This window comes from Colletotrichum higginsianum, chromosome 3 (genome assembly GCF_001672515.1).
Source record: "Colletotrichum higginsianum IMI 349063 chromosome 3, whole genome shotgun sequence".
Taxonomy (NCBI): Eukaryota; Fungi; Ascomycota; class Sordariomycetes; order Glomerellales; family Glomerellaceae; genus Colletotrichum; species Colletotrichum higginsianum.
The window spans coordinates 534,034-1,523,271 of record NC_030956.1 but is presented as its reverse complement, the minus strand read 5'-3'; the positions used below and the strand labels follow the sequence as shown (position 1 = coordinate 1,523,271).

Genomic DNA, 989,238 nt, shown 5'->3' with positions numbered 1-989,238 from the left:
TGTGTTTCCCCCGTTGCAGGCCAGTTAAAGCGCCCCACTTGATGACCAGATGACCTTACCTGTTCCGCACCAATGTTGTTCCGTTCAGACACCAGCCAAGTGGTGGCGGGAGTCAGTGGTGGCTGCGGCGTCATTCTCCCAAGAGCTTCCATTTCTTCCAGGGGTAGATAGGTAGGATGAAGCAGGCTCTCTGTAAGTAATGGCCAAGTAGGAAGCAAATTAGGTAGATTGGGAGAAGGTTGGATTATTCTGTATATTCCCATTCCAATATCGTAAATGTCTTTAACCAATTTGTGCCAGCTACAACTCCACATGTAATCAGTCGATTATAATATAAAACACAAAAAGAAGTGAGGATGGGAGACTTGTACCCTGGAAAGGAAATCCTAAGTAACCTGGAGTGACAGGGCTGTCTATGTCTCTTACTCTCATTGTTCATCATGTAGTCCTGGAAGTTTGGTAAGTCATTTTCTTCGGCAACTGAAGTTGTCGCTACTCTCTTTCATCTGCACCAAGCCAGGCGTCACTTTGCTGTACTTCATTGTTCTTAGCTCAGGCACTCAAAAGTTTACCCAAACACCTCCGATGCACCAACCATTTTCATCCCCCGGCAGTTTTTCCGACTGCCCCTCACCGGGATAGGCGCTTGTACAAGTCGTAGGCGTCTTGTCAGTCGCCAGCCAATAACAGCAAGCGCCCCACATCACCTTCCATGTCTTTTCCATCAGCTCAGGTACAGATACAAGGCAGCATCGTCCCCCACAGCAACACATCCATCCCAAAAAGTTCGGTGCAGAAAAAGAGTCCATCAACAGATACTCTTCACCACTCCTGCTTCAGCATTACCATCTACACGACGCTGCGAACTCTGACAAGATGGCCTCCCAAGTGGGCTCCATTGCCCAGTTGCTGGATGCAACTTTAGATCCCAGCACCCACAAGAAAGGTACGCCATCCTTCCCGCCGTCTTCTACCCCGCCAACTTTGTTTGTATGCTAATAAACAAATGTGCAAAACAGCCGAGCAAGCCCTTAAGATCGAACAGGGCAAACCGCAATACTCCCTCAGCCTTCTCAACATCGTCGCCTCAGAACCTCTTCCTCTCAAGACCCGTCTAGCCGCCGCCCTGGCCTTCAAGAACTTCATCCGCTCCAACTGGGTCGATGCTGACGGCAACTACAAGCTCCCTGGCGATGAAGTGCAAACGATCAAGTCTCAGCTTATTGGCCTGATGATTTCTTGCCCGCCCACCATCCAGACCCAACTCGGCGATGCCATCAGCATCATCGCCGACTCCGACTTCTGGGAGCGCTGGCAGACACTGACCCAGGAGCTCGTCGAGCGCTTCTCCCCCGTCGACCCCAAGGTCAACATCGGCGTCCTCGAGGTCGCCCACTCCATTTTCGTCCGCTGGCGCCCTCTCTTCAGAACTGACGAGCTTTACACCGAGATCAACCACGTCATCAGCACCTTCGCCCAGCCCTTCGTGCAGCTTCTAGTGCAGACCGACGAGCAGATTACCAAGAACACTCAGAACAAGGACGTCCTCAAGAGCTGGTTTGAGGCCCTGAGCCTCATGATCAAGATTTTCTACGATCTCTCCTCCCACGACATGCCCCCGATCTTCGAAGAACACCTGGCCTCCATTTCCGAGCTGCTCCACAAGTACCTGACGTACACGAACCCGATTCTCGAAACCGACGACGACAGCGAGGTTAGTGTCATTGACACTGTCAAGGCGGATATCTGCGAGGCTTTGGAACTGTACACGCTCAAGTACGACGAGGATTTTGGAAAGTACACTGAGCCCTTTATCACCAACGCCTGGAACCTGCTCTCCAGCACTGGTGCCGAGACCAAGTACGACTTGTTGGTCAGCAAGGCTCTGCACTTCTTGACAGCTGTCGCTGGCACCTCGCAGCACTCGGGCGTCTTCGCTGACGAGAACGTTCTGGGCCAAGTGGTCGAGAAGGTCATTCTGCCCAACGTTGCTCTGCGCGAGTCCGACCTGGAGCTGTTCGAGGATGAGCCTATTGAGTACATCCGCCGGGATCTGGAGGGCTCAGACACCGATTCTAGACGCCGCTCCGCCACGGATTTCTTGAGGAGGCTTCAGGAGAAGTACGAACAGCTGGTCACTGGCGTTGTCTATAAGTACATCAACCACTACCTGGAGCAGGGCAAGTCCGACTGGAAGGCCAAGGACACCGCCGTCTACCTGTTCATCTCCATTGCGGCCAAGGGCTCTGTTACAGCCACGCAGGGTGTCAAGACGGTCAACTCGTTGGTCAACGTTGTCGACTTTTTCGAACAGCACATCGCGTCCGACCTGATGGCGAGTGGAGGCGTGGAGCCTATCTCCAAGGTCGATGCCATCAAGTATCTGCACACGTTCCGCAGTCAACTGACAAAGGAGCAATGGAAGCTGGCATTCCCCCCTCTTATCCAGAATCTGGCATCCGACAACTACGTAGTATATTCATATGCTGCGATCGCGGTCGAGCGTCTGCTCTTCCTGACAGATGACTCGGGTAAAGCGATGTTTCCCCGTGAGGACATCCAGCCCTTCGCTAAGGACCTGCTTGATCATCTTTTCAAGCTCATCGAGAAAGAGAGGACGCCTGCCAAGCTCCAGGAGAACGAATTCCTGATGAGATGCGTTATGAGAATCCTCATCGTTCTCAAGGAAGGAGCTGCACATCTCGTTGAGGGTGTCCTGACTCACCTGGTTGCTATCACAAACATGATCAAGCAGAACCCCAGCAACCCACGCTTCTACTACTACCACTTCGAGGCTCTTGGTGCCCTCATCAGATACTGCTCTTCGACGCACGCGTCCCTTTTCAACCAGCGCCTCTGGGAACCGTTCAATCAGATTCTGGTTGAGGACGTTACTGGTGCGTTACGTTTTGGCTTTTCACTCTGTCCTGTGGTCAACTGCATGGCTAACAATCAGATAGAGTTCCTCCAGTACATCTTCCAGATCCTCGCACAGCTTTTGGAGTCGAGCCCGGCAGATGCCATCTCGGAAAATTACAAGGCTTTCTTGTCCCCTCTTCTGGAGCCGGCGCTGTGGGACACCAAAGGGAACGTTCCGGCTTGCACCCGGCTTCTCTCGTCAATCATCCCAGCGACCTCGGTCTACATTGTCTCAGACAACAAGCTTGAGCAGATCCTGGGTATTTTCCAACGACTCCTTGCTGTCAAGAAATACCAGTTGTATGCTTTTGACGTCCTGGAGGCAGTTGTGAAATCTCTTGAACCGTATATTATCCCAGCACCGTGAGAATTTCATACAGAATGCTAACCGGACTTAGTGGCGTCGTCGACCAGTACTTTGGTACAATCCTCAGCTTGATCTTCACCAAGCTGCAAGGCAACCCTCCCGACTCGTTGAAGCTCCGCTTCGCTCGGTTCTTCCATCTCGTCTCGGCCCGCGTCGAGGCTGGTTACGGAGCCGACTACTTCATGAAGCACTCTGAGAAGATCCAAGAGGGAATATTTGCCAAGGTTTACCCGCCGTTCGTCTTGGCCGAGACGGAGAAGCTGGCGCGCCCTGTCGACCGCAAGCTTGCAGTAGTCAGTCTTACTAAGACTCTCTGCGACTCGCAGGCTTTTGCGCAGAAGTTCGCCAAGGGCTGGGCCAACACGTGCAGGATCCTCCTCGCCCTACTGGTAAACCCGCCTGTGGTGTCGGCTGGGCTTGGTGACGAGCTGATCGCCGAGGCCGACGTTGACGACATTGGCTTTGGCCTCTCGTATACGGCACTCAACACCTGCAAACCGATTGCGCGCGACGATTACCCAGAGGTCACCGCTGTGGCTCCCTGGGTCAGCGCGTACATCAGCTCCGCCAACCAGCGCCACAACGGCGCCATTGTCAACTTTGTCAACACGCGTCTTACGCCCGAACAGCAGCAAGCACTCCAGCAGTACTTGCAATAGGAAGCGCTACCGAGCGGCGGAATGGGTTTACCAGACAATTGTGCATTCTCCACGGCCTATGGCGGATGGAAGAGGCTCCAGTAGGAGCCACAATACGAGGTCGTAGATGAGACGAGCAGCGCCGAATAGCGTCGCCGGATGGGTTATTGGGATGGATAGAAAAGAGTCTCCCAGCAGGACTGATTCAGTTCAGGCGTCTGCGGCGGAAGATATCATGAGCAACTCGACTATGGCCCTTGGACAGGTGGTACAAATCGGCACCGAAGCTATTGCTAGCCGTTTATGCTTTACTGTTCAAATTTTTCTTTATAATTCTCCAGCGTGAGCTTGCTGCATTGAGCCGATAGTGGGGCTGATGACAACCACCTTCTCCTCTTGATATCTAGCGTAGGAAAAGGCAAAAAGTACTTCGTTTCCAAAGAAAAACAACCAAAAGAAGGAAGAGAGTTATAAGAGAAAGTAGAAGTATAAAAAAAAAACGAGGGTGTCTTTTCCGTGATTGACTGGCTTGGAAAGCTGGCCACCCACTTGAGCCGGGATCAGAAGGTATGTCGTCCGTAGCACCCGGCGGCCGCCGCCGCCGCTCGGTCCACACTCCGGGCTGACAAAGCTGGGGAGGGTACCTCCATTCGTAGCTCTTCCCTAAGTGTTGGTACCCTGGGCCCCTTCCGGACCCTCTCCGGTGTTCGGGTGGGGTTGTCGTGAGCCCGAAGGAGTCCGGTGCACCTTTTTATCCAGAAGCGCTCTTGTGCGCAGACTGGCCGGCCGGTCATGTCAAGATGGCATCCTCGTGAGTGTTTTTGGTCGCGTATTAAGAGAAAGCCCAGGCCAGCGCGTGCCCAAGCCAAGAACAATTCACCCCCCCCCCCCCCCCCTCCTGTCTCTTTTCCCGGGTCTTTGCAATCATCGGCGCCGCCGATTCGCTTACTGTAAGGTTTGTGATGTCTCCCTTCCCGCCCCGCCTGTCTCCCTTCTAGAAGGCGAGAGGAGAACGTGGGAAAAGGGAAGGATGATGTCGCGAGAGAAAAAGGGAAAAAACTCTTCACCGACTTTGAACCCCTGGTCCCTGGAAATCGTCTACGGTGTCACGGGCCATGGTGGCGAACCCTGACATTCTGGGCCTTGATCCCGGATAGTTGGCGGTTCGCGGTTCGCGTTGGGCGGTCTTAGTGTTCAGGACCAGAGAGGGGGGGGGGGGCGTGCTCTCGATATTTTCTGTTCCATCGAGGTTCGTGAATGTACATACCTATCGACATGATGCTGTGAAGCGGGGCTTTGCCCAGCCTGTCGGGGGAGAGGGGTGAGAGACCCTCTTTATACTTGCTAGGGTTCATTGGGAGAAGATGCCTACTGTATCCGTACGATGATGATGCAGAGTGCCCGCCGACCCCTGGCATAGGAGGACTTTGCTGTGGGAACCGCAAGCACCGTCTTCTGCCGATCCCGCGGCTATCGGCCATGGGCTCTGGGAATGGGGGCAAAACAAGATGAACGGTGCCACATGAGCGGAGACGCCTTGGGCGCCAGCGAGGCTGTTGACCGCCGCTTTGGTTTTCCCTCAATGGGTGAGATTTGACTCGTTGAGCAGGACTTTCCGAAAGAACACCAAGTGTTTGCAATGGAGACGGGTACCCATATTGTTTCATTGATTTCTCATTGAAGTGTGAATCGTACACAACTATTTGCTACAACGTTTCTATGTATGTTCATCTGAACGTCAAGTGGTTCCAGGTCCGAAAACGGCAACGTCATCAAAACGTCCCGCTGACCGACATTTCACTTCGTGACGGGATCGCCGACCACAACACCAGTGTATGCGTACGAACGAAGGGAGCATGACGGGCCAAGGCCGCCTTGTGCAGCATGAGCCTGTCGACTCTCCCTCGGGTCCTTCAGACCTTTTTGTCTGACAACGATGCTTCCTCCAAACAGGCAAACAAACAAACCCCTCCCCACCCATCCGAAAAGGTGTAAATGTAATCCAACTGCGAAGACAACGTGCAATGAATAAAGACGAAATCAAACGCCAGGTCCCAAGTCTGTGAGCCTCGATCATAAGTCGTTATTAAATGCAAACACAATGGTATCGTAAGATCGAAAAATCGTACAGCATGTACATCAACCATGTTGTGGTGTGGGTTGGGTATAGGTAGTGTCGAGTGTGGATGGTAACAATGAAAGAGATTGTGTCAGGTCTGGCCAAAGATGATAGTGAGGAGAAGAAGGCTTGATAGAGGCCGGCCGGTCCAGTCAGATCAAGCCGCCCTCAGAGAATCCTACGCTGTTTCGCCAACCACAGTGTCGCTCTTGTTCCTCTCGCTCGAGATCGCGAGGCCGGGGGGGGACGCCCCTAGCGTTCAAAGTACCTTTGGGTACCTGTGATGGACTTAGGTCGAACTCGCTGCTGCCGCAACTGCTCCCGCTGTTGGTGCTGGTCTGGACGAGAAGTAAGCTGCTGGTGCTCGAGAGACGCTTGGTGAACTCGGTGAAGCTGAGTCGTTTGGCGCTGGAGCCGGACGCCCGCTTTTCCCCATAGGGTCGGGAACTGGCATCTTCGGATGTCTTACCGGATGAAGAGGTCGGCACATCAAGCTTTACCTGCCCCGTGGGCTGAGTCTGGCCGTTTGTCCTTTGCGTCACGCTAGGCCGCATCCTGGAATGAGCCGTGTGTGGTCGCGCAGGCGCCTGCAGGGGGACACTGAAGTTGGCGGGCGTGCTCCTCATCACGGGTGAACGAGGTGACGTTGCGTCGGCTTGGTGGTTGGCAAGGAAGTCGAGAGCGCGCTGAGCATTGGGCGGTATCAAGGTATGGCGATTGCCGTTGACATCCGCCTCATGCGCGTACTCCTCCTGATCTTCGTCGTCGTCGTCGTCGTCGTCTTCATCCTCGTCTTCCTCTGCCTCGTCTTCGGATGAATCCTCATCCACGTCAAACGCGCTGAGCATCGCAACCTTTTCTGCGTGCGCCTCCTTCACCCGGTGGCGAACCTTCTCGTCCGCTTCGCGCATCAGGGCATCGAACCGGGCCAGAGACGTTAGTTTCTCCTCGCCTGGCGTCTCGCGTTCTGAACCAGGGATGCAGCGCAACTGGAAAGCCCTGTCAAGAATCGTCTCTCGCGTATTTGGGGGTGAACTGGAATCGGCTCCGGGAAAGGGTTGTGCGGCGCCAGAGCTGATACTGCCGCGTCCACGAATGGGGGAGCTGAGTGTAGATGACCTCCCTTGCGCGGCAGTCCAACCCTCAATCAACTCGCTCCTTTGGCCGTCGCTCATAGTGGTCACTGGCGAGGGAATATCAGAGGGGAGCACAGTGGTGTACTTGTTGGGATCGGGCATGGTGAATCCCACGTGGGCTGGGTGGTTGGTGCTTGTTGGCGAGGAGACATCGCTGCGCTTGGACCGTAGGCTGGGGGAATCGGAGCTGAAGGTGACAGGGCGGTCTCGACTCGAATACGTCTGCGCAGAGTTCTTGTGTTGCAAAGTGCCGCGGGGATTTGGGTTGCCGCTAGGAGGTCGCGGGAAATAATCAACATCCCGTGACCGTTGCTGTGTGAATGGGTTGGTGAAAGATGGCGAGGCCGGGCTCTCGGGACTCATGGGAAGTTTCCTCGAAATGATGAAACGGGCCCACTCATGAAGACTGATGTGGTGATCATCGGGAGGTGTGCGGAACCACAAGGTAGTGGCGGTGGATTCTTTGCTGGAGATCAGACCGGCGGCCCTACTCGAACGTCTCTTCTTCTCCTTGTCGTTGATGGTAATGACGAGAGTCGGCAGAACAGGACCCTGCTTGCGATGGGCGAGCATTTGGACCTGACAGTCTGTGACAGAGCTGACGGGGTACTGGTACGAAGGCTCCCAGTCGTCCTGCAGGTTCAGGAGGCTTAGGTTCGGGCCAGAGAACTCCGTCATGTTGAGCCTTACCTTGGACTTGAATATGGAGATGTAATAGTCATCGTTGGCGGGAGTCCTCGGTTGGATCTTTGGAGGAGCGCCGTTGCGGTGTGTGTTTGTGTTTGGCGGAAAAGTCGGGCTAGTCAGGCCTTCTCTGTGGTGGATGTTGCGACCCCCGACAACTACATAACGTGGCTGGAAAGACGTGTCAGAAGCACGCTCTCGAGAAAGATAGGCGGATATAAATTGCATTGAGAACTGCGTAGATTCGTACCTTCCAGATGGCGCGGCCCAGAATCTGGCCGCGGTCAGGGGGAATAAGGAGAACTCCCTCACAAGTTTCCATGACTGGTTATTGCGCCTCGATGGCGGTGTAACAGCAGTGACGGAGCAGACACCGTTGTCGCGTTTGAGAAACGAGCGGGCGAGCTGTGGAAAGTATAAGATGGCGGATTAATGAGGCATCCTGGAGCAAAGGTGTCGATGATGGTGAACAAGACACGGCGCGGGTCTAACGAGGGGACGGCGATTGCGCATGCGGCAGAAGGAAAATGGTTGCCGATATGATTGATGGTCGAAATCGGGATTCGGTATATCGGTTCTGTACAAAGGGGCCAGCAGTCGTCGCTCTAAGATCTTGTCTACGCAGCGCCCCTGGCTTGCGCGTCGGAAACACAACGTTGTGTTTAAAACAGAAAGTGGGCGACGCAGAGGAAAATGAAGAAGGAAAGAGGCAGGCTGGCGGAGGAGAGAGAAGAGAGAGATAGATAGACAGACAGTGTGGTGGTCAGAGGTGGTGGTGGTGGGAGACCGCCGTCAATAGTGGAGGGGAGGGGGTGGGAGACAGAGACGGAAGGGGGGGGGATGTGTTTCTAGACAGGTACACTGCGCGCGAGTGAGGTACGATGCAAGAGAGAGAATGTAGGGAAGACGACACGCGTGCATATGAAGAGAGGCGTTTTTCTTTTTTCTTTTCTTTCCTTCCACTCCTCTCCTTCTTGTCTCTGACGGGCTCTAGAATCTTTTTGTCTAAAAAGTGTTGACATTAACGGCGAATGGGGTGGATGGATGGATGCTGGGGGATTGCTCTTGTTCGAGGGCAGAGGGTCATTCCATTCGACAACCCATAGTAACATGGAGCCAGAGAGGAGACGACGGGGGAGGGAGCTAAAGCGTCAGATGGAGTAGGAGTCAATTAGAAGGTGAAGAGTAAGGGCGCGCCGTCCAGGAGCGGTCCGTACTATGCGGTAGGCGAGATTAAGACCTGTCGAGTCCTCGACTACCCTACCTCGGGTGCCTACCTACTTACCTACTACTGTTTGCTGTACGTACCGACATACCTAACATTGGTCTTCTTTCTCTCCTTCACTCACTCGCTCACTTACTCCCTACCACCTTCTCTCTATGTCTGTCAGTCTGTTTCCATTATGGATACAGTAGGTGTGTCCCCCCAACTTACATCTCTCTTCTCTTTCTCGTGCTACAGTACGGATACATGCAGTCTATCCGTACACCATCTAAAGCCAAGCCCCGGTGGTGGGTCGTCGCCGCCGCAGTGAGCTCGGGATATCAAGGATAGGGTCAGTGCTACAGAGCTAGGGTCAGGGGGCAAGGAGAAGGGGAAAGAAGAAGAAGAAAATTAAAACAAATTGGGCATCCTTGAAAACGGGACAGCAGGAACGAACGGTACCTGCGCAAAGCTACGACGGCAGGTGCTACATGCAAGTACCGAATCAAGCCAGGACCAATAAGAAGAACCCCCTCTGCATCTGGTTTCTGATGGGTACGGATACTTCAACTGGCATTTCACAGCATCCAATGAGAAGGGTTTTTGTGATGGAATGGATCGCGGGGTGGATACTGCGGAAGAAACAAGACGGGCACGGACACCTATGGCACGGTACGTACCTCTCTTGTGGAAGTACCTGCCTGTCTACCTACTGCGCCCAACTACCTACCTACCTACCTTAGGTACGAACTCCTCTACCGCAGGCAAGCAGGTAAGCAGAAGCGACCTGCCTTCTTGCCATTCTTTGAAGTCGAGAATACCTAATGGCAGTCAGCATTCTCAACCAATTTGCCCCGTCCTTCTCCTTCAATATCCCACTAGCAGTCCTGTCTCAATGTACCTGGTGTAGGATTCCATCCGCAACGGCCCTCAACGCAGCCGAGACTCGAACGCAGGAAATCGACTCCTGTCGAATTTCAGCACCGCTCCACCAGGGCCGCGTTGTGACGCTTCCGCTGGGAGGGGCGGAAACAGTCGAAGGCTTCCATCGCTAAAAGAGAAACACATTAACACCCATCCAGCCACGCTAGCCTGGGCTTGGGGCTCGGGCTCTCTGCCATCCTGGTCTTGCAGCCTGCCCTTGCCTGGTCGCGCACCTCCTCTGGTACCAGTCGTCTCAGCGGTCTGTCAGACAGTCCACTACTCATACGAAGTATTCTCAGACTGTTGACTAGACTTGTTCTCACGGCCGTCAAGCACTTACCCGCCGCCAGCGCGCTGTTTTCAGACGACACTGTGACTGGCTCCATTCCTACACCATGGCCGTTTGCAGACATGCAGATTGCTTCAGTGCGATCCGTCCGAAGCCTTGTCTCTACCACACACGACCGTCTTGACTCTGTCGTTTTCTTTCAACTCGTTGCCGCCTTTCGCTGTCTGTGGGCCAATCCCCTTCGACCCAGGTTGAGCTGGCCGTCGGCTTCAGTACCATCCATGATCCATCACATCGTCACCATCTCAACTGCCGCGTTGACTTTGTTACAGCCTCACCACTCAGCCCCTTCCTTGAGTCGAGCTTCGGATTACGAAATTCCGGCTGACGACGGCCTTGTTTCTCATGCCCTGCCGCCGGCACTGTCACACACTCCGAGCCCGCATTTGCTTGACATGCAAAGCAGCAGGAATGATGAAGAGCACCATCTCAGGTACCGGATGGATCGCAATCGGCGCTGGTACGAAACACATGACCGCAGTTGGGACGGCATGGGACCTTGCTTGACATTGCCTCCTGGTCTCACACTCCGACAACCACCACCACGCCGGCACTGCTTGTCTTTGCATTGTTATCTGCAATCGGCACTCTGGACGGTACCTTACCGTACCTACGTAAACACCTAGTACTCGAGGTATTATCCATCTTGTCGTCGACCAATTTACTACTTGGCAGAGGCAAAATACCTACACCTCTACCCCCCCCCCCCCCCCCCACGCGCTGCTGCCTCAATGGGTTTTCGAGGACAATCACTCATCTATGGAGGAAAACACACGCCATCCCTCTCGACGCCCGCGCTACACAAGCCCCAGCCCGTTGCAATCTGGCTCACTCGTGAGTCGCTTCGCACCAGCCAGGAACGGCCACTATCGTTCCTGAGTGAGTACTGGCTTTTGTTATCTGCATTAGGCTAGTTGTTCTCGTATGTGACCTCGAGCCTCCAATGTAACTAAACATCATCCGCGGATCATCCTCTTGTGACTGCTCCTGCCACCGCCACGGCCGACTACGACGACAATGACGATGACGATGGCGACAAGGGAGGTGTAAGAGGGACCGAGGGCAAACAATGGGGCCACCGGAGACTTATACGGATGCGAATAATCGTACTGCCACTTCACTTCACTTTAAGACGGTTGTCCGAGAGGCCGATATCTCTTCGCATCGTTCGATAAGATCCCCCATGTCATTTCCCCCACCGCTACTTGGAAAGACATTAGTATCGAACCATGCCTCTCAATGCATTCCCCCGTCCGTCCCTCGAGTGAGTCTTCAGTGCTGGGACCTGGTGGGTCTCAGGGACCGAACCGTCCCTTCTCACTCCCCACTACCCTTCTTCATCCACACAGGTCTCCTTGCCCCTCGCCTCCCCATCCACCACATCCCATCACCGGTTCGGGTCTCGCTGTGTTTGTGTTTGCCCACCTCGGGCTGGTCCCGAGCATGTTCGGGCTCGAAGCTGCAGTTAGTTGGGCGGGCGCCCTCAGATATGCAACACATGCAGGCAGTACAACGCATGGCATCGCGTTGCATCGCATTCCACATCGACGCTAAATCCCATGTGGCCTCTCTGGCTCTAGCCTCTAGGCCGCGCCGTCCTGCACCGCGCCTGACTGGTTAGTCGCCGTCATAGGCTAGTGCTAGGACGGTTGGCCGGAATTTGGTCGTAGCCGGTCCTGCCTGTGTCAACCTCTCCGCCATGATGCTGTACCATTGCGGGGCCTCAATGCATGCAGAGCGGACGAAATAAATACATGCTGAATTCGTACCAAGGGCTCCGTGGACCCATATGTGTGCGTGCCTTGCCTCAAAATGCGCGCCTCCTGAACTAAACCAGCCCGCGCCGCTCATCCCTGGCACAAACTGGCCTGTCGGGCAAAAAGTCTTTGGTCATGTGCGGGAACTGAGCAAGGGGCCGTTGGTGCTCGGCTGCCAAAGAGGTGTCGGCTTGTTTGCTCTACTGCACAAGTCCCGGCAATCGGCCACGGACGACGTCCTACCTTGGATTAGGCTCACGCAGCCGACAACCCGCTTCAACTGTCTTCTCCTCCTGATCACTTTTGATCTACCTATAGTATCCGTACTCTACGACATTAGGCGGGCGCAGCTCCCTCCATCCTCTTCTTCCTGGAGGCCCCGAGCCCTCGGCAGTCGACCCAATCCCGATAAAAGTGTTTATCGGTTCGAGAGCGGCGTCAAGAAAGAATCGGGTTCCTCCGATGGTCTGCTACCCATATTCCCGTCGCCCCGGCTTATTCTTCTTGACAGGACCGAAACGCATGCCGCCGCACGCCACGGCCTTGTGTCGCCCACCCACCGTCTGTCTCTCTTGGGAATGTCGATTACTGGAGCAATAGACCGGAAGCCTCTCCTTCGCCCAGCACAACGTTTGTGATAAATCAGACGCAAGCAACATGTCTGGTTCACCTAACGTATGTGCCCCTGGCTCAGCGTCGCCAATCTAGCAAGGCTCGCAGGAGCGGAAGCAGCCAGGATCAGGGTTGGCATACAACGGATTTAAGGAGCGGACAAAGCACCCCAATCCGGGGGCCGAAAAACGGGTCTGTTATCAACTGACAACGGTCTCCTTTCTCGCCGACGCAGGAGAGACGATATCGTCATCAGTGGTTTAGTTCAATATTGCCTGACGTCTGCACCTGGACCAGATCCGTGCGCCCGACACCCGCCTCGTCTACCAGCAAGTCGTTATCTCGGTTTGTCATCGCGGAACCACCGTCTTTTCAGAAGCAACCTTACTCGCCGGCCCAGGGATAAAAGCCCGCCGCCGAATCCCGGCGAGTTCGCCGTGATGGCCCACGCATCCTCCGCTGCTACATGTGTCAGTGTTGTGGATGAAGAGTGAACGCTTCCAAGATCACTGAATCCGCGTCGACAGTGGTGCGAGGGCCTTGTGGCCGTCGCCTCCATAACTCTATTGGCTACCACCTTGTAGGTGAATTACCTGATGGGCGGGTTTTGAAGGCGGTTTTCGGTTGGCGATGGGCAAAGACGGTAGTAGTACCCCTGATCCGCCTCTTGTGAAAGGATCCGGATCAGGCTCCCCCACACTTTAAAGCTGCTCGCTTTCTTTTTCCTCTCGCGGCTAAGCACATCGGGTCGCCTTGGTCAGTTGCCAGTCGCGTGGCGACGTGGGTGTGGCAGCAACACGCGCCTTCTTTTTTCTTCTTCTCTCCCCCCCCCTTCTTGCAATTTTTCTCGTTTTGAAAATGTCACAACTACAGATGTAGAGGGAACAGTTCGCACCCGCGCATACCCAAACCCGCACAAACACACATACACACATGGTCATGGGGGGCTTCCACTCCGCCAAGCTTCAGGCTAACACAGGACTTATCGTGTGGCTTAAGGACGAATGGCGCATTCGTTTTACTGGAAGGCGTTTCTTGCGTCAGAGAGATGAATTCGATCAGCTCGTTCGGAAACAGCAGCGGCCATCCGTCTTACTAGCCAATGGATGTCTCAAAAACAAAGCCCACACATGCCATTGCGTGGGACGTATTCCAACGGTCTCGTCTTGTCCTCTCTGCAGCGGGATTGCACCCCTGCCGATGAGCACAAACCGTCTCAGCACTAGCCAGCCTGTGGTAACATTGGGGGCATCGTCATGTTATTTCGAATCGTGGAGAGACGGGGATGTTGACTCGCACCTTGCGCAGAGGCTAGAGCATCGCGGATGGCTGGGGGCCATTTCACCTTTTGTCCATCACACACGAGCGGTCCGTCGATGCGTCCACGCCCTCCAAGACGCCTTATGGGGATGTCGCTCATGATGATTCCACAGCAGCTCGTCGCACTAGATGGCCATGTCTGAGACATGAACTAGGGTATTGCACATCATCGGGCACCGCCCCGAGCGAGGTCTCTTCCAATATCCCAGCCATTCGGTCTGTGTTCCCTCAAAGCTCCAGCATGTCGTCCAAAGTTTGGCCGCAGCACAGAGGTTCAGGTGCGAGGAATCTAAGAATACACTGCCTAATTGACAGGGTTGTGTCACGCAAAGGCTCGTCTCCCGCTTCCTACGTGCACATTGACGATCCTCGCGGAAGAGGAGGGCAACATGTGTTGCGGGTCGACGACGACGGCCATGCCCACCCCCTCCCAAGCGAGGACGATCGCGAGGTCTTGGGGGTTGCACTTCCTCCAACAAGTTGATTACTGTATATAGGGTACTATGCGTATGGCCCCCCTTGCTCCACAGCAACCCATCGAGCGTGGAGCGCACCCTGCGCGTAAGCTTACTCTTGTCAGTTCCTCCGAACCCAGAAACCCGGAGTTGGCAGTATTTTTGTTTCTTGGTCGCTTGGGAGTTGGCAACACCTGAATCGCTTTGCAAATGAGGGCCAGGCAGGCCCGGCCCGATGGCGAGTCAGGTGGGCGATTTCGGAGTTTGCCCACTAGCCCTGACTCTTTGAGCTGAGCGGTGACACCTTGGCAGCTTGGGAAAGCTCGGGAATGGTCGTTCGGCGGCCTGGGCTTGAGAGACTCGTGATTGCCTGCCGTGAATAATGAGAGTTGCCTGCCGTTGAGCGTAGTGCAGCGCGAGAAAGGTACAGCTGGCTTTGGATCCGAGGGCCATCTATCTCAGCAACTGGATAAGGGTTTCAATCTGGACATGCAGGTCTTGGCAGTACTGATACTACTCATACCGTTTGCTAAAATGGCAAGGGACGACACTGAATATTTGCGAGGGCTTTGTTTAGGTTGATGTCGAAGATACCACCTCGGGCGCTGAGATATCCCCGTGTCAAGGCACAATTGACTACGAATCGCCCGGCACCTCGCTTTGCATCTTTCCACTTGCCCACGGGTGATGTCTTGTCAACGTAAGTCGACGCGTTTTTACTACACACAGGGATAGAAAGTTAAGGCTGGGCAACATATGTTCTATACCCCAATATTTGGCGCGTAATACTATGCAAAGCACAAGCATCTTCCAGGCCATCTAGCCTTCAATAGCGGCAAGCACCTGATGGAGTAAGAAACAGTCGGTCAGCTTCCTGTCGCTCTCTGCGAAGAAAGGATTTAAGCTGCATGCAAACTTGACATGCCCCTTTGAAAGTGGTTGGCCGCCTTGGCTCCTGTATTGTTTGGTGGCTTCGGGCATCACTCTATGTGTAACAAGCATTGACGGAATTGTTTCCGTTGAGTAGACAAGCTCGTAGACAGAAAGTCGGACAAAATAACTGTATAGTAAATAGTTAGCTACTAGGTCCTTCACGGCACATCCGGGGTCTACATTGAAGTCATGCTGGTACAGTGCCTCTCAACCATCTGGTCAAGTGCAGGACGAGAAGAGTCCAAGCGGCTGAGAAGCTGCTCTCTCCAGGTTTGTGCCAGTTCTCCATCCAACGAAACCTGAGTTAAACAAAATGACAACGTCTCCCTCCCCTAACGGTCTTGGAAACTTGGATATTTGAAAGCAATCCCTGGTATCCGGATGTAGACAGAGTTGATGGCTTGCCAACATCCCTCACTTTCTCCAGGAAGCGCGTCTCTCGACAGGAAGCGCATCGTTTCCTTAGTCCAGGACCCTCTACCTTGCATCGACCCACATTGTGCTTCTGCTAGCAGCGACTCCCACCTGGTCCGGACGCAGCCGTTGCCGCCCTTTTCGTTGGCGCGCTGGTCTCGTTCGAATAATGAAACGCTCCCGCTTACCGGTGGGCAATAGGTGCAATAAATATTCATGGACAGCATTGGCGTTGTCGCGATAAGCGGTGGTCCGGGGCACGGCGCTGCACCGGATCGGCGCGCTTCCGGCACGTGGGTTTCGGGTGGGTGGACTTGGGCTCCGGCGGGTACGGCGGTGGGCACGAAACGGGGTTGGGTCCCATTGAATCGTCCTTGGTATTAAGGGCTTCTTTGCGCAGACGAGACAGAAAAGATTGGTGGTTGCTGTCCTTTAATCATCCTCTCTTGATGAGGGAGCGAGAGGCGAGTCGCGGGCTTTGGTGTTGCTTCGTTCATTGTGACTTTGAGGTTGCACTTCAGCTTTATGAGAGGGTTTCGAAACTCTGGTTTGTGTCAGACTAGCCTTGAGCGGTTGAAGAGGCTCTGATGTGATTATTGGAGGCGTTCCGGCAACTGAGGGTGTTTGCTAGGTGATATTGTCCGGCTCCCAGCTTGTGAGACGTTCCTCCTCGGTAAAGCAATATACCACTAGAGAAACGAACATTGGGCCGTCATGACCGCTACTCTGTCGTCTTCAGCCCTGAGGCAAAGGCTTCAGACAGTCATCGACGGCGATTATTCATTATTCCGGTAGGCAAGCTGTGTATTTTGGGGGACGCTAGTCAGGCTGAAAAGGAGGCGGGAAGAGCGGTTTTCTTGCTCTCGTGGGAGGAACTTCGTAAGAACCCCGATGCAGCTGGCTGAAGTATCAGAGGTCTCGGTCGCGGCGCTTGCGTATGCCGAGGCTGTTATTGTCGCCTTCGATCGTAGGCACGAGCGGGATGTAATACGTTGAGGCCCAATTTGATCTCTTAGGGTGGTTTCGTTGGCTTCTCAAGAATATTCAATTTCCTTTGTTAGAAGAAAAAAAGTATAGCACTAGAAGGATGGTATTGAAAAGGACAAATGGCGTACTGTTACCACCCAAAGAGAGGCGGCTCACGACCCCATGAGCAGTGCTCGAGTGCATCGGAGAGACAAATGCTGTGATAAGTTGAAAAATCTAGACAACCCATTACGCCAAAACAAGGTGATTAAACTGGTTACAAGACATAGCTTCCCAGCGAGGTTATGCCACAGCAAGGCAGAAAAAAAAACATTCACTCACCATTAACCTTGACGACGACCTTACCCCTCGCCCTCCCGCTCCCGACGATCTCGTACCCATCCACAACCTCCTCGAATCCGAACTCCCTCTCAAAGACGGCCTTGATCCTCCCGTCCGCCAACATACCCATAACCTCCTCCATCAGCGCCTTGCCAGGGTCCATCATGGTCGTCGCCGCCCACCGTCTGCCTGTGCCGCCCAACCAAGTCGCAAGAGGCCAGAGGGCGTTCATCTGCATGTGCCAGACCGCCTTCAAAAATCCAACATACGAGTTCGTCGCCGGCTTGATCCCGACTGCGGCATAAATCCCCTGGGGTACGAGGTACTCTGCGCAGTTCGCGTAGATGTCCTGCACGCCGATGCAATCCGCAACCGCATCGAACTGCTTCCCCTCCTTACCAAACCTCTGCCGCAGAGTCTTGGACACGGGGGACGAAGAAGAGGTGTAATCCACGACCTCGTCGGCGCCCAGGCCCCGAACCATCTCGGCATTACGTCCCGAACACACGCCGACGACGTACCCCTCGGGCCCGACGGCTGCGCGGGCCATCTGCACCGCGAGAGACCCGATGCCGCCGCTAGCCCCGTTGACAAGGACTCTATCCCCCTTCTTCAGTGCCGCAGCGCGCAGAGTCACTGCGGCGGTGCACCCGGCCGTCAGCACGCTGCTGGCGTCCCGGAGAGGGACGTGGGAAGGCACGGGCACGGCGTAGCGCGCGGGGAGGACGACGTGTTCGGCTAGGGCTCCGGTGCCGGTCGGCCAGCCGTAAGACACGGGGATAAAGGCTGCGATGCGGTCGCCCTTGGCGAACCGGCTGTTGTGTGTTGTCATTGCGCTGTTTGGGCCGGAAGCGGAGCCAGGCCCGGTCCCGGGGCCCCACACACCGGCAACGGTCCCGCTCAGGTCGAGCTCCGGGACGGCCGTCTTCGCGCGGGCGATGGCGGGGAGCATGGTGATGTAGAGTCGACTACCCGGATTCAGCGCCGCATAGGCGACTTTGACGAGGAGCCATTCGTTACCGTCGTCGGCGTCAGGTACGGGCCTCGCTTTGGCGAGGAGGGAAGACGCCGGCGGGAGGGTGGGTGCCGGAAGCGAGACGAGGGAGAGGACGGAGCGGGGGCTGCCGCGGGCTGTGAAGGTCCAGGCGCGGGATGTCGCCATGATTTCTGGTGGCAGAGTAGTAACGTACGGAAACTGAAGTATTATTGTCTTTGGAAGAAGGGGTTTTTTTTTTTTGGGTGGGGGGGTGGTTGTTAACGAGAACGATGTGGACTTGGTGCGAGTATTTCGATTTCCTTTAGATATGCGGCTGATGGGACTGTCAAAATAAGAGATACACTCAGAGACTGATACTGGAAACTGGATTGAAGCAGACAAGAAAGTGAGCACGTCGAGGCATCTTTTTAAAGAAGGCTGCCTTGCGACAGCATAACGGTTGATGGTCAAAAAGACCCGTTCTGAGCCGTGTTAGTGGATGCAGCATAACGCGCAAGCATAACGGCACCTCCACCCACAGCAAGCGGTGGCTTGCATAGCGCCCAACGACGACGACAGGCTCGGCGCCACGAGGATGGAATCGTGTTCATCTGTCCTTTTCAAATGATGGGAATGCTGCGGGGGGTTCAGCTCTTGGCGGCAGCGTTCCCAATACGGCCAGCTGAAGAAGAGTCGTTCCCCTGCAGGTCTCGCCTGGTCTTGTTGGCTTAGCGGCGCTCTGCTTCGGTTGAGCAGGTGGCCATAACGTGCGGATTATGTAAGGTAGCATTGACTGAGCCGGCTCACATGGTCGGATCCGAATGCATCCATTCTCGGGTCATCGTTCCATTCGACACAACTTTTACCCAGCTATCTCGTGGAGGGGTCACTACGGTTGTAACCAGGCTTGACTCAAGGCCACAACACAAATACGGGAAGGATGAAGAACATATCATCCAAAGTAGTCACCAGTTTGAATCGTGTGACAGAGAGAGATGATTCAGGGCGAAAGAGTGAGGCGAAGGTGCGATATTTGACTTTGCATTCAATTCGCAAAGCGAAGAGAGAGCGTATAAGGACAGAGAGCAGCCCCTCCCCCCGCTAGTGCGCATTCGAATCTCACTTCGAAGAAGAAGAAACTTGCAACTTGCAAGGAACGGAGGCGCGGTCGCTGGTATCACTGCTTCAGAGGACGAGAGCCGACGAAGCTGGCCGGTTGTTGGTTGTCGGTCGGATGCTGTGCAGGTTGGCGGAGGCCGAAACTCGTCGTCTGAAGCACAAAATTTTTCCGGGGACCGCATTCGTATCAGAACACATCGTACAGGTGGAAGGGCGAGACGTTAACTAAGCGAGGCCAAGGCGGACGTTTGAATTCTGAGTCGTGCCAAAATAGGACTTGGTCTCGCAACTTGTTTCTGGTTGTAGAAGCAGCGACTAGCGGTCGGCGACACACGGATACTTGTTTCTGCGCATCGCCCATGATGATGGATTGTTCGGCTGCTAATAGCCCAGCACCATGATGGAGAGAGGATTGATTACTGACTTGCTTAAGCCGTGGAAGACTGCAAGTGGTCGCACCGCCCAACGTACCGGGACGCGCAATACCAAACTCTGATTTTCCAGGTTCATCGCATTGAGTGGGTGGCACAAGCGACGTCTCAACGGTGGGACGACATACCCACGGACGGGGGCACATTCGGTCACTCACTGAGTGATATCGTGGCTGTGGAAGATGGAAAGTGTGGAGATGAAGATGTAGAAAAGACCAGACAGAAGCCGGGTAAGATACCTAAGGTACCTTAGGTAGGTACCTAGTTGTGCCCTCCCAATGACCGTCCTCTCTCACTCGAGTGGCCACTGGCGACTGTTCCAGCCCCATACCCTCTCTCTCATTGGGTGGATGACGCCAAGGACCTCTCCGGCGACCCCCCCGCTCGACGACCCTGAATAGCTCCTACTGCTGGCTGGCTGGTGATGGTTCTGCCTAAAGAACCTTTTCGCAGGTTAGGACGACGGGCTGTGACTGGCTGGATCGTGAGAGGAATGAGGAGGGAGTGGCTGCAAGCCAAGGGTCCTCAGGGTATTGGAAGGCAGAATTCCGAGGCCTGGAACCTGGTCTCGCTCTATTCGTACGGATGCTCTCTGGACATTAACCCAAAATACCTACCTACCCTCCCATGCTCCCCTTCCCTTGGGGCATCACACGCCACTGTCACTGTTGTTCCCATCCCCATCTCCATCCCCATCCCCATCCCCATCCCCCACGATCGTCGTCGTTCATTTATTGTATATTTTCCCGACTGGGGTTTTCTTTATTAACGTTTGTGCTGTTGCGGCCTGTTGGAACTTCGCGCACTCCCCGCAATCTCCATTTTCATCTCCATCTTCGATCCTACCTTGCGTCCATCAACAGTTCTTCCTGTCTGTAAACATCCTCCTCCGCCTTGCACTCCCTCACCTCTGCAACCAAAACATCAACGTCCACAAGGGAACAAAAAAAAAAAAAACATGTCGATGCCAGGCGCCTTTTCCCCGGATCTCCCACCCTTCGAACCCGACTCCAAGAAGGACGAATCTGCCTCTGTCCAACCTCCAGCCCTGCGTCTCGACCAGCCCTCCGACGCCTATTCTCTCCACACAAACGACCCCTACTTCGACGACGTCGCCGCCGCCGCCTCCTCTTCTTCAGCAGCAGCCCACGACCTTCCGCCCTCCTATACAGACGAATCTCAAGATACCTCCTCGCCGAGTGCCAAACACCACTCCGTTACCGTGTCCACAAACGCTCTGCTTGCAGACGAAGCCGGTCCCTCGCCCCTTCTCTTCCGCAAGGACGCCGTCACCGGTGCCGAGATCCACACCTCGCGCCGTCTCGACACTGACCCGACCTATCTCGAAGCTCACATCACCGCCCTCGCCGAGCTGCCACCTCGGCCCTACGTCCGCATCCGCGGTACCCACACCGAGAGTGTGCGCAAGCGCGACGACAAGACTGAGAGCAAGACGGTCGTCGACTTTGACATCCGCCTCGACCTCACCCCCTTCCTCTACCGCGACATCGCCGCACGCCGCTCTTGGCGCGAGCTGCGAACCGCCGACAACTTCCAAAAGGTTCGCCGCGGCACTGTCTTCCCCACCCGCGCCCCGGGCTTCGGCGGCTCGTCCTCGTCCTCCTCGACCGACGCCGACGTCCACGGTGCCAGACAGCCCACCCTGCGCGAGTGGTGCCACCGCTACTGCGCCTCCCACGCCGGCCTCAAGACCTTCACCCTTCTCCGCACCGTCACGGGCTTCGACGAGGACGAGAAGCTCAAGGCCCGCCTCGAGGACCTCGTCCGCGCCACCCACTACCGCGGCCGTGTCGACGTCCTCTTCCCCGTCCAGGACGCCCGCATTGATGTCTACAACACCTGCCGCGTCAACCGCTGGCGCTCGACCACCTGGGTGCGCTGGCTCTTCTACTTGACCTTCCTTTGGGTCTTTGCCTGGCCCTACCTCTTCTTCCGCACCAAGCGCTTCGAGGTTGTCGAGGCCGAATGGCCCTTTTCCCGCCGCCGGAGGGACCCGCAGACGGGCAGAGTCACGGGCCGCGAGTACGTCACCATCTCGGAACTCGACTGGTATAACATGTGGGGCCGGGCCATCTCTAAGGCCGTCCTGGAGAGGCGCCAGGGCGAGCTGGACCAGCGCGACCTCAGGGATGCCGACGGGAGGCAGGGCACCAGCTTCGAGGAGGCTCTTGCGGGCATCGACGGCGAGACGACGAGGGGCCTCGTGAGGGCCGGTGTCAGCGCCATGAATGTCGTCAACCGCCACTTTGGATGGGGAGGTGATTGCTGAGCATGACCTGCTGGTGTGCTCCGGGCGTGTCTTTGATTTTCCCGTCTTTCGTCGTTTGGTCTCTTCTTTTGCGTCGCGAGGGGGGGATACTTGATGGCACTTTGCCTGCTGCTCGGTTTACTCACCACAATGACCGAAATCGCATTATGCTTGTTTACTTGTTTGTTTAGTCGTCTACTTGCATTGCTTCTTTTCGAAACGATTCCCAGACTGACGCATTACGAATCCCCTTTTCTTACCTCTTTCTGTTTCGCCCTTTTCCTCTGTCATTTGGTTGGAGCACCAGTGTTTTGCATAGGTAGCGAGGGTTAGGAGTACTCACGAAAAGCGCAATTTTATTACACCAACACGAGACCCCTTGTGCAGAAACGACACTCTTCATATGAAGACGACGAACTGGATGTGTATGTATGTATGTATGAGAGAGATGTGTAAAGGTGGAAAGCAAAGAGAAGGGGGGGGGGAATTGATTTCGTCCCGTCCATCTTGCAGCCGGAGCTTTCATCTTATGTCCTACCATCAACTATCGCGCTGTACGCACGAGGGGGGACCGTGACCTAAGCTCTCCCAGCCGACACTGTTTAGGTAATCCACTATCAGGACCCTGCGTTTACGTCTGGGCCCCGCCATTCCTCTCCGGCCCTCTTCAAACCCGCAAAGCTACCCAGCCATACCTACATTTCGTGTCGTTACACCCGTTGTCCTGTGAGACACCCCCCAGCTAATTTCACATTCTCTCACGGGTGAAGAAGGAGGAGCCAAAGATCTAAGGGGAAAAAACAACAACAATGCAGGTCAAGAACCCGCGCCGGGTCCTGGCGGTCTCGCTCGCCGACTCGACGCAGCATCTGAGCAGAGTCATCAAAGGTAACTTGTCCCGTCAAGTCTCCTTATCTTATCGGCCACAATCTCCCTGCCATGAGCGTGGGTGAGAGTGAGGATGAGGGTGAGAGTAAGAGGGACAGCTCCACGAGCCTACTCAACCCCAACACAGACCCAACAGGATGCGGGAATCACATGTCTTGTATGACGGCTCTCGCAAGAACATCATCTGACTCTGAGAAACAGACCTGACGGGTAGCCACCCGGAACCCGCATCGACAACTCTTGCCGGCACTACGCACCTCCTGTCTCTCAAGACGAGCTACTACACCGCCGACGTGCCCATCTGGCTGGACCTCATCTCCTCACCCGCGGAATGGTCTGCCTCGTTCCTCTCGCCCGAGGCCAAGGAGGTTCTCACCGTGCTCGGCGGACTGGCTGTCGTCTTTTCCCTACCTTCGGCATCATCATCGTCATCGTCTTCCGGCATGGCGGCGTCCATCGCTGATGCTCCGCCAGCCGTCCCTACGACAACGACAGCGACACCTGCCGCATCGCCCTCCACAGACGAGACCCGTGCGCTCATCACCGAAGTCGGCAGAGTCGTCCGCGAAGGGCTCGGCGGCTGGGGATGGGACGGCGTCGGGCTGGGCATAGGCGTTGGTGAGGGCGAAGCCGAGGAGTGGGAGGAGCTTTGCGCCGAGTGGGGACTCGAGTTCGTGCAGATCAGGGGAGGGAAGAAGGATGACGGCAAGAATGAGTTTGGAGGTTCGTGACATAACCACTCCCTGCTACCCATTTCTTGCTTCGACGTCTCCGTCACGCCGGTAGTGCTACCAGAGTGAAGGCGTTTGCTGACACACTGCTGCAGAGAAGATGGGCATTGCTCGGGTCCTCGAGGCCCTGGAATCCAACGACTGGGACGCCGCGGACGACCTCGACGGCGGGCTCTCCGACAGCGACTCCGACGCCGACTCCGCGTCGGGCCTGCCCAGGAAACGCAAACCACTCGCGGACGGCGGCGGCGACGGCGACGACTTCGATCTGGACCCCGAGAGCCTGGACTTTGGCTTCGACAAGTCCGACTTTGAAGGCCTAAAGAAGGCCATCTGGGACCAGGAGCAGGATGAGGAGCGTGATGCGGATGCACACGGCGAGGAGGGTGGGAGGAAGGCGACAGAGGGCGGGGCTCCAGGCGACAGGAAGACCGCCGAGGGCGCTGGCAAGGACACAAGCGGAGACAAAGTCGAAGATGAAGGGGACGAGGAGCTGGACGGCGACGAGGTGGAGAAGATTGAGCGGATGATGCGCAAGCTGCAGGCTGTGAGGGACATGAGCGCGGGCTTGCCCGAGGAGCAGAGGCGGAGGATGGCCAAGAAGGCCGTTGGGGAGGTGATGAAAGAGTTGTGAAATGTCCGGTCCATGTCGGGACAGTCATGCTCTCGGAGGCATAAGGGTAGAAATAAACCTCGGTTGAGAGCAACTGGCGTATGATGTCGTCCCCAACTCCCGGGCGGACGAACAAGCTGCTTGCGCTCTGGTGAAAGCCATCCCATGAGACTAGATGAGCGATACTTGTCACTGCACTGGTATACATCCACGTGTTTACCCTCCCACAGGCTTCCACAACTGGACTATGTGTTCTTCAGTTGAACATTTGTCGTCGAGCGAGGGCACGGTTGAGAGTCTTGGAGCTTTCATGGGTATCTATCTCAGTGCGTTTTGGTACAGGTCAATGTTCACCCCAAACCTCGAGCAAGAGTGGCCTTGAAGGGGGTTTCAAGCTCGCCCGCTCCTGACGTATTAGATGAAGTGAATTACACGCCGCGGCCATTTGGCGGCCGTATTCCAAGGCAGAGAGGGCCGCACTCCCCATTTCTTACCCATGGCCGAGGAGGGCGTCATCGAGACTTGGCTTCCAGACATCGTCGTGCTCTCGGTAGCCCTTCCTCACTTCCCTCTCACGGCGACCGTACCCGACAAACTAAACGGACCGTTACTCGACCGCGCAAAGCAAACAAGACGTCTCGTTCGCACCCTCGACATCGGCATGTTCCGAGCGGCGCCATGCCCTCGTCCCCACCTGAAGCATCAACCCAATGTGAGACTTGCGCAGGATGTTGCTCAAGAACGAGAACGAACTCGACCCCCTGCCTTTTTCCCGATCGATCTCCCGTCCTCATGTCGAAGAAAGAATCACTCTAGAGCCGAGACGACGGAGGAGTAGGGCAGATGCGGTAATCCCGGCCGGCCTTAATATGTCAGGCGGACCCCCCCACACGAATCAAGCCAAAAAGTTCGGACGGCCGACCACCGAGGCGTAGGAAGGTCGGGACTTTCAAGCATCAAAGATTGTCGGTAGTCCAGCGGCATCGTCGTTCTTCCTTGAGGGTATTCTTTCGGGAGGGAAGGGGGAGCACTTCCCACTCGTTAGGATGGCCGAGTCATGCACGTCTGCCGCTTCCGACTGGGCCTAGTCGTACTCCGTACCAGAAGCTGGGCCAAACCCGGAGGCCATGAGGTCGGGCGGTCAAGCTCCGTCTCAGTCGAGCAGCTGTCAACGGCAAGCCGGCCAGGGGGGGGGGGTTGGTTCCGGGGAGCCTGAGAAGAAAACCAGACGAACGCTAGTGTCGATCTTTGGCAGCCCGTAGTCGCGCGATCTCTCGCACAGATGCACAACGTCGACGTCGCAGACAGAGGGACGACAAGGACCACATCTCTCGCTCTCCATGGAGGCCCACAGCGTTCATGCCGATGGAGGTGGTCTTCCCCCTCCTCTTTGAAGGCCCGAGAAGACAAGGGGGGGGGGAGGATAGTCCAGACAAGACATGTTCTGCAAAACAATGCGGCGGAGCTGCATCGAAGCTAGTAAGGCAGCATGACTGGTGGTTTCCCCCCTCCCAAAATCTCCTGCACTGTCCGGCGGGGCACAGGCTCAATTAAGATATTCTTGGTGATGCCTGCAATGCTTGTGGATGAAGCGAGAGACTGGCCAGTTTCAGCAACCTTGATTGGGGTCGCTTGGCCCGGTGTCACGGCAGTTTTGGGTTCCCTGGCGAAGCTCGCCAGATTGACGAATGCGTGTCTCTGGACGAGTGACAACGTCCACGTCCATGTCCACGGCCCCAGGATCGTGTATCGAAGTCGTCAGTTCGAATAGTCCAAGGCAGGGTCCGAGAGGACCCAGTTGACAGGTGTTATGCTATGGTGATCCGGGCTATTTCGGGCAAGAGATTGTAGCGGCAAATAGACGTAGACGAGTCAATCTCTCTGTGCGACCAACATCTGGTACCATGGGCGCGGGGCACATAACCACAGCGAGTACCCGGTATATCGGCGACAGATCGTCCTCGTAGCAGGATGCCATCAAGTCTGAGGCGTCAGGCGCGTCTCTCGAAGGCGTCGGAGCGGCGCGGTGATATTTCGTGCCTTGACGGGGGGAGGTCCGGGTTATGGCGGCGGTCAGGCAGGCTACTGGGTCCTAGCCGCGAGCGGTGAGCGACACACTAGAGCCGACTGCACTCTGGGCAGACAGACGGAGGTCTTTGAAAGTTGACATGTCGAACGTTTATCTGGTCGGAAGGATGGTAAACCCGCAGCAACGAACACGGATGGGTTTCCCCCCCCCCCCCCCGCAAAATAGAGAGCCACGAACAAAGAATAGAGGGCGGTTGACGGTCGCGCTCTGCCATCGTCAAGCCAACTGCCGGCCTAGAGGCGCCGATGGTGTGTTGTGTCCAATTGCTTTTTTGTCCCCCCCCTTGGGCTCGAGCCTCCTGCTTGTCCGTCAGTAGGTGATTGGTTGTAAGACAGCTTGCCGGTGGCCGGCTGACAGGCGCACATCTGATAGCCATACCCTGTCTGCAACGCCTCATGATGTTTCGTGATGGTCGCCTGTCAATGGCCGATCCCCATGTCACACCGTTTGGATTATTTGTGGGCTGGTTGCGACAGACAATGCCAGAGGTCGATCTCGCCAGTTGCCTCACCTCGTTTACATCTTGCGGCAATCTTGCGCATTATCCATCCAGGGTCCAGCGACGAGAGCCGGTCGTCGTTCATGGGCTCCCGGCAAGCGAGGTTCAACATAGCAGGGCTCTCGAGATAGGGGGAGGGGCAGGGCAGGGCCAGGGCAGGTCAAGGGAGACCAGCCAGGGATGATCAGGCTGGCCAATGTTCGACGGTTCTTCTGGAACGAATCTCAACAGAACAGGGCGATTCTAGTCCGGTGATGCTGAAGCATGGACCCCTGGGCAGTTTTTCTTTGGAAAGACGAGCAGGTCGTCCGTGTCATGAAATTCGACCATAAGAGCAGCGGGTCGACAATCATATGGTAATCAAGCAGACGGTGGGTGCCGCTAGAGAGAAGCAAGCTGGCGCGCCGTAATGCTGATGACCAGAAAAAAGGGCTTGAGACTTGAGAGGGGCCGAGTCAGTGAAGACAAAAAGTGTTTAGATTGTTGGAGACTTGGAGGGGCGGGCTATTGCTCTGTTGTACCTGCGGATAGAGATGTGTAAGTGGACTTTGCACAACCGGCGATCTTCCACCAACGGCGCACGGAACTATGCGACTGCCGCCTGTCAGCGCCCCCAGCTTTTTTATTGCCCCATTCTCCTTCATGCGGCGGCAGTTTTGCTCAAGAGTCATCGGTGCGTGCCGCCTTCCCCAGGACTCGTCCAAGTAAGCCAAGTAAGTAGAGTGTATCCGCAGCGTAAGTAGGTAGATTTCGAGCTGACGAGTCGGCGTTGGGACGGGGGAAAAGGGACGGAGGCGGACCAGGGCCAGGACTGGAGGCGAGGGAGCCAGAAGCGGGAAGACAGAAAAGATCGGACGAAGGACAGGGAGGGAGGCCGTGGAAGGCAAGGGAAGCAAATGATTCTGCGTGGGCTTCGTGAGCCTCTCGAGCGAGAGTCTTTTGAGCCCTGAGCCTTCCTACGAATGCACGTACCGTGACACAGTCACAGGACGGAGCACTCTGTACGGGTACAGAGCACACTAATAGAGCTCTTCGTCTCCGACTAACCCGACCGGGCAATTTATCGATGATCTTTCGCCTGACTCAATCCGGACAAGCTCCAACCGCCACGTCCAATGACGACGTTGCGTCCCTCAAGACCCCTGTTGCATGTCTCGAAAGTGGTTGGCTTAGCCGCAACGCCTGCAAGGTACCGACGCCAACACTCAGGGGTAAAAGCGGGTCTTGCTGAAGACAGGTAACCTGGAACCCTGACGCTCACTACCTTGGGTACTGTGTAGATGCCTAGGGCGCGAGGGCAGTTTCGTGCAAGACCCAACACTGTGCCGTGGTTCCCACCATTTTATCGGTGTCATGGGTCCCCGTCAACGCGGCTCCTTCTGGGAAACGGAGCCGATCCGTCATGCGTACTATGACCGACTCAATGCCCCCGTCTTCTCCTATTCTTTTCTCTCAAGGGAATTTGCTCCGGCATCCGTATCTGTACATTCGTACGGTTTCGCTATTGTGGCGCCGACCGAGGCGCCTTCTCGTTCTGGCACAGAAGCCTCGCCCCTTCAAAGTGCAAACTCCCGCTCATCCGCAACTGCATGCAACGTGAGCAATGACTCTTGCGTTGTCGTCCGGATGATTGGTAGCATCATCCGTCTTTGCGTGCGTCTTGACTTGAGACAGAATATGAGTTTCGCTTGACGAACTGCCCACTGGCTTGGTTGCCGGCGAAGCCATTCGGCCTGCTGAAGAACAGCGTCTGAGACCAGTTGGGCTTCGCAAAGATTCGTGCCCTTCGTGGCTTTCGTCCTTTCGTCCTAGGCAGGCAGGCGATATCGATCTCCCAGTGTTGTTGGATTGCACTACAGCGGCCACCTTTGCAAAGCTCGCCGGGCTAAAGTAGTGGCGCAGGAAAACCTAAGACCTCCTGGGTCGTCTATCGAGTCATCGGCGGCATCACGCCTCGCAAAACCATGCCGGCGGCAGGGTTAGCCAACCAACGTCACCGAAGAAGGGTTAATCCGACTCTTTCGTCCCTTGGTTGGCAGATTGCGTCCATCATCGTCGGATGCGATCGGACCAAAAACTATTTTCTTACGGGACTGCATGGTAGAGATGTCATAGCTTCGGCACTCGTTGTGCATGAGATAATATGGAAACCAAAAGGCCGACAGTCCCATTTATTGATACGTCGTCGCATTGCCCGCCAGAGTCTGGTCCCGGGCTGGGCTGCCGACGGAGCAAACCCATCTGTCTCGAACGGGGTCTCTGTCCAGTGTGGCATGCTTTGTATGGAGCCGGTTGAACGGTCAAAGGCAGTTAGCGTCCGTGGTATAGGCGGTGTCTCAAGCGCATGTGGGACGCTGGCGGGTGGTACTGTCAAGCTGCATGACGCCTCTGCAGGTACGAGGCAAAACAAGACAGGACTGGCTGCACCTCCATCTTGAGAGTCAAGGCCGAAGGGCAATGCAATGCTTCCTGAGAGACGAGAGGCCGGCAACCCACAAGTCACTACCTACTTGGGTAGAACCCATCAGCCGGCCATGGGTGTGTGTGGAGGATGCGGGAGTAGCGGAGGGAGGAGCGGTGCGGATTCCACACTTCGTCTCGAGACTTATGCGGGAACGGCGACACGACAGGCCGTGGGCGTTGTAGCGGATGGCATTGGCTCCTGGGATGTTTGTTGGAACGCTTCGACGTGCATACAAGGCCCTCTGCGTCCAAGGCCGTCTTTGTGACGCCCTGTCTAAGACATCCCTTTGGTTCCCGGCACTCCAAGAGGAATGGTCGACCGATCGCCTCGACGCGTTGTTGTCCGATTCCCGCTTTCCAGCCTTGTCCCAGGCGCGAGACGGACGTCGCCAGATCACCCAAGGGAGATGTCGAGCATGCATTTGTGATGTTGTCAAAACCGAGGAATCAAAGCCAAACCTCATAGGTCGAACGAGCCGTTTCCCTTGATCGCGGGTCCAGGGACCGTGGCGTGTGCTGAGCTGTTCGGTAGACTGTAGCGCCGAACAGTACCTATAAAGGTTTGTACGGGTACGGATACAGAGGACACAACGCATTACGCTGAGTCTGAAGGTAAAGCCGGTGGCCAGAGCTGGACTTGGCGTGGCCCCCTTTCCCCGACATGCCGTTCGTGGAAGTCGAGGAGAGCCTATTGGTTCCATAACGCGCTGCCAACAAGGCCATCGACCACGGTGGACTCCATCAAGCGCGATGCCTACTGCATTACCGAGGTGGTGGCCGAGAGATGGCGGCCCAGCTCAGGCGAGGAGCGTCGTCGCAGTGGACATGATTCTCCCACGAGCACCGACGGTGTCAGGGAGCGGTCACTCATGATCCAATCAGTCGTAAGAAGAAAGGCGCGAGTGCAAGGATCAAGTAAGACGGCGTTGAAGCCTGCTCCATCGACAGCGAGGCTCCGTGCTTGCTTGAATGAGTCGCCGTTTCTCATCGTCGACTCAGTCCAAGTCGACGTCGCGGCTTTGACCAGCAAGACCTTGCCAGCAGTCAGTTGGCTGTAGCGCAAGATTTGCAACTTGATTGAAGCTCTCCTCTGGTCCGGTCCCAAGTTGAATGGGTCCATGGCGGGCAACGTGGAGGCTCACGAGGCCGGGATGGATCAAGGCGGACATCTGAGCGGGTCATCTGAGCGGGCGCCTGCGCGAGCGGCTTCATTCACCCAACAGCTCGATTATCCGTCATCGGATGACAGCTGTCTCCATGAGATGAGGTACATGTTGTTTTACATGCTGTTTACCGCCGCAGCACCGGACAACGAGACAGACACTTTCTGGGGGCGTTCCCCCATTTTTTGCCACTACTAGTATCTGCACGGCGTACCCCTCTTTCTCGGACGTCGGAAAACCGACTCTGGCAGGCCCAAAGCTCGAAGAGACGAAGCGTGAGACGGGGGATCGGCCAGAGTAACGGTACACGGCAGCAGCTTCGAGGTGACTAACTGGCGATAAGGACTGAATGCGGCGAGACGCACCGTATTATTACGAGAGGAACCCGGGCAACAACTGACACGCCGTGTGCAGTTTGTTTGGAATCGGCTGTAACACAGCACATGAGGATGCCAACGACTGTCGAGATCTAGCGGGCTTGTCGCGTTGCGACGGCCCAAGGGGGCGCGGCGCGCATTAGGGTCTGGGGATACTGGAGAGGATAGCCCAGACATGGATCGCCAGGGACAGGGGAGCGAAGGGAAGATAGCGCAGCTGCACTGTGCGAGCTGCAAACCAGGTATATATAGATATGTATCTTGGAAAGTATCTACCTATGATGCTGAACATAGAACTTGTAAGCAATAAATAGGATCCAATTGCAAGTGCAGAGAAGCCAAAAAAAAAAAAAAAAAGCCCCACCCGAAAGAAAGAAAAGCGATCGACCGGCGCCAACAGAAGACCGCTGTCGAGAGATGAGACTTGGGGGTTGAACAGATGGACAGATGGCAAAAAGTCAGAAAGACTGGACGAACGACACCGACAGGGAGCAGGGATCGGAGAACACCATGACTGAACGGCTCTGGCTACAATGAACCCGCTTTCAGTCAGCCGATGTCTCTCTTCCAGTGCGTACCTGGGTTTTTTGTATCTTTTTTATTTATTTATTCGCGAGTGCGAGTGCAACGCGGAGTGGTTTAGCCGCGCACCGTAGACAAGCCTTTGCGAGTCCGTCTCTCCGTCCCGGCTGGCTTCCTACGACTTAAGATTCGGCCTTGGAGCTGCGAGGGAAAGCCTTGAGGAAAGATGGGTGGATGGATGGATGTGCGGGACGGAATGGAGTAGGAAGAAAGAAATGGATTGGCGGGATAAGGTGTCATGACGATGCAGAGGCTGGCAAAGCAAACTGCATTATAGTGCCCTCCCTACCTTTCCTCCGGGACCAGATAACGGTCGGGATCTTGGGGGAAAGGGGGGCGGCCTGGAGAGTTTAGGCCTGAGAAGACCCGACGAGGGAGGACTTTGCAGAAGCAAGCCTATTGACCAAACAGCCCCGACAGTGTAGACAAGACGCTTGTGGCTTCGCAAGAATTTTGGCGTCGTTTGCGTCAACTTTTGCTTGGCAAAAGGCCAGCACTTTCTCTGTCGCGCCCTCCTCCCCCTTTCTGGTTCCCGGCTGCTGGTGCAGCGCCAGTACGTACCTTAGTAGTCCCCTACCCCAGTCTGAGAGCCCGCGGGTCCGTTACAGACCCACACAGTCTCTCCAGCCACATTTGGCCCATAAAGTTCCGGTCACGAGCTGCCCTGGACCTTCCGTTTCTCATCCCACCGTCATCGTCTCGTCTTTCTCCCGTTCCCCTACGCCTCTCCCTCTCCTCTCTTTCTCTCTCCCTCTCTCTCTCGGCCTCTTTCTCTCCCTGCCCAGGCTGCAAGCAACCATACGGACCATACCGGGTATGCATATGTACAAGCACCAGGCACGCAGCCTACCCCATCTTCTATCTGGCCGTTGATAATGGTGCGAATATGGGGGATGTAGAGTGAGAGTGGTGACTGGTGATTCGTGAAGCGAGGGTGACCCGCACGATAGATGTTGATGCAGCGCTATGTCAAGTTACTTCTCAGACGGCCCCCAAAAAGGATGGAGACATGCCCAAAGTTCCTGACTCTGAGGGTACGACCGCTCGCGCGGACACAGTTTGCGCGTTTCTTCTTGGCCATGATCCACGGCGTCTCGCGCTCGACGAGACGGTGAGCCTAATAAGGGTAGGGCAAAACCCGAGACGATGGCCACTGTCGGAGCATCAAGCAGACAGGCCTTGAGATATAGACACAATCGAGCATCTGACCCCTGAGACATTGCACTGTCTATACACTGGGTTGACTGAACTCTGTACAGAGGCCACGAACAGATCTAACGTTGCTGCGCATCGCTGTTCCCAACTTCGTCGTCGCCTTTGGTAACCTTGTTGAACCTTGTTGCATCAGCAGTGCAAGCAGCACGTCTACTTCGCAATGGAAGCGGATCGGAACTCAGACCAACACAAGCTGACGGATGCGGCGCTTCGAACCGGACACAACACACACACTCTCATTCTCACCCTCTCACACTCTCTCGCTGGTCTCTCTCCCTGTTTGCCCTCCCGCTTGCTGGGATAGGCCTCCCTTTTGCGATGTGCGGTCTCTCCGTCGGCTGCATGTTTCTGCCTCCCCACCTTTTCATCGGCGGTCACTGGGCACAAGGAGCAGCCCAGCATCGAAACGGCAGGGAGCTGCAGCAGCCGGTGCAGGTTGGGCAGGTCGGCAGGGCCATGGATTATGGACAATGTGTGGGATGCGGTGATGCATCTCCTATCAGCAGCCCCGAGTAACCAACGGGCGGCGGTGTGGGAGCTGGGATCGAAATCGAGAGACTGGCCTGGATTGAAGATCTAGAGGCGCAGAAAGTTAGGACACACCACAGGAGTCAGCAGTCACACGCACACATTGACGCATAAGCGGCATAGTATCACAGAGAGGAGAGAGGTAGGAGAAAAGGATCCATATCTGCCCCGAGCAGGTACGGAGAGAAGGAGGAACGGTGTGAGCGCAATCTGCAAGAAGCTCAAGAAAAGGCTAAACCGGGGCACGCCGCTAAAAAGCCACTTGAAGCAAGGTTTCCAGCTGGATGTGGCCAGGATACGTACCGTTCATCGGCCGCAGGCACAAACGGCGGAATGGCTTCTTCCGACCAATGAACGACAATGTGTACCTGCCATTACCCCTGTCTATCCTGCTCTATGTGTCGTAGCTTATGTACCGTTCAGTGTCGTCCACACCCACACGTCCCCGGTCCACGCCCGTCCGTCTCTCTGTCTTTTTCCTCACCCCTTTCCCCTTCTCTCTTTTGCTTGCCCCGTTTGGAACCCACACCCTTCCACGTCTCGCACCCACCACAGGAAAGACGTCGTTATGGATCTTGTCTGGAAGAAAATCAAATACTGAGGAGACAGACGGCGAGGGAGAAAGGTGCTCAACCCTGTCCCCCTCCCCTCAAGAAAAAAAAAGGGGGGGGGGGGGGGGGGGACGAGGAAGAGGGATACGGGAGACATGCGTAGCCTTGGCCGATGTGGGTGGTCTCGAGGTACAGATACCTTGCTCCTTGCTCCGTGTCTGACTGGCGACGGCGCAAGTCGCATCCCCATCCCGCACACGCCACTGGCTGCTGAGCCGCCGCTGCAGTCGACACACCTCACGTCCCACGTCTTTCTTCCCCCCCTGTCTCCAAATCCCACATCCACACGCCCTCATCCCTCTCCTCACCCACGCGCGTCCACACTCTCTCTCACCTCACACACGCCTCACTCCTGAGGCTCATCGCCGCTGGCAATTGACTGGGCTGGACTGGGCTGGACTGGACTGAACTGCACTGGGTTGGATAGTGGGCTGCCCTAGACTACGAAGAGAGGAGTGTAGGAGGATGAAGAGGAAGATGGGGAGGATGAGGACGAGGGAGTGTGAGAGAGAGAGAGAGAGAGAGAGAGATAGAGAGCGAGGGACTAGCAAGCCCAGCTCACTCACACCACCCACCTAGGTAGACAGGCAGGACAGAACAGACAGGGTGGATTGACACTGGTTCGTTCGTTCGTTCGTCCGTTCGTCTGTTCCCTTTTTTGCCCTCCTCCACTGGACCCGCCCGCCGCCTCGCGCGCCCATCCATTCCTTTTCCTTTTCCTCCTCTCTTGCCCCCATCCCTCCTTCTTCCTCATCCCATCTATCTCCTCATCGTCATCCTCGTCGTTCACTTCTTCCTCTTCCCCCACTCCCTTTTTTTTTTTCCCTTTCCTTTCCACAGTCACTCTCTTGAAATAATTCAACCACAAACTCACCTTCCGAATCCCGTCACTCCTTTCCGGGCATTCCCATTACGTTCCTTCCTGTCTGGTTGAATTTTACACAGTCGTTCCTCGCGAACCCACGACACTATTCACATCTCAACTCCCTGATCCACCTGTTGGATCTTGGACCACGCTCCTTAGCATATTTGGCCTCACGAGGCTCCTTCTATACTTTCCCTAGCCCTACGGCATCCTCTTTCCCCCTTTACACCCTACTTGTTGTCGCTTTCGAGCGTCTTCGAGATCCACCGAGTCCTCCCTCTCGAAATCCCCGATCACCTTGCCGACGCGACTTACACCGAGACAACTCGACTGGCAAACCATCCGTCCCGCGATTTGATTACCATCGCACCACGTAAAATAAAGGAAAAGCTCCGCGATCAACCACCTCGATTTTATCCTACCGAACGAAGGATACGAGAAGCATACCAGCCATGGCTACTGAGGTCGAACACCAGATGGCTCTCGCCCCCAACGCCTCGACCCCCGGTTCTTCCACTCCTCTGGACACCTCTCCCACGTCCGCCGGCAAGATGAACCAAACTCCTTCCCCCTCGGCCTCCACCCACAACGGCCAGGCCCCGTCATCGCAATCTAGGCGCCCGCCTCGCAAGAGCACCCTGACCCAGCAGCAAAAGAACCAAAAGAGACAACGCGCCACTCAGGACCAGCTGACGACTCTGGAGATGGAATTCAACAAGAACCCGACCCCTACTGCCACCGTTCGTGAGCGGATAGCGGAAGAAATCAACATGACCGAAAGGTCCGTCCAGATTTGGTTCCAGAACAGGTACACCATCTTTACCCCCCCTTTTCCCCCCTAAACGCTATCGTATTCCCTCTGAATGTTGTTGACCATCCCCATTGCAGACGCGCCAAGATTAAGCTTTTGGCGAAGAAAAGTCTTGAGACCGGAGAAGACATTGATTCCATCCCCGAATCCATGCGAGCCTACCTCGCTATGCAGGCAATGGAGTCTGGCAAGGGTCTGGGCGGCCCCTTCCTCGGCCGAACCGGGCTTCTCCCATATGGCCACAGCAACATGCTCATCGGTGGTGATCAGAGCGGCCAGGGCAAAGTTTGTAAGTGATATGATCCGTGAGCTTCGACATCTTCACAAAGACATTTTGCTTACCTGCCGCCAGTGATTCATCACCTCACCTGCCGCTCTCTGAGCATCGGCAAGTGGACTCGCGTCGGACAGAACACGATGGACCTCATCATCTTTTACTCCCCCGACAAGTGTACCATGACATACTACATCAACAACGAACAAGCGGGCTACAAGATTGAGTATCCATTTGCCTACATCAAGAACATTTTCCTCGAGAACCAGGAAGGTGACCCTAACAAGCCCGGCGGCATCGTCATCGAGCTGAACCGCCCTCCCAACTTCTTCATGGACTCGTCCCCTCAGGCGAACGGGTTTTTCCAGTGCGGCGACTTCACCGAGGACCAACAGGCTTCTCAGTGCCTCGTCCATCACCTCGGCGGAAACCCCAAGGTCCTCAGCGGCCAGCTGGCCAAGCTCGTGTCCCTTGAGGCCTTCATGAACCGCAACAACCCTCACCCCTTCATCGACCAGCAGCACGCCCTTTCTGTTTCGGCGCCCGTGTCGCCCACTGGACGTCCTTCGTCCCAGCCCAATTTCGCTCAGCCGCACATCGGCATGTTCCAGGAGTCTTGGGGCATCAACAGCATGCACCCTGGCATGCGTGGTCCCGGTCACAAGCGCCAGCGAAGTCGCTCCGTGCCCATGGCCGTCGACTTCTCCATGCTGCAGACACCCATGCCCTCCTTCTACATCCAGCAGCCGGGCGAGATGGCTGCTCCCCAGACCCCCGGCCCCAACATCTACGCTCCGATTCCCCAGCAGCCGGGTGGTCTTGGCCCAAACTTGAGAATCGACACGCAGGCTGGATTCGGCTTGGACATGAGACAGTACCCCATGTCGGCAACAACCGCTTCACCCTCTGAGTTCCCGACGAGCCCCAACTTCTTTTCCCAGGGACCAGAGCCGAGCCCACTGCCGGCGTCAAGCTACAACACGCCGTATGGCAGCGCTTTCCTCTCTCCGATGGCGAACCCTTCACCAAACATGATCCCGCCATCCGTGTCTCCTCTTTCATTTGGAAGCCACCACGGGGAGCCGTCCATCGTTGAGCAGTCGCCTCCGTTCTCCATGCCTGGCAGATCAGCCTCGGCCGACATTTACCACCAAGGCGACAATGGATCGTGCGCCGTATCCGACGATGGCACTGGCCTGAACGAAATGTACTCGAAGCACACCATCAACCTGCCGATGCACCCCCACTCACCAGCATATGGCGACCAGGGCCAGAACGACCTCGACATGAACCAATTGGTTCAGTTTGACCATGTCGACCCCAACTCAATGTCCCCCGAGTCGATGCACCAGACGCCTCACTGAGTCGTTCTGACGGTGGCCTGCAGGGCCCTGAGCGTACCAGTACTACCGACTGGGGAGCTCCTCGGGATGGGATTTGGCGTACATACAAACTTTTGGGGCGTGCTCCCAATGCTTTCTACGGGAGGAAGGGGGAGTTGACTTGCCTTTGGTCATTCACAGCTGGCGTTTAGGCGCTTGATATATACCAGATGGGTTGCGATTGGTCTACTTTCAACACCGATGACTACGATGCTTGATCCAGTTCTTGCTCCTCATTCATCCATCGGCCACGACGACTCTGCATGACGATACCTATCTTCGGAATCTCGATCATGCATGTCCGGCACACGCGATCGTACACTTTGCACTTTCTTGGATTTACTTCAACACTTTTGAGTCATTTATTGTCGCGAACAAACTCATTGTGCTGCGACGGTGGCAACTTGGATGTGTTCTACCTCGCCATCATCATCCTTTTTTTTTTTTTTTTTTGCCGCGTCGATGTAGGCGGAGACGCCGACGTGGCCCCTAATAACCTTTCCTTCATTCTTGGTTGGCTTGCGCTGCACATCGTTATATCGTTGATGCTTTTTTTATTCATTTTATTTCATCTGTCATCGTTCATGAATCTCAGACGTCTTGGCTGCGGGTTTTGGGGGGTGATGAAAATGGGGAAAAGCCCAGGTGGCTTGGGATTTTTCCTGGTTCTTAATCAGTCACACACATTTCCGAGGATACACAACTCTCCGACACATCTTTTGTCTATCTATCACTGTTGGGTATTTTTCTTGGGTTTTGATTGTGTGGATGGGGGCAGAAGGGGCTTTGTAGCTTTTGCTTGTGTGTTACAAGCCGGCATCGCGGCGGCGGTAGTGGAAAGCTGCCTGCATTGGTGACCGAGCAGCGAAGAGGCTGAGCCGGCCGTTGCTCGAAAGAGACGGCCGACTTGTAAGTACTGACGATAGAGTTGAGAGAGAGACGGGCATCGAAAATCCTGTTTTTCCGCTTCATACATGCTGGTCCTTCATTTTGGTGTTTTGAACGTGCATAACAGAATCCACTCGTCGTGAGTTGCGTGTCGGGCGACGAAGAGTATCTAGTCACAGTGTGTTGAGACATCAGAACTGGCATCAACCGGGTGCACAAGGCTCACGTCACTTGTGAGGTTCCTGACCGGAGTATATGTCACTGACTAGGCGGCATATGATGTAACATAAGATTCGGAGACGTGCGGGAGAAAGACGGCGGACGCGTTTGTTACGCAACGGCAAGGGCGCAGCTTCTGCCGAAACCAATATTCGTCTTATTTGGTGGCGAGAGGGTTTCGGGGGTGCGGGCTGTGAGTGAGATGCGTCGTGTGTAGTGAGTGTTGCATCCATACACTGAGGCGCAAAAATCGTCGATCGACGTCGACGTCGGCACCACTCGGCGCCGTGGCAATATGCAGCAGCAGTAAACTGCCATTATCGTCAATGGAGTTGTGAGACAGATGGACGAACCGAAGATGCACTGTGGATAGGCAGTGAGTGGGGAGGGTTGCGTATGCGGGTGGTTCATCTCACCGTGAGGTCGTCGGCATCGGGTCGAGGAAGGTCGTTCGGTACACCGCGGCGCGCGGGTCCCACACTAACACGAGGCCCCAAGGGTCTCTCGCGATTGTACTTTGTTAGTGGACATGCCGGGAAAGCACGCGTCAATACAATGGCAATGTCAAAGGAGGGGGGGCGTCCGTTTGTCGAAGATTCCTGGGAATGGGGGGGGGGGGGGGGCAAGCTGGCAAGGTAATGGTGGGTGGGTGAGTGGCCCGAGGCGGATCCAACGGGAGCTGCAGAGAACGGAATGTCGAAGCTCCAGTCTTCCAGAATCCAGATGCCGGTCAACGAGACGGGACGCGTGCTTGCCTACCTGTATGCGTGCCTTGCCCCGGGCGCGACGGAAAGTCATGAGCAGGCGTCGAGTCGTCGTCGTCGACGGATGGAAATGGGGTGTTGGTGGACGAGCATGTTCCATCAGACCAGTAATACCCCATGTAGTACCTTATTGTTCGGCAGGCGAGCGGTCGGTGCAATGCGTCCCGGATACGAGCGACCTCGACTCTGAACAGAGCACACTCTACGTATTCAGGTAGTGACCGTGTTTTCCTCGATGGGCTTCCGACGACAACAGGCATTTTTTTTAAAGTTTCCAGCCCATCTCCATACTCTCTCTTCCTGCTGGGGGATCCCCTGTGGCCGGCCGGACATTGCACCTGTGCGGCCACGTTCGTCTCAACGTTCTGGACGCTGCTGTCAGCGGAATGCATGTGGAGAGAAAGGGTGCCCACCCCCCCCCCTCTCTTATGTCGGAAGCCAACAGAGGCAGGAACAAAACGATAGGCTGTCTGTGTGCGTACGGTATGTGTGGTGCGAAGACGTTTCCGCTCTTTTTCATCATGACGGCGGCTGTTGTTAATGTTTGCCATGCGCATCGGTCGGGGGAGGGTGGGTGTGTTTCGGGGGCGCACGGAAACAAAAACCAAGAGTGTGTGATGAAATCTGTGACGGCCGCCAAGATGTCATGGCCTCTTTTCTTTTCGTCCATTGGGGGGGGGAGAGGGGATCTTGGTGGTGATGAGGATTACACTGAAGGTAGAGAGTGGAGAGAATCGAGTATCCTTCCCGCAGCTTCCGTAGAATTGTACCCCAGTCGGGGGGGACGGGGTCTGAGTGCACCAGCAGTGTCGGGATACGTACCACGCACTGGCTCTTGCTTTTCATCCCTGCACATCTCGCATTTTGGCTTTCGTCTCGTCCAATGACGTCCCCTATGCGGGGCACGCCATGGGTAATTTGGCTACCAGCATCTCTCGCAAGGTCGGAGAGCAAGGCTTCCCCGTCCGAGGTGTCTCTGTCCCACGCCCGCCCGCCCGATTCCCGATATGCACCTCGTGATGGACCCCAACGACCCAAAGACACCGGGCACAAGAGGGCGATAGTGGCAGTGGCAGTGCTGAAGACGCGCCAAGCCTCGCTATACACCTCGATCTTACGTCCACCTTAATTGCCAAGCGCCTCAGCGGCCATTCTCTTGCGTATTGATGGCGGCGCAGCCTCTGTGTGTACACGGTTACGCTGCAACCTTTTCGCTTCCTTCCGGCTAGCCAGTACTTCATCTTCCTGATGGATCATTTCTACCTGTCTAGTAATCTAGATCGATAGCAAGTGTTTGTGGTCTCTGGCTCTCTGCTGTGTTCGTAAGCCGGCCCCATTTACCGGGACCCTACGCCGGCGCTTCTTTCGGCTTTCCGCCCTTTTACGGGGATACAGCACCGCCCTACCTGGCGTGTCCTTTTTCTCGCCTTACCTACTTTGCTTTGCGTATGTCCCTTCATGACCTTGCTTCGCCTTGCCTTGCTCTCCCACAGGCAAAACACCCGGCCTTTTCCTACATCACAACGGCCTAATCTCAACTCATCTCTGCACTCTCTGATTCCTGTTGTTACAATAGTGACGCTGTCTTCGTCGATCCCACCAACTCTATACGACGGTTTCAGTCCCTGCCCAAGACAGCCTTCATTGTCTGCAGCTCTTAGCCACATACGAATTCTTGTGCTTGCACTCACCCGGCTCTCGAAATCCGCACGCTCCCGCCAGCCACGACAGATCCAGCAGGAAACGCGCCACCACAACCACATCTAGATTCGAGGGGCCAATGAAAACCTCTATGGCCGAGCCGCTGTGGTGAATCCGGGCCGCCATTTAGGGGAACCGTCTGGGATCAGCCCAATCTTGTCTGCCTCTTTTAGTTGCGAAACTAGCCTCGACAACCATTCACGAGCGCACCCCCCTCTGCATTTGTGCGCTTGCGGGGGGTACGGTACACACTGAGACTGCCACGGCCTAGACAGAAAGCGACCAAGCCTCGCCCTCTCAAGAATGGACAGACGGCACCCGGGCGACGCCCCATCACGCCAGCATCATGAAGACGAAGACCCCGCCCCGAGTCCCCTGCCGAGCTCCCTCTCCTTCGACGATCATGGCCGCGACGATTCTCATGACCTCCCCGACCCGTCAGTGAACCTGGCGCACCGTCCAGCCCAGCGAATACAGCCGAGACGAGCCGTCACCGAACCCATGGGTAGCAAAGGCGCCCTCGACGGCGGCCACGTCCGCTTCTCGGACGAGCTGCCTCGCGACGCCGTGCGCGGCTTCGATCCGGCCTCGTCCCATCCAAATCTGAGCAACCCCGGACTTTACACGATTCCTTCAAGGGGCGACCTGGAATCCCACATCACGCCCGAGCCATCATCCTCGCGCCCCCGCCCCAACAGCGACCAGAGCTCTGCCCAGCCTTCGGATGCCGACCTCAAGTACCCCGTATACCGGCCAGAGCCGACCAAAAGGACGAAGTGGCGTGTCGCGAAGGAGTCGATGAGCGAACGGTTCAAGAAGGCCTATGAGCTCTACTTCCTCCAGGGCTTATTGCGCCAGAAGCCGCTGCCCCCGAGTGCCGATGGCCGACATATCCCACTCGATATGTCGAGAAGCCGAAGCGATGCTCTCATCGATGAGCGCACCAAGAAGCCCTACCGCAGCAATTTCATCCGATCCAGCCGATACACCATATGGAGCTTCTTGCCGAAGCAGCTCTTGTTCCAGTTCAGCAAGATGGGCAATTTCTACTTCCTGGTCGTTGGTATCATCCAGGCCATACCGGGACTCAGCACTACGGGACAGTGGACCACAATCGCGCCTCTCGCCGTCTTCGTATCGCTGTCGATGGCGAAGGAAGGCTATGACGACTACCGCCGCTATCTCCTGGCCAAGACCGAGAATCTGAGCCGTACCTGGGTTCTGGGCGAACGATCGAAGAAGGCGACGGCGAGGATGAAGAGTCGCAAGGGAGTCGAGCTGTCCGAGCCTTCGGATGAGGGGTGGACCGAGATTGAATGGCAAGACCTTAAGGTTGGCGACGTGGTCAAGCTTCGCCGCGACGAGGACATTCCCGCCGATATTGTCCTGCTGCACGCAACCGGGCCCAATGGCACGGCCTACATCGAGACGATGGCTTTGGATGGGGAGACGAATCTCAAAGCGAAGAGGGCCGCCACGATTCTGGCCGAGAGATGCCAAACCGTCGAGGGAATCAAGTCTTGCCAGGCGACTATCGTTTCCGAGGACCCCAATCTGGACCTCTATAGATACGACGGCCGCGTGACCGTCAAGGAGGAGACCCTACCGCTGTCGCTCGACAACGTCATCTATCGCGGTTCCACAGTCCGCAACACAACAGAAGCGATTGGCATTGTAGTCAACACGGGCGAGGAGTGCAAGATCAGGATGAACGCGCACAAACACGTGCGCACCAAGGCGCCCGCCATGCAGCGAGTGCTCAACCGGATCGTCATCTGGCTTATCTTTGTGCTCCTTGCGCTGAGCAGTGGCTTGACCTTGGGCCACTATCTTTGGAGAGACCCCGTTGAGGAGGGGGCGTGGTATCTCATGGGTGACAACATCAGCCTGAGGAACATCTTCATTGCCTTCATCCTAATGTTCAACACCCTCATCCCGCTCTCGCTGTATATCAGCTTGGAAATCATCAAGATCATCCAGTTCTACATGATGGGAGACGTCGAAATGTACGACCCGGTCACGAACACGCCAATGGTTGCCAACACCACAACAATTTTGGAGGATCTTGGCCAGGTCAACTACGTCTTCTCGGACAAGACAGGCACCCTGACCGAAAACGTCATGCGCTTCCGGAAGATGAGCGTCGCAGGTACCGCTTGGCTACACGACATGGATATCGAACGGGACGAGCAGGCCAAGCAGAAGCTCATTGAAATGGCCCGAAAGAAGCGCAAGGGGAAGGGAAAGGACAAGAACCGTGACAGGGCTGCAGGCGATAACGACGCCAATCCGTTTCAGCTGCAGCCGGCCCAAAGGCGCCAGTCCCTTAGTTCCTACGGGCGAGGACGATCCGCCAGCAGGGCTCCTCAAGATGAACCCGAGCTCAAGACGGAGGATCTTCTTGACTATCTGCGGCGCAAGCCCGATAGTGCATTCTCAAAAAAGGCCAAACAGTTCCTGCTCTGCATCGCTCTCTGCCATACTTGCTTGCCAGAAGTCAAAGAAGATGGCGGAATCGAATACCAAGCTGCCTCTCCTGACGAGCTGGCCCTGGTCGAAGCAGCACGCGATCTGGGATACCTCCTCATCGATCGGCCCGCACAGTCGGTCATTTTGCAACTCCCCGGAGCCGATGGGACCGTGGAGAAGGAAACGTACCAGGTCCTTGATGTGATCGAGTTCAGTAGTCAGAGAAAGAGGATGTCCATCATCATCCGTATGCCTGACGGCAAGGTCTGCGTGTTTTGCAAAGGCGCCGACAACGTCATTTTGCCTCGTCTCAAGCTCAGTGGCTTGGCCTTACAAAAGGCAAACGACGTGAATCGGAGAGCCTCGGTCCGTAGGAGTATCGAGAGGGAAAAGGCCCAGCAGCGTCTGAGTACTAGCGGCACGCCTCGTAGTAGTTTCATGCTTGGAAGAACGTCAATGTCGGATCGACGCAACATGATGAACCAGAGAATCTCTGGCGACATGTACAGGCGGTCGAGTGTTGTCCATGACGGTCCTGAAGAGTGGTCCCCGCGCAGAGGGTCGGCGGATGTTGTCTCCTCTGCCAGCGTTCACGACATGTGGGCGTCCCCCCGTCACAGCATGGCGATGTCCGCGACCGAGGCCGAGGTCGACGAGTTTGTTGACGAGACGATTGCGCTGAACGAGGGCACGGTGCTCGAGCGATGTTTCCAGCATATCAACGATTTCGCCTCCGAGGGCCTGCGAACCTTGCTCTACGGCTACAGGTACATCAGCGAAGACGACTACAACTCCTGGAGGAAAATTTACCAGGCCGCCACCACCAGTCTTGATAACCGACAGGAGAAGATCGAAGCCGCCGGCGAGCTGATTGAGGACAAGTTCGATCTAGCTGGGGCTACGGCCATTGAGGATCGCCTGCAAGAGGGAGTGCCGGACACCATTGACAAGCTACGCCGCGCCGGGATCAAGGTCTGGATGTTGACGGGAGACAAACGTGAGACTGCTATCAACATCGGCCACTCGGCCGGCTTGTGCAAGCCATTTTCAGAAGTCTTCATCCTGGACGCCACGATGGGCAACCTACGAGAGTCGATCCTGTCGACCCTCGGCGAGGTTGCACGAGGTATGGCTCCTCACTCGGTAGTGGTGGTCGATGGCCAGACTTTGGGCGTCATCGAAGGAGACGAGGACCTCAGCTTTCTCTTCTTCGATCTCGTGGTCAGAGTCGACTCGGTCATCTGTTGCCGTGCCTCTCCTTCGCAAAAGGCTTCTCTTGTGAAGCGCATCCGCCGGCAAGTGCCGCACTCGCTGACCTTGGCCATTGGAGACGGAGCCAACGACATCGGCATGATCCAAGCGTCCCATGTTGGCATTGGCATCTCGGGTCGGGAGGGCCTCCAGGCCGCTCGTATTTCCGACTACGCCATTGCGCAGTTCCGCTTCTTGCAGCGTCTGCTGTTTGTCCACGGCCGCTGGAACTACCTGCGAACCGGGAAGTACATCCTCGCCACGTTCTGGAAAGAGGTCGTCTTCTTCCTGCCGCAAGCGTACTTCCAGCGCTACACGGGATACACCGGAACCTCTCTGTATGAGAACTGGAGTTTGACCGTATTCAACACCTTCTTCACTTCACTGGCGGTGATCCTGCTGGGCGGGTTGGAGAAGGACCTGCAGGCCAAGACGCTCCTCGAATTCCCCGAATTGTACACGTACGGCCACAAGAACAGGGCATTCAATGTCAAGCTTTATATCGGCTGGACGTTTCTGGGCTTGATTGAGTCATTAGTCATTTTCTGGGTGACGTGGGCCGTTTACAACTCCCTGCCGTTCGACCAGGACACATCCCTCTACGCCATGGGCACCGTTCCCTTTACCGTATGCGTGGTGTTCATCAACATAAAGCTGATGTAAGTTGGCCTCGCGTGAAGCCAGATGGAATTTCTCACTAACGACCATAGGGTTCTTGAGATGGAGAACAAAAACATCATCATCTTGATTGGGTTTCTTCTCTCCGTCGGTGGCTGGTTCCTCTGGAATATCATTCTCTCAGCCGCCTTCCAGAACGTGATGCGCATTTACCAAATTCGCCATGCTTTCCTGCAGAACTTTGGCAGGACGTTAAGTTTCTGGACCACGATCCTCCTTGCGCTGGCGGCCGTTATCTGCCTCGAGCTTGTTGTCGACGCCATACGCCGTGTCTACTGGCCCCGTGATGTGGACCTGATGCAGCGTCTGGAAAGGAAGGGACTCAATGAGAACGATAGGGAAACCGGACAGGGAGACGCTTCAGGAACGGTACTGGAAGTCGTTGGGGGTAAGACGAAATCAGCAGTTGGTCACGATGAGGAGGTACAGCCATTCACCTTAGATGGTGCGCCCAGGCCGAGCCATGCCACAAGCCGTCCATCATTCCACCAGACAAGACATTCAAGGATGTCGAGGGAGGAGTATGGCCCCAGGTCTTTCACACCCCCGGCTGGAAAGGGTAATGGGACGTTGGAGGCGGAGCAAGATGCGCCAAAGCCGTCTAGGAAACCACAGTTCTCTCTTACGACAAGGTGGCTAGGTAACGCAAAGGGTTCCCGTGTGGACGGGTCCATTGAGCTGCAGTCCACCAAGAGATAAGGGGGGCTAGAGGCGCCTGCGTGTGACCCGAAGTCTCCCATAACACCTCACTCAAAGGAGTTGTTGTAACCCTGACAGAAGTAGGACGATTGTGTTCTGCACATACAGCCAGTTTCATGTGGGAACATTTCCAGCTTTTGTGGCAAATCTGGAAAAGCTTCTTTTGTTCTTTGTTTTGTTCTCAATCTTCTTGATACCACACAGCGGATGGGGGTAGGGCCCTGCCACTGGCGTTTGTATATGGGCCGACAGGGGTAACGATGAAAGAGTATGGTTAGGAAGTAGGTAGTAGTGTATAGTGTACATGATACAGTATGATTGATGCAAGAACCAGAAGACTATTAACTTCACTTTTGTGCTCTAGACACGACACTTGAGGCATAGTCAAGATGCTATTATGCATCAGCACTCGGTTCAATCAGAGTTTTGTTTATGTACATGTTGTTTGATGGAACGTGCTCCCTCGCACAGGCAAGCTGCAGCCCCTGTGGCTGTGTTGGTCCGTTTTGGCACAAGATATATATATATTTGGGCGCGTGATTATGAAGATTAAGGGAATTTCGTCTAGAGATCATGACAATCGAACTTCTATGTTGAGGGAATAGGGGGAAGGGATCAGTTGTCCTTCTTCTCGTCAGACTTGGACTCAGCCTTGGGTTCTTCCTTCTTCTCGTCGGATTTCTCATCAGACTTCTCCTCCTTCTCCTCCTTCTTGTCTTCCGACTCGGTCTCCTCTTTCTTGGAATCGTCGTCTGACTTTTTGTCCTCCTTGGACTCGGGCTGGTCCTCGGACTTTTCGTCCTTCTCAGCCTTGGAGTCGTTCTTGGGTTCCTCCTTTGACTCCTCAGGTTTCTCTTCAGATTCGGACTTTTCGGACTTTTCGGACTCCTCGTCCTTGGACTCTTCCTTCTCCTCGGGCTTCTCCTCAGGCTTGTCGTCCTTTTTCTCCTCTTCCTTGGACTCCTCGGCCTGCTCGGGCTCCTCGTGCTTCTCCTCCTTGTGCTCGGCGTGGGCGCCGTGACCATTGGAAGACGGGCTGTTCCAGGGCTGAATGACAGCAAGACCGGCAAGGAAGAAGGTTAGAGAACCAATGGCGCTGTTTGACGGAACGCCGGTCAGCACGACATCATCAGCAGGTTGGGGGTTATGTCACGTTCGCGCAAGTAGACTTGTATAGAGACCAAAACGACATTTCCCAAAGGATAATGAGATGGGACATCGACTTACAGAGGAAGCTCGCTCTGGGGCTTCGCGCCATGTTGGCTGGCGTAGGTCCTTTGGGCGACCTGAGGGCGGAACTGGGGACGAATGGTTCGGCGCGCCGAAACTCGGAGGGCGGAGCGAATGGAAGCAGCTCTGGCGAAGGGCATTTTGAAGTTAAGGGCTGGATGGACACTGGGGACGAGTTGGTATGTCTTGATGAGTGAAAACCCAAGCAGAACGATTTAGCGACAAGTCAATTGAGTGATTGGAAACGTGTTCTCATGAGAATTACGAAGGAAAAGGGGACAAGAATTCAACAGATCCGCTTGGAAGCAAAGTTAACGCTGACTGAAATGAAAGAAAGAAAGAAAGCCGGGGGTGAGAGGGATTTCGGGCGCTTGGCTAGGCCTGCGACCTGCCATCCGAAGTCTGGAGCTCGGAGCTGCGAGCTGCACAGCACCAGCCAGAAAAAGCTGGGGTGGAAACTGGGACGGGGACGAGCTTCGAGAGCATCGAGCACCGGCCAATGGAAGCGAAGAGGCTGGATGGTTCCAGATGTCGGGGTGGCTGGTTCCCCATCAATCGTGGTGACGACATCACCGGGGTGGGATGCTCCAGCTCATGCAACACAACACACACAAGAGCACAGACGGTGGAATCCCGAGATGTGGAGCTTCGTGTGCGATTGATTATATAATATTCCGGGCTGGATATACCGAATTTCCGAGACGTGCTCTTGTTGACCGAGAGCCGCACGGTGCTCCCGGCGGCGGTGCTTTAGCCAGCAGCGGAGGTCATTGCGGATAGGTTGGGTCCACTTTCGCGGGGCAGGAACGTCCCGTAGCAGCAGACAGTGAGAGAGGGACCTACCTACCTGCCTGAGCTTACCTGATCCTCGCCCGACGACGCTGCACCTGCCCGCCTGCAGCTTACCTCTCTGAGGAAACCCCACCACCACCAAACAACGCCTCTTTCACGAGGGTCTCGATTGTTGAATTTCACAACATAACATAACGAACCACACCCAATCCTAACGCACCGTCTCCCTCTTCAGCCGAACTTCAATCTCGCGGGACGGTCGATTTAAGCATCCTTCTCTGCATGGTCAGAGCTACCGAGTCCCGTTAACACGCCACCTGCTGCGACTCTCCTCCTCCCCCTCCTCTTCCTTCTTCCCCGCCTCGTCTCCGCCTACCACAGTCGATAGATACCCCGTCAAACCACATCGAGCGACCGCCAAGATGTCTTCGTCGAGCGTGACCCAGAACCCGACGCCCCAGACGGTGATTCAGCTCGTCCAGAAGCTGGGCGATGCCGACCCGGACTTCCGCTTCATGTCCCTCAACGACCTGCTTCAGGTCCTGGCAAACGGCAAGCCCGACTTCCTGCACCATGACTACAACGTCGCCGCGCGTACTGTAGACAGTATCATCAAGACGCTCGACGATCAAAATGGGGAGGTGCAGAACCTGGCCATCAAATGGTGCGAGCAGCGACCCTTCCAATCCCACCCAGCCAACACAAATTGGGCAAGAGCTAACCCGTTCGCCTTTGCAGTCTTGGCCCGTTGGTCATGAAGGTCCCGACGCCCATTATAGCGCCGATGATTGAGAAGCTTTCCTCCATAAAGCTGAAGAACTCTGTTGACAATGCAGTTCCCTCGTTGGCTCTGCGTGCCGTCATCATGGCCCTGCCGAAACCCACACCCGGCCTGCCGTCTACGAAGGAGGTACAAGAGTCCTACCAGGCTGTCAGCCGGGTCCTGATCCCGCGCCTCCTAGGCCCGGGAGGCAAGTCCCAACCGCAAAACCCTCCCAACAATATCCAGTTGCCTCCCGTCCCGCAAGGCCTTCTCAAGGTGGACAAGGACCTCAGCGCAGAGTCGGTTGACATCCTCATTGAGGTTGTCAGGTGCTTCGGCACGATGTTGTCTGCCCTCGAGGTCGAGGCGATGCAGGACGCCGTCATCAGCCTGCTGGAGAACGACAAAACGTCCTCGGTCGTTAAGAAACGGGCCGTGGTGGCGATTTCGATTCTCGCTGTTCATCTGTCAGATGACCTGCTGGGCCAGTTGGTTCAACGGATGGCCAGCAACCTTGGCAAGTCCGAAATATCCGCAGTAACGCGCCGCCTGTACATCTCCATCACCGGATCTCTGGCAAGGTCGATTCCCGCCCGATTCGGTACATACCTCAACACCCTGGTGCCCTTCATTCTCCAGGCCCTTAGCGAGGGCGAGCTCGAGAAGCACCTGGAGGAGATTAGCGACGGAGACGATGTCGGTCAAGACTTCAACGAGTTGCGGGAGTCTGCCCTCGTGGCGCTGGAGTCGTTCCTTGCGGCGTGCCCGACGGAAATGCGCCCCTTTACCGACGACACGATTAAGGCGACGCTCCGATATCTCAAGTACGACCCCAACTACGCCACAGGCGACGACGACGATGATGAAGATATGGAGGTCGACAATGATGAAGACGAGGAGGATGCCGACGACGAGTTTGATGACGATGCTGGTTTCGATGACGATGACGACGCGAGCTGGAAGGTCCGTCGTTGCGCCGCTAAGGCTCTCTACACACTCATCTCTACCCGCGGAAGCGGCGACTTGCTGGAGAACGGCGTCCTTTACAGCCAGGCCGGTCCGACGTTGGTCAGGAGATTTGATGAGAGAGAAGAGAACGTTCGCCTGGAGGTTATCTCCTGTTTGTCCCTCCTTGTCCGCAAGACTGGCGAGGGCATGTACCCCACCGACCTGTCGCTCGATGACCAAGAGCCAGAGGCCCCCAGCTTGATTCCTGTCAGTCGGAAGCGCAGACGGCAGAGCAGCGGCGGAGGGTCTATGAACACGCCCCACACTGCCACCGGTCTGACTTCGCCGACCCTCGAGAGGATTCCCTCTACCGGGCCTCGTGCCGACCTGGCCCGCTTCACGCCGACAATCGTCAAGGCCTCAACGAAGCTTCTCAAGGGCAAGGTTATCCCTACGAAGCAGGCCATCATCAACCTCCTAGACGACATCATCACGGTTCAGCGCGGCGGCCTGTCCGACTACTTCAACGACGCCATCGGCCCCATCATTGAGTCGATCAAACCTACTGGAGCCTCTGCGCTCGCCTCGTCCCTGGCAGCCTCCGGTGGCAATGCTTCCGCCACACCCAGCACTTTGCGCGTCGCGGCTCTGAAGCTCACCAGTGACATTGCCAAGACCCATTCTTCGAGTCTCCTGCAGCCGTATCTGACCAAGATCGTGGCCGGTGTGATAGCGGCAGCCAACGATCGGTTCTACAAGATCTCAAGTGAAGCCATTGGCACGATTGAGGAACTTGTCAAAGCGATCACCCCGCCTCGTTCAAAGATGACGGCACAGAAGTTCAAGGGCGAGCTGCAGAAGCTGTTCGACACAATCATGGACAGAATAACTGCAACCGATGCCGACGCTGAGGTCAAGCAGCGAGGTATCCACGCTCTGGGCGTGTTGCTGTCAAGAACGTCTGGTGCTGACGGCGCTGGCTTGGTCCAGGCGGACAAGCGCCAGGCAGCCTTGGCTGCTCTGCTCGATCGACTGAAGAACGAGACGACCCGTCTTGCTGCCGTCAGAGCCGTCGACAACGTTGCCGCTTTCAGCACCAGCAGCGGACAGCTGGAAACGTCGTGGATCCGGGAGGTCGCCTTGGAGCTGGCCGGACAGCTGCGCAAGGCCAACCGGTCTCTCCGTGGCTCCAGCGTCCTAGCCCTTAAGCATCTTATCGTATCGCCCACGGCCAGGGGCGAGCTGGACGCAAACACCATACAGGGCCTTGTCTCGGCGTTGGTGCCAGTTATTAGCAACAACGACACCCACCTGCTGGCGCCTGCGCTGCTCATTCTTGCGAGCCTTGTCGAGGAGAATGCGGATCTCGTTGTCACAGAATCGATGACGGCAACCATCTGCACCCTCCTTAAGTCCAGCTACGCCAGTATTGTCCTGGACCAAATCCTCATTCTTGTCACGAAGGTTGGTGAGAGCGGCGCCGGCCAGCCTCTTATGCAAGGGCTTCTCAAGGACGTCAGCATCGAAGGCGACCCCGTTGTGGTTGGCAAGGTCATTGGCGCGCTCCTCGTGGCCAGCGGAAGCTCTGCTGGTGTAACAGTTGAGAGCTTCATCTCGGAGCTGCAGACCAGTTCGAACAACAAGGATGACGCTCGCCTGAGCTTGGCACTGGCGGTGCTTGGCGAGGCCGGTCTGCGTCTTGGGGCCAACTCGCCGCTGAAGCCGGATCTATTCTTGCAGCAGTTCCACGACGAGCCCGACAAAGTCTCGATTTCGGCCGCTGTGGCTCTCGGCCGCGCGGGCTCGGGCAACGTTTCCGGATACCTCCCCGTGATACTGGCAAACATGCAGAAGGGTGGCAACACACAGTACTTGCTGATTCAATCGATCAAGGAGATCTTGCAGCAGGTCACCGTTCTGTCTCCGGACGTTGCCAAGTTTGCCGGCGACATCTGGCAGCATCTCCTCTCCGCCTCGACCATTCCCGACAACCGTGTCGTTTGCGCAGAGTGTGTGGGCCGGCTGACCATCATCGACTCTCAGAGGTTTATGCCCCAGCTGCAGGTATGTCGAAAAATCCCTGACGGGAGACAGTTCCAGCTAACATCCAGCAGTCCCTTCTGAGAGACCAGAGCCCTGATATCCGTGGCATGACAGTGCAGGCCGTCCGCTACACGCTGCCTGACAGCGACGAAGCCTTTGACGCCATGCTCAAGAACGTCCTTGTTGACATGCTTCTCATCATGCTTCAGGACTCGGAGATGGACAACCGTCGCTTGGCCATGTCGACACTGAACTCGGCAGCCCACAACAAGCCCGATCTGATTCTGCCCCACCTCGGCGAGCTGATGCCATTCGTGTTGGCAGAGTCGGTCATCAAGCCGCAGCTGATCCGCGAGGTCATGATGGGCCCTTTCAAACATATGGTGGATGATGGCCTTGAAGTCCGCAAGGTATGTGTTGTCTCTTGCCCTGATTAAAACTGGACTAACAACGACTACAGAGCGCATACGAGACTTTGTACGCTCTAATGGAGACGGCTTTCTCACGGATCAACAACATCGACTTCTACGACCGCGTGGTCGCGGGTCTGAAGGACGACAACGATATTCGCAGTCTCTGCAACCTGATGGTTTCCAAGCTGATCGTTCTCGACCCCGACGAGACGAGCCGCCGCTTGGACTCCATCGCCGAGGCGTACCGCGCCATTCTGTCAACCAAGTTGAAGGACGGTGCCGTAAAGCAGGACGTAGAGAAGCAGGAGGAGGCAAATAAGAGCGTCTTAAGAGTAACTCTCCTGCTTGGCGATAGACTCAAGGGCGCCAAGGGGGCGGCGCCCGGCAAGGCTGCCGCAAACGCCAATGCAGGCGGTGCCAGCCAGGCCTGGAATGCTTACTGGGAGTGGGTCAACAAAGAGTTTCAGACGCAGCTAAGATCTCTGCGTGAGGAGAACAAGGAGAACCGCGGCGCGTAGGGTGAGTTATGCAAGGTGAGAGGGGGTTGAGGTTGGCCTGTGAATTAGCCAGGCATCACTTGAAGCGACATGAACAGCAGAGGAAGAAAAAGATCTCGGCATTGACTCGACGGTTTTGACGAGGAGACTTTGACAAGCAATCGAATTTGATAAAGGCTTTTGTTGTTACCCCTTGATTTCTCTGTGATGCCGGGATGGCTGTGGACCTGGTCAAAGGGGCCAGTCCACACATATGAAGCCCAAGATCGTGACAGTTACAGTCACAGTCACGTCACACGGGAAATGGAAGAAATGCATATTTTATAGAACAAGAACACTGTGAGCAAAACACTTGTTGCAAGGCGAACGCTATCGTCGAACGGCATTTTATAAATTAGGCAGAACAGACACAATCCATTGGAGGAGAGATTGGTTTGCACTTCAGCATCATCTACAACTACTTATCTGTTTTACAAACTAAATCAACAGTTATACTGTATTGCGTTTTCTTGCAGTGACGGGGGTATCATGTGCTCTGCATTGCGAAATGTCAAATCTTGTGACTTACCTTTTCCATCTTCTCATCATTCCGCTTGCCATCCCATTTTTAGTTGTTCTTTGTTGCTCCAAGCTCCGACCTGGCAGTGGTCACCTCGTCCTCCTGACGAGAGACGGTACTGTTGTCCGACTCCTTTTCCATACTGACGGGAATGGCATGGCCATCCGCGACGCGTTCCCGAATCTTCTCATCATCTAGCTCCTTCTCACTCTCATCGTCGGCTTCCTTCTCTTCCCTCTGACCTCCGGCAACAGCAGCAGCCGCTACGACACCGGAAACTCCACCAGCAAGCGCCGTCTCCGCCATCTCCGCGTCCGCCATCGCCTTAGCCTTGGCCTGCTGCTCCTTTTTCACACTCTTCCACTCCATTCCGCCCGCGCCGATCAGAACAGAACAGGCCAGTACCAGGCCGACGACAAAGACGACCTGTAACGCGTCGTTGTATGTCTCCAGCACAGGATCCCTCACCTCGGCCGGCAGCTTCGTCAGCGTCGTGGCGCCCGAGCCCTTGAGGTCGATGCCGTCGAGTCCCGGGATGCCCCTGATGCGCTTCACGAGCTCGTTGTTGAGCACGTTTTGCCCGACCGAGATGAAGATGGCGCCGCCCAGCGTCTGGGAGAAAAACATGATGCTCGTACCCACGGGCACGTCCTTGATCTTCAGGACCGTCTGTGCGGCGAGATTGGGCGCCTGGAAAGACATGCCCATGCCGATGCCGTAGATGACCTGGTAGCCCGCCCACTTCGCGGCGCCCGTGTGGACCTGGAGGGTAGTGAGCAAGCCAGCGCCGACGGCCAGGATGCAGGTTCCCAGGAGCATGACCGGGGTGTAGTAACCGAGGCGGGTGATGACACCGCCCGAGACTATAGCGAAGACGGTCATGGAAAGGACGAGCGGGAGGGTGCGGATGCCGGAATCGACGGCAGAGACTCCCTGGATGGCCTGGAAGTAGATGGGGAGGAAGTAGGCGAAAATCATCATGTGTCCGCCGTTGAAAAAAGCGGCCCAGGAGGCGAAGGCGATGGAGCGGTTGCGCATGATGCGGGGGGGCACAGTGGCGGTTTCTGGGAGGAGGATCTGGACGGCGATGAAGGAGACAAGGAGGACGGCGGCGAGGACGAGGAGAGCGATCATACGCGGGTTGTTCCACTGGATGGCGTTAGCATTCAACTTTGTCGTCTGATGAACGAAGGGGACGGGGGGGCTTCCGTGAAGAATGGGGAAAGAAAAGGGGGCATGGATGAAGACTCACTGCGTACTCGACGCCTCCCCACTGCAACGCTAAGAGAAGACAAACGACGCCTGGCACAAGCACTGTCGTCCCGGCAAAATCCAGCTGCCTTAACTTTTCCCAAAGCGAGGCGTCCCCAAGATCCTGGTCGGGCGGCCTCAGCACGAGGACGATGACCAGCAGGGCGACGCCGCCGAGGGGCAAGTTGATGTAGAAGCACCAACGCCAGGTAGCCTTGCTTGTAAAGGCGCCGCCCAGCAGGGGGCCGACAACGGAGGCAATGCCGAAGACGGCGCCAAAGGCGCCTTGGTACTTGGGGCGGCGGTGGAGCGGGACGGAATGGATCATGACGACGATGGTGCCGGCGAAGATGCCGCCGCCGCCGATGCCAGCAAGAGCGCGGCCGACGATGAAGGCGACGCTGGAGGGGGCGGCGCCGCAGACGGCGGAGCCGAGCTCGAAGAGCCCAATGGAAGCGAGGAAGACGGTCTTGATAGGGAAGAAGGCGTAGAGCTTGCCGAAAAGGAGCTGGAAGGCGCAGGTGGTAAGGAGGTATGCAGAGCCGTACCAGCCTATATCGGTGACGGAGTGAAAGTCGTCAGTGATCTGGGGCACTGCAGTGGCGATGATGAGGCGATCCTGGAGAGCGGGTGCGTGGTGTTAGTCGGGTTTTGTTTGTGTCCTTGGCATGATGATGAATTAAGAACGCCATGAGAGAGAGAGAGAGAGAGAGAGAGAGTGAGAGAAGAAGAAGGACGATTTGTTACCAATGCGACGAGGAACATGGACACCAAGATGGAGAGCATGATGAGAAAGAGCTTGAGGCCGGACGGGTACTGGATCTCGGAGCGGGTTGTCGAGGTGTGCGCGAGGGCGTGCTGAGCAGGCTGGTGATGCCGCCGCTGCTGGTCATCGTCATCATCGGGGGTCTTGCTCGTACGCGATGAGGCGGGCCGGTCTGTCGTCGGCGTCATTGTGTCAACGGCGGCGCCCTCGTTGCGCTTTTTGAAGAACATGGTGATCGTGACCGCTCTAGGGGTGGTCGTGTTGATCGAAAGAGGGGGGGGGTATGCTGCGCTCCGAGGCCTCTTCCTTGGGGTGACCCGTACTATCGTTCGTCTGTCTGAAGCTGAAGATGGACGGCCAACCCTTTGCCCAGGGATGAACTCGATATCGATATCTCGTTGATTCACATGCAGTCTCTGGCTTGAACCAGAGGGGACGAGAGGGGAACAATGAAGTCGAACGAGTCAAAGCAACAGCAAGCCCCCTCTCTCTGAAGGCGTCATGTCTGGGTATTATATGCTGTCCTCTTGTTGTTCCTTCATTCCTCCCGTCTGACAGTAGGCAAAACCGCGCTTATTCGATATAAGAAAACAAATACTAGCCCCTCGGACATCGAAGCCGTCAGCCATCCGGTCACGAAGAAAAAGGACAAGATCGATGACGCACACGACGCCGCGTTTGACGAGTCTCGCGTCCTTCCCCCCCTCCCCTTTCTTCTTCTTCTTCTTCTTCTTCCTCTTTGGGAGAAACAGCCCCTTCACCCTTCACCTCCTCCTCCACGCTAGGAAGAGCCTCCAATCTTGGCTCCCGCACGCCCTGCATGCTCCGGGCTGAACCAATCTCATGGCGCGACGACCTACCGATGCAATTCCGCATCTCTCCTAGCACGGCGGCAAGTCGGGTAAGCGGCAGCTTATCTGCCGAATCATTCTGCAACTCTTCCACTTGGTTGGTCTCTCCACCGGGCAGCAGCGAGACAACGACGGCGGCGCAACAAAAGTCCAGTTCATCTGTCGACGCGCTGCTGAAAGAGGAAAGGCAATGTCGGCGTCGCGCTATCAGACGGGACCGAGCGGGCGAGAACGCGTGCGTGCGTGTGTGCGTAGGTGCGTGACCAGGCTAGCGGCTGCCAGCAGGCTGGTAGGTACTAGGTAGAGAAAGCATCCGTAGGTGATGGTAGACTGACTGATGGTGCCGAATCAGATTAGGGAAGTTCGGTCCCGAGCTGAGAGAATGGGGCAAGGGATCGGCCATCTCGCACCCCGAGCACCGACGGGTCCGAGGCGTACCGGCAACTCGCGGGAAATGTCGTGCTCCGCCCCGTACACCCACCCGTCTTCACGCGCTCCCTACGTTAATCTTAGCTCAAGTCCTTGAATTTTTTTTTCTTCTTATTTTTCTTTGGTACGGCTTATCCACTCCAGTATGACTCTTACTTCTGGAATAGGACACGGCCCTCCCCGCTCCCTTCCTAGCTCTTCCGACCCCGACGAATTGCGACCCGGCATCTCGGAGCAAGTCGATGTCATTGTTTCCAAGCTTCCAATCCCCTCCCCTTCCCCTCCTCGCAAAACCTTGGACGACAGGATAGACCCCACGCTCGCTAGAACCCTTGTCCTTTCCGTCAGATTCTAGGAAACACGTGGAGATTGGATTGCGGGATTGTCCTGCGATTCGGAGCCCGGGCGAGGCCGCGTCGGTCGCATGTCACACACGGTAAGACGGGCAGATGTTGAGAACCACCCCGTGACACAAGGCACAAGGGGGTGAGTGAGGGCTTTTGTCATGGGTCATTGGAAGGGAACTTTGGCCCCCCCATTGGACCTGGAATCGAGTCGAATGCGGTGAGCCAAAAGAAAACTGACGGATCGCTTCTGTGCCTGCTGCCTGCTGTCTGCGCCGTACCCGTCCATAATGAGCCCAGCGGAACGAAGTGCATATGCGAGTCTCGTAACTCCCAAGCTGCTAGGCACCAACAGTGAGTGTGTCGCGAGAAAGTCGCTGCAACTCGCCCAGGCGTTTGCCGTTGCATGGATCGACTCGCCAAGAGAGCCCAGTTTACACATTTTTTTATGTTGGAATGCGTCTCGCAAGGGGTACGTCTCTAGACTAGAGACACCCGTCTATTTTACCATTAGGGATTTTCGTCATCTCATGGTACTATCGTTACAATGTGGGAGATTGTTGTCACTTTACAACCTAACACCGTAGATAAAAAAAATAAAGGCAAGATCCAAAGCCATACCAAAAAAACAAACAATAAGAGTTCCCATCTCTTATGTAAGTAACGAGAGATGTCCAATCCCAGTCCCCCGTCCGACCCTTTCTTTTTCCTCAAGTTTTCCCCCCAAAGCACCAGGATGCAAAAATCCCATCCATGCCGTTACCAGCCTCTATTTGTTGGTGGCGCACCAAAGTTCCCAAACTGTCCAAACATATTTGCGGCGGATTGCTGGTTCATGTTGCCGTTGGGGACGCCCAAGTCGGCCCACATGTCCAGGTCGTAGAAATTCGTCGTGTCGAGGAAGTTGCCCAGGAACTGGTCCATCGGCTGGTTGTGCCTCTGCGGGATTTCCATCTTCAGTGTCTGCGCCGGCGAGGGGCCGCACGACGATGCCTCCGAGCTCGACTGGGGCACCGTGTCCTGGAGTCGAGGGATGGCGATGGGGGTTTCGTAGGGCAGGCCCAGTTGGACCAGCGCTCGCTCTCGTGCCCTCCACGCCTTCAGCATGTAGACGCCCAGCTGGGTGTTCTCCTTCTTGGACATGTCCCACAGCTCCTCATGGTACTGATATATCCTGTCCACCACCTTCCAGGCGCGGTCCGCCAGCCGGCCGGTTGGTCTCTTGTATAGCTGTCCGGCCATGACAATGAAGACGTCGATCTGGAAGTGCAGTTTGAAGAACCACACGAACCCCGTGTTTTCCATGAAGTCGTACAGCTCGGCGTTGTGCTCGTGGTGCATCAGAGATATCCGAAACATGTTGTCCTGCACGTTGAAAATCTCGGTCCCCCACTCTGGCAGTTCGCGCATCGGTATCATCATGGTCCGCATCTTGTCGATGATCATGGAGCGGATCTTGGTCGCGACAATGTGGATGTTGCCGGCTAGGGGGTCGCAGTATCGCTTCTCGAGGGCGACGAGCTTCGCGTCGAGGTTGTCGACCAGGTTCTGGTACCTCGCCAGTGACGTCTGCGTCGCCAGTTGCGAGTCCTCGCTGTCGTTTTCCATAGCGCCGAGGACAACAGCCTCGAAGTCGGGGATCCGGTTCTCGACGATGAAGCGGCCAACTTCGTACAGGAGCAGACAGAAGGCCATCTCCGTTGGCCCTTCTCGGGGTTGAACGGGTTCGGTCGAGCCGGGGAACAAATCGGCGTCATTCACGTTCTGCGGCGTCTGCGTGTCCCAGTTCCACGGCAGCAGCGTGTCGCAGAAACCCGACACCATGGCGTACTTTGTGTCCAGCATGATAATCTGCCACCAGAGTCTCCGCCGCATTTCCGTATCGTACGGTGTGAGGCCGAGAAGCTCTCCGTCCCTGTGGAGACCCATCTTTTGGGCGATTCGAATGAGGATACCACTGAGGACCCAAGCGGCATGGCGGTTGTAACGGCCCTGGAGAGAGACCTGTTCTCGTTTAGCAACGACGGACCTTGGAGGGGGGGTGGATCCTATGCGATCGTGAAGACGAACCAGATACAGGATCAAGGCTTGCAGCGTCATCAGGTCATGGTTCTTGAGAAAGTTGACCTTGGTCAAGGCCGCCTTGACACCGGCGGTAAACTTCTTGAGCGCATCCTCCTTCGACGTATCCAACATTTGCCTCGCTTCCGACTCGGTCATGGTGAGAGATGCGACGAGGTAGATGGAAAAGAGCAACGCTTGCGCATTGTTGGCGACGCTGGAGTGATTTGCGGCGGCCTCTACAACCAGCGGTTGCAGACTAGGCACATGTATCAATTTGGTGATGGGGTTGACCCGCTCCAGGAAGACCTGCCAGAGTCTGAATATTTGGACAGGCGATGGCGTGACGTCTTCGAGGTCGATGGCGGTCATGTCGTTCAGGAGAAGATCTACGTTGTCGTCGGGAGTCAAGGCGTCGGAACCGAGAACGCTCTGTTCCTCTTCCTCGGCCTCGATGATTTGTCGCATAGCTGTCAACTACGACGAGGGTTAGTCGGGTTCGCCGGCGCGGGGTGTGCGAGTTGTGGGCACACGCGACAAACGGCGCATGCAGCAGCAACAACAATAGTAACCGGGACCGGGACTACGCACCTGATCATGAACAGTTGCCCAGAGGTAGCTGTCCATGAACCTGACACTGCCATCCTCGACTACGACTTTGCCGGCAGGCTTCCAGGACGTCGTCGGCGGGGAGGTATCCTCAGCGACTGAAGCCGAGCCCGAGGGCAGGGGCAGTTGGGGTATGCTCGGTGACGGGCCAGCCGATGAGGGCGTGGCGAAGGCGGAAGGTGACAGGGTTGCTTGGGTCGCTGGCGGGGTTGTCGAGGTGGTGGCATATTGCTTTAGCAGAGCCTCACATCTTGCCAACCTCTCTTGCAGGTCCTGATTTGGTCGTCTCCTCTTGCGCGCGGGAGCTGGTGTGGATGGGGTACATGTGACATTTGCCTAAAGACGAGTCAGCGGGGATTTCGGAGGCGCACGACAAAGGCAGCAGCAGCAGCGGCGGCAGTAGCGGCGGACCTTGATGCAGTTGGAGCACGGGGTGTTCCGGTCGCACTTGATCTTGCGATGCTGGCAAAGGACACAAGCCAGAACCCTCTGGCTCTTGTGGTGGTTCTGGTTGGTATTCATTGGTACTTAGGTAGGACCGGGGCTGAAGATACGTATGGGTATGGGGTGGGAGGGGACGCGGTGGTTGGTTGCCACGATAGAATAACTGATTAGACCGACGTCGTCCATGAACGGGGGGGGGGTTTTACAGCCCAAGACTCGGGATCGGGTGGGCGCGCGGCCCTTATGGATGATTCCCTGGCGGGAGGAGTTATCGGTCGGTGAGTCGGTCGGCGGGATTGTTGCAAGGGGGCTCCGACTCCGCTCCACAGTTCCAGTTCCAGGCGGGAAAGATGAGAAAACAAAGCTGTGGCGAAACGCTGAGGCCCGATGGGGGTTAAATAAATGCAACCGGATCTGGACGCGACCTTAAAGTGGGATGAAGAGAGAGAGAGAGAGGGAGAGGGAGAGAGAAAGAAAGAGAGCGAGAGTGGGTGTGTGGGTTTGGGTATGGGTGTGTGTGTGAGAGACAGAGAGCCGCCCCTCCACTTTGGCGAGCTTTAGACAAGGCGCGTGAGATCCGCCGCAGCAGAGTACGGATACACCTGAAAGCTAAAGTGGTTGGCTTAGAAATTGGCAGATGTGGGATGTGTGGGATCCCAGGTCTTCGCGGGATCCAGACTGTGTCGATGACCAACCAAAGAGCCAGGGATTAAGTAGTGTTGGGACCCTGTTTGGCGCAAGGTTGGAGAGGAAAAGAGAGGGAGAGAAAGAGAAAGAGAAAGAGAGAGACAAAGACGAAGAGACGACTTTGAACCGTTATGCTTCCCCCCAGTTGTGCGGTGCGGCGGACGAAGGCGGAGGGAGGAGAAGGAGGGGGATGCCTGTGCGAGAGTCTCTGAAAGCGACACACCACGGAACGACAAGGGTTGATCGTGGACTGGTCCGGGACGAGCGGACGGGAGTGACTGCCTAAGTGTATTCGTAGTGGTCCAGGATGGATCGAGGGAGTCTAGGCTCCTTGGTTGGGCGAGGGCAGATTGAGATTGGGCTGAGGGGACCGACTGTCGACCAGGGCAGGGCGCCTTGTTTGAGAAAACGCGCGTGCAGCAGCTGCAGCAGCGACAGCAGAGGCAGGCGGTAATAATGCAAGTGTGCGAAGCGGGTTTGCCTGGCGGAGGCGGTAGATATGGATGGATCAATGAATGAATGATGGTTCCTTGAGGCCCCCCCTGGGCTGCCTTGCTTACCCGTGGCGTACCGTAGTAGCGGACTAGGTATGTATGTATCTTGGGGAAGTGCAGCTTTTGGTGGGATGGAGATGGAGGGCGCTGAGTTGGGGACGCAGGCGGTGCAACGCGAATGCCTGCGTGCCGGCAATAGGGCTTACCGGATGGATGACTTGCTGGTGATGGATGGATGGAGGGATGGGACGGCAACCAATCAATTCAGGGTAGGTAATGGATGAAGGAAGGGAGGAGGCGTAAGTAGAATTAGAGCAAGATGAAGTAAAAGGAACTACTGCGATAATGGTCTGTCTGCCGGTTTGTATGTAGGACTAGTCCTGTCCAGCGAAAGCGGGTGGGCGCGGGTCAAGACTCTCACGCAGCTCTCACCGGGCCTGACTCGCCCAGGCTTCCAGGAAACCCGATGCAGCCAAAGTCACACAGCACATACAGCTAAGAAAGATTAAGTGACAACTGTGCGTGGTGCGTGGTGTTGTCTTGTGTCGTGTGCGTCTTACGGAGCTTCTCGGGACTAATACTGTTAGGTAGCGTGGGCTTGGTGGAGGAGGGGGGAAAAGAGACAGGACAGCAGCGCAAGAGGGGGTGAGGTCAAGCGTCCTCGGAGCGGACGGACGAAACGGTGGAGGAATGACGCAAGTACACAGCTACCTAGGTAGGTAGGTACCTTACCCACCTACCTAGGTAGGTAAGTAGGCAGCCCCAATAACTTTATACTTGTGTCCGTCCAACGAGTCCAAAGCGCCCGCTCGCTAGAAACTCGCACCCTGAGACACCATCCACCTAGGTAGTGAGTGAGTAGGAGTGAGATCCGGAAGCAATGGGCTTTTGTTTGGCGCAGAGTGGTAATTAAGCGGATGCGTTGATGGGGCAGATCATCGTCAGGGTTCAGTCGGTCAGCCAAAGTGGGATGAAAATTGCATGGTTGTAGGTAGGCGGGTTGGCCTGGTTGGTTGGCGTCCGGACGTCGAGGGCAAACGACGGACGAGCATTGGATGGTTGGCAAGCGGGTTGAACATCACAAGCATGAGCCGTCATCATGAGCCATGCCACTTCACCTCACCTCAGTTGAGTAAGGCCCATGGTGAGGAGGAAGTCTTGGAAGATGGACTGCAGCTGATAACCACCATCAGCTAGCTATGAGATGCTACCCACTCGAGAAGTACACCAAAGATACAGTCGTTCAGTAACAGCGCTTGTCCATATGGCCCTGATCAAAAGCACTGCCACACCTCAGCTTGCACCCAAGTGCTTAATCAGATGCCTGTCACGGGTCTTCTGCCGTGCGTGCGCGCGCGCGCTGCTGCGCAATGACAGAATCGAGGCAACTGAGCATCCCGCAATGCCAATGGGCCAAGAAGGCAAATCCTCACCCGCCTTTCTGCGACGACTTCGACGCGCCGAATAGACACAGGGTCTCTTACCTTAACGGGATCGTGGTGGTGGGCAGCGTGGCACAGGCAGTAAACACACGTCGACCAGAAACCTAGCACAAGGCCCAAGGAAGCGGACTTTCAGAGCGGCTAATTTACGGCGGCTGCAGGTTGTGCGCATCACATCCGCCGTTCCATTGCATGCGGCTTACACCATTTGTGCACGGAAGCCGACCTCAGTTGACAACGTACAATTTGCATAAACCTAAAGACGTCCCATCCGCCCCAAGTACAAGGCACATGCTGTTTGCACAATTTATGAGACAAACTCCGGATGCGATGGCAGGGGGGGGGAGGGCGAGCGAGCTGCGTATATTTTCCTTGGGATGCAGCGGAGTTTTCCCACCAGGCTTTTCCATCACTGTGTCCCGGCTTGCCGCCAGCTGCTAAACTCCGTCGTATTCGGCTTCTTCGATTTTCGCTTCTCGGGTAGTAGTGGGGTCGAGGCGGGAATACCTGTATGTATGGACAACATTGATATGGGGAGGATATCCACTGCTTGTCTGCCCATGCTTACATAAACGAATGCGATATCTTATCGATTAGATCAGTCGGCGCAATACAAGTTGAGTAGGCCAAACAATTTCTCTAGCCAGTAAGAAAGCTTCTAAAGTGATTTTACGATACCAGCAGCCCGGCTCTTCTGCGGGTACCCCACACCGGAACCAATCGGCCCCCCACACTGACTCCAATTTTTGGCCCGTTCGTTTTGACAGCGCCAACCAGCACGACACTGGCCGACATCGCGACAAGCCGCGAAAAACACATCCGCCCGCCACTTCTTCCACCAGCGCACATTCAGCAGCTTTCAGTACCCGAATTCCAGACCGCCGCACGAAGCGACTACTAGCAGGAACGTCATTGCTACCATTGGCCTTGGGCCTGCCCGGATAACACCGCGATGCTTCCCATCGTGAGTCTACAACATCGCCTCCCTTCACGTCACTGTTACCAAACTCTCCTCTCTCGCAGAGAATGTCCGCCATGTCGCTGTTACTAATGTTTCCCCTCTCGCAGAGAAGAAGCGTGGCTCTCCACGCCAAGAGAGGCTGCCGTAGCATTCTCCAGCGACAGCTCGTCTCCTCGTCGCGAACGTTCCGTCCCAGCTTGTACACGACCTCGGCTCGCCTCCGTCAGGATGCCCTCCGTTCCCAAATCGAGACCGGCCCTACCGCGACTGACTTCCTCGTTTCCAAGCCCGTCTCCAGAATCGACAACCCGCAGACCATGACCGAGAAGATTGTTCAGCGATACGCAGTCGGCCTCGCCGACGGCAAGAAGGTGCGGGCGGGCGACTATGTCACAATCAAGCCTGCGGCTTGCATGTCTCACGACAACAGCTTTCCCATATCGAAGAAGTTTATGGGGCTCGGCGCTGACAAGGTCTATGACCCGCGCCAAATCGTCATGACTATGGACCACGACGTCCAAAACCGCAGCGAGGCCAATCTGAAAAAGTACAGACTCATTCAGGAGTTTGCCAAGAAGCATGACGTGGACGTTTATCCCCCAGGCCACGGCATCGGCCATCAAATTATGATCGAGGAGGGCTACGCTTGGCCAGGTACCATGGTTGTGGCGAGCGATTCTCATAGCAATACCATGGGCGGCGTGAGCGCAGTCGCAACGCAAGTTTTCTCGGCCATTACAGTCTACAAGATTTAGATGCTGATGTCATTTGCATATAGTCCAGTGGTAAGGACAGATGCAGCCTCTATCTGGGCCACGGGAAGGACTTGGTGGCAAGTCCCTCCCGTTGCGCGCATCCATTTCCGCGGTACCCTGCCTCCTGGAGTCACTGCCAAGGATGTCATCGTTGCTCTGTGTGGCCTATTCAACAAGGACGAGGTGTTGAACCATGCCATTGAATTCACCGGTTCCGAAGAGACCATGCGAAGCCTCTCTATTGACGAGAGACTGACCATCTCCAACATGTCTACCGAGCATGGCGCTTTGTCGGCGATTTTCGTAAGCAACCGTTTCCGCGGCGAAGAGTTGCGACGGCTGACATCATAGTTAGCCCATCGATTCGACACTCAAAGCCTGGCTGAGGTCCAAGGCAACATTCGCGGCCATGATGAGCCCGGACGGCAAGGCGCACAGCCGCTGGAGTCACGAACGCATCGACAGCCTCTTCGAGAATCCTCTCACCTCTGACCCCGGCGCGACGTACGCCAAGACGCTGTACATGGACCTTTCTACATTGTCCCCCTTTGTCGCCGGACCCAACTCGGTCAAGGTTGCGACGCCTCTCAAGGACCTCGAGGCCCAGGACATCAAGGTTGACAGGGCCTATCTCGTTTCGTGTACGAACTCTCGCGCTTCCGACATCGCAGCTGCGGCCCGCGTCTTTCGCGAGGCCGCCAAGGACGGCAACCCCCCCAAAATTGCGCCTGGTGTCAACTTCTACTTGGCTGCCGCGTCTATGGTCGAGCAGCGAACTGCCGAGGAAGCCGGTGACTGGCAGGTGCTCCTCGAGGCTGGCGCAGAGCCTCTCCCCTCCGGATGTGGACCCTGTATCGGCCTCGGCAAAGGTCTTTTGGAGCCTGGTGAAGTTGGGATTTCGGCAAGTAACAGGAATTTCAAGGGCCGTATGGGCTCCACGGAAGCCAAAGCTTATCTGGCCAGCCCCGAGGTGGTTGCCGCTAGCGCCATGCAAGGCAAGATTGCGGGCCCCGGCTGGTACCAGAAGCCGGACGGGGTTGATAAGGTTATCATCGGCGAAGGCGTGGGCGATATGACAGCCGATATCGCCACGTCCATTGAGGATGCTCTTGAGAAACTCATTTCTCAGGCCGACGGCATCATTGCCGAGTCAGAGAAGGACTTCTTGGGTGCGTCCGCCGGAGAGGTCGCAGTCGCCGAGAGCGAAGAGAAGCTCACGGACGTCCTTCCCGGCTTCCCTGAGAAGATTGAGGGTGAGATTGTCTTCTGCGATGCTGACAACCTCAACACTGACGGCATCTACCCCGGTATGTTCCGATTTCCGAGATATCCTGACGCTTCCACCCCTAACAACGCTACAGGCAAATACACGTACCAGGATGACGTGTCAGTCGAGAAGATGGCCGAGGTATGCATGGAGAACTATGACACCGCCTTCCGCGACATCGCCAAGGCTGGCGACATTCTCGTTTCCGGCTTCAACTTTGGTACGGGCAGCTCGCGTGAGCAAGCGGCGACGGCGATCCTGGCCAAGAAGATCCCGCTCGTGGTGGCGGGCAGCTTCGGCAACATCTTCAGCCGCAACAGCATCAACAACGCTCTCATGGGCGTCGAGGTGCCCAAGCTCGTTCAACGCCTGCGCGAGACGTTCAAGGAGGAGGGCGACAAGAAGGTGCTGACGCGTCGCACCGGCTGGAAGCTGCTGTGGGACGTGCGGAGGAGCAAGGTCACGGTCACGGAGAAGGACGGCGAGACGTGGAACGTCAAGGTGGGCGAGCTGCCGCCCAATGTGCAGGAGATCATCGCGCGCGGAGGCCTGGAGGAGTGGGTCAAGGCAGAGATCAAGAAGTAAGAAAGAGGAGAGAGAAGTTGACGAGTGATGAGGGGGGGAAGTGTGTCTGCGAAAGTTGGGGATGTCGGGAGCCGGGCATGAGCTTATGCCAACAATACTGCGTGTTTTGCGTACTCCAGATGGGATACCATGTTTGGATGGGGTTTTTCTGTAGAAATGGGCTCTAAAAGTACGTGATATAACGGATAGATTTTGCTGCCATGATGTAGGACGTCTGTTTGGTTGCTTCATCATCAGGTGTCAATGGTCTGCCAGTGTGCGGCCCTTCCATGAGGTAGTGTGAGCATGCAAAAGAATCTTGGTAGTTCGTTCGTGTCGCATTTTCAATTGCCCTTGCTCGACTCGAGAGCTAGGCCGTGACGGGCAGGCAGGGAGAGATGGCCTTGTCGGGAAGTGCTTCTTGCAGTCATCTGATCGCCTTACACGTTGGGTTCAGGCTAGTTATTAGCTTCAGCAAGCTTCTTTGCGGGGGGGGGGGCAGAGGTGTGGAAGGGTAGTAGAGAAGACTGTATGCCACGAGAGCGAGAGCGAGGGTGACTAGCAGAAAATGCCGTCATCCTGTAGACGTAACCAAGAGGGATCATTCGTCGGCTTGTCTGTCGGACCACTCATATGAGTCCGACGGAAACCGATCTGTCGTCTTTTCAGCTCCCTCGACTCTCTCCCCCTCGGGATGGGTTCAGAATGCAGCGCAGTTGCCTCAGCCGCGAGTGTATTGTCCTCATGCAACTGATTGGCCGCCCCGTCATCACCATAATGTGTAGCAGTGTGGGGGTGAGAAGCTGTCCGTCCCCTCGGGCTGGGTTAAGACTGCAGTGAAATTAGCGTCCTTCAAAGAGACATTTGAACAATTTGCATGTAGGGCTGAACAAGCATCCTCCTTTTGTGATACTTCCCCAGGGGTCGGTCGTCCTCTCTTCCATGCAGCTACATTACTACGCCAAAGCCAGTGTCAGTGAGGCACTGTGAGAATACCAATTCTGTCCTGTCAATAACACCAGGGGGGGCCAGCCGCCAGAACGGTCCCGAGGCAGGTTCAAGAAGCATAATGGATACGTAGAGGTGTGGGGTGAGGGGGGAAACAGTCGAGCTCGTCGCTCGTTTTCTGAAGAATACGAAACCGAGAGGATGCGAGATACGAGACGCGGGATACGAGATGCGAGCTACTACTGTCCGAATATGCGAACTCGAGTGGGAACTCGCGTGGCCTTGGCATTACAATTGGAAGGCCTGTGTCTTGTCCCGTCCGCGGATCTTCTGACCAAGATGGTTCTATCCGAGGGGTGAAGCTGCGACAATACGCGGGCAACCGCTGTATGAGAGGAAGAATTTCCCCGGCTCGGGCTGTTGACTGATCAGCTGGGCGATGACCGAGGTGGAAACGTGGATTGAGATCCAGGACGAGCCGGGCCCCAAGGCGGTACACGGCCTCCGCGACGGCACTAGACTTAACAGATGGACGGTAAGGAAACATGCACATCTGTAGGGTTTCCAGTGCCCCCCCCCCCCTTCATTCCTTTGGTTCATAGTAGTTTTCCCACCCCCTTTTTTTTTTCTCTTTCTCATTGGTGTTTTTACTAGTTTTTTTTACGATTTTGCAAACCTTTTGTTCTACGAGGGTACATCGAACATGCCCAGCCCGTCGACCTCGGGACTTGAACCTCTGTCCGCAGCCCTGCTTTCTTTTTCTCCCGGGGCGTCGACCGGAACGACGGCCAGCGGCCTCTCGGCGGCGCTCAGCGCTCTCCTCTTCGTCTTTTTCAGTATCACGTTGTGCCGCCTGCTCTTGACGTGCTTTGCCCAGTCCTGCTCCGTGACGCACGTCGTCTTGCAAATGTCGCACGTGCGGCGGCACAGCGTGCGCTCCGTCTGCACCGTCGCCTCCCTCAGCACCTCCCGCGCCGTCGCCGACAGGTCCGCGGGCGCCGGCAGCGCCTCTCCCCGGAGGAACCGCCCCGCGACGTCGATGGCCGGGTCAGCGACGTTGACTGACCACCGCGCGACATCAGTGCTGTCCATGACGAAGAAATGGTCCAGCGCGCCGGGCCGCTCCTGGAGGAGGGGCACGGTCTTTGTGCGGATCCAGCGAGTTTGGTATTTCGCGTACTGCCGCGTCGACGTCTTCATCTCCTCGAGGCCAGAGGCCTTAAGGGCATCGAGGGCGCTAGGGTCCGTGGAGGATGGGCCGCTGGTGTTGAGGGCCTCGAGGTAGGCCGAGAACTCCTTGAAGCCTATCGACTGCCAGATGCCGCGGGTGTAGTCCACCTGCTGGCCAGCGGCCTCCTTGGCGCGTACGTAGTCATACATGGACTGTGTCTCGTCATTGAGGCCGGCGGTGAGCATTTTGTCAACGCGCCGGTCTAGACGCTTCTTCAGGACATCCGGGTCCGAGTAGACCCAGAAGAGCAGCGTCTGCCAGGGACTGACGGGGCTTCCGCCGTCCGGGCTGGTCTCTGCGGTCTTGCGCTCGCGCTGCTCGGCGTAGATCTCCGAGGCCGGACGGCCGTGCTGCAGGTAGATGTGCAGCGATCGCGAGATCTTGCGCCTGTCGTTAGGGTGCCATCGGTCGGCCATGACGGGGTCGACCTCGCGCAGCTTGGCCAGTATGACGTCGGTGGGCTCGTCGAGGATAGGGAACGAGGCGGCGCCATCGTCCGCGTCGTCGCCTTTGACGTCCCCGTCTTTCGGCTTCCCGTCGTCGGCCCCGACAAGGGTGTCCTCGAAGAGCAGGGCGTTGGTGTAGTAGTGGGTGCCGCCGACGACGATGGGCAAGTTACCCCGGCGGCGGATGTCGCAGATGACCCTATTCGCCTCACGCTTGAAGTCCTCGACGATCCATGTGGGCTGGTCCAGACTGACGTGGTCGAGTAGGTGGTGGGGGACACCGCGGCGCTCTTCGGGGGAGATCTTGTTGGTTATGATGGGCAAGCCCTTGTACATCTGCATGGCGTCGGCGTTGATGATTTCGCCATTGAAGCGAGTGGCGAGCTCTACGGCGAGCTGTGCCTGTCTGTCAGCGGCGGCGACCGTATGCGCGCAGGCGATGCGATGCGGCGAGACTCACTTCTGATTTTCCAGTTCCGGTCGAGCCCAGGATGACGACCAAAGGGTCCGAGGGCGGGTGACGGGCTGTCATGTTGCCAACAACATCGTGTATGAACCTTCGGCCGATGACAGACCGAAGTGTCATACCCAAGCGAGTCACCGAGAAAGGACAGCGACTCTCGCCAGTGTGACTCGATTTCGTCAGTGACTCGTTCTTTTGGGAGGGGGGGTTGCAGCTCCGGCTTTCGCGATTCTTCAAAAATGTGGCATCAGAACGTCTCGGAACGCGCCAGAATAAAAAGAAAATGGTGCATGGCGTAGCGGGCAGACATCGGATTGGGCGGCCGTAGTGGCTCATGGATCCCCGGAGACCCCTGGAATTTAAGCACTGGCTGGCAGTCAAGGAGCTGAGGAGGAGGAGCTCCTATCTGAAATGTGGAGAGGCAAGAGGCAAGCACGCCGCATCCCACCTACTTACTCACCAAGGTACGTACCCGGCCTACCTAGGTGGGTAAGTACCAACTTACCAAGGTAAGGTAGGTAGGTAAGCGTAAAAAGGGAGTGTAATTGCATCGATTAGCAATGGTCACGTGTTGTTGGCTCCACCCAATTTTTGGACACATCGACAATTTGGCGTTTTTGAAGCCAGATCGCAGCCGACCCTCTTTTTTCGCTGTGTACTGGTCCCCTCAGCCTCTCAGGTCAGTTTCCCCCAAACGCTGGAAGCTGTCCTTTTGCCCTTTGGCCTCCTTCTCCCCTTAATAACCTAAACCTTCCTCTCTCTCCATCTCCCCCCATCACCAACCATCACCTCCGCCCCCCTCGCCACAATCCGGAGCCATTGTCGCTCTCTACTACCTCTCTCTTCTTCTCTCTCCCCCCCTTCATCTGGATGAATTGAACCCCTTTGTTTGTTGTTTTCTTCCAGTGTAACAGCCCATCATGAGTTCCCGTAAGTTGCTTCCTCCCAAGCGCCCATTTTACCCTCAACCTCCAAAAAATCGCGTGTTCCAGGCGCAAAGCTCCAAAAAGGACACGCGCACCAGAACTGTCGCCAAACTTGCCCAGCGCAGCATCTCCCTCTTTTACTTCCCACGCAAAAAGGAGCATCCTCAATGGCTAACGCGCGCGCTTCTTCGTCACAGTCCGGTTTCTCGATCTGGTCAAGCCGTTCGTGCCGTTCCTCCCCGAGGTTCAGCAGCCGGAGACCAAGATCCCCTTCAACCAGAAGCTGATGTGGACGGCCCTGACCCTCCTCATTTTCCTGGTCATGAGCCAGATGCCCCTCTACGGCATTGTCTCGTCCGACAACTCGGATCCCCTATACTGGCTGCGTATGGTCATGGCGAGTAACCGCGGAACCCTGATGGAGTTGGGTATCACTCCCATCATCTCCTCGGGCATGGTTTTCCAGCTCCTTGCTGGCACCCACATGATCGACGTCAACCTCGACCTCAAGAGCGACCGCGAGCTGTACCAGACCGCCCAGAAACTCTTTGCCTTCATTCTTTCGGCCGGTACCGCCACCGTCTACGTCTTCACCGGCCTCTACGGCCGACCTTCGGACCTCGGCGCCGGCATCGTCTTCCTGCTCGTCCTCCAGCTCTTCGTTGCCGGCATGATCGTCATTCTCCTCGACGAGCTCCTGCAGAAGGGTTACGGCCTGGGCTCGGGTATCTCCCTGTTCATCGCCACCAACATCTGCGAGTCCATCATGTGGAAGGCCTTCTCCCCGACCACCATCAACACTGGTCGTGGCCCCGAGTTTGAGGGTGCCGTCATCGCCCTCTTCCACCTGCTCCTCACCTGGCCCAACAAGCAGCGCGCTCTCCAGGAGGCCTTCTACCGCCAGAACCTCCCCAACATCATGAACCTCCTGGCCACCATTCTCGTCTTCGCCGCCGTCATCTACCTCCAGGGCTTCCGCGTCGAGATCCCCGTCAAGTCTTCCCGCCAGCGTGGTGCTCGTGGCTCCTACCCCGTCCGCCTCTTCTACACCTCCAACATGCCCATCATGCTGCAGTCCGCCCTGTCCTCCAACGTCTTCCTCATCAGCCAGATGTTGTACTCCCGCTTCTCCGACAACCTCCTCGTCCGTCTTTTCGGTGTCTGGGAGGCCAAGGACGGCTCCGCTCAGCTCTCGGCTATCTCCGGCTTGGCCTACTACATGTCTCCTCCCTTGAACTTCAAGGACGCCCTGCTCGACCCTATCCACACTGCTGTTTACATCGTCTACATGCTGGGCGCCTGCGCCATCTTCTCCAAGACTTGGATTGAGGTTTCCGGCTCCAGCCCCCGCGATGTCGCCAAGCAGCTCAAGGACCAGGGTCTTGTCATGGCCGGTCACCGCGACCAGAGCATGTACAAGGAGCTCAAGCGCATCATCCCCACCGCCGCTGCCTTTGGCGGTGCCTGCATCGGTGCCCTCTCCGTCGCCAGCGACCTCATGGGCGCCCTCGGCTCCGGCACCGGTACCCTTTTGGCTGTCACGTAAGTTCAGAGCCATTCCGGCCCTTGATGTGAGGCAATTTTAACTAACATAAATCTAGCATTATCTACGGCTACTTCGAGATTGCTGCCAAGGAGGGTGATCTGGCCGGTATGAAGGGCATGATTATGGGTTAAATGTTACAAAGTCAACGAGAACGACATACCCTTTTCAGAATTATCTAAGCTTCTTCATTTGTCCAAGCGAGGCTTCCAGCGGTCATCATTACCAATGATGGCTCTGTGTAATATCACGGCATACATTTATTGAAAAAAGTCTCAAAGAGACCTTGTTTCTTGGTTAGAAAACAAAAGCAGGGGGGGCTGCATGGTGACGGGCCAAGGTAGCATTTGGGACGACGGGGCGAGTTTGCTCCAGACAGCCTCGGCATGGCAAGGTGGGCTAGATAGGATGCTACGGGTTCTGACAGGATACGTCATGAGCCAGTGACCCTGGCCTGCTTGTCGTGGAGAGCTGCTCCTGGAGTATTGTATCTAACACCATGAAATGCAAACAAATCCTTTTCACGCAACCCAGTCTACTCTCCGCCTGATTTCATTTGACAGTAAAGCCAAGCCTTCACTGCTGGGCGTAAGCCGTCGATATTTCGGCTGAACGGGCATAGTCAGCGCAGACCGACGCAAAGTCTGTTCAAGCCAGTAGCAGGGAAAGGATAGAAATGCATGACAACCTACCTCCTATCACGTTCGTTCCTATGAAGGCTACAAGTCTCAAAACAAGTCGACATTTGTAGTCCCAATCACCGCCAAGCTCTCTACGTCCTTATAGCTGCAAGGGATCGCATGACCGTGCAACCAGGATGGGAATTGGGCGTTCCTCGCTCAGCAATGGTAACAGCCCCACGGTACTCCAAGAGAGTAGAGGAGGTACAGCTGCCGACGGTTATAAGGTAGCAAACCCAGTTTAACCCACCCAGGTGTGTCTTTGATCCCAGGGAAGCCGAGGCTCATAAGTCTGTTGCCCCAGGGTTCAAAGCCGTTATCGTGCGTCATCGCCAACGAGAGATAACAAGCTTTAGAGAACTTCCCATAGGACCAGTTGGTTTCCAGGGGATAGTTTGGCAGGGACCAGAGTTTCCAAGGAGACATGCCGGACGACTGGTTCAACAGCCGTTACCATATTCTCATAGGAGGCCAGTGGCAGGGCTCTCAGCATCTTGATGCCGAGAAGAACGAGCCACCCGGCTATCACCATGATATGTCGCCCGCGGGTTCATCTTGAATCCGTGCTTGCGGAACGATACGAAGAGGAAGTGGTCGAGATATCAAGACATGTAACCTCCATCCACTCAGAATTGGGCAAACCCCGACGACGCGCAACGATCGCCCTGCTTTTGGCCCTCTAAGCCAACATGAGTGACGTTGTGCAGATGGATGGACGATCAGGCCACGAAACATGATCCAAAGGCTAGTGATTGAGTGTCGTTGTCCTTGTCGACGAACCCTATGAGTCAGGCAGACGGTATGGCGCTGTTTTTCTCCAAAAGCCATGGTTTCTTGGAGTCTACGCTGTGTATGGTAGTAAGGAGATGTTCTGTAGCTGCCCAGCGAATCCCGCATCCCACGTGCTGGCGAAGCACTGGCTGGCATTTTTGGAGGCAGGGAGATGATACACGAACCCCTCACAACCTCTAGAGGGCGGCTCTAGGCTCCCGATCTTGGCCAAGGGCAAGCCAGAGCCGGCTGACCTCATACGGCACAAGCCCGACATGATTCTCGCTACCTACAGGCACAAAACATGCCAGCTACCAGCCCTTTCTGAACACAGGAGACTCCGAGGGTACCATGTTCGGAGTTTCCTACACGCCCTCGTCTTTCTCATGTTCCATAATAAGCGGCAGGCTCCAAAACAAGACTAAATCACCCTCCCTCTCTGGACCACAACCTCACGCACATTGAGGGCGTGTACCTCTTGCTCTGTCCGTCTGATGCGTACACACCGCATAGACCCAGGGGAGGATGACATAGATTGTAACGCTGGAAGTGTGTGCTCTTGTGAGACACCAGGCATGACAACATATGCGGTATGTTTAGAAAAGGAAGGGGGGGGGAAGAGTCAGCACCAAGAGCTCATCTCACAGCGATGACAGTACCGCCGACATCACCTGGGTCCATCATAGGCATCCGTGATCCATGGCACCCAGCAACAACTGCTGCCTGAACAGCCGTTCAAGGATCAATCAAAAATTCCTCCGGGAGCTGCAGGCCGTCAACGTTTGGCCACGTCCCGCCTCTCACCCGCATTGTCCCCTCGCTTGGGAGATAGCAGACCGAAAACCCTTGTTGGTGGTCAGCTAAGCCGTTGATGGCAAACCAGTAGATGCGCCGAAACGGGCTTCAATTGTCCAATCATGAACCCCGTACCATGGGTAAGGTGAGGGTAGTAAGTGTCTTGGGGGTGGGTGGGGGCTGAATGAGCCTGGCTGGCCCAGGGGAGGCGGCCACCCTCGATGTGAGTTGGTGCTAGAGGCGTTGGCCGGCGGTTATTTGGCGTCGGCACAAGTCGGTCTTGAGACACATGTATGCATGGTTACTTGTAGGCAAACGGGCTTGTTTTGTCGGCGGTTAGGGCGCAACGGGCTCAAAATCTTGCACAGCGTGGTGAGATGGCTTTTTAGCTTCTTGACTGGGCAAGCTTTCATCCGCAGTCGCTCTTTACAATGCCGATCAACATCAGAAGGAGATAGGCAGCAACCTAAACATCGAGAGTCCCATCCTGAACCCTCTGGAGTCATCCATGCACTTCGTGTGGCCCCCGTTGACTGCATCTGATGGATGCTGCAGACTGCATGACCACAACGGGCAGCTGAATACGGCAAGAGACTTTGTGGACATTCATAATGCAAGCGTGGAGGCTGAACCAGCTCCGGTTGAGCTTCCAATGCCCGACTGAATGGATTGCTGCTAGTAAGTGGTAGTCGAGTGACATCTTCTGATGCCTAAAGGGCTGCCTGTATGTTGTGAGTTATGTGACCGGGTACGTCTATATGTGTACCCAGGCATTGAAATATGAAGAGTGCCACTACCCCTACCTAGTATTGTACCAGCACAACGCACACCAAAGACTTCAGAAACACATGTGTTATGGCCGAGTCGCAATGACTTCATAGAACGAACGGTGGTGGCTCGACCAGGCCATGCAAGGGGGTTGTCGAGTCCCGACGCGCGGTGTCTTGGAGATTGTCTGTCTCAGATTTCATTCCTTGTCTATTTCTGCAGCTTGGTTCACACGTAAAGCCCACGAGCGAGGCATGTCTTGTGAAAGAACACACATGTCCATCTTGTTATGAAGCAACAAGGACGCAGTGGGCGATTCCGTTCCTAGACCTAGACTAAGGATCAGGATCGAGATCGAGATCGATTGTTCATACCAATGGAAGAGGGACTGGATATTTCGAGCCTGAAGGCACACGTGTTGCTTCGCACCGCGTTCTTGGCACCTGGAGACAATGGGGACGCTTGGCGACCACCAACCCACCACTTTGGGAGAGAGATTATCTGATTGATTACATGCATCTGGCGACAAGAGCTGGGTCACCAGTAGAAGGCTGGTAGACCAGGTGGGCACGGACAATATTGCCAAGACAACCACTGCTGATTCATGAGGGATCATTGAGATGAGGAGAGCCTCATTCGAGCCAGGCATTGAGTCGTTTGTGAAGTACGCATTGAAATCGCTGCGACTACAGAGTACCGATCACTTTGGAGACGGCAGGGTAAGAGAATGGTTGGTGCCGAGTCTTGAGAGAAGATAGCCGACAATGACCTGGATGATGTGACATGATTGCGACTTTCCCAGATTACTACTTGGAGATACAGTCTGCCTGCGCTGCAACAATACAATAGAGCCCCATCATTAGCACTGGGCTTGCAGACGGAACAGTTCCCCGGGCCAGAGGCAGTCCGAAGTGATGGTGGTGGATGCGTGGATGCATCCATGTCACTGCGGACTCGGGCGCTGCAAGCCGAGGAAGACGTGAGGCTGGCCGGCCGGCCGCCGCCTGTCGACTACGTGGGCAATGCAATGGGGTGCATGGCCGACCAACAACGTTGGGGATGTTGGCGGATGGCTGCAGCGGTCGGATAGTCGACTAGCGCCTGCAGCCCGTTGTAAACTATGACCGACCCCGGCGACCCGACAGGTTCGCAGCCTGGAAAGACCCTGAAATCGAATGGCGGTGAAGGTGAGTCATTGGCCGGGCGGCTATCATCGTATTCCGCACGCCGACTGCCGTTTTTTCAAGACGGACACGATAGGGATGGACAACCAATGGGGCTCATGCATTAAGGATCAGCTTCCCTAGCAGTACCTTGCCTCAATGGGAAGGTCGGCCAGTAGTGGACGTGCCAGTTCAGGTAGGTCTGGCTTCGGCAGCATGTTGCGTGATAAAGTGCTCGATAAGCTGAGATAGCAAGAAGAATCGTAGGTGATTGAGGGTTCTGTGGCGCGGGGTCCAACCCAGCAATGTGATTGACGAGTACAGAGTACCTAGGTAGATGGACCGACGCGATTGGAGCTCATTCGGGTTGGTCAGGGGGACGGCGTCCGTCGCGGTTGGCCTGGCTGGACAATGGGAGCCCATGCCGGTCACTCGTGATGCAGAGAGCACGCAATGGAGCACGCCAGCAACCCAGGCGGATTCAACCGTCCGGGGCTTTTGCAAAAGAATGGAGAACACTCCGTACACTCCGTGCATCCTGTGTGTGTAATCTTGCGGGTGCTGACCAGCGGGTGGAATACCCGATGTGTTTGACACGACTCGGCTGGTGTACGACGCATTGTTGGGGCATTGAGTGTGTTGGACAGGGAGCGGCCGGCGCCTTGCATATGCCGCCGGAGGGGGCATTTGCTTTCCGAGGTTGCGGACGGCGGAAGCTGAGAACCTTGGACCTCGTGGCAGGCAGGCAGGTCACGTCAAGGCATGAATAATCATTGATGGTTGGTTGCAGTATCGAGGCACAGGGTACCCAATTGCGCTTTTTTGCTCGGATTCATGGCATTGGTGGACGGACGAAGCGTGCTCAAGACGGGGTGCAGACGAGAGGCGTGAGCGCGGAGCAGGAAGTGGTGGATGGTGGTGGCTGGCGGGTCAAGTGGATGAATGATGTGAAGGTCGAGGGACCCAAGAGTCTGGAGTTTGGCCAAGTTGCTCGAGACATACGGCGGAACTTGGATGCTGCTGCCGTTAGAACCACAGTCCTGACTCTCGTCGCCGTGGTGGTTTATCTGTACAGGCCGGATAGATAAGTGACCGCGGGCGGGCGTTGCCTGTGCCGACGTCTCTTGCAACAACAAACACGGCCAAATCGAGGGTTGAAGGCAGGCATCTGCTTGCGAGAGGGCCAGCAAGGTCCTGAGCAGCGTCGGGAGGTCGAGGGAGCCTTGCTGAAGGATGTGTGGGCGGCGGCGGCGGGTTGTGTCGAGGTAAGATACGGATTCTCGTGATGACTTCCTTCCCTAAACGGGTTGCCCCTGCGTGAGTATCTGCAAGCACAAGAAGTACGCGGGTAAGAGCGAGTACAAGGACAAGAGCGTGCGGGCCTGTGTTGCTCGTTGCTCCTGCCATTACTCTTCCTGCTCGGAATCGGAACGGAGGTCGCTCGGTACGTACCGTAGAGTTTGGTGTTTCCAAGACCCAAGCCAAAGCACAGGGAAGGAAGGGAAATAATTTCCATCCATTTCTTAGCTCGAATTGCAAGCGGTACGTACCGGAAACAAGTGGAGAAAAACACATGGAAGCTCAGCATTGAGTTAGAAAAGGCATCTATCTAGGTACCTACAAATACCTAGGTATTTGTAGGTACCTACCTAAGGTACGATGTAGGTAGGAAAGAAGGAGAAAAAGAAAGATTAAAAGGAAAGGGAACAATACCATGGTCAGAAAAGAGAAAACAATATAGCAACGAGGGGAGGATCCCAAGCGGGTTTCTCCAGAGAGGCTCATTTCATCGAAATATGAACCTTGTCGGCGAGTGGACTCGGACGCCGCTATGGCGGGCAGCTCGCATGCATGCTTATCGCCGCTGGGGGAAGTAGTCCAACTGGCCGAAGTGGACGACCACAGCACTGCTAAACTGCTACCATAGGCAGGTCAAGCGTGGATGAGCATCTGTAAAGTACTTGAGTAAGCAAGGTGTGTGTGCTGATGCTGATGCTGATGCTGATGCTGATGCTGATGCTGATGCTGATGCTGAAGCTGGTGCAGATGGCGCAACAGCATTGTATTGGTAGATAGGTAGGTAGGTAGGAAGATAGGTATGTATGTATTCGTACAGATGAAGAACGAGGACGGGCCCTGTTCCTTGGTAACTTGCTATGCATTCGCATTCTGGGAATTCCTCCCCTGCCACAGCCGCCATCCGCACCCATGCTTGCATATCCTTTTTCTTGCCTTCTTTTCTTTTGCTTCCTCGGATCTGACAGCCTGGAATCTGGGCCGATGTTGCTCGTGGCGGACTGTCCTTGTGCTGCTTCCTGGGCTCAAGTACAGATACCTTACACTACGGAATCACGGATTCCTGACGTAGACTTACGTGCCGTTTGTGTGAGTGAGTGTGTCACTGTGGGTTCTTCCAGCTTGCTTGCATTGCAGGCTGCAGCAGCTGCAGCAGCTCCATCCATCCATCCACCTACCCACTCACCCACCCACCTATTCATCCGTGCCATCCATCCACCAAGCAAAGCATCTCCACCGGCCGTCCAGTCTACCAGCAGTCGCTCACTACCTACCTACCTACCTACCTACCTACCTACCTACCTACCTACCTGCCTGCCTTAACTCACTCAGTCCATGCTAAGTAATCTGACGCCAGCGAGAAAAGGAAAGAAAGAAGAGAAAAAAGCACAGCAGCTTCAGACACGACTCTCCCCCCTCTCCCCTCCTCCTTCTCTGCACCAGGGTACGGCCACAGCAAGACATAGACAAGGCTTGTCATCGTCCTCCTTCTCCCCACTCACCCCAAAAGCTTTTTGTGTTCTGCAACAGACGCCCGCCCTTCATTCTTCCTCCTTCCCGTTTCTTTTCCTCCTTTTTTGTTTTCCTTCCTCCTCCTCTTCCTCCTCTTCCTCCCCCCTCCCCCCGGCGCCACATCTCCGGCCTCGCATTACTCTCCACCGGATCTCGTTCACTGGGACCTTGGAATCCCGGCCTGCCGTTTCGGTGCCCTCGTCCCAAACAAACGAGCAAGCGCCGTAGCACACTGTCCGTCTCCCTGTCAAGTGTTTCTCTCGCCTTTCACAGGCCCGGCGTCGCCCATCGCTCTCTCTCGACCACTGCGAACCGAAGCGAAACGCCGTTGCAAAAACACCCTTCGTACTACCCCAAACTCCTCCAACCCGCCGCCGTCAGAGCTCGACCGTTGATCGCTTTCTTTTCCGGCGCTTCTCCCCGCCACCCGGGAGTGGGGTACTGCCAAACATGAGCAACTTTGCTCAGTGCAGCTGGCCGATGTGGGATATCGATGATCTCACGCCGTGCTTCCAGCAAGAGTGAGTCGCCTGCATCCCAATTGTGAACACCTCCGTTCCGCCCATCGCCGACTCCGTCAATCTGTCACCCCCCGCCGCCGCAACCCCGTCTGCCACTCTCGTCGCACCGCATACGTACATTTGCCGCCCTGTTTGCTGACCGTTCACCTCCAGCTACCTCAAGATCCTCTTCCCTCTAATCGTCATAGCCTTCTCCTTCCTCCATCTCGCCCTGCAGGCCATCCGAACCGCCGCCAAGAACCGCAAGCACGGCTACGAACAAGTCCCCGAAGATCACCACCACGGCCACACCGACATCCCCCCCGACGAAACTGCCGGACAAGTTGAAGATGACGACGACGACGAGGCATTGACCATGAATGGTGGCGGCCGCCTGGCCCTCGTCAAGACCACCACCAAGGGCTCCATCGTTCAGGCCGACAGCCCCCCGGCACAGAACTTGACCATCGTAGTCGAGGAGATTGCTATCGCCGGTCTGATTGCCCTCCATGTCATTGCATTGGTCACGGGCACTGCCCCTGGCCACCACGGCCTGCTCGTCACCGTTGTTGGCCTTGTCACCTGGGTCTACGTCGCCATTCTCGTCACTCTGCGTCTCATCCTCGGTAACACAAAGTGGCGCGTGCCTCGCATTTGGAACCACACGGCTGTCATCTACCTCTTTCAATGGCTCTTCACCGTCGCCATCTTCCGCTCCGTCATTATCCACCCCAGCAGCCGCCTGTCGCAGATCCTTACCGTGGTCGAGTTCGCCCTGACCACTCTGCTTTTTGGCCTGGCCATCACCACCAGGAAGGGAAACAAGACGGTGCTGCTAGAATGGGAGGATGGTATCGAGCCCTCGCGCGAGCCCCTTGCCTCTCTCTTCTCTCTCGCCACCTTCGCCTGGGTCGACCCCGTCATCTACCGCGGCTACAAGGAGACTCTTGAAATGAAGAGCGTGTGGAACCTGGTCCCCAAAGAGAAGGCCGCTGCCGTCCTCGCCGACTACCGCACCCTGAAGCGGACATCCAGTCTGGCATGGCACTTGATCAAGTACTTCAAGGGTGAGCTCCTGGTCCAATTCGCCCTCGCGTCTTTTGCTGGCATCTTCACTTTCGCCCCGACCCTACTGCTCAAGGCCATCCTCGAGTATGTCGAGAGGCCCGAAGGCGCTCCCATCAACGTTTTGTGGCTGTACGTCATTCTCTTGCCTGTTCTCGACATCGTCAGGTCGTTCGCCGACAACTACGCCTTGTGGATCGGCCGCAAGATTTGCATCCGCATCCGTGCCATCATGGTTGGTGAAATCTATGCCAAGGCCCTCCGACGCAAGGCTTCCGCCGGCAAGGATAAGGAACTCGGCATGAACAAGCCCTCCGGAAAGCAGGGCTGGTTCGGCAAGCTCAAGGCAAAGCTGGGCTTCAAGAAGGCAAAGGCTGATGCCGAGGCGGCTGCCAACGGCGCCGCCAAGGACCCCGCCAAGGACGACGAGCAGGCCAACCTGGGCACCATCATCAACCTCATGTCCGTCGACAGCTTCAAGATCGCCGAGGTCACGGCTTACCTGCACTTCATCTGCGCCTCCGCTCCGACGCAGCTCATCATTGCAATCATCCTGCTCTGGGATGTCATGGGCCTCAGCGCCATCCCCGGCCTGGTCGTCATGGCCCTGCTGTTGCCCATCAACTACAGCTTTGCTCGAGGCTTCGCCAACACGTCCAAGAAGATTCTCGGCGCCACCGACAAGCGCATCAACGTGACCAACGAGGTTTTGCAAAACATCCGCATCATCAAGTACTTTGCCTGGGAAGCCAAGTTTGGCCGCATCGTCGACGAGAAGCGTGCCGCTGAGCTGAAGGCGCTGCGATCCCGTTACATCATCTGGTCTTTTGCCGTCGCCGTGTGGAACTCGGTCCCTGTGCTCATCACCTTCTTCTCCTTCCTCATGTATACTCTCGTGGAGCACAAGCCTCTCTACCCGTCGGTTGCCTTTACCGCCATCTCTCTCTTCATGCTCCTCCGCGTCCCTCTAGACCAGATGGGAGACATGTTTGCTCACGTTCAGGAGACCAAGGTTTCCCTCGACCGTGTCGAGGAGTTCCTCACAGAGGAGGAGACCGAGAAGTACGTTCAGCTTGGGGAGGACAACGTCGACGAGAATGGCAACAAGGTCATCGGGTTCCGTAAAGGTAACTTTATCTGGGGTGCCAAGGATGTCGTTGCCGAAGATGGCTCAATGGCGTTCCGTCTTATGGATATGGATATCGACTTCCGCATTGGCAAGCTCAACATCATCTCCGGACCTACTGGCTCCGGAAAGACGTCCATGCTGATGGCTCTACTCGGTGAAATGACTCTCGTTGACGGCAAGGTCTACTGCCCTGGTGGCCGAAGCCGAGAGGACGTCCGCGCCGATCCCGAGACCGGCCTGGCTGACACGGTTGCCTATGTCGCTCAGGCCGCATGGCTTGTGAATGCCAACATCAAGGAGAACATCCTTTTCGCTGCACCGTACGACGAGAAGAGATACAGGGACGTCATTGTCGCCTGTGCCCTGGAGCGCGATCTCGAGATCCTCGACAACGGTGACGAGACCTTGGTTGGCGAGAAGGGCATCACACTGTCCGGCGGCCAAAAGCAGCGCATCTCGCTCGCCCGTGCCGTCTACTCCAATTCTCAGCACATCTTCTTGGACGACTGCCTGAGTGCCGTCGACTCTCACACGGCGCAGTGGATCTTCAACAACGCCATCAAGGGCCCTCTGATGGCTGGCCGCACCTGCATTCTCGTCACGCACAACCTTCAGCTCTGCGCTCCCTCCTCTCACTACATCGTCACCCTGGAAAACGGCAGAATCACTGCGCAGGGTCCCTCGGCCGAGCTCATCGCCTCCGGCAAGCTTGGCGAGGAGATTCAAAAGGCCGCCGTCAACTCTGCCTCGGTGTCCCGAATCCCGTCCCGAGTCCCGTCTAGTGTCGGCGAGGATGGTTCAGAAACCGTCGTCAACCCCGGCGACGAGGGCACCACTGATGCGCGGTCCAAGAAGAACGACAAGAAGAAGGAGCAGAAGGACGCAATGGAGGAGAAGAAGGCCGAGGGCTCCGTCAAGTGGCCTGTCATCCAACTCTACCTCTCCTCCATGGGTTCCTGGTGGTTCTGGGTTGTGGCTCTCACTGTCTTCGGTCTCCAACAGATGTCCGGCGTTGCCACCAACTTCTGGGTGCGTGAGTGGGCCAACCAATACGTCGACGAGGAGGTGGAGCGCATCGCCTTCTCGACCTCGTCCCACACCTACAGCCAGCAGTCTTTCTCTCCGACCTACCTTGCCTCCATCGCTAACTACGGCAACCGCATCGGCTCCACCTTCTCTACCACAGTCGCTGCGGATGTAGACGTCAAGTACTACCTTACCGTTCTTGCCGCCATCGGCATTGGTGGCTCCGTGGCCGCATTCATCAGAGATGTCTGGGTCTTTTATGGTTCTTTGACGGCGTCCAAGAAGATCCATAACGACCTGATTTCCCGCGTATCCCGAGCCAAGTTTAAGTTCTTCGACGTCACTCCTCTTGGTCAGTTGATGAACCGTTTTAGCAAGGATCTTGAGGCGGTGGATCAAGAAGTTGCCCCGATCGCCATTGGGGTTTTCGGCTGCGCTCTCGGAATTCTCGTCACCGTCATCCTCATCACTTGGGTGACTCCCGGCTTCCTCGTCGCGGGTGTCTTCATCACTGCAGCCTACTGGTTCGTCGGCGCCTTCTACCTGCGCGCTTCCAGAGACTTGAAGCGCCTCGAATCCGTCCAGAGGAGCCCCTTGTTCCAGCAGTTTGGCGAGACCCTTTCGGGCATGACCACCATTCGAGCCTACGGCGACGAGCGCCGCTTCATCCGGGAGAACCTGTCCAAGATCAACGTTCAGGCCCGTCCTTTCATCTATCTCTGGGCTGCGAACCGTTGGCTTGCCTTCCGAACCGATGTACTCGGTGACATGGTTTCCTTCTTTGCCGGTGTTTTCATCATCATCAGCTTGGGTACGGGCACAGTTGATCCCGGTTCTGCCGGTATTTCTCTCAGCTACGCCATTGGTTTCACCGAGAACGTTCTGTGGCTCATTCGCCTGTACGCCATCAACGAGCAAAACATGAATTCGGTGGAGCGCATCAAAGAATACCTCGACGTCGAGCAAGAGGCCGAGCCGATCATCGAGAAGAACCGACCCCCCCAGAATTGGCCCAGCCAAGGATCCGTCGAGTTCATCAACTACTCGACTCGCTACCGCGCCGACCTCGACCCTGTCCTGCGGAACCTCAGCTTCCGAATCGATCCCAAGGACAAGGTCGGTATTGTCGGCAGAACGGGCGCCGGCAAGAGTTCGTTGGCCCTGGCCATATTCCGCGCTCTCGAGGCCGATGAGGGCAAGATTCTCATTGACGACATCGACATCGGCCTGATTGGCCTCCGTGACTTACGTGAGGCCATCACTATCGTGCCCCAGGACCCTACGCTCTTCATGGGCACCATCCGCTCCAACCTGGACCCCTTTGACGCGTACACGGATGAGCAGATTTTCGAGGCCCTCCGTAAGGTGCAGCTCATCGGTCCCAACGAGTCGACTTCCAGGCCGGCGACCAGACCGACTACGCCATCGGCCGGCTCGATGCTGCCGGCCACACCCAATCTCGGACTTAGCCGGGGAGAGTCCACCTCGAGCCCCGGGTCCTCGATCGCGCCGACCAACAAGAACGTCTTCCTCAACCTTTCTTCGACCGTCTCGGAGTCCGGCTCCAACCTGTCACAGGGTCAGCGCCAGCTGCTCTGTCTCGCTCGTGCTCTCCTGAAGCGGCCCAACGTGCTCGTCATGGACGAGGCGACGGCTTCGATTGACTATGCGACTGACACCAAGATCCAAGAAACGATCCGCGAGCTCACCAGTACCATCATCACCATTGCCCATCGTCTGCAGACCATTGTGGACTACGACAAGGTGCTCGTCCTCGACAAGGGCGCTGTCGTCGAGTACGGCCACCCGTACGAGTTGATTCGCAAGGAGAACGGCAGCTTCCGAAGCATGTGCGACATGAGCGGAGAGTACTCGGTGCTGCTCAAGGCGGCCAAGAAGAAGTGGGACTCTGGAAGGCTTGTCGACATTGACGACGACGAGGAGGCCGCCAAGGACGACAATAAGGCCAAGGGTGTCGTCGCAGACGAGGCCCAAAAGGATACCGAGGAGGCAAAGCAGAAGGCTGAGGCTGAAGCCAAGAAGAAGGCCGAAGCCGAGGCTGAAGCACGGAAGAGGGCAGAGCAAGATGCCAAGAAGGCCAGACAAGCCGAAGAGGAGGCTAAGAAGGCCGAGGAGGAAGCCAAGAAGAGGGCCGCCGAAGATGAGGCGAAAAGGCGAGCCGAAGAAGAAGAAGCAAAGAAGGCTGAAGAAGAAGCCAAGAAGGCGGGCGGTGGATAGATTAGGAGCAAGGAAAGGCCGCGCCCTCCTGGTCCTCCATAAAGGGCCCAGGCCCCTTTCTTCGTGTACTATTTTGTCTTTAGAGCGGCCATGCCTCAAAGTTTTGGCCAGCCGTTTGCTGTGTTTTAATACGGGTAGGGTAGTTACAGACTTCGTAGATACTGGAGGTTGAAAAAAAAAAGCTTTTCTTTGTTTGCCTGCGTTACGGTCCTGCTGCAATGTTTCCATGTGCTGGCCGGCGGTGGTGTTTGGCGATAACAGACTTCCTGACCACACATGCCATCTATATAACTTGCATCAAGAGAGAGAACAAATCCATATATGACGCGTCATTGTCAGCAGCAATAGTCATGCCGTGAGGGAAGGGACAGAAGAACACAGACACACTACACATGCTGGGACACTTGTGTGTTGCAAAAAAAAATCAAAAGGTAGGTCAAAGGAGAACCAGTTGACTGTTGCTTGTTACGAGACTGCCTCGTGGCGGAATCGAACCGCCGATCTTCTCATTACTAGTGAGACGCTTTACCACTGAGCCAACAAGGCCGTATTTGATGGAAGACTTCGCCGACGAAAAAATAATAGAGGGCAGACAGGGTGTTGTGGGACTGGTGGATGGGGATCTGTGGATGTCGAGGATGGGGCTGGGTTTGTAGTTGGGGTTGACAGTCGGGTTGGCGACGAGGTTGACTTGGTGGGCGATCATGCTGCTGGTTGGTTGAAGACCTAGGACGGCAAAGCTTGCGTGTTGTATGTGCTGTCCAAGAACAGACAATAGACTCTGTGGTTGAACAGGCGGATATTGCCTTAAACGGAGGTTGAACACCTGTTTAGCCGGCCGACGGACGCTCTCTGCGGCCCGGAAAAAGATACCGAAACACCCCGGTTGTGGACAAGTTCGGCAGTCTCGTAACGGAAAGTAATTCCAATGTAAGTTGCCTTAGTTCCAAGTATGAGTTTAGGGTTGACAGGAATATATTATCAAAATCGTGGTCCGATGCAGCTATCGACCACGGTTCCCGACCCTGGACTCCGACGCTCACTTTTGCCTGCTGCCGGCTGAAGCAAAGCCCTGGGACTTTGGAAGAAGAAAAGTGTGGTGTTAACACCGTTGATGACACGGTGCGCGCGGAAGGCTTCGTTGAAAATGCCACGTTTTCCGCCCGCGTGTGGCCCGCCGAGCCATCGTCCACCGTCCTGGAAAGTAATGCAGGAGGTCCAGACCAGGCTCAGAAGACTCGTCAACTGTCCAGCACCCTTGACCTTTATGGGCCTCAACTAGCGGCCTGGGTCATCGGCGGAAAAAAAAAACACCCTTTTATCCACGAACTTAACCAGCAGTTACTGTCTGCTGTAACACCCTGAGTTAACTGTTCAGCACGCCTTGCTTGTTACGTAGGCGGACAAGTCGGAGATTGACCATCGTGCGAGTCATATTTAAAGTGTCGGAAATGCAATGCCAAGAGACCCAAACGTACGAAGATAATATCTGGCGGAGATAACCAGCTTCCACCTCCTGCTATCCTGCTGCTAGCAGGAGGTGGAAGCTGGGCATCTCCGCCCATATATTACGGCCCGTCACAGATTGAGCACTAACGCACCAGGTAATGAAAGGATGCCGGCTCGAGATGGTGCCTAGTGAGTAGCTATCCGAAAGCCAGGGGGTTGCAATTTGGTATATATGCACGATCGACAACCCGCCTACTTCGGTATTGGCAGTATGTCTAGACGTGTCTCTACAGCCCAGTCTCTGTTTCCCTAGTCAATCTTTCTCTAGCTCGACGAATCCAGCGCAGCAACCATGGTCTCCATCAAGATCCTTGCCCTCACAGTTATGTAAGTGGTCTACCAGCTATATTTTCCCGCCCCGGGCCCGCGGGCCCGGCGGCTCCCCCCGTATACCGGGTGTCCTTTGACATGCAGAAGCTGACCTGCCGCTCCCAGGGCCTCTTCTGTCTCCGCCCAGCAACTGTTCTCCTGCTGGTGTGGCCCCAATCAGGGGACAACACGCACCGCTTGCAACGCCTTACACGACAGTGCATGGATGGAAGGTGGCCGCGTATGTGACTTGACGAAGCTTCCACTCCTTTTCCAGGTTTACTTCCGCACAACTAACGTATTTGTGTTCATAAAAAGTGCATCGTTATGGAGTCCCCTGCCAGAGACTACTTCATCAACACTGCTTGCACCTACGGTCCCGGCAGCGAGTGGTGCGATACCCGTTGAGGTTGCAAAATGAGCCCCAATAATCTAGGCGATACCGGGGTGCAGGAAAGTAAACGTGGAAAGGAATGGATGTTTTCAAGTGTATGTATCCTACTGCAGAGTTGAAGTAGAGCAGTTGAGAAGAATGGGTGCCAATTCAATGAAGACATAGGCACAGCCTGCCACACCTCGTTTCCGTTCTCGTTCTCGTTCTCGTTCTCGTTCTCGTGTTCATTTTCATTTTCGTTGTTGTTTACTCTCTAGTTTCTATTCTGGTGTGCGTCTTAACCTATGCGATTCCTAAAAAAACATGTTAAGGAACTAGTTTATGTTCTGGCATGAATTGAAACAATACGAGGTCCAGCCTGCTAATCCACCACTCCATTATTATCCATCTATTAATCTTCTCTCGCATGCACGTTTACGTGTCACTACATAGTTATAGTAGCTGCCGTATCATCTTACTTCTAGTGGAACCCACTCATCAAGGGCATGCTACAACAGACTTGTTGTCTGATAAACTGGAACTAATCCCGCCATAACGCTTTTTCAACGTCTATTCATTCTATTCTTAGCGACTGCCATTAGCGCTCAGTTCACCTGCGCGCCTAGCGCATTCCAGTCCAACGAAACAGCCTCAGACTAAGATTCCGTTCATCAAACAGCCAGATGGCGATTACCGAGCCTTTTGGGGCCTAGGTCCTGTTGGAATCATGCCCCGGTCTCGAGATACGATAGAGTAGGGCTACGTACGAACTGGTAGCAACAGTCCCAGTTGATGGAGCGTCGTCATGGTTTCAAATACAGCCCAGCAACCAACCCGCCACTAGATGAACAGAGAGTATACTTGTGATATGGATACTACTGTCAATCTTGGTTGAGGCGTGATCGTAAGCTGTTCTTCCTATATACTCATTATTTGATGCCTAGGTTGCTCATAGTGATATAGGTTTCTTGAGGCTTGAACCTCAGCAACAGAATCTCAGTAGTAGAACCCCGTGAAGTCCGATATGTAGAACATTGCCGAGTCGATCCATCGTTGCTTAAAATCACAGACAACTGAAAGTCCAAATCATGGGTTAGGAGCTTTATGAGTACCAGTATAGCACCGGTATTCTCTTTTCAAAGTCCACTTATTTCCCTAAAAGGAAGACAGAGGACAGAGATGAACGCATTTATCTATTCATGCCTATCATGTAGTGGACCCTTTTCTCTTCGTACTACGCACCCTGGCACAACGGAATAAACAGCAATTCGAGCATTGGCGCCGGGGTGACGGTAACATCTGTGGTATGTATCAACCGGCACTCACATGAACTCTGAAGTGATATGTTTAGTGACTCACGCCAGTCCCTAAGCCTGTCCACTTCGTTTTATAACACCGTGGACAGCATAAGACGCCTTCTTGAAGCCCTCTTCTGGCTCCTGTTGCAGCTCCCGTTCTGGAACCCCGTTTTAGACATTTGATCTGGAAATTTGCTCTGGACTTCTCTCTTTCTCTTCGCCTTCCCTGATCCCCCATTTGCTGTCCTATCCCCTTGGATCACGTCGTTAAAGCGTATTGCAATAGAGGATAAGTAGGCACTAGTTTACCCTTTGCGGGCGAACAATCGTCAGTGGTCAGTCCGGGGCAAGAGAATGATGCCTCAATGTCGGAAAGTGATGGAGTGGATGTGGTCCGCCGTGGCCAAGCTTTGTGACGTCTGCGAACACACATCCCCCCATTTTCGTCGAATTGGCGCAACGAGTCACCGCCGCTACTAAGTTGAACCAAGTCTGGGGCCTCCGTTGCAGAAGAAGCAGTCATGTTGTCATCTGCGCCTTCAACTGGTTGATGTGTATCTCAGGGGAAGTAGTCTTTTACGGGACAACCGAGGAGGAAATAGGTTGCAGCCTTGGATTCTGTTCGCTTTTGGACACTACCAACGCCTTGAATTCGAAGAAGCGGAGATGTTCTGAGTTGGCTCTCTTTCAGTTCCATCACTGGGAGTTAATTACACTGTAACACATTCTCAAGATACAGTGGGTTCTGTAAGACAAGGCTTAGCCGCAATTGTAGATGCAACTAGGCTTGGCATCGACCACAAATAGTGTAAGTGTTTATACAAATCCCTTCGTGAAGGAGGATGTAACATCCTTTGGGCAGTGTGCTCTCAAATTCGTCTCCGGACTGCATCTAGGGGGGTCCGACCTCCAATTCCTCTGCTGATACTAGAACCAGATGTTTAAACGAGTTGGTTGGGGACTTGCATTAAAACTAAAAGCTATAGGAGACTGGAGACAGAGGAACGGTTATCTTACGCCTGGTCTGGCTTCTGGCTATAGCTTAGGACCTCCCTCGCCCTGGAGTTCTTCGCGTCGAGACTGAAGACTGGGGCAAGCCGGCAATCGCCGTCTCTTCACCTTCCAACGCAGCCTACATCGACCTCACTTGACATGAAGCCAAAAAAAAAAAAAAAAAATCTTAGGAGGAGGAGGGCCCGGCAGACATTTTCAAGCTCAAGACATATGAAGTACTCATATTCACAAGCCTCTCCGCTCCAGCTGACGGTACGGCCTTTTGGAGTTTCGTGGTCGACACTTACAGCACAGTCAACCAAACGATCAGCGAAGGAGACACAGTCGCAGCCTACCACATCATAACAGAGGTACAGCCGGGCACGCAGTTACGCCCAGGCCGAATCCAACCAGCTGTTTTCATACATTCCAGCGTATTCTCTGATCCAACTGGACACCAGCCGCCAAAGCCACATGAATAGCCGTTCGAATACGGCGAACACTGCAGACTTTCGGTCGTGCTTCGCCGGCTCCGCTAAAGGCACGATCTCAGCCCGAGGTACAGCCCCTTGTCGAACAAGGAGGAAACTTTGAAAGGAGGCACAACGGACTGCCGAGGCCTTAGGAAACGACGCCCGACGACCGCGGTGTCCCTTTGCCAAGCTGACCCTTCCCACCGCACTCTCAGCCGCATGGTGGTGGTCCCGGCGAGACTCAACAGCAACGGCGGTTGTTCATTCCTTTGTCGGCCCCAGATATCTGATGAAGCCTGTCAGTGGTAGACAGGTGGCTGCCCCCCGCCCCCGGTCGTTCGGAGCGTCTTTCGCGACACGACGGGACTTTGGCTGATACGGACGAACGCTGTGGGCAACAGCTGGACCGTACTTGTCATGGCATGGGAGAGGAGGGTGGTGGTGGTGGCACGTCCTCCCTCGGATGACCAGCCTCATGGCATGGGATGGGATATCCGGCTGCCGCGAGCCGGTGGGCTTTGAGAGCCACTACATCCACGTTGATCTGGACCCCAAATAAACCTTGAAGAAGCACCGACCAAGGCTCGCGGTACCGGTCGTCTGGCAATGCCACCTACAGAAGCGACGGCGTTCAGAGGCAGCCGAAGTCTCAAGCCCGGGCCCGGGGGCGGCACCGGTCCGTCCCTCAAACGCCGCGTCCTCCGCTGGCAAACCCCTCGGCAGAGGCTCAAAACCTCCTCCCTCCCCCTTCAAAATCCAACCCCATCGGGAACTTCTTGACGCGGCTGCCGACTCAGGAAGAGTTGGAGACGTGGCAGATTTGGTTTCGGCATCGCACATAGGGGGTTCGCGGGGGAGGGAAGACGGGAAGAGGGGGCAAGTTCGACGACCCGGTCTCCTCTCTCTCAACGACGACGTCGGTCCCTCTCAACGATTTTGATTTTTTTCTCTTCTCTCTCTCTCTTCTCCCACCTGGGGGGCGTGGAGCCTTTGCTTGTCATTGTGCCGTGGAGAAGCATGGCACCGGCAGTTAAAGACTTCAAGGAGAGAGGGGGGAGAGAGAGCCCATACCGCCCCGCGGATGGAAAGCTCCGTGGGAGGGGGGAAACGGGAGGTCCCCCTGAATGACAATGACTCGCAAATGGGCAGGCATCTCTCAAACCAACAGCAGCACAGCGAGCCCACCAACACGCGGGAAAATAATTTCACCACTGTATCGCATGGCGCAACGGGCCCAAGATAAAACGCCAGCGATGGTGGAGTGTGAAGCGATAAGCGCGGACGAGATAGGGAGATGGACAGAGATAGGCAGAGAGAGAGCGAGACGGATGGAGAAAGATCTCGCGATATCATCCCCGCGAAACGAGCTGGTGTGGGAGGCAGGGTTTCGAAGATGGGAGATATGCCTTTCCCGCGGCCGGTAGGTACCGCAGACACGCGCCATCCGAGGTTCGTCGTTCGTGATATTGATGCGTGGGGCAGATGGTCTCTTTCCCTCACGGCATGTGTTTCCAAGACGAGACTTCTCCTCCCATTGTTGCGCGCCACCCGCGTCCGGTATCAGCCGCTGCAGCGTCTACCCCTCATTGCGCAGACGCCGCGGAAGAGTCAAAGGACCCAAGTAGCAGGCAGAGACTACAGATACAGAGCACATACAATCAGGACATCCCAAGCCGGTCACGGCACGTGGGGGTGGGGTAGTGGCCGCACGTCGACTCCCAGTGTCCAGTGAAGCTTCTTTGTTGCTGTTGCTGTTGCTGCTGTTGTTGCTGCTGCTGCTTCTGCCGCCGCCACTGGTCTCTCGAGTTACCCTCTTATCGTCGGTTACAGCTCTAGTAAGTAGGGCCAAGTTGCCATCGTGAACAGAGCACGAGCGAGACAAACGATCAACCGACGTACGTCGGCAGGCCCCCAGTCCAGTCCAATCCTGTCAATCCTGTCCAGTCCAGCCCAATCCAAGTCCAACGAACGGACAAACACCCACCTCCTTCCGAACGCAACCTGGTTCGCGGGTTTTCCGTCCCTGGCTAGACCCTCCATCTGGGTTACAACGCCCAAAAACCCGTCCAGACCTGTGTACGCTCTCGAGACCTCTTTATCCCGGCCAGGGTATCCGTTCGTTCAAGAGAGCAATGAAGACATTTCAAAACACAAGTGCCAATATCACTACGAAATAAGTCAAGGGGCAACGAGCGAGCACCCTTGCTCCCTGTGTGAACACTTGCAGGGCCTGGTGTAGCCCGTTTGCGTCTCCCGAAGCTACACGCAGTACACTAGAATCGTCAGTTCAAGCACGATGGCGGCATCCAATGACGTTTTTGAATCGGCGTCGACGCCGAAAGTGAAGAAGGGGGGTGTTCGCCACGAAGAACCAAGGATGCCACCCCCTTCCATTAAGCCACAACCGTGCAGCTTGGCATAGGTTTGGCTCTTTTTAGTCTTCCACCCTAAGCTGCAAGCTTGGCTTTTCACGCAGCAGCGCGCAAAGAAGTCCAACCTGCTAGTCTTGCGCGTCGCTTCATTCTTTTGGGACCCTGACCTACCTTGGAAACCACGCTGCATTCCTGCTCTGCTCCTCATGTCATGGGACGTCATTTAAGACAAATACACCGCCGTCTACATACTCACTCTTTGGATTCTCGTCATAAAAGCTTCGTGGTATCTCATGCAACATCGAGTATGTGCACCGTCCTTGGTTCAGATGAAAAGAACCGAAAAAACATCAACAACAAAAAACCCCCCCGAAAAAACCTACACTCGAAAAAAGCGCAGATCGGTAGGATGACACCGTGACACCCCGCCATGGCGGCCCCGTGCATGAGTCGCCGACGGTCTCTGGGAGTAGCTGAGCGGCACAGGTCCCTCGTTGTCATGAGTCCCGCTTTGGGAAGCGGTTTTAACAGCTGCCCACTCGGTGCCATGGGCTCAACGACGATACCTGGAGATAAAGCCGGTGATGATAGACGACAGGTGACCTCTGCTCGCCTGCCACAGGTGGAATGTGGATTGTGAAATGTGTGAGTCCGCATCAGGTGCGTGCCCTCGGCAAAGGCGATATGGCGGCGAAGTGCGGGACATTTGACCGCCGAAGGGGGGCACAGTAGAGGGATACGTTCCCAACGAGGACAACGACGATGAAGTTTGTTGCCTGCCCTACCTGCGAGCCTGCTCAGCCAAGTGTCCCTCCCACCTCCCACTGACCATGGCTGCTTGTTTGCTTGCTTGCTTGGATTGTATGCAGGCCGCTTCAGACAGCCGAGTGATGCGGGAGGGGTGGTGGCCAGCCGGGTGAAATAGGCTTGCGGTTGTAGTCGCGGACGTGGTGCGTTGGCCACGAGAGCCAAGTAGCGGAAAAGGGTCCCAAGAGACGCAAGTCTATCTCTTGGTCTTCCGGCTCGGCATCATGACACTATCCTTACGAGGCGCCTATTGGTCGACTCGGAGCTGGGCAGAGCCTGGGCAGCGGGCAAGGCAACGAGAGGGCAAAGTCGCAGGACTGCAACACCAGGTAGAGCCACAGACCACACCACATTGGTGACAGCGCCGCCCCCCCCCGGACCACAGGCTCGGTTGTGCTTCTCTCGCGCGATGGGGTCGTTCTGGAAAAAAGACCGAAAGGCCAAAAGGCAAAAGGTGTGAGTTCGGTGGGCTGTGGTTGGATGTGCCTTGCATTAGTGGCGAGACTGTGGCTCTAGATTGTCGGCGAGGACGACAGAGGGTGCCCACACTGGGTGACCATGTCGTTGAATATCCTTCTCTCAGCTCTCTATACGAGTGTGTGTATCGGCGCGCAGAAGAAGGGCCCTTTGTTACATAGTTGAGGGTGGACGGGCGGCGGGCAGATAGCGCCGCCCCTTGCGACCACCAGGACAAGTCGGATCGTGCCGACTAATGATTGGCTATTCCCTGTCCGTACATTGAAGTGACTGCTTTTTGACAAGTCGGGTGGCGTTGATCGTCACAGCAAGAGGGAGAGACTGACAGACAGCCGACGCGGCGGCATCGCACGCGAGCTGAGTAGGTACTACTTCAACGACGCCATAAGGCCCCGTCCGAGATGGGGAGACTACAGTGGCAGACAAGCTTTGCAACTTGATTGTGCCTTGGCACGGAAGAGCCCTTAGCTGCGTCTTGGCGGCTACCCTGCCGGTGAGGAACAGGAAGACGGAGAATGGGCGGTGGGTGAGGCTGGAAACGATGTAGGCGGTACTTGAATGTCTGGTCAAGCCAATACAGCGGGTGCGCGATGCGATGACGGTACGAACACAGCCGGCCAAGATTCCAGGACGAGGGGGGTCATGTTATGTTGGCGATAGTACATGATCCGCTGCGCGCACGAAACGGTGAGAAATGCGGAGGCTTGATTCAGCACCGCCCGGCGCCTAAGCAAGGATGAACGGATACGCGGATCAAGGAACCAAGAGCTCGCGTCTCCGTACTCTTTACGCCGTACGAGAGCAGAGAGACCGAGCGAGAGCGAGAGCGAAAAGAGGGTTTAAGTTCTTGTTCCAAGTCAAGCCATTTGATAGGTAAGAAAGGTACGCGACATAATGCGACATTGACAGCGGCACCGCAACGGTCGACAGCCAACGGCGCAACCCAACTTGTCTCGCTCCTAGTGTACGAACAGTGTCCGGAGGAGGGAGACTCGCTCGACATGGTCGCAAAAGAAACAACGTGCTGCGGTGCAGATACTATGGATCTATGGTATCCGCCGCGACGCAGGGAGAAGCAGTCTGTCTCTCCAGGAGTCTCTCCGGAGGAACCAAGGTTAGGTGGTTACGTAGCAAGCGAGACAAGCGGCCAGGGCACACTAGGAGCGGTAAAGCCAAGACCGGATACTGTCTGCCTCATCCAGAGACCTGACCTAACATGATTTCCAGGGTTGTCTCGCAAACATGATGAATTTGTTCTCAAAGAGATGGAGTCTGGCGACTCACGCACAAGTGAGGAACAGCGAATCCATGGAGGGTAAACGCGCTCAGGGAATGGGGAAGAGGATAACATGGGTACTTATGGATGTATACAGAGAGTACTCTGTAGATGGATATGGGTCCTGCAACAAGCGACAAGGGGTCGGTCCCCTCCCCACCCCAGCACTTTGCAAGTTGCCAGTTGGAGCGTGGAAAAATAGAAACCGGGGAACGCGCATTTTTCTTTGGCTGCATTGTCGCTCATGATTTCAAAATGAGGACATATGCCGCGGGGAAAGCGATATCAGGGCCTTGGAGCCTTGCAAGTCCTCGTAGCATGAGCCTTCATGGACCACGGTGGGACGCTGCATAGTGTACGTCTGCATAAGAGCCAGTGATGGATGCGCGGTTGTTTTGGGATCAAAGGCCCGGCGAGGACGACAGCCGAGAGCCAGAGCAGAGACAAATGCCGCCATGGGGGAGGCCGACGAACAGACGCCGGACGGCCACTCGGCCGGAGGGCCTAAAAGACCCAATCTGGAAGCCGAGCGTGCATCTCAACGAATGAGCACAAGAGGAGGTCCGGCGGCAGAAATGGGAAGCAGGATGGAACTAACTCCCAATGCACCGGGACGGGATGCACACACTCCAGAGGGAGCAGCATGCCCCTGCCCTGTCCAGGGGGGTTACGAGCGAGAGAGGAAGAGGGAGGCAGCCAGGATGGCCCTCCTTTCTCGCCCAGGAGGAGAAATGGAGCATTGATTCTGCTCGATAGGACCAGGGTTCTGATGTGGTAGGCGAGCCTAGCGACGTGCAGGGCAGGGCAAGACAGGCCAGAGGCAAGCCGCAGGAGACGAATGACAGTGAAAGAGGGGTCCAGTTGAAGATGTTTTCCTCATCTCCTCGGGTTGACGTTCGAGGGACGCACTTGCGTCTAGTGTAGATGGGGGCAGCCGCAGCCAGTAATGGAATGATGGACAGGCTGGGGCCGAGAGAGAAACAAACAACCGGCCTCATTGTGGATTGAAGAACGACTGAGTTTGCAATGCGTTGCTCGGCAGGACAAGGCGAAAACGAGCATTTGACGGTGGGTGGCGCATATTAACCAGTCTTCTTCGTCACAGGCGGTGGGTGGCTTGGAGGCGGGCGTGTCTTGCTTGTCCTGGCATGACAGAGTTGAGCTACAAGGGCGTGTCTGGTAGATGGACCAAGCCTCGCGTACGCAGCGCGCTGTGGCTTTGTTGAAAGATTCTGAACGGACACCTTGGCAGCCGACGACGGCCTCGGCGCGAGCCTGTTCGGAATGCCGTCGGGATGCTGTCGGGACTGTATTCTCGAGTCTTCATGGAGTGTCGACTCTACGGGTGAGAGTGTCTGTGTCTGTCGGTGTCGGCGCCCAGTGCCAGCGATGCCTCATTGAGACGACTCGAGATGCGTAACGAATACCGACTAGCTGAAGAGAGCTGGGTGGGGGCCATTAGTGAGGGTAGACGCGATAGAGAATGACGACGATTCATGTGAAGAAGAGGGGACGGCAGCAAAATACAGGGGGAGGAATCTATTCTGCGGTGTCTGGTTTGAGATTGAAGGAGAGCGACAGCTGCTGCAGAGGATGAATAGAGTGCGGTACGTACTTGTGCAAAAACGGGCACTGACTGGACATCTAGGTATCTGTGAACGGCACAAGTGGGCCTTCCACCCGCACGACAACAGGAGCACGGAGCAAGATGGGCCAATTAGAACTGGCAAGACCTAGAGACGCATAGAGATATCCACAAGTGGCTTTCATAAAAAATAACAAAAAAGAAGAAGGAGGAAGCCAGGCCCAAAACCGGCAATGCAAAATGGCGCCATGACCCGGTTTTCTCTTCTCCCAGCGAAGGGAAGGAGGCCAGGGCAAGGTCGAGGGCAGCGGGGCGGGCCTGCCAGAGCAGCTGGACAGGGAATGGGTACGCTTGCTATCCAAGGTAAGGGAAGGTAGCTCAGGTCTTCAGCTAAAGGTACCTATCCACCAGCACCAGTCCAATGCTTGGGGGGCGCAAACCTACCCGACCCACCGCAACCGCTACTGCAACCTTCTTCCCAAGTGCGAGGGAAGGGGCGAATGTGAAAAGGTGTGGGTGGAAGGAGGGTGAGAGAGCGCTCTGGATATCGTTTCTCTTTGCAGCAAGACATTGACTACGAGGACAACGCCAGCGAAGTCGAAGACGAAGACGACGACCTGGTTGGGGCAGGGCAGAGACAGACGAAGATGGAGCAAGAATAAGGTAAGTAGATAAACATTCGATACCACAGACCGATACTACCACCACATACCAGTCGTTTGACCTGGCGGTGGTCCGATTCAGCCGTTCGTTTGTACGGATACAAATGGTACAGGTTGCTCCAGCACCCGCCATCGACAACCAACACACCTGGACGACCCAAGTCTGGGGACCGAGATTGAGAGCAAGAGCAGGAGCAGAACCAGGAGCAGAACCAGGAGCAGAACCAGGAGCAGAGCCGAGGAAGTCTTTCCCCCGCAAGCAATCAGTGGAGAGTAACCTCTTTTGGTGCTAGCGACCGCGCATGGCGGGGTTGAGGTCGAACGCCCTGGTGCTCGACGCTCGTGGTGGCCGGCTGCCACCACCGCTGACTGACACGGACATGTGCCAACATAACATGATACGCGGTCGTGCTGGTCGCCGGTCACTGGTCACTACCCTAGTGCCGGTCAGACCTGTCAACCACTGGTTCCCTTCTTTCATCCCGTCTACGGCCGACGGGCCTGTTCTGGCCTGGTCTCGCCTGGTCTGGTCTGGTGTGGCATGTACTACGGAGGCTGGATACCTACCTACCTACACAGCAATTGACTACTTGGGGGTCGATATCGGCGAGATGCGGCTGGTCTCGTGAGCCTCGTGTTTCCACAGGCGGTCTGGACTGGTCGTCCCTCGCGCCGCTCAGATAACGTGTCGTACTGTTGTGCGTATCCCCAAGGTTGCAACAATGGAAAGCCGCCCGCGGACGACCAAATAGCCCATACCGACAAACAAACAAACAAACGAACCATTGGCGGCCCCGGTCCAGCTGGCTTTGAAAAGCACTGAACGGGTGGGCAAGGGGAATGCACGCCTCCACCGATAGAGGAGAAGAACGGTACGTCTCGAATCCGATTTACGGGGGTTGCAGTCGGTGTAGTGTATCCGTACGGATAGTACATAGTAGAGTATTAGGTAAATGGCGGACCCACAGCTTCTGGCTTCTCGAACGGGGGGAGGGGGATAATGAAGCAAAGCACTGCACAAACTCTTCAGAAATACACGCTGTCGACAAGTGACAACCGTGGCTTTGACGTTGTGCACCAGTGCGCGGCTTCTCGACGTATTCGCCGTCGTCCCCTAAACCCCAATAGTCCTAGGCGCCAGCTTTGGGCCTGTGCTAAGAAAAACAACAACTATGAACAAAAAAAAATAAAAAATTGAGAAGAAAAAGGTATCAACTTCGAATCGACAATTGGCCTGTCTGTCTGATGGTGTGAGCTGGTGTTGTTGGTGGTGTTGGTGTTGGTGTTGGTGCCGCAGCTAGACTCGACAATAGCAGGACAGTGATAGCCCTCGTTTGGCTGGTGGGCCTTTAGTCACGGCCATTCTAATTCTAGCCTGTCTGGCCAGCCAGTCAGTGGCAGCACTCACAAAGAAAAGTGGCGGAGAGAACGAAAGAGAGAAGACAGAGAGATAGAGAGAGAGAGACGGGAGGGGAAATCGAGGGAAAATATGCCTGCGTAGGTATCCATACAGAGAGAGAGAGAGAGAGAGCGAGAGAAAGACAGAGGAGAGAAAAACGGGACCGCGCCCCTCCCCCTGGTCCACGCCTCCACGAGATTCCCTGTACGGCGCAATCTGGGCCCCATTCAACTTTTCCCACTCCCACTGGCACCCCATTACCCCCGTATGGGCTCACCCCAGCCAGACCTACCTGGCGTCTCCTTCTCTGTCAGACGCAGAAAGTACGTACTAGAGATCGCAGGAAGGGCCGCAGATACGTACTTCTCGGTACGTACCTCGAGTCCCCTGCCCGGTGCACATCCACAATCTCGCCTGTCCAATGTCTGTCTGTCTGTCACTCACCAAATCGCCCTTTCCCTCTCTCTCTCTCTCTCTCTCACTCACTCCCAGACTCGATCTCTCACACCACACCACACACCACCTTACCACACACCACACAACAAACACAATACGCTCACACTCTCTGTCTATCCCCTACTTCGCGTGTCTCCCATCTGTCTCTGTTGGACCACCACCCATATCCACCACAATTGCCATGCCTTGCCTTACCATGCCATGCCCTGCCTAATAAAACCATCGTGACACCCCCGTGCACGTACGCTTTCCCTCTCGTCGTCCGTCCCAGTCTTCTCTTCTCCTGGCCGTGTCGTCTCGTCGAGGGTGCAACTTTGCAACACGTCTGCCACGTACAACAACCCCGTCCACCAATGCGCTGTTAAACGGGACTGCAGTTTCTGGTTTCAACGTCCCTTCAACTCGCCATCTTCGTCCCGTCTTCGCTCCTTCGCCCTCTACACTGTCCTCCGCCTCCGTCATCCTCACTCTCACTTTCACTCTCGCTAGTCCCTACCCAAAACAAAGTTGGATCGAGCTTCCGACAGCTGCTGTGGTCCTCCGACTACTTCTCTCGGACCCTTCATCTACGCCTCACCCCCCCCTTCCTCCTCCAACTCCTCCCTTTGCTCGCCTTCTTCAACCTCTGCTCTCGCAATCTCAGTCCATCTCTCCCTTCCGTCGCCCGCCTCCCCGTGTCTCGCTTCCTTCGACTCGCCAACCACTGCATCATCGCACCATCTACCGCCTTCGAGTGGAAAGACAATCCGGCCCGGTGCTCCCCAACAATCCCGCCCGCCTGCTCTCTTGTCACCTTGCCTGCTGGCGGTGTTCCCTTTGGAGTGGGTTGATATCAGGACTGCCCGGCTGCAAAACTACCACTTGACCGCCGGCTCTCGCTGTCACTCTTCATTCCTTCCATACCAGGCCGCCTCTTTGGCTACTCTACCCCCTGATGTACGTCACACCTCCCCAATTGCATCCTGTTGATCTTAATTCCCACTCTGTGCCTGATTCACCTCCCTATCCACCACCACCACCACCACCACCACTAGCCGCTACGGCTTCATACTTTAACCTCGCCCGTGTCCGTGACTAACCCGGCTCTGTTCTCTATAGTCTTGGCGATTGTCTGTTCTCCTTTTCTTGGGACAGACACCTCGAATCGGCTTGGATCATTCTTGAATCCTGGACACGACCCAGCAACCACACATCATCATTTAGCCACGTTCGTAGGCTTCGCCTTTTCGCAAAGATGGCTGTTTCTCAGGAAACGGCGGCTCCCATCGCCCTCCCTGAAAAGGCGGCGTACGCACCGCTCTCCGACAATATGACGTCGGGCAACCTCACTCCCGTCGCCTCGACTCCCGAGAAGAGCTTGGAGATGCCCCGCGAAAGCAACCTTTCTACCCCGCGGTCCTACCGCAACGAGAACCCCTTCGACACGGATATCGAGGCCATGATCACTACGACATCCTCCTCTGACCCTTACGCCATGAAGAGCATCACAACCACAAAGGACTGCCCAACGATATGGCCGGGTAAGCAGGATTGGAAGGCTAAGGCCAAGGCTGCAAAGAGGGACCGTGGCTCCTGCGCCTGCATGGCTCGCATGAGCAAGAAGAACCGCATCATCATGAAGGTTGCCATCGGCCTTCTCATTATTGGTGCCGGCGTCGGTGTCGGATTCGGCGTCAGCAAGCCCTTGGGCGCACCCATCTGGGGCGACAACGACAAGAACCATTGAAGACGGGACCACTCTTCCTGGCAACACGATTTTCTCGACAACGGGCTTTTGTAATAGACGTGTGTATGGGGCCTGGAACTCGACTACTGTCGCCATCCATTCGACGCTGCTTTACACGCTATGCTCGCATGGGCAACTCGACCACTACTACCGCATCCGACGCTGGCACACTCGAGCCGCTTCCCCTTCAGCTTGTATCATATGCAACGACTTATTCGCACCAGGACCACCCGAAGGCCACACCGGGTGGTTTCCAAACCCATTTGTTTCTTTTTGTCAAGCCGTATCACCAATCTCTGGGAAGGGGCCACCATAATTACGACCAGGCGTTTTTTGGAGTCATTGCAGGGACATTCAATCAATAGCGAGCGAGCAGCGGCACTTTTCGATTCAGTACCTCCTGCAAAAGGGAACATTCCCTAGGCCATAACACGCTCGAGGGCATTGGGGCTTCTAGACGCGGAACACGGGTCTGGCGTCTGTGTCTACGTAGAGAGCAGGGGGTTTTCCTACTTTTTCCATTCTTCATTGGGGAGAACAGCACCAGCATTTTCTCGGCACAAGGGTATTGGCCGAGGGAGGCACGCCTACAGCGTTTGGGAAGAAGGCATGCGGTTTCGTCACCACTTGCGGCTTGTGAGAGGATAAAAGGATATTTGGGAACGGGAAAGGGGGGCTTACTGTCCTGTCCGGCTTGTGTTAGACGGCCACTCTATGCATTAGGGTACTTGGCAAGAGCAATCAAAGAGTTTATGGGGATCTTCCGCAGTCGAGAAGTGCTCTGGCTGGCGGGTGGAGATCCCTCATTATTTCTGGCTACATGCACCATCTCAGTCCTCTCTCGATCTGCTTCCCGATTTGGGTCTTTCTGTCGACATGTGGCATGGGTCATCCCTTCTACCTATGTTTTGGCCAAAGTGACGGACATGAAACGACGCACGTTTGTTGGGGAAGACCCTTCTTCTCCCTCCTACGAGGGACGATAATGACGGACGATGTGTTGGCCAAGGCTACATCGTACACGTGCACAGGGCTACAACAGAGATTCACCATAGATAAAGTCACCACCTCGGCAGCCATGTTCAAGCTGGGGCCATCAACGAAAACGAAAAGGTAGAGTTACGTGCCGGCCCCCGATCTATTCCAACAGAGTTTGAAGCAGCATTCTGCCTCGTCCTACAGACAAATAGAGTTTCTGGGTCTCTCCCCCCTCCCCCAAGACTTCTCGTCCAAGATCCAAGAGGGGAACTATAACGGAAAGCCACACACGCGCATGTTAGAGAAATGTCTTGTTACCCGGGGACGGGGCCAATGGGGGAGGGTATGTCACCTGTCTCAGCCAAAGAGGGCGGTATCAAGTTGAACCCTGATGAGGGAAAATGGAATGATGGAAATTTTCCGTCCGCACGGGGACCGGTGGTGACGTCGATCTCGTTCAAGATAGGTTTTTGCGAGGGTGCGTATAATCCAAGGGATTGAGAGTTCCGCCTCATTGTGGGGAGATATTTTCCCACGCATTCCAACCTTGTTTTCCTTGTAGGTACTGCCCAGCTCTTACCCCCCCCCCCCCCCCCCCCCCCCTTCTCACTCTCCTCAGAAAGCATCGAGGCAGGGCGCCCGCTGTCCTAACCCACCTGACCGCAATCGGAGCAGACGCGAGGCCACTCGTTGGGGGAGGAGGATGGGGACGACGCGCGACGACGGTTCTGACGCCGGACCTCCGTCGTTGAGGCGGTGAATGCGCGTGGCCGGGATGCCCCGGAGGAGGAGGAAGGGCCGCCTTCGCCAGGCTTCGGGTGCCGAGAGGAGGACGCGGCGGTGGCGGTGGTGGTGGTGGATGATTCAGCACGGCCTCTAGGGGGTTTGCTTGCTTTGGCTTTGGCTTTAGCTTTGGCTCCAGCGCCAGCAGCTCCAGCTCCAGCTGCAGATCCAGATTCAGATCTGGGCTTGGCTCCTCCGGACTTGGCCTTGGCGCCCGTGGCAGTGCTGGCGTTGCTCTTGTTGGTTGGGGTAGGGGTCACTGCCGCCGCGGCCGCGGGGCCGTCGGTTCGGTCTCGTCCGTCGTCGCAGTTCTAGGGCTTGACGGGTTGCTTCCCGGCTCGGGTGCGGGGGTCGGCGTAGTAGGAGTGTTGCTTCTGGGGCTCGGCGGGCTGGCCGGCGGCGGCGTCGTCCTCGTCGGAGGAGGAAGAAGGGAAGTCGAAACGGTTGCGGACGCGTTCGGTGCGGCGCCGGATAGGGGCTTGGGCCTTCGTCTGAGGCCGAGGCTGGGGCTTGGGCTGGGACACGGTCGAAGACTTGGCCTGGGCCTGGGCCTGGGCCTGAGCCTGAGCCTGAATCTTAGCCTCGGCCTTCGTCTCGCTGGTGCTGTTGGAACTGGGGCCGGCCACGGTGTCTTTGGAGGGAGAAGACACGGAGACGGGGGACACGGGGAAGGGGAAGTCGCCGTAGTAGGAGGGGATATGGGTGTTCCAAGGGTTCGGGCTCGTGTTGTTGGTGTTGTCACCGTTGCGGACGTCGTCGATTCGGCCGTTGTTGCGGTTCTTGGGGGCCTCAATGTCTGGGGAGAAGCGGCCGGTGTTGGCGGTGGTGGAGTCGTTGTCCGAGTCTGAGCCGTCGGCGCTGGCGAGGTCGTTCTCCGGGCCGGCGTTGCGGCGGGATCCGGTTCGGCCGTAGATCTGGTCGTTGCGACGATGGCGGTCAGCGGCTGCGGCTGCTGCTTGTCTCTGGCGTTCGGGCATCAGGGGGGCTGGGCGAGACGGGTAGGCGACAACGTCCCACCACGAGTGGCGACGGCCCCAGGAGGGAGGGTTCTCGTAGAGGGTCACAGGAGGCATGGGGTCCTTCCTGGAGGGTTGCCACGCGTGTCTGTCTCCCTTGCGAGAGAGGCGGCGGCGTTCGGGGTCGGGGTTGGGAACGGGGGGATTGGATGAACTCACCTCGTTGGGCACCTCACCCGGGTCGAGCTCGCGCCAGGGGAACCAGTACTTCTTGTAGGGCTGCATCTCGATGTCCTCGTCGGCGACGCGGCGGCGGCGGTCGCGGTGGTTCGTGTACAGGGCGAGGCCCAGGAAGACGAAGGGGACGCAGAGAATGACGATGTAGGACCAGGTGAGGTCGCCGTAGACGGGGTCGCGGAGCCTGGGCTTCTCGGGCGCGCTGGAGGCCGAGGGGCTCGTGGCGACGTAGATCGCGGTGTAGGAGGCTACTCTGGGTCCCAGGCCGACGTTGGTCGTCATCGAGGGGGCTCGGGGGGCTCTGATGAGGGTTGATCTGACCTGAGAGATTGCGGCATCGGTCTGGGCGTGAGCGAGGATGGTGAAGGTCGGGCCCAGTGTCGGGTTCGGAGTTGAGGACAAGGGGAGGATAGGGAGGTACGTGAATCTCGACGGGGCCAACGGGACCGCCATCGTGGTGGTCACAAAGCTGTTTGTCGCAGACTGGATAGAGATGCTGGATAGGGGATGAACAGGGCGAGTTGAAGTAAGTGCGGTTTGGGTTGTTGGGTTCTTGCGAGTGTTTTGTCGCAAGTGTGATTTTGCAAAGTCTTAAAGGGAGTTGCCAGAGTTGTCGGTCGCCAGACCAAAGTCAAGTAATCAACTAGCGATATTTGATCTTCTACTGTGATCTTTTCAGGCTAGACGTTGGTAAGAATAAAGGCTACAGCCCCCTGAAAGTTCTCAAGTGAGTGGCCGGCAGAAAATGGTTTACTTACTGGTAAAACTGCTTGTGAGTTGTTGCTGGGTGTGTGAGGAAGAGTTGTTGCTTAGCAGGTAAAGAGGATGGAGAACGACAAAGCAGTCTCCCTTCTCTTAGAAAGAAGTGCTTCTTGAACTTGACATATATCTTTGCGACTCCAAGTATTAAGATGTAATGTGAACAGGTCGGTCGGTGTTTGCCATCAGTTGAGGGAAGGCGCAGGTGAGGCGAGGCAAAGTGAGGTAAACAATGGCTTTGTGTGTGTATGTGTGTGTGCTGAGTGGGCAACAGAAGAGACGCGTGGAATATTGGTCTTGTTGGGTCAAGATCAACAACAAAACAAGAGCGCGGTAGACCACCCGACCTTGGCGTGAAATAGCAGATGAGCTAAAAAGACAAAACAGGCGACTAGATAGACAAGGCAAACACAGGTTGGAACAGGTCGTGTATTGCGCCTATGATAGAAAGACAGAGGCCTGATACAGAACAGCCAGAATACTGACCAGTTGTGCAGAGAGTATGGGGATTTGATGGAACAGAGTGGAAGTAAAAAGAGAGAGGGAGGGATTTTTCTTTGTGGACGTTGTTTTGTGTGCAGGTGTCTGTTTGGGCATGAGGGCTGCTTTGTTTGTGAGGATGTTTATATGAGTGGGATGTCTTGATGACTGAAGAGAGAGAAGAGAGGAGAGCTCCCTGACCATCAGCCAAGTGAACGCACTAGGAATACGCAGACGGTACAAAGTGAAAGATTATACCGAGAGGAAATCTTTGTGAGTAGGAGCCTCTGAGTAGACCACAACATTCCATTTTTGCCCTCATAGCCCTATTCCTCTCACACCAAAAGAAACCATTGAGAAGACCACGCTCACAACAACCGCCAATGTTCTCAGGCCTCGCAGGACTCAAATCCGAAGGACACATCACGCTCAGCAAGACGACCACCGAGGCCGAGGTCGCCAGAAGCACGAGGCAGACCACCGCGGCCAAGGTTCCGGGGCGCGCTAAGCAGGGCCACGACGTCGACGTCGAGGTTGCGGGCAGCATCAACAAAAGGCGGACGGCCGAGTCATGGACCAACGGGTCGTCGGTGCCGCTGTTGCTGTTGCTGTCGCCGTCGTCCTTGTTGCTTGTGGGGCTGGGGCGGCGCTTCAAATTAGGAAAGAGAATCGGAGACTGGATGAGGAGGACCGGAAGAGGAGGGAAATGATTCCGTAAGGCGAGGCGAGGCGAGAGGTCTGTACAAGAACGGGGTTGGCTGATTGTGATGGGGCAAGTCTGTCGTAGCTAGTTGGTGGGCCTGTGCTTGGAATGTGATGGCTGGGAGGATAGTCTTATTATATTTCCTAGAATGTGCCTCTGTAGACGGTTTAGAAGTAGACACAACTGTCCCTATGTTTGCCTGTTTCAAGCCTTGGCATCCAACGATGACAACGCTCTCTGTCGCCCTTGTAATGAAACCAGAGGAGAAGGAAGGCCCATGACAAATAAGATGGAGACAAAGGGATCTCTAAATGTAGCCGAACCAATTAGAATCTGAAGATTTGAAGTATCAAAGTATAAAGCATTTAGTCATAGTGTTGCTTGTTGTTTAAAAGCTTCACGACGATTGTAGCTGTCCCCGTACAAAGTTTAAAGCTTGATGTTGTCTGAAAAGAAATCGACCAGAAAAGAGATATACAATGTTGAAGTAAGACGGATTCCTAGATGACTAGAGTTTAAGGAAGATTAGGGCAGCGCAGTATATTTAGCATTGCCCTCGAGACTACAACAATCAGGCATGGTGGACGATGGCATTGCTTAACCGAATGTCTGGGCAGCTGGAAGGCTGAGAGCGGCCTACAGGAGCAGGCTTGAAAGATGGAAAGCAGGTAAGGCCAGGCTCAAGCTCGCTCAGAAGGGCATGCTTTCCGAGACTTCTTGGGAAGAGAGAAAGCGTTGGCTGACCTGGGCTGATCGTCAGCCTCTGTTTGCCGTGACATCGAGACTAGATACACAGTCAGAAGCCCCACACCAGGAGAGTTCTGGTGGGTCACCAGAATCAGACAAGCAACGCCTTTCTAGAAGGGTATTGGGATGGTGGTCACATGAAGTTTGTTTGCCGATGGTCCTGGTATCGTGGCCCACGAAGAGACTTGACCGCCGGCTTTCGAAATGAAATTGTTTCATGAGGTATACCTGACTTGTGCTCTTGACCACTGCAGGGCTTCGCACCGCAGCAGTGTGTGTAGCCATCGGTCTATGGAAAAGGGGGCGTACACAGTTTCCCTACCTTATCTACGGTTTACCCTACGGCTCTTCACAGGACTCGGGCGAACAGACGGTTGAGGCTGCCGACGTGCGGCCACGCGGTTGCTTCTCTCGCAGTCCAAACATAGGGCATCAGCAATGTTCACGAATAGTTGTTGGATGTTGCCTCGGGCACCTACCTACCCACCTGTACTTGACTTTGATACGAGCACGAAAGAAACACGCGGCAACTAATACTGCAGTGCGAGGCCCTTCAGCTGGTATGGGAAGGTGAGGTGGTACGCCGTGCGCAGATGACACGATGGCATGATCGTGTCCTTGGGGTATGGCCAATGGGTAAGGCACTTAGACCAGGTATAGATAGGTACCTAAGGTAGGTAATTACAGGAGGAACCTCGAGACTGTTACTCAGATCGCTCAGTCCGATGACTGTCGCGTCCAGAAGCACCGCTTGAAGACGTCCATCACGTGCGTCTGCCTTCGTTGGGAGGAAGATAACGGCCGCCACTGCGGTGGAAGCCAAACAAAGAGTGGCAGGTGGCAAGTGGAAGCCTCAGAAGCCAGACGGTGTGACGTGACGGAACGACGTCGGGACACTTGCAAAGGAAGGAGCGAGGAAGATGGCGGACGACCTGCTGCGCCGTACCTTCCGATGCCAATGATGGTGGTTCTTGCCCGGCGAAGACGAGGACGAGGGCCTACTGTCCATTTCCTTGCTTTCCATCTTCCAAGAACGAGGGATCTTCCGCTTTCCACGAGAATCTTCACGGGGCAGTGACCTCCTTCCCACTGCCAGATACCCCGAATGATCTGTCGCCTCGTCGCCCGTCTTCCTCTCCCATATAAACCCCTCCTCCAGACCTCTCCGACCTCTCCATCTTCGATCTTCCATCTCCCATCTCCCATCTCCCAACAACATCCGCATTTTGCCCTGTCCCTCTCTTTGTTTTTTTGGAACCACGACAGACTCTCATTGCATCCCTTACCAGCAAGACGTCCTCGATCCAGATCTCTATCCAGCAACTGACGCCGAGCTCCCGCCAGCATGGTTTACCACTTCCTCCCTCTTGTCACCGCGTCGCTCGCAGCTTTCGCTGCCGCCTCACCCATCGGCGTCAAACCTCGACAGTCCAATCATCAAGGCATTCAGGCCGTAGACCATGACTACGGGATGTCCGCGGCCTCCAAGATGATTCCGGGCGTTGGCACCAACTGGAAGTGCATCACCGTGAGTTTCTCTCCCTCTCTTGTTCTCCCTACTTCTCTTTCTCTCTCCCTCTCCCTCTCCATCTTCCTCTATCACGTAGTGTCCACCCCTGTCGACTATTTCTCATTGCCGTTGTGGCAACAACCCTGCGGGAATAGAGGATTGACGACAAGTGGTTAGCCTGGCGGTTCGGGTTCCGCCCCAAACCCTCTTGATTGCCAAAGTGCCCTCAGCCAATGGAACACCATGAGCAAGTTCAAACTCGAGAAGAAGGGCGATTGCAGCACCAAGCATCACCAGTCCTGTTTTACGTCTGTCTGCGCCATGAGGGACATGGTTGAGATCGACCCTTGGGTGGCTGCCGCCCGCATGATGAATCCTCTGCAAACCAATTGCGTAGTCAATGCCATGAACGGAATCTGGAACCAGGACGAACAACTTTTCAGTGTAGTCGTTCGTGGCGCCACTGGTAGCGGAAGCTAGGATCTCCAGCAGCACCAACCAAGACAGGTCGACGAGGACCCAGAGGACGAGAACAACGGCGGTGATGACGTTGACGTTGAGGACCCCGTTGAGGAAGACAATGACGGAGACTCCGGCGACTCTGATGACGGCGATTCTGAAGATGGCGATTCGGATGATGAGTCTGAAGACGCTGGCGACGACGACTCTGAAGGTGGTGACTCGGATGATGACTCTGACGAAGACGCCGGCGATGACTCTGTCGAAGAGGACTCCGACGATGATGACACTGACAATGATTCCGATGAGAATACTCAAGATGAGGACAGCGATAACGAGGAGGAGCCCCAGGACGAGGAGGGGGATGAAAATGACGGCGATGGACAGGAAGATCCCCAGGACGAGGACGTCGATGACAGTGACGACGGTGACACCGGCGACGAGGACTCGGATGACAACGACGCGGGTGACGAGAACGCTGACGACGAGGATGACGGCAACAACCAGGGTTCTGAGGACCAAGAGGAGCCTGATGGTGGGTATCCCGGCTTTTGGTTCTGAGAAGAGCCACACTGGTGATCACTTCAACGCATTGATGCATGCACTTGGGGAGAGGATGCGATTACCTGACAATTCCCAATACGGTATACCAGTAGTCTTAATTCAAATTTTCTGAGGAAATTCGGAGTCCCGCTACCTTGCTTGTACTTGTGTTGTCTCCACGCTGTGATTTTGAAGCATGGCACAGTCCTCCGTGCCCAAGGTTCGCTGAACCTTCACTCCAGTGTAATAATGTTTATCCACTGGCCGGAAAGCCCGAAAATGCTACCAGGACTACCTTAAAGGTGTAGATGCATGAGGGTGAAAGAGGTGACAGTTCAAGGTTTGCTGACGCCTCTGGTCGAGAGGACGAGGACAAGATGCGGACCGGAGCGCAAGCTGGAAGTCGTCGGTGAGGGGAGGAAGTGGAGACTTATTTCGGTGAGGCGTGTAAGGCCCAGATCGGATCCTAAGTACTCCGTACTGAATACTGATGCAAGGTGGCCCCTGCTCGGAACAAGCCGAGCGGTGGGGGTTTGAAGGCTGCAGCTAGGAACCAGACATCCATCGTCAACATCAACACGTCAAGTCTGTCCTGTATCCTACGAATATCAAGATCGCGGAAATCACCTACACCAAGAAGTCCCATACAAGGAATCTCTGGAAAGGAGCTCGAACAAGCAGAAACATGGGACTGGTGCGTGGCCAACCTGTCAAAACAACATCCATCCTTCCATCCTACACTTTTCAGAAAGCTAACGCCATTGCTTCCTTCCAAACAGAACAAAGACGCAAGCCACACGTACGTGCACATGCACCGCGCCCGCGACGCCGACCTATTCGAGGACTTTTGCAAGGAGAGACTGCCGGACGACGAGGTGTACGTGCCACCCCAGCACCAGCCCATCAACCCAGAGGACGAGGACGACGTCGTGCCGGACCAGCACGCGGCGTTTGGTATCACCCAGGCGACGCAGAGGCAGCGCGAACCGGCATGGAAGGACCTCGGGCTCGCGGGCCTGATGAACCGCGGACCACCGCCGCCGGGCGGGTGGGCGCAGGCCCAGAGGGCGGGCGGCGGTGCTGGTGCTTCTGGCGGGTTGAGGTTGCCGCGGTAGAGAGGGGGATGGCGATAATCCCGGCGGTGCTCTACCGGGGCAGGTGATGTTCATTGGCGTTATGGGATACCCTGGTATTGATTTTGAGGGACGGGAAAACGCGTCGGCTCTGGGAAAGGCCTGATGCGTATATCCGAGGCTTTTCACGAGGGACAAAGTCAAGGAACTGTAGAATTGAAAGGCCGGTAGCGAAAACGGCGTGCACGGCGCCAATTTAACACATATTGGTCTCAAGAAACAGCTCTACTCTGGTGCCTCGGGTTTCTCGACTATAAGAAACCCCAAAAAGTTGACTCAAAATGACTCGCGAGCCTCGCCCAAGCACAATAACAAAAGGGGGCATCGTGAAGACCGATTGCCCCCAATATATCACCCAAACGCCGCCCATGCACCTCCCCCTCTGAACGCCATTGAATTACTCGTCGCATTATTTAAGCCTACTCAGCTCTTGCCCAGGTAACTCTCCCTCTCGAGCACCTCGGGCCGGAACTTGACGAGGAAGACGGTCTTGCCGGGCCACATCTCGTGCTCGTCCCGGGCGGCGATGTTATGGGCGCTCACGCGGGCGGGGAACCCGGCGCCGTCGCAAACGCCCTCGACGATGCCGGCGACGTAGGCGGCGCAGTTGAGCTGGGACATCTCGCGGGGCACGCTGATGTAGGCGTTGACGAGGGGCTCGTTGTCGATGATCATGTACTCGTCGGGCTTGGCGGGGTCGGCCGACTTCTCGAGGCGGTCGGCCTGGCGGCCAAAGAGGTGCTGCCAGCAGGACTGCTTGATGAAGTGCAGCAGGGTGATGATTGTCAGGGGGCGGACCTGGGTGCGCGGGGGTTCGCGGAAGAGGAGGAGGTCGAGGAGCTTGAGACCTATCGAGTGGCCCTGGACGTTGAGGCTGGGCGAACAAAGTCAGCTGGATAGTTCGCGGGAAGCGAGCCGGGGACGGGATGAGAGGAGGTTTCCACCAAGGGACGAGTAGGAGACGCACCGCTGCTCGAGCTCGGAAATGTCCTTGACGTTGCGCTGGGCGTACGAGACCATCTCGCTGAAGAGGTAGGCGAAGCTGGACTGGCTGAGCTCGGCCGTCTTTGTGCGGTTCAGGGGCCGGTGGTAGATGGTCTTGCCGTTGGAGGGGTAGCGCAGCCCCGGCGTCTCCTTGCCGGGGATGGTCTTGGTCGTCGGGAGATTCGCCATTGCGAAGGGGGGGGCGTGTGTTTTGTGCGTTGCGGTTTTTGCGTCGCCCGTTGTGTTTGGTGATTTGGGTCGGCCGGCGGTCGAGGATCTGATGTGATGGATTGGATAACTGAGCGCGATTGGAGGGGGGGTGGTTCAGGCAGCCTTATCGGCGATAACGATAAGAGCTCTGCGACGGTGTTCTCTCGCGAATCGTCGTCTTTGGATTGTTCAACGTCCTCGAGAACGGGAGAAAACAACAACATGTGGGTAATCTCAGAAAGAGCATAGCAATGGGGAAAATGTTGAAATAGGCAACACTTAACGACACTTGAAAAATAAAAGAACAAAAACCCGAAAAGGGATACATCAAACCCCAATGCCATGGATCGTGGCCTAACGGAGGGGGGGGCAGGAGCACACACCCGCCTAGTCTATCTTGTTGCTCTTTTGTCTTCCCAAATAACCCGAGCGCCTGAACTGAAGCTTTGTCTAAAGATACCGTGACGAAAAACGCAAGTCATCTTCCCCTCTACAGACCCCAGTCAAGTCATCATTGCACAACAGGCGTTGACTCAGCCTCGGCATCAACAGCAGCAGCAGCAGCAGCAGCAGCAGCAGCAGGAGGAGGAGTAGCGGCACCCGGGCCGACACCCTTTGCGGCGGCGCCGGCAAGGTAGGTCTCCAACTCGCCCACCTGCTTGCCGCCGGCGACCCAGCGGGCGGCGTAGAAATCGCGCTTCTCCTTGCATACGTCGTTCATGACGGGCCAGTAGACGGCGTGGTCGTACTCGAACTCGAGCTTGCCGCCGCCGAACTCGGTCCACAGCTGGTCCTCGTGGACGTACTGGCGCATGTCCTCGTTGAACTTGAGCTTGTCCCGCGTCATGGGGTCGATGAAGGGGGTGATGAGCTTGAAGAAGCCAGTGACCACCCAGGGGACTATTTTCAAAAACACCGTTAGTTATTTCCAAAGTCTCGAGGAGAGAGAGAGAGAGAGAGAGAGAGAGAGAGAGAAAGAGAGAAAGAGAGAAAAAGAGAGAGTAAATTGCCGGTCACGAACCATTGATAATAAGGGCTCTGCCCAGACGCTCCGGGTAGTGCGTCTGGAGAATGTGCAGGACCTCGCGGGCGAGGCCGAGGCTGGGCGCCGAGTTGGAGCGGCGCTTGGAAGACTTGAAGTTGATGAGCAGGGCGACCTTTTCCTGGCCGGCGGGCATGAGCTCGATGACGCGCTCGAGCATGAAGACAAGGTGCTGGACCTGGCGGGGGGAAGGGTCGGTGTTCTGGTGGCCGGGGCTGAGATAGAGGCACGGGCGGGCCTCGTTGTCGAAGCCGAGGACGACCTGCTTCCCCGTCTCGTTCTCGACCGAGATGTGGTCGGGCGTGAGAGCCTCGACGCCGTACTCGCGGCGCCAGGCGAGGGTCTCGAGCAGACGCTTCTCGGCGGCCTTGGGGTTCCACGACGTCGCGCGGAGGTAGCGGAGAAGGCACTCACGCGTGAGCCACTGGCGGTCGGCGTCGGTCAGGGGGCCCGACTTTTCGGCGTGGCCGGCGGAGGTGCACTTGACCTCGGTCCAGGCGCGGGCCTGGGCGAGGAGGCCATCGTACTTGGACTGCTGATCCGGTGTCAGGACGGGAGCGGGAGGGATGGAGGACGCCGGGGGCGGCGAGGCGATGAGCTTCTTGATGCGGTCCGATGACGGAGAGGCGGCGGCGGCGGCGGCCTTCTCGTCCTGCAAGCCGGTGGAGGCGGCGGTCGGATCGGCGACGGAGGCCATGGCGGGCGGAGAGGTGATTGGTCTCGGGAGGAAAGAGTTCCGAGCAGCAGCTACGGCTTGCTTGAAGAAGGCGGCCTGATCTGGTTCGTGGCCGTAAAAGGGGGGTGGGGGGTGGTGTGTGTGAAGGGCGTATGATACTATGGGATGAGTTTACAAAAGGGATATGCGGGTGGTGGTGGTGGTGGGGGGGCGTGAGCCTTGCAAATGTCACACAGTAGCAGCAATAACTTTTGGGTGGTGTCTGTAGACCGGGGGAAAAGAGAGAACCTGTCGGCTTTGGAGGAGGTTGGGCGTGTTTGTGATGGTGAGCTCAGAGCAGGAGAATCCAACACGCGCGGTATGGATTGACGTGAAAATGGAGACGGAAATAATGAGATGAGATGAGTGAGATGAGCGCATGCCGGGAAGCTCCAGTTCCGGCCGTTAGTGGCCGGTCCAAGACCTTGTCAGAAGCCCAAAAGGGTACAAAAAAGGCCCCGGTAGAGGTTTGGGCCGGCGGTCACCTGGGTTGGATGCAGATGTTGCCAAATGTTCGGGAATAAAGTGTATTCTTGCACTAGAATATTGCAGTGCCCGTATACATACGGCTTTGGACTATCTTTGTGAGTTTATCATCATCATGAAGAAGAAAGTCTGGAGACTGGGTGACTTGAGGATGTTGTTACAGTAAGTACACTCACTGGTAGAGTCTGACTCGCTATTTCTCAAGGTGCAGAGCTGAGTTGATCAGTAAACCGTGCGCTAGACCGGATCGGGCCAAGTCCGGTTCCACCGTCGGGCTTTCCTACCCCATAATATAGGTACGTACCGTGGCTACATCTCTTCCCGGTGCGTCACATTCCAGAATCCCAGCATCCACATATCGTCCACTTCTCTCCAGCAACACACACGCCACGCCGTGCCACGCCACACCACATTCCAGACACATTAGACTCTGTCCCCTCACACGAACTCGTCGGATCTCTCACTACGGTTACGTGAAACCCCGGATCTTCATCAACCTTCACAACTCCTACCCGCCGCAAATTCCTTCCGAGTTCTGACGACCCGGAGCAGACCTCTTCCTGTCTCCACCGAGTCATGTCGGTCGTGTATCTTGTCGGCGGATACGCCCCAAGGGTCCAACTGACCGCAGGACAGGATGCCGGGTGTCATTGAGCGCAATCCGTGATTTGCACCTTTGCCATCCCATCCTCGCCATCGGTTGATGCAGGAGGTGTCAGGATTGACGAACGCATCACGGCTGGAAGGAGACCTGCCACCCTCCCCACTGCATCGTTCATGATGGCCAAAGGACGAGAGTACTCCCCGATAAGCCTCTCTCACCGATCTCTTGAAACCAACACGCCTTCGATCGCTTCTGAGTGAAGGATCGCCCGCTAACCACACCGTCGCGTGGCCAGCGTTTGTCTAAACGAGCGACGCTCACATGGGCAGACGGACACTTCCCAAGTTCCAACCGACGCGCCGCCGCTCCCTCCTCTGCCGGCCCCCCGGCCTTCCGTTTCCGTGGCTGATCACGCTGGGTCTCGTTGGAGCCCACGTCCTTCCCAACTGCCCGGAACTGCACCCATCCGAGCTGTGGCTGCAGCCGAGCGCCTGGCTTCTCTCCCTCCCGAACGCACCAAGAACCGGCCGCGCCCTGTCAACGTTGGGTGTTGGATGCCACTCTCCACCCCGTGCGTCCGTCCCACTTGACCCATACGACTCGGCTCTTCGTTTCCAAGCCATGGTCTATCCCTCTGCCTCTCTCACTCGTCCACGCCGCCTCGAACTGTAATCCACCGCCCGTTCTACGGATAGTGTACAGGTACGTTGGATGCTCGACAAAACCCATGTACACTACGCATCCCTCCCATGCGGGCACGCGCCGTCGTCCCAGATATCTCGTCGATGCAGCCCACCGTTCACACCGTCCCCTCCCCTTCCCATTATCGCACCTCTATCCGCTCCAACCCCGGTTGCTGCCCGTCCCAGAAAACCTGGACATCTCGGGAGAACCCTGCCAGATCACACCGGCTGCTGAACGGAACGTCGGCACGCCCAAAGCCCTGGCCACTCCACTCAGCATAGTTTCGTCGGCACCTTGGCCGTCTACAGGTATTACTGGTCGCTACGGCTCCCGGCATTGAAAAAGGTTGGGCCTTAACTCTCCAAAGGAACCTCCAGGATCGACCGCTGGGATACGACCTAATCGCAGCCTGATGTTTCACTCTCCCCTTCCCTTTGGCAGCTCTCCCTCGAGAGCTCTTATATCATGGTCACTCTGCCCCCTTCGTCCTGGCCATGTCCAGATCTGAGGGAGGTTGCTCTTCTGTCGTCCGAGAGCCTTTCGTCCTGGTACACCATGCCGCTCTCAACCTACCTCGTTCAAGCGTTCATTGCGGCCTTTGTGGTCCTCTTCGGAGTCCAGATGCAGACGGCCGCCGCCCAGGCAACGCCGTCCACATGCGTCACCGTCGACCAGCCGAATCCCATCTTCAGTCAGTACCCGAATAACGCGACGGGTCTCTTGAACGTCACCATGGCCATCATTCCGATTTCCATGACGACGGCGCGCCAAATCATTCCTCAGCAGTACGGAATCCTCGAAGGCGCCTTCCGAGCCCTCATGCCCGACTTCCCCGCCGGAATGTACCCTGTTATCGTCCAGGCCGGCCATGACCACGACATCCGGTTCCAGGACTTTCAGATCCCCGACTTCAGTGTAAGATGCATATACCACATGCGCGCGCGTGCCGGAAGAAGGCGGCTGACACTTTGGACGGCAGAGAGCTGGCTTCGAGTTCCCTTTCTTGGACCTTCTGGGCGACGGCGCATCCTCTTTCCGATGGGCGCCCGAGCAATTGATCTCGGCCACCAACGCCGCGGCGATCACCGGCTCTGAGGCGTACGGAACGAAAGTCCACGCTGCTACCTTTGGTCCAGAATGCGACGCTTACAGGGCGCTTCCCCAAGGCGGCGGCACCTACTTCAACGGCTCGGCCGGCGACAAGTACGTCTCGCTCGAGATGAAGAGGTCGTGCGAGGGACAGGCCTCCCCGTACTCGCTTGGCATGTTCGACAGCATCATCAACCAGCCGATCTTCGCCAACGGCTCGGCCTGTGACCAGCAAATCCGCTTCTTCAACACCACCGTGACGAAGGGTGCCTTCGAGCCGGTCGCCGTGCGTGGAACGGTCAAGACTAGCATAGGACCATTCGGGACCGAGGCATCCTTTACCGACGTGGCGGGCTTCCAGGCGGCCACAGCCTTTATTGAAAACAACTACCTTCCATGCGAAATGTTTAGAGGCTACGTCCCCGTCAAGACGACATGATACCCCGACTGTTTGCTCAGTCATTGATATTTTTCTTCTCAGCGTCTATAGACCGGCCTGAGCCGATGAGAGGCTCTCTCACGATCTGATGACGGCATAATGTACATATTTAACAATGGAACGGGCTCGCATGCACGGCTCCGATAATATACACACAAGGCGTGCCGGTTGGCAACGCTATCCACATTCGCCTCAAGGCTGTGATTCGCATTAAACTCACGTGAGGCTATGAAGTGTACTTGGTGGGATAAGCGGTTGAGGGCAGCTTGGGATTCCAAGGATTTTGGGCGGCATGCTCTGCATATCATTTGAGATGCCATATTCTCAACCGAGCTGACCCAATCCAGCTGGTGGCCAGCGTTTTGGGCAATTCCTTGGCGATTCGACTCTCGTCCACGAGTAGATACGCAAGTAAACATGCATCCACAGACGTCATTGGCAGGTGGTTGTCTGCAAAGATGACTGCAAGTCCCCCCCCCGGTGTGTGGACCGGCATCCGCTCCGATTGTGGATCTACAGTGCGGCCCCATCTTTCCGGTACTCAGCCGTTTCGGGAATTGCTCCGTCATGTGCGCCCAATGGTAGAACCAGCTCTAAGTCAAACGCGATCTGAAGAGTACGAAAAGGAAGAGAGGAAAACTATAATCAAACGACACGGGCAACATATCGACTGGAGGACAAAGATGCTTGGCTTCGTTCCATCACTTGAACGCTAGGGGGGGGGGGAATTACCACGTGCGTGATGAAGGGTTGCCGGGGGCTGTCGCTTCGGCATGTGCGTTTGGGGAAGATGTGCAGCTTGGCGATGCTTGAATACATGGCCCGGTTCCATTTTTCTACTTCCCCCTTTTTCTCTTTTCTCCTTTTTTTCCCCTCTTGGACCTCTACTGCATCCAAGGCCCCGAGACTTGGAGCAAAAAATGGATGAAGACCCGGCAAGTGACTTACAAGTCCCAGTCCAACATTGACATTAGCGATGCTTATGACTTAGACCCCACAGGCAATCACGGTTCTGCAATTCACACAAAATAGGCATGTGATGTTTCTGCCTTTCGGGCAGAGGGCAATTGGGCCCGGGAGGGGGGGGGGGGGGGAGGCCCTAATTATGACGACGCTTGTGAGTGTGAGTCGTGACTCGAGAGTGAATCCGAACTTTGGGGCCCGATTGAATTCAACTAAGCCTCTGTCAAATGAGCTAAGTTTGTCGTGGACACGGGATAGGTTCATGCACAGCCGCATGCAACGCTGCACGAGACGAGATTGGCTGTCGTGGATGGTAAAATATCAAGAGTTGTCTTGGGTTTCTTGATTTTTTTTTCATATCTGTTGCATCATGATGCGGGAGTCGTCGCCTCATGAGAAGAGCGTTGACGCGTTGATGAGTTTGTACGGATACGCCGTGATGCACAGCGATGGGAGTGAGACGGGCGGGGGGGGGAGGGGGATAAGACGGCAACTAGAGACGAAGGATCGACCGAATGGATGCGCCCCGGAGTTGCGACTTTGGACGGGTTGTAAAACACGACTGGAAACGCACGACGTGAGCTGCAACATGGGCGAGGCCGCTTGACGCTTTTCGGACCGGGTGAAACGCTGCCTTGCTCATCCCTGATTCCCTCTCTTCCCCAACTGCTCAGTACTGTACGCTGGAACTGGGAGAAATTCTGATGCCCACATCCCCCTCGGCTACCCTCCCCCCTTGTCCTGAAACTCAGCCTCAGACTCTCTGTCTCTCCATCTGTCTCTCTCTCTCTCTCGCGTGTCTCTTTTCCCTTCCGCTGCTCTAGAGATGAGACGAGGAGTGGATGGTAGGAGGGGCGGGCTGGCACAGGAGGACGTTGTGACGAATGAGGGATTGGACATTGAACAAAAGAACATGCCGTCCGCCCAGGTATACACGAATCTGACTGAGTCTGTGTTGTTGCTCTGCCCTTTTCTCCGTTCCTCTGTTTCTCCGTCACTCTCTCACTCTTATCTTCTCTCTTCCTCTCCTTAGCGCTGGCGCATTGTCTATCTGGTCCTCTCCAGCACCTTCATTCGGCTCTTGATCTGTTTTATTGTTCTATTTCCCGTTACGTTGACTGGACGTTCTTGTTCCCCACGTCCCTTCGCGTACTAATAACAGACGGTCGATCCGCATCCACTCCGAGGCGAGACGCTCATTAAACCACGATGGACATGTCCGAGGCCAAGTACGAGAACCTGGGGATCGGGGACCACGATCACGATGACCGCAGCAGCACCGAGGTCGAGGAGTCGCTCATTGGCGCGGAGGACAAGGCGTGCCGGAGCTGCCTGGCCCAGGAGTACCATAGACCCACGGCGGCAGCGAGGACAAGGAGAAAGAACCGGTGCCTGGCCATGCTCAGCTCGTCGCGGTGGTTCGTCGACACCATCTTGCTGCTCGTCATCCTGGGCCTGCTCGTGAGGCAGCAGACGCAGACGCCGCCCGTGAACACGTTGGACTTTGGGGGGGATCTGACGGGCGTCAGCGGAAAGTGTAAGTTGTTCGCGATGTCTGCCGGGACATACGAGAAGGGGGGGGGGGGGGGGCGATGGCAGGGCTGACACTGAAGGGTGACGACGCAGTCTCGCAGCAGATCAAGACGTTCGCACCGGATTACGAGGGCAAGTATGCGCCCAACGACACGTCAAAGTTCTTCACGGATGAAGTGTTGAATAACTGGAACGAGCTAATGCCGAGTGAGTCTGCACCTGCGTTGGGTATTCAGGTATACATGGTGAGAACAAGAACATACTAACAGGACAACAAGTCGGCATGGGATTCCAATGGGTCAACGACACGCACAAGTACCACGACCTGCCAACCCCCATCATCTGGCCCGAGAAGACCGTCTTCACGACGTCCATCACGCACCAGCTGCACTGCTTGGTAAGGATTGGAACCCATTCGCCCTCCCTCCCCCGTCCGGCCTTCATCTGACTTTCCTCCCCCCTCCCCCAGTTCGCCGTCGTCCAGACCTACTCGGGCCTCACGTCGGGCCACGAGATCCCCGACGACCACCACTGGCACATGATCCACTGCTTCTCGTATCTGAGGCAGACCATCATGTGCAGCGCCGACATGGCCCTCGAGGGCCTCGAGACGACGTTCCCTGACCACAACGGCGGCTCCGACGGCTGGGACTCGAAGCATGGTGAGTGACACACTGACCGCGGTGGCCGACAAGAAGGAAGTCAAACAAAGAGCGCGATGGCTAACCTCTCTGTCACCGACAGTGTGCAAGGATTACAACCAGGTCAAGAACTACCTGGAGAGCGTGAGGGCCTACGACGATAGAGAGATCTTCTAATCATCCAGCGTTGGGCATCTTACCTTTTTTTTCTTCTTTTTTTGCGTTTCGAGAACATATACTCTATTTGACGATTCCAATGCCTCCAAAGACTCAGGTGCATCCCCAATGAGACCCAACTATGTTGAACTTACCAGTGTGCCCTTCATCGTCGCGGCTGGCTCGGATCTAGTAAAGAACCGCTTTGTGAGTCTTGCGGTATTCCCTGATGGACATGGCCAGCCCGGGATGCCTCTTGCGCAGCCGGAACGGTCGCATGTCCTCCCTCTCATCTCTCTTCTCCTCCTCCCACTCCTCCTTCGTGAAGAGGTCCCGCTCAGGATGCTTCACGTCCGGAAGCGGGAGACACAGGGCACAACGGTCCCCGAGCCGGCAGTAGCACTCGTCCGGGTCCCGACGCCCGGCTGCGGCGCGGCGGTACCCCTCCCAGCGCTCCGTCTCGGCCTTGGGCCCCGTCCACAGCTGCCGCTCCAACTCCCGGTCCGATCTCCACACCGCCGCCCAGCTCTCCGGGCTCATGCGGAAGACGCCGTCGATATCGAAGTCCTCGAAGCGCATCTCGGACCGGAGGCGCTCCCAGAGGACGGGCGCCATGCGCTCGCCGGTCCAACGCCAGCGCCAGCCGCAACCGCCGCCGCCGCCGCCGTCGTCGTCCTGGCTGTCGGCAAGGACCCGGAACCCCATGGACGGGTGCTCCTGGAACACGTAAACGTCGCAGACGCATGCGATGGCGGCGGCGCGCACCGAGAGCGCAGGGAACAGGCGGGCGTCATGCGCCGCCCCGAGGTCCCGGTCGGGCCCGTCGACGCCGCCGGGGGGCCGGCTCGACCACGCGGACATCTCGCCCGAGAGGAACAGCGGCGTGTGCGAGGCCTTGACGCGCGAGAGGGCCCAGTAGCTGGCCTTGAGGAAGTCGCGCTGGCGCGACGTCGGCATGACCATGAACTCGCCCAGGAACGCGAGCGGCAGGCTGCACAGGACGTGGAGGAACCGCGACATGGCCTCGTCGGGGCTCGTCTCCCGCAAGGATGGCCTCAGAGACGGGTGTTCCCTCTGGCGTTTGTGCCGCGACGTCGCGCGGCATCTCTCGGACCGGAAGATGGTGCTGCGCAGGTCGTCGAACTCGAAGCGGTCGAAGGGGACCATCAGGGAGGCCGTGAAGATGTCCAGCTCTTCCTTGTCGTCTAGGAGCTCCGCGCGGGTGGCATACAGCTCCTCGTCCGGCTCGGCATGGTCGTGCATGACGCCGAGCGACTGGGCGTCGTCCGGCTCCTCATCCGACTCGGTAGGGCCGTCCACGATGCAGAGCGACTCTTCGCCCGTCGACGGGTCCTTCACCCACCGCAGGCCGGCGGCGCGCTCGGTGACCTCCCGGAAGTCCGTCTTGATGTCCTCGCAGACCCGATCGACGCGCAGCTGCTCGGGGGTCTCGAAGGTCTCGTCGACGGCGACCATGAAGTCCTCCATCATCTCGCTCACGGGCACGGCGTACTCGTTCAGCGTGGCCTTGAAGGCGCACACGGCCTCGAGGAAGTCGTCGGCCGCCCAGCCGCGGAAAAAGGCCGCGGCGCGGGCCCGGCGGGTCCCGTACGTCTCGCCGGCGACGCCGAAGACGCCCTCGCGGACCGTCCGGGTGCGGCTCGCGAACCTGGCGCCCCTCGGGAGCAGGGGCCGCTGGTAGTGCGCCCGTCGGAGGAGCTCGAGGCGGAAGAGGGCGCGCTGCAGCCTCGGGCCGGTCGTCGAGTTCACCGTGACGCCCTCGTAGGGGACGCCGTCCTGGTCGAGGTTTGTGTGCCGCTGGAAGGCGTAGTCGAAGTTCTCGGGGTCCTCCGTGCAGTGGTCTCGGCAGAGCTCCTCGTAGTGGTGCTCCCGGCCGTCGTGGTCCCGGACGGTCCAGTCCGCGCCTTGGCGGCTGGAGACCGGGCGGTAGGCGTGAACGTCCCTCCGGGGCCACGGGGACTTCCAGGAGGCTTCCCATTCCGCGAACGACGGGTACGTGTTGTGGCGCTCTCTTCTGAGGAGCCTTTCGATGATCCGGACCAGGTTGCAGAGGTCGTCGAGGTCCCACTGTCCGCGGTCTGTCGGCCTGGGGTGTCGTCGGCCTTCTTTCGTCGGGGTGGCTGGGCTTGTGTTAGCTGACCTGCCGTCCTTGACACCTCCCTTACCAGAGTTGTCTCCGCCAGAACCAGAACCGCCCTCGCTGAGGGGATCGTCAGAGGGGAAGGATGAGACGGTGCCGTTCTCGTAATCCTCGTCGAACGCCCTTCTCGCCGCCTTGCCCATGCGCAGACGGCGGTCGACGCAGGCGATGGCGTCGTCCCAGGCCTCGGGCGCGATCAGGTTCCGGAGGATCTCCAGCTTGTTTCTCTGGAAGATGGCCCTGACGGACGCGCTCTCCGCCGTGAGACTGTCGACGTCCCGCATCGAGGTCTGGGAGAGCAGCTGTTTCATGATCACGGCGATCCCGTCTGCCGAAGTCGCCTCGACGTCGACCGTCGCGGGGAGTACATGGGTCAGCTTGTTGTCGAGAAGCCTGGACGTGGTGTTCCCCATGTTGGTGAGTGTCTATCGTTTTCAGTTTAAGACCGGACTGTCGAGTTGAGTCTTCTTGGTGAGCTTGCTGGGCCACCAGTGGAAGGTAGCCCGCGCGTTGACGTATAAGTATACAGTTGGGGGACCAACGCTGGCCATTGCCAGATGGGATGGATTTGTTCTCGGGCAAATGAGCTGGCTCTTATCAATGCTGTTCAAAGACTCATAGTGTATGTGCACAAAGCCGACATCAAGTCTCGACAAGGCCCTTGTTCCTGTCAATTGTCTTTGTCACGATATGTCAGCAACTCTTTAAGTCTTCAGAAGACAGAACATAGTTTCCTCTGTTGCCGTTGGGGCCAATCTCCAAGTTTGGTGTACTCGGGCTTCACAAAATCACAACTGTTCCAAAATTTCGTATGTCTTGGTTATACGCACCCTTCCAAATAGGCATCTGACGGGGTTGCACTGTCATACCAGGGGTATGCATGGGCCAGGAAGTTGATGACTGGCTCGTATTCGATCTAGACTTGGTGACTGGCAACGTCAATGTGGCATCAGGAGATAGAAATGGGAGAGATAGAACAGAAAATTGCTGAGTTTAGGTGGAATAGTTGGAAGACTCAATCACTGCCATATCTGTCACAAGCCCAGTAGGGTACCACCGGTGGCCCAGACCTTGAAGGATTCGAATATCCGAGTAGAGGACTCCTGTGGCGGACTACCTCAACAGACCCCTATAATAGTCCCCCAGGACACCAATAGCCCCCCGGAGCTCTGTCTAGGGGGCCTTTAAAGGTATGCATAGGCCCCCAGATTGACTGCCCTGCACGGCGTGTCATGCTGGACAGCGACTGGAGACCAAGTTGGATCGATTCGAGGGCGGAGTCCTGTTTCATGGGGTCCTTCTTGTCTTTGATGTTCTTGGCAGACACTAGTCCTTGCAACTTCATGGTGGAGTCGTAAACAAGTCGAACGTACGCCCGCCAGACCCTTCCGGTGATGGGCTTGTCTCGAACGGATCCCTTGAGATCCATCAAGACGAGAAGACCCAGGAAGGTCTTGAGGACCTTGTACTCCATCACGACGGTGTCTCTCATGCTGTCATCTCCGAGGACGTGGCTCCTTTGCAAGTTCACAGAGGCCGTTCTCGTCTGGGTTGACGAGGGCAAACGCGTCCCTGCCCTTTCCAGACACACCCATCTTGTACCCAACAACGTAGATGTCGTTGACATCAAAGTCACTGAGCCTGTAGGACGCGTGCCTGGTATTGGCGATCGAGCCCTTTGGGCCGTTCTTGGCACCCGTTTCAATGATATAGTGGCCAACGAGTAGAATGAGTTACTCGCCGTTCTTGACTGCATCGCACACTTCAGGGGGGAGGGTCGGATGCTTGCCGATCTTGACGTTGATGTGATGCATGGGAACGCCGAAGCTTCCCTGCTGCTCTCTGAAACGCTCGATGAGCTGTCCGTTCGTCTCCTTGCATTTTTCGGTCATCTGCATGTTTCCGGCCTCGCCGTGGTAATGGGCAATCTGGAAGTATTCTTGTCGGTCGTGTTCGTCATCGAAAGCCTTGTTCTCGAGCGTGTAGTAGCCGGACTGTCCGACGGCGTCGTTAGCCGAGCCGGAGGCTCTGCTGGAAAAAGCCATGATGAAGTTCCATGCCTTTCTGAGGAGGGAGCGCCGACCTGTTAGTATTGATTTCGACCAACGCAGGTGTCCGACTTGTCTGGAAAGCGAGGGAACAAGAAACGAAAGGGCGTGGTGTTTTGAGGTAAGTTGAAGTCGCACCAGGCATCGTACTCGGGTAAAAAGCCGCGAAAGTGTGAGAATTGTATCGTGGGTATGCGGCGTAGTACGACAAAGAGGAAGGGGGGGGAAAGCAAGGCGGCAAGTCCAGAGTTGGGAGTTAACCCAACACTCGACAGCAGTTTACCTTACTTACATGGATGCGAATACGATTGCTCTTTGCAACCAAGATGGAATTGTGGCAGAGTGGATAGGGCCGTCCAGCTAGCGGGACAGGATCCGGGTCCGAATCCTGTAGACATACCAAATGGGAAAATGCCAATGAACTCGTATTCGTATCCGTAGGCTTCAGGCCTCCGAAGTGACACCTCATTTTTATAACAAACAATGTCTCTCTTCTGCTACAAAAAGAGAACGGTATCTCTGCAAATCTGGCCACAAAAGCTGACAACTTATGAGTTATTACATCTTCTCCTAAGACCAAGCAAGAGTTGAGTCTTGATTCCCCACCACCATGGCGTCCTTTAACCCGTTTTCCGTAACGGTACATGCTGTTCCCGCTCACACCCCCAACCTCATTGCCTACGAACGAGGAACAACAACTTCCAAAGATGCACTGATCTTCGTCGGAGGTCTGACCGAGGGCCCTCACACAAACGCTGCGGTTGGCGCCGTGGCAGGGAAGCTAGGAGGCACGGGTTTCGGGGTGTGGGAGCTGCGGATGCGAAGCTCTTACACCGGATTCGGATACTCGAGTCTTTCCAACGACGTCCAAGACGTTGCTGCGCTGGTTCAGTACCTTCGAGAAATCGGCAAGGAGAAAATTGTGCTCTTCGGGGCGTCTACTGGTATGTGGTGGGTTTGAGGGTGACCTCGCTGACCTTTTCTTCCCCCATGGACATCAAGCTGATGAGCCGCGCAGGTTGCCAGGGCTGTCTCGAATACACCGATCACGAAAAACATGCAAATGAGCCAGTCGACGGCTACATACTCCTCAGCCCAGTGTCGGATCGCCAGGCTGCTGGTTTGATTATGCCACCGGAAGCCTTGAGAAAGAGCATCGAATACGCACAAGATATGATTGCGCAAGGCAAAGAGAACGAGGCAATGCCAACACCGCTGATTCCGGCCATTTTCTCGTCCCCGATAACGGCATATCGCTGGAACTCGTTGGGTGCTCAAGGGTGTGTGAGAACATCTTTTGATCGATCTCGCTGTACACGGCCTGCTGCTAACCACTGTGCCGTGCGATAGGGGTGACGACGACTACTTCTCCTCGGACCTCGACGACGTCGCACTCAAAGGGAAATTCGGAAGAATCGACAAGCCGGTTTTGTTTCTCCCGGGCGAGCAAGATGAACTGGTACTGCCTTCCGTCGATAAGAAGAAGCTTCTCGAACGGTGGTGCCAGGCTTGCCCATCAGGGACCGTCAGCGAATTGTCTGGGCACATTCCCGGAGCCGATCACGCAGTGTCTCAACCAGAAGCTCGCGAGTGGGTTGGGGCTACTATCAAGAATTTCCTCGAGTCACTGGAAAGGGCTGAGATGTAAACACTCGGTACGAACCATGGTCAATAATCCTACGCTGCCTTGGAGAACAATTTTTTTTTAAAAAAGGGGGGGGATGTACTCGGTCCGAGAACGTAAATCGAAGCATACCAACTCCAGTTGCCCTGGAAGACGAGAGTGCTCAACTAGTTTCCCGCCGAACCGGTGGCTATCAACGACCGTCCAATGGATTTGAAGCGGTTTGAAGTAACAATCGTGACGTTGTAGTGAACAGACTCATTCGCTTCCACAGCATGCTTATCAGTCAAGTCAGGCAGGTAAAGTGGTATGGAGGGAACGCAAAGTTCATTGCGACAAGGCGTGTCTGATGCAAGCAGCTAGTGGGCATGCTGATGTGTCTGTCGATATGGTGAAGGTGGCCTATTTCAGTCTTTCTGGGACTGTTGACGCTGCAGCTTTTGCACAAGTTACCATTACTTAGAATGCCCTAAATAAGGTGCTATTGATGTGTTTGTTTAATCGGCACCGGGGTTTGTTACTGAAAGGGAGTTGCGTTTCAATAAAGCCAGCTTTATTGGGAGTAACGGCTACATACGTCTAAGTCTCCGATTAGATAGTTAACCACAGTGCTGTTGGTGGTACTGTAGATAGAGAAACGAGAGTTGAATGTGTCTGCATCCCGGAATAGTGCCCCTGGTCAAATGAAGAAGATGGATGAAGCAGTCTGCTGTGGGCTGACTCCAGCAACATTGATCCCCCGACGACAACAACACAACTAATTTTAGGGAAATATCACTGTTTCACACAACAAAAACTCACGTCGTCTTTTCGTTTCTGGGATGCCAGTGTCACGCCTGCCATAGCGCATTTGCCAACGTCTAAAGAAGGCTGGACTAATAAGCAGCATCCAAATCCATCCCCCTTTTGAATGCGGTTGCAGCACCCAACTCTGGCACGACCTATTTTGGTCTGGTGATCGGCAGGCAGAACTTGCCTACTTCTACGTCATTCGCGGGTATGTATGTATGTATGTATGTATGTATGTATGTGGTGCTGCCGGTTCCCTGGTGGTGCTGGTATGCACAAACCCGCTCATCACTGACCAGGATTGTCTTCCTACAGGAAGCCTTTTTGCGCAGCTGCGCAGCCAACACCACGAGTTCAAGACATCAGCCCCTGTCGACATTGATGGCTTATTTGGCCGGTGGCGGTCGCCTCCTCTTGTTGTGTTTTCTTTTTTTTTCCTACGTGGCATAATTACTTTTTAAATACCGTGACCCGTCCGCCACATTCCCCTGCCGCTCTCTAGAGATTCAGATATCGCTCAGTCTAGCTTCAGTCACGCGTGCACCATGCCTTGATCGCAGCACTTCTCAGCGTCTCGCAACCGATATCGAAATCGAGTACACCACGATTGGGACGGCAGTCATGGATTCGCCAAAGTCGACGGGGGTGGAGACGTCATCCACCAAATCCTTTGCGCCGCTCCTTTTTGACGAGAGGCGCCCTCACCAAAGGGACCTGAATGTGCGGTTCAGACTCGCCAAGTTTCGGCAGCGGCTATGGGATAAGAGGCAGTGGAAGCATGCTTCCGTCTCTTTGTTGAGAGATGCCAGATCCTTCCACTGGTCTGCAGCCTTTGCCTGGCTTTTCACCTCGGGTTGGGTCGTCTCGCTGGGGCTTCTGTTGTTCTACCTCGGCTCCGACTACCTTCAATGGAACACCGCTGCCTGCCAGCCGGATGGCAACTTTGACGTCTCCAAAAGAAGCTTCAGTCGCTGGTCGGGGTCCGGGTTCTTCCAGATCACGCTTGCCTGGGGCAGATTCTCCTTTGCCGACGCCAAGGCCATTGACGTCGCATGGGATGTTGTAAGTCCTGGAACAACAACGAATGCCTCTATTGTTGATGGCTTGGGATCGTCTCTGATGCATTGATCAGGTGTTTGGCCGTGGCGGCCAAGCCTTGCTTGCCTTGATCTCGTGGAGAGCTTTTGCGGACTACACAGCAACCTCGATGCAAGTCAAGCCCGTGACCTACGACACATTCTACGCCATATTTCTCCAGGATCAACCGGGGATCTACTCGACGCTCCACCTGATTCGTGATTTCACCCGCTCTGGCGGGCTGCAATCCCGAGTGACCATGGTGGTGATGATCTTCGTCGCCATCTTTGTTCTGCTGTTTCCCACGCTTGGAGGCGCAATGTCGGGATACTCAGCAAACAACGACGCGTATGTGAAGGGATACGAGGGCACACTGATACCACTGGACGAGTTTACCATCGTCGGATACATAATTCATGATGCCTGGCGGATTAACATGACTGGTGACCTTATGCTCACCTATCCCCTGTTGACGAGTGAGTGCCGCAGTCTCATGGGCCACAAGCAATGGCGCATGGGCGAATCCAAGAAATTCTTTCGGACAAAACTGACGATGCAAAGATTTGGCGACGGAGCCTTTGTTTTACAGAGAACCATCCTTGGGGTGCATAGAGGATGATCCGGATCGGACTGATTACTGGTCGTCCAAGACCTATCGCGACATGTCGGCGGGAGAGAGGTGCTCAACGCATCGCAACGTATCCGACTGTGAGTAGATGCATAACCTTCCCCCCCCCCCCCCCCCCCCAGCCTTGAAAATTAGTGAGCATCTCAGAACTGACACGTGATATGATAGACGCTCAGAAATACGGTTTCTACGGGTTGGAAGACAAAGAATCTACTTGGATGGGCCAGACTCTCCCAGCACCGACGCTCAACATCTCGGCATCCTGGCTGCCCCGATCCGATTTCACATTCGGTTGGAACTGGACCGACCCTCGCACAGGCCAGCGGCCCTTTGCAAACTTCTCGCGAGCGGCCTACGCGGCCGGCAACGAAACCTACCGTATGGAGTACCTGAAGGCGAACGGGAGCTGCCAGCCCATGAGCGACCCGGATTTCAGCGCGGACTCGGCGCGCGAAAGCTACGAGTGGGGCTTTTCCTTCCTTCAGCTGTACATCCTCGTGGTCCTGCTGCTGGTCTGGACGCTCTGCATCGCCTCCGTGTGGCTCAAGGCGAGGATGACGATGCGAATGAGGCGCAGACACGACGTGCCGAGGGGATACAAGGGCGTGCTGGAGCTCGCCGGCGCGATACGAAAAGAACTCCAGGAGTGCAACCCCGACGACCTCTCCCACGATCAGCTGCACGAGGAAATCATGAAACGGCTGAGGGGCGGGAGGATCGAGCTCGAAAAGGCAGATTCGCCAGAGCCCTGGGGTCTCTGGCGGGGGGCCTGGGCGTACTGCAAGGACGAAAAGCGGTGGGTGGTCGCGATTCTGGTCATGATACCCCCCTTCGCAGGGCTTGCCTCTGTCGACAGCTCGTTTGGATGGTGGTTGCTTGTTCCCATACTCTCGACGATGCTAGCCATGACAGTAGCCCGGTCGAGGGAGAGCAGGTTTGTCCTCCTTCTCGCCGGCTCCGTTCTGGGGACTGTCGTATTCTTGGGGGCTTGGTATGGAACTAGACAAAACACTAGATACTGGTGGTACTAGATTTCTTTTGGTGTTGCCACTGCCAGGGAGGAATTGGATATTTGTTGCTTCGGACCTTCGTTCGTCTATCACAAAAAGCCAGAAGAATGGCGCGATCCATGCGTCCCACGCCAGTTGTGCTCGGGAACCAACCAAGCTTAAACCAGTCTCACAGTTTTAATCATAGGCGCACTTTCAAACTGTGCAGAGCCAGAGCCAGGAAACCATCGTTTTCGTGCCCAAAGAAGTGAATTATCATTACTCATCTATCAACAAAAAAAAAATACGCTAAATAGGAGAAGGGTGGGTGTTGTTGACCCTCGTGCTGTTTGCCCGTGTACTGGTTGGCGATATGGCATCGTTGAAGCCCGATACCTGCTTTCGCAACGTCGCTGGGCTGGGGACCCAGTTGTCGCTCAGAGCGGTGTCTTTCCGCTGGACGGGGGGTGGGTGTGTCGGCGGGGTGACGGACTGGGAATATGGAGACGTGTCTGCGAGCTCGTAGCTCTCGCCCGGCTCCTCGAACTGTCTGTAGTAAGTGTCGTTCTCCCCCTGAATCGAGTTCTGCCGGGGCCACTCCGACTTGTACGCCGGGACGGGCTCGGCGAGCTCCGCGCGCTGCCGGGGATTCAGATTCAGGCCCATGGACCGGCGCGCCAGGTCGCCCTCGAGCTCCATGTGGGCGTCCGGGTTCGCGTGGGTGGCGTTGTGGTAGCCGGCGGCGTTGTGGTAGCCGGCGAAGTTGGTGGTGGAGGACTTGGAGTCGGGCGCGTCGCGCTTCTCGTTGCGCGGGATGGACCTCGGGGCGTCGGCGAACTGGGCCTGCGGGTTCCGCTTGCGGTTCTTCAGCCAGAACCAGAGGCCGATGAAGACGACGACGGCGACGCCGATGGCGACGGGCACGCCGACCTTGACGCCCAGCGCCGACTTGGCGGCCGTGGCGCTCGAGGTGCCGTTGCAGGAGGCCGTGATGTGGTCGGGCAGGGTGCCGTTGGCGACCTGGGGGCTCAGCCAGAAGCTGCCGGCGTCGTAGTCGACGTGGAGGTAGTTCTGCGAGAGGAAGACGCCGCCGAGGATGGGGATGTTGTCGCCCAGGTCGCTGAGCCCGGAGGCGACGGTGGTGCTGATGCGCGAGTTGTTCAGGACGGCGTACCGGCCGCGGGCGTCGGTGCCGCGGACATGGTTGACGAGCTCGTAGTGCGGGATGACGCTCGTGTAGCCGTTGGACAGCTTGATGGTCAGCGAGCCGAGCAGCGGCTCGCGGTCGGCCGGGAAGTCGGACTCGGCGAAGGCCTGGCCGTCGGACTCGGTGCGGTTGCCGAGCTTCTGGAACTTGGAGAACATGGACGGCGTCAAGGTGAAGCTGTTCTGGACCGTGTCGATGCACGCGGCCACCCTGACGCCCGGGTCGAAGAGGGAATGGTCCCCGTCCTTGTTGGTGAGGAGGATGTCGGACACGACGACCTGCAGCGGGCAGGGCACCGGGGCGTTGGCTCCCCACATGGGGAACCGGGTGACCTTGGAGTCGTTGAACCGGGCCTCGTTGTAGCCGCCGACGACGAGCTGGCCGTCGCGGGGGTACCGTTCAGACGTCGAGCCGTAGTCCATGCTGAAACTCCCGGCGGGCGCAAGCCCGTTTCTCACAAAGCTTTCGAGGGTTGACGAGTTGGGACCCAACGCCACTGCGCTCTTGTTCATGGAGTCGTAGTCGGCCCAGACCTCGAATGGGTAGCCGAATGCCACGGCCGGGGCGTCGGTGAAGTTGGCGACGTCGTATCCATGAAGCACCGTCGTGCGGCCCTCGTCGGGTTGGGCATCGATGGTGCTGTACAAGAAAATCAGTACAAAAAACAACAACAACAACAACAACAACAAAAACGCAAAAGAGAAAAGACAAGATCAGAACACCGACGGCGGGGAGAGCCAGCCTCCCCCCCCCTCTCGCCCATCTGTTTGTTGTACATACGTCACATTCCAGTCGTGTATGTTGATGACTTGGTCGAAAGAGCCTCTCGTGGTGTCATATACGCTGCCCGAAGAGCCCTGGCAGCCGACGAATGCGTACGTGGTGTTGTCCGGGCAGTCCAGGCTGTTCCTCACGCGCGTGTTGTTCAGGATGGTTGACATGCGCATGCCTTGCAGCTGGCCACCAAGCGTGAGCTTGAGACCGCGGTTGGCACCGATGCCATTCGGAAAGGTAACGTTCTGTGAGAGGGGGAGACCACCACAAGGTGGAAGAGTCAATAAACGTCCATCATCATCATACACGGCAACCAGGCGCGAAGAGAAATCAAAACAGAAGACGCAACACACGTGAGAGAGTGGGTGAGAGAGTAAGTGAGAGAGTAGGTGAGAGACAAAACAGAGTAAGTGAGCGAGTGAGAGAGTGAGAGAGTGAGATGAAAAGACGGCCCCGTGACTCGTTAGATGCTTACTTTTATGGGTAATACTAATGGTTCGACAGAATTGGAACAAGTGTCGACCGCGAGCGCGGCCGGAGAAAAGACGCTGGCCAGCAGGAGCGCCGTCCAGGGCGATGGAGGCAACATCACGAGACTTCGCGATAGAGTAGAGAGCGGTTGTGTCGAGGCATGACGGGCGAGGCGGCCAAAGCGACCTCTTTCGTCTTCTCCCACGAGAAGACGTCGGCAGGGCGGCCCCCTTTTGAAAGCGATTGTCTGCCCACACCGGGGGGGGGGGCTCGTTTTTTGCAATCTTGACAAGATGTTGACACCCTGCAGAAGGTGCTGGGTTACCTAGCCGGAAAAGGGAGACGAAACCCACCCGGCGAAGGCCCTGGATATTGAAAGGGGCTCACGACTGTCCACTTTTGCAACAACTCTATCCCCGCTGGAACAAGTTTTGGGGAGGGGGGCGGTTGCGAGTTGCGCTGGGAGACAACTTCGTTTGTCGTTGTGATGCGATGTGTCTTTCTTTCGTTGATGAAGACGTCAAGAGTTGGCGTAACCGGACGTTCAAGCACGATGGAACGGCATGTCAGAAAAACAAAATAAATAGACATGGTGGTACGGCTCACCGCGATAATCTCATTGTACTGAAGTCAAGTGATTCCAGATGGCCAAAACACAGTCCCCCCACCATGGTTCTCGTTGTGAAAGGGTACACTAGTCATGAACCATGTTGCGAGCACCACAACTCCTGCAGTCGGGATTCCTTGGCGCACGGGGACTCTTGGGTAAGATTAATGTCGTATTTTGCAAGCATCGGAACAAGCATCGGAACAATCCACGAGGATGCCTGGCAAGGCGAACGTTGCCATTCATGTTTGAAGGGCTCTCTCTCTCTCTCTCTCTCTCCTTCCCCAACTCTCGATAAGGGGGGGAGGGGAGGCTAATAACTCTCCCGCGATCCGGCGCTTCCCAGCGAATCGCTCACGCCGAAGCTGGAAAAGATTGGGCAAGCCCGGGCAAACCCTGACAAGATCTGCGCAGCGCCTTCGCAAATGCCGCGATCTGCGCGCTGTTAATGAACCGCGTCTCAGTTATGTTGGACGAAGCCGGCTCAACCCCCTGGGGACGAATGTTCATAGGGCTACCGGTCACCCGCGCCAAGGCATCGTCGTTGACGGGGTTGATATTGAAGCCATGGGGGGGGGAACAAACGCAACTTACATGAACTTCCGTATCCGGGCTTCGTAAGCACCGCGCAACCCGGGCGCAGAAGCGAGCAGGCAATGGGAGGAAAGGTGCTCTAGATTCGTGCCGCTCTCGTGTTCCCTTGTCCGCCAGGGATGTGGGGGGGAGGTAAATACAATCACAGGCCGTTCCCGCGCCTCTCCAGTGCTTCGGGGGAGGGCCCCCAATCTGAGTTGTTGCTCCGTACGATATTCGACCAGGCATGCTCGCCGTTCCCACCGGCCACCGTCCGTGGGTGGTACTGCGCTGCGGTTATGACCCAAAGAGGGAGCTTGGGCAGTCCGACTAATGTTGATTAGGCGCGACCTGCCAATTTGCCACCCGCCAATATCGCAAAGTAAGCGCCTGGACCGTTTGCGCCGGCCGGGGTGAAAGACGGCGAGGTGAGTCTTCGCCCAGGCAAGAAGAAAGACTCTTGGTACAGAGTATATCCCTCGGGTCGTTCCGTGACGTACAGAGCACGGAGAATCGAGACGAGATTGATTTCGTTTGCCAACCCGTCTGTGTCCGTTTTTTGTAATTGACGGCCCGAAGGTGCGCAGAGGGAGCCGAATCTATCGCTGAAATCGTCGCGCAAAAACCAGCTATGCTGTTTTTGAGTCGAGCCAACGTCGTCGGCCGGTTTACGACGTCCGCTTTCGGTTCTGATTTATTTCATCCGCTTTACTGATACTAGACCCCCCCCCCCCCCCCCAATCCCTTCTCTCACCGTGTCACCGAGCAGCCGATTTCTACAAGAGGAACGAATGGACAAGCAGCGAGCGTTGGCGACCCATCTTCCCATCCCGCCGGGAATCTGAATCTGGTAATCTGGTACGTAACACGCTTGGTCCATAGCCTATCTCCCCCCCTCATGTGGAAACGCTGGGGAAGGAAAACACATGGAGCGAACGTGCGCTTCGGAGGGCCCAGTCTTTGCTGCCGAAAGGAGTGAGTCTGGTGTGTCAAGTTGAGCGTTAAACCAACCTGAAGGGAATAAGCGAGCGACCTTGGTTGCCTGCCCCGTCGACGAATATCGGTTGCCCAAAGCTTGAATGCCGTCTTGTGCTGGCAGGTCCCTACTAGTGCTGTCTTTAGGTTTCTGCAGCTCTGACAGCAGAATTTGCGGCGCTGTGCCACGCTTGCAGAGAGCATCCGTTCCAATCAAGGGTACTGTCTTACTGGACACGAACCCTTTTTTTATTCCTTCTTTTCCCCCCCCCCCTTTTCCCCGCTTGTAAGATTGCAACAGGCCACACACACCTGAAAGCTCGGACGCTCTGTGACACTGGAAATACTCTATAAGCCCCAGTTTTCGAAACCTGGACATCAATCCGGCTCCGATCACGGAAGCCTCTACACGGCCCAATGGTCTAGTGGTATGATTCGCCCTTCGGGTCTAACAACCCTTGTGCTCAGCGCAAATCTGATTGGGCGAGGCCCCGCGTTCGAATCGCGGTTGGGCCCCTAGATATTCTTTTGCTTTTTTCTTCCTGTATTAATCAAGGTTTTTATTTCGTTCGACTTTTACTAACTTTCTTTCTATCGTCCGTTTTCTTTGTATGTATGTAGTATAAGTCGATTTGCAGGCAACTTAATAGACAATACAAATGTTTCTTTTTTTTTTACTTTTCTTACTATTATAAGATGGAGAGAACTAAGTGACTGACTTAATAAGAATTGCAGTTTGCAGTTGCTATTGTGATGGCCTCACGCAAACGAATTAATCGCCTTTGATCCGGAGTGCCTGGCGACGGGATAACAGTTGCGGAAGCCTCACACAAAACGGACCCACCCCGCGCCGAGCCCCGCCGAGCGACGGCCGTTCCGCGTGCACCTCCGTGGGACCACTGTAGTCCACCACTTTTTTGCTAGAATCAAGCCGCTTTTAACTCATAATCGCTATACATACATATTGTATATATACATTTGTTGGAATGCCGGCCGGATTTTCAACAGAGAGTGGAGACAACGGCCTGGCTGCGCCAATCAGATCACGCGGATCCATCTCTGTCCGATCGGCCACATCGCGGCCGCCGTCTCAAGCTCCCCTTCACACAAGAAAGATCCTCCCTTCCACACACCATAAATCTATGAATGACCTCATCTTTTGAGACTCTCGTTCACTCGATCGACCCTGCGAGACAACCAATTTGTTACATCAGAAGCTATCTAAGTGACTAACAGGCAAGAGTTGCTAGTCTAGCAATGTTAGCTTCTTTGCTTCTTTCAACCTCTGCGTCTGCGTCTGCTGCTGCGTCTTCAAATGCTTCATCCACCTCTCGACCTCGCCGATCGCCTTGGCCAACGCCTCTTGGTCACTACTCAAGTCGCTAGAGTCCGTATTGCTCGAGATCTTGTTACCAGCATGTTCGGTTGTCAAAAGCTGAATAGCAACGTTGAAGCACCGCCTTGTTCGCATGCCAGAGGCAAAGCAAAACTTCTTGTACTCGAACGGGCGACGAATGGCAATATTTCCCATCATGTCGCTAACCATCCACACATACCACAGATTTCTCGTCTACAGTGGTGTGTCGAGACGTGCAAGGCGTTGGTCCACTGCCACACCACAAATTGCATTGCGATGTCCGTCATCGTAACATTTTGCTCGACGATAAACTCAAGGTCAAGCTTGCCGACTTACAAGGTCGTCTAGCATCGACTGGAGGAGAGACTATCCCTGACAGTGTCCTGTTCTCGTTGTGACGAAGAACTACTGCTCTCCAAGAATCGAGCATCCCACTAAAAAGACCACGTACATACATCAATCTTGATCCATTATCCGCAACGTCACATTGTATGCGTCTAGGCAGGTAGAAAAGATATCATACGACGATTCCCTTGGCGAAAGCGCCCTGGATGCTCAAAACGGCAGGTTCTCTGAGCTTTCGAACCGAAGGATTGATGCCAAGAAGCGGTTAAGTGGGAAGCAAGCCCCCCGAGTGGTTGCTACCCCTCACGGAGATCGGGAAGGCCCGAGGCGCCAGCCACGATGCGATCCTGCGCGATCCTGCGCCAAGGGCCGCGCCCACGATAGCGTTGTGTTGTCTTCTTCCGCCAAGAGACGATGGAAGCAAGCGACCTTTGGAATCATTTGCAAAGGAACGCATTGCAACATCGTGTTTATAGTATTGCAACATCGTGTGTCATCTGACATATCCAAAGGAGGCTGGTACACACATCCACTCTCGCTTTCAACCCCTGAAGCCTCGGAAACAATGTAGTACACGAGAAGCATGCAGAGGGAGTCAGAGGAGAGCAGCAGCAGACGAGACTAAGCGAGATGACTAGATACAACGACAAGATGTCCAAGACTCTGTGATAGAAAGTGTTCCCAGAAATGCATAAAAGGCTCGCTCCTGCCTCTGTCTGTGGAAGCTCTTGAACCTATTCCCCATCCACCTTAATACCTTCGGCCTCCCAGCAAAGAAACCAATCCAGCATCAAGCATCCTTCACAGCTTCACTCTTGAGATCAGTTTCTCCATCTTTATCAAGCAAAATGAAGTTCTTCGCCGCTACCAGCCTTGTCTCAGGCCTCTTCGCAACCGCCGCCTCGGCCATCGACCTGCACCTCGAGTTTGCGGGCGGCTGTAGCACCAGCGGCGGTGGTGCTATCTGCTGGAACTGGAACCCCAACACTTGCTGCAGCGTCAACGCGGGCACCTATTTCGCCAGCGGCTCGTTCAGAGCCATCCCGCGCAACTGGAACATCCAGGCCCGTGGCCACGCCGGGCCTAACTGCGGCTCCGTTCGCGATCAGCAGGACAGCGCCGCCCGCGATTACGTCTGCCTGGGCAACGGGCCCTTTGGTGGGCTGGGCTACGGTTTCAACAACAGAAAGATGGTCCGCGGTGCGACACTGGACGCTCGCGATGTCGAGGAGACCGAAGGGTGCGCCCAGCCGGACGTCCTGTACCTCGCCGACGGCACCCAGTACAACTACACCGCCATTGCCGAGACTGGCCAGTCCACCGAGGAGCTTCTCTCGCTCATCCAGGCAGGCGCATCGGCCGACGACATCACCAGCTTTGACGCATTCAAGCTCGACGACAAGCTCGTTCTGTGAACATCAGACGTGACTTCAGGACGCATCCCACCATCACGCCCTCCCCAAGCCTTGCCTAGATATTTCTTGCGAGTGCTTCAGTTGTTTATGCAGGCTACGATGCGGCCTAGTGCTTGGTATTGAACCGGTTTATACGGCTCTTCTCCTGTAACCTGTCCAGTTTTTGTTGGGGGGGCAGTGGGTGGTTTTTTCTCCTTCTTTGTGTGCTCAGCTTATCTGAGTATACTTGAACACTACTTTTGAAAATTGCAGTAGATAAAGCTTGGGTACCTGGATAATAAAAGACAAGACCTTGATTGCTGTAAGCTACCTGATAACCAGCCGCTGCGCCCTATAACTACTTTCCTGTGTCTCTTTATTGAGCTGAGTGTGACTGCTGTAGCTATAAGATGCACTATGTGTCTGTACCGCCACAGAGAAAGCTATAGCTTCCTGCGACTATGGGTTAAAGAAGTAGCGCATAGTTACTATTGAATATGTTCTACAACATAAGCTGCGTATATTAAGCACTGAATGGGGTGAAAGTGAGCTGTTGTAGGTAGTCTTTAATTTTTCTGTAAGGTCTTAAGTGTGTTTGTACCGTGTGTAGATATGCAAACAATTGATCACGTGTTGAAGATCGTCACGCCTATCAACTCTTGGCTGTTGCCATTTGCAATTGGTCTATCCATACTCTCGACTTGGTTCCTATGCACCAATAAGAAGAGGCACCAAGTTAGTGATCCAACTTCTCGACGTCTTACCTGTCTTGTCATACCGTTTGTGCCAGCTTCTTTTCCTGACTCGCTTCTTCGATTCCACTGCCTCACCGACTTTTTTTGTCATGTGGTTAGACACCCTTTGTGGATTTAACACCCCCCCAATCGGGCAATGTTTGGTTTACTCTCCCGCGCGAGATCTGATGCAGCCTCCATTCTCCCGAGTCACGACTACAAACCGCACCCCTGTTCGGCCAGTGTTTCGACTACGTCGCCATCTTCCAAAGCAGTCGTCCTAAAGCTTCTTTCAAAACAGCTTACGCCAGCATTCGTGCGCCTTTCGATTCGCAAACTGCAACTGGGCTGCTGGTGATCGGGTTCCTAGGGCCCAGGGGCAATCTTGAACCTTGATTCCAGCCGAGACGGTCTATTAGGGTCTATTCTACCAGAGAAACAATTTGGTGAAACAGACCAGACAACGGCAGAACCCGAAAGACATCACTTGAGGAAACCCCGGCCGGGCTGAGTAAACCGTTGCAACAAATCTGCCGTCTCTGTTTTGGCATCACAGGAGTACGCGCAGCTGGCTGTACTCGTTGCTGACAGCTGAGTACTGCCAGCTAACCACGGAGCGATCCTTCGTATCTTCTGTGCAACTATACGAGAGTCCGTTCGAATTGAATAGCAGCCACAGATCTCCTAGTACAATATATTTCCCCCTCAACTCTGACCAATGCCGGGGCCAAGTTGTGAGCCTGGCTGCCCCTCTGCCCCTGGATTATATAGAGTTTATGCAAGGGGTTTTGCCGGGATCTAATGCATCAGGCATTTCAAAATTGAGCCTCACCTTACGAAATTCAGACGAAGGTGGCGAAAAGGAGAAAGGGGAGCCGCTACAGAACGCAGGGTTTCTCTTTGCTAACGAGCCCATGTCGTATCGGCCTGACTCGGGGTCATCTTCCCAGATTCGTAAACTCTAGCAACGCGGGTGCGGCGAGCCATCAGCCAGTGATCGCCTTCACATGATCTACAACCAGGCACTGGTAGTCGCTGCTGTCGTGGTAGATTGTGAACCCGTCATTGTGCGTCTGGCCGGAACTCAGCCGATCGCCCCATTGCCAGAACAAATCAGCCCCCAGCCCAGGCGCGGTGCGAGAAACTTCCTGCCATGCTTTCTCGACAGCGCAGTGGTCCGTCAGAGAACCGTCTCCTGGGGCGTCAGTCCCCTTTTCATTGGATCAGGGCAATCGGATCGTGGGACGACAACTTACACTCTTCAAAGAGACAGGGCTTGCCTGCCTTGGCGCATGCCTCGCCGTGCGATTTGATCCAGCCGGGGGCCCAGGTCTTGAGATCGACGTTCCCTATCGGGGATCCAAGATTCGTTAGCCTAACCCCGCCTTTTCTCCAGATATACCCAGTTGTGCAAGTCATGCAATAGGGAGACCAGGGAAGAGAACTCACAGTGATCCGGGTACATGTGGAAAGTGCCAAAGTCGAGCGTCTCAATGCCGAGATTCTTCACAAAGTCCGTCCCTTCGCCGTACTGGTATGGGTAGCTCCCGTCGCCGGGGAGGCCCATCCCCTCGTCGCCCAGGGTGACCATGTGATTCGCATCGAGCGACTTGACAAACTTGGAGCTCGATTCCGCCCACTTGAAGATCACGTCCGTGTCGCAGCCCTTGCAGCGGGGCTCGTTGGCCAGCTCCCACGCGAAGATGGCGGCCGAGTCCTTGTACCGGCCCACGACCGCCCGGATGAAGGCCTGGTACTGGCTCTGGGCCTGGGCGTTGGTGTACCACGACTCTTTGGAGCCGCCAAAGGCCTTGACGTAGGCGTTCATGCCACCGTAGTCGTCCCAGTGGTTGACGAAGGGGATGACCAGCTTGACACCCTTCCTCTCGGCGGCGGCGACGACGGCATCGAGGCGCTGGAGCCCGTTGGCGCCCGTGTTGATCCGGGACCCGGTGGACGAGAGGTGCTGGTACCAGACCTGGTTCCCGTCGGGGATGGCGTTGACGTCGTTGAAGCCCCATACGCGGAAGATCTTGAGCCCGGACTTTGCGACGTTGTCCATGACGAGGTCGACGTCGGCGTCGTTGGTCAGGAACGAGATCCAGTACGAGTTGCTGCCGGCGAAGTACCCGGCCTGGCCGTCGATGGTGAACTTTGTCCCACTCGCCGACGGAAAAGCCGAAGCTTGTCTGGGCTCCGGGACTGCCAGGCAGCGGATGGCGACCAGGTTGGCCAATATTGACAGGAGAGGAAGCTTCATGGGGTCGGTCAGTGTCGCTTCTGGTGACGCTGTTGCAGGAAGGAAAGATGAGACGAAAAATCTAAAAATCTAAAAAAAAATCACAAGATTTCTCTTCTCGCCCGGCCCCCTTTTAAACGGTCATTACGTTGGTTGGACTCTGCGGGACGTTGGAGAGCCATCAACAAGAAAGAGTCGTCTTGTGACCGGGAACACAGGCCCCCCTGCCTGAGAAAGCGAGTTCAATGGAGTCAAGCCGAGACTGTCGGCACTTCACATTGAATGGCCAAGAGTCGTAGCGCCATGGAAGCGACATGCGTTCCGGGGAATGATCGGCTCGTCAACTGGGGATTTCCCCATGTTCCGAGGGCGCCGAGGCGGTGGGAAGACGGGCTTTGGGGGGGCGGAGGGAGGACCGCCGCTGGACCTTTTTCGGAAATGATGTGGAGTCAGGGGCCGGCCGCTTCGTCTCGAAGAGAGTGCCGAGACCCCCTGGCGGATGCTACGGTCACTTTTGGAGCGAGTCCTCGGCCGGTGGGAGCCGGGGCCGGGGCCGATGTGACCCCCAGCCGAGCGATGAGGTAGGTCACGGAAGATGAACAGCACTCGTGGAGGACATGGCCATTGGCAGGAAGATCAAAGCTTGAGTGGTAACACCGGGTACGGGGCACGCACGTCGGTTGCTTTCGATTTTCTAACAAGTGACGTCTGCGAAGTGTCACTGGCGGCAGACCTAGTCACATGCCTCCTGGTACAGCTGGGGGGGGGGGGGGGGAGGTCCGGGAGTCTCGAGTTACTGGGATGGGCAGAAGGGCGTCGATGTATTCGAAATAGCTTTGGCTCTCTCTTTGTAGGAGTGGCGTAGCAAGGTAGGATATTCCAGCAATTATACGGGCTGGAACCAGGTCTTGCAGAGTGGAACCTGTCGGGGGGGGGGTGAAGATGAGAGAGGTATTGAACTGATTAGAGTTCCCTTTCTCTGCGAAAAGCCTGCCCAGCACGGCGGATGAATACCTACGACAATCACTAGCTTGCATGGGCACTTGTTGCGGACACAACTCTTCCTTACTGAAAAGAAGGAGGCATGTTGTCAACTTCTGGCTCGAAATTGAAGCCCAGGGCACTTCGAGATGGTTCAAAGCCAGACTAGCTTCAAAATTAACTGTGTCATGTCTGAGAGTCTGAAAAGCATATTTTGGCGCCCTCTTTCCCAACCATGTCGCCAGAACCTCAACCATGCCCGCACCAGTATCTACCATGTAATACTGACTATGTAGGTGGCGAAAGTTTCGCTGATCCGCTGCACAGAAACAAACTACGCAGTAGTGGGATCGTCTTCTTAATCACCCGATCACTTTAACCTCACCTATCATGGTCCGTATGCGATAAAGCTTGCTTTGCCTGCGGGTCAGGTGTTGAGCAAGGCTGACCTGACTAGCCCAGCCCTTGTCAGATCAAACTGGCGTCACGTCTGGAAAGCGAACAGAGTACATACAGTACGTATGTGAGTAGCCAGATGTACGTCGTACTGATGCTAAACTAAGTGTGGCTGCACCTTCACAGTCTACCTGCCCCATGGGAAAAAGACTTTTGCCTGCAACCATGGTGCAGTTTTCTGTTCATCGGGAACTGCTCGTTCCCGTATTTGAAGCTTAGTTTAGGGGCCAAAGAGGCTTTGGCGCTTCCAAACAGGAATAATCCTCACCACGTAGTCTGATTCATAGATTGGCATCCCCCCTCCCCGTATCCCTGCCTTTGGCTGCCCGTGTGAGTTCTCTTCGGGCTCTTCGGATCCGGACATGTCCATCCAGTGGCTTGTGAGACAGAAAGTCGGAAGTTTAAAGAACCTTTTTAGCCACTAGCATGATTACGTTGTGGGAAGCGGAAAGCTAAACCAATCGACTGGATATTGATCACCACCTCCACAAGATAAGCTCCCCATGTTCGTAAGCGACGTAGTATGTGAACATGACCGATACTGCCTCAAAACATAGTTTAGGTATACGATGGACGCCGTTCTTCCAAATAGTTGTACAAGTGTGTCTATCGGTGTTCGGTCATAACTTGGTTTCAAGAGTCTATCTGGTCGAAGAGCAGGCCTGCCTGATGCTTCTGTATAAAGGATAACGTGATGTCACGGTTATTGCAACGGTCCCATCGTCCAGGTTAAGTTTTAAGTCAGACTACCCACTTTTCGGCACCCCCCCCATTTCGGCACCCCAAAAATGAAGCTATTCCCATCATACTCGTCGACTTCAATTAATCATTGACTTCTTCTAGATGCAACAACAATACAGCTTTCAGCTTCACTAGGGTATTCAGAGTCGCTGGATTCGGCTGCATCATCCTCTTTTTCCCCAGCCTTAAGTTGCGCCTGCTGGATGTCTTTGATGTTGGCGAACTTAGTGTTAGGATCCAGCTGGACTGCCCTTCTTTTCCTTACTGCAGTATTGGTGACTTGGGCCTGCAGAAGCTCCAGTTTCTGCTGGGTATTTGCCAGCTCATATGCCTGCTCGCTGAAGCCTTTTTTTACCTTCCTGAATAGAAGGCGTTGAGTAAAGGCATCATTCTCCAGCTCTGTGAATAGCTTCAACTGCCCAGCTAGATCCTTCATCTTCCTTGGCGTCGACCATGCCACTGCAGATGACGCAGATACCCATCCTTCAGCTTCCTTGCCTCCAGACTGCCCTTTGCTGACCTGATCAGATGATCCTGATGCTGCTGGTGTTGATGGGAGCAGTAGGGAGCTCATCAGAGGCTTCGCCATAGAGACAGGCCACAACCCTGTCCATTTCCAACCACTTCTAATGTTCTGCATCGTCATACCTGCAGTACGAGCCTTCTGATAACAGCCTATAAAGTTCCTCTTGCCTACAACAGTTGAATCATTCCACTGACCAAGGTATCCAAGCTCCTTCCTATAGGCTGCCTTGACAGGGCTGAAGACTGACTGATCAAGTGGCTGGAGGACATGGGAGGTATGTGGCGGTAAGAACAATAGATGGATGTTGTTTATATAGCATAACCACATAAAGTCAGTCGTTGTATGACTCCCATGTCCATCCATGATCAGCAGCCTGACCTCCTTGCCCTGAGGAAGAGTCTGAGGGATGAAGACCTTCTGCAGCCATTCAACTGCAGTGGCATCTGAAGTCCATCCATTCTCCGTTGCAGTGAATTGCCATCCTTCATAAGGGCCAAGGTCTAGAGGAAACCACTGCTGCTGGACTGCCTTGCCCTTATAGATAACGAGGGGATTCAGAACATGGCCCAGGGCAGAGATGCATTCGATGATGGATACCCATGCCCTTGATCCAGGCTGTTTCTTACGTACAGACTTCGTCTCAGACATGCCCAGCACCAGCCCATTAGATCCCTGGCCCTCAAGGATACCAGTCTCATCCATGTTGTATCTATTAGCTGGTTTGATGCTGGTGATCTCTGGTATGGCGAGTAGTTTGAACCAGTCCCTGATGACCTCAGTAGATGCCCCATTAACACGCCTAGAATCGATAGGGCGACTTCTCTGGACCTTGACTGATGGATTCCTCTTCAAGAAGGCTTGGATCCAGCCTTTTCCTATAGGCTCTGTATCCCCCATGGCATGGAGGATCCTTTCTGCGAATAGCCTCACTTGCAGATGGGTTGGGGCAACACCAAGGGCATGCTGAATGCGAACCCATTCAGCCAGTTTAGCCTCCTGACTAACAGAAAGTCTCTGCAGGTCAGAAAAGGCAATTGACCTTGGTTGAGTGCCCTTAATCCGATACTGAAGTGTTGATCTTGGGATGCCATACACCTGACCAGCCCTCTTAATGGGCATGCCGTTGGTTATTGCGTCAAGGGCCTGATTGACTTCATCTTCGGTATACTGGCCCATAAGGTCGAAAAGAAGCTCTGAGGAAAAAATGAGGTTATTCGCATAAGTATAGAAAATGTTGTTGATGTTGAAAGTTGAGGGGTATGTTCTGGTGATGAGGCATTTGAGGCATTTTTGGGGTGCCGAAATGGGGGGGGTGCCGAAAAGTGGGTAGTCTGACTTACTGAGAATCCTGAACTGTCTAAAAACGTCAAAAACATGACACTGAACAGATTTCAAGTCCCCTTTGCCGAAGCATAGAGCTAAGACACTGGATGGTTCTAGATTCTTCTCTTCTTGAGTAACTGACTTGCGTATCTTGGGTAAGAAGGACTACGGAAGCTCAGGCTGACTTGACTAGATACCTGCTCATCGAGAATTCCAAATCAGGACCGGCTAGATTCACGGAGGGAAGCAACAATAGCCTCGAGAAGCAGCCAGCATTACGCGGCATACTTTTTCGCGCTTGGAAAGTTTTACGCCAGGCAACCGAAGCCTGTTTTCTCCCCCGGCCCAGTCATGTAGACGCGTCAGGCTGGCTGCTTGCTGCGAGTCCATTCTGTCATCCCACGGGTTCGGGGACGGACGTGGCTGAGCTCGTGAACGTCCGGGCCACCAGGACCCTGACGGAGAACGGTGCAGAGCGCACACAGAATGAAAACCTTGTCCGTTTGCCGAAAGTCATGCGTTGCGCATCCCACCCGACCCGGCTTTGGGTGGTGTGACTTGACTGGATGGCCTCGAAATAGTACAGGTACAGTACACGTACATTGGCTGAAGAGGGGATTCATAAATACTGGCAAAATCCGGAACCCACGGAGGTGTGGCCTGCCTGTCCACACACCCATCACGCGCGCGGTGTTGGGCCAAGGGCGTGATTCCGCCTCACCCAACATGCTTTTTGGGCTGTTGGGCATGAGCCGCGGAGACTGGTGTGGCTCGGAACTTAGGTTTGGAGGGGTAACGGTCCAGAGGTTCTTGGCGAGGGAAGCTCAACTGGCCCGTTTGCGACGACTTGCGTGTTCTCTCCGTCTTGATTGGGCGCTTATCGACACCATCTCGGGCGGGAGATGTGCGTGGCCCGTGAAGATCGGACCTCGCCCTGCCCTGGTTGCCACAGATGTTTCCAGCACGGCGGTCTCCCCTCCACACCCCACGCGCCGATTCAACCTTGAGGTCTGCCGGTCGAGCATCTGAATCATGTGGCAGTCCGCCCGATGGGGCTCTGCGGGAAAGAGTAAACGCTGTCACCACACGTGCTGTGTTGAACGACGTACGGCGGACGGACATCTCGGTCTCGTTCCCGACGGCCCACCGGTCGACGACGTCGTTTCGCTTTTCCGCATGAACCCCAAGCGAATTCGTCCCATCTACTTCCCTGTGAAAACACAAAACGGGCGCGCGTGTGTGCGGGCACACGCACACACGCACATACACACGGGCCTAGGCGGCCTACAGATCGCCGCCGCAGTCAAGTCTAGAGTCAGTCAACACCACGCCTGCAGACTTTTTTCTTTGGCCCGGTCTCTGCAGCCTCGCATTCGGCCATCAGCCAGTATCTAGTGCGGATCGAGGGGGGCAGAAGGACGATGTGCCGAGATGAGGGCGGAGAGGTGAGCCCTGTCTCAGACCGCCAACTTAACCTTATCGACGACGCCGACGCCGACGACAACGATCTTAGGGGTTCCTTTGCTTGCCGGCGCGGCAGACAGTGGCCTGATCGGTTAAGGGATGTCTTTGTCGGCGATGAGGTTGACCTCTGCCGTCAAAGTTCGAGTATTAAAGGCGGGGAGAATTTCCGGATCCTGTCAGTTAGCCATTCCGTCTGTCTCGTTCTGGCACGACGGGTTGTGGGATTAGTACCACAAGACACAAAGAGACTTCTATTTCCCCTACAAGAAGTTGATCTCAGTCACCAGTCAGTCACCATGCCATCCTTGAAACTTCTCTTGATCTCCATGCTCGTCTCGGGCAGCTTGGCCGCCCCTCTCGCCGCTCGCTTCGAAACCAACAAGACTGCCGCCGGCCTCTTTGATGAGAACCACCGAACCTCCCTAGAGACCCGGGAAGAGGATGAGGCGAAGGACTCTGCCGACATCCAGGCCCGCAAGATCGAGGTCAGCCAGGACTTTGCTGATTTGGAGACCCGCGAGGAACAAGAGGTTGGCCGGGACTTCAGCAACGGACTCTACTCCCGCGATATCGAAACCCCCGAAGACGCCCCTGTTCTCGATACGCGGGACCTGAAGGAAGTCAGCGAGGTCTACTCCACATACCAGTCTCGCGACGTCGAGGCCGATGAGGAGGCCGACCACCTCGAGGCTCGCAGCTTGGACATGGACGAGGAGTTAGCCAATGTTGAAACAAGGAACGAAAACCAGAGCAAGAAGCCAGGCTCCACGACGAGAAAAGCCACTTCTTCGACCAAGACCCGCGCCAATGACAAGAAGAGAGTGGTAGATGCAAAGCCGCCGCAACGGCCCGGCCAAGCCGCAAACGTCAATGGCCCGGTTACCTACACCACTTTTGTCGTTCCCAAGGTAAATCCCGACCAAATCGGCGGGTTCCTCGATTTCAAGACGACCAAGGTGCAGTCCAGGGACAACGTCGACATCCACGCAAGGATCCAGGAGATGCAGGAGACGATTCGTCAGCTCCAGCAGGCGAGGGACGAGGCGGTCAGTCGCATCCAGGGCGGCTACTACGCCAAGGACACGAGTGGCGACCGGATCCAGGACCTGCAGACGGAGCGGCAGCGGCTGCTCGACGTCATCAGCCAGGCCGAGGCCGACAAGCAGCAGGCTGGGGACCGGATCGCGGAGCTGCAGCAGATGAAGAACCTCGGGACTTACGACAACAACGCCATCGACGACGAGATCCGCGACCAGCAGGCGCGGCGGGACTTGGCGGACCAGATCATCAACGAGGCGCAGGCCGACAAGGCGGTCCGCGACCAGCTGATCCAAGAGCAGGAGCTGCTGCGGAAGCAGGACGACGCGACGATCCGCGGCGCGCAGGGCTACAAAGACCAGTACGAAGCGCAGATCCGCGAGGAGGAGAGACAACGCGAGCTCTTGAGGCAGAAGCTGCAGCCCCTGAGCGATACGGACAGGCGCAACGAGCTCCGCAGACTGTGGTTGCAGGACCTGAACGAGGCGGATAGAAAGAGGGTGCTGGCCCTGAACGATGTGGATAGGCAGATTGAGATCGACAGGCTGCGGTATTTGGCCTGTCCTGAGACGGAGAGGCAGCGTCTGCTGCGCTTGGATGCGAATCAGAGGCTGGTTGAGCTTGACAGACTGCAGCTGCAGGGCTTGAGCAAGACGGAGAAACAGTATCAGCGCGGGCTCGAAATAGAGAGGCTACGGTTGCAGAGCCTGAACGACAATGACCGCCTCAACGAGATCAGGAAGAAACAGGACCAGCTTCTCCGTGATCAGAAGCTGAGGGACCAGCTTTTCCGCGACGAGAAGCTGAAGACAAGCAATGCAGAGGCGGCGCGCAAGCTAAGGGAGCAACAGCTCCGCGACGAGAAGCTGAAGACAAGCAATGAGGAGGCGGCGCGCAAGCTAAGGGAGCAACAGCTCCGCGACCAGAAGCTGAAGACAAGCAACGAGGAGGCGGCGCGCAAGCTAAGGGAGCAACAGCTCCGCGACCAGAAGCTGAAGACAAGCAACGAGGAGGCGGCACGCAAGCTACGAGAGCAACAGCTCCGCGACCAGAAGCTGAAGACTGCCAAGGAGGATGCAACGCGCAAGGCGAATGGCGCAAAGGATGAGTTGGCGCGCAAGGCAAAGGAGTCCCAGCGTCTCCAGGAGCTGAAGGAAAGCAAGGAGGATGCGACGCGCAAGGCGAATAACGCGAAGGATGAGGCGGCACGCAAGCTAAGGGAAACCAAGGTGAATCGTCCGAACCCAGTTTCGAACCCAGTTCCGAAGCAGCCTCCAAGGCAGCCTTCGAGGCAGACTTCGAAGCCGTCGAAGAAGAAGCCCGGCAAATGAGGGGTGTGTTGTGGCCGTTGATAAGCAATGACATGATCTCATGATGGGGGTTGACTTCTTGGTGTTTGGCGCGTGAGATACTCTCGTTAACGGATGGGAGACAAATCGATTGGGACGAGTGACTTGGACTCGCGGCAGAATAAAAGTGATATTCATAGGTACTAATAATACACAAATCTTCCAGTTGTTGATCCATCTATCGCCGTCAGTGAGCCTAATATGTTGCTGGGTTAAGAAAGAGAGTTGTGAGTGTCTTCAACTACAGTAGTGACCGAGCAGAGTTATGCTACGGAGTGTAGCAGTAAGTCCGTTGTAAAGAAACATATTCTAACAATGTGAGATGTCATTCACTGTATCATGAGTCAATCAGGCACTCATAAAAACAACATCAACTGAGATATTAAGTGAAGATGGAGATTTTACTCACTGAAGTAATGTGAGATATCGCTAACTGTAATACTAAGCGAGCGAAAAATGTCGCTGACTGTGGCGATGAGTGAGCAAAATACATTAATGACTTACATAGTCTAACAAGGTAGCGGGCAGACCCTTCAAATAACGGGCGGCCATGCGTTCAAGACACGCGTCACAACTGCTGATCAGGAGACGAGATGCGTCCTTTTTCCCGCTTCAGAAGGTCAGAAAGCAACCCCTTGGGCACGTCATCGCGGTCCATGAAGACCTCGACCATGCTCAGCCCCTTGCCACGCACAAATCTCTTCTCTTGAAACACCGCTTCCAACTCTCCCCAAGTCCTCGCCGACGCGGTATACGTCTCCGCCGCGTCGGCCCCGAAGAAGCCGGGCGCCTGCAGATACCTCCAGGCGGCGACGTCGTTGTAGGGCTGCGCCAGGCCGTGGATGCACCGCTCGATCGTGTACCCGTCGTTGTTGACGAGGAAGACGACGACGTCGAGGCTGTGGCGGATGATGGTCGACATCTCCTGGGCCGTCATCTGGAAGCTGCCGTCGCCGATGAAGAGGATCGTGCGCGCGTCCGCGATGCCGTGGTACCGACCCGACCGGACGAGCTCCCGCTGCGCGAGGGCGGCGCCCTGGGCGGCCGGGAGCATGTATCCGATGGACAGCCAGGTGGCCGGTGTGAACAGCCTCGTATGGGGCGGCAGGGCCAGCACGCGACAGCCGTGGCCGGATGTGCCCGTCTCCCCGAGGATGATGTCCCCCGGGCGGAGGATGTTTGCCGCGAGACGCCAAAACTTGGAGTGGTTGATCTTCTCCTCGGCAGAAACGTCCGAGAAGGCGATGGTATAGTCTCGCGGGAGGGATGGATAAGGAGCGTACCGGTGTGTTTTCGACGTGTCCAGGGTTTGAAGAAGTGAAGCGAGCAGGCCCTTGGCAGACACGTCCCGGAAGAGCTCGCCGGCCACCTTTACCTGGTTGTCGTAGAAGAGCACCGAGACGTCCGTCCTCGGGATGGTGGTGAAAAGGGAGGTGTTTGTCGAGCTGAAGTGAGGCCCGAAGCACAGGACGAGATCCGCGCTCTCGAAGAACGCCCTCGCGGTCTCTGCGGCAAACTTGCCCGAGTAGATGCCGTGGACGTTCGGCAGCGTCTCGTCGACGAAGGACTTTCCGAAGCCGCTCGTCCAGGTAGGCCACCCGGTCGATGCGACCAGTCGATGGACCTCATCGATAATGCCCAGCGGTCTCACCTCCCCGTCGACGAGAATGAGCGGCTGCTTCGCCTTGTAGATCTTGTCCAACACCGCTGCCAGGGCGTTCTCGGTCGCCGGAGTCGCCGCATGGCCCGGAACTCGGATGGGCGACTGCAACCTGTCGGCCGAGACGGCGGCATCCACCAGGTCCTGGGGCAGTTGGATGTAGACGGGCCGGCTCTGGACGAGGCACTCCCTCAGCACGCGGTCGACCTGCTCCGGGGCCGACGGCGCGTGGCGCAGGTCCGCCTGGGCGACGGTGACGTGGGCGTGCATCTCGGCGAACCGGCCGTACTCGCCGTCGTTGAAGCCGTGGTGGAACAGGAGCCGGCCGTCCTGGACGGCGCGGGAGGGAGTGCCGACGATGTGAACGACGGCGGCACGCTCGGCGTAGGCGCCGGCGATGGCGTTGATGGCCGAGAGCTCGCCGACCCCGGAGGTCGTGATGAGGGCGCCGAGGCCCTTGATGCGGGCGTACCCGTCCGCGGCGTAGCCGGCGTTGAGCTCGTTGGTGTTGCCGACCCATTGGAGCCCCGCGGGCTCGACGAAGTCGAGGAGGCGCAGGTTGAAGTCGCCGGGGACGCCGTGGATGGCGCCCACGCCGAGCTGGTGTAAGCGGGCGAAAAGGTACTCGGCCAGGGTGACTACTGTTGGCTTGTCGTGAGATTGAGACATGATGGATGAGATGGATGACATCGAGGGCCTGTCAAAATCAAAAGAAGCCCGGGCGTCAAAGATTAATTAAACACAGGTGATAACTGAACCTTGAGTTCTCGACAAGTGTTGAGTAGCTCTACTCTCAACTTCCCCTCATCTTGTACCGAAAGCGAGCCACGGTTACAGAAGCTATCTCACCCCCGAGATTTGTGGAGCATCCGAGCCTGGGGAACAGTTTGGTGTTCACTCCGATTCGTACTCCGACGGCATGCGTCGGTAATGCTTGCTGTTCCTATCCATCTCTGCGGTTGTGCCGATGCGGACGCTTGTTGACGGACACTGGTTGAAGGATATGGAAATGCCGCGGCATCTGCATCACACTAAGACTAGAGAGAATTTTATAGTCGGAAATTCCTAATTTCTTCCTCAATCTTCACATTAAAAAACACACTGACCGAAAGAAACACCACTCCGAACACTCGCAGCAGATGGGGGATATCCTCGAGGTGTTGTCCGAATCTATGGTAGATATCAAAAGCAGGCCGCAACCAAAAGCCATGAAGTCACCGGTGCAGCTGGAACTGTGCCGACTCATGGAATGTTTCTCCTCGTATGGGTGGGTATGCCGAGACATGTCCTTTCGAGGCCGAAGCAGATGATGGACTCGGAGCCAGGGAGAAAACGACGATGGGAGACGCTGGGAAAATGGGTAACTAGGCTCTCCAACCGAGATATTAGACGAGGGTGGTCTGTGGATTGGAAAAGGGCTACTCGTGTAGAGAGAAGAAGAAGACGCATCTCAAGTCAAGATCGGAAAGCGACGCGACGGTTGAAATGGCCGACAGGCGACATATCCAACTGCCTCCTCTTGCGCTTCTCGAAGAGCCCCCCGGTCTCGGTAGAGGCAGCCCGCCGCCCGACTCTCGTCCGGACACCGCGGGCATACGGACGGGTTGACTTGACCCCGGGCTTCAGGCACAATGTTCGATCGTTCCATCGGCGGGGTTCAGATTAAGACGACGCGCCAATCAAGTCGGGTGAAGTCATGGTTGAGGCTATCGTTTTTATCAGGTTGATCTGGTCCCATGTCTGTTGTCTACACCATCAGCAATTGCATCCATCTGCGGCAACTCAACAGCGTGAAGACGTGTCAAAGGGTTGATATGATGGCTGATGCATCCTTCGTTTGGTCATATTTCTTCAAGTCGTGTAATCTCACGACGGACTTGCAGTTCATTTACTGGTTGGCCACGGAGGAATTGGCTCTTTTAACACGAGTCGGCATTTAGTTGAGGACTGGGGGGGAGCAATCTCGATTGACCGAACATCACAATGTCCCGTCAAGAACCAACTCGATCCTGGGCCTGACGAAGACCAGAAAGGGCGCACGCACACATTGACAGGAAGGGCAGCAGCTAATTGGAAATAAAACTAAAAAAAAATCGGTCAGAGGGGCACTGAGAGCCCGATGGCAGCGTCGGAAAAGGGTTGCCGCGGTTGACTCAGTCAAGGCCCATCTACTATGTATATCTTGAAAACCTGACTTGGTGCGCACCCGACAGACACGTGGATCTCGACTCCCATCCCGTGTCTATCCCTATCTCGGCATCCGCCCGCCTTGAATGCACGCTGGGTTCTCGGTCGAGCGGTGCCTCCACTCCGAGGGATCATCGCCTAGTGCGCGAATTTGGTTGACCCGCAAACCTCCAAGATCGTCACAAGGTGCCCTCAAGGTCGGGTTGCCTCTGGGTGGCATCGAGGACAGTGGTCGGTCGCAAAACAATGATGTTAGTTGGTCCAGACAAGAGAGTCCAGAACATGGTAACATGCCACTTCTGGAGAAGATGGAGAGGGGGGAGGGGGGACAACCATCCGGACTCTTCTGCAACCTTGTCGGCCATAGAGACAATGCCGTGCCGATCGCAGCCGGTCCGCTTCGGGGTTTCTGGGGCGCCGAAGAAGAAATAAAAATAAACATCAAGGTTATTGGGTTGGACTGGAGGAGGAGGGGGAGGGTGAGTCTCCATAGCCCATAGACTGTCCATGTGCGCCACAAGTACGGAATCTCAGGGGCGGCAGATTCATCCGAACACGACCCCCCCCTCGGGCTTGAGCAGGGCATAGCATAATGATGTGCGTGCATCAGGCCACAGGACGGGGCGGCAAATATGATTAGGGGACCGATATCTTGATCAGCGGCACCGCTAGGGGGGGGAGAGAGTTGTGCCGACAGGACCCTACGCCATCCATCCATCGATCTCCTGCCGGCGTGCTTCTTCACGGAGCCGGCCATGGCAACGGACCCTTAGAAAAGAGGAATGCGATGACGATGGCGCGTGGTCCCGCGGCACCAAGCGCATGAGTTGGTGGTGGGCGATTCGCCTCCGAGCGCTAAACGTCAGCCGAGCGCGCTTCCAACAGTGAGGGAGTGCGTGCATGGAAGCACTAAAAGGTTCCTCGGAGAAGTAAGCCCAGGCGGATGTGCCGTCACGGCGGCATGGCCCCCCTTGACTCGTGTATTAATAGCTTGAAGTTGGCCGGCGTTGTCGAAAGCGGCGCTGCTGGGCGGTGTCAGTTTCGGGTAGAAAGCCTCTCGACGACTGACTGGGACTAGAGAAAGGCGACCAACCAACTTTTCTCCTAGCGTTTGACGGCTTTGTTTATGTAAAAATAAATTAAAAACTAAAAATTGAAAAAGGCTCCGAAAGCAAGCCTGCTGTGTCTGTCTATAGTGGCATGCAACGTTGCCCCCTCCCTTCCTCTCCCTCCTTGACCTACGATGTACCTAGCGTCTGCTTGTTTGCCTCGCAGGGATCACCCCTCGGAGAACCAAAGAAGAACGAGGTTAACCGAGGAGAGACGGGGTCGAAAAGGACTTTCCCCCGTAGCCCGCATAGCACTCCGAAAATAGAAGAAAATATAGGGGACGTGGAGCCTCGGGCCGTCTTGTCGTCTTGTGACATCACCGCCCACTTCTTCCCTGCTGTCTCTCTCGTGTTGGCTGCTAGGACAGCCGGCTGCTTAAGGCTGAATTGCGTTGAACGATTCAGTACCCCGTGGGACCGTACGATGTACTGTACGATGTAATCGTAGGCAGTGTGTGCGTGTACATCGAGTTGTTGCCAGCCACCTGGGCCCCAGCCTCTCTTTTCCCCATGCCCATTTTTCAAATTTCTTTTTTAATTTTTTTAATTTTTTTATCTGAATTTTTAATCTTTTTACAGTGTCCTATTTTCATCCCATGCTACATAGTCACTGCCGTTCATCCAGCCTCCATGATGGTCCCACGGTGCTGGATTCGAAGGACGGGCCAATCGGCGGCCTCGCGGGCTGGCCGCTCCCACCCGAGGCCGCCGGTGGGGTTGCATGACCCTCTTCTCTTCCTCTTGTCTCCCTGGCGTTCCCATCTTTCCTCCATCACGAGCTTGGCTTCCTCGTACCAACACAGTACATTGACTTAGCGGGCTTCGCGGGAGGCGCAGACGGTAGACGGCAACGCCAAGGGGACAACGGGATGCCCCATCGCCAAGCGTGCCCAAGCCATCCAACTCAGCCCAATGAACCGACGCACCTCCTCCTCCTCCTCCCTCACCCCGGTTGCGGTTCCTCTCGTATTTTGTCCGTTCTCCATAGGTGCTTGTAGGAGGGGAAACCACAGAAAGCAGGGGCTCTGTGATGTCAATGGGACCCCCCCCCCCCCCGCTGCACCCTGCCACCTGCATCCCTGGCCGGCATTGTGATAGCGTCTGTACAGGTACAGAACAGAGTACGAGAAGATCTACGGCTCGGCAGTGCAAACACGCGCTCTCGTTGGGAGGACTGACTACCGAGAGAGTTTACTCCGCACACCCCGTGATTACGAGATGATCTTCAACGGGTCCTCGAGAAGCTCTGGTGGCACCGCGGCAACCGGCACGCCATGGCATGACATGACATGGCATGGTCATGACCATGATCGTTTGTGAACCTGGGATATATAATGGGACGGACAGGACCTCCTGTTCGAGCCCATATCTAAAGGTTCTCATCACCACCATCGACTCTTAATACTCCCAAGTAATCTCATCTACCGAACTACATCAGTCTTTACGACAACCCAACAGACAAGCAAAACCACTCAAGACAACCCAGAAAAAGACAGACACAATGCAGTTCGCCAACACCCTCGCCGTCGCGGCCTCCTTCATCGCCGCCGTCTCGGGCGCCTCCATCCCCTCGGTCTACGGCCGCCAGACCAGCTGCACGACCGACGGCGCGACCAACGGCACGACCAACGGCACCGCCCCGGCCGCGCCCCCGGCCTACTTCCAGCTCATGGCCCTCCGCTCCGCCAGCCCCGTGCACTTCTCCCGCTTCCAGGCCGCCCGCAGCAGCATCTTCCTGCAGCTGCCCAGCCAGAACGCCACCTGCGACAACGGCAAGGCCCCCGTCACCGAGGAGGAGGCCACCTTCTACCTCTCCGACGACGGCGGCCTCTACCTCTACGCCGCCTCCGCCACCCCGCAGCAGCTCTACGCCGACCGCTCCGGCATGGGCCAGGGCAAGCTCGGCTACACCACCGGCGCCCAGCCCGCGCCCCGCAACGGCGAGCGCACCGGCTGGACCATCGACCAGTACGGCGACCTGACCCTCGACGGCGCCGGCTTCCTCGCCTGCCCCGGCAGCATCGAGAACTCGTGGGCCGTCTGGGTCTCCTCCGGCGTCGCCAACCCTGCTGGTTACACCGGCTGCCTCGGCGTCTCGGTCCGCGCCGTCGAGGTCAAGGAGCCCAGCAGCTGCGTCTACACCTCCTAAGCCCGGTCGACAGGACTGTCTCTGGAGCTGAATTTTCTCTCGTATCGAACTGAATCTGGTCATATAAAGGCATTGGGGTGGGAATACCCATAGAACAGCGAACTGTTATTTTTCTTCTTCTTCCATAGTGTGCCTCTGACATGGTCATCGCCATCGATACCTGTACATCACTCATCACATCACATCTGCATGGAGAGAATTTTATCCTGCATGCGAATTAATTGTTATTTTATTACGCCATCATCTGTAGTAACGATGCTTAAATGTGGATAGCCTTGATCTGTTGGTCCTTATTGAATCTACACTCATTTCCGTTACGATTCGTCTCGTTTTGACTGAAGACCACTTTCGAACAATACCTTGGATGTGATGGGAGTTTGTATATGTTAAGGCTCAGCTCGGCTCGGCGAAAAGTTATCAACTGTGGACCATGCAGGTTATCTTTTGTATTCTCTCTCTCTCTCTCTCTCTCTCCCGTTCCACTTCAACGCTCGTCTCTACCCCTCAACAGCTGCGATACCCTCCTTGTCCCCCTCCAGCGGCGCCCTGCTGAACTCCGGGTCGTTGGTCGGCAGCTCCAGGTGCCACTTTGAGATCTGCGCCGCGCCGATGTCCACCTCGCCGTCCGTCCCGAACGACAGGATGTGGCCCCCCTGCGTGCGGTCCTCGGTGATGAAGTGCAGGTGGTCGCCGGCGACGCTGATGCCCATGGTGTACTCGGGCGACCGGAACCCGATGACGGTGCCGCGCACCGGCTCCTCGAAGGTGTGCGACGCCTGGTTCCGGCCGACCTCGACGAGGCCCTCGCCCGGCCTGCTCTGCCCGCCCGCCGTGCGCACCGTGATGCCCTTGAAGACGCCCTCGATGCGGATGGCGAGGAAGAAGTTCTTCGAGTCCGGGAACTCCCGCGACAGGTGCTCGAAGAGCTGCTTCTTGTCGGCGAAGGCGGCGCGGACGGTGGCCGTCGGCCGCAGGCGGGTGACCATGGCGAAGGGGGCGACGGCGTCCGAGGCCGGGCTCGTGTCGACGGGATGGACGGTGTTGTCCGACTTCATCTGGTAGAGCTTCCCGTCGAGGATGATCATCTCGCCGACCATGTGGCGGAACGTGCCGAGGCCGTGGTCGCCGTGGGCGATGAGCTGGGACACGGGCAGGCCGGTGGAGGCGACGCCGTCCATGAGGGCCGAGATGATGGAGTACTGGAAGATTTCGTTGACGGCCATCGTTAGACGGTGAGGGGAGTTAATGGTGAAAGATTAATGAGGGGGAATGAGAGAATGCGATGAGCAAAGAAGGGGGGGAGAGAGTCGAGATGAGATGAGGCTCGATGAGACTAAATGAGATGAGACTAAATGAGATGATATGAGATGGGAATAGTGTAGACTGCGTGTGAGTGTCCCTGTTGGTGTGGTTGGTGTGGTTGGTTGGTGTTGAGAAGTAAAGCCTCACTGAGGTGCATCTCCGGATTCAACGGGACGAGACTCCGGAACTGCATCGGCCCTCTGCGGGGCTGGCCACCGGCCGTCCATTCTCTGGCCAAACTCACCTGTCATTTACACTTTGTTGAGTCATCAAAACATGCGCTTTGGTCCCACAAGTGTCGCTTCTCACTGACGTCAGTCGCACCGCATCAACGCCTCACTCAGCAGCAGTCCACTTCAATCGTCACTTGTCACTCATCTCTCATTACTCACTCGTCAGCCTGTGTGTATGTGAGCGAGAGAGTGTGTGAGAGAGAGTGAGAGAGAGAGAAAGAGTAAGAGTGAGTGAGTGAATTAGTTTGTCAGTCTAAAGCAGGTCATGACCATCGACATCACCCAACTCTTCGGCATTTACGGCACATCCATCTTCCATCTCTCGCAAAGAGTATGTCACTTTGACACCAAAATCCCCTCCCTGTCCCCGACTTTTCTCACGTAGTCTGACCTTTTGCTCGGCGAAAACGGCAGACCCTACCCCTACATTCCAGTTTCAGCGTGTGACGGTTCAGCTTATGTGTGAATAAATCAAAAGCTCTTCACCACATTGAGCCAGACCCTCCTCATCTCACCAGTTGCAACGACAACCCTCCCTCGATTCACCCACCATGTCGGAAACGGTAGACGTCGTCATCGACTCCCTCATCAACGCCGGCGTCACGCACATCTTCGGCGTGCCGGGCGCCAAGATCGACTCCGTCTTCAACGCCCTCATCGACCGGCCCGAGATCAAGCTCGTCGTCTGCCGCCATGAGCAGAACGCCGCCTTCATCGCCGGCGCCATCGGCCGCATCACGGGGCGTCCCGGCGTCTGCATAGCCACGTCGGGCCCCGGCACGAGCAACCTCGCCACGGGCCTCGTGACGGCCAACGACGAGGGCGCCCCCGTCGTCGCCATCGTCGGCGACGTCAAGCGCGTCCAGGCCGCCAAGAAGACGCACCAGAGCCTGCGCGGCGTGCAGCTGCTCGGGCCCGTCACCAAGAAGGCCACCGGCGCCGTCCACCCGGACCAGGTCGCCGAGATCATGCTCGACGCCTTCCGCACCGCCACCGCCTACCCGCAGGGCGCCACCGCCGTCAGCCTGCCCATCGACATCATGACGCTCGGCTCCAAGACGTCCATCCCGGCGCTGCCGGCCGCCGCCTTCACGCCGCCCGAGTACGGCACGTCGCCGTCGGCGTCCCTGAGCCGGGCCGCGTCCATGATCCAGGACGCCAAGTTCCCCGTGCTGTTCCTCGGCGCGAGGGCCGCCACGCCCGAGGCCGTCGAGGCCGTCCACCGGTTCCTCCGGAAGCACCCGATCCCCGTCGTCGAGACCTTCCAGGCGGCCGGCTCCATCAGCCGCGAGCTCGCCCACCTCTTCTACGGCCGCATCGGCCTCTTCCGCAACCAGCCGGGCGACAAGCTCCTCGCCCAGGCCGACCTCGTCGTCGTCGCCGGCTACGACCAGTCCGAGTACGACGCCGACGCGTGGCACAAGAGCCCGAGCCTCGAGATCCTCCACCTCGACTGGGTCCCCGCCGACTACGGCGCCTTCTACAACCCCAAGCTCGAGCTCGTCGGGTCCATTGCCGCCAACGTCAAGGCCCTCGGCGACATCCTCGCGACTGTCTCGCGGCCGCAGGAGTCCGAGGCGGCCAGGGCCATCTTTGCCGAGTTCCACGCCTGGGAGCAGAGCCCGGAAGCCCTGGGTCGGACAGCAGAAAGTGGCGGCGACGGGCCCGTCCACCCGCTCCACTTCATCAAGCTGATGCAGGGCCTGCTGCCGCCGTCGCCGACCGTCGCGTCGGACGTCGGCAGCATGTACATCTGGCTCTCGCGCTTCTACTTCGCCTACAGCCCCAAGTCGTTCCTCGTGTCCAACGTGCAGCAGACGCTCGGCGTCGCGCTGCCGTGGGCCATCGGCGCGTCGCTCGCGCAGCGGCCGCCGTGCTCGCAAAAGGTCGTCAGCGTCAGCGGCGACGGCGGCTTCCTGTACAGCGGCCAGGAGCTGGTGACGGCGGTGCAGCAGGGGTGCAACATCACGCACTTCATCTGGAACGACGGCAAGTACAACATGGTCGAGTTCCAGGAGGTCGACAAGTACGGCCGCAGCTCCGGCGTCGACCTGGGCGGCGTCGACTTTGTCAAGTACGCCGAGGCTTTTGGGGCCAAGGGGTTGCGCGTGAGCCGCTCGTCCGAGCTCGAGGCCGTCATGAAGGAGGCCTTGAGCCACGAGGGCGTGTGCGTGGTCGATGTCGACATCGACTACTCGCACAACTACGAGCTCATGAAGAACGTTATCCAAGACAGCATTAGCTGAAGTTAATATGTATAATACGATGATAAATGCCAGGGTTCGCCTCGAAGTGAGGCACCAATAGTCAAGAACCGTGTTCTGATAATTCATCTATGGAACAACAGTAACAACCACGTTCATGGGTTATGATCGTGTGCTTCGTGATCCCTCAACCCATCCCTGTTTTTTGAGAGCCAAGACCCCCGAGACCCTAGCTCCCCCGAACGGACGTGTTCTTGAGCAAACCCTCTACTCTAAAAACCGGATGTCTAGAACGTCACAGCTTAACCAGACCGCGTCTGAACCCAAAGGCGCAGGTGTTGCATGCCAAGCAACTCAGTCTATTCCGCGGTTCGGAATTGTGCTTCCCAGATAGGCTGGGATTCCACATCGACCGTCACATCGGCAGGACAGATTCTAGACAGATGGGCCCCCTCAGCCCTACGAAAACTTCCCCATGGGTCCTTGTTTCTTCTGACCAGGGCCTCACCTCACGGGTGCGGAATCTTGGCCATGCACCCCTGGGCCCTGGACAAGACGGATTCCACCAGCGGGCCGGCTTGCGGGGAAGAGGGGAAGACGAGGGAGGGATTATCGCTAGATAGTACAGGCATTTCGCCACATACGGGTGCTTTTCCATGGCCTCCGGGATTACTTACTGCCTAGGCCTTTCCTGTACAGTATGTGATCCCTCATGAAGATAGAAAATTGACCATCCCAACCCAACCCAACCCAACCAGTCCCAACGCAAGCCAGCCCCTCTGAGGGGAAGAGTCGGCTCAGATCTTGGAGCAAACGCCGGCATCCCACTTGATTTATAAGCCAGGAAACCCCTCAGCTTCTAAATCCGCCGGCGGGCCGGGCGGAGTTGAGGGTGAGGGGAGGGGGGAGAGCCGCGCGGGTGCATTTCCCCTCACTCACGGGCGGCATGGCGGATGAGGTACACCTTGCATCACGACATTGATTGTCCAATGATGCAACTGGCCAACCGGCGGCGTGTCGTGGGGAACATTGGTAATCAGCCGTTGGGTCCTGATCCATTCAAATATCAAGTCCTTTTCGCAGCCAACATTGTCCCGAGATAACTCAACTTTCCAGACATCAACACCGACTCTCCTCCTCCTCACAGCTTAGTCAGGGTACTTCTTCAGCAATCTCTTATCCGTCTTCGTAACCAAATCGTCGCCATGTCCGCCGCCGCCGCCGCCCCCAAGATTATACTGTACACGAACCACAACTGCCCTTGTATGTGAATATGTGAACCCCATCACCTCCCATATCACTACCAGCTCATTCGTCTCTCTCTGTTCACTTTCACATACACTCACTCATACACAACACACTCACTCTCACACAATCGTACTCTCACACAATTACTCTCATACACACACTCCCTCTAAAACACTCCCTTCTCACGCGCAAAGAAACAAGCCAAGAGACATACTGACACCCGGGCCTAGGGGCTCACCGCGCCCACATCGCCCTCGCCGAGCTCGGCCTGCCGTTCGAGGAGGAGATCATCGACCTCTCGGTGCCGCGCACGCCCGAGTACCTCCGCATCAACCCGCGCGGCCTGGTGCCGTCCATCTCGTACGACGGCGAGATCGTCACCGAGTCCGCCATCGTCGCCCAGTTCCTCGCCGACGCCCACCCGTCCCACCTCGTGCCCGTCGCGGGCTCCAAGGACGCCGCCCTGCGCCGCGCGCGCATCGCCTTCTTCGTCGACACCTACTTCAGCAAGGCCAACTCACTGCTCTTCAAGCTGCAGCTCTCAAAGTCCGACGCCGAGGTCGCCGAGGTTGCCGCGACCTTCGTCGACATCATCGCCAAGGAGATCGAGCCGTTGTTGAAGGACGCGGCGCCGTATTTCGACGGCAGCGACAAGGTTACTTTGGCCGAGGTGAGTTTGTGGACCCCCCGTCACACGAGCCCGGTGACATATATTTTGTTTATTCAAATTCTTTTTGATAATCATTTGAGTTGGGTTGAACTTTTTGTTTTGATGTTTAGAATTATTCGTTGAATTTCCTCGTTTCCACTTTCGTCCGAGCAACGCCGCGATGAATGGAAATGAGTCCTTCCCCTTACTGACCGCACACTAGGTCCTCACCGGCTCCTTCACGCTGAGGCTCTTCTCCTTCGCCAAGCACGGCCTCGTCCCCAAAACCATCCTGAGCTCCCTCGAGGAGAGGGCGCCGGCCTTTTACAAGTGGGCGCAGGTCGTCAACGCCACGCCCAGTGTCAACGGCATCTACAACGAGGAGGTCGTCGTCGAAAGGACGCGGGAAAGAATCTCCAGCATGAAGGCCGCCCAGGCCTAAACGACCTCCTCGTGGGACGATGGTCTTTCCCGCTGCAGGGCTTTCGGAAGCTTAATCAGTCTCATCCATAGCTGGCGTAAATAATTACTTTTCAACCCCCCCCCCCCTCACTCTCTCCTCGCCTACTGATAGAGTTCGTGGTCCCAAGTCTGACCGAATGCCCTCGCTGAGGTTTGCGATCTCATGGGCCGGATGCCGAAGCTTGCAAGCCAAAAACGGCCGTCGAACGTGAAAGGGTGGCATTCTTCGAGACTTTCATAATGTGTGTATGTACAAGGCTGCAACTGAGCGTTGGCAACTTTTGATTCTCGATTTTGCCACCAGACACTCACTCTCCTTCACTCACTTGATCGTAGAGACATGTATTGTGACATGAGATGGAAGAACAGCATGGCAAATGAGACGTTTTACTTTTGTCACTGAAGAAAAAAAGGTGCGGGAGGTCGCTTACCAGCATGTGAAAATAGCCAGGAGCTGTATCACAAGTGACGAAAGGAAAAACACCGACTCGTCTCCCGGGCCGCAGTCAAGGTGACAAACGTGGTACACGTGACGCCATAAAGCTTGTTACTTATCTCACCCACCATTTCGAGTTCCAGGATTCTTCTCTGAATCGTCAATGCAACCTTCAATTCCCTTCAAAAGGCATCATCAAAATTGGGGATCAGGAGGCGGTTCACCGTCATAGCCATTGCACAAGGCCACAGACACACACCGGAAGGCCACTCGTCCGACGGAGATATTGACCGATCAGTTCTGTCTCCGAGAAATCACATCGGCTGAGTGTCTGTGTCTCATGGCACGTTTGCTGGGCCCAGCCGCGCCCACATTCCGGAGTGAGGCAAACAGCGGCGAGAATCAGACTAACATGAAGCCCTTGCCAGTTTGGGTTTTCTCTCCCAGGGACAGATGAGGGGACTTCAAGGGACGAAGTCTAAAGGCCGTGTTCGTGGTGATGTTCGCTTGGCTACTGTTCCAGAGGGTGTGTGTGTGCGTGTGCTCTGGGGCCTGAGCTATGGAAGTCGAAGAACTACCGAGAAGCAGAAACGAACAATTCCAACTCTTCCAGGATGTAGTTGGGTCGAGAATGAGGGGGCAGCCAAGCCGTTACAGGCATGGAAGAACTGGGCAAAAGATGAATCCAGCTACCCTGCTGGGCAGGAACTGGGCTATCGCGCGGATACGTGACAGGTTTCGTCAGAGACGTCGGGTAATGGAGAGGGAGAGAAAGAAGGGTTTGGCCGTGTACAAACTGCGGTGAGCAGAGGGCGGAGGATGGCGGCATCTAAATAGAGTTTCTGCTTTAAACAACGGGACAGCTGCAGAAGGGGAGAGGGGGCGTCTGCCCACCCGTCTCTTCTTCGTCCTCGCTTCTTGAGTGGTTGAAGGGGAAGAGTGGACATGGCGGAGATGGGTGAGTGGGAAGCTTGGTGAGTGGAAGAACATGAAGGGGGCTTGAGCATACCCTTCTCGAAGCCGGCTTCGAAACACCGAGCGTGAAACATCACAGCGTACATCCCGGAGGGGTGTTGCCGGTCAGGGACAGGGATGCGGAAGCGGGGGAGAGGGGATCTGGGCCGGGCGCAACCTTGGCCGGCCTCACTCTCTCTCCTATGTACGATGTATGGCAGCGATAGACCAACACTGTAAACAGAATTTCCTTTCGAAAAAAAAAAGACACTAAATGAGTATACGGCCCTATTCCTGCTGGTGCGTGTGGAGGAGGAGGATGGACGATGACCGAAGTGCACGGCTCGCTTGGATGGCCACACCCGCTTGATCGACCCAATGATGGGAGACGGCGAGATCTCTCCTGGTCCCGTGAAACAACATGGCCAAATAAGTCCCCTGGTTGATTCTGTCGCCATAGATTAATTAGTGGCCGGTAGCTTCAATATGGCTACAGAAAACCTCCGAGACCTTTGTACTGATGACTATATCGATTTGCCTCAAAGCTCGTGCTCTCGGGCGTCAAAGACTTCACATTTTTGCCAACGGCGGGATTCCCCGATCAAAAGCATTGCCTAGACATTGTAGGCCGAATAAAATTGAGGAATTACGCCGGAGTGTCTTCGGACTTGAGAGAAGTGAGGCCCGTCCGCACCCAGTCAGAGAACATACCTGTCTGTCGATACTTGCAGTACTCTCGATGTAAGTATACTGACTGCCATGCTTTCAAAAGAGAACAAGGGAGGGGGGGGGCTGTCATGCGGTCATGCCTGTTGATGCTTGATGATTGCTGAAGAGTGAGAGCACCACACACACACACACACACACAGATGCAGATCCAATCACCGCGCAAGCGCACAGAACATGGCCACACACTCTTCTCCGTCTCATACACCACGCCGCCCTCTCCGTTGTCAACCTCCCATCCCAACCATCCCATCTCCCCCCTCCAAGACTTCGCAACACTTGGACAGCCCTGGAGATGTGTAGCAGTGTGAGGGGGGAGCTTTGTCCGCCCCGGAGCCCCCTTCGTGTTCTTTTCCGGGGGGTTTGAGGGACACCAGGCCTGCGGCGTCCGAAGCAGAAGACCAGTCATCCTGGATGTGTCAAGCTCAACGGACCAACCTCTTTTGCTGCTGCGAACGGGTCCCCTCGGTACGCAGTAAAGGAAACGGGAGGGTTGATAACGACTCTCTTGCCCCCCCCACACGGGATCCGAGTTGCGTCTTTGCCCATCCCAAGGTCCATGGACGACAATCCAGCAAAAGTATTCAACCTGTGAGGGACTACGCTTCCATTCACCTTACCAAAATCACATCCGGGAGTCTGATAAAACCTAACGTGCCCGCCCGGTGCGGCGACTTGGCGACCCTGGGCCCTGGCCGGTATCGAATGCAACATCGACCCCGTCCATCTAACACGGCTACCACGTCTCGAAAGCTGCATGGATCTGTGAACATCACTGGCGAACAAGCGGCACGATTCGTCAAGGGTACGAAAAAATGCGCACGCCAACCTCGTTGACGGCCTCCCTCGGCCTGCTGTGGATCCCCCTTATGTTGTCGGTGGCCGGCGTCGTCGCGGGAGCGGCGGACCAGCATGAGGTCTTCGTTGGGCGGGATGTGCACCTGTTCGCGAGACAGCAGCTGCCCGACCTCAGCAACATCTCGACATGCGGAGTGAGTAGTCGATAACTCTTTGGAGCGTTCTCCAGATCCACAACGACTAACACTCGGAAACCTAGTTGAACTGTCTCATTCAGGGCATCCAAGGAGTCGGGTGTGACCTCACCAACACGACATGTTCCTGCGCCAGCACTGGGCTCGGTCAGCTAGTTGCGCCCTGCCTGTTGGCAAACTGCACAATGCAAGATTCTTTAGGTATGTGATACGTGATGGTGGGAGGGGAAGGGGATGTCGCGCCTGGCCGTGTTATGGATGAATGGTAATGCTGACGGGCACGTATATCAGACCTTGCAAAGCTCCAAGCTACGCAGTGTAACCTACCGCACGAGTCCCAGACGGCCAAGGTGCTGGCCATTCTCATCGCGGTGTACACAGTCGCGGCTCTCGCTGTCGGACTGCGCCTGCTTGCAAAGAACCTTGCAAAGACGTGGAACCTGGACGACGTACTGATCATCTCGGCCTTGGTGAGTACAGAAAAGCCCGACGTGCCCGTCGTCATGCTTTCCAGGCATCTGCGAGCTAACACGTTGCGCTAGGTCATTGCCATTGCCCCCGTAACCTTTATCATCCTCAGTATGTTTGCCTTTCCTTTTCTTTTCTCTTGGAGTTCCGGCCAGGAAGAGGTACTAACGAGCCACAGTGGCAACCAAAGGGTTCGGCACGCACTTATACGACCTTGAGCCTGGCGGTCTGCTCGAGGTGTTACGGCTATGTGAGTAAAATAACTACCTTTCCAGGCAGCGGGGGGGGGGGGGGGGGGGGCTATACGAAACAGAACTCTAACCACATAAGCACAGTATACGCCGCCGAGATCGTATACGTCTTCGTGCTGCTCCTCGCGAAGCTCTCCCTCGTCGTCTTCTACCTGAGAATCTTTACCGTGCGCAAGTTCCGCATCGCCGCCTACATCCTCATCGGGTTCCTCGTCGTCGGCCAAGTCGTCATCGGCTTCCTCACCATCTTCTCGTGCCACCCCATCGAGCTCTTCTGGAACCGGGACATCCACACGGGCGGCTGCCTCGACGTCAACCAGCTGGCCTACGCCAACTCGGCGCTCGCCATCATCCAGGACCTCATCATCCTCGCGCTGCCCATCGCGATGCTCCCGGGCCTGCAGATGAGCCGCAACAAGAAGATCTCGGTCGCCATGGTCTTTTTGCTCGGCTCCGTCGGCTTCATCTCCACCATCATCCGGCTGCAGGTGCTCGCCGTCTTCGGCAGCTCCATCGACCCCACGTGGGACTACGCCCCGGTCGTGTGGTGGACGACGGTCGAGCTCGGCGTCGTCATCGTCTGCGCTTGCGCACCCATGATCCGCAACCTCGTCGACAAGGTGCTTCCGCGGTTCGTCCTGTTCACGAGGTGGACTTCGCCCAAGCCGTCCAAGGAGGGCAGCTCCCCATCCTCGAGCGGCGGCAGCAGCAAAGGCGGCGGCGGCGGCGAGAGCCCGCGCAAGATGGGGCGGTATCATAAGTTTGGGCGAACCCACAGCCCGCCCCAGTTCAGCGACAACTACGTCCGCGACCATCTCACAGGCCCGCGAGGCCCGCCGGTGCCGCCCAAGGACCACCGCACGGTACCGCCAACCTACCGCGACATGTACGCGTACCAGGGGGGTTCGAAGCAGCCCAAGGCGCTGGAGCCCCCGCCCTCGCCACCGCAGCCGTTCGACCTCTCCTGGAGATCGATGAACCCGTATGGAATCCCGAAAGAAAACCTCGAAGAAGGTGTTGGGAAGAAGAACTACAACATAGACATCGAGATGTTAGAACGGAAAGGACAAGGAGGGAGACGCGTGCTTGTGGAACAGAGGGAGCTCTGAAGGGCCGCTGCGGGGGGTGCAATCAGCGACGATGCCAAGAGGTGCCAACGGCGTTGTGTAATTGTTAGATCCGTTTAGATATCCATTTGGTTCAACACTCTGCTTGGTCTGAGAAAACACTGTTCCCCCCCCCGTTTGTTGCCGGAGTGAACTGAGCCGGTCCGATCGAGAAGCGCTCCGAGCCCTGATCGGGGCGGGGCCGATCTCCACTCGGAACAGACCGGGTTTTAAACGGCCCACGGTTCTGATCGCTTGCACGATAACATAGCATACCAAATGCAATACTGCCGAAGCCTTGATAACCATGTTGGTTATCCCTCGAGTGTAATCTGCCAAAGAGGAATCATGCCACCACCCCGAAGATGGAGGACAACGCACAGCCGGCTAGAGTATGTACACGCACCATGCAGCCGCATATCCTCCTGTATCCGCCTCTGCACCTCGTTTCCCACCCCGTGCCACAGAGCGGGTCGCTCCTCTTGAGGTGGCACGGGTACGCCATATGTCAGATCGTCGAGAACGTGGCCTGGTAAGAACTCCAACCGATATGAGCATCTCTTCAGGCCGGCCATCCGTCAAAGCGAGCTTGAACGGAGAATCCCGAAGACGATTGCAAGCCTCAGAGCCCAACCGACCTTGAAGCACGACTCACAACACCAGCTTGGACATCGACAAACACCAAAAGCCCGAGCAACAGCATTGACGTTGTCCGCTTCTGGTTGTTTTGCCACACCTCCCGCCTTTGCATCACCCGCTAACCCCAAAGGAGTCCTCCTCCGAGCGTTGATATGGCCGAATCCGGACAGAAGCCCGCGTTGCATCTTCGCCTCCTCACAGCCGCCGTGTTGTGAAAAAGTTGAAACAATGGGCGCACTCTCGGTCTCTTCAAGGCAGTTCGTTGCGCCGCTAGGCCTCGCCCTCACCCTCGCTCTTGGTCTCTTGGGGATCCCCTCGGCGGTTGGGTGCGGCGTCGAGAGCGGTCACCAGTGGCATGGCGAGCCCAAGCTGCCACAAAGTAATGCGTCAACTCTGGGATTCCCAACGCCCGTCATCCCGCCGCTGTCGATGATGGACGACGACGACGACGACGACGACGACGACGACGACGACAACGGGATTGATCTCGTCACGCGAGCTCGCTGGATGCGTCAGGCGAACCTGGCCCTACCCGACCCCTGCCCGTTCGGCGCCTTTGGGGCCGTCGTCGTGAACCACACGGTCGGGGGGCCAGGGGAGCTGGTCTGCACTGGCGCGAACGGCAATCGGGTCTCGGGCAACCCGACTCTCCATGGTGCGGTCCCCCCTCTTGTTCTTTTTCCCCTTCGTCCCAAGTCGATTAATCTGTCCTTTATTTTTTTTTTAAACTTTCTGGACGGCAGTTGACCGTGAAACCCAGGGGAGATGGCGGCCATCAATAACTGTTCCGCGCTCTTCGTCGACCCGCGGGGCTCGTACCGGATGACGCCGGCCGAGGCCCTGAATGCATTCGCCGACCTGACCATCTACTCAAACGCCGAGAGCTGCCCCATGTGCGCGTCGGCGATCCGCTGGGCCGGCTTCGGCGGGTACGTCTACGGCACGAGCATCGATGCCCTCGTCGACATGGGCTGGGGCCAGATCCGCATCGGCTCCCGCCGCGTCTTCGAGCTGTCCGCCGACCTGCCCTCCCGGACGAGACTGGTCGGTCCGGTCCTGTCCAATGAGACGGACGTCTTCTTCGGCTGGCAGTTCAATCCGGATGCACCCTGCCCGCGGGGCTGCTTTCGGGACCGGGATCAGGGCGTATGCCGTCCTACGTGAGGGGGCCACGACTCACGGGAGGGGGGATGGGCTTGGCTCGTTTGGGATTATGCAATGATGAGCCTCCCCTCCCCCCTTCAACTGAAGCAGTGCCACGGATGCTATGGAGGTCGAGATGTTCGGGGAGGGGGGGTTCTCTGTGGAAAACCTCCTTTAGTCTCAACCCATCGTCTATCGTCTACCCTCCTTGTCCTTGGCCGTTGCTTGAAGGTGGATTGAGTTTACTCGGCTTGAACTTGGAGGTGTTCGCCGGGGACTTTTGGCTGTCCCGCGACGACATCTTGCAGTTGCAGTAGAGGCAGGGATGAGAAAGCGGAATAAGCGTGAAACGCACAAGCCGGAGACGTTCTAGATGCAAAGGACCACGCGGCCGCAACATCATGTGAGACAAAATAAGGCAACACTATCGATCTGGACGCAGAAAGTCAAATAAGCGAGGAATAACTCTCGACCAGAGGGAACAGACCTCTCACATGGGCAGGTTCAATTAAGACGTCTCTTGTCTCTTTGATCTTGATGTGGACGAGCTACCGTTACATGTTCTGCAGCCATCCCATTTGAGTGACAATTGTGGACATCGTTCACTTGTTGAACCGTGGCAGCTAGTCTTGGCATATCGTGAAAGACAAAGTCTCGAGGGGGGGGGGGGGGGGGGGGGGACCTGGGGAGCATGAGCTTGGCTTTAATGCCGTGTTGCCGTAGAAGGGACACAAGACAGCGTGGTCCTGGCCTTGGGTTGTATGGCTCTCGAGCGTGGAGGTTTTCTATCGGACATCGGAATGACCGAATCAAACCGTCCGAGAGACCAGGACGAGAACTCCAACCATCCATTAACGGAAGCAAAGACGGTTCGAAAGGTCCAGAGATCGGATAAGGTCTCTTGATGCGGCCTATGTGACTTCACCCCCCCTCTATGATCTTGGATCCTTACTCCTGGAACCGATTCGGCAATTTTTAAGTCACTTATCCCTACTTATTACATAGCACAAGGTCAGAACCATGCAGTTACTAGCCGCAAGACGATCAAAACAAAGACGGACTTCTTAAAACACACGAAGACACCGGCATTCGTGACCTGTGCTACATAGTACCTGGTTTCGTAGGCCACAGGACGAAGCTTGCTTCACACGGTTTCGATAATACGGGCCGAAGACGGCCCGTTCGTGTACGAGTCACCAATTTACACTGCAGACGATACGAGATAGTGTCACCTACACGCGTCACACGGCTTAGCAAACAGTCGCAGAATGCATGACTTGAATCGGTTATGTATCGTGCCGTAGAGGTCGAGCGACTAACAGCGGTGTATTTGTGGGAATATTTTGCCAGTTCTGTAGCAGTCATTAAACGTGACAACTGAAGCAGTTTCAGCATATAAATAATACAAGAATTCAGAACAGCAGGCCTAACCCGTCGTCGCACCGTTCAAGCATTAAGCCAGGACGAGGACAGCAGTTGTCGAATGGCGGCTTAAGGAGCAGAATTAGGTGGACTTCGGAGTGCTTCAGTCAAGATCTCAGGTGACAGACAGACGGAGCGGCACTTGTCCAAGTCACTTTAGTATGTACTTAAAATTTCACATCAGCGTTCGATGTGGCTCGCTCAACAGACACTTACACGGAGGACTGTATGATGTGTTCGGCGTGATCAAGCGTAGCGCTGTGGCTCTGGAGTTATGATAGGCTTCTATGTGACAGTCAAATAGAGCGGGTACTGGAACTTTCGTCATTATTTTGCAATCTCTGGACTGCTCGTATGACGATACTGCTGGAGAAATAGAACATGCAATACGTACGGGTCACAAACGTTCTGTAAACATTTATGTTCCGCCAACAGACTGTTCGTAAAAGGCCTCCCTTGTCAAGTTGCCAAGCTGAACACAGGAAGACAACAGCACAACGACTGGAAACTTGCAAGTAAGCCATGGCTTGCGGAAGCATGCAATCGTTCTATCAAATCGCCCTAATTACGGTCCTTGGCCTGATTGAAGAGCAACAAGACCTCCTTACCAAGTGGCGTGGCAAACTAATAGCCGGTGCCCCTAATGCCCATAGCATTACAGGAGCTGGGGTTCTCACAAAAGGAAGGGTCTCATATCGGCGGCATGGATGCTGTGTAAGTAAGCTGCCAAGGGTTGTTAGTCTCAACGACCTGAACGTCTATAGGTGACGCCTTTTTTCTAGATTTCGAAGTTGTTCCTATGATGATAATACTTATAATTGGTCTCCCGCACTCGATTTTGTTAGGTTGTCTCACGCCGAGAAGCCCCGTCTCTATCCGGCCGCCTTCGTCTGCTGCATACTGCACACGCACGTGAGAATCCCAGAGATGGCGTGATTGGACAATTGATGCTCCGCATGCTGACTCGTGTCCAACACACACACATGTCTTTTCCCTCCATCACACCACTCTCCGTCAACGCCGAGTCGTCATCCCACTCTCCCACGTTGTCGCAGAGACGCGCAAACGTTGCTCAAGATGACCATGGTCACTCATTCCACACCGCCGACACCCCAGTCCGACCTGAAGACGGTCGTCGAGAGTCGGACCCGGGAGTGGCACTTCCACATCTACTTCTTGCTCCAGTCGCCCCAGGAGACGGCCGCCGCGCTCGCCCTCCGTGATGCCGTCCTAAGGCTGCGCCGTGATGGTAGGTGAAAAGCAGGCGGTATTGGGACTTGACGACGTGGAACGTCAGTTGACTGACGACTTCCCCCAGGCGCCTTCGTTGCCGTCCCGCTGTTCAGGGTGAATGAATATCCCATCGGCCCGCATCCCGCGGGATCATACGAGAGTACGTGAAAACAAAACCCCCGGGAGAAATCGGAGACCGAGATCGATGGGGGCGACTCTCGCAAACCGGATGTTTGCTTCTGTATAACTCATGACCAGAAAGCTGACGCGACGTAGTCTGGGTACCGGATTCCTCGTTTTCCGATGTTTTCTTCTACTTGGCAGCAAACCGAGGCAACCTAAGGTGAGATTGCATTTTTATCCCAATCTCAAGTGCCTTTCGCTTCACTCAACTCTGAAGTCACTTTTGAAGATTCAAGTTGGGCGGCTTTTTCGTTGTTGTCCCGCTTCTAACATGTAATACGTTCAAGTGTCCTCGTCCACCCCTTGACTGTAAGTCAACGGCGGGATCATGAAACCCGGAACGCTTGGATGGGTACCCCCTGGCCCATTTACTTGGACGCTTTGCCGGTGGATGGTGAGATTACGCTTCAATACCCCGAGCTGGGCCTGGGTTGGTCCACTTCTCCCGAGCAGGAGGTCTCCCTTGAAGAGAGACGCAAGAGAGGCGCGGAAGTCGAGGCTTTACTGGCCCATGATCCGGAAGCTGCCCCCGCTCCCGAGGATTGAGAGAGAGAGAGAGAGAGAGAGGGAAATAAAAAGAGCCTAATTTCAAACGTTTGTGGAGGTTAGAAACGACTGGTAGGTGGTTATGGTAATCAAGCCGAGAAGAAACGGCTCAATATGAAAACAGCGAGTGTTTTGGTGTGCTTTTATGACTTTGCGTAACCCATAAGGTATGCGACCGAAGAGGCTACGACGCACACATCCGCAAAAGATATGGGTGACGTCTTTTGACACACTGCAAGTTGTACCATCATGTCATGACAACGTTTCCAGGCCGGCTCGACAAAAGTTGCCCTAGCAAGTATGACATGGAGACCCGTTATCAGATCACCAGGTCCATACAGACTGTGCTCGCAGGCGGCCTGCAGAATCTGTATGAGGGATCACGGTGGCCCGGCCGTCGGGCATCCCGACCTGGTCATACAAGGGCAAGACAGTCGAAATGCATGGATCATTATAAGACAAACGTTGTGGTCCAAAAGAAGACTTTGAGTTCGTTCGTGGATTCGCCCCAAGGATAGTTGTGAACCCCCTGAAGGTATGTTCATAACTACCTGCAGACATTTGGAGTGCTGCTCGACCAGCAGGCCAGGAATCTGGACCAAAGCTGACATGGCATGTGACCCCAGGTGAACAGACCGCAGCGAAGCAACAATCAACCATGAAGCCGGCCATGCTCATCGCCGCCGCGGTGCTCCCCCGCGTATCGCTCGCGGTCTTCTGCGCCGCGTCCGCTTACCTCGGATCCGGCCGCCCCGGGAGCTGCACCGGGCAGAACCTGGGCCACGGGAACCTGTCCCGGCCCGGCGTCAGCGAGTGTTTCACGGCGATCAACGGCGCCTGCGCCCTGGTCGTCAACAAGCAGAGCGGGAGGGGGTGTAACTGCTCCGTCAACCTCTTTTCGGGAGGGGACTGCAACCGGACCTCGGTGGGCACGCTGGCGTGTAGCAGGATCGGCGCATCGTTGAAGATCAACTTTGATCACTTCAACATTCGTTGTTGAACTGCACTTGTAGGTTTCCAAGGTAACACTCACGGCTCTTGGAGATTCCTTTGCTGATACATCATACGGGCAAAGACGATACGCCGGTATGAAGTACATTCGTCAAAGTCATCAGTGTGGCAAGGTCAAACTGCCGATGGATTTACACTAGATAACATGCTGCTTGAATTGGGTACATTATGATTTTGATTCAGTCATATCCGTTTAAGAGGTGTTTCTCACAAGATACAAATTCATCATGCTCCATCCCGCTCACCAGGGATACCGACGGACCTCGTCCTCCTTCTCCAAGTCTAGCCCCCGGGCCACCTGCTTCTGATGCTCCCTGTCGAGATACTCCAAGAGGACCGTCTCGTACTTCTCCCGTCCCTTGTAATTGGCTACGGTCTCGTCCCAGCTGCGAATGGCGCTCGCCAGCCTGCCCGGGACATAGTCCTCGGCAACAAGCTCCGTGACGGGGTGGAAGTAGGTGCGGATGGTGAACACGATGGCCCCGGTCCGGGGGAGCCGGCGCAGGGACTGCCTCTCGGAGCGGAAGTAGTGGTGCTCGACGGCCCTGTCCTTCTCGGCCGTGCTCCAGCTGACGACGGGGCTGTCTTCGTGGCCGATGCTCCAGCTCCACGGCAGCGCGTCGTCGACCTGGATGAAGTAGTTGTTGCGCGAGTAGATCTGGTCGCGGCGGAGGCGCCGGAAGAAGCTGGCCATGCCGGTGTGCAGCTTCTCCCGGTAGTGGGGGACGTCGCCCGAGGTGTGAATCTCCTCGAGGGACATGCCGAACTTGTCGCCCAGCCGCCAGAAGCCCGCGAGCAGGATGGCGCCGGCGAGGAGGTAGTATTGGCCGTCCGGCCGCTCGATCATGATGGCGAGGTCGTCCTGCACGAGCCTGGCGGCGATGGCCATGGGGTCTTCTTTGAGAGGCGACTCGGTGATGTTGAAGGACTCCCCGGACCATAAGTTGTCGATCCCGACGGCGGTGCGTTTGAAGAGCGTCGGGTACCGAGCAGGCAGATACTGGACCAGCTCTTCCAGGAGCTCCATGGCTGCTGGGTAGGCCTCGGGGTCCGTCCCGACACACTTCTCGCCCCTTTCCTGGATCCGAGTTGCCTTGTCGGCGTGGAACTTGGGAAACTGGTTGTCGAGCTCGATCCATTCGTGCGGCTGGATGGAACGGAGACCCATCGTGACGTTGTACTTGGGCCCATATCGAAACGCGCGGTAGGGAAGTGGCTTGGTCTTGTCGATGGACCAGTCGGGGTAAGGGCTTGGGATAGGCATCTGCCACGAGTCGGATATCTTCTTGGGCTTTTCATGGCTTCTTCTTGATGGCTCGTTGCTGAAAGGAGCGCTTTTGCTCCGTCGCAAGGTGCTGAACGATCGTGAGAGAAGGGCTGCGGAAAAGAGGGCGAGAAGTCCGATGAGCAGCTTCCATGCCTCTGAACTGAGGAGAGATGTGACCGAGCGAATCATGGTTTAATGGGGGATTACAAGGTAAAACCTATCTACGCAAGGTTTGGAAAAGATAAAAACCTCGTTCTGGCAGGATAGGAAACATGCTTTTTTTGGAAGGGCGAGGGAAGTTGAAATTCATTATCACTCTTGACTGGATTCTTAGCAACGACTACTCATTAGGATAAGGCTTCTCGTAAAGCGGTACGCCCGACAGCCAGAGACCGTAAAACATCCGTATCTCTTCTCCAGACTTGTTCCCCGCATGATCGGCTGCCTTTTGGAAACGGATCCCCCCCTCGCCAGACCAGACGGTCCCGAGATGGACCGGAGCACTTGGCCGGATGAGGAAATTTTACCCTATCGACCATTGATACCCGTCCGTCAACGGTCCGATGTTCCAGTGAAACCGAACCTTGCAACCAGACGCATTGGATTTCATCATGAGGGGGAGGGGTTCAGGGAATTACTCAAAGTGGTAATTCGAGGCAGCTTATTGAGTCCAGGTTATTGTATATAACATGTTAGGCCACAACGAGCTTCATGTAATCGATGAACTATTGTATACCCACCATTACAGATCCAAATCTTACAGCAAAGTCTAACAGTACCAGCCAGACTAAATTCATTACATTTCAAGCCCCTAAAACATCATCAAAATGGCCGCCTTCCAACACTACGCCAAGGCCCAGTCGACCTTCCAAATCCCCCTTCTCGCGGGCGACAACGCCTACCTCGGCGACGTCTTCTCCAGCGACGAGACGAGCCCCGAGAAGCCCGTCTCCTCCGGCCTGTTCCGCCTCACCAAGGGCGAGCCCCTCACGTACACGTACAAGTACGACGAGATGAAGATCATCCTCGAGGGCGACTACACGATATCCGACGAGACGGGCCAGAAGGTCGAGGCCAAGCCCGGCGACGTCTTCTACTTCCCCAAGGGGTCGACCATCACCTTTACAACGACCGACTACGGCCTGGCATTCTACGTCGGCCAGCGGAAGAAGAGCGATTTTTGATGGCGTCGCGTTGCAGATGCTGGGAGAAGTGCATCATGAGGACTATCATACAGTCTCATACTCCTTGATTTTGTAACCCCATCAAGAAGAAGAGCAGAGACAATCAGATATCAATGAACAGTAACAATATAAAGCAACAATGATGAACACGTCATGTCAACGAATTTTATTGTTCATAAAGCCACGCTCAACCTTGAAGCCATCCTGAACGTCCCATTACCGCCCCAATTCGCCCGACCAACGCCCAAAACCTTTCCCGTTCAGACCAGCATTATGTGTAAACACCAGAAACCTTTGTAACTATCCAAACATTGATCGCAAGTCGTTATCTTCCATGACATCGATCCAGTGAACCGTCGGCGACCCGATGTCGCCGTCGTACGCCCTCCAGATGGACTGGACAAGCTCCTTGGCCACCACGACGGGCGTCGGGGGCAGGCTGCTCTCCAGGATGCTCAGGCGCCTCATGACGAAGTGCCGGGCGCTGCCGACGTCGAGGGTCATGTTCGACATGGGGCCCTCCCGCGCCGGCGCGTCCGCCATCTGGCTGATGTACAGCGAGAGGTTGTGCGAGTCGAACAGGGGCGGCGGGCTGACCATGTTGGAGCCGGTGCCGCCCATCAGGTCCTGCTGGAGGGAGCCGAAGGCGGCGAACATGTCCGAGGCCGCCGGCGCGTCGTGCCTCAGCCCCGTGCTCGCCGAGATGTACAGCAGCGGCTGGATGACGCGGGTGCCCGACGTGGCCGGGATGTGCTCGAGCACCTTGACCAGCCGAAGGGCCAGGGGGATGATCCACTCGTCCCACGGCACCGAGCCGCTCTCGGTCATGGGCGACTCGGCGGGGAGCCGGAGCGAGACCAGGTCGGGGAACGTCTGGTACAGGTGCAGCAGGGACGAGAGCCTGTACGCCTCGGCGACGCGGGCGAGGTGGGAGACGGGGGTCGAGCTGTCGCCCGTGTCGACCTCGGGGCTCTCCGAGGGGAAGTCGAGCTCCAGCAGCTGCTCCTCGAGACGCTGGGCGCCGATCAGGTCCTGCAACGCGTTGGAAAAGTACTTTTGGGGGTCCATGGCGGCCTGCCGCAGACGGTGGCGGGCCGTCCGGCAGAGGCGGATGCACTGGGCAAAGAGGCGCGTCGTGAGGGTCGACACCCCCGTCCACGGATGGGGCGAGCGCTCGTCCGTGACCTGGAGCTGGGACTCCGGGTGGTCGTCGGCCTGCTGGTCGAGGGGCTCGTCGTCGCGGACCACGGACAGGAGCATCTCGCAGTACGCCAGGCTCTTGTTGAAGAAGGACAGCATGTCCTGGTTGGCGGTCGAGAAGGCGGCGGCGGCGGCCGACTGGGCGTTGAGCCGGCGGATGAGGGACCGGGCCTCGCGGAGGAAGGGCAGGCCGTAGAGGCGCGAGTCGATCCAGCAGACGGTGGTGCCGAGGCAGAAGAGCGAGAAGAGGAGGCCGGTCGGGACGGCGCGGTGGTCGGGGCGGGCCTTGACGACCTGCAGCTCGGCCTGGATGAAGTCGGTCGCCCGCTGCATGAGCCGCAGGGCCGACTGCCGCATGCTGGGGAGGCGCGAGGCGAGGAACGCGGCCGACATGCTCTCGAGGGAGCTGCACACCGTCGCCGAGGTGCGCCACAGGTCGATGGCGATCTTGCGGTTGAGGTTCGTGTTGGAGTCGAAGCCGGACCACGCCGGGCAGACCTGTTCGAACCAGTTGATGACGAAGGCCGACGAGGTGTCGGCGAGGCCGGGCGTCAGAGAGTAGGGGGCGAGTTGGTTCTGGTTCTGGTTCTGGTGGTGGTGCTGGTGCTGTTGTTGGCGTTGGCGTTGGCGTTGTTGGCGTTGGCGTTGGCGTTGGTCGTTCGTTGTTGATGATGATGATGAGGGATCCGGTGGTCGCACCAATGTGTTTGCGGGTGTACGCCGAGGCGAGATGGGCGGCTCTTCGACTGTTATCCGTGACATGTCCTCGAGGCCGTCGTCGCTCCTCCGATCTACCGTGGTGTCGTTCCCATTGCCCTGTCTTTCTGCCTCTTCTCGGGCGGAGGTCCTGGAAGACGACGAGGACGACGAGATCGAGTACCGGTCTCTCGCAGAACTGGTATCGGACGAGCCGGAACTCCGTCTCTCGGCAGGAGACCGGCCCTCGGGCACATGTTCAGCGGCGGGCCGCTTCGATGAGCCCTGCGCGGCGTTGAAGTCTTCAAACGTCAGGTCTTGGAGGACGGGCTGGTGCTTGAACGACCACCTCAGGCCCTGCGCGAATCCTCCGCACTTGATTCCCTTGCGCGAGCACTGTTGGCACGCGGGCCGCGTCTCGTCACATTTCAACTGCGCCAACGACGAACGAACGGTCAGTTTAAACTCGCGGGTCCGCGGACCACCAGGGGGCCGACGTGGTTGTATGTGGGAAGATTTCCGACGTACGTGCTTGGCTTTGCAAGTGACGCACCCCGATCTCGACCGGGGGCTGAGGCCGGTTCTGGTTTTGGCGGAAGACCTGGGCTTCTTCGGCGGTACCATTGAACTCTGCTCGGTCGGATGGGAGAGCGTGGAAAAGTGGATGGTGGCGGTGTCTTGTCTCTGTTTTGAAGAGCGTGCGTAGGGCGCAACACAAATACACAAACCTGAAGAGGAGGTGGCTGTTTTTTGTGTGCAATCAAGGCTATCAGTCACCGGTCATCGGCCCTCATCGTGATCGGATGGGGAGGGGGGTTCATTCATATTGGCAGCGCGGCCAGTCTGCAGCGGTGCATAGAAACGCGGGGGGGGGGGGGGATATCTTATGACGCTGTTTGTAGCTTAGGACATATTTGGCTGGCAGATGATAAGCCGGGCAACATTCGTTGATTGGCCGCAGAGATGGGACGCGTTAAAGGGCCAGAGTGTGCTTCAAATGGACTCCGTGGATATCCTTGCCATGGGACAACGGCAGACCGATGCCGCATGGAGTCAGGTTGGGGTTCGGTTCGTATCAAGTCTGGATGATCCCGGGAGGAGTAGAGGAGCATGGGCGGCAACTCCTGTTTTACAAAGCACTCAAGTCACTCATTCATCGTCTTGACAGTTGACCTCTTGCTTGTCACCAGTATCAAAATGCACGCACATAACACCTATGTAGGCTATGCTGTGGTATCAAGCAGTTGATGTTGGTTAAACATTTGATCGTGTTCACAGCAACCCCCTCCGCCCCCCCCCCCTTGAGAAACACTAAGCAAGAGATAGGAATCCCGAAATCCCGTGGACTCCCCCCCTCGTCTTTCCCGGAGTCTCGGCGATAAGAAGGCCAGGCCGCTTGTGAGAGACGGGGGGATTTGAGGAGTTCCAGGCCAAGATAAAGCGGTGATCGCCCCGGTATACCCCGCATTATGCAGGCATCCGGTCCAATGATGGACTTCTTATTGTTCTTTTATCTATCCCCTGTGCGTGCCGGGAAGGGCGCTGCGGGAGCACCGCTGGGAAGATAAGACAGATGAAGTGGCGCGTTCGCTGGGTTTTGCAACAGGGGGCATTGGGGTGGTTCGGTTGATGCAGGCCACGACGGTCTCACCGGACGTTCTTCACAAAAGACTCATCGAAATCGATCAAGACTTGGGGCCACGGAAACTGATGATGCTTCAACGCTGAAACTTGTTATAGGAACTGAACTCCATTGCCTATGGAGACATATGAACGGAAGTCTCCCGTCGCCCAAACCACCATGTCCATGTCCATGTACCCCGCATTCTGCTATTCCTCTTCCGTCACACATGCCACGCTCCCCGTCGATTTACGTTGTTTCCATTAGTAAAGGAACATTTCCCCATTTTGCGTCAATCTGGGGGTGATGGTGGTGCGTGGTGTCTTGGGGGTCGAATCACCGGGACGAGGCGTTGCATCTCGGCAGCGTCAATCATCTAATCATCTCCAGGAAACACGGGGGAGGGGGCCGACGTGGCAAGCTCTTACTTACCCCGGTAACACGCTCGAAAGTAAGTACATGTTGAACAACACATTAGTCAATGGTGAGACTGACAAGTTACACCAGTTGGTGGATTGGCACGGTTTCCTTACAACAGTCTTCTCTTATTACGTTGTACAACTCAACTATACGCTGGATGACCTTTCCTCTTCACTCCACAGTCCACTTTCTCTCCCATCCCCTGAAAAAGGGAGCCTCGGGCAAGGTATGTACGTCCCAGTCCCTCTCGATAAGGTCGTTTTCGACCTGATACTCCTCGTACGCCCTCAACGTCGGCTTCGCCACGTGCTCCACATGCCATGTTCCCTTGTACTTGATGATGTTTTCTTTGCCTTCGTTGAGAACCTTGAGCAACAAAGAAGGAATGTACGGCTCGTCTTTGAAGTCCGTCAGCGGGGTAAACAGGGCCTTGAAGTTGAAGACGACGGCGCCGGACAGCGGGAGGCGGCGGAGGGTCTGCCAGTCGACCCGCAGGTAGACGTCCTCCGGCCTCAGATCGGGGTCCTGGCACTCGCGATGGGCGAACCCGGGGTGGTCCGACGGCAGAAACAGAGGCTGGCCCATCTCGAGGCCCCACGACCCCCTTTGAATCGGCTTGTTCGTCGTCATCTTGGTGAAGAACCTGCACACCCCCAGATCAGCAACGCGCGAGCTCTCCGACTTCTAGATGCACAATCAACCGTACCGGTCCATGCTGAACTCCATCTTCTCCTTGTAGTCCGGGACGGCCTTGTGTATGCCGGGAAGTCCCAGGCCCATCTTCTCGCTGATCTTCCAGCCGACGGACGAGCACACCACGCCGGCCCGCAGCACGTAGCGCCCGGTCTCGGGATCGCGGATCATGACGCCAAAGTCCTCGGGCACGTTGTCCAGCAGCGCAATCAGTGGCTCGGTCTCTGAGAGGTCGGTCGTGGTCCCCAGTATCCTGTTGACCAGCACGCTGCCGTCGCGCTGGAACTGCTTGGGGTACCGCGCGCAGATGAACTGGAAGACCATCTCCGCCAGCTCTTTGCAGGCGAGCTCGGAGCCCGGCAAGGCTGCGAGGACACCCTCGCCGTTCTTGGCGTACAGATCCCGGCGCTCGGCGATGCGGTCCCTGTACGTGTTTTCAAGCTCGATCCAAAAGTCCGTGTCCATCTTTGACAACGCTTATATATGTGACAACGGTGCGTGTGAGTTCGTCGCATTCGTGGCCCGCCGTGTGGAGGAGCATGGAGAAACTTGGACTTACACATGGTCTGGTGGTAAGCCCATCGGAACGGCCGATACGGACGCGGGACGGCTTTGTCAATGTCAAAGTTCTCTAGAGGCGATGGCAAAGGAACGCCAGAGAGCGTCGCGTAGTCGGGGAAGTCGCCGAGAGACTTGATGTCGGCGACGCTGAAGCCGCTGAAGTTGAATTCGTCGGGACCCGCGGTGCGGTAGTCGGCGTCCAGCTTCAGGATGGGCTTCCGAGATGCGGCGAGGTCTACCTCAGTGACGTCGGCATATTGGGGTCCCAGCTCGGCGAGTGTGGCTCGCTGGGATGGCGGGAACGAGTTCACATAACTCGGCCCCTTCTCGGTCTTCACGTCAGGTTTCTCGGCCTGCTGCTGGTGGCTGAACGAAGGGGCGCGGTTGAATCTCTGAAAGACCTTGCGGCTGTCGACAAGAGCACTGATGAGATAGACGAGACCACCTGTGAAGGCGACGATACCGAGGATGGTGGTGACGGCCTGGTAGCCTCCAGTAGTAATATTAATGGGTTGCAACATCACGAACTAGTAGTACGTGCTACACACAAAATGCAAATAATGACTTGGCAACGAACGCCTCTCTTGTTCTTGTCCCAGTCGGTGAAAGCGGTGGGATAAGTATCCACGACTCATGGAATTCAAACGCCGTCCACCAGATCGACCAAATCACCAAGTCATCCATCCTTCCTCCTCCCCCGCCCTGAGACATTACATCACGTTACCGTCTGAATACACTGCGAAAGTACAGACGGCCTACATCGTACACACACCCCCTCGGAAGCGGAAAGATTATACGGACCGAACTCTAATGACCCCGGCGTGGTCGAGCCTAACCCCTTTTGTTAAATCTACCCGGCCACGTCTCTGCTCGCCAATGATACCGCGATAAGAAGAGACACATGGACATCGGGCGCGGGATGTGACCCCGCTCGATGACGACCCCGTCCCCTCCTCCCCGGCTGTTTGTGTCCGCCGCCCCTTTTCGGCTCTTCAGGCGGAGGCCGCAGCCACCATATGCGGCCTGGACGCCGTCATGGTTTCCTTGCAGTAGTCCGTTGCTGAGCCCGAAACCCCAGCCGGTAGGATGGTTGGACGGGATATGACACCGTCTATTTACTCCTTTCACGTGAAGTGTATCTGATCTATTTGGGTTCGTTGATCTGGACGAAATGCCATTCAATGTTGCCCCCCACCCCTCATTGGATAGGGTTGAACGTCCGTTTGCAGCAGTCCGGCCCGGTGGTGACGGGTGAACAGGCGCGTGTACGAATACTGATGCTCCCTTGCATTCCTCCTCCAGCATATGCCCATGGTTTTGTGCCGGGGGACCTAGCTCGATGCCTCCCGGTCGATGTTGTAAGATAGTCCAATCCTGTTCTGTCTCAGTCTCATTGAGCCCGGGAGGCCAATCATTGACCTTGTTCTTATCTGGATATCAGAAGGTTGATGGGAGCCAAGACAACGCGCGAATGTTGAATACTGCAACAGCGACAACTCAGTATCAAACCTCCTTATCTCAGGCTCGTGCCGGAGCACTGGGGCCAAGTGATAAACTACGACTGGCCCGGTAGCACTGGGCCATGACTTGCGCTGAAGAATTTCAAGATTTAAGCATATGATTCCCGGGCGCCTCCCATGTGACTGTGTTCGGTTCCGCGGTTCTGGTTCTTTAGCAGTCGACAACCTGTAAAACCAATTCACCGTCCACTGTACCTTGCATGCATCATGGCGGAAGTCATCCCGGTGACGGAGTTTCCAGACTATGCCGTCGACCCGACGGGCGGCAACCCCATCACACATGATCTCAATGCACCATACGATAAGGTGAGCGATGTTGGATCGAGCCTCGACGACCCTGCTGCTACCGAGTGGTCTTCTCCCTAAGTCCTGGATATTTTTTACTAATCATGTAAACAACGTAACAGGGCGACCTCTGCTGGGTCCTCGTGTGTACCATCCTGTGCTGGCAGATCACGCCGGCCATCGGCTTCCTCTACGCCGGGATGCACCGGAGGAAGGCCGCGTTGACAATGGTCCTGCAATCCCTCTTTTGCGCTTCTGCCTGCGGCCTGCAGTATTGGATATACGGTGCCTCGCTCTACCAGTCCCGGACCACGAACCCGATCCTCGGCGACATGTCGCTTGCGGCATTCCACAACATCCTGGCCTCCCCTTCCTTTGCCAACAGCGATGTTCCGGATATCCTCTGTGAGACGAGACGATCCCCCCCCCTTTCCAACACGCTTCGAAACCCCCCTTCCCTGGCTGACAAGATGGATCGTCAGATGCTGCTTTCGGCTTCACTTTTGTGACGGCGACGGCCATGATCTTGGCCGGTGCCATGCTTGAGCGCGGCCGCCTTTGGCCGAGCATGTTCTTCCTTCTCTGCTGGACGACCTTCGTCTACTACGTGTAAGTCGCGAAGCCCGCACCACACGCTCCTTGGCAGAAAACACATAACGCAAATTATGCTGACCGCTCCTCACCCCCAGCCTGGCCTACTGGGAATGGAACCCCAGCGGCTGGCTCTACAAGCTGGGCCTCTACGACTTCGCCGGATCCGGCCCCGTGCACATCGCCAGCGGCTTCGGGGCTCTCGCCTGGTCCATGATGCTGGGCCCACGCATCGACGACGGCGACAGCGGCGGCACCGCGACGGAGAAGAGGAGGCGCGTCCCGCACTTCAAGGCGCACAACCCGCTCCTCATGACCCTCGGGACCGTCCTGATCTGGTTCGGATGGTTCGCCTTCAACGGCGCCAGCACGGCGAACCTCAGCCTGCGGTCCGTCTACGTTGTCGTGAACACCAACTTCGCCGCCTGCGGTGGCGGCGTCACCTGGGTCCTGCTGGACTACCTCTACATCAAGAAGTTTAGCCTGGTTGGCTTCTGCTCCGGCATCATCTCAGGCTTGGTCGGGATCACTCCGGCAGCCGGGTTCGGTACGTGAATGGCACACCACACAACTGTCAGTGGGGAAGGTATTTCTCCAAACTAACAAGGTCAATCTTGTTCATAGTTCTCGTTTACGTGTCACCGGTGGTCGGTATGATCACCGCCGTCTGCTGCTTCTACACGGTCCGCTACCAGCACCTCCTCCGCGTCGACGACGGCCTCGACATCTTCGCGATCCACGGCGTCGGCGGCTACGTCGGCGACGTCCTGACCGGCTTCTTCGCCCACAAGATGGTCCCGGCCCTCGACGGGGTCAGCGGCGACACGTACGCGGGCGGCTGGTGGAACGGCAACTTCAGGCAGATGGGCCTGCAGCTGGCCGGCGCGACGACCTGCGCCGCCTGGTCCTTTTTCGTCTCGTGCATCCTGCTGTTCGCCATCAACAGGATCCCCGGGATGCACCTGCGCGCGAGCGAGGAGGACGAGATGCGCGGCCTCGACTTTGCGTACATCGAGGAGGCCTTCTCGGACTACGACGACGGCAGCTTGCTGATCCACAACGGCCAGGTCGTGGACACGGGAGCTCCGGCGAGCTTTTCCAAGAGTTCGTAGGCCTATACCCTGGCCTTGAGATGTTTTTGTTGTTACCATAGGTGGCTCAACGACGTAATTTGTCAACGAATCAAAGAGATATTTTTTTAAATTAACGCAAACCAGATTTTCAATGGCAAAAACATTCATATCAAGGTGTTCTAGCGTTACAAGACCGTTGATCGGGGTTAGAGGTCATTTGAGAGACGGTTATTGGGTTGTTGATGCTTCTGATCCTTATCCAAGTACACTGCCAGTAGTCACTAGTTGCAAACACATGTGCATTGGACGCTTGTAGCCTCCCAGTCCACACGGCCGTTGAAACGTCCGTTTCCAATCAGAGTTGTCCACTTCTCGTATTGGTCCATACTGTGCGCCAAAACGTTTGCCCAAGCCTGTTGTTCGAGATCACAGCGATCAAGGTGGCAAGCCATGAGCTTCTCATCTTCCGAATCTTCTTCCTGGTTCTCGTCAAACTCTTGCTCCTTGTCGAATAGCACCACGAGATCCCCGAGACTTTTCAGACCTAGCTTCGGTGGCTTGAACTCCGGGAGCTCGGTGGTCGTCACGCAACCGGCCCCTCCAGCGCGGTGCCAGACGTCTACTAGACTTTTGGCGTACGCTTCGTCCATGCGCGGAATCGGATCCCCCTCGTTCACAAAGGCTAGGCAGATCCCAGGGAGAAAAGGACTGGGGTGAAAGAGCTCGGTGAGGCGGAGGCCGATATCCGTGTCGAGGAATGGGGGGCAACCAAAACTTATGCAGGAGAGTGTCGGCTTCTTAGTCAAGCGCACATCTGTTTGGTATTATTGATCAGCCTGACGCTGAACTGTTAATTGGAGTGGTCTCCAGTTCATCTGTTCCCTTACCCAAAACTTGACATGTTAGGAAGTGGCAAAACAGCAAACATGCTACAGCCCCTCCAGCAGAATGGCCCGCAAAGACGATTTCCACATCTCGATTCTGCTGTTCGAATTCATGCAAGGCTGCTTTTACCCGAGTTAGGAGATCTGGGGCGATAGTCCTGGCACATCGAGCGAATCCGCAATGCACTTTTGCCGCTGGTTTCGACTGGGCGTCGGGGAGGTTCTAAGGACTCGAGTTAATATCACCTAAAGATATCTCCCACGCAAGGAGCTGGAAGTCCTCGGAGGACACGATAACAACCGACAAGCCCGGACTCACCACCAAATCAGAGCAACTAGCTGGTTCGATATTCAAATTAACAAGCCAGTCGATGAGACTCGCGCTGCCTCGTACCGCAACGACTAGAATCCTGCGTCGAGATGACGGATCAGCTGGTGCGATTTCGAACAGGGCGGCGGCTTTCCCCGAGCCGTCCCTGGTGGGCTCTATCCAGTGTCTGGCTTTGTTGGTATAACCTGGGAGCTCAGGAATAATCTGAGACAAGTCCTTTCGGTAAACGGCCTTTGAGCACAGAGCAGCTACTTGAACGGTGCGGGCTGTTTGTTCGTTACTGGTGGAGTGAAACTGGTCGTCAGTACACTAATCAATCATTAGGATTCGGGAAATGTCTTTTAGTGTGACTAGTGTGAATGAACCTTTTCCACTTCGTCTTGGGCAATTTCGCCGGGTTCTTGTGGAGCTCCGAGACCAGCTTGCGCAAGTTTGTCGCGCGCTCTTTCATCGCGTTCCGATCTAGGGATTCCCTCGCGAGCCCTATTCGAAGCAGAATTCTATGAGCATCATGTAGGCTGTCGGTGACGACGAAACCGTTTTGTTAAGGCGAGGGAGAGCAAGAGTTACCCAAAAGATCTCCATCGCTGATATCGTCGAGACCGCTGAGCATTGTAGCGACAGTTGTCGAAGCACCCGCCAGCGTGGTAGAGCCCGAAGACCCCGCCACTGAGGCGGAGGTATTCAGAGAATGGCGTGAAGCAGACATCTTTTAGTTGCGCAAGATGTCTGAATAGTGAATTCTCGAGAGAATGCTCAAAACAACTCAAGCAGGAGGTATAGCTATTTCTGTATTCAGGTCGAATGTTGACGGAGATGGTGAAAGTATGTTTTTATCCCCTCTTTTTTCCTGGGGGGGGATGCGGTGAGGAAAACGTATATCGCCCCGACCAGGCTACTATTACGTATCTTGTAACACCATAGAGCGCCCGCAACCATTTCTTGCCCTATCAAGGGAGATTAAAAGAAGAACTGATTGGTATACTGCTTCAGTTATGGCTGACGTCCACAAGACGCATTACGTATCTTGTAATAACATAAAACGCCCGCAATCATTGCTTTGACCTATGAAGAGAAAGCAAAGGATGATCTGATTGGTATACTGCTTTGGTCTCATTCCGCCACACGTCACAGTAAGCATCTAGGCAGGTTGCTATCTTGAAGCGAATCAGGCCAAGGTTATGACGTCGAGTAGAAAAGGCGAGTGACAATTTTTTACCCTCCCGTCCTATACATATAGATGGTGTCCACTAGAAACATTTGATGTCTGCTGCTATTTCTGCTTTACGAATAGTACACTAACCTCTCGAAGGGCGTTGTAGCCAGTTCACACATATACGACTCAAATCACAATGGTAACCTCATTGGGCCCTTCAAAAAGAGACGATTCAAAGGGAAAGGTCGAGTGGACGAGTCTAGGTTCATGTGATCCGGAGACGTTCATCCAGAAACTATGCAAAATGTTTTGGCATGGCATCGACCGGGACCTGGACGAGATCCTGCGGACCCTCAACATGTGGGGGGATGATGCCGAACCGCCCACGGTCAGCTCAAAGTCGGACGATTGGCTTGGCTTCGAAGCGTTTGCTCGGAGAGCTACTGGTTCGGCTGCGACCGACTCGCTGTGAGTTCTAACGCTTGTCGCCACGCGCTCAATGCCTGACCGCTTGCTCACTCGTCTCTACATCCACTCTACTCAGTGCGTCCGATATTTGGGCCAATTTGGATACTAGCAACTCCGAGAAGTTTACCAAAAAGGAACGGATTGCTCAGATGCTCCTACAAGCAGCAGGTACGCACCAAAAACAAACCGCAAAACCCCCATGTGCTAGCGTCACTCACGCCAACATCAACGACGCAAATCTAACAATGGCCAATTGGGTTCAGGCATGCTTGACATAGACAAGAGTGGGTCGAATTCTAGCCACCCAGGTACCTACCGTGTCCGAGGTATAAACATCTAACCACTGCGCACAAGTGATCGAGTATCGAACGCCTGAGCATAGGCTCGAGCAGTTGCTTCGGCCACGAGCACCACAACGTAAGCATCCATCCCAGTCCATCAACCGGATAAGAAACCAGTTTTAGCTGAGCCGTCTTCGATCTCGATAGTGATGGTGGCACCGGCGGGGGATACCCAGAAGCCGATCAATTTCGTGTCCCTCGAATGTTCACAATGTCACCAAGCTATTCAGGGCACTCACTTCCGGTACGTTGCCGGGCCCACTCGTAATTCACTCGTCGACGAAGGATCATCATCTGCTTACTGTGAGACGTGTGTACGGGCGTCTGGGAATGAGCACAGCCTGGGGCCCCTGCGCAAGATTCACAAGAGTTGCATACTGTCCAACTGTATGTCCGACGAACAAACAGGGGAGTTATGCCAATGCCCTTGGAGCGATCCCGAGCCCAGAGTAGGGAAGCTGTTCCCTTTCAGCCAGAATGATCGCGCTCGTCACGATCCACGCTGCCATTTGGTAACGCTCAAGTCACAGCATTGCGACGCAAAGCTGAGTGAGCTCAAGATGTTGCAAGACGCAAAGGGTAGGAGCCTCGGCGACGATTTGATCAAGACTGCTGCCTTGGCAGTGAATATTGACAGCAATTACCCATACGGCAACGTCCATATGAGTCTCATGATGGGGCCGCTGATTATTGAGAACGGAGCCGAACAGTCCGTAGTACCCTTCTCACGTCTCCCCCCTCCCCTCTAAACTCATTTGAAGTGTTCTGACTTTGGTCTTCTTAGGTCCAAAGGTGGCGTGTTAATCACGGTTCGAGACCGCCTCCAGCTCCATCCAGTGGGCACTACTACGAATTCGGACTCAGTTAGCAGATGCTATGCTCTTAGTCAGGACAGACACTTGTTCACTGCGGATAAGCATCTGCCTACTAGTAGTAACCGTCGGGTCAAAGCCTTTATGAAACAGGTTGTAGGAAGCCCATTCTGGGGCTTAGGAAAAGATGATTGTGTCGGCGAGGACGAAATCATCAGGGATGTGGCCAAGGCAAGCCTGAACTACGCCGACAAGCCTATGAAAAGCATCGAGTTCAACGCAAAGAAGAGGTCCAACGCAAGAAATGGCATATACGAGAAACTCCATCAACTCCTTCATCTGCGTGTCAGGGCCTACATTCATGCCATTGTTGAGAAGCTCTTGGACAAAAGCATACCGCTTAGTCAGTACTCTTCTCTGCTTCTCCCCCCCCTATAAAAAAACGAAGAAGAAAAAACGAAAGAAAGTCGTTCGTTCGTCCACAGCTAAACCGAGGTCTTCTATTGCAGAGTTTCATTTCCTAAACAACAACTGTCAGAGGTTCTGCGACGCCATAATCGACCGCAACGTCTTCGGCAGCTTCATGATCTACGCCCGAAAGTGTCAGGAGAAGAAGCATTGCTCATCACCGGTTCTTTACCTGCTGAGCTTCGTCAGCCGGATCGGCTGTCATGATGGATTTCCCAGAAGGGTGGTTCCGTCATCGAGAGCGACAGCGGCGAATGGTCACACGGAGGAGTTTCTTCTCCGCTTTCGTCGATTCGACCACCACAACGAGACCGACATAATCGACAGCCTGGTAGAGTACTGGACCGACTGGGGAGGGTTTCCGGAGCCCGTATTTCGGCAGCAAAGCCTCTTCCCATGGGATTGCACCGAGGCACGAATACAAGAGGAGGAGGCGGAACGGCCCCAAGTGAAGTGCGGAAAATGCAGCCTGGCAAAGCACCTTTGGGCATTCCCATTTGACGCATGGTCCGTGGCCCAGCTTCATATCTTCCGGGAGCGTCGATACTATGCGCTCCCGTCAAGCATCCCTGGCGACGACAACATCGTCCGCACTCAGATTGGTTACAGGGAGTGGATGCACAACAGACTGAGCGTGCTGGAGGCAGTCCAGGTCCTGGGACGCGTGGCGGTCGCGATGCGTCAATCAGGCATTTTCCGCAACAGTTGTCAATGGAACTTTGAAGCTTGCGGCTTGGTGTTCCCCAACACGGCCCCTGCAAGGAGGTTATCCCGCCGTCGCAAGAAGCTCCAGAAGCTTGCAAAGGAGAGGCGAGGTAGGCTTGTCATCCAGCCAAGCAGCGCCAGCATCGTCCACGATCGCATCAAGCTTGCCGGCATCCACCGGGCCCAGCCCATGGGCTACCACTACGACCAGGACATGCTCCACGACTGCACACTGGCGGATTGGGCCGACCTGGCCCACGATGACCAGGTGGCGGCTTACACAGCGCTCCGCGACTATCAGGCCGAGCACGTGGACGAGATAATTGCGGCAGCGAAACGGAGATGGACGGAAACATCGCAATCCAGCGTCCAGAATCGAACCCCCGGGTCCGGTACACGCTACCTCGACTGGCAAGATCTGCTGGTCCCGGAAGGATGTGATGGGTCAGGGGCAGAAGTGAGCTTTCAAGCGGACGACAAATCTAAAGCAGACGGTAAATCAAAAGTGGACGACGCCAAGTGCGATTGCGTGTGCGACCCTACAGCCTTGTCTGGTTTTGGCGTGGGATGGGACTTCAGGGAGGGCCACAGCGGATTCTCTGCCGACATTGGCTATGGGGGATTCGATGGAGGGGGAGGGGGAGGGGGAATGGGCGGCGACAGCAGTCATGGAGGCGGCAGCATGAGCACCGGTGATGGCGGCGGCGGCGGCGGCGGCGGCGGTAGTAGTGCTGGCGCCAACTAAAAGCCTATACATGACACTTTCAGCTCATATATCTTCCAACCTCTGGTTCACTCAGAGTTCGGCTGTAAGCGCGCGCGGCTGGCAACTGCCCCCTGCGTTTCTAACGCCCGTCCTCTTTAGTAATGGAAGCTTCAGCAGTTAGGAGCTGGGCTAGTGTGCCCAAGGTAGGTAGGTAGGTAGGTAGGTGCCTAGGTGAGTATGCTGGTGATGACAGCCACTGTTTACTGGACTCAGACCGAATTCTAGCATTTCTAGAAATAGATAGTAGAGTTGGTGGATAACAACCAGAGAAAACAAAAACAAAAAGGAAAACAGGCCCTAATTATGAAGATCACTATTTTCCAAATTTTAATCAATGTTAACATGTAATTTTCACAATAGAACAATGGGTCCCTCTCCTCATCTTGAAGTACAAGCATGCGAAGATCACCATGAACACGGGAGTTGTTACTTTTCAAACAAAGCGTGCTATTTGTGATTTGACATGGGTCCAGTTCTGGACGTGCTCCTCGTCGGCTGTGTCCCCTACGACAACCGCCTCCTAGGGAAGTGGTCGCGGCAGGCCATCGGCCACACGGGTTGCAAACACAACCCTTTCCCGAGGACTTGTGTCTTCACAGCATGTCGTCTTCCCTGGATATTCACTGCCGGAGGTACTCGGGAGTCCGACTGCCATCTCGTCCGTGTCTAGGTTTCCGCAAAACTTTCCAAACAAGGCACCACGAGTTTCTTGCGAGGAAAACGTCGGCGCAGCCACACCAGGGTGGACCATGACCTGAAACCGTCAGTATCAACAAACGACACTGGCCAGGAACTCGCGGGGGCAGGAGAGGAGAGAACGTACATAGATGGTCCCCGTGCCGCTCCAGGTGAACTCGGTCTGGCCACATGGCTGCGGACTGCCGCAAAAGCTCCCACCGTGAGGGATGGCGTGACTAGGACCAGGCCATTCTAGAACATCGGATTGTTGTTTGCGCGCGTGTCAGGCCATTGGATCATTGCATCCCAGTGCTCGACCAATTTGTCGTTCTCGAGGCGGTAGATGTCGATAAATCTCCACTCGTGCCCTGCCATTTCGTAGCGTGTATGGAGAACGACAGTATCGCCCTCCGCGACCACATGCTTGAACTCGATCTTTTGTTTCTTGACTCCCTGCGAGACGAGCTTTTGTAAAAGCTCTTTTACTCCCGCAGGGCCATCGGCAATTGTTGGGTTGTGTTGAACGAAATCATCGCTCATGTAGTCGTCCACTGCCGAGGCATCCAAATCACCAAAGATTCGTTGGTAAGCGCCAGTGACGATCTCTTTGTTCTTTAGGCTCATTGCGAAGGTTGTTGAATGAAGACGAGCAGAATTGATATGGAGAGCGTTACGACTTGATTGGAACTTCGTCTTCCTTTAAATATGTTTGCGGCGAGTTCAGTCTCGCCCTGTTTTCGATTTTGAATTCTGCTTCGCTGTGGAATGATTGGGGCGGTGATTTGCCGCTTAGCTGAGCATGTCTGAGGGATTCCTCAGCGGCCTCTGGGGTATCTGACTTGATTCAACCCCAGCCCCCCGACCTAAACACTAAATCGCGCGAGACAAGATGGAAGGGGTCATCACGGAGGCTGCTTGTATCCGGATACGACGTAGATACATCATATTATCAATGATTAACAAACGCATTTCCTAGCTCCGTACTGTTTATTACACTTACTACCTTAGTCAGGGCAAGAAACTCTATTACAAAGCGCAACGGAAGCTGATTAGCTGGGAGGGGCTGCCTCACATCGTGCAGGTACAGAGTCCAAAGCAGTTCGTTCCAGTCTTATCCGCCAAGCATCAAACCCCTTTCAACGGTTCCAAGATGTCGACTCTTGACTCAACCAGCACTTCGATTTCCACCCACTAAAATTATTTGATTCCGGGATCGGCTATTGGACGGACTAGCTCCGATTGGAACCGGATGTTCAAATCTTCAGGCAGCTTCGCCCCCCGTCCCATGTGTCTCTAATGATCCACCCCGTTGTAGGTTTTCATTAGCCGCTCACAAGAATCGTGCTAAACTTGCGTTGCTATTTGCCAAGTAATGTCGGCCTGTGTAAAACTGTTAGATTAACGCCTTTGTCTGAATGAATGGCTGCTGAGAACTAGCACAAGTAGAACCGACCACCTTCGGAACTTATCCCATGAGAATTATGGAGCTATCAAACGACTGGCATATGTCCCTCATAAGACAATGCTGTACTGGTCTGAAGATATGTTTTACTAAGCAGGGAATGTACGATTGTATAGTTAGTTTCACTTAAGCGAGGTTGTCCCTGGTTCTGTCTTTTCAGGCGTCAAGGATCAGGATGCTAAGAAAGGGTTTGTGCTTGTGCTAGTTCGGAAATTTTACATCTAGAATTCCTTTAGATAAGAGGGCTATCGGATACGACGAAAAGATCATGATATATTCTCCAACACGCTGCTCGAATATGGATCAGACAGACGTCCTCCATCTACAAGCAGGTGGAGCCGCCTCCGCAGTGCTCCTCGCACTGCGCCCGCCACTCTCTGCCGCCGAGGCCGTGAAAGGTGAAGAACCCTTGCCCATTGTTGTAGACGGCGTAGCAATACTATCGAAAATTCGGGGTTAGTCAATGGAGACAGTGGAAAAGTGACTGCCGTCTAATACTCACACCCTCTTTAACCTGAGAAAAGACGGTGTCCTCGTGACCCCTTGGCTTCTTGAAGAAGACACCGGCTTCGGTGTAGCCGTTGCAGGCCCGGCTGAGGCATATTTCGTCGCCCGTATTGCACCTGCAGCCGTGGTGCTCGTCAGCGGCGGCGCTGGAATGCGGTTAGTCAACGGTGGTGGGCTTGGATGGGAAGTAAACACATACAGGAGGGGCAGGAGGACTGCGATGATAAGCTTGGTGAAATGCATCTTGTAAAGAGTGACTGTGTTGCTGTTTTTTTGCAAAAGAATGTGGGAGTCGTAAAGATCGTCGAGAGTACGTGATGATCTTCAAAACCCCCTTCCAAGACATTTGAACTCGCTCTACATATTTTATATATCTCCAAAATCGCAGTCCGGATCCCGCGGCCGCGACTCCGTTAGCTAGAAGTTGCCTCAATACTCCTAATAGGGTAATACTGTTTGAGGTCAAACTCTATGTCTACCCCGTCTTGTAGGAGCCAGGATGAAACACACTATACGGAGTGTTGCAGGTAGAGTATATGTTCTGCTAGCTGGCGGCCTAGAGTCCCTCTCGTGCTTCATCTGCTCGCGCCACGCGACAGGGCTGGGCGCAGAAAGACCCAGAATTTAGAGGCGCAGCCAGGCTGGATTGCAAATGCCAAGGCCGTTAGGTCACTTATATCAGTGCTGAGACAGGCTACCATTTGCCGCGGGATGTGGTTTGTGCAACACGTCTGAAAGATTGCCGACAAACCCTACTTTATCCCAGGCGGAGGCGTCACCGTGCAAGAATATGATCGTATTCCATCGATCTCGAGTGGTCTAATTCCACCGGGTACAAGTCTGGCTTGAGGTATATCAACGCCCAGCAAGGGTCTGTGTCTCCCATAGAGGGAGGGGAGGGGGTCGCCAGCCAAAGACAGTAACCCGATAAGCGTACGACTCAAAGACGATGTCCTCGCCCCTGAGCCTTCCAGCCAACCTTGGTTTCTATCTAGCACGAGATATTGGTTAAGACAGGGGTTTGGTCTATTTGTGCTCTCAGCACTACAACCCAGCCCAGATGGCTTTCATATCGACGGACTCTGAATTGTTCGAGAATTGCTACGCGTACTGAGTTAGCGAATGATTAATAAGGCGTATGCCTCTGGGAATATCCGGCTACACATGTTCAAGTTCCGAGTGCACATCACCGTGTGTTACTCAAGTAGCCTTGATGAGTACTCATGTCTCAGGACCACACTTTTTGATCACGCACATTACATATCATTCACATAAACTTTAAAGATTCAAGACATAACCACTGTTAATTCGAGCCAAGTTGACACATGATTTACGAGAAACATTTACATCTTCATCTTAATTGTGACGGGAGAGATGCTGGATGGAACTGGTAACACAATCTCAGACTGCTTAGTCAGCATCTTCGAAAGATCGATATTTCCAAGTCGCTCCATTGAATCGCATACTTATGCAAGTAAGCATATTGAGGACCCGATAGGTTGAATTAGGAACACAGGGACCACTTGGTGTGAATGCAAAAGCGAATCTCTCATCAACACCAACATCACCATCGCACACGTCACAACCCTCTCAGCCTTCTGCAACCCTTCATTATAATAAAAATGGGTTCCCAGGCCGAGATAAAGGCCAGGTCAAAGAGCTACCTGCCCATCATCAACAAGGTCGACAAGTATGTCAACGGGCACCTCAACTCAGGCAACTCGTTCGTCGTCACTGACTGAGTACTGACCGAGCCTCAGTGTCCCCCTGGACTTTGATTTTAACACGCTCTACAAGCTCATGCTTCCCAATGACACCAGGGCGCATGGCTTCATGCTCGAGCAGACTGTCGAGCGTCTCCCCTGGACCGCGGACTTCCAAGTCTACCACGACGAGCGCAGGGTGCGCCTCCTCGACACCGCGGCCGACGGCGAGGCGGACCCCGGCAGAGCCTACACGGCGGCGTTCCAGCGCGTCGTCGACGCCGCCATCGCCTCCGACGCGTTCCCGACGCTGAACAAGCTGCACAGCGAGCATTTCCGCATCCTCGGCGCCAACCACTTCGTCTCCATCGAGCGGTTCCCCGCGCCGCTGTTCGGCATCTCGTCCCGCGGCGCCCACATGACGGCCTACGTGAGGACGGCCGAGGGGGGTATCAAGATCTGGGTGCCGAGGCGGAGCGCCCACCTGTTCACGTTCCCCGGCCTGCTCGACACGACCGTCGCGGGCGGCGTCAAGGCCGAGGACTCGCCGTTCGACTGCATCGTCGCCGAGGCCGCCGAGGAAGCGTCGCTGCCGGCGGACTTTGTCCGGGACAAGGCCCTCGCCGTCGGCGCCGTGACGTACGTGAGCATGAACCGCCAGAAGGGCACCTTCTTCCCGACGGTCCTCTACGTCTACGACATCGAGCTGCCGGAGTCCATCAAGCCGGAGCCCGGCGACGACGAGGTCTCGGGCTTCGAGCTCATGACTGTCGATGAGGTCGTAGACGCCATGCTGGAGGAGCGGTTCAAGCCCAACTGCGTGCTCGTGATGCTCGACTTCTTCATCCGCCACAACATCATCACGCCGGATAACAACGACGAGTACTTGGACATCGTTACGAGGCTGCGGCGTCACCTGCCTGTACCCACGAGCAAGGGGCATTAACGATAGATGGTTTGAGGCCACGACAGGAGCCATGCATGAAATACCCGCGGGCATTGAGATACAAGGTCTCGATCTAGAGCCCGTCTTGTTTTGCAGCTCTATATATTACGTGGACCGTCTTGGTCGATCCCTCATGTCTATGCATGTAGAATAGCGCCTACCGAGGCATTCTAAAGCTTCTTTCAAACTCTCGTGTTGTACTCAATCTCCTCCCCGTCCTCCGGTGCCGGGGGTCGCAACGGCGTAGAAAACGCCCTCGGGATCCCACTTCTTGCGCAGGTCGAACAACGCCGGGTGGAGATGACGAAGTCGGTGGCGTTCCGGAAGACCGGGTGGGTAGCGCTGTTGGCCTCTGGCCATCCGTGTCCATCGTTCCAGCTGGCGACCATGATGTGTCAGTAATCTTTGTCTCGGACGAAGAGGACATGTAGAGATTCTGCTTGTGAGCAAGATTTAGAGAAGGGGGGGGGGGGGGGTGGGGACCTCCTGGGAATGCCGAGGGATTGCTGGAAGTAGACAATGTTTAGAAAGATGTGTGACCAAGGCAACTCTTCCTGAGATGCTACAGAGAGTTTTTATTCAAAAGAAGAACACCAAAATTATGAGACACAGAATACAAGAGTGCTACTAGGAGTGAGGGCGACCAGCGGGGCGTCTGGAAGTGACTGTCAGGCTGAATTCTGATGTTCAAGGATATTCCCAAAGACCTTAGGGCTAAGTTCAAAAGTCCATGTCAGTCGAATTTTGATTTCACTTTCCATCGTTCTGTTCGTGGAAATTCCAGGTCAGAATCGTCAAGTGACGCCGCGGACTGGCCAGCGAGCTTCGGAACCAGACGAGACTAGTTGAAGCAGGTTACAGCCATGGCCTGTCTTCGCGAACGTCATCAAACCGATGCCTACGACTAAACGTCTTGCTGAGTGAACAAATCGGCACAGTCACAAGGGCTGGCACACACCACAGCATCGTGTCTGTGGACTTGGCATGAATGATGATGTTGGGCACCACGAGTGGAGAAGACGCGGCCCTTTTGAAGATGCCGTTGGCTCTGGGTTTGAGTCGGATGTCGGTAACTAGGGGATGTCGAGCTAAAATCACGGATATCCATCCTCTCTTCCGTAACTCGTTCTAACAGGTGTGCCCTTCTACACGCACAATCTTATGGCTCAACTCGTGGTCTCTCATAGGTAACATGTTCAGCTGAGCAATGCGCATCGATGTCAGGAAGGAAACAATTTCCCATGATCTCGAAAGAAGCCACGGAAGACTGATTCCCAAACTCCTTGCTTCAAATGTTTTCTATCACGCAGCCACAGTCCTGTGGTACGCTCTATGCGTCAACAACGACCAGTCCGTAGTCAACAAGACCGGCCTGGCCAGAGAGCCATGAACCTCTTCTCACGACTCCGCCCTCCTAAAGACTTTCACCGGCATCCCCTCCTTGGGATGGGACGTGATCTGCGTGCCCGTCATCCACTGGAAGCCCTTCTCCCCCAGCACCTCGGGCGCGTCGGCGGCAAACTGCGGCACGATGTTCAGCTCCCTCGCCGTCAGCGCCAGGATGAGGCGCATCTCCACCATGGCGAGCTCCTGTCCGATGCAGTTCCTCGGCCCGAGCTCGAAGGGGCGGAACGCGCTCTTGGGCGGGTACAGGGGGTCCCCCTCCCGGGCGAGCCAGCGCTCGGGGACGGCCTCGTGCGGCCGCGGCCAGAAGGCGTCCCAGCGGTGCATCGTCTGGGACGCGGCAAAGAGCATCCAGCCGTCGGTCGGGAACCGCTCGCCCGTCTCGGGCTGCGTGAGGAAGACGTCGGCGGACCCCTGCCTCACGGTGCCGACGGGCGGGTAGAGGCGCAGCGTCTCCTTGAGGACGGCGTTGGTGTAGGTCAGCCGGTTCAGCAGCGCCGGGTTCTCGACGATGCGCGAGGCCGCGAGGGCGGCGTCCGTCCCGAGGACCTCGTCGTGCTCGGCGCGCGTCTTGGCGAGGATGGCCGGGTACCTGTGGAAGAGGTAGTACGCGAAGCACAGCGTGCTGGCCGTGGTGTCGTGGCCCGCGAGCAGGAAGATCTTGAGCTGAGAGATGGCCATGTCGGCGAACTGCGCGTCCAGCGTTCCCTTGGGCTCGGCGCTTCCGGAGCCTGCCGCCGCCGCCGCCGAGACCTCCTTGACGTACGAGGTGATGGCGAGGCTGTTGACGGTCTTGGGCCCGTCGCTGTTCTGCTCGTGCACGTTCTCGTGCAGCTGGCGCTCGACGTGAGGCAGGATCTCGCGCTTCATGACGTGGTTGTGATAGCGCATCACGAGGGGGCGGATGGGGTTGATGGACTTGAGGAAGTTGGCCGGCCCGTTGTCCGGGGTCAGGAGGGCTATCTGCTTCTGGAGGGCACCAAAGAGGCGAGAATCGGTCGTCTGGGCGTGGAGACGCGTGCCGCTGTGTGGTGGTGACGCAAACCAGTGATTAGTATCGAACGAGAAGCCCGGGAGCACCGGTTCACAGTTAAGAGCGACTTACAGTACGGCGCGTCCGATGATGTCCACCGTCGCCTTCATCATGCCGGCCTCCAACGGCACCGTCTCCCCCGAGTCGGCAAGGCGCTCGAGCGACTCCTTCATGACCAACGCCTCCTCGACCATGGCGGGCACCAGCGAGAGGATGTTGCGGGCCGAGAAGCCCGGGTTGAAGACGGCGCGCCACGTCTTCCAGGTCGGGCCCTCCATGTTGACGAGGTCGTTGTTGCCGGTCAGGGGCTCGAACTCCTCCTTCATCATCGGGTGCTTGGGCAGCGAGCGGGCCTGGGTGAACTGGTCGGCGATCTGCGGGTGGAAGACGGCGAGCATGGGCGGCCCGATCGGCCACGTGTCGAGGTAGACGACGCCCTTCTTGCACAGGTCCGGGTGCTGCTGCAGGAGGAGCAAGGGCATGACCTGACCCGAGAGGCCCGGGGGCTGCTTCGCCATCATGGTGCCGATGACGAGCAGGTGGCCGAAGAGAAAGGAGTGAGGGAGCATTTCCTGCCGGTTATCAGCGTCTTGTCTGGGATGATGATATGGGGTTGAGTGGCAAGTCAAGCCAGCCAGTGGTCACTCATAGTGCTCATATCAACGTACCACTCCATGTTCTTTCGAGACGGCGCGGACTTTGGTTCGGACTTGGTACAGACGGACGAAGAACTTGACAACGTAGCCAGCCGCGAGAACATCAAGCGCCCGGAGCAAGAGGCCCAGGGACAGCTCCATGGTTGAACACGGAGAGAGAGGGGGGGGGGGGGGGGGGTCTGACAACGCTCGCCACTCTCCTGGGCTATCGATTCCGTAGTCTACGTGATGCTCTCGATACCCTTCTTCTATCAACAAAGACGCACGTTGATATCGATGTCCGTCCTCGGGCGTCCGTCTTATAAATGAGAAGTCTGTGAATGGCCGGAGCGGGGTTGCGTGCGCTGTTGTCTTTGCGCGGGCAGGGATTCGGTCGTCAAGAGGACGAACTGTGTTTATGTTAGTGCGAAAGCCACAACAACCTAAGTATTGGCGCGGACAGGGATACGCGCTGGCGCCTCGGTTTCGGCAAATAAAGTTGTCCATTTCCGCTGCCGCTGGGGGTGGGACGGACGGCATCAGGGCGTTGGGTAGAGAATGACAGATACGGATACAGATCCTGATCCTGATTGCAGTATATGGTTTCATGGCGGTTCGTTATATACACAATACGTCTATCAACATTTCCCTACAAGTAGGCCATAACACGGCCGGGACACAATCGCTACAGGAGCTTTCACAAGAGCCCCTTGCCGTCTTCGACTGTATGATCTTATTGTTACTGCGAGATGAGTGAGACACAGCTGAGATGAAAATCTGTGCTACTCTTGGACAGGAAACCCAAGAGTCGTGCTGACGTGAGACTCGATCCCTCGTCACAATAGCACTGACGTAGGATTCGATTCCCTGCAACAATGTGAACGATGTGTGTTAACAGCGTGAGATTTTATTCTCTGCTTCACAGGGCGCGAAGAAAACAGAAAATGGCCATCTATCACAGATTCAAATAACCCCCTCCCGAGCGCTTCATACATGAATATCGACTCTTTGCGGCCCAATCTTCCCTCTCTCGTTTACCACCACATCCTCCTCCCCGTCTTTTTCACCCAGGAACTGCTTCATCTCCTCCTTGTCCTCGGAAATATCAAAGTATGCCGACTCCGAGTACAACGTGGCCGAACCGATGGAGGCAGCGTCGGCCCCGTCCAGCTCGAGCCCGTCAGTGGCCGCCGCTTCGTGACTCGCGCTGCCGTACTTGGCCAGGATACTCGTCATGCCGTCCCGGTATTCCGACACGCTCTTCTGCCGGTACGCGCCCATGGCCACCGACGCGCTCCTCTTGCGCAGCGCCTCCATGGCGACGCTCGACACCAGCGGGATGAGCTTGTTGACCTCCTGGTGCACGAGCCGCCGACGGGACCGGAGCACGCGCGCGCCTCCCACCGGCCCCGGGCCGCCCTCGCCGCCGCCCTCGGCCACCGGGATCCGGTTCTTGGTGTAGGCGGCCGTCGCGGCCTCGATCGCTGCCCGGCTCGCGCTCTTGCCGCCCGCGCGGAAGGCGTCGGCGAGGATGAGGATCATGTCGCACGCGCACTTGATGACCATGCGCGCCGCCGCCGGCGCCTCGAACAGCGGCGCGCCGACGATGAGCGGGATGCTGCCCACCACCGTCGTGGCCGTCAGGAACGCGATGCCGCCCCAGATGACGCTGAACTGGCCGAGCGTCTGCGCCATGAAGGACGACAGGTTCGCCCACACGAGCCGGCTCAGCACCGAGTTGACCTCGTCCACCTTGGCCGCCGGCATGCCGAAGCACCCGTGCGCGATCTCGTGGCAGAGGTGCCGCGAGATGGACGGCGTCGCCACGTACGACGTGAGCCCGAGGCCCGCGCCCAGCGACGCCGTGTTCACCGCCGTCCGCAGGAGCCGCAGCGTCTTCTCGACCGCCTGGTCTATCTTGGCGTCGACGTCGGGGATCTGCGCGGCGATCATGGCCTCGGACGTCACCGCGTCGCCAAAGGAGCCCGTCGTCTTGCGTATCAGCTCTTTGATGGACTGCTGGTCGTCTATAAGAAAGGGAGGGAGTTAGAGGGAGAGGTGTAAGTGAGCAGCGACTACAACAATATCGATTTAAGTCAAGTGGTTTGAGGGCGGGGCCGAACTTACAGCGGGACACAAAGGCGAATTTGGCGTTCAGTTGAGGCCATATATCGCATGTCTCGGCCTCCGTCTCGAACTTGCTCCTGAACAGGGCTTCTCGGACCGAAAGCAGGTCCTGTTCGACCTCCTCTTGTCCTTTCTTCCCAGCATCGTCCGCCGTCTTTTCGGAGTGATCGTCCAGCCGGCGCAGCTTGAGGAACTTGTCCTTCTTGGTTCCCACGATCACGAGCGGCGTCCCGGGCGCGCTCTTGGACACCTCCTGGAGGACGTTGGCGAGAGCTGACTGCACAGGACGATCGGTGTCCGTGTCGATGCAAAGCCTGGGATGAGAGAAAAAGAGTCAAGTGTCAGCCGAGGGTTACACACATCTCAGATGTTGATTCGGGAGGGGCCTTTGGCTTTCCTACCATATCGCGTGAAGCTGATCTCGTAGGTCCTTGCTCTCGGCCCGCTTCCTCAGGAACTTTTTGAACACGGCCAACTCCTTCTTGTTCCCGGCCTGGAACCCCTCCGAGTCGTGGATGATGATGCCCGGGTGCTGATCCGACTCGAAGCCGTCCTCGATGTTGTGCTCGCCTCTCTGGTCTGAGTTTTCCTGGGTCTGGGCACACACGATCTTAGTGTCCATTCTCTCTCTCTCTCTCTCTCTCTCTCTCTCTCTCTCTCTCTCTCTCTCCGAGGCGCATGGGAATAACAACTCACCATTGGCAAGCCAAACACCTTGTTCAGTAGAGTGGATTTGCCGACTCCGGTATTGCCACAGATGAGGATCCTGCAGGTCGAGTGTTCCGGGAGGATGTCTCTGACCCAAGGGTCGAAGGGCATGTCCTGCTCGCTCGAGACAAACGTCATCGAGTCCCTCTTGAATGACTTCAGCTGTTCGCCAAAACCCTGGAGAGCCTCCTTGATTCCGAGCATGGGGTACGTATCCAGTAGAAAGTAGACGGACGGGTGTATGATGGTTACGTCGCCGGCTATGTGCGAGATATAATAGTCAGCATTGTTCCCCGGCAGAGTTAAAATTAAAGAGACGCCCCCCCCGTCCCACTGACATGTCTTTTCGTATCCCTCGAGGCTTTGAGATGCCGTATCAAACACCTTCCTCTTGCCGAGAGTTGTCAAGGTCCCGAGCATGCTGCGGTTCAGCTGGACGTTGTGCGTGGCCCTTCGCGGCCCCTGCTTCTTCAGTTTGTTATGCAGTATCGCCTGCAGATTCCCGTGTCGATGGGACCGCCGGAGATCGTACATCGTGGCCTCGACCCCGTTGGAGTACCTGTACGTCCACGGCTGAGGCTCGTCGGGCTGCTTCGAATCGACGACCAGGTTGAGCGGCGGCGGGCTCGGGAACGCCAGCTTCAAAGGGTCCTGGATAAGATCTTTCAGCTGGGGGCGCGGGTTGTACTCGAGTACCAGGCCGAGGTCCCGGCTCTCGTTCAGCATCCACTGGAGGGGGTACAGGGAGAGGCCGTCGTCGACGCCGCCGCCGCCCATGTCTCCGTGGGCGCCCACGAACCAGGCCTGGAGGTACGACCCCTCTCGCTTTTCGAGACTCGTCTCATCGCGGGCTTCGTACATGACGGGTTGGAACGGCGGCCTTGCTTCGTTCATTGCCAAGGCGTGTCGAACATTCTTTATGGAGCTGACATGGGAGATGTCGAACTCGTCGTCGTCCTTGTACTGCTTGACCGTGTCGAACAGACCCAGCAGCTTGATCACCGGGGGTTCGCGGCCGTTCTCCTGGCTGATATCAAATGGTCAGCCAGGACAAGCTCGTGTCCGTTACGCTGGAAGGAGGAGTGTGACTGCGTCTCACCCAAGCAAGAACTTCTGCCCGTTCATGCCCTCGCCGGCGGGGTTCTTTTTCCGAGGACCCAGGCGTGTTATCCGTTTCCAGATCGACTTGTCTGCTGCGAGGGCGGCCTCTTCCTTGAGCGTGTTGTTGTGCAGCAGAGAAGCCACCGCTCGAACGACGTCTTTGGCGACCACAGTCAGCTGCGTGTTGCTCATGGGGAGGCAAAGCGTGGCCTACATGCTCCGCGGCTGAAGCCGTACAGCCATACCTCGTCCTCGCTCGACTTGATCTGAGTGCAGCAGTACTATGTCTCGTGAGCATATACAGCTGGATGAGGAAGATGCTTTGGGGCATATATACGTAAAAGACTTCCTCGATAAGGTCCTTGCAGGGACTCCCTGAGTAGCCGTCCTTGTATTTTGTCAACGTCGGCTTTTCGAGCCCGATTCCGGGGAAGTATTTCGGGATCTAGGACTCTCATCATACGCGGTCAGCTCAGCACCATCACAGAGAGTGAAGAGAGCCCTCCCTTACCTGCTCGACCTCGTTGCCGTTCTCATCGATAAACTTGCCGAACCTCACCGAGGCAAAGATGCGGAAGACATTGGTGTTGTTGCCGGCGCCCTTGCCTATGCGATTCGCGGTTAACACAGCTTGCGACGGGGGGATGTTCTCATAGCCGTGGTGGCGATTCTCACCTTCTTTTCCGTCCGGGTTGTAGAAGGTCCCGTCGACGCAGACCAGGATCCTCCTGATGCGCGACTTGCCGCTCATGGTTGTCGCGGCGAGGGGAGTCGGACACGGCGTCGATGATTGGAGACTCGAGGCGGATTATCGACGAGAGATGGCGTCGTTCAAACTCGAAACGAGGAGCCAAGATGCATGAAAAACGGCCATCCTCCCCCGCTGATGTATACCATGTCCCGCGTCCGTGGGATCGCGACCGAGGGGGGCCAGAAAGGGCTGGCTGTCGTGTCGTCAGCAGACATGAAGCTGAAAAGGCGGACAACCACTCCCCTCCCCCAGCGTCCAATGGCCGCGAGAGCTCGTCCTGCAAAACGAGATTATCACCCGTCTCTGATTCGCCCGAGTCCGAGTGAACCATGCTAGGCGTGGGTAGGTGAGCATGGCTGCATGTCGCCACGCAGGAGCGCGGTGGCCAGGCGACCAACCAACGGCCGCCGGTAGGATTCAAGATGTCTCGCAGTGGCGTGGAGGAGGATGCGTGGGATGGACGGGAGCCTGATGCACCGTGGTCCGTCGGCGTGCTTTGCCAAGTCAGGCCATCATCGAGGGATGCTCACCGAGTCCGTCTCGTTGCACTTTGCTACGGGCAGGGTCCAAGTCAGGTTCGGAGCAGGACAAACTAGCAAAGCCGATTTAAAGGTCGTTCAGTTAGCCAGGTAGGTTGGGTGAAACGGAGTGGCATGACCATTTGCATCTCAAGGATGCTGCAACAGGATAGGGCTGTTATTACCGTATGCAGCATTCTATTTCAATCACGTCCCATGTTGTCACTATCCAACACCCATCATACCAATACCCAGAGTGAGGCCATTCCGACAACACCGAACAGCATCGTCCCGGGGGCACACCTCACCCCGAGCGCCTCCTCCTGCACCTGTTCCACAAACTGGCCCTGGACGTTGCCCCTCGGCCAGTACTCGCATACGAGATACCACTGCCCGTCGCCGCACAGCCTGCGGCCGCAGCCGACGTCGGTGGTGGCCTTCCACACGAGCTGCGTGAAGTGGCCGGTGTCCTCGTCGAACTCGCCCTCGTCAAAGTCGTAGTCGTCGCGCTCGTCGCCCCAGGCCTCGACGCTGCGCGCCGCGTCCGGGTACCCCTTGGCCAGGTTCTCGCCGTAAGGGCCGCCCGAGTGCGCGAAGACGCAGCCGTCGTCGCCGGGCATGTCGTCGAGGTAGCCGGCGGCGAAGGCGGCGAGGGTGTCGTTCCAGGCGACGGCGGAGGCGTTGTGCTCGCCGCGGTAGTGGTTCGTGCTGTTGAGCACGGCGGAGGTGAAGGCCTCGTCCGACGTCCACTCGGGCTCGGCGGTCGGGCTCGGGGTGAGGAGGGCAAGGGCGACGATTGTCATGAGATGCATGGCGTGAGTGAAGCGTTCTGTTCTGACATGAACTATATGTACTGATGGTATTTGTGGACGTGTCACGGTCGTCTGATGAGATGAGATTGGTATATTAAGACTGAATATTCGGATGAACAGCATCAACAGTTACTGACAGTCGAGTCCCTGAAGTAGAACATCATGGCAATTATACGACGGCAAAGAGTGGTTGGCTCACAGTGCCTCAGCATCATACCTCTCTTGGGCGATTGGTCAATGAGGCCTCATAACCAGGTTTTGTCCCCATGACCACGGGATCCAACCAGCCAAGGGGGTCGTCGGTGTGTGCGATGACGCATTCTGTTCTTGGGTGTCGATTTCCATGGGGTCGCCAGGCCAATAAGATCTTGGTTCTTCCGGAGGGCTTCGGGGAATGAAGGGGGCTGTGGCAGAGCGTGAAGGCTCAAGGGGCCTCATCGATCATGGCCAGCTTGAATGTGCATATGCTGCATCTACCGTCTCCTTGCTTCATCTGTGATGACTTGTCGTAAGATGCGGCCAATGTGTGAAGGCGTGAGTGAGTGAGTGAGGTTGAAGGGACTCAGTGAGATTTCAGTCTGTATTGTCAGCCACTAAGCCAACCCGCCTGAGGGCCTGCAGTTCACATCTTATGGGCAATGATCTCGGTCGCTATAGAAGCCCCAGCGCATTCAGCCACTGGACAGCAGACAGCCATAAACGCCATAAAAACGCCATGAACGCCATGAACGCCATGGGTGCACATGCAATGGGCTCAGTAAGCACCCAGGCGCCCATTGGACATGAATCGATAACTGCCGGGAGCCTCAACAGTAGTATCAATTGACGACATGTCTAGAAATCACCTTGGATCTTTGAGGAGTATAGAGTCGTCTTCTTGGTTTTGTGAGGTGGCGGCAATGAGAGTTCATCGGGAGACATCTGCACTCACTCACATTACAAGAATCGGGTAATGATGACCACCACTCTCCATTTTATTTGGTGTGTCAGGGGATGAAATGAGAGGAAAATGTCTATCCAGCCATGCCATGCCATGCCATGCCATGCTATGCTATGCTATGCTCAACGAAACGAAACAGTTATTCAAACACACAAAAGAGAGGGGTTCTTCACGCAATCCGTTCCTTGGGGACGCTCTTGAGCAGCGGATGCAGCCACTTGTAGGTGCCCTCGAACGGCTCCGGCTTGGAGATGAAGTCGATGACGCCGGCCTTCTGCATCTTGGGCGTGACGAAGAAGGTGACGAAGAGCCGCTGGATGAACCCCCACGACAGGATGTACCGCGACATGATCCAGTCCCACGTCGACGCCCACGCGTGCATCCTCGTGACGCGCACCGACTCGTCGAGGTCGGCGTCCAGCAGCTCCCGCCTCTCCTTGCGGTACTCCTCGAACAGGCTCTCGAGCTCCGCGTAGTCCGTCGTCGATGTTGTCTTTGCCGTTGTCTTTGCCGTCGTCGTCGTCGTCGTCGTCGTCGTCGTCGTCGTAGTCGTCCTGTCGTCGGCAGCCCCCTCGTCGCCGCTACCGCTACCGCTACCACCGACGAACCTCCGCAGCCGGTTGCACAGCGCGACGACGTCCTGCACGCCGTTGTTGAAGCCGAGGCCCGCGTTGGGCGTGAACTTGTGCGCGGCGTCGCCGACGAGGACGACGCGGCCGCCCCAGCTCCAGTTGTTGCAGATGCCCTCCTCGAGGGCCGCGGCGCCGGCGCTGAGGCGCTCCGAGAAGACGTCGCGGACCTTGAGCGTCTCCGTGACGGGCCAGTCGGCGAACCGCCCGGCGTAGGCCTCGATGTCGTCCTCGGTGAAGGTGATGCGCTCCGTCGTCGTGGCCGGCAGCTTCTCGTAGAGGAAGATCCAGGCGCGCTCGGTGCCGCTGATGTACATGACGGAGCTGTCGGTCCCCTGGGTCTCGTTGCTCAGGCCGGGGGCCGTCGGGCGCGGGAACGAGGCCCACATGCACTGGTAGCTCGTCTTGTAGGGCGTCACGGCGTCCCAGGTCGCCTCGCGGGACGGGTCCTCGGCGAGGGCGAGGCGGCGCATCTCGCGGCGCGTGGCCGAGTGCACGCCGTCGGCGCCGAGGACGACGGAGCCCGCGTACGACGACCCGTCGTCGCACGTCACGACGACGCCCGTCTCGGTCGCCTCGATGCCCGCGAGCTTCTTCCCCGTGAAGTAGCGCGCCTTGGCCGCCTCGGGGAGGTTGTCGTACAGGGCCTGGATGAGGTGGGCTCTGTGGAACGCGAGAGGGCCTGATCCATGGCTGCAAGGGGAACAGATAGGGGTGTGGTCAGCAAATCATGCAAAAAAGCAGGCGATAATCTGCATTAGTGTATCCGTGTGTGCACTTCAGGGATGGGGGGGGGGGGGGGGGGGAGGGATATACAGAGTAGCATGAGGATGATCAGTGGGGAATGGGTAAGACGAGACAAGGAGAGAGGGGGGGGGAGGGGGAGAAGCGAGAACGAAAAGGATGCTAGAAAAGAGTAAGGGGGGGGAAACACGGGGGGGGGAAAAGAACTCACTTTTCCACCATCACGTCAAAGACCCTGGTAGACTTGAAAACCTGTCCGTCCGTGGTAAAGGCCCGGTTCTCGTACAGGTTGCCGCCGATCTCGGCGAGCTTGTCGAGGATGCCGAACTGGTGGAAGACGCGGAGGCTCGGGGGCCCCAGGACCAGACTGGCGCCGAGGTCTTCGGCCACGTTGGTGCGCCGCTCGAGCACGACGAAGTCGATGCCGGCGTGGTAGAGGGCGTAGGCGGCCGTGATGCCGCTGGGGCCGCCGCCGATGATGATGACTCGGAAGGGATCGCCGGCCATGTTGGGATGGATGGTTGGTTGTGCTTGACAAGTGTGTTTATGTTGTGCTTGACAAGTGTGGTTATGTTGTGCTTGACATGCGTGTTATATGTAGGTAGGAGGTGGGCTTCAAAACACGGGGGGGGGGGGGGACAGTTTTGTACAAACTTTTAATAGAAGCCACGGCCGGACATATTAATATTTATACCACGGACGAGCACTCTTCGCCATCGGCCCCGAATTGCCGTCTTATATCACGCACGCGTTCGATAATCCTTCCCCCCCACTACTTACACCAGAAAGGGCCTGTTCACCGGGAAAGGGTGGCGGGGGGGAGGCCAAGCGGTCTAAGGTGGTCAGCATGCGAGGTAACAAACCGGGCTTCAAATCCGCTCAGTGGCCGCCGATGAGTAGGGCTTGTGGTCGGTCTGGGCTTCTCATCCTTCCGATTCGCACTTTCGGCCGTTGCCTGGACTCCGTATGTGCATGGGATCGTCACACCAAGCTGGGGACACCTCGCATCCATCTCTGAAGCTTGAGGCGGGATGGTTCACGTCCGCAGAGCGGCTTTTGTTTTGAATTTCTTGACCAACGATCGATACCCGCCCAAGGGGAAAACCCATCCATCCCCTCCCACAGGGCACTTGGATCCCACCTCGAACCCACCTACTGCTCCGACCCATGCTCCGAGATATATCATTGACATGTCGACTACCACGTTTAGGAGGCTGGCTGTAGGGGCCCGCTGTCGATCGCCTGAGTCTTAACCTGACGTCCGTCATCCCGTCGGAAGTTAATCCAGATACTTGAGAATACACCCAACTTGTTCCTTGCCTTGGCAAAGTGCACCTTTGGCTCGGCCATGTCTCTCCGTTGGGGGAGGACGCATGGATCAGGAGGCAGCCGTCAGACTCTGCTCTGCTTACCCCGAGTCTCCGACGCATCCACGGCGGACCCATGGTAGACACTCACTTGTCAGGCTGGCGCGCTGCTGACGGACGGTCACTAGCGCTCGTCAGCAATGTCATCCATACTAATTGCCGCCATTCGCTTCGAGCTGGTATTGGGCGTGTACCCACCCATCACCGAACCGAGATCCATCGTTGCTCGAGTTTTTGGGGAGGGGTTTTCGAGCTCGATTTCTCACATTGAAAAGAGCTAAGCAGCAGTCAGTTGAAACTGGGCTTAACACGTGTCATAGCTGCCGAACTTGATCAGCAGCTCGACCAGGTCGACGTCTCAAGCTAGACTAAACAGCTAGGAAACATGAATGATTCGGAAGCAACACGTGCCGCCTCTGACACACGCTGGATTCAGACTGCAAAAAGACTTGGGTGAGGATGGATCCACCCACCTTGGTGATCTCAAGTAGCTCACATCAACTAGCCAACTGAATGCTGGCGTGCGTGTCGTATCCTGTGTGAACATGTTGACGTTTCCCGGGAACAATGGCAACTCTCTAGATAGATGCAATGCCTTGACTGTTACTGTTGATGGAACAACTCTTTAGCTTCTCAACTCTACAGAAAAACAATGCTAGATGCTGTCATCATCGCCCACGCTTTAATCCTGTTCACTCTCTCTAGCCAAAACGACGCAACTGAGAGTGGCTGTAGTAGAATAAATCCGCAGGCTCATATCAACAGCTTGTTGCAACACTCAACCTTGAACAGATTCTAAAGACAAATAGGCTGACTGGCCCATGTTCTTTTGCAGCAAACCGCCATCAGTGATAACTTGCCTGGCGCAGCAAATAGACCTACGTTGGTACTCGACGCGGTGCCAGGCTTGAATGGCCCGATTTCCAAGTATCTTGACCTCTTTTGCTGAGTTTTCCAAACGACATGACTGATCCACCAAAAAGTACCTGTATCTTTAACTATTCGAACACAAAGTCTTGCGGTCTTACTCTCTCTCTCTTTCTCTCTCTCTCCAATTGTCTCTTTCCCTCTCTAACGTCCAAAACGTCAAAACTCCCGTATATGTCGTAGACTCTGGTAGAAAGCTTCTACCATCGGAACGATTCGATTCCTAGAGGCTGTATATCGCGAGATGAGCAAAGAGGTAGCCGATGGGGGTTCAGGCAACAAAGGCCATGATCGATAACCGGACCTGAACCAGGTCCAGCGACTCCAGCCTACATAGTTCGTTGAGCAACTAATCATTTGGCTCGGGGGTAGACATAGGACCGGGCCAGCACTTCCCATTCTTTCAAGAGGCGCGGCTTGCCCGGTCAAGTAATAACTTTCATGGGACCCTCCCGTCGTGAGCCTCCGTCTAATCACTGAGACTGCGACAGGCCTTCGTAGCCACTACATCATCTTCCCTCGTGATATTGCCCAGCGTGGCACAATGACGATGAGAAAGCGAAAAGCAAGACATACCCTCGCTCTTCGCCCTGCAAAGCCGATCAGTCACCTGTCACCAAAGTTGTGGATCATCCCGTAAGCCGAGCCCTGGTCTCAGATGCACGAGCAAGGGGCTAGAACTCCATAATGGCGAACCGAAGTGATGCCCAAGAGCTGGCCTGGTCTGCCTTGTCTGGCCATCTTCAGAGTACAAAAAGGACCATCTGCTCCCGTTAAAGAAAAAACTGTGCGCCATTCATACCACAAGTCAGAGCATCCAACAAGTCAGACTCAGACACTGGCCTCGCTTCCCCTTCAAGACTCCCTGAATCCTACATTATCGTTCCAAGATGAAATCCCTCTTACCACTGGCAAGTCTCTTGGCCTCCACGGTTGCGGCCGTTGACATCTTGCTGCCGCTCTACGTCTACCCCATCAACAACCTGGAGAAGCCTTACGACGGCACCGCAGACTGGCGGGCGGCCATTGAAGCCATCGACGCGCACCCCGACCTTACCTTCAACGTTATCATCAACCCCAACAGCGGCCCGCCCTTCGCCAGCGAGGAAGGCATCAAGATCGACTGGGCCCAGTGGATCGGCCAGGTCAACAACCGCCCCAACGCCGTCACCCTCGGCTACATCTCCACCCTGGGGACCGTCCAGGCCCAGCCGCGCGACGTCGCCGTCGTCAAGCAGGGCATCGACACGTACGCGGCGTGGGACAGAACCAACGGCTGGGACGGCGCTTCGTGGGACATCCACATCGACGGCATCTTCTTCGACGAAGTCAACACCGCGCCGGCCCAGCTGCAGTACTACACCGACGTGTCCGCCTACGCCAAGTCCAAGACGGGCCTTGTGGTCCTGAACCCCGGCGTCGCCGTCAACCCCGCCAGCTCCGCGCTCTACGACGTGGCCGACGCCGTGCTCTCCCTGGAGACGTGCTACACGGCCGACCCGGACGCGCCGCAGGACCGGTGCCCGCGAAACACTTACACCCCGTTCACGCCCGCGTCGCTGGCCGCGTTGCCGTCGGACGCGGCACAGAGGGCCAAGTCGTCCGTGCTGGTCCACGACTTTTACGACGACTGGGAGCCATACCAGGCTGCCTCGCTGGCAACTCTGCAGACCCACGTCAACGCTATTGTTGCCGCGGGCGTGCACAGTTTGTACATCACGCAGTGGGGGTATAATGAGAGCTTCACGCGGGAGCCTGCCAGCGTGGGCACGGTTTCCAACTTGGTGGCGCTGGCACAGAGTCTGTCTTCAGGTAGACCACTGTGAACGGTGGACTGGGGTGGGGATAAACGTGCGAGAGTATCGAGGCATCATCTTGCTCTGCTCCGGCTGAGTGTACAGGCAGGGTAACTCGGACTCGAGTCGAAACATCCACGTGGCCTCTGACTGAATATGCATTCCGTACTGATGCCGTATATATCTAGGAGCTGACAACCCTATGCTTACTGCTCATCAATGTTTCAACTGTGTCCCCCCAGGTCTATCAATCAAGCTGCAATCACCATACACTTGATCGATTTGTCTCGTTCGATCCCCCCTTGTTGGCCGACCATACCGTTATAGTGAATTGCATCTCCCTGTGGCAACCCCGAGTAGTCATCTACTAAGTCGAGTATCCCCAAAAAGGGACCGCGAGTCTTCCCTTCCCTGGCCGGGCCCATCGTCATCGTCGTCGTCGTCTGAATCGACGTCGTTGATCCACTCGTGCTGGCGAAGTGCTCGCTCCGCCACCGGGTATCCATCGTCGCCCCGGAGCCAGCAGAAGATGTTTCTGGTGACCATTTCGGAAATCTCGTCGCCGTCCTCCCGGTCCAAGCCGCTGTAGTCGACGGCTATGGTGTCATCCACCTCGGCCACACGAGACAGCTCCGAAGTCTTGACTCGAATGAGAGCAGCGTCATCTGCGTCGCCGTCGCCGCCGGCCCCTTGCTTGACGTTCTGGCCCCCTCCTTGGCAATCCCAGACGAAACCGGCATAAACCAAACGGTGAAGGGCCGGACATTGCGTGTGTTGACGGACGTCGAGGTCTGCGTCCTGCAGAGCGGTGCGGCCGAAAGGGGCAAACGGGAAGAGGGGCGGGACGGCGTGTGTCGGTCCGTGTGCGAGGTACATCAGCCTGCACTCGTCAGCTCGCGAGATGTCGGCAGCGGCTGCTGGAGGAGGCTTGGTAACGGTCCCCTGGATGAAGGAGACATGCGTCCCGGTCCAGGCGGCGGAGCTGAGGTCGGTCTTCCACCAGCCTGACCGAGCGTCTTGGACGCAGCGCGCCTCGGCGCCCGTGATGAAGGCACCCAGCCAGAGGAACGCGAGGCCGGGATCACGCCGCACAAACGTCCACAGGCGGAGCTGCGGCTCCTGCGCGGCTTCCGAGTCGAGGGAGGCGAAGAAGCCCTGTAGCCAAGCTCCGCAGAGGTTGCAGTCGATGTCTGGCTGGAAGAATATGCTGCTCAGCAGGGCCTTGGCTCCTCTTGGATGGCAGCTGAGCGTCAGAAGCCGGTCTGGCGGTTGAGAGTGCTCCTTCTCGCCGACCTCCTCGTCCCACGGCAAATAAGCTTGGCCATCCTGGGAGGAGGCGGCGGCGGCGGCGGCGGCGGCTGCTGCCGGGGCACCATCGCGCCGGGGTTTCGGGCTCGGTAGTTCGATTCTTGCCCCGTCGAGCTTTGCGATTGGAATCATGAGTGCTGCGGCGAGAGCAGCTTCGCTTTGGCGTGAGATGGCGTGAAGACGGCAGTATTCTGATAGGTATCGAATAGCCATCCTGTATGGTGCAGGGGTATACAGGGAGGGCGTCGTCGTCGTCGTCGTCGTCATCGTCGTCTTTGTCATCCTCGTACTAGTCGTCCTCGCTGTTGCACAAGAGGGAGTTGGCTGTTGCTCGGCCGAAACGACGACGAATGGAGTGTTGCATGAGACTGCGATGGACCATGGCGAACAAAGAAGTGCGCCTTTGTCGTTGCGTATGGATGCTCGCCAGCCGTTGAGCGTTCCTGTTGTTCCCGTTTCTGTTGACAGAACAGCCGCCCACCATCGAGCAGCATCTTGGTCGACGTCACCGACCTCGACCATGACGGGTTCGGGGTTTTGCCGTCCTGGTTTTGGTCCTGGTCGCTCCCCTCCCCCATCAGGATAACCAGCGGAAGCAGGGGACGGCGCCCGGGTGTCTTGGTTTTACGTGGGCTCTTGTGCTCCAGGAATCAGCTCGGCCCACCTCGCGGACAGAATGTAGGCCCAAGCGAGGAACAAGACCGGGAAGTGGTGGCTGTCTTCTCTGGTGAAAAAGGCTGGAAGCTTCTTGTCGAGGAGGCCTTGGTCTTGTCTCAGGACGACTTCCGTCGGGAAATTCCACGCCACCTGCATGGTCATCTGTTCCTGGAAGGGCGGGAGTTCACAGCGAGGATCCGCCGGTGATGTGGTGGTGTTCCAAGTCGATCTGCCGCTCGCAACAACCACGTTGGAGAGTGACTTGTCGAGCAAAAGGCGGCTCGGGAAGTGAGGATGGCTGGGGAACGCGGAATAGATGCTGCTCTTTTCGAAAAGACTGTCGTTTACCGCCGCCTCCTCCTGCTGGCACAGTGCAGCCCAGGTGCGGTAACCTCTCTCGTAGACGCCTCGATAGGCGTCTTGGCTTGGTCTGACTGCATCTTCCATGGCGGGATGATGAGCGCGAGAAGGTTGGATGAATACTGGGTCGAGCGATAGTGGTAGGTCAGGCGAGATTGTTTCATGAGAGACTGGAATCCTGACGGGGGAGAAAAGGAGATGTATTGTGGTGACGGCACCACGGAGGAGAGAGAAGTGAATGGAACAAATCGTTGGACAACAAACATGCCGCCGCATCGCATTCACTTAGGTGGGTGCAAACAAATCATCCCCCACTGGTTGCATCTGTTCTCTGCAACTGCATTGCATATCGGAAAACCGCATAAAAATGTCACATCAGGCGAACCTGCATCGCCAAAGGCTGTAAGCAAAAGATCAAGATCTGTGGCTTCTCCTATCATCGACTCCTCGACTCCTCGACTTGGAAGGATGCGAACGTCAACAAGATGGTAATGTTGTTTGCAAAGAGTGTCCTCATCATGGAAGGGTTAGTAAGGCTCAGACCTTCGAACAGAACCCTGTTGTAGGCAAGGACAGCGAGGGAAACCTTTGGATTCTGAAGGAGGGGATATTCCGCAGTTACTAGGAAACGGTTAATCCTGCAGACGGCTGATGGGGCATGTCTTCTTTCTCCATACGAGACGCGCCATCCGAACTCTTTGTCTTTCGAGTTGTGTCAGTCAATCTAGATTGGGCTGGCCCTGTATGGCAACTGCCTGTACGCGTCTCTCTACCCCGTGCCAGTAACAGCCGCCTCTACTCATCTTCTTCGAGGTTGACAATGTTGCTCATGGCATGCGGAGTTGAGAGGGTTGACAAAATGCAACCAACCGTCGGGCGACACTCAATTCTCCGGCAAGGCGCACGCAATAAAGAAGCTGCTTGGAAACGATATGAAATAGACCTAGATCCTGAACATAGAGAACGAGGTAAGATTTCAATAAAAATTTGTAATAATCGTCCCATTACCATAGCTGGTTCTAATCAATGTGAGTCGCGTCACATGCAACGGCTTATGCAGGAGAAAAGTAAGACCGGTGACCCACTTCTCGGCCCGGCATCCGGAGATAGTGGCGGCCGCGGCCGGGGAAACGATTAGACCTACTCCGGGGCATGATTGTGGTAGTCGACGGGCTTGATATAGCCCTTGAATCACTCTCTATATGGGCCCGAACGGTGGATCATGATGTAGAATTACTCTCTTTTTGAGGAATCCGACATAAATCATCCGCCGTCCTTTTACACCGTCGCCGCGGTAAGCCTCGGCGTCGACTTACACACCCTCAGTCAGACTGCCACAGTTCCTAAACCTCACAGAATGGCGTCTTCCACTCCCCTAGACATCACACCGTTGATTCAGATCAACTCACCAGTGACCATTGGCATCTTGGCCGTCGTCCTCGCCTACGTCCTCTACCTGTGGGCGCTCCCCAAGCCGATTCCTGGACTTCCCTGTGACCCCGATGCGTCCAGCAGCCTCCTGGGGAGCGTCCCCAGCATGCTCCGCCTCCAGTCCGAGACGGGCGCGACCTTTGTCGACTACATGATCCACCAGTCCAAGAAGCTCGACTCGCCCATCTTCCAAGTCTTCCTCGGCCCGCTGACGCGGCCGCACGTCGTGGTGGCCGACTTCCGCGAGTCTCAGGACATCCTCCTGCGCCGCCGCGAGTTCGACCGCGCCGTCGAGTCGATGCGCAGCGTCTTCGCCGGCATGATCCCGCACCACCACATCCACATGAAGACCGACGCCACATGGAAGGCCCACCGCTACCTGCTGCAGGACATGCTGCTGCCCGCCGTCATGTCGAGCGTCGCCGGCCCCGCCATCTACGCGAACACGACGGAGCTGATCACGCTCTGGCGGCTCAAGGCCCAGATCGGCGGCGGCCGCCCCTTCGACGCGCACAAGGACGTCTTCCAGGGCGCCCTCGACGCCATCCTGGGCGTGGCCTTTGGCAAGAGCTTCGAGCACCACGCGATCCGGCCCAAGGTCGACCTGCTCCGCAGCCTCGACAAGGCCGAGATTGCGCGGCTGGGCCTGGTCGCCACCGCCGACAACCTCGACGAGCCGGTCGACTTCCCTGAGGGCCCCAAGGACAAGGTCATCGCCGCGATCCTCGACCTCGCCGACTCCCTCGACGGCATGCCGGCCGCGGCGTTCCCCACGCTGAAGTGGGCATGGCTGTCGCGGACGCCTCACCTCCGGCGCGCCATCAAGGACAAGAGGGACTTCATCGTGCGGGAGATCGAGACGGCCCTGGAGCGGCAGAAGACCGGCAAGGCCGACACTGACAAGCGGGCGCCGGTGCGGTCTGCGGTCGACCTGATGGTGCGCAAGGAAAAGGAGCTCGCCGAGAAAGGCAACCGACAGCCGCAGTATCTGTCGCCCGTGATGGTTGATGAGGTACGGAACTCATATGCAAGCCGCGACGTTCTGATTGAAGAATCCTGGTGGCACACTGATGGCTGACTGACGGAATAACTAACCTGCAGATCTTCGGCTTCATCGTCGCCGGCCACGACACGACGAGCACGACGGTGAACTGGGGCGTCAAGATCCTCGCCGACCACCCGGAAATCACACGACGCCTCCGCGCCGCCCTCCAGCAGTGCCACCACCGCGCCGTGGCCGAGAACCGGAACCCGACCGCAGACGAGATCCAGACGTCGCGCATCCCGTACCTCGAGGCCACCATGGAGGAGCTGCTGCGGTGCGCCGGCACAACGCCCAGCGTGGACCGCGTGGCCCTCGCCGACACCGAGGTCCTCGGGCACCCGATCTCCAAGGGGACCATGGTCATGATGCTCGGCACGGGGCCGAGCCTGCTGCGGCCCGGCTTCGAGATCCCGGAGGCCAAGCGGAGCCCGACGGCGCAGGCCGCCAAGAAGGAGGGCAAGGCGCGCGCCTGGGACCACGGCGACATTGCGGCTTTCAGGCCGGAGCGCTGGCTCGCCGCCGACGGGCACGAGTTCGACGCCACGGCGGGCCCGCAGCTCAGCTTCGGTCTGGGCGGGCGGTCGTGCTTCGGCAAGAAACTGGCGTACCTGGAGCTGAGGATCATCGTCACGCTCATCGTGTGGAACTTTGAGCTGCTGCCGTGCCCGGAGAAGCTTTCCGGCTACGCCTCGATCATCGGCATCACCAACAAGCCGCTGGAATGTTACGTGCGGTTGAAGGACGTCAAACTGGGCGAGGGCGTTTGAGGACCAGAGATGGCTTGGTTTCCTTTGTAGGAAGAAAGAGGGATCCGGACAATGTTGTGGCTGGGTTAGTTTGTACTTGGAATTTTAGACGCATCATAGAATCATAGAAAAACAGGGATACGGATAGCAATTGAGGCCTTATATCCTTTGCAAGCAACACGTTACGCGTCTGACATGGCTGTTGCATGGGGAATATCACTCAACTTCAGTAAGCCCTTTATACACAACGTAGGAAAACAAAGCGTTTTGCTTTGGTAATTGGTGTGTTGGAAAAGAGTTGGAATAGGCCTGATTTAGAGGAGAATGGTATAATTTATGGACATCAAGTTCTTTTCGACAAGTTTGAATTCTCAACGAGACTCATGTTTCATTCGACAATAAGTCTTACATCGGCCAGCTGCGATCACCACTCATATGCTAGTCCTCATGCTGCTTGGTTTCGAAGATTAGTCAACCTGGATTAGCCTAAATGCTTTCGTTCTTCATATGAGAGCTTGTGCCTTTGCTAAAAGCGTCTATGTCGTTGATCGAAGAGCTTGACCGCTGTGTCCAAGCAGCTTCCTTGCCGACAGAAAGGCGTTTTCTCAGGAACTTTACCACTCAGAAACCTCTTCAACTCATATGGTGTACATCATGCTTCAACTTGTAGAAACATCGCGCAAGGAAATTATGGCATTCCTCAACAACACCTTCAACATGTCTGCCATAGTCACTGTAAGTATGTCCTTGCTCTTACGGGCAAGCTGCTCAAGCCAGAACTGAACCACCATTTCAAGATCAAGTGACAGTCTATTGGGGGGCGCAATCTGTAAGAGTATAGAAGCTAATAACAAAATTCCAAACAAGCAAGTACCGGCGCCTGACAGGAAGACATAGGAAAGCAAGGAAAAAAATCCCATCCACTTTTTCCGTAGTGCAACAATCTACTTGGCCGCGGGCGGCTGCATGATCGTCTCCTCGACAAACTCGGCCAGCACCAACAGCGACTTCTGCGGGCTCATGATGTGCAGGAAAGGCACGTCGACGCGCAGGGCGGCCCAGAACCAGGAGCGGAACTCGGAGGCGATCATGCTGTCGACACCGAAGCCCGGCAGCGCCTTGCGCTCGTCGACCTGGTCGAGCGGCAGCAGGATCAGGCTGGAGAAGCGCTTCTTCATCAGGTTGAGGATGGCCTCCTGCATGGACTCGGCGGCGGCCTCGGGTGCGAGAGCGGCGGCGACGGTAGAGGGGACGTCCTTGAACCAGGGGGCGGCGGCCGTCGTGACGGCGGTGGAGTGGCCTCCCTCGGAGCTGGCGCGGGCGGCCTCGGCGGCCTCGCCCTCGGCCTGCAGCGAGGCGAGGAGCAGGGCGGCGCGGGCCTCGACGAGGACGCCGTGGGTGGTGACGTCGAAGCCGCGGGCCGTCAGGGCACGAAGGCCGTCGGCCTCGAGACCCGTGAGCAGGTGGGACTCTCTGACGGCACCCTCCTGCTCGCTGGCGAGGGCCAGGTCGACAACCTGCAGCAGCTCGTCCTCGTTGAGGGGCTGGATGCCCTTGCGGAGCAGCAGGGCCTCGATCTCCGGGTTCTCGTGGAGGTAGCCGACCTCGGAGATCATGCCGAGACCGACGGAGACGCAGGCCTGGCCGCGGGCGCGGCGCCAGCGGGCAAATGCGTCGAGGAAGCCGTTGGCGGCGCAGTAGTTGCTCTCGGTGGCGGTGCCGACGGTGCCGGAGATGGACGAGGTGAGCAGGAAGAAGTCGAGCTCCTGGCCGGGGGCGCCGCGCTCGATGGCGTTGTGCAGGTTCCAGGTGCCCTTCCACTTGGGCTCGATGCCCGTGTGCCAGGCCTCGTTGGTCATGCGGGTGAAGAGGGCCTCGTGCAGGCCCATGGCGGCCTGGACGACACCGCCGATCTTGCGACCGGTGGCGAGGCAGGCGGCCACGGCGGCGGTGACGTCGGCGGCGCTGCAGACGTCGCCGCGGACGACGTCGACGGTGGCGCCCGAGTGCCGCAGGCGGGTGACGAGCTGCTTGGCGTCGGGCCTGTCGGCGCCGGAGCGGCCGAGGAAGACGAAGTTGCGGGCGCCGCGGGTCACCATCCACCTGCTCAGACTGCGGCCGAGACCGCCGAGGCAGCCGACGAGGAGGTAGACCTTGTCGGCGTCGAAGCGGCTCAGGTAGGGGGACGGCGCGACGGGGACGCGGGCGTTGGGGTCCTCCATGGAGATGACGACCTTGCCGACGCGGTCCTTGTTGCCGAAGAAGCGGTAGGCCTGGGAGACCTGGGTGATGTCGAAGACGCGCGTAGGCAGGGGCTGGATCTCGCCGGCGCGGTAGAGCTGCAGGGTGTCGACCATGAGGCGGTCCCAGATGGCGCGGTTGTAGGGGTCCTTTGCGTAGAAGAGCTCCGAGAGGTCGAAGGCGGTGAAGGTGGCGCTCTTGAGGAACGCGCGCATGTCGAGGCGGCCGGCGTCGATGAGCTCGCGCTTGCCGACCTCGACGAAGCGGCCAAAGTCGGCGAGGCAGGCCTCCCAACTGCTGTGCATGAGGTCGCCGACGAGGGAGTTGAGGATGACGTCGACGCCGCGGCCGCCGGTGGCCTCGGCGATGCCGCGGACGAAGGAGTCGTCGCGCGAGCTGAAGATGTGCGAGGCCGGCACGCCGAGCTCGTTGACGAGGTAGTCGCGCTTGGACTGGGAGCCGCAGGTCGTGTAGACGACGGCGCCCATCTTCTGGGCCACGGTGATGGCGGCGATGCCGAAGCCGCCGGAGCCGGCGTGCACGAGGACGGACTCGCCCTTGCGGAGGTGGGCGCGGTCGTGAAGGGCGTAGAGCGCGGTGGCGTAGACGACGAGGAGCGTCGGCACCACGGTGAACTCCTCGTGGTCAAGGAGCGGGTGGACGCAGCCGACGGGCACGCGGGCCGTGGTGCCGATGTGGAAGGGCGCGTAGGCGACGACCCGGTCGCCGACCTTGAGCGGCGCCGGTGTGGGGCCGGTCTCGGAGCCGGACTCGGGAGTGGGGCCGACGGCCGTGACAACACCGGAGAAGTCAAAGGCCGTCGTCTTGTCGCGGGTCTCGACGCGGCCGCTCATGGCGTAGACGTCCTTGGCGTTGAGACTGACGGCCTTGACCTCGATGTCGACGAAGCCGGCCGCGGGGGCCTTGTCGTCGCCGGGCTCGCAGGTCTGCTGGAAGTACATGGTGTCGGTGACGCCGGGGCGGCCGATGGTGAGGCGGGCCGGGTTGGCGTCGGCGAGGGTCTGGGCGTCGGCCTTGACGGTCTGGGGGTCGAGGCGGCGGCGGAAGAGCGAGTTGACCTCGACGTCCGGGCCGTAGCGGCTGACGTGGAGGAGGCCGTCGACGGAGATGAACTCGGCGTCGTCCTGCTCGTAGAGGGCGACGAGGCCGGAGAGGATGTTGCTGCACACCTGGGCGGCGACCTCGGCGGCGTCCTTGTTGTTCTCCTTCTTCGTCTGCGTGAGGGCGTGGCCGACGTCGAGCACCGACCAGCGCAGCCTGGGCTGCTCGAGCATCATGGCGCGCGAGAGGCCGTTGGAGAGCGTGAGGTTGGGGTCCGGCTCGCTGCCGAGCATGTTGGCGCCCGTGACCCAGAGGAGATCGGCCACGACGTCGGTGACGGCGCGCAGACGGTCCATGGACTGCGGGCTCAGCGTGGCGAGGAACTCGGTCTCGGTCTCGAGCAGGGAGACGCAGACGTCGTCCTCCTTGATCTTGATCGAGTCGAGCTTGTCCAGGCTGACGATGCGGGCCTCGGACACGTCGGCGGCGGTCTCCAGGTAGGCGGCCAGCGTCTTGGCGAACTCGTCGACGACGGTCGAGGCACGCTCGGCCTTGACGATGACGGCGGTGCGCCCCTTCAGGACGCTGGTCGGAGCCGGGCGCACGGCAAGCAGGACCTGGGCTCCAATGTCCAAGACGTCGAAGCCAGCGGCCTTGAGACCGGCGGCGGCGGCCTCCGACTTGCGAATGACGACGATGCTGCGGGTCGACAGGAGCGGGGCGATGCCGCCCTCGGCGCTGTCCCAGACAGTGGCCTTCTTGGAGGTGCTCAGCTTGGGGATGACGACAACGTCAAAGGGGCCCTCGGCGCCGTCCTGGAGCGAGACGACGCCCTTGTCGCCGAGGTTGCCGGCGTGCCACGAGCGGCAGCGCGGGAAGGCCGTCTCCTTGTCGAGCATGCTAAGCCACTGGTCCGACTTGTAGCCCTGGCCGTCGCCGCCGATCTCGAGGACGCGCATGCGCGGCTGCTTGTGGCCGGCGAGCGTCAGGAGCGCGCCGATGACGGCGAGGCTCTCGTCGTCGCGGAGGTCCTCGCTGAGCTGGTCGACGATGCCGGCCACGTACTTGCGCAGCGCCGCGGCGGATCCCGGGCCGAGACGGAGCACGTCCGGCTTCCACTGGATGCGGAGGGTCGGCTGGCGCTGCGTGTAGAGGGCCAGGGGGTCGGCGCCGGCACCGGTGGAGGCGTCGGCGGCGTCGGCCTCGCCCGTGGCGGACTCCTGCTGCTGCGAGACGGCGACGGAGTTCTTGCCGGTGTAGCGGGACATGCGGCCGTCCTTGAAGTCGACGACGAGGGCGCCGCTCGCGTCACGGACGGTTCCGTCGATGCGGCCGCTCGAGAAGCCCATCTCCTCGGAGCGGACGTGGATCTCGCCCTCGGCATCGGCGGTGGGCGGCTGGATCTGCATCTCGGCGAAGAAGACGGGCAGCCAGGTCCGGAGCGAGGCGACGTGGCCCGAGGTGCCGCTGAGGCAGGCGGCCTGGAGCCCGGCGTCGATGGTGATGGGGTGGACCGGGTAGAACTCGTAGGCGCCCTCGACGGTGGGCTCCATCTTGGCCGTGGCGATGGCCTCGCGGCGCTTGCGGGCGCTGTCGGTCTGCAGGGTCGTCAGGGAGCGGAACTGGGGGCCGAAGCAGAGGCCCTCCTGCTGCCACTTGGTGTACCAGCGGCCGGTCGAGGCCCAGAGGTCGAAGCCCTCGGCGTCGGCCACGGTCGTGCAGGTGTGGTCGACCTCCTTGCGGTCGTGGGCGACGCGGATGCTGCCGGTGCAGTGGACGGTGGCCTGGTCCGAGGTCCAGAAGAAGGACGAGATGGAGAAGTCGTGCCAGTCGGCCGAGGCGTTGGCGCCCGAGATCTTGCGGAGGGACATGGTCGTATGCAGCTCGAGGTCCTTGGCCGCCTCGTCCGTGTCTTCGGGGACGACGAGGGCCGAGCTGATGTTTACGTTGCGCAGCTCGAAGCCGATGTTGTTGCTGTTGCCGCTGCCCTTCTTCTTGTTCTCCTTGAGCTGCTGCTTGACGCCCGTGATCTGGGACACGGCCTCGATGGCCATGGCCATGTACCCGGCCGCCGGGAAGACGACCTCATCCTCGAGCTTGTGGTCCTTGATCCACGGCATCTCGTTGGGCCGCAGGCAGTTGCGCCACGTGTAGTCGATGCCGTTGCCCGTGAGGGCCGCCGTGCCGAGCAGCTCGTGGCGGAGGTACTTCCGGTTGCGCAGCTCGATGCTCGTGCGGGGCTCGTTCCAGAGGAGGCCGGCCGAGTAGTCCCAGGGGTACGGGGCCAGCGCGTGGAGGGTGCGGAGGTTCTGCCTGGTGGCGGCGTCGACCTCGTTGACGTACTCCCAGTCGATGCTGTGGCCCTTGATGAAGAGGGCGCCGGCGAGCGTCTTGAGGCACGCGCTGGCGTCCTCCTTGCGGACGAGGGTGGACGAGTAGGGGACCGACTTCTCGTCGAGGCCGATGGACTTGCGGATCTGCTGGATGGGGCCCTTGAGAGCCGAGTGAGGGCCGATCTCGATGAGGTGGATCTTCTTGCCCTCGGCGCCCTTGGCGAGGGATGCCAGGGCGGTGCTGAACTGGACGGGCTGCTCGAGGTTCTGGCGCCAGTAGGCGGCGTCCGTCTCGGTGGCGGAGCTGCTCGAGGTCGAGTCGATGACGCGGAGGCGGTCCGGGTTGTGGCCGACGGACGAGTACATCTTGATCTTGGCCTCCTCGGACTCGCTCGACGAGGACGAGAAGCCCGAGTCGGAGCCGGGCACGTTAAAGACAGGGGCCAGCAGCTCCTCGTACAGGGGGCCGATCTCCTCCATCATGTGCGAGTGGTAGGCGCGCCCGTTGGTCTCGAGCTTGCGGGCGAACTTCTTCTGGCCCTGCAGCTCGGCCTCGAGCGCGTCGATGGCGGCCGGGGAGCCGCTGAGGGTGACGCTCTCGGGCGAGTTGACGCAGGCGACGCGGGCCTCGGCCTGGAGCCCCTTGCTCTCGAGGAGGTCCTTGGCCTCCTCCGGGCCGAGGCCGGCGGCCATCATGCGGCCCTGGGACGTCAGGTGGCCGACGGCGTAGCCGCGGAAGTAGGCGACGAGGATGGCCTGAGAGGAGCTGAGGAGGCCGGCGGCGTAGGCAGCGGCCATCTCGCCGGACGAGTGGCCGACGACGGCCGTGGGCTGGACGCCGTAGCTGCGGAGCAGGTCGACGAGGCCGATCTGGACGGCCGTGCAGATGGGCTGGCTGCGCGTGGCGTCGTTGATCTTGCTGGTCTCGGGCCCGTCGAGGAGCGTCTGCTCGAGCGTCCACGCCGGCGCCTGGTGGGCGGGCAGCGCCTGGAGGACCTTGTCGAGGCCGCGGATGGTGTCGAGGAAGTGCTTGCTCTGGGACAGCAGCTCCTTGGCCATGCCGGCGTGCTGGGCGCCCTGGCCCGTGAAGACGAAGCCGAAGGGCAGAGGCGACGCCCTGTTGTCCGCCGTCTCGGTGTTGGCGAGCTCGACGGCCTCGGCGGCGGCATCGATGGACGCCAGGAGGTAGCCGCGGAACGCCAGCTCGTCACGGCCCTTGGAGAGGGTGTGAGCCAGGCTCTGGAGGGTCTCGTAGTCGCTGCACTGCTTGGCCGCCTGGGAGATCTGCTCGACCTGCTTCTTCAGGGAGTTGGCGGACCCGGCCGAGACGGGGAGCACGACGTGCTTCGGCTCGTCGGAGACGCCGTTGGTCAGGGCCTTCTGGGGACGGGCCTGGGAGAGGAAGAAGTCTTGGCCGAGGAAGCTGTCGGCGGACTCGAGGATGACGTGGGCGTTGGCGCCGCCGTAGCCGAAGGAGTTGATACTGGCGCGGCGGAGGGCTCGCGGCCAGTTCTCCATCTGCGTGGCGACCTTGAGGTTGCGCTCCTCGAGGATCACTTAACACGGGTTGTTGGTCAGTTCATAGGGTTTCGTTGGTGTTTTTGCTTGCTTGGTGAAGAGAAAGGAACTTACGCTTGGGGTTCAGCTTCTTGACTCCGTATGAAGGGGCGATGCGGCCCTCCTCCATGGACTTGACGACCTTGATGATGGAAGTGAGACCGCTGGCTCCCTCGCTGTGACCGACGTTGGTTTTGACCTAGTTGCATGGTCCGTATTAGTCTCTTGCTCCCGGGGATTTATCCATGTAATCATCAGGCAAAAAAAAAAAAAAAGAAACACAACATTCTGCCTATATCAGGTGAATAGGGGGAGGGGGGGTGTGGATAGATGCTTACACTGCCGATGATGAGAGGAGGCCCCTGGCGAGGAGAGAAGCATCGGCCGATGGCGTCCACCTCGATCGGGTCGCCGACGGGGGTTCCGGTGCCGTGGCACTCGACGTAGTCGGTGTCGGCAAAGTCGAGGCCGGCGTCGCGGTAGGCCTTGCGGATGACGACCTCCTGCATGTTGCCGCTCGGCAGCGAGATTCCGGGCGTCCTGCCGCTCCTGCAAGCACAATATGAGGTTAGCTACATAGCACTCCTCGGAAACCAACTCATAACGCCGGAAGGGAGTATGCCAGCCGTTATGACCATGCTCGACGTACGCGTTCACGGCGCTGCCCTTGATGATGGCCCGGATCGGGTTGCCGTCACGGAGGGCCGCGGACAGGCGCTTGACGTAGATGGCGTTGACACCCTCGGCGCGGCCGTATCCGTCGGCCGACGAGTCAAAGGTGTGGCAGGTTCCCGTCGGCGAGAGAACACCGCTCTTGGCGGCTCCGATGTGCGGCTCGGGCGACATGATGAGGTTGGCGCTGGCGACGATGGCGCTCTCGCAGTCGCCGGCCTTGAGGGCGTTGACGGCCTGGTGAAGGGCGTAGATGGACGACGAGCACGCCGTGTCGACGGTGAAACTATGGAGCGAGAGAAGAGAGAGTCCATGTCAGCATGTCATGTTTTCCCACAGTCATCCTTGCTTGAGCATCATTGGGAAAAGGAGGGGCCGTAACGAGAAATCAAGGTCACATACCTAGGCCCCTGGAGGTTCAGCACGTGGCTGATTCTGTTGGACATGACGGTGGCACCGGAGCCGGAGGCCTGGTAGCGGTGGATGTAGTCCGGGTCGCGGGCCTGCATCGGCTGGAAGTCGACGGAGAAGTTGGCGACGAAGACGCCGGTGCTCGAGCCGGACAGGCTCTCCATGGTGGTGCCGGAGCTCTGCAGGCACTCGTAGACGACCTGCAGCAGCTTGCGCTGCTGGGGGTCCATGTAGGTGGCCTCGAGGTTGTTGACGCCGAAGAAGTTGTTGTCGAACTGCCGGACGTCCTCCTGGATGAAGTAGCCGCCCGGCACGTTCATGCTGCCGCTGCGGTTGGCCGCCGGGTGGTAGAAGCCCTCGATGTTGTACCGCTCGGCGGGAACCGTGCCCTGGGCCGACTTCTGGTCGACGAGGAACTGCCAGAGGTCCGAGGGGGAGCTGATGTCACCGGGGAGGCGGCAGGCTGTCAGGAGGGGGGGTAGCAAAGGGTCAGCAAGAATGGAACAATGGGTTTCAAGCAAGAGACCAGGGGAGGAGGAACGGTACCCATTCCGACGATGCAAAAGGCATCATCCTGGGGAGCCGGCACGTTGGGGTTGCTGCCGACGCTGTTCTCGTGCTCAGCGCGGAACCCGTTGACGACGACGACGCTCGACGACTCGCTGCCGGACGCGGCGTTGAGAGATTCGGTGTCGGACATTGTTGCTGATTTGTATGTGTGTGTGTGTTGTCTATACTCTATATGGAAGAGGAGAAGAAGAAGATACAAGGGGGTGATTGTATCGTGAGGTTAGAGTCGGTGTGTATAGGCGTTGTTGACGTGAGTCTCTATTATTGATCTTGAAAAACGGAAGAGTGGGAAAAGAAAGATTGCTTGACTGTCTAAAGTGATGATGGAGATGCTTTCGAAAACTTCTGAGAGTTTGATCACGATACTTGATGGTTAATATATCAGGGAAAAAAACCATCACTGCCATGGTCGATCAGGGTGAACTGAACCATCTCAGACGAGGATGCAAAGGACGCTTCATCCTCCATCGTGAACTCCGGCGCACTCACTTCGCCCGCGCGGACAAGGCCTGAATGCAGTCCGAATGGAGGCATTTCCGAACAAGCGTTTTTGCTCCTGAAGCCTCACTGACGAGTTCCCTTCCCACGCAGATACTCCGTGTAAGCAGCCGCCGCCGTGTTTTCTTGCGTCCAGCCCCCCTCCGCTTACGAGCCGATTGGAAACGGGAAACACGCGGAGATATTTCTCTCCGGTAGAATGGCGGACATACTGCAAAGAGGGTCCCCGTTGATAAGGATAAGGATGAGGATTACATGCTATGCAACATAGGGTACTGAGTTTAAGCGCGTGGGAGGCACAGTTGTATGGTGGCTCGATAGACCATTGGTTGCGTCGACTTACACATTGGGGTCCCTGCATGAATGATGTCTTTTTGGACCTTTGGTCAGTCTTGTCCCCTTTAGGAAAACAATCTGCAGGACCGAGTGTCATCTGTCCGTCACGTGTGCCCTGCCGAGTGGGTGAGTCGTGATTCCCCTCTCATTTACCCCGTTGTGCTGTAACAATATGCCTGGGACTCTCTGGTTGTTCCTGTGCATTGCTGACTACAGGCGACGCGGAGTTACAGGCAAGACAGCCAGGGAGATATACAATGGAGCTCCCGCTGCAGTGAGATGCTTGGTCTTCCGGCGTTTCTGGATTAGGAGGGGAAGACGGAGCTTTTAACGGAGGATAGGGTCTATTGCGGTCCGGTGGCGTTTGACGGGCATACACGACTAGACCACGTCTCCTCATTTCTTACACGTCTCACATCTCACGCCTTTGATTAACATGAGGCGCCTTGCTTACACTCCGTCCGCCCTTCTCACACATCAACTACCTCTCTCATACCCTGGCCGCCCTTCTCAAACATTGCACGCCTTTCTTAAACACAGGAGACTGCCCTTCTTGAAGCACCACTTGTAAGACGGGCGTTGACATATGCACACCTGTCATTACGCTGCCCCAACCGCAGCTTCTGTATCATGACCCACTACCAGAGGGCCGCAGCTCATTGGGAACCTCTCTCACGCCTCCCTGACGTAGCCTTGACACATGCCTGGAAGATTACAAGAAGGACGTTGGTGGGGACAAGTTGGCGGCAGCCAGTCGGCAGCCATTCAGTGAGTTCTATCTCGAGATAGACATGTTATGTCATGGACGACATATCTGTAACCTGTAGTCCCTAGCCTGTAGTCTGTAATCTGTAATCTGTAGCCTGTTGACCACGCCCTTGACTGATGAAGGTCCGCCCTGAGATGAGCTCACGACGAGTGGAAAGACGCATCAAACAGTTCATAAAATGATTCCATTCACTGCTTCTACGACGATCCATTCCGTTGTGTAAGCCACTGTACTCATCAGTCAGATAACCTACCATATCCAAATCACCCCAGCAAAACAAGGCACCATGCAAATCACTGGAAATGCTCTCGTTGTTGGCGGAGGTGAGTGAGCCCACTTGTTCCCCCCCAAAGAAAACTCCCCATTTGCCCTGATTCCCAAGACCCATGACGTATTTCCCCAACTCGTCGGGTCCGTCGACTACTGATAGTGACCCCCCCTTTCCTCCGTAGGAAGCGGCATCGGCAGGGCCTGCGCCGTGTTGCTCGCTAGGGAGGGCGCCTCCGCCGTCATGGTCGCCGACCTGATGGTCGACACGGCCCGCGACGCGGCCGAAGAGTGTGAGTCCGCCGCCACCAACGCGCAGTTCAACGGGTTTTCTTTCCAGGTCGACATCACCAGCGAAGAGTCCGTCGTCGCGCTCTTTGCCGAGGCGAGCAGCAAGATGGGCCGCATCGACTACTGCGTCAACTGTGCCGGCGTGAGTTAGAACCCAGCCTTCTTCCCCGTGTGGTATTATCGGGAGATTATCAGACCCATGCCCCCCCCCGGCTCTCACCCTTCCATTCGATGACTTCATGAGCCTGAACCTCGCTTACCTATTTCCCACTTGCAGATCGGTGCCCAAGAGGCCACCGATATCGCTGGCCTCTCGTTGTCCGAGTTCCAACGCTTCCTCAACGTCAACACCACCGGCCTCTTTCTGGTCACCAGGGAGGCGTCCATCGCCATGAGGGCCCAGAAGCCCGTGTCCGTTCTCCCGTCCGACGTAAAGCCGGACCGAGGCACGACTCGTGGCGCCATCGTGAACCTTGGCTCGGCCACTTCCATGGTTGCCACGGCGGGCGTCCTGGCATATACCACCTCCAAGCATGCAGCACTCGGCCTAACCAAGAATAGCGGTATGTACCACTCATGTCTTACTACATCTAACCATTTCATCACTCGCTTTTCCACGCTCTTCCACTCCTGTCATCGTCATGGGTGCCCCTGCGCCGCTGACACGAAGCGCTCTACCAGCTCTCGACAACGCCGCCTACGGGATCAGGGTCAACTGCGTGTGCCCTTCGTGGGTGGACACGCCCATGGTGCGCAAAGCAATCGACGGCGTCGAAGGGCTTGGGGACCTGATCAAGGGAGCGGTGCCCATGGGCCGCATCGCCTTCCCGGAGGAGGTGGCAGACACCGTCGTCTACCTGTGCAGCCCACGATCCAGCTACATCACGGGGTGCGGGCTTATTGTCGACGGCGGCACCACGTTGGGTGCGAATCGATAGATCGTGGGATGGGGTCTGAGACATTGTTTTGTTTTAATGGAGTTGGGGGACATTTGTCGAACTGGGAACCGGTTACTTTAGATACGCAGACTGAGAATGCATGAACAAGCATCACAATGATTTTACGTTGCCCGAACTGGACTTCATCTTTGTAGCCCTATTGTTGTGATTCCAGTGGTGTGAAAGCAGTCCTCAATTGTAATCTAGTAGTAGAGATAAACTTGCGATAATTTGTAACAAATGAGCTGCAACAAGTGATTATGACGCAGGTTACACATAACACTAAATGCTTTTTGTAAGTCTGCTTCATGGGAATCAGGCCTCTCCCAGGCAGTCCGCATATGTTCTATAAGAATCACTCTTGCAAGGCCTTTTCCCCTCTTGGTGATATTTAAACTCTTTTGATAGTTTTGGAGAGGGAGATTTGATCTCCGTGGATTTAAAGGCCGAGAATGGGACAGTTTACACGTTGTTGAATGCCCATGTTCATCTTTTTGCACTGCTCCATCTTCCCTCCCCACCCGTACACAGCTTCGTTCTCCTGTGTTGCCCACCTCAATTCTTTGGGGGAATCTTTTCTCATTCCAACGTATACGACTGAGAGAACACCTTGGGAATAGCTTTTATTATCTATGCTTTCATTCTGTATCGTAAAACACTACGCAAAAAGTCCATCTAAACGCCGCTACCAGTAACTCTAGCAAATGAACAGGTTCCCTCTAATAAGCAAGCTTCTTCGCGATAGTGGAATGGGCCTGCTTCAACTTGTCCAGGCTAAACATGTTCCACATCAGAGTGTCCTGATACACAGTCAGCCTGGTCACGCTTGTGTCGGATTTTAGTCGGTTCATACCCAAACCGTACGCCAGCAGAACATGTCGAGGAAACGGGTCACGCCCGTAAAGCTCCCGTACCAGAACCACGACGGGGGGGACGACTTCAGGCTCTGCGCCACGACGTTGGTGGCGTAGTCGAAGCGGTCGGTGGCACCCTCTGGAGATTTGGTGTTAGCAGGGCATATGGAGACCGAGAGGGCATCATGGGCTGCACTCACCCGGGGTCCGCAGGACGTGCCGCTGGAAGTTCTCGGAGAGAACGGAGTAATAGGACCCCTCAGGCAGCTTCCTGTGGGCGTCGTTCTTGAGGATGTTGGTGCTCACTTCTCCCGAGATGACCGTGATGACCTTGACGCTGGTTTTTGTGTTTCACGTCAGACACAACTACTTGGGGGGAGCAATGGGAACTCACCCAAGCGGGGCCATTTCGACGCGGAGCGTGTTGCCCCAGTGATGGAGTCCAGCCTTGCTCGCGTTGTATGATGCTTTTCTTTTGCGTTAGACTCCATGCCTGCTTGGTCTTTGAGCAGGGGACGTGAGAGGTAGACGACTTACAGCCATACATGAAGGGGATGATGCCACCAATCGAACCGATGTTGACGATGGTGCCCTTGGCCTGGATGATCATCTCGTGTAAGTGGTGCACCATGCGCATGGGGCCAAACAGGTTGATGTCGAACATGCGCTGCACGGCCCCGACGTCGGTGTCGATGGCCGTCATCGTGTATGCAATGCCACTAGGTTTTATCATCTCGCGTCAGTGATCTGTTTTTCGGTGGTTGAGGTCTAGGAAGAAGGGGAAGGGCAAGTTTATTGCATAACGCGATGTCATGTATGCGGCAGCACCTACGCGCAGTTGACGAGGATGTCGAGGTTCCCCGACGTGAGTTTCTGCAACGCTGCCTTCAGGTCAATGATGGACTGCTCGTTAGTGACATCGAGGGGGAAGAAGGTGATGCCGGCGTCCGAGAGGTGGTCGCTCGCCTCGTGGGGGAGCACAGTCGCGATGGCGTGGACGCCACGGCGGGTGTATTCGGTCACGAGGGCTTCGCCGATGCCACCGCGGCCACATCTACACAGATCATCAGAATGTGGATCTATTCGAGAAATATTGCAGTGAGGAGTTGGTCTACTCACCCAGTGACGAGCGCGAACTTCTGTTGTTGGGGCATGGCTGATTGTGGACTTTTGACTATCGAAGAGGTAAGATGTGGTCTTTGGGATGAGTTTACTGATTTCTGCTTGTTCAATGTCTTGGAAGCTTGCCTTGGTCTCAAAACTCCTGGCCAAGGTGTTGGAATGAGGCTATCTATAATCGCCGTCGACTCAGTGTGAAGGAAGAGAGCTAGGTATGTCGTAGGTGTAGATCAACATGAAAATACGGGTTACGAGTTCGTTCAACGCCCTTCAAGGACGGATTCTGATCTCTCTCTCACGCCCTATCACAGCTTCAACACCTATCTAGCAAGCCATGAGAAGTTCAGCATCTGTACCGCCCTATGGTCACTTTGACATCTACCGCATGGCCTTTGACAGCTTCATCAAGTAGGGTCCGGCCCTGTAAGGCGGCCGAGGTCCCCGACACTCATCCTACGCCCTGGTATAGCTTCAGCTTCATTCCCGCGCCCTTCTTCAAATTCGACGTCTCATATCAATCATGGTTCCACAGAATCATGCAGTCAGGGTGAAATTGGGGTATGGCGCTAAAAGACAGAATCGATGCTGTGCAGTTACCAAAGTAGAGCTCTGAAGATGTAGATACGTGGAGGTGGCCTGGTACACGGACACTGGCTGGAGCTACAAGTGCGCACCACGCCCTTTGTTAGTTTCGTCATCTCGTCCTTCATCAAGTCTAATGGGACCCAACAGCTCTGGCTATAGTAAGCCATGGTAAGCCACGGTGTGGATACCAGAGACTCTGTCACAGTTTGCGGCTCTGACCAAGGGAAGAGATGGAAACGCAGAGGCAGCCAATCATGCTGGGCACTGGCAACAGTATACAAGCCCTCTGCGCCCTTTCTTAGCCTCACATAGGTAGGTATTCCAATGTTTAGATACTGACTGTGGCGTACAAACCTGCCCGGCGCCCTCAGCCAGCTTGGTAGAGGCAGCCCGACATGCGGACACTGGCCCCAAGCCTGCAAGCCTGACTACGCACGCCCTTTGGTAGCTTTGCTTTATGAAAATACTCCGATGTCGAGGGACTTACATAGCCACGTGGCTGTTTTGTATGACTAGTGGGTGTGTGGTGTTCATGGTGTTAGGAGTTAGGTAACTCCGGGACGCTTTCGCAGTTTGCCTCTCCAAGATGTGCGATGAGAGGCCAATATAGAGGCCCCTCTCCCCCTTTTTCCGGCTCCATCAATTGCTAATTAATACGTCGTAGATTCAGATTATTGTTGCTCCCAGTCGACTACACCTACAACTGGGAAAATGAAATCAAAATGCCCAGGTACCTGTATCCCTTATAGACTGTTAGCTGCCGACATGCTCAATCAAGCCGAGCGAGTCGATCTCGGTGCCAGCCTCTCCGTATAAGCCCACAAAGTACCCGCCCTTCTCTGCCACATACTTCTGGCATTGGTTGGTTCTCTTCCCAACCTCCATCTTCTTCCCCTTGCTGCTTTCAGCTCGGAAGTATCCGATGCGGTCCTTGCCCTTCTTCTGGCCGTTGCACACCTCGGCCTTTGTCCAGAACTCGCCCTCGTCCAGCCGCATCTCCTTGTAGTCGCCGCCCTTGCCGCCGTGCTCCAACACGTCGGCCACGCCGTCCACCGCCACGCCTAGGAAGTCCACCCGCGCGCCGCCTCTGCCGTAGACGTTGACCAACCTGGGTTCTCTCAGCGAGCCGAGCTTCTCGGCGTCGTTGAACGCGTCCGAGGTGCCTTTGGATGCTCCGCGGAAGATGTCTCGGAAATTAAGCCCCATGGAGGCGAACTTTGACGGGTCGATGTCCGCGATGACAGGTACTGAGGGCCACGCCTTGGCAGCCGCTAGCTTCTTCACGAGGAATTCGGCCGCGGGCTTCGCCGACTTTCGGTAGTCTCGGTGCCCAGGCAACGCCGCTCCGAGCGGTATACCAGCTCGGCTTGAAGCATTTGATGTAAGCATCGATGTACATTTTTCAGATAGAAACGTCAGGGGGGGGGGAAGGGGGAGGACTCACCAGACCGGGTCGAGTTTGTTGCAAAACATCTGCACCAAGTCGGATGGAAAGTTTGGTATCGTGTTCTTGTTGTAAATTTGCATCGTACTGCCAAAGGTGACGACGGCAGTGATCCTGTCCTTGTACTTTTTCTCAAGTCGGTTCGCGTTCGAGATGACACTCGACAGCATTGCGGCGCCCTGACTATAACCAGCCGCTACGACGACGGCCTCGGGGCACTTGTCCATGTATTGTCGGATTTGCCGCTCTGCACTCGTGACCTCGCTCGGCCGGCACAGCTGGTTGTTGACGCAGGCGTTGTCCAGGAGAGCCGCTGCGTATTCTATCCCCTGCACGGCGATCCTCTCTGCTGTCAGAGTCTGGCGGAGATACTCGGCAAGCTGAGGCCCAGGCTGCTCCCCCTGTAACGGATGGATGACATCTTCATCAGCTCGGTCACGCATGTCAGGGATAATAGAAGCATCGAGGGCGTATTGCGTACCATGTTAGACTCCTGTGTGCTTCCGCGTAGATAAAAAAACATGATCTCCTTGCACTTGCCATCTCGGGCCTCGTTCTCGACCAAGACCGGGTTCTGTCTGACTTGTAGAGCGTGGGTGTGCTGGTCTCCTTCTCCAAAGTGGCTTTTAGGGACTATTACTGTCGGTAGGCTGAGTGCGAACGCACACTGCAGGACCGACATCACAACAATGAAGAACTTCATGATTGCTGAGAGTATTGAGCGTCCTTTCAGCAAGTGGATAGAATTATCATTTTACAAAACTGGTCAGGTAAGTGAAGCGTAGTATACAACAAGAAAGGCCTGACAGTCACTTCAAGCAGGACACTGGACTGTTATTTATACGGATCAATACACGTTCTTTAAGCGTAAATAATAGAATGCTATATTTAAAAGGGTTCGATGCTGGACATTTATGGCTCTCAACTAACGGGCCGAGTCGCTGCACTCACTACTAGGTTGTCATCTTACATTAATCACGAAGTTCATGCCCAATTCATTGGAACTCTATTGTGACCAAACCTTGAAACTACTGACCGAATCGCTTAGGAGACTTCAATGTTCCTATCAATAATACAGGTTAATGCCATGGGGGTTTAAATCGTTCCTTTCCAGCAGGGTACGATAGCAGGGTCTCCCTTAAGATGTCTGTGGCAGGCAGACGCTGAGAGAGAGAAGCGCGGAAGTACGGCAGTGTTGGTAAGGATCTAAGAAAGTTAGCTAATGAGTAGATGAGTACCATGCTTACTGCAAGGCCCTTAGTATAGGTCATACTTCTCTGTGAGGGTCTTAGCGGCCGGGATGCCCTTACGGATGGAGCAGCAACATTTCGGTCAGAATCCAATGCCCTCGGAATGGCTAGTCCCTCGGGTATCCGGATTCATGCGAATGTCGCTCATCCCACCGGCATGCAGGGACCTCGGAATGCGGTGCCGGCCAAGGCTAATACATATAACACTATGAAGGGGAAAGAAAAGATGAATGGAAAAACTTCTATTGTGAAAGGTTTATGGGTCAACTAATGTGTATTACCTGTTGTTTGTGCGGCCGGGGAAATCCTAGCAACTGTCGGCTTCCACGGTCCTTCATGGATCAAATCTTCATGGAAAATCCCCTACTTTCAGGTGGCCAGATCCATCCAAAAGAACGTTTTCTCTGCATGCTTCCGACACCGTCTGAAGGACGGACGCCTTAACATAAAGACGGACAAGTGTTGGTGTTACGATATCAAAATCCAAATCTATAGACGCTGTGAAACCAAACCACACCACGACATTATGTAGTGACACCCAGGCTTATAACACCACCAAATTCGACAATCAAAAAACCAGCAGCCAATTACATGGATCGTTATACGTCCCGGGACTCCCTCCATGCTTCTCTATCTAGTCTATGCCTTCTGGGGAAGCGAGGCGCCCACGGGGTTCAACTCCTTCATAGTCTCCTCCATCAGTCTGGCCTCAATCTTGCGGCCTTCTTCCGTGTACCAGATCGGCGGGAACCTGGCGGGCCGTCAGCATTGCATGTCGAAGAAGAATCACGGAATCACGATTGCACTCACGGCTTGATTTGCCAGTCACTGACGAAGCTCCCGTGGCTCTCGGCGCCCTTGGCCAGGGCCGCGTCGAGGTAGACGGAGGCGCCAACCTCGGCCGGGCGTGCCAGGAAGTACTGGGCGACGCCAAAGATCTTGCGGACGAGGGCCGGGCTGTCGTGGCCCAGGGCCGTGCCCTTGGTCATGCCCGGGTTGGACAGGTTGATGAGGACGTCGCTGGGGTCGACGAGCTCGGCGAGCTTGGCGACGAAGAACATGAGCAGCAGCTTCGCGTTGGAGTAGGACGGGATCTGGCCGTAGGTCTTGGCGTCGTCGAACTGCGGCAGGACGGGGTCCGTCGTCTTCAGGGATGCCGTGTAGGCCATGTCGGATCCGACGATGCTGAGCACCGGCGGCCGCGCGGAGGAGCCGCCGGCGACCTTCTTGGACTTGAGGACGGGGATGAGCAGCAGGGTGAGGTAGACGGTGGAGAGGTAGTCGACCTGCATGGTGAGCTCGTGCCCCGTGGCCTTGGCGACGCCGTAGGTGGCGGCCATCAGGCCGGCGTTGAGGATGGTGATGTCGAGGCGCGGCAGCGAGGAGGCGCAGCGCTCGACGAAGGCGCGGATGGAGTCGTACGACTCCATGTCGAGGATCCAGACGGAGACCTGGGCGCCGGGGAAGTCCTTGCGCAGCTGGGCGGCGGCGGCGTCGCCCTTGGCCTGGGAGCGGACGCCCATGACCAGGTGGGAGAGGCCGAGGTCCAGCAGCTGACGGGACGCCGCGAGGCCGATGCCCACATTGCTCCCCGTGACGACGGCGGTCTGGCCCGCGAGGCGGAGGCCGGCGGGCAAGGGCTTGGGCGCCGTGCGCTGCCGGGAGAGGAAACCCTTGAAGGTGGCCTCGGAGGAAGCGCCGGCTTGGAGACCCGACGACATGGTAGCTTTTTTTGTGTGGAGAAGGTGGGATGGATAGGTAAGGGGGTTATGAGCTGAGATGAACACAGCAAGGTTGGACCGGGAGAAAAGGCGGCAACGGGGAATGCAGATGGGTTTATAAACTTGGGTTTAAATCGATGGTGGCGGCGGCGGCGGTGGTGGTGGTGGTGTTGGTGGTGACGCCGGCCGGTGTTGATATGCCATTCTCAAGTCCGAGCCTCTTTCGTGCTTCCCAACGACCAGAAGAAACAATGACCAGAACTGAATGGAAGGATGGTGAGACCCTTGACAAACCCAGCGATGCCCATCATCACCTGGACCAACCACGCCGAGGTGGCGCGTTCGCAGCCTGGTCTGACAAGTTCGACATGTCGACAAGTTTGACACGCTGACGGCCTGGCTGGGCAGTTCAAGCCTCCCCCCCCAATGCGAAGCGGCAAACAATCCTCCCGCCTGTTCCCGCAGGTTGAGCCGTCCCCGTATGTTGACTCTTACGGATCAGGCGGACCAATCATACGACTTCAGAGCATTGCCCGTTTGTGGGCAATAATCACAGAGAGACAGTCACACAACACACCAATCCCGCCGCCACAGGGCAACAGGCCGGCTGTGCCGCGTTGCCTGTCCTCTCCCCGGCCCTCCCCGCCGCCCATTCCCCCGATCACGGGACGCCGAGAGCCAGTGACCAGTAGCCAGAACGGACAAATACAAGGCAGAATCCGGTGTAAAGTTGCTGCATGTGTGTTAGCCTGCGACACGCCCGTCCGCCCTTTGCAAGCGATTAAGGGGGGGGGGGGGGGGGGGGGGTTGAAACCGTGAACAGGGCGCGAAAGGGCGGGATAAAAGGGGTCTAGCAATCATATCAGGGCGTTCCAATGATAGGGAGAAGAGGACCTGGGCCGACCGGATAGACATTCGGGGTTTGGTTGGTAGCACAGCTACGACGGATTGGACAGGGTCTTTTCTGGGTAAAACATGGAGCAGCTGGCTCGTGTTCTGTTATGTTGAATTTACCCCTTCAAGATTCTGATATATTTGCATAGACAAGCTTCACAAGAGAGGTTACGGACGCATTGGAGGATTACATTTGTCGGTCCGGACCATTATGGCCAAAACAAACGCAAAAAGGCCTCCATGCCTACATCCACATGCATACGCACGCACGCACGCACGCACATGCAGCAGCACAAACCGGATAATGGCGTGGCCACCCTTTCCTTCTTCTCAGCGTGAGCGGCCGCGGCCCCTTTCCCACGTGTGAATCAACGTCCTAATAGAGACTAGCTAAAGGGACTGGCGTACTAAACAGAGGCGTCCGGGGGGGAGGAGGGGAGGGGGGTAGGGGGGTAGGGGTCGGCTCACCGTCCCGTGTCCCTCCCTCCCCCTCCTCCTCCACCAAGCCTCCCCACTTCCCCTTTCCCCCCGGGCCCATTCCCCATATCCTTAAAGCAATACTCCCGTGCTTCAAGACCCGCCTCACCAGCGGCAGTCTCGTGTCACCTGGGGGGGGGGGGGTTTAGTTCATGAGCCAAATTGTGTTAGGCTACTCGGACCAAGCACATGTTTTGGTTTCTTAGTGTGTTTGCTTGCTTGCCGGCCACCTGCGGGGCGCTTGACGCATGCAGTGTTGTTCATCCTATGCACTCCATGAGACCCTTCAGGATCCATGGAGAAGACCCTTGATCAATACTGAACCACCCTTGACGAAGGGGCCGTGATGCGGTGTGGTAGTGGCCTGAGTGGGGGGATGTTGCTTGACCTTTTATGGGCTTCGACTAACATGGGCGGGGGGGAATGTTGCATTGCAGTGTCTAGACTCGCTTAAGGCCTACTAATAATTACTGTATGTAAACAAAGATTCCCAAAGCAGGGTACCTCCAGAGAGACATGTACGCGTGTGCGGGCAGGAGACCAATGGTCGACGGGCCAGACTATCCGTCTCGTTCTCGTCGTCTTCCGCCTCTTCCTATTCCTCTTTCTCGTCCTCGTCCTCGTCCTCTTCCGCTTCTTCCTCTTCCTCTCTCTACTCCTTCTTGTTGGGCCCCTCGTCCTCGGCGTAGTCGGCGTACTCCTTCATCAGGTCGCCGACATCGAACTCGAGGGCCTTGCCGTTGACGATGATGGGCTTGACGTCGAGCATGACGAACAGGATGCGCGCAGGCTTCTCGTTGGACACGTTGCGCCACTTGTGCATGGCGCCGCGGTTGATGGAGACGTCGCCGGGCCGGAGGATGCGCGCCTCGCCGCTGCCCAGGCTGAGCTCGATCTCGCCCTCGCAGACGGTGGCAATGCCCAGCGTCAGCGCGCGGTGCATGCCGGACGCGGCGCCGGGGGTGAAGTCAATCATGCGGACAACGCACCCCTGCGGGATGTGGAGGGACGGCTGCAACGGGGTTGAACGGACGAGGGGCACAGATTAGCCGGCGAGTTGTTTACGGATGATTTTTGCCTGTCAAACAAGACAAGAACGTGACAAGAACGTGACAAGAACGTGACAAGAACATGACAAGAGCTTGACAAGAACTTGACAAGAACAAGACAGGACAGGACAGGACAGGACAGGACAGGAACAAAAGACACCCCAAAACTAACCTTTTGCTTGGCGAACTCGAGATCGACGTCTCCCGTCAGCTCGATGGGGTTGCCGCTGCTGCTGTAAAAGACGTTTTGGGCTCCGAGACCGCCCACCATGATGTCGCGGTGGTCGCCATGGTCCGTCTGACCAACCAGCACGTCAGCAATCATGAAACTAATCCTCTCCGCGGTCGGCAAGGAGGCGCATAAGAGTCCGGGGTTCTCCTCCCCCTCTCACTCCCCTCTTCCACTCTCTCGCGCTCTTACCTGCAAGAAGACGGCATCGCCGTTGCCGTTGTGTCCGGTGATGTAACGGAACGGGTTGCGGAGGCCCGGGGCCGGGAAGTCGGTGCACAGCTCAACCTTGTTGGCCATTTCGATGGTCTACGGCACGGGCTTTGACGGAGACGCACTGAGGAGAAGTAAATAAAAAAGATGGTGAAGACGGAAGGATTTCGAGGTCGGATGTAGGCAGAGGAAAAGATGGAGTGCAGGAGCTTGCTGTTCTCAACCAGAGCAGAGGATCGAGTTTGTTTCTTTTAAAGCCCAGAGCCCCAGGGCGGACGCTCTGCGAAAAACTCCGAGTCTGCACTTCGAATCTCAATCTCACGATGTCTCCTGTTTCCCAGCCGGTTCGACGACACAAGCACTCCAAGGGCGAAGCCATCATGGCACTCCGACCGACGCCCTTCTTTGACAGGTTTCGACGAAAGGAGTATCTGCAAAGACTACAGAAGAAGTTCTTCGGAGTAAAACTCCTACGAGCGAAGGGACATATCCCCAGACGGGGGATGGGGGGCGCATGTTGGGCTGATTATAGGAGTCGAATCCACTGTCGAAGACCGGGGGGGCGCTGTCATTGGGGTTACCCCGGAGAAACTGTCCATGTGTTATGCCAATGCAGTCAGCGTTTCGTGAACGGTTTACCCTGCCATATGGACTGTTATCCCTTTCGAGTAACCGTACTGATTTCTGCTTTTGGGCAACAATAGAAGACTATCAGGTGACAGTGGGATTGGTGAATATGCTTGGGATACAGGGAGGAGACATGCATGTATCGAAATATCGTTTTACCAGACAACCCCCCTCTATATGCATTAACCGTATCATCGATTAACCCACCCATGTTCCATCTTCTTAGTCACATGTCCAGGTCTCTCTCTCTCTCTCTCTCTCCCTCTATCTCTCTCATTTCCATGCTGTGAACACATACGCGCCGGGCTGTGACAAACAAAAATGCAGGCTAGGTCGCTACACCTACACCCGAGATGCGAGGTCCTCGCAGCGTGATAAACCGCGCACACACCGGACAGACGTAAGACACACAAGACACAGCGACGCGAGACGGCACGGCTGCACACCGAAGCGCAGGTCGGCCCAACTAAGCGAGATGAAGAACAGGGCTTCTTCAGAGAATCGCTTGGTCGACACTTGATCAAAAGGACATTCCTTCGGTGTTGCGTGGCCTGGCAACTTGACAAGCCAGACAAGTCACGACTTCACAATGAGACTGAGCGAGGACTCGGGGGGGGAAGGGAAGCAGAACACCAAACACCAGTACATGACAACGGACAGGGGGGTCGTCGACATGAGCCACACCGTTTCCCGCATCCTGGCGAATTATACGAGCTGCACAGTAGGCTTACCGACGGTTATTGGCCGAGTGTCACGGGGTCTAGACCAGACCGGGTAAAGAGACTCACGCAATTCAAAGTAACGAAGCCATCCAGGGGGGGGGGGGGGAGGGGGGGGTTCCGAATCATGGTGCCTCCTCAGTTTACAATGCTACCATGCAAAGGCAAGCAAGCAGAGCAATTGGGAAAAGGAAAATCCAAGTTGTTCAAAAAAGCATCTATATCCTCTTGTGGTCTTTGTGTACACCTTCGGCTGTTTCGAGAACACACACACACGCCCCCTAACCACCACCCTCTGCCGTCGCAGCTCTCTCCAAACCCCCCACGGTATGATGGAAGTGATGATCGGTTTTGATAGGTCAACAGGAAGCGAAGACGCGCTCGAAGCCGATTCCGGTAAGCAATCGGTGAACCACAACCACAGGTTTCTCCCCCCCCCCCCACGCCAAACCAGGCTAGTCGCTTCTCGGCCGAACGGTGTACTCAGGATACGCCGCCTTGTAACTGCGTGGGTTTCTGTCAGTTTTCAACCCAACGATGCATGTCAGCGGCACGGGTGCGGACGTTGGACAGCCGCAGATATGGAGGCAGACAGAGAGAAAGAGAGAGAGGGGGGGAGGGGAGAGAGAGGAAGGAAGGGAAAGACAAGGGAAGAAAAGAGAAAAGGGAGAGATTCGCAACCTCGCTTACCCCAACAGGCCTGCCGCAATCCAGTACGCCAGGACGTGGTTCACCGCGGTGAGGAGCCCGATGGGCACCCAGAAGGGCGGCGTCGCCAGCGTCGAGGCCTCGTAGGAGAACAGCACGAGCTGGAAGACGGACGGCTTCAGGCCCTCCCGGTGGCAGTCGGCCATGTAGCCCTGGAGGTTGCGCAGAAAGTTCTCGTCGAGGATGTGGTCCCTGTCCTGGGGGTGCGCCCAGCCGTGGAAAACGAGCGACTCGGTGGCGCTCTCGTGAGACCAGAACCGGTGCCTGTGCCCGACGGTCAGAGTTCTTCCGCGTTTCTCTCTCCGTTCCCCCGTTCCCCCGCCGGTCCGTTCCCTCCCCCTTCCCCCTCCCTCCGTCCCTCTTCGTCGCTGAAAGGCTCCACGGGCGAGGGCCGTTTGTTTACTCACCTGGTGCCGGCACGGATGCAGAGGACGCCGTCGTCTTTAGTGATGGCGTGCTCTTTGCCGTCCGTGATGGCTCCGAGGACACCCTGCTCAACCTTGAAGTACTCATCCTGCAACAAATGGATGTGTCTGACAGGGCACGAGAACAAGCGCTTGTCAGCTTAAGGACGGTTACACACACCAAAGATGTGCTATGTCACCCCACCGCATCCTTCTCCTTCTTCGTCAGCCTCCTGTCATGGGCGGAGTACTTACAGCGGCGGACCGGACTTGCCAGCCTTAACAAGCGGGTTGTTGATGAAGTGTGTCTCTCTGAGGCCCCAGCGGCCGTCATCCTCAGTGAGGATGTCGAACCGCGCTGCGTCTCCCGCCGTGACAAAGGAAGACTGGGTAGAGATGTTGGTGCGCTTCCGGGGGCGCGGCGAGAGCCAGAGTTGCCATGCCCTCGTCATCTTGGAGTGGAATTAGCGCAAAAAGCCTTGTCTCTGAGGAAGAATCTGAATGGCCGAAACAATGGCTGACAACTGTCTATGGAGCAATGATGTTTTGTGTGGTGATGAGGCTTGTATTGAGGATTCGAGGGCCTGGCATACCTCCATCGCTGTGCTGCGCTTTTATTCCCCACGGCCGACTTTGCAGCGCGAGGCCGTGTTGAACTCCGGGAACAGGCCCATGGTCAGAGCCATTCGATGCATGGTTCGATCCGGACTATTATTTCGGCAACCAGGCGCCTCTCATGATCCTTTCAGCCAGGACCGGAGGCTCCCATCGTCAGCGCCGTTGAAGATTCTAGACTTTGGTCGTCGGCTTCTCGTTTCCTTGTAGCGAGATGCCTGGATTGCTTGGCCTTTTTCGTTTTTGGTCTCGTGCCCAACTGCACACACCTCTCTTTCTCTCTTTCTTTCTCTCTCTGTCTCTCTGTCTCTTCCCCCTCCACTCTCACCGATGTCCCGGGGGTGAGTGGAGACCGACCGAACGCCGGTAGCTCGCTTCAGCCGTCCCGGGGTGCGTTTCCCGCACATCTTCGGCATTTAACCAATTCAGGACAGGGCATGACGAAGCGCTTTTGGTTGGCTGGGGAACCTCGTCTCACGGTACAAGACAACCCGAGCCAGGAAATGGGGGGTAGCGCGGGAAAAGATTGTCCGTTTTTCTTATATGCCAGCCACGCCTGTCCGTCTTGTAGCTTGCCGCTTACCTTTTGTAAAGACCGTGAGGACCAATCTGCATCCAGCATCAACTAGATTCAATGCAGGGGGGGGTGGAGAGAAGGAAGTGAATGTGACGAAGATGGGAGGGAGAGGGGGAGAGGGGAGAGGAAGAGACCAGAGACGAGAGACTAGAAGGGGGCCGCCGGGTATCTTACCCGCCAGCATCGGCCCGCCCCCGTCAGCGATCTAACCTTTCCCTATTTTACCAAAGTTCTTTAGATGGCGTGTCCTAGCCCTGCATTACCAGTTGATTAGGGCGGCTATGCCCGACCGTCCGACCCGTCCCCGGGCAGCTTGGCGGCGTCCTGCCGCCTGCATCTCGAAGAAAGGGTTATCCGCCCATCCCAGAAGCATCACAGCGAGAGCCTCTCTTACACTCACACATTTCTTCACTCACTTACTTTCTATTCACCTACTACTACTCACTTACTCATGCCCAGCCACCCACCTACCCGCATACGTACACGCACACATACACATACACACACACACAGCATCTCCCTATCAACCCCCATGTCCCCCCCACGCGAACGCACCTCTCTGCCTGCCGGCCCAAGAGACCCTGCAGAGAGAACCCTTTCCCCTTTTTGGAGATGATGAACGACAGCCCTGGAAGAACCCTGACTCCTCAAGCCCCCAGGACTAGCCCAACGAGACCGCGCCCCGTCGCTGTAACGTGGCGAAATGTAAGATTGAGACGAAGGAGCCTCAACCTTGCTTGAGCCCTGCCTGAGTGGGCGGTTACATTCGACAGCCGTTCTTCGAGCTCGTAATCTTTAGGGCACCCGGGACGTAGTCAGTATGCAGTCATCTGGGACCTTTTCGGGGCTTCAAAACCTGAGTTTGGGCATTTCGAAGATTCCGGCGTATACTAAGCCCAGCACACACACACACACACACACACACAAACACTCACACTCACACGCCCGTCCGGCCGGACGCCCCGATACTGCATTATTCTTTCTTCCTCCCCTCACACCCCCTAGCTCGTCATATTAGTATACTGCCGAGCGACGTGCGTCTCACCATGCATAAGGAATCCTGACCCGAGTTGCGATTACCATTTGTCTTTGGGTGCCCTGACATAAGTAGCGAACCGGGCCAGCGTCCAAGAGAGGGGCGCCGATCCCTCACCATGTTTGTGATCCAGAGTGGATAGAGAGAGCCTTTCCTGACCTTCGATCGACGATCTGTCTGTCTGTCTGTCTGAACTGCCTGAACTCTCGGCAGTCATCTCCAACACAAATGTCTACCGTTTTCGAAAGTGGGTTTGCCGTCGGCCAGGTCGTGGACGAGGGCGTCAACGACACGTTCAAGTCGGGCCAGCGGCTACGGCAACAACCAGGCAATGCGGTGAGTCCGGTCTCCTCTTCCTCTCCGTCTCTCTCTGTCTTCCAGCTTATCACGTCCCATGTCATTTTTCGACCAACATAATATAACATACTATATGTTTGCTGTCGAGAACCCCACAAGTAGAAAAAACCATGACATAAGAGCAACAACTTTCTGACACTGTCTTGGCAAACTCTAGTGTGAAGAATGTCGCCGGAAACGCATCCGCTGCGACAGAGGAACGCCGCAATGCGTGGCCTGCGCCAACGCCGGTGTCAAGTGTGTCGTGAGGAGTACCTGCGCTCCTCGAGGGCCCAAGAAGGGTCACCTCAGGACACTTCAGAAGCAAATAGGTAAGGAACCGACATTTCTCTGCAGGGACACCCAAGTCCCACAGACTTCCATTTGGGAGACTATCAAGTTCTAGCTTGGCTGACCAAAGACGACGGAGCAAAACAGAGGAGTTGCAAAACCGCTTCAAGGAACAGAGGGAAGAGCAGGCCGCGGCTGCGGACCAGCATCACGGCGAGCTGCCGTCGGAGAAGGCGCCCAACTCGGACAGGGACGGCGAGGACGTGGGCAGCGATTGTTATCCCAGCATCGAGTTCACCCCCATCGGCTCCGCCTCCGACATAATGGGACAGTTCGGTGACATGCCCTGCTGGTCTCCCGACGAAATCGGCATGGAGAACCTGCTGCCCAACTTCATGTTTTCCGGATTCCTCGTCGACAGCCAGCAGGCCGACGGCCCGGCCCAGGGGCCATCACAGATCCTGCAAGAGATTGGTGTCCATCCCAATTCCATGGCCTGCGCCGATCTGTAAGTAGTAGACTGAACCCGATAACCCAACGTGCTATGTTCGCAGTGATTCTCGTGAAGAAAAAAGAAGTGGAGAGGAAATGCAGAGGAATGAGGAAGCCAGGTCGACTAACCACCCTCACCCACAGGGATCAGCTCTACTTCGATCGGGTTCACCCTTTTGCCCCCATCCTGCAGGAGTCTCGCTATTCGTCCTGGTCTAAACGACCAGACAAGACGAAGCCCCAGATATGCCTGCAATACGCCATGTGGACGCTGGCCGCCTCCCTCTCGACGCAGTTCCAGTTGGAACGACGCAGCCTCTACAACGAGGCCCGCCAGCTGCTCGTCGCCCTCGAGGCCGAGAACCAGGCCAACCACATCAACCCGAGCTGCTTGTCCATCGAGCAGGTCCAGGCCTGGATCCTGCTGGTCATCTACGAGCTGACCAACACCGACTGCAACTACCAGCGCGGCATCCTGTCCGCCGGGAGAGCGTTCCGCCTCGTGCAGATGATGAGGCTGTACGAGGTCGACGGGCCCGGTTTCGAACACTCGGGCCAGTGGCACGATCAGAGTGACTGGGTCAACATCGAGTCCATGCGGCGTACGTTCTGGCTCGCATATACGGTCGACCGGTTCACCAGCGCCATTGACGGGTTGCCGCTGGCCTTCAACGAGAGACAGGTACATAGACTCACTCTCCTTTCTCTAGCCGCTCTCTCTCCTGGAGCTTCGAAAAAGTCTGGTAACCCAAGAATGAATCTGGTGTTTAACTGTCTCTTATAGATCCTCACCCGTCTGCCGGCGCCAGAGGTCAACTTCCTCAGCGGACGGCCCGCCACCATGTGCTTCCTCTCGGACGTCATGAACGGACTCGACGAGGACCGGACGCCGGACAACGTGTGGCCCTTCACCAAGTCCATCGTCATCGCCACCATCTGCGGCCGCGCCCTGGAGCACAAGTACTTCCTCCCGCACGCGGACCGCAACCAGGACGTCACCTACGACTACCGCCACCACTTCCAGTCGAGCCAGTCGCTGAACGCGCTTCTGACGCAGCACATCAAGCTGCTCTCCAAGCACGTCTCGCTCGCCTCCGAGAGGCCGGACCCCGTGCTCATCTTCGTCGCCCTCATCGCCCACATGGTCGTCTTCGTGCTCTCCGAGACGATGGAGTCGACGCCGCAGTTCTCCGAGTCGCAGGCGCCGTCTCAGGGGCAGGGGCAGGGCCAACAACAACAGCAACAGCAACAGCAGCAGCAGGGAGCGCAGGAGGCGGACGCCTTGGTTCTGGAACACAAGCGGCGCTCGCTCGAGTTGGTGCATAAGCTGAACGCGCTGACGGCCACGCTCGCCCAGCTCAACCACTTCAGGGTAAGCCCTCGTCATTTCCGGCCTTGTTGCTCGATTATTCCTATGAATTTATGTTTTCCTGGACGAAAGCTCACACTTGTGTGGTCCGCAGACGCATCCTCTCACGCCCATCCCGCTCCTGTTGAGTGCCAGATTCTGTCTGGCTCGTACCGGGCTGGATGACACCTACGGCACCTTTCTCCCGCTCGTCACCTCTGCGTTACAACGGCTCAAGAAGTCCAACGGGCTCGCGCAGATGTGTTTGCAGCGGTTAGGACTGGAACGTGAGGTGGCGGGTCTCCTTCAGTAAGAACGTAGAATTTCATAGCAACACTTTATTTAGCGAGCGGTACGAAAACCCAGTGAAGGGGGCGGGGGGCGGACACACGTCACACTTTGAATCTCACCAATGTGGAACACGATGCAAAACAACATGACGGATAAGCCTTGGAGAGTTGTCAAGAATAGGGACAATTCGAATTTACTCGGCCGGCAGCGGGATTTTGCTTGTTTGGGTTTCGGGCGCATTGGATACGCGCACTTGGACGGCTGGCTCTAAGAGCAATGAATACATGATCTCCCTTTCATTTACATATGTTTACGCTCTTTTATATGTAGACTGTCTTTCTTTACTGTCCATGGTTGACCATTTTCTGGTTTGGGTCAACTCGAGCACGTTAAATCGTGAGCGTTCATCCGCAAGCACAAGAGTTAATAGCGAGAATATTCAAGGGCCAGATAGCCAGTTTTATTCATCATGCTACTTGAAGATACTACTAGAGAAAACAAAATGAACCCACAGTTGATGTTTGTTATGCTTTAGAGCACATTTGGACAGATGGCCGGGTCTAGAGCACTGCCTTGGGAAACATAGCTGGTACTGAATCCCCTCCGGCGTGACTGTCTATGAGTAAAGTAGATAGGTGTTTCTCAAACCAGGAAGCTTATCGTTCACTTTGGATCTCGTGATGCAAAAGAGTATTGTAATAGTTGCTAAAATTGTGGCTTGTGTGTTAGTCGCAGTAGCCCTCTGACCTATAGTGACCCTTGTCGAGAAGCTAGCTAAATTGTGTTCGTACTTAATACTCGTATTCTTCAGTATAGGGGGACAATATGTAGCCACAGCGTCTGTGGCTTTCAATTTATGCACATCATTAACTTCTCGTTACACAGGCACGTAGCTGTCTCCAGGGGGATGCGTATGTATACATTGTGTACGCAGACGTGAAACAACACTGCAGTAACGGCTAGGGAATAAATGAACTCTAAATAATACTGTAGCTGATTGCTAGATACCAGATGCGACTCCTTCGCAACTATTTCTCCAGGGCTACTTTACTAGCCCACCCCAAGAGTACCAGGTATCGGTTGCGCTCACGGAAAGGGCACTTCTAAGTATAAAGGAAAAATGGCTGTCTGATCTTTAGAAGCCACTCTAGTTGCCGCCAAAGTAAAACTCGGGAAGCTTCGGGGTGTAGTACATCGTCATGTACAGACCGGTCTTCTCCGTCCAGGTGAGCGAGATCCAGGTGTGAGTTCCACTGTCCGCGCCGAGGTTGTGCTTGGGGCTGTTGGTCCCCGGGGTCAGCAAAAGTCAAAATGCCACGTTGGAAGGAAGAATGGCGAGCAACTTACAACGTGGAGGCCAAGTCGGCCCGGTACCTCGCGGCGAGGTCATCGTGTCCGTGGTCGGAGAACCACTTCTCGAGCAGCCCGTTGACTTCCTCGTCCGTCTTGCCGAGGCGCCATCCCGGGATGTGCAGCTTCACCTCGATGTCGGGCCCGGCCTGGCTCTCCTGGCCCTCCTGCGTCGGCCTCATCTCGTAGACGCAGAGGAACTTGCGGCCGTCGGGCAGGACAACCTTCTCCTCCGACGCGGGGTCCGCGCGGTCCAGGCCGAAGAGGAGACACCACAGGTCGCTGATGGCCTCCAGACCCTTGGTGGTGGCGGGGCCGGTGAGCCGGCCGCCGAGGTTGAACATGTCCTTGGCGGCAGCGAGGGAGCCCGGGACGGACGGGTGGACGTAGACCTTGGACCGGGACGCCGGGGAGTCGACGACGCAGTCGTTGGCCAGCAGCACTACCTGGGGCGCGTCTGCGGCGGGGAAGGACTCGAGGTAGGCGTCGAGGGCGGCGATGGGCGCGTCGTAGGAGCCGAGGGGCCCGTTGCACCGGCGGATGGCGTCGAAGACGATGGTCTTTGTGGGGATGCCGCTCCAGATGGCCTTGAGGTGCGGCAGGAAGTAGGCCTTGGCGACGATGGCGCCGCGCTCGAGGTCGAAGGCGACCCAGGTGCCGGTCAGGGGCGCGCCGGGCGGGTTCTTGGCGATAATCTCGTCGGCGGCGTCGTCGGGCACGCGGGTCTCGTCGTGGAAGATGTCGAAGCGCGTGAGGTCGACGCCGTCGAGGGCCTTGGCCATGTCCGTGAGGAGCTTCTTGGCCGCCTTCTGGTTCAGGGGGTCGGCGGGCGTGCCGGCCTCGCGCGAGGCCGGCTCGATGGTGAAGCGGATCGTCTGCTCGTGCTTCTTCTCCTTCCAGTTGAGGCTATACTCGAGGCGCGAGCCGTCGTGGGTGAGCCAGGCGCCGTAGTGAGGCTTGCCGTCGGCCGGGTTGGGCTGGGGGCCCAGGGCCGGCATGATCCACTGCCGGAACCAGCGGAGGTAGTACAGTTGTTGCTCTGCGGTGTAGTTGTTGGTCTGGAAGAGCGAGGCCATCGGCTGGGACAGGGCGTTCCACCAGAAGATGGCATCGTCTTGGGCGGCGGATGGGATCTCCTGGTTGACCTGACGCAGAGGCGACTCGACGTCGGCAGGGATGGCCATGATGTCGGTCATGGCTCTGGTTGTGATTATTGATGAATTGAGTCTTGAGTCTTGAGTTCTGAGTCTTGGTGTTGTTCTCGCCGAGTGTTTTGTAGGAAAGGAAAGTTTTGTGTGATGGTTTGTATTGTATTTGCTGGAGTGAGGTAATACGGGATGAAGATGTGCTTATGAGTGAGTGTAAGCTGGGTTCTCTTGGTTACCTTGCGGGAAGCTATCATGATATAAATCCTAGCATGCGATATCTTCACCGGCTGTAAGTGACCAAGACACCCCCACCAGATGAAGTTGCACACTTGCAGCATCAACTAAGTTCAGCCGAAGAGTGCGGGGTTCATCCGGTGTCCAGCGCTTACACGCACAGGATTCCGGCCCCGGTAGACTTAGAAACTCCGGTCCGCATCCTTCTCCGTGGTGGAGGCGACGCGGCGTGGTGAGGGGGCTTTCGCCCAAACGGAGCAGGTCTCGGCCGCCCATTAAGCTTTGTTGGGTTAGCCGGTATTGTCCGTCTTACACCCGGTTCCCAGTCACCGTCAGAACGCGTTGCCAACGTTGGTCTGGAGCAATGGTTTGAACGGTGGATGGAGTTGGACGTGAAGAAACTCCGCCATCTGGTTCCCCAACGCCAGTGGCCGTCCGTATGCACGTCAGCCCGTCCTCTTGTTATCCGTTGGCCACCCCAGGATCATATGCCTTCCACCCGCAGCCGGTGTTTTGACAGCGAATGAAGTGAAGGCGAGAATCTTGTGATTTAGATATATATCTGGGTCTCTAGACGGCGGTTTTCGTTCAATATCAATTCAATACATCACAAGTCCAAGCACGATTACATAGAATTTCCTCGACTGCATTAGACATCAAGCAACTCCAGTCAACCCTCAACACAACTCTTTTACGCACACACACACATATACACACACACACACAAACTCTCTCTCTCTCTCTCTCTCTCTCTCTCTCTCTCTCTCTCTCTCTCTCTCTCTCTCTCTCTCTCTCTCTACACTAATCATGGCTGTCGACGAGCTTGTCAACCCGGCCTCCGGCTCCGTCCGCACATCACACCCCGTCCAAGGGCTCCCCCGCGTCGTGCGCCACATCACCGGCCATAACGCCGAGGGCAAGTCCATCTTCCTGTCCACCGACGTGGGCGACCACCACCGCGACCTGGGCGACAAGTCGGCCATCTCCAACATTGTCTACTCGACCAACCAGGTTCCCGTGGAGCTCAACGGCGACGTGGACGTCAAGTACGCCCGCGAAAACGAGGTAGGTTTTTTGTTTGCCCTCTCCAACGAGCAAAGTACCTTTGTCAAACACCACCATCCCTCCTAACCATCCCCCCCCCGAACAGCCCGGCATCACCGTCAAGGGCGGCTCCGTCTGCCGCATGATCGACTTCGGCCCCGGCGCCGTCTCGCCCATGCACCGCGTCAACAGCATCGACTACGCAATCGTGCTCGAGGGCGTCTTCAAGATGATCCTCGACTCGGGCGAGGAGCGCATCATGCAGCGCGGCGACATCGCCATCCAGCGCGCCACCGCCCACCGCTGGATCAACGTCACCGGCAACGGCCTGCTGGCCGCCCGCATGCTCTTCGTCCTGCTCGACGTCAACGACGTCCACGTCGCCGGCGACAAGGTCGAGGGCTACCTCGGCGAGCTGGGCAAGGACTACGCCGGGCTCCCCGGCCACGAGAAGGCCGAGAACGACAAGGTCGAGGTCCAGGTCTCCGAGAAGCAGCCCGTCGTGCCTGTGGCCGTTGAGCTGAATGGGACATCTGGTGATTACTACGATAGCGAATTCTAGAGTGGGCGGGCAGGAACGTCGTCGCTGTGTTGTCGAATTTTTAGCGAGTAGATTTCATGACTTTCCAAGTGTAAATAGATCTTTCTTTCTCTTTTTTTCGTCCAAGCCTATTGACTGAGTTCAACTTGTGCCGAGGTCCTGCGAAAGGATCACCAAGCCGTCGAGGATGTTCTGTGTGTGCACTGGGAACGTATACAATGAAACGGTTGCAATAGTTGGAGATATATGTCGAGATATCGGCCACTCTTTGTGTTTTCTTTGTTTTTTGACTACGTATTGTTCTAATGTAACGAAACCACGGCAGAATCCCATCAAAGAGCAACTGTGTTTGCTTGAAGTCGCTGCCAAGTACTTTCTATTGTGGTCTTTAAGTATAAGTATGAGTGGTCTAATTGTGAATACAACAACGGTCATCCTTCCCAGAATCGAAAACGGCCCTCCCTCTCCGGAGATGGACATCCTCCAGTCCATATCGCTCACCTCTACGAAGCCGCTACAATCCCTCGATTTCCTGCTCGTCCTTCCAGATCAAACCCTCAGGGACCTCCTTCCACTGCGCCTTCTCGTCAAGAAGCCTCTCCATGTCGGCCCATTCCCGCCTCACGCACTCGGCCTTGGACGCGCTTCTCGGACCGAGCTTGGCCTCGAACGGCTTGGGGAGCATCATGACGCCCTCGGCCAGGTCGTCCATGTCCGGCACGATCTCCCGGCCGGTCTCCCGGTCGACGGCCCTCTGGAAGTCGAAGGCCCAGAGGAGACGCGAGATGGCCAGGAACAGCGACCGGTCCGCGATGTGCATGCCCTGGCACTTGCGCCGGCCCGCGCCAAAGACGAAGTGGTCCCGCCGGGTGGCGTCCGGGTTGTTGGACGCGTCGATGGACGTCTGCTTGTCGTCGATGTACCGCAGGGGATCAAACTGCCGCGGGTTCGGGTGTCTCTTGGGGTCGTTGTGGACAGCCCTATAAAGGCAGAGATGGGTTGAGCAAACGAACAATATCATCTTCTGCGTGCGCAGCAGAGACAGGCAGGCCGCTTTGGAACAAAACCCAGTTGGATCACGGTCACTTACCAGACATTCAAGATCACCATGGCACCCGCGGGTATGTGGTAGCCCAAGTACGTGTCATCCTGCGTAACGGCATGCGGGATGCCCAGCATGAACCCGGGCATCCACCGGAGGCTCTCCTTCGCGCACGCCCGGATGTAGGGGAGGCTGGGGACGTCGTTCAGATCCGGCATGCGGTCGCCGCAGACACGGTCCAGCTCTTCCTGCGCGGCCTTGGCCACGTCAGGGAAGATGACCATCGCCTGGACGAAGCCGACCAGGATGCTGGACGTCGTTTCGGACCCGGCCTGCAGCAGTGACCCCCCCAGATACGCGGCGAGCTCGTCGGACAGCCCCTCTTCCTTTTGCTCCTTGACGAGGTCGACGCAGACGCATGGCTAAGTTTTTGTTCATCCATCATTAGCATCATCTAGTGGCCTTTCGGGACATCACTTGTGTGTACCTTGGCCGAGCCGTCTCGCAGTCCCTGCTTGGCCTGGTTGAAGAGACGTCGAAAGAGGCTCATCTCTCGTTGATGAATCTCTTTTCCTTCCTTTTTGATGGGCAGAAGAAAGTCAGGCAAGCGCCTCAGTGTTGGCAGTAGGTCCAGAAGCCCGGCCATCTGAGTCGTGTCGTAAGTCAGTAATGGTTTTCGCCAGATTCGAATTTTATCAGGCTTGTCTACTCACCCGTGACCCGATCAACTCGGAGCTCCGGTCAAAAATCTCAAAGAAAGTGTCAGCACCTGCTGCATTCTGAGAAAAGGGTGTCGGTCCGATCATACGTCGAATGCTTCCTTGAAGTCCGGGTTGTGAATGCTCGTGGTCCGGAAGCCAAAGGTCATCTGCGTGGTCAGGGATGCCGAGTATCGACGGAGGTGATTGATGAAGTCACCAGGGCTCTCCAGGAACCCCAGAAGCATCGCCTTGTTTTCCAGGTCTTGATACGGGACGTAGGTCCGCGCAGCAGATACGTTCAGGACCCGGTGAGCCATCTTCCGGGCCATTTTCCACACATCGTGGTTCGGCTGGAGAAGGTTCGGTCAGTCAGTCAGTCAGTCAAATACGCGAGAGTGCTGGGTTTTTTTTTTCAAGAGCTCGTGTACCATGAAAAGAATCCGCAGACTGTTGCTCAGGATATCCTGGCCAATGTACATCTCAGGCCTGGAAGAGTAGATGGCGCCTCGCTTGTCCACCAGGTCCTTGATGGCCAAGTCCGAGCTCAGCACGATCATGACCTTGGTGCCCAGCATGAGCGAGTAAACCGGCCCATACTCCCTCGCCCATTTCTCGAACTGCAGGTGCCGCTTCTCCTGCGGGATCTGGTGCAGGTTGCCGATGAGAGGCAGAGTGGGCGGCCCTGGGGGATAGTTCTTGGGCCTGCTGCCAACCTTGCTCAGTTGCCAGAGGATGACGGATATCAAGATGAGAAAAGCCGGGAGCGTTAGACAGCTGCTGCCTGGGAATGACATGTTGGCAATTTCCATTATTAGACGGTTAACAATTTCGAAGCTTCAGTGTGCAGGAGGAGCAGCAATGGAATGATGTCTGATTGAGCTCTTCTTGGGACTTTTAGTGCGCCTAAAGTGCGATTTCCGTCCCTTGCCTTTTCGCCAACGACGCCTACGATGACTATGCTCAAACAGGGACCATGAACCGCACCCCATGACAACGGACCAAGTCAATTGTTTCTCCAGGAGGCGCGGCGGGCCGCGGTTATGTATGTACGCGTCCCTGCAGCCCCGGTCGCCACGCTGACAGGCGCATTTAAAGCTCCGGCCATCCCTGTCCGGAGTTTTTATACTCCTGAAAATGGGGGGGAGGGAGGAGAAGAGAGAATGCGGCTAAGCACCTCGGGGACGGCGGCTCTTGTCTCACACAAACGCCCTCACCGAGAAGCGGCTGGAGACGCCCCCCTCCCCCCCCCCCCCCCCCGGACAGGACGAAGGCAGACCGTGGGGGTTCCCAAGGGCCCAATCCCTTGGAAGCGCGGCCAAGTCCCTGCTCGCTTCTGCCTTGGGTCGTACGCAAGGCCAGAACTCGTGGACGATCCTGCAGGATCTTCATGCATACGATTACATGCCAGATTTGATACAACGCCTACAAGCAGGAACGAACCATCTTGCTGGCCTGGACTGATACGGCTGTGCACCCATGTAAACGGTGTGCCCACGAACACACCACTCACCAGGGCCGTCGTTGGGTGTACACTCAGCATCAGCCTTTCAGCTGAAGTGAGATGTGGTGATGGTCTATCGAAAGAAGGAGCCTTTCCAATAGTCGCGGGAATGTGGCGTATTTTTCGATGAGAGACCAGGCAGCCGGGGGTGCCTTATTTTTTCAAAGTGAGAATCAATATTCTTGGAAGAACTGTGCCGTTGGGTTTGGATGGGAGGGGGGGGAGGTTTCTGGGGGCCATCTGGGAAGGATAAAAAGACGAAGGTCGTCGCTCTTCTCCCAGACGGACTTTGTTATCCATCATCGCCTTAGCAATCTTTTCTTTACGATTTTCAAGCAAATATCCCAAAGACAAAAGCCCCATTTCGAAGATTTCTCAAAGAGTCTTACCATGTCTTTCAAGAAGTTGCTGTGGCTGCCGCTCTGGCTCTCACTCTGTGTGGCCGGGTCAGATGCGGCCGTCGTGAAACGGGTGGATGTCAAGTCCGTCCTGTCGGATCCAGCCAACAAATGGTCCAAGAAGACGACGTTGTCGTTCCCCGACTCTGCAGCTTTCATCGGCGCTACCGAGAGGTGGACCGTCTTCAACCCCCCAACCTACACGGCCGCCATCAGCCCCGCCACGGAGAAGGATGTCATCAAGATTGTGAGTGATGCAGGCGAGGAGGACGGAACATCCACCGAGCCCCGCAGGCGGAGAGAGGAAAGTCGTCGAAAGAGACTGGCTTGCTGACAACGGGAATGTTCAGGTGAACCTTGCGGCATCCAACAACATCCCTTTCCTTGCAACGGGAGGGCGTCATGGCTACACCACCACCGTCGGCGACCTCGACAACGGTCTTGCCATCGACCTGAGCCTTCTCAACGACATCAAGATCAACAAGGGCCAGAAGACCTTGACAGTCGGGCCCGGCGTTAGGGTGAACGAGATCTTGGACCTCGTCCACAAGGCAGGATTCTTCCTTCGTGAGTGTTCATTGGTGTTGCGCATACATTAACTTACCAACCGCCCCCCCTCCCCCCTCCCCCACGCCAAGAAGTCTGTCAGATTCTTGTTGCTGACCCTTCCAAATCCAGAAACCGGAACAGCCTACTGCCCAAGCGTCATCGGTGTGGCACTCGGCGGCGGCGTCGGCCGGTTCACGGGCCTGTACGGCCTGATGATCGACGACCTCGTCTCGGTGCGCATCGTCACGGCCAACGGGACGGTTCTCGAGGCCTCCAAGAAGACAAACGCGGACCTGTTCTGGGGCATCCGCGGGGCGGGCGCCAACTTTGGCATCATCACGTCGGCCACCTTCAACGTGCACCCGCTGCTCAACAAGGGCAACATCTTCACGACGGACCTCATCTTCCCGGCCAACATGACGTCGGCCTTCTTCAAGGCGGTCGAGACGTACAGCGGCCGCATGCCGGCCGAGATGGCCGGCATCGCCATCCAGGTCTACGACCCGGCCGTGGGCCAGTCGCAGGTCATGACCAACTGGATCTACGTCGGCCCCGAGGCCGACGCGCGCCGCGTGCTGGCGCCCATCCTCGACCTCCGCCCGCCGTACGCCGTGTCGTCCAACGTGCCGGCCAACAAGCTCATCAACTCGACCTTTAGCGGCTTCGGCGCCGCCGTGTGCCAGGAGGGCGTCATCCGCGACATCTACAGCGTCAACGTGCGCAACTACAGCGCCGCCACGTGGGACAAGACGTTCGACAAGATGGCGCGCTTCTTCGAGGACCACCCGGGCGGCCGCGGCAGCGCGCTGCAGTACGAGCTCTACCCGAACCAGGCCATGGCGTCCGTCTCCAAGGACGCGACGGCCTGGCCGTGGAGAGAGACCACTGGATACTTGTGAGTTTTGCACTTCTCATCCAAGAGGGCGGTGGGGGGGGGGGGGGGGGTTTCCGACCTTCGACCTCGATCCTTGGCTCCATATCCAATACTTTCCTTTTCTTATTCCTGCTGGAGACTTGGCTGACGTGTTCTCTCTCTTCTTTTCCACCCCTGCAGCCAAACATCCATGACATGGGAACAGGGAGACACCGCCACGGCCAACGCCGCGGGCGCCCTGTCGCGCGAGCTGCGGGACGTGGTGGTGGCCACGTCCGGGTACCCGGACGCGACCATCTTCGTCAACTACGCCCACGGGGACGAGAAGCTGGAGAACATCTACGGCAAGGACAAGCTGCCGCGGCTGGCGGGCCTGAAGAAGACGTGGGACCCGACTCACATGTTCAGCTTCAACAACCGGCTGCCCACGCAGTATCCTTAGGCCGTTTTTGATTTTGTTTGATTTTCATTCTTTTTTTTCCTTTTTTTCCACTCTTTTTTTCTCACCTTCACATTTGTTTTCAACTGCTTTCGTTTGTTAATTTTGTCAGTACCTACCTACCTAGATATACTTGATATGGGCAAGGCCAGATTGCGTAGGAAGCAGTCTGTGATGCGTTCCGCCACGGATGCTGTCCAGATTCGTCAACTTAGACTGTTCTTCTTCTCTTTTCCTGACTGTTTTCAACAACCATAGAATATATCAGTACCTTCTCTAAAATACATGCTTAATCTGTACACTTCTTCGTCATTATACGCTTCCTCGTCTTGAGGACACCTAATTGATAGTTATTGGTGGGAATACCTCTATCGACTGTCATGTAATTGATACCTCTCACCCTGTAAGTGCATGTGTTTGCTACCTGAAGTACCTTAGGTACAGAAACACAGCTCTTAAATAGCAACTACTGGAGGTAGGTACCTAGGTATGTTACGGTACATCCCCGGCCCGTAAGCTAGCCTGCCGCTGTGGGTCAACCAATCGATTAGATGCAGCAGGGTCAGGTAACCAATAGATTACCTAGCTAGTCTCGGTAGTGGAGTCAGCCGCCCAGGGGTGCGCATGTGCCGCCCCTGTCTGCATAGTACAGGTACTTGCACTTGTACACAAACACCGAAATCCTCCAGTTCGCGTGCCGGCGCGTCATCGCCAACTGCCTCCCCCCCTCCGCTGTCTCCGGTGCCTCCCTACGGCGGTCCTCCCATTCCCTCCCTCCGCTGTCTCTCTACGGTCCTCTCTCCCCTCCCTCCGGCACCCTCTCCGGTGCCTCCCTCCGGCTCCTCTGGACCCCCCCCCCCCCCACCCTCCTTCTATCCGCAGGTACTGTACGGAGTACAGCTATTTGATCCCACCGACCTTCCGATTTCCTTGTGGTGCCGACAACCGCAACCATGTTGGCCGCAAATATCCCAGGTAGGTTCCTCTCTGGCAGAAGCTGTGCCGCCCGACTCGAGAACATGGACTGACCTTGCTTCTCTTCTCCTCTGTAGTCACGCCCGACAAACGCGGCCACGCACGGAACGGATCGCTGCCGACACCGGATTCGAAGCGCCAACGACGCGCGCCTGAACCCGGGCCCGAATACATCAGCCTCGTATCTGGCGATGAAGAGGAGTACACCAGTCCCAATTACCGCGCGACGCCGCACAACGGGTCGTGTTCGGCGTACTTCCCACAAGAGGCCACCCCATCATCGTCTGCCGCCGACGCGGCGGATCGGGTCAGCGACCGGGTGGACAGGTTGATGGCGGATTACACGCGAAACATTCCTCGCCAACTATACGGCAAGAAGGCAAAGTACTACGTGGTCTGGAAAGGCCACCAGTGCGGCATCTTCCTAGACTGGAGCACGTGTCAGGCGCAGGTCACTGGCTTCAAGGGCAACAAATGTGGGTTTGTCGACGACGTCTCTGCTGAAAGCTTGTGGACAGCTGTTTCCCGGCTGACGTCCCTTGACTACATACAGACCAGTCCACCACGACCTACGAAGCTGCTGTGAGCGAGAGGAACCCCCCTTTGCACGACGAAGTGCAGACCATTGAACGAGGGCTGATGTTGGCTCCAGGTCGCCATTCTGCGCCAAGGGCTCTACGAACGGTTGGAGCAGTCGCACGAGGCTCTGCGTCACCACCTGCGCGACGAAACGCCCTACGAAACGCCCAAAGAACCGCTCTACGAAATGCGTAATGAAGTACGCAACGAGCCCTGCGAACCGCCCAAACAAATGCGCAACGAACCGTCCAACAAACCGCCCTACGAACCGCGTAATGGAATACCCAACGAACCGCGCAACGAACCGACCTATGAGCCGACCTACGGACCGACCTACGAACCGCCCAAAGGACCGTCTCAAGAGTCACCACTCTACGAACCGCCCAAAGAATTGCGCAACGAACCGCGTAACGAAACGAGGGTCGAGATACTCACGCCGGAGCCGTCCCGGCACGCGCAAGATCCTTCCCCCCCGCCACCGGAACTCACACCCCCCGCGACCAACGCCGCCGTCGCAGCGCCGCCGACGCCGACTACCAGCCCGGAGGCTGGGAAGGCGGAACTGCCCCGGGAACCCGTTCTCTGCAAGGAACAGCAAAACGCCCTGGATCTTGCCGTCCAAGGGCGCAACCTCTTCATCACTGGGTAAGCCCTCGCCGTACCGCACGGGGTCGAACCACTTGTTGTCTTTGGTGGTCGTTCGTCTGCGTCGGATACGCCACTAACGCTGCCTATCTGCAGGTCGGGCGGTTGCGGCAAATCGGTCCTCGTCAAGGCCATACACAAAAAGCTCTTGGCCATGGACAAGGTCGTCCACATCCTCGCACCCACCGGCCAGGCTGCTCTCAACATCGGAGGTAGAACGATCTTCAATTACGCCGCCTGGGTACCTGAATACATGCGAAAGTCACTCAACGATTTTATCAAAGCGTCGCGTCGTAAGCGCACCTGGGAGCGGCTCATAAAGACCCAGGTCCTCATCATTGACGAGATCAGCATGGTCGAAAATCAAGTCTTCGAACGCCTTAGCAGAATCATGGCCCACATTAGGTGTGAGGCAGATGAGGGCTCTTCGGCGCCTTTTGGAGGTGTGCAGATCATTGTTGTCGGCGATTTTTGTCAATTGCCCCCAGTGAAGCCGTTTAGGAACTGCTTGACTTGTGGCACACCGATGGTCTGCACAGGGACCGCACCGACGGGCATCTGGTACACTTGTCCTGGAGAAGACGACCACGGCGTCTTCCGGGAGGAGGACAAGTGGGCATTCAAGGCCCCGGAATGGAATCGGTGCAATTTCATATACGTCCAGCTGACCAAGATCCATCGGCAGCAGGATGAAGAGTTTGTCAGGATTCTTCAGAAGTGCCGGCTGGGCGAGGACCTTGAGGCGGCCGACAGGAGGCTTCTCCTCCAACACCCGAGCGAGGTCGAGAATGGGACTCGGCTGTACTGCCTTCGGGACGCTGTCAAAGATTACAACGAAGAGGAATTTGCAAGGCTCAAAGGCAGGGTGCGAGAGTACTGGGCTCTTGACCAGTTCCGCTACCGCTACCTCTACGGATCTGGCGAAGAAGCACGGGGCGAAATTGAGGATGTGAGCGACCCGCCTAGGGACATGATCACCGAAGACGAATTTGAAAAGCACACGGTGAGATGGCCCGAGACCTCTGCCGGAGCGTTTGGCCGAGCTACTGGTCTACTGCCACTCCAAAGAGCTGAACATGCGAGTGCTAATCAGATATGGCGCAGATATATAAAGATCCTACAGGTCGAGCGCCGACTTCACGGAAAGAGTTGAAGTCTCTTGAAGACCACCGCTACCATCACTGCTTGGCGCTCAAGCTTCACATGCCTGTCATCTTGCTCTCCAATGTAAGACTTCCCACGCCGCTGCCGGTCTGAAGAGTCCGTCCCAGGGACAAAAGGGGGAAGGGTTGCCAGATCCACCTTGTCTAACACCATTGCAGATCAACTTGGAGGCAGGACTCTGTAACGGTAGCCAGGGCGTCATTTGCGGATTTGTGCCGGCCTCCGGACCGAAAACTTTGACAGAGCCGCAGGAGAGCGACTACAAAAAAGATAAAAGGGCATACCAGGCCGCCTTGGAAAAATACAAAAGGTCCTTGATGGCACCCCGGTTAGACACTTTTGGAGAGCCACAGCAGAAAAACTACGGAGGCGACGAAGACGGCTTTCAATCCGCCAAGCAGAGATATGATCAGAATCGAGTCTACCTGCGTAACAACGGAGGCGAACTCCTTCGTAAGTGATGAACCCCCCTCCCCCCCACCCCCCACCGCCTTTTCGGTGTCGGCAATGCCCGATTTTGACTCGAGTGCGTGTAGTCCCCGAGGTCAGGTTCGCCAACGGCCTGCGCCGCGTCATCGGTCCGGACACCACAGTCAACTGGGTCGGCACGAAGTCCCCCTACAGTTTCCTGTCGCGGACGCAGATCCCTCTGGTTCCGGGCTGGGCCTTGACCATCCACAAGAGCCAGAGCCTATCTCTGGACCGCGTCATCGTCAAGCTAGCCTCCGTCTTCGAGAAGGGGCAGGCCTACGTGGCGCTGAGCCGAGCACGGTCTCTCCGGGGCCTCAGGATAGATGGAACCAGCGAGGCGGAGCTGGTGAAGGGTCTCCAACTCGATGCGGAGGTGAGGAGGTTCCTGCAGGCGTTCAACGATAGGATAGCGTGGCAAGAATCCGTCGCGAGCACAACGTCGATTGTCCGTGAACTCTCGCCGGACCTGCCGGGATCGCCGGACTTGCCGGAATTGCCGGGCTCGCCGGAGACGTTTGGATTGATTGATGAATGAAGCATGTGTTGAGTTCTGGATATGGGGGCGTAGGGGGTTGCACGGTTACGATGAGCGGATATTGCCTTGTGGGAGACTCATGAACGATTCAACATATACCTCGACCGAGATACCGTGGACAAGGGAACCTCTGTCCTAACCCTGTCGATATGATTTGGACTATATATATCTTTTACCAGTATAAACTAACCCTCGGGGCTACTTGAAATCGTAAAGAAGTCGCAAGGCAGTTGTTGGACACGTAAGCAATGTGCTTTGAATCATTGAGATTCATGTAACACAGCTGCGCGCCTGTGAGTTGCTTTTGTATATCCACGCTCAACTCAACTTTTGTACAGAGTGCATGCAACATGGTGGGGTTGTGCTTGTGCAAGTGGCGAGCCACATGAACCCGGGTTGCCATGTCGTGCATGTCTCGGGAGGCAATTCACACGATGCGGCCCGATGCATACGCCGGCCGGCACTCGACCTACTCCGACTTGCCCAGCCCGGTCACGACGCGCCCATAGTCGTCCGCGGCCCTGCCCTCCCTCAGCATGAACACCTGCGTCACGACCCCGCCACCCGGCGCCGCGACTTCCAGCCGATCGAGCGCGCGGAAGCCGTACCGCTCGTAGACGGGGCGGGCCGCCGGGACGGCCTCGAGGAAGGCCAGCAGGCCGTCCTCGTCGGCCCTCTCGCAGCCCCAGCGCAGCAAGGGGCTCGCGGCGCCCTTGCCCTGGTGCTCGGTCCGGCAGACGATGAGCTCGAGGTAGTAATGCGGGACGTCGGCCATGATCTCGGCGTGGCGCCGGTTGATGCCGCCGAAGAAGCGGTCGGCGAAGGCCGGGTCGCCCTCTTTCGGCCAGGCGTCGATGGCCGGGGGCGGGTGGACGTTGGGCTCGCCGGCGGCGGCGGCGGCGGGACGGACCCATTTCGCGCAGGCGATGGGCTGGTCGGGGGATTCCGGGGCGTCCGGGTCCGTCACGACGAGCCAGTGGGCGCGCGGGTCGGCCATCTCCTCCGTGAAGGAGGCGGCGATGAAGTCGCGGCACGCGGGCGAGGACGCCGGGAAGCAGGCCATCGCCACCGGGTTGTCGTGGAAGGCGGAGAAGTAGATGGCGGCGAGGTCCGGGACGTCGGCCGGGGTGGCCGGGCGCATCGTGAGCGGCATGGCGTGGTGTGTTGATGATGTAGAACTCGGGGTTTGTCATGTGGTTGTGGAATATAGATCGATAAACGGACTTGGTTCTACATCTGCGGTTGGAGAAGTGTACGAGGAGGCCGGCGGCGGCTCATTGCCGGAATCTTATGCGCTCGTTTGTCCGCGTTCTCGCGAATCGCCAGGTTGTTGGCGCAAAGTTCTGCCGGATCGAGGGAAAACGGCGCATACAGCTGCTTGTTTAGGCCTCGGGGCCTGGTGGATGGATGGATGCGCGGGAAGTTGAGTCGGGAAGGATAGTTTCAACTCGCTCACTATGAAGATGGATCGAACTTGTCAAGTCTCGAAGGGGTGTGTGTTACTGTCAAGGAACAGGCAAAAGAAGGCTACATGTTATGTATGCATGGTTTGGGTACACGAGACGGAACCCAGCGAGGGAGGGAGAGGACGAGAACCAGCAGACTTGTAGGAAAGCCGCGCAAACTCCCTCAAAAAAGCAAAAGATGAACCAGTTTACGACAGAGATGAGATTTGAACTCATGCGGCCGAAGCCATGTGATAGCGATTCGAAATTCGAGTCACACCCATTAACCACTCTGGCACTCTGCCATGATTGGATGAGGATGAAGCGGGGGAGTAGAGTCTATATTCCATGCCCGACAGTACCCGAGACCGGGTCGTGAGTCGATTGTGGGCTGTGGTGACGTTAGGCGGGGGTGGGCAAGTTAACGGTTCCTCGCATAGCTCATGTTTGCTTTTGAGATGTTGAAAATTGCAGGACATTCACTCTACTTGCATTCTTTTGTCTTGGTTTTGTCTTGTAAGTGTAGCTGTAGGAGCATTGCAGCTTGCACGGATTACCTGGGCAAATCTTGGGGTCTTCCATGAACTAATATTTTGATCGACAGTACAGGTAATTTCATCCTGACCCCAAACGTACAAACAGCTCATTGCTTTGAGCATCGTACTGTACCGGCAGTAACACGTACCGTAGGACTCAAGGTTCAGGGAGTACTCGTTCGTTAAAGTGGTGCACAGATCACACCACAGACTCTCGACCAGTAGAGAAAAGCAGGATGATCCCTCCCAGGACTTTTAATTACCAACCAACCATTCATCTTTTAGGTTACAGAAGGAAGACTCTGATCATCGTCAGAGTCCTAGATTCATTCTCTACTGTGCCCAATCCCATCTGTTTGTGTGGTGAATCAGCTGAATCGACTGGGTGTGCATCGAGCTATTACACGCTGGCGAGTATAGGTAGTGGGATGCTTCTCAGGTTCTTGATTTGTTCAACGGCTCGCTGGAGCAGAAAGCGGAACGAACACCATCTCTAAGAATGTAACCTTAAGAGGTTTGTTTTCCCCACTCGCCTCTCGCCCCCGTCTGTACTTCTGGGGTCCAGACCCTGGAACCGTTACCGACCTGTGGCGCAACCGGCGCCGGCTTGAACGCTCAAGTTCCAACTGCCACATCGAGACCAAAGGAAATGCAGCTCGAATGATACCTTCCATTAGCGGTAAGCACGTTGTGGGACGTTGGTTACGGATAGTTCGGAAGCATAAATGCAAGCTTAAAACCGGCTGGTTGGCTTTTTCAAAGCTTCCAAGCACGACATCAGCGGGCGGGTTCGTTCATTGGTGACTGCCGTGGGTAACGAACATTTGGACGAGAGAGGAAGAGATGCGATACTCATGTCCAACTAGCCAAGTGCCTCGTCTTCGGATTTGCGGCTACCGACACAAGGACCAGCTCGTAGAAGTAGGTCGGCGCCCCCGATCTGGTGAGACCCGCGGCAACCCAAGGAGTACGACGACTGAGATGGGGATCGAATGGTCGCGTAGGGAGAGGTCCTGGTCGTTCCACCTGTTGATTTGGAGATTACAACGCACACGACCGACCCTAGGGCACTAGGGAGGCCTTTGGAGAAACGACCCGATCATTCGGCTCAGCCGAGCACGAGGCGGACACGAGGAGATTGCCGCAGGCTTCGTTCAACCCAGGCAGTGAGTGAGTGGTCTAGGCGCCTAGAACAGGGGTGCGGGCTGGCTGCGTAGGCGCGGTCCAAGCCTACGAGAATGGTTACGCAGAGTTCTCGCTCCATGTACGCATGACTGAGCCTATTAACACTACCTTGTCACCGTCTGTAAGAATCGGCCAAGAGCCGGAGCTCACCGAAAACACTGTGCCTTCTAAAGGAAAATTGACCACCCAAACTTGAAATGACCAAGAACTCAATTATAGCACCTTCAGTAGAGAACTTTGTCTTTTAGCCTCTCCTTTTGCAAGTAGACTGCTACCTTGGTTCTTTAAAGAGTGTAAAGACCACCGTCAGCATTGCTAATGGCGGACTGTTCCAGCATCTAGATCCTGCAACCATCTCTGCAGTTGCAGCCATGCTCTTGGGCAACATCAACCGGAACTCAATTTTCTTGGCCCTGGTGTATCTGTGTGCCAGCGGCCAAGGAGCTCGCATCGTAATTGGCTATCGTGTAGTCGCAGAAGTAAGCCGGTTTTTGGTGCAAACTTCAACTCGACTGCGTTTGCTGACCGCATCATTGCAGGCGGAAGCCCGTATAATCAATGATAGAAACGCCCCGTTCAGAGATCCGGCCCGCGACAGCGAGTTTGGAAGCCAGATTGGCAATGGCGTTTACCTGGGTAAGGCCATCACCCGCGCGAGTTTGCCTGCGGTCACGCATGGTTGGATGACTACTGACCAGCACATGTCCGCAGTCGACAAACCAGGGGGATGGCGAGAGACTCGGGGGAGAACAAACTACCACTGCGTGTTCAAGGCAGACGAAGACAGATTCGACGATGCCGCCAAAGCCTGGGTTCCGTCAGACTACTGGGATAAGGGCGAGGCGTCCATTGCGCGGTATATCCGGGGGTTCGATGAACATCCAGACGAGACGGTACGCATCTCGTACATTGCTGGCTACGGGGAAGCTTTGCAGATGCTCCTGCCGACCAGAATGGTGAATGCGGACACGCTAGACTTCTACGCTAGGTGTTTCCCATCAAGGGCAGAACTGATGGCGTATGAAAACGAGAGTGTTGACTGGACGGATTGGAATCTTTATGGAGAACCTGGTGAGCCTGAATGGTAGAATATTGGGGAGTCAAGATGGGTATTGTATCAAAAAGTAACTGGAACAGTAATTGTTATGTTGTTTATAGCTCAGATGTAGATATGGGCAGCCTCTTTTCTTTTTTTGGATAAATAAATAAAACTCGGCCTTGAGCAGCACTTTTCTCATGCTCCCAAGGCCTCGACTCTAATTTGACAGATACCAACAGAAAGCTCCGAGTTGTAGGCTGGTTACCCCCTCACGACGTACATGTGCGACCAGGTACATGGCCTCGTATGCGGTGACATTGCCACCTGCAGCATCCTTGTCGTCTACTCCAGCCGATTGATACGGTGATACCCTGTTGACTGACGTACCCAAGTTCGCTTGTCAAGTAACATAAGGGACAGCAAGGCCAGTCCAGCGGGCTGGCTACCGAACATTATCAGCTTCCACTTTCAGTCATGAAAACTCCGCTTCGCAGTTTTCATTATGCGGGGTTCAATCTTTTTATTTTCCCTTCTTCTTTTTTTCCTGGTTGCTCTTGTCCAAAGACTCTGGCGATGATGGTAGACCAATAGTGCCAAGAGCTTGCGACATCTTTCCGACCTTCCTCTTTCATCCCCGGCCGGCCGGGTTCGCGATGCGTATGCCGGTCAGACGAGAGCCACCCACACCGCCGAGGAGGATGGGGGGGATGGGGGGGGAGGGGGGAACAAAGCCCGGCCGGTACTTGCTGGCAACACACTTACACCACTTTTGATGGCCTTATTCGAACGACGTTGTCGCCATCGCTTGGCCTTCTGCAGATCGTGCATGATGACGACGGGGGGTTTGCTGATGGGACGAGATGCGGGCGTGTTGCAACCCCCGCGGCGGCCGGCCGCTCGCTGCGTGCTGGGACTTTTGAAATGCGCGTTAAATATCGCACTTCTTGAGTCGAGGCGCGTTGAGGGCCGTTGCATGGTGGCCGTTGCGTGGGTATATAGCCATGACGAGTTCCCCCCTTCCGTTCGCCCTCAGTGACCAGGACTCTGCTCGTCACCTCTGTAAAATAGAGTCTTGACTTGCCTGGTAACCTCGGACTCTCTCCTGGCTGTTTTACCTGCGTTCGCCCAGCCGTCAAGATGAGAACGGCTCACTTGGCTCTCGCCGTCGGTGCCCTCTCGGGGGTCACCGTTGCCAAAGAGCTGGAGCCCAACGCCGAGCTCTCGGCTTGGTACAACACCGGCGCTGCCCATCAGGAGAACATGGAGTACAAGGCTGTAAGTCAGGGGTCATACAGTTGAAAAAAGGAAGAGCCTACTTTGTCCATGTTGCGACTAACACCGCGTAGGCTCAATGGGAACAGGCCGAGGCCGAGGGCAAGTTCGACTCGACTCAATGGACGGGGCGCGTCAAGGACTACCTCGCCTGCAAGGACGGCAAGGTCGAGATCGTCAAGGGAGATCCCCTCCAGACCTTCCGATGCAAGGATGTAAGTGATGCCCAGGACGGAACCAACGCGGCACGAATCATCCGCGCAACGTACTTGCGGCCAGGGAGCTCTGCTCACACACATATACCACCAGCTCGACCTCTACGACTTCCAGCCTCACGCGGCCTTTGGCAACTCCACCGGCAGGGGCTCCGGCTCCTGGGGCTGGACATCGCCGGACGGCAGGGAGTTCTTCGCCATCGGGCAGCGGGACGGCACGGCGTTCGCCGAGATCTCCAAGAAGGGCAAGCTGATCTACCTCGGCACGCTGCCGTACTACTCGGAGCCGAGCATCTGGCGCGAGATCAAGACGTACAAGAACTACCTCGTCGTCGGCAGCGAGGCCCCGGGCCACGGCATCCAGTTCTTTGACCTGCGCAAGGTAAGCGGCTCTCCACATACTTTGCCTTCAGTAGTACACTTGGCCTGGGCTTACACGGACACGATAGCTCCTCACCATCGACCCCAAGAACCCCGTCGTCTTCTCGAACCAGAAGGACCTGACGGCGCACTGGACCGAGGCGCTGCCTCTCGGCCGCAGCCACAACGTCGTCGTCAACGAGGAGAAGGGCTACGCCGTCGCCGTCGGCGCCCAGCCGCGCCGCAACCTGCCCTGCGACTCGGGACTGCAGTTCCTCGACCTCGCCGACATCACGAACCCCCTGTACCTGGGGTGCGCCGCCGGCGACGGCTACGTCCACGACGCCCAGTGCATCGTGTACCGCGGGCCCGACGTGAAGTACTGGGGCCGCGACATCTGCTACGGATACAACGAGGACACCTTGACGATGTGAGTCCAGTCATATTCATGCTTCTCTCGTTCCGATAACCACCACCACACTAGGGGGTGAATGGAAGATGGTTACTGACCAAAACCAGCTACGACGTCACGCACAAGAACTCGACCAACATCATCTCACGCACCAGCTACGAGGGCGCGACCTACACGCACCAGGGCTGGGTCTTCGACCCCAACTGGCAGGACTTCCTCATCCTCGACGACGAGATCGACGAGCGCAACAAGACGGGCCCGGCCGCCGACGGGTTCCCCGTGACGTACTTCTGGGACATCCGGTCGCTCGAGCGGCCCAAGCAGACGGGCATCTTCAAGGGCACCGTCCGCAGCGTCGACCACAACCAGTTCGTGCACCGCGGGCTCGCGTACCAGAGCAACTACGGCGCGGGGCTGCGCATGCTCGACGTCTCGTCCGTCCGCTGGGACCCGACGGCCAAGCACGTCCGGGAGGTCGCCTACTTTGACATCTTCCCCGAGGACGACGGCGAGCCGGGCGGCGGCGTGACCAACTACACGGGCACCTGGAGCCACTACCCGTACTTCAAGAGCGGCTTCGTCGTCATCAACACCATCGAGCGCGGCGTGTGGGTCGTCAAGAGGTCGAGCCCGTGGTGGTGGCCCTGGTAGAGCAGAGCGGTCGGTCGTGGCCAGACACGTTTGCGCATTGCGCGTGTAGTCGGCCGCTGTCGTGGACGAGGAGGGACGTGAACGGATGACGTCCGTAAAGAACCCCATTACTTCTCTGTAAATAGTACACCAAATGCAACAACCTTTTTTCCTCTTTTTCCTCTCAAATACATCGATTACTATGGCAACAGTAACTTGCATGCTGGAGTCGGGGCGTATCTTCAGAATAGAGGTAAGTCAACAAATAGCCCACACTCTGTCAGGCTGTACAAGCCATCAACGAGACCAAGAGTTCCAGTCAGACTCTCTGCGTTGTTGAAAGTCGTCATGTCGTCCAACATGCTATGAAGACTCGGCTACAGGAACTGGTTTGTTTTATTGCTGTGGCCGCCTGAGTTCCACATCCAACACGTCCATCCAGTATCTTTGACTCTCCGCCGTGAGGTATTGAGTATTCTGTTTATCAGATGACGATACTGGCGTGGAAACCAGCACGAATAATGCTCCTATGCATAACCTCTGTAGGGAAACTAGACATGGTCTTCTCCAGGCTCGGCTTGTATCGGCTGATCGTGAGTAAACGGCGCCCTTTGGCTGTCATTAGCATCAGTCATAGCTTGGCCATCTCGCCCCACAACGAGTCATCTTCGACCTGTTGTTGAACTGCAAGTGGTTTCGTCCTGTGGAACACATATCGAGCCCAAGAACTCGCAGAATACTCGCCAAAACCTCACTACACTCCCGCCACCATGAGCAACGATCTCGCCCAAGAGCTGAAGCGGCTTCACACGCCCGCGTCGCCCATCGTCTTCGCCAACGTCTGGGACCTAGCCTCCCTCAACGCCGTCCGGTCCCTCAACACGCCCGAGTCCGCGCCCGTCAAGGCCATCGCAACCGCGTCCTGGGCCATCGCGGCGGCCCTAGGCGTCCGGGATGAGGACCTCACCCTCGAGCAAAACATGGCCGCCATCGCCCAGATCGCGCCCGCCGCGACCGCCGCCGGCCTACCCCTGTCCGTCGACCTCCAGGACGGCTACGGCGAGCTGATTGAGGACGTGGTCGCGTCGGCGGTCGGGCTCGGGGCCGTCGGCGCCAACATCGAAGACAGCATCCCCTCGGCCGGGTTCGGCAGGGGCATCGACGGCTCGCTCTACGGACTCGAAGCGCAGGTCGTCCGGTTGAGGCGGGCGCTGGCGGCGGCGCGCGCGGCAGGGTGCGCCGACTTCGTGCTCAACGCGCGCTGCGACGTGTTCCGGCTCGAGCCGTACTGCGCTGGCGACGATGAGACGGCGCTGAGGGAAGCGGCGCGGCGCGGGCGGGCGTACTTGGAGGCCGGAGCGACGACGGTGTTCTTCTGGGGCGGCTCGGGGCGGGGACTCCGGACGTCGGAGGTCCAGGTGCTCGTCCGGGAGCTCGGGGGCCGCGTCGCGGTGAAGCTCGGGGACGGGCCAGGCGCGCTGTCGACGGCGCAGCTGGCCGAGATGGGAGTGGCGAGGATCAGCGTCGGGCCGAGCCTGTATCTCGTGGCGATGGAGGCCGTCAAGGATGCGGCGAGGAGGATTCTCTCGGGGGGGACGTTGGCAGCGTGAGCCATGTTCAGTTCGTATGGTCAGTTCGTGTGTCACGCAACGACTGCCGAGATTATTGTGAGGCTTTGGGAGTCTTTTCTTGTTCATGAAGAATGCATGCCGCTTGACGCACGCACCAATTTTGGTCAATTTTATATATACAGTTTTGTTTCGGTCAACCGATCCATATGTTTCTGGATCAGAGAAGAGAGAGAACATCAGACCACGCGCACTCGAAGGAGTACACTTCTCCTTCACCTCTGTGAGATATGTACAGTAGTGATAAACAACACAAAAGAACAAAGTGTGACCTCCAGAGGCCCGTGTGCCAACCTCCAGCTAGCAACAACAACAACATCATCATCATCACACAAACTTAGTTGACGGCAGCGGGCGGCTGCTGGCCCGGCAGGGGGATGCTCTGCGGGTGGGCGGTGAAGATGCCCTCCGGGTCGTAGACGGTCTTGAGCTGCTGCAGCTTGGCGTAGTTCTTGCCGTAGAGGCGCTCGCTCCACTGGTCGACGGCCAGGGCGGTGTCGCGGTAGTTGACGAAGCCGCGCAGGGGCACGCCCTCGGCGGCGAGCTGCTTCTTGAAGGGCTCGAAGCCGTCCTGCATGTACTGGATGCCGTCGGCCGGGAACTCGGTCAGGCCGGCGGCGAGGCGGCCCTCCCAGCGGATGAGCCAGAGGCTGTTGGCGTGGGCGAAGGAGGTGTCGTCGTCCGACAGGGTGCGGGTGGGCTCGCCGCCCCAGAGGTCGATGAAGCCGAACTTGGTCAGGTCGGTACGGTTGAAGGCGACGGTGGTGAAGTTGTAGAGGGCGGTGGCCGAGGCCTTGGTGAAGGGCTGGTCCTCGCGGAGGACGAGGGCCTGCAGGTAGAAGCTGCGCGGCGGGAACGTGTCGACGGGGATGTCGATGGAGGGCGTGGCGACGTTCTCGACGGCCCAGAAGTCCTGGACGGTGCGGTCGAGGCGCGTGCCGGCCGGCAGCTTGGCGACGAGGGGCGCGAGGATGTCGTCAAAGTCGTCCGGGTTGCCCCAGTAGAAGCCGGAGCCGGTGTAGGGCGGCGCCGTCAGGGACCAGCGCATCGTCAGCTCGTCGGGCCACTGGCCGGTGAGGTAGTGGTCCTGGATGGCGAGCAGCGCGTCGGCGCCGGCTTCGAGGGAGTTGTCGGTGAGGGTGATGGTGTAGTTGATGGCCTGCGGGTGCTCGGGCTTCCAGGTGCGGGTGGTGAGGCTCAGGATGATGCCGTAGGAGCTGCCGGCGCCCTGGAGGGCCCAGAAGAGGTCCGGGTTCTCGGTGCGCGAGGTCTTGACGACGGTGCCGTTGTAGAGCATATAGGTGGCGCCCTCGAGGAAGTCCATCGGCGTGCCGAGCATGCGGGACAGCGAGCCGAAGCCGCCGCCGATGGAGGAGCCGACGAGGCCGACCATGTTGGCGCGGACGTGGGGGAAGCGGGCGCCGTGCGTCTTCCAGAGCCAGCTGACGACGGGGCTGACGAGGCCGCCGCCGCCGTAGGTGAGCAGCCCGGAGGCCTCGTCGTAGCTGACCTCCTGGAAGTGCGTCATGTTGACGGTGAGGCCGGCCTCGGGCAAGCTGTAGGAGCCGTAGCAGTGGCCTCCGTCGCGGGCGGCGACGCGGACCTTGGCCTCCCGGGCGCAAGCGAGGGCGGCGGCGACCTCCTCCGTCGTGCGCGGCCAGGCGACGCCGGCCGGGGTCGGCGTGATGCGGCGCTGCCACGAGCGGACGTCGTTGGGGAACGAGGCGTTGGTCTCGGGGAACGACGTGATGAGGCCGGCCGTCTCGAGGCACGTCTCGAGGTTCCCCTGGACCTGCGCCTGGGCGCACGAGGCGAGCGTGGCCGCCGCGAAGGCGGCGAGACCGGAGAGGCGGACCATGGTGGGTTTAGCCGGTGTGTGTAGTGTGTGCAAGCAAAAGAGAAGATGGGTTTAATGAAAGACTAAAGTTAGAGAAGACGATGAGCTGGAAGGGTAGCTTATCGAGTACAGGAACGGCCCCCAACATGGATGACTGCGCAGCTTTCCTTTATATGTATGCTCACTGAGTTTATGAGTCTGGCTGTTCCTGTTCCTGCTCCTGCTCCTGCTCCTGCTCCTGTCTCCCCTTTCTTTACCCCTCCACCCTAATTCAACGCATTCTATCAAGATTTCTTGGCACCCTCTAGATGGACCACGCCTACCGGGGACATTTCGACAATAACGGAGCCGTCCGCATTCCAATGGATGGATGGATGAGCTCGACCGGAAGAACCGGACACTGGATGAACCGAGACCGATCGGAAAGGGGAGTGGGGTAGAGAGAGAGAGGAGAGAGAGGGAGAGAGAGAAACATATGATCATCGGCCGCCCGCAGCGAGTCCACCGCGCCGGCCTGTAATCAAGCTGCAGAAACCTTCTTAAATTGTTTCCCGGCTTGCTATTCAGATAGAGTTCGGCCCTCGACCAGGGATGTCCCAAGCCGGCGGGCTCGGTCGAGTCATTGATCCCTGCAGACTGAAGGAATCGGGGCTGTAGAAATGGGCATTTCTGCCCACGATGCGACCGTCTTGGAGGGGGCTAGAGAGAGAAACATGGGCTTGGAGAAGCTGTTCTTAGCTGGACCTTGCTTGTTTAGGGGGGAAACTAGCAAATAGCAGGGAACTCTACCAGTTGTTGGGATGGAACATTACCATCGGCGCAGTGCCATGATGCATCGCGACGCCAAGTCCGGCTACCCCTTTGGCCATATTACCGCATGGCATTACAGACTCTGCGCCTCGGAGGCATGGGATGGAAATTCGCACCATACAGATGTCTACGACGACGACGACGACGACGTGACCTACAAACGTGTTCCAGGGGTAGTCCGCTTTCTACCCAAGGCGAGTGAGTGTGTTACATCTCAATGAGATGGATGGCGCATGCTTGATGTTGGACGAGTGTGCGGGCAACGTAGCCAAATCATCCAACCTGCAAGCTTGCTAGCTGTTGTATAGGTAGTGGAAAAGTTGACAAGCTAGACGGGGTCACAGGCTCATCTCGTTGCTTCCAACAGCCCCGGAAGCTCTACGCGTCATCAAACCCCCCTGCCGACATGACATAGTAGGGGATAATGGCAAAGTGGTTCTACGGCGGGCAGACAGACTCTATAACAACTTTATGGATCTCCGCCAATCACAGCGACAGGACCCACCAGTTCTTCTGACTACGGGTTGTGTAGTGTAGTGGTTATCACTCCAGATTTTGATCGCATCAATAATTCTGGTAACCCCGGTTCGAGCCCGGGCACGACCTTTCGTTTTGTCTTTTGCAAAGTGTCTAGAACTCTTCCAAAGGACGACAGCTGGTTTGTCTTTTGTTTGGTCTTTTGATCTGACCCAAACTTGTCTTGGGGGAACTTGCTGCGACCTTTTTACTCCGTCTCCTCAGCTAGGTTAGTTAGCCCGCACTCGTCTCTTGAACCTGCACCCAACAAACTGTTCCACTTTGAATTTGGCTTCGAAATAGTTCCTGGGGCCCCAAGGATGCTTAAAAGTTTAAACCTCGCTTGTGTCCCCCAATATCATCCCTCGTGATATATCTGCGGGCTCGCGTAACTAAGCCTTCCATGCACCGTCCCTCTCATCACCCAAGGTTCAGTTAGTCTTGGCTCTATCCGTTCGTATATGTCTTCCCCCCCATCTTGGCATGGTCTTGTTGGCGATGGTGATGTTAAAGACCATTTGGGGTGTTTGTCCAGGTCAGTCACCCAAGCACTAACTCTCAGTCGCCTTGCGCCCCTTTCCTTCCGTGTTACCATGTTGTGTATCTGTGCTTGGCTGCACATCTCAGCATTCCAAGACACATCTAAGAGGCAGTCCCCAGACCAACACCTGCGATCGCCGCAAGCATTAATCCTCGCTTCCGTTCCTACAACACCGCCCGCCGGAGGATCCCTGCATTGGCCTCGTGCACAGTCCGCCCAAAAGCCCTCTCTTTTCACGGGATGGCTCCATGCCTTCCGCTTGACCTTCATACATCGCGCCCCGGTCGACGGTAAGACGATGGTTGGTGAGTGGGTTGCGGGCAGAAACAACTCAAATCCGTTCAGGTGTCGACACCGAGGACCTGAAGCAGACTCAAACAAGACCGGTGATTCGCAGTGAGGCAAGTCTGTCAGGAGAGGGGACACTGCAACTTCACGTGCGGGGAGGCGAAGATGCACCTGTCTTCACCCACAGGAAAAGGTGATGATCTGAGTGGAATGGTCTGAGGATCGTCCTGAAAACTGCTGGTATTATGTCAGGACTAATCTGACTTAGAAACCATTATATATGCTGGAGAGGTCGATCTATGTCCACAGTCGGGTAGCCAGGGACTGTGTCCATCCTGTCGCAGCCGACCTCTTGGCCACATGCAAACCTACTTTCGTTCACTTCCTCCATGATCTGGCACTCCACTCTCTCCTGGATTCGAGAATGACGGAGTTCAAGTCATCCAAGCCTAGATCCTACTCAGAAGTCGATCTCAAGAGCACCTGACCCCAGCTACTTTAAATGCCTCCAACATGGCCTCGGTGTCCTCGGGCCGGCAACCATCGGGGGCGACATGTTGCTGGTCCTCGCCGCCCTCGGCTTTCTCCTCTTCCGGTGGCTCGGCAAAGGCTCCACATACGGAGACGGTAATTCTGCTCTCCGGGATGGATCATGCTCGACCAGCACGTCATCCAGGCCGTCACCCTGCCCGCGGTCCTCCTGGGATTCACCATCAAGGCGGAGGCTTTCATCTACACCAGCCTCATCGCAGGCATTGTGCTCGACAGACACAACATTCCTCTGTCACGGGTCGCCGAGATACAAGTTATCCGTTTGACGAACGACAGGCCTCTGAGGCTGGCATGGCTTCTCGTCACGTCAGCCCGGAGTTCGGCTTTGCAAGTCGGACTTGCCATCCTTCTTCTGCTCACCACCCTCGTCGTCCACTTTTACTTTGGGGCTCTGTTGTCTGAACCTGGGCCTGACGTCTCTTGCTGAAGACATCAGGAGCATAACTCTGAGAAAACACATGAGCCCCGAGTTGTCTCGCTGAACGGCCACATGAACGAATGCATTCTCCGATCGACTGCCTACACGCCCTTTGGCAAAGCGTCTCCGCAGGCGGACCCGAGACCTAAAGAACTCGGACTCAGAGATATATGCATCGTTTAACGGACCTTTCCCCCCTCTTGAAAGCGCAGATAACCACGCTCTGACGATACACGAGGGCCGTGTATGGCTTCGAATCCCTCTTCTTGTGTATGCATTTCTCAGTCTCGGCGGCTCTCTCGGTCTTCATGCCACCCCCCTTTTCGGACACGGGACCTTTCTACCTATCCGCAACCAGCAACTTGTCATACGAAGCCACGTTCCGCGATGCGGGCTTGCCGTTGCCGGTGGACCGCAATAGAGGAAGTTTCTTCACCTCGAGCATCAGGTGCTCGTTGCAGCAGTTGCAGCTTACCCGGACGCAGACGAATCAGTCGGGCAAAATTGCGCTTGAAGGGGCTGGACTATTTGTTATTCATGGTCGTGTCTAGCGAGGTTTATGACTCCCCTCGGTGGCGCCGAAGACTGACGTGAAGCACAACACCAACATGTTGGATGAACCGCTCTGGTGGTTGCAAACGGTTCTGGGCTAGATCAGCGTTACTAGCCCACGCTTCTCACCGCCTAAAACCGACTCAATCATCAACAACAGCCATGAGTCCGGAGTTGCAGACCCGCCAGCAACTTGCCGCTAGGGTTGTTAGCGTCCACGAACCCACAACTCGACATCGCCAAAGACGGATCAAAGCGTACAACTCCACCACAGGAAAACTTTTCACATTGATAACACCTGATTCCACACTAATCAAGCATCCAATTCCGATCCACAGGTTCTCTGCTTAGGATCATCCTCCGGAAGGGTGGCCGAGTTGGTTATGGCGCCAGGTTAAGGTCAGCTTAACATCTGTTTCCTGGTGGGGCAACCCGCGCGAGTTCGAGTCTCGTCCCTTTCATTTTGTCTTTTTTGGCCGTTCGGAGTTGGCATGGGGTGCATGTAGAGAGAACCTGAGAGCAATTTTGCAAAGCCTCAGTCAGGTCCGAGAGGCGGAGGCAGGTTGTCGTCCGGCTGGCCCTGTTATCTTTTGTTGACGACACAGCTTTTAGTATGTGTATGCCCAGCACGTGTGGGACATACAAAACCCGTCATACCGTCTGCTGTTGTGAAGAGACCACAGGGAGCCGCCGTGTACTGCTACTCGCCGAATGCCATCATTAGAGCCGTCTCCGGTGGCGCCGCATATCCGTCCCGGGACGCCGCCGATGTGGATCGATGCCAGCCAGGCTCAGCTCAGAGGGGACATGTATTCGACGGAGTGAGGCAAAACATAATGGGGCGAGCACTTCTTCGATCCATTCATCGCATGCCAGCGACTTTGGTCCATTCGATGGCGGGATAGCGAGAAGAACCGGAACACATCACTTGTCAACCTGACCTTACATTTCCTCGCAACCAGGATCACCAAATACCACAGTTTTTCACACCGCCACAGTCTTCCAGTCACGCGACAGAGCATCGAGGGTTCCATGTTCCTTCAACCCCTGCGGCACGACCCATCTCTCATTCGACGGGTTATGGTCCCCTGCAGCTGAATAGAGAACTCCCCCGCCAATAGCCTCCCGTGGCGCAGTTTTTAACGAGATTGTCAACTCCTCAAAGAGGTTAACCCCGACGAGGTGAGAAAGAGAGGTCAAAAAGAAGCTCACGTTGGGGGCCGGCCACACGGGGCGAACATGCGGGAGGGCAAGACCATCCACGCCGGGCAAATTGACAGCCAGGGGAGTTGTGAGGGCTGACCGTCCCCCCCAGACATCTCTCCAATCAAGACCTTCGTCTCGTGTCTTTATGCTAGGCAGCAGGGGCGGAGCACGAGGCCTCCATGTCAGTCCGGCCGGATGAAGCCTCTGAAGACTGTGAGCCGGCGGCGGGCCCAAATGACTCTCTATCTCGGAGATCCAAACTGGTGGGAGTGATAAGCACTAGGCTCATCATAAAAGTGCGTGGGCGCCCGCTCTGCCCTATGCCACGAGGGGGACGCGGGTCAGTCTTATTCCCTGGAGCTTGTTCTAACGCCCTACAACAATCAAAGTAGCACGTAAGGGGGCAGAGTCCGCTTGCAAGTCTCGGCCCGGGCATGATGATCCCGGTCTTCCTCCTGGCCGCTGCTGCCGCGTGTCTCGCTCCGGCAGCGGCGCAGTCGCCGTCCACGACGACGGAGAAGTCGACCGTGTGGATGCCGCCGCGGGCCACCAGCGCCGGCGAGAACATCTACGCGTCCGTCATCACGGCGGCGCCATCATCAACCGAGTTCTTCCTCGCCTGCACGACGGCTTGGCAGTCGGCGTCGGCGTGCGCGCAGTTCAGCGGCGTCACGCTGACCTACGGCGACGGCACGATGAAGATTGGCTTCCGGTGAGTTTGTTCTTGTCCGGGGGCACCTCCTTGTTTCACCACGAACACCTCATGATGATACGAGTACATGTCTGTGGAGGAGTGCGAGACTAACACGCTACCAGGTCCGACTCGTACGACTGCAAGCGAGGTGCCTCGGCGACGTGCTCCGTCAGCACGGCCAACGCGGCCAACGCACAGTCGGTGCTCGCCGGCCCCGAGTCGTCGGCGTGGTTCACGGCCATCACCATCGTCGACGGGCACGACAAGCTCAAGAACGCCAAGAGTCAGACACGGTCGACGACGAGATCGACATCGGTGAGCCCAGCGGCGGCGGCAGCAACGACGACAGCTTCTGCGGGCAGCAACGGCAATTGCAAGCGTGCGATCAAGGGCAGCAGCAGTAGCGGCAGCGGCGACGACGGCAACTCTGGCGGCACCAGCGGCAAGAAGCACAAGGACAATAGCGATGGCAGCGGGTGTTCTGCTGCCAGTGGCGGGCCTGGCGAGTCGGCGTGGTCTCTGGTGATGGCGACCGCTGCGGCGGTTGTTGGGAGTCTGGTGACGGTGTTTCTATGAATGAAATGATGTCCTGTGGAATGAGAACATGTTTGAGTTGAAGAGGATTGTCCTGTAAATCTCTTGACTAAGTCGTCATGGATGAGAGAATGCAGATAGAGACTGAGGAGACGACGAGAATATGAGCAAACGACAGACAAATCCAAGAGACCATGACAATAGCCCCTCGCAGCTATCGACCATATTTTCCCTCTTATTTCTCTCCGTCCACGTGCACTCAGTCTCTTGGGACCACCAAAAAGGTTCATCGCTTCTTTTGAGGTCGTTGACCCGGGACAAGCGTGTCTCTGCCGCCCTTATTCGACGTCTCGCAACGGCTATTATTGGCATGGTTGACACACGGGGGGTGGACACGGCCAGACTGCAGACCATCGCTCAAAACTGGCCCCAAACCCGCCCAGAGATTTACAAGATTCAAACGGAAATGAGACACACGCGAACGACATGCGGACGATGGTCCCCGAAATAGGTGCCGTCGCCATTCCCCCCATTCGCAGCGCTTACAGAGACCCTCACTCGGTGGGGTGGAAGGGGGCAGCGATGAAGCCCGTTTCAGTCGCCCCCCTGCACAAGGTTGAGGTTGTCCAAGTTTAGGTGCCACCAAGTCCCACAGCCCAGGGATGTAACTGCGGCAACTCATGACCTAGCGCCCTCTGCCTTGTGCTTATTTCCTTAGCGTTGTGTGTCTTTCCCGGGGTCTGTTCCTGAGACGAGCGCAGTTCTGTCTATCTCTCTCTGTGCGTGTGTGTCTCTTTGTTTGTGTGTCTCTTTCTTTCGAACCCCAGGACTAAATTGTCTGTCACCCATCAACTCGATGACGGCGGGCGCAGGGAAGGACATCCTCGTTTCTGTTCCTCGGAGGAGCGTGTGACCGAAGGCCTTCGGGACGGCTTGTTTCCATCCAAACAGGCTGGGAAATGACAAGTTCATGCCCATCACATGGCCCATCACATGGCCCGACTAGGTTACCACTACTCACACATGAGAAACGTCAAACGAAGAAAAAAAGACAGAGAAAAAAAAAGACGGAAAAAAAAAGAGGGACGCTTGTCAGAGCTGACGTCGAAAAAAGTTTCACGTCGCAGGGGGGCGAGATGGGACGATTTCGTAACTGGGAGAACCTCGGGGGGAAGAAAGAGAGAGAGAGAGAGAGAGAGAGAGGAAGAGCGGAAGATAGCCAAGGCAAACGGAACCGAATGTTGGCGGTATTTTCCTCTTTTTTTCTGGTTGCGGTGTTTGGGATCTCCAAGAGGATCACCGAGCCAAGCGAACCAACGACCAAGAGAACCATCATCACCAACCAAGAGAATCGGCAACCAAGAAACCCCAGAATCGCATCATTTTCTCCATCGCCATCATTTTTGCACCAGTCCATCAGAACAGCCCGCTCCTCACTCACCATTGACATACATCTTCAACCATCTTGCAAGGCTCAAGCAGCCCAACAACGGGAACAAGGGCATGACGGAGGTGGGCACGGGCAAAGCTGATGCCGTTGTCAGATTCCCCTCTCCAACGTCTGGAGCTTAATCTTGGCAGTTAGGTACAGGGGGTCGTGAAACCCCCCTTGAGATGGTAGTGGTGGTGGTGGTAGTGGTGCAGGGGGGGGAACCGTCAATGATCCCGGATCACAGAGTATCCCCCTTCTCTCTCCACCCCCTTTCGGAGCTTTTCCGACCATGAATGGCACCAAAGTCCGCCTATTGAGTCTTGATCACTGATCCCGTATGACTGACAGTTACAGGACAATGCGAACTTGAGTTGAGCATGGAGGGACCCTGGTTCACTCACAACACCCGGCAAGATTTGTTCTTTTCCGTCTCTCTCTCTCATATCTCTCTCTCTCTCTCTCACTTGAACTTTCCCCTTGTCCCGCTCTGGCCAACACGCGACGACCTTCTCCGCGGTCCCATCCTCATCCGTCTCAACCCCGGCTCACCAGCCACATGCCACCCAGCCAGTCCCATTTCCATCTTCTGCCCCCCCCTCGCCAGTCGTGCACGTTCCCGCCTCCCTTGAACGCCTCCACGGAGCCTCCGGAGCCTCGCGGGCCTCGCAAGTCACAACAACCACATACCGTCCCCCCCCGCCCCCTAAGCCCATCCTTACCCGTCCCTCGTCCGATCCGGTCTCCAGTCATCTTCCCGATCGGGCCTAGCATCCGCAGCCGCAACGTCTTGGCAGCTTCATCCAACCCATGCGTCGCGAACCTCAGACTTGACCTACTCCTCCTTCCGCTCCTCCTGCTGCTGTTACTGCCCACTGGCGCATCATGACATCGGCCCTGTCGACGTCTCAACTGTTCGGCCCAAACCCGTGCCATCCCATGTTAGCGCCCACCGGCAGGTCTGGTCTGAAGTTCGTTCGGCCGATTGCGCATCTGTGACAACTTGGCAGTCGGGGGTCAAAGGGGGAAATGGGGACGAAGAGTGAAGCAGTATCACGATATGGAACTTGGGAAAGGATACGGAAGTGGGGAGCAGGAAAGTCTGGTACCGGCCGATCGCGAGCGGCAAACATCCAGGGCGGGCGATGCAATATCGCCCCTTCACCTATGGCCTGCCTGTTGTCAGATCGTCCGAAATAGTCTATAAAGATCAGCTCGATCTTCCTCTTGGTTCCGGTTCTTCTTTCCTCCCCATCACGCTTCACAATCATTTTCCAACCTTTTGCTTCTTCTTCTTTCTTCGCTTCTACAAACAGCTGTGCTGTCTTATTCCTATCTCTTCCAAAGCAACTTGATCACTCTTTCGATCCAGTCCGTCCAGTCTTTTCTCGTCTCTACATCGACTACTTATTTTTAAAAACAACATCAACACCCCCCTTTCCAATCATCAACATGAAGTTCTCCCTCATCGCCGTTGGCTTCGCCGCTCTCGCCGCCGCCGCCCCCCTCGGCGCCCGCCAGGCCAACGTCTTCTCCACCCAGACCTTCAACGACCTCTCCATCAGCGGCGGCACTGCCGGCAACGCCGAGCAGGAGGCCCTCGACAAGCTCTCCGGCCTGCCCACCGACCTGACCCAGGTCAGCGAGGCCGACCTCGACTTCCTCAACAGCGTCAACCAGATCGCCAACGGTGCCGAGAAGGAGGCCTTCAACCCCGCCATCGAGGGCGCCACCGGCGAGGAGGCCGCCGCTCTGGAGGTTCGTCATACCTCCCCTCTCTCACTCTCTTTCTCGCAGCAATTAGCTAACACTTCTCCCCCCCACAGCGCGGCAAGACCAAGAACAAGGTTCTCAAGCTCACCGCCACCATGCTGAAGCTGCAGGCTCAGCAGGCCCAGGGCAAGGACGTTGCCGCCAAGATGGCCGAGGAGCAGAAGAAGCTCGACAACAACATCGCCAAGGACGTCGCTGAGGCCGGCAACGAGTCGACCGCTCTCGACTTCGAGGCCTCCACCGCATAATTGCCCGTCGAGGCATAATCGAAAGCGGTGGTGGACAAGGGGAAGGGGGGTGGATGTGAGAACCGTTCCCTCCCCTCCCTTCCTCCCACAATCCCATGGGGAAAGGGTTGAAAAGGGGAAAAGGGAAAAAAAAGGGTCGATGATCATGAGAAACTCACGAGACGAACAGGCGCTGCGTGCCGGCTCGGATGATCCGATACAAGTGCTGGCCATTTCTTTAATTATTGGGATGTATGGATGGGTACGAGTTAGTACACTCTAATAACCTAAGAGATACAATTAAAAAAACCTTTTCAAAACACTTCCCGTGCTTTTACTGCTCGGTATAAGACGCACTGCAGTCACAAAAGTCTATGATGGGTAACTACGCCTTGCGTTTTGAAGCCTTGATTTTATTCACACTTGTAGTGGTGAAAGAAGCAATGGGCAGTCCCAAATAGGAGCCAGACCGGACCGCTGATCATTGTCGGTTGATTCAGTGTTCCTAGTCAAACTGAAAGTGCATTGCACCCATCAGTGCCCCCATTCTGAATTCAAGGATTTAAGATCACGGTGCCGCTACTGAATGTTACGAAGAGTGTTGTGATAGGAATTTTGCTAGTCAACGCAACGATGAAAAGCCTATTAACTGACTACAACGCAAGTCATAGTTCTCACTTTTTTTACAACTGAAATCTCGTCTTGATTTTATGCAAGATCCTCCTCCCACTTTTTAAGGGTTGAAATGGAGGATATAGTGTCGGGATGATCCTCTCCAAGACAGCGCTGCCGAAGCCGAACGCAGTCGCGCATCAACTGGATTGCCTCTTTCAGCCGGCCTTGGTTCCAGTATGTTAATGCTAGATTTACCATGCTGAGAAGCGTGCTAGGATGTTCATCCCCAAGCACCCTTTTCCTTGCCTCTAGGACCTGTACCTCTAGCTCTTCTGCCTCTTTCAGCCGGCCTTGGTTCCAGTATGTTAATGCTAGATTTACCATGCTGATAAGCGTACTAGGGTGTTCATCCCCAAGCACCCTTTTCATTGCCTCGAGCACCTGTACCTCTAGCTCTTCTGCCTCCTCCAGCCGGCCTTGGTATAAGTATGTTGATGCTAGATTTATCATGCTGATAAGCGTACTAGGGTGTTCATCCCCAAGCACCCTTTTCATTGCCTCTAGGACCTGTACCTCTAGCTCTTCTGCCTCCTCCAGCCGTCCTTGGTTCCAGTATGTTGATGCTAGGTTGTTCATGCTGCTAAGCGTGTTAGGATGTTCATCCCCAAGCACCCTTTTCCTTGCCTCTAGCACCTGTACCTCTAGCTCTTCTGCCTCCTCCAGCCGGCCTTGGTGTAAGTATGTTGATGCTAGATTTATCATGCTGAGAAGCGTGCCAGGATGTTCATCCCCAAGCACCCTTTTCCTTGCCTCTAGGACCTGTACCTCTAGCTCTTCTGCCTCCTTATGCCGTCCTTGGTGTGAGTATATTAATGCCAGGTTGTTCATGCTGGTTAAAGTTTCAGGATGTTGCTTTCCAAGGATTTCATCCCGCAGCTTTACAGATTGGGCTGCACCCTGTTCTGCCTGTGTCCACTGACCGCGATACAGAAAATAGCCAGCCATATGCAGCAAAAGGGTTGCCTTTGCAAGCCGCTCATCACAAGAACCAGTCCCCTTGTGTTGAAGAACGGCATTGGCATGAGGAAGGTAGTCCTGACAGACCTGCCGACTCTCATGATCACCATCGGGATATAGGTCTGACACTATGTCGAGCGCTTGTTCCACACAGCCAGCCAGTCTGCCATGAATTTCCAACCATTTTCGTGTGACTAGCTGTACTAGCCGATGCATATCGATGGTATTGTCTGTTGCCTCTGACACTAATGAAAACGCCTTCAGTGCTCCTAGGGCCTTGGCGATTTTGCTTGCGCTGATCTGCTGTACCTCCGTATTTCTCTGGTTACAGAAGCTGACGATGAACTCTTCGGGAATGCCTTGACGGTCTAGAAGACAGGCAAAAGATAGAAGTTCGCTAGCAAGAGCATCCTGTTGCTGGATCTGATTGAAAGAAACAATCCATGTAGCTGTGAGTGCGTGTGGTGTCTCCGAGTCTCTGCCAACTGCTTCGAATGGCTCGCTCAGTTGTTCAACCAGGTTCTCGTCGCTTTCCTCCAGAAGCTGGATGTATTTGGCGATTGAGATGCTGTTCTCTTGGATGAATGCGGCGGCTTGTGCAATGGCCAGCGGTAGATGTTCCAGCTGAGCTGACAGAACCGAAGCCTCCTCGGCGGAAAACTCGTCGTCGAGCATTGTGTGCAGTAGCTGACCCGTCTCGCTCTCGCTCATCGCTCTTACTTCGAGGAGTGAGTTCCCTCGCACAAACCTGGACGCAGTTTGCTTGTTTCTTGATGTGATGATGATGGATCCGTGTCCACACTCGGGGATGTAGCGTCCTAGTCCACCTTGTGTGTCGGTTGTCGGATTTGTGTTAATGCTGCCAGCCAGGGAATGCGGTGGGAAGAACGGATGCGTGTCGTCGGCGTTGTCGATGACCATGAGCCACCGCCCTCGAATACCTCTTTCTAGCCACGTTTTGACAAGCAACAGTATGTCAGCTTTGGGATCATCGTGTCCAGGAATGCTGCACTCTTGAGCTATGGAGGAGTACGCTTGGCGAAATCGTTCTGCGTTGCTGGCGTGAACCCAAAACACAGAAACATCGGGGTGCGCGTGGTGCAACCAGAACGTATAGGCGAGCGCGATCTGCGTTTTCCTGCATGATGTTAGACGGCGTCGAGGCTCAAGGGAAGCAGCCCACAGTACCCGATACCCCCAAGCCCATAGAGCGCAACTCTTGAGCGTGGTATTGCAGACTGGCTTGCGTGTTGCTCCGTGTGCCCAAAAAGCAGTTTGATCCGATTGAGGGCTTCGGATCGCCCAACGAAGTCCGGGTTTTCGTTGTACGGAACAAGAACTGACGCCTGTTAGCAAAGATCGCGTACTTGGATTATTTTACTTACACCATGAATTGGGAGCCGAATGTCTGTCCATGTGCGTGTAATGCTCGAGAAGTGCCTTTGTCGCCGAAGCCGCTGTTGCTGCAGCAAAATGCTGCCATTTCTTGTTTTTATGACTGTCCGCATAGTCACATACCGCCTTGACGACGACGCATGGAATCACGTCCCATATGCCGGCTCCCTCCATCTCAAAAGCAAGAAGGTCGTGCTCTTTAGCGATTCTGTCGCGGTCCAATCCGGCCTTCAACACAGTATCGGCGGATCCCAAACGCCCGACTAACACTCGAACCTCTTGCGTTGCTATGTCGTTTAGTGTCTGCTTCTCAAATGCCTGCGTCATGGGGCGCATCCTGGGCATGATGCGCGAGTGGTCGCATTGAAGCATCTCGCAGGAAGTAGTCAGGGCGTCTTCGCAAGCCTCCGACTCACTACAGCCACAGCTGGGAGAATTGCGATGACGGTGGAGATAGTCCGGCTCAAAAAGGCGATCTGCTTCGGCAGGACGTCTGTAGAGGTTCTGGTGTCCCTCGTCGGCTGCCCTTTGCTGAATCTGCTCTAGAACCTGGCTGGCTCGTCGCTGCAGGTCGCTGCGGCCATGGAGCGTCTGGAAAGTTGCGACAAGCGAACGGACACCCTGGCTGGGTCTTCCTAGGGTGTCTTCGACGGTGTCTTTTGGGGCGAAGCGGTTGGGATACTTCCGGCCCAGGTCGTATTGCACGATGCTCTTGCTGATGACCACGTCCCCTAGGAAAACCTCGTTGCTTGTCTTGACTCCAGGCACGCCGCCACAGATTCCACACAGGATGGCCAGCTTGATCTCGGTGTAGCTTGATCGGAGGCTGGCCGCCGCCGTCGCCGCGTTCACCTTTCCCATACCAGGGAGGAGAAGCAGAACGACGTTGTGGCCTCCTATCCGGCCGGTCTTGTATGTGTTGCAGTCCCCCGATGCGTTTCTCAGCTCGACTCTATCCTCCTCCCAAATCTCGTCGCAGGCGAAGACAACGGCGTCGTATTCGAGTGGCAGGGCGCATATGACCGCAATCTGGAAGTCTTCGCGGCGTCGCCGCCGACTGTGGCTAGCCATGGCGGGTCGTCAACAGTCGAAGTGGTCTGGATGTTGGGGCAATGATGCTGATGAGCATCAGGCGGCGACCAACGGTAGATCGATGGCTGTCGATGGTTGTCGATGGCATGGGAACGTGGTGTTGATCAAAAGGTAAGACTGCGAAATCAGGTAAAATCAGGCTGGCGCTTACTCCAGGGCGCCGATTGGTTCACGCGGTCTGACTCTGCGCCGAGAGTCTCGAGATTGTCCGGCCGGTCTGGTTGGTATTCATGACCTATGGAGAACGGCACAGTTTCTTCGGCATATTTGCATCTCACACCCGACTGAGATGTAACAAGACGCTACTTATGCATTAAACAGGAATGACAACTGATAGTTTTAAAGCAGGCATCGCATGGCTTGTTGTGAGTGGCCAAGTCAGAATGTCCGAGATGATGGGCTCGATGCCACGGAGTTAGCGGACCGTAACAAATCGCATTGGCCGTCAGTAGCATCGGACACGGTGGACGAGACATTCGCGTACCCGTTCTTCCTGCCGCCGCCAAACGCTCGGCCAGACCGGATTGTGGGTCTTCCGGAGGCCGAGGTCGAGGATATCCGGCGGCTGCTCGCGCTCTACGTGCAGGAGAAGGAGAAGGTCTGCCGTGGGACCACGAAACTACATGAAGGAATCTTGATGTCTTAGACTACAGAAGCTTCGAGTGACATAAACCGAATAGCGGTGGCGTGTATATGTGATTGAAAATAGTTAATCTCTTAGCTAAATCGTCGGGCGAAATGAAACAAGCGAATAAGTGCAATGGCCGGCAGAACACTTGCAGGAGATGGGGAAACACTTGACCAAGATAGCTATGAGTAACTAGTGTTCCTCCAAACTCACCTGATACTGAGTCTAATGCTTCTGTCGTTCCACGTTGCAGTCTCAGGGTCCCAAAGCCGCCTCTGAAGCACAACAGTGTTTCCATGGAAAACTATAAGTCAACATACCCACTTTTGGAACACCCCCTCATTTGGAACACCCAGAATGAAGCTATCCCCAACATCACCACCATCTTCAATTAATTATTGACTAGGCCTAGATGCCACCACAATACAGCTTTCAGCTTCACTAGGGGTATCAGAGTCGCTGGATTCATCTGTGATATCCTCTTTTTCGCCAGCCTCAATCTGAGCCTTCTGGATGTCCTCAATATTGGCGAACTTGGTGTTTGGGTCGATCTGGACTGTCCTTCTTTTCCTTGCTGCAGTATTGGTGACTTGGGCCTGCAGGAGCTCCAGCTTATGCTGGGCAGTAGCCAGCTCATAGGCCTGCTCGCTGAAGCCTTTTTTCACCTTCCGGAATAGAAGGCGTTGAGTGAAGGCATCATTCTCTAGCTCTGTGAATAGCTTCAACTGCCCAGCCAGATCCTTCATCTTCCTTGGCGTCGACCACACTACTGCAGACGACGCAGATGCCCATCCTTCAGCTTCCTTGCCTTCCTTGCCTCCAGACTGCCCTTTGCTGACCTGATCTGAAGATGCTGATGGCTTTGGTGTTGTTGGGAGTAGGAGGGAGCTCATCAGAGGCTTCGCCATAGAGACAGGCCATAACCCTGTCCATTTCCAACCACTTCTGATGTTCTGCATCGTCATACCTGCAGTACGAGCCTTCTGATAACAGCCTATAAAGTTCCTCTTGCCTACAATAGTAGAGTCATTCCACTGACTAAGGTATCCAAGCTCCTTCCTATAGGCTGCCTTTACAGGGCTGAAGACTGACTGGTCAAGTGGCTGGAGCACATGGGAGGTATGTGGTGGTAGGAACAATAGATGGATGTTATTAATATAGCAGAGCCACATAAAGTCCGTCGTTGTGTGACTCCCATGGCCATCAACAACCAGCAGTCTGGCCTCCTCCTTGCCCTCCTGGCCCTCCTTGCCCTGGGAGGCAGTCTGAGGGATAGTCTGAGGGATGAAGACCTTCTGCAGCCATTCAACTGCAGTGTCGTCTGTAGTCCATCCATTCTCTGTTGCAGTGAACTGCCATCCTTCATAAGGGCCAAGGTCTAGAGGAAACCACTGCTGCTGGACTGTCTTGCCCTTATATATAATGAGGGGATCAAGGGCATGGCCCAGGGCAGAGATGCATTCGATGATGGATACCCATGCCCTTGATCCAGGCTGTTTCTTGCGTACAGACTTCGTCTCAGACATGCCCAGCACCAGCCCATTAGATCCCTGGCCCTCAAGGATACCAGTCTCATCCATGTTGTATCTATTGGATGGTTTAATGCCCTTGACCTCTGGTATGGCGAGGAGTTTGAACCAGTCCCTGATAACCTCAGTAGATGCTCCATTAACACGTCTAGAGTCAATAAGGCGACTTCTCTGGACCTTGATAGATGGGTTTCTCTTTAGAAAGGCATGGATCCAGCCCTTTCCTATAGGCTCCTTGTCCCCCATAGCACAGAGGATTCGTTCTGCGAATGCCCTCACTTGTTGATGGGTTGGGGCAACACCAAGGGCATGCTGGATTCGCACCCATTCAGCCAACTTAGCCTCCTGGTCAGGGGAAAGCCTCTGAAGGTCTGAAAATGCTGCTGCCCTTGCCTGGGTGCCTGTGAGACGGTTGTGGAGGGTGGTAATTGGGATGCCATATTCGCGGGCTGCCTTCCTTAGGCTTTGGCCGTCTGAAACAGCCTGGATTGCCTGATTGACTTCATACTCGGTATACTGGGCCATAAGGCAGGAATAAAGGTCCTCTGAAAAAATGAGGTTATTTGCATAAGGTATGAAATTGTTGTGATAGTTCGAAGTTGGAGGAAGTAGGAGGCTGGTGGTGGGGTTGAGGCATTTTTAGGTGTTCCAAATGAGGGGGTGTTCCAAAAGTGGGTATGTTGACTTACAATCATCAACCGGACTCTGATCATTGACGATGACTCCAGAGGACGCCGTCTTCGCCATCCATTCTATCATGACTAAGAACGCATGGGTATCCAACAGGCCGTCACGCCGTGGATACTCCTTAAAGAGGCGAACGATCTCCGTTCGTACTTTCAGGTCGGTGCATACGCGATATGTGCAGGCCAGAGGCCAAGTTGGACTGTCTTCCAATGTGAAGACCTCTCTGGCTGGCATGGAGTGTTGCCGGGCTGCTTGGGCCGCAAGAAGCTGTCGACTAAGGGCAACAATGTCGCAAAAGGTTGGCAAGATCCGTTTTGCTTCCTCTGCATCGGTCCAGCCCACACTGCGCACTCCGGTCCAAAGGTATAGGTAGTGGATTCTCAAACTGAGTGCCTTGAGATAATCTGCCAAACAGACCCCTTTCCTAGTCTCTGCTGCTATGGCGAGGGGAAGAAATGCAGTATTCCACGCGTCAAGGTAACGAACGAAACTTCGAATGTGTCTTGAGGACGATTCTGACGAGCCGTACCCTTCTGGAGGTCTTTGAGCCACCCTCGGCGAAGAACCCTTGACTTGAAAGTTGGTATAAAAAGGTGCGTGATGCTCAACGTGATGCCGGACAATGTCCCACCAACAGCGGGCCATTTCCAGGGTATCAAAGATGATGGGCATTTCCTGAACGGCGTATCTCGTCCTCACCCCACGACAGCACCACGGTACTCTTTCACGAGTCTCTCGTGGGTGAATGCCATTGAGAGCCCAGGCTTGCTGGCCGAAGTGTTGGAAGCTGGTTATGACCTCGTTTAGTAGTAATGGGCTGAGTTTGTTGCTCTGAGAATGCTGGTACTGGTCCAGAATCTGGAAGCCGTGATTGATGTGGCTTAACCCAGCCATACTATTTCCTCGGAGACACTCGAATATGATGAACAAAAGGCACGCAAGCAAGGTCTTCTCAGGCGACATTGGCGATGTGTACAACAGGAATAAAGCCTTGCTGTAATGCTTCAGAGCGGCCGTATTAAGCTCTCCCATCCCGAGGATGCGTTGTTTCCGCGTGTTTCTGCCGAGGGCCGATGCACCGATCGCCAGCGCTGCATGCTTGATTGGAGGATCCCTCCAGAAGAGTTGCGGGATGACTTGCGTGAGCAGGTCGGAGCGGAACAGAACCGTGGTTTCTGTGAACGCCAGCCAGTAGTCGAAATGGTCTTTCTCAAGCTGACCGGAGAAAACGAGAGACGCGTAATTGGGCTCTAGCAGCATGCCGTCCTGGTTTCTTGCTGGCTTTGGGTGTATCGGCCGATTTCTGTCGAGAGTTTGCTCCTTGTTCGCCGCGTATCCTCCGCAGTAGCCTTGATACGTCAGACAAGTGGCACAAGCTGGTCTCCCTTCGTCGCATTTACGATGGCGGCGTCTGCACATACAACATTCTCAGCATTAAGATGGCCAATATTTCAGGTTTGGTTGACAGTGGGAGCTTACTTGCAGGTGATACAACCAGTACGGACCTTGGGCCTGCTGGCTCTGGTAAGTTGTGGCCGTTGACCGAGGGCAAGTCTCATTGTGAGAGAGCCACCATTAGTCATGTCAACCTGCCTCGGCATAAGTTCAATGCAAGACTGCGATCAATTTCTGCCCTGGTTGATAGCAGACGCTTGTCCTGGTCGTAGTCAAGCAGATTGTATTCTTGTAGAGAGGTGTGATATGCGATAAGTTATCGTTTCAAATCTACACAAGAAGTGGTATGGAGAAGATGGAAGGATGATTATCACAGCACTGTACCAGGTTGCTGATATCAGCGCATTTCGTTCAGGGTGGCCACGTGGATCTGGAGGAGGTGCTGCGTAAGCCCTTTTTAATCAATTTAAGCCCTTTTCAGGTTACATAAACAGGTGGTGTTAGGCGGCAGGGTATCAGTAGCTGTGCCACCCTGCCGCTTGTTGGGATTCGGACTCCCCTTGCCTGCATGATTCCACTCGGCAAGCACCAGTTTTATCTACCATTCTCTCCCTGTATTGGCTCGCCTCACACTACTTTCCGAGCAGCCGTTGCAATTTCTAGCTTGCTTCACGTGCGCGATCACCGGCCATTTCAATTTGCCGAGTGGCTTCGGTGAAAGGCCTCGTGTATGGGGATGTTATCTATCATTGGTTTATAAGCAAACGAGTGTTGGCGAGGGACTTTCGACATTTGGGATTGGGTCCTTATCTCCCACGCTGGTCCCAATCACGGTTGGCTTTGGATGCAGGTAGATAGATAGGGTAGATGACGTTTGAGTGGATAAGCATCCCCTCAGAAAGCACATGGGTAAGCAGCGCGAGCGGCGAGGCCATATTGAGATGGTGAAGTCAGTCGGTTCTGCGACAAAGGTCGTTTGGTTCCCACATCAACACGCATTACAAAGGAAAATCGGAGTATGGTAGCGAGGGGGATATTCAAGCGGAATTGGCCATGCATGGATGGGTGAGCGCTAATTTCATATCCAGCACGCCATATAAATGAAGCTCACCCCGTTGGTTTTCCCAACGTCCAAACTGTGCTTGCTTTGACGGATTGAGCCTTGAAGTCTTGAATTATGCAAAAGCAACTGCTATTTTTCGAAGGCCTGCAGTACAGTAGTGATCACTAGTTACAAATAAAATACCATGAAAGTTAGTGGCATGTTCGCTGTCACTTCTTTTGTTAATATGCACCGTGAGGGCCTCGCATCATGGTGTCCCTCAAGCAATCCTGCCTGGTTACCCGCTGGTTACCCAAAGCCTTGAATCTGATTTCAGTGAGTCCTTACCTTCATTCTGCCGTACGTGGGAATAACCCACCCATGGGCAAGGGACACAGTGGGAGTCTTGAGCTTGATCTCGGTGGGCTATTGTAACCAGTCCTGCGTGACCTGGTCTATCTTCTTCAGGCCTTTCCACAATTTCTCAGATCCAGTCGCTCGAAGGTCTAGATTGGAAAAACCAACTGTTTCGCAAGCCTTGAGCAAAGACTGCAGGGCGTCGTGGCCTTTGGCGAACAGGCTCTCGAACGTGATAGTTCGCAGGTCCGCTTTGGGAACATCCCTATACAATTCTGAGGTTGAAGAGGAACTCACTTTAGAAACGGTTTGAATGGATTGTGGAAAGAGAATCTTGAATGGCGTTATAATTTCTGACGATGAGTGTCTCCAACCTCAGGGGGACTCTTCATTTATGTGCTTGTGTTTGAAGTACGTAACATAATATGGCCTAGATGTCGTGGATATATCTAGGGACACCGATTACACCTGTTGACGCCGGCATCCAGGCAAGAAGTCGTCCAGCCACACCTCCAGCATGCGCAAACCTGAATTGCCGTGTTTCCTGAGAACGCGCAAAGGCTCTAGAGGCTGCTTGACAGATCCCAGACTGATTCTAGTTGCATTCACACCAAGGTCACGACCATCAAGTGACTCGATGTCAAGTTGCAACGCAACATCAAGTTGGCAAGATTACCAAGTCTCACTTCTTGAGATCGAGAGAAGAACGTCTAGGGGGGTCGCATCCTACGCTCGCATCCGGAAATCGTAATAACCCCCCCTGCGGATACCGCCAGACATGCGCATCTGGATCGGGCCGCCGGATGCAACCCCAATTTCGGGTAGTTCGCCCACCCTCCTCCGTAATTCACTCTTTAGCAGAGGGATTCGCTGTTCTCTGCCTTGGGTTCTCAGATTAGAGAGTGTCAATATGTCGCTGTTTGTGCGGATTCTGGTTGTAGGCACTAAATGTACTGACCAGACGACTGAGGGAAGATACCATGTGCACGGAGCCAGTGAAATAGCAACCACTGATGGAAGAGACGGCAAATCAGTCGCCAGTTGATCTTTCCAAGAGGTTATTACGTTTCAAAAGTTGCATTCAATCGTCGCAGCGTAGGTTGATCACCTCAGCGGCAACCGGCCGATGGCTTGCTAAACCGGCACAAAGTGGGGCCGGCCGGGACCGATCCTCAACTGTTCCCGTCCGGTGTGAGTCGTTCAGCACGCCTCTGATGTGAACCGGAACCAAGAGTAATGAGAAATGAGAAATGCTCCATATTACAAAGCAAGCGTGAACTACACCCTTTTCCCCTGCATGGCCGTCCACCTCGCCCTCAGCACGTGGACGGCGCTCTTCGGCCTCCGGTCCCGCGTGAAGACGCCCTTCTTGTTCCCGTCGACGCGGGTGATGCTCGACGTGGTCTGGAAGTCGGCAAAGTTCCACACGTGCTCCCCGACGACGCCGTCGACGCGGTCGAAGACGCGGTGGCACATCTCCAGGAACCGCGCCTGGTACTCCTCGCTCCACGGCACGTCGCCGACGGCGTGCAGCCCGGCCACCGCCTCGGCGCCGTACTCGGTCACGAACATGGGCTTGCCGTACCTCGCCTGCCACCCCAGCAGGTCCGTCTCCAGCGCCCGCTCGGCCTCCTCCAGGTCGCCCGTCTGCGAGTACCACCCGTAGTACCGGTTCAGGCAGACGACGTCGAACAGGTCCGTCACGCGGTCCGTCTCGCACGTCGCGAAGCCCATGTTGGCGAAGCACACCGGCCGCGTCGGGTCCAGCGCGCGCGTCAGCTCGACGAGGGGCGCGAGGTACTCCCGCGCGCCGGGCTCGGCCGACGCCGGCTCGTTCGCGACGGTCCACATGACGACGGACGGGTGGTTCCTGTCGCGCGCCACGAGCTCGCGGATCGCGCTCTCGTGCGCCGCTTGCGTCGCATCACAGCACGCGTCCGGGGCGAATGTCGGCGGCGCCTTGATCCCGAGCACGCCGGCGATGATGCCGAGGTTGAGTCCGACGGCGGGCGTCTCGTCAACGACGACGATGCCGTGGCGGTCGGCGTACTCGAGGAACTCCTCGGCATAGGGGTAGTGCGAAGTTCGGAACGAGTTGGCGCCCGTCCAGCCCATGAGATGGAAGTCGTGGACCATGTAGGCCGCATCGAACCCCTTGCCGCGGACGGGCGCGTCCTCGTGCTTGCCGAATCCCGTGAAGTAAAAGGGCTTGCCGTTGATGAGGAACCGGTTGCCCCGGACCTCTACCGTGCGTATGCCGAACGACAGCTCGTACGTGTCCACGATGGCGTTTGCGTCGGGGCCGTCGGAGAGGATCTCGGCGCGGAGCTGGTACAGGTAGGCCGCGCCGGGCTGCCACAAGTGAGGCGCGTTGATGGTGACCCGGTCCTTGTCCCCGTTTGCCTGGGCAACGGTTGCGTCTTCCTCGTCGAGAATCGATATCCTGAGCCTGTCGTCGCTCACGGGCTGAGACGTTTGGATCTCGTAGTCTACGTTGCCGGCTCCATCGTCGGATACTGTCGTCACAACCTTGATGTCGCTGATGTAGGTGTTAGGTTTCGCATACAGCCACACAGATCGCGCCAGCCCTGCGTAGTTGAAGAAGTCGTGCTGGTACGTCTGCTTCCGCCTACCGTTGGCCAGTGTCTCGACCTTGCCCGGCGGTATGGTCTCCCAGCTGAGCTCGTTGCTCACGGCCACGGTGAGCCTGAACCTCTCTCCCGGACGAACAACGTCGGTGATGTTGGCTTCAAACGGCGTGTAGCCGCCGGCGTGGTCGACGACGAGCTTGTCGTTGACGTAGACGCGGCCGCGATGCGTCGCCGCGTCGAACCGCAGGAAGTACCGCTGGCCCGTCGACCAGCTCGGCGGGACCGTGACTCGGCGCTGGTAGTAGACCCATCCGACGTGGCTGCGGATCTTGTCATCGGCAAATATGTCATTGTAGCTGGCGGGAACGGGCACTTGGAGTTTTGGCGGCAGCGGCTTAGCCCATGGCGCGTCTGCCTCGATGTCGGGAGAGGATGCGAGGGCAAAGTTCCAAATGCCGTCTAGGGAGACGAGCTCACGGGTAGAGTTGGCTTGCGGCTTGAGCATAACTGTAGTTGTTCTTTGTTTTCTTGGCAGAGAAAACATAACAGTCGAGCTTCATAGAGGTTGTACATAAATAGGAAAAGCCGCCACATACGGCGGTATTGATAGCCTCGGCCCCGTCCGGCTTCGGAATTCCCGAACTGTCGGTGTTGGAACACGTAACCCCGTCGTCTTGGGGTCTATCCCTCACCCATCGGCCACAAATCAAAGTCGGGGGTCGGCTTTTTGGGTACTTTCCATTCGGATCTCTCTTGCAGAGTTGCAGGACTTTCTTCGGCAGTGCCGCGCCCGGCAGCTCGAAGCTGTCCTCCGTTGTAGAAACCCGCCTCGGATGCACCGTCTACTTGTCCGGGTGCCCGGGCACCTTGGCTGTTACCTAGACTCTGGTGACGTCCATTTGAGTGTAGAAGGACGTCAATGGGGTTCTGCCCCGAGATGATCACGACGCCGATAGGGCCCGAGTGATCGGGGATGAGAAGAGGACCGCCAAGGCGCAGACCAACTCAAGAAGCCGGTGTTCGCTGCTGGGGTTTGCGGGGGAGAGTGGGGGTCAAGCAAACAGACAACGCGGGGAACGGCGCGGGGATCGAGGGAGGAGGCTCGAGAGTCTGAGCTTTCTCTGGTTCGATGTGTGAGTACGTCCAAGATGGGCACTTCTATCTTGGGTTGGCCTGGTCAAACGCCCCTAATAATCATCAAGAGTTCACTCGAAGGTCGTTCTCTACGTCATCCTGGCCCTCCGGGGCATCGGTCTGGGGGTTCCACGCCCTCGAACATCAGCCATTAGCTCATCCCGCGGCCGTGGCCATAGTCTTCGCCCGGTCAAACGGCCAGACGGCGGCTTCTTACCAGGTGCGGTTAGCCACGCTGTGGGCGTTCGGCGGCACGGCGGTCGTTGCGGCTTTCCTCCTCCGGGAGAGCCTCGTCTGGCTGATTGGCCGGGACCACGTCGAAAAGACCGAGGAGTCAGTCACTGCAAAGACTAGAGGTACTGGCGGCGGCGGTGGCGGTGGCGACAGTGGTGACCCTAACATGCTCTGGTGGATCTGGACGGTGTTGGTAGACGAGGAGGACGACTGCTGGTGCCGGTCATTGCATCTCGGTGCACCTCCGGTCCAAGGCCGGCGGCACCGGCACCACCGGTATCACCGCGCGGTCCGTCGGCAGCAGGCCACTCAACTTGTTCAGGCTGTGCGTGTATATAACACGGACGAGGCCGACTGGGGCGACAAAATCAACTTCATCGTCGCCGGGCTCGGCGTCGTCGCGTTTGTTACTATGTGACCGGCAATCCCGGGGACGACGGGCCGGACGCACGGCGATCTCGACCACCTGTTCGAGTCCGGGTCAAGTTGAGGGATTCAGGCAGGGCGTTCGGTGCCGGACGCGCAGACGACGGAGGACGGCTTGAAGGGGTGGGAGAGGAGATAACTTGACACTGATCATGTGCAAAGTTGAGCCTTGATCGGACTAGTTTCAACCATGTTGTGAATGTTAACCATGATTGCCTAGACGTTGTTCAGACATCAGATACAAGTCTCATTGCCGATGCTCTTGGACTAGGCTACGAGCAGTGGACTTTGTCATTTGATAAACATGTCTGAGATTGAAAAGCGAGGTAAGAAAAACGCGGTAGAAGTGACAAGGCCAACACCGAAACACATACCCAAGCCGTTGGACATCACGAGCAGTTCGACTTTGGTGTGCATTGCCAACTCGTCGGTCAGGAGCAAAGTCAACAGCAACAACAAAATCACAGGGAATCGGGGCACCAGTGTCGAGTCCCCCTTGCAGCAGCTCCACCAGCTCCAACTGCCGAATAGCTTTCCCCTTTGGGATGGACTCAACCTCGGCATCTGGCAGAGTATCCACAGACCGCGAGCTTGATCACAGACTCCCGGACGCCTCTGTGGCTCGCGAGTTGGGTGTGCACGGATAGCCACTTTGTGTGTAACACTCGTAAACGCGGCATATGCGGCCCGCATATTGGGGGTCTGTCTCCATCTCTATGTCTGTAAAGAGTTTTCTCCCCACCGTCACCACCCTCGGACAAAACCCACCGATAAACCCACCGCTCACCACAATGTCTTTCCGGAGATTAATAACACGTCCGGAAGTCTCCGGAACCCAACAAGTTCCTCTCGGCTCCAACAAGAGCTCATCCCCGATGGCACAATTGGCTAGCGCGTCAGACTGTTAATCTGGAGGTTGGTGGTTCGAGCCCACCTCGGGGAGAAGCAGTGGTTAAATCCCACCGAGGATTCTCTTTTGTCTTTCTTTTTGCGTCTTTTGGTGAGTTTTCTAAGCTAGTCAGTCAGTCACTCTGGTTTGTATGTATGTGTATAGCTTAGTCGACATGCTCCAAATGTTTCAGTCTCACTCAGCAAAAACCGTCATCATTCTTCTCTTCACCCCTCAACAATGGCCCCTCCTCTCCTTCATCTCTTTGTCTCTCACTCCATCCAAGCCGTGATCGTCAGTCATTGCAAGTAACCTAACCAGGTTACTCGACCGGTCGGTCCCGGCCCCTTGGGTCTCACTCACCTACCTCATTGCGACATTTTCGCTGACGAACACGTCCCTCACCGACGGCCACACGCATGGTCTCTATCATACATGGATAGTCTCTCGTCCAACCAAGAGCAGCCAACCTGACCGCCTCTTGGCTTATTATTAGAGCACTCGTACAGAGTTCACTCAAACTTTTCCAAGCCAACTCTCTCTCTCTCTTTCTCAACCCAATCGTCATCACAAAGCAGCATCTTCCAAGACACGAACGAGGCGGAGTTTTGGCTAGCGCCATCGCTAAAAATTCATCCCTCTCCCTCGCAATAATAACTCAAGGGATGACAGGAATATCCTCCCCCATCCCCCCCCCCCCCCCCCCCCCCCCAGTTCTTGGTGCTCGTTTTGTACTCGTCCTGGGGCTGATTGGTTGCGTTGCGTGCTCAAACATCCCATCTCTCACGGTCTTCCGAACCAGCTGGCCCATCTGTGAGCTGTCCCATCCGTGAGCTGTCTCTCGCACCTAGCTACCTACTACCTACACTAAGAGCACTACAATCTCACGTCATGGTGGAGGAGGCCGCATGCGTCTATCCGGAAGCTCGCGTGTCCAACCCTGCCCGCCACCACATCGTAAAGCTACTACTAAAGTTAGTTAGTGTCTTGCGGGAAAAAGCATCTCTCATACGCGAGCCACGTCAAGCCTAGCTACTGTTAGCTCTCTGCCCGGCGAGCAGGTAAGCAGACAGACTCCGCCTGGGCCTCGGCGGATACGTAGTAGATAACTCTGTGTACTTGTTCCAGCCCGGGCCTCTCGAAACGGGGTTCATCCTTACTCGCGTCCAATCTGCCTCACACGACCGGATTGCCGCGTATGGAAAGACTTTCGCCGGGGGGGGGGGGGGCATTCCATCACGCCTCCTTGCCATGCTTTTTCCAGCTTTCTGTGGGGGTTTATCGCGCGTCCGAGGACCACCGGAGGGCCCCACGGGTGTCCACAACATGGTTGTCTTTATTCCTTCATGCCGTTCCCGTAAGTGGACGAGAGAAGAGGAGAGCGAGAGAGGGAGAGAGAGGTCTTATTATCCGTAGGCCAACGGCATTTATGTGAAATGGAATGCCGGACCAAAAATTCCAACCCGATTCCGTCCCAGCTATCCATGTCGTCTTGAACCTTGGAGGGCCCCCTCACACGGTATAAGAGCAAGACACAGCCAGCCTTCCGCTACACTTCAGAGAAGTCTATTAGTTTGACTTACTGAATGAGTCGTACGTGTGGGATTTGACGTCATCCTCGTTCCTCCCGCCAGATCACCTATATACACAGAAGTAGCCAACGTCGACCGTAGACACCAAGGATGCTGGGCACCGTACTACCCGGCCGGACCCTGGACGAGCCAAAGGTCGTCGATGCCATCCTCCCCTCGCCATCCCACGCCCTCTGCTTCGCCGTAGCAGGCCTCTGCCTCTACCTCCTCTACAGATGGGCGCTCCCCAGACCGATCCCCGGCATCCCCCACAATGAGGTCGCCGCGAGGCACATACTCGGCGACATACCCTCCCTCAAGGAGGGCATCGACCGCACCGGCGAGTTCAACCTCTGGCTCCTCGAGCAGTCGGCCCGCCTCCGGTCCCCCATCTTCCAGGTCCTCATCCGGCCCCTCGGCCGACCCATCGTCGTCCTCACCGACTTCCGCGAGACCCAGGACATCCTCATGCGCCGCCGCGACTTCGACCGCTCCTCGCTGGTGGCCGACCTGCTCGAGGGCGCCGGCCGCCAGCACCACATCCACATGAAGACGGGCGCCGAGTGGAAGCGCCACCGCCGCCTGCTGCAGGACCTCATGTCCCCCGCCTTCCTCCACGAGGTCGCCGCGCCCACCGTCTACGCCGGCGTCCTGCGCCTCATCGCGCTGTGGGAGGACAAGGCGCGCATCGCCGACGGCAGGCCCTTCGAGGCCGAGACGGACATCTACTACGCCGCGCTCGACGCCGTGACATCCTTTGTCTTTGGCGGCGGGTTCCCCCACAGCGCCATCCGTCCGACCGTGGATCTCGTTGAGGCGCTGGCCGAGGACGATGTCGCCCGGCTCCGGGAACGGGCCGATGCGGCGGGCAGCCCCGGCGGCGGCGGAGGCGGCGGTAGTGCCGGACCCCTGGATTTCCCCCAGGGGAAGTGCGACGAGACGATCGAGGCGACGCTCAACGTGGCCGCGTCCATCGAGCAGCTGCAGGGCTCGCCCATACCGCGGATCAAGTGGTGGTTCGTCGAGAGGCAAGCCGCCATGCGCCGGACGTTCCGCACCAAGAAGGCCTACGTGAGCGCCGAGATCACCAAGGCGCTCGACAGGCTGCGCGAGGTCGGCGACGAGGAGTCCAAGGTCCTCTCGGCGGTCGAGCTGATGGTGCTGCGCGAGAAGAAGCTGGCCGAGAACGAGGGCCGCGAGCCCGATTTCTTCTGCGACACCATGGTCGACGAGGTAAAGCATATCCCCCACCCAGTACAAGCGATGATGATGATGATAGTGTAATGTGTATGTGTGCTTTTTTTTATTTTTGCTGACGGTTCAAAATCAAAAAGGTCTTTGGAGTCGTCGTCGCGGGCCACGACACGACGAGCACCACCATGTGCTGGGGCGTCAAGCTCCTCGCCGACAACCCCGACAAGCAGACGGCCCTGCGCGGCGCCCTCCGCGCCGCCTTCGCCGACGCCCTCGCCGAGAACCGGAGCCCGTCCGTCACGGAGATCTCGGGCGCCAGGATCCCCTACCTCGACGCCGCCATGGAGGAGATCCTCCGCTGCGGCGGCGCCACGCCCATGGTCGACCGCGAGGCCATCGCCGACACGCAGCTGCTGGGCCACCGTATCCCCAAGGGCACCGTCGTGCTGTGCCTGAGCCGCGGGCCGGGCATGCTGAAGCCCGCGCTCGAGGTCGACGAGGCGGCGCGCAGCGCGAGCAGCCGGGCCGCCAAGGCGCGCGCGTGGGACGACGCGGACATCGGGCTCTTCAGGCCGGAGCGCTGGCTCGTCGAGTCCGCTTCCGCCCAGGGGGGGGCCGAGTTCGACCAGCAGGCCGGCCCGCAGCTCGCGTTCGGTCTCGGCACGCGTGGCTGCTTCGGGAGGAGGCTGGCGTATCTCGAGCTGAGGATCATCCTGACCTTGATCGTGTGGAACTTTGAGCTGCTCCCGTGCCCGGAGAAGCTGTCCGGCTACGGGGCCCGGGAGGGCTTGACGTATAAGCCGAAGGATTGCTACGTGCGTCTGGCGGCTCTCGGCGGGAAGAAATAGAGCGAGGGGCTTGTTGTTTTCTTTCCGTCATCCGCGCAACTTATACCCTGACCGTTGTCGTCGTCTTCTTGTTGTTGTTCGGTTTCTTTTTCTTCACATCTCTTTTTGTTCAAGGAAAAGAAGTTGATAGCGTAAAGAAATCCTTCATGCGTATCACCACTAGGCTTGCCAGTCAAGTGTCGTAATGTAACCAAAAGGCACCGCCTCCGCATTCGACGTGGCCCTTGAAATCATCATCCTGTCAAGGATATATTCAGCTCACGGTGTGATGCCAGCGAGGAGACAACTAAGTCAGTGGGCTGATGTACTCGCTCGCCAGACGATCCAGGTCGACAACACGCCCGCCAACGCCACGAAGAAGGCTCCCGCGGTATATGCCACGCCCCAGTCTCCGTGAAGCACGCGAAGGGCGACGAGTATACCAATGAAACCCATCGCGCTGCCGACAATCAGAGCCCCTCGGCCTCCTCCAGCCCAGCTCTCGCCGGGACGCTGTGCGACGTGGAAGCCCACAAACTCGATCTGCGCGACGCTGTGAAGATGGGTGGTCTCCCGGGGCGGCATGACGATGCGCAGCTCCAGAGGCTCCCCGTCATTGTTGATTCGGGGCAACCCGGGCTATCTATAGTCCATAGGTGAGGGATGGATGGATCGCAAACACTTACAGTCACCGTCGTGAGCCGTGGCCAGGTCCGACCTGTCCAGAATGACCGTCCCCCTCTGGACGGCCCCCTGTAATGCCCTCCAGTGCGCGACCGGGTCTGCGTCGTCTCCTACGGGAACCGCCGTGATGGTCGCGTTATCTGGGCTCCCCGTACACAGCAGAAGGCAGGGAGCAGCGGCGAAGAGCGGCTCGAGTATCACTGCGGTGCTCTTCCAACGCTTGGTCATCTTCGAACCCTTTACAGCCGGCACGGTCTGGATCTTGACGATTCTCGGCTGGAATCTCTTGCGTCTTTGAGCTTGACCCTGAGAACCTGTGATCTTGCCAGTTATCGGCAAAGTGGTCGCAGCCGACGGGACCACTTGCAGGGGAACTGCTATGTCGCGGTGTCCGTCGCGCGCCATGGGATCTCGCAGCGCCTCTTCCTCATCCCGAATTCTGCTGCTTTCTCGGAGGTTGGAGAGGGCCGAGGGGGATACAGACGGCATGGAGGTGCTCGTGGATGGATGGCATTGGGCTGGCTGTCTGTATCAACGTCATGAAAGGTTGAGCTGACGAGAACGTCGCGCAGCCTGGCGGGCCTTTCAACGTCTTTTATCAAGTGGCTGCTGGCCACGGGCGGCTATTCTTTCGATGCACATCGACAATCAGCCCAGCAAAGTACCTACTTGTCTGTGTTGGAGCGGTTGCGCATCCGGGGCCGACATCGTGATTGGCACGCCTATCGCCGTGCCATGCAGTCAAGGCCGCCCAGCCTGCTTTCAAGCAGTTGATCCATGAGTAGATCACACCCCTCCGGTACCAGGGTGATTCTAAAGGATGTTCCGCCAGGGGGATGGGAGCATAGAGAGAACGTCATTGGTTCTGTGTTGCGTATGAATGCAGGCGTTTCTCGCGGGGTCTTTTACATTACGGCATTAGATATACAGTTACATACTAATTTACTCAAGCTTTTGTCACACTTGCTTGCATCGGCTCACTGACCCCAGTCGAGAATACACACACAACTCGCTCGATCTTGAGGTAAACAAAGCGGCGCACAAAATGGTTGACCCAGAGTCTCGACAATCTCATGCGCCGGCCGGCAGTCCTCTCTGGTATGGCGATGCAAAAAACTACAGTCCATCGACACGGACACACGAACGCCCGTCACTCGGTGTCATGCACACGTCGGTCTGTCCAGTCCTTTCGGTGTTGTGGCAGACCGAGGTATCGCGTCAAAACGCCCATGCTTGGACAGTCGAGTTCGTTTTTCGAGTGAAATCGTTAACAAGCCAGCTCCCTTATGCCCACGAGGCCTCGATGATGGCAACGGGACAAAGATGAATCGGAGAAACCGCCCGCACCGGCTTCGCCGGAGAGCGGCGGCGGAGTCGATAGCTCGTCCGGGTCTCCGATGATCGAAAAGGTGTCCGCCCAATCGGCGTGCGCGATGATGAGCAGTAACGAAAACATCAGGGTCGGCATGCTGCCGTGTTCCGGACTAAAGCAAGCAGCGGCGGCGCCAGGCCCATCGTACAAGTACACTAATGGTGGCCCATTAGGGTTTCGGATTCGTTCAAGCCGTTCTCGGCCATGGCCAAGTACGGCCGAGTCGGTATCCTCGGGCGACTTGGTCGCCCGCCTCGCAAGCCGGCACAGTCCGTTGTCGCCCTATAGTTGGACACCGTGACGGTGGCGGCCAAGGCAGAACGGCGGAGCTGAGATGCATGGATATCCCACCGACGTTGAACGCCTCGATCGAAGACGAGCAGAACAAAGAGTGGTCGAATCCCCGCCGGGATGGATGACTGACTGGCTGATCGGTCTCTTTTGACGGGTGGCATCGTCCGTCATCGGTGATCAAGCATTCGGAAGATGGACGTGTTTTTGACGAAGCACTCCTCGTCCTGGGCCCCGCATCCGAGAGCAATCTTGGCCTTTCGTTCGTCGCCATTCCCCCCTTGCATATCGGCAATGATTCGAGCTGCAGCGTTGCAAGACATTTCATGAGGCGACACGGCCGGTAGCTGTTGATGCTGTTGCTGCTGATGCTGCGGCGGCGGCGGCGGCGGCGCAGTGGGGCGTGGGGGCGTCTGGCTTGTGCGATCGTACGGGTGAGGGCTCCTTGACGGTTCCGACAAGGGCCTCCCAGGGTGTCCGGGCTGCGTGGAGGAACGGTTGAGACTAGCGTCGGCGAGCACGGCGAGTCGGTCGAGCGCCGAGCTCTGCTGGACGTCGGGCGTTGGGGTCAGGGTCAGCACGGGCGGCAGCAGGGCATCGCCAAACTTTCTCTTCTTCACGACGGGGTCGTCCTCCAGCGGCTCGGGCGGGAATGTTTGGCCAAAATGCTCCTGCAGGGGCGGCAGCTGTGTCGGCGACGGCTCGAGGACGATGGGGCCGTTGAGGATGGGGGCGAGGGTCGAGGTGATGGGCACGGCGGACGATGCGCCCTTGGGATCGTCGTCGAAGGAACGCAGGTATGCGTCGACCTGGTCGTTGGAGACGCCGCGGCTCGCGAGCAGGGCGCGCAGACGCGAGTTTTCAATGGCGACGTCGCGGGCGGCCTTTTGCATCTGGAGCGAGGCCTCGATCCCGCGCTTCTCGTACTCCTGCACCTTGCGCTGCAGCTCGTCGACGAACTCCTTGTGCCGCGCGCGTGACCGTCGCTGGTTGTCCCGGATGCGGATCGCGTTGGCCGATTTGTCGGTCTGGAGCTGTTGCTCGAGTAAGAAGTCAGTAAAAAAATGGTGCTCAATTGCGGCCGGGGACGGTGATGGTGGGTGGTAATGCGTTGATGATTGATGATTGCAATGATTGGCATGTCACTGCAACCAAGGAGGGGGAAGTAGAAGCAAACCAAGGAAATTGATAATAAAAAAATTGCTTAAAAACCAGACGACATTGAATAAGAAAATAACACCCCATCGACTTACCCGGCCTCGTTTAGCCTTCTTAGCTTGAGGGCCAAAAAGATCTTGATAATCTTGCTCCGACGACATTGTGTATACCGTTGATGGCCGCCTGTTCCATCCGAAGATCCCGGGAGGATTTGGACGCGGAAACAAACATTCGGTGGGCGGCGAGGCAGGTTTAGAAAGACCTGCGTGTGGGATGAGAAGAAAAGAGGAGGAGGAGGAGGAGTAGAGAGAGGGGGGGGGGGTGTGTGTGTGTGTGTTTTTTTTTTCTTTTTGTCTTCTTGGTGGTTGGTCACCGACTGGTGACAGACAAGGAAAAAAGAGGAAAATCAGACCGGGACCCGCTTCTGGGGGGCATTCGCTGGACCGGGCACCCGCGGATGACTAATCTCGTCAATCGCCCAATCCACTCTGTCCGGTCTGAATTTTTCACACTAAGTTTAAGCGAGCCAATGAGAACCTCCGGAGCTATATCCGCAGCGGGGAGGCTGCATGGGGCCATCTGGAAAGCAAAAAATGCAGTTACACTGACTGGCAGACTGACAGAAGGGGTGCGTGAGATTGAGGGCGTAATCGGTTAGGGGCTAGGTCAATACGAATCGAGGGTTAGAGCCGAAATCCAGCATACATAACTCTCGAATACACGAATTTAGGCGCACCTTACTTAATATAGTATAGGGAGCTTAAAAGTTAAAGTTATATATTATATCTTTCTAAAAGTATTATAGAAAGCTACTAAAAAGGGGAAAGTATTAATAAAAAGTATCTTTTCTACTATTTTTCTTAATACTATAAGACCCCTTAATTAAGAATTAAATTAAGAGTTAAGAATAAGGAGTAATAATAATATACTAATAGTAATACTCTATAAATAATTATTATAAAATTCTTATAGTAGCCTTATTTATAGTAGTAGTAATAGCTACTACTACTAACGTACACGCATAGCGAGTCGGCCAACATAGCGAGCCGGCCACTCCTTATCGCTAGAAAAAGCCCCTTTTCTAACTATTTATTAAAAAGTAGATTCTTAACTAATAAAGACCTAGTTTTTAGCATTAGATAACGATAAGAGTTAGATTTTAAGAAATAATAGTATTAAAATTATTATCTCTTTCTAGCCTATATTACTAAGCTTACCTCTTATCTAGGCCTCTAGATAAGAGGATTACTAAGAACCTAGGGTTAGGAAGAGACAATAATTTCTACAATATTATTTCTTAAAATCTAACTCTTATCGTTATCTAATACTAAAAACTAGGTCTTTATTAGTTAAGAATCTACTTTTTAATAAATAGTTAGAAAAGGGGCTTTTTCTAGCGATAAGGAGTGGCCGGCTCGCTATGTTGGCCGACTCGCTATGCGTGTACGTTATAAGTATTATTACTATATTTAATAAAGTTAAAAAAAGAAACTATTCTAATTAATAAATTACTTATTTTAGTAAAGTAAATTATATAGTAAAATTAGTAGAGTATTTTCTTAATAGCTCTAATATTTAATTTAAAAACCTCTTTTACTTAATAAAAGTAGACTTTTATTAACTTAAAGTATAATTTAATAATAGTAGCTTTATAAAGACTATTGCAAATTAATTAATTAATTAGAAATTCCTTATATTTCTATATATAATTAAATAAGAAGAGACTTAGTATAATACTACTTACCTCTTCTAAATTTTATAGAGTACTATCTCTATAATTATTTAATTACTCCTTATAATTATAATTATACTTTATTAAGAAGTTATTATTTAATTATAGCTTAAGTATATCTCTCTATTAATTAAGCTTTTAGTAAAGAATAGTTACTTTAATAAGTATATTAGAGTAGTTAATAGTATACTTATTTAAGCTTTTATCCCTCTTAAGTAGTAAAATTAATTCTTTAATTAGAAGTAATATATATTACAAAATGTATTTGCAGTAGTAAAATTTAATAAGTTATTTTTATATATATTAGTAGGAGCTAAGGGCTCTATATATAATGTAGCTCTACTAAAGTAAGTAATTAGTAAATTATTTAAAATACTATAGGGGAGGTATTATTTTAGTAATAGTAGCTTTACTAACTAAAGGAGGATAGTTACTCTATATTTAAGTAAAAAGTACTATTTAAAGGAGTTTACTAATAGAGAGTTATAACTAGAGATACTAGTAGAGCTATATAATTTATACTACTTAAGGCTTTATATTATTATTAAGAAGGTATTTAGCTGTATAAAAAGAATATAGAAAATACTATAAATAGTACCTCTAGAGTATTTATTTACTAATTAAATTTATTTTATATATATAATAATAGCCCTATATAACTTTATTAAATTAAGTAAAGGATTAATTAAAGTAGATAAGTAGGAGAGTAAAATACTGCAAGTAGTAGTAGTAAAAGTAAGTAATAACTTATAGAGGTAATAAGAGATTAAAATTTATAATAATTTAGTAGCTTAAGCTTAGAGTAATTAGGAGGCCTTTTTTAATTAGTAGGCCTTTTTTAATTAGTAAGAGTAAAAAAGTATAAAAAAGGGCGAAATTTTAATTAATTAGTAAGTGTAAAAAAGTATTATTTTAAATAGGAAAAAAAGAGTAAAAAAGAATATTATTTTAATTAGTTAGTAAGTATAAAAAAATTATTATTACTATAAGTATAAAAAAAAGTATTATTTTTGTAAAATAAGAGTAAAAAAAAGTAGTAGGAAAGTAAATAACTACAATTATTTTTATATATTAATTAAGTAATTACTTAAGTAATTAACTAAAGCTATTTTTAACTAGTTAATAATACTAATTTTATATAAAAACTCCTCCTTACTCTTAATTAACTTTACTACTAATTAAGTAACTACTATATAAGGTAACTTTAAGAAAAATATTATAATCTTTATTATAATACAATTATTTAACTTTTCCTTAAATAATTACTAGAAGTTAATTATTACTTTTAAAATATTATTAAATCTAGCCTCTTATAGCTCTATTATTACTATAGGCTTATAAAGTACTATAAGAGTAGTAATAGTATTACTTAAGTAATTTAGATTTTACTTAAGAGTATTACTAAAGGAAGTAAGAGCCTCCTACTTTTCTTTTCTACTTTTTATTATTTTTTATAATAGTTTTTTTAGTACTTCCTTTACTAATTTAAATATTATCTCTAATAATAAGTTTAAATTAGTATTTATATTAATTTCTACTACTCTCTTCCTTATTTAAAATTCTATTATTATAATTTTAATTAACTTATTATTTTTACTAGGGATTCTCTATATATTATTAACCTTATAAATCTTAATAATATACTAGTTTATTCCTATTTTATTAAGCTAAAGTTTACTTATCTCCTCTATATATAAAAAGCCCTTATACTTAACTAATTAGAAGTATAAGTACTAAACTTTAAATAATTACTAAACTTTATTAGTAGTAAATATAAGGCTACTTTTATTATTATATATTACTCCTAATTAGAGGAGGATTTTTATCTTATAGTATTTATTAAGTAGTACTTTATACTTATTTTGTAAAGTATTAAGATTTATAGCTATATTAGCTAATTTTATTTAAAGTAATATTTACTCTATTACTAGCCTTATAATAGTAGCTTAATTATTAATAAGAAAGCTAAAGTTAACTTACTCTTAGTAAAGCTTAAGAAAAAAGTATAGTAATTAATAATTCTATATAATGCAGGGGGGCAATTAATAAGCTTAAAATATATATTTTTAATAAAGTAACTATAATTGTAGTAGTAGTAGTAGAGGAGGGCTTATTAATAGTAAGCTTTTAGATAATTATAAGTAGAATTCTCTAGAGCTAATAATAATAATATTATTATTACTAATAGTCTAATAGGACTCTACTAGTAATAAAGTTATTATAAGTATTAATATTTATTATTTTTAAATAAGAATTTAATAGTAAAAAATGCAAGTAATAACTCTATTCTTAATTTTCCCCCTTACTTTTGCCTTTAATAATAAAACTATTATTATAAACTTTTACTAATTTAAGTAAGTAGTTAACTATTAATTAAATGCAAGAGTTATACCTAATTAGGTAGTACAATAAGCATAAGGTTAGAGTGCATAAGTTACTTAAACTGAATTTCTAGCCCCTTAGCCCTCAATTCGAATTGGGCACCAATCACGCCCTAAGTATTGTGAGAGTGAGAGTGAGAGTGAGAGTGAGTCTCAGAGTGGTGCGTGTCTTCAACACAGACCCAAGCTCCCGGCCGAGTCCAAAACAAAACATTCCCTAGGTCTCTGTCTTTTCCCTCCCTTCTTGTGAATGGAAATGATTTACACCACCCCAATCACCCCCTCATTGCCCTGCGCTGGTTGGACGAGCGCCCTCGGTGCTACTTCCATCCAACCAAGAGCATCAGCTGGCGCCACCAGCTCATAGTGCCCGTCGACTCTTTGACGTACATCTTATCTCGTAGAAGCTGCCGGACGGATGCAGGTTCGTTCGATGCTCAGTAGCCCCAGTGGCCCTTGACAGTTCAGGGTTTTCCACCTGTCACTACGGATACCGCACTCGCTAGGTGGTCGAGCCCAGTGGAGCTATCCCGTCATCCTGTGCCCTGCCAACTCGGCTGAATGTCACTGCCAGATGCTGGTCGACCGAGTCGATGCGCCAAGTTGCAAGGATTCGCCATTGGGGGGGGGGGGGTCTTCAGGGTCTCCCGTTCTTTTGGTGGAACCACGCTGCCACAGTACATGGAGATTGGTGGACTGATAGAGAGAGTGAGAGATACCACTCAGCATCGTAGAATGCCTCAAGCTTCCTCTTCCGCGACCCAATGTGGTTGAGCTCATTTGAATATCAACGAAAGACTTCCCATACCTCAAGGGCCGATCCAGCCCCCAATACCATAGAGACGCTACCGTTTCGAGGAGAGGTCGCATGGGGGCCGCACCTGGAACCACTTAGCCACCCTGACGTCGTGAGCTTCACAAGTCACGGCCAACTACACAGATCCGAAACAAACCCGGTAGCAAAAAGCAGGTCACTTCAGGAACGACTAAGCGACCCAGTAAATCTCCTGATTAACCGCGTCAAGACTCCAGGAAGTATGCCAAGCACTCTTTGCTCATCTCAATTTGGCCCCCTCGGCCTTTGGACGCATTGTAGATCGCCGATTTTAAGTGTTGTTTTTGGCTCCTTGCGAGTCGAGACGCCTTGGCCCCGGATTAGTGGCTGTATCGATAGTCCAGAAGTGCATTCCGCATGTAAAAGGCCATCCTCCAGAGGTAGTAGTATCGCAATTGCATGCCTTTGGTAGCTGATTCATCCGCCTGGGTGCGACGGTCGCGAGACGAACGACCAGAATCTAGATCCAATAGAACAAATTACTGTCCAGATGGCACAAAAGGGAAAAGAAAAGAAAGAAAGGAAGAAAGACACCCGACTGCATTCGAGTTTTGTTGATAATCAATCGTTCACAACGCCCCCAACTGCCTATGCATCTTCCTAGCCGCAGTAACTACCTTGAGCACTCACCATTGTTGGTATATGACTAGTCCACGACCTGTCTGTCCGAGACTATTTGATCTCTTCGGTAACATCAAAACAGCCTGAACCAGCCTTAGCGTCGTAGAAATTCAGGGTGATGAAGTTCCTTTATTGTGCCGCGATGCCCTCAACCTCATTGCCACGACTTACTGCAGCCCCACCTGTTACTGCATGCATTTGAGGATGATTGCCTCTAACCGCACCAACCATCGTTTCATGCCGTTTTCCAGACAGACATGCGGAAAAGACTTATATGGTGTGGATGTTACCGATGTGCTTGCCCTCTTGCTAATCGTGCTCTTTTGGTGAAATATCCCCCACAAGAGGTGTCACCGAAATCGAGGAGCACAAGCAACAGGTATCGTCAGCCATTCATTTGGTGCTATTCATAAAATGCTCATTTCAACCGGAAGGTCGAGCATCTTTATTTTTGCGGAAGCAGGTGTGAGTTGGCTCCGAGGGACAGTCGTCCAGCTGAAATGGCGGGATGCAACGGGATCGAGGAGCAGGATTCTTGGCCATATCTCACTGCAGTAGATGGAATGCCCTCAATAGATTGATTCAATTCTTCCAGAAGTCTGAAGCAGCTCACCACAATGCTATTGACGAGAAGACCTTCCGGGGAACGCATCCTTGAGGATCGCGCAAATGTGGCAGGTGAAAAGGTAAGAGAGCTCAACAAGCGAGGCTTGCATCTCGTAAAAGGCTGTGCTACAATGAAGCAGAGTGTGGAAAACGGATGTCAGATACCTCTTCCTCGAATAGCCGAAATCAACTCGCTTCGCTGCCAGGGATCATAGCAGGTTCCCAGCTCGCTATCTTCATCTCTGGGCCGCCGATGAGGGATCAAGTTGTAACGAAAGAATTGCGATAAGATCCAATGCAATGGTCAAAATTCCAAATGTTAATGATTCCAAGGCTCATGAACTAAAAGAGTAGAAGAACAGGCATTTACTATGTCAATCTGCTGCCCCTACTGATCACTTGATATGGTCAACCTAAGTGGTCACATGCTTTTTTCAAAGTCCATCAACCACATCGCCTTATCAGCAAATTTTCCCCCAGATTAATGGCGTGATCAAACCCGAACTCACAAGACGCAAAGGTTTCTTTCAGTTTCAAAACGGACGCATGTCTGGCGTCCAAAAAACAGTCAGGCGTATGTATAGAGGCAGGGAACAGAGGTTCAACAATACATTCCACAGCCATACCGGGAACATAAACAATCCATTGGTATTACTAGAATATCAGTTGATGTAGATTAAAAAGAACTAAATCCAAATTGTCTCTTTGACAGGCTGCCGAAGATAAAGATAGCTCGAAAGTGAGGCTCCCTATCCAAAAGTCGATTGCACTGAGAACCGCGATTTAAAACGGGTTTCAAACATCTGTAAAGGAGTTACTGCTTTTTCAGTAATACTCTTGGCAGAGAGGAAAACTCTCATAAAATGTCTCGGATCACGGAAAGGAGCACGTCGGGTGAGGGCATCCCCAAGAATGTACGTCATTAGAGAGCTAGACATCCTTAATTCCCCACGTAAGACATGGGCACTGCACCAACTCTAGGTCTGGACCATTCCGGTCGTATGGAAGGAGAATTCCCATCGTCAATTGTTGATGTTTTGGCTGAGGCATGGAGCTCCAAGTCGATGCCCTCCTCGATTTACGATTGATGCGAGCAAGCAATTGAAACTGACATTTACGCGCGGATTCAGGGGGATCACAGGGCACTTCAACAAGGTAATTGATACTGGATTAAATATTATGAATGAATTGGCGGTGCGGTGTTACCGCTCATCGCCAATCAAGTATTACACATGTTGGCCGCCGAACATGCAATCCATGCCCTGCAGCAGCGTCAGAAACAGAGAAAATTTCATAATCATCTCGCGGACCATGTACGATCGAAGCGCCTCTCCCCTTAGATCTTCTTCTTCTCCTCCTCCTCGCAGTCCTCGTCCTCGCTGTCGCTCAGCTGGCCGCGGACGGCGCCGGGGACGGCGAGACTGGAGTGGACGTCGGTGAAGAAGTCGGCGGGGTTCTCCTCGATCTGGCTGACGACGAAGCCCGCGCCGCTGTCGACGCCGGTGGTGTTGACGCCCGTGACGAAGGGGCCGTACAGGCAGCCGATGCTGCGGCGGATGTTGGAGGTGCCCTCGACGGGGTCCGGGTTAGGGAGGGCAATGCTGTCACAGAGGTCAGCGTCCCGTGTGTGGTCTGCCTGGCGCAATAGACGTGGCTTCGCTTGTGTTGGGGTTGACTTACCGAGGAGGTCCGGCGCGGCCCTTTTGTGCCTGGTGGATGTGGGTGGCCGTCAAGGCGGGGGACTGGTACTCGCCCTGGAAGTTGACGAGGGTGATGTTGTAGCAGATGACGTTCTCCCAGGAGTTAATGCCGTATCTGTAGTAGCCGATGGCGCCTTCCAGGCCGCCGGTGAAGGTGTTGTTGCTGTCGACGACCTGGCCCGGGGTGGCGATGACATTGTAGGTCGAGGTGAAGGTGAAGGGGCCCGAGGCGCCCCAGCTGCCCTTGCGGTCCTTGTCCTCGCCGCCCTTCTTGTGCCATCCGATGGACTGGGTGATCTCTTCGACGATCTTGATGGGGTTGGCGGCGGCGACGGTCGCCAGGACGAGGGGAACGAAAGTGGCCTTCATTGTGACTTGCGGTTTTGGAAGGGAATGGCAAGTGAGGGACTAAAAGGTATTGAATGTACAGGAAGAGTGTAGATACTTGTGTGAGCAGGTGAGATGAGCTGTTGCGATAGGGACCGAGACTCTCCTGCTAAACCAGGCGAATGCGCAGCTCTATATAGTCGGTATAATGCCCAGCATTGATTCCATCATCGACGTGCTCGGAGTGCAGTGCGTGCTGCCCCCCCAAGCCTGCGCGCTCATCTCCCGGCAATTCCACAACGCACCCCGTATTCCACTTACACTCAGACACGATGATGATGATGTGTCTTCACCAAGCCAAGGACCGGAGGGACGGTAAGTTTATGCTCCTCCACCAGCGCCATTGCCGTGAACTAGGGCTTCGTGACGAATGGGGCCAAGGAAATTAAGATTGCGGCGCCTGCTTTTCCGGCTGCGTAGATTCCTCAAGGGTTCGTGAGCCACTTGACATCGTCCTCCTCGTCCTCCTCTTCCACTCCCCCCCGATCCGGGTCACAGACGTCCGCCGATCACTCTGGTATCCGCAGCGGAAGCGCGAGTTGCCGGGACACAGGGCGGCAGAGTCTCTGTCTTATTTAGGTTTGCCTGGCAGCGTTGATTATCGAAGCAAGCCCCTTGGCATATGCTTGGCAGGCCTCTTTTCTCAGCATCCGCTCCCGCCGGCCCCCCCCCCCCCCCCCCCCCCCCCCCCCCCTCCCGCAACCGCGATGCGCCCCGGCTCGTTGGCCAATGTTGAGGATGGAAAGACAACAGAAGAGGGAACTGACGTGGGGAAAGCTTGGCTTTTGAAGCCTGAACGCCCGAATCTTGGGTGTTTCCTTGCCCGGCAGGGACGACGATCTTCGACAACTAACGGCGCCGGTCTCCAGCACACAGCCACCTCATTGACGCTCCATCGGGACTGGTGGTTGCTGGGCGTCTTCCGGAAAGCATCTCTTCCGACGGGTTTGTCAAGGGCCAAGAAGAAATTCACTGCTAGCTTTTTCTCTTCTTCTTTTTTTGCGGTTTTTTCTTTTCTTCTTTTGGCTTTCTCCTTTCTTTCTTTCCGGTGTTCGCGTACTCACCAGGTCCTTACCGGGTTGTAATCAAACACGAACTCACTCGGCATTCGTAGGAGAAACCCCCGCGCCTCCATTGGAAGAGCGTTGATCTTGGCGGCGAGGCAAAGACAAAAAACCTGAGACCGTGTCTGGCATTGCCGACAGCACGTTTCCCGTCAAGAATGCATTTGGATTTTTCTTCTTTGACGCGATCTGGAGAGTTGTTCTGGTCAAGTCAAGAGTTCCATGTTTCCTCCATGGCTCACCGAGAAAAGCCCCCCCCCCCCACCCCCCAAATCAAATCCGCTTGTCCAGCTCGAATGTCACATAGTCGCCTTGATTGGTCGCTTTTGTTTACTTATGCTCTCTCTGTTACCAAATGGCAACATCCACACTTGTCGCGGGCATCAGTGCCCGCGAGTTGATAGCTAGACCTTGCCCTCTTGGACGAACACGTCCATGTTGGGGATTGGTCTTTTTTGCGTCTTGACCGCTGTTGTGTGCGGAAGTTCTGGAGGCCCGAGGCCGGATACCCTGCGGCAAACAAGCTTTGGAAAGGGGCTGATTACGAGCCACTTAGCAAGGAACATCCAGGACCTGTGAGCAAATCAGTCCCGGCTTCAAGCTTTACAACCCCCACAACAGGAGGCTTACAATGATGAATTCAATCAAAATGCCGCTGATGTTCTGGGCTGTTCCCAGACGCGATATGAGGGCAATGGCTTGCTGAGTGGTCTTTCATGCTGTGAAAGAGCGGTGGCCGGATAACTCTAGGATATTAAACCAATATCAGATCGTTGAGGAAAATACCCCGAACCCCTCAAGCTGTGGCTCTAGCACCAATCTTGTTTGCCGTTCATCCGATGTTGATGAACAGCATTGATGTTCATTTCCACGAGTTCCGATAGGGGAAGGGGGTTTACCAGCATGGAAGAATGATATAAGTACCGGCCGCCAAGATAAGATCGCATACATGCACCATCTTGGTCATCGACCGCTCGCTCCCTCTATCTCATAGCCCGACCACGAAATCCCACAATGATCAGCATCGTCAAGCTGTCCATGGTGGCATTCGCAGGCGCCGCCGCCGCAAGCCCCCTGGCCGAGACCGCCACCCCGACACAGTCGGGCGAGTGCACCTTCACAGTCACCGAACTCGACGCCGGCTTCACAGGCGACTTCCAGCCGACGGCCACCATCACGCTCTACGGCAGCACGGTGACGGTGCCCAAGCCAGTCGACTGCCACGGCTGCAACCACGTCACCACGACGAGGGAGATCGCGCCGTGGTGGGGTGGCATCGGGCCGCAGATTGCCAAAGTCATCTACGTCTCCGCGACGACGCCGACGACAGTCAGCACCTGGGCGTGCGCCACGTCATCGCCCTCCCCGACGGATGTTCCCGGACTTGGGCCGTCGAAATGAACAAATACCATGGAAAATCTGGGGGGGGGGGGGGGGGGGGGGAAGTGTGCTTGGGGAAGCCGACCAGGGAACGATAATGGCGCAACGAGTCTGGCGTTAGGCATTTTATGTGTTGTTCAAGGGCAGGCAGGGAGCATGGAACTCCCACGACCCATGATAGGCATGGACGCATGGTTTTTGGTTTTGAATTCAGACTCAGGGTTCTTGACCCTCCCTCACTTATTTGCGTCGACAACTGAATGGTTTGCGAAATGAAAAGCATGTTTTACAAATCACGTTTGAAGAACTCGTCCAATACCGGGCTAGTCTAACCACAAGGCTCTGTATGGGTTGGCTGATTATGTTGCGACTTCTGAAATCCACAGCTCTAGGTCTACGCCATTTGAAGGTACATGGAGGCTTCTTGACCAGTGGTAGCCTAGAGGCAACTAGCTAATGATACAATCTAATGCACAGCCCTAAGAGGATTGCAAGCGTGGTGCAACACAACAGACAAATCCAGCAATAACCACGGCCCAAACGCCGATAACGCTGGCATAGGCCACAAGTTGAGGATCGAGCAAGGCGAGACATCCGGACTACGACGAGAGGAATTCCAGGCACTTGTTGGGTCCCGGACGACAACACAACATATAGTGACTCAACCTGTCACCTGCGACACATACCCAGACCATATTAGCCATGACAATATGGGCGTCTTGAATAACGATCTGGGAGGCAAAGGTTACAGAGATCGCAACTGCTGGATGATGGCCGTGAACAACCGGCTCCATCCGGGACGCCCTTCCCTACCTATATAGCAATAGAGGCTATCCGAGCTGCTGTCTAGCTTAACTAGCAGGGCCTGGCCTGTCGTGCCCAATGTAACACCCGATGATTCCCAACTTCGAAACCCATACGTACCTTTTCAGATTCCTTATGCAGCGGCGTACAAAATCTTGCAATTAGGTAACCTCCTCAATAGGATCAAGTAGTAAAGTCTTTGGTATTTATCAAGTATCACATGTTTTCAGACTAAATTCTGCCATCTTACACTGGCTGTCCGTAACATAATTACGAGTTTCAGTCCTTCCTCCCACGGCATGACGACTATCTTGCCATCGTAGTCCATCCCGACCATGTCGGCGAACATATCCTTTTGGTCATGTATAAGTAATACCACACAGCCCGCGGCGTCTCGCATGTCTACCACCACTGCAGCCGTATTCGGAGTTGGACTGTATGTCGCGTTCTTCAGCTGTTACCATCAAGGATTTGAGCACAGTATCTGCGTCTATAGACTTGATTAGCACGTATCGTGAGATACGTTATTAGCGACGCACCTCTTTTTTCGCATTCTTGCGCAAGCTCTTATTCTGTTGTAGCTGAGGACTCGATCTTTTTCATTCCATGTGACGGCTATTTTGCTGGCGAGGTACGAGATGTCGCATAAGCCTCTGGACCTGCGCAAAGTGAGGGAAGGGTCAAAAGTCGATACCTGAATATGACAAGCTGACATTTGTTTAGCGGCTTACCCAAGACGGGTGGCACCAAAGTTCCTTTTCCCTCTTCCGGGCTGTTTGCCGTTTTCTCTCCCTCGTTGTTCATCTTTTTTTTCATCCCTGTTTTTTCTATTCTTTTTTCAATCACAATTGTCTCAACTCTCGGTCAGCAAACACAACTCAACTCTATTCAACTCATTCCAAAGCCGAGGAAAGATTCCGGACACGCCGCTGAGGATCCGATCCCTGGACCACAACCCACAACCCACAACACGAAGTCGAGATGCCGACGCTTGAGCAAGTCGAGTACTCGCAGGGGGGCACGGTCGCCGCCGTGACCGACTTCTACGCCTTCCTGACCAAGATGTACCTTCCCGAGTCGGCCGTCGTGCACCCGCCGCCAGGAGGGTGGCCGACTTTAGCCTCTGATCTCGGTGACCTCGGCAAGTCGGACGAGGTGCTCAGCCTGCTCTCGCACCTGCCGTACGTCCGCCAAGACGATCTCGACGACACCGAGATACCGGAGGTCACCCCTGGCGGCCGCTGGATCGACTGGCGCCAGTCCGGCATCTGGGTGCGCGAGGGCGGCAGCGACATTGACGAGCTGCGCACCATCTCCGAGGGCCCCGCCGCCATGGAGAATGTGCCTGAGCACGTTATCGGGCTGACGATGAGCGAGCACCACGTCTTCCTACTGGACACGGAGCTCGGCGTCGTCTACTGGCCTGAGTGTCCCGGCCGGCTCCGCGACGGGCCCCGCTGCATCGAGGACGACCCGTACGACTACTGCGACGACGACGAAGACGCCGAGTGGCGTGCCGACGGCGCCGCCTGGTCCGTCGCTGACTTCTTCGAGGTGCTCAAGGCCCAGTACCGCTCGCTGCGCTGGGTGCCGTGCAGCGAGTATGAGGTCTTGGATTCGGAAACCGAGACGACGAGGAATCCGATCCCGGCGCTCCAGGGGGTTTACCGGCGCCACGGCTGGCCTGATTTGCAGCAGTATCGCAAGGAGGAGTGCCTCGAGGAGGCGAAGGCCGTCAGAGTTACAACGGAGCAGGGGGACGATGCTGAGGGCGCTTAGAGTGGATGTGAAATAGGTGTGTTCGGTTGCCTGCTTGGCATGCTGGTTAGCAGCTTTGGTATTCTTACCAAGAGAAGCGAGAGAATGAAACGGCTGAAGGCGAAATACAATCCATCATCCTGTGAGGGAAACGGATATGGGCACTTAGTTTGATACTGAGTTGCTCATTGTCGTCGCCGGAAGGCGGTTCCCATCAAGATCCCAGAAACCTTTAGCGGATATTAGCATAGATCATGGCATTCCGGCCTTCGTAGCTTCTGCATAGTATTAGCCACACACTCTGGCTTCCCAAGTCATCTACGTAGCCGTCAAGCCCCAGGAACACGCACAGCGGAAGCTGAAGTCTTGACAAATATATGATTGACGCTTGTTTCTTTTTTACGTCAGAAGGGTATCTAAAGCTACACGTAGTTAATCATGACTACCATAAGGATAACAGTTTTGAGGAACAGGCCTCGGCTCGCCGGGGAAGAGGCGCCGGGGTCGTCGGCCATCCATCATGCCGGACCCCAGACTACGGCCTGACCGCTTTACTGGTGATGATTCCAAAGGAAAAAAAGCATAAAAGGACCGTCCCCCTTCCTCGCCGTCCCGTAACCTGTTACTTGTACAGTGTTCCAATCTCTTCTTGTCTCGCCCCTGCTACTCACTCACTCACTCACCCCCGTTTGTCTCGAGAGCCTGCCTCTCATCCCGTCTTGGGCATCCAGCCGCGCCCGAAACCCTGCTGTACGGTATTCTGGCTCGTCCATCCCGCGGGCGTCGCCTCGGCGTGGCCGTCGGCGCCCGGCGAGCCCTCCGCCTCCGAGATGGTGGAGATGCCCAGCCCTTGACGCGACCGCGCGGCCTCCGAGTCGGGCGACACGGGCGAGACGACCGAGTAGAGCGTGCCGTTGGTCCCCGTGTCCGTCACGGGCGACACGTACGCGGGCGGCGGCGACGAGGTGGAAGACGAGTTCGCGTTGAGCGTCGGGTCGTAGTTGTCCGCCGGCAGCTCGCTGATCTGGGTCGGGTCGAGCTCGGCGAAGTGCCGGTGTACGCCGGTCGTCCTCGGCACCGCGACGGCCGCTCCCGGGTCGAGCTCCGATATCGAGCTCGGGTCCAGCTCGTACATGGGCCGCGACTGGCCGCCGAGCTCCGACTTGTATGCGTGTACCGAGTTGCCTTCGTCTCTTGACTTCGCCGCCGCCAACGCCGCCGCCGCCGCCGCCCCCCCGGACGCCGCTCCCATTGCCCCTGCGGCGGCCGCACCTCCCATCTCCGGCCCGACGTTCCCGTTTGTCGTGGCTGCCGCAGCGGCGGCGGCGGCGGCGTCCAGTCGTTTCTCGCGGTACTTCATGAACACCTTGTACCCCAAAAACATGAGTAGGAGGACGGCGATGATGATGCCTATGGCGAGGCCGGCCTTCGCCCCGTCGTCCAGCCCGCTGCCCCCGTCGGGGGTCGCCGTAGTCGTCACCGTCGCCGTCGAGACGCCCCCCCCAGTGCCCGTGCTGGTCGTCGTCCTAGTCACGGCCGTTGACGATGCCGTCGTGGAGGTGGCTACGGTCGGGACGGGCCCGGTCACGTAGCAGTACCTGATCTGGCTGAAGAGGGAGGCGTATTGGGTGCAGCTGGCCTCGAGCTTGGTGATGTCGTCGAGGTCATCGGTGTACCAGGAGGACATGCGGTTCCTGAAGGAGGCGTAGGTGGCCGTGAGCTCGGCGCCCGAGAGAGTCGAAGTGTAGTCGCAGGCGGTGGCGCCCCATGACATGGACGTCGTCGGCGCGTTGTCCAGGATGTCCTCCAGGTCCTCCAGGCAGTCTTGGGCGTTCTGTCGTCGTATCTGTTGTGACCGGGCATAGATATCCGGCCGGGCGGCGGCCGGACCGGCAGCTGCTAGCAGCATACCGGTAAGGAGCCCGAAGGCGGAAGCAGAGTGGGAGCGCATCGGGATCGGGAGGTTCAGATTCCAAAGTTGTGACCTCGTTTCGTCGACTTCTCTCTTTCTCTCTTTTCTTTTTCGCTTTCAGCAGCTCTCTAGCACTCACACACACGCATCAACAGCAATTGGGAGAAGCGAGAGGGATGGATGGCAGGACACTTCTTTCGAAGTATGGACAGGCCGGAGATGAGCCCAACTCGATCCAAGACAAGATAGACGAAGGATGAGTGACCACGCGGCCCCCCGTCCTCGGCAAGAGAGAGAGAGGGCACCGCATCTATCTAATTCAACGAAACAGCTACGTCAACAGCATCCGTCAAATTCCGTGATTGTCGTTTTCCCCTCCTGCAAAAAGTCTGCGCTATTGCAACTCCACAACTGCAGCCAAATCCGTTATCCACTCCAAGCCAGAGACCCCCGGAGACAGAGAGGGACGGTCACTGGCACACTGTCCGTCCGGTGCTAATTATATAAAAGTGCATCTGCCAAGCCAGAGCGGGCCAGGGAACGGACCAACAGCGGTGGTTCATCCCAATGGCCAAGGTCTCTCGGCCTGCTTCTCAGCCACGGTGATTGCGCTTGACAGGGCTGTGCTGGGGGTGATCGACACCCGACGTGGGTATGTTAGGATTCAGAAGAGAGACAGTGTGCGAATCGGCAAAGACCGGCGAAGACAAGGGCATCTTCCGATCTCGCCCCGTCAGTCGGCTGCGTGTTTCTACTTGAAACAACTGTGGTTAATCCGCTTCCGGGCCATGACCCATGGGTGTTGTCGTCGTTGTCGTTCTTGTTGTTGGGGAGAGCGAGAGGAGGGGGGAATTGGGCCTCGACTCGACAATACGCAGTAGAGTTTATGGAGAGATTGGGGGGAAGCATGGGAGGCATGTTCGCTAGACCCGACACCACTTTTGACTTTTCTAGTTTCATTGACGATTGGTCCCAGTTCCTGACTGGGTTGACGGGCTTGCTGGATTCTGGGCTCCAGAAGGCGGGGTTTCGAGCCACTACTTGAGTAAGGTTACGAAGCTTAACCCTGCCGAAGAGAGAGAGGGAGACGAGAGGAGAAGAAGAGGGGGGGGGGAGAGAGGAGATAGAGAGAAAGAGAGAGGGGAGCTGCTCGATCGGCTCGAACCGCGAGCTCGCCGGACGAAGGTTCCCCCGGGGATGAGTTGCGCGGAGACGCCACCGCCATCAAAGAACAACTGGGGCAATGTGGACCAAGGCAGAGCCTGAAGAAGCAATTGCACGCGTGCCTTGGCGTTCATGTATCCGTTCATCGAGCAAGGTGAGGAGGCTCCCCGGGGGGTCCGGCGCGACTCATGAACAAAACCTTTTATGAGGCGCTTTTTGTTCTTTCGGATCGAGCCTCAGACCCCGGTAACAGGGCAGAGGTGGGCGGCCATCAGAGAGGGGGAAAGAAACAGTCAGGTCAATTTCCGCCAGGCATGGTGGATCGGAGCTGTCACGAGGACGAAAGATAGACTGCGGTGTGTTCGGGTCTCGCAGACGCAGAGGGGATAAGCTCAAGTCATAACGTCGTGTCCAACGCAGCCGAACCGTTCGAGAACCAGGTCTTATTCTTGAACCCCCCCCCCCCCCCCCCCCCCAACCCAACCCAACACAAAGAAGTCTGTCTAGCTGGTATCAAACGCTGTAGTTGTTATTCGGAAAAAGGAAAATAAAGGGCGCCAATCCCTCTCCACCCCCCCCCCAGAAAGCCATATCTCACCCTGCCAGGCCATTTCTCGTCCTCACCAGGACCGATGTGTAATCCCCTCCTCGCCAAGGGCCTTGGCCACATGTCCTCGTTCCAAGAGCCCGCTGCCATCCAGCCCCCCCCCCCTCCCAGACAGAGCGACCAGGAAAAAATAGTAAAAGATGGGAAACAAACGTGCCCGTGCTGACGCCTTCCTACTCGTTGATGCGATGCTGCCAGACCTCCTGCTCCGCCCTCGCGCTGTACGTGCTCGCCCCGAGGATGGCCCTCATCTGCTCGACGCCCGTGAACAACTGCTGCCGCGCCACGAACCAGCGGATCCCCTCGGTGCACGGCGGGCTCGTCAAGCTGCCCTGGTACGTCCAGAACTCGTTGAACAGCTGCACGCTGTTGAGCGCCTTGCCGAGGTCCAAGGTGACGGGCACCTCGGTGCCGACGTCGTTGAAGCCGATCATGGGCGGGAGCTGGTCGAAGAAGGTGCTGTTGGCGTTGCCCGGGTTGAGCAGGATCGCCAGCACCGCCCTCTCGCGGCCCTGGTCGTCGCCGTGGACGAGGTGCAGCTCCGCCTTGGACCGGGCGCCGTTGACCGAGTGGTCCGCCGGCGAGTGGATGTGCCACCCCTTGAGGTAGAGCGTGGTGTTGTCGTACGTGAAGGACGGGTTGCCCGTGTAGACCCCCTCGGGATGCGTCAGGGTGAAGGCCGGGCCGTAGCCCCAGTTGAAAAAGTTGCCGGCCGTCTGGTTCGGGTAGTTGAACCGGAGGATGTGGTTCAGGGCCAGGCCGTTGTTGAGGCTCAGCGCGATGGGCGACTGCTGCGTTCCTGTTTGGCACAAAGTATAATCTAGAAGCGGACTGGGTCAGTTACACGGGGGACAGAAACAGTCGGAGAAGCCAATAGACAAGGGAGAAAAAAAAAAGGAAAAAACCTATGGACTTACTCGGGTTGATGCGACCCCAGTTGAAAGAAGCTTCGTACGCCCAGTCGGTCTTGGGCCCCGCCTCCTCAGCGTCGCGCTTCCTGTCGGCCAAGTTGTAATGGTTCTCATGACTGGCGCAAGCAAGGGCGTTTGTCGCCAATAGCAAGACTCCGAAAAATAGTTCCGCGATCATGATGACGGTTTAAGATTTAAGTGATGGTAGACCAGGTCGTCTTTGGAGAGAAGAAAGGAGACGGGCGTGTCGGGAGATTTTGGGCAAAGTTCGGCGCCGATTTCCCCTTCATCACGAAGGTGCCGCGAGGATCTCAGCGTCACTTTATAGTCCAGAACATCGGACCATGGTCTGGCCAGAAAGGGGGGACGTCGTCCAGCAGCCGCCCGAGAGCAATAACGCTCGAGTCGTTTACGTCTTCGCGAGCAGCTTCGTCCCGACGACTCATTCCCTACCATCGGCGAGCCCAAGATTGCATTCGAGATAGCACATCAGAGCCAGTGAGCCAAGCCCTGCTAGCAAAAACCCAAAAGAAAAGCAACGTGAGGATAACCCCCGCATATTCCATTCGTCTCTTTGAACCCTTGGGGGGGCTGCGGTCTCTTTTTGAGCCGCTTGACGCAGGGAGCTGGCCGGGAGGACGCGGGCGGCGAGCGCCTCACCTCGACCGGAGTGACCGCATGAACTCTGCTTATCTTATTCGTTCATTGCAATCTTTCTCTCTCTCTCTCTCTCTTTCTCTCTCCCTCGCTCTCTCTCTTATTTTCTCTCATTTTCTCAGCGAAAAACATCCGCCTTGTTATGATCTGCGCTCCCGCCGATTCGTACGCCGATTTGTCCGCTGGTCCCGAGAGCGGCTTGTAACTTTTGAAGAGGGTTTACCTGGGAGAGCTCGGAGCAGACATTGGACGAGTCGCGTCAGATGACTGGCAATTTTGGTATGCGGTGGTTGGTCCCCATGGGATGCTTCAGCAAATAACCCATGGTTCTTCTCGATGCCCTTCCCAGAATCCGCCTTGGCGGATTGCCCCGTCGTGCAGCGTCGCGTGGCTTGGCTGACGCCTCCTCGAACGGCTTTGTCTTTCTCCCAAGACTCTGGGGGGCGCGGGGAAGCTCGTGCAATTGGCCAAAGAATCCCAACCGAGGAGGAGTCGGAGCTCTGGCTCACCGGCCGATGGTGGGATGTTCTCTGATGTTGATTCTGAGTTTTTTTCCCTGTGTTTTTCTTCATGTTATACTTATTAGTGATCTGAAAAGAGACTGCCTTGACTACGTATCCCAGTGTGGCTCCCAGTGTGGCATTTCTCCGGAACAGATGAAGTCCAAGTTCAGAAACCACCACCCGTGGCATAGCTCGATCATCTGCCGTGGCCCTGATCCGTCCTCCTCCGGGCCAAGCCTGTCTAGACTCTTGAGTGCTCTACACCGCCGGGACTTTTGGAACATCCGTCGGGGTAGCAGGCGGCTGGATTAACGGCTGGTTGTGAATCGATTCGTGGAACCCTCGATGCCAAGAGCTGCAGCGATAAAAAGCAAACACATGGGAGTTTGAGAGTGAGACTAGCTTTCAAAAGCCTGGCAATTGATGAGTGCGTTGTTCTCAACCTGCATGGAGTACTATGCTTCCGTTAATTTCTGAGGACGCAACTCGCAGGACGGTGAAGTTGAATACCGATAGAAGACATGCTGACTGTCACTAAACGCGGGTTTTACCAACATCACGCCGAGTGGCAATCTCCGGATTGCTAATTAATGCTTTCTAGGTTGAGTACACTGTGTGCCTGGCATCTAAGCTTCAAGCCCATCGTTGCTCGCTGCCGGAGAGGAAAGACTGTCAATGTTGAAAAATAGTCAGCCGAGAGAATAAGACAGCGAGAGGGTAATGATGCAAAAGTGGTCAAAATCAGAGGACTAAACTACAATTTAGCTCTAGTTGCAAAGGTTCTTTCTAACCTGTGTAATCAGATGATTGGGACGCTAAGAGCCCTGGGACTGGGCATGGCCCCCGTCAACAGACATGTCAGGTTGTCTATTGCAGGATTCAACATGTTCCCTAAACCTGCGCCTACAACAATGCAAGCCGGCAAAACCAATTGGCAACAAAAAAAACACAGTATATATGGTCTTGATAGACATGATATAAACAGTTGTTGGCAAACGCTTGCCCTAGGAATCGCGTTTCCATGGATCCGGATGTTCAGTGACCCCTAGACCTCGGACATTGGGAAGCTGGCGCCGCACTTTCTCAGACTAGACGTATACCCTACAGTAGCTGCTTCAGAAAGGCTTCGAAAGCAAGTCGAAAAATACTGCTGGTAATGCAATTAAGAAGCTTGACGTTATGTTTGTCCTGTCCCTCACGCTACCCTCGCTGTTTCTGTGGCCGAAACTTGGCCACGCAACAATGTTGAGTGAACCGACGGCCACCCCTTGATGACATGTTGGCAGGCTTGATGTTTCTTCGAGATCAAAACACGCGTCAGGAGACACGTAAGTAACGCCCTTGGCGACGTCTATCAAACCACCTCTCCTCCAGCCTGAATAAAAACATGTTGTAGAGCGTCACCGAAAGGAATCACCCCTTCGTCAACCATCATCCAACACCGTCTTCCTTGTGCCAACCAGCCTGACTTCACCACATATACAAACCAATGGCCTTGGAGAACTTGCCTTCCTCCGCCTTTTCTCCGCCGCTTCTCCGCCAGACGTCCGTCAGCTGTTTGCATGACCGTCCCCTCGGGAGCATTTGGTCCCGGAAGTCCACGGCAACATGACCTAAGCAATACGTCCCTCCGCCCCCGTCCCCCAGGTTGATCTTTCATGGTTATTTCTGCTTGAGCCGTTCATCAGTCCGAAACCCACTTACTTTAACGAGCAGGTCGTATCATCACTTATAAACAGGCTATCCTCCGATAACGCCATTGGTAGATGGAAATTCGCCAACACCCGGGAGTATCAACCCCGGCGTTGTCCCTTGCCCCGTCTCCATGCCGAACCATGGAACCAGTCAATGTGTCCCCTGTGATGGATAGGGTGGCATCATGACTTTCGGGGCAACTAGCCATGAGGGGCCATCTTTCCATCCGTGTTAGTGGCCAAATCTCCCGCGCGGTTAAGCAGCTTGACGGGGATAATGTAGACCCTTTGGGGCGATTGTTCAGACATAGGAGAAGCAGCACAAGCGGCTGTTTGTGTATAACATCACCTCATTCCCCTCGTTGAGCGTCCATCTCCTCGCCTACCCTCATCATCACCGAGTCGTCTTTCCATTCCACCTTGTTTCCCTCCCACCGATCAACCTCAAAATGCGCGCCTCCGCCATCCTCGGCCTCCTCTCTCTGGTCGCCGCCGTCCCAACCTCCCTCTCCGGAGCCGACCAAACCGACGAGTCTCTCGTGATCCGCGGCGTCGAGTCCGACTCCGTCGCCGTCGGCGCCCGCGCCCCGGCCGACGACGTCGCCTCCTCCGTCCTCGTAGCCAGGGCCCTCTACGACCAGACCACGTCCTGGCCCGCCACGGCCGTCGACCTCGCCACCATCAGCTTCCAGGTCGCGGTTAACAACCTGAACAACGGCCGGTACCGGTTCAACTGGTACAACACCGACGCCGCCAACTCGAGGCGCAAGATCAAGCTCACGGTCAACTCGGGCAGCGGCGCCCGCCTGTACGACATCGTCACGGCGCCGCAGACGAGGGGCAGCGTCGAAATCGCCAAGGCCACCGACAGCTTCCGTGTCATTTTCGATGAACAGTAGTCGATGGAATGTTACGGCTGGAGGGGGGAACTGAACTAGAGTGGAGTGGTGCGGGAAGCCATCAAACGATACAACACATGACAGCTTTCAGAGCAGAGTTGCACCACAATCTATTAAATCAAACTCGAATGAGCTGAGGACCGTGGGAATGGCGCTTGCTTCATTAGTAACTCTATCACTGCAACAGAAAAACCGTCGCTTGGATCGACCTAATCTATTCATTCACGTCCACGGACAGCTCCAAGTCCATCAGCACAAGTGCCACGAAAGTCGCTCACAGCGACCTCAACATCCCCGTCCCCGGATGACAGCCAACGTACTCAAAGACCTGTTGCTCAGCTTCGAGCACCAGCACCTCGTGAAACAGCCTCAGGCCCATCCTGTCCCCGAGCCTCTTGGCATACCTTGCGAACTCGCCAAAGATGGCGAGATGCGTCCGGTGGCCCCGGCTCCAGCTCTCCAGAGACGCGAGGTTGTCAAAGTACGCCAGCCCGAACGTCCGGTCCGTCCCGCTGCCGCCGTCGCCGGCCGCCTCTGCCTCTGCCTCTGCCTCCGCCTCCATCGCCGGCGCGGGGCCGTCGACAATCTCCATGAACCGGCAGCTGAAGCAGCCGACCTCGTCGCCGTGGTCGCGGAGGTACTCCATCCCCTTGACCAGCGGCGGCTGCATCGAGTCGAGGTAGAGCTGGCGTTCCTCGGGCGGTGCGGCCGACCAGTCCTGCCCGGACCGGATCACGGCGAGGTTCTTCCTGCCGGGCACGCGGACCCGTTGCCTCGGGCCAGTGTCACCATTTGACGGTGCATCGTCGCGGGGCTTTTGTGTCTCCTCGCCAAGGAGCTCATCCGTTTGAGAAATGGGGAGCCGATCCCGCATGCTTCCCCAGTACACGTGCTCTCGGATCGGACCACTCGAACTCTCCCGCATATGCGCCGCACCTTCCGGGGTTGCCGTAGAGAACACCGTCTCGAAACGGTCGACGGTCGGGAGAAACACCTCGAGAAACCATCCGTTCCGCGGGCTCTCCTCTCCCGGCCCCAGCCCGGCCCACCACTGGCCGAAGCCGCTCTTCGCACGCCAGCCGTCGTAGGACGGCCTGCTGGGCCAGTACGCCAAGACGGCGACGTTGTGGAAGCCGCGGTTGTCCGTCACGGCGGCGACTTCGTGGAACGCGGGGCGCAAGCTCGGGCCGACGGCGTCCGCGGTGACGAAGGCGGATATCGTCGCGAGGGCTGTGCCGTCGTTTGCCTCCGCAGATGGGTACTGGGCGCCTATGACGGCCATGACGACGTCTTTGATGTGCTTCGGGAACCGCGACGTGTATAGCTCGAAGGGGGGCGAGAAGTTTGGGGGCGTCTTGGCTGGAACTGTGCGGTCCGTTTGAAGCCATTCGGGGATGGCGGATTCGAGCTCCATGATGGCATCTGGCGGCGACTTAATCAAGACGTTGTCGGCGACAAAATATGGCGTAGTGGAAGCCTCAGCTGCCTCGTGGTACCTCGCTCGCTTTTGTAGTGAACGACATCTTGGTTGCGGACGTTCCTATTCCGCACATTGTTGTCTGGATATCCTGGATGCGCTAGCTAACCAGATTGCTTCGTGCCCTGCATATGACGTTGGGTGTACTGAACGTTGGGACGAAGGACGTTGGCAGAGACGGCGGATCAGACGGATTTCGGTCTCGTGAGACTTGCTAGCTAAGCAACCTGAAACCTTCGTGTGCTGGGCCGACTTCACACTCGTAGACGGCAATGACGGACGATTACGAGGCGGTCATGGATGGCGAGATAGGATAATGCTCAGCCGGCCGGCAGTGACCCCGCCCGCCACGCGGATCCGCCCCCCCCTCCCCTCCCCTTTCACCGAGCTACCCCGGATTTGATGTTCCATCTTATCCCGGCCTTGATAGACAGGGGTGAAATGGGGTGAACGGACGATAGAGGATAGGGTAATGCTCAGCCGATGCTGTTTGGGAGTTGAGGGCGAGTTATGGAATGGCTATCAAGGGACGGTGGCGATTGCACGCCAGAGGAAGGTCTCCAGCGTGAAAGGGGGCAGGCAGTCGATAGGATAATGCTCGTCCGGATGATATGCAGTACGACATCGTCGTCACACATCTTCTGCAGCCAAGTTCGCTTAGAATGCGGAGAAATAAGCATCGTGCCGTACTTAAAACGAGGAAGCCGTCCTCGATGGAGGCTATTGAGACCTGTTCAGATGAAATCCCAACAAGACACCTAATAGACGTCAAGACCCATCATTCATCATCATCAACTACTAGAATTTGCTCCATTACAAAAGCGATCATGGCCTCCCAGCTCAAGATCGCAGCCATCCAAGCGGAGCCGGTCTGGCAAGACCTCGAGGGCGGCGTCACCAAGTCCATCACCCTTATCGAGGAGGCCGCCAAGCAGGGCGCCAACGTCGTTGGATTTCCCGAAGTCTTCATCCCCGGATACCCATGGTAAGTTGACTTCCATCTGAAAGTCTCTTGGACTCGTGCTTGTGCTTGAATTATCAGATTAGTGAGCTGATTCGCGCGGGGAAAGGAGCATCTGGGCCAAGTCCCCGACGGACAACGCCGCCTTCATGGACGAATACTTCCGCAACTCTCTCGTGAAGGACTCGGACGAGATGAAGCGCATCTGCGCCGCCGTCAAGGAGGCTGGGATCTTCGTCGTGCTCGGCTACAGTGAGCGCTTCAAGAATACCCTGTACATCGCCCAGGTAAGCAGTAGTAGCGTTCTCTCTTTCTTGACCCTGTCTCTGATTTCTGATTTCTGACCGGCTGATCCGTCAGTCCTTCATCGACGAGAACGGCGTCATCGTCCACCACCGCCGCAAGATCAAGCCTACGCACGTCGAGCGCGCATACTGGGGTGACGGTCAAGGCGAGTCCCTCCAGACCGTTGCGCCCAGCACCCTCCACCCGTCCGTCAAGATTGGCGGGCTCAACTGCTGGGAGCACACGCAGACGCTCCTCCGGTACTACGAGTACGAGCAGAACGTCGATTTGCACGTCTCCAGCTGGCCGGTCATTTGGCCGCACCCGACCAACAAGGACGGCGAGCGGGACCCGGACTGGCCGGGCCACATTTCGGACGAGATGAGCTTGCGATTCTCACAGATTGTCGCGCTCGAGGGTGCGTGTTTCGTCATGGTCTGCACGCAGGTCGTCAGCGAGGAATCCAAGAAGAGGTGCCGCATCGACGAGTTCGGGTACGCCAACAGCACGCCGGGCGACGGCGGCGGCTTCAGCATGATTTATTCCCCCTGGGGCGAGGAGCTCGTCAAACGTCCGCCGCCCGGGGAAGAGTGTATCCTGTATGCCGACGTTGACCTGGCCGAGAAGACCAAAGCCAAGCAGAACCTGGATATCGTCGGACACTATTGTCGACCTGACCAGCTGAGCTTGCGCGTGAACAAGTATCCTGCGCGTCCAGTCTTCTACGCGGCTGAGCCCTGAGCAGGTAGCCGATGATGGGGGTGCCGACGGCATGGATTGGGTGGAGGAAGGGACCAGGGATCCTTGATGATGCCGGGGGGATGAGGGTTGCGCTAGCTGGGTCGTGCATTGACTTTGAGTTTGTCCAAGCAGATCATCGAGAGCGTCTTCTGATCAGGGTTAATAGCTGAGCGCGGGTTCCATGATAGGGCGAGTGCGGGGTTGTTCCATAGTCACTTCCGCAGTAGTAGTGTGTAATGTCGAAACTCCAGCTTCCACATCACCAGGAGGTTATTATACCTAAGACATTGTCAGGAGAAAAACGCCCCTACCGCCCCTACCGGATCTTTGCTACTCTTATCTCTCGTCTTTGGTTTGTAACACGTCTCCCTAGTCCTCTTGAAGCTCTACTTGTCAAAGGAGTTAGTTGAATAGACAATGTCGAGCTCCGCCGCGCCGCGAGAGGGCGCAAAGAGACAGCGCGTCTCGATCGCTTGTCTTGCGTGCCGTCAGAGGCGCATGCGAGTAAGCCACCGGTTTCTTCTACCCAGAAATCTCTCGTTTGCTTGAAAAATGTGTTAACGGCGTGGCTGACTTGAGGGAATATTAGTGCGATGGCCAGCAGCCTGTCTGTGGCTCGTGTGTGAGGAAAGGGACCGAGTGTGAGTTTCAGCACGCGGACAATAAACGACGGTAACGTCCACCGGTAACCGGTCGAGAAGATGAGCGCTCAGTGCTAAACAATTCGTGTGATGCCAGACCGCCCAGCAAGAAATATGTCGAGTCCCTGCAGACCCGGATCCGACACCTGGAGGCTCAGGTAGTATCGCTAGGCTCTCAACCGGCATCGACTCAGAGCGACCCAAACGCTCAAGAGGCCGACCAGGCTGAAAGCACCGGCGAAGACGACGAACAAAGCCCTCTTTCGGACCTCACTGGCCTGGTCGGTCGCCTCAACGTCATAGACGATGGCCAACTGCACTACTTTGGATCGCAAAGCTCGTACAACCTCGTCCGGGAGCCCCTCTGTGACACCGATCCCCACGAGCCGTCGCTCAGAGTCCGAAGACAAGGTTTGGCCGCTGCGGCTCAACTCGGAAAAATCGTGAGCGTCTCCGATGATCTGCAGGAGCACCTGCTTGAGCTCTACTGGCGATGGCAGAACCCATGGAACTACGTGATCCACAAGAGCGCGTTCCTCAAAAGCTTCCGGGGCGAAGACGACGGGAAATACTGCTCACCGCTCTTGTTGTGCTCCATTTTCGCTATCGCAGCGCGGTACTCTGACCGTATTGAGCTGAGGTCTGTGGCTGATGAGCCAAGCACCGCCGGGGATGCGTTTTGCGAGCACGCCAAGATACTGCTGCTGTATGAAAGCGAGGCGCCTTCGATTACTACTGTTCAGTCTGCCTGCCTCTTGGCTTTGCGAATCATGTCGGACGGCAAGGAAGCGCTGGGATGGCTGTATTCAGGTAAGGATGATTTAGCTGATGTGGAGACCACGTTCCGCTGACCAAGAACCAGGAAACGCAACAAGAATGGCACACAACCTCGGCCTGCATCTCGACGGTTCAAAGTGGACAACTGCTGGCTTAGTGTCGGAGGAAGAGGCTGAAGCAAGAAAGGTGACGTGGTGGGGATGCTACGTCGTTGACAAGTAAGCAGACGCTTGTTCTGTTTGTCGACAAGACGCTGACGACTCGCAAAGACTGTTCGCCATCGGCCTGGGTCGGCCAAGCAGCACGCCAAAATCGACCATATCATGCCCGAAACCCAGCATCGACAACGTTGAAGAGTTCACTCCCTGGCTGCCAGGATCCGACTCGCTCGGCGGCGAGAAGTCGTTAGGCATTCATTCGCACATATCGTCGACAGCGTGCCATTTATCGGAGATCATGACGATTGCGTGCGAAGCGATGGACGACATGTATGAGACCCTTGGCCGCGACTGGCTGCTTTCAGGCTGACAAAAGGATAGTTACGCAGCAAACCGTAAACTGGCCATTCCAGAAATGGAAGACATTGTCAGCAAAACAGACGTTGAACTGCGCACACATTACAGGGAGCTGCCGAGCTACCTGCGGCTGCCGGCCTCGATCAAGACGCCAATGCTTCCTCACGTGTGTCTGTTTCAGTATGTTGGCGGCCGCACAAGCCGTAGACGGACTCTCATTTGTCGTAATTTGTCTGACTCGATTAATTTGTGCAGCATACAGTACCACGCGCATCTCATTCTCCTCCACAGACCGCTCGTACACAAGAGAAAGCGACGGTCGGTTGTTGGTGTCGATGTAGCACTAGAGAATGTAGGCGACGAAGGCGACGAATATGCGAACCGGCACATGGCAACCTGTCGCGACTCGGCGGCGGAGATTGCGAGGCTGCTAAGAGTGTACAAACAGCAATACACACTCGTGAGATCAGTTCCGAAGACAAGTTTGGTGTGGACACTGACAGTCTCTGCAGCGGCGCATCCCCATCGCGGCGGTTCACCTCTGCTTCTCGGCGACCGTCATCCACCTTATCGACGCGCGCCCGACGAACCCCAACAGACAGCAGGCGATCCGGCACTTGCAGACGTGCATCGACGCGCTGCGAGATCTCAGGACGGCATGGTGGGCGTGGAGCGAGCGGGCGTTGCGAGCGGTGCGGCTATTGGCTCGCGAGTGGTATCGGTGTGAAGATGTCTCACAACTGCAGGACCGGAGCGGCCTCAGAGCCGAGACAGCGGCTGGGGCACCGGCAGATTTCGACATACCCGATGGAGCGGTTGCAGGGGTGGCAGGGGTGTCGTTTGGTTCGTCAAGGGGTCAAGGGAACTGCAGCAGCAGTGGTGATGGTGGTAGTGGTGGTGGTGGTATGGGTGGTCGGGGGATTGTCGAGAGCGACACGCTGGCATTCCTATTCGATGTTGCAACGCCGGATCAGTACACGGATGGGCTCGTCAAGGAGTGGTTGGCGGAGAGCGGCTACGATGTTCTCAACAGCGTCGCAGAATAGGCGGCAATAGTGAAGTTTGAGATAACGAGGCGACGGCGGAAAGCAAAGAGAAAAGGCACGAAGGAGGAGAGAGAGCCGAGATGAAACTGCCACCAGCTGCCCCATAGTTACCTAGGTAGGTAGGTACTGTACCTCATTGAACGCAGGTACAAGGGACAAGGAACACAGAACACGGCACAAAGTATATACCTAGGCATTGGCGAGACAATACCTAGGTACCCCGGGCTCTTCCGGCGGTTGGTGTTGGTGGATGAGGGTAAAACGAACTGCCATCGCACCTCCCTGGGACGGTACAATGATTACACACGTTGTTTCCATCTACGAATGTTACACAGAAGAGGAAGGAAAAACCACACATTCTTCTCCCATCAATTCAAAGTACAAGCGCACACACACACTCACACATCCCGCTTTGCATTCAGTCACCAGTCTGGTTCTGATTATGTTATGTATGTGGAATCAATTTAGTTCCGATCATGTTGTGGCATGCAGGCAAACTGAGAGCCAGCCACTAGTAGGCCAGGGACGTGGTCGGATGAGGGCCCAGCCAGGCCTATCGGGTTTGGGTGGGAGAATGCAGCACACCTCTCCTCCGTCACTGTGCTGCACTCGGTTTTTTTCTTCCCCAGATGAGTTTTATCACTTTATTTTCCCTCCTGTGTTCTCGGGTCTATCTTTCTTTTCGTTTCCCCTCCCGTTTTCCCGTCTTGTTGTGTTTTTTTCCCCCAACGTCTGTTTCGCATGCAGCTCCACCGGCACTTTCCACTTTCCCATGCCCCTTTTCCCTCGCTATTCTGCTCTTTCCCATCCGTCGGCGGAGGGGTGGCCTGGACTCCACCCCGACTGTAGGAGCGAGCTCCGACATGCTCCCATTGGTCGGAATGTGCCGTGCGACCAATGATAGGAGCTCCCTCAACAGCCCCACGTGATGGGTTTCCGACTAGGGGACCCACCGATCGAGATCGAGGGTTCAGCGGTGGAGGAAAGAAGGAAGGAAGTAAGGAAGGAAGCCCCAGTGAAGCAGTGAAGAAAGCACCACACCACACCGCACCGCTTGTTTGCCCTCTTGTTCGCTGCCCTCCCCAGCACAGCAACAGCATCCGCACTCAACCTAGGCAGTCAGACACCCATACAGTCATCCAGCTTATGCCAATCCAATCAGTTACATCCCCTGACCCCATGCTTTTTTGAGGAGAGAGATACCGAGCAAGAAAGACACGGGGAAGGGAACTTGAAGCCTTCTTGTATGTGCCGTTAAGCCAACCAACACCACGCTCGTAAGAAACTCGACGGAACAAAGCCACACATACATATCCACACCCGTACCGTACATGGCCGAATAACGAAAACGAAAGCAAAAAAGAAAGGGTTTTCCCCCTTTCAAATCACAACACCACCACGCCCGGCGAATCCCCTCCTAACCTTCATGTCGCTCTCGTCGAAGCGTCGCCGAATTATTCTTCCCGCGCCCGGTGCCCAGCCCTCCGGTTCTCTCCCACCTACACCGGCGATCGCAGCAGCAGCGGCGGCGGCGGCCCATCAACCCTCCGCCTCTGGACGTGGAACGGGCGGACAGGCGATCAACAACGATGAGTCCTCGAGCAAGGCTTCGAACACCGAGGCCAGGAGTCAGAGTGTCGAGTCCTCAGATGATCCGAAGCCGCGTGCTGTTGCGTCAAAGCGACAGGTCATTGCCGTTGCTTGCGACAACTGTCGACGGAGAAAGGCCAAGGTGAGATAACAACCACGCGAGAGAGGGAGACAAAGGGACAGAAAGAAGGAGAGAGAGTTGCCATGTATTCCCATCCCACGCCCCCTATAGACTCCTGCATGCAAGTTACCCGCCTCCCAGGCTGACCTTTTTCGTCTCTCTCTTCCCCCCTATCCAGTGCGATGGCCAACGCCCGAAATGCCAGCACTGCTCCAAGCGAGGCGTCGACTGCCACTACGAGGCGAACCAGGGCGAGACGGTGAGTCTCGCCCTCAAACGCAAGGCCAACGTCTTGGAGGTAGAAAACGCCCAGTACAGAGACCTCTTCCGTATGGTCTGCACCAAGACCGAGGACGAGGCAAAGGAAATTTTCCGCCGCATCCGAGTCTCGGGCGATCCCCTCAGAGTTTTGGAGTCCATCCGCCAGGCAGAAATTCTGCTCCCCACGCCATCGACGAATGATCGGTTACACGACTCGAGACTGGCCAAGATCAACGAAAAAGCCCTCGAGAACAGCCCCATCCGCGTGCCCGCCAAACCATGGACCACTGTGGTAGACGATGGTCTAGTGTCGGAGCTCATCGCCGATTTCTTCACCTGGGACAACGTGAGCTGTTTCCCGGCCATCGAGCAAACTGTGTTTGTCGACGACATGCGAGCCGGCAGCATCAAGCAAGCCAAGTGGTGCTCGCCCGTCCTCGTCAATGCTATTTGTGCAGTTCGCGCAGTGAGTCCGCAATAGTCCTCATCTGTCCTGTGTTCGCCTTGGACACGCTGACCGCCTGTGTTCGTTCGCCAGCCATTCCTCGAGAGCGCCAAACAGTTCAGTGCCATCACTGGCAGAGACCTCTCTAGAATGTTCCGGGAGGAGGTTATGCAGCTGCTGGAAAAAAGTCATGGACGCGCCACAATACCCACCATCCTGGCACTCGTACTCGTCGACTGGTCGGCCAGCATCGCCGGAGACGAGTCCGGCGCCAAGATGTATCGCTTTATGGCCTGGGAGCGGTACAAGCGCTTCAAACCCGAGCGGCGGTTCGCCATGCTCAACAAAGACGACCCGGCCGATGCTGTCGAGATGTTGTGCATTTCAAGGGCAGTATGGGCCATCTTCTTCATGGAAAGGTGACACGCTCTTCAACACTTGATACCTCCCCGTCAAAGCTTCCTTCCTTTCACATCAGATGCTAATTCTTGCCCATAGTCGAATTTCGTATTTCTACAACTCAGTCGCCGATATCCCCCCACCTTCAATACCAAGATTATTCGACAACCACGGCAGAGACGCCATCGAGCCAAGAGGCAACGTTGATGTCCTCGGACGGCCGCACCTGGCATCAACGAATCAGATACCCATCGTGCCGGGCATGGCCACTGTCGTGTCAGACCTCGCCTGTTTACAATACGACATCATGCAGTACCTCACTTCCGGCAGCACCATAAAGGGCAGCATAGAAGACGTCAGGAGGAAGAAGCACTGGTATTGCAGGTTGCAGGAGTTCAGGGAGGCCTTGCCCAGCCGTTTCCACGCCGATATTAACTTCACTCCCGCGACCTGCTTCCTCAGGTAAGCAAACTTACTCCAAGACCGACAATGTTTTCTGACATTGTCCAGGATGCACGAGAACGAAATCGCATACGTTCTTCTGCAGTCCCTCCACCCATCAACAAAGTTCGATACCCCCTTTACGACACCTACCACTACCGTGAAATCTCTCTGCCTGCAGCACTGCATATCCGACACGACCATTGCAGAAGCATACTTACAACGATACATCACCCACTCCTACATTACCCGCCAAGTCTTTGTGGCTACGCAAAACCTGATGCCGTTTCTCAACGACAACCACGCCGCCACGAGTGACCTGTTCACGCGCCTCTGCATCATCGGCGGCCTCTCTGCCCGTGTTGTTCGCATGTCCATGTACCTTCTGCAGGCGCTTCAAGCCATGGCGTGGGCGATGAAGTTGGATATACCCGCCGAAGCGAAGCAGTATCTTGACCCATGGGTGAAGTTGGCGATCCAGGAGAGCGAGACGAGGCCCCCAAGCTACGCCGTGCCGGATCGCGAAGAAATCAAAGCGCTTCTGGCAGATGATGACCAGAGTGAAGGAGGGGCCAGGGAAAGCGGCGCCGAACTTTGGGCTCTGGTCGAGAAGTGGGCTGTCAGTGGCGGCAAAGTTCCTTGATATGAATCTCGTCGATTGGACGTCTATCCGGCCACGCCTTGGAATCGTCGTGTTTGAACATCATCGTTGCGTTTGTCCTTCTGGCTTTGCCAATGTCATGAGTTCGGGTCCCGAAATGGACTTCTACCGCGTATCTTCGCTCCTCATGGATTACCAGGCTGGATACAGAACCCCAAATGGCCAACCGTCATAGAGTTTCCCAGATTCACTGGACGAAGTCATCGATGTCAATGCTTTGATGTCAATATGCAACCACCGAAGAGAAGTCATGTACAAGAAGTATATACAATACACCGCGAACACTTGCGCACCCATCATCCATCCATCCGCCAGCTAAGCCGTCGCCCCAGACAGAGTGAAGGAGTAGTCAACGCCCGTGTTGACCTCGGCCGACAAGGCAAACGGATCAAACAGCACCAGGTTGGCCGGCGTGTTCGCGACAACAAGGCTTGCCTCCTCGTCGCCAGCAACACTCACGCTTCCAGCGCCGTTGACCAACTCAATATACCTCACGGCGCCGCTTCCAGTGTTCCGCGCGACCAGGTGCGATGTTAGCTGTCCGCTCGTCGTGATCTTGACACTCACCGTGCCGGAAGGGTTCTTGAGCGGGATCACGTTGGCACCCATGTACCGCGGTCTCCTGTCAGACTTGACGCGGTAGTTGCCGGTACCCGCTGAGTCGACGTTGGCGAAGTTGATGCGCCCCCGCTGGCTGAAGAAGACAGACTGTGCCTGCTGGTGGCCGATGTCGAGGTAGGCCATGCGCGCCCAGTACTTGCCAACGATTTTGGCAACCGAGGCGCCCGTGGAGACGCGCTGGAGGGTGTGCAGCGGCGTCTCGTTGGAGTTGGGACTGTACCGCACCATCAGCTGACCCATCACGTCGCGGCCGAGGCCGGCGAAACCGTCCGGGTTGTTGGTGATGTAAGTGAAGAACGGCCACGCCTGGTAGTAGTTGCCACTGCCGGCGGTGCCGTCGACTATGACCTGGAAGGAGTCGCCGATGGTCTTGACGACGTTAATCTCGCTTGTCGAGGGCGTGGCTTGCCCGTTGGCGCTTCGGGCGGCGGCGCACAGCGGCGAGGTCAGGAACGTGTCTGACACCCAGTTGGCCAGCGTCTCCCACCACGCGCCGGTCCGGCCCTGGTGCACCCACGTTTGCTGGTGGTAGTGCAGGCCGTGGCCGAACTCGTGGACCGTGACGGAGGTGACGAGGTGAGGGTTCGCGACCTCAAGCCAGGCCATTCCCGTGGCGGCGTCGGAGCGCATGACGCCGGCAGCGCCGGGAAGGCTGTCGACACTGTAGACGTTGAGCTTGGTCCAGGGACCATCGGCGTTGTAGTCGTCGTTGTAGGATAGACCTGTGGAGCGCCAGCCGAGGGCGTCGACGAAGCAAGCATATGCGCCTTCGAGTAGCGGCAGGGCGCGGTCGGCGGCGGAGAGGTCTGAGGCGTAGACGCGGAAGTGAGCCGAGTCCCGGAAGGAGGAGCCACCGTGGCCGATAGACGGATTTGCCGTGAAGGAGTCGGGTGGGGCGGGGGGGGATAAGGGCGTCGAGCGGTCGATAAGGTTGAGGGAAGGGTTCGGGGAGGTTGCTGTGATGTCTACGCCGCGGCAGATGGGCTGAGAAGGGGTTGGGATGGCGTAGGCGCCATGGAGAAAGAAAAGGGTGAAGGTCAGGGGCGTGAGTTTTGCCATGATGATGGAGTCACAGGGAGAAGCGTGAGGTGTTTTTTCGTGTATGTATGATGGAAGCGAATGGTTCACGGACAAGTTCAAGAAGTTGGGAAGAACATCCCAAGGGTATATAAGTCGGTTTAACGAGAGACCCCTTCCACCATGCCGACGGGCCAGGGGCAGACTCGAAGGTGTTGATGTCGCTTTCGGAAACCAAGGCTGAACTACTCGAGTGCCGTAGGAAGTCTCCGTGACTCTTCCCACTCATGATCCTGGTCATGTCCCTGAACAATTGCCTCTCCTGGCTCGACAATCCCATTGTATCCGAAGCTTGCCCCAGTCTCCTTGGCGTCGGTGGGATGCCTACGGACCACGACCGGTGGTGGTCGACCGCCTTGTCCTCCCCCCGCCCGCACGTATCTCGAATCCGCTGTCGAACAAGGGGAAATGGTGGTTCATGTTTCTCGTCTTCCGTAGGAATGACGGGCGCAAATCCGCCCTCTGTTCCCAACGAGTCCGGTCCGAGTCTGCTGTGTCAACATGAACACGGCGCCTGGCTTACGCCACTACCACCTCTCGGGGACATGTTTTCTGCCTGGTCAAAAAGCGCCAGCCTAGGGTTCAAGTTGTCATAGACAAGCATGTTTAAATAAGGTTGTGTTGACGGGATCCTCTTGTTAATTTGACGCGACTAGCCATTCTCAGCTGCTTCGCCACACAGCCACACCCTCGAAATACTATTTGCTGCAATAATTAGTTACTTTCACTGGCAGCGCTCGCATGATTCATTTTCCCATGTAAGACTCAGCACGAACTATAAGTGGGAATAAGCAAGTTGACTGTAAGAGTACATTCAAGTCATTGGCAGGTCTGTTATGTAGCTGTGACTGCAGGTCCTACTCATGAGAAGGGTCTAGTTGCTTCAAAAGAACAGAACGATCTGAAACCAACTAGTCTACATATTCTGCATCTAAAAGCCGTCACCCTGGAAAGGAAATGAGGGACGAGGGGGTTGTGTTTTCCCGCGAACGCCAAGGTCAACCGGCAGGATCAAGGGGTCACACGCAATTGGCCTCTTGTTAGTCCCGAGGCCGGGGGGAAAGTACAAAGATATGCCGACATGACACTCGTCGATGTCGCCACAACGCCGGTCTATAGTAGTTAATTACAAGGGGATCGTCCAAACATTCGGCTTCTCTCTTGTGAAGTTCCTCTGCAGGGACAAGGTTGCGTTCGGTCTGACTCGACAACTCTTGGCGTCTCGCCCCGTTTTACCCGCTACTACGCTATCGAGACGCGTGAGATATGTTGCGGAAAACTCGTTGGCCTCAGCTGAGTTTCCTCTGCGAGACAACTGCTTTCCACTGGATCTCCTACCGATGGTGTTCTTACAGAGCTGGTTGATCACTTGCACACAACGGCCATCTCAATATGTGCTACGCTCGACTTATCCCTGGTTCGCCCGCGGCGGTGAGATATGGGCGTCGAACAACATGCCCAATAAACGAGAAGAAATTGGAATTGACGGTTCGTCCTTCATGGGGCCTTGGCACTTTCTCTCTGCTTGGCCGTTGCAACTCGCGCCAGAGATTGCATGTTCCGCGTGCGAGTTGAATCCCACGAGATAGTTGCGTGCCAATCAATGCGGAACATTTCTTTCCCAGCTCAGGTGCTCGCTACCTTGGTCCTCGTTCGGGCACATGGCTCGTCGAGATTCCCTTCCAATGTCACCTTCCCGATTCGCCTCAGGTCCCAACTTGGCGAGGCCCGCACGAGACCCGCACGTGGTGAAAAGAAGATGAGGTCTCGTCACGCGTGAGCTCTTGAATGGCGCGGACTGTGGACGGGAAAGAAAGCCCAACCCGAAAAGCTACCTAAGCATGCAGTGCCGATCGGCAGTGGTCTCCTACCCCACGAGAATCTAGGATGACCCTCCCCCTCCTTCCCATTAGGCTGCTGGGTGTCGATAACTACTGCTAGAGTCTAATTTTGGGAGGCTGCATTTTCTCTAGAGTCCTTGGATCTTGTAGCGATGTGTGTTTGTTGTAGATGAAATCTCTATGTAAACTTTACTAAGGGTACATATATTCCTTTTAGATCGAACAAAGTCTTCTAATTAGTTAGGCCTTCACAGCTGGCAACACCTAGCAACCCTAAGGCTAGCCGCTACAAGGTCTAGGCGTTGTGCAGCAAAGCTTTAGTCCCAATTATATAAACTACAATGTAAAATAGAGCAGGCCGTCGTATTAACTCATAACTCAGCCTGCGTATCTGGCCTCTCTACTGTCACCCTGGCATGTTTGTCGCTTCTCTGACAAGAGTGCAACATAGCTGTAGCTAGAGGCACTAATATTATTGCTAGCCCGTCAACATATCACTCCCTCAGCAAAGCAGGGTTCCTGTCCACAACCAGAGGCTGCAAGACGTACCAGACCGACGCAGACAGTTACTGCAGGGGGGAATTCGTTAGAGCCTTCGTCTTGAAGCGCCTTGAGCATGCCGTCGCCGATTACGACAACGTTCTGTCTGTAATTTCCAGCCCGACACAAGCAGCCTTGTTGATTGGATTGCACCCGGCAAGTTGAGTGAGTTCAACCACCATATTCATTGTCGGCCTTGAGAGCATTCGGTCAAGCGATGAAGAATCAGTGGGGTAGAGTAGGCGGGTGGAAGGCGTGCTTCGCGTCCCGGCTTGCTTGTTCTTACCTTGTTAATTTATCTTACACTGCCAATACCATACGCAGCTAGAACAGAAGAGCCGCATTCCACTACCATTCTTCCATGGATATCACGCGCAGCAGCCAGCTGATGTATGGGACGCTTTACCGGATGCTTTACTTGAATGCATCACCCTGACCGCTTTTGTGCGCTTCCAAGTACACTCTCTTTCCATGACAGTGGCTATCGCAACGCTAGGGACATCAATGTAACTAACAATCCCCAGAAGCCAACACCGCCATCGGACTACCGACGCAGTTCGAGAATAGTGACCACTTTTTCCTCCTTAGACGAGTCAGTAAAGGCACCCAATCTGTCATGCGCGACAGAGGACGTCGCCTGCAGACTAGGAGGCAGGATAGCTTTCACTTTACTGCAAGAAGCCACGAAAAGGCTGTCGTGCATCCGCCACGCCCAACCCCGCCGCCGAAGTAGCCAGCCCCACTGCAATGTACTGCGGTACACTAAGGTACATAGTACACCATAGAGCAGATTGATCGACGCCAATCAGGAGCAAAGACGGCGAGCTCCTGGATTCCAAAGTGTCTGTTACTGCCAGGACAACTAGTCGACACTTAAACAAGAATGTCCTGGCTCTCTCAGTAAGCTTTGCCAACCGGAGCAAAATCTCGCTCTCGGTCTCGCAATCGCTGAAGAGAGATATCGCAACGCGAAAGAGGCGGTGGTTTATATTTAAACATGGCTTCATCGAACCTCGTAACCAACCGACCGGCGCATTCGAACCGCGCTTCCATTCATATCAATAGATTGATTCACCTTTTGTGACAAAACTTGACCCAATGGCTGCCTCGGTTCTTCACGCGGCGGGCCCCCCGCTAGCTCCAGGAATGGACTTCGGAAAACTTACATACAGCGATCCCAAGGAACAAGAATTCGACTCACTTGCCTCGAAAGTCCTTGAGACCATCAAAGGCAAATTCTCGGTCAGTTTGCCATAACTCGAAGGGTCTTCCTGTTAATCATTTCGTCAGGCTTTGGGCGAGGCCGATACATTGGCGGAACTCATCGTGACTGACAAGATGCCCCGTGGCGAGCTCACGAAGACCATCTACATTGATGCTCGGCCAACCGGCACTCGTCTGCTTGAGCTCCCACCTCCCGGAAAGAGCGTAGATGTGACAGTTTCTCTGCGTCCGGATATGATTTTCGGCTTGGCCAACGGCAACCTAGACGTGAACATGGTTGCCCGTATTGGCTTCAACGTGCAGGGCGCCAACCCTTCCAAGTCACACGATCTATTGGACCGCATATCTCCACGGCCGTCCAAAGTCATGACTCCGAAGGATTACACCTTCTCTCAGGAAGCCCTCCCTAAACCGACGACTGACATCGTGGAGGTCAAGCGCAATATCAAGCAATTCGGATATGGGTATGAATATAGCAACTTGCATCGACTGCTACTTCGTAAGATAACAGCAGTGACTAATGTGAGCCCTAAGCCTAGTCAAGGACGCCTTAGCGCCGGAGCAGGTTCAAATTTTGAGACGGGCCATTCTTGAACAAGCTGCCGGGGAGCGGAAGGCCGGCGTAGGTGACATCGAAGGCGGAACCAATCAACGGCTGTGGTGCGTCACAACGCCTCAATCAACCCTTTCACCGCATACGCTGATGGTCATCGCAAATCAAAGGAATGTTGTCAACAAGGGGGCTGAGTTTCTAGATCTCTTGAACCACCCACTGTTTGACGAATTGCTCGCCTGGTTTTTGGGAGATTACTCGTACCTGTCTCAGGCTTCAGTCAATATCTTGGGACCCAACAACGTGCCGATGCCCTTTCACCGCGACCAGGTTCCTATAAATCCTTTCACGGACGATCCAGTTGGACTTAGTTTCATGTTTTACATGGAGGACTCCAGCAAGATGAACGGGGCCACGCATGTAATTCCGGCTTCTCACATCGGTCATGTACGCCCACGCAATCCAAACAGTTTTGTAAGCCTCCCCCAAAACCTGAGTCTGAGCGAAACAGCCACTAGGATGCCATCTTCCTCAACCACGACTAACACCTGGCCATGCAAAGGATGGATCCATCCCAGCATCTGCCCCGGCCGGCACTTGCCTAGTCTTCAATACTACGGTTTGGCATTCAACTGGTGTTAATACTACAAATGCCGAAAGACCCGCTCTCATCTACGCCTTTAACAGGTACTTCATGGGTTCGGTTATTAACCCGTACTTGAGCTTGCGAGGAGATATCTTGGGCAAATTGACTGTGCGGCAAAAGCAATTGCTTGGTTTTGTTGTGCGTCCGGCGTTCAACTGGGTTGGTAAAGCGAGATCGGCGGGCGAGGCTGTGGAACAGACTGAGGACATTGGTGAGATGAGGGCAGCGTACGAACCGATTGGTGGTAAGGCTACTGGTATAGCCAGTATCTCGGAGAGATAGTATAATAGTTGCTGAGTTTGTTACGTACGGGGTGGTTGTATACTGTGCAATTCTCTCACAACTATCCTTGAAAACGATCTCATACTCCTTCCATGTGGTCCACGTGTGAGATGCCGACTTGTGCCAGTATTCGCGAAAAAGTCGAGGGAGTGCTCTGCACACAAACGCCCTGTGTCCTTTACTGGGCAACGAAGTGCCCACATTTGAGAGTGTGACATTCTCGACACATTGTCGTTGCTGGTGATTGCTCGCATGAAGCTGCAGAGCATCACGCTCACCTTTAAGCCAGGCTGCAAGATGCTAAGCATCGAGAGACGGAGCCCACTGAGCTGCGAAACTGTCGGAATGGTTATCAAACCTCGTCGCACACACCAGGGAGATAATCACATTTCACTCCTGCCTTCTCGTCGAACTGAGGCTTGAGATTCTTTTCCTCGATGATATCAAAGATCTCTTGCAAGATGAGCATGCCAGAAGCCTTGGAACACGGGCCTTCCTTGGCGCCGCCTGAGAACTGGCAAACGCCATTCAGCTTGTTGCAACTAGGGGTCATTCAGGGTAAACGAGCGGCCGTAATCTAATGTATAATGAGATTAATTTATCAAAGCCATCAATAATCAGAAATACATACACCCTTGAACCAGAACAACCTTCTCGGGTTGGAGGGCCGCGCGCCAGAGAAGGTCTAAGCCCATATCGATCTCCGTGAGATTAGTGTGCGGAACCTCGTTCACGCGTCTGACCAGTCGTACTCGTCGTCCAAGATGGCCGCGCGAGCAGGCAAGGCAGCCCTGAGAAACTCATCTTTCCTGAAGGCGTCTGGCCAACCGTACTCACGGTACAACCTCTTCATTGCCTGCAGATTATAAGTACCCGATGACTTTGGATGTCATACGCAGCAGGGTAGGTAGAGCTGTGTATTCGCGATCGGGGCTCACCTTGGCATCCGGGTCATTCACTTTTCGAATAGCAGCCCCAAAGTTTCCCGCCGCAGGTGCTGGGACCAGCTTCAGATTTGAGATGTCCTTGTTCATCTTGTCGAAGAAGGTCTTGAATGAAACCGCCTTTGCGGCGAGCCATGGCGCGTCTTTTTCGGTCTCATCATCATCATAATGGTAGTAATCGTCGCCCTGAGGATACACACATCCTGCGCGCGTTTCTGTAAGCATACTATACTGCAGAAACAAGATATGGAAAAAAAAGATCCAAACATTCAAAAAACCAAACCTTTTTCTGTATCGATGAGCCAAATCACTCCGATGGCTGCTTCGTCATATGTCAAGGATACCATATGCGGCGGCAAGGGCTTGTCAAAAGGCGCTAACCCAAGCATGGCAAACGGCCGTTTATGCCAATTTGGATCTGGGTCCTTTTCGGGCTGCCACTTGTTCCTGAGGTAGGACAGAACCTTCGTCTCATAGTAGACTGCCGCGTCGTCGCCCGCTTCGTCACTACCGGGGGGTCCCGCTCTCGGATACGGAAGATGTCGTAAAAGGTCAATGACCTTGTCGGAGCGTCCCAGGGTCCGCAGCGCGTCGACGTTAAGCTCCTCATCGGTCCATCCCGTCTCGGGTGGCGCCTGAAGGGCCTCCGGGTGCAGATGGCCCATGTCCACGAGCAGGCGGTAGTGGCCCTTCACGAGTGAGACGACGGCATCACGGTCGTAGCCAAAAGCTTGGCGAGGCTCTCTGGCAGGCGTCTTCTTGAGACGAAACATTGTCGCGGATATCGAAATGAGGACGAATGAACAAATTTGCTGTTCTTGAAGTCTTGAGAGGGGGGGAGGCAGTTCTTAAGATACGCTTACTCCTAGGGGGCAACAAGAAAGCGGGGTTTATGCAGGCACGCAGGGTGAGTTTTCCACAGTTGTAGCAATAGACGGGGTCGTTGAACGGCCCATCAAGAAACAGATAGAGCCACCTTCAAAGCCTTGTCGCCGCCCCGAATGATCCCCCCCTGTGCTCGGCGCCTCCGGGGATCCACACCAGCTTCCGCCCCGAAACGCGGTACCGGACGGCGCCAGTCTCCATCTCGCCATGCCACAGAGGAAGTGATTGTTTTCACAAAAAGAAAGATATCAAGGGGTCCCGAAATCAGCTGGGAAAACCAGCGTCTATGTTCCAATTTTCAATAATGTCCAACTATAGGGACGGACCCCTCATCCGCAGCGAAGTCGGCTCTGGGGTTCGCTCGCTCGTATCACCGAGGGGGAGATCAGGCCCCAGAGAGCCTTACACGCAAAGGACAGGACACTGCATCATGTTACTAGATGCTACCAAATGAATCAACGCCCCAGGAGTGTTCCAAATCTCCCCCCTCATCCCATACCAGTTGCCGCCCGTCTGTTTCATTTTTGGCGGCCCCAAAAGCACGGCGGTGCCCGTCTTTCTCGCACATTTCGTTTTCCGATGTTTTCCGTCAACGACCGCGCTTGAGCGTGACATCGAACGATTCCGTTCTGGAAATGTACGTCCGTTTCTGATGCCTTGGCTGGCATAGAGAGCATGACAAGGTCACGTCGCGGGCCTCATCTTTCGAGCCGGTCCAAAACTCCAGCCTCATTGATAAGCTCCCGGCCCCGCTCTATCCACGCCTCGAACCCTTTGATACTCTCGTCACCAGGAAAGTCGTCCCAGACCACCTTTTCTGCGCCCGGGTACTCTGTGTAGACGCCGGCCAGCATCTCGTTGTCCGACACTGGGAGCCGCCTGCGTACGGCGCAGTAGTAGAAGTATAGGATCCAGCACAGCGACCGGACCCGTGACTCAACTCGTTGCTGGTTCGCGTCGTCTGATTTGCTGCCGTGAGTGCCATCGCCAACAACGATACTCGGGACGGCGGCCCACCAGGACAGCCGCCAGCGTAACGTCAAGAGGATGCGACCCAGGCTCTGCAGGAACGTCAGTACCCTGCCGTCCTCCATCGTCCCCCAATCATAAAGGAGACACTGCAAATGATGGTACGCTTTAACCTCTAGCTTGCGGCACACAATCCGCGAGAGCTGGGCTGCAAGTATAAGGTCATCTGCGTCGTCTGGGTCCTCGACGTTGATAGGCCGCTCCACGACGGCTGCTGGTTCAGAGATATTGGGTCGAGACACGTATGAGAAGCTGGCGCGGCTGGGCATTCTGTTGACGTCGCAAAGCAGGGAAAGCCAATCCCTCGGCGGTGATGTCGTCTGCGTCATGCACTTTTCCCAATCGTCACCACTCGTGTCCGCCTGTAACAAAGCTATGTCAATAAAGGCGGGAAAGTCGTGCTCAGCAACATCCATCTGGTTCCGGAGGCCCTGAAGATAGTCGTGGCAGCTATCAAGATCAAGGACGTAAAGAGGCTGTCCACCTTGGTAGACTTCGAAGTTGAACTTCCGGCGGGCTTGGTCTACCCTTCCTACCAATTCATCAAGGTTGATTCGCTTGGGAAGCTCTCTGCGAATGCGTGTATCATTGTTGAGTGTAAGGTGGTAGATGGCATACGAGGCTAGAAGAACATTGGTTAGCATATTACAACATAGAGGCAGGTGGGTATCACTACTCACAGATGTAGTTGCATGAGCCTGACAGGACAAGGTCCCCAAAGTGAGCCTTCACGCATGGTCCCGGCCACCGTTGAGACCCGCCATGTTTTTCGCAACCAATACAAGGGCCGTTGAGGGTATCGTCATTCCGCCTACACTGAGGACAAGTTAGCCAGGCGTGCTCGTCATACGGATCTAAATGAAATCGCATACCTCTTGCTTGGAAAGTTTGCATCGAATACACTCCATCTTCCTGTCTCGTGTTTCCTTGGCCTTGTTGCGGGAGATCGGGTCCATCGGCCCCTGTCGCCGTCCGCGCACCAGCAATTGACTACCAGGGCTCATGATGAAGTGTAACGAAGGAGGTTGTCCAGGAACCAATGTATTCAAAGCTTGTTGAGTGAAACTTGAGTCAAGTTTGGAAGCTGAGATTGTTTTGTCCTGGGCACCATCGTCCCGAAAACGAGCTTTTTTTGTCGGCCGAGTACGGTAGTCATCGATCTCAAAATCGGTTCGGACTGAGTGTATTACCGGATGAAGGCTAAAAGAACTAAGGAAGGGGAAAGACGTCGAGATGTCCTGCAAGATGTCTTCCGCCGTGACGAACAAGGCCAGAGGCTCTCCGGGATATCTTGCAATGATCATCCCGCAAAGAGACATGTCTCTGACCAACCACGTCCCCGAGGTCCCAGGTGCTGTGAAAATCGTTAGAACCCTAGCACACTTTGCATGAGATGCCTGGTTTCTTGTTAAAGGTCAACTCACCAAGCGGAGCCGAAAGTTGAACTTTCCGCGTCGGCAGGAATTCTCCCGAGATTGACATCAGCTGTGTCTCCGCAAGGAGCCTCCCTTCATTCATGAAGTTGTCGCCGAATAATAACGAAACTGGTCCAGGCGATAGGTCTGCATTACTCGTGAAATATACGACTCGGTCAGTTCCGTCGTAATTCCCACTATATAATTGAAGACCAGGTTGTGAGAGATCTAGGAGTGCATAATCAACCATCTTAGAGGACCAAAAACTCTTGCTCCGATGGCTTATGATGTTCCCCATGAAGCTGGATCCTACGAATGGTAATGGGGTCCAATGCGCCACTGTCGAAGGATCTCTGAATCCCAGGAGATGTGTTTCGTTTTCGTCTGGGTCATGGAGATTGCTAGAGGTAGAATCAGAAGCAGGGTCCGCCTCGGATTCAAGGTCAGAGTCCGAATGAGGGCCCATGTCGGAAGGAGATATAGAGCCGCTCGATGTAGGAATTGAACATGCCGAGCCATTGTCTTCGACACCTGGAGGAATGCTATGTTCCTGATCTTGAAAAAGGCGATCGAGGATTCCATGGGCAGTCGTCATGGCTGTTCTGGGTAGGAAACCTCCAATGCGGGATGTTTGTTGGTCAATGATTTCGCCATCCCGAAGAAGCGTAGCACAACACAGAAGCCCGAAGGTAGATCTTACCCCAAACTCCACATGGTACAAGATTTTGTGTCCTGCAAAGTCTAGGCTATCCCTGCTGTACGCGTCGAGCTGTAGTTGCGAGAGCGGGATAGGAGATTGAGCGGCTGCATAAACGGGACCGCCTACGTGCACTTCGATGGGACTGTCGATGAAGCTCGCCGTCCAAGATAGATCTTTGAGGGCTTTGACGATGAACTTCTTGCACAAACTGCTTCCGCACAGTATCCAGATGCAAGGATACAACGTGACTGAACGAGGTGGGGAGCCGCTGGCATGTCCCGACATTCGAAGTTCCGTGACGAATTCTCGTTCCCGAGGAAGCATGCTTGCCCTCTTCTTCTTCATGTTATGCCGTACGGATTGCAGATCCAGCATGAGTCTGTCTCTGAGACCTCCTTCCTTGTCCCAGCGGGTTCGAAGTTCCTCTGGGACGGGGACCTGTGCAGGTTTTCCGCACCAGACATTCGTCTTGTGGTATTGATAAACTTTCCGCGATGGAATAACAAATGATCGGAGACTGCTCGCCTCGGTATGGAGCCGTGTTGAGCCAGCAGAGCACGGCTCCTCAACCGATGAACTTGGTGGATGCAGATCGAAGGTGCTGATAGCACCTATTGGATGCGGTTCGACTGGGCTTGGTTGGAGCTTATCCTCTGATCTTTCACCCTGCGAACTCGAAGAGCTTTTAGAGGGCAAGGAAGCGTTTGTTGACGTTGTTGTGACTGATGGACTTGTGGAGCTGCTTCCGCCCGTCGGAGTGCTGTTGCTTTCTGCCACTTGCGCCATGCAATCGGAGGTATCGACAGAGATGACGTCGTGCTTATCGGACCCATTGTCGAGAGATATGATGTTGTCTTGTGGAACAGCATCAGCAACGGCTTTGCCCTTGTCCTCTGCGGCGGTTCCATGGAGCTTTCGGAAGACAGTTTCTCGATATCTCAGCTTGTCCAAATATTTCATTGTTGAGCTGGTGGTGCCGAGGTAAATGAGATTGGTAGGATGCGTTGGTGGGATATGGGATCGGGGTATTGCCATCATCATTTGGGCAGTACGCTAGAGGGGTGGGGTGAGAGGAACTGGGAGAAAGGGAAATGGGACGAATTCAGCGTATGGCTTTCTATTGAGGGAGTCTGACGTGAAGGTGGCTTTGGTCGGATATTTCACTGTTGAACCCTCCTTTAGGTGTAAGCTGCATGGTGCTATGCCTTGACGTGGCAGAATGCAAACCAACCATCAAGAGTCTGCCTGGCTCAGAGGCTTTGCACAGCCCCCTGTGGCTGCATCTATTCCCAAGTAGACGAACCCAAGTACTTCGCAATATAATATTCCCATCCCTACGCCACTGGGCTGCTACAGAGCCTTACCAAAAGAGAGGCCTTCAACAGCGGTCGAATGTCCAACAGCTCACGATCGAAACAACTCCGATCTGAAGGACACCGGGAAGAAATCGGCTTGTTCCCGGAACTCAAATAAGATTCACCAATTTTAGTCTCGGCAGTATCTTTTCCAGCAGCCTAATGGAGCTAATGTCATGGCCTCGAAATGCCGAACATTCAAAGTACGACATCCGAATCTGCCATGCCGTCTGGCCTGCTTTGGCAGCCGACTTTTACGAGCCCAACCAGTATACCCGGCTCGCGACCTATGTGCGAGAGGTCCAGGGCCGGTTCAACTACCAACCCGACCTCTACTTGCTTGACGCGGCGGCCATGATACCCGAGATAACCGGAGCAGTCCGCCGGTCTAGCAACAAATCACGCGATGATGTCATGGATGACTTCAAGGCCGGCCACTGGCACGAGTGCAGCAGGGAATCAGTGCAGCTAACCGCATGTTTTGCGGCCTCATTGTGCGCAACGACAAATGTTGCCGTCGCCCGGGACCAGGCTTTGACAGATGCAGCGCTCATTGTGTGGGAAGATGGCGCCTCCTTGCGGGACGTCCTGAGGCAAAGGTTCAATGAACCGCGATCGCCACAAGATATCGAGATGAAATCCCACACAGTCGACTCAAAGCTGACCATGAGCTATCTGACGGTAAACTACGGGTTTCACGTTGACTGGACCAACCACCTGGACGAACACCTCGCGATCAACTGGAAGACAAAAGTGGTCTCCATCTACCAGCACAAACTCTGGCTAGCTTCGCATCTTCAATCACCTGAGGAATGTGTCTTGCCTATGGACCTGGTTGGCGAGGCCCTAGATACCCTCAACCTGCTATTCCCATACGACGACGCACCGACAAAATCCTTTCTGGCTAAGCAGGCTCAGCAGTTCTACAGCCTCGGCTTCTGCGGGCGGGAGCGAAGGCTAGACCTGTTGGCCTACCCGCGATGGAACAAACGGCTCGAAGAGCTGTCAAGTGTGTTACAAGGGCCGCGGGATGGGATCCGGCAGCTTTTTCCCGACAGAGACCGGCCCAACATGCTAGAATCCGTCAACTTTTGGATCGCCGTGTTCGTTGCGGGGTTAACGGTCAGCAGTTTCGTATTCGGGGTTATCACGGTAATCTATGCAAAATGGGCATTTGAGATTAGCAAGCAGTCTCTCGAGTTGACGAGGCAGCAATATCTTCTATCAGTTGCTCAGGCGTGTTCAAACCCCCAAGAAGCGCATTTGTTGCCAGAAATTTGTACTAGGAAGTAAAGTGCAAGGAGTAGTGTGGAACACGGATTAAGCCGTGTATGGAAGGCCGGTTCTCCTCGGCTTAGACTCACAGACGCATGAATATAGGTATTGTTGCGATTCCACTGCTCTCGTCATGCACAAGTGGTTGGAGGATAGCGAGCATAAGCGAGCGCCGCCACCGAAGCCGACGTGTTTGATCTAATTCACGGCAAGATCCCAGTCCAAGGCAAGCAGGATGGCCATGGGCAAACCGGTGCCCTTAAACGGCTACAGATGAAGTCTTTCTTTGTTGCTTGTCCGGTCCTTGAAGAGAGCCCTCCGGGTTCGTTGGACTAGCTTTGAAATGCTGCTGGGCCTTCTATTTCTACCGCCAGTCGTCTCGCTCAACGACTGTCACCTCGTCTGCGAGACGCTGGTGGCGAGTCAGATACCAGGGGAAAGTTTGCCGAGAATTGGTCTGGGAAAGGTAACTTGGAGATAGGTGGAACCGGGAAACAGATGTGTGATACCCAAACAGGGCCACGTTTGCGGCAACGCCATATGTCCAGTAGTACTGGCTGGTTAACAACTGGACAGCTTCTACCATTCACCTATCCATCTTCCGCTGCCCATCCTTGTGACCCCTACTGTAAATCACTAAGCTCCCTCCTAGGCCACGCCCTGTGAGTTGGAGTAGGGAACGATCTGTCCCACGACCACTTCTTGGCCAGCTTCTCCTCCAGAGACCCCTCGAGCATCTGCACCACATACTTGCCCAGGATGGGCAGAAACTTCCAGCCGTGGAAGGATCCGCAGGTGGCAACGTACAAATTCTTGCTCGCAGAGTGCGGGGAGATGATGAAGTCTTCGTCGGGCGTCACGGCCTCCCTATTTGCGATGTTAGTACCCATGTCTCACGTTTGAGCAACGTCTATCCATTCCGGGACGTACCAGCAGATACGGTAGTTCTCGTTCTTGAAATCGGCACTGTTCTTGCCGAAGAGACTCTTGCCGGCGTAGTCCACGTCGTCTCTCAGCGTCTTGGGCACATCGAGCTGCGCGTAGTCCGAGGCCGGCGGGGGGGCCGAGAACCGGCTGCCGTTCAGATGGGACTGCGTGTTCCTGAAGATGATCTGGCCCCAGAACTTGAGGGTCTTGTCTTTCGAGTGGGGGACGCTTCCGTTGCTCGCACCTAAGCTGATGTCAGTTTTTTGAGGTTTACAAACAACTTGCGTGTCCACAGCCGGTTCGTGACGTACCTCTCGACGGAGGTACAGTTGAGATACCAACCGGCCCGTCGTACAGATCTTTGGCGTTTTCTCCGGTGACAGGCGTGAAGCCCTCGGTCACGGCGGCGGCAACAAATCGGTCCCCGGCATGGAGCTCAGTCCGCTCAGGGGCGCTGTCAGCCAGCAACTTGGCCGTGTAAGCGCCCGTGGACAAGATAACGTGCGCCGCCTTGATGGACTCGCCCTCGACCGTCTGCACGCCTGTTGCAGCACCACCGCCATCGAACTCGAGTTTTGCAATCTCCGCCTCGACGTACTTGACGCCCAGCTTGACGGCCTCCTCAATCGTTCTCTGCAGTGCCTCCTTGGCCTCGCCCCACCCGCTGTTCTTGTTCACAAACACCTCCTTGACGCCGGTGAAGTCGGCGTCCGCGAAGATGCCGCCGTACTGCCTCTTGGCCTCGTCCACAGACAGGGAGAAGAGACCCGAGTCGACGCCGAGCTGCTTGTAGTTCTCCTGCATCCGCTCGGCAAAGTTGCTGGGCGAGACCCAGTAGACGCCACTCTCGTGGTAAAAGGGCTTCCAGAGGGGGTCCTCAGACCAGTGCTTCTTGGCCTCGAGCGTAAGCCGCATGTACTCGATGTCGAGGTAGTCGGCGCGCACGACCTTGTTCCAGTCCCACGAGGCGGCCACGCGAATGGGCGCGTCGTAGGCGTTGCGGTCGACGAGGGTCACACTGGCGTCCGGGTGCGCTCTGATGAGGTGCAACGCCGTGGAGGCGCCAAAGACGCCGGCGCCGACGATCAGGAAGGACTTGTTCGAGGGTTCGGCCATCGTGTCACTGTGTGTTTGCTTTGGTTAAGTGGTAGTTGAACCGCCAAGGTTTCTTTCATACAAGTTGTTCCTCCAAGTTTCTCCAAAGAGCTGTCAACTTGTTCTCAAAATGTTGAAGCCAGAAGAACGGCCGGGACCTTATCTCCGTTGTCGGATGCTGCCCGCACTCGTGTCTCCATCTCATATCCTGACGTCATGTGATCAATTCGGCACGCAATCGGAGTTGCCCGGACTCTACCGACACTTCACAACTTTTGTAAGTGAGGTTGCGACGATAGATTCAATCATGGTCCCGGAATAAATGATATGTTAGGTGAGGGGGTGTGTATGACATGTACCTAGTAGCCAGCCACCCGTTGAGCGACGACCCTTCAACTACGAAAGCTAACTTAAGGAAACGAACAAACCAAGTTTTCTCTCCTATGAACGAATGTGTTTTCGGCCAGAAGTGGTTCTTTTGTTTGTTCTGAATTGAAATTGCTGCTACCTTCTCTAGCCATATTGCTAACGTTACATACATAAGCTTGAGCACGATGTGTACGACGAGGGTGGTTACAGAAATACATGGTACTAAGATTACAGGCGTTGTACTAGGTAGTACACAAACTTCAGCAGACCGTCTTAAAAGAACGGTAGGCTTACTTTGGTGTCGAAAAATGACGGATGGCGCGAGTGGCGCAGCAACTTGTTTGACCAGAACCAGAAGTTCGAGTTCTTGGCCGCAGCCACGCCGGGCGAAGTACTGCGCCGATATTGAAGGACAGCCGGTTTGGTTTCTCCGCAACAGTCCCATGGCATCCAGACATCGTACATCATTACTTCGATCCAATTGCTTGGGCCATGATCTTTATGATCACTATGATCACGAACCATTTCCCACACCAAGTCCCATGATGCTAGAGGGCTTCCAGTTGTATTCCATTTTTTTGAAGCTTCTCACCTTTAACTTGAACGACGAGGAAACGATTCTACATGTGAAATGTTCTTCTGAGGGAAACAGCTGAGTTGGCCTGTTCACTTGGCCACGACACAAATAAGTGTGTCACAAGTCATGCACTCCAATGGCTGTTGTTGCACTTCTTATTTTTGACCGACTTAGACGGAATCAGGTATCGATCGGAGGATTGGTTGTACCCGCAGAGCCCGACGGCCGTCTTATCTGTCATCATCGTTTATTGTTGCTGTCTACGCAGTTGCAGACCTTGACATGGCCAACGATGAACCGTTGATGTTAGTGCATGACTACTGTCTACACGCTCCGTCTGACCTTCATGGGCTCTAACTAACGGGCTGGGTCATCGGGAAAATCAACCTTTTCAACACTCAACTTATCCAGCAGTTAACTACTGTCTACACGAAGTAAATTTTGGATGAGAGTAAAACACTCTAAACATGCTTCTGCACAGCTGAAATTAGCCATCGGTCACTCCCGAATACGTGCGAGCAAGGGATCGGCAGAGCTTGTTGATAGCTGAGATTAGGGGGAGGTGTTAGGAAGCTACCTTGACTCATGCTGATCACCGTGGAAAACATCACGATGATCAAAGTGTATCCTTAACATTATCCCAAGGCGTCCCCCACTACCAGAGGGGTAAGCTTCGGGGAGGTACGACCCCTAGGCCGCTGGCTCCAGCCAGCTGAAAAGGACCGGGCTTGGCAGGCGGAATCTGTTACATCTTTTTCCCCAGGGGCCTCGTCAGCACCGGGACCCTCCCTTTACGAGCCGGACGGGTCTTTCATCTCTTTCTTCGTGACTACTTGGACTTGGCTTCTTCCCTGAAATTGCAGATGGCACTTCCTTCAACTCTACACTCTGGGCCATCGCAAGTGAAACGAAGAAAAAGGGTCTGAAAGATGCCACGTATATCGGACGAGGGGGACGAAGACCTCCTCCTCAGCACATACTCGGAACACGAAGGTGTCCTCCCGACAGACGACGACGAGGACGCCCTTCTGTCCCCCGCCGGCTCCCGCGCCTTCACCTGGTCGCCGCCGCCGAAATGGAGACGCCGGCTCTCGGTGCCCGGATGGGAGGTCGGCGGCCGCCCCGTCCACGCCGTCGTCGCCTCGGGCCTCCGCGCGTGCTTCGCGCGCCTCGATGGCCTGCTGGCGCCGTTTCGGGTCCGGTCGCCGCGCGCCATCATCCTGATGCTCGCGCTGCTCAAGTTCGCCCTCACGTGCAAGGGCATGCTGCTCATGATGCCGCTGATGCGCCTCGTCGAGGACGACATCTGCCACAAGCACTACGGCCGGGACCCGTCCGAGCTGATCCCCGAGATGGAGTGCAAGGTCGATGAGGTGCAGAAGGACCTCGCGTGGCTAGGGGGATGGCAGTCGCTCATCGGGGCCGTCGTCAACATGCTCGTAGCGTTCCCTTATGGTGTCTTGTCGGATAGGTGAGTCTCACTCTTGTTTTCATTGTCACTCTCACTTTCACTATTGCTTTCAATCTCAACTCACCTTCTCTCTCGTACTCTTACTCACCCACCCACACCCACCTACACACACATCTTCCCTCTCTATCTCCATTCAACCATTAGAGTATGTCAATGAGCACACGAGACTAACGCATCCTTTAGAATCGGACGTAAGGCAGGCATGCTGCTCGCCTACGTCGGCACCGTCTTCGCCTTCAGCTGGTCTCCCTTCATCCTCGCCCGCTTCCCAGGGCTCAACATCTACGTCCTCTTCCTCGGCTCAACATTCTTCCTCATCGGCGGCGGCATCGTCGTCGTTTTCAACAACATCTACGCCATGGCCGCCGACGTCAGCACCGAGAAGGACCGCGCCTCCAACTTCGTCTTCCTCTCGGTCGGCGCCGTCGCCGGCGGCCTCCTCGGCCCCGTGACGTCCGGGTTCCTGATGGAGCGCCACGGGCCCTGGGTGCCGATCCGTCTCGTCTTCGTCTTCACGCCGTCCGTTTTTCTCATCATGCTGCTGCTGCCCGAGACGCTCCGCGGCGGCAAGGCGTCGTCGTCATTGTCGCCGCCGCCATCGCCGGACGGCCCGAACAAGCAGCAGCAGCAGCAGCAGGTCTCGTTCAGCGACGCGGTGAGGGAGGGGTTGGCCCACGGGCTGAGCGAGCTGCGGGAGTCGATCTCGATCCTTCGGAACCGCAACATCCTGCTCTGCCTGGTGCCGCCGCTCATCAGCAGCCCGCTCGCCGCCGCGCAGATGCACACGCTGCCGCAGTACATCAGCAAGAACTTTGGCTGGACGCTGGCGCAGACGAGCTTCCTGCTGTCGCCGCTCGGGCTCGGTCACCTCGGCATCCTGCTCGTGCTGCCGTGGATCTCCACGGTGATCGTCAACCCGGCGGGCCGCTTCCGCCGCACCGGCTTCGGCAAGGACGCGCTGCTCGCGAAAGCGTCGTACGTGATGATCGCCGGTGGCGCTCTGATCGAGGCACTCAGCCGCGACATCGTCGTCTTCCTGGTCGGGCTCGTGGTCGGCACGTTGGGATCCGCCAGCGGGCCTCTCACGCGTGCGATGATCACGGAGTTCGTCTCGACAGAGCACACGTCGCGGCTGTATGCGCTGACCAGCATGGTTGACACGCTTGGGTCACCGCTCGGTGGCCCGGTGCTCGCGTGGGCGTTCTCAGTCGGATTGGAGAAGAAGGGGGGCTGGAAAGGGCTGCCCTGGTTCTACGTCTCGTTCTTGGCCACGTTGGCGCTGGCAGCGTTGGCGCTCGTGAGGGAGCCGAGGGAGAAGGGACCGGTTCACTTGGAGAGCGGGAACGGCATGGAGGGGCTGGATTATGAGTCTGGCACAGAAGACGATGACCTGTAAGAGGTGACATGGTGCTGGAATGTTTCCAGCGAGCACTAAGATCGGCATTTTCTGTTGGTGTTTCTGGATAGATTTGGCGGGAATGGGCTTGATATTTCTGGATGGAGTTAATGATCTAGACGGATTTGCTTTGTAAAGTCATCATCAGTCCGCGGCGGCAACTCGGACGGATTGCGAGAAGGGAAAGGAACTTACTCAGGCGTTCGTCGGCCTCATAGACACATTGGCCGATATCACTGCGGAGGGCTTCCGGTTGCCATGCGAACACCTCTCTCTCTCTCCACAGGCGCCCAACGAAGTGCCCGAAACGTACTCATGTTTGACTGGTCCATGCAGCATGGCAGAAGCAACGAGGTTGACCCTGGGCGGAGACGACGAGTGTGGATTCGAGCAGCCTCGCTGGCGGAGGACGACGATGCCAGCAGCCATGCGACACGTGGCGGATAAGACGAAAAGAATGAAGAGCTTGAAGCGAGGCTTGCCTGAAGCGCATCAATATGGGATATCGTAAGACGAGCGAGGGGAGGAGAGGCCTCTCGATAATGCAAATGCAAATGAGGGGTCCGGTTCGTCCAACATGTTTCTGGCAATGAATGACACGAGTCAATGCGCATGAAATTAAGCACTTTAAGGTCGCTTTGTGTTGTTTCCCCCCCCACCGACTGGCTGTCGAGCATCACCATACGCCTTGAACTGGCCTGGCTTCGCTTGTCAAATGGAAAAGCTGCCTATGAAGAGATAAACAAGGACGAAGGATGGACAGCAACCGGAGAAGGAGAAGCTTGAAACCCCCATCGTATTGGCTGAGAAGAACCAGAGCAGATCACAGCGCATCAGCCACACCCACCGCCGCCCCCCCTCGGGGCTGCCTCCTCGGCACATGGGGTGTCATCATGGACAGCGGAGATGCCTGTTTGTGGCGGAGACGTGTTTGGTGCAAGAAAAGAAGAGGGACATGAGCATCATCCCAAGAGATTGAGAAGCGTTAGTTGGCCCCTTCGTGCCCTTCCAGAGACATGGCCGGATCCTTCGACTCTTGGCGGGTTGGGTTCACCATGGTTCCTCGCGACTCGCCACTGGCCAGCGGATGCCGTCTGCCTGGGGCGGGCTTCTAGAGTCATCTCCAGCCTCCTCTCATGGAGTGTCTCAAAGTGGACAAACAACACACAAGCAGTTAGTAGTATATCCACTAGGCACACAAGGCGAACTCGGCAGCAGGGGGGCCCAAGAGGAACAAGACCCGTGGCGCAGCCTTACAAGCACCGATGATCCTTGTCCCAAGCCGCCCCGATGCTGTGGATCCGCAAGCCGGAAGTGGTTGTCCAACACACCGTCCCGCAATGTCCGCTTCGCCCTATTAGTGTGTGTGTGTGTGTGACACGGCTATATTCCTAGCAGCACTTTTGTCGTACGGGTAAACAGACGGACAACGGACGGAGGTAACCCGGTCACAAGGGTCTGATGTCATTCATTGGCCACATGCGGCAGACCATCTTCCCCAATCATCATCATGCTATGACAGTCAAGGGCATAGTTGGGCTGGCTGTCTGTGTGGCTGTCTGTGCCTCTGCAGTCTGTACCATGGTCCATGGATAACATGGCTCTGTCAATAAGACTGCCAAGGATTGCTGGGCAATGATATAATGCCCAGGCGATCCACGATGAGGGCCTCCCCAATGTTTTAGTCTCTTGTTATGTCACGATTATAAGCATCATTTATACTCAAACTCTCCCCCCCTTGAATCATCCCTTTTTCTCCACCAAAGTCCTGCCGAGTTTAATATTGAATCCCGCGATACCCTCATCCTCGTCCAACCTTGGCAAACCTTTTAACGCACTGAACTTTACGAAATATCACTGCTAGATAGACGTAGTTCACACCTGTCACCCCCATCTTATCACATCACCATTGCCGCCATGTCCTCGGACCTCGAATCCAAAATCCGGCAGGCGGCCGTCCGCAACCGCGAGCTCCTCGCCGTGCTCGCGGACACGGACAACGCCATCCCCGACCTCACCCAGCAGCGCCGGCTCATCGCCGACCTGGACCACCAGCTCCAGCAGTCGGACAAGAACGTGCGCGCCCTCGACGCCCGGCGCAAGAAGGAGCTCAAGGACCACGAAAAGTACCGCGACAGCGTCATGCGCCGCTTCGTCCACAAGGCCGTCGGCAAGCGCGACAAGTTCGACGAGAAGGCCGCCCGCGAGGAGCGCGAGTACTTTGACGTGCTGCAGGAGGAGCACCGCGAGAAGGAGGTCAACGGCAACCTGCGCCGCCAGCTCGACGACGCCCGCGAGGCCTCCCGGTCGCTCGAGGCCGAGGCCACCCGCCACGACAAGGCCCAGTGCGCCCTCGACTCGCTCTACGACTCCATCTTCGCCGGCCCGACGCCGAACCACCCGGACGAGGACGCTCGCGAGCGCGAGGCCGAGGACGCCCGGCGCGAGTACCACGACGCCCGCGGCAAGGCCGAGGCCGAGCAGCACGCCATCCGCCTGCTCACCGACGCCGCGCGGCGCATGGCCGACTCCCTGCGCAGCATGGACGACGCGCTGAGCCACTCGCGCATGGACATGTTCGGCGGCGGCACCATGTCGGACATGATGGAGCGCAGCGCCCTGCAGCGCGCCGAGAGCGCCGCCCAGGAGGCCCGCATGCTCGTCATGCAGGCCCAGCGCATGACCCCCTACGTCGGCGACCTGCCCGCCGTGAGCATCAACCACGGCAGCCTCATGGGCGACGTGCTCTTCGACAACATCTTCTCCGACATGGCCTTCCACGACGAGATCAAGCGGTCGCGCGCCTCCGTCGACCGCTGCGCCCAGGTGCTGGGCCGCTTCCTGCAGGAGACGCGGGCCCGCCACCAGGAGCTGACGTGGCAGCTCAAGAGCCTCGGCGAGAGGCTGGAGAGCACGCGCACGGCGCTGCAGAAGGAGAGGGAGCGGTTGTTTGAGCAGATTGCCGGCGGCGGCGGCGGCGAGGTTGACGTCAAGGGCACCGCGGCGTCGAGTGCGACGCCGATCGACTTGAAGCAGTGAGTTAGCGGTTCGTCCCAGGAAGAAGGGGGAAAGATGGATAAGAGAAGATGGTAAGGGAGGTAATAAGAGACACACGCAGAGAGAGACAGTGTGTGAGCCATGAGAAACGGTGGCTTGTTGTAATTTCATAGCACTTGATACCTATTTGCGAATCACCAGTCTAACGAATCAAAAAGAAAACAATTTCATTTCATCATGCTATAAATCTGTGTGTGTGTTTACGTATCCGGCCGGTCGTTTGGTATACCATCATCGTCTCGTCTAGTAGTTCATGTGGTGGTGACGTCCACGGCGCTCACTTGCAAATCATCGTTAGCCGTCATCATCAACACCCCAACCATGACCAAAGACCACACTCACGGGTTGTACTCGTCCATGTCGCCGTACTGCTCCTCGTACAGGTGCTCGGCCTGCTTCTCGGCGTGCCGCTTAGCCTTCTCGCGGTCAATGTAGTCGAGACCCTTGGTCTCGAACAGCTTGTCGACCTCGGCGCCGGCGATGCCGACGAGCATCTCCTTGGCGAACGCGTGCTTGACGGGCTCTCCTGTGTCGGTGTCAGCCTGGGGCCTCGGACGCAGGATTCCGTCCGGTGAAGGAACGGGTCTCGGGGACGTACCGTTCTTGCGCTGGCGGTCCTCAAACAGCTTCATGGCCTCAAAGGCGGCGCCGCCTGCCACGATCTCATGGCTGAGCTTGCCCTCGTGACGGCCCTCGTAGACAGCGTCACGGTGCTCCTTGGCCTCCCCTGTCCTCTACGTCAGTGATGGTGCTGGGCAGAGGCGGAGTGTCATGACGCATACCGAATCCGAACATGTTGACGTCTAGAAGGTGATGAGGTGTAATAATTTAATAGGTCAGTGAGGTTATGTGTGAGGTTGAGGAACTTTGTCGTAGGTAGTCGTGTCTTGTCTTCCTTCAGCTCCAAGAGAGGGGCAGCTCGAGGGGTTCTTATCCTCCCCTCCCAGTCCCGGTCCAAGCTCTCATGTGATCGTCAAGAGGACGAGAAAAGACGCTCCATCTCCCTGCCCCTGATCTCCCCTCCCGATGACACATGATGGACCCTAGAACAGACCGACGGAACGCCCTAGGTTGAGGCCAGCAACCCTTGCGGAGAAAGGGGGCCGTCCCATCAAGCAACACTGCTAAGGACGGAGCTTCGCAGGCTCGAGAGGCGCGCCGGTCTGCCGAGTTATCCCTCGCCTCCCGACTGGGGGGAGTGTCACTGACGTAAAACCGTGGGTGTCTTTTGGCGGGGGTTTCTCGGATCGCCGGCAGCGCCGTCGGCGTAGACGGGACGACGACGCCTTTGGCATGGTGTGTGTTGTTAGTGGACCAACATGGGTATTTTTATCTGGCGACTCCAGCCTCGCAAATAGATGAGAGGAAACAAGCTTTCTGCACAGAAAGAGAGAGAGAGAGAGAGAGGAGGGAGTCAGCATGCCTGGCCAGTCATGTCATTCGCCCGTCCAGGAGGCCCTACTGACTGTATGAGTGTCATGACTGAGCAACAATGGACGAACACGAACGAACAAAGCATCCGGCCCAACACTCAACGCCACGCCTGTCAGTGATTCGGTCTCTCGGGGAGTTAAGTCGACATATGCGCTAGATTAATGCTGCGTCAGTCCACAACCCCCCTTGCCGGGCTGAAGAGAAAAGAAAACCATGGGCGGGGAGGGCGCTGCGGCAAGAAAGCTTGATTCATCGCGGCTAACCGGCAGTCAAAGCTCCATAGCCCCCTCATGAGCTGATTCTTATTAGTTGCTACACAAGCATGCGCGTACACACTAACCCCTTGACACCCCGGTATCTTCCATTCAGCTGTCACCCTTCAGGATCGATCGGTTTCGACGCGTGGTCCGGTCCATCGATGTCGGCAATTGAACCCACACAAAGCTCGGCATCTGGGAACGAGATAGGTCGCTTGAGATGCGTAGTCAAGGCGGTCGGTCCATCTTGAGGTCGTCGGCGACCCTGCATAAGCCGAGGCGCGGTCCGAGTCCTTATGCCCCCTTCCCCTTCCCCTTCCCCTTGGGCCCTCACCGACATCATGACGTGTAAGCAAGCTCCGTGTGGCGGGTGTCTCAGAGACTCATCTCGAAGCCGATAACCGCCGGGCCCCGTCATGAGTGATAGTGACCAGACAGATGCCCAGCACAGATGCCCAGCACAGATGCCCAGCACAGATGCTCAGCACAGATGCCTAGCATAGATGCCTAGCACAGATGATCGCCTTCCTTGGCCGTGGCGGGATCGCGCACCGTCCCGCGTCCCCCCCGGCTTGGCAAGGGTCCAGTCTGAGGGTCCAGTTGTCAGTTGAGGGTGTCATCGTGAACTTCTTCCATGTGTTCTCATCATGCCAGTCAAAAAAAAAAAGAGCGCCTTCGCAATGTCAATTGCCTTCCTAGAGGTGCTGCTCTGCTCCCTCGGCGCCACATGTATTCCACCCATCCACTAAACACAGTCTATGATTTACCCCCAAACTTGACCAGATACTCCTCGTGCGCCTTCTTCTGGCTCTGCCACTGCTTCTGCAGCTTCTTGAGCTGGCTCTTGGGCACGTCGCTGCCGTCCTTGAGCTTCGTCGGCAGGCCCTCGCCGTCCCACTCGCCGTACTTGTCGTCGCCCTTGAACATCTCCGTGTGCGGCAGCTTGGCCTTCTCCCACTTCTCCCGCTCCGCCTGCTCGCGCGCCCGTTTCGCCTCCTCCTTGGCCCGTGCCTTCTCGGCCTCCTTGGCCAACTTCTCGTTCCTCGCCGCGATCAGCTCGCTCGCCGGCACGAACTTGATCAGAGACGACTTGCCGTCCGGCCGGTCGTCGAGGTAGACACCCAGGTTCGTAAAGTCCTCGTCACGGATCCGGTCCGTGAGCGAGAGGATGGCCTTCTTCGTCTCGGGAGACACCGTCGACACGATGCGTCGGAGCTCGTCACGCAGCCTCGAGGCCGCCCTGAGATAGGGGAGCGCCAGCTGCTCGGGGTCGCGCACGCCCTTGTCGGCGAGAGACGAGAATTCGGCCTCGGGGGTTTGGCCCAGCAGTTGCGAAACAGACTCGGCGGCGATGTTGAGTGCTTCAACGTCCGACTTGACCGTCTGGAGCACGGCGGCGTACGGCTGCACGACAGTCTTGGGGTCCAGGCTCGCGTTCGACGCGGGTGCAGCCCAGCCGAGGCCGTCGTACGGCGCCGTGGCGTTTTCATCAAGGCCAAAGGTGCCGAGGATCTTGGTGATCCACCGCGCAACGGCGACGAGCGCCGGCAGGTTCGCCTCGGCCTCCTGCGACACGACCACCTTGTTCGCCTCGCTGACCAGCTCCTGGATCGCGCGCATCGCCTGGGGGGTATCAAAAGAGTTGCTGAGGGCGGTGTGCAGGTCCGTCTTGGCCTTGTCGAGCTCGGCCGCCAGGGCGCCAGTCGGCTTATCGGAAATCGACAGGGACTCAACACCGGGGGTCGATGAGTTGGCATCCGCGACGAGGGCCTTGACGTTGGTGAAGAAATTCTGCACGCTGTTAGCTACACTCTCGTTCAAAAAGGGGGGAAATTCTGGGGCCAGTGAGACACGCACGTTGATGGTGGCCTCCCAGCTGGACGCCTGGGCTCTCATGTCGGGGGAGATCTCGACGCCGTCGTTCCACTTGCCCATGAGGAACACGATGCGCATTCCCCTCGAGGTGTACGTCGTCGCGAGCGCGTCCTGGATGGTTTGGAAGTTCTTCAGGGACTTGGACATCTTGGATCCGGAGATGGACAAATGTCCCATGTGCAGGAAGTTGTTGACCCATGTGTGCTCTCCCTTGGTGTTGTCGACGTAGTAGGCCTCGCTCTGGGCCAACTCGTTGTCGTGGTGAGGGAAGGCCAGATCGACACCGCCCGAGTGGATGTCCATCTGCGCGCCGAGAACGTCCGAGGCCATGACGGAGCACTCAATGTGCCAGCCGGGGCGGCCCTGGCCCCATCTGCTGTCCCAGTAGGGCTCTCCCTTCTTGGACTTCTTCCACAGCGCAAAGTCGCCCTCGTTGCGCTTCTCGCCCAGGTTCTTGGACAAGGCGCCCTCTCCGTCCTCCTGCAGCGACTTGTCGTTGCGGTTGCCCGGGCGCAGGCGCGCGTATGTGTTGCCGGCCTTCTCGAAAGCCGTGATGTCGAAGTAGACGGAGCCATCAGACTCGTAGGCGAATCCCTTGTCTACGATGCGCGCCACGTAGTCGGCGATCTGGGGCACGTATTCGGTGACGCGTGTGATGACGTCGGGGCGCAGGCAGTTGAGGGCGTCCATGTCGTCGAAGAACTCGCGCTCCATGCTCTGCGTCAGGTCGGTGAAGATGGTCTGGTCGCTCGTGTCGATGGTCTCCTTGTAGAGGGAGTCGAGGTAGGGCAGGAGGATCTCGTCGATGCCGGGGTAGAACTTCTTGTCCTTGATCGCAAACACGGCGGCGTCCATGTTGGCGATGTGCATCTTCGTCTTGGCCTCGTCATCGCCGGGCTTGCCCTCTCCGGTGAGGGTGCCACCCGCGAGCACCTTGCCGTATGCGCCATCTCTTCGCTCGAGGTAGTTGTTCTCGTCGAGGTCGGAAGATTGGAGGAGAGGCAAGCTCTTTTCGGCGTAAGCGCGGAATGCTGTCAGCGCAAGCTTGGCAAGCTCGTCTTGGGCGTATTTCTTCTGCTTCTCGAGTTCGAGCAGACGTTGTCTCCGAGCCTTGATGATGATCTGCAACACGAAGGTGGTTAGATGCCGCAGCTAGTAAAGCGAGCATGCGAGGGAAGGGGGAAATAAATGGGTAGGGAAAGGAACCGACCTTGTCGTCAACATCAGTGATGTTCATGACAAACTTCACATCGGCCCCAAAGTAGTGGATCATGATGCGCCGGATAATGTCAGTTGAGACATAGTTGCGCGCATGGCCCAGATGGCTCTTGTCATATACGGTAGGCCCGCAGGCGTACCAAGAAACCTTTCCCGGGTTGATTGGCGAAAAGGGCACCGGCTGGCCGGGCTTCAACGAGTTGTGCAGCTTCAGCGACTCCATTGTCGCGATAGTGGCGCAGGACCTGGAGAATCCAAGGGTGGGAATCCGAGTGGAGAGAGTAAAAGAAAACCTGGTGAGTCTAAAGAGGCGATTCATCCAGCATAGAAGAAGAGGGGCTCAGAGAGGGGGGGCATGAGTAGGCGGAGGGAGGACGAACGAGGAGAAGCTTCGTCAGATCGCTCGAGACGGAGGGACGGAGGGACGGAGGGGGGGGTGGATGGGTGAGAGTGACTCAAAAGGGACCGCAGGGAGATGACTGCCCGCCAAAAATAAAGGGTGACTGACACCATATTCAGCCTTGCAGCCAGATGGGGCAGTGTGTCATCATTCTATTGGCTGAAGTCACCTAAGACAGACCACCAGCCACATGTGCCCCTCGCTAAGCCACACTAAACTTTTTCTCCAATCCTCAGCCTTGCGAAGTTTTTCCCCAAGTGCCCATGCTCACTGCTCGTCACGAATTGCTCGCCAATGCCGCTGCTGCATCCAAACAATTGCCTGTCTCTCGCTCGCACTTCATTCAAGTCGCTGCGCTCACCACCATGGCGAAACCCTCGCCTTTCCTCGAGCCCGGTCCCAGGACAACGGCCAATTCCCTTGCCATCGTCCAGCTCTCGCGCGACAACCTTGTTCCCTTGATCCTTCACGACTCGGCCAGCGCCGTCGATGGCTATGCCGAGGGAGCCGTCCTCAACACCCGCTTCGGATCGTTCCCGCATTCCACCCTGATCAATGTCCCCTGGGGCTCGCAAATCCGCGCTTCGGTCGTCGACACCGGCTCGCGAGGCCGCAAGCGCAAGAGAAAGGAGGACGAGACGGATGCCTCCACGCCCGCCGCCGCCGCCGCCGCCGATGACGCCGAAACCGAGTCGAGCGCCCCGGCCAAGAAGGCCACCGCCGCCGCCAGCGGCTTTATCCACATCCTCCAGCCCACCGCCGAGCTCTGGACCGCCGGCCTGCCGCATCGCACACAGGTCGTCTACACCCCCGACTACAGCTACATCCTGCAGCGTATCCGCGCCCGCCCCGGCACGCGGTTGATCGAGGCCGGCGCCGGCAGCGGCAGCTTCTCGCACGCATCGGCGCGCGCAGTCTACAACGGCTACCCCGAGAACGAGACCCAGCGCAGGGGCAAGGTCTACAGCTTCGAGTTCAACAAGGACCGGTACGAGAAGATGGAGGAGGAGATCCAGGCGCACGCGCTGGAGGGAATCGTAAAGCTGTCACACCGCGACGTGTACAACGGCGGCTTCCTCGTCGACGGCAAGAGCCCCGAGGCCGAGGCCGTCTTCCTCGACCTGCCCGCCCCCTGGGAGGCCCTTCAGCACCTAGCGCGACGAAAGCCCGCCGCGACGTCGAACAAGGACGGCCAAGCGACGACCGAAGAATGGGTGTCGCCGCTGAACCCCAAGAAGTCGGTCTACATCTGCACATTCTCGCCCTGCATCGAGCAGGTGCAAAAGACGATCAACACCATGAGGACCATGGGCTGGGTGGACATCGACATGGTCGAGATCTCCCACAAGAAGTTCAACGTCATCCGCGACCGCGCCGGCTACGGCCAGCCCGAGCGCGGCATTCCCCCGATCGCACGCGACGTGAACGAGGCCGTCGGCAAGCTGCGCGAGATTGAGCGCCGCACGAGAGAGTACCACAACACGGCGGACCCCAATTCGGCAGAGGACTCGCCCGCCGCCGGCAACGCTATGGACGTGGACCAGACGGCGGAGGCGTCGAACGGCAGCAGCAGCCGCGGCGGCGACGACGACCCCAGCGCCGGAAAGCCCTGGCTGCAGGGCCGCGTGATCCACCGCGCCGAGCCCGAGCTGAAGACTCACACGTCGTACCTCGTCTTCGCCGTGCTGCCGCGGGAGTGGAGCGAGGAGGACGAGGCCGCGGCGCTCGCCAAGTGGCCGTGCGGCGCCGAGACGGGCGTTATCGGGGCCAAGGACAAGGAGACGCGCAAGCAGGAGAAGCGCGAGCTGCTGCAGGCCAAGGGCAAGAGGAAGAAGAACAAGCGGGCGGAGGCTGCGTAGACGGCATACGAGAGCTGGCGGACGACGAGGCAGAGCAGATGGACGGAGGTAGCAAGATCTGAAAAGGGAATGATGGGAATGGCAGATACCCTAGCATCATTGTCGGGACTTGACTTGGGCTTTTTCCAGGAGTACGGGCGAATTCAAAATTCAAGCATCCGGGGACCGCGGCTTCTCCGCGGCCTACTCTTTTGACTCTTTTTTTGTTTGTCTTTTCGTCCTGTTTTACTTGATTGTGTAATGCTTCTCGTCACGTTGGACCATCGACTCCTTGCACGACGACTGTCATGAACGTGGCGACTTCCATCGAACGTAGTCGCAGTCCTCTTGGTCCCTCAGCCCCTGACCACCATGTCCTCCGCCTGTCTCCCCTTGCCCTCGACCAGCACGCCAGCCTTGCGCAGGATGGCGACGGTCTTGTCCACGACCTCGGGCTTCACGCCCTCGACGCCGTCGGTGAACTTGACCGTCTTGAGCCACTCCCGCGCGTCGGCCTCGGAGTAGTCCAGGTGCGTGCTGATGTACTTGACGGCCTCGTCCTGGTTCTTGTTGAAGTGCCGCACGCCCTTGTCGAGCTTCTCGAACAGGTCCCTCACGCGCGCGTCCAGCCCGGCCTCGCCGCCGGCCAGCGCCGTCGACGCGACGATCTTCCAGCTGCTCCAGGGCGTGTAGATCTCGCCGACGCGGCGGATCTCGCCCGAGTCGTAGTAGCGCTTCGAGGTGAAGTGCTCCCACATGAAGAAGTCGGCCGCGCCCGAGTTGACGGCGTTGCGCAGGTTCTCAAAGGTGTTGAGGATGACCGTCTCCGAGAAGGGCGCGCCCGCATCCGGGGCAAGCCAGCCGTGCTGGTCGGCGAGGACGAAGCCCATGATCTGGCTGCCGGAGCCGATGCGCGAGACGCCGATCTTGCCGCCCTTGAGGGAGGCGACGGAGGCGATCTCGGGGCGCTGAGCACCAGTCGAGATGGCCCAGCCTGGGGTGTGTTAGTGGTACGTCAGGATGATTGCCTATGATGAGGACGACCTACACAGCGGCGTGTCGACGTAAGTGCCGACGAGGCGGTAGCCGCCGTCGCCGGGGGCGTCCTCCTTGCCGAGGCCGGCGATCCAGCCCTCTGTCAGGCCGATGGCAACATCGATCTCGTCGCCGCGGATGGCGGTGATCATGTGGCCCGTCCCGGAGGGAAAGGGGATCAGGGTGGCGTCGAGGCCGAAGTACTGCTTGGCGAAGTGGAGGGGCGTCGAGAAGTGCTCCGGCACGTAGCCGATGCGGAGCGGGGTAGTGGCCATTGTGTGGATTTGAAGCTGTGGCCTGAGAAACGCAGCAGATGTTATTGGCCGTGTTGGTGAGTTGGTGAGGCGGCGATATGTTATGTGAAAATATCTCGGGGCGCCGGATGGGTGGGAGTGAGAATGAGGCGTCGATGAGTGAGTACCTATTATGTACTTATTATTGAGGTGCGGGGTCCGTCTACAGCGCATTGCGCTCTGCGCGTCAGTGCCAGTGCCAGCGCCCCCGTCCATCGGTGCGGCACTCCGCGGGGCCGATGTGGGGTTCCCGGTCCCGCACCCTCCCCCCCGATGGAATGGTTCCCGGCCAAATCCACGCTCTTACTTGAATTTGGCTTGCCTATCATTCAGCATCAATCACCCTGATAATCTGCATTTAGTGGTTTTTGCCAATCCCCCCGAACATCCCTCCATTAGATCCAAACGAAAGAACTGCTCCGAGAATCCTGTAGTCTTGGCTGGCTTAAGGAGCGAAAAAGCATGCCATGTGAAGCTTTCGAGGCAAATTAAAAGTCGCTGCGGCTCAAAACTCTATCCGTCCTCTTACGCGAGGACCCAATTCGAAGGTTTGACTGCGAAAGCCAGATTGCTGCTTGAATTGCCTGTAATTGTGGCTAGACATAGAACAGGTCTGCAGAAGCATGCCTCCATCAGTCTAGCGTTGCTGGTCACAAAGATGGAAGACAGCCTGAATCTTCAAGAATTAGTTTTGTAACTGTTGTGTTTGGTTCTCTTTCATTGCTTCTCACTGCCTTGGTCGAGAGTATCATGCACCAAGGTAGTTTTTGCTTCAGGAGTATTCAGGTGGGACCAGTTGCAGTCCAACTAAAAATGGCTGGAACTTTGCTTTACAAGTCTCATGTCTCATTTTTTGTACGAATCGAAACAAGCAAATACAAAGTGAATACGCAGGATTTCTAGAAACCGGACAGCACAGAATATTCTCTCTGTAGTGAGGAAGTGAGAAAAGACTCCCCAAGACCTTTCTGGCTCCCAACCGAATCCTGAGAGGTGAATACATAAATTCTGAGTTTCTTTTCTCACCTGCAACCCGCTCACCTTTCTTACTTTCTTCTTCATTCACTTTCTCTGGATGATTTGAACCTCCGACCGGAAGTCACCTCAACACCGAATTACATCACTTCAAAGACCCCATCACACACCGCACTAGGCAAACGCGATGAAAGGTCAGACCGCCGAGCTGAGCAAATACTTCGCGAGCTATCATCGCTGGGAGTGCCCAGAAGCTAGAACCTCGAGCACCCACTGTCAAATCTTCGGCACAAAAGACGGGCCACTGCTGAGAAAGGGACAGACGAACCGCGTCCTGTTCTATGCGGGATGCTTCAACCCTCCCCACATCGGCCACCTCAGCTTCCTCCAACGCGCCTTCGGGGGGACCCACGACATCAACGTCATCGCCGCCGTCATCCTGCCCCTCGACTCCCACAGCCTCCGGTCCAAGCGCAGGGTCAACGGCCAGGACCTGATCCTGTCCAAACCCGATCGCGTGCGGCTGTGGCGGTCGGACGCCAGGATGCTGCCCGAGTGGTGGGTCTACGACGGCACCGTCGACGAGTGGGATATCATGCGGGACAAGGTGGAGGAGGCCATCGAACGGGACGGGTTCGACTTCCAGTTCGTCGTCATGTCTGGACCCGACCACATCTCGAGGTTCAGGACATACTCAGGGTGGAGTTGGAGCTGCTTCGAGACCGTCACTAGCGACGCCGGGAGACACAGCGACCTCGTCAAGCCCGACGGGTCGCTCTACACCCTCTCAGGTGGCTTTTCACCCTAGGAGGATGTTTCTGTCACTTTGAGAGGCGTGGAATCTGTGTCCCCGGTTCATCTCGCTCCGAAAGCCCCAAGGCCTTTGACCACGAGGGATAAGAGGAGGTTGAGGAAGTTGAAGAGAACGACGAGGAAGAGCTCGAAGAATAAGGCTATATGGAAGACCAAGCGGAGCAAACTCTCCAGGAATTCAAAGGAGAAGTTGAAGAAGACGAAGAGCAAGCCAAGAACACAGAAGAAGAAGTCCCGAGGTAAGAAGACGGAAGCAATCCATGACCAGTGATTTGCTGAGACGCTACTAACAATGAGGTTAGATCGTAAGAATGCCAGAAGACTGGCCAAAAACCCTCTTCAGGTCCTGAAAGTCAAAGTTTGCCGCCTGAAGTGGTCGAAACTCTGGGTGCGGTTCGTCCCGGCTGACGGCGAACCTCTGGACATCAGCTCGACGCAGATTCGAGACATCATGGAGGGTGGCAAGCTGTCTTTGGATGAGCTTCATGAGAGGCTCAAGGGCATGGCCTTGAGTCCCGAGGTGTTGACCGAGATCCTCGCCCGCCAGTCATCGCGTGACGTATCTCGAAACTGGCTGTGAATGATATTTTGAAGGGGTGTTTGTGGATTTTGTTTATTTTCTGTTTTGGTAGGACCGGCAGGGAGATGGCTGCGAAGATGATAGAGGCTCGGTGTAACACAACACCGACGGTGTTGTGATCACGTAGGCATTTTATATAGAAATTCTCATAGACTTGTTTTTTTTCATGTTTCTGCATAGTCAAGAGTAAAACTGAACAAGAATCCCAAGGTCGGAATAACAACACAGATAAGACACTAGTCATACTGCTTTGGAGACAGCAGTCATGGAAGACGTATGAGTGCCTCTGACTGTTCGAGAGACGTAGAAGTAACAGAATTTCACTGTTCCACGCCAACTGCCCACTATCGAAACTTTAACACCGTCCTCAACAGCAACCACGTCGTCAACTAACAACACAACCATCCAGCACACACAGGCCTCCAACCTGATCCTCATCAACACTGTTGCCCATCACGGAGTCCAGTTCACGGAGAAGAAGGGCATGGCGGCCATCGGTACCTTCGTGCTCAGTCACTACAAAGAAAGAGAAAAACATACCCACAATAAGCATACAACACAGCCCGACATCCTCGTTATTCAAGTCGTAACAAGATCAGCACTCAAAACAGCAGTCGCCCACATTGACGCCGCGAAGCAACCCATTAGCACAATTACTGGCGGCAGAGCCGCTTAAAGTCAGTCAGACGTGCTTTCACTATGCGGTCAGTTAACAATGAATACTTGTCGTGCCCCCCCCCCCAATTTGTTTACACAATTGTGGTCCCTGTCCTTGCCTGTGAATATATACAGTGTCTAATTTCCTCTCACCCCACGCTATTCAGAGAAGAAGCTCTTGGTGCCGTTCCCACTTACAGTCTTAGTATTGTTTTAAAGTTTGTCAAATACTTCGACAGGGAATACGGTCCTCGCGTTGCGGGACAAACCCCTGCCTCATTCACTCGTGTGTCCAGGTCGAAAGAGGCAATTGAACATACTCTAGAGTTGTCAAGAAATCATTATGTTTTGTTCCAGCTGTTCTTGCCGCATCTCTCTTCGTCCCAGCTGATATCGTCTTAAACTCGAACTGAGTTGGCCTCTCTGCTCATACCCATGTCGCTGTTCTCTTTACTCGCGCATACTTGCGCAAGAGTTGGGTGTGGAAGCAAAGCAATAGCGCGGTGCGGCTGACAATCAACAACCCCCAACTGGGACACCATGGGAGGGAACAGCTGCAGGCTCTGCCGCACAATGTTCGCCTCTTGACCAGTCGGGTTAAAGACGACGAATGCCCCCGCGGCAGTCCCGTCGATAGTTCGATAGTGACACATCCAAAAGAGAAAAAAGACTTGTCAAGTCCCAGCCTTGGTCAACGAGGCAGAATGCTATGTTTGCTTCGTGAAGAAACATACATAAGGACGCAACCCCGCAGCTCAACACCATCGTCTCACTCGCGCATGGACTGCCCTTGCTTCGACCCGAACAGCCGCAGTGCCGCTCCTCGTCCGATCAACCCTACGGCAGCCATGGCTTCCGTGCCGCCATTGCCGGATCAACAAAGCACTATCTACTTCCGCTACGACGACCACGCACGCCTGTCTTCGGCATCAACGCACATCAGACTCATCGAACTCTACCCATCCAGACACGGAGGAGACACCGGACCAGGCTCTTCGGACGAAGACGATGCACGACGCTCTGCGGCAGACTACTCGAGCCCCCTGAGATGCAGCATCACAACCACCCCGATCGCCACGCCGCGGCCCTACGAGGCGCTATCGTACACCTGGGGTCCGCCGGAAAAATCCCACAGCATTGACATCGCGGGTGGCGGGCGCCTCGGCATCACAGCCTCCCTTGACGCGGCGCTGCGGCATCTCCGCCGGATAGACGGGCCCGTGACGATCTGGATCGACCAGATCTGCATCAACCAGGAGGATGCCCTCGAAAAGAACGACCAGGTGCCCCTCATGGCGCAGATCTACAGCAAGGCGGACCTCGTCCTCGTCTGGCTAGGCCCGGCGGCGGACGACTCCGACGCGCTGATGGACTGCTGGCAAGACGTCGGCCAGGCGGCTCGCGACCTGAAGGTCGAGAGCTACCTCACCAAGGAGCGTCTGCCGCTTCTTAACCGGGCCCTACTGAACCGTGATCCCGAAGACCCGGTGACGGTGCAGTTCCAGGCCCTGCTCAAGAGGGCGGTGCCCGTGTTCGACTCGCTGCTGAGGGCGATCATCGCCTGGAACGACAGGCCCTGGTTCGGCCGCGTCTGGACGATTCAGGAGCAGGCCCTGGGCGCCAGGACGTTCTTCGTGTGCGGGGCGAAGACGGTGGACGTCGATCTGGTGCCCCTGGCCACGATGATCTTCGACAAGTGCATCATCAGGCAAGACGCGGAGAATCGCGCCGACCCGGCGCACATTGAACTGATGCGCGCGGCCCAGAGCCACCGGTTCGGTTCCCTGATGGCTCTCCGACGCCGACGACGGACCTTCGTCAAGGGCGAGGGCCCCGGGGACGACCTGTACCAGATCATGAAGAAGACGTACGTCAACGGGGACGCCCAGGCGACCCTGCCCCGGGACCGGATCTACGGCCTGCTCAGCATCGCCGTGGCGTCGGAACAGCTAGGCATCACGCCGGACTACGCCTCCCCGGAGTGCGGTCCGACCTTCGTGGAGGCTGCCCGCGCCCTCATTCGCGCCGGCCACGTCCAGGTGCTCTCCTTTTCGCAGTTCCCCAAGGACGTCAACGGGTTGCCGTCCTGGGTCCCCGACTGGAGGTCGACGCTGACTCGCTCATACCTATTCACATTTGAAGACGTCGATGGGCTCCCCATTCGAGCCGCGGGCGACAGCTCGGTCGAGGTCGTGCCCGTAGGGGACCCGAGCGTGCTGGGGATACGCGGCCTGGTTGTCGACATCGTCGAGGAGACGGGCGACGTGTGGGACTCCGATGCGGGGAGTGAGTCTCGCTTTAGGAACCTCCAGACGATCAAAAGGCTCTGCGACAAGTCGTCGGGGAGAGGATACGAGATCTACGAGAGCAGCGAGAGGCGCGCCGAAGCAGCGTGGAGGGTGCCAGTGGGCGACCTGTTCTGGAGCAGGGAGGACGGCTACCGCCGGGCCATCTCGTCCGACGGGGCGTACTACGAGGACTGCCTGGCCGTCCTGAAGATCCTTGTCGAGGGCTTCGGCCCCGTCGAGCATCCAGAGGAGCGCCAGCGGCGGCTGGAGGCGTTCTACGAGCTGATCCCGCGGCAGTCGGTCTACAGCGAGAACATGGACAAGATGACGGGCAGGCGGCCGTACGTGACGCGGCAGGGTTACCTGGGCATGGCCCCCGGCGGCGCACGTCCTGGCGACGCGGTCGTGATACCGCTCGGCTCTCGGATCCCGTACGTCCTGAGACCGTCCGGAGACGGGACGACGTACGAGTTTGTGGGCGAGGCGTACTGCGACGGTGTCATGGACGGCGAGATGTTGACTAAGCGGCGGCGGGAGACCATCCTGATTGCTTGACCCGGATGTTTCTGTTCACGAGTTTGAGATGGTATTGGAAGAGGGACGAGAGAATGGGGAAAATGTGTGGCAGTCTGGGGAGAGAGAGAAGAGGAACACGTCTGAGAGCAAAGTTGGGCGGGGACAAAGTACGAATGAAGCGCTCTCAAGCAGTAAAGTGTTTTGTTTTATCTCGGGATGATTCACTTGTTGAGCATTTCCTGTTATAGGCGTGCCATGCTATTCGACCCGTCTGATGTCTAGATGTGAAGAAAGTCTATGTATAAAGTGTGACAGAACCAGGCCCAATGCCCTCGTGTTTTGGTCTGATGGCACATGTATGAGTTCGGGTTTCGTACATGAGAGAAAAAGAGTCCAATGTTGTTGATGGAAGACGGATGAAGAGCGGGCTAAAAAAGAAAGGGGGAAGGAAAAAGCCAGGTAGAGACCGTGGGAGGGTATTTGAAGGAAAAGAAAAAGGAAAGCTAGGAAATGAAAAACAGAATAATCCAATTTGGAATTCGCGCGCTTTTTCTCACGCTGATGATGATGATGATGACGATGGAAAGATATGCTGCTGATTCCCCCGAGCCCTCCCAAATAATGATAACGCCACTTCGCTCGGCCAGAGCGGAAATATTGCCATAACCATCTCCGTCTCTCTCTTGCTCTCTCCCTCTCTTATGTCTCCCAGGCCTGGAGTTCTCGGTTCCATGAACATTTGAAGCATGAACAGTGAAGCCCAACCTGGCCAAGGGGGGAGACTCTCTCTCCCACTCCACTCTTGCCCCTTTAGTGGTCGTTAAAGTCTTCGTCCCTCATGGTGTACATGATGTCCTGGACGATGACGGCCCTGACGTGGTTGTACAGGACGTAGAAGTAGGCGCCGAGCAGGCACAGGCTCATGCCCGTGGCGAACCACAGCACGCCCTCGTTGCCGAGCTGGTTGCCGATGGAGATGGTGGCCAGCGTGAAGCCCGTGTTGGGGAAGACCATGGCCCACCAGCCGAGGTGAAAGTAGACGGGCGGCGACGAGATGACGGCGATGGTGGCGATGCCGAACCACCAGGCGGCGAGGGCCCAGAGGAAGATGGCGCTCATGAGGGCGATGGTCCGGATGATGCCGGCGTCGATAACGATGCCGTCGCGGTCCGGGTCGAGGTTGTTGGGCAGGCCGTTGGCCATGCCGATGAGGGCCAGCGCCGTGAAGGCCGGCGGGCCGACGTTCATGTACAGACCCGGGCGGTGCTCGCGGTTCGGCAGGCCGGCGGACATGAGGCGGCCGACCATGTGGGCGTACATGAGGACAGCGACGGACAGGCCGAGCCCCTGACAGGTGAGGCCGGCGACGACGATGGGCACGGCGGCGATCTCGGGCTGGGTGTCGGCGATGACGGAGGCGATGGTGCCCGTGAGCATGATGGGGAAGATGGGCAGGATCCAGGTGGGCATCATGGTCTGCAGGCCGAAGTTGTGCTTGGCGAAGACGAAGCTGTACTGGCCGATGGCCAGCATGAGGGTGACGATGAGGTAGCCCCAGAAGGCCACCTGGATGGCCCAGACGAGCGTCTCGTCGTGCTCGGGGATGGCGTACCGGTTCGTGCTGGTGATGAGCGTGGCGATGGACAGGAAGAAGGTCGGGAAGAAGAAGCCCTCGCGCTCGTGCGTCAGCGACCTCTTCATGTCGCCCGGGTAGAGGAAGAACCTCGCGAGCATGGCGGAGCAGACGAGGACGAAGAGGATGATGTTGACGACGTAGACGACGGTACCGATCTGCCGCAGCCCGGGGAACTGGTGCGGCTGCGCGAAGATGAGGAGCGAGAGGCCCCCCGTGCTCATGGTGAGGGTGAACCACGCCCATGTGAAGTGGTGGAGGCGCGCCTTGAAGGCCATCCTCGGCCGGTTCGGGTCGTTGATGTCGACGTGGCCGGCTCCGTGGCCGTCGTGGCCATGTTCGGGCGCGGCGCCCTTCTCGACGATGGGCGTGATGGACGTGGCGTAACCGTGTGTCTCATTCGCCTTGCCCTTGTCGAACTGCATATCCAGCGGTGCCAGCTTGGGGGAGTTTGGCCTTGACGTCTGCCATTCCGCCGAGTTCTTGCGTGTCGACACCTCTGATTCGGTCCAGGCCGAGCTTGTTGGGTCTCTGCGATCCATCTTGGACACTGTGTTTGTGTGTGTGTGTGTAATTTTGTCGTCTTCTCGACGATGGAAGCCAGTTGCTCGTCACCGTAGTGTAGATGTCTAGTCGAAGCGAGAGGCCGGAGAAGCACGTTTGAATCTCGCAGAGAATCAGTCGTTCGCTCGTGGATGAGACTGTGGGCGGGTAAAGCGGCTTTGCGAGTGAGCGCTGGGTATGTTTGATAAAGCGAACGAAACGCGTGGAAACTGGGGAAGACAGGGACTGATATATGTTCTCAAAGTGAAGTGGCCCAGGAGGCTGAGGAGGAGTGGAAAAAACTGGGGAGTTGACGATGATGAAATTTGTGGGAAAAGACCAAACCAAAAAAAAAACCAACCAAAAAAGGACAAGATGCTTTTGCTGTACAAGGGGATTCCAGCTCCGGTGGGATGGATGTTAAGATCTGCGGTCTTGGGCAGGATGATATATCTATCTCCATTGACTGGAGCGGGCGTGCGAGCAAGAGCACAGCAGTCCGGATCTTCAGACCAAGCTTGGGTTTCTCAGAATAGACACAGGCTGAGAAAAACAGGGTATCAGTCCGGTGGAGACGGGAACGTGCAGTGTGTGTGTATGTGTGTGAGTGAGAAGCAGGGGGTGAAGTGCCGTAAGAGGCAGGGAACCAAAGTGCCCACAGCCAGAGATAATGTGTAGAGTGTGTTGAGAGTACGTGTATGAGACGGTCCGGTATCTAGAAGAGTGGATGCGTGTTGTGTCTATTTTCCCCTACCCTTGTCTCAATAGACTGGGAAACCGAGTGGATCATCCAAGGGGGAGGAAGAGAAGGGAGGGAGGGCGTCTACGTCTCTGTTATCTGTCTGTCTACCTGCCTGTCTGTCTATCTCCTTCAGGTGTTTCCGAGGCTCACACTGACCCTTCGACAACTGTGCGGTACGAGAAGTCCATACGTCTCTACGTCTCGATACCAAATTTGGGTGAAAGTTAAGACGGAGAGGTCCGCTCGAAAGCAGAAGCATAAGGATACATGCACGCCAGAGGGCCGAATGAACCAAGACCAACCATCCTTTGGGCTGTGGTTTGATGGATGCGCTTTGAACTGACGAAAGAAAAAAGGGCTCCACCGGCGTGAAGATCCAAGGCCCGGCGGCAATACCGCCACACGGTAACTAACGTATGGCCACGCTGGGCCTGGTGGTTGAGAGGTGAGGGCCTTGCGAGTACTAGAGATTAAAGCCAAGCCTTCAGCTGCGGCGTGCGTTGATGAGGCTCTGTGAGATGGATGTCGACGGGTGGCTGCCGGCTTCAAGGGGTGGGATTTCCAAGACATACCCCCCACGGCGCCATGCATACGGGGAGGGGGGGAGAGAGAAGGGACCCAGTTGGGCGACAACCGTTCGCCAGAAGAGGAAGGATGTCGAGGTCAGGGGTCGGCTGTCATGGGCCCTGCAGGCGTCGAGCGAGGGTTATGCATGGCCGGGGAGGGGAGGGGGGTGTGGTTGCTGAAGAATGCTGCTACAGGTACTACTCACTCACTCTTGGGACTGCACAGCGTACCATGGAGCAGAGAGCGTCCAAGTGCGGTATACCGTCTGGATGTCTCAGACGGGGGTGACGGATGCGGCAACTGATGTACATCAAGATGAGAAAAGAACATGCGGCCAGGGTCGAGGTATTTTGAGGCCCAGGGGGGGGGGGAGGGATTCACTCTGCTTCTCCTGGATCGTCAACGTCCTGAGGACAAATATATCTTACGGCAGTTCGGTTGTGGCCGTGCCAAGCGGGAGAGGAGGGAGGCAGACAGGCGGCGGGAGATGGATTGACTGGGAGAGGCGGCGCATCCGTAGTAGGCATGAAAACCTCAATGTAGAAAGGATGTACCTGACTGTATGTCATGGCCAATCGGGCCGCCGCCAGCCAGGGAACAAACACCAAGGCCGCGTCGTCCTCGCTGCGGTGCTGTGCTGTGCTGTGATGTGCTTTGCTGTGGTGTGGCGGCCGTGCTTCACACTCACATTGATGCCGGCTTGCTTCTCTGATCCGTTCCTCGACGTTTCCCTAATCTGAACAATGGCCAGTGGCCAATGGTTAATGGCCAGTGGCCAATGGTTAATGGCCAATGGCCCATGGGGGCCATCTCGACGTCGATCACCCACGCGTAAGATGCCAGTGGCATGCATGTCTGATTTGAAATGGGAGAGGATCATCGCTAGCCAACCGTCCCATTACAGGAGTTTCCCTCCCGCTTTCGATTCGAACTCATAGTACCTAGTCTCACTTGAACAGTGCTGTGCTGTTAACAACTAACCAACACGCTGTCTCTGCAAACTCTCGCTCTTATCTTCACTCTCACCCTCTGAATAGGTTCTGAGACGCATGGGTGCTGACGTATTGATAGCCCATGCATGAGCACCTTTCTTAATATGGGCCGCGATACGTCTTTGCAGGTCTACGGTATGACATGGAGTCAAGCGGGCATCCGACCAAGGGAATTGATTCGGGGGGCCCATCATCAGAGACACGCGCGCGCACGTCACAGTCCGAGTCGCCATGGCGCCTGGGACCGCCCGCCCATCCGCCCGCTTCTGTCGCCCACACGGCAAAGAAATGCAGCAAAGATGGGAAACAGACAGACAGAATCTCAAAAGGGGCGAGAACGAGTGGCCTTCAGTGTGGATGTGGCGGACGGGGGACACCCCCCGGCTGTCCGAGTCGGGACATTCGTTTCACGATCTGAGCTCTGGCCGCCAAGAGATGGGAGGACCCGCCTCTTGGACCTCGAAACACGTTCTGGGAGTGAGAAGGGGGATAGGGGAGGGGAGGGGTGGGGGCGTGGGCGATGACGGGATTCGCACCGCAAGATTTGCAAAACACCTTGCCTCTCTCAGTGCACTGCGGTGCGGACGGCGGAAGAGGGTGAAGGGAAGAGGGTGAAGGGAAGAGGGGTGTGATAGTAAGAGGAAGCCAAGCAAGCCCAAGCCGCTCTCGACAATATATCGGACTCCCGCCAGCTCGTGTTCAACTCGTCTTGGCCGCAGCAGCAGCAGTAAAAGAAGTGTTCGTGATAAGAGAGGCTGCGTATCTCTGCCAAGACAGTCTTGGGCTTGTCATTTGAAATTTCACCCCTGAAGACGTGAAAATGAGGTGCTCCATACGTTCGTCTGGGCTGTCTGGCGGTCTAAGTACGCGTGCGCACAAGCTCAATCTCATTCTTTCTCTCCCTTTGCGCCAAGGAGGCAGATGTCAGCGGTTACGCCTCACTTGGATGCTCTTGAGCCATCGGGCTTTTTGTGGATGGAAACCAAAAAAAAAAAACTCGGATGCCACCACAGACGCGCTCAACCTTTGACCAAAACAGGCAGACGGACAGATAGACAACAGACAAGACAGACATACAGACAGGTAGACACCTCTTGCCTTCTCCACTTGCACTGGACACGAAAATGTGTCGGGACCGGGAAAGAAAAGAAAGACAAGACACAGAACGCCGCCGGGGGTTTGTAGCAAAGGAGCCCTAGGCCAGATTATTTTGGTAAACTGGCACGGGTTTCGACGGGATTCAGGAGACGGAACCCACCTGGGCGAAACACGGCTCTGGCCGGCCAGACATGTGAAGAGGAACCGGCACAGGGGAGTTGTATCGGATTTCGATCTCAGATGCGCATTCAGAAGAGAGGGTGGTTGAGAGAGATACATCGTACAGACGGTCGTCCACCTCCCGACTCTCACTCTCCCACACCTTGGCTGCCAAATGCCGGACGATGTGTCAAAGGAGCATCACCCCTGGACCGCTAGGAAGCTTCTCCCGCTGTCGGGTCCGCAGCCGTCCCGCCCATCCAAATTGGAACAAAAGTCAAAACAGAGGGTCGCTCGTCCCGTCCAAGGATTGCCACCTTGGGCGGCTGCTCTCTTCCCCTGGGCTTTTTGGGGGGGGCCCTTTGTCCCTCGCGGATCAAGTACACTGATGGGCAGATGGGGACTTTGACAGCTTGGATATAGGCCAAGGCTTGAGCAGACGGCCTACCGCACACTACCGCGGAAGATTTCTGCTGATGTCGCTGATCGACTGCTTGGATTCTCAAAGAGCCGTGCCCCTACGAGTCTAAATCCCGTCAACCAAGTTGTCATGATTGCAAATCGTCAGGTCAGTCAACAGTGACCAAAGCACGAACATGCACACACACACACGGACGGCCGCCACATAACGTGGCCGGCATCCTCCCGCCGTCTTTTCAGACTATCACTGGGTATCAAGAAGACGACCTATTTGGCTTGTTGCACCATGTGTACGGCTACAAAACACAAGTAGTGCCTTGCTTGACCCCCACCACCCCCTCTCCCCTTGCAGAACCACTAGCACTGAGCCTCCTCTTTGACGAAGGCAGCATGAGGCTTGCTTGACGCAACTACAACCACACAATGGCTCGGTAGCCGCAGCTCAGAAAACACCCGAGTTGAGACAACCCGCAGCAGCAGAACAACTGCACGCTAGACTGGCGCGTCTAGGATGCAAAACGTACAAGAACCCACCTCCACAGCCCGCCCGTTTCTATTCTGGTGCTTTTTTTTTCATTCTTTCTTTTTCTTCTTTTGGCTCCTGTTTTCTTCCGGTGTCGAGTGGGATAACACCACCACCCGTGTTTCCAAACAGACCAACGGAAGAAACAGGCATTGATCAGCGTTTCTACTTGTCCGTCGACGCACCCACTGGAGCTTTCGGGAACGGGGAGCCAAGATGACGCATCACGAACTATCCACGGCCACCCGTTCGTTTGCAAGAGGCAGGGGTTGAGAGCACAACGGGCCTGCTGGCCTAGTGAGCCTCTAGCGAAGATTGGCAGGTAAAACCGCCAGCCAGCTAGTGTGACTTCACCGATGATGTCCCATTTCCCTATGCCCTTGGCTCGCTGCCGTAGCTTCCAGACTTTTCAATAGGGTACCGGTGAGAGCGCGCATCCGCAATCTCTCTGTCCGACGGACTATCTCCCATCTCTCTACCGATGTCTCTCTCCATCTCTCTCCTCTCTCTGTGTCTCTCTCTGCGTTTCTCTGCTTCTCTCTCTGCATCTCTTTCTCTCTGTCTTCTCTTCCCTTTCTCTCTCTCTCTCTCTCGCTCTTTTTCTCTCTCGCTATCTCGCTCTTCTAACCTCTTGGCGACATGATCGACCGCCGAGCCGCCAAGCAGGAAAGCCCTCATCAATCTCAACGGCGCAATGCAGAGCTAGCCTGCAGGGCCATGTCTATCACTTCTCTCTTGCGCCGCCACATCTGCCAAGGGCGTGTGCCTCGATGCGCGCAAGCGTCAACGATAAGCATTTGGCAAAGCCGCATCCACCGCCAAGAGATGCACCGCCCACTGCCACCTCACACCTCATCACTTCCTTCACTGCTCTCTCTCTCTCTCTCTCCGGGTCTTGATGAGGGTTGGAGGAGAAAAACAGAAGAGAGATTCACACCGGAGAGGCTGCATTGCCTTCCCCGTCGTGGCAGTGGATGGCCCGCAAGCCTCTTGGCAAGACCCTCAACCCGCTCGCTAGACTCGAGACTTGCGTAGCGACCAAGGAGAAACGAGAAGAAACACCATGTGGTAGCCGTTGCACGAGTCTCGGGCCCGCCTTCGTTGCGAACCACCATCAAGATGAGACCGTTGCCGCCCAAGTGACGACGTGAAGAGAGTGCCGCATGCGTCCCCCGATCCTATTTCCGACCCGGCCGGTTCATCAGCCCGATGTCTCTCTTGATTCATCGTACTCCATCCATAATCCCCCCCCCCTCCCCCAGGGGATGTGTACTCGCTGCGTCTACACCGTGCCATTCTCAGTGGACCTTGCCAAAGTTCTATTGATGGAGCCTCTTCTTCTTGGCAGATATCAACCCTGTATCGACCTGCCACAAGACAAGCACAGTTGCAAATCATCCCGCCGCCGCCGTAACAAGTTAGAACCTGCCTAAGCGTGTCTCCCTCCTGCTCTCTGTTCTGTCTTCTCTCGGCCCCTGGCTTCCACCGGCCAACGGACGCCGTGACACGAACCTGCCACCGCGGGATGCCGGATGCCCTACCGCTAGTCGGCGAGATTTTAATAAACTTACTCGTAGATCAAAGCGAATCCATGCATCATCATCATAGCAACAAATCAAAGAATTCCATCCCCCCCTCCCCCCCGGCTCATAACACCAGCATCACACGGCCGTGCTGGGTCCGTTGGCAAACATGAAGCACCCAACGAAGCAGCGTACCGCCGAACGTTGGGCCGAGATGGATGTCCTCCGAAAAGCCCCGAATCGATCGGGCAGGCAATCTTTCTTCTTTTTCTGTTCCTTGGTTCGCAAGTGTCCCAAGTTTGACGATGCAATCTCAAAAGATAAGATCCCTGAAGAAATAAGGAGAAATTCGGTTCCTTGGACCGGGTATTGAAAAAAGAAGAGAAGGAAAAAAAGGGATAAAAAAAGCCCAGCCAGGCTGACGGCTCTACCCACTCACTTGCTGCCCGATGGTGCCCCCCCACGAGTCAAGTTCGTCGACGCAATCGTTCCTCCCAGTCACCCAGCTTCCCATGCCAATCTTCCATCATCCTGGAAGCCATCATCCCTCCCTTGGTGCACGGAGCCTGACGCGGACCTGGCCCGGCGTGTCTTCCGACGGGCTTCCTCCGGCGGTTCCAGAAGCCAACGGGACCGCCTTCGAGTCATTGATCTAAGGTTCCGGGACAGCTGGCCGTTAGCCTAACGCTCCTCGCCCCCCCCCCCCCCCCCCTTGGAATCTTTCGAGGCAGCCGCTGTATAACGGGCCCCAATGGCCGCCGTGTCCGGTTTCTTCTCGGCCGGCCGGGCCCTTCATCAATCTATCCCGGTCGCCACCACGCCGAACATGGGCGTCTGGTCTCATCTTGATGCGACGCAGTCCCAACTGAAAAACGAGTGCTGGACGAGCCTCAATCCACCGGTAAGAAGAAACATGCCGCGATACCGGTGTAACTCTCGCCGGCATGGCCGTCAACGCGCCCCAGCCGACGCTTGGGGCGTGCTGTCATAGACTTCGAGATCACGCTCGACATTCCATCGATGCCTCCAATAGAAAATCCGGCACGGGGCACGAGAAACGCGAACATCGTCCATTGGTGCCATTCCAGCAAAGCTTAAGTTTCTTAACTCGCAGTCGTGGGACCTGCGTGGGCTGCTGTGCCACAATCGTGTATGCCGGGTGGCACCTAGTACGACTTACACCGAGGAGGGCTTGGCGATTGCCAGCTACCTGTATGGGAGAGGATCCGTCGATGACGAGGGCTCACTGGAGTCGAACCTTGTTCTAAAAGCCTTGGGGGCAATGTGAATGAATACTCATGACGTTTCCTTTTCCCAATTGTCGACTACCGAGTCTTGTGTCCATTACCGCGGCGGAGAAAGAGGCCCAAGAACGGTTTACAGAAAGGCAACACCTCCGACAACTAAACGCATCCCCCCCCTTGTTTTTTTTTTTTCCTTCTTCAAAATTTAGGAATTACTCAACCAACTGCTACAGTCCGGCGAAAGTCAAATTTAGAAACTTGAAGAGAGAGAGAGAGAGAGAGAGAGAGAGAGAGAGAGAGAGAAAAAATCCCGCCCCTCGACACTTTCGAAACAGGGACCCCCGGTCTGGGGCTTGTCTCAAGGAGAGGCTGGATAGAGAGCTCAACTCAGGTACCCGGAACTCCACAAGTCTGGATCTCTCTCTCACACAAATACCTGTACACCCCGATCCACACGGCGGCCCGCGAACCTGTCAAGTGCAAGTGTTTCACCTCCGGGTTATTATTGGCTCTGGCCGTTCTGACGGTAGATAAGCCCGCATGAGGGAATCACAGGGCGAGACCTGCCCGTGAACCATTGCGTCAACACCGGCATGCTTTGGTACCTTTCTCTGGTGGAGTGGTTGGAACACTCAACAGTCGCAGCTATTTCAAGACCACCGAGCATTACTGACTCACTCAATGATTGACAAGGCAGCAAAGATATCGCAACGAGAAGAAGAAAAAAGGAATCTACGACAATTTCTCGGGAGGCCACGGATCTGGGTGAGTTTATCCCCCGAGGCAATGGTATTGAAGAGTCACAAACCCACTCCGGTCGACGTTTCGAGCCAACAACTCTCTCTCTGGCTAGTAATATTAACCTAAACATAGGAGTCTCGAATAGATTGGATGAGAATATTGAAGCAACCTCTGGCAGTTTGGAAACCGATACAACCCTCACAAAAGGTGACACTCACTACTCTAAACTTGGGAGCAATATAGCCGTTCAACGTAGCTTTGGCCAGTTCTTACAGAACCAATTATGTGACTTCTGTAATCTCTCGAGCGGGCTGTTGAGGCGGTTGCGGATATCGCGGCTTGCCGCACAATTTGTCATCTTGCCCGTGTTTCCACATCTTCCTGCTCACTGGACTGCTAGTTGATTAATTGCATCCAGGGGAAGAAGCTATATCGGGCAACGGGGCTTGGTGTCTGACATCAAGACAGCGATGACGGCCTAAACCACAACTGGATACCCAGGGGCCAGATCTTCGTGGGCTCTGACGTAGGCCCGGTTTGCTAGCCGCCGAGGTTGGGCCTAGCCAGGAAGCGACCACGATGTCGATCGGTGTCTTTTTATGGAGGCTCGAATGACAGATGTCGAAGGATTAGTGGACGCAGTTGCTGAACCTGAATCTTGCGTCACTGATCAACAGACTTAGACCAGTAGACCTATACTTACGACGTACACACCTAATGTCTACCATCAACATGTCAAAAAACAGAATGGCACCTAGGTACAGGGTCAAACTGTGTCACTCTGAAAAGAAGGCTGTCTCAAGATCAACTGCCTCTGAATCATATCCAGTAGTGACTTCATTCTGAGATGTGCCGTACATACATACTATACATCCAACGCGCTTCACGCTCATACCGCCAACTCGACGGCCCACTTGAATACAATTACCAAAGCTCGCAGGTCGGCTTCTTGTCCTTGCACTGGAAGCTCTCCTTGAACTCCCGACTGTTGGCCATAGTGCCAAGGATGCGAGCCCACTTGGGCGCATGAGGATCAGTATAGATCCTGTTGATGGCAGTGTCCTTGCGCGACTTGCCACACCACCAGTTGGAGTAGGTAACGAAGAAGAGCTGATCCTGCGTGAAGTGTTCCAGGCCCGGGAGGTCCTTGTTAGGGTGCTTGTGTGCGCGGCGCTTCCAGGCTTGGTACGAGGCCGAGAGGCCGCCGGCGTCGGCAAGGTTCTCACCAAGAGTAAGGCGCCCATTCACGTGAAGGGGCTTGTCGTCCGGCCCCGGGACGGTGAAGTTGTGGTACTGATCGACAAAGCACTCGGCTTTCTCCTTGAAGGCCTTAACGGTGTCCTCGGACCACCAGTCTGTGTAGTTGCCGTTTTGATCAAAGTGGCGGCCGGTCGAGTCGAAGGCGTGGCTCAGCTCGTGTCCGGCAACAGAGCCAAAGGCACCGTATGACATATAGGCGGGGACTTCGACGTCGAAGACGGGGAACTGCATGATTCCGGCAGGGAAGACGATTTCGTTGCCCGGCGGGTTGTAGTAGGCATTCACAGTAGGGACGGTCATATCCCACTGCTCACGATCAACAGGCTTCCCGAGAGCCGACCATTCGTATCCGACGGCGAACTTGCGGACGGTGAGGGCGTTCTCGAAGAAGGTCTCGGAGCTGACGTTGACCGAGCTGTAGAAGTCGCTGAGGCTGGGAGGGTCCATGATATCGGGGCTCTTGGTCGGGTAGCCAATCTTCTGGACGATGTTATGAACTTTGTCAACCGCCTTTGCTGTGGTTTCTTTGTCCATCCACTTGGCGGCCTTGAGCTTCTTGGTGAACTCCGTCTTGATGTCGGTGATAATGGTGTCACCAAACTTCTTGGCTTCGGCAGAGAAGGCCTTCTCGACGAAGAAGCGGCTTAGAATCCAGCCTAAGCCGTCGTCGACGTGGCCGACACAGGTTCGCCATCTCTCGGGAGCGGATTCGGGGTCCTGCAATGATTAGCATCGAAATCCTTGAGAAGGGGAATCGAAGAGTCCAACCTTTCCAGCAAGCTCATTGACGAAGCGCCTGTAGGGCTTGACGGCGTCGGCATCGACGTAAGACGAGAAGGACTGGATGGCCTTCCAGAGAAAGTAGTTTTGGATGACCTCCTTGTCGGTTCCGGAGAGAATTGTGGACAACTCCGACATGTACTTTGGTGCCGTGACAATGACGCGCTCCACAATGAAGCCTTCGGGGGACAGCTCGTGAATCAGCGCCGTCAGCTCGATCTCAGGAGCGAGCGCAGAAGCCTCGTCGATCAGCATAGGGTTGTAGTATTTCTGTTTTTGTGTCAGTAGACATATCGACGAACGCTGCCATGCCTTGCTACTCACGGTGACGTCTTCACGCTCTTCGGTGCTCGGGGAAGCAGCCGCCAGCAGCTTCTCGAGATCGATGACCTTGGCAAAGTTGTCCTTGTTCTGGTCGGGGAAGATGTTGCCGAGTACTTCGACAGCAACGCCGCGGTATTTCTCTACGAGCTTGTCGTCCTCATATCGCTCCTTTGAGGGGAGCCCCAAGCTCCACGGGGGGGCAACAGACACCACGACCGTATCCGGATCTCTGTCGTCCGCGCCGGTGCCCGCCGCAACAAGGGCGTCGACACCGTATCTAGCGAGAAGAAGGATGGCATCCTTGGTCGGGGTGGCGTCGACAGCAGAGGCACCCTCGATGGGATAGACCTTTTTGATATCGTCAAGGATCTGGGCGAGAGGCTCAATGCCAACGCTCTTGATCTTGTCCTCGTCCACGCATGCATCGTATGCGGCCTTCATCTTGTCGAAGTTCTGCTCGTCGGCGGACTTATCGGTAGCTTCGAGCCGGAGTGGCGAAAAGAATGAATGCTAAAGAGGCAATTAGACGGTGTCTTCCCACATGTACAGAGCGAGTATGCGTTACCTGGGAGTCCTTGGGGTAAGGAGTCTCGAGAATGTGACGAAGTAGGAGCTCCGAGTTCTCCGACATAATGGTGCCGGTGAAGGCATCGCCCTGGTCGGCACGCAGGTCGTGTCTGTCCCTCCATCCACCGCACACCAGCTCCTCGAAGTCGGTGCATGGGTCGAGCTCCTTGTAGTCGGGCGACAAGTTATAAAGGATCTCGGAGGCGGCATGGACGCAGGCCGGAGTCATGCAAACGGGGGTCTTGCTCTCGTCCACGTCATTCTGGGCTACACAAGCATCAGTCAACGACCGGTGATGGAACTCCACGAGGGACCACAACCATTTGGGATGTTGTAAAACAGAAATCCGGCAGCAGCAGCAAGGACAAAGACCTTGACGACGGCTCTTCCGGCGGAGCACCGTTGGGCGTACGGGCATCGCGATGATGACCGGTCGTCGGCGACACGCTGCTCCGGGATGAGAGGCGCCTTCTCCGACATGGCGACGGTGGCGGCTATCTCTCTGCTGGAGTGAGTGAGTAACAAGACTAGGTAGACCCAGCCAGCTGAGTGTCGAGATATGGTGGTTCGGAAAGAGATGCAATGGCTGGATGGGTGGTGGTTTGGGAGATGGAGGAAGTGGAGAGGGATTGGTGATCTGACGGAGCTCTGGGAGCTTTGGGGAGCTTGGAGCTCCGCGCACCATGACGCTTTGATGCGGAGCGCTGGCGGGGTGACACAGCCGGCGGTACTTGCTCACTCGCCAAGACTGGGAGGGTTTCTTTGTACCTTTCGCTTAGAGCATGCATTTCTGGAACCGCCTGTGCTCTGGGGAAACTCCGCACTCTGTCACTGTCACTGAAGCCTAGATCCAACCTTGTTTTCCAGGCCTCTCTCACCTCTTCCTCACTCTCACTCTCATTCTCACCTAAGTCCTCACCTCAATCTTCTCCAATCTTACTTCATGCTGCAAGACTCCTCCTGCATCATCCCATTGCAACAAATTGAAGGACGTCTCTGTCAACACCTGTCGCCCGACTTTGAAGGTTTACTTTCTTTCTTAGTCCTGTCCGTAGCCCTGTGTCCGTCGATACTCGCGCGTGAATACCCCTGGGCCTTACCCCTGGGCCTTACAAATGCTGAACTGGTGTGCCTGCTCCAAATGCTTCTGTTCCTGCAGTAGCTCGTCTAGCTGTCTTCGAAGGGTCATTGGAGTCGACTTTAAGCTAAAAAACTTGCTCATAAATCTTTGTCTTGTGCCCAGAAGCTACTACACTTAGCCCTAATCCCCCTTGATAGTGGGTGCTGCTGTGGCGGTCTATCTTGAACCTCACCTGGAGCTAAGTGAGTTGGTGGGAACTTTGCTTTTTTAGAGACCATCATGCACTAGGCTTCGTGAGACTCTTTGTTGAGGTGTCGATTGCGACATCACGATTGTCGTCCTCACAATTGCCGAGTTTTCTGGCTGTTTTGTACTAAGTTCTTCACTTTCTTCCTGACGCTGCCTTACACTCAAAACAAGTTTTCTGGGTTTCCAAAAATGGCTATGCTGTGAATGCCTCCTTCCTCAACCCACCAACCACACCAAGAGCCGATGATGTGAGAGCATATGATCTCTTTTGAAAGACGAGCATGTGACGCCAACATGTACCAAATCCCACGCTCATAACTTATTACAGATTGAACTATCTCTTAATAGCAACAATCCCTTCAATGTCAAGGTGGATTTCAACCACCGAGAGACCAGGACCAGCCTGACTATCCGCTTGCTTATGTTGTATCGCTTAAGCGCTACTCCGGACAAGAAACTTCCAGCACGTCACGCATCTCTGATGAGACGTGTGGTTTAGTTGCCGTCAAGAGGCCGCGTCGGAAGAACGAAATCTCGGTGATGACGGGTGTTGTCGAATGATGTCTGCCCTAATATGTGCTCACATTTAGGACGTTTGAATTGCGGGTAAGGAGTCTACATACAAATACTAACGGCGGTTGAATGAATCTCTCTGCCGCTATCCCACGACCCCACAAACCCTACAAAACAAGGACCTCACTCCAGTGATGAACGATACGACAGACATCAGACTCCTGATCGTTGTCATCGCGGCTACCGGCTTCCACGCTTGTTGGCTTGATGGAAGACAGGCTTGATGAAAACCCGACAACAAGCTGCCCGAATCGCATCCCTGCCTGTTGTACAATGAGTCGAACAGGCAATGGCACTGGCAGTGCATGATATGATTGTGTTGGATAAGTATCAACTCGTTAAACTGGAAGCTGGTGACCAGGGACTGATGGCACCTGTCAACCGTGGTCAACAAGCAGTTATCCATGCTCTAAAGCATGCGGGCATTGAGCTGAAAGGGAGGATTACGACCTCCATCTACGGCGAAAATACACAGAGGCACCTAAGTCAGAAAATCCCCGATCACAGCTACGCTATCACACCAATTCCGGGCGTTTATTTGAACAAGCCTCTTAGGATACGAAACGATTGAGGCCTTTTTCCTTCCCCAACCCTCTCGATGACTGTGAAATTACAGTGGCCAACGGTCATCATGCGTATCCTATGTCAGAACCTGTCCCAGTGTTTGAGACCAACCCGTAGGCTTGGGACTCGACTAATCCTCGGACCGACCCTGAACCTGTCGATGATCCAGCGAGACAGCGTCCGCTTCTTTTAGGGGCAGGCGAGAGACTGGGTCGTGAACAGCGCAACGGCGGCCTCTCGCTCGATGGAGATTGTACAGGTCAGGATCAGAGACCGGCGCGGGTTTGAAATATATGAAATATTTGTAATTAGAGAGTTTAACCCTCAAAATGTTAGGAGAGGAGGTAGAGGAACAGATCAATCTGCCATAACACAATAAAAAAGGGGTATTCGTTCGACGCTTCTCGAAGTTCCTGCGCAGTCGTCCGCATCGCTGAATTCGCATTTTCCCTGCGCAATGCCTTAGTTTCAAATCACCAATCGTTGCTCTTGCTGCCCTTGTTGGACCCTTCAAACAAGGAGAAGTTCGGTTCGCTGGTCACCTCCAACAAGCTGTCGCTGGTCGTCAGCCGCCTCAAGGGCACCCGGTCCGGCGTCAGGGTGCCGACGGAATCTTTCTGTCTCGAATTCGCTATGGAGCTTTCTGGAAAGTCGTCGATGTGGATTGTGGCGATGTCCTGCGAGACGATCTTGACGTTGCCCGACGCCCTGGTCGACCCTCTCCTCGTCGACATGTTGGTGACGTAAAGCAGTTCGGGGAAGAGGCGTCTGGCCAGCGAGCGGGCTGCCGGCATACACGCAACGATCATGCCCACACACAGCTCGATGTGTGACCACAGCGCGAGGCCAAAGAAGTCATCTGGAGAAATCCCGTCAGTCAAACACGACATCCATGGGAAAGTTGAGGTTGGTGCTTACAAGTCGGGTTCCATGATTTGTTGAAGACAGATACGCTTCTTAAGCGTATTGCGCTGACAATCGTGATACTGGTACCTTTGTTAGACCCAAGCCCAACAGCTTGGAGAAATAGGGGGAATTGGACTCACAAGATACCAACGCCAAACATCATCATGATGCCTGCTTTTTGCCTTTTCTGCAGGTTGAGCTTGTAAATCTGCGTCGCCGGAAGAACCAGCATCCAAACGTCGATGGCGATGTTCAAGACGGCATGCGAGAGCGTCATGGCCGACAGGTTAATGCAGTACCCGGGATGTTTGCCGTCCCACCCGTGCCAGAAGTAGCTCAGAGGCTTACACTGGTTGAGGTTGACGACGATGAAGGTGACGCAGACGGCGATGTTGAAGATCTGCGTACCCCAGAGGACCTGGCGGAACGTCTCCGTGATGGCGCCGAAGATGCGCAGGTAGAGACACAGGATCGAGGCTTTGATGACGGCAAGCGTCACGAAGTACAAAATCTCGAAGGCGAAGAACCCCTGTGATGCTTGGTCAGCGATGTCGACCGCACCGTCGGGTGCTGTGAAGTCTTTTCTTACTTTGATGAATGCAGTGATTTGTTCCACGGTGAGCGTCCATATGTCTTTCCCGAACCCAAAACGTCTTCCCAACACAGTTGCAACCAAGAATGCAATCATCATAATCTGTTTGTCCGTTGTCAGCCATGCATACAGCCAATCGTCATCAGAAGATCACCAAACCGACGTACATATGCAAACACAATCGTCCAGTCATCCCATCCCCATGTCGAGAGCCCCATCCATTTCGTAGTCAGCCGTCCGACGAAGAAGAGTGTGACGACGCCGAAGAGGAAAATGGGAACCCAGGAGATCGTGGCGCTTTCGTCGTGGTAGTTGAATCCGCAGTCCTGCCAGGTTCGGTTCTTCGTGACTATCAACGGCGCTGTTAGTCCTTGCCACCACCTCAAAAATGACCGAAGGGTGAATATCCTACGCAACGCTTGTTCCACGCTACATTGAACTCGGACGCAGTGGACCACGGCCATGTTGTATTTCATGTCTTCGCATAGACACGTTGAATTGGAGAATTCGCATGGCGTGTAGTCGAGGGGCTCGAATAGACATGGTAGCTAGACGATGGCCGTTCGGGTCAGCCTACATGTTCGAACACGGTGATGACAGCAAGAGCATAAGGGCTTAGACTGACAGCACAGTCCGGGACATCGTCGTAGAGGCCGCACACCAGCGTTAGGCAGGATAAGAAGGAAAGGGCCCAGAGATAGGGCTTCATTGTGAATGAGTTCGCTGGGCGGGGATCGATAGTTCGCAATGATCAAACCATGACGGAATGTAAGGGCGGCTCGAAGGAGGGGGAAGGGAGAGAGAGAGAAAAACTACATGCAAGTGCGAGAGCCAGGGAAGGGGGTAAGGAAATAAAGGCATGGAAAAGGCCTTTCTCGGATCGGCCGTCGCCGACGGGGGCGATGTCGTGTAAGCCACCGCCGAAGAGGGCAAAGTGGCTTGCCGCGTGCGGTTGAGCCGGCTCAGACCACTGGAGCTGTAATGATCAGATCCGATCCATGGGCCCATGGACATACGGAAAAGCCCTCTTAGAGCTCTTCACGCCGGCTTGCCTCCGCCTGGTCTTCCAATCGCTCTTTTCACGGAACCCACGTTGCTCTTACTTGTCTGCATCCCTGGTTTGCCTGGGTGAAGCCTGGGTAAAGTATGTGACCAAGACAAGACCGTCCAAGACCAGAGGGCTCGCCCCGTATGGCGCCAGGCCACAGTCTCCCGGGGTGAAGCCGACTCGCGCGTGGCCTGCTTCGGCCATGGATTCTGCAGTGCTTGGCCATGTATGTACTGTACGCTTCCCAAGACCAAGTGGCTGTCGTGTTGTATGGCTGAAACTCCCTTGAGCCGGCGAAGGGGATCGGTGATGGAGCTTGCAGAATCCATTTTGGGAGTCGGTCGAGCCACCGAAATCGGCCAAGCAAACACGACAAGATCTCCGAGTGGCTCAGAAGGCGCTTTTTGGTGGGCAGCAGGTGATTCGGCTCCTATGGCCGCATGCGTCATAAGCATGCTTCGAGCTTCCCGAACCCCACGCTTGACTTTCGCCTTTTTATGCACCTAATGCACCGAGGGGTACAGCCGAGAAGCAGCCCTGGACTGTGAGTCTAGTCTCGGCCAAGGCGTTAGTGGCGCCAGAAACTAGCCCTAGGAATTCTGCTAACGATCATCTTTGAGATTGTGAAGTGAAAGGAATGCGTTGGGGTTGAGAAATCCCCGCGTTGCGAGACGTGGAATTTTGTATTAACTAACCATCACTGGGCCAGTCCTTCATTTCTCGCCATCATCGCCCTGGATCTTGGCCCGGTGACGACCGTGATATTACTTGGCGGAAAGGCGGCGTCCACGAGACGCCTAGAAGTGCCGTTGAACCAGAACCTCGGGATTCTGGGGTTTTCCTTCGCCTCCAAGTTGACGACATGCTCAAAGAATGCATGATGGCGGTGCTTTCGACAGCAGGATATAGACAGCCAGCCTCACTCGGCTTACAGTTTCTCTTCACGACAAGTTTCCTCCCTTCGTGACAGCGTAGACACGAGTCTCGTTCCCAGGCCCATGAGGTCGACCCCAGTGACAAAACGGCAAAAAGTCATGTTTCTCGCTTCGTTGCCAGAGAAAGTATGATGCTTTCTTGAGACCTGCCAGGTTGCCGTCACCGCGTCGCCAAGTATTCTTCGACCGCCAAGACGATGGCTATGTTGCCCGGATATGGACGAAACATGCCTGGATAGATGTAAATCCTCGACAGACCAGCTTTCATGTCTCATCTCGGATAAGAGACCGAGCAAATCACAGCGTACTTTGCTTGCTTTTTCTGGCACCCCTCCCAAAGCCGGCCGAAAACGTGTAGTGAGTCTTGGCGGATTCCGTTCAACATGATCCCACCAACAACCATGGCCCATCGTTACTGGAGATGGCCGGGGGCAGATACGGCGAGCATCGGTTTCGGGTACCTGAATGTGCCGAGGTAAGTCCAGGATGTCATCTAAGCCAAATTGGAGATAGTAAGGCGTGGTTGGGTCTTTTGAACTGAGGCTGGGCGCCTGCCATCGGAAACGCCCTACTTAATTTACCAGTAACGAAGATAGTGTATGTTTTCGGTAGTCCACACTACACGTATTGATCATGCAATTGGACTTACGCCCCAGATGCTGCCGCGTGATTTTGTCGACCGTTTGCCCAGAACCCTCCCTCCCCGTGCCACGAGTCTGGCGGGTAATCAACTGCCGGGCCTCCGTATTGCTTTTCAACTGTTCTTTCTGTTTCACGTCAGAAATCTTCGTACTTGTCTGTTCTTCTCTATAAAAGACACATGGCGTGGCATCGACATGCAACGCGTCTAGTCTCAGGACTGCGTATCTTTCACACTGAGACGAGGGACAAGAGTAACAACCAAGGGAATGTCGAATACAATTGCCTCGGTTCGACTTAACCTACAGCAGGATCACCCTAAAGCTCTAGACCAGACCGTTTGAGGCCTCGTTACCGTGATCCAGCTAGGGTTGTACCCGGCTCATGTAGCTCTCTATGATGAAGTACTGTCTGTGACCGAATGCAAGATCAAAATTTGCGAACCAATCAACGTATATGATTGTCCCTTCGATTAAATATTAATGTGGTGATGCTTTCCTGATCCGGTGAAAAGTGTGGGTGGTTCCTTTGACAGACTCGCGCGCTTGGCCGACGACGTCGAGCCTTAAATCTAGGCATTTCAGTCAAGCAGCGTCGTCTAGTTGGAAAGCGGCCAACCGGTAGGTCTGGGCTAAATGTACTTTGCTATTTCCAAGGTTCCTTATGGCTCATGACGAGAGACTGTATGTTGTTCTTTGTTAGATGGCCGTTCACCGTCGAAAGTTGCTCACGGTTGGTGTCGGCCACCAGCAGTCTCATGACATGTCATGGTCCAGGCCTTTCCACTCTGCGTGAGTTTGGGGCCTCAGATTCTGTTTTGACTGATTTCTGGAGTCGTTTGGGTGCTGGCTTTTGGCTAAAATTCAGGCAAAGTGTGTAAGAATGTCGAGGGAGGATGTCGAATCGAAATCTAGCAGCGTTCAACTTGAGATTTGCATCAACCGGGTCATGCGGACGACCGACGACCGGCTGCTTTACCGTCATCGTACATTATCCTCAATGTAGAAGGCATGTGTTTATGGTCTTTGGGCCTTGGTCTAAGAGTCCACATGTTGCCGTTCATGGGTATCTGGATCACAAGCTTTCGGCCTTCGGACGGGTGTTGTTCTGATGTTTAGAAGCGGTCGCGTAGGATTAGAAACAAGAACGAGCACCGCAAACACCCTCGTTGGCCGCTTGCTTCCTAGTTTGGGAATTCGGGGGCTTTGTCATCAAAGGTCCAAGTCGTCCTCCCTTTCGGCAATGTCTTCGTGCGGTGTTCACTCTCTACGCAGTCGGCAACGACTTTGCAGAGAGTACAGCTACCAGCGGCCATGGCGTTGAGTGCATCGAAGGAGAGAGCGGAAGCTATTGTTGGGGGATGGTGAGATGGAGCGGAGAAGGGTGGGAACAAGTAGCTTAGATATGGTCGAGGTTGCTTTCAGCGTTCTCTGGCTGATGTGGCTCAGCTGCTCTGCATTAACGAGCGCTCCATCAGGCACAGCAAGTCAGAGGTGAGAAGCAAATCGCAATAGAGTACATGATATTAGACTTCATGACCGTCACGAGCACAACAGATTGAAAAATGTTGGTTAAGCCGGTCTGGCTAAGGATTCGAAGCCATTCTCAAGAACATCATGCTGAAACATCGGCATGAGACAGCGGGCCACAACCTTGACCAGTAACAGTAACATAAGGGGATATTCACATGTCTTGATAAGTACGTGGACACTGATCACAGTGAACAGGCGTTTGACTCGAGAAGAGCGGCCATTTTACATAATGGTAACGAGAGGCCAAATTTGAAGGTATGGTGATGATGATACTACGCAAGGGAAAACCCCAAGAATTTGCTCATGACAATTTCATTCGCAACAAAGTCATTATCCACTTACAGCTATCAATACATCAACAGGGCGTGGCCGTTTCACAATCCCAACAAACCACCTCCCTTTCCTCCTCCGCCTCCGAGAAGGCCTCCACCACCGCCTCCTTCTTTCTCATCGCCACCGCCTCCTCCAAGAACTCCACCAAGGAGACCACCGCCGTTGTCTTTTCCTCCTCCGCCAACACCGCCGAGTACACCTCCAAGAAGGCCTCCGACTCTGCCATAAAGTTAGCCATACGGGTTCTTCCGATGCGAGGGGACGTTTGCACATTCGTGAAACATGTAAAAAAAGATATGCTTACCCGTCGCCAACGCCTCCGACAACATCACCGACGCCGCCGAGGACATCTCCCTTGCCGAGTTTGCCAACGCCCTTGCCTAGGCCACCTGTGATACCAGTGACAGCATCGCCGGCGCCCTTGCCGACGCCGCCGACAATGCCTCCGACGGGTCCACCGACCGTGTCACCAACACCTCCAAGAGTGCCGCCAACAGTGTCGCCCTACGCAACTTCATTAGTCGAGCATTCTCTGTGTATAGCCTCAGAGGGGCACTTACCAATCCCTTTCCAACACCTCCAACGGTGTTACCGACTCCAGCAGTGGCTCCGCCGACGGTGCCCATAACATCACCCCTTCCGAGCGCACCAGTGGTGTCACCAAGAGTCTTTCCAAGACCTCCAGTAGCAGCCCCGAGCGTGTTGCCGACGCCGCTGGTAGCACCGCCGACAGTCTTTCCGAGCCCGTCCGTAGCGCCACTAACGCCCTTGCCGAGCGGACCACCGACGGTGTCACCGACCTGCTTGCCGACACCTCCGGTAACACCACCGACAGTCTTACCCAGGTTGTTGACGGTGCCGCCGGCGGACTTGCCGACTCCATCGACAACTCCCCCGGCAGTCTTGCCAACACCACCGACAGTCTTGCCGGCCCCGCCAACAACGCCTCCGGCGGTCCGGGTGACGCCTCCAACGGTCTTGCCGACGGTGTCGGTAACCTGGCCAACAGGCCCGCCAGTCTGGCCCGACTTCTTCGCGGCGCGCTTGGCCTCGAGCTCATGCGTAGGCAAGAGGGCGCTCGGGTGGTAGTTCTTCTCCTTGGGACCCGCGTTCTTGGTAGCAGCGGCCTTTGCACGCTTCGCCTCAAGCTCCGCAGTCGGCACCAGGGCGCCAGGGGCGTACACCTTCTCTTTCTTAGGGGCCGGGGCAGAAGACGTCTTCGCCGGCGTAGGGTTGGCAGCTGGTACGCTTCTCAGAACCGGAGCCGGGATCACCGCGGGCTTGACCGGCTGCTTCGCGGGGGCCGGTGCCGACTTGGGGGCACTGGCTGAAGTTCTAGGTACGGATGCGGATTGTGTTGACGGCTTGGCTGTCGATGCCGTCTTCTTCACCGTGGTCTCGGCCTTGGACGGTGCAGCCTCCGCCTTGGCCGCCGCGGCCTTTCTTGCTTGGATCCTCTTGACAATGTCCGAGCCAGTCGTCTCGGAATATTGTGGGTTCTTCTTCTCCTGAAGTCTCTTGATGATGTCGGCACCGCTGCTCCCGCTCGTCGCCTTCTGTGCAGTGTGTGATGAGGACTTGACGGGCTTGGAAGCTTGCGAAGCTGTCTTGTGTGCACTGGATGTGGTAGGCTTGGCCTTCGACGAGGCCGTCTTCGAGGCAGACGTAGGTGTCTTGGTGGCGGAAGCGGCCGGCTTGGATGTTGACGAAGAGATCTTCTTCGTTACTGGCGTCGTCTTCTCTTTCGCAGCGGCCGAAGCCGATTCCTTCTTCGGGGTGGCATGTGCCTTACGTTCGTCGACCTTGGCTGGCGTCGCCGCCTTCTTGGTAGCGGACGACTTGTGTGGGGTTGAGGCTGGAGGAGACCGTATTAGTCGCTGATGCATACTTCTAGACTCGCCCCCAACGCAGGGCAGAACCACGACACAACAGATGGTGTCTTACCTTCCAACGGAGCACTGTGATGCTTTACCGATGATGACATATTGACAGCTGTAATGAAACTTTTTTGGTCTTCAGATTTTTGGTTACAATATACAACCGCGATGGGATCAAAAAGTTCGAAAATCCGAGTTGAATTGTCAAAATGGGAGACACGCTCAAGTGTGGCTTGTACTCTTGCGCTATATACATATCATACCTCCCGCACACCAACAAGCTCCGTAGCAGCTGGCGGCGATGACGTCGATCAGAGAATCGATGAGGAGGTGGTGTGAGGGCTGACGTGCGTCCTCGGTCTGTGACGTCGAGTCTGGGGTTGTCCCGGGGTCTGATAGGTTTAGACCGAAAGATGGGTTATGCGAGACACCAATCGACCCCAGAAACACCCGCCACACTTTGGGAGCCCGCATGCACGGCCGACGCACGATGATAGGGGGCGCCGGAGGGTGTTGCCCTTGCTTCTTCTATTCTTCTGCCCATCTATTGCCGGCTGCTGCTCTCCCTCGCGAAGCCACTAGCCTGTCTTCTCCGCCGCCCATGATGTCTGTTATGACATACCATGGCGGTGTTTCCTGTTCTCAACGATGTTGATCCCGGGGAGACGTTCTTTGAGACCACGGAATTAACCCAATCAAGAGTCTCGAAGGGCCCAAACTTCGGTTGGTCTGGACTGCGAAACATCGCTCCGGAGAGTGAGTCCGGGGCACGGTTCTCGAACTGTCTCGCAGTGACGCCGACCCAACCGACAGCCGTTGGGACGCAACGCGAGGAGTGTCCGAGAGAGAGAAAGGGATGGAGGGAGGAGGGGGTTTCGTTCTTCGTCCGATCGATCCTACGCCCCTCTTTCTGGTTGTGGCCTAGCCTCCGGGTGCTAGACCGGGATGTCGTCGCGAGTCGATACCCACAGACGACATCTGGCTCGACATCGTCACCGACGCGTCGGGATTGTGGAGAAGAGGAGGCGGCTGGCTGCTCAGTTGCGGAGCACAAGTCTTTTATTAAAGCGGAACGGTATGTCTGCGCGTCTCGGTTGAGCTCGGGGAATGATGAGATTCGCCTCCGCCTGCAGAGTACTCTGTAATTCCCTATCGAATCCGTTGGCTGCAGCCCAGCTAAGAACTCGTCTCGCACCACTGAGATCCTGGCAGTTTCGGTGGCGATAATTGGCAAAGGGATGAACGGCGCCAACCGCCACCTGCTGTAGTAAATAGGAGGGACTTGAACTCTTTAAATGGATCGTCCTTGGCGGCTGATTGGCTCAATAATTTCGATCATGATTACCTGTCTGTCATGTCAAGATAACCGAGGGCGTTTCGGCACGTATGCTCGTCTTCCATCCCAACATATTAGACTTACATTTCATTTCTGGCCGCCTTTCCATTCTTCGGTCTTGTGAATTATGAACATTTGGTTTATCTTGTTGAGATGGCCTGTTTGACTAGGCAAGCTATAGCATGTGTCACCTGATCAAGGACCTTTTGCCTCTGGGTTTCGCTTGGCCCAGCTGAGGCAACCTCATCAATACTCATGTAAAGAATAATCAAATGGAATGTTCTGCAGTTGCTACGCAGGCTAGGATTCAACCCAACCCCAGCTGGTTCACGTTGTTTCAGGTCACAACTGCAGGTAAATGAGATCATTAAGTATTGCTTTTGTTTGCAATTCTATCCTTTTCGACGAGTCAAGGCAGATTTTGCCCCATTTCCTTTGTCTTCTCAAGTTCAACTGTATAGGACGGTGTAAGACAGGAGTCCTGTTGTTGGAGTTTCAATAGATAAAACTCAGGTAGGTATTGAACAGCAATCTGATTCAGCCACAAGCTGTGAGTGTTGAGTGCCAAAGCCTGCTATCGAAAGCTTTGGTTTGTAGTTAAAAGCGAAATCAGAGACACAGACGTCAGTCAAGGGCTGGGTTGAGCTTGCACTATGAGTCTAGAAGCTCTTGTGTCAAATTGAATTATACAATTTTTCTTCATGTTTCCTTTCTTCGATTGTCCCAGAAGCGGACGTGACAACTGAAAGAAAGTTTCATACTTGATACATGTGTTAACATAGGGTAGAACATTCCGGACCAAGGCCGGGTTCATTCGAATCCCCTGGCATTCAGGCAAACCCGCCCACGGGTTATTATTCAAATCAAGATTTAAGACCAGAGGCCCATTCACACAAACCTCTCAGCTTCTGTGCTGCCTTAACAACTGCAGCAGCAGGAAACCATTCAACCATGCCCACTCTGACGCTCACGATCCGTCCCGATTTCCCACTGCCTCCACGGCCTCGGCGGCGCGGCATTCTTTTCATGCAACTTCCCCGCGAGGTGCGCGACCAAATCTACGAATACTCTCTCGTCGAGCCCCAAAGGCACGAAATTTCTCACGAATCCGGCTGCTTTTACAAGTCCACACAGTCCCTCCGGTGGGAGCCCCCTGCGTTCCTGCTGAAGAACGTCGTGATATGCGAGAATCCCTATCGTCTTGTCACCGAGTCGGCTTGCGACTGCGACAAACGGAAATGCATCAGCCTGCTCCTCGCCAACCGTCAAATCCACGCCGAGGCAGCTCCCGTCTTCTGGTCACAGAACACATTCTGCTTCTTGAGCGCCTTTGAGGTCATCGTGGCCCTCAGGCACAACCTGCGCCACCAGTACCGCAATCTTGTGACGGAAATCTGCGTCATGAGCCCCGCCGACAACGGCGCGCCTCTTCACGTCTCACTGGACAGGTCGAGTCCAAATGATGCTTGTCCAACGGACTGGCCGCTCTTCTGGCACACAATCTGCAATTGTGCCGGCTTGAGAACGCTTCAGATCTCCCCGGGGATGATGTGGGCAAACGCCGAGAGATTCGCCCGCATGTTTAGAAAGTGCCGCTTGTTGCACATCGTCCTCATCACCCTCTTTCCACTCTACAATAGAAGCCTAGAGCCAGTAGAGTATCCTTCCTGTGCATACTCGACGATGCACTATTGCACCATCTACGTCATGCTGAGTCACGGTAGGTATTCTCGTCAAGCCCCGGATTCGATGCCTGATTCCGACTACGATTTGGGCGCCGATGCCAAAGATTGGATGGATGTTGCCTACGAATGTTTCCTTGAAGTCGACGAGGTCAATCTTCACATCCGGCAAGAATATTTGGATGCAAGATACCAAAGACGTCCCGCTTCCTCGCATGCATCCAGCGAAGACGGCGAGTCCTGGTTCTACTCATTTACCCTTTCGCGTGGTGGATTGATCAGTCAAGAAAAGTACGAACTTTCGTGGGTATCGCAAACGGGGATCGATTACCACGTTCGGCTCTATGGCTTACCGCCTTCAAGCAGACAGGCAAGGCAGGCCACGAAAGAGAGGTTTATCCGCGAAAAGGAGCAGCGGGCGCTGAACGGCATGACCGATGCCGAAGCGGAGAGCAAGAAGGAATCTCTCCAGCTGAAGAAGGAAAAGAGGGAGGAGCTTGAAGAGAAAAGACAGGCCATCAGCGAACAGAATAGGCGTCAGCCTGATCCAAACGTCGGCTGGGTGGATCCCGAGGTAGCGAAGAGGCAGATGAAGAAGTCTGCCGAGAAGGAGGTGAGAAAGTCACAAAAGGAGAACGAAGAGATGAGGCGCATGGAAAGGAAGAGGGTTCAGAGTTGAGTTCACGACAATGCACTACATCTCAATCAGAGGAGACCTGCATTTTTGGGGGTGTGTTTTGTTCACGATGGGGGCGTTCTGAGGTTGAAGTTCGAGAACAAAAAGGAGTACGTCTTCATCAACAGTGCCAAGTTGCTGAACAGCTCTTCACATCAGTTCACGAAGTGGTCAGTCAGCCCTATGTGACCCAGAATTAGATGAGCGCAACCGCGGCGAGTGAATATTTTCGCTGCATTTGAGCCCGGATTCATCGTGTAACTGAAGTTTAACACAGCCCAAGGAACAATGTCTTGACGAGGGACTGTCGCGTAAGTACATAAATGTAAGCATACAATGCAATGCCACAAGGGGCATAGGCCTGGCGCAGTGAGGTTCGTATTAGCCTAAACCCGTTCGCAGCACGTGGCCAGGAATCAGGCGATTGAAGTAAGCCAACTTCTTCTCCGCGGTTTTCCCCATCCAACTTGCCTTCCCACGCTACGCCGGCGCTCCATCCCTACAACCTCGCTGAAAGACCGACAATTCTAGTTATCTCCCTACTCATGGCGCATATACTCCGGGCATGGTCAGCGGCAGTGCTGAGAGATATTGGGCTGCAAAGTACCAACACGCGCTTACGGGTCGTCGACCTTCTCGCTCGCTCCGGCGCCGTGTCGCCGGTGTGGTCAGAAAATACATCAGATGCCGCCCCAGACCAGCAGCCTCTACTCAGGCAACGGAACCTCTCCCACGTGGGCGACTCCGGTTCTGAAGAATTCGTCTTGTCCGACGGGCGCAAACTCGGGGTCGCATACTACGGCGCAAGGAACGGCCACCACGCGGTGTTTTACTTGCATGGCTACCCCGGCTGTCGACTCTCCGGCGGCGCATTCTTCGACGCGCCTGGCGTGAGGTTGGGCGCCAGGATCATCGCCGTGGAAAGGCCCGGCATCGGCAACAGCTCTCCTCAGCCCGGCCGCAGGATGCTGGATCACGCGGACGACATACGCGAACTGGCGGAGCATCTGAACCTCCAATCCTACGGCGTCATCGGCGTGTCGGGCGGCGGCCCGTACGCATTGGCGTGCGCCTATTCCCTCCCAGAAGAAAACCTGAAGGGTGTCTCTGTCATTGGCGGAATGGGCCCGATCGATGTCGGCACTAAGGGCATGAACTGGGGCAACTGGCTCACTTTCAAAGGGCTGATGTATTTCCCGGCTATAATTCGCTGGCTGCAGACCAAAGTGATGGCTGTGCTGAACAGCGTGTCTAACGAGAAGATGGTCGAGCTAGTTCGCGACGGACTTTCGAAGAAGTCGTACAGCTGGGCAAGTCCGGACCTACCAACTCTGAGGGATCCTGAGATTCTCACCATCATGCTCGATTCCTATCGGGAGCATTACAAGCAGGGCGTGGACGGGCACATGGAGGATGGCCGGGTTTTGACGAGCGACTGGGGGTTTCGCCTCGAGGATATGCGCTCCTCTATACCAATTCAGCTGTGGTATAGTAAAAAGGATACGAATGTCCCGTTCCGGATGGGCGAGGCGATCGCCTCGCGTCTCAGCTCTCCTCCGGACTTCTACGTCAAGGAAGACGAAACACACCTGAACCTTGTACTCAAGTACAGTGCCGACGCTCTAGAGCGGCTGCTTAAGAAGCTTTGAGACTCTGCGGGTGGATTAGCATCTTATTCTTGTTCAAAATTCCCTCCATTTATAGTTAGGTGGACGGCGCTGGAGTAGCCGAAACCGAGCTCCGGGTCTGACCCGGCCCCATATCCACTTTTACGGAACCAACGCCGGATGCCGTCCGCCCTGGGGAACAATCCAGTACTCATGACAGCTAGGACCGCAACAGCTCGTGAGGCAACTGTCAAGGTTCAAAGTGAACAAATTGGGAGATTTCGGGTGCTTCCTAACAGAAATACATCGATCTGTCCACGGCACGCGTGCACATTTGCTTGACCGTCGAGGCTCAACTCATGTAGTGGAGGTAAGCCACTGCCAAGTCGAACGCCTTCTTCACCGAGAAACAGATTGTAGTGCATGAACAGAGTTGGTACAAGCCAAAAATAAGGTCCTTTCCACCTCTGCAGCAAGGTAAATCGCTGGAACCAACACGTTGGAACGGGCAGGTCACAAGCTCGAGGCCCGGGTCGTGCAGGCGGAAGCGATGACGGCTCGCAGGAGGACCCTGAAAATGGCCAGATGCTTCACTTGCCGGGATACCACCGAACATGAAGAGCGAGTCAAAATGGGCTGACTGCCAAGACGAGTCAAAATGCTTCCCACCGATTGGCATTCACGATTCAGGCGTACGGGCTTTTTGTTACACACCTATCTCACACCCCGATTCTGCCAGAGTAAACCCATAAGAAGCCTGGAAAATGCTCGAATGAAATCAGACTGTTGACGTTCAGAGGTCTACGCAGACACGGCTCTCACTCACTGTGAGAGCCGGACTTGCGACGCAAAAGTGATTAAATCTGATACCCTTGAACCGATCACAAACAGGGGCCAACCAGCCATCTGGTGCTGCCGTGGTTGCGTTTCACTTCAGAGCAAGTTGAGCCGACGGCCCCGGCGCAAAGTGCTCCAACCCTACGGAGTCATTGGTCGCATGGCCGGCCGTCGTCCACCAGAGTTGTCGCCGTGGAGGCAAGGGGTCGGGACAGGGATTACAACCACTGTTTGATTCGACCACCGGAAGAACTTGCGTTTGAGAATCTAAGTTTAGCCTACGACACCTGTCATCTGAGACTCGCATAAGGGGACGGAGAACCCTCTCCCCTCCCCCCCCCCCCCCCCCCTCCCCCAAAATGTGAGGTCAGCCGAAATTCAGGGCTGGAGGAAGACGGCTTCAGAAATGACGGACAACACTTGCTTTTGTGCCTGAGAAAAGAGACTAGTGTTTGAGGACAGATGCAGGTATTGGGGATGATGAGACGAACTTTTGACTTGGGGCAATTAACTCAGCGACCTCCCAGCAAGACTCTTTTACCTTATTCCTAGTTTCGCTCCATAGCCATGTTAATGAAATCGATTCCTGGCCGCTAGGTCTCTTCACTGTGACCTCATCAAATGCCTTCCCCAATGTTTTGACGCAGCTGTGTTCTTCAGCATGAACCAAACATCCGGAATCGTCAAGAAGAGACGAGTTGCCACACCGCCAAGCACAGCTGACGCCGAACCTCGAGCAAAAGTGGCATGGCGAGCCGCCAGCGGTATGCATTACTACCCGTCGACTTACTGCACTGGTCCGTACGATGAGGCTCTTGAGGGGGCGGGGACAAGATGTCCCTTGGCGAGCTTGGCAGCACGGATGGTGGGAGGGAGGAGAGGCCGTCCATCCTTGTGGTCTTATGTGGGTTTCATGATGCCGCTGTGCTTGGCATGCGGTTCCCTCAGAGAGGCCAGCCACTTCCGGGGCCGTGTAAGATACGCCATGAGACCAGACTCAACCACACACGCGCGCCCGCGGTCTTTTTGACATATAACTTCGTACAACTCCGCATCCGTAGTTGGGATGGGTTGCACACTTTGTCCGTTTACTTCTGAGCTACCTAGCCAACTAATATCTACCCTCCCGCGGCTAGTCCGCCACCCACACGAGCCAACTGTGTTGGTCTCCTTCTGTTCTTACTATCATTCATCTCCCAACATGAAGTTCTCCACGCTTGCTCTGTTCTCTTCTCAGCTTCTGCTGGCCACCTCGCTGCCCCTCTCCGGCCACTCGACTGCTGGCATAGCCCCTCGAAACGACGGCGCTTCTCATAGCGCGGCGGAGGACGTAAGCATCACGAAACGGATACCCGCCGAAGGCGCCCCGACGAGCCCAGGGCCTGCCGCCGGTGAAGGTGCCGCCGGAGAAGCCAAAGAAGAAGCCGAAGGGGAGGGCGCGGCGAAGGAGCAAGAGATTGAGGGACAATTCACCGTGCCCGTACGGTTGGGAGGGGCGAATGTCAAACAGGACGTCCTCTTCCCCCCCGGAGTAAGCAGCGTCACCGCATAACCCCGCCACTGGTAACGAATGGCATGCCTAACATGGATTTTCTTCTTTTTCTGCGCAGAAAAACGGCCGCTTCGAAGTCGAGTTCCAGAACGCAGTCGGCCGCACCCTCACCGTGACCGAGAACAGGAACCCCGCGGCCCCTCCGCCGGGCTTCACGGCCGTGGAGCCCGTCTCCTACAAGATCAACCTAGCCGAAGGCGCACAGGGCGTGACTCTGTCGAAAGTCGACTATATCATCAACCCAGGCAGTGAGTTGTTATTCGGTCCCGAGCCCTTCGCTCCTTGGGAAAATCAGACAGCTGACGTAGCAGTAGACGCGTTGGATATCAGCAAGGGACAGATAGGCCGCCTCTTCCCCGAACTCAATGCCTTCATCATCGACCCGGCCCTCGGCGAGCTCGAGTTCGAGGCTGAAGAGAACGAGCTGACGCTGACGGTGGCCAACATGAACGGCGAGTTTGCCGTCTTTCTTCCACAGGCTGCGGGTGCTGGGAATGCCACTACGCCGCCCAGATAACGCTAAACCCCCCCGCCGTGTGGTGTTAGTGGTCCTCAGGCAGAGTGCGGCGCAGGCGGCGAGATTGCCTTTGAGTGACATCTTCGAGGTGATTTGACTCAGGGGGCTGGCTCCGTCGTGTGCGGATGGATGCTGTCGATTTATGCCGGAGAATATGGATCAGAAATACTCATGTCCCATAGTCCAGAATCGGCCAATATTTAAGAAATAATGATTTCCTTCTGATTCTGGGCCAACATGGCGCCCAGTTCACCGCTCATAAGTCTGTGAAACTGAATTTCTCCCATGATCCCACGGCCACATCCACGGCCACCACCGGCGGGACCTGCTGTTGCGGGACTTGTCGCCGGTGAAGAGCTCGCCATTGTCCTCACGATGCCGTCGTCTCAGAATGAACGGCCACTTTGAATCTTGCAAAGTCCGTATGTCTCGTCACCAACCTTCTCCTTGCTGGGCTCGAGGTCTGCAAGAGTAGTGCTACCTCCCTGGTGACTACAACCATGTCCAGCAGCGTGGAGATCTCTGGCAAGTCGTGACTCGAGCGTGGTGGAAGATACAGACCGACCTCTCGCCGAGTGGATTTTCCTGACAAGCGTGTTGCAAGCCGCGTCAAGTTCAACTGCTGTATCCTCATGCGTTAGAAATGCTGCGTATTTCCCCCGTGAGAAAGTGTCCTCGTCTACACCGGCCTCGTCCCCCTTTTCCCCATCCCTCCCTCCGACGTCCTCCACTTAGCAATCTGCGCCTTGAGGAAGTCGGCAGAGAGCCCAGGGATTTTGACAGCATACCACGCCACGTTCATCTCGTCCAGGGCCGCTTCCAAATCGATCTGCTCGCCAAGACGGCAACGCGACCCATAACGACGAAGATCAACTTGAACGATGGGCCGAAGGCGTAGTGTGCCGAGCATCAACTCGGCGATGAATGTTGCCTTGTACCGTTGACTAGTACTGGTGAGAAGCGCGCCAAGGTGTCAGGGTAATTGGATAATGGATAGATACCTACGGATCGATGTATAAGCAGAAACCTTATCCGTCTGTTAGATATCCATCGGCGGATGACTACTCCTGTGGCGCGCTCGTGAGGCTTCTCAATCACTCAATGTGGCCAGTGTTCCCCTCCCCCAAGCGATGCCGGCATGTGTCTAGACCGTCCCGTCTGCAGGACGGCTTTCATTTGAGGTCTGGGGAACCTTGGCCGAGGACCACATAAAGCAGTTCGTGTTTACGTAACAGTCGGCCTAGCTGGACCTCTTATTGAGTTTCCGTTACTAATGTTTAGAAAACCTTGACCACCCGCCCTTGTCTTTGAAAAGAAGAGAAAAGCTCGAGTCAAGACTCAATTCCTCTGGCTACCTCCTACAAGTACTCAAGAGGAAGAGGTAGAAAGAAGAACCGTCTGGATGACGGTCCTGTGATCTACATGCACTTCCAGTATTCCTAGTCTGTCCTGGACCACCACTTCCCACCGCTTCACATCATCGTCAACAGGCTTTCGGCCTGATCCCGAGAGGCGGGCAACTAACACCTCCAATAACTGCCGTGCCATTATAAACCCAAAAACAAAATAGCGTGTGGCGTCCCCGGGGCTTGTCCTCTTTCACGCAGCGCAGTCGACCGGAAATCCTTGCCAGCGGGTTCATCCCGTTTTCTCGAACCGGGATGGAAAGTTCCACTTCTAATTGACTACATACGTAATAATCATTGGGGACACGAAATTTTCTTTCCGGATGACTGGCCACCACCACCACCGCCGCCGCCTGGTACGGATTCGACCTTGGGAGAGAGAGGGTCGAGGTGGTGGATTTCTCTTGTTTTCCAACCCCTGGAGGATCTAATTCCACTTCATCGACTGACTCTTCTGATGACCGGATTCCCCCCCAGGGTCCCTGAAGCCCAAAGGTCCGAACTCGGGGCCGCTGGGGCGATTTAGGTTTCCCTTCAAAAGGGTCACCATCCCGAGGTCCTCGACAAACCTGCTCACGACCACCTTGTTCAACATCACGCCATACAGCAGACAACCAACCCCCCGCCGCCTCAACTACTGTTCCGAATCCCTCGAACAAAACGCGGTTGTGGATCCGAGAACCGTCTGTGTGACAATGTGGGACTAGTCGACGAGAACTACAATGATCCCCAACACAACTATTCCCCCCGCGGCGGAGCCCGCCGACGACCAGATCGCCGCGACCGCGAACCAGAAGAAGAACAGCAAGACCGGCAGAGACGGCAACGGCAACGGCAGCGGCCATGGCTCGGGTAGACTATTCGCCCAGGACGACGACGTTACCAGCGAGAAGCTGGTCGGCGAGATGACCGAGTTCGAGAAGCGCAAGATCATGGCTGGAAACGCCAAGTTCCACCGCCTCGGCTGGAAACGTCTCGTGGTCGTCCTGATCGTCCAGGCCGTCGCCCTGGGCTCGCTGTCCATCCCCGGCGCCTTCGCCACCCTCGGCATGGTCGCCGGCATCATCTGCTCCATCGGCATCGGCCTCATCGCCATCTACACGTCCTACATCGTCGGCAAGGTCAAGGTCAAGTTCCCGCACGTGGAACACTACCCCGCCGCGGGAGGGCTCATGTTTGGCCGCATCGGGTCCGAGGTCGTCGGTGTCATGCTGGTGCTGATGTTGGTGCTTCTCACCGCCTCGCACTGCCTGACGGGCACCATTGCCTTCCAGGTCATCACGGAGAGCCACATCTGCAGCGTCGTCTGGGGCGTCGTTTCCGCCGTGATCCTCATCCTGCTGGCGATCCCGCCCAGTTTTGCCGAGATGGCCATCCTGGGCTACATCGATTTTGCCTCCATCATCCTCGCCATTGGAATCACCATGATTGCGACGGGGGTCACCAACTCCGCGAGCGAGACCCCGGCTCAATGGTCAGCGTGGCCGAAGGAGGACATCAGTTTCTCCAGCGCCTTTCTGGCCATTTGCAACATCTTCTTTGCCTACAGCTTCTCGATATCGCAGTTCTCCTTCATGGACGAGATGCACACGCCGACCGACTACATGAAGTCCATCTGGTCCCTGGGAATACTCGAAATCATCATCTACACGCTCACTGGGGCGCTCATCTACTCCTTTGTCGGCCCGGACGTGCAGTCGCCGGCCATCTTATCCACTTCGTCAACCGTTGCCAAGGTGGCGTTTGGCGTCGCGCTCCCTGTCATCTTCATCAGCGGTTCAATCTGCACGACGGTTGCGGCACGATATATCCACGGAAGGGTGTACAAGGACAGCATCACACGCTACATCAACACCAAGGAGGGCTGGATAACATGGCTGGCCTTGATCACCGTGTTTACCTGGATCGGGTTTGTCGTCGCGGAAGCCATTCCCTTTTTCAGCGAGTTAATCGGCATGGTCTCGAGTCTGCTCAATTCCGGCTTCACGCTGTATATCCCAGCCATGATGTGGTTCATTCTCATCAAGGAGGGCAAGTGGTACAGCAAGAAGAACATCTTCTGGAGTATCTTGAACGGCTTGATTTTCATCATGGGACTGATTGTCTTGGTTGGTGGCACGTACTCATGCATCAAGAGCATTGTAAGTTGCATCATCTCGTTTTGAGGGAATCCGCACGTAACTAACATTCTCCAGATTGACCAGTACAGTGCCGGGACAATCAAGAACGCATTCTCATGTGCTCTGCTGATCTAATAGACCATCAGCTGTTTGTAATTCTTTTGGGCCGAGTCAAGGCGGAGCGTCGACGACTTGTGGCACAGTCCTTTCTTGTGGCGGTATTCTGAGATTTGACTGAAGGAATAAGCTGCGATTGTGTCAGTGGAATGTGTGCCACTGCTGCGTTGCAAATAACACAGCCACGCCATAGAACGACTCAGACAGACAGCTAAAAGATGGCGGCAGAGCAAGTAGACAAAAGACTACATATGTAAAACTATGGTGGTGTTTAATGGATGAACCTGAGTGGAGATTGACTTCATAGCTGCTGTACACTGGGCGGTAATCCATATGTCGACAGTTAAGTCTATGGAGCTCAATTTTGACGCGTGAAATGTTCTACTGAGACAGCAGTTTTCGAACAGCAATCCGGTCAACTACATCCCGCAAATTTACGCGTTTAACCATGTAAGATTTGTTCGGCTTCTGCTGTCCTGAATCGAGGTTGGTTGCATCCAGTTATAGCCATCTAGCCCCAGACTCAAATATCCCACCGTTTACCCCCAGTTGGTGGTGGGTGGACTTGTACCCAAGTTCTCCAAACCTATGCATGCTAGGGTCGTTGCTATTACCAAACTCGACTCACTTACACTGCAAGATCCTCCCAGTAGGATTACCTGCCTTGTCTTCTTTTGAGTCTTTTGAGGCCAATCTGAGATGGATAAGAAGACGACCTGTAAGCCCATGGATCCGAACGATTTGCAAAGAAATCACCAAAACAGGACGAATGAGGTCGATCGCACATGATAAAAGTCCATGGCACGGTGGCATCGCCAAGGCCTCTTGGGGCGGTCTGACGACTAGCATGTCGAAGCTTCATGAGACTGTGTACGAGTGTTCATTTCGGGGCGCAGCCAGCTGACTTTCATCGGTATCAAGCCCTTTGTTAGTCCCGGACACAACCCACGCGACAGCATTGTGGTGTCAGCAAAGGAGAGGGGAGGAGTGTCTTACCTCGAAACATATCTCGACAACCTTCCATGCCTTTGTCCCAACCCTCTTTTCTCCCTCTACATTTCGGGATTCTCCCTTATCTCGTTACCGTCCTGCTGGATCAACGTTTCGGTGACTAGGCCAGGCCCCTTGGAGCGATCATAGTCTGTCCCGGTTGCGCCCAACAGGGCCAGAACGCCCTCTTTCCGCCCCTTCAATCTGTTGGCACCAATCAGCCGCATAAGAAATTCGCAGACTCTGTGGATGACCAGCGAGCTGGGCTGGACGCTAAGTCAATAGCTCAAGCCAGGTCGTAGCTTGAACGCCACTAGCCCAAACAGGCAGAATCCGAAGGGTTTCGCTGCGGCTGAAGACAAAAGCAACACCACCAGCACTCTCTGCTTGCGATGGGAGAGCTCCGGTTTAAATGGGACGGCCGAGACGTCGCAGTCGGGGCATCGTCGTCGTCGTCGAGGTCTGCGTCCCGTAACCGTGGTAAATCCGAACCTCTTCTCTGCAAAAGCTCCACCTTCACCGAGGTGGCCAGCAAACACCATGACGCGTCCGGTATTGTTCACGACGGCCCTGGGCCTGCTGCTCCTGCTGCAGCTGCTGGGCTTCGCGACAGCGGCGTCCAAGCCGAAGCCGAAGTTCTGCACCAAGGACAAGGCCGTCGCCAAGTGCGTCTCGGCCGTCAACAAGCACGTCAAGACGACCATCGTGTCCAAGTACTGCTCCTCCGTCCTGCAGTGCCCGCCCGATAGCACGACGACGCTCAAAGGCACGGTCACAACGACGAGGACCAAGACGAAGAACGGCGGCGCCGTTCCATGGACTGAGATCGTAAGTTGCTAGCAAAACATTAGGCGAGTTGTTATCACACGCTCGCACAGAGTGACATAAATGACTGACGGGAGAAAACGCTGGGGCTTAGACCGTAGTTTCGACGACTACGTGGACGTTCGACTACACCGTGAGTAGCTGGCTCTAAATGCACCTGGGCCAAGGGTACTGACGGGCTGGGGGCACCAGGAAACCACCTACACGCCCGTCGCGACATCAACCGAGAGGCCGACGTGGACCGTAGAGTACGCAGTCCTGGCCTTCCATCGAGCCAGTCCTTGCTGACGAGCCCCGTAGGAAATTCGAAGTGACCACACTGGCACTCAACAAGAGGGAACCCAAAAAGCACCATGATCCCAACCCGAAGATCAAAATGTTCCCTCTCAGGGTCAGGGCGTCGTGCGACGAGGCGGTCCAGGAAAAGGCGTGCGCGTGTCTCCACACCTGCCCCCCCGTCGTCACGAAAGACGAACGGAAGACCGTCAAAACGGTGGAGAAGGAGTTTTACTATACTGTAAGGGATAGATGCCGCGGCGTGTTGTGGGAGGACTGGATAACGAAGGCTGACCGCATCATCCAGTACTCGACGGTATACGAACCATATACAGAGACAGAGTATGCGCCGATCTACCACACAGATGTCATATCTTATACTGAGACCGAAGTGGTACGTATCCTATCAAACAAAACGTGCGGATAGATAGACCGCATGCGCGGGCTTTGTGTGCATAAAACGGAACTAACCGGCGATGTAGGCCGAGATCCTCGCGACGAACACAAGGACGGCGACATGCACGCCTTCGGTGTCGAACCCCTCGTTCTACCTGTCGGCCACCATGACCTCGTACCCGTCCAACCTCCCGACACCGCTCCCGTACTACCAGAAGTACATGCGCATCGTGCCGAACTTTGAGTTTTTCAGAGAGGCGGGCGCGCTCTTCTGGCCGCGGTACGTCGCGCCCAAGGCCGAAGCCGGCAGCTTCAGCCTCGACAGCCAGGGCCGCCTCATGTCGGAGACGTCGTACGGCGTGCACTACTTGTCGACGGACCCCTATGGCGACTTCCAGCTCGTAGAGTTCCTGCCAGAGCCCTTCGTCGACCTGCGCAAGTGGTACTACATCTACTGCAACATGATCCCGCCGTCCGGGCAGTTCGCTGGGGGCTACAAGGAGCTCAACTGTAGCGGCGCCTTCTTCCAAGTCGACACGTTCCAGTACTGCCCCCTATACGACGAATACTTCGACACCGGCTCAGTGATCGGGTCCGAGATGTCCGACACGTCGCCGGACTGCTTCCCGATGACGTTCTTGGTCGTGCCGATGTGTACCTGAGAGATTGCTGAGACCTCTTGGCACGTTACTGGACGAATGGCACATAGTTGTCCGTAGGACTTTTGTAGATACCACACCAATCTAGTTTACTGTACTGTCAGTTCCTGACGCGAAACCGTTACTTCAAAGTGACAACCGTCGCAATTGCGGTTTACCTTCCGAAATGCTTAGCTCCACGTCAGATACGATGTGGCCTGTCCATACTTGGAACACGAAGCACAAATGTGACTGTTGTTCTCAGGCGCCTCCGGGTTTCATAACATCGTCTGGCAAGTCGTCGGCGTAAGCTTCAGACGAGTCGCAAACCGCTCAACATGACAGCATTGTTCTTTGGGTACGAGAAACCCTCTATGCGTTTGTGGGCTCAGAAGCAGGAGTCCCTCATGACCTCATCATGTCACAGCAACGCTTCAGCCTCTGGCTCGCTTCCCTCATGATCTCCGAATGGGACTGCTGCAGGCTGGTCCCCAGCAGATCCAGCAACTCTGGCAGTCTGTCGTTGAGGTCCCGGGCCGCCTCATCCGTGAGCTCATCCAAGGCCGCGAAATGCGCCAGGTAACGCGCGATCTCGCTGTACCTCCCCGGTGGCGCGTTCTTGCTCGGCATACCAAGCGCCTGGACAAAGGACCAGATCGTCAGGGCCGCGTAGAACATGACCCACGGCCGGTGAGGGTCCGGCTCGGTGCGGCAGGAGTAGAAGACCGAGACGGGCTCGGGAAGGGAGTCGAAGCTGCTCGTCCGCCGTTTGGGTCCTCGCTGGTCAACCAGCACGTGGTAGAGGAGTTTGAAGGCGTGGAGGACGGCGTGGCGGGTCGAAGGAGCGTTCGACCAGGTTCTCATTCGCGAGACTGCGTTGGCATAATCACGGGTGGAGACCTTGCGCCCGACCAGATACTTTGCCCCGGCGTATACCTGACAGTCGACGATGTCCACGCGGAGACTTATGTGTGCGAGATGATAAAGCACGGCGGCCGAGTGGATCGGGCCGTTCGAGGTGGACGGCTGGCCGGGGACCTCGGGTGTGTCGTTTGCACCAACCGCGTTGTCGAAGCTTTCTTTCCATTCATCAAAAGCCCTTAGAAGAATCTTCTTCCACCCGTCTCGTGACTCGGCGCTAGGAGTCCGCAGGTCAAGCCATTTGGTGTGAGACTCCCGATGGGACAGGTGCCAGCCAACGCTGAGCAATCCAGACATGATGATCATGCGCCCAAACGTGTGCGTCTTGACTTCCTGGCCGTGCAGGGCGCTCTTGAGTCCGTCAAGGAACGAGACTTGTTTGATGCCGTACATCCGGTAGTTGCTGTCGAGCTGGCGGAACACATCGGGCGTCGCGGCGGTCCAGAGCCCGTCGTCGCATGGCAGCGGAAGCCGGATCTCGTGAGGTGCCATGTCGGCAGAATGCCCGAACGTGAGCGCGTGGATGATATCCATCATGAAGGCAGCAAAAACGACGCGGTGCATCGATTCGCTTTCGGCCCATCGGATCCACCATGTCCTGGAGTCCGACGAGGAGCCATCGTTCACTGTCGGGGCTGCCTCTTCCGGCGGCGATTCGCTTCCTGCTCTACCGATCAGGGGGCTCCCTCTTCTCAGGAGGGTCAGAGTGGCGGAATGATAGATGTGCGCTCGTTCGTGCATGCGCCTGGAGGAGAACATCTTCTCGTAAAACTCAAGCAGCAACAGCGACTGGGCGACGTACAGGCCCACCGGCGGTGATGCTTCGTCGGCGGTGAGGATCTCCCAGCGGATGCTGGATATGACGACATCAGCGAACCCTCCATACTGTTCCAGGTTACCCGTCGAGTCTCTGCTACTCAAGGATGCGGCCCCGAGAGCAATCATCACCATGAGGAGCAAGATGGGGCAGCGATTGGACGAAAAGGTCGGCTGGTGGACTATCGGTAGTCTCGGCGAGATGTTCTTCCAGTACTCCTGCAAGCAGTCCCTCATCATGTCCAGGTTCAGGGCAGGCAGGTCTCCGCCGCTCTCTTGCACCAGGCTCACGATGCGCGGCTCATACTTGGGCTGTTTCTGCCGGAAAACCTGGAGCCAACGGAGGACCTCCTGCCGCCTGTGTTCGCTGATGAGTTCGTCGCTGACTTCGACCTGACGTGGCGGGGTAGGGTCCAGCTGCGAGCGGCTGGTGAGGGACTCGTAGTCATAGTGGATGTTGTTGTTAAAGGTTGATTCGAGACCGCCTTCCAGAAAAGGGATATTGGCGACCCCGTTGAACTCGCTGAAACTCGCTTGGGAATCAAACAACCACATGGCAAAGTTCTCCCTCGATAAGGCCTCGTCCGGCTGGAAGCTAACCGAGGTGTAAGACGGCATCAAAGGCGGTGCTTCGGGCAGGGAGACTTGTTCGCGGACGTAGAAGTTGGGCTTCGGACGCATCATGTCCGCGGCCATGTCGTCGATGGATGGCCACGTTGAGGGCTGGCCTAGCCTTGCGGCTTGCTGGGTCAGGGACGGGTTGGTTGCGGCTGTGGTCGGCGTCGGCGTCGCGTCGGAGCCGGGCGTGAGAAGAATCGCGGCGTCATGAGGCCCGCCTGACGAGGAGTGCTGAGGGTAAGTGGACCGCGAGAGGCCAGCTGATGTCGGCGACGAGACGGCGGCGGATGCGACAGAAGTGCTGAAGCTGGGGGCGCGATTCCTTGGGATATACGTGGACGAGTGCCGTTTTTGGTGTCTCGAAAGCAAGTCGGCGCGAACGAACTTCTGGTCGCAGCCCGGCACGTCGCAAACGAAGATCTCCTTCGGATCGTCTGCCGAAATCGGGTCAGTCGGCGTGGGCCACAGCACACACAGCCAGCGAGTGGTACGGTCTCACGGTTCAGTTGGTGTCTTTGTAGGTGCTCGGCCCTCGAATACAATTTATCACACCCGGGATGGTTGCAAACAAAGCGACGAGGTGCTCCTTTGCGGCTGGCGCGTTTGTAGTTGGGCCCAGCACCGCCATGCTGACCGGGAGATGGATGACTGGCCATCAAAGCCTGTTATGAGGGCATCGTCGACAGGCGTGTATGTGATTCGTAATGCAGATCTCCACGAGACCGCGCAGTCGATCAGCTAGCTTGAGCAGCTGTGGAACTCTGTGCCATAAGCGTGAATGAGATGCGCCAAGATGTAAGAAACGCCGTGAAGCCGTCGCGATGGATGGGGAGTGAGTGAGATTGGGGATGAGATGAGACGGAATTGGGGATTGGCAAAGGTGCGCCTCAGCCGCCCGGACCACCGCGGGGGGGACGAAGAAGAAGTAGAAGAAGAGGGCGCTCCTCCCCCCAAAACGCCCCTCTTCCCCATACATCCCTACACTCATGCATGCCAAAGGAAGTACTACGAGTGAGTACGTACCTCGAGTGTGGACCCCCACGCGCTCGTACACTCGCTATTCACTGTAAACACACTGGATGTGAGCACTGTATGGGTCTACAGCATGCCGTCTTCCGGGAATCATGTTTATCGGCCTCCCAGAACTTTCATCTCCCACAGACCAGGTGCCGTAGCCGATCCGTCGCACACAACATGCATCGCGTTGAGCCTGTCTGCTACTTCATGCCATGCATGTACTCATCCCAGGTTCTAATCAAACATGTCGGGCGGTCTATCACAGCGCTGGCACAGTCACCCACCAGTGTGACGCTCAGACAAGAGGCAATGCATCTAATATTGAGGAATAATTGCAGTACATCCAAGTTGAGTGTCCGCCTTTCTCGTGGACTTTTTAACCGTTCCGGATCCTGCTCGCAATTCTTTTCAACGCAGCGCTCCCTTTCTTGGTTCTCTTAAAGTCCGCGCGGTGTCCCGCGGCAGCCGGGCCGAGCACCTCCAGGAGTCGCACACTCGGCATCCCGAGCGGGCCTGTCGGCGTCCCGGGCCGGCGATCATACCGCCCGTTCCTCACCGCGATATTCTCGTTCGTGTACTCGCTCAGCTCCTCCGGGATACCCTCGTCCCGCGTCTGGTGTTCCAGAACCTTGACTAGGTCTACTAGCACTGCGCCCGCCGGCATCCTCACGCCGAACCCGTCCATCGCGCGCGTCGTCTCGCGCACGTCGTAGCTCACGATGCATACCGTCACGTACGCCGCGCCCAGCTCGTCAAACGTCTCCCGGGCCTTTTCCCGCGCGTCGAATGAGTACATCTCGAATACTTCGTGCGATCCCATCTTCGTGTGCCACGGCCTCGGCTGGGAGCTCTTGTTCTCTTTGGACCGTTCCAGGAAGCGAATTGTCGTCTGGTACAGTTGCCGGGACGGCTGTTGCTGCCGCTGTCGGGGCCTTCGGGATTGGCCCCACACGGGTTTCTCGGCCGGCGACATGACGTGTATTGCGACGGCTCGGGAGTTTCTCTCTCCTGCGTACTTGTAGGAGTCGGATGGCTCGCAGGCTATGATGACGACCTGATGACTTGCCCAGCACTCTGCGAGCTTGGCGTTCTCGTCGGCACAGTCTTTGTACCGGCGGAGCTCGGCCTCGGTGAGGGCCCGTGGCTCTTGATGCGCCATGAGTGAGTCTAATTCAGTCTTGACCCGGAAGGGTTTTCTGGTATGTTTGTAGGGCGAGGGAAACTAGGACTGTCAGGTGAGATCGAGATGAGACGCGGGGACAAGAAAAGTTAGAACTTGTAGTAGTTGTCCCGAGAAAACACAGCAGTCAATCGCATTTAATAGCACACCGACCGCTGAAGCCATGGGTGTGTTTTGGGGGCTCTCGAAGTGTCGAGTCACACCGAGACCCCGTTTGGCAAGATCCTAGCGCGGCGATGCCTCCGCCTTCGTCAAACACAACCATGGAAACGCCCAACATTCATGCAAAATATCTGTTTCTCCCATCAACGTGATCGTCGTCCTCTTGCCGGCTGACACACGCCCTGGTGGCCCTACAGGGCGAAGCGAATCCGCATGGATGCACCACCAGTCTCCTGACTCGGGAACCTATCACAGCGCTGCGACGTCTGCCTCCAGTGATATGAGGTAGCCAGGTCTCATGGCGAAACATGCTCGAGGATACATTCTCGCATCAACAGGATATGTTGCGTAGTGTGCGTCTCTCATCGGTAAACACTTCAAACCCTGCAAAACTGCTTGGAACCGTGCAACCCAAATTTGATGTAGTTAGCCGGGGGCCGCTCTCGTTCGTGAAAAGTTGCTCGACAAAGCGTACCAAGTCACTTATGTTTACCCATGACACCCTCTCGAGGTAATGTGCTTGGAGATTACCCAGACACCAGTAGAATCCAACTGCCAGAAGTGTTGCTTCACCTGTCAAGACCCGGAGGTCCCGACCTGCTCTGCTTTCTCTCTTTCACCTGGACCCCCCCCCCCCGTGTCTCAATTCGACATTACGACACTGAAGAAGGGGATCAGTTTGCGATGAAGAAGAGGAGGACGCAAGACTCATGAAAGGACAACAGGCTTGCTTACACACGACCCAATTGCCTGTACTCATTTTTCTCTTACTTCTCTCGCCCCTGATCTGCTCGTCATTTGGGTCACTCAAACCACAAAAAACAGTCGTCGTTCACTCATTTGATTTTAACTCATTAAAATAAAAAAAAGGCCCCCGTCTATGAAGCCTTGCTACCCTCGCCGGCCTCCTCCTTCGTCTTCTCACCCGCCTCCTCGCCGTCGTCCTCGATCTCGACACCCGCCGCGGCGCCGCTGAGGCCGTCCTCCCGGTTGCCGCCCTCCATCGTCTCCGACTGCGCGAGGAACCAGTCCGCCACCTCCCGCTTGCCGTTGAAGAGGGCCGAGTCGAGCGGGATCTGGTCCTTGTCGTTGGCCGCAGCCGGCGACGCACCGTGCGCCATGAGCACCTTGACGACCTCGAGGTGACCGCCCAGGCACGCCCAGTGCAGGCCCGTGTTGCCGAACTCGTTGGCCGCGTCAACGTAGGCCTTCTTCTCGTCAGCGGGGCGCGCGTCCAGGGCCGCGATCAGGGCCTTGACAATATCTGCCGGGGAAAGTTAGCCGATAACAAAAAACAAAAACAGGCAGAAATCGAGAGGTAACTGCGAGGGTTGGGCGTACCGATGTGGCCGTTGCCCGCGGCCATGTGCAGGCAGGTCGACTTGCCCTCATCCTTGGCGGCGGTGATGACCTCGCCGACGGAGGCGTTCTCGCGCTCCGACAGGGTCTTGAGCGTTTCTTGAAGCTCGGCGAGCTCGCCGGCTCGTGACAGGTAAATCAGATCATCGATCTCCTCTTCTGAGAGTTTGGGAGCCATTTTTGCTGAGATTTTAATGAGCGCTGTCTGAGGGTCTGAATGAGTCTTGAGACTGAGGTAGAAATTTTCGAGTGATGTGTGTGGAGGTACAGTGCCTTCAGCCATTTGGCGCACCCCGCACAGTCCTCCGCTGTTCGTTCTGGTGTATGAAGGCCATGCGCCAGTCCAAGTCAAATGCTCTCTCCTCTAGATTGCGCCCCCGCAAACATTTGAGATCCCGTGGGAGCTTTTTCCTATGAGGTGAATAAACGCTCCTTCATGTGACTGTCGAGCCAACTCGATGTGTCGCCCGCGTCGTCCACAGCCTGAATTTCCGCCTTGGCGCCCAAAAACAACATAACTTGTAACTCCCGCCTGCAATCAATGTCGTAATCAGTGCCGTCCTCATCAATTCCACTGATTAACCTGGCTGCCGATTTTCTGTCTTTCCTAGTGATGGAGCTTGAGTGCTCGAACAAGTTGGGCCCAAGCGGTCTCTGGCTGCCATCAGAGCCCTCCTCTTGACGGGGCGCGAGGTCGCCGCTCTTGATACCGAGCCATGCCATGCTGGGGACGACTGTGTTTCTTTCATGCGCATGCCCTCGCGAACCATGGCTGTAACATCGCATGATGGCGATGCCGTCATAGTCGTAATCCACAAGGGCCAAGATTGGCAGCTCCGGTTTTACGTCGTGGATGAGGTGAAGAAACTGCTTCGTGACGAGGTCCGGATAGCCTTTACCCTGTTGTGGGTGTCAGCAGAAGCTCGACTGTAACAGACCCATCATCAGCCACGTTTACGTACCGTGATTAGAATGCCACTTCCACAAGTAGATGTGTCGTAGTATCTCCTCGCAGCCAGTGTGCGGAAGGTGGCCTTTGGAAATCAGTAAAAGCTGCCGACCAAGGGTAAATATAGGGGTCGTACGTCTTTCTCGATGACCAGTACCCATCGCACGGGACCAAAATCAATCTGAGAGATTTCTCTCGCTGGAGGTATGAGCAAACCCTAAGATAGTCAGCCAGCCTCGCCAGAACGGTGCAATCCTCGACGACCGTACTGTAGCACTTGAAGACGCGTCGAGCTCGGACGGCGTTCCCCGGATTGGGTCGAGGTCAGATTGAGGCTTGGTGCGGATCAAGATGGGACCTGCCACCAAGCCTTTACTCGTGGCAACCTGGTTCATAGTTAGAAACGGCTACCTACCGACAACGCAGGGGTGGCGTACGATGCCCAGGTCCTCGCGGCCAAGTCCTAGAGTGTAGGCCAGGTCATCAACGAGGTTGTCGACAATGCTCTGCTGCTTGAACAGATGCTCATCTTGATAGTAGATGCTCCTGCGTTTCCTTGCCTTTAGCAAAGCCCGGTGTAAGCAGGCAGGAGCGTGGCTGCTACAGACCTCTTGGTGATGGTTCTGCCCGCTGTCAGGGCGCCGAGAGACATCTGCAAGATGCGCATCAAGCGAGCTGGATGACGGACATGTCAGAAGATTCCACCTGCACCAGCAGTGTGCACTCACGCACTGAATTTGGTGGCTTCATGGACCGTTCGGCCAGGGAAACGAACCGCAGATCGGGGTAGCCGGGAGCTGACAGAGCTGCTGGCGGATTGACTGGCCGACGATGGGCGGCACCTGTAGGGGATAGACATCTCTTCGTTCCGATTCAGAGACTCCTGGACCGAAACGAGAATGTCTTCCAACTTGGTGATGGCGGCGCCTGTGGCATTCCTACCAAGGTCTGCATCAGGGATGGTCACGACGTTGCTTGATTGACTCGGGTTAGAGAACTGGTGGGACGTTAGTCGGCCCTGCTGGCGGCCGTTGAGCAATGTGGATATAGCACAGTCCATTCGCACAGGAGATCGGCAAGACCGGCATCAGTGTAGAGTGCCGGAAGCGAAGCAAAGAACCAGACACTATGGCTCGTACGCTGATGCGATGGCAGATGTCACGAGCAGCATCAGTAGAAAGGGCAGACTGGCGGAAGGATGCATGAACGGACGGGAAGATAGTCTCCACATCGGAAAGGCCTATAGACCAATGAAAAGCCCGGACTTTGGCATTATTTATTGGTTGAGGTCCACCACTGGGGACAATCGTGGTTGGCTGCCCCGGGTGGGATCCCATTGGTGGTAAAAGGTGGCTCGTGCTACCACAGCTTTGTAGCTTATCTTATCCATGCTTTCTTGGTTCCCACCACCCGAGCCCCTGAAGCCAAATGCGATGGCGTGTTATTGCAAAATTGGCATCTGTCAGAAGGTAGGTTTAACCCTGTATAAGAAATCAGAGGGTGGGAGGACGATTCGCAAACCGAGCCAACCGAGTAAAAACCCAGAACTCAGCCGAAGACAAAACAACGGGACGTCAAACACCGGTCGGTGGCTTGTCATCGTTGTTGAGTCTGCGCTGCTGCACTGTCACTTGCAGTTATGGTGATGGGCTACCATCCCATGCGGGCCTGCCTCACTGCAGCACCCAAACCATATCTGTACACTACTCTGTATCTCTCCACTGGATCCTGATGGGAGCAGGGGTGTTGGACGAGGATGTGGTGGGTTTCCCCCGATTACAGCACTGTAGCACATGCATATTTTCGTCATTTTTTTCTGGACACCGCCTCTGGGAGGTACGCAAGTCCGCAGGGAAGGCGCCGCGTCCTGCGATTTGACTGGGCCAAACGTTCAATAAATGCATGCATCCCACTGGCCTTCACATTTGTCCTCTCTCTTCCTCCTTCGGTTTCGATCTCGACTTGGGCTTCTTTCTTAATAAGCTCCGTCCAGCTCCCGCGCCTTTCTCTCGTTTTCTCTCCTCTCTGCCTTCCTCCCTCAAAGCCCAATCCACATTGGCCAATTCGGGAGCACAATGGTCGCCGAGAAACCATCTTCGCTCGCCTCGAGCAATGGAACCGGCGTCGAAGCCAAGTCGATCCAGGTCCAGTCTCGCAAGCGCGTCGCAGAAGCCATTGCTGAACAAGAATGGCCCAAGAAGCCCCGCATCGACGCCAAAACCGATCGCACGAGATGGCGCATGAAGGATGAGGACGGCCGACACACCTGGAAGTACCTGGGCGCCGACGATGAAGCTGCAAAGAACTGGCCCCAGACCTACGCCGACAAGTACTACCTGGGCCTTCCCCTGGTCAGTCCACTCCGAGATGCCTCGCTCGCACCAGCAAAGCTTTGCCTTGGTTCGCTGACTGACCTCGCTTCCCCGCGCAGGACCTCCCGATTCTCCCTGAACCCGCGAACCCTCTCGATGCGACGCTCAATGGCCTGGAGTTTATGGAGAAGCTCCAACTCCCCTTCGGCGACTGGGGGTGCGAGTACGGCGGACCCATGTTCCTCCTCCCGAGTGCCGTCATCGCTTGGTATGTCACCAAGACGCCCATCTCGTCGGCTTTTGCTACCGAGATCAAGAACTACCTCTTTGCACGAGCCCACCCTGAGCTGGGCGGCTGGGGTCTCCATACCGAAGGTCTCAGCACCGTCTTCGGCACCTCCCTGAACTATACGACCCTGCGACTCGTCGGTGTCGACGCCGACGAGCCCGTCATGGTCAAGGCCAGAGCGAGACTCCACGAGCTCGGGGGCGCCACCCAGGGGCCTCACTGGTCCAAGTGGTGGCTCGCCGTCTTGGGCGTCGTAGACTGGGACATTGTCAACCCGGTCCCCCCTGAGATTTGGCTGCTGCCCAAATGGGTGCCGATTCACCCTGAGCGATGGTGGGTTCACATCCGTCAGGTGTTCTTGCCCATGTCCTACGTCTACTCGAGGCGCTGGACATGCGAGGAGACGGACGTGATCCGGTCGCTCAAAAAGGAGATGTTTCCTGAGAACTGGGCTTCCATCAACTGGAAGGCCCACCGCAACAGCATCGCGCCGGGCGACAACTACCACCCCAAATCATGGCTCCTCAACACGGCCAACTGGTTCCTCGTGAACATTTGGAACCCTTACCTGCGAACAGAGTCTATCAAGGAGAAGGCCGAGGCGTGGACCAGCGAGTTGGTGGACATGGAGGATGCCAACACGGACTATCTGGGGTTGGCGCCCGTCAACGGCCCCATGAACCACATCGTCTGCTACATCCGTGACGGGCCCGGTGCCTATACCGTCCGCCGGCACGCCGACAGGATCATGGATTCGCTGTGGGTCAATGCCGAGGGCATGCTTGGCAACGGCACGAACGGTGTCCAATGCTGGGATACCGCCTTCATGATTCAGTCCGTCGTTGCGGCTGGCCTTGAGACGGACGACCGATGGCGCCCAATGCTCGAAAAGGCGCTCGGGTTTCTCGACAGGCAGCAGATCCGCGAGGATTGCAAGGACTCGGAGAAGTGCTATCGCCAGCAGCGCCGAGGCGGTTGGCCATTCAGCAACCGAGAGCAGGGCTACGCCGTGAGTGACTGCATCTCCGAGGCTCTGAAGGCCGTCATCCTGCTGCAGAAGACGCAGGGATACCCCCAACTCCTCGAGGATCAGCGCATCTTCGACTCCATCGACTCCATCCTGCTGTACCAGAACGAGACCGGAGGTGTGGGCTCCTACGAGAAACGACGCGGCGGCGAGTACATGGAAATGCTCAACGCTGCCGAGGTCTTTGGCCGCATCATGATCGAGTACGACTACCCAGAGTGCACGACTGCCTGCGTCACGGCCCTGTCTCTCTTCCAGAAGCACTGGCCCGACTACCGGCAGGACGACATCCGCATCTTCATCAAGCGTGCCGTGAACTGGATCCGATCCCACCAGAACATAGATGGCTCGTGGTATGGCAGCTGGGGTATCTGCTTCACGTATGCCGGCATGTTTGCGCTCGAGAGCTTGGCGAGTGTGGGAGACTTCTACGATACCAGCAAGGTCTCCAAGAGAGGGTGCGAATTCTTCATCTCCAAGCAGAGAGAAGATGGCGGCTGGTCCGAAAGCTACAAGGTGAACCTCCCCACAGACCCTACCAAGCAAGCATGAGATGTACTGACAGAAGGGCATAGGCATGCGAGACGATGGAGTACCACGAGCACCCCCGAGGATCTTTGGTGGTGCAAACCGCGTGGGCCCTCATCGGCCTCATGGAGGCAAATTACCCCTACAAGGAACCTCTCCGCAAGGGCATCCAGTTTCTCATGGATCGCCAGCAGGCCAATGGCGAGTGGCTGCAGGAGACCATGGAAGGCGTCTTCAACAAGAGCTGCACCATTGCGTACCCCAACTACAAATTCTCCTTTCCCATCAAGGCGCTCGGCATGTTTGCCCGCAAGTACCCCGACGAGAAAATCACCCCTGGCATCAGCGAGAAGGGAGACATATGAGGCCTAGATCCTCCTGTTTCGTGGATTTCAACTCTATCATCTAAACGTAAACATAATTAGTTAATGAGAAATGATCAAGTTACTGAGGCTCTTGCTCATCTTGCATGGTTTCCAAGATGACATAGTATTGTGTTGTGGCACTCCCTTTCTCCGATTCAGGGGCATTGCTGTAGGGAGCTGCAGTGGAACAAGCGTCTAGAGCAACACGCAAAATAGAATGTTTGGTCTGTACAGAGTACCTTTCACCTGTTTCTCGCTACCTACCAACCAAGGAAGTAGTTAGTGGTCCCCTTCTCTCCTCCCCAAGAGGTCCTAGACCAGTCAATCCCTAGGATGGCAGCTGAAGGCGGTGAAGGCAGTGAAGCTGTGAAGTGGCCAGTGCGGGGTGCATGGAAGTTGGTGGCGGCAGAAAGTGTACGAAGACCCCAAGGTACCTGGCTGGCTGGGGAGGTAGTTGCCCCACTACAGCTTCCAGAACAGTCTGACCCCTCCCTCTGCGGCAACGGTAGTGAACCTTCAACCTGCAGCTGCATCATCACCGTTTTGTTTTCTCTCCCATCTCTGTTTGCCTATTCACAAAATCAAACTCTACACCACCTTTGTGATAGCACTTTCCTCAGCTGCACCAGCATTGAGGCAGCACACATACCAGTAACCCATACCAAAGAAAACTCCACATCAAATCCCATTACCGAAGCATTCATTGTCACAACCCGCCCATCATGTCCGAATACGCAGCCGGCCAGGCAGGCATGGATGCTGTCGAAGCCAAGAACTGGCCCCTCGCCATCGAAAAGCTTTCCGTGGCCCTCAAGTCGACAAAGTCGCCCAAGTGGTTCATCGGCCGCTCCAAGGCCTACATCGCCACCAAGGACTACAAGCGCGCCCTCCGTGACGCCGAGCTCGCACAAGTCGCCGCCGCCGCCCGCGGTAACCGCGCCTTTATCACCGACGCCCAGTACCGTCGCGCCGTCGCCCATTTCCGCCTCGGCGAGCTCGCCAACGCCGACGCTTGCGCCACATGGGCCCAGCGTTTGACCGAGGGCAAGAGCATGTCGCTCCCGGAGTGGAAAGAGCCCAAGGTTGATGGCCGCGGCTTCGCGACGGCGACCAAAAGTCAACTGACGGACGAAATAACGGCTGTGCGGGCGACGGAGGATCCAGCCACGAGTAAGTTTGGTGCGCTGTGGAATTCGACGTGCGCTCTGCGCTTGCAGATTCTCGGCGCGTTAGAGAAGCTCGCCGAGGATGACGAGAAGCGGAAGGTTACGGTGAAGTATGACCCGGGACTCTCGCTGGACGCCCCCGAGGACGAAGCGGAGGAGGAAGAGATCACCAAGGAGGAGGTTAAGGCTGCTGCGGCCGCCGCAGCTAAGAAGCCTGAGGTTCAGAAGGATGTGCGCGTCGACTTCTTCCAGAGCAACGCTACCATGTCGGTGTCCGTCTTCGCCAAGAACATTCCCAAGGACGAGTTTAAGGTTGAGTATGACGCTCAAGAGGTAGTCTTCCCCCATTTACCCAATGTCTCTGCTACAGGGAATCATTGTTCTGACCGTCCCTACTCGCAGATCCGCATGACGCACATCCCCGGCCACGAGCCCTTGTACACCATACCCCTCTGGGGCCAAATCGACCCTGCGGGCTCCAAGCACACCGTCACCGCGAACAAGATCGAGTTTTCCCTCAAGAAGCTCGAGGCAGGAAAGTGGCCCACACTTCAGCGCTCTCAAGATGCCGCACCCGCTGCTCCCAAGGCCGCTGCCCCCGCCGCGACACCCGCTACTCCCTCGGCATCAACAACCCAGAAACCCGCCGCCGCCGGCAGCAGCAATGCGCCCGCCTACCCGACTTCCTCCAAGTCGGGCCCCAAGAACTGGGACAAGCTCGAGGGTATTGACGACGATGATGAAAAGGACATTAACGCTTTCTTCAAGACTCTCTACAAGGGCGCCACCCCCGAGCAGCAGCGCGCCATGATGAAGAGCTTCACCGAGAGCAACGGCACGGCCCTCAGCACCGACTGGGACGACGTCAAGGCCCGCAAGGTGGACACAATGCCCCCCGAGGGCGTCGAGGCCAAGAAGTGGGAGTCTTAGAATGGGTGAAGAGCGGCAGCTTCGATCTCGCCGCAGCGATTGATTACAAAGGTTTCTGGCATGACCCTGACGGTTATGGAGTTGGGTTAGAGGGATTCGGGCATCGGTTTCTACGCACAACACGAGTGAACTTGAACTTCTTGAGGACCTCGTGATTTCATCGGACATGGCTTGGCGTGGCGTCAGGTTTATTTCAAAAACGAAAAAGGAAAAGGGCTTGCTAGTTGGTAGTCAACCGTCATTAAAAATATTCTATTGCGACATGCAGCCACACCAGCAAACGGCATTTTGTCTGCGCCGGATGCGCTTATCACGGTAAATGTGCTGTGTCTGGCCGATATCGACTTCCAAACTCGGCTGGTTGTGGCATCCAGTCCTCCATCCCTCGTCAAAACATCAAGCATGTAAACATCATGGTCATCATTATGTATGTACCCACTGAGGCTGGCTGCCTTGAAATGATATGCACCTCCCCTCCCCCAATCCTGGTATGCGCATTCGCAGATCTCTTATGAGTAGCTTGTTCTCCCCCCTATTCCACGCGGGAAATGCCCCGCAGGATGCTCTTGAAGTCCTCGTCCGCCACGTAGGTCCCCTTGAGCCAGCGGCGGCCGCTGCCTGTGTCGAAGGCGCGGCGCCCGTGCAGCACGCGGCGGTTGTCGAAGATGACGCACTCGCCCGGCCGCAGCTTGTACTGGAACACGTTGTCCGGGGCCTCGAGGACGTCCTGGAACGCGCGCGCGGCCGCGAGCCACCCGCTCCACGCGGCCGCCTGCTCCGGGGTGTCGTTGAGCGGGAAAGGGGCCTGGAAGGGCGGCGACCACCAGACCTCGCGCAGGTGGTGGTGCTCCGAGTGGCTGATGACTGGCCGCGCTTGGCGGTAGAAGAAGCCGTTCCGGTTGTAGTGGTATGGGACCTTGGTATCGCAAAGTTGCCTGTAGTGGTCGGGGGCGTGGCGCAGGAGGTAGCTGCTGGCGTGGAAGGCGTCGCTGAAGATGGACTCGCCGCCGGAGCAAGAGTTCTCGAGGCAGTGCAGCAGCTGGATGCGGGGCGGGGACTCAAGGTAGAGCATGTCGGAGTGCAGGCCGAGGTAGGCCGATGTGTAGGCGACGTTCTCGGCGTCCGGCTTGGAGATGACGTCCCAGGTGCGACCATAGAAGGTCTCCTTGACGGCGCCGAAGCGGAGGGCGATGTCGGCAACGGCCGTCTCGGACTTCGGCACGTTGGTGAGGAAGAGCAGCCCGATGCGGGACAGCGAGAGGGCAGCGTCGCGGAAAGAGGGGCCGCCGGCGAGGAAGTCGGCGTAGTCGACCCGCAAGAGCTCAGGGGCGAGGTTCGCGCTCGTCCAGGCGAGTTTTGGGGTGTGGTCGGCGGCCCAGGTGTGGCGGGCGAAGAGGACGGGCTTCTCGAGCGTCATGGCGCGGATGGAGTCCGCCCCGGCGGCGGGGAAGACGGAGACGTGCTCGGCGGCTGCGGCGCGTGGGATGTCGTTCGCCCAGCGGACCTGGAGGGCGCCGTCCGCCGACTGCTGGACGTGGTCGAAGGCGACGTCGCTGGGGATCTCGGTGGTGGCGAAGGCTTTGTTACCGGAGGAGGGGCTGACGCAGAGCGGGCAGGGGCAGCGGTCTCGGAGCCAGGCGGCGTCGAGGACGGCGCGAGGACGGTTTGTGGTCGCGTCAGTGACGTGGAGCAGATGGGGGGTGTCTTTCGGGGACTCGTAGCGCAGTGGGTGCCGCAGAGCGTCGAGCGACTCTTCTACCCGCCGGGTCAGGTCATTTGACGAGCTGGAGAGGAGGTCCAGGGAGCGGTTAAGGTCATCAACGGATGGTGCTGTAGACCGGGGGACGGCGGCCTGTCGTACGACGACGTCCGGATCCTCACGAAGGGCTGCAGCCTCTTGGGGCTTGGGGGAGGTCGTGTGGACTGGCGCAAAGGGTGCGATGAGGGGTCGTCGGCCGGGAAGGCGTGAGGACAGAGACGGCCTCGCGGCAGACTTTAGCATCCCCGTCGAGCGCAGCGCCGGGCGAAACACCGTTGCGAGAGCCATGGTGGAAGACGAGGTTGAAGTTCACGTCCATAAATCGGGGTCAAAAGGGAGGTCTAGACCGTGGAAGTGGTCGAGAGAGGGCACTTCGAAGAGAGAGAAGAAGATACGCAGTTGTGGCAGCTGCTGGGAAGCTGCTCTGGGGCAAGATGAGAAAGGAGGAGAAGAAAGAAAGATGGGTCGTTCAACTCGGCGGCGCCTTCATCGTATCGCATGAGCCGTAGAAGGGGGAAGTTGTCGTAAGGAAAACAGTACGAGGGGGCAGTAGCCCGATTAAAGAGGGCGGCGACAAGGGTTTTAGTCCGACGCCATCATGTCCCGAGAGAGCTTCGTTCCACCCCCGTTGGCGGATTGGCGGCGGGACGGGAGCTCCCACAGAGTTCAGGGCGGCAGGAGGGGGATGAACCTCGGTCGGATGGCATTTTGTGGGGACCGCGGGGTGTAGTGCGTACAGACAGCACTGTGCACACTGTTCCAACTGTGCTATGCCGTCATCCACCACTGTCCATTGGAGTTTGTGCAAATTATGCAAAGTATGCAGTTGTCTTCAATGATCACTGATCACTGATCAGTCATCTCAAGTCTTCCATGTCAGCCAAGAGAGCTTCTTTCATGGTCTATTAATCTCACTCACTCTAATCAGACGTCGCAATGTTTCCAGCAAGAGAAACCCTACCCCCGCCTTCGCGTTTGCATCCACAGTATGGCATCTCTCGGATATGTGCACATGGCAGCAAGTAAAGCTCCACCTTGACACGAGCTTCGAACCTTTTCACATGTTACCCGGCGCTCGCGGCTCGTGACCTCCTCCGCTGCTCCCCCCTCCATAAGTGGCCCACCCTCCGGACGACGGGAATCGAATGCGGCGCGGCTTAGCCTCCTTCACATGGATACTGAGACCTTTGGGTCCGTCAACGGTCCGCGGGCGGCATTCGGTTCCCGCTGCTTTGTTTCCTCGTGCGCATCTCACCAGACTTGCATCCGGGCAGATCAGCCCTATTTTCTGTCTGCGGCTACGGCGGTCGGGTCCGAATTTCGAGCGACTAGAGACCAAGATGTTTCGATAGATGTCACGAGAGGTGATAGCCCCGCATGCCTGTCGCCGTTAATATTCAAATCCTGGCCGTGGCCAATCTGGTCAGAGGCGCAACCGACCATCATAACTGCCGATGGTCAATCTGACACAGACAAACTCTCTCACTAAGACCCGATCACATCCTCGCTTCAGTCGCACTGGATCAAGAACGTTTTCTGGGAATACTGTTATTGACAATTGGATATCGGAATACATCATCTACGAAGCGGCGGACGACAGATCTTTCCCCCTCCGCCTGTACCCCACCCCGAGCCCTTTAAACGGACGAGCTGTTGATGGCCTTCCAGATCTCGTCGCTCAGAGACTTGTTGGGCGTGAACCACTGCGCCAGCTTCTTCTCCTTCTCCAGCAGCAGGTCCGCCACCAGCCGCCCGAAGACGACGCTGCCCTCGTCGTTGAGGTGCGTGTTGTCGTCCTCCTTGAGGTTGTACGAGTGCGCCTTGGTCTCGCCGATGGCCTGCACGAACTTGCGGCTGTAGAGGTTGAGGTCGATGTACGTCGTCTTGCCAGCCGCCGCCGCGGCGATCGTGCGCTCGCGCTCGTTGGAGAGGTTGTTGGTCACGACGCCCGCCGAGCTGAAGCTGCGCCGCGTCAGCGGCGTCACCAGGATCGGTGTCGCCCCGAGCGCCTTGATCTCCTTGGCGAGGTTGACGAGGTTGGCCTGGTACTGGTCGAGCGAGATGTTCTTCTCCGGCTTCTGGTCGTTGTGGCCGAACTGCGGACACGCATTTCGCCGTATCAGCCTCATGCAGCGGTGGGCGAAAGGGGCGGCAGGACAGAGAGGTGGGGAAGGGAAAAAGACTTTGGACGAGAAAGCCGACTCACCTGGATCGTCACGTAGACGTCAAAGTTGGCCGTGTTGGACTTGACGGCGCTCTTGACCGTGTCCCAGTGGCCCTGGCTGACGTAGTCCACCGTCGTCCGTCCGTTGCGGCCGTAGTTGGTGCCGAACGCCGGCTTCTTGAGGAACCCGAGGAACCCGTTGCCCCAGCCGCCGCCGCCCGTGGCCTGCACCGCCGTGGTCGAGTCGCCGGCGAGGAAGAAGGCAGGCGGCTTCGCGGCCGCCTTCTCGGCGGGCTCCGCGGGCGCCGCGGCGACGAGTGTGGGCAGCAGGACGGCCGCCGCAGCCGAGAGCAGGGACTGAGGCTTCATCGCGTTCTCGCTTCGGGGATCGTTGTGCGTTTTGGTTCGACTTTGGATGGCGGGTGATGCTCGCCGGGAAGTGCTTGCTTGCCGGGGATACTGGTGGTAAAGACTGTGAAGCTGGTGAAGAGAGACCTCGTTGAACGGGACATCCTTTCCCATCAACGACGGCCACTCGCGGACAACCACCCCCTTTTATATCTAGCTAGCGAGCAGAATCCCGTCTTTCTGTGTGAAGCCAGCTGGGCAAGTTATCCCGTTGCATTCCCCCTTCCCCCCTGCCACCCCGCAATCTAATCCAACTTCCTGTTTTGTCGTGACCCCCCCTTGAATGGCAGGAAATACTCTACATGAACTCGCAGGCACGAAGCTTCAGATGAATTGCACCACAGATTCAGGCGGGCGAGTCGGGCCAGGCCAGTCCGTGGCCTCACCCCTGGCGCGTTCCGGGGTTGATGCTGGGATGGACGGATCCGGCATTCCCCCTCCCCCCTCCTCCCCACCCTCGACGGTGAGCTTGATTTCTTCCGTCAATGGGAAATGTCCAAAAAGTTTGACAGAGCGATGGAGTGCTCTGTACCCTACACCCTCCCCGGCCTCCACCAGCCCCAAACTAGGCCGAGATTCTCTTGCGGGGGGGCGTCAATAGACTGAAAGATTGTCGGACGGATTGTCCGAACTGTCTAGCTGGCTAGCTACATACCTAGCTCCGTGAGCTGGCCTGCTTGACTGACGTCTTACCATGCAGCTCTTTGCTCATATACGTTGGCGTGCATTCCCCTCCCGCCCCCGCCCCAGATGCACATCGGGCGAGCGGACGGCACTCGGTCCAGTCAGATCTCTCAGGAAGGATCTCACCCGAGATCGCGGGGGGGGGGATTGCGGGAAACACACAAGTACCGCTCGCAGCTTTATCCCACCCGCATCGATTGTAGGTAGGTAGGCACGCCTGCGGGGTCCACGCCCTTGCTCGGTCCCTGGAATAAGATTCGCCGTCCCAGTTCGTCAGATTAGGACACGAGGATGCATTGGCGTCCAGGGGGGCAGGCTTCGAAAGTGCGTGTGTGTGTGCGACCTCGGGACGGCGGCACGGAGCTCTCCGTCTGGACCAGCGGGCGGCACATTCGCCAGCTGAGATGAGCCCGAGACCCGAAAACTTAACTCATGGGAGTGAGAACATGAGGTGAAATGAGGTTCACAGCACGCACGCAAGTTGCCTGTGAGGATGGATTGCTTCATCATCATCTTACAATTATAGTGGGGGTATACTATTGCGGACTCGAACCTATCGCGAGCGAGCCCGAGATGCCGTCTTCAGACTTTCTGGTTGTACTCATACAATGTTCATGTGTGTCCAATGCTTCCTTACGGGCATAAACCTGCCCATCTGTTTCACATACACCCCGTTCCACCCTTGCATGAACCGGAACCTAACCCACACATTCAAGCGTACTGCTTGTTTACTTTCGTCGTTCCCTGCAATCATCATCATGCCCTTGGAACAAACACCTTCCATAAGCTTTGGCCATGGACCCATCATCTGTTGCGGTTGCTCGACCATCGCTTAACCATCACCTCGCGGATCTTGTATAGCTTGAAAACCTCCGTCGGGCCCTTCTTCATCGCCTCGTCGAACTGGGGCGGCGCCGGGACGTCGACGTAGACCAGGACCAGACTCTTCTGGACGTGAGACAGCACACGCACGACGCCGTGGAGCCAGTGCCACGTCTTGCGCGGCAGCTGGCGGTCGCTGTCCTTCCACCATTGGTCCGAGTAGGACGGCAGAATGATGGCGCCGAACTCGGCATGGTCGAACACGGGGCCTCTGGCGTAGAGCATCCAGTCCACGCCGAATTTGATGCCTGCCCGGGGAACCCAGCCGAGCGAGCGGAAGTGGTGGTAGACAGCGTAGTTGACCAAGAAACCGTCGTCGGGCTGAAGCTCTTCCACCTTTCGGGAGGGGAAGTAAGAATACGATCGGAACAAGTTGAAGAGCTCAACAGTGGGAATCGGGGCCTTGGTCACATGGTCGACAACCCGAAGGGCGCCCATTCCAAAAGCGAGGAAAAATGCTTCCTCCGATGTGAGTTGAAGGTGCTCCTTGTTCACGATCTCGATAGTCTCGGTTGACTCCGCCTCGACTTCGGTCAACGTCTCAAGAGATTTGCTGTCGTCGGACTTGGTTATGTCCTTGGACTCTGCCTCAAGGACACTGGGCCCGAGCGCAGTACCGTTGGCAGGCACCATGCCCTTTCCGTTGGTTACGTTGAACAGAGCCAGACTGGGACTGGGAGGATCGGACAGCTCATAAGTAGCCGACTCGACCTTGGGCGAGAAGCGAACGCTCTTACGGCGCTTGGTAGACTTGGGCGTCGATGGGATGTCCGCCGAGGCAACTGCTGACTTGGCCACGCCATTCAACCCATTCAGATGGGCGGCCCTCTCGCCGTTCACACCGTTGACCAGATCATTGATCAGGTGTCCCGTCACTGTCCGGCTTTTGTTTTCAGAGTCGGCAAAGGCAGCGTTCTCGTGGATCGTCGAGAGCTTCTCCACCACCGTCGGGAAGTTTGCAGTCGAGCCACTGTCAACATCGTTGGCATCGTCAATAGATGTCCCGTTGACAAGAGGCGTGTTGGTGTTGGGTAACGAGAGAAGTTCCAACGGCCCCACGGGGAATATGGTGGCGACAACCGGCACAGAATGACCGTTGGTGAGAGAGTGTTGAGATGTATCGTTCGTGCTCTCGGGGTCGGAATCCGCCGGCTCAAGGTGCTGGACAACGACCTTTTGAGAGTCGCCATTCATAGACGCTTCAGCAATCTGCTCGGTCGTTGCTGCGACGAAGCCGTGGGAGTTGGGAAGAGAAAGAAGTTCGGTCGGCCCAACAGGGGCCAAGCTTAACGATAAAGGCGTGGGCAGTGCATCTTCTGACTTGACGACGGTCTTTGAATCGACAACAACCCCCGATGCTTCCTCTCTCGACTGTAGGAAATCGCTGGGCTTCGCGATCTTGCCAGAGTGAATGTGTGCTTCTGGCTTTAGCGGAAGTGACGGATGGGCGGCGGTGATAGTCGAAGCTACAGCTTGTGACGAGGTCCCGTTGGTCAGCTCAATGGCTGGCTCGTCGACGGTAGGTGCATCGTCTTCAAGAGAAAGCTCAAGCGCCTCAGGCTCGGTGAAGACAGCCACTTCGCTGTCTCGGGACACTTCAGGTACACCTGTCTTGGTGTCGTTGACCGCAACATCGGATTTAGACAGAGAAGATGTTGATTCAGGCAAGGGTTCCGTGTCCGTCGAGGCTTCTCGTGCAGGAACATGGGTGGATTGGGTTTTTGCTGGGGATTCTTCAGTCTCGACAGACGGGCTTGACGGTTTTACTGTATCATCGGCCGCGGTCTGATTGGCGGCTAGTTGTGCTTCTCGTATGCGTAACTGTCTGATGGCCTCTTGTTCGGATTTGGCTCTCTCCCACTTCATCTGCCTCCGCTCTTCACGTCTGCTGGCCGTCACCAACTCGCTGACCTGACCTGGCACCAGTCCGCGCCTGACATGCTCGCGCTTCAGCCAATTAGGCTCACTACGACTTAAGTTGCCCTTGCCGTAGAACCCTTGTTCCCACAGCGCGCGCATGGACTTCTCGTCGATGATGTTGATAGATTTGGATGTTGGGGACCAGACACCCTCGTGCACAATGGACGGCTCAGCAGGCGGTGGGAACAAGGATTGTTTCGCCCATGCGAATATGACATGGAAAAGAGAAATTGGATTATTCGGGTAGAAGCTAGGAAGCGGAAAGGTCCGTATGGGAGCAGGCAGCTCGTAGATCTTGTACAACGGCAAGCCTTTCGGCCGAGGCGTTGTCGAAACGCCCGAGGCGCTCTCCGAAGCAGCAGCAGCAGCAGCAGGCGCAGAAGCCTGCAGCGGCTGCGAAGCCGTATTCTTAGTCTGTGACATTGTACTAGTAAGTCATGTCTGTCTTTGAGCAATGGTTAGCTTGGAGTTCCATCACAAAGTCTTCGCGAGATCAATCCAAGACAAAATGCGCTTGTTGTTTACATCAGATACCGTTGTAGTCTATTTGTAGCATCATCGAGGTTCAATGAAGACGCCTCTTCGCACAAATGGGTAATTGTGTCATCATAGTAAACAAGCGGCGGGGGATGGCAGGGAAACAAGAGTTTTCAAGCGCGCAATCGAGAATCGCAACGAGAGAAAAGGCCTTGCCGAACCAGCCCTCACCCGCCATGGACGAAGGGAAGAAACCCGAAAGAAAAGTGCGCGTGGAGCAACTTACTTGTTGGAGGAGAATTCCACCCGTCTAGCCGACAGATCACCCGTCAATTGGGCCATTCAAGCCGAAAAAATTCACCTCACTATATCGTGAGAGCTTGATCCTGTGCGGGCAGACGCGTGTGGTTGGAGGAGAAGAAAAGAGCTTCCTGGTGCTCTGCGTAGAAAATTTCAGCGTAGAAAAGGGAAATCCACTGTATCCATCGCTCGCTTCCGCCAGGTCCCCGCCGTCTGACTCTTTCTGGTTCTGCGTGCCGACCGGAATAACTCGGGTGGGGACGGATGCGGCTGCAAATGCGGCCGGTCAAGGTGTGGACCCATCCACCAGCCACACATGGCCTGTGGCTTGGATACCATCCACATTCATCCTCAGTTCCCTGCCTCGTTCGCAAGGCGTCAATCTGCCAAGCTACCCAGTGTGGCACATGTGGCTAATGTCTGAGCAATTTCAAGCTCAGAGCTCCGTGCCGTCCGGCGGTGGGGCGCGTGGATTCCCATTTCGATGGCGACCGGCTTTCTGACGGAAGTTGGCGATCCTTCGCTCACCCCGCCCCCCAGACGACCGGCCTAATTTGCTTTTTCGGGCGGCTCTGCTTTCAAAGTTTTGACATGCTTGCAACTTGCTGACACGCCTTTCTCTTTGAACGGCGTTTGCTAGCAGTTGATAGCTTCCTCCTGGGTCACATCCACTATCCATACGCCCACCTCGTACCGAAGCCAGCATGGCACATTGGCCCTCAGCGGTGCAGGCTGTTGCGCTCGTCTGCGCCGGCTGGAGCACTTTTGTCTACATTGTCCAGTCCATGGGTATCATCAGAATGTCAGCATGACCTCCAACCCCCTCATCTACCACGCACGAGTGACTGACCTTGCCCAGCTTTCTCTCCTATTCCTCGCGCTTGAAACCGGCCGTCTCGTCCTCGCTGCAGAAACAAGATGTGCCGCACATCACCATTATCCGTCCTGTGAAAGGGATCGAGCACGGCCTCTACGACTGCATCGCGTCTTCGTTCCGACAAGACTACCCCCGCAACAGATTGACGATATACCTCTGCGTTGCTGAGAAGAGCGATCCGGCCTACCCCGTCCTTGTGAAGCTGGTTGAAGACTTCCCCGGGTTCGACGCCCGGGTGCTGGTCGAAGACGAAGACCCCCTGCTACATGGTCGCGACGGCCACATCGACAATCTCGGCCCCAACCCCAAGGTCAGGAACATCAGCCGCGCTTACCGGGAGGCCAAGGGAGACATCATCTGGGTCATGGACTGCAACATCTGGATTGCGAAGGGTGTCGCCGGGCGTATGGTGGACAAGCTGCTGGGATACGGACCCGACGGCAGCCGTGTGAAACCCTACAAATTTGTCCACCTCCTGCCGATTGTCGTCGACACCGTCTCTCCACGAGATATCTCGACCGAAACACAGACGCTGCTGTCTTCCTCCGAGGGCGGCTCTTCGCAGGTCGCCAGCTCAGGCCACAGTCCCTCCCTGCTCGATTATGTTGAGAAGCAGGGTGGGGGCCGCCTCGACGAGATGTTCATGGCCACGACCCACGCCAAGTTCTACAGCGCCATCAACACCGTCGGCGTCGCCCCCTGCGCCGTCGGCAAAAGCAACATGTTCCGCAAGTCTCACCTGGACACCGTGACGGACCCGTTGCAAAACCCGATCCTCCCTGCCGGCAAGAACCTGCCGAAGGGCATCGACTACTTCTCCGAGTACATCTGCGAGGACCACCTAATCGGCGATCTGCTGTGGCGGTCCAAGCTGCCGGGCATGAAGAACCACGGCCTTGTCATGGGAGACCTCGCCGTCCAGCCGATGGCTGGCATGTCTGTCCGGGCGTACTTCGCGCGTCGCGCTCGGTGGCTACGCGCACGCAAGTGGACAGTCCTTGCCGCCACGCTGATCGAGCCCGGCGTCGAGTCTCTGTTATGCTGCGCCTACTTCGCCTTTGCCGTCACTACCCTTCCCTGGTTCCATGATACCTTCGGCACCGCGCAGACGTGGGGTGCCATGGGCCTGTACTGGCTGGCCTTTGTGACCATCTGGATGGTGTGCGACTGGTTCACCTACAACCGCCTCCATGCCGGATACACCATGGAAGTTGACGAGAACACGCCCAAATTCGCCAGGGGCACCGCCACGCCTGGCGGGGCTCCTCCGAGATCATTTTTGGAATGGCTGCCCGCTTGGATAGGTAGAGAGCTTCTCGCCATGCCCATCTGGACCTGGGCCGTCTTCTGCGGATCGACTGTCAACTGGAGAGGCCGGACATTCAACGTTCGCTCGGACATGAGCGTCGTGGAAATTGGTTCGCAGCCCTCGACGGCGTCACACGGCGTGTTGAATGGCCTCACGAACGCAGAGGGCACACATCGATCGAGAAGCAAAGACCGCGTAGACTGACTAAGTCCGCACAACATAATTCAATACATAATTAATGATACATTTGCATAAGGATAACTTGCCTCCCGTGTTTTCTCGGTTTGGCTTGTCTGTGTGCTGTTCATTGCATGCAGTCGGAAAAGAGCCCCTGACCTGTCCAATTTCCCGATCCAAAGCACAGATAGCACATATTCTTGAGTCGGCCGACCGTCGCGTCGGCTTCCCCGCTGAATTTCATATCCTGACTACCTCAATTCTCATCACCGCCGCCCCCGCTGCGGGCCTACCTCAGGGAGCTACGCGGTGCCGTCCGCGCCCGTCTCGAAGCACTGCGATTTTGCGGGCAAAGGATCGAGGGGAATGGTGCCGCAAAAGACGACGAGGTACAGAGTAGTGTGTTGGGTAATAGCACGGCTCAGCCTGGAGGAACTCGGTCTTGGTCGCATTGGGGTTCCCCTCACAAGCGGCCGTTGACGTCAACGTTTCTTGATTACTTGCCCTCTTATCGACAAACTCTTTCTGGGCCAGGGACCCCCTATCACGGATGTCTCATGAGTTACTATCAAGCGTTTTGTTTTTGTTTCTTTGTAAGTCTTATTTTCTTTTTGGAAAGGTAATCTAAAGTCTGACGGCTTTGCCTCCCAATCAATAGCCATCTCGTCAGACGAGTCACTGAGTTTGCCAAGTCGGTGCTGCTGCAGGTGTCTTGATGCTGTGTAGACTGCACCATGAGGTTCGCGAAGCCTCGGAGCTTCAATGTGTTTGTAGAAGTTATTCCCAACTCTCGGCAAGACATGGCTCGCTTGAAGCTTAGAATTTCATAGTACTCATCAGGGTGCTCTAGCAGACAGTCTGGTTTAGTTCGCGGGAAAAAAAAAGGGTGAATTTCGCCGATGACTTGGCCTGTTAGTTGGTGCATATAAAGGTCAAGCGTAAAAGATCCCTACCAGGTATTTTCTACCCACCCCAACCTTCACACCCTTACTGTCAGTACTTCTGGCAACCTGCTGGCCTGATAGTGAACTTCTTTCTCCTCATAAGACGTACTGTAATTCTACAAGTCATAAGGTTATATGCGGGGATAGACAAAACAGTGTTTTTTTGTTTTTTTTGCAGGGTATCCGGTAAAATATCCCTGCCAGGTTTTTTCTGTATTTACCCCTATAACCTTGTAAATCCAACTACTTAAACAGAAAAGGTGAACATGGTTTTAGACTCTAAAGTTAACCCTACAAGCTTGGGATCTCCGCAAGTCTGTCTCGTCAGTGAAACACGCCGCACAACTCCGCCGCGCAACTCCGCTGAGCATCTGGACAGCACCACCATCTTCAATCCCTTTGCCTCGACTGGTTTCCAGGCACCCTTCTCTCATCCCCCTTGTACTTTCACAAATAGCATCACCAGGACTCCTTAGCAACGGCGATAATCAAACGGAAAGGGTGTACAAGAGCGGGCGAAATAAGGGTCGATATCTAGTCTAGGGTTTAATTGGACGTGCTCTAGACGAAGTTGGATCTGAGCCGGAGAGACCGATGAAAACGGCAGGTCCCAATACCATGAAAGATTGAGAACATCCACTGGTCTCTTCGTTAAACAAGGCCAGCTAGACGGATGAGTTCCAAGCAATCGTGGTCGGTCAGGGTAAGGTTGTTGTGGCGGGGGCGGCTTCGTCTGTTTGGGGATTAGCAGCGGGCAAGGACATGTTTTAAGTGTCAGCCACCTGCAGGTGGACGCTCCTATTGGTTTATCTGATCTTTTGAATCTGACCTTTACATAAGAGGGAGAGAATGGGTGGCACTGCGTTGCACTGTAATATCAGCAACGTACCATCGGATCGTCATGCCGTTATGCCACCTGAGTATTAGTAACCAGCAGAGTTTGTGTGCAACGACTCATTCGCATTCTGAGTGTTACCATCCTCTGTAGAAGATCAACTTGTAGAGACTAAGGTGGACTCTGGATAGTCTCGTGTGCTCATGTGACTAGACAGTGAGAGTTTAGAGATTCTAGATGAATCACGAACCTCTGGGGTCCGGATAAACGCCCTCTAGTCTTAGAAAGAAAGAACAGCGTGTGGCTGTTGAGCTCGTGTACTAAAGCTGTAAAGCAACCCACTGCCACTACTTCCCGCTAAGCATTACAGCGGGCCGACGCGGAAGTATATCGAGCCCGACCTTTGAACCCCCGACCGCCCAGTCTTTTAGGGGCTGATCTGATTGAGTCTGGGCTTGCGCGGACAACTGCCGCGCTTTCAGTTGTGCCGGGGGCTGTCTTAGCATCCACCAATTGTGGGCTGATCAGCACGAGCCCAGGGTTGTTGGGCCGAGATTTGACGCCATCTCGAGGGCAAGAATAGCCGTAGATAGGAGATGCCGTAGGGGGTTTCCCTACCAGCGTAAACATATGACAGATGTTTTACGTGGTCTGCCGTTTGCTCTTGTCGGGTGTGCAGTGGTCTCATCGTCATATGATTCAGGACATGAGTAGGTTCAGCTTATCCCCCTCACCCTGCCTCTTCATGTGCATGTGAAGACAGCTGAAGGCAAGTGGCCTTAGATTTGCAGTACTTACTCTACAGAGCCTGGGGTCTGTGGTCGTTGAACCTGGAGTGTCATGTACTATGTAGAGCAGTGCCTCATTTAGCGGGACTACGCCAACCACCCGCTTGGCAGGACTCAGTGATCGGACAAGGTTGCGATAGGTGACATTAGGGGCTCCCATGCCATTGCAACCACCTTATATAGAGTTGCCGGCTGTTTAACCTAAATAGTAAAGATAAACATGTCGTGTGATCAGTGCTCGGTGTCACCGTGACCCGTGAGCCCTGAGGCTCCGATTTAGGACATCGTGATCTGGGAGGACATGAATCGCTCACGTTTTCCTCACGCGTTAGACCAAGGGCCATTGATCGAACGAAGCTTCTTATAAGTTGACTTCTTTCGTCAGCCTGAAACCAAATGAGGATCATCAATCCTATTCGCGACCTCGACAAGTCAGTCTTTCGTTATGCTTCCCTTGTTGTTGTTGGGCGCTCTGGCGCCCAACGTCCAAGCCGTTGCCCTCTCCAACAGTAACACTACCTTTGAGCAGCAGTGTTCTTCCTTCGCGACCTCTTTGAAGATCTCCGGCGCCAACGCCACGGCCGTCGAGTACGTCCCGGCCGGAACCACTCTCCAGTTCCCCAACGCCGACCCCAGCTGCGGCCGTGCCTCGCAGACTGCCACGGCGAACCTCTGCCGCGTCACTGCGCGCATCGCCACATCGCCGCGGTCCGGGATCAAATTCGAGGCGTGGCTGCCCGAGGACTGGACAGGCCGCTTCCTGAGCACGGGTAACGGTGGCCTGGGAGGCTGTATTCAGTACGAAGACCTCGACTACGCAACCTCACTCGGGTTTGCCGCCGTGGCCACCAACAACGGCCACGATGGCATGAGCGGAGCCCCCTTCTTGAACAACCCGGATGTTATCGAAGACTTCTCGTACCGCGCGCTCACGACTGGTGTCGTGGTTGGCAAGGACGTCACCAAGTCCTTCTACAGCAAGCCGTACACAAAGAGTTACTACCTCGGCTGCTCCACCGGTGGACGCCAGGGGTTCAAGCAGGCACAGGCCTTCCCTGAGAACTTTGATGGCATCGTCGCCGGGGCCCCTGCGTTCTCCTTCAACAACCTCACTTCATGGAGCTGTCACTTCCTCCCCCTGACCGGCCAGCAGGGCGCCGATACCTTCATCCCCATGTCCATGTGGCCGGCCATCCACGACGACATCCTGGACCAGTGCGACGAGCTGGACGGCGCCAAGGACGGCTTCCTCGAGGCCCCCGACCTCTGCGACTACAAGCCCGAGAGCCTCCTCTGCGGCGTCGGCAGTAACCAGACAGACGGCTGTCTCACACAGAAGCAGGTTGAGACGCTACGCGCCATCTACTCCCCTCTGCTGGACGCCTCGGGCGACCTCGTCTACCCGCGGATGCAGCCGGGTGCCGAGCTCACGGGCGCACCGCAGACCTACTTTACCGGCCAGCCGTTCGGCGCCGCCGATTGGTTCAAGTACGCCATTTACAATGACTCCAACTGGGACCCGGCCACCGTCACGTCCGAGGACTATGTCAGGTCCTCGAGCCTCAACCTCTTCAACATCGAGACCTGGGACGGCGACTTGTCCCCGTTCGAGCAGCGCGGCGGCAAAATCCTGCACTACCACGGCCTCGTCGACGGGACCATCTCCAGCGACAACTCACCACGGTACTACGAGCACGTGGCCCAGACAATGGGCCGGAAGCCCGCCGAGCTGGACGAGTTCTATCGCTTCTTCCGCATTTCCGGGCTGGCCCATTGCAGTGGCGGCACGGGCGCCGTGTACATCGGCAACCAGGCCCGGAACGCGGCCGGCCTCGAGCCCGAGGAGAACGTGCTGATGGCCATGGTCCGCTGGGTCGAGGAGGGCGTCGCGCCCGAGCACGTCACCGGCACGGCGTTTGTCAACAACACGGTCAGCGCCGGCGTTGACTACAAGCGCAGGCACTGCCGCTGGCCCACGCGCAATGTCTTCAAGGGGCCCGGCGACTTCAGGGATGAGAACAACTGGGAGTGTGTCTCGGACTAAAGGACTGGGGGTTAATTGGCAGCATCGTCACCACTTTCGTGTACTTAGTTATCAAACCGTTGAAGCAGTACAAAGAAGAATGTTGTAGGAGGTCCTGCGCAGCCTCTGTGGCTGGTGCAACTGTGGCTGGTAGCTCCAGAGCGTGTAGCAAAGCCCTTAGTAAGCGCTCTCTGCTGCACTTATCTGCAAGCTGAGCAGCGATTCATAGCCTAATTGAAGCACTTCTTAATACAAGAGTCCCGTTCTAACGCTCCTGGCCTGCAACAAAGAATAAAAAGAAAGACAAAGAACCGCTGATACTCGGATCAATAAAGGGGACCCATCCATTCAAGGTGTTTGTTTCTCCGAATCAAACTCAGACTTCGGTCCCAACCTTTGAGGGCTCTAGACTGCTTTCACTATAGGATTTAACTGCAAGCAACAGTGGAAAATGAGAAGATGAAGAGTTAGACGAGCTTTAAATCTAATTGTGCCGCATACCTGTGATGATGTCAACACTCGAGATCGTCTGAACTTCACCCCTGTCGAGTCGAGATGTGGCTGAAGGATCGTTGTGGCTTGACCCAGAGTTGTCCAAGCTGGATTTCAAAGCACGCGATAACCCCCCGCATACACGCGATACCGAAACCCGTCGTCACATTACTAAGAAACTTGCCGCTGCCAACACTGGCTACTTGCCGGAACACATCTTCGAACCTCATCCAACTCATCCGGCAACTCTCTCTCTTGCTTGCTTCTGCGTTGAGACCATGGCGGAAGCTCAGAAGGATTTGGAAAGCCAGCGGAAGCCCTCGGACGAGAGGACGCCGCTCCTCGGCACCCCCGCCGAGTACGAGGCGAACCAGCAAGAGGCCCGGGATCGGAGCGGTCACGCCAACGACGACCAAGACCGCGAGGACGCCGAGCAGGTTCCTCTCATCGCGCCTCAGGATGGAGAGGAGACGAAGAAGCGCACGACCGGCTGGTGGCTGTGGAGAGCGTTCTGGGCCGTACTCGCCATCTTCTTCCTGGCCATCTTCATCAAGGGTTGGGTCGACGCCAAGGACACGAATGTGAGTCGCCGTAGCCGCTGTGGGGATCACGTCATGGTTTGAGTGACTGACTCTTGGATGCAGTTCGATCTCAAAGCAGCGCTGAAGAGGGCCCTCGGCGGCGGCTTGAGCGGCGCCGCCGCCATGGTTTTGCAGGTGTTGACTCTCATGGTACGTAAGCATCGTCAAGGGTCTTTCTTTATGTCTGACCTTGAATCTCACGCTGGAACTTCCGACGACTGACATGAGTATTGCATAGCCCATCAGAACCATCATGAACTATCAGTACCGTTTTGGGAGTGGCTTCAGGGAGGCCATTAGCGTACTCTATCAGGACGGCGGTGTGCGAAGATACTACCAGGGTATCGGGCCTGCACTCATTCAAGGTACGTCCCAACAAGTTGTCTTTCGACGAGGCGGTGTTGTTCCCGGATACGATTTCCAGAGTGTGATCAGACTGACCGACGAAACGATAGGCCCCGTATCTCGGTTTGGTGACACGGCTGCCAACGCCGGTATCCTCGCCCTTCTTGAGTCCAACTCCTTCTTGAACCAGCTCCCTACGCTCATCAAGACCATCTTTGCCTCCCTCTGGTAAGTCAGAGACGGTAAACCAAGTAGCTTTTTATGAGTCTATGACAAACCCACTAACTCAACTTCCCTCTGAAGTGCTGCCGCGTTCCGCATGATCCTGACGCCCATCGACACTCTCAAGACCACCCTGCAGGCCCAAGGCGCCAAGGGCACCGCCATCCTCCGCCAGCGCGTCAAGACGCACGGAGTTGGAAGCCTGTGGTGGGGTGCCTTCGCGACCGCCGCGGCGACGTTCGTCGGCCACTACCCCTGGTTCGCAACCGTAAGCAGAAGCCGATGACCCCTCCCCTCGTCCCGCCGCAAGCTGCCCGTGGCAACTGACATACTGACCGCGATAGTACAACTACCTCTCCGCCAACATTCCGGAGCCGGAAAAGGGCCAGATCTTCCTGTGGCTGCTCCGTCTCGCCTTCATCGGGTTCTGCGCCTCGGTCATCTCGGATTCGGTGTCCAACTCGCTGAGGGTCGTCAAGACCTACCGCCAGGTCAACGACACCCAGGTGTCCTACTGTCAGTTCCTCCGTCCCGCTTTGTCCCTCCGTTCTTCCGGTGAGATAGAAGGGTTGTTGTGCTAACCTCGCTTTGTTCCGCTCAACAGCCAAGGCCGCCAAGATCGTCATCCAGCGAGACGGGTTCCTCGGGTTCCTCGGCCGTGGTCTCAAGACCCGCATTCTCGCCAACGGCTTGCAGGGCATCCTGTTCTCCATCCTCTGGAAGCTTTTCCTCGACCTGTAAGTCTTGATTGCAACCGTTGCGCGAACCTGACTGATCCTTTGTTGCAGGTGGGAGAAGAAGACGCAGTCTTGAAGCTGCTTCGACTCGGCTTGACTTGGGTTTATGTCACCCACGACGGCTGCCGAACCGAACTAAGATCGGAGGCACACGGTCACTGGAATTTACGCTTGGATTAGGGACTATCGTTTGAACATCATGGTCTTGTCGATTCCTTCTTATGAAGGATAAATTTACGAATAGAAGTACGCACATTGGAAGTACAGGCCGCGCATTTGTCGGCAAAGGGCACATATAGACTTCCACCGGAATCAATCACAAAGGAAAACAATCCAACTTAAACAATCTGCTCTAAATGACGCGTAGAATGGATATGATTGCTCCAACCAGGACATAGCTCAAACATGAACGTTAATCGGAGGATATGCATCAAAAGCAACTTCGAGAAAACGATTAGAATCCAATTTGGCCCCGGAACTGTCAAGTCTTATCAATGTGATGCAAGTGCACCAATTTCTCATACAACTCATAGATTCGACTAGTGTTGCTATTAATCCATATTCACAAACAGGCTGGGATCAAAGCGACACCAGACCGAGAACTCCCCCAAGGACAAAGAGCATCCCGACACATGACAGCGCCTCGTATCGTGTCTCACGTATACCACGTGGCCTCGGGGACCTCACCCAGGAGTTGGTATTGCCCGAGCTCCCGGTTCTTGTACGCCACGGGATCGTGCAGGGTGTGCGTCCGGATATCCCTCCAGAACCTGTCGAGGCCGACCTTCGTCGCCGTGGCCTTGGCCCCCGTGACCTCGAAGACGCCGGACGTCACCCGCAAGCCCGTGTCCGTCGCGGCGACCTTGACGCTGGCGACCCACTCGGCCGCCTCCCCGCGGGCCCGCGCCGTGACCTTGGCGCGCTCCGACGGGTCCCCCGAGTTCCGGTACAGGTTGTCGATCTCGAGGCCCGCCCTGTCAGCCAGCGCGTCGGCGGCGCGCAGGTGGGCGAGGAAGTTGCCGTAGGTGGAGAGGATGTAGAACTCGTCTTCCGCCTTCTCCTTGTTCTGGGGCTCACCGTCAGTATGTTACCAGGGGGGAGCTCCTTGGGAGAATTACGTACATCACCGCCGAAAGGCCAGGCTCGAGTGTTCTTCCGGGTGTAAGCTGAGGCGAAATCCAAAGCGCCCCAGGCAATGCCGATGTAGAAGTTGCTGAAAACAAGTTGAATCCTGGACAGAGGTTAGCACTCCTTCGCGGATCGTTATCATACCCCCACCTGGGAATAAACGTACGTAGGCAGGAGCAAACTCGCAAACGGGATTTCGAGAATCGAGGGATCGGGCCTTTTCAGGCTCGCATCCCACCCCAACGCGTCGGCCCAGGGCGCCGTGACGTTCTCGATCTTGACGCTGCCGGACTCGCTGAGCCGCAGCCCGACGTTGTCCCAGTCGTGCGAGAAGACGATGCCGGGCTGGTCCGTCTTCACGACGGCGTACAGGTGGTCTTTGGTGCCTTCCAGGACGCCCTCCAGCACCGTAAGGTCCGAGATGACGCCGCCCGTGTTGAAGTGCTTGAAGCCGTTGAAGACGACCTTGTCGCCGTCCGAGGTGATCTTGTGGTCGCTATCGCGGGGGTTCACCGCGCCCCCGACGAAGTAGTTGTTGGAGATGACGAGGTTCTGGAACCGGTCCGCCTGCTGCGGGCTCCCGATGACATTGGCGGTCGTCGACCAGAGCAGGTGATAGCCGAGGAGCATTCCGATTGAGCTAGGGAAGTGAGTCATATGGTGGTCATACGGGGGGTTTTTCGCCATTTGGACGAGGCCTTACCCATCGCCTTTGGCAACTTCGCGGATGGCCTTGTAGCCGACGCTCCACGGCTGCTCGCCGCCGCCGTACTTCTTCCAGCCGAGGACCTTCAGAAGCCCCGAGTGTTTAAGGAGCGCCACCTCGGCCCGGGGCGCCTTGTTCTCCCTCTCGCGCAGCGCGGCGTCCTGTGCGAGGATGGAAGCGACATCTTTGGCCCGCTGTAACCAGCCGGCCTCGTCATGCGGAAGATCCGACCATTTCGACTTGTACTCATCGTAGACCTTGGGGTCCGTCGACGGCACGTCGCGGGCGTTGCTGGTCATCGTGGCAGGCTCGGCCTCACAATTATCTAAGTTTGATTGCACGTGGTGACCTGGACTGGAAAGGAAAGACGCTTCGATGTGGTGCTGGAGAGATCGAGGAACAAAACGGAGGACACCGCGGGTGTGTGGGTTGCTGATGATGATGATGATGATGTCTGGAATGCTCACCGGGGTTTATTTGACCCAAATCCAACACCACGATGCGCATCTAACGGAATTAATACATGGAATTCGAAGACCCCTCGCGATACACTTCAGACGAGTGATGGAGGATCGGCATCGCTTTCCGCTGCTGGCGCAAGGTTCCACCGGTATGTTGTGATGATGTCGCAATCGCCGCTGGCGAGGTGTAAATGCGGCATGCCACGGCTGCATCTACTCCCCACCCCGTCCCGGTGTCCAGAACCCCACGCCGACTGCGAACGCGTCATGCAGGGACAGAGTCACATTTTGGAACGAAACAGCCCACTGCGCGGGGTACGGTACGTGTCGTCCGTCACTCTCGGCTGAATCGAGGGATGGAGCAGACTTTCTATCTCGACTCCCCCAACTCTGAGACGCCTACGAGGTCGGTAGTTGGACCAAGGTAACATCCAACACCGAGCTCGCAATACACGCTATATTTCAGCAATCAAAGCTTAATGGGAAACTCTGCTGATTACCACTTGGCACTTGTGCGGTGCACTGCACCAATCGAATAGTTTGCGCAGCATTGGGCGGACGACATCGCCCGGGTCGCCCCTCTATGAACTCCATCACTCAGAGGTAAGATCATCGTGGTCCGTTTTGATATGAGCCTGCTCATTTTCCCCAGATGTTCTCACTTGAGGGTGGTTGAGTCCGGTTGAGCGCCGGGGTTACCGGACACCCGGCGGGCCCCGGCCGGTAGACTCCCGTGATCCCCGAGACCCGCGAGGCCCCCAGTCCTCCCGATTGCATGCCCCAAGGAGACGCTCTGCTACAGTAAACTTGCTGGTTCAACTTCACACTGCGTGCAATACACTGGAGTTCTTGACTCTTAAATGGTTTACCGATCAGGACCTGAAGGGATTTTTGGAGACCTTTGTGTACGTAGGTGCAGCAAAACCCCCATCCAGCACGAACTACGTGACTCTCCGCCAATGGTTCCCTCGAACAGAGCATCAATGGCACCAGCACACCAAAACAGGCAAACTGCCACTTGATGCTCCGTAGCCAGACCAAGTTCGGGCTGTCAATTCTTTCTTCTAAAAACTTGGTTGGACCAAAGAAAAAATCTCCCCAATCGGTACGTAGACTGTAGTTCCCGCTGAAACAATTCACCCAGTGGTATCCTTTCCCTATTTCTTCCTGTAAACATCCCCCGTCCTGGCGATCTCAAAGCTGGCATCCTTTCCTCGGCCCTCCTTTTCATACTGCCGAACCAGCGGCAGAACATTCCTTCCGAATAGTTCAATCTCCTCGTCATAGTGCAGAAAGGCCGTCAGCACAAGGTGGACGCCGAGGCTCTTGAGCAACACCAGACGCTCGGCAACCTGCTCCTTGGTTCCGATGAGTTTGGTCTTGAAGCCGTCGTTGTACTGGACCAGGTCGTCGAACTGGCTGTCGGCCCACATGCCCTTCTTGTTGGCCGTGCTGGCGCCCGCCTGTCGGACCGAGTCGCGGAACGCGTTGACGGCCTCTGCGTCGGCCTTGCCCTGGATCTCCTGCAGCACGCGGACGGCCTCCTCCTCGGTCTCGCGGACGATGACGAAGCCGTTGACGGCGAAGCGGACCTCGCCCTCGCGGCCGGCCTTGGCCGCGCGCGCCCGGACGTCCTCGATCTGGGCGCGAAACCCGTCGAGGTCGTTGCCGTTCATGAAGTACCAGTCGCTGACCTCGGCGCCGTTATTGCGCGCGTCGTCGCTGTTGCCGCCCTGGAAGATCTCCGGGTGCGGCTTCTGGACGGGCTTGGGGTTGAGGACGTAGTTCCGGTAGCGGTAGAAGTCGCCGCCGAACGTGAAGCCGGCGTCGTCGGGGGCCGTCCAGATGCCCTTGAGGCAGCGGATGAACTCGTTGCTGCGGCGGTAGCGCTCCGCGTGCTCGAGCCACCACTCGCCGATGGCGGTGAACTCGCCCTTGAACCAGCCGCTGACGATGTTGACGGCGATGCGGCCGTTGCTGTAGTGGTCGATGCTGGCGATCTGCTTGGCGACCGTCGTCGGGTTCCACGGCCCCGGGAGGATGGCGGCGATGACCTTGATGGTGTCGGTGGCCTGGAGGATCGCCTGGGAGAAGGACACGGACTCGTGCTGGTTGGCGGCGCCGTACCCGGACGTGAACCGGATCTGGGTCAGGCCGTACTCGATGCCGGCCTTCTCTGCTGCTTTTGCGTACTTGACGTTGCTTGCGAGGTCCCAGTTCGTCTTCTGTGGGATCTTGCTGATGATGAGGCCTCCCGAGACGTTCGGCACCCAGTAGCTGACAAGTCAGTGATCTATTTGTGATGAGTTGGAATATGTGAATCGTACGCGAAGAGCAACCGATCTGATTCAGTGTTCAGGGGGTGTGGTTGAGCCGCCATTCTGGCTGATGATGATGAGTGGACAGATGGGGAGGTGTGAGATTCCAATGACGCAGATAGGCGTGGAACGCGTGGTATGAATCCTCGAGTTCTGTTTAATCCAGAGGATAACCGTATTGATTTTGAAGAAACAGTCAATTTGGATGTCTGCCAAACGTGAAAAGAAGGATACCGAGGACTGATGGTTTGCTGCGCGGCTTCCGCGGTGTCTGAAATCCTGACAAGTGATGAGACGAGCAGTGCATAATATCGTGACGTTGCTTAACGGCAAACTAGCTCTGAGCTATTTCTACCACCATGGGGAACCATCACGATCGACAGGTCCACAGGAAGGTCCAGTCGGGGTAAAACTGCGTCACTGGCCTGATGCTGGGTATGGCGCCATCTTGGAGTGCAACGCTCGGGACGCATGTCAGAGTTCAGATAGATGCGCCTTCACCCCGGCCACGGCACGTCGCGGTGCACTACGGCAGATGCAACGCCGATGGGGACAGCTACTCCGCTCAACCGGCCCCCTTTCTGAGGCAATCACATCATTCCGGACTGAATGGCGAGCTTGAGCCATCCCAACTGACTGGGAAATGGGGGCCGTACAACAAGGAGCCGAGAGTTTGCCCCGCTCTCACACCTCTGGATAAGACTTTCTGGAGAGATGTTGGCAGAGAGAAGAGGAACCCGATGAAGCGGGAACGATGGATCCGTGACACACCCGCACGCGGGCCACCTCCACGGCCCCATCGTTTCGTTCTTCTCAGGATGGCGCGATGTAGGATTTCTTCGAGATCTGCGAACCTTATTCGGATGCAGTCATTACTTGGTTGATGGCGACATGGCCGAGCTCCAAGCTCTGAACTCTAGGGTGTAATTAATTGGGCTGAACATGGCAGCCGTGGAAGTTATCGAGCTTTGGCGGCAGCTCTGATGTCGTCCGCCTTCTAGGATTTCTTCGCGCTCCCGAGTCCCGTTTATCAGTTCTTGACTTATTCAACTGATTTTCCTGCCATCTCTTTGCTTCATTCACGGGGGCACTCATTCAAACCGGGTCTTTTTTTACATCGGAACCGCTTCCTTCTGCCCAAGATGTCTGCCTACTCCCCGGCCCGGAACGGGGCAAATGAGAAGGGAATCGAATCTGTGAGGCCCGAGACAACTCTAGAGAGATCCGAGACGGTTCAGATCAACGGCTCGCGATTCCCGGCACCGAGGCCACTTCCTACTGCCGCTGTGAGTTCTGGGTACCCCCCACGCCGATGAGCTTCGTCAAATTATTCCGAGAAAGAATCTCTTCCTAACACACACGTTGACAGACTTCGCTCCCCATCGGCGCGTTCGCCACGACGCTGACGACGCTCTCGCTCAGCTTGATGGAGTGGCGAGGGGTCACGACGACCAACGTCTACATTGCGAACTTCTTCTTCCTTGCCGCGTTCGGGCTCCTCATCTCCGCGCAGTGGGAGCTCACCGCCGGCAACGGCTTCGGGTACAGCGTCTTCAGCGCTTTTGGTATGTTTGCCCGCCGCCGTCACGGATCGAGCCTGGGGTTCACTTGGTTGATAGTTACTTACACGCGAACTCCAGGTCTGTTCTACGCGGGCTACGGGGCCATCTTGACGCCCTCCTTCGGGGTGGCTGCGGCCTACGGCGACGACATCCAGCAGTACAACAACGCCCTGGGACTTTTCATGATCAGTGAGTCTCGAAGTCCACGGTCGTCAAGTCCTTTTTTTTCGTTTTTGGAGGGGACTAACGCTGCGTCTTCTGCTACAGTCTGGAGCGTCTTCGTCCTCGCGTACTTGGTGGCATCTCTGCCCACGAACGTCGTTTACATCCTGATCTTCGTCTTCGTGGAGCTCGCCTTCGTCGCCGTTGCCGCTAGTTACTTCGCCGCGGCAGACGGCAAGCAGGCAGCCTCGACGGGGCTCAAGAAGGCCGGCGGTGCTTTTGCCTTTCTTGCGGGGCTTGTCGGGTGGTGAGTGGGCGAGATGTCCTTTTTATTTTTATTTTGAGGGAGGTTCTCTTACTGACGCTATCCAGGTACTTGACTTTCCACCTGCTGCTGAAGGACTCGGTTGTGGAGTTGCCTCTGGGAGACACGTCGCAGTACTTCCCCAAGACGAGGAAAAGGCAAGAATGATGCTGCATCGAAGGATGGAAAGGCTCCCTGAAAGGGCATTTGATAGGGTTGATATCGTAGACATATCACGTCGACAATCAGTCGACTTTATCTCGGGTTTGCCATGGTTCACACCGCATCTCACGATGGTAGATAAACTTTCCGCAAGCCACGGTGCTGTGTCCTCCCACTTGAAGAATTCGGAGAAAGACCATCCATATCACTGATAAGGGGCCGCCCTTTTTGCAATCTTGTTCCATCATCCATCCCGTCAATCTTCAGTGCGCTATCCCTCAGTTACTAGGAAAGACCGGCCCCAACCCAGTAACCATGAGCATCGTAACCTTCCACCGATTCCCACAGCTGCCGGGAGAGCTTCGTAATCTGGTCTGGGACCGCGCAGTCCGTCCTGTTGGTCTCCATGGTGTCCAATACTTTTCTTTCTGCTGCAACAACAAAGTCACTGAAAAGATGGATTCGAATTTGATGCCATCGTCGTACCCGCACCAGTTACATGTTCTCAGCGCCCCGCTATCTGACGACGACGCGTTGCCAGCAAGTTGGAACCACAACAAGTCCACTTACACCATCGACTGTGCTCTCTGGACTGCTTGCAAGGAGTCTCGCGCTGCTATGCATCGCCGGTACAATATCCACCATTGGACCAATCTTTGCGACCATGCACGCCGACCACTCCTCGATGACTCGAGCCATCTTCGCATTCGGCACCAGGACTACGAGGATCTGCCAGCTACATTTCCAGTCCGTGACAAGGACAACTGGCAATACATAACTGTGCTGCCGAGACGGGATCTCATCATAGTACAGGTGCTGGACGTTGCTGACTTCACAAGCCTGGAACACCATGACCTATTTTCGTCGATGCATCACGGCTTCGTCAGCTTTGCGGACATTGCGGTGGAATTTGACCCGTCGTGGAGCTGCGAAGAGCTCCATCAGTATAACCACGAGTGGATCAACGGCAGCCTCCGTTCCAACTGGGACGACTATGACAGAGCGAGATGGGCGACATATTACCAGCTGTTGCTGGCCATGAAAGAGATGCGGAATACAAGGCTGTGGATGATGGACCGTCGTCTCGGCCTGGAGTCCAAGGCCCTTGACAGATGGTCCACGAGGAGGATTGCTCAGAAGGAATGGGAGAGCTGTTTTGTTTTCCGCGGGGAGGGCTGCACATACTACCAGATGCCCGGGGGATGGGATTTCTGTCTTAACGAGACGGATAAAGACGACGACGCATGTTGTGACTTTGCCTCGCAGCTTGGAGCGGTGTGCATGGAGCAACTCGAGAAGGACTTTGATGAGGACGACCTGTACAACCAATTCTATCAGCCCTGGCGGGTATTGGTATGCGACAAAGTTTGAGCGAGGTTCAAAAATTCTGTTTGCTGCCTGCGCGGCATTGCACGGCCGGGGTCACTGGCTACGAGGTGGGCGAGATGGATAGAGGTAGACAGATGCTCGGATCCAAATGGCCCTGCGGGCTGGAGGTTTACGGAGATGTAAAGTAGGAAAAGGAGAGTGGAAGACCTAGCTGGATTCGAATATTAGACCCTGTGCCACAATCTTGTCCCCTTCACGTTCGAATACAGGGCCTTCTCTAGGGTTTCTATGACTGTATGGAATGGACTCGTCCGACACCTCGACAACGTCCGAGACCGAACCATCGTCTCACGTCACAGAGTGACGACTGAAAGTCTGTTGTTCGGCTTCCCCTGCCTCGACCTCACGCCTCGGTCTCAATCGGTGCCTTTCCAATCGTCGAGGAAACCACCCCGCTCCTTAAACCCCCATTGCCACATCGCGGGGAAGGAGTATCGCGTCCACGTTCTTGTCCGAGTTAAACCTACTCACCCGCCAAACATATCTGGAAAGCGAAGGCGACAGGGGAGTGATACTGGATGTCAAGGCAAGTGAGTCGTGTGCGTGTTTGCCGGGCTGTTCCTATGATACGGGAAGCAGCGGCTGCTCTGTACCTCCCTGGGGTTAGCTGTACAACATCTACCTCCCTCATCAAGGCAGGTATGTAGGTAGATGGAGGTGATTGCTTCTGATTGCTTCCTGTCCAGATGGGCAAGACATCCGGGTCATCAATCTGGTCAGCGGCGTGCCTGCCAGTTGGAAGAGTACCTAATACCTACCTACCTCCTGGCCTAGCTACCTTGGATAGATCACAGGCAGGGGGCCCTGAACGGGATGTCGCCTTGGGTGAAGCCCTTCTCTTGGCTTCGGATGATTTCTTCCATCCCTTTCCTCTTCATCTCTTCCCTTTCCATCTCTTCCCCTATTCATCCTCCATCATCATCATCCTCAATCATCATCATCTTTCATCATCTTTACCTGCAGCCAGCGCATTACTGCAAAATACAGTTATTCTACTGCCGCCGCTGCCGCCGCCATCACCACGACCACGCCGCCACCGCTGCCGCCGCCGCCGCTCCCACCACCACCACCACCACCACAGAAATGAACTACGTACGCTTTTCTACCCTCCCTTCTTGTCGCGAGCTCCATTCAAAGCGTCTTGCACACACTGCCTTTGACATGATGGAACTTATTAGCTATTCATGCAGCCCTCTCATTCTCCTGTGTCCGTTTCTTTAGCAAACTGACAAAATGTGTATAGCACTGGCACCCATATAGCCAGCCTGCCCCCCCCCGCAGCCCGTGGCTGGGGCCGTGGCTATGGCCGCGAATATGTAAGTGTCTTGCCTATCCTTTGCTCAACCTCTTAATAAGAGAATGGTGCTAACAGTTGGATTTCTAGGGGTCTGTTTCTGGTGTAAGTCGCCAAGCACTCATCCGAATGTCTTCGAGGGCTCACCCAGTATTCTCCGTTCGACCCTTAGACAACCACATTTGTTACACCGCATTATCATCGGCATCTTTACTATCATCATCATCATTACCATCGCCATTATTCATGCGAGTAAGCTCTATCAGCTCTGTTTTTCTGTTTGCTTTGCTAACCGAATTCTAGGCCCGCATGAAGAGCGACGTAAGGTTGTTTTCTCAGCCTCCCCTCGGTCCATCACCCCGATCCATCATCATCACCTCGATCTATCACCACAACCCCAGTCCATCTTGTCTTCTTTGTTTTCTTGTCCCCTACCATTCTGTCTGATGTTGTCCTTGGCTCACTGAAGCGTTTAGGAAAATGTGATCAATGGCATCGATCACAATGTAAGTACCCATATTGAATACTGTCTGGATCATTCAATGTCTGATTTCTGACTCCATTTTGCAGGCCAAGATCGACGCCGAGCTTGCCAAGCTCGGCGAGGTATGCGCTGACTGCCATTTCTTTTGCTTCTTCATCGACTGACTCTTCGGGTATAGCCTCCGAGAGGCCAAGACAACGACAGTGATGTCCAAGATGTGAGAGATCAGGAGGGGCAATTGAAGAGCATCTGAAGTTAGGAGGACAGGCAGACCTTGAGGGCAGCAGCCGGGCTCCACCACAGAGAGAGGCAAGGAGATTCGAATACCAGTCACCTACTACCGCCCTTGTTTCCCCCATGCATGACCAGCTACACACACGCACACTTGATCAGACTTTCAAAACGTCACGAACTTCCCTGTACCCCTCCAATAACTGTTGCGCCCTATCCGGGCTTCTAACTTTGAACTGCATGGGGAAAGGCAAGGGCTCGAGGATGACGTTGGAGTTCGTAGCCTGGGTGTCGAAGGTTATGTCGTCGCCTGTAGCAGGGCACTTTTTCAGCCCCATGTCGAACGCCCAACATACGCCCGCTCCCGCGACAAACATCTCATCATCGACGAGGTTCTGACCGAGGCAGGTTCGGCGGCCCCATCCGAAGGTGTGCATGCCGACACCCTCGCGGAAGTTCGGGTACCGAGTCAGCGGCTCTTGGTACGTAGGAAAGTTGGGGTCCAGGAAGCGATCCGGACGGTAGTGCTCCGGGTCGGGGTACTTTTCGGGGATACGGTTGATGTTCCTATTGATGCTGTAAGCAAGTGGTAGTCATGAGACAAAAGGGGTTATGACGGACCATTCGCAGGCAAGAATGATGGTTCCCTTTTCAATCTTGACGCCTTGGAATTCGGACTCGTTCTCGCATTGATGAGGGACTCCTGTAAAAGCTAATCAGCTCTTGCGCACCCGGCAACCCAGACATAGTTCGCTTGCACAATGACTTACCGAGCGGGACTCCGGACCTCCATCGGAGAGTCTCCTTCAGACAAGCCCTCACGGTCGGCAGCTCGGCAAAGTCGTCGCGGGTCGGCATCCTGTCCCCGCAGACCCTATCGATCTCGGTTTGGCACTTCTTCAGCCACTCTGGGTGAAGCGCCATGCACATGAGGAAGAACTGCAGAGGCCCGGAAATGGTAACGACACCTACGAGGCACTGGAACCCGAGCATACAGGCCGCAAAGTCTTCTGCCTTCTCATCCTGCTCCAGCGCCTCGTTCCCGGCCGCCCGTAGCTGTTCAAAGTATCGGTACGCCCACGTGTCTGCGGGCAGGTCGCCCTTGCGGTACCGCGCCTTCGCGAGCCGGAACGTCTGGAGCCACCACGCGCGCTGTCCTTTCTCCCGCCTGACCTCGTACTCGCGCCACGGGTTGTGGCGGACGAGGTCGGCAAGGTGCCAGAGCGGCGTCATGGTGTTGACGATGGGGCCCGAGATGGACATGCGCGTGAGCGTCTCGATGGCGCTGTCGCCGTAGGCCCTGCCCTGCGTCGGGTCATCCCACGCGAGGCGGCTGATGATGCGGCCCGTCAGCTCGCGGGTGTTGCCGTGGAACTTCTCGGGGTCCAGGAGCAAGGTGACCAGCCACCGCTTGACCTCGTTCTCGATGTGTCCATAGAAGTGGTGTTGGTGGGCGGCGGCCATGGCGGCGTGGACCCATTTCCGCTGGTATTTCCACGTGTCTACACGATGAGATACATGTTAGTGCCGAGAATTCTCTTAGCGACCCCTTGCTTCCTGGGGTTGTTGTGACGATGGCTTACCATGACGGTCCATCAGTGCAGAGTACGCCGGCCCGAGCTTGTGGTCGATGAGGGCCCGAATCTGAGGCCGGCCCGCAAAGTTGTTCCCATTCTTGATGAGAAGCTCCTGGGCCATCTCCTCGTTAGAGATGATGACGAACTTCTGGCCGAGCATGCTGGTCTGGTAGATGGGCCCGAACTCATCGGCCCACTCCTTTAGCTTGAGCCACATGGCAAACCTGGGCAAGTCATGGACGCGGCCAACGATGGGATACTGTTTGGGGCCGGGGAACCGGTTGGGTTTCTCGGAGGAGGTCTTCCTCTTCGCGCGGGCTAGGGCTGTCCATGCCGAGAAGCGCCCGTACGCAGAGAAGAGAACACCCGGCACTACCAGAATGCCCAGGTATAAGATGATTAAAGCAAAGCTATCCATTATTGAACGTGCTGATGATGTAGGAAGATGGAAAGGAAGCGGAATGTGTCGAACACAAATTACGGGGAGCGGGCTCAGAATCAAAGGGGGGAAGCAGTGCAGGGTATATATGTTGAGTTTGACTTAGACCCAACGACGCATGTGAGGCAAGCAAACTTCTTGGCGCCCAGTAACCGGATCCAACACATACGGATCAACACCCTGTATGGGATTTCGGTTCGACAACTTTGAGGGCGAGGCGAGTGTCGCGTCCACGCTAGCCTGTAATGGCATCATGAGATACGAAAGCAGAACGACGATAAGAGGCAGGCACTTTTCATGATTGATGACTGGCAGATGGAGCTATCAAGTGAGCGACCGGAAAGGCATTCGGCAAGCTGCCGCTGCCCTCCGGCTGCTCGATCCCAACCAAAAGATTACCTGAGCCCCTCGTGGCCATAAGTTTCGAGGCCCGGGTTACGAGATGGAGTAAGTCGGTGTGCCAACTCACCCCTACCCTCCTCCCCCTTCCCTGTCTTGTTTGCGTCGACAGGGGCTTATCAACCGAGTTGGAGCAAGTCGATTGAGTGAACGTGGGCCATGGAAAAGCCCTTCTCTGACCACCCCCGCAGGATTCCAGGTAGGAATGGCGCCAGAGCCTGCGCCGCTTTGCAAGGGAGAGACGGGCGTTGCGTCGCTACCTGGCCTGGCACCGAGACATCGCACTCCGCGTAAGTGGCCGGGTGCATGCCCGCACGAAAAGTAACGAAGTCATCGCTTCGAGGCAACGCAACGCCATGCATGTCCGAGGGGGAAAAAGTCTCGTGTTCTCGAGTCATCGGCAGTCCGTTTTATTTCTTTTATATAGACACATCCCTGTTCGGCGTCACCTCCCCCCGTGCGACATCAAAAACAAGCTTCTTCATCAATCATCCGAAGTTGGCAGCCCCCGAGCTGCTCTAGAGGCATGCTTAAATCACAATCACCACGTTGGGATGAAGCACGGGCGCGGGAGGACGTGCGACACCGGGACCGATGGATGGCTTGTGCAGTGTAGCCATCCAGCTGTGTGGCCAAGCCAGTGAGCTTCTCACTCCCAGCCGCGCTTGTCATGCGGTGAGATGCAACGCGGCGGCGTCAGCGGGGCTAGGCTTCCGACGCTACGGCAGTCAGACGTCCCCAGATAGTTCTCGTCGTGCAGGGGGCAGATGCCTTGGCTGGGATCCCAAGGGATTGGGGTCAAATCCCTCCGCATCACTTTTAAAAAGGTGAAAAAGTTCTTCAAGGTGGGCGGACGTCAGTGAAATCAAAAACAAGCTTCCGAGATCATCAGTCGATATGGATAGACTGAGTACTTGTCGATCCAGCAATTACCCCGCGAGACGGGACGAACAGGTTAGTTCGTAAGTGTAGGCTCCCTGTCTGGGGGGGCGGGAGCGCGTTAGGTCGCGCTGTCAGATCAACATGTCTCCGGAGCGAGGCGGGGGAGGTGAGGCGGGGGAGGTAAGGCGGGATAGCAGCTGCAAGGGGGACGAACCACGGCCGACGGCCCTGCATCTCGGCCCCGGGGTGGGTCGGTGGGGAACTCCGGACGACTTTGAGAGGCGGCGGGGGATTGGCCGGCATGCGCCACAGCGGGTGGACGCCCATGTTGTTGGTCCGCGAAAGGACTCGATTTCTATTTGATTGTTTCCCAAGGTTTTTATCTTTCATGCAGGACAGAAAGCGAGACCTGCAGATGAGAGGTTGGAAGACTTGATCCAACGAATGCTGGGGGGTTCGCGTCTTCGGGATTATCAGCCGTTGTCGCGAGGCGCGGCGGGCCCCGATCGCTGACATGCCGTCAACAGAGAGGAACTTGGCAGGCAGCTCATCGCTTGGGGCAAAGCCCAAAGCGGTCCTCCGCGCTGCCGCTGAGCAGCTGGCGAGCCGGCCGAGAAGTCCTATTTCCAAAACCTCCATGTGCTGTCACCTACCGATTCAATAGCCATAGAAGGTATCCCAGTCTGTGTACTTTAATTTGTTAATTATGCAAAAAAAAAAATTCTACATCTTGATCATCACGCGACTACAAAACCATTCTAGCCCTCTGGTGCCGGGCAACGAATAACTTAGTACTACGGGACCGGCCCATTTGCCCAACCGTTATCCCGTTCATGCTCGTCTAGGCAACCCTCCTATTAGAGGTTCAACCCTTCATGAGAGACACCCATCATCTGACAAACCCTTTGGAGATGACTTGGAGAGCGGGCTGGCTGGGTTTTCTGCGGCTGCCATATCAGACAGATTAGTTCAGGGGTGTATTAATCAGCAACAGATTACATTGGAGAAATGCAGTTTCTTCTTTTGTCCAAGGTTGGTGGAGTTTGACATAGGTCGAAGGGAGCTGGAGCATTAGACTTTTTCAGTGTGCCCTTTGCCAAGTCTTTCCTGCATGGGTGGGTGGATGGACAGCGCTTTTACCATGGTGTCCATGTCCTCGCCCCCGAAGATGCCGGTGAAGGGCTTGGTTTGGTAGAGAAGTTTGGCTATCTACAGTTAGGCAGACAGGTAGAAGGCCTGTTGCTTGTGTTGATTGCGTGGTTTGAGACTTGAGGCTGTGAAGATATCAGTAAAGAAGCACGAACCGGCGGTATTCCACACTTGTATCCGTACCTTGCTCCTAGATGTCGCGTGAAGTCCAGGGAAAAAGCCAGGGCACCACTTCTTACGGCGCAAGGCCCAGGTGACACTCCTCTGAAGAAGTATCCGCATCGCTGTACGTCGAATCTTGGGGTTGAAGCCTGACGTCTAGTTATCTCCGTGTGTGTGTTCCCGGAACTGACTTCTAAACTGTGTTTATCTCCGTGACCAAATTTCCGATTTGGGAACCCTCCACCGAAAGTGCTTTGCATCCACTCGGATTTCCTGGTCGGCCGGCCCGAGTTTCTCACCACCGTGGCCGACGGAAGCACCTAGATGACAGCCGCACCGTTGTCCAGCTTGGCTTCCGCGCTACCAACCGCTTGATGTAACCAACCAAGTACCGAAATGCACAGCATCGTTGCTCACTTGATCGCTTCCAATTTAAGCTTCTGTCAATCCTTGTTCTAGCCTAGTCGCCGGGGTCATGCGGAGCGGGTCTTCTAATTGTAGCTATGACGAATTAGGACAAACTGTCATCGAATCGGTCTCCGCGGTGATACATTGGGACAAAATGTCATCAAGTTGCTGTCGAACGACTGCTTACGAAAGTCGGAGCGTTGACGATGCGATGCCAAGTCTAAGATATTAAACTGAGCAACAGACCAAGTATATAAGGCCTGCCCCAATCACACAGTGAAGTAAACTTGAATGCTCTCCATTGCACTCGACAACTAAATCTAATCTCACGATAGAAATGGTCTCACTCACTTTGTCACTTGGCCTTCTTGCGGCGCTGGATTTGGTATCCGCCGTTACCCCATCCTCAATTTTGTTTACTGACGGCACCATCATCGCTTTCGACCAAGAAGCAAACGACTTGAACGTCATCCGCAATGGAAGCGTTCTCGTTCAGCAAGACCGTATAACCGGGATCTGGTCGAGTGGGGAAGCTCCTTCGGTGTCGATCCCTCCCAACACCACGGTCGTCGATGCGGCAGGCAAGATCATCGCCCCCGGTTTTGTCGATACGCACCGTCACGGCTGGCAGACCCTGTTCAAGACCATGTTCTCCAACATCACCCTTATCGAATATTTTCTCCATTTCGGAGAGGCGGCTTCAGCCGGACGCGTTGATGCTGAGCAGGTTTACATTGGCCAGCTTGCTGGCCTTTACGAGTCACTGAACGCGGGTACCACCACCTCGCTCGACCACGCCCATCACACCTGGTCGGATGAGACGTCCTGGGCTGGCCTGAATGCCAGTATTGACAGCGGCGCACGCGTGTTTTGGTCGTACGCCTTCCATGAGGTCGCCAACTACACCATCGCGCAACAGCTCGTTAACTTCCGGGATATTGTGAATGCTTCGCCACAGGCGGATACAGCTGTCGAACTGGGTATCGCTTTTGATAGCTTCGACAACGGCTCTGTGGACCAGGAAACGATTACCTCGGTCATTGACTTGGCGAAGTAAGTCCCCTTAGTACTCTACCTAGCCTAATGGCATAAGACGGTTTCCAAGGCGTCTAACAAGAGATTCACTTCAGGGAAGCCAATATCTCTGTTCTCACAACCCACAGTGGAGGAGGCGTGTATGGAAGTAAGATCCTTGGTCTCAATCTCGCCTGCATTGCCCCCCTCAGTTCTCAAGACGACTAACATCAGTGTGACTTGCAGACGACAATTCTCCCACCACTTTGCAATCTCTGAACATACTCAACACAAGCATCCCCGTCGTGTTTTCGCACGGGTCATACGTCACTTTGAAAGACACGCTGCTTTTGCGGAGCACGAATCAGTTCCTCTCCATCACGCCCGAGTCGGAGATGGGCTTCGGTCTCGGACGCCCGACCAGCAGCATGGCCATGGACCAGGCTGCCCTCGGCGTCGACACGCACGCCTTTTCGTCAAGCGATCTAGTCACCCAAGCTCGCATGTTCCTCCAGACAACGCGCTCCGCTGTCACCGACGAGCTCTTCCGGAAGTGGCAGGCTCCCGGCTCGAACCCCATGAGCGTCACCCAGGCTTTCCTCCTCGCCACCCGCAACGGGGGTCTCGCACTTCATCGTCCGGACCTCGGTGTTCTCAGTGTCGGTGCCAAGGCTGACATCGTGGTATGGGACGGCACCAGCCCCAGCTTGCTAGGCTGGGTTGACCCGGTGGCGGCGATCATTATGCACTCCAACGTCGGCGATGTGGAGCATGTTCTTGTTGACGGCAAGTTCGTGAAGCGGGATCGCAAGCTGGTCGTCGGGGACTATAGCAGCGTCAAGGCCCGATTTCTGGAGGCTTCGAACCGTATCCAGGAGGACTGGAAGCAGATTCCCCGCCCTCAGCTCGGGGACCTCACTCAAGCCGGTGCCCGAATCGTTGATCTCGAGCAGGTGGATGTCACGCCCGGAGATGGCAACGGTTATGGTCAGCTGCATGTTTAAGACTGGCTGTCCAGCGGTCTGAACACACACAGTTGCTGTTAACAGTCGAGGATGTGGCGGGTGGATACTGGTCTTTTGATTACTTGTCATTCAACCATAGACTTCGAGAAACCCTTTAAATAAAGTAATAGACTCGTACGAGCGTTCAAGTGAAGGAGTCTAATCTAATGAGTGGGACCGCGACGCCATTAGCGACGATGGTCCGAGCAATGACCCAGCGTCTCGATATTCTATGAGCGGCGAAACTCCGTACGACGGAGACCAAGGACGAAGATACATATCAAGACGGAGTGCTTTCAACGGATGGCCGTGCTTCCACTGCCGCTTTGTCTCTCTGGCAGAACTCTTAGTTGACGGAGGCAGACAGGCAGGCAAGGGAGCGGGTTAAGGAGCTGGCTTGAATGAAGATTGGGTGGCGCGTTACTGCAATGGGGGGCTTGAGATGTGTTTTCGGGGTAGATGATACTGTCAGGAGTGTTCTTGTCACGACGGGTGTTAGTTGGTCATCGTCATCATTAAGACAGTATTCACCGGAGCATCTATTGTCAACAGGCTCCACAATAGGCTCAACCTCAATCAGTGCTAAGCTGTTACTGTTAGTCAGCTATAATTTACCAAGAGATGCTGCATAAGGGTGCAACTTACAGAACTCTGTAATGTAGAGGTGCTTTGCTATTTGGTTCCTTGCTGTACAGGCCCATCTGGGTGCCGTAGCAGGTACTCGGCAGGGCAGTATCTAAACTCACAGGTGAATCGCAGAGCTCCTCAAAGGCCGTAGCGGTTGTACCTTGTTTGTAAAAATCCACTTGGTAGTGTTTGGGATCTTAGCAAGACGGGGTAACACATAGGACACCTTTGTTATCATATCTGCACTGATTCGACTACTTGACCTGTACGCAGATACTTCAGTTGGGATCATCCCTTGTTTCCCTGCACCTTTTTCATTGTTTATCCTTTTAGCTCACTGGCTCAGCGAATGAACAGACCTAGGCTATCTCATATCTTGTTTAGCTGTCCTTACTAATAATTGATCGCCTGCAGGCAGAAAGAATCTAAGATTAAACTGCAGAGCTGAAAAACCAGACATAGAGGTCAACAAAAGCGGTTTGTTTGATTGGCTTTCACCTTTGTCGTTTGTTACTCAAAAGGAAGGAGCGGTAGGTAAAGGCCCACGCATTTGGAACGGCTAGGCAACTTCCCATCTCAGGTTCACCTTTTCTTTTCCCATCACTACTTCACTCTCTTTTCTCAATTGCAAAGTCTTTGCTCAACTTCTTCTCTTACCTCCCAGATTGTCCCCCTAGATATCTTCCTCCACATCTCTTCCTCTCGATATTTGCCTCCGGGTTCCCCCCAGCACCACCGTCGTATCGCATTCGGCCTTTTTCGCCGGCCACCATGGCTCAAGCAGGACCAGCAGCTGCAAACATGCCGGCTCTCACTCCGCAACATCGCCTTCATCTTCGCCAGCTTTTGTCTTGGTATCAGGATCAGAACATTCCGGCGCCCGTCAAAAGCATCATGTCCCACGAGCAGTTCTTCGATGCTCACTGGCTCTTGGGCGATGGGGATTTTCGTGAGCACCGTCGCGAGACTTTTCCGCCAGCTTGGTCAACTCCTGCCGGCATCCAGGGCGCCCTAACTACGTTGGCTCAAATCACCCACAGACGGGTTCCAGATTGGGCGCCTTCCAGAGTTCTTGGCCTAGGTCCCCCACCCGGACTCCGAGTTCGGGCTAACAGGACCTGGAACATCCATGAACACAATCCAGCGTACGATCCCGATCACAACCAGGCCGTCCCACCATCCTTCGACATCACCGGAAGTCAACAGCAACAACATGTCTACAAGGGTTTCGTGTACAAGTGCGCCGACTTGGCACTTTGTCTCTTAATGACACCCAGAAGCCGCGGAGAGCTTGAATCTCTTATCAAGGACATCGTCGGTCACTGGAATCGGCTTGGACAGGCTCACATTTACCCTCATGACTTCCAGACTCCTCAGGATGACAGAAAGCATGCGGAGTTTGTCATTTCATTTCTTCAAAAGCTAAACCACCTCTTTCCACAAATTGTTGTTGACACCAACGAGAAGCTGGGTGGATCCGAAGCCGAGACAACTCGTCTGCAGTGGCTATTACAAGGGATGAATTGGCGAGACTACAACCCCCAGAACGCATGCACAATTGCAGTCAACGAAATGGTCAGATTCTAAACTTTCTCTTTCGGCCCAGAATCAAGCTAATTCTTTTTGCTAGATGATCTTTGCCGCGAGAGATGCCGGTCGAGCTGCAATGAACCCTCGGATTGCCCACTCCACGCGCCAGATTGCTTTGACGAATTGGGTCAACCTCATGTTCATCATGACCATTGGCATGGCACATGAGTACGTCCATTGCATCGTTGGTGCTATGAGAGCCGGAATATCGCCCAGTACGCCTCTGCGGGTTCACTTCGATTTGGATGAAATGAAGGCGAAAGACGAGGAAAACCTCTTGCCAGTTGAGGCGGCCTGGATGAACGCTCCGGACTTGGATCATATACCTCCAGGGTTTGAGCAGGAATTGACTGGCGAATCCGGCTTCGCATGGGAAGCACGTGTTCTTGGAGGAAGGGTCGTGAACTGCTCGGTAAAATCCCTGGAGCTCCCTGGCACGGATCCGAGAACCTCTTCCGGAGCGCCTCATCTTGTCTAGAGAACAAGCGATGGAAGCCGCAAAGGACAGAAGTTCAAGAGAAGCTACATCGAAAAATTTATCAACATCGGTAAGATTCGAGCTATCGTTCCCCTCTTGTGGGTCATGCTAACATTGCGCGCTGTTAAGCTTTCCTCAGACCCAACGAGGGAATGCTCCCAGTCACCCCTCAGCATCGAACCCAGACGATCATCGACGTCTCAATTATCAACACAAAGGACATGACTAAACTTAGATGTCCTCTAGACGAATCATTGTCTGAAGGCTAGTATTAGGTAGAACTGGTTTGGGGTTTTGGGGCCGGCAAGGATGGAGAGGCGTACTGTGTCTTGCATGAACAGGCAGTCTACGATGGCAAGCATCGATGAATAATAGTACCAGGCTTACTTTTTAGGCAGTAGTTTAGAAAGAAAGAGGCTCGTTGTTCATGAAACGTACTATTCGCCGCGAAAGGACTTGGCTGGCTTATTAGGTTTGCATGTGCGTTGGTACAACTCCACGGGCAAGGAGGCCTATTTGCGAGTGAGTCATACCTACTGCATCACGAACTCTTTTTACACACGTAACCTTGGTGTCTCTTATGAGTCCTGTACAAATACCAACCCATCCCCTCCGTTCTCCCTCCCGGATTCTTGATCTCTTATACTACATAGACATCAGTAACACCCGCTCAGTACACTCAATATTTTATATTCCCCCGACAACCAAGCGTCTCTAATGCAGCCACAAACTCCGATATTCAAAACCATTGAGCCAAAAACAAGGCCCAGATGGTTCTCATTAATACCACGCGAGGTGCTCCTCATGATTGCAGACCAGCTATGCACACCATCACAGGTGGCCTTTGCGTTAACCTGCAAGTACTTTTTTACAACACTCTGCCCAACTCACCAATTCCCACCACCAAACATGGACGATCTACTTGCTATTCTCCTACTATTAGGGAGAGATATGCCGAAATGGTTCCTATGCTTTGGGTGCAAACGGCTGCTGCCCTTGAAGCAAAATAACGAGGGTAATCTGCAAGGACAGCTTCACACAAACTGTGATTCCAAGCTTCAAATTGTCCGCGAGTTCCTTCATCAACGCCCAATAAGGCGGCGTCCTATTGGAAGCTGCCGCGGAGTTAATTCTCTTCATCGCTGGATCGAGAGCCTAAGTCTTGTGACTTGGAGACCAGCGGTTAATGGGCTGGAACGTGGTGTTCCTGAAATCACCTTCACCGAGGGCCATCTTATCATGAACCGGCATTTTTACGGAACAGCTCATGGATTACCTACTCAACATCTCGAAAGCATATTTGAGTTCGAAAGATCTATCCCCTTAGACAATGGAGAGATCAAAACACGCCACTTCCCGCTTGACGCCTATCTCCGTAGCAAGAGATACAACTTGCGGCCGCTACGTCAAAACACATTACAAGCTGCCACACGTTGGACATTTACCCACGAAACCTCTGCGAAGGTGCTAGATGACGAACTGTATATTTGCCGTCATCATGATATAAACGGGCCTCCGTGCTGCACGACCGACTTCTCTAGGGTTATTGATAGTCTCGAGCTCCCCGTGTGTCGACACATTCTTGGCTCCAGCAAGATGCCTAGTCTGCGTTTCTGGGAACAAGGCAACACTTGCATCCCCGAGCTCCAAAGCATACGGATATCTGCAACCGAGCCTCAATTGGATGTACATCCGGACAACGGAGTCGGCTCATGTAGGAGGTGCTTTACCGACTATGAAATCGCCATTGAAAGAGGCGGGGACCAGAGAAAATGGAGTTTGAAGCTCACCACCTATCACAAGCTTGGAAGTTTCCGCACGCTCAAAGATGACGCCTGGCTTGGGCTGATACAAACCACCCGTCCAAGAATTCTTCCGGAATTCCATGGAAAGGCTCCTGCAGGAGGAGTTCGCAAAAAATGGCTCCAAGACCGGGGGAAAACCTCAACAGCAGCAGGAGAGCGCAGCAATTCGGAAACCAGCACACATGCTGGCCCACTCCCAAGTTGGCTTTCTTCTTTTAGTTTTATGGTTAAACGGCGCTATTCTCGCTTTGATGGCCCGAGTTTTGATTCATGGCTGGCATATCGCAAAGCTGTCGTCATGTGCTATTCGGGTCAGGGTGAGGAGGGCAGACCAGGCTCAGTTACTTATCGTGGAACAAAATCCGTAGGGGAGATTTTAGACTAATGAACGTTTGAAGATTTCTGATTTGGGTAACGGGACAAGATCCATCTGTATGTTACTATGAACGAGACGAGGATTTTGATCCACTTGGATTAGCCTCAAGACTAGTGTATGTGTTTGCTTTAACAACGCTCAGTTGAGGCTTTGGAGTAGTCGTTAGAACTTGAAAAAGGCAGAAACATCTTGATTCGTATAACCTAATGCCTAAGACCTGGTTGAACGATCAAAGCCAAGCTACTAACACTTCAGCTTTTTGTGTAGGGGATGACAAAAGTGAAAAGGGGTTTCACTGAAAACAATGCTTCCGGATCAAGGAGTGGCTTCGAGGGCCTTCAGGAGTAGTAGGCTCGTGGAGATACGACCTTCAATTGTTAATTATTCTCGCCCAACAGTGATCATTAGTGCTTGACTGGTTTTAACAGAATGCCGTTTTGAAAGTGCTATATACTGGTTACAATGTAGCAAGAGCGTTCGATGTAATGTCTACGGTGATTGTCTTGGCATCTGTTTGGACAACGAAACCTTTATAATTACTAACCGTGAGTACTTGAGTACTCAAAAAACGCAAAAAGACATACAACACCAGGTATTCGCTGGTCGTCACCGACCCAACTACTAATCCGGCCCTCACTGGCTTATCTATGGGAGAGCGGACGGGATCCCGAGTTCTCCAGTGGGTATGGTCGTATGTGATGGAATCAATGGCAACACCAGCTTATATAAGTCAACATACCCACTTCCTGGCCCCCCCCCCTTCCTGGCCCCCCCAGCCCCACCAAGCTACACCAAAAGGTGCTACTTTTTACTACACCCTTAATTAATTACCTAAAAAGACTATAATAAAAAGAAAACTATATATAAGTAGATATTTAAGTATAGTTTATAGAAATATATAAATTAAGTAGTATAGTATACTTACTACTTAGAAATAGTAGTATTAGTAAAAGTATAAAGTTTTATATAGTATTTTCTACTAAAGTATTAACTACTATAACGTAGTTCACAAGTGAGTGAGCCACACAAGTGAGTGAGCCACTTTTCTACTACCCGTACAACAATGTGTAAGAGAAATCAACCACAACGCCTTAAATTAATTTAAACTATTTAGAATCCTCTTCTTCAGAGGTAGATTCAACTTTCTGACATGTGCGAGCATTATGTCCAGTCTCTCCGCAGATGCCACATCGTCGCGCGCGCGTTTCTGTCCTCCTCGCACGACCACTACTTTGACCTGTTTCTACCTGTAACTGCTCTGTTACATCAATTTGAGACTTTATATCTTTTGCCTGATTGATTGTAAGTGTTCCACCTTTCTGAAGCTGTTTTTTTTTCGTACGGCGACGGCGGCTCATACGCTCATTTGCCTCTTGATACTCAGTCATTTGTGCCTGCATCAAAACCTGGTTATGGGCTACCACCATAATTCCTTTCTTCAGCTGCTGCATATACCCAATAATTGACGTTGGGGAGCTATTCTGATGTCGTACGATGCGATTCGTAATAAAATCAGAATGTGAATCGAATTCAATTGGGTTGTTTGGCGTCTTTGGGACCCAAGCTGCTGGTAAGCCAGCAGAAGAACCTGGAGGTGATGGCGTACGAAGCTTCACATCTAGCTGTGAAATCACATGTTCCGGATCGTACGGGACAAGGCCAGTTGCTCTAAAGCCTGCTTGAATGTTTGATGTTGTCATTGCCTTGTCGTACGCCTTATAAAAGGCTGGGAGGAAGTCTTCCTTTGCAATATGCGTAATGTGCACCCGCATAAGGACCTCAATTTCTTGGCCGTACGCCCGTTTTAAGGGACTAAAGCACCCAACATCAAGCGGCTGGAGCTTGTGCGATGAATGAGGGGGCATACAGAGCGTAATAATGTTCTGCTCCTTGCAGTATAGCTCAAAATCGACAGAATGGTGGCTTTCGTGGCCATCAAGGATGAGGAGGCGGTAAGCACCCTTCGTACGACTCCTTGTATGGAAATCAAAGTGCTGTACCCATTCTAGGCCTTTCTCATTTGTCGTCCAACCATTTTCTGTAAGTGTAATTACCCAGTCGGGTGGGAGGGGGCTGTTGCACGTCCAGGAGTCAAGATGGACCTTGCCTGCAAAGATGATGTACGGCGGGATAGAATAGCCGCACGACCCAATGCCCTGGATTACTGTAACCCATTCCTGATTCCCTTGTTGTGCTCCTCTTGGCTTGCCACGTCGTTCAGAGGCTGTAACAACCATTTCAGAGGACATCTTGCCCATCGCAAACCCAGTCTCATCAAAGTTATAGATATCGGTATCGTCTATCCCGTACTTCGCAATTGTGTTTCGTACGAGGGAAAACCACGCGCGATACGCGTCCGGATCTTCGCAGAGGACTCTCTGATAGTCGATTCTTCGATTAAAACGCGTCTGGAGCTCAGGTCGTCGTCGTACGAAGTTTGAGGCCCAGTTTGTTCCGACGCGTCGCGCGCCGCGGTCGCGAAGCAGTCGATCGGCCATTTCTCGAACAGCACTAAGGCGTGGCGAAAATGCTCGCGAATCCAGGTCAACGATGTATCGTACAATGGTCTCCTCTTCGTACGAGGTTAAATTCTGGCAGGGTGGTCGGATATCGCGTCTGGCAGGTTGGCCATGGTATCGTCGTTGGAGGGTTGCACGAGATACTTTGTAGTGAGATGCAGCCTTTCGCACGCTTAATTTTGGGTCGGATCTGAGCGCATTTAGCGCTAGGACTAAATCGCTTTCATTTGAATGTTGTACCATAGTTGTAGGTGGAGAAAAATAAAGGGAAAAGTAGGTTGTACGAAATTCTAGAAAAGTGGCTCACTCACTTGTGTGGCTCACTCACTTGTGAACTACGTTATATACTATTATAAATTATATAGAATTTATATTATTTAAAATAATATTTATATAAACTATATATAGAAAGTAAGCTATCTTTATAGCTTTATAATAGTAGTAATAGTAAAGTTATTCTATAATAGAGATCTTACTAGTAAAAGTTTACTATTATAAAATACTTATTATAGACTAAAACTATTATTAATATATATAATAAGCTTTATTAAGTTAATATAGTAACTATAGTCTACCTTAAATCTATATAGTAAAGTAAAAGTAGAATTTATACTACTATACTAAAATAATAGTATAATAAGTAATAGTAGTAAATTATATAGAAAATCTAACTTTTATTTTTATAGTACTATTTCAAGCTTATCTTACTATTAATTTATTCTTTTTATTTTTTTATTTATAATTTAAGTTAAGATCTTTAAAATAATATTTTTTTTATTTTTGTAGCTCTTTTAGGCAATTAATTAAGGGTATACTAAAAAGTAGTACCTTTTGGTGTAGCTTGGTGGGGCTGGGGGGGCCAGGAAGGGGGGGGGGCCAGGAAGTGGGTATGTTGACTTACCAATTCAACTTCGGCTTGGTAGAAAGCGAATGGGAACATAAAGCCACTCCATGATGCCCTGTCAAGTTGAAGAACCACATGACGTCGACGGCGATCCTGCGAGTCTCTCGATCCACTATGTCTCCCGTCGCTTCTCGTAGTATCGTCCCTTGTGGACCTCTCGCCATCTCCACCTCCTTTGCTGCGGCTTCCTCGACGAGACGCCTTAACATCCAGTCTCTCCACCAGCCTCACTATCCGAAAAGACCATCGAGCCGCTGCAGTTTGACATTTTTTCAGTTCAAAAACGGGACTTGTTTCTCTTGCGTTGCTGTTTACCTCAACTTCGAAGCGATGGCCTGCTTGATTCATGCGCTACTGCAACCAGCTGACGCGGATGATTCAGCAATTGTAGAGGCATTTGCATGCTTTGTGACATCAGTGCATCTTTAAACTTGTCGGTTTGTTTAAGCCTTCTGAAACATAAACTCTAGGAGAGGTTTGGCCCAGAGTCCAGCTCTTTGAGATGCGGCGTGGGACTAAGAAGATCGGTTGCGGGAAAATATCAAACGTCACTATTTGGCCATAACCATTGTTGACCATAACTCAACTCGAAGATAAATTTTGGTTGGGAAACTTCCATAACACATCTCTCATGCTTTTACTGCAGGGACCTTGCGAAGAAATATGACTGTTACCTGTGGAAGAAATCAATGGAAGAAGAGGTCCGTCTGCTTTCCATTGGAAGTAGATTCACATTGAACGCTGAGCAACAGTGAGGCAATTGCTGATCGGTACACAAACGTGGAATGGTAACATAGTTGACTGGCTGAATTTATGTACCCTATGCTTTGTCTCAAGCAATTTTGCCATGCCGCAACTGGCTCATGTGCGGAAAGAAAAACGCTGCCTTCCAATATCAGTAGGTGAAGTGTAATCTACGGTACACATCTCTAAAAGAGAGACACAATGAACTTGTTCCAAATATGTGTAGGAATTTCAAACATAAGGTATCATGTAGCTAACTGTCAGGAAATAAAAGACCACCACGTCCTTATTTTAAGCCAACCCATTGCGTTGTCATTAAGTCCGACTCGTCTCATGCAGCACTCTCTAAGAGTAAGAGATGAACAGTCCATTCTCGGCATCGTCCTGCATGAACACCCGTCCGTCCTGTCCGCTGTTGAGGTTGACTGCCAGCTCCACGACGATCCTCTCCTCACACTTGACACTTGGTCCGGCGTGCGTGGCGGGCGCAGAGAAGTCGGGCTGGTCCCAGAAAGTGAAGTCCATGCCTGAAGAGAACTCGCTGCCCTCCTGGAACGGCGCAATGGTCGTGGGGTTGATCAGGACATCGCTGCCTTTCGTCCACGTTGGGAAGCCCTCGGCCTTGAGCTGGCGCGAGGAGACGAGGCCGCTACCATCGACGCGGAAGATGCGGGTTTCGACCGGACCCTGGCGCCAACCGAGCGAGCAAGTCTTGGCCGCCGCCGGAATGCCGGTGAATACGACGACCTGGCGGGTGATGTTGGAGTGGAGGTCGAGATGCGGGACGTTGTCCGTGGGGTGGTTGGGTTGAGAGTCCGACTGGTAGATGTTGAAGTGCTGGGGATGGGCGATCACACCCGGGGTCACAGTTTGAGAGCATTCCCGAGGTGTGTGGGGCAGAGACGCAGCAAGAGAAAGGATGCTGGCCAGGGCGAGGAAGATCTTGGAAGACATTTTGTAGCGGTGAAGGGTTAACCGAGAAAATGTACAAGGCAAATTGAAGGAAGATGAAATGCGATGGAACTCTGGAGGTTGTAGGCGGCGGTCTGGATGTTGAACGATGAGATGGTGATGGTTGCTGGTATGAAATTGATCTGGGAATCACTTTGGCCTTATATCATTTCCCCGGCGATGTGAAATGCTAGAGTCGTTCACGATGGCCTCAAAATTGCTATCCTCGGCGGGGCTGGAGTTGGAGATAGGCATCCCTCCAAGTGTTACGACAGGGCTCAGCTCAGGTGCCAGGCCTAGCTCGAACGGCTTTTGGCAGCACAGGGCCTGAACAGCCCCAATCCTCACGAGTCCGCCAAGGTGTCGGCAGCAACGAACTATAGGCCGAGCTTTCACCCAAATAAGCATAGTTATAGGCTTCCGTCAATGCTGTTTGACTTCGCCCCACAGAAGCTCCAGATGAACCGAAGAAGGATCCAACGACCTGCAGCTGATCCTGGACCTGCACGTGTTGGACATGAAGCCTGATGTGAGTGGGAGACTTGTGCACGGGTGGGAAATGCCATGAGGACCAGGGTCTAAATTTAGTCGTCAGCATTGGCGGGGGAAGAAGGATTTACAGGATGGCTTGGTGGGAGGCTGAGGCTTACACACTTCCGCCTAGAGTGGATGCGGCCTCGGCTCAAGTCCGATTGATTTGCATCGCGTCCGAGATCCGTAGGAAGAATATTCTTTTACAATCTTTATGAACCTGGTGTTATTCCGAAGACAATGTTTTGTCCAGCGTGACTGTGTTCATTCATGTAAACCATCAATCTGCCTATTCCCTAGGTATCGATGGTATCTGCATGTTTAGACGGGCAACATGAGTAGAAGCCGGTGTGACTTCGACAACGTCCTCTGCCTTGGTCATCCGCCCGAAGCATATGGAGCGATGCCTGTAAATCGACGAGGAATTCTTCGCCAATCATTTGGTTGTATCAGCTCAGCTAGAAACGTCGACGAATAAGAAACAGCCGATAAAGTGCATGATATGCAACAGAAAGGAGTCAATAAATATGCGTTCGTCATCGCAACATGCGGTTGATTCCTCTTTTTGTCCTCACCTGTACTCGGAACCATATATTCAGCTTAATCAATGACCTCAACGCAGGCGCCCGCTCAATTAGAGCATGTTCTCCAACAACTCGTCAACAATCTAGCCGACTTGCACAAGGTCTTGTCTGACCAGCAGAAGCCTTGCCACACTGAGAATGAGCAAGTGACTGCCCTAGATGCTCCGGAGCCTGGAAACGAGGCGGAAGGATTAACAACAACACCACCGCTCGAGACTGCAACAGCGTTTTGTGCAGCATCGCCAACCGATCCAAACCGCTCTGACGAGGACGCTCCTGTGGGGGACTTGACGGGCGCAAGATCAGATGTTGCCGAGGATGCTGTAGTGTCTGAACCGCCGCAGGCCGATGCTTTCGTCCGCTTGCCAAGAAATCTTGATGAGTGGATCGTCAGTCCTCTTCCCAACGGCATCCGCCTGAAGGTGTTCCAAGCTAGTGGTACAAAATGGCTCCAGGACCATCCTTTATTTGGTTTGATGACATTGAAACTAGACTTGAAGAAAGCCGGCGCTTCAAGGTCCATTCTTGAGGAATACACAGAAGACCCCATCCACATGGGCTTCTGGACACAGTACCTTGAGTCAGTATACGCAAACTACACGTACTACGTCAGAACCAAGTTTCAGTTGGTCGATATTCCAGCCCTTGAAGGGTTAGATGCGCGCGCACTCTACGTGTGCGTCAGATCTAGGATCCGCAGCTTCTGTCAGACCAACTTCAAAACCATCCATCACGGGAGTCGCCAGCTTTTTCTCCCAGATGTGGGACCATCAAGTTCCGGGGGCGTGTGCTACTCCGTAAACCCAACTGGGAGACACTTGCCCTTGAGCCCAATTGTTTGTTCAACACCCTCATAGTAAGCCACGGCGGGTCTTCCTTGGACTAACAGTACTGCAGGATCGTGGTGAAACATCTCTGGGAAAAGTCTGGTACGTTGAGATATTTGCTTTCCTCATTCACACTGTCACAATAGCGTGGTAGTAACAGTTGTCGACGGAACAGGATGGTGAAGTCACGAGTCCTCAGGAGATCGACACTGAGCATACCCGTGTTGGCCTCTCTATCAAGTTGGCTTTCACCTGCAAGCTCCGAACAAATCATTCAAATCATTTCGTCCTACATCCTTCCTCGCCACATTGCAATGCACCAACGGTCGCTTTATTCAACATTTCCACGGCCGTCCACTCCGGCAGAGTCAGCTCCCAAGTCTGCGAGATTCATCTTCAACATAAGCTATTGGGTTCCGATGATACATTTCCCGGATATAGAAGATCAACAATCACATGAAGAAGGTCTATTGATATGCAGGGAGCTCGGTAGTATTTTTGGGCCGCAACATCTCGCAGACGCTTCTGACACCGATTCCACTCAACAACAATTTCGACAAACCGGACCAATCGCATCAGTTGCAGATATCATAGGAGGGTTAGGGTATACAGTGACAGACCACCTCTTTTTCCTCTTGAGGCGGCTCAATTCTATCCCGCTAGCAAAGTATTCTACGTTGCAGCGCACACAAACCACGGTCAAGGAGAAGTGGAAAGATCTTATGTCGGACGGACGGAGATCTACAGTCCTTGAAAGAAGATCAACGGTGGTGACGACTTTGAATGAGATTTCACCGCACTCCAAATACACCATTGTCATATTATCCGACGACAAAGTGGAACAGAAGTCTTCTTCGGATGCACTTGACCGGCTGTTGAGCAGTTGCGATGGCATAGGAGAACCCGCAAGACCCTCTGGAATCAGCCACCATTTGCTCTTGGTGAATACAACAATGAGTACCTGGGAACAATACTGGCACGAGATTCTGGATGTCATCGAGGTTGAAACTTCCATACAGGTGAGTTCATTCTTTTCTCGTGAGAATCTTACGTTGATTTGATCTCGACCTGGCTATTTCCTAACTTCTTCTTGCACCATGCCTTGAAATATCAGAAAACATTTAATACTCATGTACTTGCAGATGCACGAAATCCAGGACACCCAACGATTGGATGAACTGATGTTCGATCGGTCATTCAAGCTTTCCAAGAAATACTTCTCACTGCTCCAGTTTCTCAAAATTGCTTCTAAGTCCGTGGAAGAACCTGCGTCCAATTTTGGAGCGAGTCACCGGCACTTTCTCGAAATAGTGGCATCTGCCGCTCAAAACATACACGACGAAGAATGGGACGGCGTGAAAGACAGGTGGAATCATGTCGCTACATCAGTCGGTGAAGCGACGAGAAGGATTCAGGACCGCATCGAGCATCTGATAGAAGAAGTCAAGACCCATCAAGAAAGTGTAAGAAATGTGCTTCTGGAGCGGTGGTATTGCCATCTTCAACAGCCCTCGCTGATACTTCTCTAGATGTTCAACGCAACATCGTTGCGAGAGACGAACAACGGCATGGCACTGAATAGATCTGTTTACGTGCTCACTGCCGTTACGATTTTGTATGCTCCAGTCGGATTCATGGCGGTACGTGTTGAAGATCTATACCCGACGGTTTGATTACAGCAAGACACTAAAGTCGTTCTCAAGACGTTTTGGGCCCTTCCATTTCTGAATAGCCCCGCCGAAGATGGGCAGACTAAGGTGCCCCATGGATTTCGGACAAGCTTCATCACAGTCCCTCTCCTGACCTACTTCTTTTCTGTGTTTGTATCCCTCTTCTTCGGATCTTCGCGATTCCGCAAGATTACAAGCCAGGTTGCCCAAGGCTACTGGGCGTATTACTCTGAATTTTTTGGACCTCTCAAGTATGGCCGAGACATCCTCTTAAAGTACACGGAACCTTTTCGACTTGCGGTACGAGAGATCCATCGGCAGAGGGCAACGGTCATATTTGCCCCAGCTCGAGCTCGGACTCAAGACATCACGAGGACGAGGGAAGCCGGAAACCGGACGCAGCTAGGTTCCGAAGGGGTTTGAATTGGAGGTTCTTACATCGTGTGATATGTTTGGTTTCACGGCTTTTCGCAGAGAGATCTTGGGACGCTCTCAGAATAGACCGTGTGCCTCGTTTGTTCGGTCAGCGTACTTATGGGTTGCCTTTCCTAGAGGCCGTCTATAGAATATCTCACAAGAAGATTGCGCGTCGCCAGATCGAGAACACCATGAACATCATGTACTCATTTGGTCATAGCATTGATTGCGTAACCAAAGAAGAAATTGTTAATATGCTGGACTGTTCAAGTTCTCAGGCACGAAACAGCCACTTACTCTGACGCTGTTGCCAAGACGCCTGGCTCATACTCCTTCAAATGAGTGACGGGGGCAGGACCATAAACAAGTTATAAGCCTCCGATAAAGGCAAGAGATTGCGATTAATTCATGCCACTTAAGATATAGTTGAAAGGATTTGCTGTTATAAATCGATTCGCTACTTTCAGACCGCGGCTGGATATCCCGAGACGAAATGGCCCCAAGTCCCCAAGCCCCAAACAAATACAAACGCCGGCGTAATATTTGCGAGCGGGAATCTTTTGCCCATCGTCCTATATCCAGCTTGAGATTCCAACAAGCCCTGCTCCAAGAACGAATCATGGGTCGTTGAACGGGGGGACCGGCTGATTCGGATGCTTGTCCTTGATGTGCTATCGACAAGAGTAAAATGTTAGCAACCAGGCCTCTCCGTCTCTTTTGTTCTTCCTCCTCCTTCTCTTGTTCGTTTTCAATTCGCAAAACATCATCACAGACGTGGGGCTGGGGAGGGGAGCGACTTACCCGGGTGCGAGTCCGCTTGGCCTGGTAAAATTTCCCGCAGCCAGGAAAAGAACAGTAATACCTAGGGCGACCATCGTCTTCGTTATCGTCGCCGCCTCTACCGCCTCCGCCGCCTCCGCCGCCTCCGCCGCCGCCGGAGCTGCTAGGCCTTGGTCCGGGGCCGTTGCCGTTGCCGTTGTCGTTGCCGTTGCCGTTGCCGCCATTTCCTCCATTTTCGCCGTTATCATCATCGTCGTCGTCGTCGTCGTCATTATTGTCATCCTCTTGTTCATCAATGTTACCATCGTTGTCATTGTTGTTGTCGTTGTCATCATCGATGTTGACGTTGATATTGCCCTGGTCATCATCCTCGTCGTCGTCATCGTCATTATTGTTGCTTTCACCGCCGTTGGCATCGCCTTGGCCGTCGATATCCATCGCGTCCTCTTCGTCCTTTCTCATCTGCGCCCCCCATGCCTGCGCGAACTCGTTGTTAAGCTCGGCGAGGGCGCCGAGCGTCGTGACCTCGAACTGGATCCAGGGGACCGAGGCGGTGTTGGAGAGAATGCAGAGGTCGTCCCGGATCTTCCGCTCGAGAGACCTGGTGTCGGGGTTGGACGGGCCGGATGAGGAGCCAGAGGGAGAGCCAGACAAGGGCATCGTTGGCTTTTTGGTTTGCTGCTGCTGCCGTGGGCCGTGGTGACCTGTTATATACGCGGTTGTGCGGTGAAGAAGACGAGCTGCTTTTAAAGTGATAAGACTCGTTGCTATAAAATAAAATATATGCTGTCGGGATGTCGTCGTGTTGTTGTTGCTATTGAGGGCGGGCGTTCTGATGACGAGGTGAAGTTAAGGGACCGAGTCGACTGGGCCGGTCATATAGTTTCCTTCAGTTCGCTCTGAACGATGATCTCTTTCGGAATCTTCTAGATAACTCAAAGACCAAGGTATAGATCCAAAAACCAAAGCTGTGGACAACACCCGGAGTTCACAAAGGCCATTGTGACCCGGAGCACATGGCGTCTCGAGAGGGCTGGGCAAGAACAATCCGCAGTAGAACAAAGACGAGATGAGAACAGCAAAAGTACATTGTGAGTTGGTAGAAGGAACACATATTCAAGGTCTGTATCTTTGATAACATCAAAGCAGAGCATCCTCGAGCACGTTGTCAACAAGAAAGGCCACAGCCCTCCTCGAACCGTCACGGCGGAACCTTGGCTAGACTTGCAGAAAAAGAAAGAAGATATCGCCTCGCCTGCTTTTCTTTCTCAACTTTTGAACCATGGTGAGACAATGATATTATTTGTCGCGTCAAGGCCGCCCCAAGCCGTAGAACACGGATGAATTGTGGAGCTTCCAAGTTCTCTTGTACATCTTTCACTTCGATCTCTAGCCTCACACAAACCGAATGATATCCCTCAGTAATGTTTTGACACGCCCAATTGCTCCGGATCAGTCATTATGCACAAAAAGCTGTTATCAGGGCCGCAATCGGCTGGTACAATTTGTATTTTGTAGTTAAAGCCCGTGCAAGCTGCTGGAGGCAAGCCGCTACCTCTCTCATTCACCCAAGGATCTCTGACTAGTTCAACATCAACGCGAAGCGGCTGGAGTTTCCAACGACTGTCACTGATAGTCCCACGGATCGTCACCCCAGTCATCTCCTGAATAGTCGACTACAGGCTTCTTAGCCCATTTGTCTTGTAGACCAGGCCCTTTAGTGGCCGGGGCGACATCAGGAGCATGTTTTGACTGTGCTTTCGAGAATAGAGGCGCTACAACAAGCTCTTCATTCACTGGAAGTGTACCCTCGTTGTGCCTCTGCACTGGGGATGGTGGCCGTTGAGGGGTCTGCGCTGGATTGACGGCCGCGCTTGACGGACCCTGCTGCTGCGTCCGGGAAGCGTTGAAATGTTTCTCAACAGTCACCAGTTGTGGTTTCAGTATTGGTTGTGCCTGTGCTTCCGATACATCCATAGTAGATACAGACGCTGAATCTGATTGGTTATCAACCGACTGCCCTACTTGCAGCAATGTCCCGACTGACGGAACATTCGCCGGTCGCTCTTCCACTTGCTCGCGGTTGGCCTGCTGTTGCTGAGCCGCAAAAGGTGGCTCGGGGTACGATACTGTAGTCAAAGATAGCGTTTCCTGGGCCGGTGGAACTTGGCCATTGTTCAAAGGGGGATGCGGATTGCCGTTGACTTGGTTTGGTGCCACGCTCTGATTGCTCATCGGTATCGAGAGATTTGGCGGAATGAAAGGCATTTTGTCAAAATTAGGGGTTGTTTTTGGATTGGCAACAGTTGTTGGACTTTGTGGCTTGTTGGCGACTTGAATCGAGAGACGGGGATCGGCACGACTGTTAAAGGCGAACAACTGTGGCGGCGGAGGGGCAACATCTGGTGAGTTCTGTGCTATTTGCAACTGATGCGGAGGGGGCGGCTTCTGAAGAACCGAATGCTTGTTGCCCTTCATGAGCTTGGAAAGCCAGCCCCCCTTTTCTTTATCCTTTGCGGCATGCTGCATGACTGGCGGCGTCGATCCTGGGCGCATGACACTTTGCATCGGCGCGCCGTTGGCGTTTATTGGCGAGTATTGCTGGAAAGGGTTGCCTGCAACTGGAGAGTAGCCAGGATGCGGCGGTAAACCAGCCGGGCTCATCGGCTGCGGACGTTTCGAGAAGTATGGTTGTGCAGTCGGCGGCTGCTGGGAAGCCTGGTTCATCATCTCCTCTACAATGTAACCTCGGGCGGATTCGGCAGACGAGGGGTAAGCAGATGCAGACGACAGGTTCAAACTAGAACCCTGAGAGGACCGGCGGGCATCTCGAGAACTCCGAGGAAACGAGGCAGTCGCAACTGTGTCCATAGGGTTCTCCGTGTGTTCTTTGATAGAATGTAAGTGATGGCCCGGGGATCTGATAGGGGTCGAGGGACTCATGGGACCACGTGTATTTTGCGACGGCGGTATCACAGTCGGACGTGCTGGGCGCAATGACAGAGGCCTGACTGCTGGAGAGTCGGTTTCAGTTGGATATGGTGGTTGCGGGTCGAGGGGGGATTTCGCGACCGGCGGCAACCCAAGTGACTTTCCTGTCTGCGTGGGGGGTGGATGCGCTGATTGCGGCCTTGGAACGTTCTGCGCAACCTCTGTGATATCATCAACGTGACCTGACCACTGTTGGCCCTGGCCTTGATCAGACACTTCATATGATCCGAGTGATGCTGGTTGTGAACTGCGCTGGGCCCCAGGCCCAGCCAAACTGTCGGAGGGCAAGGAGTGGCGGCGACTGGATGCTGGCGAGCTCGAGGTACTGGACAATTGCTGGCTGGACGCTTGCTGGAAATCGGTGGTCGACACGGGGATCGGATGTTTTTGCGGAACTGTGGGAAAGTAAGGCCCCTGGCTTGCCTGTTGCCTCAGACTTTCTACCAAGGTCGTTGGAGATGGACCAGAGAAGGATGCGGGTCTCGAGCCTGCAGGACGTGTGGGAACATGTTGGCCAGCAGAGCCTGGTGTGTCGTTTGATGACGAGGAATCGACATTGCCCCCACGAAAAAAGCCAGATGACGAGCGTCTTCCACCGCTCTCTAGAGGGGAAGGCGTTTGTAAAGGCATGGAAGACTGGCTTCCCGTCGGCGGGCCAAGGGACGAGACTTCGCTGGAGGCATACGATTGTTGACGTGCCATTTCACCGCCTGGCGGCGAACGCGGGATGGACGACTGCATGGCCCTAGTTTGGCTGGAGGAGCCTCGCTGTTGACGAACGTCGCTTTGCGCCCTGGGGCGCTGCATGAAATCGGGCAAAGGCGGTGCGGATCTAGCTGAAGGCCTATCCTGATGCGATGAAGACTGGGGCTGGACCGTCGAAGGCTTCTGTATAGGCGTCGTTTCGACTCGGTGAGCCTGGGGCCGAGATCCTAGAGACCACTCGGGGCCACGGGCTGAAGAAAGCGATTGTGGAATGCTGCCAGGCGGAGGAAACGCTGAGAATTGGGTTGCCTGGGGAGATTGAGGCTTTTGTTGATGCATGCGCCCCGGCTGAAAGGCCGTATAGTGCACTGCGTTCTCTACAACTCGGGCGGAAGGGGGCTTAGAAGTAGGTTGCGCCGGAAGAGAGGTGCCCGGAGCAGCATGTCTGGAAGTGCTTGGATCTAGACAAGGGGCGGATGGCGGAAGCGCGGATTGCTGAGGTCGACCTTGCGGTTGTCCTCGTGCCGGCTTCAACACGGACGGGACATGTTGCAAGACGCCCTGCGATCCCGGCTCCCCGTATGGAACAACGCCCATGGCAGTATTCGGGCCTTGGGCACCGTCTCGGAGCATCGACGGCAGTACCGAATTCGCAGTATAAGGATCCGAGGGTTGGCTAGGGTTGATTGGAACTTTCGGCGGCACTATAGGAGGCTGCAGGACGGATGGCATGCTTGTTTGATCGATCGTGGAACGGGGCCCCATCATCAACGACATTTCTCTTGATAGAGAGTTGCTATAGTTTCGGTGCTTGAAGTCGGGGGCTTCTCTGCCCATTTCGGCCGCGGTTACGCTGCTTGTTACCCCAGGGACGTAAGGCTGATACTTGCTTTGGCGTGCCGTTGAATTCGAAGGCTTCCGCTTGATCGCGAAAGGCACGTCTTGGGCGCTCGGCGGGGTGCTCCGTCTCTGTTGGGGAGCTGCTGGTTGAGGGGGCGGATTGTCGGGTCGGCGGTCGTCTCCGGTAGCCTCAGTGTTTCGCGCCGATGAGCCTTGCGGCGCGCGAGTTGGCGACCATGTTTGAGGTCTCGACCCAGTGCCAAAGGTTGCTCCGTACAGAGCTTTGTCGCTCATAGTTGTCTGATGAAGCAGGTCGTGAGTCGATTGCGTTGGCGGCTTGAGGTCCGAGGGACTCGTCCGTTCAGGCAATTCGGCAATGCCAAATTCGGCGACTCGCGTCTCTATAGGGGCCAGTACGGCATTGTCTGCCATCTCTACGGGATCAGGATGGGTTTCAATGTGAGCTGGGGCCGTATGCTCCGTTGCCATTTCGGCCATGATCCCTACGGGGTCCCACGGCGGCGGCTGGAACACAGACGAGGGCTCGGGTCCCTGGCGAGGCTTTTCGACAGAGTCTAACAGGGGAACATCAGGAGACGCCGCAACGGTATCGATGGCCACGGGGAGGCCTTGAGTATTGGTGAAGATGGGTGGTTCGGCGGGAGGGAGCGACGCTACGGGCTCCTGCACGACGGTTGGATCTTGCGCGGCCGGCACGCTGTTGATAACGGAAGGGGTGTTGGCCTCGCTCTGGAGAGGCGACACACCCGACCTCTCGCTAGTCGCGTCGAGTAATGAATTGTTCTTCGCGTTGCTTTCGGGGCCGTCGCCTCTATCTGCTCGCTTGGGAGATCCGTCCCGGTACTCTTCGTCTGCCTCGGGGCTGACATCGATGTAGGCACCGGGGCCCAGATACATGAAGTTTTCTGGCTGGAAAAAGAAGTCATCCTCGTCGTCGTCCTTGCCCAAAGGCCCTCCGAAGCCACTTCGATTCATGCCAAAGTCGTTTAGGGGCCCGCCGGTGGCGCGCATTTTGGATACTGGGTCAACTTCGAGGGTAGTGCGTCTCTTAAGCTGTTGCTGACTTTCCAGCTTCTCTTCGGGGGCGAGCTCGGGGGCCGGAGCGAAGTTGTCTACGAAGTCGGGAAACTCGTCGCCCTCTTTTGGGAAGTGGAACTGGACGTGGCCATTGGGCTTGTAGCGGTAGAACCAGCGAGCGCCATCATAGTCCCATTCCCAGCCGGGAGGGAGGCCCGACATGGTGATGATTCAACAGTGACTGGTAGACTGGGGAGTTACTTGGTGGTGTGCGATGTGCGATGTGACTGCGAGGCTCGTCAAGACTGATTTGTCGCTCCAGGATGTCGCAAGTCAAGCCGGCAAGTCTCGGCCAGGAATGATGGTCCTCAGAGCTTCGACCCAGGTGGTATCGTGGCACAGCAGCTGTCGCGCTGGGTGAGAAGAACGTCGGTTCAAGGTGCAAGTCTCAGGACGTGGTGGTGAGTACGAGGTGTCATATTCGCGCCCGAGGATCCTCGTAGCAGCAACAGGAGCAGCAACGGTCATGTCGCGAGGAGGAAGTGGAAGAGAAGGAGAAGAGAAGGAGAAGAGAAGAAGAGAAGGAGAAGAGAAGGGGGCCGGTGGAGGAAAACGTGGCGTTGGGCGTTTTTCTGCGACATGACTCCAATACTCCAATAGCGCAGGGCAGTCGATGGATGGATGCTAAGGGCGGAAACGGATGGGTTGCCAGTTGGACAGGGCGGAACGGCTAGACTGGATCGAGAGAAGCAGTGCGGCTGAGCTGAGTTGCATGCCGTGATGCAGATGAGTTTGGGAGGAGGAGGATGAATAAGACGAGAATCCAAGTCCCCAGCCAATCAATCGCTGCACGGGGCAATGGGGCGCGTGTTACTCCACTACCCAATGCGGGTTGGGCTTTATTTTTAGGGGTCTTGGGGCGTCTTGGGGCTCGTTCCTCGGCTGCTTCAGTGACGACCGTGCGATGAAGACGGCCGGATCCCGGGCGTTTGCCCCACTTCAGCTTGGTTGAGCGACTCTTACTGGACACTGAAGGCTGCTGCTGCTACTGCTGCTGCTACTGCTGCTGCTACTGCTACTGCTGACCCGACTCTGCATCTTCAGTTTTCCACAACGGACTTGGATGACCTTTGGACATCAAGTCGTCTAGTCCTCAGGTAAGGTGCGGTACGGGACGGATACATTACTCTATGAAGTTCATCATGGCGGAGCAGGCGAAACGGTAGGTAGCTGATTCATCATCCTATGACACTTGCATGCCGTGTGCTCCAAGCTCCTCTGATAGGCTGATTGAGTCAACAAACATTTTAAACCCTGTTCAAAGATCCGACGACACCTGCAATCACCACCTTTTGTACACTAAAAAAAGGACGAACCCGCCCTGCGCCAGGGCCAACCCCTGCTGAGGGCCATCCGGGAATAGCGTCATCCCACTCCACGCCTATCAATCACGCCTGTCAATCTGATGAGAAAAGGTTTTGTCTGCCTCCCCTCCCCTCACATGCCACGAGAGCATCGTGGCAAGCTCACCAAGTCACTCATTGACCAGACCCAGAGGAAGCCATTCAGCGTTACAGTATCCATAGTTGCCGCGTCCTCGATACTATGCTCCGTTTACCAACTGACACCCTGGGACAGGACGGAAAGATCGATGCAGCTCGGCCTCGCTCACGCCGCTTCCCGTTGTGATTCATGACAAATGATGCACATCGAGGCCTCGTCCTTCCGAGTACGTGCGACATGTTGCAGAATAAGCGTGGCTTCCCGAATGTGCTGTCGTCTAATACATCATACTACCCGCTTCGTCCGTCCCGAGACACCTCATCATCCGAGGAAAGAAAAAACACAAACCTCTCACTTTCTCCCGGCGAGGGATTAAACCATGAATTACAGCCACAGCCTTCGCCTGCCTTTCCCTGTACCTGCAATGAATGCAGTAGCAGTCACTTACTTGCCACTGCATTTGGGGTCCTCTTTCTAACCCCGTCACCCGTTCCAAGATACGAAAGACATGTCATGGCAGTGACCTAGCATCATCCGAAATGACCCCCCCTGGTAAGAGATGCAGTTTCACACGAGCTGCTTCTTTCCTTTCACGTCGTTGACGTCTCTCTGTGGCATCGCTGCCCTCTCCTGGTGTTTTAAGTCTTCTCTCGTCAGTCCCCATCCTTTGCCCTCCATCTCCTCAACAACACCACTTCATCACCGCACTTTTGGACCTCTCCTCATCACCTCGTTCTTCTATTTCCCTCTGCGTTTTTTTGGTTCTCGTCAGTCGCTCTTCTCTACCTCGGAACCTACCTCCACTCCCCACATCTCACCAAGATGACCATTTCCCGCGCCCTCAAGGCCTTAACCGCCATGACTTCACTGAACCTGCAGAAGCACGCTCACTTCAATCCGAACCAGAACTTGGTTCTGGCTGACTGCGGCATTGGTTCCAACCCAGAGAACCAGACTTGGTCCACCTCCCGCCAGATGAACTGGTACCAGGGTGCTATCTGGTCAACTCCCGCTGAGACCGATCCTGCCCCTCCTGACCTGACGGTTCAGATGCCATACGGCGACGGAACATACCCCTGGAACTTCCACGGTGCCTCCGCCACCTTTTCCAACGGCGAGACCTGGTCCGCCTGGATTGAAGATGGCACCCCGGAGCTCTTGCGTGCCGGAAAGGCCATGAGCACGAAGGACGGCGGTACCACTCTCTGGTGCTACACTTACCGAGGACACCCTGTCGGTTTGAGCGTCTCTGGCAACTCGACCTGCACCTCGGCCTTTGTCTGTAACCATCTCGAGACCGGCCCTACTCCATGGGCCCGGGTTCCCGGCGCAGGTGCTCCCGCAGACAACGGCACCGTCATCACCGATGGTCCAAGCAACTCATCCGTCACCGGGGACACCTTGGCTATCCAGATCGAGGTCAGCCCCCGTCCTGCTGTCTGGTATGGCACCATCAACCACTTCCTGAGCAGCATCCTTTTTACTATCGACGGCGTTTGCAGTCCCAACTCCTTTTCTAACCGTCTCAACTCGACTGTCACGGCCCGCTGCCAAGGAACCAACGACACACCCCTCAATTTCTTGCCTGTGCTCTTCAACGTCGTCAAGAACCTTGGATCGCTCCCCGGTCCCAATGGCTACTTCGTCCATAACCACGGACCAGCCCCCTTTGCCAACGATACCTCGGACGATACTCTCACTCTTCCTACCACCTTCAACCTTACCGCCTACGACATGGTGACAAGGGAGCTCAAAGGCTTCATTGGCTACGAAATGAAGTGGTCGGAGCCAAACATGGGCATCCATTGCAGCGAATGCAACACCACCCAGTTCGACACAGACTACAACACGGCCGTCGCTTCGGCTTTCGATGTGCTGTATCCCACTTATTCCCAGATTGTCATTGAGAGCAAGTGTACATTTGACACTCTTTGCTGGTAATGGATTTTCAGACGCAGATGATTTGATGGAGGGTAAAGGGGCTTCGGATGGTCTGTTTTGGTTGTGTATTGGTAAAGCGGATGGTTTCTGGGATGTGCTTGGCCTTTATTGATTACCTATGGTATATATAACCTTCCAGTCTGGCATGTTTACCAGGCCGAATCGAAGTTCTGTGTTTGGCATGATGTCTCAATAGCTTGTTCCAGTGTTTACTGGACGTTTTTTCTCAACTGCCATGTTCAATATCCAATCACATCAATCCGGTCTGGTTTCAATCGAAAAAAAGACACTCCGACTTCTAGATCAAAAACCCTAGGCATAGTATGGACCTAACGTGCTGGTTCCCGAAGTTCACTTTTTGTTCGATAGCAAGCCGATGGCCGACCGATGAAGCAGGTCGTGTCAAGTTAACATAACCTTTTGTCCATCAAAGTTCCACCCCAAGACGCTCAACCGTACATCTCAGACTACCAGCTAAGAAACGTCGCGCATCAGTTGCCGCCCTCGTTCCCCTGACCCCCCTCGAGCCGTCTTCTGCTCTGGTGTTTGCTTGGCGTGCGGAAGTGTTTGTTGCCATGCTGGTCACTTCGATCTGGTTTTCAAAAGCCCTGCTATGATAATACGCAACGCTTACGCAACGCCGCACTCCCGCACCTGAGGATCAAGACGTTATGTGACTGTAGAGGAACAGCCGGGGTGGGTTTCGAGCCTGCCCAACGGCTGGCTGATTGGGAAACCCCGATCTTTAGTCCTTCAGCCCATGTACGGGCTCATAGGTCGAGGGCTGTCGGCATCGGCTGGTCGCCTCATTTGAGTTGGCCCAACAAGAGATGGCTACATGCTGTAAACGTTGGTAATCAGGCAAAAGACAAATAAAGCGTTTTAAGATGCGCGCCGCAAAACGTTGGGCATCGAGGGCTCTTGCTTATGCCAGAGACGCCGGAGGCAGAGCCGGCCGAGGGCGAGGCCACGCGAAGACTACGGTGGTCGGTGTGATGTTGTGGCTTGCGAGCCTTATCATCGCATTCAGCGGCCAGTTTCTGGCAGTGGACTAGGAGCGTAGGAAATCGGCCCCACCCGGTCTTGGTGACCGCGATGCTCCCGGGCCAAGCTTCCGTCACAGACTGCAATCGAAAGGAGTGAATTTTGAATCGAGATCTCTATTGGGTATTTTACCCCGATTTCAGTCTAAGGAACGATTCGCTCTGAAAGCCTTCCCAGGCTTCTTTTTATCGTACACGCAAAGCCGATGCCAATTTCTCCGACTTGAACTCCGTCGACACCTGCAGGACTCGGGGGTCATGGATAGAACCCCCTGAGCATCCATTGCTGAGTGATCATGCACAACCCAATCCGTCATCTCCTCTTCTCATGCTTCTTTTCCTCCGACATTTCTTTCGCTTCGCTCGACAATTCGATTACAAATATCGCATTATGAAAGGAGTGTGTATGTGTCCCAAATATTGGTGACAATCTGGGAAAATGTGTGATCTGCAGAAAAAGAGCAGACCAAAGAGGGACGCCAGGCTAGACGATATCGCTGGTCTTCGTCCTACTGGAGCTCCGAGGGCGGCCGAAGAACCTACGACGCTGCGAGCCAGACTCGTGAGACTGCCTCGAAGCGGCGGCGCCAGAAGTAGAGCTCTGAGGGCGCTCAAGGTCGGATCGCTCGCGGATGCTCTGGAGGCGCGAGACGTGGGGCTGGTGAACTTCTCTACGAGCCTCGAAGACGTCTTGGAAATCGCTCCAGTTGTCGTCGATAAAAGGCACCACACCGGTGCGCGAGTCGGCGCGGGAGCGAGTAACAACAGCCGGGCCAACAGAGGTAGAGTGGGCGAGTGAGTGGTGCGACTGAGCATCGCCCACCGTAGCAGGCGTCGAGGGCTCGTTGCCACTGGGACCGGGCTTGGACGAGTCGTACGAAGGGGGGGCGCCGCCAGCCCAGTAGAAGGGGGTGTCGCGGGAACCACCGGGTTGCACCTGCCAAGGGCCCTGGAGACCGACGCTACGGACTTCGGCCATGAGCTGCGCGGCGAATTTGTTGTGCCTCTGAAGACGGAGCAGCTCGTTCTGGAAGTTGGACTTGTGGAAAAAGATCAAGTTCATGGTGAAGGACTGGACCTCGTTGAGCGTCTTGACCTCGCTGATGATGCGGGGTTGGTAGTCGCGCTTGTTTTCCAGGCAGAAGTTGAGCATGCGGGACTTGAGCTCGTCGATGAGTTCCGGGTCGGTTCCGAAACCAAGCTTGAGCTCGATGGGGTCGGCGAGGCCGGCAGAACGACGCTGGTTCAGAATAAAAAGGGTATTGAGAACGCTGTTGGGTGCCTGGACAATGTGACCCTCCATCTTCTTGAACTCGGTGTAAAGCAGGGAAATCTCGGTAACGTAGTAGTCATCGCCAGTTCCCAGGGTACCAGTGTTGCCATAAACCGTGACACGGTCACCAACGTCGAAGGGGTGCTTGACGAAGACGAAGATGATAGACTGCAGGAACTCCTGGGCAGTGGCCTGAAGCATCCAAGCGAGACCGAGAAAACTGGAGCCGGCAGAGGCCAGACCGGCGGCGGCAGAGCCCGAGATAATGGAGATGAAGACGATGATGGCGATGATAACGATGATGAAGAGGAACACCTTGTCAAGCTTCTTAATGACAGAGTCGAGATCCTTGAGCGAGGCAGCGATGGCCTTGCGCTCTAGATGAATTTCATTGCAGGTTCCCTCCATCTCTTGCATGGAGATGTCGCCGTTGAGATCCTTGTCGAAAATGCTGAAGGCGTGCTCTGCTTCTTCAGCCGTCTTGAAGGCAACCTGCATATCCTCGAGGAAGATGGTCTCTTGGCCTTCTTTGGCCAAGCTGCGGAAGATGAGACGAGCGAGAGAGTGGGCCGAGGCAGTATTGCGTAACATCTCGTAGGTGATCTTGCGGGCGTGGTTGAAAGCGACCTTTCGTCCTATGAAATCGTTTCCAACGCGAGCCGCCACACCGCCGGCCTTGTTGAATACGGAACGGACATTTTTGCCCATGACACCCATGGGAGTGCGGGCACCCGATCTGTTGCCGTTCTCCGTCGTGAGCCAGATGGAGTCCTCGCGGTTAATGCGCATCTTGGAGTGCTCGTACAGGTGCACGAGGTGGTCGATATCGCTCTTGTTGGTCTCGATTCGCTGAACGTAGGTGCGCTGATGGAAAGAAGTCGCGATCCACTGAATGCAGATCTTCTCGACCCAGTTGAGGGCTGCCAGGACGAAGAACGCGATGATGATTTTTTGGACAACATCGATCCACTGAACGTGAGGCAAATCATCTTCGTCCTCGTTGAAGTTGTCCGGCAAGACGCGATGACCGTTGAGAATGGGAGAGTATGAGCAGAGGACGGCGAGCATCCACATGAAGAGGGCAGTGTGCAGCTCAAGGCCCTGGCCAATATCCTTCCACTTCTTGTGGTTGCTAGAACCCATGACTATGGCGATGCCGCCAAAGATAAGCGGCATGAAGCTTGTGATCATGCGGGAGCCCCAAAGAGAGCACCAAACAACCTCAAGCCAAATGCCGAACCAGGTGAGGTACACACCGTTGGCGCCGCCGACGGCTGAGCTCTCAGGAACGACAGCAAAATGACCGAGGAGGACGGGAATGAGTAGAAGGGCGGCGCCGGGAATCATGTAGACGGAATAACGGAAGACACGAGGGAACTTTCTTAGCCACTTCCAGAGGGCGAAAGCAAAGGCGCCGGCCTTCTTTTCGGGGGGCGGCTTCACGGCTTCGACGGCCGTGGGGTTGGTCGCGAAGACGTCCTCGGGCTCTGGCTCTCGGGTCCTACCCTGACGGGAGCGCTGTTGTGATAACTCATGTTCCTGGTTGGAAACGAAGCGTTCAGCGCGCAGTAGTTCGAGGTCGTCGTTCAGACGCGAGGCCTGTTCGCGGGAGTCTTGGGGCGATATGGGGCCGGGGCCATGTGCGTCGGTCGGGAGGGGGAGAAGGTTGTCGGTATTGAGGCGGGTCATCTTCTCCTGCTGAGGCGGCACGGAGCTGGGATCCGTTGCCGTCTGGAGGCTATCATCTGTATGAGAAGAGCGCTTCTCATTTTCGTCCGAATTGGAGCGGTCACGATTCGTTGGAGTCGTCATGTTGGGCTGGGTGAAAGAGCCACGCTGGGCTAACGGGTGGGATGTGATGTATTATGGGTGTAAGTGGGCGAGAATAGAATGCGGACAGGAAAGTTGGATGAGTGTGCTGCGGCGAGCGGGAACGGTGATTTGTAAGATGCTTCCAATCGATATTGGCTCGTCCGTAAAGATGACGAAAGGGTGGGAAAGGGCCGACTTTGACAAACAGCAATGCCCGAATGAGGCGAATGGCGGCTTGTGTTGATGGCCGAGTACGCTTGAGCGCGGTCGGTTCGTTTTGACGCACACCGCTGTATTTCTCGGTGAAGGCCAAGTTCAACGACGCGACGCCGGGAACAACCGGTGAATAAAGGAATGATCCAAGTGCTTTGAGTAGTTGTCGTCTCGCTGGACTATAACTCAGCCGGCGACGTGGTGTAGGGCTGGCAAGTTGATTAAGAGAGAGAGTCTTCTTCAGTCAAGAAGAGACGAAGTGCCCGTTGTGTTGCGTGTTGGGAAGCTGCTCAGCGCTGGTGCCTTCCCTCTTGTTTCTTTGCTTCTGTTTTATCCCCGTGGGCAAGGTGTAGGGGCAGGAACTGCTGGGGAAAGAGAGCAGAAGAGCTGGGGAAAGAGCTTCTTTTGGGCAAGACGAGAGGGGGAGGAGAGTGAGGGAGACGTGGGTGAAATATCTCTTGGATGCAACAACACCAAGACAAGTGGAAAGTCAAAAGGTATTTCTGCGCATGCGGATACGCTTCACTACCCTGACAGGTGCAGCAGGGACCAGGCAAGGAACCGCGACCGAATAGGCAATGGGTACAGAGTACAGAGTACTCGGAACAAGTATCTACAGGTATTCCCCTGTGTGTGGATGGATCGATATGTGGACGAGTATGTACGGATATACCTGTGTTTGTCCCTCCGGGTCCAGGTTCAGAGATCGGATGATGGGTGATGGGTGATGGATGGGAAAGCGAGAGGACAAGCAGCAACCAGAGGGAGGAGAAGCTACTGGCGTCCAGATGCTTCGCCGATGCGTGGATGCTCCCCCCTCTCACCCTGGTATTGTCGGTCATTTAAGAAACAGGGACTCCTGTGAGGAAAAAAACTGGATCTTGATCCCGGTCGCGGATGTTTGAGCTCAATGAATCAATGGGGACCCAAGACCCCCCAAGCGACCAGAGAGAGCAAACCAAGAACCGGCGACGGGCGACATGTGCTGCTCCAGAAGGCCCAGCGCGGCCGGCCTGTCGACGGAGAACTTACAGTGGTTGACCGTGTTGTGTTATTGCGTTGTGCTGCGGCGCCACGTCGGTGCCCAGAAATAAAACTGGGGGTGCGAAATGCTGATCGGGCCCAGGGGGCGTCTTGCTCGTCATGAACATTTACGAAAAAGATTGGGTCCCCATATTTTCAAGCTGGAGTCACGGTCGTGGTGGTATCCTTTTTCGGGAAGACTGGATGGAGTAGAACTCTGGACGAAGTACGAAGTACTGCACGGATACACTAACACCGTACTCACTACTACTACCTAACCTACCTACCTAGGTACGGTACGTCAGGTGGGTGAGCGAGTGAGTGAAGAAAGCAGTGAGTCGAATTGGTGAGGAAACTGAGTGAATGAGTGACCATCCCATCAAGTCGAATTTTTGAGCTTGGACGGCCGTGGGCGGGATGCGGTCCGTGATTTATTTTGACAGAAAAGAGCCTCTGCATCTCCGGCCAAGGAAACCGGGTTAGACGATGCTCGCATCCCACGTCAAGCCAGCATGTTGCCTTCAGATACATAGAATATCCTCTGTGCTGCGCCGTGCCCGTGCCCGGCGTCACCACCGTCCTCCCAACCCGCTGCCACGGTCCACGGATGGTGGGTGACCCTCAGGGTGGGAGGGGAGACCCTGAATAACCCGCCCATCAGGTTAATTGCACAGAAGCGCCTCGGTGGGCGATAAGGCCATGGCTGCTTCTTCGCTGCAACATTGCAATTAACCCAAGGCCCCGTTTCCACTGACTGCTGGCTGAGACTCTGCCAATCTGCTCTTCTGCAGCACGGTATATTGCCTTGTCGTTTGCATTCTGCTGTGCAATGTCACCCAGGCACCACGACATCGCACCGCATGGTGCCTATCCCCTTGCTCCCTCCTCAGCAGCTCTAAGTCGAAAGACGGCTAGCGTCTCGCGAGCATCCACCCTTGGGGCGGACAACGTGCTAGCCTCCAAAAGCTGCACTCTCAGACTCCCATCATCGTCATATTCTCCATCAGCCTTCATCATCGCCGCATATGTGCTTTGAGGCGACGGACGCGAATGCAAATCCGATTCCCCCTCATTCGGGACACGAAGCGAACACTTAGTCGAGTCGGGAACCGAAATGCACACTAGTCCGTGAATCAAACAACGGAGTCTGAGTGTCAGCGAACCCCCACACTCCTCGAGATCGCCTGTCATCGCGATCCTCCCCCAACCCCTGTGGGAGCGCAACTGCAGCTACACACCGTCCGAGTGGGTGGCGTGGCGCCCTGTGAGACTGTGAGGCTCTCTCTCTCTGCTGCGTTGCACTGAACCGTCTCTCTCCCGTTCCGCGAACAGACGATCGCGGGTCATGCCCTGCCTATCCCACGCTGCCGCTCGAATCGCTGTGGCGGACAAGGGGACGGCGTGAAAAAAAGGGCTGATGGGTTGGTACACCATTCATCGCGCACATGGCCGCCACCTCCCATGTCCCCTACAAGTGTTGTGTTGCAAGCCACCCTCAACAGAAATAGCGTGTACTGCATTGGCGGTGGTGGTGAAGGTGGTGATGTGCCCCCATAGGCCGCACCAGTATACGGTGACAGTGGAAAGGGCCGAAGGGGCTAAACACCGGCGGTCGCCAACACCAGCGAGTGACGACAAGTCTGCATCCGAGGAGACGGAGATATCTGGCGTCAGATGGGCCAGACGGCGAGTCACAGGAGCCCGAGGCGCGGAAGCAGAACTTGCACCGGGGGCACTATCACACCAACGCTGGGCCACAACTGGCTGGTTCCGATACGAGCACCACCGCAAATCCATTCCATGAGCGGAACGCGTCGCAGAAGCGGTGTGTCTTGGCATCGGTACAGCAAATCTGCAATTTGGTTCGAAGCCTGTGTGCCTGCCCTGCCTGTCTATCTGTCGCGGCTAACCTGTCGCTTGATAGCTGCATGGTCAGCGTCGATGGATGATGGATGCCCTTTACCGGCCCATCAAATGGAACTAACTGCCTCGACGTTTCTGTATCACCTGTAGGCGGTAACGTCAAACCGACACGTGAATATGTCACATCCTCCGTCGATTCCTTCTTTCTCTAGGTATACCTTTGCTTCCTTTTACAGGTACGATCTTCGGGCGCTCCTTCCTCTTTCTCGAACGCTCCTCGGTCGGCAAGCAAGTAGGAAGGTGCGACTTGAAAACCCACTCCATAAGTCCCCCACTCTTGGCTTGGTCGTGGATCCACCCGGCCGCGTCTGACGTCATTCAGCTTCCAGCCAAAGTTCCGCATTCGCCATTCCACGACGGTAAAACCGGTCCCTCGCCCGTTTTTCCTCCCCCTGCCAAGACATCCAAGACCCGGCTTGAGCCCCTTCCCAAACCCTCAGCTCGGCCCACCGTCCACCGAACCTTGGACCTCACTGTTTCCAACCTCCGATGCCGTCACTGTCCGACGTCCCTGCTTTTGGCGCGCCCTCGACAGTGTCGACAGGCCGCGGCCTCTTACAGACACGGAGCCCGTTTGGTTGCTCACAAATTCCACCAAAAAACTCTGAGGATAATGGAAATTGGCTTTTCTGCTCTCGTCCCCAGATCCGCTGGGTCTGGACCACTGGACTCCGCGAGGCCATGGGCGAGAGCTATGGGTGCGTCCAGTCATGTCCTTGAAGAGGATAACTGATTCCTGATTCACCACTCGCAAACCGGGGGATCTGAGGAGCCTTGGTCTCGCATCCCAACCCTGCCGTGTGCTGCGTGTTTGTTGTCCTCGTTGCACGCTACTAGAGCCGTTTCAACCAGAATCATTTATTCTACCAGTAACACTACCAAACCAACAGGGCGCCTTCTAGCGCCCACAAAAACCCGACCGTCCTGAATCTTTGTCTTCTCGTGCGTCTCTAGCTGCCGTAGTGCAGGAAAGGTCTCCGAGACACCCCCTAATGATCACCACGTCACCCGCGCGCGGCTTGCCGTCTTGGGCCTCCCGCTCGTCCGCCGCCCCTGAAGACGTTTGCCACCACCGCCGCCATCGTCCATGCCATTGGTAGCGACTGGAACATATCCTGTCGCCGCAACGATGTTGGATGCAGGTACTGTACCGCGCTCGCCTTTCCCGCTTACTACAGGACTTGGATGCATCCAAAAGAGTTTTCTGCTTCCGCCGAGTTCCTAAAATAGCTTCTGAGAGCCGCTGGTACACGCTTTTCGGGCAACCTTAACATCAGAGATTCAAGTTCATCCGTTGAGTGAGCAAATCGCAGTTCATCGCAACCCAAGTGTGGCAATGCCCCTCTTCCGAGGCATGCATCAACAAACCAGACAAAAACCTAGCCTCGATCAATCCACGCCGTTCGAAACACTCGACTGCCGTTAGACCATTGAGAAACATGAAGAGACTGCAGAACCACCAAAACTCCAAAGAAATGGCGTCATGGCCCCAAAACCGGACCGACCCCCCAACAACACAGACATTGCCATCCCCGAATTATCGCAGCTTACAGCCGCAGTCAAGCTTTTCCAATCCCGACTTTGCCTGCGCGCATCACCCGAATAATCAGCTATGCCCCCAAAAATCAACCTTCCCCAGGAAGCCGTGATCGGCATCCGTCCGGGTTAGAGTCGACACAGGGAAACATGCGTCGGTCACCACCACATATCTGCCTGCTCTCTTTCGCCGCCAGCTCTGCAGGATTTGACCTGTTGTTTAATCCTTGTGTCAGGTCGATTAAGATTGAGAATACCAGACCGCCCCTTTGCCCAGCTAATTAATTGCCGGACACTCTATCCGTAGACGAATGACAACCAACGCTGACCTGATCTGACGGCGTGCCCTGGCCTTGCCCTGCGCTTTCCCTCAATGCCTCGCGTCTCTCTCGCTCCCCGGGCACCATCAGCCGCCCGCCTAGCGCGAGCAATAAGGAGACACCCGCCCGCCGGGCCCAATCTTGCTGGAGCGGAACGAGAGGGCGCCGCCAGCGACGCGACGTTTCTTCACATGCAAGGCTCCTGCACCATCATGCCAGTGCGGAGATAACGGGAATGAATGAATGGAAAGGGGCTTGCCAGTGCGGCCCAATGAAGAGAGTTTCCTTATCTACTCTACTGCACAGAGCACTCTGTCGTCTTCGACAAGAACGCGCCACGAATCATGCCTTCGCCGTGTCGGGTCCATGCTTTTCCTCCCCTGCGCCCCCTTTCCTTGGGTGTGATTCAAGCACTTTACATGGAGAGAGAGGAACAGCACTTTGTGATACTTTCCCATCCTTTTGCGTCACGTCCTTCAGGTTGCGTGTTCCTGAGCTATTGCAAAGAAGACGAAGGATATGCAGTGTAACTTTCCGCGCAGGTGGGTGTGCATAAGATAGCAGCACCTCATGACTCGAGAACATCCTCTTCACCAAGACCGTCTCAAGTGCCTCAGGAGAGATACCAAGAGCTACCAAGAGATACCCAAAACCACACCCCCAAGCTGTTCCTACAGGGGACCAGCTCGGATAATGTCCTTGGCCAAGCTGCGAGGCAGAGTTAAAAAAGCGAGATCTGGGAAGGGGGGGGGGGGGGGAAGAGCCCACCCGCCCGCGCGACGTCGCAGACGAGCGAGGCTGAGTTCCCGGTCGCGGGTCGTCGGGGGCGAGGAAAGGGGGGAGGAAGTGTCAGTGAGTGTGGGTGTCAACAAGTCCCCGGCGCGCGGAGACGCGAAGCTGGGTCGGGGACTGTCAGCCTGCCTGCCTTGTCACTGGGCAGTCTGGCGCCATCGTGGAGAATTTCAGCCCCTTGGGTGGAAGGTCGTCAAAGGAGAGAGATTTGGCGGAACTTCCGAGGCTCCACGGAGCCCACCCCGACGAACCCCCCGACCGCAAGAATCCCCTCTTTACCGACTGTCGAACTGGTTCTAGGCAGGTTAAACGAAATCACATGGAGCCAAGTCTTTTTATGAACTCTTTTCTTTCTGTTAACTCCCCTTGAACGGAGCCCTACCAAGTACCGGCCTGCTTCATCTCCTGCACCATCAATCCCGGCAGCGATCTGCGGAGCTCGCTGTCTCTAATCTTAGTATACACCTTGACCGCTCCGGTCTTATCCACCGCTCAGATAGATGGTACCTGTCCATGGTGATCTAGTTGTGCCAGATCCACCTAGGCGAAGAGGCTTCACATGGTGATGGTGCGAAGCCGGCCTGGAGCTCCGATACGCTTGAAGAAGATTGGCTTTTCCTATGCCAACTTGATGCTCCAGTCGTCTCCGGTGCGGGCTCCAACTCTACCCACGACGGCGTACGCGGCGCGGCCCTTCTCGGCGGCATGGTACTGCACGGGAACGGTCCAGGTCTTGCCCTCTGACTCGACAGTGACCTCCTTCTTGCTCAATGAGCCCGGCGCGCCAACAACGACGATCTTGTCAACGTAAACCTCCTTCATGGCCTTGAGCCAAGAACCAGCTTTGATGGATTTGGTGTCACGGCCCTCGGCGTCAGAGGAGGTGAGGGCGCCATCGGCAAGCTCGAATCTGCGGTAGATGTACTGGCCCTTCTCGTGTTCGTAAGAGTCTCCGTCGTCGACGTACAGCTCACCCTCGGCCTTGCCATCTTTGCTCACACTAACGACCAGCGTGTAGTCGTCAAAACGCATGAGCTTGCTAGAGCGACGAGGACGGTCACGGCGTGGGAAGATATGGCCACCTCGCATGAGCAGCGCGACCTGGTCGAGAGCGACGGCCTTGGTCAAGTACTGGCCCTTCTTAGTGGGGAGCTTCTCGTAAGTGAAGTAGTCGTAGTAAACCTCATCATCAGGGATGAAGATGTCGACGGACTCCTTGTCCTTCTCGACAACGGGTTTGTGAAGCAGACCGGTCGACCCAACGAACAGCTGGTCGTCGATGGCGAATCCAGACTCTTCCTCGGGATTGGTCCAGAACATCGGGCGCACGATCGGGCTGCCGTCTCTGTGGGCGTGGAAGAAAGCAGTGTACCACGAAGGCATGAGGCTGTATCGGAGACGGAGAGCGGCGGTAAGGATGCTTCGGAACGGCTCCGCAAGCATGTAGGGCTCGCGGCGGCGGGCGTCGATGTGGGCGTGGCCGCGGAAGAAGGGGTAAAAGGCACCGCCCTGGTACCAACGGGCCATCAGCTCCGGTTCGGGGTTACCGAAGAAGCCGCCAACGTCGGCGCCAGCAAAAGGGAAGCCGGAGATACCCTGGTTCAAGATCATGGGAACGGCAGCGCCAAGGTGCTCCCAGGAGGCCTGGTTGTCTCCAGTCCACATGGCGCCGAGACGCTGAGAGCCGGCGTAGAAGGAGCGGGTGAGGACAAAAGGCCTGCGGAGCTCGCCCTTCTTGCGTGAAAGGAGCGCCTGGAAGGTGGCGTTGTGGAAAGTCATGCCATTGATGTTGTGGACATCACGGTGCTCCCAGCCTCCGTGATGAATGTTGTCCTTGGGCATTGTGACCTCGGGACCGTTGAAGACGGACGGCTCGTTCATGTCGTTCCAGATAAAGGTATTCTCCATGGTGCCCTTGAAGGCGTCGTAGTTGAAAAGACCGCTCCACCACTCAATGGCCTTGGGGTTGAAGCAGTCGACCCAGTGTGACGAGCCAGGCCAGCACCAACCCTCGAAAGTCTTGGCCTCCTTGTTCAGGACAGCAAGGCCCTTCGAGTTCATCTGCTCCGTAATGTCGTATTTACCCTCGTTCTTAATATGGGGATCAATAATGACGACGAGGTTTCTTCCGTGCTCATCGAGGGCCTGGCCCATGCCGATAGGGTCCTTGAACATGTCGCCATCCCAAGTAAAGTACTTCTTGCCATCGGTGTACTCGATATCGAGCCAAATGACGTCGTAAGGAATCTTGAACTTATCAAACTTGCGGTCAACGTCCTTGACATCATCATCAGAGATGTAGTTCCAGCGGCACTGGTGGTAGCCGAGCGCGAACTCCTGAGGCATGGCGGTGGTGCCGGTGAGCTCTCCGTAGTTCTTGGAAATGTCTTTGGGAGAAGGACCCAGGAAGATGAAGACATCGAGAATGCCAGACTCAGAGATCCAGTGGGTCTGGGTGTTGGTCTTGGAGCCGACGCCGAGGGCCAAGGGGTTGGAAGAAGTCTTGTCCTTGGTGATGTCAATCCAGGTCTCGGCGCCGTTGAGCCAAAAGACACCGACGGTGGAGTCCTTGCGGTGCGCCTGCATCAAAGGGATGGAGCCGTACAAAGTCATTGGGCTATCGAGGATGTACTCGAAAACGTCGGCGTTGTAGAGTCTGTACGGCTCGCTGTACTTGCCATCACCGCCTCGGGTCTCCTTCAGGGACAGCGGGCCAGCATGCTCGGGGATACCGAAGACGTGCTCGTATCCGACGAAAGAGATGTCGAGGGCGACACTCTCGGGGCCACGGGGCTTGGTGTCGGTGTTACCACCGAATGTCTCATCCCACCAGGTGCTCTCGTCCTCCGTCTTGACTTCGGTGGACTCGACGGCGGCGGCGGCGGCGTCGTCTGTCTTCTCGGTGCTCTCGTCGCCCTCCTTCTTCTCCTCAGCAGGCTTATCCACCTTAGGGCGCCAGTGCTCCATGTTGAGCAGGCCACGGTCGTTGAGTTTGATGTGGGAAGCGCCATCGCGCTTGAAGTCGACGCTGAAGGGAGAGAACTTGATGACAGCCTCGAATTTGGAAGACGGGCCATACTGGACGGTGATCTGGTCCTTGTCCTGATAGGCAACCTTGGCGTTCTTGTCGAGATTGAGCCCGCCGACAATGGTGTGTTTCTCGGCCTCGTTGTAGCGCTCCTTGCGGGCAGGGCTGTCGTTACGCAGCTGGATTTCACCCTTCTGGCGCTTCTCCTCGTCGACGCTCACGCGGGCGGTGCCGGACTCGAGGAAGGAGACGGTAATGGGGAGGCGGACGGTTTCCTGGGCATCGTTGATCGTCTTGAGAATGACAGCTTGGAGCTGGCCGTCTTTGAGGGAGGCGGAGTCGGCGAGAATTCGGTAAGGGGCAGCCCAGGTCGAGGCCTGGGAGACGGCGTTGTCGGCGTAGTCGCGGTTGCGCTTGCAGAACCCGGACTGGTGGCACTTCTTGAAGTCATTTTCCTTAACCATGACTGCAATTGTTTGCGTCAGTACCGCGTTCCAGTTGGCGTATAACAGCGAACAAGGGGGAAACTCATGGCGTCTCGAGGCAAACCATACCTGCAGGCTGGATCATGCAGCTCAGTGCCGCCAGTACACCAAAGAAAGCCGTCCATTTGCTGGACGACCTGCCGAGGGACCGCATGGCGGAGGGGGGCTTTGTTGCTGTGCGTTTCGTTTCGTCTGAACAAGATGTAGAGTGTATTGGTAGAGAATTGCTAATGGAGCAGAGGATACGGGAGCAAGAAGAAGGCAATTCCTCTTTGTGGTGCTCCCCTATCGATCGTGCGGGTGGTTGTGCTTTTTTTGGTTGATGGGATGGCGGGCGAATGTCGTAGGTGGGAGCGACTTGCGGAACGTGAGACGGCTGAAGTTCAACAGCTGTCCCCTTGGTAGCTCCGACCTGGGACTAGTGCAAGCTGTTGCAGTGGAGGAGCTGCAGGAGGCAGGGGGCGGGATGGGGGAGGCACGTTTACCCGAATACTGACCGGCCCGATTGATGCATAACCTGGCCCCTGTGATTTACCCCGCCATCAACGGGGAGAGGGCGCAAGTCGCTCCAGTCAGGTAGGGGCCAACTGGCGAAACACGTGTAGTAATTATGGAGATGGACTTGTGCGCTTGGTTATATGCAACTTGGCATCAACCAGCTAAGTGACATCGAGGTGGGCGTCGGTTCAAGTGATGTATTTAAGCGGTGAGATGATGCTGCTCTATGTAAGGAGGACATATCGAGACTTTGGATAAATACATACACTTATGGGGGACTGAAATTTGTGTGCCTGGCACTGTGTTATCATCAGGTACTCACTCACCTTACGTCTGTCTGTCGCCTCATTTGTCATTTTGCGTGCACTGAATGCAAACAAAACAGCAACCGAACAAGCTTCTTGTCACGCAGTCATCCATCAATTGGCTGTGCAACATCTCGCCGTTGGGAATACAATAGATTCAGACCTTACGCATCCACCCATTCGAGAGCTACAGGTAAGTCACAATCCCTAGTGTCTGTCTTATGTCAAGCTGTTGCAAGCCAGACACGACACCATAGCTCTCTGGTGAGAAAAATGAACAAAAACAGACTTGGCCTAACCACAGTGCTAAACAGCCAGTATCAAGCCTCCTTCACTGTACACCCACACGTGTCCAAAGCGGTCACTGTTTAAGGACCCACGGCGGCCATGGCTGGAGGCGGACCCCACCACGACGGCGGCGACCCCGCCTCAAAGCACAAAAAGCAGCAGGAGAATAATAAGAATAATGCAGACGCAAGCTTCCCCGAGTACGCCCGCCGCACCGCCGAAAAGCTGCCCCCGCCCACCTTCATAATTCTCGCGCTTCTTTTCGGCTTGTACATAATTTTTTCCTCGAGCCAACAAAACCAGCGGTCAGCAGCAGACCTTTCTTCTTCTCCCGTCGTCCCCTCCGTTGTCACCACCACAATCTACCACGAACAACAACAACACACTCCTCCTCCTCAACACCTTGTCGTTGATCCCTCGCCCAAAATGTCTACCGAGCAGACGTAAGTTTTCTTTCCGTTGTCGTCGCCCTGACGTGTTTCCCCCTGCACTGCGGCATCATGCTGTCTCTCTCTTTGTCTTGCTGCCGCTACCCTGAATTTACCCCGCCATCATGGGAGGTTTCGGGCACAGGAACAAGAGAAGGAGAGAGAGGGGGGCACACACCACCACCACCTCGAGTCCAAGAGACAAAATCCGCTGACCTCGACACAGCTTCATTGCCATCAAGCCTGACGGCGTTCAGGTACGCTACATCAGCTCGCGGCCACGCTGCCAATTGCCTGCTGCAGCAAGCTGACTGACTTTCTCCCAGCGCGGCCTGATCGGCCCCATCGTCTCTCGCTTCGAGAGCCGTGGGTAAGTTTTCAACCCTCCGACGAACCATGTCTACAACGGCACGCTGATAATTCTCCCACAGCTTCAAGCTCGTCGCCATCAAGCTTGTCACCCCCGGCAAGGACCACCTCGAGGCTCACTGTTAGCACTACCCGATCTCTCGCGCCACATGGCATCGCTAACCCCCCTTCGCTAGACGCTGACCTCAAGGACAAGCCCTTCTTCGGTGGCCTCATCCAGTGTACGTTCTTCCCCTCCCCTCCTACACACCCGTGATGAAAATTCAGCTGACAGTCCTGCAGACATGCTTTCTGGCCCCATCTGCGCCATGGTCTGGGAGGGCCGTGACGCCGTCAAGACTGGCCGCAGTAAGTCACACACCACACGCATCCCAGCCCACCATGATCACCTGTTGACCTTGTTCTCCTCTAGCCATCCTCGGTGCCACCAACCCCCTTGCCTCTGCCCCCGGCACCATCCGTGGCGACTACGCCATCGATGTCGGCCGCAACGTCTGCCACGGCTCCGACTCCGTCGAGAACGCCAAGAAGGAGATTGCTCTCTGGTTCAAGGACGGTGAGGCTGTTCAGTACAAGTCTTCCCAGTTCGACTGGATCTACGAGAAGCCTTAAATTTCTTGTCCGCTAGTTGCACGAGCCATTTATGTCTCTAGTTCGTCTACTGGGCGAGTGGGATGCGTAATGGCATGTCGATAGGTTGATGCAGGAAAAGTCAGGGTCAATAAAAACAAAAAGCAGGCGTTCAAAAAGCCATCCATCAACTCGTTTTGCACCATCTTGATTTCTTTTTATGTGATTATCGACGTGATCTGAAGACGCTGCGTGCCCTTCCCATAACGCCGGCGAACCATGGCGTTCCCCAGACGCTGACGAGTATCCGCGCCGGTAGCAGCGCCTTGGTGATGGCCCAGGCCATAGCCACCTCCACCACGACCTTGTACTTCGCATCCTTCTGCCACCGCTCCATCAGATCCTGTGTGCTGTCCGCTGCGTCCCCTGTCGAGCCCGTCGCTTCGGACCCCTCGCTTCTGTCAAGCTCCCCCGTCATCGTCCCGCGGTCGCCGGCCTCGAACCCGAACCACCCCTTCCTGCTGAAGTACCTCTCCGCCATGCCCACGCCGTCGCGCACGTAGCCCGCCCAGTGACCCGTGACGTACCCGAGTGGCAGGAAGTCGGTGTAGTGGAAGAGGCCGAAGAGGCCGAGCAGGGGCACGACGGCCGTAATCTCGTGCAGGACGAGGAAGGCGACGACATGCGACAACGGCGCCTTGCGGAGGCCAGCGGTGTATTTTTGGAAGCGGAGGGGCACGCGGTCGAGGAGGCGCTGGGCGGCGCGGGAGGTGGACGGCGAGGAATTCGTCGATGTGGTGCGGAGCGTGGTGGTTCTGGTCGTGGCGGGCTTGCGTGGGCGGAGGAAAGGCCGCGCCCTGCCGATCGCGCGGCTAGGAAGCATCTCGTGGATCTTTTTTCGTAATAAGGGCGTGCCCCGGCCGTTCAATTATACGAAGGGAGATCGTGGGGAGCTGCGTGGCGGTGTTTTCACGGCGTCGGATGTCAAGGAGCGATTGTGTTGGGAAACGACGGACTGGGGGAGCTTTGGCACAGGATGACGGGAAAGAAGCTCTCGGTGGGGCCGCCGATCTCACCGAGGTGACGAGCTCCGGTAGGATTTGACCGAGCGTGCCGTCACGGGCCGAGGGGCCCTGAAGCCGGTATATTAGTGCCGAGACGATCTGACATCAACACCAAAGGCTGTCACAACATGTGGGTTTAGTGGTGAAGTTTAAGATGTGATCGGTCCCTTTTGCCTACCTGTTTTCGTTTTGATTTCGGCATTATCGCACGAGGTGATATAGGGCGTTAATTGCTGCCCGCAGTTAACGGCGTCGTTTTTGCGACAGGCAGAATGATGATGAGAACTCAAACGCGTGCAACTGTTATTCATCAACAACTTCTGCTTGGTCTCAGAACGGCATCCTGGACATTCCCGGTTAATCAAAAACGCAAAACGCAATGACAGAGAAGCCGCACGTAGCGTACATTTCACTGAAGTGCAACATGAACCAAACAATCATGGGCATCATACAACATTCGCTGATTCCATCCGGAGTGGATCCGGGATCGCCAGTTATTCGTTCATGGTGATAGTGGACTACGAATACCTGAATTTCGTTGCGAAATAAAGCTGTTACCTTGTCATTCTAGAGATTTCATGTTTCAATTACGCCAGAGACCGGGCCAAGTCAAGAATTGGGCCGTTGTTTCTCAGTCCAATGGCCCATACCGCGGAGGAAAGTCAAATTCAACATGGGGCTTGTCCTTCAAGTCCTGCGGCACTGGAGGCATTACCTCCATCCCCTCCAGCAGAATGACCTGTTGCCCACTCTGTGTTGTCAAGTATCAGCAGACCGAAGGTGCATCACAAGATACTGACAGCAAGACTTACCGCGAAATGGTGGATCATGTGACAATGCAGCATGCTGACAGCGGGGAAATAGATTTTGTACCGAACCACGACAAACTTGCCTTCTCCTGCCTCGAGAGTGAACCCGTCGCGGAAGGGCGGGTCAACCAGGTTGAAGTGTTTAGCCCCCCCGTTCCTCACGGCGTCGTTGACGTCCCTCCAGGGGAACCCACCGTCGCCCTGGGCAATGATCCACACCTTGTGGTTGTGTTTGTGGAAGGGGTGGCTGGAGTCGACCTGGGCGCCGTTCTCGATGATCAGATCGACGACGGAACCGTTCCTGAGGAATCCGTTTGAGTCCCCCCACGACGTTCTGCCGCGGGACTTCTCGTTCCACATGATGGGGGGGACGTTCTGCCGGAAGAACTCGTGCGGGGCGGAGTTCAGCACCCACGTCGACGGGCCCGTCTTGTTGACCATGAATCTAAGCGTGAAGTCGGCCTTGTCAGGTGGCGGACGATGCGGATACGGGGCCAGCTTGGTCTCGTCCATCGCCTTGTCGGCGGCGTTGATGACACTGCCATTGAGATGCAGCCATGGTTTCGTATTAGGGACAATTCGGTTGGAGTGCTCGGTCAGGGCCTGTGTTCAACATGTCAGTCTGATTGCAGGTTCACTTTCCACGCTCCAAAAGCCATACCTTGTTTGTAGCATACCGGAGAATACCGGCACCCTGGATCATCTGTTCGAACCGGAGAGAATGCAACCTGATGGCATAATCACCAGGCGGTTTGTCCAGTTTGACAAGAATACTGCGATGTAGGTCAGTCGGCCGGCCACCAATAGGGACTTGATGGGCATCCAGTACCTCGTCCTCTCGCCCAAATTAATGTGAGTTCGCACTACCTTTTGCGGATGGACGAACTCGCCATCGGCAGCAACGACCCAAAACTCGTGCTCGTCGATGCTGATGGCCAAAGAGTGGTGGGCCCCGGAGTGAATGAAGTTAATCCACACCCACTCCTCGCCCGGCTCGGCCTGCACGATCTCAAGCTCTGGACGCGTCTCGGTGCAGTATTCCACGTTGGTGTACTCATGTCCTGGGATCCGCCAGAGGCAGCCCCGCTCGTTGCGCCCGGGGCCCCCGGCATCTTCGATGTCCCGGGCGGACTCGCACCGGGTGCCGCCCCGCCCGTTGAGCGTAAGGCTGTTGGCACATGTCGGGATGTAGCCGGTGTCGCGGAAGCGGATCAGGTACATATCCATCGGCTGGTCATTCCAGTCGGCGACGATGATGTGACGGGGCGACTTCTCCGCCGACCGCATGGCGCGGATGTCATGCTCCTTTTTGGATATCAACTCGTACGGCCTCGGACGCCATTCGGCTGGAATGATCCATAGCGGACCACGTTGGCCCTTCCGCGGGGTTAGTACAGACTACTCATACCGCCTGAAGGAAGAGCGAGATGACCATACATCTGAGAAGGCTGGTCCAAAGTGCCCGTGGTAGAAGTAGCTTCCATACTGGCCCTGAGGAGTGAATCGATATGTGTAGTTGTCTCTGGGCTCAGTAGCCCACTGTCAATGGTCAGAACAACCGCATGTGATAAAACTTGCGGTGAAATGAGGTCCCAAACCTGGGTCACACCGGGCACGCCGTCATTCCAGGGCTCATTGATTTGGTAGATTCCATGCCTGGAAGAGCTTAGAACTCGGATACGAAGTGTTGGCCGTGATTGCTCCGAGCATAGTTACCAGTGAATCGTAGTCTCAATCGCGAGTTGGTTGTCCACAAACGCTTCCAGGGTCTCGCCCTCGTTGACGGTGAGGACAGGCCCGGGAGTATCGCCATTTATCAAATAAGCTGGACGGCCGTGGCCATCTGATCCCGAGTCAGACTCAGCGTTTCTCGTGTACTTGTCATTCATGTCATACCCTTCAGATTCCAGGCATAGCTCAAGGTGAGATTGTACCTCCTTGTTCCCTCGATAATTGCTACTGATGAGAGCAGCAGGGCTAGGTAGGTGTCTTTGGTTCTCATTGTTGCGTCCAAATGCCTTCAAAACCGCGGATAAGACAGCAAGGCTTCGCCGTTGTTGGGAATGCCACATACTGTACGGCTTGCGACTTGCTCTTCCCCTCCGGCTTCAACACAGGATCTATTTTAACACGTGCAATAAGGAAACGAGCCAGCTTGCCTGCCAAACTTACTCACTAGCGTTCCGATAACCGACGCGAATGCACCGGGCCTCCATCGCCCTCTTCCGACATGTACGATAGCCTCGTCAGTAGATTGAAGCTAGGTTCATGCCACAAGGTACCTTAGCAAGTCTTCAGGAAACTCTAGCTTGAAACCTGCAGTTTATGTGTTGCTTTGCGAGTCATGGAAACGGCAGACACGGAGTAACCCCGTCGGACTGTCGTGGTGGTTGCAAGGAGACCAGGTCTGGTGTTGGTGAGGTTTGTAAACCCATCACGTTCAAGTTTGTCAGGGTTCCGTGAACAAAAAGTCTTGGTTTTTTTTTTCCCTTTCTTTTTTTCTTTTTTTTACAAGAAACATACATTCCTTAACCCCAAGAAAAACAAACAGACAAGGATCAACTGGTCTGGCTTTTGAAAGCCCTACAATCTCGGTGACCATCCATGGCTGACTACAGTCTCGGTTCCGCAAACTTTTCCATATCACTCTCCAGGAACTCATTGACCTTCGCGGCGCAATTCTCGGCGTACTGCCAGATGGACGCGTGCCCGGCGCGGGGCCAGATGACCAGCATACAGTTGAGGATCCCATCCATCAGCTCGTAGCTCCGGGGCGTGGGAACCAGGTAGTCATCGTCGCCAGTCATGACAAGCACGGGCATGGTGAGCTCGGCCAGCCTGTAGAAAGAATGCTTGCTCCTGTCGCCCGGCGCGCACCAGTCCTTGATGCACTTCAGCTGAATCATGAAGCTCTCCACGTCGTTGAAGGCCGGCAACCCGCCCTCGGCTGCCCTTTCGTTGAACTCGCTCTCCCGCAGGCGCCGGAAGTAGGCCCCCGCGGCGGTTCTGCCCTGGTCGTCGTCCCGGAAGAATGTCAGCGTGTAAGCGGCCTGCCAGTCCTCCTCAGTGGCGCTCTGCTGCAGCGTCAGGAAACGATCGAGGTTGGGGTCGGTGCGAGGCCAGAAATGCTCGCCGGGAATGGGTCCCGAAGGATCGGCCCCGACCAGAACCAGACGTCTCACTCGCTCGGGTCTCGCGAGGGTGGCCATCTGGCAAGCCATGCTCCCGATCGAGAACCCCAGGAGATCAATCAGCTCGAGTGAGAGAGCATCGAGGAACGCATTCAGGTCATCACCCATGATGTTTACTGCAACGCACTGCTCAGCACGCGGGCTCTTACATCGATCGACACGAGGGCCACCCCTTACTGTTAGTCGGCGTGCGCTTGGTGTCACCGCTGCTCTGTCCAGCCGCGGGAGGGTCGAACATGATGACAGGGCGCTTTGCCATAAGCGGGCGTATGAAGACGGGATCCCAGTAGCCCATCGAGGCTCGCACCTAGGCACAGCATGAATCCTCCCACCGGGCAGCCCAGGGACGGATTACTCACATGCATATGCAACACAAGAGGGATGCCCCTCGCTGGACCCAACCGGCGGTAGGCGTAGACGATGCCATTCTTGGCCTTAACCTTTTGAACTGGGATGTAAGTGGGGAGCATTCTCTCGGCGTACTCGGGTAAGATGACAAGAAACTGGGACGAGGAGAGCAGCTTCGTTTGCTTGAAACGTCTGCTGTAGAAATCGATGGGAGTTGAACGGAGTTGAGAGGCCGGGAGCATACCCACCTGTGTGTTTTGTCTTTGACAGCAACTGAGAGAAGTCTGGTTGGTGAGGGGCTCCGAACGAAATGTTGTTCACAAACCATGTTTAGTTAGTCTAAACATACACACATACTGTGAGCCGGAAAGGTTAACGTCTCAAACCAACGGGTCCAAAAGCTGTCGGCCGAGTTGATGACCAGCATCCCGAACAAGCTCATTGATTACATTCGGACGCCGAGCAACGAAACTCAGTTTGTGTCGCTTAGCGATAGCGAAAATGCGTCGGCCAAACGAAGTTGGGGGCTGCGGGCGCAAAAAGCATCAGCTCCCCTCCCTACCGCCGTTTAGCTTCCAGAGCAACTGACTCGAGGCTGTAGCCATGTTAGTAATCATGTTAGTCGGGCAGGAGCGCTCCGGTTCGAAATAGGGGGTAAGTACATAAACCTACTGGCAGTAGTAGGCTGTGACGAAGAAGACAAACCGGTGTGCTCCTGGCCCTTGAAACGATTGTTTGAAGTACTGCATCGCAACTTTATTATATAGGCAGCTTCGGGCCGGCCGGTAGTGACCTCGGACGTTGCTGCGGCCCAGTTAGGACCTCATCACAAAGCACTTCAGCATTCACAAGACCCACACAACCTTCAGACGCGTAGTAGGATAGAGCAGGCATCCTGGTGAACGTTGATATTTGGAGGTGGCTTTTGGGAACATTACCGACCTCTGGGGTGGTCTAGACTTGTTGTATTAAGCTTCTGTCAGTGATACAAGGCACTGTCTGTCTGCCCAAAAGTATCCAGGGGCTAGGGGCACCTGCTGGGGCTGGCACTGGCATCTTCAGTGAGCTCTATACGCGTTTCCATTATCAAAGTGCTATTGTGCTGCGTACACGTGCGTTCATTTGGTCCGTGTCTTACCTTTATCATGCCAAAGTTTGTGCCGCGGAGGAAGCGGAATTGTTTTCCCCTTTCGGCCTGATGTTACGTCGCGAAGGTTCTTCATTATTACATCCAATCCTTGTGTTCCTCCATGGATTTTACTGCCCTAGATTTACCAGCAAAGGGAGCGTACTTTATTGGAAAGTACCATACGCCTTCCACCACAGACCTCTCCAAGAGAAACTGACCAGACTGTATTACACCAGGTACAGTAGCAAGTGAGAGTTTTACCGCGTGTCCTTCTCGATTCGTTCCAATCTTTTCATGGGTTTCTCGACCCCGGACAGACTAACCAAAGACTCCATCATTTTTGGGAGTAAACTCAACGTGTGGCATACTCTTCGCGTGCTCCGGGATTTCGTTCTGCATGTTACTATCCATGCCTTCGAGCAAAGGTGCTGACATCCCCATCTGTCATACCATCATCAGCCTGGATCGTGGGTAGGACTGATGGGTGATAAGAAACTCACCGCGTAGTACTTGAACTTATTAGAGTGCAACATGGTGGCACCCCGGACACGGATCTCCCACCGTACCACTGCCCAGCCCAGGGGCGGCACGTCGTGGACAAGTTGTAGGGCAGGGGTCTTTAAGTTGAGCCCCTCGACGCCGGCGGCGATAGCCTCCTTGACCGTGCCCCATTCCCAGGTAGCATTGGGTTTCGAGCCAAGGAGAAACATGGGGTCCCCGTGTTTGTAGAGCGGCATGGTGTCATCGACTGTGTTTTGAACGATCACGTCGACGGTAGTGCCCCAGGGCAGATCGCCCACAATAGGAGGCTCGACGGCCGACACGTTGTCGATGAACAAAAGAGGGGCCATTTGTGCGTGGTAGAGCTGCCATGGTCTCTGGTTCAGGAAGCACTCGGTGACGTGTTCCTCATACCTAGACGGCTGTTGGGCGATCCGGAAATGAAGGGTTTTGTTCGAAGAAGGGGGGGTTGATGGGGGATATGGCGCCAGAGATGCTGGCGTCGTCGTGTTGCACAAGGGATCGATGGATCCATTTGGATTGACGCAGGGCGGTGAGCCACTGCGAGGATTATGGACTTCCATAGGAGCTCCGTGCAGAGGGTAGCGTAGGGCCTTGATCGTCTTAGCTCAGTACCTGGAACATGGCAGTGAGGGAGAAGAGGGCAAGCCATACCGGGTATCTTAAGACGGAGTACCCGTGGAGATTCTGATGTGTGCTTGTCGACACCAAGCGCATTGCATAATCGTCACCCTCCTGGTCGAGCTTGACCAAGACGGTGTAGCGGGCCCCGTTGGTGATGTAAAGAACATCGACGAGCTGCGGCTTCACGAAGCCGCCGTCGTTTGCAACGATCCACAACTTGTGGTCATCGATGCTGAACTGGATTGCGTGCTCGAAGCCGATGTTCAAGACATTGAGCATGATCCACGGCCTCCCATGAGTTTCAATAACCTGCACATCTTGTCAGTAAAGACGAAAGAATCTCCTCCGAGATAAGAGTTCTCAATACCTCATAATCTGCCTCCGTAGGAGTGCATTCGACACCATCGTTCCCTTGCTCCAACACACACCCTGACTCATCTAGTCTCTTTCCGTTCAGTGTCGGATAGTCGGGATGACGGCAGTGCCGTCGGCCTTTTGAATTGACGAGTATGGAGTCGTAGCAATTGAGGTTGGTTCCTTCACTCTTCATCTCAAGGACACGCCAGTTGGCGTCGCGACCGTAGTAGTTCCAGACCAACATATGCTGGACATCACGCTCTGCCTCTTGAATCAAAGCCAATTCAGTGGGTGAAGAGGTGATGAGATGGTACGGTCGGGGGCGTGAGGGTGACGGCGCAATGTAGGACAGTCCATGGGCGCCGTCCATGATCCCGATCCCGGTGTGGTCGGCGTACCAGTTCAGACCCCAATGTCCCGTTGTATCATATCGAGATGTAAAATTGCCTCTTTGAAGAAGCCCATACTATTATCTTGTCAGCAAAGATAAGCCAGATAGGCAGAGGAAAGCCGGAGGCGTACTTGATTCAAACCTCCGGTACCGTCGTTCCAAAAACCGAATCTTTGCCAATATGTTAGCTGTCTCTATTCGGCGAGTGGTGATCCCGCACGTTTGCATGGTTTTACCTTCGGTGATTCATGCCAGACCAATGGATCGATACCTGGCCAAAAAGATCGTTGTGGACGTTCAGCTCCACGATGTCTCCTTCTTGTGCAAACAGAGTCGGACACGGCGTTTCCCCATTGCATACGAAGATACCTCTCCAAAACCCCCCATCTGTTTGCGTTGGTTAAAAGAATCGTTCGACTGCCCGTCAAAGCACGTAATAACGCACCTAGATTCATCCACCTGGCTCCCACGGTGATGTTGTAGCGTCTGACTGCCTGGACCGGAGGTGGACTATCGTGTCTGACTCCTTTACTCAAGAAATCTCCGAAATGGTGTGTCGTTGGGTAGTGAAGCCACCAGCTCAGAGAAACTATGGTTACAACCAACCCAGCAGCCCGCCACCGTGTTCGGCGTGAAGCTGTGCCTGTGGGAGGAAGACTGTATTGCAAGTTTTTGGGTTGCTGTTCATCACTGCTGACGCTACCTCGTCCTGTTGTCTTGATAATATTTATTGAAAGCTGCATGGTGAACTTGGAGTGGCAGAACGATGAGCTGTCGTGGACTCTCAAGATGTGGAACGAATTTTCATCACAAATCAAATTTCAATCACACACGAGCATTGTTTGCCAAGTGACAACACAAGATCTAATTGGTAACTACTCCTTCATTTCATTCAATTCTCGTTCATGTTCGATCCCTTATCCTAAGCCATTCTGTCGATCCAATGCTGTGTGCGATTGACGCCGCGCCATCGAGGCTAACCTTGTAAATGCAGAGTCTGATTGGGCTGGCGGGAGCGTTATGTTACTCGTTCACTGGGTTGTTGTTTTTCAAGGCTATCCTAGCCCTTTATGTTCTTCATATCACACGATAATTACGAACGTTCATCGTCCGCCTCCATGTATGGCTATGGTAATTACAGCATAGTTTTAAACCAAGCCTGCAGTAAACTCAATCTTCGTCGAGATTCAATGGTGGTAAGCTAGCAAACTTCCGAAAGCATGTGATGCCTTCAAGGATTTTGACACTGGGCAGACTTCATCTTCATGTTGCTTATGGGGTGACTAACGTGATTAGTTAGCCTCTGAACAAGTAAAAGATTTTCCCAGTTCGTTTGTTTCATGGGATGCATCTCGCACAACCCCGGCTCGGCAATGCGCACTCAATTTCGGTGCAGGTAGAAGCTCAAGATTTCTCGAAATTACTGTGCTTGCAAGCAACAGTCCTACCCCCCATGTCAAGTAGAATGCGGAGGTAAAGGCACACTTCCTCTCCAGCAGTACATCGGGTTACTTGTTATTCACGTATTCGGGTTTCACTTCAGCCAGTCAACGTTTTGACAAGGGCTAAGGTATTCCGTCTAGCTTTGCACAATACCCGGTTTGGAGATGGAACATGCCACATACCATGATACACACCATCCAGAAACGTATTAAGGAGAAAAAAACATCGATTCTTAGTACCTCCGCAGGTATTTAGAGGTACGAAGCACCTCAGGTCAAGGTTAAAAGTAACCTGGGTGGGAGAGGTCGCCAAGAGCCTCCCTGGGAAGTCTATGTCGAAACCACAGGGATTGTTTCTTGGTAGACCGGACGGTTCGGTTCACTTACTATTTTTCCTCATGGCGATTCATGAAGCGGCTGCCTCGCATTCGGGACCAAAAGCCGAGTGCCTGTGAACGAAGTGAGCGATGGCGTAAGACAAGCAACGGGACCGATGCATAACGTCGGGTGAGGGAACTTAATGACTATCCCTGTAAGACAGAGCACATGTAAGACAGAGTACATGCAACACAGAGTGAACCCAGGTACCATGCTCTCTTGAAAAGGGATCGCCTTGAAACTTTGACCACGGTGCCGTCTTCTAGAATAGTTCGAAGCTTGATTTCTCCAAAAAGTTTACTTTTTGGGAGACTCGTGGCGAGAATGGACGACGACAAACGCGGAAACTTTGAATGCGACCATTAAAGCTAATTTGCAACAAGCTCATCCATGGATCACCTTCATACATGCGCCATCCCGTCTCTGGGCTTCTCCTCAACCCGTCAAACCAGATAGTCCCTCGACATAAGAGAACGGATGGACTTTACATGGGTGAAGTGGAGAGGACCCACCTCCAAAGTTTGCGGGGTTGCCAACGGTGTTTGTCTCCTGCACAACTAAACTTTGATAACCGAGCATACTCGAGAAGATGTCATGACTAGCCACGAGGCGATAAGTAGAGTAGAAGCAGGAGGATCCTTACTCGGACAAGGTTTACAGTTTCCAGCCGCCGGTCTTTGAGACAAGTGGTAAGAAAGAAAGTTTTCAGTAATCAACAACAAATCTGGCATCAAAGTGTTGTCATTGGCATTTTTGGATCAGAGTTCAAGACCAGTGCTCTGAGAGTTACTGTAAAGATTATGCAACTTCTCGTAAAATCAACTTGTACAGCAGACTACACAGTTAGTGTTTTGTTGAGCCCGCCACAGCTATCTTCAAGTCCGAAAGCGTCACAGGAATGAAGATAACAATGTGAAGAGGAGTAGAGAGGCGGGCGGGGTCCAGCGAGACTTTGCACAAATCCTAGTCTAGGCTTCATCAGCCGAATGTTGGTTTAGGCACTCACATGTAGAGTGGAATTGTCTACAGTCGTGATGTCTTTGCCTCTGATCCTCGTTTCCTTCTGCCCATACAAGTGTGAGAGTGAATCGAGGACTTTACCATCAGACCTCATCTTTCTTCCCACTTTCAATATCTGCCAAGTACTGTATTCATTCATCTTCACACTTTGAGTAAAACCATGGGGCCTCCAAAAGAACAGAGTCTCTGGAGATTTCCATCTATGCTTGTGTTTGGACCTCAGGGGCGAATCTCGTCTGAAGATCTTACTGAGCTACGCTCCCGCCTTACCTCAGAAGAATGGCTTTCGAAGCTGTATGCTGCCGCTCAGGGCTTACACAAGTTCTGGTTTAATCTGGTCCGTTTCGACTCGGATCTGGCACAGGTTGCTGGAGAGTCATGTTTGCGTGACTTTGCGGAGTGGTTATCTCAAGCGCGTCCGTTTCCATGCCAGCCTTCAGAAATGCCGGCCACTCTTGCGTTTCCGATAAATTTTTTGTTTCAAATGTGTCATTATGGAGCTCTTCTACGGTTGATGAATGAAGACAATAAACAAGGAGCGGTTTTCGAGAGACTCGGGGATGGGGGGGTGCAGGGCTTCTGTGTTGGTTTCCTTTCTGCTATTACCGTCGCCTCTTCTTGGAGTGAGGAGGAACTTATCGAGACTGCCGTCCGCGCTCTACGCTTGGCTGTTTGCATCGGCGCCTATGTCGATAAAGACGCCCTCAATACCGAGCCGGCATGCATCTCCGTTCGTGGAAGACAGACAGAAACAAGAAGTGAAGAAAGGGTAGCAGAGGCCCTTCAGAATTTCCCTGAGGTATGTATGGTCACCCATCCCAGTATGACGATAAAGTCACAGTAAGCTAACATCTCTAGGCATACATTTCTGCCGTCACTGATGAGACATCTGTGACAATTACAGTCTCGCGCAACAAACTGGCGAAGTTGAAAAAATCCCTGACTGCTGCTGGGTTTTTTGTCCAAGATGTTCCAGTCAATGGCCGGTTCCACAACCCTGCCTTTGCCCCCGAGGTAGAAAAGCTCGTTTCCTTGTTTAAAGGCGCTGCCGGCCTCCGCTTCCCCGGCCCGGAGCGGTTGCGTGTCGCCGTTCGGTCCGCCACGGACGGAAAAGTGATCAACCAAGGAGATCTAGTCCGGCACATCCTGGACAATACCCTGCTTAAGCCTGTGTGGTGGTACAAGACCCTGGAACTCTCCACGGCCTCTTTATCGCCAGGTCCAAACTGCATTGCCCTGGCAGGCCTCTCGAACAGCTTCCCACAATCGCTATGCGCAAAGCCAGATTTACGGCTGCTGAGCCTGCACGGCCTCACAGAGGACCATGCCAAAACGATCCAAGATAGCAGCATCAACGGGCTGAGCGGCAGCCATACGCCTCCGCACACACCTCCAGGATACACCTTCGGAGGCCGCGTGTTGGACTGGGATAATGGTCACGGCAGATACTCAGGCACTCGGAGAAAACCCGCACTGCCCGAGTTTCCACCTCATTCTGTCGCCATTGTGGGCATGGCAGGAAGGTTTCCAGGCGCCAACTCAGTCGATGAACTCTGGGAGCTGATGTCTGCCGGACGCTCGACGGTGACAAGCCCCCCTGAAAGGGTTGGCCTGAATCAACTCGCAGAAGACAACTCACAAGTGAGATGGCGGGGAAACTTCATTGAAGATCATGATGCTTTCGATCACAAGTTCTTCAACAAATCCGCTCGCGAGGCTACGGCATGCGATCCGCAGCAGAGGAAGCTTCTCGAGGTCGTCTACGAGGCCCTCGAGTCTTCGGGATACCACAGCGCGGATTCTCGCGTCGACCCGACCGACTACGGCTGCTACATCGGCGCCGTCATGAACAACTACGCGTCCAACGTCAGCTGCCACCCCCCGACGGCTTATGCCACGATGGGGACTTCGCGAGCCTACTTCAGCGGCGCCATCAGCCACTATTTCGGCTGGACTGGGCCGGCGACGACAATCGACACGGCCTGCTCGTCCTCCCTCGTGGCCATTCACACTGCGTGCCGGGCCATTGCGGCAGGCGAGTGCAGCCGCGCTGTTGCGGGCGGTACGAATGTCATCACGTGCCCGCATGATTATCGAGACCTCAAGGCCGCGGGATTTCTCAGTCCTACGGGCCAGTGCAAGCCATTCGACGCCGACGCCGACGGTTACTGTCGTGGCGAGGCCGTGGGCGTGGTCGTCTTGAAGTCGCTGGACGCAGCGATCGAAGAGAACGACCATATTCTCGGCGTCGTTGTCGGCTCGGCCACCAACCAGAATCCCAAAGAGGGCCCTATCGTTGTGCCGAACTCGAAAGCCCAAGCTAGTCTCTTAAGGAAGGTCATGGACATGTCTGGCGTCTTGCCCGAGGATGTTACGTACGTCGAGGCTCATGGGACAGGCACCGGCGTAGGGGATCCGATTGAGGTTCAGAGTCTCCGAGATGCGTTTGGCGGACCATTGAGGACCTCGACACTTCACTTCAGCTCAATCAAGGGGAACATCGGCCATGCTGAAGCTGCGTCTGGGGCCGCCGGCCTGATCAAGACAATCCTCATGCTGCGCCATGAACAGATACCGCCTCAGGCGAGTTTTGGCACCTTGAACCCAAACATTCCAGCGCTGGAACCCGATGGGATGTCCATTCCTCGAGAACTGATGCCCTGGAACCCAAGAGACCGCGTTGCTTGTGTCAACAACTACGGAGCGGCTGGGAGCAATTCGGTTGTGCTTATCCGTCAAGCGCCATCAATCAAGCATGATGGAGCGATGACAGATATAGCCAAAACGCCGCCTTCGAAATGGCCCCTAATCCTGTCTGCAGCGACTAAGGCTTCGTTGTCAACGTATGCCCAAAGGCTACTTGATTGGGTTCGACACGTAAGGGCTGCGAAGTCCGCAGACATATATATCACGGACATCCTCTTTAACCTTGCTCATCGGGCTAACCATGCCCTGGAACACATTGTGGCGATACCCGTATCAGACATCTCTGACCTCGAGTCAACAGTCTCTGTGATTGCCTCTGCAGAAGGCGTCTTGACAACAAGTATATCGCCGCCACCGCCTGTCGTACTAGTCTTTGGAGGGCAAGAAGGCCGCTTCGTCGGGCTTTCGGAGTCAGTGTACCAATCGTCGCAAATCTTCCGTCAGCATCTCGACACCTGCCAACAAGTCTCTTTGAACTTGGGCCTTGATGGACTGTACCCTGCTATATTTCAGCAAGCTCCCGTCTCCGATCTCATCACCCTGCATACGGCTTTGTTTGCCGTCCAATATGCTTCTGCACGTGCGTGGATCGACTGCGGACTCACGGTGGAGGCGGTCATAGGGCATAGCTTCGGCCAACTTACCGCCCTCTGTGTTGCCGGCGTGTTGTCTCTTTCCGATGCGCTAAAGCTAGTTGCCGGCAGAGCTTCGCTCGTAGAGAAGCACTGGGGCGGTTCAGAAGCCGGCGCAATGATCGCTTTACATGCTGATCGAAAGCAAGTTGACGAGATTCTCCATGAGGTGGGGAGCAAGGCGGGTTGTGTCGAGATTGCTTGTTTCAATGGCCCCAAAAACCACGTTGTTGTCGGCTCTTCCGAGGCTGTTCAAGACGTGGAAGCCTTCGTTGCCAGCAGAGACCAACTGCGAGCTTCCATCCGCAGCCAAAGACTAGAGGTTACGCATGGTTTCCACTCAAGATTCACAGAAGCGTTACTGCCTCAACTATCAGAGCTTGCAAAGGGCTTGGAGTGGAAGGCTCCGACTATCCATCTCGAGATTTGCAGCGAAATGCAAACCACCCAGACGCCCGACCATCGACTAGTGACCGAACATACCAGACGTCCGGTATACTTTCAGCAGGCTGTGGAGAGACTCATGAAGAAGTATCCGCAGGCTACCTGGCTGGAAGCTGGACTTGGTCTTTCAATCACACACTTGGTTCAAGCATGTGCCCAGGATCCTGGCCGTCACTCATTCGTGGCTCCACGATTGACATCATTAAGTGCGCAGGATTCTCTTGTCGGCGCCACAGTCAGTCTCTGGAGAGAAGGTCACGCTGTGCAGTACTGGCCGTTCCATCGAAGCCAACGGATTCAGTACCGGCATCTAAGCCTGCCGCCGTACCAGTTCCAGAAGACCCGACATTGGCTCCCTTATATCAGACCAGCATCTGGCATTCAAGAGAACTCCCTTGGAACACAACCTGAAGAAGTGAAGAACCAAGAATTCCTGTCCCTTCTCAAAGGTGACAAGTCGGCAGAAGCACACTTTCGCATCTCGACTCGAAGTGACCGCTTTCTAGCTTTAACTGCAGGCCATGTCATGTGCGGCCAGGCTCTTATGCCGGCCTCAGCATACATCGAGGTCGCGTCAAGAGCCGCCCTCAAGCTTCAGGGGGACATAGAAGCCGCGACCTGGACTCCTTCCATTGAGAACCTTACAATGCGGGCGCCAATAGGGGTTGACTTGGATCAAGAGCCACCCGATGTCATCATGAAAATGAAACGTCTTGATAGCCCAGGGCCATCGTGGTCTTTCTCGATCACGGTGAAGTCAAACCCGGGTGATGATCGAGACTCTTTCCCAACTCACGAAACTACAACCGGATCTGTGCACCTACACCGGCGTACAGATTCCCAAGTTGCGCAAGAGTTAAGACGGGTTGACTCGTTGATCGGACACCGCCGCTGGGAGCAGATCACGGCCCATCAAGATGCCGAGGGAATGCGCGGAAAGCACATTTACCGGGCGTTCGGCCAGGTGGTGGAGTACTCGGATGCTTTCAAGGGTATCAAGACCATTGCCTGTTTGGGAGGTGAAGCCGCAGGAACAGTTAGCATCTTGCCCGGCCTTGACGACCCGCCAGATCAACGTCAGGCCGACACGCCCATGATCGACAGCTTCATGCAGTTTGGCGGGTTCTTGGTCAACTATTTCAACGAAGCGGCGTCACCGGACAGCCTCTTCGTCTGCCATCACGTTCAGCGCGTGCAGTTCGGACCGGCGTTCACCCCGGACGGCAAAGATTGGTTCGTTTGGGCAAACATGACCTCTGTCGACCAGGGCAACCTGTCGGCCGACGTGTACGTTTCAGACACGCACAGCAGAAAGACGGTGTTCACGGCGCTGGGTATGACCTTTGGAAAGATATCCCGCGCCTCGCTCACGCGAATGCTGGGTGGTTCTACTGCTCGCGACGTGGAGTCTTTGAGCGCGTTGAAGGCCAGGGACCGAGGACCAGCGGCGAGAGACGAGGTGATCACTCCGGCCGGCGAGAAATCCCCCGGTAACAACATAAGCAAACGAGCAGAGATTTTCCGCATCGCGGCTAGCATCACTGATATCCCCGAGAACGAACTATCTGGGGAGATGCCCTTAGTCGATATCGGGGTGGACTCGTTGGGGGCAACCGAGATGATTGGCGACATTACCTCGACCTTGGACGTGACCATCGACCTGGCCACGTTCCTGCTATTCCCAAACATCAATGCCATAGTTGCTCATGTGGACAGCCAGCTGGGGTTGCAACCGGGGATGGAGGATGAAGCCGTAGTCTCACTGCCCACCGAAGCCGCAAAATACCCTCAAGTCTCGATGTCTCATGGAAACATGAATGAGACCACCAAGGCAACAAAGCCAAAGAGAGACAATGCACTCAAGTCGGATCACTCTACCCTGCCGATCATCAGGTCCATTCAGGAATCCTTCGACGATGTCCGCCTCAGTTTTGACCGTCTCGGAGCAGGGGCCAAGGCCCTGGACTACTGGTCTGACATATACCCTGACGACGTCCGCCTTGTCCTAGCATACACCACAGAGGCGTTCCACAAACTGGGCTGTGAATTGCGGAATCTGAGACCAACAGAGCCTGTACCTGAAGTTGAGGGCGTTCTGCCTCGACATCGACAGCTTGTGCGGCGATTGTACCAGCTCCTGGAGGATGAAAATGTGATCGAAAGGTCTGCCAGCGGTGACTACGTCAGAACCAACAAGACTATAGAAACCACAGGCGATGAGCGGATTTTCCGCGAGATTATCGACAAACATCCGCTGAACGGTCCAATCCGTCATCTCTTGCAGGCCGTGGGGCCACATCTCGCAGCCTGTCTCGTGGGGGGCGAGGACGCGCGCCAAATCTTGTTTGGTAACCGACTGAACAAGAAATGGCTGGAGCAGCTATACATGGAGTGGCCGATGCTTGTCACGGCAACGAAGCTTCTCGGAGATTTTCTGCTCCACGCCTTCACGAAGACCAGCGGCCCAGGGCCCCCATCCGGCCCCTTTCGCATCTTGGAGGTTGGAGCGGGAACAGGGGGCACGACGCGCCATTTAGTCGATCTCCTCACCAGACACGGCATCCAGTTTGAGTACTGCTTCACCGACATTTCCGCGTCACTCGTACAAAAGGCCAAGACGTCGTTTGCAGACGTTGACGGTATGACCTTTGCCGTGCTGGACATCGAGCAGGAACCCGCGGCTGAGCTCGCCGCCGCGTTCCACGTCATCATATCGACAAACTGCATCCATGCCACCAGAAATATCACGCACAGCCTCTCCAACCTCAGCAGGATGCTCCGCGAGGACGGCGCGCTCGCGCTGATCGAGATGACGGCGCCGCGCCCGCTTTACGTGTTCGACGTGATCGTCGGTCTCTTGGAGGGTTGGTGGTTGTTCGAAGACGGCCGCTCGCACGCGCTGGCTGACGTAGACTTTTGGGCGCGTGCGTTCACAGACGCAGGGTTCCGGGAGGTTCTCTGGTCTGACGGGGCGACGCTCGAGGCCAACACCGTTCGGGTCTTGTGTGGGTTCCGGACGACGGGTGCTCCGCGGGTCTCACAGGAAATAAGGACAAAAAACGGTGGGAGCGGCTCGGGAGCGGGCGACGTCTGTATACAAGAGGTGGTCTACAAGACTGTGGGATCGCAGGAGATTCACGCGGACATATACTGTCCCTCAACCGCAGACTCAGTGAGGAAGATGCCAGTTGGTGGGTGATGAGCCACCCTTCGCCCCTAGAGCTGCCCATTAACCATGCCCAGCTCTGATGATACACGGCGGGAGCCACGTGATCTTTTCACGGAAGGATATCAGACCACCTCAGACGCGCATCATGCTGGACATGGGGCTTCTCCCAGTGAGTCTAGACCACCGGCTCTGTCCAGAGACACGGTTGGTCGATGGCCCCATGGTCGATGTCTGCGAAGCCGTTGAGTGGGCGAGGACAACGCTCCCGCACATCGATCTCACGAACCCCGACATCAAGCCTGACCCAGACAACGTTGTTGTCGTGGGGTGGTCCTCGGGAGGCCAGCTGGCGTTGTCGGCTGGGTGGACGACGGTGGAAAGGGGCCTTCGACCTCCCAACGCTATCCTGGCATTCTACTGTCCAACTGACTATGAAGATGATTGTAAGCTTGCCGTCCATACTACGTGCCTCTTTTTTCCCCCAACTTTTGTGTCTACATCATTTTTAACCTATCACTAACAAGGCCAGGGTGGCAAAAGCCCATCCAGCCTATTGGGGCCGAGGACAAGGGGGAAGACTATGATGTGCTGGAAGCAGTCCAAGATGAGCCTGTGAGTCCCGGCATTTGGGTTCAAGAAATTATGGATATAAAAAGTGTCATCTAACGTTGCATATTCACGCAGATCACAAACTACGGCATCATCGGTGCATGGGAGCCCCTTTCCGACCCTCGCATCCGCAGTGATCCTCGCGCTCGCATTGTATTGCACATGAACTGGAAAGCCCAAACGCTACCTGTCGTTATCGGAGGTCTACCTAGCAGGAGCCTGGCGTCTAGGGAGCGACCCGAAATCCAAGATTGGAATGCCTTGACGCAGCCTCCGATAGAGGAGGTCCGGCGATGCAGCCCCTTGGCCCAGGTCCGCAGCGGCAGCTATGCGACGCCGACATTCATGGTCCACGGCACGGCCGATGACCTGATTCCCTGGCAGCAGTCCGTCCGCACGGTTGAGGAGATGAAGACTCGTGGTTTCGATGCCCAGTTGGTCTTGGTGCCGGAGGGCCCGCACGTTTGTGACATGAGCCATGATCCGGAGTCGGCGGGCTGGAAAGCGGTGCTGGAGGCCTATCGGTGGCTTGAAGACCACGCCTTTTCCCACTCTCGTCACAGTTGAGCATTCGTACTCCCAGTGATCTTAGCGGTGGACAAGATCTTCAAGTCCAAAAGCGTCGAAAAAATTGAGTAATGGAGGGATGCAATCATTGGGGATGGCGAAGTCATTGCTTGTGCCAAGTTTTTATCAAGAACGCCAAGGAAGTCACTTGTAGGAGCATCATGAGGGATAACTACCTAACGTGTGTGCAATCGCCCCTTCTCTTTTGACTGCGGAGTTTCGTGTGCTGACGATACCATAGGCAGCAACGGCAGCGCTGGTGGCCGGGTGGATGTAGGGTGCTTGAGATGTGAGTTGTGTTACGGACTGGTGAGGGTCTTGTTATCTATGATGGCACTGATATTGAAGATTGGAGATGGGGAGCGAGAGCACTGGGTGACGAAGTAAGAGTACAGAGAGTGCGAATCGAATTCTCCTTGTTTGAAGTCATTTTACTCTACTAAACGATTCATAGAGTATGTAGAAAGACGCTGAGAGGTCAAATGAACGTTTTGTAGCACTTATGTTCATACCTCCTTTATAAAGACCTAATCAACTCCGTCATAACCGAGACGAGCTTTCCTGCATAAGTCATTTGTGTCAGTTGAGCCCGGGAAGAGAAGCGAACGTAAGTTAACATACATCGTGGGGCTGGGATGAGTCAGGGAGTCAAACGTGTCTCCCGGAGAAACCAGTGACAGGGATGGATGGAAGCTGTCTCCAGAACCTTACTTGTAGAGCCGGATGCCTGGTAGTCGTCAATGAGGTCAGAATAGCTGCAGACTGTGTTCTGCAGTTCACCACTGAGCCTCACGCTCTGAATCAAAATGCCGTGGCCTTGCTTGCAGAGATTTTCCGTGTTAGGCCCATGGTGTTGTTAACTCATGGCACCGGACATAACTCAGAGGCGTCGGCGCCAACCGAGAGCAGCGATTCTTTTTTTCTTCTTTTCCGTGTGTGCCCCCCCCCCCCCCTTATGCTTTAGCATAACCGGGCAGTTACCGTCGCCGGACGGGATACAGCGTCAATCGATAATTTCAGAAAGGTGTTTCATTTAGGAAAAATAGCGAAGAGAGACTGTAAGAAAATGCTGCTGTTTGTGCCAGCTGAATGAACATCGTGATACCTGTGAGACGGCCTGTGAGTCATGTGGTTTCGATTGGCTGTTTGAAATGGACATCATATAATTACCAGACGGAGTCCGCGTTAATGGTCCTCCCTCGGGGTTTCCAACATCAAGTCCGTCCGTCTGGTTCAGAAATCAGGGGATGTAATCTCGATGATAATGCCGGTGGGAGAAACGTTGCATGACGTGTCGCCGGTCATTGAGAAGAGAATAGAATCAAGTCCATAGCCACGATGAAAACGGAGTAAAGACAGTAATTGTCGTGTCGCGTTAGGTTCAGACGCCCTATATGAGCCACAATTGCTATATAAGCCACAATTGTGGCACCACTTCTGCGCCATCATCACATGTTGAAAATCCCAACCATCAGAGACAACTCAGCTGGGAATCGTATTTCATAGAGTAAGAGGTACGAATGACCTTGGGTGCTTACACATCAGAAGCCTGACAAGTTCGTTCGGTGGGTGTGGCTGCGACATTTGATCTGGTCCGGAAAACATGCCTTTTAGAATGCAAGTGCGGAAAGCCGTCAAATTGCTAGGGGACGGACGCACTGCATGAGACTCATGGACCATCAAGATATTTGCTCGTTATCACCGGGTGTATTGTGCAGCCATCGAGACTTAAGTGATACTGCACGGAATCTGTTAGCAATGCAGGCTCTGTCATTGTGCTCTCGCCGAGCCGTCAAGGGGTCCGGTCCAGCCGAGACCGGCAGTCAGGGTGCTCTTCCCAGTGAGACAGCTTGTGGAGCTCAGCTTCATCTCCCAAAGGGCTAGAAGGGGCCAAGGAACGGGCAGTGGCTTAGCGTTGGAGAGTCTTAGATTGACGTTCAAGACTCCTGGTGCAACGTAACAGCTCAAATGTCACCCCGTACGCAAGACGATGGGCCAGAGTCAGATGTTGTTTACCAACCCTTTGGCTGCGACTCAGGGGATGGCCCATTACGAACCACGGGCGATTACGAAAAAGAACACCTCCAGGTGAAGCCTCACTAGCGGATAAACGGGTAGTGGATGACGATGCCGGGGGCCCCCTAAGCAAGACCAAGGCCGATGGCCCAGGTGGAGAGGCGGGCTGAGCATGTCGATCACTAGCCATGTTGGCTGCTTTTTTCGCCGTGTTGACCTAACAGAAAACTGGAGAGTGACAACAAGGCGAAAAGGAGGTGGTGACATGGCCGCAGAGAATACGAGGTCCACCAGGGAAAAAAAACAACCCTGCCGACGTCATGCAAAGGAGATCGGTTCTATTTTTGTTGAACCGTCATGGGCTGCTCGTGTTTGCTGCGTTGCTTAAATACGTCGAGACAAGTCGTTTTCTGGAAAGGAATATTCGGGCTGTTCTTCAAACACGTCTTAATTTTAAACTTTTCTTAATCGGACGATCATGTATTTCAAGAGCGCCATCGCCGCCGGTCTGGCCACCACCACCCTGGCCCAGGTCCAGCAGGGGTTCAACTACGGCGCCACGAACGAAGACGGCTCCTGCAGAGGCTACGATGACTTCCGGAGCTACTTCGAGACCGCAAAGGGTCTTGCCGGCGCCGGCTCCTTCACTTCGGCACGCCTCTACACGTCCATCCAGTGCGGCACGGTCAACGACCCGATCTCGGCGTACCAGGCCGCCATCGACACCGACACGTCGATCCTCGTCGGCCTGTGGGCCAGCGCCGGCCGCGGCGTCTACGAGAACGAGCTGAACTCGCTCCTCCGCGCGGCGGAGCAGTACGGCACCGCCTTCACCGACCGCGTCGTCGGCATCTCCGTCGGTTCCGAGGACCTGTACCGGAGCAGCCCCGACGGCGTCGCCGCCAATGCCGGAGTCGGAGCCACGGGCGCCGAGATCGAGGGCTACATCGGATGGCTGCGGGATTGGATCCGCGGCACCGCCCTGGAGGGGAAGCCCATCGGCCACGTCGACACGTGGACCGCCTGGGTCCGCGGCGAGAACGCCGGCGTCGCCGCTTCTGTTGATTGGCTCGGCCACAACTCGTTCCCGTACTTCGAGTCCACCAAGCCCAACGCCATCGAGCAGGCGCCCGAGAACTTTTGGTCTGGAGTCGGCAGCACCGAGAGCGTTGCAGGTGGCAAGCCTGTGTTCATCACCGAGACTGGATGGCCGCACAGTAAGTTCAACTCTCACAAACCCTTCCCTTCCCCTCCTCCTCCTCCCCTCGTATTTTACCCCACTAGTACGTGTCGGTGGTCTTCCATGTTGACAAAATCCTTCCCAGTCGGTCCTCAGTCGGGCGCTGCAGTCGCTTCTGTCGAAAACGCTCGCCAGTACTGGTCTCAGGTTGGATGCGCTCTCTTCGGCCAGCGCAACGTCTGGTGGTACACCCTCCTCGATGCGAACACGGCTCAGACCAACATCGAATTTGGTGTGACCCCGGCTGGCAGCTCGCGGCCGGTCTTTGACCTGACTTGTTAAGCACCAGTCGGGTGTGATGAAGAGAGGTTAAAATCACGGACATGGAATATTCAAGTTTATAGAGGATGTCCAACCATGCCAAGACGTAAATAGTAATGTTAATCCATCGGTTTTTTACATACCTCTCTCTCCTGCGGCCAATGGAAAATTACTCCGCAGTACTTGGTCGTTGTCCTCAGCCACGCGAACGTCGTCACGTTAGTCTATTCAACAGCTTCTACCGACAGATGGCCAAATCTGGGACACGTATCTGTGGGAAAGGGAAAAGCAGGGAGACACGGGCCGACTAGCCTCCTCCAAAGCCTCCAAATTGTCGATCCTGTCCCCATAGCAACCGAGGATTACCCGTTTCAGCCCATGAGCTGGCATGAAGAACATGTCCGAGACTCCCCGGCGCGCCTTGCTTCACTTTCCGTACTCACCACCCCAACCAGCACCCAGACGCACACTGCAAGTCAAGTAGAGCGGATCGTCTCTCAATTGTCCGACGACAATTACCCCATAGCGAATGGGCAATCCTGTTTGATGACGTCATCTCCGCCCGATCCTCCGCCTGTTCACTCAAGACCTCCTCCTCCGCACCCCGTACCCCGTTGTCTGTCTGGGGAATGTTCCCCGGATTGGGATATCGGGAGATATTGTAGTCTCTAGATGGCCCAATGACGTTGTCTACACGGTCGGTATTTGTTTATTGGAGATTCGGCCCCATCCCGACCTTCTGGAGCCGACGCCGCTACCCGAGTACAAATTCTCTCCCACTGCAAGTTGGGCTTGGAATTGAGTTTAGTACCAAGTGCTACAGTGCAGTCGATGTAATGACATTCTCGGATGCCTATGAAGCGAGATATCATCGATGCGGTTAAAATCAGCACAATTGCACTCATGTAGTGGGATTATACCAAGTACTCCATTGACTGGTATAAATCTTCAACTGGGATAGTTAGCGGATATTCAAGATTTCCATCGAGATGCTCGTGAACAAGGGTAAACTGCCATACACCGATACTCCACGGAGTCCACAGAGAGACCCACCCAAGCCATTCCGGAGTCAGTCACCCCAGGTTTGTCCATCAAGCGTAGTCAGTGAGCGCTTGTAACTGCCCGAGGTTAACTTGTCCGAGCCAAGAAAGGTTGCTCGCTGAGTTGAAGGAAATACATAAGGATGCGGCAAAGAGACACCAACATGAGACTAGAACCACGTCTTTATCAGTCGACTATCTTTCCCCCTTTGCGCAATCACTCTCCCTAGTCGTTTTGTTCCCCCATCAGCCGAGCTTGAAGCCATGTTTGGGAAACCAAAGGCCGCCTCTGGCAAGAGTCAGAGCATCAGCCCGGAACTCGCAGCTGTCCTCCCCAGCAACGGCACCCCGTGGCACAAACAGAAACACCTCGTCTGGCTCAACTTCTACTGCATCTTCCTGGCCTTCCTCTGTGCCGCAAACGGATACGATGGCTCGATGATGAACGGCCTCTTGGCTCTCCCACAATGGCACAGCTTCATGGACCATCCCACTGGTTCTTGGCTGGGGTTTATCAACGCGGCCCATTCCCTCTCGACCATGCTTGCCTATCCCGCCGTCGCCTACTTCGCGAACCGCTGGGGCAGAAAGAAGGGTCTGTTTGTTGGTTACTTCTTCCTGACGCTGGGATCACTGCTCCAGGCATTTTCCCCAAACCACATTGGCTTCATCCTGGGCAGAGTCTTCATCGGTCAACCGAGTGCGTGGTGGGGTGGCCTTGCGCCCCTTCTCATCACCGAGCTGGCCTACCCCACACATCGAGGCATCCTGACGGCGTAGGTAATTTTGCCTCGATACCATCTCTATCCCTTGCTGATGATCTCTTTGGTACAGGCTTTACAACACTGGATGGTTTGTCGGAAGCTGCCTGGCTGCCTGGATCACATTCGGAACCCGCAACTACGGTACCTCGTGGGCCTGGCGCATCCCGTCATTGCTCCAGATCGGCATCCCTCTCGCCGTCCTTCCCGCCGCTCTTTTCGTCCCCGAATCCCCACGCTTCCTGGTCTCCAAGGGCCAGGTCGCCAAGGCGCGTAGCATCTTGACCAAGTTCCACGGCGGCGGAGACGAGAACTCGACCCTCGTCGAGTTCGAGATGACGGAGATCGAGCGGGCCATCGAAGATGACAAGTCGGCGGCGGCGAGCTCCTCCTGGATGGAGATGTTCAACACGCCCGGAAACAGGCGCAGGGCCTTCATCTCGGTGACGTTGGGGCTGCTGGCGCAGTGGTGCGGCGTGAACGTCGTCAGCTACTACCTCGCCATGGTGCTGGAGACGGTCGGCATCACCTCGGTCACCGACCAGACTCTCATCAGCGGTTGTCTCCAGATCTGGAACCTCATTTGGGCCGTCTCGGCCGCCGTCTCGGTCGACCGGCTCGGTCGGCGGCCGCTGTTCCTCATCAGCTCCGGCGGCATGCTGGCCAGCTTCATCGTCATATCCGGCCTGTCTGGCAGCTTCGACACCACCAAAACAGCATCCGTCGGAATAGCCGTGGTCCCGTTTTTGTACATCTATAACGCCTTCTACGACATTGCTTTGTAAGTTTGATGATGCACCACTGGACTCGACCTAGACTAACAGGCTACCAGCACTCCACTGATTGTCTCTTACCCTGCCGAAATCTGGCCGTACCAGCTTCGTGCCCGAGGCACTGCCCTGACGCAGATGGCCACGTACTTTGGCATCTTCTTCAACGTGTTCGTGAACCCGATTGCCCTGGAGGCGATTGGGTGGAAGTACTACCTCGTTTTCGTGGCGATCCTGGTCGTTGGTTGCTTTATTGTCTACTTCTTCTACCCCGAGACTCGGGGCCACACATTGGAGGAGATGGCCGTCATCTTCGACGGCGAGTCTGCAAGGGTAACGGATTCTGCGTTTGATGGGGACGTGAAGAGCGGTGCTATTTCTCACCATGAAAGCGCATGATGAATCGGAGAGGCACATTGAGGCTGTTAGCTATCGATTTGAAACAGGAGGCTTCTGAAACAAAGTTCATTGATTAATTTGGATGTTATAATAGCCAGTGAGGTTAGATTTGTCTGCACGGAACGGCTCTGTGATTATGAGAAGCACCGGTAGGCGATCGGACGTTGAACACATGTGATGGGGTGAAACAGAGCTCGTCTCTAAACCGCATTCCCCCACGTTTGGTGTGTATGATTTCAAATCCAACCCAATTCAAATGTCACTCCTTCAATGTGATAGGCCAACCCCGCGCCATAGCAACTAACACAACATAGGCCACACGGGGGTACTTATTGGCGAATGTCTTCGATTACGTCTTGGAGCATCTTCTGTACTGACACCTCAGATCTGTTGCCGAAGAACCTACCAGCAGCACTTCAACTTCGTTTCCCCGCTCGCAATGGAGTCCGACACTATTTATGAAAACGTCCACAAGCGATATGGCTCAGTCATCAGAAGCAGTACCGGCGAGTACGAGAAGGCGGTTGCCAAAGCTTTCGGATACACAGAAGACGAGCTTGCGGGTACGCCTGAAGGTGCTAATCTTGGACTGAGCTGTGGCAATCCAACAGCTATTGCGAACCTGAGAGAGGTGAGGCTCGGCGTCTGCGTCAAAGTCGGCTCGTCATGCCGCGTGCTAATTCCATGCAGGACGAAATTGTGGTTGATCTTGGCTCAGGTGCTGGATTCGATGTCTTCATGGCGGCGAAGAGGGTCGGGCCTGCTGGCAAGGCCATCGGAATCGACATGAACAATGTGAGCAACGCCGACGGCTGACAAGACAGAAACGCAAGGCATTACTGATTGAGCACGACCACGCAGAGCATGATTGCAAAAGCCGTCACGAACGCGGAGAGAGCAGGCTTCGAGAATGTGGAGTTTATCCAAAGTCAAATCACGTCACTCCCACTCCCCGACGAGTTCGCCGACTGCATCGTCAGCAACTGCGTCATCAACCTCGTCCCCGCGGCAGAGAAGCACCGCGTGTTCCATGAGATGTACCGCGTGCTCAAGCCTGGCGGCCGAGTCGCCATCAGCGATATCTTGGCGCGCAGGCCATTTTCGGAGGAAATCAAGAGAAACATGGCTCTCTATGTTGGCTGCGTAGCGGGAGCTAGCGAGGTGGCCACGTATGATGGGTTTCTCAAGGAAGCAGGTTTCAGCAGTAGGTTCAATCTCAAGCACCTCTCGCCGGCGCCCGAGCTGATCTTGGAATAGATCCCCTGCTTGTGGATAGCAACAGTGATTTGAATGTCTATTTCACAGCAGCAGAAAACGGCATGTCCTGTTGCGGGGCCGGCAACGCTCAGATGGTTCCGGCTCCCTCACCGGACAAGACTCAGCCGGGGTGTGGGGGAGTCTCGTCTACCTGTTGCAGTCAAGACGGTTACGACCTGACGCCTGGGGAAGCTCAAAAGCAGGCGGCCTCGCTGGGAGTCACTGACTTGAACGAATGGGCTGGTGAGTCACCGTCTAAACTTGACGAGATTGTAGTCAAAAATTAACTATCGTGCAGGTTCCTTCAAGATCTATGCCGTCAAGCCTGATAGGGGTCTGAAGTAGTAGTGTAAGCAGATCATTATGCTAAGAAGGGAGCACAGAAGCTGGAATCAAGGGGAATACAAGAATCACGGGACGGCCTATGTACAACTTCAAGGGGTCTGCCTGTTCACACTTCAGTGCTTCCTGAGAACGCTGATGATCCAATCCATACCCTCCCTTCCCTCCCTGAGGCCGTATCTGAAAGTCAATGGGAAACAATGCATTTGACCATTCCAACACAGCCATTCTCCCGATAAACCATGCTTCTCACACTTATCCCGGAACGCGACGGCCTCTGGAGCCAAAACGTCGCGGGACCCAATCACCCCATGCACGCTAACATTATACTGGCCAAATAGACCGAGGTCTGCTTGAATGGGGGAGACTCTTGGGTCATTGAAAGTCCAGTCTGTGGCCCCCTTTTCGTCAGAACTCAAGTTTCGGAGCTCAGGGCACCAAGCTTTTGCAGTCGATCTCACAGACTCGAGTGTGTGAAGGGGATCCAGCTTCTCAGCCTGTTGAATCTCTGGGTGGTCGTGACGAAGATCTGTAGTCGGACAGATCGCCAGGACCGCCACGGGCGCGTTGTAATCCTCGTTTCCCTGTGTCTTGAGCGTCCAGGCGACGAGGCTCAATGCAAGGTTCCCCCCAGAGCTATCGCCCGCAACGACCACCTTCTCGCCGGCCTTTGTCGACTCCGTCATGAGTTGTTTGTAGACCCTTTCAATGTGGGGGAAGGCGATCGAGACTGGATGCTCCGGCGCCAGCGGGCAAGAAATGACCGTGACCTTGGTGCCCTCCATCCGGCGGACCAACTCGGCGCAGAAAGCCCAGTGAGCCTTGCTCGGAGGCATCTGCCAGCTCCCGCCAGCGAAGTACAAGATTCGTCGGTGACAATGCGCCGGGGAGGGGTCTCGCGCTGGGTGCTGTGAGTTTTGTGTCATGTCGTACACCCAGATCCCATCGACTTTTCTCTCGGTAACACGGTAGTGCCTCTCGATCTTTTTCGGCATAGTCAACCGATCGGCCTTCGGAGGCGGCTTTCTGGGCGAGACGAGCAGGGGTCGGAAAGGCTTGACGGCGATTTGCAATAGTCGCATCCTCATGGATCTCCCATTCCTCTCCTGAACAGTCAAACTCGCCATCTTTCTTCGACGCGTGTCTTGGGCCGTGCTCCAAACGAAGTTGAGAGTGGGAGGTTTGGAGATTGCAGACTGTCGATGATTCTTTAAACTTTTTCGTAGGACGTAATACCAAAGGTCAAACTAATCTACAACAATCGAGGTTCCCTAACCTTATGAATGTTTCTCCAACGGTCTGTGCAATCAAACCATGGATCCCAAGGTGGTGCTTAGTGCCGGTTTAGTTACAAGACTACGACGTCATTGAAGCATCGTTAGTGTTCCGACGTCATAACGTTGGCCGCTTGACTACTCTCTAGTTTGAATTAGCCAGCGAAGCGTCCGAGACAGTCAGTATCTCTGGGTTTTGCGCAAGATTTCCATGTGAACCCCAATTGATGACATATGTACATGATAAACTCGACACTCTACAACTCAGCAACTGATTTAAAACTCCCAATTTATGGTGATGACAAGCAAGCCGAGTTTCTCTTCTCCTCAAATCCTATGCTCCAGGTATGAGGCGTATTAATCGTGACCATAATCTTTTATGCACTTTGTGACGAGCATATACATGAAAAAACCCAAGGTCATGCTCATGCCATGGGGACGTAAACACACCGCGGCTACCTTTCTACCGGCAGTGACCTTGCAATTGAGAATTCTATCAATGAAGCTAATTCTTTCATCATAAACGATCCTGATGTGTTTTTGACTTGAAGTCAGTTCTCATACTTCGAGATCACAGCCCATTTGGTGGCAAGCTTCCATCAAGCAGAGGGGATGACCTGCCAAGCGTTGATGGCGACGAAGCCGTCTCCGGGGGTTGACTCTCCCACCACAACAACATTGTTCAACCAGTAGTAGCCCTCGCTTACCGTCTCCAGAGTGATGCGTGTCACTGGGTGAGGGCCGTTCTGCACCCCGGGACCGTCAGCGTGTACCAAGATGTTAGCACCGTCGTCGGTCTGGAATTGGTAGTAGGCGTTCGCGAAGAAGGTGCCTTTGTCGTCAACCAGGCCCAAGTCGGCCCCCACGTTCAGAACCCTGCCTGTAGCTGCGTGTCAGTTCTCGATCTACCCGTGGTTGTGTAATAACCAAGTGTGTTGATGACCTACCAGACAGCCTCGGTCCGTTGAATTCGCCGCCGGTGATGGGAAATGACAAGCGGGTTCCTTTGGGGCCGGGGCCAAATGAGAGAGCATCTCCGAGGGTGAGGTTAAGTCGGTAAAGGAGTTGCAGCTTCGGGGCTTTGGGAGATGTCACTGTCAGGCTAGCGATGGCGTGGTCGACCAAGGAAAGAAGGAGGCCAGCAGAGGCAGAGGTTAAAGCTCGGGAGAACAACATGATGAGGAAGTTTTGAAATCTTATCGCTGCGTCAGACTTGGGGTCCTCTGTGCTGCCTCGGGCTGAAGATGGAGTGTGATCAAGTGTGCATCCGAGAAAACATCATAGGCGTCCTTGGACGTTCTTAAATACATTTTACCTCATGTTTCCTTCGATACCAAATACTCCATCGTCGATTGCATGGGAAAAAACAATGTCCTTGGCCAGCCTCCATCTCTAGCCGCTTCCTTTGCGATCTCCGTGACGGACAAGCCAGAACAGGCCGAGAGCTTAGAAATCAATCGACTGGTTCCAGGGCTTGCTGTAAGGCCAATTCTGAAGCCATCGCAATATTTGTTGTTTTCGAAGGATTGAACTCCACATGTCTGTGCAAGCTTCCCAATGATGTTTGTTGACCAGCTTGCCGACGCGCGCGGGTTGTTCCTTAGTCCTGGCTCGTCGAGTTCCGAGGATTATTACCGCGCGGGATGACGTGAGATTGCGACTCGACGAGCAATGCCAAAGACGATAGAGGGCACCCTCTTAGAGGTCCTCTTAGAGGTTGTCAAAATCCTACGTCCTAAAGAGGCAACAGGTCACGGTCGACGATGCACGAGTACGGGATTGGGCAACAAACATCTCCTGAGTGCTGCCCCCAATCTTCTTCCCGTCTTGTCTGTCCCATTTGAGCTACATCTTCACAATGACGAAATCCAAACTCTCTCTCGTCCTTAACACCAAGCATTAAGCTTCCACGTGCGTAACATTCCCGCGTCATTGGTCTGATTCGTGAACCCTGCATCCTTGGCTCACCCAACCCCCGCACCAACTCATCAACAGTGGCACCGCGGATCCTTGAACCGCAATGCGCAAATCTCCAAGAACGGGCCTATTTCGTCCAATGTCCATGTCAAATCCCGTCACGCTTAATTCCCATGCAAACCCGCCACATCTGCCCTGTTCCTTTCAAGTCCCCCTCCCTTTCCCTGGCGTTGGCCACGGCGTGTGTGTATTCGCCACAAAGGGGAGATACAAAATAAATCGACTGCGTGGCGCGTTTTCTTCAGTCTCGCATTTCACCCACCCAACAGCTTTTGTGCGTGACCAAAATGGCTATGTCTTTGAAGAGTCTTGTTGCGTTTGTGGTGCTGTCAGCTTTAGGCGAGTGCGCAGCCGTTGGTCCTCGGGGCTTCAATTACAGCGCGCTCAGCCTGAGAGAAGTAGGGGCCCGAAACACCAAGGTAAGCGAGCGACTGGTCCTGCTTTACTCGTTTCCTATCTCTTACTCACATTGTGGCTCTTAGGATTGGAGGATATGGCTCGAAAAGGACGGAGATCCCATTTCCTTCTGGCATGACGTCCCTGTCTGGCCAGACGAAGGCAACAAGCAAGTTGTGAACTTGGTGGTCGAGGTGCCTCGCTGGCAAGATGGCAAAATTGAGCTCAAGAGAGATGAGCCGCTGAGTAAGTCTAGTGTCGGCAGACAGGCGAAAAGCAGCACATTTGCCGTTGCTAACTGGTTCCCCCTCAGATCCTGTTGTTCACGATACGTTGAACGATGCCCCCAGGTTCGTCGAGAGCGTTTGGCCTCACAAGTCTTATCCGTTCATCTACGGATCGATCCCCCAAACCTGGGAGAGTCCCAACTACAAGCACGGCTTCACTGGCTTCATTGGGGACAACGACCCGGTGGATCTATTTGACATTGGTCAAGAGTGAGACCCGTCGAGACCTCTTCCGCTAGCATGGCTAATACTGTATCCAGCCGCGGCTACGTTGGCCAAGTCAAGCAAGTCAAGATCCTTGGGGGTCTTGCCCTGGCTGATGTAAGTGTCGCTCGTTGCAAATGGGCAAAACTGTTGCTGATGCTGGCCCATATCCAGGGCAACGAAACGGACTGGAAGATTATCGCAATTGATGTCAATGATACACTCGCGCCACTCATCAACTGTGAGCTCACGAAGAAATGTTTAACCTGGATTGTGACAGATGCTGACCCACTGCAGCGTACGAGGATGTGGAGAAATACCGTCCTGGAACGATCAAAACTTTCCGCGACTGGTGGACTGTGAGTCATACGTGAGAAAGCTTTCATCAACGAAGTCAGCTGAACAGAAGTAGCATTACAAAGTAGCCCGTGGAAGTGGCGTCATCGACATAGTCGGCGATTGGTACCAGAACGTGACGTACATTCAGAGCGTCATCGAGGAAAGCCACAGGACGTGGGCAGAATTGATCGACGGACAGGTGGACTCGAATGAGATCAACTACAACCAGACATCACGACCGGATGTCAAGAAGAGCTTCATCGAAAAGGGGTCGACCACGGCTAGGTTCAACATTCCCGCCGAGAGCAAGATCGAGCCGGCAGCACCGAAGCCAGAGAAGTACGACCGCTGGTATTATCTGGACAGCAACGACAGCCTCATCGTGGTTCCCGACGGCCAGCAGATGCCTCTCAACAGACAAGAGATCTGAGGTCCATGTGGGAATTATTCAAGTGTCTGCCGCTGCTGAACGAAAGAGACATGTCTGCTTTCGTGTTCTAGTAATAGTTGGAGCGGTTTACATGTCGACTTGTCCGACCAACCTTCATAGCATCATGAAATGAGCCTCACATGCTTTTCATATGCAGCTGATTCCATCTCATGTATGGATCATCGACCTTTGAAGCGTATTTCACATAGCGAATCTCGCTCTGACTCGCACCTTCCCTCCCGAGTCCCTAACTCCTTCCTGCTGCGTGGAGACTAACTGCCTGGTCGGTCCCCACTTATTTACCGCAGCCCTACCCGCAAGCTTAATTCTGACTTTTCCCCGAAGTTAAGTTCGCGCTTCTTCACCTTCGGAATCTACAGCTCGGCCGACACCCGCCGCCTTCGATAACGACTTTTGCCCTCTGCTTGGTGAGAGTCGTTTCGAAACATCATCATTCTCATCACATCTAGGTTTATTTGGGTGTAATAACTGTAAGGCCTGCGTCTCCAGGTGTACAGAGCATTCGAAACTGATGAGTTCTATCTAGATCGCGGCCAAGCTCTACTCTGGAGCCATCCTGACTCGATCGACAGGTCCTGCGGAGCAAAACTCTCGCCAAACTCAAGGGCCCTTGCCCAATCAAGGCAGTGTCGTACTCCAGCATGGATTCTTCTGTCGATCAGTCGGCACACGCCCAGATGCAAATTGAACTTGACTACATCCCCTTTAGCGACATCGACGACCAAGAGTTGTGTGGCTTACACCACGAACTCGCCGCACCTCAGCCAGAGCGGCCGAGTTTCACCACCCTCATCAACGCGCAACCCGTCCAAACATTTGTTCCGGATCAGCTCCACGAGCAAACGCAAGCGGGAAAGATGCATCAAGCCGCCCGCCAAGTCAAATGGCCTCCTCGCACCCGCGCGGCAACTCGGAATTCGCTACGAGGTGGCATAGAAAAGAGTACGGCCAAGAATCGAAAGGGCAAAGTCGCCGACTGGAAGCTCTCGGTCGAGCTGGATCGTCTTCTCGTCGGCGACGACACATCCGCTGCCTCGGCACCCCATTCCCGCGTCCTCTACTGCATACAGCACCCCTTGCGAGCGGTACTTCACGGAATTCCAGGCCTCACATATGACACCGAGCTCGACAGTGTCTCCTTTCGGAAGCATAGGCGCGTTCTGTTCGGCATCGAGAGACTCACGGAGGAAGGCGGACGGGGCGCCGCCAAGGAGTGGCTCGAGGGCTTCCTCCTGCTCATTTTCGAGACCATGGGCAAGGTCATGGACAACTATCCCATGTGCAAAGACTTGGACGATGTCCCCAACATGTTTGTGACTATGGCCCGGGAGATGGAGAGAGTCATCAGCAACCTTCCGTACAGCCCTACCTTAAGGGCTCGGCGTGCCATGGAGAGACGGCTTTGCCACAGCCATGACTTGCGAAAGCTGACGGAGTGGACCCTGGAAGCTCGTCAACGCTTCCTCGAGTCGGGACCCAAGGTCATGCCTGGCTTCGGCGTTTTTGGGCAGATCACGGCGCAGAAGGGAACCGAGTTGGAGGAGCAACTATGGGCGGCTATCGACACTCGTAACACCGGCTCATCGACCACGAGACTTTAATGAACCCCTGGAGAGGACTGGTATCTTGGTGAATAGGCTAGAACGGGGCTTATTCGGCCAATGATTTGATGACAGCAATACAACTAGCTACTTGCATGGCCCCCAAGTGTCTACTTCTGAACTGATTCGTTGCTGCGGACTCTCCTCTTCTCAACATCGCCGACGTCCCCGGAGACCTTCCTGGCGACGCATCTGCCAGGGTGCCAGACAGACAGCAGAATGACGGCCAGCACCACGGGCGCAAATTCGAGCACGCCGAAGTAGACCTCGTTCGAGTAAAGCTCCCCTCCGAGGCCCTCCGCGGTCTCGGCGAGACGGAAGCAAGTGCGCAGGTAGATGAGCAACGTGGCCGCCACGAACGCCGCGACAAAGGCCGTCAGCCTGTGTTCCTTGATCGCGTGCCTGGCCCTGAAGAGGAACACCGAGGTTGTGATGACGAAGCACCCGATGGAGAACACCTGGTACGCCAGCCCGGCGAGCAGGATGTTGTTCGCCGTCGTCGGGTCCTCGCGGCGCGACTGCTTGACGCCGATCAGCGCGGCGCCCGAGATCTGCGTGATGGTCGCGATGACGTCCGAGGTGACGAAGAACCAGAGCACGACCTTGGGCGGCAGCGGCGAGAACCCGCGCCCGAGGCGGTGGATGAGGGCCGAGAGGACGGTGTAGACGCCCGCGGCGAGGAAGACGGGCGCCGTGACGATGAAGAAGTAGTTGAGGATGAAGTAGATCAGGTTGTACGGGTTCGCGCGGGCCGAGAGGGAGCGCGCGACGTAGCCGACGATCTCGAAGAGGAGGCCGACGGGCACGGTGACGAAGTACCAGCTGCGGTGGCGGACGACCTGCCACGTGTGGACGACGAGGAGGAGGAAGAAGAGCACGTCGGCGAGGACGGCGAGCGCGAAGGACGGCGTGTAGCCGTAGATGATGACGGGCGTGTCCCATTTGCCGCCGGGGTTAGGGAAGTTCGGGTCGACGTAGCCGCCGCCGCCTGTCAACGGGACTTTAGTATGTGCCTGGCACGGGGTTTCCCAGACGAGCTGGACGGGTTTTGGCTTTACCTCTTTGTTCACTCATCTTGACTCTTGTCTTGTTTACTCTCGCCTAACAGCGGTATAGGGGCAACACCTTGGCGAGATTATTATCACCGGTTGAGTAGAAAGACGAAGATTCTGTACATTGGCGTGTTCTTTTCTGCGCGTACGGCATGGCATGCTGGTCGCTTATAATAAGGGGTGGACTTGGTTGCTGGACCTGGAGCAGAGAGTAGACACTAGGGGGTGGTTCTTGCAAGCCCAGATACGGGCATGTTAGAACGATCTGACCAAGGCGGGTACCAAACCGCAGATCGAAACAGACGTTCGGAACGGGTTGGGCAACCTACACTAGTTCCTCGTGGCTGTTCGTCCCTTTTGACGCTGCGTGTGGGTGGGCCCAGGTTCATCCAAAGGCCCGGCCCTTCACATGTGTTAATTTAACGTGCGCGTCTAACGATCGCAGAGGCTGATCTCCCCAGAACCAGGTCTGACCTCAATTTTGACTCGGCCGGCCGCCCTTGTGCTCTATGTTCACAGTCATACACCCGCATGTCCCAAAGACTCAAATCATGAAGCTGTCTCCGTTGACATCAGGACACACCAATGCTTGGACTCTCGAGCTGGGCTTTCTGGGCTGGAGTCTATGATTCATCATCCCACGTGTCTCCGTGCCATCATCAAGCCACACGCTTTTTTTGGACATGGCGGCAGCAGAAAGCCATGCCCTTTTGGGAACTGTACTGAGACTCCCCAGCCGACTCGGGTACGAGGTATGCGGCTGAATCTTTCGACATGGCCTTTCTCGGCCGACGGTTTGCCAACGGCAAGACCCTTATTGGATGGGCCTTCTCCCCACAAAGCTGATTGGTGTCCTCGCTAAGATCGGGTTATCGACAACAACAAGCAGGCTAAGCAACGTCCAGGTAGATGCCCGAATCGCTGAAAGAAAGACCGTACTGCAATTCCAGGGCATAGGGATAGTCGTAATCATGACGACATTTCCGAGCTGCTGTCGACGTAGCCTGTACTTTTTTGATTCTTATCCACGAGGCGTCCGCCGAATTACTTTCCTCTTCCGTACTGTCCTCCGGCCTCGACCTCGCACCTCGGCAATGCCAAGAAGTCCGAGGTCCGGGGTTTTTATGGGGCCAGTTGCCGTCTTTCCCACGGAGCGTCGATCCGTGGCACGGTCTCGATTCCGCTAAGTAGCCATCTCTACTCGCCTTTTCGACGATGTCAACGAATTATGTGTACCTTGTGACTTCTCTGATGCGGTGTGTTTTGTTTGTCTGCAGGACAGGGTCAAAACCTCTTCGATGGTTTCGTCCCCAATTCGTGGACTCACTGTCTTTCAGTTTCCCTCGCTCTTTGCAGCAAAGGGAGTTCTGTCTCGCCGCTGCCACGGGGCCTTTGCCCGTGTCGAACAAAACACTTGCATCAATCGTATCTCTCTCTTCTTAGAATAAATTCGACTTCTTTTCCCATTGAGCAGATGTTGCTTTACGGCAGGTCTCGGTTCTTAGAGCGTTGCTCAGCATTAAAACTTAGAAACCCTGCACGGTAGACAAGGTCATATTTATTCTCCCACATGGAATACTGGTCCGAGAAACGCGAGCGCAGTCCCTCATCCGAAATTTCTCGCTTTTCTTTTCCTTGTGAGCATTCGTCGTGCTCATCCCAAAACCTTTTCAATATGAGTTGGCCTGACCATGGTCGATAGAGTTGGTGTTGTGACCCCTGTTGAGGACTACACATTGGGTCAGCTGCAGCCTAAGTAATGATCCTCATAGGTTCGTTGGCAACATCTCCTCCCATTTGGTCTCTACTTCGGTGCCGTTGGCCGCGTTCCCATTTGAGCTTTATGCCTTCCTCCAGTCACCCACAAGAGGCTTCCGACCTTGCCCGAAAATAGCGGAGGGCATTGTCATCGCTATTCGTGCGTTTTCAGGGGTGCTTCTCTCACTCGTCGTGAGGGAATCAAGGACAAGCATCTAGACGCAGCATGAAAGGCAGCCCATGAGTGAGCCGAAATGTACACATCTTTCTCCAGGTTTGGGACTTCTTAGTCGTGTCACCGGGCTGTCAGCAAAGTTGTCTTAGGAGGCATATCTGCCGCCATCGCACAACGCTGATGTCCAGTCTGCAAGAAATGCTATGAACAATCATGTTGGTGCAATAACTGAGGCGTACTTCATAAAAGGGCATCAATTCTATCTTCTATCGTCTATTATGTCATTAATCTAAGTAGTTTGTCTCGTCATTTCAGTCCTTAATAGCGAAAGCCTCTCGCGCCGTCTTGCTACTCCTCGAGAGGCGATCCCCGAACCGGATGAAAATGAACGGAATCGTGCCCATCGCCAAGGCGACGAACCCCAGCAGCGAAGGCGCCCAGTGGACTCCCAAGTCGGCGTACATGCTGTCCGCAGCAAGAGGCAGTAGGATGGCACCGATGGAGCGCGTCATACTGGCGGCTGCGTGCGCCGACGCAGAGTACTGCCGGAAGACGTCTGTCAAGTAGTTGATCATGCCCATGAAGAGCATATTGAACCCCCATCCGAAGAGGATTCCACTCAGCATGGAGACGACGGGAGATGTCGACGGCCATACAGTCCATCCGAGCCAGAAAAGGGCGATTACCATTCTAGCACGACAAAGATTAGCAAAGATTATGTTTTTTATCTCTCATCTTGCGACCGATGGATGCTTACAGGGGAGCGGCCATGCATGCAAGAGGCAGCCTGCGGTTAATGGGGTTCTGAGTCCACTTTGCGCCGGCCTTGGTTTCGCGATCATGGTACCAGGTCCATGTCCAGAAGTTGACGAGAGCTAGGGCGACTCCGACGACCACTGACGGGGACGATGTCAGCACGAACTTCTCACTCATCACAAGTCAACGCAGTTCCGATTTCTTACCTGGCAGGAATGCAAGCCCGGCCATTCCCGGTGACAGGCCGTAGAACCCTTGAAAGATGACCGGGTACGCTTGGAACAGGAGGTAGAAGACAGCGTAGGCGAGCGTGAGGTACGCAGAAGTGAACAGGAGAATCGGTTCAGTGAACAGGAGCTTCATGGGCCGCAGGAAGATTTTGCGGACTTCGAAGGGCTTCAGTTCGAGTTGCTGCTGCTGCTCCTGCTCCTGCTGCTGTTGCTGTTGTTGCTTGCCCTCCGCACCTTTGTTCCTCTTCATCTGCCTCTTCGCAGCCTTGTTGTGAAGAACGGGGGCGTACGTCTCGGGCAACGTGAGAACGAGGGGCAAGCCGCAGGCGGCGATGATGCCGGCAATCCAGAAGGGCCAGCGCCAGGATACCGGCGACGAGAAACCAGACACGATTGGCCCGATGAGGGGTCCCACCGTGGTGACGGTCATGTATACGGCCATCGCGTTTCCCCTGACGGCCGGGTCGTCGAGGATGTCGGCGTAGAGGCCGCCGATAACGGTCGTCGGGGCAGCTGCGTTAATCCCAGAAAGCAGACGGAACACAAGCAGCGCTGGGTAGTTGGGTGCTCCGGAACAGGCGAGCATGAAGACAAAATAGCCCAGGTAGGTCCCGATCAGCACCGGTCGTCTGCCGATGTACTCGCTTAAGGGGCCGAACAGCAAAGGGCCAAGGACGTAGCCGCACATGAAGAGCGAGTTGAGCAGGATGAGGTGGACGCGGTTAGAGACGTCGAACTGCTCGCTGATGGCGTCAAGGGCGCCCGAAGGCATCGATGAACCGAGGTTGCCGTTGAAAGTGCATGTAAAACCGGCGACTACAATGTGCAGCTTGCGCATCTAGGCATTTGGAGGTCAGCATAGATATAGGGAGCCCAAGTCGTAACTCGTCCGTCACGTCGATTGGTCCTGAAGGGAGAATGACATACCGGTGAAAGCTTCGTGGCATCCACCAAGTCCTCCGTCGACTCAATGTAAGACGAAGCCTCTGACGTGTGGCCGCTCCTCTCCATGTCCGTCACTGTGGCATTGTTGATAGGGACTCCGGTGCCGCTCGTATCTCCATCGAAAGGCTTCTCCATCTTGTTCACTGTTCCCAATTGTGAATCGTGAACGAGTATCAAGTGAGGGTTCTGAAAGAGAAGATGAAGCTCAATCGAAGAGCCGCTTTCAACTAGGGCCACCTGTTATATGTCCAGACCACCGTATTTATCTATGATCCCCCCGGGCCACATGTCAGAGATTTTCTCTAGATAATACTCAAACATCTTACGTATTTGGTTCCATTCTGTTCTGCGTTCGATGTTTCGCACCATTTGCAGGGCCAACTCATCATAGTTCTCTTTCTTCTATTGGTTAGTTTGACCGAGGGCGCAGAGCCTACAGCAACTAGAGGAAATTGTAAAAGCTCCGAGAGGAAGATACCTCCTTATGTAAGCGGGGGCTCAATTTGCTTCTGTCTTTTTATTGGCTAGTTTTGCCGATATCGCACAGGTTTTTGCCAGCACAACTTCCGAACTCCATGTCTTTCGGTTTTTACGATCCACCCCCAACTTCCGACTTACACTCTTTGCACCACATCCACAGCCGTCACCCCGTCCATCTCCCCGTCGAAACTCACCGTGGTCGACCTAGCAAGCGGCCCTCTCGGAAAGTGTTCGCAGCCGTAACTCCTTATCAGACCATAGACATGTCAGCAGTAGGGCGCACTAGGGCGTCAACGACGGCGGACCTGACGTCGAGGAAAGGGAGAACCAGTATGGCGCCCCCTCCGATGCTCGGCCGTCCGTGCCATGCCCTCTTCTTTGCATGATTGACGAGGGGCCTTTCTGACCGACTTTCTCTTGCTTGTGTTTCTGCAGATGGGAGAGCCTGCGTGACCTGTCATCAGAGGAAAGTCCGTTGCGACATCCTGATAAGAGGCACGCCATGCTCCAAGTGCCAGGCAAACGACGTATCCGACTGTCGGATCTTTGAGAAGAAGAAGACCAGATCATCCTCGGCCAGGGCGTCCCAGAGCCCCCATGTCCCGCTGCAGCCCCGGACAACATCCGACTCTCGGCCTACGACTACGACGCCCACGGCCTCGAATGCAGCCAGCCCGTGGATAACCGTCGCCGGGGAGCCGGGTCCTCGAGCAACCAACGCAGCAACAACAGACTTCACGGCCCAGACTCACTACGCCACCGAGCTGGCAACGCGGAACTTGGCCGACTTTCTCGACGGAGAAGAGACGGGAGTTCAGGAGATCCTACCCAGCGGCCGCCTCTACTTCATTGGCACCGAGTTCTCCAACCTCAACTACCTCGTGCGCCAGCGGTCTCACCGGCCAGACCAGAATGTGTTGCATTTCGGAAGCCACCCTCTGGCACCAAGAATGTCATCGGTGCCCCCGGAGGCCCTCGAACTACCCACCAAGGCCTTGGCGGATGACCTTGTTCAGGCCTACTTCGTTCACGTGAACCGAGGCTTCCCCATCGTCGACGAAGACTACTTCATGAAGAAGTACAACAACGTCGAGATCAGTTCGGACACAGTGCGGCCCAGGCCGCTGTCTCTTCTCCTACTGAACTCCATCCTGCTCGTCGGGGCACACGTCCTCTCTCCTCAACGCGAAGACCTGAAAGCGCTGAAGCCGGTTTTCTTCAAGCGGGCGAAGGCCCTGTTCGACTGTCGCTTTGAGCAGCACCGTGAAACGTACCTGCAAGCTGCTCTCCTGCTTACATGGCAGTGCGATGATCTCGAAGACGTTGTTTCCAACTCGTGGCACTGGGTGGGGAGCGCCGCCCGGACGGCCTTTGGGATGGGCATGCACCGGGACGTTACGCCGTCCAGTCTGAACATCATGGACAAACGCCTGTGGATGAGGTTGTGGTGGACGCTCTATCAATTTGATGTGCTGGTTTCTATGGCCCACGGTCGACCCCAAGCAATGTCAGTTTACTGTTGTCAAGTTACCATATTGTGCCCCCATACCATACCATACACCCATGCAAGTTTGCTAACCTAGAAACTTGTAGCAACTTGGACGATTCCGACGTCCCATTGATCGAAGAACACCATCTGGAGGATACACCAGAGGCAGAAGCCACATTCATTGTCCAGCACACTCGCTTGTGCATCATATTCGCCAAGGCGATGAGGAAGCGCGTCGCTCTGCGGTCTTCAGCGGAAGACCGCGCCAAAGCCACCAGAGAAGCCGACACCGCCCTCGCCGAGCTGGTCACGAATCTGCCGGAGAGGCTCCAGTTGTCCCAGGGCGAGCCAGACATCTGGCAGTCGACATTCCACCTCACCTACAACAACTTCCTCATCCTGCTCCATCGGCCGTCACCCCGTCCGGTCCCGGACCAGTCTCGCTCCCCTGCCGACGCGGGCACCGACCTGAGCATCTGCTCCGACGCGGCGGCTACCATTAGCTCCATCTTCGAGTCCCTCCGCAAGAGGGACATGCTCTTCGGCCTGTGGCTGCCCAGCATCCACGTGCTCTTCACGTCCCTGGTCCACGCATCGACGCAGATGCACGCGGGCAACCCGATCGTGGCGGCCAAGTCCAGACGACATTGCGAATCCATGATCCAGACACTGCACTCGCTGAAGAGCCAGTGGCTATATGCGCAGAGCATCTTGAATCTGTTTGAGCCGCGGCGATTGCGGGGCCGCGGTCACTCTCAGGCAAATCGTCCGAACGAACCAGTTGGCGATGTCGGCACTGGTATGGACCATGCCGGTCGCCAAAACGCCAGCGCCAGGGTTTCGATGCCCCCGGACCTGCACCGATACGAAAATGGGAACCTCGCCGGCTCGTTGTCCTCGGCCGAGCACACGAGTCGTCCTCTCAGCTCCGGGCCGACGTATATGGCGCCCGAGGTGCCGGTCCAGGGGTTTCCGAGGAGCCAGGAAGGGCACCAGTACATGGGGATCCTCAACGGCGACGAGTCCCAGGCTGGCCAGTTTTACGGCGCGGACTTCTTGGGAGACGAATTAGACCTCGGTGACGCGGATGGGATGGACATGCTGCCGCTCCCGTCGGCTTTGGAGTTTTTGTTGGCGGGCGCCGGTAGTCACTTTGACTTTTGATGTCACATTCAACACGCAGCTTTTCGGGGGGGTTACAGACCCCAGCGCAGCGATGATTCTTTCTCATGCTTCTTGACTTCCAAAAGATCTTGAGCCTCGTCAATTCGGTTATATGTTTACCCCATTCTATTGTAGAGAGTGAAAGTATCCAATGCAACATGTGGTTCTACAGTCTAATTTTGCGCTAAAATCAATACAATGATCGCCAAATGCCCATAAGTATACAAAAGAAAGCAGTTCTGAAGGTCGATATGCTGTTACAAAGTGGATTGTTTAGTTGCCCAGGCTGGACATGACGTGTTCGCGCCAGTAGAAGAAGCCCGAGAGGGCTGCGCCGGGCCCAACGAGGAGGCTGCTGGCGACGGATCCCAGGCCTCCCAGGATCGCCTGCTTCGTCGTGACGAAGCCTTCGTAGCGCAAGGTCCAGGCCAGGTACAGCGTCTGCGCAACCGAGGCCAGGCCGAACAACGCGTTGCCTCCGGCCACCGGGCTGGATGCGGCACCGGGGCCGGACCACGCGTAGATGATGCTGACGACGTGGACGGTGGCGCAGACCCCGGCCGCGAACGCGTAGGTGAGCTTGAGAGGGGCCACGTCCTTCTTCTGGTACATGGCGATGAAGTCCTCCTGCTCGGTCAGCTTGACCTCGCCCTTCTCCCCCGCGGGCTTGGGGGGCCGAATCACGTCGCGGACCCTTTGGAAGACGGACGAGATGCCGTTCACTAGGGCGGCGCAGTATATGGGCGCCGTGGACGCCACAAGGGTGACGGCCTGCCGGAGCTGCGGGTCCCGGACCGGTAGGGCGGCGAGGATCGTGGGGATCGCGTAGCCGGCGATGACGGAGGGCAGGATCGACTTGGCGGAGTCGACGGGGACGTGACGCCCGTCCAGGGCGTTGGAGCCTCGAAGGACCAGGCCGAGGCCGAGGAGGGGCATGATGGCGTTGGCGCCAAAGGCCGTGAAGGCAGCGCCGGAAAGGGATGGCCTAGGAGAAAGTTAAAACTGGTGAGTCGACGGCATAGGGGGGTGTATGACTAGGTATTACTTACCAAAGAAGTACGGAGAGCCTGTTGCCGACCCGATGGCCCTCCGCGAGCCAGATGGCGAGGGCGGAGAACAGGTTCGAGCGGAACTGCACGTCCTGGATCAAGCTGCCCGCAGACACGATGCTGGGCAGGCCGGAGAACCCCTGGGCCAGACTCACGCCCGAGACTCCGGCAGATGCCAGTCTGGCCTGTGACCAGAAGCCGTCCAGGAGCGTGGAGAGATGAGCGAGGCCCCCGGACCTGGCGAGAAGCGCCGCCAGGGACCCAAATGCCAACAGCGTGACGACCTTGGAGGCCGTCTTGTTGTTGAGGGGCCGCGCGGGGAGCTCGTCGTCAAAGGGCACGAGGCGCGGCCTGTTGGGCATCGGCAGCCGGTGGACGTGGTGGCTCGCCTTGCAGATGGGCACCGCCGTGCCGAGGAACCCGTCCTCCTTCATGAGCGGGATCAGGTAGTTGATGACCGGCTTGGAGACGGGCGAGCGGCCGGTGAGGACCTGCTGGAGCTGGTGGCCGCTGGCGACGAGGTCCTTGGCACGAGCGTGGCGGTTGGCGTGGACCTGGGCCAGCGCCTCCTCGACGACGGCGGCGGACTGGCTCTTGGGGTTTCTTTCCAGCATGTCGGTCAGGGCGTTGGTGAGGATCGCGGCGGCCTCGATGGCGCCGTTGCCTCCCTGGCCGGAGATGGGATCGATCTGTATGGCACCCGACGTTGTTAGTATCGATTCCCGCAGCAAAAACAACAACAAAAAAACACGTCTACGGCGTGTTGCTTCATGATTATGGTGGTTAACCAACCTTGTGACTGGCATCTCCGATGCAGGCGATCCGCTTGTAGTGCCACTTCTCAAAGACGTACTCCTCGAGCGGCACCAGCGTGGCCATGATGCGGTTCTTGTAAATGTCCCCGAACGTCACGTTGTCGTAGATCGGGTCCTTCAGGTGCGCCATGGCCAGCGTCTCCGTGTCCTCCTTGGTGTACCGCGGGATGTCCTTGCCGTACTTGGTCTCGCCGACGCCTTCGAAGAGGAACCAGTAGGTCCGGTTGCCGGGCGCGCCGACAATGAGGTAGCTCCAGCCCATGTTGTGGACCATCTGCTGGGTGCCGGCCGGCAGGTTGGACGGGCGCTTGGAGATGCCGAAAATGCATCTTGTGGCGACGGGTACTCCTGGAAGGACGGTGTAAGTGAGAAAACAAGAAAACAGATCCGTGACCCGTCACAGCATAACTGGCTAAGCAACTTACTGGAGTGTTCGTCTTGGGGAAAGTAACCGGGGCTTTGCTGGTGGCCGATCCGCCACATCTCCTGTCTCACGGTGCTGTGGATACCGTCCGCTCCGACGACGATGTCTCCCTCGTAAACGGAGCCGTCCTTTGTGTGGACAAGCACGCCCCCGTCGATAAGCTCGATGCTATTCACCCTCTTCTCCGGAACTACCCTGTCCTTTTGCTTCAAGTTGTCGTAAAGGACTTGAAGGAGCATCTGTCTGTCGATGAAAATGGAAGCGTACCCGGTCCTGATCGCCAGTCAGCCATGTCGCCTTCTGGCCTTTTGTCCATCCCGAAGGCTTCCTGAACAACAAAAACCCCTCCTCGAAAGACCCTAGCCACGTACCGACGTTCCAAGTGGTGAGTAGCGGCGCTGCTGGGTGGGACGATGGCCTTGCCATCTGATTGACGAAAGGAGGACTTCAGGTGGAAGTCCCCGGCAATGTCCAGAATCGGCTCGTAGCATCCGAGCTGGTCTAGGATCCGGAAGCCGTTGGGCAGCAGGCCGATGCTGGCGCCGACCTGGGGCGCGATCTCGGGGTACGCCTCCAGGAGGGTGTAGTCGATGTTGAGCTGCTCGAGCATGTTGGCGAGCGACAGGCCGGCGACGCTGCCGCCGACGATGATGACTTTGAAACCCATCTTTGAATTTCGAAAAGTATTGTTTGTTGCGGTTTAGGTTGGTCCCAAGAGAGTCGAGGGGGACAACATCTCGAGGGCCGAAGCCTGGTTATTTAAAGCCGGGATGTCTCTCATCCCTTTGGCGTGTTACTGTTGTGCATTCGGTCTCTCGAAGGCTGCTCAGGGGGAGGCGCTTGGCACTGCCGCATTGGTGGACATCAACGTGGATGGCGTTTGTCCGTCGTTCGGGCCCTTGTTGGCTCCCGACCGAACATGGTCGGGCTGCGTGAGACGGCGCGGCAAGTGCATTCCGTTCACAAACGGCGGGTCTGCCCTCTTGTTGTGTGTGACGTTGGCCTGCGGTGCCTCGGACACGGCAATTTGCAGCTCGTCCCATCTTGGTAATGGTTCCCGAGGTGCCCACCATCCCCAAAACCCGAGGCTGTGCGCGACCAACACCAGTGATTTCTCTGCTCTGTCGATCGCTTGTAAACCAGGCCGCACAGAAATGGCGGCCCAGTCCTACAGCCCGCGTTCGTCCAGTCAAGATTCGGTCGAAGTTGAGGTGAGCTGTCATTCCGGCACTGGACGATTCGGTGGGGTGGGGGGATGGCAGTGGCAGATGGAATCCGCAGCCCGAGATGACGATACCGAGATTTACGGCGCCCACCTATGCCGTCTTCCCGTCCGTCCCTTCGTGCCGCTTACGCACCGCCCAAGATATCGAACAAGGTTGGACTGCGCATGCTCTCGTGTCTCGGCATTTGCAGACGGGCTACGAGACGGACAGCTTGCGTAGCCCCGCGTCCGTCGCAGCGCATCATACACGAAATGGCAAAATACTTGGCGCGCCGGTGGGATGAACCACCACAGTGATGTATTTATATTTATAAGGGAAGTTTTATTAATAGGAGACTATATAATAAAGACTTCTCACACTATAGTACTAACTACCCTATACAGATTTAACCTATACATATAGAAGAGGTAAACCCCCCTTTAAAGGGTTAAAGGTAAAACCCTCTTATATTCCTAGACTTATTAAGGAATCTTGTTTTTGTCTAACCCTTTCCTGTATACACTATGCTTTAACCCGATACGTGCACTGTTGTCAGAGCCCCATTGTGCATGTGGGGCTCAGGGCTCCGTTTTTCCTGCAGAGTGGGGTACCTGGCGACCAATCAGGTCTCTGAAAAACGGCGTTCCTGCGGTCGGAATCGAACCAACCGTCTGCGCGCAGAGCGTGCAGACGCTGCCAGACGCTTGCCATTGCGTCACGCAGGTCCAATACCACAGTGATGTATATCGTTGGGTTTTATTTCTGCGTTGGCTACCGAAGGGCTCAACTAGCAGAGGATAAAACATATAGAAAGTATTGTTCGAAAACTCTTGTCGTTGATCACTTGGCACGTCTTTGAACAACAGCTTCTCAGCTGGAATATAACGGTGCAGCCTAAACGTGAACAAAGCTCCTTGATTAGTGCGGTTGATCAATAACCCTGTAATGAAGCCCACGATGACCCTGCTCAACTCGACATACAACCCAAGTGTTGAGTAATTGACCGTGATCTCTTGAGGGATCCGAGCTCTGTTGAGGGCCGGTTGGCAAGCCGCCTGACTGGTGACCATAACAGATTGCCACTTACTTAAGGTATGTAGCCACCGCGGTTCATTTCGAAATCTCACAAGTACATCAAGAATGAGAAGTAGAGTACAGAACATACACGCTAGTGTAAGTGTCATACATGGAACTGAAAACAATGCATGCTATCTGTGATGCGATTTCAACGCCCGCGATGGACGCATATTCCACCTTGAGCAGTTTATACTTTGCGTGACATGGGGTACCCCATCCTCCGGGTTCTCGAAGCTCCCCAAGGTGGTGGTGGATGGTGTCAACCTGAAGTTCTAGAATTAGACGGCAACGCTCCCTAAACACCGGTCTCCACTTTCATCCCACTCCAACCCAAATCCCGGCCCCACTCATCCGATCCCTCGGCGAATCTTGCCCGGTGAGGCCAAATCAGACAGTTGCTAGGTACGTACCTTTTCGGCGCGGAAAAACGCCATGCTCCAGCTATCTGCGCCGTCTTGTCTCGCTGCCTTCACTTTTCACTGCACCCGCGATCGCGACAAGCTATCTGCCCCCCCCCACGACAGCTCACGATACAACCCACGACACAGCTCAACAACCCCGACACCGCAAAGATGACTTCCACCATTGGAATCCCCATTAAGCTCCTCAACGAGGCTCAGGTACTTCCAATGCCTGCCCTTCTTCAACTTGACAAGAGAACACCAGCTAACCCATTTGCGCGCGCAGGGCCACATCGTCACCCTCGAGATCACCTCCGGCCAGACATACCGCGGCAAGCTGCTCGAAGGTACTTTCCTCCCATACCCCTCCGTTGCTACACAATCAACCAAGAAGAACCATGAAGCTAATTACACCTCTCCCTTCCCCTCAAACAGCCGAAGACAACATGAACGTCCAGCTCAAGGACATCACCGTCACCGCCCGCGACGGCCGCGTCTCTCACCTCGACCAGGTCTACATCCGCGGCTCCCACGTGCGCTTCTTCATCGTCCCTGACATGCTCCGCAACGCCCCCATGTTCCGCTCCCGCAACGTCCGCGGCCGCGGTGTCGGTATGGCCCGAGGCCGCGCCACCGTCAGCAGGGCCCGCGCCAGCGGTCGCGGCGGTCGCTAAAGAGGGGGTGGGCTGTTTTTTGTCTTCGTCCTTTCGTCGCCGCCCCGCCTCGAGAATTCGCTTGTCCCATCCTCCGCCGTCGGCTTTCCGACCGCTTGAACGACAACATACCAACCACGCACAACTACACGACCAGAGGAGAAAAGAAGAGAGGAGAGACAAAAGGAGAGAAACCTGCACCGAAGAAGCGCGACGAGCTACAAAAACAACGTCCTTTCCCTCTCCTTGCCACGCTAAGAGACAAGAGCAGCGCGCATGTCTATTTTGCCTCCCACGACGGCAGAGGGGCAGAGAAGAGGTAGAAAGAAAGATGAAAATCATGTTGTCAAATGGGAAAGCGTACCGGAGAGCTCTCAGCATACCTCCCGGAAAGACGAAAAGTTCCTGGCGTTCACGGTTCACTGCGGAAAGTTCCTTTTTTTCGATTTTGTTTCCAAGGAGGGTTGAGGCCTGTTGTTGGCAGAATTCTGTGAGGCGGCCCCTGAGAATGATATACTGTGTAGAAGAGTGCGCGGCATGATACCACATTGGGCAGATTACCAGCGGTCGCCAAAGGGCGTACGTTCGTGGGCTTTCTCGGCAAGAACCGCAATAGGAATGCTAAAAAAAAACGCCCTCTCGGCGCCCCAAAAGGTTTCTCTTCTGTCTACTTCTTCGGTATCGAAGCGAAGCAGCGCGTGTACATGTCTATGGTGACATATGGCTCCCTTTTTTATTTATACATTATACAGATGATGGTACAGCTGTGGCAGATGAACCACCTTTTCTTCACTCTAAGCGCTTCAGCGCGTCTTGGGCTTTCTCGACGAGCTCCCTGGCCTTACGCAGCTCCTCGGCGCCTTCGACGGGGTTCCCCTCGCGAGACCCGTCCAGCGCATCGGCGACACTCTGCTCAACGCCCCGGACGGCCTTGCGGCCCTCCTCGCGCACCTCGCCCTCCCAGTAGGTCCGAGCCGTCTCCCACTTGGTCTGCAGGCGGCGCAGGCTCCACATGATACCCAGAGCGGCGACGGCGCCTGCCTCGTAGATAGACGAGGCGTACTGCGAGACGTACAGCAGGCCGCCCAGCGCCGTGGTCAGGGCCGAGGTGCTGGACGCCTGGAGGACCAGCTTCTGCGCGAGCGCCTGGAGCGCGGGCACCGTCTCCTCGTAGAGATAGCGGCGCGTAAAGGAGATGTGCGTCGGCCACTTGGGCTTCTGCGTCACGGCCTTGGCGACGGTGCTCGATTCCGGCAGCGACTTTTGCAGCTCCGACGTCGGCTGGGCGTACGTGGGCGGCTCCGCGGCAGTGGCGACGCCCGACTCGGCGATGCGGCCGGCGAGGTAGACGAGCTCCCTCTCGGCGCCGGGGAGGAAGCGCTGGCTGAGCATGTCGGTCGTAAGCACGCCGACGTCGTCCACCCTCCAGAACAGCTTCCACCAGCCCAGCTTGCGCCACCTCGTGCCCGCGAACGCGAGGTCGAGCTGCTGCTGCAGCTCCTCGTGCGCGAATTGGGACCACTGGGCGAGCCTCTCGTTCATCACCGCCAGGCCAGAGGACGCGGCCTCCGTCGACAGCCTCCCCGACAGCAGACGCGACTCCTCGGCCTCGATCTCCGCCAGGGTGTTGCGCAGCAGCGAGGCGATGAGAAGCCGCACCGCCGGCTTGGTGACATGGCCCTCGTCGCTCTGCACGCCCGATTTGAGCCACTGGATGACAGCCGGCACGTTGCTCTTGTACCACGAGCGCTCATACTCCATCGCGTTGCCAATATTCTGGCGAATGAGGTCGAGCCCCTTGCTTCCCACGGAGACGTCGATCGGCTGAAACGTCGTCTGCGCATCCTTGTTGACAGGGTATTCCGGCAGGTTAATGGCCGCAAGTATCGTATCGCGATATTCCGCCAGCGGCAGCGACGCCACAGACGCCGCGCCCATGACCCCTTCGGAAACAACCAGGGCCTTGTGCACCGGCGTAGTGATGGGCGTATACCGGCCCGTGTTGGACGGGATGTCCACCGTAGGCACCAATACAGACTCCTCGACATCCTGCGCGTAGGCTACCTCGCCCGGCGCCGCGGAGAAGGGGTTCACCTCCATCAACAGCAGCTCGATGCCGTGGCCGTTGAGCGCGGGTGACGACACGCCCAAATCATGCAGCAGGTTCGTCTTGGATATTGTTACCGTCGGCGCGGCCTCCTCACGCGGCCTAGCATGCTCCTGTCCGATGCGCACAACGAGCGGGTGCGTCGGGTCGTGCTGCGCCAGCTCCCTTTCCCACTCCGACTCATCGCCCAGCGGGTCTGCGAGGATGAGCCTCAGAAGGTCCTTCGCCGCCTTGCCCGGCTCCGAGACGTTGGCGAGGGCGAGGATGGCGACGCGGACGGCCTCCTGACCGGGGTCCTGCCGGAGGCCCTGAAGGGCGAGCTGCAGGCGGGAAAGATTCACATGGTTCACGGCGTGCTTCTGCAGGTCCAGTAGTGTGTCGATCAGCTCGGCGCGGGGGTTCTCGGGTGTTGCGGCCTCGAGCGGCGCGGAGTCGGTGGATTGAAACCGGCGCTGTCTCAGTGCCTTTCTTGCTTCGGTGGCGGCAGCGTACGGGCGGCTGGTAGTAGTGGTGGATCGTGAGGGAGTGGCAGTTGCCGCTGTCGACAGCGAGCAAAACAAGCAGACTGCGGCGCGCGACGGAGCGCTTGTTTGTTGCGGTAGAGACAGAGATGATGCCGCACGGCCGGCAATTGGCCTCAGTGGGAGTCGTGGAGGCATGGCGTCGATTGTACGCAGCGGGGTTCGCGTCCCCTCGATTGTGTGTCGAGCGGGAAGAGAAGTGCTGGTGAAGTTCACCCCGGGAGATCTGAGATCTGGGAGAGACTTGTGAGTGAGGTCGGCAGATGGACAGAGCTCCAAAAATGCAAAAGCTCCGATCCCAACGGCGGACAGGCGGCACCTGGCGGGCAAAACCTCGACGCGTGATTGACAGCTGGCCACAGCTGTATGGCAAGGTTCGTCCCCTGTGCACCCCTCCCCATACCCGCCAACCAACCTCGACCACCATGACCGCTGCACCGACAATCGCTCCACGTCCATCCCAACTCGCGCCGGTGTGTAAGTCAACGGTGTCAACAGCGGGTCATACACAACATCACCACTTTCGAACCGCCCCTTTCAATCTTCTTACCTTCCCCCAATCGAACCACATACATCTGCGTCCAATATACACTCCGTCCGAAACATCCGCGACTCGTCACATACCGCTCCCCCCCATCGAGCTCTAAAACAGCCCCGCGCCATGGCCCAGTCCACCGCCCACCGCCGCCTCCTCCAGGAGTACCGCGCCCTGACGAACAACCCGCCCGAGGGTATCACCGCCGGACCAGTCTCCGAGGATGATCTCCTGCACTGGGAGGCCTTGATCCAGGGCCCCGAGGGCACCCCTTTCGAGGGCGGCGTCTTCCCCGCCGAGCTCAAGTTCCCCAAGGACTACCCCCTCGCCCCGCCGACCATGAAGTTCCTCGTCGACATGTGGCACCCCAACAGTATGTCCTCCCTCGTGTTCCTCCCCTCCTCACCTCCTCCCTTTTCCCTTTGACCGCCCGATATCGATCACGCACGACATAAACTAACAGCATACACAATCCCAGTCTACCCAAGCGGCCTCGTCTGCATCTCCATCCTCCACCCGCCCGGCGACGACCCCAACCACTATGAGCACGCCTCGGAGCGCTGGTCGCCCATCCAGTCCGTCGAGAAGATCCTCATCTCCGTCATGAGCATGCTTGCCGAGCCCAACGACGAGAGCCCCGCCAACGTCGAGGCCGCCAAGATGTGGCGCGAGCGCCGCGCCGACTACGAGCAGAAAGTCCGCGACGGCGTGCGGCGGTCGCTGGGCCTGTAGAGGGAAGTGGAAGAGGTGTTTAGTCGTCAGGGATAGAGCGTACGGGCGGCCGCAGGCAGGCCGTTAGACGGCCACATGTCGACATTTTATACACGGAGACTGCGCCGAGTAGGTAGGCAGATGGCCTTGTGCGGAGTGCAAGTACAGAACAGATATGGTCAGGACGGGCTTGCATAGCATGGCGTTTGGGGAACCGAATATCGCTTCATTCATTTACTTTATCTTGACTTGCTTGCTTTTTCATAGCTTGCGTTCCATGGTGTCTCCCTATGATCATCGTGCTGGTCCTTGGGTCCATCCGTCCATCCGTCCGGTACAGTGTAGATCGCTCATAACCAATCCAGGCGACCTCATGCCCCATTAAAGTCCGTTCTCGGCCTTGAACTTGTCCCAACTCTCATTCAACGTCGCAAAAACCGTCGCGGCAATGAGCCTCACCTCCGTGCTGGCATCCTGGGGAAGCTGAACCGCGTGTTAGTACACCATCTATCAGCGTTGTGGCCGGCAGGGTGTTCCAGTAAACGTACCTTGTCGGGATGGCACTTGGCAATGGCCTTCATGTAGTGAATCTTCACCTTGTTGGCCATGACGAGCTCGTGCAACCCGACCTTCTTCCACCCACTGCCCTCCCAGAGGACCTGGTCCAGGCTGCCGATGAGCGCGCGCAGGTTCTCCCGCTTGCCGTCCCTCCAGGCGGCGATCTTGGCGTCGACCTTCTCCGACAGCGCAAACTTCTCGTCGTCCTCCTGCGCGGCAGCCTGGTTCTGCTTGCGCAGACGCTCCACGGCATCAGAGCTCTTCGCGGGCGCCGCGGCTGGCCGAGGCCGAGCAGCAGCGGGCCTGGGCTTCGGCTTCGGCTTCGGCGCCAGGGCAGACTGACAACGTTGGCGGCCCGAGATGGCGCTCGGCCCGCCGACACCGTCCTTCACGCACGTCGACCAGACGGCGTGTGCATCACCCCAGCGCTCCATCTGCTCGAGGGCCTCGGCCTTGCGGCTCAATGCCTTCCCGTACAGATCGCGCATCTCACGGCGCTCTTCACCGCCGTTGTCACTCAGGACGGCTACGTGCTCGCCTTGACCGCCTGCCGGACCAATGATCTTGAGCGCAGCGTCGGCGTCCTCGACCGCCTGCTTTGGCTCTCCAGTCTTGAGGGCTGTCAGTGCGCGGTTCGTGAGAATAACAATCGCAAGCGGGTGCGACGACGGCACGGCGGCCAGGGAAGCCGAGTAAGACGAGTGGGCTGCGCCGTAGTCTCCTCTCTTGAAGTGGGCTGTGCCGTCGAGTCGATGTTTGGTGGACTGTTGTATCGCCGCGGGCGAGATCGATGGAATTTGGCGAGCAGGCCGAGGTGCCGGTTTCGGTGCAGGTGGAGATGGACGCTGGGCAGACTGAGCAGGCCGAGAGGATGGTTGCGAGGGCTGGGCTGGACGCTGCGGGAGCGACTGGGCCTGCTTGGGGGCCTGTGTTTGAGAGCTGAAGAGCAGGTCGGGCTCGTCCTGCTGCGGCCGCGTCGACGCCTCCGGCTGAGGCGTACCCTTCTTCCTCCTGTGAGGGCTGACATAGGATGCCGCATTGTCATCTGCCATTGCCAACTTGCTCGCGCGGGTTCTCGAATCGGGCAACGCTGGGCCGCCCTGCTGTTGCCATCTTGGCACCGGAGTTCCTCTGCCACTTGAGGGGGCTGACACGGCGGGGGAGTGATCACGCGGGGATGCCGTCCTGCGCGGTGCGTCGGGTCGTGGTGATTGCGAGGACTGTCCGGCCTTCCTTGGAGGTCGACCACCCGATTCTAGCATCAGAGCCTCGTCCGTCGCCTTCGGCACCCTCTTCTCGGGTTGCGTGCGGTCGACCTGAGCCGAGCGCATCCATTTAGGCTGGTTGGGATCACTCTCAGGCTGGTTGAAGTCCGCAACCGCCTGCTGAACCTGCTTCTTACCCGTCTTCCACAGCGAGTTGGCCGTCTTGAAAAGACTGTTTCCCACAGCGGCAGCAGTCTTGGAGAGATCTGGGTCGCCGCCTGCCGGGGATCTTGTGTCGGTTCTCCGCTGGCCGTCTTGTCTGCTGCTGCCGTCCTCCCGTCCTCTCCTCTGTGCAACGGCGGGACTCTTGCCTTGCGCTTTTGCCTTGGCTTGTCGGTGCGCATCGTCCAGAAGCCAGTTGGCAGCCGCCTGCACATTGAGCCCCGCACCGCTCTCCGTCAACCCACGCCGGGCGTTTTCAGGGGTAAAGCCGTAGTCGACAAGCTGGGCAACGGCTCTGTCAAACTCGGCCATCTCGCCCCTGGGAGCCGGCCGTTCGTCTTCGGAGCTGGAGTCGGACGCCTCGATGGGCTTTCCAGGCTCGGAGTGCTGGGGCTGCGGCGGGGTAGGTTGTTTGCGCCGAACTTCTTCAACCGGGCGGGCCAGATCACCGAGGAAGTCGTCGTCGTCGTCTGTCGGGAGTGGCGGTGCCGGGGACGCAGCCTTGGGCTTCAGCTGGTTCAGACCAAACGGATCATCATCTTCTCCAAATACGCCATTGTTGGCAACGCTCGGGGCCTGGTTCCATGCGCTCGGGTTGCTCAGGTCGAGGCCCGGCGCATTAGCGGGCGAGGGGCTCTTCTGGGGCGGAGGCGGGTAAAAGCTCGCGTTATCGACCTTGGTCTCGGAGTTAAAGGCGGCAAAGAGGTCGTCGTCGTCGGTGGCCTTCTTGCCGGTGGAGGAACCGGGTGACAGGATGCCTGGAGACGCCGTCCGCGAGACGGAGCCCGATCCGAGCGTGTCCAGGAAACCCCCACCAAACTGCGCCTGCGCTTGTTTTCTCCTCTCCTCTTCCTTCTTCCTCTTCTCCGCCTCGAGTTGTTGCTGCTGCTCCAACAAGGTGAGCTTCGACGTGGGCTTCGCAGCTCCAGCAGCGCCGAAGCTGAGCAGGTTGCTGAAGCTATCAGCGGCCGGCTTCGCAGCCGCAGGTTTTGCGGCGACGGGACCAGAGCCTTGGGCGGAGAGTGGCGTGTTGCGGCCGGAGGGGAACGGGGATGGCGTCGAATTGGCCGGTCGCATCGAACCAAAGTAATTGGCACCCGAGGGGTTCATCGGCGGTGGCTTGTTGTTCGGCTGGTTGGCCGACGCCGACCAGTTCAGTCCCGAGAGATCATCCATCTTTGAGCACTGGGGAGAAATTCAGGGTGCAATAATCATTTCATCAGCTTCGTGAGGGTCGTGAGGGCTTCAAATATGGCTCAATGCATCGTTTTCGGCTTGTTCTGAATTCCACTTGTGCCTCTTGTCTCCTGGATCGGGTTGGCTGATTGCGGTGTTGTGTCGACGTAAGGTGGCATGTGGCACAGCTGTGGCTGAAGCTGGAGCTGTGGCTGGATGGTGCCTGAGGGAAATGTAGTCGGCGGGGCTTCCACTTGCAATCGGTGTTAGTCCCATCGGCTTTACGGATTGGGAAGGTACGTGTAGACTTTCGGCACGCACGACCCAGATGCTCACTGCTGCAGATTTCGCACGGATGGCGCCGAAAGCAAGAAGAAAAGGGGTTGGCACCTTAGGGCGTTCCGGGGGATGATCGCTGCTGTCACATCTCAATAGCCAAAATTGCCTCGCTCATTCCGATGAGCTTGCTGGCTTTGTTTCGCGGGGACCCTTTTGCCCACGATAGAGCCATGACTATACTCGCATAAACTGCGCACTGCGGTTCTGTAGTTTCGGACCCAAGCCACACACACTGGCGGGTCATTTCTGCTGGCGAGTTCCAGTCGACTATCGTCATCGCATTCCAGCCAGAAGCCCCACATACATCCAGACTCTTTCCAGAATTGACTCGGCTCTAGTCTCGTGTCATTCCGTCCCTCTCAGTCCATCGTTGACTTACGTGGAAATAGGAGGAATTCGGAGTCGATGGAGAAGGATAATCTCACTTGCTCGGTGCGGCAATTGGAAGACATGAGACATCGCATCGCATACAGCGGAAGTGTCTTGCCGTCCACCCGTGGGTCAACGACCGGACATCATTGCAAATGGAGTCGAGCGAGGGATGAGTGTGCATCCTAATTACTTCGAAACCCCTGCTTGCAGGCCAGTGTCTTCGGCCGAAGGCGTCTTTCTGAGGGGGCAAGCATCTCATCTCTTGGTTACTATGACTTGGGTGCTATATCGCCTGGCAGCGCCGAGGTGATTTACGGGTTGTTGAACACAACGCCGCCTGGCGGTGGGTGCGGCTTGACGTGTTCTGAATCAGTCGCTGTCTAACAAACCGTGAAGGCCACTAACACTACGCTGCAGTAAGGGGTTGTGACGATGCTGTGTGCGCGGCGTGTCGCGTCCTCTCGACAAGTCCATTGCATACGGGATCGAGAGTCTGGCGCATGTGGAGGGGTCAGGGTTATTTGGGGGGGGGGGGGGGGGGGGGGGGGGGATAGAACAGTGATAATGCAATGCTTGAGTGCGATGTGATCCTCAGGGACGACAGGCCCTGGCTGGGTTGTGTCGTCTGTGATAACTCAAGAGGTTCGGATGATTGGCGCACCGCCTCCATCAGCTAACCGCTGAAACCCATTTCGCATGTCAAATATCAAGGGTGCTCCCTGACAACGATGATCAGGGGAAAGAAGATCATGGGAAGGTTGAGCGAAGCATGCATACCATGAGTATGAAGCGCGGGCATTCCGAATGGCTACCGCCATGTTTCTTGATTTCTTTTCTTTTTCGGTTCCTTCGTGACCCATTGCAGCGCGAAACGAGAAAATACGAAGTGGAAGTGGCGTGAAGTGGGAATGATAAGAGCCGGTTTCCGGCGCTCTCATCTTAACCCACAGTCGAGTCTCGTGTCTGCGCCCATCGGAATTTCTAGACAGCATATCCTTGGTTTGGGTGATGACGATAATCTCGTACTTGACTCGCGGTTCGTTAGCGGACGCTGCGATACTCACGATAGTTGGAGCTTCAAATACAACATCTGCCACAGGCTCACATGTAAGACATGCGCTTCGTATAGGCAGTCGCATCGAACGATGTGGACAACGAGCCCGGTGTGTGGACTCTGGTGTGGTCTGGTATCAGTCTGGCGGTCACCCGAAACTGCCGACCGTTGGGGGGCGGAATCCGCAAGAACGAACGCCGATGTCGTCGTGGCATGGCCGGAATATTTGCTTCTTCTTCCTATTAGCCTTTCCTGCGACAGTCAAGTCGCACGAGGAATAGGCGTGAGCATAAAAATTGGCAACCTCGACGTCGGACGCCGCTGTTGTGCGAAGGAGGACCGAGTATATCGCGAGAGAAACGTCGTCAGCCTAGCACGCGCTGGCAAGAAGTGCATGCTGCCCTGCCCAGTCGCGGTGGTGAGCGCCTGTCGTGCGAAATTTTGTTTTGGCCGTTGTGTCTCCATGTTGCATTTCCCCAATCGTAACGGCAGGATGGCACTGAGACTCAGCCGCAACTCGAGTTATGGGCAGACACAAGGACGTCGCCACCTCGTCGTAGCACTCGCGGAGGGTTTCGTGAAGCCCTATGAATAATCTCCTTGGTTCGGCGACTGACCCCATGACCCCACGGGGATTGTCTCTCGTTCGTGGTCAGCGCACAGCACGACGGACGGACGGTCTATTGACAGTTGAGTGGAGTCCATACAAAGCCTGAATGGCTAGGCGAAGCATGCCGCGGGAGGACTCTTCTCTACATTGTTGCCGGGCTCGTACAACATCGTTGTCCAACATGGCGTCTTTCGTGCCGTGAGTGCCGTGAGTGCCGTGGAATGATTCCGAAGGCCGTGTTGAAGAGAGCCAGCAGATTGTACAAAGCACGTAGGGCGTCGAAATTCCGGGGTCGGCGACTCGGCAAGCCTGGTTGGTTGAAGGATGTGAGGAGGCTTGTCGGCTTGGCCCCATTGTCGTCGGAGCCAGCGCCTGCTGGGAATTAACTCGCAGTCTGCTCTCTGCTCTGCAGGTGAGGTTGCCTAGCATTAGCGCAGATCCCAGCCGCCGCCCACCAAGTTCCATATATCTGTCCCTGCGATTGGCGCCAGTGCCATTGGTTCAAATTACTAGGGCCACCCAAGGAAAGGGAGGTCTGCCCAATCACCGCTATAGCAGCCAGAGTACGTATCCTTTCAGTGAGATCGCCTCCTGCCTCTCTCCCCGGCCCGTTCTTTCCAAAGGGGAAGGGGCATCAAGCACAGCGGCAGCAACGACCAACGGTACGGCAGTATGAGGGTTCCATGGTACAAGAGGGGGGACACCTGAGAGGAGGAAGTTCGCAACTGGCCAATCAGGGTTGACAGCTTCGTTCTTCTAATCATCTATCTTCCCCTTTTCATGCCCCTCCCGTCCTAACTCCCACATCGGAACAGGGGAACCCCAGCTCGACAGCGTCATTGGTCGTAGATCTTCGGACGGAGAGAAAAAAGGGGGGCTTTCGGACTGGAGCCCTGGGGCCATTTGGGGGACCTTTGGAGACTGAGGAACTTGGCTTCCTATCCCCTCCTCTCGCTCCTCTTCCTCCTCCTCGTGCATTTTTACCATACCTCCAGCTGTCTCTGGCGTCACCAAATCTCCATCGTCATGTCATGTGTGTGTGGCCCCCAAACTGCCCGTTTTGTGGATCACGGGATGCAGCCTACGGTACCTGCATATCGCGCATGTGTCACCCTAAAGCCTGAAGCCACCCGCGGCACATTTCAGTGCTTCTTTGCTTCTTACGTGCGCCGGTACGCCCCGAGGTGCCACACCGTCCCCTCCCCCCTCCTTCGCATCTCCCGAGCCGTTGGTGCTAAACGCCTGGTGCCATGCGTGATGCGAATGAACGACGATGCAGCCGCAACGCGATTATGGAATCGTACGTTGATGGCGGTGGTCCAAACGGCTTGCCTCATCGTCCGACAGTCACTCCTTCATAAGCACAATGTGAAGCAGCCACACCGACGGTCGCAAACAGACCGCCACTGTCTGCATCGTATCACTAATGTCATTTCCTCTCGCGTTGGCATCGCCGGTCGGCCCTACACTAGCACATTGCTGCAATCTGCGATGCCCGCTTGCTGATGGGGTCGTTCCCCTCTCTCGTCTCTTTTTGCCTCACCTCTTCATGCTTGCATGCTTCTTTGCCTTTGTCCTTCTGTTTTTGCCTCTCGCTTGCTCCCTCTTGTATCCTCAAACCTGCCTGCCTGCGTGCCTCCTCCACAATTCGTTGGTTTCGCCCGCCGTCCCGCGTCCGCCGTCGTCTGGAGTACAGCAGCAAAGGTGTGTCCGTTTGGTCCGATGGTTTAGTGGCCAAGCAAACGAAGGAGGCGAGTGAGTAACACGCAAAAAGGCGACAGGGGGGTGGGGCAGTCCCCCAATTGCTCAAAGTACCCAAGTACAAAAAAGGCACGGAGCGTGGCTTGTGTCTTGTCGGCCCCGGTGATACAGCCAGCAGGATCCTGGCCCGACCCCTTGAAGCAGGACCTTAATCTATTCCAACCCACTTTGCAGAGCGATCCCTCCCACATTGTTCGCCCGACAGTCGGGGGTAGCGTCGTAGGGGCTCCAACTCGGAGACAGGAGGCGGCTGTCGCCCGCTGTCACTAACACGCCCACCGTTTCGAGTTTCAACCCCAAGACTTTCCCTATATCACGCACACTCACACTAACACTAACACACACACTCTCTCTCTGTGAGACGCCAGGGAAGCAACACCTCTCTGTGGCTGTAGTACGGACGCCATTTGTCATTCTCCTCTCCTTCTAGTGCCCATGCGGTGGTATTTTCCCCAGATGTACCGTGCACTCATGTGACCTAAGTATTCGCAGCAATGGACGGACGACAGGCAATACCAGACGAACGCTGGCAGAACAGATGGATGTTGGTAAGGTATTCATCCCGGACCCTTGGCTGGAAAGCGAGCCCTTCGTTCGGGTCGCCAATTCTGAGAGGAACAGCGAGAGTGTGCCATTTGTTCTTACCTCCTTCCGCCCCCATGTTCATGCTCTTGGGGTTTCTTGGCCGCCATGGTGTCGTCGTCGCCAATAAACCAAACGCAACACAGAGGAGGGGGAACAAAGCTCATCTCAACCGATCTCACCTCATCTCACTCCTCGTCTCCGTTGACTCGTCTTTCTTCCACCCAGTGGCCAAGGATGGAGATCAATGGACACGAGGCGCGAGTTATGCTTGGGCGACCGAGAGAGGGTACGATGTACCTTGGTGTTTCCCACAATTTCCCATCCTCGTCTCTCGAGGAAAAAGAGTGGCTTCTTACGGATACTCTTAGTGCAGAAGCGTGTTCGAGTAGTGTAAATGTCAGACTGGTGGAAGCGCACTTGTTGGAAGGCGCTTGCTTGACTTGCACAGCGAAATGGCTTCTCGGCGCGACCCATGCTTCTTCCCACCCCCCGTCACCCCCCTGTCATGCGCCCCTTGAGTTCCCGGCCCCCATGTCCACCACCAGAAATGCCATGACCTACCTCTCTTACTAGTAATAGCCAGTCTCTCCACCTGCCGCCCGTTTCCTTCTTGTCTTGATGCCCTTCTTTTCTGCATCACCTTCATTCCAACCGCCCGCCTTCTCCCCTCGTTCCTCCTTTCGTCACCTACAACGGGGTCTTTTGACTGTCACTCTCTCTATCAAATTCTGTGTTCACCACGCTCACTCTCTCGTGGCCTCGCCCTTTTCCAGGTCGTCGGCACTCAGCCATTCCTTTTTTCTGCTACTACAACAATCTCGACACAGGAATTCCAAACTTCCCGCTCCTTTCTTGGCTTCTAGTTCCTCGCAGGACATACACATTCATTTTCTCTTGGACTCCCCCGTCTCTCTGTGTGTTGATCGCATACGTTTCTCGACTCGACGTTTTTTTCCTTCCTTTTTGATAAAGACTCGACCGTTGGACGATCGAAACATCGCACAGATTTGACGCTGCCTTTTTTCGAGGGTGTGTGTCATTCTATCGCTTTTCCCGCCCACCCGTTCCCGTTCCCGTCGCCCCCCATCGTCTTACACCGGCCACGACCTCATCGCATCGCGGCGCAAAACAGCCCCGTCCCGCAAATCAACTCATTCGGACTCTCGGCCAGTCATCGACGACGCAACTCAGGCTCTATCGACCTGTCTTAGCGACAGCAAGCGTCTACCCTCGTCGCAGCCCCAACTGAACTTTGCGGTGGTGCTGGGCATCGACGTTGAAATCTACAGGGTTCTTGTGTTACTGCGAAACCAAAAGTCGTATCGAACAGGAAACGAATCCGAAATCCGGCAGTGGGCATTTTCGACAACTAAGATCAAATCCATCGCCAACCAGCCTCTCAACCAGGCACCACTTATTGGAAATCCCACACAAGTGAAGGATCTTCCTGCCACCAGAAACGGAAAAGGGAATAAGGAGATGCTCATCTAGAGACAATCAACTTCCGAAAGCAACGTTTCCAATCGGCTCAGAAATTACTCTGCACTCTACAACTCCGTTGTTGAAACACCCGAGAGAGAAGGTCCGGTAAGTGGGTTCGCACCTGCTCCTTCCATCACCAGTCTCACTGCCTGCCTTAACTTGAATCGGCACATGAGCGCCTCGCTTCTTCTCGCTTAGCCGTTGCTCCTGCCCTTTGCTGCACTGCACTTGCCTTCAAACCTTCCCTGGGAACCAAGACAGAGGCTGGCCTACCTTTTCAAACCTCATATTCTCACCTCCTTGCCCACCACCTCTTTACCGGTCGGTTTGAGAAGCTTCCTTTTAAACATACACACCTCAACGGAAACTTCGCAAACATTCTTTGTGCAACGATCACTGACTCCAAGATCCCCAGTTATTCAGCCTTTGGTTCAAATTCCCACTAGATTTAGGACTTTCTCTAGGACCCCCGGGCCCATTCTGAAACTCCAAACGGTCTTCTGGTCTCAGTCACTTACAGGTAGCGTTCTTTACCTCCAGCTCACTTGAGCCTTCACATTAACATACAATCTTTAGACCTTGACAGCCTCGTCTTTGAGTCACTCATACCTGATACCCAGTCTTTGTATCAGCCCTCACATCTCATACCCACCAACTTCGTCAACCACTAAGATGAAGTACTCTACTTCGACTCTCTTGGCCACAGTCGGCTTCTTTGCCGCTGGAGCTGATGCGTTCTGGCGCATGGAGTGCCCGGGCCGTGTTGGCTTGGCCAGAGTCGACCCCCTCATGTCCTTTGGAGGAGCCGCACCCCATGCCCATGCCATTCATGGTTCAAGCGGTTAGTACTCACTCACTGTTCTCACTGGCCCAAGTCGCGCTGTCACTAGATATCCTTATTCTTCTTGGTGCCTTGAGCTGCTCTTTCTCTCCCTGAACCCTTGGCTAACGTAATTAGCCATCTCTCCCATCTCGACATTTGGCGACCTGGTTGCTGGTGATTGCACCTCTTGCCGTGTCAAGCAGGACAAGTCGGCCTACTGGCACCCGGCCCTGTACTTCCAGGACTCGGCCACTGGTGAGTTCGAGCTTGTTGACCAAGTCGGCGGACTTCTTGCGTATGTTCTCCTTGCCCCCCTTATCGTTCGCCCTCTCGACTGGAGGCTGACTGTCTCAGGTACTACCTTCTTAATGGAAAGGATATCAAGGCATTCCCCCCCGGGTTCCGCATGATTGCTGGGGATACCGACCGCCGCAATTACACTGCAGGCGACCCGTCTAAGCCTGATCCCCAGAAGTCTTCGTGGTCGCTCCTCGGTCAGACCAAGCAGTCCATCCTCGAGCAGCGCGCCATCGGCTTCAACTGTCTCAACTACGGTCGTGACCCCGAGGGCACCCTGTACCGCCACTTCCTCCCTGACAAGGCCTTCCTCGATGCCAACTGCGCCAACGGTGTCCGCTTCGAGATGATGTTCCCGTCTTGCTGGAACGGCAAGGACGTTGACACGGACGACCACAAGTCCCACATGGCTTATCCCGACCTGGTCATCGACGGAACCTGCCCCGAAGGCTTCGAGACGTCTGTTCCTAATCTCCTGTACGAGGTCATTTGGAACACCAACGCCTTCAAGAACCGTAACGGTCGCTTCGTCATCGCCAACGGTGATACCCAGGGCTATGGATACCATGCCGACTTCATCTCGGGCTGGGACGAGGACTTCCTCCAGTCGGCCGTCAACACGTGCACCAACCTGTCTGGCCGGATTGAGGACTGCCCCATCTTCGACCTCCAGGACGAAGCCGCCACCAAGCAATGTGAGATGAAGATCCCCGCCCTCATCGAGGATGACAACGTCACTGGTCCGGCTGCGATCCTCCCCGGCAACGCCCGCATCACCTTTGGCGACGGCTCTTCTGAGGGTGATGATGCGCCCGTCAGCTCGTCTACTATTGCAGCTCCAACGGTCCCGACGCTCACCTATAAGCCCGGCAAGACGGCCACGGCCAACCCTCTCCCCGGCGAAGTTTTTCGCGAGACGGGCAAGATCCCCTATGGCTCAGTTTCCGCTGAGGCGGTCTCCGCCCCAGTCCCCGAGCCTGAGCCCGCTGCGGAACCTACCCCGACGCCGATCATCACGCCCATCATTACGCCTGCTCCTGTCAGCTCCTCTCAGCAGAGCCAGTCGTGCGTTTCCACCGATGTGATCAAGAACAAGAACACAGTTTCCGTCATCTGCTGGGTGGAGGAGATTGTGTACGTGACCGAGTACGAGGACATGACTACGACCATGTCAGTCACGCCGACTGAGGCGCCCCTGCTGCGCGCCAAGCGCCATCTTCACCAGCACCGTAACAATCACTTTTAGATGAGGCGTGCCTTTTCGATTTCTCCGAGTTGTTCACGCTCCATCTTTTTCATCTGCGTTGCGATCATGGGGGTTGTGGACGCTTGTAAAGGACGTCGCATCGGGATGTGGCGTCCTTTTTCTTTAACCCAATGGGATCCTGACACAGGAGACGATTTGGCTTCTCATTGGTTCTCTCGCATCTTGCTCAAGGACACTACTGATGTTGTCTGGACATTCTGAGAGCAGACACGCTTTTTTTTTCTGGAGGTAGCTAGCAAGGTCCGGGCAAGTTATGGCCCGTTTCATGAGTTTATGGTGACCATTGGCGGCAAAATCATCAAGTTGAGTTGGCTCTTCTTTCTCTGTTTTTCATGGTGGTTGTCGAGTGAGGCGTAGTCGGGATGGAACTGCATTTGCTTCGCATTGAATGCGTCGACATGTCTTTGGCGTTGTAGGTCTGAGTTTGAGATACCTTTTGTCGCAACGAGGTTATTATCGCCGGTTCCAGCCGTTGTCCCTCCATTGCCCACCGCACCGACTGCATGCTCGTCCGTATGTGAACTTGGAACATCGGGATATGGGCCTTGCTTGTATTCTTGTGTGTTGGTCGATGATTCCTCTAACCCCTGACATGTACTCTCTCTATGTTGTACCTATATCCTGCTGTTTCAACCACGATCCGTCTCACTTTCACAGGCAGCCATCCGAGTGTGGCTCTCGCCCAACTGCTTGTCTGTTCCCCGTTCCTCCGGCCAACTTGCAAGCGATGTCGTTGGGTCAAGCATCCGAGAGGATATTCCGCCACTTCTCCGCCAAACGGTCCCCCGCATTGTCGGCGTTGCTGGCCGCCAACTCCAGACCGCATGCGGATGAATCCACTTTTTTGCCAACGGCCACGCGGTTTGACACCTGCATATGCTGTTTGCGAGAGTGATCGAATCACACGGTGCCATTCCCGACGCCATGGAAGCAGGACGCCGACTCCGATCCCGACGGATTCGAGTCAGCCCCTCCAAGATTAAGAGAGGACCAGGGCCGTTGTGCCGTCCACCAAGGCAACAAGGCTATCTGTTTTACCCCATGTTGCGTGGGCTGATGGTGGCCGCGCCCGGAGTGGCCCGACCAAGGAGATCGGTCGGATGAGGAGGAGGAGGGAGACAGGCAGGGGGGCCCGGGAGACAAAGAAGGCGACGGTTGGAAAGCTCCAGGTTTTCCCCTCATCATGCAAGTGTTCTCCATCTTTCCTCGGACGGTGATCCTCCGCGCATCCGGGGCCTCGCCGTTCATGGCGTTGCATTTCTCCTGGATACGACACGCCTCGCCTCGCACGCAGCTTGCCCACCAACAATTGACGAGCATTCCGCCCTTTGCCCCTTGCGCGGGTTCTCCTCACGGAAAGAGACCGGCCACTCGACCCCTCACTTACGTTCTGCAGCCTAGCCCCCCTCCCCATGGTTGATGCTGAGCCTGTTAGTCGATCCTCTCTCTGTCTCTCTCTATCTTCATCTTCCAACTGTGAATAGCCGTCACTCGAACTAGTACTAACCGGCCTCCTTCCCTGTAACATCTGAGGGCCTACGTGAGCAACCATAGAGAGAGTGTAGGGTGTTCCTATCACGAAGACAAAGCTCGAGACCCTTGAACGTTGAACGAGCGAGAGAGCCTGATCTACGAGATGCGTCGTGAGGGGAACTTGAAGGCGAGCGCTGTCCTATTGTGCCTCGCCACCGCATGCGTGTCGGTCCACGCCCAGCAGTGGGACTGGGGTGAGCTTGGGGTAGGTTGCATTTCCATCTACTTTCGACTCGATACTACTGGGGGGCCGGCCGCCGGATGGGATGGGATCTTGGGCGGATGGAGATGATGTTGTAAATGCGCATGCATCCCCGATATGCGTTTGTCTATATGAACCCCTCCACCCGGCGTCTAACCCTCAAGATTCCCATCCCACCGGCTCAGCCTCTCTATCCAGCCGCCGGCCAAGTCCACTTCGGGAATCAAGAGTCCAGAGAACAGTGGTGATAACCAGGGACAACCCTCTCCCTTTAAGCAGACCTGCCATAGACCCCTCCCCGCCGACCTTTTCGCGATGCGCTCCGCGCACCTCCTGCCGGCCTCCCTAGCGGGCCTCGGCCTGTCGCGGACGGCGGCGGCGCTCGTGAGCCGCGACGGCGTGACGGGGCGCCTCCCAGCGCTGGGGTGGAACTCGTGGAACGAGTACGGCTGCGACATCAACGAGACGGTGTTCCTGACGGTGGCGCAGCACATGGTGGACTACGGGCTCAAGGACCTCGGGTACGAGTACGTCAACATCGACGACTGCTGGAGCGACAAGGTGCTGCGGCGCGACAACGCGACCAAGGAGATCGTGGTGGACGCGGTCAAGTTCCCGCGGGGCATCAAGTACGTGGCGGACCGGATCCACGCGATGGGGTTGAAGGTCGGGATCTACAGCGACGCGGGTGAGTTTGTCCGTTGCGTAACCGATACCATGATGAACGTGTGTGTGTGTGTGTGTGAAACAGAGAGAGAGAGAGAGAGAGAGAGAGAGAGAGAGAGAGAGAGAGAATGCTGTGTGGTCTAGTGTTTAGTCTTACGGCAAAGCTCTGACATGATCATCACAGGAACATCCACCTGCGGCGGATTCGAGGGATCGTTAGGTTACGAGGAGATTGACGCCGCGACGTTTGCGAAATGGGGTATCGACTGTAAGCTGGTCACCGCACGGTCACTCATCATATTCATCCCTTTCACATTTACCCCTTGCATCTCCCTGGGCTTCACCCAATTACCAGGACCCGTTACTGAACTTAACCCCCCTTGGCAGATCTCAAATACGACAACTGCAACGTGCCCAAGGAGTGGTTCGATGACTGGAAATACGTGCCCGAGCTCTGGCTCGGCGGGCCCCCCAACGAGAACCAGGACAACGGCGACCCGGTCAACTCCAAGACGGGCAAACCCGCGCCGGCGGGGTATGACTGGTCGACGTCGGTGACGGCGGAGCGGTACCGGCTCATGCGCGACGCGCTGCTCGCGCAGGAGCGCACAATCCAGTACTCCCTCTGCGCCTGGGGCCACGCGCACGTCGAGGCCTGGGGCAACGAGACGGGCCACAGCTGGCGCATGTGGGGGGACATCTACCCGGAGTGGTACGGCCAGCACCAGTGGTCGTGGGGCCTGATGCCTATCCTCAACCACGCCGCATTCTGGAGCGGGCCGGACGTCAACGGGTTCTGGGGCCACGGCGACTGGGACATGCTCGAGGTCGGCAACGGCAACCTGACGTACGAGGAGAGCCGGAGCCACTTCGCGTTCTGGGCGGCGCTCAAGAGCCCGCTGATCATCGGGACGAAGCTCGAGGGGATCCGGCCCGAGATCCTGGCGATCCTGGCGAACCGCGAGCTCGTGGCGTTCAACCAGGACCCGGTGTTCGCCGGGGCGGCGCAGCCGTATAAATGGGGCATCAACCCGGACGGGGCGTGGAACTTGACCCACCCGGCCGAGTTCTGGGCCGGCGAGTCGGTCAAGGGCACGCACGTGTTCGTGCTCAACACGCTGGCGGGCACGGAGGAGAAGGCGATCGCGTTCGCGGACGTGCCGGGGCTGGAGGCTGGGAAGAGGTACGCCGTGCACGACATGTGGACGGGCGAGGACCTGGGCGTGTTCGAGGGCGAGGTCAGGGTCGAGCTCAAGAGCCACGACACGGCGGCGTTGAGGATCAATGAGGTCAAGTGCGTACCCAGACCGGCGCGTGCGTGAGGGAGGTTTGGCTGTAGAGGGTTCGGGATAGGGGGGGGGGGGGGGGGAGGGGGGGATGGACTGAATGGTGAACCGGTTGTGGAGGACAGAGCTCGTGGAGATTCCAACCGCCCCCCTGGATGCAAGGGATGAAATACTTCAGCTGTCATTGTCAATAGTCTTGATGGACCGACCACACACCCCAACCCCTTCCCCGTTCGAGAAGACGAAGAAGAACCGGATTTTCCGAGTGGGATGTCAGTCAGTAGTAAAGTGACAACAATTAAAGTAACAATATTGTTCTGGTCTCTTCACTACCAGCACCCCGGCCCGGCCAGCAACGCAACTTGATCTCTCATTTTGATGAAAACAGCCCGTCCACATGCCAGAACAGTCCAACCCCCTTCCCCGGTGAGGCTATTCCCAAAATCCCTCGCCACGCGCCTCCCCCACCCCGCCGAGCTCGCAAATTCATATTACATCACGTTCCCTCGCCCCTTGGTACCATATTCCTTCCCGGCCTGTTTTCTGTGGTTCTCTATCCTCTGAAGAAATTGCGGAGGGGGGGGGGGGGGGACCCGGCCTGTGGACGCACGCGGTTCTCTCTCCCTTTTCTGGGCCTTCCATTGGAATGCATTCCCTGGGGTGACGGGGGGATGGCAACCCATTCCACGCAGCCAGATTAGCCTGAGACCACCCGCCATCGCCGGGGCTTTTCCTGCCAACTAAACAAACCCAGAACCATCGTCACGGGCGGCGGGTCGCGTGGGAAAGTAGATGATAGCAGGGCCATTCTGGGCAATGGAGCCAGCCATCCTTCCGCCTCGTACGCAGCCTAGGAGTCGCCTTCATCTCGCGTCTTGTGATATTACCACGACCGTGCTGTTGTTGTTGTTGTTCCTGCTGGTGCTGATGCTGCTGCTGGTGCTGCCTCTCTTCTCAACCTTCGCTTGACTCTGGTCCCACGTTTCCTGTATTGGCTTCCATTCTTCCCCGGCTTGTTTACATACACACACTACCAGTTGACCGAGCTGCCTTCCTGAGACGTCTTTCCTTTGCCATACTCTCGAGCCTCTCCTCTTACTCCGATCCCTACTCCATCACATACGTACACACACGCACACACACACACATTCACACCCAGCGACACACTTACACAGCAGTCTGGAGGAAGTAGGGAGAAGGCCGACTGCAAGTGACAACCATTATCGGCCCTCCTTTACACCATGAGAGATCCTGGCCGCGGTCTCATCGCCCCGAATACCGCCGTAGTCTCTTGGATACCGCCTCGATCGCCGCTTCGAACGTGAGGCAGCTAGCCGCCTGATCACGACCAACCCCGTTTTCCAGCCTACCCCGTCGTGTCATGTCGCGCCTGTTCCTGCTCGCCCGCGAAGATTCAGAGGGAGGAAGCGGCGGCGGTGGTGGCGGCGGCGTGATGACGTTGCCTATCCTCCTCGCCGTCGCCATCGGGGGCGGCGTGCTCCTCTTCATATGCCTCGCCTACCTCCTCATCGCCCTCGCCGGCCGTCGCCACCGCAGGGTAGCCCGCACCCGCTCCGCGACGCCGGGCGTCAGACTCGACCTCGAATCGGAAGGCGGCTCGATCCGCACGCCCAGCCCGCTGCCGCGCCCGCGCCGCCTGACGAAGCAGAAGCCCGGCGAGACGTACGCCGACATGGCCGAGATCCAGGGCAAGCCGTACCGCTCGCTCTCGTCCCTCATGTTGCCGCGGGGCAAAACTTTCGGCGGCGGCCACGACGAGGACGCTGGCGGGTACCAGCGCGGCGGACACATCCGGAGGAACAACAGCTGGATCGACGAGGACGCCATCCACGGGCCGCGGGTGCAGAACGACGGTAAGAGGCTGAGCATCCGGGACAGCTTCATTCTGCGCACGCCCACGCTGCCGGACCTGTTCGGCCATCACGGGCACAAGGAGGACGGCGACTTCCGACACGACCACACCAACTACCCGCTCCAGCAACCCCGTCCCGTCAGCCTGCCTGCGCAGCGCAGCCACGCCCCGCGGATGCCGTTGCCGCGGACGGCTTCGTACGAGCTCGCCGAGAAACTGGCCGCCGCCGCGAGAGGCGGCGTGCCCCCGAGCCCGCAGACCTTTCAGCAGGGGCCGCCGGGACCTCCGGGTCAGCGTCCGGTGCCGTTGCAGCGGCTGCGGCACAAGACGACCGAGTCGGACCTCGCCGAGATCCTGCGGTCGACGGAAGAGAGGCTGCAGAACGGAACGCCCAGCAACAGCAGGCCGGCAACCCGGCAGCGGGCAGCGTCGGCGTCGGCGGGATCGAGCATCAAGACCCAGCAGGCGTCGCCAACCAAGTCGCATTCACCAGCCAAGGCCCAGTCGTCCGTCAGGTCCCTCTCACCTGAGAAGAACCAGTCACCGGCCAGGTCGCAGTCTTCCCTGAAGAGCCAAATGATCACCCACGTCGGCCACGCGTTGGACGTGGATGCCCAACGCGTTACGACCTCCCGCACGCCCAGTCCGTCTAAGCGTATGGTCGCCGTCCCGATGCTCGCGGCGACCCCGGCGCACCAACACAGGCGAAATATCTCGCAGTGTTCGGCCAACTCCGACGCAGACAGCTTGTTTGGCGAGACGACCCCCGAGGTCGAGCACACCCAGCCTACGGGGCTGTCGAGCCCGAGCAGGCGGTCGGACAGCAACTCCCCGACGAAGCCCACCGAGAACGGCGAGTCGGTAGAGTCGCCCGGCAGCGACGCCTCGTCGTCGTTGTCGACCCTGTACAGCGTCAACGAACCGGAGGACGACAGCAAGACGGGCGGCACGAGAAAGCCGGAGGGCATCGTCCGCGGCCGGAAACCAAGGGGCCTCGTAATCGACACGCAAATATCCGACCCGTTCGTGACATCGGGACCGCCGGAAGTGCCCTTGAGGAGCCCGAAGCGCCAATCGTCTAGTCTGCCGCCGCTACGACGCCTCACGCCGCCCGAGCAGGACGTGGTGAAGGAGACGATCGTCTACGCGCCCTTCCACTCAAGGTCCGCCAGCAACTCGCCGGTGCCGAGGCCGCTGGACGTGGTGAAGCGCGGCAACGTCGCCGCCGGCCAGAGCCAGCCGCATGACGCGCTCACGATGTACCCGTCCGACATGGCCCCGTCTCCCGAGACTGTCCAGCCCAAGAGCGTCACGTCAATGAAGCCAGTGTTCCTCGTCTCAAGCACGAGCGTCGGCAGCATGCAGGCCACCCCGGGCACGTCTCCCGAGGACAACTGCCGACCGCCGAAGCCCGGCAACAACAACAACAACAACAACAACAACAACAACAACAACAACAACAACAACAACAACAACAACAACAACAACAACAGGCTGACTTTCGGCCAGAAGGGCACCGTCCTGCCGCCGCCTCTGGACTTGAGGCCAGGCCAGGGGTCGCCGAACCGCGAAGCCGTGGTGATGGGCAGTCCGGAATCGCTACTGCGCGGCCGCACCCCTCCGACAACACGCAGCGGTTCGGGATCCCGTACGCCGACCTCGCCGACACGGAGGCCTTTGCCCAGCCCCGACCTCTCGACCGGGTCTCCCACGCCCCGGCGACACAAGAGACGCGGCCTGGCCAGTCCGATCCGAGACCGCGCGCTTTCCCGACAGCCGCAGATCAAGGAAAATCGCGTGCTCTCCAGCTCCGAATACCCCTCTATCGTGCTGAAGCCGGCCGCCTCGCCTAAGCGGAACTCGTCTCACCGGGACTTCGCCGTCATGGGGCTCCAGTCGACCGTAGCGCAGCTCCGACGGATGAACAGTCAGATGAGCACCTTTAGCGCCGGCTCCTCTGTGTCGGACCCGGAGAGCCCGACGCTACCGAACCTGCGCGGTGGCGGCTTCAGCCCGGACAGGAGCAACAGCCGCGTGAGCAAGATGGGCCGTCAGAACTACCTCTCCCTGGGCGCGAGTCCGAAGTCGAGGAGGAGCACGCGCTTGTCCATCCGGTCGGCCAGGAACTCCATCGCCGTACTCAAGGGGCGACCGGGGGCGAACAAGCACCTCGATTCGCTGCGGGTAGCGGTCGAGGAGAAGGAGGCGGAGGCGAGAGAGGGCTCGCTGATCAGGGGGCCACGACCTCTCATCCTGACACCCAGGAGGGCCGGGAGAGGATCACCGGGGCAGACGGACGCGGCGACAGACAGTCCCACGCGGCGGAGAACGGCCCATATCGACGGGGGGGACCAAAAGCACTTGGAGAAGGCCAGCAAACGCAACGGTGTTTATGACAGCACGGCCGTGTTGGACATGTATCCCAAAGACGCTCGTCTACTGAGCTCTCCGAAGAGTTCTGCGGCTGCTGGAACCAAGAGGCGCAGCCCAAGCACGAGGATTTGAGTTTTCCTCATATACCATTGTTTTTTCTCCTTTGTCACCTGGCGACACTTTAACGATTCGAGATGCTGCAACTAGCGGGTAGTGTTTCTGGGCCGAGGGCTCTTCTTAAGTCGAGTACGGCGTCATTGTAATATCTAGTAGATCATTAGCCACCTGACAGATGTCACCATCACTCAAATCAAATGTATTCAGACAAGACGTGGAGCGGCTGGTCGAAAGCCTGTCGGCGCCTCGAAAGCCACAGTGGAATCGAAGGCCTCTTTAGAAACGAGTAGCTGAAAATGTGGTGTCCCTACCTCGGTTTTTTATTGAACCCGGGCCCTATCCATGGTATCAAGTCGTTCCTCGTCAGTTCCTTTCTTCTACGCCCACTGTCCCGTCCACACACGTCATGACTCGCCCACGCGCGGACGCTTGTTGTCGGGATCGTCATGACCGTTCACGCCGTCGTTGACCTCATCGTGTCCTCGAACACGCCCGGCGCCCTCGCCCAGCTCGCCTCCTTCCGCGTCCACCTCTCCATCCTCCTCAGCGCCGTTCTGGCCGATCCAGTTGCCGTCGGCATCAAAGTGCTCGTGCACGTTCTCCGCCGTGATCCAGCCGCCGCTGCCTGGGAACGCGGGGGGCAGGCCGCCGTCGTGGGCGCCGTACAGAACTCCGGTATAGCCTTCGACGGGCTCATGCTCGCGCTCGCCCTCGAAGACGATGCGGCCGTCCTCGTCGTCGTCCTCCTCGTCGACAGGGTCGGGGTGCAAGTCGGAGCAGGCCGAGATGGCGTCGTAGAACTTCTGGATATCGGCCTGGGGGCTGCCGGCCGTCAGGGCGGGGATGAGGGTCAGGTCGATCGTCTCAAAGTCGTCGTCGCCGTCGCCGCCGTCGCCGAGCTGCAGCTGCATCCAGATGGCCTGGAGAGGGGTTCCCTCGGCGGTGGTGCCGACTTGCTTTACCGCGTGGATGGAAATGGAGGGATAGGGGATCTCGACACCCGCGCCTTGTGCAGCGGAGAAGACGGTGAAGTTCCTGTGCGACGGGTGTCAGCGGGAGTCATCGAACGACGCTTCGGGGGGGGGTTGAACGACGGGACGGGGAGGACGGGCTTACTCTGACGTGACAAAGACGGAAACCAGCTGCTCGACCAGCTCCTCGGAGAGTTCTCTCAACGTGGTGCCCTCAGGGGCAGAGGCGGCGGTCGCGACGTCCGCAGGGAAGACAGCCAAGCTGCCCTTCTGCGAGGCCGGGATCCAAGCCTTTGCGCCGTCGAGGTGGAAGTGTAGGACGGGCTTTCCGCCGAAGAAGGTCTCGGGGGTTTGAGCCTGGTGCTCCTCGATGGGGATAAAGTCCCCGAGGGAAGGCGGAGAGCGGATTGTCGTGGGCAACATGGTGATGATGTGAAAGAGGTCCTGCAAAGGACTCTGCTTGTGTTGTGCTGTTAAGCCGCTCATGGTGGGGGAAGGGGGGGGAGATTTTGGGGTGTGTCTTGAAGCTGGAGAAAGGAAAGCTCTTATCGCTATCACCACGTGATATGAGCAAGCTGGACAACCCAGGCTGACATAACTCTATCTTATCGGAATAAGGAAGGCGGTCAAGGAATCATTGGTCAGATAGGAGGTCATTGTCCCCACTGATCGCGCTAAATGCACTAATTGCGCTCGGAGGCGTCTGAGCCCTGAACTAAGCACCGAGCTTCCCCGCCGATATTCCCCACGAGCACCACTAATGTCACCCTGCCGCATCTTGGATCTGCCAACGGGGGATTCTTACGTACTGCCGACTTCACTCACTCACTCACTCACTTACTCATCCACTGTGCGTCGCGGGGACGACGGGATCCTTCGCATCTCTGCCACTTCATTCTCTGCGCTTTCGGACCTTCCGAGCCTCAGGCAACTCTCAAGTTTGGGGAAGACTTCTGCTACACATTGAACCGAGCTTGTACGGCCTTCGAAGCGGCGTGTTTGGTCCCGTCCTCTCTTTTCTCTCTCTGATTCCGTCTCTCTGTCGTCTCTCTCCTTTGCCCACTGACGCTTACATACCAAGAAGGCGAGGCTCCTTGTTCCATCATGTATAACAACCGTACGTACTGCCTTTCTCCCAATATTCCACCCTCGTCGGCGATTGCCATGATACTGACCGACTCCGCCCAGGCTCCCATCCGCTCCTCGAGCAGGTCCCCCTGACCGTCTCCCCCTTCATCTCGCTCCCCGCCGCCACGACACTCTCATACAATTACAAGGCCATGCCCTCGGCCCTGCCACCCTCCGCGACGGGAGTCCCAGCAGCCGTGACGGATGACGCGGCAGCCGCGGCGGGGGGGAACAACGGCGGCGGCGGCGACGGATCTTCCAACAACAAGCCCAAGTACGTCATCTCGCAGTCCGGCCACGCCGCACACCCGGACGACATCATCGCCTCGTGCCGCGCGCTGCAGGCACACATCACCAAGATGCAGGAGGACGCCGAGCGCGACCTGCGCGCGCTCGAGACCAGGATACAGGAGCGCGAGCTCGCCGAGAAGAGGAGGGTCGCGCCCGGGTGGCTGGACAGCGAGGCGCGCATTCTGGAGCCTGAGAGGGCCGGCGGCGGAGGTTCCGAGGCCGAGGAGGCGGCGGCGGCAGCGGCGGCGGCGAGAGAGACATCGGCCGTGGCGGGGACGAGCGAGATGCCCTTGAACGACCAGGGGGCGGAGTTGGACCGCGTGTTTGGGGGTTTGAGCATGAAATAGAGCGAGCGCATGGGGGCGGGAGGGCTGTTTCTCTTTTTATTGACATTCTTCTACTACTGGCGTTGGGCAAACTGCGCTATTTTCCGTCCTGGGACTTACATATTATCCGCACTTCTGTTATGATAGATCGGACTCTACCAGAGCTCATGCTGAATGCATTTATTTCTTTTTTTCTTTCTTGGCTGTCCATGTTCAAGCCGAGGGCCAAAATGTCACTTCTCGGTTTCGATTCTGGGCCCCGGATGATGAACCGCTTTTGACAGCCACGCGGATGTCAATCTCCCAAGACATCAAGACATCTCACAGCATTGCAGGGTTCCGGCACTAACTGTCACGCGCACCTTCGATCGGCTCTCATTGGTTTGATAAATATTATTTTTCTAGCAATATATTCACGAACACTTCAACGGTGACGAGGGAAACACCCACTACCCTACGATGACTCAAAAGTCAAACACGTCGGCGGCGCTCTTCTTGCTCCACTGGTGCACCAGCTTGTCGCCCGAACGGTGCTTCTCCCGGAAGAGGGCCTCCGTCAGGTACTTGTACAGCCAGATGCTGGCGCCGTTGTAGACGATGCTGTGGTCGCTGTCGGTGAAGGTCAGCCAGTTCATCTTGGACTGCGGCACACCGGCGCCGACGAGCAAGTCGATGAGGGCGGCGGCGTTCTGGTAGTGGACGTTGTCGTCGCCGGTGCCGTGGAGGATGGTGAACTCGCCCGCCAGGTTCTTGAAGCCGTCGGGCTTGCGGACGGCCGTCTCGTTGTACCCCTCCTCGTTCGCCTCCAGCGTCTTCATGTAGCGCTCCGTGTAGAGCGAGTCGTAGAAGCGCCAGTCGCTGACGGGGGCGACGATGAGGCCCGACGTGAAGACGCCCGAGTCGGCCTCGAGGACCTTGGCGGCGAGGTAGCCGCCGTAGGACCAGCCAAAGATGCCGATCTTGCTGGCGTCGACAAAGGCGTTGCGCGCCGCCAGCTCCTTGGCGGCCCAGATCTGGTCGAGGGGCTCGAGGCGGCCGAGGTGGCCGGCGACGGTCGATCGGAAAGCGCGGCCCTTGAAGCCTGTGCCGCGGTTGTCGACGGTGTAGGTGATGTACTCGAGCTCCGGGTTGGAGGCGATGAAAGCGCGCCAGTTGATGGACTGGTAGCGCTTCGTCACCTCCTGGGCGCCGGGCCCGCCGTAGGGGGTGAAGAGGGCCGGGTACTTCTTGGAGGGGTCGAAGTTGGCGGGCAGGCGCTGCATGACGTTGAGGGTGTAACCGTCGGGGTGCTCGAGCTCGAAATACGTGATGTTGGGCAGCTTGTACTCCTGCAGGCGGGCGACGAGGGCGTCGTTGCTCGTTACGGTCCGGATGGGTTGGGTCGAGTTGACGGCGTAGAGCTCCTGGTAGGGGACGTTGGGGCCCTGGTAAGTCAGGATGTAGTAGCCGGCTGAGGAGGAGAAGGAGGCGCTCCAGAAGCCGGCGACGGTGTCGTCGACGAGGGCCTTCTTGCGGCCGGACGGGTACGAGACGGAGTAAAGGTGGCGCTCGGTGCTGTGGTGCTCAGTAGAGAGGTAGTAGATGAGTTGTCGCTTCGTGTCGACCTTGAGCACGGCCGAGACCTCCCAGTCACCGCTGGTCAGCGCGATGGGGCTGCCGCCGTTGACCGGGTAGAGGTACAGGTGGTTCCAGCCGGACTCGTCCGAGAAGTCGAGGAAGTAGGCGTCGGTGGAGTTCTGGAGGGGGCCGATGTACTGGATGGCCAAGTTGTTGTCGAGCCACCCGTCGGAGCCGTCACGCTCCCGGATGACCTTGGAAGCGTAGCCCTCGACGTCGACGCGGACCAGCTTCTCCCGGTCCTGGACGCGGTTGAAGGCGCGGTAGATAACGCTGGAATGGCCCGTGGTCAGCCACTTGACCTCGCCAACGACGAGGTCGTCGGCAGGGAACGCGTCGATGGCGACGGGGGTCGTCTCCTGGGTGGTGAGGTCAAGGAGCGTCAGCGCGACAGTCGGGTTCTTGCTGCCGACCTTGGGGTAGCGCAGGTCCAGCTCGACGGGGTAGGGCGGCGCGACCTTCTGATTGTCCATGAAGTAGGGGATGGTGAAGGTGTCGACGCCCGTCTCATTGAAGCTCAGATAGGCAAGATATTCGCCGTCAGGGGAAAACCACAGCGTGCTTCTGTCGCCGAAGATCTCTTCCTCGTAGACCCAGTCAGGCACGCCGTGGAACAGGTCGGGGCCGCCGTCTTTTGTGATCTGGGAGATGGAACCATTCCTGCTGAGGAACAGGTTGTTGTTGCGCACAAAGGCCTGGGCGAGTGTGAGTAGTGGTTCTGGGTTTGGTCCTGGGTCTGGAGTGGATTTGGACTGGTGCAGTGGAGGAAAGCTGGCAAGACTTACAATGGCATCGCCGACGGGGGCAAACTCGGCGTACTGAATATCACCCACCTGGTCCTTGACCAAGGGCTCAAGCAGGCCGGACTCGACGTCGAGGATGGAGTAGTCGGCAAAGTACGAGTGGCGGTACTGCTTCGTGGAGTTGGTGGCGAAGAGGACCTTTTTCAGATCAGGACGGATCCAGTACTCGGCGTAGTCGGGGATCTTGTCCGCGGCCACAAAGGTCTCGGTGGAGCCCGAAATGATGTTCTCGATGACGAGGCTTTTGTTGGAGACGGAGATGAAGCTCCCGTCTTGAGCGCCCGACAGCCAACTGACAGACCGGGAGCTGGCGCCGAATTGCGGGGAGACGACGGTCTCGTTCCACGTCACGATACGGTCGCCGCCGCCCACGGGCTGGTGTGGCGGGCGAGGCGGGTCGATGGCGGCAGTCGCGCGCAGCAGCAGGGCCGCGGTGACGGCTTGGAGGAGCTGGCGAGCCATCTCTGATGTCTGCGTGGGTTTGGGTCTGCTCACTGGTATTCGTCAGGGAATCCCTGGCGCAAGAGAGGACGGGGCGGGCGGACGGAGGCAGGAATCGGAAGAGACGCGGGCGAAGATGGTTGCGAGAGGAGCAGTCCATAACTTTATAGCTCTGTCTGTCTCTGCCTTTTCTCAAGAGGGGTCGAACGGGGACCATGCAATCCATGCAATCGACGACGCAATCAACCATGCGGGCTGGCGTTGCAGTGGGACGGTACGACGGCTCACTGGCCCAGTGCTTGTTGTTCAGTTGGAGTCGGTGATTGTATCTTGTGTTCGGATGCCAAGAGCGCATGATGGAGCTTCATCGGCCCTGGCTCATCTGTCCATGCCCTCTTGCCGTCCATCGGTCTCGGCGGCCGTTGTGAGTGGTTGAGGCTTAAATTGTTGGAGCAGACGAACTCCATGGGTCCGACAACGACCTGCCCGAGTTGGTCTGATGGCTGTCCATACCAAGACCCGGAATTGACGACATGGAGACCTCGGAGAGGGTCATCGGTTGGTAGTTGCTGTTGGGGAGTGAAGGGGAGAGGAAATAAAAAAAAAACACAAAGTGAGGAAGCGAAGCCAAGACTTCCTTTTCGGGAAGGTTACACTTGAATCGGAGTAAGTGTGACGGCTCGGTGGATCATCTCAGGCGTAGGACGCCGGGGGAGGATCGGTCAAGAGCCGTTCTGTGAGTCCGGCCTCCCCATCGCCGAGGACATGGCGTCGGTATTTGGCGACGGGAGGATTCGGAGCACGCGGCGGAGGATTTGCCGCCTGTCAAATACCGCTCAATTTCCCTTGCATCGTAGTGTTGTGCAGATGGAGTCGGCTCATCTTACTCCTTGTCTACTTATCTCACTCGCTGATTCTCACTCACTGATTCCCACTGGGGCTCACTCACTGAGCGGGGCTCACTCACCAACAAGCTCAGCACAACTCATGTGAGACAGACTTCATGGACTCTCTTGACAAATATGTCTTTAAATCACCATCACTCTCCCACCATGTCCGAGTAAAATCCCTTTGCGAGTTCAGCCAGTTCCATCGGCTCCGAGCTCATTTCAGACAAATATTTATGGAACATTATCCCAACCCGCAGCTATCAATTTGGCAGCACCACGAACACTTAGAAGGGTCCTGGACTCCTGCCCCCCTTCTCTTATCAACTCGATTTTCCACATTCTATACATACACTCCTGCACATTCGTACGGAGGTTTAATCCCTGACTCGGTTTTATGTCAGATTGACTCGGTATGTTGTAGGTTCTGTATTAAAAGGCAGGGTAGACCGTCTCGTCGAAGAAGAGCGGCTGCAGACTGCAAAATGGAGATAGTTCCAGAATCACCCCTTGTATTCTTAAATCTGTACCAACAGAGTTCTATTCTGATATATCCAACAACTGACAATAATCCTGCTGGAACTGCCTCGTCGCCAACGACTGGTTCTCCGGCGTGAGTGGCTGCCCTGGACCATTATGGACCTGTCAAGACTCTCAATGCGGTTGGCCTTTCTTTCGAAGAAACAATGTAACTCTGCGTGTAAGACCTGAAAAAGTGGAGGAGGTTGTTTGCTCCTGTTCCCTCGTTACCATTTCATCAAAGCCGGAGCACACAAAGCTGGTTGCGTCCTTCTATCCTGCTGTCAGATGGGCTCAATCGTCCTTTTGCGCAACTTGCTGGCATTTTTTGCCAATTCAGTACATTTTTCTAAGCTTCCTAATCACGTAACCAAAAATGATCCCACTGGAAATATGCCAATCTCGAATGAGAACTTGAGATTAGCAAGAAGATGTTGCAAACGAGGAAACGAAATGCTGCGAGAAAAAGAAAAGATCAAACCCCGAATAAGCACAAACCAAGACCCTTGCTGATTTCCTAGGTAGGAAAGGATTTCCCGGACCAAGCGCTGGGTACTTTCATAGCATTTCCACTTATGGAGCCCCGAAAGAAGATCTCTCTTCTCTCTCCCTTTTTCCAGCCTAGTAAGGTACGGCAGTGATAATGAGGCAACCAATATCTTCTAGCCTCATTATCTCGCGCTGCTTCGAAATTCAATACGCCATATGCAACGTTTGGGGAATGTGACACAGGGGTCCATAACCTCGCGTTAGTTTAAAGAACATGGAGCGACCTCCCTCGTTGTGACTTGCGCGCCGCTGGAAAACTCCCCACTCGTAGAACTGGAATGGTGGAATGGTGGAAGGGCTGAGAGAACAGGATGGTGCCATGGGCGCCCGTTCAAATGTTTTACACATTTGTCATGTTCCAGACATTGTGTTCAGCTTACCCCCAGAATGGAACATGCTTCGGAATCCGGCGAAGAAGCTTTGACGGCAGTTGAGATTGCTTTTCAGCCGTCTTGCTACCAGAACTTTCAACGCCATTGAAGAAACATGGGCTGAGGTTGAAGATTTATGGGAACCTTGCCTGAGTCCTCTTGGCCAGGGACGGGACCAGGACCAAGAAATATAGCCCCCCCACACTAGGTATGTCCCTTGGAGAGACATGTCTCTCGCCACAGTTGCCGTTTCTTACCTCCCATTTCGCTGTCGTACGCTTCTCAGGAACTAAAGGCATTAGACATGTGCGTCGCCGCCTCCCTCTTTAGAGACAACTTAGCAAGCAAACGGTCCCAGCAACACAGCCCATGCGCTCAGTCTTATTTTTTTCGATTCCGTGTAGCCTATGCGGTTGCTTGCGTACTGCTGGGGGATCTCTGTGAGACATCGTCGAGTACGAACCCGAGGCCAAGAATTCTCCCCCCCCCACCATCACGGAAGCCAGGGATGGTGCTTCCCCGGACCACACTTTGGTCGAGGGGCCTCCCTGCTGGGCCATCACATCGCTGCTTTGGGTGAAAGGATCGACGAGGGGGGGGGAACCCGGGTCATCTACGATTGGACATCGCCTATCGCCCCATGGGAGCACCTTGGTCCAAGCATCAATTTCGGATTTGACCTGCGTTGCAACTCCAATCATGTCAATCATATCATGAGCCGTTGGTCCTTCAAATCCGTCTCAATGATATCTCAAGTACACGCACTTCATTCCCTCACACTAGGACGCCCGCAGCCAAAAACAAAACATGAGACAGCGTTATTAGTCTCCTCCCTTTCCCCCTCCAAAAACGTTTGTGTGTTCAGCCGAAAGAATCCGGCCTGCCAACCGTCGTTCCGGAACGGCGAGAAAGAAAAAACACCAGACGCCAGCCATCCTTGTCGGCTGTCCAGGCACTCCTGCAGCACAGGTCAATAAATCCGAACCCTGGTCGTTGTCGAACCTCGGGGCCTCCCAATGACAGTTCGGATCTCGACCCCCATCAAGCATGATCGACAGCCTTTTCGCTCTCAGCTTTTCGCTCACCTGGATTCCCCTCGCCAAAGACCTACAGAAACCTAGCGTTGCTCTTGTCTCAATTCTCTGTCTTACGTCACGCGTCCATGGCTGCCACTCTGCAGAGAAGGGCACACATGGCTAAACCGCTCTGGGCGCCGTCTACAGCAGTTTACCCGATCTGCCGTCTGCATGGAACATGTCACCTTTCACCTGTCACCTTTTTTCCCTCTTCGTCAGGCCATGGCGTAGCGTTTGGCGTTCTGGGCCCTAGGGAATGTGTCTGTCTTCTCTCCCCCCTCCCCCCCCCATTTCGACGGAGTGCAGGCATTGAGTTCATGATATCTGATTCCCGCTAATGGGCCGTACCCTTCCCGCCAGACACCCATCCAGTAATGCCAGCTGGACTACGTGTCTGTCAGATATCGTATGTGAGCTCAGACGGCCCTGTCAACCTTGCGGGATGCCACCAATCACCGTCCGCCTGGTGGCATGCATCCTGCCCGCGTATACACCCGGGTCGACGCCCTTTGCGGATGACGGCGTTCGTGATATCATCTCACGCCCGCCTCACCTCTCACCCTCGGTCAGATGACCGGCAAGTAGCGCAAAGCCTGGTCCGGCGAGACATCGTTGACGGCTGTCCCACAGTCCAAGCCAGACTGAGACTCGACGCAGGGCTTGGGGATATTTGTTTTCCTGGCGCGGTTTCTCTGTTGGAAAGTCTCCGACGATGCAGTTTGAACTGCCCCCCCCTCCCCTAGAGTCTTCTCGCCATATTGGCATTCTCGATTCAGAGAAGCGTAATGTGCCCCGAGCGCACCCGCTGCAGACCTCCCGTCATCCACCGCACCCGCACGCTGGGCGCTTCTTCCTTGCGCCATTCTCGACAGGGACCTTTTCTCAATTCGGCAGAAGAAGAAAAGAAAGGCCTGACATGGTGTTGTTCTCTGATGGGACGGTACTCTCTTGGACGCTGCGGGCCTCTGCTTGACATCCAATCACAGTTGCTGATCATGGTTTGAAGGTAATTCACTGCCCGGGTAGCCACATGCCGCCGTTTGCTTCACGAACTCACTCAACGCCAGAGCTCTGCGGGTTGACTCACTGTCTCTCGAGCGAACTAGATAAGGGACGCCGTTTTTCTGGGTTCTCGACATTGTCTTGAAGCACACAGTTCCCGCGAGAAACTCCGACAACGACCAAATCGCAGAGGAAGCAATGGCGAGAGAAAACGTAACCCGGGCACCGAGGAGGTGGTCTGTTCTGGAGGACTACATCCATCAGCTCACTCCTTATGACAAGTTCGTCTCCAGCATCGGCAAGAATGGGCGACCTGCGAAATTCGAGACCGTGGACATGGCCGACCTCACAACCATCGGCTCGCTACCGGGAAAGACGGGCGCGAGGGTCGTCACGAGAAGGTCCTCCGGCATTTGCCCGACGTCGAGATTCGTCTTCAAAGGCATCGACTTTGAGAGCTACAAGAGAGACGGCAGAGACTTCAGAGAACATCAAGAGAAGACGCTCCTCCACGAGATCCGCACCCTGCACGCCCTCCCGCCCCACCCGAACATCATGCCCTGTCCCAGGACTCTCGTCGTCGTGCAGGACTGCGACAACAAGCACCGCATATGCGGCTTCCTGCAGCCCGCCATGGAGAAGGACTCGGTCGACGAGCAGATCATGCGCGCGAACAGGGCGGGCCGGCGCCTCCCGGCCAAGCTCAAGGCCAAGTGGTGCTACCAGATGGCCCTGGCGATCCAGCACACGCACCAGGTCGCCGAGAGCTTCCACATGGACCTCAAGCCCGGCAACATCCTTGTCGACGACGAGAACAATCTGCGCCTTATCGACTGGGAACAGAGCGGCTTCTCCATGTTCACACACCCGCCCGAGATCACCGTCGATCAGGAGGCCGAGGAGGAGTCGCGCCCCGGCACCGCTGTCGACGGCAGCGGCTGCGGCAGCGGCGGCGGCAGGCCGAGGATCATCTACACGCCGCACGTGGGCGGGCCGCGCAGGAACCAGAAGTGGGGGTTCCCGGACTGGAACGTCCTCCCGGAGTGGAAGACGACATGCCCGCGGGCTGCGGAGCTGGCCGAGGTCTTCAGTCTCGGCAGGACGATGTGGATGCTGCTGGAGCAGGTCGAGCAGTCCGCCGATCGGGCCCGGTGGACAGCGGCGGCGAGGGACGTGCCGGAGGAGTGGAAGAACATGGTGATGCGGTGCATTGAGAGGGACCCGAACAACAGACCCGAGTTGGACGAGGTCGTGGCTTTTTGGCGGAGACAAGTTTAGGTAACGGGGCTGTGGTGATGTATATTCTTAGACAAGTGTATAACAATCAGCGATTAATTCCAGCACAGAATTATAAGTACTAGTTGCGATCCCCGAGACATTCGAATAATGAATCTTCATCGTCGAAAGGTATTCTCTCTTGCATGGATAGTTCACAACTTGATGGGATGTGAACGTGCTGCCCAGTGAACTTCGACACTTGCCCTTGAGCTTTATTGGAATTCCAACGTGTGTAAATTACTAGCATTAGCTTCACCAGGTCCCTTGGTGATGCAAAATGCTTAAAACTCTGTCCTGAAGCACTAGCAACATCAACTTTACGACTTACAACAATGAGCAGCGGATGAAGTTCATCGTCAAGTAAATATTCATATAGCACTGTCTATCAGAGCTAACCAACTGCCATAAATCTTGCGATAGGTTTTGCTAAAGACTAATTGGTGTTTGCATAGTTGAGAGACAAGACGTATGGAACGGTAAAAGACGTCGACAGCTCCTCACGTGCAGATGTAATCTGCTAGTGGATGAATTTAAGTTGGCTCTTGTTTCAGTTGTTGATGCTTCTTTTCGGGTTTAAACCCAGAGGAAAGCGAACCAAGCTTTTCTTCGAAAACAGTGGTGACTGCATACACCGAGGCTGTCACCATGTCTACTCAGAAGAAGAAGAAGAAGCACCGGGCAGCCCTCGTTCCTCGCAAAAGGCGGCAAGAGCTTCCGACTCGGCCGGAAACGCTTCCTTCAAGTGAAAAACCCCGTCGCTCTGTCCCCATCCAACTTCCCACTTGAGGCCAAGTAAAGGATAAGCTGCCCGGATTTCGTCGACAGCCTCTCCCGTCTGCGCAAATCTGTAAGCCGCGACCAGATCTGTAAGCTCGTATGTCGCTCTGGACGGAGTTTCACCACGTTTAGTCGACAGAGTCCTTGCAAGACCGGCGTACCGATGGTCGGGATCCAGGACCTCTCCTTCCAACAGGTCGATAACGTCGTCAAGATCGACCTCGCCGTCCTCGGTCTTGACCAGAACCCTTCGACCCAGCCGAGCTTCGGCAAGAGTCCACATCCTTGTCACCCAGCGGCCGAGACAGAGGACGACGGCCACGTCGACCAAGCTACCGGTTTTGAGTTGCAGTGCCAGGCTGTCCAGCACGACAACTCTATCTGCTCTCCGGTATATGCCGTTGAGGTTGTTGATCACTCCGACACGCAAGAGTTCCGTCTCGCTTTGCTGCTGTGGGCTCATGTCCTCAAGGACCTCCGGCATGGCCAGCACATCGACCCAAAGCCACGTCGCGCCGCACCGGTCGAAGAACTTGTGGAAATGCGCCTTGTGGATTCCCTTTCTTCGCAGGCTCAAGTCGACCTTGCCGAATCCCTCGGGGCTGTTCCAGCCCATCGTCTCCTCCCACACATGGGACATGACGGAGTACCCATCGGCCATCACCTTAAAGTTCCCGTTGCGGTTGACACAGAGCGCCGCCTGCTGCTTGACCGACTGCCGCACCAAGCCGAGAGGGGCTTTGATATACCGGTCAAAGTCTGACCCAAGGGTGAGCAGCCCTGTAAGCCCGTATTCGTTCCACGTCTGGCGGAACACGGAGACGGACCACTGCTTGAACATCCGGATGGTCGAGTGAACGAGATAGATGGGGATCCCCAGGGCGAAGCCGCCGCCGATGCAAGAGTACATGAAGATCTTGAGCCCGAGGCCGAGACCGCGGTATCGATTGAACTCCCGCCCGCACGGGTTGTGGTTGCGGCCTCGGAGCTTGACTTGTTGGAGGACGGCATCCACGTCAGCGGGCTCCCAGAGGCGAAGGTTTGTGTTGGCCGCAACAATGGTCCTGCGGGTCCCGATGCCATGACGCTGCAGCACCTCCTGTAGCCGAAGGATGGAATGGTCCTCATCGGTGGTCATGGTGGTGGTCGGCGATACCAAAGGACTGGGAAATCGTTCTGGGAGCACTGGGCCGGGCACTCGTTCAAGGGTCCAACCTTTGGCGATCACCATGTCAAGGAGGCAGCCGGACTGGCGTGACATCGGCCATCGGGCGACGACTGAGATGGCGCAGGCAGAAATGATTGGGGCCGAAGCTAACCCAGAATGTCGGCGGCGGCTACTGAGACGGATCCCAGCAAGATGCAGCCAATGGTCTCGGTTCCGAGCCGCCTTGAAAGGCCAAAAAGTGCTGCGAGCTAGGCCTGTAGGGGGATGCGATGCCCATTTGTATTTTTGATTGAGGATATATCACCAAGCGGAGGTCCTGTAGGGTGGCCGACGATGGCCAACTCGTTCTGATCACTGTACTTGGACACGAACTCACGATACTCAAATTCCGCCCTATCCAGACTTAAATACCGAAGATGGGCGTCAATGGTGCCCTTTCGAATTCGAGGATCAAGGAGATCCTCATGAGACATGGCATGAGCCCCAAAACATCCCAGGAATGCGCCCTCAACGAGCTGAGAGGCTGGTCGACATCCGCAGTCGAGAGCGTCTTGTCCAAGATCAAGAGACCCTGTATCGGCCACTGCCCACTGAACTACACCAGTCCCGACCCCGACGAGACCTCGATCGGGCGTCGTCTTGGTTCCTGGCTGCCTTCGGCATGGGTCAGGCCACCTCTGGGACTCGTGCGACAGGCCGTCGACGAGAGAAAAGCGCTCTGCGTGAACAGAAGATTCCAGTGGAGTCTCTGCGGCGATGGTTACTTCGCCGTCTCCCACGTCTGGGGGGAGGGCATCCGGGCCGACCCCAAAGGCCGCGGCCTCGCCCACCAGCATCTGACGAGGGTCTTTGACGCCCTAGCGAGCACGGGAGCCGAATGGATATGGCTGGACGTCCTCGCCGTCCCGAACGCCGATCCGGAGGGCCTTAACCTGAGCCCGGAGGAAAAGGAGCTGCAGGTGAAGGTCATCAACACCCTCCCACAAGTCTACGAAGGGGCCACTGCCGTCATCGTCTTCGATGCCCTGGTGCTGCAGATGCACGGTGCCTCGTCGGCCGACGTCGCCGTCGGGCTCGTCTGCGGGGCGTGGATCTCGAGGGTATGGACGTACCAAGAGATCCGGCTGGCAAAGAAGGCCCTCATCGTGACCGCCGACCGGATATACACCTGGGACGAAATCGTCAAGAATCTTTGGCAACTTGTCGAAGACGACGACGACGGGTCACGTCAAGGAGGCCCGCCCAGGCTCAGCAGGTTCTACTCTTTATACCTTTCCATGGCGATCTTGCAATACATCAATGAAACCGGCCTTTCCCTCACCGACATCTCATTTGCGTCGGCGACGCGGCAGTCGACGTACGAGATCGACTACGCGCGGTCTCTCTTCGCGCTAGTGGACCTGCCATGGGACCCGGCGTGGAAAACATCGGCGCCGGGCATGCAGGCTATCTACCAGCATCGCCGTCAAGACGCTTCCCGCTTGGTCGCAATGTATGGAGCGAAGAGGCTGAAAGTCAGTCCGCGGTGGGCGCCGTCCCGGCTGGCTGGGCTCGAGGGGACGGTCCACGGTGACATGATTTGGGAAGAGAGAGGACTGCGGGGAATGTGGTATCGGGAGCGAATTGCGAGCTTCACCGAACTCGTGTTGGGAAAAGGACGCCGGGCGATGAGGTTGTTCCTGAGTGACCGGGACTGTGACTTGTGGTGTGAGGTGCTGGTTGGCGCCGACGAGGAAGCCGAGACTATCGATGGCTTCAAGAAAGCCGTTGGAGACGGGCGGGCGTTTCTGTTCTGCAAGCATCAGATCGCAGACGGTGTTGGACTCGAACGAGGGACGGCCAGCCAGGCGCTGGTTGTCGAGACTCTGGATGGGGGCCAGGACGGCGAAGTGGATGTGCTGTTTGCGACAGCACTGAGGGCAGTCCAGGGTGAGTCGAGCGGCGAACAATCTTCAGTCTTGTTAAGACATTGATATGGTTGGTGATGTATGGTATCTGTATGCATGTGTTGGCTTGAGGGTGATTGATGTCAGTCAAGTTGCAGACGGTTCGATATCATCATGTTCAAGTCAAAGCAAAAAATTTGGTCAAAGCCATTCCGCTAAATTCATGTATGCACTTCTATTTTGGTGCCATTTTTACTTTTTTAACTTTTGATTTCCCGAATTTCCACGCGACGCGTATCGTTTGGAACTCCCAGATCTTGCTTACCCTGGGACCAACAGCCAACCGATGAAGAACCTACTGGTTACCCAGCGTCTTTCCGAGCTCCTCGCCGCGGGACGTCGCAGCCTTGACGGCCTTGTCGACAATGTCCTGGAAGCCGGACGCCTCGAAGCTCTGCAGCGCGGCGTGCGTCGTGCCGTTGGGGCTGGTGACGTTCTTGCGCAGCTGGCCGGGGGCCTCGGGCGACTCGACGAGCATCTTGCCGGCGCCGAGGCAGGTCTGGGCGGCCAGGCGCTTCGCCTGCTCGGGCGAGAGGCCGAGACCGACGGCGCTGGAGATGAGGTGCTCGACCATGGCGAAGAAGTAGGCGGGGCCGGATCCTGCAAGGCGGGTTCAGGGTTAGTTAGTATTGGCCGCCCTTCTTCTTCTTCTTCTGTCACGGGCAGGGCAGGCAGGCAACTAGCTCGTGGGATCCAGGTGCGACTCTACATACCCGACAAGCCAGTGACGACGTCGATCAGCTCCTCCTTGTCGACCCACTCGGTGGCCTTGCTGACGCTCGCCATGAGCGCCTCGGTCAGCTTCTTCTCGTCGTCGGTGACGTCGGGGGCGGCGAAGAGGCCCGAGGCGCCCTCGCCGACGAGGGCGGGCGTGTTGGGCATGACGCGCACGACGTGGGGCGTGCGGCCGTCGTCGAGGGCCAGCCACTTCCGCAGGGCCTCGAGGGTGATGCCGGCGGCGATGGAGACGACGACGGGGACGGTGTCGCGCCCGGAGGCGGAGGAGACGGCGGCGCCGAGCTCGTTGCAGACGGCCTTGGCGACCTGGGGCTTGACGGCCAGGATGGCGATGTCGGCGCCGGCGAAGGCCTCGGCGTTGGAGGTGGTCGTCCGGACGCCGAGGGCGGCCATCTTCTCGCGGTTCACGTCCCACGGCTCCGAGACGATGACGTTCTGCTTGTCAATGCCCTTGGCGACCAGGCCTCCGATGATGGCCGCGGCCATGTTGCCGCCGCCTGGCACGATTACCCCGCGTTTAGTGTGAATTCTTGGTGGAGAGAGAGGGGCACGGATGACGATGAAGATGATGTAGTTGTTGCTTGCTATGACCACGTACCGATGAAGGCGATCTTGCTGGACTCGAGGGTAGGCGCCATTTTGGAAAGTGTGTATATGTGAGCTGGTTTGGATGGGTGAGATTTCAATAACACTGTGAGTGAGTGCCTCTAGGCTTGATATAACATGTGAGTGTGTGTGTGTGTGTGTGTGTGTGCGTAGCCACTCGGAAGATGTTTGACAGGTTTGACTCAGCTCGGAAACAGTGGCCCCGGTGTCGGACCCACAACTTTGGCGGGCACCGACGAGTTTAAATGCCGAACGGTGACAATTCCCGACGGCCGGAGCTTGGTGTTGTTGAGTTGCGACAATCAAATTGCCTATTTGCCCACGAGACCTGAACTTGTGCCCTTTTGAAGAGGCGGAACGTGGTTTTTATTCAACACCAATGCTAGGGAAGATGCTTGTTTTGTAACAAAACAAACTAGAATCAGGGAGGGTGGTAGTAAGCTGCATTGTCTGAAAGAGTGCTGGATGGAGATAGGTAATTTTCCCTTTACGCTCAGAATTGGAACCAAAACAGTATTTATTCTGCGAATGGTTTGTCATCTGAATCATTGCAGCATGTAGTTAGTAAATTACTCTGGATTAAAAGACAAGAAAGAGGAAAGCCCTGACAGATCCACGCAACGCTGGCGTTGTCCTTGTCTCGAACGAATTAATTCTACTATTGCCTGTAACCATCCTCTTACTATCAATAGTTATTACAGTTAAAGTGTCGCCCGTCTTTCTAAACTTTCACGCTGCCATACCCCGTCAGGGAGAATGTGGATGCAGCTTACGCAGAGAGAGAAATTGAAGAGAAAGAAAAAGACTTCGAGCCACAAACAGCCTTGCCACAACTGATGGCAGTTAGCCTTCATGTATAAAGCAATGGAACCTCCCACACCATCATCTACACATGAATGGCACCATATCCGGTCTCGTCACCAGTCACGACATCGACCGACAAGGGCGCCTCGTACGGCGCGCCAGACCCGCTGAACACCCCCTCCAGAACAGGGAACGGGATGTCCCTCCACGTCTGCTGGATCTTGCGCGCGCTCTCCAGGAACCGCGTCCTGACGCCCGCGTAGCCGGGCGCCACGAGCGCGCGGTCCTTCTTGACGAACTTGCCGTCGACGAGCACGTGCTCGACGTCGCCGACGCTGGCGTGCAGGATTACGGCGGCCACGGGGTCGACCCAGCCGAGCAGCGCGGGGCTGCCGCCGTCCCAGACGACGACGTCGGCCTTGGCGCCCTCGGCGATGACGCCCAGGTCCGGGCGGCGCAGGGCGAGGCCGCCGTTGCGCGTGGCGAGGAGGAAGGCCTGGTCGGCGGTCATGGGCGTGCTGGTGGGCACGCGCCAGTGCTGGAGCACCTGCTGGTAGAGCAGGCGGCGGGTGCTCTGCAGCCACAGACGGGCCTGCGTGAGGATGTCGGTGGAGAAGGTGAAGTGGGTGTCGACGCCCAGGGAGCCCTGGTCCTGGATCAGGTGGCTGTGCGGGTGCGTGTGGCCGTAGTGCATCTCCGACTCGGGCGTGATGGAGATGTACTGGTTCGTGGAGCGGAGGAGGGAGGCGCCTCGATAGGTGAGGAACGAGGCGTGGGAGAAGACGATGGGGATGCTGATGTTGAGGGCACCGATGGCGTGGAGGTCCTCGGGGCTGTTGGTGTCTGAAGCATGTAATGTCAGCACTTACACAAACACGACGAATCCAAGGTCGGCGGCTGGTGGCTCAGGAGCAAAAGAGACTTACATCCCCACTGGCCCTGCAAGCTGTGAGTCGTGATCACGGAGACGTTGAACTCCTTGGCGAGGTCGACGACGGCGTTGACATCGGCGAGAACGGGGTCCGGGCCGAAGAAGTCGCAGGCGATGCCCAGGCTGGTCGCAGTGCCGTCGAACTCGGCCCTGGTGGCGATGTCCCTAAAGTTCTCGAGCTGCTCCGACACGGTGTAGTTGGTGACGTTGTGGAAGGCGTACGACCAGAACACGCGGGCGCCGCTGTCGATGCTGCCCCTCAGCCCGGCCTCGGAGGTCTCGTCGGACCAGGTGTGGTGGGCGTGATCCAGCGTCGTGGTGACGCCGGCGTTGAGCGCCTCGTACAGGCCGGCGAGCTGGCCGATGTAGACGTCGTCGGCGCTCAGCAGCCCCGCGGCGGCGAACTCGCCGTAGCGGGTGAAGTACTCGGCCAGCGACGTGTTGGAGGCGATGGTCTTGAAGGCCGTCTGCCAGCCGTGGCGGTGCGTGTCAACGAAGCCGGGCGTGATGATCTTGTCCGTCGCGTCGATGACCTCGGTGTCGTTGGACGTCCGGGGCAGGGGCTGGTCCGCCGTGAAGATGGACGTGATGCGGTCGTCCGTGATGAGGAGCGAGCCGTTGCGGACGACGTTGAGGGCGTTGGTCTCCCCGTCGAAGGCGACGATGGTGCCGCCGCGGAGGAGGACCGAGGATGCGCTTGCCAGGCTGGCCGTGGCCGTGAGGGCCGCTGCCAACGTGAAGGAATGCATGGCGAATGTAGACGAGAGTTGAACAAAGCTGTCTTGGATGTCTGTTCTCTCACTCCCAGATTTGCATACACAGGGGCAGGCCGAGCTTCCCGGGCCGGGCTTATATAGCCTTTCAGAAAACGGTCAGAGTCGCATCGCGTCTAGCTCGCGTCCAAAATCCCTCTCATCCGCCGACATGTTGACCTGAAAAAGTTCAGCTTGGCACCCCTCCACCCCCCCCAAAGAGGTGGAATCTGTTGTGGGTTCCTGGTGTTACTGGAGGGATGGAGGAGGATGCTGACCATCGTCTGACTGTTCTGATGTGAGATCCGCCAACGCGAACGAGCGCGCTCCATCGTGCTTGCCGGATCGACCCAATGCCAGCAGGGCAGGCTTTTGGATTCTTCTGACTTTCGCTGGCGTGGCTCGGCGAAAGGTGTACTGGACATGCCGTCATAGGGACGTCGAGAGCCCGAACCACAATCGCGTGGAGCATGGATCGTGGAGCAAGGATCGTGGAGCAAGGATCGATCGTGGGGCCAGGCTTCGTGCTTCGTGCTTCGTGACGCCGCGGCTTCGGCTTTGCATTTAACCCGACGGTTTCCTCAAAGGTGGGTTTGTCCCGTTTTCCAAGGTTGTGGGCTCGGACGTGATGGATATTGCCTGCTTTCCTTGTCCGGCTCTAGCTCCGTCTTGGACAGAAGTCTCTTAGATTGCCCCCCCCCGCAATCGTCAGCGCTGACTGAAGCGGACTTGTTCTTCGTCCTCATATCTATCAACAGAGAGACAGACACAAGCAGACATGGAGAGAGAGAAAGAGAGAGAGACGGAGATACATGACTGGCCAATGAAACAGCAGGTGGTGACAGACCCGGACCCCCAAAGATGAAAACTTGGGCTCGGACTTTCCCTCCGCGCTACTTCGGCATTTTTGCAGGACCCACTCCGATCCCCGGTCTCCGGGCCCGGCCCTGGCTAGTGGTTTCTCCAGAGTCTATTTCGGCAGTACCGGGACAAGGGTCATGTTCGCGTCACCGATTTCTCGAAGCTCTGTGCTGTAGCTGTCTCACTCTATGTTGTTCGCGTCTTTTTAGGGATGCCAGGCAATTCTGTAGCACCTTATCGTCCAAACGCAAACCCGTATTGTTATCCTCGGTCCTCACCACCACCCAAAAGCAACCAAAACGTAAGGTCACCCAATCTTTTCTCCTAGTACGCAAAATGACATCTGCTTGCTTGTTTATGTAGTACACTTACTCACCTCTGACCGCTCATGTCGCTCGCTAGAGTGGGCAATTCAACCCCACCATTCGGTCAACCGGCAATCGGGAGCGACGGATTTACGGAACCACGGAAATACATGCACGCATCATCGTATGTCTTTTGACCCTCAGTCGCTCCGGTTTCAAGCATCGACGACTAATAAAAACTTGATGAATGCAGCCGTTTGGAGCCCGACAAGGCGATGGATTGGCATGGTTGGTTTGCGCCGACACAAGGGGACGGGCTCCAAGTGCCCAGTGAAGCGTGCGACATGATTCTCCGATAATGTGAGCAACCCGCCAACTCAAGACTCAATGGGAAGACATTGATCCCCAAAACCTCTACAATTCTACCAGACTTACCCAAAGGCGGGTTTCTAAGAGAACTTTCGCGGCGACGAGAGATTAAAAACATCGGAGACAGTGCCGCCTAAGCGTTGTGGAAATTTTGCCTCAATATTGCCATGTCTCGCGTAGGCCAAGACCTGGCAACTATTGTTCTAACACGCAAGATTACTTGATTTGATGTTAGAGTGAATTGCAATTCAACCGGGTTGATGATCTTAACAACAATGCCCCTCTGCTTCTTGGGTGCAGAAAACCGCCCTCACTGACCAGGACGCTGACGCCAGGAAACGGCCTCAGAGGGGATCTCGCCACCCAGGGATGGCCAACGTGGCCGTGCGGCGGCTCCTCCGTGCTTCGGAACCACTAGAGTTCGCTCGGAAGGACCGGGGGACACGCCCCGACTGGCATTGCTCCTTCGTAGCATCGACTTCCGAGCAAATCGATGTGGCACCTCCGGACGCGCGAGAGAGATACGGAGGCGAAGCGATGAGGTCCGCGCTGCACGGGGCCTCGAAACGGAACGCCGAGGGCGATCGGCTGCAGATACCCCGGGAAGAGGGGGGGGGCGCCTTTCTTCTGCACGTTACCGCCTGATCTCGTCGCGCAGCAGACCTCATACGACCTGGTCCACCTCTGTTTCTCCTCCGGCTTAGTGAACAGGCACGCCGCAGCTTACGAGCCCTGATGAAAATAGGTCGAGAAGTGCCGTCGTTACGATGTGATCAGCGGCTCCTCCAAGAAACAGACCCTCTCGATTGTTCTAATGTGTATGCCTTGAGCTACATTATCTGCGTCTATGGCTTACGACAGTGTACAAGATTGCATCAACCCAAAGACGGGCACCCTTCCTCTCCAAATCCCAAAGTTGCTGAGACATCATTCCTTGTGTAGCCACTCTCGCACCTTGACATTTGGGCTCTTCTTCAGCTTGTGGGCGTGTTTGCGCTTGTTGTCCCAAAAGACTTTCGCCTCCCCGGTCTTGGAATCGGGCACCAAGACCGTGACGTTGTTCTTTGTATCCACGTCAATGATGGCGGGGATGACAAATCCCGATCCCGCAGCGAGAGATGTCACTTCATCGTCAAAGTCGTTGGTAAAGTCGGAGTCAGTGCTAGGTTGGTCTTGCCCCAGGGCCGGCCCCGTCGGAAACATCAACGTCTGTCTGAAAGCCGGCGCTGGCGCTGGCGCTATCGCAAGCGAAGATTGATGGTAGCCTATTTGCTGTGTAGGTTGCGCGTAGCCGAAGGTCGTGGTCTTTGGGCTGAAGTCCCATTCGTATCTTCCTAAGCCAATATTAGGATCAGGCAACGTTTGGTTGCACCATTTAGGATGACCAACCTGCTGCGTTTGTGCGATTGCGGTAATAAAAGCCCCTTCCTTCGGGGTCAAGAGCCCATGACGACCAAGGCCCGGTTGCTGGCACCACCATGATTGGTGGCTGAGATGCCGTTTCTTCTCTCTGAGTTACATCTTTGGCGGACTCCCGGTGCGGGCTGTTTTTGTGTGGCCTCTTGCTCTCATGCTTCCTGTGATGACCGTGGCGCTGTGTCATGGCGGCGAGGATTATCCAGCTGACAAGGATTCGAAGTTGTTTGCCTTGTCGACAGAGACGGAAAAAGAGAGAGGAAACTGCCAGATGAACTGGTGAAAAAAGGAAAACAAAAAGCCCCCGAGTTGGTGGTGAGTGAGAAGTGGCAAGTCTGGGGAGCATGACAACTTCAGGAAAAACCGAAGGAGGCCTCGCGTGGCTTAAATCCATTTTTGCACCAACTTTTTCCGAAAAATAAGCCTAGAAACATAGCTGCGCCTTCCATAGGACTCACTTCAGAGACTGGTAGATAAGGCCGCTTGCGCCTTGATGGAGGGTTGGATCGGGCCAGGCAGCCTTCGTTGGTCCGGAGACCGGGCATTAAACAGATTCTCACTGACAGTTGGCAAGCTGGTGTGTCAGCCAGCCAGGCACATCTCAACAGTTTGGGCATCAGGCATATAAGCCACAGAGTTCCTCAAACCAGACCGATGCGTTGGGACCATGCGTCAACACTGCCTCCTGCATTATCCACGGGGACCGCTCTTCCGAGCCATGGCTACTGATATCTGCTGGAGCTCACGAGGCCTGGTCGGAGCCTAGGCCAGTCCAAATCATCGTATGACGAATCATACTCAAGACCCAGTCAGCATGCTTCCCAAATGTGTTTACACACTTGAAATGGCCAAGCTTGCAGGCGAAGGGGGGTGATATGACCGAGATTCCCGATGGCGTAGGCGAATCAGGCTTGGCTTAACCCATTGATGACGAACTATTAAGCCTTGCGGCCCAACTTGCCATTAGACTGCATATTGGTGTGCCCGACGCCGCAAAATGCACTTTCAGTGAGATGACTTGTCTCGTCCGGCTGAGCTTGGGGCGGAAAGTTCCTGAATTAGAAACTGAATACCCGTAGACTTCCGTCAGTATTAGCTATACGCTTCTGGGATGCATCGCTGCCCGCATCTGAAATCTTCCACGTGTTTGGTAGTTGAAGTCGTCGCATGCGCACTGTAGGCATAGGACATCAGCTAGATGGCGATGTGTCAACCATCCATGTCTATTCAAGCGGCGTTTCAAGAAGCGCTGCGAAAGTTTACACGACATTTTTTGATAACTATTGTTATACGGCGTTAGGGCTAAAAACATGTCTTTCGAAGCGACAAAGCAATGGCATAACGATCATAAACTGCTATGCTATAAGCATCCTTGGATGGAATATTACTCATCGACCCTGGAGCCGGTAGTGAAGCTGGTGAAAGTGCTTGTATCGTCACTTTATCTGTAAGTTGACTGCTTTGACCAGTTGTTGGATGAAGCTGTTGCAACGAAACCATTTCTTCACGTCCACCCATCAGAGCCCAAAGACATGGAAGTGAAATTGACACACGGAAATTGATGCCACATGATGATGGAAACCATCACCATGAATCTCCAAGACAGTCGGACAGGATTTGAAGGCCATGATTCTGAAGGTGACAAGGAAACGAGGTATGGTGCATAAAAATGCGTGATACATTGATTCAAGTTGTAGGAGAAAAGCAATCTCTGCTAACTGCGGCTGGGCTGGCAGGTATCACAGGCTGTGCTACCTGTGATTCGCTCACCAATTCCCGACTCGTGTGAGCATCCCGCCTATTCCATCCATCATCAACAAGTCCCAGCAGGGATGACTTCACCTCTGTTTCCAGAACTGTCACCGCGCTCGCCGCAGGCCTGCGCATAGTCGCTCCTCTGCAACCCATTTCCAACGCAGCACTGACCCGCAACCTGGCGCCCGCGAGCAGCAGAGCACAAGGCTGGGTCGGTTACGAAAACCTCGTTTCCTTGACTTTGGATTCTGCAGGAAAGCAACCTTTTTTGTGCGTGGAGCGCACCCCAAGTCAGCTTGACAACTTTGCGACGCTTGTTGAAGTGGTGACTTACTCCTGAGCCGAGACAGAGGCAGCGAGAGCGAGAGCGGCGGCGAATGAAATCTTCATCTTGTGGTTTTTTTTTTGTTCTTGGCTGGGCGTTTGGGGCTGTTGTTGAGCGAGTGTGAGGATGATGTATGTAGTTTATGCGAAAGATGAGGGTGATGTTCGAGTGTGTTCATCATTTCTGGGGGTTCAAAACTGAGTCTTATATATGTTTGAGTGAAGATTCTTAGACGACTCAAACTTACAAGCACTTGTCCGTTGAAGTCCCTACGGAGGGGGTGTGTTGTGTTGTCGGACTCCGAAACGCCTCGTCCGTCATCCCTTTTTCGATTACTGAGCTGATGTCCATAACTGTAGCTTTCTTGGCAATGGCAATGCCAAAGCTGCCCAGCTGCCGAGGTGTTTCTGGTGGACTTCTTTTCTAGGGGATGAGACTGCTCTGTAGATCTTTAGTAAAGGCCCTGGTAGTACAAATTCTAAATGGTGTCTGCCACGTAACGGGAGACTCGGATATTGGAAGTTAATTCTATGGAGTTCTAGTTGACTTTCATGCGTCGATGACTGTGAAAGTTTTGTATGCAATAAGCAATCCTGTGTTTTCTTCACTCGATCTTCTACTTTGTCGCGTAAGACCTTGGGGACATTCTTTCTGCAGCCCTTCCCTCTTATCAAAAGCTTTCTACTTGGTTGGTCTGTCTGTGTCACCTCCGCCTTGCGTGTACTCTCAAACCAGTAGCCGGCTAGAAGTTGCACATTCTAGTACAGAACCCTAGTGGACCTCACTATTTGCCAAAAAGTAGAGCAATATAAGAAACTCAAAGTCAGTGCTCGATTTAAGCGCTGCGTCGTAAGTTTATTATAGCATTGACGTAGCTACACCTACCCTGCGGTACATAAATATGTCTGAATATGGCCGCAAACATGCCTATCAAAGTTTATCCAACTTACCGATCTCTCTAGTCGGCGGACTTCTTTAGAGACAGGAGCCCGATTTTCTTGACCGCCCATGGCCGAATCCTTTCCCTTACCGATGATCGACTGCCAAGCATAGGGGGAAGGGGGGTTGTTTCTGGGGGGCTTCTTCAGCGGCATGGTCTCGGCCTTCCCGCACTGCTTGGGCCGGCCTCCCACATCTGCCGCGGTTTGGGGCCTAGCCGGAGGGCTGGATATTTTTGACTTTTTGTAACTTCCTCCACACTGCAATTAAAAGGATAAACATGGTAGAAGGTTGTGACTCTAATGGGCCCATAGACATTAGCCCCGTGGCAATGGACACAGCTCAGAGGACTCTGATGACCGGAAAGACTATTTCCATTTGAATCTCCTATTCAGTACATGAATACAGACAACGTCTTTTCACTAATCAATGGGCCAGGTGCCCCCAACGACAAAGCCGGCCTCGAGACGCGGCTGTGCCGAAGCCTGGGCTCAGGCGCAGAGGGGCGCATGAAGCGGGACCGGCGACATTCGCATGAGCCGGATCCCTGCCGACTGGAGCATCCGGTAGGAGGTTCCGAATGCCCTCACTTGGCTTGCATGTATCACTTGTCACAATGGGTCCAAATGTCCTCTGTCTATTCCTTTCTCAGGCTTTAGTATTTCTCAGACTTCGGTATGTTCAACCAGAGACAACTTCTGCTCCAACCTGCCGGAAGGCTGCCCTGTAATAACGGTATTACGCCTGTGATACCAACACTCTTGTCTTTTACATTCGTTTCTGGGAAGCCCACGTGGTCACCACAGAGAGACTTCTTGTCCGACAGCCTACTTGCTCTTCATGACAGCATCTAGCCCCATCTTCAGATTCAAGAGTCCTCCCTATCTCGATTTCAACGTATTGTGTATAGTGATGGCATCTGGCGATATAGTAGACAAGCACAATCCCCGTTGGCGAGATTTCATCCAGATTTCGCACTACACAGTAAACGGAAGCAATCATGTTGGCGATGGTCATTTCAGGTAAGTCAGACAAGTGTTAACCCGAGCCAAGCACACTAGCAGCAAATCATATTGGAACCCAATGAATGAATAGGCGAGGACCTTGTGTTGATGGTCTCTATTCATACGACGGCATCAAAATCTAGAGGCAGCGCGCTTCTTGTCTCGAACTCTATCTCTGGTTTTTAATGGTCAATCCGGATGACAACCTTTGAAAAGTGCTTCTTTGCGTCCAACCGGGCATACGCATCCTTCGCCTGGGCAAGCTCGAACGTCACAACGTCAACCACCGGCTTGATGCCCTTCTCCTCCACGAAGCGGACCATGTCCTGGAACTGTTTCCGGCTGCCCAGGAGCACACCCCTCACGATGCATGGGCGGCCGAGAGCAGCCAGCATCGGAACGGGCTCGACCTTCTTCCCCACGAGGCCTGCCGCCACGACCAGTCCATCCGTCCTGACTGCCGCAATCGACTGTGCAAGAGAGTCGTCGCCGGCAATATCGACCACAATGTCGAAGCCTCTCCAGTCCGGGGTGAGTTCCCTGGCCTTGACGCCCCAGTCTTCGGGGTTCTCGCGATAGCTGACGGTGGCTTTCGCGCCGAGGTCTCTCAGCCGCTTCGCCTTGTCCTCGGAGGAAGTCGTGGCAACTACGGTAGCCCCGGCTGCGAGGGCGAGCTGCAGAGCGGCGATGCTGACGCCCCCGGTCCCTTGGACGAGGACCCACGTCCCCGGTCCGGGCTCCCTGCCCTTGAGACCAAACAGCGAGTTCCAAGCCGTGAGCCCGCTGCACGTCAAGGTTGCGGCCTCCGACCAGTCCAGAGACTCGGGGGCAGAGACGAGCGCGGTCTCGGGGAAAACACCCTCCGACCGCAGGGTTCCGTCGACAACTTGGCCGAGGCCGTCTGCAATGTCATGGTAGGCGGGCAGCGCTTCGTCTCCGGATCTTTCGACCAAGTTGGGAGCCAGGTGGGTGATGACACGATCACCGGGGCGGAAAGCGGACACGGCCGCCCCGACTTGCTTGACGACTCCGGCGCCGTCGGAGCCGGGGACTATGTTGGGACGGATCGGGCCTGCCCGCGCCGCCGTTGGGCCCTGGAGAGCTGTTAGCTAACCTGTTGATGCTGCACAATCGGCGAACTCACATCGGTGTTGGCAATTGCAAGCTCGCGATAGTTCAGGCTGGCGGCGTGGAGTTCCACCAGCACCTCGTTTGACGCCAGCGTGCTGGTTCTTGGGATGTTCTCCTCGTACTGGAGGCATTTTTCAAAGCCGCTTTGGCCGTTCAGAGTCCAACGACGAGACATTTTCAAGGCAATGTGCTTGTTAGGTTTAGGTACAGACACGAGTTGATATTGATCAGTGAAACGGCAACATCTAATGATGAGTTGGTTCTTTCGATGGTTATCAGGACGGATCAAGGTACTCTTATCCGGTAGCTGGTCAACTCCATGCGAATTCTTCAACGTTTGTCAGCACCCCATGCCGAGCCGGGGGGGTTGACGCCATGCTGTGGATATATTCTCCGCTCCCGTGGCACTGGCGTCCGCTCTGAGCAAGTCAGGACGTTTCATTCCTTGAAGCTTGGACCAAGGACTCTGAAGGAAGTTTCTAGCGGAAGGGGGGAAATAAGTACCACAGAAAGCACAGTTCGAGGTATCGCCACTACGTGGACAATGTCTATGTAAGAGGACTACGGAGTATTCGCAACCACCATATACCGCCCTGATAACACTGATAACACGAAGCCATCACCCTTGATCCTTTCTGCAAAGTTGCCTGTGATCTGACTGAATGGGCGTAGCAGTTGGGATAAAACCATATGTGGCAATTATCATTGTCTTTTCAGGCTCTTCGAAGGGTATTTTGTGTCCATGTATCAGTGTCCCCACGCCAACTCGATCGCGTGGCCCGGGACCTTGGCGTTGAACCACTCATCGACAATGATTCCTTCCTTCATGCGCCCCGTTGTTCGAGCACCCTCAAGAACCCCCGAGATGGCCAGCTCTCTCACCGCCCAGAACAGCTCGCTGGAAGCAAGGTTGCGGGCAATGCACTGCCTTGGTCCCAGGCCGAAGGGGATGTAGTCGCGCAGCATCGCCTCCGTCGGCTCGAGCCAGCGCTCCGGCTTGAACGACTTTGCGGCGGGAAACATGGCCTCGTTGAAGTGCAGGCTGAAGGGCGCGCATCCGATGCTGGTGCCGCCGGGTATCTTGAAGGTTCTCGTCTCACCCGACGACGACATCTTTGTCGAAAACAAAAACCCAGTCGGTGGCACAAGACGCGGCAGCCGTGTTGGGTTGGCCATGGACATCCGCAGCCCCTCGCGGACTACGCCTCGGAGATACGGCAGAGTCTGCGGGTCCGCCTTGACGGCTTCCGGCGACGCGAGCTCGTCTTGGAGTTTGCGGTAGATCTCGGGTGATCGTGCCAGATGCCAGCATATCGTGCCAAAGTTCATGCCCGTGCTGTCGGTTCCGGCGAATATGAGATCCATGCACTGCATGGCGGCTTCTTCTTTGCTGATTCTAGCTCGAAGCAGCCGCGCCTGATATGTTTGGTCCTTCTCGGGGTTGGCATCGGCAACGGCTTGGTTGCAAAAGCGTGTGACTAGATCCATCGACTGATCGACGGCTTGGTCAGGATACAGCTTGGGCAGAACCCACTCGAGGCCGTGGAAGATCCAGTTCGGCAGCAGGAAGAAGCGCCCGACGGCTACGAAAGTGTCGACAAACTCGCTGGCAGACAGTCTCGCGCGATCGTTGTTGGACCTGCAAGCCTCGAGTTCGGCGATGCCGCCGTATGACTTGCCGAGGAGGTACTCAGTAACAGCATCCAGCGCCAGACATCTGCCCATGTTGAGCATGTTCACGGGCCTTCCGGTCGATGCCTCTCCCTTGATGTGCGCGACGAGCCTTTTCACACAGGACTGAAGCACCGCATCTCCCTCTTTGCGGATTGACGCTGGGCTGAACATGCTGACGACTGCTTTCGCCCGAATCGCCCGGTGTGCCGGATCAAGAGCAGAGAAGATGGTTGGATGTCCGTCGAAGTCGAAGTTGCTGTAGCAGGGAGCTTTCAAGAAGCCGCCTTTCTCGGAGTAGATGGGAGCGAGAGCTGCGCCGTCGCTGACATCGATGTCATTCGGGGCTATTCGGACAACCGGGCCGTATACTGAATGCAGCTGCTCGATTGACGTAGTCTCGTTGCCGATATACGAGTGGTACCATAACCATAGAGGGGACGCTGCAGCCACCCATGGACCAGGGACTTTGCGGAGAGGATGGAAAAAGACATTGAAGATGAGATATGAACAGAGAACCGCCAGCGGGGCAACGAGGAACAAGGTCACAGATTCCCTTGCTGCCCGAGCCAGAAGCTCAGCGAGAACAGCCATGTTTCTCGTCCTCAGCCCCAGCCTGGATGGCTTGCGTTAGGAGTTTGGTGTTCGAAAAACGCGCAAATCTCTAGTGCAGTCGTTGATATGTTATCTGGGTGAGTCAGGGTCAATGATCGACGTCATTATACTTTACAAACAGAACAAACACACGTGACAGGGGTCTACGATAAGATCTTTGGCGCTTATGTCGAGCCAAATCCATGCCGACTGGAATGCCTGGAAAGCGTGTCTTCCCGCACAGGAAAGGATCCTTGCGGCTGACAACGTAGGGTTTCCCAAAAACTACTGCTGCATCAAGTACATAGCCCTAATTGTATTCTCATCAAGACAGTCTAACTTGTTTCAATGAAAGTTAGCAGTGTTTCTACAAAGGTGGTAGCATCTTCCACAATGCTCGGGGCTAAAGTCGCTGGATATAGAAACAAGGAGAACCCTGGGTTGAACATGGCTTGCAAAACGAAGACATCAAACGTCAGGACGGTGGTGTTCTTGTACGCGGTCGAAATGTCTACGGGCGGGGTCAGGACCTAGAGCCTCTTGCCGGCGACGTTCAGAGCAATTGACCGTCTCGGTTCGCCAAAATGATTGCTACAGCGGATGTCTGGGCAAGTCTTGAATGGGAATTGGCTGCTGGTCGGTTAATCGTGCGCGTGTAAGTGAGTGTCCCGTGGTAATCACAAAACAACGACAAGGCGGAGGCGAGCCGACAACCAACGATGCTAAACTGCGAGACTGCCACAATGATGCTGTACAGAGTAACGGGTGACTGACAGGTTTTTCTCTCACCTTGGGCCCGGCACGGAGACCCAGATGGCAAGGAAAAGGAAGGGGAGGGGGGAAAGAAGAAGGCAAACCTTCAATGGACTGGTATTTCGTATTTCATGCTGTCAGCCTGTTCAAGAGACCGCAAGGGAATTCACGGACGAAGCTTCTATGAAGGCAGTGCGAAAATTGCCTGAGAACGGGGATTGATGGCTTTGCAAATAGCCTTGGTAACCAGACTCCCGGTCGACCCTATTCGACTCGACGGCAGGATACCACACAGACAGGGGCATGACAACAAGGAGGTCTATTTAATCGAGATGGACTATGATACGAATAAGAATCATTGGAGATAGGCGAATCCTCAAGCTCTCCTGGCCGCCATTCGCATTCGCCGGGGGGATGTAAACCCCTCCCCTGGACCGCTCGCTTACTTGCTTGGATCGCAGTACTAACCCTGATTAGCCTGTCCTCTTGACCCATCTGGCTTCGAACACGCTTCTATAAGCACCGCCAGACCGGGAAAAGGCTTTCCGGATCAGCCCATGCTGGTGCTTCAGGATAATCCAGGATTCATAAACCTCATCTTGTCCGGCCATCAAGTAGCCTGCCTCTTCATCAATGCCATCTTGTCTCTTTACCCAGCACCTCCTAAATTCTTGTCTTTGACTGCATACTCTGTTTAGTACATAGAATCATGGACTTCTTGCTCGGTTATAACACGTAGGTTCTCCAGCTGGTGTTCTCGTTGTTTTCGTCTATCTACATCACCGTATGGTTCGATCACCACACACCCAATGAAGCTGACTTTCATTTTTGACGCGTCAACAGAAGCCTGCCCTTGGCCAACAATGCAACTGCGCCGTCCTTGGGTTACATGTCACTTGTTACGTACGCCAGCGACCAGTTCCCGGATCTATCGATTGCGGAGCGGTTTTGGTGGGCGCACTACGCTTACTGGCAGAGCGGCGTCGTCGCGACGGGCCTCTTGACCTTTTGGTCTCACGAGGTCGTCTATTTTGGTCGTTGCCTTCCCTGGATCGTCGCGGACGCCCTTCCGAGCCTCTTCTTGTGCTTCAAGATTCAGGAAGCGAAGCAGCCGTCGGCCGCCCAGCAGTGGGGGTGTACCAAGTTTGTCCTCCTCTTCCACCCCCTGTGCGAGCTCGTCGGGCTCAACATCCAGGTACCCTTCCCAACCTGGGGTGCCATGGCCGCCCAGCTGGTCAGTTTCTTCGCCCTCGAGGACGCATACCACTACTGGGCCCACCGTTTCCTGCACTGGGGTCCCATGTACCGCAAGGTGCACTGCATACACCACACCTACGCCGCACCCTTTGGCCTGGCGGCCGAGTACGCGAGCCCGTCGGAGACGTTGCTCCTGGGTGCCGGCACAATAGGCTCGCCCCTGATTATTGGACTCTTCGGAGTCAACATCCACCTGTTGACTGTCATCGCCTGGGTCACCCTTCGCCAGTTCCAGGCCATTGACGCTCACTCTGGATACGACTTCCCTTGGAGCCTGCGCCACTGAATGCCCTTCTGGGGCGGCGCCAACTGACATGACGATCACCATAGGTACTTCATCGGCAACTACTCCAGCTCCTTCCGATATTGGGATGGTAGGTTCTCTCTCGCACAGTTGGAAGACGCTCCGCTCACCACCACACAGTCTTTATGGGTACTGTCGCCGGCCCGGAGGCTGGGGCCAAAAGAAGGGAGTTGAAGCACCAAAAGCAAAACCAATGAAAGGGCTACGTCGAAATAGTAAGGGGGTACCTGGGCGGACTAGCCAGCTCTCGGGGGCTGTTACCTTTACCTTTCTCGTGCCATATTTCAGATAGCATACATGACCGTGGATGATATAGCGGATATTTGGTTGGGAGATTTGCTCGATACTTCAGCGGTAGGCTGAATATGTCGGTAGATTGTAGAACAGAGCCCTTGGAACATTAAACCAAAAAAGAAATGCATCTCCACCCTTAAACAAGGGCAAATGCCCGGTAAACAGGCAAGTGGTAACAGCGGCCGTTTCTTGTAACTCAGCTGGGAAGTATTCTGATCCCAGGCCTTCAAACTCTCACTGGCACCAGAGTCGTATCCAGAGCCCCTGCAAGACAGACAGACGCCCCCATATATACTGCGGTAAAGTCAATTGCAGCGAAAAGACGATCCATGCAAGAGCACCCTCTCAAATCAGACGGGTCCTCGGCTACGTAGCCATCGTCGTCGAGACTCACACCTCCCGCAGAACTACTGTTCTTACCACTGCTACTACTCTTATCTCCTCTTATCTTTCATCGCTACCGGAAATGTTTTGGGTAAGCCGCTCTACCCTTTGCCATGTGGCCACGTCGCCAGTTCCGCCTCATAACGCCTCGGGCCAGGAGGGCGGCTAGAGACGGCGTCCTCCAACAGGATGCTTACGAACTGGAGCCCTAAGAAGCGCATGGCGTCCATGCAGTCAAAGGGTGGGAGGGAGATCCATGATCAATACAACGGCGCGGATACTGCACTCGGCGGGCAAGCAGGTGCCAAGCAAGAAAGCTTCCGTAGCCGGCAAGAGAAAATAATGAGCCCTCAAGAAGATGACAACTAGTCTTTCGGTTGAGATGAAATGCGCAGATTCCGCGTGAGGGACGGATCAAAGTCGCATTTTCAGCCAAATGAGTCATCCAGCATTCCCATGAGCTGTGACGTATCTTCGAACTGATCATCCGCCCAACAGTTGGAGAGGCAACTGCTGTCATTTATCCGTCATTGGCCTCAGATCCGAGTCGAAACGTCGTCAAGACATTGAAGATAGGCTACTAGGGTCTTGCGTGCCTTGGTAAGTTCTTCTGAAGAAAATAAAAGGAAAGAGATTCCATTGCTTGGGAACGACACTTATATGCGCTACCGAGAGTGCCCTTTCAAAAGCATGATGTTGCATGATAAAGTCCGCATCCTTTCCACCGGATTACATACTCCAACACCTTCCTGCCATGGATTTGTGCTACTATGATCTCCCACTTACGTCTCCGAAGTGAGCAATCCTAGGGAGCCCAATTCAGCGCGGATATACGACAAAATGCTTGTCAAACGCAGAGGGTTGTGCACGAACGCTCTGCATCGTCGTCGGAGGCCGGCTGGCCGGCCTGATGCTCGGGTATTTTCCCCCACTTTCTCCGGCGACACAGACCCACTTCTCCGTGCTAGCCCGCCGAGGCAGGTCTCTCAGTTCGCAAGATTCGGCCAAACCGTCTAGGTAGTCGAGGAAAAACCACATTTAGACATGCCTCTGAGTCGCGCAGATGTGATCCCGCCCGTGTCCGTTAAGACGTTGCGGATATTCGGCCTCAGCGATGTGCATCTCCAACCAGAAGCCTAGGTCCACGACAATCTTGTAATACGGCACCGGTCCAGCAAACCCGATCTGCGCCATCTGGACGATTCAAGATCGCCCACGATCCTACCATGCTCAGGCTTTGTAAACGCCAGTGAATTTGCTCGCAGTGAAGCCATGTGCCTGGCCGAGAACTTCGGAACCAAAGCACGATTTGTCTCGGCCGTTTGCGACTAGCATAGCGATAATCGAGGGAACGTGACAACACCGAGGAGTTCTGTCAAGCTAAGCTGCACCCTGCTGCCCGCGAATCTGACCCGACATATCGTTGTGTGGTGTGCGCCGGTTGATGCCCAGCTCGATATCCCCACTATCGTTCTATTCCTCGTGTATGCCATCGTGAAAAGTGTTTAGCCCTCACAGTGAGTAATACACCTGTCTCACCTCCCTTCGATTCACTCAAGCTAGGCTGGATTGGGCTCTGAGTCCAGTCACCAACCAATGGACGCATACAAATTGAACATGTATGTTCGTCTAAGCCAACCCTCCCACAATCGCTGCCGGCAAGAGCAACCTCGGAACTGCTTTCAATGCCTTCTTTTCTTTCTTTCTCAAAGCGGCTGAAGGGTCTCAATGTTCAATGTGACACCACTGCTCGGTCGTGTATGGACAAGTGGCTGGGCGACCTTGTAACACACAAAGTTACGGTGATGGTCATTCGAAGGTCGACTCGATAACAATGTAGGATCAATCGCGGGTTGGAGTGCCACAGACAATGACGCCAATGAACTAGCGGCATAATGGCTGGCTGAATACTATGGTGGCTTTTGTTTTGTTTTGCAGAAAGCGAGCACTTATTAAATGGCGCTTATTGCGGCCCAGGGAAGGATGAGGACATAGCGGTGTAGACAGAGAGGAAACGAAAACCAACGAGCCGTGTGACATGCAGCTAAAGGAGGCACAGGCTTGTTCAACACGAGTCAATCTGATCTCTGCCGTTTGGCCAGAAGAATGGGGAAATTAGTGTGACGTATGGTACTCTTCGATATTAGGTCGGCAGAAAGGTACCCAGCTTTCCATGCGGAACAACGCTGAAAAAGCAGGTAGCTAAGTTAACAAACAGGGTTCTTTCTTTTGTGCGTCTATTTCCCTTCTCGCTTACCAGTACCTGAAAGAGAGAGAGTGGGAAATCCAGAGTCATTTCTGTCAGGCATGGCACCCAAAGTTGACATGCAGAGATTTTGCAGACATTTTAATATGGGTTTTCGTCCGAATTGCGTGCCCCCCCCTCTGGGGTCTCGCTCAACACGTCCCAAACCCGCATCTATGATGAAATGATCATAGCACGCTATGCGGGCGGATAGTCCTCGCGCCGTTTTTCCTTGATTTCCGAACTCTAAACGCGGCTTGGACGCGGCGCGTGGTCCGGTTGATTGGAGAGACGATGTCCAGCATCCCAGCAGGAATGGAGTCAAACGTCAGGTTTTGGAACAGGCCGTGCATGCCAAAAGTGGGGGTGGAGGGACCGTAGGTTTCTGGGATGAATCCTGGACTGTCGTACAAAGACTTCTGGGGACTGGCACTGACTAGGCGGCGATACGCCGTTCGGTGACAGACAGATCCCATCGGCGCATCTCCATAACACGACTGAGGAGGCCATGGGGAGCAAGGGTGACCCGCACGTTGCCCATCTCCATCTCCATATCTCTCTTCCGATTTGAGGCTGAGAGTGAAGATCAGCCCCGGTGGAATAGGACCCTTGATTTGTCCCTCACCCCAGAAAACCCCTGGCACGACGGGTCGGGTCCCTCTCAAGTCTCCCCTACTCAGAAGCACGTATGTCAGCGGTGGAGCGGCCGTTGAACGAGTTGGCTGGTTCCATTCGACCATAGGATTTGCAGACCCTTTTTGTGTTTTTTTAGGTAAACAGCTTGTCCCTGGGACCTTGGTCGTACATGGGCTTCAATAAAGTCAAGGGACTCGGCGCCCTGCGAGGGGGCTTGTGTTCCCGAACATCAGGTCCCAGGCTTCTCGTCCTTCTTCGCTGAGAGCAGGGCCCCCAGTCATCCATTCACCTTGTCTTTTTTCTCTCGCCTTTTCTTGTATCTCTTGCGACCTCGTTTTTTCCGAAACCATCCGTGTCCACGATGGCTGCTCCGAGCGAGAAGAGCGGCGGCAAAGGCGCGATGGAGACCGGCTTGAAACAGACGCCCTCCGGCTCAGTCCAGCACGGGGAGGCGGACTCGGACGCCGACTCGGCCCTCCGTGACTTCTACACAGGGGCTGTGAATGAGAACTACCGCATGAAGTCGGAGCTCATCGCGAAGCACCTGGGGGAGATTGGCATGGGCAAGTGAGTCTCAATCTTGTTCCGACACAAGCAGTATCGAATGAACGAGGGGGCGGGGACTAACGTTCGTCTGTGTCTTCGTCAAGGTTTCAATGGATCCTCTTCGTCGTCAACGGCTTCGGTTGGATCGTCGACAACTTCTGGTCCCAAGGCATCACGGCCATCCGGCCCCCGATCGGGAACGAGTTTACGGACATTGCGCGCCTCAGCTTCAGCTCGGTGGCGTACTACGTCGGTCTGATCGTCGGCGCCTCCTTTTGGGGCACGACGGCCGACCTCATCGGCCGCAAGCCTGCGTTCAACGCGACGATCCTCTACGGGGGCGTCTTCGCCTGCGCCGTGGCCGGCGTCCAGAACTTCACCGGCTTCTGCGTCCTCTGGGCCATCATTGGCACGGCGGCCGGCGGTAATGTGCCAGTCGACAGCGTCGTCTTCCTGGAGTTCGTGCCGCAGACCCATCAGTGGCTGCTAGTCAGCTTGTCGGCGTGGTGGAACCTGGGACAGGTCATTGTCTCTCTCCTGGCCTGGGTGTTTCTGGCCCATTTCGCGTGCCCTTCAACAGACGCCCCTTGCCGCATGCAAGATAACATGGGCTGGTAAGGATACTACATCACCGGCTTGACCATGAACCCGTGTTAACGTGCTGCGTTAGGCGCTACCTCATGATCACCCTCGGCGGTATCGCCATCGCTTTTGGACTGATCCGCATCGTAGCGTTCAAGATCCCCGAGTCGCCAAAGTTCCTCATTTCAAAGGGCCGCGACGCCGAGGCTGTCGAGGCCGTGAACTACATCGCTCGGTACAACGGCCGCCCCGAAACTCTCACACTCGACATGCTCCAGGCCGTCGACCGGCACTGCAACGCAGGCTCGTCCTCGGACGACGGCGCAAGCAGTGTTGCTGCCCCCGTGGACGCCGACATGGCGCCGAGAGGGTCAAAACTCTCGCACATGGAGATCCTGAGGGAGAGCTTCCGAGACTACAACGCCGACAACTACAAGAAGCTGTTTGCCGGCAGGAAGATGGCCCAGCACACCTCCGTCACGTTCCTCATCTGGCTGACTGTCGGCGTGGCCTACCCGCTCTATTTCGCCTTCATCCCGTCGTACCTGGCCACCAAGGAGACGTATTCCACGAACACATCTCTGGACCACACGTACATGGTGTACTGTATAGTGTCATCGGCTGGTGTCATCGGTCCGATCGCGGCCGGCTTCTGCGTTGAGACACGCTTTGGCCGTCGGTGGATGATGGCGGCCTCGGCCGTGATGACCGGGGCTTTTCTGTTTGCGTATACGGCCGTCGGTACGGAAGCAGCAGACATCGGCTTCCAGTGTGCCACCGCGATTCTTGGAAACTTTGGTAGGTTGCCTCTCCAGATCTGTAGACATGAAAAGGGCGTGTTGCTAACGCGCGAGTCGTAGAATATGCGGTGATGTACGCATTCACACCCGAGTCGTTCCCCGGCCCCGTCCGTGGAACAGGAACTGGAATCGCAGCCACACTTCTTCGCGTGGGCGGTCTCGTGGCTTCGTTCGTGTCAACGTACGCCGGATATACTGTAGTGCCAATATACGCCAGTGCGGCATTGTGGGTGTTGGTGGGCGGGTTTTGTTTCGGGCTACCTTATGAGACTCACGGACATGCTTCTCTTTAGTCGTTTAGTTCGCATGGCAAAGTTGGTATTGTGTAGGCATTGGTCATAGAACCACAACGGCGGCGCTGTCACTATGGAAAAAAGTGTAGACGCCTTGCCGAGTTCAATTATGAAATCCTCATCTTAGCGATAGGAGTGGCCGTGAGAGTTGCATTTGTTTTACGTGTACCTTCACCACATGTCAATTTGTGTACAATCCACGCGATGGACCATTCGCTGAGGGTGCTCTGTTCTTAGTTCTTACCACATGCCGGGGCGGGAGCTTTAAACCATGGAGTTCTTGGCCTGCCCCAAAAAAGGATGTTCTCGTCACATCACGGAACGAGGACTCGTTTTTCCAAACTTGTATCAAAGACTTTTCCAAGGTTAGTAATGCGCGCTAACATACTCTCGGGTCAACATGTTGAGGACTTCTGCTGGAGACTAACCCCAATGCCAGGCATTCAACCGCCTCATTTCAACGCAACAACCAAGGTGTGGTGTGTCCGTGAAGAGTTAGTTACCGATCGTCAATATGCTTGGTACTTTCTCGGTACATCTTATCTTCAACCTGGTCCAAATAAGATTATGACCCCACGTGAGCTTCTTTGTGCCAACATGTGGGGGATGCATGCATAGTCTCCCGCTGTCCCGAGCTCCGCGTGTCTAGCCCAGCATCGACTGCCGGATGTAACATGTCGCTTGTCGAGAGATGTCCGTCATCGCCGACTGGAAGTGGGTTGGTTGATGGCTGTCGGCCTGTTTTTGTTTGATAGGCCAGATACAAAATACTTGATGCGCGGAGGAACCCCACCACCTTCGAGATAGATCTCTCGCCACCACTGCATCGGGATCAACTCCACTTCCAGAAGTGGAAGTGGTTGTTCGCTGGACGTTGTTACGCTCTTAGCCTCCCAACGTGACGGTCCCTCGACCAACTTCGAAAGCCCGCTCTGCTGTGGGCAGACTTGGGCTTATTGTTCAACTAAGGTTGAAGCCTCGTGGTGTGAGATGGCAACGCTGTCCTCATCAAGTTCTAGTACAAATCTAAACCGTTAATCGGCATAACTAGATCTTCACCCTCTGATACCGATTTGGTTTACCTGAAGCGACCATGCGTTTTCAATGCCCTCAATAACACCGTTTCAAACTGGAAGGTAGGTGATATGTTCCCTTCGGCTCTGAAAGAAAAAACCTCTGGAGCGACTGTGGCTTGAGGACTTCAGGATACGGCCTCGCCGCCTCGACCGCGATACACTTTAGTCGATGGACAAGCTGCAACACAGCCGCAACGCCCACAATTTTCTGTGAAAGGCTCTGTCTGCTCCTACCAGGAAGGCGGATGCCCGAAACACGCCTTGTCAACTTTGAGAGCAACGCAGAGCTCCTGGAGGACGAGATGATTAGGGATCCGGAGGGAAGGTAGACGATTTGGTCATAGGCATTCCCGAGCGAGCGGGCCGTAGTAACGCTATGTTGCTAAAGGAGCGGAAATAGACGAACGGCTTGGTCTGTAGATCATGGCGACCATTTTGACAACTCTACAAGGGGTAGTGCTGTAAAGGGGACGTGGAGCTACTCTGGTTGTTGGAATAGGCTAACTGCCCGTACGGCGGCCACGAACCGAGCAGCCCGGGCCCCCGGGCTTGCCGGCACAAAGGATGACATTCGCATGAGCCGGGTCCTGCCGAGCCAGCCAGTCTAGCAGCATCTTGGCCCATGTTGCCGCCCCGTCTATCCCGCCGGTTACGAACAGACATCACTTCCATCGAGTCCAAAGACATTCCATTTTTACCCCAAAATAGATTGTCTTTTTCTTTCTGATTGGTCTATAATTTCTTCGCGACAATTTTGCTTCAACACTCGGTCCTTGGCAAAGTTGGAGTCCGTTAGCACTCGGTTGGAGAAGGGTCTTCGTCCCTAAAGTGACTAGCCACCAGAAGCAAACGGCTGACCTGTGGTCTTACCTTGCCGAAGTCTCGCCTTGCCGAAAGATCTGCGAATACACGAGCACAACCTGTGATACCAACACTGATGATGTCCCGCAGGCCGTCGTCCGAGTCGTGACGGAGTAGTATTATTTACATCGTTACCTCAACATATGGCGTGGCGTAAGAAGAGAGCCAGCGAGCCAGTCAATGAATGCCTCAACCCTGTTCTAGCTTTTCCAGTCTCGAAAGATTAAAAAAATAAGAAGGCAGATTCGTCCAAGCTCCAGCCGATGCTTGCGCCGAACGGGCTTTGACGGAGCATTTCGAAAGGCCAATGCTCCGTCCCGGGATTGGACTCTCCTCTGTGGGAAGTTCGGCGCCGAAGTGTCTGACTCATCCACTAAATCTAGCCATGGCATCTATGCAGAGAAGCCCGTGAACTAAGGGATGCCCAACTACTCCCAGACTGTTGACACTCAAGTATATATAACGGCCATTTCACTCTCTAGTCGGAACCGAAGGCGTAGACTTACAGCAACATTGTCAGTTTCTCAAGACTTATCGACCTCCATCAGTTACCAATATATCAGCCAAAATGACAGTCATCGACTACTACGAGCGGGTGACGACGGTCTGCACCTTGGACAACACACCGCTCCTTATACCACTCGCTGCCGGCTTCATCGTCGGCTACCTCCAGTACGCCTATGCCATCCGACTCACCCTGCGGGAGGGCAAGGGCCCGATGCCATTTTGGATGCACTCCTTCTACTTGGCCCACGACTCGACGTGGTCGTACCTCCTCGGAAGAGCCGCATCCCAGTACGGGGAACACTGGTTCCTCCGGGGCACGTCGACGGGCCTTTTCATCTGGTCGGCGCTGGAGCTGTGGTGCATCCACAGAGCGGTCACCAAGGAGCGCGAGGCCAGCTTCGCGAGCGTGCTCGGGAAGCAACCGTCCTTCTCGTCCGCCCTGACGTACGCGGTGGGGTTGCAGCTAGCCATGTACTCGGTGGTGTTGCTCGGGATCGAGCTCATGGGCCATGGATGCATGATTCAGTGGTTCTGCCTCACCAACGTCCTCATCGTGCTGGGACCTACGCACCACTACTTACGGGCGGGCTCGAGACAGGGTCTCTCGTTGGGGCTGTGTATCGTCAACATCGTCGGCACCATCTGGACCTTTGCCCCTTTCAGTTCTGCCGTCATCATCCTTCCGGAGATCTTCGACACGCCGACTTACTACACCATCGGTGGCTTCCTTACTCTGTACTCGATCTGGTGCTTTTATATTGTCTGGCAGTATCCGAGTAAGACGCGGGCGGCGGACAAGAGTGGATATGATCCCATTTGGTAGACTGACGCTCGATGGTTGGAGTTGGAGATTTTCGAGGCGGGAGTCGCGGGACCGTGGTGTGAGTGTGTGTATTGATTTAGAAGGGGAGACTGCGTGGGTACTGCTTTTCTGTGTACGAGTAAGTGCGATTGTGTATAGTGAAGGAATAAACTGAAAACAAGGGGAAAATGCCGTGCGAGTACTTCTCACTTCAAGTATCACCATTGTTTAATGGAGTTGAGGATGGTGAAAGTGAGAGTGTGACCAAGAGTACACTCTGCAGGTACTTACATACTCAGAGTGGGAGTAAGAAAGTGAGAGAGATAAGCGATAAGGAATGCTTATGTAATCTCATTCTCATGCGAGAATGACGTAAGCCCTCGGCGTCCCGCTCGAGCTCCCGCGGTCAATCCGAACGAAAACCTTCCGCTTCCAGCTTCCACGTCGCATTCCTCGCACTAGTTCCCCCCGAAATCAGCGCCCCCCGGGTTCGAAAACCACACGCAGCCGTCCTTCGACCGTTCCAGGTGCGCGTTGGGTTGGGCTCACCGTCCGAGACATCGTAATCTCTCGAAAGTCGCCGATCTCGCAAAGGTCGCGCGGCCAGCCGTATCTAGCCCCAATGCCGCCCATTCCGTCGCAGCCCCTCCCGCGGGTTATCACCTACTACCAGACACATCACACCCCCGACGGCAAGCCCATATCGATCCTCCCGCTCCTTACCCAGCCCGGCATCAGCGTCACACACGTCATCCTCGCGGCGATACACATTAACGATGATTGCGACGACCTCACGCTGAACGACCACGCCCCCGACGACCCGCGGTTCCTTACGCTATGGGCCGAGCTGCGCGTGTTGCAGGCCAGCGGCATTAAGGTGCTGGGTATGCTCGGCGGCGCTGCCCGGGGGTCGTACGAGAGGCTCGACGGCGATGAAGCCAAATTCGAGGAATACTACGTGCCGCTGCGCGACATGCTCCGCACGCACGGCCTGGACGGTATCGATCTGGACGTCGAGGAGGCCATGAGCCTGGGCGGCGTCATCCGCCTGATCGACCGCATACGGCAGGACTTTGGCAAGGACTTCGTCATCACCCTGGCACCCGTCGCCGCGGCGCTGCTGAACCCGGACAGCAACCTGAGCGGCTTCGATTACGAGGCGCTTGAGGTGATGCGCGGGAGGGAGATTGCCTGGTACAACGCCCAGTTCTACTGCGGCTGGGGCGACTGCAGCAGCCCGGTCATGTACGAGATGATACTGGCAAAGGGCTGGTCGCCCGAGAAGGTCGTCATGGGGCTGGTGACGAATCCCGAGAACGGCGGCGGATGGGTCGCGTGGGAGATGCTCGGTGCTGTGCTCCTCACGCTCCGAGGTCGCTATGCGCGGTTCGGAGGGGTTATGGGCTGGGAGTACTTCAACAGCTTGCCCTCTGGACGAGAGAAGCCCTGGGAATGGGCCAAGTGGATGACCAAGATGCTGCGCGCAGACCACACGCATCACTCACCAGGGCCAGTGCAGGGGACGGCGCCCGTGGATACCAGCAATCCTGTCGCGAAGGAAGTCAAGAAGCATCTGGTCGACGAGGTCGATCCGGATGGTCCGAACAGCAAAGACGCACCGCTTCCAGCATCTTTCGACTACTACTCCGATACCAACTGGGACGACGATGATTGAAGCGTATAAGCTTACCGTCTCTGTGCATAGTATTCAAAAGTTCAGAATCCCGCGTGGCAGAGGGGATGGGAACAACCGCAGGTCTCAGCCACAGACGGCCCTAGAGCGGCGACCTTACACATTAGAATCAAACGACGACACGAATGGACTTAAAAGGCGTTCGGGCAGATATCCACCACATTGCTGCACGTGTCCTAATCGAGGTGATTGTTGATGACAGACGCGGCTTGTGAGCTCCTCGGGCTTCGGGACAGTGTCTTGGGTGAGCTGGATGCTAGCGAGTTCTTCCGGTTGAATGGAGTTGGCTCTGGCTTGGCAAACTGCGACCTTCTCACTCCAAGCAACAGCTGATTCGCTTGCGTGCTCGACTCAAGAAGATGAGCTCTGCAACTGTTCGACCATGACGATGTGGTTCCTCTCCTCTTTCAACCCTGCAACCCCGCGCCAAGGCATTAGTTCTCTGCTGGAAGTGATGAAAGTCACATCACTCTCCCCGCGGGGATATTGGATTCCCCGGGTTCCCCTCACACAAGTGCCGCTTAGCAAGGGTGTATGTCATGGGCACACCCCAGACGTTCGGCCCTTGTCGTTGCCAAACCGTTTTCTGTCGAGCAGCTCGGGCAAGCTAGCTGCGAAGAGATCGTCGCTCTCACTCACAGCATTGTCAACACACCTCACAGTTGCCCCATGTCCGAAACCAATGTGCCACCATGGAGTATAACTCGGTCGAATGGACCCATTCTACGAGCCGTGTTCCGTTTGGTAGGAAAAGTTGACAATTGACTTCATTGAGTGCCAGAGGCCCCCTTGTCACCATGTGCATCTTGAAGCGTCAGGCTTTGGTAGCTCTGACAGCTTGCCTTGGCCTCGCGTCGGCGCTGCTTGAAGAGCCTTTCGTCAACTTCACACCATCTGAGTCCTCCGTCGAACTGCAAAGCGCATCGCTAGTCTACGATTCCAGCGACGCCGTTGGTCTCAGCATCGCGATTAACAGCCTGGCCGGCGACTTTGAGCAAATCACGGGAACGAAGCCGCCCGTCCACTCATGGACCCATTCGGGGCAGAGCAACTCGACCCAGCTGGGCCGCAGGGTGACAAACTCGACCATCGCCGCCGATGTCGTCGTCATCGCCGCGACTGTGGACTCGCCGCTGCTTCGACAACTGGAGGATGATGGCAAGGTCGACATCGAGGATATTCGCGGTAAATGGGAAACTTTCCGTACGTTCGTCGTGCAGAATCCCCTCCCTGGCGTCTCTCGGGGCCTCGTCATCGCCGGCAGCGATAAGCGCGGCGCCATGTTCGGAGTCTACACGCTTGCTGAGCAGAGTGGACAGTCACCGTACGTATCTGCGTTGGAGAGACAGCGAGACTTCTGAGCCAAGCTAACCAAGGCTTTGACTAGTCTACACTGGTGGGCCGACGTCCCTGCGACCAAGCACGACAAGATCTACGCTCTGAACAAGGTCACAACCCACGGCGAGCCCAGCGTCAAGTACCGCGGTCTCTTCATCAACGACGAAGCCCCCGCGCTCGTCGGCTGGTGGGGCAGGAAGAACAACATCACCGACTTCACCCTCGACTCCGAGTTCTATGAGCACGTCTTCGACCTGCTCGTCCGGCTCAAGGCCAACTTCATCTGGCCTGCCATGTGGGCAAGCTTCATCCCAAAACCCGGCCGGATCTTCTTCACCGACGACCCTCGCAACCAGCAGCTCGCCGATGACTACGGCATCGTCGTGTCCACCAGCCACCACGAGCCCATGCAGCGGGCCAGCAATGAGTGGAAGCAGGAGCCGAGGGGCGACTGGGACTGGGTCAAGAACAAGGACAACGTCACCGCCTTCATGGAGGAGGGCGTTCGGCGAGCCGGCAAAAACGAGACGTACTTCACCTTGGGCATGCGCGGGACGAATGACGGGCCCATCCAGGCGGACGACCCAATTGCGGTGCTCGAAGATGTCTTTGCCACGGAGCGAGAGATCCTGGCCAAGTACTACGGCAACCTGACAGCCGCAAACCGTGAGTCTATACCTAGCGGACGAAGATGTTGAAGTTCCCAAGACGGAGACTAACAAGACGTTCGCATCTCGAAGAGGTTTGGACTATTTACAAAGAGGTCGCGACGTACTACGCCGCTGGCCTGAACCCGCCTGACGACGTCACTTTGATGTTCACGGATGATAACTGGGGCAACGTTCAACGTCTTCCGACGGAGAAGGAGACGGAGAGATCAGGAGGGATTGGGGTTAGTCAATGGCTCTCCCTCCCCAGCGCGTACTCCTTTCATTGAACCTCGTGCTGACTTCTCATGCAGCTCTACTTTCATTTCCAGTATGTTGGACGACCCAAGAGCTGGAAGTCTCAGAACACCAACAATCTTGTAGGCCTCCTCTAACCTGTACCCCCCTCCCGTATCTACGCCTGACTAACACGTCCTACTCAGCCCAAGGTCTACAAGGAGCTCTCTCAAGCGCACGAACGAGGCGCCGATCAGATATGGGTCATGAACGTCGGTGACATCAAACCCTACGAGCTCCCGCTCTCATTTGCCATGGACCTGGCATGGAACGCAAGCAACTTCGACTACGACCGCATCCCGACTTACCTCACCGCTTTCGCATCCCGGGACTTCGGCCCTGAGCACGCCGAAGACATCTCGGCCGCTCTCTTCACGTACAGCCACCTCGTTGGCCTCCGCAAGTTCGAGATTGTCCAGCCGACGACCTACTCGGTGCTCAACTACCGCGAAGCCGAACGGGTTCTCGAGGCCTGGAAGCAACTGGCAGACAAGGCGAGCGCCCTCCAAGCCGCTGTCCCGGAAGACCGTCGCGACGCGCTTTTCCATCTGCTCACGTACCCCGCCCTCATCGGGTATCACTACCATTTCATCGTCATCAATTCGGCGAGAAACAAGCAATACACCTATGAGAGGCGCAACTCGGCCAATGCTCTCGCCCAACAGGTTCTGGACCACTTTGACGAGGACTTTGACTTGACGGAAGAGTTCAATGGCATGCTCGACGGCAAGTGGGAGGGTCTGCTGTCCACGCCCAAGTATGACATGGACGTTAGCGATTGGCGACCGTCCTCGAGCGATGCGGTGGCAAACCTCTCGTATGTCCAGCTGCGGCAGGCTTTTGACTACGGGTTTGGCGACCTGGGAATCTACGTCGAGCACAGCCTCAGCGCCTGGCGCCAGGGACGCATCTGCGCGTCCATCAACCCCTCCCTGCCCACACTCGAAGGCTTCTCCCCGCGCATGCTGACCATGGAACCCCACGGCCCGGCGTCCCGCCTGATCGAGCTCTTCCACCGCGGTGACCACCGCAAGCCGGTCACCTGGTCCATCAAGGTCCCGCACCCCTGGGTCCGCGTATCGCAGACTTCGGGCGCGGTGTCCAAGGACGAACCCGAGCAGCACGTCGAGGTCTCGATCGACTGGGCCTCGGTGCCCGAGGGTTTCGACGAGACGGTCCAGATCCGCGTCGACTGGGAGCCCGCGCCGTACTTCGATCTGGTCCACCTCCCCGTCCGGAACCGCCGCGCGCCCGATGGCTTCGTCGGGTTCCCCGAGACCAACGGGCTCATCTCCATCGAGGCGCCGCACTTCCAGCGCGCCTCAGACGGATCCGACAATGACAATGGCGTAGCCTTTTCGCACATTCCCTACCTCGGCTCCCGGTCCGAGTCGGGCTCCATCGCGCTGAAACCCTTCACCGCCGCCAGGAAGGCGGTCGACGCGGCCCGCGCCGCATGGGTCGAGTACGACGTCTACATCTTCAGCAACGCGACAAGGGGCGTCAACGCGACGGTCTACGTCAACGGCGCGCTCGACACGGACCCGGACCTGCCGATGGAGTTTTCCCTCTCCCTGGTGGACGACGGCGCGGCGAACTTCACTCGTCTACTGGGAGATCCGGCAAAGGCGGGCGACACGCCGCCCGAGTGGACGGCGGGCGTAGCGGACCACGTCTGGAAGAAGCTGGTGCCGCTGCCGCCGCTGGGCCCCGGGAAGCATACGCTCCGCTGGCGGGCGAACTCGCCCGAGGTGTACCTCGAGAAGATCGTGCTGGCGGTGAGCGGGGCCGTGCCGGAGAGTTACCTGGGCCCGCCGGAGACGAGGACGGGCGGACAGTGACTGAAGGAAGGGTGAGCAGTGGGGATACACTCTTGATGTTTTCCTATGGTGCAGGAAATAGAACCGTCTGCGGAGTGTTTTTTTGACTCTGGCAGCGATTACTCCCGCCCGAAGTGTTTGATAGTTTATGTGATTGACAACCTGTTCGCGCACAACATGTTAATGTCTACCCCGATACGGCCATCTCAGGGTTTACAGCCGCCGGCCGACAGTCTGGGGCATGCTCCACTTCCATAACACCGGAAAGATGATCTACAAGCGAACCATTAAACGTGGTCTGCCAACAGTCAACGGTCAACGTAGAAAGGCGTAACCCGTGCGGAAAGGTGTTGAAAACGGTACCCCAAGACCGACACCTCCGGGCCGATGCCGCAGTGTGGGGCTGTGCGTTGTGACGAAGGCCGAAGGACCGGGCTCCCACCGGGTCTCAAAACTGACTTCTGCTGTTCCCCGGTTCTCCAGCAGGCACGCAGAAGCGACCTGACTTGACTGGGCGGTACAGCAGCGCCGCAACCGCCCCCCAGTTTGAATTCCCCAGCATGGAGTTGGCACTTAATCTCTGGGGGGGGCTGGGAAATTCCGAGGCTGCTGCAGGATTAGCCTCGGTGTGAGTGTCAGAGAGTCTTGATCGCACCACGTCGTAAGCTTGAAATAGAACCACCTGATTTTAGAGAACTGAAAAAAGGTTTGATGTAATTCGTGAAGGGAAGAATCGTCCGTTTCGCACATCAAGGACCATGGTACCCTTTGCTGGACGGGCCTGACAAGACCGACCACTCCGTCCTGCAGGTCTGGGAGCCTGAATAACCCAAATATGAAGAAGACACCTCTTGTGCCGCTACAATTCCGTGAGATCATACCCCTTGGTGCTTGGCTGGCTATCTCCGTTACATTGAGTCACCGATACCCTTCTGGCCGACCCAAAACCACCGGGGAGAGTTGTGGCGGCGCTGGCTGCCCACTGCGAGCCTGCATACACCACAATCTGCCCGTTTTTTCTGACGGGATATTAAGCAAATAGACTTTCGTGGGTGTACCAAACAATCAAACAACAGAGATATCCCGACGGTGAATGGCTTCTGTGGTTCTGACGTATTTTTAGCTTACTTCGAGTCCGCCAGGTCCTCAACAGTGAATCCCACGAACGGCGGGCCCATAAGATGAAGTCACGACGGCTTCATCTCCGGTACGCAGTAGGCACTACCATGGTGAGAGTCCATCGAAGCACCGTCTCTGCCTTGGTTACTCCCACACAACCTGCCTTTTTCTCGTCTTCCATAGGCTGACTCTCAATGCCTCTCAACGGTAGAGACCGTTCAACGTCTAAACCTTCCGGGCCTCGACCTTCATCCCAAAACCTTCTTTCCAAGTCACTGATTGAGAACCGCTGTCATCCATCATTCTTTACTCTATATAAACCATCCCCCGGCCCCCAGTCCTGATTTCCTTCACTCTTCATTCTCTGTACCATCCCAATCTTCTCTTCTTCAAACAAACCCTTCTTCTTGAACAACCACTCTTCTAGTAACCACTCTTCTTGAAACACTCCTCTTCTATCCAGCTGTTTGAAGCCGAGCTCGCGCTGAGATATACAAACCACTTGAACAATCACTACCCTTCTCCTGAGGAGACTTCACTTCAAACCACCTTCTTCTATACAAACCGCCTCCTTCTATACAAACCACCCTCTTCTCTTCAGACCTCCTCTTACTTCACTACATACAATCACCTTCACCATGCCTATCCTCAAGGCTAACGCCCGCCCCGCCGCCTCCATACGCGTCGAACGCGTGATCAAGGAGAAGAAGGGCCCCCTCCAACCCTCCGGCGGCGGCATCAAAAAGCTCACATACAACACCATTCGCGGTTCCTCTCTCTCTTCTTCCTCCTCCTCCTTCAACAACAACAACAACACCGTCCGCGGTGCAAACACCTCGGTCCCTGCCACCATCAACACCGCCTCTGCCTCCTTCTACGCTCTCCCCTTGAAGACGGTCAAGGCAGGCAGGGTCGAAAAGATGGCCAGAACCACCGCCAAGGTCGCACCCAAGACCAAGGCGGCCAAGGCCACCATCAGCAAGAAGATCGTCACCGCCGCATCCATCCCCGGCCTGATGCCCATCTCCAGCTTCGGCAGCAGCGCCTCCAGCATGCGCGCCGCCATCGCCCCCGCCCCCCGCGAGGACATCGCCCGCGACTCCATCGAGTTCAGGGCATCATCACCATCATCCCCTCCTCCTCGCCGGGTCGCGGCTGGCGTTCCTTGCTACCCAACGCCAACCCCGACCCCCGAGCCTGCTAAAACAATCAAAGCCTGTCTCGAGTCGGCCCTCCACGCCATCCCCGGCCTGGACTTCACCGGCCGGTCCCTCACCATCCTCCCCTCGGTCCAGAAGGAACTCGTCCAGGCCTTCGGCCTCGACAAGAGCAACGCCCCGCCGCGCTCGGTGGAGGACTACCTCGTCGAGGTCCTCCGCGCTTGCCTCCGCCGCCGGGACAGCTATAGGTCAGAGGCTCGCGCGCGGGCGGTCGGTCTTGGGCGCGGCAACCGCGACCTCTTCTTCTTCAGCGAGGTCGCCTTCGCCCTGGACTCCCTTCACGCCACGGATCAGATGTGGGCGTCGGGATATGAGCTGGCGGGTCTGCGACCCCGGGCCATCATGGCCCTCGTTGATGCTGTGATGGCCGCGAAGGTCAGGTTCACCGGTGATGAAGAGACTGAGCTTACAGTCCTTCTTAAGATATGGGCTGAGGTCAAGGAGAGCAAGTCCATCTAGGAGCTTGCCTTGGCGCTCAGAGTGTCTTGGGTAGGATAGAGGGAGAGGGGGAGGGAGAGCAGCACTATGGCTCTGGTTGATTGATTGATTGATTGATTGGAGAGTTGATGGAAATGTACTTGGCTCGAAAAGCATCTAGGATTCTCTGGCGCGGTGGTGAATGATTGGTAAAAGGGCTGCCGCTCGAGAACATGGGCTGTACAGCAAGGGAGCGAGTGATGGGTAGTCATACTCTTGAGAATATGATTTTGTTGCTTGGTCCACTACAACTCGATTTCACCTCGTGCCTCATGTGATGTTGCATTCACTAAAACAATGCCGAGTATTCAGAATAATAATGTGAGGCGTATTAAAGGTCCTCGTGGGTTCGTTTCCTACATAGACCAGCAACTGTCATTGATCGATGCGGCTCGGAGGGCCATGCATCCCCCCGCCCAAGGTATCATCATCCCACACATCCAGGTTTCCTCCAACGCTAAACGCCATAAAATGCCTTCTGCCAACGCCCATTGCCTTTCAACTGTTGACTTGTCCGTATGCTGTAATACACCTAGTCGCCCTAACGGCTCATGCTTCTAACTCGCCCTCCTCAATCATCCGACCTAGAATCAGGCTCTGAATGACCAGCTCGTTGCTAAGAGTCCTAATCCGCTTCGGTGGTCGATCCGCCTCATCAACCGCAGTTGCGGCGGCTCTCTTTCGCTTCTTCGACGCTTTCAATGTCTTCGTCGAAGGAGGATCGGGATTGAATAGTTCCTCTTCTGAACCCGTGTGCTCATCAACATAGACCCAGTCAAAGGGGTCGTTGAGTAGCTCCCTGTGTCTCAGAGTCTCCTTAGCCTCGTCCACACTGTAGGCCCGAGAGAGCGTGGCACCTAGGACGTGTGCCAGGAAAACATAGGGCATCTTCTTCTCCTCGGCCCGCGACTTCTTCATGACGAGCAGAATCTTGCTTCCTTCTAGCATCTTGGGTCGCGTCTCGACAACATCCACGAGCCGCGCATTGATTGCTGAGTAGGGCGCCAGGTATCGAGAACGGATCGCATCGCGGAGAAAGGTCGACTGGCCGGCGCAAAGCAGATACGGAAGCCAGTCAACCACGGCTGCCTTCGCCACACAAGTGGTAACCCATCTATCTGATATGCAGGGCAACCCAAGGGCAAGAGCCTGCATGTACTTGACTTTACGGGAGTGTCCGTCCGCAATCAGGGCTGTGAATCCCATGGTTTGCGCAAAAGAGGTCAGGGTTAACGGATTATCCTCCTTTCCCTCGGAGACCGGGCTCGTCTCCGTGCTCCCAAGAGCGTTGGACTCAAAGAGCTCATCGAATCCGTTGCTCAGCAGATAGCCGCCGGATTGGACGATCATCTTCTCGATGTCACGACTTTGTCCAAGGCGATGCTCGTAATGGTCGGTTTTCTCGCCGTCCTTCTTCGACTGGAAGGAAATAGCAAAGGCCATGCCGGCAAAAATGCCTGGTTTGCCGTTGTTCTCTTTGGAGGTGTGGGACAGCATGGACAGGCGGCTGCCACGAGCTGTCATCTTGGGGGGCTTGATGATACTATTTTCAAACCCGTTCACCATAGGTGATCCAGTCAATTCGTCAGTCGACCCCGAGTCAAGTCGAGTTGCTCTTCGCGTCAGCTTCCGTGTGCCCGGTTTGGCAATCCGCGAACCGGTGGCAAGCCTAGGCAATGATGTGGCGGCCTGGCGTCCACGAGTTGGCTCTGCTGGCGACAGAGGCGGAAGCTCCACAGATTCCTGAGATGCTGAAGGCGTCTTGGCCGACTGCGCAGGCGTCGTAGTGAGAACACTGAGTGTTGATGTTGCCGAACCCGGAGCATCCGACGCTGCGGTCTGCTCAGGAACAACAGGCGTTGAAGGGGGTTCTTCTGTAAGTTTGGTCTGAACCGCCGGGTCTGAAAGCCCCGAACTCTTAGTGAGAAGCATTAGTATCGGCGGGGAAGATGGCAAGGGAGGGGCTTCATCCATAACAATGATCTCTGCACGGGGAGGATTCGAATCCGCATGGGTATTGGCGGTCTGTTCACCCACAACCGTCCCGTTCGATGCGTCGCCCGTGTCTCGTACGCCTTCAGCGGGTGCCTCGATCTCGTCGGGGCCGATGGGCTCTGACGATGAAACGGCACGAGCAGAACTCTTCAGGACTTGAGCCTTGAGGGTTGGCTTGGGTTTGCGGGTGGAGCGACGAGATGGCTGCAGGAGGGTCGGCTGAGGAGAGTCTGGCAGAACCTCGACGCCCAAGCCAGTTTCCCTGGGCTGGGTAGCTGGCGCATACGATTGCTCTTCAGCATCGACCGTCGTGACAGGTAACGGCTCAGGCGACGAGCCTCGGCTCTTGGGCGGAAGCTGTGACTGAGTATTGTTGGGGCTCGTCTCTGGTATGAAATCCTTCGGCCGAGAACTATTGCCCGAACTTTCGGCAACTGGTATGACTCCATTAGAGACAGACTTCTGGGTAGCGCCTGCACTGTCAGGCACCTTATCGTTGCTCGAGGCCAATGCTGGCTTCGTCGCGATGCGCGCGACAGTGAGATCGGGGGAAACTTGGGCACGAGGTGGCGGGGCTGTGGTCTGTTCTTGAGAGTCGGCCACCGTGAACTCGTCTTCGTTCTCGGACGCAGTGGACTCGTCTGCGACACGGCGTGATCGGTGCCGACCCGCATTTGTAGGGAATTTTCTTGGCTTCTTGGTCGTGGAGGGCACTTCGATGGGTTCGAGAGAATGTCGTCGGCCGATGGGTATGGGAATGCTCGTGAGCTTCCGATCCGCTGCCTTCCTCTTGGACTCTACGCGCCTCCGCCGTTCCCTCTTGAGCGCTTCCTCGTCCGAGTCACCCTCGTCCTCAGACGCAGTGCCTTTAAACTTGGCATTGGTCCGCTTCCTCTTTTGCGAATCCAGCATGTTTTCGTACATCCCGATAGGCTCGAGCCCGGCCTTTTCGTTGACCGGCGCCAACTGCGGCGACTCTGGCACGGTGCCATCGTCGGGAAGACCAGAATCGCTGGGGCTTCGTTCTCGTTCGTGGGGCACCTGATGGTATGCTCTAGCAGCTTGGGGGCTTGAGGAGAGCAGGTCAGGAGGGGATGTCACGTTGCATCGGTTCTTCGCAGGGGAGGATTCGACGATGTTGGGCGAGATGGAGTTGTTGGCATACATGATGGGAGACGGTCGCGAGGAGGTAGGGCTGAAGTGTTTGACAGCCGACGAAAACTGAGTGTGACTGAACAATTGGGATCCAGACAACGCAGTGTCTCCCAGCCGTTTCCCAGCAAACGGGTTGTGTCGATTCGCCGGGGTTTGCGGCAGAGAATTGGGGGGCGGCATGGGCGATTGGCCATTGGGTCGCTGGACGGAGGACTGTTGCTGGGAGCTCGAGGTGCGATTGCGCCAATCCCCTCGTACGTGTTTGGGTGCCGCATCGTCGGGGATAGACGACGGTTCTTCCTCGTCGGCTTGGGTATCGGGCTGTATCAGATGGCTGAGGTTGCCAAAGTCGACAACGGCCGAGTCATCGTCGCGTGGTGTTTGGTTCTCGGCGACCAGATCTTGGGAAATGGGGCTCGTCGCGACGAAGGAAGGGCCTTCGTAGTAGTTCTCGTAATCCCGTCCGTCATTATCTTGAGTCGGCGATTGCTGAGATACGTCCATCTTGGGCTTCGTGGAGAGCGGGCGGCCCGAAGCTCGAGGCAGGGCAGTGACGTGATGGTCTGGCCGCCTCTCTTCGCGGCATGGTGCGGGGAACGCGTCGGACGGTGACCTTACCGCGGCGCCATCGACGGCGTTAGGCACAGCGAGTGACTCGGGAGGTTTCGAGGGATTTTCGCTCGTGAGTTGGTTCGAAGACGAAGAGGCGGGTGTTTTTTTGGGACTCGGCAGATCGGGGGGGCAATCTGAGCTTACGGTCGCGGCGGCAGCAGGGGCAACAGGCGGCGCGGACAGGGGGATTTCGTGATGTGAGCCTTGCCGGGGTAGCTGAATCAGGTCAGTGCCATCCCAGCTTAGACATGAGACATCCTTGTCGGTGCAGTGGGGGCGCCACAAACCGCGTGTCCGGTACATGCAGCCGGCGGCGCTGTGCTGGGAACAGAGACGTCGACTGCGACGGCGACTGAGAGCTGACTCTCAGTGTAGCCTGGAGGATCAGAATGACGCGTCTGGGGAACAGACTCGCGATTTCTTCTGCTGGCTCTCGAATCGTGTTGCGAACCGCTCGACGATGGCCGCGGAGGCGAGCTGCTTGTCTGTGTGTCGACACCCAAAATAGTTAGCGCAAGCGTCGCTTCGAGGCCTGTGTCGTCGCAATGCTAAAAAAGAAAGTTGCCGCCAGATGCCCAGTTATTCGATCAATCAAATGAACCCAGTCCGATGCCAGAAACCGGCTGGGAAATGTGGGAAATGCAGCCCGGCGCCACCAAGAAAGAAAAAGCAAAAATGGCCCTGGGCCTACACGTACCACGCCGATCCTGTATTCGGCCACATAGCGATCAAAAATGGCCTGGCTGTCCTGGGACTCGATGCTGCCTTCTAGGTCCTTCATTTCAGCAGTCTGAAGGGTCATGCAATGCGGCATCGTGGCCATTCATTGTCGCATTGGTTGGGAAATGCGGTGAGCTGTCAGGTGGGTGAGGGATTGACGCGACAAAGATTAGATTGATGATTAAAGGTGAGGGGAGAGAGAGAGGAAGAAGGATCACGCAGGCACAAGGTGGCTGGGGGGGACCAGGCGCGTCATTCACGCGTAGTCACGTGACTCATTGAACTCAATTGCTTTTGGGGTGTAAGCAGGTTACAGAAAGCAGTCATTAGGTAATCACATCATTAGCTAAGCTATTCGTTTGTTGCACCTGCAATAAAATAAAATCCAGTAAGAATTGTACAAGACTGGCCTACAAAAATAGGACTATGAACACGTTTTGCAGTCTTTCAGCCTAGGCAGATATTCCCTTAAGGGATCTTGTTTTAGTGGTGCTAGATACAGAATTTCGACATTTAATTCTACAGTGGTGTACAGTTTTCTTTGCAGACCTGTTATGCAGAATGCCTGTTAAAGCATGTTGCCTGATTCATTTACTAGAGGCTTGCTCGTTAATAAAGCTTAAAGTCTGCAGCCCATCTTTTAGCACAAGGTACAGAATATGCTGTTCAAGTTAATTCTAGACTGTTAAGAGTGTCTAATAGCTAGAGTCCCCTCCCCCTTTACACAAATGCAATGCAAGGCCCCTTGCAAGATCTAAGTGCGCAATGCCCGCAGGGGTAAATAAAATGAAGTCAGATAATGATAGGCCAGTTCTAGCCAATGTGTTACGCCATCTCAAGCCGTCTCCTAATCCTTTCCATTAAGGATTGTAACTCAACACCTCTAGGTTTCGGACTTGGAATTCAGTGCCTACACAAGGAAAGGATTAGCCTGGTTCCGAAGGAAATTGCGGTTTGGACACGAAACTTACTTCCGTCGGGGCCGGGTAAGCCGGAAGAGCCTTCCATTTGTAAGTTGATAATCCTGGTAGAATGACTCGAATTAGCACGCTCACAAGCCTTCTCTTAAGCAAAACAAGCTCTACTGACAGGTACATGGGCTTTCCAACGTATCCGGCGCCCACTTGCGTCGTCACGAGTTGGTCGTCCAGGTAGAATTTGGCCTGCACGTCCTTGCCGTTGAGATCCCGCGTCTCGCACTTGATCTTGTGAAAAGTGTCGGGGCTCGGGTAATCGACGTCCTTGGCAGCGACGACGGAGCTGGTGTTGAAGGTGTTGAAGCTGATCTTGCCGCTGCCCTTCCACTCCGCCATGTCGATCTCGGGCGGCCAGCCCTGCACGGCCGTGAGCCAGAACGCGGGCCACGTGCCTTTGGTCGTCGTCGCCCGCAGCTCGGCGCTGAAGTCGTAGCCGCCCCCTAGCGAGACGTTGAAGTGCTCCTTGGCGTGGACCGCGCCGCTGAGGTAGTTGATGTTGATCTTTCGCCCGCCGTGCGTCGCCTGCGGCTGGCCGCTGACCTTGTTGGCGGTGAGGGTGAGGACGCCACTGTCGAACTTGACGTTGTCCTTGTTCATGCGCGCGCCGCCGTTGTGGTCGGTGCCCCAGGGGTAGAGGTAGTTCCAGTCGGCGTCGAAGTTGGGTTGGGAGTCGAAGCTCGTCTTGGGGATGATGGTCCGCACGGCTCCGACGGGAAGCACGTCGGCCACGAGCAGTGCACTGCTGAGGAGAAGAGTCGCTTGGTTGAACCAGAACATTTTGACGGGGAATCTGGAGACAAGTGTGTCCGTCGAAAAAAGACCGGACGAACATGGAAGACAGGCCGCTCAAATACTTTCCCATCGTCCAAACGTGCAGCAAGCAGAAAGCCTCATGATGATGGCTGTCGCCTGACGAACGCTATTAGCCCGGCTTCAGGTTCCCTGTTAACGCCCCACAAAGCTCTTGAGATAGATGAATTGCATGCTACCCGCTTAGCTTTTCCATCAACTGCCAGGGGACGGGAAGAGCGCTTTTGGAAAGACACGAAACACCTCGATGCAGGGGATGCCCGTGATATGTCGATCAATGGCCCCTGAACTTGAAAAGCCGTGGTAGACCCCGTGGTCTCCAGAAATAGAAGCTGTCTTACTACAGTTAAGTGAGCGATAGCATAATTCATAATCAATCCTGTACGGCAACGTGATGGATGCTGACTGAGCTCAAGGGGGTGACTGGACCCTGCAACCTTGCACTGACATGTTGTAATGCCTAGATAGCTCTTGTCACCTGCCCCGTTAGGAGTGAAATAAAATTACACATCGCACCAGTGACCACGGCTGAGGGTTGCGTAATATCATTCTAGCTGTGCTACTAAGGTTCTGGCTGTAATATGCAGTATGTAGTTGTGATCGGCGGGCTAGCTCGGGTGGCCGGTTGAGTGTCCGCCCGAGCATTTTTGCGACGCCGGAGGGAGCTATCTGACGGTTTCCACAAGTACAAGAGCAGTTGTGATTGTAGACGTGTTGCAAAAGCAATTTCACTTCGGCATTTACCCTTACGCGTTTTTTTCACAGAGGTTTTTCGGGACATGATGTTCCCATGACAAGCGACTGTGGCGCATCGTTGACAAGTACTGTGTAAGCAGCAATAACAGAAAAGACGTCCAGCAAATAGCAGATGATTTCTGGACAGTCGAATTCGTTAAAATGATGATTTCATAAGGCTCCAGAAAGTTGACATAGGGTTACTCAAAGAATTCTATGTAACAGAAATGTCAAATATACGAACAAGTAATACAGATTGACAAAAAAGAAAAACCATCCCCACAGATACGTAAGCCCTCGGTGTCATCACATCCCGTTCTGGTTCTCTTGCAGCTTCTCCTTCATCTCTGTGATCGCCGCAGCCAGGTCACTGCCCTCGTGGCATGTAATCGTTGCTGCAGAGATGGAATAATCGAATCCACAACTTTGCCCTAAGACATATCTACTAGGGACGAACACGTAGAGGACGCTGTGGGACTCGCATAGCGCCGGCATATGATCCAAGGAGAAGTCTCGGACTACATCGGCTGCGCAGACAACGAGCTCAGCTTGGCCGTTGGACACGGCTTCGTAAACTGTTGCTTGAGTTGTCAGACGAGAAACGGAAAGTAGACCAGCGACATGATGTGTAAGGGATCGAGAGTGGGGAAACGAACGCTTGGTGGTGCCCTCAACAGCCTGATCTTGATCAAAGGCCAGCAGCAGTAGTTCGTAGAGCTCGTTGCTGAGGTCGTCGCTCAAAGCTGCCGGCTTCGGTTCCAGGTAAGACTGGTCCGGTACCTCTTCAGACTCATGGTGGAATGCTTGCGGAATTTGGGCGACCAAGGTATCAGCCATGTTGAATAAAAGCGCTGGTTTGATAAAAACAAATCTGAAGTCAGATTTTAATCCGTCTGAAACTTCAAGCAAAGGCCGTATGCAAGTTACAATGTGAGAGTAGAATGGGATGGTAGTGTTGCCAACGACAACGAGCAGACATAACCATTTATAGATTCGGATGGATTCGAGGAGAGGCTGAAAGCCTACTCGAGATGCCGTTGGGGTCAATACTTTGGCCGACTTGGTGCCGCCCCGTATTAGCCGCCGTGTTCCATTTGGCGCCGGCGAGCGCATCGTGTTGGATCCAAACTGATGTTTGCATCTGTGAAAGCTTGGCTCACAACGCCAGTGGAGCTTGGTCGTCACGGTTGGACCGTCATAAACGAATCGCTGCGATTGGTCTAACGCAATGCATGCAGGGATATCAAGGCGTAGGATCGCGGGCCTGTCCAACAGAAACATGCTTTTAACGCGGAAGACAAAACGTGCCAACAGCTAAGAGGGGAGACTGCTCGCAAGGGTCAGAGGAATGTCTTCTGCCGAGTGTCGCCAACAACAGCCAGCCTGTAATGTCTTTGCCCAGGCTAAACTCAACCCGACCGGTTCCCTCGCTTATTTGTTCAACCAGCCACGAAGCGAATAAGATGGACTGTAGAACGTCGAGTTGCTGTCACGGATATCTCCACATAAACGTTAAGGCTTTGAGGCCAAAACTAAAAAGATTGATTGAAAATATGGCATCAAGAAAGACATTGTTGCTCCAATAGAGACTGGAATAAATTGCATTAAAGCCAAGCTGTCCAGGTTTTCGAACAGATGACGTATATTACATATGGAAACACTGTTGACCTCTCCACATGCGAAAGAGTGTACAGTTCCTTACTGCCTCAAAGATTAGAGTTTCGTAATGTTCTATCCCATCTCTGAGGATCAAATCCTCATAACACGGGCTTCTGTTGCTGCCGCCACCTGTTGCTCGGAAGGGAGGTTGATTACCACAAGGTAGAGTACATCCTATAATCATATCAAGGTTAGCAACTGGTTACTGCAAGCTGAGGGGGATCCGTTTCTGTTTACCTTCTGGAATAGGCTGCTAAGCCAGTCTTCTTCCTTCGCCTTCTTCTTCTTGGCTATTTTATCAGCCTTCTCTTTTTCTTTCCGTGCCTTCTTTTCGTCCTTAGCCTTCCTACCATCGTCTTTTTGCAGCTTGCCGCTGTCTGTGTCAGGCTCCCACGCCTCATTGTCTTTGTCCTCCTTCGTCGATACTTGGCTGTTATCGTCTCTCTGGAAGCTTTTATCATCGTCATCTTCTTTGGAACCGTCACCTTCATGGTCTTCGTGAGGCTTGCTATTGTCCGTCTCGTGCTTCGACTTTTTGTCATCATTGCCCTTCTTGGCCTTTTTCTCATTCTTTTCCCTTTCCCTCTTTTCCCTCTTTTCCATTTCCTTCCTTTCTTTTTCCTTGTTTTCTTTCTCCTTCTTTTCTTTCTTCATCTTTTTCTCTTCCTCTTTCCTCTTTTCTTTCTGCTCCTTCTTCAACCTCTCGTCTCTTTCATCTTCCCCAGAGCTCTCATCCTCCTTGACACTGTCGGAGACCTTACTGACATTGTCTGTTCCAGGATTGTCACTGTCCGCGACACGCTTCAAACCCTCGCCATTGTTCTGCTCCTCTTCCTCCTTGCTTCTCCTGTCCTTCTTTGACTTCTTGTCTTTCTTCTTGCCCACGTATGTCCAACGACCTCCGGTAATAAGAGCCACCAAGTCGCCACTCGCGGCTGGATGGTTGGGATCAGCATAGCGAGATCGAAACTCATGGTTTGGCATCAGGCTCGCTGCGGGCTTGTCGCTGTTCTCGTCGGCCCACTTGGCCTGGGCTCGTTTGTCCGACATATCCTCCATCCAGATCTCCATACGGTCAAGAGCATTCTTCTTCTTGGCACAATCGTCGCTTCCGCTCTCGGTGAGGGGATCTTTGGCAGCCGGGAACACCAGAGGGGCCGGCTCGGGCCAGTTGAAGTTGCCGTTGGACATCTTCATCATCTCCGCCATCTGGCCCTTCATGCTTTGCCAGCCGTCCTTTGCCGATGTTCTTTGCGCCGCAATGTCTCCAATTCTCTCCGAAACTCCAGGATTGGGGCGGGAAGCAGATACCTCGCCCTCAAAGTTGACGTTCAGCTGATTGTTGCTGATGTCTGGCTGCCATGTTACGACAAGGCAAACGAGTCCGCGCGGGTTGAAGAATTGGGAATTGACGCGGTCCAGAAAGACGTTGGAGCTGTAGCGGCTATGTCCCTCCAAGGCTGCTTCCGTTGCGTATTCGACCCCGAAGCCAAAGAGCATCGAGGCCGGCTCCGGCATCGCTGACCCTGCGAAACCTGCGAGGTTGAGCGCGTTGATCCAGGGGTTGGGCTCCAGAGCCTTGTTGAAGGTGTCGATGAAGTCGAGGAAAGTATTTTCCTCGATGCCCACGTCGGCGAGCAGTGGTGCGTAGGCGCGGAGGAATCCTCGTGCTCTTTTCTCGGGGCGCCGTTGCGGCAGAATAACCGGCAAAGGAAGCTCTCTTCCATTTGCTGCACGGTTTCCAGGCAAGCATGCGTGCCGGTTGATGAACGCCGTGGCAAGATTGCCTGAGTCCTTTTGGTCTTTCTGGGATCGCGACTCTTCTTCTTCTCCTGTTGTTGCTTTTTCGTCCACAATCTTATTAGAATCAGGTACGGCCTCGCCCGGTGGACTTTGAACTGTTTCGGAAGGAAACTGTGTGTGTGAAGGTTCCTGGCTCTGTTGCAAGTCCTTTGCCTTCTTCTCTTTCCGATGATGCAGTGCTTCCGAGATGACTCCGATCCCTCCGGCCGCAGATCTGACAATCTCTTCAACGAGACCATCCTTCTTACGAACCTCTTCGCCAGGTCTTGTGAACAGCTTGTCTCTCTCTCGCAACACACCCCGCATCACCATGGAAGAGGCTCCAGAAGCTCCATACGAAGTTCCCTTGCCTACGTCGATTGTGGAGGATAACATCGTGATAATGAGTCTGAGTATTGATCGAATCAGCAAATTCAGAAATGTCACAATGTTGGGACCCGGGATGCCGTGCAGGTCGCATTCCAAGTGGTCGTATGGAAGTGGTTGCACTTACGCTTGATTACTTCGGAAAATCAACCAAGAGTCAGTCCAATGCTGAATTCTCGCTACTTTATGTGGGATGGAAACGGATTTTTGTTGACGTTTATGTTTTACACTTTGGTATGAATGAGCATGGCTACCATCTCATCTGGAAGGTGGGATTGAGCGAAGCTGGAGACATATATGAGACCTTTCCATTCGAGATAAGATATCTGGCGAGGCAGTGCCTTCGCACTCGCTTAGGTGACGACTTCTGCTTCGCATCTCAGTGTTGGCCAGCTCTGGCTTGGCAAGTCAGCAGCCAAGACTGCAGGGCAGCCCGCGGGACGCGGGAGTCTTGGAACAAACTTGAGTGGTCGAAAACGAGGATCTTCGGGCAACGATTACACGGTGGCGCTTCACAGCCAAGCCGACCGCTGTTACTGTGATTCGCAAGGGTGCCTACGATTCCGTGTTTCTGAATCGTGCTTCCTCGCTCGTTTCTGTCATCAGCATGCATCAAGCCCATCATCCCGCCACCATGTCTTGCGGCGCGCGAAATGAGAAAGACGCATGTTACTTACTTTGGGCAGCACGGATAGGCCAAAAAAGCTGCTGGTTCAGTCACTGGTATCCCAAACCGTCACTCCTGTGCTATGTCTTTCATGTGGCTTGGTGCATTCAAGCCATGCTGACTTTCAAGGCATGGCATTGAGGGCAAATCCTGGGCTTCCCCGCCACAGCTCGCTCACAAGTGTTCCTCTGTACACGTCCTTCTGCAGGAATTGCTAGCAGTTGCTGACATTCCTGTATGTCCTATTTGCCTCTAGGTACTTGCGCTAAGCTGTCATAACCGCCTCTGTATCTCTCTTCCGCTTCTGGTCCACGCTTAACACCCATCTGGCCAATCCACCGGCATATTTTCACCTCGTGGACATGCACGTTAACACAAGATACCACCGCCCAAACCACTGGCCTAAATTTGATTCGTACGAGGTCTTACATTATTATCCCCGCCCGCTTTGGCTAGCGAGAACTGGGGCAGTGTCCTGTCGTTTAATCATGACCAACGCCACATCACTTCCTTCTCGACAGTACCCCAAATTTCACCACTGTTCGCCCTCACACTACTACCCTTCCCATCCCATAATTTAGCGCTCTTGAGCGATCTTTGCTCGTTCTTGTGGTAGTGCTCAAACTCACTTCCATCTCTGAGAATGACTACGGAGGATCAACACCCACAGGCGAGTCCGAAATGTGAGACCGCCCCTGAGCTCGATCCCAAATACGACGACTACCTTGGAGACTTCCCAACGGTCGCCCACATCGGCGAACCCCGCGATGTCGAGAGGGGCTACGCTGGCCACCTCAACGATATGCAGAAGGCTCAGCTCTTCCAGCTCCGATCCATGCTGGAGGCTGAAGGACACACCGAGCGCTTAGACACTCTGACCATGGTATTATGGAGTCCTTACATTGGGAAACTGCATCACGCTAAATGCTATCTCAGCTCCGCTTCCTCCGTGCCCGCAAGTTTGACGTCAACACCTGACGAAGCAAATGTGAATATTGTATCCGCTTGGCTGCTGCCCAGTAGAAAAGCACTGACTCTTATCCACGGTGGAGGTTCACCGAGTTCGAGAGCTGGCGGAAGAAGTCTCTCCTCGATGCTCTGGTGCCCACCTGGGACTATGACGAACGCGAGACAATGTTGAAGTACTACCCTCAGTACTACCACAAGACCGACAAGGTAGGAATGGTTCCTCGTTCTCATCAAAGGCGCTAATGGAAGCATCGTATAGGACGGCCGCCCTCTCTACATCGAGCACCTGGGCGGGATCAACCTCACCGCCATGCGTACCATCACCACTGACGAGCGCATGCTGGACAACCTCTCGGTCGAGTACGAGAAGTGTGCCGACCCCCGTTTCCCTGCCTGCTCCCGCCAGGCTGGACAGCTCGTCGAGACCTGCTGCACCATCATGGACATGAAGGGCGTCTCACTCGGCAAGGCCAGCCAGGTGTACGACTACATCAACAAGGCCTCCGTTATCTTGCAGAACTATTATCCCGAGCGCCTTGGGAAACTCTACATCATCAACGCCCCATGGGGCTTTTCCACCGTCTGGAGCTTCGTCAAGGGCTGGCTCGACCCCGTCACCGTCAACAAGATCCACATCCTCGGCGGGGGCTACCAGAAGGAGCTACTTGCCCAGATCCCCGCTGACAACTTGCCTGTCGAGTTCGGCGGTAAGTGCGTTTGCGCCGAGGGCTGCCAGAACAGCGACGCCGGCCCTTGGAGGGATCCCCAGTGGAAGCAGGATGCCTGGTGGGAGAAGAAAGATACCATCGAGAAGGCTAATGTGGCGTTGAAAGGCACGGCGAAAGACCCTGTACTAAGAAACAAGAGTAGGTAGAGGGCCGGTATTGCTGGCCAGATTTACCCAGTGTTTCCATGGGCCGGTTCGAATCTAGACGCCGCCGCTGATTCTTTTCGTCATGTCTGACGCTGCATCTCTGGATTCATCACTCATTGATCTGATGAGACCGAACCGGCAGTCTTCGCGCAACGTGTTGAAGTGCTCGGTCTTGCGTAAACCTAGTTCAGATATTCGTAAATAGGTCCAGTTGTGCCTATCGACCTGTTGCCAAACATCGGAAAAGACTCTTAATACCCCAAACATGTGATGATGAAGCAAAAATGGAAATACAGTTGCTGTGCAGTAATTCTACCTCATAAGAATTTGGCATTTTTAACCTTCTAATTAGGCATATCTTGCTGGGCAGCTTGGCTTCGTTGAGCCGTCATGACTGTCATCGCTAACAACGAAGTTGCAAAGTCGAGGGCTTGCGTTGATATCGAAAACACTTAAGTTGAGCCTGTGACTCCAAGTACCCAGGGGTCATCAACTCGACAAGTGACTTGGCTGTATTCCAGGGTGGTCCCTGAGATGTCCGCATGCTGAGCGTACAAGCTCCTCATTTACCCTTCCATCCAATTTCCGCATGACTCGTGTACAAGACACCGACCAAAGCTCCAGCTTTCCCATCTCTCAAAGCCACAACTCGTTGGACTTCTCCGAGCATGATTACCAGTGGACTAGGCTAGTCAGCCACACAGTTCGTTGTTTGGAAATGACATCAGTATAAGATAGATTCCTCCGGTTCTCGCGAACGGCAACATATCTGTGGAAATTGAAACCTGGCTATAAAAAGGTCTTCGGCATCAATAGTTCTTTGAATGGGCATTGTCGGAGGACACCCAGAGAGTTACGTTGGCGGATCACATGGCTTCCACAAGAGAGTAAAAGGGCTGTTGTATTAATAACCAACGGCTCAAGAAGCACAAGTGGAGGTTGTGGCTAACGTGAGATGTGGCCGGCTCCCGCGGTGTAATTTTAGATGCGTCAGGAGGGTCGACAAGCCCCGGCCCTGGACGCAGACCCGGTCGGCCACCCCGACGGGGTTTAGTTGCACTGGATGTCCAGATGTTTGTCTTCAGATTTCGAAGGCAGAGAAGACTGCAAATGCTTGCAGCACCCTGCAGGACCTACCACCACCTTTAATCATACAATTGCAAACCAATACTTTGTGCGTTTGCTACAATATCGGAAAGCTTTGATCAGGCCGCATCCTGAAGTAGGCCTGGAGTTGCATCGACACTGTTGTGAACCTTACGGTCCCTGAGCGACAGTCGCTATGGTATGTGCCGTAGAGACGAGGAGGGTTGATCCTGTGATTAAAAGGAGTCTCTATAGTTAACTTTGCAGCTTCTTTCGCCTGGACGCACAAGATGAGACCAGGGATGGTACTTACTTGGATAAGAGGTCATATTACCTCTTTTCCTCATCATTCATGCTCATCAAGGTACTAGCTGTTGTTTGTATTAATGAAGCAGTGTGCTGTGTTTCCTTCAAGCACCCCCCTACCCCAGTGGTTTTGACGTAAGTCGGGGAAGCCGCGATTTAACATTTTCACTTGATTGATCGCGAGAAAATGCCCATTAATACCCAGGTATATATATGGCAAACCCTTTTCCTTCTCGCTTCTTCCGATCTCAACAGGTCAATCTTGACACCTTGTCACAATGTCACTCACAACATGGATGACCTCTTTCCTCATTCTCTCGACTCTGAACTTCTGGCGCGTATTCGCTGCTCCCAGTTCCACCGAACACGATCTGCTTTCAGGCAATGACAAGCGGGAATTGAAGTCGTGGGTCGCCGTAGGTTCAAAGGGACCATGGCCGTGCAGTGACAGCCAGTTGGAAAAGATCAAGAGCGCAGTAGACGACGCAAAAGTCCTTGCGAACGCGGCAGTTTCCGCCTTAAATGACTATGGAGAGTCCTCGAGAGCCTATCAACGTTGGTTTGGTGGTAAGTTACCCGAATCCTGATTTCCCCTTACTCCCAGTGAGTGGTTTCGAACGAGTATTAATCGAATGCTGTTCGTCACAATCAGACAGCATCGCTCATGGCCTAACTCCCGAAACCATCAAAACAAAGCACTACGAAAGTGTACTTGCGGAACTACGCCCGCCCACATCCGCCACTCTCAAACATCCCGAGCAAGACGGCCCAGACCCAAAAAGACTGGTGTTTGGCTGTCCAAAGGCCAAAAATCCGTTGTGTCTCAACAACCCCAGATCAGCTGGCGCGATCGACGCTGACAAAGCCCCGGTTAACGTTGGCAAAAGCGCGGACGACGGTGACAAAGGCGCGGTCGAGGCTGGCAAAAGCGCGGCCAAGAATCCCAAACCCTTCACTGTCAATATTATAATCCTCTGCCCCGTTTTCTTCGAGGAAGTCAGCCAGTCAGAGATGATATCCAACTGGAAAAAGAACGATTACACACCCTCGGCAGGCTTGATAATGCTACACGAGACGCAGCATATCTCCGCCATTGTGGGTGCAGACAGGGTCACTGGAGACATTGCATACACGGTCAGAGAGTGAGTGAAGTCCCTTGCCACAAGTTGAACCTTTCCCCTGCTCTGTCTTCAATGTCGCATCATCTATAACTTTCAGAAACTGACAAAGGAGCCGAAAGTTGCCGACGTATTAAAGACGAGTACCAGATTCAGAACGCCCAGAACTACGCATTTTTCGCTTTGGATGTGGCTGCAAACCCTCCTCGGTCAAAGGCACCTCCTCTGTCAAAGGCACCTCCTCTGTCAAAGACACCTACTCAGTCAAAGGCACCTACTCGGTCAAAGGCACCGAAGCTATAGGGCTTCTTTGCCTCAGCTTTAATGATTGAATCGTCGTTAATGCAACCTGGCTTAACTCGAAGTTGCTCACACCTTGAAGAATTACAACTTCTGCTGGTAATAATCAAAACCTCGAACATAATTAAGGAAGTTACGATACTTGGGGATAGCGAATCTAGAGAATTGCCTCAAAACAAGGTACAGAGGAATAGTTGAATCCAACCTGTTACTGCCTCTATGCTTCGCCTAGAATTTGAATGGAGAAGTGGTTCACGGCGAATCGTCCAGCTTTGAATCGAGCCGACAGGGCGTACAGATCTCCGAATTTCCACGATGTCGTCTCAAGTTGACGATAACAAGAGGTTTAGTGCTGCCAAGTAGACCTTGTTCCCTCACCACTGGCAAGCTCCTCCGCAGTGAACGCTGCCGTCGTTGGAGGTGCCAGAAACCGCCCAGCTCGCCGTGCCGACTAGGTCGGAGCCGATCATGCCGCCCCAGTCGACGCCCTTGTTGCCCCTCGGGAAGTGAACGGTGACCCTGCAGCCCAGGCCCCTTATGCCGGGAATCGCCTGGCTGTTGAAGGCGGCCTCCTCGCCCCTGCAGTTTCCGGCGTAGGTGACGAAGGTGCTGTCGATGGCCGCTTTGAGGTTGTCGCGGTTGACACTGTCGCAGCTGCCGGGGTGGTCGATTGTGACGGTCCAACGCTCGCAGTGGTCGCAGCCCTTGCGCCAGCAGCGGGTCTCGAGGGCTCCTGCAAGGGAGGGGAATGCGGAGCTGAGGCCGTAGAAGAGGAAGAAAGTAGTGAAGAAGAAAAGAATAGGTCGGCTGAGGCGTGCCATGTTTATGGTGTGTGTTTGAGAACAGCTGGGAAAGACAGTAGAGGAGATGTATGACTTGGCTTGAGTGTGTGACTCTTGGCTTTACTCATGTACCACGATACCACACTGTCCGTATAAATGTTGGCTTTATATCTCTACTTCATCTAGCGATGCCCAAGACAAGATGGCCAACCCCGAACTTGATGAATGCTTACCACATGCTGGCACTCCTCACACTAGCATCTCATTAGCAGACGGGTCACAAAGTTTCCAACGAGGAGCGAGCGGTATGCCACGTTTTCAAACGCGTTGTCGACATATTTTCACACGTGGAAATTATGGTTCCGAATTCATGATCCAACATGCTTTGGACTTGTTGCCCACGTCACTGCATGGTACTGGTTAATTCGTCAACCTGAAATGAGACAGTGTCCTCGTGGGCGACTCTTCGGATTCTGACTGGACGACAGTCAAGTTGGAGGGAAAGTGTCTCTGATTTCGAGCAGAAAAAGGGTTAACGATCAATTGTACGTCGTTGCACTAATACGAGCTTCAAAGGGACGAGTGAGTGAGCCGTTCATCCGATATCTGACTCGCTCGAGAGCTGGGGCCAAACTTGCGGGTTTCGTGGAGAACCGCCATTCTCTTCTCCATAACCCACGTGGATCTCGTAGTCAAGGTCAACCAATACCCATCAATCGTTGGCTATGTCGAAGTGCCAACCTTGATTAATTGCACCAGACAAGCTTTTTATTTCCCGTGACGGCCGTGACGGAAACTATCTCTCCCGTCCCACAAAGGTCCCAGTTGTCGCGCGTGTTGTGTTCGACCAATGACAGGCTGTACATCTCACGCGTGGACAGGCTAGTGAACGGGAAACAGAAGCGGGTGGTACGGACGGAGGTTATTGCCGATTGTCAAGGCTGCTTTGGAGTTGTCAAGATATGTTGTAGAAGGTCTCGTTGTAAGTGAACTGGTTCTCATAAGTAAGACGACAAGTTCCTGTTCTTGTCGAGTCCTGTTCGCCCATCAGCATCAACAATCATTTGTGTATCGCCGCAACTGCCCAAGCAAACAAACCAGCCATGCGTTTCAGCTCTTTTCTCGCTTGCCTTGTCATGGCGCCATTGGCACTGGCGATCCCTGCCGATCTACCTGCTGTTGATGATGTCTCCGTTATGCCGAGGGCGGCCGGTGACATCGAGCTTCCTGACCTTCCCGAAGACTGGAAGACTGCTCTGGAAGGTTACTTCAAAGGCAAGAACAACCCGTCTAATATATATTTTTTCAAATAGAGGCTGTTCATGGTACATGCTCTTGCGTCTTGAACTTGTTCTAGGACTTTCTCGAGGAGAAACTGACAACAGTGACAGACATGGACCTCGACAGCAGGGACCTTGGCAGGCGAGGCGACGTGCCTTTTCTGCATTGCGGATGGCGGCGGTTCTTCAGTACGAACCCCCTTTACATCAGATGATATTCAAAAGAGAATTATGGCTGATGCTGTCCCAGGCTGCCTCGGATCTCTGACGCCCGGTGGCGTCACATGCATGTGGGCGATCGCCGCGCGTGGACTTGGTAAGTAGCTTGAAAGGTCTGGCCCGGCCGAATGCTAACGCGACACCAGATGTCAAGGAGGACTCGAAATGCTCTGCCGCCATCGTGGCCAGCATTCTTTCTGCTGTGAGTCTTCTTGTCGGGTTGCTTCAGAGTGAACGGACGGAGATCTGATCCTTTCTTCAAACAGTCCAACAACTGCAAGTTGTGTGTCAACGGCCATCTCTAAACGGCACCTGGTCGCCAATCACTCAGCGTGCTCTTTCCATATCGCTTTGAATTTCAATGTGTTTATTTCGTTTTGTGCCCGAAAGTATCTAGGGGTTCCGATTCTCAGCTTTTTATTCCTTTCTTCACCGAAGTGACGTTCATTACATCTCAGAAGTAACATCTGTTGCCCCCCCCCCCCCCCCCGGGTTATCAAAGAGTCGCGACGTATGTACCTCCATAGTTTTCGTTGTGATGCCTGGCGATGACACATAACGTTATTAGCCCAATTTACATCATAAATGTAACAGACGATTCCACTTCCCGTCGATTGTGACGAAACAAGACGGGAGGCAAGACGTCCACTATTTTAGTACAAGCCTTTTGTGAGAGCACGGTGAAGAGACAACATATTGGGAGGAGTACGATACAGTCTTGGAGACACCTTTCTCGACACGTCGTTCTCCCATCATACCGAAGAATCCTCCATCTGTGCTCAACACTCCCCACCTGGACTCAGATGCCGAGATATATCGAGTCCCACTGGCGAAGCCTGTCGTGGAACCGCCTGCGCTCATTCTCGCAGGGACTCAGGGACATCCGATGCGAGAACGAAAAGACCACGCCCCGGTCCCGGAACAGGCCGGCGACCCCCGCGATCTCCACGATGTCGGTCCTGCGCCTGTCGCTGTTCGGCCACGGGTACATCGTGACGCTCCTCAGCCCCTTGGCCCGGCCGGCCGACCTAGCCAGGCTCTTCATCTCTTCGTGCATCGTCGGGTGCAGGCAGACGACTTCTAAGGTCTCCAGGCCCGCGGGCAGGAGAGCACCCAGAGTTTGTGTCTCTTCGTAGCAGTAGCTGTCCAACAAAAGGTGCTTGAGAGCTCCAAACTTCCTCAAGGAGCTCATCCGCTGCCGGAATAGCTGTTGGGTATGGACGGCGTACTCGGCCACCTCCAGCACCAGAGTCTCGAGGGTTCTCTGGCTCGGTCTCAGTGCGGTCAGGATGGCCGGGACGTCCACGTCGCTGATCAAGAATGTGCTTGGCACGCTCAGCTCCCCGTCGGCCATTCTGAATTTGAAGCTGGCCAGGCGGTCGCAGCTAAGCAACATCGGTTCCAGCGCAATTCGACGCAGTCCGAGCCCCCGTAGGTCGAGGTGCGTAATGTCCCGGAGGGAAGATGTTGGCGAGCGGACGATGCTCGATTCTTGGGGGACCAGCAGCCTCGCATCCAGCGTCTGGATGTTCGGCGCGTACTCGATCAAGCTCCGGAGGAAGAAGGTGAGGCTCGCGTAGGCCCATCCGGGGAGGTTTTGCGTCTTGATCGACACCTGATGCAGCTTCGGCGACCCCAATCCCTTGAGCTGGGGAGCTCGCACCTTCCGGGTCCGGGGTTGAGCCGCTTGAGTGATGTGCGGGTCGAAGATGTCTCTGCCGCCGACGTCCGCGTCCAGTGTTTCCAGCCCAGACAGCATGGGGACAATGAGATGGAGTAGAACCAGGTACGTGAGGTCGACGCTCTGCTCGTAGTTCAGACCCTGACGGAAAGTCTCCAGCCCGGCATGCTCCGAGTAACACGTCAAGAACCTGCCCATTGTGTCCACAAACGGGGCTTCGAATCTGCCGAGCCGACAGACCATTTCGAACCGGAACTTTAGCACCAGGTGTCTGACGAGCCGGACGGTGTCGCGCTTGCGAGCGGTTCGGCCAAAGTTCAACAGCGCGAGCACGTCTTTGAGGCTCCGCACATTATGCGAGACTCGGTGGTATAAGACGGGCATTCCGATGGCGTAGAGGGTCCGCGAGGCGCGGCAGAGGACCGTCAGGGGGGACGTTGGCGGGACTCGCTGGAGGTTATGCAGGTGACGGCAGATTTCGACAACCAGCTCGGGTGGCAAAGCACTCAGCCGGTCGATGGCCGGCTGCGGTATCCTGTGCCGAAGGTGTGTAGACGGATGCATGGTCGTCGTCCATGGAGGTCGGATGCTGCATTCCCGAACCATTTCAGCCGGGCCGCCCCTGTCGATTTTGTCGATTGCTTTCTTTGGGTACTGAGGCAATATCTATCGGTGTTGGTTGTCAGAAGCTGATCAGCAGAGGAGTAAAGATTAGTTGTCCTTGCGAGATGAGATTGGGCCTTTCTAGAAACTAGAAAGTGCCAGAGTGCAAACAAATCCAGGATGTTTGTAATGTAGAACCCGAACATAAAAGTTGGGTTTCAAGGATTTCACAATAAGTAAGTAGAAGGTTGGAAACAAGGGGGAAAAAAGAAAGAGAACATGGATGATATATCAACAGTGCAAAGAAATAGAGTTGCGATTCCCCAAGGAACCGTTCACTTCCACTTACATCCGTCTCAGCCTTTCTCTCCTTTTTTAACTTAGGCTTCCTTACTCTTTCTTGTATTGCATCGTTACCAGGGTCGCAAAGACTTGTGGATCTCTGCATTTTTTTCAGTTCCGTGTCTTTCGTCCTTGCCATGTTTCAATCAACTCGTTCAGCTCCGCAGAACTTGCCCTCCTCTCTTCCAGGCCTCAGCCAAAATCTGCTATCTGGCTGGTCCCCTTGTTGGTAAACTAACGTATCAAGGAACTAACGTGATTGCCTGTTTTTCTTGAAGAGTAATTTCATATTTCCACTTATGATAACTTTCACTTATGATATCATGAGGCTAGGCTGGTTGCTACAGCCTGTATACACACTTGCTATCACAAACCAGACACAAACTAATCAACCAACTGGGGCATGGAAAACACTTCTGGTTGACTCCCTAGTTCCTACACCCTCTTCAGCATGCTCGACTTGAGCGTCAGACCATTCCACACCTCAACCGTCCGCTCGTCTTTCGCCCCGTGGAGCCGGAGCATGACGGACAACCCTCCCACCAGGAAGTCGATCGAGGGACCATCCTCGCCGCGCTCCGCCGGAAGCGCCGCCGGCACGAGCTCCAGGGCCTCCAGCTCGCCGAAGCCCGCCCGTGGCGCGCCGTCCGCGTCCCTCTCGATCCTCCAGCCCTCGGACCAGCGCCCGACCCACTCCTCCCACAGCCCGCCCATATCCCTCGACGAATCCTTGACGGGGATGGCAAAGTCCTGGAGCAGCTCCAGCGTCCCGATGTACGGCCACCCCTTGAGGTGCGCCACGGCGTGCGCGACCTTGGCGCACACGTCGTGGCCCTCCCACCCGTTCGTCATGACGGCGACGCCGCACCCCTCGGCGAGATCCCGGCCGTCGACCGCGCCGGTGGTGTCCGCGAAGCCGACGGCGTAGCACCGGAACGACGGGCTGTTCCCGCCCCAGTGCCCGAACGCGTGGCCCTTCTTCCGGGACACCATCCACGAGAGCGCCATGCCGCCCTGGACCTCCGTCAGCATCTCCGCCGCCAGCGCCCGGGGGAGGAACCTCTCCGTCCCCGCCGGGACGTCCGGCCCGAGAGAGCTCTGCACGGCGCTGATGAGCCTGAGCAGGTCGGCGGGCGTGGTCCACACGCCGCCGGACGCGAGCTCCGGGTGGTGAAGCCACGGCGTTTCGTGGGGCTTGTTGCCCGTCCACCAGGACCGCGCGAAGTTGCCCCCCTCGTCATCCTGCGCCGGCGTAGCGAAAGTCGAGTCCGCCATGCCCAGGGGGTCGAACACGTGCTCCTGGACGAGGTCCGCGAACGGCTTCTCGAACACCGTCTCGAGGATGACCTGCAGCATGGCGAAGTTGCCCCCGCAGTAGGCGAACTGCTGCCCGGGGAAAGCGCTGAGCTTCTCGGGGAGGTTGTGGCCGCCGTTCCTGTCGAGGAGCGTGTCCAGCGCCGACGGCACGTTGTCGGCGTACCCCGTGTAGCTCGAGGTGCGGAACCCGGCCGTGTGGCTGAGGAGGTGGCGGAGGGTGATCCGGCGCAGGATCCCGGCGGGTCCCAGGCTCGCGAACAGCTCGGCGGGGAGGACGTGGAGGAGCTTGTCGTTCAGGCACAGCTTTCCTTGGCTCACAAGCCTCATGACGGTGGTGCCGGCGATGGGCTTGGAGATGCTGGCGGCCTGGAAGCGGGTCCCCTCGTTGTCGCCGACGGTCGAGAAGCACCGCGCCTCAATGCTGCCCCTGTCCAGGACCGCGACGGAGACGGATGGGGCGCTGAGAGACGCAAGAAACTTCTCGGGCGGCGAGGGTGGATCGGTCTGCCGCGCAAAGACGTCCGCGAGCTTGTCGAAGAAGGCCATGGTGGTGTATGTGCGTACGGCTTACAACGTGTGTTGTGTTGAGTGGGTTTCTGTTTCGTTCATATCCTCGGAGACAGACTCAAGAGTCGGGGACTCTGTAGAACTTAACCACACGTCGTACAACCTCCTCTGTCAGATTTTCTTGGCTCATCTTGCAGGAATGGAGATCGTGGTCCGCGAGGACACGTTGCATACGCGCGTCTCTTTCGCGAACTACGTTTGCTGGTGACAGTGCGGGGATTACGTTGGGGGGTTAGGGTGGTCAGCAAACAGGGACTCGAGGAGCCAGTATTCTTCAAAAGATGACGCCGAGTAGTAGTAAGCTGGACAAGCTCTGATGATCCTACTGACAACAGTTTACGTCAACCACGAGCATCCAAAACAGTCTGTCTCACTTCGCCATGTTCCGTTCGTGTGGTGAAGGGTATCGTAGGGGACATGAGCAAGTGTGTGGTCAGCGGTGAGAGGGTAGATAGCCATCAGAGCAACATTCCTGTCGGGAACTGCGATGATGCATATGGAAGGGTTCGGGCAAGACTAGAGCCGGGTTGTGGTTCGTTTATGTGTAGAGTCCGTCCCCCTCTTTGACCTGCCACTCTATAGGAGTTTCCCACGCCGCATGAATAAACAATGCCCTCCCTATTTGATCCGCAGACCGACAAGAACGATTCGAAAGAAAAAAGGCTTGGTAATTCAAGACCCACACCCCGCACGAGACGGAATACAAATCGCGGAAGACACTCGCTTGTCTGCCAAACTCTCTCTCCATCGTAATGCCACGACACCGGCAAAACGGCGTCCCCCCCCCCTGGGCCAGGAATCCGAGTCCGAACTCGTACCCCCATCGTTGGCCGAATCAGGCAATCCTCCGGTGAGTTTTCCTCTCCCTTAAGCGTCCCGACCACCGAGCCATCCGGGCTCCGGGCCCCGGGCCCCGGGCCGAGGGTGTCTTTACGACGATCGTCCTGCCATCTTCTGGTGCCCGGTGGTTTTCCGTTGCGTAATGCCCCCGAAGGCGCCAAGTTTCCACGCGGGGACGACTGCGGGTGAGATTTCAAAGCAGATGGGCCTCCATCTCTCAGAATCCCAAAGAGGTTGATTTCCAAGCGACACTTTTGGACAAAAGTCTCGCGGTCTATAAGTACCATCCCGTCGTTCTAGGCTTCCAAAGATGCCCGACGACATCCCTTCCTTCGATCGAGCATCCAACAACACCCAGCACGATTCCGCTCCTCTTCCCTTCACAAACCACAAGCACACCAGAGAAGTCACACGTAAATAATATCCAACCCACACAAACAACCATGTCCAGAAACATCAAATTGGTCCCGACATCCGCCTACGACGAGGTGGTCCGAACCGTCCAGACCTACGTCCAGGCCGTCGCAAAGGCAGACCGCGCCCTCCTCGACCTCGCCTTCCACACCGACGCCACCATGACCGGCTGGGCGCCCGCCGACGGCACGCTCTCCTCGGGCTCTTACAGAAACCTGCACGCCTTCTTCGACACCTACGGCCCCGGCCCGTCCACCAAGGCGAGGTGCGACGTCCTCGCCATCACGCCCACGACCGCCGTCGTCAGGGTCGACATGGAGGACACCCCCGACGGCCCGCCCTACACCGACTTTCACACGCTGATCAAGGTCGAAGCGGGGTGGAAGATCATTGCGAAGGTGTTCCATGCCTACGAGTCGTAAGAAGGGGTGGGGGAGGTTGTTGAGCTGGTTGTCCGCCCGGATGCCCTCTGGGGGATCGATGGGAAAGATCATGGTTTCTTGTTGGACAGTAAGAGTCCAAGACAAGAAGAAGTCTGACAATCCAAGAGAGACGAGCGAAAACAGCCGGCGGAACCTCACTACCCAAGGAGATGGAGTGGCAGATATACGGGTTCTGTAAGCAGTAAAGCGTCGCTAAGGCCTAGCATTGTTCAACAAGAGATTTCACGTGAAGAAAAATGAGTCAAATAGACAATCCACGTGGTCAAAATAGACATCAAAATTATATGAAATTTGTCTGAGTAGATACTCGTGTAGCACCGTGGCCGTTGGCCTCTATGGTTGCGCAAGAATAGACATTAACCACCCCATTAATTTTGTTCAGTGCTTCAACGACAGCGTCGAGTTTGACTTCTCCAACCGCTCCAGCTCCTCGGTCAGTATGTACAAGCTCATCCTCACACCGGCGCCGCAGAACTGAGTGCTGTTGCCGGGGCACGTGAAAGAGCACTCGGTGCCCGTCACGTTGGCCGCCGGCCTGGTCTCATCGGTGCCACCCAGGCTCAGCGAGTCGCCGCACCAGCACTCGCGGCCGTACTCGACACCCGCGTAGTTCGTGTCGTAGCAGGCGTTCAGACACATGTCAATGGTCATATTGACCCGGTTGAGGATCTGGGTCGGCAGCAGGCGGCCGATCTCGGGCTCGGAGAAGCATCCATAGTACGTGAAGTTTTCGTTTCCGGGCGAGATGACGGGGCCGGTCGGCGTGGGAGTGGCAGACGATGTCGATGTCGTGGTGTCGGGAAGGACACTGGACGACGGCAAAGTAGTCGGCAAGTTTGTTGCCAAAGGAGTGGACGAGGCGCTGGAGGCCTCAGCGGTTACGGAAACGCTCGTGATGGTGGAGTTGGATGGGGTGAAGGAAGCAGTCGTAGTGGATGATTCTACCGTGGGTTCCACAGCGGCCGCAGTTCGAGATCCCGCCTCCTCAGCCAGAGGAGTTTCCGTGGTCGTGGCGACGGTGGTTGCGGTTCCGTTTGAGGGGACTGCCAAAGTCGAGAAAGTCGTCGTAGTGGCAGCCACCGTCGTCGACGTCTCCGAGTCAACAACGGCTCCCTCGGGCGAGTATACATAGACGCTCAACCTGTTACCAGCACCGCAGAGCTGGGTGCTGTCGCCGCCGCAAGGGAACGAACAGTCCTCCTGGTTCGCGGCGAGGACGCTTCCTGTGCCGAATTCGTCACCGCACCAGCACTCTCGGCCGTATTCCGTGCCAAAGTACTTGTTGCCCTGGCAGAATCCGCCACAGGTTTCGAGAGTCATGGAGTCGTTGGCGTACATGCGGGCGCCAAGAGCGCGGACGCCATCACCCTCGGTGTAGCAGCCCTCCAAGAGCCAGTCGCCAACTCGCTCGTTCGTGGGCGGAGCAGTGGCGGTGGGAACAGCCGTTGAAGTCTCGGTGCCAGTCGGAACGGCGGCGGTCGACGTCGGCGCCGGCAGTTCGCCTTCAAGCTTGTACAGGTTGAGTCTGGTTGAGCCACCGCAGTATTCGGTGCTGTTGTCGGCGCAAGCCATGCTGCATTCAGCGGCATCAACGGGAAGAGATTTGGCCGACAGGACGTTCCCACACCAACACTACAACAACGGAGTTAGCGCCTTACATTATCCAACAGATGAAAGAAATATCGTCAAGTTTGCTTACCTCTCCTCCGTACTCCAAACCGGCGTACGTGTACTGACTCGCGGCACAACCCTCGATACACGATGCAACGGTCTTCTCCTCGGTGGGAATGAGGTAGGTCAACGCGCGCTCGTCGGCGGGCTCGGTGTAACAGCCCTGGCTCACGTACTGTCCTACGCCAGGGTTGACCTCGGGGCCCGCCGGATCCGGGCTCGGGGCGGGCGTGGTGGTGTTTCCGTCCCACTGGACCGAGTCGGCGAATACGGAGAGAAACGCGCCGAGGCCTTCCGTCTCGCCGAATCCGTTGCCACCGCAAACCTGGTTGAGATCTCCGCCACAATCGAACTGGCAGTTGCGGGAGTCAACCTTTTCGACGGGAATACGCGGGCCGCCCCAGCACTCGGTGTGGTATTGCGTGGCGCAGAAGACGTAGCCCTTCTCGGCGCAAGCGGCGATACACATGGCGTTGGTGTTGTTGGGGTTCCCGTACAGCTGGTTCGTGAGTTGGCGGCCTGGGTTGTTCTCCCTGTAGCAGCCAATGTAGCGGTACTTGCCTTGGCCATCGGGCAACAGAGGCGGCGCTTGCTCGGCGACGGCTGTGCACTCGAAGCTGAACAGGTGCTTCTCAAAGTTGGGGTCGTTGGTGTTCATCGTCCAAGGCGCGACTCCGGTGTATGGGTCGGTGTTCCACTGCGCCTTGGGCACCGTACAGATCATGGTCGCAGTGGCGCTCTCGCCGGGACCTAGAACGGTGCCCTCGGCAAGGTCCACCAAGTTGGCAGCTTGGATGATACCAGGAATTCCAAAGGGCGGCTTCGAGACGGTGAGGGAAAGCCTGACGGCGCCCTCGCCAGCGTTGTTCGTGACACGGAACTTGAGCGCTCTTGAGCTGTTCTCGGTGACGTTGCCGAAGCTGAAGGGCTTGTCCGCTTCGTACTCGACCCAACCAGTGCCATCGGGCGTTTGGAACTCAATGAGAGCCGCAGGAGCAGGGCCTGCGGAGCCCGCGATGGTGAAGGATTTGGTTCCGCCGTTGGAGGAGACCTTGAGGTAGGCCCCGAAGCTGCCGCTGGTGGCAGAGTCGAAAGCAATGCGAACCGTGACGGCGGTGTTGGCGGGGATCGTAGCAGGAACGTTGGTGAGCGTGAACTTGCCGACGGTGAGACTGGAGGTTGCTCTGTCCCAGCTCGTGAAGGGGCCCGCGGCGCTCGTTGTGGAGAACTCAACGTCAGTGATGGACAAGTCCGAGTTGCCCTGGTTCGACAAAATGACACTCTCGTCGGTGCCGCCTTCTTGCCCGGCAATTACGCCCTGGAAAGTAACGGTGGGGGGCGTGATAGACAGCAGCGGGTTGGCGCTTTCACCGGTACCAGTGAGTCTGATGTGCGTGCTCAGGCTGTAGCCCTCAGCATCGTTGGTTGTGTCGACGACGATGTCGGCGGAAATGAGGCCGACGGTCGTGGGCTTGAAGACGGCGCCCACGGTGAAGGTCTCGCCGGGGGCCAGCGTGAGAGGGAGTGCGGGCACGCCAGAGAGCGTAAACTCCTCCGCTTCGTCCAGAGCGACGGTATCAACGGTGACGCCAATGACGGCAGTGCAGGTGACAGTGCGCGGCTCGCTTTCGGAACCGACGTCGACGGTACCGAACTCATTGGTAGACGTGCAGTTGAGAGGAGTCGTAACGGGCGAGCCGAAAGCGTAGATGTAGCCCTGGGTGGTGCCCTGGTACATGATGCCGTCTCCGAAGACGGCCCTAGTGAACTTGGTGGTGGCCGGGACGCTGAAGGACTTGATCAGGTTCAAAAAGCCGTCTTTGGGGACGGCCTCGAAGATCTTGAGCTGCGAGCCCTGTACATCGGTCGTCCAGAGAAGGCCGGTGCCGGGTTGGCCATTGAGGGTCGTGACGGTGCCGTGGCTGACACCAAGGATGTAGGCGTTGTTCATCGGGGTGTCGGCGACCTTGGTGAAGGAGGGAACGCCAGCCTCGCAAGAGAATTTGAAGACGTGGGTGGGATACTGGATGACTTGTAAAGGTTAGCGATAGTCCCCAACCACTACCGAAAAAAGTCGGTTATTCTCACCATTGATGTAGATGTAACCACCCTCGCCCGGGTAGACACCTGCGCCGGCATACACGGAGTTTTCATTCTGGTAGACTTGGAGCACATCGTCCAGGCCATTGGCGCCGTTGCGGTAGCCACCCAAGTCATCCAGGTTGAGCCAGTAGGTCTTGCCGCTCTTCCCCGTCACCACACCGATGCGACGAACCTCGCCGCAGGAAAAGGTGCTCGGTAGAATCTGCAGAGGACTGGTTCCCAGGTCTTTGTCGGCACCGTCCAGGGCCTGCTTTTCCCAGGGCATGAAGAAGTCCACCAGGGTTAGACTACCGTCTTCGTTGATGGTCATGTGGACAGCAGCCTCTTCCAGGGCAGTTGGGGGTTCACGGCCTTTCACGGGAATGGTGCTGAGCTGAGAGGCGTAGCCGTTGCCAGTGGCATAGAACATGGAGCCGGCATCGTCCGACGAGAGACCACCGCCCGACATCCAGATACCAGCGCCCTCGACGTTGGCGGGAACGCCGTCACCCTGGGTAGCGAAGCGCTCGACGATGTTACCCGTCGTCTTGTCCCAGCCAATGACCCAGCCGGTGAAGTTGTATTGCACACAGTGAGAAGCAAAGCCGGCATAGACATAGTTGCCGACGTGGAGCAGGCCAGGTCGCTGGTGGTGGATACCTCCGTTGAAGGACCGAATCGGGTTGTTCCTCGCGACGGTGCCCTCGAGGTCGACGGGGAAGTTAGGGCGATCGCTGAGGTCATTCACGTCCAGCGCGTGGAGGTAGTAACGGCCGGCCGGACGGCCTTGGGCGACGTTCGGCTGGGTCTGATCGGCGTAAGTCTTGGCCGTGTAGTAAACAGTGTTGGTGGAAGGGTCAATGACACCGGTGGCGGTGATTCCGACGTGAGGCTGGATGTCGTAACAGCCGTCCAGATCGGCGGTGAGGAAAGGAAGGTGGAGGTTGCGGGATGCGACAATGTCGCCCGTCTTTGCATTAAGTTTGTAGACATTATTCTGTGTTGTCGCGACGTAGACGTATTGGGTGTCGTCGCCGTCGGGCGTGTAAACGAGTGGCTGAGAGAAGATCTGCTCGGGGACGTTGCCGTATCTGCCCGGAAGAAGGGTGCGGAAGAGCTGGCCGAACTGGGAGCTCCCCACGACGGAGGGGTCCATGTTGTGGTTTCTTCACGATTGTCAGTTGGTGGTCACTGAGGGGTGTTTGATTGATCGATCCCGTTTAACCCCCCACCGAGCGGAGCAGTGTCGTTGCGACATGGCGGCGATCGACAGCAGGGAGAGGAAGAGGGACAAAAAGAGAGGTAGAGAGCGCGAGAGAAAGAGAGAGAAAGAGAGAGAAAGAGAGAGAAAGAGAGAGAGAGAAGCGGGGAGGGGAGTTCAATAGATGAATCCTGACACTTACGTCTGGTACCCGGCTCGTGAGTTGTCGCCTCCCCAGGTGATGGTGTCGGTTGAGGCCAGGCCGTTGGCGAGGCCAACGAGGGCCGTCAATAACCACGTCTTGAAAGCCATTGCGAATGGCCCGTCACTTCACTGGCGGTTGGCCGTGGTTTTGGCTTTAAACGAAGGAAGCCGAAAACTGGCGGAAAGGAAGAATGAGGGAAGGACGGTCTTCCATGCGAGCCAGGGCATGGGCGGGCAGCTCTCGATATTATCAACTGAATTGAATCCCTGAGAGGGGGTAGCGTAGCGTGTGTGGTCTCTTTGGCGGCGACGGCGCCGAGCACAGCCCACGGGCCAAAAGGCACGAGAAGCGTGGGACCAATGCAGGGCCAACCCATGGCATGGATGGGGATGGATGGATAGCCATTGGCGTGGCATCAACAGTGCAGGTGGTCGGTCCGGCGGTGCCTACCACCCTTCCACGATGCTGCATCGCACCCCGGCCGCGTGTTTTTATTTTTTTATCTTCTGGGAGGCTAACGGGGTGGCCTACGCGACCCCGGACGGTCAGCTCGGTGGATGGGGACGGAAGCACGGATCCAGCCAGTGGAACGGCGTCTTGTCGACAGGCTGCAGGGCGATGGGCAAAGCCTAGCCAAGAAAGGCCCGGGATGCAAGGTACGAGGGTGCGTCGGACAGGCGAGGCCGGGGATTGGGGGAGGAAAAGGGAAAACAGGGGAACTGTCGAGTCTTGGATTCTTGGGAGGAGGATGGACCGGGTTCGAGGCTGGCCTCGAGCAATCTTATCATTGGCTTGGCCCTGTGCCAATTCTCTTGTCGCCATTTGTGTTTCCCGTCCTGGTCGTGGTGGTGTCCAAGAGAGACTAGAACTAGAGTAAGGGCACCGTCCAGTTGGAGCCTCGAGGATGATTGATGTACTGTACGGGGGCTGTCATGACATGAATGGCAGATAGCCGGCGAGTGAAAGTCCTGGGCGACTTGGAACGACGACCTCGACGCTAGAAGGCGACATGAAGAAAATGCGGCATGGGATGATGCAACGGCAACGGCAACGGCAACGGCTGTCGGCTGCGGCAGGCGTTTGTTGGCTTGTCCCGGTGGTGGTATTGGTGGTGGTATTGGTGTTGGTGCCGGAGCTGGTAATGGTCGCAGCGCATGGTGACATGGGATGATGTTATTGGGGATCGGCGCACCGTCTGCGGGCTGCCAAACGCCACAGCACACACACCATCCGGTGTTTTGGGGCTAGGGGTATTGGGTCTTGTTGATGTTCGGATGGTTATTCGTAAAAGGCCATGGACATGGACAAGAGAAAGGGAGGCAGACCTCGGCAACGGCTCGAACGATGCCGTGGGAGGCGTCGGCAGCGGCGGCGACGGCGGCAGCGCCAGGCGAGACGGGAGGGACGGCACAGGCTGCGCGGTCTGTCGAGATGAGTTGTTGGTTACGTGGTGGCAACTAGTTTGGGGTGAGTGACGGTGATTGATGGGTTCGTTCTGGTGTGGTAGTCCGGGTATTGGCCGTGATCCGTGATGGATGGATGGATGGATGGATGGGATGGGATGGATGGGATGGGATGTCCTCGGTGTGTTTGTCGCTCTTCCCATCTTGTCGACTTTCCCAAAAGAGAAAGAGACAGAAGAGGGGCGCTGGGATAAGCGGGTCCCGGAACAGATACGGTTAAATGAGCTTCTCCACACCGCCACACATGCGCGCTGCGAGAGTGGCTCGGTTCATTCGCCGATGTCCCGAAAGCCCCGCTAGCTCCGCCAGAATCCACTTGCACTTTTGGCTGGAGTTGTTGTTGTGCTCCGGTGCCCTCCTCCTCACTCTTCTCGCTTATCCTTTAGTGAGTGATTGTAATGTCTAAGTGATTGAGTGAGTGAGTATGCGAAAGTGTTTCCCTCTCATCCCCATCATCATCATCATCATCATCATCGGCTGTCAAGAAGCCCTCCCCTCCTTGTTCCTGCTGCCTATCATTGCTCGAAATGCCCACTGTCATCGGGCAAGAGTGGTTCATTTCTTGACCATGCAAGAAATGGCCTGGAAGACGGGATTTGTGATTCCGTCCAAAGATACAGAGACACGCTTATCAGCATTCCCATCGACTCATCCATCGATTCATTCATGCATTGTTTCTTGTCATTCCACTTTCTCTCTCTCTCTCTCTCTCTCTCTCTCTCTCTCTCTCTCTCTCTCTCTAACGCTCCTTGCCGAGATCCTCAATCATCCAGATTTTCGTTCTCTCGTGCAACGCCCCGTACAAAATACCCCAAGTACCGGTGGCGGCCACCGTCCGCAATGGGAGATCTTGACTCCTGTGTGTGCCGACCCCATGCGCCTCGATAGCCAACCGTTGCCAAGCCGTCTCCCAAGAAGCAATACATGATGGCCGCCTACTGCACGTCTCGTAGCATGCGCCTATAGCGCCGTAAATAGCACTCTCCAAGAGACCTGCAGGGGGGCGGACGGGGGGCCGAACGAACCCCTTGCCTTATCCAGGCAAAGTGCCACAGGCGCGAGACTCTTGCACAGCGGACGAGCAAAGTTGCGTGCCCTCGGCCGAGTGAAGGCAAGTCAAGCCATGTATGTGAGTGAGCACTTGCAAATCCACACGCACTCACTCAGGACTCCAAGCCTCCAAGGGTTTCAGGCCGGCAAAGAAAATACCGAATTCCTCTACCGCTTTGCTTTGTGGCTTCTAGTGACAGCCGGATGAACCCCCAGAGGGGGAATCCAGGAACGGAATCCGACACGAGGGCCTCTCTACTACTACTTCCTAGCCGAAACGCCACCATGCACCTAGCCATGCACTGTTCCTTGCTACTCCTGGGTGCATCAAAACTTCTGCATCCTTTCCCCAACACTAGGTACGGACAGAGAGGCAGATTGCGCCCTAGGAGCCCTTCGTATGAGGAATAGCAGCACCGTCGAGACGTCATTTTTGCCCCTTTTGTGCCGCCTGCTGTCGTATTTCGATTCTGTTGGTTCTCTCCCCTCCGTCGCCCTCTATCGCCCTCTATCGTCTCTTTCCCTCTCTTTCGGTCTCAGGTTGCGTGGACTACGTCTTATCTCGTCGTAGTCACTCTCACTGTCTCATTGGTCCCCTTATTGTCTCTCCTCCATTCGGCGTCTTTCGGCTGCCCGTCCGGCAGTCATCCTGCTGCGCCCAGGCAACACCCAAGAACCCTCGAGATTGCACGCTCCGTCTTCCCACCGACAGCCAAGAAACTTGCCAGTCCCAACTTGCAGGAAACCAACTATCGATTCCCTCACCGCAGGGTGACCACACCGAGACGGCCCGGAAGGATCTCTCGGGATTTCTCCGTTGTTCAAAGCAAAGCGAGAGAGGCCGATCTTGCTCTCATCAGGCCACGCATCTCACCATCCTCATCTCCCGTATGCATCCCCCTTTTCGGGCTCATGGGCCGTCTCCGTTTTCTCAGGGCTGCCTGCCAACGAACAGCCGCATCGGGGGCCCAACTGAACGAAATCCGCAACCTCGTAAACATGTCCTGCCATCAACGGCGACTCGCCTACCATACATACCTACCTGTCTATGCGCACGTGGTGCACTGACACGGAACTAGTTCGATATCCTCCTCAGCGCTCAGAGAAACAGCACCAAACAAACAAACAAAACAAAACCCCGCCCGCCCGCCCGCTTCGTGTTTTCATCTGCACAGACACCAAAGTGCTTGTCTCTGCTAGCGTGTTCCCGCCGTCTCGAAATGTTTTGACATGTTTCCCACCGCTGCGGATAACCGGCGACTGACAGACAACTTGAGAGACGCGGGACACGAAAGCATCCGCTGCACGCTTTTCCCTCACGCTGTCCATGCGTTGATTGCTTGCGCAGATCCACTCCCACACAGCGCCGACTGGCACATCATCGCCGGAGACAGTTGGCTGCAATGCGGGCGAGACGTCTGCACGTGCTGCCTGCCTGCCTGCCTGACCATGCAGTCAGCAAAAACATTAGACAAAGTCATCAAAGTCATACATGCTGAGTGCGTGCCCGCCTGGAGACCGGGCGGCGGCAACAGTGGGTCAAGATCGCTCGAAGCGGTCCGGCGGCTCTGGCATCATGGTTTATGAACGAAGAACAACCCCCCCCCCCCCCCCAACTTGCCGATTTACCTGGGTCTTGAAACGAGCAGGCTTAGACTCGATCTTTTCCTGGTGCGTCGTAAAGGGCCTGGAGGAGCCCGATGATGCTACCTAGACACTTAGAATGAGACGAACGACTGCGCAGTTGGCCATCGCCTCCCATGCTCCCTACCCAGTCCCAGGTCTCCGCCGACAACGCTGAAGCACTCTGTTGGTTCGACATCACAGTTATCAACACTGGCGATCTGTCTGCTTCTCGCAATCAGCAAATACCTCGCAGACGTCTGTATGCTGTGGCTCTACAGGCACCAAATCGACCTTCTTCAGTCACGATTACGTCCCAGCCTCCTCCCAGTGCAGTCACTATTACGCTCAACTTACAGCGAGACGAAGACGATCAAAAGCGATTCCACAGGGCCGCAATCAAGTCTTTCGGTGCCGTTGCCCAACTTCGAGAAGACGGATTTAAAGCCACCCTCGCCGTTCTCGCTATATCGTCTAAGCCGTTGTTGCTGTCACATGAGGCATCGACGTCGTCGTCGTCTCAGCTTCAATTGCTATTGCCCGTGATGTCGAGGTGGTTCAATTGACATGCCCGTTAGTTTATACATACGTCTAATTCTGCCGGCGAGGCTGATATTGATCTGATGTCTTCCCTTTGCCTCCTTGGCTTCTCGGAATGCACATTCAGCAATTGGATCGTCTACTGCCATCAGTACATACCAGACTTCCAGAGAGGCAACAACGCCGGGTCCATCACTCGTCACGGACATTGGTCCGATTTTGTCAGCGACACGACTGACGTCCAGTCCAACACACCAGAACATCTCGTTCATCCTAACAGTTCTACTGTTTACGTACTGGAGACAGAGTCTTCCTGTCACGTTATGTAGCCCTTGGAAGCACTCATGACTCACCTCGCCAGCACCTTCATCGGCCATGTTGTGTCCTAGGTCTAGCTGGGCAGGATTGCTAGGATTGCAGTAGCACGAACACCCGACTCTAATACCCGACGCACTCACCCCCAGGACGAAAGTCGAAGTTGGCAAGTCTTTATCATAAAGTAGGAGAGCAATCTGATGAGAAAATGAAATGATTGACGCAAGAGCCGGAAAAATGGAAACCACGAGGACAATCCTTTGGCCTCCCGATACTTCAACTGTCATTTCATCCTTCATAAGAAAATACAGAGTCTCTATCCCGTTTATCTTTGATTCATCATTCAAACTCATCCATTCCTTCATCGATCATGAGTTGGTCATGTCTATTATCTAAATGGTTTCGGAGAAGCTGGATGAGAGACCACACGTGCTTTCGTAACCCCCCTGGCAACTGAAGACTGGAGATAATGCTTTCTTTTTCTACTTTCCTTCTTTCCCTCACCCGCCCGCCTCCGTCCAGTGAAGAAAGCGAAGAGCTTACGAGGCACGCGCAGACGAATCACCACCCTCATCGCACTCGATGGGTGGTCACCCACTTGCCTCATTCAGCCACACGCATCATGCTGCCCGCCCGTGCCGCAGCGGCCATATCTACGTTTCCAGACCAATGCCTCGTAGATACACACTGCCGAGGGACCAATCCTGCTCTCGTCATCGACGGTCCAACTGCCCGAACCTGTTTCCATCTCGAGAAGTGACGGTACCCCCGCGGGCCAAGGCCTGGAACGAGATATCCCCGCCCCCCGTCCCGCGCCGTAGTCCACGTTTGGTTCGTGCCTTTGGGCGCGGATTGCATCAGGGGGCCATCCTCGTGAAGCGGGGTTCCTGCTCGCCATTTAAGACATCCGATGTCTGAGCAGCGATGCTTGTTGTTTTCCCCAGAGTGTTCTCACCCGTCCGTCAACAGACAATCGATCACGCTCACCATGGGTTCCGTCGCTGAAGTTGTGGTTCCCGTGGGCATTCTGTCCTGGCGGACTGTCGGCACTCTCTCTGCCGCATGGATTGTTTACCACTTGGTCCGCATGCTCTACAATGTCTCTCCCCTTCATCCTCTGAGCAAGATTCCCGGTCCCAAGCTGGCGGCTGCGTCCTATCTGTACGAGTTTTGGTTCGACTTCGTGAAAAAGGGTCGCTACACTCGCGAGATCAGACGGATGCATCAGGTCTATGGTCTGCACCACCACCCCTCCCTCGACGAAAAAGAGAAAGACCTGCCTGTAATATGCTGACCGAAAACTCGAGGCCCCATCGTTCGCATAAACCCTGGCGAGCTGCATTGCAACGACCCCAACTTTGGCGACGACATCTACGCCATCAACGGGAGGAAACGCAACAGACACGCACACCAGCTGAAGAACCTGCCAGCCGAGTGAGTTCCTCCCTAGTTGCTGTAACCCCCTTCACCACTTCATACGCATCAGATGAATCCGCTGACGTTTTCCTCCCAGCCAAGCCGCATCGATCGCCGGCACCGTCGACCACGACATCCACCGCAGGCGCCGCGGCGCCATGAACAAGTTCTTCTCACGCCTTCAGATGTTCAAGTTCGAGTCCAAGGTGCACGCCCTGGCCCAGCGGCTCTGCGACAAGCTCCTCGCCGGCGTGAGCGGCCCCGACGACGTCGTCCTCCTGACGGAGGCGTACAGCTGCTTCACCTCGGACGTGGTGTCCGAGTACTGCTTCGGCGAGGCATTCGGGTTCCTGGACCAGGACGGCTGGACGCCCAACTTCCGCGCTGCGGTCTACGGGCAGCTGAACCACATGTACTTCTTCAAGTTCTTCCCCTGGCTCAAGGGCATCTTGATTGTGGGACATTGGTGAGTGAGGGCGGGACCCCCGTCAGTAGGCATGGCTCGGTGCTGACGAGCATCCGCTCAGGTTCAAGGACTTTCTTCCTCGGGACACGGCATTGCTCATCGACACCTTCAACGTAAGAAATCCCTGCATAATTCGCTAGTGTTTTTTGCCTCTCATCCAAAGACGGAGGATGGGGCCTCGATGGGCCAGTTAACTGACGGTTCGAACCCTCCAGACGGATATACCCAACCGAGTAGAAAAGGCCAGGGAACAAAAGCTCTCCGGATCGGGCCATGGCAGAGACACCAACGTCTTCGCCGAGCTCTTCGACTCGGACCTCCCGGACGAGGAAAAGACCACGAAGCGCCTCACGGCCGAAGGCGCCGTCGTCATGATCGCCGGCACCGAGACGACCAGCTTCACCCTCACGGTCATCACCTTCTACCTCCTCACCAGGCCCGAGATCCTGGAGCGGCTGACGCGGGAGCTGCGCACCGTCGTCACGGACCCGCAGCATCTCCCCAGCTGGTCGACGCTGGAGGCTCTGCCGTATTTCAGTGCCGTGGTTGCCGAGGGATTGCGACTGGCTCCCGGCGTTTCCTCGAGAATCGCAAGAGTTGCAACGGAGGAGGATCTGGTGTACCGTGGCAAGTGGGCGCCGGAGGGGTCAGGGACCGAGGTAGAGTTGACTCACGTCATTCCACGGGGCTGGGCGGTTGGGATGAGTGCCATGGTCAGTCACTTCAACGAGAGTCACTTCCCGGACTCGAATGAGTTCATTCCCGAGAGGTGGATGGACCAGAATGTTCAGCGGAAGAGGGAGCTGGAGAAGGCTTTCATCCCCTTTTCCAAGGGGACTCGGAAGTGTCTCAGAATGTCGTATGTGAACCTGCTTGCCGCTGCATGAGATTGTCTTGTTCGTGGACTAACACTGCTGTAGGTTGGCCTACGCTGAGTTGTACGTGGCTATGGCGGCTGTCATTCTCAGGGTAGTCCCTCGAATGAAGCTATACGACACAACCAAGCGAGAGATTGAGTATGATCACGACTTGGGTGTGCCTGTTCCAGTGAGCACCAGGGGGGTCAGAGTCAAGATCGTTTGAGGCGATGCAGAGATTCCTAGAGTATTAGAACGGTTCTACAATCATGGGAGACATTTGGCACAATGAATGACTAATAAAATATGCAAGTACACAGAGGAACTAACGTCAAGAGGCTGAATTATTTGCTTGATGATTGTAACGTCACAGTCACAGCTCGGTCACGAAGGTAGGCCTAGTTCTGAGATCGATTGCATTGATGCTAATACAGGGGGAGCAATTCACTGGTTGTAGCAAGACTTGACCGTGCAAGTTACCGTTTTGGCCTCTTCGTCCCAGCTCGGTATCACGCCGTATATACTTAATCACCCAACGTGTGGGCTTGCTCAGCGGGTAAGAAGTATATAAGCTTCGAGCATTACAGCTTCAACAAGGATATTGTGTAACCACAACCTGCCATTTCTTTCCACCAGCCAGGAGAACCTCTTTCACGTCAAGCTTCAGCTTCTACCGCCGCTCAACATGAAGAGCACACTTTGCTTCCTCCTGGCCGTTGCGGTCGCACTTACAGGCGCACTTCCACCCTCCTCCCTCACTACTACTACAACCTCCTTCGCGACTATGACTGCAACGACCGCAACGAATGCAACGATTCCATGCTCGGAAACACCGGCCCAGCAAACCAAAGAAGCCGTAAACAAAGGCAGCCCCAAGGACCCCTATGCCATCAAGGCTCTGCCCACACCCGTCGCCAACACCACGTTCAGCAAGGTCACGATGGGCCTCGTCCCCCGCTCCGGCTTCAAGGGCACATGCGCCAACATCCACGGCGACAGCGGCGACCCGGCCGTCATCTGGGCGTGCTGCAGGACGCCGACGGGCTGGGGCGTCCAGAACAGGTTCGACCTGGGCAAGTGCCTGCAGAACGTCAACGGCACGCTCACGCCGCACCCGGCGGGCCACTTCCGGCGCGGCTGCGGCGGCTGCGCCATCCAAGACCCGTTCAAGCCCACGATCTACACCTGCAAGTGCGGCACGGACGTCAAGAACGGCCCGCAGCAGTTCGTCGATACGACGGTTGACTTGGTGAGTCTCGAGATAAGACTTTGCGAATCCATTGCTAACACAAACATAGAATGACTTCATCGGCAACCATGAAGGCGCGCTTTTCTGTCACGGCGTCAATGAGAAACGGCTCATGGGAACATGCGCTCCCAGGTTCGTCTAGAATACTGGACATAACATGACTATAGAAAGTCTTCGCGGAGCAGCGTTGCTCTCTGGAGTAGTTTGGCTTGTACCTCCGTTCAATCGTAGGTGTAAAAAGTAGCAAAAACACCCAATACCAAAGTGCAGCTTCTTAGTTTAGAGAAATGGACAGTATCAATGTTCTCCAAGTTAGTGACAAGAAAATGATGGATGTAGATGCAGATAATAGAGGCTGCTGATGCGCAGCTTCGACCCGAGCAGCAGTACCCGCCCCTTTAGTCTCCAGCAGCTTGCGGCCGTTGAACAAGCGTCTCAATGAGAGGTTGTCAGCAGAATAGATGAACCGCGACCCAAGGAAACTTCAGACGTTTTGATACTTCTGGCCCATCTTTGTGTGCTCTAGCACTCTGATGACAGGGCTGGCCGGAGCTCTATCTCCATTTTATGATGCAGTTGCTTCCGTCTCCTTCACCTGAACGAACGCTTCATAGAAGTCTGACGCGTCCTGTGCGCCATCAAGTCGGTGACTGTCCTGGATGACAAAAAGAGGAACTCCGGCGCCGCCAGAAATGTCCCGACCTCGCTTCTCGTCGTTGTCCACCTCATCCAGGCCCGTTTCCGACTTCAGCAGCCCCTCCACTTCTGCAGAGTCAAGACCGGCATCCGATGCAACGGCGCGGAGCACCTCCTCCTCGGCGATATCCTTCTCGAGCTCATGGTATGCCTCGAACAGCTTCTCGACCATGTCTGCCGTCGCTTCGGGGCCTTTTGCGCGGCTGAGACGTACAAGACGATGCGCGCCACGCGTATTGGGCCCGATCTTGCCTCCCCACTGGAAGTTGATGCCAACGGAACGGCCAACCTGCTCCATGCGCCGCGTCAGAGCAGCGCGTCCTTCGGGGCTCATGTCGCTCAGCTTGGTGTCGGCCAGCTGGCTCTTGTCCACGCTATGGGCCGAGGGGTTGTAACCCAGGTAGTACGGGTGCCAGGTGATGGCGAACACGTCGTCCTTCCCGCCTGGATATGTCTTCTGGTAGAGGGCGATGGCTCTGTCTAGCTTGCGTTTGCCGATGTAACACCACTAAATATCGTCTTGATGTCAGCAGTGAATGTAGAAGAGACGCGTCTCTGGCGGTTCTCTTACGGCGCAGACGAAGTCAAAAACGATGTCGATTTTGATGACGGTCATGGCTGTCACAGTTGTACACCACGGGCATAAACAAAGATGGCTGGCAGTTGGAGCCTTTCTACTTCTTGGAGAGTTGCTAGCTTTCTATCTTTGGAAGAAACGGGATCAGATCTTGACACCTAACTGTCTTGTGGGAAAGTTTGTCGAGTCAGCAATGGAGTGCGTTTGAAGCACACGGCCACGTAAGCGGTTCTCAAGCGAACATAGCTGCCTAAAGAGTTTCTTGGCCATGTTTCATTGGGTTAAACGGCATCGAGAATGCAAATGGCTGTTGAAAATGTCTCGCGCCACCCCAGATATTCCAGAGTTGTCACAAAACCTCGATTCTACTAGCTTCATTCTGCTTCACGGTCATGAACCGAAACACGTGCAGATAAGAAAGGCGGTGACATGACAGAAGTGGTGAATGAGCCCCCGCAACATCAGATGACACCGGAACGGACTCGGGGGAGCAGAAGGTTGTGGTGTCTGCCGCATCGGTTGGTCGACTATGCCGCATCCAGCCTGGGCTCAAGGGCAGGTCTCGTGGTCCCGTCGAAAAGTCTCATCTGCGGCCAGCCACACGACCTAGAAACAGCCCATCACTTGGGGGTGCTCCAAGGCGCGAATGTGACCCCCCCCTCCCGACGCTCCGAGGTGTTCTTGGTTGCGCCGAAAGCGGCATCGAGCTCCGTCCGTATGGGCTGGCACGCGGCACTAGCTCAAGCTCTCCCATCATTTCTTTCTGAGCAATGCTTCTTCGCCTCTTCATCGATATTTCATCGCTCACGTTCGTGCTTGTTTTAGTCGTGAAAGATATCTCTTTGTAACCAAGATGGCTGTGTTTGTCCTCCTGGCTTTCGCCGTGGTCGTCGGCCTCTTGGCGCGAGAGTTCTACTCATGGTACCGCCTCTCCCACGTCCCGGGCCCGTTCTGGCACGGCATCACTGGCTTCTCGATGGCGCTGGCCGCGCTGAATGGGTCGATCCACGAGTATTACATGGACCTGCATGAGAAATATGGTAAGAGAACAGGGAGGCCCCCTCCGCCGTGTTGACGACGCGTCGCTTACTCGGGGCCAAAGGTCCTCTCGTCCGCATCGGACCCAACACCGTCATGTTCAGCGACGGCGACACCCTCAGAAAGATCGCGGGCGCTCGGAGCAGATACACAAAGGGCGAGTGGTACGCGGTCGGAAGGACGACGCCGGGGGAAGACCACCTGTTCTCGATGCGCGACGAGGAGAAGCGAAAGTATCTGAAGAGCAAAATGGGGCCCGGTGTAAGTTTTTCCTCTCTCTCTCTCTCTATCTTATACAGGCTTTGGAAGTCTCGCCGCGATTTCACACGTGCTTAAAACACGGATAGTACGCCGGTATCGAGAACGGCGGCTTCGAAGCCGGCATCGACAAGAACATCGCCGCCTTCGTCGACTTGATTGACCGCAAGTACATCTCGACCGCCAAGGAGTACAGGCCCATGGACATGGCAAGCAAATCGACCTATTTCGCCCTGGATGTGATCAGCGAGCTCGGGTTCGGCACGCCGTACGGATTCCTCAAGGAGGATCGCGACCTCTACCAGTACGTCAGCACCAAGGATGCCTTCTTTCCGGTGATGATCACAATGGGGAACGTGCCTTGGCTGGCCACACTGATGCATAGCTGGCCCCTGAATCTGGGGTTGCCCAAGTCTGGTGACTCGGCCGGGTTTGGGGCGCTCATGGGGTGAGTCTTGAAGAAGACCTCTTTCAGCATACTGACAGGAGAGATGCTGACGATATGTTTCAACGTGGAGTTTCGCCAAAACCTTCGTGGATGGCAGGTTGGCTGCAGACACGAAGCCCGGGCGGGATATGATCCAGTCCTTCATCAACGCCGGCTTGACGCGCGACGAGCTGACACAGGAAGTCTACGTGGAAACGTGAGTAATCGCCCGCAAACACCATTTACAGTTCGAGGACAAGTTCTCATGCATGACGCGCTCCAGAATCGCCGGGTCCGACACCACCGCGACGGCCATCCGCATGATCCTGCTCTCCCTCCTCTCCAACCCGTCAGCCTTCGCCGCGCTGCGCGCCGAGATCGACACTGCCGTCTCCAAGAGGATGATCAGCTCGCCGATCAAGGACTCGGAGTCGAGGTTCATGCCGTACCTCCAAGCCGTGATCCGCGAGGGCCTCCGCCTCTACCCGCCGTCCACCGGCATCGTCAGCAAAGAGGTGCCCGGCGGCGGGGACGTCGTCCACGGGTACCGGTTGCCCGCCGGGGTCCAGCTGGGGGAGAACGTCTGCAGCATCGGCCGGTCGAAAGAGGTTTTCGGGCCCGACGCGAACCTCTTCCGTCCCGAGAGGTGGATCGAGGCGGCGATGAGCGACGACGAGGAGAGGTACAGGGTGATGATGTCGACGACGGACCTGGTGTTCGGGTTCGGCAAGTTTTATTGCATGGGCAGGAACATCGCCCTGATGGAGCTGAACAAGATCTTTGTCGAGGTAAGGAAGGTCTCTGAGAGGAAATTTATATCTTCTATCGCGTCTCTCTCCGGATGTTTTCTAACAACCACGTTATAGCTCCTCCGCAGGTACGACTTTGCCATTGCGAAACCGGAAAAGCCCTTGAGGCTTTGGAGCGCAGGGTTCTGGATAACGCACGACTTTTGGTTGAGAATCACCAAGAGAAGCAACAGGTAGCTCACATTTAGAGGACGGAGATTATGGTCGATGCTAGCGATGGTGAACAGAATAGAATAGGTAATTAATGCAATGTTCTTTTTTTTTTTTTTTTGCCATGTGTACGAGTGATTGCAGCAATTGGCTAGGGAACTCTTTGGCCTCACCTTGCCCTAAACCAGAGTTATCCGGAAAACCAGGGCTTACTTGGCACACGTAGGAACAAAATGGCAAGGGGCTGGGTATTGTCATTCGATTGTGAGTAACTCGTGGAGTTGTCAAGTTGTCGGCAGATATCTACACCATGCAACTGTCCAAGACCATAGATGTACTTCCACCGAGTAAAACGGCATCAGGCGACGAAACGGACGACAAACACGCGCGGACCCTGCGGGATGGGCGCATATGAAAGGGTTGAACGACATTCGTCACTCAGAGGTACGGCACGCAGTGTTTGAAAGAGACCGGGACTTACATGCCGACAGTGAGGCTAGAGGGGAGACAAGTAGATAGTAACCTCGCGGGACACGTTGTTGTGCAACCCGTTGGGCTGGCTAAGAACGAGTTGCGGCGTTTAGCGAGATGGCTGTTGAGCCGAAGCTGAACTGTAGGATCCGCTGGCCAAAGACTGTTGACAGTATTCAAGTCAATGATGATTAGAAACAGTCTCCACCAAGTGGAGTAGACATTGTAGTCATTTGGAGTTGAGAACAGGGCGGTTTCTACATGTGCATTGCTTGCCCAATGACTTACACACGTTGGCTTGTGACAAATATTGGTGGGTAAATTGCCCAGCAAACCTGACCCGAAAGACGGTCCGCCCAAATCACTCAAGAGGCCTACTCTGAGATTCGCCATCGTAAACAATGCAATGGCCTTCACACTCATGGCTTATATCACACATTTTGAGTCCAATGGTAGGAGCTGTGTCCCTTCACTGGCCCCGAGCCGTCCCACCCCGGAGGCGGGCCGTCGGACATGTTGCTGACTCGGCGCCCTTGCAGCAAAGTCTCATTCCGGCCATATGAACCGTCTCGTCCCGCGGAGATGCTCATCGGTTCCGGAAAGGAAAACCTTGACTTTAGTTTCCGCTAAGCCAGCCAAACAGCCAAAGTCCCCCCACCTCATGACAAATGGAATGACTGTCAACGGCGTCATTCCACGCAGCGAGGACCGTTCGGTTTTCAGGGGGAGGGGGGGACGCAAACAAACCGCCGATCGACGTCATCGGACAAGCCACTCGTGCAGATGTCAAGACTCACAACCCCATCGAACCCGGACGGTCGGTGACCAGTGAAAAGCAGGTGGAAGACCGGGGGTCCTGGGGACCTCATTTGCTTTTCATTCAAGATCCATCTGCCTTTCATCCCGTCGTCAACCTGTCGAGTTGGGTTTTCATTAGACGAACCTCGTATCAAAGCCATCAGACGATCATCCACCGGTGACCGCTATGGGCGCAACAAGCCATTTCGTCGTCAAGAAGACGGACCACCCGGGCTCGACCCGGCGGGAAATCGAACAGGAACCGAACTGGGGATCGGGACACAACCACCGTATCGGGTTCAAGAACCGCGACAACCGGGTGCCCGGTTATGTCGCCGAGGCCAAGGGGAAGCTGAGTGCCCTCCACCAGCGGATGGACGGCGGCGACCTCGTCAATTTCGAGGACGTGATCAAGGCCCAGGAGGACCTCAGCCTGCGGCACCCGGAAAACAGATCCGTCGGTTGGCGTTACGTGCTCGATGTGACGGAGGACTGGGTCAAGTATGGCCAGAGATGGCCTGCCAACCTGGAAGCAGAGAAGAAGAAGAAGGAGGCGGAGGACGTCGAGAAGAAGAAGGTGGAAGCAGACAAGGGAAAACGGAACGATCACCCTTCTACGCCGCCAGATACGCCAGTCGAGGATAGCCAACCCAAGGGCGATGGTGACAAGGAGAAGCCCGAAGACAAATACTCGCCTCAGGAGCTGGCACTGCTACGTGCCCTCGAGAACGAGAGCGAGTACATCAGAAACCTGGAGATCAACGACGGGAAGCGGGTGTCTCCCCAGAAGAGCCACCGCCAGCAAGTGTCCATCGACGAAGCCGACCAGTTCACGCCGGACAACTGGCTCCCGCGCAGCCAGGACCTCATCCGCCTCACCGGCAAACACCCGCTGAACGCCGAGCCGCGCCTGACGAAGCTCTTCGACGCCGGGCTGGTGACGCCCAACGAGCTGCACTACGTCCGGAACCACGGCCCCGTCCCCCGGCTGCTGTGGGAGTTCCACGAGATCGACGTCGAGCACGGCGCGCTGGTGCTCTCGATGGACCGGCTCAAGAACGACTTCGAGGCCATCAACATCCCCGTGTTCCTGGCCTGCGACGGCATGCGGCGCAAGGAGCTCAACCTCATCCGCAAGTCCAAGGGCTTCAACTGGGGCCCCGGGGCCGGGAGCTGCGCGTACTGGAAGGGCCCCCTCCTCCGGGACATCCTCCTCGAGGCCGGCATCCCCGGGCGGCGGCTGAGGGCAGACCAGCGCTACTGGGTCAACTTCGAAGGCGCCGACGAGCTGAGCGAGGGGAAGTACGCGACCAGCATCCCGTTCGAGTACGCCATGGACCCCATGAACGACGTGATCCTCGCCTACGAGATGAACGACGTGCCCTTGCCCCCGGACCACGGCTACCCCGTGCGCGTCATCATCCCGGGCTACGTCGGCGGGCGCAACGTCAAGTGGCTGAAGCGCGTCTGGATCAGCGAGCAGGAGAACGACTCGCACTACCACGTCTGGGACAACCGCGTGCTGCCGTCCTTCATCACCGACATGGACAGCGCCTTCGCCGAGGCCATGTTCCGGCACCCGAGCACGGCGTGCAACGAGCAGAACCTCAACTCGGTCATCGTGCGCCCGGAGCAGGGCGAGCGGATCAGCCTCGTGGATGCCGGCGGCGGCGGCGGCGGCGGCGGCGGGGGGCACAAGACGTACCGCATCCGGGGCTACGCGTACGACGGCGGCGGGCACGAGGTGCAGCGCGTCGAGGTGTCGCTCGACGGCGGCGAGAGCTGGCTCTACTGCGTCCGGACGTTCCCGGACGCCCCCGTGCGGCACGGGAACAAGTTCTGGACCTGGCTGCACTGGCACGTCGACGTGCCGCTCTCGCACCTGATCCAGGCGCGGGAGGTCAAGGTGCGGTGCTTCAACGTGTTCAAGAACACGCAGCCCGAGCGGCCGGCGTGGAACCTGATGGGCATGATGAACAACTGCTGGTACACGGTCCGGTCTGAGATCGTCGACGACGCCAACGGCGGAGGCGGCGACACGCACGTGCTCTTCCGGCACCCGACGGAGCCGGGGACGGGGGACGGCGGGTGGATGAAGGAGAGCGTCGTGAACCAGATCGAGGCGGCGAAGCGGGACGCCGGCACGCCGCAGAAGCAGTTCACGAGGGAGGAGGTCGAGAAGCACGATAAGGAGGACGACTGCTGGATCGTCGTGGACGGCAAGGTGTACGACGCCACGTCGGTCATGGCGTGGCACCCAGGCGGAAAGGCGCCCATCATGGCCCACGCCGGCCGGCTGCATCAGGAGACGACGGAGGAGTTTGACAGCATCCATGATGGGCTTGCGTACGAGAAGCTGCAAGGTAAGCCGTTACGGAAGCTGGAGTGTGTGTGTGTGTGTGTGTGTGTGTGTGCGTGTGTTCGTGCGATGATGATATATCGCAAAGATGCTGACGTTCCTCTCTCACACAGAATGCCTCCTCGGGGTCGTCACCGATAAGGCCCGAAACTTTATCAAGAAGAATGCCGAGAAGGAGGCCGCCGAGAAGGCCAAGGGCGACGTCGACGAGAAACGCGCGTTGAAGAAGCACAGATGGATCCCCACGAAGCTCGTCGACAGAAAGACCCTCTCGGACGACACGTTCTCGTACACCTTCCGGCTGCCGGACCGCCAGGCCGTCCTCGGCCTCGGCACATGCCAGCACGTCTTCATCGGCTTCCACTTACACGACAAGATGCTCGTGCGGTCCTACACGCCGACGCGGCCCATCCTGCCGGCCCCGCAAGACGCGCCGAGCGAGATCCCGGAGCCGCGGGACGGCGACGGCGACGGGGACGAGGGAAACCGGAAACACGGCCCCGCGGACGGCGACGGCACTTTTGAGCTCGTCGTCAAGACGTACTTCCCCGACGCCAGGCAGCCCGGCGGCGCCATATCCAACATCCTGCACAACCTGCCCATCGGCGGCGAGGTCGAGATCCGCGGGCCGACGGGCGAGATCACGTACGAGGGTAACGGGCGGTTCGTCATCGACGGCGAGGAGCGCGTCTTCAGGCGCGTCTCGCTCGTCCTCGGCGGCTCGGGCGTGACGCCGGGGTACTCGTTCATCGCGCGGATCGTGGCGGCCGGCGGCGACGAGACGGAGGTGCGCGTCGTGGACGCCAACAAGGCCGAGAGGGACATCCTGCTCCGGGACGAGCTCGACGGGTTCGCGCGGGAGAGCGGCGGGCGGCTGGGGATCACGCACGTGCTGAGCCACCCGAGCGACGAGTGGAAGGGCCTGAAGGGGCACGTCGACGAGAAGGTGTTGAAGGAGAGCCTGTTCCCGCCGTCGGGCGACAGCGCCGTCTTCCTCTGCGGGCCGCCGACGATGATTCAGAAGGCCGTGCTGCCGGCGTTAAAAGGTACGAAGTCTCCCCTCTCAAACGACTATTGTGATATACTAACATGTTTGCAGACTGGGGTTATGAAGAGGACAAGAACGTGTTTGGGTTCTAAGTGTTGCAACGAAATCATACGGAAATTGTTTGGCGTTGGCGTTTTGGTATGTATCAGAAATTCAAGCTACAATTTATGACTTAGTCTCAAGTAATGATATGATCCTAGAAGGGATGATTCCTTCTCTTTCCTCAAGTCTAGCCCTGCCATCTCCTGTAGACATCAAACATCTGATGCATGCGCTCCTCCTGTCCCGGCGTGAACTCGGTCGTGCTGCGTCCGTCCGTCAGTCATCCAGAGAGTCTTAACTCACTTACACAGATTAAGAGGTTATACATCCCACCTTCGTCCCCAAAAGGGGCAAAAGGCAAGAAAAAGGAAAGACAAAACTCACCAGGAATCGTCCGAGTAGTCCATAAAGTTGTGAATGGGGTCCAACCCAGGCGCGCCGGGGCACGAGTCGCGTCCGACGGGACACCCCGTGCTGCCCCCAGCCTGCGCCGGCGTGTCGGCGACCTGGTCATTGATGGCCTCGCACAACCGCCCGTGGAAGGTATGCAGCAGCCCGAACCAGTGGCCGACCTCGTGCACCGCGACGTGCCCCTTTCTCGGCACCGTCTCGGTCCCGTTACCGCCACCGCCACCGCCGCTCCGGGGCGGGATGCCCGGCATCGTGTCGCCGTTGACCCAGCACCCGTCCTGCCAGAACTGCTGGCTGCCGTCCTCGACGACGCCCGCGAGGTTGCAGTGCCCGCCGATGCTCTCGGCCAGGTCCGTGAAGAAGTATACGTTGAGCGCGTCGTAGCCGCCGCGGCGCGTGGCGGCGCGCCAGGCGAGGTAGCCGTCGAAGTCGGGGATGCCGATGCCCGAGTCCTCGTAGAACCCCTTGGCGAGCACGTCGTCGACGACGCGCGAGACGTTGACTAGGGAGAGCTCGAAGCCGTGGCGGAGGTAGGTCGAGTGAAGCACCTCGAACTGGGGCGGGGCCGCCGTGTTAGTCTCTATCCTCCTCCTTCCTGTCTGGCCGGGCGAGTTGGCCAAGGTAGGGGGGTAAGGGTGGGTTTACCTGGGCGTCGACGATGGCGTCGGTGATGCGCTCCCTGTTGGCCACGGAGCTGGTGACGTGGAAGTAGACGTCGACCGGCTTGGTCTCCTGGCGTTTGACGTACACGGGGAGGGCAGAGGCGGGCGCCTCGACCGCGACGAGGTCGTCGTTGATGCACTGGAGCTTCGCCAGCGCCGACGAGGCCCCGAGGGAAAGCAGCAGCGCTGCGGCGGCGCGAGAGAGCATGGTTGTCCGGGATCGTCCGAGTTATCTACCGGATCTCCAAATATCGATCAAGGCCCTGGCTCTCGAGTCTCGACGGACAAGTGTAAGTGAGAAGCGCTGCTGTCGAAACGGATGTGCCGTGGAACTACTTTGTCCGGCCCGAGGATATTTAAGTCCTCTTCTCCCTCCCACCCCACACAGAACCATACAATGACGGCACTCGAAGCCCGAATGTGCTGTTGACCGCACAATGGAGTGGCCTCAATAGTGCCCATCCCATCGTGAACACGAGGCCTTGGAAGCTTGGCGGACTGCTTAGATCGCAAGTAGACCCCACCGCCATGGCGACGCTGAGGGGCAAGGATCTCTAGGGAGCTGCCGGAACGAGCAACGTTCCCGAGTCGACGTGCATGCGGGAGGCTTCTGCTCGTATTGATGATTGTGGTCGTAGGAACCGGGTAGTCGCTGTTCGCTAACAGCAAACGTCGAGATGGTGCACTGGAAGTCGAAGTGGAATGGAACAACACGCGAGATAGATCGGATATTTAAGTCTATAGTTAAGCCGGGTTCCATGTTGGTATAGAGATGCTGTTATTATTCCAAGAGAAGTTCGCACAAAGCACGGCTGGCCTGACCACTGGACAGAAACTCAAACCAACCTTGATCTTGCCGTATAGTATGTTGAAAACTCCATGAAAACGCCATTCGAGCTTCCCTTTTCTATGCCGCACATTGCCAGTCACACTGCCGACCTCGCATGACACATCCCGGTCGCCAAGGCCACCAGGTCCCACCGGTCGGTCAAACATGTCCCGGGGGTAGGAACCATGTATAGAAGCTATCGCCGAGAGAGATGAAGCTGCGAGAGGTATCGAGAGAGAGAGAGTCAAGAAGGTGGTGCCGACCCTGATTCGGGGCCGGGCTGAGATCCGGGGCCGGTAGCCATGTCTCCGGAACCGGACCCGGGGGGCGAAAGATACGTTCTTCTCGATTGAAGGATGGGAAAACAATAGTATTAAGCGTCGAAACGAAAGAGCGAGAAAAAACAATCATACCCTTCGCGCCAGCAGAGGAGTAAACGACCAGCAGATGCACCCAAAACCACACACACACCCCGCTCAGAGCTTCGACTTCTCCCTCCTCTGCCCGTCCGCCCTGCCCCCGGGCTCCGTCTCGCTCGTCTCCGCCTTGAGGCTCACCGGGTCCCCAAGCTGCGTCGGGTTCCCGGCTTCCATGTTCTCCTCGGCGACCTGCTTCAGCCGCTTCTTCTCGGGCCCCGCCACGGGCGAGCCGTCCGAGTTTCTGGCCCCCGCGGCGCCGCCCGCACCCTGCTTCGACGACGACGACGACGACTTCTTGGGGGAGGGGGAGGAGGCGGCGCCGAGGTCGTCTTCCGTCGGCGACAGGGGCGAGACCTCGGCCTTGAGGGAGACGGGGTCGCCGAGCTGCGAGGGGTTGTTGGACGTCGCCTTCTCGGCGACGTGCTTGAGGCGTTCGGGCTGTTTTTGCTTGCGGGGTGTGCTTTGTTAGTCGACATCTCACCGGCGGGAAGGGGGTTTCTCCAACGCTGGAGAAAACGTACCGGAGCCATTGCGAATTCGTATCGTTCGTTTCTTATCTGTCGGTAAGGATGGATTTCGTACCCAGGGTTTTGACAAGGAGGCGTAAAGCTGCCTTATAACTCCCCAATGTCCCCCCAGAAACATCCATGGCCACGGGCGGCTGACCCCGTCAAGTCGGTGATCTCATGGCGCGTGGTTGTTTTTCTCTTTGACGCCTTCGCGTCTTGATGACGTGCATGACTTTGCATGCCGAGGGCCACAGCGCGAACCACCAACTCGGACGGCCCCGTCATAGACCAGATCCATCCTCCCCCCTCCAATGCGGAGAAATGGATCAATCTAGGGACGAGACAGGTGAAATCCAAGCTAGTCCTGGCCAAGGGCTGATAGTTACCTCTGTCTGGTCCGTTCAAGCTCCTCCAAGTCTCACTTACACGTGCATCCACTCACAGAAACTCTTTATCATGTGTAAGTGGCTCATATACAATATCGACTGAGGTATCTACAAAGACACGCAATGCTGCTAACGCTTCTTCTACAAAACTCCGGCCTGGATCATGACGCGCCGGCCAACGCGGTGAGCTGGCCAATCATACACGTGCTCCCTCGCCTCCTCATCCTTGCCGCCCGTCACAAACGTCATGACCGCACGGCTCCGGCCTGCGCGGCGCTTGCAACCGCTTGCAGAGGCTCCAGTTCGTCCTCCATGTTCTGGTCCGTCCGCTCGACGCCGGCAACCTGCGCGTTGACGCCCGAACCGCCGGCGCCGTTGGTCGTCGTCTCGGCACTGGACACCTCCTTGGCCTCGCCCATGCCGATGACGTCGATCCACTTCCAGTACTGCACCTTGCCCTCGGAGCGGTCGAAGATGGTCTTGTCGTCCATCAGCCCGTCGTGCGGCCCGTTGTCGCCGTCCTCGTCGCCCGAGATGCCCATCTTGCCGGACCCCGTGCCGTCAACCAGGTCGCCGATCCACGTCCTCGCCACCGGCACACCGTTGGACCGCAGAAGCTGCAGCTGCGCCCTCAGGTTCAGCCGCAACGCGCGCTCCGGCTCCTCCGACTTGAAGATCTTCTTGGTCAGCCAGGGGAACAGGACGCCAAAGTCCGACTGGCTCAAGTGCGCCGAGTTCTGGACGTAGAAGAAGTTTGGCTCGGCGAGGCGGACGCCGCTGCGGCTGAAGAGCTGCGACGTGATGACGTTGACCGAGGGCTGCGGCGACAGCACGCGGGCGGTGACGTGGAGGTGGTCGTTCCACTTGAAGAAGGCGTCCGACTCGACGGCGAGGATGGCGCTGCCGCCAGGGGCCGTGGGCTTGTTCGCGTACGCCGGCAGGGGCAGTTGGAAGAGCTCCGAGGAGCCTGGGGCGAGCAGCGGGAAGCACCACATGTCGAGAAGCATAGTGACGTTCTTTTCCGTGATCTGCCGGCACAGCGCCGAGTCCTTGCGCGGGGTGAAGAGGGGCTTGGCGACATGGGCGAGGGCCGAGGACTCAGAATAGTACGTGGTCTTGAGGAACTGCACGACGGAGGCGGCGCCAAAACTGTGGCCGCCGAAAATGATGCACCCAGGCTCGTGGACGTGAAGCTTGTTCTTGAACTGGGTCAGGCTGGGTGTCGACTTGTTCAGGTTTGACATGGCCAGGCCGAGATCCATGTTCATGGCCACCACGTGGATCAGGCCCAGCTCCCACAGGCGGATGCGCAGCTGGTCCTCGCGCGCTTCGTAGATCTCGGGGCGCGCGTCGTGATCGAGACGGACATAAGGGACGACGCGGCGGGTGTCGCGCATGAAGTACTGATCCTGCTTGCCGGGGATGCGCACGAAGGAGGCCACGGCGCTGCCGTCGCGATGCTCAGGGCAGATGACGACGATGCCGTGGGAGGCCAGCGAGCCGGCCAGGTGGGAGTACGTGTTCCGGTTGCCGCCGAGACCGTGGGAGAAGATCATGGTCGGCCATCGTCGGTTCGGGGTATCGGGTTCGAGGATCTCGGCGTTCTTGTGGACGGGAATCGTCGCGTAGTGCAAGTGTCGCGGGAGGAATCTGGGGGGTCTGTAGTTAGTACGGTAGGGACACAATGGCTAGATATCGCATGTGAAGGGGATCCACATACGACATGATGTCTGCGAGCACCGGGCGGATGCCAATGAACTGGGTGTAGGCCGAGACATGCTGTCTCTGCGGCGAAGGCAGCCAATTGATCCTCTTGCCGTTGGACTCGGGGGTCGCAGGGTAGAAGATGCGGCACTGAACAGTGTGGATGTCGGAGGCGCTGTAAGGGGTCGGGCTCGGCGACTCAAGCTCGGAAACGGGCACCTCGATGTCAACGGTGCCGACCTGGTAGGGGCCGGTGTAGTCGGGGAGGGACGGCACAGGGCTCAGACGAGAGAAGAAGGACGCCAGTTTTTCGGCGGCCGTCGGGGGCGCTTGCGCGGCAGGCGACATGTCTGGCGAGATTTGCAGTCGGTTTGCTGTGGTTCGAAATGCCTGCAAGACGATGTGTGCGTTGGGCTATTCTACACTACGTGTGCTATGGCAGTTTGCCGTCGTCGTCGTAGGTTGCAGCTGCGGGCGGGTGATGCAAGGAAGAAGAAATCGAAGCGCAGGCCGACGTTGGGACGCGAAGAAGGGGTGAGAAAAGAAGGGATCAAATTCCTGTCGCTCGCTCAAGGGTGCAGGTCGGAGGGGCGTAAAGAGTCTCGATCCGTTGTCTGCTCTGGAATTCTACCCAGTAACCTTTTCTTGCGGTCGGATGTGCGTGTGTCGCGATGGTGTTTTGGGCCAATGTTTCCGTTGATGCAGGTTGGTCCCGTCTTTTCATGCAAGATCAATGCAGCCGAAGTCGTCAGCTATTGGGCCACTCAACCAAGCCAGGGTAATTAATTGATGTTAAATGGAGCGACGAGGCGACTATATTGAAATGTAGCCGTGGTACGAGACGTTGTCCGGGGTATCCCGATGACTCCGAATGTCGAATCGTATTGTGCACTAAGTGATGCAATCAAGAGCCGCCAGAAGGTACCTGTAGACGAGAAGGTGTATCCGTCGATCTGTGCGTATGTATAAATGTAAAATTAGCCAAGGCTGACTGTGAGAGCAAGGCGAATTATTCGACAGAAGCGCAGTGTTCAGGTGGGATTTCGAAACTCGATGACAATCAAATCGGCGCCAGAGTTTCCCTGCTGACAGCCTCACTCCAAAGTCAGCTAAGAAATCAGGCAGCGGACAGACCTCTTTTCATAGCAAAAGACGGCATGAACACCTCCTTCTCACCTTTTCTTCAAAAGAGAGAGAGCAGGGGAAGGGAGAAAGGCAGAAAAAAAGGCACCATAAAAAAGTTGCTTTGAACCGTCAAGGGCCAATCAAGATGCCGGAGTGAGATGGTCTTGTGGCCATTTGCCTGAGATGGAAAACGTCATCTACGCGTATAATCAATCTCTGAGTGTCCGTCCAAGTGCGTCTGCCTCGGTCAACCAGAACGATCTAGGCCGGATTCGAGAGGGAGAAAGAACAAACAGGGCTAAACCGGTGCCGTGGAGCTCTAGCACCCGCCGGGGCGGTACGACGAACGACAGTGTGCGCTGTGGACTCTGCGCCTCAAGCTTCTTCCCCCTTGCGGACAGCCCGAGACGTTGGAGGAACCAGTGGGACGTGAGCGCGCGGCGGCTCCGAACGAACGACATTTGCCGTCGCCAAGGCTGCGTTTGTTCCTGCAGGAAGACCACCGAGAACCTGAGAGACAGAGACTGCGAGACTGCGAGACTGCGAGACTGCGATACTGTGTGAGAGAGAGAGAGAGGGACACGTTTGATTGCGACTTCATTTGCGATGGCCTCTGCGCCATCTGTTGCATGAATTCGGTGTTTATTACTTGAACACGACGCTCCTCTTGCGCGCGCATAGACTTCGCTGCTGGGCTCGACGCCAATGTCATATCGTTATCTCCATCCCGATCGGCTCAGGTTTGGATCCACAGAGGCCACGGGGAATTGGCTACGATGACGAAAGACAAGGGCCGTCCTGGCAGCCGAGGTGCAGTGGTCAGTGGTCGAGGGCCGAGGCATGTCCTGGCCGCCGACCTATGTCGGTTAATTCTGCATGGCTGAAAATGAAAAGGGCATAGAGAAAAAAAAAAAAAAAAGAAGAGACGGAGCTACGATTGTGTCGGTATTGCGTCATTGTCGGGCACTTCACGCCCCGTGCCTCCGACATCCCCTCGCTTACATAGCATAGTAGCTTTAATCAAGCTAGAAAATGGTCTTCTGATTGGACCTTTTTCACTGCCCGTGACCCACTCCACCTCGGGCAGACTTTTTTTCTTCTTTTCTGCTTCATGCGCATTTGCCCCTCATTCAACCTTCACCTGCTTCCACCCAGGCCCATTATGCTTCGGCTCTTAGGCTGTGGACCGTCGACAACTGGCACACAAGATTTTCCAATCATCACACGGAAGGGTGGCCGAGTTGGTTATGGCGCCAGGTTAAGGTCAGCTTAACATCTGTTTCCTGGTGGGGCAACCCGCGCGAGTTCGAGTCTCGTCCCTTTCATTTTTAGATTTTTATTGTCTTGATCTTCAGGCTCTCTCCTCGATGTGTCTATTTATGTATTTCTCCGTTCTTAGTCAGTCACGTATTGATGGCTGCTGTCTACCTGCTAGTTGTTTGTTTCTTTATCTTCATTTTGCCCGAGTAAATTTGTGATTAATGGAGGGCATAGATACATACGAAGATGTCGACTATACTTACCTACATTCCCCCCACTAACACTGGCTGGCCGCTGCCATCCTCTGCCTCAACTTCAGCTTCAACCCGCATCTCATCCTCGATGAGCCTGGCTGTCGTCGTCGTGCTCGCCGGTGCTCTCCCCCAACACCCGAACACCCAGCCAGGCGCCTCCTAGACCCCCACCCCGTCCTTCTCCTGCCGGGCCATCGCCATCGTCCGGACATCTTACTTGCTTCCGCCTGGGGGCACTCGAGGGGTCCGCTCAGTGATACCAGACACGGCAGATGTCTGCGAGGCCGTAGACCTTCCCCCACTCATCGTGAACCGAGACCCCAATTCCGCCGGTGGGTTCGCCATTTCCGTGAACACCAGGACCTCGTTACCCATCCTCAAGGCCCGCTACTATTCGCGATCAGCTCCCACTTGATGCCTGAGCAGTCCTCCACCTGCTTCCCGCCCGTGAAAGCGTCTTTCCACCTAAAATAAAACTAGCATCTATATACTAGTCAAAGATGATCCTGCATGAGAATAAAAGGTTCGAATCGGATGGGTCGGTACATGAGCAAGCCAGGCCAACCGACTAGACACATTCGTAGGATCGATTGTTCACTCGACAAACGTGTAATTGGGTCACGCCATATCTGGAGTACCCAGGACCTCATCAATCATATGTAACCATCCCTGAATTCGTGGGGAGGGAGGGTCCCATCTGCCCTCCCAGCCATAAGATCAACTATATCACCGCCAGAACCACCAAAGATCACTGAGAATCTTTGTATATCTACTATGCCTGTCAACTCCGCCGCCACACCTGGGCCAGAGAGCAACTATGCGTTCTTGCAATGTGTCAAGTAAGAAATGAAATGTAGAGTCCATCATACGCCGCCCTTGTGCCGTCATGTCATGGCTGCCAGGTGCACAGGAAGCTTGCAGCATAACAAGCTCTCCCATCGCAGTCCTGGGCAGCTTGTAAAAGGTGCCAGGACACCAAAAGACACCGTTCCCCCAGTCCTTGGCCATTTGTCTATATTCGTTTCCCCCCTAGGGAACACCCGAGTTCCAAACATGCAACCCATGCACTCCCAAAGAACTTCAACAAAGGCAAACAATGAATCAGTGGGTGAAACCATGCCCGCCGAGGTATCCTTGTCAAAGTCAGAACTGTACGCCACCCATACGCCAGACCACCCGCATGGTGCATGCACAACATCTCAAACATCGAAGCCTGGCTTGATCGTCCAAGAGGCAGAATGTCCCTTGCCTCCCACCTTTTCAGCCACAGCTGCAATGGCCTCTTTGATGTCATTACGGGAGATCTTGGCATGGGCGAGCGCGACATAAGAGAGGTCGATCAGGCCACCCTTGGCGATCTTTGGATTCGCCCTGATGACATCCTTGAGCTCCTGGAGGTTGTTGTTCTCCATAATCTTCTTCGGCAGTGACTGTACACCAGCCTTGGTACCGCTGATGGCCTTGAAGGCATTAGACGGCGTCGACGACTCGGCGGCAGCCTTGTCCTTGGTAGGACGGCCAACAGACTTCGGCTTCGACTCGGGCTCCCAGTACTTGGTGGAGAACGGGTCGATTCCAGACCGATGATCAAGGGATTCTTTGAAGCACGTGTTAACGCGGCTGTAAGAGCGAGAAATGGGATAGGGCTTACCCAGAATGAACTCCATCCTGTGTTCGTACAAGGTGCGGTTGGGACCGGCGCGTTTCTGATCCTCCCAGCAGAGTCCTGTACTCTCGGGTTCGAGGCCGTTGGCGCTGACAAACCGGGCGGGGCCGTGGTCTTCCGAATCATCGAGGAATTCGTCCATGTCGCCGTCGCCGTCGTCGAGGTCGTCGTCTTCGTCGTCTTCAATGTCAACGTCTTCGCCTTCACTTTCCCATTCGGCTTCTGAGTCGTGTTCGTAGTTGAGGGGGAGTTGGTCGCGTAGTGTCGGGTTCCGTGCGAGTCGTCGCATGCTGGTCTTGCCTGCTTGGTAGGGTTTAAGGGTAACGGTGCCTCTGTAAGGAGGACGCACGTCCTGGTAGAAGCGAAGGGTCTTGATGGGGACTTGTCTCAGTGCGTCAGTGACCTCCTTCATGATTGCCTTCTTATCCTCCTCACTCGAGTCTTCGATCTTTTGCTTGAGTTTGTGCATCTTTTCTATGGTGTACCGAACGGGCGGGTGGATTCTTCCTCGTGAGGCTGGACGGCTGGGGAACTGGAAGACCTCGACGGGATCGAACTTGCCCACTGAGGCCAGCACACGCTTGCCGTCAAAGTACTCTCTCAAGATTTTGGTCTTGGCATCGTGCGTCTCTTGGTCCATCTCGAAGGGGTTCTTGGCCAAGCGGACGGTGCTGTGGATGTAAAACGGTTTGAACCGCTTCTCGTACTCAGATTTTCCCTCCTTCTTGACCGTGGGTGCTGCCGAACTAGTAGATGTGGCGGCCGGTTTGGCCGGGCTCTCCGTCTTGATATTGGGGGTGGCTGCTGCATCCTTTTTGGGCGTAGTAGAAGGTGCCTTGAAGAAGGACATGAGCTTCGGTTGAGCACGCTCCTTCTTCTCCTTCTCCTCTTGGACCTTTCGCTCTTCTTCCTCCTTCTTGCGACGCTTCTCGTCCAGCCTAGCCTGCTTCTCTGCATCGGCCTTGGCCTTTTCGGCCTGCTTGGCCTCCTTCTTCTCTTCGCGCTCCTTCTTCTTCTGGGCCTTTTCTTTTTCCTCGGCATCTTTTTCGGCAGCGGTCCGGCGCTTTCGTTTAGCCGACTGATTTGCGGAAGGCGTGGGATTTGGGGCAGGAGGGTTTGATGAAGAGCCGGCGTCGGTGGTCAACTTCGGGGAGGATGGGGTCTTGGTGGGAGTAAGATTGGGGGATGGCGAGCCGCGAGGGGGGGTGTTGGTGGCGGCGTCAGTTAGGGAACCTGGGCTGCTCTGGGGTGGCGGTGAGTCGCGGTCAAGCATCTGAGGAGAATGGGGGGCGGCTGGAAAGGCTGCTGTTAGTGATGTGGTGACCAGAAAAGGGTAGCCGCACGACGGGCAGGCTGTGTGAGTTGAGCAGGCCGCACCTTTGACGGGCTGGACGGCAGCTTCGGTAGCCTGCTGTTTGACGCCAACGGCGAGACCGCGTTCGTCGATCGTGAGCTCGTCGCCCGAGAACTCTTCATGGCTTCTCTTCAGAACGTTGGCCCCCATGTCCGACTCTCGCTGGACGTTTGTCGACATCTCGAACAGAGGCATCGGACGCCGGGATGGTCGCAGTCGTCGCGACGGTACTCGGAGGTGACCGTGGTGTTGGTCGAGATCTAAGGTTGACGTTCGATTCGGCAAGGAGGGCGGAAAGGATGGACAGTCGAGTATTGGGCCGTTCTCAACGGAAGAACAAATAGAAAGTGAAATGAGCGATGGTCGATTATATTGAAAAAACGATAGAGGCGAGTCTGTCGACCTCAAGGCAAGGGGCCCTCTTCGTGGGATCAATTGCTGCAGGCCGTTCGGGCTCAATGGAGGTGAATTGGTGGGTGTGGTTAGGTAAAGTGGAAAGTCGAGATTGGAAGGTTGGAGCGATCCCGGAAAGACGCGACTGACGCGTAAATTTGGCGTTAGAGAGGCCGGGGTCGTGTTTCTTGGGGGGACCGCACGAGGGGGGAAAGGGTGGAGATTAGGCAGGAGAGTGCGAGATTGGGGTGCTGTTGGTGGTGTTAAAGGGGGACTTGTAAAACTGGGGCGCCAGCATTGTTCACTGTCAATCAGATTGGCTGGATGATGAGCCGTTATGACTGGTAGTGCTATAGGAGTGTCTCAAGACCTGTGTACTCGGTACATTGTGTTTGAATCCTTTAAAAGAAAGAACAAACACATCCAATTGATTCTCTCGGTGTCAAGTGCATAGAGAGAGCCCTTTCAGAGTCAACATGTCGACAAGTGGTAAGGCCATTCTGCCCTGTTCCAGCATCTCAATGAGTTGTGCACTAACAGTCCCATCAAGCCTCTTTATCCCGACGCGACCCCTTGTACTCGGACGCGTTGGTGGTTGAGATAAGATAAGGCTTGGAGTAATTGCGACTGATTAGGTAATATCCGTTTTTATCTGTGGCTGTGCTAATTTTCTCAAGTGGCTGAGCAGTGGGGGGTTGTGGGGTCTGCTCTTCTGCAGCAGATACCGGCTGCCTCACCTTACGGCTTCATTGCTTCACTGGCTCACCCACCTCATCCACCGAACAACTGGAGAACAGCCCTTTGGAGAACAGCCCTTCCATGCAAACAATCTCTGGAGACACCACGACCGCCGATGGGTCGCTCGGCTCAATCGGGGTCTTGGCCCAAGTCAGAACGTTGCATCATGATGCCATTTCTTTCTCTCCTCCCACGCCCTCCCGCCCGACCTGGTCACCCTAAAAAAGATCCCAAAACCCTGCACCCGCCGATGACCTCTTTTCGGGGCGAACGAGAGAACATCAACAAGGGGAGAGAGGGGGGGGGAAACTAGGGGTCTTACGGGGGATCGGGTCCCTTTTTTTTATTTTTAATGCGGGAACACGAAGTGATCGACGCCGCCGGCAGAGAACCAATCAGTCAAAGTCGACCCCCTCCCCCTTGAGATTACCTACATGTCCGCGTTGAAGTGCAGGTATCGGCCAAAAGGCAGCGAAAAAGCAACAATGACGGGCATCCCTGCACTCGGCAGGCGGCGGTCCAGGTTTCTCGTTTCGGGCAGTGATAGCCGCGACGACGTGCAGCAGTTGGCACGGCAAAGGGAAGACCGGGACGGTGCAAAGAAGCGACGGGGTATGTTCATCGAACCCACGAACGGACGAGGGGGGGTTGCAGAGCCGCTTCGCGGTTTCCTTTGAACTGGACGTCCATTCACGCGCCTTGTTGGGTGTTTTCGGGTGAACTGACGGTTGCATGGTCGACCAACGACGATCTGGGGCGCTGTGGGAGACGTGATGGCGCCGTCTTCGGTTCCCACTCCAGCCCGTTCAGCTCGTATCCTGCTAGACAGACAGAGAGACGGAGGGGAATGGCATCCCAAGCCCAGCCCGAGGAACGTGGACGATACACACGCACACAACACGGGCAAAGACCGCTGGGACATATCCACCCCGGAGACTCGAAGAGTGACATGTGTCAACGACAGCCACCCGGCAGGCGTTGAAATGACCCAAAATACCACGAGGGTTCAGACAATCCTCAATAAAGAAGTCCGGGGAAATTGTGACCCTCTCGGCTCGTCATGTGCCAAGCAGTACACCAGACACACCTACTTGGCACTTGCAAGTAGGTTCGCGCCATAGGAGAAACGCCGCAAGCGGCTCACAACATGCCTCGGGGGCCAAGCCCGTCACCATCCGACCCCCCCTCCTCCGGGTCGTGAAAAATCGGGGATCGACTCTGCCCGAGTGAAGGGCTTCCCAACTTTCCCATGGAGGGGAGCATGCGAGACATGCGAGACATGTGCGCGAATGGGGGTTGTCTCCAAGGCGTTTGCTTCCCCCCCATCCAGAAAGAGATAGAAGAGACACAGCACTAGAGACCGTCGAAAACGGTGTGCGGCTGATGGAGAAAATGTATCAAGGTTAATCTCACCTGAGGTCAGACTGAGACAAATTAACATACCATCTGTCGAAATGGGGGGGGGGGGGGGGGGGGGGGGTCCTTGACTGAACATTCAAGTCAACAAAAACGCACATCTCAAGTCTTCATTGACACTTCACGTTCTCCGCGAGCAGGGGGGGGGCCAAGAAGAGTGTGTAGGAACCGCAATGCCTAGGAATGGCCTTTCATATTCGAGCATTTCAAGCTCCTCCCTCCATGTCTCACTTCCTCTCCGCGCCCGGGCACGAAAGGTCGCTTTCTCCAACGTGGTATCATCCTCCGCTTCCCTGACTAGCTGATTGATGGTTTTTCTGTCCTAATCCTTCTTCTTCCTCCCGCCGGACGCAGTCTTCGGTCTCGCGTCGCGCCGCCTCCTCATTCTTTTGTCTTGCCCGCAAATTAAGAAACGGACTGGTAATGGCCCATTCATGTGGAGTATCGGAACTCGCAAAGATACGCAAGGAAACGAAATGGGGAAAACAGAACCCGTAGGTATGGCGATCGTAGAGCGAACCGTTGTGTATGTCTCTGCGACATATGGGTAGTCCAGGGAGCACCTCTCGGAAGCCCCGTCGAGTGTGTGTGTGTGTGTGTGTGATGTAATCTTCGGGATGGCCTCCTGTATGGTATCGTCCCACCCAATAAAACAAACAAACCAAGATAATAAACGCCGGATTGATGCAAGAGTTTGTGACAGTAGAGGAAAAAGCCAAACGCCTCGTCCAAGCGACCGTGTATGTCCCGACCCCGAAAGGAAAGGCGTTCGTACAGATATGATGGTGGTGGTGGTGGTGACGATGTGAGAAAAACAGTGAGAAAACAATGGCCCGCGTCGATGCCGGTTCCAATCGATTTGATCGTGCGGCTTTCGTAGGGCCTTAATCGGGGTTGGCGATGTACAGACGGCCGCCGGTGAGCGTCGTGGTGCGCTCGTCGACGCTGCCCCTCCTACGGAGATCGTCGACGCCCTTGACGCTCTTCTCGCGCGTGACGGTCGAATGCATGAGCGAGTTGCTCGCCAGGCGCGCCGCGTTGCCGCCCATGCCGCCGAGCTCGCCCAGGTTGTCGGCGCGCTCGCCGCTGCTGCTGCTGGCGGAGCCCATCGTCATGGCCTTGCCGCTCGCGGCATCGCCGAGGGTCGCGTCCTCGAGTGCCACCTCCTCGACGAGGCTGCCGCTCCGCTCGGGTGTGTCGCTGGGGCTCCACCGGCGGCCGCTCTGGCTGCCCAGGGCACCGCTGGAGGACCGGTAACCGGGGCCACGGCGGCTCGTGGTGCTGCTGCGGCCACTGCTCCCCGTGCGGCGATGGTGCAGACGCGGGTCGTCGTCATCGCTGCTCTCAGCCTCGACCTCGGTGGCACTCAGGCGCATGGGCACGCCGCCGACACCGATGTGATTCTCGCCAGGGGCGTAGCCGACGACGCCAGGCTTGCCATGGTGGCGGATCTTGGCGGCGACCTTGCCGGTGGCGCTAATGCCGGTGGTCGTTCGGCCGGAGGGGGTCGAGAGGCCGCCTGAGTTGCGCTGGCCACCGATGACCTCGAGAGTAGCGCGCATCTTGGCGGCGCGCTGCTGGGCGAGCAGGCGGGGGTCCTCATACTGAGCGCGGTCGCACCAGACGGTGGCTTTTTGCTTACGGAGAAGGGCGACGTAACCTGTGGGTTGTGGGCTGCTTCCGCCGGAGCGAGACGAGGTCGAACGGCGCAGATCGGTGGTGGACGAGGTGCGATATGCGGCCGGAGGCGGCGGCGCGCTTGAAGTTGTGCTGAAGGTGTTGACCGAGGGGGAGCGGCGGGTGTGCTGATGGGGATTTGCGTGGGCGTGGTGGGAGAGGTGCATCGGCGTCGGACCCTGGGCGTTCATGGGGAACGTGTTGGAGGATGTCGTGCGTGTGCGGGAGTGGGAGTAGACGGCGGACGAGTCCATCAGCTGCTGCCGCCGGCTCGCCGACGGGTCCAACATGACCGGCGTGTTTTATGTGTGGTAGGCAAGGCTGTGGAAATGGCGGAGGGAAAACGGCAGATCAGGCAGACAGGCTATGTGCCGCTGCTGATGCCGAGACGTCGATGACGGGGCCCTCGACGTCAAGGTCGGTGTCGACACAGCTGTCGTGGTGTGAGAGGATCGTTCGTCTTCGTCCCCTCTGGATCGTCGGCGGTCGATAAATGCAGGCGACCGACTGACTGTTGAGCGCCCTGTTTCCTTCCCGGGCGAACCAATGCAGACAGGCGTTGGGGTCAGTGTCGCCCGTTGCGGATGGGAAGGAGAAAGATGAGGAAGATGAGGGGGAGGAGGAGATGGTGAAAGGAGAAGAAGTCGTGAGGTCGGAGGTATTTGAGAGGAAGTAGAGGTTGTGATGTAGGGAGGGAGAAGAAGAAAAAATAAGAGGGACGAGCTGGGAGAGTTGGGCACGGAGGAGATTATCAGGTCAGATCCGGCGACGGCGGGCGGCGGGCGGCAGCGGGCAGAATACCTAAGCAACCCAAGCAGGGGGGGTGGGTGATTACTTGGGTACGTTTCGCGGGTCGACGGGGCGAAATGGAGGACAGCTCTCGGGTACCTTTTAGCGCTCAGGTGCTGCTGGGTGCGCTGGAGGTGCGTGTGTGCTGTGTTGTACGGTGAAGGTGACGGCGCTTGGGGGAGGGTCAGTGGGAGTGAGTGAGTGAGACTGGGAGTGAGAGCGGGAGTGAGTGAGCGAGGGGGAGTGAGATGTGGAGAGGGGGACAGGGGACAGGGGACCGAGGGGGCGTGGTTGCAGAGTGAGAGAGAGTGGGCGAGTGGGCGAGGGGAGGGGGGAAATGAAGCAGAAGAGGTTCCCTGGGTCGGGAAAGCCGAAAGGAGCTAGCTGATACTGATATAAGATTCCCACGAAAACGCAAGGGTACCTACGCAATCAAAGTACCTTTATTCCCACCCATCCTCAGTGAGTACCTGTATGAGTGGTGTGTGTGGTGAGCAAGACTGAGAGTGAAATGGCGACAGTGAGTAAGAAGCCAAGCCACGCCTAGGAGGGAACCCGGTATCCGTTACAGGCAATAGTAAATTCCCCTCGTCTCTCTTTTCGTTTCTCTTTGCTTCTTCCTTTTTGATTTTTTTATGTTGTCTCTGATTTCCTCCCGGATCCCTTTGGTTGCGCCGTGGTTTGTTTTGTTTTGTCATGGTTTGTTTTGTTTCCGAGACTTTCAACCACGCTCATGCGATTAATTGAGTGACTGATTGATGGATTGATTGATTCTGACTGTTACAATGTCCATCAACAAATAAGGGAAACCTTGGTTGACGACAACCACCAAGAAACGGCGCTTGTTCAGTCCACTTGCCTGCAGTAGCTCACGATCAATGGTTCCCTCTGCTCTACCCCCACCCCTAAATAGAAAAGAGAACGGACGGGTGACGCGACAGTGACCTGAGGGCTGAGAGCTCAGAGCTGGGAGCTGAGAGGACAATGAACGAAGAAGAGGGTCTCGGATTTGCACGACTGAGTATCTCGCTCGTGTCCGTCGTCCCGCCGTCGCGCTTAGAGCCAGACCCTCCTCTCCTCTCCTCTCCTCTCAAGTCCTTGTGGAGCACGGGTGATGGGCGGCGAGTCGGCAACCCGGTCGGTCTGCGGTCTGTCTCCCCTCACACACAAACACACACACACACGGGGTCTTGGGAGTGGTCACTGACTACGGCTGAACGTCTGTGCTCTTCTCGTTTAGTCGTGTTTTATTTAGCCCGCTGGGTACGGTATATCCGTTTGATAGTGCCCGCCGAGGGATGATGCCAGAGCAATGAGGGCATGCACGTTTCGTCGATAGTGCGCGAGAGCTGAGGGTTACTTACGGGCGGGGGGGTTGAGTTTGGTTTGAGTTCCGCCGGCGAGGGAGAGTTGGTTACGCGCCGCAAAGAGACAGTAAACAACGCGACGACACGAGGGACGACGGAGACAATGAGTCTATACTGTTCTGATACTAGGTGTTGTTAATGTTGTTTGTTGTGATTGACGTTATCGTTGTTGTTGCTGCTGCTGCGTGTCTCTCTCTTCCTTGCGTGTTTCGTGCAGTGTCGGAGTGGGTGTGAGAGGCCCCGGCCAAGATAACGCAAGGCGGCTGCAGGTCTGAGATGGGAGAACCTGAGATAGAGTGCACCACTCAAGGTAAATAACCTCACTTTTCCGGCCGTTCAGTGAGGGGTGCGGCGTGGTGGTGGTGTAGGGGGGGGGGGGGGGGGGGACTGCAGGCTTGGGTTTGGCGGTGGGCCAAGGTCCAAGTCAATAAGCAACGAGCGTGACAAACGAATCCAAAAAGGTGGGATCGCAAAGAAAAGACAACGCCAGAGCAAAAAGCCCAAGACACGCTTAGCTGCATCATCGCTCCCCTCTCTCGGTTCTCTCTCTCGACTGGCGATGCGCGATGTCTACATGTAGAGACTGGGAGTAGAGAAGCAACGTGCAGCGGCACTAAGAAGACACTCACTCACGCCCACGACCCGTTGTCGGGACCATATCAAAATGGCATGGACCGGCCATGGACAAGACGCAGAGAACAAGACCGAATTGTGACGACTGAATGCCAGGGCCATGATGCGCCGGATTCCCACCGCGTGCCCACAAGGTCGGTCGTTGCTAGGCTCGAGCTGGGAAGGTATATCACGCCTGGTATACATACATTCGTCACTGAGTCCGTCTTTGGTGCTACGCTGCCCTGCGCCAGAAAGTTCCTCCCCATCCCTCCCTCGTTTTTGTTCTCAGTGACAGTGACAGTGACAATGGGAGGAGAGACAGAACGTGAGGGACCCAGTGAGAGAGAGAGAGAGACTGAGGAAGACCAGGGCCAGGGCCAGGGTTACACACACACACTTGGATAAGACCAGGACAGGGACGAGGGTGACATGATGAAGGGTGACAGGGGCCCCAGTCCAACGTTGCATGCGCCTTTGGGGCAGCTCTTTTGCCATGCATGCTGCTCTCTTACTTGGTCACACTAGTCACTCCCTCCCACTCCTCCTCCTCCTCCTCCTCCAACTCCGTCCACTCTTAGGTGGCTTCTCAACCACTCGGTCCCAAGCCCGGCGCCTCTGCCGACTGTGTGCTCGCACTCAGCTCCTCCATTGGCCCGCTGCCGCCGTGGCCCTTCCTTCTCTTCCTCTTCTTGGCCTAAGTCGAAAAGACCCTGGGAGGAGAGGGAGGAGACATCTTGGGCAATGTCGTCGACGCTTCTTCATCTCTTATCCACCAGGAGCTCGACAGGGAAGGCAGGAGCCTTTTTGTCACTGTCCACTCCCACGCTGTACGTGAAGGGACTCTGTCTGCTGTCGTAGTGTACCATGACCGTCACCACCACCATCACCACCACTACCACCCCGACAAAGGATATGGGAATCGCATCTCACAACCTTGAGGGCCTTCTTACCTCGTGGGAAAAGATCATCATCTCCCATTCAGATAGTGTCTCTCCACTCGAATTCTGCTTTGCAAACTAACGCTTATGGCTTGACCGCCCCCACCGTCTCCGGACCACATGCCGCCATTCAACATGTCGCCGTCATGACCACACACACACACGCCGACTCTCGGCTCGTATGCGCGTCACAGTATATTCTGTTTGGTGTTCCGGTAGCAACTGGTACGATCCTATCCTATCCGGCACCACGCAGGGAGAGGGGAGTACTGTAGTAGGTAGTGTAGTGTAGTGTAGTGTAGTGTAGTGTAGTGTGTGTGTGTTTGTTCTGTCCACCCCCAAATCTCGATCGATTCACGTAAATGATTCCACCGAGGAGATCCCACCAGCGTGCTAGCCGCAAGCCCCGTCCCGGTGTAGCCTCCGTCCCCAAGACCTGCTCGGGTTGCGCTCTCCACGGGATAATCGTCGCCCAGTTCCTCGCCCGATCATTACCAAGTCTTGATGTAATGCTCTCTAGTCCAGTGCCCATCCCGCTGGGTACAGTGACAGTGACAGTGACAGTTACAGTGACAGTGACAGTAACAGTAACAGTGACAGTAACAGTGACAGTGACAGAGACCCCAGAGTCTAGACGCGGTGACCAACATCCCGGGTCACCTCCCAAATGGCGAGAGGGTCCGTCTGCCGCTGGCGATTTCCCACTGCCAATGGTCCGCTGTTGTGTTACCGACTCTGCCTGGTCGCACAGCTTTTCCCGGTTTTCAGTGCCAGGTTTCTCCAAAGCCTGCAGGGTTAGATAGTTGGCGTAGTTGGTGAGTGAGTGGGCAAGGGAGTAGTGGGTGAGTGAGGGAGTGCGCACTATATCCAAACAACGCCCACTGTTGATCTTCGACGCACACACGCACACGTACGGAGCAAATGCCCTGGTAGCGGGATGTAATGATCTCCAGGGCCTTTTTCTTGCCCTATCTTTTTGTTCTTTCTTTCCCCTCGCTTCGGCTGCCGTCCGCCCGCCCCTTGTACGCCGCTCCCTGTTTCCTGTCCTACATCGACCCCTTCGACCACTTCAGCCCCTTGTAATTGCTCCGTAGTTTTTTGCCTCATTCCTTCTGCTTTCCCTGTTTTTGGGGGGAAATTGTAAGGTAAGGAAGAGGGGATGACGGGGTTTCTTGAGATCGCATCGGGTTTTATTTCCTGTGCTTCAGAAAGCTCTGATAACCTACTTGTTGGTTCTGACATGCGCTCCTATGTCAGTCTGATAACTCAACCCCGCTTGTCTTGGATGATGCTAGGATTTAAGGGGGAGCAAGCAAATCCCCAGCAAGCCCGGTAGGCCGCTGTGTTGGCCGGCGCAGGACGGCAGCAATGGGCTCGGCAGCGATGGTGATGTAAGATGCGGCAACCTCCCGCCGGGGAACTGGGGCACATTGTGCCCGCGTACATGGCAGCGATGTGACAGGTGACGGCCGCCGCAGCTCCTCATCTTAATTCCTCGGATCAAACTTGGGTTGTCTTCAGACCTACGTGGGGGACGAGACTGACCGGCTGTCGAGTTATGGCCCTCGAGGGCAAAGCCAACTTGCAGCGTCTCTATGGTCGACGACTCTTACCGCCGGACGGAACTCACTCGTGTCAAGATCAGATATCAGAAGCAGAGGAAACGGAATGGCACCGTACCATGCCATCCATGAGCCTCAGCCCATCTCGACATGCAAGTCTCTCGGTCTTACGTGCATGCACTCCACAAACCTTGACCAAGAATGAAAGAGAGAAAAAAAACCCCCCCCCCCCAACCGAGAGACGTAGCCAACATGGTACCTCAAAGCAGCCTTCAACTCCGAGCCCGTTCCCCCCCCGCCGCCACCACCGCCTCTTGTGGATATGTCTCCATTCCTTCCATCCTTCTCCAGTCCCGTCCCGCAAGCACTCTCTGGGATGCCATGAGAGAAAAGACAGCCCGGTGCCATACTGCTGCACACGTGTGGGGTTGTGCCGTGCAGCTTCCGGTGAGAGTTCCGGCTTGGGGGGGAGTTGGGGACAGAAGACCGCACGCAGGGCCCCCATGGGATGGGAGCTTATCGGTCCTCCTCCTGGTTTGGCCTTGGAAGAGGCGGCGGGCGGGCTTGAACCAACCCGCCAAGGAGCCCACGACCCGGCCGCCCTCCGAGCAATTCGCCCATCAAGACCTCTTGGCCCCCCCTCCCGGACGTGTCGACCTTCCTGGGGCGGCAGACCCGTTTCCACAAACGTGCCCCGTTCCCCTTCCGATGGTCCTCATCTCCGTCCTCTCTCTCGCCTTTGCCTCCTGTTGCGGGTTTCTGGTTCCCCAAACCTGAAGGAAGTCTGACGTGTTGATGCTCCCTCCCAAGTCCCCAAGTCCCCAAAATCCAGGTACCACAGACACGGGAGGGGGCTAGTACCACAAAGGTCGCGGATCGCTGTTCTGGAAAACGTCAGCGCGGGCTGCCGGTGGTCATGCCGCCCCGCACGAGGGGGGAGGACGGCAGAGACGGGAACTTCGAAACGCCATATCTCTCTAATTACAGTATATCGCGCTCTCTGTGTGTTTTGTGTGTGTGTGTGTGTGTACATGTGTGTTTGTGTGTGTTTATGTGTGACAGCCAGCGTTCCGACCTTGGAATTTGGAATGGACTGTGATGAGGTCAAGACATCACCGACCAAGACAGGGGCGGCAGCAACTTGGCTTTTCTCTTGGTAATAATGCATTTCCGATATTGGACGTGCCAGGTAATGGCCTCAATCTCGGGGAGAGAGAGAGAGAGATGCATGGAATCGTTCTGGTTAGCTCACGCACCACCCTCCCTCCCCCGCCCGCGCTCCGGGACTGAACTGTCAACGTGCCACAACTCTCGGCCCCGTGATCTCCGGACCGGGTTCAATCTCGCGTTATGCTACGCTACGCCTCACTGATGCCTGATGCTCACAGCTCGTCACCCTCATCATACGACGGAATGCTCACAGACGCCCATCACCAACCCCCCCTCAATGGGTTTCGTTGGTGACGGGAACAGGTCAGGCTGTCGGACGAGGCAGACTGAGGCAAACACACTCGGCGTACCTGTGGCCTCCTCCTTGTCCTCCCCGCCAGTGCACTCCGGGGCCCATACAAGCAGGCGGGAGCGTCGTGACACGGCAGTCGACTAAGCCAGTCAAAGTCTCACCGGCGGCACACAGGCGGGGGAAGGGGTGTAGTCACGGTCCGTGGGCAGACCGCTGGATTACGGCTGCACCTAAACCAGAAGCCAGCCAGCCCCCTTCTCCCTCTCCCGTGAGAAGTAGGGCGGGCTAAAGAGTTGGGTTTCCTGGAGACGGCATCTCGAACGGGATCGCTGGCACTCAACGATGTCGGGGCGTTATTGTTTGCTGCAAGCACGGCCTGCCCGAATCCGGGGAAGACGATCCATGCGGCCCTGACGGAAACGTACACTGACGGTGCCTGCGCGCTGCGTCTTTGCAGCTTAGCTGCTGAGCTGCACATCTGCGGGACACGTACCCTAGGCCGGGAGGGGATATATCCCCATGGCTGCCCTCCAGTCCCGGAATAGACCATAAGAAGTCTGTCGTATCAGGTAGTTTGGAGTCACTATCTGGTAGATGAGTGAGGCAGGACATGGTCTTCTGTCCCGTAAAGACAGGCAGAGGCGGACTAATAGCCAAAGTCTAATAAAACATGCTAGGTCCGCCCCCTCGTCTGACGAAGAGCCACGATAACCTCCTCCGAACCCCGGCTGCATTCTAACCCACTTTGCATGCGCAGGAAGTGCATGTCACTCAGACTCACAAACAAAGATCCCAGGGGAAGATTCCATATAACCCCCCCAATCAAGCTAGAGCCCATACCCAGGAGAGATGGATAGGACAGAAGCGATAGGATGGCCACGCTATGCCCATGCCAGTGCTAATGCCATGCATCTCACCTGCTCGCCGTTCACCGCTAACTAACAAAAGCAACCGTTTTCTTTTCCTGCTGCTCATCCCCGTCCAAGCTCTTGGGGCGAGTAGTCGAGTCGAGCGGTGGACTAGGACGAGCCATGCATGGGCCGTAGTCTATAATTCACATAGACGCCAGGTTCGATAACAACTGCAGTTGGTTGCCCGACAATCACAGACTTGTGGAGAGAGAGAGAGAGAGAGAGAGAGAGAGAGAGAGAGAGAGAGAGAGAATCGTCAATGTCATCGATATCCAGCAACCGCCGGGAGCATGTATGACCATGATCACATCATGCTCCAAGCCCCTCGTCCTACGCCACCGCCACTATGCACATTTGCACCGTGGACGTGTTTGCATTCACCGCCTCGGTGTAAGCTCGTCGCATTCAATAGTGAGAGTTGGCTTTCTCCAACGTTGCATTTCTCGCTCCCAGCAGGGGAAGGGTGGGGGGGGGACAAATAGCCTGGGAGGTGCCGCCACGAGGGCCGAGGGCTGAAGAGGCTGCCGCATGTCTCAGCGCGGGAGGGAGAGACCCAAGCTTCTTGGAGCCATATTGGTCTGACCTGGACGAATAGCGTAGAGCCGACCCAATCGCCCAAGCTTGTTCGCTCGTCATGATCCTCGACCATGGGCTCTGATGATACTCTGCTTCTGCCAGGGGGGGTCGGGCCTGTGCCAAGAACTCTCGCAAAGGGGGAACCTACTGAGGAGGATGTGAGAGAGAGAGAAAGAGAGACAGAGCTCGATGAAGCTTCACCTAGGCTTTGAGAGGAGAGTCGCATCGGAGCGAGGTCCAGCGATAGACACCCCTCCAGAGTTCTGGTCTTGGCGGGGATGGAGGGAGCTTTGAAAACGCCCCCAATGCGACCTCGACGCCAACCGATCCCGGCCAAGCTGAGCGATTATCGGTCACACTAGCAGCAGAGGCACGGCATTTGCCATGGCCGGTCTCAGAGGCCAAAGTGCATCTCCAGCTGAATTTGGAGTGTTGGCGTACACCGTCCAGAACTGGACCATGGCATTCTCGCCAATTAGGCTTCTTCAAGAGTCTCCTTTGGCGTCCCAAAAGACTGCACCAGGTCAGATCATCTCCCAAGATATGCTCCGAGGGGGGGGTTCGCACAACCTTGGCAGACATCCCGACGACTTCCCCCATCACATCTCCGTCATTAAGCCTCAAACGTTTGAACAGGTTGGGAGACGGTCGCATCGGGGCTAAGATCTTCTCTTCAACCCGCGTTCCTCAGTGATGCTCTTGTCTACTACAGAGTTGAAGGGGAAGGGGGGGGGGGGGGGGGTTCATCCAGTCCTCCTCCTCATGCTCCTCCAAACCAAAAGGCCCGCGCATATCGTCAACCTGTCAAGGGAGAAAGAGAGAAACACCCACAAGGTGGTAACCGACACGTCATAGTCAGCGCAGAGGGCTATAACAGCACCTCGCTATCACCATTGTTCACCCGTCCGTGTCCTCAATGTTTCCACCTGGGCATGGGTCGCAGAACAAGATTCGCATCCTGGACCTAGAACAAGGCCCAGGTGATATCGTGGGTGATATAGGGCCAGGACAGGCAAGCATCGGGTTTGGTGTTTTGCAAGTGCCCTGGCAGCCCGACTTAACAGACCATCTGGTTTCGGCGCCAACCGATCCCTTGGGGTGGTGGGTGTTCAAGCATGACTGACGCTCCTCCACATCCGGTTCGCCGTCGGGGTGGTATGTTGCGAATACAGTGAGCGACTAAGTATCGTGAGGGAGCCACGGTCAGAGATGCTACGCCGCGTCACACATCCTGATAGTGACCGTGTCCCGAGTAAAGACGCCAGCGGTCTCTCTCCCCCTCGTTGGCAAAGAACGAGGCCCGCCGTCGCACGGAGATCCGTCCCAAACCAACTAGTCGTCCGCACCAGCGATCCAGATGCCGAGAGTCTGACAGCAACTCTATTCCATACTCCTCCCCCCCCTGACCCTATTCACGGACGGAGAGGCTGGGGGCGGCAGTCCGTTCGCCCGCCCGTCCATATCGTCCATGCCTATCTGTTTTGCACAATGGTCAGCTGTTGCTCTCGCATCCTTGAGGACTTTCCCTCGCTTGGAGAAACGACCCAAGGGGACTTGATGAAGGTTCCGAGCGTAAACACTCTCAGACGTCCTGAAGCATATTGCTGACTGGCGCCCATCCTCCGTGCCCCCCCCCCCCCCCCCCTGCGAAACTTCCCTGGGCCGTGCCAGAGTCTAGAGTCCAGAGTCCCAAGTCTAGGTCAAGCGTTGAGCGAACCTCAAGGGAAGAGTTCCTTGTTACCTTGCTGGATCTGATAATGGCCCAACAGAGACGACCGGCCTTCTTCTCCGGTCACTGTGGCCGGGAGAAACAGCTCTACAGGTACAATCACAGAAACCGAACGCACGTCGCTTACATCGTACAGCGTGGATGGGGAAAACGTGGGCGCGTCTCGACAGGCCTCGTGGCCATCTGCGCCGGTCATGGGACGCACCGGGGCACCGTTGCTCGTCTCTCAAACACCCACCCCCTCCCCCCTCCCTCTTCTCCCCCCGTACCTTATCCGGCATCGCGGATCTGGAACCTTGACCTTGCCAACAACGCCGCCCGCATCGCACGGGCGGCACATCCGGATACGGTAGTCGTATGTTCGCTTTACGGGTGCACACAACGAAAGCCAGCAGCGGCAGGCCAACGGCCGACAGGGGTTTGCTTATTCAAATTTATTTATTTATTTTAAAAATTGCGGTGTGAAAGTCGAGCCAGAAATGTCTGAATCAGGTGGTTCGATGCGCCGAGTCAACAGTGACAGTGTGCATCTATTGAACACCACGAGTCCGGGTCGTAGTCATGGCCATGCAGCAAAGTCGTGCTTCGAGACGGGCTCGCGACATCCTCGACCACCCGGCGGCCATGTCTGTACGGAGACAAGCCCGATGACGAGGTATCATTGGGGGTCCCCTGTAGACTACGGATATAGTCTCTGATATGGGTTCGGTGAGGGGAGGTTGGCGTGTGCTAGCGTTACATTCACTTCAGACCCCACCAGTCAGAGAACATGGGAATAGCTTCTCTTTTCGCAACCCACAGTACATCGTAGAGAGAGGGAGAGGGAGACAGAGAGAGGGGGGCATGCCTGTCTGCCACCAAGACCCCGGGTTTCCTTGTCTTTTTCCAGGGATGAACATGAATCCAAGAATCGGTTCCTCTTCCTCGCTCAACTGGGACAGAAGCGCTTGTATGCATGTCTGTTCCGGGCATCACGCCGCCCGGCCTAAACCCGTTCCTCTCCTTCATCCTGGGCATCGAAAACCTGATTCTCAGTCTCCAAAGCGTTCGGCAGACATACCTTTGAAGCTTTGCGCCGGGTCGCCCACGTTCCAAGAGTTTCTGTTTCCCAATGCAGTCTAAAGCACCACGAGCAATATGCACGCTTAGGAGGGGACATGAGGCGGGGGGGAGGGATATCTTCCCAGAGTCCTGGGCAGTCTGGCAGAGCCTCCTTCGCGGTTTCTTTTCGGAACGAGAGAGTCGGGTCCCCTGTCAGGACGCCGATCAGCCATCTACATTCCGATCTCGTCGCGCCAGTCGTGCCCACTCCGGCGGCCCCTTGGGAGTCCCGCTGCGTAAACACGGATGGGGACTCTGTTTCCCCTTCTCGGTCGTGAGCCGGTACACCCCCTCCTCCTCCTTCTCCTCCTCCTCCTCCCACTTGGCTGAATTGAGGCAGTTTCTGTGTAGTTCTCAAGACAAGGTTTTTCGAGGAATGGGGATAGATGGACTCGTTGATGGAAACGCTTGGAACGAGAGGGGGGATGAAAAATGGCGCGATGCGTGCAGCTGGCTCGTCCTGTGGTCCCATGCCGCCCACTTCGGCCGTGTATCCATCCATGCTCTCGGCGGGATCAGATAGCTCTGGCTCCGGGGAGGGGGGGCATCGGTAACGATATTGAGCTGGGCCGGCCGGATCTCTCTACTCCATCGATAAACCACCATTGTTACAAGGGACTCGGACCTTCACGATGCCTCAATCTCCCAAGGTTCCCACTAACCCGGAGGAAACTCTCCTCACCCCCCCGGATGATGTGTTGAGTTTCCGGGAGGTGCTGCTGATATACAAGCAATCTCAATCCGCGCTATCCGGCAGCAACAAGACGACCCCCTCCGGGCATGTTTGACCACGGCATTCCGAACACTTCTGCTGCTTGGCACGGACGGAAGACTAGGCGACGATACAGACTTCCCAGAGTCCATGTCCACTACACAGCGGTTCGGATCCGCGGCACACGCACGATTCAAGCTCACGCCAAGAACGATATGGCGAACCAGGTTCTTTCTGCCCCCCCCCCCCCCCCCCCCTCCAACGAACATGGCACTCTCAACAGCTACCCCGGAATGGTTGCAACATCACAGACACATGTATCGTCGTCGAGAGTCAGTTCATACTAACAGACAATAACGTAAGCCCCCTGCCGCAAAGAGCTGACAGAGGCAGGCTGCTGATGTTGCATGTATGTACATGCGCCGAAGACACGCCGTAGTTGCATGCCGGCGGCTGGCTCGTTGCATGCTTATCATGTCACGCTTACCTCACGGCATGTGTTCTAACGAGAATTCGGCCTTGAGAGTTTCCTACGTTCCATCTGCTCTTTGTAATGACTGGAGACATTTCGATATGAGAACGTTCGTTCGGTCTCTCCGAGTAAAGCAATCGCAACATGCACCCGGGACTTGTCCGGTATGTGTGTGTGTGTGTGTGTGTGTGTGTGCGTGCACGTATACACTTGTCAAGGCATCCATCAGTCATAGTCGAGGGGACGTCTTACTGTTTCACGACGGGGGTCATCGCAGTAAGTGAGCATCGGCAGAGCGAGATCCAAGGTGTCCGTGATGATTCCGTTGGCAGCTCTCCATCGCCCGTCTCTCATCCCGATTCAAGACTGTCCTCAAACCCTCCAATCTCAACTCTCATCATCCCGGTGTCCCACGTCGTCCCATCAAACGTCCATTCATCCCACCCACCAGGGTACTCTTCGAACCTAACCTCGCGTTCCAGACCCGTCCATTTACGCCCCCAGCGAACCCTCAAGACTGTAACCGTCTCGCATCGAAACACCTCGCCACTCCTCCGCCGTCGCCTCTCCGCCATGCATCCCCCACAGCCCGGTCCCGATGCCCGTCTGGCGGCAGACTGACGGCGACTTTGTCGGCCAGCGCCTCCGGCACGCGACGGAGCACGTTGCCCGTCACCGAGAGCCAGTGCCGCTCGTAGTAGACGTCGCTGTCGAGCCAGAGGTTCACGGCTACCAGCCCGGGCGTGTCGAGGTGCCGCAGCACCGCGCTCCACGACTCGACCCACTGCTCGAAGTTGCTCCCCTCGTCGGCTTGCCGCCGGAAGGAGAGGTTGATGCGCCGGAGCGGGTGACCGCCGCCGCCGCCGATTGGTCCCCGGTGCCGGACGCAAAAGACGTTCCGTGCGAGGTTGATGTCAGTGATTGTGAAGGCCACCGAGTTGTAGATCGACGAGGCGCACTCGAAGTACCTGTCCGTCCCACGCGTGAGTAGTGTGTAAGTGAGTACGAGTACGCCCGGAGTATCTATCCCATGCTCAGACACCCCCAACGGAATCGCGTATGACTTACATTCGCTTGCAGGTCAGCATCATTGGCAGAAACGCCGTCCACGTGTCGGCGCGAGCGCAGTGGCACGTCCGGCTCCGCGAGGTGATGTCCCGCCATATCTCCCTCTCCTCCCGCGCCTCTTCGCACTTCCAGTGGTCGCACCACGTCGACATCTCCCGCTGGAACCATAGCGGGACCGGTCCGCGCGCGTCGGGCGCCATCCAGTTGGACTCCCACGGGTCCTCGCCATCGACGCCCCCGCCCGCCCTGCTCCCGACCCGGTGGAACAGGCACCGGGAGTGGGCGTACCCAGCCTGCGTGCGGATGATGTGCTGGCCGAGGCCGGCCGCGCGCCAGAGCTCCTGGTATATCATTTCGCGGATCTCGTCCGGGAGCCTACCGAGAAAAGCCGTCTCGAGCTGGTTGTCCATCTCGGCATTCGTCCGGCCGCTGCTGTCGAGATGAAGGTGGGTGCCGCTCCAGAGATGTTTTGACGAGGTGCTGCAAGGTCCGCCGGCCGTGGGAAGGACGGGGAGGTTTTCTGACAGGTCACTGTCGCTGAGCAGGAGCAGCTTCGACATTGCGATGACGGGGATGCTCGGTATCCCGTTGGCAGCAGACTGGGCACGGCATGACCTCTTGAGCCTGCTAGCGAAATGGGTCGATTTACTTGCCAGCGAGCGGATGCCCAGGCGGCTCGGCCGGCGACTCTCGACACTCATCTCGGTAAAGAAGCTCGCCCCCCCTACGAGCGGATGTAGATATGACGTCGAAGGACGCGAGGGCCGACATCAGTCAGAGATGAAAAGATGGGGAAGCCCGAGATGTTAACCTTTTTTCCACAAAAGGGAAAAAAGAAACGAGCGAAGGGGTATGGGGAAACCGCTGTAAACGGTCAGGAACAGAGTCAGTAGATCCCGCCAACCGGAGACGCAGGGAGACAAACGGCGGTGATCAGCAAACAGCCGGACAACATACGCCGAATCCGAATCTGGACATGATGTTTGCTTGTAAGGGACCGTTCACACGCAACGTACGACATGTCACTCACGGACTAGAAAAAAATAGAAGAAAACATAATTCATTCAAAGTCCGTTTGTGGGTATTGGGTCCAATGCTGATCGACTATAAAAATTCAAAAGGGCAAATCCAACGCCGCAAGCCATCCAAATTGAGTTCATAACACGCTTGCATTTCCCGCACCCCTTTGTCCCCCCGCCCGCGTTCCGGCATACTGGTGCGCAGTACAAGCAAATAGGTATGGCAGTTTGTCAATGATGCTGCTGCTGCTGTCCGGGCGCATTTACTTCTGCTCGGGCTTGCTCTTGCCGGCGCCGCCACCGAAAAGACCGCCGACGTAGCCACCGGCGCCCTTGAGGCCCTCGGTGGTCTTACCTGCAACGGCCTTGCCGCCGTCGGCGACGCCGCTGCCGGCCTGGTTCAGGGACGCTGAGCCCGGCACGGCGGTCGGGACGTAGCCGCCATCTTCGTCCTTGCCCTGGCGCTCGGCGCGGTTGACGCCCTCCTTGGACGCGATGTCGCCGACGGGCTGCAGGAGACCACCCTTGCCGACCTGGCTTCCGACGAGGTTGTTGACGCCGTCTTGGAGTGTGTCGACTTGCTCAACGCCGGTGACCTTGGTCTGACCTAGGGTGTCTGGACGCGCAAACTTGTTAATAACGGGAGGTCTATGTCTACTAGCCAGGTACTAGTGGAACGGTTTGGGGGGGGGAGGGGGAGTAGGGGCGATAGCATCGCGACTTACCCTTGGTGGCATAGCTAGCCTTATTGTCCTTGGTGAACCACTTGAGGTACTGGTCTTCGAGCCAAGGAACCCACTTCTCGTACTGCTGGTTGTAGGTTTGCTTTGCCCACTCGGCCATGATGACTGATGGTTTAATGGTACTGTGGAAAGAGTCTGGAGACGTGTGTTCGACGGATGCTCGAAAGTCGGATAAAGGTCTGGAATAGATCAACGAGATGAACACCCCGAAACGGATGGGGGATTGCGACGAGGAAGCACCCGCCTGATATACGCCCGCCCATCCAAACTCAGACAGACACGCAACGCACCTCAGAGTCGTCACACGCGCCATCCCATCCCATCCCATCCCTCTCGGCTGCGCGTATGCGTACAGGTATGGTGTGGCTGATGATGCTCATGGATACGTCATACGGGTCCGTGATGGAGGGCTCCGAGGCGGGATGCCATAGGCTGCCCGCGGTGTCTGGCTGCCGGGGAGGACCCCCGTCCGAACCCCTGCAGAGGACATCATCCAGAGCGCAATGACAAGAATCCTGGAAGTTGGCAGCCACATCGGCGATATTGCACGCCACCCCCAAACATCTACTATAGACGTAAGCGAGCGGCCTCTTGGATAGGGGTCCAGACTGTGGCCTTGGTTATTTGAGTGGTGGAAAATGTTTCTCTTCGATGAGGTAAGTCTTGCTAGCTTGTAACACCACCGAGCTGGCGAGTTTCGTGATGTGGCACGTGGGATAAGAGTGCCGCGGGTGGGAGGGGGGGGGGCTGAGGGCCTAGATCTCGATTGTGGGCTACGTCATCGCGCCGAATTAGTGGATCCACGCGGACCGGAAGGTGGAGACGAACGGCCGGGGGTATCATGGCCGAGTGGGTCCAGAAGCGGTTTCCGGAGCCGATGCTTAGTCACGGGATCCCGGGCCGTCACTGTCACCGCTGTGAATTGTAATTTACCAGAACAGGCATGAGGCGTATGGTCAGGAATCCTTTGGCGGGAGTGCATTCTCGACTATCCTGTTATTCAAGCGCGAACATGGGCAAGATTAGGCATTTTCACTTCGCAGTCGACAGGGTGCCGTTGGTGCAGGGGATGCCCAGTTCCGTGTTGCCTTCTAGCCCAACACATACCATCTCGCCCGCGCTTCCATCCTAGAGAGCCACACGAGTTAGTTATCGCCTTTCTCGTCATCTAGCATTGCATATGCTCCAGAGAGACTCACGGCCGCAGCGAGGGTAATGTCCGAGAAGTGGAAATCCTGACAATGTTCCGCGTCTTTGCAAATGATGTACATCCCCTTCTTGGTTGACTCGTCTAAAAAAAAGAACAAGTCATGTGTCAGCGAAACTAAGCTCTTGGGTCGAGCGCTGCTCGTCGCGGCCTGAACCTACCAAGCGTCGCGCTCCAGCATGGGCTGGAAATACAGCTGCCGTCCTTGAGACTCGTCCCCGTGTGCGCGGTGATGCCTTCCCACCGGAAGTTCTTTGCAAACGCCGCCAGAGACGCATCCTTACCGGCAGCCCCCTTTTCCTGATCGACGTAGTTCTCGATGAAGTGGATCGGGTAGGCCGTGTTGGTGATGGTCATGTTCCGCCAGGTCACGTCCGAGATCTGACAGGTCGTGCCGACGGAGCCCTTGAAGCGGGCTCCCAGCAGCGAGTCGTGAATCTCGGCGTTCTCGAACAGGTACCCGTTGCCACTTCCCGCCGAGCACGAAACGGAGATCCCGTGCGTCCCGTACGCGACGACGTTGCGCATCGTCACGTTGACCGCCGGCGGCGAGACGTTGATGATGTCGTCGCCGTTGTAGCTCGTCCAGCCATCGATCACGACGTCGGAAGCGCTCACGTCAATGCCGTCCGTGTTGAAAGGGAACCCGCTCATCGACCGAGCGTCGAGCAGGGTGTCGGTCATGTACACGTCCTGCCCGCCCATCGAGAAGCACCACGCGACGGGGTTAAGGATCTTCAGGCCCCGGAGACGTAAGCCTGTGACGCCGAACGAGAAGAAGTGTGGGCGTCCGCCGTCGCTGCTGTCCCCAGCCCTGGACCACCACTTGTCGCCGTGGCCGTTGATCCAGCCGCCATCCGGGGCGTTCGTGGCAGTGAAGGTGACGCCCTTGCTGTTGCTGACGGTGATCCAGTGGCCCGGGTAGATCGTGCGGTTCTGGACGACGGCCGAGACGGTTCCGGGATCGTCGGAGAGTGTGAGGTTTCCCTCGAGCGAGAACTCGACGTTGGTCAAGTCGGAAAACTTCAGGGGTGTGAGCAAGCTGTATTCTGTGCCGGTGCTGAAGACGATGCGGGAGTTGGCGCCGCAAGATTTGACGGTGGAGATGATTGCAGGGGAGTCGTCCCCATTGGACTTGGGAACAATACAGGTCTTGAACTGGTCTTTGCCTACAGTCTCTGGCAGCCAGTAGCCAGAGACCACGGTGGCGAAGAGAACGAGCTGGAGGAAGGGGTTTGGCATGTTAATAAATCAGCTGTCTGGCGAGATGCGATATACGCTTGGGGAATGAAGCGTAGTCGAACTTAGCAGGCGATTTATATATCTCTTGGCAAACGTTTATTATGCTCGTCCCGAGCCGGACTCCTCCACTTGGCTGCGGCTATAAAGACACGAGTGCCCCCCCCCCGGTTTATGTTGTTGCCCCTGAGTTGCCGAGTGGAATGAACTCCACCATGCGCATCAACTTATCCCACTATATCCCGAACTGGCCGTCTTGCAAGGATTGATCAAGGGTAACAATTTCGCCGTAGATTGAACACAGCTCTCGTGGCCCAACACCTCCCGGATAACCGGCTGGTTTAGCGCAGAATGCGACGGGATGAATCAATTTGACGCAGGGAGCTACATAAACAGACTGGGATCACCTGCGGCCCCCCGCCAAAAGCGTTGGACATCCGCAGAAAAGCTTAGCTAGTCTCATCTACATCAAGCCAGGATGGGCCATCCAGTGCGCGACTCGCCGCCTTGAATCGCTGTGCCGCTATCTATCTGTCACTGTTAGCCTGAACCTTGAGCTCACTCAGTCTGCTCGACATGGCACTTTCGTTGGAAAAGAAGTTTCTATCACATCGAAGCCGAAGCTCCCGCGGGCCGCCGACGTAATCTAGGGCCATTTATTTTGCCTTTCTGCAGCGTTGCCGTCATTCCGAGAAAAAGGGGTATCAAGTGTCGCAACTTGGACGCCCCATTCGCGTTAAACCTCGACCTTGGAGGGCTGCTGAAGAAAAAGTGACCTGAGCAGCAGCTAATTGTTCCCTCCTGACAATGACAAACAAAATGTAACGTAGGAGAGAAGGGCTAAGGATTGCAGCAATCTTCGGACCTGCAATTTGAATAGCATCACTTCAGCATCTTACTCAAGTTCAGCAGCGTTTTCAAGCAGCATACGACTCGGCAACAACGCTTGACCCTAGAGGGAATTTGTGGGAAGACATGCAGACACGATAAGAGGTAATATGATTAATGGTATGTGTTCTATTGTGTGTATTCTATTGTATGTGTTCTACTGTATGTGTTGTATTGTATGTATTCTATTGTATGTATACATCGTAGTCTAGAAAAGTCTCGACTGCTAGGTTCTATAGCAGTTGAGACACAATGCCTGTACTTAGATCTCCCCCACTTGAGGTAGCCAAATACACACACTAAGAATGCCAAAGAATGCCCCTATCATTACCACCTAAGTAGCAGCGCCCTGTAATTGCTGCGTTTGGGCTACCTTTTGTTGCGTCAAATGGGTGTCATTTGTCTGCCATTTTCAACATCCGGCGTCTCCTTGTCCGCATCGACCGGCGTCTCCTTGTCCGCATCGACCGGCGTCTCCTTGTCCGTATCGGCCGGCGTCTCCTTTTCCGCATCGGAATCCGGCTGGGGACCCAGGTTGGTGGGCTTGATAACGGAAAGGCTTTCACAAGGGTACGAGGTGTGGTTCTCAGGGTTGCCGTGCACGATGTTGCCGACGATGGTGTACAGGTTCTGGCACAGCGTCATGTTGACGAAGCCCGGGCTCCGGTGGCCTTGCTGCAGCCACAGGTCGAGATTGCCCTGCGGCGAGATGTCGGTGTAGTTGGGGTTGAAGTTGTTGTTCTGGTGGCCGCCCTCGACCCAGCCCTCGTAGACGGAGGCGACGATGTCCTCCTTCGTGATGCCGCCGTACCGGACGCCGTCCATCGTTTCCAAGCCGTACAGTGCCATCAATGGCCAGTGTTTGCTCTTGAAGATGTCGGGCCGGATGGAAGGATACTTGGTGGTCAACTTGACGCCAGAACCTCTGACGTCGATCAGGTAGAAAAGGGCGCCTTTGTAGCAGGTCGAAGCCCTCGCGTGGTCGTCATCCTTCAAGAAGGGCCAAAGGGTACTGTCTCTTTGACCCTTCTCCGTGTTGCAAGGTAGGTTTGTTTTTCTACAGAAGAAACATGTGAGCGGTTGCGAACAGACGGTTTTCTGTGGGTGACCTACAAGACGAAGGGTTTCTTGGTCCACCTGCGAGTTTGCCAGACGGCCGCGATGAACCTCGGGTAGAATAGTTTCTGAAGCCTCTTGGACATCTCGAATGCGTTCATTTCATCCGGGGCAGCTCCCATGAGGCCGTTGTCCAAAGCCGACCGGATGAAGTCCTCCGTCGCGGTGTCGTTCGGGTTGAAGATGGTTTCGACGTACGCCACCTGGGTAGCCTTCCAGCTGTCGAAGACGTCGCCCATCATGGCGGAGAGTGATCCGTATTGAGCCTTTGAGTCTTTGCCTCTGTTAAGCGCGTCTTTGTGTCAGCGAATACCGGTGCCTAAAGAGTCCTGAGGTGGCTGTCAGGGAAGGAAGCCCGTCACTTACGGGAGCAAGTAGTCCTTTGCGACCGCCCAGCCGGTGAAGACGCTGTAACTCAAGGTGGACATGATCTGCGACCGCCATACCTGGGAAATCGCCGAGGTTGTCGCTGCAGCCGAACTAAAGATGACTAGAGAGCCAGGTCAGGCAAATGTTCCGTCAAGCATAAGTAAGGGGGAGGGCCCAGCGGTGCTGGTCCTTGGGGAGCAGCAACTCACCAAAGTTGCTGAGGAAGGCCTGAGAAACACCGAACAATCCATAAGCAACGTTGAGCATGAGTCTCTTGTTCGCATCCTTGGACGGGTCTTCTGGCGGCGGCAAAGAGAATGACTCGGAAAAGAAGTCGATTTCCGACTGGATATCCGCCTGCGCCAAGCCAAGAGCCTCAAAATAGCGATGATGGAACTGGAAGTATGCTTGTTAGCGAAGGAAGGGGGAAAAGAGAGGGAAAGGGGGATGAAAAGGGGTTGAAAGAAAAGGAGAGGGAAAGGATCTGACTGACCTGGTGAAGCTTGGAAAACGAGTTGAGGATGAGATGTCCGGCAGGATACTGGGTAGCCTCACAGGTAAGTGAGGTTGAGCACGGCACGTCGAAGATTTCCGAGCACCGCCATGCCTCTGGGCCGCCGAAGTACCAAGAGACGAACTGGCTGAACTCGAACTTGACTTCATCAGGCCCAGTGGTGTAGTTCCGCCAGGCTTGGAAAACTTCTTCGAGGGCCTCCGAGGCACCGGCCGCCTCCCACCGCTTGTCGGGCAGGGCTTTGGCGTCGACGATGACGCCGCTGCAGTTGGCAGCCCTCCAACCCACCTTATGGGCGGGCACCGGGGGCGCCGGGGGGGGTGTCGTGAGCGACTCAGCCTGGGCGGCTGCCGCTGTGACGGAGCAAAGACCGAAGAAGACACTTGAGAATCGCATCGTGCCAGGCTACAACGAGACAGGCCGGGGAAAGAAGATGACAGTCAGACTCTGACGTGTGTGTGCCGATGAGAAGCTTCTGAGACATCAATGGCTGTACCATTGCAGGAATATTTATAACATTTTCGCTTTCGTCTTCAGCGGGTTTTTCGACAAAGTCACCGTCTGACGCTGCTGACTCTCGTCCGGTATTCACAAAGGCGGGTACGGTGGTATCGAGGAAGAATAATACCGCGACGGCCCATCAACTTCTTGGCCTGACGGAGCGGCCGAAGAACCTTAGATGATCTGATAAAGCTATTTGACCTGTCCCGACTGCTGCTTTGGTTTCGTTTTGTCAAAATTGACTAAGTTCGCTGGTTCCTGAATGTTTTCCAGCAACGACATCCCGGGTAGGACAAATTACGCCTGCAACGTAATAGTCAGGGACGGATACTCAATGCGCAAGTATTATATCACGGCAAAACTCTATGTTGTTGCCACTGAGTACATCGTAAGTCTATGGGCCGTCCCTTGCGGCTTGTTAGCCGTCAAGGTTGTTTTAGCCTCAACTCGACGCTCAGTCTTGATCGTCGGGTAGCGGAGCAAGGGCGGGTATACGGTGCAGATCAATTAACTATTTCCAAAGAAAGTTTTCGAAACCTGCTGAAATCAGCTTTTGGTAATTTCGGACATACCCATCGCTTGGCAGTCGGGTTACGATATAGCCGTAAGCGACTAGATTTCGCATAATACGGCTTCATTGCCCGTGCTGAGAATGGTACGTGGATCCAAAGTGGAAAGGGAAGATTCTTCTGATCTCCAGGCACGCTTCTGCTTTCGGAAATCTTCTAAACTATATCCTTTGTCACCTCGGAACCAAGGCAAATACAGATCGGATAGTTCCGGCCGACAGAGCCTCTGAGATCGCTGGCTGTTGAACGATGAATTACTTAAAGACGCGTCGAAGGACGACAGACTGGCCAACAGCTGTTTTGAAACCAGTGCCCAGAAGTCTCAGCGACAGTAACATATCGGAGCATCGTCAGGGGAGCTTTGCAGCCGCTTCAGAAGGACAAGCAACATGAAGTTCTCCAAGCTGTAAGTCGTCAACCGAGCCACCTTCCCAAACTAAAAACCTCCACGCTTCCTGGTGCCTAATCCTAGACAGACAAGTCCTGCCCTGTCTCGCTTTCGGGCAGCTCTGCGCGTCCACCGCCATCGACGTCCGCGAGCTCGCCCCGCGAGCCGATGCTTTCCGCGACAACTATGGAAGCAACATGTGTCTCCAGGTCAGCTGCGACGCAATGGTCTGCGCCGAGAGTCCCGAAGATGCCCTCGCCGTGGCCTCCTCGGGAGTCAGTCTGATCGTGGGCCCCGACTGCACCGGGTGGCAAGAAGGCACTCTCAAGGAGGTCTCACCCGGAACGAACGAGAAGACCTGCCCTGAAGGACGCAAACTATATCAGGGTACTCTGATGGTGTACCGAGCTTGGAACAACGTCACCAAGAAGAAGAATTTCAAGACCGAGTTTGTCGAGTGGGAGGATTTCAAGGGCGCCCAGTGCCACGGCACGAAGGATGTCAAGTGTCAGAAAGATGGAATCAAGATGGCCCCCGACCCTAACGCCCGTGTGTGTGTGCCGTGGGGTTTGTAAACACGTGAAAGGGCGGCAAGCTCCGAGCTCAGGTTTCTGGGCATTGCAAACAATCTATGATACTTCTCTTTATATAGAACGGAGAATCCTGCGGAATAGTAAAGGAGTGCTCCGCACGATAGTTCCTAGTCAAGGTCTATAGCATACACCTACAGCAAACCTTAATATATACAGCTGGGTCTCTTTACGTGCGTGTAACGGATAGCTTGCACTGCAACACGAGAACAAAGCTGGATACGCTGAACCCTTGTGGGCCCAAACTAATACGCCCAAACTATAAACCGCTGCCCCATGAGCAAGACCACTCTTCTTCCCCACCACACTTCGCCAGCAGTTCCTGGCCTCTGTAAAACTTTAACAGAAACTGATTCACGCAGGAGAAACCTGTAAACGGACTGATTCACGCAGGAGAAACCGGAATCTCTCCGAATGCTGCTTGACATCGTCATGTGGGGGGGTTCCCCCCCCACATACTACGCAATCAAATCTAGTCCTTGAGATTAGCCTGGGACTTTCACTGAATACTAAAGCTAGAAATCGCCGCTGTTAGAGGAAATAAAGGACCCAAAGTGAATTACAGCACTCAATGGAATAAAGATAGGGCTCAAGGGATTTCCATTTGATGACTGCGGAATTCGCCACAGTGTTGAAGTCAAGCGCCCAAGTCACAGGAGGGGATACGCAAGCGTATAATTTACTGGGCTATATTTTTGTTGTGTACTTGGCATGGTGTTCTACTCCTTTGTACACATTCGAGACCAAGCCTACAGAGGAATGGCTAATGGCCAACACGCTTTACGTTGTTAGTAAGTGGAAACCTGTAGACAGCGTTGGTGAATAGTGCAGTACTGCGCTTCCAAGACGTCGCATGTTGTACGCTGCATATCGTGGTTTACAGTGTAAAATAAGATCAGTAATCAAAAAGGGATGGGATAAGGTTAAGAAAAGTGCCGAACTACATTGTAATGAATGAATTTAGGACAGAGCCTCTTTGAACCACCACTTGTATCCTTGAGGATGATGCAAGATCAGGAATTCAAGGATTGAGATTTGAACAAGCTCACGTGCGAGTCTGCGACGCCATGAAGTTGAAGACGTCTGCTGGAGATCTATAAACAAACAAGATGTTGCGGGCGGCCCTGCACAGCCTCCGTGGCTGGTGTAAGCGTGGCTATTGACTTGGTAGCGGTCTTAGTAAGCGGCCTCCACCGGACTTATCATTAAGCCGGCCACCGCGGCGATTCCAAGACTCATTCAAGTATTTCTTAATATAAGAGTCCCATTCTTACGCTCCTGGCTTGCTACACAAGAACATTGCGCTGACTTGTTATCGATTGGCTAAATCGGCTGACCTGTCTCAGAGGCACTTTCAAGATCCAAGCCCGAAATAAAAGAACTCGACCCTTGGGAAGGCCACGGAAACACAAAGCGATTTTGATTTGGCTGCTAACGCCCTGACCGAACAAGCAACGCTAAGGGACTGTTCTCATCTCGCTTGGATCTAGTATGTGATAGGTCTAGACTAGAGGGTGTAAGCTCAGCAGTTGACAATGTCTTACGCAGATGGATCCATGGAGACCCACTCGGATCCTGAGCAAGCATTGCTACACGAAACCTGCATGAGAGAGAGTCGCCCCAAGTATGCTACACGAAGTATGCATGAACGAGATCACCCTTTTGCTGTATTGAGGCACAGAAATCTTTGGTAGAAGCGTCATTCTGTGAGATGAACTTGTCGTATTTATACCGTGAGAAATCTCAGCTTCTGAGTTGAACCGATGGCTCCACGTTCCTGGCTTTCAACGGCAATCCAAAATCACTCTACGCTTTTTGTTTCTGCTCCTCCTTCTTCTTAGCTCTTTCTTGCGTAAACTCTCCATTACACATAGTAGTAAGCCATGAGCTCCAAGCAAAGGACCAAGGTGGCGTCCTCAACGCGTGTCCAACACAACACAGGAGCCCACGATGCTCCCGCCATGTCTCTGTCCACCAAATACAGAGATGGCGCTTCGGACGAGTTCGAGTTTGGCGGCTCGCTTGGAACTTCAGCGCTGATGATCGGGTTCCCCTTAGTGATGTGGTACATGTGGGTTGGCGCAACATACTACGACGGTCAAGCTCCGCTGCCCGCACCTGGCCAGAGCTGGTCTGGCTTCAGCCGTCACCTTGCCCATCTTGTCTATGAGGGAGCCTACCCGACGACCAAGGCTTGGGCCGTCTACTGGACCTTCTTCATCGGTGAGGCTCTCATGTACTGCTACATGCCCGGCGTGCTCAACTATGGGCGCCCGCTCCGCCACGAGGGGGGCAAGCGGCTTCCCTACTATTGCTCGGCCTTCACCAGCTTTTACGCGACGCTTGCCATCGCCGCCGTCCTGCACGCCACCGGCATCTTCCCGCTCTACACCTTGATCGATGAGTTCGGGTCCCTCATGACCGTCGCCATCCTTTCCGGGTTCCTGAACAGCTTCGTCGTCTACTTCCAGGCCGTCATCCGCGGACGCACGCACCGGCTCACGGGCTACCCGATATACGACTTCTTCATGGGCGCCGAGCTGAACCCGCGCATCGGCATCTTGGATTTCAAAATGTTCTACGAGGTCCGGATCCCATGGTTCATCTTGTTCCTCATCACATGCTCGGTCGCGGCCCGGCAATACGAGCGATACGGATACGTCTCGGGCGAGGTGGTGTTTCTGGCCGGCGCACACTACCTCTACGCCAACGCCTGTGCCAAAGCAGAGCAGATGATCATCACCAGCTGGTATGTTCCACCCTCATAACCATGATCGCTCAGAAGTACCTAGAACTCGACTCACACAGACACGATTCAGGGACATGTACTTCGAGAAGCTCGGGTTCCTGCTCACCTTCTGGAACATGGCCGGCGTGCCATTCACCTACTGCCACTGCGCCCTGTACCTCGCCAACCACGACCCTTCCGAGTACCACTGGAACCCCTTTGCACTGACCGCACTGAGTGTCGCCTATCTCTTCTTCTACTGGATGTGGGACAGCGCCAACGGCCAGAAGAACGCATTTCGGCACCAGGAGAGGGGCCAGCTGGTCAGGCGCAGGACGTTCCCCCAGGTGCCCTGGCAGGCGATCGAGAATCCCAAGGTCATCGAGACGGACGCGGGCGACCGCATCATGGTGGACGGGTGGTTCGCCATCATCCGGAAGCCGAACTATGTCCCGGACATGTTCTTCTCCTTCTCGTGGGGCCTGATCACCGGGTTCAAGTACGTAACGTCTGCTCGGTCTCAAGGCTTCGCGTTGTTTTACCCGGCTCTGACTGACCTTGGGAACACAGGAGCCCGTTTCCCTGGTTCTATTTCGTCTTCTTCATGGTTATGGTTATCCACCGCACCAACAGAGACATGAACCGATGCCGAAGAAAGTACGGCGAGGCTTGGAAGCAGTATGAGAGAGAAGTCCCATACATTTTCATCCCTGTGAGTGTGTATCTGATCAGTGCCTTTTGGATCTTAAAACTAAAGGCCTTTAAGTACATCATCTAGCGGTCTTGGAGCTTGCACTATGAACAGCAGAGCTTGTCGGTCAAAGAGGTCAAGATGCAGAATGATCCCGAGTCTCAGGTGTTTTCAAGATGCACAGCGGACATCTGCTTGAAGAAAAGAAGTCGAATGGCTTTTCGCCAGTACGGTCCATCGAGGTGTGAGTCCATGTGTGCTATTAGTATGGGACGGCTTCCCACAATACAAAGTCCTCGTGGCAGCCCTCACATGATTGGTCACGTTCTCTTTCCGTGCTGATAACATCTATTGTCTGTCCTAAAGTTCCAACGACTCATAGACTTATTTCTGTTGTACCCGTTGCTCTTACCATATCCTAGCAGCAATGCCGCGCCTCTCTGCTGGGCTACAGCGTCCTTCGGCCCAACATGATGCCGGATTAGATTGTCTGCTGGACGAATATATCTTCATAAACACTTGGACAGGGATGAGACTGGCGGGGAATGTCGAAAATGCCATATATTACTCCTACTTGGATTGATTCTGGTTCAGCTCGGCGGCACCCATCCCAGCTCCTCCATCGGCCACTGGATCCACGCCTTGTGGCCCTCGTCCAGCAGCTCCCACGCCTGCGATATCAAGTGCGTCGCCCAGCCCTGCAGCCACCACTGGCTCTCCAGTCTCTTTAGGACGATGCAGAAGTGCGCGTAGATAACGATGGCCTCCTGGTTCGCGCCCGGCGTCTTGAGTAGCGGCAGGAACTCGTCCGAGACGAAGTACTTCCAAATGAAGATGTCCATGATGTCCATGTCGCGGCCCCCTTCGTGCATGGCGAGGGACATGGGGTGCCGGAGCTCGTCGATGGCCAGGTTGTAGATCCGGAGCAGGTCTCTGTCGGTGTCGCTGCCGTTCACGCGCTGCCGGAGACCCTCGAGTGCTCCTGGTTGGGCGCGCGAGTCGTCCCGGGCGGTGAAGAAGCGCTCCGTGGCGTAGGTCAGGAGGGGAGTGAGTGGTCCCTCATAGTTCCTTGAATTCAGCAGCTTGATGAGCGAAACTGCCCCCGAGAGAAGAAATGTCCAGTCTGGAAACGCAGATTCCCAAACAACAACCGACTCCTTGAGATAGCGGCCGGATGCAAGGGCTAGAAGACTTGGTCAGTTGTCAATTTCTAGGTAGAGACAAACGAAAATAACAACACGGCTTACCGAAGAAGATTGTCAGGAGCGAGAACAGAAAAAGGTTCTCCGCATTGCGCTCGTCGAGGCCGCTCATGAGCTCCATGGCCTCCCTGCTGGCTGACCGGTGATACAGCAGAGCCTTGGCCACCAGCCCTTCCTTGCGTTCGGGCTGTTGATGCGCGAGATGCAACGCCGAGATAGATAGCAGCGTGCGCATCACGTACTCGCATTTCAGCGCCATGCGCACGACTGAGACCCTCCACATGTGGCGGACGAGAGAGTCCGTTGACAACGTCATGTACACGGATGTGGTGAAGTTGTGGATGAGCTCCAGGTCGACAAAGTTGAGCTCCTGGTCAACCGGCGGCGGTTTTTGCAGCGGCCGCGCAGCCTCATCCGCGATGCTGGGAGTGCTCTGCAACGTGATGTGCATGCTGCGAAGGGGCACTGGTGTTGGGTTGCTCTGCAGAAAGTCGCAGTGGACCAAGTGCCGAACGCAATTTTGGCATGCCGGCCTCAGCTCGTCACACTTGGCCGAGAGATCACGTTAGTTGATGATACAAACAACGTTTGTTCAGCGGTAGAAAGCGTAGTGAAAGCTTCAAGCCGTCATTGGGCGTGTCTAACACTGCCGGGGGGAAGAATGACGTATGGAAGGGGCTTCACCCCACGAACCTTTATTTTGCGCCTCTTGCAGGTGTGGCATCCGAGTTTGGACTTTCGATGCGGCTTCTTCGAGGGTTGGGACGCGTCTCTGCGCTCCGATAGGATTTCCATCGCTGCTCTTCGAACCCCCCCTGCTCGGGATGTCATGCGAGATGGGATGTACCTGATGATCAGGGGCGGACAATGTTGAATTTGACGTCGAGTGAGAATAATTTGATGATTCGACGTGCAAAGATGACCCGAAGGGCGGTGCTTCATAACACCGACGGAGCTCCGCACGTCGGCAGTGCTCGTATTTGTCGGTTAGATACGAATATCTCGGGGACCAAGCCGAATCCGGTTATTCTGTAGTCATCAACGCCTTGGCTTGTCGTCGGGAGACCAAGTCCACGACACTAGACATCTTTTTATTCGTAGTTTCTTGAGTAGAGATGGTAGAATATTAACACATTAATGACTCTACAATTTCTTACTATGATATTAGATATTGTGATTGTATATCCACTGTATTTGTAAGCTGATAAGCGAGTTGAAGCATCGGCGCCTTTGTAGCAGCTTTAGACACCCAATGATGTTTTCCTCAATACAAACAAATGGGTACAATCTACAACGGTTCAACACATCTTGTGTTGGACTCTGTTTGGGTTGATAGATAACCGAGGAAGTTGCTATTTGTGTTCTGATGCTCATAGATTGGAGGAGTTAATCAAGCGACGTGTCAGTCACAATTCCGAATCACCAACTACCTTTCACTCACTCCTAGCAACCGTTATCATCCATGCGCAGTCTGCCCATTCATTACTCATGTGAGATCAGAATATAGGAAACCCGATAGATTTGGACCTAATCTCTAGGCCGCGGCGCAACATAATTGTCATGCTGACTTAAAGATGAATCTCAGAAGCTCGGAACTACAGTCCAAGACCACTACGAACACGAATACAGTGATGAGGATAGGGAAATGAGGCTCATCGGTTGTCTTTGGGTGCGATGAAGAATCTGGAGGAGGTAACTAGACACTGCGTGAAAACCGAACACTACAGGCCTTTTAATGCGTCATGCAGCTTTCCCCCCACCCTGATCTTCGATCCTGTTGTGCGGGCGCGTGTCCTGGGCCCCGGATGATATCGAAACCCCCAGAATAGAATGCAAGGGCTAAACGTAACTTATGAAATAGTGTAGAGGGAATTTTCAATTTTCATCTTGTCTAGCTATACCTATCACGAAATTGCATGGCGGGACCAGTTTCGCAGGAGAACACTATCAATAACACATGTAAATGTCCTGACCTAATCGATTGTAAGATACTGGAGTCTGCAAAGCTCTTCAAACCAGGGTTAAAAGGCAATCAATAGAAACTCAAGCACGAAGGCGATTGCTTCCGTGAACCTAACGGCGCCCCAATTACAGTCATAGTGCTGCGCAAGTTTAGGTCGACAAGTTATTTGACGGGCAGACTTATAGAACTTAGTTACTGGGAGCATCTCAAGTGCAACAGTTTGCTAAGATTTGACACAATTGACAGCACCAGGATGCCAAAGGCATCGTTTAATCTTAGTTAGTCTCACAGCCATTGGTAACTTCACACGCTCTACCACGTGCCAATTCACCCACCACAATTCAGGCCATGTCCGAGTCCAAACCCCTGTGATTTTCTGCATCCTGTTATCGGGTTAGACAAGGCATGTGGGTGGAGTGTACGGCGCAACAGCTCAAGACAAAATTGGATCCGCGGAAGCGGCCGTGAAGCCGCCCAGCTAGTGCCCGCGCCGCAAACCAACTGCTCTTCCGGGCAGGAGAGTCGCCATCGCCAGGGGAGGGGGGGTATGCTGCATGTTTTCTGGAGTGTACGAAGACGTGGACTGCAGCAAACATGCATAACTTTCTCCAGCCGAGAAGAGGGGTAACAAGACCAACAGGCCAGGGGTTTCCCAAAGTGGATAAACCACCGCGTAGCGAGTCTGAACCAGGTCGTACGAGGCTGGTATATAGTCAGGGTCTCCTGTGGACCAGAGGGTCTTCTCACTCATGTTTAGACACCACTTTACTGCCACAAGAGTATCTCTATTCTCACGATGTCCAACAACGCCACGACTCCCGCGGCAACAGGGAATGCCCCATCTCCCGCCGTTGCTCAGGCGCCACCTGCAGGTACGGCTGGGGACCAGAACATCCTTGCAGCTGACGATGTAAGACTTCTCTGGAGCCAGTCCAACCTTCGGACCAACTGACCCTTTCGCCTTCAGTTCTCGGATGATGATGGTTCGTCAATTAGCCACGTGAGTGCCCAAAACCCAGCCCTGGCCGGGGATGCGGAAACTGACATAGTATCACAGCAAAGTCTGACTTCCTCGACCACAAGTATAACCAGTTCCATTCTGGATTACCGAAAGGAAAATGGACGGACGTACCATGCATACAAAGATGGGAGTATGTCAGCCGGTATTTGGGAGTAACGTCGTCTAGCGAAAGGCTAACCGGTGCTAGAATACACGCTCCCCAATGACGACCAGGAGCACGACCGACTCGGTGAGCGCTCCCCTTACTTGACTTGTGCCCAAGCTAAGACCAAGGGGATATAGACCTGCAGCACAACATGTTCATCCGCTCATTCCATGACAAACTTGGAACTGCGCCACCGAATGAACTGGGAGCCAAGGTCGGACGGGTCCTTGACGTGGGCACCGGATCTGGAATCTGGGCCATCGACTTCGGCGACGATCATCCCGAAGCCGACGTGAGTGGGAGAACCTGAACTGCTGTATTTACCTCACTGACATGGATACCGACAGGTAACTGGCGTCGATCTGTCGCCGGTTCCGACTGATTTGTACGGTGCCTCCTGATCACAGCCACGCGCTTTGAATCTTCGGAACGCTAATCGCTCCAACAGCGTACCCCCCAACGTCAAGTTCGAGGTTGACGATGTTGAGGAGTCGTGGACATTCTCACAACCTTTTGACTATATCCACAGCCGTTTGATGACCGGAAGTATTTCCAATTGGGAGAAATACATCAGGGAATGCTACAAGTTGGTCTTGTGCCCTCCCCAGGCCCGAACCAAGGTCTAATCTCTGCGCCTAGAAACCTGAGCCCTGGCGGCTATTTGGAGCTGAACGAAGGCGACGCCGTTCCCCTTTCGGACGACGGAACACTCACTGAGGATTCTTCTTTGATGAAGGCTGTTCGATTGTGGTGTGAAGCGTTGGCTGCCCTCGGATCCCCTTTCGAGGATGTCGGTCGCCTTGTAGGTGTCATGAAAGATGTCGGGTTCGAGGACGTCCACATAAATTGCTTCAAGTGGCCGACAAACCCCTGGGCCAAGGACCACAGACACAAGGAGCTGGGCATCTGGAACTACGAAAATCTCAGCCCCAACCTCGAGGGCTTTTTCATGGCTCCCTTAACAAGAGGGTTGGACTGGACGAGGGAGGAGGTTCTCTTGCTTGCAATGGAGGCCCGCAAGGACCTCGGGAACAGGAATATCCACGCCTATTACAAGATGTGAGTGGCGGCCCAACCCCCCAGCTCTTCGACTGACGCGCCATTGCTAACCTTGTTAGGTGGTCTATCTATGGAAGGAAGCCTCTGAAGGTCGAGGAGGAGGAGGAGGCGCCGCCCGCGGCGGCAGAGGCCCCGGTGGCGGTGGCCTCGGCCTAGTGAACGAGTGATTGGCTTTTGGTAGTTCACAGAAGTATTACTTTGGCGAGTCGCCAGTTGACATGTCTTGGCGCAGGAGAATGAACAACGGGGAGAGAAATTGGCATTAAAGAAAAAAGACATACAAGCTGCTGAAGTCTGAGCCATGTTGATATGTCTGGAGTGGTTTTGATAACATGACTGCGACCTTGGTAACAACCACTTTTTGTCCGACGTGGAGCATGGCTTGATGAACCCATTGGCACTCTAGTGCTTTTTGGCACTCCTCATTTGTTCTTAGTGGCGTAGCTGGGTGTGATGCTTTTTTTCTGTTTTTGAAAAACCATGCGGGTCTAAGTGTTCAAACCTGACCGACGCGATCATATGACACTTGGCTGTTGATAACAACAGCCTGACAACGTTAACCACTTGAGAACGAGATACTAACTTTACTAGCTGGCCCGGTAACGGTTTACAACTACTACAGTGCAACGTCTAAGTAGGCTGGCATTGAGACTCTGGCTTCTTCTCCACAAAGGTTGTCACGGTATTGTCGCCCAAACGAATCTATCAGATATCTATTAGTGGACCTGACGTCTCAGAAGCTACGGGTGGAATCAGCCATGAATTGTCTGGCATGATATCATGTTTGCGATCCAGTCACCTCTCACGCTCAAAATACCCAGGGGAGAAAAACGTTATCAGTATTACCCATAGCGGAAGGCCACCAGAGACCTCGCCCTCGCTTCCCAATTCCCATAACCAGCATCTTGAGTGACCCTCCAGGACACCCTCCTACACGTACTCTTTGTCAAGAAACCCCCGCCCGTACAGAAGAATGTCTTCGAACGGATTGCTGTCCTTCAAGACCCTCCGCCTCGGCCGCCCCGCGTCCGCGCTGCTCACGTACCCCCCCGCGGTCTCGTTGAACCTCTGCCTGCCCCTCGCGACGACGTTGAACTTGGGCTCCAGCGGCGGCTCCGTCTTCCTCCCGCCGCTGCGGGCGCAGACGTCCCAGGTGTCGACCTCGACCTCGTCCCAGGCCCAGAAGCCGTCGTGGGCGTCGCAGGGGAAGTCGATGGTCAGGCGCGGGGCGAGAGCGTCGGGCACGTTGCCGAGGATCTTGCGGAACTCGGTCAGCAGGCGGCGGGTGAGAGGACACTCGGCGTCGAGCCAGAGGTAGACGCGGGCGGCGGCGAAGTCGTCGTCCAGGAGCACGAACCACATGCTGGTGGCGTTGAGGTAGAGGTAGTTGCCGCTGTCCTCGCGCAGGGAGATGTTGAGGGCGGTGGCCTGGTCGAGGTAGCTGGCCCGCGGGAAGTAGAGCACGCGATGGAGGGTCTGGCCGTCCGTGACCGTGATGGACTGGTGCTCCTTGAGTGACGGGTGGCATTCCCTGTATCTGAGGTGGTCGGGGTTAGTCTTTTTCACCTCGGGAGAAAGAGTCGTCGTCGAGGAGTGGCAGTTAACTGGAAAGGGTCGTGGGCCAACAACTCACATCCATCTACAAGACAGCAGAAGAGACCTGTAAGACAGCGTCTTGTGGGCGTCAAAATCTTTGCCGTCCTGTATGTCCTGCCACAGCTCCTCGCACCTCCAGTGATTGCACCACTTCGAAGCCATCCTCTTGGCCCACAGGGGATGTGACTGCACCTCGGCCTTGCTGCCCGACGCCGCAAAGGCCCTGGCGACGCCGGCCTGCCTCTCGTCCGGTGCCTCGTGGTCCGTGATACAGGGCGAGTGCACGAGCTTGCCATTGTGCAGGAACGCGTGTCTCGAGACCCCGGAGACGACCCAGTATTCCTGATAAATCTGATGGCGTATCTCGGGAGGGAGCTGTGAGAAGGGGAAATGGGCGACGGTGGGAACGCATTCCGGGATGACGTCCTCGACGGCCGTGGATTTGTACTCCTTACTGGCCCTTCCCGCGGAGAGGAAGGCTGTCGAAAACGAGGACCAGCTCGCTCTCCAGCGTCCACTTACACCCGACTTATCACCGCCGTGGCCGTGGCCGTGGCCGTTGGCTTCTGGCCGTGTCTTGCCGCTCGAAAACGTTCGTCTCAGGCCCCTCCGGCACTTTTCAGAGGCCCTGTGCATCAGATTCGGCGGGTCCATTGCGGCCTTGTATGACGGTAGTCGACGTGAGGATTCTCGAATGGACGGTTGTCGAGTTCACGATGGAACGCACCGCACGGTGTGGAGTCTCAGTCGAGTCGAAGGGGGGTGTGTATGTCGAAGGAAGGATTCTGTCGTTCAAAGCCTCAAACACAGCTCGAACGAAGAGAAAGGGAGGGCGGAGGACCTCCTCGCCAAATAAGAATAAGAGGGCAAGCCAGAGTGTCTCACGGCCCGGGGTGGGGGGTGTGGTGTGTGGTGGAATGAGGGTAGTCAGACCTGATATAGACGGGTTGGTTGCTCATACAGGTGTCTCAGATACATGCTCTCGCCTCAGGGGAGCGATATGCAAACCAATCAAGGCTGTCGAGTGTTTAAGCGTCCCGGCAACTTGGTAAAGAGGTCGTGAGACTCGGCCAACCACTGTTGCAGTTGTTGTTCCCAAGCCTGGGTTGCAGGGTTTGGGTGGGATGTGAGAGGAAGAAGAAAAGGACCACCGCCCGCTCATGTTGCTTCCCCACTCCCTCTTCTCTGCCCAAACATGCTCCGATGCATACGTGAAAAAGCAAGGATATCATTATACAGGCAAAAGCTACACAGTCCTCAGTGAGTCCACACTTGTCGTATAACTGGGTCTGTTGTTGGGTTGGGCTGGGCTGGAGTGCGGCGTAGGCGGCGCATGGATGATAGGAGGGCCCATCTTGTCCCATATTAGGAAACTCATCTCCAACAGCGCTCTCGTGCTCCAACAGGAAAACAACCAACCGAACCAACAGGAGGTGACCGTCACTGTGCCACAAGCGAAGCCCCCCCCCCCCCCCCCCCCCCCCTTCCCACCGCCGTCCTCTCTTGTAGGGGGTAAACCGAGCAAGCCAGTCCTTGCTTGTTCTTAAGAGCGGAGACGACGCCACGAGAATCGTTGTGGATCGTGTTTCCCGCGGTGAGACAGAGATCAGCTGCTGTGCTTGCTACGACGGCACCTCGTGAACTCGTGGCTGGTGTAACTGGGTGGTTGGACAAGACTCGTCGACGTTGATGAGTTGGCCGCTGAGCGGAGGGCTCTCCATCAGGTGCTGGGGGCCAAGGTTACTCGAGGTTGTATGCGAATGGTCTTGGTCGGGAATGAACTGGCGTTGGCTGTGTGAGACCCGCAGAATGTGTCTCAAGAACTGGATCAAGTCACAGTCCGAGCTGTCTGCAGAGTTATCAGCAAACATCTCTCTCCTTTGGGAGACGGCTCCGTCGACCGTGCAGGCTGCAATGCTGGCTGCAATCGTGCGTCAATCTGCCATTGCCCATCACCGTACGTTATTTAGTGCAGAATTTCGAACGTCAACCCAGCGCGGCGCCAGGGAAGGCCGCCCGTCAACGGCGTTCTTTTCTCCCTCACTGGCTCCCTTCTCTCCACGCAATATGCTGAGGGAGGGGAGGCCGTTTGACATGGCGAGACCCTAGCTAGCTCGTGCTGGACTGGCCTAGTTCCCGGGGAACCGAGGGAACCAGGGCCGGCGCGTTAACGGGATGCCCCGATGCGGTGAAGTGCACCCCATCACTCGACAGCACCTCCACCCGGCTGCGTCGACATCGACATCCGTGGAGACTGTTGGGGCGTCGATATGCAGGATGCTGTTGGAAGTTTGCGTCTTTTCATGTTCGAAAACGAGGCAAGCCTCGGTTTCTCGGCCTTGTCTACCCCTAATGAGGCAGCTGAATGGCGCGATACCTGAGAACAACCAGGATTTGTCTGTTTGGCGGGGAAATGGGGTCTGGTGTCGATTCAGTCGCGCGCGCATTTCCGGACATGTGTGCGCCAAGCTCTGTTGCTGGCCGTGTAATTAAGGGTGTGAGGATGGCGGTGATGGTGACAGACCGCCGCGTATAGCCGTCCGTGAGTTCAAGCTTTTCTTCACATGAGGCCATTCGGGGATTCGGAAGCCAGAGCTCGCCGTCATGGATGATGGATGGAATGCCGTGCCTGGTGTCTGCACTCCCACTAGACAGTCCATCCCTGGCTAAATCGACACGAGGGGCCCGAGTGACAGATGACAATGTGGCGTTGACTCGCGAACCCTGTGCGGGACGGTGTTGAGAAAACAGATTTATTTAATGGAGCCGGCTGGACCCTTGAAGCTCTCGTCTGAAGTTCCGTCCAAGACCTTGTCCGACCACCTGTCTGCCATCGGGACGGTTTGACACGGGCCTTTTCTGTCGATGGATCTGGATCCCTGGGCCAAACAATGGCTGTCCAGCCGGGCAGAACACTATTCCGCAGGACACAACGTTGTTTCTGTAGAGGTTCGTTGCCAGTCTTGGTGTGGGAGGCTGGAGGGAAGCCGAGATGAAGAGTGGTGGAGGAGACAAAATTCAAAGGAAAACGGCCACCGGAATACATGCCGAGCTGACATAAGCGAAAGTCCACCAAGGAGCTTCTACTATGTACCCAACTATCTACCTACCTGCCTAAATTGCGATACCTACCTCCCTAGGTGCCATAGATAGATACCTACGTAAGGTGTCATGGGCGGGCAGAACAGCGCCCGGTGGCTCACGCCTGCACCCCTCATTGAACAGGCGGCGTTTCGTCCAGCAGGCAGTGGGGCTTTCAGCACTGAGGGAAGCGGGAGCGATAAACAAGATAAGACACTGGCAGTAAAAACAGACGAAAGAGGGCGGGGCTAGTGGTCCGTGAGCGGAGCTTGGCGAGAGCGCGCACCTCGAGAAAGAAACAATTCCTGTTGTTTCTAGGAGGGGGAAAAAACAAAAAAAGAAAGAAGCCCGGGATACACGACATTTCGCTCCAAACGAAACACGACACCTTTGCAGACACACGCACACAAACCACACGCAACCCCTCGCTGCCACCCTGACAGCCCAGATCTCGTCTTGAGAGAGTTCATGGCGTTGGCTCGCCCGTCCTCTCGGAATTCGCTGTTCAGCCAGGTCGCCCGCCGCCGTGTAGAGGGCTCCGCCGACGCCACTACGTCATGAAGTTTGCAAAGGAGCTCGAGCAGGACCTCGTACCAGGTTTGTCTGTCTTTTCTCTGTCTTTTCTCTGTCCAATGTCTCTGCCGCGCTCTCCCCCTTCTTTCTTCTCTGCTAACCCTCGCTAGAATGGCGCATCAAGTACCTCAACTACAAGGCCGGCAAGAAGTACGTCAAGGCCGTTTCGCGCGCCATCAACCGCGCCAACGGTAGCCCCCTCAACAACAACAATAACAACAACAACGCCGCCAAGATCGAGAACCGCATCACCTCAAGCTTGTTCCACGGCCACTCGCCCTTTCACTCTCAGAAACACGCTGCCCACTCCAAGGGCCCCAACCAGAACCATCCCAATGAGCGCACCTCGCTGCGCGACAGCCCGGCCCCGGTCGGCTCGGCCCGCCAGAAGCCCGTGACAACACCCGCACGATCGATCCCTGCCGCTGTCCAAAGCGACCGTCGAGGCATGAACGATGGCTCGTCCGACTTGCAATACGGGAGCTTCGTTCATACGCCGCCTCACTACGAGACCGGAAACCCCTTGGGCCGCAAGACCACCTTTGAGCTCCCTGGGCCGGCTATGCGCGTGCCATCCCATCAGAACGACACTAGCCCACAAGCCGCCTCCATGCAGGAAGAAGCGCCCACGGCACGCCAGGCCATCCAGAGAAGCACTTCCATGATCGCCGGTGCGCCTGTTGCGGCCGGCACACCCGCTGCCACCGACCACGAACGCACCCCGTCATCACTGCGACTGCCTCACCCGGCGACCATCGGCCCCGGATACAACGCCTCGCCGCGGGCTGGCCTCCGCCGACTCTTCTCCACCGCCTCGCCCCTGAACCGCGTCGGCACCAATCCGGAATATGGCCTACAGGGCTTGGCCCTGGACGTCGTCAGGCAGAAGGAGAAGGAGTTCTTTGAGTTTCTGGACTCGGAGCTCCAAAAGGTCGAGGCCTTCTATAAGCTGAAGGAGGATCAGGCCGGCGAGCGTCTCGCCCTGCTCAAGGAACAGTTGCACGAGATGAGGAACCGCCGCACCCAGGAGCTGCACGCCCAGAAGCGCCAGGCCGAGATCGACTTCTTGAACGGAAACCAAGGCGACCGCGACGGCCCCCAAAAGGGACCCCTCGGCTGGATCGACCCCGTCAAGTCCAAGATCTTCCGTCCTGGTCCCAACTCGCGCGCCCTCTCCAAGATGGCGCAGACACCCGCCATGCGCCCGGCCGAGGGCGGCGACGCGACCCGCGACTACATCCGCAGGCCCTACGAGCACGATGTGCCCTACCGCACCGCCAAGCGAAAACTGAAGCTCGCCCTGCAAGAGTTCTACCGCGGCCTTGAGCTGCTCAAGTCCTATGCCCTTCTCAACCGGACCGCTTTCCGAAAGCTGAACAAGAAGTACGACAAGGCCGTCAACGCCCGCCCCCAGTACCGCTACATGAACGAAAAAGTCAACAAGTCGTGGTTCGTCAACAGCGACGCCGTCGACGGTCACATCAAGGCCGTCGAGGACCTCTACGCCCGCTACTTCGAGCGCGGCAACCACAAGATCGCCGCCGGCAAGCTGCGGAGCCTGAGCCGGCGGCCCGGCGACGAGTCCGGCAGCGCCTTTAGGTGCGGCATCCTGCTGGGCACTGGCCTGGTCTTCGCCATCCAGGGCACCGTCTTCGGCGCCCAGCTCCTCTTCGACAACGACCCCGAGGTGCGGTCGCGCACGGCCTACCTGCTCCAGATCTACGGCGGCTACTTCCTGATGCTCCTGCTGTTTTGCATGTTCTGCGTCAACTGCGCCGTCTGGACACGCAACAAGATCAACTACCCCTTCATCTTCGAGTTCGACACCCGTAATAACCTCGACTGGCGGCAGCTGGCCGAGTTTCCCAGCCTCTTCACCTTCATCTTCGGCGTCTTCATCTGGCTCAACTTCAGCGAGTACGGCACCGACGAGGTATACGAGTACTACCCTGTCGCCCTCATCGCCTTGTCGGCCTTTATCATCTTCTTGCCTGCGCCCATCTTCATGGCGAGGAGCCGGAAGTGGTTCGCTTACGCTCATGTAAGTCGCATCGACTATCATTGTTACAGAGTGACAGAAGAAGAAGACTGACATACAGCTCTCGTAGTGGCGCCTCCTGCTCGCTGGCCTGTATCCCGTCGAGTTCAGGGACTTCTTCCTCGGCGATATTTACTGCTCCCTGACATACGCCATGTGTGTAAGTTGATCTTGCGGTCTTCACTCGCCTCGCACGCTTCCTTCTTGGCTGACGTCTCTCTCCCTCTGTCCAGAACATTGAGCTGTTCTTCTGTATATACGCAAACGCCTGGGAGAACCCCGTTCAGTGCAACTCGAGCCACTCCCGCCTGCTCGGCTTCCTCGGCGCCCTGCCTCCGATATGGCGATTCCTACAATGCCTACGCCGTTACAGGGACACAAGGAACATCTTTCCCCATCTGGTGAACGGCGGCAAGTACATCATGTCCATCCTCGCTGCTATGTCGCTCTCAATGTACCGCATCAACAACACCCACGGCCACCTGGCCATGTTCATCACCTTTTCAACCATCAACGCCATCTATACGTGTAAGTCGCCTGCACCTGCTCTATCTCACGCCGAGGAAATCTGACAGAACAAGCCATCTGGGACCTTTTCATGGACTTTTCCCTTCTGCAGCCGCACAGCCGCCACTGGCTCCTGCGCGACATCACAGGCCTTAAGAAGCGCTGGCCGTACTATCTCGTCATGGTCACCGACCCGGTCCTCCGCTTCGCCTGGATCTTTTATGCCATTTTCACCCATGATACACAGCACTCCACCATTGTCTCGTTCCTCGTCGCCCTTGCCGAAGTGTCGCGCCGCGGCATGTGGACCCTCTTCCGTGTCGAGAACGAGCACTGCGCCAACGTCGCCCAGTATAAGGCCTCGCGCGACGTGCCCCTGCCTTACCATATCGAGCCGCTCGTCTCGCGCCGCTCGCCCGAGATGGCCGAGGGAGGCGGCGACGACGACGTCAAGGACAGCAACATCGCCGAGACGGCGAGCAACTCCAGGAACGCCGCGTCGTCAGGAGCCACCACGACGGCCAGGCCGACGACGGCGACGGGCCAGGATCTGGACGAGGAGGGCGGCGGCGGAACGCTGCGGCAGAGGAAGATGGGCGCCGGCTTCACGGCGGTGCAGCGCAGTTTCTCAAGGATCATCGCCGAGGCGCACAGGCAGGATTTCGAAAAGAAGAGGAAGCCCATCGACGCCGACACGGAGCAGCTGGAGGAGGCCGGCGGCATGGCCAGCGACGACGATGACGACGACGATGACGATGACGGATCGGAAGACGGGCAAGACGAGGACGAGGACGGGGAAGAAGGCCGGTCGGGCGGGTCGGCGGCGGACTCGATGGAGATCCGCGAGGCCGAGAGTCTGGTCCACGACCACGGGGACCGCAGGCCGATGCACCAGTAATGGTAATCTAATATGAAGTAATACAGTCCAACACCTGCACAAACGATGGACGAAGATCATGCACCTCTTGAACGTGTTCGAAAATGATGCGTCTAGTTTGTGCTAGTACATACATAAATCTACAAATCAGTCGTAATTCGTACCTACTACGTCCACATACATCCACGATACGCCGCGCTTGAACCACCATCCGTTTGTATTTACGCCCCCCTTATAGTCTCCCCTTGGGAGTTTCTCTCTCTCTATCGCCCCACACTCCACGGCACAGTTTAGTGCCACTCGCCGTCAACCTTCTCCCAGTGGTCCAGGAAGCCCTTGAAGAACTTGACACCCAAGCCGGGGTCCAGCGCGCCCGTCGTGGCGCGGATCGAGTGCATGCTAAGCTGAGGCAGGCCGGCGTCGGCAGCTCTGACGCCCATAGCGGCGCTGAGCATGGGGCCCACGGTGCCGCCGCTGCGGGTGTCGTTGCGGATCTGGAATGTCTGGGTCGGTGCGCCGCTGAGCTCGCCGACGCGCTGCAGGATGGCCGTCGATACGGCGTCTGTTGTCATGTGACCGTTGCTGTCGCCGCAGATGGCGATGCCCACGTTGAGGCGCGGCACGTGCTCGTCGAGGTAGTAGCCCAGGAAGTTGGGGTTGCCGGCGTGCGTCACGTCGGCCGAGAGCAGGAAGGACGAGGCAAAGGTGCGGCAGAGCACGTCAGTACCGAAGGCAACATCGGCGGCGCCGCTGAGGGACTCGACGGCGCGCTCAATCGTCAGCGGCAGGAAGTTGCCGCGAGCGCCCTGGCGGAGGAGGGAGCCGATCTCCTCGTCGTCGAACAGAGCGACGAGCTTGATGACGCCGTCAGAGGGGTCAGACTCCGCAGCGAGGAGGCCGGTAAGGGCGGCCCAAGAGCAGAGCTTGTCGTCGATGCGGCCGCCAAAGATGAACTCGCGGTCAAGACCACCAGTCTGCGCGGGCTGGGAGTCGTACAGCTCGAGCTCCCAGTTGAGAATCTGGGTCGGCGAAGCGAGTCCGAGCTCCTTGGAGATGAGCTTGACGAGCTTCGGGGGTTGGGTGTTGACGAAGGCGCCCTTGGGGCCGAGGGGCTCGACGGGGGTCGAAGAGGAGTCGGTGGACTCAAGGCCGATGATGGGCACGGCTTGGGTCTCGGGGTTGTTCTGGCCCATCATGCCGACACCAAAGTGCGGCGCCAGGGTCGGGATGCGGGCAATGGGCCAGTCGAGGCGCACGAGCTTCGTGGTGGTCTTGTGGGAGGACTCGTCGCGCACGACGACGCGGCCGCCGATGGACAGGTCGCGGTCCCACCAGGTCTGGTTGAGGGCGCCGGCATAAGGGGCGACGCCGAGCTGGAGGTAGCCGGCGCGGGTGGGCTTGGAGCTCACGGGCTTGAGCTTGGCGGTGAGGGCGTCGATGTGGCCGGCGACTATGGCAACGCCGTTACCGGGCTTATAGGCCTTACCGACGGTGAAGGCGATGAGAGCAGAGCCGTTGCGGGTGGTCCAGTACTTGCCGCCGGGCTGCAGCTTGTCGGCCCAGCTCTCACGCGCGGGAAGCTCAGTGAAGCCGGCAGCGGCGAGCTTGTCCTTGAAGTAGGAGACGGCGTGGAAGATTGTAGGGTTCTCGGAGAGGAAGTCAACAAAGGGCTGGGTATAAGCCTCGGGCTTGCCGGCGGCGACGGCGCAGAGCTTGCATGCGGAGGGATGGGCAGCTCGGGTGGTCTGCTTGACCTCACTGTAGCGGAGGCTATTCCAGCATGACTCGCAAACGGGGTTCTGGGCGGGCGAGCGGCCGTTCATGTCGGCGAGGAGGAAGGGCTTCGAGGCCGTGACCGGCGCAGACGAGGACGGCATCGAGATCGAAGCGGACATGGAGGGCGCCGGGGACTGGGAGCGCGAGAGAGCTTCGGCGGTCTCCATTGCTTGGAGGCGGAGGGAGAGCGAAGAGACGCGGGAGCGGAGAGAGTCCGGAGTGTGTTTAGTCATGGCGGGCGAGTCGTCGAGGGGATGCGTTGCTTGGACGGCGGTGTTGGAGTGGGACAGGAGGAAGCGGTTCATTGACCTGGACCAATGCAGCAGTGCAATATCGGAAACGGAGACCTGTGATGATGCGACGATGGTGTATGGGTGAAGAAGTGGGAAGGATAAGGCGTGGAGGAAGCGGAAGTAGAGAACGAGGAGAAGGATGTTTGGGGGAGGTTGAAGACAGCTGGAGCTTCCCTCGGCCTTGGGGAGGCAGGTACCTGAGATGGGTACGTACCTTCAGCCGACGCAGGTACCACCCGGCGGGGAGCTCCAATTGGGTCCGGCGAATGAGTCGACGCCGATACGGGCCCGATGCTTCATTTGTCTCATCAGGTTCGTTGCCATGGGGCGGAATCCACTCTTATCTAATCGGTCACTTGTCCCCATCAAGAAGGTCAGAACCGTTGACGATGGTGTCATCCATTAGAACTGTTTACCAAATTCAGGGCCGGTTAAACCACATGAACAAGTGAAGACAGGACCACAATTATACTCACAGTTCTTTTCCCTCAGAATTAATTCATCTAACCCCTCCACAACCACCGAATGCCACCATATCCATTCATCTTGCATCTCATCGACAATATCACCAACAATACCACCAACACCTCCGACAAAATCTCATATTGAAACGACGGAGAGTCACCAGTCATTGCTAGCGTAAGGATTGTATTAGCTTCAAAACGGCGTCATGCAGGTTCAGGACTGCTTTCAAAACACCCAGTTTGCCGATTCCGACCCGATGTGCAACTACAAGTCTGCCTTCTACACTATGTGTTTCGGGGCCTCCACAAGCCGCAACGTCTAACTTCGCCGGAGAAGACTTTCTCGAGAAAAACCTATTCTCCAGAACTAGCCCCTGATGGGGACTTCCCGCTGATGCAGTCAAACCTTGTCTTTATTTTGTTGTCTCGCTACTAACATACATGAAATTCAGTTGATAATTCCTCGGCAGAACATTTACTCGAACAATTGTAAACACATCTCACGTCCCTTTTATCACTAGGGCGAACGTTACTGCACTCCCCTCAGAGAATACCAGCGCATATTTTACGTATCCGTGGCTAAAGTCCGTCGAACTGTGAGCCAGATCCGAAAAGTCCCCCGTTCATACCTTGATACGGCGGACTAGTCGTATAGAGGCGACTTGGTAAGCCCTCCGTACCGCTGACATTCGACACTAGTGTGGGAGAAGTGAAAATATCTGTCGGCTCTTTCGAGCTTGCTGGCGAAATCCCATAGAGAAGATCTTCCTCTGCAGGGGCTTGAATCTCGTCGGAATGCTTGAGGGTCCGTAAGTGCATGTACTTAAGAAAGATGTAAAGTTCAAGATGAGGGTCATGGAGAGGAACATACATTTACAGCTTGGGCTGTCCTTTCGGAGGATTGAAATCTTGCTGGGTTTCGCGTCCCGGCTTTGCCTCGTGTAGCATATTCGGGCTCTCGTTTGCACCTGTCCAATAGGCACGTAATTTCTCTCGTGATCTGTCCACATGCTGATCGATCTTTCGGGTCGGGTTGCAACATTCCAAATTCGATAAAGTCCAGAAGCTCATGCAGCGGCTCCGTACATCTTTTCTGTGCATGGAGTTCAGCGATCCACTGTGAATCAATCAGTTTTCTATTCTCTATCGAGTCCAACCCCTCTGCATCAACGCCAAGCGACATATTTTATGCAATGAATAGAAGGCTTACACTAACGACGGAAGGTTTGACCTTTGCTTCGCGATATCGGATAGAATCTGAGGCCTCGCCGAGTACGAAAAACTTGTCTTCTTTGAGATTAGTGTTCTCCTCGCTTCGGAGGCGTTGATCTGTAAAGTCGTCCCGCGTCTTGGTATCTCCCAGGATGAACCAAGAAACGAACTCAAGAAAAACACACCCCAAGGACCATATGTCATATTTCGGCGATATAGATGTCCCGAGATCAAGTTCGGGGGGTCTATATGTGCCAGAATAGCCAGCAATGGCATCTTGAGGCACCTTTGACCTCGATTTCGTGGTATTGAACCTCGTAAGCCCAAAGTCGGAAATCACTAAGAAGTCCGTCATGTTTTCGTATTGTTGAAACCAAAGAATGTTCTCGGGCTTGATGTCTCCGTGTCGTCCCCAGTCTTTGAGCTTCTTACCTTGTTTCAGATCGTCTATCCTGGCTTTGATGTTCGCCTTGGGGTTTGACATGCTAGTGTAGTGGTGTATCTTGTGTAGAGCTCCCACTAGTCCTTTGCATTGTTTGAAGAACCAAAGAACATGGTCTCTAATGCCGGGCTTGAAGCTGTGATTTTTCCGCCAGAATTCTCGGAGGTTTCCGTCGGCCCAGGGGAAAACGAGGAAGTAGTGGTCGCCGTGTAGGTAACTGAATTGGAGCTGGAGTAAATGCCTCGGATCTTGGGCTGGGCCCCGCACTCCAATCTTCTCGAATAATTCTATCTCTTCGCGATATGCTGCCTCCGTGACGCTATGGAGCTCCTTGACTGCGAAGTGTCGGCTAGCACCTTCTTGTACCTGGAAAACACTGTCAGAGTTCGGCCCTAAAACGAAGGGAAGATCTAAAACCTTACAGACCTCTTTGTGGCTGTAATGGGTGTGATGAATCCTGACTTTCCTCACGCTCCCATAGCCGCCTACCTGGGGTTGAGCATATTCTAGAAAGGGAAGGGTAGGCCGGTCTCTGAGGTTGTAAAAGCGAAGTTTGTCTCCCGGCAGTTCGAAGAAGGGAGTGCATATTGTCGTCTGTCGGGCCTCAAAGTCTTCCATATCGTTGAAAGACCAAGAGTCCAGGCACTCCAGAGACTCTAGATGCTCGACAGACTTAGAACCGTCTGAAGGGTCTGTTTCCCACTTCTTGCAAAGTCGCACCGTGACTTCGAAGTTCTTGACTTTGGTTCTCTTGATCTTTAGTGGTAGGTCATCGTCCTTGATATCTCCTCGTATGAAATCCTCAATGAGGGCTATCTTGTCCATTAAGACAAGGATCGCAATGATTTTGTGCCGTGAGAGCTGAGGCTGATTTCCCAGTGTGTTTTGTTGACCAAGAACTTTACTTATCAAGACCTCTATTGCCGAGTCATTGTAGTCGAACGTTCCCCGGAAGAGCGTGCGAAGTACATCTGGGCTGATGATTTCGCGCAGTTTTTCGCAAGGTAGGAAGTCGTGTTGGTCTTGGGCAGATGTTATATATGAGCTCCTCATCCAGTTGGCGATCTTTTTGGCAGTGATCGGCGGTCGCGGATGGCCTGGCGTGGGGGGATAACGGTCCCGGTCTTCGACAGAGATATGGTCCGAGTACCCAGAATCAGAGGCTATTTGAGGGGAGTCCGGATAATCGCCATGGTTCTGGATTATCTTTCCCCAGACGGATCTCTCCCCTGTCCCTGGAGGTGGGATGCTGGGTGATGGGAAATGGTTGTCGAGAACCGATGGCTGGCCTAATCTGGGTCGATCTTCTGCTTCTGCGGAAGATGGAATCCGGTGTACGAGTTCTTCGGATTGAATCAGAGAATCCCTGCAAGATGTTGAAGCCCTTGTGTTATCTGGAGCATCGAGGGAGAACGAGAACTCAACCCCATGCTTTCTCCCTCCTGATTCTTCGTTGGGTGTCGTTGTCCGTTCCATTGTGATCCTGGAAGTTGAAAACCGAAATATGCGCACTTGAATAGAAGTTTAGCTAACCAAAGCAGCTATGTTGATAGGTAACCTGAGCTTTTAACATGTCTCGGCTGGTGTTCTCCATCACCTTTTCCTTTATATAAGAAATTGAATTTTTGAGTACAACAGTAAAGCCTAGCTTGTTTATCGACTTTTCTGTGCTCAGCTTAACGCCAAGGCTTCAAACCTATGTTTGGCAACGGAGAGTTAGGAAGCTGAGCTGAATAACTGCAGATTGATCCTCCAGCACTATCAGCAGCTCATGTTTACCGAGATGCGAGGCACACTTTCTCTGCCTCCCCGTAGCCTGTTGCATGGCTCATAGCTCTCGGTGAGCTCTCTTCAGACTACGCACCTTACTGAAAATGAACACAAGGCTGCCCTGATGTTTTGACTAGGTTGACCGCCGGTACGGGCTCCCTAGGCTGTGCATTGTGTGACAGAGACGCAATGTATTAAATTAGATCAGCACTAACCCCCGCCGAAAGCCGCGGTCTCCAACACAAGTTTTTCCGTTTTCCTTTCCTTAGACGCATCAGCCGTAGCCTGGGCCGCGTTGACAAAAATACTAATTGCAGGCGAAGAGGGTGGTCAGCACGGGAGGCTTTCTGCAGTTTGGCTCCAAGCAGCAATGCCCATAGGCCGCCTCGTCTTCTAGGTGGTCTGAAATTCGCCTGGAACTTTGAGCCGAGTTTTTCTACTTCGTAGCACACACGTGTCTCGCCTTTGCCCCTCGGGCATGCAGCGACAATGAAAACTGGCGGACATACCATGTTTGGGCCCTCTGTTCCGCGTACCTTCTTCTCATCGTCACCATATCGACTTTAGTTCATCGTTTCCAAAAGGTCCGAAGTGTGCCGGAATATCAAGCTCCATTCACCACACACCAGCCACTGAGATGACATCCATCCAGAGTTCGACAACAGGGACCAGCTCAGAGAACGTCGCCAGCGACAGCTCGAAAGACACCTTTGAGATACATTCAAACCTTGTGAGCTCGGCGGATCTTATTCAGGTCCTTGAGAGTTGTCTGCAGGTTGATGCTTTCACCGTGGAAATGCGGCACAGTGTTTACATCATTCGGGTGAATGATTCATGTACGAAAGAAGAAAAGGCATCACTTGAGAAAATGGCAAGCGGTATGTAAGCGATATGTAACCAGAAAACGTGTCTCTCAAGCTCATCATCCCGCTTAAGAACCTGACATTCTCCGCAGGCTAGCCCAGTCGTTCAGCAACCCCGTCCCCCATGGCGTCCCGGTGGCTCCCTGTTGCCCATCATGACGTTTCCCTCCAACGGGTTCTTCAAATAAGAGAAGGCGACGGTTTCGCGATGCCCCACCGAGCAATGCCTAGGGGGCCGGATCGAAACACAGTTTGAAGATATCTTCGGCGCTGCAAAACGAAGCGAGTTTGGAAAATTCATGTGCGACATCTTGCTGTACGTGATGCGTCATGTTTTACTGGAAGCTATGTCAGACACAGTTGTACGGTGGAAGGAAACAGGAGACGAAGTAAGTAGGCTGGGCCTAAGATACAAAAACTTCAATTTCCGCGTCCTCTGATATGTGCTCCGGAAGCAAACTGCCCACCCCCGCCCTTGTGTACTGATTTGTTTCTCCGGATGAAGCTGGTTTGATGATAAGAACGTAGTGTTCAGCAATTGCCGACAGGCTTGCCAATCTCTTTACCCCAAGGACAATACACCGCAGATCTCTGACTGCTGTCCGTTCTTCTTGGTCAAAGGTTATCCTTTCATCCAGCTCTGTTGCTTCCAGCTTCAGCTTCCTCATGGGGCCTCGTAGCGTGTGACTGACGACGGAAACTTGGTCGGCCTTCCAGTGCTGCTTGAGTCCGCTTTCGCTGGTGAGAGGTGACTGAACATGATCTTGCCACTCGATTCGATCAAATGGCGCTTCCAAGTAAGAGATGCGGCCGCTGTATGCCATCCAAGACCAAGAGGGTATGTGTCTCCCCGGAGGATGAGTGATGTGGACCAAGGCTGACTCGCTATCCCTTTGCCAAAGGAGGCTCCTGTGCAAGTACCGTTCGAAGATTCCGAAGCCACCTTTGGTGTTGAAGGCCTTTACGAGTCTTTCCTCAAGGCCCTTGATGGCGATGGAGCGATCAGTCATGTGGGTGAAATCGAGCGCTGAGTATGTCTGGTACAGATTCTGAAAAAGAAGGATTCTTGCTCCCTTGAAATAGCCCAGAGCCGAGTTCGGGAAGTCGGAATCGCCCAGGAAGGCAGCTCTGGGACTTGAATAGTGGATTAGCTAAATTTCCCAAAAGGGGTTCAAATTCCGTCAGCAGCAGGGATGAAAACTTACTTCCCCAGCTTCATCATGCTTTCGCAGTGAATACCGTTTCCACACTCCCAATAGACTTGAGATGACGTAAAGTGAAGGGTGCGACGTGCGAGCGCTCTCTCCTGCAAGACCCAACCCCGTTTGTTCAGAGCCGACTTCTCAACGTCCTGGTGAAAGTCATTGATGGACATGCAGATAAAGGCGGTCCCTTTTGACGCTGTTCTGATGGTGACACGCGGTTGCCACTCCCTTTTGGCTGGCAAAAAGCCCTCGGCAGATGACCTGGCAGAGCTAGCAGCAATCGTGACGCTGGCAGAGCTGAAAACATGGCCCATGGAGGCGGCTTCTCGTTCCCAATCAAGGAGGTCATCTTGAATGATGCACAAGGAATCGATCCAGACATAGCGGAAGCCTAGAGCCCTGGTAACTTTGACGGCATCTCTGAAGGTCTTTGGGAGCTCCTCGAATTCGATGTGCTTCTTGAAATGATCGATGTTGTTCCTGAGGGTTTTGAAACACGGCTCGGCACCCCAGCAGTGACTCAACGCAACATAACGCTTCGAGATGGCTTCTGTCCCATCACGAAGGCGAATTTGGGGGTGTTCCGGGGTTCCAACGTCAAGAACGCGGGTAGGGAACTCATCCTCGCACTTGAACTGGTGGCTGTGCTGTTCTTGGCACACTCGTAGCCATTCCTTGAACAGTGCGATTTGAAAGTCGCTGCCCGGTTGCGGGAGCTGAGCGTAACCCAGTTGCGCGTAAGATGGGGCTGGGTCATGGTCATCTAGGTAGGTAGTAAATTAATAGATGGATCGTCAATCACAATACATTTAACATCCAATACCGGAGATCTGACCGCAGGGAAACCAAAAATCAAAAAAAAAGTAATCCTACCAGGGTCGGCGTAGATGGATAAAATAGTTGGGCCATCAGGCTCTACTCGTATTGTCGACTCCACTCGATGGCATCTGAGATTGTCGCTATCGCTGAGGCCAACGTCCTTCGCCGCCTGGTAAAGCAGACTGCAAAGAGCACAGTCTTCGGATCGTTTGCGAAGCTGGGCCATCTGATCGGAAATTGAGAATTCCGTGTCCCAAATGTTGGCCCAAGTGTCGACACATGTAGGACACAACTCAGAGGAGAGCTTCGGGGTTGAAGCCGCGTCATGGCAAAGGGTGTCGAAAAGGTGTCGGGCGAAATCATTGTCGCTTCGTGATTGCCACTGATCATTCAGCTTCCGAGCTTCCTGTTTCAAATGGCTTCAGTTAGGCAACAACAACAACAACAACAACAACAACAACAACAACATACGTGGAAAACAAAGTGCCTACGTACGGACTGTAAATCTTAGCAACATTCAACGTCAATGACAATTGACGCTCGCTGACCACCTAGGAAAAACGGTCAGCAGCGTCTTGTCATCGTCCCACAGAGCACAACCCAAAGCGGATTGCACGCATGGAACTGGGCTGGAGGGTCACAACATTCTGATGATCATATCAGCCTCTGAAGCATTTCCACGATAAGACATGATGACCAACATACTAAACGGTTTCTGATTAGCCCCTGTACTAGAAGAATTGGATACTGTGCCACAAACTGGACTCACTTCTTGTGCATGCACCGACGTCACAGGAATCTCAAGCTTTCCTGTGTTCAGACTGCCAGTGCCAGGGCCATTGAGGTTTGTTGATTCCGGGACTGCAGCGGCTTCATTAGCGTCTTTTCATCGTTTCCTCTGCCAGGGAGTTAGACTGGTTAGGCTTCTGTTCAGAAGGTAGCGTTCCTCCCTATTTCCCAATTCACAGATCCTTTCCAGTTTGGAATGGACATATGCGACTTGTGCCCGCTCGTTCGGGTCTGGCACTAGCATCCTCTCAGTCACCAATGCCAAACAATCTTTCAACGCACTTTGGGACCTGGTATTGCCACTGTTTAGATCGTTGGACATGTCTGTGATTAGTCTCTGCACCTGTTGGTCTTGCTGGAATTGGCCATTGGCTGAAAGCTCCCAGAATCGCGTCGTCTCATTGGAAAATTCGTTCAGCTTGCTCCAGCCATAGACCGTCCAGATCAGAAACTCGAGGAAGACACAGCCAAGACACCAGACGTCGAAGACGCGAGAGAGCTGGTCTGCTCGCCCCAACTCAGGGGGCTCGTATCGCACACTGCCAGTCTTTGCCTTGGTAATCGCCTGGCGTTGCCGGGTTTCATCGTCGTGTATTCTGGCAAGGCCGACGTCGGCGATTCGCAAGGTCCCTGGCTGTCCACCTTCACGGAACAACAGGATGTTCTCGGGCTTCAGGTCTGTATGGCGGCAGTTCCTCTCATGAAGTTTTCTAGTGGCTCCACAAAGCCCGCAAAGCTGATGCAGAAGCCATCTCATAAGTTCTGGGTCTGCTGCAGCCAGCGTCGGTTCGCTTCTCCAGAACTCTTTCAAGTTTCCACCTTCAGCCCAGGGAAACAAGAATCCTTGGAGCTCACCCTTGGTGTAGGCGGCCAATGGTTGGATCAAGTGATCGTGTTTCAACTCTCGAATTATACGGAGAGATTCGGCTTCTTTCATATAGTAGTCCTGCATGTTGATATGCATCTCTTTCGAAGCAATTCGCTTGCATGTGCCCTTGAGTTTGATCTAGGGACAGTTGTTGTTAGGGCAAAGTGGGCTGTTGTCCGCAGGAAGCAATGAATAAATACCTGTAGATGGGCTTCATGGATCTTCACTTCAAAGACTGAGCCAGAGTAGCCCCGTTTCGAGTGATCAATTCTTTTTTGGATCGGAAGCGGGCACTTCCTCGGGATGATGTAGTCGAAGGTGTCGGCAGCGAATACCGGTGCCATGAAAACCCATTGTTTGCTTTTGAAAGACTCGACCTGACCCGCCAACCATGTGTTGAAAGATGGCCAGGTTTTCTGCTGTCCATGCCCGGTGCGTACATCGTACCATTCTCGTTGTCCGTCCCACGAGGTTTCAATCGGCAGATGGCGATCGCAGAAGCCGACTACACGCAAGCAACCGAGGTACCTCAAGAGATCACAATAAACCAAAATCAGGAAAACTTTCTTGGCTGGCCTGTTCCGGTCGACAACATAGTTCACCAAGTCCTTGACCGAGACGCCTTGCGGCAAATACTGTGGGTTGGCTTTAAGGATATGTCGGACATCCTCTGGAGAAGCAAGTTCGCGGATTGCATCGTTCGGAACGAAGTCCTGTTCGTCAACATTCTCGCAAATCCGACCCCGTATTCTGCCTGCATGTTGTTTCACGGCGTCTGTCATCCCACTGAGAGGCATTGTGAGACTCATTGATCTCAGTGACGGAGTTTCGAGTGATCAGGGCGAATCTAGGGGTGGCGATGTGAGAGGGGTTGACGATGCGACTGGCCCCTCAGTGGTGATAGTATGCGGAGACAGAGGAGAATGTGTGGTAATTCAAAGGGGCTCGGCTTACTGGAGAAACACGACAGAGGCAGGAGAGTGTGGGAAACCACCAGAGATTTCACAGCAAAGGCGCGGCGACGGAAGCTTTTCAATCAAGAAACCTGCCGGCGATGTAACCATCCAAAAGTCGAGGAACGACCGGTCAAGTGATCGTTTTTTTCGGCGGGGAAGACAGATACCTCCTCATTCCACAATGGGATGCCAATGTTAGCACGCATGAATCACGCCGATTACCGCATGAGCTGTTGATCTTCAAGGTTGCCTTGTTTGAGACAATTCTCAATCAGGTTTGCCCGAAAGCTGCACAGCGCCACTTGTGATAACCGTGGCTATTACAGACGGCTTTGCATTTATCGCTCCAATGATGTCTAAACTTGCACATGATAGAGCCTCACCGAGAACTGCATGGTGGGAGAGGTCGGCTTTCTGTTGGCCAGCCTGATGCTGACTTGCATGCCCGCCAGAAGCCTGCATGTAACAACGGTGTGGCAGTCGAAGTTGGTGAAGCAATCTTGCAGAAGGGGGAGGTCGGGGGAAACCGCTGCAGCCGGATAATGAAAAGAAGAAGGAAGAGTGGTGGAGCGGAAATCACCTTCTCTTGATCGCTTATTCTCCAGAGTCAATCGTCCACACGTCTAGATAGCCTGCCCACAATGGTGGTGTTACCACATGCAGGCAAATGTAATGGTGCCCAGTCCATAAACAAGTGAGCCACGGCAACCCAGTATCCCAGGGCAAGGCGTACCAAATTACCTTCTGCTAAATCATACAACGGGGCCAGGGCATTGTGGGTTGTAATCCTGTATTTGGTTGTCCTGTACCTGAATGTAAAATCACGAGTGTTCAGCATCAACAATTGTGTGTCTTGTCAAATTCACTCTTGCGTATGGCTCTTGAGCTATGATCTGTTTCCACACAAGTCAACGTTCGAACTCACGGGCTGGGTCCTATACGGCTTCGATGGGCATTGAGCCATTGCTCAGTCTATTATCCATAGCCTACGCATGTCGTGTAAGTCATCAGGCATATCAGCTTTGGTGTCTTCAACTTGTTTTAAGGGAGTATTGAAAATCTCTTTTATTCTGAGGCTAAGTGGTAGGCATTCCGGTATCAAAGTAGGTCCATCAAGGCCAAGGTAATAGAAGTGATACTTGAATTCTATCGGTCCTGTATGTTGATAAAGTACTTCTAAGCCTGTTCTTCCAACTCCTTGTTGGTTCAAGAACACCTTCTGGTGAAATAGATCCTTGTGACAACCTTCAAGTTGGTTGAGAATAGGTTGATTTTGCTATGCTAGTTGCCTAATGCGCACTGGGCTAGAAGTGTGGGTGTGACCAGAGGCCGTAGCCACAAAGTGCGTGTGACAGTCCCAAAGTGAGATTGTGGTTTGACTTCATTTCCTTGCATGGGATTATTAGGTAACCTGTCCTGAAACTACTAAACTACTAGAGAAAGTACCAATACATGTTGATATCTTCTCTTCGATCAGAATGAACAAGGTGAGGATGGATGGATGGATGGATAAGGGGGGGATGGCCTCATGGGACTAGCAGACTACATGCAACACAAGACTACACGACATAGCCACTCTGCATTTATTTAACAAAACCCTTGGGGCTGGACATGCATGCATTAAATCGCCTTCGAATCCCCAGCACATTCCTGAGGTGGTACGCGTTATCTCAGGTGTACACCCTGCTGCCAAAGACGGAACCTTTCACGCCTTCAGACAATACATGTTCAACTATCCCCCGCTCCATCCGATGCGAGGAGGCCAAATTCGAAGACATCACATCGGGCTACACGTGCTACGGTGTCACAGGCTGGGTTGGCACAGAGTGGTAGAGTCGCTGACGGGCAGGTAGGGGTCAGTTGGTTGTGTTGTTTCGTCCTACCTCCCTCTAGGTAAGTAGGGCGCTCGCCTTTTTTACTTAACTCCTCCTCGTTCGGTCAAATGATCCTCCGGCCCCTTTCGTTGAGACGCTGGTGATCCCTGGCCCCGTTGCCTCGTGATAACGGCCCGTCTGTCCGGCCCTGACATACGGCAGGCATGCAGTTAGTGGGAGAGACAACGAGATCGATCCAGACCCAGTGCTTCACGAAGACCTATAAGGAGGTTTGGAAGCCTTTCGATGTTTTCAGCATTTGGTCCTGACCCTAGCTAGATAACAAAGTGGAAAGTACCGTTCGGCAGGACCCAGGCGTGCTAATACCATCTTCAACGCTGGCGACATCCCGAGCCTGGCGTATCCAGGCACGGCCTGCCTCAGCGGCTGGACCTCTGATTGTGTGACTACGGTACAGCGTGCGGGCGGGGAGCAATACTTCCAGACGTGGTGCTTCCCCTCCGGGTGGGATTGCCTCACCATCTCGTTAGGCCAGAACCAGATCCCCCATTGGGATTGCGTCAGCCTCCTCACTACGCCGACCGATATATGGATCAACAACATCGTTACGACCAGAGGGAGCGAGAGCATCGTATCCACGTCATGGAGGAAGGTCTTGCTCTCGAACCTCCCCAGCGGCGGGCCGATCGTTGTGAATTATCCCGTGTTTCCGCTGTACGGCCGTGTCCCCGTTCATGATGTGGGAGCCGCGAAGCCGACTGGGTTGTCGACCGGAGCCATCGCCGGCATTGCGATTGGGATTGTCATAGTGGTCTTGGTCCTCCTCGGCAGCTGTGTATTCGTGTGCATAAAGAAGAGAAAGCAGAACAGAGCAGGACGACTTACACAACCGAGCCTTGGCCCGGGAGAAGGAAATTCCTCCTACGGGGGCGGAGATTATGATACAAAGAAGGAGCTGACTGACCATAGCGCTGAGAAGCGAGAGATGTACATGTTGTCGCGGTCCCCCGTGGAGTTGTCGTCGCAAACTAGGGTGGTTGAGGTCGGGGCTGAGAGCCGGCCTGTCGAGCTGGCCTCCTAATCATTTGGAGCAACAAGGGTTGTCATTTTGCTTTCTCCGCGCGACAATTTAGATGATGTTTGAGCAGAGGGAACCAGCTGACCGAGTAGTCAATTTCAATTTGGGAATTTGCTGCGACAATTCCTCCTCCAAAGAAGCCCATTACAACATATTGATGGGTTCCAACGAAAACGAAGACGACACGGTTACTTGCTCTTACTTATCTGGTATGGCTGATGTTTGAAAACATGTAATAAAGACTTGAAAAAACACACCTTACCTTGCATTTCTCATTGTTAGTACTATTTCCTATAACATAGATAGGACTAGTTATCAAAGACGTATTTTGACCTTGAGTGCTGTGAATGTTGACGTGTTTACAAAGACTCATGTAGACTAGTTTCCTTTTCTAATAGCACTTATCAGACACTGCCGAGAATATCTATTCAACCTACTGACAACTGCAGTCTAGTCCCAGGGGTCCCCGTCTCGATGTTCCACTTGCCCGCAAACTCTTCCCTCGGCCGAACCATAACCGGAACGGGCTCGTCAGGGGAGAGCAGCGCAACGAAGAGGCCCCCGAGCTTAGGCACCTTCCACTCCCTCCCCGCGGGGCCGTCGCCCTTCAACCCCGGCGCCGCCTCGATGTCGAGCTTTAACACCATCAACGCGATGAGAGCCATGGTCCCGCCCGTCGCGAACCACCGCGCGGGGCAGATGTGCGGCGAGACGCCCCAGACGGGGAACGAGTGAGGCGGCAGGTCGCCCGGCGTCGCCACGCCTGGCACCTCGGTCCTCTTCTTCATCTTAATAAAGCGGTACGCGTCAAAGTCCGCGGCGTCGGCGCCCCAGGTCTCCTCACTGCGGAGGATGGGAATGCCGTTGATCTGGACGTAGTTGCCCTTTTTCAGGACCTGAGGGGTGTCATCCACCGTGATGGTCGTGTCGCGGAGGACCTCGCGGATGTACGCGTGGACCATGTGCAGGCGTTGCGCCTCCTGGATCGAGGAGAGCAGAAGGGGCGATGAGGACTTGAGAAGGGATAAGTCCAGAGTGAAACCGCCGTTGTCCTGCACCCTGACGGCCTTGCGGACCTCTTCACGGATCTCTTCGACAAGCCAAGGGCGGGAGAAGATCTCGAACACGGCCCACCATGTCGTGGGGACGTAGTTAGCGAGCATAGCGATATCGAAGCCGATGTGGAGGCGGGCGACGTCCCGTTGCGACACATTGTTCTCCTCCATCACACGTGCGCGGCCCTTGATCAGCCCGGATGCCTGTTCAAGACCCCCGAGGCGGACGTACTCCTCGTATCTTTGACCGTTGCGCTCGCGGGCCTTCATCGCCTCTTTAGCGAAAAGGTTGCCCATGAAGTCGCCCCCGATGAGGATGTGAGCCTTGTCGCTGAAGGTCCTGTTTTTTGCCAAGAGGGTCAGCATTAGTTAGTTACATCAAAAGGGGCCAACGCAACAGTCGTCACGCACCAGAAGTCGGCTTCGTGCTCAGGGTTCTTGAAAGGATTCAGAGGCCCGAAAAAGCCCTCCGTTGACGATATCGAGACAGCATGCCTGACCCAAGCAAAAAGATCAATCTCAACGGCGGAGCCTGACGACCTTGTGGCGTCAACAGCCAGCTTATCAACCAGTTCGAGCTTCACCCGAGTCGCGACGTGGCTCATCTCGTCGAGCTCAGGACCGGCAGCCAGCATGGTGCGCTGAACTCTGTCGAATTCCTTGGCCCCGGGCCCGCCCTCGAGGTGGTCCTGCAGGCTCGCGGCCTTCTCGGTGGCGCCGCTGAACGTCCGGGCCGCCTTGGCCGCGAACGGCGCGAAAGAGATGGTCTTGGCATTGCGCTGGATCGAGGCGATGAACTTGCGCTCCGAGATGACGTAGAACTTGAAGCTGAAGATGGGCGCGGAGAAGATCTTGAACTTTGTCTGGGATCTGGATGGGGGGGGTTAACATGAGTTGAGAACGATGACGAGAGAGACGAATCATGAGAAGCTCACTCACCCGATCTTTGTAAAATACCGTCCGGCGCCGTACTTGTTGAGGCCGAGTAGATGGCCGATGAGCGGCACCTTGGGCCGGAAGTAGTCGGGCTCCCGCGGGTCCTTGGAGAGGAAGAAGAGGGACTCGAGGAGGTAGCAGCCGACGACTACGACGGCGAAGATCGTGCCGGCGAGGGCTAGTAGTTCCATTTTCCCCTACGGGCCACGGTGAAACGACGAGAGTGGTGTGAAGCTGGCAGACGCGGAACGAGAAGCAGTATCTTGGGCGGAAATGTGAGCTTCTAAGGGATGTGCGGATATCACGAACTGACGGGACCGTCACCTAGAAAAACCTGGTGCTCGTATTCGCGTTGAGCTTAACTGGCACGCTCCTATCGATGAATCTAGCGCTTACCATGATAGAACTAAGAGATGATTATCCATTTATCTGAGGATATAAGCGATGTCTGATTGGTTCATTTGTGGGCAATCTGACGAATTCAAGGATCAGGAGCCTTCGCTTCCCACTTCTTTCGGTACCAACGCCGAAGAGAGCTTGGATTCTTGTCTTCATAGTCCGCGGTCACGAACTCCAAGCCCGGCGCCGCTGCTCCGTAACACAGGGCCGGAGAGATGGCCGGCTGGACCGGAACAACATTGGTTATCAACCCCGGTAACCCGACGTCCTGCTCTTTGTATAGGAGTTGGACCTACTTAAACTGACAGTGGGGACGACGAAAGTAGTCATGACTCGACCAGCCTACCGGATAGAGATGAAAGTATAGATGACCCAGTGGATGAGACTAAAACGCTAAGTGTAGCTCCTCAGGCGAAGGGACATTGAACAGCTAATGCCATTCTAGTTCAAGACGCCCAATCAGGCTCCTAGGCCGGCGGTAGGCCGCAGCCATGGGCAGACACGCCGTGTCCGGCCCCATGTCAATGCCGATTTGCACGGCATGCGGGCTGGACCCTCCCTAGCGGCCGAGTGCAGAGCAGCCCACCTGGGATATGGACGACAAATGGCTACCTATGATGTTAAGGACGAGACCTAAGGGTATTTAATAGGCTAAACCTGGGGGGGGGACAGAATCAAAATCCGTTATCCTTGCCTCCCTGTAGGCAGCGAGCTGACCAACTGAGTTGGCCCGATGCGTCATTTTGATACGCATAGCATATTACACATTCTGCCCTTCATTTTGACATAAGCAGGCCCCAGTACATACTTGTAGACCAGCACAGCTCCCTACAAACGGAGATGACCGTGATTTATGCCTTCGTGGAGCAGTTAGCTTCCCTAGCCCGCTTGACAGGCAACTATAGTTGATAGAGCCATTGTAACAGAAATAAATACTGTTCTTTTATCTTGTCCTTCATGCCCCTTCGCTGCAGAAGACAATAAGAACAATGCTCCTTCTCTAAGATGAAGCCAACGTTCCTACGCTTAGCTGTGGTTCTCATGGCCCTCGCTTGGCTTCCCAGCATATCACTCGCCGCCGTTCCCTCTCCTCTGCGCCACGGAATGCCCGTCGCCAGCCCGACACTCTCCCGATCCCAGACAGAGCACAAGACGAACGATGAAACCTACGAAAGCCGCAGCCATGGACTCGCAAAGCGGCCGACGGTTCTCGCCAGTAGGGGCGTCGAAGAGATTCCGACCAAGGAAGAGCTGGGCCTCAGATACAAAATTGAAGGGGACAACCACTTCGTCACCGGCCCGGATGGCTTTTTTCTCGATGCCAACTGCGATGCGAGAAAAGGAACGATTGAAATACCATGGGTTTACAATCCGAGCCAACGGCTTGGAGCGCGAGCAGTACTAGCAAACCTGTGGAAATATGAGTTGCAGTGGAACGAACTCAATTCAGTCCGCTTTACTTTTATCAACAACGACAATGCTCTTGTCTCCATTGATAATGCCTGGCGGATCGCCAAGGAGAACAATCAGTTGGGCGACGCCGAGACGGATGGGTCACTTCTGGTAATGTACTGGGAGGAGGCCTTTGATACTCTGGTGTCTGAAAATAAGCTTGGCCATATGGTCCGAAGGATGTTGTCGGTCTATAAAGACTTTGACGACTACTACATTAGGAGTGTTCAGATCGGGACGAGAAGCAAGTCATACATGTATATCAACATCCGAAAGCCAAGTTAAACCCATCATATTAATGAGGAACATGATTAATTTGCAATCATTACTCGATGAACAGCCCCTCAAATGCCCTCCTAAAAATTAAAATAGGCCAGCTGCCCGGACTATAGCGTCGTGCTAGTCCGCCCAACCTCCCGGACATGCGGGCGCAAAAGGCGGGACAGGCGACGTTCGCATGAACCGGATCCCTGCAGGATCGGCCATCCCACCGGCATTTCAGCCCGGCCCGAATGCTGCTGCCTTGCTTGTCTACGTCTACAAGGGTAACCCGCGGCCGAAGGTCCATTGTAGCCTCGATGGATCGCGGGAGAGAACCAGCTTCCGCAAATGCCGGCCCCTGCCAGTTAGCCAGCTGGGCCAGATCTCTCCTGATTTTCATGATGCGATGCGGACAGAAAGCTTGCGACTTTTTCGACCTTGTAGACACCGCTGCTTATCCGTCTCCTCGAACTTTGCCATGTTTGCCATCAAACGCCCAACCCCCCCCTCTCTCGGCCTTGATTTCAGTGTCAGGAAGCCACGAGGCCTTCTCGACGTCTGCGAGCGTCGTTGATAGCCAGTCCAACTCGAATCCTGGCACAACTTGCTGACAGTTCGGAGACACTGCAAACCCACGACGGACCCATGCCCTCAACCCCGTCATCAGGAGAACTGTGCCCAGTTGAGTGATTGGTGCCGATCAGTGGTGGTTACGCAAGCTCAAGAAGTGTACGATATACCCACGTAAACCGAGAAACGTTCCAAACCGACTTGAGGCTTTGGGATGGTGTCGGCTCTTCCGCTTGGAATAGAACTGTCGTTATCATCAGATTACATGCTGATGTGCTGCGGCTTTGAGACGCGGTCAGAGAAACCCATTAGCCCAGGTTGCTCCGGGTTCAAAGGCGAATATAACGCAGGTTTGCTCTCGCGTGGTGTCGTCTTGCCCTCGCGCGACCGCTTCGACGTTGTTATGATAGTCCGCTCACGCTTTGCGTTTATGGCAAACGAGTCAAACAACTAGTCGTTGACCGTTTTGGTCTACTGAAGCCAGACCAACTGAGTCTTGACGTGATTTCCCGGTCGAAATGTCTCTACTCTGGTGCTGCTTTCCACGACGTGGCCGCATAAACGCATGCCAATAGCCAGCCAGTAGAAGCGTCCCGACAGCCTGGCATGGGAAAGCATATCCAGCGACGAAATTGTCATCCTTCCGGAACCTCAAAGCCGGGTGATAGCTCCTGTTCGGCGAAAGCAAGATTCTCTTTAGCTCTGCCGATGAGATCTTTGAGGGCCTTGACTGACGATGCTAGCTCAACGCATATGCCCGCAAGCGGAGGTGGCGAGCTATAGCGTGAGTTATGTATGCACTGCGGCCCGGCAAGGCTCAAAAAGTATTGCTGGGCGTCTGTTCCACAGATGCTATGCTAGGGACAGCCGTCACGGCTGACGGCTAGCTGGTGATAACGGAGGACATTCGACCACTAATATGCAACAGTAAGATCTGATGCTGCAGCGATACCTTTTGGAAAGCCTCGTTGGAATAATTGGCAGTGAGAGCCGAAGACAGGCATCTGACTTGAAATACACTGCCCCTCAAGGCACACTATCGGTCTTCAGAGAGACAGTCTTGATTATACGTCAACCTATCACGGTCAGATGGATCACTGTACAGAGTGAAGATCCCGCTCCCAGAATCACGGTTGGTTTTTGATTCTAGTTTTGTTCTTGGAATTCGATTGTTGGGCTAGAATAGAACAGAGCATTGCGGGCCATTTGAAAACTCCTATGTCGCTGTTTGTAGTAGCTTATCCTCTCATCATTTTCCTGCTGTGCTGGGACTCCCGGCCCATGTATCACTACGCCGCTACTCCTCATCTGATGTCGACTCACCCGGCCAGAAAAACCAGGCCAGGACAACCAGGAACTTGAAGAAGGACGCCGTCCACAGCGCGCCGGCGATGCCCAGCGACGAGTGGGCGAACAGGCCGCCCAAGACGGCGCCGGCGAGGAGCAGCAACGGGGCGCCGACGCGGCGGTTCCGCTCGGCGTTGCGGACGACGAAGAGCTCGGCGTCGGAGAAGAGGTCGCAGTAGATGCTCGTCAGCACGACGCTCGTGAGGGCGTTGTAGCGCAGGGCGCGGCTCGTGACGGCCTGGCCGCAGCTCTGGAAGGCGATGAGGGCGATGGGCACGAGGACGTTCCACGAGACCTCGTCCTTGCCGGCGGCGGGGCCGAGGGTGAGGATGAGGGCGGCGGCGACGCAGAGGAGCGTCTGGGCGATGAAGGAGGCGCAGAGGACCCAGCGGCGCTTCGGGGAGAAGAGGCGGTGGAAGCGGCTGAAGAAGAAGGAGCCGAGGCAGAAGGATCCGAGGGAGGTGGCGGACTTGATCCAGCGGGTTGACTCGGTGGGCGCGGCGAGGCCGAGGCCGATATAGACGGTGTTGCCTGTGAGATAGTGAGTGAGTGAGTGAGTGAGTGAGTGAGTGAGTGAGTGAGTGAGTGAGTGGAGTGAGTGAGTGGGCGAGCGAGCGAGCGAGAGGGTAAGTGGGCGAGAGTGAAAGCGAGAGTGAGGATGATTGAGAAAGAGTGACTGGGGTTGAGAGTGAGAGCGTGTGGAGGACAGAGGGGGGGGCAGCCATGAGGGCATTCCTGGAGGGATGTTACCTGTTTGCATGGACACGAAAGAGCCCCAGATGGAGATGGAGGAGCTGTCGAGGAGGCCAGTGATGATGTAGCACGTGAGGAGGACCAGGTCGGCCCAGTCGCGGGTGACGTCCGTGGTCAGCTTCTTGCGGAGAGACTTGGACGCCGGCTTGCCCCCGGCGGCGCCGAGGAGGGGCTGCTCTTCATCGGCGGATGCGCGAGAATCGCCGTTGACCACGGGCGCCGATGTGGTGACGGCGCCGTAGTTGGCTTCGGTTGCGCTCATGTTGGACTCGTTGAATGACCCCGAATGAACTTGGGAATATGAGCTACTAATGGCAGTTGAGAAAGAGGAGGGGGGGAAAAAGCCTCAAGCTTGACATGAAATAAGGATCTCCGCCGTTGGGGGGGGGGGGGGGGGGGAGAAGCTCTGACCAGGTGACGAAGCTTGTGGATATAAATAAACCACGAGAAGGTTGATGTAAACGAAGCTGGGAAACAAGAGTCAGGACTCGAGGCGACGCGCAATGCCGAGCTGCAAATAACCTTGACGTCTTGGGAGGGTCTCTTGAGAGAGATAGAGGAGTTCGGGTCTGCCGTGGTCCACCCGCGAAGAGTTTCCAGGATTTCCAGCCCGGTTTATATGGGCCAAGAGACGGATAACGATGCCGAAGAGGGGGGGGGGGGACAAGGAGACAGATCCCCGCTCTCGGCGGCGGTTCGAACCGGAAGTCAATGGCCGCGTCGTGCGTTGAGAGAGACGAAAGGTCGGAGAGGAGGGACAGAGAGATAACCCATTGGAGAAGCTCGAGCTGGACAGGCAAGTCAAGCAGAACAGAGCATAACAGGACAGGACAGAGAGTGAAACCAGGGGCCTGGTCCTCTCCGGGAATCCGACATATTCCCCGTCCAATCGAGGGGCCCTGAAGCTGCGCTGGAGCTGCGCTGGAGCTGCGCTGGAACTGTGTTGGGGACCTAGGAGTTAAGCTCAATCCGCAGGAACCTGCGTCATGGCCGCTGCAGGCTTGGCCCAGCGTCGCAGCAAACGATGGAGGGGTTTGCAGGAGTTGCCGGGGGGGACTCTTTGATCGGATGGAACATGAAGCCCCCCTCTGTTGAGCCAGTGTGAGTGAGCGAGACCTGAATGTGGAGAGGCAGGGAGGACAAGAGACGGGAGGAAGGCCGCCTCAGAGCGCAAGTCGCGATGATGATTAAACCAAAACAAAAACAAAAAAACACGAAAAAAACGGCGATCCGTAAATACAGCAACAGCAACAGAGACATAAAGGTCCTGTATTGTGTCTCCCATGGCTCCTCGAAGCAGGTTGGTTACTCATGCCCGCCCCCCCTTCAACCCTACCCGGAGCTCCCACCCTTGTCCTCATGATGCTTCATGCTGCTCCCCTGGCGGCGGCTATCATTGGGGATTGTCTGACTGGCCCATCCCCGCACGACGGGCATGTCTACGCTCATCGCTCTGCCGCGTTTCAGCCAGTGAGGGGGATGGGGGGCTCCAGTAACATGTTATTAGTGTACTATTAGTACGTCAGGCCATATGCGGTCACTGTACCGTCCAGCTCGGAGCCCTGTTGAAGCTGCTACCTTGCCATTGTTGCTACTGCGGTACTGGTGCCGGGAAAGTGGGGGGGGAGAGAGCTTGGGGCTCGGAGGTTCGGCATGTGTGTTTATGAGCTGGTTGGGGTGTATGTATGGTGTGTGTGTGTGTGTGTGTGTATACTATGTAGGTGTGTGTGTGGCAGGCAGTCTGCAGAAGATGTATGTGCCGGGTTGCAGCATGAGGTGATGCGTCGATGACTACGAAGTTCTGACGCCTTTGTCAGCTCCCCCTGTTTACGTACAACGACTTGAATAGCCGCTACATGGCGAGGCCCAGGGGAGGGGGTGGAGGGGAAGAAGAGGTCAAGGCCATGGCATGGATAAGACGGATGTTGAACGAGTGGAAGAGAAGGGGGGGGGGAGGAGGGCGGTATAAAACGTCATGGTCTTCCCAGCCAGCGTCAGATGCCTTTAGTCGAGTCTTCTTTCGCGTATCTAGACACTTCGTCTGCTTCCCATACTTTGAAGAGAACTTCGTTGTCTCTTTTCTTCTCTGCCCCTGCTCCAAGCTCACGTCTTGGCGCACAAGCTCCCCCCCCTCCTCCATCCCTCCATCCTCCCATTTCCCCCAGCCCATCCTCACACCCGTTCCCCCCAAGCCCCAGCCCATCATGCAGCTCACCCAACCCACGACGGCAGCCAAGCTGCTCCTCCTCTGGGCATCCGTCAGCGAGCTGTGCTCGGCGGCGCCGCACTCCGACAGCCCGCGCGAGCGGCTCCTCCGGGGCCTGGACATCCCCGAAAGCTACCGCAGCAAGAGGGGCTCCGGCGACCCGTACACGCCGGGGTTCCGGGACCCCAACGACGGCGCCGTCGACTCGGTCGGCGAGGGCCTCGACCCGCTGCCGTTCCGCAACGGGCTCGGCGCGTCGGTGCTGGGCCCGTGGAACAGCGAGCGGTCGCGGCAGAACCCGGACCTGGTGCGCCCGCCGTCGACGGACAAGGGGAACATGCCCAACATGCGCTGGAGCTTTGCCGACTCGCACATTAGGATCGAGGTGAGTGTCGAAGTTGAGAGAGAGACAGAGAGAGAAAGAAAGAGAGGCATCCACCTGTCGAAAACCATTCGTTGAGAGAGATGGCCATTGGGGTAAAGTGTCGCGACTAACACGGAATCGCCCACATTGTAGGAAGGCGGCTGGACTCGTCAGACGACGGTCCGCGAGCTCTCGACGAGCGTCGAGCTGGCCGGCGTCAACATGCGCCTCGGCCAGGGCGTCATCCGCGAGCTGCACTGGCACAAGGAGGCCGAGTGGGCGTACGTGCTGGACGGCGAGGTCCGCGTGACGGCGCTCGACTACGAGGGCGGCAACTTTATGGACGACTTGAAGAAGGGGGGTAAGTTCGATGATGTTGATGATGATGATGATGATGATGCTCCGTCAAGCATATTCCCCCTTGCGTGATGAGATGACTGGCTGGCTGGCTGGCTGACGCATTTATACGCATCGACAGATCTCTGGTATTTCCCCTCGGGTGTGCCGCACTCGCTGCAGGGCCTGAGTGAGAACGGCACTGAGTTCCTCCTCATCTTTGACGACGGCCGATTCTCCGAGGAGTCGACCTTTATTCTGTCTGACTGGCTTGGTGAGTTTTCTTTTCGTTTCTATACTCTGAACTTCATCATTTGACCATGCAAGTTATGGCTGTACACCCCATGGCTATACACGCAAACCATCAACACCAAGGCATCTCGTGATATCCCAGACTAACACAGTATCCCCTTCCACCAAGCCCACACCCCCAAGTCCGTCATCGCCGAGAACTTCCACCTCGAGCCCGAGGTCTTCAAGCACCTCCCCGAGAGCGAAAAGTACATCTTCCAGGGCTCGCTCCCCGGCCCCATCGACGAGGAGCGTCCCACGGGCAAGCACGCCAAGAAGTCGCGCTTCAACTTCACGCACCGCATGCTCGACCAGGAGCCCGAGCGGACGTCGGGCGGCGAGGTGCGCATCACCGACTCGCGCAACTTCCCCATCTCCAAGACCGTGGCCGCCGCCCACCTGACGATCCAGCCCGGCGCGCTGCGCGAGATGCACTGGCACCCTAATGCCGACGAGTGGTCCTTCTTCATCAAGGGCCGCGCGCGCATCACCATCTTCGCTGCCGAGGGCACTGCGCGCACCTTTGACTACGTCCCCGGCGACGTCGGCATCGTGCCCAAGAACATGGGCCACTTTGTCGAGAACATTGGCGACGAGCCCATCGAGATGCTCGAGGTCTTCAGGGCCGACGAGTTCCGCGACTTCTCCCTGTTCCAGTGGATGGGCGAGACGCCCAAGAGGCTCGTGGTCGACCACCTGTTCAAGGACGACAAGGAGAACGGCGAAAAGTTCTGGAACGAGGTCAAGGAGGCGCAGAAGGACCCGGTGACCAAGTTTCAGAAGACCGAATCACAATCTGATGAGGCCCAGAGGGTGGAGGAGTTGTGAGGTGGAGGACTGGCAGGTTCTTGTATAGTTGGGTAAATAGTCGCATGTAACCTTCAATGTAAAAAAGTACAAGAGTCTCGCAAGAGTGTATGTGATGTGTTCGTTTGTAAACCCAAGTTTGATATTCGTTTTGGCCAAAGTAAGCAGCCGCTCACTCACTTATGATTGCCTCACAAACTCTCACAGCTTCTCATTCATAGCTTCACAACTGCTACACATCAAAACACCCCCCCCTTTTTTCCCTCTCTGTCCCTCTCATCTTCACGCCTCGTTCAGTTCGTGGGCCGACTTGATGGCCTTGGACTTGCCAGTGTCCAGCACGACAGCCGGGTCTTCGGGCTTCCCATCGCGAGACACCTCGTTGCCGCGCTTCGTCTCGATGGTCGTCCTGTGACGGTACGGTGTTAGTCTTTCTTCAACTGGCATATTCAAACACACACACACACACACACAGAGAGACACTCACTTCTCGCCCTTGACGTCGAGCACCTTGCCCTCGGGATGCCCGTTGCCCCAGTTCCAGCTGACCGTGTCGCCCTTCTCGGGGCCCTTTGTCGTCTTGTCGTCGCCGTCTTCGCCGCCGTTCTCCTCCGACTCCTCGGCCGCCTTGCCCTCGCCCTGGCGGGTTTGCCTCTTTTTGCTGGAGCCGTTCTCGTCGCTGGCGTTCTTCCGCTTGTCACCGGCCTTCTCCTCGGTCTCCTCCTCTGCCGCCTCTTCCTCGGCGTCATCGGCCTGCTCGGGCTCTTCCTCCTTCTCTTCCTCCATCTCTTCCTCCTTCTCTTCCTCCTCCTCCTCTTCTTCTCCCTTCTTATTCGATCCGTTCTTCTCCTTGGACCCGTTTGACCCAGTCTTCTCGGCGGCCTCTTCACCCGTGGATGACCCGCCGCCCTGAGCCTTGAGAAAGTCGTGCCCCCAGTTCTTCAGCGACGCGTACGACTTGGTCTTCTTCACCTCCTCGGGCGACTTTTCGCTATTCGACTTGGTCTCCTGAGCGAGATGCCGTTTGCTGTGTGCCTCGTAAGTCCCATGTCATTTCATCTAACCCAGACTCATCCACCACTCCCCCAAACTCACCAGTACGCCACGACCTTGCGCATGTGCTCGACCTGCTCTTCCGTGTACGCGTCCTCCTTCTTGTCGGGGTTCGCCCGCAGGATCTCGACGATCTTGCGCCCGCTGTCGTGCCCGACCGTCTCGCCGTCGTCGCCTTCGGCGTCGTCCTTGGGCCAGCCGGCGCTGTTGGAGTCGCCCGACTTGAGCCAGGACTCGAGCTCCTCGGCCGTCATGTTGACGTACTCGTTGAACTCGGAGACGACCTCTTCGGCGGGCTTGACCATGTTGGCGGTTGATCTGGTGGATGTTGGGGAGTATTGGGAATTCTTTTGGCAATCGATTGGTTTTTTTTTTTTTTTTTTGAGAGAGTTGCAGGTGACGTTGACGGTGACGATTTCAATAGACAACAAATATTCAAGGGAGTTCTAGGCCAAGTCCTCTTCGCGAGAGGGACACGCGAGCTATTTCAACAAACTCAATTCAATTACTTCACCCCTCCACCGAGCTTTGCCGGTTTGAGCCCCAAGCCCAGCCATCCATCTGTCCTCCACTGTCCACACCATGAAGGGGGATGGGTGTGTGTGTGTGCCCACAGATGCGTTCACACAGAACCACAAGTCCGTGAGACCGCACGCGGCGGCTTTCGTCATGATGTCTCGGGTTGAAGGGTCAAGGTGGTGTCGTCATAGAGAAGCCCCCTTGCATAAAGTGGCATAAATGATGGCTGGGGAAATAGTCGAATCGGGTTCGTGCCAGAGCAGCAACAAGCCCCTTTTGGGAGAACCGGGACTGTAGCTCAGCGCCATCTAGTTGCTAAGCTCCAAAGTCTAAAAAGAATGCAATGGACTGAGAGCTAAGAGCTCCAAGGTTTAGGATTATTGTCCTCTTGATGGCCATTGACCAATGGATATAGCTCCGAGAGCTGCTTCACCCTGTGGAGGCCCGGATCACACACACACACTCAAAAAGACGCACACACTGACTGATCTGCAGTGTCAAGGCAGGTTTAGAATTTTTCTGCATGGGTTATTTTTTTTTCTAAATAATTCATTTTCGTAGCTGTAGTGCTCCACGCCCGGTTGCGGCCGCTCTTGGACCCCCCAAGGTTTCCCTTGCCCTCCGTCTCACTTCACAACTCGGCCGTTCCAGGCCAAGCGCCAGGCACGGATTCCTCGTGTTTCCCCAGAGAAGACGAGACGGCAGCACGGGCAACGGGTGCAGAGCCTGGCAGGTTCCCCGCGTCTCAGGTGAACTTGCAGTCCGTCTGGTCAATCTTGATAACGTCGTCGAGGCTGGAGCCGAGCTGGCCGGCGCGGGCGATCCATGCCTGTTGGTGGAGGTGGAGGTGGTTAGTCGGCTGTGCACAGTTCTCACGCAGGGGAGACCGCTTCTGTCTGTCTGTCTGTCTGACTGACTGACTGACTGTCTGACTGACTGACTGACAGCAGCTTTGTTTGACAAGGTCTGTGTGGGTTCGGGCACTTACATCGAGAACGGCATCCTCCGGGTTCTGCTGGCGACTGAGCACGAACAGCGTCGAGAAGTTGCTGGACTGCACGAGCGCAAAGTCCGGGGTGTAGTCTGTGAGGGGGGAGAGAGAGAGACACGGGTTTCAGCACAACTGCAGGCGCAAACGAACAAGACTCCAAAGGGGGGGGGGGAGGTTCCTCCTCTGCACCACTCACCCTGGACGATGTAGTTGGGACCGGCGCACTCGGGCCCGGGCTGGCCGGGGAACTGCACGCGCAGGACACCCTTGGCGCCGTACGACGGGTCGGCGGGCGCGGCGGTGCCGAGGATGTTGACGGCGCGCTCCGGGGTCTCGCACGTGTTGTTGACCTTGACTGTGCCGTCGTCCTGGTCGAGAGGGTCAGTTTATCACGGTTCCGCCGCGGGCACTGATCGGAAGGGACGAGGAAGCGAGTTGCTTCCCCCCCAGCACTCACGTTCAGAGAGTACTGCGCGTAGATGCACTTGCAGCCGGCGGTGAAGGGCGCGACGGTGCCGGCGACCTGGTACCAGCGGCCGAGGTAGGCCTCGACGTCGAAGGCGGCGTCGGGCGTCGGGTAGAAGCACTTCCCGTCCCAGGTCGACTGGACGACATTGGGGATGGCCGGGGAGGGCGTCGTCGTCTCGTTGGTGACCGCGGCGGCGGTTGCGACGGCGGCGCAGGAGAGGACGGTCGAGAGGGTGGAGGGTCTCATCGTGATGGCTTCTCGGTGGGGGTGGGTGGGTGGGCTATTATTCTTTTGTAATTAGGGGGGTATGCCGGGAAATAAGTCTAACAACTTTGGACGACAGGGACAAGGTCGTGGGAGGTTAAGGGAGGGAGGGAGGTTCGTCTCAATATGTGGAATAAGGTGGAAGTGATGCCATCGCCATGATCATCCCACGGCGCAGCCGTCACCCTCCTTATAACTGAACCGCCAACCCCGTGGGCGTCTACCACGAGATTGAGGATTCATGTAACGATGAGCGCGCCAATGCCGCCCTCGCAGAACTGACATGTCCGAGGTCCGAAGGGCAGCTAGCTAGCTGATCAGGTCCCCTTGTTGGTCTTGTTAGGATTAGTTGGCCGTTGAGTGCTATCCAGCTGCCCCACGTGCGTGCCTCTAGAAGACGAGAGAACTCGGGCAAAATGTCTTCTCACCAGGGAAGCAATACAGAATGGTGACGACACCGATGCCTCTTTGGGTTATGAACTCGCTGTTTGCCAAGTCGGCTGGCTGCGCGGCCCCACGGTGTGATGTGGGTGCAGTGGGCTGGTGGTCTTCTCGGCACTCACACATGTATTTTTGTTGGCTATTTAGCATCAGGCAGGTATGTTGTATGCTGCTTTTTCCTCCAGTGTGTTCTTGTTGTGCGTTTGTATCGTAGTGTACCATCCGTTGTGACTTGGGTCCTCGTCTCGGTTCACTCATGTCCAAGCCCTCCTCAGCAGTCACTCACTCCCCAGTGATACGAACACCATAGGAACACTGAGAAGCAGGAGACTTGAGCCCACTTGTCGCGCCTGTTGTAGTGGACTGACCATACTACAGTGTCCGTCCTGTTGCGTAAACTAATACAAACCAGAGGGCTTGGTTGGGATCGACATGCCCCCTGTAGGCAATGGTGGTGCGATCTCCGCATGGCGACGCTGCCAATCGGCGATTTCACCGTTGGATCTGAATTCGTGCTGTTCCCCCGTCATCGAAGACGCAGGTCCAGGGCGCCAAGTCCCCGATTGCCATCTGATTCCGCTGATGGGGTTCTGGGGTGGCCTCTCTAATATGGATTAATTCTTTGGTATTATTCCAACGGGTCTTTCTTCACATGCAAATGGTCTAATCGAGATGGATAGTCAATCACTCTTGTGTTATAATAGAAAGGTTCATCAAAGTCGTTGCCTAATGTCTTGTCCAAAGTCATCTCATGCCGCCGGCGCAGCCTCCCAATCTTTCCCAACCACCAAGTAGTCGTATCCCAGCGTGACATGCAACGGCTCAAGAACAAAGTTGGCCATGTCGGCTACGGTTCACTCCCTCAGCACTCGAGTCCCGCCCAGGAGGGGGGGTAAGTCACCAAAGCACAAGGCACACAAAAAAACTCACCCGATAAGATGCGCACGAACTCGGGATCCCCCCAGATGGCCTCCCAGTCCTCCAGCGACTCGACCCAGAACTCGGCCGCCCCGTCGAAGTCGAGCACCGTACCGCCGAGGCGCGCCGCCTGCTCCCGGAGCTCGGGTGTGATATGGTACTGTTCAGCCGCCAACCCGTCATCAGCACACGGCCGTCCGCTTTACACACACACAGCGACCCCCTTCCACATCCCCCCCGGCAGATGATACCTGACTGTACCGCCGGATCTTGGCGGCAAAGGTGCTGTTCGCCAGCGCCGCCTCTCTATGGTTGTTGGCCCAATACGCGTGGAAGTATTCGTCTGTGATGCCGGGCAGCTTCCGGATGTACATGGTGATCCGGAGGTATCTCCCGCGCTCGGGGGCCGGGCCTGTCAGGGCGAGGGCGGTCCGTGACGCGACTGGTTTCTGCTGCGTCATTTCCGAAGGTTAATGATGGAAGTTGATGATAATTGATGCTGGAACAGTTGAGAGCCGAGCTGACTCCCGAGAATACGATACAATCTTCACCGCGTTGGACTTTTATACCGATAGCTCATGGGCGCTCAACCATCCCTCCGGGTCTCTCTCCCTTGCTGGCCCTCCCTGTGTTGTCATGCATGCAAGGCATGACTCAGTAGGGCACTATATACTATTTCTGCCTACAGGGTACTAGCTAGTAGTAATCCATCTATAATACACTATACTAATAAGGGCCTACCCTTATAGATTAGTAGTACAACTAGGTTTTCTTTCTAGAGACTACTAATTTAATTGTATTAATTAAACTAGATAATTACTACTTATATAAAGAGATTTAATATATTATTATATTTAATAGTATTAATAAGTTATTAATAGAAGTATTCTAATTACTATTCTAAATAATTAACTATATTAGTTAATTAATTTAAAGTATTAAAATTATTAGAATACAGCTTACATATAATTACTATTAGAATTTTTACTTTATATAATTAGACTTTTCTACTATACATACTTATATACATTTTAGTATAAATTTAAATTTCAACCTCTTTTCTAATCTTATAATACTCTAGTAATTATTTCTAATTACTACTCCTACTATATTATATATCTCTAAATTTATATATATATACTAGTAGTACTTAGAGAGTATATTATTAAATAATCTCTAATAATACTCTATAGAGCTAATATACTTTGCAAAGTATACTTAACTAGAGGGAATTATAAAATAGGACCTTTCTATAGTAGCTATCCTACTTTAAATTATTCCTTACAACCTAAATTACCTTATACACTTTAATATAGAATTCCTAGTAGAATAGCTTAGTAAGTATACTTTTAAACTATTTCTTAGGAGCTAGAAATATAGAGCTAATTAATACTAGAAGAGCCTTAAAATTAAAGAGTTAAACTTAATTAATAATTTATTACAATTAGTAGAATACTTAAATAACTTTTATATATTAGGACTATTAATAGCTGCAATTAATTTAACTAAATTTAAACTTATAGTACAAATTAGGCCTATTAACTTTATAAGACTAATATTACTCCCTTATACACTTTAATAATACTAGGCTATTTCTACTTCTTTACTCTAGTTACTACTATTAGTTAGACAAACTAAATACTATTAACTAATATACTCCTATAAAGAATAATTAGAGGCATTACAATAGGAGTAACTACAATAGACTATAGAGACTATAGCTTAACTATTAATAGTAGAATTAGTAGTAGTACTACTTAATATAGCTATAAGTTAAAATAAATATAAAATGCAAATAGACTTTGCGCAGTTAATAGTATAAGTATTCTAGTAGAATTATAATACAGATTTAATACTTCTACTTAACTAGAGTAGTAATAATTTCCTACAACTAGGAGATATAAGTATCTTCAACTTAGAAGTAAGGGACCCTATAAGACTAAGTATAGTATTAAATAGTAAGGTTACTATATATACTAATATTTATGCATTTATTAACTAACTTATAGATCTAGTAGTAATTAAATTTAATAATTAAGTGCGCAAGGTTTAGTTATAATATCTCTAAAGTATAGCTCTAGTATAGTACACTTAAATACTTATAGAGACTAACTACTTACTACTTTAGATAGCCCTAATTGCAGCAATTTACACTAAGCTACTTAAGTACTTTAAGCCTTATTATAGTAAGGCTATATAATAATAGAAGACATCCTCTTATAGATTTTACAATATATACTAATAAAAGGATATTCTTACTTATATACAACTTATAATTTAGAATACTAAGGCATACAGTATAATTAATACATACAATTAGCTAAGAGTTATATATAAATCCTTTAATAGAGCTATTAAAATACTTATTACTCTACTAAATAAGATAATTACCCTTAATAATTTCCTTAGAGAAATTAGAAAATATAAGTTAACTATAAAAACTTTAGTAGTAGAATAATTACTACAATCTATATAGTAAAATTATTAGTAGCTATATATAGGTAAGACTTAATTATTTATAACTTTTAATTAATTTAATTACCTACTTTAGAGGAACTTTACTAATAAGTTTAATAATTAGAACCCTTAGTACTCTACTACTCCTAACTATAAGAATACTCTATAAGTATAATAATAGGAATAGTAGTAGGGATAGTAGAGTAGAAACTAACTATAGTAGCTAATATAGGGATTCGAGACTTAATAAGCTTAACTAAATTAATACATAAAGTTCCCTACTTTATACTAATTCAATTATTAGAACTCTAATAATAACTACTATTAACTACTTATACTAGAGAACTAATACTTTAGATAGAATAAACCTTAGCTACTAAATAATACTCTAAAATAGCTAAGAGCTATAGCCTATTATAGTAAGAATAGTTAATTTAATTCTAATAATAAAATTCTATACAAATACTAGTTACCTACTACTAAAAATAGAGCTAAAAATACATTTAACTATTTTAAATAATATAATAATTCTATATATAGGAATACTAACTAGGAATAAATTAAGCTAAGTAATAAATACAACTTTACAAATTATTAGGAAGGAGGAAATGCATAGTTTATAAGTATAATATTACTATACTAACTATACAAGGCTACAATAAAGAAATACTATTTCTACTAGAATATATTTCCTAGTAATAATAAGCTCTATAAGTATATTTACAGTAAGTACAAGACTATTCCTACTAATAGCTAAGTATTCTATAGAGACAATAAAGTATTAAATAGTAACTATAGAATATCCATTCTAGCCTAATTAGTATTAACTACTCTAGTTAATACTACTACTAATAATTAACTAACCTTTATTAAGTTATTAGTAAATGCAAAAGTATATATTAGTATAGGTTTTAAATTCTAATTATAATTATACTTATAATACTAAGTTATACTAAACCTACTTAGGGTAATGCACACTTAGGTTAATATATATAGTAATACTAAATATACTATATTTATAGTAAATAGGAAGATTCTTAAATAATTTTACCTTATACTTAATATTAGGACTAGAGTAATACTACTTAGTATTAGAGGTATAAGTAATAGTACGTACTCTACTAATAAATACATTATTATAGACTTATACTTCTAAGGAACTAGAATATTAAATAGTAAATAGACTATTACTACTATTACTTACAAAATAGCAATTATAGACAACCTATTAGTAAATATACTAATTAGTATAAATTACGTAGGACTAGAGTACTTTAATATTTTTAATAGTAAGGGATATATAGTTATTAGATCTTATAATACTAAAATACTTATAGTAGTATAGAAGAATAAGTAGAAATATTAAGCTAGAGTTACAGTAATAAATATAATAATAATTCCTACTTATATAATAACTAAAATACTAGTAAATTATACTATTAAGACTACCTATTAAGACTTAATCTTTAAGCCTATAATACTAAATATTAGTACTTATGCATTAATTACTAATTCCAGCCTATAGTATATTATTATTAGGAATAATATAATAAAGCTAAGGACTATTTAGAGGAACTAATTCCTAGAGTACCTTCTCTTAATAGACCTATTAGTATATATATAAATAGTAGATATAATTAATTCTCCTAATACCTTAGACTTAGTACTTAAGGAGCCTGTACACTTAGAGAAATATATTATTAAAGTAGTACTAATACAACTACAAGAGACTATTATATATAGTATAAGTATTAAAGTCTATAATAAATACTTAAATACTAAAACTATTATAGTAATTCTAAATAAATATACTAAAGTATTTAGAGATACTAGCTTTACTAAAGTCCTAGAGGATTAATAAATATAAGTATACTTTAAGCCTAACTAGTACAACTTACTACTACATAAGTGCAAAATTTACTCAGTAGGACTATTAGAGAAAATAATTATAGAATATACTCTTACTAAGCTAAATAAAAAAATATACTAGACTAGAATTTAAGTACTAGTAGCCTACTTAGTCTTTATAGTCTAGTATTAAGATAAGAAGGGCTCTAAAGTCTAATAGAATAAATAGAATTAGTAAGTATTATTATTACTAGATATACTACTAGTATTTGCACTTATACTAGCTAATAAAAAGAAGTATAAGAGTAGAATAATTATTAATATTAAACTACTTAATATAGTAGTACTTATAGATGCATACTCTATAAAGATATAGGAGAATATAATTGCAAAATGCACTAATATAATATATATTTTAATATTTAATATAAAAGTATTTTACTACTAATAGAGAGTACACTTAAACTTACAATATGTATTTACTATTATTACCTATAAGGGATAATTTACTTTTAAATACCTAATTATAGAATACAAGAACTATAATACTTACATTTAATAATAAATAAATATTATTCTTAAGAATACAGCTGCAAACTTATACTGCAATAATATTATTATAGCTTTAAATAGTCTAGAGAATTATATTAAGAATCTAAATAAAGTCTTTACTAGACTTAGTAAGGTAAATATCTCCTTAGGCCCTAATAAATCCTATATAAAATTTCTAATAGTAGTAGTACTTAGCAAATTAGTTAACTTATTTAGACTAACTACTATAGCTAATAAGATTAAGGCAATTAAAGTTATTAAGTTCCCTAGAATACTAAAGTTATTAGAGTACTTCCTTAGACTAAGAAGCTCCTTAAGGTACTTTATCTTACAATACGTAACTATTATATAACTACTTAAGGACTACAAAATACTACTACTTTAAATATATTATAAAAAGAATAAGAATAGTAAGCTAAAGACTAGTAAAATAGTAAAGTTAGCTTATAAAGTATAAATTATATTAGTTAATATTTTACTACTTACAGCTAAGGAAATTAACTCCTTTAATTAAGTTAAGACTGCACTAATAAAATATACTATACTTACCTACTTTTTACTTATATATTAACTCTTTATAAAATTTAATGCATCTATAAATAGTATTAGAGTATAGGTTTTTTATATTAAGAATACAGTATTAATAACTTAGGACTATAAGTAATACCTACTAAGGAATACTATTAAATTAATTTTATTTTTCTTACGCACACTAAGTAACATAGAGAAATAATACTAGTTAATAGAAATAGAGGTTACTAAATGCATATAGACTATATTTAAGTATTAATACTAAATTAAGTTAATATAAGTCTAACTAGTTATTATCTTTACGACTTATAAGGCTATTATAAATATATAGTCCTAGTAGGTAAATAATATTATTAACTTAATAGTTTATACTATAGTAAATAAAAAGCTTATTAGAGTAATAGAGTACATTAGTTAGTTTAATATTAAAATCCTCTATAAGCTTAGTAAAGACTATTTAGTATTAAATGCACTTAGCTAACTTCTAGCTACTAATAAAATTAACTTAAATATACTAAGTATACTAAATTAGCTTCTAAATAACTAACTAATAGATATTACCTATATAACTAAGATAACTAAGAACTATGCACTTTAAGTACTACTTATTAATAAGCTAATAGATAAACTAAATTTAATAAGGAGTCTAATATATATAATACTAGAGTTTAGCTATAAGATCTATTAAGAATACTATAAAGACCTAGTATAGTAGAAGATACTTAATTCCTTATAATAAAATACTAAACTAGTACTATTAAATAGAGCTAATCTACCCTTCTATGTTAAGAATAGACTAATTTAGAAAATAGAGATAGATAGTATACTAGACAAGCTATGCATACTGCAATTATACCTTATAGATATCTTTACTACAATTTACAATAGTAACTACTTAAATTACAATAAGCTTACTAAGTTCCTATAAGGCTTCTGCATTTACAATAGCCTTAAGAGGTTTTATTAGTACTTAGTAAACTGCCCCTCTTGCAGAGTCTACTAAATTTAATAATATAAAGTATATAGGAACCTCTAATTAATTCTTATACTACTATACTTATACTATACTATTACTATAGACTTTATACTTGCACTCCTAGTAACTACTAAAGGCTACAACTATATAATAATTAGTATAAATAAGCTATTTAAGGAACTTATTATAATACTTAGTAAGATAATATATATAGTAGTATAATAGGGTAAACTCCTAGCTAAAGTACTTATAAGAGCTAACTAGGGATTCCTAAAAGTAATAATTTCTAATAGAGATCCTAAATTCCTCTTACAACTATAGATAGCTATATAGAAGATAGTAGGGACAATACTACTTTATACTACTACTTACTACTTACAGTTAAATAGTTAAATAGAGTAAACTATTTAGACTATTAAGTTAGCCTTTTGCTACTACCTTTAAGGATTAAACTTACTAAAGGACTAACTATAAGTTATCTCTAAATTGCAATTTAAATATAATTATACTAAGAATACATCTACTAGTATAGTACTAAATAAGACTATAAAGGAATTCATTCCTAATAATATACTACTTATAATAGTAGACTCTAGAACTCTAGCTAATTATATTAAACTATAAATTACTAGAATAATAGTATATAATGCACTTATAATAGCTAGTATAACTATAAAATACTACTATAACTAATAGTATAAGACTAAATTCCTAGACTAAGGTTAGAAAGTATTCCTTTACTTATATAAGGGCTATAATATACTATAAGTAGCTATTCTAGAACTAAAGTATAAATAGAAGTATACTAGACTATTTAAAATTATAGAATACATTAGTAAATCTACCTACTAACTGTAATTCCTATTATTATAGAAGATATATAATATTATCTTAATTAACTACCTAGAACTAGTACTACTAATTAACCCCTACTATAGGGACCTACTAACTATTCTAGACAACTAGCTACTTACTATAAGACTACTAGTACTATTAAAAATTGTATTTAAGAGACAAATAAAGAATAGGAAGTAGTAGTTAATAGCCTATAAGGACTAGAGTTAAGACTATAATAGATAAATATTAACTATAGAGCTTAATAAATTACTAAATATAATAGTAATAAAGAAATAGTAGTAGAAGAATAATTAGATAAGGAAGAAGATAATATAGTAATGCAAAATTATAGTAAATATACAATAATAGGGAGAATTTAACTAATTAGTATTAGCTTAACTATTTTAGCTAATACAATATTAAAAGATTCTACTAAAGCTGCCTTAAGAGTAATAGTTACAAATTGCACTTACTACTTATAGCTTTTACAATTATTAACTTCCCTAATTGCAGTAATAGTAGAGTGCACCTTCTATAAGAGGAGGCTATTATAAGCTATTTAAGGCTAGCCTCCTCTACTTAATAAATTCTTCTCCTTTATACTATACTACTTTTTCTCCTTTATACTACTAATAATTACAACTTTAAGCTACTATTTCTACTATAAATTCTTTACTTTTATTATATATATACTAGTATAACTATATTACTATATATATAACTATTACTAACTATAAGGAAACTAACTAGGCTGCAGCTAGTCTTAAAATGCCTACTTAGCCTACTACTAATACTACAGCTAATTACAATACACCTACTTAACTAGCTACTAAGACTACTTAAAATACTTAGCCTATAAATAAAACTATTACAGCTAAAATATAGAAAAATACAACTAATATAAATACTACTATTCTATACAATAAGACTCCTATTATTATTAATAATAATAATTAAAATAGACAAATTATAATTATAGCTTGCAATATATTAAGTAAATAAGAGAATTAGAATAGAGAGTTCAACTTACCTATCCAGCTAAGCAAATAGGAAATAGCTCTTAGAAATACACTAAGAGAGGAATATATATAGAACTATCTAGCTATAGATAATAATAGCTATATAATTAAGGAGGACTAAATTGCAATGCATAGTGCAGACTAGTATAGTATATTTAATAATAATCTAGTAGATAAAGTCTAAATGCAATACAAGAAGATAAACTTAAATAGCCTCTAGAGAATTTGCAATCCTCTTGCTATTTAAAATTATAAGTAATACTAATTTATACTCTATAGGTAAGTTATTAATATTATTAAGAGAAAGAAGATCTATATAAAAGAACTTACTCCTAAGGAGTAGAAGGAATATAATAAAATTTAAGACTATAAGGTGCAATAGTAATACATAGACTTAATACAGACTTAAAATCTAAATATAGAGTATATAGAGGAGGAGCTTAAATAGATAATAACAACTATAACTATAAGCTAAATATACAATACAATTTAAGACTATAGGAATAAGTAGTAGTAGGCTATAACTATAATTAAGAAGTACAAGGGAGCTGCAAGATTAAAGTTAACTACTACAGCTAATAATAAAGATAAGGAAGAAGAGACACTAAAGAAGAAGTATAAGGGAGTTAGGAAGTTAAAGCTAACTACTACAGCTAATAATAAAGATAAGGAAGGAGAGATACTAAAGAAGAAGCCTAAATGCACTATAAGTAGCGCATTACAAAGTATACTTAGTAATCTATTAGGCCTTACTAATAAGACCTTTAAGCTATTAACTAGATTAAAGTAGTAATACCTAACTATTTAGAACTATGCACTTAAGTAGGCGCAAATTAATAGCTTAAATAGAGTAATCTAAGCTTTTAATAATAATAGATAAGGTATTATTATCCTAAATAGTATAAAGCTTAAAGTTATAAAAATACTCTATAAGTAACTAATTAAGTTACAAATAGAAAAGAGTAACTTATTATTATATATAGAGTACTAATAGTTCTATAAGGCTATACTAGCTAATAAGAATAAGAATAGGGCAGAAGAGATAAGATAGGATATCTTATATAAGAATAAGATAAGGTGTAGGCAGAAAGGTTGTATATTGCTTGTATGCATCAGGTCTAAAGTCTAAGGTAAAATAGAAGGGAAATTCCCTTTATTTATACTTCTTGCCTAAGGGATAAAATCCTAGATTATTAATCTATATTATTACATGTTATTATAGGTTATTATATGTAAAAATACGCTTATAGTATAGTGTATTTATCTGGTATGAAGGGTTGAAGTCCTTGGTATGAAGGGTTGGACTGGAATGCCTTACTAGTCTATATGTAGACTAGTATGCCTGTAAATCCTTATATACAAGGTATACAGATAAATAATACACTAATCTATAGCTAAAATTATAAGGATTCTAAATATAAAAACCGTTTACTTATATCTCTTTTAGTTATAGAGATATATGCAATTAAGCATATAGGTATTTTTATTAATAAGCTTCTTTATTCTTAGTTACCCCCTTAAGGTTACTATAGTTTTATAGAAAGCTTACATTATATTATATAGGTTATAAGAGATAAAGTCAGTTATAGGATAAAAAACTCTTTTTAAGAAGAGAAAAGTCCTATTATAGTAAAAAAAAAAAAAAAAAAAAAAACTCTTTATAAGAGAAAAATAGTTATATAGTAGTATTTTATAAGTTAAAAAACTCTATATTTAGAGAAAAAGTATATAAGGGGAAACCTAATAGAACTTAATAGTATAGTACATATATAGTAGTATTTCTAGAATTTTTCTTTCTAGGGTACTTAGGAATTTCTTTCCAGGGTACTTAGGAAATTCTTTCCAGAGTGCTTAGGAATTTCTAAGTAAGTTATTTTCCTTTATATAGGTTGTTACTATATATACTAGGTTTTCTAGTTCTTTTAATTTATTTATTTTTATATCTTTATTATCTTTAGGTAAAAACCCCTTATTATTAAGGTTTATAGTCTCCTTAAAGTATCTTATTACTTCTATATTTACAGGCTTAGTAAATATATCTGCTATATTATTTCTAGTATGTACGTGAAATAAAGAGACGTTATTATTATATATATTAAATCTAGAAAAATGGTATTTTATGTCTATATGCTTAGCCTTTTTATGTAGCTCTGGATTTTCTGCAACTCTTTGTGCTGCTTCATTATCTATTAATATAATAGGTTTATTAAGAGTAAAAGGAAGCTTTAATTCCTTATAAATATAGTTATAAGAATTATATAGATATAGAGCTTCTTTTACTGCTTCTGTTAAAGCCATATATTCAGCCTCACAGGTAGATAATGCTATAGTTTTCTGTTTTATAGAGTTCCAGCTTATAGGGTTATAATAACCAAAGTTAAATATATAACCAGAAGTAGACATTCTATCGTCTAAATCTCCAGCCCAGTTAGAATCTGTAAAACCTATTATCTGTAGGTCTATATTACAGTTAATAACTAATCCAAGGCTAGGATATTTATTTAAATATCCCCATATATAATCTAGAGCTAAAAAGTGCTCCTGTGAAGGATTACTCATATATCTAGCACATAGATTAACAGGGTAGGTTATGTCTGGTCTAGTTTTTAAGCTAGCATATAATAAGGATCCTATCTGTTGTTGATAGGTTTTTATTTCCTCTGTAGAAGCCTGGTTATTATTTTTCCTTAATTTTAAATTAGGATTAACAGGGCTATCTCTAAAAGGTATATCCTTTTTATTATATTTTTCTAGTATTTTTAATATATAACTAGTCTGGTGTATATTTAAGATCTTACTCTTATTATCTATAATTATTTCATTTCCTAAAAACCTTTTAGGTATACCTAAGTCTTTTATAATTAAGTCTTTATTAACAGACTTATAGAAGTAATCTACTTCTTTATCTGTAGGTGTTACTAGTATCATATCATCTACGTGGCATATTAACACCGCTTTTATATTATTATTATTAGCTATAAAAATCCCTTCATCATAAGGAGATTCTTTAAAGCCTATTTTACTTATAATAGATCTTAAAAATTTATACCAGAGTCTAGGGCTCTGTTTTAATCCATATAAAGCCTTTTTAAGCTTACAGTATAGCGTTTTATTAGGATTAATATTATTATAGTTATATTCTAGGGTATTAGTTTTATTATTATATATAAAACCAGTAGGTAACTGAACCCATAATTCCTTATCTACGTCAGCATGGCAGAAGGCATTAGATATATCAAATTGCCTACTTTTCCAGCCTAGTTTTATAGCTATTATTAATATAGCTTTATAATTTTCAGGCTTACAAGTAGTAGAAAAGGTCTCTAGGTAATCTATACCTATATATTGATTAAAACCTTGTACTACCCACCTTGCCTTATAGATAAGATTATTATTTATATCTTCTTTATTATTATATACCCATCTACCCCCTAAGGGTTTTATTCCTTTTGGAAGGGTAGTTATTATCCAAGTTTTTAGATTATCAAGGTTATTTATCTCTTTTACCATAGCTTGAATCCATTTAATAGCATTATTTGATGCTATTGCCTGTTTATAAGTAGAAGGGACATTTAATACACTTATAGATAGTATAAAGGTTGCCTTTTTAAATCTATTATTATTATTATCCTTATTATTTATAGTGGTAAGTATAGATTTAATATGTGGGAAGTCTTTTATAGTTATAAGAGCTCTTTCTTGATCTGCTACCCATTTATAGTCTTGAAGGTCCTTTTTATTTAGCTTAGGAATTTCTATTATTATCTTGGATTTTTTATTATTTATACTAGTACTGGTTTTACTAGTATTATTATTATTATTATTATTATTTTCTTCTTCTAAAGTAGGATTCAAGTCTTTTAATCCACTTATATTATTTCCACGTAGTATATTACTATTATTAATAGTATTATTATTAATATTAGTATTATTATCTTTAGAAGGTAGGAATTGATTTTCTAGAATTATTATATCTCGGGTCCAGTAGGTTCTTTTCTTCTGAAAATCATAGACCTTATATATATTAGCCTTACTATTTAAGACTATAGCCTTAATAGCTTTATTATCTAGTTTCTTTATTTTAGGATCTTGATTTTTATAATAGCAGATAGATCCAAAAGTAACTATATTATCTATATTAGGCTTTTCCTTATTAACTATTTCATAAGGAGTTTTATAATTTATAGCCTTATGAGGGGTTATATTATAAAGGTCTACTGCAGTTAAAGCAGCTTCACCCCATAGGTATAAAGGAAGGTTAGCTTTTAATAATAAAGCTCTTATTTTATTAGTTATAGTCCTTATAACCCTTTCTATTATACCATTAGGTTCATGTGTATAAGGGACCTTTATATTATGTTCTATACCTTTAATTATATAGGTATAGTTAATAAGGTTATTATTAAACTCAGATCCACCATCTGTATCAAAGTTTATTATATTATTATTATTAATATGTTTTTTATTTATATATTTTAATACAGCAGTATTAACCTCTTCTTTTTCTTTAGTTTTAAGAAGAGTTATAGAGGCTTCTCTAGAAGATCTTTCTAGGAATATAATAAACCATCTATATTTATTATAAGTAGGAGGAGTTATTGGACCACATAGATCAGAAGCTACTTTTTCAAGGTATTTGTAATCCTTATTGTAGTTATCTGATTTTTTATTAACCTTTGTAGTAAAATTTGCCTTAAGACAGGTATCACAGTTATATTCTAAAGGTATAGGTATTTTATCCTTTAGATTAGTATTATCTTCTAAGGCTTTTATTACTTTAGGATTCACATGTCCAAGTCTATTATGCCATTTAATATAAGTATTAATATCTGTATTTTTAACCTTATTAAAGGTGTATTTCTTCCTATTTATATTACTAGTTTTAATAGTATTAATATAGTTGTTATTTTCAATCTCTATAGAATTAATCTCTTTATAGGTAAGGGTTTTTATATTAAGGTAATATAAGTTATCCTTAAGTACCCCCTTACAAAGGGTCTTATTATCCTTTGTATTTATTAAGGTAACTGTTTTATTCCAAAATAGAGAAGCAATAAATAGCTTTCTAATACTATTTTGACTTAGAAGATTAATTCCAAGTTTAGGCATATAGAAACAGTCCTTTAATATATAAATATTATTATTATTAGGAAATTGTATAGCGATATCTCCTATAAGGTTTATTTTTTGCTGTTTTGCTTCACCCCAGTTAACAGTTTTATTAACTGCTCTTGTTTTTATAAAAAGAGATTTATTATATATAATATTAACTGTTGCTGCAGTATCTAAGCAAAAAATATTATTATTATCTACTATAGGCTTATCTATATTACCTATAGTATATATATTATTAGAAGAAGTATTATTAAGCGTTTTATAGGAGGATTTACTCACAACGTCTTCAAAATCTATAAGATCTTCTTCTTCGTCTTCTAGGGTACTTATTTCCCCTTTATCTAGATCCATAGCATCTATAGTTATATTTGCTATAGGATCTTCTTCATCATCAGAGGGTATTTCCTCTATTATAGCCCTTTTTGCTATAAGGGCTTTCTGTTTTCTATACAGTTGCTTTTTCTTAAGGTTATTCCTTTCCCTCTGTATTCTAACTATTTCTTCTGCATCTGCAGTAGTTATAGAGGGTTTTTTCCAGCCTTTTGGGGCTTTATTTGGATGAAGAAAATTGCAATCTGCAACCTGGTGACTTTTTAACTTGCAATAGGTACAGAAGAGTCCCTTTTGCTTTTTCCAGGGTTTTTTATTTATCCCTCTTTTAATAATATTATTTCTAATATTATTAGAGGTATAGAGGATATTAATAGGCTTTCTTTTTGCTTCATCTATTAGATTTGCAAATAGAGAGTCTAAAGTATAAGCCTCTGGATCCTTCCTTAAAGCTTGAGTTATATTGGTAATAAAACCTTCATAACTATCATCCAGGCTATTTAAAACCCATGCTATTATAACCTGATTAGGTAAAGCAATAGACTTTAAAGCTAGATTATCTGTAAGCTCTTTAACCTTATTAAGGTAGGCTTCCATAGAATCAAAGGATTCTAGAGAGGTATTAAAGAACTCCTTACAGGTAAGATATTCGTTGGTAAATCCTGTAGGTTCATATAGTCCCTTCAGTTTCTTCCAAGCTTCATAGCCTGTTATAGAGTCTTTTATAACCCTTAAAGGGTTATCCTCACAGAAAAGCTTTATATAAGCTAATACCTTCTGATCTGCTAATCTTTGGGTATTATTGGAAGGGGCTGATTCTAGGCTGGAGTTTATATCTTTACTTATAAGTAAAGCCTCAAACCTAGTTGCCCAGGTAGAGTAATTTAAGCTTCCAGATAGTCTAGGAATCGTAACCTTATCCATTTTATATAGATATATCCTTTTATATATAGATAAAAGAGATATAAGGAGGTATAGTATAGGTTCGGTTCGAAATCGATCGATTGCAAATCGAGGAAAGGTGATATTGAAAAAAGGGTTATATATTCAGATTAACCTTAAAAAGGCAGTTCGAATAGAGGTGGAAATAGTGTATTTCGACAAGTATAGGTAATGTTGAGAGTAGTTGAAATAAAGGTATTATAGGAAATCGTTCGTTCGGTATCGAAAGAGGGGTTTTTTAATAAAATAGATATAACTGTTGGATTCGTTGAAAAAAGAGGATTCGAGAGGTGGTCTTTTTGTCGTTATAGGGTGCTTGTTGGTAAAGTTGATGTCGGAAAGGTTGGATAGGAGAAATTGAGGTTATTTCGTATATATAGGCCTTTTTCGCTAAAGCTTTCACCAGCCAGACAGTAGGCCAGTTGGCTTAGTAGTCTAGTCAACTGCTAAGTTAACTCAATTGATTGACTACCAATTGAGAGGCCTTGGGTTCAATTCCAGCTTGAGGCAAAAAGTAAAAAATCCTTTGTTGGTTGGATTATAAAGAAACCAATAGGTTAGGTTGGTTGTTGGTTGTTGGTTGTTGATATATCGTCCGGAGCTGTAGTGACGTAAAATATAGCAAGGTGTATAACTTGCTTAGTAAGACAATCCCTCTATTCTGCAGAATATGGATTGCAAGGTATGGATTGTAAAAGGTCCAAGGTTAATTCCGTAAAATTCCCTTAGCCAATGTGGTACGTCCCCTGGCAAGGTTGAGTTTTTGTTAAAATAAAATAACTAAGTTAAAAACTTAGTTAGGAAGAGAAGTCTAAATAGACTTAGAGGTATAAAAGAGTAGTTATAAAGATATCCTTTCTTATAGGTGCAAAGCTGGGCTCATAACCAATAAGAATAGGGCAGAAGAGATAAGATAGGATATCTTATATAAGAATAAGATAAGGTGTAGGCAGAAAGGTTGTATATTGCTTGTATGCATCAGGTCTAAAGTCTAAGGTAAAATAGAAGGGAAATTCCCTTTATTTATACTTCTTGCCTAAGGGATAAAATCCTAGATTATTAATCTATATTATTACATGTTATTATAGGTTATTATATGTAAAAATACGCTTATAGTATAGTGTATTTATCTGGTATGAAGGGTTGAAGTCCTTGGTATGAAGGGTTGGACTGGAATGCCTTACTAGTCTATATGTAGACTAGTATGCCTGTAAATCCTTATATACAAGGTATACAGATAAATAATACACTAATCTATAGCTAAAATTATAAGGATTCTAAATATAAAAACCGTTTACTTATATCTCTTTTAGTTATAGAGATATATGCAATTAAGCATATAGGTATTTTTATTAATAAGCTTCTTTATTCTTAGTATAAGTAGCTTAAACTTAAGAATGCAATTACTACTATATACATTTATAATAATAAGCCCCTACTAAAGTAGACTGAGAATAGTATTAGAGACTAAATTAACCTAATAAATTTCCTTAACTTCTACTCCTTAGTAAATAAGCTGTATAAGGTAGAGTAAAATATAGTAATAATTACTACTCTAAGAGAGACTATTACTAATAATAAGGGTAATAATAGAGGTAATAAGCTATTCTTAATAGGAATAGAGATTAAGCTTACTACTATTAAGACAATAGTAAGTATTAAATTAGTCTACAAAAATGCAGCTACTCAGACTAATAAGTCTAAATAGGAACTTAAAATAGAGTATGTAGAGATAAGTAAGGGGGAGGAGTCTAAGAAGGTCTAATAGGGAAACTAACTACTCAAGACTACACAAGAGTAATTAGCAAAGTATTTAAGTATTTCTAGAGAATATTATATACAGTAAGGGTACTAGTATTTTCAAGGGGGGCAACCTATCATGCATATAAGGCATAACTTAGTAGGGCACTGTATACTATTTCTGCCCACAGGGCACTAGCTAGTAGTAATCCATCCATAATACACTATACTAATAAGGGCCTACCCTTACATGTGTCTCGTATGGGATGAGCCAATGGGCAACGGTTCGGCCTGGGTTCCGGCAAGGACACGGATTGGGCGGGGCCGAGCTTCGGAAAAGTCATTGAGGGATATGTCTCTTGTCAGGATTTGATGAATGTGGCTGTAATTATTGAGCAAGCCTGAAACTATGCTATGAATTGCCTCGTGAAAGAAGGCATCTCACACATGGCAGACACGAGTGAGCTCATGTGCTAACCCCCCAAACGGCATGGATATCAAACCCATGGCGTTCAAGTGACATGAATTATGCCATCTCTTCTCTTACATGGGCCCCTTAAACGATGTCCTTGCTCTGCACAATAGTACCGAATGCATCACCAATCTCGCTCAGCGCCACCCGCGTGAGCTGCGCGGCGTCGACGCCGGGGATGTCTCGATCCCCGACGGCGTCCTCGGCCACGAGCACGTCGAATCCGCGCTGGGCGGCCTGTCTCGCCGTGGTAGACACGCAAACGTGAGCCTATCGACGCCGTCAGCATTCCTTCACTCACTCAACCACTCACTCACCCACCCACCCACTCACTCATTCACTCACTCATTCACCCACTCCTACACCAGGAATCGTTGCAATATTAAGAGGAACAAAACTCACCATGTACCCCGTCAGCACGAGCTTCTTCCCCTTGTCGCCCAGGCCCTCCAGGTGCGCCTGCAGGTCGGTGCCCGCAAAGGAACCCGGGAAGTTCTTGTGGACGACCTTCTCGCCGTCGCGGGGCGCGAGCTCGTCAAACTCGGCCGCCAGCCGCGTGTCGGGCGTGAAGACGGGCGCGCCGGCCGGGGTGTCGTGGACGACGTGGACGACGCCGCCGCCGGCGCTGCGGTACCGGTCGAGGAGGTCGGCGATGGCGCGGCGCGAGGAGGCGACGTCGGCGACGGCGAGCTTGCCCTCGGCGTACTCGTTCTGGGCGTCGATGATGACGAGGGTGCTGTCGGTGGGGGAGGCCGTCGAGGCGGGGGCGCCGATGATCTGGCGGAACGAGGTCGCTGACGACATTGCTGGTGATTTGGTGGGTTTCTTTTTGTGAGTTGCTCTCTTTGAAGGAACTAATTGTTCGACTTGGGTGCGGTTGAGGATGAGATGAGTATGAGTAAGTGAGTGAGATGGAGAGTGAGTGAGTTGGAGAGTGAGTGAGATGGAGAGTGAGATGATTCACAGTACTAGTGAATAAGCTCTCGGTTGGGATTCACGCGATGGACCGTTTAGGGTAGTTATATGCGACTCGGCGCGTTCCCGCTTTGTCATTGCATCCCCCCGCATTTGTCATCCATCATCGCATCAAACCGTTGCCAAGTTGAGGGGGACAAATGGCGAGTTGCACTAGACCATGACGAGACCCGCCGGTGGCCGAGGTTCACATGGAGCTGGTTGGGGGGAGTGAGTAGTGAGTGACCAAGCATGACAAGAGAACTGGAGAATAACTCCGTGACTGCTCGGAGCTTAAACACGAAGCCCTCGCATATTCTACGGGGAGGATACCGGTAGACGTAGACTAATACAGAGAGCGACTAATATAGAGAGCATGGCCCGCCCCTCACCTCCACTTGTTATCCCAGCCGGACTGCTCAATGGCAAAGGCAATGGCCAGCTCCGAGAAGCGCGCCATGTGATCGACAGAGAAGACGCCCGTCTCGTCGTCCACCCACATCGTGTCCTTCTCCGTGTGCACGTACGGGTCGAACTCGCCCGGGAAGCCGCCGGCGACGGGGTTCCCCTCCGAGGCGAACGCGGCGGGGAAGCCGAGCTTCGTGTACGACATGTAGTCGGAGCCGGCGCCCGGCATCAGCTCGTAGACGCTCGTCGTGATGTTGATGTACTCCTCGCTCAGGCCGACGGCCCAGGCCGTCAGCGGCGCGTCGGCGTCCGTCTTGATGAAGCCGATGGACTCGGTGGCGTTGCGCGCGACGAAGGCCGTCATGTCGAACTCCAGCATGGCCCCGATGGTCGCGCCCTCCTTCTTCTTGTACGCGGCGACGGCCTGGCTGCCCAGCAGGCCGCCCTCCTCGGCGGCGTACCAGTGGAACTCGACGGGCCCGTCCTGGGGCACGTAGCCGCTAGTGGCGAGCACGCGGAAGGCCTCGAGGATGCTGACGGTGCCGGAGCAGTCGTCGTCGGCGCCCGGGGCCGGCAGCAGCGGGAACAGGTAGTTGGCCGAGTCCTGGTGGGCGCCGATGATGGTCAGGGGCTTGGAGAAGTCGCGGACCTTGGGCTCGAAGCGGGCGATGATGGACGACTGCGGGAACTCGTGGGTGAAGTACTCGAGCGAGATGTGGGCGTGCAGCGGCGACGCGGCGATGATGCCGGCGATGTGGTCGTGCAGCCAGACGGAGCTCGCCTCGCCCGTCGGCCCGCCGTAGTAGCGGTTGTAGTAGCTCGTCATGTGCCGGAGCACGTCGTGCATCTCGGTCTGGTTGACCTTGGGGAAGAGGGGCCGGACGAGGCGCTGGTGCGTGATCTTGGGGAGGTCTGCGGGTTGGGTTGGGTCGTGCTGTTAGCCAGGCATATTCCATCTCGTCAGGATGGTGACCAAGATGGTGAGAGAGAGGAAGGGAGGAAGGGAGGAAGGGAGGGAGCGTGAATTGTTCATTAGTTGTTAGATTTGGAGAAGAACGTACTGGCTTTTCCGGACTTTGCGTCGACGGACTCGGTGTAGAGCTCCTGGAAGTCGGTGATGTCGCGGAACTTCTTGCCCTTGCGCCGCAGACGCAGCTTGTCTCCCTCCGTCATCCACTCGGCCTTGGCCTCGCCAGCGACGTGGAGGAGCCGGGCCTCGGCCATCTTGGCGGCCATCTCGGGCTGCAGCGAGACGAGGGCATCGACGGGGTCGGCGTGCTTCTCGAGGGCCGCGGTGATGTGGCTCTCGACGGCCCACGCGGAGACGCCGTCTGCCTCTGCTGATGATGTCGAGGGGGCGATGACGACCTGGTCGCCGGGGGAGCTGAGGACGAGCTGCGAAGAGCCCAGCAGGAGCAGCAGCTGGGCTGAAAGGGAGTAGCGCATGATGGCGACAGTGTGATGCGCGCAGTGATGGATGCCGATGGAGCTAAGGTGAGGTGAGGTGAGGTGAGGTGAAGTGTAGAGTCAAGATTGAGAGATGCAGGCCAGCTGCAGATCAGATGGGGAAGAAGCTGGGCCAAGAGGTGTGATAAGAGGTGTGTATCTGTACAGAGAGAGTAAAGAGCGGAACCTCCTCGTACGCGCAGTCGTCAGCAAACTAACCGAGCTCGGGAGGTTACTTGCAAAAAGATGATACAATGGCTAAGAGTCAGATAAGACAAGGGTGACCTGCATTGCAAAAGTCCCTTTGGTGTGTGTTGGGGGGTCACAGCTTCGCTCAAGCTTGACGTTTCTACGGCAACACGGCAGTCTTCTAATTGTGCTACTGCTGCTGCTATTGATGCTGCTGTTGCTTCTATGCTCTGTATCCGGGGGACGGAGCGAGAAACGGTTGTCGGCAACTTGCTTCTCGTGTCACGGCTGACAAAATATGGTAAAGACAGACGGTCAGTCAGAACCATGGACACGCCACAGCGGGACGGAATGATGCCATTGCCAGTTACGTAGATGAGTCGACTTCACTGCTGGTGCGTCCGGGGGGTGTTGATGCCCGTCTTTCCACACCAAGACACGGAAATGGAGCGGCATCCGCACATAATCAACCGCATGCATTCATCCAGATAACTGTGCGAAACTCTGAATCGACTCCTGAGATTGCAGAGCCCGTATGCTAACTGTCTGAGATTGCCTAGCAGAGCCTAAACACTTGGAGCTTAAGCCGGGCTGTTTGTTTACAATCATTTATCAACCTTTGGCTTGCGTACGTGCGTGCATTGGGACAACTTCACGCAACCCCGACTCGATTTATGACTTCAGGGAGTTAGACAACTTTACCTGTACTAAACTCTTGTCATCTGCTATCGTTTCACAGCCTGCAATGTGACGCTCTCAACGGAGCCAACATAATCCACATGCTCACAACTCGAACCAAGTCAGTCAACCCAGACTCTTACAGCCCAAACTGAGTCAACAAAGCCTCGGGCGGCCACTCCTTCACCTCAGGCCCAAGACCGCTCTCAAACGTCCAAGTCCCCGATCCAGCCGTCTCCTCGCTCCCGTCCGGCATGGAAACGACGGCGGCGGCGTTCAACGGCACCGTCACCTCCACCACGAACCGATCCCCCGCCCTCACCTCCCATCGGCTCTTCACCGTCCCGTTCGCGCTCCGGAACTCGGCCTCGGCGTGCTTCAGCCCGCCTCCCGGCCGCGGCCGCACCCGGAACCTCTTCCACCCGGCCTCCAGCGGCGCCAAGCCCGCGATCCCAGCGTGCATCCAGTCCGCGACGCTGCCGAGCGCGTAGTGGTTGAAGCTCGTCATCTCCCCCGGGTTCACCGTCCCGTCCTCCATCATGCTGTCCCACCGCTCCCACACCGTCGTCGCCCCCATTCGGACGACGGGGTACAGCCACGACGGGCACCCGGTCTCGAGCAGCATGCGGTACGCCACCTGCGCGTGGCCCGTCTCCGAGAGCGCGTGCAGCACCACGGGCGTGCCCGCGAAGCCCGTCGACACCCGGAACTTGGCGTACCGCACCAGCCGCGCGAGCCGCGCCGCCGCCGCCGTCCGCTGGGCCGCCGTCTCGTGCAGGTCGAAGAGCAGCGCGAGCGCGAGCGCCGTCTGGGAGTCGGCGACGACGAACCCTGCCTTCGTCATGTACTTGTCCCGGAAGAGCTGCTTGAGGCGCACGTGCTCGGCCGCGAGGTCCTCGGCGTCGGCGGCGAGGCCGAGGACGCCGGCGATCCGGGAGACGACGCCCGTGACGTAGACGAGGTACGCATCCGCCACGAGGGTGCCGTCCGTCCTGGCGAGGCCCGGCTCGGCCGGCGGCGCGTTGGGGTCGAGCCAGTCGCCGAGCTGCCACAGGTCCGGGTCCCAGAGGCCGTCCTCGCCCCGCTGGACGGACCGGAGGTAGTCTCGCATGCCGGGGTACGCCTCCCTGAGGACACCGGCGTCGCCGAACCACTTGTACAGGGTCCAGGGCACGAGGACGACGACGTCGTCCCAGACGGCCTGCGGCACGGAGGGCCAGGGCCCGTCCCTCATGACGTTGGGCACGACGAGGGGGACGACGCCGCCGGCGTCCCGCTGGTCGAGCACCACGTCACGCATCCAGTTGCCCAGCATGCCGGCGCAGTCGTACAGGAACGAGGCCGTCGGGCTGAAGACCTGGATGTCGCCGGTCCAGCCGAGGCGCTCGTCGCGCTGGGGGCAGTCGGTCGGGATGGAGACGAAGTTGCCGCGCATGCTCCAGACGACGTTGCGGTGCAGCGCGTTGACGGCGTCGTCGGAGCACGCGAAGAAGCCCGTCCGCGCCATGTCGGTGTGCATGACGACGGCCGAGAGGGAGTCCCGCGTCACCTCGTCCGCCGCCCAGCCGTCGAGCTCGACGTAGCGGAAGCCGTGGTACGTGAAATGGGGAGACCAGTCTCGGAGATGGAGTCCGCCGCCGCCGAAGATAACCGTATCCGTGGCCTTGGCCGCGCGGAGAGGCCGCACGCCGAGGAAGCCGTTCTCGAGCACCTCAGCGTGGCGGATCGTCAGGCGGTGCCCGTCTGGCTTCTGGAGGGAGTGGACGACGAGCTTCCCGACGAGGTTCTGGCCAAAGTCGACGAGCGTCTTGCCCGCGGCATCGGTAGATATCTGGACTGGCTTGACCGTCTCTGTGATGCGTACAGGCGGGCAGGAGGACCCGACGAGGGAGGACTTGGGGAACGGCAGGGTCTCGACGGCAGACCACCGGGCCGTGTTGTCGTGGTGCCAGTCCGCTACTTCGAGTCCGAGGTCGTATGTCTCGCCGTCGTAGATGCCGCTGGCGACAATGGGCGAGGCGTGACACTCCCAGGAACCGTCTGAGATGAGTCGAAAAGCCGGAACTGATGTGGCGTCGTCACTCAGTATATCGAGCTGCGCCAGGACGCCGATGCGGTCTCCGTAGAAGCAAGTGAGGCCCTCTCCCCAAAGAACACGGCCGGCATACCATCCCTCGCTCACCTCCACCGACAAGACGTTCGGCCGGCCTGGCTTCAGCAGGGATGCCACGTCGAACACCTGGTACTGGATGCGGTGCTGGTACGCTGTCCACCCCGGGGCGAGGCACTCGTCACCGATACGGTTGCCGTTGAGGTAAGCTTCGTATATGCCGAGCGCCGTGATGTAGAGTCTGACACGGCCTTGTCCGGCCGTTTCGGGGGCGTTGAACGTCTTGCGGAACCGGACCGGCCGGATTCCCCGCTCGTCGGCGTGAGAGGCCGAGCGTGGGGGCGCCGTGATGGGCGTCGCCGTCCATTCGCCCTGCGAGAAGAGGCCGGCTTCCACTGTGACCGGATCGGACCATTCTGTGTCTAACTGCCCATCATCAGATGAGCCGTTGGATTTGACGCGGACCGAGGCGGTTTCCGCCGATACCAGCGGGGAGTCGGGCCAAGGGACGAGCGTGGTAGAGCTGCCGTCTACGTGGAATGTCTGGGGTTGTTTGGAGCCACGAGTGATTTCAAGGAGGTAGGACGTCTGCTGCCAGTTCTTTGGGATAGAGTCCGATGTGACGTGCCATGAGAGGCGCGGAGTTGGGGAGGAGACGCCGAGCCCGGTTGGGTGGTGCTCGAAACGGAGGGACGAGACGTGAAGGGACGGCATCATGGGCACTTGGTGAACTCTACGCGTTTAAGACACGATAGAAGGGCAAACGCTCGTCTTATGCCGCTGAGCCATGTCCTGGTCTCAAATCCAACAACCCTCAGGTCTATGAAAGGGAGGGGTTGAATCAGTTGCAATTTGGCTTTATACTGCGACCCAAGGTTCCAGAGCCCCGCGGCCGGTGACATCAGCACCGAGACCCCGAGGTCGACACCCCGCCGGCCCGGAGGAGTCGAGGCCGAGTTGGGCACACCCGGCGATCTTGGCTTCGTCTTGTATCCTGTAGGTTGCGGTTGCAAGCTTCAAAGCTCTAGCTTTGTCAAACACAGATACCCATGTGTGTAACGATGGTTTCGAATTCGCGTTCGGTCAACATGATGAAGAGCCATAACTCAGAATACGGACATCGGAGTCCATCAACCCGCCATGCGTAAACTCATTTTGCCGTTTCAAAGTAACAGACAGGACTTTGGGATATTCTTAGGTATACAACCGAATCTCGCTTAATGGAAGGTCTTGAAGATTGACTCTCTTCCCTATTACAATCTTGTGATAGCCCTGCCAACAAGACATTGGTTGACCTTCAACACGTACGTAGACAACTGCGACTACCGACCCCCAACCCCGATTCCCTTGCTTGGATCTTCCCCGCAGACCCCTCCCCGCAGCACTCATGCACCTTTCCCACCTGAGCCTGGACCAGCATCCGTCAAGGGGCTCAGGGTGCCATTGGACGGGCATTTGCCCCAAGAGTTGGGGGCTCCAGAGGCTCCATTTGCCCCAAAGACCCCCCAAAGACTCCACGCGCGATCCTCTTTTTCTCTCCGCATGACCTTCCGAAACCTTCGGATCCAAGAACTTTGGAGGCATCTCACTACAGTCCGCATGCCGAAGCATCAACCTGTATCACTTGTATCTTGACGAGAGACTTGGGTGCCAGCGAGATATCCTGCCATCACCATGCTCTCGCCGACAACCACCGGCGACTCAACGACGGTCACGGCGCCTCTCGAAGACCCCGAGACCTCCGGTTCGGGCTTGCAGTCTCAGTCTGAATCTCAGACTCAGACTCAATCTCAGACTCAGTCTCAATCTCACACTCAGTCTCAACCTCACTCTCATTCTCAATCTCACTCTCATCTTCAAACTCACTCTCACTCTTACTCTCACTCCCACTCTCACCTCACACCGGGGACGCCAACGCCCTCAACCTGGGGCCTCGGCGCCCCGACGCCCTCGCAGCACCTCTCCTCCGAGGCCTCGACGTCGCCGGCCGAGTCGTGGCGGCTGGACGAGTTCGTCACGGACCCCGGCTACCTGGCCTACCAGGAGGAGCTGCGATGCCTCATCTTCAACACGGCCCAGACGGCCGCCCCGACGCGGGAGGGCACGCCCGAGGCCGCCGACGGGGGCTTCTCGGCTGGCGGCTTCGCGGCCCCGGGGACCATCTTGGGTGACGAGGGCACCGCGCGGCGGCAGGCCGGCCAGATCCTTGGGACGGGCCGGAGGCTGGAGTATCTCAAGAACTACGTCGGCGAGGTTGCGCCCTGGGTAAGCAATCACACATCCCCATACATCTCCATGCACATATGTATACACACACAGAAATGTATCTCACTCCGACTCACCGCCGGCTTATGCTCACTCTACCAGCTCGACATGTTCGACAGCGACCGCGCGTTCGGCATCCAAGTGCCCGTCCTGGCCCGCGGCTCGCCGGCGCTCCTCTACGCCGTCCTCGCCCTCTCGGCGCGCCAGATGGAGCGCAAGGAGGCGGGCAAGCAGACCTCTTTCGACAGCCTCGAGCTGTACCAGGAGGCCATCCGGCTGCTGACGCCGCTGCTGCAGTCCCGCGACCAGAAGATCATCCCCATCTGCACGATCCTGTGCTGCCTCGAGATGATGTCGGCCAGCGCGCAGGACTGGCGGAAGCACCTCGAGGGGTGCGCCGCGCTGTTCGACTCGTTCTACGTCCACGGCTTCAGCGGCGGGCTGTTGCAGGCCGTGTTTTGGTGTTATGCCAGGATGGGTGTGTATATCTCTGACCTACGGCTTATGGCTTGTTTTCTCATGACATGTTGCTCATGACATGTTACTCGTGATTTATTACTTATGACTTGCGTCTACCACAACCGTCTTACATCTCGCTGACTACTTACTACCTATCTAGATCTCTGCGGCGCCCTCATCTCGGACGGCACCGAGAGCACCCTCCTCACGCCGTCCAAGTGGCTACCGAGCGGCGCCTCCCACAACGAGGCCCGTGAGCTCTTCGGCCAGTCCGGCACCCCGGACATGCACGCCAACTACGCCGTCTACCTCTGCGCCAAGGTCTGCGAGCTCGTGGCCGACAGGACGCGCCACTTGGAGCTCGGCGACCCGGACGGCAGCAGCCCCGAGGAGCTGACGGACCGCTGGGTCCGGCTCTGGGAGGACCTCCAGGCGTGGACGAGGGACCGGCCCCCGGAGCTGCTGCCCGTCCAGAGCATCCCGGGCAGCCCGTTCCCGCAGATCCTCTTCCTGCACTGGGCGGCCATCTCGTCGAACCAGCTGTACCACACGGCCTGCACGCTGCTCCTCGGATCGATGCCGCGGCCGCCTCTTCCCCTGAACCTCAAGTTGGGCGGCGGCGGAGGCGGCGTCACGGCGGGCTCGGCCGTCTGGCACGCCAAGCGCATCTGCGGCATCTCGCTCGCGAACCCGCACCAGGGCTGCCTCAACAACGCCATCCAGCCGCTGTGGGTTGCCGGCCGGCTGCTGAGCCACCGGTCGGAGCACGCGCTGCTGGTGCGGCTCATCCGCAGCATCGAGGCCGTCACGGGATGGGGCACCTGTTGGAGGATCGACGACCTCGAGGCCGCCTGGGGGTACAAGGTCCGCAAGGAGCTGAGGGCCGGGTGATGATGGTCTATACACACGCTTATATGTATATACATCGTCCTTGGGTCCCACTGATTATCGCCTTCCACGACACAGACATACAAACTCATAGAGAGAGAGAGAGAGAGAGAGAGAGACCACGTCTCGGCCCCTACATCATCAACCCCCAGTCCTCCCGCGCCCTCGCCGCGAACCCGTCGACGTCCCAGCCCGTCAACGCCCTCACGCGGTCGAAGCAGCCGAGGACGGCCCTCTGCTGCGGCTCGTACGTCATCCGCTGCGCCGCGAGGTACAGCGACGCGACGAGGCAGAGGTCCCAGCTGTCGCGCCGGTCGTTGTTCAGCGCGATGCCGCACACGCGCCGGGCGTGCCACAGCGGCGACGACGAGGATGACGAGGACGACGACGACTTCTTGGACGCCGTCGCCCGCAGTGTGCGCGGCCGGTTCTGCAGCAGCAACAGCATGGCCGTGTGGTACAGCTGGTTCGCCAGCACGGCGGCGCCGTTGGTGAAGAGCAGGACGGGGAACAGGCTCTCGTCGCCGTCCATCTCGACCATGGGCCGGAACTCCTGCGCCCTCTCGGCGTACCAGGCGGCCAGGGCGTCGCTGAGCTGCGTCCAGCGTTGAACGGGGGACGGAGGCGGGTGATGGTCGCCGAGGTCTGTGTGTAGTGACGGTGGTGGTGGTGGTGGTGGTGGTCGCGGAGGAGGGCTGCCGGCGCAGAGGTTCACGACCTGGGCGCAGAGGAGGAGCGGCTCGATGGTGCATTGGAAGATGGATTCGGCGATCGGGGAGGAGGTGTATGGTTGGGATATCGGGTTGTAGCTGTGGTGGTGTAGATGCTCGGGTATACAAATAGGGACGCCGGTCACGAGGGCGGCTGCGAGTTCTTGTAAGTGAGGAGTGAGGATTAGCTTCGCACTTTTTTTTTTTTGAGCCTTTCGAACCTCCCGGAGGTTGGATGGTGAGAGATTCTTACCGAATCGTATTAGTACAGACAGAATCGAAAGTGTCTTGGGGGTTGCTTCAGCCAGTGCTGCTCTCCAGAAACCGTCCCCCATCGTGATGGACAGACTCTGCCATCCGTCCGGGATACTGGACGTGAACTGGCAAGCCGTCCACAGCGTCAAGTGGGCCAGATGGCCATCGCTGATGGCCACACCCTCGGGATATACAGGGCTCGCCGCGGCAAGAGACTTGAGGTACTCGACGTCGTCGAGAAGCGTCCGCGTCTCGGCCTGTTGAGCCACGGCCGCCACGGCCAGGAGGCAGTGAAGAACGCGCTCGTCCTCGATGGCAAGTCGGGGGACGTAGAGACCGAACGTCTGGCTCATGTCGCACAAGTCAAGCTGGGGTGATGTGTCAGTATGACAGACACAAAGTTCCCAACGACGGATTTAACCTACCCACGGCGCGACCTGATATCGAAAGTGCCGCAGCAACTGCAGCAGCCGGTCTTGAGGGATGCCAGACGGTGTCGAGACGTACGCCGCCTGTGCCACCGCAGACACTCTTCTCTCCCTCGTCGAAGCCGGCGAGATGGACATGATGTCCCGGGGACTGACCCCTGTTCCGTCACCGCCGTTACCGCCATTACCACCACCACCACCACCACCAACAGCATATGGCCCGGATCCGTGACCCGGCGACGGCACCGCGCCTGTGCCCGTACCCTCGTTGCCCAGGGACAGCAAAACGTCGAGCGCCGTCTCATACGCGGCGTCATTGTTCAGAGGCCGACCCGGCGTCTGCACCGAGATATCGAGCTTCCCCACCGGCGAGGCGAGGCTCTCGTGGCCGATGCTGCCGATGCTTCGTGACCGCCATTGCGTGAGGAGTGGCGGCGGTGGCGGCGAGTTGTGAGATGCAGGCGCCAGGCTCGGTTCCAGGGGCAGCAGTTTCGGAGGATGGTCCGGGGATTGCAGGTTCGCTTGGAAGGAAAAGACTGTCGGTGTGTGTGTCTGCGACGGCGGTAGAGAGGCTGGCGTGTGTGATATCTCGGTAGCGACGGTTGGGTCTGGAGGCCTCTGCGGTGGAGGAGGAGAGGATGACGACGACGATGATACAAAGTCCTTGGGGTTCTGTTTTGAAGTTCCCGGGCCGACAAACTGGGACGATGGGGCATGAGCTACTGGGGGGGACAGAGAACCTCAACTGATCATGACTGATCATGACTGATCGTGACTGAGTGATAACACTCGAGAGGTCTGCTCACCTGAAGTCTCGAGTATTTGGGCGTTGCTGCTGCTGCTGCTGCGTCCGCGGCCTTTGGCGACGGCGACACGGTCAAGGCGTTCTTGTTCAGGAACGTCAGCCGAGGGCCGTACTGGCACTCAAAGTTGCCGTCGATGCAGCGTTGACACTGCGGCTTGCCTTCGTCGCCTGTGGTGGTTGGACATGGGTCATGATCAGCTTCGTTCGAGTTGTACACACGACGGTGGGTCTCGAAGTATGGGAATAAAGCAAGACTTTCAAGACTGAAAAAGAAACTACCGAGGAGAAAACTCACATTTGCGCCGTCGGATGCGACACTTTAGACATCCCGTCCGCGTCCTCTTGTGCCGCTGTCTCGCCGCCCCGGCACCGGCAGCACCGCCGGTACCGCCGCCGCTTCCTGATACTGCATCCGTGTCGTCCGCCGTCATCTCAAGGGCCAGCGCCTATCTATTGCTGTTGCGGCCGTGTGTATGTGTCTCGGTGTGCGTGTGTGTGTGTGTCCCTCGGGCATCCATTGCGGGAGAGGGAGAGGGAGGGGGTATTTTTGTCGGATCGGGAAGGCGAACAGAAGTCTCCAACAAATAGTGGAGGATTCTGGGGGCAGAGAGCCGCGGCTTGGGAGAGCGATGCCGGGGGAGGCCGGTCCAGAGCTTCGTTGGAGAAGATGAGTGGGATGTGTGTGTGGAACAGGGGACAACTCGGGGCAACCTGGGGGCAACCTGGGGGGTTCAACTCAACTGATCCGATGGCGGTTCTGGATAAGCGTTGATAGCGACATGAAGGAAGACTTGATGTATCCTTCCGTGTCATGGTCTCACTCTGCCATGTTGAGTCGAGTTATGCCTCGTTGACAAGTCTCAAGTCGTTGGTTGCTATGACCAATTGTCTCTAGCTAGAGTCCCTTCTTACTGAACGACACTCCCCAGTCTGAGGCATCAAACCACGGCAGAGTCCATCGTGTCAGCAGCAGGCCCTCATTGCCCCTCACGGAATCCCTCCCCTGTCATCCAACACGAGTCAAACAGGGGGGGCCGCTAAGCGCGGGGATGCCTCCCTTTTTCTGCCTGCGGGTGCTAAACGTTACCAGATACGGTAAGCTTCACCCCATCTGTTGTCAACCCCTCCATGCCGATAATTGAAAAATTATGTCCGGCGAGGAGAGAGAGAGAGAGGGAAAAAAGTGCACCGGAACGAGGGCGGGGTTGTTGACAACTGAAGAAAAGGGAAACTTGATACCGAAAGTATTAGAACTCGAAGCTCGTCATTGTTGAACAATCTTCGCTCATCCATCATCAACGCGACTTTGTCTCTGTTTCACTGCACTCTCTCTCTCTCCATTTCGTATATACCCCCACCCCAAATCTTCTTATCAACCTTCATAATGGGCAAGGACACCATCACCCTCGCTTCCGGCCGTGAGATGCCCCTCGTGGGCTTCGGCCTGTGGAAGGTTCCCCGCGAGGCTTGCGCCGACACCGTCTACAATGTGAGTACCGCAGCCAGAGCCCCAGGTTACTCACCTCAGAGAGAGAGAGAGAGAGAGAGAGAGAGACAGGCACAGACGGGGAGACATCACATACTAACCCCATCCAGGCCATCAAGACCGGTTACCGCCTCTTCGACGGCGCCTACGACTACCAGAACGAAAAGGAGGCCGGCGAGGGTGTCCGCCGCGCCATCGCCGACGGGCTCGTCAAGCGCGAGGACGTCTTCATCACGACCAAGCTGTGGAACAACTACCACCGCAAGGAGCACGCCGTCGCCATGGCCAAGAAGCAGAACGAGGCCTGGGGCCTGGGCTACATCGACCTGTTCCTCATCCACTTCCCCGTCGCCCTCAAGTACATTGACCCGGCCGTCAACGAGTTCCCCGTGAGTGTCTCCCTCAGAGCCCCGATTTGAATGATAGATGATTGCACCGAGACCCAAAGACCCAACTAACACCAGACAACCAAACCATAGTGCTGGTGGATGGACAAGGAGGGCACCATCGTCGAGCCCGACCACGTGCCGATCCGCGAGACGTGGGAGTGCATGGAGACGCTCGTCGACGAGGGCATCGCCAAGTCCATCGGCGTCTCCAACTTCCAGGCCCAGTCGCTCTACGACATCCAGTCCTACGCCCGCCACCCCATCTCGTCGCTCCAGATCGAGCACCACCCGTACCTCGTCCAGCCCGACCTCATCGCCATGGCCCAGGAGAACAAGATCGCCGTCACGGCCTACTCGTCCTTCGGCCCCCAGTCCTTCCTCGAGATCTCCAACAAGCGCGCCGTCGACGCCAAGGGCCTGTTCGAGGTCGACGCCGTCAAGGACATCGCCGCCCGGCACGGCGTCACGCCGGCCCAGACGCTGCTCCGCTGGGCCACGCAGCGCGGCGTCGCCGTCATCCCCAAGAGCAACAGCCAGCACCGCCTCAAGCAGAACCTCGAGGTCAACGGCTTCGACCTGACGCCCGAGGAGCTCGACGCCATCTCGGACCTCGACCTCGGCCTGCGCTTCAACGACCCGGGCTTCTACCTGCCCCAGCGTCCCCTGCGCATCTTTGCGTAAAGCTCAGTGTACTGTTTGGAAAGACCATGTCATGTTATAGACGGGCTGGAAGTGGATACGGACGGTGTCAACGGATAGACTATGGATAGATAGATAGATAGCTTGGACGGTTCAAGGCTGTCACGAATTGATGAGATTATTTCCTGCTGCAACACCCCTACCTAGACCATCCATCTGATCGGCTGTGCATCCGAACTCTGTTTCTTTGGCCGTGATTGTATCCTTACAACCTCAGTTACCTTCCATCAACTTTTGCACAAGTTTGAAGAGCCCATCTGTCTCCAAATCAAAACACTCACACAAGCCCGGAACTCGGTCTAGGAACCATGTCCCGCCTCCCGGAACCCGGGGGGCCCAAAGAACTGGACGGACTGAAAAAAAGGCCCCCGCCGGCATCTTCCCCTGACACACCGGCCGAGTCTAGAACTTCCGCAGTGCTTAACATTTCCTAATCGGGTAATCATAAATGTCGACAGGATCTAAAAGGGAAGCTTGACACGCCCGGCCTGTTCCCCCGCATACGCCCAGATTTCTCCGGAACAGTGGCTAACTGTGTAGAATCCGGACATGGTCGTCTGCCGAGGAGAGGGGAGGGGGATGGAAATCACACGACGGGTTGGAATTGTTTGTTTGACGGGACGGCGCGCACGCGAACTGGAGGAGAGACCCTTCTCAACGGATTCTGCCGGAGCAGTCAACCCATTTTCTCTTCTTAACATCTTCCGCTTGGCAGCTGATATTCTCATCTCTCGTTCTTTTGTTGCGCGGCGAACTTCATTCTAAACCACTTGACGGCCCTCGCAATCCTTGAGTTGTCCCTTGAAGTCATCCTCCCCGTCAAACCCCCCCCCCCCCCCCCTCCTCGGCCGGTCAACTCGTAACACGCAACACGCAACCCGCAACGCAGCACAAGACTTCAAGATGGTCGCCGTGACAGTAGCACCCGAGGCGCCCGTGAACGGCGTCGCGCCCGCAAAGACAAACGGCTGCTGTATCGCCGTGACCGAGCTGAAGCAGCGCTTCGCCCCGGTCGCCGCCGCTGCCGACCAAGAGACCCTCGATGCGCCGCTGCCGAATCCCTCCCTCGTCGTCACGGCCGACCACCAGCTCAAGGCGGAGGAGGCGCCGGTCCTAGCACCCAAACGGGGAGAGGCGTTGGTCCATGTCAAGGCGACGGGAGTTTGCGGGTGAGTTATCCGTCTCTCTCTCTCTCTTACTTCCTCTCTTCTTCTTCTCTCTCTCTCTCGGTCCAGACCCAACGACACAACTAACATAAACAACCTCTCCAGATCCGACATCCACTTCTGGAAGACGGGCCGCATCGGCTCGCTCGTTTTCGAGGGCGACTGCATCATCGGCCACGAGGCCGCCGGCGTCGTCATCCGCTGCGGCGAGGGCGTCAAGAACCTCAAGCCCGGCGACCGCGTCGCCATCGAGCCCGGCGTGCCCTGCGGCGAGTGCTTCCTCTGCACCGACGGCCGCTACAACCTCTGCGAGGACGTCCAGTTCGCCGGCGTCTACCCGTACCACGGCACCATCCAGCGCTACAAGTGCCACCCGGCCAAGTGGCTTCACAAGTAGGTTCTGATATCAGTCCCGGCAGACCAGGGGATCCAGTCACCGACCTCGGGTGCATTGTGCAATGCGTTTGCAACTTGTGCTGACGGTCCCCCTCCCCCCCAGACTCCCCGACAACATCTCGTACGCCGAGGGCGCCCTCCTCGAGCCCCTCAGCGTCGGCATGCACGGAATCCGCACCGCCGGCCTCGCCCTCGGCGTCGGCGCCGTCGTCTGCGGCGCCGGGCCCATCGGCCTCGTCACCCTCGCCGCCGCCCGCGCGTCCGGCGCCCACCCGCTCGTCATCACCGACATCGAGCCGTCGCGCCTCGCCTTCGCAAAGTCCCTCGTCCCGAGCGTCCTCACCTACCGGATCGACCCAGCCCTCGGCAACGAGGGCAACGGCAGGGCCATCCGCCGGCTCTTCGGCGACGACGAGTACAGCGCGCCGCGGACCGTGCTCGAGTGCACCGGCGTCGAGAGCAGCATCTGCACGGCGGCCTTCACCGTCCGCCGCGGCGGCACCGTCATGGTCATCGGCGTCGGCCGCGAGATCATGAACAACCTGCCCTTCATGCACATTTCTCTCGCCGAGGTGAGTTGTCAACCCCCCCCTCGGGGTCTCTGTAGGGCTTTTCGAGGTGGGAGGTAAACAAAATGGAGTACTGACGGGAGTGTACATCAAAAACAGATCAAGCTCGAGTTCATCAACAGGTACCGCGACACGTGGCCCGCCGGCATCGCCTGTCTGAGCAGCGGCATCCTCGACCTCAAGAGCCTCATCTCGCACACGTTCCCGCTCGAGAGGGCCGTCGACGCCCTCACCCTCGCCTCGGATTACCGCAACGGCAGCATCAAGGTGCAGATCGTCGACGAGACCGACTCGCCCCTGTTTTGAGCAAGCACGGGTCTCAGAGTCACGAATCGGGCGCTGGGTGTCGGTGACGGGAAGCATAGCATAATATTAGCGTTCGTGGCGTTGCGGTTTAATGATGATAATTTGAAGCGCTTCAATTTTCCAAGTGGTTTCTTCCAACAAGTCCAGGTTTTCGTTCGAGGAGATGGCATAGAACAAAGTCTTTTGCCTGTCATGAGTTCTGGCAATAATACATGCGGAAACCCAACAGGTTGACCTACTTGCTAAAACCACCGTCCATGCCAACATTCATTGCGTGTAATGCCAACCAGGCGAGACATTAACTGTGCCCTCGGAGTGAGATGACTGGTTGATGGTGTTGAATTGACCAGTCACACCAAGATCAACCGTCTCAGTAATAGCAGCAGTAATAGCAACCGCTGGTCCTCGCTTTGCATGTGTGCTGGATCGAACAACGTGCTTGATTACTGCTCATAACTTGAAGTCTGAAAGTCTGCATCATAGCGTTGTCATTGCCACATATCGTGATTTTGAACTTGGTGTTTTCATATCAGGAATCATCATGAACTCTTTGGAGTGCCTCGTTGAATCACTTCTTGCCAGCCACTCCTCCGGCACAACCCAAGAATCACCAACTTTAGCACTATCAGACCATCGAATCCGCGGCAGTTATGCCGAAACAATGATGCCGTTTCTTGAACCACGATATAAGGCAGGAAAATATTTAGAGAGTGGGAATATAGTCAAAAAAGCCACGAAAAGAACCAAAGTCTTGAGGATCGTCGCATTTACATCTTATCAAGTTGCTTAGCAAGTTAAAGTAGATAACCAACTTTCAACCACACCGCAATCATTCATTCCCTTTGGACAAACGAAATACTGATTGCCGAGAAACTTGTCGCTTCCTGGTAGTCTAACATTGATCAAGTCATTGATACAGTATTTCAAATAGCGTCAAAGATGTGCTCCATCTATCCAAGACAAGCCATGCTACGCATTGATGGCCGTACTCACAAAAGAGAACCACAAGCCGAAAAGCGGTTCCCGAATGAACGTTCCATAACCATTTGAATATTTCTACCGATTTACTACCGTCTTTCTGATGCCTTGCTTCGCTTGTCGGCAAGGCAGTTGAAATTCTACATACAGCAAGCCAGACTCGCCCTGGAAGCAAAGGGACTTGAAGTGATTATCCGATGGCAAATCCCTAAACACCGCAGCTTCTTCCTCCCAGCTGCTGAGCCAGTAGGATCCATTGGCCGCTTGAAGTAGCGTTGGATATCAACCTTGTCTTCAGATCAACCTGAATGATGTCGTTGCCCGTGAAGGCTACAGGCGTTCCTGCTGGGACGGTCCTACAGACGATGTCAGTTTTCCAGATCACTATCCACCAAGACCTCCCGGGGTCAGACTTACGAGTTAAACCCAGTCGTCACTCCTCTGTACTGCCAGTTGAACGCGATCTGGTCGCAGGTTTGGATGAAAAAGTTGGTGGACTGCGTCACGTTCGTCGTGGTCCGGGGCGAGTTGGGCGGCGGCGTGATGGCGTCCCAGAAGGCGTCGATGCCGAACGTCGGCGGGCCAAAGGTGTCGTCGGCGCTCACGAGGTCCTTCGAGACTATCTTGGCCACTTCAGACTTGCTCGAGACGCCGCCGGTCGAGAAGATGCTGAGCCACCGGTTGGCGATGCGTAGAGCCTCGTCGTCGCGCAGACACGGCGCCTTCTTCCGATCAGACGAGTCGGATGCTTGCGATGTCGCAGCCATGGTGGCAACGGCCACGTAGAACAAAGTGAGATAATGCATGATGTTGTTGAATAGGAATCTTTGAATCTTTGAATCTTTGGGGTTTGTCGAGGTCAAAACACCCATGGAAAAGGAATATGCGTCCTCTTTAAATATTGCGAGCAGCATGTCTTGTTTTTCTTATAGCCACGGAACCTTGCGGCTTTCAACGTCAAATCAGACACTGAATCGATATTGCTCCCTGTCGAAAACATGGAAGCACGAGAAACCTTCGGGTAACCCAGTTGGCCGCACGGGAGAGACAAGCATGATCGATAATGTGGCCACGGTCAAGACCGAATCCGGCGATGCTAGACGACATGGTACGAGGTTTCGAAACAGCCGGAAACCCAAAAAAAAATGAAGGCTGTCTTGTTCATTCTAGGTGACCATCCGGGAACGCGATATCAATGTGGACAAAACAACAAGCTGTTTAGCCGGGTGTGCCGAAGCTCAACGAGTATAACTCGTGGGCGTGTGGCGGCTCTTTGGCTCCATGCCCATCCAGGTGAGCGTCGACACTACGATGGACGGAACAAACGGTATAGGAACGACGGCATCAAGCATGTTTCGGACCGCTCTGGTTGCATCAATAGGCCAAGATGTTGAAGGATGGCATACGCACGAAAGACGAGAGAGTCTCCTTTGACATGATGTCTCATCCCGAACGATAGTTCCTGAGCCTGAAAGGAGTCATGACCGAGTGGCTGTGTGGCTGCTACAGCCGGCACTAGCGGAACGGGCAACACGGCAACAGAACGGAATAGTTCTAGATTGTCTGTCTATTTGCCGTTAAGACAGGTCTGGGACATGGTCTTCAGCCCTTTCTCTGAGTAACGACGATTATAGTCTAGGTCTAGCAGGCCGCCCTGCCAAATGTTGCTACTTGGACGTTCTCGGGAGGCCGATCAAGCCAAGCCCAAATCAACATCTCTCCATCGACCGCATCTCGATATATGCCCTACCCGAGTGGATTAGATTAGTGGTGGAACATGTCGGATTCTAAAGCCACCCGGTGCCCAGGCTTGAATGGGTTCCCACGCGTCGACGTTGGACACGCCCTGCGAGGATCGGCGGGATTTGCTTGCGTGCCCTGACGAGAACACGAACTCCTCCACCCGACCGGCCATGCAGTTAAGAGGTTAGGTTCAGCGCTCTGGTTGTCGACAGTAAGAAAAAGGGAAGCCAAAAAATCCCCCTCCCCTCCCCTGGCCGACAAGCTTCCGGACGTTTGCTCTCGTTTTGGCACTGGCAGGTTTCACCCGTTCATGCAACCACGACATGGGCAGAGTTCAGTTCGTCCGAACAAGGTTAAGATTAAACATGGCCTCCGCCGTCTCCAGCGAGGAACCGGTTTCCCTTTTCCCGTCGCCCCGAGCTCTTCCATCCACGTCGGCGTCCAGCGGCAGCCCGCCAAGGCGAAAGCGTGGCACCATGGCACACCACCAGATGTCCCCGCAGAGTACGGAGTACAAAGACAACACTCCAGCCGAAGCCTATTCAGGATCGAGGACCGCTCCGCCAGCTGCTGTGTGTCGGAATGCAGTGGGCCACTCGGCTCCCTCTAGCGTCGGGGTCTGGGGGGGGGGGGCGGGTTTTAGGATCGCCTTCGAATTCCTTCGGCCGACGCAGAACAAGGGTCCTTTCCCCGGGCATTGTCAATCACTTCCCGAAGGAGGCTCACTTGCGGAATCTCCATCCCCCTCACGCTTTTGTTGGATTGGATGAGCGGGTTGTGGCCGAACCCCGATTGACTGGCTTCAAGGGACGAGGAAAATCGCGCTGCTCTAGGAAGGCAGAGAGATTCGACCGGTCATCCAGCAACGCGCTTCAGGTTAAGGCAATGATCAGTGGCTTGAATTCCCTATCCTCGGGACTAGCGATACATGCTGCTGGCTTTGTGAGAGTTAACCGGCTCCAACAGTCCCGGGCCATACAGTGAGTCCATCCATCATACTCTTCACGAAGAGTGTAAGTTTGGCTGGAGAAGCTGACTGATATCACACAGCTAGCGGAGCATTCCGTAACGATGGGGAATTGCAACGCGTAGACCCTGCAAGCAGTCTCCCCACTGAAGGTTCAAAGATACCGGCGCCAAGGTCGCATCATATACTTGAGTTTCGAACTAATAGAACCCGAGGGTCGGCTCAGGGATCCTGCGACCGGGAATTAAGGTTGTGCTCGGGACTGCGTGGAGCCAGACCCCGTTTATCATAACACACGCAGTTGGCGAACAGAATGAGGGCTTTGAGCGAGCCTGATCGAGATTGGGACTTGGGGGACTCGCGAAACGTGCCTTGCGGGAACAGCGAGTTGAGCCGATTCCAGTCAGAAGACTAAAGTAGTGAGCAAGAAGCATGAAGGATACTCGCATGAAAGGGAATCAACATATGCCATTGGGCTTCCTCGAGCCTAGTAATCACACGGTGAAAGCCACATCGACAACCCCAAGGGCAAACTCATTCGAAGTGGAAAACCACACCCCCCCGGATGAAACATAGAACGAACGTCGGTGGCTAAAATACCACCCCCTTGGCAGGGACTTCGCTGCTCTTAAAATCGGTAGACGACCGCGAACCATCAACGCTGCCGTGAGACTCGTAGTGAACCTTGACGTTCGTCGTCCTCACAATGCCGTTGTACGCCATGATCCCCTCCTCGGAGCCCGTGGGCGAGACGCTCCGGATCTCGGCGCGATGGCCCTTTGACCTCATCTCCCTCAGGATGATGTCGTCCTCGCCCTGGGCGCCCGCGTGTTTTTGTCGAGACCCCGTCGCGTAGCCATCGTAGTAGTCCGTCCTGGCGCTCTTCTTGTCAGTCGTGCCGCCGCCAAACAGCTTCGGCATCCACCGGCGGAAGAGAGGGCGCAGCGCCGGCACGCAGGCGGAAAAGATGGCCAGGTTGACCTCGATGGTCGAGGTTGTCAAGCCGATGTCGTGGTAGTTGTCGGTCCCCGGTGGCGGCTGGACAAAGAAGAGTTTGTAGATCTGAACGACGCGAATGACCGCAACGACGGTAACGCTAAACATCGGGCAATTTGTGAGCTCGTATCCATCGTCAAGTGGCCACAAGGGGCACCACTCACATGATACCCATCAGGAAGACCCCGATGACGGCCATCTTCGCAGCCATGGGCATCCTGAGGCCCAAGAAGATCCAAAAGGGCAACGCGAGGACCAGGACATCCGAGAAGATGGTCAGACACGACGCGATGACGTGGAACGAGTTGCCGATGCACTTGGTCTCCGGCTCGGCCCGCAGGGAGAAGTCCCAGTTGGCCTCGATCGGGAGGCACTGGAGCAGCGCGGCGAAGAAGATGGCGACGGCGTGGCACGCGTTGAAGACGTTGAGCCCGTGGATGGCGAGCCGGACCCCTTGCTTCTGTCCGCCCAGGCGCAGCAGAAACACCAGGACCGAGGCCTTGACGAGGGCCAGGACCGGGTTGTAGAACATCTGCACCAGGAAGTTCCACCACAAAGCCGCCTTCATGTCATGGTCTTTGGGGACGTCGACGGCTCTCCATCCGAAGTAGCCCAGTTTGATGACTACGCGTTGTCTCGTCAGTCCCGAGTTTCGGAATCTTGTGTCAAGTGGTTTTTCACTAACACATAAAGAAGGGCGGTGTCATCAAGACGGCGAAAAGCTGATGGATCCGTCAGTTGAATCTCAGAATGACAAGACTTTCGAGTAAATACACGATGAATGATCCCTTACCACAGCCAGGCCGCATAACCAGTCATCTATCCCGTGGTCAATAAGCATCAAAGATCGGCCTGGTCTCGACCGTGACTCCCACGTACCTAGGCCCCATTGGCGGGTACTCAGCCTGCCATAGGCCCGCAGCCCAAATGTAAAGACGGATAGGGCTGGAAAGAAGAAGACGATGAAGAGGGCGGTCTGTTGGAGTGGAGGTGTTGGGATCATCAGCACATCCGGGTGCGGCGGGCGTTCTCGTGCAAGCAGATCGAGCAGCATGACGGGGAAGATCGACACAGGAAAGCCAGAGCTCTTCAGGTGACAGACCGTTGATGGGGGTTGTACGCAAACTTGAAAGACTGGGACTAGTTGTCACTAGCGGCCATGGAGAGAGCCTAGAGAAAGCAACCGGACTTTGGAATGGATGATGGGGCAAACCCAACATACTTTAAGGTCTGCCGACTGTGATGCTCGCTTGCCCAAAGATTCCTGGTTTCGAGCGTATCGAGGCCACCAGGAACACGACCAGACCCCTTCCATAATACACAAACCTGCACCCTGAGCCAACGACTACAAATCCGAGACACGGTGGGAAGCTTGTCACACGAGCTGAGCAAACAAGGTTCTCGGTTGGCCGGCGGCGGACGTCTTCTCTGGACGCATCATCTCTGATCAGAGGGCGGTTGTTCTCCGTCGATCCGTTCTCGCCCTCGCTTGACGACTGGATGAGTCCCTTCTCTTCCCCCCAGAACAGTCAAAGTCTGGGATCCTCCAAACAGGAGACCTGTCTGGCGGCACGCGAACGCTACGTAGTATGCAGCGGCAGGGTTCAGAAAGCTACCCAAAGTAGTCTAAGATGACAAAATGGCCAACCGAACAAACCAACAGAGTTCAAGTTTTGAGAGGGGTCTTCGTAGTGTAGATGGCGGAAAAAGCAAGGAAGGAAATCCTGGCTATGCCGAGTTCAACTAGCAGCCGTGGCGCGTCCCGTTCAAGGAGCAGACTGACGGCGTAGAAATCCTCCGAGATGCCACTCGCTCAACTGCCTGGAGCGACAACCCAGAGCTTCCAGCCGGCCAGTTGATAGTCCGAAGGTCCCGGATTGAAACCTCGATCAAAGAATAAGAAGGACACAGCAAGCTTGAACCGTTATCAGAAGCGGCACGGTTGCTGTAGATTGCTTGTTGCTCTCGGGCCTATCCCGAGTCTTGGTATCAACGGCGGAGTCCTTCAGTCCGTGAGTTTGACTTCGAGGGCGCATCTGGATTCTGGGAACGATAACAGGCCCCAGAAATACCTCGCTCCCATGCTCGTGGAGCTCCCTCGGCCGGCGTGGCAGCATGAGCGGCTTGGCAAGTGGCATGGGAATATACCAGCCCCTGGGAGGGTGCAGGAGTGTGTTCCGAGGGGGCGGTCAAATTCAGCCAATGCCCTTGGAGACCGACTGAGGGTAATCTCCAATCGCTGTATCTCTGTATATGTATATGTACAGAGTACAGTACAATTGAAAGACTGAAGACCGGCCCTGCAAAGATGAAATGATGGCTGGACAGCTTCAGAGCGTTGGCATCAGAGTCCCAAGCCGGCAATCATGTTCCAGAAGACGTTGAAAGAAAGGGTGGCCTCCGCAAAATAAGGCACATCTTACGGCGGCACGGCTTTTGAGCCCACGAACAACTGCCGCTGTGCGTCGACGGAAAGGGCGGTTTCGCCAGGAACTCGTTGGGGGCTACGGGATCCAATGTGATTAATTTCCCCATCGAACCCTGCTCCGCCAAGTCCTTTGGTGCGAATGGGTCCCCTGCTAGACTATGGCGAGGCGGCAAGGGGGATGAAGAATCCTCAATGCCGGCTAAAGAAGAGAAAACCCCCCCCCTCCTGGCCGATGTATCCCATCCTACGTTGCCCGCCCGCCCTAGTCCCGGATTCCCTCTCGGACAGTGCTCCTGGCGATGGGGTCCTCATTTTGCATGCGGATATAAACCATCACTTTGGGCAGCCAACTCCATGTCCCTCGTGGCGATAACGTGGATCCCGGCAACCTGGGCAGAGGAATCATGCGGCTGATAGCCAATAGCTTGTAGCTAGCCACGTTTGTGGGTAGGGAGGGTCTGGAAGGCAGAGGGAATGAATGGTCCGATATCGTTGGTGATCATGGATGCGTCAACTACTGTATATATATTCTTAGAGGATGAACATGAGATTTCCTCGTGAGGTCTTCTCTTCCCCTCTCCTCTCTCCATCCCTCTCGCATCCAACTTGCAAGGATCCCCAAATCCTTTTCGACAAGCCGGCTTCCCCATCTTGTCAAGATGCCTTCCATCGGAAGAGCTCTTTTGTTCGCCGCGGCGGCCATGCCGCTGGTCAACTTCGTCGGTGCTCAACATATCGTCGTCGATGGCGAGACAGTTGGTAATGCAAAACCCTCACCCCGAACAATCAGGCTCAACTATCCACGCCTCACACCTCATACATGCTGACCAAATCAAAAGATGCCAACGAGGCGACCGTTGCCCCCGCCGCCGAGGAGTTCCCCGAGGCCGACATCCCCGAGCAGGCTGTCCAGCTGACGGACGCCGTCCTGGCCAACCTGACGCAGCTCGAGCTCGACAACATCTCGCTCTTTGCCTTCGCCGACAGCCAGGCCGCGGCCGAGAAGCGCGCCGAGCCCAACAACAAGTGCAAGACGTTCCCCGGCGACGCACTGTACCCCAACGAGCTCGTCTGGAAGGTCTTTGACCTCCTGACCGGCGGCGCCCTCATCAAGACCGTTCCCCTCGGCGCAGCTTGCTATGCGGGCGAGCACTACGACGCCGAGAAGTGCCAGTACCTCCTCGACAACTGGAGCAACTCGGACACGCAGTAAGCCCGGAACCCACCCCTCTCATCTTGTGAGCAGCCAAGACAGCCGAGACTAATCCCGGACATCAGCGACGAGCACCCGACCTCGGTCATGTCCCCCCTCTACCAGGGCGCGACCTGCCAGCCTCAAAACGCCGCCAACAACGGCACCTGCGAGCTCGGAGGCTTCCCCTTGTACTCGGTCAAGGCCACCAACGTCGCCCAGATCCAGCTCGCCGTCAACTTCGCCCGGGCTCTCAACCTCCGCCTCGTCGTCCGCAACACTGGCCACGACTTCCTGGGCAAGAACACGGGCGCCGGGTCCTTGTCCATCTGGACGCACAACCTCAAGGGCGTCAAGTTCGTCGAGAGCTACAAGTCCGCCGGCGGCTACGAGGGCCCCGCCTTCAAGCTCGGCGCCGGCATCCAGGTCTCGGAGCTGTACGAGGCCGCCGACAGGGAGGGCTACACCGCTATTGGAGGCGAGTGCCGCAGTGTCGGCGTCACCGGCGGCTACCTCGCCGGCGGAGGCCACTCCCCCCTGAGCCCCGTCGCCGGCCTCGGGTCCGACTCGATTCTCAGCGTGAGCATCGTCACCCCCGACGGCCGCCACATCACGGCCGACGACAAGACCAACAGCGACATCTTCTGGGCCGTCCGCGGCGGCGGCGGCGCCACCTGGGGCGTCGTCACGTCCATGACCGTCAGGGTGTACCCCAAGACCAAGTTCGCCGGCTTAACCTGGTCCGTCAACACGGCCGAGAAGAACATCTCGTCCGCCACCTTCTGGTCCGCCATGGAGGCCTACTGGCGCCGCTTCCCCGACTTCTCCGCCCGCAAGACGTACGGCTACTCGACCGTCTTCCCGGCCGGCAACGGCGCGTTCCTCTGGAGCATGCGGCCCTTCCTCGTCCCCAACGTGACGCTGACCGAGTTCAAGGCCCTCGTCGAGCCGCTCTTCACCGAGTGGGCCGCCCTCGGCTTCGCCGTCGAGCCCGAGTACTTTGAGCACGACAACTTCTACGCCACGTGGAAGAACCACTTCCCCTTGGAGAGCGTCGGCACTGCCGAGGTCCGCACGGCGAACCGCCTCATCCCCCGGGCCAACTGGGAGGACCCGGCGCTCCTGGACGAGACCATCGCCACCCTCAAGGGCATCGTCAACGACGGCTCCGCGCTGATCCAGTACAACATCAACGCCGCCGCCCCCGCCGACGCGACCCCGAGCGCCGCCAACCCGGCCTGGCGCGACGCCCTCATGTTCGCCATCATCGGCGGCGGCTGGAGCCCGACGGCGACGCGCGACGAGCTCAGGGCCGTCAACCTGCGCATCACGCAGGACTGGATGGGCCGCCTGCGCGCCATCACCCCGGGCGGCGGCGGCTACGGCAACGAAGGGGACGTCATGGAGCCCGACTTCGGCCAGGCCTTCTTCGGCTCCAACTACGCCCGGCTGTACGCGCTGAAGAAGAAGATCGACCCCTGGGGCGTCTTCTACGCGCCCACCGCCGTCGGGAGCGAGGACTGGTACATCGCCCGCCAGGAGGACTGGCTGACTCTGCAGACGGACCGACTTTGCCGCAAGTGAGGGGAGGATACCTTACACGTGGTCTAGTTGATATATTAGGCCATTCACAAATGACCACGTAAGCTGGTCTCTATAGAGGCTATGAACATGCCGGCCAGAATTTTACGTATGAACACGCTTGATTAAAGGAAAGAGAGGATGAAGCCTGGACATTTGTGAATACTATTGAAGTAGACCATGTGTCCGCTGAGCTGATACGCCATTTCTCGACGTCGAATCGTTTTCAAGTTGTTCCACGTCCCAAGTCTGCTGTGATCATAGAACAACAGTAAACCTGTAATTGATGGCAGAACAACTGTAGCATTTAAATGGATCATACAATATCCCCTAATTAGATAAAGCATGAGGCATCTAGTCATCTTGAATCTTCTTACTGGGGAAATCTTGCTAAAATCTAGTCTAGTTCAACTTTGCTTTAAACTTATAGACTATCAGTTTTACATCTGACTAAGCTTTTATTTCTAACCGACAACTCGAATATCTTGTTGCAGGGTTAAGGTATGCAGAGCTGGGTTCTTAACTGTGATATTTGTGTAAGAGGAGAACTACAATCTTGCTGTGCGGCAACTGTACCATTCATAGGCATCAAGGCATCTACCAAACGTAGTTGCTGCCGTATACAAATCTTCCAACACACTGGAGCCAGTGCCGTATCAACGTCGGAGCGTAATAGATGAGCAGACCGATGCCGAGCGCCTTCTTCACATGGCTCTCAGGCATGTTCTCACAAACGAGCCACTCCCAGCCGGTCCGATGAGCGCACTGCCCCGCCTTTCCGGTAGGGAGAGAGGTGGCGCTGGCTGCGCTGGGAGTAAACACCGCGATGTCGACCGTCTCAGTGGGATACTCGTCGGTCATGTTCCACTCGCTGCAGTCGGTTCCAGCAACCTTGGAGAAGTCTTGGACGCTGCCAAGCTCGCCAAGGTCCACGTCGGTTCCTGCGTCGGGAGAACGGGGCCCGTAGCTGCAGGCTGTGATCCAGGCGGCATGCGTGAGCAGCGCTGGGGCCAAAATGCCTTTGCAGAAAAGCACCATGATGAACGACGTGGCCAGACTAGAGCTTTAATGGTGCGAGGGGGTGGGAGAGCCTCCAAAAGAAGTGGAAGTGTCAAGGGAGAGAGAATCTGGGCTCCGGTCTGTGACAAGCAACGGTCATTTATGTAAAGGACTTGGAGACTTGGAACCCGCGAGAGGAGTCCCCAAGACTGCCAAGGGCCCAAGAGTCGCCAGTGTCCCCGGCTGCATGTTGGCCTTGGTATTTGCCGTCCATGTTGTGTAGCGTTTGTTGTACTGCGTCCGTGTTTGCCCTATATGGGTCAACATGTGTACTTTGGCATTGGCGACGGACTCGCATTTCGTATCTGTGCCCATACACAAGGGCCTATTGTGGTGTTGGTTCTGATTCATCTGGCTGGTTAACCTTGAACGTTAGATTGGACGCTATATCCGGTCTTTATTCTGTGTTAAACTTGATGGACGTAGTATACTGTTATCGCCTTGTTATAGGCTGCAGAATGAGTTTCGCTGGCTCGAAATCGGATGTCGAACGGGAGATGCCGCTAAGCGTGGCCCATGTATTGTTGATTGTGGCCAAGACTTGGTTGACCCTCTATGGAGACGCACTTTTGCTTCTCTCGGCGTCCATTCTCGTACATCCATGAAGCCGTATCGCCGAAACCATCTTGGCTGCTTTGTCATCCATGCCTGGCATATCCATCGCAAGACGTTTCCTCTTCCGTGGCTTGACACCTTGCACTTGTCGTCGTCTAGACAGGCCTCGAGTATTCTCGTGTGAACCTTCGTCTACGCGGCGATCAAAACACTCAAAACACTTAATGTCTTAAGACTACAACAAGTGTTAGCCCCCAATCCTTCACAGAATGCTCAAGGCGTCGGTTAGATCATAATTTCATATCCACTTCCTTCTTGTGAGTGCGGTGTCTGCATAACCGTTGATCTGTACGTTGGCTGCGACCTGCCGCTTGGCTGGGCCTTCGGCAAGCCCTTTCCGAGGCGTCTACAGCCGCCACAGAGCCTACTGCCAGGACGAAGTCTGCGGCAGGCCCTTTGTTGCTGCCGGGCGGCAGACGAGGCCAATCTCCAAAGGCCTCCCAAGTGCCATTCGTGGGCATTTTACTCTCCAAGTTGGCACAAATACATAACTTTGTCCTCTGAGTCTAGCCTAACAGCAAAACGAAAGCCTGTCCAGCTGTATCTAAGCCCTCGTAACTTAGTATTACACGCAGTCCGGGCGACTGCTGTGGCATAAGCAAAAGTGGTAGCAATGATGCACCTGCATCGTTATCCTATGCTCTACACTGCGTAGTTGCGCCGGCCGGGCCCCAACTGGCTGGGTCATAATACACGGGTGAATTTCAGGGGCAAATGAGGTGAGTTCAGCAATATACAGTAGCCATCATTGGGAGCCCTTGCGGCTCTGCCGGCGGGCGTAATACACTGTGTGTGTATTGTTATTGGCTGTTTTTCGTTCTCAGTCGTTTTCGTTGTTAGACTTTTCGTATTACCTCGTTTTCGGTATTAGTCTTTTCGATAGTAGTTGTTCTCACTTTCGGTTGATTTGTTAGCCTACTCGAATTATATTGAGATGAGAAATCTGGGTAAGGCTGGAGATGTAGTGCATGCCTATGTGACCTATCCCCTTGACCACGAGAGGACGCTGGCCCGGTTTTACTCCAGTTCTACTTTGCACCACAAGCTAGCCCTTGTGCACGCATAGTACGCTATGGAGGCCGATACGAAACCTTATTAGATTGTAGCCGTATACTCTTGGACATCTTTTAGAATATGCTTGCTATGAGTTTCTGATAATAGGAAAATGAGGCCCATCATCAGTCTAGGTCCGCATCCAACCCTATCCTGTATCCAAACAAGTCTTCCAGCTTTTTTAGAATCTTTCTACGCGCAAAATTGTCTGCCACAAGTCGGAGACCTATATATTATCTCCCTCTCAGTATGTCTATATTCTTGAAGCACTGCGAAAATCTTTTCTAACGTTAAAAGGCAACATGAAGGCCTTCTTTCTAGGAGCACTAGCCTCTCTTGCTAGTGCTGATATCGGAACAGCAGGCCCATATTCCCCTCCGTACTTGCCAACAAGATGCTATGGCAACAATATGAACCAGTTCCCTCCTGGAAACCTCTTTGTAGCTGTCAGTGACGGTCTCTGGGATAACGGGGCAGCCTGTGGTCGGAGATACCGCATGAAATGCCTCAGTTCGACTAAACGCGCCTGTAAGACAGGAACCATAGACGTTCGGGTTGTTGATCATGCAAGGAAGCCCAGAAATACGATAGATTTTCCTCAAGACGTATGGGCAGCACTGGTTAACACGGACTTTGGCGTAACTAAAGTAAACATTGAGTACGTACAAATTTGAGATTCGACTTGAGTTTTGCTGCACAACGAAACAACCAAATACATCAGTTGGAATCATAGAAGATGCTCGTACAACCTGTCGTGTTGTGGTTTTCCTACTTTGTGCTATTTGCCTTCAAAAATGCCAATAGCAGGGCACAGCCAACTGTTACGGTCAGATGTCGGACAGTATCAACAGCGGTGTTTTATGCAAATAGGTAGCTGAGGAAAACGACGTGATCAAATCACGCTATTCTTGGATTCTTCGCCTGCCACATGTGTCCATGCGATGTCTCCATTCCCAGCAGCTTCATCCACGAACCCAATGGCACCGCGAAGCTCAGGAGGCCGTTACGGTACGTTACGATACCCACCTCTCCCTGAAGGCTTAGGCGGCATCCACTAGAACGCCATTCGAGTCCATGACGAAGAAGTGCGCTGAGACAGAAACGCATCGGCACGGATCAGACAGGTGGGAGGGATTCATGTCTGTTGTGAAATCGCCAGAAGCAAAGTAGACAGGTTTGTTGTTGAAGAGCTCAAACCAACGGATGGCGTCGTGATCTGCGGCGCTGCTTCTTATGCATCCATCCATGGCAATAATCGAAGTCCGGACAGTCAAGACACTTGTATCCGGTTCCCTGAATGCGCGCTTGGCACCCATCGCAGACTCTGGTGCCGTGTGTGTTTCCACAATCATTGCATGTGTGGTACTGATATCCGTCTTGGCCTAGTCTCAGAGTCGACAGAGGTTGCCCAAGCGTGGACAGGGGATTTGGTGTTGTATCCGCGCATGGGATGGAAGTGTCACCGGCTGGAACTCAACTAATTATTGCCCGAATCATGAGATCCAATGCGAGATATGGGACGCCTAGGCGCCGAACTCAAGGTCGTGAGCGCAACAGCAAATGATTTCCACCGGGTGGTTGCTGCGCATTACGAGAACAGTTGGCTTGCATGCCGCTCGGCGGGTGGTAAAAATACCAGCAGTGATGGGTTCAAGAGACTGAGCCCGTCGATGGGACTAGGAAGAACCATATATATGGAAAATGGCTAGCTTCTCTTGTCAAGCCGGTGCTTGCGGTGCCGAGGCCAAGGAAACCCCCGAGGCAAATTAGGAAATGAAGATCTATGTGCCGCACAAGAAACTTCATGTATCAATTGCTTGATAGCAGGGATTACAACCAGCCGAACATTGTTCAAATCGAATGGGCGTAAACATCACAATCATCTGCCCAGCATTGAGAAGCATATGTTCACTTACGGGAATTTCATGTTCGCCAAAAAATTGCATTTTTCCCCGGCCATCTGGCTGAGCGACATCCAGGCTTGTTGTCGATGTCGCTTTTTAGCTAGAGGATGTTTGATCCAGTATCAAATCCACATGGCTAATGCCCAATTATTTACCCCTAAAACTTAAAACATGGGAATGTGAACATGAGAATAGGATATTGCTTTTGAAACAAAGTTTGTGAAAATCAAGGCAACTGAAAGCCATTCAAGACATAATTAGCCCACAACATGTTGCTGTTGAAGTCTCACCTAGACCTCCTGCCGATACTTTTGGAACGCCTCTCATGGAAACAGCACATTATTCAAACACTGGACAATCGCATCACCACTTGTGAGACCGGAGGTAAAACAGCTTCCAGCAACGCCCAGTGACAACGGACCCAGCAGGGTGAGACAGAGGTCGGCGGTTACTGCGTCGTTTGACACGCTCAAATCCAGACAAATCTGCGGCAAGGACGTAACGCATCTCGAGCCTAGAGAGCGCTGGAGGCAATTGACGATCGATTGTCCTGACGTGAGCGTGTCGATGAGACTGGTAACGAGACAAGTTGCGACGTCGCCGACGGCGTAAAGACCAAGAGCCTGGACGCATGCCGGTATATCAACCAGCAGATCTAAGCCGTTGACAGTGGAAAGACTCAAGCACTGTTCGGGCAGCGAAGGGGTGGCACATCTGGTAGGCGTTGGAGCCGGCGGGCAGAGGGCCGGATCGGTGACCGTCACGACCGTCGGTGGAGGCTGGAAGCTACCCTGGAGACACCCAAAGATCGACAACCCTGTCGTGGCGCTCGTGATCGAGTTCACCGCGAGACAGACCGCCGTTGCGCCGGAGCTGTAAGGACCAAGGGCGGCCACACACGCCGGAAGGTCGACGAGCAGGTCCAAGCCGTTGACAAGCTGAAGATCGATGCAGGGCTGAGGGAGGGCTCCAGGGCAGGATCCTCTGAGCGTGCGGAGGAGGCAGTCTGCGATAGGCTGACCGCGGGGGTCGAGGAGGTCGATGTTCAACAGACAGGCGGCGACGGGGCCGACGCCGAATGGGCCGAGGTCCAGGAGGCAAGATGCCGTGACCCCGACCAGGGGGAGGAGGCCGTTGGTGTTGGGCAAGTCGGCGCAAGTTCCTGGAAGAGTGACGCCGCACTGCGGAGCGGCTGTGGCCGACGTGGTCACAAGGCAGCCGGTGAACGACGATGAAGTCTGGGGGATCCGAGTGGTTGGCGTGCCGGGCCTTGATGAGCTGGACGAGACCCGTACTGAAGATGTTGTGGAGCTGGAGGAACTGGTTCGCAGCGAGGACGTGCTGACAACGGATGTTGAGAAGGTTCCAGAGGTGGTGGCGATAGAGCTGGTAGTCTGAGTAGCAGAGGAGCTCACTGACTGCGTGGGGGAGGAGCTACTTGTCGAAGATGACCTAGTTGTTGGAGAAAATGAGGAGCCGGGCCCAGTGGTGGCGGAGGTTACTGTCTGGCTGGTGGAAGAGGGAAGGTTTGGAGAGGATGTTGTTGACGATGGGCTGGCCACGGAGGAGGTAGAAGAGCTGACTCCTGTTGTAGAGGAGCTGGCTGTTCCCGAAGAAATCGCCGTTGATGAAGAGCCAGTTACCGAAGAAATCGAGGAGCCGGGTGCTGTAGCAGAAGAGCTGACTGTCTGGCTAGTAGAAGAGCTAGTCGCCCCAGAGGAGGTAGCTGTTAAGGTTGAGGTTGAGATTGAGCCGACTCCGGAAGAAGCTGAACTGCTGACTTCCGTGGAAGAGGAGCTGACTGATGAAGAGGAGATGATTGCCGAAGACGTCGAAGAGTTGACTCCAGTGGCGGTGGAAGAGCTGCCTGTTAATGAGGAACCCGTTGTTGATGAAGTGCTGGGTATCGTCGAAGAGATAGCCAGAGTAGAAGTTGATGAGCTGACGGACGAAGGAGTTATAACAGGTGAAGAACTGGCGGTTGAGAATGTGGACGAGCCAGTGGAGGAAATGACTCCCTGAGTGGTAGAGGAGCTGCCAGTCAACGAAGAGCCGGCTGTTGACGAAGGGCTGACTGCCGACGAAGCAGAGGTGCTGGACGTCGGGCCAGTAGAGGAGCTGGTGGTCAATGAAGATGTGGTTGCTGATGAAGAGGAAGAAGAGCTGACTTCCTGGGTGGCTGAGGAGCTGGAAGGCTGACTGGTAGAGCTGACTGCTGAAGGAGTAGAAGAGCTGCCTCCTTGTGTGATGGAAGAGCTGGTTACAGAGGCAGAAGAAGAGCTTGACGCCTGTCCAGTAGAGGAACTGCTGATTGACGATGAGCTGACCACAGAGGTAGTAGGGGAGCTTGTTGTCTGATCGGTAGAAGAACTGCCGCTGGCTGTTGACGAAGCAGAGGAGCTGACTATCTGGGTGTTTGAGGAGCTGGACGTCTGACCGGTAGAGCTGGACGTCTGGCCGGTAGAAGAGCTGACAGTGGAAGAGGCGGGGGAGCTGAACCCCTGAGTGGTAGAGGAGCTGCTTGCCAATGAAGAAGTAGCCGTTGTCGAAGGGCTGATTGCAGTTGTAAAGGAGCTGGTCGTTTCAGAAGTGCTCACTGTCGAAGAGGAGCTAGTCGCTGATGAACCGACTGCTGAAGAGGTAGAAATAGGAGAGCTTGTCTCCTGCGCGGTGGAGGAGCTTCTTGTCGAAGAGAGGCCGGTTTCAGAGGAAGAGCTGGCCACGGAAGACGCCGAAGAGCTGACTGCTCCAGAAGTGCTCACGGTTGACGAAGAGCTTATGGTTGACAGCGACGTGGCCCCTGACGAGGTAGGAGAGATGCTTCCCCCAGTTGTGGATGAGCTGCTTGGTGGAGCAGAAGTAGAACTGCCTATTGCTGAAGAGCTACCTGTAGCTGAAGAACTACCTGTTGCCGAAGAACTGCCTGTAGGGGAAGAGCTAGCCGTGGGGGAGACAGAAGAGCTGACGGCTCCAGAACTGCTCAAAGTCGAGGAATCGGCTGCTGATGAAGAGCTACTTGTTGTCAAGGACGTGATCGTCGACGAAGGGCTGACTACTGAGGAAGAGCTGGCTACTGAAGAAGTGAAGGAGCTGCTTGTCAAGACCGAGGAAGAACCACTTGTTGCCGATGAACTGCCCGTTGACGAAGCTGTCACCGAGGAAGAGCTGACCGTGGAGGAGGCAGAAGAGCTGACAGGTTCAGAAGGACTCAAAGTGGTAGAGGAGCTCAAACTCGAAGAAGCACTCAAAGTAGAAGTACTCAAAGTAGAAGTACTCAAAGTCGAATAGGGGCTAGCTGGGGAAGAACTGTCTGTTGCCGGAGAACTACTTGTTGACAAAGAGACAGTTGTCGACGAGGGGCTCGTAATCGAAGATGTGCTGATTACTGAGGACGAGCTGGTTGTCGATGGAGAGCTGACTATTCCGGTGCTGGAGGAGCTGGAAAAGGTAACAGCTGAAGAAGTGGAAGTGCTTCCTGTTATTGAAGAACTACCTGCCGTCGAAGAACTAGCTGTTAATGTCGTCAAGGAAGAGCTAGCCGTCGATAAAGTAGAGGAGCTGATTGTTGACGGTGAGCTGGCTACAGAAGTCGAGCTAGCTGTGGTTAAAGAGCCAGTTGCCGAAGAAGAGCTGACTACTGAGGAGGCGGATGAGCTGTCTGCTGATGAAGAACCACCTGTAATCGAGGAAGAGCTCGTTGTCAATGTCGTCGAGAAAGAGCTAGCCACCGAGGAAGTGGAGGAGCTGACTACTTGGCTGTTTGAAGAACTGCTTGTTGAAGACGAGCTGGCTGAAGTTGACAAGCTAGTTGCTGAAGGTGAGCTGGCTACCGAGGAAGTGGAGGAATTGAGTACGTCGCTGTTCAAGGAACTATCTGTTGACGAAGGGCTAGTTGTCAATGAAGAGCTGGTTGCCGATGGAGAGCTGACTATTCCGGTGCTGGAGGAGCTGGAAAAGGTAACAGCTGAAGAAGTGGAAGTGCTTCCTGTTGTAGGCGTAGAAGAGTTCACTTCTGAAGTCGAGGAAGAAGTGGCTGCCGGCGAAGACGAGCCTGAGCTCGAGGAGATAGAAGATGAGATGGATGGAGTAATTGAAGAGGTGGTAGACGGCGCAGAGGAGCTTCCTGTCTGAGTTCCAGAAGAGCTAGTGAGCTGTGTAGAAGTACTACCTGATGAGCTTGCCTCCGAACTTCCCGATGAGCTGATGGAGCTTGTTGTTGAAGAGGCGGACGAGGTAACAAATGATGCTGAGGAGCTTGGCGGACTTCCAGATGAGTTGGCGGATGAGGTGGAAGAGCTAGCGGTCTGTAGAGAGGAGGTAGAGGAGCTTCCCGCTGAGGAGCTGACGGATGATGTGGAAGCGCTTGCAGTTGAAACGCTAGATGAGGTCGCGGGCTGTGCGGATGAGCTTGTTGTTGAGATCCCGGAAGATGTGCCAGTGGATGATGTGGAAGCACTTGCAGTCGAAGCATCGGACGAGCTCACTGATTGTGTGGAGGAGCTCCCCGTTGAAGTTCCTGAAGATGCGCTGGCTGGTGACGTGGAGGAGCTCGTTGGCGGCGGTCCTGAAGTGGAACTGGTGGATGTTATGGAAGTGCTGGTATCCGAGGGGGCGCTGGGAAGTATAGTCGACGAGGTCGTTGAAAGCGACGTGGAAGCCGTGCTGGTGGACACCGACGAAGAACCGACAGGTACGGAACCGGAGGACGTGCTGGTGGAGATCGTGATAGAGCTCACCGATGACGTTGCGGAGGATGAGCTTGTGGATAGCAACGTAGAAGAGCTTGCGGACGAACTCGCGGACGGTATAGATGAGCTCGCCGATGTTGTTCCCGATGAACTAATAGATAATGTCTCAGAGGACGTGCTGGTAGATAGTGTAGAAGAGCTTCCCGATGTTGGTCCCGTGGATGAGCTGACACTGGATAGTGTAGAAGAGCTTCCTGATGTGATGTCTGAGGATGGACCAACTGTGGAAGGTGTAGAAGAGCTCGTCGATGAGGTCTCAGAGGCTGGGTTGATGGCAGAAGATGTTGAAGAGGTTACAGATGGACTAACAACCGAAACTGAAGAGCTCGTTGATGCGGATCCGGAGGAGCTGCCAGTACTTGGGCTGGACGAGCCGGCAGCTGAAGAGGTCGATGAGCTAACGGTGACGCTTCCGCTGCTGCTTACCACCGTGGTAGACGTGGATTCAGTGATGACGGTAGTGCTGCCGGTGCCGGTGCTCGTGGGAGAAGCTGTTGATGTAGACCCACCAGTTTCGCTAGTCGACGTCGTAGACGAGCCTACGGCGGAAGAGGAACTACTTGAAGTCGATCCTGTAGTAGGTGAACTGGTTGACAGGGTGCTCCCAGTAGATGACGTTGTCGTGACGACCCCAGAACTGGTTGCCTCGGTTCCAGTTGACGAGCTTGTAGAAGATGAGATCAAGGAGTTGGGGAGCAGGCTCGTAGTGGAGGTTGAAATCCCGGGAGAGGAGGACGGCTGGCTCGTGGGTGTCGAGATGGTGGAATCAGAAGGCCCGCTGGTAGACTCAGAGGTCCCCGAAGACGAGGATGACTGGGTCGCGGATGTTGTGACAGAGTCCGGGAACACAGTGGTAAGCGTGGAGGTCCCCGACGAAGATGTCAGGGTTGTGAGTGTTGTGAATGAGTTGGGGAATACACTGGTTGTCGTGGAAGTTCCCGAGGAAGAAGGCGTTCTGATGGTAGAGTCAGACACTACGCTGCTAGACGTTGAGGCTTCTGAAGGTGATGATGACTGCGTTGTGGTTGTGGATGATAGGATGGAGTTAGGCAGCGCGCTAGTGGATGTGGAGATGTCTGACGAGGAGGTTGGCAGGATAGTTGAGTCGGACAACACACTGCTAGACGTCGAGGCTTCCGAAGACGATGATGTCTGCGTCGTGGTTGTGGATGATATGATGGAATTAGGAAGCGCGCTGGTGGATGTGGAGATCCCTGAAGAAGAGGATGATGTGAGAGTTGTAGAAGTCAAGGTAGTCAAATCGGTCGATGCGCTGCCAGACGTAGAGGTTCCCGAGGAGGAGGATGGCTGTTGTGAGGTTGTGAGCGTGGTGACGGAGTTAGGCAAGACACTAGTAGACGTAAAGACGTCTGAAGACACGGATGACTGGGTCGATGAAGTCGAAACAGTGGATGCAGACAAATCGCCGCCAGACGTCGAGGTTCCTGAAGACGAAGATGTCTCTGTTGTAGTCGTGAGTGTTGTGATGGAGTTGGGAAACACACTGGTAGACGTAGAGGCTTCCGAAGACGGAGATGACTGGGCTGTGGATGTTGTGATGGAGCTCGGGATCACGTTGGTGGACGTTGAGGCTTCCGACGAGGAGGATGTCAGGCTCGTTGATGTCGAGATGAGGGAGTTAGGAAGTCCGCTTGTGGAAGTGGCAGTTCCGGAAGATGACGATGACTGGATTGTGGATGTTGTAATAGGGTCTGGGGACACACTAGTGGATGTTGAAAATTCTGAGGAGGACGTCTGGCTTGATGTTGAGATAAGGGAATTAGGAAGCCCGCTGGTGGATGATGAGACATCTAAGGAGGAGGAGGATGTCAGGCCTGTGGATGTTGAGATGGGAGAATTAGGAAGCCCACTAGTGGACGTTGATGAGTCTGAGGAGGATGACAGGCTTGAGGTTGAGATGAGTGAGTTAGGAAGCCCGCTGGTGGATGATGAGACATCTGAGGAGGAGGAGGATGTCAGGCCTGTGGATGTTGAGATGGGAGAATTAGGAAGCCCACTAGTGGACGTTGATGAGTCTGAGGAGGATGACAGGCTTGAGGTTGAGATGAGTGAGTTAGGAAGCCCGCTGGTGGACGTTGATGATTCTGAGGACGTCAGGCTTGATGTTGAGATGAGAGAATTAGGAAGCCCAGTGGTGGATGTTGAGACATCTGACGAGGACGTTAGAGTTGTGGAAGAGTCTGAAGATCCACTGGTAGACGTTGATGATTCTGAGGAGGATGACAGGCTTGAGGTTGAGATGAGGGAATTAGGAAGCCCAGTAGTGGATGATGAGACATCTGACGAGGACGTCAGAGTCGTGGAAGAGTCTGAAGATCCACTGGTAGACGTTGATGAGTCTGAGGAGGGCGTCAGGCTTGAGGTTGAGATGAGGGAATTAGGAAGCCCACTGGTGGACGTTAACGAGTTAGAAGACGTCAAGCTTGATGTTGAGATGAGAGAATTAGGAAGCCCGCTGGTAGATGACGAGACACTTGAAGAGGAGGACGTCAGGCTTGATGTTGAGATAAGGGAATTGGGAAGCCCGCTGGTGGATGATGAGACATCCAAAGAGGACGTCAGAGTCGTAGAAGAGTCCGAAGATCCACTGATGAAGGTTGACGTCCCTGATGAAAACGATGCCTGGCTTGTTGATGTGGAGATGAGAGAATTGGGGAGTCCACTGGTAGTAGTTGTGGCTTCTGAAGAGGTAAGGGGGTTGGTAAGTCCGCTGGTGGACGTCGAGACATCTAAAGAGGACGTCGGGCTCGTGGATGTCGAGATGAGAGAGTTAGGAAGCCCACTGGTGGACGTTGAGCCTTCTGAAGAGGACGTCAAAGCTGTAGAAGTCAAGACGACAGAGTCCGAAGATCCGCTGGTGGATGATGAGACATCCGAGGAGGAGGACGTCAGGCTTGTTGATGTAGAGATAAGAGAGTTAGGAAGTCCACTTGTAGTCGTTGAGGCCTCTGAAGAGGTAAGGGAACTGGAAAGTCCGCTAGTGGACGTCGAGATGAGAGAGTTAGGAAGCCCACTTGTGGACGTTGAGGCTTCTGAAGAGGAGGATGTCAGGCTTGTCGTAGTTGAGATGAGGGAGTTAGGAAGCCCGCTGGTGGATGTGGCAGTTCCGGAAGACGGCGATGATTGACTCGTAGAAGTCAGGATAGCAGAGTCCGAGGATCCACTGATGAAGGTTGACGTTTCTGAGGAAAGGGATGCCTGGCTTGTAGACGTGGAGATGAGCGAGTTAGGAAGCCCGCTGGTAGACGTCGAGACATCCAACGAGGACGTCGGGCTTGTTGTAGTTGAGATCAGGGAGTTAGGAAGCCCGCTGGTAGATGTTGAGACATCCAAAGAGGACGTCAGGCTTGTTGATGTCGAAATAAGGGAGTTAGGGAGTCCACTAGTAGACGTCGCAGTTTCGGCAGACGACGATGACTGGTCTGTAGACGTCAAGGTGAGTGAGTCGGGAGATGCACCAGAGGATGTTGTGACTTGGGACGAAAACGTCGTCTGGAATGAGGAAGTTCCGGATGTCGATGTCGAGATGAGGGAGTTGGGAAGGAGGCTTGTAGACGTAGAAACATCTGAAGAGGGGGGTATCTGGATGGTTGACGTCTCGGACGTCGACGTCGAGATGAGGGAGTTGGGAAGCGCGCTAGTAGATGATGAGACTTCTGAAGAGGGGGGTGTCTGGATCGTGGATGCCTGAGTCGTGGATGTTGAGATGAGCGAATTAGGAAGCGCGCTGGTGGACGTGAGGGCGTCCGAAGAGGAAGACGTCTGAGCTGCGGATGTCGGGATCGTGGTAGTTTCAGTCGCGGATGTTGAGATGAGCGAGTTTGGAAGCGCGCTGGTGGACCCGGAAGACGACGGTGACTGATCCGTGGAAGTCGAGACAACTGGGCCGGGAGATATGCTAGTAGACGTTTCTGCTCCAGATGAAGAGGGTGTTTGGCTTGTGGAAGTTGAGATGAGAGAGTTGGGAAGCAGGCTGGTCGATGTAGAGATGTCTGAAGAGGATGGCGTCTGAGAAGCGGATGTCTGGATCGCCGACGTCTCAGTACTGGATGTCGTGAGGAGTGAGTTGGGAAGCAGGCTAGTCGACGTAGAGATGTCTGACGAAGAGGACGCCTGGGATGCGGATGTCTGGACCGTTGACGTCTCAGTGGATGTTGTGAGGAGTGAGTTGGGAAATGCGCTGGTTGACGTAGAGATGTCTGAAGAAGAGGACGCCTGGGACGCGGATGTCTGGACTGTTGACGTCTCAGTGGATGTTGTGAGGAGTGAGTTGGGAAATGCGCTGGTTGACGTAGAGATGTCTGAAGAAGAGGACGCCTGGGACGCGGATGTCTGGACCGTTGACGTCTCAGTAGTGGATGTCGTGAGGAGCGAGTTGGGAAGCAGGCTGGTCGATATAGAGATGTCTGAAGAGGATGGCGTCTGAGAAGCGGATGTCTGGATCGCCGACGTCTCAGTACTGGATGTCGTGAGGAGCGAATTGGGAAGTAGGCCGGTTGACGTAGAGATGTCTGAAGAAGAGGACGCCTGGGACGCGGATGTCGGGATCGCTGACGTCTCAGCAGTGGATGTCGTGAGGAGTGAGTTGGGAAGCACGCCGGTGGACGAGGGGACTCCCGAAGAAAGGGGACCCTGAACCGTGGAAGACGCGCTCGAGACAGGAACAGTAGCTGCGCTGGTTGTCTCGGTGCTGCTACTTTGAGTACGGAGGGTGTCTGGAAGCACGTCCGGGACAGTGGAGGTGATGGCCCCGGTAGAACTGGGAGGGACCGAAGCGCCGGAACTCGGGGAGCCGGTGGACTCGATCGAGGAGACGAGACTGGCGGGGTCGGCACCGCCGCTGGTAGTTGAGGTGAAGGAGTTGGGGAAAACTCCCGGCGTAGTTGTCGACGTTGACGCCACCCCGGAACTGGGATCCAGCAAAGAGTTGTTATTCGGGTCGTCTGAAGGTCCACTTGAAGTAGTGGCTGTTGTTGTTGTTGTCGAAGCGGCTCCGGTGCTAGAAACAGAATCAGTAGAGGTATCCAACATGCGACCTAGAGGGGTGGTGGCGGTGGTGGTGGTCGAGGTGACAGCAGAACTGAGGTCAGTGACAGAAGAGCTGAGGTCAGTGACAACTTCATCATCGGGAAACTCAAACGGCTCGATTGGGGGATCAGAGTCCGATGTGGCTGGGGCACTGGAGGTCGTGGTCAAAAGCAGCCGAGGCAGGCCGGGATCCGTCGTGGTCGAAGTGGCTGGGACGTCCGGATCACTCGTGAGGAGAGCAGGCTGGGTGAAAGGGGTGCTGGTGATGTCCGGCACCGGATTGGTGCCTGATCCTCCCTCAGGGCTTGTGAGGATGTTGTTGCCAACGGGACCGCTGGTCAGGCCACTCGAGGACGACACTGCGCTCGAATCACCGTCAACCAACTCGGCAGGGTTGATGGGGCCCCCCGGGGTCGTGGTCGAGACGACCGATCCGCCGCTTGTTGGCAGCAGGGTCTGGAGGCCGAGTCCCCCGGTGGGAGCGGTGACGGTGACGGTCAGCGTGTCGAACACGATCACAGTGCCCGTACCACCGATCTCGGTGGGCAGGAGGGTCAGAGTGGTGGGATCCGCACCGGTCGTGGTCGACGTGATTGTGATGAAGCGATCGTCGGTGCCAGTTTCGGGCGGGATGAAGAGCCGACCAAAGGGGTCGAGGGGTCTGTTGCTGCTCCCCGTGATGCCAGCTGAGCCCGGAGTCGTGGCCGGGTTGAGGATCAGCCGGGTGGCGATTGTCAACGTCCCCGTTTCAGCTGGCGGGATCGTTATGGTGGTGGGATCGGTTCCGGTCCCGGTACCCGTGATATCAATAAAGAGACGAGGAGACGGCGCGGGATCACTTTCACCTCCTTCGGTGGTGGGCCTGAGAAGGATACGGGTTCCGATACTATCATCACCACCAGCCGGAGGCAGGTCCACAGTCGACAGCGCTGTTCCTGTCCAGACGCCTGTCATTGTTGTGAAGGAACGGGCGAGAGGCGGATCGGTGGGGGCGGAGGGGTCTATCGGCGTCAACACGAGTTCCGTGCCAATCGTGTCTGTCCCACGAGCTGGAAGAGTGATTGTCGTGGGTACCATGCCGGTCCACGGCTGCGTAACTGCTGTCAACGACCCCGTGAAGGGTTCAGAGGCCGGCGTCAAGAGGATCCGCGTGCCCACCTCGTCACTCCGCCGAGGCGGGAGCAAGACGGTGTTCGTGACAGAGCCGGTCCAGGGCGCCGTGATGACGATGAGGCTCCGGGGGAACGCGGTCTCGCCGCCGAGACCAGGCGCAGACGGCCCCGAATCGTAGACTGACGGCGTGGTTGAAACCCCCCAAGGGATGATCAAGCGCGTCTGTATGGGGTTGAATGGGCCTTGCCAATCTGAGGGGAGAGGTTGCAGGACGATCTGTGTCCCAAGGTCAGAGCCATCTTGAGGGTCGAGGGTGATGGTGGAGGTAGAAGAGCCCTGAGGCACTCCTCGGGTGATGGTTGTGAATAGGCCATTGAAAGGTGTGATTGGGCTCCTGTGTGCGAGTTAGTCCAAATACTTCCTCCGTATTTCGATATGCAAAGAAAGGTGCGAGGATTTAGGGAGTTGTTGGGCTTTCACCAGCCCCCCCCCCCCCCCCCTCCTCCCCCTCTACTTACAGTGTTGAAGTGAGCGTGATTGTGTTCTCGACAATAAAGTCGGTGAGCAATACCGTCGGGGCATTCGTCACTGGCACCGTTGTTCCAGCGACGCTGATGGTGGTGTTGGAGCAGATGGCGGCGCTCAGATGGACGGGGATGCGGTCGATGACCACGATGTGCTGCTTCGGCAGATTGCCATTCTCGTCGGGGAAGACACACTCGGCGTTTCCCACACCAACCCATAACAGGAGGGAGAGGACGCAGGTCCATAGCAGGCTTTGCATCTTGGAAATCGTTTTTTGTTTGTTTTTGTGCCGGACGGACCGACGGGCGAGGGGAAACGACACTGATGGAAAGAAACTTGTGTAAAGGACCGAAAAATAAAATAAAAAAGACAGACAACAAGAGGTGAGTTGAAGATCTTGTCTAGTTTAGCACATTGTCGTTGGTATGCAGTTTCGGGAATACCTTGGACGTCTGGCAAAGGGGGGTCTTGTAGGATTCCCATATTTTCTTGAAACAGAATGTCACTCGCCTCCCCCTCCGTCTCTCTCTGCGCGATCTAGAACTGTCTCTCCCTTTTTGGGATTGGGGTTTGGCATAATGGGGAGGGGAGGGGAGGGGGGGGGGGGCCTGACGGACTCGAAGGAACGCAACCGGGGCGGGAAAGGTGTAGACTAACAACGGCCAAAGGAGCCAAGACATTGCGATCTTGACCCAATTGTTGACTGAAAACGGTCATCGTGTAGCTTTGCACTATTTCCGAGGCTAACGTCGAACCAAGCCCAACTTATGCAGAGGGCTGAGATTGAGGCTCCGTTCAACCCACGGCTGAAGGTGCTTCCATTGACGGCTTCAGACATGTTGACTCCGCCACGTCGGCGATGGTGCTCGATCCAGTAGTGTTATGTTCACTTGAGCAGGGTGTGTTGTTGCGGCAAACTCCACCTCTTCTATCGAGTCGTCTTTGTATGCTCAATACCATTTCTGCGAAGCTTCCATCACGATGGCACAAATTGCTCTCCCAAAAGCAAGCTACGCCAAAACGGACGTGCAGGAACTTGCCATTAGCCGCTGGAGAGAGAGAGGTCGGTCTGAGAAAGGCTAGCTGGAAGATAACAATCCCGGCAACCCAAACCCTGTCAGATACACCAGGCTTCATTGTCTCTCATCATCTGCATCTGCGGTCGATCAGCTGGCGAAAACTTGAGCGGTCGATCATACGGGCACCGCGAGCCTGGTCCTCGGGATCCTTTGGACTCTTCTTCACCTTCTCCTCTCTGCTCTTGACCTTTTCGAAAAAGGCAAATGACAAGACGATCGAGCTCAACCCGGCAGGTTCCTTGGACAGAAAGTATGCAGCCCCCCCAGGCGCCCGAGACAAGGACACGGACCGCCGACCAAATGAGGCGAACGCCTTGTGCTACCTGCGATATGAAGCCATTCCCGGAACAGTTGAGACATGGTGAAATAAGAAGCTTATTTTTCCCTTTGGTGGCATTTTGCATCTTTCCCCGCTAGGCGTTAGGTTAACCGAGTGAGCCGCCAAGACTTTCCCATGTCTCGGTATCGCAGGAAAAGGCCTTCCGAGCGCTTGAACAGTCCGTTTTCGATGGGGAGATTCTTCAGTTCATGGGGAATCCCCCCCCCCCTGTATCTGATCTATTTCGATGACGTTGATACCCTCACCAGACTTAAGGGGGTTGCGGTTGGCGTTGGAGGGGTAGCTTCGAGGCTTCTTGTGCAAAGGAAGAAGCCATCGCCGCATGCAGCCAGCCGCTACCCAAAGAGCCGGGTCTTGGTGTTTCGTGTAGCTAGAAAGTGGACGAGTGAGTTACACGATGCCCATCGATTTATAAGAAGTCATCTGGTGACCGGACATCGAGCAAGTGGTCTCAGTTGGACAGAGAGAGACAGAGTGAGAGAGAGAGAAACAGACATCTCCCATCAATTCATCCAAAAACCTCTTACAAAGCTCTCAGATCAGATCATCAACCCATGAACATTCCCATCGAGCTTCACTGCATTACACACGATGCATACGGCACTAACAATACTCCTTTCCGTCCTCCTCCCTCTCGTCCTCGCAGCCCCGCACATCAGCCCGCGAGAGAATGGCTGCGAGATCGGAGCCACGCCAGTGCCGTCCGTCACTTACACCGTGATGGCCCCCGTGAGGACCATCATCATCGACATGACACAAGAAGACGGCTGTCCATGGCTCGTGGATGGGTCACGTCCGACGATTGCACCTCCAGCGGCATCTCCAGGCCCCTCCTCAAATCCCGAATCAAACCCACCTGGCAGGATATTGCTTGATCCCTCATCAGATGGCCAGAACCGAGATCCTGCTCCTACTGCCAGCCCGGATGGAGGTGTACCAGGGGGGCCAGGAGGAGGAGGAGGAGGCGCACAGCCGAACCAGTCGCCCGCCGAAGTCAGCCGTCCTACCGGAGCAAGGTCCGGAAGGATTCCACTCGACGGCAACTTCGGGCAAGGCATCCCGACCGGCCCGATCAGTCCGTCTGCCAACGCCAACGCCCCGACCTCGGCGGTACCGACGCGGACGAGCCTGCCACCCAAATCGACCGGCGACCGCTTCGTCATCTTTGCCGGCTCGTCCTCCAAGACCTTCAGCGTGCCAAGCATTCGTCAAGGTCCGGTGGTGATTGGTCTGCTAGCCTTCTGGGTATTTGTCGTGATGGTTCCTTGACGCGGGGAAAGAGGGGCGGCATTTTATTGCGAGAGTTGTTTGACTTTGGGTAGGAGGGCAGAAGTTGGGATGTCGGCGAAACGTCGCATTTCGGGTTGGGGAGTTATGATACCAGCGTTTCTGTTGCTACGAGGAATCATGTTGCGTGCTTGAGTTTTAGCTTGCGAGTTTGACCAGCGGCGATGATGTTTACATACGAGATACCATGTTTTGACAATCGTAAATGCTTCACATTTCTTCACTCGGGCCATTTTGCAGTCATTACATCTTGACCAGTATCATAAGCATCGCCATGGGCGGTAACATCCACCAGGTAGCCATGAGAGCCATCATGACGACCCCTTGCTTTAATAAAACCAAGCTTCATCTCGGGGGCTTGACATTTTGTCATCAAGGACCACGGACACGGCAGCCGTCTGCTCACAAGTGGTTTGTGAGTGGGCGGGGGACCAAGATGCATGGAGAACCAGGACCTGATTTAAATCGGAACATGTAGAATATAGAATATTCAAATAAAAGCACAGTTCAACTGCCTCATCTCGTACAAACGGGGTTGACGAGTGTAGTTCCACCGCCTGACTAAACCAAATCGCCCAACAAGCACAGGAACGCCTTGGGTTTCCTCCGTGCTTAGAAATCGTCGAGCAACACCCATGACGTTTTCACCCCACGCAAGGGGATATCCCTGAGCGATCGACGGCTTCGATTCGTCCTGACTCCTGAGCCAATGATGAACCAAGTGAAACGATTGAGTTGCCTGCTGCATGAACCCCCATCCGCTGCACAATGCGTCAGAACTAGTCTGGACTCACTCCCAGGGGAGGGCGTTCCACTCCAAGAGAAGGCGATGGATCGCATGCCTAGGAGCATCCAATGGAAATACTACAAGAGGGCAGCCAGCTGCAAGTCGGTGTGAATATTGGGCCGCCTTTGCACTACTCAATATCGCTGATAGCCCGCGATTTAGATTCCGTCATTTGAGACCTACCAACACGGGCACTCAACTGTCTGATATCAGCGAGAGAGGGGGGGCAGGACGAAAAAGCCATTGTATAAAAGACCTGAAGCCGGGGGACAGGATGAGTCTAACAAAACAAAGCCATCGAGACCTCATAATCAAGTTACAATGACAACGGCGCCCAAGACAGTCTTTGTCACCGGCGCGAACGGCTACATCGGCAACGCCGTCGCGCGCGCTTTCGTCGCGGCCGGGTGGACGACGTACGGCCTCGTCCGGTCTCTCTCGGCGGCCACGGCGCTCGCCCAGGAGGAGATCGTCCCCGTCATCGGCGCCATCGACGACCGCGCCGCCCACGCAACGATCCAGGGCCACCTCCCCGCGACCCTCGACGCCATCGTCTCGGTCACGGAGAGTCTCGCCGACTACGTCGCTCACTACCAGAACACGGTCCAGCTCCTCCGGACCCTGGGCGCAGCCAGCTCCGCGGCCGGCCGGAAGCCGCTCGTCATCTTCAGCTCCGGCTGCAAGGACTACGGCGTCGGCCCGCACTACCACGGAGCCCCCGGCCTGGCGCCGCACACGGAGGAGTCCCCCCTGAACCCAATCCCCTTCCTGGCCAACCGGGCGACCTACGCCAGGAAGATCTTTGACCACTCGGACGTCTTCTCCCCCGTCCTCGTCCGGCCCACCAACGTCTACGGCCGCACCTCGAGCTTCTACAAGGCCTTCTTCGACGTCGCGGCCAAGGCGGCCGCCGAGGGGAGGCCGCTCCTCCTGCCGACGCCGCCCAACACCATCGTGCACGCCCTCCACGTGGACGACTGCGCCGAGGCCTACGTCGCCATCGCCGCGCACCCGGACCGGGCCGGGGTCGAGGGCCACGTCTTCAACATCTCGGCGCAGCGGTACGAGACGGTCGACGAGGTGGCGCGGGCGCTGGCGGGGGAGTACGCGATCGCGGGCGGCTTGGAGTACGTCGAGCCCGGGGCGCTGAAGGAGGGCGAGGACCCGTGGCCGCCGGGCATCATCAACTTCCCCCAGTGGACGGACTCGACGAAGCTCACGCGGCTGACCGGGTGGAGGCACCGCCGCCCGCTGTTCTCCGAGTCGATCCACGTCTACCGTCTGGCGTACGAGGCGACCAAGGCGGCCGGGCACGAGAACATCAGCCGGGTCGACGGGTATCTGAAGGCCTGGACGAAGCCCGCATTGGCGTGAAGGAATCAGGGAGGGGGTGTCGGTGGTTCATGGGACCGCCATGACGTGCGATGTGAGTTAGTTCATCGGGCCATGTCAGACTCCTGTTGATGGGCGTCACCTATTGGATTGTCAGTGATATTGTAGATCAATAGAGTCAATAATCGTGCAACGAAAACGCCGTCAGTTTTAGTCACTGGAGCAAGGGCACCAACTCCAACGAGTTTGATTCACTGGATTCGTGGTTGTTTATCGTATCTGTTGCGCATGTCAGAGCTGCTTGTCATCCGGGGAGCATTGCTAGGGCAATGTAACACGGCTTGTCAGTTGAAATGTCGACTTTTTTAACACAGTAAACAAGTAGGCTTGCCATCCTTCTGAATGGATTGGTATGAGAACGGTTGGTCTTCGTCGCCGTCGTGAGAGAGGGGATAATCTGTGTGCGGACCTGAGATGCTCGCCTCACTTTCAGTATCCTTGAAATATCGGAACGTCGGAATTCTGTCGGAATGCCCCAGGTGCACCCTCTCTACCTATGCCTAATCGACTTGAGACCCAGATACAACTCATGTTTCATGGTCCCTTGAGTCGTTCGTCACCAAGGCCGAACGTGTCCACCGTCCATCACGCTTTGCGTCCAGATGCAATCTACCTGAGAAACGTCATCGCATCTTTTGCGGCCAGCATGGACGGCTTCCTGGGCTCCCGACGAGACAGCCTCCACTGCATCTCGGCGTGGTTGGCCAAAAGTCGGCTGAGGTCCATCGTTGCTCTTGGGGAGTTGAGATGGATTAAGGATCGAAATGGATGGGGGCCAGTCAGCAGATGGCATCTCAGTCGGACTTGAGTCCACACATCAACTACTTCCAAGCCATCGAGGGGTCCATTATCAGATTGTCCAATCGGTTGTTAGACTTCACATGGGAGGAACAGAGCCTCCTTGGCCCCCGGTCCTCCCGGCCACGCAACGCTCAATGCTTCGTGTGCTCGAGATGGATGGACCAGGAGGGGTCCACCAGGTCGTGGTGCCTGTAACTGGGGGAGCTCGGAACGCGTCTCCGATTCCCATTTCGCTGACTGACTATGCTAGGCTTTTGCGGGGGACAAGTCATCCATAGTCAGTATGAAATGTGTTGAGATATTCACGACTCCAGGTTCATCATACAAAGATACCCTGGTTTACTGTCATCGGCGCTATGGTGGATGCAAGTTTGGCATCTGCAGTTGATAACATCAAGCAAGAACGTCTTTGGGATGTCGAAACATCGCACCCAGCGCATAAGAAAGTGTCGTTGCTGAAAAGCTGGGCCAGTTGGGCCAAAGATGGGCAGTATGTTGAGGGCCCCGGTCCTCTCGGAGTCGTTGACGGAGATCAGATCGTACCGGCCGGAAGCAGAATGCCAGATTCGGGCGACGACGGATGCAATCGACTTACAAACCAACCAACCAACCAACCAGCCAGATAGCCCACTCAAGCGTCATTCGTCACCTCCAGTTTCCGATCGGACAAGAGAATCATGCGCATGGCTGCGCATTAGTTGCCAGCTTGACCCCGTGGCTGTGACAAGGGACTCCCCAACAACGAAGAACAAACATTGGAGAAAACCGACACCAAGAAAGAGTGCGACAGGAAAGCCCGAGATTCAACCGTGTCCAGTGTTTGTTGTGTGAGCGTGTCTCAGACTCTCAGACTCTCAGACTCAGACTCTCTCCTGCAGGAGGTTTGGACGGGGCGGGGCAGATGCGATGATGGGAGTTCGAAGGGTGAGATGGCAGCTTGCTTTCACACTGGAAACCCCCTCCCATCGTATCCCATCCCATGTCCTTGACAGTCTGTCGCAGCTCTCCAAGTCAAGGGCAACAAGGACGTAATGTCGACGCGTCTTTTTGGGTTAGAGTGATGGCACTGATTGTGCAGTTGGCAGGACGAAAGTGACACGCCCATGAACGTCGATCGTTCAGGGCCGTTGGTTCATGGGGGCTCCGTCCACGTTTTCAACTTTCTCTCTTCAACAACTACCTTTTTTTTTAAAAAAGATGGGGGTCAAGAGGGGGTCACAAGGCGTCTTTGGACCGGCCGAACCGCGCGCGCGCGTGCGAGAGAGGAAGCCTAAGCCCATTCGGATCATCGCCGACCGTGGAAGAAATTTCTTTTCGTCTCATCTCTGGCAGGGGGAGGTTGTTTCGTCCCGGCGTTGGGCAGAGTATAACTCAGCGGGCAAATCAAGCCAGCTGGCTTCTCTGCCGACGCTTACTGCCGAGGACGGACTCGAGAGGAACAAGAGCTGAGGAGGTGGTGGGGAGGGATGCCCCCAGTGTGTTTGGGGTGTCAGAAGGGCCCCCTGTCGTCTGCAAACGGACAGACTCACAGAACCAACACCACTCACCTACTTACATACACATGCCATGACAAGCCGTGACAACAGACAAGAGACAAGAGGCGAGATGCTCCACACCAGTGTCCAGAGAGAACGAACCTGAGGTCGATGTGAAACATGGAAAACTCCCGAACGACAAACCAACCAGCCCTCCCATATATCATCTATCTATTGGCTCCATCACAACCAATCTGCCCACCTCGGCCCCACGCACATGGCAGCTCGGAAACACAGACTTACGCCATCCCATGAACCCATCTATCCAGGCCTCCCACCCCCTGTCTGGTGGAGAGAAGGGATGGGCGGCGATCCAATCGACATGATCTCCCGCCAGATCGCCGCCCATTAGGCGTGAACCTCTGGCTCCCCGAAGGGGTATCGCCCATCGGAGCCTCAAACCGTCACGGAACATCATCAGACAGCTTGGCAGCACGAGCCTCATCGACTGCCCCAGGTGGCAGGCATCATCATCGTCACCGCCGGGGAGCAGTTCGTCTTGGCTGCTGCGCTGAGTCTTCTTGGACCCCCTTCCCCTGTGTCGGCACTTCCATCATCACTGGTAACGAACGCGCCGCCTCCCTCCCCCTGCTTGGACGAGCCCCGTACAAGAAGCGGCTTGAGCCTTGACTAGGCGGGTTTTCCGAATGGGCAATGTGCTAGAGCCCGGATGCTAATATAATTCAAAATTTAGACTTACTCGAACTTTTAGTCTCGTCGTCTGTCTCCGTCTCCCTTCCTTTCTCCCTGTTCCTTTTCCTTCCTCTTCGACAAAAAGACACCTCCTAGTGAGGACCAGCCGCGCAAATTTACACCGGCCTCTTCCACTCACTTACACACTTTAATCTATTTTCAGGGATAGTCACTGTTGAGCAGTGTTCACTTCAGTCATTTCTCGTAAAATCTAACGCTACTTTCTCTTTCTTTCCATTCACCATGAGAGTCAACTCAGCTTGGGCCTTGATGGCTGCTGCTGTCACGGTCAGCGCGATGCCCCAGCCCGTCTCCAAGAGAGACCCTTTCCCGGCCGATGGTACTGTCGTTGGGGGTGTTCCGCATCGCCCGTTCAGGAGTAAGTTGCTTGCCCTCGATCCCTGGGAATCGAAAATGTCCGCTCTTGGACCGCCGAGTAAGTTGTAGCTGACGAACGACGAACGCAGTCAGGAGACAAGCAGCAGCACCACCGGCGACGCCTCAAGGCAACCAGCTCATCCCCGTCGTGGTCGGCGGCCCGCAGGACACCTTCGTGCCGAACCTGATCCAGGCCCAGGTCGGCGACGTCGTGCAGTTCCAGTTCAGCAACGGCAACCACACCGTCACGCAGAGCGCCGAGGGCTCCGCGTGCCAGCCGCTCCAGGCGCAGAACCCGGCGGCCATCCACAGCGGCCACATCCCGTTCCAGGACGGGCAGGCCATGGTCGGCACGTTCAACATGCCCATCACGAGCGCCGACCCCATGTTCCTGTACTGCGCCACCGGACCGCACTGCCAAGAGGGCCAGGTCCTGGTCATCAACCCGTGAGTAGAGGCCCGCTCGAATGGACGGTCAGCGGACAGTAGCACTAACACGGTCCCACAGCACCAACGCGAACCAAGTCGTCCAGTACTCCAAGCTGGCGGCGGCAGCAAAGGCCAACGTCGACGGGACTGCCGTCTCTGGTGGCGCTGTAGGGCAGATCCCGCTGGCGAACGCGGCTTTTGTACCGGCACCGGCGGAGCAAGGCGGTGGTGGTGGCGGCGGCGGCGGCGCACCCCCGGGAGGCGGTGCGCCTCCTGCGGCTGCCCCGGCTGCCCCGGCGGCTCCGGCCCCCGCAGCTCCTCCGGCCAATCCGGCCCAAGATCCGGCCGCAGCGCCGCCGGCCGAAGCCCCGGCCGCCCCACCAGCTGCTTAATGGCCTCTGATTGTTTTCCGCCGAGCTCAGGAAGCTCAGGGAGTTCAGTCACAGCCCAGGATATGCTCCGGTTCGGCACTGTCCCGCGGAAGTGGCTTGGTTGGCAGTGTTGGCGAATGGAAGAGGTAATCTACTTGTATGTAATATCAATCTTATATATATATATATCATACCGCTATTTGAAGCAGGCTTATTGAAGTTTGGGGTTATGAGAGGATCGTAAACCAACAGCAAGTTCGCTGCTAGACTTTTGACAAGCTGGAAACAATGCCAGACAAAACGATCCTCGATGATTCATACGGCTTCTTTTTTTTAACTGATTCAGTAATATTATTTACGATAATGGCATTCGATGACAAGGCAACCGATTGAAATGCCACTCAGCTACCCGCCGAGATTCCGCTCAAACATGTCATGACTCCCGAACCTATGGCTCAATGACGACCTTCAGACCACTGACTCCCTTGAAGAGCACCTCAATCGCCTCGTTCAGCCCGCCCAGCCCGCCATCGATCTTCTGTGATGGAAGCCCGAGGATCTTGTTGTTGGAAACGGCCTGGGTGAAGTAAGTCCCGTACGCCCACCTCAGCAGTTCGGCGTTCTTCTCGTCCTGGATCAGCGACACCGACCAGGATCCGAACTCGGGGACCACGCCCTCGGGGAAGCCCGAAGGGTCGGAGGGGGGCAGCAGCGCGTAAATCTTCCCGCCGCCCTGCGCCGCGACGACCTGGGCCGTGATGTCGAACGTGGGCTTCAGGGAGATGGAGTCGACGACGTAGTCGTAGGGACCCTGCGCGACCAGGTCCTTCACGACCGCCTCCTGCGGCCGGGTGTGGTCGACGACGTGGACGGCACCCAGCTTGGCGACGAAGTCCTTGTGCTTCGGGGACGTCGTGGTGACGACATCGTACCCGGCCTGGGTGAGGTACTGCGTCGCGAAGCTGCCGAAGCTCGACGTGCCGCCGTAGACCAGGATCTTCTTGCCCTTGGACGGCACCTTGTTGACGGGGTCGGGCCTGTCGAGGCCGAGGTGCACGTTGAAGAGGCCGACGATGGTGCTGAAGTTGCCGAGCAGGCCGACGGGGACGTGCAGGTCGGCGTTGTCCGGCAGCTTGCTCGCCGTCACGTCCCGGGCGATGACGTACTTCTGGAAGGCGCCGAGCTTGTTGCCGAACTCGCCGCCGGTGCGCGCGGCTGCGACCCTGTCGCCGACCTTGAAGCCGGTGACCTCGCTGCCGACGGCCGACACGGTGCCGCCGTAGGAGGAGCCGAGAATGACCGGGTACTGGAGGGGGAAGACGGCCAGCTTGGCCAGTTTCGCGTCGATGGGGACGAGCGCGATGAGTTCGTTCTTGATGAGGAGCTCGTGGGGGCCGGGCTGGGAGGTCTCGACCTCTTGAACCTCCAGCGGCGCCTTGGCCGCGGGTTGGATGGCGGCTGAGTGAGGCATGGCGATGGTGTCGTGAGAAGGGGGTTGCTTTTGTTCCTTTTCTTGGTGTTTTTCAAAGTATATACGGGGGTATTGTATGAGTTTCGAAAGTTGAGTCCGATGTAGATGTTGCAGTGGAAAGAGTGCCGAGTGAGCTAGTGATAAGTTGAGAAGCAAAGAGTGAGAGACCGTGGCAATGGGGCATCGAACCTCTACTTATTCCCCTTCATGATGCGACGAAACGGCCGAGCGCGCAAGTCTATTCCAACAGGTTCGTTTCTAAGCAACCAACAGCTTACACACACGCGCGCGCGTGTGTGCAGAGAAAGGAAACAAACGCAATTCAAGACGCCATAGGCAACATGGCTCACGACGTGTGTGTTGTGATTGATAAGCGGAATGTCGACAACCGACTCGGACGGACCCCCCTCGCTCCGGAAGATCCGGATGCCGCGAAGGTTTAACGTATGCGATGGCACCAATCGCGAGAACCCTCGGACATCGGAGTGATGGAAAGTGAGCAATTGGCCCGAATGGCTGCACAAGAGCCTTGTGTTAATGTCCGGTGTTACAACCCGGACGAAACTCGTACTGGTAAAGGTACGGCATAGAGTTAAAGTGTGTTACATCTAAGTTGGTTTTAATGTAAATGTGCAAATTAGATAATCTTGTTACTCTTAGCAGATCGACGGCCGTCTTGCCTACCAAGAAGCCTAGTACGTGTATTTTGTAACTAACACTCGTTCAAAAATAGAGATCCCATTACGTATTCCGCTCCAATATCATAAAGCACTTACCGAAACTTCATTTACTGTGCTTGCTTCTCGGTGAGTTTGATGGCTGCTTACATTACTGAGACCTAGAGATGTTCCAACCACTCAAGCTTCCTCTCTGACAGGCAGACGATCTCCCTCAACTGTCTCTCTCCACTTAGTTCTTCTCCCAGCAGAGCCAACGGAGTTTTTCCACTCATAGAATAATGCATCGTCTTCAGTTGTAATACCTTCCACTCTTTACTACGCCAACGGCTCCGTCGTCCAGAGTCGCCAGGCCAATCCGCCCAACCTCGGCCGCCGGCTCGACGTCGCCGAGGCGTAGCCTGGCGTCCTTGAAGTGCCTGACCCATTCGTCAGACAACCATCCAGAGGAGCCCTCCAGTCCACCGACCCGGTTGTGCAGAAGAGCTATCGACGTCGAGTCGAGCACGTCGGGCGTGAGCGTCATCATGCGCAGGACGGCGCCCGCGATCGCGCAGAGGAAGGCGGCCAGGGACGAGATTATGAGCACGCCGAGCCAGGCCCGGTCGCAGTAGACGACGTCGTGCCGAGAGGTCACGTCGCCGGTGATGTTGAGCATGTGATCATATTCACCCCCTCTGGTTGACCCGTTGTAATGGCTGGAACGAGTGCCTCGATCAGGGTCTGATCTATTGAACGACCCCGTAAATGTTGGCCCATCGATCCCGACGTAGAGGATTGAGTTAAAAATCTGCGCTAGGGAGAGTTCGAACGTGGCCCGGTCAGTCGTGTTATAGACCGGACCAAGATCATCGCCCCCCACCGCGCGGAAGGGGTTCGTCAGGTAGACGAGCACCGGTTGTCGGGTGAAGTTGGAGAACGCGAGGAGCGGGAACAAATTGGTGAGAGACTCCAGCACGGGTGCATCCGTGCCATACGACTTGTCGAAGACTGTCCAGTTGCCGTGGAACGGGGGATTGGGAGAGCGCCGGACGGCGCGCGGGTTACAGATGCTCCCGGACGAGTCGCCGGACAGGCTTTCGATGCACGTCACCTGCGTCTCAGTGTGCGTCGTGGTCATGTCGCACTCGGCCCGGCTGATGACGGGAGGGATCTTTTCATAGTCATAGTTATCTAGTAGATAGTTGGATTCCCATATGAGCTTTCGGGCGTTTGGAACCCGCTCAGCGGTGATGACCTGGTCCTTCGGTTCGCCACACGAACGAGAGATAGCAACCTGATACTGGGGTAAGGCACTTTTTCCAATCGCCCACTCGCAGTCGGCCCGGTTCTCGTGTAGTTCCGGAATTATGGCTGGCGGGTTGCTGGTCCAGTTACTCAGAACAGTCTGATTCGAGACGAGGCGTATCGTTGGGCAAGAGAGGGACAAGTAGGAGCCGGGAAGGACAAAGGATGTGTTGCCTTTCGTGGCCAGGTTGGCCACTGGCGTGCCGATGAGAGACGCGTACTCGATAGGGTCGTGGCCCAAAAGCTCGATCCAGCCGGAATCGCCGCCGGACTTGCCGCCTTTCTCGAGGTTTTCGATTGCGGGAAGACGTACGTTTCCCCAGATGTCCTGGTTGCGGCTCATCAGGAACTTAACCGCCATCAGGGAAGTGACCACGGCGGTAGGGACAGTCATTTCGACAACTTCACCGCCTTCGGACGCGACTGTTCGGATAGTGTAATCGCTACTGTAGTCACCAAACGTGTCGACGGTGCTCAGCATCCTCAAGTCGATTTCGCTCTTGGGTATAACGGATATCACTCGGAGAGACGCCTGACTCCCCAAGGGAGACAGACACCAGAGGGCGACGATGGATAGGCCGAGCAAGTTGTAGGTTCGAAGGTTGATCTGCGTCGTGAAGGCCCGCGATATCGTTTGACTCCCAAGGCACTGTTCAAGCGAGCCGAGAGTCGCGCCTTGACTGGCCTGCATCCGCCACGACGCGACGCTCTTCATCGTCGCCCCGGCAATGGCAGCGAAGAGGACAGGGAAGATGGTGGGCGCCTACGTGGAGGATGCTTTTGTCAGCTTGAGAGGCAACAAGAAAGGAGAGAGTCTTTCGACCCTATGGGAAGCGTACGTATTGAGACACCCTGACCAGCATCACGCCGGTTGACCCGGGCCCGGCGGTGCTTCCGTTCACGCTGTACGCCCAGAGCCCGAATACACCGAAAAGCAACGCCAAGGCCGCGAGAACCAGGTCGACAATCACCCGTCTGCATCGTGTCACCCACGGCTTGTCGAGAGTCTGCGGCCGAGGCTGGGAACGGCGTTGAGGCTTCTCCTCGGGATAGTCGGGCACCGAGCCGATCTTGGATTCAGCGCCCATCTGATGGTCGTCGACGACGGGCAGGGCTCCGTACGCCGTCTGCCGAGAACTCTGCATTGTTGCGGCTGGAGGCTTCGATGCGGTGCCGGCGGCCACTCCATCTTCGTTGCCACTGGGAATCGTTTGCGTTATGTAGACTTGGAAGCCGCCGGATCGACTCGTCCAGCGTTATATTTAGATCAGGCTGCGTTCGATGTCGACCGCGGACAACAACATGGGTGCATATGTGTGGCAAAACGGCTTGCAGGTTTCTCGGCTGTCGGCCTATCAAGGACGCCGCATTCCCTAGTCAGGCGACAGGATGGAACGCCTCTGACTCTATGAGTGTATTTCGTGGAACTCCATGTCTGGATTGTGTCTGTCGGATGTTGCATCCAAATGCGCGTACAAATAGCTGACCATGCATACGTGGCTGGTTCTGGACACCCTATTTCTCACCATGCAGCATCAGGCTGGGAAATCATCGTTGTTCTCCTTTTTCATGATAAGTGACATGTTTTGGGGGCAAATATTATGCGAGATACCTACTTGTCGGTATGAACTCGGCGCAGCATGTTGCCCTTGATATTGATGAGCGCATAAATACACCCGGGGGGCAGCCTTTCAAGAAGAGAGTTCGGCCTCATTCGAAGTATGCTACATGTATTGAGATTTGGCGAGGAGAAGAAGCAATGTGCAAATGCATCTTTTGTCATCCTGTGACAACTCGACTTCCACTACTCCAAATCCGGCATGTAAACACTCATCTCGAACCCATTCGTGAACGGAAGAGTCATGTTCTGGAAGCCGTTCTGCGGGTCTCTCAGGAACGACAGCAGGTCTTTGTACCCTTCAGCACCGGATATGGTGTTGTCCGTCAGGACCACTGCGCCCTTCCGCAGACGGGGGAGAATGACTTTGAGCGTCGGCAGAGCGAGGGCTGACCATACTACACGACGAATGAGTACTTGAATGTCGTTTTGGTTGCCTCAATGGAACACAGTGGAAGAAACTCACTGTCGAGCAGCAGTAAATCAACCAGCGGCAACCCTTCCTTGAGGGTCTCGAGCAGATCCCCCACCCTAAGATCGATCTGCTCCTCGACCTCCGCGCCGCACCGCGCCCAGTACCCACGCGCGACCTCCGCCTTACGCGCCTCCTTCTCCGTCGCGACGACCGTCCCGGCCTTGCCCGTGGCGGCCTTGGCCCTGCCGACGGCGAGGGCGAGGTAGATGGTGCTGACGCCGAAGCTCGTGCCGGCCTCGACGACGTTGGTGGCGCCCGTGGCGCCGATGAGCTGGTACGCGAAGCGGCACTTGTCCTCGTCCAGCGCGACGAACTTGTCCAGCATGAGCCTGTCGAACTCGTCCGCCGGGTCCGCGCGCGGGTGCCGGTCCTCGAGGTCGTTCATGACGTCGGACGAGAAGACCTTGCCCGTCTTGGACATGGCGGCCTCCTGTTCGAGGGACTTGGCGTGTAGCTCGGAGAGGAGCTGCAGGATGTGCTGCGGGGCGTGGATGGGCGAAGAAAAGGACATGATTGAGGTTTGGAACCGGAATCACAGCTTCAAGCCGTAGAGAAACGTGAATTAGTTGTTGGCTCAGATGAGCAGAATGGCACAAGCACGCTCTTGAGGAACTGGGAGTGGGTGGGTGGTTATGACTGACTACTGGGAGTCCTGGGGAAGAGGTGTACATCTCGATAGTCACGGCTCCGGGTATCTTGGGGATTGTTATATCAGTCATCCTGCGTCTCCCCCGCATGATTGTTAAACAGATCCGGTGAGTCATCCTACATCGCTCCAGGAAAACCAAGGGATCTGAATGCGGTTCTTGGCGCAGAGCCGCCATTGCTCCGATCCTGGGAAACCTGCAACCTTTAGAGTGTGAAGTTGCAGGTTTCTAGGACCCAGAGTGTTGAATCTCATTTGTAAGTGGCTCGCAATGCTTAGGGGAAAACAAGCAAACGTCCAGCATCAAGCAGTGAATGGAGGCTATGGATGCTGGTCTCGGGGCTTTCTTGTGGCTGTTAGGAATGGAGGGGTTTCTCTTTTTTTTCCATTATAACTATCCGAGGGTCAATTAACAGGCTGGGAAGCGCCTCGGCCAGCATGTAAGAGGTTGAACACCAAAAGCACCCCCTGACTAAGCCTTGCAACTAGATGTCGTTGTCGCGCAAAAAGTCCTCCAACGAAGTCGGCTGGACGCCGAGCTTGTCGTTGTCGATCTTCTCCATATCCCACGTCCCCTTGTTCATGTAGTACTGATAAAAGTACGCCATGTACTGGTAAAAGTCTCTGGGAGAGCTGCGCTCGCGGGCCTCGAACGCGAGCTTCCCCAGATCCTCGTCGGTTCCCCGGCTGTGAAGCGCGACCTTCTTGTTCTTGACCCTCTCGTACGCCGCCGCGAGTTCCTTGACCGAGTGGATGCCGGAGATCGTGTTCCAGCACCCGCCCTCCTCGGCGTCGTCCCGCGAGACGATGGCGGCCGTGAACTCGGCCGCGTCCCCCTCGGTGGTCCACGGCATCGGCTTGTCGCCGTCGCCCCAGAAGCTCATGGTCTTCTGCTTCCCATCCCAGTAGCCGTTCATCTCGACCGCGCCGTAAGGGTGGCCCGGGAACACCCAGAAGACCTCGGCCAGGACGCCGGTGAAGACGTAGTGCGGCTTGATCGGGGAGCTGAGCTCGGCGAGGCGGCGGAGGGCGATGAGCGGGTCGTAGCTCTCGTGCATGCCCAGCGGGTCCCGGCTCCAGTCGGCGTTCCAGGTCGACAGGACGAAGCGGCGGACGTTGGCGCGCTCGGCGGCGCGGAGGAGGAGGAGCTGGCCGTCGATCTGGAGCTCGGCGGGGAAGACGCCGTACGCCGAGATGACGGCGTCGGCGCCCTCGCAGGCGCGTTCGAGGGCCTCGATGTCGTAGTGGTTCTTGCTGACGATGAAGTCCTGGAGTTTGGCGCGGCGCTCATCCGTGAGCTTGGAGGGGTTGCGCCCGAGGCCGCGGACGTGGTGGCCTCTGGCGTGGAGGCTGTCGATCAGCTTCTGGCCGATGTTGCCGGTGGCGCCGGCGACGAGGACCAGCATGACTTGAGGTGGATGAAAGGGCTGTGAAAACGTGGCGAGATGTGGCGAGATGTGGCGAGATTCCCGTGGAAACAGTTTGCTGGCTTTCTGAGAGGTGGTGATGTTGGATGGTCTGATCCGCACAAGACTTGTTGGCTTCTTCAACAACCTAGAGATTACACGGCGGGGTTGGGCCAAAAGCCTTCCAACAGAACCAATCGACGGACAACACGAAGTCTGTTGGAGGGTAAAATATGGTCCCTCCCCTGTACCGACGTTCTCTGATGGCGCTCTCCGTTCGGGGTGTTGGACGGATAATATCTGAAGCCAAGCGATATCTAGCCCATACGGGAAGCTGATATGCTGGTGGTGCTCCATAGAAACGTCATCCTGCGCCATAAATGTGACAAAAGTATGAGAGCCAGCTGTTGAAGCCGTCTATTCCACGTCTGTTAGGGTTACCGATTCTTCAACTTTGTCAGACGGGACCGACCGGTAATTGCGGACGATACTGATGATGGCCCTGAGGGAGACATAATACATGCACTGGATGAGTTTCGGGTTAATCTATGCTGTAATTCTCCCTGCTACAAAACGCTTTGCAATTGTCAGACTCTTGTTCACAGAGTAGCAGTCGGCAAGCTAACATAGTTTATATTATACTATGTGAGGCTGAGATCGAGCCAGTTTCATCGACGTTGTGAGCCCTTTCTTGATGGCTTAAATCCCAGCTTTAGCGCATTTTCTTGCGCAAGGTCTCCCCAACAATCAATGACAAGACCGAGATGAAGGCTTGTCACAGATTGGTGGTATGCGTCCTGCAGCCGCCCCATATTCGGCCGACGCAAATAAGCAAACGCTACCCGCGCCCCTGGGAGCCGCCGCCGGCAAGTTGCCGAGCGTCCTTAATCACCGAGGGAGTCTGATTGTGAAGCAGCCAGCCGGGCCAAGACATGCCTCCCTCTCTCTGCGCCACAAGGTTGCTTTTTGCTTGCGGAGAGTAAAGGAATGGCATGGCGGCCCCTCCAATCGGAGATGGCCCGAAGCTTGTCGCGACTTGCACGCAGCACCCTCCTAGCAAAGCTTTTGTTTCTCTCCTCGCAGTCTCAGTTCTCAAGGGGGTCAGAAGCGGCCATTAATATTGAGTGCTGTCGTCTCTGAATGCTTCAAAAGATGAAACACAAACCCCTTCGACCAGGCAGCGCGGCCGGACGAGGTTTGGAATTAAAGTCTACCGACAGTATCTCTGTCTCTGGTGTATGTACAAGGAATACCGCCACTCCAAGTGCCCAAACCCCATCATCACTCATGTATCTCACATAGACAAGTTCGCCTAACTCTCCTCCTCAACATCGTGAGGAACCAGACTGAGGTGGTTCAAGCTGGCCCGGGCCTGCTTCTTCACCCAGGCCGCGCTGCGCCTCTTGAACATCATCTTGGGCAGGATCTCGTTCAGGCAGACGTCGACCTTCATGCACGTGCCGCCCGCGCAGCAGCTCTGCTTGATGCAGACCTCGCCGTTGCCGCAGTCGCTCGTCGAGTCGCAGCCGGACTCGCACTCGTTGGGCATGGCGCAGACGTCGCGGCCCTCGGCGGTGCGGAAGCACACGCAGCCGGACTCGGTCGAGCACACGGGGATGGTGGCGTCGCCGCAGTTCCACACCGTGCTGCAGGACAGCGCGGGCCGCGTGACGTTGACGAAGGGCGCGACGATGGTGGTCGAGACGACCGTCACGGTCGAGGTGACTGTCGCCGCCGGGGCCGTCGTCGTGACGGCGGTGGCGCCGAAGCAAGAGCAGGCCGAGCTGTAGCGGGCGGCGTCCGAGCAGGCCGAGGCGTATACAGGAACTGTCTGGGTGGAGAGGACGGCGGCAGTCTCCTCGGCCGCGGCCTGACGCTGGTAAAGGGTCCTGGTGACGTTGGCCGTGAGGGTCTCGATGCTAGACTCGGTGACGAAGACGGTGCTGGTGCCGGTGTGTTAGTCGAGATGGCCAAGGTTCTGGGTTCAGGAGTGAAAGTGAAAGTGAGAGTGAGAGTGAGAGTGAGAGTGAGAGTGAAAGTGCAAGTGAGGCAACCTACGTGGCACTCGGGGTCTCTGTGACGGCGAGGAACGAGCTGCACTCAGCCAAGCGGAGCTCCATCGTCGCGGTGCCGTAGCGAGTGGCCCTGACGGCACGGAGGCAGTTGTCGGCGTTGCATCCCGTCGCGCGAGCTCTCAGGGCGGGCAGTTCGGGAGCTGCCGGGGCTTCGGGAGCCTCGGCGATGTTGTCGGTGTCGATGACGGCGGCCGATGCCACAGCGGCGAAGAGCGCAGCGAGGGAGTACTTCATCTTGATGAGAAATGAACGAGTGTGTTTATCCTCTTGCAGCGAATGTGGTGTCCGTGGTAGGCAACGACTGAGGGCCTTTGGAACTACTATTAGAGAGTGAAGGATGAAGGAGTTCTGCTCTGCGTGTCTTGGAGTTCTTCCAATTTCTTCTCGGTCAGACGGGACAGCAGGACGTCCTTATATCTCTCCCTGGGCACGCTGGTTGCAATACCGCGAGGACGGCGGAAGACATGATGCAAGGGCGGAGACGGACTCGGTAGCGCCTCGGCAACCATCAGGAAAAGCAAACAGCTCTCAAACCCCGACGTCTTAGTGTATAGTGCCATGCACCTTGCCGTCACTGGACCGTCACTGGGCACCCATAAGCCTATGAGGACCTGATCAGATAAAGTGCTAGAGCAAACAAGCCTTCCGGAGAACATCTGAGCCCTCGACTTTGTTGAAAAGAGCGGTGTTTGCGTCTGAAGCCGGGGACGGAAGGCCGCATCAAGCAGCGAGGTTGGCCTGGCTCCCAGTCGGGGTGGCAGTCGGAGGTCTGTTTGCTAGTCTGGTCCGAGAACAATAAGCTTCTTGGTGAGCCTCAGAGAAGATACGAGTTGAACCATCCTCGTTCCTGGCCGTGGTTGTTGACTGTCCGCCAAGGACCTGCAGTAGCGTGGCGCATCGGTGTCAACGGCGCCGTCTCAAGCCCGCCGAAGCCTCCCGCTAGCAGCAGGCGGTCCCGAGGCTTGGGGCAACTCGGGGCTTGTTGGGTTTGCCTGGTCGTGCGTCTGGAAACGAGGATGCAGACGTCTGTGGGCGATTCAGATTTAAGCTTGGTCTCTGTGTGGCCGTTCCCGCGCAACCACTCTCTGTTTGTTCTTGGATGCCCAGGAGTTGGATACCAGAGCTTGGACGCAAACCTGGGATACGTCGTCGGAACTTACTAGGTAAGTAAGCTTGTTGCCAACACCTTCAACACGTTGATTGACGTCAGTTCGAAGGCTTCGTCTGGCGAATCCAGAATGCTGTCTCGGACTGAAGGCTCTTGGCCATCCTGCCGGCGGCGGAATGCAATCCCATGTATCTAATTCCACGTGTCGTCTTAATCATGTAATAAGTCAGGCCGTTGAGCCTCGTTGTTACACAAAAATAAAAATCCCCCAGACTCGAATATCGAAGACATCTCATCCCCGCCGTGCTGATCTACAATTTGCAATCACCGGTAATCAAAATAAAGACAAACATCCGACGTGAGGCAGAGAAGCTAGCGCGAGAATGACCAATATGCATCTCCCCAAGAACACATGGCTGGCAAACAAGAGTCCCGAGATGTACGACGGGGGGGTCCCGTCCATGACGCGGGAACAGACACATGCCTCGAGCGCGACTCCAGCAACGCGGCAGCACGGCCATCCAAGACGGATACCAGCTAAGTATCTTGAGGTCCGTCCAGCTTAGCGCGAATGTGACTGTCCGTCCTGGCTTAAAACAAAGCCTTGAGGCCTACAGGAACGACCGCACGCGGTGACAGAGAGCCGTTGTGGCTTGACTTAGCTTCATCAGCTAGCACGACGAGGATGGGAATCACAATAAGGCCTCTCGGCAATTGGACGCCAAGAAAAAAATAAGCGTAATATGCCCGAGTGATGACGCGCTTCTCCATGTTGGCGGCGGGGCTGGAATGATGGAACTGGTCTTTGAAGGCGTCCCTAGACAGACTCATGTCAACTTGGCGAGGTGTGAGTAATGAGCTTGACAGAGTCGAAAGAACAAAGGCCCTGTTGAGCCTTTCTCGAGCAGACCATATGGGGGGCATTTTTTCCTTTGCAAGTGTTCCGAATCTGCTGACGGACGTGCTTGATATTCGACAATAGATTACCCATTTGAGCGTGCTCATTCTGGAGCCCGCGCCGCTTCATGGGAAATTTATTACTGACTCGATATGGCTTACGGATTATCGACATCCGAGTTAGCTCATCTGGCCAACTCCGGGTGGGTTTGAGGTCGAACGGGAAGCGATAGATCAAGGTAGCCAAAATGCAATGAACGTTCAAATCAAATTCGCCGACACCGCTATTCATCTAGTTTGGATGGCTTCCCTTCCTCGCTCTTGATCTTCTCCTGCCGGAACGCCTTTCTCAACTCGCACTTGCCGACGCTCTTGCCGCCGGCCTTGCATTCGGCGCACACCTTGCCGTGCTTGACGAGCAAGATGTGAAGGCCGTACTTGTCCTCGTCAGGGATCCTGACGTCCAAGTGGGCGTGCGTCTCATCCCTCGAGGCGCTCCTGGGACGCCAGCCCATGAGGCCGGTGATTCTCCACACATGGGTGTCGACTGCGAAAGACTCCCTCTGCAGACAGAAGAGAAGGACGCAACTGGCAGTCTTGGGCCCGACACCCTGAAAACTGATAAGCTCCTGCATGGCGTCCTCGTTGGAGGCGTTGAAGAGATGGTCGAGCGAGTAGGAGCCGTACTTCTCCCTGACCTGGTTCAGAATGCCAATGATGACCTTGCTCTTGACCTGGCTCAAGCCGCCGCACTTGATGGCCTCCTGCAGCTTGGATACGCCGCCGTCGACGATGCGCTCCCACTCGTCGCTGCCTCCATAGACGGCGTCCATGCTGCGCTTGGCGCGGGTGGAGTTGGTGTCGCTCGTGTTCTGGCTCAGGATGGTCCGGACGAGGGCGTCCAGGACCGACGGCGAGTCGCCGCAGCCGGCGCGGGTGGAGGAGGCCTTGACCTCGGCGGGACGCTCCCGTTTGCCGTGGAGGCCGGCCAGGATGCGGTGGGCTAGGCGACACTCATCCGGTGTCGGGTGAGGGAAGTCGGGGAACGGAGACTTGTCGGCGTACTGCGAGTAGGCCTTGAGTTTCTTAGACTTTAGGTCGGCGGGCGACTTGGCGACTTTGGACTTGGAGTCCGGGCTCTCGGACTTGATGTTCTCCTTTTTGAGCGGCGTCAACGGGGGCACATCGTGGAAGCCCGGCGATGGCGCATCGCCGCCGTCTTCCTCTGTCTTGATCTTCTTGGACGGCGTTGGTCTTGAGGCCTTGGCTGCGGCCCGCTTCCTCTTTTCCGGCCGTGAGGCATCTTCCTTTTCTGATACGTCGTGCTTCGCCGTCTTGGTGATGCCTCTTGCTGGTTTGGCGGCAGAGATGAGGCTGTTTGGTGGTTCTGTTGTGCTAGCAGCGGCGGCCAGCCGGGCACTTGAACGTGTAGCTCTCGCCATGAGTGCCTAGTGACTCACTCACTCAATCAAAAGGGAAGAGTCTTGTTTCGGAGGACAGACGGTGTAGGTGAAGCAAGACCGGCGGTTGTCAACAGCGACATGTGACCCGGGGTTCAGAGGCTGGACCACACAGCGATGACGATGCACAGAAAAGGTACTTCGTCGGCCTCAGTGGTGATGTCAACGAGTCGGAACCAATCCTCCATGACGCTAGTCGATTCGGGTTAGAGGGAGCAGCTGGCCTGTGCATTCCTCGCTTGAAGCGCACAGGCCATGCTAGGTCACGGGACTTTGGGAGGGAGAAGAAGATGGAGGAAGGAAACAACCTGGGTTGGAAAAGGGCGGCAGGAAAAGGAAGAGGAGATGGAGGAAGGAGCCCTCCATTCAATATTCAATGGGGATGTTCAACATGCGGAGGAAGGTACGGAGGGAATAACGAGATGATCCGGCCGCACACACGCGCCACATTTCGATGTCCGTCTACAGCCTCAGTTCTCAACTTCTCCTCCCCTCCGCCTAATCTGCCTCCCATCCGACTCGAGCACCACCACCACCACCCGCCCTCCATCGCCGGCACCCATATGGGTATATAAAACGTAAAGACACTGGATTCTTCGACGAAAGAACAAACTATGGAGGACAGGCGATAAACGACAGCAGCGTCTGTCTCACCAAACTGTCGCCACTTCACCTTTACTCCGCCCCTCCAATCTATTCGCTAATGAAACACGTTGCTTTTTCCTCTTCACTTGGCCGCCCACGAAACGGCCCCGTGCGCCTTGGCATTGGTTGCTTCTTTCTCTTCGCTTCGGTCGTTGTTTTTCACAAACTTGTTTTGCAGCTCAGCTCCAACTCGCAGCAGCCCCTCCCTCCGCAGGCCGCTCGAGCGCCTCGGAAGGTGACTGATCATCCACCCTCGACACTTTTCCTCCCACACACAAAGACGCAGTGCCGGTCCCGAGACCCATCCATACCGTTCTTAATCGTCAAATGAACTCCCGTCTCGTTCTCTTTTACCTTCGCCGCTGACAGTGGGCCCGGGGTCCCTCGCCGTCTTCCGCGCCGTGATAGTGCCCCCCTCATCCTGCATCTCTCACCCCTGGCCACGTGCATTTCGTCCGTTGGAGTGGATGCTACCTCCACACCGTACGGACGTATCTCGACCAAAAGGTGTGCAGCAGGGATTGCAAACCCTCCAATCCGTCCTAATCGGGATATTTTTACATCCATAGTCAACCCACCTGTGCTCTGGACCAAGCATACCCCACGCTGGCTGTTGACGACCCTGAGTCCCTGAGTTCGTGCTCTCTCTGTTTGTCTGCGTCGCCGAACGAGAAGAGAAGATTCTCCAAGACGATCCTCTTCGTCACCGTTGCATGGACGGGCGGCGGATGGTGGCTTGGTTCACCTGCATGCAGTTGCATACCGCATCATCACCTTGAGTGACTCTTTCACCAAAACGCGATCAAACTGGATGCGCGATTAGCGATTCACAACAGTCCAGTCGTCTTTGCGTCTTGACACGTCGCCAGGAACCTTGGGCGGTAGACACAAACGCCTGTCAGCCACTGGGCGAGTCTAGGTGAGCCCGTCGCCTTGGCACAAAGCTTCTGTTTGGACTCGGGAAGCCGCTGACAGCGTCAAACGGAAGCCCATCGCCGCGTTGGAACAGGGCAAGTCGCCTTCGAACTCGATGAGCTGCACTTCAGCGCAAATGCTCTCCAAGCTTCGGAAAACTTGTCGCTTCGCCTCTGTCTCCTGTCTCCTATCTTCATTGCTGATGTGCTCTGCATGTCGCAGGTGAATGACAGGCCTTCCAAATCCATTTCGACCCCTCTCCTGCGCAACACAGCGGCGGTAACAAGCATGCCGTCTTCGCCCGCCTCCAACTATTGGACAAAAGCCTTGTTGATAGGGTGCCACTGAATCTCACAGTTGCAAATACTTGCCCTTGGCGGTAGTGCAATGCAACCCCCCGAATGTCTTGGAGATGCGGATCCCATCTTGGAGAGTCGCCAAGCTCTGGAAGCGGCTTAGGTTCCAAGCCCAGCTGCTGTTAGTCTCGATTCGTAGGCGCAATCCGCATGCCACGCTCCCGGCTCAAAATGCTGCCGCTCCCTCACCTCCTGGATGAGGGCTTCTTCTTCTTCAAAGCCATTCATTGTCGATTGGCTTCGACAGCAAAGACGCGCCATCGTGTACCTGAAGAGCCGCCCGGACCGCCGCAGACGTCGATACCGCTTCCGAAAGATCTAGCCGTCGCCGCCGAAGAAAAGGAAATGCCATGAGCGACCTCGCCAACATGGAAGACAAGTCTGTGAATGTGAAGGTCGGCGGCCATCTGCAACCTGTGACCAGCAGAGCCAGCACCAACAACTCGGACCTGGAAACAAACCATTATGGCCACCTCACCCTCTGGCAGTCCATCAAGAAGTGGCGCCGTGTCGTACTCTATTGTATCGGAATGACCTCGGCCATCCTGATGTACGGCTACGACTATGTCATCGTCGGCACCACGTCAGCCATGCCCAGCTTTCAGTATGTTCCCCTGCCTCCTACGGCTTTTCGTCACTCTTGGCGCCGACGCTTTGGGCTAACCTATCCGTTCAAAGGCAAGACTTTGGTCAGCGCCTCAACAACAAATGGATCCTGCCATCGCTCTGGCTCGGTCTCTGGAACTTTGTCAGCCCCGGCTGCTCCATGGTCGGCTCTCTGATCGGGGGCGTCTTCCAGGACAGATATGGCCGCCGGGCGTCGCTCGCTGTCGGGTCATTCCTGTCGGCCATCGGTGTCGCGGTCTGCTTCGTGTCAAACCTGTCACCGGATATCCATACGCGACGCGGAGTCTTCCTTGCGGGCAAAGGTTTCCAGGGCGGCGCCATCGGCATGGTCATGACCACCTCGCAGACGTACATGTCGGAGATCCTGCCGCCCAACCTCCGTGGGCCACTGCTCGCCTTCTTCCCCATCTTCACCTTGCTCGGACAGCTCACAGGCGCCGCCGTCATCTTTGCATGCATGAACATGGAAAACGGATACACCATTTGCTTTGCGTCGCAGTGGCCCTTCTCCGCTCTCCCCCTGCTCATGGCTTTCCTCATCCCCGAGAGCCCGACACACCTCCTCCGCCGGAACCAGGACGACAAGGCCCGCAAGGCCCAGGCCAAGCTGGACGTGCCAGGCGCAGACCCGGAAGATACGCTGGAGGCGATCCGGCGGAACATTGAGCACGAGAGGCGGCAGACGGATGCCAACTACATCGACTCGTTCCGAGGCGTCAATCTCCGGCGGACGCTGACCATCATGTTCGCCAATTCGCTGCCCAACATGTTTGGTCTGACGTTGCTTGCCAAATCCAGCTATTTTGTGCAGATGGTCGGCATGAAGGCCAACTTGAGTGTCATCGTGCTAATTCTCGGTCTTGTCTGTGGACTCATCGCCAACATTGCCAGCATCTGGGTTCTCTCAAAGGTAGGGCGCAGGCGGCTTATCATGGCCACGCTGTCACTCCTGACATTGGTATGGACCGCCATGGGTATCGCGGGATGCTTCTCGGGCCCTGTGACCGTATGGTAAGTCGCTCGTAGTCCATGCTACTTCGTAGCGCTCTCCAACACACCCTAACACGACCTCACAGGTACACGGCGATATCACTGATAGCGGTCGTTATCGTGGCTGGGCTGGGAGTCTGGCCCGCGTCGCATGTCGTGAGCGCCGAGACGTCTGCGCTGCATCTGCGTTCCAAAGGGCAGGGGATCGGCTGGTTCACTGCCGGTGCGAACAATGCTGTCTTCGGTTTTGTGCTGCCGTACCTGTTCAACCCCGACAAGGGCAGCCTTAAAGCCAAGACGGGTTTCGTGTTTGCTGGACTTTGTGCCCTCGGGCTAGTCGTGTCCTACTTTTTCGTGCCAGAGATGAAGGGACGAACGTCGGCCGAAATCGATCGCATGTTTGAGGCGAGGTTACCGGCACGCCAGTTCCGACACTGGACCAACTCGTCAGCGGATTTGGAGAAGAAACGTTCGGCTGGATCAGAGCGTTCGGATGTGTAAATGTTTCTTTTTGCTTATCCGACTTATTCGAAAGACATGGCAGCACGTACCCTTCTCGTAGTCTTTTTGGTTCACCTTCACACAATCAACCTGCGCCTCGGACGCCCTCGCTGACACTCACCTTGAACCGCCATGAAACCTGCGTCTGCACGCACAGCTCCCAGGCGTTGGTTTTCATCTGATGATAGCCAGTTTACCAAGAGGTATGCAAAGGCCCTCGAACGGGTTGTCTGTGTCAATCGAATCTGGACCATCGGCTGGTTCTCATTCTTTTCTTTGGTGGAAGTGTGTAGTCGATTGTTTGTCTCCCCCCCGTTCACAAGGAGGCCATCGACATCTCCAAAAGAAAGTGCTTCCAATTTGAGTACGGGAGCATTCAATCAACTCGTAGTCTAGCGCAGCATGCTCGCGGCGGCGTTACGAGACAAGTTAACCTCTGACAGCGCTCAACCTGTGCCGGTGTCCGCGCGACCGAACATGGGACCAACATGGTACGCTTGTGCGGCTATCAGAACACAACGGTGCAGGTTTGACGCGCGCTCAAACCCCCTTTTGCTGGCGGGCAAAAGTCGGCTATCTGCAAAATCCCCTCGCTCAAGCAATCACGGTGGCTATGTATCGTTTCCGAATATCTATGACGTGAGACGAAATGATCGGCCACAACCGTCGTTCAGCAAAACACGTGTGCGAATCACCTAGAGTTGAGGGAAGCCTTGCCTCGCCTCGATTTGGGGAGAGGAAGATCACTTGGGCTGCGTGCAGGACCGCCAGCCCGCTCCGTCGGCTTATACCCTCCACAAGTCGACAAACGGCCGCTTATCCATGTCAATCAACCTCGGGAGTCAGACGTCATTGGCGTAGAGTTCGCGGCAGGCTTCTGCTTCCTGTCCATCTCTTTTTGATAGGGCTTATCACTTGATACCCAACAAGATCACGACAACAGCCTGCCGCACGCGTCAGTCATCCATGGGGCCCAAGCGGGAGCATGCCACCAGGATTATGTCGTACCGGGAAACCTATGCGATTAGGATGTTCCAAGAATGTCTGTTCGAGCTCCCGGTCCGATCGTCTGATGTTGGAGGGCAGCAGGAAGTGCAATCCGGTCAAGCCCGACTTGCCCGACTTACCGACAAGGACACACATTCCCATCTCCAAACGCAGAGGAACGGCCGCTACTTGCATACCTTGAACTGGGATGCGCCAATGAGGCTCGCACGGGTTCCGCCTGTCGGGTACGGGTACGATATGTCTTACCGGGTCTAACTCGATTCAGCGTCACATTCTCGCGCATCCGAGAACCAAGAGGGCGGTTTCCAGCCAAGCCACCTGTTCAGACTCAATAAACAACGGCTGTGTTGGCCCGGCCATGTCAAGAGACGACTCGATGAGCCTCATGGCAACAGCATTGTGTCGCGTCAGGTCATGAGCACTCTAAAGGATAGCCACAAGTGTACTGTCGAGCCCCCAGACTGGCGCGGACACAGTTCCAACTGTGCTATTTGATATGTTGTCAGCAGGATCCGAGCCAACCTTTGGAGATGCCCTTTTATGATGCCCACGACAAGAGAGAAAGGAGGAGGAGAGAGAAAAGGGGCAGTGGTAAGAGTCCAAAGCCCTGACTCCAGGATGCAAAAGCAGCCTACTCCCAACACCTGGCGGCACCGGTCTACACACCCAGACCAGCTTCCACAACCTCCAAACGAGTTTCAGCCCTGGGCTCCTCATGTGGCGGCGTCAGTGGGCGTCGTTTTGCACTGATCAACGCGGCGGACGGCCAATGAAACAAGCGAGAAACCAGCGTCGAGGACAACGCAGCACACGCCGAACCGCACTGCAAGCAGGGTGGGAACCCGAAGACAGCGTGTGTATGTGGGTGTGTGTGTGTGTGTGTGTTTCTCGCTCCTACAGCTCGCCCCCTCCGAAGATTCGCCTTTCCTCTTTTGGCCCGAACTTTTGATACCTCGTGAGGCTCAAGAGATATGCAGCCTGCGGCGGATGCCTCCATGTAAACAGTAAGCCTGTCATGTACCTCTCGAAAATGTTAGACTTGTCCTTGCATATGCCAGCGCACGGCAAACCGGGCCTTGGACGTGATCGCCACATCAGATCTGATTTCGAAAGGAAGCACCGACAGGGTATGTGCTCTTTGCTGTGGTGACTGTCTGCGAGGAGGAGGGGATACACGGATGATGGATACATACTAAAGAAGGACTGAGAACCTGTAGTCTGTCCGCTTCTTCTTCCCTTCCCCCCTTTCCCTTCTCCCCTGGTTCTCATCTTGCCAGCACTTTCAAATCGTCGTTTTCTTTTTGCAAGTACAGTCAGTCACCCGTCTTGAAAGCAGCAAGCGATCAGGATGGCTTACGGAGACCATGAGCGCGTCGTCTCGACGTCGACGTACTCGTCGACGGCCTACGACCCCGCATCGTACACCGCCATCAAGGAGCCCAAGGAGATCGACCAGCAAGGGGCTTCGGACCCCATGTTGGCGGATGAGTCCGTCAACATCCCCGAGTGGAAGGCCTCGAGGCACCAGATGGTCATCATCGCGACGCTGTCCATCATGTCCTTTGTCATCGCCCTGGACGCCAACGTGATTGTTACGTCTTTGCCTGTAAGTTTGAAGAGTTGGTCTTGATGGCGTCGTTGCGAGCATGAGTGAGAACTGTCAACTGACTGCCGCGGCTCTTTTTAGTCCATCATCCAAGACATTGGCGGAACCTCTACACAGGCTTTCTGGGTCGGCACGGCGTATTTGATCTCATGCGCCGTTGCCATGCCGTTCCTGGCGTCGCTCAGTGACATCTTTGGCCGGCCCATCATCCTGATCGGCAGCTTGATCTTCTTCACTGCCGGCACCATCCTGTGCTGTCTCGCAGGCGGCATCGCGCTGCTCCTTGGCGGTCGTGTCGTTCAGGGCATCGGTGCCGGCGGCATGTATGTGCTCAGCCTGGTCGTTTTTACGGACATCGTCCCTCTCCGCCACCGACCCAAGCTCTATGGCATCATGTAAGTGTTGTGTCTTGGTCTTCATGCGAATAACGGAGAGAATCTGACCCAAATAACACAGCCAAATGGCCTGGGCCATCGGATCCCTAGTCGGCCCCATCATCGGAGGTGCCATTGCTGAGCACACCACCTGGAGATGGATCTTCTACCTCAATTTCCCCATCTGCGGCTACTCGCTCGTCTCCATCCCCATCCTCTTGACTCTGAAGCCTCCCACGGCCACCTTCACCGAGAAGCTCAAGCGCGTCGACTGGCTCGGGGGCTTCCTGTTCATCGGTTCCATGGTGACTTTCCTCGTCGGCATCTCCTGGGGCGGAAATGACTTCCCCTGGCGCAGCTCGCAGACCCTGGTGCCCGTCTTCATCGGCGCCGCCGGCCTCGCTGTCACTCTCCTCTACGAGCACCGCTTCGCGAGGTTCCCTTTCCTGAAGAAGATCCTCTTCACTGACATGAGCGCCATCACCGTCTACGTGCTCGGCCTCTTGCAGGGATTCATTGTAAGTTGACTCGATCACTGGCAGGTTGAAGCAAGTTCTAACATGAAAACTAGCTCTACGGCCAACTCTACTACATCCCCTTCTACTTCCTCTCCGTCATGCAGTACAGCCCGACCATGGCCGGCGTGGCGATGCTTCCCGTCACCCTTCTCCTGCTGCCCGGCTCCATCATCTCGGGCATCCTCGTGTCCCGGTTCAACGCGTACCGCTGGTCCATCTGGATCGGCTGGGCCCTCATGTCGCTGGCCTCGGGCCTGCTCATCTTCTGGGACGTCGACACGTCGCTGCCCGTGCACATTGTGACGCTCGCCATCGGCGGCATCGGGCACGGTTTCGTCCTCAACGCGCAGACGTTCGTGACGGGCGCCATCGTCGCGCCGCAGAACTCGGGCCACGCGGCCGCCATGTACCTGTTCCTGCGCATGCTGGGCTGCGCCATCGGCGTCAACGTCGGCTCGACGACGTTCCAGAACGTCATGGGCCTCAAGCTCGGGCGCAAGGGCATCGCCGAGGACATTGCCCAGCGCGCCGAGGAGTACCTCGCCGTCATCAAGACGCTGCCCGACGGCACCTTCAAGGACGCCGTGCTCGAGTCGTACGCCTTTGGCTTCAAGGGCGTCCACGGCGTCTACGTCGCGCTGGCCGTGCTGGCCTTCTTCGCAAGCTTCATGATCCGCCACTACGACCTGAACAAGGTGCACGAGACGGAGCACCAGCTGCAGCAAAACCGCGTCTCGCGGCTGTTTGACAGCCGAAAGAACCTGAACCTGAACCTGAACCGCGAGGACCGCAGCCAGCCCATCCCGTCTTCGCCTGACGACAGCTCCTAAGTACTGTCGATGGTTGGTTGCAGGTCACGACTCACATCCCGACGTACATCGGACGCAACAAGCAGACTGGTTTGCATGTTTACTAGACACTTGGGATTCAAGAAAGATGGAGAGATGCATATCCTTTTGAGATTGATGGAGTGTGAAGGAGGATCGGAGGGGTTGGACGAGAGGGGCGGGACTGACACTTGGGCACTCAGCATGGAGTTGACGGTATTATAGACACACACACACACACACACACAAAGTCATGTTGGACGGGGAAGGTTTGGTTGAAGGTTTCCAATTTCCAATGATTATTTCAGACATCGGCATCAAACATTCGCTTGCGTATCCTCTCAGTGTGTGCTCGAGTCTGTGGAACGAAACAGGAGGTGGTTGTTTTGGACCACAGACCCCCCCCTTATTAAAGACGAGAATGTCCAATCCAGTGGGGTTTGCGCTTTCATCACATGTTGAGTGTTGAGTAACAGAAAATGAGGCCATTGATGCCCTTGTGCTACTGGCCATTTGGCGTAATCGACTCTTCGATACTACCACAGCCCCTTCAGTACCTTACGGCCCTCTTCGTCGATGATGCAAAGATAGCCCGGGGATGGCAATTCTCGGCTGAACAGCCCGTTTCTGGACCGGCTTCCAACAAAAGACAGGGCACTTGAGCCGATATCCATCTGCACTGAGGTTACATGTGTATGGGGCTTCGCATGGGGCGGCATCAGGTTGCTGTCCGGTTGGTTGTCACGGCGGTTGGCCCCCAGCGTATCTCATGCTCGAGAGCGCATGCGAAGCCAATGACAACGACCTCAGACCTGGCCGCTTTCACCGGCTGCAGGCCTCTCGCATGCCAAGTCGCGCGGGGGGTAGCGAGAAGAAGATGCTGCGTGTTGGAACCAACGGTCTTCAAAGCGACACCAAGGTTGGACCGCCACGTAGGAAACGTTGCACAATTTCAGTATTCTTAGAAACCCCGTGTTATTGACCATAGGACCCCCCCCCCCCCCCCCCCCCCCCCGCTCACAAAACTGGCGCCATTGGATCCAATCCGTAGATTTCCCAGCCGACCTTTCAGAATTCGAAACTCCCACGGCCGTTCCCCTGCTTGCAGACCCCTTGCTTGCAACCCTCGCAGAGGTCGTCCCTGTGCGGCGGAGTGGTCTTCTTCGTGTACGGCGGCGGTTCCATCTGGATGCCCGCCCACCTCTTGAGCCGGTACGCGACCCGTTCGACGTACGAGTCCTTGTTGAGGGCGAACGTGCCGAGGCCGTCGCAGCCGCGGCAGCGCTGGTTGTAGACGAGGGCGTCGTAGCGGTTACCCGGGTACCCCCTGATGACGATGGCCACCTTCTTGCTGGACCAGCGGGCGTTGGAGCACTTCCTGTTGGCGCACGTGAACTTGCCCATCACGTTGCTACTGAAAGAGTTGGTGGACGTCCCTTTGCCGCCATCTTCCTCGAACCGTGGAGGGGCTATCTCGGCGGATACGGCTTCCGAGACGGCCTCGTGGAGGGAAGGGTATGTGAATGATGTCCTCGTCTCTCTCACGGGCTTGGAGGCGGACTTTGGGGCTGGTTTAGAGGCAGACTTTGGATTAGGCTTGGGTGCGGACTTTGGGTCGGGTTTGGAGACAGTCTCTGAGTCGGGCTTGGATGCGGACTTTTGGTCGGGCTTGGTGGGTTTACGCTTTACCATTTTGGACTGGACACGAAGATTGTCGGGATGGAGGTTGATCAAGGCAGAAAAGTATGTCGTCGTGAAGTTGGTATAGAATCACTGCATGCGATTTGGGCGGGGGAGATCGGATTTTTATCAGTTGGGAGGGAGTATCTGAAGCTTGGGGGAGAGGCTTGGAGGTTGGCTTGCCTCTCTTGGCTGTCATTTTGGTCTAGCCAATGGAAAGACATGCGAGCTGTTTGTGTCGTTGTTGGGGCGGCCGCGGCCGTCCAACCCTTTGCCGCTGTCGAACGAGGCGGCCACTTGTGTGGGGGATCCTGGCATGTTTTGGTTGGTGATGCCGGGTGACTTGTCACGCATACAGACGCGTCGGGTCAGATGCGAAGGAACTATTTCGGTTGTTTTTTTCCAGTTCCGGTTGGGTGTCGTTCACCCCTCCAACAGAAGAAACGTGGGCAAAACCAGTACAAGAGCTTCTGGAGATGGCGTTGGGTATGCAAGTGGTGTTGGCAGCGCAGTATCGCAGCTTAGCTGTGTCGGGCAGCTATTTGATATCGCGTAGAAGTCGGAAAGAATGGCATCAGTTACCGTGACACCCCCTCTCGACGGCCATGTCCATGTAATCATATCATCAGCAATTGTATCCATGCTCTGAGCACCTTCGAGGATATTGTCCAAAAGTCAAGACTACATGTCCTTTGTGTATTTCCGGAACAGGGACCAAATCCATCAGCGAAACACTATGAGAACGCCAACTAAGTATGTTAATCGTAGGACGCCCAAAGCAAGACGCTTGAATCGGCAGACATTAGGATTCAGGAGTTGAACACGGGTGAAGAGGTTAACAGCATTTCGGTGGGATCAAAAGCCGGATTCGGATTGCAACTCATTAGCCTTTTGGGAAAACTACTAGCCAGTTTCCATTATTTTCTTGAAGATTTTAGAATGCAGATAAAATATCCCCAAGCATCACAGCAACTGACGACGTCGCCAGGGCCAAATGTGGAACGGTGGTGTCTCCCCAACGCACCAAACACAGCGTTTGGTGTGGCCTTCTTCGTCTTGCCCTTTGTATCATGTATGTTAGATTGCAATCTCCGATTTTTGCTTTTCCCCCTTCATACAGAGTTTATCCAGTCACCTAGAGGTCAGATCTGAGTCGACCGGGTTATAAAGCCAATCCGTTATTCCGGCGTCGAGACCGAGCTTCAGATCATTTCCTTAATAGGCAAGTCTCCGGAGTCTGTTCGGACACATCCTCCGGAACCTGCCGACAAGCAGGTAAGCCTCGGATCTTATATATTACAAGACTCCCTTCCTCGGCGGCAGATTCTTCGGCGGAGAAGTTTACTCAACTCTCTCCTCTGCAAAGATCCATGAGCTGGGATTGTTGCAGGTTCCCTTCACCGAGAGCCGAGGCCTCATGGAGCGCATTGCGTTGGCCGTGCGCACTGCGAAACTGTAGGGTTTGGACGGTTCGACTTCTCGGCGAAAGACAAATGGGCACCCGGTTATCACCACAGCTTCATATCTGCTTCTTAAATCAAGGGGGTTGACGAGATGTTCAACCTTTCACCGTGACTCTTCGTGTTACTAATGCGGCTGGAAACGATGGAAACTGGATGATAACAGTGATAAGCCATGCCGGCGTTCCCCCCGCTCCGAAGTTCGGCGTTCTGTCGGCTTATCTCCTGTCAAAGCATCCTTGCCTGTCAGCCAGTCCAGTCCCCCCCGCATCTCAGTCAACAACCCCCGAGACCCCCGAGGCAACGCAACATAGAGGAATAGCGACAAGATCAGCAGCACTGCATCCCCAGAAAGAGAGACAGAGCCTAAACTTCGTACCGGGAGCAATGGACCCTGAATCTAGTGCGTCTCCAAGACGGCTGTCGCTCAGCAGCAGACACGGCATCGGCCGCGACATTGCAAAGACCATTTCGGCGTGAGTCTCCGAGTGCCTCCCTCTCTCTCTCTCTCTTCCTCGCGGGGATGGTCCGATGTTCCTCGGACAAGGCCTCCATCTCCGAGGCCACCCTTAGTGATGATATTAGATGTCCGTATGGCTGCTGACGGCCGCCCATGCAGCTGTCTCACCTGTAGACGGAAAAAGGTCAAGTGCTCGGGAGACGCGCCGTGCACGTACTGCAACAGACGCGACCTGGAATGCAAGTTCCCCGAGCCGGGTAAGAAGCGGGTGTACTCCGTCACGTCAGTTGACCCTAGATCCGAATCCGGCGTCGGGCTGTTCTGATATCGTAGTAGTAGGATCCAGGATCTCCAAGAACGGCTGGCTCGGTATGAGAGCCAAGGCATCGGCTTCGCATCGGTCAATGGTTGGTAGTGATCTATTTCTCCTCGAGCGCCTGGCATTTAATAGTTGGCTGATCAGACGTCACAGCAGGAGCAAGAGAGAATGATACCATCAGGATATCGACGGCGCGGGTAGAGTCCCCGAACCGGCCTCCGACGAGGGCGACGGTGCAGACTCCCACGGACAATGCCACGCAGGTCAACGCTGCTTCGACGCTGCTCGGGTTGGCGCTTGACCAACTCACATCCCCTCCGCCGGCGACCGCCTTCTCAAGAGGCAGCGCAAGCAACGTGGTTGGGTCGTCACCAGGGTCCGGTAAGCCATAACAACCTCTTCTCTTCCTACCAAACGTGGCGAAACCGCTTCCTTGTTCCGCTGTCCTGACCAGCATCACCAGTCATACCGGCCGACTCCTCGCTGAGCTCCAGCCATAACTTCGGCTCACGCCTCCAGAATCTCTTGGAGCATCCACGACTAGGCCGGCGAGATCCCATCCATCAACCGACCCAACCAGTCCACCCGACGACGGCTTATCCGGCCGCCCCCAAGCCCCGCCTCGATGACGCGCCCCCGCTCCCCTCCGAGGAAGAAGCCCGCAGGCTCTTCGACAGCATGACCTTCTTCATCGGGTACACCCAGCACCACGTGGACACGCGCGAGTTCTCGGACCGCCTGGCCTTCTTCTATGCGAACCTCGGCGACGCCGCGCAGGCGCAGACGCAGACGCAGACGCCGTGGTACCTCGAGATGCTCCTCGTCTTCGCCATCGGCAAGCTCTTCTCGGGCACCTTTGACGGCGACGAGAGGGGCGGACGGGGCCTGCCCGGCTCAAGCCTGTTCGCCTACGTCCAGGCGAAGCTACCGAGCCTGAGCGAGCTGTACGGGCTGGGCAGGCTGGGGATCGAGATGCACGCGCTGGCGGCGGTGTACCTGCAGAACGCGAACCGCAAGGAGGAGGCCTATCTCTATGTGAGTTTCCTGTCCGCGTATTGTCGTCCCTTGGAAGGTGGTTCCAAGTCCAGTTGACCATGTGCTCATCTATCGTGACAGATCAGTTCCGCGCTCCGGCTGGCAACAACGCATGGTTATCACCGCAAGACGGCGACGCATCACCTGCTGCAGTCGGAAAAGGTGCACCTGAACCGGTTATGGTGGACCGTGTACATGCAGGAGAGGTGAGGGCCATCCGATCGTAGCACGCACGAGTCTTCGGGTGTGTGTGTGTGTGTGTGTGTGTCCTGCTCCCATACTGACCCTGTCTTGCGTTCCTGTTTTTAGGCGTCTTGCTGCCGCAACGGGCAATCCTTCGGGCATCTCGGACGATGTCATCGAGGTTGACATGCCCACTGACTCGCCGGGCTTTCCGCCGGCCCTGCCGATCAGGACCAACATCAAGATCGCAAGGGTCACTGGCAGGATCCTGTCAAGTATGTGAGACCCGATCCTGATTTGGCGATGTTGACCTTTGCTGACACCCAGGACTCCTTAGCAATCTACGGGCCGGGCACGCATCCCGAGGAGACCTTCGTCCCGAACGTCCAGGAGGTCGTGCAGTCGCTGTACTGGATCGCAAAGGAGATACCGGGGGAGCTGTCGTCGCACATGACGGACCTGGCGTCTCTGGAAGCCGACGTGTCGCTGAGGACATCGGCGTACCTTCACATGATGCTTTACCAAGTGGGTTACGTTGCCTTGCCCCTTACGGCGGCCGGCCGGCACTCGTGGGCTTTTTGCTAACAAATGTCTCCCAAGGCGATCCTCTTGACGATCCGGCCGGTGATGCTCCACGTGTCGAAACTCATATTCGACGAGGAAAGCGGCGACGGCGGCGGCGAACTGAACCTGCGCGCTTCGCCGCTTGGGCGACTGGGCCGGACGTGCTCGGAGGCGGCGCGCCGGTTGCTGGAGGTCCTGATGTCTCTGAGGAAGAGGAACATCCTGAGTGAGTCGCAAAGAAAAGCACGGGGCACATGGCAGTTGATGTAGAAAGTGGACCGCTGACGGAGTGTCTATGGCGGCAGCAACTTTTGGCTTCTTCGACCTCGACGCCATCTTCTCGGCGGCGTTCATCATGATCCTGACGCTCATCGTCGACTCGACGTGCGACGAGGGCCAAAGGCTGGCCCCGAGGCCCGGTCTGTCGGAAGCCCTGGAGATACTCGACTTCCTCGCGGGGCGGGGCAACGATTTCGCTCTGCAGCGGGCGCGGGAGGTGCGTCGGATGCGGGACCACCTGTCGACCTTCCTGGACATTCCCAAGAACAGCCCCAGCGAGTTCCGCGCGAACCGGCCGGGCACGTCAGGCGTCATGGAAGGTCAGCCGGTGGCGACGACGACGTCGACTGTGGTCGCTTCGACACCGGGATACGACGTTGAAGAGGCGCGGGTGCGGCAGCGAGGGTTTCCCGAATCGACGACCGAGAGGTCCACCGATAGAGGCGGCCCGACGCCACCGGGGCGGGCCAGCAAGCTGGGGTCCAGGAGCCTCCTCGATTCGAGCCTGTGGAACGATATCTCGTACTTGTGGATGCAGCAGCCGGGGGCGGAGGGGGAGGGGTCCCAAGCGTTTGAGGCGGCGGAGGGGATGGCGGATGTACTGCCCGAGGACGCCTACGACTGGAACTCGATCTTCCACAGCCAGGACCTGACTCTTACGGGCCAGGACCTGGGCGACTTTGGGGAGCTGGAGAGACACCTACTGGGGTTCGGCGGGTGAGAGAAAGGGATGAGGTGGGTGAGGAGGTAGGGGGGAGCGGTTTTCAAGGAGAGGTGCATGATGCTGTGTGAGTTGGAGTTGTGGTTTTGTCTACGGCGCCGAGGGGACCCTGTTTGAAGTACGATGTGGTTTCCAGGGTGAGCCGGCGTTGGTTTAATGACGGCAAAGAAGGGTGGCCAAGCAACGTAAATCGACAAAGCCAAAACTCTGCAGCTGACCTGTGGTGGAAGCAGTTGTTTCAGCTGATCTGTACTTGATGGGACCATGGAAGCTTATGAAGAGAAGGATGAAGGGATTAGTTGCTCTATGCATCACTGGCTTTGTATAACTGGGATGGATTTGATTCGGTTGTCGGCATGATGCTGATCCAGTTTCAATAGAACAAGAACCAAGGTAATTTGCCCTTAAGTATAACACGGGGCAGTAGAAACTGTCCTTCAGTAGAGATGCCTTTAATGGTTGACACTCGGACTTAAGATTTAGGCTGTTTTATTTAAATGCACTTAGTCTCCAAGGATCCTAGGACTAGCCTAAAGCCCTACTCCCACGCACTCAGATCATCAAAGCTTGTATGTTAATAGGTGGAGGCTCCAATTCTTAGAGTAAAATTGCAATTGTTGTAGTGGTTTAGATCAGAGGGATCTCATAGGTCAAATGGGGGGTGAGGGTGTAGATGACGTGGTTCAAATGCAAATGGGGGTGGCTGAGCTACGAGCTGGACACCGGCAGGGATAGCCTTCCGAATGGTGTCGGTAACCACTCTGTACGCGCACTTGAGCCCACGATGCAGGCCTTGCAGGGACTCTTACTAGCTGTCGCACTGTGTAAAGGAATACCTGTCAGTGTCGCCTTGTGCACGAGGCTGAGTCCAAGAGGCTTTTGACCGGTTGCGATGGGGGGGGGGGGGGGGGGGTAGTGTCGTGATATAAGCGAAATGAACTGTGCCGGCAATTACGATTCCCATTTCAATGCGACATATTAACAATAAACTATGTTTTCGCTCATCTCCGTTACGTCCTACAATTCTTAAAAGTGTCGGATACCCTTCCAAAAACAGCTGAGGAATTCTCAAACCTCCTGCTCACTTCTACTTACCGATCTCTATTCAAAAAACCCGCTCGTTATGGCATCCCGCAACCTCCTGGCTATCGCTGCTGTATCTGTAGTTCTCTTCTTGAACTTGGTCTTAGCAAACCCGCTCCCGCTCTTCGACCACACATCGGGTGCCCGAACTCTTAGGTCACGTGAAGACGATCTCCCCTACAGTGGGTACATGCAACTGACCATCCCGCCGGCCGACACAACCAAAACCCAAGTCTCTACTACCGCAGGAGGTGGAGGGCTCGAGGCCTTCGCGGTTTTGAACGAGGGTGGGAGCATTCTGCTAGTGGTATACGTGGAACGGGATTACGTATCCGATGACTTCAACGGTCTTAGCGGTTACAGAATTACAGTACAATGTCACGAGTCTACCATCCATTTCGAGCAATATCATGATCTGCTCTACCATGACAGACGCTCGCTCTGGGCAAGAGTGTCTGCCAGACAGCTAGACGAGTGGAGGGAAGAATATGAAACCAACGAGGACAGTGATATCGACATTACCATTTGGTGGGAGAAAGACAGCGTAAATGACGACGATGAATCCTCTCAGTCGGGAGACGGCTCCAGTGCAGGATAAAGCCAATAGGAGTCTAGTATTTACTGGTCAGAAGTCATTTCTATTGGCAGACCTGTAACGTGGTTGTCCATGGAGGCTATCAGGACATTTAGGCCTTCCAGCTGTGAGGCGTTTGGTGTAGATCAGGGCCAGCTTTCCCTAAGCTCCAAACTATGCTCTCTATTCTCTGTGTTTATGCCCTTGGTTGAAAAGCGTTATCCTCCTGCTATGGCTCTATCAGTGCTAGCAGCGCTGCCAACAAATCATAGCCTTTCAACAAGTTTAAGCAAGTAAACAAACAAATTCACAGAGAATCGAGAATCAAACAAGTAAATGGACTGTGTAGCTTGATTTGGTTAATTTGATACATCCGAAGTCGCCGACGCGCCAGGGGCCGAAACCCCGGGTCCGGAATCGTCCCCAACGGCTACCACCAACGTCTCTTCTTTTATTTTAAATCGCCTACAACAACCAGTCGATCTCCTACCTCATACAACCTACAGTTCTTTTCTCCAATGGCAGTAGGGCCGCCACCGTTTTCAGCAAGCCGGCGCCGCTCCCGGTCGCAGTTCAGCTCGCTCAGACGACCCCTGATATCCTCGTCAACATTGACCGGTGCCGGTGAGCCCTGTGTTGGGAAATGACGATCGCGTCGCTCCGTCGAGGACGTTTTGCTAGCTTCTAAGGGCTCTCGCTGATGTACAAGATGGATTAATAATGAGGGCTTCTTCGTTCGGGAGCTCGGCCCAGGAGACCAACTCGGTCAGTCCCCATCCCTCGATGGACACAAGATTCTAACCACTAGTTATTCGCAGACAAGGTCTTGTGGGTCTGCCGGCACTGTGGTAGCAAAGGCGCTCTCGATCGACTGTACGACGGCAGAGCGACGTCTTCTTTATCTGATCATTTGATCACAAAGCGCAAGACACACTGCAGCAGCAGCGATGACGAGACCCAGGCTTCTACGGCGTCAGAAAGCCCTGGGCCTCTCATGTAGCGGCAACGCCAGATCGTTGGGGCGATGAAGAAGCAGAGGGGTGAGGAGCTTTCCCTTGGGTATGTTATCAGCAGCGACAATCCTCTTGACGCATTCAGCAACCCTTTCCTACGAGACCTACCCAACAGGTTCAAGCAGACCTTTTTGTCGTCCCTGGCGTTGTCTCGCAGTTCCACGAGGAGGCTCTTGGAGAGGACCTTCCCAACCCCAAAAGCCCTGATCCGCGATGAGCCTGCCGCTTCATTGACGCAGATACATTTCGTCTTCGACCTGTGGACGTCGCCTAACGGGCTGACAATCCCGGGGGGGTGTCTGGCCACTTTATCAGCTCCCAGGGACAACCGTAGCAACGCCTCCTCGCCTCGAATCAGCAGCCGGGCCGCCACAGCGGCCAAGCTATGGGGTTGATGTTGGTAGCCATTGTTAGGGACTGGGATATTACTCTGAGGATGGGTGTCTTGGTGTCAGACATTTACTCGAGCAACAATCTATCCGGGGCTGGCCCTCTTTACCTACGTCAACCCACGACTGACAGGCAAAGATATTATGCACAGGCGAATCCGATGCTACGGCTATAACGTCGGGCACCCACTTTTCGCCCACCCCCCCATTTCGCCCACCCATAAATGAGGCTATCCCCATCATAACCACCAAGTTCAATTAACTATTGACTTCGTCTAGATGCCACCACAATACAGCTTTCAGCTTCACTAGGTAAATCAGACTCGCTGGATTCATCCGTGATACCCTCTTTTTCGCCAGCCTCAATTTGAGCCTTCTGGATGTCCTTGATATTGGCGAACTTGGTGTTTGGGTCGATCTGGACTGTCCTTCTTTTCCTTGCTGCATTATTGGTGACTTGGGCCTGCAGGAGCTCAAGATTATGCTGGGCAGTTGCCAGCTTATAGGACTGCTCGCTGAAGCCTTTTTTCACCTTTATGAAAAGGAGGCGTTGAGTACTAGCATCATTATCCAGCTCTGTGAATAGCTTCAACTGGCCAGCCAGATCCTTCATCTTCCTTGGCGTCGACCATGCCACTGCAGACGATACAGAAGCCCATCCTTCAGCTCCCCTGCCTTCCTTGACTTCCTCCTTGCCTCCAGACTGCCCTTTGCAGGTCTGATGAGATGATGCTGATGGTGTTGGTGTTGATGGGAGCAGCAGACGACTCATAAGGGGCTTTGCCATAGAAACAGGCCATAGTCCAGTCCATTTCCACCCACTTTTAATGTTCTGGATCGTCATCCCTGCCAGGGCAGCCTTATAATAACAGCCTAGGAAGTTCCTCTTGCCTACAACAGTAGAGTCATTCCAATGACTAAGGTATCCAAGCTCCTTCCTATAGGCTGCCTTTAATGGGCCAAAGACTGACTGATCAAGTGGCTGGAGGACATGGGAGGTATGTGGTGGTAAGAACAATAGATGGATGTTGTTTATATAGCAGAGCCACATAAAGTCCGTCGTTGTATGGCTCCCATGCCCATCCAAGACCAGCAGTCTAACCTCCTCCTTGCCCTGAGGGACAGTCTGAGGGATGAAGACCTTCTGCAGCCATTCAACTGCAGTGGCATCTGTTGTCCATCCATTCTCTGTTGCTGTAAACTGCCAGCCTTCATAAGGGCCAAGATCCAAAGGAAACCACTGCTGCTGGACTGTTATACCCTTATATATAATGAGGGGATGCAGTCTGTGGCCCAGGGCAGAGATGCATTCAATAATAGATACCCATGCCCTTGATCCAGGCTGTTTCTTGCGAACAGACTTCGTCTCAGACATGCCCAGCACCAGCCCATTAGATCCTTGCCCCTCAAGGATACCAGTCTCATCCATGTTGTATCTGTTGGCTGGTTTAATGCTGATGATCTCTGGCATGGCGAGATGCTTGAACCAGTCCCTGATGACCTCAGTAGATGCCCCATTAACACGTCTAGAATCGATAGGGCGACTTCTCTGGACCTTGACTGAAGGATTCCTATTCAGAAAGGCTGTTATCCAACCTTTCCCTATAGGCTCTGTATCCCCCATAGCATGGAGGATCCTCTCTGCGAATAGCTTCACTTGCAGATGGGTTGGAGCAACACCAAGGGCATGCTGAATGCGAATCCATTCAGCCAACTTAGCCTCCTGACCTATAGAGAGTCTCTGATGGTCAGCAAAGGCAAGTTGCCTTGGTTGGCAGCCCTTGATGCGACTGCGAAGTGTTGAACGTGGCACACCCCATTCGATTGATGCTTTCCGGAGGGACTGCCCATTGGCGACTGCTTCCAAGGCCTGATTGACCTCATACTCGGTATATGCGCTCATAAGGGCAAGAAAAAGGTATGCTGAAAAAATGAAGCCATTCGGATAAAAACTGTAAATGTTGTGATGGTTAGAAAAAGGAGGAGGTTGGAGGTTAGGTGTGCTGATGAGGGATTTATGGGTGGGCGAAATGGGGGGGTGGGCGAAAAGTGGGTGCCCGACGTTATCCTGAACATTGTCGGCAAATCCTTCCTATACGACGGGGATAGTAAGAGGTTCGAGCAGGAATCCTAGGTGTATGAGGCTTGCGGACATATTACTAACGAGCTTCGGCTCTGGCGAAAACAGGGCCCCGTCGGCAAGCTCACAATATCCCTAAGTGGGTAAGGGCATCTTCCCAACGCGGCGAGTACTTCAGGGCGTCTACCTCCCAGTCAATCGCTGAGGGAGAGACACATATCTCGTCCACGAGGAGATAACCTTCGAGCTACAGCTTCTCCTCAACGACACAAGACGGAACTCCACTTATCTTATGACCGAACGCGCCCTTATGAAGCAGGGTCAGATACAGAGCTTCCGCTCCATGGATCAGCTCGAGGCTGGTTCCCAGAAACGCCTCTCCGAGGAGGACATCTTATTCTTGACCTTGAAGGACTGGCGTCTTTTTGTGGAACTGCAGGATATCTTACAGCCTCTCTACAAGCAGTCGATCCGCACCCAAGGGTGGCAAAAGATGTGCCTCACGGAGCCCTCTAGGAGATTATAGGCGGCGTGGGGTACCTGATTGAAAGGATAGAGATGTAGAAAACTCTGTTTCGACGACGAGGCCGCCGCAGATGCAAGGTATACCACAGTTCCCGGGCAGAGCCTACGCGGCGCCGCCGGGGGAGACGGAAGGCTCTTATGGACGCCGATATGAGTCACAATCTACATGATCTGAGCGAGCAGTCTCCGTTAATTCAGGCTCTCGGTTAATGACTTTTTACACCAAGCCCGGGGAGTCCCCTCTTTACGCCGCGGCGGTTATCCTCCATCCCAAGTTCAAATGCAGTAAGCTATGCCAGTAAAAGAGGATCAATTATATAGACGAGAGTGACAAACAAATAAAAGAGTGCAAGAAAAAACCGAACAAAATTTGCTATGTATTACAAAGCAGACATGCATTGCAGTCAGAGCCAAGACAAAGTGTTGGAAGCGAAATCCTTTAGGCCGGAATACGCAGCGGCGCAAAACGGTCAACAGGAGAAAAGTGGAACCAGGAGTGGAGATTACGGGATGAGTGGGGACTGTGGATCAATGCTAGCGCTCGGCCCCTCCCCCAGGCAGCCAGTGTACAGACCTTGACAGCCAATCAGAGCCGTCCATCAAGTGCAGGACCGTCGCTGATTGGCTCCTCAAAGCAAGCAAGCAGTTGCCTGAGTTCGCCTGCCCTTTCTTTCTCTTGATGATGACAAACGGGTCAAGGCAGACTGAGATGAGACTAAGAATGAGACTGGAAGTGAGAGTGCAACTTGGAGTGAAAGTGAAGGCAGCCGTCTCTCTCGCCGACAGCAGATCCAAGATGGATGTGTATAAGTAGTCTGGGAATCTCCCTTGCTCCCTCCAACATCAACTCTACTCAACCATCTCATCCACTCTCATTCACTCGTCTAGCCTCACTGCAACATCCATCGTCTTGGAGCCCATCTGGACGCATCAACACCAGACGGTGTTAGTCAACAACACTGACACCAGAGATATCGCCCATATCACCCCAATCATACATCACACATCACACATCTCACAACACCACGACATCAGACCTCTCGATTAGATCCCCTCAACCTCTCATAACCCCGAGAAACCAACCGCCCATCATGGTCTTCGGCTTCGGTCACGCGCCCTGCGGCGTCTTCGGCCAGTCCATTTCTCATCATCCCAACAGCAACAGCAACAGCAACAACAACAACAACTACCGCAGAAACACCCACGTCTGCGGGCTCTACTACCTCGACACGACCCAGAACTTCCCAAGCCGCGGAAGCCACTCATACCCGCGCCGCTATCTCCCGATGCTGTCCCAGTCCGTCCACGCCCGCATCGTCGCCTCGGCCTCGCGGTCCACCCTCACCCAGACCTTCGTGAACCCTTCTGCCGACGCGCCCATCCCCGAGCTCCGCTACACCTTCCCGCTGTACGACGGCGTCTCGGTCGTCGCCTTCACCTGCACCGTCAACAAGGACCGCGTCATCCGCGGCGTCGTCCAGGAGACGAACACGGCCCGCCGGACGTACGACAACGCCGTCGCCAAGGGTCAGACCGCCGGCATCCTCGAGCAGCTGCCGGACGCGAGCGACGTCTTCACCTCCAGCGTCGCCAACGTGCCGCCGGGCGCCGAGGTCGCCGTCGAGATCGAGTACCTCGGCGAGCTGAAGCACGACGCCGGGGTCGACGGCATCAGGCTTACCATCCCGACCTCCATCGCCCCGCGCTACGGCGCATACCCGGGCACCCTGCTCGACAAGCCCGCCAACGTGTCCGCGGCCCAGGACGGCATCACCATCGTCGTCGACGCCGAGGTGCCGGCCGGCAGCGTCATCAAGTCGATCCAGTCGCCCTCACACCCCATCGCCGTCTCGGTCGGCTCGACCTCGACTACCAAGGCCGACGCCGCGCCGTCTCTCCAGCTGGCGTCCGCCACGCTCTCGCTCGGCACCGCGCGGCTCGACAGGGACTTTATCGTCCAGGTCATCGCGACGAACACGTCGAACCCGGTCGCCGTCCTCGAGACGCACCCGACCATCCCGCACCAGCAGGCCCTCATGGCGACGCTGGTGCCGCGGTTCAAGATGCCCGCCACCACCAAGCCCGAGGTCGTCTTCATCTGCGACCGCTCCGGCTCGATGCAGGGCGCCAGGATGACGGACCTCCGGGACGCGCTCCGTGTGTTCCTCAAGTCCCTGCCCGTCGGCGCCATGTTCAACATCTGCAGCTTCGGCTCGGAGCACTCGTTCCTGTTCGACAAGTCGGTGACGTACGACCAGAACACGCTCGAGGCCGCCATGCGGCACGTCGACACCTTCGCGGCCAACTTTGGCGGCACCGAGATCCGCCAGCCCATCGAGCAGACCTTCCGGCGCCGCCACGTCGACCTCGACCTCGAGGTGTTTCTGCTGACGGACGGCGAGGTCTGGGGCGAGCAGGGGCTCTTCGGCCTCGTCGGCGACCACGTGCGGGAGTCCAAGGGCGCCATCCGCCTCTTCACCCTCGGCGTCGGCCGGGACGTCAGCCACTCCCTCATCGAGGGCCTCGCCCGCGCCGGCAACGGCTTCTCGCAGTGCGTCTCCCACAAGGAGAAGATGACGGGCAAGGTGGTGCGCATGCTCAAGGGCGCCCTCACGCCCCACGTCACCGACTACACCCTGGAGCTCAAGTACGCCGACGCCGGGTCGGAGACGGAGCCCGAGGACGACTTTGACATCGTCTCGACTGATGATCTGCTCAAGCCCCTCGATCGGGGAGTCGTCCTTCCCCCCGTCGAGCCGAAGAAGCCCATTTCGCTCTTTGACGCCGCCGCCTCGGATGGGGAAGACGCGGTCATGCATGACGTCGCCGATGACGGCACCGGGACGGATCGCTTCTCGCACATCCCCGCCGTCAAGCCGCCCAAGGTGCTCCAGGCGCCCTTCCAGATCTCGCCCTTCTTCCCCCACAGCCGCAACAGCGTCTACCTCCTCCTCTCGCCCGACCGCGAGCTGAGGGACAAGACGCCCGAGTCCCTCGTCCTCCGCGGCACGTCCACCCAGGGGCCGCTGGAGCTCCGCATCCCCATCGCGGTCCTCCCGGACAAGGGCGAGACGATCCACCAGCTGGCGGCCCGCAAGGCCGTCCAGGAGCTCGAGGAGGGCCGCGGCTGGATCTACCACGCCAAGAGCGGCAAGGACGGCCGGCTCCTCAGCGAGGCCCACCCGGGCCGGTTCCCCGGCATGGTGGAGCGGGAGGCCGTCCGGCTCGGCGTGCAGTTCCAGGTCGGCGGCAAGTGGTGCTCCTTCGTCGCCGTCGACGACCAGGACAACGAGGTCAGCGTCGAGGATCGAGAGCTGGCCGCGGACAGGGTCCGAGGCCACACCGAGAAGAGGTCGTCCTCCAAGTCGAGGTCGTGCTCCAAGGTGTCCATGGCGTCGTCAATCTACTTTGATTCCCCGCCCGCCGATCACTCGGCACCCATCCCTTTGTGCAGAAAAGGCACGCCCCCCAAGAAAATGGAGACTCGGACGCCTCCGCCTTTGTCGTGGACACCGGTGATGTTCGGCTCCTCGGCGCTGCAGTCGAACTCGACTTCGGCTTTCGGCTTGATGAGCTACACTCCGCCGTCCGGAGGAGGCCTTTTCAGCGGCCCAAGTACGGGGGGAGGCCTGCTCGGCGGCCCAAGTACGCCAAGTACGGGGGGAGGCCTTTTCAGCGGCCCAAGTACGGGGGGAGGCCTGTTCGGCGGCCCAAGTACGCCAAGTACGGGGGGAGGCCTGTTCAGCAGCCCAAGTACGGGGAGAGGCCTGTTCAGCGGCCCAAGTACGGGGGGAGGCCTTTTCAGCGGCCCAAGTACGGGGGGAGGCGTCTCCGCCTCGGCCGCCGTCCCTGACGCCTCGGCTCTGTCGGGCGCGGAACACTTTCGCAGTTTTGCGGTCAGTGATCCCATCCGCCCCATCGCCATGCAGCAGAATACCGCTGCAGCTGATGACGGCGTCGAGTGTGAGGAGTCCTCGAGCCCCAAGCCGGCCCCTCCTCCTCCTCCCGCTCCCGCTCCCGCTCCCGCGGCCGCCTCTTTCCAGCCCGCTACCGCGTCCACGATCGATAGGTTTGAGGCCATTGTCTCGGCGCAGCACTCCAGCGGCTTCTGGACGTACTCGGACGGGCTGATGAGCCTCCTCGGCGTGTCTGACCGGGACCTCCGGTCCGCGGTGGTCGACGCGGTCGGAAATCGGTTCAGCCCGGTCCTGATGTCGACTGTCGCTGTCGTCGCTTTCCTGCGGAAGAACCTGGCGCACGAGCGGGACAGTTGGGAGATGATGGAGGAGAAGGCCATGGCCTGGCTTAACGCCGAGCTGGGAGATAAGACTGGGGATGTCATGGATGCGGTAAAGCGCCTCTTCTGAGATGATTCGGACGACTAGGGGGGAGACAAAGTTGCGATTGGAGAGACTGGGATAGAATGGACTTACGGAAAGATGTCTTGACTTGGGTCTGGGCTACCTTGAGATGTCGAGAGGGTTGCTGGAAGGCACACGTAATAAATAGTGGAAGAAAATGATGATGATATGACGACGACAACGACCCTGAGGCCCTGCTTGGTATTATTAGTAGTATGAATAAATGAAAACACACCATGACTCCTTGCTTCCCTACCGTGTGACTGATGACAAAAAACCTGTTGACATCTGACCTTAGGTCAAGTTGTCCGTGACATGCCGTTCAACTTGACTACCGATATCAAGCACCATGACCGCCGCCTCCGTCCTCGCCCCCCTCCCCTCACGATAGTCGTCAAACCAATACCGGTGCACGACCTCGAACCTGCACCTCTCGTACGTCCTCCTCGCCGCCGCGTTGTCGTAGTCGACGATCAGCGAGACGCGCGCTCCCCGGCCCTGCGATCTCGCCTCGGAGGTGACCAGGTCCTTGACGTGCTCCAGGATCCGGACGCCCAGCTTCTCGCCCCGCGCGGAGGGGACGACGTACATGCCGTTGAGGATGTGCTGCTGCTGCTGCCTCGTCGGCGTCTCCGTCTCCGTCTCCGTCTCCTGCGACGAGCCGAGGTCGACGAGGTCGGGGTCCAGGTGGAGGGACGTCGCGAGGGTGGCGGCGTCCAGGGGGCCTATTATCGTTAGGGAGGCGAGCCATTCCGCATCGAGTGCCGCGTCGAGGCTGGCGTTGTCTGGGGTCGCTGGGACGCCGGCCGGAGCGGGTTCAGTTTCCGGGGCTGGGTCGGAGGACGATGTGGTTCTGTATGCGACGATGGTCGTCGCTAGTGGATTGGAGAGGCGCGACGTCCATGCGTCCCAGGGGAAGGCGGCTTCGCGGGCGTAGGTCGAGCCGAAGGATTCCGGGGAGAGGCGGAGGGAGAGGAGGCGGAAGGACTTGTAGAGGGTCGTGAGGCGGTGGAACTTGGAGGGATCCGAGTGGGATCTAGGGAGGGTTGCGAATGTAACGCCGGTGGACGGCATCGTCGATTTGGGGTTCTTTGTGGTATTGGGGTGAGTTGCTGGAGTGAGAGTTGACTGAGTGGTATTGACTGAGTGGTGTTGACGATGGCGGCACTGGGGTTGATGGTTCAAGTGTATAGGGAGCAAGTAACGTCACAAGTGACTCATCAGGTGTTTGTGTGTTCGTGAAAATCCTTTGGTCTGATGGCGCGACCGTGTTTTAAGTACTCTTTTTCTCCTGCGTCGTTGGGGTCGACACAATGGACTTTATTCCCAGTGTAGTTACAATTACACTCTTCTGAGTGGACGTCGGTCTGAGTTGCAAATGGGAAGAGTGCAATAGAAAGTCAACTCAACGAACCTGAAACTCCCGGGTCTGCATAATAGAAGAGTAGATATAGACACGACCCTCTTTCGTCGGATTACGGTAGGCCATGTCGGCATCTCGGGGGAGGGGCCGGCTTGCCTCGGCCCAATTCTTCCCCCCCGGTTTCCGGAGCCGAAGTCCCGCCCCTCTCAATTCCGGGTGTCGCGTCGCTGTCTTTCTTCATCCTCAACCCCTACGAGCTCAAGCCCGAGGATCGCCCTTACGCCACAGTTTTTCCCGTCTGTTCTCGGCGGTCAGTCCACTCTGACCCATCATTGTCCGCCGTCGTCTTCTCCAAAAGCCCGCGGCTTCGGTGCCGGCTTCTTTCCCAGCCACCGCGTCGGCAGTCGTCGAGCAACACGCGTTCACAGATACCACTAGATATCTGGCCTCTAGTTGTTGATTCTCCGTCTTTACTTTGTAGTTGGAAACCTACCCTGATCCCGTCGCCATGGCTTTCTGTGCCTCTGCACGCTCCGCCTCTCTGCTGAGGAGCGCGCCTCATCCCTGCCGGAACCTGACGCGTCGTCCAGTCCTCACTCAGTATGGGCCAGCGTTCCAATCGGCCCATCCCAGGTTCCTTCAATCAACCTCTTCCGAGTCGTCGAGGAAGACTCATCGGTTCATACCCCTTCAGCTGTTGGCTCTCGGCGCCATTCCCCTCTTGGCCGGATATCTGCTCGGACGATCCGGTGCACCTGGCTTAGACCCGGCTTCTCAAGGCAAGCTCTCTCAGGTAGACTTTGCAGACCGGAAGCACATGCTGCTTGTAAGTCAATTGGACAACCCAGCGCCAGCTTTTATCACAGATACTGAAACGTGTGCAGGCGGCTAAAGAAATCTCGAGTGCCCTGGGCGACGACGCGCTCAGCTTCGACGAGGACGAGATCGAGCTGCACGGCCACTCGGACTGGTCAACGTCCAACTCGAGCGGTCGACCCGTGGCCATTGTCTATCCCAGGACGACGGAGGAGGTCTCTCAGATAGCCAGGATTTGCAACAAGCACAACGTGCCGATGGGTAAGCTAACACCCTCGCCTAGCGTGACCCTCGTTTACTGTTCTGTTTCTATGGATGAACACATTGGCTTTTCGGGAGACTGACGTTTTTTCAAGTCCCGTTCGGTGCCGGATCTTCGGTCGAGGGGAGCTTCTCATCGCCCTACAGCGGGATTTGCATCGACTTTGTGCACATGGACAAGATCATCGCGTTCCACCCCGATGAGTATTGATTTACCCCTCCCTCCCCCAACCACATCCCTCTCCCTCCATAGCACGTTGCATTTTTCTAACCTCTCTCACTGCCCTAGTATGGACGTCGTCGTCCAGCCCGGCGTGAACTGGGTGACGCTCAACAAGACCATCCAGGACGCGGGCCTCTTCCTCCCGCTGGACCCCTCGCCGACGGCCATGGTCGGCGGCATGGTCTCGACCAACTGCAGTGGCACCAACGCCTTCCGCTACGGCACCATGAAGGACTGGGTCGTCAACCTCACCGTCGTGCTCGCCGACGGCCGCGTCGTCAAGACGAGGCGCCGCCCGCGCAAGAGCTCGGCCGGCTACAACCTCACCTCGCTCTTCGTCGGCGCCGAGGGCACCCTGGGCCTGGTCACCGAGGTGACGCTGAAGCTGGCCGTCGTGCCGCAGGACACGGGCGTCGCCGTCGTGTCGTTCCCGACCATCGACGAGGCGGCGAGGGCGGCGACGGGGCTGATCCGCTCGGGCATCCAGCTGGGCGCGCTCGAGTTCATGGACGAGGTGCAGATGCAGGTCATCAACCGCCACGGCAGTGCGGCCGTCAGGAAGACGGCGTGGGATGAGAAGCCGACCCTTTTCCTGAAGTGAGTCTTTCACTTGTACTTCTCTCTCTTTCCCGCCCACGGTCGATGTCGTCAACAGCTCCAGCGCACCTTCAACAGCTAATGCGTTGGTTCGATGTGGTCTAGGTTCTCGGGCACAACCGATGGGATCAAGGGGGATATCTCTCGCGTCAAGGACATCGTGCAGCCGTTCAACCCGCGCAACATCTTCTTCGCCAAAGACAAGCAGGAGGAGGCCGACCTCTGGGCCGCGAGAAAGGAGGCCTTGTGGACAATGACCTCCATCAAACCCGAGGGATACTCGCTGTGGTCCACCGACGTGGCGGTGCCAATCTCGAGACTGGCCGAGATCATCAGTGAGTTTTTTCCCGCTCATCCCCCCCCCTTTTCTGTTAGATATATCGATTTCTGACGGCGTTCACCAAGCCTTGTCAAAGGAGGACTCTGGGAAGCTGGGCCTGTTCGCGAGCGTCATCGGCCACGTCGGCGACGGCAACTTCCACCAGGCCGTCATGTACGACCCCAAAAACGAGGGACAGCGGGCCGCGGTCGCCAAGTGCGTCCACGACATGATGAGCCGGGCTCTGGAGATGAAGGGGACGGTTTCGGTGAGTAGCGAGTGCTTTGCTTGCCGCCGTTGTGATGTCTGTTGTTGCTGATCCGACGGCCATAGGGGGAACACGCAATTGGCATTGGAAAAAAGGTGAGTTGGCTTCCGGCTGGCGGAAGTCCAAATTATCAATCCCAGCTGACGAGAGTTCAAGGACTGTCTCGTGGACGAACTCGGCGGTGATGCGATCGACTTGATGAAGACGTTGAAACAGGCGGTAGATCCCAAGTAAGCCTGTCCACAAACTCGCATTCATCCATCATGCATGCTTCCTCCCCCATACTGACCAGATGTCAGATGGATCATGAACCCGGGCAAGGTCTTTGATCTGCCGGCAGGTTCCAAAGCCGTCGCAGCCTCGTAGCCGACTCCACGACAAACCAACTGAGGAGGGGTGGCGAACCAATGTCCTGTTCCGAACGAGGGTTGGAGATCATCCAGTAATGTCATCATCGCTGCTCGGAAAAGAGAGTTGTCTCTGCGCGCGCGTTGGTCACGACTCAGTGACCAACACGCAAACCGGTTCGAAAAGACGGCCTGAAACGCGCATCTATCCTGCGTCTGCGGGGGTTCTCGTTACAGTTCGCTGCAGCCAGCACAACAACGTGGGGGTCGGTCCTGTACAGCGCCCGTCTTGTTGTTGCTGCTGTGCTGTTCTGTTCTATTTGCGTGCCTTGAAGCCTCGAGGAGGCCATCCGTCTTCTGCGGGCTGGTTGGAATATTCAAGCCAAGAGGCCCAACGGGTCTGTTCCCTACCAACAGAGTTTCAGCTGTGCTCACTGTCTGTCGACATTCATGTCCAACTCTGTGAAGCCAACTTGCAAGCCAGCCCTTTTTGGACCCAATGGCTGTTGCCTGTTGATTGCTCTGTCCTGCAGCCCTGAGGCGTCTGTTGGGAACTTACATCGGGAAAGGGTTTGCGCTGGATCTTGCGATGTACGCAGGTAGTTGTGAAGAGCACCAGATGACTTGATCCTGATCCTGGTCATTACACGGGGCTGGATCACCAGACACTGTACGCCTGCATCCTGTCCTCTTGTTATCGTGAAGCCGCAGGATCCAAGGATTCAACCCCCATTCCTAGTCATGCAGCCACCGTTGCTGTTCGGCCCCTGCGTTACGACGAGACGCCACACGACGTTGGGGGCCGATCTCGTCGGCCAAACCAACCGCACGAGCCTTGTCATTTTATTTTATTTTATTTTTGGAGTCCCGGCTCGCGGCCATCTAACAGGACGGAGGACCCTTCTTGTGCACATCAAACCAAAGAAAGGAGACACTGAGCTGAAGCATTCATAATGGAGCGAACTCCTCCGGTTCTCGCCTTTTGGGGACTTTGTAATTCATTCCCTTCTACCAAACCATCGACTAATGATGTTCTACCGACTCTTTTCCCTGCTCTGGGCACTCACGCTATTCTGCGCCGTCACTGCGAGTCAGAGTCCGGTGGAAGTCGCAGTGCGAAACAGCCCTGGCAAGACAACCTCAGATACGTTACGGGCGATTCGGCGATATCTCTACCATGCCAGAGTCCAAGGCAGGGAAGCAAAGTTCAGCAACAGCACATCACTGGACAAAAGCTTCAACAACGCCGTTCTCTTCAGATTGTAAGCCGCTCCAGTCTCGTTACCGCCAAGTGTAACAACAACAAGTACTGACGCTAGCTCCGTAAAGCGAACACTCGGCGGAGGCCGGAAAGGTCGACGTCTCGGCGCAGGGCGGCATCAAGATCGTCTGCACACGATGCTACATCAAGGGCAGGGCGAGCGCCCATCTCACCGTGGACGGCACGTTCAACGCGACCCAGGTGGCCAAGGACATCGGGAACGAGTTCGAGGAGACCTTCGACAACATCACGACGTACGCCAAGGACTACGTCTCCGGGGTCGCCAAGAAGCTGGCCGACGGCCTGGACGCCGACGACTTTGACTTCCCGCCCCTGAACGTCACCTTCGACGTCGACGTCCCCGAGTTCCCGTCCGCGAGGCTCGGGTTCGGGTTCGACGGCCTGGAGCTGTACATGCAGCTCGACACCACCCTCTCGGCCGGCCTGACGTACACGCTCAACCTGTACACCTCGACGACGCCCCTGGGGTCCAAAATCGGCAATGACCTGCTGCTCGGGGTTGTGTTCGCGGTGGATCTCATCTTGAGCGTCGAGAGCGAGATCCAGATGAGCAGCGGGTTCCACATCCGGATGGACGACGGCGTCGGCTTCGACATCTCCCTGTTCTCCAAGAACGTCTCGAGTGTGAACTTGTACGTGTCGGAAGCAACATCCTACTCACAACATCTCTCCCCCCACTAACAATGCCCCCTTTTTCCAGCAACGGCGGCCAGTTCGAGTTTCTGCCAGTCGTCATAGAGAGCGCAGGCGCCGTGCTCAAAGCCATCCTCCGGATCGGCATCAGCGCCGGCATCGAGATCTCCTCCCCCGTCGACAGCACCGAGCTCGAGATCTTTGACCAGGAAATCAAGATCCCCGGCGCCTCGGCCGGGATCCAGGTCGGCGTCTTCGCCAACATCGCCGAGCTGAGCACCAACGTCACGGCCCTCTCGTCGCCCGACCCGGCGGCGGACGGCGACGGCGGCTGTCTGCTCCGCGCCGTCAACGCCTACCAGTTCGCCCTGGGCGCCGCCGCCGGCGCGTCGGTGCAGATCGGCGACCGCATCTGGGGCCCCGTGCCCAACACCCAGATTCCCATCTTCTACACGACCCTCGCCGATGGCTGCGCCAGCCGGCGGGCGCCGCCCCCGACCACGGCGGTGGCGAGCGTATCATCGTCCGCCACCATCACCACCACCACCACCGCCGCCGCCTCGACAAGGGCCGAGGGAGACGAGGAGCTGACGACGACGACGCTGAGCGAGAAAGTCACGTACACGGGGATCGAGTGCCTGACGACGGGCCTCGTCAACTGTCCGCCTCAGCTGCAGACGCTGCGCAAGTTCGTGGCGACCGAGACGTTCGTCACCGCCGTCGCGGCCGGGGTGAAGGCGACCTTTCCGGCCGCCACCCAGGCTGTCGTCCAAGAGGTGGTGGACTTCGGATCCGGCGCCGAGTCGTTGACGTCGACCAGCGGAGTCCCGAAGGCCTTCACTCCGGTCGTCTCCGTCATTGGCACCGGCACCAACCCTGCCGACGTGTTCGAGGGCGAGATCGGAGGCGTTGACAAGAAGGTCATCATTGGTGTTAGCATCGGCGCTGGCGTCGCCGTGTTGGCTGGTGCCATTGGCATTTGCATGTAAGCTTTCCCCCCCCCCCCCCCCCTCCTTAGTCTTCTGTCTTTCTTTCTCTCTTTCTTGAAATGATAGATGCTAACACGAGTGCTCCTTACAGTTATTGGCAGCGGAGACGGAGGTATACACGCTTTGTCGCAACAGATGCAGTCACGGCTTACTCCCGGAAGCCCCTCTCACCGGGCCCTTACGACCACATCGAGGAACAGAAGCAGCGTACAGTCATCACTTATGTAAAACGATGAGTGTAGACTGACACAGCATGCGCGAGTGTTCTGCGGGGGCGAGATCAGTAGACTGAGACACCGTCTGGTTGCGGCAAGATGCTTTCGACGGTGGACGGAATTTAGCGGCCTCTCTTGAGCACGCATCATCTTTTTAGTTGTTCCGTTAAGGATATCAGTTTATGACATTGATGAGTGGCGACTGGATAAAGTCTCAAAGCGCATGGTCTGATAGCAGCGAAAGCGGTGTACACCCTCTGATGGCAAAGGGTGTTCTAATCCGGACGGACGTGGATGAGGGGTTACCGGAAGTGAGATTGTATTAAACCGAAGCACCACCGTTTAACCTAAGCAAGCTTTGCAAGTTCATCAAGGTGATGTTTCTGGATCGCGTACATTTTCTGACTGCCAGCAGGTTGAAGTCTCCCTGCCTGTCACCTAGTCAAGACACTGCCGATATGTCCAGCCACATCTCAACTAGACACGACCTGTACCGATGCGAGGAAATCCTCGATATCCTGCAAGAATGTCTCCGGCTGCTCAAGTGCAGCAAAGTGACCGCCCTAAGAGGAGAAAACTGTCAGCACCGCATAAAACTGGTTCATGCCACCGAGCTTCCCCCGTTTCCTACCTTGTCTTGCGTTCGATAGAACTTGAGATTCGGGTACGACTTCTCTGCCCATTGCTTCGGCAAGTAGCTAATCTCGCTGTGAAAGGCCGAGTATCCGAATGGGATTTCTTTCGAAGTGGGAATCGTTATAGACTTCCCAGCGGCCAAGCCTTCTGCCAATGGCCGGTACGAGTAGACGCTCCTCGGGAATGTGGACGTGAACCAGTACAGGCCGACCAACTCGAGAATGGTCTCCAGCTGAAGGGGTTGACGTGCGTCTACCCACTCCAAGTACTTCTCTCCGATCCTTTCGATGGGTCAGCAGTGCGCGCCGTGTACGAATTTACACAAAGCCTGAAACTCACCAAGCCAACAGTGCGAGCGGGCTCGCGGACAGGACTAATCCAATGGTCGCCGGCCTCGTCCCGTGTTCCAGGGCGTACGCGTTCCCGGTTGAGCCCCAGGCCCGCCCCCTCTGCAATCGCTCCAGATCTTGAGGCGACAACCCGTCAGTGCCGCCGGCTATGTCTTGCTCTTCTGGGAAGAGCATGTTCACTGCATGCTCGTCAGTCACTGGTCCATGAAATTTCCACCGCTGACAGCACTCACCATGGAACGCTTTGCATTCCTTGTACCCGGACAAGAGTCTGGCCGTGAAGCTCCCGACATCGCCACCTTGGGCGGCGTAACCTCCACCGAATCCCAGATCCAGCATCAACTGATGGAGAGAAGCGGTCACGGAGTCCAGGGTCGTCTCCTTGTCCAGGGGAATCGAATCCGCCGAGAGTCCGTACCCCGGTAGTGAGGGCACGATGACGTGGTACGGCAGGGTGTCGGGTGTATACTTGCTTACGAGCAAGTCGAGCATCGGGAGGAACTCGAGAAACGAACCAGGCCAGCCGTGCATGAAGATGACAGGGACTGCGTCCTTCTTGTTTGAGAAGAGCGCGGTGAAGTGGATGTCCAGCGTGCCCAGGTCCGCGTTCTCGACCTTGGATTTGAAGTTGGGGAACGAGTTGATGCGGTCTTCCTGCTTTCTCCAGTCGTACTTCAGCCAGGCGTCTTTCGCTTTGATGAGCCATTCGCGGGTGACGCCAAAGCGGCCACCCTCCTGCTTGTTGTACCACGTCTCGGGGCCAATTTTGGACAGCTTCAACAGCTGCTTGAATTCCTCCAGGTCCTGGTCCGGGACCCGAAGAGTGAACTCCTCGGGCGTCTTGAGAACTCCGCCGGGGAGTTTGCCAAATGCTTGCGCCATGATCAAAAAGAATGGTAGGTTGATATCGGTGTGGTTGTGTGAGTGATAGGAATCAGGAAAGACTTGGGATGGACAAAGGTAATGTGTGTACCTGCGAGACATTTATGAACTATCCAGATGACGACAGCCACGCTTTGATGCGGAGAAGGCGGCGGCATTTGGTCATCAGTTCCCCCGCAGCGGAGGAGACTGAAACTCTGCTTCGTGCCGACAACCAGTAATGCCGTTCGATGAACCTTTGCCATTCGATGGTCCGTCCCGTAGCTCCCGCGAGACGCGGCGGAGTTCAAGGTTTAGAAAACGGGCCCGACGGATCCTGTAAAGTCCGAGGGGGCCATGAGCGAGCCCAGGCAGCTTTGCCGTCGTGGCACAACGTCAATTCAACGTCGTACTGCCTCACAGAAGTGGGCCTCGGGATCCTGAGATATGCCGTTCTGCCCGTTATTACGCTTTTCGTTCAGAAGGGCTGACAAACTCCACTCTCTCGACTCTCAAAGGACCCCCGTCGATCACTAATCCGCTCTCGTCGTAGTACTCAAGTGGTTTTCCCTTGATGCTCACTCACCGAATCGTCCGTCCCCCTCTTGGCGGAGTGACTCAAAAACAACCATTAGAGTTGATTACCAACACGTATGCCTACATCGTATTGATATGGAACAGAAATAGTTGTGCGTCATCCAGTCCATCCTCAGGGGTGATGATGGTTCGATGGATCGTGGTTCGATAGCCCAGATGGGTAATTTTGTCAGCCCCGTTGTTTTTGCAAGCCGGAGACAAATGGAGTATATAGAAGTGGCCGCCAAACAAAGTCATCCACATAGTTTGTCGCGTGGCAAGCTACCTTGGGGAGATCGACGATATATTGAACGTCAATCTCTCCGAGGTAGCTTTGTTGGTCTTGGCAAAAGTAACCAGATGCAGCGCGTGCTTTGGAGTCATTCCGAGACCTCACTTCGTCTTACAAGGTGTATCATTGGATGACTGAAGTTTGACCATGCACATCGGATGCAAAATGCAAACTACAATAGCATATAACTGGCCGAAGGTGTGTTTAGTCTGCGGCTGGGGTGAGTATGGTCGACATCATAGACCCGATAGTTCTTCAATGATGCTGCAAAATGCAAATGGATTAGAAGTCCTGCTGAACTCAGACCAAGTGTCGAGGCTCTGGCGTGCCACAACACCATCCGTTAGCATATTCTGTTAGAGGACAATTATGTCAAGGCTTAGGTGGACAAGCCAGAAAGGCTACAACAACCTTTTATCTCCTCCCCATGTTAAATCAAATAATTTGCATACGACCCAGCTCCTATGCAAAGTCGTTCGGGCATTCTAGAAGCACACCTGCTCCATAAGGTCCTTGTCTCGACTGGTGGGCGTGCTCTCGCAGTAGCTTTCAGCCCGTTTCATCCAATACTAAAATAAAATAAAACCATTTAAAAGACTTTAACCCATAACTAAAGAAAATTTATAATATATAAAGGACTATTAATATCGTTGTCCCACAGTGCTCTGAGTTCCGGCAGTTATGTGAAGCCTTCAGATAGCAGATTGCTAGGTGCAGCGGTTGCAATTGTGCCAAAGCAAGCCCTAGATGCATAGGTAATTATAGAGACCTTCATAGCGATAGTTGATGAACGCAAGGGCTGCATCGGAAAGAGACTTCTCTACAGGAAATAGCCGTAGATCAAGAGATAAGAGTCCAAAATCAAGATGTCCTCAAGATATGTATTCGATAGTACCGGAGAAGAACCAACACACGTAGACGTTATCAGCAGGACTTCCTTGCACCAAGAGCAGGTATCTCGGAGCCGCGTTTGTAGGTTTAATTGTCGTGAACCGTCGGAAGTCTTGAGCTGGCTGTTCAACTAACGCTAAAACAATCCTTTCTCGACCACTTGAGCTAATTCAGAAAGGGTGCTGTGGTAGACGCCTTTTCTGGGGTAAATACCCGGGATGTGACCCCCCTGGCGAAGGAACAATTCTGCCGGGGATCAGCGGCTAGGTTACTCGGCTCTCTCTGGTCAACTTCACACATGAGGCCTCTAGCCCGGGTTGACACGCCCCTTAAATTTCAGAATCGGACACGATGGAGGCCTAAATAGGGGCCTGTCGAAGGTTTTGTCGTGGTTCCCGCGACCATGCCATGTCCGCCTCCTTGAGAAAGCCATGCATGTCTCTCGTTGTAACTGGGAAAAGCCCCGAGATTCGCAAATTTGACGTTGGGCTCCCATCATTTCTCAGAACCGAAAGAAGGGCAAAGTTTAAAGCATGAACAGGATGGGAGGGATATGATCTCCACGGCTGCTTAGTTCATTCTCGTGCTCTTGGCTGTGGAATTCATCGCTTTCTCTTTCTCTCTTCAATTTGTGGCCCGGAGCCTTGTTGAATTCCTCGACGACAAGATGAAGCTCAGCGTCTCCTACGGTCAACTCTTCGCCCTCTTGGGATCCCTCTTGTTCGTCTCACAAGCGAGCGCAAAGTGCTCGACCTCGACCTTCAAGCATCCAGGACTCCTGCACACGACCGAGGATTTCAACCGCATCACGGGATTCCTCGACGCCAACAAGGAACCATGGACCACCGGCCTCGATAAACTCGCGGCTCGCGCCAACTCTCGCTACACTCCGAGCCCCAAGGAGGTCGTTTGCCGCGGCGGCCCGGGCCGTGAGTGCATCCCGCAGAACTACGCCTCCCTCTTCCGCGACGCGGCCGCCGCCTACGCCAACGCCGTCTACTGGAGGCTCACGGGCGACGAGGCGCACGCCAACGCCTCCGCCAGGATCCTCGACGCCTGGAGCGGCACGATCCAGCGCATCCACGGCCCCTCGGACAGGTACCTCGCCAGCGGCATCTACGGATACCAGCTCGCCAACGCGGCCGAGATCCTCCGGGGGTGGGCCGCGTGGGACGGGCTGCCGGCCGTGACCGAGATGCTCGAGAGCGTCTTCTACCCGATGAACCACGACTTCCTCGTCAACCACAACGGCGCCGTCGTCGAGCACTACTGGGCCAACTGGGACCTGGCCAACATGTGCACGATGCAGGCCATCGGCATCCTCTCGGACAACAGGACCATGTACAACGAGGCGGTCGACTACTTCAAGCACGGGGCGGGCAACGGGGCCATCGAGAAGGCCGTCTGGAAGCTGCACACGGAGCCGGGAACGAACAAGACGCTCGGCCAGGGCCAAGAGGCAGGGCGCGATCAGGGCCACTCCCTGTTGGACTTTGCCCTCCTCGGCGTCTTTGCCCAGCAGTCGTACAACCAGGGCGACGACTTGTTCTCGTACCTTAACAACAGGATTCTCGCGGGGTAAGTTCTATCATTGACACCACGAATTGCAATGGAAATAACATTGACTGACGAGAGGGAAAACTCGCCTCCCACCAGCTCGGAGTACGTCGCAAAGTACAACCTTGGACACGACGTCCCCTTTGCGAACTTCACCAACAGCCACGGCACTGCGACGGCCATCAGCGCGGCCGGGCGGGGAGAGCTCCGGCCCATGTGGGAGCTGCTTTACGCCCACTACGGTGTCATCAAGGGGCTCAATGCTTCCTGGACCGAGGAGATGCGTGATTATACGGTGAAGGAAGCCAGAGGCCCGGAGGGTGGCGGCGGAGACTACGGCCCGAACAGCGGCGGGTACGATCAGCTGGGGTTCGGGACTCTGCTGTACCGACTCGAATGAGCACTCGACGGAGTTGATTTTGCTGAGTGTACCGAGGTTCTCTTCTTTTGATTCTATTGGTCATCAGACAAAGTCGGTGTTTGCCAGCCGATTCGCATTCTCCTTCAACTCACTGGCTGGTTCCATATTCTGTACCTAGAGGCACCCTTCTTCTCCTTCCCATGCCTATTTTTGTTCAGTTTTTTTTCAATCATGTTTGAGTAACTTACACGATATGGTAGAATGAGAAAAACAAGAAAACCTTGCTGGATTCCAATGGCTCATCTGGACTCTGTTTGGCCGTATAGGGATCATTGTGGTCCCCTTTGACGACGTAGTTGTAAAGGTGGTGTCAGTGTCGTCCAGGCAGGAGGCAGTTTTCTTGATACCCCGAATTTTGGCCCGTTTTGAGACATTCTAATAGAGGATGAGCCCAGGCATCTAGTCAAGGGGCACCGCATGGTACTTCTGCGGCCTGCACGTCATCCCCTGGGGGGTTCTTTCATTGACGTGTCCGATAAACAGTTTGCTGTCTATGACGAAAAGGTAGCTTTGGCATGAGATTGCTTGCTTTCAGCACAACTCAATGAATGAATGAGTTGGCTATTTTGTGTTATGCACTGAGCGAATACCAGTAAGTGATGAGTCATCATCGGAGTGGGGTCGTACGAAGAAAGTGGGGACTCGCGAAAGCTTGTGGTCTATAGGACAGCAAAGTGGCCTGTGCCTTCAACAAATAACATCGGTTGTGTAGTGTAGTGGTAATCACTCCGGATTTTGATCACATCAAAATCTTCTATTCCGGCAACCCCGGTTCGAACCCGGGCACGACCTCATGTTTTTGATTTTTGCACGTCCTCATCTATCACACGAAGATGAGGACAATAGTTTTAGTATCGATATGATTTCATCTCACTGGGTCTTTCTGCTACTTATACATCTTGTTGTGTTTCCTCTTTTAGACCTTATTGGCTACTATTTCTGTGAGGCCACAATTAGGTGAGATGTAAGTAGACAACCAAGATGACAAACAGTAATAGCAACTCAAATCAGAAACTGTCGCATTCTCGACTGACATCGACTAAGCACAATTTGGATAAGACCCCTCCGGCCAGTCGTTTCCAGGCTTGTACGTCCCGCCAGAATCTCCTCCATGCTCTCCATCCGCACCCGAATTCTCCGTGTCAATCGCAAGTCCAGTCTCACAATCGCTGGTGGGCGGTGCGGCCTTTGGATTATTAAAATCAACGTCCGGCACGGGGTTTAGTATCATAACGTCCCGCGAATTTACCGTCCTGCACCTATTCTCCATAATTGCCTTGAAGATACCCGGTCTCCCGCCGAAATCGTCGGACCCGAGTACCAACTCGTCATCTTTGTGACTGTTTTTGCTATTCAGTCAAGAAGAGGTTCGTTGGTTACAGCTTCGATCAAGTGCATTTTGAGAAGACAGTCCGTTGTCAATAGAGCTGATTAAACAGTAAGAATGAAAAGCAGCAAGGCGGACCTGAAGTCATCCTCTTTGGACCTTGTGCTTAAACGCCGTAGCACAGAGTTGTAGCTCGCATCAACCAAGGTCATGTCTCGATCCGAAAGCGTTGTCGGGTGTTCCACCTTGAGCTGCTCGGTCAACGTGAAGACAATGGCAAGGCGCAGCGAGTCTTCAGCGTCACGAGTAAGATCTATTAAAACCTGTTGTTAACCGTTGCACGTTTCTATTGGGTATAAGAATCATCCCCTTAGGTATTGGATCTTCGTCGTCGAGCGCTAAGACCTGAATCTTATCCGCCAAGCCTTCAAGTGTCATGTTTGTCGGACATGAGTCTGATGATCAGAGGGTTGAGTGTCGTATCTTCCAAGGGCAAAGGCTGTGGAGGTATTCCCAATGGGAAATGGAGCTGGAGATAGGGTGCGGAAGTCATTCATGTGAACGTCATCAAAACTTAGAAAAGATGAATATAATAGAGTGAAATCACATGATGGATCACATGCGGAGGCCTTTTGAGTTCTGACAACTTGGGCTAACAGCTTGTGACATTACTAGCTCTCATTACTAAAGGTAAGGCATCGAGCTCTGACAGACTAGCACAAGGGATGGAGAGGGTTGAATTTGGAATCAGATATCTTCTCCAGAGGAGGTCTTTTCGTTGAGCCGAAGAGGATTGTGATTTTTAAAAGGTTAATATCTATTGAACAAAGTCGGGAAGTAATTGCCTGGCGGATGTGCCCCCTTGAATCACGCCAATGCAAACTGCACACTGGGTCTGGTCGGATCCAACGATCATGGTTCATCTTGCCCAGATAGAACAGAGGACAGGGTATAGTGAGGAGCTCCTAAGCAGTCTAGATATAATTTGTTTTTCTTTCTTTCTCTATTCTGTAGATATTTTATCGTTTATAGCCTTTCATACTCTCTTTTGAGACGTCACTGCGATCTCGCCGCCCATGCAATCAGCGCAGCCCCGACGCCGCTCCCATCCCTGGCCATCCCTATCCTGATCATCTCATCTCCACGTCCGCCAAGCTCGGGGATCCCTCTCAGAGCCTCTCGAATATGCAGCTCAAAGTTGGGGAAATGCTCGATCAAGGATCCATCGACGCCGATGTCGACAACCTCACCCTCGCCATCGGACACTGCAGCGCGTAGACCCTCCAAGCTACCAAAGGAGCTCGCGCTTACCCCTTTGGGAACGGTGACTCGGATCTTGACATGAAGCCAGCTCGCAAGAAGTTTCCAAAGACTCTGGACGCCGTAGAGAATGGGCGTCAGGATGTTGATGCCCAGACTCCACGACGGTGCGAGAGGCTGTTCAACTACTCTTGGCCCAAGGGCGCCGGACTGAAGGGCCACCCCGGCAATGGCGACAGAGGACAGCCTCGCCGACCGCCGACCAATGGCTTCGGACAAAATCTTGATTGCTCTTGCGTCGCCTGTTGATACATGGGCTGCGCCGAGGACTCTTGCTATCTCGTGCCGTGCGTGCTCCAGATCCGGGGTCTCGTCCTTCACAACCGAAGACAGGAGTGAGCTGTCGATGCTGTCGGGCACGTGGATCAGAGAAGTCTCGGAGACCTCGAGCTCGAGAAGACCTGGACGTGAGTGGATCAAGTCGAGGAGAATCCGCCTCAGTATCTCGCCCAGATACATGCCGGACACTCTCTTCTCGAAGTGCTGGTCGTCCGGGTTGACAGAATCCCGATCCAGCTCGCGATCATACTTTGTCGTCGGCAGCACCTCGAGCTTGCTGTCGAAGCCGCCCCACTCCGTGTTCAGCGCCATCACCGCGCCCGGGCCCGAGTTGCGGAACTCCTTTCTGGAGTGCAGTTTCGTGATGCGGGAGACGCGCTCCATGTACGCGCCGTTGGTCCCCGTGCCGAAGATGGCGCCGACGACGTTGCCGGACCGCCCCGGCGACGTGTAGGCCCGGGCCGCCAGGGTGCCGACGGTGTCGTTCGCGAGAGCGGTGACCAGCAGCGGCAGATGCTGTTCGTCGAGGGCTTCTTGCAGCATCGCGCAGGGGTCGCGGCCCACCGCGTCGGCGATGTCGAACGACTTTGTCCAGTAGAGCAGCGTTCCCTTGTTGATGGCGTGTTGGTCGAACGTGAAACTGAAAGTGAAGCCCAGGCTTTTGCAGTGCTTCTGTCGTTCCTCATCCGTGACACTGCCCTCCTTCAGCACGCGGGACCATGCCTCCAAGTCTGAGGGATGGTGTTCCGCCAAAAATGCCTTGGTCTGTAAGGCAATGAACCTGAAGAGATCTCTGTAGGTAGGTGCGGTCATGAGATGTCTCGGGATGACCGCTTTGGACTGGGTGAGAGAGTATGTAGAATCCCCCTTCAAGTTGACGGAGCACACTCGCAGGTTGGTCCCGCCGAGGTCGATGGCCATGCAGACGCCCTTTTCAGAGCCATTGGGGAGGTTCGTCACAAAGGACGGTATCTGACACAGGGAGGTGCCATCTTGCTGGAGTCCCTCATCTTGGTCATGTTAGTCGGTGCGTGTAAGTCGATTGGGGGGGGGCGGCGGTAGGTTGACTGACTAAGCTGCCTTAGGAAGTGCAGTGTTGCGCGTCGGACGTCCTCAGCTGGGAAATCAAAGTCATGGGCGATTCTCCGGGCTTGGGCTAATAATCCCGAGGCCGGGTCTTTGTCGAATTCGGCAACAGACATTGAGATGCCGACTCCCGTTGAGGGTGCTGGTTGGAGGCAGAGTCGGTTGGTTGGAAAGCTGGGTTCATGGGTATCGACACCTCTCAGCAGGTTCCCCGATCAAGTACCCAGGCATCTACGGCAAAGATTTTGAATCTGCACCGGGAAAGATGCAATGCGCAATGAAGAGTCGCGGCATTCGCCGGAGAGCTATGTGACCGAAATGGACGCAATACGGCAAGTGTCTAGTTGGCCGCACACAAGTCCGTCTGCCACAGCATCACCGACCGGCGAACCCGGACCGGGTGGACCCGAGTACTATGAGTAGGCCGTGTGGACCGGCCCAGATAGCCCAGGAAATCCCTCCAATGATATTACTTCGCCCTATCAGGTGCCGGGTCCAGGTTCTTTCGCGCCGCCAGCGCTCCAAATCTTCAAAAACCCCGGCGTCCCTCCCCGGCGCAACCGGTAAACCACGACTCAGGCTCCCGTTCCCAAGTCGTTTCGCCGGGTCTCAGCCGAGAGCCAAACCGCAGCAGTCCGGCCCGCCCGCAACCAGCAGACACAGAGAGGTTCTCGCAACGTTGCCGCGCACGAGCAGAGTGGGACTCGTCGCTACATGAGCTATTCCCACAATGTCGATTCAACAAGGGAGGGACAAGGTGTCGGCAGGGCTGGAGACGGAGGAGTCGTCGGGTCCGAGCAAGGCCCGGAAAGCGTGCGGTAAGCCGTGGCATAGCCCACTGATCATCCAGATCGTCCATGCTCCCCGGCAGTCCTGTGGCTTTGGAGGCTGATACTTGTGTCTTACCCCCCTGCCCAGTCAACTGCAGGAAGCAAAAGGTATGGCTGGTTGTTAAGAGGTCTACGGCCTAAAGTCTCGACTCTGACTGGACTATTCGGGGGGTGTAGATGAAGTGCAGGATCGAGAACGGGTCCACGTGTCGAAGATGCTTACGAGCAGGAGTTCCTTGCGTCTTTGTTCCTCGAGCCAACGTACGTTCTGTCCCGTCGCGGTCCTGTATCCGGTCCGCAGACCGATAGGCTATGTATGCGGCTTCGCGTCTGACAGCTTGTGTTTGCTCTAGTCGGCATCCCATCGTGAAAGCATCTCGCTTGCATCCCTTCTCCAGGCAAACGAGCAGAGCCCCTTGCTGAAAAGGTCCGTCTTTCTCCGCCTGAAACGGCTCGAAGAACACCTGGGGCTGCCGCCGCTCGACGACGCCGAAGAGGCCGAGTCACCCGCATCCCCGGACTTGATGACGCTCGAGCCCGAGACGCCCGGGGAGAGCTCACTCGGCGCCCTGTGGAATGCGGTCGCCGTGCTCAGAAGAAGCTGCGCTTCCAACATCAGCTCAAACATCTGGGACAAACCCCTGATCAAGCGGCTATGGCTGTCGTGCGTACCCATTACATACTCCCAGCCCTGTGCCCCCCTTAGTCTTTCTTGTCTATCTAGACTCAGGCCGCTGATTCTTGACTCTTCTTATCGTCTTTGTAGCTTCCACGAGACCATGCCGGGGCTACACTTTCTGCCGACGAAACAGACCTTCTCCTCGCCGCGGCCGCTGATGCTGGCCTCCATGCTCTACTGCTCGAGCATCCGCGGCCCGCCCGAGGTCGCCGTCTTGGCGCCGGACTACTTCGCCGTCCTGTGCGGCGCCATCTCCCAGCTGTGCATGCCGCAGAGCGAGGTCGGCCGGGCGCCCGAGGACCAGGCCTCCGCGGAAGAGTGGGCGTTCCAGACGGTGCTGGGCATCATCCTCGCCGGCCTGCTCAGGGAGGCCGTCGTGAGGGAGACGGGGGTGTGGATATCTCTCGCGTACCGCCTCATCCTGGAACACTGCCCGTCGAATACCGATGAGCGGTCTCGCGAGTGGCGACGCCTGTTCTCCGGTCTGCAGGTAATAGACCCCTCATTCGCCAGCATCGTTGACGAACCTCGTTTTTTCTTCTTCTTCTAACGTTCAACAGATTGTGGATCTCGAACACGCGTCGATCCACCTCTCGTGTCCCGTCATCCCCATCGAAGCACCCCTGCCGAGGCTGAAGATCCCGATGCAGGACCAGCTCTACCGGCTGTCGAGGATGATGCACACCGGCCTGACGCACTTCACGGGCCGAGGTCTCCCGACGATCTGGTCGTGCTTCGAAGGCGAGCCCAGCGTCGTCGCGCAGATGTCTTCCGTCTCCTTCAGCGGCGTCGACGGCGCCGTCATCCGCGACTGGGCGCGGCAGCTGGACGACTGGCTCGTCGAGTTCAGCGACAAGGACTTTGATTCGGAGCACGAGAAGAAGCTCGTGTTCCGGCAGTACATCCTGCACCGGCTCCTGGTCTTGTCCATATACCACCCGGCCAGGGGCTGCAACCTCTTCTCTAACACAACGCCCAAGGAGCAGCACGAGCTTCTCGTCTCGGCGCGGGCGGCTGTCAAGCTCCAGATGTGCGACTCATCCATCTGGTCCAACTGGGATCTGGTCATGATCACATGGGCTGCTCTCATCGTACTCCAGGGGGTTGATGGAGGCGTCGGAGAACCTGATGGTATGTTGGGGTTGGCTTTGTGTTGTCACATGATGAGTTTTTGTGTGTCTGACTAACATGGTCCCCTGCAGATTTGGAAAACGTAAATATCCATCTGCAAAAGTTGAAGGAGATGCATGAGCCGAAACCAAGCCTCAGGGGGATTCTGGCCTCGCGGCTTGATCAGAAGCTTCAGGGACTACACACACCCGCGTCCGGAGATGCCGAAGGTTTTGAGCAGGAAATACGCAACCTGGACAACTCATGGTACATCTTTGATCAGGCTAGCCTCCAGGCTGGATACAACCTCTGGTCGTATGAGACTCAGGGAGGCTGATGATCAATGTCGCTTGCTTTCTTCGGGAGTGTCCCATAGCCGTTGTACGTGAAGCACATTCAAGTCATATATAATCATTCCACCCGTGTAACGCCTCATAAATACATGTGGCACATCTGCCAATGGTCTCCTTTCCCAGATGCTCGTTGTCAATCGTTCTGTCGGCTCAAATAACAGGCCACGTCGCAATGCGAGACGACATGCTGTCCGGAGTCAGCTCCACGAGATGATCTTCGTCAAATGCCGCCTTGCTGTCGGCGGGCGTCTGAGGAGGGCTGACGAGCGACACGGTCCTCAGTCTCAAGGGGAGCTTCTGCTCGAATCCCTTACCCAGTCCGACCTTTTCGATGCTCTTGAAGTACTGCCCCGACACAGTCAGCAGAGATTCCAGTCCGGACTCTCGTCCCCACGTACCTTGACAGTCTTGACCTGCAACTCCAGCGTCGCATCCTCGTCCGCGACAATCATCGAGTAAGGGTGGAGTTGGAGACACGACAGCGTCCACATGTGATTGACGCCGCCCTCGATCGCTTTCTGAAGAGCAATAGACTTGTTTGCACCATTCACAATGATGACCACTTCTCTCGCCTGCCCGGCGGTTCGTCACTGGTCAGTCCAACCTGCCTAGCATACTCATCCAGTCGTTGGGAAACCTACCTCCATGACGGTCTGAACGCCAACAGTGAGCGCCATCTGCGGCACCTTCTTCAGGTCGCCGCCGAAGAAGCGGGCGTTGGCGCGTATCGTGTCCATCGCCAGCGTCTTCACTCTAGTACGGGACGCCAAGCTCGAACCCGGCTCGTTGAAGGCGATGTGGCCGTCCGGGCCGACGCCGCCGAGGAAGAGATCGATGCCGCCAACGGCCCGAATCCGGTCCTCGTACGCAGCGCACTCGGCGTCCAGGTCAGACGCGTTGCCGTTGAGGATGTGTACGTTTTCGGGCTTGATGTCCACGTGCGAGAAGAAGTGGCGGAACATGAAGCTGTGGTAGGACTCCGGGTGTGTCTGAGGCAGTCCGACATACTCATCCTGGATGGTTTGTGTTAGTTCGGAGGGCTTTGGTGATACAAGAGAGAGGGGGGTTTCTGTTATAAATTCTTTGAGATGACGTTGGAAAAACTGACCATGTTAAAGGTAATGACATTTTCGAATGAGATGCGGCCGGCTTTGTATTCCGCAACAAGGATCTCGTAGATCTGGATGGGGCTGCTGCCCGTAGGGAGTCCAAGAACAAACGGCTTCTCAGGTGTTGGTTGGAATGTCCTTATGCGGTCTAGAGACTGTTAGGGCAACATGCTACTTGTGATAGACCACTGGCGTGCTAAGTGACGAAGAGGTTCATACCCAGGATGTAATGGGCCACATGAGCTGATGCCGACCTGCTGTCGGGTCTAATGATGAGTCTCATCTTCTCTCGATATCACTATGAGTTGTCTAATACTTGGATGAAGGAACAGAAGTAATCAAGTAGGGTATTTTGGATAGATCGGTGTAAGAGATGTGTCAGTTGAGTAGAGAACAAGTTGTGAGAAATCAGGAGGCAGGTCCCAGGGAGATGGCAACGACTCTTTTGTCTCGACTGGGCGCACCGATTTCTCCAAGTGCAATATACTTCACACAGGTACCATCACTGACTCAATAGTAGACATCGGCAAATTTCCCGGTCACCGGCGTCACTCAGCCGGTATCACCGGTAGCTCATTTCGTGAAGAGGGGGAGGGGGGGGCCTCTTGGACCCGTCAAACCCCACGTGGCTAAACCCAAAGACCCGGTGGGCGAGCAACCTTGACCCCTAAGCGGACCGGACACTTGGATTTCCCCATGAAAAGAGGTCTTGTTGTGGAAACATGCGGAGGCGTGGGGTGGTTTGATGGTTACATGCGTCCTAAATCCTAAAGGCACGTCACATTGCTCGAGACACATGGCAGATCCAGGGACGCAAGTCAATTTACTGTATTCCAACTACATCGACCCCTATCCCCGTCTCTTACGCTCACACGATATATCACTTGAAGGGCTCTTCTCTGCCCTTCAGTCTTGTGGCTGTTACCGGTCTTTACGTCGTACAAGCTACTGTAGTCTAAAACTCCTCGGAATAACTATCCTGCCCCTATTAAATTGCCAAGTACTATCACACTAGCCATTTTACTCTTCCTTCGCCTGGAGCATCTTCTCGCTATACTTCGACCCGGCCTTGAGCCACCAGGCTCCAACCAGGACGGTGAGGCCGCCTACCACGACGCACGTGTAGTTCATGTTGGCGGGCTCGACGGGCTTGACGTAGGGGAAGGAGAAGAAGACGATGGCGAAGGTCAGCCAGCACACGGTGACGCTGTTGACGACGGGACCGAGTGTGGGGCCCATGTGAAAGACGCCGTGGTGCATGTTCTTGCGCCGGGTTAGGAGGTTCGTGAGGATCGGGAACATGTATGAGATGTTGTTGATGGTGACGGCGGTGCCGAGGAGCGAGTTGAAGGCCGTCGAGGAGCCGAGGTAGAGGCAGCCCAGCGCCGCCACGATGGCGGTGACGGCGAGCTGGGAGTTCATGGGGACCTGCCACTTGGCGTGGACTCTCGACCAGCTGGTAATGAGTTCCGTCAGTATGGCTCATGCAAAGGGGGGACACAACAGAGAAACTCACACTCTGGAGAAGGGCATAGCGCCGTCTCTCGAGAAGGCCCAGAAGACTCTTCCGGTGCTCAGCTGCGAGCTCACGACGCAGGGGCCCAGGGCGACGAAGAGGATGAAGGTCAGACCGAAGGCCCCGCCGGCGCCCTGCGTGACCTGGCGGAACAGCTCGGCGAGCGGCAGGCCGGTGTTGGTCGTGGACAAGGCGTCGAAGTCCTGGATGGAGAACATGAGGGTGATGAGGTACGTAATGCCCGTGACGAAGGCGATGCAGAGCGTGATGGCGATGGCAAGGGGGGCGTTCCGCGAGGGCTATCCGTAGATCAGTCAGCAAAGTCCGTCCTAAATCTGCCGCATCATGATGCGAGCCGGGATGGACTCACGTTAGGCATCTCCTCCGTGATGTGCGTCACCCCGTCAAGGCCGCCGAGACTGTACAGCGGGTTGACGAGCCCCATGATGAAGCAGACGACCTGGTTCTCCCAGCCCGTGTTGTTGATCCAGGTGCGGAAGACGAACTCCGGGTCGCGGTGGGTGGGCGCGCAAGCGGCGACGGTGACCATGACGGCGAGCCAGCCGATCTGCAGGTAGAAGAGCGAGAACTTGTTGAGGCCGGGGATGATCTTGTTGCCGAACATGACGATGCAGGCCGTGATGAGGTTCAGGCCCTGGTAGACGATGAAGGTCTGCCACGCCTGGATCTCGAGGTCGCCGTGGTAGACGGCGATGAGGGCCATGAGGACCTGGGCGTAGATGAGGTTCGTCGAGGCGGTCGTGAAGATCCCTGGGGGGGGCTGTGGTCAGCAAAGACGAAGAGGGGTAGTTTTTGTGATAACGCCCGTTGAAAACGACAGGACGACATAGGAAGGAAGAAAGAAAGAAATGACCGAGACTTACAGCCGAGTACGCTGAACCAGCCGGTGAAGAAGCTCAGCACGCCCGTCATGCGCCTGGGCGCCACGGCGGCGATCCAGTGGTACATGCCGCCCTCGGTCGGGTACGACGACACGAACTCGGCGAGCGAGGCGCCGAGGAAGCACTGCAGCAGCGTGACGAGGATGAAGCCGTAGATGACGGCGCCCGGCCCGCCGGCGTTGATCTCCGTGATGAGGCCGAGGCCGAGACCGGTCCAGGAAATGGTCGTCGTCGACGCGAGGCCGATGAGGCTGAGCGTGCTGAAGTGCCGCTTGAGCTCCTGCGTATGGCCTGTTGGGCGCGTGTGTGTGTTAGAGATGGAAATATTCAAGGTCATGGGTGGTTGATTTGCTCTTGTGGCTCTGGGACAAACTCACCCATCTGGGCCAGACGGAGCTCGTCGGCGTCGAGGTTCTTTTCCGGGGCGGCGTCAACGCTCCGCCTCGGGCTCGACGAGATGTCTGTGGGCGCCTTGACGTCTGCCATTGTGCGTCTGTCTTGTATGTGTGTGTTTCTTTGCGACTATTGCGAGTTGTCTTCCGGTTTACAAAGACTCAATCGTCGATCGTCAAAAAACCACAGTGGAACAATGATCTCGTGCCCATCGTATGAGGTGATTCCCCCCCGTTTCCGCGCGGGCGGGCTCTACCACAAACATATATCTACGGTTTCCATCCATGCAAAGATACAAAAGGGACCCCTACGGCGTTTTCCGCCCCCAGATTGCCGTTAGTCCACAATTGATAGCACACACCGCGCCAGCAACACACTCTTGTCGGATCATTGTCCAAGTTGGCCGCAACCCGGAGACAAGCCGTTGTTTGCCGCGATCCGATGGGGGGGGGGCAGATCACTAGCGTGCAGAGGGGGAAAAGGACACTAAAGAAAGCGAGTATGAGATACGGGAAAAGAGCCGCGGTTGATGGTATCGATGGAAGTGACAGTATCTCACCCGGTCAAAGCCGGGCCGGAGCCCTCAACCCCCTCCCCCCCGGCCCATCAGACTCAGACCCTACTTTCCGCTGCGTGTGTGGGTGGTTGACAACCGACCTCGCACCGTTCTTCTGCATTAGTTGCGTGGTTCTCGACCCGAAAAGAAGGAGGAAAATGCGGAGAAGAAACACAATCTCTAGTCGCCAGGGGTGCGTCCCATCGAGTCATCTCATCCCCGTCAAGGACAACCCCTGTTGAGGGCTAATCAAGCATCTCCCCCGGCTTTTTCTTCTGGTTTGTTTTTGTCTTGTCCTCTCTCCGTCTCTCTCCGTAAGTGCCCCCCCGCCCCAATATCGCGCTCCGCTATCGCCTGTTCTGTTTCGCTCGGGGATGTCCCGAACGGCTCTTCAACGTCCCACCCGTCGAGAGAGAGGAGATCTGTGTCTGCTGATAGACTGATAAAGTGATAGTCTGATTTCCCGGTTCCCACCCCCCGTTATCACCTCCGCATTCTTACCTAACGCGGTCATCAACACCGACCCGGTGGCCCCCCCATCCCAACCACCGGGGTGCCAAGGGCCATCGCAGCAGCGGGGACTAGGGTAGCGGTAGCTTAGCTTTCCGATGTTGGGGCTCGCCGGTGGATGACATGTCTTGGTACGGGGACTCTGCCCACTGCCGTCGTCAGTCACGCGCGCGAGGTAACCTGGGGAGTTGCCGAGAGGTGGATGGCGATGACGACGGCCCCTTGGGTCCTGCGATGGATGCGACTCTTGGCCCGCGGGCTTGGCCGCGGAGAGTCGACTCAAGCATTCGGCCATGCACCTATATTAAGATGAGCCGGGTCCCTGAGGTCTTTTGAGTCTCTCTCTCTTCGTCCTTGGGTTCTTCGAGACTTTTGCAGCTTCCTCGTCGTTTGTGTTCCTCTACCCCTCTCACGATGGTCTTCAGCACGTCCAAGGCGGTGGGCATCATGGCCCTGGCCGCCAGCTCGGTGACGGCCTCGTCCTACGTCGCCTCCATGCCCGTCCACGCCCAGGGCCTCCTGAACGAGTCCATGGCCTGGATGGACCAGTACTACGACCGCTCGGCGGGCTATCTGTACGACTTCGGGGCCAGCTCGGCGCTGAGGCACGAGACGCGCAGTTCCACCTGGTACGCGCTGGGTCTCCTGGCGCGCAACGAGGGCGACGACGCCGCGCAGGCCGAGAGGATCATCACCAACACCATTGGCGCCCAATTCAAGGCCGAGCCGGAGCAGTGGTGAGTCTTTCATGAGCGAGACAAGTTCTCTTTTCTTTGGAAAAACACTCCATCTCACATGCAGCACACAGGTACGGCGGCTACCAGATGTACCCCGAGGAGCCCTACGTCGGCTCGCCGCACTACCTGGGCAAGATCTACAACTCCTGGGACCCCAACTGGCGCGGCTTCGTCGGCACGACGCTCGTCATGGCCCTCGAGGAGTTCCCGCACCTCCTGAGCAACGACACGCAGGACCTCATCCTCGAGTCGCTGCACAACACCACAAAGGGCGACGAGTACCGCGTCGGCGGCGTCGACGACGACAACCTGTACCCGGCCTACAGCAACCCGGTATGTGTATCCAAACCCATAGTGTGCTTTTGGGAATCTGGGAGAAACCCCCCCCATCCCACCCAACTCCTGACTGACTGGGCGATCCTCCTCCTCCTCCAGGCCATCATGCGCGCCTTCGTCTCTGGCTACACCGGCCGCCGCCTCGCCGACGCCAACATGACGCAGTCGGGCGAGAAGTACGCCCAGGAGATCATCGACCTCTTCGACCGCGCCAACACGCTGTCCGAGTTCAACTCGGGCACCTACACGGGCGTCTCGCTCTTCGGCCTCATCCTCTGGTGCAAGTACCTCCCCGAGGACTCGGTCATGACGGCCAAGGGGCCCCAGATGCTCGCCGACACGTGGAGCGCCGTCGCCCAGCTGTGGCACCCGGGCATGAAGAACATGGCCGGCCCCTGGGACCGCGCCTACGGCTACGACATGAACCGCTACGTCAGCCTCATGGCTCTGTGGTTCTGGACACTTCTCGGCAAGGAGAACTCGTCTCTGATATCGGCTGTGAGTTGATCCATTCACCCCCCCCCCCCCCCCCCCCCCCCCCAGGGAGGAGGAGGTTTTGTATTCGAGAGAAGAACGATACTGACACCCCATCGACAGCCCCAAGTCATGTCCCACGCCGCCGACTACGCCTGGGCGCCCCTCTTCGCCGTCCTCGCCGAGTTCCACGAGAGCCTTCTGCCCGATGGCCTCGTCGCGAACCTGACGACCTTCTCCGGCGAGCGCTCCTTCACGGCGTCCACCTTCTACCCGCCCTACGACCTCGTCCCGCGCAACATCTCGTCCTGGCTGTCGGACAACCTGACGATCGGCGCCGAGTCCTTCAAGGAGAACGTCATCGGAGGGCCGTCGCTGAACCAGCAGTCCTTCAACCCGGCCGTGATTCAGTGGAACACGGGCGACGAGGTTGCCTTTATCTCGGTACGTCTTTCTCGAGAATCCTTCTCTTTACATCTCTTTCACATTCACCCCCTCACTCTCCCACTCACTCACTGTGCGCCCCCCAACTAACACCATCATCAGCTCTACCCAACCGAGATGGAACTCGACGTCGACGTCGCCCCCAACAAGCTGAGCCTTGCCTACCCCAACGGCACCGCCGACTCCATCTTCACCTTCGTCGTCGCCACGTTCCTCAAGAAGCCCACCGTCACCGGCTGGGCCGATGTCCAGGGCCTCGCCGTCAACGTCTCGGGCAACGTCAACGAGACGTACAGCCTGTCGTTCGCCGGCTCCCTCGGCGGCACGGGCTCGCCGATCCGCGACTTTGAGTTCTGGAACTTCACGTACTCCATGCCCGCGGGCTTCGAGGGCACGCCCAGCATCGTCCTCGACCTGGCGCTGGTGTAGGTTGCAAGAGGGGTGGGGGGATTTTGTATATAGAGGAAGAATACATGTACATGTAAGGCTTGAAAGTCGATGAAATAATGATGGAGATGTAACTAGAACATTGTTAAAGCAGTTAGACGGTGGTATGATATTCCATACAACATGTAAGAGAAGCGATCACATTGTACGTGAGTGATGGTTTCCATCCGACAACATAGGCAATGCACACAGTCAGCAGATTGAACAAGAAAAAACATCGTTTTTGATATCTGCCGTGATTCACAGGCAATAATTACACTAATTAAAACACATGTTCCCGTCATACATCATCTTTCTCAGCCCCGGAAGTAGGCCAAGAGACCCCTCTCGACAACAACGCCGACGGCGCCGACGGCCGCGACGGTCAGCACCCACTTGTTGTCGTACTCGCTGAGACTGGGCCAGAAGCTGTTCTTGTCGCGCTTGTACTCCTGCAGCTGCTGGAACTTGAGCGGGTTCTCCTTCGCGTAGCGCTCCTCCTGGCTGGCCTCGTTCTCCTTGTCGCCTCCGAGGTAGCGGAGGATGAAGTAGTTGAAGACAGGGCCCAGGGCGGCGAGCGGGTGCAGCATGCCGGCGCTGTAGAGGAGGACGGGGAAGGATAGGTGGCAGAGGGCGTCGCCGAGGTAGCTGGGGAGAGTCATTTGTCAGTATTTTGGTCATTGGAACACAAGGAGGAGGAGGGGGGAGGGGCGCATATGAGCACTCACTTGGGGTGGCGGACGATGCTCCAAACGCCTTCGCGGTTGAGCTCGTTGCTCTTGCGGGAGTGGTCCTCCAGCTGGGTATCGGCGAGGGTCTCAAGGGCGAAGCCGGCGGTGAACAGGAAGACGGCCAGGCTGTGGAAGGTCTCGGGGTAGTCGGTGAAGGGCGAGCTGGCGGCGCAGGTGAGGGGCGCGCGGAAGGGCAGGGTGAAGGGCAGGGCGATCAGGGCCTGCAGCGCGGCCTCGGGCAGGAACATGGTGAAGAAGGCCTTGTCCCAGAACTTGGGGTCTCTCTTCTTGGCGGCCACGTAGCGGGCGTCGTCCTTGCCGCGCTTCACGCTGCGGGAGGCGACGCGGTAGAAGAGGCGCACGCCCCAGGCGCTGACGCCCGAGAGGAGCAGCTTCTGGGTGTAGCCGAGCGAGTTCCAGGCCGCCGGGACCGAGAGGCCGTCGTGGACGACGCGGGCGCCGATGGCCGTCCACCAGGCGTTGGCGACCTGGCCCGAAGGCCACAGCCAGTCCTTCGCCTCGGCTCTGTCGGTGTACCGAGCGACGGCGTACGCGACGGTGCTGAGGCCGGCGTGGAGGCCGAAGGACGGGAGGAGGGCGTTCTGGAGGAGGCCGAGCGTCGTCGTCGTCGCCGTGTTGACGGGGTTGCTCGGGTGAAGGCTGAAGTGGGAGCTGTACCGATCCTGCTCGGCGCCCGACACCCTGGGGAGCTTTCTGTAGATGCGGTCCGCCGACGGCGCCTTGCCCTCGAAGTGGGATCCGAATGGGTCCTGCTCGGCTCCGGAGGCCTTGGGCAAATGCTCCGCCGCCTGCGAGGTCGACGGCAGCTTGTCGCCGCCGAACCAGCCGCCGAAACGCTCCTGCTCGGCGCCGGCGCCGCGTGGGATGTTTTCCTTGACCTTCTCGGCGGCCTGGTCGAACTTGCGGGCCGCCTTGTCGGCCTTGTCGCCGAACCAGCCGGCGACGTGCTCCTGCTCGGCAGCGGTGCCGCGCGGGAACTTCTCCTTGATCTTGTCGGTGAGCTTGTCCGCGGCGCCCTCCCAATGGGAGGCGTAGCGGTCCTGCTCGGCACCCGAGGCCTGCGGGAGGTGCTCTCGGACCCAGGTGCCCGAAGGTCCCTTGTCGCCGCCGAACCAGCGGTTATACCGATCCTGCTCGGCGCCCGAGACGTGCGGCAGCCTCTCGTTGAAGTCCTCGGCGGAAGGCAGCTTGTCGCCGCCGAACCAGCCCTCGTAGCGATCCTGCTCAGCGCCAGCGCCACGCGGGATGTTCTCCTTGACCTTCCCGGCGGCCTGGTCGAACTTGCGGGCCGCCTTGTCGGCCTTGTCGCCGAACCAGCCGGCGACGCGCTCCTGCTCAGCAGCGGTGCCGTGGGGCACGTTCTCCCGGATCTTGTCAGCGGCCTTGTCGGCCTTGTTGCCACCGAACCAGCCGCCGAAGCGTTCTTGTTCGGCGCCGGCGCCGCGAGGGAGGTTCTCCTTGACAGCCTCAGCGGCCTGGTCCATCTTCTCGCCGGCCTTGTCGGCGACCCTTCCGCCGAACCAGCCGCCGTACCGGTCTTGTTCTGCGCCCGACGTCGCGTTGGGCAGGTGTTGGGGCGTCGGGATTTCGTTCGTATTCACGCCCAGACGGGCGTTCCAGCCCTCTCCTCGATCGGTCATTGTGCTCTTGACTGAGGCTCAATGATATGTGGTGAGAGAGAGAGAATGTGTGTGTGTATGTATGTGTCGGATGCCAATGGATGAGGAGTGAGTGACAGCAACCATGGAAGAGGGGGAGGGGGAGGGGGAGGGGGTTTTATTGGGAAAGGCGTTCAGCACGGAGTGGCATGAGGAGGAGGAGGAGAACAATGGGTTAGTGCCGCATCAGGCTCCGGTGACATGTGTAAAAGTGACATATGCGACATGATGATGAGCAAGGGATTGAGTGAGAGAGGGAGTGAGTGACTGGGTGAGCTGTCTGGGCGCACAGGACCTGGGTGAGGGAGCTCGGGAGCTTGAAGCTGTCAGAAGCTGTAAGAATGACGTCTCTTTTCGCCGTAGAGGGCGCTTGCAGTCGATCCACACACTAAACACACCCCCTGTGAGACCTCGCAGCACCCCTGCCGCCCCGACGTCACTGGTTGCCCGATCCGATGAATTGGCTGCTCTGATTAGGCTTGTTTGAGCCGTGGCTGAGGGGAGGTCCAGTCGAAATCCTGAACAATGGCATCTCCCGGACCATGTTATCAGTCAGTTCAATGAGTGGTTCAATGAGTGCTGATGAAGGCCAACGACTGAAGAAGTGAATTGCATATCAGATTGGTGTAGGAAGGCATCAGAAGCCCCCCAAAAGACAAAGCTTCAATGTCATTCACAGCACATACCAACCCGAATGAACTCATTCTGCGGGGCCGGCGGGTGCAGATCGTCAAGGCGGGGAAGGCAGATGGAGGCACCCATCAGGACCACCTGCATTCTTGGCCAGGAACGTCGGCCGATCTCGTCTGCTCGGTCCTGACGGGGCCTCGAGCACCAGCACCAGGTTTCATCCGACAAGCCCGAGCACGCTGTGCCTGCTGTGTAGTCAAGTCAGGTCTGTCACTGGGCTTGCTGGCTCACTCAAGATTGACATCGCTTCGCTTGCTGTGGAAGTGCCTTCGCGGAATTGCGTATGAGAAACCCGTATGAAAGGCCGCATGAGAGACCGTATGAGAGAGAGGCTCACTTGAAACTTGCTTGTAAACACAACACAAACCAATACAACCGCGGCCAACTCCTTTCCCTAGTTTTCCTTCTCCGGCAAAATCCGGTATGTCAAATATTCATAGACTTTTCCTCATCGACTTAAACCGATGATGGTTGTGGTATTGCAACGCCGCCGGCCGACGCCAGAACACCGACTTAGTTACTCCCCCCCCCCCCCCCGCCCATTCCCCGAACATGGAAAAATCAAAAGAAATTGTCGTCCCGCCCGAACCGATCGTACTCCGAGAACCCAACCTGCGACGGAGGATAAACAGGCGGCACAACCTCCGTTTTGCGGTTGCCCTCTTCGTCCAGGTACGTCGCGGAGTCGAGTATCATGTCAAACAGTGTCTCCTCCTCGCTCTCATCCACCAGGACGGAGGAGTCGGGCGAGAAGACGGGCGCCGCCGCAGCCACCGCCGACTTCGTCGTCGTCGTCGTCGTCGTCCCCGTGCCTTTCACGGCGGCGCTCTTGTTATATTTGTTACTTGCAGCAGAAGTGTTGTTGCCGGCAACGACGTCGCTGCGCCTCTCGGACTTGCCCGACTGCGATGACGCCCTCGAGTACGAGTTGATGAGCTCCTCCAGCATCCTGCAGCTCTTGCACAGGATCCCGATCCCCGAGTCCGAGAACCTGGACGTTGAATCCCGCGTGCGCATGCCCGTCGGGGAGCCATCGCCGAAATGTGGATCCGAGAAGATGTCCTCATTCGGCCGCAGGCTCGGCCGCATGTTGCACTTGCTGCAGCGAATGTCCGTGTTATTGGACTCCCGGAAGCCACCGGCGCTGCTCGGGCTCGAATCGACGCCGGATGAGTACTCGGTGTCCGAGACCTGGCCTTTCGGGGACCCGTTCCCGTCTTCCGAGACCGGGCTGGGGCCTACGTCGGACTGCTCCGTCAGGGCCGATATGCGCGGGAACGGGATTGTGAGCATGGTGGGAACCGGTAGTTGCAAGGTCTTCTTTGATAGTTTGCCGAGCCTCGAATCTTCACTATTACTCCTCGCCCGATGGCTCTGTGTGCAAAACACGTCTCTCGCCATGGCCCGGGTCTCGTTGACAGCAATGGCCGGGCCACGGTTGTGCAACCTGTCGATGCTCCTGGCGCTCGATGTGGATGCCGAGGAATGATTTCTAGGTCGACCAGTTGGCGTCTCCGTTCTTGATGCACGCTTCCTGGGCTGGCTGAGAGGCTGGTTGCGGCAGGCGATGAACACGCTGCGCAGGTGTGCCTCCACGACGAGTGACAAGGACCCGGTGATGACGGGTATCTGCGCAGAGAACGAGTCGTTGGTGGCCGACTGCAACGCCAGAAGCCGGAGACGCTCCTCCAAGCTGGCCTTCAGGCTCGACATGTTGCTGCTCGCGAAGACCTCCTGTTCCACCTGTGGTAGTTCGACAGCAGGTAGGGTCACTATACGTGTGGTCAGCGAGTCCAGGTCTGACATCACTCTCGGTCCGCCGGGCGAGCTCACCGGGCCGTGGCACCATTCTATCGGAGGGAAACAACCATCGCCACAGGTCATCCCACGTCTTGATAGTCTCCCTCTCCACCTTTTCAGCGAGGTCTCGCGCCCTGATTGCAGGGATACCATCTTCGACGTCGCCGCCGGTAGAGGGGAGCTCGGGTCTGGGATCGCAAATTTGATCTTTCGGGAGCATCAGATGTTCCTTGAAAGCAGAAGGTTCCGGAAAGCCTTTCTCGCACCGCGGACATTGAAACAGGTCGGCGCTGCCGGACTGTCTATGGTCCTTGACAATGTGTGCCCTATCAGATATCAGCATTTACCCAGCTACCACATGATTCAGCTGGCTGGTTCGTACTGTAGCTCTGCAACGTTCTTCCACTTGCCAGTGGCACACAGCCATCTGTCGTTGACGTTGAAGCGGGCCGGGTTACGAAGTCTGTAAGGGCATGGAAGTGCCTGTGTGCCGCCGTGACCGCGGTCAATACCAGCAGGTAAATGACCAGGATTCGGGTCGTCGCTGTTCAGTTCATTGGCCTTGGGTTTGATGCTTGGATCATCGCGAGTCTCGTCCGCATCAGTTCCAGCACCGGTCTGGCTGATCCCTCTCACAGGCGTCTCAAGAGACCGTGGCGGAACCGGAGCTTGACAGCCTGAGGAAAGCCGTTCTCTTTTCTTGCTGGAAGCTGCGGGCTGTGCGAGCTGCGATATGTCATCGAGACACCGAACCACTGTATCCCAGACCTTGAGCGGCGTAGAAGACCTATCGGCGCCGGCGCCGAACTCCTCATCCAGGATCAGTGAACATATGCGAGAGATCAGTCGCTTGTCGTCAGCCACCGAGCCATCGGCGGGATCATTTATCGCCGCCTGGCAACTGCCCGAGTCGGTCTCCCGCAACGGCAGACGCGCGGGCGGAGTGGGTGGCTGCGGGATGTTGGGCGGGCGATGGCGAGGGCGAAATGCCAGTCTGGGCAAACGGAATTAGCATGCGACATTTATCAAAGACGGTTGCATTCCTTTTGTTGTGTACCTGGGCGAATCTGGCAATCTCGGTTTTGACGGAGTCGAAGGCATGCTGTTAATTTCCAGCGCCTCGGGTGGCGATCGATCCGGCCTCAGTGGCGCTGGCAGAGGCTTCCGCGGTGTGCTTGGGTTCGTCGACGTGCCACCGGTCGAGAAATCAGCCGAGGCTTTGCGAGTCAAGAGGATCGAGTCTCTCAGCGGCAGCCGTCGGCGTTTCGGTGAGGTCTGCTTGATGTTCGTGGACCGCCTCAGACCCGGCGACGAGGGGACGGGCCCCGACGAGCCCGGTGCGGCTCTGTTCTCCTGGTCGTCCTGTCCCTTGCCGTCATGGTTCCCGTGCCTGCTAGGCGACAAGATGCGGAGTGTCATGACGGGACTCTGAGACCGATCGAAGGGCCGGGTTGGCGAGCTGTAGACGCGACCAGGAGAACCACTGGAGCGGTGAGGCAGCGCCGGCGGAGTCGCCGCGGTCTTTGGTGCATCTTCCGGCGCGGTGTACCTCGAGAGTATAGGTGGTCTGCTGCTGGGAAGAGGAGGGCGATGCTGAGTTTCGACTCTTGTTTCGACTCTCGTTCGTTGAGTTGGTGCACTTGTTCCCCGCGACAAGCTGCTGCTGCTGCTGCTGCTGATACCGCTTGGATGACCCGGACGACGAGGAGAACCCCACTGCGGTTGGGAGACTTGCGTGTTCATCTTCGGCGTGCTTCTTCGCACTAGGCCCGCCTGCTTGTTGCTTGAAAAGCAAAGGACTTCGTCACAGGACACGAGGCAATCTTGTACTTGCGAGGAAATGGCCTTGACTGGACATCAAGAATTTCCCCAGTCGGCAAGGCAACGGACAGGTCCCAAGTTCATCAGGTAACCAGCTCCGAGTGGGATATCAACACTAATATGCAAGAGCTTCACCCTCATTCGCAACACGTTTTCTTCGGGAAGGGATGAGCACTCGTTCGAATGTTGGTACTGTGTAGGGCGATCGAGACGACTCAGACCCTCGGTAGACAAGCTGTCACTAGTCCCATCGTTAGCCGGTATCACCACCAGGCCCTTGTGTGCAGAATGGCATCCCGAAACCAGATGACAGCATCGCATTCATTGGCTCGAGTGGAAGGGAGAAGCGAAATCTGGGTGGACATGAGTCTAGGGTTGAGCAGCTGAGACAACATCTCGCACTCCAGCCGGCGGCGGGGTTGCTGAGCAGTCCCCTTGGGAGCGTCCCGTCTGTCACCATTGGATAACTAGTATATCCCTTCAATAGAATCCGCGGCTATAGATCAATGCCGGAGGCTGGAGTCGATGGACTCCCTAGCTGACCGGGGGCTGGGAAGACGTAGTCTGTATGCAGGGCGACTTCGCCTTCGCCAACGGGGACATCTCCCGGGTGGACCGAACTACTGTCAACTGCCAGATGTGCATGGGATAAATGGATGACGGGTTATTTCGAAAGAATAAGAAAGTGTGAGTCGTCAGTATTGACAGGCCGTCTAGACGAATCGAGAAGCAGCTGATATCTGTCTGCGTGATGCATCCGCCTCGACTGAGAATGGGCATGATGTAAGGAAACAATGCTTTAATCGGTCAACTTGACTTGACAACACACGACTGATCCGGATCGTACCCTCGTGCTGTTCCATCCACGATCAGTTCCGGCCCGATGTAAGTCATGTACGCACTATTTCAATAAAGTCATGTGTCGTCGCTCAGAGATGCACAACCCGAGTAGACGGACGGACGCCTTGATTCAGTTGAAGTGTGTCCAGGGCAGTCGAGGCATCAGACATTTCAGAGCCCTTGCTCTCGCACATGGAGAAGACCTCCATCTTTTTGAAGCCGGGCACGGCAGTCGCGGTGTCGATGGGATGAACCTATCAATGCAGTGAAGGTGAACTCTGGTAGAAAAGACCGGAAATCAAAAGATTGGAGGTTCCGGGATGCGTGCTTCGGCTTGAATGCAACACATTATGTCAGCAGTTTTTTATCTTATCGCTCGCCGACTCCAAGGTACGTACTACGCCATGCGCCTCCTGGAAATCAGGTCGCGAACCAAGATCAGCATCCAGTCAGGCATATTCGACCGCGCGCAACGCTCTACGACACCCAAGTCAATCGTTCACGACTTTGCTCAACACGCCGAATCAGTCACTCTCTTTACTCCTCGTAACGACACCCGAGGCGCGTTCCTAACACATCGGCCTCCGGTGACAAGCCAAGCTCCGGCGCCGAATCTCCCCCGCCCCGCGGCCGTTCTTCGAAAGCTCCAACACTTATCTCCAGCGACTGAACGAACGAACCCCTCTTCGAGACGATTATATTGCCGAGAAATCATTGCATGAATAGCTTCTGACCAACAATGGCCGATGCCGCTTTCAACAACGGGCCGGGGAATGCGCCCTTGGCCGAGGTTAAGAAGCCCAAGAAGAAGAAGGTCCTGCTCATGGGCAAGAGCGGCTCGGGAAAGTCGAGCATGCGGAGCATCATCTTCAGCAATTATATTGCCCGCGATACCCGGAGACTGTAATTATGCCTCTCCCTCTCCCCCTCTCTCTCGAGCCCTGCAGCTGACACACCATCCCAGCGGCGCCACGATAGACATCGACCTCTCCCACGTCAAGTTCCTCGGCAACCTCACGCTCAACCTCTGGGACTGCGGCGGCCAGGAGGCCTTCATGGAGAACTACCTCTCCCAGCAGCGCGTCCACGTCTTCTCCAACGTCGGCGTGCTCATCTACGTCTTCGACATCGAGTCCCGCGACATCGACCGCGACCTCGCCACCTATGTCTCCATCATCTCCGCCCTGCTCCAGTTCTCCCCCGGCGCAAAGGTCTACGTCCTCATCCACAAGATGGACCTCGTCGTCCCCGCCCACCGCGAGTCCGTCTACGACGACCGCGTCCGCGTCGTCCGCCAGCGCACCGCCGAGTACGCCAACAGCATCGGCTACCAGCAGCAGCAGCAGCAGCAGCACCCGGATGACGACCCCACCAGCCCCTCGACCGCCCCCGCTGGCCAGGCCGGCTTCGACATCACCCCCTTCGCGACGAGCATCTGGGACCAGAGCCTGTACAAGGCCTGGGCGAGCATCATCCACGACCTCGTCCCCAATCTGTCCACCATCGAGCGGAACCTCGCCAACCTCGGCGTCGCTATCGAGGCCGAGGAGCTGCTGCTGTTCGAGCGCACCTCCTTCCTCGCCGTCTCGTCCTGGACCTCGGAAGAGGGGCAGAGGAACCCGACCGAGGACCGCCTCGAGCGCATGTCCAACATCATGAAACACTTCAAGCAGACCATCAGCCGCTTCACCGGCACCCCGCGCAACGCAGAGCAGTTCGTGCGCATGGAGCACAAGGCCGGCACGCGCTTCAACCTGTTCATCCTCAAGTTCACGACCAACACCTACCTCATGGTCATCCTGCCGCCGGGGGAGGCCAGGTTCAACGCCGCCATGCTCAACTGCCAGATCGCCATTGAGCACTTTAAGTTCTTGGACGGCCCGGCCACCATGATTTCTCAGGGTGGCGGGGCCGCATGAAGGGTTTGCGTGTGTGTGGCTGGAGAAAACTGTAGATCTGGTTGTGGGGGGAGGGAGGTTCTTTCTCCTTTTCTTCACTTTTCTTCTTCTTCTTCTTCTTTTTTCTTTTTCGTTGGAGATGCACGTGGGCGATAGCTGGCCGCAGCGTCGTATGGCAGGGATGATTAATGATACCATTTCCAAGGGCGTTGGGAGGATCTAAAACTGTACAACAGAGGGAGAGAGGAGAAAAGGTACGCTTATCTTATAAGCAAGCAGTGCAGTGCATACTTTTACGTCAAAGTCACTCACCACCAATCCCGTCGTCGTTAACTCATGGGCGTGTCTAATGTCTATTTCTCAAGCTAAATAGTCTACATTCCACGCCGAGGCTAACTGCCTCAATGCCCAGACCCAAAGCCGCCCGGCCATGATGCGGGGCCAATGTACCAAACGCCGCCCGATTCCCGCCATTTTCTCTTGTACGGATCCCGTTTAAGCCCACTTGACGACGGCGGTTCCGCCCTTCTTGAACTCGGGCATCTCGCCCAGCACTAGACTGCGATCGGTGTGGTCCTTGTTCGGGAAGGTCGTCGCCAGGACCCACGATCTGGTGCTGGTGTCAGCCGAGGCGCGCTGCACGAATTCGTAAACGTCGTTGACGGTGTGCGTAGTGTTGAACCGGGCAGGTAGTCGCGTGCCGTTGGGCAGCTGGATGCGCAGAGTCAGAGTGGGCTGAGACTCGTCGACGGCCTGCTGAGGGCCAGTCGAGCCGGCGGAGGCGGCCTGGGTGGTTGTCGAAACAGCGGGAGCGGCCGCGCCCGCGGAAGAGCTACCCTCGCCGGGCACCGGGCTGCCGAGTCGGCGTCCCTCTCCACCGAAAGGCTTGTACTTTTTGGGCAACGCGCGGTAGTTCTCCTGGTGCTGGTGCAGCTTCACATCCACCGGCTGGTCATAGCGGACGTTCATCAGGTGCAGAGGGGCTCTACCGGCACGGATCATGTTCAGGTCCATTGCATTCTCCGGATCGTCGAATCGGTGAAGCTCGCCGTCGTCGATGCTGAAGCCGTCCTGCCACAGGTGCAATGTGCGCTCTTGAGGCTCGCCGCCGGTACCAGGCGGGCCTCCAGCACCCTCCTGGAAGGCATTGGGGTCGGGGATGCTGCGGCTCTCGGTTCCTTCGCCACCGACAGTGTTTCCGGATCCCTGAAAGACGCTGGAGCGCGAAGGGCCAGCGGAGGATGCAGTCTCGGGGCGGGAAGCGTTGCTAGGTTCTTGTCAGTTTCGGCATCAAGAGCCCGTCCGGTTTTCGGTACTTACGCCTTGGCCTTGGCGAGAATGTCACTGATAATCTTCTTTGCACCGCCGCCCTCCTGGGACGGGTCCTGCACAGCCAATCCAGACTTCTCGCCTCCGGCAAAGAGGTCTCCACGGCCTCTGTCGTCGTCGTCTTCGTCGTCCTCGTCGTCATCGTCATCGTGTGCGTGACCGCCGCCGATGGAGCTGAGCGTCGCAAGACCCTTCTTCTTAGGCGCCGCCTTCTTCACCGTGCTGCCTCGGCCGGCGGACTCGGGTGCAGGCCGACCATCGAGAGTTCGGGGACCGGTGTATTCGGCAGGAGCAGCGGCAGCGGCAGCGGGCTGGGCCTGGGCGACGGGTTCGATTTCGTCCTCGGAGTCGTGGTCGGCGTAGTAGGCCTGGGCGGCGAGGCCAATGTCCCAGTTCGCAGACTCAAGGTACTCTGTGCACTGACAAGGGGTCAGACATGAAGAGAAAAGAGGCAAACGGTTCCATGACTTACACGAGCTTCGGACATACCCGTCAAGCTCTTGAAGTCACGCAGGATGTTGTTGCGCGAAGCGCTGTTGCTGCTGCCAGACATGATGACGGCGCTGGTTGTGGTTTGGCGGGTGATTCGGTGAGGTGCGGTCCTAGGAGGGTAGGGCAGTCGGTTTGGACAGCGAGAAGAAGAACTTTCGATGTAGTCCAGTGGCAAGCTAGGTTGTCAATCACCTGCAGGTAGTTTGGAAATAAGTGAAGTGTGATTTATTTTTGAGGGTCGCGACGTGCAAAAAGATGGGAGATGGATGAAGCCGAATAATTAGCAGGCAGCTTAGTGGTCGTCAGTGGGCAGACAGTTGGAGCTTGTTGCTGCTACCGCTACTGCTGCATCCGTACACGGACACCTCTCTAGCACTTTCCTTTCCCTGTGACGTGAGGCAAAGTGAGGGTACGTATCAAACCCCACCACCGCCACTGCTGGATGGCCCGATCCATAGCTTATCTAATCTCCAAATGTGGCTGAAGCTGTTCTCGATGCTGAGCGTTCCAAGGCCAGCAGCTATGATGATTTTCCGAGGTGACGCCGCAGCTCCCCGTACTAGCATCTACACTACACATCCCTCAGCGCCGAGTGTCGGGAAACCTGCCCGGCTTAGACTCTCAAACAACGCACTCATTCACCACCACCGTAATCCCCACGCCCACCAAGCCGAACCCCGAACATGGCTTCCGACGACTCCTTGCACCCCCTCGCCGAGTCCGGCGTGACAATCCGGTCCGACAGCGAGCAGTACTCCCAGGGCGAGGACCTGACCGAATCCCCTCCCTCATCGAACTCGCCCCTCATCCTCTACAAGCCGCCGACGTTCTGGGGCCTGGTCCGCGGCGCCGCCATCAACCTGTTTTTGCCGTTCATCAATGGCATGATGCTCGGGTTTGGAGAGTTGTTTGCACATGAAGCTGCGTACAGGTTAGGATGGGGCAGCACCAAGGTACGACTGAAGTACCCCGCGAGTCTCGCAACGGCGCCAATGCCTCGGCCAACCTGCACACACACATACGATGTGGCAGATTGTATGGATGTAAAAAGTCTAACGCACTGCAGGTCTTCCCGATGTCCCGGAGACGAACACACGCCATCGGCCCCGGCCTGGAGGTTCGAGACAAGCACCGAAAGCCTACAACCAGCCTGGACGACTTGACAAGTCTGGAATGACTAGGCGGATGGGAATAAGTGTCTTTTCTGCATCAGCAATGATGAGCCATCTCGACTTGTTGGGAAAAGTGAGCCGTCTCCTGCATGCCTGGAAGAGACGAGCGTGAGGTTGCTTCGGCGGGTGCAGGGTTCGTGTGGTGCTGTCATGAGAGGCTGCTGCTCTAGGATAGCCTTCTTTCGGAGCAAGGCAGAAAAGCATGCATCTACATAGAGGAAGATGCACGTCATCTACAGAAGATGGAATGGAAACACGGTGACCCTTTAGACAGGCGGCGTGGGTGGGCCGGGTCATGGCGACGAACGAGCTCAAGGCTCGCGATCTGTACATGTGCAAAGTTGCAGACCAAAACCAAACGGATTGTGCTCAAATTAAACCAAACGGTCAAAGGCCTTGGCGAGAATTACTATGATGTGACTTCTAGATCAACAATCACTCATCCAGAGATACTGACCTAGGTAGGTCGATAAATAGGTAATGTAAGAGGGGAGTGAGGGACCTCTACCGACCTAGGTACCTAGGTATCTTTCTCTTAATGCTGACTATTTGGCGACACGGAGCCGGAGCTTGGGCCCGCCTCCCACCCAAAAATGGCCCGAGATTTTCCCGGCGCGTCCGCGGTTCGTCCCCAGAGCCGGTCCCCAAAAATTTACCAGCAACAGCGCACCTGTCCGTCGTCGAGACTTGGGAGAGAGATAGAGAGACAGAGAGAGTGCGCGAGAGACAATCCTCACGACTCACACACCCGAAACACCCTCCTCCCCTCTCAGATCCAGCCCACCATGCTGCCCAGCAGAGGCGTCCTCCGCTCTCTCCCCTCCGTGAGGGCGACCAGCAGCATATCCAGCCAATCTGTAAATATCACCCGAAAGCCCCCCCTTTGGTCCCAAGCAATCATCACCCACTCACTGCCCGAGTCGCATCTGATGCTAACGCCCACTGGGCCAGATCTCCAGGTCATCCAGACGACTCGGCGATGGGCGGCAGTTCGGAACCTCCCTGCGCAGTAGCGGTGCGCCCTGGTCCTCCCTGAGGTCAGTCAACTCCAGGTTGGGCGGTCTTGCCGGCACAGTAGCCATCGGCGGCTCCCTCGAGACACGACGCGCCCTCTCTCTCTGGAACTCCAAGCCCGAGCCGGCACCCGCTCCTGCACCTGCACCTGCACCTGCACCTGCATCCGCTCCCGCGCCCGCGCCCGCGGCAACAGCATCGACACCAGCAGCTCCCGCAGCAGCTCCAGCACAACCTCCCGTCGACGCCGCGTCCGCGTCTGCGTCCGCCTCCGCCCCCGCCTCCGCCCCGGCACCATCCGTTCCCACCCCCGAACCAGTCCTTGCTGACGCCAGCGCCGCCGCCACCCCCTCCACCTCCCTCCCCGACCTCGACGCCGCCGCCCTCCTCGACCTGCCCGAGCAGATCGGCTTTCTCAAGACCCTCGGCCTCGACTTCGGCTGGGGCCCCTCGAGCGTGATGCAGTGGTCCTTCGAGCACTTGCATGTCTACTCGGGCATGCCCTGGTGGGCCTCCATCGCCGTTACCGCCGTCCTTCTGCGTCTCGTTATGTTCAAGCCCCTCCTCAAGTCCCAGGACACCGCCGCCCGCATGCAGAAGCTGCAGCAGGACCCCCGCTACGAGGAGATCCGCACCGGCCTGCAGGAGTCCATGGCCCGCGGCGACTCCGCCGCCATGACCGAGCTCCGTCGCGACCTGTCCATGATGAACAAGCGCGCCGGCGTCAACCCCCTCAACGGCCTCTGGGGTCTCCTGCAGATCCCCTTCGGGTACGGCATGTTCCGTGTCCTGAACGGTGCCTCCAGCATCCCCGTCCCCGGCATGGAGACAGGCGGCCTTCTCTGGATTTCCGACTTGACCGTTTCCGACCCCTTCTTCCTCCTGCCCATTGCCGGTCCGTTCGCCATGTTCGCCATGGTCAAGGTACATACACATTCCCCCATACACCCCCTCCTCCTGTCTTGCGAGAACTTCATCACTAACGCGCCAACCCCCCTTTCCTTTAGCTCGGTTCCCGCTACGCTACGCCGCAGGCCAAGGCCCAGCAGAAGCTGATGATGTACATCCTCGGCCCGCTCTCCGTCATCTTCACCGCCTATCTCCCCGCCGGCGTCCAGCTGTACTTCTTCGTTACCGGCCTGGTCGGAGTCCTCCAGAACTGGCTTTTCACCAAGCCTGGCTTCCGCAGCTTCTTCAACCTCACGCCCCTCCCCTCGACTCCGACGCCCGCCGCCGCTCCCGCCGCCCCTGCCGGCCATCTGACATACCAGGCCCCGCGCGCCACCCCCGCCGCTCCCGCCCTTGAGACTCCCGCCCCCGCGCAGGACGGCACCATCAGCGGCGTCTTCAACAACATCAAGCAGACGGTGCACAACGCCAAGGGCGGTGCCGGAAACTACCTCGAGGCCAACCGCGTCAAGGAGGAGGCCAAGCACGCCAAGAAATTCGCCACGACGAGGGCAGAGCAGGAGAGACAGAAGTTCTGGGGCCAGATGCGTAAGAAGTGAAGAAAGAAAGAAAAAGGAGAAGAGAAGCTTTCTTTTTCTGGGGAGGGGTTTCATGTGAGATTCAAGGCTCACAAATGTAAAATATTACCAAAGAGAACACCGAGAGGATGACAAAAGACTTCCTGGGCTTTTGGGGGTAAAGTTACTGTACCATATGGGGTGAGGAAGCAAAAGAAACAGCTTGTGTACCATCTGGATACGGCATCGCAGAATTAATAGAGACTCAATCTCCCAACAGTCTTAGCCGCGGGTTTCACGTAGTGATGGTGAAAGCAAAAAAGATACAATCAGTCCAAGAGATGTGTCGAGTCGGGTTCCAATCCGGCCTGCCGATACCCCTCAACCACCAGGAAGTGCTACTGGTCCTGCCTCGAGTGGCACCACTCACTCTCGAGTCCTAAACACGAGACAATCTCACAGTCTTCGCGCTAGCTTTCCCCTGCCAAACAGTGAGCTTTTGCCTAACGAGGCCTATGTCCCCTCTCGGAGCGTGGCTGTCGACCCCCGAGTCTGCATGGGGCATCGTCCTCTGCGTCCAGACAGACCTGCTTCACCTCCGTCGGCGGCGCCTCCGTCACCCTCTGACGGACTCACGGAAGCAAACGATGGATGGTCTTATCCGGTGAGCCATGTCCAACAACCTGCCAGGCAGACAGCCGCGTCCTCGATTCTGTTCGGATTGAGCCTTTGGAAATTCCGCGCTCTCCAGGCACCTATCAAATCCACAGAGTGGTTCAATTTTCGTCATTTCTCGTCTTGTACGTGGATACACACGCACTACCAGAAATAACGTATGCGACAGGAAAGGAGAGGAACGGGGCGGCGTTGGTCCTCGTCCCTTGGGATCTCCCCGTCTCCTCGCCGACAGGACATCATCGAAAGAACAACCAGCCGGAAGCAACAACGAATGCTGTCGACCCTAGACTGCAGGAAGTCGTAACATCAGTTCCCATACATTCCGTCACTTGTATGCTCATAGGGGAGTCAACCTGGGTAGGAGTAGACGTGCTTACTGTCCACCGGGACGGAGGATATCTACGCCAAATGGCACGAGCATGAAGCAAGTAAGTCGGTCAGTCAGTTCAGTCTTGTTCGCCGCCACGCACTGCGTCTGTTATGCAACGCGGAAGCAAAAACGCAGACCCCGCTAATTCCAGCTCATGTGTAGCTGGCAGCAACTGTGTATGGTAGGCATTGTGACGGTACCCCTTCGGCCAGCTCCCGCTCATACAGGTTGGGCCCCTCCCCCCTTCGACAGAGCTTGTGACCTCGAGGGGAGGTGGGATAAGAATTCCGGTGACAACCAGCCGCCACTGGCTCGCTAGTATGAGCACATGTTCCTCCCCTGGGTCGCAGGCACTTGGAAGATACTCGATAGGGAACTGCGGTCGGCGTGTGGGGTTGCTCATCGTGGACATGGTATTCGACGCATTCCCTGTCAAGAAAGCATCGCGGCATTCCTTTACGGCGCGTCTTCGACAAAAAGGGCCATCGATACGACTTGGGAGAGAGAAAAGGTCATACCACGCCAACACGGACTTCTATACATCTCGCGCCTAAGTCCACACCCTAGTCCGGGTCATATCAGCCTAGCAAACTACGAAGGGTATCCTGGCCACCCGAGACGTTCATCAAACCCCCGCTCCTTTCCCGCAGGATGCGGCTTCTCCTGAGAAGGCACATCATCGCGGTCCGGACGACCACGACACGGAGGGTCGGTCGGGGCGGGCGGTGGTGGTGCTTTTTGTAGACCCTGAAATCAGAGAAGAGGGGGAGCCTCAGTTGATGACATCTCGTACGTGTGGAAGCGTGATTTCAAGAACCCCTATTTTCGGTTTCTCTCATTTGGTGAGATATACTTCTAGGTTTGTGTTTGTTTTTGTTTTGTTGAGACAATATCACCACCACCTCGTTCGCGCCATCTTTCGCCATTCAAAAGAGCCAACAAGCTCGTCCAAGGTTCGGACTGAAGATGGAAAAATTCCATTCGTGGAACAAAGTTCGGTCCTACATATCCATATCCATTTCATCATGTCAGACTCGCATGGCCTTTCAGAAGCTTCCCCCCGTACAAGCGGACCTTCGGCTCCGGCCGTGTCCGCAAGGGTTCCCCCGCTCCGAGACACTCCGGTTGCAGAATTTTGCAAAACCCACTCACACACATCCATACACGCACAATCATAATGCCACAAATCGGCACCGTTTTCAACAATAGGTCTGGTGGTGTAGTTGGTTATCACGTCAGTCTAACAGTTCGAGCCACAAGCTCGACTGAGAACACTGAAGGTCTCCGGTTCAAGTCCGGGCTAGATCATCCAATGGGCGATTGGTTTAGTGGTATAATGACCGCTTAGCATGCGGTAGGTCCAGGGTTCGATTCCCTGATCGTCCATCTTTTTTTGCAGATGTTATCACACATGTAAGCTTTTACACACATGTATGTAAATCAAACCAGTTAACAGGTAAGACCTTCCGCCCTTCTAGGCCTGTTGTATGCAACGTTAAGCGAGCCTGGACATGGCTAAGGCGACGAGCAGCCGATGGGTTGTTGGTCACAAAGGCCGTTGCGGACAAATGGATGGATGACTGTAGAGAAGAAGGCCCTCTCCAGGGTACAGAAGTGAAGCCGTCTTCCGTGGTGGGTTCGCTCCGAAGTTTGTCCCCATTCTAGAACGGATAGACAATCAGGCGATTTTCAGTTACGAACTGAGCTCCTTCCGGGTCGTACTGAGACACGCCCCAAGCCCCAGCGACACGATACCTCAGGAGCGAGGATCTTGAAGCTGTTGTTGAATACCTAACTGACGAGCACCACGCGTCCGCCGGCCGCCCCGTCCGGGCGCCGCCAGCAGTCGATCAAAGGCTGACGGGCAGGTCTTGTCCTCGACGATGGAGGATAGGGTCGTGCCATTTCGTGGCCCGTCGCTCTAGCAGTGTCTCACAGGCCTTGTTGGACAGGCCAGAATGACCAAGCCAAGAAAGGAAGGCCAATTGACGGCATGTGGCCACGAGCTGCTGGCTGATGTCGCAACAGAATCCGATAGAGTCGGCGCGACCCAGGCCGCCGGGCGCTCAGCATGGCCGCCTCGTGGCAGAACTGAAATTGTGCCCGGAAATGGGTTAGAAGAGGGCTGCATCCCCGTCGGCCAGCAAGCCTCGTTGCGACCCCATCGGAGGAGTTCAGGGCGGGCTTGGTCAAGGACGTGAACAGGAGGCCCGGCGTGACACCGAAAGCAGAAGGACAATTCATTTTGGCAGGCAACGACGCCGGGAGCGGAGGAGCCCACGCGCTGAACCGCGTACGAGACAAAGAGCGACGCATGGCAGAAAGCCCCAACCGCCGATCGCTTTTAGATTGGACCGTCCGCCAGCAACTTCCACTTCGAGGCTAGCCGCCCGGAGTCCTGGGTTTGTCGAAATTCGAGAATGCCGGCCCCTCTTCGCAAGCCCCGGGGTGGCGACACAGGACACGTCTGGGCCTGAGCTCTTTGGCTGGGGGCCACGAGCATCGCCGGGGATGGAGAGGAGCATCTCAAATGCACTAATGAACCATGGTGATGGCGAGCCTGACGAAGAGTTGCACTCTTCAGTTTGCAGTCTGCAGCGATGGAATATCGGCGCCACAGATGGACTGACTAGTATGGCGACCTGTACAAAGGGCGTCCGTCGTTGTTTGGTCACATCGGAGGAGTGGATGAAGAGAGCTGTCGTTGGATTTGGCGTCCACCGGATGACCTGCCAGAGGAGCGCCAAGTGCGGTCGATCGACAAGTTCCCACTGCAGAGGGGGGAGCAGAGGTCCTGAGCGCACGGCTCATAGAGCCATGAGCCATGAGCCAAGAGACGTGAAGCCGTGTCATCTTACTGCTGCATCCAAGAGCGGACATCCTTCTTCTGGAGTCCTGACCCTCTCACCTCGGTTTCCAATCTTGAAATGCAGTCTTACGGAGTCTCTTCTCGCGGTTCAAGGCCGAAGGCACAAAATGCCGGTGGTTGAATGCCATCGGTGAGGCGAAGCACGTGGCCAAGGCTCCTTTCATCCCGGCCTCGACACGTGTTTGCATTGTCATTCTGAATTCAATTCCGGCCATGGGAGCTCGGTGGCGTATGCCCCCCTTCCCCGATGGACGGTTGGTTAGTTGGTTGGTGTATCCCAAACCATGTTTGGCTACGCTTCGAGTCGTCGCCGGCTCATGCATATGGGCTTGGCCTGGTGTGGTAGGCCATGAAAGAAGGGGGTTCTTCTTTGCGTGTTTGCCGGTGCCGACCTCGACCCAATCGATGTCCGCGAGAGGGGAGGTGTCGGACATTGTGGGCGAGCCTTGTTTGATACCATGCAGCGGTTATCTGCACGATGCAAAACCCAAAGTTTCCTGTCATCTTGCACGCAGCAGAACGATGAGATAATAGGCCCTTTGCCAAATCGGCTGGAATCTTGCACGATCCGGGGGGGGGGACAGAGGGGTTGCAGCAGTGCCTTGCAGTGCTTGGTGCTCTGCCCAATGCCATCGGAAAGCGAGACACCATAAATCGACGAGGAGAGTGCAAGTTGAAATCGTCCACCAGTGACAACGTTTCCAAGCCGGGGGCAATTCCAGAAACGTGCACAGTCTCCCGTACCTTGCAGACTTCGGCTGCACTGCAACGCGAGCCGGCCATCCCATCTACTTAGTTTCTCCGTACATGCTCGCATGCCGCAGCGCCCAGGTCCCTGGTACCATCACTGCGGCCTACCAGTCTTCTGGGTTTCCCGGAGAGGTGTGTGTGTGTGTGGGTGTGTGGGTGGGTTGGCACTGGGCAGAGAGCAGTCGAGGTTTTCTTTGAGGGCGCTCGCTCGCTCGTTCGGGGTGGACAAACCAGAATGCCCCGTCCCCTTGTTGGGCCGTTTGCTGTCATGTTTGCCAGTCCGTTCCTGCAAAGAGGTGGTTCCTCTCAGTTAAGACGAACCAGTGTCCGTGTGCGGATTGTGCCCATCCGCAGGGCCATGCAACCGAAGTGAGATGGTCTCGGGTCTTGCACTTGTATTCTGTACCGTGTCCGTGTACGCGGCTGGGGCGGCCGACGTTGCATCTGAGAAGCAATCGAAATTTCTCTCTTTTCCCACGAACCACAAGTGGGGACAGGCCAACGTACCCTGCGAAGAGACGAGAAGAACAAAGAGCTCTAGCTGGGGGGGCCATGTGTGCGAATTGTTTGGACTGTGTAGGTGACGGCAGTGAGCGGCGTTGAAAAGCCGTAACCTAGCATCGTCACATTGCGACGACCCGAAGGAGGCACATGGGCCGAAGCGAGGCATGCGGTTGAGGCATGCGGTTCCGAGATACCGGCTGCTCATACAAACGACGATGTCGACGGCCGACCTGATACGGTGGGGTCGGCGAATGCCTGCATGCCTGCATGCCTCTGGTGATGATACCCAGACAATGTACCCGTACTTCGTAAACTTATCCATACGGATACATGCGCATGGTTTGGTCTGTCGACATGGCAGAAATCGAAGAAAACGAGCGGCTCCCCTAGTCCCGTAGCGCGGGGCTGCACGTAATGCCAAAGTCTTTTTCTTCTTTTCGAGCAAGGCTTCGTTCGGGTCCGGCACGTTTTCCCAACTCCAGTGCTCCAGTGTTCTCCTTTCACGTCGCCAATTGTCGGCCTCCACTTGGCCGGGGGAGTCAGCGGCCCCGGCTTGCGATATGGGACGATCGTACCATGACATGACTACAGCTGAACTGGAGCCCTGCCTGTTGTACGAGAAGAAGATGAAGTAGAGGAGAAGGGGGAAACATAAAAACAATATAGGAGCAATAAGACGATTGGGGGCTCTGTCGGGGGCGCATCGGTCGATATCGGAGGGGATGTAGGGACGATTGCGGCCCACGCCACGATCAAGGAGCGAGCGACCGAGCGAGCGAGCGAACTCGGTAACAGCTGCACCATGCATACGTGATTCGTGTTCAAAACAGATTGGAAGCATCGCCGAGGGACGAAGCGCGACCCGTTGTAATCGTACTCTGGATGCAGCAGAAAACGGGTGTCAGGCTCGCCGGGAGTCATTCCGGAGGGGGGGGCCCTTGCACAGAACTGGCCCCGTGCGAGTGGGTGGGAGAGGACCTGAATCAGTTGGTGATTTGCGAAGGGTGGGCCAGATCAGCGTCGTGAGGTCGCAGCGAAGGTGTTGTTGGTTGGGATGGTGGTAATTGTATCTGTATTCCGTACTTGGCGTGGCGTGGTCGGCGATGCGTGCATAGTGCGTGATGCGTAATGCGCCTTGGTGATCTGGGGAAGACACTGTAGCTCTCGCGAGTCTGTGAGGACCTTGGCCCGTGGTCGGCATTGGCTGGAAGGGACCTCCGTCCGGCGGGCCTCGGGGACTCGGAGAGATGTATTTCAGGCTTGTGGGCGAATTGGTTGGAGATTGAGAACTGAGGTGGTAGATAGATAGGTACCGGACCTCTGTTGGCACCGATGATGGAAATCAACAAAATCGGGAATATGCGATGCTAAAGCTCAGACCACACACACTACCACTACCACCACCACTACCACTAAGGTCCTAAGGGGGCTAGAAGCAGAAGACAGGGTCCACACCCACTTGTTGCCCTCTGGTGTTAAGGGCGAAGAGCAAAGTCCGCAATGGTGGAATTGATCTGAGCTTGGACAGGGGGGAACAAAGTTAGGGGTGCAGTATACTGGGGTTATGGTAGTGCGTGATGGACATTGGTCAGTGTGAATGTCGACATGCCCGCTGGATCCGTTCAGCGGCCCCCAGCACCGAACAGGCCTCGAATACAGTGGCAGAGTGGAGACACCGCCCTTACCGAGCCGGTGCCACTTCCCTCGGGAGGCTCGTACCTCGAGATTTCGACATGGACCCCTTTGCGACCACCCACCCACCCTCTTCTCTACGAACAATGTCACACTGCAGATAGAAATGTGTGCGCCAAGCGCCTCATGCGTGTTTGTTGGTCCAGGACTCCCTGCTACGCTTCTCCACTTATGACTTTTTTTCTTCTGTTCTCCTGGCCCAGTGGCTCGTCCCTTCCTTCCTTCCCGTGCCGTCCCTGGAGAGGAGCACTCACTCCCAGGAGAGAGAGGAGCTTAGGATGGGATGAATGCCCCAAGTGTCGGAGATGGAGGGTGGGACGGTTTGTTGCATCGTCGACTGACTACCTATCTACCTGTGGACGTCTTGGTCCGGCGAGGCAGGCAGTTATTATTCACACAGATAGGTACAACAAACGTGCAGGAACAGATAGGTAGATATCTGTACCGAAGTATGAATATGTACGAATACCTATCCGAACAATATATACGTACCGACCCTTCCAGGTCTCCCCCACCTCTTGGGCCCTGCCAGGATAGGACAACTTAACTTGCGCAGGAAGGAACGCCTTTTCGTTAGAAGTAGAATTTGCAGAGGCAGGTGGCAGACATGGTGTTGATATACCTACCATCCCGTTCCTTCTCAGAATCGGCACATCCTCGGCCGTCTTGTTTGCTTTTTTGTTCAGTTTCCATTTTCATTCACACAATATTTCCATCATTCATCATTCATGTCACTAATTCTTTCCTGTGACTAAAACCCCTCACCCTCCTTCTCGCTGCCTGCCTGCCTACCTACCTACCCACCTTACGTGTATCCTGTCCTGGCCTGACTTACCACTTCAGGCACTACTGTATCAGTAGGCACCTCTTTCCTGGGACGAACCGAGGGCCCCATTCGTGTCTCTGATCTTATTTTGGCCGTCTTGGTTCCAAACACGCACTAGACGACGTACATTCCTCCTCCTCCTTCTCTGCTGGACTTGGACTGCTGGGTCCGGCTTTTCGTCTGAGCCGTGTCTTTCCTCCCCTTCATCTCCTCCCCGTCATTCCCTCCCCCTGTTCGCCCTCCTCTCTTCTTCCCCTTGCCGCCGCCGCCCCCGTCATACTTCCTCTCCCATCGGCTCCCGGTCCCAGCTCTGGGGTCGCGCCCGTGTTGCTTCTTTTGAGACCCGGCCGCCGTGGTCTCTCCCGCGTGCAACAAAAGCTTTTTGCTTCAGTTCCGCTGCCCTCCTGTTTTCGCCGCTACCCCTTCCCACTCCATTCCCCTTTCAGCTGCTTCTTCTTGACCTCATTCCAGCTTCCTTTTGTCTCCGTATCATTCCCCAGCTGCTGCCGTCGCGAGGTGCTTGTTCACCCCTGATACGGACTACTCCCTACACACTCTGCGACAATATCATCGCCATCATCACCTTACCGCCATCATCATCATTATCACCATCATCACCTTGTTCCGATTGCGTCCAGTAAAGCAACCACATACGCTCTGCCTCAGGTCGCGCACACTCGACACATCGCGACCGTCACGTTGTCTCAGCTCCAGAGAATCTGCGCTACTACAGATCCATCGTCCTGGCATAACAGCCTCCGGACGGCCGAGCTCACGACCACCATTGAACACACTGACCATTGACCACTGACGAGTCACTTTTCCTTGCTGTCCGAGCCCCAACTCCCAAGTGGCCTGGCCATTGACACCGTGTCGCTGGGTGCTTTGCCATTGCTTTTCCCCCCGCAGCGCAGTGCCTTGTCAGGGCTCAACCAAGCAGCTCTGCCCTGCTGTGTGCGAATACAGTCAGTGTCTTGTGACTAGAGCGGCAACCGATTGATCTTCATTTCCACTACTGCAAACATTGGACGCCTCTTAGATCCCGCCAGGCTAGCTCAGATCCGGCCGACGACGCGCGCACTTGTCGCCGACACGCATGTTGATCTAGTCCCCTCATTCCCGCTGCCATAAACCACTAGCCCATCTACCTTGTGTTCCCGAGGTCCTCTTCCCCTCCCATACTCTCCTCTTTCTTCGGTTTCTCATCGTTTCGTCATCCGGTTGGCCTTGCTTGACATCTTGCTGGACCGTCCATCTTGCACAGTCTTCGCCTCTCATCTCGCTATCCACGACCAGCGACAAGGACGAGATATTGGACAACGGCAGTCTCCAGATCTTCTACCCGAGATTGCTGATTTGTCAATCCCTCCCCCGGAACCGCCTACGTAGATAGTAGTTAGTGGACGGGACTGACCGAGTAAGTGATCGATCCCCCTCCCTCCTTCTGCAGCTGCTTCCCCGCCTCTCCTGGAACCACCTCACGAATGCGCCATGTCTAGTGCATGCTCTTCTGCATTCTCACTGGCCAGTACTTCCTGAAAGCCCTATTACCTACGGACCTACGGCTTCCCCTTGGAGCTCAGCTGCATAGTTGCACAGCACAACACAGCACAGCACAGCACAGCTTCTACGGATATTGCCTTACCTTATCAGCACATCTTTGCAGCTTCTGTGGTCCGTTGCATAAACTCACAACCTTCACGCCCCCCTCGAAAGCCCCAATTCTTTCCCGCGCATTCTTCCGGCGGTTGCCTGTCTTTTCATACCCCCCCCCCTCTTCCCGATGTCTGTGTCCGGCGCAGGCGCAGTGGGAATGGCTCAAAGTGGCTCGACATTTTTCCAAGCTAACCAAGCCAAAAGCAGTTCGTCTCGCTCCAGCGGTTATCCCTGATCCAGATCGACATCAGCGAGAACTCTAACACCAATAAGGGAACCGGTCCCTGAGCCCAGAGCAGCCATCTGCCCCCGTCCTCACACACACACACACACACACACCACACCCCCCAGGCCACCGACAAGCACAACAAGACAAGACAGACAAGACAAGCAAGCCCCCCTAGCACGCGAGAGAGAGCGCGAGAGAGGTAAAGGGTCTGGACGTTTTGGGCGCAACCAGCCCTGCTGCTGCTGCTGATTGTTATTATTAACGCTTGCTGCTGTTCCGCTCCGGTCCAGACTAGACTCCAGTGTGTCCATCTATCTGTGTCTGGCTGTTGTCGTTCCCCGCAAGTCCAGCAAAACCGCCCCCCTTCCTATTAAACTTGAGTGGGAGAACCTCGACTTCTTATCTTTCCTGTCTTCCCCCCCTTCCCCTTCCCCTCCCCTCCGTCCCTGTTGCTTACCGTCCACCTCCGATCCCTTTCCCTCCCCCTCCCCTCCCCTCGCCTCGTCTCGTCTCGGCGTCGTCGCGAACCGAAGCTAGGAACCCGCCTGCAGCCTGCGATCTTCTTCCCCTCACGCTCGGAGCCCCCCGGCCTCGGTGACCGCCGCCCAACACACCCCGTGTTACAGCTGACCAGCCTGTCAATCGCCAAACCATACCAGCTGATCGACCACTCGGAAGCTTCGCATTGATTCGAACTCACTCGAGACCAGCTCAACTTAACCAACGCCCGCTTGAACCCCTCCAGCCCCGACCGACCGACCCCACCAACCGCTATCTATCTCGAGGCCCCTCCGCCGGCGGTCCCCCCCCCCCTCCAATCCACCCAAAATGGGCCTGTTCTCCCGCAAGGAAAAGGCCCCAAAAGCCTCCAAGAAGCCTTCCATCAACACGTCCAACGTGAGCATCAACTCAGGCACATCCAGCATCAAGTCACCACCATTGCGCAGCAACATCATGAACAGAACCTCGGGAACCAGCACCGCCCCCGGCACCCCTCTGACGCCCTTTTCGCCTGTTGCCGTTCCCAAGGTCGACCTGCCGCGTCCTCCTGACCCGCAGCTCGACCCGGCGGGGTACCTACGGAGTTTGGGAGCCGTCAGAGAAAGAAGCAAGATCGTGACGGAAAAGGCTCTGCGGAATGAGTTGAAGCACTTTGATGTCGACATGCGAAAATTCCCCGACGTGGTGACATTTGTTTCCCGTATCATCAAGGTACGTCGTCTGTCGTCCTGTGCATAATCAGGCTACCTGCTAGATTCCTGAGAGCGAGCTGGTTCATTGTGGTACCTATGCTGACCCCGACAACCCCCACCGTAGAGAGATTACGATGCACCGTTCAACACGATCCCCGGCCACGGGAGACACCAGCATTTCTGCGTCGGCGGCCGCGATCGCATCGCTCAGCTTCTCTCTACCTTCCCCGAGGATGTCGACAACAGCGAGAAGTGTCGCCGCATGATCGACCTTTTCCTCGTCAGTGTGCTGCTGGATGCTGGCGCCGGCACGAAATGGAGCTACAAGAGCACGGAAAATGGTCGTATATACCGCCGGTCAGAAGGTATTGCAGTGGCGAGCTTGGAAATGTTCAAGACGGTAGGTCCTTGACGGTGCGCTGTTGCTCAAAGGCCACGTGCAAGTGGCTAATGGATTCGTTAGGGTCTCTTTTCCAGCGACACCAAGAACAAGTTCCAGGTGGACAAGGAGGGATTGCGCAACCTGACGGTCGAGAAGATGGCTGCTGGTCTTCAGTCCAAGGCCGGAAACGAGATGGCTGGCATCGAAGGCAGGACACAGCTTCTGCAGCGCTTGGCAAACGCCTTGACGGAGAAGAAGGAGTACTTTGGCGAGGACGGCCGGCCGGGCAACATGATTGGTTCGTCCGCCCGTTTGCCTTGGTGAAGAAGGAGAGGACACTGGTATGCTAACCGTGGTGGCCCAGACTACCTGCTATCGCACCCGTCGACGCAAGCGTCCTCGATGCCGATTGTTGTTCTCCCGACGCTGTGGAACGTCCTCATGAACGGCCTAATGCCCATCTGGCCGCCGTCGCGGACCTCGATCAACGGCGTGTCTTTGGGCGACGCCTGGCCCTGCCAGTCCATGCCGCAGCCCCCGCAGAGCCCGACGACGTCGCAATTTTCGCCATTCCCGCCTTCCGCACAGAACTCGACAGCCGCCTGGGAATCCATCCTGCCGTTCCACAAGCTCACGCAGTGGCTCTGCTACAGCCTGATGCAGCCCATGCAGTCGCTCTTGCGGGTCCACTTTGCCGGCGTCGAGCTACTGACGGGCTTGCCCGAGTACCGCAACGGTGGGCTTTTCATCGACCTGGGCGTTCTCACGCTGCGGCCCGAGGAAACCGAAAGGGGTCTCCAGCACTACGATGATTACTGCAAAAAGGCAGGTGTCAAGCCAGCCGAGGTGGCGCCCATGTTCGAGCCCAGTGACGACGTGATTGTTGAGTGGCGCGGCGTGACGGTCGGCTTTTTGGACAGACTCTGCGTCGAGGTCAACAAGCATTTGAAGAGTGATTTGAACGGGAATGAGCTCACGCTGGCCCAACTACTTGAAGCTGGTAGCTGGAAGGTAAGCCTTATCGGCCCCAGACTCCGTGAGGCTTTGCAGGACACTCAACTGACATGACTTTTTTTATCCAGGGCGGTCGAGAGATGGCCGAGTTCAGCCGACCCAATACGAAGGAGCCGCCTATCTTGATTGATAGCGACGGAACTGTTTTCTAGGCTGCTGCGCTGTTTCTTTATTTTCTTTTTTGGAGGAACGCATTGGATGGAGGCCCCCTATACCTTTTTCTGCCACTGGGTTAGACGACAGCGCCATATCGCATTGCATTCCGTACGCAGAGGGAAACAGAGAGAGAGAGAAAGAGGGAGAGGGAGAGACTTACACTGGATGATGGGTGTTTGGGTTTGGACGGCCGATATATGCGCCTTAATGAACATGATCGGGCCAAGGTCAATGAAGGATTAATGCAATGCAAAGATCGAGGTCGCTAGGCCTTGCCCGACATTCCCCAGCTGCTCGCTTTCCTACGAGTGTGATGTGTTGCGAGTTTGTGATGTCGGCATTGGGTATATAGGCTGTGTAAGTGAGAGAGGTAGACGAGCCTGCCGGCCCTCGATAGCGTCTAGCTCCGATCCCCGGGGGAGGGACCGGCAATCGGCAGTTAGCGGCCGGGGCCGTTTCGGAGCCCCACAGATTGGAAAAGCGACGAAATTTTGCCTCAGGTGCGTCACCACCCCCCTTTCCAACGGAAACAGATTCACTGAGAATGAACGCGCGTTGACTCTCGACTCGGAAGACATCTCATCGATTGACACCTTTCTTTTCACAATCGCTCACATCGATTGGACACCCAAAAGGCCATTCATTGCTTTGCCACCATCCATGCAACCACGCACACTCCCCCTCTCTATCTAAATCGAGTCATTCTCGTGACAAACCGCAAAGGTTTCAAATCGGCCAGATCCAAGCGAGCTCAAACAAGCGGTCAATTCGCTGTGGTATACTTCCCCCACTGGTTCTACTCTGTTGTCTTCCTGTTGGCCAACAGCGTCGCGGTCGCAACCGTGTTCGGCGGCATTAGCCACCGCCCTGCGTTTCCGAGACTCAACCATCATCGGCCTCCCTGCCTCTCGTGCTCTCCATCAAGACCGACTCAACGGCGTCGAGTAACGACAGCCAATGATCACTGTAGGGCAGATCCCCTCGCGCCATATGTTGTTCGCGCCATTCACTGTTCTGCTTTCTAGTGGCCAATTGACAAAAAGCTGAGAGGTTCAGGATGGCAGTCTTTCCACAATTCGGGCCGGACCCCAGCACTACATTGCTACAGCAATGCCAGTTCATCATCAGCCGCATTGCCCTTATTCTTAATGAGCTTGCGCGGCTTAAGTCAGCCCTTGAGGGACGTCCACCGTCAGGCCACAAGCCCCTGCCGTGGAACCAGGCTGTCCCCGGACTTGGTGCCTTCGAACGACTGATCGTATCTGAGAAGAAGCACATCGAGAAGATGGTGCAGTCGTATGACGTCGGAGCCGACGAGCAGGTGGACCTTATGGCTCTCGACAGCAGGGTCCGTCTGAGGCTGGATGCGTCTAATTACAAGTTCTACGAGACGGTGTGGGAAGTCACCAAGCGCTGCTGCGATCTCACGCGGATGCAGAAGGAGCTGTCTTACAAGACGGAGAGCGGCAAGAGTATCAGCGCGGTGGTCGACCTCGTCGTCAACGGCGGCGCCGACTGGATCAAGATCGTCACGACGACACAGCGGAGGATGTTTTACGAGATGACCGATGCCGGGTGGGATTGGGACGAGGACTTTTCAGACGAAGGCGCCACCGCCGACGAGGCGATGCTGGCGATCCTCCGAGACGAGACGGAGGACAGCATCGAGGTCGCCAGGGTCGCGAGGCACATGGTGGCCGCGGCGCGGACGTCGTACGAGGGTTATCGCCGGCCGCGGGTGCGCATCCTCATGACGCGCATCTCAGAGGGCGAGAACGCCGCGGTCGACCACCTGCTCCGCCTCGTGCGGAAGATGGGCGGCGACGGCGTCGAGCTCATCGTCGAGACGGCCAACAGGCCAGGGGAGGAAGGCGGAGGGATCCTCGCGCGCCCGTCGCCGCCGCTGGACGAAGCCGTCGCGAACCTTGTCCGCGCGGATCCCTTTGGGGACTTCTCTGGCACGCTCAACGTCGATTGCTCCGTCTTCATGGCGCTGGCGTCGGACTTTAGCCACACGGCCATCGGCCCGGGGTCGGAGCTACTGCGGTCGGAGCAGCACCGCATCGACGCGGCGGACGAGGTGGAGAACGGGCCGAGGCTCGCGACGACGCTGTACCCGGCGCTCGCCGGGAGGGGGCTCGTGTGCACGCGGGAGGCGGCGGACACGTTTCTCAAGATTGTGTACCTGATCGGGACGGACTCGGAACAGGCGCGGACGAGGGTCATCTTTGGCAACCAGGGGGAGGAGAGCGATGGTAAACGCACGCACGAGGCCGTCGAGGAGGATCGCAGACGCCGCATCGACGCGCTGCGGAAGCTCTCGGCCCATCCCGTCCCGGACGATCTGCGGCTCCCCGTCGACGTCGTGGACGGCGTCTCGTGGGACGACGCGCGGCGGATGGCCTCGCTCGGCGAGCTGCCGCAGGCCGCACTGGCGGTCGGGCGGAAGGGGTCCGGACTGAACGCGACGGCGGCGAGCTCGTTCCTGTACGGGTGGGCGAGCGGGCTGACGACGGTGACGTCCAACTGGGAGGCGGCCAAGAGGCTGCGGACAGCGGTCGAGGCGGGCTGCGTCGACGGGGCGGAGGTCGGGCCGCATGTTTGGCGGATCCCGTTCTCGAGGAAGCTGCTCGCCAGGCCGAAGGGCCCGAGAGGTGGTGGTGGTGGTGGTGGTGATGGGGATGGTGACAGAGACAAGGGCGACAAGAGAGTCAAGGGGGGACGGGTCAAGGGCCGGCAGGAGAGGAGGGTCGAGAAGGAGAAGTCGCTGCAGAGCTGGATCGCCTCCGAGGAGACGACGGATGTGAAGAGGGAGAAGCAGCCTGGAGACGCCGACGACGAATGAGAAGTCGGACTGGTCTTGTGAACTCTGTTGTACGTACGATACCCGGCGTCTATCAAGATCATCTACGACCCCACAGAACCCCCTCTACGGTTCATCAAAGCCGGCTACGACTCCAAAACCACACCGCAGTCCGGATACTTGATCCTCACCTCGGTCGAGTACACCGCCATCTCACCACCACCACCACCACCACCTCCTCCTCCTCCTCCGCCACTACTGCCGCTATCAAGCGCGGCCGCCAGCAGCATCTCCTCGCAGTGCCGCGTGTGGTGGTAGCTCCAGATGTACCCGTCGACGCGCCCCAGCCCGCCGCCCCCTTGCATCAGCGCGCGGTGCATCCGCCGCCACATGGCGGTGCAGTGGCGGAGGTGGTAGCCGAGGGAGACGTAGACGCCCGAGACCTCGCCCGTGGCGACGCGGGCGCGCGGGATGGGCCGGGCGCCCCGCGGGTCCTCGTACCACGCGAGGTGGCCGGCCGAGCGCAGGTCGGCCTCGAAGGAGGCGGCGAGCTCGGCGTCGTGGCACTGGGGCGGCAGCCAGTTGAAGGACACCAGGTCGAAGAGGCAGCCGGCGGCGCGAGCCTGGGAGGGGGAGGTGCCGCAGGGGGCCGGGAGGAGGTAGGTTGCGGCGGTCTGGTTGTCGTGGGAAGGGGAGGCGAGGGTGTTGTCGTTGCGGTGGGCCGTGGAAGAGTTGGATGAGGAGGAGGTGTTGCGGATGTGGGAGACGAGGGCGGTGAGGGCCGTGGATGCGAGGGCGCCGAGGAGGAGACAGGAGAGGACGATGATGGCGAGGACAGGGTAGGAGGTTGTGAACGACCGGCGCGATGGGCGGGCCTTGTTGCTATTGTAGACCGAGTGGGAGGCCAGGAGGGATGTCGATGCCTCTTCACGACCGCGGGACGAGGCCTCGGGGTCGAGGGCGAGGTCGTTATCGATGTCGACGTCCTCTTCGTCGGGGAGCTTCCCCCAGTCGTCATCAGACCGCGCTGGCGATGCGTCTCGACGCCCCATCGTGATCGTTTCCTTGCAGCCTTTTTTCCTCTGACGAACGAAAGGAAGGTGGAAAAAAAAGGCAAAGCGTTTGTCAGTGAAGAGTGGTGGCACCCAAGCCCTCAAGTAACCACCCCCCCCTCCCCTTCATCCCGCGGAGGATTCTGGGATCCTCCTCATGCAGATGTAAATGCACGACGGCGGGGTCGAGGAGCCGATCAAGGAGGGGCGCGACGGTGCTGCTTGACTACGGCTTGCTGACGACCTTCCTCTCCTGGCGTGTTCTGGCCTGCAACTGGTGATCCTTCGGCGCAACGTCGTCGTTTGCGACGAGCGGGGGGGTCGAGGCGGGATGGCGTGAGCTGGTGGCGGTCCGACGGTTTCTCTACGCTTAGGATTCCGCAGTTAGAGTCATATATCTGTGGCATTTCCATCGTTTTGTGAAGTGGGAAGGGTTATCTGCTATTGCACTGCAAGGCAGGGTGGTGACAAAATGGTAATTCGACGGCTCTGAGGCAAGTTTCACAATCAGAGATATGGGGCTTAGAGGCCCTTCAGGTTCTTCAGCTTTGACTTCTTCTCTATACGTCTCGCAAGCGTCTTGTGTCCATACTCGAGGCTTGCGCCGCGTTGCTGCTATAATCATGAGTTGCAGGGTGCAGAGGGTCTCAAGGCCTATCTCGATTCAGTTATCACCAATGAGGGGGAAACAGGAATTCTAGCGGATGCGCCCACACGGGTTGGCTGAGTGTATACTGTAAATTTAACCTAGAACTTAAATAGTGTAAGGCTTCCTACAACTAATTTGTCTCCTTGAACAGATCATCTCAATTCTTGGTGCATTCTCAAACGCGTTAGGGACATGTGTACATGATGCAGCACTCGATGAATATTGTTTCAGTAGTATTCTGAGTGTCCAGCATCTCGTCGATAAATACAGTTCAGTGTAGGTGACGGGTGATGCTGATGTACCCGGTGCTTCGTCCTCCAACCAACAACAAAAAGTCCACAACCCACCGGAAGCACCGCTGTAAGCCAGCACTCCGTGTCTAGGCAATCCAATGGTAAACGATGCCCGGGTTGCTGGGGTTGATAAAGTTCGTGGCGAGAGTGGTGATGCAGGTGTGGCCTGCGTTGATCCAGAAGCAGATCTGGCCCCGGTAGTAGTGGCACACTACACGACGACGTGCGCTTTTGTTGGTGATCTCGAAATGGCGAGTGACAGGATCCAGAGTGGCCTTGGTAGTCTCGAAAGAAGCGTGCCAGAAGCTGTCTAGGACCTTGGAGTAGGGTGCCGCGGCTGCGTTGGAAGGCCAGGAGCCAGAGTACACGCTGCAGGGCACCTGAGCATTGGAGGCGGTACTGAAAAGCACGGCCGAAAGGACGGCGGGGACGGAAAGCTTCATGGCGACGGCAAAGAGGTTGGAAGTACTTGAAAAGGTGATGTTGGAGGCTGTAGAATAAGTGACTGTGGTTGGAAAGTAGAGAGAAATCCTCGTCGAGATGGGGGGGGAATCATCGTAACTTTTGTATTCGTGCCATGATGATGAGTGAAGAACCGATGGAAATCATAGTGATTGGAATTGCGATAATATCTGATCCCTCAGCCGTAAGGCACAAATTTTTAGTGGTCTATAGTTCAATGACTCGGATATGAGAGTGATCAATTACGCAGAAATGTGAGTCGACCCAGCTTCACCCAAGAATGATTTGTCCTACCCCAGCTAACAAACGAAGACTCCGGAGACATCAATCGACCCGAGAGTACGAGTTGACGCTTGAGTTTAGAGTTTGGGGAGTTGACCGTCCGCATATGGCGATTTGCTAGGTTTCCTTTCTGGGCCCCCAACCAATGGCTTGAGTCATTGGCGAAAAAACACTCTTTAATCCACGAACTTCACTAGTAGTTACTGTCTGTCTGCTGTAACACTTTGGAGTACGAGTCGACTTGTTAACTTGACTCAAGCAACTTCATTAAACTTAGCCACTAATTCCCGTGGTGCAATCGACTCACGATGATAACAAGAACTCGATACTTTGTCGGCCTCGGACTGATGGAGACGCCCGAGATGAAAAGACAGGACTATATCTATTTTTCTAGGCGCATAGATAGTTTGTTGCCCCGAGTCATACAGAGTATAATATGCGAGTATCAATAGTCCCAACGAAATGGACTCTTAAGGTTAATCACTACCTCGCGGGTGGTGATACACACGGACGAAACCCCAACCATCCTCAGAACGATGGACGAGAAACCGGTTGGCCTTGGTATTAGTCCAAACGTACTATTCACCTTCTTGGCATTGACCTGTCAGCCTTCGAGATTTACGTATCGCATACACGCAGTGTTATTTCGAACAACTAACCACCTGTTAGGCAGGTGCCCAAGTGAGGACAGGAGGATCATTGCGATGCTTAATTAATAAGAACGGCATGTTCTTTTTCAGGTCACCTGTTGGTTTGCAGGAATCGGCCCTGCAAAATGGAGATTTCGGAGTTAAGGGAGGATATCAGGGATAAGGGAGGGTAACCTACTATAGGGCACCTACCCACTTGACGGGGCTACTACAAGGGCCCCTTACTAGTTAACCTTCCTTCTCTATAGCTAGTTACTAATCCAAAAAGTAAGGTTATTACTAAATTATTAATATATTAATCCGCCTTATACTAATACTAATTAGTAGTTAATTATAACTATAGAGAAGTTAGGCTAGAAAGAAGAGAATTTTAGTAGCCTATTAAGAGCCCCTAAAATTACTATAATAACCTTATCTATTATTTAGTTAACTATTAAGGTTACCTTAAAGAGACTTACCTTCTACTATTTAGTTAACTATTAGTAATACTTTTAAGTATATTAAATTATACTACTAGTTAATCTTATAAAGCTTAGGCTTTTACTTAATAAGTATTTTATAATACGAATTTTCCCCCCTTTACTTTACTTAAAAACTTATTATGCAGACTATTATAATTATTATTATATAGACTAACGTACACGCATAGCGAGTCGGCCAACATAGCGAGCCGGCCACTCCTTATCGCTAGAAAAAGCCCCTTTTCTAACTATTTATTAAAAAGTAGATTCTTAACTAATAAAGACCTAGTTTTTAGCATTAGATAACGATAAGAGTTAGATTTTAAGAAATAATAGTATTAAAATTATTATCTCTTTCTAGCCTATATTACTAAGCTTACCTCTTATCTAGGCCTCTAGATAAGAGGATTACTAAGAACCTAGGGTTAGGAAGAGACAATAATTTCTACAATATTATTTCTTAAAATCTAACTCTTATCGTTATCTAATACTAAAAACTAGGTCTTTATTAGTTAAGAATCTACTTTTTAATAAATAGTTAGAAAAGGGGCTTTTTCTAGCGATAAGGAGTGGCCGGCTCGCTATGTTGGCCGACTCGCTATGCGTGTACGTTAGTAGACTATTATAATTATTACAAAACCTATATAATGCACCCTTTGCATTCTCTATTACTCTCTTTCTCTTTTCCTCTTTACTTAACTTGTAGAGCTTAATACTAATAATAAGATACTTAAATGTAAGTATAAAGTTAAGCTAGAGAATTATAGTCTTTAAAATATAAGAAAAATAATAATAATATAATTGTACTCTTGTAAAAATTATTATTACTATTATACTTTTTACTTTATTCTTTATTCCTTTATTACTTATTTAATCTTTTATTATAATAGTTAATTTATTAGACTCTTTACAAAAATAACTATTAGTTGCAATAGGATTAATAACCCCTAATCTCCTTCTTATTCCTTTAGCCTTTATATACTTTATTAATTATATAATATAGAGTAATATTAATAAGGTCTTTATAAGCTAATTAGAGCTAAAGAAAATAGGCTTATATATTACTTATACTATTACTTAGTAGAATTATAATAAGTTAATTAGCTAAGATTTCTAGTATTACTTTATTAGAGACTTTAATAGATAGACTATTAATGTATTTAGTACTATTAGGAATATTATAAGGGAGATTCTAAGAGATACCCTCTGCAAGTAAGGAGTATATATAGTTAAGAACTAAGAGAGTATTACTACTAACTTCTCTAAATATCTTAAATACTAAGGGTATTATAAGTAGTTACGCAAGGAAGTAGAGGAAGTAGCTAGAGACGCCTTAAAGTTTAGAATTACTATTTAAAATAATAACTTCTTCTATAATATTATAGGAGCTAATATTATTTTTATAAAAGTACTATAATTATAAGAGGATTACTAAAATACTATAATTTAAGTTTAAAAATACTAGTAGGAGGCTATTAATAATACAAAAGCTATAGAAGAGTTACTTAGTAATACTACTAATTAACTGCAATATCTAGTACTAGTACTATTAGGGTGTAAAGTATCTCTAATTTTATTTATAAAGTACTCTAATGTAAATATATAATCTTAATAGTTAATAAGATTCTTATTTATAAATTCTACTAATAATAAGTATATTCTTAGTAGTAATAAAGATAACTATAATAGTCCCTTTACTTAAGGTAATACTTAATACTAAAGAAACTCCTTGTACTTATTACTGCCTCTACTAATAGACTTTACTTATATTTACAGTAATAAGGAAGACTATATACAATTAAAATAGTTAGGGGATTTTATACGTATTTTAAATATAAATAAAATAAAGTATAATAGGGAGATGTATAATATCTTTAATATAAAGGTTACTATCTTTCTTAATACTTACTTAAAGGTTAATATTAAGCTGCAATACTATACTCTTACTTTCTTATTAATACTTTACAATAAGGCTGCTAATTTCTATTATTAATGCATTTATAAACTTAGTATTAAGAACTTTACTATTATAATAAATATAGTCTATAATTACTTTAAGATACCCTAGATAAAGTAGTTATATATCTCTAAATAGTAAAATACTACCTTTATTAATATTAGTAAGGGGAACTTAAGTAAGTTAAAAGTAGAGGTTCTAGAGATCCTTATTAAGTAACTTAAAGTTATTTAGAGGGTACTCCCTAATAGTATGCAAAATAAAGAGGCTATAAAGATGCAGCTCCTTAATACTTACACTAGAATTAAGGAGTGCAATCTCTATTTTTATAATTTAGCCCCTATACTTAAAAGAGTCTACTTACAACTTTAGTTATTAATTACAACTGCAATATATATTATCCCTTATTAATAGTACCTATTTAGAGGGAACAACTAATATATTATAAATTAATAATACTGCAGCTCTAGTAGAGATAACTACTTTAGAAGAAGAGTACTTTTATAAAGTAATACATCTTTAAGTAATAGTTGCAATAGAGGTCCCCTAACTAATAAGAAGTACTATATTTATTACTAGTATAAATATTACTCTATGCACTATACTGCAGATAAATAATATAAAGCTTACGCAAGATTCAAGAGTAATAAGTATATAAAGAATTTATTAAAGAATATATATACATTCTTCCTTACTAGCTACAAAGAGTATAACTATAATAGCTCTAGTAATAAGGATATTTATTACTATTTTAAGATTACCCCTACTACTAGCCCTAGTAATAAGTTAGACTTTAAAGAGGGCAGCTATAATAATACCTTTATAGTTAGTACTACTTTCTTTAGTAAGAAGAGCTTTAATAGAGGGGCCCTTATATTATACCTTACTAATTAGTCTATTTATTATTAACTAATAAAGACTAATAAATACTATAAGAAGCTAAAGAGTAAGGTAATAACCTTTATACTTAATTAATACTTATTAGAGGTATTCTAAAGTATTCTTCTAAATACTAGTACTACTAACTTCTCTATAGTAAGTTAATACTAAGTAATAGCCCTTTAATATATATATTGTAATATAATAATTAATACATTATAAATTAGAGAAGTAAAGATCTAATTTAGTAGTAGTAATCCTATCCTTTTAATTAGGATAGTTACTATTTATACCTCCTTTAGCCTAATTAACTTTTATATTATACTTATAAATACCCTATTTCTCCTATACTTTTACAATATAGATTACCTTTACATTTAATTTAATAATTTAGCTAATATTATACACTAAGGGAAGCTTTTAGTACCTATTATCTGCAAGTAGGGACATTTATAAATACTTTTAGGACCTCCTAAGTATCCTATTGCGAATTATTACCTAATGGATACTAAGCTTTATTAACTATATTATTACTTTAGTTATTCTTTAGTCTAGTAACTTTATAAAGTTCTTTATAAGGCTAGTTATAAGGTTAAGATAATTATAATTAAGTACTTTACAAAAGTATACTATTAATACTAGATAAATAGTAGTATACTTTAGTATTTTAAATTTACTATTTATAATAACTATACTTTTAACTATAAAATCTTTATAAATATTGTATACTTTAATAGTAATATCCCTATTCTTTATATTATTAACTTAGCTACTGCATTTAATACTAAATACTTCCTACTTAATATAATAGTAAAGTCCGCATAGGAAGCTCTTTAAGTAGTATAAATTAATACTTACTAAGGGCCTCTAAATTAAATTATTACTAATGCAGGCTATAACTTTATAGCTACTAAGTTCTACTAGGAAGCTAAAGTAATAATCTGCAGCCTAAAGATTATTCCTATTAAGGTACATTATAGTATTAGTAAGGTAGAGAGATACTACGCAATACTGCACAGAGTGTATAATATTATTCAATATAACTACTTAGAGATAGTAAAGGAGTTAATTCTTTAGTCTGCACTTAAGGCTATTAATAATACTATAAGCTTAAATAGTATAGTCTTAACTCTACTAGTCTTTAGTACTTACTTGCAACTTACTTATAATTTGCCTCTATTACTAAATATTATTTAATATACTACTACTATTAGGAAAGTAAGTAAAGCTATTAAGAAGCTTTATGTAATTAGGAAGATTAATAATGCATTAGCTACTTACAATAGACTAAATACCTTAGTACTTAAGGTAGTAGAGATTAAATCCCTTGTATATATATAGTATAAAAAAGGGGAATAGTCTAGTCTTTATTACCTCCTTATAGTTAATAGTAAGAATTATACTATTAATACTAATAGTATAAGAGTATTCTAATTAATAGTAGTAAAATTATACTACTCTAATTTAAATAATACTATTGTAGTCCCTAATAATTATAGTAATGCAATTATAAATAAGGCGCCTATTACTAATAGGAATAATACTATATAGGATACTATTATTATTGCAAATTCTACTCTTTTAGTACTTATACTACCTTTACTTAGACGAATAAGGGGCTAGCTGCACAAGACGCCTTCTAATAGAGTAGTCTTAATTTAAGAGACTAATATTATTATAATCTTTATATTTATAAAGGAAGAAGCTAATTAGGAGCTTACTATTAAGCTTTAAGATAAGGGGATTATTATAACTCCTAGAGCTCTATTTGAGGAGTCTATAAAGAAGGAAGTAAAAGCCCTTATTAATAGAGGAGTTTTTATATTTATTATTTTTAACTCTATATACTATAAGGGCGTAAGAATCTTTAAATTAAAAATTATTAATAAAGTAAAGAATAAAATAATAAATACTCTATATAAGAAATCTTAATTTGTAATTTAAAGTTATATAGATAATAGTAAGACCTCTATTCTTACTTACTTATTTATAATTTAGTGCGCAAGTTAATAACTTATTTTAGCCCTTACTCTATTACTACTCCTTCTAGAGGGCTTTAGACTATAGCTTTAAGATATTACTTAAGTATACATTTAATTATAATTAAAGTTTAACTAAATAATCCTTATGCAATTACTATTGCAGATTTAGAATGAATACCCTACTAAGATAATTATAGAGGTTATAAAACCCCTATATAGAATTATAAAAGTAAGTACCTACTAGTAGGCAACTTATAATTACTACTATAAAGAAAACTTTAAAATAATCTTATTAATTTATAATTCTTATCTCCTACTTCCCTCTAATAATAATATAGACTTTAGTATAATTAGTATGCAGACTAATAATACTATTAACTTCTCTAATAGCTTATTTAATACTAGAGAGGGTAATAAGCTTACTAAAGTATTATTCTTAGTAAAGCTTAAAATGTACTTAAGTACTAATAAGAAGCTCCTATTTAATAGAGGAATTATTGTAATAGCCTTATTTAATAGTACTATTATTATATAGAGGTAGAAAGGCTAGGGGATAAAGCTACAGCTAATTAATGTAAAATTACTAACTACTAAGTAAGATTACATTTAGTAGTAAGTATATAGTACCTATATTACCTCTATTTACTAATTTAAAGTATACTTTAACTTATTAATAGTAGTTTAGTAGTAGAATTTAACTAATAAGAATATTAAGAACTTTAACTAACGTACACGCATAGCGAGTCGGCCAACATAGCGAGCCGGCCACTCCTTATCGCTAGAAAAAGCCCCTTTTCTAACTATTTATTAAAAAGTAGATTCTTAACTAATAAAGACCTAGTTTTTAGTATTAGATAACGATAAGAGTTAGATTTTAAGAAATAATATTGTAGAAATTATTGTCTCTTCCTAACCCTAGGTTCTTAGTAATCCTCTTATCTAGAGGCCTAGATAAGAGGTAAGCTTAGTAATATAGGCTAGAAAGAGATAATAATTTTAATACTATTATTTCTTAAAATCTAACTCTTATCGTTATCTAATGCTAAAAACTAGGTCTTTATTAGTTAAGAATCTACTTTTTAATAAATAGTTAGAAAAGGGGCTTTTTCTAGCGATAAGGAGTGGCCGGCTCGCTATGTTGGCCGACTCGCTATGCGTGTACGTTAAAGAATTAAATAGTAAATAAAATTCTTTAATTGTAGCTTTACTTTTATACCCCTTAATTTAGTATTTGTAAAGCTCTTTATATTTATAAATAGATTATTTACTAATAATTATAATATAATTTTATAGCTTAACTTTATTATTATTCTTAGAAATAAAAAGCTAATTAATAGCTATAATAATACCTTTATACTAATTAGTAATATTATTTACTATAGTTTAATAAAGTCTAAAAGAGTTACTAGAAGTATACTAGCCTTAGAAATCTATAGTATAATAGTAAGTATAAATATAGCTTATACTATTTTATTTATACTAGCTATATGTTACGGTCGGCTTTCCGTGGTAGTGTCTATTAGCAGAAGCTGAGGCAACGAAGCTGGGGAACAGTGCTGTAAGTCGTGCTGAAAGGATCAGGTCTTCAGAGGATACGGTGATCAGTCGTATACTCAACAAAGGTCTTGTAATGTGTGTCACTAGTGAAGGGTGCCGAGAGTATCCGAGGGGATAATCACAAAGTTGATTGCTGAAGAGCTATGGGAGTCTGTCCTTGAGTGCGTCCAAGTCCATCCTATATACAAGTCCGCTCATGTAGTCTTAGAGGCATCCGTATGTTCAACATACGGGTGCCGTACTCTTGGCATACGGGTGCCGTATCCTTGGCGTACGGGTTCCGTATTTCTGGCGTACGGATCTAATCTAATCTTATCTCCACGTGACCTGTACCATAGTTCTTCCGTTCCGGGGGAGTCATCTGCTTAACCCTGTCTTTTGTCCATACAAAGGCTGTGCCGCCCGCGTCCTGCTGGCCGGGTGGGGCTCTCGTCGCCTGTAACTTGTTGGGTCGTAACATCAGGTCTCCCCTCCAAAGGTCTTGTCCTCAAGACCCATAAGTAGGTAGTGTCTCCCAGGTTGGGGAGTCGTCAATTCTGCGTCCCTGTTTATCATGATGTTGACAACATGACAGGTCGCGTCCAAAAGTCAAGGGACTCCAAATCAGCACTTCGTTCAGCGTGTGACGACGTCTTCGATCGTTTTGGTTCTTCTGATACCATGCCTTGTACCCGTTGCTTCCGCGCGAAGCGTCCATGTCGGATTGCTGAGGGTTCCAAAGTCTGCCAGGGTTGCAAGAACCTGAAGCGCCCTTGCGATGGCGTGGTGGTGGCGTCGAGCCGTGAGTTTTTCGTTCTTGTCGTGAGGTGTCTTCTTGGTGGTGTGCTGACAAGGGTAGTGCGACGCCTGAGTGATCAGCGTCAGGAATGGGAGGAGAAGGAGGAGCAAGCGAGTGATGCTCTCCTGGGGCTTCATGAGAAGCTTGCTCGTGTTCAGGCCGAGGTGGCTGAAGCGGCGGGTCGTTTGGCGCGAATTCGTACTATTCGCAAGAAGGTTAAGGAGCGTCATCTCGAGACGTTTTCTCGGGGTCTGCAGGAGCTGGAGGATGACGAGTTGCTTTCTGCTTTGGATGCTCACGAGCAGGGTGTCGTGGGTGATCTTCAATCCATAGGGGTTCCTAACGAGGTCGACTGGCCTTCCTTCGGGATTGGCGAGGAGTTTGCGGATTTAGGTTCCTTAGTTCCGGAGCGGTCTGAGAGCTGGAGTACTCCCGTAGAAGCTCCTGGGAATGCTGGAGGTTCTTGACTGGTTCCCATGAGTTGTCTTCGTGTCCGTAACCTTTCCACTTAACGAGATATTCGTCATGACCGTCTTCGTTCCTGTGGTCGATGATTCGCTCGACTTCGTATTCTGGTTCGTTGGGTTCAACGATGATGCAGTCTTCAGTGTGTGATCCGCGTGGTGCTGGTTCGAGGAGTGCGATGTGAAAGACTGGGTGGATTTTCATCGTATCGGGTAGTTTTAGCTTGTAGTTGACTGGCGAGACCTTCTTGAGGATTTCGAAAGGTCCGAGTTTTTTGTAGTCCAATTTGTCGCTAGGTCGCTTGGTTTTGATATTTCGTCGTATGAGGTAGGCGCTATCTCCCTCTTCTAAGGATGGTCCTCCAATCCTTGAAGTGTTGGCGTATTTCTTCATTCGTTCTCTGACGAATTCCAAATCTTGGGAGACGTTTGTCTGGATTTCGCGCATCTTATTGATTCCGGCCACGGCCTTCAGGGCCCGTGGTCCTTCGCGTGGTTCTCCATGTGCGGTAGGTTCGAATCCGTAGTTCAGGTAGAATGGGGAGTGGAGAGTGCTTTCTCCGACTGCGCTGTTGTAGGCGAACTGGGCTGTAGGCAACAGTGGTACCCAGTTGTCTTGATCGTAGTTGACATAGCATCGTAGATACTGTTCGAGTATCTGGTTGATTCGTTCGGTCTGACCATCGGTCTGCGGGTGGAAAGAGGTAGACAGTTTGTGGTCTGCACCAAGTTGCGAAATCAGAGATTTCCAAAACTTCGAAGTAAACAGCTTGTCTCTGTCTGACACAATTTCGTTGGGTAGTCCGTGGTTGCTGATGATGTATTTCAAAAACGTGTACGCAAGGTCTTCTGCTGTACTTGCTTCCAGGTATGGAATGAAGTAAGCGTATTTGGTGAGTCGGTCCACAATGACCAAAACGCTGTCGTAATAGACCTTCGTCAGTGGTTCTCTTGACTTTGGTAGTTTGACGATAAAGTCCAAAGAGATCGAGTGCCATGCTGCTGGTGGTATTGGCAGTGGCTGAATGAGTCCGTAGGGTTTGTGTGGACTGTTCTTGCTTTTCTTGCAGGGTTCGCAATCCCGGATTGCGTCTGCGACGTCCTGTCTTGTTACTCGCTGGTCGTGATGTTGTCGAATTCGTTTCCAGGTCTTGGTAACTCCTTGGTGTCCGTGTGCTCGAGTACTGTGAATCTCTCTGATCATCTCATGCGTCATTTTGTTGGTCGTGCCAATCATGACTCGTCTGGCGATCATGAGGAGTTTCTGTGCTGGAACAAGGTCTCCATTCTTGTCTGTCTTGAGGATAACTTGTGTTTCCTCTGGAACGGGGACTTCGTGATCCGTCCTTCTGCTGAGAGCGTCGGCTCTGCCGTTGTCGGTTCCTTTTCTGTAGATGATCCGGAAGTTGTATTCCGAAAGGAATTCTGACCATCTGACTTGTCGTTTGTTCAGGTTCTTGGATGTTGTGAAGTGTGCGAGGTTCTTGTGATCCGTGTACACGAGGACTTCGTGTTTCGTACCGGATAGTTGTGGTCTCCATTCATGGAATGCTTCGATGATTGCCATGAGTTCTTTGTCGTGGATCTGGTAGTTCAATTCTGGTCCGTGGAATGCTTTGGAGAAGAAGGCACAAGGGTGTAGTCTTCCTTCTTCGTCGCGTTGACCGAGTTGTCCGCCCATAGCGAAGTCTGAGGCGTCGGTCTCGACTTCGAAAGGTTTGTTAGGGTCGGGGATTCGAGTGACAGGTTCTGAGCTGACTTGTTGTTTGACTTTCTCGAATGCGTCATTGCGTTCTTTGGTCCATTCGAATGGGGTGTCTTTCCGTGTGAGGTTCTGGATGCATTGCACGCTTCCTGCGTAACTTTTGAGAAATCGTCGATAGAAATTGACGAATCCTAGGAACGACTGGACGTCCTTGACGTTCTGAGGTGTAGGCCAGTCCCTGACTGCCTGTACTTTCTTCGCTTCCATCTCGATTTGCCCTGGGGTGATGGTGTATCCTAGGAAATCGACTCTTTGGGTGTGGAATTCGCATTTTTCGGCTTCTACCAACAGTTTGGCTTCTTGGAGCTTCTGAAGGACTTGGTGGACGTGTTCCTTGTGTAGCTCGAGGGTAGGTGAGAAGATGAGGATGTCGTCGAGGTAGACGACAACGAATATGTCGATAAATTCGCTGAGGACGTGGTTGATCATTGTCTGAAAGGTGGCGGGTGCGTTGGTGAGTCCGAAAGGCATCACGAGGTACTCGAAGAGTCCTTTACGTGTTCGGAACGCTGTTTTCCATTCTTCGCCTTCCTTCATTCTGATCAAGTTGTAGGCTCCTTTGAGGTCGAGGGCCGTAAACCAGTTTGCTCCATGTAGCAAATCTCGGAGTTCTGAGATGAGTGGTAGCGGGTAACAGTTCTTCTTCGTAATGCTGTTGAGTTGTCGGTAGTCAACGCATAGTCGTAGTTTGCCATTTTTCTTGGGCACAAACAGGATAGGGTATCCTGCTGATGACTCAGAGGGTCTGATGTATCCCTTCTTGAGGTTCTCGTCGAGGTACTTGTCGAGTGCCTCTCGTTCTGTTTCATTGAGTCCATATATCGGATGGAACTTCGGGTGGGAGCCTTCGATGAGAGGGATCTCGTGATCGTAAGGTCCATGTTCTGGTAAGCCTGTTTCCAACTCTGGGGCAAACAGCTTTTCGTACTTCCGGTACTCCTCTGGAATAGCTAGGAGTGGATCTGATCCCTGATCTGATACTGCCGGGGCTACCGTCTTGGAAGGCCGTATCTCCCGGAGATAGGCTACGTATCGGATTCGTTGTATGGTGTCGTCAAGAGGTGCTCTGGAAGATTCGTTTGAGGCCTGGCTCTTGCAGTGCTGCTCAGTGACTGAATCTGACCATTGGAGTTGGCCGGTTCTCCAATCTATTCGTGGGTTGTGCTTTCGTAACCATGTGATTCCTAGGATGACATCGGCGTCTCCTATCTCTGTGATGTCGAATTGGAGTTCTTCTTTCTGGCCATGAACTTGCAAAGGGAGGTGCACTGTCTCCAAAACAATGAGTCCGCCGCCGTACTCGACTTGTTCTCCTTCGACCGTCCGTAACGCGTACGGGCGTTCTTTCTTCTGCCATGGTATCTTTCGTTCATTCACCAGTCTGGGCGATATGAAGTCTCCTTGGGCGCCGCTGTCGATGACTGCGCGCGTTCGTCGTCCTTGGATCTCGATGTCCAGTTCAAAATGTGCTGCGTCGTAGGTTGCACATAGGGTCTTATAGGTTGTCGCCGTACGTTGCCCTTTTTTCGTAGGCGTCTTCAGTTTTTTGGCTGTTTCTTTTCCTGTGCCTTCCTCCAGGCTCTTGCCTTTGCCTTGGAATGAATGAGGCATTCGTCATGTTTGCATTGTTGCCATCCTTGGTCGTTGTTGTAGCACGACATAGGGTACTCGGGGTCGGGAGCGAAGGTCGCAATGTTTCCTTCCTCATAGAGTCGCATTGTCCAGAAGGGGAGTTGTCTGTGTAGATAGACATCCTGAATGGGTTCTTCTGTGTAGCGTCGTGGGTAGAAGTAGAACTTCTTCTTGCCTTTCTTGTGGTCTTTGCAGTTGTCGTCCAGGCATTCGGCCCAGAACAAGTCTTGATGGTTCCGGTTGCTGGGATCGAGTAGGGGGTGGTCTCCTGGCACAAGTGGCGTAGGTGGGTGGTTCTTTTTGTATGCAGTTCCGTGGAACTTGACTGATTGATTGTCGTCCGCTGGGTGGATGATCTGGTATTCTGGTCGCTTCGGGGGTTCCGGGCTCTCTTCGTCAGAGCTAGATGCGATGTAGGTTTCGTAGTACTGGCTAGGCGTGATTCTGTAGCTGGGTGTTTCTTCTGAATCGTAATCCAAGCTGTCTGGCCCTTGCGGGTGGTCGCTTGCAGCGTGTTCATACGCTTTCCTCTGCTTGGAGGTCCATGTTCGTAGGTCCCGGGGATCGGCAGCTGCAGCTTGGTCGAGTGCAGTTATGTCGATCTGTCCGTTTGGTGCTATCAGGCCTTGAAGCATAGGTCTCTTGACTTCTTCAAGTTGTCCTTCCTGGAGCATCTCGTCGAGTTGTTCGTTAATTTTGCGTGTGAGCTTCTGGTTGGGGCCTCGTCGCATCATTGCGAGAGTCCTTGGTTGTTCTCGAGGGGTTTCTTTCTTTTTGGATGGGTCGTCCTTCATGAGTCCTTTCCTTGCGTCGGGAATCTTCTGGTAGCTGGCGATTCCGCAGACTTGTCGGAGGACATCGACACATTGTCGTTGGTGTTCGTTAGGGGTCTTGCATATCCCTGTTTTTTCGTATCCTGACCTGGCCATGGCTAGTGTTCTAGGGGGCTTGGGATACCATCCCGATTGTTCTTTGCTGTCTTGGTGGGTGAGGCAATTGTCGTCATAGCATGCGGTCCATGAGAGCGAGGCGTGGGGAATGTCCTTGCTGGCAATGTTGATTTGTCGGCTCTTCTCGGGTACCGGTTGGAATCGCTGTTTCTTGGGTTGCCGGCATTCTCTGGCCATGTGTCCTGGTTTGTCACAGTTGTAGCACTTGAAGTCTCGTGTTTTGTTGTCTCTCTGGGCTATGCTGAGGTCCATGGGGCCGCTGTGGTGCCCGTAGGCAGTGCTGTTGCGATTCTGGTTGTTCTGCCAGTTGTTTCCTCTGGGGCGCTCGGTTTGTCCGTTGCGCTGAGGGTAGTTCTGTTGGGATTGTCGTTGGGGTTGCCATTGGTACTTCCTTCCGGAGTTGGCGGGTGCTCGTTTTTCGCTTTTCTCCTTTCTTCGTTCAAAGAGTCTGTTGTCAATCTTGACAGCGAGTTCCGCGTACTGTAGGAAGTCGTCTGGTCGGTCTTGCTTGGAGAGTTCATCTTTGACATCTTCTTTGAGTCCTTCATAGAACAAGAAGATCTTGGTAGCGTCGGTGTAGTCGAGTCTGGCACAGATGCGTCTGAACTCTGCAGCGTAATGAGTGGCTGCGCCTTTCTGTTTGAGGTTGGCAAGGTCGCGTTCGTATTGTCGTTGTTCGTCAGGTTCCTGAAAGAGGGACAGGAGTGCCTTTTCGAATCCGTGGTATCCTTGGAAGATGAGTTGGGTTTCGGATTTGAGTCCGTCCCACTCGTTGGTCATGAAGTCGGTGAGGTGAGGTTCGAACCAAGCGAGGGCTCGTCCTTTCAAGAAGGAGGCCGCGTGGATGACCTTCTCAGCCTCATCTTTGAAACTCATTCCGTGGAATCGTTGGTAAGCTCGAACTTGAGTGAGGAATCCCTTGAGTTGTCCTGGGGTTCCGTCGAAAGCTTGGGGGGAGTTAAGTCGGAGTTTCTCTCGTCCGTCGTGGTGCGGGGTGGTGATGATGTTGGCTGCCGCACGGAGAGTATTAACTTCCTGTTGGAGTGCCATGAGCTGGGCACGCTCGGGATTCTGCTGGATCATTTGCTGGAGTCTAGTAACTTCGGCTGCGTTGCTGTTGAATGCGTCCTGCATACGAGCCATGTCTCGATGGGTTTTCTTGAGCTGCTTGGCTAGCTCTGTAGCGTCGTCATCGCTATCAGAGGACTCGGCGTCCTTCATTTCCTCGTCCAGGGTCTTGGGGGGCATGGGAGCTTTTCCCTTGGAGGCAGGAGCGGGAGTCGCGGGGGTTGCTTTAGAAGCCATCGTGTCGTACTGTTCGTTAGCTTCGTAGGGTCAACTTACTGAACAGGAGCAATCAAAGTGTTACGGTCGGCTTTCCGTGGTAGTGTCTATTAGCAGAAGCTGAGGCAACGAAGCTGGGGAACAGTGCTGTAAGTCGTGCTGAAAGGATCAGGTCTTCAGAGGATACGGTGATCAGTCGTATACTCAACAAAGGTCTTGTAATGTGTGTCACTAGTGAAGGGTGCCGAGAGTATCCGAGGGGATAATCACAAAGTTGATTGCTGAAGAGCTATGGGAGTCTGTCCTTGAGTGCGTCCAAGTCCATCCTATATACAAGTCCGCTCATGTAGTCTTAGAGGCATCCGTATGTTCAACATACGGGTGCCGTACTCTTGGCATACGGGTGCCGTATCCTTGGCGTACGGGTTCCGTATTTCTGGCGTACGGATCTAATCTAATCTTATCTCCACGTGACCTGTACCATAGTTCTTCCGTTCCGGGGGAGTCATCTGCTTAACCCTGTCTTTTGTCCATACAAAGGCTGTGCCGCCCGCGTCCTGCTGGCCGGGTGGGGCTCTCGTCGCCTGTAACTTGTTGGGTCGTAACACTATAATTATAAAGAAACTTAACTTCCCTCTTATACTTATAATTGTATATACAAACTCCTACTTACTATATAAGTACCTAATTAAGCTAAGTATAACTTAGGAAAAGTGCCTAATAATTAATATTATAGCCTTTTAGTAGTTGTATAAGAGATGCAAATTGTACAAAGTCTAATAAATTTATAAAAATAATAATTTAGTAAATACCTTTATAAAAATAATACCTAACTAGGCCTTTAAAGACTTTATTATAACTTTATTAGTATAAATATAAATAGAGGGATAAATTACTTAAGCCTAAAATAGATAAGTTAAGTAAGGTCCTTATAAAAATAAGAAGAGCCTATAAGACTGCAAGAACTAAAATCCTTATCTAATTATAAGAAGGGCTACTAAGGCTGCACTTATAAAGTAAAAGGGAGGATACATATAGGAATAAAGTAATAAATAGAGGAAGCAATTAATAGCTGTAATTTATTAAATAAAGGAATACACCTCTAATACTTTAGCTAAGGAGAAATACACTTAATTATAATATTATAAGACTATATTACTCTATAGAATAAATAGGAGGAGGATTACATTATATAGGGAGGCTATATAATTTATAAAAGTATAATACTTTTTATTTTTTATTGCATTTTTAGGGGATTTAGTTAATTCTGCAAAAAATACAAAAAAGGGTACTTTTTCACTATAAGAAAAAGTTACTAGTATTAGTTTGCAGGAATTAACCCTACAAAATAGAGATTTTAGAATTAAGGGAGGATATTAGGGATAAGGGAGGGTAACTTACTATAGGGCACCTACCTACTTAATAGGGCTACTGTAAGGGCCCCTTACTAGTTAACCTTCCTTCTCTATAGCTAGTTACTAATCTAAAAAGTGAGGTTATTACTAAATTATTAATATATTAATCCGCCTTGTGCTAACATCACCTGTTCGTTGACGCTAGTGAGGCTAACTAGAGTGGGAATTAGGAGCAGCCTGGCTAGATAATACAGTTCAATCAGTGGAGTCATTTGTATAACTAGTTAGTCAACATCGTGAGGCTAACTAGAGTAGGAGGTGGGAGCGGCCTGGCCAAGTAATACAGTTTAATTAGTCGAGTCATTTGTATAACTAGTGAATAAACATCGTGGCTCACAAATCACCTTCACTCTTCATTACGGTAAATGCCGTGGAAGTATTCTCTGTATAGACCCTATCGTCTGCCAAGCCATGGCTGAAGACAATTAATTTCAAGTTCAGCAGCTGTGTCCCACTGCCCCGCGGAGAAAGAATGGCCTGTTTCTTTCGTGCCATGACATCGTCAATCCGAGGGACTGCCAGTTCAAACAGATATAAGATGATATCTAGGACACTTCTGTGGTGTTTATTCCCAACCAGTCTCACACGCTTCCTATTCCAAGCTTACAAGCACCTTTGTTTTGGACTCAAACCCCTCTCACTCTTCCACAAATCCTCACACAAGTCTGCAAGAATGCACACCGCTATGCTTTCTCGTTCCCTCCAGTTGATGGTGGCTGCCAGCTCCATTGTCAATCTGGCTATGGCCGCTTCCCCCGTCGAAATCCTTGCGCAGGGCTGCAAAGTTGATGTTCAGGTCTTTGACAACCTCCTCAACACTTCGAACTACGCCGAATTCGACATTGCCCAGCTCGCCGAAGCTCTCGAGCAGCCTGTCGAAACCGTCACCTCCTGGAGCCTTGACACGCGCCAGTACATTCTAGCTGAGCTCAAGCGGGAGATTACCAGCACCGTTGCTAGCATGGGATACGATGTGGGGTCGGTCGAGCCCGAGGCAGACTCCGGTGCTCATCTCGACAAGCGTGTCGACGAGCGAGAGAGTTACAAGAGCCACGAGCGCAAGCTTCTCTCGCTCCATAACGCACGCGTTCGCTCCGCCGATTCCAGCTGCTTCAAACACGTCGCCTGCGGCTCCTGCGTCGTTGCGGCCGGTCTTGCTGGCACGGCCGGAATCCTTGGTTGTGTTGGCGTCGCCGTAGACGCCGAGATCCTCACGGCTGCTCCTACCTTTGGCCTCTCCACGGCTCCCATTTGGATCGCGCTTGGTGAATGTGTGGCCAAAGTGAGCAGTATTGCTGCTGCAGCTTTCGGAACTTGTCACACCCTTCTCTGAGCGCACGCACCTGTATCCCAGCTGGGATGGCCGGGTTTTCTGTCACGTCAGTTGAAACCTGCAACGCCCTGCTCGTGTTTGCGTCCCAGCTTAGGTCCGAATTGTATCTGATAGGTTTCGGAGAAACAAACTCGGAGACCTTCCAGTTCAGGCAGCGTTGGAGCGTAATGAACTCCGCTAGTAGTTCCGTGTCGATAGTTAATATGACCTGTTCCTCCGTGTAGTCTTGATATGTGTGAGGTTCCCTCGGAGATAGTTATCTTCGTGACATTAGTAGCGCAACTACGTAAATAATTCTAAGGTTATAATCGTTATGATCACCCTCCGGCTATAGCTACTACCCAAGCCGGGGCCTAATAGCTAGTACATATAATTAAAAGAGCGACAGATAGTACGCGTTTCGAAGTGTCTTATGAGGGTTTGCCGCGTCTTGAACGGTGGTTGATTGCAGCCTTTCTAAGGACAGGTACGACGACTATGTTTAGTTAGCAACAGGGAAGATGGCAGTACGGCGAGGGATCTTGTTAAAACCCCCAAGATGCCGAGGATCTGCAGCAACATTAAGTATACGTGTGGATGTGGAGTTACTTTTCTCTGTACGATGTACGATGTACGCACAATTGTGTATGTAGCCTGTGTGAGTTAAGCTACCGCATCCAGTCATTGTTCAAAATGAGACCGCCAAGGGTTTCAATAAGTGTGCGTCGTTAGATGAACCTATCGCAGTACATATGAACCCCAGTACACACGCACCTCTACAACATCCAGCTACCCCGGTCAACTGAACTGGAACAACATCCGTCCACACGATACAGCAACCTCCACCTCCCCTAGTCATTCGAAAAAGTCATCCATACGATGTTCAGGTCCCTTCTCGATTCCATCTTCCATTCCGTCATGAAGCATCCTTCGGACCCCTCGACAGTCCCTTCTCCCCCCGGCCAGCCAGACCAACGAGTAACTGGCTCGACTTGGAAGGTTCACCCAATGAGCCATCCCGTTGCCGCCCCTTGGAAGCTCGGCGTTTCCAGCACAGACGCCGCCAAGCTCCTCGGCGGCTACCAGCCCGCGACAATGGAAGATCGCTGGATGTGTCGTTCGGATGGGCCGGACCCACCCGATCACGAGCGACTAAGAGATTGAGAAGTGTGTTCGATTTCAAGATGTCAAGGCTCATATTCGTGAGGCGAAAAACTGTATAGCCGAGGAGCTTGGGTCAACCAGCCCTATTGACCATTTTCATGTAGACTAGCATCGATTTGCTGGCTCATCTTTCTCTCCGCACCCTTTTTGATCATCATGCACTCATGCAGCTCCCGGATGACATTCGAAGCAGATCGCTGGCCGATGAATATGGCATCGAACTGAGCCAGGATATCAGGGTAGTTGGCAAGGCACTCTCTCGCTTCCCAAAGAAGCCTCTCGGCAAGGTCCGGTTCCGAAGTCCGTTCGAGCATCTCGGCTATGAGGGTGTTGTATCTTCTCTGGTTGGCCTCATCGACGTGTTCCTGGACTAAAGTTAGAACAGGAGGCGAACCCACATGATGACGATCGAGGCACGCGGTGCTGCAAGAAAGAACAGTTGTTTGTGGTAGAAAATACCTGAATGTCGAAGGTTAGGTTGATTGTAGGCTCTATGACTTCTTCTTTGAAATCAACTTGCGGATATAGACCCTGAACCTCTTGGTTCATCTTGAGAGACTCGGCAATCATTCCCTCCCGACTCTTGCCGTCAAGCCCTGTCTGCTGTGCCGGTGAAGGGGCAGTTGCTGAGTCAGAACCATCCATCGTATGGAGAGAAAGGGAGTTTGGTTTGGTTGTAATGACCGGGATAGGAGAGTAATGAAAGAAAGACAGTGCGTGGATGAGGACAGTGTGCAAGCCTACATGCTGACTTGGGGCAATTGAGGATGGGCCCGATGGATTCGTGGCAGGTGGGCAGACCCCCAGTTCTTATGTGTTCCTAGTGTGGCGGCACGTGGAGGGGACATCAGCGGTTGCACGGGTTGCACGCCAGAGAGAGCGCGGAGAATTGAGAATTGTGGCGTTTGCCTATGAAGTCACAGGCTACATGGCCATTGGCGAGGACTCGCTACACCTGCATGTGATGTGTTAGTTCCCTCTTGACGAGAAAACATGCATGCTTTTAGTGGCTTGGCACCCTCTGTCCCCTCTGCATCGAAACGTGGTACACGTACACGCTGGGAAATAAAGTGTGTCGGTACCTGTTTCGTTTCTTTTTCCCCTTGATCGTTGTTCATTATTTCAGCTTGGTGTACTGTGTACTGCCGCGAAAGAGTTGCTGCTCCTGTAGTGTGGATTTAGCGGAGGGGTTGAGAGTAGACGCTCAACTGGTTGACACTCTAACCCGGCGAAAGAAATCAGGAAACCTGGCGACTTGACTACTATATGAAGATGCTGCAGTGTGGTTTGCGGAAGCGAAGACACGGGAGGAGGATATGCGAGGTTCAAATAGAGATAGATCCTCGACAACTCTCATTGCCTTCAGATATACAAGTGATCGGCGTTATAACGTTTGCTGACAGTTGGCTGACTCGTAGGCAATCGAAACGAGACACAGCCCTACCGAAGTTAATGCGATGGATAAGGATTGCCTCTTGGTTTTGTTTGACTTCCCTTATTAATAGCTTGGCTGTAGTTTCACGCCAGCTGCCATGTGCTGATCGGCACGTGTTGTTACCCAGACGGGCTACACATGCGGCATCGTGAGCTTAACTGGTAATCTATAGCTGCACCCGGCTTTCTCTTCCCTCTGCGAGGGATCTGTCAGCCAAACGACGAGGGCAGCAACTTGGATTAATGCTGAGAGTCACAAAAGAATGCAGGATTGTCCCAGTACTAACAATCCGACAAATTTACAGGCTAGGTTGTCGAGCCTCTGTTCACACACGATGCTCGAATAGTCTTTTAGTGCAATGAACTCAAGTGATCCCCTCAAGTTCCAGCGGTTTTATGTGCTAAAGTTATAATTGTAACTTTTTGTTGAGTTGATATTGCGACTTGGCTGTTATGTCTATCTCCTAACTTCTTGTGTAACACATGCTTTCGTAACGGCCTCCCTATTCCGTGAAGACCTTCAACTCCACCAGACGGACGCGTTTCCCTTCTTGTGGTGTGACTAAGATGCGGAGGGATTCCGTGGAGACAGCAGTCCACTTGAAATTGGTGATGCCGTTCGCCAGGGGCTTGTCATAGGTTGCATCCGGTACATCGGTCCATTCCCCGCTCAGAACCTGCAGCTTATAGCTGGCGGGCACATCAAACCCTCTCTCCTCGTTCGCGAAGAAGGCGACCTCAGCACGCGCAGCATCGACGGCCGAACCGAACTCGATGCTGACCCACTCCTCGGCGTTGCTGTTCTCCGGGGTATCAAAGCCGTTGGCGATGGTGTCCTGGGTCCAGAACCAGACTCGTCCGTCGAATACGTCGTGGAGACGGTCGACGTTGTAGTTGGGGACGGAGGCATTTATGATGGGCAGGGGCTCGGTGGCCTGGAGCTGGATGGACTGGGCCAAGGGACGGACGACCGAGACGGGTGCGCGGGTGACTTCGGCAGTGAGTCGTTCCAGCTTGTCCGAAGAGGCAACGACCTTACCGTCGACCTCGATACGCAGACCAGCCACCCCATAATGCTCGCCAGTGGCGTCCCACTGCACGGCGACCTCGCGGCCGTGGTACAAGATGCGCTCGGCACGGAAGTAAGAGATTGCGGCGGGATCGGCCAGGGGGTTGACTTCGAGAACGTCATCCTCACGCGGACGCACGCCGACGAAGCCGGACAAGATGAGATCGACGTAGCCGGAGTGGAAGTAGTGGTGCGAGCGGCCGAGGCCGACAATTGGCTCGCCTGTGTCCGGGTCGTAGTTCTCCTCGATGTCGAGAATGTTGCCATAGTGCTTGTTGTAGTGTTGCTGGGCGTATTGCCGGAGAAGCCTGGTGTAGTCGCCGACGGTAACGAGAGAGGAGGAGTTCGGGTAGTGGTCAAGCACGTTGGCGAGCGAGGTCAACACCTGCGTCGTCTGGTAAGGCCAAGAGGGGCCGTTCCAGTGGCATTCGGTCTGGGTGCCTTCGTACCGCCAGACGCGCATGTAGTGCTCGTACGAGGGCTCGACGGTGCGGAGGCCAAAAGGGCCGCCAAGCTCGTCGGAATTGAGGGCGTGTTTCCAAGCTTCGCCGAACTTGGCATCGTCATCAGGGAGGTCGTGGGCCCAGGGGACGAGACCGGCAAGCTCACGCCCTCTGATGAAGTCCCAGTAGGTGACGTTCTCGTTGTCGACAAAGTAGCGGTCGACGAAGTGCTCGAAGGTGGAGTTCCACAAATCTCTCTGCAACGTCTCCTTGAGCGCCTCGGCGCGGCTGTTGTACTCCTCGACAACACTGTCAAGGCCGCCCTTTAGGGAAGCGATCTTGGCGATGGCACGGGCATTGGCGTATTGATAGGTGTTGATTGTGGGGCGGAAAGCGTTGCCTCCGAAGAAGCCATCGTAGCCGCCAGAAGCATCGATGCTGGAGATAGTGTACTCTGTGGCATCGGCAATGGGCTCAACCCAGAAGAGGCCCTTGGACTCGTCGAAGTGGTCTCCGACCCACAAGTTGTATACTCTCTGCATGTCGTCCAAGAGAGAAAAAGCCAGCTCGGGGTCACCATCGACGAGGTAGTTCCTCCAGACTCCGTCGGCCATGCTCTCGGAGAACTGCCGAGGGTTGCTGTCTGAACTGTACATGAACGCCGCATAGTCTCGCTTGAAGCGCGGGTCCCGGCACCACCGACCCTCGGAGAGATGGAAGATGGCGGCGCAGTTGTTGGAGGCCCACGGCTGGGTCTGCCAGCCTACGTTGTCAATGAACTCGGTGGAAATGAAGCCGTACTTCGAGCCGATATCACGCTGGTGTGTGCGGAAGAGGTTCCAGCGGTAGTAGTATACGTCGGTGATCTGGGTGTCGCTGGACTCGAAAAGGGGGACGCGGTTCTTGTACCAGGGCGCGTCGTTGCTAAAGTACTTTTCCGTGATGGCATCAAGGTCCAAGGCGGCCTGAGCCAGGCGGGCACCCAAAGGGGCTATCGCCAAAGTTGCGGAGAGTCTCATGTTGTCAGAGCAGGACTGGAGAGGAGAAGACCAGGGAACGATGGCTTAAGGCGGTCGAATCCTATCGAAGGCGTCATCCTGGGAGGTAAACAATCCCATGGTTATATAGGAGTCAGAGACAGCAATGACGACTTCTTGGTGATATCGGCGCGTTCCTGGATGCTGCATGAGACTGGGTCGCTTCAAGGTCTCATGAGATGAGATGTCGGCGTCTTGGCTTCGTATCGTATAACCGTGTCTAACGGGGTCGCGCTTAACGTAACCCGCATGGTATTTGCATATTACCGTGAACATCATTACACGCGTGCCAATCGAAACAAGCCGCTTCCCCTGGAGTACTCCAGAACAGCCACGACCCCAAGCGGGCAGAACCGAGGACGATGACGACGGCGGGGGGAGGGTCTGGGGTGGCTGCGGGGTGAAATCTCCGCATCTCGGTAGATTGCCGCGCGAATGGCACGCTGGCGACTCAGGCCCGTCCTCATCTTTCCGGTGGGATGGCAGGCTGATGGCAACAAAGTGAGTGCCAAGGAAACAAGACAAGGTGAGCATCCAAGAGAGATACAGGGCTGTAAACCGGCTTTGTAGGGTTTGGCTTGGAAGTCATCTGATTCTAATGAAAGCCAATGTCTGCTAGGTCGACACTGAGCTTCGGTAACGGTACAAGAGATAAGTAAGAACGTATCATCAGACTATCCATCCTCTTCTAGGTGAATAGCATGAGCTTCGTAGTATATATATCATAATCAGATCAGATAGGTGGACAGTTGTAGTTGTATTCGCTTTTGCGACTAAAAGATGCATTGTTGAATTCTGTGTATCAACCATGACGACTCACGCTGACTATATACCGCACTCCTTCCCAACACCTAATATCATCAACTCATATAGAGAGACAAAAGTTCGTTCGAATCTGGGCTCGAAAATGTCCTCCACCTTGCCCACGCCTTCCAAAACCGTACGCGCTGCTGGATCATCTGGATACGGATTGTTGTCGCTGGCGCCACAAATGAACTCCTGAAACTCTTCATCTACATGGATGCCTCGAGGATTGCGAAAAGCCAATGTTTGTGATTTCACCAGTCTCCAGAGAGAATGACTCCAAGTTGGTGGAGCCTGCTTCAAGCGGCCGTTGCGGAAAGCGGCATAGTTCTCTTCGCCATGCATACCCACCCATCTTAAGGCTAAGCTTGAGTGTCGAGAAACCAGGTCTCTGGACCGGCATAACAAGGTTGTGTACTCTTCGTACCTAATAAAAGAGTCCACACGTGAATATCAAATTGGTCTAATTGCCATCAATGACCAACTCTGGGGCCCTTGTGTGGTCTTGCTGGGCGACAAGACGAGTGATGGTACGAAGCTGCGACAAAATTTCTCAATACCTTCATCCACCCAGCTCTCACGTGGTATTCTAGCTCCAAGTGACGGTGTAGGTTGAATGCGAGGAAGTGGGTAATTGAAACCATACGGGAATGCTCGGATCATGAGCGTTGGATGCCGAGGGAAGAACGGGACACATTGAGCTGCGGGTGTTGGGGTAGTGTTTGGACACCACTTCCTCGCCATCTGCGCGAGCGCTCTATGTTCTCTTGAGACGTCTTAGCGAACCAGGGAGGAACTCCAACAGCCACAGGCGTGTCCTCGAAGTTGAAGTCCTCAGCGTATCCACTGATGTATTTTGATCTTCCTCCAAGAGCACTATAAGCATGCGTCACAGTTTCACGAACGTGCTGGCGGATCGTATTATGATTTGAAACGTCCCTTAGGGCTTCGATATTGCGGAGGTTGGCCAATATGCAAACACGTTCGAAGCGGAGGTGAGGGCTGACGATGTTGGAAAGTCATATGGAAGAAGCTAACCGCAGATTCTTGAGGTGGCATTTGGGCAGGTGGGAGACGATGGCCCCAGAAGGCTCTAATGGTAGCTTAGGAAGAAATTCGATAATGGAAACAGTGAAACGGTATTGATTTTGGTCGCAAGGAACTACCGCCACTGTGCCGCTCAAGTGCAGCCGGATCACCCGCTGCCCTAAGGTCAAGCATCATGCAGAGTGGGGATAGGTTAGTTATTAGTTTGGTGTAATCTACATGGCATGCTCCCTTTATGTAGTAAACGCTGGGACGGGTGATAGAACACGCAGGAGGATAGTCCCCCATAGTCAAACTTTCCCTTTTGTCCTGCCCCCGAGCATTGATTAAGTGATGTCAGCTGGATGAAGCAGCTCGAGGACTAGTGGTTATGTGATAGCATGAGTTTTGTTCCGAATCGTTAAATCGCAACGTTTTTCAGACCCTAGCAGTGGTCTACACACTTTTTCACTTATTTGAGGCGACAATGAATAGGACTCGACATGAAGGTAAGACGCAAGGATTTTCAGTCACTTTGCCAGTATTCCGATTTAGAACCGACTTCGCTCGCTGACCTGAAGTCTGGAAATTGGATGATGTCCGAGCTGGCCAATCGTGGAATATTCCCAAGGGCGCTGACATCTCCAACGTTGGTTTTATTTCATCAATTCCGAAGTAACTTGACCTCTGGGCTAGCAAGGTGGCGAGGGTCACCGAACCAGTCAAAAGAAACATATTCCCACGAACTCGTGTGAAGGTGGCGATTGGTGGAAGACATGCTGACGAGCACAAACACTGAAACAAAAATTCGGCTGACTGTCGGATCGTGGGCAGCTTGTGGCTTTTGACCGCGAGGGGGCAAGGTCAGCTTCTCAGAAGCTAAGGGTAACTGATTAGAGCGATGAACGACTTCGATACTGGCAGGATTTTGGGAGATTACCGTCTAGATCGGCAGCAGGGCTGTTCAGGGATGCCTGTCGTCCGACAGTTTGACGAGCGTAGAAACAAAGAAGAAGAAAAAAAGCATAAGTCACTATGTAACGTCGGGCACCCACTTATGGGCACCCCCCACATTTGGGCACCCCAAAAATGCCTCAACACCATGACCAGCCTCCTCATTCCTCCCACCTCCAACCATCACAACAATTACAATACTTATCCAAACAACTTCATTTTTTGGGAATACCTTCTTCTATACCTTATGGTCCAATACACTGAAGATGAGGTCCAGCAAGCGATTGAAGCCATCAGCAACGGCATGGCCATAAAGAGGGCAGGCATTGTGTATGGCATTCCAAGATCAACCCTTCAGCATCGACTTAATGGCAAGCAGGCCAGAAAAGCTGCGTTTTCTGACCTTCAGAGGCTTTCCCCTGATCAGGAGCATAAGCTGGCTGAATGGATTCGCATTCAACATGCCCTTGGAGTTGCCCCAACCCATCTGCAAGTGAAGCTATTCGCAGAAAGGATCCTCCATGCTATGGGAGACACAGAGCCCATAGGAAAGGGCTGGGTTTCTGCCTTCATGAGGAGAAATCCTTCAGTCAAGGTTCAGAGAAGTCGCCCTATCGATTCTAGACGTGTTAATGGGGCATCTACTGAGGTCATCAGGGACTGGTTCAAACTCCTTGCCATACCAGAGATCATCAGCATCAAACCAGCCAATAGATACAACATGGATGAGACTGGTATCCTTGAGGGCCAGGGATCTAATGGGCTGGTGCTGGGCATGTCTGAGACGAAGTCTGTCCGCAAGAAACAGCCTGGGTCAAGGGCATGGGTATCTGTTATCGAATGCATCTCTGCCCTGGGCCATGCCCTTGATCCCCTCATTATATATAAGGGCAAGACAGTCCAGCAGCAGTGGTTTCCTCTAGATCTTGGCCCTTATGAAGGATGGCAATTTACTGCAACAGAGAATGGATGGACTACAGACGACACTGCAGTTGAATGGCTGCAGAAGGTCTTCCTCCCTCAGACTGTCCCTCAGACTGCCTCCCAGGGCAAGGAGGGCAAGGATGAGGCTAGACTATTGATTGTTGATGGCCATGGGAGTCACACAACGACGGAATTTATGTGGATATGTTATATTAATAACGTCTACCTCCTATTCCTTCCACCACATACCTCCCATGTCCTCCAGCCACTAGACCAGTCAGTCTTCAGCCCTGTGAAGGTGGCCTATAGGAAGGAGCTTGGATATCTCAGTCACTGGAATGACTCTACTGTTATAGGCAAGAGAAGCTTCCTTGGATGTTATCAAAAGGCTCGTCTGGCAGGCCTGACGATGCAGAACATCAGAAGTGGATGGAAATGGACTGGCCTATGGCCTGTTTCTATAGCAAAGCCCCTTATGAGCAAGTTGCTGCTCCCATCAACACCAAGGGCATCAGATCAGGCCAGCAAAGGGCAGTCTGGAGGCCAGGGAGATAAAGAATGGGCATCTGCGTCATCTGCAGTAGTATGGTCGACGCCAAGGAAGATGAAGGACCTGGCTGGGCAACTGAAGCTATTCACAGAGCTGGACAATGATGTCCATACTCAACGCCTCCTTTTCATGAAGGTGAAAAAAGGCTTCAGCGAGCAGGCCTATGAGCTGGCAACTGCCCAGCATAAGCTGGAGCTCCTGCAGGCCCAAGTCACCAATAATGCAGCAAGGAAAAGAAGGACAGTCCAGATCGACCCAAACACCAAGTTCGCTAATATCAAGGACATCCAGAAGGCTCAAATTGAGGCTGGCGAAAAAGAGGATATCACGGATGAGTCCAGCGAGTCTGATTTACCTAGTGAAGCTGAAAGCTGTATTGTGGTGGCATCTAGAAGAGTGCAATAATTAATTGAAGTCGATGGTTATGATGGAGATGGCTTCATTTTTGGGGTGCCCAAATGTGGGGGGTGCCCATAAGTGGGTGCCCGACGTTATTTTACTCGCGAAAACATCCAACAACCACGCTTCCCCGTATCCCGTAGGCCCCTGAGGACTGGACGGATGTTGACTCGATCTATGGACGTACTGACCCGAGAGAGAGAGAGAGTGTGTGTGTGTACCTCAATGGGTAGACCCGAGATATCAAAACCTACCTTGTCTGTCTTGCCATCTTCCTTAAGAAAGCCCATCGGACTGCTCCAACTCAGTAGGTTGATCAGCAGCCAGGCTTGAGCGGTCGACGCGAATCTTGCCCAATCGAGACGAAAAGTGAAGCGAAGGATGACGAGCGAGCTGGGGTTGCCCCCCTCCCTTTCGGGTTTGGGTGGAAGTTGAAGGACTATTTGCGCCCCCAAATAGACAGGGCTGAGCTGCTAGCGCTTAGCATTTTGTAATTGCGCCCAGCATTGCTTGTGCTCGGACTCCCGTATCTTAACCTTCGAATGGCGATCAATAACGTCGTCTTGTTTTCCCATGTTTTTATTTGTTCTCGGCTTCTCGAACGCTCGCCATGGGAAATGCTCGACGCCTGGCTGGCTCTTGGGAACGAGTCTTTCTTTCGACCCGAGCCGAACGCCTAAACCATTACGATAGTATGTATCCCCGTGGAACCCCGCGGCTATCACGACAACTTGCGTCAATCTTTGCTCCTTTTGACCTGTTGCCAAGGGAAAGCTGCTCCTTGCGGGTCTGAAGGATTTCGGGAAACGGAGTACATGGACCAGAGAACGTTGCAGCCTAAAGGCTAAAAGGGCGTGGCAGTCTTATTCCCCATGATCCCATCCCATTCTCACTGGCTCGACGACGCTTTTTTGGTGAGCTTGGTGTGCTTGTGTACGCCGGTCTCTGCCTGATCGGATTCACACCTGCACCGGCAATGTCGTACCCAGCCAGTTGTCGACCAGTAGGAGACGGTTCAACCGCTGTAAAGCCACTTCACCTAGCGATGATCCTTCACGAGTAACTCGGGGGGGCGGCAGGGGGGCGGAATCTCAACGAGCCAGTCCAAGCCCATCCGCCGCCCTCCCCGTCCCGCTCCCCCAGTCCATGCCATATGGTGTGGTATCAATCTCGCCTCCCTGTTGCCGCCGCTATGTCTTTTGGCGTTGGTAGCCGGCACCTTACTTGACGCTCCCTGCAAGCCTCTTTTGGTTCCTGCCTTTTTGAATGCCGTCTGCCCTCCTTTTTGTTCGTTTGTTGTTTTGGCCGCTATCTCGGTTCTTATGTCGTTGACGGCGCCTTCTTGTCGACACTTCTGCGGCCTCTAGTCCTCCTCACCTCCGACTTGACCAGGACGGTCTGTAGCATCATCGACCATATTTCTCACCGAACGACGAAGCCTAGCCACAGGTGTGTCGAAACGAATCGCTCAAGATGTCCGCTGTGACGCTGGACTCCAACGCGTGGTACGCCATCTCCGAGGGCCGTGTCGCCAACGTCTCCGACCCTCTCACGACGAGCCTTCAAGATACGGCCAACGGGCTCAGGGTGTTCGGTAAAACGGACGCGCTGTGGCAGTTCCAACCGGTGGGCAACAGGGATGGTCGGTATCTCGTGAGACTGAATGCGGCCGGCGTGGGCCAGCAGCTTTCCGTGTGCTGGAACCTGGCCGAGGTCCACCCCAGCAGGACGAGGGGTTGCATGAGGAAGACGGAATCGGACGAGAGCCAGCAATGGGACATCACCGAATGGGAGAGCGAGAAGGGCACGCTCAAGTTCACCAACGTCGCCAACGGCACGGGATACGTCCTCGACGTCCACCCGGGGAACAACCTGTTCATGTCGAGCGAGATCGAGGGCACCGACGGCGTGTCCGCGCGCCAGCCTGCCCAGCACTGGATCATGACGAGTTCAAAGGCCGTCAATGATGGAGCGTACTCCACCATCTACTCGGCGGGCGTGAGTGGGACTTCTGGAAAATGTGGTATGGAGTGAACAAGGCGCTGACAATCCACAGACCACTCCTGTAAGCACGGCAACATCATCGGCATCGGGATCATTGTCTGCAACCGCAACGGCAACAGGAACGGACGCAGGAGCAGCGACGGCGACGTCTTCCGGTGGCTCTACTACCGGGACCTCGAGCCCCGGTTCCTCACCATCCGGAGGGCTCTCAACCGGCGCCGCGGCCGGAATCGGCGTGGGCGTCTCCCTCGGGGCCATCGCTATCCTAGGCGCCGCCTTCTTCTTCTGGTGGCGTCGCAGAAGAGCTTCAAGAGACGCGGCGGCGGCAGCAGCAGCACCCGGGAACCATCACCACGAGATGGGCCACAACGGCAGCACTATCGGAAAGTCGAGCCCCGGGACTGCCAACGCCTCTACCGTCGCTGGCTCTCCGTCGCCGGCCCACGGCTACTACGCGCACGAGGCCAAGGTCCTGGGCCATATGCAACCGCACTCACATAGCGCCGAGGCCAACACGAACCCGATATACGAAGCCCCGACCGAGACCAGATATGAGCTAGATTCCGGCACGGGGGGTCATGCTCACACGCCTACGCAACATGATCTGTCAGACAGTCAGACGAGGCGGTGAAGCTGGCGTTGCGAAACCCAGGATCTTGTCCGAAAGGGACCTGAAATAGAAGTCGGAGAAGGGGACGTTGACGTATGAAAATTCGTTTCCACTTAAATACTATTCAAAGCCAGCAAGTCGGAAAAATTTATGGTGTATTGGTAAACTTGGCAGCCTGGTGTTGGATTCGCTGGGCATGTAGATAATGACTTGGGACCCCGAACTGTCCCGCATAAGATACCTTTCAAATTCCATTCTAGCCTTACTCTATCATCTGGCGTGATGTGACAGATTTCAGTTGATGCCTTTACGAGGGTCTGTTGATAGCATGTATATGTGTAGCTTATGCCAGATGATAATTACTCTCGTATTAGTTCTTCCCCCGTGTGAGAAAGACGCAAAGTTCCATTGACCGCATTGAGCGGATCCAGTCCTATGATTGCAAAAAAAAAAAAAAAAAAAGAAGAAACATCAGATTAGAATCCAGCCAAGTACAAGTTATCGACTTCTAGGATTGTTTGTCCCAAGTCTAAACATGAAGTCCCTCCGGCAGAGAAATGACCTCTCAGCTCTGTAACCACTTGGCCCGTCATGTAGTCGAGCCTGCGATTATCTCCATTAGTTCTTTCCCGCGGGTTCCACCTGGACCGTTCTGGTCTCAAACTCAATGGCCTGGCCCTCTTCAAGGGACGTTGCACGCTTGCCACGCCTCGGCGCTGCCTGATCATGGTCCATGGCAGATTGGATGTGGTTCGTCATGTAAGCCGTCGGATCCTCAACGAAAAGAGAGCACAGCAGCGCGACAACGCTGAACGGGATGGTAACATAAAACACAATCTTGAAGGCGTGCCCGGCTCCGGCCCGTACAGCCACCCTGAGAGCCTCCTGAATCTCGGGTGTGATGCCGGGGACGTTCAATAGTGCTCGGGGGTTGCCCATGTTGTACTGGATCGCTGCCGGGATGATGAGGCCCAGGTCCGCAGGGTTCAGCCCATTACTGACAGCGGCGTTTGTGACTTCCTCGCCGGCGAACTCACGGAACTTCTCTTGGAAGATTGTGTTGAAGAGGGCGTTGCCAACGGCGCCGCCTCCTGATCTGAAGGTGCCCAACAGACCCATTGCCACTCCGAGATTCGAATGAGGAACGTGGAGACTGGCAATCGCGTACGACAGGATCGTGACCCAGACAAACATGGGCACACCGATAGCAGGCACAAAGGCGTAGGCGAACTTGTGGTTGGGATACACAGTTCCCGCGCTGGCGCCGATGAAGACGGCCTGGAAGGCCATGCCAATGACGAGCTGCCACTTGATGTGGCCCACCTTGTGCGCAATGAGAGGCGCGAGCACGCCTGTGAAGCCAATCATGAGCGTGTTGGGCAGAGAGAGGGTCCCGATCTGGATGCCGTCGGTGGTGAACATGTACAAGAAGCCCTGGGGGAGCAGGGCCGACATGGCGTGGAAGTTCATGCCCGAGACGAAGAGGACAACCAGCAGGACGGAGTAGCGCCGGAACATGACGAAGAGCTTGAGCGGGAACATGGGGCGCGCGGCGACCTTGAAGTCGTAGGCGAAGCCCAGGGCCAAGACCACGAGGCCGACGACGATGGGCGCGATGGCTCCGGCGCTGTCCCACGGGTAGGCCGGGGTGCCGCCCCATGTCAGGCCGATGAGGGCCACCGCCAGCCCGGATGTGAAGAGGGCCAGGCCGACCCAGTCGACGTCCTGGAGTTGCTGCGTGCGGGTCTTGTCGAAGTCACCCCGCGGCCGCGGGGTCGGATGGTAGGAGAACCAAGTGCCGAGCAGGGCGATGAGCTCGATGATGATGCCAATGCCGAATATCCACCTCCACGAGGCGTACTTGTAGAGGGCGTTGCCGAGCAGTACGGAGAGGATGCCCCTGTGGGTGATTCCAAAGTTAGCCACCTTGGCTCCCTTTCGGCAGATGAACACGCCCAGTCTGATAATCCTGCATGCATCATGCCATGCGGGGTTCACGTCTCCAAGATCGTGGAGGAGGTGTGGTCGGCACGTTGCCTGGGCTCGGCACCCAAATCTGCGTGCCGAGAATTTGGGGGGAAAAGGGAACAGAGTTTCTCGGCCAGAGGAGCCAGACAGACGCTCGAACACACCACGGGACAAGCCTACGAGGGATACGCGATACCAAGGAAAGGAATCAGATGATGTCCAGGCTTACCAGGGGACGGCGATGCCGGATTCCAGTATGCCCAGACCAAGAGACCGCCACTTGTTGGGGAGCATCTCAGGCACGCCCGCGTAGGAGACGAAGACGAAGCCGGTCCCGAGACCAATGACCGTCTCGGCGGCGATGAGGGTCGAGATGTTCTGCGCGGCGGTCGCGGCGATGCAGCCGACAGCAACGGCACCCTGGCCGCCCAGGACCAATATCCTCCTCCCGAAGACGTCGCTGAGGGGTCCCGCCAGAGAGAAGGAGCAGGCCGTCGAGAGGGACCACGATCCCACGACCCAGGCGAGCTGGTCTTGTCCGCCGAGCTCTGCGGTGATCTGGACGATGATGGAGGCGACGGCGAGGAACGCGAGTCCAACCGGCGGACCGAAAGAGAGAGCCATGGACTTGGTCGCTCGCGTATGGTTAGCATGGCTTTTGTTCTCCGACAAACAACGTTCAAACACGCTTTGGAGATCGTACAAAGATCGCAACCCAGGTTTTGATGCCGACCCGCGCCTCGGTCGGGTTGTCCTCCAGCGCGGCGCGGTGGGGATCCTCCTCGAACTCGATGACGGCCCGCGCCTCCTGGGCCATCCGGATCTTCATCTCGCGGTCGCTCCCCATGCTGGAAGATTCGTTGTGGGACATGTTGAATGTTTGTGCAGCCAAAGACTCGTTGGGCACTTGGCAGGCTCTCTGTTCATCAATGAGCTGTTAGAAACGTGGCACGACTCGCGTGTTCATCTCGAATGGCACGGGCTGGACTGATATACAAATACACGGTTCCAACTTGGGACGCAGACGATCCGAGCGGGGGAACGCTATCCAAAGCTTGATGGCGAGAGCAGTAAGCAGCACTCGAGAAAGCTGTGCTGCTTGACCGGGGGGGTTGACGAGGAGGGCCGCACACCGGGAGTTGGTTCCCTCTTCCTGACGCAAACCCCGCGGGGATCAAGCTGCCATCGACTAGCGCTACGACGTCGTCGTCGAAGAGGAGGGGACCGGCAGATGTACGACTGCTGCAAAACCCCGACCGTTACATGAAAACCTTCTTCGGATAAGGTTTCTTGTCGCGGACGGCAACCGCTTTGGCGCTTGCCAGTATTATACATCGTACCTGTGGGCTGTATGTCTTCTTTTGAGTTCTTGGTCCGGCCGGATTGGGATCGCGTAGCTCGTTGACGACGACGGTGTCATTGGCTGATGCTGCCGCGACAGTGGTCCCTTTTTATTAACATGACTCCATGAGGATGTAAGATGGACGGACGCCACCGTGCCATCCCGTCTCTTCCGGGTAACAGTTCGAAGTGGTTGGTGGTAGCATTTCAGTGTCACCTCCCTGTATGTTGAATTATGCTCGTACTGGAGAGCTGGAATGATCTGTTGAAGTTTCTTCTCAGTACTGTGACGAGAGACGTCGACGGCCGGCGTGAGAGAGTGCTGCTGAAACGCAGAGGTGACGAACGGCGTTAGAGGTGCCAGAGCGCCTTACACAAGGACCATGACCAAGTAAATGACCCAGATCATCACGCAGGCAATGACTAGAGAAGTGGTCACCTATACCGAGCCGACAGCTTCGATAACCAGCACCCTGGCCTGAGCTACCGGTTGAGTGGCCCCATGCTTCTCAGAATTCAAGCATGTGTCAGTCGCTCGAGCGTAGATTTCAACAATCATTTGTGCCTTCATGTCCGAGCTGTTGTTGTGATGTGTTTCCAACATAGTTGCAAAATGGTGTACCTCATGCGTCATGGTGTGTTCGGGATGTTGAAGTGTCAAAGGCGAGGATGTTTAGGCATGGAGGCGAGTAGCCCAGAAACTAGCGGGATCAAACCGGCAGCAATTTATTAGACATAGATAACAAAAAGCCAGTATGTACGCTGTTCTAACACAGAGGCACGCTTGACCGAGTCTTCATTAGGAAGTCTCCACGAAGAATCTCCCAAGAGAGAGAAAATTGCCGTATGGCGTATCATTACCTTGCAATTTGAGGCACTATCAATAACTTATAAATGTACGCGCATGAGAAACGATGTTAAAACGGGTCAAAAATGTGCTGGACGACCACGTGCATAAAAGACTAAGAGACTCAAATGTCATCAACCGCCTTTAAGGTCCGGGTTGTAGGCCAATATCACCAAATTCTACTACTTTTCATCAAATGATATTGAGAGAGGAAGAAAAGAGCAGCTGACGCATGTTTCGAGAAGCAAACTTTTTAGCCTATCAAATTTGATTGAACAATAGCTGATCCTACCTTCACCCCGTGCTACTCACTTGTCAACAAGAGCAGTGATGGATCAAGGAGCGATGCAAAGACTTTATACAATATTAGATGCCGCTAGTGTTACAAGCAGAGAATGATACATGAAGAAAGACACCAACCCAAGAAACCCGTCGAGAACACCAATGCTTGAAACCAGCAACCATTTGTTCCTGCCCCAATCTTTTGAACCAAGCTCCTGATCTCCCTACTCCTGCAAACTCAAAGCGCGAGCTGAAAAGAATACCAAATCAAGCCTTGAAGACCCTGGCTACGGAGCGAGGAGCAGCAGGGGCCGCTCCGGCAGGAGGCGGCGCGGCAGCGGCAGGTGCCCCCGGTGCGGGTGCTGCTCCGGCGGCGGGGACGGCCCCACCAGCCGGGGCCGGCTGGGCGTCGGCGTCGGGTTGCGCGTCAAGGGGCTTCTTGCCCTTCTTCTTGCCCTTCTTGCCTTTCTTGCCCTTCTTCTTCTTCTTCTTCTTCTTGCCTTGGGCGTCCACTTCGCCGTCGTCAGCGACATCGTCGACGTCATCCTCTTCGAACTCGTCCATATCGGCCTCGGCGGCGGGCTCGGGGACTAATGCCGATGGCGGCGGCTGTGCCTGACGCGCAACGATACTGGTATCGTGGATCGACATGTCGCTGATGGTCTGTTAGTATCACTCATCTCTCTATATGGCAGAAGCTGGTACTCACTGGACCTGGCCATCCTCGTTCTTGGTAACTGAGAATGGGAGAGCATCGATGCTGACCGCCAGGGCCGACAGCGTAAGAACTGTGTGGAGGAACCTCATTTTGAGGACTTTGTAGTGCTCAAGATGTAGGAAAATGGATTATGAGAAGACTTGTGGAGAATAGAAGTGAGAGGAGTGATGGTGGAGAGAAATAAAACGGCTTGGAGTGGATTCTCTGCGGCATCTTATAGGGAACGATTATGAGTATAAATCATTCAACGTCTCTGACGCCTTAGCGTAATGGCCTCAGAAATTCTGTCAACGGTGATGACGTTCAATCCGTGGTCCCAAGAAGGCTCCTGAAAGTCTATCGGGGTTCCGGGCCACAGCTCGCTCGCCTCGATCAAGAAGCACAAGAGCATCAGCCCACGGAGTTTTCGTCTGACGGCTCGCAATTTGACAATGCTCCAAACTCCTGAGCCCGGCTCTACCATGTGTACGTTGCTCAGTCAGGAAACTCTTTTCGAGGTTCAGTGTACGTAACTGGCCCAAAGCGGACCGTCACACTCATTCGGCGTGAGGGCGATGACGCTGGGACCTTGATTCGTTGTACGGACATGCCCATGGGTGAAGGCCGTTCGTCCAGTCTCACTGTCGAATAGCATTGTCGGTTATCTATCAAAGTTAGTGAACACCACGTAATGTGCAAAAAAAAACCTCCCTGGTCCGATGATATCGGAAGATTTCAGTCGGCGAACACGAAATTGCGCGAGGCGTATGAGCACATCGTACGGAGACCTGTATCGGCGATCAGTTTGCTGTCCCGATCTAGAGCGTTGGTGACGTCGTGGGGAGGCATTCGAGCCGCAACTAGATGAGCTTCCATGCAGCATTCGACGCATGTTCTTTCCGCCTTGCACAAGTCTCCCGAGACACGCACAGGCGCTCCCACCGGCTGGCTGTATGACAGGGCTATGCATCACAGTCGCATCGTATCGGTAACCAGCCCGTTGACGTCGAGGTCGGGGCAATCGTATTAAACTTTAGAAGCTCTGACCACAGCAAAATGTTTGTTCGGGTTCGCCGGTAGCATCGTGAGTTGACTTGAGCCTCAGGTAAAGCCGCCTTTTGAGCATAGCGGTCGGGGACCAGCCGTGAACTCCGGACCTGAGCGTAGGTTTCTACGCTTTCAGTCGGGAACAGCATACTCATCATGAAGCAATGGACATGGGGATGGTCCCTTCAACTCAGCTGAACGTGTTCGGCGAGCGATGGGCGCCGTCAGCACTGGAACTCGTCGCTGGTGGGACAGTTGATCGCGGTGCTTTATTGCTTTTCCAACCGAAATATGATGGGGCCTCACCACCTCCCAAAGCATTAAGCAGAAATTGAAATCTTATCATCACAATCATTCATCAAGCCTTAAACCGGACTTCCATGCCAGCCGTCAACGGACCGAGTTTGTAGCGCTGCGATTCAGGTGTTGATCCCACTCATTGTCCCTCGAACTTTGACAGCAATGCAGAACGAGTTGTAGCCCAAGTACAAACAAATCCCCTCGACTCGTGTACTGTCGGCAGGGAGCCGAGTGGCAGGGGCGGTGGTATCGTGGACGCTCGGAGGGGCCGAATGCACCTATTCTTCTTCGCATCAGACGAACTTGGCATCAACAAATCAGCTTCCAAGGCCTGCCATTCGTGCATAGCACTGGGCACATTTGTAATTCATCCCCGGAGGGCCGGTTGAATTAGGGTTTGGTCAATCTGCACGGTTCGGCCCGAGAACACGAACGAGTCGCTTGCCGCGTGGTGATAGAGGAAGGACACCGGGACCTCTTTTCACATACAACATCAACCAAGAAACATTTCTCCCCGGTTCAACGGTCATGCGCCATTGTGATTGTCTGTCATCCAATTCTATTGAGTTCTCGAAAGTCGGCTGCAGACCGTTCCGCTGCCCGCATTGCGCCTCCCACCCGTCGACGCAAGTGGATGTACGTGTCTGCAGATCAAGTGGACATCTCAGGGACGTGCCTGAGCAGACAAGCTTTGGAAGAGAGCCCTAATTCGGCCTTGGAAATCAGCAAAGTCGTTGCAATAACCTACATTCGGCATTCATGCATCTGTCACGTCCCGGGTAACTCCCCGCTGCTATGGTGCGTCTCTTGCAATGACAGGTATTATTCACCACGCTTTCTTCGAGTCCTGGTCCGTGATCTCATGGGAATCGAGCCTTTTCTACAATTACATCCAGCACCTGAACCTTATGTAGCAGCATTGACGGCAGAGTGGCCGGTTTCTTGAGTCCTCGAACCGCCTAGAAAAGACCAATGCCAGCGAGTACCGCGCAGTGATCACACCGGCTTCAGAACGACCAAAACCCAAGGCAAAAACGTGGAATAACATGCGGTCAAGGAAACTTTAATCAAAATGCAGTCTTGGGGTATTTTGGCATCTGCTCTGTTCAACTTTTTCAACCTTTGCTGACAATGATCGTTCCTTTTGACTATATTACATCATGTAGTGTCCTATTTCGGTGACTAATTAGGACTATTGCTGCTGGAAGCCTTGATCACGGCCTGTATGACAAACCTTTTTGATCCATTCTTGAACGGCAACTGCTGCAAGACTTTCAAACTCGTAGTTGTTCGTTGTTTGGTCTTGCGCGCAGGTAGTGGACCCCAGCTGACGTGACGAGTAGTGCGGGCGTCGCCATCGTCCCTAATGTCCATGAGTGTGTGAATGTTCTGGCCCGGTCCCTTTTTCTGCCGCCCAGGGTCCACCTTGATATTCTTCAGTTTGAATACGTTTATGACGATTGAGTTCGTAGGACCGAAGAAGGAGACAGGCCAAGATCCGATCAATGCCGTATCCAGGGATCTCACAATCAAACCTCTGCCCGTTCGCTACCTTTCGTAGCATCTGTCCATCTCATCCTCCGCAGAGTGGTCCAAGTGGCCGCCCCTTTGACTTCTTCATATGAGCCTAGAAAATGTGTGCATGAAATGAACCGCTCAAATCATGAGCCACAGGCCGAGCTTACGTGCAAAGTTGTCGAGGTAGCAGGCTCCAGTGATGATGTTTTAGTTTGAGCAAAGCTCTCGGGAACCCCGCGCCGGGGACGACGGCTTTTTGGCCGCTTCGACAACGATACCGGTCCGGAGATGTGGATAATGTCGCGTAACAAACACGGCCTGTCAGCTCCGGAGGAATAACACCTCGCATCTACCAAGGTTCCTCAGAAGTAAAAAAAAAAAAAAAACCCCCCCCCCCCAAAAAAAAACCAATTAATGCGCCTCTGTTGCCGTCTACAACCATATCTGACAAGCCTAAAGCTGTGAGAGGCCACGCTGGGATATCTCCGTTAGTGGCTGTAGACACGTATTAAACAGGCAACGAGACACCTTCCTCTCGAAAGAAGGGGACGGCACAGCAAGAACGTCAACCTCCAAATATTGATTTTTCCCTGATCATCTCGAGTCACATCTTTAAATCATGGAAAATCAAGACAGCTCCTGTTCCAAAGACAGAAATCCCTACACCATGGACTTCAGCAATGATCTAAGCCCGACCGAGATGTTGCTTCGCTACCTGTCCCGTAACACACTCCTGACGCCGACCACAACTACGACGATCCAGCAAGAGCAGAAAGCCGAGCGTCAAGACCGCCATCTCGAACACATCGGCGAAGGGTTCTGCGCCATAATGTACGACTTCGCAAGTACAGGACAGGTCATCAAGCAGGCAAAGGGGTGGAACAAGCACCCCGAACTGTGGACCGACTACACCGCTCACCAACGCATCTACGCCGCCGGCCTCGGCATGGGGGTGCAAGTCTGCATCCCCCAGCCGGCATACTTCATGACCCCGGAGAACGTCGGCACGTGGTACTCCCGACACAGAGACGCCGGGGAGCTGCCGGACGACCCGACCCTCCTCAAAAACATGAAGGCGCTCCTCGTCTCCGAGAGGATCCCGGCGCTGCCCCAGACGGTTCGCGACGCGCTCGTCGACGTGTTTTGCCCCGGAGACCAGAAGGCGGCCGCGCGCGCGAGCCCGGAAAACAGGAACTGCCTCCTGCGTCTCTACCTCGGCCGTCGCCGGGCGTACAGCGGCATCGGGAGCGAGTTATCCGTGCACAATTTCGACTTCTCGCTGCGGAGCGCCGAGTTTCGTCTGCGCAACTTTGAGTTCACGCTGGACAAGATGGAGGATCTGGGGGTCGACCCCATGCAGTTTGTGGCGCCCATGGCCGAGGCGCTTGCCGTCATGCACTGGAGGGTCCGGTGCGACGCCTTCGATGTCGAATTCGTCCTCGGCTCGTCGCCCAAGTTGAGGGTCCGCTGTGCCTCGGTCGGAGGTGATGATGAGACATCAGGAGAGATGAGGACCACCTGGAACCGAGAGCCCGGCGACGACAACAACACCAACCCCGAGTGCCTGCAGCGGGCGGTTCAGGTCTGGCTTCTCGATTTCAACCAAGTGGGCAGCATCACGATGGACGAAGAAGGTGTTGACAAGGCGGTCAGAGGGTTCTGGGACAACGATCCCTACTATCCCCGACCGGCTTATCATGAGGCGAACACGACCGAGGTGAGGCTGTGGGAGATGTTCAAGGAGATTTACCTGGCCACCAGCGTTGAAATCACGAAGGAAACATCTCTTCCCCTGTCATTTATTACAAAGGTCGAACAGGAAGCTACCGCGAGATCAGCAAGTGCATCCATACTTCAGGGCCCGCCAAGGGGTCCGACGTTTGCGGCGCGTGTGGGAGGCAACACGGGCAAGAAGAAGCAACGCCACTATCCTGGTGTTTAATCAGGACTAAATATACTCGCGGTACAGAGGTAAAACGATATATCAAATAAATAAGATAAGATGCAGCTATCCTAGCCATTTCGAAAGTTTACGTGATGTTTTACTCAGATGCCCTCCGCTGATCTAGATTGACAGGGCAGCACGATCTCCGAGTCCTGTCTCGACACAAAACACGAGGGGCAAGGCAAGGATCGAACCTCCGGTTTCTGAGATGAGACTACGACTGTATTGAACCCCCGGCGCATTAACCCCTGGACCATATACGCCGTCCGTCGACTACAAGGGCGTGATGGCACCTGCTCTGCTGTGGGGCCGGCCGCTGTTCGCCGGGTGGGGCTTGAAACATCGGACGGGAAGTACCTTCAGTTCGGGGCACCGGAGTGGGGCAGTAACGGACACCACCGATAGGTACATGCCCCAACCACCAGAAACCTGCTGCCGACGCAGGTACCGCTGGGCGGCCGGGCTTCGAAAAAGAAAAAAGAGAAAGGCATTGCTGGAACGCGGGGGACACCACGAACTCACCGCCGCCGCCTCAGCGCTGGATCTGGCCCCGGCTATTGCCTCAAGCCATCCTGTCGAATACTGGGGCCGTTGTTGAGGACTGTTGAAGACTTTTGTCAATAAGTACCCTACGGCCGACCCTTCATCATGATCTTTTCGATGGCCCCCAAAGCTCTCTTTCCTGCTCGGACACTATGCACGCGCTTTTCATACCGGCACTGACGAGCCCCCCCCCAAATAAAAAAGATGAAGCCATCAGCAAGCCAACACCTGTGTAGGAATTATGCCTACACAAACCCATCCCTCTGCCTCATGTTCTATGGCTTGATATGGCTTCATATGGAAGCCTAAAGCTCCGTTAGACGGCGCCGTAGACCACCGAAGCATCCAACCGCCGCAAGATCAGAGAACTGACCCCCAAGCTGCAAAGTCTCCCCAGGGCCTCTTCTCCCAGTAGGCATTTTTTTGTCCACTTGTAATAGGTTCGGTGCCTTAATTCACATTACGTGGTTCTGCTGCTTACTGATCTCAAGCAATTCTGTATATAGCGGATTAAATATTCAACTTTTCAATAACCTAGATTCCATCACAGGGCAAGACACGCAGTCGAACAGAACAGGGATGCTAATTTTTCTCAGCGCCACGCAAGATCAAAACTCTTCTTCCTCGATGTCGTAGGCCAGAGGCTTCTGCCCCAGCCCCAACTTCTCCAGGCCCGCCATCTTGTACACCCACAGCCCCCCCGAGATCGCCAGCTCGCTCGCCCGGAGGCGCCAGGGGGCCGTCTGCTTGCGCACCGACCCGTTGCGCTCCGCCGCGTCGAGCATCTGCTCCGTCCTCTGTTTCCGCTTCGCCTCGTACGCCAGCAGGCCGTCCGCGATGCTGGGCACGTCGCTCCTCAGAAGCTTCGAGAGCAGGAAGACGTCCTCGAGCGCCATCGAGACCCCCTGGCTCGCGTGCGGCGGCATCGCGTGCGCGGCGTCGCCGATGACTAGGCAACGGCCTCGCGACCACGGCCGGCCCCTGGGGATCTTGTAGATCGGATAGAACTGGACCGACTTGGTGTTGTGCAGGACCTCTCGCACCATATCGGTCCATTCCGACCTCTCGTGCCCCAAAAGGTCGAGGAGGGTAGACTTGAAGTTGTCTGACTCGTTCTTGCCGCGCTCCTCCCATCCATCACGCACGTCGCCAATGGCCGGGAGGGGAATCTCGCGCGAGAAGAACCAGTACAAGAGGTCGCAGTTCGGTGTAGTGGGGGTGAGCGCGAAGAGACCGTTGGCGGTGAGCGTTGCGCTCAGAGTCCGGACCGACGACGCGGCGGGTGTGAGGTTCTCCGTCGGGACGAGGGAGAACATGTTGGAGAAGCCCGTGTACTCGGGTTTGCATTTCGGATCGACGTACAGCCTCCGAACGGCAGAGTGGATTCCGTCGCAGCCGAGGAGGAAGTCGGCCGTGTCCACCGTCCCATCCGCAAAGTGAACAGTGACCTTGTCGTCGTTTTCCTCGATCCTTTGCAAGACTTTCGCATAGCGGACTTGGATGTCCGCCTGCTTCGCGGCGCCGATCAAGATGTCCATCAGGTCGGTTCGCTGGATCCGCATGTACCCGAATCCGGTCTGCTGCTTGCTCCACGACGAGAGGTCCATCTCGCCCATGACACAGCCCTTGAGGGCGTGCAGGACAAGCTTTGGCGTCAGAGCACCCTTGGCCGCGACTTCGTCGTACAGGCCAAGACGATGCAGGAGACGGAGGCCGTTAGACGGGATCCCTACGGCCCCGCCGAGTGTGGTTGGCTTTTGTCGGATTTCGTAGACCACAGGCGACAGCCCGTTGCTCTTGTGGAGTTGAAGCGCTGCCAGCAGCCCGGCCGGGCCGCCTCCGATGATGATGACCTAAGACCGGTATTAGATGGGTTCGATTCCGAGGCCACGGGATGCTACTTGCCTTTTGGATGGTTTTCATTGATTTTGCCATGACGATGAGCGTGATTGGAAGTTTGGGTTGCCAGGTCGGTCAAATGCGAAGGAAGGCGATGATCTCTCTTTATCAATCTTGTTGTCGGTCGTCATCGTAGAGTTGTGTTGACGAGAGCCGTAACCGGTCTTTTGGCGACAACTCCGTCGGAGATGGGTGCCACACCAGGTAAGATTGAAGCCGGCGATGCTGGAGCGGTGACAGCCGCTGTGACGACGCGTCCTTGCCAATGACCGGCCTCCCGGCCACAACAGGAATTCCCCGCGCATGTATGTAAGACATCAACAAAAGGCATCCTTATTGCTTACAAATTTTTGTGATCATCCAATGTAGCCTCAACTCTGTCTTTGGGGAAACCTTTCGAGGGCTATCCCTGAGCTGAGAATCATTTGCTCAGCAGAGCCGTGAAAGTGACCGGACTTTTGCACCTTCTAGAAAACTCCGGCCTATGATGAGCGCACGTTTCAGTGCATGCCACGGCATATTTTGCCCCGCCTTCGCCATCGAGCCCCCATTGCTTCTCGTACCATGATCCAAGAAACAGATCCTTGACTTTGCTTGTGTCGAAAATGACCGACTCTCTGAAGTCGGGTGTGTGGTCTGAGTGGGCCCTAAAGATGAAGCAGGTGGTTGGTCGTCTCAGAAAGGTAAGCCTCATAGGCGGCGCAGGGTGCATTGAGCGTTCCGAAGAGACTCTACTTGACTAGTCACCAGCAGTGAAATGTGTCGATTCGGAATGAGAATGTTGAGCCAAGTGTAGTGAAGCAACATTGAAAGTGGACTATGAATCCTTCGCTTCGCAAGCTGCAGCTGCTCTCGCAATGATAAGAATGCTGGTGGGTCAGCGATTCTCGGGTTCTCACACAAACCTGCACTGCAACCTGGTTCATCTATGGTTCTTCCGTTCCGTCGCAGCCCGGCTTACGCCCTTGTTCACGGGCTCGTGGTTTTTGAGATCATCTGACGCTACTCGTCCGGAAGCGATTGGTTTCGTTAGTCCAACTTCATCCATCCACCATGCTGACGTTCTGAGGCCGGCCCACCAACTTTCATCCGGCATCACTGCCACCCTCGGCTCTCGGAACTCGCCATGGCAGACGAAAACATCCGGTTCTTCGGAAACTCCATCTCTTCTGAATACTGGCGAGCATACGATGTAGACAAGCAGTTCAAACTTGCGTCCGCCGGGGAGCATGCCTGCAGCGAGGCAGACGTTGATCGCGCGCGCACCTGGGCTTCAACCAAGACGCCGGCTGTCGCAGGAAGTGTGCCTGACGCGTCGAGCCCGTACAAGCCCATGGCCGACCCTTATGATATTCGCGTACTCGAGATCAAGCCGGGAATGGATGGCGACAAGCTGCAAGGTAGCCTGCATCACTGTTCGCTCGAGCTGACAGGCAGGTTCGCGGTTTCCGTGGACCAGGATAACCTCGGCACTCCCGTCTCGTATACAGCACTCAGCTACACCTGGGGCCCGCCTGTGTTCGAGGGCGCAATTCTCTGCGACGGCCACCGCAAGGCCATCACCACGTCCCTCGAAGCAGCACTGCGAGCTTTTCGGAGAAAAGATAAACCAGTCGTCATGTGGATTGACCAGATCTGCATCAACCAAGAAGACCACAGGGAGAAGGAGCAGCAGATTCCCCTGATGACCAGGATCTATCAAAACGCCACGAACACTGCCATCTGGCTCGGGGAGTCGACCAGTGACTCTGCTTCGGCCATAATGCTTCTGGAAGACGTCAGAAAGCTCTTGCAGTTCACAGAGAGAGACGTCGACCCCAAGGAGTTCGAGCGGCTCTGTCTTCCGAGTCCTGACGCAGAGGTCTGGAAGGCGCTGTGGGACCTTTTTTCAAGGCCTTGGTTCACGCGGCTCTGGATCATCCAGGAGGTGATTCTCTCCAAAGATGCTTGGGTTGTGTGCGGCAGTGATATTACCACATGGGACGTGCTTTCTTGGGCGTGCTTGCACCTCTCGACCTGCGGGATATCCCGATGGTTGACCCAGAAGTTCGGCTCCAACGACGCGCGGATGGCCGAGAGCAGGGATGTTTGCCAATCGGCGTGGCATCTTGGCACTCTAAAAATGAGCTTCGACAGCGTCAGCGTCATGCTTTTCGACCTCTTGGTTGAATCGCGAGAGGCCCAGTGCTACGACTCTCGGGACAAGGTATACGGCCTTCTAGGAGTGTGTCAAGATTCTGACCGGTCTGCGGTGAAGGCAAGCTACGCCGACACCTTCTCCGACGTTGAGCTCTATCGCAATCTGACCGCTCATCATCTGTCCGGTGATCCGACGGGATGGAGGCTAGCAGTGGTGTTCACATCCGTCGACCATGAGTCCCCAGACCTGCCTTCTTGGGTGCCGGATTGGAGAAAGGCCCGCCGGACAGCGTCGCTGGGATACCCGACTACTACGAGAGCCGTTTACCAAGCCAGCGGGCGATTCAAGACGGCCATAGGCAAGACTGATGTGGTCGTGGATAGCCAGAGACCTGGCGAATTGCGCGTGCGAGGTATCTCGGTTGACACCGTGGTCAGGATGAGTGACCCGTTTGACGCCTGCCACCTGACTTATACGAATCCGGCCGTTAACAACAAGGCGCTGTTGGGGCTGTTCGGTTTTGTCCGCCAACTCCAAGACTATCCTGGACAGGATACCGTCTTCTCGGCTTTCTGGAACGCTCTTGTGGCCGGTAAAGACGAGTCAGGCATGGCCAAGGCACCGTCCTCGTTTGAAGAGATCATCAGCCTTCTCATGGACGCCACGACGGGCCTGTCGCCGTCACTTCCCGGCCAGACGTATTCAGTGCGACAGCGACGGCCTGTGGGGAAGGGGAGACTCGAGCTGGGGAACCTGGCATCACGCACCCCGGGTAAGACATTTCAGGAGACTGAGACGGCGATGGCCCGGGCTGTGACGAACCGCCGTCTGGGTATCACAAGCAGGGGGTATCTAGGATTGTTCCCAGAGAACGGAAAGACGGGGGATGACGTGCTTGTTCTTGATGGGTGCCACGTGCCATTTCTCATGAGAACTGCCGGCACTAATAGACGAAGGCTTGTCGGGGAATGCTACGTGCATGGAATCATGCAGGGAGAGGGTGTCGAAAACGTTGATAGACTGTAGGAAGTGGTTGTTATCTGATTCTCAGGGCCCATCGTCGGCTATCTGGCAAATAGTTATTAAAGCGACAGGATCACCGTGGGGGGTTCGGATCGCGGATGCAGCGGAGGTCGGAGCCGAATGGGAGGGGGAGCATATCTATACGGGCCAAGCCCATGATTTTGGTGCTGCTCTAAGCAGCCGAGGGCCCCGCGCAGACCACCGGGTTTGTCACCAGGTAGCTACTATGAAGCAGCAGTTTGTCGTAGGCGGCGAGTGAGGCATGCTGACCCATCATGATTGGTCTGGATTTCAACCATCGAAGAGGGTATGTTACGTGTCGCCGTAAGCACTCCCACTGGCCAAGAGTGTGTAATCAACGGCACCTGTTAGGGTGTACATCGTAGGTGCTTGTGTCTAGAAACCCCGGAACCCGAATGCCACCGGTCTTGGGGCATGACTCTCTGTAGTCTGACGTGGAGCCGGCGTGGGGATCGCAACGAGGACAATGTGTGAGAGGGTTCGACGAAACCGATTGGAGCGCGAAAGAAGACAAGAGCGGGCTGGAACTGGGCGTCTTGAGCATCGAAAGTGTCCCTGGGATGGCTAGACAATTACGGTATGCTTCGCCCTGTGCTGGCTGAATCGAGGCCAAAATGAAGAGGACGAATCCTAGGGCGACGGCAAGTGCCGAGCCTGTAAGCCCGAACGAGGTAGTCGTATTGTTTCTCTGGTTTGCAGAGGATGTGTGTGTAGTTGGAAGCGAGCGATTGGCGGTTGTCGGACACGGGTTGTGAGGAGAGCAGCTGGGTACAACCGATTCGTCTTGTCGGGAATGGCCTAAAAAGCACCAACGTCGCGGTGCCCCGTTGGCCCCGAAACTGAAATCGCGGTACGATGTAAAGTCAACGTTGAAGTGGACAGTTGTACGATGTTGTAGCCCCCGTTCCCGGTTCGTGCCTCCCCGATTTCCCCGATCCCCCCGATCCCTCTTTCCCCTCGAGACGTTCTTTCCCAGCCACAGGCAGACAGTGCGGGTCCCAGGACAGAGTACCCACTTACGGACCATGCCTTCCCTCTTCGGGCTAGCCGTGACGTAGATCTTTCTCAGAGTAATCCAATATCTGCCCGAGGCACCAACAATGCTAAGGATCCACTTTACCTCCCCCCCTTCTGTCTTGGCTTGGCGCCTGGACTGCTGTCTCCAACGAACAACCAAATATTCTGTATCTGTACGTAAATAGTACTCTGGACAGTATCCGTACTAAGAGTTTACCAAGAACATGCCTAGAAACTATGGCAGGAAGCCAATGCGAGCCGATTCTTTTCTACTTGCACCGGAATCATGACTGGGTCGGCTATGTTCTTTGCCGCAGAGGCCGCCCGCTGCTCCTCCCTTTTCCTCCCTTTTCCTTCCTGTGTCCCTTCCTCTTTGCCTTCCACCTCCCCGGACAACAAACTCGTTGCCTGTAGTCATGTCTTGTCCACCCCCAATTTTCCCCAAATCCTCCCCCCTTCACCCCTTCTTGCCCCCCCTTGTCATCCCGGGTTTTCCCCTCACGGCCCACGGCCGAGTGGCCCACGGCGTCTCTCGGCGGTTGGCCCCGTAATTTCCCTCCTCCTCCCTCTCAATCCCCGGGCGTCTGTCTTTTCTGTCTTTGTTCCTCCGCTCCCCCTGGCGTCAGGCCAACCAATATGTACGCACATGGCTCCATCATCCCATGCCATCCCGGGCTTGGAACGACACACCACACACTGACATCTCCACGGCTTGCTCTCCCCTGGACCGACACTAAAACACCAATGCCCTTCCTTGGCTTCCTCACCCGGATATGACGTCGCCGGCCCCAGACTCGCCGGCTTCCTTGCCCTCTCATACGTGCGCTTAACACGAGACGACAACCACCGCAGGTCATTTGCAGCCTTTCAAGGCTGATATGGCTTCATCGCCGTCTGCCGATACATGTAGCCTTGCTTTTCGCGCGTCGGGCCACGCCTAAATGCCCTCCTTCGACGACGCCGCGACATATGCTTTCCACTCCGCTTCCCTACCTAGTTGTTGGAACAAACCAAGCGTGGGTGGAGTCGCCTTGTGTATCTTCTTCCTTCCAAGGCTCGCCTCGGTGCTAGTTGTCGGTTTCCCGTGTGTTGCGTTCTGCTACGCTGACGGTTGCATTGTTGTATATAATCGTTGGCCTCCCCCTTCACCCTGTCCGGGTTCCTCTCTCACGTCGTCGATCCGGCCTCAGTTCATCTGCTTCTGCCAGAATTTTCGTCTTCGCCCATTATGTATCGCATCTACAACATCTACGGTATGCACCCCGGTCTTGGCTCACTCGCCGCCACTCCCCTGCCCTCTTGCCCCGGTGTCTGCGTGCTGATCAGTCTCGTCCAGCGCTCGCCGCCATTGGCACCATTGGCGGTATGCTTTTCGGCTTCGACATCAGTTCCATGAGTGCCTGGATCGGTGCCGACTCCTACAAGGAATACTTCGGCTTCCCGAGCTCCACTTTGCAGGGAGGTATCACGGCCTCCATGTCTGGTGGCTCTCTCGTCGGCGCTCTAGTCGCAGGTTTCATTGCCGACTGGTGGGGCCGCCGCGGCGCCCTCAAGCTCGCCTCCGTCATCTGGATCATCGGTGCCGTACTCCAGTGCTCTTCCCAGAACGTCGGCCACCTCATCGCCGGCCGAGTTGTTAGTGGTCTCGCCATCGGTATCACCAGTTCGCAGTGCTGCGTCTACCTCGCCGAGCTGGCCCCTTCCCGAATCCGCGGCCGCATCGTCGGCATCCAGCAATGGTCCATCGAATGGGGCATCCTGATCATGTACCTCATCTCGTACGCCTGTGTCGTCACCATCGACAGCCCCAAAGCTTTCCGCATCGCCTGGGGCGTCCAGGGCATCCCCGGTCTCATCCTTGGCGTTGCTCTCTTCTTCTTCCCCGAGTCTCCCCGTTGGCTGGCCCAGAAAGACCGCTGGGAGGAGTGCCATGAGGTCCTCGCCCATTTGCATGCCGGCGGTGATCGCGAGGCGCCCGTTGTACTCGCCGAGCTCGACGAGGTCAAGGACGCCGCCCGCATTGCCGCCGAGTCCAAACACATTGGTGTCCTGGGTCTCTTTGGTCCTCGCGTTTGGAAGCGCACCCTGGCTGGATGTAGTGTCCAGGTCTGGCAGCAGCTTCTCGGGGGGAACGTCATGTTGTACTACCTCATCTATATCTTCAACATGGCTGGCATGGTGAGTCGCCACCTATGATGCACAATGGCCCCTCCCCCTTCAATCAACAACACGCACAGCTGACACAAATTTCACAGACTGGCAATACTGCCCTGACCTCGTCCATCATCCAATACGTCATCTTCCTGGTTACGACCGGCGCTATTCTGCCCATCATCGACCGCCTCGGTCGTCGTCCTCTCCTCATCGGCGGTGCTATCATCTGCTGCATCATCCACTTCACCACCGGTGCCGTTATGAAGGTCCACGGCAACCCTGTCGACGAAGTGGACGGCGATGAGAACCTGAAATGGGCCATCTCTGGCGCCCCGGCCCAGGGAGTTATTGCCCTTTGCTACATCTTTGTTGGTGTCTACGGGTGAGTACCACTGTCCCCCCCTTCCCACGGTTACCGTTCTACTGGATCCCACCGCTAACACGCTGCAGCCTCACCTGGGCCCCTATCGGCTGGATCTATGCCTCAGAGGTGTTCCCCCTCAAGTACCGCGCCACCGGGGTTGGTTTCGCCGCCGCCTGCAACTGGGCTTTCAACCTCGCCCTTGCCTTCTTCGTCCCGCCCGCCTTCACAAACATCCAGTGGAAGACGTACATGATCTTCGGCACCTTCTGCGCCGCCATGACGGTGCACATCTTCTTCACCTATCCCGAGACCTCCGGCAAGACTCTCGAGGAGATTGACGCCCTGTTCGACTCCAACGTCCCCGCCTGGCGCACCAGGAGCGCCGGTGTGCGCTTTGAGGACCGTGTTGCCGCTGCCGAGAGCAAGAAGAATGGTTTCAACGCCACTCACGTCGACCAGGTGGAAGTTTAAATGTTTGCAAATGATATGACTGCGAGCAATGGATTGTTATCCCGACGTAGCGATACCCCCTATGCCTCTCCTCCTTACTGCCAATTAATATGAATAATGTCGCATGTTGCCCCTTCTGCTTGTATCTCTGTGATACGTCACCACAGAGGTTTAATCCGATTGAACATGCACTGCCGTATATGTGTTACTAGAGATGAACGGCCCACTCCGTGTGTGCGCGCCTTGGTTCCGAACACCGCTCTCGGCTGTGACTGCAGTCGTCGAGCGTCTTACATCGTACGTGCTGGCGGGAGAATCATGTGACGCCGCCAGCGAATAATGACGTCGCTCGTCGTTGACGTCATGGGAAACACAGCCAGCCACTGTACCCATGTACCATCACTACAACGTCCTTTTAAAGAAAAACCACCGACCGATACCAGTATTGCCTCGCCAGCTAGGAACCAACACATCATCTACATCAAATCACTTTCAGTCCTCATCACTAATCCCTTCAACAAATACCAAGCCCGTTCACAATGGCCTCCCAAAACACAAACAACCAACAACAGCAACCCGGCCTCGTCGCCGGTCACGCCGAGTACGTCAAGGGCGTCGCCGAGGTGAGTTTTCTAATCCATTCCCGAGCCCCCGACGCAAGCTGTCCCAGAGTTGGTTTTGTGGCCTGTAACTGACGAAACATCCCCCCTCCACGCAAGGCCGCCATCGGTAACGTCACGGGCTCCCACGCCTGGACGTCGTCCGGCGAGCAGGACAAGGCGCACGCGGCGTCGGCACTCAAGGCCGCGAGCCAACAGCGCGACCCCTCGACTCAGGGGTACGGCAAGGTCGAGGAGGTTGCGGGCAAGGCGTTCGGGTGCGACGGGATGAAGCAGGAGGGCGCTGCCAGCAAGCAGGAGTGAAGGATTGCCTCCGGGACGGGGGCTGGCGTGTGAGATAGTTGTAGGATTAGATAACGAGTCCTGACGATTGTTCAGAATAATGTTTTCTCCGCCTATATGTTTTGCAGGTCCATGCCGTTATAGGTGATGAAAATGTGATGAATGTCGTCTTGGGCTGTATTTTCCCCGGGGGGAGGGGGGGGGGGTTCAAAAATCTTATAACCATCATTTCCCCAAAAGAAGAGCTAAAATGTTGGCTACAATATGAATGTGCTTTGATAGATAGGTATCTCATCAGATATAGCTGTGACACAACTGAAGTCTACACGTGTATTTGAATAAGATCGACGTTTCCTAGCTCTTGGTATTCTGAGAAAAGTGATTACTTAAATTCAACCCGATATCTGGTGTATATAAATTCCCAATCGCTGTACTGTGGAGCCGCGCCAATCTTTCCGTTGTCCCAAAATAGAAAAAAAGAAAGGGAAAAAAAAATCCAAAAAACCACGTCCCTTGGGCTTGCCATAAGCAACACTTTCGTTCCAAATCCAGCATCTAATGCGTCGCCCCATGAACTTCAGGACTCTTTTCCCCCTTTAGTTGGGCACTCTCTGCCTGGTGCGGATCTCCCTATCCAGCTCATCCTTCATGTCCTCGCGTCTCTTGATCTCGGCATCGAGACGGTCCTTCAACGCGTACCTGTTCTGGATCTCCGCGTCGAGCCTGTCCTTTTCGGCCGAGCTGCAGTCCCTATCCGCGGAGCTGGTCCTGACTTTGGTCGTATCCTTTGCGGCTGCGGGAAGCGGCAAGCCGGGGTAGAAGTTGGCCTTGTCCCGCGCCTCGATCTCAGGGACTTTGTCGACGGTCTTGACAAGCAGGTCGGAGGTATTGCTCTTGAGTGGCGTCGCCACGACGCTGGAGACGAGGGTGGCGACGAGGAGGCTCTTGAAAGAAACCATTGTGAATTGGGAGTCGAGAGAAACTCTTGAGGAGTCTGAGAGACGAATATAGGTGGTGCGGGAGTGGTTGTAGCGGGTGTGGTGAGATGATCTTGTTTGTCCTGCTGACTGCTACCTGCTGTTCAGAGCATGAGAGAATATCTGTTCAGAAGTGAAGTTCACCGTCCCCTTTTATAACCCGTAGAGCTCAAGTTCAAAATCAGCCTCTCGACAAATCAATCTACAAAAACCCTCCACCCCATTTAGCCTTTTGCACTACGAAAGAACGTTCGCCGCCATCATGCACTGCCAGAGAATCTGGCCGACAGACTTCGGCTTACGCTGACCGCTGCCAGGGGTTGGCAATAATAGCATCACGATCTCGCCTGCCTGTTGTCGGCGTACAAAACGAGCTTCTCCGCCGCTTGCAAGTTTTGCGAGAACGACCACGAAAGTTTCCGGTCCACTACGCCCTTGAGGGGGAGGGGGGGGGGGGGGGGGGGGGCACTCGCAACTTCTTTGGGCCACCGCCGCCTACCGGCCGGTAGGACGCTCGGTGTGTGTGTGTGTGTCCGTCCGCTCAGGCATTTTGACGTTCATAAAACGCCCGTCTGCCAGTAGCAAGTTCGGATGAAGCCCGCCCTGGGAAGTCCCTCGACTGCCTTCCTCCCAGCTCCGCCACGAATGCATCAATGCTCGCGAGAAGGTTAAGCTTTCCTTCTTCCTTTTTTTTTTGTAATCCGATCTGCACAAGAGGCCGACGGCTCGTGGTCCAAAAAAAAGTGTACGATGTACAGCCCCCTCACCCCCCCTCCTCGTCCCATGCGGATCACGACTCAGACAGATTGTCGGTCAACGACCGCGCATGACGTCCGCCGACAGGACGGGAAACTAAACTTACTTGGGGCTTGGGATGTCCAGGGCTGGCATCCAGGGCTGGCATGTCTTGTCGACTGCACGCGCCCCAAAGAGGGGGGGAGAGAAGGGGACGTGACGAGAGAGAAAACGAGGCGGGGGTTGTCGGTCCAGAGAGTGAGTGTCCCAATGTTTTTCTAGTCACCTCAGAAGCACAACAGAGGGCATATTACGAGGCAGGCCGATTCCGAAAATGCGCCCGCATTAGTCTTCACATGGTCTCCATGCCCGACCCGCATAGCCCCAGAAGCTTAAAGGTGATCGTCCGGGCCTAGAGAGGTCGATGCGGCGTGTTGCGCGGACATTTAACCCGACGACGCCGTGAGGATAACCTTTTTTTTCCCCCGGGACATGAGAGCGATACCGAGTCATTTTACCGGCAGATCCGACAGAACGGCACGTAGGAGAGTGCGGGAAGTGCGGGAAGCCGTCGATCATCGAGTGCGGTCCGCCTGGAGGCCCAAAGTGCGGTCTCCCACCACCGGTTGCCTGTCAGCCGCAAGAAACAAACGCATGGCGTCGGCGTCTGACTCGCCTCGCAGGGCAACATACGATAGCGCTGCTACCCAAGGTTCCACCAATGCCATGCTTCTTTCTGGTCAGGGTTGGGAGACACGCCGCAGCTTCCACTCCTGGGTCTTGGCCGAGTAGCGAGACAGAGGCCCTGGCTGGAGACCATCGATGCCGATTTCACGACCACAAGAAAGATCGCTCCAACCCTGCCACCCACTTTTAAGTACCATGCGGTTGCTCGTCAAAGAGGGTTTGCTGGACAGGTAGATGTCGAATCCGAACTTTTATCTCAGGGTTCTGCCAAACTAGCAGTTTATGCTTCACAGTCAACAAGCAGAGCAGAGTTCCAGCTCCCACGTACATGTACCTGTACAATGTACAAGTACGCGTCCCACTGTCAGTAGAATAAGCTTGGCCAATGCCCGCTCCCGGGTTCGGCCCCAAATCTATTAAGCGTTAACCCCCACAGGCCCCGTGTTCGAGTCCGTAGTATCCTTGCCATGCCTTTTGGCAACTCCGCCACTTGGGCCTGGGCCGACTTAAGCTTTCCGATTTCTTGGTCAGGGTCAGGGGGCCCTTTCTTGTACGGACCGCCACTCATGAGTCCGTGAAAGAGCGCCGAACGAACCCGCAACTACTACGTATTTCTACGTGATTCTGGTCCAGAAACGGAATCTAGATGTGTCTCGACTTTGGCTGTTATCCACTGCCTCTGAACGTTGACCACGCAAGCCTTTCATTTGCATTTCCAAGCCTCAACAAGCGTCCGCAAGCTTTCCCGCCAAGCCTCCTCAAGTTTCCGGGGCCCATATATTCGCTCTGCAGCATTAAATGGTGTATAAGCATATTGTGTCTACAGGCAAAAAGTCAACATCCATCCATGCCAGGTAGAACGTGGCGGTGCAGCGACACTTGCCGCCGCAGCAGTACATCTGCACAGTATCAATAGTTATTGCTCACGTTTTCAGAATTCGCTGCAGCCAGTGAGTGTTTCGACAAGGGCGGATCTGGTCATCTTGCTGCCTACCATACTGCCAAGTACTCGTCAATTAAGTTTCTCATTAAGGCGCGCAAGTAGGCATACAGAGGGGGATCTCCCACGGCGTTGGTTTGATGGTAATGCAACTCTTACTGTTGCTGGCATCGAGGCGAGCCTATGCCTCGAAGTTGTACTTCTTACGTGCCCGGCCCTCAATAAAAGAAGGCCACAACAGATACAGATACTGCGCAACAGCGTATGGAAACTTGGGCAACAGAACGTTTCCCGTGACACCACCGTCGACCGAACTGATACACCTCTCAGCAACGTATCCAACCTTTAATCCGTGCTTGTTTGGGTCGTCCTCCCTAACGGGGCCGGAGTCCACTGCGGATGCCCGGAAGTTCCCTTCAATGGTGGCGGGGAGGACGTGGGTGAATGCAATCTTGGGGTGCTCAATGGCCAAAGCCTGGAATAGCAACAACGAGGAGGCTTTGGTCGCCGCGTACAGGGCTCTGGTGGGCGCCGGGATGACCGCTGCCACCGAGGAAACGAGCAGGATCGATGGTGATTTGGACGTCCTCGTCAACATGGGGATCTGCAATCTTGTCAGTGATACGGAAACCCCCGCGGCAAACGTGAGGCGGTCTTTACGAATGTCAGAGCAGAGGTCAGCGGTCCATTGAAGTTGCCCGCGACAGCACGTCCGGCGATGTCGACAGCCCTTTGGATCCCCGCAGCATCTGCATCCTCATTGGCGGACTTGATTCCGGTGAGAGCCATTACGGGCTGCAGGGCCGATACGCCGGCGCAGATGTGCAGGGTGTCCAGGCCCTGCCACTCCTCGTCGAGTCGGGACCTCAGGCCAACCAGGTCGTCGACCTTGCTGAAATCCGCAACGTGCCAGATACACTTCTCCCCGCACTCCTTGGCCAAGTTGGCGATTTCGTCGGCACGTCGAGCGACGACGCAGACGAGCGCCCCACGAGCTGCATATCGTTTCGCGACAGCCCGGCCGACGCCGCTGGAGGCGCCGAGGATGAGGACGCGCTCGTGATCGCGCGTGATGCGTTTATCTCTTCTGCGTCCCTGCGCTCCCAGTTTCCGTTGGACGACGAGAACAGCCAGGGCCGCTAGTACCAAGCGAACGACGTTGTACCCCATCTTTGGTGCTCCTTTCGAGTTCAGACGTGGGTGGTGTTCAGGAGTTTCTCTCAGTTGCGGGATCGTGAGTCCAGGTTTGTAACTATGGAAGTAGGTAATTAGATAATGCCCCTCCCTAGGTAGCTAGGCTAATGTCGCTGTGGAGTCACGTGCCTCCAGCGCTAACTGGTGACTCAGCACCCACCCAACAGGCTGCTGCACAGCGCTACAACCTCGTCCGTATTCGTATACCCTCGACCTAAGGTACCAAGGTAGGTAAGTAGGTGTTAATCTGATCTAGGTACGAACAAAGGTTGTGCTGAGCTGAATAGACAATGTGATTTAGGCTACAAATCATTCAGACTCAACACCTTCCTGATCTGGACTGCTGCCTGAGAGCCACCCAGCCTTGTTAAAACCAGTTGGTCGCTGTCTTACTCCATCAATCTCACGCACTTCACCTCACCTCTCGATGTTTCATCTGTTCCACACACTACAGCTGTCCAACGACCAACGCAATGTTCCCTCTCCTCCGACTCCCAGTCTCAATTATACAAGATGTTGTCGAGCTTCTCTGCCCTCATTGTCACCCGAGTCCTCCAACCCGGCCAGAGGAGTCCTGGGGCCGCTTTTGCAACAACGCATGTTCCGTCGGCTCACTTGACCTCGTGAGGCGCACTGCGTTGGCGCATCTCTGCAAGACTAACAAGTTGCTCAACGCCATTGCGACGCCACTATTGTACCATTTCCCGCGGTACAGCAGACATAATCTCTTTCCCTTTGTGCGAACAATGTTCCAAGGCCGACTGGAGCTTGCCCAATATGTCAAGTGTTTTCACATTGGGGAGGAAGTGTTCTACGTCGAAGACTTTTCCGCTGAGGAAACCCAACTCTGCCGGGATTTTGGAGTCCAGCTTGGCCTGCCCATCACACAAACAGAGCCCGACTCGACTACCCTATTCTCGAGTCTCATCCTGAGCAGGTGCACCGGCGTCGAAGAGCTCTGCATGCTCTCCCCTTACGGCGATCGCGATGATGTGCTCTTCCCTGACGTCGATACACTCCCGAACGTGAAGAGTGTGCTTATCTCGCATCACGACACGGAGTTCGGCTTCAATTTGCAGGATCTGAATAACGTCTTCTCCGCAACGCCGAACGTGACGTCTCTGAGCGTTTTCGCCATGGACGGCGCCGGGCTCACTCTGAACCTGGCGAACCTCCGACGGCTCAGGGTCATGCAGAGCAGGTTGGACGCAGAAGATTTTGCGTTGTTGATGGGGCAGTGTCCCAGACTGGAATGGATGAGCTACCAACTTGGTGACGTGATGGTCTCGTACGAGGAGCCGGCCTCGCCTCGTGAAATGCAGGACGCAATCGTCAGCCACACGCCTCGGCTAAGATACCTCGAACTTAGCATGCTGGACAGAACCGAATATCTCCAACACGACGATTACGATGAGACTCAAATGCTCCAGACCTTGAAGGAACTGGGGCAGCTGGAAGTGCTCAAGCTTGACTTGGAGTATCTCATCGACCCGCTGGGCGGCACTCTACGACCCACTGCGCTGGTAGAATTGTTCCCGATTTCGATTCGCGACGTTGAGATCACGACCATAGAACGGAAGAATCGGGAAGGGCTTTTGGAGGCGCTGGGAGAGGTGGCGAGAAGCTGCAAAACTGATTTCCCACGACTGGAATCAGTCAAATGCGGCGCGAGTACGCTGGATGAGAACCAGAAACAGAAGGCAATGGGTTACTTTGCGCGATCCAGGGTCAGGTTCTCAATGTTACCTCCCGGACCATGGGATTGATTGGCCGACATGGTTGAGTTGTTCAGCTTCACAGGGTGTCGGCAGATTTTCCCCCAAACACACCTTGACGTTGAAAGACGTTTTCACATTTCGAGGACTCTGATGTAACAAACTCGATGCCTGTGTACTGTCTCCCAAAGATTTTGATGTCAAAAAGGTTGATGTCCAGACCTCGCTACACTTCACCCAGATCAGAAGCTCTTCATTGGCGCATCACCTTCGGCTTTCCCACTACCGTACTTCTTCACGTCGTTCTTGCTGGCGTCCTTGTCCGCAACGAAAGCCTCCACCTCCTTACTATCCATGTGCTTGGCAACGTTGTCGGCCTGCCACTTCTTGAACGAAAAACCGACGCCCCTAGCAATTGTTAATCACTTTAACAACATGTTCGGTTGCCGAATTCAACTCACTCGTGGCTGTAGTCTTTGTCGTTGGCCTGGTCCTTGTGGTACTTGACCTGAATGAAATCGCTATCCACGGTCCCTGGGTCCAGACTGAGGCTGACGAGCGCGTTGATCGTCGCGGTCTTGGGGATCAGCTTGAATGTCCAGCTCTGCTCGTTCTTGAACTGGATCAGGTCGCGGTCGTTCTTGACAATCTGGTAGCCCTCGTTCACGCTGGCGTTGAAGAGCTTCGGCAGCGCGAACCATTGGCCAGCCATCTTGTACCGGTCATTGGCGTAAACGAACTGGTCGTCGTACACGCAGTCGGCCGTGTACCGCTTTACCCTCTCGACGGTAGGCTTCATCGAGTACAGGGCAATGATATCGTCAATGAGTTTCTGACGGGCCGGTGAGAGAGGCAAGGATTTCGACGGGTCGGGGTGGTAATCCTCCGATGCGGATGTCTGGCGGACCTCAAATTCCTCGCCTGGTGTGGCGGAGGTTTTGCCAGGGAAGTTCACGTGAAGTGGTTCCGCAGACATCTTCAGGGATATGTGGAAAGGCAGAGGATATGGACTTTGGGTGAGAACTTGAAGTAAGAGAATTTCGTTGGGCTTTCTCAAAGGCGGTTACAATGTTAATGGTGTTTTCACAAATCTGCATTGCTGTATTCGAGGTATTTAAACAGTTCTAAAAAAAACAAGAGCAATGGCGTGGAGGGAAATCGCCCTAAAGCAGCCGTATGTCTCCAGTCATGACGCCGTCGACTTCGAGAAAAAGGTGAACAAAGCGCAGCACATCCCATCTATTTCGCATTGAGCATCGAAATGATTCATTGACTCGATCATTTGCGCATGTTGATGTTCCTTCCGATTAGGCAACTCTGACGTCAATCCATCATACTGAAGATGAATGTCTCTACACAATGGGTGGCTTGGGCTCTCGGAGAGTTTCATACCAATCATCTCAAGAACACCCATTTTCACGTGTTACAAAGACATTCACGCAGCTGGACTTTTCGGACCCGAAGCTTCATTCAATCTTCTCTCATATCGTCGTTATTACTCTCGTCATCCATCCGGCCCATGAGAATTCTGAACTGGCCTTGACAACTCTAGTGACCAACCAGTTCTTCCACACTTGAAGCGACAGCCAAGCTCTTTGGTACCATAGTGAAGGAGGCCTCGGGAGTACGCTGGAAGTCTCTCAACGCCCGGAAGCCTCCCCTGACGCTGTCGGCCTCAAACCCCCGGGCACGCAGGACGCTTGTTGCGACTCGGGAGCTGTCGCCGTCGTAGCACAGAACAACAATCGGTTTCTGTCGGTACTCTTCCAGGATCTTTCCCGTCTCGGTCTTCGGATCGAGGGTGGCCTCCAGTTTGAGCCACACCTTCTCCAGAATCTTGGCATCCGAAAAGGGCTTCCAATCACTCGAATCCACAACGGGGATGTTTTCGGACCCGGGGATGTGATGTGTCTGGAAATCTTCCGGTTTTCGCAGGTCAATTATGGCCACATTTGGAAGACGGGGAATGAGGGAGGCACTGCTGGTGTCGATGTATCTTGGCGTGCTGGGCAACTGGACATCCTCGGTACGGACGATGCTTGTGTGCGGGATCTGCAGGAAGATTTCTGCCGGGTCCTTCTCCCACGCTTCATCGTAGCGATGGAGGTCAACCTTTTGGAGGTTCTGTGAAGATGTCAGTATCACCCATGGTGGAGATTAGAAGAGCATGCATACCTCGTTATGAATGGCAGGGAAGTGCTCCGGTCCCAACTTCGCAAAGTACTCGTCGATGTACTGGTACGGCAAGTCGCAGCAGATGAAGACACAGTGTACCTCACCAGCTTCGTCAGCAAGCTCCTTCAGATTCCCGGCCTCGAGGCGCTTGTCCAGGAACTGGTAAAGGCCTTGTAGGTTGAATCCGGACGACGGGCCGGCGATGAGTCCCTGTCTGCAGAGTTCCAACGAGAGTGCATAAGACTCGTGAGACCCGACGTGCTCAACGTGGTCGACGGCAGCTCTCCAAGGGAACTCGACCGGTTGGAGCAGTGCATACGAGCGCGGTCCAGGAACGCGGTCGCCGGGTGCGGTGCAGACGCCCAGCCTGTAAACCGAGGGCTTGGCGCTCTTGAAGTAAGTTCCTAGGCCAGTGAGGGTTCCTGTTTTCCGTGTTAGATGGACTTCGTGGTAGATGGTCGATGGACACAAGCTCACCGGAAGTGCCCATACCGGCACAGATGAGCGTGATCTGGGGCAGTTGCTTGAAGATCTGGGGCCCGGTCCACCTCACATGTGACTTCCAGTTCTGCGAGGGACGCTTCGTCAACCCTGCCCAGCTTGGAGGGTACATTGCGGATCACTTACATCGTCATTCTCATATTGGTTCGGGTTGAGGGCGGCTCCTTTGTCGCTGCCCATGTTTTTCGCGGCGTAGATGCCGCCTCTCTGGTCCAGCGGTTCAGGTTGAGACGGTCCGCCAAACAAGGTACTGAGGGGTTGACAGCGAATTAGTCTACTAAGCACGACACCGGTTGGGAAAAGGCAACGTTTCAAGGTGTCTTACATGTCCAAACCGAAGAATTGCATCAACTTCAACTTGGCCTGACTCGTCTTGTTGCTGAGGTAGGCGCGGACATCCGGTACGTCATGGTAGACCCGAGATGCCAAGGACATGGAGATGACGGTTGAACCAGAGCTGTATTCGACAACCGTTTTGGTCTTTCCGGGAACGACACCGTTCTGAAGCAGGTTGAGAGCCGGCATTGCCTTGACGTTGTTGGCGGGGTGCATCGACATCATCTTGGCGTAGACCCGGACGCCATGTTTGCGATAAGGGTTGAGACAGTCTGGTATTTCGACGAGGGGCAGCGGAGGAGCGGTATCAGGATCGAAGTAGTTTTTGACGGAGTTTGGTCCGGTGTAGACGTTGAGATGGTTCGGTTCGGCCATGATTGCAATGGTGACACCCTAAGTAGGTTTGGAGAGTTTGCTGAACACAATGAAAGTGTAGTCTATCCCGAACCCTAGGATAGATATATACTGTCCAACTGATGGAACTTTGCCATTATATACCTGAGAGCAGGCACTAGACGAGACAAGCTTTGAGATGCCACTTCAAAGGGCTTGCGAAACAACTCATTTCGTGATTCGACGGCATGTGGGCTCCAGGAAATAGCACATCCGTAGTGGTGATGTACACCGTTGATATCCGCAGCCATGGGTCATCCTTTTTGAATACGACTCTGCTGTAACATCCGCAAACCATCTCCTTGGACGAGAAATGCGTGCTTTTTGACCAATCAGCAGTTTCTCGTAGAACCTCTGCTTCGCTCTCTCCCACTTTCCTGCCAAAGCCTCATTGAGTGATTGGTGTGATGTCCCAGGCTAATGCGAAGCCCATGCAGACATGGTGAAGAGTTGCAGTAGACATTCTCTGATCGTCACACGAGTCATCAAGGTCACCCGCGGTGCAAGATGACGACCGTTTGATTGATACCTTGCGAGACATACTTCGTCGTGTCAGGGGGAAGGGGTTACAGATGGCCGCCGATCACTCTTCGGACAGTGAACAAAACCCGCAGGTATCAATCAATCATAGTTGGGAAACTCGGCTCAAAGATGCCGTGTTAAACGAGGGGAAACGAGTGGAATCCGGACTACATATAAGAAGAGCTCGATTGCGAAGTTTTGGGGAGTTGATTTGAGCTCGTTTCCACGGTTGAGCATGTTTCGCGGGAGCAATTCAGCCAATCCACAAGGGTTCTCGCTCTCATCCCTATCCCTGTCAGGATGGATCCAGCTCATCAGGAGTTCAGACAAGGGTGCGAACCCACCGTTCCTCGCGATGATCGTGACATCGGAGCAAGAACACACGCATTTGGCCTTCGGCAGTTCTGACCCAGACGTCAGGGCCTTGAGAGCCTAGAAAAGAGCCCATGCGACTTAAGACCCTTAGTTGCTGATGTCGCCATGCACCCTGATGGGTGACATTCGGTCTCCGAGCGAGCTCCCTTTTTGCTTGCCCCTTTTTCTCGCTTCTTTTGAGCTAGAGAGTAGACAGGCTGAGATCATTCCCTCTTTGGATCTCTTAGATGACTGACAACCTTTGTACTTGTTCGACATGACCACGAAGGATAATTCAGTGAGTGGGATACTCACACAGTCGTCTCCAAATATGTCGACGCCGGTTCAAAGTCATCAGAGGATGGGTTCAGAGGCGGTCGACAGCTCCGAGGATGTGAAATCCACGCACGGGTTCAACGAGCAGACCAATTATGTCCGCCCTCGAACAATCGTCACGGTAAGCTCTGGACTGGGTTTGGAAGAACAACCGTCATTGACTGAACAAAACGCCAGATATTTCTGGCTTGCGCAAGCGTGGACCTCGTTGCTCTCATGGACCAGACCACATTGGCAGCTAGCTTGAACATCATTGGGAACGCCCTCAACGCCAGCAACCAAACGGCTTGGATTGCCAGCGGATATTTCATGTAAGCTTGGGGAAGAGAAGAAGGTTTCTCACGACGGCCAGCCTAACAATACACGAACAGAACATCCACGGTAGGCCAGCTTCTCTATGGACGGCTATCGGACATCTGGTCGCGTAAAGTGATTCTTCTCATTGGTTTGGCGGTCTTCTTCACCGGATCTCTGGCCTCTTCAGTCGCAAACTCGGGTACCCAGCTGATCATCTTCCGAGCCTGGACGGGTATCGGAGGGGGCGGGCTCATGACCGTCGCACAGATGATTGTGAGTGATGTCGTGCCGCTCAGGGAAAGGGGCAAGTACCAGGGTATATTGGTAAGTACTCTACCCGTCTGCCTCTCAAGAAGGGCTTCTGGGTCGCCTTCCGTCCAAATTTCTTGCCAATGTTCCCGATTAACAGTCTTCTTAGGGTGCAGTTGTCGCCATAGCAAATGGCATCGGGCCTGTTGTTGGTGGTGCGCTGGCCTCGCAGTCTCGGGACTCGTGGAGATGGATTTTCCGCCTGAACATGCCACTCACGCTTCTTTGCACGCTCTGCGTCGTCTTTTTTATGCCGCTTAGGAAGGTCGAAGGGAACTGGAGAGTGTAAGTACGGCCATGATGAAGCTCGCCAGATCCCAACGTCACGCATGCAAGTGGCAGCTGACATTCATGTGCGCGCACAGCAAGCTGAAGGCCGTTGACTTCGTCGGAAGTTTCCTTGCCCTTGCGGGAACTACTGTGCTTATGCTGGGGTTGACTTGGGGCGGCGGAGATCACCCTTGGAACTCGGCTCACGTCATTGCCACCCTCGTTGTTGGGTTCTTTGTGTGCGCAGGCTTCGTCTTATGGCAGTGGAAAGGCGCCAGGTTTCCGCTGGTTCCATGTCAGTCGCATCAGCATACACCTCCCGCGATGAGATCACAGACTGACAGGGTTGCTGTTAGTACACATTTTCAAGTCCAAGATTGTGAACGGTGCCTGCATCACCATGGCAATCAACGGATGGAACTTCGTCGTTCAAGTCTATTACATCCCCGCCTTCTACCAACTCGCCTACGGGTACTCGGCAACCAAGGCCGGCGCAATGCTGCTTCCCATTACCCTGACCCAAACTTTGTTCAGCACGTTATCTGGACTGGTGGTGCATAAGGTCGGGCGCTACCGAGAGTGCATCTTGTTGGGCTGGGTAATGTGGGCTGTTGGCGTCGGCCTGTTGTCGACTCTTGACGAGAGCTCCAGCGTGGGCAAACAGGTGGGTTACTCATTGCTCGTGGGTGCTGGGGTTGGAAACACACTTCAGCCGTAAGTATCATTCATTCGTGCTTGCTGGCATGAATTTTCGAGTACTGACATCTTCCTCAGGGCCTTGATAGCGATTCAAGCCGGGGTGAGCCGAAGAGACATGGCCGTGGTTACATCTTTCCGCAAGTAAGGGAACTCCCAGCCGCCTCTCTCTCTCTCAATGACTTTAGCTTTATACTAACCACCCACATAGCTTCATACGGAACTTTGGAAGCACCATTGGCCTTGCGATTTCCGGCACGCTCATGTAGGTTGCATGCTGTTCCTGCCGTTGTTGTTTTCTTATCGCAAAACAGAACTGACCGTAGACCAACAGCAACAACATTCTCGCGGGCAGTAAGTCAGACTACCCACTTTTCGGCACCCCCCCCATTTCGGCACCCCAAAAATGAAGCTATTCCCATCATACTCGTCGACTTCAATTAATCATTGACTTCTTCTAGATGCAACAACAATACAGCTTTCAGCTTCACTAGGGTATTCAGAGTCGCTGGATTCGGCTGCATCATCCTCTTTTTCCCCAGCCTTAAGTTGCGCCTGCTGGATGTCTTTGATGTTGGCGAACTTAGTGTTAGGATCCAGCTGGACTGCCCTTCTTTTCCTTACTGCAGTATTGGTGACTTGGGCCTGCAGAAGCTCCAGTTTCTGCTGGGTATTTGCCAGCTCATATGCCTGCTCGCTGAAGCCTTTTTTTACCTTCCTGAATAGAAGGCGTTGAGTAAAGGCATCATTCTCCAGCTCTGTGAATAGCTTCAACTGCCCAGCTAGATCCTTCATCTTCCTTGGCGTCGACCATGCCACTGCAGATGACGCAGATACCCATCCTTCAGCTTCCTTGCCTCCAGACTGCCCTTTGCTGACCTGATCAGATGATCCTGATGCTGCTGGTGTTGATGGGAGCAGTAGGGAGCTCATCAGAGGCTTCGCCATAGAGACAGGCCATAACCCTGTCCATTTCCAACCACTTCTAATGTTCTGCATCGTCATACCTGCAGTACGAGCCTTCTGATAACAGCCTATAAAGTTCCTCTTGCCTACAACAGTTGAATCATTCCACTGACCAAGGTATCCAAGCTCCTTCCTATAGGCTGCCTTGACAGGGCTGAAGACTGACTGATCAAGTGGCTGGAGGACATGGGAGGTATGTGGCGGTAAGAACAATAGATGGATGTTGTTTATATAGCATAACCACATAAAGTCAGTCGTTGTATGACTCCCATGTCCATCCATGATCAGCAGCCTGACCTCCTTGCCCTGAGGAAGAGTCTGAGGGATGAAGACCTTCTGCAGCCATTCAACTGCAGTGGCATCTGAAGTCCATCCATTCTCCGTTGCAGTGAATTGCCATCCTTCATAAGGGCCAAGGTCTAGAGGAAACCACTGCTGCTGGACTGCCTTGCCCTTATAGATAACGAGGGGATTCAGAACATGGCCCAGGGCAGAGATGCATTCGATGATGGATACCCATGCCCTTGATCCAGGCTGTTTCTTACGTACAGACTTCGTCTCAGACATGCCCAGCACCAGCCCATTAGATCCCTGGCCCTCAAGGATACCAGTCTCATCCATGTTGTATCTATTAGCTGGTTTGATGCTGGTGATCTCTGGTATGGCGAGTAGTTTGAACCAGTCCCTGATGACCTCAGTAGATGCCCCATTAACACGCCTAGAATCGATAGGGCGACTTCTCTGGACCTTGACTGATGGATTCCTCTTCAAGAAGGCTTGGATCCAGCCTTTTCCTATAGGCTCTGTATCCCCCATGGCATGGAGGATCCTTTCTGCGAATAGCCTCACTTGCAGATGGGTTGGGGCAACACCAAGGGCATGCTGAATGCGAACCCATTCAGCCAGTTTAGCCTCCTGACTAACAGAAAGTCTCTGCAGGTCAGAAAAGGCAATTGACCTTGGTTGAGTGCCCTTAATCCGATACTGAAGTGTTGATCTTGGGATGCCATACACCTGACCAGCCCTCTTAATGGGCATGCCGTTGGTTATTGCGTCAAGGGCCTGATTGACTTCATCTTCGGTATACTGGCCCATAAGGTTGAAAAGAAGCTCTGAGGAAAAAATGAGGTTATTCGCATAAGTATAGAAAATGTTGTTGATGTTGAAAGTTGAGGGGTATGTTCTGGTGATGAGGCATTTGAGGCATTTTTGGGGTGCCGAAATGGGGGGGGTGCCGAAAAGTGGGTAGTCTGACTTATAGCAACTCTTGGGTTGGACGACGAAGACTCGCGGAAGCTGCTTGCGAACCCTCAACATGTTCTCTCCACGCTCTCGCCGACGGAGGCAGATAGGTTGCGAGCCGCGATCCTACCAGGATACAGGAGAGCATTCCGAATAATTTTCCTTGTCATGTCGGGACTTGCCGCAGTGGCCTTTTTTGTGGCATTTTTCATGATGCCTCAAGTAGAGCTGAGCAGACCTGACGATGCGAAGTTGAAGGAGGATGCTCGGGAAAAGAGGGACGACGCCAGCCATGAATCTTCATAAACGGTGCTTTCGGTTCGGGTAGCATGGCTGTATGTAAAGCAGAATGTTGATTTCAAGACAATGACTGGGCTTGTCATGTCTAAACATGTTTTTGACAAGACGATGCGCTGAACAATTCAACTGGCTTGGTTCAGTTAAGAGGGACGTTAAGATGCCGACGGGCACACATTTCAAGGTCACAACGAGTCAAAAGACCATGATTCATATAGGAGTTTTTTAGGTAAATAAAACGCTTTGATTTTGTGGTATAATCAACTACCAATCATAACCCGATCCGTCATTAATTCATACACTCATTCCTTACAGGCCAAGAGCCTTGACGATGGCCTTGCCGACGCCGTGGGCAGAAGCAGGGTTCTGGCCGGTGATGACGACGCCGTCGGTGACGACCTTCTCGCCCCAGGGGGCGTCGGCGAGCACGTACTTGCCGCCGTTCTGCTTGAGGCGCTCCTCGAGCAAGAAGTTCATCTCGGCGGTGTAGCCGGACTGGTCCTCCTCGGTGTTGGAGAAGCCGGTGACGGTCTTGCCCTTGACGAGGTACTCGCCGTCGGCGGTCTTTGCGTTGACGATGGCGGCGGGGCCGTGGCAGACGGAGGCGACGGGCTTGTTCTGGGCGACGAAGTCGGCGATGAGCTTGTGCGAGTCGGCGTCGAAGGCGAGGTCGTACATGGGGCCGTGGCCGCCGGGGTAGAAGATGGCGTCGAACTCGGAGGCGCGGCCGACGAACTTGGACAGCGGCTCGGTGTTCTCCCAGATTTCCTTGTGGTTCTCGAGGAAGTTCTTGGAGGAGGGGTCGCTGCTGAACATCTCGACCGAGGCCTGGTCGAGGGGCGCGACGCCGCCCTTGGGGGAGGCGAAGGTCATCTCGACGCCGGCCTCCTTGAGGACATCGTAGGGGTGGGCGAGCTCGGGCTAGAAGTTTCGGGGTCAGTATCAGCAATGGCGGGGAGCGGTGATAAAAACAAAAGGACTTTAACCTACAAGGTACCAGCCGATAGGCTTGCCAGACTTCTCAGTCTTGTCGACAGAGGTGAGAACGACGAGAACCTTAGGGGCCATTTTGTGATTTGGTGGGGTGTTTTTTTTTTTTCGAAAGGGGAAAAAGGTTGAAAGTTGGATGGATGGTAGATCGTTTGGGGGTATCTTGGGTATCGATTTGTGTGGTAGTGTTGATTGTCTTGCTTCGAAAGTCGGCTGTTCAAGTCGTACCGCGGGGTGTCGAGGTCTTTTGTACTCTGCGCTCTCGAGGAAACAACCCCATCATAGCTACATAGATGGTTCGGTCATCATGGATTCATGGAACGCCCTGACAGCTACCCCACCATCAGAATCAAGCATCTTTCTTTGCCTGAGTAAGGGGGCAGAGCGGGGTGCGGAATGGAGTGCGGAAAACAACAGCAGCACAGCAGCAAAGACAGCTTCCCGCAACCCATTGGCCAGCCCTTCTTGACGTCACGCCCATGTGGTTCTGGCCCAGAAGCCCAGTTAGTAATCTTGACCTGACATGTGGCGGGTCCTCTGTGGTTTGACTCGCTCAATCTGCGTTGACGTGGGAGCCCCGCCAAAATTTCTTCAACACCAAGAGCAAACTCCACAGTTCCCCCTTCGACAGTCCCCCTTTGGCTGGGTTTGACAAAGCATGCGGACGATTAAACTCTCCAGCTGCTTCCATGCCTTGCCAGAAGCAGCATCTGGAGGGTCCAGGGGTCCGGGGCTTGGTTGCGGGAGGATGACGCCGAGTGGGTGAATCGGCGACAGCGAGTGGGGGTGAACAAGATGGTCTCTCCTCGAAACTCGCCCTATCCTGGGGAGTTTTCCAACTTGGGACGATAGGTACGAGAGCCACGCCTTATGCCCGATGGGTCATATCGTCATAACGCCGATGATCGTGTCTTTTGTTGAGACGAGAGAGAGGGATGGAGAGAGAGAGGGAGAGAGAGAGAAAGAGGCTGAGACAGAGAGGGAGAGCCGGCTTTGTTGCCTTTTCCGGCGCAAGCTCCCCCATCCCATCGGTCAACTGGGCATGAATCTCACTGGGTCGCTACGGACAATGCCGGCTTCTCCGGCCGCGGATAGAAACATTGAGAGTGGATATTCAGCCCATTGGCCTCGGCTCGATCCCACAACCCAAGCTCCAAAGCGCCATGATGCCGCGGTTCGCGTGGGCCGCGCGCCTTGCGTGCCCTGCGTGGTGATGTTCGCATATGACTTCTCGCGAAGTGTCTCTTCATGATGACAACTTCCATGCACTCTTCTTCAACTCTAAACATGAGACGAGAAAAAGACACGAATCATGTCTGCATGCGCTTCAACCCCTGAAAAGGCTTGGATGACAGCTGTCACGACGGGACAAACACCATCTTAAATTACTCATCCGCCCCGATCGCGGGTTTTGGCTGCTTGAAAAAAGGCCGACGCCGACATGCAGAATCTGGTATGTCAAGACTCTCCTTGCCGTCCGGGGAGGACAATTCCATCAGTACTTGGCGTTTTGATTTCAAAGCCGAGATGCGCACCTATCGCAGTGTGCGGACGTTGCGTATTCCGCGAGGGCATGTACGGGATATGCTCAAATCTCAATCGCCGAACGAAGAGACCGACAATCCCCGTCTCCCGGGACTTCGGCCTCCAGACAGACACGCTTCATTCGAGATTCATCAGCCCAGCTTATCAATCCAAACGACGCCGCCGCGGCGAGGGAGAATCACATTGTGATGAACGCCTGAATGTTCCTGTCCGCCATGTCCTTCCTCACCTCCACGAACAACAGCTCCGTTCCCTCGCGCGACCAGCCCAGCACCCGCGTGAAGATCTTCCTCGTGATGCCCTGCACCCTCTCGGGCTTGTCCGTTGTCTGCATCGCGTCCGGCATCTTCTAGCTCCTGCCCCGGGCCCAGGTGGGACGAGGGCATGGCAAACTTCCTCAACTGTTGCTCAACGGCCCGTTTGTCCTCGGCATCCTCGATCTCGAAGCGGCAGTTGGTCGGCACGTACTCGGGCTGTATTAGGCTGAGGTCAAGTGCCCAGAACTTCCGACTCCGGGTTCCTGTCTGCGAACATCGGTAGCGCGGATGCCCATGCCAGTTCCGATGTCGAGCACGCGATGCGGCTTGGAAACGGAGGCCCGGCCGGGTTCGTTGTCGAAGATGCGGAGGGCGATTGGTTGCTGTAGGTCCAGTCGGCTCCGTTCTTTCTGAAGGGATGTCAGTCATCGGCATCTGGTAGACTTGCCTTTGCGGCGTCATACACCTCATCATTCTGGAGCAAGTATTCTGAAGCAGGTCGCCAGCAGTCAGTACGGGGCCTGATTTCCTATGTTCCGACTCAACGCCTTCCATGCGCTTGTGGTAAGTCCTTCCAAACTCCTCCACAAACACGTACACTGTCGACGCCACCGAGGCCGAGGACGATGCCCTATCGGCGTCACTGAATTCAGTATCAATGCTCAAAGCCACAGGGGTTGCCTGCAAAGCTTTCAGTTCGTCGAGTGCAGCGGATGTGAACTTGCAATTCAATCACAAGTACAACCCCGATTTCACCTTGAATCAAGAAATTGTGTTGCTCTTCGCTGCTTGTTTTGTTAGTCACATTGGGCGCGTATGATAAACCTGCTTGCAAGATTGCTTCCCGTTCTTTGGGGCTACCAAGTCGTCACTGACTGGGCCTGATGCTCGACTCTCTCGTCATGAATTTGAACTCCGGGCTCTCTGTCCATTTGAATCGACCAGGACATCCATCTCGCTGCCCTCTTTTCTCGTTGAATCTTCCAGCCCTCCTCCAAGCCTATCCAGCCCCCATATAGTCCATATCACACAAGTCAGGATGGCAAACTCCATCAACGCTGTCATGAACAGGTACGTCGTCGTGTCACCGGTGACGGCGCTGAATCTCTTCTCGCCCGTGCTGACGTAGGCTATCGTGTAGGATATCCGGACGACCATGAACGGGAAACAAGCGGCGAAGCCGATCAGGGAACGGGTTTCGGAACGAGGAACCTGCTTCCACTTCTGCGCCAGGTATACGAAAAGCAGTACCGCCCAGAAGTAGAGCGCCGCGAAGAGGCCCACGCCGGCTTTGGTCAACGACCCGGGCGCCATTGCGTTTTCCGTCCTTTTGCTTATGAGGGCGTAGTCGGCTATCGAGATGGCCAGCCCAGCCCAGCAGATGAGCTCGGGGATGCGGAAGTGCCACTGCGTCAAAACTTGAACGAAGGAGTTTCTGACAAGCCATGTGTTAGCTGGAAACACGATCAAGAAAGTTGGCCCCGGCGATGGACTCACACTCTCTTCAGGAAATCGATCAAGACAAAAGTGAGAAGGACGAGCCCCAGGGACTCGCAGACGAAGATGGTGGCCCAGACAGCCCTGGAACTGTTGGTAATGGTGCCCAGCATGCAGCCGGCACCGACTATCCGTATCGTCGATATGAATAGGATCCCGAACCAGCCCATCTTCTTTTGAATGCGGAAGAGGACGCCGAAGCAGAGAAACAGGAAGAAGAAGACGATTTGGGCGATGGCCACGCCGTCGCGGTACTGAAATTGGCGTGCCATGTCGTTTAGGAGTTGTATCTACAAAGAGGATGACGAATTTTTGCCTGTCGACAACGTAGGAAACCGAAAGACCTGAGCGGGTATGGCATATTGCCGATGAACGAAACTGGTCCTTTAGTATCCTCGATGGCGAGCCCTCCGAACCTCTCGGCAGATCGGAGATTCTCGCCCGGCGCCGGAGGCCGCTCGAGGATCCACACTTTCCGATAGGCGAGTGCGAGTGCGATTCGCATCAGGCATTCGAGAGCCAAGTCCTCGGCCGTTGTCCAATAGCAATCGCCGGGACGAACTAAGACGGTTTAGGCACCTCAAAAGTGGTGGCCCTAACAGCCCCGCCCTTCCCTTGCTCGGCCATGCTACGCTGATCAATCCTGCTGCTGCGGCCCAAGGATTGAGGCTATGAGTGCAGCGGATGCGCCAGGACTGAAGATCGTGTCTGACCTGACGACAACGACAACAAGATAACGAATCATGATCGGTTTTGGGAATCCCTTACACACAAATGGAATGGAGAAAGATGCTAAGGAGGAGGCAACGGGCACGCCACATCGCACTCGCTTACTGCCATTAGCGAAGAAAACCAATCGCACCTTTTGTTTCCGGCTTGCTCCTCGCAACACTTGATCTTTGCTAATAATTAAAAAAGCAAAACATGTGGATTTGTGATGGCCGACTCGTGTCCTCCATAGCGTCAACAAACAACCATCTTGAGCTGGAGTTGTCACGAGTTAGAGCACACGGTAAGGCGTAGCAGAATATGGGAGAAAGATGCTTATTCTATATAAAGTGAAGAGAATGAAATGCAGTCTACTTATATACGTCTGACCACGTGAAATGGCACGTGAGGGGACTCGTCCGGAGAGCTCTGATATACGAGGGTTTCCATGTGACAGAAGTATCGCCTGAACCTGCTCTTTTGAATGCAGGCCAACCGACTACGGGTGAAAAATGCTATAACTTCAGTTGCTCATCGAATCTCCCTCTGAGAAGTACTTGAATACCATAGTGGCCCTGTCCTTCAGCCGACGTCTCAACTTTCCCTTCGGTCCATTGTCTTCGTCCCGTTTCTTGTCTTTACTCTCATCCGGTCTTCTTGCAGACTTGATCCCCGGTGACAGAGGGACAACAGATTGGCCACGCTTAAAACTGATGGCGTACGTTGCGGCGTGTTGAGATGTGAGGTGGCTAGAGGCCGTGCCGCCCCTCCAAATGGTGCGCCACATGTTGGTGTGACAAGGTGTAAGTCCAGTCAGCTATTGCCCATACTCCAGGCCATGAACCACGTCGGGGAAGTCGTCGCCACTCTGGCCATGAATATCGCGGTAGTGACCCCAGACTCGTTGTTTGTTTATCGAGATACCGACGCTAAGGAGTGATCTGTTTCCCCATTCGGCCTCTCTGCCCTCGGGGATGACATAGGAGGTGAGATCAACCGGGGCAGGGTGTATCGAGTTGAACTTGAACAGGACAACACCGCGGTAGGATTTTCCACCACTGATCCAAGTGTTTTGCGTCTGGAGGATGTCGGCGGCATCGGACGTCACTCGGGGCATCACGCTGTGGAAAGCTGTTTAAAGAAACGCTCGCAAGGGACTGAAGGTGGTGAAAATGACACCAAATGCGTCGGTCACCATTTGGTTGGCGTTGGTTCTAGCGTCAAGAGCGTCGAACGGGTTGTTGGTGAATTGTAGCGCCCAATGCGGGTTGCTGACGATAGATCCGTGGTACACGGGGCTGCTGCCGGCCTGTCGAGGGGTCCAAGCTGGGTTGAGGTTCTCCGGGTCATGGTGCAAGCGTTTTTGATCCTCTTTCATCATGCTCAGCTGTCGAGTCGTCGGGGTTGTCGTCCATGCTTCGAGAACCGTACGGCCGCGGAGGATGACTTGTTGCACGGTTCGGTCGATGGGAACATTGAATTTGTCAGATATATCCTCAACTGGGGCGTTTGCCTAGTACGTTAGTAAATTAGCAACAGAACAAAGTTTGGACGACAATATGGACGACAATATGGACGACACAATGGACGATAATATGGACGACACTGCGGACGACACTATGGATGACACTATGGATGGCGCTTTGAATAACACGAGTATAGTAGAGACGACAGTGAGAAACTTACCAAGGGGGCTTTGTTGGGATTTGTGACAGCAACGGCGGGCGAAGAGGATTTCGAGAAACTCGACGCACTAAGTGAGACTGTCAGGGGCTTGAGAAACTCGGTGATGATATGCAACAGCCAATCTCCGATGGTCTTTTTGCCCAGGAATGCCTCGGTGCATTCGATTCCGGCAACGGCGTCGAAATTATCCAAGTTCAAGCGGATCTGTTGGGTGATGGAAGAGCAGAAGATTGGCTTGATTCCGCAGATGAAGTCCTCGATGCTGGAAGCTGATCTCCTGAAAACGTCTCCTGGCAGTATTTCAGATGCGTGTCTGTGGGCAACCTGAGAGATGGAGATTTGGGAGGCATCCCACTCGTAGTCATTGGCGATTTTCTCGACTCTGCCGACCATCCCGGATGAGAAATGGAAGTAAAGAAGGGGAAGCGCTTCGTTCTTGTCGAAATGAACGTTACCCATAGCACCTGTCGCTTGGTGAGGCCATAAACAGGAAGAGAGGGATTCTCTGGCTCCTAAGAGGAGGTATTTAATCCGGTGGCCATGGCTACTTGCATGCTCTCGTCCAGCACTGATGCCTCTCTTTCGTCCCATTATCTCTCTGTCTTTCTTCGTATAGAGTATTCGTGAAGCCTTGAGAGATTTCGTACATATGTGTCTGTGAGAATCCTTCTTTAGTGTCGGGGTATTGGCCACGCCAAGGGGCTAGAAGGCTCAGAAGGCTGGAAGAAATTCCTTTTGTGTACCGTGAACAACGTTTGCCTATGGCCTGGTTGGTCCGCCAATAAATTATGTACACCTGACATAAAAGAGAACCTTTGCAGAAAACACAACAACACAGATGACAACAACCTTGAGGATTATCGTTGGAATATTACTATCCAATATTGTTTTGCACCATACACTATGTTCCTTCCAGCATATCTATAAAGCGCAAGGTAGTGTGTTCGGAAAATGCAAGGTGCTTGCGGTTTTCTATAGACTTCTGATCGAGTCTAAACTTTCATTTCAAAACTGTTTTTGATTCTTGTTGTAAAACGACGCTGTTAATTGCAGGCAGCAGCTAACGCCTTAGATCCTTGCGGCGATTCTGTATGCCAGGAGGTTGGATTTAGGTTGGCCCTTCAGGAGCAGCCAATGTAACGCACTCTATATTCAGTGGTAGAGAGTCTAGTACATACTGATATTGCCCTTGTTGCATTCTAGAATCCTTTCATCTCTAATCAAGGTTCTGCAAGGGAGGCTGTGTCAGATAGCTACGCAGGGTAGTGTCCTACTGGGGACTTAAGGTCATCTCCGGTGGCAGGCACATAGTCAAGCAAAGATTGTAGAAGCTCTGACAGCCGTTGCGGACTTTGTCATTGGACCCAACTATCATTCGCTATCCTCATAAGCTCGGTTAACCACCATTCAGTCTTAAATTCCCTTTGCACGTGGCGGAGGGTGGCGGAGGATGGCCACTATAATTCCCATCTGCAAAGCATCGCAGCAACCGCCCACATATCATGTTCAACCTCAGCACCGGCACACCAGTTGACACGGGGACATCACCCGTCTTCGTCCCGACTCTGAATTCCAGAACCCGGTCTGTGTTCCCTGTTTTGAACTTGGACAGCCGCACGAAGTCGAAAGACTGGCGCCACGATTCACGTCGGTGGGGGGGAACACTGCCGCTTACCGCGACCTGACTGCAGTCCAAGAGCAAAAAGGCAAGATCTGGGTAGAGGGTTTCTCAAAAGTGCATTACACCGTCCG

The 989,238-nt window shown here is 55.1% G+C and overlaps 316 protein-coding genes across 316 annotated transcripts; 149 read left to right on the top strand and 167 right to left on the bottom strand.

The window, feature by feature from the left end:
- Nucleotides 1-876: 876 nt before the first annotated feature.
- Nucleotides 877-3,945, top strand: CH63R_04023 (Cse1; the record flags this gene model as incomplete). Its single annotated transcript, XM_018298998.1, has 3 exons — nt 877-946; nt 1,020-3,264; nt 3,318-3,945. 3 exons carry the CDS (start codon nt 877-879, stop codon nt 3,943-3,945), a joined length of 2,943 nt encoding a protein of 980 aa, XP_018160244.1.
- Nucleotides 3,946-6,195: 2,250 nt separating this feature from the next.
- Nucleotides 6,196-8,185, bottom strand: CH63R_04022 (uncharacterized protein; the record flags this gene model as incomplete). The annotated part of the gene is made up of 2 exons (XM_018298997.1): nt 6,196-8,034; nt 8,114-8,185. The coding sequence occupies 2 exons, from the start codon at nt 8,183-8,185 to the stop codon at nt 6,196-6,198; spliced, it is 1,911 nt and encodes a 636-aa protein (XP_018160243.1).
- Nucleotides 8,186-17,131: 8,946 nt separating this feature from the next.
- On the bottom strand, nt 17,132-18,301 carry CH63R_04021 (Zinc alcohol dehydrogenase; the record flags this gene model as incomplete). Its single annotated transcript, XM_018298996.1, has 1 exon — nt 17,132-18,301. One exon carries the CDS (start codon nt 18,299-18,301, stop codon nt 17,132-17,134), a length of 1,170 nt encoding a protein of 389 aa, XP_018160242.1.
- Nucleotides 18,302-20,623: 2,322 nt separating this feature from the next.
- CH63R_04020 (uncharacterized protein) lies at nt 20,624-21,955 on the top strand (the record flags this gene model as incomplete). Its single annotated transcript, XM_018298995.1, has 1 exon — nt 20,624-21,955. The coding sequence occupies one exon, from the start codon at nt 20,624-20,626 to the stop codon at nt 21,953-21,955; it is 1,332 nt and encodes a 443-aa protein (XP_018160241.1).
- A 788-nt stretch (nt 21,956-22,743) lies between these two features.
- Nucleotides 22,744-24,187, top strand: CH63R_04019 (Alpha and gamma adaptin binding protein p34; the record flags this gene model as incomplete). The annotated part of the gene is made up of 3 exons (XM_018298994.1): nt 22,744-22,822; nt 23,024-23,545; nt 23,649-24,187. 3 exons carry the CDS (start codon nt 22,744-22,746, stop codon nt 24,185-24,187), a joined length of 1,140 nt encoding a protein of 379 aa, XP_018160240.1.
- Nucleotides 24,188-24,662: 475 nt separating this feature from the next.
- CH63R_04018 (uncharacterized protein) lies at nt 24,663-25,004 on the top strand (the record flags this gene model as incomplete). Its single annotated transcript, XM_018298993.1, has 1 exon — nt 24,663-25,004. One exon carries the CDS (start codon nt 24,663-24,665, stop codon nt 25,002-25,004), a length of 342 nt encoding a protein of 113 aa, XP_018160239.1.
- Nucleotides 25,005-29,971: 4,967 nt separating this feature from the next.
- CH63R_04017 (uncharacterized protein) lies at nt 29,972-30,337 on the bottom strand (the record flags this gene model as incomplete). The annotated part of the gene is made up of 1 exon (XM_018298992.1): nt 29,972-30,337. The coding sequence occupies one exon, from the start codon at nt 30,335-30,337 to the stop codon at nt 29,972-29,974; it is 366 nt and encodes a 121-aa protein (XP_018160238.1).
- Nucleotides 30,338-35,010: 4,673 nt separating this feature from the next.
- Nucleotides 35,011-37,007, top strand: CH63R_04016 (Homeobox domain-containing protein; the record flags this gene model as incomplete). The annotated part of the gene is made up of 3 exons (XM_018298991.1): nt 35,011-35,366; nt 35,447-35,658; nt 35,722-37,007. 3 exons carry the CDS (start codon nt 35,011-35,013, stop codon nt 37,005-37,007), a joined length of 1,854 nt encoding a protein of 617 aa, XP_018160237.1.
- A 3,893-nt stretch (nt 37,008-40,900) lies between these two features.
- Nucleotides 40,901-45,694, top strand: CH63R_04015 (Phospholipid-transporting ATPase; the record flags this gene model as incomplete). The annotated part of the gene is made up of 2 exons (XM_018298990.1): nt 40,901-44,976; nt 45,028-45,694. The coding sequence occupies 2 exons, from the start codon at nt 40,901-40,903 to the stop codon at nt 45,692-45,694; spliced, it is 4,743 nt and encodes a 1,580-aa protein (XP_018160236.1).
- Nucleotides 45,695-46,309: 615 nt separating this feature from the next.
- Nucleotides 46,310-47,064, bottom strand: CH63R_04014 (uncharacterized protein; the record flags this gene model as incomplete). The annotated part of the gene is made up of 2 exons (XM_018298989.1): nt 46,310-46,790; nt 46,922-47,064. 2 exons carry the CDS (start codon nt 47,062-47,064, stop codon nt 46,310-46,312), a joined length of 624 nt encoding a protein of 207 aa, XP_018160235.1.
- Nucleotides 47,065-48,138: 1,074 nt separating this feature from the next.
- CH63R_04013 (TATA-binding protein interacting) lies at nt 48,139-52,401 on the top strand (the record flags this gene model as incomplete). Its single annotated transcript, XM_018298988.1, has 4 exons — nt 48,139-48,380; nt 48,455-51,491; nt 51,542-51,880; nt 51,931-52,401. 4 exons carry the CDS (start codon nt 48,139-48,141, stop codon nt 52,399-52,401), a joined length of 4,089 nt encoding a protein of 1,362 aa, XP_018160234.1.
- Nucleotides 52,402-52,987: 586 nt separating this feature from the next.
- On the bottom strand, nt 52,988-55,186 carry CH63R_04012 (Major facilitator superfamily transporter; the record flags this gene model as incomplete). Its single annotated transcript, XM_018298987.1, has 3 exons — nt 52,988-54,088; nt 54,192-54,809; nt 54,938-55,186. The coding sequence occupies 3 exons, from the start codon at nt 55,184-55,186 to the stop codon at nt 52,988-52,990; spliced, it is 1,968 nt and encodes a 655-aa protein (XP_018160233.1).
- Nucleotides 55,187-57,339: 2,153 nt separating this feature from the next.
- Nucleotides 57,340-59,772, bottom strand: CH63R_04011 (Fungal specific transcription factor domain-containing protein; the record flags this gene model as incomplete). Its single annotated transcript, XM_018298986.1, has 3 exons — nt 57,340-59,118; nt 59,233-59,586; nt 59,662-59,772. The coding sequence occupies 3 exons, from the start codon at nt 59,770-59,772 to the stop codon at nt 57,340-57,342; spliced, it is 2,244 nt and encodes a 747-aa protein (XP_018160232.1).
- Nucleotides 59,773-63,269: 3,497 nt separating this feature from the next.
- On the top strand, nt 63,270-65,885 carry CH63R_04010 (Homoaconitase, mitochondrial; the record flags this gene model as incomplete). The annotated part of the gene is made up of 5 exons (XM_018298985.1): nt 63,270-63,281; nt 63,386-63,932; nt 64,080-64,336; nt 64,389-65,340; nt 65,395-65,885. 5 exons carry the CDS (start codon nt 63,270-63,272, stop codon nt 65,883-65,885), a joined length of 2,259 nt encoding a protein of 752 aa, XP_018160231.1.
- Nucleotides 65,886-67,496: 1,611 nt separating this feature from the next.
- Nucleotides 67,497-69,075, bottom strand: CH63R_04009 (tRNA isopentenyltransferase; the record flags this gene model as incomplete). The annotated part of the gene is made up of 2 exons (XM_018298984.1): nt 67,497-68,885; nt 68,950-69,075. The coding sequence occupies 2 exons, from the start codon at nt 69,073-69,075 to the stop codon at nt 67,497-67,499; spliced, it is 1,515 nt and encodes a 504-aa protein (XP_018160230.1).
- A 797-nt stretch (nt 69,076-69,872) lies between these two features.
- On the top strand, nt 69,873-71,555 carry CH63R_04008 (Preprotein translocase; the record flags this gene model as incomplete). Its single annotated transcript, XM_018298983.1, has 3 exons — nt 69,873-69,882; nt 70,076-71,420; nt 71,480-71,555. The coding sequence occupies 3 exons, from the start codon at nt 69,873-69,875 to the stop codon at nt 71,553-71,555; spliced, it is 1,431 nt and encodes a 476-aa protein (XP_018160229.1).
- A 7,301-nt stretch (nt 71,556-78,856) lies between these two features.
- On the top strand, nt 78,857-84,364 carry CH63R_04007 (ABC transporter; the record flags this gene model as incomplete). Its single annotated transcript, XM_018298982.1, has 2 exons — nt 78,857-78,927; nt 79,081-84,364. 2 exons carry the CDS (start codon nt 78,857-78,859, stop codon nt 84,362-84,364), a joined length of 5,355 nt encoding a protein of 1,784 aa, XP_018160228.1.
- Nucleotides 84,365-99,587: 15,223 nt separating this feature from the next.
- Nucleotides 99,588-100,079, top strand: CH63R_04006 (uncharacterized protein; the record flags this gene model as incomplete). The annotated part of the gene is made up of 1 exon (XM_018298981.1): nt 99,588-100,079. The coding sequence occupies one exon, from the start codon at nt 99,588-99,590 to the stop codon at nt 100,077-100,079; it is 492 nt and encodes a 163-aa protein (XP_018160227.1).
- Nucleotides 100,080-102,151: 2,072 nt separating this feature from the next.
- Nucleotides 102,152-103,486, bottom strand: CH63R_04005 (uncharacterized protein; the record flags this gene model as incomplete). The annotated part of the gene is made up of 1 exon (XM_018298980.1): nt 102,152-103,486. The coding sequence occupies one exon, from the start codon at nt 103,484-103,486 to the stop codon at nt 102,152-102,154; it is 1,335 nt and encodes a 444-aa protein (XP_018160226.1).
- Nucleotides 103,487-104,655: 1,169 nt separating this feature from the next.
- On the top strand, nt 104,656-104,982 carry CH63R_04004 (uncharacterized protein; the record flags this gene model as incomplete). Its single annotated transcript, XM_018298979.1, has 1 exon — nt 104,656-104,982. One exon carries the CDS (start codon nt 104,656-104,658, stop codon nt 104,980-104,982), a length of 327 nt encoding a protein of 108 aa, XP_018160225.1.
- A 2,085-nt stretch (nt 104,983-107,067) lies between these two features.
- CH63R_04003 (uncharacterized protein) lies at nt 107,068-107,444 on the top strand (the record flags this gene model as incomplete). Its single annotated transcript, XM_018298978.1, has 2 exons — nt 107,068-107,250; nt 107,388-107,444. The coding sequence occupies 2 exons, from the start codon at nt 107,068-107,070 to the stop codon at nt 107,442-107,444; spliced, it is 240 nt and encodes a 79-aa protein (XP_018160224.1).
- Nucleotides 107,445-107,475: 31 nt separating this feature from the next.
- Nucleotides 107,476-108,252, top strand: CH63R_04002 (uncharacterized protein; the record flags this gene model as incomplete). The annotated part of the gene is made up of 2 exons (XM_018298977.1): nt 107,476-107,682; nt 107,713-108,252. The coding sequence occupies 2 exons, from the start codon at nt 107,476-107,478 to the stop codon at nt 108,250-108,252; spliced, it is 747 nt and encodes a 248-aa protein (XP_018160223.1).
- Nucleotides 108,253-108,546: 294 nt separating this feature from the next.
- On the top strand, nt 108,547-109,349 carry CH63R_04001 (Apc13 domain-containing protein; the record flags this gene model as incomplete). Its single annotated transcript, XM_018298976.1, has 3 exons — nt 108,547-108,681; nt 108,785-108,928; nt 109,014-109,349. 3 exons carry the CDS (start codon nt 108,547-108,549, stop codon nt 109,347-109,349), a joined length of 615 nt encoding a protein of 204 aa, XP_018160222.1.
- Nucleotides 109,350-109,790: 441 nt separating this feature from the next.
- Nucleotides 109,791-110,540, bottom strand: CH63R_04000 (transporter particle component; the record flags this gene model as incomplete). Its single annotated transcript, XM_018298975.1, has 2 exons — nt 109,791-110,241; nt 110,335-110,540. The coding sequence occupies 2 exons, from the start codon at nt 110,538-110,540 to the stop codon at nt 109,791-109,793; spliced, it is 657 nt and encodes a 218-aa protein (XP_018160221.1).
- A 532-nt stretch (nt 110,541-111,072) lies between these two features.
- On the bottom strand, nt 111,073-112,300 carry CH63R_03999 (CRAL/TRIO domain-containing protein; the record flags this gene model as incomplete). The annotated part of the gene is made up of 2 exons (XM_018298974.1): nt 111,073-111,461; nt 111,583-112,300. The coding sequence occupies 2 exons, from the start codon at nt 112,298-112,300 to the stop codon at nt 111,073-111,075; spliced, it is 1,107 nt and encodes a 368-aa protein (XP_018160220.1).
- A 2,347-nt stretch (nt 112,301-114,647) lies between these two features.
- CH63R_03998 (uncharacterized protein) lies at nt 114,648-115,620 on the top strand (the record flags this gene model as incomplete). The annotated part of the gene is made up of 2 exons (XM_018298973.1): nt 114,648-115,007; nt 115,072-115,620. 2 exons carry the CDS (start codon nt 114,648-114,650, stop codon nt 115,618-115,620), a joined length of 909 nt encoding a protein of 302 aa, XP_018160219.1.
- A 2,172-nt stretch (nt 115,621-117,792) lies between these two features.
- CH63R_03997 (Thioesterase domain-containing protein) lies at nt 117,793-118,934 on the top strand (the record flags this gene model as incomplete). The annotated part of the gene is made up of 5 exons (XM_018298972.1): nt 117,793-118,120; nt 118,210-118,323; nt 118,386-118,513; nt 118,586-118,778; nt 118,861-118,934. The coding sequence occupies 5 exons, from the start codon at nt 117,793-117,795 to the stop codon at nt 118,932-118,934; spliced, it is 837 nt and encodes a 278-aa protein (XP_018160218.1).
- Nucleotides 118,935-119,102: 168 nt separating this feature from the next.
- CH63R_03996 (uncharacterized protein) lies at nt 119,103-121,487 on the bottom strand (the record flags this gene model as incomplete). The annotated part of the gene is made up of 1 exon (XM_018298971.1): nt 119,103-121,487. One exon carries the CDS (start codon nt 121,485-121,487, stop codon nt 119,103-119,105), a length of 2,385 nt encoding a protein of 794 aa, XP_018160217.1.
- A 716-nt stretch (nt 121,488-122,203) lies between these two features.
- On the bottom strand, nt 122,204-123,119 carry CH63R_03995 (uncharacterized protein; the record flags this gene model as incomplete). Its single annotated transcript, XM_018298970.1, has 3 exons — nt 122,204-122,591; nt 122,641-122,715; nt 122,812-123,119. The coding sequence occupies 3 exons, from the start codon at nt 123,117-123,119 to the stop codon at nt 122,204-122,206; spliced, it is 771 nt and encodes a 256-aa protein (XP_018160216.1).
- A 613-nt stretch (nt 123,120-123,732) lies between these two features.
- CH63R_03994 (Esterase lipase) lies at nt 123,733-124,770 on the top strand (the record flags this gene model as incomplete). The annotated part of the gene is made up of 3 exons (XM_018298969.1): nt 123,733-124,066; nt 124,141-124,402; nt 124,473-124,770. The coding sequence occupies 3 exons, from the start codon at nt 123,733-123,735 to the stop codon at nt 124,768-124,770; spliced, it is 894 nt and encodes a 297-aa protein (XP_018160215.1).
- Nucleotides 124,771-126,156: 1,386 nt separating this feature from the next.
- Nucleotides 126,157-128,271, top strand: CH63R_03993 (uncharacterized protein; the record flags this gene model as incomplete). Its single annotated transcript, XM_018298968.1, has 5 exons — nt 126,157-126,597; nt 126,668-127,088; nt 127,174-127,320; nt 127,363-127,374; nt 127,409-128,271. 5 exons carry the CDS (start codon nt 126,157-126,159, stop codon nt 128,269-128,271), a joined length of 1,884 nt encoding a protein of 627 aa, XP_018160214.1.
- Nucleotides 128,272-128,538: 267 nt separating this feature from the next.
- On the bottom strand, nt 128,539-130,799 carry CH63R_03992 (Aspartic-type endopeptidase; the record flags this gene model as incomplete). Its single annotated transcript, XM_018298967.1, has 3 exons — nt 128,539-130,075; nt 130,217-130,455; nt 130,686-130,799. 3 exons carry the CDS (start codon nt 130,797-130,799, stop codon nt 128,539-128,541), a joined length of 1,890 nt encoding a protein of 629 aa, XP_018160213.1.
- Nucleotides 130,800-134,082: 3,283 nt separating this feature from the next.
- CH63R_03991 (uncharacterized protein) lies at nt 134,083-134,370 on the bottom strand (the record flags this gene model as incomplete). Its single annotated transcript, XM_018298966.1, has 1 exon — nt 134,083-134,370. One exon carries the CDS (start codon nt 134,368-134,370, stop codon nt 134,083-134,085), a length of 288 nt encoding a protein of 95 aa, XP_018160212.1.
- Nucleotides 134,371-135,386: 1,016 nt separating this feature from the next.
- Nucleotides 135,387-135,953, top strand: CH63R_03990 (uncharacterized protein; the record flags this gene model as incomplete). The annotated part of the gene is made up of 1 exon (XM_018298965.1): nt 135,387-135,953. One exon carries the CDS (start codon nt 135,387-135,389, stop codon nt 135,951-135,953), a length of 567 nt encoding a protein of 188 aa, XP_018160211.1.
- Nucleotides 135,954-137,652: 1,699 nt separating this feature from the next.
- CH63R_03989 (Mannanase) lies at nt 137,653-138,926 on the bottom strand (the record flags this gene model as incomplete). Its single annotated transcript, XM_018298964.1, has 3 exons — nt 137,653-137,858; nt 137,923-138,015; nt 138,116-138,926. The coding sequence occupies 3 exons, from the start codon at nt 138,924-138,926 to the stop codon at nt 137,653-137,655; spliced, it is 1,110 nt and encodes a 369-aa protein (XP_018160210.1).
- A 4,723-nt stretch (nt 138,927-143,649) lies between these two features.
- CH63R_03988 (uncharacterized protein) lies at nt 143,650-144,054 on the bottom strand (the record flags this gene model as incomplete). The annotated part of the gene is made up of 1 exon (XM_018298963.1): nt 143,650-144,054. The coding sequence occupies one exon, from the start codon at nt 144,052-144,054 to the stop codon at nt 143,650-143,652; it is 405 nt and encodes a 134-aa protein (XP_018160209.1).
- Nucleotides 144,055-144,692: 638 nt separating this feature from the next.
- Nucleotides 144,693-146,765, top strand: CH63R_03987 (EC9 protein; the record flags this gene model as incomplete). The annotated part of the gene is made up of 1 exon (XM_018298962.1): nt 144,693-146,765. One exon carries the CDS (start codon nt 144,693-144,695, stop codon nt 146,763-146,765), a length of 2,073 nt encoding a protein of 690 aa, XP_018160208.1.
- A 586-nt stretch (nt 146,766-147,351) lies between these two features.
- On the bottom strand, nt 147,352-149,112 carry CH63R_03986 (Thiamine pyrophosphate enzyme; the record flags this gene model as incomplete). Its single annotated transcript, XM_018298961.1, has 1 exon — nt 147,352-149,112. One exon carries the CDS (start codon nt 149,110-149,112, stop codon nt 147,352-147,354), a length of 1,761 nt encoding a protein of 586 aa, XP_018160207.1.
- A 1,697-nt stretch (nt 149,113-150,809) lies between these two features.
- On the bottom strand, nt 150,810-151,139 carry CH63R_03985 (uncharacterized protein; the record flags this gene model as incomplete). Its single annotated transcript, XM_018298960.1, has 1 exon — nt 150,810-151,139. The coding sequence occupies one exon, from the start codon at nt 151,137-151,139 to the stop codon at nt 150,810-150,812; it is 330 nt and encodes a 109-aa protein (XP_018160206.1).
- Nucleotides 151,140-153,240: 2,101 nt separating this feature from the next.
- Nucleotides 153,241-153,888, top strand: CH63R_03984 (Cell wall protein PhiA; the record flags this gene model as incomplete). The annotated part of the gene is made up of 1 exon (XM_018298959.1): nt 153,241-153,888. The coding sequence occupies one exon, from the start codon at nt 153,241-153,243 to the stop codon at nt 153,886-153,888; it is 648 nt and encodes a 215-aa protein (XP_018160205.1).
- A 497-nt stretch (nt 153,889-154,385) lies between these two features.
- Nucleotides 154,386-155,111, bottom strand: CH63R_03983 (Alpha-acetolactate decarboxylase; the record flags this gene model as incomplete). The annotated part of the gene is made up of 1 exon (XM_018298958.1): nt 154,386-155,111. The coding sequence occupies one exon, from the start codon at nt 155,109-155,111 to the stop codon at nt 154,386-154,388; it is 726 nt and encodes a 241-aa protein (XP_018160204.1).
- Nucleotides 155,112-155,974: 863 nt separating this feature from the next.
- Nucleotides 155,975-157,669, top strand: CH63R_03982 (acetolactate synthase; the record flags this gene model as incomplete). Its single annotated transcript, XM_018298957.1, has 1 exon — nt 155,975-157,669. The coding sequence occupies one exon, from the start codon at nt 155,975-155,977 to the stop codon at nt 157,667-157,669; it is 1,695 nt and encodes a 564-aa protein (XP_018160203.1).
- A 1,163-nt stretch (nt 157,670-158,832) lies between these two features.
- CH63R_03981 (Glutathione S-transferase domain-containing protein) lies at nt 158,833-159,966 on the top strand (the record flags this gene model as incomplete). The annotated part of the gene is made up of 3 exons (XM_018298956.1): nt 158,833-158,890; nt 159,106-159,545; nt 159,748-159,966. The coding sequence occupies 3 exons, from the start codon at nt 158,833-158,835 to the stop codon at nt 159,964-159,966; spliced, it is 717 nt and encodes a 238-aa protein (XP_018160202.1).
- Nucleotides 159,967-162,917: 2,951 nt separating this feature from the next.
- On the top strand, nt 162,918-164,922 carry CH63R_03980 (CFEM domain-containing protein; the record flags this gene model as incomplete). Its single annotated transcript, XM_018298955.1, has 6 exons — nt 162,918-163,094; nt 163,160-163,295; nt 163,386-163,564; nt 163,637-163,673; nt 163,741-163,812; nt 163,898-164,922. 6 exons carry the CDS (start codon nt 162,918-162,920, stop codon nt 164,920-164,922), a joined length of 1,626 nt encoding a protein of 541 aa, XP_018160201.1.
- An 864-nt stretch (nt 164,923-165,786) lies between these two features.
- On the top strand, nt 165,787-166,722 carry CH63R_03979 (FCY1p; the record flags this gene model as incomplete). Its single annotated transcript, XM_018298954.1, has 2 exons — nt 165,787-166,213; nt 166,319-166,722. 2 exons carry the CDS (start codon nt 165,787-165,789, stop codon nt 166,720-166,722), a joined length of 831 nt encoding a protein of 276 aa, XP_018160200.1.
- A 2,478-nt stretch (nt 166,723-169,200) lies between these two features.
- CH63R_03978 (Dopa 4,5-dioxygenase) lies at nt 169,201-170,085 on the top strand (the record flags this gene model as incomplete). Its single annotated transcript, XM_018298953.1, has 4 exons — nt 169,201-169,372; nt 169,442-169,516; nt 169,633-169,699; nt 169,827-170,085. The coding sequence occupies 4 exons, from the start codon at nt 169,201-169,203 to the stop codon at nt 170,083-170,085; spliced, it is 573 nt and encodes a 190-aa protein (XP_018160199.1).
- A 658-nt stretch (nt 170,086-170,743) lies between these two features.
- CH63R_03977 (uncharacterized protein) lies at nt 170,744-171,085 on the top strand (the record flags this gene model as incomplete). The annotated part of the gene is made up of 1 exon (XM_018298952.1): nt 170,744-171,085. The coding sequence occupies one exon, from the start codon at nt 170,744-170,746 to the stop codon at nt 171,083-171,085; it is 342 nt and encodes a 113-aa protein (XP_018160198.1).
- A 252-nt stretch (nt 171,086-171,337) lies between these two features.
- CH63R_03976 (Mannosyl transferase) lies at nt 171,338-172,552 on the bottom strand (the record flags this gene model as incomplete). Its single annotated transcript, XM_018298951.1, has 1 exon — nt 171,338-172,552. One exon carries the CDS (start codon nt 172,550-172,552, stop codon nt 171,338-171,340), a length of 1,215 nt encoding a protein of 404 aa, XP_018160197.1.
- A 638-nt stretch (nt 172,553-173,190) lies between these two features.
- On the top strand, nt 173,191-173,547 carry CH63R_03975 (Ethanolamine utilization protein; the record flags this gene model as incomplete). The annotated part of the gene is made up of 1 exon (XM_018298950.1): nt 173,191-173,547. The coding sequence occupies one exon, from the start codon at nt 173,191-173,193 to the stop codon at nt 173,545-173,547; it is 357 nt and encodes a 118-aa protein (XP_018160196.1).
- A 300-nt stretch (nt 173,548-173,847) lies between these two features.
- CH63R_03974 (C6 zinc finger domain containing protein) lies at nt 173,848-176,237 on the bottom strand (the record flags this gene model as incomplete). Its single annotated transcript, XM_018298949.1, has 3 exons — nt 173,848-175,875; nt 175,997-176,171; nt 176,221-176,237. The coding sequence occupies 3 exons, from the start codon at nt 176,235-176,237 to the stop codon at nt 173,848-173,850; spliced, it is 2,220 nt and encodes a 739-aa protein (XP_018160195.1).
- Nucleotides 176,238-177,655: 1,418 nt separating this feature from the next.
- On the bottom strand, nt 177,656-179,259 carry CH63R_03973 (Mannosyl transferase; the record flags this gene model as incomplete). The annotated part of the gene is made up of 3 exons (XM_018298948.1): nt 177,656-178,127; nt 178,191-178,601; nt 178,733-179,259. The coding sequence occupies 3 exons, from the start codon at nt 179,257-179,259 to the stop codon at nt 177,656-177,658; spliced, it is 1,410 nt and encodes a 469-aa protein (XP_018160194.1).
- A 1,206-nt stretch (nt 179,260-180,465) lies between these two features.
- On the top strand, nt 180,466-182,246 carry CH63R_03972 (Ammonium transporter; the record flags this gene model as incomplete). Its single annotated transcript, XM_018298947.1, has 5 exons — nt 180,466-180,564; nt 180,666-180,948; nt 181,026-181,152; nt 181,233-181,681; nt 181,759-182,246. The coding sequence occupies 5 exons, from the start codon at nt 180,466-180,468 to the stop codon at nt 182,244-182,246; spliced, it is 1,446 nt and encodes a 481-aa protein (XP_018160193.1).
- Nucleotides 182,247-182,488: 242 nt separating this feature from the next.
- On the bottom strand, nt 182,489-182,857 carry CH63R_03971 (uncharacterized protein; the record flags this gene model as incomplete). Its single annotated transcript, XM_018298946.1, has 1 exon — nt 182,489-182,857. The coding sequence occupies one exon, from the start codon at nt 182,855-182,857 to the stop codon at nt 182,489-182,491; it is 369 nt and encodes a 122-aa protein (XP_018160192.1).
- Nucleotides 182,858-186,343: 3,486 nt separating this feature from the next.
- Nucleotides 186,344-188,117, top strand: CH63R_03970 (uncharacterized protein; the record flags this gene model as incomplete). Its single annotated transcript, XM_018298945.1, has 2 exons — nt 186,344-186,602; nt 186,709-188,117. The coding sequence occupies 2 exons, from the start codon at nt 186,344-186,346 to the stop codon at nt 188,115-188,117; spliced, it is 1,668 nt and encodes a 555-aa protein (XP_018160191.1).
- Nucleotides 188,118-189,068: 951 nt separating this feature from the next.
- On the bottom strand, nt 189,069-189,440 carry CH63R_03969 (Membrane protein; the record flags this gene model as incomplete). Its single annotated transcript, XM_018298944.1, has 1 exon — nt 189,069-189,440. One exon carries the CDS (start codon nt 189,438-189,440, stop codon nt 189,069-189,071), a length of 372 nt encoding a protein of 123 aa, XP_018160190.1.
- Nucleotides 189,441-190,600: 1,160 nt separating this feature from the next.
- CH63R_03968 (EC14 protein) lies at nt 190,601-191,028 on the bottom strand (the record flags this gene model as incomplete). The annotated part of the gene is made up of 3 exons (XM_018298943.1): nt 190,601-190,717; nt 190,781-190,931; nt 190,985-191,028. 3 exons carry the CDS (start codon nt 191,026-191,028, stop codon nt 190,601-190,603), a joined length of 312 nt encoding a protein of 103 aa, XP_018160189.1.
- Nucleotides 191,029-192,407: 1,379 nt separating this feature from the next.
- CH63R_03967 (NUDIX domain-containing protein) lies at nt 192,408-193,434 on the top strand (the record flags this gene model as incomplete). The annotated part of the gene is made up of 2 exons (XM_018298942.1): nt 192,408-192,475; nt 192,546-193,434. 2 exons carry the CDS (start codon nt 192,408-192,410, stop codon nt 193,432-193,434), a joined length of 957 nt encoding a protein of 318 aa, XP_018160188.1.
- Nucleotides 193,435-194,832: 1,398 nt separating this feature from the next.
- CH63R_03966 (AflN/verA/monooxygenase) lies at nt 194,833-196,668 on the bottom strand (the record flags this gene model as incomplete). Its single annotated transcript, XM_018298941.1, has 3 exons — nt 194,833-195,862; nt 195,944-196,443; nt 196,540-196,668. 3 exons carry the CDS (start codon nt 196,666-196,668, stop codon nt 194,833-194,835), a joined length of 1,659 nt encoding a protein of 552 aa, XP_018160187.1.
- Nucleotides 196,669-197,493: 825 nt separating this feature from the next.
- CH63R_03965 (Peptidoglycan binding domain protein) lies at nt 197,494-201,193 on the bottom strand (the record flags this gene model as incomplete). The annotated part of the gene is made up of 9 exons (XM_018298940.1): nt 197,494-198,533; nt 198,634-198,947; nt 199,035-199,228; nt 199,330-199,601; nt 199,680-200,368; nt 200,441-200,600; nt 200,657-200,723; nt 200,780-200,887; nt 200,954-201,193. The coding sequence occupies 9 exons, from the start codon at nt 201,191-201,193 to the stop codon at nt 197,494-197,496; spliced, it is 3,084 nt and encodes a 1,027-aa protein (XP_018160186.1).
- A 757-nt stretch (nt 201,194-201,950) lies between these two features.
- On the bottom strand, nt 201,951-202,523 carry CH63R_03964 (SCP-like extracellular protein; the record flags this gene model as incomplete). Its single annotated transcript, XM_018298939.1, has 1 exon — nt 201,951-202,523. One exon carries the CDS (start codon nt 202,521-202,523, stop codon nt 201,951-201,953), a length of 573 nt encoding a protein of 190 aa, XP_018160185.1.
- Nucleotides 202,524-203,632: 1,109 nt separating this feature from the next.
- On the bottom strand, nt 203,633-205,343 carry CH63R_03963 (FAD binding domain-containing protein; the record flags this gene model as incomplete). The annotated part of the gene is made up of 2 exons (XM_018298938.1): nt 203,633-204,785; nt 205,048-205,343. 2 exons carry the CDS (start codon nt 205,341-205,343, stop codon nt 203,633-203,635), a joined length of 1,449 nt encoding a protein of 482 aa, XP_018160184.1.
- A 2,677-nt stretch (nt 205,344-208,020) lies between these two features.
- On the top strand, nt 208,021-208,956 carry CH63R_03962 (Spherulin 4-like cell surface; the record flags this gene model as incomplete). The annotated part of the gene is made up of 1 exon (XM_018298937.1): nt 208,021-208,956. The coding sequence occupies one exon, from the start codon at nt 208,021-208,023 to the stop codon at nt 208,954-208,956; it is 936 nt and encodes a 311-aa protein (XP_018160183.1).
- A 330-nt stretch (nt 208,957-209,286) lies between these two features.
- CH63R_03961 (uncharacterized protein) lies at nt 209,287-210,756 on the bottom strand (the record flags this gene model as incomplete). The annotated part of the gene is made up of 1 exon (XM_018298936.1): nt 209,287-210,756. One exon carries the CDS (start codon nt 210,754-210,756, stop codon nt 209,287-209,289), a length of 1,470 nt encoding a protein of 489 aa, XP_018160182.1.
- Nucleotides 210,757-210,858: 102 nt separating this feature from the next.
- Nucleotides 210,859-211,338, bottom strand: CH63R_03960 (uncharacterized protein; the record flags this gene model as incomplete). The annotated part of the gene is made up of 1 exon (XM_018298935.1): nt 210,859-211,338. One exon carries the CDS (start codon nt 211,336-211,338, stop codon nt 210,859-210,861), a length of 480 nt encoding a protein of 159 aa, XP_018160181.1.
- Nucleotides 211,339-212,608: 1,270 nt separating this feature from the next.
- CH63R_03959 (Cytochrome P450 monooxygenase) lies at nt 212,609-214,494 on the top strand (the record flags this gene model as incomplete). The annotated part of the gene is made up of 2 exons (XM_018298934.1): nt 212,609-213,694; nt 213,784-214,494. The coding sequence occupies 2 exons, from the start codon at nt 212,609-212,611 to the stop codon at nt 214,492-214,494; spliced, it is 1,797 nt and encodes a 598-aa protein (XP_018160180.1).
- A 923-nt stretch (nt 214,495-215,417) lies between these two features.
- CH63R_03958 (Beta-ketoacyl synthase domain-containing protein) lies at nt 215,418-223,449 on the bottom strand (the record flags this gene model as incomplete). Its single annotated transcript, XM_018298933.1, has 6 exons — nt 215,418-221,665; nt 221,742-221,865; nt 222,005-222,215; nt 222,316-222,624; nt 222,741-223,212; nt 223,296-223,449. The coding sequence occupies 6 exons, from the start codon at nt 223,447-223,449 to the stop codon at nt 215,418-215,420; spliced, it is 7,518 nt and encodes a 2,505-aa protein (XP_018160179.1).
- Nucleotides 223,450-225,433: 1,984 nt separating this feature from the next.
- On the top strand, nt 225,434-226,418 carry CH63R_03957 (3-alpha-(Or 20-beta)-hydroxysteroid dehydrogenase; the record flags this gene model as incomplete). The annotated part of the gene is made up of 3 exons (XM_018298932.1): nt 225,434-225,622; nt 225,758-226,043; nt 226,162-226,418. 3 exons carry the CDS (start codon nt 225,434-225,436, stop codon nt 226,416-226,418), a joined length of 732 nt encoding a protein of 243 aa, XP_018160178.1.
- Nucleotides 226,419-227,137: 719 nt separating this feature from the next.
- CH63R_03956 (Short chain dehydrogenase reductase) lies at nt 227,138-228,426 on the bottom strand (the record flags this gene model as incomplete). Its single annotated transcript, XM_018298931.1, has 7 exons — nt 227,138-227,218; nt 227,272-227,411; nt 227,473-227,609; nt 227,667-227,739; nt 227,810-227,991; nt 228,105-228,326; nt 228,392-228,426. The coding sequence occupies 7 exons, from the start codon at nt 228,424-228,426 to the stop codon at nt 227,138-227,140; spliced, it is 870 nt and encodes a 289-aa protein (XP_018160177.1).
- Nucleotides 228,427-229,729: 1,303 nt separating this feature from the next.
- CH63R_03955 (Cutinase-2) lies at nt 229,730-231,123 on the bottom strand (the record flags this gene model as incomplete). The annotated part of the gene is made up of 3 exons (XM_018298930.1): nt 229,730-230,342; nt 230,421-230,821; nt 230,902-231,123. The coding sequence occupies 3 exons, from the start codon at nt 231,121-231,123 to the stop codon at nt 229,730-229,732; spliced, it is 1,236 nt and encodes a 411-aa protein (XP_018160176.1).
- Nucleotides 231,124-232,309: 1,186 nt separating this feature from the next.
- Nucleotides 232,310-233,391, bottom strand: CH63R_03954 (Retinol dehydrogenase 12; the record flags this gene model as incomplete). The annotated part of the gene is made up of 2 exons (XM_018298929.1): nt 232,310-232,421; nt 232,481-233,391. 2 exons carry the CDS (start codon nt 233,389-233,391, stop codon nt 232,310-232,312), a joined length of 1,023 nt encoding a protein of 340 aa, XP_018160175.1.
- A 2,023-nt stretch (nt 233,392-235,414) lies between these two features.
- CH63R_03953 (Cupin) lies at nt 235,415-236,340 on the bottom strand (the record flags this gene model as incomplete). Its single annotated transcript, XM_018298928.1, has 3 exons — nt 235,415-235,774; nt 235,984-236,109; nt 236,233-236,340. 3 exons carry the CDS (start codon nt 236,338-236,340, stop codon nt 235,415-235,417), a joined length of 594 nt encoding a protein of 197 aa, XP_018160174.1.
- Nucleotides 236,341-238,054: 1,714 nt separating this feature from the next.
- CH63R_03952 (4-hydroxybenzoate polyprenyl transferase) lies at nt 238,055-239,163 on the bottom strand (the record flags this gene model as incomplete). Its single annotated transcript, XM_018298927.1, has 5 exons — nt 238,055-238,103; nt 238,290-238,571; nt 238,715-238,821; nt 238,917-238,944; nt 238,967-239,163. The coding sequence occupies 5 exons, from the start codon at nt 239,161-239,163 to the stop codon at nt 238,055-238,057; spliced, it is 663 nt and encodes a 220-aa protein (XP_018160173.1).
- A 2,004-nt stretch (nt 239,164-241,167) lies between these two features.
- On the top strand, nt 241,168-243,719 carry CH63R_03951 (Binuclear zinc transcription factor; the record flags this gene model as incomplete). The annotated part of the gene is made up of 6 exons (XM_018298926.1): nt 241,168-241,275; nt 241,454-241,607; nt 241,714-242,074; nt 242,203-242,740; nt 242,843-243,430; nt 243,522-243,719. 6 exons carry the CDS (start codon nt 241,168-241,170, stop codon nt 243,717-243,719), a joined length of 1,947 nt encoding a protein of 648 aa, XP_018160172.1.
- A 1,125-nt stretch (nt 243,720-244,844) lies between these two features.
- CH63R_03950 (Aromatic prenyltransferase) lies at nt 244,845-246,231 on the bottom strand (the record flags this gene model as incomplete). Its single annotated transcript, XM_018298925.1, has 2 exons — nt 244,845-244,977; nt 245,045-246,231. 2 exons carry the CDS (start codon nt 246,229-246,231, stop codon nt 244,845-244,847), a joined length of 1,320 nt encoding a protein of 439 aa, XP_018160171.1.
- A 1,005-nt stretch (nt 246,232-247,236) lies between these two features.
- CH63R_03949 (Cupin) lies at nt 247,237-248,035 on the top strand (the record flags this gene model as incomplete). Its single annotated transcript, XM_018298924.1, has 2 exons — nt 247,237-247,494; nt 247,580-248,035. 2 exons carry the CDS (start codon nt 247,237-247,239, stop codon nt 248,033-248,035), a joined length of 714 nt encoding a protein of 237 aa, XP_018160170.1.
- A 493-nt stretch (nt 248,036-248,528) lies between these two features.
- Nucleotides 248,529-250,551, bottom strand: CH63R_03948 (Cytochrome P450; the record flags this gene model as incomplete). Its single annotated transcript, XM_018298923.1, has 6 exons — nt 248,529-248,994; nt 249,105-249,478; nt 249,544-249,702; nt 249,770-249,805; nt 249,865-250,107; nt 250,186-250,551. 6 exons carry the CDS (start codon nt 250,549-250,551, stop codon nt 248,529-248,531), a joined length of 1,644 nt encoding a protein of 547 aa, XP_018160169.1.
- A 1,097-nt stretch (nt 250,552-251,648) lies between these two features.
- On the top strand, nt 251,649-253,104 carry CH63R_03947 (FAD binding domain-containing protein; the record flags this gene model as incomplete). Its single annotated transcript, XM_018298922.1, has 3 exons — nt 251,649-251,903; nt 252,007-252,223; nt 252,335-253,104. The coding sequence occupies 3 exons, from the start codon at nt 251,649-251,651 to the stop codon at nt 253,102-253,104; spliced, it is 1,242 nt and encodes a 413-aa protein (XP_018160168.1).
- A 1,367-nt stretch (nt 253,105-254,471) lies between these two features.
- On the top strand, nt 254,472-257,887 carry CH63R_03946 (ATP-dependent DNA helicase PIF1; the record flags this gene model as incomplete). The annotated part of the gene is made up of 8 exons (XM_018298921.1): nt 254,472-254,493; nt 254,571-254,969; nt 255,047-255,075; nt 255,146-255,717; nt 255,814-256,720; nt 256,822-256,944; nt 257,040-257,334; nt 257,418-257,887. The coding sequence occupies 8 exons, from the start codon at nt 254,472-254,474 to the stop codon at nt 257,885-257,887; spliced, it is 2,817 nt and encodes a 938-aa protein (XP_018160167.1).
- A 469-nt stretch (nt 257,888-258,356) lies between these two features.
- Nucleotides 258,357-259,040, bottom strand: CH63R_03945 (Acetyltransferase; the record flags this gene model as incomplete). The annotated part of the gene is made up of 1 exon (XM_018298920.1): nt 258,357-259,040. One exon carries the CDS (start codon nt 259,038-259,040, stop codon nt 258,357-258,359), a length of 684 nt encoding a protein of 227 aa, XP_018160166.1.
- Nucleotides 259,041-261,424: 2,384 nt separating this feature from the next.
- CH63R_03944 (uncharacterized protein) lies at nt 261,425-262,141 on the top strand (the record flags this gene model as incomplete). Its single annotated transcript, XM_018298919.1, has 2 exons — nt 261,425-261,532; nt 261,593-262,141. The coding sequence occupies 2 exons, from the start codon at nt 261,425-261,427 to the stop codon at nt 262,139-262,141; spliced, it is 657 nt and encodes a 218-aa protein (XP_018160165.1).
- A 1,088-nt stretch (nt 262,142-263,229) lies between these two features.
- On the top strand, nt 263,230-265,002 carry CH63R_03943 (uncharacterized protein; the record flags this gene model as incomplete). The annotated part of the gene is made up of 5 exons (XM_018298918.1): nt 263,230-263,367; nt 263,439-263,579; nt 263,644-263,961; nt 264,029-264,369; nt 264,459-265,002. 5 exons carry the CDS (start codon nt 263,230-263,232, stop codon nt 265,000-265,002), a joined length of 1,482 nt encoding a protein of 493 aa, XP_018160164.1.
- A 181-nt stretch (nt 265,003-265,183) lies between these two features.
- Nucleotides 265,184-265,397, top strand: CH63R_03942 (uncharacterized protein; the record flags this gene model as incomplete). Its single annotated transcript, XM_018298917.1, has 2 exons — nt 265,184-265,234; nt 265,266-265,397. 2 exons carry the CDS (start codon nt 265,184-265,186, stop codon nt 265,395-265,397), a joined length of 183 nt encoding a protein of 60 aa, XP_018160163.1.
- Nucleotides 265,398-266,946: 1,549 nt separating this feature from the next.
- CH63R_03941 (Berberine-like protein) lies at nt 266,947-268,467 on the bottom strand (the record flags this gene model as incomplete). Its single annotated transcript, XM_018298916.1, has 1 exon — nt 266,947-268,467. The coding sequence occupies one exon, from the start codon at nt 268,465-268,467 to the stop codon at nt 266,947-266,949; it is 1,521 nt and encodes a 506-aa protein (XP_018160162.1).
- Nucleotides 268,468-271,114: 2,647 nt separating this feature from the next.
- On the top strand, nt 271,115-271,580 carry CH63R_03940 (uncharacterized protein; the record flags this gene model as incomplete). The annotated part of the gene is made up of 2 exons (XM_018298915.1): nt 271,115-271,228; nt 271,278-271,580. The coding sequence occupies 2 exons, from the start codon at nt 271,115-271,117 to the stop codon at nt 271,578-271,580; spliced, it is 417 nt and encodes a 138-aa protein (XP_018160161.1).
- Nucleotides 271,581-273,763: 2,183 nt separating this feature from the next.
- CH63R_03939 (uncharacterized protein) lies at nt 273,764-274,599 on the top strand (the record flags this gene model as incomplete). The annotated part of the gene is made up of 2 exons (XM_018298914.1): nt 273,764-274,041; nt 274,146-274,599. The coding sequence occupies 2 exons, from the start codon at nt 273,764-273,766 to the stop codon at nt 274,597-274,599; spliced, it is 732 nt and encodes a 243-aa protein (XP_018160160.1).
- Nucleotides 274,600-277,438: 2,839 nt separating this feature from the next.
- Nucleotides 277,439-278,007, top strand: CH63R_03938 (Small secreted protein; the record flags this gene model as incomplete). The annotated part of the gene is made up of 2 exons (XM_018298913.1): nt 277,439-277,744; nt 277,813-278,007. 2 exons carry the CDS (start codon nt 277,439-277,441, stop codon nt 278,005-278,007), a joined length of 501 nt encoding a protein of 166 aa, XP_018160159.1.
- Nucleotides 278,008-278,694: 687 nt separating this feature from the next.
- Nucleotides 278,695-282,084, bottom strand: CH63R_03937 (Kinesin light chain; the record flags this gene model as incomplete). Its single annotated transcript, XM_018298912.1, has 2 exons — nt 278,695-280,964; nt 281,004-282,084. The coding sequence occupies 2 exons, from the start codon at nt 282,082-282,084 to the stop codon at nt 278,695-278,697; spliced, it is 3,351 nt and encodes a 1,116-aa protein (XP_018160158.1).
- Nucleotides 282,085-282,488: 404 nt separating this feature from the next.
- On the top strand, nt 282,489-282,751 carry CH63R_03936 (Rxt2-like protein; the record flags this gene model as incomplete). Its single annotated transcript, XM_018298911.1, has 2 exons — nt 282,489-282,519; nt 282,558-282,751. The coding sequence occupies 2 exons, from the start codon at nt 282,489-282,491 to the stop codon at nt 282,749-282,751; spliced, it is 225 nt and encodes a 74-aa protein (XP_018160157.1).
- A 2,150-nt stretch (nt 282,752-284,901) lies between these two features.
- On the bottom strand, nt 284,902-286,532 carry CH63R_03935 (C6 zinc finger protein; the record flags this gene model as incomplete). The annotated part of the gene is made up of 2 exons (XM_018298910.1): nt 284,902-286,360; nt 286,429-286,532. The coding sequence occupies 2 exons, from the start codon at nt 286,530-286,532 to the stop codon at nt 284,902-284,904; spliced, it is 1,563 nt and encodes a 520-aa protein (XP_018160156.1).
- A 2,489-nt stretch (nt 286,533-289,021) lies between these two features.
- On the bottom strand, nt 289,022-290,839 carry CH63R_03934 (Beta-glucuronidase; the record flags this gene model as incomplete). The annotated part of the gene is made up of 1 exon (XM_018298909.1): nt 289,022-290,839. One exon carries the CDS (start codon nt 290,837-290,839, stop codon nt 289,022-289,024), a length of 1,818 nt encoding a protein of 605 aa, XP_018160155.1.
- Nucleotides 290,840-291,463: 624 nt separating this feature from the next.
- On the top strand, nt 291,464-292,120 carry CH63R_03933 (Maltose permease; the record flags this gene model as incomplete). Its single annotated transcript, XM_018298908.1, has 1 exon — nt 291,464-292,120. One exon carries the CDS (start codon nt 291,464-291,466, stop codon nt 292,118-292,120), a length of 657 nt encoding a protein of 218 aa, XP_018160154.1.
- Nucleotides 292,121-294,699: 2,579 nt separating this feature from the next.
- Nucleotides 294,700-296,630, top strand: CH63R_03932 (Cytochrome P450; the record flags this gene model as incomplete). Its single annotated transcript, XM_018298907.1, has 2 exons — nt 294,700-295,821; nt 295,923-296,630. 2 exons carry the CDS (start codon nt 294,700-294,702, stop codon nt 296,628-296,630), a joined length of 1,830 nt encoding a protein of 609 aa, XP_018160153.1.
- A 291-nt stretch (nt 296,631-296,921) lies between these two features.
- Nucleotides 296,922-297,782, bottom strand: CH63R_03931 (uncharacterized protein; the record flags this gene model as incomplete). Its single annotated transcript, XM_018298906.1, has 2 exons — nt 296,922-297,248; nt 297,387-297,782. 2 exons carry the CDS (start codon nt 297,780-297,782, stop codon nt 296,922-296,924), a joined length of 723 nt encoding a protein of 240 aa, XP_018160152.1.
- Nucleotides 297,783-298,560: 778 nt separating this feature from the next.
- Nucleotides 298,561-298,761, bottom strand: CH63R_03930 (uncharacterized protein; the record flags this gene model as incomplete). The annotated part of the gene is made up of 1 exon (XM_018298905.1): nt 298,561-298,761. The coding sequence occupies one exon, from the start codon at nt 298,759-298,761 to the stop codon at nt 298,561-298,563; it is 201 nt and encodes a 66-aa protein (XP_018160151.1).
- A 365-nt stretch (nt 298,762-299,126) lies between these two features.
- CH63R_03929 (uncharacterized protein) lies at nt 299,127-300,275 on the bottom strand (the record flags this gene model as incomplete). The annotated part of the gene is made up of 2 exons (XM_018298904.1): nt 299,127-299,996; nt 300,210-300,275. 2 exons carry the CDS (start codon nt 300,273-300,275, stop codon nt 299,127-299,129), a joined length of 936 nt encoding a protein of 311 aa, XP_018160150.1.
- A 7,350-nt stretch (nt 300,276-307,625) lies between these two features.
- On the bottom strand, nt 307,626-308,358 carry CH63R_03928 (uncharacterized protein; the record flags this gene model as incomplete). The annotated part of the gene is made up of 2 exons (XM_018298903.1): nt 307,626-307,890; nt 307,970-308,358. 2 exons carry the CDS (start codon nt 308,356-308,358, stop codon nt 307,626-307,628), a joined length of 654 nt encoding a protein of 217 aa, XP_018160149.1.
- Nucleotides 308,359-310,454: 2,096 nt separating this feature from the next.
- On the top strand, nt 310,455-310,841 carry CH63R_03927 (uncharacterized protein; the record flags this gene model as incomplete). Its single annotated transcript, XM_018298902.1, has 1 exon — nt 310,455-310,841. The coding sequence occupies one exon, from the start codon at nt 310,455-310,457 to the stop codon at nt 310,839-310,841; it is 387 nt and encodes a 128-aa protein (XP_018160148.1).
- A 1,764-nt stretch (nt 310,842-312,605) lies between these two features.
- On the top strand, nt 312,606-313,403 carry CH63R_03926 (Alpha beta hydrolase fold protein; the record flags this gene model as incomplete). The annotated part of the gene is made up of 1 exon (XM_018298901.1): nt 312,606-313,403. One exon carries the CDS (start codon nt 312,606-312,608, stop codon nt 313,401-313,403), a length of 798 nt encoding a protein of 265 aa, XP_018160147.1.
- A 688-nt stretch (nt 313,404-314,091) lies between these two features.
- On the bottom strand, nt 314,092-315,333 carry CH63R_03925 (uncharacterized protein; the record flags this gene model as incomplete). Its single annotated transcript, XM_018298900.1, has 1 exon — nt 314,092-315,333. The coding sequence occupies one exon, from the start codon at nt 315,331-315,333 to the stop codon at nt 314,092-314,094; it is 1,242 nt and encodes a 413-aa protein (XP_018160146.1).
- A 1,905-nt stretch (nt 315,334-317,238) lies between these two features.
- On the bottom strand, nt 317,239-318,154 carry CH63R_03924 (Carbonic anhydrase; the record flags this gene model as incomplete). Its single annotated transcript, XM_018298899.1, has 2 exons — nt 317,239-317,885; nt 317,983-318,154. 2 exons carry the CDS (start codon nt 318,152-318,154, stop codon nt 317,239-317,241), a joined length of 819 nt encoding a protein of 272 aa, XP_018160145.1.
- A 3,125-nt stretch (nt 318,155-321,279) lies between these two features.
- CH63R_03923 (uncharacterized protein) lies at nt 321,280-321,729 on the top strand (the record flags this gene model as incomplete). Its single annotated transcript, XM_018298898.1, has 1 exon — nt 321,280-321,729. The coding sequence occupies one exon, from the start codon at nt 321,280-321,282 to the stop codon at nt 321,727-321,729; it is 450 nt and encodes a 149-aa protein (XP_018160144.1).
- A 274-nt stretch (nt 321,730-322,003) lies between these two features.
- CH63R_03922 (Phenylacetaldoxime dehydratase) lies at nt 322,004-323,143 on the bottom strand (the record flags this gene model as incomplete). The annotated part of the gene is made up of 1 exon (XM_018298897.1): nt 322,004-323,143. The coding sequence occupies one exon, from the start codon at nt 323,141-323,143 to the stop codon at nt 322,004-322,006; it is 1,140 nt and encodes a 379-aa protein (XP_018160143.1).
- Nucleotides 323,144-324,033: 890 nt separating this feature from the next.
- CH63R_03921 (Aliphatic nitrilase) lies at nt 324,034-325,193 on the top strand (the record flags this gene model as incomplete). The annotated part of the gene is made up of 3 exons (XM_018298896.1): nt 324,034-324,191; nt 324,277-324,454; nt 324,528-325,193. The coding sequence occupies 3 exons, from the start codon at nt 324,034-324,036 to the stop codon at nt 325,191-325,193; spliced, it is 1,002 nt and encodes a 333-aa protein (XP_018160142.1).
- Nucleotides 325,194-325,610: 417 nt separating this feature from the next.
- On the top strand, nt 325,611-328,172 carry CH63R_03920 (Nitrogen assimilation transcription factor nit-4; the record flags this gene model as incomplete). The annotated part of the gene is made up of 7 exons (XM_018298895.1): nt 325,611-325,697; nt 325,783-325,811; nt 325,932-326,644; nt 326,697-326,829; nt 326,881-327,099; nt 327,151-327,586; nt 327,639-328,172. 7 exons carry the CDS (start codon nt 325,611-325,613, stop codon nt 328,170-328,172), a joined length of 2,151 nt encoding a protein of 716 aa, XP_018160141.1.
- Nucleotides 328,173-329,598: 1,426 nt separating this feature from the next.
- Nucleotides 329,599-332,072, top strand: CH63R_03919 (C6 transcription factor; the record flags this gene model as incomplete). The annotated part of the gene is made up of 5 exons (XM_018298894.1): nt 329,599-329,904; nt 330,062-330,610; nt 330,683-331,008; nt 331,088-331,450; nt 331,499-332,072. 5 exons carry the CDS (start codon nt 329,599-329,601, stop codon nt 332,070-332,072), a joined length of 2,118 nt encoding a protein of 705 aa, XP_018160140.1.
- A 333-nt stretch (nt 332,073-332,405) lies between these two features.
- CH63R_03918 (Dockerin type 1) lies at nt 332,406-333,770 on the bottom strand (the record flags this gene model as incomplete). Its single annotated transcript, XM_018298893.1, has 1 exon — nt 332,406-333,770. One exon carries the CDS (start codon nt 333,768-333,770, stop codon nt 332,406-332,408), a length of 1,365 nt encoding a protein of 454 aa, XP_018160139.1.
- Nucleotides 333,771-337,267: 3,497 nt separating this feature from the next.
- CH63R_03917 (MmcH protein) lies at nt 337,268-338,874 on the top strand (the record flags this gene model as incomplete). Its single annotated transcript, XM_018298892.1, has 4 exons — nt 337,268-337,411; nt 337,460-337,892; nt 337,933-338,393; nt 338,509-338,874. The coding sequence occupies 4 exons, from the start codon at nt 337,268-337,270 to the stop codon at nt 338,872-338,874; spliced, it is 1,404 nt and encodes a 467-aa protein (XP_018160138.1).
- A 730-nt stretch (nt 338,875-339,604) lies between these two features.
- CH63R_03916 (Alpha beta hydrolase fold protein) lies at nt 339,605-340,591 on the bottom strand (the record flags this gene model as incomplete). Its single annotated transcript, XM_018298891.1, has 3 exons — nt 339,605-339,730; nt 339,813-340,021; nt 340,102-340,591. The coding sequence occupies 3 exons, from the start codon at nt 340,589-340,591 to the stop codon at nt 339,605-339,607; spliced, it is 825 nt and encodes a 274-aa protein (XP_018160137.1).
- Nucleotides 340,592-341,401: 810 nt separating this feature from the next.
- Nucleotides 341,402-343,051, bottom strand: CH63R_03915 (Zn 2cys6 transcription factor; the record flags this gene model as incomplete). The annotated part of the gene is made up of 3 exons (XM_018298890.1): nt 341,402-342,354; nt 342,413-342,548; nt 342,605-343,051. The coding sequence occupies 3 exons, from the start codon at nt 343,049-343,051 to the stop codon at nt 341,402-341,404; spliced, it is 1,536 nt and encodes a 511-aa protein (XP_018160136.1).
- Nucleotides 343,052-345,364: 2,313 nt separating this feature from the next.
- On the top strand, nt 345,365-346,495 carry CH63R_03914 (uncharacterized protein; the record flags this gene model as incomplete). The annotated part of the gene is made up of 1 exon (XM_018298889.1): nt 345,365-346,495. The coding sequence occupies one exon, from the start codon at nt 345,365-345,367 to the stop codon at nt 346,493-346,495; it is 1,131 nt and encodes a 376-aa protein (XP_018160135.1).
- A 605-nt stretch (nt 346,496-347,100) lies between these two features.
- CH63R_03913 (FAD dependent oxidoreductase) lies at nt 347,101-348,520 on the bottom strand (the record flags this gene model as incomplete). Its single annotated transcript, XM_018298888.1, has 3 exons — nt 347,101-347,344; nt 347,408-347,648; nt 347,716-348,520. The coding sequence occupies 3 exons, from the start codon at nt 348,518-348,520 to the stop codon at nt 347,101-347,103; spliced, it is 1,290 nt and encodes a 429-aa protein (XP_018160134.1).
- A 1,854-nt stretch (nt 348,521-350,374) lies between these two features.
- CH63R_03912 (Major facilitator superfamily transporter) lies at nt 350,375-352,312 on the top strand (the record flags this gene model as incomplete). The annotated part of the gene is made up of 2 exons (XM_018298887.1): nt 350,375-350,916; nt 351,100-352,312. 2 exons carry the CDS (start codon nt 350,375-350,377, stop codon nt 352,310-352,312), a joined length of 1,755 nt encoding a protein of 584 aa, XP_018160133.1.
- Nucleotides 352,313-354,229: 1,917 nt separating this feature from the next.
- On the top strand, nt 354,230-355,351 carry CH63R_03911 (uncharacterized protein; the record flags this gene model as incomplete). The annotated part of the gene is made up of 1 exon (XM_018298886.1): nt 354,230-355,351. The coding sequence occupies one exon, from the start codon at nt 354,230-354,232 to the stop codon at nt 355,349-355,351; it is 1,122 nt and encodes a 373-aa protein (XP_018160132.1).
- Nucleotides 355,352-355,612: 261 nt separating this feature from the next.
- CH63R_03910 (putative CipC-like antibiotic response protein) lies at nt 355,613-356,164 on the bottom strand (the record flags this gene model as incomplete). The annotated part of the gene is made up of 3 exons (XM_018298885.1): nt 355,613-355,649; nt 355,712-356,096; nt 356,152-356,164. 3 exons carry the CDS (start codon nt 356,162-356,164, stop codon nt 355,613-355,615), a joined length of 435 nt encoding a protein of 144 aa, XP_018160131.1.
- A 1,652-nt stretch (nt 356,165-357,816) lies between these two features.
- Nucleotides 357,817-360,472, bottom strand: CH63R_03909 (tRNA synthetase class I catalytic domain-containing protein; the record flags this gene model as incomplete). Its single annotated transcript, XM_018298884.1, has 3 exons — nt 357,817-358,851; nt 358,918-360,057; nt 360,146-360,472. 3 exons carry the CDS (start codon nt 360,470-360,472, stop codon nt 357,817-357,819), a joined length of 2,502 nt encoding a protein of 833 aa, XP_018160130.1.
- Nucleotides 360,473-360,918: 446 nt separating this feature from the next.
- CH63R_03908 (tRNA methyltransferase complex GCD14 subunit) lies at nt 360,919-362,412 on the top strand (the record flags this gene model as incomplete). The annotated part of the gene is made up of 1 exon (XM_018298883.1): nt 360,919-362,412. The coding sequence occupies one exon, from the start codon at nt 360,919-360,921 to the stop codon at nt 362,410-362,412; it is 1,494 nt and encodes a 497-aa protein (XP_018160129.1).
- Nucleotides 362,413-362,747: 335 nt separating this feature from the next.
- CH63R_03907 (ABC-type nitrate sulfonate bicarbonate transport systems periplasmic components-like protein) lies at nt 362,748-363,701 on the bottom strand (the record flags this gene model as incomplete). The annotated part of the gene is made up of 2 exons (XM_018298882.1): nt 362,748-363,385; nt 363,440-363,701. 2 exons carry the CDS (start codon nt 363,699-363,701, stop codon nt 362,748-362,750), a joined length of 900 nt encoding a protein of 299 aa, XP_018160128.1.
- Nucleotides 363,702-364,881: 1,180 nt separating this feature from the next.
- CH63R_03906 (uncharacterized protein) lies at nt 364,882-366,087 on the top strand (the record flags this gene model as incomplete). Its single annotated transcript, XM_018298881.1, has 2 exons — nt 364,882-365,485; nt 365,810-366,087. 2 exons carry the CDS (start codon nt 364,882-364,884, stop codon nt 366,085-366,087), a joined length of 882 nt encoding a protein of 293 aa, XP_018160127.1.
- A 1,505-nt stretch (nt 366,088-367,592) lies between these two features.
- On the top strand, nt 367,593-369,587 carry CH63R_03905 (Heterokaryon incompatibility protein; the record flags this gene model as incomplete). Its single annotated transcript, XM_018298880.1, has 1 exon — nt 367,593-369,587. The coding sequence occupies one exon, from the start codon at nt 367,593-367,595 to the stop codon at nt 369,585-369,587; it is 1,995 nt and encodes a 664-aa protein (XP_018160126.1).
- A 771-nt stretch (nt 369,588-370,358) lies between these two features.
- Nucleotides 370,359-371,723, bottom strand: CH63R_03904 (C4-dicarboxylate transporter/malic acid transporter; the record flags this gene model as incomplete). The annotated part of the gene is made up of 1 exon (XM_018298879.1): nt 370,359-371,723. One exon carries the CDS (start codon nt 371,721-371,723, stop codon nt 370,359-370,361), a length of 1,365 nt encoding a protein of 454 aa, XP_018160125.1.
- Nucleotides 371,724-373,410: 1,687 nt separating this feature from the next.
- Nucleotides 373,411-373,913, bottom strand: CH63R_03903 (uncharacterized protein; the record flags this gene model as incomplete). The annotated part of the gene is made up of 2 exons (XM_018298878.1): nt 373,411-373,665; nt 373,722-373,913. The coding sequence occupies 2 exons, from the start codon at nt 373,911-373,913 to the stop codon at nt 373,411-373,413; spliced, it is 447 nt and encodes a 148-aa protein (XP_018160124.1).
- Nucleotides 373,914-380,657: 6,744 nt separating this feature from the next.
- Nucleotides 380,658-383,144, bottom strand: CH63R_03902 (Peptidase family M13; the record flags this gene model as incomplete). The annotated part of the gene is made up of 5 exons (XM_018298877.1): nt 380,658-381,710; nt 381,762-382,043; nt 382,098-382,607; nt 382,663-382,931; nt 382,985-383,144. The coding sequence occupies 5 exons, from the start codon at nt 383,142-383,144 to the stop codon at nt 380,658-380,660; spliced, it is 2,274 nt and encodes a 757-aa protein (XP_018160123.1).
- A 2,460-nt stretch (nt 383,145-385,604) lies between these two features.
- Nucleotides 385,605-387,338, bottom strand: CH63R_03901 (CFEM domain-containing protein; the record flags this gene model as incomplete). The annotated part of the gene is made up of 5 exons (XM_018298876.1): nt 385,605-385,990; nt 386,050-386,117; nt 386,178-386,731; nt 386,797-387,177; nt 387,255-387,338. The coding sequence occupies 5 exons, from the start codon at nt 387,336-387,338 to the stop codon at nt 385,605-385,607; spliced, it is 1,473 nt and encodes a 490-aa protein (XP_018160122.1).
- Nucleotides 387,339-391,157: 3,819 nt separating this feature from the next.
- On the bottom strand, nt 391,158-393,100 carry CH63R_03900 (uncharacterized protein; the record flags this gene model as incomplete). Its single annotated transcript, XM_018298875.1, has 4 exons — nt 391,158-391,335; nt 391,421-391,620; nt 391,677-392,971; nt 393,061-393,100. The coding sequence occupies 4 exons, from the start codon at nt 393,098-393,100 to the stop codon at nt 391,158-391,160; spliced, it is 1,713 nt and encodes a 570-aa protein (XP_018160121.1).
- A 2,180-nt stretch (nt 393,101-395,280) lies between these two features.
- Nucleotides 395,281-396,690, top strand: CH63R_03899 (Ribosomal protein l32; the record flags this gene model as incomplete). The annotated part of the gene is made up of 1 exon (XM_018298874.1): nt 395,281-396,690. The coding sequence occupies one exon, from the start codon at nt 395,281-395,283 to the stop codon at nt 396,688-396,690; it is 1,410 nt and encodes a 469-aa protein (XP_018160120.1).
- Nucleotides 396,691-397,232: 542 nt separating this feature from the next.
- On the top strand, nt 397,233-398,336 carry CH63R_03898 (Alpha/beta hydrolase; the record flags this gene model as incomplete). Its single annotated transcript, XM_018298873.1, has 1 exon — nt 397,233-398,336. The coding sequence occupies one exon, from the start codon at nt 397,233-397,235 to the stop codon at nt 398,334-398,336; it is 1,104 nt and encodes a 367-aa protein (XP_018160119.1).
- Nucleotides 398,337-400,197: 1,861 nt separating this feature from the next.
- CH63R_03897 (uncharacterized protein) lies at nt 400,198-401,200 on the top strand (the record flags this gene model as incomplete). The annotated part of the gene is made up of 3 exons (XM_018298872.1): nt 400,198-400,662; nt 400,742-400,931; nt 400,995-401,200. 3 exons carry the CDS (start codon nt 400,198-400,200, stop codon nt 401,198-401,200), a joined length of 861 nt encoding a protein of 286 aa, XP_018160118.1.
- Nucleotides 401,201-403,328: 2,128 nt separating this feature from the next.
- CH63R_03896 (Amino acid transporter) lies at nt 403,329-404,861 on the top strand (the record flags this gene model as incomplete). Its single annotated transcript, XM_018298871.1, has 2 exons — nt 403,329-404,747; nt 404,802-404,861. 2 exons carry the CDS (start codon nt 403,329-403,331, stop codon nt 404,859-404,861), a joined length of 1,479 nt encoding a protein of 492 aa, XP_018160117.1.
- Nucleotides 404,862-406,373: 1,512 nt separating this feature from the next.
- On the top strand, nt 406,374-407,992 carry CH63R_03895 (uncharacterized protein; the record flags this gene model as incomplete). The annotated part of the gene is made up of 4 exons (XM_018298870.1): nt 406,374-406,661; nt 406,800-406,906; nt 406,959-407,328; nt 407,417-407,992. The coding sequence occupies 4 exons, from the start codon at nt 406,374-406,376 to the stop codon at nt 407,990-407,992; spliced, it is 1,341 nt and encodes a 446-aa protein (XP_018160116.1).
- A 381-nt stretch (nt 407,993-408,373) lies between these two features.
- Nucleotides 408,374-410,951, bottom strand: CH63R_03894 (Zinc c2h2 type domain containing protein; the record flags this gene model as incomplete). The annotated part of the gene is made up of 2 exons (XM_018298869.1): nt 408,374-410,757; nt 410,876-410,951. 2 exons carry the CDS (start codon nt 410,949-410,951, stop codon nt 408,374-408,376), a joined length of 2,460 nt encoding a protein of 819 aa, XP_018160115.1.
- Nucleotides 410,952-411,716: 765 nt separating this feature from the next.
- CH63R_03893 (uncharacterized protein) lies at nt 411,717-412,499 on the bottom strand (the record flags this gene model as incomplete). Its single annotated transcript, XM_018298868.1, has 1 exon — nt 411,717-412,499. One exon carries the CDS (start codon nt 412,497-412,499, stop codon nt 411,717-411,719), a length of 783 nt encoding a protein of 260 aa, XP_018160114.1.
- Nucleotides 412,500-413,560: 1,061 nt separating this feature from the next.
- Nucleotides 413,561-414,324, bottom strand: CH63R_03892 (Ankyrin repeat containing protein yar1; the record flags this gene model as incomplete). Its single annotated transcript, XM_018298867.1, has 2 exons — nt 413,561-413,946; nt 414,024-414,324. 2 exons carry the CDS (start codon nt 414,322-414,324, stop codon nt 413,561-413,563), a joined length of 687 nt encoding a protein of 228 aa, XP_018160113.1.
- A 128-nt stretch (nt 414,325-414,452) lies between these two features.
- CH63R_03891 (Type IIB DNA topoisomerase) lies at nt 414,453-416,050 on the bottom strand (the record flags this gene model as incomplete). The annotated part of the gene is made up of 6 exons (XM_018298866.1): nt 414,453-414,941; nt 415,004-415,075; nt 415,127-415,184; nt 415,207-415,376; nt 415,428-415,665; nt 415,719-416,050. The coding sequence occupies 6 exons, from the start codon at nt 416,048-416,050 to the stop codon at nt 414,453-414,455; spliced, it is 1,359 nt and encodes a 452-aa protein (XP_018160112.1).
- A 1,015-nt stretch (nt 416,051-417,065) lies between these two features.
- CH63R_03890 (Terpene cyclase/mutase family member) lies at nt 417,066-419,511 on the top strand (the record flags this gene model as incomplete). The annotated part of the gene is made up of 3 exons (XM_018298865.1): nt 417,066-417,341; nt 417,422-419,134; nt 419,194-419,511. The coding sequence occupies 3 exons, from the start codon at nt 417,066-417,068 to the stop codon at nt 419,509-419,511; spliced, it is 2,307 nt and encodes a 768-aa protein (XP_018160111.1).
- A 722-nt stretch (nt 419,512-420,233) lies between these two features.
- Nucleotides 420,234-421,607, top strand: CH63R_03889 (CS domain-containing protein; the record flags this gene model as incomplete). The annotated part of the gene is made up of 1 exon (XM_018298864.1): nt 420,234-421,607. The coding sequence occupies one exon, from the start codon at nt 420,234-420,236 to the stop codon at nt 421,605-421,607; it is 1,374 nt and encodes a 457-aa protein (XP_018160110.1).
- Nucleotides 421,608-422,139: 532 nt separating this feature from the next.
- On the bottom strand, nt 422,140-423,654 carry CH63R_03888 (TfdA family Taurine catabolism dioxygenase TauD; the record flags this gene model as incomplete). Its single annotated transcript, XM_018298863.1, has 1 exon — nt 422,140-423,654. The coding sequence occupies one exon, from the start codon at nt 423,652-423,654 to the stop codon at nt 422,140-422,142; it is 1,515 nt and encodes a 504-aa protein (XP_018160109.1).
- A 1,349-nt stretch (nt 423,655-425,003) lies between these two features.
- CH63R_03887 (GDSL-like Lipase/Acylhydrolase) lies at nt 425,004-426,052 on the bottom strand (the record flags this gene model as incomplete). The annotated part of the gene is made up of 2 exons (XM_018298862.1): nt 425,004-425,462; nt 425,573-426,052. 2 exons carry the CDS (start codon nt 426,050-426,052, stop codon nt 425,004-425,006), a joined length of 939 nt encoding a protein of 312 aa, XP_018160108.1.
- Nucleotides 426,053-427,426: 1,374 nt separating this feature from the next.
- On the bottom strand, nt 427,427-429,847 carry CH63R_03886 (tRNA intron endonuclease; the record flags this gene model as incomplete). Its single annotated transcript, XM_018298861.1, has 1 exon — nt 427,427-429,847. One exon carries the CDS (start codon nt 429,845-429,847, stop codon nt 427,427-427,429), a length of 2,421 nt encoding a protein of 806 aa, XP_018160107.1.
- Nucleotides 429,848-430,905: 1,058 nt separating this feature from the next.
- On the top strand, nt 430,906-432,591 carry CH63R_03885 (Ceramide glucosyltransferase; the record flags this gene model as incomplete). The annotated part of the gene is made up of 2 exons (XM_018298860.1): nt 430,906-431,003; nt 431,061-432,591. The coding sequence occupies 2 exons, from the start codon at nt 430,906-430,908 to the stop codon at nt 432,589-432,591; spliced, it is 1,629 nt and encodes a 542-aa protein (XP_018160106.1).
- Nucleotides 432,592-435,576: 2,985 nt separating this feature from the next.
- On the top strand, nt 435,577-439,607 carry CH63R_03884 (Carboxylic ester hydrolase; the record flags this gene model as incomplete). Its single annotated transcript, XM_018298859.1, has 8 exons — nt 435,577-437,159; nt 437,705-438,227; nt 438,291-438,377; nt 438,466-438,800; nt 438,876-439,062; nt 439,139-439,349; nt 439,399-439,531; nt 439,583-439,607. 8 exons carry the CDS (start codon nt 435,577-435,579, stop codon nt 439,605-439,607), a joined length of 3,084 nt encoding a protein of 1,027 aa, XP_018160105.1.
- A 579-nt stretch (nt 439,608-440,186) lies between these two features.
- On the bottom strand, nt 440,187-441,664 carry CH63R_03883 (Thermophilic desulfurizing enzyme family protein; the record flags this gene model as incomplete). Its single annotated transcript, XM_018298858.1, has 4 exons — nt 440,187-440,597; nt 440,654-440,762; nt 440,826-441,299; nt 441,363-441,664. The coding sequence occupies 4 exons, from the start codon at nt 441,662-441,664 to the stop codon at nt 440,187-440,189; spliced, it is 1,296 nt and encodes a 431-aa protein (XP_018160104.1).
- Nucleotides 441,665-442,983: 1,319 nt separating this feature from the next.
- On the bottom strand, nt 442,984-444,206 carry CH63R_03882 (Methanesulfonate monooxygenase; the record flags this gene model as incomplete). Its single annotated transcript, XM_018298857.1, has 2 exons — nt 442,984-444,103; nt 444,154-444,206. 2 exons carry the CDS (start codon nt 444,204-444,206, stop codon nt 442,984-442,986), a joined length of 1,173 nt encoding a protein of 390 aa, XP_018160103.1.
- Nucleotides 444,207-445,286: 1,080 nt separating this feature from the next.
- On the top strand, nt 445,287-446,340 carry CH63R_03881 (Acetate transporter; the record flags this gene model as incomplete). The annotated part of the gene is made up of 5 exons (XM_018298856.1): nt 445,287-445,430; nt 445,514-445,709; nt 445,785-445,895; nt 445,974-446,175; nt 446,241-446,340. 5 exons carry the CDS (start codon nt 445,287-445,289, stop codon nt 446,338-446,340), a joined length of 753 nt encoding a protein of 250 aa, XP_018160102.1.
- A 450-nt stretch (nt 446,341-446,790) lies between these two features.
- CH63R_03880 (Methyltransferase domain-containing protein) lies at nt 446,791-447,705 on the top strand (the record flags this gene model as incomplete). Its single annotated transcript, XM_018298855.1, has 1 exon — nt 446,791-447,705. The coding sequence occupies one exon, from the start codon at nt 446,791-446,793 to the stop codon at nt 447,703-447,705; it is 915 nt and encodes a 304-aa protein (XP_018160101.1).
- Nucleotides 447,706-449,890: 2,185 nt separating this feature from the next.
- Nucleotides 449,891-451,727, bottom strand: CH63R_03879 (Cytochrome P450; the record flags this gene model as incomplete). Its single annotated transcript, XM_018298854.1, has 4 exons — nt 449,891-450,299; nt 450,354-450,435; nt 450,503-451,234; nt 451,316-451,727. 4 exons carry the CDS (start codon nt 451,725-451,727, stop codon nt 449,891-449,893), a joined length of 1,635 nt encoding a protein of 544 aa, XP_018160100.1.
- Nucleotides 451,728-455,085: 3,358 nt separating this feature from the next.
- On the top strand, nt 455,086-456,766 carry CH63R_03878 (Amidohydrolase; the record flags this gene model as incomplete). Its single annotated transcript, XM_018298853.1, has 3 exons — nt 455,086-455,801; nt 455,879-455,931; nt 456,009-456,766. 3 exons carry the CDS (start codon nt 455,086-455,088, stop codon nt 456,764-456,766), a joined length of 1,527 nt encoding a protein of 508 aa, XP_018160099.1.
- Nucleotides 456,767-458,164: 1,398 nt separating this feature from the next.
- CH63R_03877 (uncharacterized protein) lies at nt 458,165-461,651 on the top strand (the record flags this gene model as incomplete). Its single annotated transcript, XM_018298852.1, has 5 exons — nt 458,165-458,342; nt 458,538-458,968; nt 459,024-459,395; nt 459,843-459,983; nt 460,257-461,651. The coding sequence occupies 5 exons, from the start codon at nt 458,165-458,167 to the stop codon at nt 461,649-461,651; spliced, it is 2,517 nt and encodes an 838-aa protein (XP_018160098.1).
- A 4,503-nt stretch (nt 461,652-466,154) lies between these two features.
- Nucleotides 466,155-466,763, bottom strand: CH63R_03876 (uncharacterized protein; the record flags this gene model as incomplete). The annotated part of the gene is made up of 1 exon (XM_018298851.1): nt 466,155-466,763. One exon carries the CDS (start codon nt 466,761-466,763, stop codon nt 466,155-466,157), a length of 609 nt encoding a protein of 202 aa, XP_018160097.1.
- A 1,135-nt stretch (nt 466,764-467,898) lies between these two features.
- Nucleotides 467,899-470,778, top strand: CH63R_03875 (uncharacterized protein; the record flags this gene model as incomplete). Its single annotated transcript, XM_018298850.1, has 8 exons — nt 467,899-468,551; nt 468,635-468,731; nt 468,773-468,804; nt 469,184-469,721; nt 469,845-470,165; nt 470,232-470,342; nt 470,382-470,672; nt 470,719-470,778. The coding sequence occupies 8 exons, from the start codon at nt 467,899-467,901 to the stop codon at nt 470,776-470,778; spliced, it is 2,103 nt and encodes a 700-aa protein (XP_018160096.1).
- A 628-nt stretch (nt 470,779-471,406) lies between these two features.
- Nucleotides 471,407-472,229, bottom strand: CH63R_03874 (uncharacterized protein; the record flags this gene model as incomplete). Its single annotated transcript, XM_018298849.1, has 4 exons — nt 471,407-471,460; nt 471,591-471,611; nt 471,692-471,729; nt 471,872-472,229. 4 exons carry the CDS (start codon nt 472,227-472,229, stop codon nt 471,407-471,409), a joined length of 471 nt encoding a protein of 156 aa, XP_018160095.1.
- Nucleotides 472,230-473,195: 966 nt separating this feature from the next.
- Nucleotides 473,196-477,365, bottom strand: CH63R_03873 (uncharacterized protein; the record flags this gene model as incomplete). Its single annotated transcript, XM_018298848.1, has 1 exon — nt 473,196-477,365. The coding sequence occupies one exon, from the start codon at nt 477,363-477,365 to the stop codon at nt 473,196-473,198; it is 4,170 nt and encodes a 1,389-aa protein (XP_018160094.1).
- A 2,103-nt stretch (nt 477,366-479,468) lies between these two features.
- Nucleotides 479,469-480,587, top strand: CH63R_03872 (uncharacterized protein; the record flags this gene model as incomplete). The annotated part of the gene is made up of 1 exon (XM_018298847.1): nt 479,469-480,587. One exon carries the CDS (start codon nt 479,469-479,471, stop codon nt 480,585-480,587), a length of 1,119 nt encoding a protein of 372 aa, XP_018160093.1.
- Nucleotides 480,588-482,114: 1,527 nt separating this feature from the next.
- Nucleotides 482,115-484,715, bottom strand: CH63R_03871 (mechanosensitive ion channel; the record flags this gene model as incomplete). Its single annotated transcript, XM_018298846.1, has 1 exon — nt 482,115-484,715. The coding sequence occupies one exon, from the start codon at nt 484,713-484,715 to the stop codon at nt 482,115-482,117; it is 2,601 nt and encodes an 866-aa protein (XP_018160092.1).
- A 6,425-nt stretch (nt 484,716-491,140) lies between these two features.
- CH63R_03870 (Glycosyl hydrolase family 31) lies at nt 491,141-494,189 on the bottom strand (the record flags this gene model as incomplete). Its single annotated transcript, XM_018298845.1, has 2 exons — nt 491,141-494,016; nt 494,105-494,189. The coding sequence occupies 2 exons, from the start codon at nt 494,187-494,189 to the stop codon at nt 491,141-491,143; spliced, it is 2,961 nt and encodes a 986-aa protein (XP_018160091.1).
- Nucleotides 494,190-495,225: 1,036 nt separating this feature from the next.
- CH63R_03869 (Nucleoside diphosphate kinase) lies at nt 495,226-496,535 on the top strand (the record flags this gene model as incomplete). The annotated part of the gene is made up of 7 exons (XM_018298844.1): nt 495,226-495,569; nt 495,781-495,811; nt 495,881-495,924; nt 495,986-496,044; nt 496,100-496,144; nt 496,206-496,271; nt 496,336-496,535. 7 exons carry the CDS (start codon nt 495,226-495,228, stop codon nt 496,533-496,535), a joined length of 789 nt encoding a protein of 262 aa, XP_018160090.1.
- A 184-nt stretch (nt 496,536-496,719) lies between these two features.
- CH63R_03868 (uncharacterized protein) lies at nt 496,720-497,376 on the bottom strand (the record flags this gene model as incomplete). Its single annotated transcript, XM_018298843.1, has 1 exon — nt 496,720-497,376. One exon carries the CDS (start codon nt 497,374-497,376, stop codon nt 496,720-496,722), a length of 657 nt encoding a protein of 218 aa, XP_018160089.1.
- Nucleotides 497,377-498,188: 812 nt separating this feature from the next.
- Nucleotides 498,189-500,255, bottom strand: CH63R_03867 (Multicopper oxidase; the record flags this gene model as incomplete). The annotated part of the gene is made up of 7 exons (XM_018298842.1): nt 498,189-498,308; nt 498,370-498,969; nt 499,028-499,139; nt 499,196-499,743; nt 499,804-499,905; nt 499,965-500,022; nt 500,083-500,255. The coding sequence occupies 7 exons, from the start codon at nt 500,253-500,255 to the stop codon at nt 498,189-498,191; spliced, it is 1,713 nt and encodes a 570-aa protein (XP_018160088.1).
- Nucleotides 500,256-500,978: 723 nt separating this feature from the next.
- Nucleotides 500,979-502,332, bottom strand: CH63R_03866 (Peroxidase; the record flags this gene model as incomplete). Its single annotated transcript, XM_018298841.1, has 4 exons — nt 500,979-501,673; nt 501,735-501,864; nt 501,917-502,100; nt 502,259-502,332. The coding sequence occupies 4 exons, from the start codon at nt 502,330-502,332 to the stop codon at nt 500,979-500,981; spliced, it is 1,083 nt and encodes a 360-aa protein (XP_018160087.1).
- Nucleotides 502,333-503,352: 1,020 nt separating this feature from the next.
- Nucleotides 503,353-504,907, bottom strand: CH63R_03865 (Multicopper oxidase; the record flags this gene model as incomplete). The annotated part of the gene is made up of 4 exons (XM_018298840.1): nt 503,353-503,475; nt 503,535-504,149; nt 504,211-504,489; nt 504,548-504,907. 4 exons carry the CDS (start codon nt 504,905-504,907, stop codon nt 503,353-503,355), a joined length of 1,377 nt encoding a protein of 458 aa, XP_018160086.1.
- Nucleotides 504,908-508,210: 3,303 nt separating this feature from the next.
- On the top strand, nt 508,211-515,895 carry CH63R_03864 (Beta-ketoacyl synthase; the record flags this gene model as incomplete). The annotated part of the gene is made up of 5 exons (XM_018298839.1): nt 508,211-508,567; nt 508,627-514,741; nt 514,794-515,162; nt 515,249-515,331; nt 515,404-515,895. The coding sequence occupies 5 exons, from the start codon at nt 508,211-508,213 to the stop codon at nt 515,893-515,895; spliced, it is 7,416 nt and encodes a 2,471-aa protein (XP_018160085.1).
- A 2,494-nt stretch (nt 515,896-518,389) lies between these two features.
- CH63R_03863 (GPI-anchored cell wall beta-1,3-endoglucanase EglC) lies at nt 518,390-519,433 on the top strand (the record flags this gene model as incomplete). Its single annotated transcript, XM_018298838.1, has 2 exons — nt 518,390-519,128; nt 519,237-519,433. 2 exons carry the CDS (start codon nt 518,390-518,392, stop codon nt 519,431-519,433), a joined length of 936 nt encoding a protein of 311 aa, XP_018160084.1.
- Nucleotides 519,434-520,716: 1,283 nt separating this feature from the next.
- On the top strand, nt 520,717-522,382 carry CH63R_03862 (Sugar transporter; the record flags this gene model as incomplete). Its single annotated transcript, XM_018298837.1, has 3 exons — nt 520,717-521,228; nt 521,287-521,994; nt 522,046-522,382. The coding sequence occupies 3 exons, from the start codon at nt 520,717-520,719 to the stop codon at nt 522,380-522,382; spliced, it is 1,557 nt and encodes a 518-aa protein (XP_018160083.1).
- A 439-nt stretch (nt 522,383-522,821) lies between these two features.
- Nucleotides 522,822-523,984, top strand: CH63R_03861 (SAM-dependent methyltransferase UbiE/COQ5 family protein; the record flags this gene model as incomplete). The annotated part of the gene is made up of 5 exons (XM_018298836.1): nt 522,822-523,013; nt 523,073-523,177; nt 523,244-523,586; nt 523,640-523,882; nt 523,938-523,984. 5 exons carry the CDS (start codon nt 522,822-522,824, stop codon nt 523,982-523,984), a joined length of 930 nt encoding a protein of 309 aa, XP_018160082.1.
- Nucleotides 523,985-524,097: 113 nt separating this feature from the next.
- Nucleotides 524,098-525,108, bottom strand: CH63R_03860 (Esterase; the record flags this gene model as incomplete). Its single annotated transcript, XM_018298835.1, has 2 exons — nt 524,098-524,161; nt 524,237-525,108. The coding sequence occupies 2 exons, from the start codon at nt 525,106-525,108 to the stop codon at nt 524,098-524,100; spliced, it is 936 nt and encodes a 311-aa protein (XP_018160081.1).
- Nucleotides 525,109-525,854: 746 nt separating this feature from the next.
- Nucleotides 525,855-526,431, bottom strand: CH63R_03859 (uncharacterized protein; the record flags this gene model as incomplete). The annotated part of the gene is made up of 2 exons (XM_018298834.1): nt 525,855-526,135; nt 526,203-526,431. The coding sequence occupies 2 exons, from the start codon at nt 526,429-526,431 to the stop codon at nt 525,855-525,857; spliced, it is 510 nt and encodes a 169-aa protein (XP_018160080.1).
- Nucleotides 526,432-527,519: 1,088 nt separating this feature from the next.
- CH63R_03858 (Inorganic pyrophosphatase) lies at nt 527,520-528,888 on the top strand (the record flags this gene model as incomplete). The annotated part of the gene is made up of 7 exons (XM_018298833.1): nt 527,520-527,651; nt 527,715-527,874; nt 527,942-528,125; nt 528,176-528,236; nt 528,294-528,360; nt 528,417-528,478; nt 528,532-528,888. 7 exons carry the CDS (start codon nt 527,520-527,522, stop codon nt 528,886-528,888), a joined length of 1,023 nt encoding a protein of 340 aa, XP_018160079.1.
- Nucleotides 528,889-529,550: 662 nt separating this feature from the next.
- CH63R_03857 (Inorganic pyrophosphatase) lies at nt 529,551-530,510 on the top strand (the record flags this gene model as incomplete). Its single annotated transcript, XM_018298832.1, has 1 exon — nt 529,551-530,510. One exon carries the CDS (start codon nt 529,551-529,553, stop codon nt 530,508-530,510), a length of 960 nt encoding a protein of 319 aa, XP_018160078.1.
- A 110-nt stretch (nt 530,511-530,620) lies between these two features.
- On the bottom strand, nt 530,621-531,584 carry CH63R_03856 (RTA1 like protein; the record flags this gene model as incomplete). Its single annotated transcript, XM_018298831.1, has 2 exons — nt 530,621-531,498; nt 531,569-531,584. The coding sequence occupies 2 exons, from the start codon at nt 531,582-531,584 to the stop codon at nt 530,621-530,623; spliced, it is 894 nt and encodes a 297-aa protein (XP_018160077.1).
- Nucleotides 531,585-533,806: 2,222 nt separating this feature from the next.
- Nucleotides 533,807-535,561, bottom strand: CH63R_03855 (Major facilitator superfamily transporter; the record flags this gene model as incomplete). Its single annotated transcript, XM_018298830.1, has 4 exons — nt 533,807-534,185; nt 534,253-534,391; nt 534,458-535,319; nt 535,409-535,561. The coding sequence occupies 4 exons, from the start codon at nt 535,559-535,561 to the stop codon at nt 533,807-533,809; spliced, it is 1,533 nt and encodes a 510-aa protein (XP_018160076.1).
- A 608-nt stretch (nt 535,562-536,169) lies between these two features.
- CH63R_03854 (Fungal specific transcription factor domain-containing protein) lies at nt 536,170-538,559 on the top strand (the record flags this gene model as incomplete). The annotated part of the gene is made up of 3 exons (XM_018298829.1): nt 536,170-536,263; nt 536,342-537,413; nt 537,500-538,559. 3 exons carry the CDS (start codon nt 536,170-536,172, stop codon nt 538,557-538,559), a joined length of 2,226 nt encoding a protein of 741 aa, XP_018160075.1.
- Nucleotides 538,560-538,832: 273 nt separating this feature from the next.
- CH63R_03853 (FAD binding domain-containing protein) lies at nt 538,833-541,514 on the bottom strand (the record flags this gene model as incomplete). Its single annotated transcript, XM_018298828.1, has 5 exons — nt 538,833-539,544; nt 539,609-540,297; nt 540,401-540,771; nt 540,849-541,120; nt 541,219-541,514. The coding sequence occupies 5 exons, from the start codon at nt 541,512-541,514 to the stop codon at nt 538,833-538,835; spliced, it is 2,340 nt and encodes a 779-aa protein (XP_018160074.1).
- A 2,187-nt stretch (nt 541,515-543,701) lies between these two features.
- CH63R_03852 (LSM domain-containing protein) lies at nt 543,702-544,204 on the top strand (the record flags this gene model as incomplete). The annotated part of the gene is made up of 3 exons (XM_018298827.1): nt 543,702-543,749; nt 543,817-543,877; nt 543,966-544,204. The coding sequence occupies 3 exons, from the start codon at nt 543,702-543,704 to the stop codon at nt 544,202-544,204; spliced, it is 348 nt and encodes a 115-aa protein (XP_018160073.1).
- A 768-nt stretch (nt 544,205-544,972) lies between these two features.
- On the bottom strand, nt 544,973-546,949 carry CH63R_03851 (uncharacterized protein; the record flags this gene model as incomplete). Its single annotated transcript, XM_018298826.1, has 1 exon — nt 544,973-546,949. The coding sequence occupies one exon, from the start codon at nt 546,947-546,949 to the stop codon at nt 544,973-544,975; it is 1,977 nt and encodes a 658-aa protein (XP_018160072.1).
- Nucleotides 546,950-547,472: 523 nt separating this feature from the next.
- Nucleotides 547,473-548,078, top strand: CH63R_03850 (Ubiquitin-conjugating enzyme E2-18 kDa; the record flags this gene model as incomplete). Its single annotated transcript, XM_018298825.1, has 2 exons — nt 547,473-547,719; nt 547,825-548,078. 2 exons carry the CDS (start codon nt 547,473-547,475, stop codon nt 548,076-548,078), a joined length of 501 nt encoding a protein of 166 aa, XP_018160071.1.
- A 360-nt stretch (nt 548,079-548,438) lies between these two features.
- CH63R_03849 (UBA/TS-N domain-containing protein) lies at nt 548,439-551,218 on the bottom strand (the record flags this gene model as incomplete). The annotated part of the gene is made up of 2 exons (XM_018298824.1): nt 548,439-548,540; nt 548,606-551,218. 2 exons carry the CDS (start codon nt 551,216-551,218, stop codon nt 548,439-548,441), a joined length of 2,715 nt encoding a protein of 904 aa, XP_018160070.1.
- Nucleotides 551,219-558,093: 6,875 nt separating this feature from the next.
- On the top strand, nt 558,094-559,787 carry CH63R_03848 (Wsc domain-containing protein; the record flags this gene model as incomplete). Its single annotated transcript, XM_018298823.1, has 3 exons — nt 558,094-558,262; nt 558,380-558,539; nt 558,599-559,787. The coding sequence occupies 3 exons, from the start codon at nt 558,094-558,096 to the stop codon at nt 559,785-559,787; spliced, it is 1,518 nt and encodes a 505-aa protein (XP_018160069.1).
- Nucleotides 559,788-561,444: 1,657 nt separating this feature from the next.
- On the top strand, nt 561,445-563,779 carry CH63R_03847 (Alpha-galactosidase; the record flags this gene model as incomplete). Its single annotated transcript, XM_018298822.1, has 5 exons — nt 561,445-561,546; nt 561,823-562,231; nt 562,394-562,468; nt 562,597-563,527; nt 563,737-563,779. The coding sequence occupies 5 exons, from the start codon at nt 561,445-561,447 to the stop codon at nt 563,777-563,779; spliced, it is 1,560 nt and encodes a 519-aa protein (XP_018160068.1).
- Nucleotides 563,780-564,876: 1,097 nt separating this feature from the next.
- CH63R_03846 (Alpha-galactosidase) lies at nt 564,877-567,873 on the top strand (the record flags this gene model as incomplete). The annotated part of the gene is made up of 1 exon (XM_018298821.1): nt 564,877-567,873. The coding sequence occupies one exon, from the start codon at nt 564,877-564,879 to the stop codon at nt 567,871-567,873; it is 2,997 nt and encodes a 998-aa protein (XP_018160067.1).
- A 389-nt stretch (nt 567,874-568,262) lies between these two features.
- Nucleotides 568,263-569,315, bottom strand: CH63R_03845 (Fpd1 benzoylformate decarboxylase; the record flags this gene model as incomplete). The annotated part of the gene is made up of 2 exons (XM_018298820.1): nt 568,263-568,893; nt 568,975-569,315. The coding sequence occupies 2 exons, from the start codon at nt 569,313-569,315 to the stop codon at nt 568,263-568,265; spliced, it is 972 nt and encodes a 323-aa protein (XP_018160066.1).
- A 618-nt stretch (nt 569,316-569,933) lies between these two features.
- CH63R_03844 (uncharacterized protein) lies at nt 569,934-570,595 on the top strand (the record flags this gene model as incomplete). Its single annotated transcript, XM_018298819.1, has 2 exons — nt 569,934-569,946; nt 570,018-570,595. The coding sequence occupies 2 exons, from the start codon at nt 569,934-569,936 to the stop codon at nt 570,593-570,595; spliced, it is 591 nt and encodes a 196-aa protein (XP_018160065.1).
- A 443-nt stretch (nt 570,596-571,038) lies between these two features.
- On the bottom strand, nt 571,039-573,456 carry CH63R_03843 (Extracellular dipeptidyl-peptidase dpp4; the record flags this gene model as incomplete). The annotated part of the gene is made up of 2 exons (XM_018298818.1): nt 571,039-572,886; nt 572,977-573,456. 2 exons carry the CDS (start codon nt 573,454-573,456, stop codon nt 571,039-571,041), a joined length of 2,328 nt encoding a protein of 775 aa, XP_018160064.1.
- A 4,581-nt stretch (nt 573,457-578,037) lies between these two features.
- Nucleotides 578,038-579,117, top strand: CH63R_03842 (Phosphotransferase enzyme family protein; the record flags this gene model as incomplete). Its single annotated transcript, XM_018298817.1, has 1 exon — nt 578,038-579,117. One exon carries the CDS (start codon nt 578,038-578,040, stop codon nt 579,115-579,117), a length of 1,080 nt encoding a protein of 359 aa, XP_018160063.1.
- A 649-nt stretch (nt 579,118-579,766) lies between these two features.
- Nucleotides 579,767-581,032, bottom strand: CH63R_03841 (Monocarboxylate transporter; the record flags this gene model as incomplete). Its single annotated transcript, XM_018298816.1, has 1 exon — nt 579,767-581,032. One exon carries the CDS (start codon nt 581,030-581,032, stop codon nt 579,767-579,769), a length of 1,266 nt encoding a protein of 421 aa, XP_018160062.1.
- A 446-nt stretch (nt 581,033-581,478) lies between these two features.
- Nucleotides 581,479-583,035, top strand: CH63R_03840 (Monocarboxylate transporter; the record flags this gene model as incomplete). The annotated part of the gene is made up of 1 exon (XM_018298815.1): nt 581,479-583,035. The coding sequence occupies one exon, from the start codon at nt 581,479-581,481 to the stop codon at nt 583,033-583,035; it is 1,557 nt and encodes a 518-aa protein (XP_018160061.1).
- Nucleotides 583,036-583,303: 268 nt separating this feature from the next.
- On the bottom strand, nt 583,304-584,384 carry CH63R_03839 (Pyrroline-5-carboxylate reductase; the record flags this gene model as incomplete). Its single annotated transcript, XM_018298814.1, is given in 3 exon segments — nt 583,304-583,608; nt 583,722-584,330; nt 584,345-584,384. The coding sequence occupies 3 exon segments, from the start codon at nt 584,382-584,384 to the stop codon at nt 583,304-583,306; spliced, it is 954 nt and encodes a 317-aa protein (XP_018160060.1).
- Nucleotides 584,385-585,238: 854 nt separating this feature from the next.
- CH63R_03838 (Amidohydrolase) lies at nt 585,239-586,836 on the bottom strand (the record flags this gene model as incomplete). Its single annotated transcript, XM_018298813.1, has 2 exons — nt 585,239-585,999; nt 586,083-586,836. The coding sequence occupies 2 exons, from the start codon at nt 586,834-586,836 to the stop codon at nt 585,239-585,241; spliced, it is 1,515 nt and encodes a 504-aa protein (XP_018160059.1).
- Nucleotides 586,837-589,301: 2,465 nt separating this feature from the next.
- On the bottom strand, nt 589,302-590,184 carry CH63R_03837 (uncharacterized protein; the record flags this gene model as incomplete). The annotated part of the gene is made up of 2 exons (XM_018298812.1): nt 589,302-589,708; nt 589,764-590,184. 2 exons carry the CDS (start codon nt 590,182-590,184, stop codon nt 589,302-589,304), a joined length of 828 nt encoding a protein of 275 aa, XP_018160058.1.
- A 1,419-nt stretch (nt 590,185-591,603) lies between these two features.
- CH63R_03836 (EC85 protein) lies at nt 591,604-591,935 on the bottom strand (the record flags this gene model as incomplete). Its single annotated transcript, XM_018298811.1, has 2 exons — nt 591,604-591,808; nt 591,880-591,935. 2 exons carry the CDS (start codon nt 591,933-591,935, stop codon nt 591,604-591,606), a joined length of 261 nt encoding a protein of 86 aa, XP_018160057.1.
- Nucleotides 591,936-593,995: 2,060 nt separating this feature from the next.
- CH63R_03835 (zinc-containing alcohol dehydrogenase) lies at nt 593,996-595,119 on the bottom strand (the record flags this gene model as incomplete). The annotated part of the gene is made up of 2 exons (XM_018298810.1): nt 593,996-594,907; nt 594,958-595,119. The coding sequence occupies 2 exons, from the start codon at nt 595,117-595,119 to the stop codon at nt 593,996-593,998; spliced, it is 1,074 nt and encodes a 357-aa protein (XP_018160056.1).
- A 572-nt stretch (nt 595,120-595,691) lies between these two features.
- On the bottom strand, nt 595,692-597,209 carry CH63R_03834 (cytochrome P450; the record flags this gene model as incomplete). Its single annotated transcript, XM_018298809.1, has 1 exon — nt 595,692-597,209. One exon carries the CDS (start codon nt 597,207-597,209, stop codon nt 595,692-595,694), a length of 1,518 nt encoding a protein of 505 aa, XP_018160055.1.
- Nucleotides 597,210-598,671: 1,462 nt separating this feature from the next.
- Nucleotides 598,672-599,505, top strand: CH63R_03833 (C-4 methylsterol oxidase; the record flags this gene model as incomplete). The annotated part of the gene is made up of 2 exons (XM_018298808.1): nt 598,672-598,697; nt 598,806-599,505. The coding sequence occupies 2 exons, from the start codon at nt 598,672-598,674 to the stop codon at nt 599,503-599,505; spliced, it is 726 nt and encodes a 241-aa protein (XP_018160054.1).
- A 3,938-nt stretch (nt 599,506-603,443) lies between these two features.
- Nucleotides 603,444-605,303, top strand: CH63R_03832 (major facilitator superfamily transporter; the record flags this gene model as incomplete). The annotated part of the gene is made up of 4 exons (XM_018298807.1): nt 603,444-603,649; nt 603,733-604,242; nt 604,299-605,008; nt 605,071-605,303. The coding sequence occupies 4 exons, from the start codon at nt 603,444-603,446 to the stop codon at nt 605,301-605,303; spliced, it is 1,659 nt and encodes a 552-aa protein (XP_018160053.1).
- Nucleotides 605,304-605,574: 271 nt separating this feature from the next.
- Nucleotides 605,575-605,921, top strand: CH63R_03831 (uncharacterized protein; the record flags this gene model as incomplete). Its single annotated transcript, XM_018298806.1, has 2 exons — nt 605,575-605,668; nt 605,743-605,921. 2 exons carry the CDS (start codon nt 605,575-605,577, stop codon nt 605,919-605,921), a joined length of 273 nt encoding a protein of 90 aa, XP_018160052.1.
- A 1,887-nt stretch (nt 605,922-607,808) lies between these two features.
- On the top strand, nt 607,809-608,570 carry CH63R_03830 (ABC superfamily atp binding cassette transporter permease protein; the record flags this gene model as incomplete). The annotated part of the gene is made up of 1 exon (XM_018298805.1): nt 607,809-608,570. The coding sequence occupies one exon, from the start codon at nt 607,809-607,811 to the stop codon at nt 608,568-608,570; it is 762 nt and encodes a 253-aa protein (XP_018160051.1).
- A 601-nt stretch (nt 608,571-609,171) lies between these two features.
- CH63R_03829 (Chitinase) lies at nt 609,172-610,224 on the top strand (the record flags this gene model as incomplete). The annotated part of the gene is made up of 1 exon (XM_018298804.1): nt 609,172-610,224. One exon carries the CDS (start codon nt 609,172-609,174, stop codon nt 610,222-610,224), a length of 1,053 nt encoding a protein of 350 aa, XP_018160050.1.
- Nucleotides 610,225-611,039: 815 nt separating this feature from the next.
- Nucleotides 611,040-614,365, top strand: CH63R_03828 (Immunoglobulin I-set domain-containing protein; the record flags this gene model as incomplete). Its single annotated transcript, XM_018298803.1, has 5 exons — nt 611,040-611,566; nt 611,630-612,246; nt 612,321-612,472; nt 612,542-612,607; nt 612,671-614,365. 5 exons carry the CDS (start codon nt 611,040-611,042, stop codon nt 614,363-614,365), a joined length of 3,057 nt encoding a protein of 1,018 aa, XP_018160049.1.
- Nucleotides 614,366-616,101: 1,736 nt separating this feature from the next.
- CH63R_03827 (uncharacterized protein) lies at nt 616,102-617,142 on the top strand (the record flags this gene model as incomplete). Its single annotated transcript, XM_018298802.1, has 1 exon — nt 616,102-617,142. The coding sequence occupies one exon, from the start codon at nt 616,102-616,104 to the stop codon at nt 617,140-617,142; it is 1,041 nt and encodes a 346-aa protein (XP_018160048.1).
- Nucleotides 617,143-617,709: 567 nt separating this feature from the next.
- Nucleotides 617,710-621,736, bottom strand: CH63R_03826 (UbiD family decarboxylase; the record flags this gene model as incomplete). The annotated part of the gene is made up of 3 exons (XM_018298801.1): nt 617,710-621,138; nt 621,210-621,470; nt 621,620-621,736. The coding sequence occupies 3 exons, from the start codon at nt 621,734-621,736 to the stop codon at nt 617,710-617,712; spliced, it is 3,807 nt and encodes a 1,268-aa protein (XP_018160047.1).
- A 789-nt stretch (nt 621,737-622,525) lies between these two features.
- CH63R_03825 (Glycoside hydrolase family 16) lies at nt 622,526-623,396 on the bottom strand (the record flags this gene model as incomplete). Its single annotated transcript, XM_018298800.1, has 2 exons — nt 622,526-622,552; nt 622,614-623,396. The coding sequence occupies 2 exons, from the start codon at nt 623,394-623,396 to the stop codon at nt 622,526-622,528; spliced, it is 810 nt and encodes a 269-aa protein (XP_018160046.1).
- Nucleotides 623,397-624,470: 1,074 nt separating this feature from the next.
- Nucleotides 624,471-625,001, bottom strand: CH63R_03824 (Ribonucleoprotein-associated protein; the record flags this gene model as incomplete). Its single annotated transcript, XM_018298799.1, has 2 exons — nt 624,471-624,739; nt 624,821-625,001. 2 exons carry the CDS (start codon nt 624,999-625,001, stop codon nt 624,471-624,473), a joined length of 450 nt encoding a protein of 149 aa, XP_018160045.1.
- Nucleotides 625,002-625,913: 912 nt separating this feature from the next.
- On the bottom strand, nt 625,914-628,001 carry CH63R_03823 (FAD binding domain protein; the record flags this gene model as incomplete). Its single annotated transcript, XM_018298798.1, has 2 exons — nt 625,914-625,997; nt 626,061-628,001. 2 exons carry the CDS (start codon nt 627,999-628,001, stop codon nt 625,914-625,916), a joined length of 2,025 nt encoding a protein of 674 aa, XP_018160044.1.
- A 1,301-nt stretch (nt 628,002-629,302) lies between these two features.
- CH63R_03822 (CRAL/TRIO domain-containing protein) lies at nt 629,303-630,502 on the top strand (the record flags this gene model as incomplete). Its single annotated transcript, XM_018298797.1, has 3 exons — nt 629,303-629,542; nt 629,683-629,835; nt 629,888-630,502. The coding sequence occupies 3 exons, from the start codon at nt 629,303-629,305 to the stop codon at nt 630,500-630,502; spliced, it is 1,008 nt and encodes a 335-aa protein (XP_018160043.1).
- A 1,670-nt stretch (nt 630,503-632,172) lies between these two features.
- CH63R_03821 (protease) lies at nt 632,173-633,315 on the top strand (the record flags this gene model as incomplete). Its single annotated transcript, XM_018298796.1, has 3 exons — nt 632,173-632,461; nt 632,547-633,036; nt 633,135-633,315. 3 exons carry the CDS (start codon nt 632,173-632,175, stop codon nt 633,313-633,315), a joined length of 960 nt encoding a protein of 319 aa, XP_018160042.1.
- A 371-nt stretch (nt 633,316-633,686) lies between these two features.
- On the bottom strand, nt 633,687-634,133 carry CH63R_03820 (uncharacterized protein; the record flags this gene model as incomplete). Its single annotated transcript, XM_018298795.1, has 1 exon — nt 633,687-634,133. The coding sequence occupies one exon, from the start codon at nt 634,131-634,133 to the stop codon at nt 633,687-633,689; it is 447 nt and encodes a 148-aa protein (XP_018160041.1).
- A 1,064-nt stretch (nt 634,134-635,197) lies between these two features.
- Nucleotides 635,198-635,843, top strand: CH63R_03819 (uncharacterized protein; the record flags this gene model as incomplete). The annotated part of the gene is made up of 3 exons (XM_018298794.1): nt 635,198-635,357; nt 635,505-635,690; nt 635,740-635,843. The coding sequence occupies 3 exons, from the start codon at nt 635,198-635,200 to the stop codon at nt 635,841-635,843; spliced, it is 450 nt and encodes a 149-aa protein (XP_018160040.1).
- Nucleotides 635,844-636,392: 549 nt separating this feature from the next.
- On the bottom strand, nt 636,393-637,838 carry CH63R_03818 (uncharacterized protein; the record flags this gene model as incomplete). Its single annotated transcript, XM_018298793.1, has 1 exon — nt 636,393-637,838. The coding sequence occupies one exon, from the start codon at nt 637,836-637,838 to the stop codon at nt 636,393-636,395; it is 1,446 nt and encodes a 481-aa protein (XP_018160039.1).
- An 816-nt stretch (nt 637,839-638,654) lies between these two features.
- CH63R_03817 (Beta-lactamase) lies at nt 638,655-640,082 on the bottom strand (the record flags this gene model as incomplete). The annotated part of the gene is made up of 1 exon (XM_018298792.1): nt 638,655-640,082. One exon carries the CDS (start codon nt 640,080-640,082, stop codon nt 638,655-638,657), a length of 1,428 nt encoding a protein of 475 aa, XP_018160038.1.
- A 1,304-nt stretch (nt 640,083-641,386) lies between these two features.
- CH63R_03816 (uncharacterized protein) lies at nt 641,387-641,779 on the top strand (the record flags this gene model as incomplete). The annotated part of the gene is made up of 1 exon (XM_018298791.1): nt 641,387-641,779. One exon carries the CDS (start codon nt 641,387-641,389, stop codon nt 641,777-641,779), a length of 393 nt encoding a protein of 130 aa, XP_018160037.1.
- Nucleotides 641,780-642,178: 399 nt separating this feature from the next.
- CH63R_03815 (WSC domain-containing protein) lies at nt 642,179-647,066 on the bottom strand (the record flags this gene model as incomplete). The annotated part of the gene is made up of 4 exons (XM_018298790.1): nt 642,179-643,432; nt 643,500-645,502; nt 645,560-646,719; nt 646,957-647,066. The coding sequence occupies 4 exons, from the start codon at nt 647,064-647,066 to the stop codon at nt 642,179-642,181; spliced, it is 4,527 nt and encodes a 1,508-aa protein (XP_018160036.1).
- A 4,166-nt stretch (nt 647,067-651,232) lies between these two features.
- Nucleotides 651,233-651,661, top strand: CH63R_03814 (uncharacterized protein; the record flags this gene model as incomplete). Its single annotated transcript, XM_018298789.1, has 1 exon — nt 651,233-651,661. One exon carries the CDS (start codon nt 651,233-651,235, stop codon nt 651,659-651,661), a length of 429 nt encoding a protein of 142 aa, XP_018160035.1.
- A 1,277-nt stretch (nt 651,662-652,938) lies between these two features.
- On the top strand, nt 652,939-654,915 carry CH63R_03813 (Trichodiene oxygenase; the record flags this gene model as incomplete). Its single annotated transcript, XM_018298788.1, has 6 exons — nt 652,939-653,185; nt 653,258-653,384; nt 653,464-653,832; nt 653,894-653,945; nt 654,048-654,691; nt 654,753-654,915. The coding sequence occupies 6 exons, from the start codon at nt 652,939-652,941 to the stop codon at nt 654,913-654,915; spliced, it is 1,602 nt and encodes a 533-aa protein (XP_018160034.1).
- A 558-nt stretch (nt 654,916-655,473) lies between these two features.
- Nucleotides 655,474-656,080, top strand: CH63R_03812 (Cvnh domain-containing protein; the record flags this gene model as incomplete). The annotated part of the gene is made up of 2 exons (XM_018298787.1): nt 655,474-655,938; nt 655,988-656,080. 2 exons carry the CDS (start codon nt 655,474-655,476, stop codon nt 656,078-656,080), a joined length of 558 nt encoding a protein of 185 aa, XP_018160033.1.
- A 423-nt stretch (nt 656,081-656,503) lies between these two features.
- Nucleotides 656,504-657,250, bottom strand: CH63R_03811 (DSBA-like thioredoxin domain-containing protein; the record flags this gene model as incomplete). Its single annotated transcript, XM_018298786.1, has 2 exons — nt 656,504-657,142; nt 657,206-657,250. 2 exons carry the CDS (start codon nt 657,248-657,250, stop codon nt 656,504-656,506), a joined length of 684 nt encoding a protein of 227 aa, XP_018160032.1.
- An 814-nt stretch (nt 657,251-658,064) lies between these two features.
- CH63R_03810 (cytochrome P450) lies at nt 658,065-659,920 on the top strand (the record flags this gene model as incomplete). The annotated part of the gene is made up of 6 exons (XM_018298785.1): nt 658,065-658,251; nt 658,314-658,510; nt 658,597-658,955; nt 659,026-659,151; nt 659,218-659,722; nt 659,801-659,920. The coding sequence occupies 6 exons, from the start codon at nt 658,065-658,067 to the stop codon at nt 659,918-659,920; spliced, it is 1,494 nt and encodes a 497-aa protein (XP_018160031.1).
- Nucleotides 659,921-661,349: 1,429 nt separating this feature from the next.
- CH63R_03809 (Nitrate reductase) lies at nt 661,350-664,661 on the top strand (the record flags this gene model as incomplete). The annotated part of the gene is made up of 3 exons (XM_018298784.1): nt 661,350-663,525; nt 663,635-664,567; nt 664,621-664,661. 3 exons carry the CDS (start codon nt 661,350-661,352, stop codon nt 664,659-664,661), a joined length of 3,150 nt encoding a protein of 1,049 aa, XP_018160030.1.
- Nucleotides 664,662-664,798: 137 nt separating this feature from the next.
- CH63R_03808 (Metalloprotease MEP1) lies at nt 664,799-665,892 on the bottom strand (the record flags this gene model as incomplete). The annotated part of the gene is made up of 3 exons (XM_018298783.1): nt 664,799-664,874; nt 664,996-665,621; nt 665,668-665,892. The coding sequence occupies 3 exons, from the start codon at nt 665,890-665,892 to the stop codon at nt 664,799-664,801; spliced, it is 927 nt and encodes a 308-aa protein (XP_018160029.1).
- Nucleotides 665,893-666,989: 1,097 nt separating this feature from the next.
- On the bottom strand, nt 666,990-667,462 carry CH63R_03807 (uncharacterized protein; the record flags this gene model as incomplete). The annotated part of the gene is made up of 2 exons (XM_018298782.1): nt 666,990-667,379; nt 667,454-667,462. 2 exons carry the CDS (start codon nt 667,460-667,462, stop codon nt 666,990-666,992), a joined length of 399 nt encoding a protein of 132 aa, XP_018160028.1.
- Nucleotides 667,463-668,072: 610 nt separating this feature from the next.
- Nucleotides 668,073-669,879, bottom strand: CH63R_03806 (Platelet-activating factor acetylhydrolase; the record flags this gene model as incomplete). Its single annotated transcript, XM_018298781.1, has 2 exons — nt 668,073-669,477; nt 669,548-669,879. The coding sequence occupies 2 exons, from the start codon at nt 669,877-669,879 to the stop codon at nt 668,073-668,075; spliced, it is 1,737 nt and encodes a 578-aa protein (XP_018160027.1).
- Nucleotides 669,880-673,369: 3,490 nt separating this feature from the next.
- On the bottom strand, nt 673,370-675,385 carry CH63R_03805 (CAC1 protein; the record flags this gene model as incomplete). Its single annotated transcript, XM_018298780.1, has 2 exons — nt 673,370-675,069; nt 675,214-675,385. The coding sequence occupies 2 exons, from the start codon at nt 675,383-675,385 to the stop codon at nt 673,370-673,372; spliced, it is 1,872 nt and encodes a 623-aa protein (XP_018160026.1).
- Nucleotides 675,386-678,621: 3,236 nt separating this feature from the next.
- On the bottom strand, nt 678,622-679,704 carry CH63R_03804 (uncharacterized protein; the record flags this gene model as incomplete). Its single annotated transcript, XM_018298779.1, has 1 exon — nt 678,622-679,704. The coding sequence occupies one exon, from the start codon at nt 679,702-679,704 to the stop codon at nt 678,622-678,624; it is 1,083 nt and encodes a 360-aa protein (XP_018160025.1).
- A 10,644-nt stretch (nt 679,705-690,348) lies between these two features.
- Nucleotides 690,349-690,966, bottom strand: CH63R_03803 (uncharacterized protein; the record flags this gene model as incomplete). The annotated part of the gene is made up of 1 exon (XM_018298778.1): nt 690,349-690,966. One exon carries the CDS (start codon nt 690,964-690,966, stop codon nt 690,349-690,351), a length of 618 nt encoding a protein of 205 aa, XP_018160024.1.
- Nucleotides 690,967-692,140: 1,174 nt separating this feature from the next.
- On the bottom strand, nt 692,141-693,417 carry CH63R_03802 (uncharacterized protein; the record flags this gene model as incomplete). Its single annotated transcript, XM_018298777.1, has 3 exons — nt 692,141-692,254; nt 692,313-692,616; nt 692,717-693,417. The coding sequence occupies 3 exons, from the start codon at nt 693,415-693,417 to the stop codon at nt 692,141-692,143; spliced, it is 1,119 nt and encodes a 372-aa protein (XP_018160023.1).
- Nucleotides 693,418-693,998: 581 nt separating this feature from the next.
- CH63R_03801 (uncharacterized protein) lies at nt 693,999-694,806 on the bottom strand (the record flags this gene model as incomplete). Its single annotated transcript, XM_018298776.1, has 2 exons — nt 693,999-694,342; nt 694,461-694,806. The coding sequence occupies 2 exons, from the start codon at nt 694,804-694,806 to the stop codon at nt 693,999-694,001; spliced, it is 690 nt and encodes a 229-aa protein (XP_018160022.1).
- A 704-nt stretch (nt 694,807-695,510) lies between these two features.
- On the bottom strand, nt 695,511-696,927 carry CH63R_03800 (Exo-polygalacturonase; the record flags this gene model as incomplete). Its single annotated transcript, XM_018298775.1, has 3 exons — nt 695,511-695,606; nt 695,678-695,769; nt 695,847-696,927. 3 exons carry the CDS (start codon nt 696,925-696,927, stop codon nt 695,511-695,513), a joined length of 1,269 nt encoding a protein of 422 aa, XP_018160021.1.
- Nucleotides 696,928-698,196: 1,269 nt separating this feature from the next.
- Nucleotides 698,197-700,207, bottom strand: CH63R_03799 (Class 5 chitinase chi100; the record flags this gene model as incomplete). Its single annotated transcript, XM_018298774.1, has 5 exons — nt 698,197-698,869; nt 698,926-699,210; nt 699,295-699,418; nt 699,507-699,693; nt 699,791-700,207. 5 exons carry the CDS (start codon nt 700,205-700,207, stop codon nt 698,197-698,199), a joined length of 1,686 nt encoding a protein of 561 aa, XP_018160020.1.
- A 1,063-nt stretch (nt 700,208-701,270) lies between these two features.
- On the top strand, nt 701,271-701,844 carry CH63R_03798 (uncharacterized protein; the record flags this gene model as incomplete). The annotated part of the gene is made up of 2 exons (XM_018298773.1): nt 701,271-701,287; nt 701,358-701,844. The coding sequence occupies 2 exons, from the start codon at nt 701,271-701,273 to the stop codon at nt 701,842-701,844; spliced, it is 504 nt and encodes a 167-aa protein (XP_018160019.1).
- Nucleotides 701,845-703,742: 1,898 nt separating this feature from the next.
- CH63R_03797 (Ergosterol biosynthesis ERG4/ERG24 family protein) lies at nt 703,743-705,365 on the top strand (the record flags this gene model as incomplete). The annotated part of the gene is made up of 4 exons (XM_018298772.1): nt 703,743-704,608; nt 704,679-705,086; nt 705,158-705,299; nt 705,354-705,365. 4 exons carry the CDS (start codon nt 703,743-703,745, stop codon nt 705,363-705,365), a joined length of 1,428 nt encoding a protein of 475 aa, XP_018160018.1.
- A 503-nt stretch (nt 705,366-705,868) lies between these two features.
- On the bottom strand, nt 705,869-707,311 carry CH63R_03796 (C6 zinc finger protein; the record flags this gene model as incomplete). Its single annotated transcript, XM_018298771.1, has 3 exons — nt 705,869-706,461; nt 706,526-707,027; nt 707,174-707,311. 3 exons carry the CDS (start codon nt 707,309-707,311, stop codon nt 705,869-705,871), a joined length of 1,233 nt encoding a protein of 410 aa, XP_018160017.1.
- A 1,928-nt stretch (nt 707,312-709,239) lies between these two features.
- On the top strand, nt 709,240-710,824 carry CH63R_03795 (Methyltransferase; the record flags this gene model as incomplete). Its single annotated transcript, XM_018298770.1, has 9 exons — nt 709,240-709,353; nt 709,411-709,443; nt 709,501-709,594; nt 709,652-709,693; nt 709,747-709,901; nt 709,957-709,994; nt 710,058-710,195; nt 710,249-710,668; nt 710,728-710,824. The coding sequence occupies 9 exons, from the start codon at nt 709,240-709,242 to the stop codon at nt 710,822-710,824; spliced, it is 1,131 nt and encodes a 376-aa protein (XP_018160016.1).
- A 774-nt stretch (nt 710,825-711,598) lies between these two features.
- Nucleotides 711,599-712,918, bottom strand: CH63R_03794 (uncharacterized protein; the record flags this gene model as incomplete). Its single annotated transcript, XM_018298769.1, has 2 exons — nt 711,599-712,199; nt 712,302-712,918. 2 exons carry the CDS (start codon nt 712,916-712,918, stop codon nt 711,599-711,601), a joined length of 1,218 nt encoding a protein of 405 aa, XP_018160015.1.
- Nucleotides 712,919-715,902: 2,984 nt separating this feature from the next.
- Nucleotides 715,903-719,361, top strand: CH63R_03793 (EXS family protein; the record flags this gene model as incomplete). The annotated part of the gene is made up of 5 exons (XM_018298768.1): nt 715,903-715,942; nt 716,029-717,959; nt 718,027-718,116; nt 718,190-718,484; nt 718,538-719,361. The coding sequence occupies 5 exons, from the start codon at nt 715,903-715,905 to the stop codon at nt 719,359-719,361; spliced, it is 3,180 nt and encodes a 1,059-aa protein (XP_018160014.1).
- A 269-nt stretch (nt 719,362-719,630) lies between these two features.
- On the bottom strand, nt 719,631-721,349 carry CH63R_03792 (Aminopeptidase I zinc metalloprotease; the record flags this gene model as incomplete). Its single annotated transcript, XM_018298767.1, has 1 exon — nt 719,631-721,349. The coding sequence occupies one exon, from the start codon at nt 721,347-721,349 to the stop codon at nt 719,631-719,633; it is 1,719 nt and encodes a 572-aa protein (XP_018160013.1).
- Nucleotides 721,350-722,452: 1,103 nt separating this feature from the next.
- Nucleotides 722,453-725,003, bottom strand: CH63R_03791 (Serine/threonine protein kinase; the record flags this gene model as incomplete). Its single annotated transcript, XM_018298766.1, has 4 exons — nt 722,453-722,695; nt 722,745-722,990; nt 723,084-723,893; nt 724,017-725,003. 4 exons carry the CDS (start codon nt 725,001-725,003, stop codon nt 722,453-722,455), a joined length of 2,286 nt encoding a protein of 761 aa, XP_018160012.1.
- Nucleotides 725,004-725,934: 931 nt separating this feature from the next.
- On the top strand, nt 725,935-726,257 carry CH63R_03790 (uncharacterized protein; the record flags this gene model as incomplete). The annotated part of the gene is made up of 2 exons (XM_018298765.1): nt 725,935-726,175; nt 726,199-726,257. 2 exons carry the CDS (start codon nt 725,935-725,937, stop codon nt 726,255-726,257), a joined length of 300 nt encoding a protein of 99 aa, XP_018160011.1.
- A 307-nt stretch (nt 726,258-726,564) lies between these two features.
- Nucleotides 726,565-728,274, bottom strand: CH63R_03789 (Heterokaryon incompatibility protein; the record flags this gene model as incomplete). Its single annotated transcript, XM_018298764.1, has 3 exons — nt 726,565-727,288; nt 727,366-728,081; nt 728,239-728,274. The coding sequence occupies 3 exons, from the start codon at nt 728,272-728,274 to the stop codon at nt 726,565-726,567; spliced, it is 1,476 nt and encodes a 491-aa protein (XP_018160010.1).
- Nucleotides 728,275-734,138: 5,864 nt separating this feature from the next.
- Nucleotides 734,139-735,892, bottom strand: CH63R_03788 (Cytochrome; the record flags this gene model as incomplete). The annotated part of the gene is made up of 3 exons (XM_018298763.1): nt 734,139-735,105; nt 735,177-735,635; nt 735,705-735,892. 3 exons carry the CDS (start codon nt 735,890-735,892, stop codon nt 734,139-734,141), a joined length of 1,614 nt encoding a protein of 537 aa, XP_018160009.1.
- Nucleotides 735,893-737,105: 1,213 nt separating this feature from the next.
- CH63R_03787 (uncharacterized protein) lies at nt 737,106-737,837 on the top strand (the record flags this gene model as incomplete). Its single annotated transcript, XM_018298762.1, has 1 exon — nt 737,106-737,837. The coding sequence occupies one exon, from the start codon at nt 737,106-737,108 to the stop codon at nt 737,835-737,837; it is 732 nt and encodes a 243-aa protein (XP_018160008.1).
- A 1,843-nt stretch (nt 737,838-739,680) lies between these two features.
- Nucleotides 739,681-740,745, bottom strand: CH63R_03786 (Duf1275 domain protein; the record flags this gene model as incomplete). The annotated part of the gene is made up of 2 exons (XM_018298761.1): nt 739,681-740,261; nt 740,481-740,745. The coding sequence occupies 2 exons, from the start codon at nt 740,743-740,745 to the stop codon at nt 739,681-739,683; spliced, it is 846 nt and encodes a 281-aa protein (XP_018160007.1).
- Nucleotides 740,746-742,687: 1,942 nt separating this feature from the next.
- On the top strand, nt 742,688-744,508 carry CH63R_03785 (oxalate decarboxylase family bicupin; the record flags this gene model as incomplete). The annotated part of the gene is made up of 4 exons (XM_018298760.1): nt 742,688-743,074; nt 743,207-743,414; nt 743,532-743,663; nt 743,811-744,508. The coding sequence occupies 4 exons, from the start codon at nt 742,688-742,690 to the stop codon at nt 744,506-744,508; spliced, it is 1,425 nt and encodes a 474-aa protein (XP_018160006.1).
- A 261-nt stretch (nt 744,509-744,769) lies between these two features.
- On the bottom strand, nt 744,770-745,845 carry CH63R_03784 (DNA-binding protein; the record flags this gene model as incomplete). Its single annotated transcript, XM_018298759.1, has 3 exons — nt 744,770-744,896; nt 744,975-745,514; nt 745,583-745,845. The coding sequence occupies 3 exons, from the start codon at nt 745,843-745,845 to the stop codon at nt 744,770-744,772; spliced, it is 930 nt and encodes a 309-aa protein (XP_018160005.1).
- Nucleotides 745,846-746,804: 959 nt separating this feature from the next.
- On the bottom strand, nt 746,805-747,765 carry CH63R_03783 (Lipocalin-like domain-containing protein; the record flags this gene model as incomplete). The annotated part of the gene is made up of 4 exons (XM_018298758.1): nt 746,805-746,888; nt 747,048-747,142; nt 747,247-747,418; nt 747,508-747,765. The coding sequence occupies 4 exons, from the start codon at nt 747,763-747,765 to the stop codon at nt 746,805-746,807; spliced, it is 609 nt and encodes a 202-aa protein (XP_018160004.1).
- A 1,208-nt stretch (nt 747,766-748,973) lies between these two features.
- CH63R_03782 (uncharacterized protein) lies at nt 748,974-749,603 on the bottom strand (the record flags this gene model as incomplete). The annotated part of the gene is made up of 3 exons (XM_018298757.1): nt 748,974-749,071; nt 749,155-749,302; nt 749,394-749,603. 3 exons carry the CDS (start codon nt 749,601-749,603, stop codon nt 748,974-748,976), a joined length of 456 nt encoding a protein of 151 aa, XP_018160003.1.
- A 16,442-nt stretch (nt 749,604-766,045) lies between these two features.
- Nucleotides 766,046-766,765, bottom strand: CH63R_03781 (Isochorismatase family; the record flags this gene model as incomplete). Its single annotated transcript, XM_018298756.1, has 2 exons — nt 766,046-766,231; nt 766,364-766,765. The coding sequence occupies 2 exons, from the start codon at nt 766,763-766,765 to the stop codon at nt 766,046-766,048; spliced, it is 588 nt and encodes a 195-aa protein (XP_018160002.1).
- A 538-nt stretch (nt 766,766-767,303) lies between these two features.
- CH63R_03780 (Peptide hydrolase) lies at nt 767,304-768,769 on the bottom strand (the record flags this gene model as incomplete). The annotated part of the gene is made up of 2 exons (XM_018298755.1): nt 767,304-768,235; nt 768,385-768,769. 2 exons carry the CDS (start codon nt 768,767-768,769, stop codon nt 767,304-767,306), a joined length of 1,317 nt encoding a protein of 438 aa, XP_018160001.1.
- Nucleotides 768,770-769,775: 1,006 nt separating this feature from the next.
- On the bottom strand, nt 769,776-772,460 carry CH63R_03779 (Alpha-rhamnosidase; the record flags this gene model as incomplete). The annotated part of the gene is made up of 2 exons (XM_018298754.1): nt 769,776-770,178; nt 770,791-772,460. 2 exons carry the CDS (start codon nt 772,458-772,460, stop codon nt 769,776-769,778), a joined length of 2,073 nt encoding a protein of 690 aa, XP_018160000.1.
- Nucleotides 772,461-773,420: 960 nt separating this feature from the next.
- On the top strand, nt 773,421-775,361 carry CH63R_03778 (C6 zinc finger domain-containing protein; the record flags this gene model as incomplete). Its single annotated transcript, XM_018298753.1, has 3 exons — nt 773,421-774,011; nt 774,114-774,489; nt 774,631-775,361. The coding sequence occupies 3 exons, from the start codon at nt 773,421-773,423 to the stop codon at nt 775,359-775,361; spliced, it is 1,698 nt and encodes a 565-aa protein (XP_018159999.1).
- A 130-nt stretch (nt 775,362-775,491) lies between these two features.
- Nucleotides 775,492-777,987, bottom strand: CH63R_03777 (C6 transcription factor; the record flags this gene model as incomplete). Its single annotated transcript, XM_018298752.1, has 5 exons — nt 775,492-776,231; nt 776,322-776,691; nt 776,749-777,450; nt 777,558-777,724; nt 777,852-777,987. 5 exons carry the CDS (start codon nt 777,985-777,987, stop codon nt 775,492-775,494), a joined length of 2,115 nt encoding a protein of 704 aa, XP_018159998.1.
- Nucleotides 777,988-778,940: 953 nt separating this feature from the next.
- On the top strand, nt 778,941-780,112 carry CH63R_03776 (Aldo/keto reductase; the record flags this gene model as incomplete). The annotated part of the gene is made up of 3 exons (XM_018298751.1): nt 778,941-779,045; nt 779,153-779,431; nt 779,522-780,112. 3 exons carry the CDS (start codon nt 778,941-778,943, stop codon nt 780,110-780,112), a joined length of 975 nt encoding a protein of 324 aa, XP_018159997.1.
- A 921-nt stretch (nt 780,113-781,033) lies between these two features.
- CH63R_03775 (Sorbitol dehydrogenase) lies at nt 781,034-782,567 on the top strand (the record flags this gene model as incomplete). The annotated part of the gene is made up of 4 exons (XM_018298750.1): nt 781,034-781,299; nt 781,402-781,689; nt 781,796-782,264; nt 782,361-782,567. The coding sequence occupies 4 exons, from the start codon at nt 781,034-781,036 to the stop codon at nt 782,565-782,567; spliced, it is 1,230 nt and encodes a 409-aa protein (XP_018159996.1).
- A 1,186-nt stretch (nt 782,568-783,753) lies between these two features.
- CH63R_03774 (uncharacterized protein) lies at nt 783,754-784,312 on the bottom strand (the record flags this gene model as incomplete). Its single annotated transcript, XM_018298749.1, has 2 exons — nt 783,754-783,901; nt 783,963-784,312. 2 exons carry the CDS (start codon nt 784,310-784,312, stop codon nt 783,754-783,756), a joined length of 498 nt encoding a protein of 165 aa, XP_018159995.1.
- A 2,165-nt stretch (nt 784,313-786,477) lies between these two features.
- On the bottom strand, nt 786,478-788,305 carry CH63R_03773 (Integral membrane protein; the record flags this gene model as incomplete). Its single annotated transcript, XM_018298748.1, has 6 exons — nt 786,478-786,666; nt 786,856-787,351; nt 787,416-787,875; nt 787,937-787,973; nt 788,045-788,070; nt 788,131-788,305. 6 exons carry the CDS (start codon nt 788,303-788,305, stop codon nt 786,478-786,480), a joined length of 1,383 nt encoding a protein of 460 aa, XP_018159994.1.
- A 2,033-nt stretch (nt 788,306-790,338) lies between these two features.
- Nucleotides 790,339-792,455, top strand: CH63R_03772 (Restculine oxidase; the record flags this gene model as incomplete). The annotated part of the gene is made up of 3 exons (XM_018298747.1): nt 790,339-790,438; nt 790,519-790,888; nt 790,958-792,455. 3 exons carry the CDS (start codon nt 790,339-790,341, stop codon nt 792,453-792,455), a joined length of 1,968 nt encoding a protein of 655 aa, XP_018159993.1.
- A 594-nt stretch (nt 792,456-793,049) lies between these two features.
- On the bottom strand, nt 793,050-793,490 carry CH63R_03771 (uncharacterized protein; the record flags this gene model as incomplete). The annotated part of the gene is made up of 1 exon (XM_018298746.1): nt 793,050-793,490. The coding sequence occupies one exon, from the start codon at nt 793,488-793,490 to the stop codon at nt 793,050-793,052; it is 441 nt and encodes a 146-aa protein (XP_018159992.1).
- Nucleotides 793,491-796,219: 2,729 nt separating this feature from the next.
- On the bottom strand, nt 796,220-796,531 carry CH63R_03770 (uncharacterized protein; the record flags this gene model as incomplete). Its single annotated transcript, XM_018298745.1, has 1 exon — nt 796,220-796,531. The coding sequence occupies one exon, from the start codon at nt 796,529-796,531 to the stop codon at nt 796,220-796,222; it is 312 nt and encodes a 103-aa protein (XP_018159991.1).
- A 1,183-nt stretch (nt 796,532-797,714) lies between these two features.
- On the top strand, nt 797,715-805,543 carry CH63R_03769 (uncharacterized protein; the record flags this gene model as incomplete). Its single annotated transcript, XM_018298744.1, has 9 exons — nt 797,715-797,720; nt 797,782-798,216; nt 798,302-798,472; nt 798,515-799,049; nt 799,107-799,258; nt 799,655-800,332; nt 800,372-801,208; nt 801,260-804,927; nt 804,994-805,543. 9 exons carry the CDS (start codon nt 797,715-797,717, stop codon nt 805,541-805,543), a joined length of 7,032 nt encoding a protein of 2,343 aa, XP_018159990.1.
- A 402-nt stretch (nt 805,544-805,945) lies between these two features.
- CH63R_03768 (uncharacterized protein) lies at nt 805,946-806,278 on the top strand (the record flags this gene model as incomplete). Its single annotated transcript, XM_018298743.1, has 1 exon — nt 805,946-806,278. The coding sequence occupies one exon, from the start codon at nt 805,946-805,948 to the stop codon at nt 806,276-806,278; it is 333 nt and encodes a 110-aa protein (XP_018159989.1).
- Nucleotides 806,279-806,782: 504 nt separating this feature from the next.
- Nucleotides 806,783-808,777, bottom strand: CH63R_03767 (60s ribosomal protein l19; the record flags this gene model as incomplete). Its single annotated transcript, XM_018298742.1, has 3 exons — nt 806,783-806,851; nt 806,947-808,387; nt 808,512-808,777. 3 exons carry the CDS (start codon nt 808,775-808,777, stop codon nt 806,783-806,785), a joined length of 1,776 nt encoding a protein of 591 aa, XP_018159988.1.
- A 722-nt stretch (nt 808,778-809,499) lies between these two features.
- CH63R_03766 (uncharacterized protein) lies at nt 809,500-809,962 on the top strand (the record flags this gene model as incomplete). Its single annotated transcript, XM_018298741.1, has 2 exons — nt 809,500-809,581; nt 809,640-809,962. 2 exons carry the CDS (start codon nt 809,500-809,502, stop codon nt 809,960-809,962), a joined length of 405 nt encoding a protein of 134 aa, XP_018159987.1.
- A 566-nt stretch (nt 809,963-810,528) lies between these two features.
- On the top strand, nt 810,529-811,206 carry CH63R_03765 (uncharacterized protein; the record flags this gene model as incomplete). The annotated part of the gene is made up of 1 exon (XM_018298740.1): nt 810,529-811,206. The coding sequence occupies one exon, from the start codon at nt 810,529-810,531 to the stop codon at nt 811,204-811,206; it is 678 nt and encodes a 225-aa protein (XP_018159986.1).
- Nucleotides 811,207-812,332: 1,126 nt separating this feature from the next.
- On the top strand, nt 812,333-813,385 carry CH63R_03764 (NAD dependent epimerase/dehydratase; the record flags this gene model as incomplete). Its single annotated transcript, XM_018298739.1, has 1 exon — nt 812,333-813,385. One exon carries the CDS (start codon nt 812,333-812,335, stop codon nt 813,383-813,385), a length of 1,053 nt encoding a protein of 350 aa, XP_018159985.1.
- A 3,290-nt stretch (nt 813,386-816,675) lies between these two features.
- On the top strand, nt 816,676-817,631 carry CH63R_03763 (Extracellular serine-rich protein; the record flags this gene model as incomplete). Its single annotated transcript, XM_018298738.1, has 3 exons — nt 816,676-816,811; nt 816,900-817,257; nt 817,319-817,631. 3 exons carry the CDS (start codon nt 816,676-816,678, stop codon nt 817,629-817,631), a joined length of 807 nt encoding a protein of 268 aa, XP_018159984.1.
- Nucleotides 817,632-818,058: 427 nt separating this feature from the next.
- On the bottom strand, nt 818,059-819,081 carry CH63R_03762 (Alcohol dehydrogenase GroES-like domain-containing protein; the record flags this gene model as incomplete). The annotated part of the gene is made up of 1 exon (XM_018298737.1): nt 818,059-819,081. One exon carries the CDS (start codon nt 819,079-819,081, stop codon nt 818,059-818,061), a length of 1,023 nt encoding a protein of 340 aa, XP_018159983.1.
- Nucleotides 819,082-820,050: 969 nt separating this feature from the next.
- Nucleotides 820,051-822,190, bottom strand: CH63R_03761 (uncharacterized protein; the record flags this gene model as incomplete). Its single annotated transcript, XM_018298736.1, has 2 exons — nt 820,051-821,808; nt 821,885-822,190. 2 exons carry the CDS (start codon nt 822,188-822,190, stop codon nt 820,051-820,053), a joined length of 2,064 nt encoding a protein of 687 aa, XP_018159982.1.
- A 659-nt stretch (nt 822,191-822,849) lies between these two features.
- On the bottom strand, nt 822,850-823,649 carry CH63R_03760 (O-methyltransferase; the record flags this gene model as incomplete). Its single annotated transcript, XM_018298735.1, has 2 exons — nt 822,850-823,061; nt 823,130-823,649. The coding sequence occupies 2 exons, from the start codon at nt 823,647-823,649 to the stop codon at nt 822,850-822,852; spliced, it is 732 nt and encodes a 243-aa protein (XP_018159981.1).
- Nucleotides 823,650-824,269: 620 nt separating this feature from the next.
- On the bottom strand, nt 824,270-825,190 carry CH63R_03759 (NmrA-like family protein; the record flags this gene model as incomplete). Its single annotated transcript, XM_018298734.1, has 1 exon — nt 824,270-825,190. One exon carries the CDS (start codon nt 825,188-825,190, stop codon nt 824,270-824,272), a length of 921 nt encoding a protein of 306 aa, XP_018159980.1.
- A 1,312-nt stretch (nt 825,191-826,502) lies between these two features.
- On the bottom strand, nt 826,503-827,499 carry CH63R_03758 (AAA family ATPase; the record flags this gene model as incomplete). The annotated part of the gene is made up of 2 exons (XM_018298733.1): nt 826,503-827,133; nt 827,249-827,499. The coding sequence occupies 2 exons, from the start codon at nt 827,497-827,499 to the stop codon at nt 826,503-826,505; spliced, it is 882 nt and encodes a 293-aa protein (XP_018159979.1).
- Nucleotides 827,500-829,554: 2,055 nt separating this feature from the next.
- On the bottom strand, nt 829,555-830,712 carry CH63R_03757 (Base excision DNA repair protein; the record flags this gene model as incomplete). The annotated part of the gene is made up of 1 exon (XM_018298732.1): nt 829,555-830,712. The coding sequence occupies one exon, from the start codon at nt 830,710-830,712 to the stop codon at nt 829,555-829,557; it is 1,158 nt and encodes a 385-aa protein (XP_018159978.1).
- A 2,284-nt stretch (nt 830,713-832,996) lies between these two features.
- Nucleotides 832,997-834,764, top strand: CH63R_03756 (Alpha glucoside transporter; the record flags this gene model as incomplete). Its single annotated transcript, XM_018298731.1, has 3 exons — nt 832,997-833,250; nt 833,325-834,284; nt 834,350-834,764. The coding sequence occupies 3 exons, from the start codon at nt 832,997-832,999 to the stop codon at nt 834,762-834,764; spliced, it is 1,629 nt and encodes a 542-aa protein (XP_018159977.1).
- A 2,356-nt stretch (nt 834,765-837,120) lies between these two features.
- CH63R_03755 (Major facilitator superfamily transporter) lies at nt 837,121-839,100 on the top strand (the record flags this gene model as incomplete). Its single annotated transcript, XM_018298730.1, has 4 exons — nt 837,121-837,378; nt 837,460-837,773; nt 837,835-838,270; nt 838,324-839,100. 4 exons carry the CDS (start codon nt 837,121-837,123, stop codon nt 839,098-839,100), a joined length of 1,785 nt encoding a protein of 594 aa, XP_018159976.1.
- A 1,065-nt stretch (nt 839,101-840,165) lies between these two features.
- On the bottom strand, nt 840,166-840,789 carry CH63R_03754 (uncharacterized protein; the record flags this gene model as incomplete). The annotated part of the gene is made up of 1 exon (XM_018298729.1): nt 840,166-840,789. One exon carries the CDS (start codon nt 840,787-840,789, stop codon nt 840,166-840,168), a length of 624 nt encoding a protein of 207 aa, XP_018159975.1.
- A 1,604-nt stretch (nt 840,790-842,393) lies between these two features.
- CH63R_03753 (Fungal specific transcription factor domain-containing protein) lies at nt 842,394-845,798 on the top strand (the record flags this gene model as incomplete). The annotated part of the gene is made up of 10 exons (XM_018298728.1): nt 842,394-842,713; nt 842,872-842,954; nt 842,995-843,066; nt 843,218-843,397; nt 843,480-844,051; nt 844,133-844,257; nt 844,361-844,509; nt 844,572-844,759; nt 844,835-845,024; nt 845,104-845,798. 10 exons carry the CDS (start codon nt 842,394-842,396, stop codon nt 845,796-845,798), a joined length of 2,574 nt encoding a protein of 857 aa, XP_018159974.1.
- Nucleotides 845,799-846,921: 1,123 nt separating this feature from the next.
- CH63R_03752 (uncharacterized protein) lies at nt 846,922-847,479 on the top strand (the record flags this gene model as incomplete). The annotated part of the gene is made up of 1 exon (XM_018298727.1): nt 846,922-847,479. The coding sequence occupies one exon, from the start codon at nt 846,922-846,924 to the stop codon at nt 847,477-847,479; it is 558 nt and encodes a 185-aa protein (XP_018159973.1).
- A 3,768-nt stretch (nt 847,480-851,247) lies between these two features.
- Nucleotides 851,248-851,463, top strand: CH63R_03751 (uncharacterized protein; the record flags this gene model as incomplete). Its single annotated transcript, XM_018298726.1, has 1 exon — nt 851,248-851,463. One exon carries the CDS (start codon nt 851,248-851,250, stop codon nt 851,461-851,463), a length of 216 nt encoding a protein of 71 aa, XP_018159972.1.
- A 1,090-nt stretch (nt 851,464-852,553) lies between these two features.
- On the top strand, nt 852,554-855,829 carry CH63R_03750 (vault protein inter-alpha-trypsin; the record flags this gene model as incomplete). The annotated part of the gene is made up of 1 exon (XM_018298725.1): nt 852,554-855,829. The coding sequence occupies one exon, from the start codon at nt 852,554-852,556 to the stop codon at nt 855,827-855,829; it is 3,276 nt and encodes a 1,091-aa protein (XP_018159971.1).
- Nucleotides 855,830-856,117: 288 nt separating this feature from the next.
- Nucleotides 856,118-856,897, bottom strand: CH63R_03749 (GNAT family; the record flags this gene model as incomplete). Its single annotated transcript, XM_018298724.1, has 1 exon — nt 856,118-856,897. One exon carries the CDS (start codon nt 856,895-856,897, stop codon nt 856,118-856,120), a length of 780 nt encoding a protein of 259 aa, XP_018159970.1.
- Nucleotides 856,898-857,694: 797 nt separating this feature from the next.
- On the top strand, nt 857,695-860,036 carry CH63R_03748 (Glycolate oxidase; the record flags this gene model as incomplete). Its single annotated transcript, XM_018298723.1, has 9 exons — nt 857,695-858,012; nt 858,071-858,263; nt 858,359-858,467; nt 858,553-859,083; nt 859,189-859,418; nt 859,489-859,670; nt 859,736-859,765; nt 859,827-859,900; nt 859,970-860,036. The coding sequence occupies 9 exons, from the start codon at nt 857,695-857,697 to the stop codon at nt 860,034-860,036; spliced, it is 1,734 nt and encodes a 577-aa protein (XP_018159969.1).
- Nucleotides 860,037-861,046: 1,010 nt separating this feature from the next.
- Nucleotides 861,047-863,157, top strand: CH63R_03747 (uncharacterized protein; the record flags this gene model as incomplete). Its single annotated transcript, XM_018298722.1, has 4 exons — nt 861,047-861,279; nt 861,347-861,931; nt 862,000-862,917; nt 863,013-863,157. 4 exons carry the CDS (start codon nt 861,047-861,049, stop codon nt 863,155-863,157), a joined length of 1,881 nt encoding a protein of 626 aa, XP_018159968.1.
- A 452-nt stretch (nt 863,158-863,609) lies between these two features.
- On the bottom strand, nt 863,610-865,106 carry CH63R_03746 (Epoxide hydrolase; the record flags this gene model as incomplete). The annotated part of the gene is made up of 4 exons (XM_018298721.1): nt 863,610-863,699; nt 863,768-864,053; nt 864,112-864,301; nt 864,356-865,106. 4 exons carry the CDS (start codon nt 865,104-865,106, stop codon nt 863,610-863,612), a joined length of 1,317 nt encoding a protein of 438 aa, XP_018159967.1.
- A 2,303-nt stretch (nt 865,107-867,409) lies between these two features.
- Nucleotides 867,410-868,699, top strand: CH63R_03745 (Exopolysaccharide inner membrane protein; the record flags this gene model as incomplete). The annotated part of the gene is made up of 2 exons (XM_018298720.1): nt 867,410-868,320; nt 868,399-868,699. The coding sequence occupies 2 exons, from the start codon at nt 867,410-867,412 to the stop codon at nt 868,697-868,699; spliced, it is 1,212 nt and encodes a 403-aa protein (XP_018159966.1).
- A 2,404-nt stretch (nt 868,700-871,103) lies between these two features.
- Nucleotides 871,104-872,848, bottom strand: CH63R_03744 (Hexokinase; the record flags this gene model as incomplete). Its single annotated transcript, XM_018298719.1, has 2 exons — nt 871,104-872,656; nt 872,719-872,848. The coding sequence occupies 2 exons, from the start codon at nt 872,846-872,848 to the stop codon at nt 871,104-871,106; spliced, it is 1,683 nt and encodes a 560-aa protein (XP_018159965.1).
- Nucleotides 872,849-873,462: 614 nt separating this feature from the next.
- Nucleotides 873,463-875,688, top strand: CH63R_03743 (C6 finger domain-containing protein; the record flags this gene model as incomplete). The annotated part of the gene is made up of 7 exons (XM_018298718.1): nt 873,463-873,550; nt 873,651-873,670; nt 873,740-873,823; nt 873,916-874,226; nt 874,329-874,731; nt 874,802-875,372; nt 875,444-875,688. The coding sequence occupies 7 exons, from the start codon at nt 873,463-873,465 to the stop codon at nt 875,686-875,688; spliced, it is 1,722 nt and encodes a 573-aa protein (XP_018159964.1).
- A 166-nt stretch (nt 875,689-875,854) lies between these two features.
- On the bottom strand, nt 875,855-877,096 carry CH63R_03742 (Glucosamine-6-phosphate isomerase; the record flags this gene model as incomplete). The annotated part of the gene is made up of 5 exons (XM_018298717.1): nt 875,855-876,049; nt 876,103-876,276; nt 876,346-876,717; nt 876,813-876,961; nt 877,033-877,096. 5 exons carry the CDS (start codon nt 877,094-877,096, stop codon nt 875,855-875,857), a joined length of 954 nt encoding a protein of 317 aa, XP_018159963.1.
- Nucleotides 877,097-877,833: 737 nt separating this feature from the next.
- On the bottom strand, nt 877,834-879,717 carry CH63R_03741 (Amino acid permease; the record flags this gene model as incomplete). The annotated part of the gene is made up of 5 exons (XM_018298716.1): nt 877,834-878,269; nt 878,330-878,628; nt 878,700-879,100; nt 879,214-879,522; nt 879,609-879,717. The coding sequence occupies 5 exons, from the start codon at nt 879,715-879,717 to the stop codon at nt 877,834-877,836; spliced, it is 1,554 nt and encodes a 517-aa protein (XP_018159962.1).
- Nucleotides 879,718-881,104: 1,387 nt separating this feature from the next.
- On the top strand, nt 881,105-883,110 carry CH63R_03740 (uncharacterized protein; the record flags this gene model as incomplete). Its single annotated transcript, XM_018298715.1, has 4 exons — nt 881,105-881,427; nt 881,499-882,261; nt 882,361-882,681; nt 882,784-883,110. The coding sequence occupies 4 exons, from the start codon at nt 881,105-881,107 to the stop codon at nt 883,108-883,110; spliced, it is 1,734 nt and encodes a 577-aa protein (XP_018159961.1).
- A 314-nt stretch (nt 883,111-883,424) lies between these two features.
- On the bottom strand, nt 883,425-885,499 carry CH63R_03739 (Duf1295 domain protein; the record flags this gene model as incomplete). The annotated part of the gene is made up of 2 exons (XM_018298714.1): nt 883,425-883,755; nt 883,836-885,499. 2 exons carry the CDS (start codon nt 885,497-885,499, stop codon nt 883,425-883,427), a joined length of 1,995 nt encoding a protein of 664 aa, XP_018159960.1.
- A 1,269-nt stretch (nt 885,500-886,768) lies between these two features.
- On the bottom strand, nt 886,769-889,750 carry CH63R_03738 (Ankyrin repeat protein; the record flags this gene model as incomplete). The annotated part of the gene is made up of 4 exons (XM_018298713.1): nt 886,769-887,979; nt 888,041-888,333; nt 888,390-889,001; nt 889,065-889,750. The coding sequence occupies 4 exons, from the start codon at nt 889,748-889,750 to the stop codon at nt 886,769-886,771; spliced, it is 2,802 nt and encodes a 933-aa protein (XP_018159959.1).
- Nucleotides 889,751-891,407: 1,657 nt separating this feature from the next.
- Nucleotides 891,408-892,587, top strand: CH63R_03737 (GTP-binding protein gtr1; the record flags this gene model as incomplete). Its single annotated transcript, XM_018298712.1, has 2 exons — nt 891,408-891,571; nt 891,633-892,587. The coding sequence occupies 2 exons, from the start codon at nt 891,408-891,410 to the stop codon at nt 892,585-892,587; spliced, it is 1,119 nt and encodes a 372-aa protein (XP_018159958.1).
- A 474-nt stretch (nt 892,588-893,061) lies between these two features.
- CH63R_03736 (SEP domain-containing protein) lies at nt 893,062-894,448 on the bottom strand (the record flags this gene model as incomplete). The annotated part of the gene is made up of 3 exons (XM_018298711.1): nt 893,062-893,833; nt 893,887-894,314; nt 894,368-894,448. The coding sequence occupies 3 exons, from the start codon at nt 894,446-894,448 to the stop codon at nt 893,062-893,064; spliced, it is 1,281 nt and encodes a 426-aa protein (XP_018159957.1).
- Nucleotides 894,449-895,070: 622 nt separating this feature from the next.
- CH63R_03735 (Mitochondrial import protein 1) lies at nt 895,071-895,564 on the top strand (the record flags this gene model as incomplete). The annotated part of the gene is made up of 2 exons (XM_018298710.1): nt 895,071-895,340; nt 895,454-895,564. 2 exons carry the CDS (start codon nt 895,071-895,073, stop codon nt 895,562-895,564), a joined length of 381 nt encoding a protein of 126 aa, XP_018159956.1.
- A 780-nt stretch (nt 895,565-896,344) lies between these two features.
- Nucleotides 896,345-898,081, top strand: CH63R_03734 (YidC/Oxa1 family membrane protein insertase; the record flags this gene model as incomplete). Its single annotated transcript, XM_018298709.1, has 3 exons — nt 896,345-896,416; nt 896,511-897,497; nt 897,581-898,081. 3 exons carry the CDS (start codon nt 896,345-896,347, stop codon nt 898,079-898,081), a joined length of 1,560 nt encoding a protein of 519 aa, XP_018159955.1.
- A 3,586-nt stretch (nt 898,082-901,667) lies between these two features.
- CH63R_03733 (uncharacterized protein) lies at nt 901,668-902,390 on the bottom strand (the record flags this gene model as incomplete). The annotated part of the gene is made up of 2 exons (XM_018298708.1): nt 901,668-901,944; nt 901,996-902,390. The coding sequence occupies 2 exons, from the start codon at nt 902,388-902,390 to the stop codon at nt 901,668-901,670; spliced, it is 672 nt and encodes a 223-aa protein (XP_018159954.1).
- Nucleotides 902,391-908,441: 6,051 nt separating this feature from the next.
- On the top strand, nt 908,442-910,354 carry CH63R_03732 (Duf1688 domain-containing protein; the record flags this gene model as incomplete). Its single annotated transcript, XM_018298707.1, has 5 exons — nt 908,442-908,825; nt 908,931-909,206; nt 909,270-909,486; nt 909,553-910,199; nt 910,271-910,354. The coding sequence occupies 5 exons, from the start codon at nt 908,442-908,444 to the stop codon at nt 910,352-910,354; spliced, it is 1,608 nt and encodes a 535-aa protein (XP_018159953.1).
- Nucleotides 910,355-911,415: 1,061 nt separating this feature from the next.
- CH63R_03731 (uncharacterized protein) lies at nt 911,416-913,203 on the top strand (the record flags this gene model as incomplete). Its single annotated transcript, XM_018298706.1, has 1 exon — nt 911,416-913,203. The coding sequence occupies one exon, from the start codon at nt 911,416-911,418 to the stop codon at nt 913,201-913,203; it is 1,788 nt and encodes a 595-aa protein (XP_018159952.1).
- A 104-nt stretch (nt 913,204-913,307) lies between these two features.
- On the bottom strand, nt 913,308-914,213 carry CH63R_03730 (Major facilitator superfamily transporter; the record flags this gene model as incomplete). Its single annotated transcript, XM_018298705.1, has 1 exon — nt 913,308-914,213. The coding sequence occupies one exon, from the start codon at nt 914,211-914,213 to the stop codon at nt 913,308-913,310; it is 906 nt and encodes a 301-aa protein (XP_018159951.1).
- A 1,028-nt stretch (nt 914,214-915,241) lies between these two features.
- CH63R_03729 (uncharacterized protein) lies at nt 915,242-915,598 on the bottom strand (the record flags this gene model as incomplete). Its single annotated transcript, XM_018298704.1, has 1 exon — nt 915,242-915,598. The coding sequence occupies one exon, from the start codon at nt 915,596-915,598 to the stop codon at nt 915,242-915,244; it is 357 nt and encodes a 118-aa protein (XP_018159950.1).
- Nucleotides 915,599-932,346: 16,748 nt separating this feature from the next.
- Nucleotides 932,347-933,006, top strand: CH63R_03728 (uncharacterized protein; the record flags this gene model as incomplete). The annotated part of the gene is made up of 1 exon (XM_018298703.1): nt 932,347-933,006. The coding sequence occupies one exon, from the start codon at nt 932,347-932,349 to the stop codon at nt 933,004-933,006; it is 660 nt and encodes a 219-aa protein (XP_018159949.1).
- An 897-nt stretch (nt 933,007-933,903) lies between these two features.
- Nucleotides 933,904-934,149, top strand: CH63R_03727 (uncharacterized protein; the record flags this gene model as incomplete). The annotated part of the gene is made up of 1 exon (XM_018298702.1): nt 933,904-934,149. The coding sequence occupies one exon, from the start codon at nt 933,904-933,906 to the stop codon at nt 934,147-934,149; it is 246 nt and encodes an 81-aa protein (XP_018159948.1).
- Nucleotides 934,150-934,232: 83 nt separating this feature from the next.
- Nucleotides 934,233-934,794, bottom strand: CH63R_03726 (uncharacterized protein; the record flags this gene model as incomplete). The annotated part of the gene is made up of 2 exons (XM_018298701.1): nt 934,233-934,514; nt 934,609-934,794. The coding sequence occupies 2 exons, from the start codon at nt 934,792-934,794 to the stop codon at nt 934,233-934,235; spliced, it is 468 nt and encodes a 155-aa protein (XP_018159947.1).
- Nucleotides 934,795-936,086: 1,292 nt separating this feature from the next.
- CH63R_03725 (Six-hairpin glycosidase) lies at nt 936,087-938,114 on the bottom strand (the record flags this gene model as incomplete). The annotated part of the gene is made up of 1 exon (XM_018298700.1): nt 936,087-938,114. The coding sequence occupies one exon, from the start codon at nt 938,112-938,114 to the stop codon at nt 936,087-936,089; it is 2,028 nt and encodes a 675-aa protein (XP_018159946.1).
- A 6,148-nt stretch (nt 938,115-944,262) lies between these two features.
- On the top strand, nt 944,263-945,424 carry CH63R_03724 (transmembrane alpha-helix domain-containing protein; the record flags this gene model as incomplete). Its single annotated transcript, XM_018298699.1, has 2 exons — nt 944,263-944,787; nt 944,846-945,424. The coding sequence occupies 2 exons, from the start codon at nt 944,263-944,265 to the stop codon at nt 945,422-945,424; spliced, it is 1,104 nt and encodes a 367-aa protein (XP_018159945.1).
- A 597-nt stretch (nt 945,425-946,021) lies between these two features.
- Nucleotides 946,022-947,995, bottom strand: CH63R_03723 (Trichothecene efflux pump; the record flags this gene model as incomplete). Its single annotated transcript, XM_018298698.1, has 3 exons — nt 946,022-947,372; nt 947,402-947,440; nt 947,601-947,995. The coding sequence occupies 3 exons, from the start codon at nt 947,993-947,995 to the stop codon at nt 946,022-946,024; spliced, it is 1,785 nt and encodes a 594-aa protein (XP_018159944.1).
- A 55-nt stretch (nt 947,996-948,050) lies between these two features.
- On the bottom strand, nt 948,051-948,242 carry CH63R_03722 (Transmembrane efflux protein; the record flags this gene model as incomplete). Its single annotated transcript, XM_018298697.1, has 1 exon — nt 948,051-948,242. One exon carries the CDS (start codon nt 948,240-948,242, stop codon nt 948,051-948,053), a length of 192 nt encoding a protein of 63 aa, XP_018159943.1.
- A 1,866-nt stretch (nt 948,243-950,108) lies between these two features.
- On the bottom strand, nt 950,109-950,648 carry CH63R_03721 (uncharacterized protein; the record flags this gene model as incomplete). Its single annotated transcript, XM_018298696.1, has 2 exons — nt 950,109-950,496; nt 950,551-950,648. 2 exons carry the CDS (start codon nt 950,646-950,648, stop codon nt 950,109-950,111), a joined length of 486 nt encoding a protein of 161 aa, XP_018159942.1.
- Nucleotides 950,649-954,070: 3,422 nt separating this feature from the next.
- Nucleotides 954,071-955,345, top strand: CH63R_03720 (calcineurin-like phosphoesterase; the record flags this gene model as incomplete). Its single annotated transcript, XM_018298695.1, has 1 exon — nt 954,071-955,345. The coding sequence occupies one exon, from the start codon at nt 954,071-954,073 to the stop codon at nt 955,343-955,345; it is 1,275 nt and encodes a 424-aa protein (XP_018159941.1).
- A 1,154-nt stretch (nt 955,346-956,499) lies between these two features.
- On the bottom strand, nt 956,500-958,886 carry CH63R_03719 (Kynurenine 3-monooxygenase; the record flags this gene model as incomplete). Its single annotated transcript, XM_018298694.1, has 2 exons — nt 956,500-957,744; nt 958,752-958,886. 2 exons carry the CDS (start codon nt 958,884-958,886, stop codon nt 956,500-956,502), a joined length of 1,380 nt encoding a protein of 459 aa, XP_018159940.1.
- Nucleotides 958,887-958,916: 30 nt separating this feature from the next.
- On the top strand, nt 958,917-960,956 carry CH63R_03718 (Heterokaryon incompatibility protein; the record flags this gene model as incomplete). Its single annotated transcript, XM_018298693.1, has 1 exon — nt 958,917-960,956. One exon carries the CDS (start codon nt 958,917-958,919, stop codon nt 960,954-960,956), a length of 2,040 nt encoding a protein of 679 aa, XP_018159939.1.
- Nucleotides 960,957-963,219: 2,263 nt separating this feature from the next.
- Nucleotides 963,220-964,980, top strand: CH63R_03717 (Hexose transporter; the record flags this gene model as incomplete). The annotated part of the gene is made up of 4 exons (XM_018298692.1): nt 963,220-963,244; nt 963,328-964,169; nt 964,247-964,527; nt 964,596-964,980. The coding sequence occupies 4 exons, from the start codon at nt 963,220-963,222 to the stop codon at nt 964,978-964,980; spliced, it is 1,533 nt and encodes a 510-aa protein (XP_018159938.1).
- Nucleotides 964,981-966,457: 1,477 nt separating this feature from the next.
- Nucleotides 966,458-966,820, bottom strand: CH63R_03716 (EC8 protein; the record flags this gene model as incomplete). Its single annotated transcript, XM_018298691.1, has 1 exon — nt 966,458-966,820. One exon carries the CDS (start codon nt 966,818-966,820, stop codon nt 966,458-966,460), a length of 363 nt encoding a protein of 120 aa, XP_018159937.1.
- A 2,561-nt stretch (nt 966,821-969,381) lies between these two features.
- On the bottom strand, nt 969,382-970,370 carry CH63R_03715 (Short-chain dehydrogenase; the record flags this gene model as incomplete). Its single annotated transcript, XM_018298690.1, has 2 exons — nt 969,382-969,804; nt 969,861-970,370. 2 exons carry the CDS (start codon nt 970,368-970,370, stop codon nt 969,382-969,384), a joined length of 933 nt encoding a protein of 310 aa, XP_018159936.1.
- Nucleotides 970,371-971,140: 770 nt separating this feature from the next.
- CH63R_03714 (Aromatic aminotransferase) lies at nt 971,141-972,160 on the top strand (the record flags this gene model as incomplete). Its single annotated transcript, XM_018298689.1, has 1 exon — nt 971,141-972,160. The coding sequence occupies one exon, from the start codon at nt 971,141-971,143 to the stop codon at nt 972,158-972,160; it is 1,020 nt and encodes a 339-aa protein (XP_018159935.1).
- A 191-nt stretch (nt 972,161-972,351) lies between these two features.
- On the bottom strand, nt 972,352-973,085 carry CH63R_03713 (FAD dependent oxidoreductase; the record flags this gene model as incomplete). Its single annotated transcript, XM_018298688.1, has 2 exons — nt 972,352-972,517; nt 972,571-973,085. The coding sequence occupies 2 exons, from the start codon at nt 973,083-973,085 to the stop codon at nt 972,352-972,354; spliced, it is 681 nt and encodes a 226-aa protein (XP_018159934.1).
- Nucleotides 973,086-973,657: 572 nt separating this feature from the next.
- Nucleotides 973,658-975,496, bottom strand: CH63R_03712 (Cysteine synthase K/M:Cysteine synthase B; the record flags this gene model as incomplete). The annotated part of the gene is made up of 5 exons (XM_018298687.1): nt 973,658-974,233; nt 974,285-974,706; nt 974,762-974,852; nt 974,912-975,035; nt 975,111-975,496. 5 exons carry the CDS (start codon nt 975,494-975,496, stop codon nt 973,658-973,660), a joined length of 1,599 nt encoding a protein of 532 aa, XP_018159933.1.
- Nucleotides 975,497-976,667: 1,171 nt separating this feature from the next.
- CH63R_03711 (Multidrug resistance protein fnx1) lies at nt 976,668-978,567 on the top strand (the record flags this gene model as incomplete). Its single annotated transcript, XM_018298686.1, has 8 exons — nt 976,668-976,847; nt 976,904-977,037; nt 977,098-977,347; nt 977,442-977,617; nt 977,698-977,897; nt 977,947-978,316; nt 978,377-978,442; nt 978,510-978,567. 8 exons carry the CDS (start codon nt 976,668-976,670, stop codon nt 978,565-978,567), a joined length of 1,434 nt encoding a protein of 477 aa, XP_018159932.1.
- A 2,545-nt stretch (nt 978,568-981,112) lies between these two features.
- On the bottom strand, nt 981,113-981,871 carry CH63R_03710 (DJ-1/PfpI family protein; the record flags this gene model as incomplete). The annotated part of the gene is made up of 2 exons (XM_018298685.1): nt 981,113-981,724; nt 981,794-981,871. 2 exons carry the CDS (start codon nt 981,869-981,871, stop codon nt 981,113-981,115), a joined length of 690 nt encoding a protein of 229 aa, XP_018159931.1.
- A 1,598-nt stretch (nt 981,872-983,469) lies between these two features.
- On the bottom strand, nt 983,470-984,527 carry CH63R_03709 (methyltransferase domain-containing protein; the record flags this gene model as incomplete). The annotated part of the gene is given in 5 exon segments (XM_018298684.1): nt 983,470-983,862; nt 983,871-984,005; nt 984,194-984,226; nt 984,338-984,380; nt 984,472-984,527. Coding segments are annotated over 5 exon segments (660 nt in total).
- A 2,090-nt stretch (nt 984,528-986,617) lies between these two features.
- Nucleotides 986,618-987,879, bottom strand: CH63R_03708 (uncharacterized protein; the record flags this gene model as incomplete). The annotated part of the gene is made up of 3 exons (XM_018298683.1): nt 986,618-986,931; nt 986,980-987,313; nt 987,487-987,879. 3 exons carry the CDS (start codon nt 987,877-987,879, stop codon nt 986,618-986,620), a joined length of 1,041 nt encoding a protein of 346 aa, XP_018159929.1.
- Nucleotides 987,880-989,238: the final 1,359 nt, after the last annotated feature.